Raw genomic sequence first — 1153433 nt, forward strand, 5'->3', positions numbered from 1 at the left:
TCTGAATTACAACAATTGTTTTCTAAATAAATAGTTATCATTCTTTATGAATTCTACAAAGAAAAAATATGATAGACTTGAAAGGTTGAAAATAATTATTACTTGATGTGTTTTGTGTTGAATTAATACATGTATATCTTAGGTTTAAAGTTATTCTGATTTTAGTATTTAATAATTTTCTTCATTTCAATTATTTGTTTTTCTTTTATGTTGTATGAAGATAATTTGATTCATACGTATGTGGTCCATTTGTTTGTTTTCCTGGCTGTCCATGGTGTCCTCAAAAGTCAAACGCATCAATGCTTTTTCTGTCTTGCTTCTTCGAAGTCCAGGTTTCTCATCCATAGCATGTCATGGGAAAAACCACTGTCTGAATGATTCTAATCTTTGTAGGTACAGACACATCACGGCATCTAAATATCCTTTCTAAGGCCTTCCTTGCAACCCTACCAAGTGCTAGTCTGCAACATATTTCTTGACTGCTGGATCCTTTTCTGTTAATGGTCAATCTTAAAAGGCAGAAGCTATCCACCACATCAGTGTCTTCATTATCAATTCTGAGGCTGGTTGCTGTACCCATTGTAATTAGTTTAGTCTTCCTTACATTTAGTCATAGTCCCATTTTTTCACTGTGCTCCTTCACTTTCATTACTAGAACTTGCAGATCATCTGCATTCTCAGCAATCAGAGTGGTGTCATCAGCGTAGCGCAGGCTATTGATGTTTCTTCCTCCAACTTTAAAATCACACTCATCTTCTTCCAATCCAGCTTCTCTCAGTATATGTTCAGCATATAAGTTGAATAAATAAGGAGAAAGTATACAGCCTTGTCTTACTTACTCCTTGCCGATCTGGAAGCAGTCTATTTCACCATGTTCTGTCTGGACTGTGGCTTCCTTCCCTGTGTATAGGTTTCTCATGAGAACAATGAGATGTTCTTGAACACTCATTTTCCTAAGGATATTCTACAACTTGTCATGTCCAACACAAGGCTTTTCTTTCTTTCTTTTTTCTTTTTTTCAGTCCAGTCAATAAAGCACATAGTTACTTCTTTTTGGTATTCTTTGGCTTTCTCAATTATTCAGCATGCATCAGCAATGAGGTCTCTTGTTCCTTGGCCTTTTTAAAAACCAGCTTGAACATCGGGCATTTCCCTTTCCACATAGGGCTCTAATCTGCATTGGATGATCCTGAGCATTGTTTTGTTAGCATGCGAATTTAATCATATTGTGTGATGGTTTGTACAGTCTGTTAAGTCTCCGTTCTTTGGTATGGGTATGTAGACTGACCTCTTCCAATCTCTTGGCCATTGTGTCATTCTCCACATTTGCTGGCATAGTTTGTTTAGAGCCTTGACTGGTTCGTCTTCTGTTGCCTGCCATATTTCTGTAGCTATTCCATCAGTTCCTGTAGCCTTCCGACTTGGTAATGACCGGAGTGCTGATCTAACTCCATCTTCCCGCATTTGAAGTTCTTGCAAGTAGGGAAAATCTACTAGAGTATCTTGGATGTTGACGTCCCTGCTGTACAGATTTTCAGTATACTCCTTCCATCTCTGTTTGATTTTCTCTGAATCAGTTACTATCTGTCCTTTGGCATCCCTTAACATACCAATTTGAGGTTGGGACCTCCTTCTGAGTTCAGAAATCTTTTGGAAAACTTTCCTTGTTTTTCTGTGTCTGTTTCCATCCTCAAGGTCTTTACAGATGTCATTGTAGTACTGCTCCTTGTCTCTTCTAACAAATTTCTGAAATTCCCTATTAAGTTTGTTCATGAGGTCTTTCTCTTTCTTGTCTTCTTGGCAGTTTCCACCGTCTGTTCTGACAGATGATGATGCATTAGGAAGTGTTACATTAGGAAGTTGAATTAGGAAATTGAAAATATGAGTTTCAAATAAGTTTAGGATGTTGTGGACGGCCACTCATGATGAAGTATTGTTTCCTAATTGTTTGGAAACCAGATGTCAGCACTTTTATAGTGAATACTGGATTCCAAAATACTGAAAATTATAGTATGTTATTGTTTCTTTGTTTATCAGATGTATACACTGCCTGATATAGACATCTCATTACAATATAAAATACATATAGTTGCAATATAAAAATAAAAACAAACAAAACACATTCACAGAATAAAACAATTAAAAACAATTTCACAGAATAAAACAGTTAAACAGGGCGCATTATGCTCATACTTTATTTCTTCCTTGTGCTCATTTGGTTGATGTTTTGTACAAGAACTATTGTTTTGAATTGAACTATTTTAAAGTAAATTTTTCTTGTTTTGAAGTTAAATATTTGCAGCTGCTGTCTGTTTCCCCACCCCATGCTTAGAAGCCTTTCCATCCTATGTAACTTTGAGTAAGACAGAGGTTTGGAAGGCTGTTTTAATAGACACAGACACACATACACACACACACACACACACACACACACACTTGGTGGCAGTGGTGAAGCTTAGGATCACAGAGCTGGTTGAGACCAGGCTGTGACGCATGGTAACAGCATGGTGGGCTCCGTGACAGCATGTCACCAATGCTAATGGAAGTGGCTATTCACTATCATACTAAGAACCCCTTACTCACATAATGAAAAACAGGTATGCCCACTTAATTCCATTAAACATTGAAGGGCATTAATTTTCTCCTGCCCCACTTTAGATTCTTTCGGAGGCCAACAACTCCTCAGAAGTGTCTCTTCCCAACCTCTCATGTAAAGTTCAGGGTAAAAGTTATGATAGCACATAGCAGCAGGCCATCATCTCTGGAGAATGGCTTTTCCCTAATAGATTTTCATTCTGCCCTGTCCATCTGTCATCATAAATACTGTGAGAAGTCTGGGCTCGATTTCCAACTCTGCTACGACCCAAGGGAACATCAGTCTCCTGGAAATTTAAGCAAATATTATTGTGGAAGTTGGATGGTACATGGTAGTGATCACCTTGAAAGCTTTCTCTATGCAAAAATATATTAACATTGATGTATTCAGCAATATTTTTTCCTGCTACACTGTAATCCATCTTTTTAAAATTGCCCGTGCAAAAACAAATTCATTTTCGCTCCTCCAAAATGTGCACATATAAAATATATCTTCCTTGGCATCTCGGTTTACTCAGCTGTGAGATAAGAGTCAGGAAATTTGCATTCCTTTATTTAGTGCATCTTATTTGTTCATGAAAGGGCAGCAATGTATATAATGTTTCTCTTTAAAGGCTAGATACTAGTTTAAGCTCGATTCTCCCTCGACATTTCCCGATGGCTCTTGTCTTTCTTCAAACACCATGGCACAAAAGTTATATTCACACAATGATAAATTCACCATGCTGCTTTAACTGAGTATTTTAAAAGATGGATTTTTTCATAGCCACACAAGCACACCATGGAAATGGAGCTATGCTGCAGTGTTCCAGAGAGATGAAAACCCTTTTATATTGTTTTTCCAAACACACACACACAAAACAGTGTGCAATGGGGATTCGGAAGTCCTGTCCCCAGCAAATCTCTAACGGGTTAAATTACCCACCCTCATTCATCATGCTTGAGTATGAACAGTGAGGATGGGAGGGTGACTGATGTGCCGGAGATGTGTCGGGGCAGGACTTCTGAACCACCATTTACTCTTTAAGCATGTACGGGCCGGTTGGAAGACTGCTGGGCCCCGTTGGGATGATCTATTTTCTTATTTCTTTTCTGTGCTCATCTTTGATCGTAATAAACTGAATTGAATTATTTCTTTTGCTGTATGAGAATTTTTTGTTGAAAAGTATTATATATTCTTAATAAATAATTTTTAAAAATCATAATGTGACATAATGTGATTTATAGGCCCACCCTATACATGCATACAGTAATACAAATGAGCTGCAAAATGGAAGTTTTCAGCTGCAGGATCACTCTGGTGTGTTAAATGTGACAACTGCATCCCATGCTTCCTTCCTTCCCTCAGAGCTTAAGGCAGCATATACAGAAGCTGTCCTCATAGAAACATAGGAAGCTGCCACATACTGAGTCAGACCCTCGGTCCATCTAGCTGAGTATTGTCTACACAGACTGGCAGCAGCTTCTCCAAGGTTACAGGCAGGGGAGTCTCCCATTTTATTTATATCTGTGTAAACCACTTTGGGAAGTTTTGTTGAAAAGTGGTATACAAGAGAGCCTTGTTATTCGCAATTCCGCATATCTGCGGGGTGTCTCACTGACACCCTTTTTCAGTATCTGTGGATACGAAGGGGTTAAAACCCACACATCTAGAGGGCAGGAAATGACTGCGGAGGTCACTTCTGGCCAACGTTTTCTTTCACAGGGCCCAGGAGGATCCATTTTGTGGCTTTAAAAAAAAAAAAGACTTTTCCCAGTGGTTTTGGGGAACATTTCACTCTTTGAAGGACATTCCTTGTCATATTGGGGACCCACAGAGCACACCACAGTGGGATTTGGGTCACTTTGGGGCCGTTTTGGGTTGTTTTGCCACTTTTAAAAAAATTCCTTCCATCCTAGAACCTACACCCCCCCCCCTTTAACCATAGCCCTAATCCCCCGTTACTCATGGCAATAGGCGAGGAACATAACCCCTGCAAGTAACAAGGTTCTCTTGTGTAAATATTTGTCACATTCATATTCATACTCTGACTTTCAGTGCCTCTCCAAAGGTTTAGACAGGAGTCCCTGCCAACCCTACCTGGAGATGCCAGGGGTTGAACCGGGTACCTTCTGCATGCCAAGCAGATGCTCTGCCACTGAGCTGCAGCCCTATCTCTTCTATGGCCCTCATAACAGCTCTCTGAGGCAGGATAGGCTGAAAGATCATGACTGACCCACAGTTACTCAGTAAGCTTCGTGAGTGAACAAAGATCTGGTCCCAGATCTCCCTGGTCCAGATCTGATCTTCAATCCACTACATCACACTGTTCTCCATCCAGATTAGTTGATGTGGTTTCAGTGGATTGGTGCAGAGTTATGATGGACCATGTCCTTTTTCTGCTCATATTGCAGCAAGAAAATATATAGCTCTCTCTATCTAGATCCTTGCAACATCTACTTACTGATGAGGAACAAGAAATGTTCCTAACCACTAGCAACCCATGGGATTCGTCTCCATCCAAAAAGCTATTGTGGAAAAGTACCCGAAAATATATCTACCTGCAGAGCGCAGTCTTACAAGAACCGTTTTGTGCAGTTTAGAAGCTCTGAGATTTTGGAACTGGTAGCCAAGAAGTAGCTTTGGCAGGCAGTGCGATTGTTATTACTTTTGCAGGACTGGTGTTAAACAATGCCGGCCTGTGTTTTCCATTTGCATTATCTGTATATCTGTAATTCAACACCTATTGTCTTGGCCACTGTTATCCAGGCTCCAGGCTGTAAAGAAACTTCAGTTAATTCAAAATGCATCCCCTAAGTGTGACTGGGCTTTAATGACTGCAGGGGCTCCTGGTCCATTTCCAGGTGCCATTCAAAGCACTAGGATTTGCACCTTTATACTCTGGGGGCTGGGTATCCAAGAATCGCTTTCTCTATCATGACCCTGATACCTGAGGGAATGTGGGTGGTGATCGAGGCAAAAACATTCTCTGTTTGTACAATTCTCCCCAACCCCCAGAGGCGGCTTACCTAGTGCCTGCCTTGAAGACTTTTTCGCACCACATGAAGACATTTTTCATTTTCTCTCACTTTTCTATTTAATAATGTTGTTGTTGTTGTTGGCTTTATGCTGCTTTATCTGCTTTTGTTATGTGTGCCTTTTATGTTTTTAATGTATAAACCACTCTGGCAGCATTGTTGTTGAAAAATGGTATATACAGTTTCTAACAAACAAATATTTTCAAGTCCTTCAGACCAATTATTCTTCCTCTACCCTAATCCTACTGATGTGTTTTAGTAAACCAAAGCTACTCCATTTTGTTAGTAAACCAAAGAAACTCCCATTCAAAAGGGAGTTAAACATCTCCCCTCAAAAGGAAATGTATCACTTTCCATTTCTTCTTACTTTTCTTGCTCCCTGAGACCGGCTGCTTTTCTCTCTTTTTTTGGGCAGTATTTGCTATGTTTCCTCAAGAAAAATGCAGAAGTGGCCAGGCCTAACATTTATCAACAGTTAGCTTGGAGATACTACTGCAGCAGATATCCACCCTGGATAGGGTTGCCAATGCTCCAGGGCATTGTTGAGGGCATACAGGACATTGAGAAGGGCTTAGAATACTAACCCTGCTTATTTCATATTGGATGAAACATGTTCTACAAACCCTCTAGAAAATTCTCTAATAACCGCAGAGAAGGCAAAAAAGGAAAGGAGAGAGGGAAAGGGCACTATTCTAATTGCCTGTTGTGAAAGTCTCGCATAAGTTTAGTTTCATGTTTAGAAGATGGTCATGCTTTGCTCCTTAATTCTCCCTCCTGGGGAAAACAACCCTGTTAATAATAAAAGACAATGCTCTCCGATGATTTCGCTCCCCCTAACTGAACTCCAACAGGGAGGCATTAACCTTTGCAGAATGAGTCACTGTTTCCCATTTAGCAGAGAGTTTTACGTGCTCTCCAATAGCAACTGCAGGAACCACTGGCGATTTCCACAATGAGCGATTGCACATGCCTCCCATGCGGTCTCCCTCAGTGCTGCTGTGCATGAAATTTTTCACAGAAGACGACAATCATCAAAAAAAGGCTGGGAGCGGCGAGGGGAATATTATTACAAAACTCCAGCAGAAAGTAAGACTTCACCAAGAGGGAAATGCTGCTTTTGTGCTTTGAAAGCGCAAGATTTGTTCAAGACAATGTCAGGAAGGCTGAAATGTAACAGGTTCATCCTGCATATCATGGCAGTATGAGCTCTCAATCTGAATCTTAACACGGCAGTCCAGAGGGCATTCAGAGAGAACAAGTGTCACAGCCCACAAGGTGAGGCAGGGAACATTATGGGAAATGGCAATCCCAATGGGCAAAATGTGCTCAATTACTATTTATTTCTGTTTGTTTTGGTATATGAAGAATCCATTTGTCAGTTCCTGAGACCTTTGTTCCTGAGATGATTGCTGAGAATGCGCAGGGAATATTTCACAAAACAAAAGACACAAAGTCAGGCCCAACAGAAATCAAAGGAACAAAAGACAGAACAGGGAGTTTTGTTTCTATCGTTCGTAAACGATAGAAACAAAAGTTTTGTTTCTATCGTTCGTAAACGATCCGTGTATTGGCTTCTGTGAAAGGAGGTTTTGGAATTATTTTCTTCCTCAATTTTTCAGGAAGTATTTTTCCCCCCCAGTCTGGGTAGCTGGAAGAGGACCAGTGTTCCTCAGGTTTACACACTCTGAGATGGCATATGTGGTATGTTTGGTTAATCCATTCCTTGATCCAGGCCAGTTTTTGAATGGGGCTTTAGTTACTTGTATTCCAGTCCTGGAGTAGAGGCGAGGCTAACAAACAGTCAGCTGCAAGAGCACAGACCAGGAGTCTGCATTTGCCTCTCTGTACATAATATCTATTTCGTTAAACTATTAATATACCTGATTCCATTCCACTGTCTGGTCCTTGCATAACACAACTCTTCCCCTTGGATTCTACAGCGCATACACACACACACACACACACACACCTCTGGGAAAGGAGAGGCCTTAGTCCCCTGCAGAGGCCCATGAACTTTGAAGCCCCTAAAGCAATTACTGCTGGAAAACAAGCAGGGGCTGGGAATTTTATTGGTTTTAATTTAGAAAATCTATACCCCACCTTGTTTTCGTTATAACGAAACAAACACCCTAGGTGGCTAGAGTGTAAAAAACATAATAAAAACCATGGCATTTTTTTTTAATCCCAACAATTCAAAAAGGTTTATTATAGCAATAATAATAATAATAATTTAAATACCCTACTAGGGCGATTAAAAGCCTATCGAAAGAGTCATGTGAAAAGGGAAGGGTCAAAATGATACTCTCTAGAGAGGTAATTTAAAAGTCTGGGTACAATCACAGAAAAGAAAGAAGGATTGCTTGTCCTCAGAGTTGTTCTCCTCTCGCTTCCAAATGAATTTCCCCAAGATAGTGCTGTTGTTGTGGGGAACATGACCGTAGGGTCCATTATACAAGGGGGGACAGTTGCACCTGGGCCCACAGGGTCAGAGGGGCCCCCAAGGCCAGCTCCCCTTGCCCATGAGTTGCCCTGCAAACTTAGCCTTAGCTAGCTGGGAGCTTGGATTCAGCGGCAGTGGTGGCAGCAGCGGCGAAATCGCAAAGGGTTAACACTGGGAGTCCCTCCCCTCTCCTCAGCAGCCTCAGCTACATGCTTCAGCTTCTTCCTGGTCACTGTCTCCAGAGTCGGAGCCACCATTGGGTAAACAGGTTCAAAGAACCCAGGCTGCCACCAATCAGGGGCCACAGGGGCGGCCCCAGACATGCCCCCCATGTCTGATGTCAGATGCAAGGGGCATTATTTCAGTCCCAAATGGGGCCGTGCAGCCCCGTTTAGAGTCGAAATCGGCCTGCACTGCATTGGCAGCGCAGCCAGAGTGACTCTCCCTGCCTTAAAGGCAGGGAGAGCCACTCCTGGTCTCGCTGCCAATGCAGTGGGGCCGATCGATCTCTCCCGCGTGGCCCCATTTAGGCAAGAGATTGGCCCGCGCTGCGGCTCTCCTTGCCTTTTAGGCAGGGAGAGTCGCTCCAGCTCACGCTGCCCAACGCAGCGCAGGCCGATCTCCCTTCCAAACGGGGCCACGCGGTCCCTTTTGGGAGGGAGACCTCGTCCCCCACATCTGATGTCAGACTCGGGGGCGTGGCTAGCCGGGCCGCTGTGTCTGACATCAGACGTGGGGGCGGGGCCAGGGGGCTGCACTGCAGCCGCCCACAGGCCACCGCCAGCCTCCCTACATATTCTGGCTTATCACATATTCCACATATCACAGGAGTCAAGGAGGGAGCCTCAGCCCAGCCAGCTGGGAAGTGGAAGGACTGTGAACTTTGTCTCTCAAGCACAGTAAAACAAAAACAAAAACCCCATTCCCCATCCCATATCTGTTTGTTTTATTGTTCCCTTTGATTAAGCCACTTGTGTGTGCCTGCATTTGAAAAGCCAGTCTGCTTGTGTTTGTTCTCCCACACTTCCTTCCCACTTTTGAAACTCTCTCTGTCTCTCTCTGCATTACAAACTTGTAATAAAAATCCTCCCCACAGCCCAACAATATACCCTCTTGTGAGGAAATTAGTCAGTAAAGGTTTTCAACGTTTAAAAGAATAATTAATGGTTGAAGGGATGATCTAACAATATAGATCCATGTGTTGTTGGTTCTGCCTTGTGGTTTAGCATGTGCTGTTGGGTTTTATATTAAGAATATTTATATTGTGTGCCGCTTTTTTAGCATCAAAGTTCCCATAATGGCTTAAATAGCAACATATATGAGAAAATGGTTATTTCACAATATGTTTCTCCTTATAATAAATATTTTATTTAGCTTTGTGTAACAGTAGTTCATATATTGTCTTTTTAATAAGCGTGTAATGGACTAAAATACCCCAACCTATTGAAAGCATCTTCACAAATTGCTAATACGAGCATTAAGCATTTCCCCATCAAAAGTCTTATTTATATACACTTGCTCCATCACAGAAAACTCAGTTTTAAAAGCCCTTTAAATGCTGATTTGTTTTTAAATGCTAAAAAATGGGGGTAGCTCCATATATTAAATTCTGCTGCCCTGTTTGAAATAAAATTGGTGGCTTTTCCTTCTGTAGTGGATATACATACACTAAATGTAGTTCATAGAAGAGATCTAGAAAAATAAGAGGAAAGAAAGAAAAAGAAAGGAAGGAAGATCCCTGCCCTTTGGGGACAAGGATCCATCTTTCTTTCTTTCTTTCTTTCTTTCTTTCTTTCTTTCTTTCTTTCTTTCTTTCTTTCTTTCTACACGCTTAGGACATAGGGCCAGGAGAAGGAGAGGAAGGCAGTGAGGGGCTCATTTTGAAATCTCGTCCCTGGGCCCACTCCAACCTTGCTACGCCCCTGGTGGGGAAATTGCATGTTTCCTGCAATAAATTACAATATTACAGCCCAGGGCCTGAGCTCCACACCAAGCCTGCTGTAATTCAGCTGGCCGCCTTGTGGGGCACCATCATGAAGGTTCTCAGATTCCTAATCAGGCAGTTCTTGATAATTGGAAAGGCAGGACATGATTTATTTATTTTTAATCAGTCATTCAATCAACAGACAGATCAGCAGGCTCAGGCAACATGGTTTTTTTTCTTCACCTAGCAACAGGCACAGGTTTATAAATAACTAAAATATTGAATTTTTATTTCTGATAGTTATTTTAGGCTATTGTAGTAAAAACAATAAGGAAAACTGTAGCACTCTGTATACTGTCAAGATATCTGCTAACTTGGCAAAGAGGCACCTTTTAACATGGTGATTCTCTTTATTTAGTAGGGGGAGGGTAACTGGCCCTATCCAACCCCAGCACAGTACCTCCAGACTATTGCTGGTGTCTATCTTACGTTTCTTTTTAGATTGTGAGCCCTTTGGGGACAGCGATCCATCTTATTTATTTATTATTTCTCTGTGTAAACCGCCCTGAGCCAATTTTAGAAGGGTGATATAAAAATCGAATGTATGAATGAATGAATGAATATCTTAACAATATATTGGTGCATGAGCTTTTGTAGGCACAGCCCACTTTATCAAATGCAAAGCAGGATCTGGTTGAAGCAAGGCAGAATGCTTGGTTAGAGGCATTCTAAAGTTCTTAAAGAGCAGCAATAATATACGTTAAGTAGAATCTTTACAGTGTTATAGGAAAGTGTAATCCCTGTTAAATCCTTGGTTTAGTGTCAAATATTTTTATGAATTCCTGCTCGGCTATTGCCCATTCCACACATCTACCAGGACAGACGTTTTTAAGAACAGTTACTGTCCTGTGTTGTATCTCTGTAGACTGAAATTATCACTGACCAGCTTCTTCGTATTACTGCTCCTGCGATCAGATCTGTGACAATTTAGTCAACGTGTTTAGGACAGTCCTGCTTCTCCCATGCAAATGGCCAAGGGACATTTGATGTATGGTGGGCCTAAGTCCAAATAACCCCTCTGACTGAACAGTGAAATGTCAGAAGACTTGGTTGCCTTCCCAAAAAATACTCCGCAAAAACTCCTGTGAAGAAAGCTGGATAGATTTTTGAGGTTGGCCAGCTGAACCAGGCAAGGGCCATCTTTTATAGTGTCCAATGTCCTTCCTATACCCATTGTTTGGGACAGCGAGACTGCTTTTCCTCCCATAGGATCTGTGAGTATCAAATTGCTTTATTTTGCTTGATTATCAGATGTGTGGCAAGATTCGATCTATATTCTGTCCTATGGATCTGTATTACCATGCTGAAACCCTCTTTCAGAGGGCTGCATTAAAGAGCTATTGGATTTCATAGCCAGAACTACAGAGCCTAGGGTTAGCTGTGTCCAAACCTTTTAAGTTCCAGAGATATTCACGCCTGCCATGGCAGTATCGTTTTGTTGGGAATGCCCACTGGAAACATCTCGCTTTGTGCAGGATTCCGTAACAGACCTTAGGCAATAGGGCTGTCAGCTCCAGCACCATATCAGGGTTTCTATGCCATTCAGAGTTGCACTGAAGAGCAGTTTATCCTGTCATTGCAGTGCTAAGATGGGAAACTCCATCCCAGGAAAGCCCTCTTGTCTGTGCAACTCATAGATACAGGAACCAATTCAGGATCTAGAAACCCAAGATGTTCACACTGAGAATAGGGCTGCCACTTTCATCACAGAGAATTCCTGGAAACAACCATAAGAACTGCCCAGCTGGATCAGCCCAATGCCTATCTAGTCCAGCATCCTGTTTCACACAGTGGCCCTCCAGCTGCCTGTGAGACCCTCACAGGCAAGAGGTGAGTGCATGCCCTTTCTCCTACTGTTACTCCCCTGCAACTGGTATTTAGAGGCATCTTGCCTCTGAGGCTGGAGGTGGCCTATAGCACTCAGACTAGTAGCCATTGATAGACCTGTCCTCCATGAATTAATCTAAACCCCTGAATTTGACCTGAATTTGAAAGAATGCTCAACAGCGGAGTCTGTTGGGTGTTTTGCACATTTCCCCCTATAGCAAACTTTGCACAGGAGAGAGTTAGGAGCATTTCACCTCAATAAACCCTATAGAGATTATCCAGAAATGAGGGGAAGGGGTTTACTGAGCAATACACAGAGAGACAACCTAGCCAGTCAACAGCACTGGTGCCAGAGAAAGTATAAGAATATGGGGCTTTTAAACATTGATACCATGTAGCTACAGCCTCTGGAGAGAAGCACCAGAAAAATGTTGGAGTTGCAGCTTCTGATGGCATTGCCTCTTTGCACCAGCAACCCTGTTGACCACTAGGGGCATTAGGGGCAGAGACAGCCAGTAAGGACATTCCCTCTCAGACCCTACTTTTTCTACTCTACTCCCCCTTTGTTAGACTTATAGTCTCAGGCTTCAGTCTCTCACCTAAAAGAAAGACCTCCTCTTCTTCCATCCCTTCCTGATGCAAGCAGCAAGGCATGTAGTCCTTTCCTGTCTCTCTGATGTAGTTCCTAAATAAACTACTTTACTTGGAACTTTAACTCCATATCTCCAGGCAATATTAATTAGCAGTGCTCTCCTTCCTTGTGTTCTTCTGCTGAGGGTGGAGAAGCTAAATAATCTCTCCTCCAAATCTCTCTAACAAAAAATGGTTAGAATTCATGAAAACAACCTTCCCACTCAAAAACATTGGACATATTTATAAGCAGGATGACATATCTCCTTATATCCTGGACAGGTCGTCTAATTCGAAGACTGTTCAGGCCAATCATAACATGTGGAAACCCTGAGAACTTACTGTATCACAAGTGAGTTTCTGTTCCTTCAGCTTCCTAATTTGCAGGTTGGCTCTCTTCAGCAACAGGCCAGTGCAGACAAATGAATAAGAAACACAAAATGAGAGTGGCTGACATGTTTAAAACTCTCAGCAGAAAAACTTCATAGAATGAGTCACAGATTGTGAGAAATGCTCATGTTTCTCAGGCATAGCTATATGCACAAGAGGGCAAGGCCCAATCTTCACAAATCCAGAGGGCAAAACCTCATACGTAAATGATTTCACTATAACATTTAAACAGATGGATTAAAATTTCACACTCCAGATGGTTTCAGAAGCAGCCAGTCATTAATAGGGAATAATACTAACAGCTCTGGATAAGGTCGGTTTGGTTTGGTTTTGGAGGGGGGGTGGTTAAGTAGCCTCTGTGTTAGGAAAGATATTTTGCTGTACAGTCTACAAAGTTAATGCCAGCTCTCTGCTCCCTGAAGTAGTCACCCATCAAGCGGCACTTCAGTTTCTTGAAATGATTTATGTTTTGCTGTAATTAGATATTAATACATTCCTTAACAACCACCAAAATAAGTACTAGTTTCAGTTGCCATAATTTCACATGCAAGAAAAAGACATGGGAAGAGCATACATTTTTGTGGTACTTCTTACAAACCAATCCTACGCATCTGAGAGAGGTGAAACAGCAAAGCTCACACTCATTTGACGCCTCCAACAGCCATTCCACCTGATTATATCTGAGGAGGAGGTGAGACAGCAAGGCCCTATCCATCAGCTTGGCTGAGAGACCACCTAGCACTGGGTTCCTCCCCACCAGTAACAACCCTCTTATAAGGAGAGGTGAGGCAGTTGCCTTAGGTGGCAGATTATTGAAGCACCAGCAGGGTGGCAAAATACCTTCCCGCCATTGCCTTCAGAGCAGCTATTTGGGACATATCTGACCACTACAAGCATTGCAAGGAGCACTTCTCCTTCCACTCCTTGCAAAGCTTGCAAGAAGTATGAGGAGAGGAGAGAAAGTTGCTGGAAACCTTCACACCACCACCATCCCATATCACTTTCCAAATTTGCAAGAACTGGTCTTGAAAGGAAACTGGACTCCACCAGGGGTGTGGAGCAAGGCAGCATTTGGCACCTCACCTCAGGTGCTGCAATTCCTTGGTTGGCCCCTGCAGCCCACCCAAACTGCTTTCTAGGTATGCATGTTCTACCTGGCCATTATGTGACATGAACATTTTAGGAGTTGAATTGGCTTGTTTTCCTGCTCCCTTCCTGTTCCTTTTTGTGGTTGAGAAAGACCGCTCCCCGCTGTTGCACTTCATGGTAAAGCAGGGGGCAGAGTTGTGCACCCGGGCCCATCAATTGGCACAGGGGCCACCATTTTGTTCCCCCCAGCACGTGATGGTGGTCGGCCAACGAGAGCAGTGGAGCGGCAGTGGAGCAGTGGAGCGGCTGCATAAATGGCTGGCTCCCTTCGTTCTGGTTCAGTTGCTCTTCGGCAAGGCACCCAGCCGCCCATTCCATTTCAGTGAGGGTTATCTGGTTGTCTTTTGGGGGGCAAATAGGAATTTTGAGTCACACCTGATTGGCTTTGGGTTTTTCGCCTAGTTCTCACTGATGCTCTCAGTAGGGTTTCATTGTTTGGGATGTTCGGCCACTTTGCAAGTGAGTGTGGGTTGGGGTAGGTTTTCTGGTATTGGTGTTTGACTGGAAGACTGATTAAGGCGAGTGGGAAGCCAAGGAACAGCCCTTGCAGGTCTTGCTGCCCTTGGGCTGGGATCTACCGCTACTCGGAGGCTGGCTGGGCCCACCACTCAGTGGGCCCACCACTCACCCCACCTCACTGAGTGGGGTGGGGCTAGCTGGCTTCCTAGCTGGTGGATAAAACCTTGCAGTGGTGAGGATGCCCGGACCTGGAGCCAGACTGAATCAACACCCAATTCTTCACCCTGTGGTGGGCAGTCCTCCTTATGAGACTGTGGTGGTAGTCCCATTCTATTTGGTATGTTCCTCATTGCAGGTTAATTGTAAATGTAATTAATAGAAGTGGCCATAGTTCTTCCAATCGTACGTGTCCTGTCGTTATTGGGGCCTGGGTGTGCAATACATCCTACACTAACATGAACATAGAAGAGTGCTTGAATTAGGGCTCTACTTAGAACCTAACACAATCAGCACCAATCTCCATGTAAACACAACCCTGGAAGTTCTAATAGCTTGAGTTTGAGTAGAAAACTGGGTGAGAAAGATCTCTAGGAGTAGCTTCAGCCAGCACTGGTGAAAAATATTCACATGTTTTGCCTACTTTTGAATCACTCCCAGTAGCTGCCCCTTTAACAGGAGTTTGATCTGTTGCATTTAACAGGTAACTCCATTTACAGGTGAAACTCGGAAAATTAGAATATCATGCAAAAGTCCATTAATTTCAGTAATGCAAATTAAAAGATGAAACTGATATATGAGACAGACACATTACATGCAAAGCGAGATAAGTCAAGCCTTAATTTGTTATAATTGTGATGATCATGGCGTACAGCTCATGAAAACCCCAAATCCACAATCTCAGAAAATTAGAATATTACATGGAACCAAGAAGACAAGGATTGTAGAATAGAACAATATCGGACCTCTGAAAAGTATACAGTGTACTGTGCTTGATTGGCCAGCAAACTCGCCTGACCTGACCCCATAGAGAATCTATGGGGCATTGCCAAGAAAAGGATGAGAAACATGAGACCAAACAATGCAGAATTGCTGAAGGCCGCTAATGAAGCATCCTGGTCTTCCATAATACCTCATCAGTGCCACAGGCTGATAACATCCATGCCACGCCACATTGAGGCAGTAATTGCTGCAAAAGGGGCCCAAACCAAGTACTGAATACATATGCATGCTTATACTTTTCAGAGGTCCGATATTGTTCTATTCTACAATCCTTGTCTTCTTGGTTCCATGTAATATTCTAATTTTCTGAGATTGTGGATTTGGAGTTTTCATGAGCTGTACGCCATGATCATCACAATTATAACAAATTAAGGCTTGACTTATCTCGCTTTGCATGTAATGCATCTGTCTCATATATCAGTTTCACCTTCTAATTTGCATTACTGAAATTAATGGACTTTTGCACGATATTCTAATTTTCCGAGTTTCACCTGTAGATTAAAAGTAAAGTGTGCCTTCGAGTCAGCTTCAACTCCTGGTGACCACCGAGCCCTGTAGTTGTTTTTGGTAGAATACAGGAGGGGTTTACCATTGCCTTCTCCCATGCAATATGAGATTATGCCTTTCAGCATCTTCCTATATCGCTACTGCCCAATATAGGTGTTTCCCATAGTCTGGGAAATATACCAGTGGGGATTCGAACCAACCTCTGGCTTGCTAGTCAAGTCATTTCCGCACTGGGCCATTAGGTGGCTTCCATTTAGATTAGGGATTTCAAACTGCGGCCCTCCGGCAGACCTTGGCCTACAGCTCCCATCATCCCCAATCACAATGGCCAGTAGCTAGGGATGATGGGAGTTGTAGACCAACATCTGCATGAGGGCTACAGTTTGCAACCCCAGGTTTAGCTCCATGCCCTGAAAAGGTTCACCTGCAGATTTCTGCATAGTAGATCTCTGTTAACGGGACAGGAAGAAACCAGGCGGCTGCTGTTTTGGCCAGTGATTAACTCTCTGTCCATACCAATATAAGACAAAAGCATTGGGTAGTATTGTGGGCATTACTCAGAAGCAGGGTTCTCCCCATTTTCCTTCTTCTCTTTTTAAAAACTTGCCCTGCTCCTTTGTTTAAACAGTGTTTTGCTGAGTGTGTAAAGGGGCGATTTATTTATTTATTTGAAATATTTAGGCCCTGCCCCTCCAGTACACTACTGCTTGGGGCTGCTCACAACATTGATAGAATAGATACAGTATAAACACCCCTCACACGTGTTTAAAGGACATGCCAAGAATGCATCAGCATGTCCTTTAATGACCTCAGGGCAGGTGCATTCTCAGTAGGGATGTGCATGGAACTGGCTCCCTTCGAGCCGATGGTGGGACGGGGGTAGCTTGCACTTACCCATCACCACCACCACTGCACTCCCCCCTCTGGCGCTCTGTGTATGAATAGTCCAGTGGGGTGGCAGTGTACCTCCTTGCTGCCCAGTTGTTTCACTGACCAGAAGTGCCTGGAAGTGCTGTGCATGCATTGCGGGTGTGCACATGTGCACGTTGCACTCATGTAGAGTGTGCGCCCGCGCGCACATCACTTCCGGTCACTTCTAGTCAGTGAAACAATGGGGTGGCAAGGTTCATGCGCATCCCTAGTTCTCAGTGCATCCCCACCTTAACCATGTGTTGAGCAGCAGGAGCCATGTTCATCTGAATCAGCCCGGTGGCCTTTCCCAGGAACAAACCATCACATGGGACTATTTGAAATCTTAGTTCATGGAATAAATGATGCATTTGGGACTTCTATGGTTAGTTTTGTCAGAATAGGTTCTGTACATGTAAGAGGTTCTGTTCTCCCATGATAGCCTGTCAATGGAAAAACTCTGACCAAATGTCCCTATGATACCAAGTTGTTTTTTGTTTTAAGTCACAAATGAGAAGCTGTATGTGTAGCTCTGGCCCCAGAAGCTGTATTAATTAGCCATGTGATTTGATTATCTGTGCAATAAAAAGAAATTATTACTTTTGTTAATGAAATAATGCTCCTTATTAATGGAATAATTCCAGATAAGCATATCAGTATGCTCATCAAATTATCACAATGATGAATGACATATCTTTTCCCACAGCATATTAGGAAACATTGTCCAGACCTACAAACAAAGTAATGAGGATCAGAATGAGCAACACGTAGTAAAAAGGAAACCTAACAAGAAACCTGTGTACAAAAAGAGAACAGGAAGGTGATATAATGAAATCTTGGCTTTTTACCCAGGCTTTTATGAGAGTGTTGTTTTTGTTGCTACCGCTCTGTATTTTATGGTCCTGTTGTGTAGGTTTGGTTTTTTTAATAATTAGATTTGTATTTTTATATTCTATTTTAATATTTTCATTATGTAACCATTTTATAGCATTATATTTTTATTTATTATTATTTTTACATTTTATATCCCGCTCTTCCTCCAAGGAGCCCAGAGCGGTATGCTACATACTTAGGTTTCTCCTCACAACAACCCTGTGAAGTAGGTTAGGCTGAGAGAGAAGTGACTGGCCCAGAGTCACCCAGCTAGTATTCACCGATGGCTGAATGGGGACTTGAACTCGGGTCTCCCTGGTCCTAGTCCAGCACTCTAGTCACTACACCACGCTGGCTCCTGCTTTAAATGTTTAAATGGCTTTAAATGTTTTGTAAACCGCCTTGAGATTGTTTTACTGAAAGGCGATATAAAAATTTAATGACAAATAAACAAACGTAACATCTGAAAGATTTAAAGGTGAGGAATACCAGTGCTGAAAGAGAAGCAATTAGTACAGCAGCAAACTAGGGAGAGTTGCTTGCAAGTTCTTTCAGTGCTCGTAAGTACAAAGGTCCCTTATACAGCTGAGAAACACCAAGGTTCAGAGATATAAAACTTGCCCATGGATCAAGCAAGTACGTGTGCTTAGCACTGCAGCCTTTTGGTGGTTGTTACTATGCAGATCTTCTGCAAGTCACCCAGAGACCTACTAGCAAATCCAATCTCCCTTCTGCCTGCCCCTGCCTAAGCCACCATTCAGAGTTTAATTGCTGCCACTAACTACTGGAGCATTTCACTTCTTTCAGGGCTAACATTAACTCCCTGATTTTCAGACCAGCCCTGTTTTCAGAACCAATGCTCAATGCACTCTTGCAGCATCAAGCTAGGACTTCCATATCCATTTGCGACCGTCTGTTTCCAACCCACATAGCAATCTCTTGTTTTGCCCGCTGCCATGCAGAGTGATGGCTGTGCTTCTGCGCTATATTTAATATCTGCTGTGGTCATTTATTTTAATTGCTCCCATCTCAGTTCTCATTCCACTGGGCTGACTCCATTTAATTGGCTACCATTTGTCTCAGCTTCCCACTGTCATGCTCATTTATCTGCCACCATTAAACCCACTGCTGTTGCTGCATTAACCCAGTTCTTGCGCTTGGCGTTTTCTCCCAGCTTCCCAGCTATTCTGCTGGTTAGTGCATTGCCTCATTACACGCAGTTCTCTCTCTCCTTGACCTTCCACAAAGACATCTTCCTAGCACACTTTAGTGCTATTTTCTTAGTTTTTAGCTTTTTGTTTATAACTTTAATTTGAATTTTTTTGCAATTTGTAACTTTAAATGTGGCTGTAGCTTGGTCTTTTTTCTTTTTAAGTTTTGTATTGTACTGTAGTGTATTAAATTTGTATTGTTTTATATTGCATCTATATATTATTAACTAGCTGACTCTGCACAGAGCAACTGTGCGGTCGTGCACTGAGCCTGTGGCATCCCCGTGCGTAACCCCCTTGGGTCGCCCTCGCCCCCTGCAACCCCCTCGGCTCCCCCTCACCCCCGCAACCCCCTTGGTTCGCCCTCCCCCCCACAACTCCCTCTGCTTGCCCTCCCCCTGCCAACCCCCTCAGTTCGCCCTTGCTGCCCCCAGCCTCCGAGCTCCCTGCCGCTTCAGGGCGACCCTGAGCCAACTGTCAGACTGCTTTCCAGCTGCCCCACAAAACTCCCTGCTGCTCAGACTCCCTGCTGCTCCAGAACTCTCCCCCCCTCTGTCAGCCAATTGCTTCCTTTCTGCCACGTTCCCACACATGGCCCATCTTGGAGAATTAATAATATAGATGTTGTAAGCCACCTCGAACAACAGTGTACTGGAGGGATGGGGTATAAATATTTTAAATAAATAAAAAGCACCGGCTTCCATCTTCCCTCCCATCATGATTTTATCCTCTGGCCATATGTGGAGCAGAGTCTTTGCACAATTTTTGCAGTTTGTTCCACCTGCTGGCCAGCTCTTGCTTTCCAAAAGGAACTGATTACTACTTTTCTGACAAATGGGGAAACATCTGGTTTTTCTCAGAAAGCAAGAGCTGGACAGCAGGTGCTGCTGCAAGAACCACTTGAGGACCTTGCTCTGCATGGGGCCAGAGGATAAGATTGCAGCATCACCATCAGCAGGCTATGCAGAAACAAGAGTTCTAGATTCCAAGCCAGAGGACTGTCCCTTTTAAGGTTTCCACTCTCCAGGAATGGAGGCAGAATCCAGGAAGGGTAGTCTAAGTTCAGAGGTACAGTATTTAAGAGCTCAGTCTGCCTCTTACTGCTGTTGGGAGCAACCTGTCCCATGGAGCTGTCTGTGGTGCTCCAACTCATCTTGCCTTGTGGACTCTTGTCTGTAGGACAGGACAGAGGAGACTAGGATCATGTTGACTGACCCCTGACCTGCACATGCTGGGAATATGGGCCCAACATGCATTTAGGAACTACAGTCATGCCAAGATTCTTGAGAATATGTACTGGTATAATGGCCAGTTCTTATGCTCCATTCAATATATGGAGTTTAGGGTGGGGTAGCAACACACTGGTCAGGGGGTAGGGCAGTCTAACTGTGGGGATCCCCCAGGGCCCCAACTGGAATAAGGCTGCACTCAGCCACAGGATGGCAGGGCAAGGAGGCAGGAAGAAGAGAGGGGCAAGGCCACAGCTGTGGCATCTCCAGCCTTCTTAGAACTGCCCAAGATCTGGGAGTGGGAAGAACAGAGAGTGGAGAGCTCTGGTGTGGTTTTGCGAGAACTTGAGATCTTGCGAGATGGGAACTTGGGGCCTCATGAGACTTGCACCAGCTACAAGGGCCTATTTGGTCCCCTGAGCAGTGATGAAAGGGTGCAGGAAGTAGCCATGGGCTCATTGGCTCCTGAGCAAGCCAGAGAGTAGCTGAACAGAGAGGAAAGGAGACAGGGAGGCTGGTGAGAGAAACCACCCCATTCCCTGGACCTCTCTTCAAACCCCAGCTGAGGCTGTACATGGGAGGGCCATGACAAAGGGAAGAGCTCCGAGAGGACCCAGCCCAAGCCCAGGAAGGTCCAAACCAACATAGATAAAAAGGAGGGTAGGAAAGGTGCTCCTGGTTTTCCTCAATCTAAACCTGATGCTTTAATCTACTACACTGCTCTGTTTCATAGTTTGTCCTTTCCTAGGAACATAAGAAGCTGCCTTATATCAAGTCATACCATTGGTCCACCTAGCTCAGTATTGTCTACACTGACTGGCAGTGGCTCTCCAGGGTTTCAGGCAGGAGCCTCTCTGAGCCCTGCCTGGAGATTCCAGAGAGTGGGACTTTCTATATGCAAAGCAGATGCTCTTCTACTGAGCTATGACCCAATCCCCTAAGACAGGGCCAAACCTGGCCCTCCAGCTGTTGCTGAACTACAACTCCCATAATCCCTATTGACCAATGTACCTGGGGATTATGGGAGTTATAGTCCAAAAACAGCTGGTGGGCCTAGTTTGCCCACACCTGCCCTAAGAGGAATAACTCAGTGTTCACACACATGTATTCATCCATCCAAATGCAAACCAAGGCGGACCTTGCTTAGTAAAGGGGACAATTCATGTTCTCTACCACAAGATCAGCTCTCCTCCTAAATATATTAGCCTTCTGAATGAAATATGCATTTTCTGAGATAAGAAAATACCTTGTCAGCTATAGTCAATGTATACTTCCGTTTTGTTCCTGGACCTACACTGATACATAAAATTAGAAGATGCAACGTTGCAACTTGAAAGATTTTTAAACTATGTGGATTGTTTTGATTGCAAATATTGGGATGGTGGTGTATACAGAATTAAGGAATGAAATGAAGGAATGAAAAAGAATCTTGGCCTTGCTGCCAGATATTTTAGAAATATGCCTCCTGCTAGAATTCCTATATTATGTTTTGTTCTTTTTATAATCATCTGCTCATTATACTTGCACATTTTTATCTTTCTCAGAAAACAGAAATAAATTAGTACTGCCGCTAATATCACATTGTATGAATTTCAAATGTAGTCAGTGAGTAACCTCATTAAGGATTTGCCAGCACATCAGTAAAAGCAAGAGAAAAAAGTAAGATTATTTCTTAAAATACATTTTGTATTCCAGCTGTCATGGGTCAGTGCTTGAAGTGTCTGTCTTGGCCCCGTCCTGGGGATACAGTACATAGTTTATGGGTTTTAGGAGACTGCTGTCTTAGAGCCTCAGGTCCCCAGATGTTGGACTAGGACTCCCATAATCTTCAGCCACAATGGCCACTGTGGCTGGGGATGATATGAATTGTAGTCCAACAACATCTGGGGACTCAAGGTTGAGAACCCATCACAGAGGTATCTCCCCCCCACACACACACACCCCGCTCCTAGACTTCTGTGGTTCTTAGTATATTTCTTCCTGCTTCCTCTCTATGGTAGATCTGGTGGTTGAGTAGGCAGCCTTGTATGCATTTATAAAGGCAATAGCCCGATTCAGACATTAAACTGTATGAGTGTACAGACGTGTTTGTGTGAACAGCTGTACCTGTGTTCATTTAAAAAGTGAATATGGATACAAGCCTTTCAAATGTATGATACAGATAGGAAGTATACTTCTGTACTTAGGTTTAGCATAACACATGAATGACTGTACCTGTGTACAGGTGCATACATTCGTTGTATGAATGTTGGACATAACGTGTGAATGGGCTTAATGAGGGGTGGAAGTCCTGCTATTTTATGGAGGTTGAGGGAGATATGGATCTGATCCTGATTATTTATCCAGATTAAATGTGGTTTAACCACAACAGTTTGACTAGGATTGGGCCCCCAAAGGAGGTAGTACTAGTCAGAGTTCGAACTGGAAGAACCAGTTCGCGAACTGGCTCAGGTAGAGCCGGGGGAGGGAGGGAGGGAGGGAGGGAGGGAGAGAGAGAGAGAGAGAGAGAGAGAGAGAGAGAGAGAGAGAGAGAGAGAGAGAGAGAGAGAGAGAGAGAGAAAGAAAGAAAGAAAGAAAGAAAGAAAGAAAGAAAGAAAGAAAGGAGGCTCCGTTAGCATCTGTACCTTTAGGGGAAGGGGCGGAGAAGTGGGCGGGGGGGCGATGGGGCCTCCTCCACGTCAGCCTCCCAAATGACAGCCGGGGCTGGCAAATTGTGTGGTGATGCAAGTTTCCTCTGTGTGTGTGCAGTCACAAAAATGGAGGTCACAAAAATGTGCACAGAGGCCAAAACTGGGCCAGATACATCCTGGGCTGTCATTTGGAAGGCCAACGGGGAGCTTGGAGGAACCCTGGCCACCGCCACCTCAGCCGTTTCTCCAGAGCCTCCTCTAAAGCTACAGAGGCTGAAAGAGACTGCTTTCTTTCACTACCCACCCCCGCTGCCTTTACCATCAGAATTTCACTACCCACCCCTGCTGCCTTTACCATCAGGATTAGGGATGCCCCCTATACTTGTAAAGGAGAATCAAGGATTCCCCTTTACAAATATACCTAGCCGGCCCACGAACCAGCTCAATGGATGAACCGAACCAGGCCTAGTTCGGTTCAGCCTCTGTGCACACCCCTAATTTTCATCAACAGTCCGAAGACCTCAGCGACTCTGGTTAACTCTTCAACCAGAATCACCATGATTGTGTGAGTGCAGTCATTAGTTGGGGGAGGGTAATTGTCCTTAGCACAGCATTTCTCCAGTGGCTGTTCCTGCTGGGTTTAAAAAAATAAATAAATTGCGAGCCATTATGGGACAGGGAACAATTTTGTCCCCATATCTCTTGTTAAGCAAATTGTTTTGGGAACTCTTTGTTGAAAGCAGAATCTATATATATATATATAATTCTCTAAGGTGTACCCATGGCTAATCCCGTGTGTGGCAGCTCTCGTTCAGATATATGAGGCTAAAAACCTATATGCTCAACTACTGCCAATCATGGCCAATTAAAGCAGCCAAAGTATGTCTGGATGAATGGCTGAAAGAGTGGCAAAATGTTTCTTTGAGGAAGATGCCTTGGGTAGCTTGAGTTTTGAATTACAAATATAAGTGTCTCTAATAAGGACTATATTAGCCACCTAATGGCGGAGCGGGAAATGACTTGACTAGCAAGCCAAAGGTTGCTGGTACTGATACCTATATTGGGCAGCAGCGATATAGGGAGATGCTGAAAGGCATCATCTCATACTGCGTGGGAGATGGCAATGGTAAACCCCTCCTGTATTCTATCAATGACAATGACAGGGCTCTGTGGTCGCCAGGAGTCGACACTGACTCAACAGCACACTTTACCTTTAATAAGGACTTGACAAATCAAGCAGAAGTCTTGCATCACAGAGGAATTGTGGTGTTATGGATACCCTGCTAACTTGGCAGAGAGGCACCTATTAATGTGGTGATTCTCTTTATTTAGCAACGAGAGAGTAACTGGCCCTATCCACCCCCAGCACAGTACCTCCCGTGACTGTTGCTGGTGTCTATCTTATGTTTCTTTTAAATTGTGAGCCCTTTGGGGACAAGGATCCATCTTATTTATTTATTATTTCTCTGTGTAAACGGCCCTGAGCCATTTTTGGAAGGGCGGTATAGAAATCGAATAATAATAATAATAATAATAATAATAATAATAATAATAATGCTTCATTGCCATCTTCCTGTGGTACATTATTCTTTATCTAGCCCTTTGTCAAATGGGGGTAATTTAACACAATTATCCTTTGACTTTCTCAGTATATTGAAACTTTTTGTTCACTCCTACAAATCAGGGGTGTAGCCACCATTGTACGAATGGGTTCAAAGAATCCAGGACGTCAATGGTAGGGGCCGCCGAAACCCCGAGGGGGGCATGGCTCAGGCTCCAGAAGAGCCCCGAAAAACACCCCTCCCCCCCGCTCATGATACTAATAGCCCTGAGTGAGCGCTTGCCCATCCTTTTCAGGCAGTGTTTGCTGCCTGAAAGCATCTATTCCCCGTTCTCTCCCTCCAGAGAGGGAGAGAATAGGAGAATAGATGCTTACAGGCAGCAAGCGCTGCCTGAGAAGACAGAGAAGGGCTCATTCCAGCAGGAGCCATGAGTCCAGGATGACCCCCAAATCGCAAGCTTGCTCTTTCAAGGGGAGACGACCCCAACAAGGGAGACACCCGAAACCAGAACCTGGCCAGATAGATCAAGAACTAAATAAGAGCAACTCTGTCTTGGAGGGATTAAGCCTGAGCTTCTTTTGACCCATCCAAACCCTTAAAGCCTCCAGACACTGGGTCAACACATTCACGGCATCCCTGGATCGACCCGGGGTGGCAATGTACAATTGTGTATCATCAGCATACTGATGATGCGTCACCCCAAACCGACAGATGACCTCACCCAGTGGCTTCATATAGATATTAAAAAGCAAGGGAATGAGGACTGAGCCCTGTGGCACTCCACAAGAGAGAGGCCATGGGCTAGAGCACTCACCTCCAATGTAAACTGTCTGAAACCGTCCACTAAGGTAGGAATGGAACCAGCACAAAACTGTGCCCCAATTCCCAACCACAGCAGACAATCCAGAAGGATACCATGGTTGATGGTATCAAAAGCTGCTGAGAGATCTAATAGACCCAAGAGAGGCATGCTCCCCCCATTGAGGCTCTGATAGAGGTCATCCACCAGATGTAATTTGCATTGTATTGTATTTTAACACTGTATATTGTGTCATTCTGGCAGAGCTGTCTCACTGGGTCTTGGAAATGCATTTGTGATAATGAAATCTAATGCAAAGAAAAGTAATAGGTTATTGATTTGTCCTTAGAATTTAACTGAAAGAGTAGGAAATATGCAGTTTGAAAAATCCCCTAACCCCAACCCTAACCCCACCTTGAGGTGGGAGAAAAGAAACGTCCTTTTCTTCTCCTTAACCCTACATAAGTGAGCACTGAGATACAATTTTGGGATTGAGGAACTTCAGCTATCACATAAAACCAAAAAGTGCCTGCCCAGTATTGGGACAGTCACGATCAATTTCTGATGTCTGTATAGTTTTCTCTTACTATCTCCTTCTAATCGCCAAGAAACCTATTCCTTCCACTTTTGAATGTCATTGGATACATTCATACCAACCTTTTCGAACGGTAGCAGTTTATTCCCATGTTAACATTTGCTTCTGCTTGGTCCACTGTGCCAATGAGGATCATGGAGATTGAGGACCCCAGTAACTTTCAGGTGAGCAGTGAAGACCGTGTTATTCAAGTGAGCTTTTAAAGTGAGTAATTCTTATGAGACTGTTTTTTTAAAAAAAAATCTGCTGCTATTCATCTGATGTTTTATAATACGTTGCATGTTGGTTTATTGCAAGCTGGCTTCAATGCAGTATTTACAGAAAGATAGGATATAAGTTACCATAGATAAAACAAGTATAAAATGTTACATGTATTTCAACTGAACCTTATAAATCCACTGAGAAGCCCTGCTGCTGTCAGGGCCTGCTAGTACTTGGACATCTGACCTGAGGAGACCTCCTCTGAAGAGGAGGAACAGCAGGATCCTATGGGGGCCCTGGAGGCTCCTTGGCCCCTGAAGGGCAGACTGAGGTCTCACCTCCAGATGAAACTCTACCCAAGGAGGCTCCAACTGACAGGGGCCCTCACTCCAAGGCCTAGAACATAGGAGTAGCCTTGCTACATCAGGCCCAAGGCCTATCTAGACCAGCACCCAGTTTCCCATAGTGGCCCACCAGATGGGAAGCCACACAACCAGGAGATGAAGGCATGCCCCCTCTCCTGCATTGCTCCCCTGCAACTGCTATTCAGAGGCATCCTGCTTCTAAGCATGTAGGTAGTCAATAGCCATCAGGACCATTCATGGACTTGCCTTCCATGCATTTGGCTAAGCCCTGACAGGTATAGTAGCAATGATGTAAGCTCAGGCTTGGGCAAAGCAGTGCCCATTTGGCCGTCTGAGGCCTCCTATTCATCTGACCAACTTGGGAGGAGGTGAAGGCAAGTCCCACACATGCACCAGATCAGGGTCCGGAGAAGATTCAGGAAGCAGCAGCGTCATCAGATCCACTATCAAACCAGCAGTCCCTAGCGGCTCAGTGCTGGTACAACAGCTCTGTATAAAAGCTCCTCACCCAGCTCTGATTCCTTGGAATTCTTCTTTCCATGTATATTCATGAGCTGTTCCCTATACCACGTTGCTTCACACAAGTGAAATTCCAAATTCTAGTTCCAAGGCAATATTTTGCTGTAGGCTGCCTAGATAAGGTTTAGGCTCATTTCTTCTACCTTCAACATCTGGCCTTGCAGTTGGATATGCTTGTTGACAGAGGTTATAGATTCTGCATTTAGTCACCAGCCCAGCTGTATACTCAGTGCAGCTGCCAGAGCTGCATGTGCTGAGCCTGGTTAGAAAAGCAGCAGCTGCATTGGTTACTTACTTGGTGAGAAGGAGGACCAGGTATAACTAACTATTTTTTCTATGTAAGCCGCTTCGAGAATTTTGTTGAAGAGCGGTATATAAATATCAGTAGTACTAGTAAACCTTTGCTGGGACCTTGAAGGCATGGGATATACATCCAACCTCATTTATTCTCATAAATGTCAAAGCAAGACTAAAAGCAAGAAGCCATTGAAATACCCATTTTAGAAACACCATGGCAAATAAATATTTATGTTGAAAACACTCCTTTATCATTCCAGTTGCCCACAAGATAGTTTTAACGCATTACAGCTTTTCAAGAACCACACACCAGTTTCCTTGATCGTAGTAACTCTTTTGCACTTTGATGCCATCCAAGGCTTTGCAGGCCTGTTCCAGTTCTCCTTCACAGAAGACATGATAATAACGGTGAAAAACGGGACTAAGCGTATGTGAGTCTGCAGGGCTGGCCAGATGTGAGTTGGCGTGCCCTGCTTTCTGCTTTGTGCCATCTTTCAGATGCCAAGGGACCAGCAAGTCTTGGGAGTCAAAGGAAGTTCTATTGGTATGAACAGGCAAATTGGAATGAGCCACTTGCGTTACATTGCAGCATCTGCCCTTATACTGACTGACATCCTCATTTGGGTCCACTGAACCTTGGCAGTCATTGTCATCAGCTGCCTTCATGGCACTGGTGTCGATTTCTTCCACTTTGCCTTTGCAAGCTCTTTTTTCTTTCAGGTACTTAGATTTCTGTTTGTTGTATTCCTGCTCCATAGCCCAGACGTAAACGAGTGCCTTTCCACCTGGCCTCAGCAGCCGAACTAACTCACGAAGACTTGCCAGTCTCCTCTCCTAGGGAAAAGCAGACCAAATCAGTCGGCAGGTAACAAAGTGGCAGCACCGCAAGCAAGACCTTAGTACAGTGAGGAAGAAAAACTGATATGTCCTAGTGATCCACCTTTATTGCTCTTTATTTCTTTACTAACATATCTGTATCTAGTCTTTTGACTCTATAAGACAGTAGCCAACAACTTAAATAAAAATAAAGACAGATAGCACGTAATTGTAAAAAACAACAAACATAAAAAGCAAATAAAAGCATAACAAGGAGTCACAAATGCTTAAAAGCTGTCGTTATAGATATGAGACTGTGAGCAAATTACTGAATGGTGTGTCTGGATAAGAACATTCTAAATTGATCTCTAAAGACATGGGCTATCCAGATCTGTCATAGTTAGGCAAGCCACAATCCTGGGCCTTATCCTTTGTGCCTGCCAAACGCACCGCTGATGGTGGCAGGTCATGCAAGAGCGCCTCCTCCTACTGGAGGAGGAAGACTGAAGTATGTGGATAGGTACTTATGGGAAAAGATAGTCCTTCCAGAATCCAGGTCCTAAAGCTTTTGTATCATTCTTACACACTGAAATGTGTGTTCATTTCTGTAGACTGAAATATGTGTTCATTAATTAATTCTAATTGATGGCTGAAAAGTCCCTGTTCAACCCAGCGCAGCTTCTTCCCAGTGACTGATGCTGCTGTCTTCCTTTTATTTCCTTTTAGAACATGAGGCTTTTGAGGAGCCATTAATTTCCCCCCCATGTAAAGCACTTTGAAAACCTTTTGTTCTAAAAGCAGGATATCAATATTCATAATAATAAAGGAGGAGGAGGAGAAGCAGCAGCAGCAGCAGCAGCATAGAAGTTCTGTAGTCTAATTCCAGATTTATAATTTAATAAATCTGAGTACATTTTAGAACACTTCGTGATGGCTAAATCTTAGCCACTAAAAGCCAAATCAAATAGGGATGTTGGTCTTAAGAACTCAAGAACAGCCCTGCTGGATCAGGCCCAAGGCCCATCTAGTCCAGCATCCTGTTTCACACAGTGGCCCACCAGATGCCGCTGGAAGCCACAGGCAGGAATTGAAGGCGTGCCCGCCCTCCTGTTGTTACTCCCCTGCAACTGGTACTCAGAGGCATCCTGCCTTGGAGGTTAGAGGTAGATAGCCCTCCAACTAGTAGGCGTTGATAGACCTCTCCTCCATCAAGTGATCCAAACTCCTCTTAAAGCCATTCAGGTTGTTGGCTATCACCAAATCTTGTGGCAGAGAATTCCACAAGTTGATTATGCGTTGTGTGAAAAAATACTTCTATTTGCTGGTCCTAAATTTCCTGACAATCAATTTCATGGGATGACCCCTGGTTCTAGTGTTATGGGAGAGGGAGAAGAATTTCTCTCTATCCACTTTCTCCACACCATGCATGATTTTATAGACCTCTATCATGTCTCCCCGCAGTCGTCTTTTTTCTAAACTAAAAAGCCCCAGGTGTTGTAGCCTTGCCTCATAAGAAAGGAGCTCTAGGCCCCTGATCATCTTGGTTGCCCTCTTCTGCACCTTTTCCAGTTCTACAATGTCCTTTTTAAGATGTGGTGACCAGAATTTTATGCAGTACTCCAGGTGTGGCCGCACCATCGTTTTGTATAAGGTCATTATAATATTAGCCGTTTTATTTTCAATCCCCTTCCTAATGATCCCTAGCATGGAACTGGCCTTTTTCACAGCTGCCGCACATTGAGTCGACACTTTCAATGAGCTGTCCACCTCGACCCCAAGATCCCTCTTCTGGTCAGTCACTGACAGCTCAGATCCCATCAACGTATACTTGAAGTTGGGGTTTTTCGTCCCAATGTGCATCACCGTACACTTGCCAATATTGAACTGCATTTGCCATTTTGTCGCCCACTCACCCAGTTTGGAGAGATCCTTTTGGAGCTCCTCACAATCCGTTTTGGATTTCACTACCTGAAAGAATTTGGCATCATCTGCAAATCTGGCCACCTCGCTGCTAACCCCTACTTCTAGAATATTTATGAATAAATTAAAATCTTGCAAAGCTTTTGAAAGCTACTCATGCCACAGTAAAACAGTTTGCTTCTATTATGCCCCAATACTTTCTACCTTTTTGTATTATCTAATACCTCTTCTGTGACATTAGCAAAAGTTATAGAAAAGAGTTCAACTTACTGCTGTTGAAAAATGATGGATCACTGCAATGGAGATGCATGCATCACAGGAACCACTTCGTATAGGCACAGAAAGCACATCACACACGAATGCCTGAAATCCTTTCACTCCACAGATATCCACAAGGTTCTTGCTACGATCACAACCAAACTGCAAGAGAAAGTGGAGTGGATTGCACATGGAAACAGTATGCCCAAATGCAACATATGCACGGATTCTGCAGGAACAATCTCATTTTCTGTTGAAAGATCTTTCTGACAACACCCACAACGTTTTTGAATTCTGACATAACATTTCCTCTGAAGAAGAAAACTGGTCACCTTAACACTAGGCGTCATTATTTCAAATTATTACTGGGTGCTAGTTAAAAGCTGGGAGAAAGGAATAATAAAGCAAGTGGTCAAGATGGTGGCACATTCAAACTGTACCTGTGGATATTCCAGCAGTTGGTGAGTTTTTCAAGCTTTGCATGATATATCGTTAGATATACAGTTTCTTTGCGATGTTCCACTGCCATGGTAGCCTTGTACACCTGAGGCACCCACTTCCCAGGGCCCAAAACACACTTCCTCCCTTCCTCTACTTTATGTTCTCCTGCCACAAGTGCTGCCAATTTACAGCTGGAAAGGAGGAGAGGGGAAGGAGCAAATTGTGGCTGCCTACCCACTTTATTTCTAATCTAATTAGTTGCCTGGACACTTGTCTTGATTGCATGGCAGGTCAGGGCTGTTCAAGCTCCTGGGAACTAGCTTGTCTTGTAAGATTCATGTTTGCTTTGTTTGGAACTCTGGCATTAAGGAATGCAAGGAATTCAAGATGGATGCTTCATGTTCCCCTGGATAGCTCTGCACCAAATCAAACTTCAGAGGAGGGCTGGTCTTGAGAGGAGAGCTAGTCTTGTGGCATGATCTGTCCCCTTAGCTAAGCAGGGTCCACTCTGGTTGCATATGAGTGGGAGACTAGAAGTGTGAACACTGTAAGATATTCCCCTCAGGGGATGGAGCCACTCTGGGAAGAGCAGAAGGTTTCAATCTCCCTCCCTGGCTTCTCCAAGATAGGGCTGAAAGAGATTCCCAATAGTAGATCTGCCCCTGAGCAAAACTCTTGTCCTGTTACTGCAGCTTTACTGCAGCAAATTGCAGGAACAGACCCCCATAGGGTGGACAATGGCTTGGTCATGGACAGTGTCTTCAAGCCAAGCAACATCTACAAACCGCTTCTGCACAGGAGTCATGGAAACAATACACTATCTGTAATCACAGCCCCTTCATAATAGCAGCCTCTCAGGTGCTTTGCCAGTCTGCCACCTGCATCTTAACTTCACTTTTTCTGAAATTATTAAGTTTACTTTCCATTATAATAAACAGCAACCAGCCAGATAACAAGAGCCAAGTTCAGAATTCTGACTGCTTGTTGCTGGCACTGACTGTATTTACTGGAGACAGAAACCACAGTAAACCAGCTTTAATACAGGCAGAAGAGCAAACATCTAATTCTGAATAATCAGTGCTGGTGAGAGACAGACAGAACTAGAAAAAAAATCACTGCACAAATTGCAAATGAGATAACCCCATGTATGCCACTGTGGGTTCCTTGAAAGGAGGATGAGAATTAAGAGGCTGTGGTGACTAATATTTGTAATTGGGGTATTTATGTATCTTCTAAAAGAAATTGAGAGGAAAGAGGCAGCACACACAGTGTTCTGCTGGTTTCTCGTAGGGAATGCAAACCACTTTTGCTGGAATAGCTGCTAAGCCTACTATTTTTGTGCATTTAACTAAAACAAAAATAGTTATTTCAGATGATCCTGTTAGTTAAATCATTTAACCAACATCTCCCAAGCATTCTGCGCCATACAGGCTTTTGCCTTCCATCTATTCCCACCCCAATAGACCGTCTCACGGATAGCCAATAGCCAACTCAGGGACTCTTTCCAGGCAGTGATTTTTTCCAGCATGGACACTGATTCTTAGGGGTAATTTTGCAGATGATGTTCTCCACATACCATAACTTTTTAACTTGATGTGTATGACAACTCAATAAACACTCTTGTCTTTTCATACTACATTTATTCTAAGTTGACTGCACTAAGGGAAAACCTTGTACGAAGAGGAAAGGTATAGGCCAGGGCTGCACAACTTTGGACGTTCAGCTGTTTTTGGACTACAGCTTCTATCTTTCTCAGCCACAGTGGGCAATAGTCAGGGATTATGGGAATTGTAGTCCAACAAATGTGAATTGTAGTCCAACCTCTTCAGGAAGGCCAAAGTTGTGCAGCCCTGGTATAGACAGACTATAGCACAAGCTGAAGAGGAGTGGTTATCTACATACCGTGTTTCCCCGAAAATAAGACAGTGTCTTATATTAATTTTAGCCCCAAAAAATGCACTAGGGCAATTAGCGGTACATCAGAAATTACTGCTAGGTCTTACTTTCGGGGTAGGTCTTTCTTTCAGGGAAACAGGGTAGGTGGTGACATATCAAAGAGCTGGCTTTCAAGGGCGTGTTCCCACACTTCCTCACCTGTGTGCACCTCTGTTCCGCTCCTCACCTCGTATAGTCTTTTTCTTCTTCTTTTTCAACTGAGGTTAGTTTGCTCAAAACATAAAACTACAGCTAGATGTTTTTCCAGAGTCCTATCCCTTCTATTTACCTACCACTGGTTTAATTAACTATTTCAAGCAAATGCAGTGGTAATTCATTTATTAGCAACGTGCTTTCTAGCATATACAGGGTTGATGCACAAGTCTAGTTCAGATAGTATAGCTTCTCAGTACCTCAAGAAAATACCACCACCATAGTGCTACATCATTTAGCCTTAAAATATATCAAACAGCCTGAAACTGCCTCACAAATAGCTATGGGGTTCCTACAGAATTTGAGATGTATCCAAAGTGGCAGGAGCAGCCCGACTGTATTATTTCTGTCAGTTTGGGGAGAGCAGGGAGGCTATTGAAAAAGGAAGCATAGCAAGCAAATAAAGCTATATTTATTCATAAGCATCAGAGGTTCCAGAAACCTATCTAATGTCCTTATATCCAAAACACTGTATAGGTAATCATGAAATAAATTACACACACACACACACACACACACACACACACACACATTGAGAACAATGCAAATTTCTAGCAGCAGTTGCATGCTATGAATACAATATTGCCCCAAAGAACAACAAACTAGTTGATGTATTTGTAGCCAAAAGGCAAGCAACACATGGTGCAAAAACTCTGAACAGAGGTTGATTGCTGCAGATGTGTACATCAAATGAAATGGATGGAATGTTCAGAGATGGGACAGAGTGAGGCCAATAAAAGGCTTCCTAGTATCCTCTAACTGCCCCCGTTTTCTGGCACCTGTCCCTGGTCAATTTCTGCTCCAGTTTTTGCCACTTGGGGACTCCTTGTTAAAATGTTGTTTCCTGCAAGGTGTTAGAATTGGCATTCTTCAGAGTTCAGCTTCCTACTCACAGAGCCCACAGATAATTTCTTTCAGCCCAGTACACATTTGTGAAATGGGCTTTCTCCTCCTCCCCTGCCTCCCTACATACGAGAGCCCTTGTAAACATTTTCTTAAAAAGCAACCATATAGCATATAAAACACAAAAAGCAAACATCTTCTGCACATAGCAGTAACAGAACTTTTTAAAAAGCTACCTCAACAAAACTGGGCGTAAAAACAGAAACAGACAACAACTACTACTACACATATTTATATACTGCTTTTAAACGAAGGTTCTCAAAGAGGTTTACATAGAAAAATAATAAAGAAGATGGTTCCCTGTTCCCAAAGGGCTCATGCAAAAAGAAACATAACAGACACCAGCAACAACCACTGGAGGGATGCTGTGCTGGGGATGATAAGGGAAGAGACTGTAAACACCAATAAACACCAGTATTGCAAAAAGACCAGCAACAGAACCAAGCTAGCCCAAGACCTTTTGAAAGAGACAGGTTTCTGCCTGATGCCTTAAAGAAAATAGTGTTGGGGTCTGACACACCTTGCCGGGAAGGCATTCCATAAGGCTGGTGCCTCTACCAAGAAGATCCTGCCTGGCTGCTGAGCCTCATCTTATGGTCTAGAAACCAGGATATTAAAACAGATCTAATCTAATCCCAGTTTTAGATCCTGGTTTCTAAACATATGGGCTCATGAGCAATCTAATGTTGGCTAAATGAAAACTAGAGAACCTGGCAGCACACAAACTCCCACAGAACATGTTATGAGAACCCGGAAATTCTCCCCCAATCTATGGTTGGCACTGTGCCAACCTGACATTTATCCAAGATCAGTAATCTGAGAGTTGAACTTGGTTTATTGATCTTAGGTAAAGTTTAGCACAGTTCTAATGTGAGATCAGGGAACATTTCTGGGTTCTCACAACACACTCCAAGGGAGCACACAACACAGAGAGCTGTAGTTTAACAAACTAGGATTCCTAGCATGCTAGGACTGATCTCTAGTCTATGGGTTCCATGGACATCCTGGTCGCATTCACAAATAAACAACTATAATGTGTTGAGTTGTCTGAACCAGCCCATTATTGCACAGGGCCACCATGCTTAATGTTTTCTTCTCATCACATTTGGAAATATGGACTGTAAAATAGTTTCTGTTATGATAGAATAATACGACAGCATCAAAATAATTTCAAAAGTAAAGGCATTTCATTGAAAGCAGGAAGGTCACATCAGCATGGGCCCCAATTTCAAACTATCAGCTGAGAGCAGAAAATGGTCTTCACTGAGAGTCTCTGAGGCCCCCTTCTGCAGCTAAAAGGCAATGGCATGATCATGAAGACACTGAGGCAGACTCTCCAGCGCTGTAAACAGACAAAATTCCATTGCCTTCTATCACACTTTCTACCAAGTATATGCAGTATAAATTGACTGGGAAGGAGGAATTCAATCAGAGACAATGCTGAGATGACCTTGAAAGGGACAGCCCTGTACTCTGCCGAAATGTAATGAGCTACAGCTAAGCTAACCAAGAGGAATAAAGCATACGACAGCCAGAATACGAAGTCCTAATTTGCATCTAAATTATATCAAATAATTGTGAAGTCGGGCTTACTTGTACTGTCCTACATATTAAAGTGAACTCGCGGTCCAAAACAAAAAGATTAGATCTTGCAATGAAGATTTGCGGGGGGTGGGGGGTGGAAGCATTGGTCATCTCCACTGAGATGCATAGGAGGAAAAGTTACACCTGCTTCAGATTAGATTTCCTTTCTCTATCAATGTTGTTATGAGCAGTGCATGCATGCACATCATGACCAGACACAGATAATTAGTGCAAACCTGCATCTTATTGTTGCTAAGTGGGTGCAGTGATCTTACTGAGATTGTCAGAGGGTGCTTTAAAAATCATTCAAATCAACTCTCTCTCATATATATATATATATATATATATATATATATATATATATATATAAAATCTCCCCCCCAACCTCAACATGAAATGGGAATAAAGGTTTAATCTTGGGTCTCAACTCAGCAACCTGTTTGGAATGCAAAGGCATGGAGCATATGAAATATAGTCTTAAGAGATGATATTCAGGTAAGGAATAGGTAAGTTAGGATAAGATAGAGTCCTAATCAATATAAGACTTAGAATAAGGTTGAAAGGGAGAGAATATAGGATGACAGAAAGATGCCTGCTTGGCTGCCCTGTACTGCAAGGGTAAGCAAAATCAATAATGCTGATAAGAAGGAAAGAACAGGGGCAGGCCAAGAAATTTTGCTGCTTGAGTTGAACAATATGATACCGCCCCCCACTCCATCTGTGCAAGGGTGTGCCCGTAGTAATAGTGAGTGTGTGCTTGCTGCCCTCTCTGCCCCTCCTCATGCCCACACCTGAGATGATCACCTCTTCCTGCCTCAGGGAAGGACCACTTTGGGAAAGAGACAGAAACAGCTCAGTGACATGAGTCTGGGTTGGTATACAAATATAATAAATAAACAAAAGTAATGGACACGATGGTGTGTGCAAATGGGACAGAAATGGAAGGTGCCATGGGTAAATACCCTCCCGCCACCAAAAAGCAGTCAAGACTAGACATGAGGTAACAAAGATGGCACCAGAAGGTCTGAAGAGTCAGCAAAAATGGCATACAGCAGGGTTTCCCAACCTGTGGTACTCCAGATGATGCTGAACTACAACTCCCATCACCCCCAGCTACAATTCATTGTGGCTGGGGATGATGGAAGTTGTAGTTCAGCAATATCTGGAGTTCCACAGGGTGGGAACCCCTGGCATAAAGCCAACGTTGACAGAATAAAATATATAAAAATCAGCAAATTGGCATAAGGTTGACCAAGGCAAAAATATACCTATTCAGCAAGTTAGGGTATCAATATTTGAGTATAAGGGTAAAAGAATGGAAGATGGCTGAAAACCCATCCCCCAATCCCCTTAACTGAGTGGAACCTGAGATTAGAAAGGCAAGCAAGAGGGTTTTAAGAAGAAAATATTGGTAGAAGAAAAAAGAGCTAGAAGTTGAAAGACTGAACTGGGGAGACAGAGTTGAGTCCTGGTCTTGAACAAAGGAAGAAGTTAGGAGTCATTTAAAAAGGCAGTGACCATTCTTGAGGAAGGTAAGTAAACTACACAAAGATTTAGTTCAGAAAGAGTGATGACATAAGACAAAGCCAGTTTAAGCCCAGTTTTATTTGAACTGATGAAGATTGATTTTGATGTGATTTGAATAACTTCCTTTTGTCAGAGAGATTTCTTGAGGCTGAAATATGATCGGCGTTGATTACAGTATTCTGACACTTGGGTGTTACTAGGACTTGTTCTGAATAAAGCCCAAAATGCTTTCACAATGTGCTTTCTCAATGGTGCAGTCTTCTAGAAATTCAAAAATGCAATCAAGGCCATCATTTTTATCATTCCTTTCCTTCAATACCAGATATGGATACAGGTACTTGAGCATAAGCAGATAGCCTTTCCCTCCCTACTTAGCAAACATGTGGGATGCGCTGCACCTGCCTGAATATTTGTATTTAGCCCCCCTTCTCTGGGGGGATCCAGTCCTCAGCCACAGAGTGCTCAGGAAAAGTAACAGGGAAGGGGCAAAGCAAAGGAATGATGGAGGGTCTGATACTAAGCCAATGCAAGAAAAGGAAGGCAGCAGATAAACCTGGGACTAAGTAATATGTGGGTAGGTAAGACCACTTTAAGTGGTGCAGCGGGGAAATGCTTGACTAACAAGCAGAAGGTTGCCGGTTCGAATCCCAACGATAGAAGAAGATGCTGAAAGTCATCATCTCATACTGAGCGGGAGGAGGCAATGGTAAACCCCTCCTGTATTCTACCAAAAGAAAACCACAGGGCTCTGTGGGCACCAGGAGTCATAAGAACATAAGAACAGCCCTGCTGGATCAGGCCCAAGGCCCATCTAGTCCAGCATCCTGTTTCGCACAGTGGCCCACCAGATGCCGCTGGAAGCCACAAACAGGGTCGAAACTGACTTGACAGCACACTTTATCTTTGAAGCAGCAGCTCCTATAATAATTGCTGCTGACACAGATGTAGAAATGGGCTTGCAAAGTGAATGCATAGGAACATAGGAAACTGCCATATATGGAGTCAGACCATTAGTCTATCTAGCTCAGTACTGTCTTCACAGACTGGCAGTGGCTTCTCCAAGGTTGCAGGCAGGAATCTCTCTCAGCCCTATCCCTTAAACACCCGGACTACTTGAGAGATTTGTTATTCACACTTAAAAAATGGAAGGTTGAACCGGATCTATTTAAAGGATCCTCCTCAGTTAAGCAGCTAAGGAAAACAATTTATGGAGAGATTCTAGAAGTGGGTTTCTTAAAACCTGATTTAGAACGTAAATGCTACAAATACCACACTTCACAGTACTTGTTGCAACCCGATCACCCTATCACTCTCTTTAAAGAGAAAAAAGTCCCCAAAAAGGCAAAACATTCAGGGAAACCCACTCACATTTCTTAAAAGAGTGTGTGGTAGCCAAAGGAGTGTGGCAGGGAGTAAGCAAGCTGTTAGAGTGGCCTGATTTGGAAAAACAGACTTGGGAAGAACTAACCTCGGGTTTGAGCGATAGAACCTCTTTTTGAGGTCCCAGAAAGAAACCTTCAAGGAAACGGGACGGAACGGGTGCCCTCATACTAGGGAATTGGAACGTTCCCCTCCTCGTAATCAGGTTAGTAAAGCTGTATGTCATTTATGCAATGCTCCTGCATAGGAATAGGGAGGGAAGACGCGACCAAGAGGTTCACGCAGATGAGACAGTAAATCTCTTCTGGAAAAGTTTGTATGGTTATGTGCAAAAAGACAAGAGTATCTCTTCTAAACAGCAATGGGACAAATTGTGGAAATGGACATTGGACATAACACCCCACCCCCCGATTACCTGATGTGCCTTGAAATCCCCCACCCCTGAGTTACAGTACTACCTGCATATACTTCATAACTTTGTGGGTTTCCAAATCCTTGTGTGTAAATCTTTGTAGATATATCATGTACAAACAACCACTTTGTATATAATTGTGCTTTGGCAACGTACTGTATGCTTTGGTAGTTTGTTGGTTCAAAAAAAAAATCTTGTCCTATAAAAAAAAAATCTTGTCCTATCTTGGAGAAGCCAGGGAGGGAACTTGAAACCTTCTGCTCTTCCCAGAGTGGCTCCATCCCCTGAGGGGAATATCTTGCAGTGCTCACACATCAAGTCTCCCATTCATATGCAACCAGGGCAGGCCCTGCTTAGCTATGGGGACAAGTCATGCTTGCTACCAGAAGACCAGCTCTCCTCTCCACAGGGTCACACATGAGCCACAGGGTCACACATGAGCCACAGGGTCAAAGCAAGATGGAGGAGCAGCTTCAGGATCTGGTGCTGCAGGAGGGAGGCAGTTCAGAATCTTACCTAGGTCACTAGTGTGTCAAAAGTCTAGTCATGGGGAGAAGTCACGGGGAGGGATAGTTGGCCCCCAAGGATGGCATACAAGGAGTTTATCTGGATTCTAAAGCCAGGCCTTTTCAATCCTTCCTGAGGTGAAAAAGCCAACGTGAGACAAAACTCTTTTCTGAATGCTGCTCCATATGGTGAAATGGGTATTTACCAAGCTGTGGAAAAAGGTTAATCACTTTCCAGCTACTGAACCTCACCAAGCAGGGGTACATTCAAAACACAGCTACACTACATGAATATGACCACCAAAAATCCCAAAGAACCAGTTCAGACAACACTTTCTGACCAGCCTTGCTCCCATGCGATTAAGATGTAAATACACTGTGGACATGCACATCTGCCCCATTATTCCTTAACTGCATGAGGGCATGATTCATCTGAACTGCCGCTCTGCATCCGCTCCAATACAAATACTGAAGTGTGAGTTGGGGGGCAGTTCAACCCGACCACTACCCACAAGGGTAAGGAATGGCACATTATGGTAGGGAAGACTTGTGTGTTTGAGTCTTAATCACATGGGAGCAGCAGATCAGAATGCATCATCCAAATCGGGCCTTCCTTGACTAAAAATATAATCCAGGTGGGCTTAAGAATTGAGCTGAGGGACTTGATACAAGGTGACAGACTGGGATGGGACAGAAAAAAATGTTGGGGGTTTGTGATTATTTAGTAAAATGGGATGGTCCATTCCCAACAGGGAGAAACAGAAAGATGGTTCCTGTTCCTCCTTTTTAAAAATATCTCCAAGGGTCCACATTTTTTTAATATCCTCAAGAGTCCTATGGTTTTACCCCAACATGTGGTCTCATTTCACCAGCAGCCACATTTATTTCTATTATCAAGTTAGCAACAGAGACCGAAAGAAGCAAAAGATAATTATCAGGGAACCCGCAATCCATGATAGTCTAATTATCCCCCCAACCTCAGGGAACAGAAAGGACCAAGAGACAACTGTGGTCATTTAGCTTTGCCTGACAATAACTAACTCCACCTGGTAGAATTAGACTATTTAAGTCCATTGAAGCCTGATTGATGCAACTTATCAGAAAGCTGATGGAGAGAGAACTACATCTAATTTTGAAACCCAGCCACCAAATGAAATTATGTGGCTCCCCAGAGGAACATCTCAGCTATAACTAATAGCATGAGAGTCTCGAGGAAGCAAATTAAATTCTGGCAAATGCATACAAACACAGCAAGAAAGATGACAGCACACAGCCACAGTGAGAGAGAGAGCAAAATTCCCTTGCTTCATTTGTTCTGAGTCAGATCTTTAACATTTCTTTCACGTAGTGTTTTGTTTTCCCTCATAGAAAGTTGCGTCACCTTTTGGAAACAAGGCATTGTGTCTAAATTGAGAAGTCCATCACTCACTGGCAAAAAAAGGAGCATGGTGTCATATTCCCAGTGGACTCCCTATTTTTTGTCTTTTGTCTGCTGTTTTGAGCCCTTCGTCTCCAAGAACTTTTACCTTTTTGGTTGTAATAAAACAATGTCTTGACTGAACGGTATAAGAGGTTCCCGAGAGCAAATGCTGTTTGACTTGTCACCAGCACAAGAAATCCATCACCAGGTTCCATGACTGAGGCTGCCTCAAATGTCCTTTGATAATTTCAGCACTGTTTGGCTATCCCTCATGTACTACTGTTGAGAAATTTAGTTGAAACTTTGGTTGAGATTTGGTTGACCCAGGTTAAAACTGCACTGAATGTGTAAAATGAAGTGTTGCAATGCAAGCTGTTACTCCAAAGAGACTTGAAACCCCAAACACTCACTTCTAATTCGCATACTCACAATGATTCACTTTTTTTTGCTTCCTCAAAAAAATACCAGATAGGAGCATCATCACAAATATATTGGGAATGCCAACATATGGAAGCATAAACATAGGTGTTGTTTTAGGGCCGCCCCCCAAAAGAAGTGTATCACAAACTGCTCACAATTGTGGGAAGACAGTCACCCATGGCACATTTACACGTGTAGCAGAATGAGGTGGTAGAACCCTGGAGTTGTGGAACAAACTGTACCACTTCAAACTGTAGGCGAGGGGTGGTGGTCATGTTTTTGAATATTCCCTATATTTAAAACAAAAACAAAAACACAACGAACACAACCCTGAAGGTATAAACCTACCACAGCAGGGAGTGGGTCTGGCTAGTTTTGGCTTAGCAGGGTTTTGTTTTTGTTTTTAAATATAAGGAAACATTCAAACATACGGTTCCCCGCACCTTGTGGCGCAGCAGGAAAATGCTTGACTAACAAGCAGAAGATTGCCAGTTCGAATCCTCGCTGGTGATATATTGGGCAGCAGTGATATAAGAAGATGCTGAAAGGCATCATCTCATACTGCACAGGAGGAGGCAATAGTAAACCCCTCCTGTTTTCTTTAGTAACTTTTCTTTTACCAGGACTCTGTTTCTTTTACCAGGACTCTGTGCGTGCCAGGAGTCAAAATCAACTTGACGGCACACTTTACCTTTTGCCTGTAGTCTGAAATGGTACCGTTCACTTTATAACCTCGGGGCTCTACCACATCTTTCTGCTGCATATGCAGACCAAATCCTCATAGTGCAGAATGAGGCAGTAAGTTGAATTGTTACAATTCTGGACTATGATACTTTAGACTGCAGGTGGAGACCATCTTTTTTTAATGTAATGTCCCCTCATATTAAAAATAAATCACCCCTCCCTGTATGTAATACCAATTTACATTTTTAAGTGAATAGAAAGAGCAGAGATAAATATGTCTGCAAATCATAGTACTATTAGTAATGAAGATGATGATAATCCTTTCACATTGAAAGACTCCCAAGTTTTTACAGTGTGCAGAAATGTTACTAGTGTTCTGCAGTAGAAATACAGAGCAGTGGTTTGCTAATGGTCTGCACCTAGGATGGCAGCCAGGACAGTTTTTGCTGAGACCAGTTCCTCCCTGTCTAGTTTCCCAGGGTAGAGCTGCTCTACAAGTTATGCAGGATGGGGTGCTAGCATTATGGGGTACACCTCTTCAGACTGCAGGGGCTGTCCCTTTTTAATTCCCCACAGTCAAAAACTCCCTGCATGGGGTGGGGGATAAAACACCTAGTATATCAGGGAGAAGGGTGAGGCACAATCCTCTTTTTGACTAGCGGGGGGGGGGGGCGGCAACCTCCCTGCTGCAAAGTGAAGTGGTACAACCCAGAATTCTGGCACCCCCTCCTGCGTAACTTTTAGAGCAGCTTGAACCGAGAGATCTAAACAGGAAGGGACTGATTTCAGCAACTGTCCTGGCTGCCACCCTTCCAGCCCATTAACAAACTACAGCTCCGTATTTACTGCTGCTGTTCTCCACTGCAAGATACTAATAACATTTCAGCAGTAATTCTTTCCCTCTATCCCTGCACATTGTAAAAACATGGGAGTCTTTCAAAGTGAAAGGTTTATTATTATCATCATCATAATTGGCAGACATGTTTATCTCTGCTCTTTCTATTCACTTATAAAATGTAAGTTGCTATTTAAAAATCCTGTCTGGAATTATAATGCATCTGCTTCCAGCAATTTATTTTAAACCAGAAGGAATCTACTGATTTATAAGCAGGCGTGATTATGCCTGAATGCTGCAGCTTGAAAATAATTATTAGTTTGTTAGGGATGTTAACTACATTGCAGACTCCAGTTCTTGCATGAAAGGAGAGAGAGAAATCTGAACATTTCTCTCTCGCTGGAGAGAGAAATCTGAACATCTGAAAGACAAAGTGTGGCAAGGGGGAAAGGGGAGGAAATTTAAAACAAAACAAAACACTTTCCCTGGTCCCCCCAGAAGTCAGTCAGAGCCTCATGAGTTCAGGGTTGGCTACATCATGACATGTTCTTTTAGATGTTCAATGGATAGTTTCCAGCTGATGTTGCTCCTTACCAGAGGCTTCTCCATGAGATCAGCAATGGGATGGAGGTAAGAGTTTCCCTGAAGGACCACCTTGTCCACAACTGCTGATCTTTCCCTGCAAGTGTGCAGATGGAGGAGAGAGTAGAGTTCTATTCAATTCACACAGGGCAATAGTAAAGCAAACAAGCGGTCTGTGTGAACCGAATGCGTACCACAGAACATGCCAGGATTCCTTGACAAATGCTCTGGGGTTTACTGGCAAACAAGTCAAGATGGAAGGTGGGGGCTCATTTGGCGATCATTTTTAATAACAACAAGCGACCAAGCAAGTGGTCAACTACACATTTGGATTAGTTCCATAATCTGCTTCAGGGGATCCCGGTTTTAGGTCCTCAGATGCTGTTGGACTATAACTCCTATCATCTCCAGCTGTGACTGGAAGGATGGGAGTTGTAGTCCAACAACATGAGGATCAAATGTCAGGAACCCCTGATCTATTTAGTTTACTTAAAATTCAGCACTTGGTAGGGCAGAAATTGCTGTCTGAATCCCCTCGGGGCACTTAAAGAGGGGTAGCCATGTAGGTTTGCAGTTAGTCTTAGCAAAAACAGCAACCTTGTGACTCCCTAAAGACTAACAATTCATTACAGCATACATTTTCATGAACTATAGTCGATGAAACCTTATGCTATAATACATTGTTAGTCTTTAAAGTGCCACAAGATTCTTTTTTATCCTATAGTTACAATTAGACAAACAAGGAATAGGCCTAATACCTGAAGCTATCAGCAATTTTCATTGCTTCATAGCAGGGTCCACCCTGGTTTGCATGTGAATGGGAGACTACATAGGAACATAGGAAGTTGTCATATACTGAGTCAGGCCATTGGTCCATCTAGCTCAGTATTGTCTACACAGACTGGCAGTGGCTTCTCCAAGGTTGCAGGCAGGAATCTCTCCCAGTCTCATCTGGGAGATGCCAGTGAGCATGTGTGAACACTGTAAGATATTCCCCTTAGGGGATGAGGCCGCTCTGGGAAGAACAGCTAGGTTCCAAGTTCCCTCCCTGGCATCTCCAGATAGGACAAGATTTATTTATTTTTTTAATAGGACAAGATTTTTTTTATCGAACCATTGAGGACAGGTGGTTCGGCTATCCCCTCACTCTCCCTCCTCCTCCCTCCCGAGAAGGTCTCGCAGGGCGGAGGGATAGAGACCGAGAGTCCTTGCAGATGGGGTTCTCTCTGAATCCTGATCAGGATAGGATCCAGGGCCAAAACATAAAGTAATGGGCTCAGTGCAATGCAAAATGATTGGGTCGCCCCGCCATCCATTAATCTGTGGTGTCACCTTTGCAGATGGGGTTCTCTCTGAATCCTGATCAGGATCGGATCCAGGGCAAAAACATAAAGTAATGGGCTCAGTGGGCATCCTTGGTGGACACCCGAATGCAAAATGATCGGGTCGCCCCGCCATCCATTAATCTGTGGTGTCACCTTTGCATTCGTATAGAGCAGCTGTATCCAAGTAACGAATAGGGGTGGTATACCTTTAGCTTTCAACCATGTCCACAGATAATTGTGGTTCACTTTGTCAAAGGCCTTAACTTGATCCAATAAGAGGAGGTGACCTTTCCAACTTTCATTCTGTATAGGAGTAAAAAAGTTCTCTCACCAGACACAATGAGTCTGTCATCTTTCTTCCCGAGATAGTGCTTAGGTAGGGCTGGGAGAGACTCCTGCCTGTAAACTTGGAGAAGCTGCTGCCAGTCTGTGTAGACAATACTGAGCTAGATGGACCAATGGTCTGACTCAGTATATGGCAGCTTCCTATGTTCCATATTAAGTTATCTGGGAAAATGTGGCCAAGGAGAGAACAGACCTTTCCTTTTGACATCAAGAAATCCCCTATAAATTACCCACTGCCTGCTCCTGACCCAGTCTAGGTTATTCCTAGAGTTACCTTCCACTTGCAGTGAGAAGAGCAGTCATCTCCTGAATCACTCTATTTCTAGCAAAAACCAGTTTTGCTAAAGCTCAGAGTTCTGTCTTTGATGACTCACATCAGAAATAATTTATGTTATCAAGCCCAGGTCACTTCCATTCAAACAATGGAAACACCATAATAAACACTCTTGAACCCAGGAATTTGATGAATCCCATTTTAAATCCATCAAAACTAGTGGCCATCACCATATCCCGAGGCAGCAAATTCTACACATTAATAACATGCCATATAAAGAAGCACTTCTTTTTGTTTGTCCTAACTTTCCTGCCAATCATCTGCCCGCCCCTGGGCTACTTAGGAGACTGCCAGTGGCTGGGATTGTAGCTGCCTGCTGCCTGTTCCCCGTGCCCAGCAGAGGAGCAAGACCATCCACCAGCAAGAGGCACAGGGTGAGAGCCTGTGCTGGGTGTGGCTGCTCTGCTGTTTGTCATCTGTTTGCCATCTGCTGCTGCTGCCTGCCTGTGGGACTACGGCCGGCCAGCTCTGTTACAGCTGAGTGTTGGCAGGACTGGGGTCCTGGGCTTCCATCTGCCCGCCCCTGGGCTACTTAGGAGACTGCCAGTGGCGGCAGGACCGCCAGTGGCGGAGCCGTCACTGAAGGGGCAGCACCAAAGGGGGTCGCCCCTTTGGGGAGCCACTTCGGGGAGCAATGAGGGTGAGGGCCATCCCCCCTGCTTCAGTATTGTTTGGGTTGGGGGCGGGGGGCGGCTGAGATAAGGCTTGGGTAAGATTTGTTTTGAATGTTTTGGAGCCTGTCTGGAGATGGGGAGATCAGAGAGCGTGTCCATTGGTCTCGATGCAGCAATCCCAGTAATGGTGGGGAATAGAAGAAGTTACGTTGGTAGGTCAGCAGGCCGTTGCAGGGGAAGGGAAATCAGAAACTTAATAGCTGTTTCCCCTCCTGGCTGCCCTGCCAGCTCTTTGACCTTAGGGAGTAGTGCCAACAACCCGCAGAACCTTGCCTTGCTCCTTTGTAACGCCAGGTCAGTACAAAACAAATCTGAAGTAATCCATGACTTGATCAGGGATGAAGGGGCTGGCCTGGTGTGTATCACAGAGACTTGGTTAGGGGAGGCTGGGGGCCCAGTTTGGGCCCAGCTTCTCCCTCCAGGGTACTCTGTAGAGGAGCAGATAAGGGAGTGTGGGCGGGGAGGTGGAGTAGCTGTGGTCTTTAAGGATAATATCTCCCTTACCAGGATCCCGATCAGAGCGTCTGATCATATTGAATGTGTGTACGTACATTTGGGGACCAGGGATAGATTGGGACTTCTGTTGGTGTACCGATCACCCCGCTGCCCAACAGAGTCCCTAACTGAGCTCGCGGACTTGGTCTCAGGTTTGGTGTTGGAGTCCCCCAGGCTTATGGTGCTGGGGGACTTCAATATCCACTTTGGGACTGGGTTGTCTGGTGCAGCTCAGGAGTTCATAGTGGCCATGACAACTATGGGCCTATCCCAAGTGGTCTCTGGACCGACACATGTTGCTGGTCATACTCTTGATTTGATCCTTCATTCTGATCAGGGTTGTATTCCGTGGGTGGGGACTCCTGTGATCTCCCCATTGTCATGGACGGACCACCATCTGGTTAAGGTCGGATTCACAGTTGCGTCCCACCTCTGCAGGGGTGAGGGACCTATTAGAATGGTCCGTCCAAAAAGGTTATTGGATCCAATAAGATTCCAAGAAGCCTTGGAAGGATTTAATGTTGGCCCTGCTGGCGATCAGGTTGATGCCCTGGTGGAGAATTGGAATAATCAGCTCACCAGGGCAGTAGACATGATCGCTCCTAAGCGTCCTCTCCGACCTGCTTCAAAAATGACTCCTTGGTATACGGAAGATCTACGGGAGCTGAAGCAGCAAGGTAGATGCCTGGAGCGCAAGTGGAGGAAGACTCGACTCGAATACGACAGATTACAACATAGAGCACATTTAAAGATCTATGCTCTGGCTATACGTTCAGCAAAGAAGTGTTGCTTTTCTGCCCGTATTGCTTCCACAGGCTCTCGTCCAGCGGAGCTATCCAGGGTTGTGAGGGGGCTAGAAGGGCCCCCTACTCCCCTGAATCCGAATTTGGAACCATCAGTTGCCCGCTGTGATGCTTTTAATGAGTTTTTTGTGGACAAAGTCTCTTGTATTCGGGTTGATCTAGATCTAGATTTAGACTCCACAGTTATCGCAGTGTCAGATGCAGAGGTATCCAGCAACTCCTCTTGTGTGGTTAGACTGGATCAATTTCAGTTTGTGACTCCTGAGGATGTGGACAAGCTGCTCGGAACGGTGTGTCCTACCACCTGTCTGCTTGATCCTTGCCCAACATGGCTTATACTATCTGGCAAGGGGGTTGTTGTGGAGAGCCTGGTGGCAATTATAAATACCTCTCTGAGGGAGGGCAGGATGCCTCCTTGTTTAAAGGAGGCAATTATTAGACCTATTCTTAAGAAGCCTGCCTTGGACCCCTCAGAGTTTAATAGCTACAGGCCTATCTCCAACCTCCCATGGTTGGGCAAGGTGATTGAGAGGGTGGTGGCCTCCCAGCTCCAGGCGGTCTTGGAGGAAACTGATTATCTAGACCCATTTCAAACTGGTTTTCGGGCGGGCTATGGGGTGGAGACTGCCTTGGTCGGCCTGATGGATGATCTCCAATTGGGAATGGACAGTGTGACTCTTTTGGTCCTTTTGGATCTCTCGGCGGCTTTCGATACTATCGACCATAGTATCCTTCTGGAACGTCTGAGAGTGTTGGGGGTGGGAGGCACTGCTTTACAGTGGTTCCGCTCCTACCTTTCTGGCAGATTCCAGATGGTGTCGCTTGGAGATTGCTGCTCTTCAAAATCTGAGCTTTTATATGGGATCCCTCAGGGCTCCATACTGTCTCCAATGCTTTTTAATATCTACATGAAACCGTTGGGAGAGATCATCCGGAGATTTGGTGCTGGGTGTTATCAGTATGCTGATGACACCCAAATCTATTTCTCCATGTCAACATCATCAGGAGAAGGCATAGCCTCCCTGAATGCCTGCTTGGAAGCAGTAATGGGATGGATGAGGGATAACAAACTGAGACTGAATCCAGACAAGACGGAGGTACTTATTGTGCGCAGTCGTCACTCGGGAAGCGATATTGATCTACCTGTTCTAGATGGGGTCACACTTCCTCAGAAGGAACAGGTACGCAGTCTGGGAGTGCTTCTGGATCCACACCTCTCCCTGGTTTCCCAGGTTGAGGCAGTGGCCAGAAGCGCTTTCTATCAGCTTCGGGTGATACGCCAGCTGCGTCCGTTTCTTGAAGTTCATCTCAAAACAGTAGTACACTTGCTGGTAACCTCCAGACTTGATTACTGCAATGCACTCTATATGTGGGGCTGCCTTTGTACGTAGTCTGGAAACTACAATTAGTACAAAATGCGGCAGCCAGATTGGTCTCCAGGTCATCTTGAAGAGACCATATTATTCCTATATTACAGGAGTTGCACTGGCTGCCGATAGGTTTCCGGGCAAAATACAAAGTGCTGGTTATAACCTATAAAGCCCTAAACAGCTTAGGCCCACGGTACTTAAGAGAGCGTCTTCTTCTGCGTGATCCCCATCGTCCACTACGTTCATCAGGGGAGGCTCGTCTGTGACTACCTTCATGTCGTTTGGCAGCCACCCAGAGACGGGCCTTCTCTGTTGTCGCCCCGAGACTTTGGAACGCACTTCCCATGGGAATAAGAGTCTCCCCATCTCTAGTGGCTTTTAAAAGGGGTCTAAAGACTTATCTTTTTACCCAAGCTTTTTAGTTTTTTAACTTTTTAATTTTTTAAACTTTTGATTGTTTATTATTATTTTTAAATTGTTTTTAGTATTTGTTTGTTGTGAACCGCCCTGAGACCTTGTGTTAGGGCGGTATAAAAATGTGCTAGCTAGCTAGCTAAATAAATAAACAAAACAAACAATCAGTTTCACTGGATGACTCTGGATTCGAATGTTCCACTTTCATCTCATTTTATAAACCTCTTTCATCCCCTACCACATTGTTTTCTAAACTAGAGAGCCTCAAATGGAGCATCTACCCTCTGAAGAAAGATTGCAGCAACTCCCTGATATATGCAATGCCATACCCGAGAGCCAAATGGTTTTTGGTCCTAGGTAAGTAAATGGAGGGGGCCTCACTTTTTAAAGTGCTTCCTCTGATACAGCCAGGTGTATAGACCCTATAGCTGTGGAACCCTGACTGCTAAGATGGCACTGACTTTAATATAGCACTTCTCCAGCTCTAAGGGACTTGATCTGTGTGGCAAAACTGTTAGCCTTCATACCACTCTCTGGAGAGCAGAGAGGCCCTTGGGAAGGCAGACGTTTTCCACCCTTGCTCTGGAGATTATTGTACTTTTTTTCAGCCTGGCATTTTAAACAGCAACTGTTAAAAAAAAAAGTAGTTTGAAGCTGAAGCAGCTCTCCTGGTGTTTTAATCTTCAAGCACCACCTGAAAAATGCCACTTTGCTCTCCGTGCTATCGTATTTCCTTGGCTTTTCTGAAGATGATTACATATAGCTTTCTTAAGCCAGGTATCATTATGCGACAATGAAGCTAGCATGATTTCCGGCACAGTCAGCCAAACTGGCAGGGTTTGTAATGGCTGGATTTATTCTGTTAAACTACAGAGAAGAAATTTTTAGGACACGCTCAGAGGAAGAACTTCAAGGCAGAGGAAGTATCCAAGCTAGGACAGGTTAGCACAGGAGACCCCTAAATTGAACCAGGGGTCACACAGTTTGACACAGGGACCTAGCCTAATTGAATAAGATGACATGCTCAGGTCCCAGAGCCCCCTTTAGTTTTAGTAGGGTGTCACAACCCAGTTGTGCTTGCTCCAGATTTCAGGGTACCATATTTGCCCAAATCAAAGATTAGGGTTTTCCCCAGTTCTTTCCTGTTAAATATAGGAGGGTCGTCTTGAATTCAGAGTCCTCTTTCTTTTGGATAAATACATGTATAACCTGGATTTAGAAATATTATTTACTTAGAAATATTAATTTCTAAGCCCAAACTAATTTTTGGCTAACACTGGTTAGTATAGTTCAATTAAAATATTAGACTGTGGCTCTACAAATAGAAACTCACTCCTTCTTACAAACCGAGAGTTGTTTTGAACACAAAGAACTGCTAATTCCAAGCCCTCTGTGGTTGAATCTCCAAGACCCATCACTTTCAAAAGACAGTAGCTTAATCCATTGGTCTTGGGAGCCAAAATTCTTGGTGCAGAACATGTATAACCTTATATACTACCATAAAACTGGGATTCTTAATTCTCCTCCTCCCAGTTATAACAACAATAAACCCTGCACCACAAAACCACAACTGAAACATGACTCACGTGAAAACGACCATCACAACGGCATGCATCACTAGTCTAGCCCCACTGCAAACCCTAAACAATTATGGGATTTAAGCCACAATCACCAATTTCAACTGAATAGCCATTACAAGCTTCAACGTCAACCTTAGCTTTATCATAGACCAATATCCCCCGCACATTTACCCCAATTGCCCTATACATTACCTGATCTATCCTAGAATTGGCTGCTTTGTACATGTATACAGACTCAATCTTTAGCACATTTCTCAAATATCTTCTCTTCCTACTAGCAATACTCACACTAGTAACATCGAACAATGTGTTCCAACTTTTTATCGGATGGGAGGGGGTTGGAATAATATCATTTCCCCTAATCAGGTGATGATTCACCCATGCAGACACAAATTCTTCAGCACTACAAGCAGTTATTTACAACCAAATGGGTTATATGAAACCATATAACCCATAACATGAAACAATTTCATGATTAGCCTTACACACATCCACTTGAGAAATCCATGAACTACTCTCAGAACCAAATAAACTTCCAATACGCCCACTCTTAGGACTACCATGAGCAGCAATAGGAAAATCAGTTCAATTCACCCTCCACCCATGACTTCCTGCCGACACAGAAGGACCAACCCCAGTGTCTGCCCTATTCCATTCAAGTACAATAGTAGTAGCTGGCATTTTCCTACTAATCTGACTACACCTGCTTCTAGAAATGAATACAAAAATCTTATCACTGTGCCTTTCCCTTGGGGCAATCACAACCCTATTCACTGCCATCTGCGCCCTTACTCAAAATGGTATTTAAAAAACCATTGCCTTCTCAACATCAGAAGGCGGGGCTGCAGGGAGAATGGGCTTGACCCACTCTCCCCGTAGACAAGCAGGGAGCCCTCCCTGGGCACTGGATCAGCCGCCCAGACAATTACCAGCTCCATCACAGGGCGGTGGGGTTCAAGTGCGAGTGCGCAGGGCATTCTGGAGAGCCCCCTGATGCCAGAGGGGCTACTCGTGATTCACTGCGGCATGGAGCCGTGCTGCGGCGACACCTGAGCATTTGACCCTGGTTAAGTGGCAGGCTACCCAAGAGGGTTTGCCGCCATGCGGCTCCCAGAGGTTCTCACATGCAGTGGAACCGGGCTGCGCTCCTTTAGCCTGGTTTCTACTGCATGTGAGAATAGCTTCCAAATCAACTAGGGCTAATAATAACGACGATTGGGCTAAACCAACCACAACTAGCTTTTTTCCACATTTCAACTCACGCCTTCTTCAAAGCAATGCTATTTCTCTACTCCAGCTCAATAATTCACGACTTAAGAGATGAACAAGACATCCAAAAAATAGGATCAACAAAAACAACCCTTCCAATCACCACAGCTTGCTTAACCACTGGCAACCTTGTCATAACAGGAACTCCCTTCTTAGCCGGATTTTATTCAGAAGATACAATTGTTGAAACAATAAACAACTCCCATTTAAATGCCTGAGCCCTCTCACTCACACTAGCTACAACTGCCCTAACAACCACCTACACCATATGTATCATTTTCTTCGTTCAAATGGGAGTTGTACGCTACACAACTCTTGCCCCAATAAATGAAAACAGTCTGATCTTAATTAACCCTATCTTTCAACTAGCAACAGGAAGCATTGTAGCAGGCCTTTTAATTACCCTAACAACCCAACCAACTAAAGCTGTAACAATAACCATATTCCCCGTAACAAAATTCTCCACAATAATTGTTACAATCTTAGGCCTAATATTTGCCTTAGAACTAGCAATTAAAACAACAGCCCTACTACTACACAAACATAAACTACATGACTTTTCAAATCAATTTGGATTTTTCAACATGATCATCCATCAAAACCACCAAAAAACAATACTCTTAATTGGACAAAATTGGACAGGATGCTGCACACGAATACAGAATCCTGAGCACCCTGAAGCCCTTCCTCTGCACTGATGCGCTCATAAGCCCCACCCACCCATTGCTCACACTTACAGCATTGGTCTGATCAAACGCTGCAATGGTGGACAGATTCCATCTGTGATCGGAACGCTGGGGCACCCCAGTCTTCCAGTCATGGGAAGAATCTGCACAGTTATAGCATTTCTCTCTGCAAACACTGTAAACAAAGGCAACTGGTGGATGGGGTTTCTGAGGAAGTCACAGTGGGGACAGGGATTGCAGACATCTTCTCAGGTGCCTTGCTATATGCAAGTTGTGTCCCTGCTTATAACATCTGAAGAGGGCTTATGCCATTATGGAATGCAGTGCAAGTGAAGGGAGGAGCAGAGAATGCTGGCGGGGGGGGGGGGCGATGGGAAGAAAAATCAGCTGGACATGGAGGGGTGAGGAAGCTGAATAGAAGGTACTGAGGAGAAGTTGCTGAAGAGAGACCCGAGGGGGAAAGAAAGTGAACAGGAAGAAAAGTGAACCAAGGCAACAGAACTAGCAGACTAAAAGCAGGGAGAAATGCAAACAACATGGTGCCTTACCATATACAAGTTCGGGCTGACTCCTAAATACTTTCCATTGCCACAACCGACGTCAGCCACTATAGCCCCACATGGTAAAGCCCTCAGGAATTCAACTACTCGTGGCCATGGGCTATGTCTGGTGCTGCTGAAATGCCTGGCAATCTCTTCATAAACCTCATGGACAAACTTTTCCTCTAGCATTGAGGCTTCTCTCTCATTGGCAGGGAACATGGGTGCTGTGTCTTTATGCTGACTGTCACATACAGAAGGGTAAGCTAGAAAAAAGGAGAATAATTATTTTTGGTAAGGGAATACAAATGCAGATGCTTAGAACCAGAGTGTTTCTGTTTTGATTGCATTGACTGAACAGAGACAATAATGAAGGCAAGTTTAGTTACTCCAGCAATGAAAATTGCCAGCACCTTCACCTGATCTTCTTCTTGAACCTGAACATTTGACAAGTTCAAATGGTATCCATCAGTTTCAACTGGATTCAGGGTGCTATTGTGGGCAGAGTACCATGACTGGAGCTGGGTTTACATCCCATCCTAGCAGTTACAAACATTATGTTACAAACATTATGACCAGGATCCAAAGCAGTGTTCTCTCTAATTTTTTTCATCTGTGTGAGGAATGAGTTTTGTTCTGGGCAGCAGTATCAAGGCAGTGTATGTGCACATGCATTCAGAGTGGGGCCTTCCTGATTCAACCTGAGTGGGATCTAAAATTAACTGAGTGGATATCCAAAAAACACATGACCGCACATATGCACACGCCTTAGAGCGAACACTGATCCAAAATGCCACAGGTTGTGCCATATGGAAGCTTTTCTGCTCTCCCTTAGATTGCAGTCCATTGCACCCTCCCCAAAACATCTAGGAATCTTCCTGACTGGCACCTCAAAGGAAAATTGGCAGTCGACATTCACCAAGTATGTGCAAAATCAGTTTGCATGTGTGCACAGGCTTTTCTGAATTCTGGTCTAAATGAATAGCAAATATTAATATTTGAAAGAAATAGTCATTATGCTATTGCTACAGTCAAATTATAGCCAGTGTTGCTTTGCTACAAATTTGTCAAATTATCCATGATTAGCAGCAAATTATTATTTCCTGATTTTTGGTAATACCCTGGTCTCACATGCAAGTAGGGGCAGTAGAATTAGGAGATAAGTCACAAAGTGCAAGTTGTGAGTCTTGGACAAATACAACACAGGCTTCCTGCAAACTACAGCCTGGCTTTTAGTAATCTATGAATGTTTTAAATTGCTGTTTTAATGGTTGTTTTATTTTGCTTTATTGTATTTGCTTTTGCCTAGAGACGCTGGAGTCAAGAGGTATATAAAGAAAACAAACAAACAGACAGACAAAATAATAAACTCTGGTTTGCAAACTTGGGGTCATCCTCAGGAATGTGTGCCTGCCCCCTGCAGAAAAAGTCCTCCCTTGCATCCTTTGTCAGTGTTAACTTTAGTTTAGAGTTACATGTGCACCAGTGCTAACCTTGGTTATCCTAACCAGGTTCTCTCATAACCATGGTTGCAGCCCACTACAAGTACTATCCAATTTCTGGTCTATAAGGGTAGGATAGTAAATTGACCATGGTTTATATTAGTGGACATGTGACTCCAAACAATGGTTAATGCCAACAAGGAAAGAGAGGGAAAATTTCACTCTGGAGAGGGAAGCAGGGAAGGAATGCATACCACCCGGGCTGCCTTCCAATTTGCAAACTATGGTTCTCAAGGAACCAGAGTTACACCTGCACCAGTTCAAGACAGTGCAACTGCAGAAGGCAAGTTTAAATCAGTGAAGAGATTCGTAAGGGGCAAGATGGCGAGGGCAAGGGTAACAAAAATAAGCACACTCTTATGCACTGTACAGGACCATTCCTGCATGGGTGTACTATTTGATCACAAAATACAAATCTCAATTTCCGCAGTCTACATCACAGGAAGCAAATCAAAGGTAGGATATCGACTAGTCCTGGTACAACAGGTGCTCTCTAGGGAGTGCATAGCTAGACCTATGCTGCATTCAGAAAACTTACTTTAAGACCCTTATTCTAAGGAATGTGCTTGAGCTATGGGTGTGTCATCTGGAGGCTACAAGATAGGAACCTTTGCTCACAAGATGTACAGTCATCCCTCACCAATGGTGGTTTCCCCAATCGCAGTTTTGAGTATCTGTGCCTGGGAAATTGTGACCAGGCTCGACAACCGTGATCCGAGTATCTGCGGTTTGGCAAGATTTTTCCATGATAGGGGGTGGTTTCCGCAATTTGGCGGGGTTCAGAGGTTTAATCCACTCATTCCTCTTGCTGACCCTGCCAACTCCTCACGATTTAGTGATTATGAGTGGGTTGGGGGGGGTGTTCAAAAGTGCCTTCAAGTGATTTTGAGGGGCTCAAAATTTTCCAGAGGTTCAATTTACTTACTCCTCTAGCTTATTCTTGATTTTAAGGGATTCCGGGTGAATTATTTGGGGGGGGGGATTGCTTTGATTTTTTTGGTCTTTTGGGGATCGCAGTTCCCCTAACCACCTGATTCCCATTGATTTCAATTGCTCGCCAACTGCAAATTTGCCAACAGTGAGGTTTTGCCAGAACAGAACCCTCATGGTTGGTGAGGCGATAACTGCACTGCAGCTGCATCCTCTCTAATAAAACGCTTGGTGTCCGTCCGTGGACGGACACCAAGCGTGCGTTCGTGCCTGGCCTGTTCTGGGCATGCACGAAGCGCATGGCCAGAACAGGGCAAGGGAGGCACGAAAGGCAGGACCCGGCGGCCATCTTGGGCGGCCAGAAGCGGCCGCCCCGAAGAAGCCGGAGAAGCGGCTGCGGGGGAAACTGACCGAGGCGGCGGCAGAGCCGCCCCCTCGGCCGAAAGAGATGGAGGCCGGGGGCGGAGCGGAGGCCATGCAACTTTTAAAAAAATTGCTCCCGTGGCCGACGCCGCTGACCGCCCACCCTCCCTCTCAGCTGCCGAGTCCCCCTTACCCTGGCCGACTGCTGTCGGCCGAAGACAGCCCTTAATTTAAGAGGCAGAGAGGAGCTCGCAAGCAGAGCTCCTCTCTGTGCAAAGCTTCTTGCCGAACTGCCGCTTTGGGCGCTTGCGTCCCTTGCGCCCAAAGCGGCAGTTCGGGAAGAGGCTTTGCACAGAGAGGAGCTCTGCTTGCGAGCTCCTCTCTGCCTCTTAAATTAAGGACTCCCTTCGGCCGACAGCAGCCGGCCAGGGTAAGGGGGACTCGGCAGCTGGGAGGGAGGGTCGGCGGCGTCGGCGGCGGAAGCAATTTTTTAAAAAGTTACATGGCCTCCGCTCCACCCCCGGTCCCGGCCTCCGTCTCCCCGGCCTGGTGGGGGCAAGTCCCTGGGCCGATTTGGCCCTTAAAGGTGGGGGGGGGACACAAAGGAGCTGGGAGGGCGGCCGGACGGCGGAGGGAGGGGGAATGGCGGCGGGGGGCCAGGAGCGCCGTTACTAGCGCCCGTTATTCAACGGGCCAAAATTCACTTGTTTTCAAATAAACTTTCATTAATAAGCTTGAAAGAAAAAAACCACGAAAGACAAAAGGATTCTACCAAATATTCTACATCCAGGTATAATAGATGCAAGGCTATCTGTGGACTCCAGATACAGTAATCAATCCTAAGGGTAAACCTGGCACAACTCCCCTTATGTACAATGGAAATATTCAATGACCTCCCTCATAGGATAAAATGAGATCATTAACGAGAAACCCAATGCCGCTATAAATTATTCCCACTAAAATATACCTAATTTGCACTAAGCATGAGGTTAGTTAAACTTACAGCAATTGCATGGGCTTCTCCTCACTTTCCTGAAAGTAAACGATGTTCTTCTTCCCCTTTTGCTTAAGGTTAAATCTCCAATGTCAGCTGTGACTGTTCCAATGTTTTGTCCTTTGGATGCTTGAACAACATCAAACTTCCTAGGTGTGATGCTTAAAAGTAAAACAGAGGTTAGCTTTTTGCTGCTGCCGCTGATGATACTTAATATAATTCTGGTATGACTAGCATACTTTATGAAATTGTTTTTCAAAAAAACTGTGAAACGCTAGGATGAATGTCTGAATATCCCTAGTAAATAACTCAAGAAACAACAATAACAAAAAGTATGCTTTCCTCTGCACACATTAGTTTTGTGTGCTACATAATATTTGCATAAATAATTACTGATATTGATTTTTGGACCTTCATTCATACCAGCTGGGAAAATGCATGAACCTTCTAATTGACGATGGTTATCCCTGAATCAATGTGGTATAATGGCTAGAATGTTGGACTATACCAGGGAGACCTGGGTTCAAATCCCCACTCAGGAATTTATTTTATTTTCACAATTATACCCCGCTCTTCCTCTGAGAAGCTCAGAGTGGTGTACATGGTTATTTTTATCCTCATAACAACCCTGTGAGGTTGGTTAGGCTGACAGATACATGACTGGCCCAGAGTCACCCAGTGGTTGAATGGGGTTGAGTGGTTCATGGTTGAATGAGGTTTCGAACTCGGGTCTTCTCGGCCTTAGTCCAACACTCTAACCACTATGCTATGCTGGCTCTTGGGACCTTGGGAATGAGCTCCCAAGGTGAATCGTTGTCTGGGACTTCAACCTGGGACCTCTTACATCCTGAGAAAGAATTGGACCCCTAGACCAAGAAGCTAAACAAGTTTAACCTGTAACATTTGGAGTGTGTACACAACCTTTTTCCACCTTGCACATGCAACACGCCAGAAACATGCAGGGGAGGTACTACAGCAGAGCTGGAGAACACAAACATTTAATGTAGATTAGCTGAGTCCAATTCTTGGCATTTGCACTTAAGGTATCATAGGCAGCAGGACTGGGGAAGGTCTTTACTGAAACCCTGGAGAGCTGCTGCCAGTTCACGTAGCTAATAATAGTCAAGAGGGAACAATGGCCAGATCTATTGTACATCAGGTGAAATATGATGTACTACTGTTCTCTGGCCCACTTTTCACTGAGTTTGGCATGCACCAGAGATAGGGGCAATGTCCTGGCTAGTGCTGCACTTGTGTAATGAATGAAGTTGAGCTAGAAGTTGAACAAGAAGATCGCATCACAGCGCTAAACCACAGGGACATTCAGAACTGGTTGTTTGTAGAGGAGAACTGGTCTTGTGGTAGCAAGCATGACTTGTCCCCTTAGCTAAGCAGGGTCCACCCTGGTTGCATAGGAAAGGGAGACTAGAAGTATGAGCACTGCAAGATATTCCCCTCAGGGGATGGAGCCGCCGCTTTGGGAAGAGCAGAAAGTCCCGAGGTCCCTCCCTGGCTTCTCCAAGATAGGGCTGAGAGAGATTCCTGCCTGCAACCTTGGAGAAGCTGCTGCCAGTCTGTGAAGGCAATACTGAGCTAGATAGACCAATGGTCTGACTCAGTATATGGCAGCTTCCTATGTTCCTAACTGCACCATTATGCAAAAGTTCCCTGAAAAACACATGAAGTGTGCCACAAGTCGCAAACCCTTGCCTTGCAAATGCAAACATGTTTGCGTTAGCACAGGGGGTTCCCAGCCTGTGCCTGTGCTCCAGATGTGGCTGAACGACAACTCGCATTAAAAAAATTGTGGCTGGGGATGCTGCGAGTTGTCGTTCAGCAACATCTGGAGGACCACTGGCTGGGAACCCCTTTGCTGGCACAACACAACTTGGGAGTGCAAGCCCCAGATTAGTGCAAGGAGCTATCCAGCACAATACCATTTTGTAAAAGCAGCATTAGTCAGGATGTTGACCAGGGCTGTTACAGCAGCAGATCATGGCTTGCAATTCTTTCCTGAGTGAGGAATGCCAGCTCCCATTTTAGCTATTTATAAACAACTGAAAAATACCTTTGCTCCTTAAAGCTTTTGAATGATTTTATCAGGTCTTAGACAGCTGCTTTTATGTAGATTTTTAGTGGGGAAGGGATCTGTGTTCTTATGTTTTGTTATTATTGTCTCTATTTGTACTTCTAGCTGCCTGTTGTTTATTTTCATAAGGAAAGCAGGATAATAACAGGAACAGCTATTAATAATAATCATCATTAATAATCATCAGTACATAAGACAGTTCTGTGTAACCTATACTCATATGTAGTTGTGCAGTGGCCCTCAGAAAAATACCCTCTGAAATGAGAACTGTGCACAGCTCTACCAAGAACAGATTTGTCAATGAGAATGCCCCAAAAGAAGCACAGTGGTAGGCAGCAGCAGCAAAAAAATATTTTCATAAGACTCCTTTTCCTAATTTGGGGTTTTCTTGAGGGGGTGGGGGTGGGAAGTCCAGACCGGTGATGATCCTTGAGGGAAAACCAGGAAAGCTCCAAAGTTGCCTCATGCCAAGCTTCTTCCTCAATTTGATCAGCAACTGCATTAATGCAGAATTTGCCTCAGGAAAAAGAAATTGCTCTCTGATGATCGAGACTGCATAGAAAGCCCTTCAGAATTGCTGACTTCAAAGTCATCAGCACTTGACTCCCAGCAAGACAAGCATTCAGTGTTATTGACTCCTACACTGGTAAGCTGAAATCAGCTCGCCAGAATAAACGTCAAGGGAAATAATAATACTCCTTTGCAAGTTTGAACAAAGCAAAGCTAAAAAGAAAAGCAAAAACATTTTACATTATTTCCAGTGTCTAATCTGTTTTCCAAAGCCTAAACAGACATAGCAAATCCAAGCAGCTGAACAGAGAGGATCTGGTCTTGTGGTAGCTAGCAGAAATTGTCCCCTTTACTAAGCAGGATCTGTCTTCATTTGTATTTGGATGGGGGTTTGCATGTGAGCACTCTAAGGTATTAGGGGATGGGGCTATCACTTAGTGGAAGAGAATCTGCATGATGGCATGCAGAAGGTCCCAGGTTCACTCCCGAGAATTTCCAGATAGAGCTGGGAGAGAGTGCTGTCTGAAACCTTGGAAAACCACTGCAACGAAGGAGAGATATGACTGAGGTGTATAAAATTATGCATGGAATGGAGAAAGTGGACAGAGAGAATTTTTTCTCACTCTCTCACAACACTAGAACCAGGGGTCATTCCATGAACTGGAAGGCCGGGAAATTTAGAACCAACAAGAGGTTTTTCACGCAACGTATAATTAATGATGGAATTCTTTGCCATGGGATGTGGTGATGGTCACAGCTTGGATGGCCTTTGTTGTTCCTAACAACTCGTTTGTTATAACCTCAAGGGGCTTAGGCAAATTCATGGAGGACAAGTCTATCAATGGCTACTAGTCTGGTGGCTATAGGCCACCTCCAACCTCAGAGACACTATGCCTCTCAATACCAGTTGTAGGGGAGCAACACCAGATGAGAGGGCATGTCCTCACCTCTTGCCTATGGGCTCCCAAAGGCATCTGGTGGGCCACTGTGTGAAACATGATGCTGGACTAGATAGGCCTTGGGCCAGATCCAGCAGGGCTCTTCTTGTGTTCAGTCAATGTAGACCACGTCTGCACAACCTAGGCCTCCCAGCTGTTTTTGGACTACAACTCCCATAAGACCTAGCTAGTGGCCAATAGCCAGGGTTTATGGGAGTTGTAGACCAAAATCTGCAGGAGGGCCAAAGTTGAGCAGCCCTGGTGTAGAAAATACTGAGCTAGATGGACCAAGGGTTTGGTTTTCTACAAGGCAGCTTCTGTTCCTTTGTTGTTCCTAACAACTCATGTGTGTTATAACTTCAAGGAGGAAGAGGCCCTCCTCTCAGCCTAATATACACCCAACTGCGACTTTCATTCCTTTAGCTTCATTTCTCATCCATCTGAAAGTCTCCTGCTCTCTTAAATGTCTCCAGCTCAGAACGTTCTTCCTTGCTGTCCCTTATGCCTGGAACTCCTTCCCAGAACACCCTTCTTCTTCTACCAGGCCCCCTCCTCAGTCACTTTTCTCATGAAGGATCTAGCAAAACCTTTTAGTCTTCACCGATACATAGCCTAGTATGTACAACTGCTACCCTCCTCTCCCTCTGTTGTATCCAGTGTTTCCTCTTAACAGGGATTCCCAGGTGTTGCTGACTACAACTCCCAGAATCCCCAGCTGCAATGGCTTTTGCTTGGGGATTATGGGAGCTGTAGTCAACAACATCTAGGAATCCCTGTTATTTATTTATTTATTATCAAATTTGTACACCACCCCAAACTTTCATCTCTGGGCGATTAACAATAGCATAAAACAAGTTAAAAACAACTTAAAACAATTTAAAAATTTAAAAATAAACCAAAGATTCACACCACATTTTTAAAGCTGAGAAAGCTTGGGTGAAAAGATAGGTTTTCAGGTGTTTTTTAAAAACTGCCAGAGATGAGGAGGATCATATCTCAGCAGGAAGACGCATTCTACAATCTCAGGGCAGCAACTGAGAAGGCCCATCTCTGTGTAGCCACCAAAGGAGTTGGCAGTAACTGGAGACGGACCTCCTCAGATGACCTCAATGGGCAATGGGGCTCGTAGTGAAGAAGATGCTCTCTTAAATACCCAGGGCCTAAGCCGTGGGTTAGAGGGAACACTGGTTGTATCCATCAAAATGTAGACTGTAAGCAGCCCTGTCTTTTATTTATGTTACTCTGTAAAGTGTAATGCACACAGATGATACTCTTTATTATCTAACAAATAACAGGGGAACAGGAAATTGCTAACAAACAACATGGGAACATAGGAAGCTACCCTATATTGAGTCAGGCTACTGGTCCATCTAGCTCAGTATTGTCTACACTAAATAGCAGCCGTTCTCCAGGGTTTCAGACACGGGTCTTTGCCCTGCTTAGAAATGCTGGGGATTGGACCTGGGACCTTCTGCATGCCAAGCAGATGCCCTTCCCTTGAGCTATGGTCCTTTCCCAATGAAGAATGTAACCTCATTAACATAATGTTATTATACATACAATATAATTAACTTGCATATTTCAACACCTACCCATGGGTCCAGAGATATCTGGATTCTCCAGTCATCACTAGCAAACTACGTTGAGGCAACATAATGGCAGCTGCACATCCATCTGGATGCTTAAAATCCATCACAATCTGGAGGGGGGGGAAGGGGGGGGACAAAACATCAATTATTCCTTGCTATGCAAATTAGCTTAGAAAGCTTTAATAGCCCTGGGAAGGATAAACCCACCTAGTTTTGCTAGTCCTGCATCTGCTCCAGAGACAGCCTTTTATCCTCTCTCCAAAATCCTCCTCTATATTCATTCTCTATATAGTATTTTCCTACTTTTAATTCCTTACTGACTCCCTCCCTCCCTCCCTCCCTGATAGAGGCTTCCCTTAGAAGGGCACACGAAGCCTCCTCCTTGGCCAGATGCTCACCTAACACAGCATCCATTACTATTGCTTCACTGCTATCGGTGAATGATTTACTTCAAAATACACCAGAGGAGTCCATACATCTAAAACAAACATTATTAAAGATCTAAAACATGCAGGCCTACACAGCCAACAAAACTATGGACTCCGTCCAGCCAGGTCCACCGCTTCCACTGTGGTGGCTAGATGAACCCTATGGCTGAAACACTGGCAGGTAGGCACCACTTCTCACTCCAATCTGGTATCTGTCCCTTGTGTAGGTTCCAAGCTGTTCGGCAATGCTGTATGAATTAAGCTACTCATCAAAACCAAGGATAAGAGAAAAGCCCTTCCTACAACAAATAGGAATTTCCACAAGCAGAATAGAAGGACCTTTCAATCCTTTCATCCCTTCAGGGGCCCCTTCAGGACAAAGGACAATAGAACCCATAGTGCCTTCTAGAACAGGTTTTAGATCCAACAAGCCAACCAGATAACAACATCAGTTCTTCATGGGACAGACTAAAACAAGTAGACAGCAAATTAGGTCTAATCCTGACTTGTGGCCTCTCCTAGTGGGGGGTCGCCTAACACAAATTATTTCATGCTTGAGAACTCTCCACCAACAGGTGGGTCCTTCAAACTATTCAGCATGGATACAGAATAGAGTACAACACTCTGCCCCCAAACAGATTTTTGCCTACCCCGCATTAGTGCTCACATACCATGCATACATGCCTTCTGCAAGCCATTCACCATCTGGAACATAAAGGGACAACAGAACCTGTTCCTATTCAACAACAGGGAAAGGGGGTTTACTCTATTCTGTTCACCATGCCAAAAAAAAAAAAAAGGACGGCTCTCTCAGAGCAATATTGGATCTCAAGTTTCTCAACAAATTTGTCAAACACAAAAAATTCAAGGTGGAGACTATAAGGGCAATTACGGAATCCCTCCACCACCCAGATCACCTCACCACCTTAGACCTATTTGCACGTCCCAATCCATATAGACAGCGGCCATTCCTGCACTTCAAATATGTGGACAGGCATTCTCAATTCAAGACCCTACCGTTCGGTCTCTCCTCAGTACCATTCATGGCACATCTCAGGCTTCAGGGAGTCAGGAGCTTTACCTATTTCAACGATCTGCTCCCCAGAGTTGTACCAGTTGCAGGGGAGTAATGGCAGGAGAGAGGGCACGCCCTCAACTCCTGTCTGTGGCTTCCAGCGGCATCTGGTGGGCCACTGTGTGAAACAGGATGCTGGACTAGATGGGCCGTGGGCCTGATCCAGCAGGGCTGTTCTTATGTAGAGCAATGAATCTGTCTTCAGCCCAATCAGACCTCAAGCTTTCACTGCCCAATCACAGGTTCCTAATAAATCAGTCAAAGAACCAACTCTCACTCTCTCTCTCTCTCTCTCTCTCTCTCTGAGGTTATATCACCTGGGCATAATAATAGACACCACACTGGACAAGTTAATCCTACCTCCAGAATACATCGAAAAGAATCCGCACAACAATTTCCTCGATTCATCTAGGCAACAGGGTACTGATTCTCACTCTAGCTCACCTATTGGGACTAATGGTGGCAACCTTGGATGCAGTAAACTGGGGCCAGCTTCCACCTACACCCACTCCAGTGATTCTTACTCCCTTACCAGAATGCAATAGCTCAAAAATCCCAAATGAAAATCTTAGTGCCCCTCCATCTCAGTCAGTCTCTAAGCTGGTGGAAATCTCTGAACCGTCTTTCCCAGGGGAATCCATTTATAGACTCATAATCACGAAAGAGGCCAGTCTCCAGGGATGGGGAGCCCATCATCTCAGCATTCGGCTCAGGAGAAGTGGTCCACCCAAGAACAGGACCACAGCATCAGTTGGTTAGAGCTGATGGACATCTGTCTGGCACTGATAGCTTTTCAACAACTGTGGAGAGGCAAACACATCATGGTGCTCACTGACCACATCATGGCGAGAGCCCATGTAAATCACCAGGGAGAACACGCTCCCTGCACTGAGAAGCAACACTTCTACTCCAGTGAGTGGGCACACATCTTGCATCCCTGTGGGCACATCATGTGAGTGGAACCCTCAACACCACAGCATTTGGGAGGCCGGTGGTGGGGCTGGAAGAGTCCCTGATGCCGCCTCCTCCTATGTCTCCATCACCGCCATCCCCGGCACCTGCAGAAGCCTTTCTCCCACCCCCTCACCCCGCATTTACTTGGAATGCCCTTTACTTGTAAAGGGGAATCTTTGCTGGACTCCCCTTTACAAGTATACCCCGCCGAGCCGGCCCGCAAGCCGGTTCTTTGAACTGGGGGTCAGTCTGGTTCGAACTTGGACCGCCCAAATTGGCCTGGCTCGATGCGAGCTGACTCACACATCCCTACTTCCACATTTGCAGAAGGTTTGCTTTATTTTGCCTTCCCCAGATAGTTTGAAGAGTTTTTTTAAGAGCAATTTCTATCCCTCTTTTAATAACAATAAATTAACCCTGCTACAATTTTGACAAATTCTATCTCACTCCCCTATTGAGACCATTGCTGAAGAAAGCAGATAACATTTTCCTGCCTCTTGCTAAGTCTTTATTCCAGCACAGTATTCCAAGTGGCCACTGCTTTGTTTCAGTCTCCGTCACATGCCCACAGACACAAAAGGAAAGAGGCAAATTAAGGTTTCTGGTCCTCTTTTTAATTCACTAAGAACTGGCAATCAATAACGCTACTTTTGCCACTGCTGAATCAATCCACCTCATGACAGCTTTCCTCCGTAGGAGCTATTTCCAATTACTATTTTCATTTCTACCTATTTTCTTTATTCTCAGGGGTGGCAAAGTCAATAAAGATCAAATTTCCAACTTGCCCATAGTACATCACTGGAGATTACAGTCAATCATTCATAGATAGATAGATAGATAGATAGAGATGTTTTGATCTTACTATTTTTTTTATTTTACCATATTTTACTATTTTTCCTTGCAACTATACAAAGTGTGTTTGTATTAGGGTGGGGGTGTCATTGCATGTCTTCACACCTCTCCCCCTCAAAGCACAAGAGATACGTACGAAGCTAATAATACCACTCCTCAGTGTAAACATGACGCTGGAGCAAATGTTCATGACGAGGGAATATGCGAAGCAGCTTTCAAAGATGCCTTGACATCAAAGCAGGCAGCAGATTTCTCAGTGCTGTTCCCATTGCATAAGACACAGACAAAATAATGCAAAGGGTGGGGGTGGGGATTACAAAGAGAACAGGGGCAAGAGAAAAGGGCGTTTCTAAAAGGCATGAAACTGGTGCACGGCTGCTTGCTCCGAGATAAAATTACAATTGGCGGGTCACAAAAGAGACAGCAGGGAAATCACTGTTAAAGAGGCTATATAAAGTGAGTCATTGTTTAACAGCATTAATAGTTGCTATTACATTGGCATGGGGAATAAGAAGTACTACGTCAATTTTTTGCACACAAAAAGAGAGCGATAGAGAGATACAAAAGCCTGTGAAGTGATACCCTGAATTGAATTGAATTATTTCGGTATGGGAACATGTCGCATTCCAGGTTACACACACAGACCCTATCCACACATTATGTTCAATGCATGCCCAATCTAGCTGTATTCTGACATTATGTTGCACCTGAGTTCAGCTGTCCATACACACATACATGTTTTGTATGAATGACTGCACATGTGTTCATTTTAAAAGTGAACATGGGTACAGGCCTCAGAAATCCAGGAATCAGATAAGAAGTGTACTGTACTGCTGAACCTGCTTTCAATATAACATGTGAATAACTGCACCTGTGTACAGATCTGTACCTGGTACACTGTACACAGATTGTACAGTGTTGAACATAATGTGTGAATAGTGCATCTGTGTACAATATATGCCTAGACAGATCAGTAAACACATAGTTATTCACCTTTTTATCCAATGTAAGTATGGTACCACACCTCCTTATGATGATAAGGAAGTTAACTCTGCAAACAATCCCCCAACACACACACACACACACACACACACACACACACACACACACACACTTCTACACTTTAATGATACACCTTGTCCACACCCAAACACATGTGCTCAATGACTAACTTTTTGAGGGGTGCTGACTTTGACCTTTGCAAAGGTTACCCACCATACCTTTACAGAATACACAGAAAGAGGAGACTATGCCTGCTCATCCCACCCCAACACTGGGGCACACTCTAGCCATCTGCCTGATGTCCACACATACAGCTGCATGCATGCATGTGCTCCTCAGACTTTCTGCCCAATGAGCAGAGGTCAGGGACTAGAAAACGCACTGAAATGGAAGTCGGGGCAAGCAGGCACCGCCTCCATTCAATGAAGGGAACTTCCGAAAATGGCTTTTAGAACCTGGCTGTCGATGAGAGGGCCAGGTTACATAGGAACATGGGAAGCTGCCATATACTGAGTCAGACCATTGGTCTATCTAGCTCAGTATTGTCTTCACAGACTGGCAGCAGCTTCTCCAAGGTGGCAGGCAGGAATCTCTCTCAGCCCTGTCTTGGAGATGCCAGGGAGGGAATTTGAAACCTTCTGCTCTTCCCAGAGTGGCTCCATCCCCTGAGGGGAATATCTTCCAGTGCTCACACTTCTAGTCTCCCTTTCATATGCAACCAGGGCAGACCCTGCTTAGCTAAGGGGACAAGTCATGCTTGCTACCATGAGACCAGCGCTCCTCTCAACAATTCCTGACTTCCTTTCTCCTCTATTATGGCCGCTTGCAGTGACCCTCAAGAATACAGACATTAGCCATACCTGGTCTAAATCAGGGGTTCCCAACCTTGAATCCCCAGATATTGTTGGACTACAACCCCCACCATCCCCAACCACACTAGCTATAGGGATTATGGGAGCTGTAGTCCAACAACATCTGGGGACCCGTGGATAGGATCTGATAGTCTAAATGACTGAAGTTTTAAGTGTGTCTAGTTAAAGGTGAATAATTGGATGGGAGCAAAAGTATACTGCCAGCAAAAGGGAGAGAGGTCAGGCATGGGCTAGAAAGAAGTGCTTCTGGAACAGGGCAAGATGAATAAGATGGAACAGGTAATGCCAAACTCCTGACATCATTATTACTGTGCAAGAGCCTTCCCATGGTCTGGACCCAACAACTTATCTCAAATCCTGATATTATTACAATGTGCATTTCATCATCCCAGCCAGCGGTAGCCAATGATGTAAAGCAGGGAAGCATGCATGATTAGGGTAAGCTGAATGAGACACTACGGAAGGTATAACTCAATGTCTAATATGAATTTCCATCTTGCACAGGGTCTCCTATAAGCCCTGGATCTTTCATTCCTGGTCTGTCACTCACAGCCAAGTCCCGCTCAAGACACTTGAGCCAGTAAGAAGTGCTGAATGATTATCTCAAACAAGGATGGTCCAAGGCAGGCCTGCTCAACTTTGGCCCTCCTGCAGATGTTGGCCTATAACTCCCATAATTCCGGCTACTGGACACTGTGGCTGGGGATTATTTATTTATTTATCCTATTTTTATACCGCCTGATATGTACATCTCTAGGCAGTGTACAAAATTTAACATATTTAAAAGTCACAGATTAATACACAATAAAAACAATGTAATAAAATAATTTTAAAAGGTTTTTTAAAATTATTAAAATTAATTCAAATTTAAAGCCTGCAAAAACAGGGGAGTCTTGAAGTTCTTCCTGAAAACAAACAGAGAAGGAGATGCTCTTATTTCATCAGAGAGCATATTCTAAAGCCCTGGGGCAGCCACAGAGAAAACCTGGTCCTGGGTCACCACCAAATGAGCCAGTGGCAACCATAACCAGACCTGTCCAGAAGATCGTAACAAGAGGCAGGAGGTGCTCTCTTAAATAACCTGGATGTAAGCCATTAAGAGCTTTATAAGGTAATAACCAGAACTTTGTATTTCACCCGGAAACATATTGGCAGCCAGTGCAGTTGTTCAGAGACCAATCTGGCTGCCGCATTTTGTACCAATTGTAGTTTCCGGACTATGTACAAAGGCAGCCCCACATAGAGCATATTACAGTAGTCGAGCCTAGAGATTATCAACATATGAGCCACTGTTTTAAGGTCATTCGCCTCTAGAAATGGACGTACCTGACATATCAGCCAAAGCTGATAAAAAGCGCTCCTGGCCACCACCTCAACCTAAGAAACCAGGGAGAGCTTTGGGTCCAAAAGCACTCCCAAGCTACGTACCTGATCTTTCAAGGGGAGTGTAAACCCATCCAGAACAGGCAGATCTAAACCATCTCTCGGGTCCCGAGCCCCCACAGTCAGGACCTCCGTCTTATTTGGATTCAACCTCAGTTTGTTATCCCTCATCCAGCCCATTACTGCCTCCAGGCAGGCATTTAGGGAAGATATGCCATTTCCTGATGAGGTCAGCATGGAAAAGTAGATCTGGGTGTCATCAGCATATTGATAACAGCCAGCACCAAACCTCCTAATGATCTCTCCCAGTGGTTTCATGTGGATGTTAAAGAGCATTGGAGACAGTATGGAGCCTTGTGGGACTCCATTTTTCAGTTCTCGCTTAGCAAAACAACAGTCTCCAAGAAACACCATCTAGAATCTGCCAAAGAGGTAGGAGTGGAACTACTGTAAAACAGTGCCACCCAATCCCACCTCCCTCAGGTGGTCCAGAAGGATACTATGGTCGATGGTATCGAAAGCCACAGAGAGATCCAAAAGGATCAGCAGAGTCACACTCCCTCTGTTGATAACCAGATGGAGATCATCCATCAGGCCAACCAAAGCTGTTTCAAGCCCACAGCCCACCCGAAAGCCAATTTGAAATGGGTCTAGATAATCTGCATCATCCCAAACAGCCTGGAGCTGAGAGGCCACCACCCGCTAAACCACTTTGCCCAACTATGGAAAATTAGAAACAGGTCTGTAATTAGCTAACTCCAAGCAACTTTCTTCAAAAGCGGTCTAATAATAGCCTCTTTAAGACAAGGAGGCATGCTGCCCTCCCTCAGAGAAGCATTTCTAATATTTACCAGACCCTCTCTGATAATATGATTATCAGATGAGATAAAACAAGTTGGGCAAGGGCGCACAGTCCGAAGCAGTTTGTCCACTTCCTCAGGAGTCACAAACTGAAAATGATCCAATCTAATCCCATAAGAGGAGTTACTGGACACCTGCACAGTAGACTCTGCAGTAACTGTGGAATCCAGCTTGGCCTGAATATGAGAAATTTTACCCAAATATGAGAAATTATGGGAGCTGTAGTCCAAAAACAGCTGGGGGGCCCAAAGTTCAGCAGGCCTGGTCCAGGGGCTCAAACTAGAGCTCAGGGTTGGGACATCTTCACCTGCTGAATTCCTGCCTCTTGTAGTTGTTGGTGCCAGAAAAATAATAAGACAACCTTATGTAGGTTTATAGGAGTCATAGCCACATAGTTATCAAAGGGAGTGTCCTATGGAGAGAAAGCATCTGTTCTTCCCCCAAATAATGCTTCTGATTGGATAGTAGACTGCCCAGTCAGGAGTGCAGGCAGCTGCCATCCAATGATGTATATAGATGGTGCCCTCACATATTTTAAATATATGGCTTGCTATTTTATCACTTGTCTGCTGGAAGCTTTCCTTGCTTCTCTTCCCTTCTTATTTGCTTATTTGGAAGTAGAGTCTGCCTTCCATAAGTCACAAAGTATTTGTTATTGCAGGTTTGTTGCCGAGAACCTTTCGCTCCCGAGGCAGAGCATTTTTAACAGTTTTCATTGCCTCTTGATCTCTCCTGTAGCTCGAACTTAATCCCTCCAGGAAAAGTAATGCAGGCTTTGGGCACCTTCTGTGATTACAAAGCTAGGGATTCAGTTAGGCTTCCAGCATTGCCTAGTAAGTTTATTAAATTTCACCAACTGCCCACGCTCAGCTTCTAATAAAAGGCTCCAACAGTTTCTTCAGTCACTTCCTTTTTATGAACAAGAAGTATTTAATGTCATTGAATTTTCATTCTGTTTATGTCTTCCAAGGACTAGCAATTAGACTTGAATTCATCAATCAATCATCTTTATTACGGTCTTAGACCAGCATAAGTAAGCAAGCATAGAAACTTTTGCAGGGTATCTCTAAAGTACACAGGACAAAGTATAAAACTGAAGAATAAAAAAAGAGTATTGTTAAAAGCTATGGAGCTATATGAACAGTAGTACTAAAAGCTCTAAACCTCGAGTTCACTGATGTGGGCAAGTACACTGACATCCATCAAACTGATTTGATCTAACTCTTTGAACACGTGAAAACATAAGAATTTCTTTGCTGGATTAGACCAATGTCTATCTAGACCAGCTTTCTGCTTCCAATGTCAGGCCCTTCCTTCCCTGTGTGTGTTTGCTTCTTTGACTCAGAATGTGGTACTGAGAAGCATATTGCTTTTGTACAGAGAGGTTCCATGTTGCTACCAAAGTGGGGGGAGATTACTGGGAAGTGGGAAACATGATAGAGATTTCTAAAATTAATAACACTGTGGAAAAGTGGATAGGCAGACATTTCGCCCCTCTCGTAATACTAATGCTTTATGACACTCAATACAGAGCAGATAAAATAAAGTTCTTCTTCACACAATGTATTAACTTAGCAAAATCACTACCACAAGAACTGTTGCAGGCCAGTAGTTTAGATGGTTTTCACATGGTTTTTGATCAGGGGTTCTTGACCTTGGCCCCCCAGATGCTGTTGGACTATAACTCTTATCTCCAGCCAGAATAGCTGAAGGGATGGTGTGAGTTGCAGTCCAGCAACATCTGGGGAGCCAAGGTCAAGAACCTCTGATCAAAAACCATATGAAAACCATTTAACTAGTGGCCTGCAACAGTTCTTGTGGTAGTGATTTCACTAAGTTAATAATACATTGTGTGAAGAAGAACTTTATTTTATCTGCTCAGAATCTACTGCCAATTACATGTATTGAGTGACATAAAGCATTAGTATTATGAGAAGGAAAAATGTCTTTTTATCCACTTTTCCACAGTGTTGTTAATTTTAGAAATCTCTATATGTCTCCCACTTCCCTGTAATCTTTTTTCTCTACATTAACCTTTCCACAATGGGAAAGGGTTCTGGCCAATTGATCATTTCAGTAGCCATTTGCTACTGAAAACAGCTTTGTCATTTTCAGCTCTAGAAAAGGAGCACTGAAATGATCTAGGAGTTAGAGCACCGTCCCTATGAGGAAAGACTAACATGCTTTTATTCAGTAAAGGACAGGAGCACATTCTTTTCCCATCCCATCATATTGTATATCTGTGCTGGGGAAGCACACAAATCCTTTACTTATCATGACAGGCCCCTTAGGTACTGTTTTTCAAAGGCTACAAGGGGCTCATAACTGGGTAGAATCAAAGGATGGATCTTGTGGATTTCATTAAAGCCACCCTGGTTTTTTCAATAATTCAAGTACTGTTGTATACTCTTTTTCCTACAATCAGTTATTTTTGGTGGAATACATATTAGATCACCAGACTCTTGAGGCTAACAAAAGCTAATGAACAACCCTCACCCGCACACTGACATATTGAAAACTCTGATTTCACCTCTGCTGAATAACAATGCAAGAAATCCACTGAGGTCAGTGAGGCTTATTCTCACATTAGTGTGCATAGGATGGCAGCCATATTAGTCTAAACTATATAGCTGAAGGACCCCATATGGCCTGCAATTAGATGATTTTATATGTTCTCTTTTTAAAAAGCCTTTTTCTGTAGGAGCAGACAGATTTTTTAAATTTCTTATTGGATTAGTTCCAAAAAGAAATTTCAAGTACCCCATTAATGCAGTTTTACATCTCATCCCAGAGTGGCATTAAGGAGGATTATGCAAGTTCCGGAATTCATTCCTAAATATATAAGAATGTTTAAAGAAAAAACATTATTTAGCAAGAGGACTTTCTACAAGGAAGAATGAAAGCCATCACCTCGGTCAACACTCTTACAGTATATAGAAGAAATATAGGGAATATAATTCAAACTCAGCACGGCTTACTTTTGAAATTGACTGCTTAAGACTCATTTGGGGAAATGGCTCTATTTGTGTACACAACACTCTACTGCAGGCACAATAAATTGTAGCTGAGCGGATGGTAGACCAAAAACAGCTGGAGACCCTTCAGTTGGTTACCCCTGCAGAAGGGCTTCATGTTAAAACACAGCAGCAGAGCTTGCAGGTCAAACCAAGACCCCTTTGCAGGGGAAGTGCCCCCCCCCCAATTGTTGAATATTATTCATATAGAATCAGACGCTCTTTCCTTGCTCAGGCAAATAGAACAAGAGATTAAGCCATATCAAAAGCAAAGCAAGAACAACAAGCATATTAGCTTTGGCTAATCTATTTCTGACACACTGGAACACTAGAATACACAGAGAGATGGTGATGTGCTAATTATACAAATATTAGGCTTAATCTAAAATCTCCCCTCTGAACTCAAAAAGGACATTGTGGCATGTGGATACTTTGTACCAGCATAAAGATAGGGGTATAAGACTCCACTGGCCACAGCTTTTTGTGTTGAGATATTATCAAAGACCATTTTACATCCAGGAAAGGTAACACCGCCAAACTGTAGAGTTGCAATTTAAGCTTGTTTCACCACTTGAAAGACCAATTGTGCCTCCTTCTGGCTTCACTGTATCATCACTTCATCGGCATGCAGAAACTTTTCAATGTCATTTGCCACAGCCTTAAAATAGATTCTTATAACAAAGAGGAATGACGTCACAGGCTAGATTAAATTAGTCGTCTTTATTGAATCCTGAAGCAAAGGTATTACTGAAATGCAACAGCTACAGATAATGACTTTCTAATGCTCTGCAGTTCAGCTTGGTTGCTGTTAATTTCTGGCAAGCATCAGCAGGTTCATTTCATGCTCAGTATACTGATCTTCCAAAAATAGTTCAGAAAAATAAAATAAATAATAATTGCCACTGATAAAGCTCTTCCAGAAATTAAGATTATCCTGCATGTGTATTTTCTTAAAACTCTTACACTAACAGATCACAAAATGTAGGATATATTTCAGGACAAATATTTTGTACTCTAAGCTTTATAGCAAGAAAGAAGAAATCTAAATGTAAACCTAATATAATTAAGTGTATCAGACACAGGAAGTATTTACAATGTGTTTTGGGAATACAGCAAGAGAAGACTAGTAGGAATAAGTAGGATAAGAATGAAACAGGTTTAAAATACAAAATAAAATAGGCAGGCCATAGAGATAGTGCACCCAAAGGCACAACTTGGTCAAGTATAATTCAGAGGCAAGACCACTGCAAAGTAACATGGGAAACAGCCAACCTCCCAGTTCTTAGGGGATAAAATGGAGTCCCAAGATAACCCCCTGTCAAATAAATGACTAGGAGTAAAAGGAGAAGGAAAGCATATGATGGTTCCTAGGCAACTTCAGATACCCTCCTCGGCTCCAGAAATGACAGTGGTTGCCTAGCAACTGACACCTGCATTCTCCTACCTTAACACAGGCTTAAGACAAAAAGACATCTGCAGAAGTAACAGCAACATACAAAGTGGCAAAAAGGAGGTAAGGGGCAAAGAACTGTCTCAAGCTAAGTACCTTTGAGATGGGGAGGGAGCTTCCCATTGCCCTTTTTGCCCCTTGTCATCAACAGTGGCTAGAGTTACTTCCACTTGGTATGAAAATAGGTGAAGAGGTAGACAAGTGTTAGGAAAAGCTTCTATTTATCACAGCAGTTCAACAGTATGACAAGCTCTGCAGTACGATGGATGAGATAAAATGAAAATACACAACAGGAAAGAATCAGGAATTCAAAACACTGAGTTCATTCACACAATCAAAAACTGTGTTCTACCCAGGTTTGGGAGCTGTGTGTGCTCTCAGTTTTTGGCTGTGTGGAAGCAAGGTAAGAGGAAAACCTAGCTAGAAGTGATTGTGTGGAAGCAAAGTAGGAAGAAAAGCTACCCAGGTTTTCCTCCTACTGTACTTCCATACAATCATTTCGACCCAAGTTTTCCTCTTACCTTGTATAAAATTTACAATGTAAAACTCATATTTCAGTGGGGCATGAATGAGAAGCAGCAGCGTTTTGCTGGATTTCACCCAACGCTGGGTGTAACCTGCGCCCAAATAAAATAAGAATTTTTTTAAAAAAAAATTTTTTAAATTTTTACATTTATATTCCGCTCTTCCTCCAAGGAGCCCAGAGTGGTGTACTACATACTTATGTGGTAGGGTAACCCCAAAATCTAAGAAAAGTACAATTTTGCAAACTGTATATAAGATATTTCGTTTGCATGGTTTTTTCTCAGTCTGTATATTCTCTGACCAATGGAAATCTTATGTGGGAATGCCTCTGGTTTCTGAGATTTCACCAAGCACTGACCACACACTTCCCCATCTTTGAAACCACAAGGTCAAGAAAGGTAGTGCTTTATTTATTATTTACTTCATCTTACATACTGCCTTTCTGCCAAGGCCCCCAAGAAAACCCACAGCTTTAAATAATGGCTTACAATTTAATAGGGGGCCAGAGCCACCATGCAGTATCCTCAGGCAGCACCCCAGCAAGGCCCACCACTGATGCCAGGCCTCACTGCCCTCCCGCAGGAGGACTGGGTGCCAGTGGCCTAGAGCTGTTCTTGGACACAATGCTCTCACCCCTACACTGCATCCCAGGTACCATGACCATGAGGCAGAGCGGGCCTTGCTTGCTGTCTCACCTCTCCCCTGATGCAGCCAGGTAGAAATTCAGCAAAGGCTGAAAGGGACTACGTGATGCTAATCACATGTAGCTGCTTTTCTGCATTCCTACGGAATTACAGTCTGAAACAGCCCTATCATATTTTGGAAAGGCAGAGTGTGGAGGAACAGCTATCTATCCCACCGCTTTCACCACGTGTGGAGGAACAGCTACCCCAACATGCTACCATGTGTGGAGGAACAGTCCTCTATTCCTCTTAACCTTTTTACCACTGCCACCAAGTAGACTTTTTTTTTTTTTTTTTTTTTGCATGGCTGAGTCTACTGCAACAGTCCCTCAAAAATTACCAGAACTCCAAAATGCTAGTAGTGTGGAAAGGCTTATAGCATGAGGTGGAGACAGATCAACAAGCTTCTATTTTTTTTTTTTTTAAACAAGAAAGTTTACTTCTAGAAAAAATTACTTTTGCAGCAAAAATTACAATTTCAAAACAGTCATTAACAGAGCAGGTCAGGGAAAAATAAGAATGGAGAAAATGCAATCACTACTTGGCTCTATACTGGTTCCTACTCAAGAGTTCTCGCAGGGGCGTAGCCACCACTGTGCGAACAGGTTCAAAGAACCCAGGCTGCCAATGGTAGGGGCTGCTGAAGCCCCCAGGGGGGCATGGCTCGGGCTCCAGAAGAGCCCCAAACACCCACCCACCCCGCCCACACTACTAAGAGCCCCAAGCGAGCGCTTGCCCATCCTTTTCAGGCAGCGTTTGCTACCTGAAATCATCTATTCCCCTTTCTCTCCCTCCAGAGAGGGAGGGAAAGGGAGAATAGATCCTTTCAGGCAGCAAATACCACCTAAAATGACAGGGAATGGCTCGCTCGGGCTCTTCGGAGCTCAAGGCCACGCCCCCTTTTCACGTGACATTATCCTTTTCAGGTGCTTGCTGCCTGAAAGCATCTATTCTCCCTTTCTCTCCCTCTCTGGAGGAAGAGAAAGGGGAATAGAAGCTTTCCGGCAGCAAACGCTGCCTGAAAAGGATGGGCAAGCGCTCACTTGTGGGTGAGGAGGGAGATTTCTCTCGGGGCTCAGGCACATCCCGTGCATGTGACATCACACGCATGGGACGTCATCAGAGGGGCCACCGGGCGGGCCTAGACTCAGACCACTGCTCAGCTGGGTCTGCACCTGCCTCTTTGCTTTCTTTCTTTTTTCTCAGCTCCTGGATTGCTGGCTGGTCAGACTTTTTGTTCTGATTACAGCACAGATCTGGGGCTCAATCCAGCCTGGCTTTCCTTTTCTTCTAGTGATTTCAGCTAGGCTTTTCTCCTTGCTGGTTGTTCACTCTCTGCTTTCCTGGACTCACTCTAGCAGACTTCCAGACTCTCTTCCTTCTTCTGCAACCTCCAGCTCTGAAGACTCTCTCTCAGGACTCTGTTGACTTCACTGTCCTCCCTCTCAAAACACTCCCAATATAACAGTTTTTTAAGCCATCCAAACAGAACAAACAAAAATTCCCTCCATTTCTTGAAAGTTATTTTCCCTCCAAAAATCAACTGTCAGAATGCTAAACCAAAAATGAAACAAGAATGAACTTTTGACTCTCCCAGCTTTCTCCATGCACAGGGATTTGCAACCACAGAATCCTATTTATAATAATGAGGTTTTGGGAATATAATATAATACAATTCATTTATCAGAGTTTATTTGCAAGAAGAGGTTTGGGGAATATTAATAACAATACAGGGGCTTATTTACAGAAACCCAAGAGGTCTAGGCCTCGTTCCTTCACACAGGGCCTGCATTTCCTCAGCCCCTTTCAGTACAGGACACTGAAACAAACGAAAATGCAACATTCTCTGCATAACCAGAATTACTGAATGTCAAACAAGGGAAATATCAAACAGGTGGAATAAAAGGATATCAGTAATGACAAAACTCCCATAAAAACGTATTTTAGAACTTTTTTAAAAATGAAAAAATCATTTTTATGGCCAGGGCTAAAGCAGTTTGCTTATTTCACTTTCAGAGCGTGTTATAGGCAGGCCACTATCAGAGAAATGATGCGAAGATAATCACTTGTGGAGCAATTTCAATTGAAAAGCTGCATCTGGCGGTCCCAGACTGAGCAGTGAGATCTGGCAGAAGACTGCTGAGTCTGTGCCATCCTTCTCATGAGGTGTTCATAGCTATAACTTTGGCTTAACTGAGAAAGTTGCTTAGAAGCAGTGATTAGCATGAGATAGAGCAAGCTGGTATGTTTTGTGTGAAGAAGATGAGCTGAGAATTTTACAGCAGGGGTTCCCATTTGAACAGTTGGCATGAAAGATGAATCTTGCTTTTCTAGAAGAATGAATGAGTGTGTGTGTTCCCCTGCTGGCTTCGGATGTGCTTTCATTCTATGCAAGACCACATCCACCACTTACTGAGTGAGGCCTTTACATCAGTGAATACTGTCTAAGGTAAACAGTCCCCATTAAACAGTGTGTTGAAAGCCTTGGATGGGTCCCAAGTAACCTGGTTCAGAATTACCAGAGCAGAGAAGTAAAAGTTTACAGGACAAGCACTTTTCTAGAAGACCTTCTATGGAGTGGGGTTGTGATTCAGTGACAGAGCAGGTTCACTCCCTAGCATCTCCAGCCAAAAGGATCTCAGGTAACAAGGTGAGGAAGAAAGAACTCCCTCCTGAGGCCCTGGAGAGCTGCTTCCAGTCAGTACTGATGAAGATAGGCCAGTGGTCTGAGTCAACAGAAAGCAGCATCATATGTTCTTAAGTGAGGGTATCCACGAGGAGGGGAATGCTTGTTCTGGAACAGGAAGCCTCAAGGGTGGGCACTTATGTGCCATTCTATAAAAGAGCGAGAGCCAGATTTTGAGGAATGGAATCTGACATAAGTCAGATTCAGACATATGCTGTAGGAGTGTACAGATACCTGTATACTCATCCCGGAAAGCTCATCTTAGCTTTGTTTCTCACAGTGCCCAACAGACGGCAAATGTGATTAAATCTTTTTACTTCTCGAGAGGTGCACTTTTTGTCCTAGCGGCTGTCAAATTATTGAAGGCTAAAATATATCCTCAAATTCTTTATGGTGCACAAACTGGGCCTTTTGATAATTTTACAATATTAGAAGCAGTTCAAACCAAATTCTTAAGGGCTATCCTTCAAGCCCCCAGAGGCACAGCTAACATGGATCTCTGTAGAGGTTGGGGTCACCACCTTGAAAACGAAAATCTGGTTTTGTATAATCAAATTCTGGCTGCAGTTGATTTTCTTCCCAGTCGGTTTAGCACCTTTAGTATTAATTGACAGTTTTACATCTAAATGGGAAATCACTTTAAAATGTCCCAAGAAAACTTGATAGGGAGGGGTTTAGACCAGGCGATATGTTTTGTTAGGCAAAGACTATTGGACAGAGATCTGCAGGAGGAGTGTGCTCGGCTACCATGGAGAATCTATATAGGCTCTCAAAACTTCAGCCACAAACCGGCTGAATATTTAGATCACATGTTTTTACCTAAGTTTAGGAGAGCATTGACCCTTGCTCATTTGAATGCCCTTCCTTCTGCACTCCTAGACGGGAAATATAAATGAGTTCTGTGTCGTTGCCCTTGTGGCTCAGGGGATATAGAGTCAGTTTCTCATGTTATTCTGTATTGTCAGTTTTATAGGGATGCTAGTATTAAGTTTATTGCTCCTCTCTTCAGGGGCGTAACTACTATTAGGCAAGGGGAGGCGGCTGCCTGGGGGCCCCCACGCCTCGAGGGGCCCCTCAGAGGCAAGTCACATGACTATGTATTGTGAAGTGTGTGTGTGTATCAGCGAGGGGCCCATTTTAAAATTTTGTCTCTGGGCCCACTCCAACCTTGTTATGCCCCTGCCTCTCTTAAAGAACCATCCTGGCCATACAGATCAATTTTACTTGGATTTTTTGCTGTCAAATTTTAAATCTGTTACATCTATAAATGTGGCCAAGTTTTGCTTTGTTGCATCCAAACTTCGTGGAGCTTGTGTTGGAAATTTGAATGTTTTGTAGATTATAATTGTATTATTTTAAATGTTAAGCTGGTCTAAGGACCGTAATAAATTTACTTACTTACTGCCTTCTGTACACTCATACACGTGTTTGTGTGAATGACTGTACCTGTGTTCATGTTAAAAATGAACTTAGGTACAGACCCCTCAAATGCATGGTACAGATAGGAAGTTTACTGTTGTACCTGTATAAAGCGTAACACGTGAATTATGTGTACAGATCTGTACACAAACTTGTGTACAGATCTGTACCTGTGTACACTGTACACCTGTTGTATGAGTGTTCACCATAATTTATTTTATTTATTTATTTATTTTTGCATTTATATACCGCCTTTCATTAAAAAGATAACCCCAAGGCGGTTTACAAAAGTTAAAAACATACAATAAAAAGACAATAAAAACATCATGTTAAAAATATAAAAACATAAAAACAGGCATAAAAACAATACAACAAATACAACAAATAAAAACACAAAGAAGCTGCAGTAGAAAACGATCATGTAAAAGCCTGGGTAAAAAGCCAAGTCTTTAAAAGCTTTCTAAAAGCCGTGATGGAGTCCGAGGAACGAATGGCCACTGGGAGAGCATTCCAGAGTCTGGGGGCAGCAACAGAGAAGGCCCTGTCCCGAGTGCACGACAGCCGGGCCTCCCTCATTGTCGGCACCCGGAGCAGGGCCCCCTCAGATGTCCTTGTCAAGCGGGCAGCAACCCGTGGGAGCAGGCGGTCCCTCAGATACCCCGGGCCCAAACCGTTTAGGGCTTTAAAGGTCAAAACCAGCACCTTGAATTGGACCCGGAAACGAACCGGCAGCCAGTGCAGCTCTTTCAAAATGGGGGTGATATGTTCCCAACGGGCAGCTCCGGATAAAACCCTCGCTGCCGCGTTTTGCACTAGCTGCAGTTTCCGGATATTCTTCAAGGGCAGCCCCACGTAGAGCGCGTTACAGTAATCCAGCCGCGACGTGACTAAGGCGTGGGTAACCGTGGCCAGATCTGCCTTCTCGAGAAAGGGACGCAGCTGGCGCACCAGCCGAAGCCGTGCAAAGGCACCCCTGGCCACCGCCTCCACCTGAGCTTCCAAAAGCAGAGCCGGGTCCAGTAGTACCCCCAAGCTGCGTACTTGCTCCTTCAAGGGGAGTGCAACCCCATCCAGAACCGGTAAAATCTCCTCATCCCGATTGGCTCTCCTACTGACCAACAGTACCTCCGTCTTATCCGGATTCAATTTCAGTTTGTTAGCCCACATCCAACCCATCACGGCCTCCAGCCCCCGATTCAGGACATCCACCGCCTCCCTAGGATCAGATGACAAAGAGAGATATAGCTGAGTGTCATCCGCATATTGCTGACAACTCAGTCCAAATCTCCGGATGACCTCTCCCAGCGGCTTCATGTAGATGTTAAACAGCATGGGGGACAAGACCGATCCCTGCGGGACCCCACAGGCCAACGGCCACGGGGCCGAGCAGTAGTCCCCCAGCACCACCTTCTGAACCCTCCCCTCAAGAAAGGACCGAAACCACTGCAACGCAGTGCCTCCGATTCCCATACTCGAGAGGCGGCCCAGAAGGATACCATGGTCGATGGTATCGAACGCCGCTGAGAGGTCCAGCAGAACCAACAGGGACGCACTCCCCCTGTCTAGTTCCCGGCGTAGGTCATCCACTAGGGCAACCAAGGCAGTCTCAGTCCCATACCCGGGGCGGAAGCCAGATTGAAAAGGGTCCAGATAATCCGTATCATCCAAGACCCTCTGCAGCTGGGACGCCACCACACACTCCATCACCTTGCCCAGAAAGGGGAGGTTAGACACAGGTCTATAGTTGTCCAGGCTGGAGGGATCAAGGGAGGGCTTTTTTAATAGAGGTCTTACCACCGCCTCCTTAAGGCACGATGGCATCCTGCCCTCCCTTAATGAAGCATTAACGATCACCTCCAGCCATCTACCTGTCCCCTCCCTGGCAGCTTTTATTAGCCATGAAGGGCAAGGGTCAAGAGCGCACGAAGTCGCCCGCACACTGCCCAGGATCTTGTCCACATCCTCAGGCCGCAGTAACCGAAAAGAATCCAACACAACGGGACCAGATGGTACCAAAGGCACGTCTGCCGGAACTGCCAAAACTCTGGAGTCCAGGTCAGCACGGATGCAAGCGACTTTATCTGCAAAGCGACAGGCAAACCGATCACAAAGAGCTGTAGATGGCTCCTCCCCCATTGTCTGGGGGGATGTGTGGAGCAAGGTTTTCACCACACGAAACAGCTCTGTTTGTCTGCACTGAGCAGACGCAATGGAGGCGGAGAAAAAGCATTTCTTCGCCGCCCCCACCGCCACGGCATAGTCCCTAAAATGGGCTCTAGCCCGTGTTCGGTCGGATTCGTGACGACTCTTCCTCCAGCGTCGCTCCAGCCGTCGCCCGAGTTGCTTCATCGCCCTAAGCTCCGAGGAAAACCAAGGAGCCGAACGGGCTCCACCAAGCCGGAGAGGGCGTTTGGGGGCAACCGTGTCAACAGCCCGGGCCATCTCTCCATTCCAGAGATCAACCAAGGCCTCGACAGGGTCACCAGCTCTGGACACTGGAAACTCCCCGAGGGCCGTCTGAAATCCAAGCGGATCCATAAGCCTCCGGGGGCGGACCATCTTAATCGGCCCACCACCCCTGCAGAGGGTAGACGGAGCAGTCAAACTAAACCCCACCAGGTGATGATCTGTCCATGACAAGGGAGTGGTCTCAAATTCCCCCACCTCCAGATCATTTATTTCCCGGTCGGCAAAAACCAGATCCAGAGTGTGTCCCGCCACATGGGTAGGGCCCGATACCAGTTGAGACAGGCCCATGGTTGCCATGGAGGCCATGAAATCCTGAGCCGCACCCACTAGGGGGGCCTCAGCGTGGACATTGAAATCCCCCAAAACAATAAGCCTGGGGGAACCCAAAGCCACCTCCGAGACCACCCCCGCCAGCTCAGGTAGGGAGACTGAAGTGCAGCGGGGTGGTCGGTACACCAGCAGAATCCCCAGCCTATCTCGGAGGCCCAGCCTCAAGGACAAACACTCAAAATTCTGAGATTGCCTGACCGGGCACCTGGAAACGGGAAGAGTCTCACGAAAGATGACTGCAACGCCTCCTCCCCGACCCTCGAGGCGGGGCTGCTGCACGATCTGGAAACCTGGAGGACAAAGCTGAGAGAGACCAACCCCGCCCAGCGGATCCAACCAGGTCTCCGTCACGCATACCAGGTCAGCACGCTCATCCACAATCAGATCGTGGATAAGAGATGTTTTAGTGTTAACTGACCTGGCATTCAGCAGCAGCACCCTAATCCTCGAAGGAGTGTTCCCAGAGCTCCCTAGGGTCAGAGGGTTGGGAGAAGGGCCGGAAAAAGGAACAGGCCTCAATTGCCTGGACCGATTTCCCCTGTAACGGCCTGCCGAACTCCCACCGCCATACCTCCCTCTGCCCGCTACCCGTGATATTGCCGCCCCCACTCCAGACCCACTTCACATAATGTGTGAATGGGCCTATAATCACCACTAGGTGCCATGAGGTAATGCAGAATCAGATGTGGCACAGCATTATCTGTCAGACTAAAGCCAATATAAGGAAAAGCTTGGACAAGAAAATCTCACTGGTTCTGCGATTTGGGGTAAAAATTGAAATGACAAGAGCCCTGTTCAGATATTACCCTGTAGGTGCATTCAAGTGTCAGTACACCTGTACATGCTTGTGTGAATGACTGTACATCCATTCATTTTAAAAGTAAACCTGGGTACAGGCATTCTGAAATGCCGGATACAGATAAAAAGCATACTGCTGTACATGGGTTCAACATAATGTGTGAATAACTAGACACATACAAATCTGAATGTGCATTCACTGTACACAGATCATATATGCACTGAACACAACAGGAATAGTGCTAAAGACAACCATGTTTGTTTATTCACGAGTTGAGGTCTAAAGCAGGAGATAGAGGTCTGATTTCTGACAACAGAAAGGTGCACACAGGTGAGGGGGAGTGTAAATCTTCCCCCTCCCCCACTTCACCACTCTTGCACTTCAAGCACTTTCTCCTCAGACTGACTCACTTTCTGTATATGAGCCATGTTGCCGGGGCGGGGCGGGGAGGGCTGCAGGAACAGGGCACAGTTTCCCTCAGCTGCACACCTTTTCTTATCTACACCCCACCTTCTTACCTTATACTTGGATGGGGCCAAATACATTAACAACAACATGGCTGCCCCATCACATCTACTTGGGCCCTTCACTGCCTTCCAAAGGCAACCCTCCCTAGTTCTATTAGGTATGTGCACAAAACCAGTTTGCCCAGTTTGGTGCAAGTCCGAAGGGGGCTGGAACTGGGCATGTTCGGTTTTGGCACCCCAAATGTGGGACCCGGCTTGGCTTCGAGCCAGTTCAGGCCCTATTCAGGGGTGCCATAGATTTTTTTTCAGGGGTGCCATAGATTTTGTTTGTTTGTTTTTGCTTTTTTCTTTTTTAAATGGTGGACTTACAGCTTCTGAGGCCTCTGGGGGTGCTGCTGCGGCTGCCGGGGGAGGGGGGTCTCCGACAGTTCCGCCTCCCCCCACCGTGCCACAGATGGCCCATGTGTACACACTGCACACTGCATGCCTCGGAGAGGACTGGAACAACCTGTGGGAGACCGGGGGGGGAGGCCGGGGGGGGATGGGAACCAACTGAGACACCCCGCAGCAGCACCCCCCTCCAGGCCTTGGAGGCAGTAAGTCCGCCATTTTTAAATTTGCGTGTTTTTTAAAAAAAACAAAAAAACAGACCAGACCAGACCCAGACCAGCCGGCGAGGGGGGTGGGGGTGTCAGCTCAACCTCAAGGTGAACTGAGCCCTGCCCAACTCGAGGATAAGCCCTTGGACCAGGCTGGCTCGATGGTGAACTGGCTCAAGGTCGAGCCGGTTTGCACATCCCTAAGTTCTATAAACTTTAACCACTGACATCGGTTTAGATCTTTATGGAGCTCTGCCTTGAGTTGAAACAATACTTCTGCAGTTTATGCATCTCTAGTGACACCATATGAAGGCAATGAATATAACAACTACACCGAACCAAGCAGTTTAAGAACTTACTGTTTTCCAGATCTGTTTCACAATCCATGATTCTAAGACACAGATTATTAACCCCCTGGAGGGAAAGATGTAAACACCATTGCTAGTGAAATGAGGCACAAGTGTTTGTTTTGTTCTGAGTCCTTGAATCATGGCTGTCACTGTCAGCTTAACCAACAATGTAAGTGTTGTGGCCAAGGACAATCAAATATGTAAGCACAGAAATCCTTTCAGAATTGACCACTGCGAACGTGTCTAAAAACAGACCACAAATTAGCTGTACATAGAAAGAAAAGTTTGATTACAAACTGTTACAATAATTGTTATCTATTGCATGAAGCCAATATAACAAATAAATGTTATTGAAAGAGCTTATAATTCAACTTCTCCTACATTCATCTGTATAGTTTTGAGATAGGTCTAGATTTTGACACCAAAATAATCCTCCATGAAAACCAGTGTGGTGTAGTGTTTAGAGTATCAGACTATGAAGCTATTCTCACAACCAGGAGAAATCGGGCTAAGGGAGCCTAGCCCGATTTCTCCTGGTCATCTGCTGCCACGGGAGATGCGCGGCTCCCGGCAGCAAACCACCAAAATTACCCCTCCCTTTAAACAAGGTTAGCGGAGCAGGCGCTCTGCTAACCCCATTTGGTTGATCATGTGCTGCTGTGGCACGGCTCCACACCGTGGCGACATATGAGGAGACCCCTGCCGGGAGGCTAAAACAAGCCTCCCAGCCCTGGGGATCTCTCCAGAATGCCCCGCGCACTCGCATCGGGCATCCTGGAACTTCCAGGGGCCAACTGGCCCCCTATTACCGCCGCCCCTGCCGGCTCCATGATGGAGCCACCAGTCGTGTGGGCGGCCGATCCGGCCACCCAGGGCACCGTCGCCGATCATCTGCGGGGAGAGCGAGCTAAGCCCGCTCTCTGCGCAGACCTCATTGAGGCACTTCACAGTAATCATGTGGAGCGCCTCTATGAGCAGGAAGACTTAGATGCAAATCCCTACCCAGCCATGAAGCTCTCTGCGTGACCCTTGTCAGACATGATTTCTCAGCTTAACTTACCTCACAGAGATGTTGTGAAAACAAAAGGAGGAGAGAACTTTGTAGGCTGCCCTGAGGTCCTTGGAGGAAGAGCAGGCTAAATACAGAATATTGGAAGCCACAATATTTCAGTCACCGCATCACATCAGCTTTAATACATTTCCAAGCTGCTCTAGGTAAAGACAAGGCTTGCGGTTGTTTAAACTGGTAGTTTTCAAAGTATGTTCCAAGGAATCATGGTATATAAAGGGTTTCTCACTAAGATCAACAATGACAGGCAAACTCCCCTGAATGTCTTACCAACCACTACCAATCTTGACCAAGCAACGTCAAACCTCAGAGAAATCTTTGGTATATTCTTGATGCTGTCTCTAGTGCTGGCTCCAGGAGGCAATGGGGCTGGCCATTTGCTAGGCCCCCTAACCAAACAGTGCTGCCATGGTCACTTTTCAGAGATCCCCCACAAGAAGGTCAGAGAGAGCTTCCTACCTCTTCGGGTAAGCTAAGGGTCCCAAAGATCCTGGCACCAGTACCCATGGGCATGGTCTAAGTTCACAAAGCATGACAGTGACACTTAAAAGGCCAGAACACACCATGTGAACAATTGTGCACCATTAAGAAATGCCCCAAACAGGTTCCATTACGGACACATAGAGATTATTTGACAGACAAACCAATAAGGAAAGGCTTTCTTAAAGGCAGAAGGCTTGAAAACCATAGCTTTAAAGCTAAGATTTTAAAATGCTGCACTATCCCTCAAGCACGGCATTTTCTGATCATACTCTAATCACCACCTACAGAGCCCTGGCTATAATACTCCATCTTCCTATAGACTTTTTGAAAGATGTAGAACTACTCTGGGTTTTCTGTCTGTGACGCTGCAAGAGGATAATAGCGCTTCCCTACCTCACAGTAATGCGATAACTACAATAAACTTCCAAAGTGCTCATTTGCCTTCATGGCTGGAGGCCAGATTTAAAACCTGAACTCCTCACACACAGACCAAGCAGGGCTACTGAAGTAGAATTTTGTACATTAGGAACATGAAATTTATTTATTTATAGCCTTTTGAGGGGAATAAAGGCATGATTAGGTTTCCAGCTCCCTTGAAGTGATTTTCTTAATTATGAGTGCAAATAGAAAGCAAGATTCCATACAATTACAAGAACCCTGAACATTAAATTACATGCAAAATGAAAAAAGTCATTCCCCCACCCAACCCAGAAAAAAGACCCTTTTCAGGTAAAGCAAATGTATTTTAAAGGATGGACTAGAAATATTTCTACAAAAGATTCAGCAGTAGTAACAGCAACTGCTGGTAGTCACATATAAAAACCCGTGCCTCAGATGGTGATGTGTATTCCCCAGCACATCAAGACACATCCAGAATTCAATGGTGATCAGATCAGCATTGCAATATTCACTGGGAATGTGGATGCATGAGCACGTTTGTATCAACTATATATACAGAAGGCTACCTCTGCACATGAACCTCCCTTGTTGAATTGGGGCCAATGAATATAAAGGCATACTATTTTAAAAGTAAGAACGGCCTTGCTGGATTGGGGCCAAGGCCTATCTATCAGCAATCTGTTTCCCACAGTGGTCCACCAGATACCCCTGGGAAGACCACAAGCAGGAGATGCGCTCTCTCCTGCTGTTGCTGCTCTGCAACTGGTATCCAGAGGCATCCTGCCTCTGTACTTGGAGGTAGCCAATAGCCATCAAGACTAGTAGCCATTGATAGACTTAGGATGGAACAGAGGAAGCTGCCTTCTATAGAATCAAACCATTTGTCCCTCTAGCTCAGTACTGTCTATATACTGACTGGGAACGGTTTCAGGCAGGAGTCTTTCACAGCCCTACCTGGAGATGCCAGGGAGTGAACTGGGGACCTGCTGCATGCAAGCAGACGCTCTGCCACTGAGCTACAGCCCCATCTAAGGGGAATATTTTACAGCAGGCAGCACATACATGAAGTCACCCATTCAAACGCAATCTAAGTGAACCCTTTTTAGCAAAGGGGACAATTCATGCTCTGTACCACAAGAACAGCTCTCCATCTCAAATGTGTCTAAGCCCCATATAAGAAGTGTAACTACTATAGTGTTCTACTACAGATGGGTATAATTTTGTGCCAAAAATTCTTGAACAAATATCTAATTGCCTATCATGGAAGAAGAAAGGCATCAAATGGAGATATTAGCATCTAGTAGTCTGATCATAAGACATGCTACACCAGCTCATAATTTAAGTTATACTACCACAGCTAGTGCTGTTAAATGTTTAGGCAGAGTTTTGATCTGTTCTTTACTATCACAGTATGATATGCTAGATGTTTACAGTTAGTGCACCGATGTAGAAAACATATTACAGAATCATTAGGAATAAGAACTATGCCAGAAGAAGAGGCTAGCAGAGCAGTAACTGACTACTGGGAGATTATTTTCCCATAACTAAGCAGTTACAGTTGCTTTCACCAGGGAATTAATATTCCAGTACAAATGGTATCAAATATTTGGACTGAATAGAAGCTTAAGGGCATTTCTGATGAGATTCATATCTCACATGTGCTTTACAAGCACAAGGATATGAATGCCAGTCATATCTTAAGGAGAGATCCATTACTATTTTCTTGCCAGACACATGGCTGAATTTTGATGGAACCTGGAAGCATATCTCAGCAGTGAAACAGGAATACAGCCCACTTTCCTGCAGGTTACACCTGGTATGCATCTTTGCCACTTTCTCCAAGACAAGTCTTGTTTTGTGTGTTGGACAAAGAATTGAGAAAGGTGGACCTCTCAAATACCCAGCCCAAGTTTACAGAAGCCTCCTTCCAACTCTTAGAGCTGCAAGGTTTGATCTCGTTAACTGTAGTAGACAAATCAACTGGAGCTTTTGCGGAAGACCCATATATTAATGGGTGGATGTTGCAAGTTTTGGAGGCTGTTTTAGTTCTGGTGTACTCCTGTACTAAGAAATGAAAAAGAAAATGTAAAAAGTGACTGCTCCTTCTAACAAGGAGGGATAGCTTGGGAAAAGTAGCTTGAGTTTTACTGCAGAGATACTTCCAGGGTCCATCAAAATCCACTGTTAAATTAATCTATAATTCCTCTGATGTGTCAAAAAGGCATCTAACCTATAATAAGGTTTGAGTAAAATGCAACTGTATTTACATTTAATTTATTCAATCAACTACAAGATCTTAAATCAAGTGGCAGACCTACTCCATTTGCAGCAATTTGCTTTAGAGAGTTTGGCTGGGGGTGTATGAACTACCTAATCTTAGACATGCACAGAATTCATGACCCCTCCGCCTTTGCCTTTGTCTTCTGCTCTTAAGGAAAAGCTTCTGTACATCTATGTCAACCTTCATAATTGACAAGAGAAGATAAATATCCAAGGCCTTCTAGCTCAGATGAACAAAGGCAGAAAAGACAAATTTGGGTTTTTTTCCCCTTTTTAAACTTTTTCCAATAAAACTTCTGAATAAAACAACTTCTTATCGACAAAGACTGCTTAGGCACAGCTCCCTGTAGGAATTTCACTGGATGCAGCGTTACTTCTAAGAAATTCTCGTCTTGCATTAAAAAATTCAACAAGTGGGGCCAGGATGGCTCCAGGGCGAAGAGAAGAGAAGTCAAAGCATCCCTTCTTCCTCTAGGCAACTTTTTTTTAAAAAGACCAGCAGCTTTTATGAAATGAACTGTCAGCAAATGTCTGAAATTATGAGCATAAAAAGACACAGTTTTTGTTGTCCTGAAAGCAGCTCCAGGAATGGATATGACACAGGGCCTAATGCAGTGTTCTTTACTATTTTTTAAGCATGGGCCACTTTGGTACTCCCCACCCCCCGCGCACCAAATAAACCCCTTCAATGTGAGAGCCAGTTCCCACTGTGCTGCCTTCTGCACAGTACAGGTAAACCCCGTTATCCACAGGGATTCTGTTCCATGGGGGAACCGGGGATAACTGAACCGCGTTTAGTGGGGCATTGAAGCAAGGGGAAAGCGGGGGGGGGTTAGTTTCCTAGAACTTGGGGATGGGGAAGAGCAAAAAAGGGCAAAAACTGGGGGAGGGCTGTGAAAAAAGTGCCCTACCATGTTCTGTGGGTCTCCATCAGCCTTCCAGGAATGCCTCCCCCCCACCCCCATCAGCCGCCCCATGGAAACTGATGTTTTTGTTTTTTAAATGAGACACAAAGTGCTCCTGCTCCCAAAATGGCAGCCAGAAATGACCTCAGAGGTGATTTCCAGCCACCCCAATACTCCAGATACAAGGAACTTAACCCTTTGTCTTCCATGTATGCAAGGGCCAGATGCCTATTTTGAGACTGTGGATACGCAGAACTTGGGGAGGGGGGGAGGGTGTTCCAAAGCGAGGTCCACCTGTACTGTGTTTTTCTCAATGCTGGGAGGGCACTTTAAAAGAGATGGAGCCCTCTCTTTAGAGATCTAGAAAGCTCTGGGAAGGGTTAAATTTCCCAGCACTCTGTGTATGCCTTCCAAGATGGTAAAGAGGCTCAAGAGGGCTCCGTTTCCCTTCAAACAGTCCTATTAGAGGGTCCAAAAATAGGCCTCTGTGTAGACGTTCTTCCCCCTCCCCCACAGGAAAGTGGGGTTTAGTGGGTTCCACTAATTCTAGGGAATTCATTAACACAGATCCTTTTGTTCCTTCCCTTCTCTGCCATAGGCTCTAGGAATTTCAAATGCCAATCACCCCTCATCCTTAGTTCCAAACAGCCTCCTGACTGTTGCATAGGTTCAGATCCAAGATTCACCTTTCATTGGAGAACTGGCAGCCGCTCCTCCAATCGGGGAAGCCGTTTCTCCTTCCCCTGCCCCAATCAACTTCTTTGTCCTCCCTCCATTCCTCTTTGCCTCGGGTTCTTAGGACCCACTTCTCTCTCTCCCCCTCTACCCAAGACTCCTTTGGGGTGGCTTTCCTCTCCACCTCCAGTTCTTTTTGACTGGTTTCTCCCCCTCCCCCCACAAAGCCTCTCAGGGTCCTCTCTTGTGGGACCTTGGTCCTGCTGCTAGTCCTCTTTACTGGTCTCTCTCCCTTTTTGTCCCCAAGCTTTCTCAGGGTGCCCTCCTCCCTACCCTCGGATTTGTTTGCTGTTTCTTTCAACAGCTTCTCTTTCCTTTCTTCCCCAGGCTTTCTTGGGGTCCTCTCTTCTCTGCCCTCGATTCATCCACTGGAACCTTTACCAGTTTCTCTCTCTTTCCCCACTCTCCAACTGGTTTTCTCCACTAAGCAGACCAACCACCATTGCTTCCCTTCCCCGTCCCTGACTACCACAGCCATAACCATATATTCATAAAGGTAAAGTAAAGTGTGCCGTCAAGTCCATTTCGATTCCTGGTGCCCAGAGACCCCGTGGTTTTCTTTGGTAGAATACAGGAGGGGTTTACCATTGCCTCCCCCTGCGCAGTATGAGATTATGCCTTTCAGCATCTCCCTATATCGCCGCTGCCCGATATAGGTGTTTGCCATAGTCTGGGGAACATACCAGCGGGGATTCGAACTGGCAACTTCTGCTTGTTAGTCAAGCATTTCCCCGCAGAGGTAAAATATTGAGCTTGGACACATTTCCATCAGAGTGTCCAAGTCAAATGGGAACATTAGCATCACAGTCAAGCCTCTTCAGCGTATTCAATAGAATATATTTTGATTTTGATTTAAGCCTGTGGTGGTGATTTCCTTGGGAAACTGCCAGTTTTATAAGTGCATTCAAAAGGTCCCACAGGGGTATCAGCTCCCCCACTTACAGCCCTCTGGTGCTGGGCAAAGTGCAGCACTGTACGGTGGGAACAGCTGCCTCTGCATGCTGCCAGGGGGGCTGTAAAGAGTATTCAGCTTTGACCAAAGCTCCACACAGGCCCAATAAACAATTAGTCAGGGAGCCGCAGTGAAGATTGATGGGGTCCGCCACTTGTTCCAGGGCCTTACAATGAAGCACGCTGGCCTACTGCATCACCCCAAGCAAGTTTTTTTAAATTATTATTATTTCTTGTTTACACAGTCAGACAGGTGTTAGTGACTGGTTTGTTTTATCCAGACATCGAGTCCTTCCCAAGGACCTGGGATGGCTGGATTTTATCATCAATACTGTTGGTTATTATAGATATCGTCGCAAAATATAGGCTGTTCCCAGTAAAGCTGCTTTTTGTAATTGGCTGATGGTGATTTCTGTGACCCCTATGGTGTTGAGGTGCTCTTCAAGGTCTTTTGGGACTGCACCCAGGGCGCCAATTACCACTGGGATTATTTTGGTCTTTTTCTGCCACAGCCTTTCAATTTCAATTTGTAGATCTTTGTATTTGGTGATTTTTTCTATTTCTTTTTCTTCTATTCTGCTATCCCCTGGTATTGCTATGTCGATTATTTTCACTTGTTTTTCTTTCTTCTCGACTACAGTGATATCTGGTGTATTGTGTGGCAGATGTTTGTCTGTTTGTAGTCGGAAGTCCCATAATATTTTTACATCTTCATTTTCTACCACTTTTTCAATTTTATGGTCCCACCAATTTTTGGCTACAGGTAGCTTGTATTTTTTGCAGATGTTCCAGTGTATCATTCCTGCTACCTTGTCATGCCTTTGTTTGTAGTCAGTCTGTGCGATCTTCTTACAACAGCTGATCAGGTGGTCCACTGTTTCATCTGCTTCTTTACAAAGGCGGCACTTGCACACCGGCCACTTCCAGTCTGATGCTGACTGGGGCGGCAAGGAAGTATGCTGCCACCCTGCACCAGCGGTTTTGGAGACAGCGCTGGCAGGGACAATGTGGTGGGGGGAGGGATGAACACCCTCCCTGCTCCTTAAAGGTAACCCCTGCCCTCCACCAAACCGACCAAGCACTGGTTCATGAACATCTCTACTGCTCTCTAAAGGAAATTTCAGTTTAGTCCAGTCCAAATTCGGCCCAACCACAAACTAGTTTATTGGTTCGAGGGCAGTGCCAGGCCGGCGGGGGGGAAGTAGCAAACGGCACCTTTAAAAGCAAGCAGACAGGTCCTTACCTGCATCCCTGCCACTCCAAGCAGCTTCCCGCTGCAGCAGTGCTTCCCCCAGCAGCCTGTGCGTGGCAGTGGTAACAAGCACTTGGCCTCTGTGCATGTACAGAGGCCAGGTGCGTGCCACAACTGCGTGCAGGCTACAGTAGCCTGCAGTACTACAGCTACTACCGCTGCAGTAGGAAGCTGCCTGGAGCAGAGAGCCCACAGGTAAGGACCAGTTTACTCACTTGTAAAGGTGCCCTACCAGTGTCACCCTCAAATCGCTGAACCAGTTCATGGTTGGGCTGAACCAGAATGAACCATTTCGTGGAACCATGAACCGGTCCAAATTTAGACCAGCGCATGAACCTCAGTTCGTCTACATGCCAATTGTCTGCCCAGGGAAAGATCTGGAAGCCCTCAGCTGGGAGGCAGGTCTGCAACAATCCAAACAAAGCAAGGTAGCCTAATCCTATGAGGAAAAAAGTCATAGGAACATAGGAAACTGACATATACTGAGTCAGACCATTGGTCTATCTAGCTCAGTATTGTCTTCACAGACTGGCAGCGGCTTCTCCAAGGTTGCAGGCAGGAATCTCTCTTAGCCCTATCTTGGAGAAGTCAGGGAGGGAACTTGAAACCTTCTGCTCTTCACAGAGCAGCTTCATCCCTTGAGGGCAATATCTTGCAGTGCTCACACATCAAGTCTCCCATTCATATGCAACCAGGGCAGACCCTGCTTAGCTAAGGGGCCAAGTCATGCTTGCTACCACAAGACCAGCTCTCCTCTCCTAAAATCTTGTCCTATCTTGGAGAAGCCAGAGAGGGACTTGAAACCTTCTGCTCTTCACAGAGCAGCTTCATCCCCTGAGGGGAATATCTTGCAGTGCTGCTCACACATCAAGTCTCCCATTCATATGCAACCAAGGCAGACCCTGCTTAGCTAAGGGGACAAGTCATGCTTGCTACCACAAGACCAGCTCGCCTGGCTGAAGGAATCTTAACTACGTGACATCTCAAAAACATCACTGCTATAAATTATAAGTTATGCTTAAATTCTGAAGCCACTACACTTGTAAGAGTTAAGTTATAATACCTGAAACCAGTACACTTTTAACAGCTTGTACAACATCAACTGCCTCTGAGTACCAGTTGCAGGGGAATAACAGCAGGAGGGAGGGCATGCCCTCAACTCCTGCCTGTAGACTTCCAGTGGCATCTGGAGGGCCACTGTGTGAAACAGGATGCTGGACTAGATGGGCCTTGGGCCTGATCCAGCAGGGCTGTTCTTCTTATGTTCTTCATAAGCTTTAGTACAATAAAAGCCACTAGCTGAACCCGCACAGAGCATCACCGCACAGAGCAGTGAGCCTGTGGCATCCCTCCCTCCCCACCACACCTCTCTCGCTCTCCCTCCCCACCACACAACTCACGTTGCTCACTCTCCCCTCCACACACACAACTTGGCCCTCATCCTCGGTCCAGCGGCGGCTGCTTTCCTTCGGCCCGCTGGCAGCCGCTCTCCCCCCACCCCCCGCACAACTCGGCCCTCCACTTTGGCTCGCCGGCAGCCAGTCTCCCTGGGCCCGCTGGTGGCCGTTTTCCTTTGGCCCGCTTCTTCTCAGGCCACCAGCCAGCCTGGCAACAGCCGCCTCCTCCACCTGGGCCCCCCACCGCCGCCTCCTCCCGCCTGAGGCCAGTGGGGCTTCAGCCTCCGGCTGGGCTTCTCCTGAGGCCGGTGGGGCTTCTCCCCGCTCCCCACCAGGCTGCTTCTCATGTGTGTATCATAAGAAGGAGGAAACAACACTACCCTAAAAGACAGGTTTGTATGTGTTTATCTATTTGTTGAAAATACTTATATTTGTGCCACTGAGTCAGTGTCGACTCCTGGCAACCACAGAGCCCTGTGCTTTTCTTTGGTAGAATACAGGAGTGGTTTACCATTGCCTTCTCCCACACAGTATGAGATGATGCCTTTCAGCATCTTCCTATATCGCTGCTGCCCAATTTAGGAGCTTCCCATAGTCTGGAAACACACCAACGGAGATTCAAACCAACAGCCTCCTGCTCTCTAGGCAGGTTGTTTCCCCACTAATGGACAATGTGACCTATAAAGAAATCCTTGGCTACTCTGTATTTTGAACAAAGATTTCCACCCATCTGTGATGTGGGCTTTGTGTGTAACCACTGCAAACAAAAGAAGATCAGATGTACATCTGATGTGCATTCAACCTCCTGGGAGGGAAAAACCCAGCTCAATTAGACTCCAGAGGACCCAAAAGAAATATGTGCATTACCTCAGCTCCTAAACTGAGTGAGATTATTTCATCCTCAAAAGCTGAATGTGTGTCTATATGAGAAGGGATCCCTGTAACAAAACAAAACAATAGTTAAGAAAAGAACAGCGACTGAATCTTCTCTCTCTCTACCATAAGTCCTGCTTTTGTATATCGGTGGACCTAGGAAGTTCCACTATCCTCACTCTTAGCTCAGTGGTAGAGCATCTGCTTAGCATGTAGAAGGCCCCAGATTCAATCCCTGGCATCTCCAGGGAGGGCTGAGAAAAATTTCTGCCTGAAGCCACGAAGAGTCACTGTCAATTGGAGTAGACAATACTGTGCTAGCTGGACCAGTGGTCTGACTCAGTACATAGCAGCCACCTATTGCCTTTTGAATTAATATTGTTATTTTGTGAGTCAGTTTGGTATAGTGGTTAGAGTGTTGGACTAGGACCAGGGAGACCTGACTCAAATCCCAGCTCAACCATGAAACCCACTGAGTGACTGCAGCAGTCACTTATCTCTCAGCCTAACCTACTTCACAGGGTTGTTGTGAGGATAAACATAACTATGTACACTGCTCCGGGCTCCCTGGAGGAAGAGTGGGATATAAATGTAAAAATAAATTTAAAAAATACTGATGGACCAAGGAACATTCACCATCTGTTATCTTGGAAGACCTTAGGACTTCCACAATCCTCACCCTTTTATACTGGTAGATCAAGGAACATTCGTACATGCTGGTAGATCTAGAAATTTCTGCCATCCTCTGTTGCCTTAACAAAACCTCACTCGAGGAATGGAGATGCAAGCAGCTCACAAAAACAAAGTTATGGGTACCAGGATTGGAAGACCTGAAACCATCACCAGACACAGCAGGCTTACCTCTCCTTCTTCTCTCCACTCCCCCATAATACTTAAGGCAAAATATATGATGCAATATTACATTGTGCATTTCCCTACCTCGAGTGGAGGTAGGGGAATGTGCAATGTAATATCACATAATATATTTTACCTTATTAAGTTTTGCCTCTATTATTGGCTAGAGCTGGCAAGGACAGGGAAATTCATAGCTAGATTATGGTGCATCATGCATTTTGTATCACTAGATGTTATATGAGAGAACAAGAATGAGGCTGCTGTTTTCACCAGCAGCCCTGTGTCTGCCATGATGTCTAGTTCCAGGTTGGGAGAGCTCATTATCAGGGGCAGAATCAAAGTTTTATTTCCCATGAGGCAACGCAAGATACCTGTAGCCACATTTAAGAGAAGGGAGGAGGGCACCAGTGTGAAAGAGGAGGCAAGGAAAACCCCAAAAGGTACCCAAGAAATGACTTTTATTATTAACACATTTCAAGTAGTTATCCTTTCCTGATGGTACTGATCAAGCAACTCAGCAAAGTAGTAATTAGTCTGAGATAATACAGAAAGCTGCTTTGGTTTGCCAACACCCCGGAAGAAGACCCACTTGAAAAGTACTGGGTCTAATCATAAAAGACATTTCTAGAGAACCTCTGGGGTTTCCCTGTCCGATTCTTTCTATGTTAGGGAGAGGAGAGCTGGTCTTGTGGTAGCAAGCATGACTTGTCTCCTTAGCTAAGCAGGGTCTGCCCTGTTTGCATATGAATGGGAGACTTGATGTGTGAGCACTGGAAGATATTCCCTTCAGGGGATGAAGCTGCTCTGGGAAGAGCAGAAGGCTTCAAGTTCCCTCCCTGGCTTCTCCAAGACAGGGCTGAGAGATTCCTGCCTGCCACCTTGGAGAAGCCGCTACCAGACTGTGAAGACAATACTGAGCTAGATAGACCAATGGTCTGACTCAGTATATGGCAATTTCCTATGTTCCTAGTTTTCTTTCCCAATAGAGAACACACATGTTTAGATAATAAATAAACCATTATGCCACCTGTGGCTTATGTTATCTTGGTGTTATTCCTTGTGTGCTGCAGGGACAAGTCCTTTTTTTTTTTTTAGTGGAGGGGTGGCTTGTGAAGTATGAAGCTCAGTTACATACAAGCCTCTCATGCTGATGCCTGATTACATGGGGAATTAGGAGAGGAAGCACATTCCCTAAGTAGTTGTGGTGTTCTTCAAGGATCTCACATTGTGTATCCAACAGTTCTCTGCCCTCCTAAACAGAAACACCTTTTTAGACAAGGGATGCTTTCATCTCCTATCCAATGAGACCAGGAGCACGTTCAGAACCCAACTTATTCCGGAGATTTCTCCATCTCATACCTCTCTTCAGCTCTTCCTGTTGCTTCTTGCAGTCCCCTCTCTGCATTCATCTATTGCAGTGGTTCCCAACCAGGGTTCCTCCAGATGTTGCTGAACTACAATTCCCATCATCCCCAGCTACAATTTGTTGTATGCTGGGAATTGTAGTTCAGCAACATCTAGACTACTCTAGAGGAACCCTGGTAGGGAACCACTGATCTAATGCCTGCCCTTCCCGTGCTCCAGGGGCTTCACGCATACCGTTTTCAACACTTCCCCTTAATCATTCCATGCACCAACTGTACAGCATCACACCACAAAACGGTTTGTCACGTAGTGCTGGGGGAATGCTGCTATAATCTTAAAGCCCAGTTATGCAAGCAGTTCTTTCCTGTGTGCTGAGACTGCAGCCATTATAGAGAACATGAGGCAGGAGGAGTTGCTCCAGAATCTGGAAAATGAAATGCCTGAAGTGACCCCTTAGAAGATGGAAAAAAGGGAAGCAGCAAAAGGCGTTTCTTAGCTTTTAAACTTCTGAACTGCCCCCTTGACTTTGCAATTTAAAACTGAGCTCAAAAATGCCATCACTGGGAGACTGGTTTGTTTCAGCAGTCCTTTGATCTGACCTCTGCTTGATTTCCACGGTCTCCCTCTGCATTTTAGTCTGCCTATTATAAACACTCTGGTTGTGTCGTGTCTTGAATTTATTTTGTGCTTTTAGACAGAGAGTGCTTTTACAATGCAAGCCTTTTCCACTTCTCATCAGATCTCTAAATCAACCAAAAAGTACTTCCTTAAGCAAGCGCAACAGGGCTGCAGAGAGAGTCATTCTTGGTGACTGTTTCAGTGTTGCAATTTTTGAATCTGGAAGGTTTGAGTCTAGAATGGGGCTGCAGGCTCTCCTGCAGATGTTGGACTACAACTCCCATCATCCCCAACTATCGGCCACTGTGGCAGGGGACGATGGAAGCTTTAGTTTAATAACAACTGGAGGGCCAAAGTTATGCAGCTCTGGCCTGGAGAGCCAGGATAAGGATGTTAGTGGAATGCATATACATACCTTGACCTGGCTCATATTGGTTTATAGTCAGTTGATCAGGTTTATGTTTAATGTATCCCATCTCCAGGCACTTTGCAAGAAGTGTGTTACAGATATCTGGGAGACCTGGCATTACAAACAAAAGATGTGACGAGAAAGGTTACACTAGGGGAAAGACATGGCACAGTTGCTAAAGAGCTGACCAGCATGCAAAAGGTCTTCAGCTCAATCCCCAGCATCAAGATACAGCTGGGAAAGACCACTGCCCCAAACCCTCGGAAGCAGCTGCCACTGTCCAAAGCATTACACAGGCTTAGGGGAGGAGAGCGAGAGCTCTGCTCTCCAAAGGAGCCACTAAACAAGCTGCACTCATGGCTTGTCTCCCAGCCCACGAGGAGAAGGGCGACGACACGATTTTCACCTCTTCCCTCCCTCCAAAAGCCTTTTCATTGCCAGGAATATGTCCCTAAGGGCTGCATGACCTCATCTCCCTCCCTGCACACTGTGTTGTGAAACAAGTCTTGAGTGCAGCTAGTTTACAGACTCCTTGGGAGGGTAGAGCTCCTGCACCCTCCTCCTAAGCCTCTGTAACATGTCAGCCAGTCAGTGTAGGCAAAAATAGCGTGAACTAATCATCTGTGCTGTATGATCTCTAATTCATCCCGCCCCCCGCCAACCCCTAGAATGTCTCCATAATAAAGAACAAATTTAAAAAGAAAGAAAAGCTACAAAGTATTTCAAAAATCCTTATGCAAAATGCCATGTATCCACTATCAAGATGGAACACCTCTGTTAATCTTATGTACAGTTTGTGAACCTATAGCAAATTAGTCACAGTCTTATTTACTACACACATTTCTGGTACATAGCAGAAAACACTGGCCAACACTCGAACTAAGAGTTGTGCATAAGGAACACTTCCACTTGTACATGGAGGTGAGTACTAGAGATGTGCAAATGGATTCAAGCTCGAATCTATTTGAGTTCAAAACGGGTTGTTTCAAACTCGAAACAAACTTCCCTTAAAATGAAGGGTCTGTTTTGAACTTGAAACAAAACGGGGAGAGCTGGTCTACCAATTGGGGTCAGCAGGCGGACCAGTCCTCCAAGGTGGACCAACATGCTGAGTCCGGAGTGAAGGCCTGGTCTACTCGCTGAACCCAACTGATAGATCATCTCTCCCCTGGAAAAAGCCCCGGTAGACCAATCTTCCGAGGCAGGCCCATGGGTCTACCTGCCACGTGAGGCAGGAAGACCAGGCCTCCACCTCAGATTTAGTGCATCAGACCTCCTCAAAAGAATGGTCTACCCGTCAAGCCCAACTGGTAAACCAGCTCACTCAGAAAAACAGGCCTCAAAATGGCACATAAAATGGTTCAAGTTTTTTGAGGTTAAGTCATCAAAATAGCGGGCTTTGGGTACTGATTTGATGAATCAATTCAAGGATTTTGCAATTCAGTTCTAGCTCGAAACAAATAGCAAGATCTGCTTCATGCACATTCTTAGAGAGTAAAAATTTTCAGTGATCCCACCCTTCTTTCTGCAGTTGTGTCTGCCTCTGGAAAACATGTCCCTGAGGGTCCGGGGAGATATTTTCAGAAGGCACAGGAAGCTACAGAAGAATGGGACAATAGCCACAAATCACCTTGCCCTCTGTGCATGAGCAGAAGTATTTCCCATGCACAACTCTTAGTTTGAATGTCATCATAGAATAGAGCGTACTCTCTTCTCTGCTATGAGATGTGGCAGTTTAGCTGGATTTAAAGGAGGCTTGAACAAATTCATGGAGGACAGGTATATCAAGGGCTCCTAGTCTGGTAGCTATAGGCAACCTCCAGCCTCAGAGGCAAGATGCCTCTAAATACCAGAAGCAAGGGAGCAACAGCAGGAGAGAGGGCATGCCCTCACCTCTTGCCTGTGGGCTTCTCAGAGGCATATGGTGAGCCACCGTGGGAAACAGGTCTAGATAGCCCTGGACCAGATAGCCCTGATCCAGCAGGGCTATTATAATGATTTACAATATAATCTATAATCAGGTCTTTGCATGCTAAACTAACATGAGTTTAGCATACTAGTGTTTAAAATTGCATGTTGGAAAATGATAAAAATAGCCAAAGATGTATACCTTTATTGCAGGGTGAGTCAGATGGGAACATGAGAAGCCTGCCATACAAAAGTTCTAATACCTTCGTCAAAATCAATGTCTTACACTCATGTCACACCTTCCAAACATTAAAAAAAGAAAAGACACTCGCATTCAGGCAGTTTCTGGCCCCTTCCCTACCCCAGGGTTCCAATAACAACCTTGAGTCTTCAGCTATTGTTGAACTTCAACTCCCTTCAGCCATTGTGGCTGAGGATGGTAGGACTTGTAGACCAACAACATTTGAAGACCCAAAGTTGGGAGTCCCTGCCCAGCACAACTTAAATAGGAATTTGTTCAAAGGCATACTTAAGAACCTCTGTGAACAAGGGGTCTTTACTGCAAAATAGGCGAGGGTATTAATCCATGTTGAAGCAACCTGTATCTATGCAGTGTCTACCAGTGTGTTTCCAGGTCCAATTCAAGGTGCTGGTTTTGACCTTTAAGGCCCTTAACGGTTTGGGCCCGGGATACCTGAGGGACTGCCTGCTCCCAAGGGTTGCTGCCCGCTTGATGAGATCATCTGAGGGGACTCTGCTCCGGGTGCTGACAATGAGGGAGGCTCAGTTGTCATGCATGCGGGACAGGGCCTTCTCTGTTGCTGCCCCCAGACTCTGGAATGCTCTCCCGGAGGCTATTCGATCCTTGGTCTCCATCACAGCTTTTAGAAAAGTGAAAAATCTTGGCTTTTTGCCCAGGCTTTTATTTGATTGTCTCTGCTGCTGCTCTTTGTACTCTGTATTGCGTTTATGCTTTTGTTTTAAATTTTTAATCAGATTTGTTTTATATTTTTAGCATAACATTATAATTGTGTCTTTTTCTACAATCTTGTTTTTAAATTTTGCTGTAAACCGCCTTGGGATTGTTCTAATGAAAGGCAGTATATAAATTTAACAATAAAATAAATAAATAAATAAAATCTCATATTCAATGAAACAAAAATAAGGGGCATTCCAGTTAGATGCTCACCTCCAGGCAATGGTCTGTCTCTATCAACGTTGTTATTATCGTACTGAAACTCATATCCAAAATGTTTAACCCTTCTGTGTTTTAAAGACCTCTGAGCTGCAAAGTGAAAAGGAAGGAAAACCATTTTCCCCGCAGAAAATATATATTATATATTAGTCAGCCAAATATATATTAGTCAGCTTTAGCATCTGCACTGAAGTTAGAAGTCTACAGAGTTTTGCAGCGTTGGTACACCATTCTGGGAGCACAATTCCTCCTTCCTTCCTTCCTTCCTTCCAGCAGAGAAGGGTAGCCCTACTTTTCTTCCCCATCCAAAAGGTTTATGGTCTCTGCCACTAGGCTCTGAAGGCACATGGCCTGTAGAAGGCATCCTCGAAGACCAATTTCTCCCAATCCCATGACTGTTTCCATTGCAAAAAGACGGCCTGCCTTCTAAGAGGATCGCTAATCCCTGTGCCAATTTCACAGGATCCCTCTTGATCTTACAATGATGAAATAATACACTTCTCTTCTCTGCCCTAAGGAGGTTGATGGCAAAAACAATAGCCTTAGAAACCATTTGGCAGATGGACGCGGAAATGGCAGATAAAATACTCACTTCTGCTGCCCACAGTCAAAGTAGACTGATAATGGATCTTCTAGTACAGTGTTTCTCAACCGCTGGTCCGCAGACCGGTGCTGGTCCATGAGGCACTGGTACCAGTCTGTGAGGCATCACTAACAAAAATCAACCCCCCTCCCCACCAAAAAAAACCCAATTTTGGGCTAGCGGGGGCCTCTGCCAGGAGCTCTCTGAAGCTTATTTCCAAGTAGCCCTCACAGCTGGGTAATGTTCATTTTGAGGAAGCGAAATGAACATTATCCAGCAGCGAAGGCTGCCTTACCAGAAATGAGCTCTGGAGAGCTCACCAGGGCTCCATGGACCCTGGGCCGTGTTCCCTTTGCAGATGACATCAGTGGCGATAGGGCGAGGGGGGCAACCCCCTTACTAAGTACTGGTCTAGGAAACTGCACATGAAAAATGTACCGGTCCATGACTTCAAAATTGTTGAGGAACACTGATCTAGTACATGGATGAGATCAGTGTGCCAATGAGTTGCTTTAGTAGCAGATGGGACAAGTTAACTTCACATCTGCTCTGGGTTTCAAAAGCGTTATCCTCAAACTCAGCTCCTAGTCACAATGGAGATGATCACCAGGTTACCATGACAAAAATCCCCCAAAGACTCAACTTAGCATGAGAGAGAGAGAGAGAGAGAGAGAGAGAGAGAGAGAGAGAGAGAGAGAGAGAGAAGGGAGGGGAAGAGGTAGCTTTCTTTCAGAAACTGAGTTATATAAACAATAGGTCAAAGGAGTCTTCAGAAAGTTGGGCTAACCTTAAGCATTACTTACCATTTGAGATGACTTCATCTTCTGTCCAATTAATGCTTTCCAAAAGTTCTCTCTCTTCCTCAGGAGAAACCAACTCTTCAATTACCCTCAGGCCTGGAGGCAAGGCTGTAGGTGCCATGTCCTCCCAAGAAACTATGGGAATAAAAAATATGAAGGCTCCTCAGGAAAATGACACAGCTGCATTCCTCCAATGAAGCAGCAAGTTGATGAGATTCATGGTTCTCAAAAAAACAAGTAATGAATTGTGTTAGATTTTTAACTTCCCTGTTCCCAACGATGGCTCTGGGCAAGCAGCACCTCTGACATGATAATGGGATAGACTATATTGTATCAGAAAACATTAAAAAAGGAACTCCCTACTCATCTCTGATCACCACACCCTGACTAGAAAAGTCTCCCTTACTTCTTCTGGGAAAATTCACTAGATAATTAAGTGATCAAGTTGAAAGTGATCTTTGACTGAGACAGTAACGACCCCTAGTCACACATCACAGGATTGGTCCCGCATGCTGTGCTATACAAACCCCCGCTTTCTTTGAGACCAGAATATCTCATTGTTTTTCAGATTCAAACGCCTGACTGCTCTTTCAGAGTAAAAGTCACCATTTTCCCAATTTGCATCAGGTGAGATTCCAGCTGCATACAATTGTCTCTTTCCAGGACCCCTGAGGTTAGTCAGTTATTTGGGGATGACAGGATAGGAATGTAGTGGAGAAATAAAATATGCTGAAATACAATGGCCAGGATCCAATGTGAAACTATTATTATTATTTACCTATGAGCTACCTTTCTATGCCACCCTCCCTCTAAGTAGCTCAGGGCAGTGTTCTTCCTTGCATTTTGTCCTCACAACAACCCTGTGAGGTAGGTTAGGCCACAGTGACTGGACTGTGGAATGCACTCCCAGCAGAAATCCGTAACCCAAGTTCATTACTGGCCTTCAGGAGAGCCCTTAAGACCTATCTGTTTGACCTGGCCTTCCAGGGTTTTTAAAAGGTAAAGGTATGGCCTGGTTTTCCAGGGTTTTAAAAACTGTTTTAATAATGGTTTTATATTGTTTTTACAGTGTTCGATTTTAATAGTCAATTGATTTTAGTTTTGTTTTAATGTAAACCACCCAAGTCATTTTTGGAAGGGCGGTATAGAAATCAAACAAACAAAAACAAACAAACAAAGGCCACCCATTGAGATTCATGGCTGTAGGGGGATTGGACCTGGGTCTCCCCACCAGTTCCATAAACTCAAGGAGGCTTCAGACTTCTTTCATCCAAACAGCAGCCCTTCCCACCAACCTATACCACAGGATGTACTGCCTTTTAGGGATGTGCACAAATCAATTTTTTTAATTCGATTTGTACCCAAAACAAATCACCCCTGATTTGTTTTGTGTCCAAATCTACCCCCCCCCAAATCACCCCAGATTCGATTTGTATTTGCTTTTATTCGATTTGGATTGATTTGGACCACTTAATGTCCCAGGGGCAACAAATTTGGGTGGTAGGTAGGTCCCCATGGGTGCCACCTACCACCCATATTTCAAGGCAGTGGGACACTTGGTTGATTTTTAATGAATTATTTTAGTTTGTACTGATTTTGAACATTTCCGCCACAGGAAATAATGAAGATTCAACGTCGACATATCCTAACCCCAACACAGATCTCCAGCTTTCATTAAAACAAACAAACAAAACAAAACAAAAACCACCAAGCTCTAGCCCTTACAGTTATGGAGCAAAATGTGCGGTCATTATTTTTCAAGTGTTCAGATTCTTTGGTGTATAATAACTTTTCCTCATAATGAATCCCTATGAGGATTCATTATATGCCTTCATTTCTTCTGTTCATTTTGACTATCACTGGACAGTGCCAACTGCAACCAACCAACCAACACACACACACACACACACACACACACACACAGGGGTACTCAATGTATTTTTTAGGTATTTTTGAAGTGTTTAGATTCTTTTGTTTCTTCATTACACACCTTCATTTCTACTGTTCATTTTGACCCCACTGCTTTGCACGTGAGGGTGGGGAATTAGTGGCATCCCATGTTCCAACTACCCCCCAACCAACAAGCAGCTGGTTAGTCAGTTTATATTTTAGGAATTTTTGTGGTGTTTAGACTCTTTGGCGTGTAATGAATCCTGATAGGGATTCATGATGAGGAAAGGTTATTAGACACCAAAGAGCCTAAACACTTTTTTAAAAATCCTAGAACATAAACTGAGTAGTCCCCCACTGCCTTGCAGGTGGGTGTAGCTGGCACTGTCATGGGAGGAGAGCTGGTCTTGTGGTAGCAAGTATGACTTGTCCCCTTAGCTAAGCAGGGTCCACCCTGGTTACAAATAAATGGGAGACTAGAAGTGTGAACACTGGAAGATATTCTCCTCAGGGGATGGAGCCACTCTGGGAAGAGCATCAGGTTTCAAGTTCCCTCCCTGGCTTCTCCAAGATAGGGCTGAGAGAGATTCCTGCCTGCAACCTTGGAGAAGCCGCTGCCAGTCTGTGAAGACAATACTGAGCTAGATAGACTCAGCAACCTCCCCTTCCCCTGGATCCCCTCTGTGTCATGCAAAAATATGTCCCTGAGGGTTGTGTGACCCTTAGGGGTGTATTTTCAGATGGCACAGAGTGCTTCCTGAAGAAGAGAGCACCAAAATTTGCCCCCACTGCCAGTTAATTGAACTTTTCAGAAGCACCAGTGCTTCTCTCATTGCACCAGTGTTTCGTTAGTCAGGATGTCAGCCACTGATTCCAATGGAAGAGATGCAGCTTAATCAGCAGCAAGTTCCACTGAAATTAATGGGACTTTAAAAGTACTTCATTTGGGCGGCATTCTGCCTTCATTCTTTTAAAATCAATGCATAGGTTTTGTGGGAGATTTTCAACACAGTGTGGACTGCATCTCATAAGAGTAGATGGCAGCAGCCAAAGGGAAATGGCCACAGGAGAGCATGAATACAACAAATGTTTACATACCACATTTCAACAGAAGTTCCGAAAGTGGTTTGCATAGATATAAACAAGCAAATAAATAAAATGGCTCCCTGTCCCCAAAGGGCTCACAATCTTGAAAAAGAACATAAGACAGACACCAGCAACAGCCACTGGAGGGATGCTGTGCTGGGGATGGACAGGGCCAGTTGCTCTGCCCCTACTAAATAAAGAGAATCTCCACTTTAAAAAGACACCTCTTTGCTCAGTTCGCAGGGGAACAGCAGGCAAGCTCTGTTTACTTAGCTATTGGGCTGGGGGTGGGGAATAGCTGTATAACAGTGAATACCTTTTCCCACAAAGCTCAAATAGAGAACAACATTTTGGCTGCAGTCCTCCGACAGTATCTCTTTTCCATTGAGGGAGTCGTACGCGCGCTTGGAATCTTCTATGGTTCCATATCTCACAAATGAATAGGGCTTGTTGGGCGGCATTAAGAGAGCTTCCACCGGCCCACATTCCTCCACCACGCAGAGCAGCTGGCGCCTATTGACACCATTACCCAGACCTCCATTGGCAACAACCAGGCTCTAATTATGGAAAGGCAGAGGGAAGGAGGGAAGAGACACAGACAGGAGTAATCAGAACCAATTGGTTCATCTGAAAACAGCATCCCATAAACACAGCAGAACAATAAAGAGAAAATGAGGCGGTTATCCCCGAATAGCTATATGGTCAATTTCTCTGGAACATCTGAATGAAATGTATACATTTCAAATAGCCTGGAGTACTACATTTTTAAGAGAGGGGGGCGGAGTTCATTTTCATCTGCACAGCTCTAACATCGACAGGGAATCAACTCATAACAACCAGAGATGCAGAGCCAGAAGAGCCATTTGTGCCTGCCATTGACAAAGTGGAACTCTGCTGCATGTTATATTGTTGCCAGAAGCTGCCAGGGCTTGAATGTGGAATTCATGGCTTTGTGAATAGCTGCCCTGTGTGGTCAGCCAAATCTGGAGCACCTCCCTTAGCAGCAAAGGGTTCCCAGAGACTGGCCACTGACTCCCCTCAACAGGAAGGTTGCCTACAAAAGCTTCCTGTTGCCTATAAAATCTTCCTGCCAGGCCTCAGCAGGGTCTGTTCTAGGGCTGTGCATCAGACACTTCGATCCTGATGAATTTGCACCATCCCGCTAGCGCACCACAGTTCCCCACCATCTCCGCACAGCTCCCCACCCCACATTTCTGGTGCCGGGAGGTGGGTCATCTTCTACTAGATTCAGAGCCTGCAGGGACATCAGGAAGGCACACAGGGATATCAGGAAGCATACCCACCCCACCCCCCGCAGCACTTTTCCCATGGTGAAGATGCTGAGAACTACATTTCTACCTTCCTGGTGTCCCCACATGCCTTCCCAGCCAGCTTTGCAGGCTCCAGTTGCAGCAGAAGAGACTCCCTGACACCGAAATGTGAGGAACTGCTTGGAAATGGCCACAGTGGGAGAGGACACCTCCCCGCAACATCAGGGCGGGCACAGTGCTGCAAATTCATCAGAACTGGAACATCCAATGCACAGCCCTAGTCTGTTTTGCAGGCAGAAGGTCCCAGGCCCAATCCTTGGCATCTCCAGGTAGGGCTGGGAAAGACTCCTGCCTGAAACCTTGGGGAGCCACTGCCGGTCTGCATAGACAACACTGAGCTAGATGGACCAGTGGACTGATTCAGTATAATCAGCTGTCTATATATACACCCCTGGGCAAAGAGGCACCTTTTAATGTGATTCTCTTTATTTAGCAGGGGGAGAGTCACTGGCCCTATCCACCCCCAGCACAGTACCCCTCCAGTGACTGTTGCTGGTGTCTATCTTGTTTCTTTTTAGATTGTGAGCCCTTTGGGGACAGGGAGCCATTTTATTTATTTATTATTTCTCTATGTAAACCACCATGAGCCATTTCTGGAAGGGCAGTATTGAAATCGAATGAATGAATGAATGAATGGATAGATGATGATGATGATGATGAGGCTCAGCTTTGACAACTGTATAGCAGAACACCTCATACTGAGACACCATGAGAAAACCCAAAATATGACCTGGTCTACACGCTACAGTGCACCCCCCTCCCATGGCAACTTTCCCTTGGTATTATTTAGGGATGTGCACAATGTAGTGGGGCAGGGAGCAGTACCTTTAAGCGGGAGTAAAGCAGATCCTTACTTGCTCCTCCACCACCCTGCTGCTTTTCTAGGCACCGCACCGCTCATAAATCCACACGCAGCCATGGGGCTTCAACCAGCAGTCTGCGTGCAGGGGTGGGACACACATGGCCACCACATGCAGGCTGCTGGGTGGAGCCCCCTGGCCACACGCAGGCTGCTGGATGAAGGCCTGCAGCCATGCATGGACTTCTGAGCGGTGCAGCAAGGCACCTAGAAAAGCAGTGGGGCAGAGGAGGAGCAGGTAAATACTTGCTTTACTCATGCTTCAAGATCCGCTCCCTACTCCAACAAAATGATTCGGCAGGTGGTGCCGAATCGATTCGTGCACAACCTTAGTACTTGTCCGTGTTTAGGGAGGAGGAATTATCTAGATAAACTTTCCACCCTCTCGACCTAAATTATAGGCACGGGCATTTGCCTCAGAGTTGGGGGAGAAGGGACATATATTCACTCCACTCCTTCCTCTATCAGAGGGAGCAAAAAGCCTGAGCGCCTCTCCAGGAGTCCATCAGACCAACAAACCTCATCCCTCCTGCTCCTCTCATCTTCGGCAGCCCCTGCCTTAAATAAAGACCTAGATTTAGGACACTCCTCCCCACTTCCAGCTTGCTCCTCCTTCCCTGGCCAGGCAAGTAGATTGGCCAGCCAATCCCTGGCCTCCAAAGGGGACTTGTTCTCCAACTCCATCCCCTTCATTAGCGTTTCTGCACCTGCTTGCAGCTGTGGAGCTGATATCATTGCTATTCCCTCTCCACCATTTGGCTGCCTCTTGGGCTGCACCTGCCCATCCCCCAGCAGCTGTTGCCCGCCTCTCTGAGCCCCTCCTGACTTCTGAAAGGTAATTACTGGGGTTGTCCTGGCAAATGGAGCCCTCTGCTTCTCTCGGCACACTGCCATTTGACTGGGTAAATAACCCTGTCTCACGGAGGAGGGTAGGAAATCCCGACAGTACTATTTAGACCTCAAGGGAAGACCATGGTAAATTTCCAGGCCACAGGGAGGTGTACAGAGCAGGATATTAAAGATACTAAGGCTGAAACTAGTGATGCTGATAACAAAGTTCCTACCAAAAGTGGCAACCCAAGTAACATTCTCTATAGGGAGAAGACATCTCTTCTCCCTATAGCAGGGGTGCACAACATTGGCCCTCCAGCAGCTGTTGGACTACCATCCCATCATTCCTGACTATTGGCCACTGTGGTTGGAGATGATGGGAGCTGTAGCCCAACCACAGATGGAGGCAGTGTTCTCTCTAAGGTGTGTGCATGTGTGTGCGTTCACATATTTTTAATGTCCATTCAGTTAATTTTAGATCCTGCTCAGGTTGAATCAGGAAGGCCCCACTCTGAATGTATGTGTGCACACACTGCCTTGATACTGCCACCCAGAACAAAATTCATTCCGCACACAGCTGCAAAAAAATTAGAGAAAACATTGGATGGAGGACCACAGTTGTGCACCCCTTCCCCTATAATGTACAGCTAAGGAACCATTTACTATTACACCATCATGTTGGGAAGCCCCTCCCCATCCCCCAGTGGTAGCCAAAAAGTGGAGCAGAAGTAAGGAAAAGCACAGCACGATGATAATGCATCATGTTTTTCCTTAACAATGTGTTATGAGGAAGAGAAGGGAGCAGGCGCTTAATATCACTGCTTGTAGTTGCCTTTTAAAAAAAAGATTGTACTGCACAATCCACATTCAAACAAGCAGTAACAACCACATCTTCCAGTTACCTCAGTAGGGTATGATACACATTCAATACCCTCGTGCTTCAGTAGAGTATGTCGGGCCTTCATCTGCTTCTGCCGCAACTTCTTCTCTGTCTTACTGAGTTTCTGGCTCCGTTGACTATTGCAGTCTATTTCCATGTTGAAAATGACAAGTGAGGAGGTATCACTGGAAGAGAGACAGCATCACACTCAAAAGTCCGTAAACAAAAACCAAACAAAGTGGAGAGTGAGCCGATTAGAGATAAGTTTTTGTACCTCTCCTATAGCACTAGAATTCAGGGTCATCCAATAAAGATGGTTGGCGAGAGAGTCTGAACAGACAAAAGGAAGCACTTCTTCATACAGCACATAATTAATCAAGGGCAGGGATTCCCAACCTGTGGTACTCCAGAAGTTGCTAAACTACAACTCCCACCATCCCCAGCCACAATTGCAGCTGTGGATGGTGGGAGTTGTAGTTCAGCAACTTCTGGAGTACCACAGGTTGAGAACGTCTGATCAAAAGAATTGAAGAGATGGTGATGGCCACTAGCAGTTTTCCCTCTAAGGCGTGCACTCACACATTTTTTGATGCCCACTCAGTTACTTTTAGATCCCGCTCAGGCAGTATCAGGAAGGCCTCACTCTGAATACATGTGCACGCACACTGCCTTGATACTGTAGCCCAGAACAAAACTCATTCTGCACAGAGATGAAAAAAATTAGAGTGCACATTGGCCACTCGTCTGGATGGCTTTAGAAGGGGATTGCACAAATTCATGGGGCCAACTAGGATGGCATGTCCGTCATCCCTCCACATCATGACGGAGAAGAACATGTGCGCGCACACACTGCCTCATCCCCACCTAATTGTGTGGAGGGCAGAATAAGCCTATCAATGGCTATTAGACACAATGGTTGTAAGTTGTCTCCTTATGCCAGTTGCTGGGGAACACTGAAGGGAGACGGCTCTTTTCCTACTTGTCCCGCTTCTGTACCTCCCAGAGGCATCTGGCTGGTCACTGTGGGAAACAGGGTGTTCCACCAGATGGACCTCTAGTCGGATACAATAGGGTTCTTCTTACATTCCTATGTTCTTCACTTCTGAAGGCCATTTTCACTTCAAACCCAGTTAAATATTATCATCCACTTTCAGTGACTGGTCATTGTAAACCCACATTCTTGTTAAACAAGCTGAGCCAGCACAGAGCATCTGTGTGCTAGTACACTTGGCTCCCCCACCCCCTCAGTCAGCCTTCCCCACCCCAAAGACTTAGCGGGGCAAGCAGTTGCTTTCCCTCCTACTTGCCCATGCCTCCCCCCCCCACTCGCCACTCAGCCTTTTGCTCCCCCCTGCTCACCACTCAGACTTTCCCCACACACACTCACCCGTTGCTTCTCCCCCTGTTCAGCCCTCTGCCCCACCTCCCCGCCCGCCTTAAGCCACCCCATGGCGGCAGAGAGGATGGGTAACAACGGGTTGTGGCAGCAGTGGGGGCGAGGCTTTGGCGACAGCCGCAGCAGAGCTTTGACGGCAGCTGCAGCAGGGACGGGACTTGCCACGCATGACCTCTACGAAAACCATCGTGCCACACAAGATACTCTATGAAAACCATTCCACCTCCAAATGAGGGGAGACCGTGTTTATTCAGAAAATGGCACTGTGAGGAAGGTTAACCCCAGAATGTTTTAAGGGTAAAAGTAAAGTGTGCCATCAAGTCGGTGTCAGCTCCTGGAGACCACAGAGAATCTTGGCTCTCCAGGTGTGGTTGGACTACAACTCCCATCAATAAATTGTGGCTGGGGATGACAGAGTTGTAGTTCACAACAGCCAAAGAGCCAAGATGGCCAAACCCCTGTTCTAAGGGTTACTCGTAATGTATGTGAAACACTGTGAAACTTTGAAATGTGCAGAGTGCATTATTATTATTTAGAAGTTTTATGATAACATTACTTGACTTGGCTGCGGCTCAGGATTTAGCCAGAGCTGAGAGTGTTCTGGGATTCTGCAATTATACCATCCAAGAGCAAAACCGGGTATTAGATAGAGATCCCAACACTTGAGAATCTTTCTAGTCCTCAAGGTATTCTATTTATTTATTTTATTGTAGGGCCTTTCAAACTTGGGTTCCCAGACATTGTTCAACTACAACTCCCACCATCCCCAGCCACAATAGCCTTCATCCATTGTGGCTGGGGATTATGGGAGTTGTAGTCCAACAACATCCATGGACCCAGGTTTGAGAGCTTCTGCCTTTAGGCTTTTTAGGTCTTTGTACTGGTTTTAACTTATGTGTTATGGCACTCAAAGAGACCTTCAGCCTGAAGCAGTGGGGTAGTGCTTAGAGTATTGGACTAGGACAGGGGAGACCCATGTTCAAATCCTCATACAGCCATAAGACTCATTGGGTGACTCTGGGCCAGTCACTTTTCTCTCCGCCTAACTTAACTCACAAGGTTGTTGTGAGGATAAACATAACCATGTACACTCATTTTGGGCTCCATTCTGGGCAAAAAAAAGCAAGATAGAAATGAAAAAATTAAAATATATATATAAATAAAAAATAGCATGAATTAAGATTCTAATGGCAGACTTGAACATTTGTGAACAAAGCACATATAAATCTCAGGAGCTAGGATGGCAGCTGAGGAGGATCTCCAGGGCAAGGGGATTCATGACAATGCCTAGTTCTTTGCTTCGCCCCTCTCGACTGGCAGAAGCAGAATTATGCAAAATAAGCAAATACTATTTATTATTTATTATTTAACACATTTCTATACCGCCCAAAACTTACGTCTCTGGGCGGTTTACAACAAGATTAAAAAGTAAAACATTAATTAAAAACAAAAAAATTTAAAAGCAAGAAATTTAAAACACAATTTAAAATTTTAAAACAATATTCTAAAAACAACATTAAAACAATCAAAACATTAAAACAATCAAAACCAATATATTGGTTGCTGTAAAATCCAGCTTTTCTGGGAGCAGGATGTTGGCCCTCTTGGCACAGACTTCTGCTGATGTCATTTTAGAGCAATGTAAAGGCAGCCTTAAATTTAGTATCCATTGCATTTTATCTCTTTTAATGCATTCTTATCCATGCAATCCTTTTAAGGAAAAGAATGGGCTAGTGGTGTGACACAAGGCTAGAATAGCATATATGGTTACTGGTCTCAACACCTGACAAGAACATACACGGTCTTTTAGCTTATTTTCTGAAACAATGCCAGGTCTTCCCTGCCAAAATTATTACACAATCCTATTTACACTGTGATCTCAATAAGAGTTACTTGGGAGTAAGCCCATTGAACACAATGAGGCTTAACCCAAGCAAACATACATAGGTTTGAACTGCACATGACTCAAGTATTTTTAGGAGCTGGTCTCAGCTGTATTGGCAGACCATATACGACTGTGTCCCGTGTAACCAGCAGATGGTGCACTCGGCCCACTTATAATATTGAATACTTTCAGATCCATTTCTGCTCATTCCCAGTGTCCAAGATCATCGATGTAAGGCTTGGATTTGCCAACATCTTCATCCAGGTGAAAAAGTTCATACTTTCTGAAAACACCAGTGTCAGAAAGCTAAAAGACTTACTGGGCCAGTTCAGATGACATATGGAACCGCAGGTCCACTGGACCAGTGGTTCCGTACCTCCTGCTCTCTGATCTGAGTTCAGACCTACTGCAGTCAGCAAGACCGCAGAGAGGTGGGGGATCTGGCTGTCCAGGCTTCCTTCTTTCCTGAAGGATAGCCTGCACAGCCAACAGGAGCTTCCTCTATCAACTTTGGTTTGAGGAAACTGTAACTGCAACCCCTGGATTAGACATACCTCAGTCGCCACCGAAGCACAGTTTACGGCAGCTTAACTTAAAAGAAAACCGAAGGTAACAAATGGAGTTAGGGGAGGGAAACCACAAGTCCATTTTTTTTCTTTTAACTTCAGTTCCCCGGGTTCAGACGTTCAGTTAGCGAAACCAGTGAAGGACCTCTGGTTTCATATTTCATCTGAACCCGACCACTGCCACTTTTTACCTGGATGTAAGAAACTGCCTTCTACTGAGCCTACCACTAGGTCACTGACTAAATACCTGGCAGCAGTGCTCCAGGGTTTCAAACAGAGATATTCCTCAGTCCTTCCTGAAGATAACACAGATTGATCCTGGGACCTTCTGCATGCAAACCATGTCTTCTACCTCTGATGTACATAGGAAGCTGTTTTCTACTGAGTCAGCCCACTGAAGTCACTACTGCCTCCACTGAGTGGCAGGATTTCAGACAGGGGTCTTTCCCACCTGAAATCATCATGGACAGAACTTGGGACCTTCTGAATGTGGTATAGTGGTTAGAGTGCTGGACTAGGACCGGGGAGACCCGAGTTCAAATCCCCATTCAGCCATAATACTAGCTGGGTGACTCTGGGCCAGTCACTTCTCTCTCAGCCTAACCTACCTCACAGGGTTATGAAAGAGAAACTCAAGGATGTAGTACACTGCTCTGGGCTCCTTGGAGGAAGAGCGGGATAGAAATGTAAAAATAATAATTTTTACATCTAACAGCTCCCTATCATCACATGTGGCCAGGCAACCACATGCAAAGAAGTTTAGGATCCCCATAGCAGAGGGACTTCAGGCATATGCTAATTGTCATGGAGAAAAGTCACACCTGCTCTCATTCTCTCTTCTACTTAACCATTAAAAGCACAAGGGCTTTGTTCTCCCTTGCTTAGGGTCATAATCATATGCACACTGCCTTGGGAGCATCCCATTGAATTCAGCAGAGTTTTTATGCAACAACAGAATGAGTTAAGAGTGCCAGCCTGATATAATGGACTGTACTACTTCAGACTGTAGGTGGGAGACTTCATTTTAAAAAAAGTTTCCTAATATCAAAAATTATTTGCAAATAGAAAACCAGCACTGCAGGCAAAGAGCAATTAGAACCTTCCCCCCTGCTATGCTAGTTTCTATTTGCAAGGAGAGGATTTGTTTTGTTTTTTTGTTTAAGAGGGAAAATATTCAACATTGCAACCCACTGCCTTTAGCTTGCATTCCATCTCATTCACCTGCACGTGTAAAAAACTGCACCTACATATGGGCTGCTGAATCAACATATCTGATGACACACAAACTCAAAATTACCCAGACAATCCATAGATGACTGGTAATCTTCAGCAGCCTTTCAGGCCCTTTCCTTCCAAAATCTGCATCAACACCTGATTAGAGGTTGCGCTGCAGGGATACCGACTCCAATATTAACGAGTATGACGGGTTTTCTTCACACGTAATGGTTTGCAAAGCTGTCGGGCAAAATGTGTTCTGCTATGCGGAACTGACTTCCCGCCTCAGAATGCTATGAGGAGCACATTAAAAACAGGCATCTAAATGCTATGAGCACACTGAAAACAACGACTGCAAAACTAAAGTGGGGACGGGAAGCGTCTCAGGCTATAATTCTCAACGCACGAGTTGAGTTTGCAAAAATGAAACTAACAAAACCACCGCGGTCCTGGTGGGCTCAACGACAACGTGGACAGCCTCAAACCTGGTGTAAAGTCAAAGAAACAAATCGCCCCTCATTAGATTAGAATTTGGCTTCCCGGGCTAAACTGTTACTACATCTCAGCTATTTTATTTAGCAAGGCAGCATACAGCAGGGAAAGAACTAGCGTAGCTTACCTTACAGGAGGCAGCCATGCTAGGGGAGGGACCAAAAACCAACTACAACTCCCATCATGCCGCCAAACCTTCCACTATTAACCCTCTAGTGCCAGAAGTACGATCTGACGTCATAGCACGTTTTTAAGCGAGTCAAGTATTGGTGAAGTTATATTGCGCTTCAACGCAACACGTACACATCTTATTTTAGCTCAAAACTATAGTAACGGAAGCTGATTTGTTCTCCAAAGCATTGGGCGTGGTGGAGCGTGTGTGTCTTTTCAAACAGAAAACATGCTGTTATTACCTATTCTTCTTTTAATTTCTAGATTTTGTTTTATTGAAACTGATGCAGTATTTTGGACGTTCAGCCCAAGCCTATGTAGATTTACTCGGAAATTAAACTGTTATTAAAACTGTTTTAATAGTGTTAACATTGTTTTAAAATTTTAAATTGTAATGTTTTAACTTTTTTGTTGCCATTTATTTTAACTAATGTTTTAATTTTTCTTTTGTCCTTTATTTTGTTTTGTTGTAAGTTTGGGCGGTATAAAAATATGTTAAATAAATAAAGTCAACCCCACTGAGTTCAATGCAGTTTTTGATTGATTAAGTGCCATCAAGTTGGTGTCAACTCTTAGTGGCCACATATTTACTCCCAGATAAATCTGTGCGTGGGACTGTAGCTTTAAACTTAAGAGAACTTAGGGGGACAGCATGGTGTAGTGGTTAGAGTGCTGAACTAGGACCGGGGAGACCGGAGTTCAAATCCCCATTCAGCCATGAAACTAGCTGGGTGACTCTGGGCCAGTCACTTCTCTCTCAGCCTAACTTACTTCACAGGGTTGTTGTGAAAGAGAAACTCAAGTATGTAGTACACTGCTCTGGGCTCCTTGGAGGAAGAGTGGGATATAAATGTAAAAATAATAATAATAACAACTTTTCACATAAAATAAGCAAAGAAGGCAAAAGGGGAGGGAAAGTAATGAATTAAACTCCCAATAGCATTTATTTATTTATTTATTTATTTATTTATTTATTTAACATTAAATCCTTGCTAGGCTAGGCCTTGGGCCTAGCTTCACAATTGCTAATTGCAGCACAATTACTGGGCCTGGATACTGGCCCCCTCAAAAGCAAGGTATGGTCAGGGAGTGGACCCAACAGGCAAAAACCAGTGCAAATAAAGCTCTTTTCAGTGCTGTGGATAGAAATAGGAACGTTATCCATGAGTTAGCTCTGGCTCACTGAAATCAATGGGACTTAGTGTTAGATATGTTTGAATTGTGTAGTGAAACACACGATGGTGTGGGGGCAGAGCTATAATTGGGCGAATGGGTTCAAAGAACCCAAGCCACCCAGCTGCTGGGAACTGCCTGGCTTGCCCAGCCAACAACTAAGCTGGCGCCTGGCGGGGCTATGAGCATCAGAGAGTCGTGTGGGCCTTCCTGGTGCGGGCTCTACCCTTTGTATGTGATGTCACACATTGGGGGAGTGGCCAATGCAAGAAGGATAACTGGGGAGAACAGGAGCCTACTCTCCTTTAGCTACACACTGGCTATCTTTACATACTGTTTGTTGCTCAATTACAATGCTTTAAGAGCACTGTGTCTGCCTGGAATTATTATTTCTGTGTGAACACTACACTAGACCTTGCACTTAATAGTCCTTATCTTTGTTGCTGTAGTTACTAGCGTTTTATTTAACATACATTTCCATAATTTTGCATTCAAAATAATACAGTATACTAGAAAACAGCAACGTTACATTGATTTACCCTCACCCTTCCAACACCAATTATGCATCCAATATAACACCAATCATACATTCAGTGTATGCCACAGTTGTACACAAATATATAATCCGTATCAATGCAGCCCCCACAAAAAACACAATAATAAAATAAAACATTGGAAGAGGACAAGAAAATAAAAGAGAGATTTATCTTTGTCAGGAGTGTGCTCTTCAAATTACGATTGTAAGGACAGCTGCAGAATGTTTCATGGGCATCTTGTATGTGTGGCAGGAAAGGAGCTTTGACAAATACACACTGACCTAAATTCAAATTAGGTTTCTGCTTCCAGGCAGGATAGACCAATTCTCTGTAGTAAAACTCCACAGAGCCAGGAGCTCTTTTTCTTCAGGAAAATACACCGAGAAGCCCTCTACTGCATGTCAAATTGATTTTGCATCTGTGTAGTTCACAGATTTCCATATTGTGAGTGTTTCCTCTGAAGCTGTATATATTGCCAAGGGGATTGGGTTTTCTCAGTTAAAATATCCCAAATTTTGCAAGCAGAAATCCCCAACAGATGTGTCAAGAACAAATGGTAGAAATCTGGCATTACCTTGACCTTGTACTAATAACTCATGATGATCAAGTTTGTTCTAGCTAAAAAAATATGTTGCCCCTCCTAGTTTCTCAGGAGTCTTCAGATTTTGCTCCCCAGCATGAGAAACAGAGCCTTGATTACACGTTGAACGTATAAGTGCATTGCACCACGAGTAGGTGGTGACAGTGTGGTGTAGTGGTTAGAGTGCTAGACTAGTATTTGGGAGACAGACTTAGGGATGGGGTCATAGTTAGGGATGGGGCTTGGCTCAGTGGTAGAGCATCTGTTCTGTATGCAAAAGGTCCCAGGTTTAGTGTTCTCTGCAACAAGGATTCTCAAATATTGTCTACTATAGTTCCCATAATCCCCAACCAAAGGCCCATACCAACATGTAGGGATCTGCAAAACCAGTTCACAATCAAACTGGATCGATGCAAACCAGACCACTTCAAGCAGTTTGATCGCGAACCACTCATAACCACTTCGAGCTGGTTTATTGAACTGACCAGCCCAGCCAATCAGTTCAACCAAACCAGTTCACATACTCACAGTTCAGTCCAAATTTGGTTCAAATTAGGACCGAACCACTCCAGCCGGTCCGTGCACACCCCTACCAACATGTCCCTATTTTCCCATTCATCTGAATGGGAAAATAGGGACATGTTGGCAAATATGAAGGTAAATGCAGCTGAGGATGATGAGAGCTGTAGTCAACAACATCTGGGAATCCCTGTTATAGGGTACATGGCCTTATAACAATCCCTGGCATCTCCAGGTAGGACTAGGAAAGACCCTTTCCTGAAACCTTGGAAAACTGCTACCAGTCAGCATAGACTATGGCTGTACAACTTTGGTTCTTCAGATGTTATTGGACTGCAACTCAGACACAGTGACAAATAGCCAGGTTTTGTGGGAACCAGAGGCGTATCTAGGGAAATAGCGCCTAGGGCAAGCACTGAAATTGCGCCCCCTGTCCAAACATCTGATTCCCATCTTTCAGATAACTTTACCATAATATCAGCTCAAAAATACAAGTCAAGCTCGTTACTCTTTTAATATTTCAAAAACTATTTAGCAGTGGACATAGCCAGACCAAAAAATGCTGGAAAACTACAAATTTAAGTATGCTGGGGCTCATGAAATATCCAAAGACTATGTGGAGGTGTACTTGGAAAACTAAACAGAAGTGCCTGTCTAATTCTCTACTAGGCATTATAGCATCACTATTACATAAGTTTTAAAAATAAATGGAGAATTTGACTTTTCCCAGATACTCTGAAAATAATTAAAGGATATGCAGAGTAAACTGTCTCACTGCTTGGAATATATTCTAGTATTTCAGAAAGACAGTTAAAATGAGAGAAAGAGAGCAAGAAACTCCCAGAGGGCCTTAATACTAAGGATTTCACACTGATTCAAAGACAAACTCACCATTAATAGCCATATGATTAAGACATCACATTTAACTCACTTATCACAAGAAGCAAAATAAGAGCAAATGAATACAATCCACCTCATAAGCTTCAGCTCAGTATTCACAAGCCCTGATTCTCTGTACATAGTGCCAAACTGAATATGTGTACAGTGACTTATATTATATTAATTTAAAAAAATATATTATCCTGTAGCCCCTTTGGGGGGCTTCCTAAAGGCTGGGGGGGTCTGCAAAGGTTCCCCCCCACTGGACTCTGGGGCCTCACAGGGACCATTTGAGCATGTGTGGTGGCCATTTTTTTTAAAAAAAAAATTTTTTTAAAGGCTGTTGAAAACAAAATGGCCACCGCGCATGCTCAAATGGTGCCCCCCTTCAAGTGGCGCCCGGGGCAAATGCCCTGCCTGCCCCACCCTAGATACGCCCCTGGTGGGAGCTGTAGTCCAACATCTGCAGGAAGGCCAAGGTTGTGCAGCCCTGGCGTAGCTAGATGGCTCAGCAGTCTGACTCTGTATAAGGCAGTTTCCTATCAATCAATCAATCACCTTTACTATGGTCCAAGGCCAGCATAAGATAGTACAGTAGAGCATGATTAAATGCAATTATGAAACAACTTGGGCATAAGAAAAATTATGAAGTCATGTTACATTAATGTTGTTTTTAGAATATTGTTTTTTAAAAATTTAAATTGTGGTTTTTTAAAATTCTTGTTTTGTTTTTAACTAATGTTTTACCTTTGTTTTTATCTTGTTGTAAACCACCCAGAGACGTAAAATTGGGCAGTATAAAAATATGTTAAAATAAATACATAAATTAATTAATACATTAAAATTACTATTAACTATAATTGCTGCATGATAAGTACTATAGATATTCTATAGAGACTTGTGTTTTGGGCAGTATACAAATATGTTAAATAAATAAATAGAATAAAAAATGAATATTATATAAAATTGCTAGAAAATATTAATATTTAATATAAACCCAAATTACTAAAAAAAAAAGCTAATCTAAAATTGTAAATAAACTTATAAGACTACTACTAAGCTCCGATATAGTATTATAAAATCAGAATAAGACGCTACATATGGAACCATACAACTATATTACTTAAACATTATTACTCTAATATTAAAAGCTATTATATGATATGATACTTTAAAACTGCTACCCTTGCAGGGAGCTATGAGATTATTAAAATTCTAATATATATAATGAAAAAAGCGGTGACTAGAACAGAGTGTATGTGATAGGAGTGCTAGAAAATAATGGCATAGATTGCAGTTAAAAACTATGCAGAGCTGATGTGAGGGAAAGGCTTGGCTGTCATGCTCCGACGGATCTTACACGCTGCCACGCAGAACTTGGCAATATTAAACATGAAGGCCAGGACTATCTGAAAGCAGCAACCAGGTATAGATATGGTTTGGGCAGCCAGGCTACTTGTGAAGCAGTGGAGAAATAAGCTTGGCCCGAGTGTCTCTGTAAAAGGGACAGAGGAGAAGTCCCTCCTCTCCTCCCTGTAACTTCTTGTTTTGGTCTTACTGGCTGGAACAGCTGCTACGCAAGGTGCTCCAGCCAATATGTTTCCTAAGGGGCTCCTCAGGGGCGTATCTATGGTAGGGCAGGCAGGGCACATGCCCTGGGCACCACTTGAAGGGGGCGCCATTTTTTACAATTAACATTTTTTAAATGGCCGCCAAAAACAAAATGGCCACTGCGCATGCTCAAATGGCCTCTGAGAGGCCCTAGGCCATGTCAGGCCTCGCAGAGGCCATTTGAGCATGCACAGTAGACATTTTGTTTTCGGCAGCCACTTTAAAAATATATATTATTTTTAAAAATGGCCACCGCACATGCTCAAATGGTCCCTGTGAGGCCCTAGGCCTTACAAGGCCTCACAGAGGCCATTTGAGCATGCTTGGCAGCCTCCAAAATGGCCACAACACTGATCTTTGTAGGCCCGAACAGGCCCGAAAATCAGCCCGGGACGGGCTGCAGCAGTGAATTAAGAAGCTGGTGGGGGGAGGCGGGATCTTTGCAGACCACCCCCCACAGGCTTTAGGAAGCCCTTGTAGGGGCTACAAGTAAAAAAAAAATTAAAAAAAATTATAGATAGATAGATATAGATATAGATATAGATATAGATATAGATATAGATATAGATATAGATATATGAAATGTAAGTCACTGTACACATATTCAGTTTGGCACTATGTACAGAGAATCAGGGCTTGTAAATACTGAGCTGAAGCTTATGAGCTAGGATTGTATTCATTTGTTCTTACTTTGCTTCTTGTGATTAGTGAGTTAAATGTGATGTCTTAATAATATGGCTATTAATTGTGAGTTTGTTTTTGAATCAGTGTGAAATCCTTAGTATTAAGGCCCTCTGGGAGTTTCTTGCTCTCTTTCTCTCATTTTAACTGTCTTTCTGAAATACTAGAATATATTCCAAGCAGTGACATTGTTTACTCTGCATATCCTTTAATTATTTTCAGAGTATCTGGGAAAAGTCAAATTCTCCATTTATTTTTAAAACTTATGTAATAGTGATGCTACAATGCATAGTAGAGAATTAGACAGGCACTTCTGTTTAGTTTTCCAAGTACACCTCCACATAGTCTTTGGGTATTTCATGAGCCCCAGCATACTGAAATTTGTAGTTTTCCAGCATTTTTTTGGACTGACTACATCCACTGCTAAATAGTTTTTGAAATATTAAAAGAGTAACGAGCTTGACTTGTATTTTTGAGCTGATATTATGGTAAAGTTATCTGAAAGATGGGTGTCAGGTGTTTGGACAGGGGGCGCAATTTCAGTGCTTGCCCTAGGCACTATTTTCCCTAGATACGCCTCCTGGCACCACCCCCAGGAAGAACTTAAAAATGGGTTAAAATACACTTCCTGGTGGCTTTAGGGAGCGTATTTTTCCCCTTCTTCCTGGGGGCAGTGCCAGGAGGAGCCACCTAGGAATCAGATTGGCTGGAGCAGCTTGAGTAGGTGCAGGGAGGGAGAGAGGGGCTTGAGGAATTCCCCTGCCCTCGAGGATTCCCTGGCTGCTGGCAAGTCTGGTATTTCACTATCTTGTTTGTTTAGTGGGTGGGGCCATGTGATCCCTCTTTCTGCCTTTTGCCCTTCCTTTCTGCTTTTTGCCTGCTCTGCTCCCTGCTTTCTGTCCTGGATTTTTTGTTTTGTTTTGTTGAGTTTTTTTCCCTTTCTCTCTTCTTCACCCCTACCCCACAAAGCTTTTCTGTTTTCTACTTTTGCCCGTTTTTCTGCTCCCCCGCCTTTCTGTTTTCCTCAATGCTTGGGTAAATACCCAAGCCTGCTGGCATGGAGGAAGGAGGGGTAGGCTTCTGCCTCTGTGAACAGGTTATCCCCTGCTCCTCCTACTCCAAAGCCCACCAGCCGCTACTGCTCCCCAGTGCCACGGGGCAAAGCCTTTTGCCATTGGGATCTTTCTGTATTTGCCTTCCAGTACAGCAGCGAGGAGGGCATGGCAGCGGCCGATGGTAAAAATCCTTCTGTGGCTTGCGGTTTCTAACTGTGGCAGGTATGTGGCAGGGGAGGCAAAGTATCTGGAGCTTTCCAAGGATAGGAAGGCTGGAACCCTACCTAGGTCAGCTGGGCGCTCAATGTCTATTATCCTCTGTTTGATGGCTGTTTTTGCCTGATCATGGCCCATAGCAAGTAGGAGAGGGTGAGAAAAGCCGAGGAGCGGCAGTTTAGACCACACGGCCCTTTTCCAAGAAGATTTAAAACTGGCCTGTAAGTTCAGAGGGGCCAAACCCCAAGGGTTGAAGGATAGTTTAAGCCAGAAGTTAAAAATGGACAGCCACACTCTGGCCTCAACCTTAATCATGCCCGTTTCCAAATGTAGGGCAGCATTTGAAACACAACAAGGGACTTGAAGGGTTGCTCTTAGGAATTTGGACTGCACCCGCTCCAAAGGGGCAAGATTGGAGGGGGAGGGTGCCCAGAATGGGCCCCATAAAGGAGTTGTGCCAGCATCTTCGCCTCAAATAATTTGAGCGTGGCATGTATGTATTGTCCCCCTCTGGTCTGTAGGTATTTTAGTATGGCAGTGGAAGGCCTCTGTGCAATGAAGGTGACATGGTCACAGTGGCCTTTCGAGCTGGAGGCATGCAGGACCACTCCCAGGTATTTGAAACAGGTGACCTGGGGAACCTAGTTTCAGAACCCCTGATAAACTAGGCTTCCCCAGAACCTCTGCAGTTTCCTATGTTTCTGTGACTTAGGTTCAAATACCCACTTGGGCATGAAGCTCACTACATGACCTTGGACCAGTCAGTTTTTCTCAGCCTTCCCTGCCTCACAGGATTGTTAGGAGGATAAAATAGGTAGAGTAGAACCATGTATACTACCCTGAACTCTAAGAAGAAAGGGCAGAATAACAAAATGCAATAAATACATAGTTCCTGCATTGAATGCTACTATCTGTCTTGTATCACTTCAAACACCTGCAAAACTTGCTTGCCTTGAGGCAATTGTGGGACATGTTCACATTTTATGTGATTTGATGAAGGAAGCTTTTTCCAGATGATTTTTTTAAAAATAGATTTTATTAGTTTTCAAAATACAAAGATATAAAAATAAGAGAAAAGAAAATAATAATAATAATATAAGATAAAAAGAACAGGATGCATCTCCAAACTTACAATATCCATGAATAAAAACAGTTTTACAAACTTATTTTGCAAACTTAATATCCACGAATAAAGTACAATCTTATCATCAGAGTTATCTGATCCGACCAAACATCCTTTAAGTAAAGTCCAGAGGAAAGGGTATGATAACAGAAAAGTGGCTATGTCAATTATGAGCTTCAAATTTAATCTGAATCTCACTGGATTATATATCGTTCGGGTGTACAGCATATTACCCACCAAAAAGTATTGAATGATTGCTTCAGGGCAAACTGAAGAAGAAGAAAAAGATAAAGGAAAGTAGTGGAGTAAAGTAATCTGTAATTAAATACAGTTTTTCTCTGCTTTGAGTTTGTGAGAGAAGCAGCTATAAAACAGGATGCTGATGTGAGGAGCCATTGTGGTGTATGGATGGAGAGAGTAGGGGCAAGAAGAAACTGGGTTTGAATCTCCACTCAGTCATGAAGCCCACTGGATGACCTTGGGCCAGTCACTCAGTGGCAGTTCAAGGCCTTTGAGTACCTGAGGCAGGGTGCCAAAAATCTACCCCCCTGGTGTGCACCCTCCTTGCACCTTCTTCCCCTCTCAGGGGCAGGAGGAACCCTTGCCAACTTGCTGGTGCCCCAATAATTTGCTGCCTTAGGTAACAACCTTACCTTGCCTCATGGAAGGATCGCCCTGTAGGCATCAGTTCTCAGTCTCTCCCCCTAACCTATTTTACAGGACTGTTAAGGGGATAAGATGGAGTGAGGGTGAACCTTGTATGCAGGGAGAGGGCTGTAGCTTAGCAGAAGAGCATCTGCTTCACATTCAGAAGGTCCCAGGTTCAAACCTGAGTGTTTCCAGGTAGGCCTGGAAAATATCCTTTTGATACCCTGGAGGGCTACTACCAGTAAAAGCAGACAATACTGCTGGTCTGAATGGGGATAAGGCAGCTTCCAATGTAACCTATGCTGTCCTGATCTCCTTGGAGGAAGGGCAGTATAAATAAGTAACAGCTTATCCTGTTCACACTGCAGAGGATGGTATTGCACCCTAAAGGGACATAAATGATTAAAAAAAAATATTGCTTGCTGAGTGTACCTAGCATGAGAATCACTGTCTAAGTCTGCATAGCTTTCCAACTGGCCACCAAATCCTAACATTTTCTGACAGAACTGGGTTTTGCCAGGCTGACTGAAGAGCAGAAGAGGATACCATGATATTAATTTAAAATCCAAGAGATTCTATAAAACATTAGTAGCCTCATCTCTCACCGCAGAACAGATCTCAAGAGTGAAAGGAGGGATCTTTGTAGTATCTGTTAAAAGCCTTTAAAAAGTTCTAACCTGTAAAATAATTCTCTTTGAAGAAGTGAAGTGATTGGCAACCTTTCATGTGCCAAAAAAAAGTGTTTCCCAACAGTATATTAAAATTTTTTTGGAAGTACGTATTCTGCATGTGGAATGTACCTCTGGGCAGACATGCATAAGATCAGGTAATATGTTGATTGCAACTAAAGAAAATGCTTATGAGACCAAATTTTAGAGTATTGGACTAATGGAATGAGAACCAGGTTAAGAAATGCAAAGAGAGTTGGAAATACCCATGGACTAAACAAAAATACAATTAAGTGTATTAAATAAAATTAAGTGGATTATAGAAATTATATTAAGATATAATATGCAACTGGATTCGCTGCTATTTCTTCTGATATATGTTAATGATGATACTTTATCTTCTAAATAATTGATGTCCCTCATACAGTCACTGCTGTGAGAATTTTCTGTGCTAAATATTGCAGACAATTTAAAATACTAACTAATTAGGAATGGCTGGATCAGGTGCAGGACTATGCCTCAACAGCAACATTAGCAAACTATATTTATGTAAGAGAACAGAGATGGCAACCAGATACATTATGGATGTGGGACATTTTATTAATTTTTGTAAAGTTAGTCAATTATATACAAACAAGCCAGTGTGCTTCAGATTGACTTGATGCAATATGAGAAATAGATAGTCATGGAAGAAGAAGATTCAAGAGCATTCCTTTTCTATGGCCAAGTTGCACATAAGTTAATGGTATTTTCATCAGTTCTGGTTCATGACCATAGCAAAGTGGTCATCTGGGCTTTCTAGTATGAGTTCACACAGCAGTCTAGCATGCCAGGAGAGACTGGACTGAGTTACAATGCAGTGAATTGTTATTTGCTCCTGTGAGGAAGAACTTAACCACTTCATCAAGGGCACCCCAGAATTTGGATTCAAAAGAATGCAAGCACTTTCTTTCTGGTTTAAATAATCTAATCTCATACTCTTGTCTCCCACAGTAGCTAGCCAGACCAGGGCGCTTTCCAGATTATAGGCTACAACAGGGGTAAAATGCTTCGGCTTGGCAGGATCATACCGAAAATTATCCCCGGAATCTCATACTCCTACAACGGGAGACTACAGCTATTTTTCTGCAACGGACTTCCAACGTTACAGCACTATAACACAAAGATAAAATCCGAAATAAGGCATTGGAAATGTGAACAGCACCTTGCTGTCAGCGCAGGGACTGCGGTGTCACAACACAGGAAGTACAGAAGCACACTTAGCAGATCCGTAGTGACACTGTTGTAGGGTTTAATCTGGAAAGTGGCCAGATGTCCCTGAAAAAGTCACCAAAGGGCATGTGCTGGACCAGGACAGCAAACTTTGACCCTCCAGCTGGTTTTGGACAACTCCTCCCAGCATCCCTAGCCACTGTGGCCAGTCATCAGGGATGATGGGAGTTGTTAGTCCAACATCTGCAGGAGGGCCGCCAAAGCTGTCAGCCCTGTGCTAGAAAGTGACCCTCCAGTTTGTTTCCAACATCTGACAATCAGAGACATGCCACTTGTGAATATCAAGGTTTTATTTTTAATTGCCATGGCCAGTAGCAGTTGACAGATTTTTCTTCCTTGCATCTGTCTAGTCCAGGGATTCCCAAACTTCAGCCTTTGCAACTGAGGATGGAGTTGTAGACCAACAATGTAGGAGTTGTAGACCAACAATGTCGATGAACACAAGACTGGGAAGTTGAGACCCCATGGCCTAGTCTTCTTTTAGAGCCATTTAGGCAAATACTTTTCTGTGTACCACATCTTGGACTGAGCGTGGAAAAACAGGTTCAACAGCTAACCTGGGGTTTTGTGTTTTGAAGAGAGAAGGTACTTGGCCTGATTTGGTTTGAGTTTGAACAGGTGGCCTGGTTTGGTTTGAGTTTGAACAGGACTGGAACTGGACTGGGCCAAATCATTTTGGCACACACACCCCAACCCCCCTCGGTTATGTTCAGTTCAGGGAGGGGGGCTTCGCAATCTTTTTAAAAAATCTATTGTACTTACCCCCTCCAGGGGGCTTCTCCAAGTCCTCAGAGGGGTCTCCGGAGGTTCCCCCTCCCCCTGCCAGCCTCCATTATGTTTCAAATCACCCTGTTCAGGCGGTCTTTGGCCCGTTCCGGGCCTCACCCCCATGGCAGCAGCCATTTTGGAGACTGCCGCACATGCCCAATGGGCCTCTGCATGGCTGGGTCATGACCGATGCCACGCAGAGGCCCATTGGGCATGTGTGGTGGCCTCCAAAATACCTGCCACCATGGGGTGTGAGGCCCAGAATGAGCCAAAGACCACCCTAACAGGGTGATTTAAAACATTATGGAGGCCAGCAGGGTGGGGGAACCTCCTTGGAGAAGCCCCCTGGAGGGGATAAGTACAAAAAAGTTCTTAATTTTTTTGCAATTGCTGGTGGGGCGGCGGGGGGAGGTTCAGTCCAGTACTGAATGGGGGTTTAAGTTCAATACTGGACCCTCAAACCAAACAGGTTTGACATTGAACCTGCTCAACATCGAACCTGTTCGCACATCCCTAAGAGAAGGTGGGGTGACAGTGTCATAACAGCTTTTGGTGTGCATACTAATTTATTTTGCCCACCAATAAGAGCTAAAACTAAATGTCATACAATTTTTTTTGGGGGGGGGCATACTTCCCTTAAAAAAAACAAACCCAAGCCCTATTTGTAGATAACTAGGACATTAAGGGGAAAAGTCAAGCACAACCCTCTCACTCAAGTGGCACATATAACATGCTGAGAGCTTTTTATGTGGATAAGCATTCAAAAACCTGGCCGCCCACCCCTGCAACCTGAAGTGCAAGAACCTGATCTAGCAGGGCTGTTCTTATGTTTTTAAGTGTACAATCAATCAATCAATCAATCAATGCTTTATGTATTGGCTTTCCCATAACAGTTGTTCTCTGGGTGACTTACAAAGTAAAACAATAAAACGTCCACCCATCTCCAAATGGGTGGGTATATGCGCTGTATCTTTAGTGCACCTGCATGTAAATGAGTCCACAGTACTAAGGCACTATGCAGTGTGTGTAGCATGGAACTGGTGAAATCCAGTCTGCAGGAACTTGCAACAGCAGGTGGAGGTTTGGGCAGTAATCCCCAGTGTGAGAATTGGTTGTTACAAGTGTATCCCTATTTTCTTTTGCCAAATGTTGGAGGGTGTGGGCTTGGCTCATCCATTCTGGTAATCTGTGAGGTTAACCTTTTGGGTTAATCCAATCTTTTGGGTTAATCCAGTCCTTGACCCAGGCCAGTTTTTGAACGGGGCTTTAGTTACTTGTATTCCAGTCCTGGAGTAGAGGCGAAGCTAACAAGCAGCCAGCAGCAAGAGCACTGAAAAGCCGTCTGCACTTGCCTCTCTGTACATAATATTATTATTTTATTATTATTATTATTTATTTGATTTGATTTGATTTCTGTATCGCCTTTCCAAAATGGCTCAGGGCGGTTTACATCAAAACAAAACAATTAAAATCAATTAATAGTTAAATATCTGTCTCATTAAACTATTAATATTCCTAATTCCACTCCACGGCCTTGTCCTTGCAAACCACAACTCTTTCCCTTGGATTCTACAATCTGGAGTAATATGTTCTGCACACACTTTATTACCTACTTTTCATTTGTGACCTGCTTGTAGTCAGAACTGTATGCCATACCTCCAAGCTGTTTGGCCACGCTCCCTACACATTCACAGGCATGTCCCTATTTTCATCAGTGAAATGCTGGATGATATAGCATCAGCATTCAATTAATGAGCACTGGCTGCCTGGTAGCAAATGTTGTCCTTGAGCCTACATCTGAAACTCCAGTATTTCTGAGGCGATGACACAACAGACCAACTAACCTCCAGCAGTCAGGCATGGCATGCCACCAGCACGAGGGGCTTAACAAACCTGTGGGGGTTTTGCTTCCTGTAACGGAGTGCACAGTCAAGGCCTTTCAGGGTTGCAGCTCTGACTGAAGCTATTCCTGGAAGTGTTTCCCCAATATTTTTTCACAATAGCAAACCATTAAGATATCCAGGATTGCTTTCAATAGTCCTAAGGTTTGCAGCCCTCCAGGGCTGGCCTAGAATCTCCTAGAATTGTCATCAATCTCCAGGTGACTCTTGAAAGCAACCTGGAGATTTTAATGGCTTGATAAAATGAAAAATTGTTGCAGGGGGCAGGGGATATATCCAGGAATAGCTTCAGCCATGACAACCCCAGTAGTTACCTGGAGAATGATGCCAAGTTCTGGAGACTTATGCCAATCCTAGAGGGTTGGAAACTGTAAGGCTGTAAGGTGTGGTGTTTGGGAATAATCCATTCCTTGATCCAGGCCAGCTTTTGAATGGTGCTTTAGTTACTTTTATTCCAGTCCTGCAGTAGAGGTGGGACTAACAAACAGCCAGGAGCAAGAGCACTGAAAGCAGACTGCACTTGCCTCTCTGTAAATAATTTCGGTCTCATTAAACTGTCAATATTCCTGATTTTATTCCACTGTCTTGTCTTTGCCTACCACAACTCTCTCCTGGATTCTATATAAGGCTCCTGACATGTCACAAGGTACAGTTGGTGGGCTGTGATCGACTTGTGATTCCCAAGTTATGCAGCAGGTCCAGTGGTGCAAATACGGTGCATACACTTTTAAAGCCTAGATCTAAGTTTACAAGATGTCATTGCTGAAACATCCCACTTTAAGGAGACAAGTGTTAGACTTTTTGATGCCGCTGAGGAAGGCCCTTTGGGGTTGAAACATGTTTGGCTTCTTCTTTTGTTCTTCAGGATCTTCCCCTTTTGGAAGTTAATATGTGTTTTGATTGAATTTTCAAGGGCTTTTGCATCATTTTTTGGATTATTATCTTTACTTTTTCCTTTTGGCAGCATTTGTTCCTAGTCACATGGACTTGATCATGATCCCTTAGGTTATTTTCAACAGGGTTTATTTATATTGGTCATAATTGTTGTAGTTAATTTGTTTGTAGTAATTACTGTACTTTTCAAACATTCCTTTTTTTGTATTGCTTTCATTTTTCAATACATTCTATTTTTCTTTTAAAAATTTAGGAACTGTTTGTTTTGGCTTCTTTCATACTATTCTGTTTTGTTTTGGGGGCAGGAATCCATTTCACTTATTTCCTACTCCTCCCCCCCCCCATTTCCCCAGAATAATCAATCAGCTGATTTTAAAAACATAATTATTTTAATACAGGTGCAGTTATAAAAACTGCAAGCACCATCTTAAGAGGTATTTTCTCCTGTGGGGAAGCTAACAGGGAATTCCTCTTCTGAAGAGAATGCCTTCTGCGTCACAAACACACACATCACCTAAAAGAAAAGGCACATTTTTCATTAAACCATTGTATAAATAAATGCAGATATAATCATTATTAATTGGTTAATCAACACATGTATACTCATGGGTCAAATGGGCCATAAGCCAGAATTTGGCTTTTTAAAAGCCAAATCTGGCCACCTAGACACACAGTATAATCCTATACATGCTTACTCAGCAGGAAGTTCCACTATGCTCAGTAGGGCTTACTCCTGGGTAATCATGCATAGGGTTGCAGCCTAAAACTCATATGATTAACTGTACTGCAGTGCACACACTGCTGGGAGAAAGTCCCATTGGACATAGTGGGCTTGATTTATCAGTAAATATGCATAGGATTGGGCTGCAACTTTTTAAATCCAGCAAGAGCCTCACTTTAAACCTGAGGTGGTTCTGGAGAGGAGTTTATATATTTCACAGGAATAATTGTGAGTTCTCCCTTGTCCTTTCAAAAGGACATAAGTGAGTTAAAGACACTTTAACATGCTGAGTATGTTGAAATCCTAATTGCTGTTCATGCCTATGGCATAGCTCCCATTGATTTAAGCAGGGTCAGCATTGTATCTTCTGGCTTCTGTCCAGAAAGGCATTTAAGTCTTTTACTAATCTCTGGTTAACCAGTCCTGTGGATAGCAGGCTTGGGTGCCCTAGTCCTTGAACTGCTTCACTAGTATAAGTCTGACTGAAGCCAGTGTGAGGTCTGCATTGCTGGAGTTCTAAGAGGATTGGACTGTTCCTGGTTAAACGCTGGAGATAAAAGCATCACCATGTTTTGTTGATTCAGAAGACAAACGCTAGCTCTGGAGTTGCCCAATAAAAGGGAGGATGAGACTCAGCTGTGCTTTGAGCAAGTGGAAAATTTGTGGCAGGCCCTCTAGGGTAGGGATGTGCACAAACCAGTTTGGAGGCCTTTTTACAAACCTCCGAACCGGTTTGAAGATCCGGCAATCCAGCCGGTTCAACGGCAAGGGGGTTACCTTTAAGGAGTAGGGAGGGTGCTCTTCCCCCCGCCCCGCCGTCTTTCCCCCACCAGCACGCTGTGCTTAAAAATGGTCCCACCGGGCGGCATTGTACCTCCTTACTGTCCTGATGTGCGTTGGACTGGAAGTGCCCGGTGCACATGTGCACATCGTGCACGCATGCACATACATACACATGCAGCAAAGAGGTACGCTGACGCCCTGTGAGATCATTTTTAAGCACAGCACTAGTGGGGGAAATGCGGTGGGGAGGAGAGCACCCTCCCTGCTTCTTAAAGGTAATCCTCCTCCTGCCTTCAAACTGGTCATCACCGGTTCCATGCACATCCCTACTCTGGGGCCTTATTGGAGCTGGCAAGCTGCTGGTCTAAATAGAACCTCCATGTTCAGAGGCAGTAATACCTCTGGAGACAAATGCCTGGGGAAGTCTAGTGTCTTAATGCACTGCTTGTAAGTAGTGCTGGAAATTCAAAGAGTATTTTAGGGTCCCATGGAAGTTTTACGCACAGCAGTTTTACCGCAAGGTTTTTGCTTTTAGCTCGCATCTCCTCCGGAATGGAGGGTGCAAGAACACATATCGGCCAGATTTCCCCCAAAGTCCCTGCGAGTTATTGGGGAGCAGTCTTCACGTGCATTTGGGTTTTCCACTGCACCCGAGTGTAGTAGCCCAATTTATCTCCGGAGTAAAAAACTCCATTTTCCACATTTTTTTTGAGACAGCTTTAAGTTTGCAGTAAAGCCTCCTGGTAAACCCGTGGTAAAATCTGCTGTGCGTAAAACCTCATGGAGAATTTTCTCTAGCTAATTGCTTTGGAAACAGAATGCTAGATTGCATGGACTGTGGGTCTGATTCAGCTCCTCCCTTCTGATGTTTGTATCTCATAATATCTAGAAAATAAATTAGCAGAACCTGGAGGCCCTGACAAGGCTTTGTTCGTGGGAAATAAGAATAGCCTAGTGTAGGTGTAGCCTAGTTGTTGTGTGTTCCTTTTCCATAACAAGTAGTGCAATGTTAACAATAAACAATTTAGAACAATTTGTAGGAGTTAAGCATATGTGCATGCACAGTAGGAGTTAAACATAGCTTATCAGTGTAGTATAGTGGTTAGAGTGCTGGACTAGGACCAGGGAGACCTGAGTTCAAATCCCCATTCAGCCATGGAACTCACTGGGTGACTCTGGGCCATCGCTTAACTCTCAGCCTAATCTACCTCACAGGGTTGTTGTGAGGATAAACATAAGCATGTACACTGCTCTGGGCTCCTTGAAGGTAGAGCGGGATATACATGTAGAAATCAAATCAAATCAAATCACAGTATTCTTCATTGCAGGGACTAGGAGCCAATGGTGGCTCCCACCAAACCCAACGGTGTGGCTCCCTTGTTAATTATTTATTAGGCCCATGCAAAGCTGCAGCTTAAGTCAAATACTTCACACAACCCGCTGGGCACGATGTGGCGCCAACCATTCCTACCAAGCAGAGCTGTGCTTTACCCAGTGCTGGTGGGATCTTGGAAGGAGTGCATGGAGCACTGGGAAGTGTAGTCCTTCCCAGCACTTTCCCTACAGAGCTGTACAGGGAAAGTGCAGAGGAAGACTACACTCTGAGTCCTCAGCACTCCATGCATGCCTTCTAAATTGGCACTGAGGCTCAATCAGCTGTCTCTTTAAAGGAGCCCCACTAGTCTTGGGGAAAGCACAGCACTCCACAGAGGTCAGCATGGTGGGAAATGTCTCTTGCATGGAAACACACACACACACACACACACACACACACGGGCTCAGTGGCCTCTGTTTGAAAAAGAATGAAGATCACTGTGTTATCAGTTCAGACCTCAGTTTGGTCATGAACTCACCAGCTGGCCTAGGCAAGCCACAATCTCTGAGCCCCAGCCCTTCCACTATGTAAGAACAAGATAACACAACTAGACTACATTACAGGGTTAGGTACTAAGAATGGTTAGGATAACACACATGAACTTGTTTACATCCTCAGGAAAAGTTCTATATACATATAAGGGCCACAATCCTAAGTGTACTTAACTTGGAAAGAAATAGTGGCATTTACTGGCAAGTAAACACTGTTGGATTACGTTGCAATATAATTAGTAATCTTGTTAAGTGGTGATTGGTGAGGGACAAGCACTTTGCACAAGCTTGAATAATTTTTTTTAATAATTTTTTTACTTCTACATGTCCCAAGGGCAATCTTTGCACTGAGAACAGGTTTTGATGCCCGGTGCTGGTGAGCCCCTTTGGCTGAAATGAGGCCCCACTGTTGGAAAAATCTGGGGTTGGCTCACAAATGCATGTTAATCAGTTTTTGATGGCACCATGATGCTTTGTATATGTGAATGAGGCACTACAGATATATACACACAGCACTGAAAGAATGTTCATATATCTCCACTTCACCTTGAACACAAAGGCTTTTCAGTAAGGTTAAGTAAGTCTCCCATTCAGCTGCCACTCATCAACACCTAGTTCTCACTGTGGAAGGGAACCTGTGCCTGGACTGTACCACTGCAGATTGCAGGGGGAGGTACCTATTATTTATATACACAATTCAACAAAACCTGATCAAAGCAGTTTACATGGGGGAAAATAATGATAAGGAGCAGGTGATTTCCTGTCCCCTGAGGACTGACAATCTAAAAAGAAACACAAGGAAGTCACCAGAAATAGCCACTGGAGGACAAGACATCAGAACAGCCCCGCTCAGGCCCACAACCTATCTAGTCCCGCTTCCTGTTCCCCACAATGGCCCACCAGATGCCTCTGAGAAGCCAACAGGCAAGAGGTCATGACATGCCTTCACTTCTGCTGTTGCCCCCCTGCAAACTGGTCTTCAGAGGCTGGAGGTGGCCTTTAGCCCTCAGACTAGTATCCATTGATAGAGACACTCTCCCTCTGCTAAACAGGAGAATCACCACTTCAGAAGGTGCCTCATCGTTGCCCAGTTAGCAGGGGTCATGCGACCAAATATTGTTCCCTACCGAAAAAAGACCTTCTCTGCACATCGAAAACTAAGCTATCTGGGTTCTAACCTAGTCTTTTCCCCAACATGCAACTTCACTATGAGCAGGAGTTTTTGTTTTATTGTATGGCATTGGCAAGCTCATTCTCTGGTCCAGGGTTTCTCAACGTGTGGGTCCCCAGATGTAATTGGACTTCAACTCCCATCATCCCCAGCCCCATTGGCCTGTGGTTGGGAATTATGGGAGTTGAAGTCCAATTACATCTGGGGACCCACACGTTGAGAACCCCTGTCTGAGATGGTACAAGCCAGACAAGTTTGCTAACCCAGTGAGAACTAGACTCAAGTGATGCACACCTTGCACATACGGATGATTGAATGTGTGTGTGAAGAGACAAGTGTCCCCGGGCCCTTGAAGGTACGGGTGTGTGTGTGGGGGGGAATTCCAGCTGGGACTGCTTGTTCTTTGCTCTCCCCCTCATGCCCCCTCTGAAGCAGGGGCCGGCCAGGGGTCCAACGTCACTGCTTGTCCCAAGGCCGATGTCTGCACGTGACATGCTCCTGTTTGCACGTGTGAACAAGGCAGGCTCAAGCAGCAGGGAGGACAGGCCACTCTTCGTCGCCTCGCAGTTCCGCGCCTTCACCAGCAGGTGGCAAAGCGAGCGCAACGTTTCCCATTCAGCCTCCGCCAAGCTGCGCCTCACCTTCTCAGGGCGCAGCGGTGGCGGCCGGCAGCACGTCTTGCGCGCGTCTTAGTACAGCCGCTGCCTTCTCCTTTTCTTCTTTGATCCCTTCATTGACCCAGATTCCGGCAGCGCCGCCGGCCGGTCCCAGGCAGCTGCCGCCCCCGCCGCCACCGCTATTCGAGGAAGGGAGGCTTGGCGTGTGGTCTGAGACTGTGCGGCGCGATGATGGGACTGTGATAGCCAAGAGCAAGGTGAGTAAGAGAGCGGAGGGGCCAGGACTGCTGCCTTTGATAATCTCGCCCGCCGCCGCCTTCTCGTTGCTGTTGGGGGTGTGTTGTGCAAAATCTAAAGGCAGTAAGTAATCCTCCCCCTCCCCATATAATGCATTTTTGCATTCCTCCCCCAGTGCATTTCTTGCTGTACAGAAATGGTGCATACATCGTGACCGGGCGCAAGCGATGCCCTGGCAGCAGCTGCAGGCAGAGGCTCACATATTTTACTTCCAGTTGCCGAGGTGGTTGCGGCGGGTGCTGCTGTTTTGCAAAAGCAGCAACCCCGGCGCGGGTCGCCTAGCGACTGGCGATCAATTAATCATGGAGCGTGGCGCGAGCTCCCAGGGCGCTGCGATTGCCCTGCACCCGGAGCCACCATCTGCACAACCAAGCGAGCAGCTGGGGGCGGAGACAGAGAAGCAAGCACCGGGGAAAGCGGGGGGGGGGGAGCCATTTGCGGCTATTGATTGTGGCTTGTGGCATCCTGATACAATCGGGTCTGTGGGGCTCTTGTTTTCATTCATTGATGATCTCTTGTTGATTTGCTGAATACGGTGGCGGTAGTTGCGGGAAGGATTGCGCGCTGCCAGCGTGCCTGAGAAACCCTCATGGGCTTTTTAGCTGAGGGAGGGGGCAGAGGAACCAAGGAAGGTAGGTATTAAAAGAAAATAGATTATCTCCTTCCTCCCCCCGCCCGCTTGTTAGCACCCCTTGAAAAGGAAAACAGCCCTGTGGCACATTAAACACAAATGCATTTATTGTGGCATAAACCGGCTCTAATTTATAGTCAGCTTTCCCTCTTGACTCTAATGAATCCTCAAAGCGGCTTGTAAAATCTGTAACAACAATTCAGACCCATCACAAAATGTCATTGAAACTTGGCCTGCAATCCCATACCCTCTTTCTCGGGAGTAAGTAAGTGGGGCTTGCTTCTGAATAAGCATGCATGGGCTTGCACAAATTTAATTTGCAATCCTAGCCAAATAAAACCACAGAACGCCACACGAAGCTGCAGGTCAGTTTCAGGTGCCACAGGAGAGCCTTAGTTGTTTCTGCTACCATCCTTACGGGTTATAACATGATGAGCTCTGTAAGTTCATTATTATTATGAGCCTGAGGCTTTTGGAAGGGCGGTATAAAATTTTTAATAATAAATAAATAAATATTATTATTTTATTTTACATATTTTTATACTGCCCAAAACCCACATCTCTGGGCGGTTTACAAGAAGTTCATAGTGGCCTTGTGGGCAAAGATCAGTCCCTGTCTTTATAAGCATAGAGATCTAATCTTGGATTGAAGCAAAAGCTAACTTGAGAAGGGCTGGCTCAGACACACAGGTGTTTGCTGTCTTCATACAATGGCTTTGAAGTGCGCTTGCTTTTTCTTCTGTGCGTGAACAAGATGGTGAATCATTTACAGCTCAGTCTTGGACTCTATGAAGCTGAAATACTCGTGAGTAGGTAGCTGTGCAAACCCAATCCTGTACTTGATGAGTAAGGCTGCACATAGGATTGCAACCTGATCCTAAGTATATTTACCCAGAAACTTCCCACTTTTTCAGTGTGGCTTATTTCCAGATAAGTTTTTGCAGCTTTTATTTACATCAAAATGACTAAAGCTATAATTCTCTGCACACAGACCTGGAAGTAAACCTCATTGAATACAGTGGGGGCTTAAGGTCTCAATTAACATGCATAGGATTGTGGTGCAAGGCTGCAGTCCTATACACACTTACTTGGGAGTAACCATTGAATTCAGTGGGGCTTGCTTCCAAGTAACCATGCGTATGATTGCAGCCTGCACTGTTATAAACCTATGGCTTAAGATGGCTTGGGGATCACTCAGTAATATTTTGGAGTGAATGGTTGTTGGTTATGGATGGTGGCAGTGGAGAAATGTTGCTCCCAACACACTGGCAGAATAATGATGCAAATAAAGCCCAGAGCAGGGCTTTTAGCAGATTCTGGGCTGAGATCCAGGTGTCTTGCTCTGCAGCTCTGCAGTGTGTGCTTGTGTCATGCTGATGGCTTGACAGCTTTAAGCACAAGTGGAGCAGCCAATATGGTGAAAAGCAGGTAAGGAAAGCTAGTATTATACAGAAGCAGCACCTGCTGCTTTAATCTGGGTTACAGCAACCACACAATTTGAGATCATCTTCTAGGAAGAGTTTGGAGCCCTGGGAGGGAAAGGGGGATCTGTAATGAGCAGCATGCAGAAAATATTTCAGTGTTTTGCAGGCACACCTCCAACCTGTTAGGAATAACGTTTGTGGTGGCAGTTGGATGGTTAACCCAGTTGCAGCCCCTGATAATAGAATCTGACTGGTCTATGCTGTTCCCTCTAAAACAGGTTGGAAGATCCTGTAATTAATGTTAGAACAGATGATGAATTATTCTAACACATCTCCAGTTCTGCTAACAAAAGAAGACTTTAAAAAAACAACACCTTATAAATACATACTTAATATACTTACCTGCATATTTGAATAAAGCCCAGTTGTCTATTTGCTCTCTTGCACAATCAGCGTTTACAAGAGTAGAAAATGTGAGGCAAGCCTTGCCAAAGCTGTTGCATTCCTGTTGTCTCCTCACACACACACACCCCCGCCCCCACTCCATATTTGCATTCACAAGACATGGTTCTTGTCTTTTCTTAATCTATGATACAGCTAAATGGAAAATGTTCAGGGTGACTGCTGTATCGCACTATAGGGCCCCATTTAATCAAAGCAAAAATCTGCTAGTTGTAATGAAGAAGTGAACAGCATCTTCTGCATGTTTCTTGTTCTACTACGCAGTGATAAATAACTCATGTGAACAACGATACAGAGAGATGCAGTCTTCTAGACTGACAGCCTTTATACATATGCTTCATTTTCAGAAACTATTATCCACTTAAACTCCAGATCTTCTGATTTAGTTTTTGACAGTTCTATAATATAAAAAATACACTGCACATTTTGAGTCAAAATGATAAAGAAATTACTTTGAGCAGTGGTTTCCCATTTTATTTCATTTGTTTTAAAATAGGAGACTCTAATTTACAGCCAGTTCTTTTCTATATACTATATTCCAGTAAATTCCTATTTGTTGTTCGCTTGCTGCTAACAACTGCAGTCTTATGCATCTGACAAAAAAACCCCAGAACATCCTAAAAGCCGGTTGGGGGGTGCATGAATGGAAGCAAATTACCATCTGCATGCTCATTTTAAAACGTCCAAATATTCATTGAATAGGAAAGTGCTTAATTTTAGCTCAACAGAATGTCACCAGTTCCTCAGCATAAAGGTTGCATCAAGCAACAGTACACACAACTCGGGTATCTTCTCTGAGCTGAAAGGTCTGTTGAATGACAAAATACCTTTTTTCTGTTGCCTTTGCCGGGGGATTCTAAACTATTAGAGCTGACACATCTAACAGAACTAGACAACTAAGCTGCATTCCAGCTGCAAAAAGCCAAGGTGGTAGTATACTGGTGTATTGTTCTTTCCTCCTCTTTCTTTCTTTTTGTTTTTTCCTTTTTCTTTCTTTCTTTGGCCCTCTGAATAGTGATAGGAACAATACTGGGAGTGCTAATGCACAGAGATGGTGGCTGCTATCTTAAACAGGTGTCCTAAGCTCGGCTCCTCAGCAGAATGATGCTTTCTGCAGAAGCTTGGATGTTTGTGGCTGTAGGAAAATTGCTTTGCTAGCTGTGCATGCTGTATGTAGACCCTGCAGCAGGTTTAATTTGTCCAGCATCGGGGTGTAACTGTAAATCTGAGAATGGCACTACATGTTTATTGCCAGACTCAGGAACAGCTGAAGGAGCTGGGCATGATTAGCCTGGAGAAGAAAAGACTAAAGGGAGGCATGATAGCCAAATATCTGAAGGGCTGTCACACAGAAGAAGGAGCAAGCCTGTTATCCATTGCTCTTGAGGGCAGGTCTGGAACTAATGGGGTGAAATGACAAGGAAACGGATTTAGGCTAGGCATTAGGAAGAACTTCTTGACTGTAAAAGTTGTACGACAGTCTGTCTCGTGCAGTGGTAGGTTCCCCATCACTTTGAAGATTTACACCAGAGTCTGGGCAGCCATCTGTCAGGGGTGCTCTAGCACTATTGCACTGTAGCACTTGCTTGCACTGGCTGGACTGGAAGACTTCCAAGGTTCCTTTCAATGCTAAACTCTATTATTCTGAGCATCTTTTTTCAAGTGCAAAGTGAGAAATGGGCTGTGGAGGCACTTGGAAGCAATAAGAAGTCTTGTTGCTTCTGGCTGCTTCCGTGGTCCAGTACATCGTCGGAGACAAGATCGCACCTGCCTCTGAGGCAAGGAAGTGGGCATTGAGGATCACCAATCTTGGCTGATTATCGAGGCCAGCCTAAATGTGTGTTCGCCTGCTTCTGCATTTTCTAAGGCAAAATCCAAAGTAGGGCAACCTCTTTTATTAGGACCAGTTGCAAAATAGCGAGGAAGCTTGTGAGTTCTGCAGAACCTTTCTTCAGGCTGACTGCCCCACCTTGCCTCACGAAAGGGCTTCTCCTATTTTCTACCATGTCCCACTTTGTCTCTTCCCTTGTTTTCCTTAACCTCCTGGCCTGAAGAAGAATTCTCAAGAACTCAAAAGCTTGCTCACTGCTTTGTGATATTTCACATTGTCCTAATAAAGAGGTTACCCTATTTAGGATTGTTTTATCCAATGGAGCAGCACAGCTACCTGTGACCTTTGTGTATTTTGGAGATTCCCTAAGACTGTGGCCCTTGCCTCATATGTCCCCATCTGGACCTTAAGAGCTTCTTCAGAAGCCCTCCTCCAGGCGCCCTTGCCAAATGAGACGAGGTGGGTGGCTACCAGGGAGAGGGCCTTTTCGGTGGTTGCACCCTGCTTATGGAATAGCCTCCCCAGTGAGGTTCGCCTGGCTTCATCACTTTGTTCTTTTAGATGCCCCGTAAAGACCTTTTTGTACACCCAGGCCTGTTAAATTGTGGTTTTCAGATTTGATTTGATTTTTAACTAATTTTAAAAGGAGTTTTTAAACTGCTTTGCATTGTATCTTTCCCCCTCCCTTTTTGTCTGCTATGATTTGATGTATTTGTATGTTTCAATGTATGTTTTAATGCTGTGTTGGGAGCCGCCCAGGGAACAGTTTGTTATGGGGCGGCTAGCAAATAAAGTTTATCATTACTATCATCATCATTATTATTATTAAATAGTAAATATTTTATTATTTTTATTTTACTGTTTTTCCATGTCCCAGTGTGACCTCCTTGTGCCCAGTGCCCACTTGCATTGGTGCAGCAGCCCAGCAGGCTTCTCTGACCGGCTGCCTGAGAGTTGCTCTCCACACAGTCTGCCTTATTTCTCAAACCAGCTGCCATGTCAGAAGAAGCTGTGTAAGTTGTTCCTTTGCTGTCTTTTGGAGACCTAGCAATCTGCAGAGAAACAAGCTGTGCTAAATAATTCGTGCTTTCTGCTGGCAGAGCTCGGTAATTCATGAATGACCTAATCTTTGAGTGCAGTCCTATGCGATACCATCACAGTGGCTCACTTTACTAGTTTGTTGTAGCCCGGGTTTAGCTGTCATGCACAGCGCAGAGTTTTATAAAACATTATAAAGCACTGAGTCAGTTTTCTTGCCTTTTTAAAATTTTCATTTTCATTTATTTATTTATTAACATATTTTTATACTGCCCCAAACTTACGTAAGAGTTTTATAAAACATTAACACAAGCACTGAGTCAGCTTTCTTGCCTTTTTAAAAAATTTTATTTTTATTTATTTATTAACATATTTTTATACTGCCCAAAACTTACGTCTCTGGGCGGTTGACAACAAAATAAAAACAAAGTAAAACATTAGTTAAAACAAAAAGTTTAAAACATTACAACAATTTAATTTTTTTTAAAGAATATTTTTAAAACAGCGTTAAAACAATATTAATTAAAAACCTGGGTGAACAGATGCATCTTTAAAGACTTTATAAAAGCTGTCAGAGATGAGGAGGCTCTTATTTCACTAGGGAGCGTATTCTAAAGCCTCGGCGCAGCAGCGGAGAAGGCCCGTCCCTGAGTGGCACCAGACAAGCCAGTGGCAACTGCAGACGAACCTCTCCAGCTGATCTCAGTGGGCGGTGGGGTTCATGATGAAGAAGACGTTCTCTTAAATACCTAGGGCCCAAGCCATTTAGGGCTTTATAGGTTATAACCAACACCTTGTATTTTGCCCGGAAACATATCGGCAGCCAGTGTAGCTCCTTCAGTACAGGAGTTATATGGTCTCTCCGAGATGACCCAGAGACCAGCCTGGCTGCCGCATTCTGGACCAACTGTAGTTTCTGGACTACATACAAGGGCAGCCCCACATAGAGCGCATTGCAGTAATCCAATCTGGAGGATATCAGCAGATGTACCAGTGTTTTGAGGTCGTTCACCTCAAGAAACGGATGCAGCTGGCGTATCGGCCGAAGCTGATAGAAGGCACTTCTGGCCATCGCCTCAACTTGGGACACCAGGGAGAGGCTTGGATGCAGAAGCACTCCTAGACTGTGTACCTATTCCTTCTGGGGAAGTGTGACCCCATGCAGAACAGGCAGATCAAAATCGTCTCTCGAGTTCCCACCCCGCACAATGAGTACCTCCGTCTTATCTGGATTCAGTCTCAGTTTGTTATTCCTCATCCAGCCCATTACCGCCTCCAGGCAGACATTTAGGGAAGTTATGCCCTCTCCCGATGATGCTGGCATGGAGAAATAGATTTGGGTGTCATCAGCATACTAATAGCACCCTCACCAAATCTCCTGATGATCTCTCCCAGCGGTTTCATGTAGATGTTAAACAACATCAGAGACAATACGGAGCCCTGAGGCACAGCATACAAATGTTCAGAACAGCAGTCTCCAAGGGACACCATCTGGAACCTGCCCAAGAGGTAGGAGTGGAACCACTGCAGAGCAGTGCCTCCAACTCCCAACCCCCTCAGACGCTCCAGAAGGATACTATGGTTGATAGTATTGAACGCTGCTTAGAGGTCCAAAAGGACCAACAGAGTCACACCTCCTCTGTCCGTTCCCAATTGGAGATCATCCATCAGGCCGACCAAGGCAGTCTCCACCCCATAGCCAGCCCGAAAACCAGTTTGAAATGGGTCAAGATAATCACTTTCCTCCAAGACTCTCTGGAGCTGGGAGGCCACCACCCTCTCAGTTACCTTGCCCAGCCACGGAAGGTTGGAGACAGGCCTGTAGTTGCTCAACTCTGAAGGATCCAAGGTAGGCTTCTTCAGAAGCGGTCTAATAATTGTCTCCTTAAGATAAGGTGACATCCTCCCTTCCCTCAGAGACACATTTATAATCTCTTCTAGGCCTTCTACAACAACCTCCCTGCCAGATAATATAAGCCATGTTGGGCAAGGGTCAAGAGAACAGGTGGTAGGCCGCACCGTTCCAGTCAGCTTGTCCATATCCTCAGGAGTCACAAACTGGAACTGACTTGGCAGCAGTGTTCCCTCTAACAGGGATTCCCAGATGTTGTTGACTACAACTCCCACCATCCCCAGCTGCAATAACCTTTGCTTGGGGATTATGGGAGTTGTAGTCAACAACAATTGGGGATCCCTGTTAGAGGGAACCCTGCTTGGGAGCAGGTTTGCGATGCTGATATAACTCTGCATTTCGGAGGCACTCAGAATGCTCTAGAGCAGGGGTTCCCGACCTGTGGTACTCCAGATGTTGCTGAACTACAACTCCCATCATCCCCAGCCACAATTGTGGCTGGGGATGAGGGAAGTTGTAGTTCAGCAAGAGCTGAGCAGTTGGAGAGCCAAGGTTGCCTGTCCCTGCTCTAAAGCATAGTGTGAGGTATTCTCCCAAACCAACAAGATTATGTATCAAGCTTAAAGGAACTGGAAGTGAGGAGAGCTGGTCTTGTGGTAGCAAGCTTTACTTGTGCCCTTAGCTAAGCAGGGTCTGCCCTGGTTGCAAATGAATGGGAGACTACATGTGAGCACTGTAAGACATTCCCCTTGGAATATTCCCTTGGAGCCGCTCTGGGAAGAGCAGAAGGTTCCAAGTTCCCTCCCTGGCAGCATCTCCAAGAGAGGGCTGAGAGAGAGTCCTGTCTGCTACCTTGGAGAAGCCACTGCCAGTCTGAGTAGACAATACTGAGCTAGAGGGACCTGTGGTCTGACTCAGTATGTGGCAGCTTCCTATGTTCCTATGAAGGTCAAATCCCCCCCCCCCGCCCCTGCATTATATATAGGGTTTCCCGACTTTCAGCCATTGTAACTGAGGATAATGGGAGCCATAGTTGGGAGGCTTTGCTTTATTTATCAGAACCTCCAGAACCAGATACAAAATGATGGCTCGGGGCGAGGAGCCAATTGCCCACTGTGCCCTTTGAGCCGCATAGTGGGGTGACCTACATATGCGAGTACACATCTCTGTCTGAGTTACTACAGATCAGAATTCTAAAAGCCCTGCTTGGAAGCTGTTTTCTTCAGAGAAACCCTTGCTGATCTACTTCAAATCCTCAAGTGATCTGCCGGTATATAACAGCCTCTTAGTAGCAATAACACTTATTTGCTTAGTAAGGGAAAGATAACAGCCCTTCTGGGTCAGACCAAAGGTCTGTCTAGTCCAATACTCTTTGTCCAGCAGTGGTAGCTCAGCCAGGTGAAAGATTAGAAGCAGGGTCCAATGCTGATAGCATAATTTTGAGAGGCAAGCTGGATGTGGTTTCCCTAGCATCTGGTATTCAGTGCCATGCTTCTGCAGAAACCCAGAAGTTCTATATAGTTTTCATATCCAATAGCCGTTGATAGCCTTCTCCTCCATGAATGCGTAAATTCTTAAAGTAATTTAAGTTAGCAGCCATCACTACATTTTGTAGCAGTGCATTCCATAAACTAACAAGTTGTTGTGGGTAGAAAATTGATTGATTGGGTCTACCCTGATGAACCTGCTGCCTTCCATTCACTGAATATCCCAAGCAATGTTCTCTCTAATTCTATTTCACCTCTGTGCAAAATGAGTTTTGTTCTGGGCAGCAGTATCAAGGCACTGTGTACGCACATGCATGCAGAGTGGGACCTTCCTCATTACCCCTGCTAACTTGGCAAAGAGGCACCTTTTAACATGGTGATTCTCTTTATTTAGCAGGGGGAGAGTAACTGGCCCTATACACACCCAGCACAGTACCCCTCCAGTGACTGTTGCTGTTGTCTGTCTTATATTTCTTTTTAGATTATGAGTCCTTAGGGGACAGGGATCCATCTTATTTATCTTGTTTATTTATTATTTCTCTGTGTAAACTGCCTTGAGCAATTTTTGAAAGAGCAGTATAGAAATCAAATAAATAAACCTGAGCAGGATCTAAAATTAACTGAGCGGACATAAAAACCCGTGTTAGCGTTAGCGCACGCATATGCACACACCTTAGAGGGAACACTGATTCCAAGTTCTAGTAACCATGGAGAGTCACTGCCAATCAGAATAGACATTACTGAGTTACATAGACATAAGAACAGCCCTGCTGGATCAGGCCCAAGGCCCATCTAGTCCAGCATCCCGTTTCGCACAGTGGCCCACCAGGTGCTGCTGGAAGCCACAGGCAGGAGTTGAGGGCATGCCCTCTCTCCTGCTGTTACTCCCCTAAAACTGTTACTCAGAGGCACCACACCCCCAAGGCTGGAGGTGGCCTACAGGCCTCCGACTAGTAGCCGTCAATAGACCTCCATGAAATTATCCAAACCCCTCTTAAAGCCATCCAGGTTGTTGGCTGTCACCACATCTCATGGCAGAGAATTCCACAAGTTGATTATGCGTTATGTGAAAAAGTACTTCCATTTGCTGGTCCTAGATTTCCCTGCCAATCAGTTTCCTGGGATGACCCCTGTTCTAGTGTTATGGGAGAGGGAGAAGAATTTCTCTCTATCCACTTTCTCCACACCATGCATGATTTTATAGACCTCTATCATGTCTCCCCGCAGTCATCTTTTTCTAAACTAAATTGCCTCAGGTTTTGTAGCCTAGCCTCATAAGAAATGTTCTAGGCCCTTGATGTGACTCCATACAAAACAACTACTTATGTACTTTGAGGAAGGACTGTAGCTCAGTGGAAGAGCATCTGCTTTGCATGCAGAAAGTCCAAAGTTCAATCTGGACAAATACACATGTTGGAAACCCCGGAGGGCCGCTGTCCATCAGTGCAGAATTGGGCTACATTCAGTATAAGGCAACCTTCTGCAAAACCAATTTATTATAAGAGAAGGGGAATCTACTCTCTGCACATCTAAAATGCTGTCATGCAGCCCTGCCACTCAGCAGGTGTTTCCTATGGCAGTCCGGTAACAAAGATGTAGTAGCATCCTAAATGATTTTGCTTTTGCTTAGAAAGCACATTCGTTTCCACCATCCCTGCCTGAGGAATGGTTAAAATGAAATGTGTATAGGTCAATAATGTTTACAGCTTGTTTCAGGAGCTGCTGCTTCTTCTGACACCTCTCTGATCAGGAAATTAGAAGTGAGCTGTCTCTGTCATTGGCCTAGGCTGTTCTCTCCTAGAGCTGTATACAAAGCCAAGGAATTCTGTTCAGTTTAAATGAAACACTTAGCAGCAGTAGCAGCAATTTCCTATTTTACTATTTCTGACACATGTCCTTCAAACTACTACTACTACTACTACACATATACCCCTGCTAACTTGGCAAAGAGGCACCTTTTAACGTGGTGATTCTGTTTATTTAGCAGGGGGAGAGTAACTGGCCCTATCCACCCCTAGCACAGTACCTCCAGTGACTGTTGCTGGTGTCTATCTTATGTTTCTTTTTAGATTGTGAGCCCTTTGGTGACAGAGTTCTTTCTTTCTTTCTTTCTTTCTTTCTTTCTTTCTTTCTTTCTTTCTTTCTTATTCATTCATTCATTCATTCATTCATTCATTCATTCATTCTCTGTGTAAACTGCCCTGAGCCATTTTTGGAAGGGTGGTATAGAAATCGAATAAATAATAATAATAATATTTATATACCACTTTTCCACAAAAGTTTCCAAAGTGGTTTACATAGATAAATAAATAAGTTGGGTCCCTGTCCCCAAATGGCTCACAATCTAAAGAGAAATGCAAGATAGACACTAGCAACATTCACTGGAGGGTGACTCACAGCAGGAAGTATTCATAGGAAGCGGCCATATACTGAGTCAGACCATTGGTCTATCTTGCTCAGTATTGTCTTCACAGACTGGCAGCAGCTTCTCCAAGGTTGCAGGCAGGAGTTCCTCTTAGCCCTATCTTAGAGAAGCCGGGGAAGGAACTTGAAACCTTCTGCTCTTCGTAAAGCGGCTTCATCCCCTGAGGGGATTATCTCACAGTGCTCACACATCAAGTCTCTAATTCACATGCGACCAGGGCAGACCCTGCTTAGCTAAGGGGGCAAGTCATGCTTGCTACCACAAGACCCAGCTCTGTGGCATGACTTTGTAACTTTCAAATGTTGGAAGGGAGGGGCCATGGCTCAGTGGCAGAGCATATGGCTTGCATGCAAGAGGCCCCTGGTTCAGTCCCTGGCTGGCTTCTTCATTCAAAATGCGTCTCAGGTGGCATGATGGGTGGGGGTGGAAGGGTTGAGATCTGCCTGAGACACTGCAGCAGGGGTCTCAAAATGTGGCCCTCCGGCTCTTGTTGGACTAAAACTCCCATAATCCCCAATCACCATGGCCAGTAACCAGTGGTGATAGAAGTTGTAGGCCAACAGCTGTAGGAAAACTACCATTTGAGACCCCTGCACTTGAGTTTTTGCCAGTCACAGTAGACAATACGGTCTGTTATTACCATAATAATTAAATGAGTTTGTTTCAGTATGACAATTGAAGTGTCTTTATTGACTCCCCCCCACCCCCAGCTTCAAATATTTCAGTTCAACTACCTGGCTGCTTAAAAAAATTATAGGTACAATATGGGATATTTATTATTATTATTATTATTATTATTATTATTATTAATTATTATTATTTATTGAATTTATATACTGCTCAATATCAAAATCTCTAGGCGGTGTACAGAATTAAAACATGATATAAAATATAAAATGTTTAAAATTCATAAAAAAATTAAAATCATAATAGATAAAAACACATTAAAAATATTTTTAAAAATATAGTAGAGGTGGGTTTTTTAAATTGATTAAATAGACCAATAACATGGCAAATCATGTTATTTATCATGATGATGATGATAAAATCATGGTTATTTAAATGATAATCTAAATAGATTATTTAAAGCATCAGGAAAACCATGTGTAGTGAAAAGAATTACAAAAAAGTCGTTCAAATTTTATGCAATTGACGGAGAAATTTGCATGAGGAAAGCTTCCGGATTGCCCACCCAGCCAGCATTTTAATTCAAAAATTTCTGGAAAACCCACTTCTCTACACCCACACCATGATGCGCTTGTATTCATTGCCCCAGACTGGTGCTCCATATGTTGCTGGACTATTAAAGTCCAAAGTACTGACATTGCTGCACATGGTAACACAAATCACGATGACAGAGCTTAACATTTGTTTTTCAGCACCAGGGCCAGCTCCAGGTTTCAGGGGGCCTTTTATATACTGCCCTAGAGCTTTTTCACACAGGGCTTTCAGTTCACATCTTCTCTGGAATGGAGGGTGTGTATTCCCGGATCAGCCAGATTCCACCCCCACCCGTGAGCTATCGGGGAGCACTTCACACACGATTCAGGTTTTTCATTGCACATTAGAGTGTAACCCAATTTATATCTGGGGGGGGGCACCACTTTTTGTGTCGGTTGGGGGGGGCAACTTCGATTCACAGTAAAGCCTCATAGTAAACTCAAGTTAAAGCCAGCTGTCTGAAAATGCCCTTGCAGGTGCCTTCTCCTCTGGGTGAACTTCTCCCAAGCTTGCCCTGGCAAACAGGATTGGAGAGAGAAGGCAACAGAGAAGCAGCTTTCCTGACCAAAACGTAAGGGTTCTCAGCCTTTGGTCTCCAGATGGTGTTGGACCACAACTCCCATCATCCCTAGTCACAATAGCCTTTGGCCATTGTGGCTGAGGTTGATGGGAGTTGTAGTCCAAGAACATTCGGGGACCAAAGGTTGTGAACCCTTGGCCCAGTATGTCATTCTGCTAGCACTGCACAAATGCTATGGCATAGACATGATCTTGGGGGTTGTCTGTGGGTCTTTGTGGGCCCCTGGCAGCTGCATAGACATGATCTTGGGGGTTGTCTGTGGGTCTTTGTGGGCCCCTGGCAGCTGCCCAGCAGTACTGGCCTTGTTATACACATTAGACAGGGCTCTCACACAAGCAAAAAGACTTTTCCTTTGAATCTGTCCCAAAGCCAAATGAGGCAAATCTTGTGGTAGTTTCCCTTGGTTTGCATTTGGATAGGTGACTACATGTGAGCACTGTAAAATATTCTTAGGGGATGGGACCATAACTCAGTGGAAGAGCATCTGCTGGCATGCAGAAGATTTCAGGTTCACTCCCTGGCATCTACAGGTAGGGCTGGGCTACTACCTGGAGCTAGGTGGACCGATGGTCCAGCTTAGTATCAGGCAGCTTCCTATGTTCCTGTGAGGATATATAATGTGCAATACTGTATCAAAAAAGGATAGAGCTGGAAAAGGTGAAACCCAAATGATCAGGGGCTGGAGCACCTTTACAAGGAAAGGCTGCAGCATTTAGGGAGTTTTAGTTTAGAACCCTTTTATATAGCACATACTGTATTTACCTGAATCCAAGACTAGTTCTCCCCCGCCCCAAGTTCTTTGATGTTAGAAATCAGGGGGTCATCTTAGATTCAGAGTCCTGTTCCTCTTGGGTAAATATAGATATAACCTGTATTTAATCTCTGTTTTTTAAATTGACTCATCTTAAATTCAGTCATCTTGTATTCGGGTAAATATGGTGTGCGCTGTATTAAGGCAGGCCTTGACATGATTCAACAAAACTGTTTGTTTTTTTAATGTCAAGTTTTTCTGTAGTAGTAATTGTGAGTGTGGAACACTACATGGTAGTTATTCCCGATTACTAATGCAAATCAGTTGTTTCCCACTGTTTTGGATTCCTTAGAGACCACGGAACAAACCAGAATAGAACAGAGGGATGTGGAAATACTGAGCTGTTATAACAAAAATCCCCAGATCTGTAAAACACCATATTAGGACTAACAAGTTTTCAAACTGCAGTATTTTAGTTGCAAAGAACACTTTTATCAGGCGATGGGGCTGTTCATAGAATCTGAAAAGGAGGGAACTGAAGGTTTCTCCAGTTAATATTTAGCATTTGTATAGCATGCTTCAGATACTCAAAGTACTTCATGTTATCTGGCTACTCCTTGTAGATGTTCAGATATGTTGCTTCTTTGTGCCACGGCATTTGAGAGATAGTGTGTGTCTGTGCACATGCCTGTATGTGCCTGGGGAGGGCATCCTCACTCCCTGAGAAATTCTTCCAAAGCAGTGATTCCCAAGCTCCGAGACCAGAGACAATTGCAAGTAGTGATGATAAGAACAGCCCTGCTGGATCAGGCCCAAGGCCCATCTAGTCCAGCATCCTGTTTCACACAGTGGCCCACCAGATGCCACTTGAAGCCATAGGGAGGAGTTGAGGGCATGCCCTCCCTCCTGCCCTGCAACTGATACTCAGAGGCATCCTGCCTTGGAGGCTGGAGGTGGCCTATAGCCCACCAACTAGTAGCCGTTGTTGATAGACCTCTCCTCCATGAAGTTATCCAAACCCCTCTTAAAGCCATCCAGGTTGTTGGCTGTCACCATATCTTGTGGCAGAGAATTCCACAAGTTGATTATGTGTTGTGTGAAAAAATACTTCTGTTTATTGGTCCTAAATTTTCCGGCAATCAATTTCATGGGATGACCCCTGGTTATGGGAGAGGGAGAAGAATTTCTCTCTATCCACTTTCTCCACACCATGCATGATTTTATAGACCTCTATCATGTCTCCCCGCAGTCATCTTTTTTCTAAACTAAAAAGCCCCAGGTGTTGTAGTCTTGCCTCATAAGAAAGGTGCTCTAGGCCCCTGATCATCTTGGTTGCCCTCTTCTGTACCTTCTCCACTTCAACTATGTCCTTTTTAAGATGTGGTGACCAGAATTGTACGCAGTACTCCAAGTGTGGTTGCACCATAGTTTTGTATAAGAGCATTATAATGTTAGCCGTTTTATTTTCAATCCCCTTCCTAATGATCCCTAGCATGGAATTGGCCTTTTTCACAGCTGCCACACTTCAGAAGTGCAGGCGCTATCTTGACAGCCCCAACAGACACGCCCCATAGCCATGCTCACTGCAGTGGCCACACACCCCACGTACATAGATGCAGTGAATTTGAGACTTCGGTTACATGAAGTCAAAGATAGTTTCCTAATCCTACAGAGCTTGAACCTCATGTGATTATTCATCCAGAAGAGCAGTTTGGATTGTCAACCACAAAGGATACTCCTTGTAACAGAAGACAGGAAGACCACTAACATTTGTAGTGGTCATTTGTAGTCCAATATTCAGTTGTGTAACAAACTGTTGGAATAGCAAGAGCAGTATGTTATTTCCATTTACAAAGCAAAGGGCTTTGCATCCCTGCTGAGACCCTGGAGGGAAAAAAGTACCAGGACTACATCCCTGCCAGCCGCACTACACCACTGCCCCCAGCCAAATAAATAAATAAAGTCTTGGGGTGATGATTTCTTATTTTATTTGAGTAAGTTTTGAGCGGTTTTGGTCACCTTTGAGGTGCTGAATTTTATTTTATTTTATTTTATTTTTTTGCTTCAATGTGGAAACATGCCTAATACTACTGCAACAGACTTACCAAAACTTATGGGAGGGATGGCACTGTGTTTGTTGTGTGATCGTACAAGCAACTGATGTTTTACTTCAGCAAATTCAACAGACAAAAGCGTGGTCCGAACAAATAGATGCCTACAAGGAACTGTAAGGTACCCACAGCAAAGCCTCACAGGGGGACACAAGTCACAATTTGGTATTCATTGTTCCAGAGAGTTCTCTAAGCTTCATTCTTGTGTTTTAGTAGAGTCATTCTACTGGCAGCTCAGGATAGCAACTAAAACTCATTGGATACATGGAGGAATTATATGTAAGTGCTCCTTCCTTGCTTGTATTTTCCTTTGAATCTTGGCTGGGAACTGATGCTGCATTGTGATACAGCAAGGCAAGCTCCACCTACTGGAGAAGCATTTTCACTATCTCCCTGTACTGGTGACATTTCCGCATTTTTAGTCTACTTCCCAAAGGCTTATGAGATCACCATATCTGTGTGTATCCGTGTGGCCCCCTCTAATACCTTTTGTTTTTGCACTTTGATACACATCAAACTAACAGCACTTGGGAGTGGGGCCTAGGGGACTCTGGAAGGGATATATATTTGCCAATCCACCATCTTGTTTCAAGATGGCAGCCTCTCATTGTATAGGCAGCACCTCTTGGTAACCCTTGTGCTGACAGTCAGACATTGGAAGGAGTTCTAGGGAAGCATCACCATGTTAGAAGAAGTAGAAAGTAGGCTCCATTAGTTTCACTTAGAACTCTGTTTAAAAAATACAGATAAACTCAAAATCTGCTACCCTTGAATAGCACCAACCACTGAAGGGATGCTGTGCTGATGGATAAGGACAGATGCTTTCTCTCTGCTAAAATTAAGATAGCCATCACTTTAAGTACCTCTTTGTGTAGTTAGCTCAGTGGTGGAGATGTGTTGATTTATTACATTTTACGTTTCTCCAAGGAGCTCAGGGGTCTCCTGAAGAGCTTCATAGTTCCCTTCTCTTATCCTCACAACAGTCCATTGAGGTAGGTTAAGCTCAGAGAAAGTGACTGATCCAAGGTCATGTGCTGAGTTTTATTACTGAGTGGGAAATTAATCCTAAAATCTTCCTGGTCAACATCTAACCATGCAGTGGGCTTTCTCTGCTTTTGTGCTTCCCGGAGCTTTCTGGTAGGCCTCTGTTGAAAAGCAAATGCTAGGCTAGATTAACCTTTGCTCTGTACGATCCAGAAAAACAGTTTTTATTAGTGCTGAGCTGAAACACCTCCTGTTTTCACTGAAAAAAAATAATCTTTAGTGAAAATGGAGGACATTCATCACTTCTTAAAAAACTGAAAAACACCATTGTTCTTGGGCATGGATGACAATGGTGGCAGCTTTTCAAGCACTGCTACCAATGGCTTCCATCCACCATTTTCTTTCCCAGAATGCACCAGGGAGTAATGCTTTCCCAATGTATTTTGAGAAAGAAAATTGCATAGTGATGCCTCCCGGAAAATGAGCACTGCTTGAAGCACTCTTGCCAGAAAACCACTCTCCCAATCCCAAAATTTTGTTGGATACTTCCATAGACTCCCACAAAGGTCCCCAGCATGGCATATGTTACCAAAAGCACTGGGATAAATTTGTACTGCCTGACTTTTTTTTTTTAATCGATGGCCCACCGTCCATTAATTGAATGCAAGTGTCAATTCCATGGGAAGTGAGGTAGAAACCCAAAGGAATGCAGTACTAGATAGCCTTCCATTCAAATACCTCAATCACCTTCGGACTTTGGAAACGTGAGTCTCTCTCTCTCTCTCTCAATAAAATGCAGTGTTGTTACAACTTTGTCCTGAAAAGGAAGAGAGAAAAGAGGTACTTCCCAATGGTTTTATTGTGGATGAGAAACGTTCACTTGTTCCTGCTAACATTTCAAAGGAAAATATTTGAAGAATGGATATGAGTTCCCTGAGCTTTAGGGAGGGCACCATTGTAGTAGCTGAACTGTTTTCCCCCCCTGTGGCTGGGGAAAGTAAATGGAATGTTCAGAGCACAGCATTTATGCTTAGTTGGATGCTATTTGTGGCAACCAGCAGGGAAGCCTGACATGCTCTTTCTTCCTCCTCCGTCTAAAGAGCAAGGATTCCTCCACCCTCTCACTAGGAGTTGAAAAAGGCAGAAACTAAAAAACTTGTGCAGTTTCCATTCATCTCAGTGAGGCTTGTGCAGAACGTCTCTGGTAAATTGTGCTTGTCCTGCATTCCCTGCTTCTCCCAAACAACAGGAAGTCCCTATTTTAAAAGTGCTTTACAGGAACTCTTTCCTTGTGTGGGGAAAGCAGGTCCTTATCTGCTTTCAAACTTGCAGGTTAAACAGGTGGTCTGCAAGTAGGCAAGCAGACATTGCTAGTCTTGTATCGTTGTCAAGGAATGTAAGGGGTTGAATGGGGAGCTTACCAGGAACTGTATGTACTCAGGCCCTAAGGCAGGGATTCCTGTACTAAAACCTTTTGTACCTATGGACCCCTCTAGATCTTCCCATGGACCCTACCCCATTTATTTCTTCAACAAAAACAAAAGAATGTACCATATTTTATTATAAGTGATATTTTGGGGAGCTACCTTTTAATTATATATTTGATTTTCCATGGACCACCTAGACCTACCCTATGGGTCTACAAAGAAATTGAGATGCAATAGATCAGCCCTTCTGATTGGCTTGCAACATGAGGCCTCTGGATTGACCTCCCTTTCGCTGGGCAGAAAGCAGTACTTCCTACCTGCTATGCGCCAGCATCTCACTGTAGGGATGCTGGATTTCAGAACGCCTCGTGTAGATTTGTCCCAAGTATGGCCATCAGTGGTGCTGGCCTAGCCCTAATATGAAGCATCAGTCCCCCAAAACAACAGAAGTTCTGTGCAGCTCCACCGGGCTTTTTCTTGCTATTTAGCGCAGAACTTGAATTGTGTTCATCTCGAGGTAGAGCTGGGAGAGACTCCTGCCTGTCGCCTTGAAGAGCCACTGCCAGTCATTGTAGATAGTACTGAGCTAGATGGACCAGTGGTCTCACTCAGTACAAGGCAGCTTCCTATGGTCCTCTTTCAACTCTTACCCTGGCAGATAGGTCAGCTTCCTATGGTTCTCTTTCAACTCTTACCCTGGCAGATAGGTGTGACTTTAATTCCAGGTATTTATGTAGGTATGTATTTATATTTATTTATATATACATTTATAGCCTGCTCTTCCTCTGAGAAGCCCAGGGTAGGGTGTGTGTGTGAGAGAGAGAGAGAGAGGGAGAAGAAAGAATGATTATCCTGTGAGTTAGGTTAAACTGAGAGATAACTGACTGGCCCAGAGTCACCCAGTGAGTTTCATGGCTGAATGTTGCTCTTGAGTAAATTTAGCAGTTATGGGATAAGGAGACAGATTCTTGTGCGGATTGGTACTTGGTTGAAAGACAGGAACAGAGGGTAGGAATAAATGGACAGTTTTCACAATGGAGGAAAGTTAGAAGTGGGGTCCACTGGGGATCTGTACTGGGACCAGTGCTCTTTAACTTATTCATAAATGATCTAGAAGTTGGAGGTAAGCAGCGAAGTGGACAAATCTGCAGATCACACTAAACAATTTTTGGGTAGTGAAATCCAAAACAGGTTGCGAGGAGCTCCAAAAGGATCTCTCCAGACTGGGTGAGTTGGTGACAAAATGGCAAATGCAGTTCAGTGTAAGCAAGTGTAAAGTGATGCATACTGCAGCAAAAAATTCCAACTTCACATATACATTGATGGGATCTGAGCTGTCTGACCATGTTGGGGTTGTGGTGGACAGCTCGTTGAAAGTGTCATCTCCATGCGCAACACCTGTGAAAAAGACCAATTCCATGCTAGGGATCATTAGGAAGGAGGTTGGAAATAAAAATGCTAATATTATAATGCCCTTATACAAATCTATGGTGAAGCCACGTTTGGAGTATTGCATACAGTTCTGGTCACTGTATCTTAAGAAGGACATGGTAGAACTGGAAAAGGTGCCAGAGAGGGCAACCAAGATGATCAGGGGCCTAGAGCACCTTCCTTATGAGTCAAGGCATCTGGGGCTTTTTAGTTTGGAAAAGAAGCAACCATGGAGAGGTGATAGAGGTGTATAAAATTATGCATGGAGCAGAGAGGGTGGACAGAGAAAAATATTTCTCCCTCTCTCACAACACTAGAACCAGGGGCCCTCCCATGAAACTGATTGCCAGGAAATGTAGGACCAACAAAAGGAAGTACTTTTTCACACAGTGCATATTTACTCTCTGGAATACTCTGCCAAGGGTTTTGCTGATGGCCACTAGCTTGGATGGCTTTAAAAGGGGCTTGGACAAATTCATAGAGGACAGTTATATCAATGGCTACTAGACTGGTGGCTATAGACCAACTTCAACCTCAGAGGCATGATGCATCTGAATACCAGTTGCAAGGGAGCAACAGCAGGAGAGAGGGCATTCCCTCTTGCTTGTGGCATCTTCGCAGAGGCATCTGGTGGGCTACTGTGTGAAGCAGGATGCTGGACTAGATAGGCCTTGGACCTGATTCAGCATGGCTGTTCTTATATTTTGAACTCTGGACTCTCTGATCCTAGTCCAACAATCTTACCCAGGGTTACACAGCTTTGGCCCTCCTGCAGATGTTGGTCTACAGCTTCCATCATCCCTGACTATTGGCCTTGGCAGCTAGGGATAATGGGAGTTGTAGTCCAAAAACAACTAGAGGGAGAAGGTTGTGCAGCCCTGCTCTAGATACTGTACCACACTGGCTCTCATCTATGTGAAGTAGCTGGTGGTTAACTTAATCAGTGGAGTCTTGGAGCCACACCCAGCCTATGAAAAAAAGTAAAACTGAGTGCCACATGTTCCGACATACACTCTTGTTTTCAGCTTAAGGCAGCTGTCAGATTGAAGAAGGCACATTGCGCTCCCTCCAGTTTTCTTTGCTTTTCTCCTCCCTTTCCCCCTGATCTTGCTTTTAGGTAAGGGACATCAAAAGTGTCTTCAGAGAGTGTTAGAAGCGTGCCTGCCAAGTTCATTAATGAATTGGTTCGCTGTTAGCCTTTCTCTCTCCTCTTGGAGCAGGTGTCACTGCAGTCAGTAGTAATTACTGCTGAATTCAGGGGACAGCAGCAGGATTCAGCCAGTCAAAAGCAATCTTAATGAAAGAGGCTTTCAGCAGTGGGGGCTTACATATTTTGCACCGAACGCTTTCATAATATCTGACAAGAAAGTTGCTTTTGAGTGTGTCCTTTTTTCTTTTAGCAGGTGACATTATAGTTCTTTTTTTAAAAAGAAGAAGAAAGCAGGAAAGATCACTAGGTAGGATAAAAGGATTGAATTTTAAGCTAGCTGCCACGTTGGAATTGTGCAAGATATGTTTGGGCTGTATGTTATCCCAGGACCACTCGGCCCTTAAAATGTGGAGAAAGAGACGGGAGTAGGGTGTGTGACTGCCTTCTGCAATCATGTCCAAATGCTAAGTGAGTGCGAGTTTCAGCCCATGAAGTAAGTGGTCATGTAGCAGGTTCAGTGTGTCCAAGTCCTGATTGGGGAGGAGATATGGTCTTGTGATAGTGGGCATGAGTTGTCTCCTTGGCTAAGCAGTGTCTTCTTTGATTTACATTTGGATGGGTGACTACATGTGAGCGCTGTAAGATATTCCCTTAGCGGGGGCTGTTGCTCAAGTGTAGAGCATCTACTTAGATGTAGAATGTCCCAGGTTCAACTCCCTGGCATCTCCAGGAGGTTCTTCACACAGCAGGCTATACCACAAGTTTACTGCAAGGTTTTACAAAAAATTCGAAGTTGTCCCAAAAAACTGACAGAAAAAGTGGATTTTTTTTAACCCCAGATATAAATTGGACTACACTCTAATTCACAGTGAAAAACCTGAATCATATGTGAAGTGCTCCCTGATAACTTGCAGGGACTTTGGGGTAAATCTACTTGATGTGTGAACACACACCTTCCATTCTGGAGGAGATGCGAGCTAAAGGGCTTTAAAAGCCCTGTGTGGAAAACACCCAGGTAGGGCTTGGAGAGACTCCTGCCTGAAACCTTGGAGAGCTATTGCCAGTCTGTGTAGACAATACTGAGCAAGATGGATCTATGGTCTGACATTTGCAGGCAGAAGGACCCAGTCCCAGAAAGCTAGGTAGGAGCAGGGCGCTCCACACAAGTGCCTGACTGCGCTGCAGGCAGAAGGACCCGGTCCCAGTGTAAAAGCTAGGTTGGAGCAAGGCGCTTCACACAAGTGCCTGACCGTGCCACAGGCAGAAGGACCCAGTCCCAAACAGTAAGCTAAGTTGCTTCTTCATATCCTTACTTCTGCACACCCCTTCCCTGCCGAGAACCAGCACTAGGCACGACCATGCCAGAGTCCCGATCCTGCACCTGCTGCCAGTAGCAACTACACAGGTATGGAGCTTGTTGTTATTTTCAGAACATGATTAATGCACGAGGATGGCGTGTGATATGATGTCTCAGGGTGAGGAAGGATCTATACTTCTACTACTAAGACTAAGTATCTTAATAAAAAATTCGGCCCGTGACTTAGCCTGTGTTTTAGATTTTGGCCCCTTATGTGATTGAGTTTGACACCCCTGAGTCTAAACAGACTGGTGGTGGCTTCTCCAAGGTTGCAGGCAGGAATCTCTCTCAGCCTTTTCTTGGAGATGTCAAGGTGGGAACTTGGAACCTTCTGCTCTTCGCAGAGCGGCTCCATCCCCTAAGGGGAATAGCTTACACTGCTCACACTCCCATTCATATGCAACCAGGATGGACCCTGCTTAGCTAAGGGGACAAGTCAAGCTTGTGACCACAAGACCAGCTCTCCTCACCTCGTTTCAGGCAGGAGTCTCTCCCAGCTCTATCTGGAGATGCAAGGGTTGAACTTGAGACCTTCTGCATGCAAAGTAGATGCTCTGCTATTGAGTCCCCATGTTTAATGGCTCTTTATACTGTCTGGCCCCTTTTAGTTGCCTGATCTGTTGTCTTTATCTGGGTTGCTTTGTCTTTTAGCTGCCACCTTATTGTGAGTTTTATATTCTGTTTGGTTCTCTTGCTGTTAAAGCTTTTATGTTTTCTTTTATTCTTGTTTTGTTGTAAGCTACATCAGGGGTTTTGTGAAAGGTGGGGTCAAAATACCTCAATAAAATGCCCATGGACATTATTTTTTTAAAAGAAACCTCTTATCTGTGTTGCAGTGTGCTGGTTTTGAAGCTCTATTCTGATTGCCTTAATTAGATAATTAATTAAGTCTACACAAATAGACTCCAATTTTTGCTAATGGGTCGTTCTTGTAAGATCAAACCAGAAATTCACAACAAATTATATAATCAGAAAATCCCATAGGAGATGCTGCTCCATTAAAAAGAAGGAATGAGAAAAGTGTGAACCAGTTCATGTCATGCTACAGGCCCTGCTCCTAGGAACACCATAATAGGGGCCCAGATATAGAGAGTTCTAGAGGTGTGCACGAGCCAGTTCAGTACCTCTTCTTGGAAGCGCCGAACCGGCTTGGGTCGAGCTGATTTGGCAGGGTGTGGAGCAGTTCCCTTAAAAAGCAGGTAAGGAGCTCCTTACCTGCTTGTCTCCATCCTGTCACTTTTCTGGTAGCGGCGTCTGCTTTCCAAAAGGCCGCTTGCTGCTTCAGCACTGTTCCCTGCAGCCTCCACGTGCTGCGCTGTTCTCTCCAGCTACACACAGCCTTTTGGAGAGCAGACGCCGCCACCAGAAAAGTGACAGGATGGCGGACGAGCAGGTAAGGAGCTCCTTGCCAGCTTTTTAAGGGAACTGCTTCCTGCCCCGCTGGTGGCTGCCCAAGCCATCTGTGCACATCCCTATAGAGTTCCTTTATTTCTGAACAAAGCATAATATTAATTGTGCAGTAATAGTCTTATCTACTATATATTTTGAAGAGTTTGTATGTTTGTGCGAAATAAAGTCATATTTCCTGATGACTGACAGATACTAAATTTGGTATATACAGTTCTGCCGCTGCAATTAGCAGAATGCATTACGTTTTACATCAGAATATGCTCAGGAAAAGATTTAAGAAACTTTTTTGTATTTTGTGTGTGTGAAGAAATTCTCTCACTGCTACTGTTCTCAACAGATTTTTAACACTCGATAGTCAGATCAATAATTCCAAAACGACATCATGCCCAAGAGAAGCAGATCTTTCTCAGATTCAAATTTACTGTGATTGAGTTTACCAATCACATTATTAAATGAAATGAATAATGTTTGAAGTTGGAATCCTACAAATACTGTTCTTTTACTTCCCTTTTGCAAGCAGATTAATCTATACAAATCTATTACATATATTTAATTTCTTGAACTTTCCTACAAGTATAATCTACACAAAATGACCTTGCCAGGTCAATGACGGGCCTCGCCCGCTAGTTCTGTATAATGGCTTCTGTTCAAGTATCTCCAAGTACTTTTAAGAACTTTATGTATTTACACAAATACACACTAAAAAATGAAAACTAGCTATGGAAGGGATTCCCAAACTTGAGTTCCCAGATTGTACTACAGCCCCTAACATATCCTGCCATTGTGGCTGCGGATTATGGGCGTTGTAATCCAGCAATATCTAGGGACCCAAATTTGAGAATCCCTGAGCTATGGGGAGATGAAGAACACAGAGCTTTTGTCCTCTTCCTATTTTAGGAGGGAACGATTTGAAAATGGCATCCTTTTCCCTGTTACTTATATACTTAGATATTTTCAAACAAAACATTGAATTTGCCTGGAAAACATCAGGTTAGGGGAAGAAATGTAACCTCGTAACAATGGCCTCGGTAGGTCCTGTACCCATATTATTAACTCTTTTTTTGCAACTTGCCTTGCATGTACACATACAAGTAAGTTTAACATTGGTTCAGCAGTTAGTTTTGCCCCTCTCATCATGCTTGCAGAGGACTGTCTTTTCATAATGCAGCACATTTGTATGTTCTTCTTTCACTTTAAAAAGAAAAAGAAAACATCTTAAAAATTGATGTGACATCACTTGAGGGATTTCTGTATAGAAGGTGACATCCCAAGCGCTGGCCAGTTGGCACTACCCATAGCCAACTGTTCTCCATTCAAACTGAAGAAACCTTCAGAAAAGCCACAGGTCAGAGTTTTCTTAGAGCTTGCCTCCAAAGAAAAAAGTTGTGTTTGGATTGAATATAATGAGGGGCACTTTCAGGCCATTTCTGCTGCTTTACAAATGTTTTCACTCTGGAGTGCTAAAATGCAATGTGTGTGTGTGCGTGTTTACGTGTGTTTTAATTTAAAGAAACTTTTTTTAAAAGATCACCCAATTAAATTTGGGTAGTGTCTACTTCCCCACCATTAAATGTATTCATCTTGTTTTCACAGGATAAATAACTTTTGGAGAACAATTTGCTTGTGATCAGCTGAGGACAGTTGCTGAAACTGAAGAACACAACCGCCATAATGAAGCATTTTCTGCGGTAACTTTCTTCGATCTTGCTTATTCTGTATCTTGAATCTTATTCTTTTTATAGATAAACAGTAAAATAGATACATAGTTAAAACAAATCAAGGTTGTGTGTGCATACCTTGCGCTTAAAAAAAAAGTGTGCCTCAAGGAAATAAATCTTTCTGAGTAGCTGGAATATGTGATAGTTTACATAATTTCTACCAATGTAACATGTTGGTCTATTTTTGTGTATCTTGTACGTACAGTTCTGCTTCTGTGCAGAATAATGAAGCCCTGGTTTCCTGGTCATTAGAAATCCTGCTTAGCATTTTCTTCCTTCCAAGATTTTAATAAAGGTAAAGTGTGCCATCGAGTCGGTGTCAACTCCTGGAGACCACAGAGCCCTGTGGTTGTCTTTGGTAGAATACAGGAGGGGTTTACCATTGCCTCCTCCCACACAGTATGAGATGATGCCTTTCAGCATCTTCCTATATTGCTGATGCCCAATATAGATGTTGCACATAATCTGGGAAACACACCAGCAGGGATTCGAACCAGCAACCTCTGGCTTGCAAGTCAAGTCATTTCCCTGCTGCGCCATTAATAGGCATTGCCCATTCGGTTTCAAAACGGACAATACAGCATTAAGGACTAGAAACTTGCCTTAATTTGGAAAAAAAGGAAAGAATGTGAAGACTCTCATTGCTGAGTTTCCCATCCTCCTCACTGTTCTGGCAGGACTCGTGCACCAGTCGTGTGGGTATGCAGTGGGGCTGGGGGCGACGAGGATCATCGGGGACATGGGTGCGGGGAGGCAGATAAGCTCCTGCCTTGCCCCCAGCCTGCCCCAGCAGCTAAGGGCATGTTAATGACACTAATAAGTTTCTCAGACAAAGATTCTGACATATTGGAATTGCTTGATTTTTGTTCTGCAACAATTAAAGTTATAGAAAGACTGTTGAAGGACAGAGTTTAAAATAAGAGCAGTGCTTCTTAGGCTGTTCCTGTGGGTTGATTCTAGCCCAACAGGGATTATGTACGGAATGTGATGATGAAATAGCATTTGTTAAAACTGTCAGTAATAGCTTGTTGCTTTCTAAGACTTGCTAATGGATACTCCAAATTAAACATTGTTAAGGAACTGAGATGGACCTTGATGTCAGGAGTGTTTTGGGTGTGTGGGGGTGTTCTTCTAAAATGAGGAGCATGCCAGTTAGGAGATTCAATATATTCATCTTTATTTGAGGGTGAGTCTCACTGAACTTCCTTCAGATTAAATACATAGAGATGAATGCTGCAGTAGTCCTTCTATAACTTTGTGTGCACTTGCAGAACTCTGGTCTTTGACTTAGGATGGAAACTAAAAAACATATTCAAATGTGTATTAGTGGCCTGCAACCAGACTAGGATACTTGTATCATGCTATTATTTATTTATTTAGGAAATTTATTGACTGCCTGACTTCCTTAGACTCCTGGCGGTTGAAGTAGCATAAGAATGTAGTGTAGTGACATCGCCCCAAGAAAGGAAGGTCTTTTCCAGGTCTTTGATGTTGCACAAAGAAAGGAAGGTCTTTGCTCCAGTAGAAGATGTTGATGTGTTGCACAGTTGATTTCACAACCTTGTATGCGTCCCAGATAAGGTCTTCCATTAGCAGTGGCACAACATTGCAGAGCACAACAATTTTGTGCATTCCTGCAAACCTAAGTACACTCAGCTTCCCTCATTACAGTAGAGTAGCATTATACTAGTCTGGGTGTCACCAGTATTTTTAGAAGCTTTTTGAAACAATAAACTGATTAATAAGCATGTAGTGATCAGACTCCCCTCCCCATAAAGAGTTAACCAGAAATGAACCCTGTCTTGACTGACAGCCTAGCGAACTCCAGGGCTCAGCCAAGCAGCACACCAGGTGGGTGGGATCTAGAGAGCTGTTGCTGGGAAGAAGGAAGTTTCTTTGTTTAAAAAGAAGCTAGGCTGAAGGTGCGCAGCAGTAGGGGTGTGCACGGAACCGTCTGGCCCGGTTCGGTTCGAGGCCAGACCAGCCTCGAACGAAACCGTGGCCTCGCAGAGGGCATTTGTGCATGCGTGGCACAAATGTGGCTGCTTGCTTTTATGGAGGCCCGAAAGGGCCAAAAAGGCTACATTTACCTGGCCGCAGCGGTGATGAGGAAGGCCGGCGGGGGGAGAGGGAACCCACACGGGACTCCACCCCCGCGGCTACAGCAAGCCCCCTGAAGGGGCTACAGTAAAAGTACTTCCTTTTACATTAAAAAATTTTTTTTTTTAAGTTCGCGGACCTGCTAGACTGGACCCGGCGGTCCAGTTCCGGTCCGACGGAACTGCGGGGGGGCGGGTTCGGTTCGATCACGAACCTCCGAACCGGACTGGTTCCGCACATCCCTACACAGCAGCACATGCGGCCATGGAGTTTGGCTGGAGGAAAATGACTCTGCAGCTCCTTGAAAGACAGAAGGGCAGGAAGCTTGAATTCTCATCTGGAATTTGGTGAGTTCAAGGAAAAGGAAGCCTGGGCTTTGGTTTTGGGAAGATTAAATTAGGGCAAAGTTTGTTTAGTCAGACTTTGTGTTAGAAACATATTTCTTTGGTGTGCATGTTTTGCATATTCCTGATACTGTTTTGTCATAGTTTACCTGCAACATAATTGAAATAAGAAACACTAGGCTACACCCATCCTACCTAGGGCATTGCAAAAGACTCTATAAACATTTAAACGTGCCCAAAACAACCTATTTTTGTAATCTAAGTATTCTTAACTGTATCTAAGAAAGCCAGAAAGCCTCAGACAGAAGCAGTCTGCAGTAATTGAATAAAACTGGTTTTTAAAGTCTTTTCTTTTTACAAGCCTTTCCGAGTCGGTTTTTAACTCAGGAAATGGGGAGAATGAAGGGAGATTTTCTCTGGTGGCAAACACATCCTCAGACATTCAGCAGCTATCAGTTTTCTCATCCTGTGTAAGCTTACACATCGAAGGGTTTTGTTTTGTTTTTTGCCCAATACCCAGTTACAGAGGGACCTTGGATTACAGCACTCAGTCTACTGGTCTGTTTCTCTGCAAGTTTTAGGGTGCTTGGTGGCAGCATTTTGAACCTACTGATAATATAGAATAGTTTTAGGAGAAGCCTAGCTAGGCAACTCAGCAGGAATGATTCAGCATTTCTTTCCCTCACCTGAGCTTACTCTGAAACAAAGGCTTTAATCTGCTACAAAGCAGTTCTTCTGAATTGTAAAGATGCATCTGTGGAGATCCTAGGCAGAACAGTCAACAAGATAATAATTTGTATATCTTGGAATAGAATATTGATGCTGGCATGAATTCTAGAGGGATAGCTGTTTTAGTCTACTGCAGCAAAGACTTGTATTAAAGACTAACCCATTTATTGTGGCATAGGCTTTCATGGCTTACAGAGCCCACTTCATCAAATACATAAAGGGGTAACCTCAGTGGGTATATACAAGATGCAGCAGAAGTCATAAACCCATTTTATTTATAAATAAATAGCCACTGGTCATTTGACAAATTGGTACATATTTTCTGAATTGCCAACTCAAGGAGATGTTGCTTATAGGTTTTTGAAAAGTAATGTCATTGAAATGTCCACCATCCGCTGCAACTCCTGAATTTTATAATGAAAACAATTCAAATCACATTTCAGAATGCATCTTAAAAATCTTTCAGACAGTTGAAGTTCCAAAGATTGTCATCTTGTTGATATTGGTGAGCTGTTCAGTACACCTTCATGCACATGTTCAATGTTTCTCTCAGTCCTGGCAGAGTACAGAATACCAGTCAGACAACTGAGCATCTGCCACAGTGGCATCTTCATCGAATTTGGGCACGTATGTTCTGATGGCATGTTCTGATGGGGGGTTTTGTGCATCAGTGATGGAGAGTCCATGTTTAAAGTGGAACCCTGCAATAGCAGAGCTCCACTTTTCCATGTCTTGAAACTCAAGCATCTACACCATCATCTGAACCAAAGAAGACAATATCTGTTATGGTTCCAAAGATATGAAAAAAGAAAATGGGCTCATGACTTTTGCTGCACCTTGTACAACTGACAAAGCAGACTCTGACACACAAAAGTTTATGATGCTATCTTCGAATACCACCCTAATAAATTTGCCAGTCTTTGATGCCACAGGTCTATGCTTTTGTAACTAGGGTTTTTCTCCAGTACATAAAATATACTGTTCAGGGCAGAGCATTACTTTCATATTTCAGACAGTTTGAGTATAAATTGTTTTCCATGTTGGCTATCTGTAATATCGCCTCTTGAACTCTGTCCTTGTACTGCACTTTTTCCAGGTGCTCCAGACTGAGAGGTTAAATAATTTTTGTTCTGGAGTGTTTGGAGTGGTCTCATCAGGTCCATAACCTGTGCATAGACTGCAAAATAAATAAATTGCCTACATGTGAGGAAATGTATGCAATATTTAACTATGCTTATCATTGGGGTTGCATGAATGATGTCTTCCCATATTACATTAGCACAGCACTGTTGCTGCTGCTAGCATGAAGTTATGAAAGCATGGCTTTTTATTCTGAATTGTTGGTGAGCTGAGATAAGTGCTAGTGATGTAAATAAATACTAGATTTATTGGAGAGTGGCTGGTGAGTTAAGAGCATTTTCAGTATTATTCATGACAGAAACATGAGTTGCTTCCTTTCCCAAAGCACAGGACCTCTACTTTAATCAATCAAGGCAATGTTTCTTCAGAAGGAAATATTTTCCTCCTTTTCAAGGTATTCAAAGCTCTCTCAGGCTTTCCTCCTGCTGTTGCTTGGGAAACCGACATAATTGATCTCTGTGGACTAGTCTTCCAGGTGCTCTCCAAGGTGCTGAACTGCCTTCGTCCTGAGGCAGAACTGTTTTACCAGTTCTTGATTTTGTTTAGAAGGTGCTTATGATGTGTCAAAGGAAATACAGAAAATAGGGTGCAATCCTGCATATGGTTATGGAAGAGTAAGTCCCACTGTCTTCAAGTGTGTGTGTGTGTGTGTGTGTGTGTGTGTGTGTGTGTGTGTGCGTGTGCGTGTGTGTGTGTAAGTAAAAGTGGGTGGAAGATAGTTGCCTGTATTTGTACCATGGATACAACACTCAATTTGTTGTTGTTGTTCTGGAATCCTCACTAAGGGTAAGTGAGCATGACAAAACTGTTTATTTTATCAGTGGAGCTTTTTTGTAAAAAACCAAAACAGATTGTTCTGCAGCTCTGCTGACTGTATGCATGTTAGAGCAACATGCTTGAGGAGAAATTGTAAAGACTATATTCAGAAACTGCTTCTTTCTTTTAAAAAAAACCTTGTTTTGGTGGAATGGTGTAAAGACTAACATGGCTTACAGAAGCAGACCCAAAATTTCCACAATTACTCTTTGGGGTTTTTAATTCTGTTTTAAAAGGGTTTTTCCCCCCTTCTCCCTGATTTTCCCAGTTTTATGGTTAGTGTGGAGAGAGTTCTCACAACACTAGAACCAGGGGTCATTCCATGAAATTGATTGCCAGGAAATTTAGGACCTACAAAAGGAAGTACTTTTTCACACAGTGCATAATTATTATATGGAATTTGTTGCCCCCAGGTATGGTGATGGCCACCAACTTGGATGGATTTAAAAGGGGTTTAGATAAATTCATAGAGGACAGGTCTATCAGTAGCTACTAGTCTTTAAAAAAAAAAATTTTTTTTTTTGACATTGTGTATTTTACAACACCTTTCCCAGTTCCCCACTCCACCTCTAGCCCAGCCCTCCCTTCCCCGCTCAGTACTGGTTGGGGGGAGAAGAGGAAGAAAAAGAGAGAATGAAAGAGAGAGAGAGAGGAAGAAAGCAGAAGGGGAGGGGGGAAGAGGTGAAGGGCTAGTCACCATTGCTCTAGCTGGTGTGGGTAGATCAGAGGGGTTTCTGTTCTAAGAATAGTTCAAGGAACTACATTTGTCCGATTTATTTACTTTTAAGAGGGCCCATTTTTCATGTGCTGCCAGCTCAAGCAGGTCCTGCACGCAGTCCTCACACCTGGGGAAATGGGAGATTTCCACTGCCTCTTGGTTACCAGCAAACTCCGCCATAGCCACTGTTTAGAACTGGATTTTAGACCCCAGTCAAATAGGATAAACCCCAACACTGCAAGCAGATTATTCAGTGCAAGGGATGAGTCCAACACTAAGTTAATTCGCATAATAACCTCCCTCCAGAAGCCTTGCACTATGGAACAGATGTGTTAAATTGGCATGTGGATTACTGCATCTCCAACAGTTATTGTTTGAGGACATTTTTAATTGCTTAAGATGTAGAGGAGTCCAGTAGGCCCTGAAAATAATCTTCTGTTAGATTAGGCACAATTTAAGATCCATTGAGCTGCATTTAACACTACCTAAGATGTCTTGCCATTGTGCTGGTGATGCTTTATTTGTAAGTTCCAGGTTCCATTTGTCCCTAGGTAGCTCTAATCCCGGGTCCATGTCCCCATGCACACAGGCATTTATTTCGTTTTGGGAAAGAGGACATCTTAATGGCATGCACTAATATAACTGGAGTTGCTGGGGCCACCAAGGCGTCCAGACCAAATTGAGCAGATATGCTATGTTTCAGTTGCATATACTGCCAGGCACTAGCTGGTGATAGATGGAACTCCTCTTGCAAGAGTGCAAAAGGTTTGTAGTTATCATCTTCATTTATCATCTGTGATAAATGGCTGATACCTTTTTCTACCCAATGTTTCCATAAGATTGGCTGTTTGTCTATCAATACATGCAGGTTTCCCCACAGTGTCATATCCGTGTGGGCATAGGGATCAAAGTTTAGTTATCTTGCCAGTTCCTTCCAGGCTTGTCAGGCTGCTAGTATTGTAGGGGATTGGCAATGGGGGTGCTTAAGGTATCTAGAGCCCAGCGCTTCCCAGCCCTCTAAGGGTTTCAGTTCCGCTAGCTCCACCTGAGCCTATCCTGGTCTTTCCCCTTCCGCGCTAGTTCACCAATGTTTAGCTTGTGCAATTAGAAATGTGTTATGGTACAATCTAAGATTCACTAGGGTGAAGCCCCCTTTATCTGCTGCTAGCTTTAATTTATTATAGGCAATCTGAGACTGGTTATTTCCCCAGAGAAACCTCTTCACCGTTCTGTCAATTTCTCTGAAGTATCTTTCAGGGATAACAGTGGAAGCCCTCTTAAAATATAAATTCATCTGGGCATAACATTCATCTTTATAATATTTATCTTGCCCCACAAACTCAGTGGAAGATCAGCCCAGTGGAAGAAATCATTCTTAATCTGTGTAAGTATTTTATCTAAATTAGTCTTGACTACCTGATTAGGTTGTTTAGTAATCAAAATTACTAGGTATTTCAGGGAGTCTGTTTTCCATGTAAAGGGCCAGGGCATTTCCCTATTAGAGAGAGGTAATTTCCCTGTGGACATAGCCTCAGATTTGCACCAGTTAATGTTGTGTCCGGATAGGTTCCCAAATTGGTGTAGTAATTCCATAAGTTTAGGGACAGATTCCTGTGGTTTAGCCAGAAACAGGAGGGTATCATCAGCATTCAGCACAATTTTATGATCTTGTCCATCTACCTCGATCCCCTTAACACCTACGCCCTGCCTCACTGCGCAGGCCAGGGGTTTGAGGGCCAGGTCAAAGAGCAGTGGAGATAAGGGACAGCCCTGTCTAACCTCACACTTTATAGAAATGGGCCCTGTCCGTTGGCCGTTGATATTAATTTTAGCTGTAGGCATTTTATAAATAGTGCATACCCAGTTTAGGAAGTTGGTTGGAAACCGGAATTTCTCAAGGCTTGCCAGGAGGAAATCCCTTTGTACTTTGTCAAAGGCCTTCTCTGCATCAAGGGACAGCAGGAGGGCTTGTTCGTTCCTCCGGGACATGATGAGAATAAGATTGTGCACCAAACTTATGTTGTCTGCCCCTGCCACTTAGGTATAAAGCCAACCTGTCCTAGGTATGTAATAGTGGGTATACAGCTACTGAGATGAGTTGCCAGAATTGTGGCAAAGATTTTGACATCAACATTCAGTGATGATATTGGGCTATAGTTTTCACATTGATGCAAATCCCTTTGTGGTTTTGGTATGAGAGACACATTTGCCTCATACATCGACTTCAGCGGTTCATGTGTATTTGCAGCTTCTGTAGCCACCTCTGCCAACAGTGGGGCTAGGTTATCAGAGAATGTTTTGTACCAATCAGACTGGTACCCATCCTCGCCTGGGGCCCAGGTTTAATTTTTTTAATAGCTTCCTGGATTTCAGCTAAGGATATGGGTGCAGCAAGGAATGCAGATTGCGAATCAGTAAGAGTCAGCATCTAGATTTTGTCCAGGAATTGCTGGACCTCCTCGCTGCCATGAGAGAGGACATAGTTATATAGTGCTGAATAAAAATTTTCAAACGTCCGATTAATCACCTTGTTATCGGGGCGGAGCCACCATTGGGCGAACGGGTTCAAAGAACTCGGGCCGTGCCCAATCAGGGGCCATACCTCACGGCCCCAACACACACACACACACACACCCCGTCTGACGGCAGACGCAGGGGTGCTGGTTTAGCTTCCGAGTGGGGGACCATGCAGCCCCCGTTCGAGAGTTAAATGTCCGCTGCATTCATGGCAGGAGGCAGGGACGCAGCCTTTAAGGCAGCAGCCTTTAAGACAGGGAAGAGCCACTCCTGGCTGCAAACGCAGCGCCAACCCAAATTAACTCCCGAAGGGGCCACACGGCCCCTTCGGGAGTTAAATGGCCGGCCTGACACACACTCCCAAATGGAGCTGCAGGGCTCTGTTCGGGAGCCAGACCACGGCCCCTGCATCTGATGTCAGATGTGGGGGCGTGGCTAGACATTGAGGGGAGCTTCTGACATTGGGGGGTGGGTATTTCAGGAGCCATCACGTCAGCAGGCAGTTTGAAGGGCCAGGCAGGGAACTGCTGCTCTAAGCTTTCTTTTGCAGAGTCTCTGGTTCTTGAGGAGGGGGTTGAGGGGCCGGATTTTGAAGGATGCAAGGCGAGGGTTATGGAGCTCACAGAGAAGCCTCCATGCCAACCGGAAGGGCCCACCAGAAGTCAGTAGTAGCTATTAGGTTCAGAAACAGGATGCCTCTTAATACCAGTTGCAGGGGAGCAATAGCAGGAGAGGGGGCATGCCTTCATATCTTGCCTGTGGGCTTCCAAGAGGCATCAGGTGGGAAACAGGCTGCTGGACCAGATTGACCTTGGGCTTGATCCAGCAAGGCTCTTGTGTTCCCAGATTCCCTTGCTTCCATCACAATCGTCTCTAGCTAGTATTGTGAGCCTGGAAGTGGAATGGATAATCAAGTCCTAGATACTCTGCTGGCTTTGTACAAGTCATCCTATCTCTGGAATAACAGCATCATGTGGGTTGCATTTTGAATCTTGGAATGGTAAAAAGAGACTGACTGATGTGAAACCTCAAATACTGAATAGGTCAGAGTTCCTTCAAACAGAACTAGATCCCAAGACTTGACACTAAACCCATCAAAAGGCAAACTTCGATCTTGTCCACTATGTTTCGATCTTGTCCACAGTCTGTGGAAATAAGCCAACACGGTCATCTTCTTATACCTTTTAATTAGCAGCCACATTTTTATTGCATCCTTTCTGCCAAGGAGCTTAGACTGGCATAAGGCAAGGATAAAAAGTGAGAATGCAACAATCTTGTGTAGTAGGTTAGTCTTAGAGGTCATAGAGTCTGCTTCCCAGGGCTCTTCTGTCCCCTCCTCTTGAGCCCAGGGGTTCTGTTCCCTGTTGAAAGTTGAATGTCTGTTTCTAGTCCTTATTACATTTGATTCCTTGCTTCTTCATGGATTACCAGCCATTCTGCTTGAAACAGAAGGAGAAAGGTACCCTGTTTTGACAAAAATTCATCTTGAATTTCTCCAATTGGTTTTCTTTTTCTTTCTCCCCACCCCCCGCCGCCTTATATATCATGTCTAGATTGTAAGCCTGGGGGCAAAGGCTATGGGGTGCTTAATTTTTGTGCAGCACCTAGCACATTTAGGTGCTATATTCATCATCATTATCGGATTTGTGCATTTTTGTGCTTTCACAAAGACCAGTTATGTTTGCGTGTGTGTGTGTGTGTAAGCGTTTGTGTTCCTTCCTGCCCCCACATAATACATCATCACATGTGAATCTGGAATCCTTATTATGTCCATACAACACAATATGGCTAATTCCTGCAATCCTTCCACCCCATTTTTAAGTGCAGGATTGTGGGAATCAGGGTGGATTTGATTTAAATCACTAGTCAGTTGAATGGTTCCCCCTTAGCTCTGAAGTTTATTATAGTTGGCATTACAGATGGATGATTGCTGGATACCCATGTCATAGCTAACTCCTCTTCTTCAACATTTAAGGTTTGACCCTGGTACTGGATATTGACAATATTTGCGAGAAAATGAGCTGGAGACGGTGCTTGTCTCATTTGTTTTTTTAATGCTTGTAGTTTAATTCTGTCATTGTGCAGTTCTGTTTTTAAGTGCTCACTCAGTTCCTTCCAAATTTCAACAGCATCAGCAATAAAACAGCTATTTTTCTGTATTTTGTTTAAAGTTTCAGAAATAGGTTTCAGGATTCTCAGCAAATCTTCAAAATTTCTCTTAAGCCCAATGTTGAGGATTTTGGCTGTAACAGTGCCATCTATTTTCTCTTGATTTTGCTCACAAACTGTCATCCGAATAGACCAGTTCTTGATATACTGCTCAAAACAATCCACTACAGAGTTCCATCTAACATCTTGTGGGAGTGTTAGCTTTGGTTCCACCTATTCTTTTCAGAGCTGCTGCTGCAAAATGATTGTTACGGAAGTATTTAGCAATGTCAACGACATTAGTCTTTATTTCGGGAACGCTACGCTGAAGTCTTTGGCTAGGAGGTGCAGCAAATGAGCACTGCAACCATATGTTATTAGTTTTTTATTTTCTTCATGCTCTTCTAAATTTCTTCTCATCTTGGATACATTTGCAGCATTGTCTGTGACTAAATTGCGTACGAGACATTTGAATTTTTGTTCACATTTTATTATAGCTTTTGCTGCTATTTCTTGTAAGTATTCTGCTGTGTGTGTATTTCCTGACATATCAATTGTTTCTGCAAGAAAGACATCCCCTTCTTCTGTTGTTATACAAGCACAAACAACAGGATCATTGTGGACATTACTCCACCCATCAAGACGTAGGTTAACAATTTTACCCTCTAGACCTGTTGCAAATTGCTCCATTTCTCCATCATACACTTTATCCAGCAGTTTCCCTGCAACATCTGCTCTGCTGGGTGGACTGTATCCCGATCTCAGTGACTGAACCATATTAATGAAGTATGGGTTTTCAACCAGACGGAAGGAAGAGTTTGTTGCATAAACAAACTCAGCAATTTTTTTCATCAATTACCTCTTTTTCTAGTCTGCTGGTTTTTATCACAAATTTATCTATGCAGGTCCCTGGATGGTCGAATTTTTTCTTTCTTTTAGGTGATATACTGTGGATATGTGATGTACATGATGTGAGTGAAACACTATCCTGGACAGATAACTCTGAAACTGTAGAACAGGAGGATGGTGATCTCGAAGGGGGTGGGTAGTTTCCAGAATCCTTTAGATTGATGATGGATTCCCCTAAACAAAAAAAGCAGTGCTGTTATTTTATTATTTATACCATTTCTGCTTATTTAGTATTACTCATTGTATTCACTGCCACTCACTACTGCCCAAAAAAGGAATATTTGCTTGTTTCAGTTCTTTTTTTTCTTCATAACAACTGTATCAAAATGACGGTAACATGCAGTAATAATAACAAACAAGCCGACCGCGCACAGAGCATCTGTGCGCTCTTTGGGGCAGGCTACCTCCCCGCCCCCCCCCAAGTCTCCAGCAGGGCCGAGTGCCACCGCCAGCGGGCCTGCCGAGAGCCGCCTCCACCGCCAGCGGGCCCGCCAAGAGCCGCTTGCCAGTCTTTGCGGCCGGCCTCTTTGGGGGCCGGCCACCTCTCCTCCACCCCACCCCACCCCAGTATCAGGGCCCGCCATGCTGCCGCCTCCTCGGCCTGTCCTCCTCCTCACCTCGCCGTGCCGCTGGCCAACTGTCCTCTCTCCTGGGTGCGCCAGCCAATCAGGCGCCTCCACAGCCCAGCCAATCAGCTGGGCTGCCGGGATGCATTTTTCCCTGGCACACCCAGGAGAATTATATATATAGATATTTTTTTGCTCAAACATGACAATTCCTCAAGGCAGTCTTTAAGAAATATGATGAAATCAAAACAATTACCAACCTGAAGATCTTGCCTGTTCAAACATGTTCCTTTTGTCATCTTCATTAAAGCACTTCTCATGATGATGTTTCATTTGGGCCACCAGGCCTTGCATTTCTTTGTTGCAGTGTTTGCATTTTGCACGCCTGCCTGTCTTACCCATAGGTAGAGGAACTTCATTAAAATATTCCCAAATTGGGTCTCTCTTATGGCCTGCTGCCATTATAGGTTTTCTCCTCCAAGGAGAGAATAATATGATAAACCTCAGGCTATCCGCATGTAGATCCCAAGACTTTGGGTCTATCCCAAGAGTAGTCTGCTACTCTGCTCAAAAGGTTTCACTTTCATTTTTACTGCTTGCCCCTCCCTCCTCACATTTGGCTCCTTGTACAGATCTATTCCACTCCAAACAATCTTCTGTTCATTGAACTTTTTGAAACTTAGCACTTAAGAGGCAAGGGGTTGATTCTATGTACATAGATTTGCAAAGGAACAATGGGATTAAGAGGTCTTTTTCTCAACTCTGTATGTTTATTTTATAATATTTTTGCTGTGAAGAAGAGGCCTGTTATCTCTGCAGACACAAAATCACAGTTTTGAGAACTGCAAAACCAAGCATCTGTGATGATATCTTCTAGATAGAAAAATTGCCCAAAAACATCTTACAGAAACCTCTGGAAGAGCATGACATTGTGAATGGAATAATGGAATTCATTTACCACAAAATTTAAACATTGCATATATGCAGCCTCATGCTACATAATTAAAAACTAATCCTTATTTCACGATGAATAACCTTTGGACTATAATATATCTTAAATAGAAAACTAGCTTTAGATAGATTTTTTTTCCTGAAAAAGCATTTTATTTAAAAAATCTGATTTAAATTTTAAAAATCCGATTTAAATAAAACAGATTTATTTTATTTTATTAATCATTGATTTTTATCCACCCTGGTGGGAATTAGACTTGTCACACTGCACTCTGAATCAGCCAGTGGCTCTTGTTAAATTGCATTATTTCAGAGTGCCAGAAATTAGTGTCTCTTCTGCTTCAAATCTGCCGCATTAGAACATTCTTTGTTGCTGGTTGCGTTTCTGAAAACCTGTCTTGTGCGTTGCCAACTAGGCTTTGCGTGCCAGCAGATCTCTTGACATGTATAGTAGCTCCTATATAGATTCTGGTCACATCTAGAGAAACAAATCATTGAGGCAACTGAATCATGAAGATGAGCTGCAGAGTATGTAATGTTTTTGAACGACTTTACTCTGATATGAACTCTGGTTGCTATGGTGCTTCTCCTCTCTGTCTAAGCAGATGGATAAACAGAAAAATCAGTCATCTCTGTATCTGAGAATCTGGCTGCTACTTGGTTCAATTTCAAGGAAAACAAGGAGGGCCTCAGGAGGAGTGGATGGGGGCCATTTTTCTTTTGTAATGAGACCCCACACAGATCTTGTCAGGCCTCTTTATTCACAGTTGTGCAAAACCCATTTTAAAAAATCCTAGATCTGGTCAAGTGGGCAGTTTTCTATGAATTTTATAAGAGGTTTTGTCTGTATGCACGAGCCCCTGCTTACTGACTGCAGCATAAATGAAGCTAATTGGAGTGTCTTAATGAGTGCTTGTGGCTCAGCAAATGATATTACACGAATCTTTAGCAGACAAAATGATTACCTTGTCTGTCACTTGCTGCTTATGCCTGAGGTTTTCATCAAGCTGTGTATTCTCTGTGGGTGGGGGTGGGGGAAAGAGTTGTGTATAAGCTCTTTGAATTTTGTGGGCCATTCCCTCAGCTTTATGTTCTGCCGGCTGCCTGTTAAAGTCAAACTACGTTTGCCTGATTGTGTGCTTAAAAGCAGAGGTTGTTCTTTCATTTTAAAAAAAATCTTTGTGTGGGGGGGATCTTGATACAGATTAAGAGGGGAGGTTAACTCTTTCTTCTTTTACTATCTTTCCATTGAAAATTGCCTCCCTCTCCATGAAGCTGCTCTTTACCCCCAAAGTGGCTACTTGAATCCCAGCTGAGTCTGGGAATAGGCTATCTCCCTTCTACCTCCAGCGCAAATCTCCTCCTAGCCTAGCCTAGCCTAGCCTTATTCATAGTTAATGTCCTACTAGGCCTACATGTGGTGGGAGAGAATCTGAAATTTTCCCCCCATGCAACTTTTTTTCATCTTCATAAAATTAATATTTTTCCTCCAAACAAAATCTCTATGAAAATTTTAATCATGCCCTAAATAGCTTGTGATCTGATTTGGCATGTTGTTTGACCTATATATTTAGTGTAAATATATACACTAGAATGTTCCCCCTTCTTTCTTCAAGTTCTGGTTTTTAATATATTTTTAGTTTGATCTTTTAAAGATTGGTTGTTGACCATAATAAAGATATTGATTGATTGAGCATGGAGGGAAAGCAACAATAATAAACCACCATATTACCCTCCTGTTTACAAATCAATAAAACACATACACATTTTCTCCCACACTGCCTCAGTATAATTGCCTGAAAAGCAATCACAACTGTGAAAATGCCAAGCTTTCCTAGTATTATGGTGGCATCCATTCATTGCTAGTAATGTATTTTATTAATAATATTAATAGTATTATTTTTAATAAAGATAGTGATAGTTAACTACAGTTAAAGGCATTTGTGCTGAAGGCAGCTGGGACTGGGTTTATGTATGTATGTATTTATTTATTTAATATCCTGCTCTTCCTCCAAGGAGCCCAGAGCGGTGTACATGGTTATGTTTATCCTCACAACAACCCTGTGAGGTAGGTTAGGCTGAGAGATGCATGACTGGCCCAGAGTCACCCAGTGAGTGGGGATTTGAACTGTCCTAGTGCTACCAGAGCATTAGAGGAAGGAAGACACTGGAGACCTGATATAATTTTGACATTAATGTATATAACTTTTATTAAGGCAATGGTTGCACAAAAGTAAACATACTCACCATTGGCAGTAGTGACATAATAATGGCAAAAATCCTAGTAGCAGCAACAAAGACAAATATCTACATTTCAGTAACAAGGTTTAATGATGTACATCATTCACTCACACATTCACACTTACTCTAACTGGAGTTGGCCATACTACAAGAATTAGTTGGTGCTTGGGCATGGTCAGGACAGAGAAACGTCGCATTTTTATGAGACACCATACAAATGTTATAGGAAAACACACTGCTTATAGTTCAAAAAGGTGTAATAGCAGTGGGAAGTAGAGTGGATCCTCTGTTGGCATACCCAATAGGTATAGCTATTCTGGTTTTACAGAATACATCCCACATGATATACAGTATATTTCCCATGTGTTGTGTTATTCCACCATGAAATCATTCTCTAGTCTGAGTTAACAACTCCATCATCACCCACTAAATTAATGGCATTTTTATTCTAGCTTTTATTCTATAGCTTTATTCTAACTTTGCCCGCATTCTCCACCAAACAATTATACAGGGTTAGATTCCCCCACCCACCCACGCACAACGTGTGGTAAGGGAGGACATGATCACATAGTCTGCTTGAGTGTATTTGTAAGCATGTGTACATTTGAATCTGCCTTATAAAGAGTCAGACCATTAGTCCATCTAGCCCACTGTTGGGCAAACATAACTTGTGGCTGGGGATGATGGGTGTTGTAGTTCAACAACAGCTAGAGGGCCACGTTTGCCTACCCCTGATCTAATCCAATGCTGACTACTAGGACAGTGACTTTCCAAAGTCTCTGCTAAGTGTGATCCTTTTTTTAAGATCACACTTGGGATCCAAAATGTTGGATTGAACCTTGAACCTTCTACATGCAAGGCATGTATCTTGATCATGGTTAAGAAAATGTCCTCATGGCATCTGCACCAGCTATTTGAGTGCCCTCTGTAATGTCTGGCATTATGTCAGAAAATGTGTTGCATAAACATGTTATGCTTAAGAAGGCATTAAGTTGTGGTCTTAGTGAAATTAGGGAAGTCAGTTCATCTTAAAGTTAAAAGCCTAATCCATTTCATAAATAGTGTGTTTTCATTGCAGGATTTCTACAAGCAAGAATTTGTTTTTATAAAAGCAGTCATTGGAAAGGTATTAGAATTAACTCTAATTTTCATTCTTGTTCCTAAAGAAGATCTCCAATGTCATAAGTTTAAGATGGAGGAATAGTGTATCATTTAAAGGTACCCACTAAACACATATAATCTTGCTTTTAGATACCTAGCTGAAATGTAGTGCTTTCATAGTAGTATCAACTTTTAAGTTGTATGTGTGCTGTAAAATTGCTTTCTGATGTTGTGGTTGTGATGTGGTCATTCTTCCTGATTCCACCTGTACTGCTTATCCACACTGATGATGCCTCAGATTCACTGATCCAGTGCACAGGCTGTGTTAGTCAGTTAGTCATGTTGTACTAAGCACAGTGGAATGAAAGGACATAGCAAGTTCCCGAGGTCATTCACGCTACCAAAGTGGGATGGGTTAGGGGGAAAGCAGGAGCCTAACTGACTTCCCCCATATGATCCGAGCCTGAACAGGGCTCGGCTATGTGCACGCTCAGATGAACGACTTGGGAGCAAGCCAGGCAGTAAGGGAGGAAGCCGGGGCACCATTAATCCCATAATGCACCATATGAGCAGTGTGATGCATTGGGAAATCTCCTTGCTGCCAGGCTGCTCCTTCCCCCAGCCTCTATGGTAAATATGGGTGCCAGATGCCTGGGAGCAGCTGCCAGCAGCCCAAGCACCCAGATGACCAGAGTGTGAAGTAAGAGGCGTGTGCTTGTCCTCTTACCTCACTTTCTGCCTGGGTAGAAAAGCACGGCTACCTGGGGAGGAGCAGTAGGATCAAGAGCAATCCCAGCGCTTCTCAAGGCCAGCCTTACTTGGGCAAGCCCTTTCCTACCTGGGAACAACTGGTCGTGAGAATAACCTCCCTGTCTATGACTTACACTCATGGAGCTTTGTACAAGCATCCTTCACCATTGACCTAAGTGGAAGAGGCGGATTTGTCCATCTAAGGGATGTGCAAATGTGGAGATGAAATGAATGAATTGGAGAAAGCTGCTTCTATAGAAACTTCAGGTGTGCTGATCTGGAGGATGGCCTTACAGAGTTGATGGTGTCAGCTGGAATATAGTTCTGTACACACACACACACACACACACACACACACACACATATACATTGTCAGGCTTTATGCTTTCGATCGTCTCTTCCCAGAGGCTCTCTGCCTTGACAACTGGATAATAAACCAGTTCAGTGTCGTATTATTTGTTTGTATGTACATCTGATCAATGATTGCAATAAAGCTATACATTCAGTTCAGCAGGTTTACCTACCTTACAGCTGTTAAAGGCATAGAGCCCCAAGGAAGGGAAGGGGGAAGTGGCAGCTTTACTTCAGGATGGTCTGCAAACACTGGTTCTGGTTGAGGCTCCAAACTGAGGACATTCAACATCAGAGTTGACATCATAGGCCATATTTTGAGTGATGCATGTCAATTTCCATACACCATTATAAAATCAACCAGTATGGCCCTACCACTTAGTGACTTGTTTTTGTTCCAGACACGTAGTCTGTACTCTGCACTCATATTAGCATGTCCAGTGTGTATCTGATCTTCGTGGTCTGCATTACACACATGTTGCATACTCATGCACTGCAAGGACGGTCACCAATATTTTTATTTATCTTCAAAAGATTTATACTCCACCTTTCAATCTAAAATATTTCCATGGTGTCTTGCAACAAATTACAGCAGGGGTTCTTCAGCTTGGGTCCCCAGACACTGTTGGACTACAATTCCCATTGCTTTCAGCCATTGGGGCTGATGGGAGTTGTAGTCCAACAGCATCTGGGGACCCAAGTTGAAGAACCCTTGGATTACAATTCAGTACAAAACTATGGTGGTGGAACATCTAAGAGATGCTTGGGGAACATAATGTTAAAAGCCTTTTCCCAGCTCTCTTGTGCTCCTTCTGCAGTTGTCCTTGGGAGGCCTGTGGCAAAGCTGGGGAAATAGCCCCCCAAATTTCCCAAAGCTGGGGAAATAGCAGGAAAAGTGCTTCTAAGCAGCTCCAGAGGTACCTTTCACTCAGGAATGGGGTTTCTCCTAATGCAGACCAGGTGGAATGCCTCTCCAGTCTCAGCTTTGGTGACAGGGCAGCCCAAATAGCAGGGCTGTCCTTAGAGAGCTCTGGCGGGGTCCAGGGCCCAGGGCAAATCAGCCAGTGCGGGGCCTCTTTCCAGTTAATTCTAATGGGGGCTAAAAGAGCGGGGCCCGGGGCGGTCGCCCTGCTTGCCATGCCCTAAGGACAGCCCTGCCAAATAGATGCTTTTAGCATAGTTGTGTGCAGCCAGCCAGGAGTAGTGTTGCTGTGTGTAAGGATGTGTGCACATACCACAATCTTCTTCCAACATGCTGTCCTTCTTTCTTCAGATAAGCAAGCACCCAAAGGTTGCAATGCAGATAAGTTCCCTCTTTGCTCAGGCACAGAACTTTCCTCTGAGCCAAGAACCCCCATCAAAGGTTCGTCTCAAAGTCTGCTGAATTTAGTCTAGGAATCAACCAAAGCTCTTGATGAGGAGTGCTAAGGAAAGGCATCCGAATGTACTTAGCAAGTGTTCATCTCACACCTTCTGCGCAGGTTTTCTGCAGTCTATCCTTTCTCTCCCCCACACCTTTGAATACCTCTCAAAAACAGAGAGAAGTTAGCATTAGGGCTGCTCAACTTCAGCCTTCTGCAGATGTTCACCTACAACTCCCATCATCCCTGTCTGTTGGCCACTGTGACTGGGGATGCTGGGAGCTGAAGTCCAAAAACAGCTGGAGGGCCAAAGTTGAGCAGCCCTTAGATTAGAGGGACAGATACAATTAGTTTCTGGGCAGACCAAAGCTGTGGGTAATCATATTCCAGTCAAGGCCAGGTGAGTGAATTTAACATGGGGGGCTGGGGGAGAATAGAAAACGGTTCCCTGTCCTCAAAGGCTCACAGTCTAGAAAGAAACTCAAAGAAGATACTAGCAGCAGTCACTGGAGAGTTGCTATGTTGGGCTGAATAGGGACAGTTACTCTCTCCCTCCTAAATACAAGAGAACCAGCACTTTAAAAGCTGCCTCTGTCTTTGCCCAATAAGCAGGGGGCTGCCAGTTGGCTGCCCATTTCAGGGCCTAATGCTGTACCTCCTTGTTTTCTTCTGTGCCTGAAGAGGTCTCTGAGGCCTGAGCACATGCAGTACCATCTCAGGAGGCTCATTTAGCTTTGGTTCTGCCTTCAGGCCATGCAGTTCCTGGTTCGAGCCCAGCGGTGGGACCCTTAGAGAGGTTGGCTCAGGGCATCCTCTCCAGGACTGTCTCTAGCTTTTGCCAGTCTAGTTTGCAGGGGGAGCCATGTGATGAATCAATCTTATTCCAGCCCCACTGGAATCAAAAGAATCTCTGTTGCTGTGCTGCAGCACAGGGTCCTGGACAGTCACCCCTTTTCAGACAGGCCTGGTTCTTTTCTTCCTCTTAAAATGCACCCTTGTTGACTAAACACTGTACCCCTATTAACATGTTATGTTCTACACTTCGTGTATTGTGCATACAGGTACAGATCTGTATGCAGGTACAGTCATTCACATGTTATGTTGAACACGGGTGCAGCAGTACACTTCCAATCTGTACCATGCATCTGAAGAATCTGTACCCAGGATCACTTTTTAAATGAACGCAGGTACAGTCATTGACACAAACACATTGACAAGTGTACAGTTGTGCAATATAATTTGTACAACTGTATAATATATAATTATACTACAATATAAGAGGTTTACATATCAGGCGGTATAAAAATATGATTGATGAATGAATAAATAAATAAATAATGTCTGAATAGGGCATTTACTGTGAATATACCCTTGTTGACTAAACACTGTAGCTCTGTTCACACATTATGTTCCACACTCATACAGTGAGTGTATAGTGTACACAGGTACAGTTCTGGATGCAGGTAATGTTATTCACACATTATGTTCATCACAGGTACAGCAGTGAAGGTGCCTTTCTGTACCATGCATTTGAGTGACCTGTATCTAATGTTCACTTTTAAAATGGACTCTGGTACAGTCATTCATACAAATGCATGTATAGGTGTGCACATGCAATAATGTCTGAAAAGGGTGATTGCTACACAGCATAATGAAGCCATATTCAAACCCCGCCCCCCTTAAGTGGGCAGGATTGACAATTTCACAAGTATATGCACATTAAAGGAGATCTTAGAACAAAAATTCTTTGGGGTGATTCTTTTCTAGGCATGGTTGCCAGAATGATTTTTGTTTACCAAAAGGAATGCTTTCGTTTCAAAGAAGATGAAATCAGATTGAAAAGCCTTTCACCTGTTAACAGGCCCCAGTGGAATGGTGTGTTAGAAGTATTGCTCTTCAAAGACGCTTGAAAAAAACTCATAGCCTTTTTTAGAAACTCTCATTTGGGAATTTGGACTCCACTGAGGACCTTGTCTTGTGTTCTCACTCTAAGATTCTCTTGACAGGATGCTCGTCCAGGTGTGCCTGTACTTCTATTGCAAGTGCTTATGCCGCTGCCTGAAATTTGTGGTGAGGAAACTGACAGGACAGTGTGAGTTGCAAAGGATTTGCTACAACACAAAGCCTGGGGCCAGCAGGACTATGAAAATCGGTAAGCAGTTTCAAAAGCGGCCTTAAAGTTTGTCCTGTGTCCTTGTTACTCTGTTTTTTATAGGGTGCTGGTGGTATTTATACATATGGAACAGTACAGGGGTTCCTAACCTGTGGTACTCCAGTTGTTGCTGAACTACAACTCCCATCATCCCCAGCTACAGGTCATTGTGGTTGGGGATGCTGGGAGTTGTAGTTTATCTGGAGTACCACAGGTTGGGAACAGCTGGTATAATGCAGGGGGCCCTCATTATCCACGGTTTCGGCACTCGTGGTTTCACGTATCCACAGTCAGGAAATATATACCCAACCTTATTATCTGTGGCACGCTGTTTCACATATCCACAGTTTTGGGCAGTGCAGTTCTGCCCTTACATGGTCGTGCTCTTGCTGCACGTGCTCATGGGTTGTAAGAGGAGCTTGGAGGAGGACAGTGGAGTGTTTTGGTCTTCATCTGTAGAGTTTTTTTGCTTCTAAGAGCCATTTTGGGCAGCATTTGGCAGCCTTGGATGGCCTTTGGTATCCTTAGGGAGCCATTGGAAGCTTCAGGAGCCTTTTTTGAGCCATTCCTGGGAAGCTTCTTGGAACCATTTTCTGGAGCCTCTCGCAGCATTGCGCTGCCCTCATAAGATGCTAATTACCACTTTTCTAAATTTAATTTTAATTTTGATAAAATTGTATTTTTTCATTAAAAATTCAAATTAAAAATTAATTTTAATTCTGATTAAATTACAGTACTGTATTTAATTTGCAATTAAAAATTCAATTTAAATTAAAAATTAATTATCCATTGAAAATTGATCCTCCTCTCACGCTTTGATTTTTCTGTGTGTTTACTTGAAATGGATTTAATTTTGTGCTGCCTCTTTGGCAAACCTACCAACCAAACAGGCCATGGGCTTGTGCTGCTAAGTGCTAGACTTCAACTGTGGGGTGAGGAAGTTTCATGATTATGCATTACTGGAGGAGCTAGAAAGTGAGAGAGCGGAAGATCTGAAGTGGCCAAGATACAGTGCTGTGCTCCATCCTTATTTCTGTTTTTACCCTATCTTTCCAGTGATTTTTTAAAGTCATGTTCCTGGGCTCCAGAACCTAAACACACACCCCCCCATTCCCACTGACTTCAGGTTTTATTATTTGTGGTTTCATTATCCCCGGTTGTAGAACAAAACGGAACTCCCATGAATAACGAGGGCCACCTGTATATCAGAGGTTCTCAAAATTGCATCCCCTGATGCTGTTGGACTACAACTCCCATAATCCCCAATCACAATGGCCTTTGTAACTGGGGATGATGGGAGTTGAAGTCCAACAACATCGAGGGTCCCACGTTTGAGAATCCCTGGACTATATTATTTGGCTTTAAAATTAAGTTGTTTGACCAATTCTTGTTTAAGAACATGTTTTAAAACAGAACACTACCCCACCCTATCAGTGTAAAGCTATTTTACTTTATTTATTAGATTCACTCATATCCCATTTTGAAATTAAAAATGTCGAAGCAACTTACAAAAATTAACAAGCATTAATAATAAAAAAGAAAGGAAAGCTACAGTAATAAACATCAATAAAAACTTAAAATAGTCACCCAGTGCAGACGAAAGTCTTCCAGAAAGGAACGTTTTAAACATCTGTTTAAAGACAGAAAGGGGGAGCCAGTCAGATATTCCCAGGAGGGGCGTTCTCTGATTGTGGTGCTACCACAGCAGAAGCCCTGACTCCAGGGGTGGTCTTTTCATGAGGCGAGGTAAGATAGCCACCTCAGGCAGCAAGATGCCTCCTGCCGCTGCCATCAGAGCCCTTTTTTCCAGTCTGATCCTTGCAAGCTTTGCAAGGAGTGCCTTTCACACTAGAAGACAAGATGAGGCTGCTGGCACCTTCACTCCTCCCTCTCTCCCCCCCCCCCACATGCAAGGGTTGGTTTAGAATGGGGACTGGCCCCCAACAACAGCCTAGACCAAGGCAGCATTTGGCACATTGCCTCAAGCACCGCAATACCTTCAGCCCCCCCTGCCTGTCTCTGGTACCCGCCAACCAAATTGGCATTTAATGGCTTGCCAGAGAGCAGGGTCGCTGTGGCCATTCTTAAGGGTCAGGCAGGTTCATAAGGCATGTAGCTTACCTTTTTGACATATTTTCACGCCAGTCTTAAAGGAACTGCACTGGTTGCCAATTTGCCACTGATCCCAATTCAAAGTTTTGACACCGCCTTAAAGCCCTGAACAACCTGGGCCTCAAATACCTGAAGGAACGCCTTCTCCCATATAGACCTCCCCATCAGTTAAGATCTGTAGGAGAGGCCCTCTTGGTGGTGCCACCATTGTCAGCAATTGAAGGGGTAAGGGCACGCGAGCGAGCTTTCTCTGTGGTGGCTGCTAGGTTGTGGAATGCCCTCCCCTCTGAGGTGTGCCAAGCTCTGACATTGTGTACATTCAGGAGACAGCCTTTTTACCCTGGCTTTTGACTAGAGATGTAATGGTTCTTCCCCTCTCAGGCAGTGTATTTTTTTACTGTATTTTTGATTTTATGGTGCTGAATTTTAATCATGTTTTATTTTGTTTTTATTGTAACCTGCTCTGAGACCTTTGGGGATGGGGGTGCTAGAAATGTAAATAAATAAATATTGATAATGAACCTTTTCAGTATTTAAGTGTATATGGCCTCACTTGTTGGTTTATAATTGTCTCCTTACCCTTTTCTGTTTTGCTTTCTTCTTAGTAGTCATATATTTTTGTAAATACAGCTTAGTTTTATGATATGCTCCTACTGTTTGCTGTTAGATGGGAAATGCTACAATCTGATTAAAAATGAAAATGAAACCTTTCAAAAATGTTTTATTGACAGAAATGTCGTTGAGGAGTTCAAAAAATAAGGTAAGTGAAAGTCTGTCGCTTCCCACACTATGTTTTCCCAATTTGCTCTTTTCAGTTACTGTATTAGAAGTTTAAGCAAGCTAGCAAACAAGACCACAAAAGGTTGCCCATTCACAAGGAAATTCACTAGCCAATCCACCAGAGTTCTCTCTAATGTTTTTCATTTGTGCGCGGAATGAGTTTTGTTCTGTGTGGCAGTATCAAGGCAGTGTGTACACACATGCATTCAGAGTGGGACCTTCCTAATTCAGCCTGAGGGAGATCTAAAATGAACTGAGCGGACATCAAAAACGGTATGAGCACACGAGCATGTCTCAGAGGGAACACTGCAACCCACCCACCCACTTGTTAGCCATTTGTAGCATGTTCAGGACCTGAAACGACAACAGGACCTGAGCTTTTCCCAATGTTTACACTTGGTTCCTTTCCTGCAGGCAGTTCTAACTTGCCATGAACTACTAGGCAAGTGGCTATGGAAAAGCTGGAATTTAAAACAATAAAGAGAAATGCATTTGCATGTTGAAACCTGATCTGCAGTTTATCTACTTCAGAACACTGTTGTACATCCTGATGCACATTAGTATAAACAGTGACTTCTGCTACAGAAAATCTGTATGTAAAAAATAACTGGGGTGTGGTATTGGTTTTTTACCCCAAGATAAAATCAAAGTATTTTGTAAACTTGGATGTGGCAGTTACTTTGGTTCCTCTACAGTAATATAAGTAAAGAAAATTTCATTGTTAATGGTTTCTGAATACTTTCAACAGGTGTTTACAACCTTGAGTCCCCACATGTTTTACTACAACTCCCATCACCCCAGCACTAATAGCATTTGGCCGATAGGAACTGTATATCCCAACAATATCTCAGGGTCCAGGTTTGGGAACGCCTGCTTTAAGAGCAAGGACTGTTGAGGATTTGGGGTTGGAATATTCATTCATTCATTCATTCATTCATTCATTGAATTTTTATACCACCCTTCCTAATTTTAATAGAGAAAGATTGCTTCTCTTTATCTTTTCCCTGTTATGGGACAATTTTTGACATCAAGAGTAAAGGAATCACACAGATAATTCATGGCTGCTCTACAATATTGCATTTTTAAAACAAATGAAATGTAGAGGTTTTAATGTGCCAAATATAGCAAAACCAACTTTTTATTCTCAAGTTCAATTATTGCAACCTCTGATCTCCTGAACTCAGTATGTAAATAGCACTTCTGTTTCTTCATATGTGTCTAATATTCAGATGTTTTAGGGCCACTTTATATATTGTCGTGTCCCCCCCCCCACAATTTCAGGTATTTTTTCTTCTTTAAGGTATTTTTGTTACAAATATGTTAAGATGTGACAAACTCGTGTTTACAAACATATATGGAGTAAGGGCACATTCTCCAGAGAACTAAAATTAACTACAGTTGCCTATCAAGTGTGGAGTTGGTGATAAATCTGGATTTTGCACCAATAAATTGTGTGAAATAGCCCAAAGAGTTCACTGACTGAGATGTGCAAGTTCCTGAGCACCACTTGGAATTCTGGGTGCTGTGTCTAGGGACATAGGAAGCACCCTAAACTGAGTCAGACCATTGGTCCATATAGTGCAAAAGTATCTACACCAGTGTTCCCTATAACAGGGATTCCCAGATATTGTTGACTACAACTCCCAGCATCCCCAGCTGTAATGGCCTCTGGCTGGGGTTTATGGGAATTGTAGTTAACATCTGGGAACCCCTGTTACATGAAACATTGGTCTACATGCAGCAGTTCTCCAATGTTTCAGTCAGGACTCTTTCCAGACCTACTTGGAAATGCCAAGGATTGAACCTGGGGTCTTATGCATGCAAAGCAGATGTTCTACCACTGATCTGCAACCCCATCACCATATTATATTCACTTGTATCCATTACATCATATTCTCTAGGGATAACTGATTTTAAAATTCCTTTTCAGCTGCTCCAAAATTCAGTAAGTGTTCATCCAGATGCTATTGAAAAAACCATAGATGCCATCATGGAACTGAAAAAAATCAACCCTGATGTAAACCCACAGTAAGTTTAAGGGTGGCGGGCACTGGTTCAAATGTTGCATGGAATCACAGTTAAAGCTGGTTCCTCATGATATCCCCAAGTCCCATCCCTCCCATATGATCCTCCTAGGGATATTACTTCCTATTCAGGTTAGAAACAAACCTAGATCAGTCGTAACATCTGAACTAACTGATCTTGGTTTATTCTAACTGTCTTGCTTGAACAGAAACCTAGATATGAAACTCACTTCAGAGCTTGGGTACATATCTGGGTTTCTGTTCAAGCAAGTTAATTAGAATCAACCAAGACTGGCTGGTTCAGATGTCATGACTGATCTGTTTCTGAATCAGTTCATCTGAGTTCTGTTTGGGCAGAGGAGAGGGTTGTGCACACAGAAAACTCGGGGATGTTGCATTGAACTGGGTTTCAATCAAGATGCATGGCATCTGAACTGGCTGCCTGGATGTTTGAATTTTTTACTTGCACTCTTTGGAGTATCTCTTCCCGCCTACATTCATAATAGCATCCTGGAAAATGTTTGTGCAGTATGGTGCTTTATTTGTGAAAGTGTGAAATTGCTGTTGTGCTCTCAGACTGAAATTGGGCTGCCTCAAGAAACCAGTTTCTTTTTGGGAGAGGCCATTAGCAGAGATTAGATATCCCTCCTATAAGCTGGTTTTTGGCTTATATCTCACAAACCTAAGGGTCACTTCACACAACATATTTTTAGATGTCTGCTCAGTTTCTAGGTTCACACCTGAAAATGCAGTACATGTGACTGCAACCCATGTATGTGTGCTGTACAGCTACATTGTTCAGGGGGCTGTAATTTGCTGCAGTTCCCTAACAAGTACACATTTGGTGGCAAATCTAGACTTGCTTCTGCGTAATATGTGAAAAAGCCCCAAGGAATATTCTGTCTTCTAGATGTGGAATGATGTCTGAATTGAGCCAATATATAAAATTCAGCGCATACGCACCCCGAGTTCCTTCCCATTTTCTTTGGAGTTTCCTGGTCTTCTGTCTCCAAAATGTCCATTGTATACATATCTAGCTCCATTGGTGTCAAGCCTACATTTGTCCCTAGGTTGGACATGATGTTTTCTATCAACTCACTGGCCAATCATTTATTGCCTACGTCAGGGGTATTCATACCTGGCCATTGGTCCATCTAGCTCAGTATTGTCTACACAGACTGGCAGAGGTTACAGGCAGGAGTCTCTCTCCGTTCTCCAAGGTTACAGCCAAGTGTCTCTCTTAGCCCTTCCTGGCATCTCCAGATAGAGCTGAGAGAGACTCGTGCTTTTAACTTTGGAGAAGCTTCAGCCAGTTGGTGTAGCCAACTGAGCTAAGATGGACTAATGGTCTGATTCAGTAGAAGACAGCTTCCACTGTTCCAATGATCCCCAAATGTCATTGGGCTAAAGCTCCCATCATCTCCTTCCACAATGATAACATTGAGGACCCAAGTCTGAGAACCCCTGACCTATGGCTTTCCTTCAAGCTACATGCCCCCTTAGGTCCCTGTTTCACAGAAAGCAACGGACTCTCGTATAGACATGTTTCTCTTGTGGAAAAGACCAAACCCAAAGCACAGAGAAATGGAACCTCCTTAGAGCTTCATTTGTGCTGGGGTTCATCCAAGGATCAATATTGGTATCTATTTTCAGTGCCAGGGCTGAATCCTGGAAAAAGTTAAAGTGCTTCTGAGCATTTCCTTCACCAGTGAACTACTGCAGCTTATATATCCTCCCTGCATGAAATCCAGGGCTTCAGCCTCCAACATCACTCACTTGAGAATTTAACCTCTTTTAAAAGGTAAAGTTGTGCCGTCAAGTCAGTGTCGACTCTTGGCGACAACAGAACCATGTGGTTTTCTTTGTTAGAATACAGGAAGGGTTTACCATTGCCATCTCCTGTGTAGTATGAGATGATGCCTTTCAGCATCTTCCTATATAGCTGCTGCCCAATATAGGTGTTTCCCATTGTCTGGGAAACATACCAGCGGGGATTTGAACTGGCAACCTCTTGCTCCCTAGGCGTTACTTCCCCGCTGTACCGTTAGGCCTCCTTGCCAAGATAATATTAGAAATTGAATGAATGAATGAATAAATAATATTGAATTGGAGAGCACAGCCCTTGTCCACCAAAGGGTCTCCTCCCAGATTTTTCACCCATGTCCCAAGAGATCAGTGCTTTTTAATCTTTCGAGTGAGGAGGGAAGCTTCTGTACTGAGAGGAAAGGCCTGTGGGAAGCAGCACAGATGGCACCTTTCTCAAAAGAATAATTAAAAATGGGATTGCCTCAGAAATGGTAGCACAAATCTCTCCCTGCCTCATGCATAGTCCATGACTAGTCTTCAGAGCTACTAATGCAATGCAAGATAGATGAAATACAAGTTTTCTTGAGCAAAATCAACATATTATATAATGTTTTGTGTACGTGACCTCCATGAATGTACTTTTTCTTTGTGCAAAAGGTGAAGGTATAGCTCCATGCTGAGTAATACTAATCATGCAAAGCTAAATTGCTGAGTGCAGCACTGAACTCATGGCTGTTTGCTGGTGTTTCACTCTAGGCTAGGAGTATCTCTGCAGGCCTGCCTCCTACAGATTGTAGGGTACAGAAATTTGATTGCAGAGGTTGAGAAACTGCGTCGAGAGCCCTACGATTCTGAGGATCCCCAGCATGAAGAAATGCTTTTGAAGGTAAGCAGTCATCACATATTTATGAGAAGCTTTCTTTCTAGATATGGATGCTGTTAATAAACCAGTTCACTCACTGGCTCAGCAAAAGTCTTGACTACACAGCTCCTTGTACTGGAAAAGGTAAAGTTGTGCCGTCGAGTTGGTGTCGACTCTTGGCAACCACAGTCATGTGGTTGTCTTTGGTAGAATACAGGAGGTGTTTACCATTGCCATCTCCCATGCAGTGTGAGATGATGCCTTTCAGCATCTTCCTGTAGCGCTGCTGCCCAATATAGGTGTTTCCCATAGTCTGAGAAACATACTAGCGGGGATTTGAACTGGCAACCTCTTGCTCCATAGGCAGGTTACTTCCCCACTGCGCCATTAGGTGGCTCTGTACTGGGAAGGCCGCCTCCAGTAACAATTTGTTGGCATGGAATGAACAGGAGTCCCCAACCTCAGGTGCCCACATGCTGTTGGACTACAGTTCCCATTATCCCCAGCCACAATGACCTTCGGCCATTCACGGGACCTATAGACCAAGAACTTTTGGGGATCCAAGGCTGGGAACCCCTGTTTTATGCCAAGTTGAGAAGAGGAGGGTAAAGATTTAGTTGAAAGCACAAGGGAAGTGGGAGCAGTTGAACAAACTGCTTCACACAATTAACTTGCGGAACTCACTATCACAAGACGTGGTGTTGGGCATTACCCTTGGTCAAGGGTAAGCAAACTTGGTCCTCCAGCTGTTATTGAACCCATAAGCCCAAGCCACACTTTATTTGTGGCTGGGGAAGATGGGAGTTGTAGTTCAACAGCAGCTGGAGTGTCCATTTTTCCCACCCCTGCCCTAGGTGTTGTTTGAAAGTAGTTAGACCCGAGCTGCACAACTTGTGGCCCTCCTGCTGTTTTTGGACTGCAGTTCCCATCATTTCCAGCCCTGGCCAGTGGTCACAGGAGTAAAACCCCTCCCACAGTTATGGGAGTTGTAGTCCAACATCTTCAGGAAGACTGAAGGTGTTCAGCCCTGAAATAGAAAGATTTGTGGAGTCTGTAATAACTGCATGGAAGCTGAAAATGGTGCCTAGACATTTGGAATAGCATCCTTTCTTTGCCATCTCTCTCTCTCTTTGGAAGGGTGGCACTGGACTGTTTCAAATGATACTGACCCACATGATGAAAGAAGGGCAGCGCTGAGAGCATGCCCATTGGGACATCCTCCATGGACACTGTGACACCCCACCAGCACATCCCTTAAGCACGTACTGTATGGGGGCTGATCAGCCAAATGGTCCCTAAACCACACACTCCCAATACTTGTTTAAACAGGTGTTGGGAGCACCAGTTTAGGAACCATTTGGATGAACAGCCCCCACACGCTAACAAGGTGTGTGCCAAGAAGGTATCCCAATGGGCACAACTTCCCGCCCCACTTGTCCAGCATATGTGCTTGGAGCTGTATCATTTGAACTGCACCATTATGAAATCTGTATGTCATTTTGTTTTTGTTTTCTTCCTCTACTTGTTGTCTCCTTGTAAAGCCAGCATAAGAAAAGTAAATGCTTTCAAGCCTTGGAGAATCAGGTTAGCTAATCACCTTCTGCCTCAGAACCACACTGTGACAGTGTAGCTAAATAAACTGTGCTTAGGGGGAGGCAATTTTTCTATTCAGAGTTACAGAGTAGACACAATGAGTCTCTGTCAAGATTTTGCACCATTTCTGCAGCAGGTCAAATAGGATTTCCCAGTGGCCATATTTGAAATGTCTTCTGCATCTAAGAAGCATTTCTTGCCAAATCCTTCTTTAGCACATTGCCCCTGGACGACTCTGACTACAGTGTATAGCAGTGCAGTGAGGACTAGCAGATAACTAATTCTAGAAATGTCAGCCCACAAAGATCCTGGATTGTAATGTTACCTGTGATTCCCTCCCCTCTGCCCCCGCTTCCTGTAGCTATGGAAATGCTTGAAACCTGGATCCCCGTTGGAAGCTCGGATTTCCAAGCAGTGGTGTGAAATTGGTTTCCAAGGTGATGATCCTAAGACAGACTTTAGAGGAATGGGCCTTCTTGGGTTATATAACTTGTTGTAAGTATTAATATTTTTCCTCTTTAAAGACTGACTACATAGTTATCAATGATGCTCCTGCTAATAAATGCCAATCCTTATCAAGATAAGTATTGTTTTATACATGCTTGAAGGTTATCACCTTCATTAGTTGTTGTTTTTCTTCTTGATAAATAATGTCTTTTTATTTACAGTGTATTTCAAATCCTTCACAGCAAAATAAAACAGTGTTTTGTATTTGAATGGAGAGTATTCAATAAAAGTATCTAGTTTTTTAAATAAAAGTTTGCAATCACCACCTCCCCCCCATTATTTTATATCAGTTATTAATTTTACCATTGGCACTTAATCCCATACATTTTCAAATCATTCCTTAACCGTTGGAATTTTTCTTTCTTTCACCACTGTTTAAGCTATATTGCTTCTGCAAGTATTACCATATAGGAACCTAGTTAGTGGAGTCAGTCAGTCATAATACCAAGATGTTTTGTTTGTTTTATTGATTGGTATGTTTTATTTTATAATGGTGTTTAGTGAGTCTGATTCTTGTAAGCTGTGTTGGATCTGTTAGGAGAAATCAGGGTAGAAAGAATTATAGATATTTGGGATTATGTAACTAGCCTTGGTCTCATGTACTCCCTCATCCTTTTATGCGCCATTAATAGTAAACTGTTGATCAACAACAAACCATAGTTTGCCATTTTGTGCCAAACTGCACAAAAAACAACAAACCCCCAGCCATACTGGTTTGTGCTTGCCGTGATTGCAGTCCAAGGAGACAGACATGGGACGGTGCAAGCCTGATGCTCCTCAAAGCTAGTTCTTATAATGACAGAACATGCTTTGATGTTGCCGAATCACTCCTCTAGAACACACTCTGTCTTTATTCTATGTTAATTCAATACGATGAAGAATAATTTCTTGGTGGGTGACTTTACATGACTGCTGGCAAATCTGTAAGTGGGGAATGTGTTGATAAAATGTTGCCAACCAAGAGCACATGCTCCTGGCAGGCACGAACCCCCCAACCCCTCAAATTGGTTTCCCAACTCTCTGGCTGGTTTCCCAACTCTCCGCCCAACATTCTCTTAACATTATTTCACCCAACTTCAAATCTGGGTTACAGAAGTTGATGGAGGTTGGGAGAATGTTGGGAATCCAACGGGGCAGGTTGGAACATCATGTCCACCAGGAGTGCACTTCTCAGTTGCCAACACTTTACCGACATATTCCCCACTTACAGACTCACCAGCAGTTGTGCAAAGCCATCCACTGAAACAATGTTTAGATTATTTAGGGCATTATCAAAATATCTATACTATATGAACGTTTGATTTCTGTTGTGTTTGAGCTTTCTGAGAAGCAGGAGTTTAAAGTGGAGAACAAGGAGACATATTCTGTTTTAAGCATAACCTGTTCCTCTTTACAATAGTATTTAATTCTGTGTCATTTAAAAGCTGAAGTGGTGTTGTTTGTTTTTTTCTCTTTCCAGATACTTTGCTGAATGTGATAGTGCTGCAGCTCAGCAGATCCTTTCTGACTCCATTCAACCAAAATACAGGTAATACTTGAAAGCTGGAAATAATGACAGTTTCTAATAAATTAAAACCTTTAAGTAACATTTTTGCAGCCCTTTAACTGTTAATATGCAAGATACCCTTGAACTTTTAACACTTCAGCTAGAAAGAAACAATGGCTTGATTCCTCATATTCTACATATTTATTTACTGCTTAATACATTCACTTCATGTTATATTGTTTTCTTTTAAAAGCTACTTATTTGTTTTTCCTTTCTTTACTTTTTTTCCATCTTTCACAATGAAGGGAAGTCACTAAAGAGGAGCTAAGGTATTCTTTGTTGTGTTTGCATTGTGTGTAAACCTTTAAATAACAAATTTCCAAAGTAAATTTAAGCTATATTTTAAACCAAGTAGCTCAGCCATTTTTCAGTGAATGTGCATTGAATTTGGAGGGGTGATGTTCTTGTCCCCTAGTCAATGTGTACAACATTTCAGGGGAATTGGATGGATATGAAAGATTTTGTGATCAATGGCATGTTTATGGTTTATAATGATGGAGTGCTGTGTTTATTCCTCCATTGTTCTTCATAGTGAATTACAAAGCAGTTTGTTAAATCAATAGGGCCCTACAGAACTGGAAGGACAAATTTTGTATCTTAAACTAAAACTGATTTAAATAAAAAATGAGAGCCAGCGTGGTGTAGTGGCTAGAGCTCTGGACTAGGACCGGGGAGACCCGAGTTCAAACCCCCATTCAGCCATGAGACTTGCTGGGTGACTCTGGGCCAGTCACTTCTCTCTCAGCCTAACCTACTTCACAAGGTTGTTGTGAGGAGAAACTTAAGTATGTAGTACACCGCTCTGGGCTCCTTGGAGGAAGAGCGGGATATAAAATGTAAAATAATAATAATAATGAGGAAAGCACACAAAAGAGCTCCAGAAAAGTAATGTAAACAATTCTGCCACTGTTTCATTTAGATAGTGTCTGAATTCCTTTAAAAGGAATAAGGCACCATAAGGAATTCATTTGGATTTTTGCTCCATTAACCTTATCTGCAGTTCTGCCAAAGTCTCTTGACTGCTGCCTACCATATCTTCAGGCAAAAGAAGTCAATGTCTTCTTTGATTCAAGAATTCAGTTCAAACACCCTGGGTGACATCTTTTTCTCCCCACCCCATATCCAGCTCCAAAGATAGAAAAGTGGCATAGATTCCTTGAATCACAACGTTCTGGAGAAATTTGGAAACAGGAGGCAAGAGGTGGTTCACGATCTACTGGTAGATGTCTGGATGTTTTGTAATAGGTAATAGAGTTTGTAACAGATAAGCAAAAGTTTTTTCCCTTCAAATTGTTTAATAAACAACAAAAAGACTTTCCCCACACCTCATGTTTGGCTGCTGAAACTAAGAGGTGGGGTTGGAATCAGGAGTGGATTTTTGAATGGAAGAACTAAGATTTCAGTTCTGACAAAAATTTGCATTAGGCTGAGCATATGCTCGGAGACACCCTGGCCAACATCCAGACTAACCCTGCACTGACATGCCAGGGCTTTCCATCATGCTGGGGCAGGGAGTGGGCAAGATTCCCACCACCACCGCTTTCCATTGTAGCTCCTGAAATCATATCTATAAGGATTGGGGGACCCTCAGGGACATAGTTTGGGGAGGCAGAGGGAAAGGAGGACATGCTATAGGACTAAAGCCCTCCGCAGATGTTCAACTAATAGCACTGTACACAGTGTCCAAGATGGGGCTGGAAGTCCCGCCTCGGCCCCCGTCACTCACCCCCTTGCAGGCACCGCTCACAGATACACCAGCTTTTGTCTGCAAACTGATGCGCCCAAGCCTCCGGAACATGGAAACACCCTCATTCACAAATATGTCATTTGTCTCTTCAGGCGAATGCCCGTGTACCCATGAGCAGCACCTGCAAGGGAGTGATTGACAGGGCTGGGCTGGGACTTCTAGCCCCATTTTAGACGTCGTACTTGCCTACAGCGCTTTTATTTGAACGTCTGAAGAGGGCTTAAGTGACAACCCAATTGCCCAGGGATAACCCCTGACAAGCACTTATTAAATGATTTGTTCTTAGAGAGGCTTTCTTGCTGCCTCAAGTATTTAGTGGCAGATTTATGCCCCAAAGCACAACTGCTTCCTATAGTTTTGTATAATCCATATAAATATGCAACCCTTTTAGGCCCTATTAAGTATGTGGCAGTGACTTGGAGAGATTCATTGATGCAGTGCCAAGATGTATTTACTCACATTTTTCTTGCTTGCTTGCAAGTTATGACGGGGAGGTCTGTTTTAACTTATCTGTGCCATTTGTGGTAAGCTTCACTTCCCCTTCCCAACAGCTTTGCTAGGCAGAAAGCTCCATGTAGAAATTAGAAGAAGTAACCACAGGAAATCTGGGCCCTTGGTGATTAAGGGTAAGGGCCACAGTCTTACATGGATGATGCCTAAGTTCTGTCCAAGTCTTAAGTCAGAGGGGTTCTCAAACTTGGGTCCCCAGATGTGGTTGGACTGTCTTTAGCCACTGTGCAGAGGATGATCGGAGTTGACATCTGGGCTTTGACTTAAGTGCTTTAGGAGCACCTGATTTCAATGGCAGAAGGTGTGCTGTGTATGCAGAAGGTCCCAGGCAGGGACAGAGCCACCATTGCATGGGGGTGTTTAAAGAACCCGGGCTGCTATGCTCAGGGGCCACATCTGGTGCCCCAGCCACACCCCTGCGTCTGACATCATGGCCACATGTCTGTGTAGAGCTCAAATTCCTCTTTATTTTTTTAGATAATTGAGGTAGGAAATATGGAGAATGAAGATCTCAGGGATGGAGGACAACAGTCTGAGGAAGAGGGGAACGTTCCCTTAGAATGGACCCGTTCCTTGGGTGATGCACCCATATCCTCTCTCACAGAAGATACTCTACTGGGGCGTCCCAGTAGTGGGTGATTTTATCGTTGGGAGCATAGAGCGATGGGTTTGTGACCCATGTATAAACCAAATAGTGACTTGCCTGCCTGGTGCGAAGGTTGTGGACATCATGCAGAAACTAGATGTGTTTTTAGGCAGTGCTGGAGAGGAATCAGCTGTTGTGGTGCATGTTGGCACCAACAATGTTGGGAAATGTAATTAAGAGGTCCTAAAAGTCAAATTTAGGCTGCTAGGTAGTAGGGATGTACATGAATCAATTTTTTTGATTGGATTGGTACCCAAACCGAATCACCCCAATTTGTTTTGGGTTCGAATCTGCCCCACCCCCGAATCATCCCAGATTTGTTTTGTACCCGGATTTTCCAAATCTGAATTGATTTGGGGCAAAAAAGGGGGGTTCAGGGGGGGAAAGAGTGGGGTGGGTGCTATTTCCCAATGGGTGGAAATTACCACCCAAATTTCAAGGAAATTGGGCAAAGGGGTGATTTTTTTTAAAAAAAAATGAAGTTCACACATCTTTAAGTTTTCCCCCTATGTGGAATAATGGGGATTTCCAGCTCCATGTGGAGGGCACAAGGGTGGCCCAGAGCAGGTTGTGGTGGGTGGCAGTGCCCAATGGGTGCACAGAAGCTACCACCCAGATTTCAAAGGAATTGGGCAAAGGGATGATTTTTAACAATTGTTTGAAGTTCACGTGTCTTTAAGCTTTTCTCCGTAGGGAATAATGGGGATTTCAGCAGCCTTAGTTAGAACTCCACATAGGGGGTACCAGGGTGGCCCAGAGTGGGTTGTGGTGGGGGATAGTGCCCAATGGGTAGAAGGACGCTGCCACCCAGATTTCAAAGAAATTGGGCAAAGGGGAGGTTTTTTTGTGTTTTTTTAAAAATTGAAGTTGGTGTGTCTTTAAGCCCCCCCCAATAGGAATTAGGGATTTCAGCAGCCCCTTAACTCCACTTGGGGGCACCAGGGTGGCCCAGAGCAGGTTGTGGTATAGTACATATAGGATGCCAACTACCCCCCAAACCACAGGCCCATGGGGTACTGGATTTCATTGTTTTCAATGTGTGTGGTGTTCTGAGAGTAGATTCTTCGGTGGGAAATGAGAGTGGATTCTTTCTAAGTTATTTCATCATTTTGCACCAAAGATGGTGAATAATGAACTCTGTGCCAGGTAAATTGATGGAAAACCTTCTCAAGGATAAACTTGTTAAGCTATAGAAGAACAGGTCCTGCTGAAGGAGAACTAACATGGCTTCTGCAATGAGAAGTCTTGCCTCTCTTACCTTTTGGAGTTGTTTGAGAGTGTCAACAGGCATGTAAATAAAGGTGATCCAGTTGACACAGTATACTTAGACTTCCAAAAACCTTTTGACAAAGTTCCTCACCAAAAGCTCTTGAGTAAATGTAGCAGCCATGGGGTCATCCCATGAAACTGAAGGTCAGGAAATGAAACTGAAGACCAGGACTCACAAAAGGAAGTACTTTTTCACATTGTGTGTAATTAACCTGTGTAATTCTCTGCAATGGGATGTGGTGATGGCCACTAGCTTGGATGGCTTTAAAAGGGGCTTGGACATATTCATGGAGAACAGATCTATCAAGGGCTACTAGTCTGGCAGCTATAGGCCACCTCCAGGCTTAGAGGCATGCTTCTGAATACCAGTTGCAGGGGAGCAACAGCAGGAGAGAGGGCATGCCCTCACCTCTTGCCTGTGGGCTTCTCAGAGGCACCTGGTGGGCCACTCTGGGAAACAGGTTGCTGGACTAAATAAGGCTTTAGACCTGATCCAGCAGTGCTGTTCTTATGTCTTTATAACATCAACTGCTTAATCTGCCTTTATCTACATTTTTAAAAAAGTATTTAAAGTAAATGTGGAAAAAATTATGTTGCAATTGCCATTCAAAGAGAAAATTTAGGAGCTTGAAATATAAAATGGTTCCTTGGTTCACTGAAGGCTGAAGTTCAATGAAAGTTCACTGGTTCAGTGAAGGTTCACTGAAGTTCATTAACGGTTCACTGAAGTTCGCTGAAGTCTTGGTTCACTGAAAGTGGTGTGGGTGTAATTCAGGATGACGTACTGGTTTAAACTGAGCTACCTAGAGGTGGGTTTAGACGCCTACCCAACATTCGTATCCTATATGCAGTGATGTCTAAGAGGAAGCCTTTGGCTCGTGTCCACTCCCATCCCATGTACGATGTATGAGCAAAGTCAACATACACATGCAGGTCACATTTGTGTAGGTGCAATGCAGTACAGTCTGTCTGCCCCTTTTCTTCTGCACAGATGGGACTTGAACATATTCAAACATACACATGTGAGCTTTAGATCACGTGGGTTCTCTCTACATGTGGTGGGAGGACAAACATGACTCCAAGGTTTATTTTTTGCACTTGGGACAGGGGTTCTCAAACTTGGGTCCTCAAATGTTGTTGGACTATGACTCCCATCATCCCCACTACAGTGGCCAAAGACCATTGTGATGATAATCATGGGAACTGTAGTCCATCTGAGGACCAAGGTTTGAGAACCCTGGACATAGGACTTGGCAAAGAGGCACCTTTGAGCATGGTGATTCTCTTTATTTAGCAGGGGGAGAGTAACTGGCCCCATCCCTCCCCAGCACAGTACCTCCAGTGACTGTTGCTGGTGTCTATCTTGTGTTTCTTTTTAGATTGTGAGCCCTTAGGGGACAGGGATACATCTTAGTTACTTATTATATCTCTGTGTAAACCGCCCTGAGCCATTTTTGGAAGGGCGGTATAGAAATCTAAATAATAATAATAATAATAATAATAATAATAATAATAATAATAATAATAATAATAGGACATCTTTGCCAAGCCTTGTGTGAATTAGCTGTCAAACACCTACAAACTTCCACACAAAAGCAAATTATGCACTTGTTCTTATCTCCTTGCTGCAGAGGGATTGTTTGTTTCTCAGGCTTGTTTCAAGTGATTTATGTCACAGCTGTCTTACAGAATACCAAAGGCTATAGTCAAGCTTTTTCAGAACTGAAAAAAATATGGAGCTTCTCTCTGATTCTCCTCTCCATGGAATAATAGAGATGTGTGAACTGGCTCAAGGTCACAATTGAACTGGTCTGGGCTCAGTTTGGCTCGACCTCAAGCCGAACCCTCCCCGGCCAGCTCGGGGCCAGTTTGTGAATTTTAATTTCTACTCATCGCCGTGGATCTAGTGGTCTGCGTGGGGGGGATTAGTTTCCACTCCCCCCTTTGCTTCCCCCCGGTCCTGCAAGGGCAGGCCGCTGCACATGCTCCCTAGCAATTTGTGTGGCTGAGTCATGACCCAGGCCATGCAAATGGCCAGGGAGCATGCACAGTGACCTCCAAAATGACCACTGCCACCAGGAAAAGGCCTGGATTGGCCCAAAAACAGCCCAAAATTGCCCTTGCAGGAATAGGGGGGAGGCTGGTGGGGGAGAGAGAGACTAAGGAGAGCTCCCCTCCGCGGCCACACCAGCACCCCCTGAGGCTGCCAGACGCACAGTGCTGCAGTGGTGAGTTAGAATTTTTAAAAGAAGTTTAGAAACACACACACACACAAACTGGCTTGAATGCAAGCCACAAAATTGAACATGCCCAGTTCGGTTCAAGTCCAGTTCAGACTTGAACCGGGCAAACCAGTTTTGTGCACACCCCTATGACATAACAGGATTGCCCCCTTCTTTTTATAAATGCATAGAGAACAAATGAACTTAGACAGAAAGAATACCAAAGTCACATTTTAGACCAAATAAGAATACCAAAGTCACATTTTAGAGTTTGGCATAGTGGCTGTGGTATAAAACAAGCTGGTTAAACCGATGTCAAAAGTTTTGTATTTGGGTTGAAAAGGCCATGCAAAAAAACAAAAACAAAACCTCCCATCACCAAAGTTCTATGAAAGCGCTTCCAAGTAGATCAACGTTTTCTCAGTAGTTCTTGATTACAGAGATGGTGGTTTGCATTTGTACAGCAACATCTTGATTTAATTTTTCAGCAAAGTCAGCAAGGCCGAGTGGGAGAAGAAAAAGTTCGATAAAGCAATTGGGTGAGTGTAAGTTTTCAAGCAGAAATCTCATTATAGTGCTGACTCACCTTACAAGTTGATAATTTTACTTGATTGTTTACTTACCATATTTCCCCTGGAGTTCTAAAGGCTTGCTTTTTTATTCTTTGAAATTATTGTCGTGTATATCAAGTTGCTTGATTCTTCTAGCTCTGCTCTCTGTCACTAGAATCAAGCAACAATGGTTTGCAGTGGCAGACAGGCGTCGTTACACCCCCAAAGGATTCGGGCCCAGACCGTTGCGGCACCTGTGGTTGCACGGCATTTTTTTTTTACATTTAAGGTTTCTCCAGGGTGGAGAAGGTTTCTCACAGTGGCAGAGACGCAAGAGGTGAGGTGGGGGAGGTCTGGGGAACACCCCCCCCCAAACACTGGGGACCTGGGTTCCCCCAATGCCATTTGGGATAGATCTGGCAAGGGGTTCAGGGTGCCCACCAAAATTGCCAGATCAGCGTGCCTGCAGTTTTCTAGCTAGCTTGGTGTTGCATGGACTCCATCCATGTGGAAGGGAAGGGATTCCCTTATGTGATTGCTGGGCCAACTCCATAGGATCAACATTGCCTTCTACTGAGTCAGACCTTTGGTCCATCTAGCACAGTATTTTCTCCACTGACCAGCAACAGTTCTCCAGGGTTTGGGGCAGGAATCTTTCCCAGCCGTACCTGTGGGGTGCCAGGGATTGATCCTCGGACCTTCTCACTCAGTATAAGACAGCTTCCTATGTAGCCTGATAAGATTTCTGCTACTTTTTGTAATTCATGCCCTTAGGTGAGCATTTACTGTTAGCTGCAAATCTGTCTCTTCCCCCCTTCCCCTTCCCCTTTGCCACTACCACAACCTTACCGAATAAAAAAAGTAAAAGTGTGTAGAACTCCTGAGTGTAAATAGGAGGGCAGGACACACAGCTGACTTCTTCACCCAACATCGGATTTGTTGGTTGAAAGCTATAAAATCAACTGGCCCTTGAGACATCCTTAATTCTTCCTGCATAATTAGCTACCAGTTACCCCTTTCATGCCTGCACTCTTAGTTACTGCCTATGATAACCTTTTAGAGTCCCAGTAAATTGTTTGCATTAATGCTACTGAAATGGAAGGAGGTAGGAGGCAGGTTTGAACACTCATAAAACTGTGTTCTTTCAAATGAACCAGGAAATAGTTGTCACTTCTTTAAATGATGCATTGGTTCCTTGTTTGGGTCATGTATTTTTCAAGTGAGGTGAGGCTGTAAAAACATTTTAATATTTTATTTTTAATGAAGGAAACAGATTAACAGAGAAGGCTGCCGGTGGTTAGCATTGCTTTTAGGGAGCAAACTACACCACATATTTTCTCAGTGTGTCTTTTTCATTGACTTTACTGTCTTCTACATGGTTTAATCTCCATGTTTCACTTCTTGCAGCTATTCTTTTGCAATCGTTGGCATTAACATAACTGACCTTGCATATAACCTGCTTGTCAGCGGTGCCCTGAAAACACACTTCTACAACGTTGCTCCAGAAGCTCCAACGTTATCCCATTTCCAGCAGACATTCTGTAAGTATGCATGCATGTCTTGATGTTTTTGGTTGTGAGTGTGGATTTCAGTGACACACTCCCCTCACCTTGTAAGTGCTCTGTACCATGAGAAAATATGTCCCCGAGGCTCACAGTCACATGGCCCTCAGGGACATATTTTTGGGTGCAACGGAGAATTTCTGGGGGAAGTGGAGGTTTTCAAAATTCACCCTCCACATCCACCTGCAACTCAGAAGCCGCACTATTGCTTTCCATTAGGACAAAACTCAAGGATTAGCTCCATGTAGGAAACTGACATGTATGAAGTGGCCACAGACCACACAGACAACTTTAAAAGAACAACTTTCAGTGTTCATTAGATATATTTCTATGTAAACCACTTTAAGAATTTTTTGTTGTTGAAAGGTAGGGGTGTGTGTGTGTGTGTGTGTGTGTGTGTGTGTGTGTGTGTGTGTGTAATAATGTAGTTTTTGTCTCTATTGTGTGCTCTATCATATCCTTTGTGAATCTATGATCATTCTAAAAGCATCTGAGAGACCTTGCCCAATTTCTTCTCTTCAGATTTGTTTTCCGGTTTGCCGGTGTCAAACCTCATCCACCAGGTGGCACCATTCTGTTTTGTGCAACTAACAAAAGTGCTACTAGTTCTAGTATTTCCTACTCTTATTTCCCCAGCGTATTCCATTCGCTGTTCTTTCAGTCCTTGTATTATTCTTTTTATGTTGTTTATATCTGCTTCTCTTTTATTTGTATTTTTTTCTGTTGTATTTTATTGTGTTAACCTGTAAGTCATGCTGCACATATTTTTTACTGACAGGCAACATGTAAAAAAATAAAAATCTCAACCTGGCTAGTTCAGAAGGGGTAGGGGGATTAATCAGTTTATTTGCCAAAACAAAAGGAATGTTGGAAACAGGCTGCTAATTATTTGTGAACTGGGACACTGAACAACCTATCTCATGAGGACAGTTTGAGAATGGTTATATCATATACACACACCTTTGTAGCAATGAAACACAATTTGATTTTTTTAATATATAATGTAGAGTCAGAATTAATTCACATTATGTTTCCAAGTCTTAAGAATATGTGCTCCTCCCGCCCTTCATGCATGAGATTTGGAGAATTCTCTCATTGCTGGTTAACTAGGATTGTTCATTATGTCTGACTCAAGTGATCCTGGCTTATTCTAACCAGAGTTCCAGAATAAACTTGGAACTTGATTAGAACAGGCCAGGATCACTTGGTTTCAATAGCTCTCTTTAGGCATTATGTTGTATGCATATACAACACAGATACGTGTTTTTGTGTGAGTGACTATACCTGCGTTCATTTTAAAAGTGAAACTGGGTACAGCTTCCTCAAATACATAGTGCAGATAGGCTGTATACTGCTGCATCTCTATTCAACATAACATGTGAATGATTGTACCTGTATACAGATCTGTTCCTGCATACACACCATCCTTGTACAAATACATAGAACATTTAAGGAAAAACATTGTTGAATGTAATATGTGACTAGGGCGAATGCAGTGAGTGATCCTGACTTGTTCTTAACCAGAATCAGAAGTAGAATTCTTCTGAAAGGTGGGGCACAAGCTCCTGAGGTGTGGATCATTTGTGTGAAGCCAGGATTTAATCCTGACTCCACATTGCCTCTGAATCCACCTTTCCAGCACCACAAGCCAACGCACTGTTTTTTATGCAGCAGACTAACACAGCTACTCCTCTGGATTTAGTTCCAACTCTCCTGGGCAAATTTCACACCAGTTTTAAGCCGCCTTGCCTTTTTTATTTTCGGTAGCATCCCATTCCACAAGTACATCACATGCAATAACTCCCTTGTAGTATTTCCCCCCGCATGGCTGCATAACGTGTTCTTCAGTCACCACTAGCTGAGTGCAGCTGAGGAACAAAATTTTAAAGTCACACATTTTAGATTGTTTAGGAAAAATGCCCCCAGGCGGTGTGTCTGAATTGCAGTGCATAGTGAGCTCTCATTCTAGGGGAAAGAATGAAAGCTGCACTAATTTGGCCTTGCAATTATTAGGTCAAACTCTGCCTGTGTTTTCATCCGTCCATTCCCTTTGGCTTTCATGATGCTTTCCCGTGTGAAACTGAGCCCCTGTTCTCTGCACAGAAGCAGCATTTCTGGTGCTCCAAGCAATGTAGTAAATTGGACTGCTGTTCCCTCGATCTCTAAATCTCTAGTGATGTTTAGGGATGATGTACTATTTCAAAATGGATCACAAAAGCTTTGTAAAAACAGAAAGATATAACTGTTAATAAGGTACCTTCCAGAAACAAAATGTTCCCTTTCCCTATGTATAGCTCGCTGTCACTCTGTCTCTGGCAGTATTGGACATTCTGTTCTGCAGCTACTGGGGAAATTGTTGGAAGAGTAATCATGCATTGTGGAGAGTTAATTTTGTATTTTCATTTCTTCTCTTGGACATGTTATTAATATTGTGGATGGTCTCTGAGATTCCCAAGTATAGCCACTATCCAGAGGCGTGTGTGCATGCAAGCATTCTTTGTAAACATCCCAGTTCGGGAGTTTTAAAAAGAATTCTACTACATCAGAAGCTGCCCCCAGAAAATCTCAAGTTTAGGAAGACAGGAAGCTGCCATATACTGAATCAGACCATTGTTCCATCTCGCTCACTCAGTATTGTCTACACAGACTGGCCACGGCTTCTCCAAAGTTGCAGTCAGGAATCTCTCTCAGCCCTATCTTGGAAATAATAGAGAGGGAACTTGGAACCTAGATGCTCTTCCCAGAGCGTCTCCATCCTCTAAGGGGAATATCTTACAGTGCTCACACATGTAGTCTCCCATTCATATGCAACTAGGGTGGACCCTGCTTAGCTAAGGGGACAAGTCATGCTTGCTACCACAAGACCAGCTCTCTTTAAAGTTTCTTTAAAACTCCCTCGAGTTCAAAAAGTGGTTTGGGGATTTGTACAAAAGCTGTTTAAAGGAATACAGGCGCCAGTGGGCAAACAATTTCTTTCTAGGTCTCCCTCTCAGCTTCTCTTGAGTCGTTTGGTGAATTATTTAGGAAACGCTTCATCTCTCAGCCTATGCATTTGAGGATTGGCTTGCAAAACTGAAGCTGGATGCTGTGACTTTATCACAGCTTTTCCTCCCACACAATTTTTTGTTTTTGTTTTTACAAAGCGGCTTTTGAAGTTGATCCTAATAGTCTGCAATTTCTGGTTTTCCAAGTTTTGTCAGTGAGAATCTCAGCCATGGTGTTTCAAAAAGGACCTGAGAAACTGAGGGAGGTGGGAATCATTTGCTTCTTTCCATTGTGGGCTAGAGGCCTCTGAAGTATAGAGCAATCCCATATGCAAGAACCAGAGGCGTAGCCACCATTGTGCGAATTGGTTCAGACAACCCGGGCCGCCAGTGGTAGGAGCCGCCAAAGTCCGGGGCGCGTGGCTTGGACTCTGGAAGAGCCCCGAACGACACCCACCTACCCTACCTGGGTTACCAGGAGCCCCGAGTGAGTGCTTGCCTATCCTTTTCAGGCAGCAAGCGCTGCCTGAAATGATACAGAAGCGCTCACTAGCTCGAGGCCATGCCCCCTTTGCGCGTGGTAATAAGATAGGGTTGGGGCACTTGTAGCAATTAGGAAAAAACCTTTCACTCCCCTGCCAGAAATTCAAACTTTAGATTTTGTGTAAGGTGCAAACTAAAATATTTGCATGCTGCCTTCTGACCATCTGGTCCCCAACTCATCCTTGAAAACAATATCATTATTGAAAACAGCAAAACATTCAGAACATAGATAAATAACCACCCACCCGCCACAAACACTGCACAGCAGGAAACAGTGTAGAACAGTATGACTCAGTTGATCAATTACTATTAGCAGCCTGAGCAAAAAGAATAGGACACTTCTAACAGGCACCTAAATGCTGGCAAGGTAGGTGCCTAGCAGAAGTAGATGGAGGGTCCTGCAGACAAGGTGCCACTACAGAGGAGATCCTGTTTCCAACAGTGATGGCCTCCATGGATAAATTCATGGAGGACAAGTCTGTCAGTGGCTATTAGTTTTGATGGCTCTAGGCTGCCTCCATGCTCAGGCAGAATGCCTCTGAATACCAGTTGCAGGGAAGCAACAGCTGGAGAGGGGGCATACCTTCATCTCCTAGTTGTGGAGATGAAGGTGGCATCTGGCAGGCCACTGGGGGAAACAGGATGCTGGACTAGATAGGCCTTGGTCCCAATCCAGCAAGGCTGTTCTTATGTTAAGTGGAGGCACCCGTTGCAGATTGCTAGGATCCACTGAAGATCATAGCAAGCAAGCAGTCGGAGACCCAGTTTCCAGACCATTTAAGGCTTTACAGGTCAAAACCAGTCATATTTATTTATATAGGATTTTTAATATATCACTTTTCGACCACACAAAATGCAAACCAGTTTACATACTATGAAAAATAAGAAGATGGTCCCTGATGCCCAGAGAGCTCACAATCTAAAAAGAAACATAAGATGGACCCCAGAAACAGCCGCCTCTAGAAGAATGTTGTGCTAGGACTGAATAGGAGCAGTTGCTTCCCCCCTGCTAGGTATGATGACCCACCACAGGCAGTAGAGAACCATCACATGCAAGGTGCCTCTTAGGAACATAGAAAGCTGCCCTCTACCGAGTCAGACCATTGGTCCATCTAGCTCAGTATTGTCTAACCAGACTGGCTCTGGCTTCTCCAAGGTTGCAGGCAGGAGTCTCTCTCAGCCCTGTCTTGGAGATGCCAGGGAGGGACCTTGGAACCTTCCGCCCTTCCCAGAGCAGCTCCATCCCCCCGAGGGGAATATCTTACAGTGCCTCATGCATGCAGTCTCCCATTCAAATGCAACCAGGGCAGACCCTGCTTAGCAAAGGGGACGAGTCATGCTTACTACCACAAGATCAGTTCTCCAGCCCAAGGGTGACCTGGAGATGCTGCTGTACCATAAAATCTCTCATTCAGCCTGTAAACTGCTGGGAGGAGAACCACCAGACTGTCTTAGTGTATCATCTGAATTGCCTTTTGGTACAGCAACTGTCAGCACATCTGAGCTTTTCTTCTACCTACACCCTTTTGTGTCTTTTTGCTCTGGCTAAGTAGGATCAAAGGGAAGGAATGGCACAGAAGGAAACAGATAAAAAAGGATGAAGGAGGGCAGTTGGGGAGGGATGAAACTTGAAACAGACTGGAGGAGATATGAAGGCGGAGATAAAAAGTTACGGCAGCGCCAGCTGGGAACAGAGAAGGGAAGCGAAGGCTGACATTCAGCCACCTACTTGGCCATAGCGCATCTTGATCGCTGTATTCCCATAGGTATTCCTATGAATTCTAACCCCCTTATTTATTTATCTGTGTAAAATTAATATTGTTTTACTGGTTTAATGCTGTTTTAAAATATTCTTTAAAAAAATTTAAATTGTTGTAATGTGTTAAATTTTTCATTTTTGTCTTAACTAATGTTTTACTTTGTTTTTATTCTGCTGTAAACTGCCCAGAGACGTAAGTTTTGGGCAGTATTACAGCCACACGGGGCTACAGCTCTGCTTCCTGCAGCCCCACAGGGCATCAGCATGCATATGGCCAGGACGCATGCTGGGCCGGCCATTTGCGCCGTCAGCATTGTGTTGACCATTGCTGGCCATGCATATGGCCAATGCACTTGTGCCCCAACCATGTGCATGCCAACGCCATGGGCTGCAGGAAGCAGTGCTGTAGCCCCACATGGCTGTTTCTAAAACGAGCACCAGCAGTGGGCGACGGGGGGGAGCGGCAGGGGCGAGCAGGTAAGGAGCTCCTTACCTGCATGTCAAAGGTACCCCTCCCCACCCATCAAGCCAGCTTGAATGCTGGCGTTAAAAAAAGAAAGCACTCAGCCAGCTCATGCTCATCCCTGTGTAAAACCACTTCGAGAACTTTTGTTGAACAGCAGTATATAAGTAATAGTACTAGTAACTGACATGTTCAAGTTCTTTAATGTTACAGTCACAAGCCAAAACAAAAGAAAAAAGGTTACAATTATACAACAATAAATAGAGTATATATAATCAGAACAGGTTAAAATTAAAATTAATTTTTTAAAAAAATTAACAGGCACTGACATGTGAGTTGCTAGTAACACACACACACACACACACGAGAAAATGTTGTTTAGTAACTTTAATATAAAGTACCATTATATACCGTAGCTTGAGCTTGGGAATATTGTAATATCCGGCATGCCACTTGATCTCTCTAAGAAGCATCTCTAACCGTTTCAGATTTGGAATGTGTAGCAATTGGGCTGGCGTTCTAAAGGTAGCAGAGGGCAAAACTCGCCTTGATTTCATCCTAACTCTTTGACTTTGGCATGCAGGCTATTTGATGCATGAATTCCATAAATTCTGGATTGAAGAGGACCCCTTGGACATCATGGAATTTAACCGTGTGCGAGAGAAATTCCACAAGCGAATCATCAAACAGCTCCAGAATCCAAACATGGCCCTGTGCCCTCACTTCGCTGCCTCAGAAAGCTTAATCAACCTGTAGCCGTTCACTTGGTATGATTTGAAAAACACTGCCTCATTCTTGTGTTAGGCCACCATCCAGACATAAATCGCTAATGTATATTGAATGACCATAGCGATTGTATGCATGCTTCTTGGTGCAGTATTCATCTTTCTCTTTCGCTCTCTGGCATCCTCTCAGACGTGCTGCTTTTGAGGGGTTTTTGTCATGAAAATGGAATCCTCACATTGCAGTATTTTGCAGTGTTAAACATTCTAAATTGATGTTCTATACGGAGAAGTTTTTTCTATTTTTTTAGACTCTTCCCCTCCCACATATTTCCTGTCCCATAATTCAGCATTAATTAAAGAATTGTATTTCTCTAGCTGTGGTTTTTTTGTATATGTGGAATATTTCAGTTGAAAAATTGTATTGTGGAAGCCTTTTAACTTAACTGATTTTGTTTTATGGTAACTAATTATTTTTTTTACAGTGGGCACAAACTAGCTAAAGTTAAGGACATTGGGTCCCATTGATCTGAAACACATGTGTTTCAAACTCAATTCCCAGCTTCAATTAGGTTAAAAGTGCTTGACTTAGGCTGGATTATGCCCTGAGTTTGTACATTATTTAGAAGACCGTGTATGTAACTTGAGCCTACTGCAGGCAGAATATAATAAAAGTGAAGATTGTGTTTTCCCATGCAACCATGCATGCTTCATGAAAAAAATGAGATTTATGATAGAAAAGTGGAAATAACTTTTAACATGCTCAGAATTTATAGCGAGGTTAAGTTGACAATGTGGAAAGCTGACTGCTGAACCTGTTTGAGAGCACTTCTAAGACAGACCTAAAAATATACAGACTGACATCCTGACTCTAAAGATGCAGCAGGACGTTTTTCCACTTCCTCAGCACATGCACACGCAGGGGGAGGGATGATGTTTTCTGCTCTCACTTTCCTCTGGAAGTGCCCTGTGACTTCCAAAAATATGTCCCTGAAGGCTATGTAGCCCTCGGGGATAAATTTTGGAAAGCACTGAGCACTTCCAGAGGCAGGCAAGATCAGCAAAAATCTCTTCCCCTACAGCGGTACATGTGCTGAGGAAATTGGGAAGCTTCTGGCTGCATTAAGAGCAGCCTCTTGTGAGGACACAGCTCTCACTGGTTCCTCATTTCCTTGGTCAGAATGTCAGCCACTGATAAGTAGCCGAGTGTCTAAAGAGTATCTAACTTCTCAATAGAACCACCATATGCATATTGTCAAAGCTAAATTGAACCACAGTGCTTTGAAACTGCAGGAATTAGGTTAATGTTTTGTGTTGCCAGATGTTTGAATGCAACGTGACTTTATCATGGATGTTCTTGATTGCTTTAAGGGAACGCAAAAAAAAAAATTAACCTAAAAAAATATCTTTCTCCCCAGAAGTGAACTAGATCTGGGGCTTTGCACTGTCAGCTCAGTTCACAGCTCTGAAGTGTGAGGAGTATGTCAATGAAAGGGAAGAAGTTAATGTTGATCATGGGCAAAGCAATGTCTTATTTTAAGGAAGTGAATGGGGACAATCCACGTGGAATTTCTTTAGTGTAAACCCTTTTGAGTGGCAATAATTGCCCATGAACCTAACTCTGCTCAGACACACACTTATTTCCCCCCCGTTTTATTTTTAATGAACTTACAAAGGATCAGTTCCCCTTGGATTGCACCCAGCACCTCTGACACCATATGTCGTCGATATCAAATAGTATTTACCATGGCATTTCATACCCATGGTATTTTTTTACCTTCTGAAGTTTAGTATTATAGGTAGTTTGTGAAGCTGCTTGCATAGCAAGATTGAATTTGAAGTATTGCCTAATTATTTGTGGATTATATGAATAAATGACATCACTCGAAACAGAGGAAACTGTGTGTGCATGTGTCATTCTTAAAATACATTAAAATCGTTTATATGACCACTTGGACTGCAGTTAGGGAGGGAAGACAGGGTCCTACCTACCTTCCCCACTAATTATCATTGTGGCTGTGGGTGCCGCCGCTCACACACCTGCATGAGCGAGTGATGCACCGATCCAGAGGCTGGGGGAAGGACACGCAGACTCCAGATATCCCACAATGCACTGTGCAAGCAGCGCAATGCATTATGAAAATTCCTGAGGCCAGGGCGCTCCTTTCCCAGGACTCTATAGTTGTACTGGCTGCCAGCAGCCTGAACAGAGTTGCTGACAGCCTGTGCGCCCACATGATCGGGCAGTAAGGTAAGAGGGCATGTGTTCTCCCTCCTACCTCACTTTTAATCCAGGTATAAAACTTGGGCTGCCTGGTTGAGCACTGGGAGTGGGACTGTTCCGGGCGATTTTCACAACCAGCCTTACCTAGGAAGGACTGGTCTTGTGAATGACCTCATTGGCTGACATATTGTGCAACATTCTGACAGCTTTTTGATGAAACGTGTACGCAGTTGCATGAGAGCCCTCTCGCACTCTTGCCTCTGAGGCTGGCCACCTCCATCCTCAGAGGCAAGATGCCTCTCCATACCAGTTGCAGGGGAGCAGCAGTAGGAGAGAAGGCATGCCATCTGCTCTTGCCTATGGACTTCCCAGAGGCATGTGGTGGGCCACTGTGTGAAGCAGGATGCTGGACTAGATGTGCCTTGGGCCTGATCCCGCAGGGCTATTCTTATGAGCTACAAGAATTGTGCAAACAGAGTTGTGAGGTAGATGCCCATTTTTTCCAATGGACATCCATTGCTCAAGTGCATTTGCACAATTCTTGTGCAGCTGGGCACACATTTAACTACAAAGCATTTCATTGCTGTGCAGTATGTCGGCCACTAGCAGTTTCGTGGTTGCTCAAGGAAGGGATTTGGGGCAGGGGGAAGCAATGGAGTTTAGCACTGCTTCCTTTGAAGAAGCACTATGCACTTTTTCTCATAATGGGGCAGAACATGAGCCAGCATGGTGTCAGACCAGGACTTATGAGAGTCTGGTTCTAATCCCCACTCGGCCATGAAATCTTGGTCCAGTCACTCTCTTAGCCCAACCTACCTTATAGAATTATGATGATAAAAAGGGGGAGGAAACCATGTATACCACCCTGAGTTTCTTGGAAGAAGGCAAGGAGGAATTAAAAGGCACTGAAATAAATGAATTTGGATTAATCTGGATCTGCTCAACAAGTTTGAGGGGAGAACCATTTCAGTGGGCTTCATTTCAACTAAAATGGGGCCAAAACAGACTTCTATCGACATTCCCAGTGAGGATTGGGGCTTTCCCCACTGCTTGCCTCACCCACCCCCTGCCCAATGCTGGGTCTATAGAGAATTTGAACACCACCACGTATGTATGATTCATTCAACGTACTTGGCTCTTATTCCCACAGGGAAGAGGAAGGGCCAGGGGTCTTGCCTCTCCTTTCTTTTGCCATACAGAGAGGAGCTGAGGAGAGTTCTTTAACACTGTTAATGCAACTGCCCCGGGGTGTTTGATCAGCACCCCAATGTTCTAAACTTGTGGGGTTATTAACTCTTAAAGGGGATCAGCTCCACCAATTTTAATTTGTGCAAACGTTTGGACTCAAGTAATGACTGGATTTAGACAAGATTATAGTTTCAAAATTAATAAGAATTTATTGTAGGAAGGGGTAACTCTCTTCACAAAAGAAAGAGAGTTATGGGGTTAAAGCAATATTACTATCAAAAATACATTCAACTATAATGAGGCATTCTAGCTTAAAGTCTAATTGTGTATGTTCCCAGGTGGGCAAGAGAAAGAGGCTTGCGAGAGAGATAGGCGGGGGGTAGCTTAGATTTATGAAAGAGATAGTTTGAGCCTAGTTGCCGGGCAAACGGCCACCTTCACCTGTTCTGGACAATGGGACCTCAGAACTCCGGGGAGGACTGCTGAATCTCATCCTCCGAGACTGTGTGATTGGAAGCAGGAGGGTTGCAGGGATTAGTAGAGGGAGAGGTGCCCACGAGAAGGGTACCTCCTTGGGGCCAACTTCCTGTGGCAGCTAGGCAAGCTGGATGGATCAGTAAAAGGACCGGTCTGGAAAGTGGCACAAAAAACTGGACACCCCCAGTTGCAATGGCAGGAGTACAGCAGATCACCCAAGCTTCTAGTGATTTCAAGCTCTTTGTGGATTGCGAGAGAGCATGAGGAGTGCTCAAAGGAGTCCCAAGTACAGCACATGGAGTATACAAGGAAGCACACTGACAGGTTCATGGAAGTGGGGATACTTACAGGTGAAACTCGGAAAATTAGAATATCGTGCAAAAGTCCATTAATTTCAGTAATGCAAATTAAAAGGTGAAACTGATATATGAGACAGATGCATTACATGCAAAGCGAGATAAGTCAAGCCTTAATTTGTTATAATTGTGATGATCATGGCGTACAGCTCATGAAAACCCCAAATCCACAATCTCAGAAAATTAGAATATTAGATGGAACCAAGAAAACAAGGATTGAAGAATAGAACAATATCGGACCTCTGAAAAGTGTACAGTGTACTGTGCTTGATTGGCCAGCAAACTCACCTGACCTGACCCCATAGAGAATCTATGGGGCATTGCCAAGAGAAGGATGAGAGACATGAGACCAAACAATGCAGAATTGCTGAATGCCGCTAATGAAGCATCCTGGTCTTCCATAATATCTCATCAGTGCCACAGGCTGATAGCATCCATGCCACGCTGCATTGAGGCAGTAATTGCTGCAAAAGGGGCCCAAACCAAGTACTGAATACATATGCATGCTTATACTTTTCAGAGGTCCGATATTGTTCTATTCTTCAATCCTTGTCTTCTTGGTTCCATGTAATATTCTAATTTTCTGAGATTGTGGATTTGGGGTTTTCATGAGCTGTACGCCATGATCATCACAATTATAACAAATTAAGGCTTGACTTATCTCGCTTTGCATGTAATGCGTCTGTCTCATATATCAGTTTCACCTTTTAATTTGCATTACTGAAATTAATGGACTTTTGCACGATATTCTAATTTTCCGAGTTTCACCTGTATATCCTGAAACATGCCTTGGGGGCACATTCCTACTGCCCTACTTGTCTGATTAGAAGTGCCAGGATGGAACTGCATGGAATACATTGTGTCTGGTCGCTCTTTCCAATGTGGGAATGGTCTTCTATGTGCAAGGCTGATTGTGATAAAAATCAGAGTATGCAGGTGTGCAAAAGAGTATCTATGCCTGGACAGGCTCTCCAGTAATCCTATCAAGAATTTAAATAGATATACCTCTAGGTCTACATCACTGACTCATCTTCTTTGTGATGGGGAGACCATTGCTTCACTACCGTGTCTACTTTGCTTCTTGCTTGGCACAATCGGCTCGTTAGTGTGTTGTTATCTCTTGCAAGAGGATGAGGGGAGTTAAGGCAGTTCACTCTTGAGTTTAGAATGGCCTTGGATAACAGTTAACTCTCAAATCTACTTAGCTGGGGTCCCCAGTATCGGGAGGGGGCATGCATCTTGGTCCCCATTCCAATTTGCTGTGTTTGTAGCCAAATCTAGGGGCAACTAGCCCATTGCCAACTATGTGGCCTGTCTCCATGTGTATCATAAACTGTGAAGCTCCTGAGCTTATCCAAAGTACAATCTCCAAGCCTGGAGATGCAACTGCAAACAGGGAGGCTCCTGGAAGCCAGGCAGAATAAACACAGCTCTAGCAACATTGCTGTCAACATTTCAGCAGAGTCTTTCATCACTTTTCTGCCTATGTGTGGGTGGAGGAGGGTTGTGTTGTTGTTGTTTTTTTAGAAGAGACCAAATACATCGTTTTATCAGGTATTTTTTTGCTTCTCTGTCGAAAGGCACAGAAGGGACCCTTCAAAAAAGTATACCCAGTATGGTGGTGATACAGTCTGATGATCACATCTTGGGTTTGGCCTTTTTGAGAGGACATAACATGACCAACTGTCTTATATGTCAGCAGCTACACCAGTGCGCAGGATGGTAGAACTTTGTGCCTGAAAGTGGTGGTGTGGGAGAGAGGCCTGATCAGGAAAGAAAGGATGGAGTTCAGAAGCGGCATGCCCCTGAACACTACATGCTAGGGGCATCTGAACACCAACAAGAGAGGGGTTTTGCCCTCTTCACACACCCCCGCCCCGCCCCACATGTGTTTCCCTAATGTACCTAGTTGGTCACTGCGTGAAACAGGATGTCAGACTAGATGGGCCTTGGGTATTATCCAGGGCTTTTCTTATGAGTGCTCTGAGGGTGGCCTCAGTCTCTCCAAAGGGTTCTTCCATTCTTCCAGAGGGCAACAACAAGATTATTTTCCAGAAGTCCCAAGTGTGAGTTTACTCCACTTCCACACACTCCTTCAGGCTTCTGCCTTCCCTCTCAGCATGAATTCATGCTCTGTTCGAAAGCAGATTTGAGTCTTCATGGTTTTTGCAGCACCACCTGCTGGACAATTCTTGCTTTTGGAGAAGAACGGATTGCTGCTTTTCTGACAAATGGCAGCATGGGCTGGTTCTCAGAAAGGAAGAGACAGCTGGCAGGTGGTCTTGTAAAAACTGCACAGAACCCTGAGCTGCCTCAGAAGAACAGAGGGGTGAATTCGTGCTGGGAACGAAGGCCAAAGCCTGAGCCTGAGGGAGTGTGTAGAGGCTGAGTAAAGTTGCATTTTGAACCTGTGCAAATCTCCTCATATAGAAAGCATGAATGGTCCCCTTTGCTAAGCAGGTTCCACCTTGGTTTGCATTTGAATGGGAGACTACATGTGAACACTGAGATATTCCCCTTAGGGAATAGAATTGTAGGTCAATAGAAGAGCACCTGAATGCTTACATGCAGAAGGTCCCAGGTCCCCTCCCTAGTATCTCCAGATAGGGCTGAGAGAGACACTCCTGCCTGTAACCTTGGAGAAGACACTGCCAGTCAGTGTAGCCAATACTGAGCTAGGTGGTCCAAGGGTCTGACTTGGTATAAGACAGCTCCCTATGTTCCTACCCCCATATAGAAAGTATTTCCATCAAACAGGTGCTAAGTTCTCTGCCAGGTGTCTTCAGATAGGGCTGGGAGAGACTCCTGCCTGTAACCATGGAGAAACTGAAGGTACAAATCGGAGTCTGGGGAGGGAAAATTATGGATAGAGTTTCAGTCCAATCTGTGGCCGCACACATTTGGATGTATTGTGCACACATTTCAACTGGAGGTCCCTTCAACTCCAGTTTTGTGTTGCTTCTGAATGCAGCCAATATGTTCACAGCAAATGCAGGTTTGCAATGTGAAGCGGCAGCAGCAGGCTTGGAAGTGTAGGCAGTGCCCAATTAAACTTCAAACATGAAGGGCTGACAGGATTTCCAGGACATCGAAGTAATAGTGTTCTGCATGGCTCTTTGGCCTCCCTTGTTCACGACCAGAAGCAATGCAGCTGCAAAAATAGCAAAACAGACACACCCATTTATGGCTCACCGCATAGAACTGTCCCAGTTTGTTTGTTAACAAGTTGACTTCTGACTAATTGTCCCAAAAATGTAATTTAAAAGCAGATTTGGGTCATAATGTTCAGTGGGAGTCTGCACTAATGAGAGCTAGAGGCTATGATTTGTTATACTTGTTGAAGTTTTTGCCTATCTCACCGCCACTTACTGCTGATAAAATAGCATGAATTATTAAAAACAGATGTTGTTTTGTAGGAAACCTATGAATTATTCATCCTCTTCCCACCCACCCCCGCCCACCACAACACAAACACCCTTCTCCCAACAGGTATATGACAACTCAGCTGTCCTACAAGTTCTGCAGAACAGAAGAGTGATTCTAACAATAGCCTAGTATTGCATTTCCATTGCTAGAATAATTCATATTCCTCTCCTACAGCTTGCTGTATCAATAAGTGAAAGACTCGGGACTGAGTATACAAACTGCTGCACCAATATAGTCTTTATTTGTTTCATTGGCATTAGTCTCATTCTTCACTACAAGTGCCTAAAAGCAAAGTAATGTACAATGTAAAGCATCTCAGACCATGGCTGAAGCCAGATGTAGCACCTGTAGAGGGACAGGATCCATTTGGTGCACCCTTATCGCTTTGAGTATAAACCTCCTTTCCCCTCTAAAACAAAAATGTGTCTGCACAACAAAAGCAGGCCTATTGTCATTGACTCAATATAGGTCCACCTGAGTTTCTTTCCTGAAATGTTTCTAGCTGGGCCGGGCATAGAGCATCTGTGCCTCTAGTTCTCCCCCCTCCTTCCCCCCTCCCTGTTGGTTTCCCCTCTGTTCTCAGCCACACCACCATTTTCTTTCCCTGCCTGCCCCCCCACCATTTTCTCCCCCCCACCCTCTGCCACTGTTTTCTCCCACCCACCTGCCACCCCTGCCACTTGTCCCCCCCCCCGCTGTCTAATTTGGCCCCTCGTCCTCAAGCCTGTCTGCTTCCGCTGTTTTCCTCTCCCCCTGCCAGCAGCTCACTCTCAGATTCTCACGAGAGCTGCCACACATGGGATTAGCAATGGGTACACCTTAGAGAAATATATATAGAGATAGATGCTGATCAGCATTGTTGCTGAACAGAAATAGTTCTCCAATGCAGCCCTCATTAGCATGAAGATTTAATTTAATTTAATTAGCATGAAGATGTAAACCTCTTAATAGTTCATTTCCCTAGTTGGGTTGTCACCAGCTCAGACTCTTACTCTCATATGTTTTAATTAATTAATACCGCCCTTCCAAAAATGGCTCAGTAGTGATTGGTCAGTCACTGTGTGGGTGGGTACAATTCTTTGTCCCATTCTGGCAGCTTTTCCTGAACAATGAGCAGAAGCCTAGTGCCTGGGAGATTCATATTTTAGGTTCAGACCTTAATTAAATCTTCCCTTTGGATCCTGCTGCAATGGGAGTAAACTTCCTGCTCCTTTCTTCTCTAGCTACATGTGTCTGGACTCATGAAGTTGTCTCATCCTGAGTCAGACCATTGATCTATCTTGCTCAGGACTGTCTACTTTGACTGGCATCATCTCTGCAGGGTTTCAGACAGGAGTCTTTCTCAGCCCTTCTTGGAGATACCAGAGACTGAATTGGGGGCCAGGGCTGGTGTCAGAGATTGGTCAACTGGCTAAGAGCCAGTGGCCAACTCCTGAGGTTCTGATAGCCAAACTGGAGGCCACTGTCTCCCTTTATTTATAACATCAATTTATAATACCCCTGTTGTATCCAGTGATGCAGTGGTAGGGACATAGGGTCATAGGAAGAGGCCTTATACTGAGTCAGGCCATTGGTCCATCTATGGTCTAACCAGACTGGCAGAGGCTTCTCCAAGGTTACAGGTTGGAGCCTCTCCCAGCCCTATCTGGAGATACCAGAAAGGGAACTTGGAACCTTCTGCATGCAAGCATGCAGATGCTCTTCCCAGAGTGGCCCCATCCCCTAAGGGGAATATATTACAGCACTCACATGTAGTCCTCCATTCAAATGCAAACCAGGGTAGACCCTGCATAGCAGAGAGGACAATTCATGCTTGCTACCACCAAATCAGCTCCCCGTGCATTGCATTATAGGTTAAAAAGATGGCTGACATCAGTGCAGCTCCCCTGCCCTTCATTGGGTCTAAGGGACCCTGCAAAGACACTTGGCCAAGGACCTCTAAAAACCTGGAGATGGCATTGCCCAGGATCTTTTGCATGCAAAACCTGTGCTCTGTCATTGAGCTATGGCCCTTTCCCTCCCCTTCTCCTTCTGCTCTCTTGGATAAATATCCCCGTATGAGACCTGAATGTCACATTGGCTCCCAATTCCCATATGAGAAGTAACTCAGCGATTCTAAGTAGCTTTTAGGAACAACTGTGCTGTACGGATGATGAATTCATTTCAAACAGCATAAAGAACCAAGGTGACGGGTAGAACACCCTGCAGTGCAGTGCAGAAACACGAGAGTGCTTGAAAGCAAAGCCTGTGTGCACTGAACTGGAATTGCAAAAGATGCCAACACTCTGGCGAGCCCTTCTGGAGCAATCACATGCATTCTCTAAAAGGTGGAGATACTTTTTTTAAAAAGCGATCAAACCAATTCATTGAGGAAAGGGTTTAGCCACACCTGTTGGTTACGATAGCTAAATGAGAGCTCCATGTACATGGAAGCATTATGCTTTGGAATACCAAATTTTGGAGATGGCCACCAGGGCAAGGGATATTACCCAGTGGTAAAGCACATGCTTAGCATGCGGAAGGTCTGCGGTTCGGTCTACATCATCTCAAGGTGAGGCTGGACAAAATTGCTCTCTGAAGCCCTGGAGAGCTTCATACTGAACTAGGTGGACCAACAGGGCTGATGAGAAGGCAGGGAAGCGGGTGCAAATGACCAGGGCCCAGTGGTCTCGAAGGGGCCCCGGGCCCCAACTATGGTGCATATGTTTTTGTCTTTCCTCCTGCCGCCATGAGGCCGAACTGCTGATCTTTAAGATAATTCTAGCTGCCATGTGCGTGGCCAGGTGGGGTGGGGGGTTGAGCCGAGCACACACCCCCATGGTGGCAGCAGGCAGAGCATGCTCGATTCAAACTGTGCAGATGTGCTGGAGCACCTCACAGTTCTCAAAGGCTGCTGGGCTGGACAGTCAGGCTCAGCGGCTGCTCCTGCTCTGCCTGCCACCACCACTGCCATGGGGGGGGGGTTTGCTTGGCTCACCTCCCACCCCCAGCCGTGCACATGGCAGCTAGAATTATTTTAAAGATCGACAGTTCAGCCTTGCAGGGGCGGCGGCGGCAGCAGCGAGGGAGCCTTGCAATGGCGGGGCCTTTGCAGTGGGGGCCCCCAAAAAAATTTTTCACCGGGGCCCAAACCTGCTCTCAGCAGCCCTGTGGACCAGTGGTCTGGCTCAGTAGAAGGCAGCTTCATATCTCCGTTGCCGCCAACTTGTTTGGTGGCAACTCGAGACTGGGAGTTCTCTGTGGCTGCCCCAGGGCTTTGGAATGCACTCCCTCCTTAAATAAGAGCACCTCCTTCTCTGTTTGTTTTTAGGAGGAACCTGAAGACATACCTGTTTTCCCAGGCTTTTAACTGAAATTTAAATTTTAAATGTTAATGTGTTTTTAGCTATTGTGATTTTTAGCTGTTTTATGAATTTTAAATGTTTTGTATTTTATATTATGTTTTAATTTGTACACCGCCTAGAGATTTCTATATCAGGCAATATAGAAATTCAATAAAATAAATAAAATAAAATAAAAATTTCCAACCGGGAAGTCCCTGTCTCCCCGCTCCCCACATTCAAGGTTGTGCATTGAACATTAGTGTGAAACAGGTCTATGCATATATAACTATCATTTATTTATTAGTTGTTACATTTATGTACTGCCTTTCATTAAAAATAATCCCAAGGCCAGAGGTTCTCAAACTTGGGTCCCCAAACGTTGCTCATGACGCCTGCCACTAATGAAGATCCAGCTGGTGGGGACTAGAGACAGGGCCTTTTCAGTTGTGGCCCCTCAACTTTGGAATGCCTTCCCAGAAGAGCTTCGCCATGCTCCCACCCTCAATGTTTAAAACAACAACAACTGAAGGCACATCTTTTTAGAGAGGCTTTTTAATATCTTATCCTCTGCTTTTATCTGGTAGGTTTCTTAGTGTTTAGCTTCACTTTGTAGCTTTTAATTTCAGTTTTTAGAACTTGTTATTTTAATTGTGGATTTTGCAAGGTCTGAACTTTTTAAAATCTCATTACTTTTTAATTCTATATTGTATATATTTTATTAATGTAGTAAGCTGGCCTGAGCAGTAGTGCACTGAAGGGGTGGGTTATAAATATTTTGAGAATTATAGTCCAACTATTATTATTAATTTAAATTGTTGTTGTTGTTGTTATAAATTAATAATAATAGTTGGACTACAACTCCCATCACCCCCAACCACAATGGCCTGAGGATGATAGGAGTTGTAGTCCAACAACATCAGGGGACCCAAGTTTGAGAACCCCTGCCCAAGGCAGTTCACAACATATAAAAACCAATAAAATGTATGTATTAAAAAACCCAGCCAATAAAACAGTAAAAATGCATGCATACAGAGCTCTTTCACCCTAATATCCAGAGTGTGGACTTCGGTGGGCGGGGGGGGGAGTGTTGTCCAGGACTTGCCCCTTCAACAGAAGCATGTCCAGTACATGCATTCCCTGAATATATGAGGGGGCAGAGTGAATAGCCCGAGTAGTCACCTGTCTTGAGATACTGTAATATTTTAATTTATTTTAAAGCAGGTCCTCTGGCTGAAAGATGCTAAATTATTTGACAGCAGAAATGCGCCCTGCTGTGTTTCCTGTACAGAGAGTTTTTGTGAAAGGACAGGGTGATGTGAAGCAGAATGTACAGATGCCAAAAGACACACTGTGGGAAACACTCAAGGAGCACAGAGCTGAGGGCAATGGCTTGATAGACGAGTAAAAGTCCTTTTAAGGAAGTGCAAAAACCTCCTGGATATTTGGGTCAGTTGTGAGTACTCTGACATGCTTGAACTTCGGGCGGTGTGCTCTTGAGCTTTCCATTTAAGTTCTTTTAAAAATAGGCAAGACTGTTGGTAGTGAGACAATGGAAAATGGGATATATAGATCCTGAGAAATGAATATTATACACAACTTTTGACAGATGGGTGTACTTTCACTCTAAATAGGCATATTTTGAAAGTCCTCAGGGTTTCTCTCCCCCCGCCCCTACGGAAAAAAAGTATGAAGGGGACTTGAGTTGGAGAAGACTGCTGGATTGTAATGCTTGATTGGTGTAGTACTGAATACGGTATTTGATCTGGACCAGGAAGACTGAACGACTACCATTACATGATGGTGATGGTGATGGTGATGATGATGATGATGATGACGACACCTAAAAATGTCTAGGCATTATATGCAGATTTAAAAATGACACTGGCCCTGTCCAGAGGCTTACAATCTATAGCCCTGTTCAGACATTATGTTGTATGAGTGTACATGGATTTTTATACTCATACATGTTTTTGTGTGAATGACTACTTGCATTCATTTTAGAATAAACTTGGGTTCAGGCCCTCTCAAATAACTAGGAAGTGTACTGCTATTTGTGCATTCTTCAACAACAACAACAACAACAAAATATTTGTATACCACTTTTCAACAAGAGTTTCCAAAGTGGTTTACAGAGAAAAATGATAAATAAATAAGATGGCTCACAGTCTAAAAAGAAACATAAGATAGACACCAGAAACTGTCACTGGAGGTACTGTGCTGGGGGTGGATTGGGCCAGTTATTAAACAGGGCCAGGTACTTCCAGTTACTTAGCAGTTACCTTTCACCACTTTTAAAAAGTGCCTCTTTGCCAAGTTAGCAAGGGAAACATTCAACATAATATGTTAATAACTGGATGTGTGTAACAAATCTGTATGTATGTACACTGATTGTACGTTTATTGAACAACACGTGACAAATGCTCATCTTTCCTTCACTCCTACAGTCTTAGGACAACTAACAACTGGAGGAGAAACAAACTGCATCTCATGTTGTGACTGACAGAGGTGCTCTTATCCCTGGACCTTGGGGCCCCAGTCTGTGGCCTCCAAGGTCTGAGGGGGGACTCCAAATGACCAGGGGGGCCTCATGCCACCACCCGGTGCCCCGCCCCACCACTGCCCTGCTGCGCCGAACTGCGGTTTTTCCATGTCCGTGGCTGGGGGTGGGGGGGGTGAGGGGCCTTGTGGCCGCGGGGGCCCTCATGGCGAGGGCAGTCTGGGTGCCAAAATCACCTAGGTGTGCCACTGGTGGCTGATGGCTTGGTTCAAGCTGGCAGCAAACATGAATTGTTCCCTTTGCTAAGCAGGGTCTACCCTGGTTGCATATGAATGGGAGACTACATGTGTGAATACTGTAAAATATTCCCCTGAGGGGAAGGAGTCACTCTGGGAAGGACATCCGCATGCTTGTGTGCAGAAGGTTCCAAGTTCCCTCCCTGGCATCTCCAAGATAGGGCTGAGAGAGAGTCCTGCCTGCAACCTTGGAGAAGCCACTTCCAGTCTGTGTAGACAATACTGAGCTAGATGGGCCTGTTGTCTGACTCAGTAGAAATCAGCTTCCTATGTTCCTCTGTTCCAATTTTCCAGTCACCCTTGTTCCTCAAAGCAGCTTTGTTATACCACTGTCTAGGGCTGTGTAATTGTGTTTGTCTGGCAGTACTGTCAGATCCAAAATTGGCCATACAAGAAAATGTCAGATTAATCCCAACATGACTTCCAGAGGGCCCTATTGTGCCAATTTTTAAAACTTATTTTTAAAATTCATTTAAAAATCAATGTGTGGACCCATTACCTTCAAAGTCCACACACATAATTCTTTCAACACATACTACCATCATGTGAAATTTCAAAGCTTTATGCCCAGCTGTTTGAGTTTTTTAAAAATGTTTTTCATTTATCCCTATGGGAAATCTGACCTAAGTTTGAATATTTCCATCTGAGATCTGACACAAACCAACTATCTGACAATTGTAAATGATCCTGATTCCAATTCAAACTATTTTCATGTCAGATCGGATCATGTCGGATCGGATACAACAATTTTTCAGGAGCATGGGCATGGGTTTACCACTTTCTGTATACACCATTATTAGGAGCATCTCCGTGTGGGTTGGGTTCAGATATGTATGCTCATCACTTGATGAGTGCAGCATCAAGTGCTGACTTGCACAAGTGAGTGAACCATCTCATATCTAGCCCCACAGACAGAACTTTCACATCAGCCATCTGAAATACAGTGCTTTCACTAGAGTCTATTCATCATGTTCAGCTATGAGTCACCAAGTGATGTGTAAGCACGGCCCTTTTCCAAAACAAATGCCTCTCTTTTCAATGGCCATGTGAAAATATGCTAGATTGTTACCACTAAGACAGAGGCTGATTCGTCAAGTGAATGAAAAAAGCATACCTTTCAGGTCACGTGCCACATGTATGCAAAACCTTTGCAGCTTGAAAATACTGGAGATAAACAGTTGTGTCTTTAAGCTGCAGGATAAGAGCTGGCTGACATACATCAGCAGAAAGGCCTTTAGAAAGTGAAGCAATTTCTTTCCCCAGCCAGCAAACCACACTAAAGCAAAGCCCTGGGCATGGAAGATGACCCATCTCAGCTATATAAGTGAGGAGTGATTTAGTGAGGCCTGGAGGAGGACATTCTGGATGTGTCAGCATTGGTCAGACTTTAGCTGCTATTCCATGGTTCATATGAGTAAAGCCAAGCAATGTTTTGCAAAGTTCTCCTGACCTTTCCTTATTCTGTTGCCTTGGGGGCATGACCAAACAACTCTGTATAGACAGATCCCCTTGCAGTGTCGCCTTTGTTGTTGTCCTGAGGAGAGCAGATTGACTTTCCTTTGTGTGTGGCACTTCATACTGGGGCCTGAAAAAGAATAATCCAACTTGCATTCATTATACAGTAGCTAAAGGGCAGCCCATCATGCAAATAGGTGGTGTGTGTGTGTGTGTGTGTGAGTGAGAGAGAGAGAGAGAGAGAGAGTAGTTAATGGAATTGCCCCAGAGTGATTGGTAAACACCCCAAAAATTGCATTAAAGCTTTGTGTGGGGAAATTAGCTCAGAGTGGAGCAGTTCCACATCAGAATAAATTTAGTGCAAAGTGTTGGCTACAGGAAAATGATGGGCTAAGAGAGTGATGTTCAAAAACAGAGAAGGTTTTGTTTGAGGACAAGAGGTACAATGAAATAAGAGAGTTACAAGAAGCAATATTGTTAATGAAAATATGTTACAAGATTAGCCATGCAACTGCTAAGAGGAAATTTAGCTTAATGTCCAAATTAAAGTAGCTTCTGGGTTGGCCAGAGAAAAGAGGCTCAGAGAAACAGGCTCTTGGATTTAAGAGAGAAGAGACAGGGATAGAGGGAGCACAGATTGGGGTGCAGCAGTTGTCAAAAAATCTCTGTTCTTCCTTCAGTAGTGGGTGGACCCTTGTGGCTCGGGAGTGGTCGAAGGACCTCTTTCCTTGGAGATGGACCAGGAAGCAGCAGGGAGCAGCGAAGAATCAAGGGAGTTAGATAGCAGGGATGGATCCAAGGGGCATCTGTTCTCGTGAAGCCAGCTCCAGGTGGTAGCGAGGAGGGCTGTACAGATTGGGTCTGGCAAAGGAACAAATCTAGGACCTGGAAGCAAGGGTGGCCCACATTGCAAAACACAGCTAAGTGGTATAGTGAGTGTCCACTGCAGCATCCAAGTAACGCGTGACTCCACAATGTGGCAACCAAGTGAGTAGCACTGGAGACTAAGGGGGGCACACTGACTCAAGAATCCAGGGTCAGACAAAGCCCAAAAGTTGTCATGAGGGGACATTCCAACTGACCTTCTTTCTTAGCTAGGGTAGTTCTGGCGAATCTCAAAAGATCCCATTGTTGTTATTTTAATTACATTTATAAACCGCCCCATCCGAAAGCTCTGGGTGGTGTTTTTTCTGTTATGCTGCACTACACCACAATGTGTGAATAGGTAAATGCAAAGGGAGTGACTGAACATCCAAACACAGGAACTCCTTTCAGTCGTAAACTCCTAGTAAACTAATCAGCGTTTTAATGGGTATATTTCTGAGTTCCTATAGCCCACTCTACCCTTCTTTTGATAAGGAGGGAATGCGCATTCCTGGAGCCTTATCTGGCTTCCCACTGAGGTAATAGGCTTTTAGGTAGTTTGAGGCATCTGTGGAGGGGAGGTAAACCAAAAGAGGGTCAATCACGCAGAGAGACCTTGAACAGAGAGTTAACTGTTGCGAGTTCGGGAGTCTACTCAGGTATCCTAGCATGGGGAAAGCACAAAGCAAGCTCTCTTTCAGTTTGGCGCTTTTGCAGCTGCTAAATCTAGGGGTAACTGTTCCACTGCCTACTGAGTGACTGTTCTCCAATATGCCAACAAACAGAGCTCACGATGCTGTGAGGCTTCTGAGTACGTCAAAAATGAGATCCATATGCTTGTAGTCTCAAACATAAGCAGAAAGGCTTCTGGGAGCGGGTAGAAAAGCAGTGCTAGCAACAGTGTGTGTGTGTGTGTGGGGAGAAAGAGAGAGAGAGAGAGAGAGAGAGAGAGGAATTGTGGGAATGAAAAGCGTTCAATAACAACAACAACAAATATTTATATACTGCTTTTCAATGAGTTTCCAAAGTGGTTTACACAGAGAAATAATAAATAAATAAGATGGCTGCCTGTCCCCAAAGGGCTCTCAGTCTAAAAAGAAACATAAGATAGACACCAGCAACAGTCACTGGAGGTACTGTGCTGGGTGTGGATAGGGCCAGTTACTCTCCCCCTGCTAAATAAAGAGAATCACCATGGTAAAAGGTGCCTCTTTGCCCAGTTTGCAGGGGGCATTCTCATAGGGAGGAACAGGGGCGTAACAAGGCTGGAGTGGGCCCAGAGACAACATTTTAAAATGGGCCCCTCGCTGATACACACACACACTTTTCACATGTGACTTGCCTCGGGGGGGGCCTCGAGGCGTGGGGGGCCCCAGGCAGCCGCCTCCCCTTGCCTAATAGTAGTTACGCCCCTGGGGAGGAAAGTAAAAAAGGGCAGCCAGGAACACCACTGAAATTAAAATCTAACCTGAAAAATAAGAATCCAACTTGCATTCATTATTTAGTAGTTCAGGGTGGCCAATCATAAGAATAGTGGGGTGGGTGGGTGTAGGAAAGTTAAAAGGGCAGGAAAGGGCAGTAGACCTCCCCCTGCAGTGCAACTAGGAGCATCTATGCAATGGCTGACTGAGTGGACTGTAAGCCATCATGTCTAACCCTCTACATGGGGTTCCTGCCTATGTGACATGCTGGTTACCCAGATAAAAAGGCTCAAAACCAGAAAGAGCACAGGAATAATTCTGGGTTTAAAGGAGAGCCTTTCTCTATCTGACCTACAATTTTTAGATTAGACTACATTAGACTAGAGTCTAGACTAGTTTAATTTAGACTAGACTACGACTCCCATCATCCCTAGTTGCAATATGGGACGCCCGACAGCTGCAGTTCTTCTTTTCCATGCCAGTGGAGGAATCACAGCACGGACTCTTCTTGCATGTTCCCGATATTCTCATGTTACCTCAGCCACATGGAAAGGGGACTCCCAAGATGTTACATTAGCCTGTGCTAAGTGAGAGGGGTCACAACCTTGGCATTATACCCTCCACTCAGGAGAAGCTGCCACCGTTTCACTATTTTATACAGTTCCATTGCATTCCAAGGGCTTTACCTGAATCACTTCACCACCAGAGAAGTGTGAGGCATCTGTTTCCCTAGGTAATGTATGTATCCCTGGCAATTTAAGACGGAAAAGTCACATCTGTCATTCACATTCCATGCCTCTGTTTCTATCCCACTTGAGCAAGGCCTCCTGATCAGATCCCATCAGATCGTCTCACTGGCTTAAAAACATTTTTTCAGAGACAGCCAGGGGTAATAGAGCAACTGTTGTCGAGCCTCCACGGTCGTGTGCCAGACTTTTTGCTCCCTCTCAAGTGATGAAGAAACACTGAATGTTTGTCAGGTATTTCTTTTTGATCCAAAGGCTGCATGTTAATTGTGGACGTGGAAAATGGAGCACAGCTGTCTGGCACATTCCTGTGAGAGCCAAACAACTTGTGATAGGAGGCTGTGTATAATTTTACCCTGGTGATTTTATTCTTAACAGTAACAACAACAAAAACCAGCCATGGGAGGCAGAAGATCACCTGATGAGAAACAGCTGTTTTCTCTGTTCAAAATGGCTGTTTCCAGCTAGTTTTCTCCCCATGGGAGAAATGATATGAGAGCCATTCACGATTACAGTCTCTTGTGGCTGCTTTTCACTCTTAAAAAAAGTTGAGGCAAAATATGCACACACAAAAGGCAAAGTGGGTGGGTGGGAGAAAGTATCCATCAAATGTCAATTGACCTATGCAAGTAGTGCAGGTGCTACTGGTTGGGGGCATAAATTAGTAGTTGCTTACCTCCTCTAGGGTTACCAACATTCAATTGCCTGAATACAGGACACACGTGTGGGGGGGTGTCTTGGGGATGGGGTCATCTGTGGGTGGGGTCCTCCTAGAAGCCTGAGTAGCAATGCATTTGTAAAAACAATAACAAAACAAGCCCCACGATTTCACAAAGCTTCTTGTTCACACAGACCATCCCACGTAGACATAGAGCAAGTGTCAGGCAAAAAATTAAGAGAATCCCCCCGGTTTACACACACACACACTACATCCTCGCATCTTCCCCACTGAAAGCCTCACGGAAAGGCTTTTTTAGCTGCCAGAAGTGGTGAGTCGGTTAGCAGGCTTCAATCTGTAGGTCTACTTACATTTGATAAGTAAACAATGAGCATCTTGCAAAATGTAAATAATAGCAGGCAATTGCTCCGGCAAGTTTGCAGAGCAGCTGGGGCTTGTTTTGTGAACTTTGTTGTTTCTTTTATGTTATAATATGGACTTCATCCAGACTTCAAAGGCTCAATGCAAATGCATTGAGGGATGAGGGCGAGTCCCAGGCTCTGCCAATAATACGGGGAAAACAGCATCCTGTTCGGGACAAGAGATTTTTGACTCCGATACGGGACTTCCGTATCTGAGAGAATGTTGGGAACACTAACCTCCGCCCCGGCTGCACCTGCAAGCTGCTCCAGGCAGCAACATGCCACCCGGCACTCCCTGTGGCAGGGGATCAGCTCTGCCTCTCACTTGGCTTCTGCAGACCCGATCCCCCGATCCCGGCCACATGAGCGGTGCAGCCGATCCCCCATCACAGGGAGTGCTGGGCGGTGCACTGCTGCTTGGAACAGGTTGCAGGTGTGACTGGGGCGGAGGTAAGCACCTACTAATTTATGCTTAAAGGTGCCTCTTATCAACCCCCAGCGGTGCCCGCACTAGCTGCTACTGGACCTATACTAATATAGTTTGGTTAAATATATGTGGATTGCACAGCTCCCAGGAACATATTTTCAGGTGGCAGAGAAGGCTTCCTGGCGAAGGGGAGAGCATCATAAATTGCTGCTGATGCAATTGGTTGGGAGATTGTCTTAGGCTGCTCTCTCACACCACCAGTGCATCCAGTGCTGGATTTAGGCAAGAGATAAGTAAGCTACAGCTTCGGGACTCACATTATATAGGGCCTCTGGGTTTTGTTTTTTTAAAAGACTGAATTCCAAGTTTTACATAATTGGTTGAAAAATAAAGGAGAAAAGGAAAACACCTCTAAAACAAACATCGTTTTGGTGAGACAAAAATATACTTACATGGCTACGCAATTATTTATCATATTGCATTTATAATTCTGTGCAGAAATAACTGTAAGTTACATCAAAATGTCATTAGGTCAGGGCCTGTTCCCCCACCCACCCAGCCCCCAAAGGTCTGATCCTGGATCAGAATTTAATCCAAGATTAGTTTGATTCTGAGATCTTGTGATCCTGATATCAGTTTTGATCTGATCATGGTTTTTTAATGTGCTTTTCTTACAGGATCCTGGAATCAAGAGTAATTTTCAATCTTTAAGGCTAGAAAAACATTGAACTTTGGGCAGGAAACAATTGTTTACCTCCACAAGTATTTGAGTCCCCAGAATGGCCAGGCTTGATGAGAGGAAAGTTTTCATAAATGATAAGTAAGAAATCATAACGTATTTTAATTTAAAGGTATTTCTAATGCAAATAGGCTTATTTCAAGAAAACTGTTTTTGTTAGATTATTAGTTTTTTTGTGATATCGTTGCCAAGTATATATGAAAAAAATAAAGTTCTATTATTTCTATTTTCATTGTCCTTTTTGTTAAGTGCGTGGGTGGGTTTGGGTGTGTAATGCTGTGGGGCTTTTTAAGCTTAATATAGCCTAGGGCCTCAGCATAGCATGATCTGGCCCTCAATACATCCTTGCATTGTATGTCACCTGCTGTTCCCTTGAGCTTACAGTCGCCAAATTCAGATGTACTAGGAAACCAGAAACCCCTTCACCTCTGGTTTCCAAAGCTGCATGTCTGAACTGATGAAACCGGAGTTAAAGGCAAGAAGGGATGCACAATTTCCCTCCCCAAACTCCAATCTGAACTTTACCTCTGGTTCTGCAGTGCCAGCGTTGCATCCGAACACTGGCACCAGTTTTGGCTCCATGGATCCAGAGTTGAGGGAGGAAGCTCCTCCCTCCCTCTGGCTGGATTGGTTGTGTGAGGTGTCTTGTCAGGAAGGAAGCCCGCACAGGCAGCAACCCCAGCTCTCTGCAGTCTCACTGATGGCAGAGAGACAGCTCTTTCTAACATCCAAAAATGGACAGGAGAACGGGGGGAAGGGTCACGGAACTGGGAGTCAATTTTACCTGCAGTTCTGCATTATGTCTGAAGGCGGCCTCTGAGAACATCAAAAAGAAAATTAAGGAGAACAAGAAGTGCATCATATTTCCTTCTTTATTCAAATGACAGCAACAGTGGGTGAAAGAAGAGTCACCAAATTTCTTTCAGCCCAATTGATCTGAGTACACAGAGCTGAAACAATGAAAGCTGTACAACAGTGGTTAGTAAACCGACAGGCCTAGCACAAATGGATCTAGCAACCATGGCTCCAAATCAGGTGTATGCACTGATTCTTAGGGAGGGGGAGCACAAGATTCCATGCTTTTTAGATAAATTATTATAGAATAACGTACATCATCCTAGATCCATCTGAACATTTAGATGAGTATAGGCAGGAGGTATTTTAGAGTAAAAAATATACATTATGGTATTTCCACGCAGAGCCAAAGATGTTGGGCATACAAAGGCACGTTCCTCTACATCCATCTCCAAGCACGCATCCTTCAATGACTCCAGGGAGTTTGCAAGAGTCTTTCAGTCTTGGTAAGACTTCACCAGAAGCCACATGAGTAGCACCGTTATCAGCACAATCATGAAATTGAGGAAGAGCTCTTGTGCGGACCGATCCATGGCCAGGAACAGAGAAGGGCAGGGCAGAGGCCAATGAAGGGAAATGGAGGGAGATGCTCTCAGTTGTCCTTGAGATCAACTTTGTCCTCTCCTAAAGAACAAGAAAAACCCCAACAAAACTAGATGTGTGAAAGATCAGAAGCCTGCTGCAGATCTATTTATATAGCTATAAGTAAATGTTATTTCTATTACTAACCTTTACTGCATGCAGGAGATAAAAAAAGGCAGCGGGCATCTCTAACAGCTTATCACCTTCTTCAATTTCTCCTGTGTGACAGGCTCTGTTCTCAGCATCACCTCCCCCCTCCCCGCTGCCCCCCCAATCTATCCCTCATGGCAAGCAATCTTGGGCATCCCATTTGGATTTGCAATTACTTTGCTAAAACATTGAACACTTTTATTTACGGTTCTTGAGAGGTGAACTCCACCGAAAGCTGCATTTGGGGAAATAATGCATGATTAAAATGGTAACATCCATTTGTATGCTTCTTTGATAAGAAAAGACTTTGTTGCTCCCTTAAATATATTTTCAGGATTATCTGCAATGCAAGTACGAGTCTAGCAGAGCTTGTAATAGCAAAGTGCTCTGGCTGACATATAGCACAATGGTATGTCAACCTAGTAACTTTGCAAGCACGCAAGTCATGCAAGTTGGGCAAATGCAAAATCTGTGGAAGTGATGTTACCTGAAAGTAAGCCCATTATTTCCAATGGGCATACTCGCATGTAACCTCACTCCCACAAATTTTGCATTTGCTCAGTTTGTGTAACTTGTGCAACTTGTGTGTGTGCAAAGTTACTCAGCCGATGTACTATTGCATAATATGTCAGCCACTAACTATATCAACGTACTGCAATTGCAAAGTGCTTTAATCCCACTTCTGTGCCAGTTTGGAGAAGTCCCCTTCTTCTTTGATCCAATTTTTGTGCACAAATGGGGAAAGTCCCATTCTGAAGAAGGGGCCACATGACCTGAGAAAACACCATGCTCACCTTGTTACTTCAGTTGTGAGTGTTGGGCAGTGGCATAGCAAGAATGCCAATGGCCCCTGTCTAGCCTGCCGCCTCCAGCCCCTGCCACCCCAGCCACACCACCTGCATCTGACATCAGATGCCCCAGCGCCTGATGTCAGATGCAGGGGGTGTGGCCACATTAGCAAACAGGGCCACACGCCCTGTTTGGAAGTAAAATTCAGTTGGTACCACATTTGCAGCCTGGCCAGGATGGCTTCTCCCTGCTTGCAAAGGCAGGGAGAGGTGTTCCCGGCCAGGCTGGGAGCCCAGCGCTGACTGAAACTTCTCAAAAACAGAGCCACGCAGGGAGAAGCCATCCTGGCCAGGCTGCAAACACATTGATGGCCAGATTTTCTTCCAAATGGGATGCTTGGCCCCATTTGCTAATGTGGCCACACCCCCGGCACCTGGTGCAGGGGTGTGGCTGGGGCTCCATGTGCAGCCCCTGGGGCATGAAAGCCAGGGTTCGTTGAACCTATTCACTCAATGGAGGCTACCCTGGTGTTGGGATATGCAACACCTGCAGCTTCGCAAGTTTGCATGCAATCTGCTATACAGCCAGAGGGGGCACTATAGCTTCTTCTGTATTGGTTGGGCTAGCTAGGAGTTTCTGTTCTTCTTGTTCCTGTTTCTTTGTGTATGAGTCAACAAGTTCTGCACTGACCTCTTAGTGCCTTTGTCTCCCAAGTAAAGTTCTCTTAAAAACCTTCCTCTGTTATTTGTTTTGTACTCCACACGGACAGAACACACTCTGCAACAGTGAGGAGCATAGTCCATACTATGCGGTCATTGTCTCATTGCACTGAGAACGTTTCTAAGAGGAAACCAGACAGGTGGTGCAATGCTGTCTATGCCAACCCAACATTTCCCTGGGGGCTGCTGCTGCAGTAGGAGCAACCAAGCCATCTGCCCGCCTCATACAGCCTCTCCTTTTCAAATGTTTACAGTGTTGGAGACGGAGTTCCAGTGCATCGACCTTTTGCACCAACTCTAGGAGGGTTTCTTCACCTTGGGCCCTCACATGTTGTTGGACTACAACTCCCATAATCCTCAGCCACAAAGGCCATGTCTGGGGATGATGGGAGTTGTAGTCCAACAACATCTGGGGACCCAAGGTTAAGAAACCCTGAATTATAGTATCCTAACGACCACAACTGGGAGTAGAGATAGTGAGTAAGGGTCTCCCTAGTTGTTCTACCTGTCTCTACTCTATGACCCCTAATTGGACTCCTCAGGTATTTCATGTGAGAGTCAGATCCCCTTCCTTTCCTCTTAGAGAGCAGATGGAAACATATCTCTCTCCCCTTACCTTTTCATTATGTAGTTCTATAGATTTGGATTAGGTCTTTCCTATCCAAAGTGTACGTCACCAATAAATACTTAGTATTTAGTTCTACAGGATGTCTCCATGTGTCTTCTCTAAATTGCTGCAACACCTAACATCTGCATTCTACTCTGAAACTGGAGTGGGTGGCTTCTTTAATGCTCTGCTAATTAACTGGGGGGTAAAAATTACAACCCGCAACATACAGAGCAACATAGGTCGGAGCCACAAAGAGGGATCAAGCACATCACAAAAAGAACAGCCCCAGGAAAGGAACCACCTCATGAAAATGGTTCCACACAGTTCTGGTAGCCATTTAAGAACTGACCACACAGTACGCCAGTCACTTAAAAACTAATCTCATGGTAGCTCCAACTTCTTGGTATATTCCTAAAGTATTGCCTCTGGCCATGCAGTGAGGCAATTATTACCTAAAATGGCTTGAAAATCTAGGGTAGGGATTCTCAGCGTTGGGTCCCCAGATGTTTTTGGACTTCAACTCCCAAAATCCCCAACCAAAGGCCACTGGAGCTGGGAATTATGGGAGTTGAAGTCCAGTAACCTCTGGGGACCTAATGTTGAGAATCCCTGATCTAGGGAAGCAAGGGGAGAGGAGAGCTGGTCTTGTGGTAGCAAGCATGACTTGTCCCCATAGCTAAGCAGGGTCTGCCCTGGTTGCATCTGAATGGGAGACTTGATGTGTGAGCACTGCAAGATATTCCCCTCAGGGGATGAAGCCACTCTGGGAAGAGCAGAAGGCTTCAAGTTCCCTCCCTGACATCTCCAAGATAGGGCTGAGAGAGATTCCTGCCTGCAACCTTGGAGAAGCCGCGGCCAGTCTGTGTAGACAGTACTGAGCTAGACAGACCGATGGTCTGATTCAGTATATGGCAGCTTCCTGTGTTCCTATGTGGTTTCCCTGCACCTGCCTCCCCCATTCTGTTTCAGAAATCTAACATGTGGGAAACAGCTCATCATCCATAAATGCACTTTGCCCCTTCTGTGCCCCCCTCAAGGTTTTTTTTTCTGGGGCTGCCACTGTATAGGTATCATCTGGATGAGTACATGGGAGTAGGAAAACTCATTTCCACCCAACTGTCATTTTTCTTAGCAAATACTGACACAGAGTGGTTATAACTTATGATTGGGTTGATCAGTGGCAGGGGTTCTCAAACCTGGGTCCCCATATGTTGTTGAACTACAACTCCCATCATCCTCAGTCTTTGACCATTGTGGCTGTGTAGGTTTGGGGATCCATGTTCAGGAAAACCCCAACTTTTAGACTTGACCAATGAAATTCCTGAACATGGGGATTGTCATAGGAAAACAGAGGCCGAGAGCTCGGTGGTAGCTCATGCTTTAGATCTGGAAAGTTCCTACATATAGTTCTTGGCACCTCTGGGGGAAAGATCTCGGATATCAGTGCTGGAAAAGATGGACCACAGAGGGTGGTGCCAGGAAGCCCAGCTAGAGGGACCAATGGTTTGCTCTGCATAAGCCAACTCCCTATATACTAAATCCTACCTTCTGTATTACATTCTGGGCTCTTTCCAAGCTCCTTGTGCTTATCATTGCCAAAAGCAAACTAAAGCATCTCGTCCTTGGCTCATTGCTCTACTAGGGGGCAATTCCAAGGGTAAAGGAATCGGGCTTGTTACCATTTTTTAAATTACTGTAGCCATAAGCAAATTTTCAGGTTGATATGTAGACTCACTGGCAAGATAACATCTCCTATAAGGCCATATTTTTACAAAATCTTTACATGTTATAGAGTCTGAAATGTGCAAAATGCATCAGTAATGGAATCAAAAATTATGTCCAAAACTTCTGATTCCGTGATCAGTTTATTCTGAATGTTTCTATAATATTTAAGGCTTTTGTAAAAAGATGGCCTTATAGTAAGAGATGTATTCTTACCAGTAGGTGTATATAATATCAGCTTAAAAATGTGTTTATGGCTACAATCATAGAAGAAGTGGTGACGTGCCTGATCCATTACTCTTGGAATTGTCCTTGGGTAGAAAGGTACACTAACAACAAAGTAAAACCTTGAACTTACACAGATGTGCTTATTGGGAACTGAAGATCCTGGGGACTGCCACAGCACATATCAGATGGTATATCACCTGAATGTGTGTATACACACACACACACGCGTCTTGATACAGTGTTTTGTTAAGGTTCTTCATCCTGTCCATTAGCTTAAGCCCTGGGGCATCCGCTGAAATAGATTGTGGATGAGCCAGTAAACTACCTTTCATTAAGTGTTTGTGTCAATGCTCTAATTAAGGAAATGGTTTTGAGGAAGGATGTGCCCACATATATAACACCAAAATAGCAAACATTTGATAGCTACAAAAGTGTCTGCAGAGGATTTTAATCAAAGCAGACTATTCTCATTGCACTTCGTGCTCTTGTTGATGTCAGTTAAGAAATGCAATGCCAATTATTGCAGTGATTGCATCTCTGTCTTTTAATCCCCTCATAAATTAACACTAAACATCCAGCTTGGAAAGAATCATTGGAACACAGGAAGCTGCCATATACTGAGTCAGACCACTGGTCTATGTAGTTCAGTATTGTCTTCACAGACTGGCAGCAGCTTCTCCAAGGCTGCAGGCAGGAATCTCTCTAAGCCCTATCTTGGAGAAGCCAGAGAGGGAACTTGAAAGAGCAGTTCCATCCCCTGAGAGGGATATCTTCCAGTGCTCAAACTTCTGGTCTCCCATTCAAATGCAATCAGGGCAGACCCTGCTTAGCTACGGGAACAAGTCATGCTTGCTACCACAGGACCAGCTCTCCCATTAAGGAAAGGATCTCTCTCCCATTTAAGGAAAGGAGATCTCTCTCTCTCTCACACACACACACACACTCGCACATAATCTTCAGACGCACATGTGGTTATTCCTCAGGAGCTCACTGGTTATTAAGAAGTATAAGGATAATGTCTATATAATGTTATGAGATGCAAGTACATTATATAATGTTATAATGCACTATATGTTTTTGCGATTGAATCTTGAATATATGCAAGATAATGGCTTCTAATCTTGCTACGGATCTTTTCTCTCCCACCCTTAAAAACTTTAAATACTCACTCCTGGTCATAGGTCTTCTGGATGCTTTTCCAGTCATTGGCATAAACCACAATTTAAGTGATTCCTATTAGACTTTTTCTAAAAGAACACTTATCTAAGGATATTTTAGTCTATACATACTGAAAAGCCATGACAATGTTTTATAGCTATTCTTAGAAGGTAAATTGAAAAGATTATTTGGGCTCTGCAGTTTCAACATACTGCCACCCCCTTACAGATTACACTATCAATTTCCAAAATGCTTTGAGCACTACACAATTTCATTTCGCTGACCACCACCAGTCTGAGTGTTTTTTTCATACCTTTATTTAATATTTCAAACTCGGGTAAGACATAGATAAAGAGATTGGTGCCTTAAATGGGACTTAGTCCCAATGGTGTGTACACAGGAAGATTGCTTGACACTAAAAGTACTATGATAAGATGGTTATAGTAGTCCTGTGAGTATTATGCACTAATCTAATTTAATCAAATAGCGTTGCTAATAATACTATCTGGCCGTTTGCATTTAAATGAAGTGTTTGCACAATCACTCAAGAGCACTCCTGAGCAAACACACAAAATTGCACATTCACAGTTCACATAATGTTATGTTTGCACAAGAGCACTCTTGCACAGTTGCACAGGTGCTTTGCTGAAATGCAAACGGAAGTTTGTGTTACTTTGTCACTTGGACAATAACAAATATTTTAAAAGTGGGTTTTTTTTAAAGCACTCAAAACACTATACAGACATAATTCTTACAAACAACTCTGCAAGATACAGTATGCCAATATATTGCTATCCCTCTTTTGCAGGTGGAAGACCCAAGCTGAGAGATGGTAGCTTGCCAAAAGCTACAGACTGGATTAATAGGTGAGCTTAGATATGACAGAATATATGATTGTAACGGCCTTTGGAGGTCTTCCAGTTTAACACCCTACTCAGTGTAGGATTGATCCTGCTCAGTGCATTTGTTACACAGCCCATCCTTTATCCATCATGCTACACAAGCTCTATGTAATAATGAATCCATATGGTTTCACAAATACTATACTGCCTTTGGTTCTAGGAGTCCTGAGTTCACATCTCCCACAGTCATAGATTAAAGGTGGGCCTGATCAATTTACTTTCTCTCAGCCTCAGTTCCTGATCTGTAAAATGGGGATAATAGGACCTGACAAGTTGACAGCGAGAATTGATAAAACACTGGCTCACATCCAGATTAAATTACTTGATAATCCTATTCCAGAGTTACTCTAAAGGACTACTAAATGTCAGTAGAACTTCCACTAGTATAGTCAGTCAGTATGTCAGCCACTGAAAGTAAAGCACTAGGTACAGTAAAACGGTAGTCCTGCCCAGTTATGGATGGTAAGCCATGCTGAGATCAATATAAGTGAATATGCATGTGCATCTACTGGTGCTCTGAATTACAGTAAATATGTGATATAAATTATTAGTAATATAGTCAAAACTGGGAAAATACACTGCAGCTTGTTAGAACCAGAAGAATCAATCTAGAAGTTTTTCTCATAAGCACATAAAGCCAATATTTCACATCCCTTTTAAATGTTAGGTTACTCCCACTTTCTGAATGCTCATTTATGTTTCCTGTCATCTTCTCTCAAACATTAAACATATATCTTGCTCTACCTGTGATGGAGCCCAGGGCTTCAGCCTGTGGTACCCAATGCCTCCTCCTCAGCTTCTCCTCATCTCCCAGTGCAGTCTGGATCCCCAGTTCCTCTGCTGGGACTAAAGTAGTCAGAGGGAGGAGAGCAATGAGGATATTGGCAACAAAAGTGATGATGTCACCAGCAGCATATTTAAGAGGGGCTAGGCTGATGGGCAGCACTCAGTTCAGGCTATTTATGCTTGGCGGGGGGGCAGATGGCAGGCATGGATATGTATTGATTTACATATTACCTTTGGATTCCTTCCTGCCGTTGGTTGTAAGAATGCCCCAAAATTCTTGACTGGGCAAAAGTCCTTCTAGATTTTTTTTTACAGTTTTTTTTTCTGCAACACAGCAGTGAGTGTATAGGCTTATCCACAAAAGGAAAGTGGTCCGGAATTGTCCGGAATGTCCTTTGGGATCAAGGCGAGATTTTTATCAGCCTTTGGACAACTGAATGGATTCCAGATTCTACGAAGTTTACATGACATGTGCAGCCACCTGTTGCTGTCTTGCATCCTTGTTACAGTCGTCCCTTTCGCTCCTCGTGTTTCTATATGTTTAATCCAAGCTTGAACAGCAGGGACAAGGTAAACTTTGTACTGAAGGATGGAGTAATATAGTATGATTGTAATATGCAAACAAAGGGAATCTGAGATTTACTTTTCCATGTACCAGTTAGGCGGCTCACTGTTTCCCTCATGCTCCGATCCTTAATCGATTTCCTCAGGTGCTTATTCTATTAACATAGTAATTGTAATAAATGGCTATTTTTGTCAAGTGTGGAGAAATATATTTGTAGCAAATATGGATTTGAAAAAATAGAAGCTGTTTCAATGGGGATTCCTCTTATACTCCATCTCTGGTTGACATACAGACTAAATTACTCTTGGATAGAATCTTAGTCTGGATGTCACCCATTAAAACAGAAAGAACAAATAGTTCAGGCTGAACATGTACTCTTGGATCCATCAAGTCATCCACATGTTCACATACAGTTGTAGGGGAATTCTAGAGACCATCCATGAAGTACGTCATACATAAAGAGGAGGGAAGAAGTAGCAAAGATGAGAAACAGGAGAGGTTGGCCATTGGCTAAAATGGGCCATAGTATGAAAAGGAGGAGGCAGCTTAAAAGGTTCTTGACGTACTTTATGGATGATCTCCTAGTTCCTCAATTGCCATTTGTCTGAGGAGCCGTCTTGTCTGAGAAGCTCTCCAACCACTCTTCTTAAGAGATACAAGGGTACTGAGCAGATGTTTTAGCTCCCAATAAAGGACAGAATACGTTTGCATGGTCACTGCACATTCAAACTTGTAACTTTAAACTGAAGGGCTCCCAAACTGCCAAAGATGATTCACTCCTCCCTTTAATTCAATGACTTACGAAGAACCTAGAGAGATGGGGCCTGTGGCTGACCTACCATCTACAGCCTAATTCTGCTCAGCTTGGGAGAGGAAGAGATTTCTGTATGTTCAGGTAAGGAGCTGGGAGCATGGAAAGGAGTTGAGATAGGAGGGAATAACAGAGGCTGGAGGCAGAGGTGCTCTTACCCCTGGACTACCAGGCCAATGTCCAGGGCCTCCACAACCCCTGGAGGGCCCCCCAAGTCCTCTTTAGTCTGTTCCAGGTGGGTGGTTGCTGTGCCGCTAGCCCGTGCTGTGCCATGTGGCCGGGCGTGACTATGACCTGTGCCGGACGGCCAAGTGTGACCTCTGCTTTAGAGGATGGAGGAGAAATATTGGGATGGGAATATGTTACGTTGCATGTTGAAATTTTTCTGCGAATGCATATTTGCATAAATCGGCCTGTTTTACATTCTTACATTCTTGCGAGTTCAGTTGCTGTTTGTGCCCTCAAGAACCCACATGTTAAAAATACTGTGTGTGTCATGGTGTGCATGTGTGTGTAGGGGAGTGATGCTTAACTTGTGGGGGGTGGGGGGCTCCAAAGGTCCAGTCTCCAAAATTAACTAGGTGCACCTCTGGCTGGAGGTATGCATAACTGTTATACAACAAGCTGGTGAGTGGGGAAAACTGAAACCAGAGTTTAGAGAGGCCATGGCACATGAATGAGAAATGTGGAGTAAAATAATTTGGTTGGTAGCAGAGGCGTAACTATAGGGGGGGCAGGGGGGGCACGTGCCCCGGGCGCCATCTTTTCTGGTCACGTGGGGGGCGCCGCCATGACAATTTTTTTTTAATTTTTTAAAAAATTTTTGTTAATACAAATGTTTCCTGCTCAGTGCAGCAGCGCTGCAGCAGTCAAGGGAGTGCATCGGCGCCCCCTTCCCCACGAGCGGTCCCTTCCGCACTGCCCTAGCCCCCCCCCCATTGCTTTGCTGGCACCTGGCGGCCAGTCAGTGGCCTGGCTTGGCGGCGGCGGCGGCGGGCGCTTGTGAGGAAAAACCTAAGTATAATATAGTATGTTGGGAGGGCGGGGGGGGGCGCCATTTCAGTGCTTGCCCCGGGCACCGTTTTCCCTAGTTACGCCTCTGGGGTAGACACGTAAGCAGAGGTTAGAGTTTCATACCCAGGCCATATCTCCAATATAGCATTGTTTACCATTATAGCGCAGTTCAGGCATTATGCTGTATGTGCACACAGGTGTCTGTAGATATATACATCTTTTGTGTGAATGGCTGTATATGTGTTCACTTTTAAAGCGTTCCTGGGTACAGGTCCCTCAAATGCATAGTGCATTGAACATAGCATGTGCACAGCCACATGTGTACAGATCTATTTGAACATGTGTACACGGTGCACATATTGTACATACATTGAACATAAAGTGACTAGGGATTATATTAGCGACTAGGGATTATATTACATACTGAATCAGACCATTGGTCCTTCTAGCTTACTATTGACTACAACACTGACAGACAGCAGCCCTCGTGGTTTTCAGAAGGGTATTTCCCAGCCCTATTAAAAGCCAGCATGGTGTAGTGGTTAGAGTGCTGGACTAGGACTGGGGAGACCCGAGTTCAAATTCCCATTCAGCCATGATACTTGATGGGTGACTCTGGGCCAGTCACTTCTCTCTCAGCCTAACCTACTTCACAGGGTTGTTGTGAGGAGAAACTTAAGCACGTAGTACACTGCTCTGGGCTCCTTGGAGGAAGAGCAGGATATAAAATGTAAAACAAAATAATTTTATATATATATATATATATATATATATATATATATATATATATATATGCCTGGGATTTTCTGAATGCAAAGCAGGAGCCCATCCACTGAGCTTACAGTCCTTTCCCATGTTATTTTAGCAATTAACAAAATGACCCTAAAAGCCTTTCTATGTTCATGAAGTCAAAACATTTTAAAAATAATTTCAGTCTCTGTTTTTATTTTCTCTCTCTCTCTCATTATTTTCTTTTTCATACTGCTTGAGATTTTTTATTATTCCATTTTTGCTGCTGTTTTAAGAAGACAACCTATTTCAGGACTCCAGTTCCACAAAGCAGGCATTATTTGGAGCCCCCACCAAATGCAATGTCTAAAAATGAAACAGAACAATGAAATCCTCTGCATGGATGATGCACACTCAAATTCCTAATTGTGTTCGGGACCTCATCTGTCCTCCATAATTTCAGTGAATAATATCACTTCTAATAGGCTAGATGAATCATTGTATATCTTTCCCCCCAGATGTAGGCATTGCTTCAAATACTGTCTTAGACGTTACTTACTTTTCTTCCTCCATGGAGTGCTGTGACCTGATCCAGCTAGGGTAGGAACATAGGAATATAGAAGCTGCCTTATCCCTACCAAGTCAGACCATCGGTCCATCTAGCTCAGTTCCTGCCTGGCAGTGGCTTCTCCAAGGTTTCAGGCAGGAGTCTCTCCCAGCCTTATCTTGGAAATGTCAGGGAGGAAACTTGGAATTTCCTGCATGCAAGCAGGCAGATGCCTAATGGAGTTGCCCTCCCTCCTGGCCAATATCAGTGGCAGCTCTGTTTGTTGCGTGAGATCCATGTATATCAGTTATTTACATTATCTATTTACATTTATTTGAAACACTTTTATTTTGCTTCTCTCTCCTAGGGTTGCGTCAACCCTCCAGGATCAGCATCCATCTCCAGGTGACCATTGAAAGGAGATCTTAGTGGCTTTCTATTGTGAAAAATGTTGAGAGCACAACCTGCTTCAAAGTCAGGAAGATGATGGGGACATGTCAGTAGAATGTCAGGAACCTGTCAGCAGGCATGTCATCTGAAGCCTCCCAAGTCTGGTTCCCATGTCACACTACCAAGATTCTCCTGACTTCTGTGACCAAGATTTGGGTGATAGAAGCTGAGAGAGAGAATCTTGGTAATGCGATAGGCTAATTCCAGGTTCAGAGCAACAGCAGGAGAAAGGGCGTGCCCTCACCTCTTGCCGGTGGGCTTTCCAGACAGAGTCATCTGGTGGGAAACAGGATGCTGGATGCAACAAGCCTTGGGCCTGATCCTGCAGGGCTGTATTATGTTCTTATGCAGCGTGGCATGGGGACCAGACTTAAGTGGTGTAGGATATATGTTCTGTCTCTTTAAGATTAGGTTGTGTTTGGTTGGGTGTGGCTTAGCTTTCTGTTTTCTAAATGCAAGCTGCCCAGAGTTTGTTGCAGTCTTGTCTGAATAAAGAAGGTTTCTAAACCTACTTTGTCTCCTGCTCCTTCAGGCCCAAGGTTAGGCCAGCAAAGTGACTGGCTGTGTGAGTGTGCTAACAGCCTTACCTAGGGGTAGGGGTGGATTAACACATAGGCAATATAGGCACTTGCCTACGGCGGCAAATTTCGAGAGGCAGCAAATCTTGGGGGTAGTGGGAAGTTAAATTTGTTTTTAATACCTTTTAAAACCACCGCTGCATGGCGGCAGTGCAGCAGAGATGGCGGCAAGAGCTCCTAGTGGGCCCGCCTGCCTCCCAAATTATGACAGGTCAGACCGTCTTCACGCATGGGGTAGAATGGTGGCAGAGATGGCGGCAAGAGCTCCTCATCCCATGGGCCCACCTGCCTCCCAAATGACAGGTTGAGTTGGTTTTAGCCCCTTTTGGGCTTCTGCACACCCCAAATGGGCCAAAAATGGCCTGACCTGTCATGATTTGGGAGGCAGGGGGGCCCACTAGGAGCCCTTGCTGCCATCCCCACTGTGCTACCGCCACACAGCGGCCGTTTAAAAAGGTATTAAAAGGTATTTGCTTATGGGTGGCAAAAAGCTTAATTCGCCCCTGCCTAGGGGAAGATTCTACAGGTAGCTTCAAACAACATATGTGCCAGACAGGAGTGTACACTCTCAGTTCCAGACATTTTACTGGCATGTTTCCATCTTCCTGACTTCTGGTGGGTTGCAGGAATTCACCCTGGAAAAAATATATTGGGGGGGAAATCTCCTGCAATAGTTTCAGTTAGAGTCGACAGCCCTGCTCCCACCCACTGTTCAAGGTGGCACAATGAAATAATAAAATCACAATAAAGCAACAAATAATAACCTTTTTTTTTAAAAGGCAGTAAATCTGGCAGAGAAGATAGCAACAGAAGAAATAGCGGGGCGGAGGTGGGGGAGCAGGGGGAAAGGCAGCATTGTCCACCTTTCCATCTAGCAAAAGTAAAGCAACACAAACTTGTTAACCATAAAATCACAATAAAACAACATATAATGACCATTTTCCTTTTCTTAAAAAAAAAAAAGGAAGGAATCTGGCAGCGAAAATGACAACAGAAATCACTGATTTTTTAAAAGTAGGGAAATAGTCTATCTGATTTTGAAGAAGCAAGATAGAAAAAGTATTGATGCTTTTGAACTTTAGTGCTGAGAAGACTTTTGAGGATACCACGGACAGCCAGGAAAACAAACAAACGGATCATGGAACAAATCATTCTAGAATTTTCACTTGAGGCACAAATGACCAGGCTCAAACCATCATAACTTTGGACACATGATGTGAAGACCCAGCTCCTTTGAGAAGTCCATAATGCTGGGGAAAGTTGAAGGAAAGAGAAGAAGAGGAAAACCCGCAGCAAGGTGGATACTCAATTAGGACAGCAATGAATGCACCACTAAGGCCAGATCATCCTGGAAGACAGATCATCCTGCAGAGAATCTATTTATGTGGTCACTAAGAGTCGACACAGACTTGATGGCACTTAATCAATCAATCAATCAATCAATCAGGGGAACAGTCAGCATCAGAACAAATGTGTTAGCCAAGCAAATTCTTGTAACACAAGCAGCTAGTTATTCAGATACTATACACAGCCGCTTAATTTTATTCCAGTTTGAAGCTTGGTTCATTGAAAGCTTGTCCTGCACGATTGGAATGAAGTAAATTTCCCCAATTCCTAAGCATTCCAGTGAGGCAGAGTGCAAAACTTACCAGTGGGTTGCTTATATGTAGCACATACATCAGAGATGCGACACTGGCATAAACTCAGTTTGTTTTCATATTGCCAGGTGAAACTTTTGAGCTGGACATCTGGAATTCTGTAATCTTAGAATGACTTACGGCTGTATCATTTGAGACTTGTTATGTCAGATGCTGGATGAGATTAAACAGTTAAGGTCATCATTGCTAAACCTTCACAGACTTCTCATGTAGAGGGGAATTAGCTAATACATTTGACAACCAAGATGATCAGGGGCCTGGAGCATCTTGCTTATGAGGCTAGGCTATAGCATCTGGGGCTCTTTAGTTTGGAAAACAGGTGACTAAGGGGAGACACGATCGAGGTAAATAAAATTATGCATGGAATAAAGAAAGTGGAAAGAGAGGAATTTTTCTCTCTCACACACAACACTAGAACCAGTTTCAGTTTCCCATGAAACTGAAGGATGGGAAATTTAGGACCGACAAAAAGAAGTACTTCTTCACACAGCACATAATAAACTTATGGAATTCTCTGCCACAGGATGTGGTGATGGCCACTAGCTTGGATGGCTTTAAAAAGGGCTTAGACAAAGTCATGGAGGACAAGTCTATCAATGGCTACTAGTCTGGGGGCTATAGGCCACCTCCAGCCTCAGAAGCATGATGCCACTTAATACCAGTTGCAGGGGATCAACGGCAGGAGAGGGGGCAAGCCATCACTATCTGCCTGTAGGCTTCTTGGAGGCATCTGGTGGGCCACTGTGTGAAACACGATGCTGGACTAGATGGGCCTCCCTTAAGCCTGATCCAGCAGGGCGGTTCTTATATTCTTATGAAAGAAACAAATCTCAAGGGCCAGCCTGCAGGGTATTACTTCCTGAACAACATTTGTACCTGCTAGCATTCCAACTGATCTTGCAGCTCTGACTGACATTAGCAGTCAGGAGCATAAACATGTCACTCCCTCACTGCAGCTTGTTTACACAGTATCAAATGTACTATAGGAACTATTTAATAATGATTTCTGTCTGTTCAATGTGAAGTAATGTACTGTTCCTTAAGTAAAAGACAGCTTAGGGAGAGAGTGTATCAACATTTGTAAGATGCATAATTCCAGGGTCTTAGCAGCATCTAGATTTTTTTTCCCCCTGGCTGTGGAAACGTACCCATAGTAACTTTAGAGGCAGTAGCCTATCAAATTTAACTCCAGTTTATATGCCACGTACGGACAAACCTTGCAAAAGGGCTGTATACCTAATAAGGGTGCATACTAAATTTGACAGATAGTGGAATGTTGGTAGACATGAGCTATGAAATAAATCAATCTGTCTCTGGTGTGCTTAGAAATATGAACATGCCAGGAAGAGGAATCTCTAAAACCCTTATACCAGGGGTCCTCAAACCTGGATTCCCAGATATTGTTGGACTACAACTCTCATCATCCCCAGCCAGTGGCCATTGTGGCTGGGGATGATAGGGGTTATAGTGCAAGAACACCTGTGGACCCAAGGTTAGGAAACCCTGCATTATAGCAAAGAGTATCCTTGGTCTTGGGAGGCATGTGGACTAAAGAAAGATCCAGCAGGGCTCTTTGTATATTCTTTCTTTCTTTTTATTTTATTTTATGTTTTAAATTTATATACCCCCCTTCCTAAAATGGCTCAGGGTGGTTTACATTAAAATCAAAAACACAGAATAAAACAATTAAAATAAAATAAAAACATTAAAAACCAGATTAAAATTAAAATTAAAACCAGATATCATTAAAAGCCAGGCTAAAAAGACAAGTCTTGAAGGCTCTCCTGGAGCTTTTTCACACAGGGCTTTTAGTTTGCATCCCCTCTGGAATGGAGGGTATGCATTCACATATCAGCCAGATTTACCTCAAAGTCCCTGTGAACTATCAGGGAACACTCCAGACATGATTCAGGTTTTTCATTGCACTTTAGAGTGCAGCACAATTTATGTCCGGGGTTAAAAAATCCACTTTTTGCATCAGTTTTTGGGGGCAACTTCGAATTTGCAGTAAAGCCTCATGGTACACTCATGGTAAAGCCTGCTGTTTGAAAATGCTCCTGAAGGCTTCCAAGGAAAATAATCCTCTTATATCCACAGGGAGTGTGTTCCACAACCCAGGGGTGACAACCAAGAAGGCCCAATCCTAGGTTGCCACCAGATGAACCGGTGGCACCCAAAAACAGAAGCCTCCTGATGATCTTAATGAGTGGTGGAGATCTTGTAGAGAAAGGCGCTCTCTCAGGTAACTCAGACCTAAGCCATTCAGGGTTTTGAAGGTAATAACCACCCCTTTGTACTTTGCCTGTAAACATATTGGCAGCCATTGCAACTGTTTAAGAACAGGGGCATAATGTGGTCTTTCCAGGGTACCCCAGAGACCAATCTGGCTGCTGCACTGTGAACTAACTGAAGTTTCCAAGCTATGTACAAAGGCAGCCCTACATAGAGTGCATCGCAGTAGTCCATCCTGAAAGTTACCATCTGGTACACCACTGTTTTTCAGATCATTCTCCTCAAGGAATGGGCAGAGTTATAAAATCAATAACTCCTGGTAAAAAGTGCTCCTGGCCACAGTCTCAGCCTGAGGCAGTCGGTGAGACCCGGGTCCAAGAGTACTCCCAAGCTATGAACCAGTTCTTTCTGGGGGGAGCGTAACCACATCCAGAACAGGAAATTCTATCCCATCTTGCAGATTACGACTCCCAACGATGAGCACCTCCGTCTTGCTTGGATTCAGTTTCAGTTTATTATCCCTCATCCAGCTATTAGCTCCAGTCATCTGTCTTGCCACTCCAGCTCCCATAGCTCTTCCATATACGATGGAGTTAATTTTGAAATGGGTCTGAGAGGATGCTTATGAGCGATCGTGTCTACTGCCCTGGTAAGTTCCCTGTTCCGGATATCCACCAGAGCATTGACAGAATCACCAGTAGAACCAACTCCAAGACCCTCCAAGTCACTTTGGAATCCTACTGGATCCAACAGCCTTCCCAGGTGGGCCAATAGGTCCACCAACCCTGAAGGTGGGTGTGGTGAGGCGTCCTACAGCACAGATACAATCCTTAGGAGCTACAAAGGCTCTCCATGTTTGCTAGCAGCATCAATGGGCTTTGACTCAAATGGAACCAGCACGCATGCCCCTCTCTTCCATCAGTGGGGAGCTGTAGCTTATGTAAGCCACAATTTAATACAATAAATGTTATTGTTTGATTTTCTGTGGTTCTTTAAAATATATTTGAAATTTCTACTTTTCTAAGCATCATATCTGTTTGTCACGTTTCTTTCTGTGTACTTCTTTCGAAGAAGTTCATATATATAGTTCATAGCGGTTATTCCGTTCTATCACTGATACAACTCTGTAGGGTAGATTGGACTGAGATATGTTGACTTACACAAGGTCATCCAGTGAGCATTATTCCTGAGCAGAGACTGGAACTCAGAGCTTAATGGTATATCTCTAACATAGTATGCACTATACAGCATCAGCTCGATAAACCCCGTTTTTCAGAGTGGAAAATGTTGCAAACCATTTACAGTCCTATATCAATCAAATTCATTTAAGGGACTTTCCAGATTATTAAGTGTTTTGAAAGTACATTTTGTTGGAGTTTGTGATTATTTAGCAAAGTCCAAGGAAAGGAAGAGGACTGACTCACTACAGGAAGTACCTGAGGAGTCAAAGCAGGGGTCATAGAGTAGAGGCAAGCAGAGACAGGTAAGGAGACACTAACTAACTACCTCTACTCCCAATGCCCCTAGTGGCCATTAGGTTAGTTGGTGCTAAAGGTCAATGCACTGGACCAACACATTTTCCCAACTTTCTGAATGCTGTATATGTAGGGTTGCCAGGTCCCCTGGAATTTAGGGTAGCCCCCAGATTTTGGCTCCTCCACCCAGCTGCTAAATTCCTCCTGGATTTACATGGATTTCAAATGTGCTGCCCGTATTGCCCGGATTTTACTCTAGATCCGATCACATGGGAGGGCAGAGAAGGAGGGGAAAGTATACAAATCTGTCAAATAAATAAATAAATGATGCAAATCAGTCCCTGCATAATTTGCATAATATGCAAAACAGGCCACCTGGATTTGGGAAGCTTGAATATGGCAACCCTATGTATATGTGCAGCTAAAAAAGCATTCACAGAGCAAATAGCATTCCTGCTTCTGAAGGGTGCGTGTTTATGTGCAGGGGGCACAATCTTCACCAGTCACCCATTCCCCCAGAGCACTCCGTGTGACCTGGAAGTAGATCCCTGAGGGTCATGCAGCCCTGAGCTTTAACCCTACCACTGCCTTGCTATAGAGACTTTCAGGAGCAACCCTCAGAAGACTATAGGGATACCTTTTGCTTGATCGTATACGTAGAAATGCCCCAAGTGGCTCAATCATCAGCTGGGGCTGGTTGCACATTTGTGGTGATGAATGCTGACTGGCCAATCCTGTGTTAGGTGAAGAGTTCATAAGACCAGTTGGTGCTCCTGTGGGTGAGCTAGTGGCTGGGAGATAGTTCTGGATCATCCTGAATGGAGAGTGGGGGTTAACGGCTCTGAAGTTTTCTGACTGGGAAACCCCAATGACCTTGTAAGGTGACTCCTCCCACACCCACCGCCCTTCCGCAAGCCAGTCTTGTGGTAATGAGCATGAGTTATTCCCTTTGCTAAGCAGGGTGTGCCCTGTTTTTCATTTGGATGGGTGACTACATGTAAGCGCGCTACGATTTTCCCCTTAGGGGCTGGATGTAGCTCAGCGGTAGAGCAACTTCTTTGCATGCAGAAGGTCTCAGGTTCACTCCCTGGCATCCCCAGGTAGGGCTGGGAGAGACTCCTGTCTGAAACACTGGAGAAGCCACAACCAGTCAGTGTAGACAGTACTGAGCTAGATGGACCAATGGTCTGACTCACTACAAGGCAGCTTCCTATGTTCCTATGTACCCCTGTGCAACAAAAGCAGCCTCCTGGGAAAGGAGAAACGGTCCTTCTGGCAGCTTCTGACAGACAGACGATAACTGGAATTAACACTAAGAGAGAAAGCAGATTGCTGACGCCTCTTAAGATGCAAAGCTGCTTCACTGTGGATCTCATGTAACCTGTTGCTGACTGTTAGATATGCACTGCTATTTTAACTCTCTCTAATGTTCAACCTGTATGTATGTAAATAAACTAAATTTTACAAAGACACCACATGGCGCCTGTGATCTCTCCTCCAAGGGAAGGCAGAACCCAAGTAGCACTGCATCCATAACACTTCTCACTGTTGGGGAAAGTTGGCAGTACACATACATACATACAAACAACAAATATTTATATACCGCTTTTCAGTGAAAGTTTCCAAAGCAGTTTACATAGAGAAATAATAAATAAATAAGAAAGATGGCTCCTTGTCCCCAAAGGGCTCACAATCTAAAAAGAAACATAAGATGGACACCAGCAACAGCCAATGGAGGGATGCTGTGCTGGGGATGGATAGGGCCAGTTGCTCCCCCCTGCTAAAATAAAGGGTATCACGATATTTAAAAAGTGCCTCTTTGCCCAGTTAGCAGGGGTAACTGCTAACATAACTGAGTATTAAAAAACTTAAGCCCTTTCAAAGACAGTTATGTTCCTAAATCACTCGGGGAAATGATCTACCTTAAATGTTCCATTGTGGCCTTTGTGGATTTTTGTTTTCCATTTCTCAAGCAAATTTAGGTGCTCTAACCATAAAAAAATGCCCAGTCCAAGATCCCTCTTCATGCCTTACATATGCAAACTTAAGGCACCTATTTAAATTTAACGATGATCTGTTCATGACAAATTCTTCTTCATCCATACACCAAGTACATAGGAACATAGGAAGCTGCCATATACTGAGTCAGACCATTGGTCTATCTAGCTCAGTATTGTCTTCACAGACTGGCAGCGGCTTCTCCAAGGTTGCAGGCAGGAATCTCTCTCAGCCCTATCTTGGAGAAGCCAGGGAGGGAACTTGAAACTTTCTGCTCTTCCCAGAGCGGCTCCACCCCCTGAGGGGAATATCTTACAGCGCTAACACTTTTAGTCTCCCATTCATATGCAACCAGGGTAGACCCTGCTTAGCTAAAGGGACAAGTCATGCTTGCTGCCACAAGACCGGCTCTTCTCTCCCCTAAGTGCTAAGTAGCACATAGTCCTTCCATGTAATCTTACATAACTGGAGAACAATTCGTCTTAATGTTGTTCCATCAAAGAGATTCAGTCAAAGGTCCAAATCACATACTTTTGATGTATACCTTAAACCCACCATAATATAGTGCTGGGCAGCATGGCAATATTTTATCTGATATCCAATTGTCTGAGGGCGCATACAGACATACACACACCATTTCAGTGCCGGGTCTGCTGTGGAAGCACACTAGCTACTTTAATGACACAATTCTTATCTTCTTGCCCAGGTTGGGCTCAGCGGGAACCTCTTCCTCTAGTTTGGAGCAGAAGCTGGATTTGCACAGCACTGATTGTCTGGCCTTTGTGTCAATCATGAAGCAACTCCTCCTCCTCCTCAAAGCACGGCTGTGCACAATGCTCATTGGCTGGTCTTTGTGTCACTCATGAAGCTACCTCTCTTCCGGAGCAGTTTTCAAAGTGTTTAAAAAAAACAGTGGGGGAAAATAAATGATGAACAAATGTTTGAGCAGATGAATATGCAGGACTTTGTGTGGGTGGGTGGATGGGGTGAGAGTCTAAAATACAGAGTCTTCCTAAAACAGAGGTGATAAACAGCTTTTGATCTAGAACCAGGTATGTGTTTTGTACAGCAGCAAAAGCAGGGGGAAGCAGAGTTCACCCACACAGTCATACCTGCTTCTGTTTTCATGCCCTTCCATACACAGCCTAAAGCTGGAGTAAACATGACGACAACAGTTATATTTGCTGAGAAAGGAGAGAACATGTTCATAAGTCCGGGTAGCAACATTAGCCTAGTGTTATATCTGTGAGGTGCAATCTCTATGGTATTTTCTGGCACACATCTCAGCAGGCCATTTCCCATTTCACAGGAATGGGAAAGGCATTCACACTGCTTGAGCCTTGGGTAGAAGTAGCTGACTCAGTTGCCTTGAGGAAAAACAAGCTCATGGCTAGATTTACAAGGTTAAATACTGGAGGAAGCCAAAGCCTATTATTAACAGACATCTTAGTCAGAAAAACACAGACTACATACAACCAAAATATTAGGAGTCACAGAACCTTTTTCCCTCAAGGGGAGAGCCCCACATTCTCCTACCTTACAGGCATATATACTAGCTATTAAAATGCTGCAGTTATCAGTGTTGCCTTTCCCCCATGCTTTGGAGAAGATAATAGTATCCCATATAATGCTGTTACACATTCAGTCACTGCCATCTATTTATTTTTAAGCACTTCAAGTTCTCAAAGTTGCTAAACTGCTCAAGGGCTGGAGGGAGAATTTGGTTTGTGAGATCATAGGCATCGGACAATCAGCACTATGCACTGCAAGCTTCAGCACTGCACAGCATGGAAGAATCCACATAGATGGACAAGGATTTTAAGGTCTCAGTATGAGGTACAAGACCACTTGCCCTCTCCCAGAGTTCATGAAAAAAAATTATCCTCCAGCTTTGTAGGGGAGAGAAAGAGGAAGTAAGGAGCAGTCCACTCCGTTGTGGTAATTTCTGGCCTTCAAGAGACTTCTCATCAGGAGGAACATTCAACAATATATTTCCCCGCCACCTGCGATCTGAAATGGTACGGTCCATTCTACCACCACAAGACAGCCACCTCATTACCATCTCATTCTACTGCAGCTTGTATGCCAAGAGGGTTTAGAGTGCAGTTTGCATGTGTGTAACTGGAGGTGGCAGTTGCTCCCAGGAGCCAGCCAGACACAGCCAGCCCCATACAGAGCAGCTGCTTTTGCTGACTGTTGTGTTCAGTTGCTCAAAGCTTTCCAAGAAAGGTGCAGTTGTCAAGTTGCAGGGGGGGGACCCCCTTCAAATTCTGGTAAATACCCAGACAGATACCAGGGCTGTTCCCCGATGACAATTTTACTTTCCTTCACCACGGGAAGGACGGGTGTGCATTCACATATCGTCCAGATTTAAGTCAAAGTCCCTGCGAGCTATCGGGGAGCACTCCAGACATGATTTGGGTTTTCATGGTGCATTGGAGCTTTGCCCAATTTATGTCTGGGGTAAAACATTCCACTTTTTGCATTGGTTGGGGGGGGGGAGAATTCAAAATATCCGATATGCCCCGTAACTTGCAGTACTTCACCCCTCTTAAATCTGCAGTAAAGCCTGCTGTCTGGGAAAGGCCCAGTTTGTGTTAGGCCAACTCTGATTATAACTATTCCTGGAGACACGTCCCCACCCCATTATTTTTTCAAATATTTTTCTCAATATCAAGCCATTAACATCTCAAGATTTCAAAAGCGAGCTGAAGATTGATGACAATTCATGGAGATAGTCCTAGAGGGTTGTCGATCCTTAGTGTATAGCATGAGTTACCATGGAACCCACAGCACGAAATGTGTCCTGGATACCAGGGTGACTCCACCCACCCAGGGTGACCATTGTTTTCTTCGCCAAGGAAGGATGTAAAAAGCTTCCTGTTGAGGCTGGGACTCTGCTTGGGCAATGATAGTCTAGTACTGCGGTGCCAAACTTTGGTCCTCAGCTGTTGTTGGACTTCAGCTCCCATCATCCTCAACCACAATGGTCAATGGTCAAGGATGATGGGAGTTGTAGTCCAGGTGACCAAGGAACATAGGAAGCTGCCTTCTACCAAGTCAGACCTTTGGTCCATTTAGCTCAGTAGTGTCCACACTGACTGGCAGCAGCTCTCCAAGGTTTCAGGCAGGAGTCTTTTCCAGCCCTACCTGGAGGCGTTGCAGACAGGGCTTCTACTCCAAATCTCCTTCAGAAGAGAGTGTGTGCATTCACACACCAGCCAAACTTACCCAGAGTCCCTTCAAGATGCTTGGACCCACTCCACACACAAATCGGGCTTTGTGATGCGAATGCTAGCATATCTCGAAGTATTTCCAGATGCTGTCTTCAGAAATGCAGATCTATCTCTGCAAGAGCTCTCTCCCGTGCCCCACATTGGCTGGAAGGAAAACACGGAGCATGCCATCTGGACTAGTTTCAAAAGAAAACCGAGAGCAGAGGGGAGGGGCTGCTTCCCTCAATGCTGCGAGTGTGCTTTGACCCTGCAGCATGAAGCCATGTGTGAATGTGTGGTCCATTTCCAGTTGCCACCAGTACGCCTGGTGGTGACTCGGAACCGGGCCTTTTCTGTGGCTGCTCCTGGTCTATGGAATTCACTCCCGGCAGATATCCACAGTTTAGGCTCGCTGTCGGCCTTTAAGAGAGCCCTAAAAACCTATTTGTTCAGCCTGCCCTTCCAAGGTTTGTAAAGTGGTGTTGTTTTTAAAAGTATTTTAATTGGTTTTAAATAATTTTAATCATTTTTGAATTGTTTTTATATTGTTTTTAGCATTGTGTTTGTGTTGTGGGTTTTATGTCTTTTAAAAAGTTGTTGTACACCGCCCAGAGCCTCTGGATGAGGCGGTTTATAAATGTATTTAATAATAATAACAAAAACAACAACAACTCCCTGGAGATGCCAGGGATTGAACCTAGGACCTTCTACATCAAAAGCAGGTGCTCTACTACTTAGCTATGGCCCCATCCCCTAAGGGGAATAGCTTACAGAAGACAGTGCTCACATATAGACACCCATTCAAATATAAACAAGGCAAACCCTGCTTAGCAGGGGGGACAAGACCAGCTCTCCACCAGCCTCAAACTTGACTCTTGCTCAACAGCTCACCTTTTATGGTGAGTCTGGAAGAAAACTACCATGCCCCATGGTTTTCTCTTTGCAGACAGTTATCATATCTCACCCACAACGGGCATCCCCAGGCTAGACAAAAGGGGCTCTGAGAAACCACATCTAGTTGGGTTACACTTGACGCATGTCTCACTATTACTGCTTCTCTTCACCTAAACCAGTAAGTTGGCTTTCACCCACAGTCTCCCCAGGAGGCAGGCAATGTGAGATGGGGAAATAGTTCTCTGAGACCTGATCAAAAGGAAACATAGAAGTGAGGGCCATCAACACACTGATAGTAGCTGGAACTTCTCGCTTGGTATTGCTTAGCATTGTGCCACAGACATGGAAGAAGAGTGGTGAAAGGAATGACGAGAAGACTGCATCAGCAGCAGCCACAGGGCACCCAAGATTCTATTGATATATCTCAAATAGAACTGAGGTATCATTTGGGAAATGAAGCCTCTCTATGCATATTGATTTCTGACAATGCCATGGAAACGTTACTAAACACACGTCTTTTACCTGTTTCCCTAAGTTTGTTTACTATATTTATATACCAATTTTCTGTCAAGTGCACAAGACAATTCAACCTTTAAAGTAATAGTTTACAGTCTAGGAGTGCCTAACTGAAGGTCTCCAGATGTAGCCCAACAGCTCCCATCTTCAGCCACAATAGTCAAAGGGGATGATGGGAGTTGTAGTCCAAAAACATCTGGGGACCCAACATTGGGAACCCCAGATCTAAAATATATGGTATTCTAAATGGGGAAAAAGAATTGGGGAGGGAAGAAGAAAGTAAACATATTCAGGTGCCTTTCATATTGTTACATAACGAAGCTATATAGGGGTCGGTTCAGACGATATGTACTTGGTCCATATTATTAAAAGGGGGACATGCCGAGAATGTATCCATCTTGATGTTTTTCACAGATGTCCTGTTGTCCTCCAGGTGTGTTCCTTTATTGCATGATAAGGAGCAGCTCATCCAAATTTTCACTCTAGATGCAACCCAAATACTAGGGGAAAGTATCGCCTGAACCAGCCCATAATCCTCTTCAGGCATTACGTCCCTTCAGTGTTCCTTGTGTGTAGGAACCTTCCTCACATTGGGTGGTGCTGCCCACTACAGACAAATGCTGGATGCAGAGAGGCCCAGGGAGCATAGCCAGCAACTCTGACAATTTTTTAAAAGTCTTTAAAGATGCATCTGTTCACCCAGGCTTTTAACTAATACTGTTTTGATTGTTTTCAATGTTGTTTTAGAATATTGTTTTTTTTTAAATTGTTGTGTTTTAAATTTCTTGTGTTTGTTTTTAACTAATGTTTTAATGTTGTTTTTATCTTGTTGTGAACCGCCCAGAGACGTAAGTTTTGGGCAGTAGAAAAATATGTTAAATAAGCTAACTAACTAACTAACACAAGGAGAGTGGCTAATAGGCACAATCCTGCTCCTCCTCCACATGTTCACTCCACTGGGGGCTATAACTTCTGAAGAGGGGTATGATCGCCAGTAGAATGATCACTGCAGGAGACAATTTGGGGAAGGAAGGAGCCAAAGCTTAACTGTTTGGGTCCGGGATACCTGAGGGACTGCTTGCTCTCAAGGGTTGCTGCCCTCTTGACGAGGTCATCTGAGGGGCCTCTGCTCCAGGTGCCGACAATAAGGGAGGCTCAGTTGTTGTGCACGTGTGACAGGGCCTTCTCTGTTGCTGCCCCCAGACTCTGGAATGGTCTCCCGGTGGCTATTCGCTCCTCAGTCTCCATCACAGCTCTTAGAAAGCATGTTAAATCATGGCTTTTTACCCAGGCTTTTATTTGATTGTCTCTGCTGCTGCTCTTTGTACTCTGTATTGCTTTTATACTTTTTAAATTTTTAATCAGATTTGTTTTATATTTTTAGCTTAATATTTTAATTGTGTCTTTTTTACAATCTTGTTTTTAAATTTTGCTGTAAACCGCCTTGGGATTGTTTTAATGAAAGGCGGTAAATAAATAAATAAATAAATAAATCAAGCGGCAGTTGGTCCAAGCCAGGCCAACAGAGAGGGTCTTAGCTCTCAGTGAGGTGAGTTGCTGGTGCCAGCAGATAATGGTCACAAATAATTGTTCCAAGCCTGAAGCTACCTTGTATGGCAGAAACGAAACAGGAGAGTTGGTTGAGCATCGTGACAGAGAGTGTGAGTGGTAAGCCAGGGAATCCCTTCACACATACCTCCATTTAGCCCAAGGCAAGTCTCCACCCTCTCTGCTTCAGTCCCACAGTCTGCAAGAGGACTGTAATACTGGCCAGAGTTACTGTAAGAATGGCTGAAATAATGTATGGTCTTGAAAGATCAGCACTAAAGAAATGTGAATAAATTAGGATAGGGTAGTTTTTGGTATCAGCACAATACCTCTTGAAAAGAGTAAGCACTGAAGCCCCTTGAGGAAGACTCTTCTGTCATCATCATCAAGCCTACCGACAAGTGGGGCTGCAGTTGTGATTCGGGACAGAGATGGCTCAGGATCCAACCACACAATGAGACGCTGTGGACCATACTGTACCAGTTAAAAGAGGGACATGCCAAAAGTGCTCCTGTCAAGACTTCTTCCACAGATGTCTCGACACCCTCCCGGCATGTCTCTTTAGTGCATGAGAGTGGGCTGTTCATTCAAATTACTGCAGATTGGGGACGCCTGGGTGGGACCGGTACTCACGGGACTGTAGGGTATTGGGAGGAAATGTCAGGGGGCAATAAAAGGGAGGCCAAGGAGGAAAAAGGCAGACAGTTGGAGGTTATGAGAGGGTGCCTAGATGCCCAGTGAAGACAGGTAGAGAGAGGATGAGGGTGGAGTAAACCCTCTTGCTACCCATACTGAGGCTGAATATGGGGAAGGGCCAGTGGGAAGCACCACAGAATGATTGTTATGGATTCAGGTTCAATTTTCAATCCTCTGTCTAAATATTTATTTTAATTTATTTTGTATTTCTTGTTCTTTTGTTCCCGAAGACTGTCAAATACAAGAACCTTGAAGTATTCAGTGTGTGCTTGTACATGTTGAATAATTTGGCCGCCCTTGTCTTGATTGTGGTACAGCTGTAATCACGATAATAATAAGAAACGGGTATTTTCAGTGCAGGCATGCGGCCACCAGCATGTCTTTCAAGGCCAAGGTTCCAGAGAAGCTGTTGGGCAGAATTTAAATGCGAATGGTTGGTGTTTAGTCTTACAGTGTATACATGCCTTTAATCTATAGTTGATACTTTCCTAATCTTATTCCGTGTTGGGTACAAACAGGGAGATGCCGAGGACACTGTGCCAAATCTCACAGCTGTGTTTCTCACTTCTCCACTCCTGATTGTTATTCGTCAGATCGTGTTGTCAGAGTCAAAATGAGAGCCCTATGAGCAGATGGCATATTTTCTGGTATACATCAGGCATTTCCAAGCATACTGTTGTTGCTAGGTAACTACAGGACACACTTCCTAACCGGCTCTAGTCTAGATACTGGAATAGTGGCAACATCAAGTTACGGGGGAAGAGAGGTCAAAAGAGAGGTTCACTGAACAAAACAAGCAGAAAGGAGTTAAGACATATTTGGAAGAACAGGAGTTGAGGGGAAGGGAAGGAGAAGAGTTTCCATGCAGTCTATTTTCTGGATCATCATATTGCTGTGTTTGGGGTCAAATCCCCATGCATTCGCCAACCCCATGTAGGCTTCAAGCAGGGGCGTAGCTAGGGAAGAGGGGGCCTATGTTCACCCCTCTCTCTGGCAGCCCCTCAGAGTGAGGGGGATAATGAAGAAAATAGGGAGCTGTGGAGCCCTCAGGAACTGGGGCCCCTGTGTTCTTTGGACCCTTTCGCTCAGTTATAGCTACACCCTGGTTAAATCCGCTTTCTCCTTCTCTCTCTTTTACACACATACAGGCACATATATTCATGGGTGCTTTAAGATAATCTTCAAAGGCTCTCTGCTGGGTGCCATGGAGGGCATTCTATGAATAATTTGGATGGATGATGGTATGGTGCTTTCCAACTTGAATTTTGGAATTCAAGCTTTGGGATGCAGACGTGCTAAACTGTGTGTATTTGTGTCTTGGTTTTACATAAAATGTATCTTATTTATTTATTTGAAAGGTTAAGGGGGGCCCCTGCACATGCTGATTTACCCCCAGCCCTGCACCCCCTCAGGACAGCCCTTCCTGGATGGTTTTCTTTCTTGCTTACTCTTCTGTTCTGCTCATGTGCAAGGCAAGGGGGAAAGAAAGCGAGGGAGAGAGAAAAGAAAACCATTCAGGCAGCTAGTTAAACAATAGCAAAAGTACCGCAGCCAGGAGATGGGGTAGGGTAGCACCAGTGAAGGCCGTGGGGTAGCCTTGCCCCTTGACACTGGCATTGGTGTCCGGGGTGTGGCCAGCATCAGGGGGCGTGGCCAGTGGCATCTTGGTGCATGGGCAGTGCCAACACTTAAGTCGGTGCTGCTTCCCAACTACTTTTATCCCATGTTTTGGGGATTAAAACAACCTGTGCTTGAGGTAAAAGCATCTGAGGAAAAGGTTGGGGGAGAAAAACAACTGATAGGGAAAGGGTTAAGCCTCTCCCCGCCCCTCCCTTCTGCTCCTGAGGTTGCTCTGCGGGGGAGAACGGAGCCCTGTGGCTTCCTTCAGTGTGTCCGCAGTATAAGGTGTTCTTTGCACCACCACTGGAATCTGATAGCAGGTCAGAAAATGACAATAAACCATATTTAGGAAGGAAAGAATGACAAGTTATTTCAGCCTTAAGACCAAGCAGAGACAAGTTTGAACAGATTATGTTTACAGGAACGATTGTAACTTGACCTACTTATATTTTCTTGATCTAAGAATAGAGCATTCCAGGCTTCTTGCCACCTCCCAGGACTGCCAAAAATGTAAGAGAGTGAAATCCCAGGCACTTTTGAAGGGCGGGGGTGTTACTTAAACCTGTAAGCTATCTGTCTTTCATCTTCTTTAGGCTTCAGATATTGGTGGGGAAAGAGAATAATCAAAAATAGTATCTCTTATATAAAAAGGATCTTGCCAAATCCCTGTTGCAGAAGCCACTTGCTCGAAGTGTGATTGGGGTTGCCAACCCTCCAGAATTGGACTGGGACCTCCATGAATCTGCATCCGCCTCCAGATGACTACCAAAAGCAATCCTGGAATTTTTAATGTCTCAATATTGTGAACAAATATTGGGGGAAATATCTTCAGAAACTTGCCTCAGTCAGAGTTGGCAGCGCAAGATATAATCCTATGTGACTGTGGGCTACATGTGAATTATGCAATCATAAGGGCTAGTTTGACCCTCTCCCTGGCCAGGGATTGAGTAAAGATCCATCTGGTTGTGTCACTCACATTCAGCCAGCAATTGCATGGAATCACATCAAGCCACAGGAAAGCAGTTTTACTACCGTGACAATGGCACAAGTGACAAAATGCATGAATCACTATGAGTCATAGGAACATAGGAAGCTGCCATATACTGAGTCAGACCATTGGTCTATCTAGCTCAGTATTGTTTTCACAGACTGGCAGCGGCTTCTCCAAGGTTGCAGGCAGGAATCTCTCTCAGCCCTATCTTGGAGAAGCCAGAGAAGTAACTTGAAACCTTCTGCTCTTCCCAGAGCAGCTCCATCCCGAGGGGAATATCTTACAGTGCTCACACTCCTAGTCTCCCTTTCATATGCAACCAGGGAGGACCCTGCTTAGCTAAGGGGACAAGTCATGCTTACTACCACAAGATCAGCTCTCCTCTCCTAGACACGATTCCCTGTTCCTGGAGTTTAATGTCAATTCTTCTATGCACTCATAAGACCATAAGAAGAGCCTTGCTAGATCTGGCCCAAGACCTATCCTATCCAGCATCCTATTTCCTAAAGCCCACAAGCAGGAGATGAAGGCATGCCTCCTCTCCTGCTGTTGCTTCTTTGCATCTGGTATTCAGAAGTGTCCTGCCTCCAAACCTTGAGGCATCCTATAGCCATCAAGACTGGTTGCCATTGATAGACCTGTCCTCCATGAATTTTTCTAAGCCTATTTTAAAGCCATCCAGGTTGGTGGTAATCACCACATCCTATGGCAGAGAATTCAATAAATTAAAGTACTTCTTTTTTGCTTTCCAGTCATAAATTTCCTGTCAGTCACTTTCAGGAGATGATCCCTGGTTCTGGTGTTGGGAGAGAGGGAGTAAAACCCATGCATAATTCTAGAGGCCTCTGGTGACTATAGAGACCAGAGGTCTCACTCATTGGCCTGGTTCATACAGTTGTCTGAATCTGGGTTGAATGTGGGTTACTGACATTAGCATGATTGTGTGAACATTTGCCAAAGGTTATTTATGAACCAAGATGAATCTGAGATTACTACCTTGGCTAATAAACCTACATTCATCTTAGATTCAAATGATTGTGTGTCCCACGGCCTATAAATCCTGTCAGCTGCACTGGCTGCATCCCACTGTCCCTGGGAGCTCAGTTCCTAATTATTTTCAAGCAGGGATGTGCAGAACGTTTCACCAGTGAAAGAGCAAAACGGGTCATTTTGAGTGTTTTGAGCTCTAAGCAGAACACCCTTTTTTAAAAGGGCCTGTTTTGAGCTCGGAGCAGAACAACCCCATTTTCGATAGAAACATTTCGACATTCCAAGTGCCATTTGGGAGATCTGTTTTTCCATTGCTCCTTGGTTTTCTGGCACTGGCTTCCAATTGGCTTCCAACCTGCTTGCTTCCTGGTTGGCTTGTTATCATACAAATCAAGTGTTGTAATGGGCAACTGTGCCCCCATTGGCTGGGGGCGGGGGAGGGAGCAGGGACACAACAGGAGGGGAATTCAAATTCAAAATGTATTCAAAGGGACTGGGAGGTAGAGAGAGCCCTCATATGTGCCTCTCTTGAAGAAGACGATACAGGAGAAAGGAAAATCTTGTGGATTTCTTCTCTCAGCACTGAGTATAATATGCTGTGCTGCTGCTGCTATAACTATCTGGTTTGGTTGGATCCCACAAAAGAAATGGGCAAACGTGCCAAATTTTTAACCTTTTCCCCAAAACCCCACAGGATCCTATTGGGGTTTGGGGGGGGAAGGTTAAAATTTTGTTTAAAATTGCTGCCCACTTGCCCATTTATTTTGTAGATTGGATAGTAGGTAATACCCATCATGCCCTACCACCCGACCCACTTTGGTGTCCCTAAAATCTATCAGTGGACAACAATTGGGTGATTCATGTTTCCTCATTATTTCCTATGGCCAAAACTCTTGAAACATTTCAAGTTTTGTTCCACCGAAACAAATGGCTCAACCACTGTTTCAATGGAACATTTCGGCTGTTTTGCATTTCGTTTCAAGCTCAAAACATAACACAAAATCCATTTTATGCACATCCCTGTTATGAAGCTTGTCCCTCACCACTTCTATCACTTGAATGCCACCATCTATTGGTTCCTCCTGCCTGAGCAAAGGAATCGGAAATGCCAGAAGAAACGAAAGAATTCTGGGGCGTTTCTGTCGGCGATGGAGTTCCGGTGCATCGACCTTTTGCACCGACTATCCTAGTGACCATTAGGGGCATTGGATTCTTTCAACTTCTTTCATCATAGTGATACAGCAATGAATAGAGAGAAACTTGTTGAACTCACCCCACACCCCACCCCGTCAAGAGAGAAAGAGAGAGAGACATGTCAGCCCTCTAGCACCAGAAATCAGCACAAATCTCCAGATGACCGTTGAGAGCAATCCTAGAGATTCTAATGGCTTGTTGTGAAAAATAAACGATAAAATATTAGGCGGGAGGATCTCCAGGGAAAGCTTCAGTCAGAGTTGGCAACCCTACCTCCCTACAATGATGCAAGGAGATGCACTTTTAAGCTGTATCTGATGGCAGCTTTCAATATGCCTGAGGTGGTGCACAGCACAGGAAGTTTTTCACACCCAACTTTTATTTTGCATCTCCTCCGGAATGGAGGTGTGTCAGGGGCATAGCTATAACTGAGCGAAAGGGTTCAAAAAACACGGGCCCCCAGCTCCCGAGGGCCCTCCAGCTCCACCCCTCCCTATTTTCTTCATTATCTCCTTCTGAGGGGCTGCCAGAGAGAGGGGTGAGCACGGGCCCCCTCTCCCCTAGCTACGCCCTGAAGTGTGTGTTTACATATCCGCCAAGTTTGCCCCCAAGTCCCTGCAAGCTATCAGGGAGCACTTCACACATTGGACTGTATGTAATGTAGAAATCCTTTAGAGTTACTCCCAAGTAGTACTATTGAGCAATTGAATCAGGATGTCAGCCACTGTCCCTGTTTTTGCCTCTTGGGAGTGCCTTCTTCAGTTTCCGCCCCATATGAGTTACTAGGATTCATGTGTTTTCAAGTAAGCTGCTAGAATGCGGTCCTTCAGGATCCAGCTCCTTCTCCAAGCGGGTGGGTGCATGCATCACGTCCCTGTTCTTCAGCAACCTGGGGGAGGGAGCATGTGCAGTAATCCTTGATATGAGAACTGGGTGTAACAAGCGTATCCCTTACGAGCATTGAAAGGTATGGTTTGGGCTAATCTGCTTTGGTAATCTGGAATAATGTGTTCTGCATGTACTTTATTACCTGCTTTCTATTTCTGGCCTGCTTGTAATCAGAATTGTATACCAGCCTCCAGATTGCTTGCCAAACCCTCTACACGTTCACTGACATGTCCTCAATTCCATCAGTGAAATATTGGAGGGTAAGGGTAGTGTAGCTCATGCGACCTCTGGGTGTGCAAACAATAACATTTTGAAGGAACTGCTATGCATGATGTCAGTGGAAGATGTTTCCACTTTTTGCATAATTTGATTATTTGCTGATGGGTACTGATAGTTAGCAAGGATTTCTAGAGCTAGCTGAAAATGCCTGGCCAATTGCTTTAATGGTAAGATAATGTCTCTTGAATGGGCCTTGGTGATTGGAGGCTGCTGAGCCAGGACACACCCCACATGCTTGAGTGGGAGCTAGAGAAGCAGCTGGGAATTAGAGGGTAGCCGGCAAAGGAAACAGGTCTGAGTTTTTACAGCTGGCTGGAAGAAGGAGCCTTCAAGGCATTCCGAATGGCTGCTGTTTGCTTTTGGGGAATCGGATGCTGCTTTACAGATTAGCACTGTCTGGGTGCTTGCCTGCTCCACTCAATGCCTACATTGGCAAATAAACAGATTGTGCAGACCTAATGGCGCAGCAGGGAAGTAACTTGCCTAGGGAGCAAGAAGTTGCCAGTTCGAATCCCCGCCGGTATGTTTCCCAGACTTTGGGGAACACCTATATCGGGTAGCAGCGATTTAGGAACATGCTGAAAGGCATCATATCATATTGCATGGGTGATGGCAATGGCAAAGCCCTCCTGTAATCTACCAAAGAAAACCACACGGCTCTGTGGCAGGGGCGTAGCTAGAATTGAGCCAAAGGGTTCAAAGAACACGGGCCCCCAGCTCCTGAGGGCCCTCCAGCTCCACTCCTCCCTATTTTTTTTCATTAGCTCCCTCACTCTGCGGGGCCACCAGAGAGAGGGATGAACACAGGCCCCCTCTCCCCTAGCTACGCCCCTGCTCTGTGGTTTCCAGGAGTTGGCACCAACTTGATGGAACAACACACACACCACAGGGCAACTGAGCCTGCAGAGCAGAGCTGCACAACTTCAGCCCTCCAGCTGTTGTTGGACTACACCTCCCATCTTCCCCAGTCACCATGGCCCATAGTCGGGGAGGATGGGAGGTGTAGTCCAAAAGCAGGTGGAGGGCTGATGTTGTGCAGCCCTGCTGTACAGGCTGTCTTAAAACATTGGGCAACTTGGCGAAGTGGAGAGTCACAGACACAATGCTGTATTTTGTGCTCTTTAATATATTATTACTTGCCCCGAACCTCCAAAATAATCAGAAGTAAAGCATTGCTTGCTACACTAAGCAGGAAAGAAGAACAGTTGAGGGATCTCTTAGGACAGCAAGCGCAGTGGCTGTATCTTCTCCTGGAAATTTTTCAAGCCCTTTAACTCGCATCTCCTCCGTAATGGAGGGGGTGCATTCACATTTTGGCCAGATTTACCTCGAAGCAAGTTATCGGGGAGCAGTTCACACACAATTAGGGTTTTTTGTGCTGTAAAAAACCCAAATTGTGTGCGAACTGCTAAATAAAATAAAGGACAATAAATAAATAAAGGAGTGTAGCCTGATTTAGCCTAAATAAAATAAAGGAGTGTAGTCTGATTTATATCCAGGGTAAAAAAAATCCCACTATTTGTGTAGGGTTTGGGGGCAAGTGAGTTCGCAGTAAAGCCTCCCATATAGGCCTGATGCTTCAGTAGAGTTGTAAATTCTAATTTAAACTATTAAATTACATAATTTTTCACAATAATTAAAATCTCCAATATTGCTCTCAAAAGTCACCTAGAGTTTGATGCTGATTCGTGGAGATTCCAAGCCAGTTCTGAAGGGCTAGCAACCCTACATCTAGGTAGATATCCATCAGGCTTCTGTTAAAAGACTCCGGAACAGGCCCAGAAAAAAGAGTGGCAACCATAAAATACGATTGTTCTAAAGCTTGCATATAAGCTGGGGGGGGCCCACGGGGGGCCATAATTTTCTCCTAGCTGCTTACAAAATTGCTCTCAAAACTGGAAATCGTTAAGCTAAAAGCATGCATTGCAATGAAAGAATTAAAGTCCACCCCTCTGTTTCCCAGCCTGAGTGAGAAAGAGACTATAAATGCTTCTGCTTAGCCTGGAGTCACAGCTCAGGCAAAATATCTAGGTCTTAGCTGGACATTCATGCAGCACCTGCTGAATAAGATTAAAGATGGTCTAGGAGCTTAACTGAGCTGCTTGATCTCAACAGATGCTTCTGTCTGTGTTGATGGTAATAAAGCAATGAACTCAGAACAATAAACCCCAGGCATGTGTAATCAAAATAAGTCTTCTGTCTTTATACACCAGTTACAGCCGCTTTTCTTTGGGACATCAGAAGAGAAGCTGACCTCCTAGCTTCAATCTTTTTCTCTTTTTTTGGCATCTTTTTTTAGGTTTGCAGCTCATTCTAACTTGACCGCCCTATAACTCTAGCTCACTGGAAAATCCACATTTAACTGAAGCAAAAAAAGTGTTGGACCTTAATACTGGAGCCTATCTAGGTCAAATAGGAACATAGGAAGCTGCTATATACTGAGTCAGACCATTGATCCATCTAGCTCATTATTGTCTACCCAGACTGGCAGTGGCTTCTCCAAGGTTGCAAAGGCAGGAATCTCTCTCAGCCCTATCTTGGAGATGCTGCCAGGGAGGGAACTTGGAACCTAGATGTTCTTCCCAGAGCAGCTCCATCCCCTAAGGGGAATATCTTACCGTGCTCACACATCAAGTCTCCCATTCATATGCAACCAGGGCAGACCCTGCTTAGCTAAGGGGACAAGTCATGCTTGCTACCACAAGACTAGCTCTCCTCTCATAGCTCATACTTGGTGAGACTTGAGCTACAATCATGGGCATAACTATAATTTGGCAGACATGTTCTAAGAACACGTGCCTCTCATTCTCACCCCCCAAAAAGGGGGCTGCCAACAGCCCCCACTTGCTTCTCACCTCCTCCCCATCCCCACCACTTGCCCCCTTCCTGTTGCTCCTTGCTGGCTCATGCAGCAGTAAGGAACTCCATGGCTCCCTTCTAGCAAATTAACTTGGTCACCCAGATGAATTCTATGATAGTTATCTTTTATTTGAGAGCAGTCACGAAATTACTTATGCAGTCACTAAGTTTTGTCTTGTTGCCATTAGAATTAAAAGTAAGAAAGTATCTGTATAGATAGATTTCATAAGGTTTATGAATACCTGGATTAGTTTATTGTTACTGTTTGGGCTATATGTATATATTTTTCTGGTCAGTGACCATAAATAAACAGAACTGAACTGATGTCATCTATTCTGATTCAAGATGGCGGACACGTAAATGTCTGAGGTGCAACTGGGAACTGATTTTTGACCAAATTTGGTACAGTTGTAGGGACATCTCAGATGCATAGTTTGTGATGATGCCATACACCCCAGTTCAAGATGGTGGGTACATGAATGTTTGAGGCACAATTGGGCTAACATGTAAACTGCCTAACCTATTTGGACCAAATTTAGTCTAATTGTAGGGCTAGTGAAAGGAAAGTAGGCAGATTAATTCTTACTAGAACAACTTGTATATTTTTGTCAAGACACTTCTCATTTTGTATTGTGATGACTTTGGTTTTAAGCAATAAAGAACATGAATGATTAAAACTTGGGAGACATGAACAAATTTTTACCTATTTCAGGAGCACCCTTGTTGCTGGACTGTTCACTACTACTACTACTATTACTATTACTACTACAAATATTTATATGCTGCTCTTCAACCATGAAAAAGCCACCTAATGGCCCAGAGCAGAAATGACTTGACTAGCAAGCCAGAGGTTGCCGGTTCAAATCCCCGCTGGTATGTTTCCCAGACCATGGGAAACACCTCTGTTGGGAAGCAGTGATATAGGAACATGCTGATAGGCATTATCTCATACTGCGTGGGAGATGGCAATGGTAACCCCCTCCTGTATTCTAGCACAGACAACCACAGGGGCTCTGTGGTCGCCAGGAGTCTACACTGACTTGACAGCACAACAACTTCAACCAAAGTTCTCAAAGCAGTTTACACTGAAAAATAAATAATACATAAATAAGATGGCCCTCTGTCTCAAAGGACTCACAGTCTAAAAAGAAACATAAGGCAGATACCAGCAACAGCCACTGGAGGGATGCTGTGCTGGGGATGGTTAGAGCCAGTTGCTCTCCCCCTGCAAAATATGAGAGAATCACCACTTCAAAAGGTGTCTCTTGGCTCAGTTAGCAGGGGTTCAGTTACACATTTCTCCTAGCAGGCAACTAAATATTGCCCAACTTAGCTGCTGACTGACTGCATTAAAGTCACCAAATGTTCCTCTGCTTTGTGATTAATATTTGCTTAGTGCCTCCTGCTGGCTTCAGGATTGCATGCAGTTGTACTTAGCAATGCTATACTGGACGTTGGTGAGTTAACTTCAAGCAAACATGGCCTGTTATGTAGCCCACAAGATATAAAAAAAGATTCATTGATTCACAGTCACTAGGGGAGTGAAGTGTTGCAGATGATCTTTGATAAGTAAAAGCTCTCTACAGAACCAATCTGTATGGGGGGGGGGAGACATCCTAGAATTGCTCCGTCAGCCTGAAGCTGTACTGAAAAGGATGCCCGAAAGCAGCATCGTAAATAATGCAACACAGCCTAATTAAATATTCATGCAGTTTGTTTTTCGTTTCTGGTTTGTTTACAGTCTTCCAGTGCTGTAGACGGGTGTGCACGGCTCTTGGCTCAGATGTAAGCTACTTTGAAAACAGTACAGTGGGGTTTGCGGGGAGGGAACAGGGCCAACTCCAGGGGATCTTGGGCAAACTGGAACACACCAAGCTGCCTTAGACTGAGTCAGACCCTTGGTCCATCTAGCTCAGTACTGTCTACACTGACTGGCAGCAGCTTTCCAAGGTTTCAGGCAGGAGTCTTTCCCAGCCCTACCTGAAGATACCTGGGAGTGAACCTGGAACCTTCTGCATGCAAAGTAGATGCTCTACCACTGAGTTAGGGCCCTTTCCCCTAAGGGGAATATCTTACCACACTCACATCAAGCGCGGAGCCAGCCAAGCGGCAGCCTGGGTCCAGCCCCGCCCGGCAGCCCCTCTGACAACGTCCCGTGTGCATGATGTCATGCGCATGGGGCATGCCTGAGCCCCGAGAGAAATCTCCTCCCCACCCACGAGCGAGCGCTTGCCCATCCTTTTCAAGCAGTATTTGATGCCTGAAAGCATTTTATTTCCCTTTCTCTTCCTCCAGAGAGGGAGAGAAAGGGAGAACAGATGCTTTCAGGCAGCAAGCGCTGCCTGAAATGAGAGGGAATGGCTCACTTGGGCTCTTCGGAGCTCAAGGCCACACACCCTTTGCGTGTGATGTCACACACAAAGGGGGCGTGGCCTCCAGCTCCAAAGAGCCTGAGCAAGCCCTTCCCTGTCATTAGGGATGGGCAAGCGTTCGTTCGGAGCTCTTAGTAGCCTGGACGTGGGCAAGGAGGTTCATTCAGGGCTCTTCCAGAGCCCGAGCCATGCCCCCCGGGAGCTTCAGCAGTCTCTACCATTGGCGGCCTGGGTTCTTTGAACCCGTTCGCACAATAGTTGCTACGCCCCTGACTCACATGTAGTCTCCCATTCAAATGCAAACCAAGGCAGACCCTGCTTAGCACAGGGGACAATTCATGCCCGCTACCACAAGACCAGCTCTCCTCCCCTCCCCATCTACTGCACATGCCCTCTAGAACCGCATTTCCCAACCAGTGTGCCACAAGACACTAGCTGGTGTACGATGCTGCCTCAGCTCCAAAAGCAGGGAGTTCAAACACCCTGCATTAGAAGCTGACTTGCCCCATAATGCATCTCCCTCTCAGTGCATAAGGGAGCAAGCTGGCTCAAAAGGTGGAGTATTTCGCCCCCAGGCTTTGTAGCCAACGCTTTTAATCATTCTTCCTCTGTCAGAAAATTTTAGTGCACAATACATGCAGCTTGCTCACTTCACATGTACATCAGCACCAACTCTGCATAGAAAGCATTCATTATACACATTCTCTATTCTATACTTATATCCCCTTACTGAAGTAATTACAGTTTTGATGTGTCAGTAAACACAGATGAGCACACAAAGTGGTGCAAACAGAGGTATTATACGAAGCCATTCGCTGTGCAAGCTATATGTATATCAATAGCCAGACCATGCTAAGTCAGTGAAGAAAAACTGCTGGGTTCTAGAATACACCAGGAAGGGCACGTCCCTCCAGGTGTATAAGGTTGCTTGCCAGCTCCTAAAGAAACAAATAACTATCACCCAGTAACTTTGATTGCTGCAAAAAGCAGGGAGGGGCTGGTTGGGGGGCCAGTGTGCCACAATTTTGGGAAGGGGTCATTAAGGGTGTTGCCAGATAAAAACTGTTTATCTTGGAAAACATTTCCCCCAAAGATGTGCCTCATGCAGGAATGTGGATTTGATCATCTGTCTGAATTGCAATGATTGCCTTATCCTGAATGTTTATGGTTTTAGAGGTTGGCTTTTACTGAGTTTCATAATGAATTTTGTTGTAAGCCGCCATGAATTCATTTATGAAGAATGGCAGCATATACATCTTTTAAAGAAAGAAGTAATTTGTGCACAAATTAACATAAAGTTCGAATATGGATAAAATCTCCAAAACTTACCGAATGTGGCACAATCCCCTCCCCCACAACTCACTAACCATTTATGTAATTAGCCCATTCTAATCTTTGCAACTGAAGATTAAAATGTATCATCCCAGCTCACAGACTTTGTTTTCATAATGCACTTCCCTTTTTGAAAGAAAGAAGTCATCCCCTCTTTGCTTTGATAGAACTTAACTCATTACATATTAACTGCACTTTGCACAGTTGTTCATGAATCTTGAAGATCTGCATCCTTCTGCTAGGTCACACCCTGCCCTTGGAAGACAGCATACAGTAGCCCAGCTAACAGACGGAATTTGCAGCCTGAGACCTGGACATTCTCCGTGCTGGAACAGTATCATACTGTACCCTAGATTGCTGTCAACGCTGAAGGCAGCTGTACACTGCCTTGAGAACAGTGTTGACAGTTCTGTCCTTATTGCAATGGCTTGTGTGTGTGTGTGTGTGTAGCTGTACGTTCAGTAGGGTTGCAGCATGTAATAAAGGAATTTGGTTATATTTGCCCAGTACCCTTTTGATTTATTTTAAAAGGTGACCCCCTGTTAATCAGGCTGGACACTGTTTCTGTATAATAAATTAGTTGCTCTGCAGGTCCATGCAGAAAACACAGGTGGCTGACACTGTGGGATATGCAGAATAGCAGCACAGACGTGTTATCAGTTTCTTCTGATAATTCTATGGCATGCAGCTCATGGAGAAAAGCTCAGGGCAAAAAACATACACTGGAGAATAACAAATGCAACTGCTCTTGGTGAATACTCTAGGGCAGGGCTACTCAGCTGCGGCCCTCTTGCAGATGTCACCCTACAACTCCCATAATCCCTGACAATTGGCCGCTGTTGCTGAGGATTATGGGAGCTGTAGTCCAAAAAGAGCTGGAGGGCCAACACTGAGTAGCCCTGTGCTAGGGTAGTTTCATGGCTAGATATTTGGTGGCTCAACTGCTGTAGGGATGTGCACAAAACCAGTTTTGCCAGTTTGGCTTGAATCTGGTTCGGCTCGAATTTTAGTGACCTCTGTGCATGAGCAGAGGCCATTTGTGTGACCAAGCCAGAGGTCATTAAAATGGCTCCCATGCGTGTGCAGAGGCCCAAACTGGGCTGAAGAAGGCCCGAACCAGGCTGCTGATGGCCCTGCCTACTCTGGGGGAGGACGGGGAGAGCTGCTGCCACTACCAGAGCCACTAGCAGTGGCACTTGTAAGTAGTTACTTACTACCCTCCCACCTACTCTACCCTTAGGCAGTGTTCCCTCTAACAGGGATTCCCAGATGTTGTTGACTACAACTTGCATAATCCTCAAGCAAAAGCCATTGCAGCTGGGCATCTGGGGATTCTGGGGGTTGTAGTCAACAACATCAGGGAATCCCTGTTAGAGGGAACACTGCTCTTAGGCAAGCTCCCTTCCGCCTTTAGCTGGTCTTGTGCTAGCAAGCATGACTTGTCCTCTTAGCTAAGCAGGATCTGCCCTGGTTGCAGTTGAATGAGAGACTTGATGTGTGAACACTGTAAGATATACCCCTCAGGGGATGGAACCACTCTGGGAAGAGCATCTAGGTTCCAGGTTCCCTCCCTGGCATCTCCAAGATAGGGCTGAGAGAGATTCCTGCCTGTAACCTTGGAGAAGCCGCTGCCAGTCTGGGTAGACAAAGGACTCCTGGGAGTTTTTCAGAGCGACAATGGGGAAGGGGCGGCAGGGAGGTATCCTGCCGCCCCATTTACTACTGAAATTACAGCGCCAGAGCAGGGGAGCGGCGGGAGGGGTAAGTAAACCCTCCCCCCGCTCTTAAAGTCACCCCCTCCCACCCAAACTGGACCACCCAGGTCCAGACCGGTCCGGACCGGTCTGGAGGCCTTTAGAATGGCCTCCGGACCGGTCCGGGCCCATCCCTAATCATGTCTTCCCGCAGTCGTCTTTTTTCTAAACTAAAAAGCCCCAGGTGTTGTAGCCTTGCCTCATAAGAAAGGTGCTCCAGGCCCCTGATCATCTTTGTTGCCCTCTTGGACTACAATGCCCATCATCCCCAGCTGCAATGGCCTTTGGTTTGGGATAATGGTGGGAATTGTAGATAACATCCAGGATAACACTCTTCAACCCTTGATGCTTGCTCCCAGCACGATGCTCCTGGTCACCTAAAATTGGATTCAAGCCACACTGGGAAGAACTGGACACAAGTCCAATATTTTTCTTGGATCTTCAGTTTTACATAATATATGGAAACAGTACACGTATTTCTGACCAATTGTTCTTGGGTCAGTAGCACAGTGTTGCCATAATAACTTTGTCAAGTGCTCTGAATTGATTATGCCTGCGTATCTGCCAGATGAAAGAGAACACCATGAACTCTGCAATAATATAATATGCGAGCAATTGCTGCTGACAAGGATGGATGTGTTTGTCTTGAACATCACACCACGCAGAACTAACATTATGTGTATTATGAGTAAAGGTCAGAATTCTTAAAATAGCCAATATCTCTTTCCCCTCTTCATATTCCAGAAACATGTATATCACACATTTCGCTACTCAACCGCCCCCTGCTTCCTTTCCACTGCATACAAAATCCAGATTTGGAATGTGCTTGTGTCTATGCAGCTTAAAGCAAGAGAAGATACTGTGCTTAACTCACCAGCCTTTTGCTTTGAAAGCATGCATCAGATTAATGTAAAGGTCTTGCCAAAAAGCTGCCATGAGCTCTGCCCTGCAGGGCCTATAAAATGTACTTTGATAGCCATTTACAGATGATACAAAGCTAAAACAGATTACAAATGCTTTGAAGGAAAAGCATTTGGATTTGAAATGAGATTTTTGCAAGGGGTTGGTGCTATCTGGGCAGCAACAGGAGAGTCATTTGCTGATCCCTGAGCCTACCTCTGCGCCATAGCCTTCATGTGGTGGTAGTGGAGAGACTCTCTTCAGGCCCACCCATAGGAACACAGGAAGCTAACTTGTTATGAGTCGGAAGGAATGAAAAGGACCAACCAAAAGCACAGAACCAACCAAAAGAGCCCACCACTGCCAAACAACCTTAAAACTGCTATTTTAAAAAATGTATATGCATGGAAGATGGCAAAAACTATAAGTGTAGCTAATAATAGAAATGAGATTGATTGTTAGATTGATAGATTGATTGTAAAATTTGTGTCTTTTCATAGATATGTATTTTTATTAGGTGATATGTACTGTTATTATTTATAGGTCATAAGAGTATATTTACTAAGAGTTATCCCCTGCTAACTTGGCAAAGAGGCACCTTTTAATGTGATGATTCTCTTTATTTAGGGGGAGAGTAACTGGCCCTATCCACCCCCAGCACAGTACCTCCAGTGACAGTTGCTGGTGTCTATCTTATGTTTCTTTTTAGATTGTGAGCCCTTTGGGGACAAGGATCCATATTATTTATTTATTACTGCTCTGCGTAAACTGCCCTGAGCCATTTTTGGAAGGGCGGTATAGAAATCAAATAAATAAATAAAATAAATATTTATTAAATATCCAGTTGTTCCATTCCATGTTTTTATGAATACTAGACATTTCTATTCTTTGCTACCCTAATAGTTTTTGCCATCTTCCATGCATATACTTTTTTTAAAAATGCAGTTTTAAGGTTGTTTGACAGTAGTGGGTTCTTTTGGTTGGTTTCATAATGAGTCGTACCATTGGTCTAGCTAGCTCAGTATTGTCTACACTGACTGGCAGCAGCTTCTCCAAGGTTTCAGGCAGGAGTCTTTCCCAGCCATACCTGGAGATGCTAGGGATTGAACCTATGATCTTCTGCATGCAAGCACTTACTGAGATATGGCCTCCATCTCCAGGGAGTTATTTGCACTTGGCTTCAGGCTTCGGGGTAAACATTGAGCAAAGCCACTTCGAAGTACACTCGTGGCATTGAGGAAAGCAGCCCCTCCCCTCTGCTCTCGGTTTTATTTTGAAACAAGTCCACATGGCATGCTCCGTGTTTTCATTCTAGCCAATGGGGCAGGGGAGAGAGAAAGCTCCTGCAAAGATAGATCTGCATTTCCGAAGAGAGCATGCTTCTTATCATGCTAATGATTCTAATAATGATGCTAATAAAATGGCTCCCTGTCCTCAAAGGGCTCACAATCAAAAAAGAAAGATAAGATAGACACCCAGCAACAGCCACTGGAGGGATGCAGTGCTGGGGATGGATAGGGCCAGTTGCTCATCCTCTGCTAAATAAAGAGAATACACACTTTTAAAAGGTGCTGCTTTGCTCAGTTATCAGGCCGGCTCTCCATCCCATAATAATGATGAGGACACACCCATGGAGGGCAGTTTGTCTTTTGCCAAGACTCCCAGAAAACTGGAGTCAGCCATGGACTTCTGGAAGCAGGAGAGAAGGGGAGAAGGAGGAGCTCTTAGTTCCCTGGAAGTTCAGAAAAGAACATTATACAAAAGATGATTATTTTATTGTTATTGTTAGTAATATTATTTATGTATCTATTATTTATTTAACATATTTCTATACTGCCCAAAATTTACGTCTCTAGGGCAGTTTACAACAAAACAAAAAAATGATGACATTAGAGTTAAAACATCAGTTAAAACATATAAATGACAAGAGAAAAAAAATAAAACATTAGTTAAAATAAATGACAGCAAAAAAGTTAAAACATTACAATTTAAAATTTTAAAACAATGTTTTAAAACAATGTTAAAACTATTAAAACAATATTTAATTAATGAACAGATGCATCTTTAAAGAGTTTTTTTTTTAAATGTCAGAGATGGGGAGGCTCTTATTTCAACAAGGAGCGCATTCCCAAGCTTTGGGGCAGCAGCGGAGAAGGGCCGTCCTCGAGTAGCTACCAGACGAACCAGCGGCAACTGCAGATGGACCTCTCCTGATGATCTCAATGGGCGATGGGGTTCATGACGAAGTAGACGTCATAGTAGTAGTTCTAATAGCTGACACGATCTGCAGTCCTCCAACTTCTTGCACAGCAGACCATACACGCAGGGGGAGGGGGAGCAATTTTCACATCTCTCCCTACCCTCCAAAAATCATTTCCACACTTGTATAAATCTGTTTTTGAGGTTTCATGCAGCCCTCAATCCCTGCATGAAGGGAGAAAATAACTGCCCCATCCCCTCTGCACCTGCTCTCAAATAAACCTTCAGTACAGATACACAGAAGAGTTCGTGCAGACTCACAGACCTCTTTCCAACACTGGAGAGCTGCAGATCATGTTGGCCATTATAATTTTCCTATTTGTTCAAATAATTTCGTATTAATTTTCCCAAGGTACTTTCCCAGCTTACTTCTGCGGGTTTCCACATTGATCTATAATATGCAGGAAGGAAACAGCTTCAAAAAACATCAGATATCACAGGTTTCTTTTTCTTTTCTTTTCTTTTCTTTTCTTTTTTTTTGTACTCACATTGCTATCTTCCATCTGCACTAGGGAGTCAAACATTTCTGGTTGGTGGTCTGGGCCTTCCCCACTCTCAGCTCCTAACAATGCTTATCATGGGTTTATGCGGAATGAGCGATGTTGACCCAAGTCTGGCTTTTTATTTTTATTTAAATTCTGTTGTCACACAATTCTGGATTATCAAATTTCCACAGCATTTCCTCTTTTGCCAGGTCTTCTCTGACTCCCATGGAACTTGGAATGGGGCATGCATGTTGTTTAAGCACAACTGCATTAGTTAAAGATGTTTCTGTCTTTAAAAAAGAATTGGCATTGTTGCGGATCCTTAATTAATTGCTTCCTCAAATAGTTTCCTCCCAGTGGAGTCTTCCTCTTTAATGACTTGGTTGCAATCCTATATACACTTTCCTGGAAATAAGCCCCATTGGCTTGCTTCTGTGAAAACATGCATGCATACAGTGTCCTTTTGAGATCACCACTGCCTCTTTTTAAAGGAAAGATCACCATTTCCTTTTTTTTAAAGGAGGAAGAAACACAAAAAAAACCCTGGCTTGCATTCTCTGCAGGGCTAGGAGGATGGAAGTAGCTCTGTAGAAACACAAATCAACTGTATTCTAGTCTTCCTCTGCAGCTCCAGAAGAGGTGGGGAGGATGTGATTTTTCATTGCTCTCTCCTCTCCAGATTGAGTTTTCATGTGCAGGCATCTGTTCCTGAAGGTCATGCACTCCTCGGGGACAAATTCCTGCTCATAAAAACTCAATCTGGAAGGAGGAAGGAGCAGTTAAAATTGCCACTAACGCTCAACATCATGGCCTGCGAATGCTAGCTAAACATTCTCCCTCCCGCAGAAGTGTGTGTATAATATTGTCCTCCATTTCAGGCCCAAAATGTCTTGGGCCACCCCTCACCGTCACCAGGACCACCACTATTCTCAAACTAAGGATCACCCTGAGTGCCGCCTCACCTCCCCACTCTAATGGAGCTTTTTGCCACCTTCTGTATTCATTTACTCTGCAACAGCTTGTCCTACAGTGGCACTTGAAGAAGGCTGGGTTAGTAAAGTCAACATAGCAGCTTCAGGTTTTATTTTTAATTTTAACCTACGAATGTTTAATAGAATGTTCCACCTCCCAAAGGATCTCATTTTTATAACTGGACAGCAGCATAGGAACCTAGGAAGCGGTCATATACCGAGTCACATCCCTTAGTCCATCTTGGCATTGAGACACTGAACTGTTAGAGGTTGTTAATTTTTACCCCAGTAGGTAAAACAGCAGAGCACTAAGGAATGAGCACACACTCCAGTTACAGAGTAGGTAGCAGAGGATGGTTTAGTTATTGCAGTTATTTAGAGAAAACACGTGGAGATCCTTGTAATACTAAATACTAAGTTTGTATGGGTTAAGTACACTTGGATAGGAAAGACCTAAACCTAATCTAAAGGACTACATAATGGATAGGTAAGGAGGGAGAGAGATGTTTCCATCGTTTTTCTAGGAGAAAAGGAAGGATTGTGATTCAGCACGGGAAGTGCAGAAGCGTCAGATCAGGGGTCATAGAGTAGAGACAGGTAGAACAATCAGGGAGACCCTTACTCACTATCTCTACTCCCAAGGCCCCTAGTGGTCATTAGGATAGTTGGTGCAAAAGGTTGATGCACTGGAAGTCCATCTCCAACAAGAACAGGCAGCAGTTCTTGAAGGTTTTAGGCAGGAGCTTTTCCCAGCTCTATTCTGGGATGTCAGGGATTGGACCTGGGACATTCTGCATGCAAAACAGATGCTCTGCCACTGAGCTACAGCCCCATCCCCATCACTAGGGATGTGCATGAACTGGTTCAGCGCCTCCTTAGGGAAGCACTGAACCAGCTCGGGTGACTGCAGCCAAACCAGTTTGGCGGGGCAGAAAGTGGTTCTCGTAAGAAGCAGGTAAGCAGGTTCTTACCTGTCCTGCTGCTGCCCTGCCGCTTTTCCAGGTGTGGCGCTTGGTCTACCAAAGACCACTTGCGGCTGCAGCACTGTTTTCTGCAGTCTGTGCACTGTGTCGGCACATACATGGCCACCGTGTCGGCACATCTGTGTCGGCACAGATGTGGCCACAACATCTAAAAAGGACATTGTAGAACTGGTAAAGGTGCAGAAGAGGGCAACCAAGATGATCAGGGGCCTAGAGCACCTTTCTTACGAGGCAAGACTTCAACACCTGGGGCTTTTTAGTTTAGAAAAAAGACGACTGTGCGGAGACATGATAAAGGTCTATAGAATCATGCATGGGGTGGAGAAAGTGGATAGAGAGAAATTCTTCTCCCTCTCCCATAACACTAGAACCAGGGGTCATCCCATGAAATTGAGTGCCGGGAAATCTAAGACCAACAAATGGAAGTACTTTTTCACACAACGCATAATCCACTTGTGGAATTCTCTGCCACAAGATGTGGTGACAGCCAACAACCTGGATGGCTTTAAGAAGGGTTTGGATAACTTCATGGAGGAGAGGTCTATCAACGGCTACTAGGAGGGCTGTGGGCCACCTCCAGCCTCAAAGGCAGGATTTGAACTCGGGTCTCCCCAGTCCTGTATGCACATAAGAACATAAGAACAGTCTCTGAGTACCAGTTGCAGGGGAGTAACAGCAGGAGGGAGGGCATGCCCTCAACTCCTGCCTGTAGATTTCCAGTGGCATCTGGTGGGCCACTGTGCAAAACAGGATGCTGGACTAGATGGGCCTTGGGCCTGATCCAGCAGGACTGTTCTTATTTGCATGCAGCCGTTACCTACATCTTAAGAGAACCACTCCTCCGCCCCCGCCCATAGCTGCCCAAGCCCGTTCACCTACCACATTAAGAAAGAGTTACTACCATATAGACTGTATAGGCCCACTAGCAGAGCGCTGGCTTGGATAATATGTTCCCCAGCCCTCTGGAATGCTGGCGAGAAAAGCATAATGCACACATCTCTCCACCCCATCGAGCATAGAGTCTGGCTGTCACCTAATCATATGGTGGAGAGACAGCGTGGTATAGTGGTTAGAGTGCTAGACTAGGACTGGGGAGACCCGAGTTCAAATCCCCATTCAGTCATGATACTTGCTGGGTGACTCTGGGCCAGTCACTTCTCAAGAGAGGGGGGTGGGGGGGGGTTGAGACAAACCGCTCTCCTTCATGCAGTTAAGCAACAACAAGATGGTGCATCAGATGCAGGGGATGGAGAGATGTGCTCACACATGTTCCTCCCATACATGTTTGAAAAGCTAACCAGGTTTTCCTCTTACCTTGCTTCCACATAACCAAAACTGGGAGCACACACCACAGCTCCCAAACCTGGGTAGTGCTCATACTAGGTCATACACTTGTGTGAATTACCGCTAAGATTGGGCTTGATATATTAACCAAATAGTCTCTGCAAATTCTACATGCTAAGCAGGGTCCACCCCAGTTTGCATTTGAATGGGAAACTACATGTATGAACACTGTAAGATATTCCCCCTTAGGGGATGGGTCCGCTCTGGGAAGATCCACTGCATGTTTGCATGCAGAAGGTTCCAAGTTCCCTCCTGGCATTTCCAAGATAAGGCTGGGAGAGACTCCTACTTGCAGCCCGGGAGAGGCCGCTGCCAGTCTGCGTAGACAATACAAAATCAAATCAAATCTTTATTGTTACGGTCATTCGACCAGCAAAACACAAAGTACAAAAGCTTTACCGCGTAGACAGTACTGAGCTAGCTGGACCAGTGGTCTGACTCTGCATAAGGCAGAATCCTGTGTTCCTATGTACCTTATTTACAGCATGGAATGGGACATCTATAATAGAGCTTTGAAATGAGGGACAGATGTCCAGTTCTGTGCCACAAGTAGGATAGAATATGCCCAGACTGGTGGGTTTGTACATCACACCCACTCTCAGCATCTCATTCATGAAATCGGAAATAGGGCTCACCTGTGCATCTGGGGCTGTGGTAGCTCACCCAAACCACTGATTCCATGCTATGTGTGAAGCCAGCCACAGTAGACATGGAGGCGGGTCTCACGATCCATGAGACCCGCTTTTGCAAAAACTACAGGGAGAGTGGGCTAAGCCCGCTCTTCCTGCAGATGATCGGGGCAGTAGCCCTTGGCGGCCGAGTCGGCCGCCCACATGATTGCCGGCTCCATGACGGAGCCGGTGGGGGCTGGGGAGCTTGGGGGCCGCGCGTTCCCCGGAAGCCCCAGTATGCCGGAAGCCCCACGTCCCCCAGAAGCCCCGCGTCCCCTGGAAGCCCCGCGCATCCCCCGGAAGCCCCAGTATGCCCTGCGCGAGCACACAGGAAACACTGGGGAGACCCCCGAAGTCGGGAGGCGCCTTTTCGCCGCCCCTCCGGGGATCTACTTGCGAGTAGCAATGGCGCGGAGCTGCACCACGGCTACTCATGATCAGGGAGCCCGGTTTTGCGGAATGCTCACTCCGCAAACCCAAGCTAAAGGCAGGGGCACTTAGGCGGGTTACCCGCGTAGGAATCACCAGGCTAGCAGCCAAACCCGGTGGTTCCCACAATTGGGAAAAATCGGGCTAGGCTTTCCTAGCCTGATTTTTCCTGATTGTGGGAATAGCCCCATGGTTTGCAAACCACAGTTAGTGATTACTCTGGTTATAAGTTATGTTTGAATTCACAAACCACTGATAAACCACAATTAATATTCTGCCTCAAGAGGCTACTGCATCATGGCAACAAGAGTGACCTTATGAAACTCAGTCCTGAGCAGATGGGAAACAAAGGCAGACAAGTAGCTCCAAATTACAGCAGCCCACCTATCTTGTCTGTTGCACATCTGGAAGCTGAAACCATGGTTTGGGTTCTTAACTATGGTTAGCACAACCATGGTTTTGTGTTAGGTCTGAATCCAGCCGCAGTGTTTTACCCGAGAAAGATTCGAGAAAGGAGGGGCAGCTGGAGCATATGAAAAATGTTAGCTGAGATAAATGGTTACAGATCACCCCATGCCCCTGCCCCTGCCCCTGCTTGTAAACTATGTTTAGGCTTCCTTCACATGTGCCCAAGTGATGTGAGAGCCATTTGCCCCTGGTGTCCATGTAGATATGTGGTCTGGGCCAATCACATGGGTCTTTCTCACCCAATGGGCAGCTCACTAAGAGAGAGGGCAATAATCATATGGGAAATTACAATGTAGTGTAATTGACCCTGTGTGTAAGCTCCATCACACAGCTTATTACCAATAGCATGTGATCACGCTATGGAAATGGAATTTAGTTTCTGGGAACCTGGCTTGCAGACACGTACCCTTTTAATTTTTCTCTGTGAATTTGGCTTTGAACAAGTATCACACTTATGCCTGAAGAAGAACGCTGTGTAATCCAAAACTCACTTCAAGCATTTTTAAACATGAGTGAATACAATGAAGATATCACCTTGCTTGTTCCAGTTTTAACATTAAGTGAAGCAGAATTGCCAGCCAGTATGGTCACAGCTCCACAGCTTGTTTATGTTGACGCAATGCATCTGCAGTACTTCTTCCCTGATTTTATCTGAGGAGATGTACTGCCAAGCCTGATTAATTTAAAAACCATTGCAAACGCCATTATTACTTTGGAATTTTAAATGCTTTCGACTAATGTACCCACAGGACAGATGCTTAGTGCCTGATGCTTAGCACCGTCAGACGATCCCCCCTCCCTCACTTTATTTTTATCTAGTCTCTCCATTTAGAATAGACAGTACAGCTCTGTGTTTTTCAGTTCTTTCTTTCTAACCTTTCCCCTGCTTAGGACTGCCAGCTTCCTGACCCCAACTCTGCTTCTGTGCTTTTAACCGTAGCCAGACAACACAATAATTAGGCAGGTGAAGCTTTCCTCATTACATCTTCATGCCAGAAAAAAGCTTCACCTGCAGTGTGGCAGGTCAGCACTGTAAAGGATGGAAGAGCAGGACCAATGATAAAAGGTGGCAAACCTTCACCCTTTGTCACTCCAATCCCATTTCACAAAAGCCAACATAACCTGGATGGCTTTAAGAGGGGTCTGGATAACTTAATGGAGGAGAGGTCTATCAACAGCTTCTAGTCGGTGGGCTATAGGCCACCTCCAGCCTTAGAGGCAGGATGCCTCTGAATACCAGTTGCAGGGGAGTAACAGCAGGAGGGAGGGCATGCCCTCAGCTCCTGCCTGTAGGCTTCCAGTGGCACCTAGTGGGCCACTGTGTGAAACAGGATGCTGGACTAGATGGGCCTTGGGCCTGATCCAGCAGGGCTGTTCTTAGTTTTCATGTTCTTCTTATGTTCACATACCTAACCCCTGCTAACTGGCTGGGCAGACACCTTTTACAGTGGCAACTCCTATATTTAGCATGGATTGTGTGAGAGCTCAGACTGCTTGCAGCCTGTGAGCACAGAGACGGGCGCCTAGAGCACCCAGCTCATGCGAGTATAGCCCAATGCACCACGCTCATGCGGTGTGTTGTAGGATACCCGGAGGCTAGGATACAGTGTTCCTGTCTCTGGAGATCTGCGCTGCTCCAAGCAGTGTAGATTGTGTGGACACGTGTTGGTGTGCTCAAAGAGGGGGCATACCATTGCCTGGGAGCATAGTGAACAGGGATAGCAAACAGGACATAGGAGTTTTGCAGGAGTTTAGCGGGAAGTGTGCGGGGGAGTTTGGATCACAAGGAGCCTGGTGGAGAAGAGAACGTAAGTACATATTCCTCCCTTGTATCCCTCATATTCTTGGGAAAGGTTGTTTGGACAGTTAAATAGCTGACCATTACAGCTGAGACCTGTCCTTCTAATAAACAGATAATAAACTACTTACAACAAACTATCTCTGGATACTGTAAACAGCCAACAAGACAGTATGAAGATAGAAAGTCAGCAGGGGAGGGGGCACTTCCCAGTGTATTGCACAGAGTGCCACATGTATGACTATTTGCCCCATGGGCAGAAGTCATGGGTGTGTGCTCGGTGCAAGGAGCTCCTGGCCCTCAGGGAACAAATCCATTCGCTTGAGACCAAGGTGGCAGATCTGGAGAAGCTCAGAGAGACAGAGAGGCATGTGGACGAGACCTTCAGGGACGTGATAGAGGCATCCCACTCCAGGGCTGGTAGCTCCTCTGCTGTCAGGGAGAATAAAGGTCTTGGGCAAGGAGGACATCAGTCTGAGGAAGAGGGAAATGCTCCTTTAGAAGGGACCCCTTCCATGGATGATGAGCCCATATCCTTTCGCACCGGGGATACTCCTCTGGAGGGTGGGGGCCTCCTTGTAGTGGGTGATTCGATCATTAGATGTATAGAGAGATGGGTTTGTGACCCGCGTGTTGACCGCACGGTGACTTGCCTGCCTGGTGTGAAGGTTGCGGACATCACGCAGCGTCTAGACAGGCTCCTAGGCAGTGCTGGGGAGGAGACAGCTGTCGTGGTGCACGTTGGCACCAATGATGTGGGGAGATGTAGTCGGGAGGTCCTGGAAGCCAAATTTAGGCTGATAGGTAGTGTATTGAAGTCCAGGACCCCCAAGGTAGCATTCTCAGAAATGCTACCTGTTCCAAACACAGGTACAGTGAGACAGGCAGAGCTGAGGGGTTTCAATTCGTGGATGAGACATTGGTGCCGGGAGGAGGGGCTTAGATTTGTTAGGCACTGGGACACATTTTGGGGCAAGGAAGGCCTGTACAAAAGGGACGGGCTGCACTTGAACCAAGATGGAACCAGACTGCTGGCACTTAAAATCAAAAAGGTTGCAGAGCAGCTTTTAAAATGACACCTGGGGAACAGCCGACGGGAGCTGGGCAGTATCCCGTTTGGCAAAAGCCATCCCTTAAAGTGCGAGGGTGCAATGAATTCAGATAAAACAGAAGGGGACAGTGCAGAACCACATAAAGAGCAGACGGGAGCCTGTGCCAGCAGGTCAAAGAGTCAAAAGAATAGCATACATCAGGGGAAAGATTCAGTGTATAGGTGCTTGTATGCCAATGCCAGAAGCCTCCGAGCCAAGATGGGTGAGCTGGAGTGCTTGGTTGCTAATGCAGAAATAGACATAGTGGGCATAACAGAAACATGGTGGAACAGTGAGAACCAGTGGGACACAGTCATCCCTGGGTATAAACTCTACAGAAAGGACAGGGAGGGGCGCATTGGAGGTGGAGTAGCACTGTATGTTAAAGAAGGGATAGAATCTAACAAGCTTGAAAATCTAGGTGGACTGGAGTCCTCCACAGAAACCTGGTGGGTGACTATACAAGGCTGGAAAGGGAACGTGCTACTGGGGACGTGCTATCGCCCTCCGGATCAAAACGCCGACAGTGACTGGGAGTTGCAGGAAGAAATCAGGGAGGCGTCAAGGAGAGGCAGGGCTGTAATAATGGGTGACTTCAATTACCCACACATAGACTGGGTAAATATACAGTCAGGTCAGGACAAAGAGGTCAAATTTCTAGATACGCTAAATGACTGTGCCCTAGAACAGTTGGTCTTGGAACCGACCAGAGAGAAGGCGACCTTGGACCTAATTCTGAGTGACACCCAGGACCTGGTGCGTGATGTCAGTGTCATCTTTTATGCCTCTATTCTTATGACTCTTTGACCTGCTGGCACAGGCTCCTGTCTGCTCTTTATGCGGGTCTGCACTGTCCCCTTCTGTTTTATCTGAATTCATTGCACCCTCGCACTTTAGGGAACAGTGACCACAGTGCCATCACATTCAGCATACATGCAGGGAGAGAATCACCAAGGATGTCTAACACGGACATTTTGAATTTCAGAAGAGGAAACTTCTCCAAAATGAGGTGAAAAGAAAGCTGAAAGGGAAATCCAGGAGAGTCACTTAGCTCCAGAGTGCATGGAGTTTACTCAAAACCACAAATACTAGAAGCCCAGTTAGATTGTATACCCAAAAGGAAGAAAGATACCACTAAGTCCAGGAGGATGCCAGCATGGCTCACGGGTACCGTCAAAGAAGCCATAAAAGGGAAGAAGACTTCCTTCCGAAATCGGAAGGCCTGTCCAAATGAAGAGAACAGAAAGGAACACAAACTCTGGCAAAAGAAATGCAAGGTGACAATAAGGGAGGCAAAAAAGAGAGTTTGAGGAACACTTAGCCAAAAGTATCAAGAGGAATAACAAAAACTTCTTTAAGTACATCAGAAGCAGGAAACCTGCTAGGGAGGCAGTTGGGCCATTAGACAATGAGGGAGTGAAAGGGATTATTAAGGAGGATATGGAGGTTGCAGAGAAGCTAAATAAGTTCTTTGCATCTGTCTTCACGGCAGAGGATACTGAGCATATACCTGTTCCTGAACCAGGCTTTTTAGGGATGGAGGCTAGAGAGCTGAATCAGATAGTAGTGACAAGAGAAGATGTACTGGAAAAACTGAAAGCTAACAAATCACCAGGGCCGGATGGCATCCATCCAAGAATCCTCAAAGAACTCAAACGTGAAATTGCTGACCTCCTTGCTAAAATTTTCAACTTATCCCTGAAATTGGGCTCTGTACCAGAGGACTGGAGAGTAGCAAATGTAACACCAATTTTCAAAAAGGGACCCAGGGGCGATCCAGGAAATTACAGGCCAGTTAGCCTAACGTCCATTCCAGGCAAATTGATGGAAAGCATCCTCGAGGATAAAATTGTACAGCACCTAGAAGAACCGGCCCTGCTGGGAGTGGCTTCCGCAAAGGTAAATCTTGCCTCTAAATCTTGCCTCACCAACCTTTTGGACTTCTTTGAGGGTGTCAACGAGTGTGTGGATCAAGGTGATCCAGTTGACATAGTCTACCTGGACTTCCAAAAAGCTTTTGACAAAGTTCCTCATCAACGACTCCTGAGGAAACTAGGCAGACATGGGATAAGGGGACAGGTACATGTGTGGATTGCTAACTGGTTGAAAGAATAAATGGAGAGTTTTCACAATGGAGGGAAGTAAGAAGTGGGGTCCTCCAGGGATCTGTACTGGGACCGGTGCTTTTAAATTTATTCATAAATGATCTAGAAGCAGGGGTAAGTAGCGAGGTGGCCAAATTCTCAGATGATACCAAACTCTTGCGGGTAGTGAAATCCAAAACAGATTGTGAGCAGCTCCAAAAGGATCTCTCCAAACTGGGTGAGTGGGCAACAAAATGGCAAATGCAATTCAATGTTAGCAAGTGTAAAGTGATGCACATTGGGATGAAAAACCCCAACTTCTACTATATGCTGATGGGATCCGAGCTGTCGGTGACTGACCAGGAGAGGGATCTTGGTGGACACCTCGTTGAAAGTGTCGACTCAATGTGCGGCAGCTGTGAAAAAGGCAAATTCCATGCTAGGGATCATTAGAAAGGGATTGAAAATAAAACGACTAACATTATAATGCCCTTATACAAAACTATGGTGCGACCACACTTGGAGTACTGCGTACAATTCTGGTCACCACATCTTAAAAAGGATATTGTTGAACTGGAAAAGTTGCAGAAGAGGGCAACCAAGATGATCAGGGGCCTAGAGCACCTTTCTTATGAGGCAAGACTACAACACCTGGGGCTTTTTAGCTTAGAAAAAAGACGACTGAGGGGAGACCTGATAGAGGTCTACAAAATCATGCATGGTTTGGAAAATTTGGAGAGAGAGAAATTCTTTTCCCTCTCACATAACACTAGAACCAGGGGTCACTCAATGAAATTGATTGCCAGAAGGTCTAGGACCAACAAACGGAAGTACTTTTTCACACAACGCGTGATCCACTTGTGGAACTCTCTGCCACAGGATGTAGTGACAGCCAACAACTTGGATGGCTTTAAGAGGAGTTTGGATAACTTCATGGAGGAGAGGTCCATCAATGGCTTCTAGTCGGAGGGCTGTGGGCCACCTGCAGTCTCAAAAGGCAGGATGGTTCTGAGAACCAGTTGCAGGGGAGAAATGGCAGGAGACAGGGCACGCCCTCAACTCCTGCTTGTGGCTTCCAGCAGCATCTGGTGGGCCACTGTACGAAACAGGATGCTGGACTAGATGGGCCTTGGGCCTGATCCAGCAGGGCTGTTCTTATGTTCTTATGGGGAGAAGAAGAGTTGGAGACTGCCTTCTCCCCCATACACCTGTGGGTCGTGCGAATACCTTTACCATGTATTATAGCATTCAAAACACTGCATGTTGCTTATGTGGCTGCAAGGCAGGCCAGTATTATTATTATTGTCTACAGCCACCTAATGGTGCAGTGGGGAAGCAACCTGCCTAGAGAGCAGGAGGCTGTCGGTTTGAATCCCCGCTGGTGTGTTTTCCAGAATATGGGGAACTCCTATATTGGGCAGAAGCGATACAGGAAGGTGCTGAAAGGCATCATCTCATACTGCGTGGGATAGGGCAATGGTAAACCACTCCTGTACTCTACCAAGAAGACCACATGGCTCTGTGGTTGCCAGGAGCCAACAGCCACTCAATGGCACAATCTGACAGCCACCTAGTGAATTTCCGGCTAATATGAGACTTGATCCAGTAACATTGTGGATCACAGCTCATTTTCTTCACCTGTTATTTTACACTAGCTGCTCAGAAGGTAGGTTAGGATCTACTGGTAGTGCTCTGGATGATTTGAAGTAAATTTGCAAGGATTTCAATTTGCAGTTGGCTTTCAATTGTTTAACAATGGCAACAACAAAAAGGCTGTTTAAAAAAAAAAACAAAAAACTGCTGAAACAAAGAAAGCTTGCAGGGAAACCAGGAGTGGATTTTGAGACGAAAGGATCTATTGTATTAATTCTCCTCGGTGTGCCTTGGAATGTGAGTCCCAGCACCCAGCTGATATTGGCTGGGCGGCAGAGGTGCCTGATTGGCTGAGGTGCACCCAGGAGAATTGGTCGGCCAGGCAGCGCCGGAGGCGAGGTGGCGACGGGCCAGGCCGTGGCGGCAGTTGTGACGGGTCCGGCTGTGGAGGTGAGGTGAGGCAGTGGGCCCGGCTGCAGAAGCAAGGCAGCAGTGGGTCTGGCCGCAGTGGCGACACTTGGCCCGGCAGCCTGGGCCCGGCCGGAGATTGGCAGAGGTGGATTAACGTAGTAGCAAGTGTAGCATTTGCTATGGGCCCCGCATTTTTAGGGCCCCACATGCCCAGCTTCCAACTGGGAATTAAAGTTAAAACTTTACCTGTTTTATTTGGTCCATGTTAGATAAAATATCCCTTTTCTGCGAAATGTGCCTTGTAAGAGAAGGCCCAGCACAGCATCTGTCCAGTGGCTGTTGCTGGTGCCTACCACATTTTTCTTTTTAGCGTATGAGCCCTTTGGAGACAGAGAATCATCTCTCCACTCTTCATTTTTCTATGTAAACCACTTTGAGAATTTTGATTGGAAAATGGTATATAAATGTTCACTGTTGTAGTAAGTGTGAGTTTGTGGCTTGGTCTCCCATACTCCAAAATATAGCAAATGAAAAAATTAAATCACTTTACTATGCAAGTAAATAGTTTATGTTTCAATATTTATGTGCATTTTTTAAAATGTAGGGCCCCTTTATAACATATGCTACAGGCCCCGCACTAGTTTAAACCGGCCCTGGAGACTGGGGCAGGTGCGGGGGGAAAGGTAGCCGGCCCCAAAGAGCGAACCGATGCTCTGTCGGGTGGAGGGGAGGTCGACTAGTGTGAATTCTATTTTGTGCCTGGCTCCAATTGGCGGTCCTCAGGATTCTAGTAAAAAGCTAAGCAGATTCCACAAACCTCAAGTCTGCCAACTCCTGCTGTATCGTTGTTATCTGAAGAGCTTTATCAAGGCTCCTGTTTAAGAAGAAGAGACGTTCAATTTACTCTAATGCGGCTGTAATTTTTCTTTTACTTAAGACAGCTCTAATCCTAATGGCTTTAAAAGTGTATGGTTCCATATTAACGGAACTGTGGACCCTTGGAAATTACATTGTAAAGTAAGCTTCTTTTTTAAAAATGGATTCATAAATTATTAGGACATGTTTAAAATATGCCATCGATTTCTTGTTACAGTATCCCACAGGGTTGCTATGTGGGCTAGATTCAAAGCTTCAGAACAAGATCATGTCAGGGCCAAAGGAGAGTGGAACTTCTGAGCAACCACAAGAGAGGTCTGTAAAGGTTCTGGTAGCAGCTGAGAATTTATACTGAACATTTATTTTAATTGTTTTCTGCCTCAATCCATGGTTTTGTATTCACATCTCCTGCTAACTGAGCAAAGAGGCACCTTTTAAAAGTGGTGATTATCTTTATTTAGCAGGGGGAGAGCAACTGGCCTTATCCATCCCCAGCACAGCATCCCTCCAGTGGCTGTTGCTGGTGTCTTTCTGATGTTTCCTTTTTAGATTGTGCCCTTTGATGACAGGGAGCCATTTTATTTATTTCTATCTATGCAAGCCACTTTGAGAACTTTTGTTGAAAAGCGGCATATAAGTATCTATCTATCTATCTATCTATCTATCACATTTTTATTCCTCCCAAAACGCAAGTTCTCTGAGCGGTTTACAAGACAATACGACTAATTTGTCGTATTAGTAATAGTCGTATTAGTCTCCCCACGCATATATCCCACTAGGATCGCAATGTGGGCAACAGATCCACGATTTTTGGGGTGGCCTTTGCTCCTGCTGCCACTAGTCTCCCTCTGCCTTTGTTGGTGCTGGAAAAGTCACTGCCTGGGTTAATGGCATCACTGTCCTGTGATTGTTGCCGGTGATGATGTAATTAGAATAGCCTTTTGTTGGTATCCAAGAGGGCAGAGGAAGAGAGGCAGGTGGGTGGCTGTGTGGAGGCAGGCAGGCAAGATGTACCTAGCTCCCCTGGTCCTGGTCCTATGAGGGCCAACTCTTTGCGTGCCAAGGGTGGAGGAAGGCAGACAGGCAGCTGTGGAGGCAGGCAGTGTGTGGCTCCCCCAGCCCTAGAGCACTGATGACCCGTGTTTGTTGCATACGGTCACCAATGATAGCTTCACACCTGTGATATCCTGACTAATGCTGTGCTCACGCAAGGACGTTGCGTTCCAGAGTAGTGTTGGGCTATTGCAAACATATTTGTGCTTGCATACCAAGGTGAGCAACCTGTGGTGGCACACCTTCTATGTTCTGAAGGGAACTTTTGCACAAGAACACAGTTCTGAAAATCCCCATGATTTCAGTGTTATGTGATCGTGCACTGGTGCAACTTTGTTGCACAAGTGCAGCTTGTGAATGTTCACGATTCTGCATTCAGCAGCAGCTGTCACATACTTACTTGCAACAAATCTCTAGGGCATACCGTGAACTTATTTCATCTTGCCTCATGTTCACTATTGCCTTGTTTCTATTATTCTGATTTTCCTGTGAATAGAGGGGGAAACAGGCTTTGCCCTTGTTACATGACAGATGGGCCATATATTTGCCCTTTTAGCTCAAATGTGCCAGTTGTTTTCAAATATCTTATATCCTCTTTTCAGTAAATGTGAGTAATTGGGGGGGGGGTGTACAAAATGCTGCAGCCGCTCCCATTCAGCAGCACAGGAAAGGAGAGGATTTGTTTCTGGACTTCAAGTGCTTTGATAAAAAGATGGCTCTCTGAGTGCCATCCAGTGTCCACAAGATGTTACTACAAGATATTGTCCTGGTTCAATCATTCAAATCTAGGTTTAAAATGTGAATTATCGGCATTAGTGTGATTGCGTGAACAAACACCAAGGTGGGAATCTGAGACTCATCTCAGGCCATAAACCACCTTGGCATGGGTTCACACAATCACACTAATGTCAGTAACTCATGTTAAACCCAGATTTGAAATACTGTGTGAACCAGGCCATTGAGTGTCCACCTAATGTGTAACTTTCATGTGGGCTCTGTGGGCGTCAGGAGTCAGATTCGACTTGATGCTTCACTTTACCTTTAATGTGTAATGCATCACATCTAACTCAGCCACCCAGAGACTTAAGTTTTGGGAGGGATATAAATATGTCAAATAACTTCTTAGTCATACTGTACACAAGGATGCACATCCACATGGATGCACATCCACATGGTTGTTGGTTGGTAAATATGCAGTGCTATGCTCACCTTGGCATGCTTACAAAAAAAATTAACAGCTGAGAATTGGTCTATGAATGTATGAATTCACCCTAAGTGTGGTGCAAGGCAGTGGTTTAGTGGTTTAAGAGGTAATTTCTCTTTTTATTGTTTACACGTCTACCTACCAAAAGTAGAAATATTTTTTGCTGCTGTTTTACTAATTGTCTTATTCTGGCTTTTTATTAGTTAACGCTTTGGAGGAAGGGTAGGCTAAAAATATAGTAAATAAAATATCCACTCAGAGCTTACAGAATATTTATTTTGGGACAGATAATAAAAACTTTATTTTGAGTTGCACTTCAATTTAAATATGCCACAATAGAACTATTTTTTTTAAAAACCCAGCTTCACTATTGTTTTCCAGCATTGTTTTCTGTACAACCAGCATTGTTTTCTGTACAACATATTGCTACTTTAGGCAAACTCTTTCATATTAAGAAGAAAAAAAGCATGGTCTACAAAAACAAACAAGTTTACAAGATGAAAATTCAAGAGTAGCAGAACATCTTTTGCCCTGTGGTCTTAAGCCACTTTATTTGGAAGTTGACCTACTAATTTCAGAAAACACTGAATTCCTAATAGGTCTGCTTAGATGACAGCTCCAAACCCAGGCCAGAACCATGGCACAAGACACTTTGAATTAATGGAGATTGTGGTACAGTCCTGTTTGGCATATATGGTCCCAAGTTCTAGCCAGTAAAATTAGCAGCTCTCCTCTGATTCTAGTCAAACTCTGTAAGTTTCCATTGGTCAAGAATATAGCTTTAAAATAACTCCATTGCTGTGCTACACATGATCTATTCTGAAGAGTGATGAGTTTGAATCACTGTTAAAAACCAATCATCATCATCATCATTGAATAATCGAATAATAATTATCATCATCATCATGGCACAGCTAGAAAACAAAAAGGAGAGTACTAGTGTAGAAACAACAGAAGAGGAAACTTCCAAGGATGTCCTAGAAAAATCCTTCATTATTGAGATAATACAGAATACGGTCACTTACACAAGCAAAAACTGTGTTCTACCCGAGTTTGGCAGTTGTGTGTGCTCCCAATTTTGGTTTTCTGGAAGCAAGGTAGGAGGAAAAGCTACCCAGCTTTTCTTCCTACCTTGCTTCCACACAATCACTTCTACCCAGCTTTTCCTCCTACCTTGCTTCCACACAATCACTTCTACCCAGCTTTTCCTCCTACCTTGCTTCCACATAAACAGGATTTGGGAGCACACATAGTTCCCAAACCCAGGTAGAACATAGTTTTTGATTTGTGTGAATGACCTCAAAGACTGCTTTGCTTGAACACTGCCTAAGAATATCCACTCAAACTGCTTTGGGCCCACTAAGAAAGAAAAAACCTTTCTAGGGCATCTTTGCGGTTTTCTATCAAAGCTAGAGAACAAGCAGTACAGAAAAGCTGAAGTATGATAATTGCTACAGTTGATGCTGTAATGGTGGGAACCATCTTACTAGCAGCTTATGCATGGGAATGCAATGTGAAAAGGAGACAAGGTGGGATTGGGGCAGTCCTAGTTATCTTGAACTAGAATTGCCTGATCCAGCAAGATATCACCTTGCCTCCATTTTTGGGATGCATTTGTGGATCTGTCTTCCAATCCAGGTTTCTGGGTACCAAGTGGAAGTGGTACCAAGTGGAAATGGAACAAAAACACATATCCAACACCAAAGAGTGTGCACAGAGCTTCTACACCATGTGCATGTTACCGAACAAGATTGCTAGCTCTGTGAGCACTGATTCTGTGGATGTGGCAAAACGCAGATCTCCATCACTGAGCATATCTGCCACTGCACCTGAAGTGCTCTGAATGGGCGACATTCAACCCTTTTGCTACTGAATGAATGCAGTCTCTTGCCTATTGTAATGGAAGGGACAGAGCCATCAAGCTGGAGTCTTAAACCCTTTTTCACAATAGGTTACTGGCCCAGACTAGATTCACCTTTAGTCATTCAAGACCAGGCCCATTCAGTAGGAGGGACATTAAGTTTGGAGGCAAAACTTTAAATCCAGATTGGCCTGAAATCAGCATGATGGTGATCAGCACTGTCAGGGCTGATTATCTGATATCAAAGCGGGAAGGATGTCTGAGTGATGGTTGGGGGCACATGACCTTCCGCTGAATATCTCTGCACTAAAGCATCGTTGGAATGTGTAGAAGAACTGCCAATACTGCACTAAATCAAACCTGGGAGCAATCAGCTTGAACGGTAGAAAGATAAAGACAGGAGGAACCTAGCCTCCACTCCACATTCCACAGGGCTGATCAGCAGTATTCAACATATCTAATGCAGAGCTACACAACTTCAGCCCTCCAGCTGTGGTTATACCACTACAGCTCCTATCATTACTGACTATTGGCCACTGTAGCTGGGGATGATGGGAGTTGTAGTCCAACAATAGCCAGAGGGCCAAAGTTGTGCACAGCCCTACTCTAATTAGATTTGCCGCTAGACTGGATTTTGGAATTGTGTACACAGCAACCTTCTGTGCATGCAATTCTCCATCCAGGCAGGAACATCTGCATGAAGATCAGTTCCCATGCATTGTACAGCCCCTAGTTAGATCAGGATACAAATGTTTCTCATGGTTCAGTTATATACTTGCTTACAATAAGGCTTGTAGATCATAGTTAGGTCCTGGAACCATAACATGTAGTCGCAGAGGTACAAGAAGTTCTTCAGGTAATGGATTTAAAGATGCAAACGACGGGGAGCTCAAAAGCTATCTTTGTTTTTTTCGAAGAGCTGATCAACACAGAGGCTTTCTTCCCACAAACATGTTAATATATACAGTTTACCTGCTGACCACCAGAAGGAGCATGGTCCAAGGTATATCCAATATCTTTTTTTAAAAGGATGAGATAATTCAAGGAAGAAAAATGTGCTAGTGTTAGGCAGGTGGAAGGCTCAGAGCATCCTTTAATTCAGCAGTTTATTTATTTATTACATTTATATCCCGCTCTTCCTCCAAGGAGCCCAGAGCAGTTGTCACAAAACAGCTGTCGGGCTGCTTCATTAGCATCACTGCTTTAGCAACTATGTTGCCTGTCATTGTTTGCCTATAACGGAGTGTAATTATACTGGTCTCTGAGTATGCAAATGAAATTACTGCAAAGATGTGCAGGGAGTGTGTAGTCTGCAGGTCAACTATGCAAGAGCAAGATATGGTGGTCCATTTCTTCCCTCCCCCCACAAAAAAAAATTTCTAGTCCTCAAGGGACTGGATGAGGTTATAAAACCAGAAGTAATTGCATAGGGCTTTACAGTGGTCTGAAGGTGGAGATCCAATTTCCTTCACAGCTGTGTCTCCTTGCCAGTTTCAAGCCTCTCTGATCCTACTGGGCTATCACCCCATACTATGTGTTTTCCTTTTGTCAACTAGGTTCTTGTCAAACAGTTGCACAGTCCTCGGAAATATAAAGTTTGGGGCTGAAGAAAATACCTGGATTAAACCATTCATTTTTTCTGAGCACAATTTGGTTATCTTGAGTGTAGATCCTGCTTTCTACAGCGCACACAGCTATGCACATTAGTCACTCCCCGATAGCCTCTATATGTCTATTCTGCTGTCAGAATTAAGGCCAGATCTTCCATGGATGTGACTTAATACGGACGACTCAACTAAAGATCCAGCCCCTCATTATCTTGCAGTGAAATTCCAGACTTTGGCGTGAGCACAGATTCCACCACAGGTATCTCTCCGGTTTATCCACCCCTACACAACATAATGCTCATTATCTCTTGTTTACTGACATTTCCAAAGTAATGTTGGCAGCTGAAAGGCTCAACATTTCATAAGACTTGCACCCGTGTACCCAGTGATGTTTCTCCTGCCTGGCTTTCTTCTTCGTTACACTGTACAGGTGAGATGACAGCTGCATCCAGATGGTTCTCCTCCATTTTTAAGGCAAGGTTGTCAAAGCCATTGCTGGGTGCCAGCGGCAAGCTTGTTGAGACAGCCTCTGCTGTGCGGGTTGGCATGGAGCAATACATGACGAAACCCACCATGATGACCACAAATGACAGGAGATAGAGCACTGAAAACTGGTAGAGACAAAGGAGAGGGGAAAGCAAAACATTAGAGTGGTTTCACCTACAAGATTTATTTGTTTGATTTCTATACCGCCCTTCCAAAATGGCTCAGGGTGGTTTACAACAAGGTAAAAATAATTAAAATAAGTTAACAGTTAAAATAAAACTATAAAAACAGAATAAAACCAATTAAACAATTCAAACAGCTAAAAAACCCTGGAGAACCAGGGCAACAATTTAAAACAGTTTTTCAGTCATTTAAAAACCCTGGAAGGCCAGGCCAAACAGATAGGCTTTAAGGGCTCTCCTGAAGGACAGTAATGATCTCGAATTACGGATTTCTGCTGGGAATGCATTCCACAGTCCAGGAGCAGCTACAGAGAAGGCCCGCCTCTGAGTCGCCACCAGACGAACCAGTGGTAACTGGAGACGGACCTCCTCAGATGACCTTAACATGTGGTGAGGATCACGCAGAAGAAGGCACTCTCTGAGATAACTGGGACCTACGATTACCAACAAATGTCATGTCCACTTTGCACCTTCTGCAATATTCTGCCTAAGCCTGGACATCCTTTTAGCAAATGCCCCATCAATTTGTTTGGGGATGGGTGGTGGTGGTGGTTTGCAGTGTATTGTGGGATATGTGGAGGCCCCAGCTCCTAATTTCAGCAATGGAGAATGCCTCCGTGGCATTTGTGTGGGCATGCGAGCTGCAGAGCCCAAAGGAGGCTCTGATCGTCTTACCTCTTACAAGGTAAGAGCGTGCCTTCCCTCCAGCCCACCTTCATATGGTCGTGAGAACGGGCCTAGTGGCTGTCTTCCTGATTAACAGTGCACTTGCACAATGAGCAAAGTTGCTCTGGTGCAAGAAATCACATGGCTGTGTAAAGACACGGGTGTGTCACAGGTTGAGCAGCAGTTGCACAAGTGCAAACATGCTTGTGCTAGCACAACACTAGCCTGGAACTCGGGCCCCAGACTTGGCACAAGTAGGTAGTGCAGCAGCCTTGGACCAGAGCAATATCCTTGTGCAAGCACACTGTTAGGATGCCGGCAGGGGCGTAACTATAATAGGGCAAGGGGAGACAATTGTCTGGGGGCCCACTGCCTTGGGGGCCCCCCCGAGGCAAGTCACATGACTGACTCCCCCAGCCACGCGCCACCCAGGCTTCCTTCCGTTGTATTCATCCTCCGAAATTGATGTGAGTGTTAAGACCTGGAGCTACCAGAACAGCATGTCTTTCTCTAGTACCATGAAATGACTTGCATCGTCCACAATTTACAAAACCTTAAAAAAAATAATTTAGGATTATGTGTGTGTATATATATATATATATATATATATATATATATATATATACACACACACACACACACACACACACACACACATATATATATACACACACACACACACACACACACACACTCACTCACTCACTCTCTCTCTCTCTCTCTATATATATATATATATGCTTTTTGTTACCATTACTCAGCCTCATTTAAGATTTCTTTACTTCATGAGCTGAGCTTCAGTGAGGGGGTTCATTTTACAATCTTGTCTCTGGGTCCACTCCAACCTTGCTATGCCCCCTGGATGCCTGCCAGTGTCTTGAAAGGGGGGTGGGTGGGAAAACTGGCCAGAACTGCAGCAATGGTGCAACAGTACATGTGCACCCAGGCTACAAAATCCAGATCAAGTCCCCTTTCAAATCGGGAGCCAGATCCAAGTCAAGCTTGTGACTTTCCCCAGCACGGCTGGGGGAAATGACCTTTGAGACTAATAAATCTTAAGCCTCTTAAAAGCAAGAACTCTCTTCACATCTCCTTAAAGCTGTTCAAGCAAGTCAGTTGTCCGAGAGTGGTGTGGGAAACTGGCTTCCCACAAATTGCATTGACTTAGAAATAGACTGCGGTAATATTTCACAGCAAGCTACATGTCTTCCAGAGACCACCCAAGAGGACATTTTAGCTGAAAGGTTGCTGTTAAGAAGATATGGTTAAACACAAGTGGTTTGCTGGAATACATTTGTTTAGTTATTTATCATTAAATTTATATTCTCTCTCTCACTCACTCACTCCAGACAGTTCACTAAATATATATTAAAAAAACACAACATAAAACATGTACAAATTAAAAATACACAACCAATAAACCATTAAATACAGCATACAAGAGCAGCACAAGCAGCCAAAAAAGAAGAAAACAGTAGCCTTTAAAAGACAAAAACCTAACTACACAGCTAGGTCTCTCCTTGCCTCTTAAAGGCAGTGAGGGAAACGTAGGAGCAGATATTCCAGACAGACATTTGTATTCTGAGCAGAACAAAAGAAGTTGCTTGCATAGGCTTCATTTTCCCTCCACGCGAATATCTTGCTGTTTCACTGGAGGAGGCCCCAGGGGTGACTCTTCCATGAGGCACGGTGAGGCAGCCACCTCGAGCACAGGTGCAAGGAAGTGTGCAGCGGACGGCATGTGACAGTCCACTACCACCACCGTCATCACCCCATGGCCTTCCCTGCTGCCTCTGCCTCATTCCAGGCGGGCATGCTGTTCATTTTCCCCTCCTTGGCCTCTGAGGTATGCATCTTCTTCCCCCTTTCCCCCTCCCTGACATGAGCTAGAAGTGCCCCTGCTGCCACTGCCCAGAGAGCTGGTCTCGTGGCAGTAAGCATGAATTGTCCCTTTTGCTAAGCAAAATCCACCCTGGTTTGCATTTGAATGGCAGCTACATGTGAGCACTGTAAGAGATTCCCCTTAGGGGACGGGGCCGCTCTGGGAAGAGCACCTGCCTGCTTGCATTCTTGAGGTTCCAAGTTCCCTCCAAAGATAGGGCTGAGAGAGACTCCTGGCTGCAGCTCTGGAGAAACCATTGCCAGTCTGTGTAGACCAGGGATTCTCAACGGTGGGTCACCAGATGTTATTGGATTTCAACTCCCATAATCGCCAGCCAAAGGCCACTGAGGCTGGGGATCATGGGAGTTGAAGTCCAGTAACATCTGGGGACCCAACTCTGAGAATCCCAGGTGTAGACAATACTGAGCCAGATGGACCAATGATCTGACTCAGCAGAAGGCAGCTTATGTTCCTATGGCTTGGTGGCCGTCAGAACGCTCATGTGCCCTGATTTGGCAGCATGGTCGGAGAATGCTGAGCAGCCACCTGCAGACTGGTGGGGACATCACACTCTCCGCCTCAGGCAGCAAAACGCCTTGGATCATCCCTGCCTGCTGGCCACCATACTTGGCTAGTGGGCTGCATTTGGCTTGGTGGGTTACAAGCTCTGCAGGAGAAACAAATCTCAGCTTTCTGACGTTCTCAGGCCTGCACTAAACACAGCCTACTAGCTATTAAGTATTGCCTGCCAAGGTGCTGTGGCTACTGCCCACCTTGTTTGTACAGTCCCAGCAGCAAGAACAGGATGTTTGTCAAGGGTCCAGAGGACCACAATGCATTGCTGCAGGGGCTACGTTCTGGTTGGTGGCTCAAAAGCTGCACAGGCCTTTTTAGGCAGGATCTCCATGACAGGCAAAATGCAAGCTCTCAGATGGCTGACAGAAATTTTAAACATGTGGGAAATTATGCCCTAATCCTGAAATAATCCCTGTATCTGAATATGGAGATATGATTTCTGCATTGCAAGTCAAGTCTAAATGCTCTCCCAGCAATTAGCTTAACTGCACTCACAGCTTATGTGAAGGTTCTGCAATCCCATCAAACATCTTATTCCATTAAATAGCAGGAGGGGGTGCTTTTTAACCACTCTTTGTGTAAGATGTACGATTAACTACTTAGCCAAAAGACCCAAGTGTAATTAACATTTGCCTGTCAAAGATAATTGGATGATGGACTCTTATCCATAAATTCACATTTGCAACAAAACTGTTAGAGGCAGTTAAAGCCAGGGCTATGTGTATGAAGCAATTTTGTGGGAGTGCAGAAAAAACAAGGCATGTCAACTGGGCACAGGATTCAGTTTCCCATAAATCTTACTCTTCTTTCTTTCCTTTTCCCAAGGGCAATCCAGTCCAGTATCCTGTTTCACACAGTGGCCCACCAGATGCTCCTGGGAAGCCCACAGGCAAGAGCTAAGGCATGCCCTCTCTCCTGCTGTTGTTCCCCTGCAACTGGTATTTAGAGGCATCTTGTCTCTGAGACTGGAAGTGGCTCACAGCCACCAGACTAGTAGCCACTGTTAGACCTGTCCTCCATGAATTTATCTAAATCCCTCTTAAAGCCATCCAGATTGTTGGCTGTCACCACATCTTGTGGCAGAGAATTCCATAGATATTGGAATTCTCTGCCATAGATTAATTTTGTGTTGTGTGGAAAAGTACTTCCTTTTGTCAGTCCTAAATTTCTTGGCAATCAATTTCATGGGATGACCTTTGGATTGCTTAACAATAGAGTGGCAATTGCTTTTATCACAGAGTACATTTTTTAAAAAAAATTATACCGCCCTTCCAAAAGGCTCAGGGCGGTTTACATTAAAACAACACAATTAAAATCAATTAACAATTAAAACAGAAATTATAAAACAGTATAAAACAATAATTAACAATTCAAACATCATAAAATAACAATTAAATAGCCAGAACAATTTAAAAACAAGTTTTAAAAGCTGAGGAAGCTTGGTTGAAGAGATGTGTTTTCAGAAGTTTTTAAAAAATTGCCAGAGATGAAGAGGCTTGTATCTTAGTAGGGAGCGCATTCCACAATCTTGGGGCAGCAACCGAGAAGGCCCATCTCCGTGTAGCCACCAAACGAGTTGGCGGCAACTGGAGACAGACCTCCTCAATGGGCGGTGGGGCTCATAGTGAAGAAGCCGCTCTCTTAAATACCTAGGGCCTACGCCGTTTAGGGCTTTATAAGTTATAACCAGCACTCTGTATTTTGCCCGGAAACCTATTGGCAGCCAGTGTAGCTCCATCAACAGAGGAGTAATGTGGTTTCTCAGAGATGACCCCCAGACCAACCTGGCTGTCGCATTCTGAACCAACTGAAGTTTCTGGACTACGTACAAAGGCAGCCCCACGTAGAGCGCACTAAAGAAGTCAAGTCTGGAGGTTACCAACAAATGTACCACTGTTTTGAGGTCATTGATCTCGAGAAACGGGCACAGCTGGTGTATCAGCTGAAGCTGATAGAAAGCACCCCTGGCCACCGCCTCAACCTGAGAAACCATGGAGGTGTGAATCCAGAAGTACTCCCAGGCTGCGAACCTGTTCCTTTTGGGGAAGTGTGACCACCATCTAGAACAGGTAGATCAAAATTGTCTCTAGAGTTCTGACCCCGCACAATAAGTACCTCTGTCTTATCTGGATTCAGCTTCAGTTTATTCTCCTTCATCCAGCCCATTATTGCTTCCAGGCAGGCATTTAGGGAGGATATGCCAGCTCCTGATGAAGGTGACATGGAGAAGTAGATCTGAGTGTAATCAGCGTACTGGTAACACCCAGCTCCAAATCCCCTGATGATCTCTCCCAGTGGTTTCATGTAGATGTTAAAAAGCATTGGAGAAAGTATGGAGCCTTGAGGGACACCATACTTAAGCTCAGATTTTGAAGAGCAACAGTCTCCAATCGACACCATCTAAAATCTGTCTGAGAGGTAGGAGCGGAACCACTGTAAAACAGTGCCTCCCACCCCCAACACTCTCAGACATTCCAGAAGGATACTATGGTTGATAGTATCGAAAGCTGCCGAGAGATCCAAAAGGATCATTTAACTCTGGTTAAGATGTTTACTCATGATGTTAACTCTTAAATGAAGCTTAGCTGCAAATGGCAGTGACTTGAGTCTGCTTACCTTGTAGCCAAACAGGAAGAGTCCAAAGAAAAGACTGTAGAGGTCTGCTGTCAGAATGCCCAAGTTGACAGACGTTGCACTGGTAACTTTTATCACTATTGGCATGAAGCTGTACAGCCCAAACATACACAAGGCAAAAGCCAGAAACAGCAACGCTGCAAGACAAGGCAACAGCTTAATCTCGAAGCTCCTAGATGCTAACAACAACAACAACAGTAGCAACATAATATGCCTTGATAGTAAAAGCGGAAAGAGAAGAACTTCTCTTCTGCTGAGTCCCCAGCAACATCTAGAGACTCCAGTTTGGGAACTCCTGGCATTATGAATAACCCTGCTGGATGAGACTACCCATTCAGAATTTTGTTTCCCGCACTAGTCAGTCAGATGATTCTGGAAAACCCACAAAGAATGCATGAGGGCAACAGCCCTCTCCCACTGTTGTCACCCTGTAACTGGTATTTCGGGTTATATTGCCTCTGAACCTAGAGGTTCTGTAGAGCCATCAGGGCTAATACCTGCTGATGGACCTGTTCTCCTCCATTAATTTGTCCATCCCCTTTTAAAGAGCCCCTGGTGGCGCAGTGGTAAAACTGCCGCCCTGTAACCAGAAGGTTACAAGTTCGATCCTGACCAGGGGCTCAAGGTTGACTCAGCCTTCCATCCTTCCGAGGTCGGTAAAATGAGTACCCAGAATGTTGGGGGCAATATGCTAAATCATTGTAAACCGCTTAGAGAGCTCTGGCTATAAAGCGGTATATAAATGTAAGTGCTATTGCTATTGCTATTGCTATGTGGCTACCACCACATCTTGTTGGCAATGGGTTCTGTAAACATGTGTTAAGAAGCCCTTTCTTTTGTTTGTCCTGAATCACCTGCCAATCCATTTCATTAGAGTATTCTAGTCTTATTCAGACATTGTGCTGTACATGTGTATAGGTGCCTGAACATATGCACATGGTCTCCTACACTATTCTTAAGTGTGAGAATGAGCCTAATATTTTACATAGCTTTAAAAAATATTTTTGTCATTTAATAAAATCAAGTAATTACACAAACAGGGCGCTATCTAGAGAAAATTAAATGCACTGAAGTCTCAATGATTTAAACCTAATCAGGAAAAATGACAGACAATATTAGATTTGATAGCACTAATCACTTATTTTGGGTGGAGGGAGCAGATGCCTGCATACAGTGGCTGGCAGGCATCCTGACTAATGGTGCTTTGTGCAGTGAGTGCAAAAGAAAATTGCCTAGCTGCGTGAAGGCATGGGATTTTTGAAACTGAGCGCTTGCAACCATGTGCAAAATTCCCTTTAAAAGGTGGGGTGCACACCTTTTAAGGAGAGGAGAGCTGGTCTTGTGGTAGCAAGCATGACTTGTCCCCTTAGCTAAGCAGGGTCTGCCCTGTTTGCATATGAATGGGAGACCACATGTGAGCACTGTAAGATATTCCCCTCAGGGGATGGAGCCACTGTGGGAAGAGCAGAAGGTTTCAAATTCCCTCCCTGGCTTCTCCAAGATAGGGCTGAGAGAGATTCCTGCCTGCAACCTTGGAGAATTCGCTGCCAGTCTGTGAAAACAATACTGAGCTAGATAGACCAATGGTCTGACTCAGTATATGGCAGCTGTCTATGTTCCTATGTTGTACAAGCACAGATATGCTTGTGCTAGCACAACACTACTCTGGAACATAAGCACCAGACACAAGCACCTAAACATAAGCACAAGTGTTAGCTCACTAGCCTTGCACTTGTGCAACATGCTCACAGAAGTGCACCATTAGTCAGTATGTCAGCGAGTGACCTCCTCTCCAAACAAGTGATCATAAACACTCCCCCTAACTCCCCTATTCTTCTTAATAAGACAGAAAACAATAATGCTGAATTTTGTTATTATGCACTAGCTTTATACGATTATATCTTTGTTTTGTTTTAAATGAAAAATAAAGGAGTTTTTTAAAAAATAAGGCAGGCAATACAATTAACCCATAATATGAAAGTAGCAGCCCACAGTTATGTACAAACAATTAGAAGGTTGTTAGCTCTATCATTTCAATGTCCACATACCAATTTTCCAATTCCAGTTAATATTAGCTATGTCTTTATGTTCCACAATAGCTCTAAAAGGGGATGGGAAAAGAGAAAAGAAAAACACTGAAATGAGAAAATTTGCAACGTGGTTTTCATTGTATCGTGCATGATAATATTCAGTGAATTAATACACAAAATGAGTCTTAAAGCCTAACACAGGAGATTCTCAAACTTGGGTCTCCAGATATTGTTGGACTACAATTCGTATAATAGTAAATACAGCCAAATATAAAAACAGCCAAATAGTTGTGGCAGGGAATGACAGAAGTTGTGGTCCAATATCTGGAGACCCAAGTTTGAGAACCTCTGGACTAAGAGATTTCAGGTGGCATAAGCTTATGTAGACAAGAATCCATTTCACCAGATGTATGAAGTGCTATCCTCACTTGATCCTCACTCTTATGGGCTTCTGTGGGATTCTAACACAAACCTCATGGTAGCCTTGAGAGTGAAAGTTCTCCCTGGTTTCTCAGGTTGGCGGTGGCCAGGAGCGCTTTTTATTAGCTTCGGCTGATACGTCAGCTACGTCCATTTCTAGAGGTGAATGTCCTTAAAACAGTGGTACATATGCTGGTAACCTCCAGGCTTGACTACTGTAATGAGCTCTACATGGGGCTGCCTTTGTACGTAGTCTGGAAACGACAATTGGTACAGAATGTGGCAGACAGACTGGTCTCTGGGACAACACGAAGGGACCACATAACACCAGTTTTAAAAGAACTGCACTGGCTGCCGATATGTTTCCGCGTGAAATACAAAGTGCTGGTTATTACCTATAAAGCCCTTAATGGCTTGGGTCCAGGCTATTTAAGAGAGCGCCTCCTTTGTCATAAACCCTGCCGCCTGTTATGATCTTCTGGAGAGGTCCGGTTACTGTTGCCACTGGCTCGTTTGGTGGCGACCCAGGACCGGGCTTTCTCTGTGGCTGCCCAAGGGCTTTTGAAAATTCTCCCTGCTGAAACAAGAGCATCTCCTTCTCTGTTTGTTTTCAGGGAGAACCTCAAGACTCTCCTGTTCTCACAGGCTTTTAATTATAATTTTAATAATTTTAAGTGTTTTAATATCTATTTTATTCTATTGTTTTTATTGTGTCCTGTATTCTAATCTGTGATTTTTAAATATTTTAAATTGTGTACATCGCTTAGAGATGTACATATCAGGCGGTATAAAAATATGATAGATAGATAGATAGATAGATAGATAGATAGATAGATAGATAGATAGATAGATGCAGGTCAGGCCCACTTTGGCCCCGTTTCAATCACCACAGTGTTTGACTCATTAAGAAACAAGTTTACATGTGTCTCCCAAGCTGTTGTTATTGTGTTAATGAAATTAACCTTGGTGTTGGAGAGACAAGAAAATAACTTTAGTAAGTTGTAAAAAATAAAAGTGTGTGGGAACCTAACTGAAACATGCTTGTTTGCGAACCATTAATGACTACCAGTATTTATCTAGCCTAATTTACCTCAGTGGGTTAAAAATGGTAACTCCTTTGGAAGAGTTAATGCTAAAAATATTATTGAGACATTATGTTGTACCGGCATGCAGATGTCCATGCTTTTGTGTGAATGCCTGTACTTGTGTTCATTTGAAAAAGTAAACCTGGGTACAGGCCAGGACACAGGTGGGAAATGTACTGCTGTACCTGCCTTCAACATAACATGTGAACAGCTGTACCTGCATACAAACCTGTATCCATGTACACTGCACACATATTGTACAAGTGCTAAGCATGATGTATGAATAGGGCTACTGTCTCCTCTGAACACATGCTTAACAAATAGGGATGTACACAGAATGAGTTCCGTGCACTCCCGGGAGGGCGCTTCCGTGCCCCGCCGCTTCCCCCCTGCCGACGCTCTTCCAAAAAGTGGGCGTGCACAGGGTTTGCAGACCCGCAGGGCTGTAAACCCTTTGACCTGTTTTGCATCAGCCATGCAAATGGCTGATGCATGTGTGCGTGCGTGCCATGCACACACTCGTTGGGCATTTGCGTGCCCAACACAGAATGGGGTGCAGGGAAGGATGCTGCAGCCCCGTGTGCCCACTTTTTGGAAGAGCACCAGCAGGGGAAAAGTGACGGGGCGGGTGCTGGCAGGTAAGCAGTGCCTTTCCTGCCCCTTAAAGCGACACACACACCCCGGCATTCAAACCGGTTCAAATGCCAGTTGACGGAACCGGTTCAGTGCTCTAGAAAAGAAGCGCTGGACCGGTACCGTGCACATCTCTATTAACAAATATTATTCTTTATTATTACATTTATATTACTCCTTTCTTCCATCATGGAACAAAAGGCAGCATACATGATGTTCTAAGTGGTCACTCATCCAGGTGCTGACCAGACTTTAGACTAGCTTAGCTTCGACTGTATCATTTGCCCTCAGACCTTAGTTGTAAGTAAGACATTGTTGTCAATAAATGCTTCTTGTTCCCCAAAACGTTCACCTAATCTCCAGACGGTTATACTACTTTAAGAAACAGCATTAAAGACACTGCCATAGATTTAAATTTCATTGGAATTTTGTCTTTCAGGAAAAAGTTGCCAACTTTTCTACAGGCAGACACTTGTGCTTTTGTCAGCTATATAGCTGGCAGAATAAACTGTTCCTAGGCTGGAGATGAAGCAGTTGGAAGAGCATCGTCTTCTCTGGGTTCTTGTCTGTAAGAACAAAAGAGGCAAAAGACACAGGACCTCTGTCTGTAAAAAGATGGCAACACCACTCAGAAAACCAAGGTCCAAAGCCACAAATGATTAATCCCATGAAGTCTTTACTCGTGTGCTTAGATCTTTGAAGGTAATTATTTGCATGAGTAACCATTTACAGAAATTGGAATTCCAATGGATAACATAGCATGTAAACTAGAAGTTAATAGAAAAAAGAAAGAAAAATACAGAATACGTATGAGAATAAAAAACTAGACTAGCAACCAAATAAAAGCTCAGATGCCTAGAGTTGCCAGATCACAACACAGGGATCATAAGAAGAGCCCTGCTGGATCAGGCCTCCAGCATGCAGTTCCCACAGTGGCTCAGCAGATCCTTCTGGGAACCCCACAAACAGGAGTTGAAAGCATGCCTCCTCTCCTGCTGCTGCTCCCTGCAACTGCGATTGAGAAGCATCCTGAACCTGAAGATAACCTGCGGCCTTCAAGACTAGTATATTGATAGACTTGTCCTCTGAATAATCTGTAGCTTTATGTCCTGTTTCTTGCAACAGGCAAACGAAAAAGATGGATGAAAAGATCAGTGGGGAAATAGGCATGAAGATTCACAGGTACCTTATCTTATGATTTGGCAATGAATCTATAGGCAAAGATGGAACTGTTGGGTTACAACCTGAGATCCCTAGAGATCCCTATGCTCCCCCGCAACAAGTTAACTGCAAGATTAACAATGGATTAATAACACCACCAATTCATGGAAAGGAAGAAATCAATCTGTGGTGTGGTTGGTTTTCTTAATTAGAGGTAAAGTACATATAATATAGATCCTTACAGCTGCAGAGCGCTGATAATAGTCCCAAACAAGCCCACCATTCCTAGAAACTCCATTCTGCTCAGATTTTTCACAATGTATTCCTCACTCACATTCGTAATAGCATACAACGAAGCACCAAGGAGGACTAAGACGTCTCCGATCACCACGTCACTTCCTGTACAGAAAACATTAATAAACAAGAAAAGGGAACTGCTGTAAGATACAACTTGAGGGTGTTCTTAAAGGTAACATTAGATACACACATGGGGGGGGGGGCGTTCACACATATGACAGCATTTGTGATTCATGCGAGCAATTCTGATATTTTTGAAATAAGTTACAGCTGTCAGGTTCCCTGATGGACGTAGGGCAGGATATGCCGAGATTGGTGGGTTCAGACAACATGGCCAGTCTCTGCATATCAGAACCTGGACAGGCTCATGCAGGGATGGGGAGGAGCATGTGCTTCTGGGACTGAGCAGTGCTCATGAGAACCTCAGGTGCCACGGTACGTGTGAATGTGCCCATATAGGTTATGTTTCTGACTACTTGACATTTTCCATGGGACAGATAGGTGTGTTTAGTACTTACCGGTGAATCCCTTTTCTCCTTTCTCCTCCAGTGGCCACTGTCACTCATGGACTGTATGTTCACACCTAAAGAATGAGGCTGATGAATCAGACTGTCTGACAATCTGATCTGTAGTCCTTTGCTGTGGGAGTGAGACAACTACACCAAACACACCCATGGTTTTCTAAGCTGTGAAAGGAAACAACTCTGTGCTCTGCCAAAACAGAAAGGCCAGTAGGCTAGCCAAATGACTAGGAAAAATTGGTCTGGCCTGCTCGTGTGTTATTCTGAACAGTAGTTTGACGCACAGAAATCAGCAGCTGAGGCCGCTCACCACTGCCCCTTATCTGCTGCACTGCAGCAGCTTTCTAGTCTCCAGGTCCTATGCTAGCCCTGGCTGTGAGGCCCATCACTGGCTTCCCTGGAAGCTATAAGAGGCTTCTTGCCTGATGCAGGGCTTGTGTCAGTTTCAAGGTCTCCTTGCTGCTGGTGTGTTTGTTCTTGTCTGCTTTGTCTGTTCAGTTACTGGTCTGTCCCCTGACTTCCAACTATCTGCTTGGCATGACCTCTGGTGCATTTCTGACCTTCAGCTACCGAGTTTGATCCCTTGGCCTCTCCTGGTTGCCTTGCCTGGCTCTCCTGTTCCTGGCTTCTAGCCTTGTGCCACATAGCGGTCGCTGCCCACAGCTCAGCCCTGACACAGCCATCAGCCTGATTACCAGACAGACTGGAAGGGAGGCAGAGGAGCCAGATGTTCTTGCAAATATTGCAGATAGAGTTCTGATGTTACCATGATTTGGGAACACAGAACCAAGGAAGTCAGGATGGGGAACCAGGCAACAGTCCAAAGCCAGGCCAGATACTGAGGGCCAAGGAGTCAAACCAAATCTAACTCAAACCCCAATGCTGGTTTGGGGAGGGCCTTTTCCGTGAACCACAGAACCTGAATGTAGAATCTTTTTGTTTCCCTGAGCCAGAACCAAATCCCCCCTGCAAAAAAGCGCCAACTGGTGCCAGTTCAAAACACATACTTCAAGAAACAGGCACTCCACTTTCAATAGCAGACTTGATGTTTTATTTTCGTGTGTGTGTGTGTGTGTGAATCCTGTTGTATTTCATTTGTGAAAACCTTTTAATTTTTTTCTCATGTTAAATATTGTACACATATTATAGAATCTTATTCAGAATGTTATTTTATTTTATTTATTTTAGTTAGTTAGTTAATTTGGGACGCATCTAAACTGGTTCAGAGCACCTGAATGAAATCTGAAATTAAGATCTTGACCAGTCATTCCCAAACTGTGTGTCAGGGTACACAAGAATCAATGTATCTAAATCAGTGAAAGCTTTGAATGGGCCCAAAACACCACCTCCAAAAGAGGCTGCCCATTATGCCTCTGAAGGAGTCACTCGTCTGGGCTTGCCTCCTTCTGCTCAGGAGGTAAGCCCAGATCAGTTATTCATTCTGATGCATAGTAGGCTCCTCCCAAGGAGAGTTCATTTTTTACTCTTACAGCCAAGCTAGACCATATGCCCGATGTGTGATTAGGCTCTGACCTGCTTAATTTTTCTAATGTAAACAGCACGCCTATGAGGTCTGATCCAAATTAAGATCACAGTGGGGGCAAAGGGTTAAATCCTCCCTCCACTGTGGTTCTGGTCCAGATTCTTCTCTGCCCCGCCCCCACCCCAAGGCTAGTTATATTAGAAAAATCAAGCAGGCAGGCCCCAATTACACAACAGGTGTATTGTCTAGTTTGTCCTTGTGCACTGTAAAAGCAAACCCTTTCTTCTGCAAGATGTACATGCCTCCAGCTCTAATGAAGAAAAAAGAATGCTAGGTATCAGACATTTGGGAAACGCTGCTTTAAATAGAGCTTTGATAAAATAAGACAAATATTATTTCAAAAAGTGGTTTTGTGGGGAGCCTCTGTACTACCTGTTACTCCTGTTGGACTCAAGAAATCTAGCAAAAATGCACAATTCCAGCTAAATAAGCACATTACCTTGTCAGGCGCTTAGATTTTTTTCTCTTTCCCTCCATTTTGACATTAATGGCCTATTTTAGCTCTCCGTGAGAATCAATAGAATGATCTCAATAATAGCTGGACCAAATTCTGCTTCTCAGAATATTCCTAAATGGATGCTAAGAATCTATTAAAAGGGTTTTTAAAAAAAACTTTTATAAATAAACTAAGGAACTTAGCACTCTTCTGCTAGGACTGGATAAAATGTGAACTGATCCAACTGAGGAATATTGTTCGATATCAATTCAGTACTCATATTCCAGTTCTTATTGCCATCTTTTCTCCTGGCAAGGCTCTTGTGCCTTTAACAAGCATAAACACAGTAAATGAAGCTTTCCCCATCAAGGCATTGGCACTGCTGGGAAAAATGTAATTGCTGAAATTCTGCTCAGCTATTAGAGGCTTTGGAGTTCCGCCAGGGAAAATTAACAAGGCAATCTTGCCCATATTGATCTTTACCTAGAGTATAATCTCCAAGATGAGAAAAACTTGTGAAACTTGAATGGCAGATGGGAGGAAAATTGGCAGGGATTATATGCAAAGAATTTCCAGCACTGTGAGATATCACACACACACACACACACACACACACACACACACACACACACACACACACAGAGTCTCCTGCTGTTCATGATACTTCTAACTAGGAATGGCAGAGACTGAACCAGAGATTGCCTAAATGCAAAGCATTACTATAGGGGTTCCCAAACTTGGATCCCCAGATGTTGGACTACAACTCCCAACATCTCCCGCCACAATGGCCTTTGGCCGTGATGGATACTGTAAGCCAACAACATCTGGGTATTCAAGGTTGGAAACCCCTCAACTTGGGGAGCTAGTGAACTTAAGAGAAAAGTTTATTTCAGAATGTACATTTTGCAAATTTGGAAAATACATTTCTAGATACCATGGCTCTCTATTTTTCCCCCAGCCAGTGGAATCTAGGTCCTTAACACATCCAGACTTTCTAAGCTCAGCAAACAGAAGCTTCATTTCCAAGACAAGAAGACTAGTATTGGCTTGTCCAGAGAGCAACGTCTGGAGGCCATGCTCCAGTATTAGGTACAAATCTGATTTCACACCAAGGACTCGTACACCCAAAGAGAAAGAGGGTATTGCATTTGGGCAATAGAAATCATTTTTGCACCAATGTTTTGCCCAGACCTTACCTTCACCATCTTGCCTCCCAGACAATATATCTGCACCGACCATGGTCCCTACACCCAACAGGCAGACAGCAACAGCAATAAAATGGATCAGTTTGTATCTTGCATGGAGGATGAACCACGATAAAGCCATCAACACAGGAATCCCAAAGCAGTCTAGGAGCTGCCATGTACAGAAAGAAACCAAGTTACAAACAGGAACACAAGAACCAATTTCTCCCAACAGATAGCAACATTCAAGATCAGCTATTTGACCAGTAAACTCAGTTTAGCAGCTCAAGGGTAAAATCAAACAAAAGTTAAGCCCTATTGAGATGTCGTGTTGTACCTGTGTTCAGATGTCTGCACACATGTACATGTTTTTGTGTGGATGACTGCACTGAGTTCATTTTAAAAGTGAACTTGGGTACAGGTCCCTTCAAATGCAGGATGCACATAGGATGCATGCTGCTGTACCTGCATTCAGCATAACTTGTGAATAACTGTACCTGTGTACACAGGTTGTACAAGTGCTGAGTGTAACTTGTGAATAGGGCTCGTTTCAAATCCCAAATCCTGGGGTCATCACTGGAATCATTAATAAGGTTTTTTTAAAAAATGAGTTGTATGAATAAATAGTCAAGGGCATGTCTTCATTAGGATTTCTTTGGAGTTTGGGTGTGTTTGGCACATTTGTCAAGTCTTCAGCCCACGCTGGTCCCATCCAGTAGCAGATGGATACAATAATGGAGTCAGGGTAGACTCAATACAGAAGTGTGGGGTATGTTCACCATGGCATCCTCCCATGCCTCTCCAGCACCATTCAGATGCAGGATCGACATGGGTGGGCCAGTGATGTGATCCCTGCCTCCAAACATTACTGCTGTGGCTGTGGCATGGAAAGAATCCAGAGGAAAGGAGCTTCTACGGTATCACACTGAAAACTGTAGGTAGCCAGGTTGATCTATTAGACAACAAATACACTTGTTTTATGTAATATCTCTACTAAAGCTTTTCTGTGGTTTCTTTCCATGCCACTCCTAATGATTCCTAATCATTGGATGCAGGAATTATATCTCTGGCCTACAGCGTATGGATATTCAAGTCACAATAGATGCATTAGTTTTTAAGGTGGGGGTGTCAAATCCCCAGCCGGTTCAGGCCCATAGAGCAACTCCCTCCAGCCCCTGACTGGGCAAGCCACTCCTTCCTTCCCCCTCCCTCTGTACCACTCTGCTCTTTCCTCTCCCCTTCCTTTCCCAGTGCAATGTTGATGGCATGGGGGGTGGGAGGTGAACAACCTCCCCCCGCTGCAAGCCACTCTTTCCCTCCCTGCCCGCCATGCAGAGCTCCTTCCTCTGGCCCCAAGACCAAGCAAGTCACTCCTCTCCCTGCCACCATTCTGCTCCTTCCTTTCCCGGCGCAGCGCCAATGGCATGGGGGAGGTGAACTGAATCTTGCCCCAGCACAAGCTGCTCCTTCCTTCCCTCCTCCTGCCATATGGCACGCCAATGGCATGCCCGGCAGGGAAGATAGACTGAATCTTCCCCTGACACTGGCAAACCACTACTTTCTCCTCCGCCCTCTTGCATGTGAGGAAGAGACTGAAAGAAAGAGGGAGGCTTTCTCTTTGCAAGGGAGGAAGGAAGAGGAGAGGAAGAATGGAGAGGAGGAAGAAAGGATGGCGGGAGGTGCTTTCCTTGCAGGAATGGATGGAGTGAGCGGAGAGTAAGGGTGGGGGGGGGGGAAGAGAGGTTCTGCTTTTCTTAGCATGCTGCTGTTTTGGAGTTATTGAGATTATTATTTATTATTTATTTGTTTATTTACTTCCTATTTAGTCATTCATTCATTCATTCATTCATTCATTTATTTATTTGCTTCCTATTTATTTATTTATTTGCTTTCTATCGCCCTTCTAAAAATGGCTTAGGGCGGTTTACACAGAAAAAAAATAAATAAATAAGATGGATCCCTGTCCCCAAAGGGCTCACAATCTAAAAAGAAACACAAGATAGACACAAGCAACAGTCACTGGAGGTGAGTGTTAAAGAGGTGAGTGTTATTGAGTGTTAAAGCCTGTTGAGAACAACAGCAGTTAAAATATGATATTCAGCTTTTCCTGAAAAATAGAAAAAAAAATATTTGAACATATTCTGCTGAAAAAAGTAGTGCATTCAGCTCGTTTAAGTGGCAGGACTGTTCCTGCAAAATGTGGTATTTGTAGGTAACAGGGAAGTATGATATTCAGAATTTCTTCAAATTGCTTCCCCCCAAAAAATTTTCACACAAAAGTAGAGTATTCAGCTAATTTAAGCGGCAGGCCAAGGGAGGGAAATAGAAAGGAAGAGAATGAGAGAAAGAGGGGGGAGGAGGAAGGACACAAGTCGGGTACAAGGCAGGTGCGAGGTGACAGAAGCTATATGCAGTCCTCTGAAGGTCCATCAGAATAAAATCCGGCCCACCACCCAATTGAGTTTGACACCCAGTGATCCCTGCATTAAGGAATGCTGTCTCTTTGTTCTTTTTACCTGGACACTTGTTAGGGTGGTATACTGGTAGGCTTTTACAATGGCATAGTTAGCTTCAACATCAGCCAGTCCGAGCAAAATGTACTTCCACCATTTCCTCTTCAGAATCTGCCAGATGCTGTCCCCATCTGAGGAGAAAGAAATACACATGCCAGCCTGTGAAAAACAAAATTCTCTACTTTCATGATGGTGGAAACAAAGCCCAGCTCCAACTACCAAAATCAACATTACACACTTCCTGCTTTCAAGGAGCACTTTCCACCCCAAAATGTTGATCATGGAACTTCAGTCTACTGTGGAGAATGCTGCAGACACACAACTTTCACAAGGCATTAGACAGTTCTGTGCAGGCTCACAGTCACCTCCTACAAAGTAGAAGAGTTCTTAGAACAGGCCCTAGGGCTGAACAATGCAGGAGAAAAACAGCAGTGATGGGTAAGCTGCCATTATTGATCTTCTCAAGCTTGGTCTGATAGGTCTAAATATTTGCTTCAGTATTTCTAACATCAGCCCTCCAGCTGTCGTTGGACTATAATGCTCATCCTCCCCAGCCACAATGACCAATAGTCAGGGATTAAAGGAGTTGTGAGCCCTTCGAAACAGGGACCTGTTTTCTCACTCTGTGTAAATCACCAGACTGCACAACAACATGTACATGGATTGCACAACAACAGCAACAACAACAATGTGCATGCGGCAGAATGAGATGGTAGAGTGGACTGTACTACCAGAAAATGCAGATGAGGGATGCCTCCTCATGTAAAACAAAATCCTGCTAGTAAAAAAACCCATCACATCGGGAAGAAAGGTTCTATCCCAGCCCCAGCCCACTTCTTGATGTGCCGGATTTATTTATTTATGAGGGTGGGGAGTGGGGGAGTCTCCAAAGGTGGTTCACAACCACCACAAAAAAATATTATCAAAATATGAGAACTTATTTCTCAAGTTAAAACAATAAAAACTACAAGACATCTAGTCTTCTACTTGCAGGTATTTATTTATTTTTTATACTGGGGAACATACAAAAACAAATGCAGTTTTCTTCCTGAATTCTGAAATGATATAAAGCCATTCTATCGCCTCAGAAATCTGTCACCTCTTCCCTACTTTATTCTGCTGCATATGTAGACCAAGCCTCACTGAAGATGCTCTCAAAGAACCCCTTGGATTCCTCAGAATACAAATTGAAAACTACTGCCTTAATCTGAAAAGGTCCAAGGAAAACACTAGAGTGCGAGGACGATGATTACTATTATTACAAAAATGATATACTGTTTTTCAACAAAAAACGTTCTCAAAGCACTTTACACAGCAAAAAGGCATGAGGGGAAAAGTTCATTGTCAAAACAAGGGCTCACAGTCTAAATATGAAAAACCACAAAGACGACTGTGGCTGATATACTGTACAAGAGTACATTAGACTATTAACACTGTATTTGCACAAATTGTCTAAGCTGCTAAGTGCAACTTACTCAAATTGGAAATAATGAGCTTACTCTTATGTAACACAATCTGCACTACAGATCTCTAGTATTAACCATGGACCCCCATTGTATTCCTATATTTTCAGTTTCACCCCATGAAACTAAAGGCTGGGAAATTTAGGACCGACGAAAGGAAGAACGTTTTCACATAGCTCATTATCTATGGAATTCTCTGCCATGAGATGTGGTGATGGCCACTATCTTGGATGTCTTTAAAAAGGGGCCTAGACAAACTGACAGAGGACAGGTCTATCAATGGCTACTTAGAGGGTGCAGTGCTCCCTCTAAGGTGTGTGTGCACATGCATGTGCTCACACTTTTTTTTAATGTCCGCTCAGCTAATTTTAGATTCTGCTCAGGGTGAATCAGGAAGGCCCCACTCTGAATGCATGTGTACGCACACTGCCTTGATACTGCCACCCAGAACAAAACTAATTCCACTCAGAATTTTTAAAAAAATTAGAGAGAGCACCTGTCTGGTGGCTATAGGCCACCTCCAGCCTCAGAGGCAAGATGCCTCTAAATACCAGTTGCAGGGGAGTAATAGAAGGAGAGAGGGCATGCCCTCAGCTCTTGCCTGTGGGCTTCCCAGAGGTATCTGGTAGGCCATCCTATGTGTAACAGGATGCTGGGCTAGATAGGCCTTCGGCCTGATCCAGGGCTTTTCTTATGTTCTTATATTTTGTTTGTTGTTTTGTTTGTTTGATTTCTAAACCGCCCTTCCAAAAATGGCTCAGGGTGGTTTACACAGAGAAATAATAAATAAATAAGATGGATCCCTGTCCCCAAAGGGCTCACAATCTAAAAAGAAGCATAAGATAGACACCAGCAACAGTCACTGGAGGTGGATATGGCCAATTACTCTCCCCCTGCTAAATAAAGAGAATCACCATGTTAAAAGGTGCCTCTTTACCAACTTAGCAGGTGTTAGCTGCTAACAAGTTAACATATTAAGCCCTCAGTCAAAATTAAATAAGAAAAAAGTACTCAGGATAGTTATTTTCATTAACTTTATTCTGACTCACCAGGTAGCAAATTAAATTCAGTGCAAAGACTTTCCATGGACCACTTGGGCCCACCCAGAAGTCCATGCACTCCAGGTTAAGAATCCCTGCACTGGCGAGACAGTATGCTGGGCTGAACAACACATATTTTCTCCCACAGTATTCTTCATACCTTTCCTGAAGGCCAGCGTTGTGGTATATGCAAGGAAAAGCAAGCAGTAGTTGATGAAACTCTGTAGCATCGGTGTGTTGACATGGTACTTATCGGCTAAGTACTGGCTGGTAACAGCAGTCCCACATATGAACAAAGAGAGCATCTGACCCAGAGCAAGCGTTTTCACAATGTGCCTGTGAATGCAAAATGAAACGATCTGAGAAGACCATGCTATGAACGGGTAGGGATTATAACCACTCGGATCGTAAAAAGGGCCTCATTTCCAGCAATTCTCCCCTCCCCCTGCTGCCCATCCCATCCCACCCCCTTCCAGAGGGTCCTCTCAACTTCAGGGTATACTTCTTGTAGGGTGTAGGGGGCAACTGTGTTGAGTAGTGGGCAAGGAAATTCCTTCTCCTCACACAACTCTGAATGCAACCTTATATTCTTCCTTGGAAAGAATGTGACACTTGATATGCCACACCCTTAAGGACTGCTGTATCTTCCTTCAGCAGTCTGGAGAACCTATTTAATTTAATTTAATTTAATTATTTATTTAACATACTTCTATACAGCCCAAAACTTGTGTCTCTGGGAGGTTTACAATTAAAATAATTTAAACATTAAAACCAATTAAACAATTAAAATCATTTAAAAGCCAACATTAAAAGTATTTAAACAATCTAATTATCTATCACTCAGATTAAAAGCCTGGGTGAATAAATATGTCTTCAGTGCCTTTTAAAAAGTTGCCAGAGATGGAGAGGCACTTATTTCAACAGGGAGCACATTCCAAAACCCAGGGGCAGCAACAGAAAAGGAGAACCTAAACAGCAAAGTGTTGATATGCCAAGAATTTAAACTTGTCTTGCCAGTTCTGAAAGCCTGTTTTCTCCACCCACATTGTCTGCTTCCTGCCCCATCTTTTAACAGCTTTCTTCTGAATGTAAAGTGAACATAGGAAGCTGTCATACACTGAGTCAGACCATTGGTCCCTCTAGCTCAGTATTGTCTGCACAGACTGGCAGTGGCTTCTCCAAAGTTACAGACAGGAGTCTCTTTCAGCCCTATCCTGGAGTTGCCAGGGAGGGAACTTGGAACCTTTTGTATGCAGATGCTCTTCCCAGAGAAGCCCCACCCACTAAGGGAAATATCGTACAGTGCTCACACATGTGGTCTCTCATCCAAGTGCAAACCAGGGCAGACCCTGCTTAGCAAAGGGGACCATTCATGCTTGCTACCACAAGACCAGCTCTCCTCCCAAGTGCGATTTCTGGAGGCCCAGCACTGCTAGTAACTTTGGAGAACACTTTGCATTTCAGGGGAAGGGTGAAAGACATTACAGGAAAACTAGCAGTAAGTAACAACACCACAGATGTGTATTTGTTTGGGCTTCCTCACTAACTGACCTTCGCCTGAATCTAAACTTGGGAGTGCTGATTATCTTCTCACTAAACTAGTATAAGGGCAAAAGCAGGCACAATATATTTAACAGTATTACAAGAAGTTCTTCTCCGATGGTGTGAACTTGACTTGAGAAAAAAATGCAGATTTGGCCTAGCACCAATAAGCAACAAGAGAAAGAGGGAGAGGAGCCCAAATGGCTATGAAACTGATTATCAGTCTTTATTCAGCCATTAGCAAATCTTGTCTATCTTCATGTCAATAGCACATTTCGAGCACAAAGGTCTTCTCCGAGGGCAGAAATAATCACACATTACTAATGATTGTTATAACAATGTCCTTTCCAAAGAGCAGGTTTCACATCTGAAAAATCTATGTCTCTCCAAAAAGATACCTTCCTTATTAAAGACTTATTTTAAAAGGTTACTATAAATATGCACATAATTCCATTCATATCACCCAAAACTGCAATAGGCAAGGATTAATACACACACACACACACACACACACACACACACACACACACGATTAATATAAACACAAATATGAATTAATAAATATGTAAGTGGAAAGTATGTACGTTTTCAGTTTTTCCACTCTTCTACTTCTGCTGTACTTCAGATTTAACATTTATATCTTGCTCTTCCTCAGAGGAGTTCATGGTTTATGTTATCCTCACAACAACCTTCCATGGAGCCGATGCCCCACCCACAGCCAGGTGAGTGGCGGAGGCGATCCCCCACTGCAGGGGGTTCTGGGAGGCACGCTGCTTCTCCAAGCAGCAGCGTTCAGGTGTGGCCAGAGCAGAGGCAAGCACCAATTCTTTTACTCTTAAAGGTGCCTCTCTCCGTCCCTCCACTGGCGCCCTCACCGGCCTCATCTCCCTAATTCATACCATCCATCTACTGGCCATGTAGAGGAGACCACCAGAACACAAAGAGATACACTAGGCCCCTTTGCAGAGTCTTCCATCTCGGCCTATTCAGTAGAAGTTAACGTCTATGGACTGGGGAGAAGATATAACACACCGTCATTCCCGTAGGGCCTTCATCAACTACCACAGCCACTGGGAAAAGAAGGGAGACATGGGATTGTCCAACTGACTGGTGAAATGCCCCACCCCCAGAGACAAAAGCATGTGAGGTTACCTGGCCCTAGTTGCTAGGTGGCAGAAACTGGAGCAGCAGCATCTAAGGCAGGCTGCACAACCTTAGCCCTCCAGCAGGGATGTGCGAACTGTTCCGGACTGTTCCGGCCAGTCCGGGGTCGAACCGAACCACCCCCCAGGTTCCTTCGGACTGGAACTGGACCGCCAGATCTGGTCCGGCCAGTCCGCAAATTTTTGTTTTTTGTTTTAACATTAAATAAAACAATAGGTACCTTTAGCCCCTTTGGGGGGCTTGCTGAGGCCGTGGGGTGTGTGTGTCCACGTGGGTTCCCTCTCCCCCCCGCCAGCCATCCTGATCACCGCCGCAGCCCGTTGTGGCCGGGTAAATAACCATTTTCAGCCCTCCGTATGAGCGGGGCGGCCGCCATTTTGGCAGCCGCGCATGCGCCAATGCCCTCTATGAGGCCTGGCCTCAGCAAGCCCCCCGAAGGGGCTAAAGGTACCTATTGTTTTATTTAATGTTAAAAAACAAAACAAAAAATTCGCGGACCAGTCCGGGATTGGACGGGGGGGGTTCCGATGGGGGCCAGACCGAACCAGACCAGTTGGTTCCGTGCACACCTCTACCCTCCAGCTGTTGTGGGACTACAACTCCCATCATTCCTGGCTACTGAACGCTGTGGCTCTGGATGATAGGAGCTGTAGACCAACAGCTGGAGGACCAAAGTTCTGCAGTCCTAATCTAAGGACTATGGAGAAGACATTCTACATTAGGAGATTCCAACAAGCGGCACTGATACCTCTGGGGTATTGAAGCCTGAAGGGCTTCGAGGGTGTACACAGAGACCTCCTGCCTCTCCTTGCCGCAGCTGTTCTATTTGTTCCCCAGCTGAGGATCACTAGTATGAAGCCAATGCATCCACCGCAGAAAATCTCTTTCTCCCCTTCTGCAGCTGAAGCTCAGTGAACCCCTCCACGCAGCCTGACTGACAAGCTTCAAAAAAGTAGCGCTGAGTACTCCCAATGAAATTAATAAGACTTGTCCCATTAATTTCAGTGGGAGTAGCCACCTAATGGCACAGCAGGGAAATGACTAGCAAGCCAGAGATACCGGTTTGAATCCCCGCTGGTATGTTTCCCAGACTATGGGAAACATCTATGTCGGGCAGCAGCGATATAGGAAGATGCTGAAAGGCATCATCTCATACTGCGTGGGAGATGGCAATGCTAAACCCCTCCTGTATTCTACTAAAGAAAACCACAGGGCTCTGTGGTCACCAGGAGTCAACACCGACTCAACGGCACACTTTACCTTTACTTATGATTACAATGTGTGTGTGTGTGCGCACACATATACATACGTGCTGCATATCAGAAACAATGTAGAAATTGTTAATAATAATGTGACTACATGTCCTCAAAGATGAGAGTGTGGTGCTAGAGGAGAAGGCCAAAACTGTTAAAGAAAAAAGTGACCTTTCCAGGGATTTTAGAGTAATTTTATAAAATGCTTCTTATATTGACCTAACAGAGTTTGTTTTGCATAAGGAAGGAACAGTCATTGTACCTGCATAACAAGCATCTCCCTCTCCGCAAATTCCCCTAATTGTGCTGTTGGGATGGCTATTGATTACCATTGTTCTTATCAATTATTTATCAGTCCATAAATAAAAGAACAACTACCCTTCCCTTCCAGAGACCAGCACTTGACTTCATCTCTCTGGCCCACTTTGTGGTGGCAGTAAAGATTAATTGCTTTTGCTTCTTGGATGAGGTAATACGAGTGATCTCAGACAGACTTTTAGTTATACAAAGCATTTTTTTGATTAGTTTCAGCCACAATTCTCAGAGCCGGTCATTCCCCATATTGAATTTAACCTATCTGAACTTGGGGCACACTCTGCAGTTGTAATGGGATATTTAACTTCTAGGGATGTGCAAGAATGTAAGGTTGCAGGCCTCTGCCTAGTCTTTTGTAGATCCCAACTTAATAGGTCTTATTTCCAAAATAAACTTGCAAAGAACTGGGTGATTTGTTCTTGTACAGCCTGCCCCTGTGGTATACAATGAAAGGCACAATGTGGACAAGATCGAGGGACAAAGGGTCTTGCATTTGTGCAACATCACATATTGTGGTTTTGCACTGGTGCAGCACCATGCCCAGGATTTTTCACTAGTGCAGCAATTTATGCACAACGTCTTGCCAAGCGGCAAGCGGGTGTGTGCAGGAAGAACAAAAGAGTGGACACACTATGCAAAATCTTATATATGTTAGCAAGAAGAGAGAGACAGAGTGTGTGCATGTGTATGTATCCTGGCTGTGACATTCTCTTCACAACATCTACTGCAAGAACTCAACAGGCAAAGATCAAAGAGACCAAAGTATACCAAGAGAAGGAATAAGATGCTTGCACTGGTCTGTCCATAGGGTGATCCGATGCAAAGCACAGGATACAGTATCTTTCATTGTAGAGTAGCAGAGGGAATTTCCAAAGATGGAGTTTTAATCACTTGGCACGACAAACTGGAATTCTAGCCAAGTACAAAAGATACAAGAACCTCATTCGCCTTTGCATCTGGTCTCCCCAGAAGAGCAGCACTGGGATAGGAACATAGGAAGCTGCCATATACTGAGTTAGACCATAAGTCCATCTGGCTCAGTATTGTCTACACAGACTGGCAGTAGCTTCTCCAAGGTTGCAGGCAGGAGTCTCTCTCAGCCCTATCTTGGAGAAGCCAGGGAGGGAACTTGGAACCTGGATGCTCTTTGCAGAACAGCTTCATCCCCTAAGGGGAATATCTTACAGTGCGCACACTTCTAGTCTCCCTTTCATATGCAACCAGGGCAGACCCTGCTTAGCTAAGGGGACAAGTCATGGTTGGTACCACAAGACCAGCTCTCCTCCTTCAAACTAGGGACTCTGGAAGCAGGGTCCATGTACACGAATTCTTTACCATTCTCAGACAGAAGCCTAGACAATGGCCAGAGGAGGTGCTGCAGAGAGAGCAGGTGATCTAAGCAGTCAATGGAGGTCCGGCTGGCCCATATATCTGTTGCTTCAGGCATGATTCCTCAGGCTGAGCAACTTGCTGCTAGCCACCTCGCCTGGCATGTTGGGACCTGATAGTCTGTCTGACTTTGATGATAACTGCCTATGACCTCTCCAGTCCCTATTCACTCTCTGGATATTGACTGCAGCCTGGCAAACTTGCTTCTGGCCCTTCCAGGTGTGACCTTACAGGGCCCTGACAATGGAGCACCAGTGCAATAGCTAAAGCACTTGCACTTCTGAAAAGTTCAACTCACACAACTCCACTGGTGGCTCAGTGGGGGGGTGGATTTAAACAACCAACCAGGAAGTGCTTTTACACCCTGAGGGTCGCACACAGCTTCCTGTGGAAGGAGAGGTGGCTGTAATTACACACACAGACACACACACGTGCACTGAGGTAATTTTGGAGCCTGGACCTAAAAAGGCCTTTGAAGCCCCACTACCACCACCAATTAAGCATCATCCCCCTACACACACACAATGACACAAGGAATATTTTTAACAGCCCTGCTTTAAACTAGGGATGTACACGAAGATCTTCAGTGCAGACAGGGGGCAGCACTTTAAGGGGGGGGGGAGGGTGTACTCACCCCTCCCGCCGCATTTCCCCGCCAGCGCGCTGTCGTTTTGAAGCCCCTCGGGGCGGCAGTGTTCCTCCCTGCCGCCCCGTTTCCCCCATCGGCCAGAAGTGGCCGGAAGTCACGAGCGCGCGTGCGCCCACACCCTTCTGCCATGTGCGCGCGCATGCACGACGGGCGGACGCGCAACTTCCGTACACTTCCAGCCGACGGGGGAAACGGGGTGGCAGGGAGGAACGCTGCCGCCCTGAGGGGCTTCAAATAGACAGCGCGCCAGTGGGGGAAATGCGGCGGGAGGGGTGAGTACACCCTCCCCCCCCCAAAGTGCTACCCCTGTTGGCGTTTCGGCGCCGAAACTGCCCCCAGCGCCGAAACGTTTCGGAGGCCTTCATAATGGCCTCCAAAACATTTTGGGCACAAGCCTACTTTAAACCCATCTGCAATATCATTATTTATTATTTTATTATTATTAATAATAATTATTATTATTATTATTATTTTACATTTTATATCCTGCTCTTCCTCCAAGGAGCCCAGAGCAGTGTACTACATACTTGAGTTTCTCCTCACAACAACCCTGTGAAGTAAGTTAGGCTGGGAGAGAAGTGACTGGCCCAGAGTCACCCAGGTAGTATCATGGCTGAATGGGGATTTGAACTCGGGTCTCCCCAGTCCTAGTCCAGCACTCTAACCACTACACCATGCTGGCTCATTATGTATGTGTAGAATCCCAAAGGCTAAGCAGCAATGTGTGAGCAGTTCCCTTGAAGACACCAGACAACCTTCACATATACTCAGTTCTGGTGCTTACCAACAGAGGTGCACCAAGGTAATTTGGACATAAAGGCCTTTGGAGCCCCCCGCCTGTAGTGGCACCACGGAAGATATGGCGAGGAGGTTTATTGGTATGGTCCACTTTTCCCCTCTGAATCTATAATTCTCTTAGACGTACCCGTCACTAAACTCATGTGTGGCAGCTCTCGCCAATGGACAGGCCAGCGAACAGGCGAGCGGGGAGAGAAAGTGGGGGGGGGGAGTGAAAGCAGTGGCAGCGGGAGAGAAAGCAGCAGCAGCGGCAGGAGCAGGCAGAAAGTGGCAGCCGGCCAGAAAAAGTGGCTGGCCAGAGAGAAAAAACATTGGAGTGGGGAAGAGGAGGGCTGAGGGGTCAAGAACGAGGGCAAACTATAGGCACAGAGCCCGGGCCAGCTAGTTTTATAGGTTTCTTACACTCATACATATAAAGAGATTCATTTTAAACTTTGGTGACCTTGAGATCTTGTTTTTCACTAAAGACTTGGGAATAGCTTTCATTCCTGTATTCATGTTTTAGAATCTTATATCTTTGTGCCAATTAGTACAGCAAGGCAGAGATAAAGTTTACTTAAAACATACTCCCTAGCTGACCATCTGCAGAGGGGAGGATAGATAAGATATGCACCAAGGATGGTATCTTAATTAGAATATCCTTGGCAGTTGGTCAAGTGTTTGAGTCTCACACATACCACTGATAATGTGTGCCCACCAGACCATCTCCATGTGTCTAGTCTTGTAAAAGTATAAAAAGTATAAGTCTTGTAAAAGTATAAAAAGGTAGCAGGATACCCCAGTATCTTTGAACTTCGGAAAGGACCTAGAAACCCAGGAAGGTGCTATGCAACCAGCCGTCATCTGAGGTTCCTAACGAGCAGAAGGACGTATGGTATATCCTTTTTCCTGTAATCTTCTTTAGGTTATTACTCAACTCTACCTAATAAAAACCTCTTTGGCATTTACCATTGTGTGAGCTCATTGTCTTCAAATCCGAAAACCAGTTGTTCTCTCTCTCTCTCTCTCTCTCTCACTCACACACACACACTCACACAGAGTGACACACGCAGTATTTTTAGCCTACTTTCTGGTAGGCTTATGAGATCACCCGGCACTCCGTGTTTCTCCCACCCACCCCATCAATTCTGCAACATCTGGACCAATATGAACCAAATCAGGTACAGTTGTAGGGACACATAGTGACACTTCAACGGCATAGTTTGTGATGATGTCATCCACCCCGATTCAAGATGGCGGACGTGTACACTTTGAGGCGCAAGTGGGCTAACTTGTGAATCACTTAACCAATTTGAACCAAATTTGCTACAGCTGTAGGGACACATAGGGAAGCCTTGGACTTCGGACGTCCAGGGGTAAGATCACCTCTGCACGTGCACACAAGCACACACACAATTTAATCTGGAATTCTTCAGTGCTACGCCAATATTTCTTCCATTGCATTAACACAGGGCTGCACAACTCTGGCCCTCTTGCAGATGTTGGCCTACAACTCCCATAATCCCTGACTACCAGCCACTGTGACTAGAGATTATGGAAGTTGTAGTCCAAAAACAGCTGGACGGACGAAGTTGCACAGCCCTGCATAGTGCTTCATTAGTCAGGATGTCAGCAGTGTCCCCTGTAACAAGGATTCCCAGATGTTGTTGACAACAACTCCCATAATCCTCAACCAAAGGCCATTACAGCTAGGAATGATGGGAGTTGTAGTCAACAACATCTGGGAATCCCTGTTAAAGGGGACACTTATGTCAGCCACTATTTTTATTTTTGTCTAATATCAGCTGCCTGAGTTGTCCCTAATGTAAGTGTACTGGATTACAGTACACTTACATTAGGGAGTCAAATAGAATAACTAAACACACACTGACTGACAGCTGAGGGAGGACTAGGCCTCAACACCCCCTGAGGTCTGCAAGTTTTATTACCACAGACTATTTATCCTCAGAATCCTTTGCAAATGAGCTGGATTGCTTCTTTGGCTGAGGCTATTCACTGGGACAAGCAGCAATCCTGAATGGGAGGGAGGAGCAGGTTCTAGTGCCTGTAAACTTTCAAAGTCCAATGGGCAGAGCTCTGAGCAGAACCACAGTACCTAGCCATCCTGCACTTCCTCCCAGCCGCCCTGCATCACTCCCCGCCCACCCCTGAGATTCTCTTCAGCTGCCCAGTCACCCCGGCTCCAGTACTAGGTTGGCAATTAAAGAGCCATCCACACCACTACACTATAGGGGCAACTGCCCTACATTCTGCAACCTCCTTGTAGTGGGGGCCGGAATTTCCAACATTCCCTCCTGACTTTGCCGACTGGCACACTCCTACACTTTAGCACATTGCAGGCCATTTCCTGCAGGTGGGCAGGAGTGCTTCCTGACCTTGGCCGAGATTGTTAAGTTGGGACAAGCAGTGTTCCCAGCCCCGGACTGACAGGTAGGATGCAGCCCCAACACATTCCCAGCACTGCAACCTGCAGATTTAACCATTACAGCCTATCCACTCTCTACAGGTGAATTTCTTCAGAGAATACCTAATTACTTCCTGGCCCGGGCACAGAGCATCTGCACCTCTAGTTCTCCCTCGTCCTCAGCCCTCCCCCATCCTCTTCCCTCTTTTCCCCTCCAGTGTTTTTCTCTCTGGTTGGTTGCCTGGCTAGCAGGTTTTTCTGGCTGGCCACCACTCCCCCCCCCGCCACCTTCTCCCCCCCCCCCCCGCCACCTTCTCCTCCCACCCTCCGCCTCCCCTCCCACTAGCTTCTCCCCACTGCCGAACCCGGCTGCTGCTTTCTCTCCCCACCCACCCGTTCACAGGCCTGTCCGTTGGCCTTATGTTCCTCGCCGTCGTCGCTTTCCTCTCCCCCTCCCTCTGCTTGTGAACTCTCAATGGGTACGTCTTAAGAGAATTTGTGTGTGCGCGCGTGTGTGTACACGCATGTGCAAGAATCGTGCACAGAACACACTCCTGCTAACTGGGCAAAGAGGCACCTTTTAAAGTGGTGGCTCTCCTGTTTTTAACATTAGCAGAGGGCCAGCAGCTGTTCATGGTCAACCCAGCATAGCATCCTTCCAGTGGCTAATAGTGTGGGACAAGACACAGATCTACGAGCTCCTTTGGGACAGGGAACCATTTTCTTGTTCCTTTTGCTATATAAACTGCTCTGTGAACTGTCTGTAGGAATTGAAAAGTGGTAGATTAATAATAATGAACTAATTTATGCTACAGGGTTGTTGTAAGAATACAAAGGGGAGAAATGCCATGGCCCTATTTAGATGCTAGAATCTGAATACACAGGGGGATCTCATATAGTGCCAAGAGGTCATGCAACCTTTATCCATGTGTGCTCTTTAATACGTGCAGTCCTTTATAGCAAGTTACACTTAATATTGTTTTAATTCCAGGATCCATTTAATTCAGCATTGAGACTGGGTTGTTGTTTTTTTAAAAGTTCTTCAGGAATGAGTCATTAGTGCAGTACTTCTACATCTGACTATAACTGAAGTATATGCCTGTTTGTGGAAACAATTCTGACTTTTAATTGTTTCATACCTCATGTTCAGACACAGAACAAGTGATTGATCTAGGTGGTATTGCAAAATAATACCAATAAATGTGTTTCATATTGTGTATTCTGTTGGTATCATGTTGTGCATGCATTTGGGTGACTGAATGACTATACATGTGGTCATTCTAAAATTGAACCTGGGTACAGATAGGAAGGGTACTGCTGTACGTGCATTCATAGAATGTGCAAATAACTGCTTGTTTCTTCGGCAAAATACTTCTGCTGTGTATATCTGGTAGTTTCTTTAGTTTTTATATTTCTAAGTTTTTAATTTTTAATTAATAACTTTTAATTTGAATTTTTTTTAAAAAAAATGTAATTTTAATTTTGGTTTTAATCTGATCTTTTAACTTGTTTAACTTTATTAGTATTTTATTTTACATCATATCTAATCTATTAATGTTGTGAGCCGCCCCAAGCAGTAGTATACTGGAGGGGCGGGGTATCTATTTTAAATAAAACAAAAACTGTACATGCGTGCAGCTCTGTACGCAAGTACACTGTGCACAGACTGTACATGCACTGAACGTAACCTGTGAATAGGGCTATAGTTTAATATCAGATGTAAGGCTGGCCCCCGTGGTCTGCGATATATGGGCTCTCTAGGACTTTAGCCTTTAGTCAAAATACCTTTTTTAAAAGTTGTGGCATACCTATAGCAGTGTGGGACTTGCTTCCCTGTGCTGTTATTTCATTCTGCTGCAGTTTGTCCGTAAATATTACAGCTATATAAGGATCTTCTCTCCCTACCCCATTGCTGGCCAGATAATGATCAGGTGGAAAAGATCCATGAAACTGGACCTGCCTCCAATGCTCACATTTTCATATATAGTACATATTATAGCAACACAGGATTGCACCCCTCATGCTACTAAAGGTATGTGTGAATAAAGTCACTGATTACTGCATACTGGTATAGTAAAGGCTGCTAACCACCCCTTATTTCCTACTTTAACATGGTGGCTCTCTTATATTTAGCAGGGGGAGCAAATGTCCCAATCCAGCACAGCACAGCATTCTTTCCAGTGGCTGTTCCTGGTGCCTCTGTTGTGTGTGTTTCTTAGATTATTTTATATTTATCTATCATATTTCTATACTGCCTGATATAGACATCTCTAGGCAGTGTACAAAGTTAAAAACACAGCAAATAGAAAATATGAGCCCTTTTGGGACAGGGAACAATTTGTTCAAACCTTTTGCTATGTAATCTTTGAGCACCTTTTTGTTGAAAAGTGGTATATAAATATGATGATCATCATCATCACATGGGGCAATTATTTAGAGAGCATCCTCAGTCATAAGCAACAGTTCTTTGGAAAACAAGATTTTAGACTGCTCTTTTGTTTAAAGAACTTTGGTAAAGAAAATGTGTGTTTCACTTTTAAGTGAGAATAAGAACTAATGAACAAGCCTCATCATTTCAAACCCATCAAGAAATACAGACAGTTCCCACATGTATCTCCCACAAGTTATCTGAATGTGTTACTTAACTAGCAATGTTGGCCATAGAAGTGTGATTGCAGGTAAATATTTAACAGTTAGGTTACTGGCAATCTTCGAGGTCATTTCCGGCCACCATTTTGTTTAGACCCATTTTGTGGTTCTTCTGTTTTGCGGGGGGAAGTCCCACCATGATTTTTTCATGGAAAATTGGATATATTGACAGGGAGGGGGGATTGCTGGACAGATCGAGACCCACAGAGCACAGCATGGCACTTTCTTTGAATTATTTTTGCCATTTTTCAGACTGTCTCCCCCATGCAGGAACCTAACCCCCCCCCCGATTCCCATTGTCTCAATATCTGTGATTTGATTACCCGTGAAAATCTGCGGGAATGGAACCCCCACAGGTGATGGGGTACACTTGTTTAATTAAGAAGTCAACACAGGGCCCGCACCCCTCAAAAATACTGAGTATAGATCATGTGTTTCACTGTATATGTTCAACATAATGTGAATAAACCATCCCCACATAAGCCTTCTTCTCACAGAACACTCCCCACATTTATACTAATGTACCCACTGGCCATGTCCCCAGAAGGGTTGTAGCCACATACACCATGGGGACAGGAACTCTGGGGTTACTAAAAACAGGGAGGATTTCATGAGAAAGGGGCTATAACATTAATCGCCACTGTTTTTCAAGCAGGGGCCTTTTTGGCAAAAACCCTTCAATGTGAAAGCCATTTCCCATTGTACTGATCTCTGCAGACCATTGCAGTTTTCTCAGTGCCAGGAGGGCTTTTTACAAGAGATGGAGTCCTCTCTTTTTATGGAGAAAGTGCTGGGGAAAGGTACACTTCCCAGCATGGCATACACACCTTGGAAGATGGTGCAAGGACTCAAGAGGCCTTTTATCCCTTAAAGGAGCCCACCTGCACTGGGCAAAGCACAGCACTGCATGGTGACCATGAACATTTCTGTATGGTGCCAGGGGGACTGCGCTGAGCATTCAGCATGGACCCTTCATACAGACCTAGTAAACAATCAGACAGGAAGCAGGATTGATGGGGGCCGCCACTGGCCCCAGGGCCTTACAATGAAGAAGCTTGGGCTATACAGTCCAACAACAGGTACACACTGTACACAGGTTCTAAGTCTGCTAAACGTAATGTGAAAATAGGGCTTCTGCTTCTACAACCTATAAGCTGTTGGAGATGCAGCTCCTGATGGCATCTGACTCTTAGCACCAGCAACCTTAGTGACAACTAGGGGCACTAGGGGCAGAGATAGTGAGCAAGGGAACTCCCTCTCTGACTACACTTTCTCTACCTGACTTCCCCTTTGTTAGACTGATAGTCTGAGGTTTCATTTTCTCACCTGGAGAGAGAGAGACTTCCTTCTTCTAGGGATGTACAGAAACTGGTTCGGTGTCTCCTTAGGGAAGCACCCAACTGGTTCGGCGGGGCATGGAGTAGTTCCCTTAAAAAGCAAGTGAGCAGGTCCTTATCTGCTCCTGCACCGCCCCACTGCTTTTCCGAGCATGGCGCTCGCTCTGCAAAAGGCCACATGCTGTGGCTGCAGCACTGCTTCCTGCATGCCGATGCTGCACACAGGCTGCAGGAAGCAGTGCTGCAGCCATGCACGGCCTTTTGTAGAGTGAGTGCCACACCTGGAAAAGCGGTGGGGTGGAGCAGGAGCCAGGTAGGGACCTGCTTACCTGCTTTTTAAGAGACCCATTCCCCATCCCACCCGCAGTGCCTGAGCCCATTCAGGCTCATCCCTGCCTTCTTCACCTTCCTGTGTGTAACTAGCAGCAAGGCATGTAGGCCTGAATCTATCTCCCTGATGAATTTCCTAAATAAACTTCTTTATTTAGAACTTTAACTCCATGTCCCCAGACAATATTAACTAGCAGTGCTCTGCTTACCTGTGTACTTCCACTGCAGCTGGGGTAGATAAAGAAATCTCCCCTCCAAGCTCTCTAACATAAGCACCACTGGAGACATGTGCACAGGACCCAGCTTTCAAAGCTATGGGCCATCCTCCTCCTCCACAGCAACCACAGCAATGTCATGTTCCACCATGATGGCATTTTGATGCAAGGATTTAACATGATGCCAAAAACACTGTCTGATCTCTGTATCAGGTTGCACAGCAAGTTTCTTCAAGCAGAATAATGCAAGACAGGAATGTGTCTGCCAGTTTGAAGATAGAATCTCCTTCGCAATCAGTTTTGCAACCCAGAACTTAAATTTCACTGAGTAATTACACCACCATTAATGATTTCCAACTCAAGTTCTCAATAAGCAGTTTTGTAAACATCCTCTCATTTGTCTCTGAAAGGGTAAGATGCATGATGATTCCACCACTTTAATTCAGCTGCTTGTTTAATAACTTTGAATTATATATAAAGTATAACCCATGCCTCTCCATTTAAAAGGAGAGAGAATGGGGAGCAGGGCCAAGGATCCAATTCTGTTAGCTCCAGGACAGGAACTCAGCCCACATTCCCTTCATCAAAGAGATGCATAATTTTTTCTATCTGCACTAGCGGGGGGGGCGGGCGGGGAGGAATCTAGCTATGGCCTTGATTATACATAATGAGGGGAACAATATAGTCAAGGTAGGTTACATATTTCATTTGGCCAACTTTTGTTGCTGAAGAGAGTGAACAGGAGTATTAGTAGCAATTTTCACAGTGGATTATTTATGTTTCTGCCCCGGAGAGAATCTGATTTCTACATCAACAGCGGCACACAAAGGAGGGAAACAGAAACCTTTCCTGTCCTACCTCCCCACACTCACAGCCTTATACTGAGTCAGACCATTGGCTCAGTATTGTCTGCTAGCAGCACTTTCCAGGATTTCAGGCAGCGACCCATATTTAATCCATCAGGCGTATTACGCCACCTTTATATCGGCATATGTTTAATGTCATAAACATTCCTATCAGTGTAAGCTATGCAAAATGACTTTGCTCGGACAACAGCAGGTCTCACCTCCTAGTAAGTAGATAAAATAAAAGATCCTCTGAGCACAGACAATAAAGTGTACAGAATGCTTTGAGTATGTGCAGAGTGCACAATTAGTATTTAGGCAACAGGCTATATCAGATCGTCGGAGTGGAGCGGCCTTCCATCGTAACTCATCCGAGTTTAAGCACTCCCAGAGGCACCGAGGTCCAGGGCCTCCACACCCCCTGGGGGCCCCCATATCCTTTTCAGTCTGTCCCAGGGTGTGTGGTTTGTGCCAAGAACCTACATGTTAAAAAATGATGCTTAACTTGCAGGAGGGGAGCCTCCAAAGGCCTTTAGGTCCCGGCTCCGAAATCACTTAGGTGCACCTCTCTGAGCACGCGCCTATCACTGATTTCAGAAAAGCACGTGTCGGCTGGAAGCATGGGCTTCCGCGGGACTTTTTCCGGGCAGGAGCTTGCCATTCAATGGGACTGGCTCACCGAGGGCATGCTCCTCTTGCCCGCCCTCTAAGCTCATGGGGAAAGCCTGTCTGAGGTCTGCCTATGTGCATAGCACAGCCCTAAGAAAAAACGATTTGCCCCAAATCGGATTGATCCGCCGATCGCCGGAAGAGGACTCCTTCGCAGCAGCCGCTTCTTTGAGCCGCATGTAAGGTCCCTCCCGCCGCCGCGTTTAACTCCTGCAAAGAGGCTCCTCGCTCAGGGCAAAGGACGGGGTGGCGATCCCCGTAGCGCCGGCCTCCCTCCCAGCTCCTGCCTGGGTGCCTGCCCTTTGTACTCACCAAGTGAAGAGTTTTTCCTTAAAGCGGTTCAAGAGGCTGGAGTAGCAAGATCGCGGGTCAGCCGCCGCCGTTGTCTGCGTGGCGGGATTGGGGCTCTCCCTAGCCGGGTGGTGTGCTCCTTCCATTGCAGACGGTGAGGTCAGCCCGGATCCGCCTCTCTGAGAGAGACGGGAGGAGGAGGATGGAAGGCAAAGAGCGGCAAGGAAGGCGGAGTCGCTGCCTCCGCTCCTCCAGGCTTGCTCGGCCTCCTCTGGGTGATGCTGCTACTGGCGTTGCCTGCTGAACTTCTGCAGCAAATCATTAACAGTCAGCAGATCACACACCCAAACACAGGCCGCTTGAGGAGCAGCACAGCGCCGGGTCGTGCCTTGTCGGCGGCACCTGCCCTGCAGCGGGAAAAGACAAAGCGAGAGCGCCCTCTCCCCAGCCTCCCGTCCCCTCGCGACTGTTCATCCAGGCTTCTAGCACCTGTGACCTGCTGGTAGGCAGGAAGAGGTGGTGACTCCTCTCGGATCAAAAGCAGAACCACAGCCGGGTTTAGATTTGTTATGTGCTGGGATGCATTTGGGGCGGGCCAGCGAAGCCTGTACAAAAGGGACGGGATCCATTTGAAGCAAGCTGGAATCAGACTGCACTCACTAGAGAGAGTGGATGGAAGAATTTTTTCTCCCTCTCTCACAACACTAGAACCAGGACCAGGAATCGTCCCATGAAACTGAAGGCTGGAATTTAGGCCTGACAAGAGGGAGTCAGTTGCAGGGGAGCGACAGCAGGAGGGAGGGCATGTCCTCAACTCCTGCCTGTGGCTCCCAGTGGCATCTGGTGGGCCACTGTGTGAAACAGGATGCTGGACTAGATGGGCCTTGGGCCTGATCCAGCAGGGCTGTTTTTATGAAGTCCTTTTTCACATGGCGCATAACTAATCTATGGAATTTTCTGCCACGGGATGTGGCTTAGGCAAATTCATGGAGGACAGGTCTATCAATGGCTACTAGTCTGGTGGCTATAGGCCACCTCCAGCCTCAGATGCCTCTAAATACCAGTTGCAGGGGAGCAACAGCAGAAGAGAGGGCGTGCACATACCTCTTGCTTGTGGGCTTCTCAGCAGTGCCAGCAGTGCCTGGTGGGCCACTGTGGGAAATAGGATGCTGGACTATAGGCCTTCAGCCTGATCCAACAGGGCTGTACTTATGTTCTTAGGTAAAGGTGGATGGGGAGGACAGGTGGCATTGCCCTGTGCCCCCAATTCATATGCCCCCCTTTGTGTGAATGGGCCATGCACCTCCCAAGCCTGCTGCATGTTCTCCCTGTGGCGCAACAGCCTTTCTTTGTCCCGGGCCAGGATATGTCTCTTATGTGCTGGCCACATGGACAGGACCAAAAGGGTCCCCTGGTCCCCTCCCCAAGTCTCAGTCCACTGAACAGATGCCTTTAGAGTCAGCAGATCTCTCTGTATTTCAGGGCAGGGGAGCATTTATTTATTTATTTATTTGTGTATTTTGTACACTGCCCCAAACTTTCATCTCTGGGCAGTTAACAATAACATAAAACAAGTTAAAACATACACAAAAATCTTAAAACAATTTAGACAATCTAAAAATCAAACTAAGATTAAAACTTAAAATTTTAAAAAGCTGAAAAAACTTGGGTGAAGAGGTTTATAGCGTTGCTGTGGCTGTATTTATATTGTACCCTTTCGGAGCGGAGGAAGATCACTATTGTGTTCTGTGCAACTTGGCCAGTGCCCTGCTACTTAAATAGTAATGTCATTTAGGTTCCTGAAAACCCTTCCTCCTTTTCTTCCTTAGCCACTGCAGCAAACTGCAAGCAAAAAGATAAGGCTGCGTGGGTCAGGATTCCTAGACTTGATACGTGGTCACAAGCAAGACTGGTACCTCTCTGGCTTGGTACCTGGTCATATTCAAGGATAAGGATACCACCACCAACAAAAATACTAATAATGACAATGAAGATTTGTCTTTAATTACTTATGTGTGACCACCAATGCACATGGTGCTTTACAGACTAGTGGAAAACAGGTCCCTGCCCCAAGGAGCTATCAATCTATCATGTGCTACAGTTAATGAAGAGAGGAGGGTAACAAGCTGCCTGGACAAAATGCATGGGGGTTCAGTTACAGTGCTTACACTTACCATCATTTCTGCAGGGCATGAAGATTAACGCGTTGTGCCAAAAGCTTTAAGACTGTCTCTAAGACTGACTCTTATGGTGAATCACATGCATCATATCTACCACTCAATTTACATGAGTTAGCAAGGAGTGAGCAACAGTAAAGAAATCCCAGGCACACACATATAAGAGGAAATTACCTCCCCAGCATGCAAGGGAGAGGAATATATGGGGAAGTAGCTGAAATTCTCCCACCCAAGTAGTACAAATACAACTTGGCTGGTCTACATGGGAGTATGAGTCATTTCCCCATATTTGAATCCAGATGCCTGCCTTCCTCTTGAATGAATTGCAGGTAGTCTTTTTGTTAGGATAAATATACATATAGTGTGGAGGTGAACAGTCTTTTCCTGAAAGGCATCAATATAATCTTGTTTTCGATCTTTCCCTGGGTAGGCTTTGACAATGCCCCATTTCTGATTGTTACCAAAAAATTACCTTGTTTATCACCTCCTGTGGTTTTGTTTCTCTTAGTCTCTGTAGGCTTCCTCTTTTAATTTTCTTTAAAAAATAAATTAAAAATTATGGTGTGTATCATCCCCCCCTCCACACACATAATGCCAAATAATAATTCTGCCTTGAATGGTGTTATTTGGTGGTGTGAGCACTGATTGGAAAGGACTGGAGCACTGACTGATTTCTGCTCGCTACAGGGAGGCCTTCCTAGATCATCTAATCCTATGCACTTTAGACTAGAAGTGTGCTTCATGTGGCAAAAAGGCAGCTAAAAATTGAGAATTACACCCTCAGTTCATGTGTGGCTGATCTAGCAATGACAGAAATGGACAAGTCCCCCCTCCCCAAAAAAAAAACCTGCAACAAACTGGAAACATACACTGTCACAGTTTAGTAGATCATGGGAATGCCATGGACACAGTGTATCTTGATTTCACCAGAGCATTTGATAAAATCACCCATTACATCTTTGTTGACAAGTTGGTAATATGATCTAGTGAAGTCAGCTCACAGCTAGCTGAACAACTGTATCTAATGGGTGATCAGTCTGGAAAGAGGTAATGCCATGGGGCTCTGTCCTTGACTCCTCAACGTTTTCATAAATGACTTGGAGGAGGAAGTATAGAGGATGCCTATCAAATCTGCAGATGACACAAAACTAAGGGTGAAGACAGAATCAAGTTACACAACTATCAGGACAGGCTAGCTGGCAGGGGAGACACCTTGATGATGAAGGAGGTTTTCCAAGGGTGAGGCTCATCCATTGCACTGCGGGTGTGCTGACCCCTGCGATTTCCCCAAATGCGGGAAACTCATCTGCATAATTTGTGGCTGAAACCAACAAAGTGGGAGTTCAACAGAGATAAATGTAAATTCCTGCATCAAAATCTAGGTGTCTTAATGGACCTTAGGTTGAACAGGGGCCAACAGTGTGATGCAGCTCCTATAAAAGCTAATGCAATCTTAAAGTAAGGTAAAGTGGAGCTGTTGAGTTGGTGTCGACTCCTGGCGACCACAGAGCCCTGTGGTTTTCTTTGGTAGAATACAGGAGGGTTTTGTTGGAAGTTAAAGGACTTTGCGCTGTCTCTTTGCCTCAGACAGTGGAGGACAGACTAGTAAGTCAGAGGGCTAGAGAGTCAAGACATTGGTCATCCCTTCTCCACTGCTCTGATGCTATTCCTTTGAAATGTAGATTGCTACTCTTAGGGATTCAACTTCCTTCCTCTCTCTCTTCCCTACCTGCCCTTCTACCTTGCAACATGGCAAGCCTCTCTCCCTGCACCATGTGTGCAGAGAGGATGCAGAATCCATCTGCATCCAGCTAGATAGATAGATTAGAGATCCTAACTCCTCACTTTCCTATCTAGAATGGAGTTCCTTAATAAATGCCTTTTATATTGATTTGAAACTATGAATTGGCTCCAAGTTACTTTACTCTCAGGATACACGCATGCCTAACTAAACTACCGCTGTGTTGTGCCTCTGTGCACTCTGCTATAATGAGAAAGGGATTCTCTCACCACAGAGAATTTCCAACAGGTTTTACCATTGCCATCTCCCGCACAGTATGAGATGATGCCTTTCAGCATCTTCCTATGTCGCTGCTGCCTGATATAGGTGTTTCCCAGACTATGGGAAACATACCAGTGGGGATTCAAACCAGCACCTCTTTTGTGCTGTTCAGACCTCACTTGGAATACTGTGTCCAGTTCTGGGCACTGCACTTTAGGAAGGACCCTGATGAAATGGGTTCAGAAGAGGGCAACGAAGATGGTGAGAGGTCTGGAAACCAAGTCCTATGAGGAACGGTTGAGGGAGTTGAGTTTGTTTAGCCAAGAGAAGGAAAGACTGAGATATGATAGCCATCTTTAAATGTCTAGTAGGCTGCCACATAGAAGAGCAAATTTGTTCTCTGTTGCTCCAGAGGGAAGGACTAGAACCAATGAGTTGAAATTACAGCAAGGGTTCCGTTCCAAGAAACCCTCATGGCTGGCAAATTCATGGTTGATGAGTCATTGAAATCAATGGCAAACAGAGGGTTAGGGGAATCATGGTTGCAAAAGGACAGTAAAAATACAGTAAAACATAGAAAAAATCCCTCCAAATCACTATGACTCAGTAAGAGAAGTGAAGCCCTTGGAAATCACCCCCTGACCCCCAAAATAACAACTCCCCCCCAAATTGCCAAAAAAAATCTTGTAAAACCGTGGATACCCGGGTCATGGTTGGTGAGACCTGCCAGAATTTCCCAGTCGCAGATACTCAAAACCGTGATTGAGAAACCCGCAGTTGGTGACAGACTACTATACAAGGAAGCAGATTTCTACTAAACCAGGAACAGTCTGCTTCATGCAGTGGTGGCTGGTCTCTCCTTTTCTAGAGGTTTTCAAATAGAGACTGAATGGCCAGGCATACTGTAAAGGTCAGGCATACAAAAGGCATACTGTGGCCATTTCCTGTATGGAATAAGGGTTGGCCTAGAAGACCTCCAAGATGCCTTCAGATGCTAAAATTCTGTGGTTCTCTTTGGTCCCCATTTCCAGATTGTCTTGAGGATTACACAATGTATGGTTTCCTCATCCTACCCACCCCTCCTTTTTAGTTTATATGGGTATGCTTTATTGATTTTCATTTTGTCCCATATATTATTTGGAAAGATATGGAGATAATAGCAACAGGTTGGATCCACAGGTGCCCTTTTCAAATATTCTCATGGAAGCAGACTTCTGATAATGAAAGGGCTGATTTACACCTTGCACTACAGTATTGTGTGAGAAAAGTGAAATTAATCCCAAAGGTGTTTTCTGCTTGTGGAACAGCTTGTGCAAGCTCTTGTGTAAGCAGAAACATGAGAACTGCTACAGAATCTGCCAGCTGAACTACTGCATTTGTAGAACAGAGGTAATGGCTCTTTTCAATTGGCTCATGATTCTTTGAGTCCCACCCAATACATTTATTTTATAAACTGTTTTCCTACCGTAGTGCAAACCTCAGAGATAAGAAGCCATGACCCTAACTGCCCATGGATTTTTTTGTATGGAGCAGTAAAGAAATGTAAGAAGTAAGTAAATAAATAAAGCCTCAAATAAGGAGTTCATAAAATCATAAAACTTTCTTTCTGTTTGCAAAAATGCATAGGAATTGTGAAACTTACTAGGGCTATCATCTGGGATCAGGGTAACAAATGGCAAAGCATGTGTTGGAAGCTATGTTAACTCACTGATGTGCACTGAACTCATTGTGAGCACCTGATTTCTTCTACATATACTCTATAGTATATTGATTATGGCAAATGGAAACGTCTCCAATTAAAACACTAGGAACAGAGTTCTAGGTAGTATCAATAGAACCTACTTTCTGCTTTTAATAATGTGGTGACTCTTATCTAAGACCTGTGAATTCGATTTGCATCCAATTGTCAGTTCATGGGTAACAAAGGGGTATTGTCTATATTTTGAGTGGCTGCCATCTTGCACCAACATGGCAGATAAGCCAAAAAGAAAAGAAAAAAGCCCAAATAACCTCCCTTAGGCTCCCCTCTCTTGTGCTGTGAATTTGGTTTGGTGTTAGGATTTGCCCTGATTCTACTTCTGGCGAATCCTCGGAGAAAGAGGACCCCAACATGGCCCAAGGGAAATCTTTAGCAGAGGACTCTGCAATGGTCCCTGAAGAGCCCCAGACCAGGAAAGACCCCAGTTTGGCCCAGGAAGAACCCCAACTTGAGGAGGACCCAACAGGACCCCAAGGAAGACCCTAGCACAGCTCCCATGGAGACCCAGACTGAGGAGGACTCCAATAGAGCCTCAGTCAAGACCCCCCTGAGGCAAGACAATGATGATCCCCAGTCATCTACCTCCTGGGGGTTCTTAATTAGACTTCCCAGGAGGCCCCTGATGAGTCTGATGGAGAGGAGCTAACCAGCCACCAAGAGCAGCATCGCTGCCAAGCTCGAGCCCACCTGCAGGAGTGGCAGGAAAGCACTTACCTGGCAGCATGACAATGTTTGCTAGGAAATGCCTTGTCCTACTTGGGACAGCAAATACTGAGGAGGATTCGCAGGACCAGCTCCAGCTGTAATGCCTGACCAGCTAAAGACCAGCTATCAGCTGGAACCCTTTAAAAACCTCCTAGTAAGTGGTGCAGGGGGAAATGCTTGACCAACAAGCAGAAGGTTGCCAGTTTGAATCCCCGCTGATATGTTTCCCAACTCCTATATCGGGCAGCAGCGATATAGGAATATTCTGAAAGGCATCCTCTCACACTGAGTGGGAGGTAGCAATGGTAAGTCCCCTCCTGTGTTCTACCAAAGAAAACCACAGGGCTCAGTGGTTTGAAATTGACTTGACGACACACCTTTACCTTTACTAGAGTTTCAAGATGGCTGTTAGTGCAATGACTTTGCTTGCTGTATTCTCCAGCAACCTGAACCCAGTTCCCAGCCCCACGGTGCAGAACTACCCTTTCTCCTTGAACAAGCCTCAGTATTGGACAATCTTGAAATCTAGCCTCAGCATCGCCCTGCCCTCAACCAAGCCTGGCCACCTACCAGCCCAGCAAGCCTGTCTGCGTTTGCTCTAGCTTGGTGAGTGTACACTCACATCTTGCTGACCCTGTGAAGGTAGGACTTTTGTATTGGACTGTAACCACGATGTTACTGGGGGTGAGGGCTACGTCACATACATGAAAACACATGGTGATCTCATAACCCTTCCCTTTGGAAGAACTTAAAACTGAAACTTAAAACTAAAAAAATGTAAGCTTCTTTCCCCGCTCTCCATCTGAGTTAGTGAACTGTGTGTGCCTGCACACCATGGTTCAGGCAACCACCCCAATGGAGGGAGAGGTGTATGTGTGTGCATGTATGTATGGGACCCCAGATGTTGTTGGATATTTATATAGGCCCCCAGATGATGTTGGTCTACCCTTTGAGGCTGGGGATGATGAGAGTTGTAGTTGTAGTCCAACAACATCCTGGGTGACACACGGTTGGGAACGCCTGACAAAGAGCAACTGAATGGTCCCATCCAACAATCTCTTGTTGCCACAAGAGTTAATGCACAACTGGATCTTCATACATGCATGTGCACACATACATGCAAGAACTTTGCCATCCCTTTGTATGAACACAACCACACTTTCCACTGACGTGGACCAAGTACCCTGCATATACAGGAGCTCTGTTTGCACAGTGGTGTGGAGAGAGGATTCTAGGCGTGGGTAGATGGTGGTGGTGGTTCCCAATGAAGTTCCCTTCGCTATAATGATTTACTCTATTCCTCAGCTGACCGGGGCCAGAGTATCTGCATCCCCATCAAGAGAGACTGTATGTATCACAAGGCTGAACTAGAATGAGCAAATTAATTCAAGCAGGCTTGATTTACGAGGATGACTTACATTCTATGGTTATGATGAGACCACAGCATCTCATATTTGCTGCTTTATGATCTCTCCAATGTGTTGGATATAGGCCCCTAGGGAACAAGACCCAAAGCTAGTTATTCCCAAACCACAAGAACTAGTCGTGAACCATGAAAAGCAATTAAATTAAATAACAAGGACCAAAGTTCTTTGCTCAGAGACAGTGGCGCTCTAACCCCCAGACCTTGGGGCCCCAGTCCATGGCCTCCAAGGTCTGGGGGGCCTCCAAATGTCCGGGGGGCTTCCTGCAGACACGGGCTTGCGACAATGTCTCTCAACTGTGCAGGCATGCCTCGTAGTTAGTAAGAGATGTTGGGCTGAACGGACAGGCCCAGCATCACTCTGGCCGCCGCCGGGCGTGGGTGGGGAAGGACTGCTAGGCTCAACTGCTGGCAGCCACCCCTCAGCTGCATGGTGGCTGCAATTAAAAACAACAACATGTAGGCTCACCTACGTAGGCCCCCTCCAGTAGGTTTGGGGGGGCCTTGTAGCAGGGGGGTCTGAGCCCCAAAATTACCTAGGTGCATCCTAGCTCAGAGAGACTCCTACCCCCACTCTGGCTGATATACTGAAGAAAATTACTCAAAGTAATCCCACTGAAACTAAAAACAAGCTAGGAAATTCCTAACTTCCCCTTTTAATTCCAATGGGACTACTCTGAGTAATTTTCCTCAGCATGACAGGCTCTGTCTCTATCATAATTCTCAGATCTGGCCTTGCCACTTAGCCTTCACTGAAGCAACTAATTCTGCCACATTTTTGCATCTGGTGTGATGAGATCTTAGGCAAGAACACTGCAGAATGCTTTTTACAGCCTTTAAAAAGGCTTTTTAATGTTTTATCTCCTGCTTATATCTATATACCTAATGGTGTAGTGGGAGAGTAACCTGTCTAGAGAGCAGGAGTCTGTTGGTTCGAATCCCCGTTGGTGTGTTATGGGGAACTCCTATATCGAGCAGCAGTGATATAGGAAGGTGCTGAAAGGCATCATCGCATACTGAGTGGGAGAAGGCAATGGTAAACCACTCCTCTATCCTACCAAGAAAACCACATGGCTCTATGGTCACCAGGAATCAACACCGACTCAACAGCACAACTTTTCCTTTACCTTTATATCTGGTAGGTTCTTTAGCTTTTATAGGTTAAAAAAAACCTTTTTTTAAAAAGTAATCTTGTCATTTTAACCTGGGCTTTTAAGTTGTTTAATTTAACTTGTTTAATTTTATTAGTCTCATATTTTACTTTGTATCCCCGCCCCGAGCAGTAGTGTACTGGAGGGTTGGGGTATAAATATTTTAAATAAACAAAATTATTTGCCTTCAGAGTGAGGCATACCCAGTTCAGTTACTCACTCAGACACAGGGTGGGTTCCTCCAAGAGCAGGTTCCAAAAACAAACAGAAGAGCCCTGCTGGATTAGTTTGTCTAGTCCAGTGACCTATTTCACACATTAGCCAGCCAGATGCCTCCGAGAAGCCTACAAGCAGGTGATGAAGGCATGTCTCTTCTCCTTCCTTTGCTCTCCTGCAACTGGTTTTTATTTATCGTATTTCTATACCGCCTGATATAGAAATCTCCAGGTGGTGTACAAGTTAAAACATAATATTAAAACAATATAAACCAGTTTAAAAATTTATAAAACAGATAAAAACAGTCTCAGTAAGTAAAAATATTATTTATGCTTTCAGTTCGAAGGCACCATATACCTTCACGAATAATAGTAATTTATAGGCTTGTTCTCTGTGGCAGGGATACCACACCTCGAGTCCCCAGATGTTGCTGACTACAATTCCCAGTCATTGTGGCTGGGGATGATGGGAGTTGTAGTCTTATATCTGGGCAGCCAAGGTGGGGTACCCCTAGTCTATGAAGCTATCCTCGGAGAAGCCGCTGCCAGTCTGTGAAGACAATACTGAGCTAGATAGACCAATGGTCTGACTCAGTATATGGCAGTTTCCTATGTGCTGGACCACCTGTCACCAAGAAAAGTGCTTTGCTTAGACTGTAGAGTGTGTTAGGAGCTAGAAATGACTTTTGTTTTATTTTACTAATGCCTACCTATTCCCCTACCACCTTGGTTCCTGTAATTTAATAAAGTAATGTTTTAGAGAGAACAATCTTGCCTCTTGTGTGTGCATGTTCGGACTCTGGAGTTGCTGCTCCCCATGAGCTGACACTTGATTGAGCTACTTAAAAGGGGAACTTACCTAAAAGGGGGAATCAAGCCCAGCGCCTGCTTTGTGAGGGCAGCCACCAAAGGTTGATTCAGCCCAGACTTGAGTTCTCTGTGGAAGCAGAGAGTGGTGGCAGCAACTAGTAGGACCTCACACTGGAGTAGGGGTTAGGGAGTGAAACTACCTGAACACCAGTGGGGGCTTGCTTCACACTGAAGTACCCTAAAAGTATGTAATGTGTGAAATTGTTCCTCCAATTTTAATTCATAGTAGTAATTCACAATAGTAATAGATTAATTCATCTAGTCATAGTAGTAATTCAGAAGTTTGGGAAACATTGTCCTAAGGGGCGGGGAGAAAAGATTGTACCGTGGAGTCAGTGTCGACTCCTGGCAACCACAGAGCCACGTGGTTTTCTTGGTAGAATACAGGAGTGGTTTACCATTGCCTCCTTCCACCGCAGTATGAGATGATACCTTTCAGCACTTTCCTATATCGTTGCTGCCCAATTTAGGAGTTTCCCATATTTTGGGAAACACACCAGTGGGGATTTGAACCAACAGCCTCCTGCTCTCCAGGAAGGTTGTTTCCCTGCTGTGCCATTAGGTGGCTCTTGCCCTAAGGGAAAGCTCAGTGTTTTTGACAAAAGATAATGTTGCATTCTTGTTTGTCTGTGCAGAGATAACACTATGTGGAATGAATTTCTGAAGGCCTCACCCTCTCCCCCCACCCACTCCACTTCTTTGAACATTAAAATGCAATACACAACATGTACTTCCAAACTTTGTTTTGTCTGACCCCGAATTTTTATCTGGCATAAGGTTGAATTGGTCTAGAAAGTTATTGGAATTTTTCATTAATATTTGTCACTTTGTCTAAATATTGCTGTCAGAAAAGCGGCTTGGCGGAGCTTACATTTAGGCTGGGCATGATGCCAAAATGCACTTCCAAGCTATTACTGGAATTAGCAATAACTCTGAAATTGTGTGTGTGTGTGTGTGTGTGTGTGTGTGTGTGTGTGTGTGTGTGTGCACACTGCAGTGTGTTCAGCAACATCTCAGTGAGTTCTACTGGGCAGTTTATACAACCTTTGCAGGGGCGTAGCAAGGTTGGAGTGGGCCCAGAGACAAATTTTAAAATGCCCCCACCTTCACTGAAGCTCAGCTCATGAAGTAAAGAAATCTTAAATGAGGCTGAATAGTGGTTACAAAAAGCATGCCACAATAGAACATCATCCTAAATTATTTCTACAAAGATTTTGTAAGTTGTGCACAATGCAAGTCATTTAATGGTACTAGAGAAAGACATGCTGTTCTGGTAGCTCCAGGTCTTTCAGAGGATGAATACCACTGAAGAAACCCCGGGCGGGTGCGCGGCTGGAGGAGTAAGTCATGTGACTTGCCTCTGGGGGACCCCCAAGGCAGTGGGCCCCCAGACAACAGTCTCCCCTTGCCCTATTATAGTTACAACCCTGAACCTTTGCAACTGTGTCTTCTCAAAGTAGTGTTACTAGCACAGCTTTTTCTGTTGGCCCCCAGGAGCCCCCTCACTCATGTTCAAATCTCCAGGCTTGGAGATTGCACTCTGTATATGCTCAGGAGCCTCACAGCAACCATGAGCCCTCTGTTTGTATACATGGGGACAGGCCACTTAGTGGCAGTGGGCTAGTCGCCCCTAGATTTGGCTATAACTGAGCGAACTGACATGGGGAGCAGATACACACCTTCCCTATGTGGGAACCCCCCTAAGTAGACCCTAGAAGTAACTCAAAGCGAGTTAACTCTCTGTCAAGGCCATCCTGTACTAAGGAACCGCTTGGCTCTTCCCCGTCTTCCACAAAAAATAGCTGTTAGCCAATGTGTTGGCTCAGCAGGAAGAAATAGATAAGCGTAGGTAAATTTCTCCCCTCTCAAAGAAGGTTGAGCAAGCTTCCAACCCTAAGAGATGCACCCATCAAAAGTACTGATTAGACTGCTGGACCTTTCTGTTCATACAGATCCCCTTCCTTGTGTCTATACACTCTGTTTTCATGACAAAAGCCTTGGGCATCCCTCTGCAATTCTCACATTGTACACTCAGGAAGAAAGAGCAACAACAGTGAGTTCCTTACTGGTCTCTCCCCAACAAAAGTCAGTTGGAATTCACCCTCAGGGCATGTTTTGGGATATAAAGATCCCCAATTACATGATCCAGTGTGCTTCCTTCCTTGTATGCTCCCCTGTGTGTGCTATTGGGAGTACTCCCTGTAGTCTCCAATGATCCGCCTACACCTTGGAACCACCGGCAGTTTCGATGATCTGCTGCCCACCTACGAGTGCAACAGGGGGTGTCCAGCTTTTCATACCTCTCTCTAGATCGGTACTCTGGCCCAGAGATTCTCAATGTTGGGTCTCCAGGTGTTATTGGACTTCAGCTCCCATAATCCCCTGCCCCAGTGGCCTTTGGTTGGGGATTATGGGAGCTGAAGTCCAATAACATCTGGGGACCCAATGTTGAGAATCTCTGCTCTGGCCAATCCATCCAGCCTTCCTTGCAACTATAGGAAGCTGGCCCCATGGAGGAAAAATGTATTTATTAATCATATTTTTATACCGCCTGGTATGCATATCTCTAGGTGGTGTACAAATTTTAAAAACATTTAAAAGTCACAAATTAAAATACATGACAATAAAAAGAATATAATAAAATTATTAAAACAAGTTTTTAAAATTATTAAAATAAATTCAGATTAAATGCCTGAGAGAACAGGAGGGTCTTGAGGTTCTTCCTGAAAACAAACCAAGAAAGAGATAGTCTTGTTTCAGCAGGGAGCATATTCTAAAGCCTCTTGGCAGCCAGAGAGAAAGCCCAGTCCTGGGTCACCACCAAATGAGCCGGTGGCAACCGTAAACGGACCTCTCCAGAAGATCGTAACAGGCAGCAGGGATTATAACAAAGGAGGTGCTCTCTTAAATTGCCTGGACCCAAGCCGTTAAGGGCTTTATAGGTAATAACCAGCACTTTGTATTTCACCTGGAAACATATCGGCAGCCTGTGCAGTTCTTTTAGAACCGGTGTTATGTGGTCCCTTCATATTGTCCCAGAGACCAATCTGGCTGCTGCATTCTGTACCAATTGTAGTTTCCAGACTACGTACAAAGGCAGCCCCATGTAGAGCACATTACAGTAGTTAAGCCTGGAGGTTACCAGCCTATGTACCTCCGTTTAAAGGTCATTCACTTCTAGAAATGGACGTACCTGACATATCAGCCAAAGCTGATAAAAAGCGCTCCTGGCTACCACCTCAACCTGAGAAACAAGGGGGAGCTTTGGGTCCAGCAGCACTCCCAAGCTATGTACCTGATCTTTCAGGGGGAGTGTAACCCCATCCATGACAGGCAGACCTAAACCATCTCTCGGGTCCTGGCCTCGCACAGTCAGTACCTCCGTCTTATTTGGATTCAACTTCAGTTTGTTATCCCTCATCTAGCCCATTACTGCCTCCAGGCAGTCATTTAGGGAAGATATGCCATTTCCTGATGAGGTCAGCATGGAGAAGTAAATCTGGGTGACATCAGCATATTGATAACAGCCAGTACCAAACCTCCTGAAGATTTCTCCCAGCTGTTTCATGTAGATGTTGAAAAGCATTGGAGACAGTATGGAGCCTTGTGGGACTCCACGCTTCAGTTCTCGCTTAGCGGAACAACAGTCTCCAAACGACACCATCTGGAATCTACCAGAGAGGTAGGAGCAGAACCACTGTAAAGCAGTGCCACCCAATCCCACCTCCGTCAGGTGGTTCAGAAGGATACCATGTTTGATGGTATCAAAAGCCACAGAGAGTTCCAAAAGGATCAGCAGAGTCACACTCCCTCTGTCGATAGCCAGCTGGAGATCATCCATCAGGCCAACCAAGGCAGTCTCAACCCCATAGCCCACACGAAAGCCAGTTTTAAATGGGTCTAGCATCATCCAAAACTGCCTGGAGCTGAGAGGCCACCACCGGCTCAACCATCTTGCCCAACCATGGAAGATTAGAAACAGGTCTGTAATTAGCTAACTCAGAAGGATCCAGCATAGCTTTCTTCAAAAGTGGTCTAATAATAGCCTCCTTAAGACAAGGAGGCATCCTGCCCTCCCTCAGAGAAGCATTTGTATTATTAACCAGACCCTCTCTGATAATATGATTATCAGATGTGATAAGCCAAGTTGGGCAAGGGTCAAGAGAACAGGTTGTACGATGCACAGTCTAAAGCAGTTTGTCCACTTCCTCAGGAGTCACAAACTGAAAATGATCCAATCTAATTCCATAAGAGGAGTTGCTGGACACCTCCACAGTAGACTCTGCAGTAACTGTTGAATCCAGCTCGGCCTGAATCTGAGATATTTTATGGGCAAGAAAGTTGTAAAAGACATCACAGCGAGTAATCGATGGTTCCAAGTTTAAATTCAAGGGGGAGGGGGTACATACAAGCCTCCTCACAACCCTAGACAACTCAGCTGGACACAAATTTGCGGAAGCAATGCGGGCAGAAAAGAACTGCTTCTTTTCCGCCAGTACTGCCAGGGCATAGGTCTTCAAATGTGCTCTGTGTTGTGCCTGATCAGACTTGCACCAGGTCTTCCTCCACTTGTGCTCTAATTGTCTACCTCGCTGCTTCAGGTCCCGTAACTCATCCAGATACCATGGGGCTGTCTTTAAAGCAAGTCAGAGAGGACGCTTAGGAACTATTGTGTCTACTGCTCTAGTAAGTTCATTATTCCATCTTTGTACAAGAGCATTGACAGAATTGTTAGTAGAGCCAACCCTAAACCCCTCCAATGTTTCTTGGAATCCTATTGGATCCAACAACCTCCTTGGGCAGACCAGTCTAATAGGTCCTTCACCCCTGCAGAGATGGGTTATGGCTGTAAGTTCTACCTTAACCAGATGGTGATCTGTCCATGACAATGGGGAGATGACAGGAGTTCCCACCCACGGAACACCTCCCTGATCGGAGCAAAAGACCAAATAGATCATGTGACCAGCATCATGTGTCGGACCAGAGACCAATTGGGATAAGCCCACAGTCATCATGGTCGCTATGAACTCCCAACAACCCGGGCCCAAAATGTGAACATTTAAGTCCCCCACCACCAACAACCTGGATGACTCCAATGCCAACTCAGCAACCAGGTCCGTCGGCTCATTTAGAGACTCCACTGGGCTGCAGGGTGATCGCTACACCAACAGAAGTCCCAGTCAAAATAGATTTATTTTGAACTGACCTGGCATTACAGAGTAATAAAGGGAGGTTCTGTGGGTGGGTTGCATTGCTCTCCAGAATCAAAGAGGTGGTAGGCCTACTGGAAGGGGAAACAGCAATTAAATTTCTGAATTCCCTTCCCCTGTAATGGCCTGCTGACCTACCAATGCCATATCTTCATCGATTCCCCACCACCACTAGTATAGCTGCCCCAGGCTCATTCTTCACCTCCCCATCTCTGTTTAGCCCCAAACACACACCTGTACCAGGCCTAACTAAATACTAGGTAACAATGAAGCGAGCAGGAGCCTTCCTTCCATCTGTTCAAATTAAAAAATCAGCCCCAGCCCTCAGTCATGCCACCAAAGGCTGGCCCCCTTTGGTGGCCAACTGCAGGCAGCCTGCGCCAGTGGCTGCGCCTCTGGTTGCCACCCACTCTAATAAAGGCTGACAGATCAAAAGCCCAATGGGTGTGTCTCTCACCCCTCACCAAATGAGCAGTTTGGCCAGGTGTAGATGATAAAACACACAATTAGAGTGAGCTCAAGATGACAAACAGGCTGCAAAGAGGAGGGGGAAAGCACAGAAAAGCCTTGGCTAGACCCTTTTCCCACTCAGAAGAAAGGTGGAGTGAAGCAACCAGATATCTCCTTGAGGGTGCATGAAGGTGGAGTGAAGCAGCCAAATATCTCCTTGTGGATGCAACTCTCCCTACTAATCTCTCCAATCTTCCTGGTTCTAACCACGCTGTCCTGGAGGAGTGAGATTCTGCAGCCATCTCAGGAGCCCTGAGGTCTCGTTGCACAAAACAGGTGATATAGCATGTTTGCCCTGCAACTGGGTCTACTCTATCCCTTTCTTAAATCCAAATTCCACCCCCTTCCCCTTCTCTACAAGCCTCTTTCTCTTGTCCAGCTGGGAACTTACACAATTAGGACTCTAAGCTAAAATGCCTCATTGCAGTTAAATGTATTTTTGATAGTTGTATTGCCTTAACCATATAATTATCCATTCTGTACTCCCTCCTACAATAAAATCCTTCAAATTTTAAAACTTAAATCTTGTCTCGGTCCAGTCATTTATTGAGTCCAAACATTTGTACAAATTCAAACTGATGTGGAGGTGCCCATTTTAAGAGCTAATTCCCCCATAAAGCCCAAACATTGGAGGCAGTTCCATTAACAGTAGCTCTTTATAGAAGAGAACTTCACTCCATGGCACAGCGGGGAAATGACTTGACTAGCAAGCCAGAGGTTGCCTGCTTGACTCCCTGCTGTTAGGTTTCCCACTTATATTGGGCAGCAGAGATATAGGAAGATGCTGAAAGGCATCATTTCATACTGCGTGGGAGATGGCAATGGTAAACCCCACCTGTATTCTACCAAAGACAACCGCAGGGCTCTGTGGTCGCCAGGCGTCAACACCAACTTGATGGCACACTTTATCTTTTACCTTAACTACTTTATGTGAACAAAACCTAGCATCATTAAAGGTTATATTTAAAGCTCCATAAGGGTTATTCAGTTGCATGTGAACAAAAACTAGCATCATTAAACAGCTCCATAAGGGTTATTCAACCAGTCATGCCTTTTAGAGCAATGATGGCCAACCTTTTTGGTAAGTGTGCCACTGGACTTGAAGTCGAATGCACATGACAGTACATGTACAATCTTTGGTGCCTCTGTGTGGTTTTATATCTGTACTGAGCCAGGGAAGAAGCAATGGTACAGCATGGGTGCAGTATTAATAATGGATCCATTATTTGATCTTACCAGGATTTCAGAAAACCCTCAATTGCAGGCTAATCCATTTCAGCCTTTCTATTGGACTAGTTAATTAAAGAGCACTCTCGGAAGACATGAGTAGATTAGCTGTAAGCAGTACTATTTTGAAGGTATACATGTCTACCACTAGAGGCCGCTTGCTAACAGCAATCAGTTCCAAAACATATCAGCTTTTAGTTTTGGGTGTGTGCTTTAATTTTTACAAACGCATACTTTCCCCACCCCTCCAGGGGCTTTATAAACCAGAGAAGATTAGTTTTAGAGTCAGGTGCTAGATCCCTGAGGAGCCAGGAGAGGGTGAAGATCTACTGCCTTACATCTTAAATCTTGCCACAGCACAGGCTAGTTGCTGGTTCAACAGCACTCCAGGCTGTCTTATCTGGCTTGTACAAACCTTGTCCTGAAGCCTCATTTCTTGCAGGCTGGCTTTCCTGCTCTCTAGTTATCCTGCCACAATTATTTGACTTCATGGTCCTTCTACTGCCTGTTCCAGGCTATAGAACAGACTTGACCAGCTGTGTTTCTAGTCCAGCCAGGCTGTTTTACCGCACTGGAAACACCCTTCATATCTGAGAGAGACTCTCTGGTGAGTCCCTGTGATAACCACTGCATGATCCAGAGGGAACAGGACACAATGGAATATGGAGGACAAGGCTATTTTGCTTTCAATCCAATATGCTAAGCCTATGTTTTAATTTCCATTTTCCAGGAATGTTATAGGCTTAGCATATGTATATTTGATATAATATACTAATAGAACTGTGTGTGATTTCACTATCCTGTTTTGTTTTTCAAAGATCCAAGTTGAGTTGCTGCTGCTGCTGCTGCGCTTAGGGCTGCATTCAGCACCGTTCTTCAAAAAGAGTGCTGAACGGACAGCTCCTGTTCTTTCAACTTCTGCCCTAAATAGGCAGGCAGCAATTTCCTTCCCTTCCATATCCAAGTGCACATGATGCCCGATTCAGACACTTTGTTGTATGTATGAATGGCTGCCTGTACCCATGTATGTGTTTTTGTATGAATGACTTTATACGCATTTGTTTTCAGAGTAAAAAGAGTACATGCTCTTTAAAATGCAGGGTACTAATAGAAAGTGTAATAATCTACATGTGTTGAGCATATAGTGTGAATAAGTTATAGGATAATGAATAAAATTGTATGCATGTTGCACATACAATGGGAATAACTTATAGGGTAATGCATTAGATTGTATATGTGTTTAATGTAAGCTGTGAATAGTGCTTTAAGTAACATTCCATGCCAGGAAAAAAGAAACATCAATTTCTTCCTGCCAGCTATCCTTCAATGAGGATAGGGCTGTAGCTCAGTGGTAGACTACCTGCTTTGCATGCAGAAGGTCCCAGGTTCAATTCCTGGAATTTCCAGGTAGGGCTGGGCCTGAAACCTTGGAGAGCTGCTTCCAGTCAGTGTAGTAAACAATGCTGAGCTAGATGGACCAATGGTCTGACTTGGAATAAGGCAGTTTCCTGTATTCCTAGGTTCCTAATGCCAGTTCCAGCTTAAGAAACGCCCCCCCCCCCCCAAACCACCAAACCTTTGTGCCATCATCCAACAAAAAACTGAATAGAGATAATGCCTTGGTCGATGGAAAGATCCTGCCCATAGACGGACCCCAGTTCAAATTGCCAGTTCTAAAATCTGTTGCCACAACTACTCTACTTTTAAGGGGTGGGGGTGCAAACCTTGGAGTGCGCAAGGTGTGTCAGTACCCCACTTAATTCCTCAGGCGGGTAGAGGAACCTGAAATAAGTGCCATGATACAATATGTGAAATAGCCCTAGGCACTTCCTGATGCCATTCTTGGTGAAGGGGGATGAACAGCTTGGGACCCTGGAGACCCACTCCTTCCTACAGAAACCTGTTTGATTTTCGGCACTTCTCTGGCTGCCTTCAGAAGTGTGACGGTGGCAAATCGAGAGCCATCTCAGTAGTGGCATCCCATCTACAGAATGCCACCATTTGCATCTTCTGGGTGCCAAGTCAAACCCTTTCTATTCACCACAGTTTTTAATGGGCAATCTATAATGCTTAATCTTTTTACTGTCCTTGCTTTTATCTGTGCCTTTTCCACTATTGTTATGAGCATGTTGCTGGTTTTATGGTTGTGATTTATTGCTGTGTGACTCTGATTGCCACACCAGCTATTTTACAGACCAAGCAAGCAGGAAAGTGGCATATACAGTACATCATTAAAATAAGTCCTGCCAGCCCCTTCCAACACAAGAGAAATAAAAGCCCACTCTTAAAAAAAAACAACCACAAACGAATTTCCCCCCAAAAGGCAGCGGGAAGTAAAAGTTCGTTTCCGCGGATCCCAGAACCTGCTCCCAACAACAACCCTGCAGCATGTGAATAAGTGACGTGCTTCTGACCCCCTGCAGAGTGCCTTTCTCGGGACCCTGAGTCTCCTCCTCCCCACATCGGAGACGAGGAGGGAAAGGGCTTCCTTGGCTCCTAACGGTTTCAGAACCGAGCGCTGGAGAACGGTCCTGGCAGAGAAGCGGAGAAACCCAGCCAATGCACGCCTACCCATCCGGTGAACAATGCAAGCCGTTTCTGTTCGCCACTTACAGGCGGCAGAAGAACGGCTGTGGGCAGACTCCGCCTTACTCCTCCTCCTCCCCCCCCCCGCACCCTTAGCCCCACCACCACGAGGAGAAAATTGGCAAAACAGCCCGCGCACCTCCCCCGCCGCAGAATCAAACGGAACAAAGACGCGCAGCAGCGACGCAAGCGGAGCCCTCAATCGGATCCCTTCTCCTCTCTCCCCCGTTTCCCGCTTTGGGTATTTTCCTCTCTAGCCAGGGCGTGGGAAGAGTGGGGCAGGAGGAGGCAGCCAAATACAGCCCCGATCCCGCCTCCAGTCTTTTGCTTCCTTTAATAGGGGGGTCCCCTAGTCTCTCACCTCGGGGTCTCCCGCGCTTCTTGCCAGCCCCCCCCCCGCTCAGAGGCCCCTCCTTCTCTCCCTCCAAGTTCGCGCGGTGGTGCATCGCCAATGCCTGGGATAGGGGCCGTGGGAGCTCGGTGCAGGCACCGCCCGAGGAGGCACCCCCACAAGGCCGAGGCGAGCGGCCCCCACGCCGCCTCCAGCTCCGGAGAGGCCGCCATGGACGCGGCCATCTGGATCTACCAGTTCCGCCTGATCGTGCTGGGCGACTCCACGGTGGGCAAATCCTGCCTCGTGCACCGCTTCACCAAGGGCAGCTTCCCAGGACCGATGGACTCGGATCCTACCCTCGGGGTGGATTACTTCTCCCGCCTGGTGGAGATCGAGCCCGGCAAGAGGATCAAGTTGCAGCTCTGGGACACGGCGGGGCAGGAGAGGTTCAGGTACTGCGGACTCCACCCCGCCCTTCTTCTCTCCCCCTCCCCAACTTCCCCCAGTTTTATCTATTTATAATTTATGTGCCAAAGTCCTGTTCCAGAATCTAGTCTTTCTCTTTCCCCAGCCTATTACTAGTGCTGATTAGCCATTTAAGTAGCAATCTAAGACGCCCACCTGAGCATGTGCAGAGTGCCTCTCCTTCGCCGCCGGGCATTCCCAGTCTGTTCCCCACCCACCTTTCCCGCTCAGGGTGTGTGTTTGTTAACCCTTGACTGTCCTCACAGCTAACTCGGCGCAGACTGGCCTCACAGAGGCGCGTTCTGCCGCTCAGAACATGCTGATTCAGAAGTCCCATTCATAGATTGCATTGTTGGTGGCGCAGCGGGGAAATGCTTGACCAACAAGCAGAAATTGCCGGTTTGAATCCCCGCTGGTACTATATCCGGCAGCAGCGATATAGAAAGATGCTGAAAAGCATCATCTCAGACTGTGCAGGAGGAGGCAATGGTAAACCCCTCCTGTATTCTACCAAAGAAAACCACAGGGCTCTGTGGGCACCAGGAGTCGAAATCGACGGTACACTTTACCTTTACATGCATACAGGTATCTGTATATATGTACATGTGTTTGTGAATGACTGTACCTGCCATATTAAAAGTGAACTCGGGTACAGGACCTCTCAAATGCAGAGTACAGATAGGAAATGTACTGCTGGATATGCATTGAACCAACATGTGAATAACTGTGTGTGTGTACAGAGTGTACAACATGCATGCTCTCTACACAAGCTGTGCATGCATTGAACATAATATGTGAATAGGGCTAGAAGATCCTCAACATCATTTATTGTTGTGTTTCCAGAAAAGTGTATTCTGGGTACTTTAAGGGCAATAAACAGATTTATTGTGGAATAAGAAATCATGCTGTAGAGCAGGGGTAGCCTACCTTGGCTCTTCAGTTATTGTTGAACTACAACTCCCATCATCCTCAGCCACAAAATTGTGGTTGGGATGGTAGGAGCTGTAGTTCAACAGCTGGAGAGCCTAGGTTGCCTACTCCTGCCCTAGATCCAACTTCATCACATGCATGAAGTGAAGGCAGGAAGATATGATAAACAGTAGGGCCTCTTGCATGTCATGGATGCATCTGCCGTCAAGTCAGTGTTGACTCCTGGCAACCACAGAGCCCTGTGGTTGTCTTTGGTAGAATACAGGAGGGGTTTACTATTGCCATCTCCTGCACAGTATGATATGATGCCTTTCAGCATCTTCCTATATCACTTCTGCCCGATATACAGGTGAAACTCGGAAAATTAGAATATTGTGCAAAAGTCCATTAATTTCAGTAATACAAATTAAAAGGTGAAACTGATATATGAGACAGACGCATTACATGCAAAGCGAGATAAGTCAAGCCTTAATTTGTTATAATTGTGATGATCATGGCGTACAGCTCATGAAAACCCCAAATCCACAATCTCAGAAAATTAGAATATTACATGGAATCAAGAAGACAAGGATTGAAGAAAAGAACAATATCGGACCTCTGAAAAGTATACAGTGTACTGTGCTTGATTGGCCAGCAAACTCGCCTGACCTGACCCTATAGAGAATCTATGGGGCATTGCCAAGAGAAGGATGAGAGACATGAGACCAAACAATGCAGAAGAGCTGAAGGCCGCTAATGAAGCATCCTGGTCTTCCATAACACCTCATCAGTGCCACAGGCTGATAGCATCCATGCCACGCCGCATTGAGGCAGTAATTGCTGCAAAAGGGGCCCAAACCAAGTACTGAATACATATGCATGCTTATACTTTTCAGAGGTCCGATATTGTTCTATTCTTCAATCCTTGTCTTACTGGTTCCATGTAATATTCTAATTTTCTGAGATTGTGGATTTGGGGTTTTCATGAGCTGTACGCCATGATCATCACAATTATAACAAATTAAGGCTTGACTTATCTCGCTTTGCATGTAATGCGTCTGTCTCATATATCAGTTTCACCTTTTAATTTGCATTACTGAAATTAATGGACTTTTGCACAATATTCTAATTTTCCGAGTTTCACCTGTAGGTGTTTCCCATAGTCTGGGAAGCATACGAATGGGGATTTGAACCAGCAACCTCTGGCTTCCTAGTCAAGTCATTTCCCCGCTGCGCCATTACATGAAAGGTCATTAAATGCAAGAGGTCCCAGCTGCCCCACTGTTCTGCAGTTTGTTTGTACCCTGCCTTGACTGAACTAAAAATAATATTTCACGCAAGTTGTAAACCATGCATGAAAGTCTGTGCCACAATACTTTTGTTTGTCTTTAGGGTACCACAAGACTCTTTTCTGTGTATGCTGTAACAGACTAACATGGTTACCCTACTCAAAATAGCCTTAATTGTGCTATCTGTTTCTTTCTCTGTTTATCAGTGTCTGCGGGACTGTGTCTGTGTCTGTGTCTGTGTCTGTGTGTAAGCCACATATCCGCCCCCCACCCCCAAATTTGCTCAAAATGCTTCATGCACATCCCTATCAGGGAGCAGCTTAGTGTCATGGAGGCTATCAGTGAGGGACAAGGGCAATAGTCTGGGAAATAAGTTGGATTGGAGGCTTCACCAGTCCAGGCAGCTGGGGCCATTAGGAACCCCTGTCTTGGATGAACCAGGAGGCCCTGTCAGCCCGTGAGACCCAGGGGGCAGTACCCTCCCTTGGTGACTTTGCAAAGAGACACCCTTTAAAAGTGGCGATTCTCTTATATTTAGCAGAAGGAGAGCAACTGGCCCTATCCAGCCCCAGCACAGCATTCCACCAGTGGCTGTTGCTGGTACCTGCCTTATGTTTCTTTTTAGATTGTGAGCCCTTTGGGACAGGGGACCATCTTATTTATGTATTATTTATTTTGCTATGTAAACTGCATTGAGAGCTTTGGTGAAAGAGCGGTATATAAATAGTCATCATCGTAGTAGTAGTAGACCTGAGTGTCTCAGCGCTGCTAGTATCCTCTGATTCAGAGGAGTCTTCCAAGGACTTCCTGGCCATGATGGAGGCCCCCACAGCACTGTTGGGGCAGGTGCCTGCAAAACTGGGCAAAGTCCCTTTAAAGAACATCAAAGGTATGCTCCTGGGGCCAAGCAATCTTGCCTGAATAGCAAACGACAAAACCCAGGAATTCACCAAGAGACACTCCAGGAGCAACATCTCCTTTTTGTTGTAATACTAGCTCTGAATATAGTCCTGACCTGTTGCCCTGGGAGCATAGGAACATAGGAACCTGCCATATACCGAGTCAGACCATTGGTCCATCTAGCTCAGTATTGTCTACACAGACTGGCGGCAGCTACTCCAAGGTTGCAGGCAGGAATCTCTCTCAGCCCTATCTTGGAGATGCCGGGGGGAGGGGGAGGACTTGGAATCTTCTGCTCTGCCCAAAGTGGCTCCATCCCCTGAGGGGAATATCTTGCAGTGCTCACACATCATGTCTCCCATTCAGATGCAACCAGGGCAGACCCTGCTTAGCTAGGGGGACAAGTCATGCCTGCTACCACAAGACCAGCTCTCCTCACCTGTCTGGAACTGTCTGGTGCATCTCTGGTCCTTGCCTCAGAGACACTGTGGGATTCGGGATAAGGAATCCAGGTTACAGGATGTGAAATTAAAGTGGAGTGCGTAGCCCCTGCCTTTAAGAAACAAACTGCTGTTTCTAGCTAATTTTCTTTGCAGAATTACTTCTCCCACCAGGGCAGAGACAAGGAAGATGCTAAGGTATTCTCCCTACCTACCATTTATCTTCCACTATTGTTTTGCCCAGTTTGGTCCAAATTCCCCCTTAAAACAGATCATCAGTATGAGCCATCACTTACACACACTTTTTTAAAAAACACATTTTATATCCTGCTCTTCCTCCAAGGAGCCCAGAGTGGTGTACTACATACTTGAGTTTCTCCTCACAACAACCCTGTGAAGTAGGTTAGGCTGAGAGAGAAGTGACTGGCCCAGAGTCACCCAGCTAGTTTCATGGCTGAATGGGGATTTGAACTCGGGTCTCCCTGGTCCTAGTCCAGCACTCTAGCCACTACACCACGCTGGCTCATCACTTAGCAAATGAGTAAACAAGTAATACAAATATGCCTTACTTAATATAATCACACATACTTAACATTACTTAATATTGTATTTTTGATGGATTATTTTAAGTATTAGCTGCTTTTAATGTAATTTATTTTTAAAAAGCAGGATGTAACTATAGTGAAATTGATTGATGGATCATTCTTTAAGACAGATATGGCAAGTTATTTTCATACTCTTGCAGTTCTGTGTGGAGTGAGAATGCGAAAGGCCTAATTGGATGTTTTGGGACTATGACCCATATGTTAGAATGTGAGTCATACTGAACAGCGGTAAAGGGTGGGGGGGGTAAGAGTGCAAAGTGGGTACACAGTTTATATGGGTAAATAAAATATCAATAAATATTCAAAAAGAAGGTCAGGAGTTCTGAACCCTTTCCTGTTCTAGGACAAGCTGGGGCTTCCAATGAGGCAAGGATCCGGAAGGGACACAGACCTCGGACAGTTCCAAGGGGGAAAGGGCCAGGACCTTGGATAGCTCCAAGCAGCAAAGCAAGAGTGCTGGCTGCAACAGCATAAATGGATGTTCCTCCAGCAGATGCTGGAAGCAGACTGCTGGTTTTTATAAGGGCTGGCCAGATAGATTGGCCCCTTCCCTTCCCTTCCCTTCCCTTCCCTTCCCTTCCCTGGGAAAGACTCTGTAGCTTGAAAGGAACTTGCCTGATTTTCTCGGTGTTGGCTTGGGTGATGCTTGGGGACCTCAGTTTGGTACTCAAGGGATGCCTCGGGGTCAGAGGAAGAGTAGGACCATGAGGATGCTGATGGGGATGCTGGCTCTGGTTCTCTCAGTCAGAGGCGTATCTAGGGAAAATAGCACCTAGGGCAAGCACTGAAATTGTGCCCCCTGTCCAAACATCTGACACCCATCTTTCAGATAACTTTACCATAATATCAGCTCAAAAATACAAGTCAATCTCATTAATCTTTTAATATTTCAAAAACTATTTAGCAGTGGCCGTAGCCAGACCAAAAAAATGCTGGAAAATTACAAATTTCAGTATGTTGGGGCTCATGAAATACCCAAAGACTATGTGGAGGTGTACTTGGAAAACAAAACAGAAGTGCCTGTCTAATTCTCTGCTATGCATTGTAGCATCACTATTACATATGTTTTAAAAATAAATGGAGAATGTGACTTTTCCCAGATACTCTGAAAATAATTAAAGGATATGCAGAGTAAGCTGTCTCACTGCTTGGAATATATTCTAGTCTTTCAGAAAGACAGTTAAAATGAAAGAAAGAGAGCAAGAAACTCCCAGTGGCCTTAATAGTAAGGATTTCACACTGATTCAAAGACAAACTCACCATTAATAGCCATATTATTAAGACATCACATTTAACTCACTTATCACAAGAAGCAAAGTAAGAGCAAATGAATACAATCCTATCTCATAAGCTTCAACTCAGTATTCACAAGCCCTGATTCTCTTTACATAGTGCCAAACTGAATATGTGTACAGTGACTTATATTATATTAATTTGTTTAATTTTTAAAAAACCTGTAGTCCCTTGGGGGGGGGCTTCCTAAAGGCCGTGGGGGGGAGGTCTGCAAAGGTTCCCCCTCCCCCCACTGGCCTCTAGGGCCTCGCAGGGACCATGTGCGATGGCCATTTTTAAAAACAGTTTTTAAAAAAAAATGGCCGCTGGAAATAAAATGGCCACTGTGCATGCTCAAATGGCCTCTGCGAGGCATGTCATGGCCTAGGGCCTCACAGAGGCCATTTGGGCATGAGCAGTGGCCATTTTGTTTTTGGCAGCCATTTTTTAATTTTATAAAATGGTGCCCCCTTCAAGTGGCGCCCGGGGCAAGTGCCCTGCCTGCCCTACCTGCCCTACCCTAGATACACCCCTGCTCCCAGTGTGGATGGTTCCAGTAGCACAGGGTCACTCGGAGTGCCTGGGGTCATGACAAACCCTTTCTCTGCCCATACTCTGTCCCCCAAAACCACATGGCACATTTTGGGAAGAGCAAGGAAAGGATTCAGAACTCTCCCCCCTGCTCTTCCTTCTCCACATTCCTGAATCTCTGCTTTATATCTGTTTGGCCATGACATGTCATGAGTCTGACACTGCCATATCTAGTTAAGCTTTCTACTTAATTGTTAATAAGCATGAGAATTGGGTATATTTGAATGTTTTCTGATGTCTTCAAGGGACTGTTCACTCATTGTGGCTTAGACCTTGGGATTCTGCACTTGATATTTCAGATGGGTTTACGGCAGGGCTGTACAACTTCTGCCACCCCAGCTGTTGTTGGACTACAACTCCCATCATCCCCAGCCACAGTGGCCAATAGTGAAGGATGGTGGGAGTTTTAGTCTATCAACAACTGGAAGGCCAAAGTTGTACAGCCCTGCTGTAGGGCTTGCATGTTCCCTCCCTTGCTCTCCTCATGTTGTTAGAAATAACTGATGAATCCAGGTAGATTCTGTATTCAAATAAACAGAGGATGAAGGTTGTCATTCATATATATATGCTAGTTCCTAGGGTTATTCATCAGGTCAAGCTATGCAGATGAAGAAGTGGAGCTATGCAAATAAAGGCTGAATCAGTTCTCAAGGGCTCCTGCTTTTATGGGATAAAATTAAGGAATTGCAGTCAAGGACATAGTTGAAAACAGGCTTTGATCCTCATCCCCAAACCCTGGGGCCACGATGGACAGAGTTAGTCTTACCCCAGCGATATTTCAAAGTGCACCCTTTTAATTTCACCTATATGATAACTGCCATTAACCCCTCCAAAGTCTCTGCAACAGACCCTCCCTGTTCTCCCATCATAATAGGTAGTAATAACAAGTACATTCCATTTTTCAGCCTACTTTCCTTAAGGAAAGTAAGCTTATGGGATCATCCAGTATTCTGTGTGTCCGTGTGTGTGCCCTCCCCCCGCCATCAACTTTGCAATTCCTGGACAAATATGAACCAAATTGAGTACAGTTGTAGGGACACCTCAATGGCATAGTTTGTGATGATGTCCAGATCATCATCCCAGTTCAAGATGGCAGATGCGTAAATGCTTGAGGCTCAGGTGGGCTAACTTGTGAACCACCTAACTGATTTAAACCAAATTTGCTACAGCTTGTAGGGACACATAGGGATGCCTCAATGGTGTAGTTTGTAATGATGTCATCCATCACAATTCAAGATGGCGACATGTGAACATTTGAGGCACAAGAATCAAGTGGGCTAACCTGTGTACTGTCTAACCAATTTGAACCAAATTGGGTACAGTTGTAGTGAGTGACACACAGGGACACCTCAATGATGTAATTTGTGATGATGTCATCCACCCCATTCAAGATGGTGGACGCATGAACGTTTGAGGTGCAAGTGGGAACCAATTTGGACCAAATTTGGTACAGTTGTAGGGACACCTCTAAGGCACAGTTTGTGATGATATCATCCACTCCAAGTCAAGATGGTGGCTGTGTAGTGCAAGTGGGCTAACTGATTTCAACCAAATTGGGAACAGTTGTAGGGACACATAGAGGTGGCTCAGGGGCGTAGTTTGTAATGACGTCATCCATCCTGATTCCAGATGGTGGATGAATGAATGGTTGAGGTGCAAGTGGGAACCAATTTGGACCAAATTTGGTACAGTTGTAGTGAGTGACACACAGGGACACCTCAGTGGTGTAATTTGTGATGATGTCATCCACCCCATTCAAGATGGTGGACGCATGAACGTTTGAGGTGCAAGTGGGAACCAATTTGGACCAAATTTGATACAGTTGTAGGGACACCTCTAAGGCACAGTTTGTGATGATATCATCCACTCCAAGTCAAGATGGTGGATGTGTGGCGCAAGTGGGCTAACTGATTTCAACCAAATTGGGGGCAGTTGTAGGGACACATAGGGATGGCTCAAGGGCGTGGTTGGTAATGATGTCATCCACCCTGATTCAAGATGGTGTATGCATGAATGGATGAGGCGCAAGTGCGCTAACTTGTGGACTGTCTAACTGATTTGAACCAAATTTGGTACAGTTGTAGTGAATGAGACATAGGGATACTTCAATGGCATAATTTGTGATGATGCCATCCACCCCAATTCAAGTTGGTAGGCATGTGAACAGTTAAAACTGAAGATGGCAATTATAATTTAAGATTATAGTGAAAGGAAAGTAGGTAGATTAGTTCTTACCAGAACAACTTGTCATCTTATTAGTTCCAACAATTTACTGCTTAACATCAGATGAAAACTAACTTCCTTTTGAATTTTCTAGCATGAGGCCCGTTTGTCCAGTGACAAGGTATCAAGCTTTGAAAAGGCTGTGAATAGGCTTCAACAGACCAGAATAGATATCTCATTTGAGCTGTGAATCAAATCATTGTAACCATTTATCATGACCATATGCAAGAGTAATATATCATAACTAGCTGGGCCAGGCACAGAGCATCTGCACCTCTAGTTCTCCCCACCTGACTGTTTCATTCCTCCCCCCGCCCATCGCCTTTGCAGCTTTCTCCCACCCACCCCGTCTCCCCCCTCCAGCCTGCCTCCTTCGCCATTTCCTTCCTTTTCCTTGCCCGCCCGCCTGCAACTGCCGCAGTTTCCTCCCAGTCGCCACCCACCTCTGCCACCTCCTCCCCACCCGCCCCTGGCGCAGTTGCCTCCTCGCTCTCCTGCTGCCCGCTGCCACCATCAACTCCCGGCCCACCGGCCGGCTGCCCATCCCTGTCGCTATTGTCCTCATCAGTATCCGGCAGCTCTCTGAACTCTCATGTACGTCTAAGAGAAATCAATACATAGATGAGCCATGTAAATTTATTCATTTAGTTATTTTAGAATAAATGTGCTGATTGTTGACCTCTAGCATATCTGCTACTTAACAGAGAGATACACTAGAAGAAAAATAAATCCACTACAGTTTTGCATTATTAATTAACATTTAACAGTTGGCCTGTGACAAATTAGTCTTATTGAAACAATATTGCATGTAGCATTTTACATATTTTCAAATAATTACATATATGCTTGATCAGATGGAAATTTGCACAGTCTATATTTTAGCTCCTTTCATTTGAAGTACATGGTCTGATAAATCACATGATGCAGAGGTCCTAGCAGTGTACCATTTCAGATGCAACTGGCAGATTGCATGTTCCAAAGCTACCCCTGGGGGAAAACCTTCTGCATGTGAAAAGTTAGCATACCAGGAAGAAGACTAGATTGAAACTCTCAACCATAGACAGGAAGATTTTAATATGGGGGAATATTTAGACGTGTGTCTGCAGTCTCAAATGGTGGATTGATGGCAGATTGCATGCTTCAGTACTTCCCTGCATATGGACAACTAGCATATCAAGAAGCCTAGATTAACATTCTCTATCTGACATGCTAGTTTTCCATGGAGAGGGAGATTTTGATAAGGGGTAACATTCAAACATGCACTCTCCCACCTGAATATTGAAATGGTACAGTCCCAGGAACTCTGTACCATGTGACTTATCTGCATGTGTAGAAGGACCCATAGTGCACAGGCAGTTTTATAACTGGTGCAGAATTCAGCATCCTAAAAAATTTAGGGCTCCTTTTCTAGTTCTTACAGTTGTGGAAATAGGCTGACATCAAGACAACCATTTATTTAATTTATTTATTTATTTATTTATAATATTTCTATACCACCGGATATGTACATCTCTAGGTGGTGGATATCTCATAACCATGCAAGAGAACTAGCCCTGTACACCCAGCATAACGTTGTACTAAAGTAAAGTGTGTTGTCAAGTCGATTTTGACTCCTGGTGCCCATAGGCCCCTGTGGTTTTCTTTGGTAGAAGGGTTTACCACCATTGCCTCCTCCCACACAGTATGAAATGATGCCTTTCAGCATCTTCCTATATCGCTGCTGCCGGATATAGCACCAGTGGGGATTTGAACCGGCAACCTTCTGTTTGTTAGTCAAGAATTTCCCCGCTGCACCGCTTAAGGTGGTAACTTTGTACTAGCTTTTCTCAAACACCAGCATCTCCCTCCTGCATGGGAAATATTTTTGAATTTTGGAGAAGTTTTAGAAACAGCCTGTGTTGCCACATGGGGAATTGACTGTTCCAAGGGAGAGAGAAGACAGAAGTCCAACTGGGTGCCTAAGGTGGCTGTTTGGATTGCAGCCATAAATGTGAAAATCTGTGCCTGTGGAAATTTCAGGAAAAGCCATGGGATCCTAAGCTGGGCTCCCTCTGGTCAGGGGCTGAGGCTTCAGGGGCTGAGTAGCCTTTTGTCCTTCCCACAAGCTAGCGAAATAGATGACGTGAAATAAGCTAAAAGCCTTTGTTTAATTTCTATAAATGCATTAAGGCACAAATTTTGGCTTTGGTAGGTCGGTACATTTTTTGTATAAAGTAGGAACAGTCTGCATGGCTAAGCTCATAATCCGATTTTTGGAAGAGATTCTTCTGGAAGGTCTTTTGTTATACCTAATTTCTTTTTTTGATTAGGAAGGTCCATGCAGTAGTGCGTCCTCGTGCATTTTTTCTTTTCTCATCTTAAACTGATGGTTTAAAGAAACAGAGCATTAGTAGGGTGCACTGATGATCACATCTTTGGACCTAAAGTCAGGAAGTTGGGGCTCACATTTCAGTTTGACAGTAGATATGGGTAGCACAATCTTCCAGGCTGGCAAGATTTCCTATAGCAGCTTTGCACTGGAGGTGTGCAAATGGGAGTTGAAGAAAATATCTGTCTGTTTGTTACATTTAGATCCTGCCTGTTCTTACTGGCAATAGATTCTGGACAAATAAAAGAAAGTACTTCACACAATGCGAAGTTAATATAATTCATTGCCATAGGATGTGATGATGGCTTCTAATTCAGAAAGCTTTAAAAGGGGATTCAACAAATTCATGACGGAGACGTCTTTCAGTGGTAGGGCTGCCATTCTTTCAGGCCAGTGTTCCAGGCCACCCCACCCCACCCCCAATGCAAAGGGTGTGTGTGCTGATGAGGCATTGGGATAAGAACACAAGAACAGCCCTGCTGGATCAGGCCCAAGGCCCATCTAGTCCAGCATCCTGTTTCACACAGTGGCCCACCAGATGCCACTGGAAGCCACAGGCAGGAGTTGAGGGCATGCCCTCTCTCCTGCTGTTAGTCCACTGCAAATGGTATTCAGAGGCATCCAGCCTCTGAGGTTGGAGGTGGCCTATAGCCCTCCTACTAGTAGCCGATGATAGACCTCTCCTCCATGAAGTTATCCAAACCCCTCTTAAAGCCATCCAAACTAGTAGCCAAAAGTGGTGTGCACGGAACCGCACCTCTGTGGTCTAGCACTGGGGAGGGGGCTCTTTAAGGGCGGAGGAGGGTGTACTTACCCCTCCCGCCGCTTTCCCCCCTCCAGCACTCCCGGTTTTGTAAGCATTTGGGGCGGCAGGGTACCTTCCTGCCGCCCCTTCCCCTGTTCCTCGTCAAAAAGCTTCAAAAGCCTCACTGCGTGTGCACATGTTGCACACGTCACGTCCATGCGTCACACATGCCTGACGTGCACATGCATGCGACGCAGGATGTGATGCGCTCACATGACATGCACATGTGCAGTGAGGCTTTTGAAGCCTTTTGATAAGGAACAGGGGAAGGGGCGGCAGGAAGGTACCCTGCCTCCCCAAATGCTTACAAAACCGGGAGCGCTGGAGGGGGGAAAGTGGCAGGAGGGGTAAGTACACCCTCCCCCGCCCTTAAAGGTCCACACACCCCCAGCGCCGACCCAGTCCCAGGTTCGGACCGGTCTGGAGGCCCTTAGAATGGGCTCTGGACCAGTCTGTGCACATCCCTAGTAGCCAACATCACATCTTGTGGCAGAGAATTCCACAAGTTGATTGTGTGTTGTGTGAAAAAGTAGTTCTGTTTGTTGGACCTACATTTCTTGGCAACCAATTTCATGGAATGACCATTGTGTGACTAGTGTTGTGTGTGTGAGAGAGAAACTTCTCTCTATCCACTTTCTCTGCACCATGCATGATTTTATAAACTTCTGTCATGTCTCCCTGCAGTTGTATTTTTTTCTAAACTAAATAGCCCCAAGTGTTGTAGCCTTGCCTCATAAGAAAGGTGCTCTAGCTCCCTGATCATCTTGGCTGCCCCCTTCTGCACCTTTTCCAGTTCTACAATGTCCTTTTTTAGATTGTCAGAGATGACCAGAATTGTACACAGTACTCCAGGTGTGGCCGCACCATCGTTCTGTATAAGGGCATTATAATGTTAGCAGTTTTATTTTCAATCCCCTTCCTAATGACCCCTAGCATGGAATTGGCCTTTTTCACAGCTGCCGCACATTGAGTCGACTCTTTCAATGAGCTGTCCACCACGACCCCAAGATCGCTCTTCTGATCAGTCACTGACAGCTCAGATCCCATCAGTGTATATGTGAAGTTGGGGGGTTTCGTTCCAATGTGCATGCCAGCATTGAACCTCATTTGCCATTTTGTCGCCCTCTCACCCAGTTTGGAGAGATCATTTTGGAGCTCCTCACAATCTGTTTTCAATTTTACTACCCTAAATAGTTTGTATCATCTGCAAATTTGGCCACATCTCTGCTTACCCCAACTTCTAGATCATTTATGAATAAATTAAAAAGCACCGGTCCCAGTACAGATCCCTGGGGGACCCCACTTCTTACTTCCCTCCATTTTGAAAACTCTCCATTTATTTGGATACTCTAGAACATAAGAACAGCCCTGCTGGATCAGGCCCAAGGCCCATCTAGTCCAGCATCCTGTTTCGCACAGTGGCCCACCAGATGCCGCTGGAAGCCACAGGCAGAAGTTGAGGGCATGCCCTCTCTCCTGCCATTACTCCCCTGCAACCGGTAGTCAGAGGCATCTTGCCTTTCAGGCTGGAGGTGGCCCACAGCCCTCCGACTAGTAGCCATTGATAGACCTCTCCTCCATGAAGCCATCCAAACCCCTCTTAAAACCATCCAGGTTGTTGGCTGTCACCACATCCTGTGGCAGAGAGTTCCACAAGTGGATCACACGTTGTGTGAAAAAGTACTTCCGTTTGTTGGTCCTAGACCTCCTGGCAATCAATTTCATGGAGTGACCTCTGGTTCTAGTGTTGTGTGAGAGAGAAAAGAATTTCTCTCCACTTTCTCCACACCTTGCATGATTTTGTAGACCTCTATCAGGTCTCCCCGCAGTCGTCTTTTTTCTAAGCTAAAAAGCCCCAGGTGTTATAGTCTTGCCTCATAAGAAAGGTGCTCTAGGCCCCTGATCATCTTGGTTGCCTTCTTCTGTACCTTCTCCAGTTCAACAATGTCCTTTTTAAGATGTGGTAACCAGAATTGTATGCAGTACTCCAAGTGTGGTCGCACCATAGTTTTGTATAAGGGCATTATAATGTTAGCCGTTTTATTTTCAATCCCCTTCCTAATGATCCCTAGCATGGAATTTGCCTTTTTCACAGCTGCCGCACATTGAGTCGAGACTTTCAACGAGCTGTCCACCAAGATCCCTCTCCTGGTCAGTCACCGACAGCTCGGATCCCATCAGCATATAGTAGAAGTTGGGGTTTTTCATCCCAATGTGCATCACTTTACACTTGCTAACATTGAACCTTATTTGCCATTTTGTCGCCCACTCCCCCAGTTTGGAGAGATCCTTTTGGAGCTGCTCACAATCCGTTTTGGATTTCACTACCCGGAAGAGTTTGGTATCATCTGCAAATTTGGCCATATTTGGCCTACCCCTGCTTCCAGATCATTTATGAATAAATTAAAAAGCACTGGTCCCAGTAGAGATCCCTGGGGGACCCCACTTCTTACTTCCATCCATTGTGAAAACTCTCCATTTATACCTACCCTCAGTTTCCTGTCTTTCAACCAGTTAGCAATCCACACATGTACTTGTCCCCTTATCCCATGACCGCTAAGTTTCCTCAGGAGTCTTTGATGAGGAACTTTGTCAAAAGCTTTTTGGATGCCCAAGGAGAGTATCAGGATGGCACAACACTCTTGATTCATCCCCCTTCTTGGTCACATGGGCCAGTTTTTTGTGGAGGAGAAGTAATCTGAACTGGCCCAATGTTTCTCTAACATCCTTTCTTAGAGGAAACCAGCTGAAATATAGGGCAATTCACATAATTATCCTCAGGGTAGGAAAAGCCTCCTATTCTAATTTGGGAGCTGAGTGTGCTTCCAACTTTTGATTGTGTGTTAGATACAAACAAGATCAGAGGTGGGGAACCTGGTCGTCGGTCAAGCCACAGCCAGGTGGGACAAGCACATCCTACCCAGCTTCTGTCCCCATCTTCTGAATGAATTAGGCAAGAAAATTGCCCTACCCAGCTCGGGCTTGACTGATGATCAAGCTCCCTGCTTCTGTCCTTGTTCTTATTTAACACACAATAAAAAACCATGAGTCTGTCCAGCTCCTGAATTAGTGTGACAGTTGTGTGAACTGCCCATATATAAACTGAGGAAAATAAACAACTGTAGAGTGGTTGCATTCATGAAATGGGTGCTCTCTGCAGCTGTGTCGTTGTGGGGTACTGTTCATGTTTCTGCAGGGCAGGGCGAAGTAGCTCTTGTCCTGTTTGATGTCCTTGAGAGGAGTGCTGCTTCCTTTGCACTCCAGAGGCGCAGGCAGTATTTACAGCCACACCGGTACTGAAATTGCTCATTTAGGTCATTTCTGGATGGCAGTTTATTCTGGCATGAATGTGGATATAACCAAAAACAAAGCATACTGGGATCTGGAATCCAAACCAAACAAAAACCAGAAAAAAGATCCTCCAATTAACTATTATAACATTTGATACCTCTTAAAAACAGGCACAGTATATATAAATAAATACCATATACATAGAACCAAAGCATAACAGAACAAAATTTAACACAAATTAGCTTCACAACCAGATATATAAATATACAACATCTGCATATAAACACAAATAAAATGGAACCATAAAACTCTACAAATCAGAAAGGAAGCCCATAAAAGAATAATTATCCATAAAAACCACAAGTCAGAAAGTGAGTCCAAAAATGAAAGATTATCCATAAAAACTACAAAAGAGACAATTTCAAAACATCTTTCTCTAGTGGATCAGATGCTCATAATGATGTGTCCACTTTCCCAAAGTGATGTATTATTTTTTGGATAATGTCTTGATCTTCTTAATAACAAAACTTTTAGTAAACCATAATTACTATGTTCCTTTATGAAAGATCTCTTAATCTTCTAAAAGGTTTGAATGAACTTCATGCTTCCTTCAAAACATACATTGTGTCAGAATAACCCCACCACAAATATACTGCAACTAATACCAAAAAACAATGAATATAACTTTTTGAACAAAATGTGTAACTAGCAACTCTCCTCAAACAAAGTCCTAGGACCTCACTCATTGAAACCTAAACCAAACTGAGCAGATCACTAAAGAGAACCCAATTTATAACAGAAGTGGGCTGACAACCATTCTAACAATCCAGGAATAAATTTAAGAGACCTCACCCAGTCATTCAGAAGAAACTCTATCTCATCTAAATTGGGGGGTGGGGGGGGACTTTACAGTGTAGTTATTCTGTAAACAGTTTACAGATATGCAGACAGGTCTAGTTATTCATTAAGACCTTTTGGAGACATCGATTTTAATGTAAAAAGCCAAAAAGCTTCACTTTGGGGAAGTTTAAGATAGAGATTCTCACCCTTCTTTGAAGATATGGTAACCTTTTCCACTGCAAAAAATCTCAAATCTTCAGAGGCATCTGGTGGGCCACTGTGTGAAACAGGATTCTGGACTAGATGGGCCTTGGGTCTGATCTAGTAGCCAGGGCTGTTCTTTTGTTCTTATGTTACATTCAGATGTTAACAGAATGTAGATAGATACTTTCAGTATATAAAGGAACATGTCAAAGGTTCATGTTCACAATCATTACAGTTAAGAGAGTTCACAAATCCCATTAATGGTTATACTGTCATGTTAAAAGTTCATGTCCCGGTGGAGTTGTTCAGGATTGTGAGAGGGCTAGTATGTGTCCATCCTCCCTTGAATCAGAATCCGGAACCATCAATTACCCGCTGTGATGTGTTTAATGAATTCTTTGTGGGGGAAATCTCTCATATTCGGGCCAACTTAGACTCTATCTCCACAATTACTTCAGTGTCTGATGTGGAGGTGTCCAGCGACTCCTCTTGTGTGATTAGTTTGGATCAGTTCCAGTTTGTGACTCCTGAGGATGTGGACAAGCTGATTGGAACGGTGCGGCCTACCACCTGTTCTCTTGACCCTTGCCCGCCATGGCTTATATTATCTGGTGGGGGGTTGTTGTAGAAGACCTGGTAGAGATTATAAATGCATCTCTGAGAGAAGGTAGGATGCCTCCTTGTCTTAAGGAGGCAATTATTAGACCTCTTCTGAAGAAGCCTACCTTGGAGTTGAGCAACTACAGGCCTGTCTCCAACCTTCCATGGCTGGGCAGAGTAACTGAGAGGATGGTGGCCTCCCAGCTCCGTACAGTTTTGGAGGAAACTGATTATCTTGACCCATTTCAAACTGGCTTCCAAGCTGGCTATGGGGTGGAGACTGCCTTGGTTGGCCTGTTGGATGATCTCCAACTGGGAATGGATAGAGGAAGTGTGACTCTGGTGGTCCTTTTGGACCTCTCGGTGGCTTTTGATACTATCAACCATAGTATCCTTCTGGAGCATCTGAGGGGGTTGGGAGCTGGAGGAACTGCTTTGCAGTTGCTCCGCTCCTAACTCTCGGGCAGGTTCCAGATGGTATCCTTTGGAGACTACTGTTCTTCAAAATCTGAACTTTTGTATGGTGTGCCTCAGGGCTCCATATTGTCTATCAGTATGCTGATGACACCCAAATATATTTCTCCATGTCAGCATCATCAGGAGAAGGCATAACCTCCCTAAATGCCTGCCTGGAGTCCGTGATGGGCTGGATGAGGAATAACAAACTGAGACTGAATCCAGATAAAACGGATTCACTCGTTGTGCGGGGTCGGAACTCAAGAGACGATTTTGATTTGCCTGTTCTGGATGGGATCGCACTTCCCCAGAAGGAACAGGTATGCAGTCTGGGGGTGCTTCTGGATCCAAGTCTCTCCCTGGTGTCCCAGGTTGAGGCGGTGGCCAGAAGTGCCTTCTATCAGCTTCGGCTGATACACCAGCTGCGTCCATTTCTTGAGATGAATGACCTCAAAACAGTGGTACATCTACTGGTAACCTCCAGACTGGATTACTGCAATGCTCTCTATGTGGGGCTGCCCTTGTATGTAGTCCGGAAACTACAGTTGGTCCAGAATGCGGCAGCCAGGTTGGTCTCTGGGTCATCTCGGAAAGACCATATAACTCCCGTATTGAAGGAGCTACAATGGCTGTCAGTATGTTTCCGGGCAAAATACAAGGTGTTGGTTATAACCTATAAAGCCCTAAACAGCTTGGGCCCTGGGTATTTAGGAGAACTTCTTTTCCTTATGAACTCCACCGCCCACTGAGATCAGCTGGAGAGGTCTGTCTGCATTTGCCACCGGCTTGTCTGGTGGCCACTCAGGGACGGTCCTTCTCCGCTGCTGCCCCGAGGCTTTGGAATGCGCTCCCTAGTGAAATAAGAGCCTCTCCATCTCTGAAAGCTTTTAAAAAGTCTTTAAAGACGCATCTGTTCACCCAGGCATTTGTTTAATATTTTTTAATAGTTTTAGTGCTGTTCTAAAATATTGTTTTAAAACTTTTAAATTGTTGTGATGTTTTAAACTTTTTGTTTTTGTTTTTACTAATGTTTTACTTTCTGTTTATATTATGTTGTAAACCGCCCAGAGATTTGGACAGTATAAAAATATGTTAAATAAATAAATAAATAAATTAAATTAAATTAAATTTACTACTTATCAATCTACAGAAGTTGTTTTATGTTGTTCTGTGGAGGAGAGATGGTCTTGTGGTGTCCCCTTTTCTAAGCAGAGTCTTCCCCAATTTTCATTTGACTGGGAGACTACATGTGAGATATTCCCCATAGGGGATGGGGTCACTCTGGGAAGAGCACCTACATGCTTGCTTGCAGAAGGTTCCAAGTTCCCTCCCTGGCATCTCCAAGATAAGGCTGAGAGAGAATCCTGCCTGTAACCTTGGAGAAGCCATTGCCAGTCTGTGTAGAGTGACAATACTGAGCTAGATGGTCTGACTTAGTAGAAGGCAATTTCCTATGTTCCTATGATTTGTAGTTTCATGGTTCCTTTTTATGTATATATATCAGGACATAAGGTTGTCCTCTAACTATTTGTATTCCCTAACCATGCCCAAATATAGGGAATTTTTTACGGTGGCTCAATTTAATTGTTTACCTACTGCCATCACGGAAGGCCATTTCAAAAAAATCCCCTTTGATCTGAGACTGTGTTCCTGTGGGCAAGGGTATGTCGAAACTGTTGAGCATGTTTTGCTAGAATGTGTGCATTACGATGACATTAGAAGTAAATTTTTGAAACCCCTGTTGACCCCATTTCAGGGGAGTGACAGAGGTTTCTGTGTTGCTTATCTGCTTGCTGGATACGACAAAGCAGTAACAATAAGTATGGTCAAATACCTTGTTGCTGTAATCACTACAAGGCGGCAATTGCTAGAAATGAATAGTATAAATTCCAAGGGTCTGTGGTGAATCACTCATGTCACTAATTGTATTTTGTACTACTTGATTATTGTATTATGGTCTGTTGACTAATAAAGGAATCTGATGATTGTATATATTCAGACTTATCTGAGGTCTGCCCGCCAGGTTTCCCTGTGTTCCATCAGCCCCGGGTCCTTGGCTGGGGAGGCGGAGTGGCAGTGATCAGTGTTCCCTCTAAGGTGTGCACATGTGTGCGCAGTCACACATTTTTTGATGTCCACTCAGTTAATTTTAGAACCCGCTCAGGTTGAATCAGGAAGGCCCCACCCTGAATGCATTGTGCGCACACACTGCCTTGATACTGCCACCCAGAACAAATCTAGTTCTGCACACAGATGAAAAAGATTAGAGAGAACACTGGCAGTGATTTATAGGGGAAACCTCTCATTGAATAGGGGCCCTGCCCTGCAGGCAACAGCTGGTGAGTTCCTTTTCGTGATAAAGGTATGAATACTATATGCTTTTGCACAATAAATCCAACAGCCATATAAAATGGTTTTGATGATCTGAACCTAGATTGTCCGCAGCTAGACCTGCATAGCCTGTTGTCCTTACAGGCTAACAAAATACATGATGCAAAACAATTGTTTTCTCCTTTCTGTCAGCTAAGCAAAACAGATTACACTCTTGCCACTGTTGGCACAAAGACTCCGTATGCTGAGCTGGATCATTGGTTCAGCAATCCAGGACTTTACAAAAAGAAACAAACCTCTGTCTGCTGGCAGCTTTCCAGAGCATCAGGCAGGAGTCTTTCCCTGCTCTAGTACCTAACTTGTCTTTAACTGAAGACAGCAGTGATTGAAACTGTGAGTGGCAAAGGACCAGGCTATGGCTGCTCATCACTCAGCTATGTATGCACTTCTGTAGCGCATAGCCCATTGCACTGCCACAGCCATTCCCAGATGATCAGATTGTGAGCAGTATTCCCTCTAAGGCATGTGCACATATTCACATGTTTTTGGATGTCCACTCAGTTAATTTTCGATCCCACTCAGGTTGAATCAGGAAGGCCCCACCATTGTTCACTCTAACAGGGATTCTCAGATGTTGACTATAACTCCCATAATCCCCAAGCAAAAGCCATTGGAGCTGGGGATTTTGAGAATTGTGTAAACAACATCTGGAAAACCCTTTTAGAAGCAACGCTGGGCTCCACTCTGAATGCATGTGCACACACACTGCCTTGATACTGTTGCCCAGAACAAAACTCATTCCGCACACAGATGAAAAAAATTAGAAAGAACACTGATTCTGAGACCATATTTGACCATTCTTTATTCCTCATCTGTGAAATAGGAGTAATGCCAACCTGAATCACAGGGCTATTGCAAAAATGAATGAAACCCAAAGCATTAAACACTCTGCATGATGTAATTCTAAATCTGTAAGTTTCTGATTCCACAGCACCTTAGATGGCAGGGAGATACATGGCCATACACTGGAACTTTTTCAGATTTACCAGCACAGAAGGAATGGCCTACATCCAGACTAGTGTTATGCTGTTGTGTTAGCACAAGGACAGAACACACTGACATAGTGTAGAAAAGGAGCATCTGCTCCAGATTTGTTTTTGCACAAATTAGTTTTGCATTAGTTTTTGACATATGTTGATGTGTTGTCTGACATGTTGCTACCTTGTATATGTCCCAAATAGGGATGTGCATGGAACCAGTTAGGAGGCCCTTTATGGGCCTCTGAACCGGTTCAATGGACTGGAGGTTCCGCCGGTTCTAAGACAGGGGGCATACCTTTAAGGGCGGGGGGAGGGAGCCCTTACCCCTCCTGCCACGTTTTCCCCGCTGGCACTCCATTAAATAAGTCACCGTCGGGGCGGCAGCATACCCCCTGCTGCCCCAGTGTCCTCCTCGACTGAAAGTTAAAAGAAGTACCTGGCACACATGCGCATGGCAAGCGCATGGATGCACATGTCATGCTTGCTCGTGTTTCTGGTCGACGTGCACATAAGTGAGTGCAGTGTGCACATGCACGCCGGGTACTTCCTTTAACGTCCGGCTGAGGAGGACACCGGGACAGCAGGGCGGTATGCTTCTGCCCTGACAGGGACTTATTCAATGGAGCACCGGTGGGGGAAACACAGCGGGAGGGGTAAGGGCACCCTCCCCCATCCTTAAAGGTATGCCCCCCACCTTTGACCCACTCCTGCCAGTTCCGTGCACATCCCTATCCCATGAAAGGGACTAGTGGTTTTGCAACATTGCACATGAGACCTGTATTGTCAGAAATATTGGCAGCTCCAATAGGTCAGTTTCCTCCCCCCCACCATCATGTGGAGGCAGCCAATTCCAGGGCAATTACTCCAGGTGGTATGGTGGTTGCAGAGTGGTGGTAGGTCCCCCCGCCCACTTTACTTCCCCACTCAGCACTGATGCATGGAAGGCTGGGTGGGTGCAGGGAATGCCAGGAGGGTTCATGGGGAGAGTGGGGAGACAAGCAGGAGAGGTTGAGAAAAAGCATGAGGAGGCTAGGAAAGAGTGTGGGAAAGCCTGGGGACCATGGGGGTCCCAATGTGGGGGGTCCCAATGATAAGGAGTCACCTGAGACTCCTGGCTGGTTCTGGGGGTCCTGGCTGGTTCTCAATCCATCTCATCCTCCAAACTCTCCACCTTGCCCCCCAAATGGGGTGTGTGTGTGTCCCAGATCTGGGGTCATAACAGAATAAGACCAATTCTTCTTTTTACATTTTTATTTATTTAGATTAGAGTTTTGTGTTTTGTTTCAAGAGCATTGCAGGTTTAAAAAGATCCTGCTATTTTTAAATACAAATGTGAACATAGAGTTTGCATTCCTGTTGAGCTTCTCTCACTTTTATCTTTTAATTTTACAGGGCAATTACAAGCTCCTATTACCGGAATTCGGTAGGTGGCCTACTGGTGTTTGACATCACGAATCGGTCTTCTTTTGAACATGTGTGTGATTGGCTGGACGAAGCGAAAATCCACGTGCTGCCCTTCCAGATTGTGTTTATCTTGGTAGGACACAAGTGTGATTTGGAGTCACAGCGCCAGGTGACAAGAGAGGAAGCGGAAGAACTGGCATCTGCCTGTGGGATGAGATACATAGAAACTTCAGCCAAAGAGGCCACCAATGTTGAAGAGTCATTTACCCTCCTCACAAAAGACATATACGCACTTGTGAAGAAAGGAGAGATACAGGAGGGATGGGAAGGGGTGAAAAGCGGCTTTGTACCAAATGTTGTACATTCCTCAGAGGAGGCTTCCTTACTTGGGGGTCAATGCCCTTGTTAATCCACTTGCATGCCAAAGAGCCTTAGTATAACAGGGTGTTTGCAACATAAGGCCAGTGCATATTAAAGGTTATTATAAAATCAAGGGAGTGACATATGACTTTGGGGCTGCATATGGCTCCTAAGATACATGGGTGTGGCCCACAGGATCCTATTAAAATCCTGAGGATCACCAAAAAGCTGTAAATATTGTATGGCATACTAAAGGGCTGAAAAGAGACAGGATGGTTGAGGTGGTGGGGAGGCCTGTTTTTCTGTTTTTGCCATTTTTGGCAGTACATATGCCAAGATTTTGTTACAGGCTGACTCAGGTTTATTCACCCTATGTTACTGATTATTTCAGACTAGAACTATAGATGTCGTTGTGAGAAATGCAGCATGTCCACCTGTAGTTTGCCATCCATGGTGTTCATGAAAGTGGTATGCAAATTACAATAATTATGTGCAGCAAAACAAATATGCAGTTCTGTAGTTATCCCCTGGCTTCTCGTGTATTTTCATCTAGGTCCTCAATGCTGACCATATTTCTTAATGCCTACATGAGATCACCTGCTCTGTTTGTCATAATGGCCTAGCCAAGTCATAGACTGGAAGCTAAGTATTGTCTTGTACCTCCATACGACAGAGAGCTTTATTTTTTACAGCATAGCAATGTGACCGATCTGCAGTATATGGCAGCAAAAGGAATTGCTGCTAGAGAGCAAGATTCCCACCACCACCACCACCACACAAAAAAGCTCTTGTAATCATTTTTATTACTGATATGCTTTATTACTGGTATGCTTTTTAAAAAGACTTTACATTTTGAAAAGAGAAGTTAAAATAAATCTGTGGAGTATGTATTGTATTCTGATGAACTCCCTGCTTTGGCTCGTTTGGCCTTATTTCCAACATCTGAAAAGCAAGAACCTGTTGAAGCGTGTTGCTCGGATGCTTTCGTTTCTTGTGGGACTCCACTGCATGTGCCAAGTTCTCCTGCTCATGAGAGCCTCCCCACACAGTTGTTGGAGGGGCAGCTTCATGCACATACGGGGAAACTTGCACACGCACAGGGGAACTCTGTGTCTCTTGTCGTGAATTTGGGGCTCTGCATCAGTGCCATGTACTTTTCTATTGCAATTTTTTGCTCGTGTTGAAATAAATGTATAGCAAGCAAACAGGAAACAACTGCACCATCCATAAACATTTTTGATCTCTGTAATGAGCTTTACTAATGTTGACTAATATAAGGAACTTTATTTATTAATCTTTAAAAGTGTGCAGAAGAAACACATTTTGAAACAAAGTATTATTTTCTCAATCTTATAACCAGAATTAATACTACTGATGGCCTAGGTGCAAAACAGATTTCCTTTTGTCAGTAGTGTAAATAAAGCAGTTGATTTGCATAGCATAATTCCAAACGTAAGAAGTTGCTTGAAGCCAGCTTTGCAAATAAACACATTACAGTTATTGGGGTGATGGTGGTGGTGAAAACTAGCCCTTTGTGGCATATTGACAGAGTCCACTCCCTTCCAACTGACAAGGATTTCCCAACCTACTCATGTGGCTCACCCCAAGCAACCAGGTGAGTGGTTATTTACAAGTCTGGTTTTTTTAATTCTCAAGTGTTTTTTTATGAGACTCTTAATTTATGCTTCTGTTGGATTATGCCAAAGTAATCAATCGGCTCATCCATGGAAGTTCTAGAGCAGGGTTGCTCAACGCTGGCCCTCCTGCAGATGCTGGCCTACAATTCCCATAATCCATGGCTGTTGGTCAATGTGACTAGGGATTATGGGAGTTCAAAAACAGCTGAGGGGGCCTAGGTTGAGCAGGCTTGTTATAGAGATTAGGCTGTGAGGCTGCATTTACTTGGACTTTTAACCTCATATTACACTGAGTCAGACCATTGATCGATTTAACTCAGTATTGTCTACACTGACTGGCAGCAGCTCTCCAGTTTCAGATGGTGTTTCCCAGCCCTACCTGGAGATGCCAGGGATTGAACCTGGAACCTTCTACATGCAAAACAGGTGCTTTCCCGCTGAGCTGTAGTTCTTCCCCCTCATTTTGTTACTCTTCCCTTTCTCTCTGTACTCAGAGCATTGTCATGACCCTCGGTGGGAGTGGGGCAGGAAGTGTGGAAAAATAGATTGATTGGGAGGCACCACGGATTCAGGGAACTGGTGACCCCATGTCACTGGGAACCCCTGTACTAGATGAACCAGAATAACTCCCAGCTAGGAGCCCCACCAAGGCCTGATAACACAATCTTGCCAATGCCATCCAATTTAGAGGAATCATCTGAGGACCTCCCAGTGACGGTGGAGGCCACCTAGCAACATCCAAGCAAGTGTCTGCAAAATCATACAAGACTTGCTCATGGAGGGGGAAGCTTGCTCATGGAAGAGGCAACGTCACCCCACCTTTCCTGAGCAACAGGCTACAAAATCCAGCCGTTTACTGAAAGGCACTGCTGGAGCAACATTTCCTTCTGTTGCAAGACCTGCTGTTTGTCTTCTCCTGATCAAGTCTGACTATGGTCCTGACACGATTCCCTGGGAACTCTCCAGGGTCTGTGGCATGCACCCCTGGTCCTTGTCCCAGAAGAGACTGTGACATTGCCTGGAGAATAGCTATATTCACCTACTGAAGTTAGTATTTCATGCTGCTTTGCTTGGCAAAGTAGGCTCTGGCCCACAAAAGTTTATGGCACAATAAATGTTAAAGGTGCCATAAGGCTCTTTTATTCATGTGAATGTTTATTGAAGCTGACAGTCTAGTCTTTATTATGCTATACATTTAGTTGGGTACCTATCGATAAAGCCCTGTCAAATTATAACTTTTAAAGGCAAACATTTCACTTTAGGATTTGAGAGTGAGAACATATTTTAAGTTACTTTTTAAGAAAGCCTGCAAGCAGACCTGGTAAATGAGAATACTATATAGCACACAATCTGGTTCCCTAAATAATCTGAGCTTTTGGTGTATGGCCTGATCCTGTGCATGTGTACTTGGCAGTTAGTCCCAGGTTTAAATAGAACTTACTTTAAGAAAAAGCAAGTTTCTGACCTTTGTGCAAGCATGGTAAGTCTGGCCTTGTCAACACTCAAATCCTATCCTCTGAAACAGAAGCAAATATTCCTTTGAGCAGAAGTTTCATCCCAAAGGTCATGAGGGTGCTACATCCTCCTAAGTAATGAAGTAATTTGAGCAATGACTTGCACAAACAATTATATTTTTATTTAATAAATATGATCTATCTATTGTATTTCTATACCACACCAAGCTTGTGACTCTGGGCAGCTTACAATAAATACAACATAATACAGCATAATAAAACAACAATTAACATCGTTTAATTAAGTTCTTACTTCAGCAGAGAGCGTATTCCCAAGCCTTGGGGTGGCAACAGAGAAGGCCTATCCCCAAACAGCCACCAGATGAGCTGGTGGCAACTGCAGGTGGGCCTCCCTTGATGATCTCAATAAGCAATGGGGCTCATATCAAAGGTATTATCTTAAATACCCTTACATATGCACTGATCTCCACATAAACCCATTACTCTTTTAGTAAGTTAGTGGTGGTGGTGATTGGCTTCCAATAAGATGTGGGCACTTATTGGAGGGGCAGGGAAGTGAATAAAAGCAACCCATGTAGTATAAAAGTCAGAAAATGGGTGCGGTGTTTCAAAAGCTCAAGCTGTGCTTGCACTGGATGTATCAATCAATTTTTATTACAGCCATTGGCCAGCCAAGAGATAAAAATCAGAATAGCAAATCTAACTAATATACACAAATAGTAACTGATAATAATCCTCTATAATAAAAGCCTCCAGCGTGATCCCATGTCGCCCGTGTCTTTCTCAGCCATTCTGGGCATGTGCAGAGCGCATGCCCAGAACGGGCAAGAAAGATACGGCCGCCCAGAAACGGGCGGCCATGTTTAGCAACCGCAGGGGGACCGGGAGGACAGAGGCAGCAGTGGGGGAACCGGGAGGGCTGGGTCGGCAGCAGGGGAACCGGGAGGGCTAAGGCGGCAGCGGGGAAACCGGGAGAGCAGAGGCGGCAGCGGGGAACAAAAAAAAAAAAACGGCGGGGGGAAAAGAAAAGAGTAAAAAGACGGGCCGCAGGGGGACCGGGAGAGCAGAGATGGCAATGGCGGGAGTTAAAAACTGAAGCGGCAGGGAGATTAGAGCGGGGAGAAGAGACCGGCCCGACAAGGTGTGCACGGAACCGCAAACTGCGGTCCGGCACTGGGTGGGAGGGTACCTTTAAGAGCGGCGGGAGGGTTTACTTACTCCTCCCACCGCTCTCTCGCTTGCCGCCGTAATTATCTTTTAATTGGGGCGGCAGGACACCAGCCCCCCCCCCCGATTAGGGGCCAAATCGGCCCAAACTACTGCCGCCGCGGCCACCGCCTGCCCGCCCAGCTGCCCGAGTCCTAACCTTCTACGCCGATCAGGGACCCATAATTGGAGACGGAGAGAGGAGCTCGCAAACAGAGCTCCTCTCTCTGCAAAGCCTCGGCCCAAACTGGTGCTTTGGGCGCAAAGGACGCCTGGGATGCCTGCTCCCAGGCGTTCTTTGCACCCAAAGCGCCAGTTTGGGCCGAGGCTTTGCAGAGAGAGGAGCTCTGTTTGCATGCTCCTCTCTCCTTCTCCAATTATGGGTCCCTGATCGGCGTAGAAGGTTAGGACTCAGGCAGCTGGGAGGGCGGGCGGGCCGCGGCCGCGGTAGTTTGGGCCGATTTGGCCCCTAATCAGGTGGGGGGGCGGCGGGGGTGGCTGGTGTCCTGCTGCCCCAATTAATCAGAGAATTACGGCGGCAAGTGAGAGAGCAGTGGGAGGGGTAAGTAAACCCTCCCGCCGCTCTTAAAGGTACTCCCCCACCCAGTGCCACTAGCGCCCGTTATTTTAATGGGCTGGAAAATACTAGTACACAATAAAACAGTATACAAGCATCCAGAATAGATTACTTTAAAAACAGTAAAACAGCTCCTAAAATTGAGACCTTAATCTCATAGCAATACAAAAAAATTTGGCCACCACTTTTGTGATCTCACAGCTAGTATCCACAAAGCAATATTGTGTATAAAAAAGCTCACATACCCCAGAAAATCTAACTAACGAGGGAAATAAGTTCTTCTCTGACACCTCGATACAAAGAACAATATAATAGAACATGGGTAACAGTTTCCAGGAGGCCAGAGCCACGGGGCAGAAAACTGCAGCTGAAGAATCCTTAGCGAACCTCCTTTCCAAAAGAGAGGAAGGCAGCACATTTAAGCGAGCCCGAGTAAACGCAACCCAAAACTTGGAAAAGTGAAGCGTTGTTAGATAATTTGCACCTCTATCTCCCATGGGGGGGAAATCCCAAAATGTAGGGGAGAGCAAGTCCTGTTAGCCGAAGACGTAAGTTCCTGACGTTCGTTCCTGACGTGCAGTGTCATGCAACCATAAAAATAGTATTTCCTTCACCTTATTATTCTCCAGAGTAAGTAGTTTAGAAGGAGAAAGTCTCAATTGCATTATTTTGTTGTTTACATGAGACTAGCTGACCCTGCACGGATCTGTGCGTTCTTTGGGGCCGGTGGTTACATCTCTCCCCCCCACACACACACACCTTCTGCCCCAGTCTCTGCTTCTGGGCCCAGCCGCATCCCCTCCCCCCCACCACTTCTGCCCCCCCACTTTCTTCCCCACCTCCTGGGCCTTGCCTCCACAGCCAGGCAGGCCTGCCACTGCCTCTGTTCTCTGTGGCTGGGCCCGCTGCTGCCTTTGTCCTCTGTGGCTGGCCGGGCCAGGCCCGCTGCTGCCTCTGTCCTCTGTAGCTGGCTGGACCCACCATCACCTCTGGCCTCTGCAGCCGGCCAGGTCAGGCCCGCCACTGCTGGCCTCCGCAGCCAGGCCCGCCGCTGCAGGGCTCCATGTTCACAGCCGGGCCAGGCCCGCTGCCGCCATTGGTCTGCACCTCAGCCAATCAGGTGCGTCCGCCGCCCAGCCAATCAGCTGGGTTGCTGGGACGCATCCCCACAGAGGCTCGTCTACGAGAATTAAATATATAGATAGCCTGGGATACTGGGTGTATTTTCCACAGGTCTGTGTCATCTCCTTAGCTGAGTGGGATCTGGCATTATTCTGTTGGCATTCTACTGGTAATGCCTGCCCTTCCATAGATCTGCCAAATAACACAAATAGGGTTTATTGTGCTATAAAGTCTCTGCAAAAAGGAAAAGAAGCAAAGGTGCATTTAGAAGCTGGTGAGCTCATTTTGGTTGGAACAGAAAATTTTGTGGCAGTAGCTGAGATAACATGAGTGGGGTGACAGTCAAAAGTATGAATACCGTTCAGAAGTTTTGCAGGGGGGGGGGAATAGTGAGGATCAGATCCACCAATCGCATATGATGCATCAGAAATTCTTCTAATAAAACAAAGATGGCCAAATCCTTAAGAAAACTCTGCATTCTTTCCACCCACCCACTAAATTAGATACATTGTATCACTTCCCCTCTGCTTATCCTATCTGGCCAGAACTGATAGCAATCTTGGAGATTTGAATGGCTTGATGTTGTGAAAAATATTGGGAGGAAAATAGTGGAGGGGAGTCCAAGAATACCTTTAGTTAGAGCTGGCCAGTAGTGTAGGAAGCTACCAGCAGCATGGGTGCAATCTGCCAACGTCAGCCCCTATTTGTGTTGATATGGGGTGTGTGTGCGTGCACACTAGCATGCATGTTCTAATCAGATCCCCAGCATCTGACGTCAGACACAGAGTCGTGGCTAGATGTGCAAATGGAGCTGAATGGCCGCATTCACGAGGCGCTTCAGCCAGTGCTGGGTTTCCAACCTGGCTGGGAATTCAGTGTGGGCTGAAGCGCCTCGCGAATGGGGCCATGTGACCAAGTTTCCACATCTGGCCATGCCCCTGTGTCTGATGTCAGATGTGGGAGTGTGGCTATGGGCTGTGAGGTGGCTCCACCAGAATGGCAGCCCGGATTCTGTGAACCCGGGTGCAGAGGTGCATCTAGGTAATTTTGGAGCCTGACCCTAACGGTCTTTGGAGGCCCAGGCCCTCCACCACTGCAAGTTAAGTATCATTTTTTAACATGTAGGTTCTTGAGGACACAAACCACACCAGCCAGGACAGACTAAAGAGGATTTGGAGGTGGCAGGCCAGGGGGTGTGGAGGCCCTGGACATTGGCTCCAAAGTCCAGGGGTAAGAGTGCCTCTGCCCAGGTGTGCAATGGTGGCTCCGCCCCTGGAGCTGCCCATTCTAAGGACAAGTCCCTAGAGGATTCCAAAGGTCAGAGTGCTGGACTAGGATTGGGGAGACCCGAGTTCAAATCCCCATTCAGCCATGAAATTTGCTGGGTGACTCTGGGCCAGTCACTTCTCTCTCAGCCTAACCTACTTCACAGGGTTGTTGTGAGGAGAAACTCAAGTATGTAGTACACCACTCTGGGCTCCTTGGAGGAAGAGTGGGATATAAATGTTAATAATAATAATAATAATAATAATAATAATAATAATAATAATAAAATAAATAATGTACTGCAAGACATTGGCTGTTGGGCCACACTGACTTGTTCTCAGTCATCTCCAAAAGTGAGGGGTTTACACTCGCTGCTTTTGGAGCTGACTTGCCCCATCATGTGCCAGGAAGGCTTCATCCTTCCTGGTGCATAAGGAGGAAGTTCCAGCTCCCCAGTTGTGGTGCTGGCTCGCTCCCTTACCCATGAGAGCGATGCATCCTTCCTGGACATGAAGGATAACTACAGAATAAGAGTAAAAATTATATTTAAGAATAAAGAAGAGGAAGGAAGCAAAATAAAATAAATTTAAAAAATAAATACAAACTAGCTGGGCTGGGCGCAGAGCATCTGTGCCTCGGGTTCTCCCCTGCCCCATCTGCCGCCGCCACTTTCTTTCCCACCCATCTGCCATCGCCATTTTCTCCCCCCGCTGCTGTTTTGTTTCCGCCTCGCCTGCAAGCCTGTCTGCTGGCGCCACCGCTTTCCTCTCCCCCTGCCGGCAGCTCACTTGCGAACTCTTGCGAGAGCTGCCACGCATGGGATTAGCGACAGGTACACCTTAGAGAATATATATATATAGATAAATAAATTCTGCCACCACAAAAAAAGAAAGAGAAAAGAGTTATGTGGTCAGGGAAGGAGGAATGGGCCTCTATACCTATATAAAATGTAAGAGTGCCTTGGGTTGAAAAGAAAGACCTTTTGACCGTCTGGGCAAGACCTGAGACACCAATTAAACTATCATGGCTTCCCCAAAAGGATCCTGGGAATTGTAGTGTATTGGGAGTGCTAAGTATCCACTCAAAGCAAGCTCCTTAGCTCTCCCCACCGAAGTGCAGCTCCCACTGGGTTCCCTGAGAGAAAATCATGGCAGCAGGTGTCTGCAGGGTCGATGCTAGCAATGCCGGTTTGCTCTACGCAGACTGGGGTCCTCCCAGCCACGCCTGACTCTGTGGGCGCACACACGCTGGGCTGGACGGTTGAGGAAAAAGAAGAGTCTCAGAGAAAAGCCGCGGAGGAGGAAGGCGGCCTCCGCCCGGCAGGGGTCACTGTGGTTGGGAAGCCCCGCGCCGCTCTTTCCCTCCGGCGGCGGCGCGTCCGGCTCCTCTGCTTCGCATCATGTGGGCTCGCCCAGCCCCTCGCACGGAGCCGGGCAGCCGCTGCCACCGCCAGTGCCCCGAGCGTTGTCCTGTCTGGGTTGGTTCCGCCATGAGGCGGTGAGAGGAGCCGCCGCCGCCGCGGCGAGCAGCCCGTCGCCCGCCGACCGACCGTCGAGCCGGAGGGCATCGCGTCTTGTCTCGCCTCGCGCTGCCGTCCCGTGCGGGGCGGCCGAGAGCATGTAAAGCCCCAGCGGCTCCAGCCCGAGACCCGCTGCGGAGCGAGCGGGGGAACGGCCGCGGCTTCTGCTGCCGCCGCCGCCGCCACCGGCGGCCTGGCCAGGCCCCGCCGTGAGCGTGAGAGTGTGTGGAACATGGCGACGTCTAATCTGTTAAAGGTGAGAGAGAGAGAGAGAGAGAGAGGCAGGCGAGCCGAGCCCCGGCCGGGCCTGGCAGGCTGGCCGGCCGAGGGGACGGCGAGCCTCTGAGCGGCGGGCCCTCGGGGGTGGGGGCAGAGACCGTGAGGAGGAGCTGCGGAGTTCGCGAGCAGCGGCAGCAGGAGGTGCGAGCAGGAGAGGGCGGGCTGGGGGGCTGAGAGGGGCTGACGAAGTGCTGGGCTCGGGCCGCTGCACGACGAAAGGAGTTGGCTGCCGAGAGTGGGGTGAGAAGCGGGGCGAAGGCGGCTGCCAGCGGAGCAGCAGGCGTATTGTGAAAGGATCTGTCACACGCGCCCTCCTCAGCGGGAAGGGAGGGCTCTGGGTCCCGCTCTCTTCAGGGCTCCCCCGATAATTGCCTCCTCCTGCTCCCGAAGGGAAGGGCAGGAGCTGCCTGCTAAGCTAACTGGGCAAAGAGGTACCTTTTAAACGTGGTGATTCTCTTATAGTGAGCAGGGGGAGCAGAGCAACTGGCCGTATCCAGCCCCAGCACAGTTACTCCTCCAGTGGCAGTTGCTGGTGTTTCTTTTAAGACTGTGAGCCCTTTGGGGACAGGGGGAGCCATCTTATTTATTTATTATTTCTCTGTGTAAGCCTCTTTGGAAACTTTTGTTGAAAGGTGGTATATAAATGTTTGTTATGGTTGTTTACAGGAAAACGTGGAGTTGGGTGCCTGCCCCCTGCCTCTGGGCCCTGGAGTCCCAAATGTGTTTTTCCTCCCTTAGGGTGTTGTTGTTGTTGTTGTTGTTGTTGTTGTTTTTGTTGGTGTGGCTCTTGGGTTCGGGATGGTGCTCTGTGAAAAGCTTTGTAATACCTGTTTGGTTGGGCTAACTAAGCCATGGGGGTGATGAGGAGGAGGGTGTGTTTGGTTAGGTAAGGGGCTAGGGGCTGGAGATGAAATTCTTGGTAGCAGGTCTGGCAACATCAGCAGTAACATCAGCAGCACCAAATTGGCACTATCTGTGTGGAGAATGTTTTTGCAACGGCGAGAAGAGGGGACCAGTTTTTAAAACTTATGTTCACATGCTTGTGAATATGTGGAACTGCCTTATACTGAACCAGTCTTACTTGGTCTTTCTAGGCCGTTATTATTTACTACAGCAAACGCTCCAAAGTGTCAGGCTTTCCCCAGTTCTGCTACTAGAGGTTTGTTAATGAGTGATAACAGGAATTGAACCTAGGAGTTTCTGCATACAAAACAAGCTATAGCACCTCCCCATTGTGGGGCATGAGCTTGCGATCCTATGCACGTATGCTTGGTGTAAATCCCATTGAACTCTGTGGCATTTGCTTCTGAGTAAATATGTACAATTGGGCTGTGAATTGCACTCCTTTAACATTACTTGACATCGGACACAATGATCCATTGTGGAAGTTTACCTGCACACCACTGAAATAAGCTGCCATACACTTGTGCTATTTCTGTTCATTCAGTGGAGCTTTTGCAGGAGATCGTCCCAGTGAATTTTGCTCCCATGTATACAAATACAACAAACATTTATATACCGCTTTTCAAGAAGAGTTCTCAAAGATAGATATAAAGAAACACAGACATAAAAATAAGTAAGTAAGTAAGGCTTCCTGTCCCCAATGGACTCACAATTAAAAAAAACGAATATAAGATAAACACTATCAACAGCCACTGGAGGAATGCTGTGCTGGGGATGGATAGGGCCAGAGTGTACATCTCCCACTCTTGTTTCCCTTAATGGCACCCAGAATTTGCTACTTGAGACAATTGCCTTACCTTGCCATGGTAGGACTGTATTTGCTTGCCAGTTGCCATCCTTATCAAACCATTCCTTTGTGTTCTGTCAGTTATTCTGCAAGAACTGCCATTCTTCTGTTTCAGTACACAAGTAAGAAATGTAGATTAGCCTCCTACTACTTCACCTGTAGGCAGTGTTTGCACCCCTCCCCTTACCTTTTGTGCTCTTCCCTTAGCTACTATTTTTGGAAGGCTATGTGGAGGGGACATGATTTAGCAAAAATTGGGGTGTGTGTACAGCTTGTGGATTTCATTAAGGATCCCCATCACAACAGCTCTAATCATGTGCTGAAGAAAATAATCCACTTCTTAATGTGGATTCGAACTTCATATGTAAGGTATCTTCACATATTGTCTGCATTAATAACCATTGAAGTTCCATTGAAACGTTTGTGTTAAATACTCAATATCTTTTTGCCCCAAACATGTTGCTGTCAGATGAAAGGCTGAGAAATGATTACACACATCATTAGGGGTGTGCATGGTGCCTCTAATTCGAGGTGCCAAAACTCTTCAAGCTGCCCCAGCCGAATTGTTTTGGCTTTAAGAGGAGGAAGGCAAGTCTTACCTGCCCCTCCATCACTTCACCACTGGCCCACCATGCGTGTGCAGACACCATTTATGTGTTGATGCTGCCCATGGGCTGCTGGCTGCAGCGCTGCAGCTGCGTGGCATTTAATACGGACTGTGCAGCAGAGGAATGGTGGGGGGTGGCAAGTAAGACCTGCCTTCCTCCTTTTAAAGCACCCACTCTCCACCCCCACCCCAGATGTGCACGAAACACTTCATGCACATCCCTACACATCATTTTTTCTACCTCCTTGTAATTTGATAAATAGTGGGTTTTTAAAAAAAGCAAAGTTCTTAAATCTGAGACCACAGCATGTTATAAAAGCTGACCTATGGGCTTTTCCTGTACTGCATGGTCAAACTAATTGAGATACTCGTAATAGTTGGTAAATGGATGCTATTTCATGGGAATATGCTGAAAGGCTTGTGGATAATTCAGATCCTTGGGAGCTCATATAACAAGAATAGCCTTCTCTTGTAGCCAAATGTGTTTTTGTTTCAGTTTTCACTTCTTTTTTTCATTGATTAAAATAAGATGAGTTTTAAATTTTGCCCCAGCAGTGTTTGAAATTATAGATATGCACAACAAAGCTCAAGTGGAACTTCATTGTGGTGGTGTTTTTTCCAGTTCCAACTTTAAGAGCACACACCAACTTGAAATTCAGTAGATTGAAATAGACTGGTTTTAAGTTTTTGATGCCTCATAAATGCCTGGAATTATGATGTGAAGTTTGAGATACATTTTTAAAAGGGACATAACTTCAGAACTATGCTGAGAAGTATGCCTGGGTAATTTGGTGATACCAAGCTAAAATGGGGCTAGCACATACAGAGCTTTCTGTGACTGTGGGCAGCTAGTGGTTTATAGGCCTGAACCACCTCTTGAAGTATCTTTATTTGACCTTACCTTAAATTTTAACTGAGATATAATCAATCTTTTTGCTAGTATTTTCACTTGTGAAAAAAGATACTTTGTTTATTATTCACATAGATTCTATTAAACTGCTATCCCATACACATTCCCGTAAGGCAAAGGACTGCTGCTAAATTTGTTCAGCAGTACTCTCGGTGACCATGACATATATCTGAATGTGTGTGCTTGGGTGATGCCAACTTTTAATGCAGCCTGACTATCTGGGATTTTTGGATAGTTTGGAACCTTGTAATGTTTGAAAAACTTAGTGGCCCCTGATAATACAGAAGTTGACCATCGCTGCTCAAGAACATTGCTATTCAGATTAAGTAAATGAACCCCAATCTCTGAACTGTTAGAATAATAGAATCGGAAGGTTGGAGGTGGTCTTGTAGGCTGTATTTAGTCCACTGCAGAAATGGTGTTGGGACAGTGTTAAGAGAGCTAAAGTTCAGAATGAATTGAAGCTGCCACAGGATGCGGAAAAACAACAAAAATGGCTTTTTCAAGTAAGTTGAAAGGAAGAGGAAGAAAATGGTAGGCCTGCTGCTCAGTAAGGATGATGAAATGTTAATGGGTGACAGAGGGAAGGTAGAACTGCTCAACCCCTATTTGCCACAGTCTGCTTCCAAAAGGGAAACCTTGTGCAACAGAAAAGCAGCATGAGTGGTGAAGGATCAGGGGTGCAGTTCAAGACTGATAAGGAGTTGTCCAGGAAATATCTGTCTAATATTCCGAGGTATGAAAAGCACATACTGGTATTACTCTTAGAACTCTTTCCTATATCTTTAAGACATCCTGGAGGAATGGGTGACGTGCCACAAGGCTGGAGGCAGGCCAACGTCCCACACTTTAAAGAGGGGAAAATGGAAGAACTACAGACCAGCCAGTCTGATAAGATACTAGAAAAGATTGTAAAACAGATTTATAATTTATATAAGATTATAAGTATTTTGATAGTAATAGAGTGATTACTAAAAGCCAGCATGGATTTGTCAAGAATAAATCCTGCCGGACTAATAGTATCATCTTCTTTGATCGGGATAGTAGCATAGAGAATTGTGGGAATTATTTAAACATAACTTACCTTGACCTCAACAAAGCATTTGACAAAGTTACTCATGATATTTTGATTACCAAACTAGACAGTTGCAGACTAGATGTTACTGTTTGGGGAATTCACAGCTAGTTAGAAAACTGTGTTTGGAATGCTTATCAATGACTCCTCATCAAACTGGAAGAAGGTTTCAAGTAGGGTGCTGCAGAGTTCTGAGCTGGGCGCTGTGCTCTTCAACATTTTTAACAGTGACTTGAATGAAGGGGTGGAGAGAATCCTCATATTTGCAGATCACAAAACTGGTAGAGATAGCTAATACTTCAGAAGACAGGAATGACATTCAAAATGGCCTTCTTAGAATGGAAAACTGGGCTGAAACATGATATTCGGCAAACTTTTGCATTTAGATTTTTAAAAAATCAAATGCAGGTATAAGATCAAGGATCTTGGGATTGTAGTCTCTCACAAGATGAACACACGTCAGCAGTGTGAGGTAACTGCAAAAATGTCTATTGTGGTTTCAGACTGTATTAACCATTAGGGATGTGCACGATCCGGAAGTACTAGCTGCGCTTGCACACACACATTGCATGCATGCACCTGCTGTACGCAAGCACAGCATGTGCAGGCACAGCTAGTACTTCCAGTCATATCCAGACGACGTTGGGATGGGGTGGCAGGGAGGTATGCCGCCACCCTGATGGGCTTTTAGGGAATCACAGTGTGGGTGTGGTAGGGGAAATTCATCCTCCCCTGCCCTTAAAACCACCCCCCGGTCGTCAAACTGGCCCCTGCGGTTCCGTGCACATCCCTATTAACCATCATTTCCAAGTCCTGAGAAGTAATAGTTCCTTTTTGTTTTGATCCCCCAAGAGGGATCTTGGGGTCGTGGTGGACAGCTCGTTGAAAGTGTCGACTCAGTGTGCGGCAGCTGTGAAAAAGGCCAATTCCATGCTAGGGGTCATTAGGAAGGAGATTGAAAATAAAACGGCTAATATTATAATGCCCTTATACAAAATGATGGTGAGGCCACACCTGGAGTACTGCGTACAATTCTGATCACCACATCTAAAAAAAGACATTGTAGGACTGGAAAAGGTGCAGAAGAGGGCAACCAAGATGATCAGGGGCCTAGAGCACCTTTCTTATGAGGGAAGGCTACAAGACCTGGGGCTTTTTAGTTTAGAAAAAAGATGTCTGCGGGGAGACATGATAGAGGTCTATAAAATCATGCATGGTGTGGAGAAAGTGGAGAGAAATTCTTCTCCCTCTCCCATAACACTAGAACAGGGGTCATCCCATGAATTTGATTGCCTGGAAATTTAGGACCTGCAAACGGAAGTACTTTTTCACACAATGCATAATCCACTTGTGGAATTCTCTGCCACAAGATGTGGTGACAGCCAACAACCTGGATGGCTTTAAGAGGGGTTTCGATAACCTCATGGAGGAGCGATCTATCATCGGCTACTAGTTGGAGGAGTATAGGCCACCTCCAGCCTCAAAGGCAGGATGCCTCTGAATACCAGTTGCAGGGGAGAAACAGCAAGAGAGAGGGCATGCCCTCAACTCCTGCCTGTGGCTTCCAGTGGCATCTGGTGGGCCACTGTGTGAAACAGGATGCTGGACTAGATGGGCCTTGGGCCTGATCCAGCAGGGCTGTTCTTATGTTCTTAACTAGTCAGATTTCAACTGGACTACTATATTCAGTTCTGGGCACCTCCCTTTAGAAAAGATGTCAGCAATTTGGAGCAGGTTTAGAGGGGGGCAGTGAAGATGATGAGAGGCTGGAACAAGCCCTGTGAGGAAAGGTTGAAGGAACTGGCTATGTTTTAGAAGAGGTGACTGAGGGGAACATGATAGCATTCTTGAGATGCCTATAGGGACAGGGCAGGAGCAGAAGAATGAAGAGGCAGAGGCTCTGTGTTTCCATACAATAGATGTAACTCACAGGCTTTCGTTGAAAAACAAGGTTTTCAGTGCACTCCAGAATGTGGGTGGGTGAGTGAGTGAGAGAGATAATTTAATATTGATGGTAGTTTACACCCATATTCAGAATGTTATTTAAAGATGGAGTAAACTTATTGGATTATTTTAGATGGTGTATCTTGCTATATTTTGTTACCTGTACCATGTGACTTTGGAATAGGATGAGCTACAAAGGCAGGTAAGTAAATACTCTGTGCATTCCAGGTCTCGCCAAGATTTTCAAGCCTAAATTGAAGCATTACATTAAACAATGTCTTCATATTACTAAGAGCAATCGGCTGCAGTATTATGGACGCTCTTGTGGGAACCAGTCTCATTTACATCAGTGGGACATACAGTAAAGTTAAAGTGTGCCGTCGAGTCGGTGTCGACTCCTGGCAACCACAGAGCCCTGTGGTTGTCTTTGGTAGAATACAGGAGGGGCTTACTATTGCCTTTTCCCGAACAGTATGTGATGATGCCTTTCAGCATCTTCCAATATCGCTGCTGCCCGATACAGATGTTTGCCATAGTCTGGGAACAATACTTCTCCATAAAGAAGGATAAGATCATGCTGTGCTTTCCCCACTCTTTCCAGAGGCCTTGCTCTACTACTGCTTCTGCTGCAGCAGCCTTCCACACTTTTCACAGTCCCGTATAACCCCTTCTTCACATATCCTCCAGTCGTCAGCTAGGGGATTGTTTCTTTGCTCTTCTTTCCAACCCAATCCGGTCTTGTAGATTTGACTATTGTTGCTTTCCTGACTATCACTATCACCGGCCAAGCTTCCTCCATTCCAACTTTTGACTGGGAGCAGAAAAGGAACAAGAGTAGACTTCTCAACTGACTTGAGAGCTCCATTTGAGCTTAATTTTGCTATTGCTGCTATATTGTTCTTGTCATCCTGGAACTCTAGCTCTTTGCAGCATGCCAGCTATTTTCAAACTATCTCTATGCTTGCTGTGTTTGAATTTTGCTCGTTAAATAGTTTTAAATCTGGACACACCCTATTGTTTCAAAGAAGTCATCCTGAGGTTACCACTAGTAAGTAGTACATAACTGAAGAAAATGTCCTATAGCATAGTTCTTTTTATAGCTATTCTTCCAGCTCCTTTAATTTAAATCAATCTCTCTGGTACTCTTCCAGCAGTTGTGCAACTGTGCTACAGTTGAACAGCTGCTGATGTACTATAGTGATATCAGATTTCATTTCATCCAAAGTGTGTGTTGTAGCTGGATTCCCAACAATCTTTGTTCTTGTGTCTCATGATTTTACACCCTAGAGCAACTCTAGCTTCTAGAGCAGCACACTGGTTAAAAAAGAAAAGCATGTGAAACTGAATGGCGAATGTGGCAAAACCTCCCTCAGTAAATGCTTAGCATCTTGTAGGGAAACAGCATAACACTGCTAAAATCCTCTAAATCATTATTAGAGAGATGGTGCACTCAATATCAGCGCTTCTCTTTTAATTTTTTGTAATTCAGTGGCTGCTATTGGTCATAACTCTTCAAGATGCAGCCCTCTTTTACTGGGGCTCTGGGCTCACATATAGTAGGAAATGGTCCCTGGTTCAAAAGTCTGCAGCTTAAAATGACACTATGAAATGTCAGAGGGTGGCACAGGCCCAATAAGATGATGTGCTCAGTGCCCTGGAGAAAACGAATGCTGTAGCTGAGAATAGAAAATAGGTCTCTGCTTCAGTTCAGTAACACATCCTAGTTGTAATTTATTTACCCATTTTTGCCAAAGAAGTCCTTAAAGAACTTTTAAAACTTCAGTCTGCAAGTACTTGGTAAAAAGAAAGAAAAGAAGATGGGGTTTACAGTTTAAAAAGAAACACAAGGTAGACACCAGAATGGCCACAGGAGTAACACTGTGCTGAAGTTTAATAGGGACAGTTGCTCTCCCTTTGCTAAACACAGGAGAATTAATTGCCCGTTGGAAAGGTGCCTCTTTGCCCAGCTAGTAGGGGAAATAATGTAACATAACAGTTTAAGCAAGACATTATAAGCATACATACTAATAACAAATTAGCAGATTCAAGTGGTTGAGTGCCTGTTAGTTTGGAAGCAAAATGAAGCCATCCCAAAATAAGGACATGGTTTTTGGAACTCCCCAAGACTGCAGAAATAAATGTTTGTACATTTAAAATTTAACAAAACAATGGGAGGGAAATCTGAAAAGCAGCCTGATGAGAACTGGGTGTGCTCAGTGGCCCTGAAGGCCTATGGAATGTTGAAGGCCAAAGTTGGAAATGGAATCGGAGTGGGAGGTGTAAGGAGAGGGAATTGGCCTAATTTAGTCTTTAAGGGCTTACCGTTTCCTGTCATTGGCTGCTATATTGGATTGGAGAGATGCAACATTTTTGTTGCAAGTCCCACTTTTCCCTTCCAACATTGAACTTGGGTGATCTTATAACTATCAGTTTTGAATTGAAATGAAGCCATCCAAATAATGTGGTGGTGGTTTCTGCATACTTGGGGTGAACTTTCCAGGTGCATCAAAGCACACTTCATTTGTAAATTAAAATAAAAAACTTTTGAACTAGAAAAAGACCCAAAAGGAGTCTGTGCTCCGTGACTGCCAGGATTTGTGAAATGCTGAGACAGTTGAACCATGGCACAAGTGTCTGTTAGGGAGATGTGTCATGAGGTTAAACAGTTCTCTTCCCCATTCTGTACAGGATAGTTTCAGGAGGAAGGAAGAGAGAAAAGGACACCTTCCTTTCCTATTCTTCATAACCCCCACCTAGCTATATAGCAATAAAGTGTTTGGGTTCAGTGCTGCCAGTCAGCTACAAACCTGAACCTTTAGTGTTATAGTGCAGCTGGGGGAGGTTTTAGGATTGCAGAAAAGAAAAAGATATCCTCTTTTAATGCTGGTCTATGACCGTAATAAAGATTGATTTGATTTGATATCCTCTTTCCTCCCCTCCCCCATGTGTCCAGATGGTACTGCAAGATTCCTCTTCCAGGCTGTCTGGATCCATGAATGGAAGAACTTCTCTCAGGGGCTGGTGATACAATCCATTGACTCATTTACCAATGAGTCCCCATTGATTAATGTTGCAGTAGTAATATAAAGATGCAAAATTTGAGTTGGGCTTGTGCTTTGAGGTAATTCTCTCTCCACCTCCCCCCACCCCTTTTCTTGATGCATTCCTGCCCCTGCAAGCCAAAGAAGTTCCCTGGCCCTCTCCCCCACGCTACTTCCTGAACTCTTGTCTTGCAGGAAGGAGGGGGAACTCCTAGTAGGGCAGAGTTCCTAGGAATTTCTCATGGCCTCACTTTCTCCTAGATAGCTTCTCAAGAGGCCATGTCTTCATAGCCACATACAGGGAATTGCACAAGGTTGGGCCCAGCTTCCACCTACTCAGTCTTTGCTGGTAAACGTACTCTGCCTTGCTTGCTTCTTGGTGGGGAGAAGACTGGCAACCATTGGGGTGCTACCTGGAGCAGTAAGGATTGTGCTCAACAGCTGAAGGACAGTCAGCCCGGGTGGCTTTTTAAAAAGGGTTGCCCAAAGGGATAGAGCTGTCTGTGGCAGTTGCTTGGTAGAATCTCCATGTTCAGAGACAGTATACCTTGGAATACCAGTTGTTGTGGGTAGTAAACCATGGGATGGGCTCCTGCCTTCTTGTGGCCTGCTTGTGGCCTGCTTGGAAGCATCTTGTCCACTGGGGAGGATTCTGGATTTGACAGATCCAGCAAGCAATTTCCTATGCTTGATCTTTGCATCATTTGCTCAGTTTGTGAAATGAGACTTGCAGCGTCTGTTTCAAGGTAATTGTTTCAAGGTAATTGCATGAGATGTGATAATGCAGGGGGTTCTTGAACTTGGGTCCCCTGATGTTGTTGGACTACAGTTCCCATCATCCTGTTGGCCATCTTGGCAGGGCTGATGGGAGTTGTAACAGCATCTGGGAACCCAAATTTGAGAACCCCTATAGTAAGGGAATGAGAGAGAAAGAATGCAATTACTTACCATGAACTTTGGAGATGATCTGTAATTCTAGGACCAGGACTTCTAGGACCAGGACTTCTAGGACTTAACAATGAAAACCTGACTGAGAAATGGAACAGCCTTCTCAGTTGCCACCCCTAGCTTGTGGAACGTGTGCCTCATGGATATAAAAATCTCTATTATATCCCCATGGATATAAAAATCTCTAGAGATCTCTTCAAATCTCTATTGAAGACTTTTCTTTTTCACCAGGCTTTTGCCCTGTAGTTTATCTATTTGTTCTTGTTAGTAGTTTTAGTTTTTAATTTAGAATGTAATTTTTAATGTTGCCTTGTTTGCATGCTTTTGTGCACTGCCTGGAGTCTTCAGAGTGGGCAGTATATTAAATGTTTCTAATAAAATAAATAAATATGAGGACTGTCTTCCTTGGAGGCCTGCAGGAGAGCCTTAAAGACCTATCTCTTCAGCCTGGCTTTTAATGATATCTAGCTTTAACCTTAATTTTATTGAGATTTAATCTGGTGTAAATGTTCCTTGATTTTTATTGTGGTGTTCTGTGTGTTTTTATTTTAATGTAAACCACCCTGAACTACTTCAGGAAGGGTGGTATACAAATTGAATGCATGAATGAATGAATGGCCAGATTATATGCATAGAGGGTAGGATAGTCATCTTCTTGCTTTGTGGTGCTGTATCTAGAGTGTATCTAGATCATTTCTATATGAAAGCTAGGCACGAAGACTGGACAGTAAACAAAAGTATAGAGCAATATAGATGACAGCGGTGGGTGTGTGGGAACACAGTCATTTGTCTCTGATGTGATTCACGATGATGATTAACTTTATTTGTTAGCTGCCCCATAACAGTTGTTCTCTGGCTGACTCACAAAATAAAACAATAAAATAAAACATCTACCAGTCACTAATGGTAAAAATGAAACTTTGTAAGAGGGTGGAAAGCACCCTCTTTTAAGGTGTGCACATATTTTTTTAATGTCTGCTCAGTTGATTTTAGATCCCACTCAGGTTGAATCAGGAAGGTCCCACTCTGAATGCATGTGTGCACACACTGCCTTGATACTGCCACCCCGAACACAACTCATTCTGCACACAGATTAAAAAAATTAGAGAGAACACTGGTGGAAAGCTCATCTCCTTTACCTTAGTATGTATTTTGCAGTTGTGATTTTCCTTTGAATGTACATGGTCATCTATAGTGTGGCTGACATGGGTGGTGTTTGTGTGCGTGTGTGTGTCTAGGCTTTGGGTCAATAACTCAAGACCTGAGCAGCAGTTCTTCTAATTTCTTTGCCAGTTGATGTAATGATGATGTTCCCTCCAGCAATTTATCTGTATCCAAAACTGTAAACCATATGCTTACATTACTACTGCCCGCTTTCCTAAGTTACAAGTTATCCTGGGGATTTTAGCCAGCTATGAGAGAGGATGTGGGATGAGAAGAAAGATGTGGACGCTTCTGCAAGGATGTATGCGCTAAAGTTCTGAAACATGTCATGCTAGGCTCCTTATGACTAGAGGGTTCCATTTTGAACTGGTTCCAGTCCTGTCTCAAAGGGGAAGGTCCAGAGAGTGTCACTGGCGGACTGTCTGTGTGTCTCTGTGTCTGTGTGTCTGTGTTTCTACTTCAGCTTTCTCTTATTTCTTCAAAGCAGAAGTGTGATAATTTGAGAACTTGTATCAGTGCAGAGATGTCTGAAGTGCCGGTATCTCAGTGTTGCTTTCTCTCCTTCCACCATATCTTTTAGCAACAAAACAGCAATTTTGAGACTGAATGTCCTGTTTCTAGGCCTCCTTTCATCAACCTTTGTTTTGGATAAGTGCAGAGTGCATATGCTTGAGTTTTAGTTCAGTGTTGGACATTCCTGGAGGTTTGTACTTGAGAATTGGGTGCTGAGTACAACATGTGCTAGTAGTGGCTGAGAGTTCTAGTGCTGGAGGTTGCAGTGTTTGGTCATGAAGACTATGGTTTTAACACAGCCCCCACTCCCACCCCAATGATGCAAATAAAGAAAGCAATGAAGCTTAGTTAAGAACTTCATTTATCAGTTTTTCATTGCCTACCTGCTTAGTGTCTTCATAGCTTGTGCCTTGTTTAATCCAAGTTCTGAACCATTGGTCAGGTATACAGATTTCTGTTTGCTAGTGTTTTATGGGCAGCCTACTGTAAAGAATCAAGAACCTAATTATCTGATTGAAACATGTGTAAAGGGCACTGGTTTCTTGTATTTCACATTTGAAGTTTAGTAATCCAGTAGGAAGCAGTTGGGTGCTAAGATCGATATGAAGTGTTTCCCCCTAAGGATTGCAAATAGCACTGTATGATCATGGGACTTCGGAGGGGAACCTGCAGTAAGTTATTTGAAGGCAGCAGCTGTCCAGCTGATCTCTTTGACTAAAGCTGCAGTCTTGTGTGCGCTTATAGGAAGTAGGTCCCATTGAACAAAGTAGGATTTGCTTCTGAATAAACATTCATCCAGTTGGGCTGTAAGACTCACTCTTATTTAACCTATATTTAAACTATGCTCCTCTTTTTCTTGACAGAATAAAGGTTCACTTCAGTTTGAAGACAAATGGGATTTCATGCGCCCCATTGTTTTAAAGCTTTTGCGCCAGGAATCTGTCACAAAGCAGCAGTGGTTTGATCTATTTTCGTAAGTAACCTTTATAACTTGCAATTCTTGGGTATTTAAATGGAAATACAGCTAGGGTTTTTTGTAATATCTTCTCAAAATAATTATTCAAGGAAAGACCCTAGCACAGATATCTCGTGTTTGAATATTTGTTGTCAGATTTGTTAGCAATTGGCCTTGAAAATTAAATTAAAATTAATACTACAGCATCAGTTATTTATGTGGAATTACTGCATACAGTGGTCCCTCGACTTACGAACTACTCGACATAAGTATTTTTCGAGTTACAAACGGCAGTTTTAGATCCGGTTTTAGATGCGGTTTTTTCGACTTACAAATTTTTAGATGGGGTTTCCTCGACTTACGAATTTTACATGCGGTTTCCTTGACTTGCCTGCCTGTTTACTGCCTGTTTATTCTTGAAAAGAAATGTTCCTGTGCAGTTTGCAAGCCTTACTGGGGGCCTGGGTCTTTTTTCTAGGCTCCGGAACGCATTAATCCATTCCCAATGCATTCCTATGGGAAACCGCTTTTCGACTTACGAACTTTTCGACTTACAAATGTGCATTCGGAACGGATTAATTTCGTAAGTAGAGGGACCACTGTACTTGGGGGGAAATGGCCATGCTTTGATATGTAATACTCCTAGTTAGATGGTTAGATAGTAAATATCTTTTTGCTATTCCTGTTTGATAGGAGTCTGAATTCTTATTGGTGATATGCTCAAAACTGAAAATATGCAGAACAGCACATTTAGCAAAGCTATGATGTTATCTTTTTATACCCAGTGCGCATTTGTGCCACCTTCTATTCACACTCACAAAAAATTAATTTCAAAAGATATTCCTTCTTTATTTTTGGTTGTCATTCTCTTTTTGTTAAGAATACCAGTTCCATTTTTGTTGGCTGGTGCTTTGAAGGCAGGGATTTACAGAACATGGCAACAGAGTAATTAAAGGGCGCTCTTTTGCTGGAGACTAGCAGCAAAGCCCCTGGCTGTGGGGCTTCTGGCTTGGTTTTAGTGATGTCTGAGCCATGGAGTTACTGGTTACTACTAGTTACCAGGCAACCACCTAATGGCACAGTGGGGAAATGACTTGACTAGCAAGCCAGAGGTTGCTGGTTCAAATCCCCGCTGGTATGTTTCCCAGACTATGGGAAACACCTATATCAGGCAGCAGATATAGGTATCATCTCATACTGTGTGGGAGATGGCAATGGTAAACCCCTCCTGTATTCTACCAAAGACAACCACAGGGCTCTGTAGTCGCCAGGAGTTGACACTGACTTGAAGGCACACTTCACCTTTACCTTACTAGTTACCAAAGCCCCCCTTAGTAACTTACAAGTCCCCTTCACCCCAAAATGCTTGATCCTAGAAGTTGCTAGAGAGGAGGCTCTTCCTGCCCCCACATGATGCTTTCCATGAGGGAGAGGCTAAGGTGTGATCCAGTGTTCTCTCTGATTTTTTCCATCTGTGTGCGGAATGAGTTTTGTTCTGGGTGGCAGTGTGTGCACACATGCATTCAGAGTGGGACCTTCCTGATTCAACTTGAGCAGAGTCTAAATTTAACTCGGTGGATGTCAAGAATTGTGTGAGCACAAGCACATGCACACACCTTAGAGGGAACACTGGTGTGATCAAGGTGGGGTGGGAGGGGGAAATGCATGCATTGTATGGGTAAGCCTAGGTGAATCTCAAAGAATGCCTATGTCTTCTATGCGAGTATTTGTGAGTGTGTGAAATGTCATATTTGTTGATCAGAATTTCTCGGCTCTTAGTCAAGCTTATGGATTTGCCCCCAGATTATTTTTCTCTTTATTCAGTAGAGTTTGAAGAGTGTGATTAAATTTGGGGGAGTAAGGAGAATACCTGGGGTGATTAGGAATTTTTCATTAGCTCTGGCTTATACAGTTTGTTTCATATTTGCAAATCCTACAATATAGACTGCCATAGAGAGACTCCATAAGGATTCTGAGAGTCACATGGGTGGCAAATTGAAGCTGATGTAGGCATAGGCTCAGAGTTTCTTGTATGTTCTGTTGAAACCATTTCAACTTTTGTCTTCCCATCTCCAGATATTTCTGTATGCCAGACTGGTATTATCCATTCTCATATACCACTCTTGCTATGCCTAGTCATCCATATGCTTACAAATGAGATTATACATTGTGGAGTAATAGTGGATTTGTTTTTCCTACTGCAGATTTGTTTCCTTCCTTCCTTCCTTCCTTCCTTCCTTCCTTCCTTCCTTCCTTCCTTCCTTCCTTCCGATGTTAATATTGTACTTACAGTTTTGTCTATGCTAGTATGTCTATATGAAATTATCTAAAAGAAATATGTGCTCCTCAGCTGCAGGCATTCTGTTTGTTGGCATTTCATTTGATCTATTTGAGGTTTGTAATAGGTGTGTTAAGTGGCCATTTATTGCTGAACTGTACAGGTCAAATTGCTATATTTTGTACTGAATGTACATATTTTCTAGGGATGTGCATGCAGTTTGTTTGTGGGATGATAAAGGCCCAGGAAAAATACACCAGGCTTTGAAAGAAGACATCCTTGATTTTATTAAACAGGCACAAGCAGTAAGTTTTCAACTGTCAGCCCTAAATGCTTTTTTTCCTGATGTCTTAAAGTGTAAATATTTCTTTGGCATGCTGCCTAATCTACTTTGGACTTTTTAGAACTGAGAATTGGAATGTACATGATTGATCATCTCATTCAAACCTTTGCCTTTACAGAAGCTGTCCTATACCCAGGGTTGTGTGTACTGTGCTCTGGTGGGGGTGGGAAGCAGAGGGCAGAATGTGGACCAAGTTAGTCATGACTAAGTCCCAATGAAATTAATGAGACTGGTCAGTCATGACTTTGCTCATTTATTTCATTAGCCCATAGTCATGACTAAGTTAGTCTGGACCCTGTCCAGTCAAAATTCTGTGAACAGTATAACTTATGTAGATAAAATATATTCATATAAATTATGTTTTGCTCTTCTGTATAGTTTATTCTGCATTTGCTGGTCATCAGGAAGGGCAAGCAGAGTTCTGAAGCCATTCTCCCTGATCTCTGGAGAGCTTATTCAGCAGCATCTTTTGCTTCTGACATCTTGCCTTTAACTTTCAAGCATACTTTGAAAGATATTCTGTCTATAGACTTTCAAGCATATCTTCAAAACGTTAGGGGCTAGAAACTTGCTTTGGAAACATGAAAGGCAAGATTGCCAAGAAGCAGCATTCATCCCGTGCTCAGGGTTGCACTTTGTACTGTATGTGTCGAGTATCGCTAACGGGTGCTGTTTGGTCCTTTTTTGAAAACCTTGAAGGAAGCAAATTCCCAGCATTTCTAGGTAGCTCATTCCAGTGCCAATCAGCTCTCATAATTACTAGTATGGTATATCTTGTGCTTAATCATTGAATCTTCCAATAACTACTTAATAATTTTGCCACAAGTGTTAATCTTGGCCTATGAACATTTTTCCTACAGTTCTTCTTGGACCCTTTCCTAATAATAAGGGCAGCAGGGATAAATAATGCTCTCTTTGGCAAGCTTTCAAATCTTTATGCACTTGCCTCTGTATAAGTGAAAGCATAGTGCTTTGAAACATTGACTTCAGGCAAAATTTAGCATCAAAGCAGTCTTTATATACAGTTGCAGAAAAGGATGAGGCAGAACAAAACCCTATCCTCTGTGATGGCTTAAAGCAGCCCAGAAGTTCATTTCTGAGTAGAATGATGGCTTATTTTCAGGAAGTAAATAGATTGTTAGAAATAATGTCACTGTGACATCTTGTTTCAGTTTGTGTTTGGGTAAAAATTTCAAAATCTCATATGTCCATCTAGCTTAATATTTGTGGAAATTGAAATTGATATGCACTTTATGCAAACAAGTTTGCCTGTACCTGAGCCTTTCAAGCAAATAAGTATTTGGTTTCTTTTAGAACATTCTTAAAGTCTTTTAAGGCTACTATCCTAAGCATGCATACTTGGGAGTAAGTCCAAAGAACACAATAGAGCTTACTTCTGAGTAAACAAGATTTGCTTGCAAGTGTGTTCTGCATAGAAATCGGTTTGACTGTGTCGCTAAGTACACCATCTTTTTGCTCAGAATTATTATCATTATTTATTTATTTTACATTTTATATCCCGCTCTTCCTCAAAGGAGCCCAGAGCAGTGTACTACATACTTAGGTTTCTCCTCACAACAACCCTGTGAAGTAGGTTAGGCTGGGAGAGAAGTGACAGGCCCAGAGTCACCCAGCAAGTATTTGGCTGAATAGGGATTTGAACTCAGGTCTCCCCGGTCCTAGTCCAGCACTCTAACCACTACAGTTATGCTTCTTGCTCACTTAAATACTCTTGAAAATTCTGTCCTAAAACAGTCATGTCAAGGAATCTTTTTTTGTTGTCTTCTGTGTTTCATCACTATGCTGATGCTTGTCTTATAAGCTGCATTTTACAGAAAACTGAAATATTCACTGATAAACACATTTTGAAAACTAGACATTTTTCATTTGTCTCTAATAGAAAGCAATGAAAGATGTTTATCTATGTTAAGGTAGCCAGCGTGGTGTAGTGGTTAGAGTGCTGGACTAGGACCGGGGAGACCCGAGTTCAAATCCCCATTCAGCCATGATACTAGCTGGGTGCCTCTGGGCCAGTCACTTCTCTCTCAGCCTAACCTACTTCACAGGGTTGTTGTGAAAGAGAAACTCAAGTATGTAGTACACCGCTCTGGGCTGCTTGGCGGAAGAGCGGGATATAAATGTAATAATAATAATAAGGTGTCTGTTTGAATAGCACACAGCAGTTTTTATCAAGACAACGCTGAAATAAAAAGATTCGCCCCCCGCTTTTAAGTGGAAGTTTGTGAATGGCTAAAGTTGCAGTCTTGTGCACACTTAAACTCACATACATCCCCTTGAACACTGTCTCTGGGTTTAGTGTTTGTGTGGTTCTGTAGTTATATTATGAATGGCATTGTTCATTTGATTTGGTTTTATGTTTATTTGCTCTACTCTAAAGTATTTTGATTAGTTTTTATGCTCCTCTGTGGATGTATTAGTTTTTTTAGTGATGGTCAGGCTTGAGGGAGGACTAGGCCTCAATTGTAACTGCTTGGAGGGTGGGCTTTTCCCTGGAAGGAAGGAAGCCTGGGAAGAAAGCCTGGGATTATCCAGTCCCTTTGGCCCAATCCAGTGAGGGGCAGGGTTTAGTGGACAACAGCCTATAGAGGAGTGTGTGTTAGAGCTGAGTTCTTCCCTGGAGGCCTCTGAGTGAGGTCTCATCAGCATCTACTGTAAGAAAAGGGGAGACTAACAGCCTTGGGCTGGGAATCAACTGGAAGCTTCTTACCTGGAAGTAAGAAGGAAGGATTGGGACCAGTTTAGCTAGACGCATCAGGGAATTGATTTTTGTTTACAGGTTGAGTATCCCTTATCTGGACTACTTGGGACCAGAAGTGTTCCGGATTTTAGATTTTTCTGGATTTTGGAATATTTGCATAATAACTTGGGCATGGGATCCAAGTCTAAACACGAAAGGTTACTGTATTTTATTTTCTCTCTCTAAGTCTCTCTTCTCCACCCTTCTTCCTTGCTCCTACCTGCCTCCATTATAGCCCTCTTATTTGCATGGCAAGACCCCCCAAAGTGCTGAGGGGGTCTCGGTTACCCACCCTGCGGGCCCACTCTGGGCCGCCCGCAACACCACCGCAGAGCCTGTGTTCGCTGGCGCCCTGTCTTCCCTGGCTGGAGGGAGGCCTCCAGAGCACGTGGACACCACCGACCAGCTGTTCGGCAGTGTCCAGGAGCAGCAAAGGCCTCAGGCCTATTGTGGAGAAGGCAGGGAAGCACACCTCTGCTTCCGCTTTCCCCAGCTACCTCTCACCAGCCACCAACAACACCCTGAGTGGGGAAAGGGCTCCTCTGCGTGAGTGGTAGAGGCGGCGGCGGCAGCAGCCACGGGGGGCGGGGCGGCCCTCAGAGTCAGGCCCTCCTCATCCCCCTCCCCTTGGCCCCAGTTGGAATAAAGGCAGAGGGGGAAACAATTCCAGCCAAACAGCTGCCGCATTCACAACTCCCAGCCAGGGTTGGCTGGCAAGGGATGGAGAAAGGGACGGAGGGTGCCCAAATGTGGAGCATGAGGGAGGAAGCGGGGGGAGGGATTGGGGAGGGGAGAGACGGCTGGTCCGCCGACCCCCTCGGGGAAGTTACTTGTGAGTCATCCTGTTGAACAGAATGGGGGCAAGTTAGGCAGACTCCTCCCCCTGAGGGAGCCCCGTTGAACGGAGGGACACGAACGAGGAAAGGCTCTCAACAGAGGACTGTTCTGTGGGAGTTTCGGGGCACTTGTCAGAGTCCGGCAGACTCCCTAGGAGGAGCCCCGTCATGGCAGCATCTTGCAAGGGAGAGAAAACAAAACAACCCCCGCTTGCCTTAGTAAGTTAGACATCCGGCATGGTGTCCGGATTTTGGAGCATTCCAGATTCCGGATTTCCGGATAAAGGATACTCAACCTTTATGTTCTTGGATCTGACGGCATTTTTCTTGTAGTTCCTGGGGAAGGATTTTACTTGAATAGAAGCAACGATTGTTGATGCTTCTATATTTGCTCGGCTAACAGACAAAGAGGCACCTTTTTCAAAGTGGTGATTCTCTTTGTTTAGCAGGGGGGAGAGGAACTGGAACTATCTGTCACCAGCACAGCCTTCCTGTAGTGGCTGTTGCTGGGGTCTATCTTATGTCCTTTTTTTAAAGACTGCGAGCTCTTTGGGGACAGGGAGCCAATTTTATTTATGTCTATGTATAAGATATACATAGATATAAATGTATCTATGGGGAACTTTTGTTGAAAAGCAGTATATAAAATATTCATCATCTTCATCTATAGTTTTCTTTATTATACAATTATTATTAAATCGTGTTATTGTTGAAGAGTGTCACTCCTTATTATGTCCCCCTGCCCTAGTCACATGCTCTTGAAGGCCTAAGACTGCTCAAGCCTTACTGTAGGGAGGGGTTTTTCACTTTACTCTCCCAGAATAATCCCATGGAAGGGTGAATCTGCTCATATTAAAAAGTGGATGGTGGCAGCCTACCTGGGACACTTCTGAGCTAGAGGAGAGATTTTGTATTCCCCGCCCCCTCTTTTGATCATTACAGTTTTATTCTCTTGTATATATTGGCTGAGCCACCTAATGGCACAGCAGGGAAATGACTTGATTATCAAGCCAGAGGTTGCCGGTTCGAATCCCTGCTGATATGTTTCCCAGACTATGGGAAACACCTTTATCAGGCATCAGCGATATAGGAAGATGCTGAAAGGCATCATTTCATACTGTGTGGGAGATGGCAATGGTAAACCCCTCCTGTATTCTACCAAAGACAACCACAGGGCTCTGCGGTCGTCAGGAGTCGAAAATGACTTGATAGCACATTTTACCTTTTATATATTGGCTGACATCCAGTGCAGCATTTGGACAGAAGATTACTGCAAGATCAGCCCTTGCAGTGAGGGTTGCTCTGAGTTCAGCTGATGAACTCAGGATGGTGTGTGTGCAGGGGAAAGGGGGAACAGTTTTTCCTGCTTTCCTCTCCCTTAAAAAGTGCTCTTTGGTTCCAGTAATATGTCCCTGAAGGTTGCATGACCCACAGGGACCTATTCCTGGAAGCCAAAGAGCATTTTTGGAAGGAGATCAGCACAAATCACGCCCTCCACTTGCTATGAGAGTTCAGTACTTGCTCCGCCTTCCTAACTCTGTGCTGGATGTCGGCCATTGTGTTTAACTACTCTGAGTTGCCTTGAGTGCTCTTAAGAATGGAAAGACAAGATATAAATTTACAAGTGTTTCCCAGCAAGCATGCATATGATTGTATCATAAAGCATATGTCCTACTATATTGAATCATTTGTTTCAATAGTTTGCCAACTTTTGGGGATTAGAGGTAATTTCTGTGTGTCTCAATGTTATAGTATGGGTAGCATAATCCTAATAATGTTTCAATGGCAAACATTAGGCAATTGTTGTATTGGAGCTTTCTTAAAAGTGTGTGTTAATAATAGCAGAATTCTTTGCCTATTCTTTGTATATGGCACAGATTTTAAAAAAAAGTTTTCAGAACTAAATTGGTAGAACTTTCCTATGTATATATGAGTTAGAAATACTTTATACATGTATTTACATTTGGCCTATCTTTTCTTCTAGAGAGTGCTCAGCCACCAAGATGATACTGCGTTGCTGAAAGCCTATATTGTAGAGTGGCGTAAATTTTTCACACAGTGTGATATTTTACCTAAGCCATTTTGTCAGTTAGAGATTACTCTCATGGGTAAACAAGGCAGCAATAAGAAATCCAATGTAGAAGACAGTATTGTACGGAAGGTAAGTGCTGTGCTTCATAAAACACCATAACACATACATGGTCTGCTGTAGTACTGATAGAGGCCACAGTACAGGGCTGAAATGGTACTGCACCCTTGGTGATACTGAGACTTCATCTTGAAGTGCAGCTCAGTCTATTATTACCATTGTGCTTCTCTCCTCGCTGCTGTGCTATTCATCCAGTGTAGAGGTAACTCTGGATATTCTCTGCTTTCCTTGTCCTAAATCACATGTACACCCCCAAAATCTAAACTGTTGGGATATATATCCTCCTTCCAGTGGAATGGAAAGAATACTTCAAAGAGGCAGTGGGTTTGTTTTCCTGAGTTAAAGGTAAGCTAGGGTGAGAGTGCATAATAAGCATGAGTTACTAAAATATACAGTATTTTCTAGTTTGTTACCACATCTTGCTATAAAAGTGAGTATGCCCTTCACTGTAGTAGAGCAAATCTTACTTTGTTAATCAATAATAAATATGATGACAAAGTAAGTTGTCACTGTAAAACAGAATATTTGTTGCATAAATAGCCATGTGGGCATTCCATACCACCTAATAAGAAAGTGAAACTTCATTCTAAAACTGAAATTTGCACTGGGAAAAACACACACTCACACCCAAGAACTAGATCTTAATGGCTTGTCTTTTGAAAATCAGTACATAGCTCTTTAATGTGTTCTCTTTTTATTGTATTTGTAGCTCATGTTAGATACTTGGAATGAATCCATATTTTCAAATATAAAGACTCGCCTTCAGGACAGTGCAATGAAACTTGTTCATGCTGAACGTCTAGGAGAAGCATTTGACTCTCAACTTGTCATTGGTGTTAGAGAATCCTATGGTATGTCTTGTTACATGGAATGTAACATGTCTTGTTACATGGAATGTAGAGAATCCTATGGTATGTCTTGTTACATGTTACAGGGGTGTAGCTACAACTGAATGGATGGGCTCAATGAACATGGCCCCACAACTCCTGAGGGCCCCCCAGCTCCACGCCTCCCTATATTAATTACAGTGAGGGAAATAAGTATTTGATCCCCTGCTGATTTTGTCCGTTTGCCCTCTGACACAGAAATGACCAGGCTATAATTGGAATGGTAGGTTTATTGTAGCTGTGAGAGACAGAATAACAACAAACAAACCCTCAAAAGCCCAGTGCCCAAAAGTCTGGATTTGCATTGTAGTGAGGGAAATAAGTATTTGATCCCCTATCAACCAGCAAGATTTCAGGCTCCCAGGTGTCTTTTCACTATATGCAGGTAACGAGCTGAGATGAGGAACACCCTCTGTAAGGGAGTGCTCCTAATCCCAGCTTGTTACAGTACCTGTATAAAAGACACCTGTCCATAGAAGCAAGCAATCACTCAGCTTCCAAACTCACCACCATGCCCAAGACCAAAGAGCTGTCGAAGGATGTCAGGGACAAGGTTGTAGACCTGCACAAGGCTGGTCTGGGCTACAAGACTATTGCCAAGCAGCTTGGTGAGAAGGTGACTACAGTTGGCACGATAGCTCGCAAATGGAAGAAACACAAAATAACTGTCAATCTCCCTCGGTCTGGGGCTCCATGCAAGATCTCACCTCGTGGAGTTGCAATGATCATGAGAACGGTGACAAAGCAGCCCAGAACTACATGGGGGGAACTTGTAAATGATCTCAGGGCAGCTGAAACCATAGTCACCAAGAAAACAATTGGTAACACACTACGCCGTGAAGGACTGAAATCTTGCAGTTCCCGCAAGGTCCCCCTGCTCAAGGCAGCACATGTACAGGCCCGTCTGCAGTTTGCCAGTGCACATCTGAATGATCCAGAGGAGAACTGGGCGAAAGTGTTGTGGTCAGATGAGACCAAAATCGAGCTCTTTGGCATCAGCTCAACTCGCAGTGTGGAGGAGGAGGAATGCTGCCTATGAGCCCAAGAACACCATCCCCACCGTCAAACATGGAGGTGGACACATTATGCTTTGGGGGTGTTTTTCTGATAAGGGGACAGGACACCTTCACCGCATCGAAGGAACAATGGGCGGGACCATGTACCGTCAGATCTTGGGTGAGCACCTCCTTCCCTCAGCCAGGGCATTGAGAATGGGTCGTGGATGGGTATTCCAGCATGACAGTGACCCAAAACACACAGCCAAGGCAACAAAGGAGTGGCTCAAGAAGAAGCACATGAAGGTCCTGGAGTGGCCCAGCCAGTCTCCAGACCTTAATCCCATAGAAAATTTGTGGAGGGAGCTGAAGGTTCGGGTTGCCAATCATCAGCCTCGAAACCTTTCTGATTTGGAGAGGATCTGCAAAGAGGAGTGGGACAACATCCCTCCTGGGTTGTGTGCAAACCTGGTGGCCAACTACAAGAAACGTCTGACCTTTGTGATTGCCAACAAGGGTTTTGCCACCAAGTACTAAGACATCTTTTGTGAAGGGATCGAATACTTATTTCCCTCACTACAATGCAAATCCATCGCTGACTTTTGGGCACTGGGCTTTTGAGGGTTTGTTTGTTGTTGTTCTGTCTCTCACAGCTACAATAAACCTACCATTCCAATTATAGCCTGTTCATTTCTGTGTCAGAGGGCAAACGGACAAAATCAGTAGGGAATCAAATACTTATTTCCCTCACTGTATCTTCCTCACTCTGAGGGGCCACTGGGGAGGGGCAAACACGCCCCCCTCTCCACTAGCTATGCCCATGAGCCGCCTCTTTAATATACAAAGCACCATAATTTGCTTTCAGCTAGAAGTTGCTTTGGAAAAAGAATGGGTGACAAGTATGCAGAAGAAGCCAATAATTTATTTAACTTAGTAGACTGCATACTTTTAAAATGATACATTATAATACATTTCAACAAAATAATAGATTTTAGCTGCTATAGTGACATTCAGTAACTCTTTCTCTTACACTGGCCTGGCAGAACTATCTTCTATCTATCTATATAATTCTCTAAGGTGTACCTGTGGCTAATCCTCTGTGTGGCAGCTCTTATGAGAGTTCAAGAGCAGAAGCACCTGATTGGGCAGTGGGGATTCTATATGCAGATAGCGGGGAGGAGCCTGTGATGGTCAGTTGGAATGTAACTGTTACTGGTCGGAAGATGGTCTTGATTTTAGAGGAGAGATATCTATATATACTAGCTGGGCGCAGAGCATCTGTGCCTTTAGTTTCTCCCACCTGCTGCCGCCAATTTCTTTCCCCGCCCACCCACCCACCACCACCGCTGTTTTCTTTGCCTGTCCGCTGCCACCATTTTTGCTGCTGCCATTTTCACCTCTGCCTGCTACCTACTCGCCCCCCCCCCCGCCCACACACTGCTGTTTTGTTTTCCTGCTGGCGCTTTCCTCTCCCCTGCTGGCAGCTCTCTCACAAGAGCTGTCACACATGGGATTAGCGATGAGTATGCCTTAGAGGGGGGGGGGGAAAGATAGATAGATAGATATAAAAGGATAGTGGGCAGGCGGCTGCTAAGAGAGGGGCTGTGAGGGAGGAAAGAGACCCTTCGGGAGAAGGAGGCTGCCATTGTGTGAATTAGATGAGGAAATAAGGTGAACAATATCTGTTAACTCGGGAAGGGAGGGTGAGAGAAAGAGAGAGAGAAAGAGAGAGAAGGGCGGGAAAGAAAGGCGGGGGAAGAACAAGTCGAGGAGAGAAAGAGAAAGAAGGGCGGGAAAGAAAGGCGGGGGAAGGAGAGAAGGGTGAGGGGCGGGCCCAAGCCTGTGAGCAGCCTGAGGGGAACGAGTGGCCATGGTGGCGCCTGTTGGAAGCAAGGAAGGGCCCAGTCAACCACTGCTGCTGTTTGGGGCTACCGAGGTCATTGGCAGAGGGAGGGAGGCAGACAAGAGATGGGCCTGGGACTGGCCTCGGCCTGAGGGGAACGAGTGGCCATGGCGGTGGTGGCAGCGAGGAAGGACCAAGTCAACCGCTGCTGCTTCTGTGAGGAGGAGCAGGAGTGGGGCTCACATGAGGGTGGGGAGGTTCTGGGGATAGGGAGCTGCAGCTTGGCAAAAGGGAGCTGCAGCTTGGCGCTAGCAATGCTGCAGCCACGACAAAGAGGGGTGAGCCGGGTGGAAACAACGGGATGGAGGAGGAGGAAGAATGAGGCTCTGGTGAGGGTGGAGAGACCTCTGAGGTGAGGGGGAGGGGCTGTGGCAGAGGGTGAGGGGAGCAATGAAGTACTAGTGCACAGCTGCTCTGCGTGTGTTAAGCTAGTAATCTTGAATATGAATTTCTGGTTTGTACTCTTTGCAATTACAAGCTTTTTCTCACTTATCCACATTAATCTTAAAATTCATATCAGTATCGCTTTTGAACAGGCAGATGCCCTGAGATGGATTCAGAGAAAATCTGGAATCTCACGGGCTGGGTATGTGTCCCATGGATGAATCATATGACATGATACATATGCATAAAACCCTTAAAAATATATTTCCCAGGACATTAAACTTTATGTATGCCATGTTTGGGCCTTATGTTGTGTACTCCTGCTTTAAAGAGGGGTCTGAAATGGCTCAAAGTAATACATTTTCATTCCTTCAAAGTTTAATTGTTTGTCTTCAAAAGGGTAATTTATGGTTCAAATAGTAAGAAAGGCTAGAGTGTTTCTCTGCATTATTGTACTGCTGCTGTACTGCTGCCTTGAGTAAGAGAAGTATGATTCTTCATGTAATCCAAGAAAAACGCTAACTAGAAATTTCTCTTTGACAGTTAATCTGTGCTCCAATCCTGAAGATAAACTCCAGATTTATCGGGATAATTTTGAAAAAGCGTACCTTGATTCAACCGAAAGATTTTACAGAACTCAAGCCCCTTCATATTTGCAACAAAATGGTGTACAGAACTATATGAAATATGTAAGTGGAAAGGGTGTTCATATGAAGGCATCTGTTCTATTAATGTGAATACTTTAAGTGATGGTGGTTCTGCTTCTGCACAGGCAGATGCTAAATTAAAAGAAGAAGAAAAAAGAGCACTACGGTATTTAGAAACCAGGCGGGAATGTAACTCTGTAGAAGCGGTAAGTATGCACTGTAGATATTTATGTCATAAAATCATGTACTATCTTAATAGAAGAAAGAATCCCAGTGTTAATAAATTAAGCCACTAGTCCTGCAATTCTGAAAACAGTGGGCAGCATCCAGATTGCTTCAGTCATGACTGTATCATATTGAAATTAATGGGAGTCAGATAAGGCATGCCTGACTTGTCTCACTGATTTCAATGGTAATTAGGCATGCCTGGATGTCATTGAAGCCTGTTTTTTACCTAAATATATTAACTGAATTAAGCTGATTGCACTTAAATAGATCTCAAGTCTGAGCAAATGAAAGCTGTAGTTCCATGAGAAATCAAAGATGGTTCTCTTTCACATGTTTGATATGCAGAATTGTTGCTGTGTTTCCTTGTACATGTCTGTTGCACAAAATAAGACAACAAACCTACATATTGCCTCATGAGGTTCAAGCACAGATTCGGGCACTGCAGTGAGCAGGAGCTTTAAGAAAGAGGAGAGCAGGTCATTACTTGCTCTCTGCTGCCCCATGCAGCCTTCTGCTGGGGTGGCATGCATGCTGCGTATCCATATGCGTGTGGCGCCAGCATGCACATGGCACTTGATCACTAGGCTAAGAAATAGAAACTAGATTAACTAGTTTGACATGTGGCTGTATAGTATTGAGCTCTGCTCCCTTGAATTAGATTTTTTACATTTACTGGAATAACTTCTCGGATGCTCAAAATGCATCCATAATTCTGCCTCCTTTTAAGCAGTAATCTATTATATTAATTCTCATAGACATGCCTCTGTGGGGATGCGTCCCTGCAACCCAGTGGATTGGCTGGGCGGTGGAGGCGCTGGATTGGCTAGGCAGCAGTTGGCTGCGTAGGGAAGTGGCTGCTTGGGGAGGAAAGGAAGAAAAGTGGGCAAGTGGAGAGGATAACTGAATGGACTGGGGCAGAAGGGGTGGGGGGAGCTGCGGGGAGAGAAAGTGGTGGAGCCTGGCTGGGCAGAGACGCTTTGGAAGACGGTCGCTTGAGAGAAGGCTGCTTGAGAGAAGGCTGTGCAGGAAGGAGCCGGCTGAACGCTTGGTCACCCGACACCAGGGACTGGAGGAAGGAGGAGGCAGCAACAGCCACCGGGGAAAACACAAGCAGGCTAAAAAGTGGCAGGGAGCGGAGCACAAATGAGAGAGAGAAAGAGGGGGAAATGGAGGAGGGAGTAAGCTGGGGCAGAAGGCTTGTGGGGAGGGATTGGGGCAGAAGGCTTGGGGGAGGGGAGTAGGGCAGAAGGTGGGGGGAGTGTACTGCCGCACAGATGTTCTGTGCGGGATCAGCTAGTTCATGCTATATTGAGGAGACAATGCAAAGTCTTTGTTGAAGGCATGTAAACAATCACATATATTTAAGTGCGCTTCAAGGATTTTAAAAGTAGTTCTCACTTGAACCAAAAGCTGCAATGTAATACTCCTATAATGAAAGATTTGGTTTTTCAGCCTAGAGATCTGGGTTCTAGACCTTACTGTGTAGTTGTGTAAGTTTCCCCCAGCTCATTAGAGTAGGTAATATTGCCTTGCAGATTTGAGACTAGAACAGATTAGACTGTTTATGCATTGCATACTGTTCCATGCAGTGTATTCATACCTACCATAGAGACATGCTATTAATTGTATTAGCTGTAGATTTCAGACACTAACAGCAATCCATATTTACTTAGAAGAATTTCCCTTTGAAATATGTGAGGCTTACCTTTTGAGTTATACACACACAGGATTGGACATAGCAATTTGTATGATCTTACATTAATCACATAGTAAAAATGTGTAGGCATAATTACATCTGGTATAAAGGGTATGCCCTAAACTGGTTTCATGCTGGAGGTATCTTTCTATCTGGTTAGGAAAGGATGCATTCTTGATGTATTCAGCATTTTGCAGACCCATGTGGAGAAGTTAATTGTATAAACAATGAGTTTGTAAAGCAGAACTGTCCTAATATACTAATACATTCTCTTACTGCTTTCAGCTTATGGAATGCTGTGTGAATGCTCTGGTGACATCTTTTAAAGAGACAATTTTAGCTGAATGCCAAGGCATGATCAAACGAAATGAAACAGAAAGTAAGTGAAGCTAAAAATAATTTTGCCCCATTAGATTGACATGGACACGGTAATAATGCATTTGAGGCATAGTACTGCTTATAAAAGGGGCACATAAAAAACAGAAGTTGATGTATTACCAGTAAAAAGCTGCTTGCTGCCCTACGACAAAATACTTTAATAAGCTTTAAAAATGTATTTATTAAATGTTTCTTTTCCTCCAAGGAATTCAGGGTGCTGTACAGCATTTATTTCTCCCACTTCACATTATCTTCACAAGGCTAGTCCAAGAGAGAGAAAGTGTGACTAGCCATAGGTCAACCAGTGCTCTCCATGGTTGGATGGGGCATTGAATCTTGGTCCAATTCCGTAAATCACTACACCTCACTGGCTCTCAATTTCACTTTTATTATGTTCACTCAGTGTAGCACTTGGACTAGATTGCTTTGATGTTTTTGAATGAGTGTTAATCCAGTTGCTGGAAGTGCTTCTGCCTCCGTACCTTATTATACTGGTGCATGCTTTTCTCTGTGTTTAATCAGCCATAAGAGTCTTTCAGATTTACATAACCCTTGCCATTCTGAAATTTCAGTAAACAATAAAGCATACCTTTCTGCTCGAAGAATGCTGTTTTTAGGCACCTTTTTGGCAAAAGGCTTCTGTTGAAGGCAAGGGATGTCAAGTTTTTAAAAAACAGTTTGACTGTTAACTATGATACACGTATGGCATCTGGAATGAACAAATTGGAGAAAGCAGACAAATGTGTCCTAACATTTTAGTACATGAGAGCATTATATAATGTACATAGAGAAGAAAAGCTACTTATTTTGAAGAGTTTTCTATTAATTCAGGTGAGGATTTCCAGCTTTCAGCATGTAAACTCCTGCTCTAAGGCTTGGGAATTCAAAAGGCATTTGACCTTAAAACTATATCTGGCTGCATGTTCTGACAGTACTTGTTTGGCACTTGTCCAAAGCTGAATATAGCAAGATACCAAACCTTGTACAAGTGTAACTTTCCCCTCTCAAGGGGAATGAGGCTTTATGGGAATTTTCAGCTATAGAGAAATTGATCACTGAACCTTGGATATCACAGTGAATTTCACTGCATAGGATTAGTTCCTAATGTACCACTCTATAAACAGAAGGGGCTTCTATAAGCAGAGCAATATGCTGGGATGCAATTGATAATACGGGGTGCGGTGTGATGGGAGTAAAGATGTGTGCATAAAGCCACTTCTTCTCCATTGTTTTATCTCTCTCCAATACTAAGCTTGTAGAAAAGACATTAAATATTTTATGGCTATTTTAAGCAGTGATGGTCCCTCTGCGTCGTCCCCAGGTGACTCAGTGAATGTCTGCCTTATGTTAGGCCAATGTAGATATAATGCAGGTTCCATGCTGACCAGAGTTTGAAAATAAGGGGCCAGCCTTGAGGATGCATGCCTCTTTCCTTTTCTCTCCAGAGCAATGTTCTCTTTCCCCATTCTGGAGTCATTCATAGCTTCATGTGACATGCGCAGCAACATAAACCATGGCTAATGCTGGAAAATGGTGGGAGGGGGGATTGTTCAAGGGGACCATACATCTGCAAGGCCAGTTCCCAGCTTGTAAAAGGTTAACATTAATGTCTGAACAGGCCTATGGACACATCAAATTAATGTTCGTAGAATTTTAGAGTAATTTGTGGAGTAGAGTATGTTTTGCAGTAGTGAGAGCATTGCCATTAGCTGAATACCTACAGTGTAATATAAAGCTCCCAAATTCATTGCTACCTATGTACTGACCACTTCTTCAATCTTTTGTATCTTCAGAGTTGCATTTAATGTTTTCGTTGATGGATAAAGTTCCTAATGGAATAGAGCCTATGTTAAAAGACTTGGAAGAACATATTGTTAGTGCGGGATTAGCAGATATGGTAGCAGCTGCTGAAACTATTACTACTGTAAGTGGGTATTTCATACCTTTATCTCCTTCTTAAAGAGATCTTTCCAAAAGTATCAAAATTTCAAAACTAAGTCAAAAATACACAAAAACAAATGTTAAAATAAATGTTGTTGTAGGAAAATGTTACCATTAAAATTATTAGGATTATAAAAATGTAATGGAATTAGGCCTTAATTAGTTAACACTTGGTTTAAGAATAATCCATGGGATTGACATGAAGTCAAGTCCTTGAGACTTTGAGAATTTTAAAGGATCCACTACCATGCAAGCTGCATAGACTTCCTGCATCTGAATTGATAAACCTAGTAGTTTTTTCTTCCTGTTTGCATCCAAAGCTAGCATTTAGGGTGCTATTCGGGATGAAATTGGCTTTCCTTGTGGCAGCAAGAACTGCAAGCAACTGAGATAAATTGTTACTTGTAAGAGAGTGGCCTCTGCCTCCTCATGAACTAGAACCTCTGCAGAGGGAGCAGTTTCAGTGGGAGCACCTGGTATAACAATGGATAGATTAAAATGCTGACACAATTAAGCAGCTTTTAACTTTGCTGTCCATTGACGTTAACCCAAGCTTCCCATCTTGAGTATAAAGCCACTTGCAAAGCATGGTTAATGTTAACTGTGGTTAGTGTCAGTGAAGATGTAATACTTAACCATGCTTCACAAAGAAAAGGAGGGAATTTGTGTTGGTGTGCATGCAAACGTGTATTCCTGAGTCTGATTCCTGCAAACAAGTTTGCTGAAAGCCAGTGTTACTTCTCCACCAGGCCACAATGAGTGATTGCAACTCTTCTTGTAACTTAATGGACCATTCCTGTGCCCAAAGCCCTTCTATCAAACTAGAATAAAGATTCTTTAAATGCCTTTTTTGATGAAAGAGGGATATAATTCAAAGTAATAAATGTCTTCCAGTTAAAATTGGTCAATCGGCTTAAAAATATATATAGTGTCTTGACATCTACACTAACGCTGCTGGTGAATCAAGTTTTTTCATCAGGGACATTGTTTTGGGAGATACAGGTGCCTGCAACGGAAAGAGGGGATAATAAAAAAATCACAACCCACTCCCCTCGGCCCACAGAAAACTCTGGTTAATTGGTGCAGGGTAGTCTGGATGTCAACCAGTATCAGTTGTTAGCTTTGTAACCTTCATTGCAGCTGTATGTTATACTTAAAAGCATTAGAATAAGTAATTCATAGAAAATCAACATGGTTCACAAGGGTCCTGGTGAACTATCTGCACAGATTTGGTTTTTAAATTTTTTTATCCACACAGATTTGGCTTTTTATTTTTTTTTTGCTTTGCTTCTTCAATTTTTAGGATTCTGAAAAATATGTAGAACAATTGCTCACACTATTTAATCGATTTAGCAAGCTGGTTAAAGAAGCTTTTCAAGATGATCCCAGATTTCTTACTGCCAGAGATAAGGTATTGATATAAAATTTTGACTTTGCTTTCACTTCCATTCTTGATATAAAGAATTAAGAATACTGCAGCTTGGATTAAAGAACCATGAGTAAAATGTGAAAATATCAGTACTGTTTTGTGAACTGTTGTGCACGTGCTAGCAGAATACTTCAAGTGCAGCACCACAGTATAGTATATTAGGGTTGTGTTACTGTAATCATCCCTCGCCAACTGCGAGGGTTCCGTTCTGGGAAAACTTTGCAGTTGGCATATTCATGATTGACAAGCCATTGAAATCAATGGCAAATGGGCTTAGGTGAATCGTGGTTGCAAAAAGTCTGGAAAATACAGTAAATTTTTTTTGAAAAATACCCCAAATCACCAGGAGTCAGTAAGAGGTGTGAAAGGGACCCCCAGAAATCATAAAAAACAACACCCAAATTGTGGGAAAATCTCGCCAAACCACAGGTACACAGGTTGCGGTTGGCGAGACTTGCTACAATTTCTTGGTCACTGATACTCAAAACTGCGATTGGGAAACCCACACTTGGCGAGGAATGACTGTACAAGAAATGTGGTGAAAAGAAAAATACAGGTTGTATCATACAAATTTTAATGGGCTATTAAAAATTCTTTAAAAGAGCTTGTTTGGAGTCTTGCACAAGAGTTTGCACAAACAAAAGAAGTTCTCTGGATTTGAGGGTCACTTTCATCACATAATACTCTTCCACTAGGTCAGGGCTGCACAGCTTCACAGTTCTAGTCCAGCTGTTGTTGGACTAAAACTCGCATCATCCCTGGCTATTGGCCACCATTGCTGGGGATAATGGGAGTTGTAGTCCAACAACAGCTGGAGGGCCGAAGTTGTGCAGCCCTGCACTGGGTCAATAATAGCCCTTCCATGATCTTTCTTCTAGTAGAAGAGCCCTTTGCATCTAAGCTGATGTTTTTGACTGTTAAAAAAATATTGTCTTTTTGTTAAATTTTAAAACCACCTTTCATTAAGACAATCCCAAGGTGGTTTACAAAACATTTAAAACATATAAAACTGTTACATAATAAAATATTAAATTGGAATCTAAAAATAGAAATCTAAAGTTTTTTAAAAGCCTACACAATGAAACTATAATGCAGAGCAGCAGCATAATACTCTAAACAATATATAGAAAGCCTTCTTCACCATGAGCCCCACCGCCTGTTAAGGTCATCTGGAGAGGTCCGTCTGCGGTTGCCACCAACTCATTTGGTGGCTACTCGGGAATGGGCCTTCTCTATTGTTGCTCCTGGACTTTGGAATGCACTCCCTGTTGAAATAAGAGCCTCCCCATCTCTGGCAACTTTTTAAAAGGAACTGAAGACACACTTATTCACCCAGGCTTTTAATTAGATTTATGATTTTAATTTTTAATGTTGGTTTTAAATGATTTTAATGTTTAAATGATTTGAATTGTTTAATTTATGTTCTAAATGATTGTAATTGTAAACCGCCCAGAGACATAAGTTTTGGGTGGTATGCAAATATGTTATTTAAGTAAATAAATAAAAAGATATTGTTTATATATGGAATTAGCATAATATAAAGAAAAATTATAATGGCTGACACCCTGACTAAATTACTTGATGGAAGTCCCATTGACTAACCTGTCCTATTAATTTCAGTGGGGCTTCCTAATTTTGTTAGGATGTCAGCCATTATACCCAAGATATTTCAGAGTTGTATATAGTGAGGTTAATAGCTAGGCTTTAATCTAATCATAGATTTATAGTTATACTATGTAGTTTGTATAGTGACAGCCACTGCTGTATATGCCTGATTCAACAAGGTATTTCAGCAAGTGCACTGAAAATGAAGAGCCCCATTATCTCAGTTGGCTACTTCTCCAGTAAATGCAGAACATTAGTGAATGAAAGGGCCAGAGATTAGGAGTTCTATAAAAGAATGTAGAATATCAGCAAAAGGTATGAAATTCCTATCATACAGCTTTACTGTTAGGTTTCTAAATTAACAAAAAATTATACTAGCAGTTTGCTGGTTCAGACATCCTATTAGGCCAATAGCCAAACTATGGTTTGGGAGTGTCATGTGGGCTTGCACGCTCCTCCTCCTATATGTGCAAATTCCGCCACTCCTTTCCTGGTTAGTGACAACTGTGATTTACTATGACATCTGAACTGTGATTTGAAAATTGACCCAGCATGATGTCTAAACCATGCCTTTGAAAATAGAGAGTTAGGAATGTTAAATTGTAAGTCTGTGTGCATTGGAAGTATCAGAATTCCATTTTGAATTCCCACCCACCCCAACCATGAGGAGGCAGCCATTTGTGGGGCAGCTGCCCCAGATAGGGGTATGGATGTGGATGAGTGTCGCAGACACAGACACAGGCTGAGTGATTGTGGCAAATCTGAAAGCTGAGTGATTGTGGCAAATCTCAGGAGCATCCTGGGATTGGGTAGGGAGTGACACTGGGGAGGTAAGGCAGACTTGTGGGGCAGCTGAGAAGCGCATGGATCCCTGTGGGATGTAGTTCCTTGCAGAGTTTCTCCTATAGGAGGAGCCTTCCAGGAGGAACTATATCCCCCAGGCATCCATGCACTTCCTAGCTGTCCTGCATGTGTGCCCAGCCTCTCCTGTGTCACTTCCTGCCTGTCCCCGATGCTCCCGAGATTCGCCACATCTGCCGAGCTTTCTCTGCATCAGTGTTGCGATGGCTTTTAAAGGACACCCACCACCACCACCCCAACCTGGGAAAGTTGCCTCGCAAACAGATGCCTCCTGGCAGTGGTGGTGGTGGGTGAAATTCCAAAGTGGAATTCCTATATTTCTGGTGCGCACAGTCCTACTAGATTGTTGTGTAAAATTTCACTTAGTGTTAACATAGTTGAATTAATGGTTTCATTTTTATTTTAGGCATATAAAGCAGTTGTTAATGATGCTACAATATTTAAACTTGAATTACCATTGAAACAAAAAGGGTAAGTAATTTCACTATTAATTGAACCTAGTTGAATTGATTGGGAAAGTTCATTACATTTTTGTTACTATTTTATTTTGTATTACTTATATACTGCTTTTAAACAAAAACAGTTCTTAAAGTAGTTTATATTTTAAATATAAGGTGGTTCCTTGACCAAATGAGTTTAGAGTCTAAAAAAACAATAACCACAGGGTGAACACCAGCAGTACCTGCTGGAGGGATGCTGTACTGGGATTGAATAGGGCCAGTTACTCTCTCCATGCTAAATGTCAGAGCCACCACTTTAAAAGAAGCCTCTTTGCCTAGTTAGCAGGGTTTAATTAATAATTAACTCTTGTAAAGAATTTTTAAAAATTTGCTGTTTAATCTGAGCCACCCCAAAAGCAAAAGGTAGATTTTGCACCAAAACATTCCTGAGAGATTACAGTATATGTGAAGTATATTTAAATCCTCTAAAGCAGGGATTCCCAAGAATGGGTACTAGTTGTAGGGCTCTTCGGAGCCTTCCTGCCTCCCCACACCGCAGCTGCCCTGTTTGTTTCCCATCAAAGGATGCCAGCTGAAAACCATTGTGTTTGCTGCAGGAGAGGAAGAGGAGGTGAAGACACTCCTCCTCTGCCCCCGATTGGCTACGTGCTGGAACTCGGAGTTCAGAAAATTAGCACGGAGTACTCTCATTGAAATTAACTTGTCCCATTAATTTCAGTAATATTGCTTATGAGGAACTTGGTGTGGGTATTAGCCAGTGACTAGAATAGACTATCTCCCTAACTGGAACGCACTTGTGGTGTTGTGTACACTCACATGCTCTTAAATGTTATAGTTATGAGACAGGGTACTCTAGTCACTGGTTCATATCCACCATAAGTTACTCAAACAGCCTTATTGAAATTAATAGGTCAAGCTTATGTGCCCTGTTGATTTCAGTGGGAGGACTCATGAATAACTTTGTTTTGATATAAGCCAGTAGCCTGTCTCATAACTGTAACATTTAAAGTTGTGTGTGTACATATGTGCTAACACTCTTTCTCTTTGGTATCTGAGTTGAAGGTTTGTGACAGAAGGGGTGTACTTGTTACAAAAGGGTTGAGAACTCCTGCCTAAAACATGGTTAAAGTGTAGTGAAAAGCAGCTAAGACAGAACAATATAGAATGCCATTTTGCTTCTGGCTTAACCCAAGCACTCAGAAGCCAGTACCAGTAAAGCCAGTGACAAGGATCCATATTCTAAGGTTGCATGGCCTGGCAGAATCACACACTGAACTCTTGTTGGGATCCCACTTCAGTCAATTACTTTCACAGTCAGATGCCAAGTATGCATCAAATGGCTGGAAAACTAGTTGAAATGCCACATCAGTTTGGAAGAACTGGTTGTCTTGATAATTCTCTTTTGAACTCCCATTCCTTGCACAGGCATTCATCTCTCTTACACACTGCACTGACTTTCTGTTACCTGCCTGGGTATCATTTTTTCTGCTAATGTGTCTTGTGCAAACTACTGTTTGCCATTCAAGTTACATTATGAGAGAACTAGTGGCTCTTTGGGAGAGGAAAAAAGGGCAAATGGAACTCGAAGTGTGAAATGTTTGCTCTTTTATTGAGGGATTTATTAGGGATTCGGGCTATTAATAAAATATTAATAATGCTTTATTAATAGCCTGAGTTGATATACTGGTGTGAAATCTAGCATGAGAGGTTGCTCTGTATAATCTTGTGACTACTATTTCTCATGTTCATTAGGGTTGGATTGAAAACGCAGCCAGAATCCAAGTGCCCGGAGCTACTTGCTAATTATTGTGATATGTTGTTAAGAAAAACACCGCTAAGCAAAAAGCTAACCTCTGAAGAAATTGAAGCAAAGCTTAAAGAAGTAGTATGTTCTCATGCTATATTTGGCTTTTCTTTTGAGAGTAAAACAAAAAAATGGGTGGTTGTGGTTACTTAAATGATTCTCTTCCTCCTTGCTCTCAACACACCACATCAGTACTTTGTTAATGACAACACTACATTAACAGAAAGGTGTGGAGAGCACTTATCATACAGTTTAGTATTAGACTGGGTCAGTTGTTAATCTGGTTACTGACTGGGGGATATTGACACCAGCAGGCAAAACTTGACTGCAGATAGTTTAACTTGCTGTTGTGCAAAATACGGTGTGTCCTCCCCACCCCTTGATTTAAGGGCATTCACCTGTCGGCTAGATTTCAGCTGTTGAGCAGGTAATGGCAGCCAGTGAGTAAGGAAGAGCTGCTGATTCTTCCACCAGGCACATATTCCAACTGCCATTTCCTTGTGTGAACCCAGCAATGTTGAGTGGAGAATGTCAGTGACCTACCTTAGCCCGACATTGTCAAGCCAACTTCAAATGTTGGTTACAGATGTTGATCTGAGTGGTCCACTGACATTCCCCATCTGACATTTCTGACTTTTTATGACAAGAAACCATGGCAGTCCCCAAATGATGCACCGGGTGGGAACTAGTGACTCTTCCTTACTTGCCACCATTACTTGTGAATCCACCAGGGCTGACCAAGGCTCTTCCCATCACTAATGAATAATTCCATGTAGTCCCATGTATTTGGAATTGGGAGAAAGACAGTCATGATTGAGTTAGAAAGTTTAAACGTATATATTGTGCATGAACATCTGTATATTATTGTGATCATTTGCTGTAGCCGATAAAGCTGTGATCAAAATTGGAAGATGCAAAAAATCTTGGAATAAAAGGGAAATGGTGCTTTATTAAAATAGTGTGTTGTTCCTCTGTGATAGCTAGACAAGGGAAATGTTGATATGTGCAGTAGTTTCCGAGAGCTCCCAGCAAAATGCACTTGGGAGCATGAGCTTACCACTTCCTGCCTCTAATCTGCTGTGCAGTTACAGTAGATCGTAGCAGCAAGCTCTGAAACTTGTTCAATGTTTTTTTTTAAAACAGCTATTGGTACTTAAATATGTACAGAACAAAGATGTTTTCATGAGATACCACAAAGCTCATTTAACAAGACGTCTTATATTAGATATATCAGCAGACAGTGAAATAGAAGAGAACATGGTGGAATGGCTGCGAGTAAGTCTATCAAGTCCTCTTGGCTTTTCCTTTTTTCATTTTAAAAAGTGTACTCTTCAATACCAAATACTTAATTTTTAAAAATGATTCATTATCAAGAGCCTATGTCTACAGCAAATATGACACGAATAAGCCATGGGCCTCAGATGTATGCTTCCCATGATAGTATGACACCCATTTTATACCTAACATGACCAACTAGTGCCCCACTGGTTGCATCCAATCCCTGCCACTCTTTCACCCCCTGTCCCAAGAAGTTACTAGGTACCCTTCCCTTCAGGAAATGAGCTCACGCAGGAGGCCTCTGTGCTGATGCAGAAGTCATGGGGACACTCTCCCAGTCTGACCACTCATTTCATGAACAGTGGGATGCTTGCCATTAGTGATGTGCACGGTCCGGAGAAGTCCGGACCGGCACCGAAGGGGGGCCTTGTTTTTAGGGCGGGGAGGGCTTGCTTAGCTCCGGCACAGAGCTCCTCTCGTTCGGAAGGTCTCCTGCAGAATGGCGGCTTGCGCGCGCGCCGCAAAGCACGCCGTTCTCCGGAGGCCCGGTCTACCCGCCGGGAAAGGGCCGGGTAGACCGGGCCTCCGATCGCTGAGTAGACCGGGCCTCCGATCGCCGGAGGCCCGGTCTACCCAGCGATCGGAGGCCCGGTCTACCCGGCCCTTTCCCGGCGGGTAGACCGGGCCTCCGATCGCTGGGTAGACCGGGCCTCCGGCGATCGGAGGCCCGGTCTACTCAGCGATCGGAGGCCCGGTCTACCTGGCCCTTTCCCGGCGGGTAGACCGGGCCTCCGATCGCTGGGTAGACCGGGCCTCCGGCGATCGGAGGCCCGGTCTACTCAGCGATCGGAGGCCCGGTCTACCCGGCCCTTTCCTGGCAGGTAGACCGGGCCTCCGGAGAACGGCGTGCTTTGCGGCGCGCGCATGCCGCCATTCTGCAGGAGGCCTTCCGAACAAGAGGAGCTCTGTGCCGGAGCTCCTCTCGTTTCTTATCCAGTGAGCGGGTGAGCGAGCAGGTGGGTGGGTGTGCGGGCGGGCAGCTAGCTGGGAGGGAGGGAGGGCTGGCTGGCTGGCTTTGGGGGTTATTTCGCCGCGGCGGCGGCAGGGGGGGGGGGGCGGCTGGTTTCCAGCGCCCCTATACTGTTAAATACGGGCGCTGGCGGGGGCAAGGAGGCGGGAGGGCTAAGCAAGCCCTCCCGCCCTTAAAGGCATACCCCCCACCCGGACCCGGACCAGGCAGGGCCGGACCGGTCCGGCAGTTCGGCCATTCTTTGGAATGGCCGCCGGACCGGTTCGGGCACACCGCTACTTGCCATCCTGAATTCCTTGAAATGTAATAAATAAAATATTCTAACCTTGAGGTTGAGGGGCCACATTCTTTCTAGCCAAGCTTCTGAGAGCCAGATGAAGTGACATTATGGGGATGGTGGTAGTGGTGGGGGATCTATCCCAAAGTTTCTTGGTCAGGAAATAATCCAGCTTCCAGCAAAGTTGACTATTACTGATGTATATAGATCTGTGTAGCTCACATAATTGACGTTACCAGACTTAATGCATTAGATTTGCAGTGAGTAATTGAGTGTTGCCAAATATAGAAACTGCTGAGCATATAAATACTAGCTTGATATCCACTGTAGATACGTGCGTTAATTAAGCAGAGTAACAAATGGTTTTTGTCATTCTCTCTCTTGCGTGCACACATGCACGCACAATGCACACGCTATTTTTATCCCCTTGGGATCTTCTGGCTTCCTTTATCTATTAGGCCTATGTAGCTCCTAAAATATACCATTATGGTACTATGGGGTGTGTATGTATAACTATTTATACCTTTTGCGGGGAGGCTACTGTGTAATATAGCTGTTACTTTTAGGTTCATCGAGTGGCTAGGTTTAATTTGCCGTCTCTTTATGTAGGAAGTAGGTATGCCAGCCGACTATGTAAATAAGCTGGCAAGAATGTTTCAGGATATCAAAGTATCAGAAGATTTGAACCAGGCTTTCAAAGAAATGCATAAGAACAATAAACTGGCCTTACCAGGTACTTCCTTATGTTCACTTTCTTATGTTGTATGAAGCGAAGTTGTTTCCACAACTCCAGCATGAAATTAGACTGGAGCCTGTCTTGTTGCTGTCTGGTTGTGACTTACATTTCTAATTCACTGTTTCAATATTGTCTGTTTTCAAACAGCCGATTCTGTGAATATAAAAATTTTAAATGCTGGGGCTTGGTCCAGAAGTTCTGAAAAAGTTTTTGTATCCCTGCCTACGGAATTAGAAGATCTCATCCCTGAGGTAGAAGAGTTCTATAAAAAGAACCATAGTGGCAGGAAGCTTCATTGGCATCACCTTATGTCCAATGGAATTGTATGTATACATGTGGGAGTTGCTTCTGTTTTGTATGTATTTGAACATATATAGTTAGTCTTAGTGAACTGGAAATAAGATTGTATATAAGTACACTTAATGAACCATTATTGGTTTCCTTAACAGATAACTTTTAAGAATGAAGTTGGCCAGTACGACTTGGAGGTAACAACATTTCAGTTGGCTGTGCTTTTTGCATGGAACCAAAGACCCCGAGAGAAGATCAGTTTTGAAAATCTAAAACTGGCAACAGAACTCCCTGATGCCGAGCTTAGGAGAACTTTATGGGTATGTCCACAGCTTTTTAAAAAGCTATGTTTGTTATAGGAACATGGTGGCAACTGTATAAATTTTAATCCTTTTCTGTTTTTAAATTAAAATGAATCATCTTTGAAATGACATGAAGAGTGGAGAGAGGCAGGTGGTCTTGAATTATCTGAACAAGTTCTTGGAGATTGTTGTGCAGTAGCCTTAACTTCACTTAAGTCAAGTGACATTGAGCACATGGTTAATGGGGAGTCAAGAAAAGATCTGAGAAGAATCAGTCATGATTACTAATGTATGTTCAAGAAAATACTAATTCTTGGTATTCGTCCAAGAAAAAGTGAATGACTTTGCAGATACATAGAAGTTGTCTACTTTACTCACTCTGGCTCCAGTTCTAAATCTCTTTTCTGCTCGTCTAATTTCTTCAAGTTCTATATATGGAATTTCTTCAGGTTCCACTTCTGACTACTTATTCTCTGGATGTACTCCTCCATGCAGTGCTTCTTACTTACACTCTGTTCGCTTTAGGTAATCTGATATCACGGATAAGGAATGAAAAAATGTAATGGAGCCTTATTTCATTGAGATTCATCTGTAAAGCTCTTCACATAAAATCTTCTTGAGGCACTCAAGATATTTATTTAAATATCTAATTTCTCATAAACATCTTTCTAAAATACTGTGAATATCTTTGTGTAACCTTCAGTTGGGTCTATGAAATGATAGTAGTTATTGACAAAGTAGTTGTTGACAATGCCACTGTATAGATTGTGAACTGCCCAGGGACTTTCTTTTGTATAGAGTGGTAATACAAATGTACTAAATGAATAAATGAGGTAACTTACCACAATATTGCTATCATGGGTTAAATTTGTTTCACACCTGCATGCCCAGGTAGAAAACAGTGGTGGTGGTTGACACTCAGACTAACAAAGTGTGTATACTGTGCTCTGTGTCCCAGACTAAAGCAACATGGATGCTCATATTGGGGGTGGGGGGGTTATGACTTGTGCTGATCTCTCTTTCTTTCTGAAGCTCTTTGTGCCACCTGAAAATATTTCTCAGAGCATTATGCAGCCTTTGGGGACCTAAGAAGGCATGGGTGAGATAGCTTTGCATCCTGCAAGCTGGTTATTTTACAGAAATTCTGCAGAAGCTGGATTTAGGTGGCCAGTTTGCTTCTGAGCATTTCAGAACTGGTGTGAACAAACTTTGAATGTCCACTGACCACAACAAAATATGATCAAACATGCCCAGACAAAGCAAGTCCTGTAAGCAGAAATTGGATTGAGATAATGGACTTTGGGTAATCAACTCCATATTCATTTCCTGGATACAAACTTACCCCAAGCAGTTTTTCATCCACAAAGCCCAAACCATATATTGTACTTACCTGTTCTGTGCAGGTTTTGTGTGCTGGGATGCCAGTGACAATGTCTTAAAACAGGGCTGCACAACTTCGGCCCTTCCGCGGGTGTTGGCCTACAGCTCCCATCATTCCTGACTATTAGCCACTGTGGCTAGGGATAATGGGAATTATAGTCCCAAGCTGCCAAGGCTGTACAGCCCTGTCCTAAAAAGACAACATTATAGAACCAAAAATGTCCACACCTTGTTGGCATTTTGGGATACAGAATTACCCCAGAAATCAAATTGAGGATTAATCATTGCTTCAAAATAAATTGCTCTGATTACAAAAGGTTGAAATAGTGCTCAATAACCAGATAAATTATTGCAGTGGTTATTGCTGTATTTAAAGGGGTGACATTCAGGAACAGATTCCTGTTAGGAACATAGGGAGCTGCCATATATTGAGTCAGACCATTGGTCTGTCTAGCTCAGTAATACTGTCTTCATAGACTGGCAGCGGCTTCTCCAAGGTTGCAGGCAGGAACCTCTCTCAGCTCTATCTTGGAGAAGCCAGGGAGGGAACTTGGAATCTAGATGTTCTTCCCAGAGCGGCTCCATCCCTGGAGGGGAGTATCTTACAGTCCTCACACATAGTCTTCCATTCATATGCAACCAGGGTGGACCCTGCTTAGCTAAGGGGACAAGTCATGCTTGTTACCACAAGACCAGCTCTCCTCTCTTGAACATATTCCTTCAAACTTGAGGTTGCAAATAATTTCATTTATAATGCTTAACTACCACATCAGGTGAGTATCATTATCCACATATTGGAGAGGGAGTGGCTTGCCTAAGGCTACTTGAGTTCACAGCAGAGGTGAGAATAAAATTGGAGACTTTCATAGCTCAGCCTCTTACCAGCACTTAGGTGTGTACCAGCACTCATATAAGAAATAGGGATGTACACGAACTGGTGCTAGGCCGGTTTGGTGGTGGGGGGTGGGTTACTTTTAAGGAGTAGGGAGGGTGCTGTCACACACATACACACACACACACACACACACACACACACACACACACACACATACGTTTCCCCCGCCAGCGCTGTGTCCCAAATTGCTGCGTGGGGTGGCAGCGTACCCTCTTGCCACCCCGGTCAGCATCGGACCGGAAGTGGCTGGTGTGTTTGTGTGGGTATGCTGCTGCCCTGCACAGCGATTTGGGACACAGCACCGGTGGGGATAACACAGCAGTGTGTGTGTATAAGAGCACCCTCCCTGCTGTTTAAAAGTAATCCCCACAGCAGCCGAACGGGCTCAAATGCTGGACCAGTTCAGAGGTTCAGAAAAAGACCTCCGAACTGCTTAGTGCACATCTCTAATAGGAAACATTCATCACTAACTGCTGATTGAAACAAAGTCCACCCTCTCTGCATTAATAAATAGTACATAGAACAACTTTGTCTTAATCTTGAGTCTGACATTTTATTTTATCTCTTGTTCTTCTCAACAGTCTCTTGTAGCATTTCCAAAGTTGAAACGTCAGGTTTTGTTATACGAACCTCAAGTCAATTCACCCAAAGATTTTACAGAAGGAACACTCTTCTCAGTAAACCAGGAGTTCAGCTTAATGTAAGATGTAGCACTGGCTTATTCCATACATGTATGTTCTATGACAAATGACAAAACTTAATATTTAATGGTCCAGCTATTGTTTCTGAGATGAATCATATTACAGTAAAATTTTAAAATGTAGTTGCTTGGTACATTATATTCAACAGTCATTTTCAACTATGATTGAGAGTAAAATGTTTTAGCACTGGCCTGTCATGTTTTCATATTCTCCTTTTTTATATCCCACCTGTAGTTTCAAAAATATGTCTTTCCATTTTCAACATTTTTCATGATTGCCCTGTGTAGAATTACTTTATGAAATTATTTTTAGAGTTCAGGATTTATCAGTACTCTCAAACTTGAGCTACAACTTTGCTTGAGCTTCTTACAACTGTGTTAATGTATTTTTTTTTTGCTAGTGAGTGGTCCTCACTGATCCAGTGCTTTTGCAATAATGATTACACTCTAGCCTTATTCACATGTTATCTGCAACACTAGTATAATCTGTATACACTGTATACTGGTACAGTTATTCACATGTTCAGTTGAACTGAGATATAGCAGTATACTTCCTGTTTGTTCCATGCATTTGAGGAACCTGTACGGTTCACTTTAAAAACTAATTCAGATACAGCCATTCCCACAAAAACATGTACGTGTTTACAGAGCACAAGTACATCATCATGTCTGAATAGGGCTCTTGCCTAGAGTAGATCTGCACAATATACTAGTCCTATTCAGACATGATGTACATGCATTTAGATGTCTGAACATATAAACTGTATGTGCATAGAACGTAATTTGTGAAAATAGCTACTGCCTGTGTGTGATCTGAGCCACCCTCCCCCACCCCAATCTCAGTATTTGTGTCCTTCAGGTGAATTCAGTAATGCATTATATGGTCTGTGGTTTGCCTTTGCCTGGCTGCTGTGTGTGTTTGTGACAGGTATGCAACCCAGCCTTAATTAACCAAGCCTGTTGCTAGCTAGGACTTTAAGAAGATGCTAAAAGGAGGAGCTGATCTGGTGTTTGAACGGAGAAGCCAGGAGGGAAGAGATGTGCCCTCTGCCTTCACCAGCAATCGCTTCCTCAGACATCCCAGAAGTGTGGGTGTGTTTAGGGATCCCTTTCAGTAGCTAGCATGCACATGCACCAACAGCTTCTTTCAGAGACACAGCTTTGCTTGCTGTAATCTCAGCACTTTTCTTCTTGGAAAGATTCCCTCAAGTCTGCAGATTTGTGCCTGGCTGTATAAAGGAATTGAAAGTAATGAACAGGGATGATCCAACTGATATGAACTGGCTGTGGTAGGAGGAAGATAAGAGGCAGGAAAGTTGCAGGTGCCAATGGTTTTAATTATGAAGGGATGATGACACAGTAGGAGGGAGAAGTGGCAATGGCAGAGTATAAGGAACTTGAATCGGCTGATTTTTGAGGTAGCAAAGATAACAGGCAAGAAGGATAGCAGCAAGGCAGGGCTTGATGTAAGCACACAGTGATGGATAGCTGGTGGAATGGACTTGGGTTGCTCGTTAGCATACTTGCTCATTAGCATTTGCTTTATTACTTCACACATTGCTGGGCTCAGTCACACTTGTAGACAAGTAAGACCCTACTGTCAGTTAGATCTAGATGATATGAGGGTGGTGTGTCTATATCCTGTATCTTTTTATATATTCTGGGTGCGTGGTGTTGTGTGTTCACCATCTCTATAATTGATTCTTTCAGAAAAAATGCTAAAGTTCAAAAGAGAGGTAAGATAAACCTGATTGGTAGACTGCAGCTAACTACAGAGAGAATGCGAGAAGAAGAAAATGAAGGGATAGTCCAGTTAAGAATATTACGAACGCAGGTATGTCAACAACCCAACATTACTTGCTGGCTTCCTCTGATGCTGTCTTTCCAACAGCTGTGTTAGTGTGTGATGCATTAAAAAAAGAAAAAAAGAACTACAGCTTGATAGTCATGTTCTGTCAGTATGCTCTTGGAAAGTTTGGAGTGCCTCAGTGCCCTGATATCTTGATTTCTTTCCCCTTCCTTTACAGTGTATCTAGTTAAGTGAAGAGTAGAACTGACACTGTAGAATATGGAGCTTCACAATTAACTATCTGCTCCACAATTCAGGCAGGTGAACAATCAGTTCTGTGATGGATTTATAATGGTGTAAACTGAAGTGGGTAGAGGTCCAAGCAGATTTCAGTACTAGCAGCATAGCAAGTTGCAAAATGAATCTGAATTTATTGTGATTCAGTTGTGTGCATGATTAGATTCCACGTGTTGGGTGCAGAATTCAGTTTCCTCAGAACCTCTGCTTTCCTTGTAATAAGTAGAGATGTGCACGGACCGTGGAGGCGCAGTCTGATGCCGGGGGTGTGTCGCTTTAAGTGGGGGCGGGGTTGCACGTGTCAGCATGCGCAGGAGTTACTTCCGCTTTGGGCAGTCAACAAGGGGGCAGGAGTGCTAGGGAGGACTGCTACTGCCCCGAAAATTTCACTCAAAAATGGAGCGCCGGAAGGGGAAAAGCAGTGGGAGGGAAGTACAACCCCCCCGCCGCCCTTAAAGCGACACACACACCCCAGCATCGGACCACTGGACTGGGCCACTTGCAAAATGATTCGCAGGCCTCTAACATGGCCTGCGGACTGGTTCGTGCACATCCCTAGTAATAAGCATATCCCTTGCCCTAATGATTGCCAAGATAATGCTTGAAAGTGTATGGTCTATGCTGGCTGAAATTTCAGAATAAATGGCTGGATAATGCTCTTCCATGGCTTGGGGTCTAGGGGTGTAGTATCTCTGCCCCTACCATGACTAGCAGACGTAGAATAAATTAGGCAGAATGACTGTGGAAACTGACCCTAATTCCATAATTAATGCAGGTAGCAGGGTTTGTATTGTTTGGACACAGAATTTGCTTTTAATACTGAGTATACTGATACTTATCATGACTAATTCACAATCTGCAGAATATATATAAGTGGGGGAGGCCCTTAGCTCAGTAATGAGAGTACAGGAGAATCTCTATATACGCGGATCCTATATCTTCGTTTTCATGTATTCATGGGTGTCTAATTGACACCCAATTTTAGTATCTGCAAATACTAAAGGGTTAAAAATCCATGTATCCGTGATTCTTGGAGGGCCGGAGGCAACTTCTGAGGTCAGTTCTGCCCTCCATTTTATCTCTAGGAGCCATTTTATGACTCATTTCTTTGAGAAAAAACACATTTTTTTAATGATTTTTCATGGTTTGGGGGTCATTTGGTGGTCTAAGGGGCATTGCTGGGCATAAGGGCACAAAGAGACCCCATGGAGCAAGGCAGAGTTCTGCTTTTTGTTGGTTTTTCTGCTTTTTGCCTGCCTTCTGAATAAAATAATCATTTCCAAGTGACTTTTTCAGTTTAGGGACACATTTCACAGTCTGGGGGGCATTGCTGGGCACAAGGAGACCTCATGGAGCACTTTACAGTAGTTTCTTTGCTGTTTCTTGGGGATATTTTTACTACTTTTTTGTGCATTCTGGAACCTTAACCCGCTTTCCCCATAGGAATCGTTACTTGCGGTGTAGGTGAGGAACTGAACCCCTGCAAATAATAAGGTTCTCCTGTACATGCTTTGCACGAGACCCTTTGGTTTGATCCTTGGCATTTCAAATTGAAGGTTGCCTGAGGACCTCTGCCTGAGTCCCTGGAGGGCTGCTGCCAAACAGAGCCGACAGTACTGAACTAGATGAACCAATGGTCTGGCTCCATATAAGTCAGCTTCATGCCTGCTTGCTTAAAAATGACTCAAAATTAGCTGTGCATAGCAAAATAATACCACAGCTGCATATTAAAATGGGTGAGATTTTCAGGAAACTACTCATAATCAATTAACTATCCTCCAGTGCCCCCCAAGAGAGGATAGGCTGGCCATATTGCTCACCTTTGGAATTCAATGAAGCCTTCAAACAGCCAGTTTGCCTTTGCTAGTGAGTCTGTGTGCATGTGGGGACATCAATAAATGTGTCACTAATATCATTTAGTTTTGTGCTGCCACACTGACAAAATGGGCTGATTCATATGTTCACCCTAGCAACAATGTGTGTGGTGAGTTGTAGGCTTAGGCCTTGGGAGCCCATGTGCCCACTGGTGTCTGAATGACATATTGGCTTGCTTTGCCTAATTTCTGTAGTCATCCTTTTGGCCATACATTGATACTTCCATACCCATGACACTGGCTGAAATGAGATCACACTGTTCCTCCTAAAAATATGTCCCTGAAGGTTGCGGCACAATTGGAGACACATTTTTGGGAGGCACAATGGGCTTCAAAGTGAAGAGGAGTTTGGTGAATATTGCCCCTTTCATGTTAAACTTTTTTTCCAGTGGACACAATGTTAAACTGGATGTAGACCGCTGATTTCAATAATATGAAGTCAGGACTGTTTTGTGTATTCAGCCGTTTGTCTTTAAATCAAAAGATCTGGATTGAGATCCGTCGATGCCCATAAGAATGGGTTCTGCGCCTGTGCAGGAGCCATGCGGTAGCCATGTCTGAGCTAGTCGAAGTGCCTAGGCCATGCCCCCCACGCAGAGCGTGCTATTTAAGGCGTGCCTGTAGCACAAAGTCCCTCAGTTCTTTTCTGACCACCTTTGCGTTTGGATCTCGGTTTGCCGCCTGGAAAGTCAGAAAGTTCCTCTTTTCTTTCTAAGAAGAGTTCATCTCCTTTTATTCTTCAAATTGACTGACTTATCGGACTTTTGACTCAGACCGATTGATGAACTACATTTGGTTGTGTGACTCGGAACGGATGATGAAAATCCCTTTGTTTTTTTACTCAGTCTGGCTAGCGATGATCCTATGGATTCTGACCCTTGCACGGACTTGACTATTCTACAGAACGTGATAATGGCTGAGGAGAAGAAATCTTTTAAATGGTGTGAAGGCTGTATGGCAAAACGCCCATCAAAGGACCATCATGACTTCTGCTTGTTGTGCCTTGGTGAGGACCATAATGACTCCGCATGCAAGATTTGTCTGTCTTTTTCAAAGCAGACATGAAAAAATCCGCTTTGTCTTCGGGCAGCTATCTATGACGATGTTTTGAGCCCGTTGACTCCTGGGCACTCCTCGCCCATCGGCCACAGCTCAGAAAATGACACCGAGATCATCTTCGGCTCCGCCGCCTTCGATATCGGGCAAACATCACTCAAAATCGTCCTCGACCTCGAGGCATGAATCAACGAGATCATCGAAAGCTGCCTTGTCGACGTCAAAAACAGCGTTGATGTCGAAAACGGCATCGACTTCGAAAATGTCAACCACAAAACAGACAATGTCGACGTCAAGGTTGGCGGAATCCTTGTCTTCAAAGGGATCAGTCTACCTACTGGATTCCAGAGAGGAGCATCGGAAGTCGGCAAAGCATCATGCTGTCGACCTCACTGATTCCTTTCCTGGCAAGCGATTATCGGCCTCAACCGTGGAACAGACTCCGTCTCCGGCTTTAGTACAGGCCCCAGTGTCTTGGCCACCGTCGACGTTGGCCCTGTCGACTTCAGTGCCGAATCAATGTCGAGTGCTGCAAGTCAGGACCCCTCGACGTCGACACCAATCACTATATATGCCACCTCCTTGCCGATGGCAGTGGCCGTTACGATGCCGATAGCACGTTCGTTCTCACCGGCACCAATATCTCTCGCTTCCTCCACTCCATTGACACCAGCGGCTGTCAACCTTGCACACGCCGGTCCTTTCCACGTCAACGCAGGTAACCCCATGGTACCAAGTTCTGCTGTCGACATTCAAGGTCATCAATGTTGACGCGGAAGAGAATCTGCCTTCGGCGACTCAGTCTCTCCTCTCCCTGCTGGACTCCTCGTCCAGCAAGCACTCTACTTCAACATTCAAGGGCTTTTTACCAGCCAATGTTGACCCACCGCAACTGGTGGTGTCTGCTGCCACAACGCATTTGACTTCTACTCCTAACAGTGGCCCGTCTGCGGTCTCCACTTACCTGGCATAGCTGTGGTTTAAGCCACTCCGCTGTGGGTACCGTGTCGCCTGCAGCACCTTATTTATTTATTTAGTCAGTCAGTCAGTAACAGGAGCTGGCAACCTGTGACATCTTCTTCCTCAGAGCCTCCCACAAGGGATTCACACTCGGAACTTCATACTTATAAATCAACAACAAGACAAACTGACACCTTGGCTGTGGTCCAACGTGCATCCCAAACACCTCCAGTGTCTGCTCAAAGTCAACTCAAACAGACCCCCTGCCGATGTCTCCTGTTGCGGCTCCTGAGACTCATACTACCGCTGATACGCGCTGGAACGTGCCTCCCTCAGGCTCTCCATCAGAACCCTATGGCTCGTCTGATTTGGAATCAGACTCTGAAAAAGAGGGCATCATTGTGGAACCACCTGTGGATGTGGCACCTCCAACTTACGTCTCCCCAAACGATGAACTAAAGGCTTATTATAAGCACGTTTGGGTTGTGGCTGATGCCCTAGGTCTGGACATTCTCTCCCAACTTGCTACCATAGATGATCCGGTATACAACTTTATGCTGTGGTCACAATCAATTGCACCTGTGGCCTTGCCAATATTACCCATGATCACAAGAGCAGCGAAATGTGCTTGGGAACTGTTGCACACATCCACTCCCAGGTCTGAGGAATTAGAAAGCCTTTACCGCATTCAAGATAAAGACAATGGATACCTATTGAAACACCCAGTGCCAGGTTCCTTGGTGATTGATTGTGCCTCCTCCTCCAAGAGTGGGAAACATCATACGGTCCCACCTGATAAGGAGGGGAGAAAATTGGACATGCTGGGGAGGAAAGTCCACTTGACCACCTGTCAGTCTATTAAAGTGGCACAGCAAAATACATGCACAGCCTTTGGGAGCTCTTGGAGAAGGATCTGGACACACTCTCACCACAACATTTTAGAACCAAGTTCTGCAAGACATTGGAAGACTCTGAAGTGCTAACGCGCAGACAACTCAGCATTGCCAAACACTTGGCAGAGAGTGAATCACGGGCAATGACAGCAGCAATCACTCTGTGAAGGCATGCCTGGTTAAGGTCAACAGCCCTGCAACAAGATATGAGAGACAAGATCGAAGGACTGCCTTTTGATGGCACAGGACTCTTCAGCAAAACCACGGATGCGATTATGGAGCAGCTGAAAAAATCAAAATTCACTGCCAGAACCTTTACGTCACATCCTTCCACTTCACAAACTACTAAGTACCGACTCAACTACAGGAAGTACCGGCCGCTCCTCCGGGATCAAGACCGTCAAGACTTTAGAATGTATACATCCTATTGTAAATGGGCCTATCAACAAAAGTCTGAGGCTTCCCAGTCTCAGCGTTTAAAAACATAGGAAACCCAGAAGCGACTTCGAAATACAGGACTGCCCACTGACACTTCCCAGCTCCCCTCTCCTGCCAGCAGGGGTGATGCCAACTGCCTTGACGGATCATTCCATCCTTCCGTCCCAGGCTACCATCAAGCTGGCCAGCCATGCCCCCGTGTGACAATGCATAGCATTGGATTGCTGGGTCCTAAAAATCATAACTTCAGGGTACGCAGTCAAGTTCAGATCACTACCCTGGTTCACAAAGGTCAGGGTCACTCCACCTTCATGAACTCTACAAGAAGAGGTGAGGGTGCTGTTAGAAAAGGGGGCAATAGCCCCGGTGTCGTGGGTGAACAGGCATGATGGATTCTACTCCCGTTATTTTCAAATTCCCAAATGGGATGGAGGCATTCAGCCCAACATGGATCTCCGACGCCTGAACAAGTTTGTCACCATCAAAAAATTCCATATGATGGCGTTGCAGCAGAACCTTCCCCTTATCCAAGGGGAAAAGTGGTTTGCAACGCTGGACCTCAAGGACACTTATTTTCACATCAATATTCGACCATGTCATCGGAAGTACCTATGCTTCACTGTCGGCCACCAAATATACCAATACAATGTATTGCCATTCAGATTGTCCACCGCCCCGAGGATTTTTACAAAATGCACGGCGGTGGTGATTGCACATTTGAGAGCCAGAGGAATCTCCATATACCCTCACTTAGATGATTGGCTTATGACAGCAAAAGTCAAAGACTAGTTACTTTTGCACATCCATTACCTTCTGCGAGACCTGGGTATCCAGGTCATTGGAAAAAGTCTCATCTGGAGCCTGTGCCCGTAATCTCTTACATAGGGGCCGTTCTGGATGCCAGAGAGCATACTTGCCAGAGGACAGATACACTTGCATTCTGGACCTTGTATCACTCTTCCAACAACAGCCTCTGCAGCCAGCCCAAAGGATACAGCGCCTGCTAGGACTGATGGCCTCCTGCAACACAGTCATCCATTTCACCAAGCTGAAAATGCAAAAGTTGCAACTTTGGCTCCTGTCAGTTTTCCTCCCTACAAGGGATGGCCAGTGGAAGCGTTTGCAGATACTGCCACAGGTTCTTCGCTCAATATCCTGGTGGACACAGTGCAGAAACCTACTCAGTGGAGTCCCGTTTCAACCTCCTTCTCCATCTGTCTGGCTGACCATGGATGTATCCCTGTAAGGTTGGGATGCACATTGCAACAACCACAAAATCCAGGGGTGATGGTTCCCACTTCAGGCCCTACTGCATATCGATTTCCTGGAGCTCTTTGCAGTCTTCCAGGCACTGCAGGCATTTTTACTGATCCTACAAGGAAGGGTTGTCCAAGTCCAGTTTGACAACACGACTGCGCAGGCCTACATCAATTGGCAGGGCAGGATGGTATCCCGCAGTCTCTGTGCCCTGAGCGTCTAGTTGTGGCACTGGTGCACTTAGCATCAGATTATCCCACTGGCGATACACTTCAAAGGCCTAGAGAACACCTTGGCGGACGACCTCAGTCGAGTCTTCCTTCAGGACTGACAGCACGACTGGGAGCTTCAGACAGATGTCCTGGCCCCTCTTTGACCTTTGGATGTACCCCACTGTAGACCTATTTGCATGCTCCACGAATGCAAAACTGCCCCACTATTGCACCAGAGCGGGCCATGACTCTTAATCTCTGGGGGTTGCTTTCCAACTAGACTGGCCGCAGGAGACGCCATACATGTTTCCTCCACTTCCATTGATACCCAGAGTGATGGCGCGCCTGCTTGTAGAACCAACCAGAGGCATCTTAGTGACACCGTGGTGGCCAAGGCAAACCTGGTTTCCACAGGTATGCAGACTGTCCAGGAATTGCTACCAACACCTGCCTTACCACCTAGATCTCCTCACACAAGACAAAGGTCGCATTCTCCATCCAGACGTTCACACTCTCCGCCCGACCATCTGGCGGATAATCTGCTGAACCACATCCTACTTAACCAGCGGAAAACGTCCACCCGGCCTAATTATTTGAGCAAGTGGCACCGGTTCAAGACCTATGCACACTCCAAAGGTTTTCTACCCAAGAGGGCCTCAGTGCGGGAGGTCCTACGATACCTCACAACTCTAAAGACCAAGGGACTGGCCAATGTTTCATTGAAAGTTCACCTGCCCGCCTTATCCTCGCAACATCCAGGGAGTGAGGGGAGAACTCTCTTCTCATATCCTCTGAGTAAGGCTTTCCTAAAAGGACTTTCGCATGTTTATTCTCCAGTCAAGTCACCGGTAGAACCATGGAGCCTGTCCTTAGTCCTGTATTCACTTACCCACGCTCCTTTTGAGCCCATGACCATGTCCTCCTTGAAGCTAGTATCTTGGAAAACAGCCTTCTTGATTGCTGTCTCTACAGCCAGACGTGTGTGCGAATTAACAGCCCTAAGAGTGAATTCTCCATATACAATCTTCTATCCGGGCAAGGTCCATATGCCTGGATCCCGGGTTTTTTCCAAAGATAGTGTCCAATTTTCATCTAAATCAGGACATCATTCTCCCTACTTTCTCCAGGAACCCCACTGCTATTCTGGAACGATCCTGGAACGATGCATGCCATGGATGTTCGCCAGGCTTTATTGTTCTACATGTCTGTTTATATCTTACAAGGGCCCTACTAAGGGCACCCCCATCTCCTGTCAACGGTTATCGAAATGGCTGGTAGAACTCATCCTGTTCTCTTACAAAATGCAGAACAAAACACCACCAGAAGCAATAAAAGCCCATTCAGTCAGGGGGCACACTTCCTCGGCTGCACGGACGTGACTTTTGAGGACATCTGCAAAGCAGCAACCTGGTCCTCGGAGTCTCCCTTTGTGAAGCACTACGCCATAGATGTATGTTCTGCTGTGGAGGCCAGTTTTGGGAGGAGTGTATTAAAGCAGGTTTTGCAATAGCTACTACCGCTCCCATCCTCCTAATGGAGCTTGCTAAACACCCATTCTTATGGGCATTGACGGATCTCGATCCAGATAAACAGGTTGCTTACTTGTAACTGATGATCTGGTAGAGATCCATCAATATCCATAAGACCCTCCCAACCTCCCTTCTCTAGTAGTGCTACGTCTATGTGTGTACAGGTGTGCACGCCCTTGCCATTGACTTTATCTTTTACCTTTGGATGAACTCACCTGCTTATATGGATGGTCGTCCTCTACAGCGGTCATCCAAGAACTGAGGGACTTCATGCCACGAGCACACCTTAAATAGCACACCCTGTGTGGGGGTGTGGCCTAGGCGCCTCGACTAGCTCAGGCATAGCTACTGCATGGCTCCTGCGCAGGCACAGAACCCATTCTTATGGATACCGACTGATCTCTACCAGATCATCAGTTTCAGGTAAGCAACCTGGTTTTTTTGCGTGGTAACTATGTGGGGTTGTATCTGAGCTGGTAAGTGCACATCTAAAGGGGGTTTATCCTTGGAAGGTATTATTTATACCTTTTTAATTGGTAAAACAAGTGCTCTTAGTTTTCCAGTTTATAATGTGCTGACATAAAATATAAAACAGTGCTTGTGAAACTGGCCATATGCCTTCTCTGCCAACCACTTAGCTGGATTTGCATTTGCTAGTACAATATTTATCTTCAAAATGCATTTTCTTTCCTTTCCCCCCTTACTTAGGAGGCTATCATCCAAATAATGAAAATGAGGAAGAAAATTACTAATGCACAGCTTCAGACTGAACTAGTAGAAATATTAAAAAACATGTTCTTGCCACAGAAGAAAATGATAAAAGAGCAGATTGAATGGCTTATAGAACACAAGTATATCAGAAGAGATGAATCAGATATCAACACTTTTATATACATGGCGTAGCTTGAAGACTTACTGGAAGATGCCAGGAAGATGTGCATTGAAGGTGGTTTGGGCAGACAGTGACAAGAAAAGAGGGCCTGTGATGCAGAAGGACTTGTTTGACTTGTATTACATATTCAAATCCCTGCCTTACCTTACCAGAGGACTTTGTTTTGCCAACCTTTGTTTCAGCTAGCATGATGGCGATTCCTTCATGTTGCACACATTTTTAACAGCATGCTGTTTTTTGTGGGAAAACTTTGCATTCATGGAGAGCCCGTTGTGAGCTTTTTAAAAAAGTAGTTTGATTTACCCACTTGGAAGAGAACAGACTTGGGGCTTTAAAATGAACAGTACTTGCACAAGGAAAAGATCTTCAAATGTTCATGCACTGAGGAACTGTTTTCACATTTTAAAAATTGCAAATAGGACTAGATTTAGCACTTCACACTTTGTGTTTTGAATCAACATAAATATACTGCCCTCCGTTTGCTCCATTTTTATGTATAACATTTGAACAAGACACATACATCACAGCTGAAGAGGAATATTTATCTGTTGGCTCAAGCAGGTGCTTCAGTGTAACAACTGGATTTGGATTTTGAGATGCAGGTGACGTTAACGCAGGATATATCCAATTTAAACTTGGGTACATGTTTGTTTATATGGACAGGTGGCTTGTTTCAACACCCCCCTCTTTTTACTCTTGAAGAGATGTCACTTTCTCTTAAATATTGATTTACCTTTTAAGAACTGTGTTTCATGGATGGGTCTGTTTATAGTGGAATGAAATGAAATATTAAGTGTATTTCTTTGTACATTTAATATTTGTATTCACTGTTTTAGTATGCTTGCCTAAATCTGATTGCATTAAAAGTGGACAATGCACAACTTCCCCAAAATGGAAATTAACATTTTGACAATCCCTATATTTTATCCTATCTATTTGAAAATATCTAATGCTACAATTCTGCGTGTGGGGTGGGAAGATTATGTGGAAGAAGACAACTCCTTGGCCTAGTAGATCAGCTCTGTATGTATGTGCTGAGAGATTTACACACCCTTCTTTAAGGGTTTTAACTATCCTACCAAAAACTTCTGCCACCATTCTATATTTGGTTGAGTGGAATGTGTAGGAGCCCTTACTGGTGGAATGTGCCCATATCTGTCTTTCCCCCCCTTTGATAAGTATCAGTCTCAGATTTAAAGAAGCAAAGCAATGTAAGAACACACATTAAGGCTTAAGAGTAAAATTTGCTTTACTTGAAAGCAAGGAAACTACCACAACACAAATGAATATCTCCTAAGTAATTATTAAGTTACTTTTGTCTCCATCTGTTGTGAAATGTCTGTCCTCTGCTAGATTCCTGTTCCTGATATCAGTACTATCCCAGCAAAGAAGTTAGCTAATGGAGAAAAAGGCAATGCAACTATTATTCTGCCCTCCCCCTACTGCTATGCATTAAAAGGCAACTTGCAGAACTACCATTGAAATTTCAGCAGCTCAGAGCTCCAGACTGGCTGTCTTGCTCTCTGGTGGTTAGTGGTAATGTACAATAACCCTAACTATTGCTTCTTAGTAGGTGAAAAGACCATGCTTTGTGGGCAAAGTGAATTTTGTAAGGGTGGTTGTATTTTACATATAATAAGGTTCCAAAAGTTAATTGTCTGTGCACAAACAAAGGTTAGTACCTCTACCCTGAAGCAAATTTCACATACCAGCTCCAAAGTACAAAGTTTTGAGGGTGAGGACATTGTATGCGCTCCTGATATGCCAGCGAGCAACAAGCCTCCATGGATATGCAAAGGTGGGTGAATGAAAATAGAGCAATGATTTAAAATCTCACTATTTGTATTTATGTGCATTGTCTGTTGCTTGTACAACAGAAGATAATTTGTGTTCCCTTCAAAGTTAATATAATTGATGAATTTGCATCAAAATGTTATGAATAAGAATAAAAAAGTGGTTTTACATACTTATTGGTCAAATGCTCAACATGTTAAAGAAAATTATAATTGGTTCCCCAGAAGGCTCTTGTACATGTTACAAGATTACTAGAACTGTGTTTTATTTGGTCACTTCTTTAGAAATAATTGGGCAGGAAAAGACAAGCAAAGATATTTTTTTTTAAATGTATGTACATATTTCTCAAACATTTTGATAGAGTGCTTTTGAATTGTATGCTTCCCATTAATTCTGCCTTGGATGGAGTAGGCATAGCATATTAAATATAAAACCAGCTACAAACCTAATTTTAATTGCTTGCTACTTTTTTCAGACACTAGTGACCAGCAACTTGACCTTCAGAATCTCCCCTGTTTCAGTTCCTGGCAACACAAATACTTTTGAAGATTTAAACTAGTGGCTGGGATCTAAATAGCAATCTGTAACATTTCAGAGCCACCCTCTTCTCCACACCCCCCCCCACCCTTCTCCCCCTCCTTATGCCTACTGAAACGCTGCTCCTGAAGGTTGCAGGACTCTCTAGAGAGAGATCCTGTGCAGCACAAGGGGCTGTACTTGGAAGAAAATTGCCAAAACCCCAATGCACATACAGAAGCACTTTAGGCACACACCTGGGGCTGTTTGGATCTTGCCAATGAGAATAGTTTTCAAAAGGAATTCTGTCTTGTTCATCTGTGTAGAAGCAAAACATCAAGTGCTTATTGTCTCTACATTTCTCATGTACAAAACGATAAATTACCAACATCTGTTTAGGGCCAGGAAAATTATAATGGGCAATGTGCCTATAACACTGTCCAGTGTGTTTCTCTTTTTTGAGTTGGAAAAGGATGTCATGTAAACACTGAATCTGAAAATCACACCAGCAATTTCCTTACAGTGCAGAATCACATTTAGCATCCTTTGTCAGGATACTTTCACCAAAATGCCCGTAAGGCTATATCAGGAACAGAAAGAAGATTGGTGTTGTTGTTTTTAAGTAAAGATGAAAACATTCACTTGGGGGGTGGGGGAAATCCATCACTGCAATATGGCAACATTGCACTTTTAAAGCTGATTTCTGGCTTTGGATATCTTTCTCCAAAGACCTAGCATAAGAGGTGCTGCTTTTGAAAAAAAAATGTTTGTTGCCACAAGCACTGCCATTGTGGTTGGTATTAAGTAATACTCTAGATGTGAAAAATACTGTAGCTTGTGTTTATTTTAAACATAGATATTAAAAGGTTTTGTCACAAAAAATGAATTTCACACTTAATTTTGAAGTCTTCCATTTTTTCCTTTAGCTTACTGGTGCCCCTTTGTTTTCTATCTATTCATTTGCTTAGGTCTGTTTTTGTTGGAACATAGTATAGTTAAATGACATTTTAGTGGTGACTTTCTCCTTTAATTTTTTTTTTAAAAGATGGCCTGAGCAGTCAAACATCATGGATTTATTTGCATTGCAGTTCTGTTGTAAAAGGTACACATTTCAAAAACGCAACTGAAAGAAATATTTGATAATTTCACAGAAAGACTTGGTATCTTAATTGCAAAACTTTTCTATTTTCATGGAACTGACTGGGATGCTACCTTTGTAAATTCAAGGTCCTATTTGTGAAATAAAACAATATGAGAGCTTTCTTGTTAATAGACTATATGTAGCCTGGAGTGCAGGGCAAACTTGAGTTTCCTAGGTTGTAATATCTATCTACATATGGTTATTTACAGTTTTGAATGTGTGCCACTACATACTGAGATAATGCTGTACAATTTTGACTGGTAGCAGATTTTTCTTGTATGGCAGTCTGGCTGAACTATTTTGATGTACTGCTTAATTTTTGAATTTTATTTTTTAAGTTGTATAATTTATTTTCTTGCAAAATAAAAATGTAATATAAAACATACAAAAATCAACACATTTTGGTGTTCTCTCCAGAGGCTTTCATAAATGGGAACTAAGCACATCTGTGAAACAGTCTATTCAGCTAGGAATCTCAGAGTATAAAGTTTAATATCAAAGATACAATCCCACTCTAGTCTCATTTAATTACTAATTATACTGCATATCCTAATTTGTATTAGCTGCATCCAATCACTTCAACAGGATTTATCATAGCATTGGATTGAGGATGTGCACACACTGTAAATATGCACATCTATCTGTACCGACATGCATACATCTTACTTGCTGGACCAGGGTCCAAAACTATATTGCTTGCATTGGATGGTGTTCGCTTTTCTCGTAAGAAGCCTAAAAGTATTCAGCTAAGGTTGGCTTATTTTGGGACTTCAGCACCCACCTATCAGCTGCTTCTATGGCGCCACTGGGATATTTCTGCAGCCATTTTTTTGTTTAAGCTATGTCTATAATCCTTTCACTTAAAATATGGAAAGCGTAAACTACCAAATAGAGGCTGAAGGCTGCATTTGAAAGGTAGGTTACAATTTATTACAAGATGGGTGTATTTGTTAGTGCCTTTTTTACCTCAGTTTGTCCTTTGGTACAGTTTTTTAAAGTTACTATTGGTCCCATGGTAGCTTTGATCTAGACATGCCAATATGGGGAAATGTTCAGGGTATGCAGTCTGATTAGCTTCTTCTAAATTGAGACAATGTTAGTGAACAGTGAGATCTTGAAGAAGAGACATATTGTAGTTAAAAAGAAAACTTCAGTTAAATACAACACATTCTAGTTCCTTTTACAAGCGATACACTTGGAAGTAGTATCCAATCAGCTGCTGGAGGCCACAGCATGGTTAATAGGGATAAGCAGTTCATTGTCTTTAAAATAAAAGTAATTTCTACCTCTTAAAAATAAAGTGCTCAAGGGAATATAGAAAGTGATCAAGATGTTTTCCTCTGATTGCCACCTTACAATGTGTATGTCTATGTGTAGAGAGTGGGGAAGGTGAGGCAGGGAGAGGAGAGTGGAAATGAACTTAACTCCCCTCCTTCTACCAGTACAGGCTGCTGCTGATTTAAGATGGTCTCATAAGGGTTGTTCTAGCCTAATAATGTTGCTGGTTGAGGATAGTTTTTTCTTTTCCCTCTACAAAGCCTGAAGATTAGAACTCTGGTTCAAGAGAAGCCCATTTTAGCCCAAAGTGGAGATCACAACAGGAGACAGCCCTGCTCCTGACTTACAGCCTGATCCTATGCAGACCGTAATGTCTGGTCATGGTGGTAGACAGCATAGTTTCCACTTGCGACCAGTTGATGTTAATGCATCTGAAGATTTATAAGGGAGAAGGCATTCCCAGGTATGTTACTGATGTGTAGCATTTAGGCAGTAACCAGTACAATTTGACCCAAAAGGAAATGGGCAGCCTCAACTGACAGAACATGACTGTATTAATTTGGGTAATGTAGTGGTGCTAGGGGATTACGGCTCCACTCCTTGGCAGTTATGCTTTGGGGTTCTTCAGGGTTCCATTGTTTCCTCTGTTTAACATCTACATGAAACGGCTGGGAGAGGTCATTCAGAGATTTGGCCTGAGGTGTCATCAGTATGTGGGTGACACTCAGTTGTATCTCTCTTTCATCAAATGCAGGTGAGGCGGTGACTGTCCTGAATCAATGCCTAGATGCAGTAGTGGACTGGATCAGGATGATCAAGCTGAGACTCAATCCAGACAAGACAGAAGTACTGTTAGCCCATGGTTCCTCTGCCCAGGTGAATGATGTTCAGCCTGTTCTAGATGGGGTTGCACTCCCCCAGAAGTACCAGGTCTGCAGGGTTGGGTTTTTTGGGGGGGGGGGTGCTCATTGATCCAGCACTGTCACTAGAGGCTCAAGTGGCCTTTGTGACTTGGAGCTCCTTTTACCAGCTTTGGCCTGATACGCCGACTGCGACCTTGCCTGGACAGAGATAGCTTGACCACACTTAACTCACGCTCTGGTAACCTCTCACTTGGATTACTGCAATGCATTATACCTGGGGCGGCCTTTGAAAACAGGAGAGTGCTGCTGGTACAAAATAGGGCTGCAAGATTAACTCTGACTGGACGTGTTGAGCATATACGCCAATGCTCCCATCAGCTGCAATGGTTCCCAGCCAGTGTCCAGCCCAGTTCAAAGTGCTGGTTTTAACTTTTAAAGCCCTAAACAGCATAGGACCAGGTTACCTGAGAGAGCGCTTTGCCCCGTATGTCCCTACCCAAACCTTAAGATCTTCAAAGGCCCTCCTCTGCGTGCCCCTGCCAAATAAAGTGAGAACTTAAGAACAGCTCTGCTGAATCAGGCCGAAGGCCCATCTAGTCCAGCATCCTGTTTCACACAGTGGCTGCTGGAAGTCTACAGGTAGGAGTTGAGGGCATGCCCTCTCTCCTGCTGTTACTCCCCTGCAACTGGTACTCAGAGGCATCCTGCCTTTGAGGCTTGAGGTGGCCCACAGCCCTTTGACTAGTAGCTGTTGATAGATCTCCATGAAGTTATCCAAACCCTTCTTAAAGCCATCCAGGGATGTTGGCTGTCACCACATCTTGTAGCAGAGAATTCCACAAGTGGATTATGCATTGTGTGAAAAAGTGCTTCCTTTTGTTGGTCCTAGATTTCCCGGCAATCAATTTCATGGGATGACCCCTGGTTCTAATGGTATGGGAGAGGGAGAAGAATTTCTATCCACTTTTCTCCACACCATGCATGATTTTATAGACCTCTATCATGTCTCCCCGCAGTCGTCTTTTTTGTAAACTAAAATGCCAGGTGGTAGCCACCTGGCAGGTGGCTACCAGGGAGAGGGCAGTCGCACCTCGTTTATGGAATAGCCTCCCCAGTGAGGTTCGTCTGATTCATAACTTTGTTCTTTTAGATACCATGTAAAGACCTGTTTGTTAACTCAGGCCTTTTAATTTTTGATGTTTAAATTTGATGTTTAAATTTGATTTAGCTGATCTTTAAAGAGCCTTTAAATTGCTTTGTATTTTATCCTGTATTTTTCCCCTTTTTGGTATGTTATGATTTAATGTTGTGTGTTTTTATTTCATGTTTTAATGTTGTGTTGTGAGCCGCCCAAAGAACAATTTATGGGGCGGCTAACAAAATTGATGATGATGATTCTTTTGATTTGTATTTTGGGAGGTGAGCCCGTGTTCTGCACCAGTTGCCATTTCTGAGTTGTCTTTGAGGGTAGAAGGGAAGTCCATGGAAACAGTTCCGTGCACTTCTGGGAGGGTTGGGGGGGGTATTTTAAGGGACAGGGAGGGTGTCTCTCCCCACCGGCACTCTCCAAAAAAGTGTGGGCGCAGGGCTGCAGCGTTCCTTCTTGCAGCCCCATTCAGCCTTGCTTTGCAGAGAGCTAATCTCCTCTCTGCCACCCCATGCAGCTTCCTGCTTGGGGGAGTGTACTTGACCCAAGTACCCCCATGTGGTGCCAGTGCGCACATGGCATCCGTGCATGCATGGGTGCCATTTGCATGGTCATCATGGTGTTGCTGACCATGCAAATTTATTTATTTTTTAAAAGATGTAATATACCGCTCAATCCACAGACTCAGGGCAGTGTACAAAGCAAGAACAGTATCAGAGAGAAACTTTTTTTTAAAAAAAAATTAAAGGACAAATGCCTGGCAGAAAAGAAATGTCTTCAATAACAATTTAAAGGCTGAAAGAGAGGAGGCAGACCAAATTGGGAGTAGGAGAGTTCCAGAATAGGGGGACCAGCAACTGAGAAAGCCCTTCCACGGGCCCTAGTATTATGGACCTCTCTGAGACCAGGGATCAAAAGAAGGGTAACCTGAGAAGATCTCACAGGAAAGGATGGGACTGGCTGGGAGAGGCGGTCCTGAAGGTAAACAGGTGCTAAGCTCTAAAGGGGTTTAAAGGTAAGAACCAGCACTTTGAATTGGACCTGGAAGCAGATAGGTAACCAGTGTAGTGACCGTGGGAGAGGTGTAACACTATCATTTCTTCTAGCGTCCATAAACAGGCGGGTTGTCGCATTCTGGACCAACTGAAGCTTCAAAGGCAGCCCCAGGTAAAACGCATTACAGTAATCCAAATGACAAATGTTGAGGACATGAGTTACCATTGCCAGGGCCTGCCGGTCGAGATAGGGCTGCAATTGGCAGACAAATGCATGGGCCATGTACATGCTGGTACTTGGGCTGAGTGCCACTCCAGCAGGAAGCTGCATGGGGTGGTGCAGAACAGGTAAGGACCTGATCTCTTCCTTAAAGCTCCTGCTCCCTACTCCCCTCCCCGCCAAACCATGTTTCATGCATACCTAGTTCATAGCTATAGTCAATGTATAGTATAAGAGGCACTATAGTTGGTCAGATAAGAACATTAAAAAAGCCCTGCACGATCAGGCCAAGGCCCATCCAGTCCAACATCTTGCCTCATGCAGTGGCCAACCAGGTGCACAGAAACGTCATCTGAATCTGAAGGAAGGGGACAACCCTTGCACCCCTCTGAATAGTCTTGCTTTTCAGGATTGTTCAAATGTGACAATTTATACACAAAAACATCCAAACAGTAGCCTGAGCAGAGTTTTGAAAGCAGCCTGTGGATAATACATGGTGTGTGGGTGTGTTCTTAAAGGAAAAAAGTAAACACTAAAACGAAGTTTAGCCAAGCCCTTGGGCAGACCTAAAATAGCTCCTTGGATCATGGTCACGTTGTACTTGTGTGGGTCATGCTGTTAACTGCATAGAGTAATTTCCATATAGGAATTCATCATGCTGGAGGCAGTCCACGTTTGGCCATGTTCCCTTCCCTTAGGATTCCTGTGTTCTTGAAAGTTTGCTAAAACAACATTTACTTAACTACAACTCCACTGTAAACTAGTCTTAAACACAGAACTTTGGTTTTACTACCTAATTTTCTTTTACTGCCTGTAGTAAATTCATAGGACTTCACGGCCTTATCTTCTAAGCAATAGAATAGATAGCTGTTCTACAAAAAATGTGGATAAATTACTCAACCGATGCCTTTAAAAACAAAGGCTGAGATCTTCACTAAAGAAGCATCCAAACTCCAAGAAGATGCATTTGCACTGCAGCAGAGAGGAGCAATTTTATCTGATTTCTGAAAATATGTCCCTGAGAGATGCACAGCCCTCAGGAAAATATTTTCAGGTGGCACTGGGCATTCCTAGGGGAAGCAGAGATCAAAGAAAATCACCTCCTCCCACTCTGTGCTCTGGTAACTCTCCACAGCATAGATGCATCTCCCTGCTGTGCAGATACTTTTTTAGTGAGGATGTCAGCCAGTGTATTTAGACTAAGTTCAGCCTGAAGGCTAGTTTTGTTGCTCTGGAACCATCTCTTCTAAAATTCAAAAATTTGACTGTGGCCAAGACATACTGCCTGACATTCTAAGGAGGATTTGTGCAGATGTGAATGGGCTGGCACCTGCAGCTCCCCAGTCCCTCTATGCTCACACTTGTGCAAGTGGGCAAATCTTCCCAGTTATGCCTGCACTCCATAAGCAATCTGTAAGAGAGAAAAGACATTGCTGACTCTGTGACATGTTTCCTCTCTTACAGATCACTGCATCCTCTCAATTCCTCCTTATGTGTGCACTTATGATGTCAGCCACTGAGCTCTCAGAGTTTGATGTAACTGACTGTTGTGTAAGTGATTATAATTGAATTTGTTACACTGCCTCTGGTCACCCAGCTCTCATGAGCAGTGCGAAGTTCCAGGGGTTTGTAACATGCCTTGGATTCTGGTTTCCTTTGGAACAAGAGTAAATGCAAATGAATGGTGTCTTCATAATATTTGTTTTATTTACACAAAGATACAGGTTGAGTATTGGATGAAATTGAGAAAATGACAGATTTTTCTTACAGGTCAGTAGTAGTGTTCCCTGTAACGGATTGCCAGGTGTTGTTGACTACAATTCCCAGAATGCTTGGCCAAAGACGATTGCAGCTGGGATTCTGAGAGTTGTAGTCAACAACATCTGGGAAATCCCTGTTATAGGGAATACTGGTCAGTAGCAGATTTCATCAGAAAGGCCAAATAATTCATCCTGAGGTGTACACACCCACACACCCCATAGTGAAGGTGTGATGGGAACATCTGGGCACTATAGTTCCTCCCAGCACTTTCCCCAGCAGCACTGGGGTGTCATTCCCTTCAGACTCTTCTGGCATCCCTGTGTGACTTCCGGGCTTCCCTGCGCACCTCTGATTCTGCAGAAAAGTCCACCCCCACCGGCACTCAGAATGGCTGGTGCTGTACAGAGCTGGCCACACTGAGAGTGTCCACATGGCACCAGAGAGATGGTGCATTTTTATCAGAAATGAACACTTGTCAGAATTGTCAGAATGTCAGCCACTCACAAGCTGGAACTTCAAATGTTTAGGTTGGGAAGATGACAGATTCACAAGCTTGTTAAGTGGCTCTCACCTTGGCATGTATGTTTGTAGGGTTGGAGGAGATTGTTAAAACAGACAGCTCACATGTACAGATAGTGAGCTTAGGTGGTTGCATCATCCATGACTACCTGTTTGGAAGTGAATTGGAGCCATCAAAAAACAAGGAAATGGATTTACGTACTCCAGGGTACCTTTATGAATTAAAACAATGTTTAGCCTCTCTCCCACCCCCTTTCTAAACAAAAAACAAAAAACAGACAAGCAAACAAATCTAGGCCTGTGAGCTTCCAGAATCTTATGGAATGTTCAAGAGCAGCTGAGACATGGAATACCAGAGTGTCAATAAAAAATAAATACAAAGAGGAAAATGGAATAAGAAGTAAATAGCCTGCTGTGTCCCCCAACAATTCACAGTAAGTATCCTGAAGTATGGGATTAGGGCTGCTAAGGCAGGGAGGACCTTTCAAAAGGCAAGATGAGTCAGAAGTCTCTAGTTTTGGCATTCCAGTGGGGCAGCAAGCTTTCCCCCCCCGCCCCACACACACACCATCTGCAGCGCAGCTCTTTGCTGAGCAGAGGCACAGCCACTGCTCCTCAAAGAGCCGCTTTGGGACAGTTATGTGTTCCACCTCCTCCTAGCCCAGTGTGCATCCTCCTACTTTCCTTTTGCTGCATTATTAGTGAAATGGGGAAGGAAGTGGAAGAGGGGATAATGAAAGGGCATTAGAATATGCATCCCCTGTCCTCTATTGCCATGTCATCATTTGCTCTTCTGCTTCCTTCCCCACTGCATTACTAGCCCACCACAAGGGAGGTAGGAGGGTGTGCACCAGGCCAGGAAGTGAGTGTTAGTGCATGTCTCTGTGCACATATGGCAACAACTCTTACCACCACCAACAAAACAGAAGGTGTACAAGGGTGGAGGTGGCATTTGGTGTTCTGCCTCAGGTGTGCTGTGAGGTTAAAAACTCCTCTCCTCTATAAGGTTGTTTCAGGAAACAAAAACAAGAACGTGACATTCTCTATTTCCAATTCTCTATCACACTCCCTGTTTTACAGCAATGAAATGTTCAGGTGAGCAGCCAGGCCCAAACCTGACTCTAGCACCGTCAGGGAAGGCCTCAAGGGGATGGGAGCGGGGAGAGAACAGCCCCTCCTAACTGACCAAAGGGACACTGACTAAACTGACTGACTAAAGTGGTGATTCTCATATTTATTAGGGGAAGGGAGGAGCAACTGGTCCAATTCACCCCAGCACAGCATCCTACCAGTGGCTGGCTGTTGTTGGTTTCTACCTTGTGTTTCCTTTTGGCACAGGGAACCATCTTGTTTATTTTTTCTGTGTAAACACTTTGAGAATTTTTGTTGATGTGCAGTATATACATAGTAGTAGTAGTAATAGTCCTGAAACTCTACTCCATCCCCACGGGCCTGAACAGTATTAAAAGCCTCACAACAATTCTGTAAAGGTGGTTAGGCTGAGAGAGTGACTGGTCTCAGTTAGTTTCATGGTTTAGTGGGGATTTGAACTTGGATTTCCAAGGTCCTAGTATGACCCTCTACCTAGGCAACCTTTGGCACTGCAGCTGTTATTGAACTACAACTCCCATCATGCTCAGCCACAATACAGTTCAACAGCTGGAGTGCTAAAGCTTGCCTACCCCTGCAAGCACTGCTACACTACACAGGCTTTTAGACTTGTATTACCCCAAGTTTTCTCCCCAACACATTTGCAATAGTTGAGAGTCAGATATAGCTTTGCACAACTGTGGTGGCATAAAGTATTTTTTAAAATTTATATTCCATTCTTCCTTCAGGGAGCCCAGAGTGGTGCACATAGTTATTTCTCCTCACAACAACCCTGTGAGGTAGGTTGTTGTATTATGTGCTCATTAAAAAACCTGGATGCATGTGTGCAGGATATTATTTTATTTTTACGTTTCCTATCCTGCTTTTATCTCCTCCAGAAGGCATCAAAGCAACTAGCATAAAAATAATATAGCATGAAGAACATAGCACACAAAAGGCCCTGTTCCCACGTTCTCACACCACCCATTGTCGACCCTGTTTTCCCCACGGACCTGTGACAAACAGAATCTCACAACACCGACCTCGGCGGGGCCGGCCTCCTCTCGCCATCCTCCTCCTCACCTCTGCCTTCGCCTCGCTCCTGCGGTCCAATAGCTTCGCTCCGTGGCTGCCACGCCCCCTTCTCTCCCCACTAATAAACTGGCTCTCTGAGTGGCCACACCCCCTTTCAGAGTCCTGTGGCGGGGGGCACTGAGTGACAGGCTCCTCCGTCTGAGGCGCCTATTGGCCTATTGGCTGAACGGAGGGGCGGGTGTGTAGCTGGCGTTGTGTGGGGAGTCTTGTCTGTAGGGCTGTTGAGACAGCTGAGGGGATTTCGAAGGTCGGTTGCTGTTGCTGCTGCTGCATCTTAGGCCGACGAGGAGGTGAAGATGTTGGGCGGGCGACAAGTGCCGAAGACGCTTCGGGTGAGGAAAAGGTCGCGAGGGTTCTCCTGGGTCTGGTGATGGCGGCTTCGGAGGGAGCTCCCACCTGGCACTTGACCGCCGCCACCTTCCCTTGTCCTCCCACCCCCCACCCCCGCGGGTGTTTCCAGCTGAAGGGCGGCCGACTGTGACAATTCGTCCTTTCTTGTCGCTTGCCTTAGGCCGGGTCTCCACATGCAACACACTGAGAGGTGGTGGTAGAGCCCGAAGGAGGGGTGTGTGGAATTTTGGACTGTACCACGTCAGGCTCGGGTGGGGGAGCGGCCATGTGTGATTGTTCTCTTGCAGGAGCGCGCACCCCGTTCCCCCTTTTTGACCGCCCCCCCGAAGAAAGGGTCGCAGCGCAATCTTATGCAAGTTTACTCGGGAGTAAGTCCCTCTGTGTTAAATGGGACTTAATTCTCTGAGAAGTGTGTATAGGATTGCAGCCCACGCCGATCGCTTTTGTTGTGCTTATAAAAAAAGAAATGCTTCCAGGGTGGTATGTGTATGTCAGAAAGCGCTTGCTTTATTTCTTTTATTTATCCTGCCTTGGGGAAGACAGCGTAATGTCTTCATAATAATTGTTTATTATTTATTATAAATAAATAAATAAGAATTGTTAAATTCTTTTAAGTTTTTGTATATATTTAAACTTGTTTTATACTACTGTAAATCGCCCAGAGACGAAAGTTTGGGGCGGTGTACAAATGTAATAAATAATAAATAAATAAAAATAATGGGCAGTATCCAGGCTAAGTTAATTATGCTTAAGTCTCTCTGACATTAATGGGTATTAAGTTAGTCATGACTAACGCCTCATGATTTTGTTTGGCACTTAGTCAAGGTTAGCTAGTCTGGGTGCTGCCCTGTATCTCTTACAATCCTGCTCTTCCTTCCTTGGTGTTTTATTTATTTGATTTATATGCTACCCTAAATGGAAAGTTTCAGAATGATTCACAGCACATAACAAAGCAATACTATGATAGTAAAAAACATAAAACAAGCAATCTATGAACACACTTAAAAATAAAACAGCAGAGTAAAAGCAGCAGTAAACTGTTTAAAGAGTTTATGCTCACAAAAATCCTGTGAGATAGGTTAGGTTGAGAGATTGTGACTAGTCCAACTGGGCAGAGATTTGAACCCAGGTCTTTCCAGTTTCAGTCCACTGCCCCAACCATTACATCATACTGGTATTTGATATTTCTCCCCTACAGTTTGAAGTGATACAGTCCAGAACTCTACCCTTCATTTTACTGTATTTAGACTAGCCCTTTGAAGGGATCTGAATGGCATAAGCACTGTCAGTGTCTACCTCGTCATAACTCAGCTGCCTTTTTCAGTTTAGAATCAGGGCAGCTGAAGGATCACCTACTTTCACATTAATCTGCTTGCCCTATAAGAATGGACCGAGAGTACCTCCTGCATATGCCATCTCCAGCTGATGTCTATTTAGTGGCCATGTGGGGTAGGTTGGGCCTTCTCTGTTGTGGCCTCATTCTTCTGTTCTCCCTAAGGAGGATCTCTTCCCACACTTTTAAATATCTGGTGAATACAGTTTTGTTTAGGTAAGATTTTTTTATAAGTGGACTACGCTACTTTGGTTTCCTCTCTCATGCTTTGTAGTTCTTTCCTTTTTATATCATTGATTAGCTTTTTAAGATTTTTAAAATAGGTATGTTGTGATTCATGGAGGAACGGTCTATCAATTACTACTAGTCTGGTGGCTATAGGCCACCTCTAATCCCAGAAGAAAGATGCCTCTAAATACCAGTTGCAGAGAAGCAACAGCAAGAGAGAGGAAGTGCCCTCACTTCTTGTCTATGGACTTCCCAGAGGCATCTTGTGAGCCACTGTGTGAAACAGGATGCTGGATTAGATAGGCCTTGGGCCTGATCCAGCAGGGCTGTTCTTATAATTCCTTGTGTTTGTTTTATTCATGTACTTGATTCTGTGAGTTAAGAGACTTAGCAAAAGTGTGCGATATAAATCATTTAAATAAAAGAGGGCAGAGATTTAAGGAGAGGATGTGCTTTAAGAACAGTCCTATTGGATCAGGCCCAAGAGGGAACAGTGCCCAAGGCCTATCTAGTCCAGCATCCTGTTTCACACAGAGGCCCACCAGATGCCTCTGGGAAGCCCACAGGCAAGAGGTGAGGACATGCCCTCTCTCCTGCTGTTGCTCCCCTGCAACTGGTATTTAGAGGCATCTTGCCTCTGAGGCTGGAGGTGGCCTATAGCCATCAGACTAGTATCCATTAATAGACTTGTCCTCCGTTAATTTATCTAAGCCCCCTTTAAAGCCATCCAAGCTAGTAGCCATCACCACATCCCATGGTGGATAATTCTATAGATTATGCATTGTGTGGAAAAGTACTTCCTTTAGTTGGTCCTAAATTTCCTGACCTTCAATTTCATGGGATGAGCCCTGGCTCTAGTGTTGTGAAACAGGAAAAAATTTCTCTGTTCACTCTCTCTACTCCATGCATAATTTTATACACCTCTATCATGTCTCCCCATAGTCGCCGCTTTTCCAAACTAAAAAGCCCCAGATGCCTTGCCTCATACGGAAGGTGCTCCAGGCCCCTGATCATCTGGATTGCCCTCTTCTGCACCTTTTCCAGTTCTACAATGTCCTCCTTAAGATATGGTGACCAGAACAACACACAGTATTTCAAATGTGGCCGCATCATAGATTTGTATAAGGTCCTAATGATGTCTAGCATGGAATTTGCCTTTTTCACAGCTGCCGCACATTGAGTCAACATTTACAACGAGCTGCCCACCATGACCCCAAGATCTCTTTCCTGGTCAGTCATCGACAGCTTAGTTGCCATCAGTGTATATGTGAAGTTGTGGCTTTTTTTTGCCCCAATATGCATCACTTTACTCTTGCTTACATTGCATTTGCCATTTTGTTGCCCACCCACCCAGTTTGGAGCTATCCTCTTGGAGCTCTTCACGATTTGTTGTGGATTTCACTACCCTAAATAATGTTATATGCAAATCTGCCCACTTCACTGCTTATCCCAACTTCTAGATCATTTATGAACAAGTTAAGAGCACTGGTCCCAGTACAGATCCCTGGGAGACCCCACTTTTTACTTCCCTCCATTGTGAAAACTCTCAATTTATTCCTATCCTCTGTTTCCTATCCTTCAATCAGTTACCACACATGAACCTGCCCCCATATCCCATGACTGCTAAGTTTACTCAAGAGCCTTTGGTTGGCAACTTTGTCAGAAGCTTTTTGGAAATCTAAGTATACTATGTCAACCAGATCACCTTTATCTACATGACTGTTGACACTTAACAAAGAACTACAAAAAGTTAGTGATGCAAGACTTGACCTTGCAGAAGCCATGCTGATTCTCCTTCAGCAGGGCCCATTCTTCTATATGTTTAACAAGTTTCCGTCTGGTCTACTCTTGGTTCTACTCTGTCCCCTTCTGGTTTATCTGAAAAGTTTGCACCCTCACACTTTAGGGGATTTTGCTTGCCGGACCAGATACCATCCAGTTCCTGTCAGCAATTCCCCAGGCATAAACTCTTTAAATTCTTGGCTATTCTTTAAAAGTGTGCAATTCTAAAAATAAATAAATATGTATTTTGTTACATTGTGGTGCTACCATATTCTGCTACATGTGGTGATCACGCCCCTACTTGTTCCCTAGTTCAACTCTAAAAGCTCAAAAAGCCTTCTGGAGCAAGGAGGGACAGTCCAAGATAATTTTGCTGTCAGAAATGGAAAATCCATGTGTGGCACCGCCTTCTACTTTCAAGTAATGAATAGGACTAGGTGTGATCCAGCAGAAAGGTCCCCTGTGCAAGGCTCATTGTTGGTCTGCACAAGAGAACTTCAGTGTGGGTTGTGTGTTTTGAGGTAGTGCTGTCCTAGACAGTGCTCAGAATATACTGCCTGAAGTCACTGCCTCACCTTGCCTTTTGGTGCCTCTGCCTCTCAGGTATCATTCATAAGTTATGTCTTGTATCAAGCAGTAATTTCCTTTTCCTGAATGGTGCCCTATTTGGAATTTAGACAAAGGGGCTGCTAAAAATAAAAACTGACTGAAAAATCTGGAACAAAGGAAGCTGCCATATACTGAGTCAGACCATTGGCCCATCTAGCTCAGTCTTGTCTTCACAGACAGGCAGCGACTTCTCCAAGGTTGCAGGCAGGAATCTCTCTCAGCCCTATCTTGGAGAAGCCAGGGAGGGAACTGGGAATCTTCTTCCCTTCCCAGAGTGGCTCCATCCCCTGAGGGGAATATCTTGCAGTGCTCACACTTCTAGTCTCCCATTCATATGCAACCAGGGCAGACCCTGGTTAGCTAAGGGGACAAGTCATGCTTGCTACCACAAGACCAGCTTTCATCTCCTGCTTTGTTCTTTCATTGCTAAGTGAGCAAAGAGACACCTTTTAAAGTGGTGGTTGTCACCTTAAGTAGTGCAGTAGGGAAATATTTGACTAGCAAGCCAGAGGTGGCCAGTTCGAATCCCCGCTGGTATGTCCCCCAGACGTTGGGAAACACCTATATCACGCAGCAGCGATATAGGGAGATGCTGAAAGGCATCATCTCATACTGCACGGGAGGAGGCAATGGTAAACCCCAGGGCTCTGTGGGTGCCAGGAGTCGAAATCGACTTGACTGCACACTTTCCCTTTACCTTCCCTTATATTTAGCAGCAGGAGAGCAACTGGCTCTATGCAGTCCTAGCACAGCATCCCTCTAGTGGCTGTTGGAGGTATCTACTTTGTGAGCCCTTTTGGGTTTTTAAAAAATGTAAACCACTTTGAGAACTTGCTGAAAAGTGATATATAAATATCCATAATAGTAGGTGCTTTTCTGAACTACCTTCTTCATGTGTCACTGTTGTTCACTGTGGCAGAAGCTATCCAAATAGAGAGACTCTGACAGAGACATTAAACACTGTCTAGCCTGGCAGGGCTAATGTTTGTTAACCGACATTGCTAAAGGGGCCATAAGTCACAGGATCAAAGGGTTAAATAAGCCAACAGTGCAGCTCAGCAGCAGTGACTTGCAAAATGCACAAGAATGCAATATTTATCTGACCAGTATTAAGCTCCAAGGTTTTGTAAAACTCTAGGGAAAATGTTACCCTTTTTTACTGCTTCACCTCTGAATACTTCTAACAGATACAGTGGAAGAAAACTCTCTGCAGTTTCATAGTGCTGCAAAATACATTGTAGTGGCTGACATCCTAACTAAATTAGTTGAGGAAGTCCCATTTGAAATTAAAAGGACAAGTTACGCATGATTAATTTGTGCTTTTAATTTGAGTGGAATTTCCTCAAGTAAACTTAGGATGTCAGCCAGTGTGATTGTAAGAGCATAAGGAGAATCCTTCTGATTGATACTAAAGGTCCCTCGAGACCAGCATCCAGCTTGCCCCATTGACCAGCTAGATGCCTCAGAAGCATACAGACATTGTTTGAAGGCCTTGCCCTGGTGCTGCAGCTGGTATTTGGTGGAATATTGCCTGTAAATCGGTACATCTCAGTTTGGGCTTGAGAAATCCCAGGGAACCATGGCAGCTAGAAATTTAGCTGTTGCGCCTAGACTAGAACACTAATAGGCAGAGGGTTTTAATACCATATTGTTGCCCCAGGCAGCCCTGTTTCTGTTCAAAGTATGTTACTTGTAAAGGGGATAAAGATAAGCCCACATCCTTCTCCTTCACAATGTCCACCATGAAACCTGGTAATTTTGTCAAGTGTTTGTTGTCTGGCTCCTAAATTTTGGAGCTGATTCCCAGATCCAAAGTAAATTTGTCAAGACTTGCTAACCATTATGACTAGCAGTCACTAATGGACCTATCTCCCACGAATTCAAAATAAATAAAACATACAAACTTCACAATCCTCAATATTTCCGGTGTGTGGGGTATTTAGCATAAAGGTGAGGATATCACACCACACTGAAAAACTACTACTGCTACTGCTATTTCTATATCACTTTTCAACAAAAGTTCTCAAACAACTTCTGTTTTCAGGTGTTAAAGTCTGCGAGCCGGGGCTATGCATCACAGCGTGGCTTAAATGTAAGTAAAAGACATAGAGGGAATTGAAGCATTTCTGTTCTTACTTTATCAAGCCATATTGTGTTTACCCAGGAAGTCAAACCAACAGTTGTTGTATTCATTTTATAGAGTTATACTGCAAGCAAGAGAGTTTGGTATTATTCTGCATTGAATGTATCTTCTTCTTTTTAATAGAACTTTAATTTTCAAATTAAAAGTAGATAAAGGAGAGATACAACAAAAGTGTTCGGAGATATCAAGCAATACAAATTATGAAAAGGGAAAAGAAACGGCAACCTCTTCCCACACTTTTCACCACCCATAGTTTGATAACTGAATAAAGAAACAACCCAACATTTCATAATTACAGATAAGAATGATAAAAAACCAATTCTATTGAGTAAAAAAAAAATCATTTCCATAAAAATGCCAGGTTAACAAACAGCATAACACCCTTTCCTGCAATGTTTTATGCCGTGTTTACCTAGTGTACACAAAAGAACATAAAACTGAATAAAGAAGCAACCTAACATTCCATAATTACAGATAAGGATTAAAAAAACCCACCCAATTCTATTGAGTAAAAAAGAGTCATTTCTATAAAAAAAGCCAAGTTAACGAACAGCAAAACACCCCTTTCTGCAATGTTTTATTCCGTGTTTACCTTGTGTACACAAGAGATCATAAATCAAATCCTTACACTGGGAACAAATGGAGACCTTGTTGAATGTTGCAATTTATAAAAGGCTCCCAAACAGACATAAATGACTCAGAAGACAGACCCTTCTTGTAAGCTGAGACTTTCGAAATTGATCTGATGTGGTTATTGACTCACTTTTTAAAAAGTTAGTGTGTGCATTGGAACGGAACCAGAAAGTTCAAAAAACAAGATGAACCTGAATCAGAACTGAATTCAATTTTTGAATGGTTTAGCTCCGTTTATAAGAACAAATTTAGACATATTCAGTTATATGAAGTGGTGTTTGTATATGTACAGATGCATCTCATGCATTGGACTGCTTTTCAGAAAAGTTCATGTTGTAATAGACTTAAGTACTGCAATCTTAGTAAGTCACAGGGCTTTTGCTGTCTTGCTGCTGCAGAGGAACTTACAAATATCTGTAATTTGGCCAAACTTACTTAGATTGCCACAAAATGTATGGTGTAGCTTTTCCTGATTTTTGCAGTATGAATCTCTGCATGTTTACTCAGAAGTAAACTGATTTCAGTGGGACTCATTCCCTAGGAAGTATGCTTAGGAATGCAGATGCAATATTTTAAAGTTACTAGATAAATTGGTGAGTCTTGTTTCTTCCGTTGACAGCAATTGGATACCCATTTTGCTAAGATATAACTGTATATCAGGTCTGAATAAAGACACACTAGTTCTGGGATTAATATATTGCAGTAATAATTGGATATTCCTATAATATATAAAGTATGCAGTGACTTAGCATTCATTGGGTCTTTTCTAAAGATTGTAATTGTTACAATGGTTTTGTTTTAGGAAGTAGTTATTGTAAGTGCTGTCCGAACACCCATTGGATCTTTTCAAGGATCTCTTTACTCACTACCAGCCACTAGACTTGGCTCTATTGCAATTAAAGGAGCAATTGAAAGAGCAGGTAAGTGAAGAGATTAGTTCCTTAGACTCTCTAAGTGTGGGTGCTGTAAGATATTCCTCCCAGGGGATGGGGCTACTCTGGGAAGAGCATCTGCATGCTTAATTTTATTTTTATTTATTTATTAAAACATTTTTATACCGCCCAAAACTTACGTCTCTGAGCGGTTTACAATAGAATAAAAACAAAGTAAAACATTCGTTAAGACAAAAATGCTTTTTTAAAAAAAATGCATTTTGCAAAAATGCATTCGTTAAGACAAAAATGCATTCTGCTTGCATGTAGACTGTTCCAAGTTCCCTCCCTGGCATCTCCAAGATAGGGCTGAGAGAGAATCCTGCCTGTAACCTTGGAGAAGCCGCTGCCATTCAGTGTGTAGACAATACTGAGCTAGATGGACCAGTGGTCTGACTTGGTATAAGGTAGCTTCCTATGTTCCTAAGTGTGGAGCAGGATGGGATGTAGACTGGTTATTGGAAAAGCTCAATCTGCTTAAAAAAAAAATTAAATTAAGTATGAAATGTGATCTACATAGAGAGCCTTTATAGTCCTTTATAGTTTGTTGGTCTTATCAGGACTGCAGAAAGCAACTTTGTAGTTCTGATGGTTGGTCTTAGCAGGACTGCAGAGTGCTATGTTGTGAGCGCTACTGACAATCTTGTTTTAATCTGGGGCAATTTAGCCGGTAAGCTGTTGGCACAATGTCAGCTGAGAGACCATTTGGTGCAACTGAATAGCACTTTAAAAGGGAAATGGATGTGTGTCCAGTGCACATTTGCCTAATGCCCATAGTAGTTGATTTTTTTACCCCCTTCATCACATTGACCCATTTCAGGCAATCCTTATTCCCTCCTCTTTGTTATAACTCTGCTACCTCTTCCCCTTTGCACACTTGATAATGAGTCTGACCTGTAGAGCTGGCCTGTCATGGTGTTGGGCTTGCTGGAGAGACCTGGGTTCAAATCTTCACTCAGGCTACAAAGCTCACCTGCTAACCTTGGTCTAGTCTCTCTCAGTTTAACTTGTCTCACAGGGTGGCTTTGACTTTGACAATAAAGGGGTAGGGTAACACCATTCTTGTGTGGCACCCTGGGCTCCTTGGAGAAAGGGTGGAAAATAAACATGAGAAATAAATGCCTGCAGACTAATTTTTTTTTGGCGGGGTGGTGGTGGAGGGGAACAGTGTTCAAATCCCCATTAGGCCATGAAACCCATTGGGTGACTCGTTAAACTAAACCTCTCTGTTGATCTTTCTTATTCACACTAGAGATGGCAGGGACCAAGCATGATGACTTAGTCTGTTCAACATGAATTGTGTTTGCAAACAAACCCAACTCCCTTCTTCTTTGCTCTACTTCTCATGCTTTGGTTTGGAGGAGAACTAAAAGCAGAAAAAGCTAATGTCTAGAAGAGCTTTTTAAAAACTGCCCTTTTCTTGTCTGTCCTGCCTTGTCCAAAAGTTAAATGGAAGTTCTGGCATCTTACTCCTCCCCACCCCCCATATAAACCGCTTTGAGGCCTTTTTCTTTTCTTTTCTTTTCAAAAAGTGGTATATAAATGTTTTAAAGAACTCATTCCTTTTTGTACCCAGATTCTATCACTCTTCTTGGGATATATTATGACCATTTTATCACTTAGAAATGCCTTCTCTGATTCCCATAGGTATTCCTATGGAAGAAGTAAAGGAAGTATATATGGGAAATGTTATCCAGGCTGGACAAGGACAAGCTCCTGCAAGACAAGCAACTCTCGGAGCAGGTACTGAAACGGCATGTTATTGGTCATGACTGTTTAGGGTACAGGTATGATACACGTATAAGTGGCATGTGCTTTACTGTTGTAAATATGGCCAATTCAGTGAAACTGAAGACACTCTTCAGCATGTGGCTAGTCTCTAACAAGTAAGACTAATTGCTCAATCACAGAATGCAAATGGCATAATCATTTAAAGCTTCTTTATGGATTAAAAACTGAATTCTGTCTAATCTGAACAAACCTTTTGTTCTCTACTAGTACTTGTTCATGAGCCAGCAGAGGTGGTTGGTACCATCTCTGGGGTGGGGGAATGAATGCTCATTGTGATTTCTGACAAGGCCTACACCAGGCCTGCTCAACTTAGGCCCCCCCCCCCGCTATGTTTGAACTACAACTCCCATAATCTCCAGCCACAGTGGCCAATAGCCAGGTATTATGGGAACTGTAGGGTAACATCTGCAGGAGGGCTGAAGTTGAGCAGCCCTGGTCTACACCCTTAAAGGTGAAAAATAGGTGATAGCATTGCAATACTTCTGCTTTCAGAGTGTTTTGTCATGCTTTTGTCCTGACCATCAAGCCTGTAGTGGCCAAATCTGCAATGGTATTTTTAGAATTTTAAAAAACATTTAAAAAAAACAAAACTACTATAAATTGTAATCTATGTTGTCAGAGGAATGGAAATGAGAATTGGCAGAAATGTCCTCCAAAGATTACTCTGTGGGGAGAGTTACAACCATTTGTTCATTGTTACCCCATTCCTGCCCCCAACTCTTACTGTGACTCTTTCCTCTACATAAATGACTGCAATTTTATGCTAATCATTTGGGTGTAGGGATAAAGAAGGGATGATGACACAGAGAAAGCTGTAAGTGTAACAATGCTATCACATATTTTCTATATCTAGTAGGGTAGACACTGCCAAAATCAGTGTGAGCATTTGTCCCCTGAGATGGTACCAATGGCCAAAATTCGTGGGCCATATACATGCTATGTTTATCGTGCATTTTTTGTTTCTAAGGCACGCATATATCCGTATGCATTCACCTGTTGATCGGACTAAAGAACGTATAATTCTATATTGTGCATAACAGTCTTTTCCTCACGAATATCCTTGACCACATATTAGCCTTAATCGTGCATTTATTTATCATGTATTCCTGAAAGACAGGTAATTAATCCCCCCCCCCAATGAGTTATTTATTGATTTGGCATCTCATGAGAAACCAGCAACCTGCCCACCAGTACACCCCATTACCAGCATCAATGCCATTTAAAATATTACTGCGGCTTTCTGACAAGCCTTGTCACTTTTTCTGAGACCTCTGGCTTCTCTCTTTGGTACAATATTGGTTGACCCCCACTTGCTCAGTTTTTCCGAGGCCTCTGGTTAATGGGTTAATTAACGTCGTACCCATGCTCACAGCATAACTGCTTTATCCTGGCTAGATCTTTTAAATTTTGGGAGACCTGGCTTCAGAACCTCATAATCTTGTCGCTTGCAACTCAGTACAGCGGGACCTATGGTGCAGTGGTATTCGTACTAGCCCTAAAGGTGTGGCTATTGAATTAATGCTTGTCGGACATATTAATGCTTAAATTCTATTATGCCTATGCCACTCCTGCTCCTACACACACCCATATAATTATTTCCATGGTTAATTTATGACAAACCTCCTTTACCAATAATTCTCCACTTAATCAAATTGGTCCTTGTCAAACCCGTGTTTAACATGCTCTGGGAATTGTAAACGTAACCATAATTAATTTTTTTTTAAAATATATATAATGTTATTGTAGCTTAATTTTAAAGCACGGCACTGAAGATGCCGATATGGGTTGCTGAAAGTACCCCAAGAACACACTGTTTTGGTCCTAAACCTGCTGTTATTTTTAACCAGTTTTACACATGCAAGTATCCCCGCCCCAGTGAAAATGCCCACCCCATCCCCTAACCAGGTCCATGGAGCTGGTATCAGGCACACCATGTTTAGCCAAAGACGCCCTGTCCCACCATGCCACACCCACACAGCTACACAGCAGTGATTGATTTTAAACATAAGTGAAAACTTGATTTAGTCATAGCTAATTTTCAGGGTCGGTAAATTTTGTGCCAGCCACCATGGTTATAAGAAAGACCCAAAATAACAGCCCCCGGCATAAAGCATGGTTAGAAAACACACCAACACTTTAAGGGGAATTGTTTCCAAGCTGTAAAATGCCACAGAAAACACCTAACCCCTTAACCCCTTTAAGCTCACGAAAGCTAAGATACAAAGTGGGATTAGATACCCCCGTATGCCTAGACTTGAACCTCGATAGCAAAGATACAAGCTATCCACTTGTATCTAGGCAGCTGATGACTTTACCGTTATGGAAACTTGAATGGTTTCTCCATTATTTTCTTCTTCTAGCCTCTGGTCAGCCTGGTAGGGTGTCTGTGACAGATTGTGTGTAGTGGGCATGTGAAATATATGATCAAGAAGTCTTCCTTTCAGCAGAAGCTCTTTCATGCGGTGAAGCAAAAGGGATAAATCAGTAGGAAAAAAGGTTGTCTACCAAAGGGATTGTCTGAGAGTATAGCAAAGTTCTCACGTCCTTGTAGGAGCAGATACAAACTAATGTGAGCAGATACCATTGGCTTGGAAGAGCAGAAAAAAGAAAATAGTTTGTAAAAGGAATTGGAGGGGAACGTGTATATTGAGATTCTGTAGCATGAGTTCATCTCTGCGTAAACTACCCTGAGCCATTTTTGGAAGGGTGGTATAGAAATCGAATAACAAATTAAATTATTACTATTATTTAACAGTCCAGCTCATGCTTACTCAGGTCTAAGTCTCACTAAGTTCTGTGGGGCTTACTCCCTAGTAAGTGCATTTAGAATTGCAGGTTAATGTAGTTCAGGCTGCAGTCCTGTGCATACTCACTAGAGTGTAAATCCTATTGAACTTTGTGAGATTTATTTTTGAATGGTCATACTTAGGATTGTGTTGTCAGTTTGTTGCATATTTTTAGCTGAGTAACAGTTTCTATAATTGTTGCCTTAGAAGTTTGCTTTTATCTTAATTTGATTTAGGTTTGCCAGTGTCTACTGCTTGCACAACCATCAACAAAGTGTGTGCTTCTGGAATGAAATCTGTCATGTTGGCAGCACAGAGCCTGATGTGTGGGAATCAGGTAGGATTTGAATGCCATGTGTATATGATTTTAACATATGTCAGGCTAATGTTAAAAGTTTTTTTCTCTATAGTAAATAAGTGCAGTCACTGGAATGTTTGTGCACATCCTTTTGCACCAATGCTCTTGCACAGCTATTAATTCCAAAGGGACATGTGCAGTAGAAATTTCTGGGGTATTGTACCTGCTGACACTGCTTTGATTTTGGTGCTTGGACTGTGCAACAGTATCTGGGTTGCCTGCATTACTTCTAATAGTTAAGCATAAAGTTATTCTTTTTGGAAAGATGCTGTAAATTGTATGTTAGATCAGTAGAAATTTGTTGTATAGCAAAAGAATACTTAATGTGTGCATTTGCACCAAAATGTGGGGAAATGAACAATTACACATGACTCACTGAAAACTTCTATACATTTTCACACATGCACACTTTTGGTATGTTGCAACTAAAGAGGGAATTGAAGAATTATTAAGATCCAGGTATTGTATTTTTCTATGCTTCTGTTCTTGTGAAAAAGAAAAGTTAACTAAGTAGCACTCCTTGTGATGATGTAAAATCTGTTTGAACAGGAAGTGATGGTGGCTGGTGGGATGGAGAGCATGTCAAATGTGCCTTACACCATGGGTAGAGGAGCAACACCTTATGGAGGAGTAAAGCTGGAGGACTTGATTGTAAAAGATGGTTTGACAGATGTTTATAACAAAATCCACATGGTAAATATTGCTATTAATGTTTGAAGAATAAGTTTCATTTTATTTCACTGTTGTCACTAAATATTTGAACAAAATGTACTATGGACAGGGTGTGTGTATGTATGTATATATATAAAAATAATTCTGCTGAAGTTCAGCATAGTGGCTTGAGTGGAACCATCTCTTACAAAGAACAGGAAGCTGCCACTGAAACAGCTCCTCTCTCCTCTTCTAGTCACTTCTAGATCAGTGCATCCCGTGTCATTATGGTAGGTATTCCCTGCTTCATTCCTGATAGTTGTTATGGAACGTAGGCAGGGAAATACTTATTATAATGTAACTGAGCTCAGGGTACATAATTAGAATGGGAGGGGAAAACTCTACACAGGGCTGCTGTTATGGTGGCAGCCCGTTCTTTGTTACTGGTAGTTTTCTTGGCAAAAAGGCTATTCCGATGATACGTCTCTGATCTCACTCCTGCATATGGTAGGAATGTGCACAGAACTGGTGGCGAGGTGTGGGGGGTTACCTTTAAGGAGCAGGGAGTGTGCTCTTACCTCCTCCACTGCCACGTATCCCCCGCCAGTGCTGTCTTAAAAAATGGTCTTGTGGGGCAGCAGCATACCTACCTCCTTGCTGCCATCAAAGTCACATCCCACAGATGTGAAGAACATCTAGTAGACTTTAACTACTACAGTATTCCATAAAATATTGGCTATCTGCAACTGAGAAGGGAAAGAAACTCTGCACATGATAATGTGTGATCTAGCATACTTATGGCTTTGACCATAACCTTCCTTAGCAGTATCCCCCAACTACCATGTTTGTATGAGCAAGCATATAAGGTTGCTCAACTTCGGCCCTTCTGTAGATGTTGGCCTACAATTCCCATAATCCCTGGCTATTGGCCACTGTGGCTGGGGATTATGGGAATTGTAGTCCAAAAAACAGCTGAGGGGCCTAAATTGAGCAGGCCTGATAAACAAACTGCTCTTGGCTGGCTGGAAGCTGCAGCTGCTGGAAGATACTATGAACAAATCCCTGACTTCACATCAGCATTCTGTGTAGACTGACCTTGAGATTACAGCCAGAGTTTACAACCTTCTAAAGCTCATCTGAAAGGCTGAGGACTTTGAGCCACAGGCTTTCCATCCAAGCCTAATAATGTCTTGCATTGCAACTAGCATTAAGTATTGTAAGTGTTCTGTGTTTGGTGTAGCTTATGCACATGTGAAAGCTTGCTTACTTACTTCAGTTGCTTAAAACTGCCGTGTGGAACAATTGGGTAGTCTCCTGAGCTGTTGGAGAATGGTTTAAACAAACCAAGTAAGTACACAGTTCACCAGGAACAATTCTTGGCTGTACTTCCCTGAAGTGGGAAGCACTTTAAAATCTGTGTTTTTTTACAATGGAGTCTCAAATATTTTTTCCCCACCCCCAGGGTAATTGTGCAGAGAATACTGCTAAGAAGTGTACAATATCTCGGGAAGATCAAGATGCTTATGCCATACAATCTTACACCAAGAGCAAGGAAGCTTGGGACTCTGGAGTTTTTGCAAAGGAAATTGTACCTGTTACTATTGCTCAGAAAGGTAGTACACTTTAAAATACACCTCACCCCACCCCATTGCTTTCTATATTGCCTGAAAAGTTAAAAGTGTGAATTGCTGAAAAGTTAAAACTGGTATAAAACATTTTCTCATAAACATGGCTTGTGTCTATGAATAAAGACTGGTTATACTTGTTTTACTGTAAAAGAAACATATCTCTAATGCTTCAGCAGCATTAGCTACACTGAATCCTCAAGGTCAGGTAGAGGCTTTTGGTGGGAATGTTGGGATCTAATGCTTTTTTTGACCACCCCACAAGCTAAATGGGAGACAACAGCACATAGAACAAAAATTGAAGCTTGGGTTTTAAAATTGTAAAATATTGGCTGATATCAGGAACAATGAACTGCTTGTGGAATGAGCAAATTGCAGCAGTGCAAGAAGGTAGCTGAGTTATTCTAAAACCAAAGTTTTTGTAAGAGTGCTATTGTGCAATTGTTCCCATTGAAATAAATGAGTTGTGCCACAGTTGCACAACTATTGTTAGTACAATAGCTTTGTGCTACCATAAAGTCCTTCCACAAGTGGTCTTTTGCTCTGAATGTTAGCTGCTGTAAGAAGTGTGTGTGTGAGTTTTGACTCACAAGAAATGCAGTCTAGATATGGAAGGACATGGGAGCACAGAATCACCATATTTGCTATGTAAACTGCTTTGAGAACTGTTGTTGAAAAGTGGTATATACACATTCAAAATAAGAATAAATTGAGAGATGGACTTGAAAGAAAATACTGAGCAGGTTCTAAAGGACTGTGAAATAGTCCCATGAGGGTTTTAAACTTTTCTCAATCAGCAGCTTCTCATGTTGCATGGCAAACAGTGTGACAACTAGTATGACTTCCTTGCTTTGTGTTTCCAGTTGTGGATCTAAATGAGAACCAGCATAGTGTAGTGGTTGGACTAGGTCCAAGGAGACCCAAATTCAAATTCCTATTCAGCCATGAAACTCACTTGGTGGCTCTGGGTTAGTCACTTATCTCTCAGCCTAACCTATCTCACAGGGTTCTTATGAGGATAAGCCTAGCCATGTACAAGGCTCTGAGCTCATTGGAGGAAGGGTGGGATTGAAATGTAAAACTAAAGAATAAATAGACTGGTTGTAATCAAGTGCACAGTCAAGCACACCTAACGCCTGAATAATAGCCCTGCTTTATGTCCTGTGGGACCCCATTCCCTACTTTTCTTTTTTGTATTTTAAAATTTTATTGGCTTTTACAATAGCTTTACAATCCAACTACATTCCCCATTCCCTACTTTTTTGTTGAGCTGATGATATGGTATTAAATGGGTAGGGAAATTAATATGACTATAAACTTCAATGCAGATTGTTCTAGGAAAGAGCATGAATGGAGTAATGTGAGCATTATTTTTAGAGGGGAAGATGGGAAGGGAATGGTCTTTCCTTCCCTGTCGATCTTTGTGGCCTGCTGGCAAAACTACCTGCATTTTTTCCTCTTAGAAAAGGTTTAGGGTAGTGGAAGGGTGTATAATGGAGCAGTGGGGCCCAGAGGGTGAAGGGTGAGAACAGTGAGACATGATGCAAAGGATTCTTGGCTGCATCTTTATTGTCCTCGTGCCATTTATGAAGTAGGGTAGTGCCAACTACCAATGAGCCACTAAGAAAGCTGATGATATGTCTCTGGTGAGGCTGGATTCAACCACGAGTTATAAGTTGAAATACTTTTGCTAAATAAAGTCTCATTTCAGGGAAACCAGACACAGAAGTTAAAGAAGATGAGGAGTACAAGCGTGTTGACTTTACCAAAGTTCCAAAACTGAAGGCAGTTTTTCAGAAAGAAAATGGTAAGCTTTGAAAAAGTGATACCTGACTTAATTGCTGGATGAGGACATCTTGTGTGGGCTATCTTTCCCATGTGCTCCAGAGGCAGAGCGGAGAGGAGCGCTGGTCTTGTGGTAGCAAGCATGACTTGTCCCCATAGCTAAGCAGGGTCTGCCCTGGTTGCATATGAATGGGAGACTTGATGTGTGAGCACTGCAAGATATTCCCCTCAGGGGATGAAGCCACTCTGGGAAGAGCAGAAGGTTTCAAGTTCCCTCCTTGGCTTCTCCAAGATAGAGGACTGAGAGAGATTGCTGCCTGCAGACTTGGAGAAGCCGCTGCCAGTCTGTGAAGACAATACTGAGCTAGATAGACCAATGGTCTGACTCAGTATATGGCAGTTTCCTATGTTCCTATGTCCCTCAACAATTGTTCAATCAGTTCACATCACACTTAGGGATGCCCCAGATAGATCTGTTTGCAGCATCAAACACCGTAAAGATGGCAAATTCTTTGCTCGCTTTCCATGTGAAGGCACAGAAGCAGTAGATGCACTGCTCACCCTTGGCCACAGGAGCAATGCACTGCTTACCCCTGGCCACAGGAGCCACCTGTGCCTTTGCTCAGCCAATTTCTTCGCAAAGTGTGTCTTTACAAAGTCATTCTGATAGCTCCCTTCTGGCTGAGCAAGCCCTGGTTTCTCAAAATTCATCATCTCACCATATCAGACTCTTGGTTCCTTCCGATGTATCTGGATCTTCTGCGGTAGGATCCCATATGCCATCATGACCCAGTGTGGTTAAGGTTAGCCACTTGGAGACTGAGAAGAACTTCCTGAAACAATTTGGATATTAATCAAAAGTACTGGACACTGCACTAGCATCAAGGAAAGCAACCGCCAACCACATCTACCAGTTCACCTGGCGGGTCTTTTTATGTTGGTGCAAAAGGAACCAGAGATGCAAGGAAATCTTATGGGGTCAAAGAGCCCCTGGCTTCCTACAGGATGGTTTAGATAAAGGGTTTGAAAGCTAACACCTTGAAGAGGCAAGCAGTTGCCTTAACAGGTGTTCTGTTTCCCAACACTCAACAAGGTCGTCTCCCCAAGTCATATGTGAAACATTTCCTCAGGGGAGCCACCCTACCTTCTCCCCCTACAGTGCACAATTTCCCTACATGGAATCTTTACATAGTTTTCTGGGCTTTACAAGCACCACCTTTTGAACCCATCTGTTCTATCCCTCTTCATCTACCGTCATTCAGACTCACCATTTTAGTAGCAATTACTGCTGCCAGACGGATCTGAGTTATAAACTTTATCTGTCAATAAACATCTCATTCCTAGGGTCTCATCTGTGTTTCATCGTTCACAAGATATTATTCTGCTGTCATTCTATCCAAACCCAGTGCATCCATCAGAACATGCTTGGCACATGTTGGATGTTCGTAGATGCTTAAAGGTTTACTTCAAACGTACAGACTCCTTCCTTTCCTCAGATGCCTTATTTGATTCTTACCTCCCTACTTCCATGGGTCAAAAGGTTTCTGTGTCCACTATAGCCAGGTGGATCAAGGCCTGTTTCTCCTTAGTATACAAAACTCTAAGCCTCCAAATATTTTTCATATTTTGGCTCATTCTACAAGGGCAACAGCTTTCTCCACTAATGCTCCTCTTGCTGAGAGATGTAAAGTGGAATCATGGTCATCTCCACCAACCTTCACAAGGCACTATAAGATGGATGTTCACCATTCAGCAGAGGCTGCCTTTGGCAGAAGAGTGTTACAGGTGCTCCCTTTGCAGTAGATCATAGCACTCCCACCCGGGGTTATAATTTGTGGCATGTCCCACATGAGAGTTCCTCATCTAGCAACAGAGAAAGAAGCATTGTTTACTTACCGTGAAGGCTGCTTCTTGCTGCTGGATTTGAGTTCTCAGTCCACCCATTTGGGCTACCTGGGTCTCTCCTTTAGGTTCACTCTCCTTTGGATTCACCACACTCAAAATATTTTGATTGCTTCTTTTTAGATTGTGTGTTTTATCTGTTGGCTTCTCTGAATTTTGGATTGGGGTTTTCAGAACTGGGTGGGTTCTCCTTCCCAGGCTCTTAAAGCTTTGCTAGCAAATTAGCATAGTCCTGCCTCTGGACTACATGGGAAGGTTAATCCCAGCAAAATGTCCTCAAATCTGGCAGCAAGAAGAAGCCTTCACGGTAAGTAACCAATACTCCTATTTGTACCCCACCCCAAACTCATGTCTCTTGGTGGTTTACAACAAACATAAAACAAATTAAAACAATTTTAAACCACCATTCTAGTTAAAAAGCTTGCGTGAATAAATGCATCTTAAGAGTCTTCTTAAAAGCTGTCAGAGATGGGGAGGCTCTTATTTCAGCAGGGAGAACATTCCAAAGCCTTAGGGTGGCAACAGAGAAAGTCTGTCCCTGTTTAGCCATGGGATGAATTGGTGGCAACTGCAGATGGACCTCTCCGGATGATCTCAATAGGTGGTTGGGCTGATAACAAAGAAGGTATTTTCTTAAATACCCTGGGCCTATGCTGTTTTGGGCTTTATAGGTTACTAGCTGACCCTGCACAGAACATCTGTGCGCTCTTTGGGGCTGGCGGTTACCTCTTCCACACCACCTTCTGCCCTAGTCTCTGCTTCCGGGCCCAGCCGCCTCTCCTCCCCACTGCCACTTCTCCCCGCCTTTCATTCCCCCCTCCTGGGCCCTGCCTCTGCGTTGGGGCCGAGCCCACCGCCATTTCTGGCCTCCGCGGCCAGGCCCACCGCCGGCACGGCAACCATTCCTCCTGGGTGTGCCTCAGCCAATCAGGTGCGTCCGCCGCCCAGCCAATCAGCTGGGTGCTGGGACACACATTCCAAGGCACACCCAGGAGAATTATATATATATAACCAGCACTTTGCATTTTGCTCAGAAATGTATTGGTAGCCAGGGTAGTTTTTTAAATATAGGAGTCATGTGGTCTCTTGCAGATGACTCAGAGACCAACCTGGCTGCCACATTTTGCACCAATTGCAGTTTCTGGACTACATACAAAGGCAGCCCCACATAGAATGCATTGCAGTAAAGTCTGGAGGTAGCCATATGGCAGAACTTCGTCCAGAAGTTAGTTTAGTTCAGTTGCATTGCATTTAATCTAGGTGTACCTGCGTTTCCCACACTGAACTCATAATACCAGCTATGTTGTTGGCTTCTCCTGTATTGTGTAGGTCGTATTTTGAAAAGGGATGGTGACTGGAATTGATGACACTCGAAAAGAATGCATTCCGAGTTTTTTCCTAAAGGATAGTTGTCTCTTTCAGGAACGATAACTGCTGCCAATGCCAGTACCCTGAACGATGGAGCAGCCGCTCTGGTTTTGATGACTTCAGAAGCAGCCAAGAGACTGAACACTAAACCATTGGCTCGAATAGTAGGTAAGAATGTCCTAAACACTTTAGGAGTGTGCACAGTTTGGTCCGGGCACAATGTAAAAGACCGCCGGATCGGTTCAGAGGTCAGGCGGTTCGGGAGGGCGGGGGCATGTAGCTTTAAGGGGGGGTGGTAGTACTTACCCCCCTGCCGCTCTTCCCCCTCTGGCGCTGGTGCGTTTTAAAATCTTCCTGGGGCGGCAGAGTTCCTCTCTGCCGCCCCTGCCCCTGTCGTTGTCATCCAAAGCCCTCAAAGGAGTACAGCTAGCGGCGCGCATGCGCCCTGCGCGGTGTGCGCGCTTGTCTCCGCGTCGGAGACAAGCGCGCACACCGCGCAGGGTGCATGCGCGCCGCTAGCTGTACTCCTTTGAAGGCTTTGGATGACAACGACAGGGGCAGGGGCGGCAGGGAGGAACTCTGCCGCCCCAGGAAGATTTTAAAACGCACCAGCGCCAGAGGGGGAAGAGCGGCGGGGGGGGGGGAAGTACTACCCCCCCCTTAAAGCTACATGCCCCCCAGTGCCGGACCACGCCTCCGTGGTTCCGTGCACATCCCTAAAACACTTCGCGAGCAGCGTTCTATTTTTTTTCATCTGTGTGCAGAATGAGTTTTGTTCTGGGCGGCACTATCAAGGCCTTGTGTGCGCACATGCATTCAGAGTGGGACCTTTCTAATCCAGCCTGAGGGGAATCTAAAATTAACTGAGTGGACATCGGAAAATGTGTAAGCATGTGCACATCTTAGAGGGAACAGTGTTTTCTAGGGAAATTCTGGGAAGTGCTTCTGTGACCCTTGTTAGTCTGTCATTCACCACCTGGCTTCATCTTGCTTTTAATCTGTGGGTAAGCTGAAGAGGATTTGAGATTTAAAAAAAAAAATAAGCTGTTGTATATTTGGAAATTTGCTAAAATAAATTCTGGGAGCTATTGGTCCTCTAGCCATTTTGCTGACAATGGGTCTCTTTTGAAGAAATGACTATCCAGTGGGTGAGCTGTAAACACATCTGGTTCCAGAATCATTGGAGAAATTAAACTCAAGCCTCTTAAATAAGGAGACCATGGACAGCCCAAACAGCCAAATGCTTGATTTTGATTTGAAGAGGCTGGTCTTTAGGGGTGTGCACAGAACCGGTTCCATACACACCCGGGAGGCTGGGAGGGTGCTCTTACCTCCCCTGCCGCATTTCCCCCTCCAGCGCCGCTTTAAAAAATGCTGGTGTGGGGCAGCTGTATATAGCCTCTTGCCATCCTGGTTAGTGTAAAACTGGGAGTGGCAGGTACGTGCCAGCCACTTCCGGTTTTACACTGACCGGGGCAGCAAGAGGGTATCCAGCCTCCCTGGGCCAGCATTGTTTTAAAGTGGTGTCGGGGGGGGGGGGGGATGTGGCAGGGGAGGTAAGAGCACCCTTCCCACGCCTTAGTCACCCCACCCCCCACCCCCTTTTGAACTGGTTCAATTGCAGGGGTTCCAAACCTGTTCGGCATTCCTGGAATGGATTGCCAAACAGGTTTGTGCACATCCCTTCTGGTCTTGTGGTAGCAAGCATGAATGGTCCCCTTTGCTAAGCAGGGTCTGCTAGTTTGCATTTGAATGGGAGACTACATGTATGAGCACTGCAAGATATTCCCCTTAGGGGATGGGGCTGCTTTGGGAAGAGCATCTGCCTGCTTGCATGCAGAAGGCTCCAAGTTCCCTCCCTGGCATCTCCAAAAGAGGGCTGAGAGAGACTCCTGCCTGACCCCTTGGAGAAGCCACAGCCAGTCTGGGTAGACAATACTGAGCTAGATGGATGAATGGTCTGACTCCGTATAAAGCAGCTTTGTATGTTGCTATTTGTTTCTGATTAGCATTTATGTTCATGCAGCTTTTGCAGATGCGGCTGTTGACCCCATTGACTTCCCCATTGCGCCAGCACATGCTGTTCCTAAGGTAGGAATAAAAATGATGACTGCTAGCCTTACCGTTTCAAAGAAGAGTCTATCTTAAAGCAAGCTCAGCAGTCTTTGACTTTTACCATTCATGGCAGCCATTCAAATAGTAGTTCTTAGATTTCAGAGTACTCTTAAACGGAATAAAAAGTGTTGTCCTACAAAATGACTCTGTTTATCTTTTTTCTCCATAAGAGTTGATTTTAATGCAAGTCACATACACTCACAATCTTTTTAGTGAGCTTCTAACAGTTTCAACTAGACTAGACCAGGGAGGAAAAATATTTAAAATGCAACTTTTCTGAATTTTTCTACTAAATTTTAGTTTAGTGTGTATTGGTTTTGTGCTTTTGTTTTTTCATTTTGCATCTGAACAGCTTAGAAAATAAAATGGCTTAAACCCTGTGTGTTAATGTCGAAAGCAATTGAATGAACTAAAATAGTTTTTTAAAAAAATGATGCTTTATTTCAGTGAAGCTGAAATGGTAGGTGATGTATTCTTAGGCAGAATTGATGAGTTTATACTTAATAATGTTACTTTTAAAAGTAATTATAATGACTTTTAATTATAATTAATACCAAATGGTGTTAAAGTGAAACTTGTGAGACTTTGTTGATAGTTGCTGCTGCAGTTCCTTAACAGTTTGAAATATGCATTAAGTTATCTCAACCTAATTCTGGTGTTTAGCACAGGAGAAATCTCAACTAATGCCAGTTGGTTAATATTTAATTATGCTAAATCTTTTAAAGCATAGGCTTTATAAGTGCATTTTAACTGGAGTGTGTATGTGGGGAAACATAAATGTGGTGGCGCTGGGGTAATTCATGTCTAGGGAAAGTATTTACTTGTCCTTTGAGCTGATTTATGATTTTGGGTGGTTGAAACATTTTATGTTCATAAGTTTGGATGTCTCTTACCCTCCAAACTTTTGCTGGTGACAAATGCTGATTTGATTGGAAAAGGCACTATATGTTTAAAGTTTTGTGTGTGTGTGTGTGATTTTACCTGAAACAAAACCTAATAAATCCCTCTCTGTAATGCCTTAAGTGTCTACCATATAGAAGTTCTCAAACAGCAGTGTTTCATTTTTCAGATACTTAGTCAGGCAGGACTCAAAAAGGAAGATATTGCCATGTGGGAAATCAACGAAGCATTCAGTGTGGTTGTCCTGGCCAACATTAAAATGCTAGGCATCGATCCACAGAAAGTGAACATCCATGGAGGAGCAGTCTCTTTAGGACATCCAATTGGGTAACAGTACATTTCTTCAATTAATCTACACAGCAAGGGGAAAATCTATTCCAAGGGCAGCATTTGGAGCCGATATAGTTTTCACAAGCAAACAAATGCATTTGAAATGATAGCAAACTGCTCTGGATTTACTCATGTCCTATTTTCTTCTCAGGTGTCCCACAAGACTTATTGCATTAAGTCTTCAAAACCTGATAGTAGTCTGATGCTCATTTTTAAAGTGACAGGTCCTTTTAAAAATGCCATTTAAAGGTCGACCTATTCAGCATGCTGGGCCCACCTTTACACAGATTTGCTTCTGCTCTAACAACTTAAACAAAACCTCTTAAACCACAGTTCTTCACTGTGTGGCCTGCGAGCCACTTGCATCCCAGCCAGACCCCAGTGGCGGCCCCCGGCTTGCCTTCTCCTGCCTCTAGTCCCTTTGGCCAGTGCACTCAACACTCTTGTTGTGAGCTCCCTTGCCAAACTTTCACTCCCCTGCTGCTGCTGTGTGCTTGCTTGCTTTCCCTCTCTCTCATGGCCACTGAACCTGTTCCCTTCCTCCTTCTCCTGCAGTGCATGCTGTCTCTTCTCTTTTCTACCACCGGTGCTGCTGTGCTCACCACACTGATGCATGCTCTTTCTTGCTTCTCTTGTTGCTGCAGGTGACCACCAAGGACACCAAACTCATGCACACTCACATTCTCTCCTTTTCCTGATGTCATGCATTCGCCCTTTCTCTTCCTCCTGCCACTGTCCCCACCTCCCTCTCCCCTGCAGAATGAGTCCTTTTGGCAGCTGCACCCCCATTTTAAAAATAGTGAAGATCACTGTCCTAAACAAAACAAAAAAATGTTCTTGGCTGTCAACGGAGAATTATGACTGTAATATTCCAAAATTGGAAGGATGATACACTGTATTGCAAGTTGTAGCCAAAAGTTGTTAGAATTTTGATCACTAAAAACTAAGAACCACCCTGCTGGATCAGAGAAAAGGTGCAGCATCCAGCTTCCTGGAGTGGCCAACCAGATACTTCTGGGAAGCCCACAAGCAGAACATGAAAGCAATAGTCTGCTCTCACCATTGCTCCACAGTAGTTGGCATGCAGTGGGAAAGGGCTCTCTTCACCCCTTGCATGATTTTATAATCTTCTGTCCCCCCTCTCCTACTGTAGTTGTCTGCTCCAACCTCCTGATCAGGTTGACAATATATATTTATAGTAGTAGCCCTCTTCAGCACCTTTTCTAGTTTCCTTCTTTCTATAGCTTATTGATGGAACATAGATAGGTATGCAAGGCCTAAGATATGGGATTCGGTCCTTAGTGCATCTGGATACAGAGAATGGATAGATCTCTTTGAGGCATGGGAGAGTTCTGGTATTTTGGTTCTGCCTCTAATACCCACTTCAGCTTGACTTCCTAGTCTCTCTCTCTCTTTCCCCACCCTGCCTCCCAAGGTGCTCAGGGAGGGTTTTGTTGTCATGGCTCCCTGAGTGCTAGACAGCTAAGATATCATGCGGATGATACTGCATGCTCCTCAAAGTCTAGGCATAAGAGCTGAATGAGTTTAAGCAAAAGGTAACCTCTTGTCTGAACTTATGTTACTTTTCTATTTGAATTGAACTCAACACTGAATTGGTATCATTCTTCTATTTTAGAATGTCTGGAGCAAGAATTGTGGTTCACATGGCTCACACACTGAAGCAAGGAGAATATGGCCTTGCTGGAATTTGTAATGGAGGCGGTGGAGCATCTTCAGTACTAATCCAAAAATTGTAGGCTCTCTGACTTCATGCCTTTAAAAAAAAAGTATGACAAATCAAATGGCTGTTACAATTATTTATGGAATTGAAGTGTAGACCCCTAAAAACTCAATTTATCATTGTTTTAAAAATGTTTTTACTGTAACATCCCTTCAGTGCAGAAGTAGTTTTTATATCATAGACTCTAAATGCCAAACTTCAATCAAAGACAATAAAGATTGTATACATTATGACTGACTACTGTGAGCAAATCTTATCAAATGCTGATAAAATTCAAAGTTGCAGGGCTGTTGCACATCCCCTTCTCTCTCCACAGCATATTCTCCTTCCGCCTGTCCAGCTGATGTCACAATCTAGTAATACCTTAAGGCTAAAGTGATAGAATCTGAGCAGCTAGCTTCTGAGTTCTTTAGTATTCTTCATCAGGCTGGGTGGTAAGGTGGAGAAACTGGACCTTATGAAGTGGCCCCAGAAGATCTGCATTTTATTCAGTAGGAATGAGGAACAATTTTGTAGACTCAGGCTGAATAGCCTGTCTAGGTCAGCAGTTTTCAAAATGCAGGTTGTGGCCCAGTGCTTGGTTACCAAATGAATTGCCAATTAAAATAATCTCTTAAAATGTCCATCAGTCATCCAACCTTAAGGTGAATAGCTTGTTTTGGGTAAGACACTTAAATTTAAGCTATGCTCAAATAACAAACATGTGATTTCTTTCTCACTGCCTTGGAGATGTGAGCTGTGAAATACTGTTGAAAAGCCCAGAGGAAAAAGTTGCTGGGAAATGCCCAGGATTTTAGTTAAAACCACATGAGAATAAGTTCTTCTGAGTTGTGGGGGTAAGTGATTGCCTTCAGCTGGATCATTAAAGGCTGAAAACTGCTATAAGTGCAGTTAACACATGGCACACCAACTAGGGATTTTAGGCATAGGGGGAGACAGCATAGAAAATAGTTTTAAAAGTGGAGAAGAAAAATCTTCACACCTTAAGTTGGGAGTTCTACTTTTTTACTAAGATAATGCTACCATTTTGCTTCTACTGCCTTTCTTCCTAGGGAAGCACCTAAACCAATCTTCATTTTGGTAACAAAGATTACTGTTTCTTTTATTTCTGCTCTCTGCCTTACAAGGGGGCTGTGCACTTCAATTAGCACTGGAGAGTTAGAGCAAATAGCCTTTCTCCTGCTCATGACAATGCATCTTCCTAGGCCTTGCTCATTGAGCAACACTGCTGTTTCTTTCAGTCCACTTTCTCAAAAGCAGCAGAGTATTGATTATAGAATTCAAGCAGCCTAATCTAATGGAGTTCTTTTGTAAAAACTAAAAACCCCTACCTCAGAAGACTGGATTCAGTGTTCCAGGTAGCATCTGTTCTGGAAGATGAATCACTGCTGGTTGGGTTGAGTACAACTGGAGCAGGAGAGGTCTTCAGAGTGAATGGCAAAACTTCTACCAACACAGTTTTAAGATTAAGTATATATACTTAAGATGTTCCCTAACAGGCTAAAGTAGTTTCAAGAACTGAACAGATCATACCATCTATTTACTTAAACACTATACAAGTACGCTTTAAACAGAACAAAAGTAGTCAAGATTCTTAGGGGTAACTAGAAGATGAAAATCCTTTATTTTAACAGAATTAGAACTTGTATGCCACAATGGCTCTTCCACTTCTTCCAGGGTGCTCTAGCCTTGATCTAGTACAGAATCTGTTCTTGCAGAACATGCTAAGAGTTTAGAAAGGCAGCAAAAAGCCCCCTTGGTCCCCTCCTTATAGTAGTTCACACTATTCTGATGACTTATAGCAGGAGTATATGACTTTGGCCCTCCAGCTGTTGGATTACAACTCCCATCATCCCTATTGGTCATTGTGGCTGGGAGTTGTACACCCCACTTTAGTCATCAAAGTGTGAGAGCCAGAACTAGTTTAAGGGGGAAACTGCAGCTACAGCATGCTACCTTCCCAAACTCTCAATCTAAGCTGTAAAACAGGCTGCAAGGCTTAAGATAAAAGTACATCAGTCTTCAGAGCAAACACTGATGTTTAATCTAATCAACTTATCATGGGGCTATAAATGTGAGAGAGATCTAGGAATAGAAATCCCTTCACTGAAAGGACTACAGTGTAGGAGGAAAGCCATGTAACTCTACGATGCACAAGATTACTCCGTCTGTATGATGCCAAGCTGTACTAAACTGGCAGTACTATTAACTTAAGACTGTGTGGAAAAGCTCTACCACCTGTAGTGAGACTGTAACAAGCTTAAGGGTTTCTGCAGAGATACTGAGAAAATCTAAAATCACAGTATAAAAACTACAGACTCAGCTCCTGAGTTACCTTAAGGAGCTACTGCATAAATATTTAATTTAGTAGTGGTACTGGTTGATGCACACTGAGATACTGCAAAGCAATGGAGAAACTCAAACCAACAAATGCCAAAATCATGGTATGCAAGGGTACAATACATCATCCTCTTGGAGAAACAGATCTAAGTGCTTTGACAAGCAAAAGGACAAATGGATCCACACACATCTTATTGTGCTTGATATAACTTTATTACATCTGCCAACAACTCTGGTTCATCTCTGCATCCATCAACTGCAGTTATCCTTTTGAAAGACTCCTATGGTGAACACAAAGAAGACACTGCATAGCTGTGATCTTGGATTCTATTCCAAAGTTGTATCTCAGTTTTTGTACAGCCTCTCATTTCAACTGTAATGTTTCTCAAAATAAATAAAGCTGCTTATAAAAAAGTATTTTTACAACTTTAATATCTACAATATTTACAGCAGCCTAAGCATAACTGTGCAAACGTAATGTACAGCCAATTCACTTTAAGTGCTTTCTCAACAGATCCACCAACTTTTATTTATAAACTAGCAACATTTTTCCAGAACCAGTATGACTTGCTTGCATAAAGTGGAACTTTTGAGTGTGCATCCTAGCCCTCAGAAGACAACTGGCTCTCTTTTCCTTCCAAACTCACCAGGCAGCACCTGATCTCAAGTTAACTTATTCATCATAATGCAAAGACAGTAAGAACTTATCCACATCCATTCCTGCTGGAAAGGAAACTGGTAGCTTCTTTTGCTGAAAGAAAGAAAAAGTGCTTATTAAAACGAACAATAAAAGTGCTTAACAGTCCTTGAGCTATGCTACATGCTAGTCACAAAAACACTGAGAATTCTGTTTGAAAAGCAATCCTGTAACCATGGCTGGGATTTGAAAGGTTACTATAAGTGCGTCCAGAAGGCTGGTGTGGTGTAATGGCTAAGGGACTGACATGCTAAATCAGAAACTCCTCCGTTTAAATCTCACCTCTGCCATAAACTCATTAGGTGGCCTTAGGTAAGCCATTCCCTCTCAGTCTGAGCCGTGATCCCTCGTGCAATATGGCGATAATCATCTATCTATCTATCTATCTATCTTAGACCTACCCATTGCTAATCCCATGTGTGGCAGCTTTTGCGAGAGTTCGCAAGCAGCTGCCGATTGTACATAGATGCCCTGCGCCAGATCAGCTAGTACTATTTATTTATAAATTTGTATACCGCCCACTACCAAAGTCTCTAGGTTGTTTTATAGCATAAAGCAAATCAAGAATTTAACAGTTAAAATGTTAAATACTACTCATTTACCTTACAGAGTTGTTATGACGACAACAAAACAGTACATATGAAGCAGTCTGTACACAATAGCACTATATAAATGCTAAATATTACTGGATATGTCTAGCAGGATTTTTAAACTCCTTTGAACATCAAAATAATTCTTATCTAAAGAACTGCATTTCTCCTCATAGCTACAACATATCCTGTGAAATTCTGTATCAGATTCAGTGTTCTCTCTAATTTTTTTCATCTGTCCATGCAATGAGTTTTGTTCTGAGTGGCAGTATCAAGGACATGTGTGTGCCACTGTTTCCTCTAAGGCGGGCGCTTGTGTGCACGCTCGCACATTTTTTTTATGTCTGCTCAGTTAGTTTTAGATCCCACTCAGGTTTAATTGGGAAGGTCCCACTCTGAATGCATGTGTGCACACACTGCCTTGATACTGGAACAAAACTAATTCCGCACACAGATGAAAAAGAGAGAACACTGGTGTGCGCATGTGCATTCAGTGAGGCCTTCCTGATTCAACCTGAGCGGGATCTAAAATTAACTGAGCGGACATCAGCAAATGTGTGTGTGCGCACATGCGCATGCCTTAGAGGGAACAGTGATCAGATTGCAACACTTACATTATTCACTGTACAGGCAAGCCTCGTTAATTGCAGAGCCGACATTCACAGTTCCGTGTATCTGTGGTCAGGTAATTGCCACCCGACTCCGGTATACATGCGAAAAATTGGCAACCAAAGGGTTAAGACTCATGTATTTGCAGGTTGGTGGTGAGTGGAAGTGACTCCTGAGGTCATTTCCACCTACCATTTTAAGTAATGGAGCCATTTTCTGGCTCATTTTTGTAAAAACACCCACACACACCCCTCCAAAAAAACCAAACAAACCCCAACCAAAAACCCTGCAATTTTTCATGAAAGAAAACTGAAAATTTCTGCACTTTGGGGGCATTGCTGGACAGCTGGGGACACAGAGCACAGTAGAGCACTTTCCCATCAATTTCTGCCCTGTTTTTTTGCTAATTTTTTGCTGGCTAGGAATCTAAACCCCCAATTCTCATTGCCCTAATACTCTATTATCTGTGGTTTCCCTCACCCTGCCGCAGAAGAGAAACACCACCACCCTCCCCCCGGATAAGGGGGTTCTCCTGTATCAACAGCTATTAACTCAATATGATTCAATACCGGACACAATATATTGAGTTTGAATGATGCCACACTTTCATAGATACAAAATACTAAATCATACAGGTCCAGGAACTTAAAAAGCACTCATACTAATTATAGACCAGCATAAAAACACTGATAGGTTGTTGAGGCAAATTCTATGCCTCAATTCATATACTCATAATAGCTGTCGATAAGTAAAAAGGATCGCTTCCCCATTTAGGACTGTTTAGTGAGGTCTATTCTATTAAAATATGCAGTCTGATTACCTTTACTTTCTTCTTTTTTATCGGCACTGTAAAGTTCTGAAGATCTTTTTTACTGGCAGTCCGGGAATTTTTCTCACATTCAATCAAGTCTTCCTGCTTCCTTTTTTTGGCCACGCTTCTTAAAGATCGAAACTGTTGAGTATTGTCTTTTAGAGGAGTAGTTGTACTAGTCCTTGCAATAGCTGCTCGCGAAAGTATCATCAATGTGTGAGCCGCCATGCTAACACTGTTTTCACTACTGGTCTCACTTGCTGGGCTACACGCTGGCAAGTCAGGAGTAGCTGGAGGAACCATGATCCTTGGTGTCGTACTATCTTCACCGTACCGTCTACACGTCGGTGTCCTTATTATATCAAAAGTATCGTCAGAGAGTCTATCTCCAGTTCCCGAAGGTGTGCGTGGCACTGGCAAGTCCCCGGTTTCAGGTAGTTTACCAGCAGGGCTGTGCCTCTGAATGTCTTGTAACATTTCCACAGCTTGCTTAGTTAATGGGCTGGTCAAGCAGTGGGCTTGAATGGGAGATTTCGTCGGGTCCTTCTTTGGTTCCTTTGAAGGCAAAACTCCTGAATTCTTGCTATTTGCATTTGATTGGAGCCCCTGTTTTTTAGTCAGTTCTTGTGCTGAGGAGCTGGTCTTCTCATTAAGAAGACTAATATTTTGTTGGACATTTGTTAGGCTTGCCGTCTCCTGATTTTTGGGGTTTTTGTCAACATTCCTTTCTAATTCATTCTCTTTATTTGCTGTCTGCTTTCTCAGCACATCTGATGCCAGTCCTGGACCCGAATTCTTCCTCTCAGGTTGGATTTCCTTCATAGAGTTTCTACTACTAATATCAGGCTTGCATAAAATTCTAGGCAAAGTTCTCTCCCGCTCTCTCTTGGTGGACTGAATTTTAGCTGATGAAGGCACTGCATAAGGAGAGCTAAGTAAAGGGTTTTCATTCCTTTCTTTCTGCGATGCTTGAGTGCTTCCTGATGGAGTAGGCAGAGTGCTATCAAAGCAAAGCACTCTTCTGTGGCTTTCACCTTGTTTGGAGTTGGAATCTGCAATCTCAACAGCAACACTCTCCTCCTTTTTCAAATCTACACAAGCATTTCTGTCTGGGTTTCTAATTCTGAAAGAAAAACAATACGGAATATTTGGCAGTCAGGAACTATCACTTCTATAGCACCACCCACTTCCATTAATTTTTTGACAGCTTTTTAAATGTTATTGCTCAATGTTGTAAGCTCGTTGCACAAGTTAATAATCTACAATACCAAACATGTTGATTTAAGAGGTCATCCTCTCTTATTCAAGATTTATAATCAAACAACTCAACATCTGCTTTACTGAAGTGACAGGAGAACAAACAGAGAAATGGGACAAATTTAATATATGTAATTTTGGTTTATATACAAAATAGTACAGACCTGAAGTTCTCCTTCTATGGCTTTTTGTTTTATTTTACTTTACTTTTACACCACCTTCCTTCCAAGGAGCTCAAGGTGATGTGTTAAGATCCCCCCCCTGCCTTGCCCCCACTTATCTCTATCCTCACAACAGCCCTGTGAGGTTAGACTGAAAGGTAAGGACTAGTCCAGGTTCAGGCAATGAGCTTCATGGTTGGCTGGGGATTGGAACTTGTGCTTCCCTGGTCTGACACTTTAAATATTATGCCATACTGACTTTATTTCACAAACCAGCATATAATATTTGTTGTATGCATAAAAAGATTTTCTTCTAGCCATCAATATTTCTAGACTGTCATTAAAATTCCAGTCAGAAGCAGTTTGCTCTTATTTTTAACACCTAAAGAGGTTAACAGCAGATAGAAGGCAACAGATGCAGGAAATTTTCCATTCACTACATTGCTGTAAGCCAAGGTTTCAAAGAAACTAGGAAGAAAACAATTGTGGTGTGAAAAGAAGAAAGCATTATGGTATATACTCCTCCTCCATACACACAGTCCAAACACACATGGAAAGAAGTATTGTGTCAACTTAGTGATCGTACATTTGTCAACACTCCCACAACCGCAATGGCTAAAAAGCATTACTGCTGGCCATATCTGTGATCATCCAGTTCAATCCTTTCCCCATGTGACTGCCCGCTTGGAGATCTTGGGAGCAGAAAATATACATATTTAATAAAACGTATCTTGGCTGACCTTTGCACTTGAGAACCAGGACGATTGACAGGCTCTGATCCACTAGGCAGCAGCTTTCCTAAAATTTCAGTATGAAAGAAACTGTTAAAAGCTGTTTATATTCAGTGACAACACTCAAAGAAGGTGGGGGCACCACATGGAAGAAAAAGTGTACCAGGCTGTTGGGCAACCAGGCTGTTTGTTGGGCAACCAGGCGCTATACTGTCAGGACTGTCTGTGAACTAACATAACAGCCCCAGCCATTGACAGAGGGCTACGCATCATGTAGCCCAATAGTTTTAATTTGCAGAAATAAGGAGTATCCGGGAGTGGGGAGGAAATCCGATTGATACCAGCACTCCATGAATGCTTTCCAAGTAGAAATACCTCTGGGCTTGATTTAATATCTCACCACCTTACCTGCATTTGACTTATTTCTTGGGATCCTCTGAGATTTGGGAGGGAGAGGTAGCTTTGGGACACCTCCACTGCCCAAAGAAGTCTGTACAGGCATGTGCAGGACCTTGGAAAAGTGAAAAAACGCCACCACATATTAAAGACTGCCTGTAAGACTTTCGAGCCCAAGAATGACACTATGGAGATCAAATAGTAGGCACTTTACCTGCCGGGAAGGATCTGAGAATGTATTTCCACTTTGTCCCATTATAGATATAGGAATCATTCCCACCATTCCTTGCAAGACAGGCTGGACTGGAGATGCAATTATAATGGCAGAACCTAAAAAATTAATGGACTCACATGTGAGCAACAGTTTTTAGTACTTCTTCAGAGAGCTCTCACAGATAGTCTCTCTCCATATTAAGATCAGAGAATGGACTGAAGGCACCAACACAGTTCTGTTGCTAAAGCTAACCAGGTCTGGCTCAGCAAGCTGCCCAGATAAGAGAATACTTGGGAACCAAATATAAGCTGCCCTAAGCTCTTTAGAGGAAGAGCAGATCATGTGTAGTAAATACATACAGCACTAACCACAATACTGTGAGATCTAGCCGTGAAGAGCAGCACTGTATATAAATAGCAAGTTACCGACAGTGTGTTCTCTAGGGTTCTCATATATTCTTCTAATATATGAGAACTTACTCATATCCAGGAGAGCCTCGTTAATCGCGGACTCACTATCTGTGGTTTCACGTATCCGTGGTAGGGTAATAGACACCTGATCTCGGTATACGAGAGCGAGAGAGAGAGGAGAGGGAAAGCTTAAAAGGGGGTTAAATCCATGTATCTGCGGGTCTGGGATGGCCAGAAATTACCTCAGAGGTAATTTCTGGCCTCCATTTTGACATCGGGAGCCATTTTATGGCTCGTATTTGACAAAAAACAAAGAACAGACAAAGGTTGGCCAATTTTCTACTCTTGTGGGCACTGCTTGACTGCTGGGGACCCATGGAGGATGGTAGGCCACTCCCCCCCCCTACATTTCTAGAGCCTTTAACCACATTTTAATCAAAAAAGAGGCCAAAAAACATTTGGCAATTTTTGGCCAATTTTACTCTCCGGGAACCTAACCATGCAATCCCACTGCCCCAATAACCAGTATCTGTGGTTTCCGTATCTGTGGTAGTAGTAGAACGGAACCCCCGCAAATATTGTATTAGTAAATTCTCCCACACGAAGTGCTCTGGCCTCTCCTAGGTATATGTGGAGGAAGTAATGTGTCCCAAGACACGGTCACTGCTTTGTGTGGCAGCAGAAAAATACTGAGGGAAGCTCTGCACATGTAACAGAGATGCTCCTAGAAACGCCTCTGACAGGAACAAATGAAGATGCCCTGGTTTTTGTGGGAACCCCACACGGGCACCACTATTCCTCGGCAAGCAGGCCTCCTCATTTATTTCAGTTCCAGGAGGGGCTCCTTTGCTTACCTTGCCAGGCAACAAACTATTGGTTAGGTACTGCAGTCTAGTAAAAGATCTTTTAAGATCTGCCAGAAAAAGGCAGACTGCAAGAAATTGGGAGATATACTATGTGGGGAGAGGGGTTGTCAGGTAACCATCTGATACTCTGTTATGTTCAGATAATCCAGAAACAGTAAATATGCTGCTTCCCTTGTTGGGGGAAGGCATCGGGAGTGTGGGGGTGGGGAGAGCGAGTGATCAAGTAATTGTTTGGGGTGGGGTGACTACTGGAACTAGCAAAGAGGTGGCTAGTTCCAGACTCCAGTAGTCCACCCTGACAATAGCTTTCTCTCTCCCCTGCCCCTCAAACAACAAACTTGTGTGCTTTGTCCGCTCCATTCTGGGAATAAGGAGCAGAACACAAGCCTGCTGGAAGAAGGTGTGGTGGGGAGAAGAGGGGGAAAGCAAGACTGTCAGGGCAATGGTGGCAACAAGAGCTGACTCGCTATGCAGGATGCTCCTTCTTGCCTTCCTCAGTTTAAAATCCCTGTCTTACCTTCTGGGAAGTGGGGGCATAGAAATAGGAAGTATGGGCAGGGAAGAGGAGCTGGCCCCATCTGCTGGTGGTCAGGAGGGCAGGGCCAGGCCACAAGATTGGGGGCGGGGGAAAGAAGAGGGCAGTGAGGATCTAGGGAGCAGTAACAGGTCTGGCATGGTGTCACCTACAGGAGGATGCAGGATACCTGCATTCGCTACCCCAGAACACAGTTGCTGTCTGAGGCAGTCACCACACCTTGCTTCATGGACAAGCCATCCTTGAATAGCAAATATTTTATCATGTTATTTTTAAGTGTAAGAGCATATTGACATCTAAGTGCTAGTGTACTTTCAAATTAAAGCAACCAACTATTGACTCAGACCCACAAAAGTTTGTATTAGAGTTGCTGTCCACTAGTTACCCTGTGAAAAGTTTGGAGACATTGGTGGGTTCATAGCAAACAAGTTGTTTGTTCTAGGAGGAGTCCGTAACTGCTGTGGTGCAGGAATCTGTGATGTAAGAGATGTGGAATTGCCAGGCAACATGACTAAATTTGATGAAGAAGCATTTGTACTCAAAGCTGTTGGTTCAGTCACACATGTGGCAATATAAACACTGTTGGTGTTACCAAAGGTGGTGCTTGTGGCTGGCATCAGTTGTATAAATCCCCCATCCTTGGCAACATTTGAGGCTCCAGCAATGGAAAGAACGGCACACTCTTCATTTGGTACGCTGAGTGTATTCACAACAGAATCTTGAGGTCTAAGAACAAGCACATTCTGTTCTATTAAAGTGGAATCCTCAGTTCGTTCAACATCTTCTGAAATTAAGCACCTGGATGCTCCTGTCAGTTTGGCTGGCGATTTAGCTGGAGAAGACAATATTATCGTTGGCAAATTTTCTCCAGTGATGCTGGAAACTGCATTGTTTAGCTCAGTATCTGATGAAATATATGGATCGTCACTGATAATGATTTTTAGGGAAACTACACTGGAGGGATCTATATCTGTAGCTTGACTGCTAGATGACACATTACCAGTAACTTTGTTCCTTGAATTTGATTCTGCCACTGGCTCTGGAGGAGATTGGCAAACAATGGATGTGGTGGGGTTGTTTTCAGAAGGTGGTTCTGTATGTCCCTCATTGTCAGGAGACAGAAATAAGCTATCAGCATCGGCTTTTGTAGAAGATGATGGCTCCTGCATTTCTGTCTGTGTCATCTCAGAATCCTCCGGTTTCTGGTTTGGATGTTTTGAATTAGGCTCTTCCAGCACAGATGGATCATCTGAAAGAGGACTGTTGGAAGTATCCACAACTTCAAGCTGGAGCTCTACAGCATTTGTATCTGATGCATCAACAACAGTTGCTGTAGCAGAATCTGAATCCAATTTATTCTGGTCTTGACAATCAGAGTGAGCATGACAGTTAGGGTTTTGCTGAACAGATACAGGAAACACAGGTGATGCTTCTGTTATCTGCTCTAGATTTTTATTTGAATCTACTGAATGGCTAGAAATGGCTACATTCATTCCTTTCAGCATATCTCTGGGATCGGATGCTAGAGAGAGCATTTTTTCGTTTGCCTTTTCAGACAGTAAATTATCTGGCAATGAGCCACACTCCACTCCACCAGACAGGGACTTCTGTGGAGTATCCAAGTTATCATATAACAAGCCAGGTAAGCTTTGAACATCTTGACATAATAGGTCCTTATCAGTTTCCATATCTGTTCCACAGTCTCTTGCTGTAGTCTCTTGTTTGTTGCAAGTCCCTACACGGTGTCCGGTGAACTCTTGGCCAGAGATATGGTTTTGCTCAGATTCAAAGCTAGTTCTGTGTTTGCTTCTCTGGTCATCTGCTCCTGTCACAACCAAATCCATTTCGCTCCCCACTGCAGAGTCTCCTGTGAACTCTCTAGCTACTACGTTTTGCATCTTCAGATGTTCTTCCAAGATTACATCGCCACTACTGTAATCAGCTTTCAGGACACATGCTGTCTCTTTCGAATGATCAGCCGTGTATGACAGAGTCTCTTGGGAATTATCACCTGCAACATAACAGTTTCTTGGTGAAAATTTATACATCTAAAATTAGTCCAGGCCCCCTAGTCTTAAGTCAAAATCTGCTTCCTGTGGGATCCTGAGACTTCCTATGCCAACACCACAAGGGCTCAGGATGGAGGGACCCACAGCTGTGCCAAAACAAGGTTACAAAGTATGTTACACCGTTGCAAGCAGAAAGCAAACACCTGCAGTAACCTATCAAGGTCCGATGGGCAGTTCACGTGATCGTGAGTAGTCTGGGAGCTGTGCGTGCTCCCAATTTTCGATAGTCTGTCAGTTAAAAATAAGGTCGGAGGCACCATCAGTGACCGTGTGCTAAGCAGTAGCTGGGCTGGAGGGCGCCCTCCTATCCAGCAGTAATGCCTAAGTCTTTAATGAAGTAGGAGGATAAGCCCTCTGACCCAGCTGTTGCTTAGCACACAATCATATGGATGCCTTCAGCCTTGGTTTTAACTGACAATCAAAACCTAGGAGTGTGCACAGCTTCCAAACTAGGGGAGGGGGCATCTCCAACACTAATTATAATTATGTGAACTGTCTTGCTCTGCGCACACACCCAACCTTGCTCCAGCATCACTCAGCATCTGAAATACTCTGCTTTTCATATGAAAATGACAATCTGCCCTCCCCCAAGGAAAAAAGAACAGGATTTCTCTATTGATAAGACATTGTTGTCTTCTGTCCAGGCAGGTTTGCCTTTTATCCTGTGGCAGAGAAATGGACTTGGGCAAGAGGGTCAGGCTCCTTGCCCTGGGCACAGAGATTCCCAGCAGATTTTATCTAACCTATCCCATGGAAAGAAATATAGGCTGCCCAATGAACAGGAGGGAGAGCAATTACTCTCGTGATTTAGTACTTTGCCTGAAGACAAGAGATCTTTTGGCTGGCAAATTTAAGAGAATCATCATCATGATTTTATTTTGCTATTTGACCAGCATAAAATTTAAGAGATTAATTATGGGGCAAAGAATGATTCTTCTTGCCATTATTCATATGTTCACTAACAAATGGATTTTTAAAAAAGCAAATATTTTGAATCGATTGCAAAGACAAACTTTATAAACCAGTCATCATATTAGTCACCTGAAAATAGTAAATATAAGGCGTCACAGAAACATCTGGCTGTTTTCCCCTTCTAAAGAGCTCTATGGGGAAAGTGCAGAAAGCACACCACTTGCCAGTGCTCCCTGTGCACCTTCCCAGAGGTTGCTGGGGCTGGCAGGACAGTTTGCCTTTAAAAGGCTCCACCAGCATTGGGAGAACCACAGTAGTGCACTGAGGGAAGCAGTGGGTCACTGAACTTTACTGACTTGACCAAGATTCATGGGGCTGCACCACTGTATGGGGCCTGCAACTTATTTTATTGCTGTTAACATTTATAACCCACTGTATGGTCCAAAAAATGTAGTCTCAAGACTTGCAAATAGTTCAAAACAAAACAAATACAAGAATAAAACCACAGTAAAATAAACACAACTGTATTAAAAAAAAATTAATTTAGGCCAGTGTTCTGCTCCAAAACAGTTCAGTTCAGAAACAGAAGTACAATGATATCTTTCCACCTCTAGTCACTTCCATCTCCAGTGACTTGTAATCAGCGTGGCATTTAAACTTCAAAGCCAACAGCTGGCAGTGGCAATCACATTAAGCTGTTATATTATGCAAAGGAGAACATTACTTTGGCTTAATGCCAAGCAGCTATCTTTTTTTGTACACCACCTAGATATGTACATATCAGGCGGTATAAAAATATGATAAATAAATAATACATAAGGCTATATAAAGAATAGCAATGCTTCTGTTCTGAATGAAATGCTCAAATTTTGTAGAAACACAAATCTCATTTAACCAACTTGTAACGCATGTTTACTGAGAAGTTCCACAGATTTCAGTGGGATTCACTTCCTATTAGCTGTACATAGGATTCCAGCCATGACCATTTTAACATGTACCCTGGTTCCAGCAGGTATCACAATCACATCATGTGTTATGAACTGCACAATAAGTGTGTAAACAGTCAGCCTACTAAGCCCTTGAAACCATGAGAGAGCATTCTGCAAGTATCAAAGAAAGCAAAATGTTTCAGAAGCACTTACTGATTTCTTTTGTTGAAATATAGCTTTCAAGGGCATCTAAGTTTTCTTCATCCACCAGGATTACATTTTCTGCTCCTCCATTCTGCATGGGAATGCCATGAGAAACATTTCTACTACCCTTGGTTTTACCTGTTTTGAAATGAAACAAGCAAATATAACTTGTAGGGATGCTTCAATTTGATTCAAGGAGTATTAACAACCACCACCACCACCCAGTTTCTATACCACACTTTCAAAAATGGCTCAGGGTGGTTTACATTAAAACAAAAATACAGGTTGCTTACCTGTAACTTAAGATCTGGAAGTGATCCATTGTAGTCATAAGAAATGGGTTCTGCGCCTGCGCAGTGACCTCATGGGCTGATTGATTAGCTCCTCGTGACGCCCCCTCCCACCTGCACGTGCTGTACTGAGCTGTTAAAAGAGGCGGTTGGGGTGTCCATTTTCCAGTTTCTCGTAGGTGACGATCCCAAGGTGACGATCCACAAGATGAACTGTAATTTACTCTCCACCGCTTTCTTTAGTTTGTACTGCAGTGGGGACGGCCGAGAGGGGCTTATGACTACAACGGATCACTTGCAGATCTTAAGTTACAGGTAAGCAACCTGTATATCTGGATCGTGATTCATTGTGGTCATAAGGAATGGGTGATTAGCTAGCTTTTCCTCTAGGAGATGGGTGCAGTAACCCATGCTCATGCTAACACCCTTTTAAGGACATTCCTCCCAAAATCTGCCTCTCTAGCCATTTGCAAATCTAATGCATAATGCCTGATGAACCATGTGGCCGCCATGCAGATATCGGATATACTGATGCCAGACAAGTGGGCTGCGGAGATCGCATATGCCCTAGTTGAGTAAGCACATACAGTCTTTGGTGGGGCAACACACTGACACTTATATGCGAGTCAAATAGTTTCCACCAACCAATGAGCTAGGCGCTGGCGTGAAATTGGGCAACCTTTACTTTTTCCTTTGAATCCAATAAAGAGTCTCTTAGTCTTTCTGTAACTCTGTGTCCTTTGCAAATAAAACAAGAGGGCTCTTCGCACGTACAAGGAATGAAGTACCAACTCTAAGGGCGTCTCAGCATTTTGAAAGAAGGTAGGCAATACGACTTCTTGGTTAATATGGAAGTCTGACACAATCTTCGTGCGGAAGCATGGGCCCAGTCTCATGACCACTTTATGAGGATAGAATTGAGTATAGTTTATCTACCCGGAGGGCCGTCAGCTCACTCACCCGCATCACGGACGTGATTGCTACCAAAAAGGCAGTCTTTAATGTAAGTAGCCTGAGGGGTGTAGTTGCCAAAGGCTCGAACGGCCCTTCCGTTAATGCAGACAGTACTAAAGATAAACTCCACTGTTCCATTGGCTGCCGAATAGGTGGATATAAATTATTCAATCCTTTCATGAAGCGTTTGCATTCTGGGTGAGAGAACACAGTCGTCCCATCCCAACCTTTGTGTTTAGCTGAAATGGCGGCCAAATGTATCTTGATGGACACATTAGCTAAGCCTCTAAGCTTCAAGGAAGTCAGATAACGCAATACGTCTCAAAGAGTGGCATGTAAGAGCTTCACCCCCCTATCCTTCATATTAGTTTTGAAACGTTTCCACTTGCTAGCATAATTCTTTCGCGTGGACTGTCTCCTACTGTTAAGTAGGATGTCCCTCATAGACCGATCCTCCAGGCTGTCAACTTTAAGGTGTGAACCTCGGGGTGCCAGACCTTTCCGTGCTCTCTTTGCAGCAGATCTGGAACTTAAGGGAATCTGTGATAGGTCCCTTGAGATAACTGCAGAAGTGGCGCAAACCATGGCCAGCACGGCCACCACGGTGTTAGCAGAATGCAGTTCGCCCTATCCCGAATAATCTGCGCTAACACCCATCCTATTACCAGCAGTGGTGGGAATAGATGAAGTCCCACACTCCATGTGTGTTGGAACGTATCCCCCAGGGATCCCTCTCCAATGCCTGCACGTGAGCAATAGCTTGCACACTTCTTGTTGGCATGTGTTGCAAATAAGTCCATTATGGGGACTCCCCAAGTTTCAAAAATCCTTTGTAGGTACGATGTCTTTATCTCCCACTCGTGCCTCTGGTTGTAATCCACAACTCTGCTGAGACTGTCGGCCAAGTGGTTGTCTACACCTCTTATGTGGAGTGCAGTCAGGTAGATGTCCTGACGAACATACCAATTCCATATTCCCTGAGCAAGGAGGCATAATGATATGGAGACCGTCCCTCCTTGTTGATTGATATAGTCAATTACCGTCGTGTTGTTCAACGCTATTTGGACCACCGGCCCTTGCAACTGAGGTTGAAACGTCCTCAATGCCAGGAACACCGCTATCAGTTCTAGGCAGCTGATATGTTGCCGGAGTTGGGGTTATGTCCACGTTCCTTGGACGCAATGTCTGCTGCAATGTGCACCCCAACCTGTTAACGACGCATCCGTCGTTATCCAGCGATTCCGGGTCAACAGTTCGAACGGCACCCCCTATGTCAGATTGTCGGGCTCCATTCACCAACTCGAATTCCCCAAGACCACTTGTGGGATTTTTAAACGCTTGCTTTGGCTGTCCACATTGGGATGGAAATTGCGCCGATACCAGTGTTGTAATGTGCGCATGTGTAACCGAGTGTACAGAACCGTGGTGGCACAGGAAGCCATCAGGCCCAACAGTTTCTGAATCTGTACCGCTGGTTGTCCTGGGTGTTTCACAAATCTTTGAATAAGCGAATGTATCTGCTGAATGCAGTCTTGTGGCAAATATGCCCTTCTGTTCCCGAAGTCCAACACTGCACCTATGAAATTCACCCGCTTCTCGGGGATGAGGTTTGATTTTTCCCAATTGACATTGATCCCCAGATCCCCAAACAGGTGGACATTGTCTTGTATCTGTCTGACCAGCAGATCCCTGCTGTGGCTTCCCAGGAGCCAATCGTCCAAGTATGGATAGAGCAACATCCCTTGCGTCCTCAGGTAGGCCATCACCACTGCCATCAATTTGATGAATACCCTTGGTGCTGTTGAGAGTCCAAAGGGTAGAACTTGAAACTGATACATCCGATCCCCCACCGTGAACCGGAGATACTTGCGGTGGTTCTCTTGGATGCCTACATGAAAATATGAGTCCAGATCTAAGGTAGCTGCCCATGCACCCTGGGCAAAAAATGGAAGAATACCCTGTAGCGTCGTCATTCTGAATTTCCTGGTTCGTATATGATCATTGAAAACCCGTAGGTCCATTATCGCCCTGATTCCGCTATCCCTTTTCGTAATCTGGAAGTAGCGGGAATAGTAGCCTGATAGCCTGTCCGGCCACTGCACGTGAACAATCGCCTCCTTCTCCAACAGCACCTTCACCTCTCTCTCTGTAGTATTTCTGTGGCTGCGGTATATGTCAACCCGGAGAACGGCAGTTTGGTCCTGAACTCCAGCGCTTAGACTGTTTGAATGATCCTCAGTACCCACTGATCAGATGTTATGTTGTGCCATGCTTGGGCATGGCTTGCCAGTTTGATGGAGTTCCTGGCAACTACAGAACTGATGGTATGGGTCCTGGTATGACCGGCTTCTGTGGGTGTTAAGGAGCCCATGCTGTGTCTGAAGGACTGGTGGTGCAGTGGACAGACAGTCCCGTCAAAAGTTCTGTTTTGGTTTGTCCTTATTTGGACGTGTAGAATTGCTTTTTGTCTTTTGGTTAAAGCCTTTAGACCGCTGGTATGGTCTATATTGCCTTTTAAAGTCTCTCCTATCTTGGTACTTGAAGGGTCTTTGGCGAGTGAAGGAGAGGCCCTTTGATGAATTTCCCGCCTGGCCCAAAGATGCCATAAAAGTTCGTGCCCTGAATTTGGATTTTTTCAACGATTCCATAGTAGAATCTGTATCATTGTGAAAAAGGCCTTTCCCATCAAATGCCAAACTCTCAACTCTCTCCTGCATGTCTTATTGCAGTGATGTGGAACGAAGCCCGGCATGGCGGCGCATGCTCACTGTTGTCACCATCGTGCGCGACTCCGTTTCCACGAGATGCTTAAAGGTGCTCAACTGCTGTCTAGTTACGGCCATGGTTCTTTCATAGATCTCATTAAACTTCCATTAGGTTACTGTAACGTGCCATGCAGGAAGCATAGCTGGCTATCCGAATCACCAGGCTAGCTGTGGAATAGATTTTCCTTCCCATCACATCAATTTTACGTCCCTCCTTATCTCCCGGAGTTGTATGGTGGCGTCCTCCTAGGGACGTTGAAACACAATCCACAACCATGGAATTGGGAGCTGGATAATGCAACAGGTACATATTCTCTTCTTCACATATCCTGTATAAATTCTCTAGACGTTTTGGTGTCGGTACTGTTGTGTGCAATGATTCCCATGATGTTTTGGCTGCTTTAGTAATTGCTGGAATCATGGTGAGGGCCACTGGGTGGGATGACCTTGACTTGCCCATCATGTTGTATACTGGGTCTACAACTTCATTGTCAGGGGATTTCAATTCCATCCCCAAGGCCTCTGCAATGTCTCATATAAGAGTATGATACGCCTTCAACTCCCCTGTAGGAGAAGTAGAAAGCCTAGGTGGCACATCTGATGGTGGATAAGACCTCCTGCTGAGGTCGTCAGAGTCTGACTCCTCAGAAGATATCCCCTCCATGTTGCAGTCTCCTGGAGAAGACGGTGGTTCCGAGGGTGGAGGGATCGATTTCCTCTTTCTCTTGCCCCCTGATTTCCCTGGAGGCTGTGCATGCGGTGGTGCCACCAAAGGTTGGGGTGGTACTGCCAGTTGGGATGGTGCAGCTTGGGGTGGTGCTGCTAGTAGGGGTGGTGCTGCCAGTGGCTGACTAGCAGGCTGTTCCAATATCTCAATTGGCTCCAAGACCTGTACTGGTTGTGGAGGATAACTGTCCTGTCACTGTGTCTGATCAGGTATCTACACAGCTTTCCATCACAAGTATTCTGCATAATCGTCAGGTAGTGTGTGGCGAAAACCACAGGTATGCTCTGGTTGCCTCTGTGGCAAGTATAATTCTTGAGTTGGATTCAACACTGATGGATATGCCGATGTTGATGTTGAGAGATGTGTCGATGCCGAGGGCATTCCCGATGCTGAAGGATGTGATGCGTGCTGCATCGATGTTGAAGCAGATGGCGTGGGTAGCGGTGTCGATGGCGTGGGTAGCGGCGTTGATGTCACCGTCATTGTTGAAGGATGCAGGAATACATGCAGCAGAGAGCAAGAAGGTGTTTTTGGTGGAAGCTGCAGCTCATTCTCATCCTTGTCAAAATCCAGTACGGAACTTAAGAAACCATGGAAGGTTGATCCCGATGGTGTACTTGACGCTGAGCCCATCAGGTCTCTAAGGTCAGTATACTGATCTCTGTCCTCTGCCAGTAGCCCCGGCGTTCTCAGTGTTGAAGGAGACTGGTTTGGGGTCCATGCTGGAGGCAGCAAGCGAATTAGCCTTTCCGATGCAGATGGTGCGACATGTTTCACTTCCAATGTCGACATCGATGCTGAGGTTTGTTTCAACGTTGAGGTCTGTATCGCATGTACAGAAGCGGACTCATCCGAGTCGCCCTCAAATGTCTGCGCTGCCGTCAGGGAAGGGGTGTGATGTTTCTTCGCCTCAGAATCCCTGGATGTCATTTTTTTCGGTGCCCACATTCTTTAAGCTTGTGATGTTTCTTGGAAACATCCTTAGGCTTTTTAAAATCGCCATCTCCCGGCTTCACCATGTCCATCAACGTGGTTTTAGACTACTGATGGGCAGTTCCGCGGATCACCAACTGTGCCTCTTTGGAAACCTTTGACGTCGAAGGGCTCAATGTTGACTTCGCTGTCGACAATGACGTTGAGGTATCAGGGCGCGGCGTTGGAGGGCGTAGCACTTCATCATACAGTGCCGCCCGAAGCCGAAGAACCCTGTTTTGTCTTGTTTGTTTGGAGAAAGAGCAACAAACTTTACATGTTGCAGTGTTGTGCTCTTCTCCCAGGCACATTAGACAAGCTTCGTGATAGTCTGTTGAGGGAAGTTTTGCACAGCATTTTACACACCGCTTAAATGTCTTTTTAACTTCCATAGTCTGAAACACAATGATCTCTCGTCAATATGAGTCCGTTATTCAAAACCAGTCCGTTAGCCTTTGCGAGGGTCAGTTGCCAGATAAACAAACTATCTTTCGTCAGAATGTGCCCGTTAATAAAAAAACTGTCCGCTTGCCGATCCGAGTCAAGTCCGTAAAATATCCGTCAATACAAAGCCAAGTCCGTAAGCCAAATATGAGTCAGAAATCAGTTTTATCAAATTCCGAGGAGCTTCAGCAACGAGGTTTGACCACTGAGGCGGTCAAAGAGAAACTGGAAACTGGATGCCCCAACCGCCTCTTTCAACAGCTCAGCACAGCACGTGCAGGTGGAAGGGGGCATCACGAGAAGCTAATCAATCGGCCCGCGAGGTCACTGCGCAGACGCAGAACCCATTCCTTATGACCACAACGGATCACGATCCAATCTTTTAAAATCAATTAACAGTTTAAAACAGAGACTATAAAACACCATAAAACAATTAACAGTTAGAAAAATTCAACACAGTTTTCAAATCCAGGAAAACCAGGTTACAGCAGATTAAAAACAATTACAACAGTTTAAATATATAAGTTAAAGAAGGATACAAAGGAAACTCATTAAATCTTTCTCAAGATTTGTTCTTTAATCCAGAACAATTTTTTTGTTTATACTTAAGATAATCCCTGAAACCATTTTGGCCAATCATCACAGGGCAAAAATAATTCATATCCCTCCCACCAGCAAATAAATAATTCTTTCTATCGGGTATCCTGATGAATTGTGGTCCCCACTTTCATTACCTTGTGGGGGCTAAAGGCTCCTATTGTGCTTCAGTCACAAATAATGGAAAGATGTTTCCAAGTGCTGCATCCATAGAGCCATAAACTGCTTACTACAGTATAGTGAGAAGCCCAACATGCAAACTTCCTACAAAATGTTCACTGATAAATTAGAAGAAAACGTAATTTCCCTATCTTGTCCCCTAATAGATAAGTTAGCAAGAACATTATTATTGAAACAGCTGTTTTTTGACAAGTAATTTTGGGCACAATCCAAACCATTAGTAAACATTTTAAGTTCCACTGATTTAAACTGGAGAAAATAAGACAGACTTTAAAATGCTTAACTTTGGGTAGATTGTTCTTTAGTCTTTTAAGTTCATGGTTTCCATTACTCTAGTATTCAAAACGGGAAAGGGAGGGAAATCATACCAAAATCAAACATATCAAAGAGTCCTTGAAATGCTGGATCTGACTCTGTTTGCTCCAGAATCTCCTGGATGGCTTCTTCAGTCATGTGAATTTCACCCTGCTAGGTAGATGTGTAAAAATAATCGATTAAAACATATAATCAGGTTTCTCAACACTTACTCCTGGAAATGCATTTTGAAAGCTAATATTAAGAAATGGCTTCTCACAAATATCAGAAGCAGCTATGAAAACAAACCTCACCTCCATGGTAGAAGTGAAAGGATACTAATCAGATTCACACTAATTATAATACTATCAAACAGTTCTTAATATGTAACAGCTTCAATTCTATAGAATGTAAAGAAACCACCATAAAAAAGGGCCTTCAACACAATCCAATGAGGATATCCTGAGAGTAAGTCCTACTGCGTTGAATGAAAGTTACACAGAACGGTAACTGTGTTTTTGTGCAGTTTCCAGTTCATATCAATGAAAAAAACAGGTCGCTCACCTGTAACTATTGATCTGGTAGAGATCCGTCGATATCTATAAGAATGGGTAATGCGCCTGCGCAGGACCCACCTGGTAACATGCCACAGCCTGTCGAGGCGACCAAGCCCTGCCTACACACCTTCAGCGTGCTTATTTAAAGGCGGGCTGGGTGCCATGTTCTTGGACGGCCACTGTGGAGGACGATCATCCAGAATCAGGTGAGTTTATCATCAAAGGAGAATAGCACGCACACTCAAAAAAAACCCACATAGCACAGCACTACTACAGAGGGGTGGTGTGGGAGGGTCTTATGGATATTGATGGATCTCTAACAGATCCATCTTACAGGTTACAGGTGAGCAACCTGTTTATCTGGATCAAGATCCATAAGAATGGGTGTTTAGCTAGCTCCCCAAAGGAGGAGGATGCAGTAGTAGCTATTTTAACACCTGTTTTAAGATGTTTCTTCCGAAGCTTGCCTCCTCAGCAGAGTGCACATCTATGGCGTAATGCTTGACAAAGGGTAACTCAGTGGACCAAGTTGCTGCTTTGCAGATGTCCATGAAGGTTACCCTCAATAGGTGTGCAGCTGAAGAAGCATAGTGGGCCTTGATTGCTTCTGGCGGCTGAACTTTTTGTTGCTTGTCTGTCAGTAGGATGAGTTCCACCAGCCAACTGGACATCCTCTGTCTAGAGATACAGGAGCTCCTTGAAGAGCCTTCGAATGCAACCAACAGGCGTTTTGTGGACTTGAAGTCCTTAGGCCAATGTAGGTAGTACAACAGTGCTCTCCGTACATCTAAGGAGTGCACTGCACGTTCTAAAGGAGTTGTAGGATCTCTGAAGAACGTTGGTAGGACAATATCCTGGTTGAGGTGGAAGGTGGACACTATTTTTGGTAGAAAATCCGGGTCCATATGCATCAAGACTTTGTCTCGATAGATTCTAGTGTATAAATTCTCAGGGCCATTGAATCACTTACTCGTTTGGCTGTAGTGATGGCTGACAGGAAGGCCATTTTCAGAGTCACCAGTTTGATGGAGTCTGAGCTCACAGGTTCGAAAGAGGCCTTGGTCAAAGATGAAAGGACCAGAGATATACTCCAGGGTTCAATAGGTGTGTGAACCAGTGGGTACAGGTTCAAAATGCCCTTCAGGAAAGCCTTACTTTTTGGATGGGAAAAAAGTTTTCCCCTCATAATGCACTTTGAGAGACACATTGGCCAAACTCTTGAGACTTCAGACCTGTAAGATAAAGAAGCATGTCTCTGATAGTGACGTGGTCAGTCTGAAAACCCTGTTTCCTTGCATAAAGTTTAAAACGAAGCCACTTGCTCCTGTAGTTGCACCTGGTGGAAGATTTCCTCTGGTTAAGAAGAATCATGTTCAGGATTCGATCCGTCATGCTGTTAGGTGGAGTGTCAGAACATCTGGATGCAGTATCTTGCCTCTGTCCAGAGTACCTGTGGAAACCATGGTTGCCTTGGCCACCATGGAGTCACCAGGATACAGAATGTAGGAGCTGTCAGAAGACATGAGACCACTCGGCTGATCAGTGGTCAAGGTGGGAGCATATAAGGGACTTCCTGCTTCCAGTCCTGCTGGAAGGCATCCCCCAGAGACAGCGGGTCATGTCCCGCTCTTGAGCAGAAAAGGTCACACTTCCTGTTCTCTGAAGTGGCAAACAGATCTATGGTAGGCAGCATCCACTTTGAAAAGAGTGGTATGGTGTACTCCATTTTGATCTCCCACTTGTGTTGCTGCTGTTGAGGGAAAATCCAACTCAAATCTTCTGCCAGGATGTTGTCTAGGCCTTTTATGTGAATGGCTGATGGATGCACTTGATGCCGGATAAACCAATGCCATAACTGAAGGCTGAGAGCACATAGACTGTGAGATACAGTGCTGCCCTGGCGGTTGATGTAGGCCAGGGCTGTAGTATTTGTCCAACTGTATCTACACCACTTTTCCCTGTAGAAGTGGAAGAAAGGCCTTCATTGCCTGGAAGACAGCTAGAAGTTCCAGGAAGTTGATGTAGAGTTGCCTTTGTTGAAAAGTCCACTTGCCCTGAATTTGATGGGTCCCACAGTGGGCCCCCCAGCCTAGGAGGGAAGCGTCTGTTGTAAGCCAGATAGAGGGAGGTGTCCTCAGAAAAGGAACCCCTTCCAGTAGATTCCTTCCCAGCGACCAACAGGTAAGTGAGCGCAAAATTTGAACTGGGATTATCAGATGTAGGAACTGTGGGTCCACATTCAAGTGGAAGACTGATAGAAACCACAGTTGCAGTTTTCGCATTTTTAACCGGGCATATCTCACTACTGTGTTGCAGGATGTCATCAGACCCAACAGTCTCTGAATGAATCAAGCACGCTGGGATGAATGCTGTTGGACATGGAGCACCAAGTCCTTGATGCAAAGGAAACGTTCTTGAGGTAAGTATGCCTTCTTGGACCTTGTATCCAGAATCACCCCAATGTAACTGACTGTTGGGACTGGTTCCAGTTTGGATTTTTCCCAACTGACTTGGATCCCCAAGTCCTGAAGAAGGGACAGTACATATTGTGTCTGCGAAAGTAACTCTTCTTTGACCTCGGAGGTCAGAAGCCAGTCTTCCAGGTAGGGATAGACCAATATGCCCTGAGTCTGAAGGTACGCCACTACTGCAGCCATGCATTTTGTAAATACTCCGGGGGCGGTGGCAAGTCCGAAGGGTAAGACTGTCTGCTGGTACACTTGACTTCCCACAGCAAATCTGAGATATTTCCTGTGTCGTTCCCTGATGCCAATATGGAAATACACATCCTTGAGATCTAGCATCACAAGCCAGTTTTCCCGGTATAGAAAAGGTAGAATTTCTTGTAACACTATCATGCGGAACTTCTGTACATGGTCGAACTTATTCAGGAGGCGCAGATCCATTATTGGCCGAATGCCGCCATCCCTTTTCGGGATCAAGAAGTAACAGGAGTAGAAGACCTCCCTTCGTTACATCCATTGCATAGGAGCGATTGCCCCATTGGCTAAGACCTCCTTCACTTCTTCCAACAATGCCCGGGAAGGTTGAGTAAACCTCATCCCTGTAAACTTCGGGGTCATTCTGAACTCTATATTGTAACCCAAGGATACGATCTTGAGGACCTAGCAGTCCGATGTTATGTGGTGCCATGCAAGGACATGGCATGCCTGCCTGATGTTAGAAGCTGGCAGAGGAACATGGTGTATGAGAGATGGTGTCCCTTACTTGCCAAGGTGTTATGGTCCCTGATGGCGGAAGAGAAGGACGAGCCGAGTGAATCAATGGTGGTCTTGCACCTCAAAAGGTGCTTCTGAGGCTCCAGTTGTTTTGTACGCTGGCTTTGAGTCTGTTTCCTTTTTCCCTGCAAAGGGCGCTTGTAGGGCTGATATTGCCTCCAAAAATCACGTTGATCCTGATGTTTGTACATGGTTCTCTGTCTGGAATACTGACAGTACTTAGAGCTATAGGAAGAGGCAGGTGCAGTGGTAAGTCTTGGCTGTAAATCTAGACTTTTTCATCTGCTCCATAGTAGAGTCCGTGGGCTCACTGAATAAGCCTTTTCTGTCGAAAAGTAAGCCTTCTATTTTCTCCTTCATGTCCCAATGCAGATTTGTGGAGTGGAGCCATGTATGTTGATGTAAGGATATTGCTGCTGTCAATGAACAGGACTGATTCAGCCAAATGCTTGGCCACACTAAACTGTTGTCTGGTAAGCAACGCTGACTTATCCAAAGTTTCTTGAAATTTTTTCTTGAATTTCTCAGAGGAGAAGATTTATATGGAATTATGTAAGCCCTCCCACAGTCCATGTGTATATTTTGCAGTATAGGCTGAATAATTTGCGATCTTGACTGACAAACAAGAGGTGGAATAAATTTTCCTTCCTAGGATGTCCAATTTTCTCCCTTCTTTATCGGCCAGGGTCATGTGTCTGTATCCAGATTTTGAAACAGAAGACATGGCACAGTTGATTACCAACAAGTTGGGTGCTAGAAGTTTCAGGAGATATTTGTTGTGATTAGTCTGTACCCTGTACAGGCTTTCTGTACTGGAAGTGGGGGTGGAAGTGCGGATCACCTCCCACGCACATTTAGTTGCTCTTGTGATGACCAGTAGCACAGAAAGGGCTACAGGTTGAGTAGCCTCCGACCATAAAATTGTACACAAGGTCATAATGGTAGGCACCTGACTTAAGGTCAAGACCCAGTGCCTTTGCCATATCACAAAATGTAAATAAAAATAAATCACACACGTGCTGATGGTATGCTTTCATCTCCTCATTAGGGGAGACGTGCGTGGAGGGGGCCACATCAACAGGAGGGTCCACCCTGGCATCCGGGTCATCCAGGTCGGATTCAAAATCCGAAGCTCCATGATGATCCAATGTAGATTGAGATGGGGAAACTGGTGTGAGAGTCTGTGTCTCAATAGTCTGTGGAATTGGTGTCTGAGTTCCAATGTGCACACGGTTACATATGGTTTGTGTGGCTGAATCCTGGAAGAATGCATCAGGGGACATCTGTGTAGCCTTTGAAGAAGTTAAAAATGTCAGTTTTGGTGGTACTGTCTGAATGGAAGCCTGAGACTGGGCCCAAGACTGACTTTCCTGAAAATTATAAGGCAAACCGGGGATACCGTGCCTAGAGGTGCCAAAGTCAGGGCATCCCATGCTGCAGATGGGTGAGCAAAGTCACAGGTATGCCATGGTGAAGTCACCAGGTGAGCAGCTGTAAGTGTGTCCGAATGTTGAGCTACTTGTTCCTCTGGTGTCCCTGACGTTGACATCTGCGGGAAGCCCCTGAAAGTCGATGCCTAGGGGGTGCTCGAAGTACAATCTAAGATAGATAGCAAAGAACGAGCCGTAGTTGTATCTAGGGCTACCTCCCTATCTTCCTCTTAAATGTTGAAGGTTGATATGTTGGCAGGACACCGAGGGGTCACCAGTCTCAACGCCGACAATATGGCATATTCAAGGTCAAAGGGAGGTCGAGCCGATGGTGTCAAAGGATCACAAGTTGACACTGATGATACTTCTCAATGTCGATCCATAGTTTCCGTCAGTAAGGAAGGTAGTTCTCGATGTCGAGCTTCTGGCGTCAATGCCGGTGGAGAATCAATTGGTGTTGGTGCTAGCGATAGAGATCAAGTCCTCAATGCTGTGAGCCTAGGCATCGACACATGTTTGTTCTCGACAGACTCAATAGGCACTGAACGTGATGAATTCAATGTTGAATCTTTTGACATTGAAGGTTGACGGAAGGCATCGAGCAACTGTAGATTCAAAGGAGACTTTCTTTTGTAAGGTCCACTGTCTTGGGCTTCTTCAATCTAAGGGAGGAGCGAGGGTCCTTCGAGTCCAAATGCTTCCTTTTAGTTTTTGATCCCTCAGATGCCGAATGTGTAGACTTTGATGAAAGTTTAGGGATGCGGCACGATGCTAACACACTCAAAGTCAAGGGTTGCTTCCTGGAAGGAGTTTTCTGAGTCGATGCCTTTGTAGTTGATGTTGAAGCAGAAGGGCGGGGTTCTCCCAACGTCGAGGGACTTAGCACCTCATCATAAATGGTGGCACGAAGCTGCAAAGCAGTTTTTTCTCGTTTGTTTCGAGAAGGACAGGCAAATCTTGCAGGAGGATACCTTGTGGCTTTCCCCCAAGCAAATTAAACACAAGTCGTGTAGGTCCTTCGAGGGGAGCTTGGCACTGCAACCAGTGCATCTTTTGAAGGTCTGTTTCTCCTCAGTCATCTAGCATGATCCAAATCGTCTTCAAAGTCCGTTCCAAATAATCCAATGCACGTCAGCAATTCCAGAAGCCGTTCCAATACAAATGACACCAGAGTAGTCATAAAAATCCCGTTCCAAGTCAAAGCCATAATCAGTTCAATTTGTTTGTTATTTTTAGATAAACTCATAAGAAGAACTAGTCTGATGAGAAGCGACAGCCCGAAGACTGCATGTAATGGCGGTCAGAAAAGAACTAAAGAACATGGCACCCAATCCGCCTTTAAATAAACACGCTGATGGCATGTAGGCGGGGCTTGGTCACCTCGACAAGCTGCAGCATGTTACCAAGTGGGTCTTGCGCAGGCGCATTACCCATTCTTATGGATTTCAACAGATCTCAACCCAGATTTCCTTGTTAACTGTGCCCTACTGTGAGTTGAAAGCACCTCTGCACAACTTATGATCCATCAAGTTGAATGCAATCCACCAGCTTGCCTGTGCCTTCCAAAAAAACCCTGGTTTTTGCTGTCCCAGAGAGCAAAATCAGAATCTTTACTGAGCTCCTGGTAGATCATTATAAATGGCTGGTGAACAATACTTGCCTGAGGAAAGGGGTATCCAACTGTGACGCTCCAGCTGTTTTTGGCCCACAACTCTCACCATCCCCAGTCACAGTAGCCAGCAGCCAGGGACAATGGGAGTTGTAGGCCAAAAACAGCTGGAGGGCTGCAATAGGACACCGCTGCCTGGGCGGGGTGGGGTCACAAGTTGTGCAGGTCTGCATAGACATAGATGCCAATTCCTTGTAACTGTTAGTCGTACCTGTTTTCTTACATGTGCATGGGAAGCATCCTACATTCATTTTATTAGACTTTGGAATCGTACCTGAAGACCAAGGAATTCATCAATTGTAGACTCTTGTATTGTAGGGCCACTGTCTGCTTGCTTTGCAGTCTGAGAAATATTGCCATCACTGGAAAACAATGTTATGAATATTTAGTATAGATTTCAAAAATAATCTAGGAGATTTGGAACAGAAAGTTTCAAGTGAGATCTGTTACCTGCCCAAGAATTTGTTAATATTTTCAGCTAGCTTCTCCTGAAGACATTTGTTGCTCAGAATTTTCTCTCTGGCATTTTCAATAATCATTTGCTGGAAAACAAATTTATAGTAGTCCAAGTTATATTTTTTATTATTGCTATAAAGGAAGCATTAATTATCTCACCATGAATTCAGGGGCATAGCTAGGGGAGGGGGGGGCCCTGTGTTCAACCCTCTCTCTGGCCACCCCTCAGAGTGAGGGAGATAATTAAGAAGATAGGGAGAGGTGGAACTGAGGACCCCTCATGAGCTGGGGGCCCAGGTTATTTGAATCCTTTCGCTCAATTATAGCTACACCCCTGCACGAATTGATGTGCTTCCCTAATATCCTAGGTGTATTTTTCTATAGCAATTCATAACTGGGATTGCAAGAAACTGGATCTGTATATTAGGCAACCATATAATAAGTATTGCCCAACTGCTCAGAATCTACCAAAAACCAAAAAAGGAGCAGGTTTAGGGCCACATTCAATACTATGTATATCTAATAACAATGCAGCAATATGGTAATAAGATGGGATAGCTAGTTGTGCAAAATTCCAAAGTGAACCATCCAGTCATGTTATTGCCATATACTTGATGAATGTTTATGCTTGGATACACACAGCTTATTAACAATATTGACAATAGTCCTGTATATAAACTCATATGGATTGAATTTGATCAGCTGCTTCAAATCTCACTAGAAATACCCAAAATTCTGTTTTTGAAGGCTCTGTTTCAGAAATTTCATTTCATAGTAATATTAAAAAACTGGATAAAGCAATACCAAAAACATAACCAAAGTTACATGAAAAAAGAGGATAGTGTAGAAAAGAGAAAATAAACATTGCTGTGCAGCTTGTTTGTTTTTCTGAACAGCTGCTTTTTAAAATGCTTACAGGAAGACTGCCGTCTATAAGTTCATTTTCTCCTTCCATTGCTAAACTTCCTTCTTCCACTGTAGGAGAATCCTGTAAACCAGTATTTGATACTTGTGGTCCACATGAAACAATGCTTTTTTTCTTCTGGGAGTCACTGAAATATTTGGGAAGTTTAAAAGTGGATGACAAAAGTGATGCAAACAACATTCTTAGGAAAATAAATGTGTGGTTAATGCCATAGGTCACTCCGTCTTTACTCAACCTCCTCCAATCAAAACTAATGTGTTTTAGTATAAATCATTGGCTGACATTCTAACAAAAGCCTTGCAGAAGGATGTCGTCTCAGCACAAAGCTGTTGTGCCAGCCACTTGTACTACATCTGGAGCTTATGTTCCAGACTACCGTTGCGCTACACAAGAAAGCTTGTGCAACTGCAGCATGTCTCCTGTATTTTAAAAGGAACTTCTGTGAAATTGCACAAATCCCTGTTTTTAGAGATTTATGCTAAAGAAACAAATAATTTTAGTGCAACAACAAAATCACATGGACCTCCATATACATCCGTTTGTTTATTCCAGTACAGGTGATGTGGTACAAGAGATGTTGAACAGTGAATATGCAAGTAGTACATAAGGCATAGAACAATCCTAGCTGAGAATCGACATTTACCTTTTTCGTTTTCCAGGAGACATCACACTTGAGTGAAGTTTCCGTTCTTGGAGTGCAGAAACCATGCTGAGAGAATCTTCTGCTTTAAAAAAAAGAGCTGGGTTATACCAATTTTGTTTCTGGTTAAGTCTTTTTAGGACATGTATAATGGTTTTCTGGTGTCAATAGTAAGGACAACAGTGCCTTCATCTGGGGGGGGGGGAGGAAATCCAACATTGTCTTAAAAAAACAACAACTAGCCGGGCTGGGCGCAGAGCATCTGTGCCTCTGGCCGGCCCACCCACAGCTGCTGCCTGTTTCTCCCCCCGACTTTCTGGCCATCGGCCCTGCTTCTTCTCCCCCCTTTGCCCCCACCGGTGCTTTCTGGCTGGCGGGCCAGCTGGCTGGAAAGCTGGCCCGCCACCTCCTCCCACCTGCTCCAGGCAGCGGCCGCCTCCTCCTGGTGGCCAGCCTGGCCCACCGCTGCCTCCTCCTCCCAGTGGCCAGGCAGACCCAGTGCCGCCTTCTCCTCCTGGAAGCTGGGCAGGCCCACCACCACCTCCTCCTCCTCCCAGAAGCTGGGCTGGGTCGGGCCACCGCTTCCTCCTCCTCCCGGAGGCCGGGCCGGGCCACCGTCACCTGCTCCTCTTCTTCCTGGAGGCCAGCCCGGCCCGCCACCGCCTCCTGCTATTTTCTCCCCTATTCCCATCACTATCCAGGCAGCTGCTTGCAAACGCTCATGAGAGCTGCCATGCATGGGATTAGTGAAAGGTACATTTAAGAGAATTAAATATATAGAAGATATGTCTGTAAGCGCCTTTTCACAATTATGAGGGTTCAACATATTTTCTAGTGAAAGCTGGCTTCAAAGCAGCCCCCAAATTCAGTGACAAAAAGTCAATTCAATTGCCCACAGTTCAACTGTATATGGTTTTCTAAGTACTCATTCTATCCACCCATATACATAAAATGAAAAGGAAAGGACTAGTTTGACTTACTATTAATATGGTTTTCCTGCACTTGGGACTGATGTGCAAATGAAGAATTTGATCTTGCCTGAGAGAGACTTGGCGTTATAATTGGTTTAAGAATAACCTGGGTGGCTGTGACTGGGGTAGAATTCAATTGTCCTGGCTGATGGGTTACAGATGACAACCCTAAAGTTGAAGTGACTGACTGCTGAAGACACTTCTGCTTTTTCATATCTGCAATTGCACTTCTTGTGCGACCTAAAAGATTTAAAATGAAATTAGCTAAGACAAGAATCCTTCTCAAGACGAAGCTACATTTCTTAACCTGCATCTTTACTACTCTGAGAGCTAACTGTGGGAAAATCAACAGCTCTTTCACCCTTGAAGTAAATTTTCATCCAGATCAAGAATACAGTTACAGTTTTGCTGCTAACTAGACTAGGTGGCAACCTGAAGAGGCAAGCTGGTGCATATGCTGAACTGATACCATTGTGGAATCACACACAAGCTTCAATGATGTTGACATGCTATGAAAGATGAAAACTTGTCCACATTCCAGGACTGTGGAACCTAAGAGCCCATTTAAACATGCAGAAATAACACATGGTACCATTTTCATGGGATAATTTTCAGATCAGGACAAGTATTGCATCCCCAATTTCCACACTTTCTGAACTGGTACTGTGATAAGGTTAACTTGCCAGTCTGCTTAATGAAAGGATGCTACGTACAAAGCAATGGACTGATGGGGAGGCCAGCTGAGTCTCCACCCACAAATACTTTTAACAGTTGGGGGAACTGCATATCATATTAAGGTTGAAATCTTACTTTATTTGAAAATAACCCTTTTTGAAATAAATGGCTGACATCCAGACAAATGCAGAGCTGATGCACCAGGAGGGATGTGAGGAGGACAGGGGGCGTGATTTTTGACAGTCTTCCCTTCCCAGCTACCTGTGCCTCCTGGAACTATCTCCTTGAGGGTTTGGAAACCCTCTGGGACATAATTTCAAGAGGCATAGGCAACTGCTGAGGGGAGGGAATATAGTCAAAAATCACCCCTCCCCCTTGCACAAAGCAAGATGCTGGTGTGTTGGATCAGCATTATTCTTGTGGTCAACCAGCAGTCTTACTTTCAAGTAAACATGGTGCAGAAAAAACTGCAATGCTTTCTAGGGGATAAACTCAGAACACATAAAATCAATTTATCACATGTTCTCATACATACTCCTTTGATGAGCAGAAAATCCGCTTGAACTTTGCATGCTCCTGCAAAAATGAAGTTGTAATCTAAGTTAGAACACAGCACACCACAAGTGTAGAGTAATTAGCACTAGTCATTACAAGTGTAGTAGTAATTATGCACTAGTCAGGTGACAGCCACATATGTATGTGTTCAGCTTGGAGCTTACAGCTTTTCTAGAGAAGTGGGGTGGGGAGGAATCAAAATAAAAGATAAAAAGCAATGTAAAATGTTGTCATGAATTTCAGGTCCTGTAGGTAAGAAAATTAGTATCAATATACCGTAATATGTCACCAAGATGAGAGTTTTGCAAAATTTGTAGTCATTGTTAATGTTATCTTGATGCATTACAAACATACAGTTAAAGGGAATTACAGAACAACTACAGTTAACACTTTACCAACTGGGACCATTCAGGAAACGTGGTATTTTTATGGCATGATCAGCTATCAACATTCTAGGAACATAGGAACCTGCCATATACTGAGTCAGACCATTGGTCTATCTAGCTCAGTATTGTCTTCACAGACTGGCAGTGGCTTCTCCAAGGCTGCAGGCAGGAATCTCTCTCAGCCCTATCTTGGAGAAGCCAGGGAGGGAACTTGAAACCTTCTGCTCTTCCCAGAGCAGCTTCATCCCCTGAGGGGAATATCTTCCAGTACTAACACATCAAGTCTCCCATTCATATGCAACCAGGGCAGACCCTGCTTAGCTATGGGGACAAGTCATGCTTGCTACCACAAGACCAGCTCTCCTCTCCTAGGGGAGATGTTTCTGTGGATCAGAAACATCTGATCCACAGGAAAGCCAGGACATCCCTCTAGCCCAGGCTTGCTCAACTTTGGCCCCTCAGCTGTGTTTTTTTTTACTACAACTCCCATAATCCCCAGCCACAGTGGACAATAACCAGGGATTATGGGAATTGTCGGCCAAATTCTGCAGGAGGGCCAAAGTTGAACAGGCCTGCTCTAGCCCTTCTATTGGCTATGGTCCCAATTTGACAAATCCTCAAAAGCTTTAGGAACAGATTTTCGAAAACTAGTAACTTAGGGACATCAATGGAAAAAGATCAGTAATTAATAGGTCAATGAAATAATGCTGCTAATGCAGAGGATGAACTTAACTCTTAATATGAATGCAGTGGGCAACAGCCAGGCCTTTGGTACAGTTATGCACTGTTAACAGAAGCTGCTTCTGTGAATGGAAGGAGACTTGTGCTCATAGAAAAAGTCCTTGCATGAGCAGAAATCTTCTCCATGGAAAGAGCTTCTGCTGACAGTGCATTGCTGTACCAAAGTTCTGGATGCCTTTCAGTACAGACAGAATTCCTTATAAATACTGGCTAGTATTTGCTTTCAAAACAAGTTACCTGATCTGAGAAAGTGTGTAGTCTAACTTCTTCCACAATGACGACATCATTGCTGGAACATCATTTGTTGCTTCTTTAAAACAAAAACAAAACAAAACAAAAACAAAAAAACCCGGGGGGGGGGGAACACAGAAGAGAATTTGACTGGAAGGTTTGCAAAAGAACTGGAAACATTATACAGTAAAGATATTACAAATTCTATGCTTGGTATATAAATCACTGTTCATACGGTGTGTGTTTTCAATGGATACACCAAAAAGAATGCAACATATCCCACTGATTTAAATGATGCTGACTTCTTAGAATGTTTAATTAGTTGAGAAGGATATATTATTAGTGCACATACTGAACTCATTTTTAGACTTCTCTCTTTGGATGCTAGATGTATGTATGTATGTAAAATATTTATATCCCACCCCTACAGTACACTACTGCTCAGGGTGGCTCACAATGTACACAGTCCTGTATTTTGTTAATTTTAAAAATGCATTAAGGAAAGAGACAAACCACCTGAGGCAACTGATACCACTAATTTAAGCTCAAGCAAAAGCACATTACTAATCCACATTATTGTAGCCAGAAACTGACATACAACATAGTGAGCAATAGTGTTTCATTAAATCAATTAAACTCCCTTGACATCAACTGTACTAAAGTCAGTTAGCTCTAAATATTCTATTTACTTGACTGTGATTTAGGTGGATAGCACTGCACCTCAATATTTGAACAAAAACTGTATGAAATATAGAGGTTCTCACACGCAGCCTAGCCTATGACATCCAGCCTGGGTTCAGCTGCAAATTAGAACTGCTGGGATCGGGCCGAATCCTGGTGGGCCAGCATCACCTAGCCTGGCTGCTAGCCAAGGTTAAGGGAGCGAGTGCTCCCTTAACCCATGCATGCTGCTTGTGTGCGAGCTGGGCTGCTTCCAACCTGGCCGCACACAGAGTTGGGCACCTAGAGTGCCCTTCTCTTGGAGGAATCCCCCAATGTATCACACATGTCACGTGGTGCACTGTGGGATCTCCAGAGGCCAGGATGCATCATGCCCAGCTTCTGGAGCTGTGTGCTACTCGTCTGGGAGCATGGCCCACACTCCCAGCAACAATTGTCTGGGCGGGAGGGAAGTACAAACAGCCTTCCCTGCCACCCACTCGGTCATGTGAATGACCTCATAATTGTACAAGGTATGTCCTCAATAATAACCGAACCCTAGGAATTAAACCAACGGCTTGCATTTCCCAGTCCCATCACCCACTTACCTTTTGATTTCATTGCCATGTATTCATTCAGTATGGTGATTAGGTTCTTTCCAAAGAAAGACTGAAGAAAAGAGAATAGTATTAAATCACACAATTTTCAGCAACATCATATTGCAAAGGTTTGTTTACACTAAAAGCAGAGTGGCTACAGAGTCCATTGTGCACCTGAATCCACTGAATAGACCATTTTCTTGGGGACTCCAATAGTCACCATGCAGTGTGGGGGAAAATATTGGCTCTGATCTTGTTTAAGGACTCACAGAAGACTTCTCATAGTGCAGAATGACATTGTAATAGGGGTCGCATTAAAAATGTAAAACATACTGAACAAATAGATAAGGAAGAGAAAGATTGTAGCTTATAACCTCCTCAAGGGTGGGGAATGATTAAGATCTGCCCTAGTAAGCTAATAGATCCTAATGGATTCCTGATGTGTTCGGGAGATTTCCTACTTCTATGGTTGGCAGGTTTACCAAGGCCCTAGTCAACTTCTGGAATGTCATGGAATGAAGTGTCCCAAGCCATTGATAGAATTACCCCTTAGCATCGTCTCCCTGCTACAGAGCCAAGTTAGTTTGCTACAGTGCTACTGTCAATGAAACAGTGATGAGACAACTGGAACAACTGTGGAAGAAAACTCAAGCCAAATCTGACTAACCACGGGTGAGAGTTCAGTATCAGGCCTACTCTGTGGCAATGATGGCATCAAAGAAAGCATACTTCTCTGTCACCATTGCACCTGTGGAGCCCATCCAGTGAAGCTATTTTGGATAGTTCATAGCCTATTCCATCCTAGGCGGCAAAAATCAGGTCAAGGATCCATCTTTAACCTGCTTAGACCAACATGCTGGGCCTTTTGCAGATAAAATTGTTTGCATCCAGTGTGATTTGGGCTCAACATTAGCAGTAGTAAATGAGGTGCCATCAGCATCTGCTTCTCTTAGTGTGAAGAATTATTTTCAACCAGCTAGAAGATGGAGTCAGGATTAGGAATATGCATGGAACCGGTTCGAATGGCCAGCAGTTAATATTAATTATGATGATGATGATGATTTCTATACCGCCCTTCCAAAAATGGCTCAGGGCAGTTCTGCTGGTTCAAAGGTGGTGTGTGTGTGTGTTTGACTTTAAGGGCTGGGGAGGGTGCACTTACCCCTCCCTCCACTGGCACTCTGTTTGCAGAGTCCATCAGGGTGGCAGCGTGCCTCCCTGCCGCCCCACTGCGTCATCGGACCCTACATCAGCGCAAATACCTGACACGCCTACACACACTGGGTACTTCCACTGACGTAGGGTCTGATGAGGCAACGGGGCGGCAGGGAGGTATGCTGCTGCCCCGACGGACCCTTTGCCAATGGAGCACCGGCAGGGGAAAAGCAAAGGGAGGGGTAAGTGCACCCCCTCACCCTTAAAGTCAACCTCCCCCCACCTTTGAACTTCCCCTGCCTGGTTCTGCGCACATCCCTAGTCAGGATAATGGAATTCATCCACCTGCATGCTTGACTGTTGCTGGTTTTGGTTAATCTGCCATCTTATCTGTTTGTTATATCTCTTTGTAAACCGCCCTGAGCCATTTTTGGAAGGGCGGTATATAAATCGAATTAATAATAATAATAATAATAATAATAATAATAATAATAATAATAGCAGCTGCTGGGAAGGACTGGTTGTGTGGGTATGGAGGTTAGTTAACAGTAGACTTTGTGGTGCTTAGTTTATGATGTCTTTCAGGGTTCTATTCTTGATCTCCAGGCCTTTTAACTTCTACATGAACTCACTGGCAGAGGCTGTCCAGGGGGGATTGGGGTGGGATATCATTAGTATGTTGATGATACCCAACTTTACATCTCACTACCATCCTCAGCTGGAGAGACTGTGACAGCTCTAAATTATTGTCTAGAAGCAGTTTTGGATGGTAGTTAACAAGTTGAAATTAATCCAGAAGGTTCTCCTGGTTAGGAGATCTGCTGACGTAGGAAATGGACCATCAGCCTGTTCTAGATGGGGTTGCACCTCTGAAAAAGCAGGCTTGCAGCTTGGGAATGCTCCAGCTTTCCTTCTGAATGCCCAGGTAGCAGCCATGGCAAGGGGTGCTTTACCCAGCTTCAGCTGGCACACCAGCTGTGTCCACTCCTGGGTCAGGCGGTCTCTGCCACAGTGATCCACACTCTTGTCACCTTGTTGATAGGCTACTGCCATGCTCACTATGTGGGGATGCCCTTGAAGGCTTTTTGGAAATTACAGCAGGTGCAGAGCAGAACACAGAGGCAAAGATGCTGGCCAGACGTTCAGCCTGTTATCACTCTGCTTGTGCCAGCAATACTGGTTGCCAGTGTTTTTCTGGGAGTGATTCAGGGTGCTGGCTTTAACCTTTAAAGCCCTTAACCATTAGGGCCATGTTACCTAATAGATCGCCTACTCCCCTATAGTTCTGTTCAGACTGTGAGACTTTCCTGCCTGTTCTGCTGCGGCTTGAAGCACAGTTGTCACAGTGAAGTGTGAGAGTCTTCCCAGACTTTCTGGAACTTCCTGACCCCGATCTTAGGTTTCCTCTCTCTCCGGTCAACTTCCATTTAGAATTCAAGACCATTTTATTTCAGCATGCCCTCCCCCAGCTATATTTTTAATGACCTGTGTCCTGCTGTAATGATTACCTTTATCCTTGTGTTTTTACCATTTTATACGCTGCTGCATTTATTTGCTACACTGTGTTTTAAACTCTAGTGGGTCCTTAAACGTTTTTGAAAAGAGTTTGTGCAGAACCTTATGGAGAGGAGAGCTGGTCTTGTGGAAGAAAGTATGACTTGTCCCCTTAGCTAAGCAGGGTCCACCCTGGTTGCATATGAAAGGGAGACTTGATGTGTGAGCACTGCAGGGGATGGAGCTGCTCTGGGAAGAGCAGAAGGTTTCAAGTTCCCTCCCTGGCTTCTCCAAGATAGGGCTGAGAGAGATTCCTGCCTGCAACCTTGGGGAAGTCGCTGCCAGTCTGTGAAGACGATACTGAGCTAGATAGACCAATGGTCTGACTCAGTATATGGCAGCTTCCTATGTTCCTATGTAACAACTTGCACAAATGGAGATACCCCTCTGGATTTGGGGTCACACTTCTCCTGCATCAATCTTCCACTAAGTTGGAAACTGTCCTTTTGTGAGATGAAGGGTTTTTGAATATATCCAAGGTTCAAATACAAATACTGGACTTATTTGTGAAATATAGTAGCTTGTAGGGGGTTATAAAAATGAGATACTTTTAACTAAGCACTCACCAACAAACAAGCTGGAAGAAAGCCTTCGTCTGTACAGTGCTCAGCATATTCTTTTAAATCTGAACTTTCCAATATAAATGCTCGGCATGTGGCTAAAAGCTTCTCTTGTTGTAAATATCCTGCAATAGACACAAAACGTTTTGCTGGTTTGTGTCTCAATATGACCGAGGGAAAAGGTTAAGCAGTAGTGAAATGATACAGCAGTCTTATAGAAAACAAAGCATTCGTGATAGATATTCAGAGCTGCCATCTCTTAAAATGTTACAATCAATTTTAATAAAATGTGTTACATTGTTTAAGAGAACATGATTAAAAATGGATCATAGTACTGTGAAAAGGAACTATGAAGTAGCATGGCTTCAAAGGAATCTTTTCTTAGAGGCTATTGAAAGAACAATAATGAAGGCTGGATACACTGGATAAACTGGAGGATTTAAATCAACAAATCACAGGACAGCAAGAACACCACCAATGCTATTTTAAACTACAGATTTCATTATAAGCATGGCCCTCTGAGTGTAAGGGCAGAAGAACTACAGCTTCTAGTTATAAATTAAAACAAATGGTGATTTATTATCACATTCAAACCCAGCATATCTTGTTTTGTTCCAATCAGAGTTAGTGAACAAGCCAGAATGTCAAACTAATTCTGGTTTGGTATTCTGGCTTGCTCAGATACTGTGTTTAGAACAAACTAGGATTTGCTGGGATTAGGTGCAATGACAAATTGCAGGATTTTTCAAACAACAAATGAAAGCTGCAAACTTCCTTTGCTTGCATGTGAAGGGGAAGGAGAGAATAAAAACTGGAGGTATGTGCTAGTAATACTATAGTTTAATAATAGTTTAGCATTACATCTACAACTGGCCTATCTTTGCCTCAGTTTCCCTTTTGTAAAATAGATAATGAGCTTCCTCAAAAGGGACACAAAAAATTAAAAGCACTTTGCACATTAAAAATGTTATACAACTTCCAACTTTCAAAGTTGGAATACAAATTCCAAATGATTTTTATCCCACTTTTTAGAGAACGAATCAAAGCAACTAACAAAATACAACCAACACATTTCAACTGAAAAGAATTATAAACTTCACACACAAAAATTAACACACCAGCAAACCAAATTTAAAGCAGATAGCAGCATCATATGCTGCTGTTAAAATCCAGCACCCAAAAAGGCCTGCTGAAAGAGATGCATTTTAACCATCTGCTGGAAACTGAGCAGAGATGGAACGAGAATGATCACACTGGGAAAGCTATTCAACAACCTTGGCACCAGTGTTCCCTCTAACAGGGATTCCCTGATGTTGTCGACTACAACTCCCATAATCCCCAAGCAAAAGGCATTGGAGCTGGGGATTCTGAGAGTTGTAGTCAACATCTGGGAATCCTTGTTAGAGGGAATACTGCTTGGCACTACCACAGAGAAGGTCCTGTGTTTTTCTGTTACCCAAAAAGGTCTTATGGATCCTTAAGGAACAAATTTTCAATGGCATATTGCTGCTAACCTGAAAGTCACCATTCTTCAAAATAACTTCAAAGGGTGACTTGCATAAACAGCTATGAAGAATTTATCAGAAAGGTTGATTGTTTCTCCAGTAAGACTAGGGATTTCTCTCTCATTGCTTGCATTTAATTAACACAAATAGGAAAACTTATTACTGTTGTGAATTATTGCTCGGTAGTATCTAGACTTTTAGCGGATTGGTGCTCCATCAGCAGAAGCTCCTCTTGTATGTAAGGACCCCTTGTGTGAACACAACTCTGTTCACAAAAAAAGCTTCAACCATTGGCATCTCACTTTACAAAAAGTCTGAACATCGGCCATTGGCCATCTTTCGTATTTGAATGTTGCATAGAAATTTCACAGCAATGTCATAGGAATGTAAATTTTTACACTTCCTGGCTTTTAGGCCTGTCTGTTTAAAGTTTTCTTCTGCACCTATGTGTATATAATCTGCCAGTCATGGATCACATTTGATGCATCTGACCAAGTAGGCTATAGTCTATGAAACCTTATGTAAGAAAAATATCTGATCGTCTTCAAAAGTGCCAAGACTCTTTTTTGTATTTGCTAATAAGATCATTGAATAATAGGGAAGCCCCAAAGAGAAAATGCTTTTCATGAGCCATTGTAACAGTAATAGTACACTATTGGATATCAATAAGTATTTTTTAGTGCTAGATAGATGGTGTGATACGAGAGTATGCATATTTTGAGTCAGTTTCATTTTCATTTTTCTGAAGATTTTTGTCCAACCCAACAATCTTGATCTTCAGTATCATATGCATGGTCAAATATACTGCTCAACTCAGAAGCCCATTTATTGCTATTGGATGTTACATTGTTACATTGGTTATTCTTTGGAACCAATTACCCCCTAGGTCAATGGAGTAGCAGGGGTGATGTAACGGACAGAATCCAGAAGTTGTAAGCACCCAATTCTGAGGAGAAAATAATCACTCCCTACTCCCTTCCCCTCAAGTATAAGAGGGAAACTGTAATTGACTCTGGCAACCCCAAATAATTCTCTGTGCATCCCTCTTACACAGTCCACAGAGGCTCCTTTTTAAAAAAAAAAATGAAGGACAGTCCCTTTTACTTATTACCTTCCCTGGTAAATCACTGTCCCTATTTTGAACTTTTGGAGATGGCTTGTCAAAATTGTGTCAGTGTGAATTGCTAGCTTAGTCATTCTTCAGGGGTCAGCTCCCACCCCAGATTTGGATGCCTCAGAACAGGAGTCAGCTCTCATCTGGATGAATTTTGACTCTGTAATACATGCACATGAACTCCAAATGCAGCATAAAGGGCAACATTTTCCATAAGTATAACCAAAGTATAAACTGTGAGGAAATGTCGGACGGTTTTCTTTTTCTAATGTACTTTTAGCCAACAGAACAAAACACCACCACGATTTAAGTGAGTGGACAACCCGAATCGGTTACGGCCAAGTAAACTACAACATAAAGCAGACAGGAGCACAGCCTTTGGCAAAGCGCAATAGGGTGGAGGATCTTTGGCATCATAGGGGTACTACAGATGTGTCCCCATTTTCTTCTATAAGATAATGGAGAACAGGGGTCTCCCACTAACGTGTCCTTCCTGGAAGTCCCGAGAAAAACACCCCACGGGGCAGACAGGAAAGAAAGAAAAGGGGGCCATTTTCCCAGCAGCCTTCCTCATGAAGGAAGCGAGGGTTCCTCTTCACCCTTACCTAGCACCAGGCGGGCCACGTCGGACGGCAGTAGCATGGCGGGAGAAGGGGGACCAGGGGAAATGATGGCGGCGGCAGCTCGAGCCTCCCGCCCCCTCCTCAACCCTACAGGCTCCAAAAAGGCGCCTAAACCTCTCCACAGTGGCGGCGGCAGCACCACCACCGATAACCCACCCTTCTCCCCGCCCAGCAACTTCCGGCATCAGGACCCAGCCGAGCGACAACAAACTCTCTTCCGCTTCCGGTCTGGGCGAAAGTGGCGGGGGAACAGGAGGAGGTGGAGGGAAAAGGAGGAGCTTGTGATGATCCCTCCTCCTCCTTCTCCCCGTCGGCCTCCAAGTCCACGTGGATGGTGCTTGGGGGATGTGGTGCGCGCGTTCGTTCGCTCTCGGGATGGCGTGAATTTGGTTGGCGCGAGCAGGTGAAGCGGGAGCCTTTCGGCGGTCCTTCAGGTCCGATTAGTGCCTTCACGGCGCGCATGCTCCCTCCTCGCTCCTCGGCTTTAGCTAACGGTCTCTCCCCCCCCCTTCCCTTCACCACCCCCGCTTTGATCCCTCCGCGCTGCCTCCTTCGCTTCTCGCGCTCTCCTCTCTGCTCCCAAAGCAACTCGCCAGGAATGCCTGTCTGAAGAAGCTGGTGCCTGAGGGAGGCAGCTGCTAGGTCCCCGGGCAGGACTGCGCTTTGTACGGCCCGCTGAAGTGTATCAGTAGCCATGTTCGGTGCTGAAGAAGGGGGGCGGGACTCATCCATTCCCCCCCCCCCCACACACACACAAGGGCGCGAGTCTGGGGGGGGGGGGCGCGCAATGGCTATACGCGTGGGATGCCGCAGCACCTTTGCGATCACGGGAGAAATGGGGAGCTCTTTGGAAACTGCTTGAATGTCGAACGGCCTGATTCTAAGCCAGCCTCATTCAGGCTCATGGGATGCGCACTGCCGAGTAAGAGAGTGGTCAGTAATGTTTACATTACTGTGTACTAAAGGCTAGTTCGCACTCCTATATGTACGCAGTTTGATTAGGAAAAGGGCAGCAGCCAAGAATAAAATCTCAAAATGCTACCCAAAGTAGAAAATTGATCTTATGGCGTGGTTGCCAGTGAATTACAGCATGCCATTTTCTTTAATTATTATTATTATTATTATTATTAATAATAATTTTTTTACATTTTATATCCTGCTCTTTCTCCAAGGAGCCCAGAGCGGTGCACTACATGCTTAAGTTTCTCCTCACAACAACCTTGTGAATTAGGTTAGGCTGAGAGAGAAGTGACTGGCCCAGAGTCACCCAGCTAGTATCATGGCTGAATGAGGATTTGAACTCTGGTCTCCCCAGTCCTAGTCCAGCACTCTAACCACTACACCAGCTGGCTCTCTTTAGGTGGCTTAGTGGTCTATTTTGTTGAAGTAGTTAATGTGCAGTGTATTTCAAAAATACATTGGGCAAACTGCATCCTTGAAGGTCGTTCTGAGGCTTTACTGACCCTTTTTGGGACATCCCCTTGGACATTACCCACACCTCTCCCATTTTCCTTTTCTTTCTCCCTTCCCTTTCTCTATATCCTCTCCTTGTTCTAAAAAATTAGATTATAAGCTTGTTGGGGCAGGGGCCCAACTGACTGATCTTACTTTGAATGCTGAATACACTAATGACAATATAAAGAAATAGTGGTTATCACTCAGTGTCTTATTGTTAAAACGGTTCACAGCTAGTTGTTCAAGAGGTAGAACAGCCTCTATTGCAGTTGGGATGATAGTAGGCTTTCTCTGAAGTCTGTTTCACACATTCAGTTAAATATCATTTGATGATCCAGCAATTGTTAATGAAACATGGTTATCTGGACACATCTTAACTGTAGTTTTGTAGTATTGGTCTCTGGTATAACATGAGCAAAAGTTAAGCTGTTAGCACAGGCTTTCACAAATTTTCTTTGGATCCAGGAGCCAATCCAAAAAATTAGAATCCAGACAATGGGCGCTTAACAAAATAACAACTTGGCGACATGTTGTGGAAGGGAAAGGTAAATGGGCTTCTCTTTACCTCTTTACAGGAAACTTATTTGGCAGAGAAACAGGCTGTCTGGATCAAATAAATATATTATTAAATAACTCTGTCTCTGAATATCCTAGTCTAAATTTCTAGGTCCCACGGATGCCTGGCACCTGGGATTTATTGAGCCCTGTGCTAACATAAGTACTATCACATGTATTGTTTCTAGTCCTGAAGTCAATGCTAGAACTCAGCCATGGGATAGTTTAAGGTGAAACATGACATTTTAGGTGCTTATAAATAATAAAGTGATATAAATAATAAAGTGAAGAGTGTATTTTTCTCCCACTAATCAGCACACACACCTATCTTAATGGCAGAACGTCCCCAACACAGGAAGCAAGCAAGCTTTAGCTCAGTAACATATTGTCTTTGGCACATCTGTTGCCGTAGCCACTAATGTTTACAATAAAAACTGCAAGTCTGATTCCATGCTGTTGTTTTCTACATAAAAAAGTTTCTGCATATTTATGTCCATATGTGTTACCGTATTTTACGGACTATAAGACGCTACGGACTATAAGACGCACCTTAATTTTAATCCAGTTTTCCAGAGTTTTAACATATTAAACTGTTAAAACATATAAGACGCTCCTGAATTTTGGCGGATATTTTTCGAGGAAAAAAGTGAGTCTTATAGTCCATAAAATACGGTAACTTTTTTTGGAGTTCTAAATGTTTTAGTGTTTGACCTTGTGTACACTGTAGGGAAAACCTACCAGGGCAAAAGTACATGTACCTTGGAGACATGCATGTGTAATCTACCTATGTAATGTGTAACCTACCTCAGTGTAATCTACCTATGCCTTATTGTACCTTGTGTTGTATATATATTTTAAATCTCTGTAATTACAGAAAGAAACCATCAGAAAGTGAAGCTTACATTGTACCCTTCAGTAAGTTTTTGTCTTTCTTTTATTTCTGAGTGTTTGTGGACTAAAGTTGAGAGCTGATTAGCCATTGTGAAATAGCTAAACAAAAACAAAACCGCTGCTTGTAGTAGTATGATCACAACTGAAGCTGAAAATGGCAAAGAAACTCTTCATTGTAGTCAAACATTTTGATTGTATTTAGGATTGCATTTCCTTTTAAGGTTTTGGGACCATGACTGTGCCCAGTGACTATTGGCATGCATCCTAGATTGAAGACAGATGCAATACTTTTACAGCAGTGGGAACAATATGGAAGCACCCTCACTGTTCTTAATGCAGACATACTTTTCCTCTCCAGAACGGAACTCTGAAGGGGAGGTGGGGATTCTGCAATTTGTAGTGGAACATGGCTGTGCATGATGCCAATTGGTGTGAGGCTGTGGTGGAAACTAATAAGACAAATGAACTGATAAATTATTATTTATTAATTTTTTACATTTTATATCCCGCTCTTCCTCCAAGGAGCCCAGAACGGTGTACTACATACTTAAGTTTCTCCTCACAACAACCCTGTGAAGTAGGTTGGGCTGGGAGAGAAGTGACTGGCCCAGAGTCACCCAGCAAGTATGATGGCTGAATGGGGATTTGAACTCTGGTCTCCCCGGTCCTTAGTCTAGCACTCTAACCACTACACCACGCTGGCTCTCCCAGCGTTTGATTGATATATCAGGCAAGTTTTTAAAAAATAAAAAATAAATGGGACCACTATCCTAAAGCAAGGGGGAAGTAGCAGGGCTGAAGCCTGAGACGGTATTTGATTTTCTGGTATGCACATTTCACATATTAGAAATTTGGGTTCTTACTGTAACTGAGGGACTTGCTGTGAGCTCTCTTTGGGTCTTCCACTCTAGTCTTGCTCAAATGTATGCTGTTGTGTGAGCATTATGATGTATCACAGAGTTGTGCAAAGAAAGTAATCTTTGTTCAGACTAGTTTTTGTGCTAGTGGCAACACAATGTGGTGTACTAGCTTACGGTTGCACCACACATTGCACTGCCTCTTGCAAGAGCTCATATATGTCCCTAAGCAGATTTCTTTTCTCACCATAGTGCAACATTGTAGACTACCACAATCTCAAACAGTCCTTCTGCAAGAGTCACTAAAGTTTTACCCATTGTATTTATCTGCAACCTCTTCTTTGGGATTCAGGCCCTTTACTCATGTGACAAAACACAGATCTCCATTTTAGCTCATGAGTGTCTGACAGTTCCACTCCACCCTGAGTGTTCTGAATGGGGGACATTCCTCCCCTTTGTTATTGAAAGAGTGCAATCTTTGCCTCTTATACTCAACCATCAAGGTACTGTCATAATCCCTCTTTCACAATAGTAATCAGTTCAAACCAGACCCAACTTTAGATCTGTAAATTAAGATCCATTAAGGAGAAGGAACCTCCAGTTTGGAGGGAAAGCCTCAAACTCAGATTGGCCTGAGCCAGGTGTTACATCAGAGATATGGCGGCTCTTTTCATTGGATCCAAGAGCTGTCTGTCTTTGGAAGAATGGGAAAGCCTTCTCCCTCTTTAATTAGGAGCCAAGAGCCTAGCTGTTTTAGGTAGCAACTTTTCAGCTGATGTACAAAAGATTCACAGTTTTCCATCAGCTAACTGGTGTGCCAGTGGAGAGATGCTGTAGAGATTAATGCTCGCAGCCAGAGACCCACTTAACTGCTGTACTAAGGTAAAATGTGGTATTACAAACCTGTGTGTGTTTTCTCTTAATTCCTGTGTATATTTCTTTATTCCCATTTCCCCCTAATTTCCCCAATTCCTTATTCCATGTGCAAGTCTTCTTTTCTTAATAAATTTCATATAATTAGATGTGGCTTCAATCCGGATTTTAAAAAGTTCTGGAGGGTTAATTACAAAGTTTTTCAGCACATGCCTTGCAAGGCTCTAGCATAGGACTGCTCAACTTTGGCCCCCCAGCTGTTTTTTTGGACTACAGTTCCCATAATCCCCAGGCACAGTGGTCAGTAGCCAGGGATTATGGGAATTGTAGGCCAACATCTGCCAGAAGTTGAGCCAAAGTTGAGCAGCCCTGCTCTAGCCCTACTGAATGCTTTTAGAATTATAAACTATTTTGTCTAGTTCTGGGTTCCACAGTTCTAGGAGTTGTTCAAGCTGTGTCTGAGTCTGCTTAGTGACTTATTTATTTATTTATTTATTTATTTATTTATTTATTTATTTAATTAACATATTTTTATACCGCCCATAATGTACGTCTCTGGGCGGTTTACAACAAGAAACAGAAAAGTTAAAACATTAATTAAAACAGATAAATGACAACAGAGAAATTAAAACACTGATTAAAATAAATGACAACAAAGCGCTAAAATATTACAACAATTTTAAAACCTTAAAACAATGTTAAAACTATTAAAATGGTATTTAATTAAAAGCTTGGGTGAACAAATGTGTCTTTTAAAGATTTTTTTAAAATTGTCAGAGATGGGGAGGCTCTTATTTCAGCAGGGAGCATGTTCCAAAGCGTCCGGGCAACAACTGAGAAAACTCTAGATCAGGGGTAGGCAGGCTTGGCTCTCCAGCTGTTGGGTGAACTACAGATTGTGGCTGGGGATGATGGGAATTGTATTTCAGCAAAAGCTAGAGAGCCAGGGTTGCCTGCCTCTGCTCTAGATAACTTTTCAACTAGTGGCAGCCTGCCTTGAAGGAGTAGAATGCTCCTAAATTAAGATCAGAGAAATCTCTACAGAGGGTAGATCCTAGGACATTAATCCCCCACAGTCCATCACAATTGGCTTCCTGAATAAACCTGTTTACTGCTTTTGTTAGCTGAGACAGTTAAATGTGCATCTTGATGTACAAAGGCAGTATGTTTCTAAATGCCAGGTACCGGGGACAAACGACAACAGCTTTCATGCCTCTGCTTTCATGTCCTGATTGTGGAAACCACAAGGCTGGCTGTGGTTGGAGACAGAATGCTGGACCAAATTGATCTTGTCTGATCCAGCAAGGCAATACTGTATTTATGTTCTAATGTGAAACTTGCCTGTATTTTCATTGCCAGGTCTAAGCTGCGTGTGCATCCACAACTTAGTTGAACCATGAGCCTTGCACTCCATGACCTGTTGGCTTGCTGCCGTCAACTTGATAGTGACAAGGCCACAGAACGGAAGGTAATAGTAACCACCACCACTGCTTTAGCGTACAGCCGTACAATAATGGAATATATATAATAATTATTTTCCACATTGCATTTTTAGAAAGAAATTGAAAAGTTCAGACGTCTCATCCGTGATTCTGATACAGTCCAGCAGCTGGATCGGAATTCTGATTCCAAACATGGAAAACAGATGAACTGGGATACCATATTCAGGTAGAATATTAAGATTCGGGCAGCCAAGGCAAGCTGTCATTTCCAAAGTACCATTCTATCCTAGGTGGTTGAGAAAAGTTTGAAAGTGTAATTTTATAGCAACAGGGGCATTCCAGACTTAAATAATTTCAGATCTCACTTGAACAATAACTCTGTTGCATACATTATTACAAAAACTCAGTTGAGGGCTAAGGCCACCTAGTGAGCTCTTGAGAGAGAAGAGATTTGAAGCTGGGATGTTTAGGTTCAGTGTCTTAGATATTATGATACACTCATTTTTGGGGTTTGAATGCCAAAAATTGAATACGAAGTCTCATTATTTCAGCCTTGCACACAGATATTCAAAGTGTATTTGCTGCCTGTTGATATTTGCACCCAGCTATTAGTAATGTGCTCTACAACCCAGCCTCTAATAAGCCGCTGCTGCAGCATTTTCCTTTGAATTTCAACCATCCCCAGGACCCCTGGGTAGTCAACCTTGGCTCTCCAATGGTTATTGAACTACAAATTGTGGCTGGGGGTGATGGGAGTTGTATTTCAGCAACCAACCGAGGGCCAAGGTTGCCTACCTCTGCTCTAGATAACTTTTCAACTGGTGGTAGTCTACCTTGAAGGAGTGGCATGCTCCTAAATTGGGATCAGAGCAATCTCTACTGAGGGTAGATCCTAGGAAAATATACATTAACCCCCTGCACTCCATCACAGTTGGCTTCCTGAATAAACCTGTTTACTGCTTTTGTTGGCTGAGACAGTTAAATGTGCACATTGATGTTCAAATGTAGTATGTTTCTAAATGCCAGGTACCGGGGACAAACGACAACAGCTTTCATGCCTCTGCTTTCATGTCCTGATTGTGGAAACCACAAGGCTGGCTGTGGTTGGAGACAGAATGCTGGACCAAATTGATCTTGTCTGATCCAGCAAGGCAATACTGTATTTATATTCTAATGTGAAACTTGCCTGTATTTTCATTGCCAGGTCTAAGCTACGTGTGCATCCACAACTTAGTTGAACCATGAGCCTTGCACTCCATGACCTGTTGGCTTGCCTGAGAGTGACAAGGCCAGTCGTTCTTGAAAATCTGACCATAGCTATTACCAACCCATTTGACTTGGAGCTCACTGCACAGGGCAGCGATGACCCTGACGCTTTGCTATATTTAGAGGTGCTCCTCCATCTGGACTTCCAGGCAGAAGTCCAGGGCCTCTACACCCCCTGGGGCCCCCCAAGTCTGTCCCAAGTGGTGTGATTGCCATGATGCCAGCCCGCACTTTGCCGAGTAGCCAAGCGTGATCTATGCTTTATAGACAGAGGAGTGAGTGGGGAAAGAAATATGTGGGATGGGAATATGTTGTTTCTGCTAATGCATATTTGCATAAATATACCTGCACAGCGGGAAATGACTTGCCTAGCAAGCATGAGGTTGTCGGTTCGAATCCTCGCTGGTATGTTTCCAGACTATGGGAAACACCTATATTGGTCAGCAGCAATATAGGAATGTCCTGAAAGGCATTATCTCGTACTGCACGGGAGGAGGCAATGGTAAACCCCTCCTGTATTCTACCAAATTAAAACCACAGGGCTCTGTTGTCACCAGGAGTCGACACCGACTCGACGGCCCATTTTTATATTCTTACACTCTGGTCAATTCAGTTGCTTTCTCTGCTGTTGCAATCCAAGGGTGTCTCTTGAGTGGGTTAGGCTCGCCCATGTGGCTCACTAAAGACAGGGTTATGTAAATGAGTTATAGTGTCCAATAGCCAGATGAGCATAGCCCCACCCAGTTCTTTCAGTCCTGTATGGCTCCAAGGCAGTTCTTTTTTCAGCTCTTCCCCGGGCTGAGTGCCCTTACAAAAGAAAGTGTCACTGCTCTCGCCTGCTCACTGAAGCCTCGTGGAGCATGCGGCTGCTAGACCTGACCTCCCACCAGCTCCAATGGTCTCCACAAGCAGCCAGCAGAGCGTGCCAATGGAAAAACGCTGCACCACTTCCAGCGCAAGACAACAACCAGGAGAATGGGCCATGGAGCAGCAAAGGCCTCCATCACTACCCGAACAGTGGTCACCAGGAGCACTTCTGGGGAAATATTTTGGGGGATACAGCCTTAAAGGATCTCCTTGTTGAATCAAGGAGACAGACAGGGGTTTGGGAACAGGGCAGCCTTCGCAGCCCAGAATAAGCAAGTCAGACGACAATCCTGACTTGGCCAGGGTGCCCCTGGGTAGTCAGTTCTCCTCTCATTTTCATGTCTGGGAGGACACCACATCAGACCATTGAGTGCACAACGTCATCAAGAGGGGCTACTACATAGAACTAACCAAAAATAATCCTCTCTGCTTCCTTCCCACACCAACCTCCTGGGGCTCCCACCTCCCCTCCAAACACAAGGGTGTCAAGGAGGCAATCCAACATGTCCTATCGATCGGGGCAATAGAACTAGTGCCAATGGAACAACAGGGAGGGGGAATAGATTCCATTTTCTTCACAGTGCCCTGGTGGTGGTGGCAGTGGTGGGGAGGATGGCTCCCTGTGGACCTAAAATACCTCAACTGACTCGTGAAAAAGAGAAAGATCTGGTTCGTGATCCATTGAAACCATTAGAGTGGGTTCTGCGCCTGCATGGAAGCCTTTTGGTATCGAGTTCTACAGCTCCTCTTCAGCGCCTGCTGGATTGGACCACGTGGCTATTTAAGGCGGGAGGAAGCGCAGGCACCTCAGTTCCTTTTCGACCGCCGTAGGGATCACTCGTGATTTCTGCGGCTCCTTAGTATTGGTTGCTTGCTATTGCTAATAGTTCTACTGATTTTGACCTCAGACCGTTTCTGACTCCTCTATTTGACTTCGGATTTGGAATTGTTTGAATTGTTGGATTGGCCTCGGACTGTTTTCTGGACCTGCTGTTGCATGCTGTTTTCAAAATGTCGAAGGAGGGGACGGATTTTAGGCTATTTGACATGGACTGGTTAAAGGAGTGAGTACAATGGACACCCCTAAGGGAAAAAAGACATTTAAGCGCTGCACTAAGTGTAATGCGAAATTGCCCTCTCAGGATGGCCACAGTCTGTGCCTGATATGTTTGGGGGAGGCCCATCTAACCTCGACCTGCAAGATCTGCCTATCTTTCTCTAAGCAGACCCGGAGAAATGGAGAGCTTTGTTTGAGAGCGGCTCTATACGACGACCCGTTATCCACCCCCTCTACATCAGCTAAATCTCCGCAAGGCTTGAGGGCTCTGGGTTTGGCCCAGTCTAAAACCTCTACGCCCACCAGTAAAACCCCTAAGTCCTTGAAAAGGCCGGGTGACAAAATGGCATCCGCCGAAAAATGCGCCCAGAAATTGTTGACCTCCACCTCGACGCCGTCACCGAGCTCGGCTCAGGAGCTAGATGCTCTTTCGACAATAACATCAAAGAAATAGGCTCCGATGCGACCCTCGACACCGCAAGCATCGACTTCTATGTCGATATTGAAAGATACCGCTCCGTCGACGTCGATACCAAGACCAGACGGAGCGTCAACACTGAGAACACTGGGCCCATCGGCGTCGGTGCCGAGGGAGACTTCGCCTTCGATGCCGAGAGCGCCATCAGTATCGATGGAGTCAGCAGAAAAGACCCCGTCGACATCGGTACCTAAAATCCCGTCAGCTCGAGATCTAGGACCTGCAATGACTCCGATCCGCTCTCCATCGACGTCCAGAGACGGTGATTGTCCATCGACGTTGAACACACCTGCTATTATGACCACAGTGACTCCTCGGTTCCTTGTCCTGATGATCTTCTCTCTGGAAGATGATGATCTCTCAGAAGGGGAACCTGCTCCACTGGATCCCCTTCTGAAAATGCTTGATTCCACAACAGCTACCCCCTCGACTTTCCATGGGTTTCCGCACTCGGATGATAGCGGGGCACCCCCTTCAGCCCCAGTTCCTGGGCTTCTAACGTCTACGCAGCTCACCAATTCTACTCCGTGGCACACGTGTGGATTTAGCCACGCCGTGTCTCCATCGACAGAAACAGCTTTACCAGGTGCGGCTTCGCCGGGATTCGCGTATGACTACCAGGATGATAGGGTGTGGAGATCCATAAATACAACAACTGGCCATTTTGGTGACCGGGCACTGCAATGGCCTGAGCCAGAAGCTACTCCGCTTCAAATATGCCCACTGGCAACAGGAGAAACCCCGACCTTACCCATTAAAGTATTTAAAACAGTTTCTACTCAGATGCCTCACCCGATTGTTATTAATAGAGGCTCTCAAACCAGACTGCAGCCGTCTACCAACTCGGCAGTACAAACGGAATCTTTGGCAATACCACCTTCTCCTCGCCCGACTTCTCCAGGGGTCCCACCTTCTAGTCCGATTCCTTCCGACGGCGACTCACGTGGTAGTCACCATGGCTCCTCCGATTTCGAGTCAGATACTGAAACGGTAGAGGCTGATCCTTCTCCGGATGTGGCTACTCCAGCCCATGTATCACCAACAGAAGAACTTAAAGCATATCACTCGCATGTGAAGCAGATGGCATCAGCATTGGGTCTGGATCTCTCTTCACAACTGAAAACCATAGATGATCCAGTCTATAATTTCATGCGGCGATCTCAGTCTTCCCAGCCTGTCGCTTTGCCGCTACTACCCATAATATCTAACGCGGCACAGTGTGCTACTCCGACATCAAAGCGCTTAGAGGGACTCTACCACGTACAGGAGCAAGATAATATGTATCTATTCAAACATCCTATTCCCAACTTGTTAGTAATTGACTGTGCAACCACTTCCAGGTCAGGGAGAAGACATACTACCCCAGGCGATAAAGAAGGGAGAAAACTGGATGTCATGGGCAGAAAGCTATATTCTACATCCTGTCTTTCTGTAAAAGTGGCGAATTATTCGGCCTGCATGGCAAAATACGGATATTGCATTTGGGAAGACTTAGAAAAAAATTGGGATGCCTTAACCCTGGAAGAACTGAAACAAAAATTCCGCAAGATGTTACAAAAGGCAGCAGACCTCACCTGCCAACAACTGAGTACAGCTAAACATCTGGCTGAATCAGAGTCCAGGTCAATTACCACAGCAATAGTAACCACCACCACTGCTTTAGGGTACAGCCATACAATAATGGAATATATATAATAATTATTTTCCACATTGCATTTTTAGAAAGAAATTGAAAAGTTCAGACGTCTCATCCGTGATTCTGATACAGTCCAGCAGCTGGATCGGAATTCTGATTCCAAACATGGAAAACAGATGAACTGGGATACTGTGATTTCTGCTTCCCTATCACCTGGAAATTGCTATGAAATCCAACAGACTGGTGACTCCTCCATCCCCTATACTGCACTCTCTGAGATGGTGGACTACACCTCCACACCTCTCTGTGAGAAAGGAGTTCCTGAACCTTCCTTGAGTCATTGTCGCTACGGACGCAAGCAAGCATGGGTGGGGCACCCACTGCCTACACTAATCAGTTTAAGGGAAGTGGTCAGCCACCGAAAAACAAGACCGCATGAACTGGCTGGAACTCGGGGAACTCAGGGCGATACGGATGGCACTTTTCGCATTCCAACACATAGTCTACAATCAATATGTGCTGATCCATATGGACAACACCACCGTGAAAGAGCATGTAAATTGCCAGGGGGGAACCAAGCCAAAGTCTCTTCAGGCAGAAGCAGCTCTGCTGTTCCTCTGGGCCGAACAACAGCTGGCATCCATAACTTCCCACTACATACAAGGTCATCTGAACACATTGGCGGACTGGCTCAGCAGGAAGGAAATTCTCCCAAGAGAATGGAGACTGGAGACCTTCCAGTTGATATCGAACCACTTCAGAAAGCTAACTGTGGACCTGTTCACGACTCAGGCCAACGCCCAGGTACAACATTTCTTCACCAGGTTGTCCTGCCCTCAAGTGGAAGCAGTGGATGCTCTGTCAACACTATGGCTGGCGGATCTTCTATACATATTCCCACCAACACCACTCCTCGCCAGGTTTCTGTGATGGGTGAGGCTTCTCAGGGCACAGGTCATCCTGGTGGCTCTGTTCTGGCCATCCTGGTTCTTAGAGATCCAAAACTTGACAGGAGCAGAACACATATTACCGGTCATGGCAGATCTTCTTCAGCAGGGCCCAGTGCATCACCCAGATTCCAGCTGGTTATAGCTAGCCACCTGGAGACTGAACGGCGTCTCCTGAAACAACATGACTACTCATCCAAAGTGCTTGACATGATGCTGGCCTCCAGATGCCCCTCCATGAACAGGATCTATCAATACACTTGGAGGGCATTGCTCAGATGGTTTATGAAGCACGGGGTTCCTAAGGGGGTGGCTACCATGAAACATCTTCTACAGTTCCTTCAGGAGGGTCTGGACGTTGACCAGGGCTGCCGCCCTTCAGCTCCATTCTCCACGAATGCTCCAGTCTGGGACATCTGCAGGGCGGCTACCTGGAGTTCTCCTTTTACCAGGCACAATAAATTGGATTCCTTCGCCTCTGCTCAAGCAGCATTTGGGAGGCGGGTACTTCAGCAGATCCTTCCTTCGGAGTAGGCGGGGGTGCTTCCCCTCCCCCCCAGTTGGGCTGAGGGCTGTGGTATGTCCCCAGTCAAGAGACACCCTTGGATTGCAGCAGCAGAGAATGGAGCATTGGTTCACTTACCATGAAGGCTTCTTGCTGCTGCATCCAAGGGCGTCTCAACCCACCCTTCAGCACCTGTACCTACCCTGCAGGGACCTTAGAGGAGTATTGCTAAATTAGCTGGCAGCAGTACAAGAAACATACTGGATCTGGATCATGATCCATTGCATTCATAACAAATGGGTTCTGTACCTGTGTAGGGACCTCGCAGATAGACTAGCTAGCTCCTTGAGACGCCCACTCTGCCCTGCACGTGCTTCCGCTGAAATCGGCAGTTGGGTGGGGCTATGCTCATCCTGCTATTAAGTTTTTAAAATAATAATAATAATAATAATAATAATAATAATAATAATAATAATAAACAACGCTCTAACTCATTGAAATACTCCTGCCTTTTGTTGAGCCACATGGACGAGCATAACCACGTGGATGAGCATAACAGGCTCCACAATTACCTAGGAGCACTTCTGGCTATATTCAAGTGACTATGGAGAGTGTTTGTTTTTGTCTTTGAAGGTTTTTGCAGAAATACATTCAGAAAGAAACTGAAAGTGCCAGGTTAGCAAAACCAAAAGTGTCTTCCTCAACCCAAGCATCATCAAGACAAAAAAAGATGCAGGAGATCAGCAGTTTGGTGAAATATTTCATCAGATGTGCCAATAAAAGTGAGTGGCATTTGTATTTGTATAATTAGGAATATTTTAAAGAATTGTTGAGATTCATAAGCTCTATCTTTATTTTCTAGTAAGTGTTATATTGCATTGTATGCTTGCAGACTTGTGACTTTTATGCAGAGTGTCTATTTGTTGTGGGTGCTTTAGAAATGTAATGAAATTATGTTGAAATTAATGTTGCTTAATGTTAGTTAGTTAGTTAGTTAGTTAATTAATTAATGTCTTGTCTTGGCTTACTTGTCTCATTGTTAGCCTGGATGCTACCCATAGTTTATTTTATAGAATTTTAAATGAAAAAAAATATACTGTTCTTCATGGCAATAGATTAATTAGGGTCAGATAGTCTTAACGTTAGTTCTTTATAGAAGAGTATTCATGAAAGAATGCTTATGAAGAATGTTACACCTAGAATGCAAAATCCATGTGACTTTGCAGGAAGATCATTGAACAGGCTTGGGTAGGAATGTAGTTTGGTTCTGATTTTTCTGCAAATCCACATAGAGTTTTGTAGTCGACTCCAACCTTTTGCTACCCAGTGCAGCAGGGAAAGCAGCATGTGAATTGCTCCTTATTAGTAACAGAATGTCACTGAAGTAATGGGGAAACATCAGATCTAGTAAAGGAGGTACTTGTAGGCGCTGAAGCACTCAGCATAGTTCCAGCAGCTTGGGAAGTTTGTTGATGGAGGTGATTATGGGGGAAATGACTAGACTCTCCAGGCAGTGATATGACAGAACACAAATTAAAACCCAAGAGTAACTACAGCCAAGACAGGAGGGCAGCACTTGAAGAAGTGTTTGCTACTTAGCAAAGACCAATGTTTGTGGTCAGTTGCATTTTTAAAGAAACTAAAATTCAACTAAAATATTAAACATCATAAGAAAACAACTGAGTCATGATTGGAAGCAAAAAGACTTTGGAAGTGATTTCAAATTTCCCTTTGAAATAATGTGCTCATGCACAAATAATGTGATTCTTCTGAGACTGAGTTATGAATGTTTTGATACTTGTTGAATGTGTAAATTATAAATGTATTTTCATCCTACAATGTTAGACAGTTTAAAATGAATGTTTTTATTTTCCTGCTTTTGTACAGGAGCACCCAGATTAAAATGTCAAGAGCTTCTGGTCTATGTCATGGAAACAGTGAATGATCCATCAAGTTACAATATTTATGGAGCTGATTGTAGTAGTATATTGCTGAAGGATATTCTTGCAGTTAGGAAATATTGGTGTGAGATACCTTCACAACTGTGGCCAGGTTAGTGGATATCACTCCTGTCTTGTTAAAACAGCCATCCTATGAACATTGTTGTGGTAGTAATCCTATTGAACTCTGTAGACTTCTGAGGCTTTGAATGCATGGGACAGGCAAATGCTTCAGCTCCATGCAGGAAGCTATCACACATTGGTGTGATAGGCCAAGAGAAGCCATAGTGGAAGGCATTTCTTGGTTGCTGGGGTCAAGGCCATCTCTACGGGTTATCCTCATCACGTGCTCCAGGGGCAGGACTTAAGTTAATTAGTTGAAGAAAGACCCGGGCTGAGGAGGATGACCCCGCCCAGTTCTTTCAGTCCTGCGTAGCTCCAGGCAGGCTTTTCTCTCTCTCCGCGTTTTATAGCCTTTTTCCTTCCACAACTTTCTTCCTTGCTAATTTCCTGTGCCCACTATTGCTTGTTTTTTCCTTCTGCTTACCTCTCCTGCTAAAAAAAGAAAGAAAGAAAGATCGTTCTTCCTTGGTTTGTCTCCCCGCTTTCCCCTCCTCTCCCTCCCCCACTGTATGGAGCTATCAGGAACCTCTTTGCATATTTGCGTTCCTGCTGGAAAGCCGGACTTTCCAAAGGGCACTAAAGCGCCCAGTTCGTCCCTTCCACTGCCGCCCCCACCGGCTGCCGGAGTGCCGTCCAAAGGGGAGCCGGCCGCAGCCGCAGCATGTCTCCCGCCCTCGGGTGCTGGAACGCGCCCCTCAGTGGCTCAGCAGACCTTCTCCAGCCTGGGCGAGACGGCGGAGCCCTTTCCTTCCTGGGTTCTGCGGAGCAACGCAGCAGCAGGGAGCCTGATAATCTACCTGCTACCGCTGCAGAGGGAGAGGAGAGCGCCGGCAGAGGCCAGCATGGAAGCAGCGCCTTCCCCAGCGCTCCAAGAGGGCGCCCACCCCGAAAAGCCCACCAAGAATGCGGCTGCTCCAATCGTGCCTACTCTTCAGAATGTGGTGAGCTCTGCCCAAAGGGGGAGTACCTCTACCGCGGGGTCTCCATTTGCTGCCTCCCCTGCCTCTATGCCCCCAGAATGGCAGGCATGGCTAAAAAACGCTATGGTGGATACCTTTTTGCAATTACACCCCCAAAAGCGTAAAAAACGATCCGGAAAGAGGAAAAGGGACTCTTCCTCTGAGGAGTCCTCTGAGTCCAGCCCCCCCTCTCCCTCCCCCCAAAAAGCCAAAAAGAAAAGGAAGCACACTAAGGCTTCATCAAAACAGTCTAAGGCCTCCTCCCCCCAGGCCACCAGGGCTCACTCATCTGAACTTTCAGATCCGGATTCTGGGGATCCAGACCCCTTAAAGCATAAGCCCACATTTCCATTGCAGTATGCCAGACCTATGGCCTCTGGTGGGGACTGTGATGTGGAGGAGGTTCAGATGGACTCAGGAGAAGAGGCGCAGATGCCAACTACCCCTTTGGACAAGGAGGAGGGCGAATGGTCGGGGGGGGGGCGAGGGGCCTGAACCCTCTCATGTCTCTCAACGCCTGTTTGGCCCAGAGGACTTTAACCCTTTAATGACTAAAATCCTTACAACTATAGGCTTACAATCCAAGATCCAACCTCACTCTACTCCTGTTTCTAAGGGTGACAGTGTTTCCCAAGGCAAAACCTAAGGACTTGCTTCTCCCTTTGCCTGACTGTTTCATTGAAAGCATTAGGGAGGAATGGCTCTTACCCGCCTTGGTGCGCAAGCCCGCAGCGGCGGTGCGTTTTTACTTACTTCAACAGGAACCAGCGTCTCTCCTGAAAACGCCAAATACAGATGCACCAGTGGCCCAGCTGATCTCAGATTCGCTGCTGCCGTGAGATGGAGAAGTCTCCCTCAAAGATCCATCTGAAAAGAAAGCAGAAATGGCCCTGAAGCGGGTACATGACAGCTCTTCTTATGCTACCAGGGCGTCAGCTGCGGCATCCATGGCTGCCAGGGCCAGCCTCCTCTGGATCGATGACCTCCTTGCTGACTCCCAGACGGTCTCTCCCCGCCTTAGACAGCAGCTGGATAAGCTACAGAAGGCCCAAGCCTTTGTGGCTGATGCCAGTCTCGACACCATCAGATTCTCTTCTAGGGCTTCTGCCGCATCAGTTGTGGGAAGGAGGCATTTGTGGCTTAAAAACTGGTAAGTGGATGCTACCTCTAAGGCTAACCTGTCAGTGGTACCTTACGACGCCAAAAAACTCTTCAGGGAGGCTGCCCTTCAAGAAGTCCTTGTAGAATCTGCTGACAAGCGGAAGACCATGTCTTCCGCACCCCGCAAACAGGACAAGCCAGCATTCAGACAATCCTTCCAGTCCTGGAGGCCCTGGGATCGGGACCTCAAGCAGCAGCGAGGAACCTGGAACCAGCAGCGTTTCCCCACCAGAACCCAGGGAAATAGACAGCCTTCCTCTCAGGTGAAACAGTCCAAGCAACAGCTATGACTTGGGCCAGGCGCTCCTGGGAGGTCGCCTTTCTGCCTTCCTGCACACCTGGGAGCAGACCACGACAGACAAATGGGTGCTCAATGTGATCGAGCGAGGCTACAGAATAGAGTTAGATGCCCCCCCCCCAGATTCCTACCTACCCCATGCTCAAACTCTACCAAACACTCAAACCTGACCCGCGCAATTCGACACCTCGTGGAGATCGGAGCCATGGAGCGGGTTCCTCAGACATGAGAAGGGGCGTTTACTCTATTCTCTTCACAGTGCCAAAAAGGGACGGCTCATTCTGAGGAGTGCTGGACCTAAAATTTGTAAACAAGTGGGTGCGGTACAACAGGTTTTGGATGAAGATGCTCAGAGCCATCACGGAATCCCTACATCATGGGGATCTTCTCTCATCAATGGACTTGAAGGAGGCTTACCTCCATATCCCGATCCACCAAGACAGCAGATCCCTCCTGAGATTCAAGTATGTGGGCATCAATTATCAATACACCGCCCTTCCCTTTGGGCTGTCCTCAGCCCCCAGGGTATTCACAAAGGTCCTGGCCCCTCTCCTGGCGAACCTTCGCCTGTGGGGGATCAGGGCCTTTGTGTACTTAGACGACCTTCTCCTGCAATCGCGCTCCAAGACACTGGCCTCCGTCTATCTGCAGACTACCCTACTCACTCTACAGCGCCACGGCTTTATTATCAATGTTCAAAAAAGCCAACTGGTCCCCACACATCGCCTTCGCCATCTCGGATTTATAATCGACACTCACCAGGATCATTTATTCCTCCCACACGACAGATTTCTACTCCTGACTTCAGAAATCTGACAGGCACTGGACTCCCATGCACTACCCTTGATGTCTCTCACAAGAATCTTGGGCCTCATGGTCACCACTCACGTGTCGGTTCCCTGGGCCAGGTTCCATCTTCGGACCCTCCAGTGGTTTCTCCTGCCTCACCAGACAGCCATATCTCTAAAGAGGCCAGTTCTGCTGACCCTTCCTTCACCGGTATGTCACTCTCTCCTCTGGTGGCTGGCACCCCAGAACATCCTGCAGGGCAAACGATACATGGACTATCCACGTCTGATAGTAACCACAGATGCCATCACCAGGGGATGGGGAGCCCACTGTCTCCAACACTCTGCTCAGGGCCGATGGTCTCTGTCAGAGCAGAAGCGTTCCATCAACTGGATGGAGCTCAGGGCCATCCGCTTGGCGCTCTCCAGCTTCCAGGACATAGTCCAGGGAAAGGATTTCCTCGTGAAGACAGACAATACGACGGCAAAGGCCCACGTGAACAGACAGGGGGGCACCCGGTCTAGATCATGACATCAAGAGGTGACCCTCTTACTCTCGTGGGCAGAGGAACACCTCCTCTCCATCACAGCACATCATGTCAAAGGCGACCTCTGGCGAACTGGCTCAGCCGAGAGGACCTACTTCCAGGCGAGTGGTCACTTCACCCCCACGTTTTCGATCAATTGTCACGCAGGTGGGAGACCCCGGAGGTTGACCTCTTCGCAACTCCTATCAACGCAAAACTCCCGAGGTTCATCTCGAGGTTTTCATGCCCGACCGTGGAGGACACAGATGCCCTGTCCACAGCCTGGCCTCCGGGAGTCCTTTACGCCTTTCCACCTATCCCTCTCCTAGTGCGCTTACTCAGACGCATTAGGACCTCGAAGGCAGAAGTGATACTGGTGGCACCCCACTGGCCCCGTCGCCATTGGTTTGCCGAGCTCCTCCATCTCAGTATCGCGGAACCTTGGCACCTCCCAGTCTCCCCCGATCTCCTATCTCAGGGACCAGTACACCACCCAGATCCAAGTTGGTTTCGGCTAGCCGCATGGAGACTGAGCGGAGGATCCTAGCGGAGGAGGGGCTCCTCCAGAATGTCACCACTATTATCCTGGCCTCATGCAGAGACTCCACTAACAGAATATACCAATGCACCTGGAGAGCTTTCCTACGCTGGTCCTCCCGCCATCATATCAAGAAGGGCACGGCCTCTATGACTCACCTTTTACAATTCCTCCAGGAGGGCCTGGATAAGGGGCTCAAGCCCAACACCTTGAAGAGACAAGTGGCATCACTGATCGGCTTGATTGCCGGCACCTCTCGCAGGTCTATGCTTGTCCATCCCCTCCTCAAGCATTTCCTCTGTGGAGCGATGCTGCTATCACCTCCAACATCTCACCGTTTTCCCTCTTGGGATTTACACACCGTTCTCAGGGCTCTGCACCGTTCAAACCTATCAAATCAATCTCTCTCCAAATGCTCTCCTTCAAGCAAGCCTTCCTGGTGGCTGTTACTACCACCAGACGTGTGTCAGAGCTACGGGCCTTGTCGATTCATAAATTTTTCCGTGTGTTTGCAGAGGACTCCGTCCGCCTCATCCCGGACCCCTTTTTCAGACCTAAAGTCCTGTCACAATTCCATCTCTCTCAGGACATATTCCTACCTACCTTCTGTCCACGACCTCTGCATGCCCAAGAAAAACTGTGGCATAAGCTGGACGTCCGGAAAAGAGGACTGCTTCCTTCAGGAAATCCGAGACTATGTTCGTTTCATACCTACCAGTCTCCATGGGTGAGGCGGTCTCCTCAGCTACCATCGCCAGATGGATTCGAGCCTGCATCGTCTCGGCATATGAATCCCAATGACTGCGACCCCCAGCTAGGATCACAGCTCATTCCACTCGAGCGGCAGCTGCGTCCGCTGCGTTCTCTACAAATGCTCCTCTACATGAGATATGCAAGGCTGCGACTTGGAAGAATCCATCGACCTTCACACGGCACTACAAGCTGGATACCTTTGCCTCTGTCCAGGCAGTGTTTGGCTGACATGTCCTTCAGAGCATTCTCCCCCAGGATTGGTCTAGTACAGTCCATCCCGCGAGACATACAGCTTTGGTATGTCCCGTAGAGATGGCCTTGACCCCAGCAACCGAGAACGGAGCATTGGTTACTCACTGTGAAGGCTTCTTCTGGTTGCTGAGGTCAAGGCCATCTCGACCCACCCTTTCTGTTCTGGACTGCGTTTGTGGGAGACGTTCCTGATCTCGGCATAGCATGGAGCCGCCACCTGCAGATGCTGGGGGTCTCCCTTTTCACTGCCCCTTTTCTCTACCTGTAGTACCTTCTCTACTGCAGGCTACTGGGCTTGTAAGAACTGGGCGGGGTCATCCTCCTCAGCCCGGGTCTTTCTTCAACTAATTAACTTGAGTCTTGCTCCAGAGCACGTGATGAGGATAACCCGTAGAGATGGCCTTGACCTCAGCAACCAGAAGAAGCCTTCACGGTGAGTAACCAATGCTCCGTTCTGTTTGGGTGCAGAAGGAATAGAGGGCCAGGAGATGTGGTCTGGGATGGGCTGGGCTCTGGTACCAGATCAAGTAGAAGAGGAGTAGGCGAGAAGTATGACCAAGCATGTGCCGTGGTAGAGTACCAAATTAAGCAGGCAATCTGGGCTGGTGGTAAGGTAGAGGGTAGGGCAGATATGTGGAGCTACTGATGCGCTATGTTGCTCAGTCTGAAGAACTAGCTTGTACACAGGGGTTTTATAGGAGTAAATGTGCCCTCATTGGTTTGTGGGTCAGCTGACTATATTCTGGCTAGGGATCAGCTGGTAGTTGTCAGCTCAGGATTGCAGCATAGAGGGTGCCTTTGCCCCAGAGTCAGTCAATCAATCAGCTTTATTATAGTCAGAGACCAGCATAGGTAAATATATATTTATATATATTTATATTCACTATAAATATAAATATATTTATATCACTATAAATATATATTTATATTCACTATCAGTGAATATAAAATATGTCTAAGAAGTATAAAGTATTTAAAATAAGTTATAAGATATACTAAAGGGTAAAAGTAGGATAGCTAAAAATAAGGGAAGTCAGCTGATAAGACTAATAAAACAACTAACTGATATAAGCAATTTAATGCAGTCTTTATATAAAATTGTTCTATAGGGAGATACCACTCTAACGGGATGACTAGTAAAAAGGAGGTAAAACAGTTAAATATATAAGATCATATATAACTATAAGTTAAAAGCAACTAATATAGTAAAAGTATTTTTTTTAAATGTTAGAATAAATTGGTCAGTAGTTAAAGCCATGGGTTATGGGTTGGCAGTCAGGGTCTGATGGATCCTGCATGTCGCCACACAGAACCTAGCAACATTGTATGTGAAGGTTCGCTTTTCATCTGAGAGCAGCATCTTACTGTAGACTTGACTGGAACGGCTAGGGTAGTTACGAAGTAGAGGAAGTATGAGCTTCTCCCAGCTGTCTTTATAAAATGGGCAATACAAGAGTATGATCTGGATCGTGATTCATTGCATTCATAATATTGGGTTCTGCTCCTGCACAGGAACCTCGTGGGCAGACTAACTAGCTCCTCGAGACACCAACTCCGCCCAGCACATGCTCCGTGCATTCATAGAAAACGGCAGTTGGGGGGCATCACTTCTTCAGTTTCTGTTTGATTGCCTGAGCATTTATACCTCGGTGGTAGCTCCTCAGTTCAACTAGAAAGAAAAACAAAGAAAATTGGATTTATCGGACTTTGACCTACTGGAATTGTTTGACTATTATTTGCTATACAATTATATTACCTAGAATACAAACAGACTTTAAAGACCATTTGTGAGTTTTGCCGGCTGCAGAGGCACTTTTCCCTGTCCGGACTTGACATAGAGAAGACTATTTTTAAGCACTGTGTAGAGTGCTGTGCTAAATTGCCCTCTACTGACCATCATGAGTCGTGCTTGCTGTGTCTTTAGAACAGCACAACACTGCATTTTGTAAAATTTGTTGCTCTTTTTCCAAGCAAACTTTGAAAAATAGAGCTCTGCGTCTACAGGCAGGACTCTATGACGAGGTTCTTCGACCGCCGATTCTGAGACTGAGTCACTCTTTGGCATCGACGTCTATCTCGGTACCTACCTCAGTGTTGAGTACACACGGAGCTGCCAAGGAGAAGTCTAAAACCGTGGTATCAGAGACTGTTTTCAAAAAACTAAAAGAGGTGTTGACCAAATCCCATAGGAAGGGGTTTAGTCACAAGGGAAAGAAATGGAGATGAGAGTCGGAGCCAGATGGTGCTTTGTTGCCTACAAAGAAGCACCGTAGTACTGCACTTAGTGGGACACTGTCGCCTATGTTGATGCAGGAATTCAGCTTGGCTTGAGAGTCGGACATCTCCATGTTGACTTCAAGTCCAATTCAGATGGCCTCGGAACTGTTGGCGTTGGTATCTGTACCGATGATGTTGACATCAGTGGGTTTGATGTCGATGGGCCCTGCATCGATGGCTTCGCCTAGGGGTTCAACGTTGAGAGCGTCGACAACACTCGACACGGCTCTGAGAATGTCAGCGGTGAGCCCACCCTTGACATCGAGAAGACAGCTGCTTTCGTGTGTCACCGGCTCGAACTCCGGTGCAATCTCCTTCGACCCCGCAAAGGAGCACAGCAATGACAGGGTTGGTCGTACTGGACATTTGTCAGCTGAGTTTGACCAAGAGGATGTTTTCTCTTAGGACAAGGATAAGGCAACTTCTCTACTGGAACTGTTGGACTAGACGTCGAGCATGCCGTCGGGCTTGACATTCCAGGGTTTCCTCAGCACAGGCCTGGATATAGAGCAGGATGTGGACCCTAACCCAGTCCCATCTCCGAAGACACCCTCATTATCACCTCTGCACGTTCCCAACCTCCAGGGAGCTGAACAGCCTGCACAGGAGGTGTCTGGATTGTTAAGACCTAGATCGACGCTGGGTTTACCCTCAACTTCTAGCACATCTGCTACATTTGTGCCTAGCACGTCAGCAACACTTGTACCTCTGACTTGGAAATCCCCTAGCCAGTATACTTTCTTGCAGGGGCTTCATTTGCCAACGACTCAACCTATACACAGGGAGATCACGCACTCATGTGGTTTTAGGCATGTGTTGCCTGATGACTACGCTGATTATCTCTGCTGGAAGGCCCAGCTGGTGCCAATACACCAGCAACCAATTCACCATTCGGGGCCTGTTCTTGTGGCTGCGGCCACACAAGCTGCTGAAAGTTTCCCTGTACTTGTTAATACTGCTACTCAAGCAGTTGAGGTTGTTCCTACACCAGTGGTTTCTGTGGCTTGCCAGACTCAGACACTAGAACCTCCTCAGCCATGTGCACCTTCACTCGAGTCTTTTCAAGCTCCAATGGTGCCAGAGAAAATGTCAGGAAAGCGTAAGAGGAAGACAACCCCTCCACCGACTCCTCGTTCACCTTCATCCCTGGAGCCTGAGGGATATTTTTGTGACTCTGCATTGGACTCTGATAAAGCTAGCCGCTGCTCGGATCTACCCTCAGATGTACCTCCTAAACTATCAACATTTCCCACCAAAGAGCTTAAGGCTTATCATGCTCTTATTAGAGAGATTGCTGAGGGCTTAGATATGCACTTAAAACTGCCAGAAACGGAACTAAAAGATCTGGTTTACAACATGATGGCAAGGGTTAAGTCGTATCAGCCCTGCTCATGATACCGGTTATCACTAAAGCGGCCAAGACGGCATGGGAGGTCCTCATTACATCTACACCTACTTCAAAATGACTTGAAAATTTATATAGGTTGCAGGAGGAGGATAATACTTATTACGACATCCAGTACGAAACTCCATGGTTATCGACTGTATGTCATCTTCAAGGGGAGGTCGTCACCATACAACACCTGCCTACAAGGAGGGAAGAAAGATAGACTTGTTGGACAGGAAGATATATGTCACGTCCAGCTTGGCAATTCGTATTGCAAATTATGCAGCCTGTATGGCTCACTATAACCACTTTTTGTAAGATACTCTACTACAGGATTCTACGTCAACGACTGTAGAGGAGTTTCAAGATAGATTTACAGAGCTGTATGAAAAGACAACTGTGGTTACAAAGCAGCAGCTCAGTGCCTTCAAACATCTCGCTGAGACTGAGTCTAGGGCTATGGTTACAGCAGTAACAATGTGCCTTTTTGCTTGGCTCAGGGCCACGACTCTACAGCAGGACATGAGGGAACGTGTAGAGAATCTAGCGTTCAACAGCAAGGGCCTCTTCAACAATAGCACAGATTCCACATTGGAGTCTCTTAAAAAATCAAAATATACAGCCAAGACATTCATGGCCTCTTCATCGGTTTCGGCATCAGGTTCATGAAACTGCACATATGTTCACCAGAGTCCTTTTAAATACTAAGAAGAAGATTGAAGAGAGTATAAGAGGCAGGATAAGCCTTCCAAAGATCTAAGGGATTTGGAAAAAGAAACAAAAACCAAAATGCCCGTTCTGATAAGAACAATGCAAAGCAGAGTCTTTGATTTAACGGTCAGTCCACTGCACAATCAATATCTACCAATTACCAAAGCACTCAACATCTGCTTTGTAATTGCCAGCAGCACCATCTGGTTGGCAAGCCATGCCCACGCATGACAAAACATAACATCAGATCAATGGGTACTCAGAATAATACAGACTGGGTATGCGATAGAGTTCAAGACTCTGCCACCGTTCTCATGCCTGAAGTACACCAAGGCCCCACAAGTACTTCTACAGGAAGTACAGGATCTTCTCGAGAAGCAGGCAATTGTGCCAGTGCAGTGGACGGACAGATTGTCAGGGCTCTACTCCCACTGCTTTCAAATTCCAAAGCAGGACGGAGGAATTAGGGCAATCATAGATGTTTGGGGGCTCAATTGATTTGTTTGGGCCCAGAAGTTCAGAATGATGACGTTGCAGGCAATTCTACCCTTCTCAAGCAGGGAGAAGTGGGCAGCAATGTTAGATTTAAAGGACGTTTGTTTGTTTGTTTTGTTTAGAAGCATTTGATATACCGTCCACTCCAAAGACTCCGGGAGGTGTACAAAAACATTAAAATTACATTCTAAATAAAACTAAAGTAAGTAACAAAAAAGAAAAAGGGGGGGGAGCAAATAGGTAAAATCAACAAGGAAGGAGCTAAACGAATCTGCAGGAGAAGGGAATTCCAGAAAAGTGGGGCAGCAACCGAGAAGGCTCTTTCACAGGTCCTAGCACCCTGAACCTCTCGGAAATCGGGGACTGACAAAAGGGCCATCTGAGCAGATCTGACCGTACAGGATGTAACTGGATGGGAGAGGTGGGTCTGTAGGTAGACAGGTGCCAAACCCCGCAAGGCTTTGAAGGTCAAAACCAGGACCTTAAATTGAACTCAGTAGCAAATAGGCAACCAGTGCAATGACTGCAGGAGAGGTGTTACCCTGTCATATTTTCTGGCACCCATAAGTAAATGAGCCGCTGCATTCTGGACCCATTGTAGCTTTCCGATCGTCCTCAAAGGTAACCTTAGATAGAGGGCGTTACAATAATCTAGGCGGAAGATAACAAGGGCATGGGTCACTGTCAAAGGCATGGGTCACTTGCCGATCAAGGTAAGGGCATAATTGGTGGATCAGATGGAGCTGGGCAAAGGCACTTCTGGCTGCAGCCTCCACCTGCTGTTCAAGCAGGAGGTGAGAATCCAAAAGGACCCCCAAATCGCGTACAAGCTCCTTCAGGGGCAGCGCCACCCCATCTAAAACAAGGTTCACATCCAGCTGTTGGCCGGTACGAGGGCTGAGTAAAAGTAGTTCAGTCTTGGTGGGATTCAGTCTGAGCTTATTTTGATTAATCCAGACCTTAACAGCTTCCAGGCATCGAGTAAGCACAAAAACAGCATCTCCAGAATGGTCTGGGATGGCAATATACAGCTGAGTATCATCAGCATATTGATGAAATCTCACCCCAAACTGGGAAATTACCTGACCCAGAGGCTCCATATAGCTGTTAAAGAGGACAGGGGCAAGAACTGAACCCTGGGGAACTCCATAAAGGAGTGGCCATGGGTCAGAGCATCTGTCCTCAATGCAGACCCACTGGACACGCCCACTAAAGTAAGAATGGAAACACTGTAAGACAGTGCCCCCGATACCTAACCCATGCAGGCGGTCAAGGAGGATAGCATGATCGATCGTGTCAAAAGTCACTGAGAGATCTAAAAAGACCAAGAGAGGGACACTACCCTCATCAAGGTCCTGAAGAAGGTCATCTACCAGAGCGAGCAATGCTGTCTCTGTGCTATGCCGAGGCCTGAAACCAGACTGATAAGAATTAAGATAACCAGTTTCCTCCAAGACCCTCTCAAGCTGGGCACATACAACCCTCTGTAACACCTTCGCTACAAAAGGGAGGTTGGAGATTGGCCTATAGTTGTCAAGGACCTCAGGATCCAAGGAGGGTTTCTTCAAGGGAGGGCGAACTTTCTCCTCTTTAAGGGCTGCTGGTACGAAGCCCTCATGTAGCGAAGAGTTAACCAACTCCCGTAGCCAAGAATTTACATTTCCACCAGCTATTCTAACCAGCCAGGAGGGACAAGGGTCCAAGCAACATGTTGACACACCCATACCCGAGAGAATCGTGTCCATATGCTTGACCAACTCAAAGGTGTCCCATATAACATCACAGGGCGGAATCTCCTCTATCTGATCAGTGGGGATACTTTCATGTGGGGATTCAGGAGAGTCACCGCAAATACCTCAGATTTATGGTGGGAAATGCGGTATACCAATATGCTGTCTTGCCCTTCGGACTGTCGATGGCCCCGTGCATTTTTACAAGGGTCATAGCTGTAGTGGTAGCCTATTTATGTACGCAGGGGCTTGTGGTCTACCCTAATCTCGACAATTGGCTTCTGGTCAGCAGCAGCAAAGAAGAGTTAGTTTCGCAGATTCAGTCCATGATTCCGCTGCTGCAGAATTTAGAAATCAATATCAATTTTAAAAAGTTGAGACTGGAGCCACAAAGACAACTGAGCTTTATAGGGGCAATTCTGGACATGGACACAAAAAGAGCGTACTTTCCTGTAGAGCGCTGTCAGCAGATCAAGAGCCTTGCTCAGCAGTTCATACACAATCCAAGACAGCCTGCAGAGAACATACAGAGATTAATGGGCCTTATGGCATCTTGCAACTCGACTGTGCTATACACACGCCTATGCATGAGGCCTCTACAAAGGTGGTTTCTAAGGAATTTCTGTCCAAATGTGGACAGTCAGAAGATGCATCTGACAATTCAACGCTCATTGTTGGACTCCCTTCATTGGTGGATGAAAGAGGAGAATCTTTTGGGGGGAGTTCCGTTTCAACCCTTACCACCAACTCAGTGCATGACATCAGATGCCTCCCTAGTGGGTTGGGGAGTGCATTGTGGAGATCATTGTGTTCAGGGCAGGTGGTCCAAGCCACAAGCACTGCAACATATAAACTACTTAGAGCTACAAGCACTGTTTCTGGCTCTGAAGACATTCAAACCCATGCCGAGGAACACAGTTATGCAGGTGCAAGTGGACAATACGACAGCCGTTGCCTGCCTCAACAAGCAGGGAGGCACGGTGTCTGCGTTGCTGTGCGCCCTAAGCATGCAAATTTGGGAATGGTGCATTGCTCATGTGATATATCCAGTGGCCATACACATAAGGGCCTGACAACCTCAGTCGGACAGGGCAGTACGACCAACATCACGAGTGGGAGATCAAGAGCTCCTATCTCCAGAAAGTTTTCAACATGTGGGGTCATCCAGTGGTGGACTTATTTGCAACTGCTGCCAACAGAGTGTGCAAATTTCTGCTCATGTGCAGGAATAGGAAAAGGATTGCTAGGCGATGCGTTCCAGCACAGGTGGAACAAGAACCTCCTATATCTTCACCCACCACAGCTGATAATCAGCCATGTCCTGGCACAGATTCTAAGGGACAACACAACATGCATACTGGTGACACCATGGTGGCCGAGGCAACCGTGGCTTGTTCCACTGTTTCGGCTGGCGCGGGGAAGCTATTACAGATTTCCTCTTATCCCGAATCTGCTGGTTCGGGAGGGAGGAAAGGTGCTGCATCCAGATGTAAGAACTCTATGGATGACTGCTTGGAAGGTCGGCTTTTGAAGTACATTCTATTGAACAATAGGCGTCTATTTACACGTTGCAATTATGGCAGCAAGTAGAGATGTTTTGCTAACCATGCAAGGAAGAACAATTTCCAGCCATTAAGGGCCACAGTGAAACAGGTACTCCTGTACATGACCTCCTTGAAGATGAAGGGCCTGGCGAACGTATCGCTAAAGGTCCATCTGGCAGCCATTTTTTCAAAGCACAAGGGCTGGGATGGAACTGTGTTCTCTCATCCCGAGTGTAAACATTTCATGAAAGGACATAACAATCTATATCCCTCTGTTAAATGACCAATAGAGCCTTGGAGTTTATCATTGGTGCTGTCGGCACTAATGGAATCTGCATTTGAGCTGCTGGAGCATGCAACCTTGAAGCTGCTCACTCTTAATGTTGCATTCTTGATAGCAATCACTACAGCCAAGTGTGTGAGTGAGTTGACAGCTTTGAGGATGGATGTGCCTTATACTCAGTTCTACCCTCACAAGGTTGTCATGCACTTAAACCCTAACTTGTGTCCAAAAATTATTTCGGACTTTCATTTAAACCAAGAGATTATATTACCAACCTTCTTCAAGAAACCAGAGACAGCTTTAGAGAGGGCGTTGCATTCCCTAGATATCCGCCATGCTCTTCTCTACTATCTGAAAAAGACAAAGACAATAAGGAGAACGAAGAGGCTATTTGTGGCCTATAAAGGAAGGAGTAAGGGCCTCCCTATATTGCATCAAAGGTTGGCGGAACAGATTGTATCTGCCTACAAGCAGCAAGGAATCAATCCTCCATTCACCATTAGGGCACATTCGACAAGGGTGTATGCTGCATTTGCAGCACATCTGTCAGGGATACAGATGGCTGATATCTGCACAGCAGCAACATGGTCATCTCAGCAGCCATTCATCAAACATTATGCCATTGACTTGAGGATGACAAGCAAGCTGAGTTTGGGAGAAACGTATTGAAAATGGTGTTGCCATAGTTAAAGGCTTCACTGGACCCACCACCAGAGGCTAAAGTTGGCTAATCACCCAATATTATGAATGTAACTATTGATCTGGAGGTGATCCCTTGTATTCATAAGACCCTCCCAAGCCATCCCCATGGCAGTAGAGCCTTGAAGAACTAAAAGTGGGGTAACTTACCAGAAATGCATCAGATCGTCTGTACTTGGCGGTCTGCAAGGAACTGAAGAAGTGACACCCCCGACCGCCATTTTTAAATGAATGCACGGAGCATGTCCTGGGCGGAGTGGGCATCTCGAGGAGCTAGTTAGTCTGCCCACGAGGTTCCTGCGCAGGTGCAGAACCTTCAACGGAATACAACGGATCACCTCCAGATCAATAGTTACAGGTGAGCAACCTGTTTTGTTCAGTGGTTTCCACCTCCCCAGAGGCACAGGGGCAAAGCCTTTTAGTAAATGGGATCTTCCTGTATTTACCTTCCAAAACAGCGGATGAAAGGGCATGACAGCAGGCGAGGGTGACGGCCCTTCTGTGACTTGGTATTTCCAGCTGGGTCAAATATGTAGGGGGGGATACCGTGAACCTAGAGCTGTCTGAGGCCTGATATCTAGGAACCATACTTAGATCCACCTGGCGTTCTGTATCCAGGATCCTCTGTTTGATGGCCCGTTTTCGCCTTGTCACTGCCAATTGCAAGGAAGTGAGACAGAAAGAAGCCCAATAATGCCACCTTATTATCGACTGCCTGCTTCCATGAGGATTGGAAATTTTCCTGCAGTATTAATGGGGCCAGGAGCACCTCTGTTCGCATATACTCAAAACCGCAGTTGGTAAAACCACGGTTGGCAAGGGATGACTGTACACATACTTTTCTGTCATATCTTCAAGTAATTTTAGTTTGGTTTCCTCCTCTAGATCTCCAAAGTCTGTACTTCAGATTGTTCCTTGAACCTTCCAGAAATATCAACAAAGTTTTGGTGGCCAGAATAATTTATACACTGACCAGAGGACTGTGCTTCCAAACAGACGTGTTGAATTCTAATCTTTTCAGCTTCTTTTCAGAAGCAGTGCAGTGTGCAAGGTAAGCATCATCCTTCCTTGTGCCTCAGATTTGAATTTAAGGAAGTAATTTGTGCATGGCCTGTCTTCTGTACTCAAACCTCTATTAATAGAATATATTTTAATTTTATCTTATTTGTGTTTATTCAGCCTCGCTGAAATAATTTACACAATTTCTATCGCTCATTATGTATTGATTCTTATTATTTGAAAGTATTTTTGAAGCAATTTAGAATTAAAAAAATAAGTTTCAGAATAAATTATCTAGATTCTATTTTTACTTGATTAAAAATCTGTGGCTGGCTTGCTTATTTGTTCATTAATACCATCTGAATCTCATGTTATACCACTAAAATCCCTTCCTCTGTATAGTATAAATTCTATACTATTCCTCTACCAAATAGGTCATATCACCTTTTACCTCTGAAAATCCTGCACAGTAGGGATGTGCATGAACCTGTTCGGAGGCTCTTTTGTGGGTCTCTGAACAGGTTCAAACACTGGGCAGTTCAGAGAGTTCGAAGGCGGAGGGGGGATAAGTTTAAGGGCGGGAGAGGGTGCATTCCCCTTCCCCCGCCACATTTTCCCTGCTGGTGCTTGCTGGAAAACCAGTTCGGTGGGGCAGCAGCACACCTGCCTGCCCCCCGTCCACTCTTTGGACTAGAAGTGACTGGAAGTAGCATGTTCAGCGGATGGGGCGGCAGGGAGGTTTCCCCCGGCAGGGAAAATGTGGGGTGGGGGAGTGCATCCTCCCTCGCTCTTAAAGTTAAACCCTCCCACCTTCAAACCAACCCCCGCCAGTTCTGTGCACATCCCAACTGCACAGACTGAATTGCTGAATAGTTTTCAGTATCCTTGCTATGTAAGCATTTGCCAAGCTTCTGAAAAAACACGAATTGTAATATTGTGTCTGCTGCACTAAAATATATATCTGTATTATCCACATAGTCTTGAGGCCTCTGTTGTATAATAGAAAAAGCTTACAAAAAGCTTCTTCTTAAGCCAGCCTTAACCAAATAGATATTATTCCTTAAACCTTTCTGCAAGGAAGTATAGCAGAATTTATTTCATTATGTCTTTAATCAGGTCCATAATCTCAACCTACTGATTTCTTTCTCCTGCATGGCCATAAAAGTTACCTTTATTCTTACTGTGTAGTTTCCTAAATCTTTTCATTCTTTAGTGACTGTGTCCCATGACAGTTTACTCTTCCAAAGTTTTATAGGACAGCTTTCTACCTTCTGCCAAAGATAGGGCCCTTTCTGCCATAAAGCATGACAGGCAGAACTGAACTGTGATATGTAGCTTTGCCTTATTCTGATGATAATGTCCAGTCCTGGTTAATGACAGAGTTTTAATTTGCCTAGTTAAATATCCAATAAAATATGCCTTATTTATATTGCAGGCGAGAAAGAAACCCTGCAGGCCTTGATTATATTTTTGCAGCAATAAACATATTTTTTAGTGTCTGTGCGATGAACTACCGTATGCGGGTTTGTAAGCTGGGAGAGGAAATTCTTCCAATTATTGTTTATATATGGGCTCAGCATAATCCAAAAGATTCCTTGAAGGAGCAGATCATTCAACTAGTTCAGCTGCAGGTTCGTGTACATCATCCAAATGGAGCGAAAACCCAAGAAAAAGGTATGCATTATGTCTTTCATGCCCATATGTGAAGAGCAGTTCTGAGGGATATTTTGGTTCCCCTAGGTGATGTGCCATGTGTATGCCTTTTCTGGAAGTGTTGAGGGGTTCCTTGATCTTTTTTTCATTAGGCCAGTGGCACCACCATTTTTCATATTGTGTCTTCCTCTTTGAATAGTCGTATCTATGTTACCTGCTTTTAAAAATTATTATATTAGACATAAACATATCGCTAAATTTTCAGTAGCTGTGCAGACCTTTTTTTGTTTAGATATAGATGGCGTGAAACAAGTTACACAAAAACTGAAATGTTTTATTTTTGTGTGTACAGGAGCATTTGACTCGGCAAAATGGAAAAACGTTTTGTACAGCCTCTATGATCTGTTGGCTAATGAGATAAATCTCATAGGCAGCAGAGGAAAGTATTCTTCAGGCTCACGCAATATTGCTCTAAAGGAAAACCTGGTTGAGTTAATGGCTGATATTTGTCATCAGGTAAACAGTTATATGTTCATACACAATTTGTGTGAATCTAAACAAATTTGGCAACATTCTTCCGCATGTGGGCACAGTGCCTAAACATGGCACTGTCCAGGGAATTCGAGATTTGTTTGCATTCCCCATGTCCTCCTACAGTCTGTTCTCTCCACTTGATCCAGGAGTTGGGAGTTCAGAGTTTGTGCTCTTTTAGCAGAGGAGAGAGAGGCACATAGCAGCCTCCCATTCTGTTTAATGGCCTGCACACCGACTGGATGTTCTATGGGTTCAGGGCCCTATATTCTTTGGGGATTCCTCCCGATGGCTTTGTACCCATTTAATCTTTTTCTGTGCATGATTAGCAAAATGTTGGTTTACTTGCATTTTGAAGAAGATTAACATTTCAGTGACATTCAGTTTGCTTTGATGTCAACAGCTGAGATGATGATTACATCGCAATACACTGATTTGGCCTTAATGCATTTTCACTTTTTAACTTAGTGTTTAGTGTGTGTGTGTGTGTGTGTGTGTGTATAAATAATGTTACAAGGAGTATCTTTAGTACAATTTTTTTTCTTTTGTTTAAGATCTTCACTGAAGACACCAAAGTTCTGGATATAAGTCAGGCATATGCTGATGCACAGAGAGACTGTGGTGATGCAGGAGGACAATCCAAACGTAGGAGAATTGAATTGGGTTGGGAAGTGATTCAGGACAACCTGCAGAGATCACAGAATGACTTCGATGTCATACCCTGGTAAAACAAATTCTTTCATTTTTCTTTCCCACTAGAAAGTGCCAGCCAGTATTTCACAGACTTCTGATTTTTTCCCCATTGTTTTTTTTTTAAGGTTGCAGATTACAGCCAGATTAGTAGCAAAGTACCCTATGAGTCTTCCTCATCAAGAGCTGCCTCACTTACTTGGTATACTTTACCAGCTACTGTCTCAGCAGCGTCGAGGGGATCGGCTGCCTTATTTGTTAAGGTGCCTCAAAGAGGTTGCATTGTGTCAAAGCCAAAAAGTAGATCTAAAAACCACACAGAAATTAGAGATGCAACGAACATGGTCAAAAATTTGGTCTTTTGTTGTTCGTAGTATAAGTCTTCAGCAAACTGAAATGGAAAGTTTTGGATTACTTGGAATCATAATTCAAAGAAACTTAATAACAATAGACAGAGAAATTTGGAAGATATTCTCAGGATCTGCGTGCAAGCCTTCAAGGTACCTTTTTAAAACTACCAGCTGTTTCTGTCCCATAAAAAGAAATATTTTATACAACATAATGGCAACTGAAACTTATCCAATACTGAAACAATACTTATCCAAGTATTACTCTATTACTGCTACTTTTTGTAACTGGTATAAGCATGTCATTTTAGTTAAGGCTGTAAATGGTTTCAGCAGAAACTGCTTTTTTGTGCATTTGTGACTCATCTGCAAGGCCTTTATCTAAAGCTGAGTTAGATTAAAAACAAGGCATCTACACTGTTGCATTATCTAAATGCAATTTTAATTTATAGCATGATGATAAAATTTCTTAAGTGACCACCCTTTTTCTAAATTTAAAATGCTGTATAAAAATATTATTTGTGATATGTTACACATAAGAATGCCCAATGTCAGAAAACTGCTGCTACAGTGCAAACTTATGGTAATACTCCTGATATCTTAACCATTATTAAGAGATTGGGAAAAGGATATAGGATTGCTTACTTCCTTTCCCAACTCCTCTTTTTTCATATGTAAATTCTCCCTGACAGTTCCTCATCAGTTTTAGTCATGATTCAGGATTATGTTTGCACTCATTGTAACTAGGGTTAATGGTAACCAGATTCTCCTTAATGTCCAGGTTCAGATGTAGCACAAAACTGGAGGTTGGTGAACCTGTGGTTTCAATTTCAACCTGAATCACATCGCAGCCGTTAAACCGCGGCCTGCAAACCTCCAGTTCAAGGAGAGGGGAGCCCCTCCCGGCTGCTGAGTCCGATCCCAGCAAGCTCCATGGCCAGATGGTGGGCAAAGTGTCAGCAGAGCAGCTGCGATTGGCCACAATCTCGAAGGGTGCATGCCGAGCGCGATTATGCATTTTCTGAGTGCTCCGCCTGTCCTTTGTATGGAAAAGACATTTAAATCCCTTACATGCCATGCCAAGAGTTCTTCAGACAGCAATGGCACCGCCACCCCCCAAAGAGCCCTGCACTCTGATAGTCCAGCACAAGCATGATTTGGGCGGTGGGGCCATTATTTCCAGGAAAGCGGGGGAACATGGAGTCATCTTAGGAAGGAATATGTAGATGAGAGAGAGCAAAATGGGGAGCTTGTACCGCCGTATCCTAGGATGATGTTGAGAGGGATTACCCTGTCAAAGCAGTCTGTGCAGACCCAACCAAAATTAAGCTTCACAGCAGCTGGCTGCCAGTGGGCTTGCCCTCTCATGAGAGGGCCAGTCTACTGGGGAGGACCATGTGGCTCATCAAAGGGGTAAAGATAATTTGTTTGGTGACGCTGGATGGCACTGCAAGGCTGAATGTTGCAGCCCTGTGCCCTCGCTTTTTGGAAGAGCACTGGCGGAGGGAAAGTGGCGGGGCAGGGATGGGCAGGCAGGAGGTACCCTCCCTGTCCCTTAAAGCAACTCCCTGTCCTCCAAACCGGTTTGAACGCCGGTCGACGGAACTAGTTTGGCGTTCCAGAAAAGGAGCGCCTAATTGGTTCCATGCACATCTCTAATCTTCAGAGCCCTTCCACCCTGCCCTACATCTGTGCCCAATATCAGAGCCCTATAACAAGCCATAAATATACGGGGTGGGGGTGGATAATGAAAAAAAGGAAATCTCGTACCTTCCATTGCTGGCTCAGAGAAAAAAGGCACAGGCTCTCAGCACAACCCAGGGCTGCAGGGCAGAGAGGGTGTGCACAGCGCTCTGGTGGGAAGCCAGTGCTGACCACTCTGCTTCCAGACTGGAAAGCTTCAAGCAGGGTCAGGGACTGAGGAGACCCTCAGGGAACTGAGGATTGATTCAGGAAAGTTGGTGCTGGCTGAGAGGCAATAGCCCTGGTCACCCAATCCTAAGGATGGCCCTGCATGTGCCATAGTCTGGCTGCATGCGCGGAGGGGGAACACCGGGTTCTGGGACAGACCTTTAAACCCATTCAAAATTCCCAGGTCCAGTTTGACATAGTGCCATATGCTGATCTGCTGGCATGGGGATTCGCAGGAGAGGAGAACCCTGATTTCCAGTGTCCCTAGGAGGGCAGGGTCGCCATTTCTGGGCACAAGCAACAGTGCACATGTCCACATGTGTGGATGGGCTGTCAGGGAACACACTCTGACAGCATCTTGGTGGCAGTCGCCAGGATAGGGGGAGCAATCGCTGCGGCACCCCTCTCTGAAGTTTTCTTCCATAGAGCATCCTGGCTCTATATGGAGCCCCAATGTCCTGGCATTCTTGTGAGAGAGCAGTCCGTGGGAGAAGGGGTTAATTTTGCAGCATGCGCCACTGAGCAACCCCTGCCTATTTCTCACTGACAGTTTTTCTTTGAGTACCACTTGCTATCTGTTCAGGACCCCGGCAGTGGTGACCACTGTTGCTGCACACCTGTGCAGCACGTAACACCTTTCCTATGCCAGATCGCCCTTATTGGATGTGGGTGGGAAAATGCCTTGGGCTGTTCTGCGAGGGACATTGCTGTGTTAGACACAAAAGCACAAGGCAGCTTTTGTGGAGTGCTGCTGTCAATTTGAGGGAGCCCTGCTGGGATTTGCAGCTACAGTGTGTCACAGTGGGGTACACACCCAGTTATTTCCATGGACAGCCACCTGCTTGGCTCGAACGGTGAGACATGTGCAGGGTGGGACTGCCTCATCACTGTTCAGGTTGGGACTGCCTCTTCCCCATCTTTCTCTTCTCCAAATCCGTGGTCAGGGTCCGGTCCACCTTCACAGCGGCAAGAAGCTGGGAGTAGCCGAGAGGGCTGTGTCTCTTTAAAATTTCTGCATGCATCACTGTTGCCAGAAGAGAGGGGAGAATGGCAGGGGTGTGGCACTGTGGCCAAGAGGCAACCAGTGAGAGCTGCAGCGTGCATAGAGTAGCTGAGTCCCTGGGCTGTGCCACTGCTTCTGTGATTGCAGTGTCAAAATCTGCATGAAACTGCGGATATGGTGACGTCCAGGTTCAAATGCAACCCTTCAATAGCAAAACCAGAGGTCTTTGTGCAAACTGAAGGTTCAAATTGGAGTTTGGTGAGGCAAACCGCAGGTTGCTTTCTGCCCAAAACTGCAGTTTCACGAATTCGGACATACTGGAGTTCCAACCTCTGCCTCGTTTACCTCCAGTTTCATGCTATGTCTGAACTTGGCCTTTTCAAACTCATTTCAAATCCTAGTTAAGGTGGCTGTTCCATTATAGTTGTGATTAAGCTTCGTCCAGATGTAACCCTTAATCATGGTTGGGCCCATTGGGTGAAGGGTCATAGCAGAGATGAGGGTTTTCCAGGAAATTTTGAATTGAATAATTTTCTGGCAACTTGCCCCATGCATTTTTTTCCTTACAATTTGCACATTTTCTTGATAGCCTAAATAGATTGTGGTCTGATTTGGCATATTGTTTGACCTATGTATTTAGTAAAAACAAAAATCCTACCAAATTTCAGACACTATATCAGTGTTTCAAGTAGCTATGTAGCTGAACCAAAATATTTGATTAGTGGTGGTGGTGGGGAATTCTTAAAAAGTCACTTAATATGTATTAAATGTTATACTGAAACAAATGCAAAGCTTTATATGGAAATACATCATTTTTATTGGAATGCTCAATAAATTAATAGAATTTATATGTAAGCTCTCAGGCATTTTCTAGGGATAATCACCTAAAATTGATTACAACTTTGAAATTGTCAGGCTTGCCTAATATTGCATTAAAATCATCCGTTCATTGTTAATGAATTTTACGAAACAATGAGCTTTTTAAAATCATGGTTGGGAAAATTTTCCACACACAAAATAAGTATTGGAAGTTTTTCCCGTTTTGGAAAATTTTCAACCCCGTATCTCTGAGTTGGGGGAAATTAGCACTGAAGAGGGGAGTGAGTGCCTGGATGCCTTGGCTGCTTCTTGATCTTTTAACCATGGTTAATAGATTGGGGAAATTAAGTCTGCACAGAACCTGTGCTTTCAATGGTGAATTGTTGGGAATTCTCTTTTGTAGTTCTGCAGTACAGTGCTTGGCAATAGCAATGACAACTTTGACAGTGCCGGAAACATTGAACATTCAGCCAGTACAGAATAATTGGGAAGGAAACACAGTTTACACATTAAAAGAAACAATAGTGAAGTGGCTTTTGTTCTGTCATTTGGAGAAAGATATGGAAGACAGTTTGGAGCTGCCTCCTGTTCTGTGCAGGTAACAATTTGAGGAATATAACATCTTTTACAGAATTTCCCCCCTCAAAGGAAAGTAAAACTGGTCTAATATTGTAAGGTTTAATCTGACCAGCTTGATTATACATAGATAACATTGTTTTCTTTAAACCAGTGATTCTCAAAGTTGGGTCCCCAGATGTTATTGGACTTCAACTCCCATAATCCCAACCAAAGGCCACTGAGGCTGGGGATTATGGGAGTTGAAGTCCAATAACACCTGAGGACCCAAGTTTGAGAATCCCTGCTTTAAACCTTCAGGGTTGGTTGAAGGGACTTAAATAAACTTTCCATAAAATGTATATATGTTCCTAGAATTCAAAAATGTCTAAACTTGTGGTATTAATATTAAGATTTTTGTGGTGATCCATGTTCCCTCACAAAATGGGATATGCACCTGTGCAGTATTCCCTGTGGAAGAATTCTTAATTTCCTCGAGGTGCTCTTTGACTCAGCCCACTGCATGTGAGGCTCATCCATTGTTTTCAGCGGTTAGAACTCCTGTTGCTCAGTTCCTCCTTGACTGCCGTTGCATTCACCTCATGAAGGATTCACTCCTTGGTTGGGCTCGGTTCCTGTGTGAGGAAGAAATTGTTAGTTTATTCAGGTTTTTTGACTCTTGACAGTTTAACATTTATTCTTCAGATTGCAATAAAGATTTGTACTAATGGACAGTAAAAAAAACAACAACCTTGTAAAAGTGTTCTTGTGTTGGGACACTCTCTTCCTCAGATAGGCTTGATCAGTGCCTGATTTTGGGGGTGAAGACCACAATGTTCAGGCTTGCAAGATTTATTTTTTAAATTTATATTTACATTTATATCCCACTCTTCCTCCATAGAGTCCAGAGTGATGTACATCGTTATGTTTCTCCTCACCATAACCGTTTGAGGTAGCTTAGGCTGAGAGAGAAGCAACTGGCCCAGAGTCACCCAGTGAACTTCATGACTGAATGGGGATTTGCTGAGGTCTCCCTGGTCAGTCCAACACTCTAACAATGAAAAGCAGGGAACTCCAACTCAGAGTATCTGGTGTTTTTTTTTTAAAGGGCATTGAGACCACCAGCCTTGATGCCATGGTTGCCACTTCCTTTGATGTTGACATCTTTGATGTCAGCCGATCATCAACACTTGGGATCAGGGCTGACATCAGAGTCTTCACTAAGGAGAGAATCTCAGACCCACCACTTGGAGAATGAGTTCTCTGAGCTGGTCTTTAAGAAGCCCGAAGATGTCAGCAAGGAAGGACAGCACCGACTGCATTAAAAAGGGAAACAGAGGGCTTACTCTCCTGAGTGCTTGGGATCGAAACACAGTCTGGGAAACATAACAGCAGGGATTCAAACCAGCAACCTTCTGCTTGTTAGTCAAGCATTTCCCCGCTGTGCCATGGATTTCTCACCTAAGAATTCCCCAATCAATTCTGACCAGGAAAGAGACTCTAATTTGAGTCAGAAAGTGCAACCTTCAAGGGAAACCTACCTGGCCATGCCTGTGTCAGACAAGCCTGCCTCAAAAAATCTGTACTCCTTTTTGAGTTCTACACAATCCACGCCATCAGGATCCACCTTTAGAGGCTTTTCAATGCACAGTTTGGGTAAGCCCAGTGCACTCTTACAGTATACTGTACTTCCCTTTGGCCTATCTACAGCACCATGAATATTTACAGAATTCATGAATGTGATAATAGCACATCTAAGGACTCAGGGTGTATCCATCTTTCTGTACCTGAATGACTGGGTGGTGACCAACCTACAAGGCAATCCTAAGCTCCAAAATTCAATACATCTTAGATTTTCCAAAGGAACTAGGAATCCAGGTAAACTGGGAAAAGGCAAATCTAGAGCCTTAAAAGAAAATACAGTATGTAGACTCACAAACAAAAAAGGCCTGTCTCACAGAAGACAGAAGGCTCTTGATCATACACTTGATGTTCACATTCAAAGCCAGTCCAAAACAAAGGGCAAGAACCATTCAGAGACTCTTAGGTTTATGGCATCTTGTACAGCCATAGTAAACCATGCAAAGTTAAGGACGAGGCGAATCCAAATTTGGATTCTGTCGGTGTTCAAACTTATTGTGGGCAGCCAGAACATGTGGCTGACCATCCCACTCCCAGTACTTCAGTCTCTCCAATGCTGGACCAAAATGGAGTCTCAGTCCAAAGGTTTCCCTTTCCAACTCCTTCAGTAATGGTAATGGCAGACGCCTCATTAAAAGGCTGGGAAGCCCATTGTGCAGGATACCGTGCTCAAGGGAAATGGACTGCTCAGCAAAGCTAGAGTTCTAGAGTTCCTAGTGGTGCTACATGCACTGAAATCCTTTCTTCCACTAAAAAACTGTGTAGTGCAGATCCTTCTAGACAATGCAACAGCAATTGTGTGTTTCATTCAACAAGGGGGTATGGTCTCCTGATCCTTATCCAATCTAGCGATTCAACTAAGGGATTGGATCCTACACCATGGGGTACTCCTAATGGCCCTTCACATTAAGGGCATGGACAACACCCCGGCAGATACTCTCAGCAGGGAGTTGAACTTCTCCCAGCAACACGAATAGGAGATCAACCAAGAGATTCTGCACAGTCTCTTCAAAAAATGGGCTCTGGGCTTTTATAGGAACACTGCTTGTCTCTCAGTCCCCTAGTAGCCCAGCAGAGGAGAGAGGAAGAGCCCATCTGCTTCCCCTTCAGTGTTACTCGGGGTGGGAGACCAAGTGTGTGCTGTTGGCTCCTTCTGCTACTACCTGCCTGCTTCTACTTCCTCTATGAGACTGCTGCCTCTGGGTAACATCTGGGGAGTGTGTGCAGGGCTGAGGGTGGATGACTCAGCAGTTCCTAGGGTCAGCTGCCCAGCTCTGGGCCTTTAAAGGAACACTGCATGTGGTTGCGGGCCCACCACCAAAGGGGTGACACCAGAGGAGCTCACCCCTTTGGGGGAGCCACTTCAGGGGGATAATGAGGGCAAGGGCTAGGCTGTTTGGCTCAGGATCCCTTGTGGTGTGTGAAGGTGGGTGGGTATTTTAATTCGGCTTCTGTCTGAAATTCTGGGTGAGTTGAGTTTTAGTGTGTCTGGATCTGTCTGGAGATGGGTTGATGGGGGAGTATCCACTGATTATGAGGCAGCTATTCCAGTAGTGGTGGGGAAAAGAAGAAGTAATGTTGACAGGTCAGCAGGCTATTGCAGGGGAAGGAAAGTCAGAAACTTAATTACTCTTCCCCCTTCTGGCTGTCCTGCCAGCTCATTGACCTTGGAAAGCAATGCCAACCATCCACAGAGCCTCGTCTTGCTCCTTTGTAATGCCAAGTCGGCCCAGAATAAACCTGAAATCATCCATGATCTGATTCTGGATGAAGGGGCCGATCTGGTATGCGTTACAAAGACTTGGTTGGGGGAGGCTGGTGGCCCAGTCTGGTCCCGGCTTCTCCCTGCAGGGTACTCTGTTCAGGAGCAGGGGAGGGGACGTGGGCAGGGAGGTGGAGTGTCTGTGATCTGTAAGAACAATAGCTCCCTTGCCAAGATCCCTGTTGAAGTGTCTGACCATACTGAATGTGTGTACCTAAGTTTGGTCCAGTCTGTGCTGGGTGACCCAACACAATGAAAAAATGGGCTTACAATTAAATGTAAAGAAGACTAAAATAATGACAATGGGTACAGCAACTAGCTTGATAATTGACACTGAAGACACTGAAGTGGTGGATAGCTTCTGCCTTTTAGGATCGACCATCAACAGTGAAGGATCCAGCAGTCAAGAAATACGCCGCAGACTAGCATTTGGTAGGGTTGCAATGAAGGCCTTGGAAAGGATATTTAGATGCTGTGACGTGTCTATACCCACAAAGATTAGAATAGTCCGGGCAGTGGTTTTCCCCATGACACTCTATGGATGCAAAAGCTAGACTTTGAAGAAGCAAAATAGAAAAAGTGTTGATGTTTTTGAACTTTGGTGCTGGAGAAGACTTTTGAGGATCCCATGGACAGACAGGAAAATAAACAAATGGATCATAGAACAAATCAATCCAGAATTTCCACTCACACAAATGACCAGGCTCAAACTATCATACTTTGTACACATTATGCAAAAACCCAGCTCTCTTGAGAAGTCTATAATGTTGGGGAAAGTTGAGGGAAAGAGAAGAAGATGACGACCAGCAGCAAGGCAGATGGATTCAATTATGACAGCAATGAATGCACCACTGAGAGACCTTAAAGGGCAAGTTGAAGACAGATGATCCTGGAGAGAATCTATCTATGTGGTCACTAAGAGTCGACACCAACTAGATGGCACTTAATCATTCAATCAGTCACCTAAGTTGGGGGATCAGGGATAGATTGGGACTTCGGTTGGTATACTGATCGCCCTGCTGCTCAACGGAGTCCCTAACTGAGCTGATGAACTTTGTCTTAGGCTCAGCTTTGGAGTCTCCCAGGCTTGTGGTACTTGGGGACTTCAATGTTCACTTTGGAACCAATCTGTCTGGGGTGGCTCAGGAGTTCATAGCAGCCATGACAACTATGGGCTTGTCCCAAGTGGTCTCGGGGCCGACACATATTGCTGGTCACACACTTGATCTGGTCTTTCACTCTGAACAGGGTGGTGTTCCGTGAGTGGGGACTCCTGTGATTTCCCCATTGTCATGGACAGACCACCATCTGGTTAAGGTTGGACTCACGACCACATCCCAACTCCGCAGGGGCGGAGGGCCCATTAGGATGGTCCGCCCAAGAAGTTTATTAGATCCAATAGGATTCCAAGAAGCCTTGGAGGGATTTAGTGTTGGCTCTGCTGGTAACCCTGTTGACACTCTGGTGGAGAATTGGAATAATCAGCTCACCAGGGCGGTGGACATGATCACTTCTCTCCGACCCACTTCAAAACTGGCCCCTTGGTATACGGAAGAACTGTGGGGGCTGAAGCGGTGAAGTAGACAACTAGAGCACAAGTAAAGAAAGACTCGACTCGAGTCTGACAGCTTATCACATAGAGCATTTGAAGATCTATGCTCAGGCGATATGTGCGGCAAAGAAGCGATTCTTTTCCTCCCGTATTGCGCCCGCAAGTTCATGTCCGGTGGAGCTGTTCAGGCTTGTGAAGGGGCTAATGTGTGCCCCTTCCCCACTTCATCAGTATTTGGAACCAACAGTTATTCACTGTGACCTTTTTAATGAGTTTGGACAAAATCTCTCAGGCCAACTTGGATTCAAACTCCACAATTGTTACAGAGTCTGATGCTGAGGTGTCCAGCAGCTTCTCTTATGTGATGACCTGGATCAGTTTAAGTTTATGAACTCTGAGGATATGTACAAGTTGCTTGGAATGGCTCAGCCTACCACCTGCCCTCTTAATCCTTGCCCATCATGGCTTATAATATCTGGCAGGCAGGCTGCTGTAGAGGGCCTGGTAGAGATAATAAATCTTCTCTGAGGGAGGGCAGGATGCCTCCTTGTCTTCTGGAGGTAAACATTAAACCGCTTCTGAAGAAGCCTGCCTTGGATCTCTCAGAGTTAAATAATTACAAGCCTGTCTCCAGCCTTCCATGGCTGGGCAAGGTGATTGAGAAGGTAGTGGTCTCCCAGCTCCTCGTGGTCTTGGAGGAAACTGATAATCTAGACCCATTTCAAACCGGCTTATGGGCAGGCTGTAGGGTGGAGACTGCCTTGGTCGGCCTGATGGATGATCTTCAATTGGGAATTGACAGAGAGCGTGTGACTCTGTTGGCCCTTTTTGATCTCTTGGTGGCTTTCAATACTATTGACCATAGTATCCTTCTGGAACGTCTGTGGGGACTGGGGGTGGGAGGCACTTCTTTGCAGTGGTTCCACTCCTACCTCACGGGCAGATTCCAGTTGATGTCTCTTGGAGACGGTTCTTCCAAATCTGAACTTTTGTATGTTGTCCCTTAGGGCTCCATATTGTCTCCAGTTCTGTTTCATCTACATGAAGCTGCTGGGAGAGATCATCAGGAAATTTGGTGCAGGGTGTTATCAGTATGCTGATGACACCCAAATCTGTTTCTCCATGTCAGCATCATCGGGAGAAGGCATAATCTCCCTAAATGCCTGCCTGGAGGCAATGATGGGCTAGATGAGGGATAACAAACTGAGGGTGAATCCAGATAAGACACAAGTACTTATTATGCAGGGTCAGAACTCAGGAGACAATTTTTATCTGCCAGTTCTGGATGGAGTCACACTCCCCCGGATCCAAACCTCTCCCTGGTGTCCCAGGTTGAGGTGGTGGCCAGAGGTGCTTTTTATCGGCTTCAGCTGATATGCCAGCTGCGTCCGTTTCTTAACCTCAAAACGGTGGTATATATGCTGGTAACCTCTAGGCTAGATTATTGCAATGTGCTCTATGTGGGGCTGCCTTCGTACATAGTCCGCAACCTGCAGTTGGTCCAGAATGCAGTAGCCAGGTTGGTCTCTGGGTCATCTAGGAGAGACCATATTACTCCTGTGTTGAAAGAACTACACTGGCTGCCGATATGTTTCCGGGCAAAATACAAGGTGCTGGTGATTACCTATAAAGCCCTAAACAGCTTAGGTCCTGGATATTTAAGAGAACGTCTTTTTCACCATGAGCCCCACCCCCTGTTAAGATCATCTGGAGAGGTTCATCTGCGGTTGCCACCAACTTGGAAACGGGCCTTCTCTTGCTGCCCCTGGACTTTGGGATGCACTACCAGTTGAAATAAGAGCCTCCCCCATCTCTGACAACTTTTAAAAAGGCACTGAAGACACATTTATTCACCCAGGCTTTTAATTAGATTTATAGTGTTAAAATTTTAATACTGGGTTTTAAATGTTTTTAATGTTTTAAATGATTTTATTTGCTAATTGATTTGATGTTTTAAATGGTTTTAATTGTAAACCGCCCAGAGATGCAAGTTTTGGGTGGTATAGAAATATTGTAAATTAAATTAAATTAATAAATGGGGAACCCCCCTGATAGACCTATTTACAACACAAAACAACAAGAAATAATAACTCTATTGCTCCAGAGCAGGTCGGGGGGAAACTTACTGGGGGATGCCTTCCGAATGCCGTCGAGGATAGACATCTATTTTCTCTACCCCTGGTTTCTTCTGTTATCCAAAATACTGAGCAAAATCCTTCAGGAGGACACACCAAGCATTCTACTCACCCCATGGTGGCCCAGACAACTGTGGCTTCCTATCCTGCTCTGCTTATCATAGGGATACCACTACGGTCTACCTTCCCGTCAGAATCTGTTGTCCTAGGGAGCAAGTCATGTTTTCTACCACAACCTCAAAGTGCTGAACCTGACAGCATGGAAGCTCAAATTCTAGATGACATCCTCTTAAACAAAAAGAAAGAACCAACAAGACATAATTATAGATGCAAATGGCAGAGATTAACATTGTGGCAACTAAGGGACTTGATCCCTACAAAGCCTCTATTCGACAAATACTCATCCTGATTCCAAATAGTTCTTGAAAAGGATCAATAACTTATTTTCCCCAGTTAGTGCACCTATCAATTCCTGGAGCTTTTAGTTAGTCCTTTCCACATTCATGGAACTCCCTTTAAACGTCTGGCCTCTACTTCATTTAAGTTACTCTCCCTAAAGACTGTTTTCTTAGTGGCTATAACCTCAGCAAGGAGGGTTAGCGAGCTAATAGCTCTTAGGATCGACTCTCCTTACACAAAGTTCTTTCTAGACAAAGTTGTGATGCAAATAGATCCAACTTTTAAACCTAAGGTAGTCTCAGAGTTCATATAAACCAAGACATAGTTTTACCTTCTTTATGATCCCACCTATTCCCCTGGAGAAATCACTGCACTCCATAGATGTTGGAATATCTATTCTGTACTATATGGAAAGGACAAAATATTTCAGGAAATTCCATGGACTATTTGTCTATGGAAGTGAAGAAAAAAGGGACAACCCATCTACAGACAAAGACTTTAACACTGGCTAGCTGAACTAATTTTCATGTGCTACAACATACAAAACGTTAAGCCACCGTCTAGAATCAAGGCATACTCTACTAGAGCAATGTCAACTTCAGTGGCTCATATGTTCGGAATCAGTATAATGGACATTTTGTAAAGCAGCAACTTGGTCTTCTACCTACCCTTCATAAGCATTATGCTGTGGGTAGTGGCAAAAGCCAATTTCAGTCAGGCAGTTCTAAAGAAGGTGCTCTGATTACATCCTAGCACACACCACCATCTCGATGAACTTTCCAATCACATATTTTATGAGGGAGCATGGGTCACCATAAAAATAAACAGGTTGCTCACCTGTAACAAGTGACTGGTGATCCATGTTCACTCACAAGATCTGCCTGGCCTCCCTGCTGCTAGGATGTCTCCACAGTAATAATCATGTACCTGTCCTTATCCATCCATGATTCATTGGTCCTCACAACAGTCATTCAGGAACTGAGCAATGGGCACTTTAACTGCCAAAAATAACGGATGTGCTTCATGGGTGATGGGCAGAGTCAACGAGCAGAAGAATTCTTCCACGGGAGTTATTAAGCAACAGCAGAATCCATTTTGTGAGTGAACATGGATTACTAAAGGATCATTTGTATCGGTAAGCAAACTGTTTTTATTTATTCAAGTATATAAAATATGGTTGAATTAAACTCTTAAATCAACTTTTCCATATTAAATCAGTTTGGTTAATGCTTCAAGTCTACATTTTAGCAAGGCGTTTAATCTGACCAATTTGGTAGTATGTTCTCTCATGTCACTTGAGCATTAGACCCTTGCCCTTCATGGTGATTAAGGGTGGCCAGGGATGGACTAGGGTCCTGGGTTGCAGAGCACCCCTTCCCTCTGCTGAAGGAGGCAGTTGTCAGGCATCTCCTACCAATATCTGTAATGGTGTTCTAGGGTCAGCTGCCTTGCCAGCGCACGGGCCACTTCCAGTCTGACGCTGACCGGAGCGGCAAGAAGGGTACCTTGCTGCTCTGCACCAGTGATTTTTGGCGCAGTGCCAGCAGGGGAAACGAGGCAGGGGTGGGGAGAACACCCTCCCCCGCTGCCGGACCACTTCAGAGGTCCAGAAAAGGACCTCCAAACCGGTTCATGCATAGCCCTGCAGGGGACTATAGAAAACAGGAAAGGATTCAGCAAAAATCTTCCCTCTTCTGTTGTTCATGTGGAACGTTCTCTCTGCATCTGCACTGTTTGTTTGGATACCAGCTATTTGCTTTAACTTCCTGTTTTTCCTCTGATTCTTTACAGTGCCTTTCCTAATCTAGTATTGCAGAAAGTTCTTGTAAGTCTGACTATGAAGAACTGTAGAGCTGCAATGGCATTTTTCCACAATATTTCAGAATGGTATGTTTTGAAAATCAACCTAAGTATTTCAGTAATTCAGAGATAATACTGTTAGAACTTTTTGCATTTGTTCAATTCACAAATATGCATACCATTCCACTTTGGGAATCAACTGTTGCTTATAGGCCAGGATCTAAAGACATTCAATTAAGAGCAAATTATATTTAGAACTGAAGGAACTTTCTGAAGTAGCTTTCTTTTTGGCACAAAGGTCTACTGTTCAAAGAAACAAGTCAAAAATCTCAGTAGGCATGCCCAAACCTGAGATTAGCTTTTTGGATAAGACCTTATGCAAGAATTGCTTTTTAAAATTATACTTTTGTAGAAACAAACGTTTTAGAAGTTTTATTTCTGAGTTGCATTTATAATATATATATGTGCATGGAGTATTTAAAATAGCTATTCTTGGAAATTTATTTATTGGCATTAAAATCCATTAGTATTTTGATTAGCAAAACTTTGATTAAAGTGCAATACTTCTTAAAAGTCTGGATGCATTTAAACATTGCAGGAGGCAGGCCTCATCTTAGCAGAGGCATTCCCTCCTGTGTGTGAGATTGAAGGGGGAATGCTTCTTTTAAGATGGTATCCGCTACAGCATATACATTCACCATTTGAAAACAAAGTATGTTAAGCAAATTTCTGTAGGTTTAATTAAAATTCATTTGATTAATTGACTTAAATTTATTTAAAACAGCTGGCAGCTTTAATTTTATTCATTAGCTTTTGGGTGGACAGGCCACTGAAGTCACTGGCTTACATCCAAATTTAGTTACTCATGAGTAAAGTGTGCCGTTGAGTCGGTGTCTACTCCTGGTGACCACAGAGCCCTGTGGATGTTGACTCCTGGAGACCACAGAGCCCTGTGTTTGGTAGAATACATGAGGGGTTTACCATCCTCCCGCACAGTATGAGATGATGCCTTTCAGCATCTTCCTATATCACTGCTGCCTGATGTAGGTACCAGTGGAGAGTCGAACCAGCAACCTCATGCTTGCTAGGCAAGTCATTTTGCACTGTGCCATTACTCCTACTCAAATTAATAGGTCAAGCAACCATGACCTGGATAGTGATCCCACGACATTCATAAACAATGGATTCTGCACCTGCGCAGACCTACTTCGGGTAAAATTCGTTAGCTCCCCGAGACACCCTCAACCGCCTCCTGCAGTACCTTATATCGGCAGTCAGGCGTCCCTTTTTCAGTTTCTTTTTGACTGCTTTAGTGATTACTTCTTCGGATTTCTAAAGCTCCTCAGAAAAAAGCATTTATATAAAAAATCAATTTCAATGGCTTGAAAATGGAATGGAACGACTGCTCTAAGGATTACCCCATGGATTTTGTAAAGTATTTGAGAATTACACAGTGCATTGACTACGGAATGCTAAACAGTATACAAGAACATTTGACGATTTTAACTTGGTCTACGGTGGGATTTATCGGCTTGACCCGGGACTGGAATTGATTACTGTATTGGATGAAGTCCTTATTGTGCCTCTCATGAATATGAAAGCTCCTAGGGAGAAAACCACCTTTAAAAGGTGCGAAAGCTGCAAGGGCAAACTCCTCTCAATGGACGGCCACCACCTCTGTTTGCTGAGCTTGCGGGAGGGCCATAGTGCCGCAAGCTGCTTAGTTTGCACTTCATTTTCGAAGCAGACTTAAAGAACCGGGCAGCCCGACTTAAAGTGCCGTTGATGGAGAACGTGCTTTGCCCCGAAAAAACTATGCCCCAATCACCTGTGGCTTCAAGCTCGACCTCGAAATCGGCACCGAGGACTGCAACACATACGCAGTCTAAATCCTTGGTTTCCGGGGTGGCCGCCTCAATCTCGAGGGATGAAACACCCTTCAAGAGACCAGCTACCTTACAAGCTAGTCCAGAAAGAAAGGGCAAGACACTAGCGGTGCACTACCACCGAAGAAACACAGAGACAAGATGCACAAGAAGCACCATAGCAAAATATCAGAGACAACCCCCTCTCCGACAGGGTTGCAGAAGATAAGCACACACCCTGAACCTAGCCAGAATGTATCGACAACTCCATCTGTGTCACCAACAGAGGAGATGAAAACCTATCACCAGCAGATAGCAGAGATGACTGAGGTACTTGGCTTGGACCTAAGGCAGAAAACTACGGATCTGGATGAGCCGATGTACAAGTTCATGAAAAGGACTACAGTACTACAGCCTGTATACTTACCAATGCTACCTGTCATTACTAAGGCTGTGAAGTCAGCTTGGGAGGTTGTCCAGACGTCCACGCCCATGTCAAAGCAACTGGAAACACTGTATAGGATACAGGAGAAGGACAATGAGTATCTTATGAAACATCCTGTACCTAACTCACTGGTAATAGATTGTGCATCATCTTCCAAAGGAGGAAGGCGCCACACAACTGCAGACAAGGAGGGGCAGAAGCTAGATGTTCTTGGCAGGAGGACTTGCTCAACAGCATGCCTTTCTATTAAGATCACCAACTGCATCGCTTGTTTATCAAAATATACATACTCCTTGTGGGAAACTGTGTTTGAAGAGCATGCCAATCTGACTCCAGATGAGTTTCAGAAAAGATTTGAAAGTACCTTTGTCAAAACAACAACAGCAACACACCAACAATTGAGTACTACAAAGCACCTAGCAGAGTCGGAATCCCGCACCCTAACATCTGCAGTAATGCTGAGGAGGCACGCTTGGTTGCATGCAACCACTCTACAACAGGACATGCGGGATCGCATAGAGGCACTCCACTTCGATGGCACAGGGTTGTTTTGTGATGAAACAGACACCACAATGGAACAATGGAAAAAGTCAAAGAACACTGCAAAGTCATTCACAACCCAAAAATGTACTAATTCGAGATATCAGCCTTACCAAAGGAGGCAGAACACGTATGGGCAAAGTGAGCGAAAGGACTATAGAAAGCCATACCAAAGATACAGTCAAAAACCATATGCTGCTAGAAATAGGACGAACCAGCAGAACCATAACAAGGCCGTACAGCAGGCCAAACAACACCTTTGATTGCTTTCAGAGCACATCTGCACTTCCAAAAACCAACAAGATGATGATACCAACCATCTGAGCAAGGAACTGCATCACCTTGACGCTTGCCGGAGTCAACATCAAACTGGCAAGTCATGCTCAAGCATGGCACCGCATAACATCAGACTAGTGGGTCTTGCAGATAATCACAACAGGGTATGCAATAGAGTCTGTGACTTTGCCAGAGTTTTCGGGGATAAGATATACTCCTGAGACAACAACCCTGAAAGAAGAGGTCAAAGAATTGTTGGAGAAACAGGCGATTGCACCAGTGCAATGGGCTCACAGTCAAGCGGGTTTTTACTCCCGCTACTTTCAGATCCCGAAGCAAGATGGGGACATATGCCAGATAATGGACTTACGCTGGTTGAACCTGTATGTCGAGGTACAGAAATTTCGCATGATAACTCTGCAAGCAATCCTTCCACTTCTGCATGAGGAAGGGTGGATCGCAGTATTTGATTTGAAGGATGCATACTTCCACATCAGCATACAGGAGAACCACAGGAAGTATCTACGCTTCACGGTGGGCACAGAAATTTACCAGTACAATGTGCTACCCTTCGGCATAGTGACAGTGCCAAGGGTGTTAATGAAATGTATGGCAGCAATCATAGCCTACCTTAGGATGCAGGGCCTCTCCATCTTTCCATATCTAGATGACTGGCTCTTCACTGCAAAAACAAGGGTACAATTAATCTCCCAAGTAAAGGTTGTGACATCACTATTACATGACTTGGGGGTGCAGGTCAATTGGAAGAAGTCACATCTACAACCTGCCAGTACATTAGTGCAGTGCTAGACATGGAAGAACAGAGGGCATATTTACCAGAGGACAGGTATGAACTCATACGTCAAATGGTGAAAGCATTCCAAACAGCACCACAACAGAAAGCAAGATCAATCCAGGTGCTTATGGGCCTAATGGCTTCATGCACGTCTACAGTTAGATATGCAAAACTAAGACTGAGGAAGCTGCAAACATGGTACTTGTCAGAGTTTCGTTCCAATGTCGATCCACAGAGCAAGCTCCTGCTCATACCAAAGAAGGTGTTGGCATCTCTACAATGGTGGACCAACAGTGCAAATCTCCTGCGGGGGATAGCATTCAAAACCCTAGTTCCCACACTGACGGTAATGACAGATGCCTCCATTCTGGGCTGAGGGGTTCATCTGACAGAGCTAAGGGTGCAGGGCCTTTGGTCTGCACAAGAGAGGCAGTTGCATATAAACTTCCTGGAGCTTCTGGCTGCCTTCAAGGCACAAGACTCTTTTCAAAACACAATTGAGGACCACGTGATTCAGATACAAATAGATAACACCACTACGATTGCTTACATGAACAACCAAGGGGGCACCGTATCAAAGCCTCTGTGTCAGCTCAGTCTGCGGACTGGAATTGGTGCATTGCCCGAAAGATTCATATGATTGCCATCCACATAAAGGGGGAGGACAACACATTAGTGGATGCGTTGAGCAGGACTCATGTGCTGCAGCAACATGAATGGGAGATGAATCCAATACTCCTGGAAGAGCTGTTTGCATGTTGGGGAACACCATCGGTGGACCTATTTGCAACCGACCAGAACAAGAAATGCAAGCAGTACGGCTCCAGAATGGGACTAGGAAGCCGCTCCAAGGGTGATGCATTCCAGTTCCAATGGTCTCAGAGTACATTTTATTTGTATCCACTATATCCCCTGTTGAACAGGGTGGTAGCCAAGGGTGCTGCGGGACAAAACCAGAGGAATTCTAATAACCCCTTGGTGGCCAAGGCACCCATGGTTCCTGTAACTACTCAGACTGGCCAGAGCCACAGGTGACTACCGCAGCAGCCAGACCAGATAAGTCAAGAGAAGGGTCAACTGTTACACCCAAACCTGACCACATTAAATCTTACAGCATGGGGGATAGGTTATTGAGGAAAATCTTGCTTAATAACAGAAAGACTTCCACAAGGAGAAATTATTGGGCCAAGTGAAAGAGCTTTTGCAACTATGCAGGGACAAAGATTTTACACCCTAAGACGCAACACTGAGGGAGGTGTTGTTATTTCTCACATCCTTGAAAACACAGGGGCTTGTGAATGTCTTGATTAAGGTGCATTTGGCAGCTATTTCGGCATGCCACAGTAGATGGGATGGGGATACAGTGTTCTCCCACACAAAGAGCAAAGAATTCATGAAAGGCATAAATAATATGTACCCACCAATGTGACAGCACATGGACAAATTGAGTCTGTCACTTGGGCTTTCCACATTAATGGAAAAGCCTTTTGAGCCAATGGCAACTGCTGCTATGAAATTGGTGGCATTGAAGACAGTATTCCTGGTGGCGATAACGAGTGCAAAACACATAAGTGAACTCCCAGTGCTTCGTATAGACGAACCGTATACCAAATTTTATTAGATAAGGTAGTGATGGGCTTGGATCTGGATTTCAGACCAAAAATAATCTTGGACTTCCATTTGAACCAAGATGTAATCCTGCCAACCTTTTTCAGGAACCCATCCTCGCCTTTGTAGTACTCAATGCATTCTCTGGATGTGCAAATGGCAGTGCTGTTTTATTTAAAGAGAACACAGAGGATTAGGAAAACAAAACAATTGTTTGTCTGCATAAGAGGCCAACGAAAAGGCCAATTGCCATCACGCCAACCAGTGTCATCTTGGCTAGTGGAGGTGTTAATGATGGCTTAAGAATTGCAAACAGTGACTCCTCCAAAATCAGTGAAGGCCCACTCAACAAGGGTGTATGCAACAACAGCAGCACATTTGTCTGGCATGAGATTCAAGGACATCTGCATGGCTGCATCCTGGGCATCAGACCAAACATTGGTCAAGCATTATGCTTTGGACCTTTGCAGTGGCGGCTGAGTTGGAAGGGCAGTACTGAAAAGGGTGTTGCAATAGCTTGCAGCTCCCACCTCCTCTAGGGAGACTCGTAATTCACCCATTGTTTATAACTGTTGTGGGATCACTATCTAGATAAACAGGTTGCTTACCTGTAACAGATGATCTGGTAGTGATCCCACAACATTAATAAAACCCGCCCGACCATCCCCACTGCAGAGCGCAAGCAATACGAACTGTGGATGCAGATATGCCTACAGGAAAATAACATCAGTCGGCCAACAAGAAACTGAAAGGGGGATGCATAACCACCGATATAAGATACTGCAGGGCATGCGCAGGAGGCGGTTGAGTGTGTCTTGAGGAGCTAATGAAGTTTACCTGAAGTACGTTTGCGCAGGCGCAGAACCCATTATTTATTAATGTGGGCTCATTACCAGATCCTCTATTACAGGTAAGCAACCTGTTTTCTTGTTAATTTCAACAAGACTGGTTATGAGTAACTTAATCTGGATGTAAGCTAGTGGCTGGAGTAGTTTGTTTCATGTCTGTAACATTTAAGTGTGTGTGTGTGTACGTTGTAGTTGTTCATCTCAGTTCTAGTCTTGCTACAAAAGATATGGTATTACTCAATTAATACCATATTAGTATAGTTTAAAGGCAACTTGTGCATGAATGCGGGCAACTTGTGCATCTATCTGCACATAGATTATCCTCACCACATATGATTATCCTCCCCACCACATCCTCACTTGTGCACGTGAATGTATTGCTTGCCCTGTTCATCTGCAAGAGTTGCAGACTGTGCAGCACTTGTGCTCATGGAGCATTTTTCTGCCCTTCATCACATGAACAGAAGATCATCTTATCAGCTGGTCATATGGGTGTTTCTTCTCTGTTTGGTATTAAAGGCTACAAGAACTGCTGTGAAATACAAGTTTGTAATCTCTCTCTCTCTCTCTCTCTCTCTCTCTCTCTCTCTCTCTCTCTCTCTCTCTCTATTTAGTTTGCAACATGTACAAGACAAAGAAGCAGTCAGTCTTTCAGAAATTGAAACCTTCTATGTGCAAACAACTTTTGAGGAAATTGATATTTTTATAAATACGGCGGTTAATATATCTGAAGACAAACTGTCTGGTTCCAGACTAGCTGTCAATCAGAAATTTAAAGAAGCCCTAGAGCATGATCTCTTAACAATGTCTGAGCAGCTTAGTAGCTTTTCTCAAGAAGTAAGTTAAAAATAAAAATTATTGTTGTTCACTTGTGATAGATTCTCTCTAGTGCATCCTTCCTAATGAGTGTTGGTCAGAGTTCTTTGAAATTTGTCACAATTAATAAGATAAATACATTATTGCTTACATTCAGTTCCTGTGTAATTGCCCATTTATGGAGCAGGTTTTAAAAAGTGGCCCTAGTTCATACACAGCTGGGTCTGGGGAAGTGGGCAATCCTGCAATGATATTGCAAACAAGTGATATTCATCTTTCTCTTTCACCATACAGTCTGCAGTGTGAACTAGGCCCTCAGTTGCACAGAGGCCTGGTTCATGTGGTCTTTCCCTAGGGGTGTAGATCCCCCCCACCCCTTCAAAGCATTTGAGGAGTTCCACCTCTCATTTTACTGAACCGCTCCCTCCCCAACCCTAGCAACTCATATCTTCAATTCCCAAAACATGTTCCATACCCTGCCCGCCAAATTAAGTAAGGAGTTGCTCCTCAGGCTTTCCCTCTGACTGCACTCTGTCTTCCCCTACCTTTGAAGGGAAGAAGGACCATGCAAGCTAAACCTCTGTGTGATTGGGGAAGGCTTGATTCACACTACAGGCTACCTGCATGGTTGAGGGGAAGAGACTTGCGCTGCTCACTTATTTAAATGGAGTGACAAAAATGCAATTTATTTCTGTACTTAGTTTCATTTAGTCCTTTCACAGGTGCAGGTATCCTAGGGAAAATACCTTTTCCCTGGAGTGCTGGTATCTCACTAATACCATGGCAAATTATTTCGGGAATGTGCCTCTTGTTTGCTTGTCCAGCCCTCACTGTTCCTCTCAGTCAAGGTACACAGGCTCCAAGATCTTGTTCCTTGACCAAGTGGACTGAATGAGGATAAGGGAGGAGCTTACAGGCATTCCATTTCCTGCAGTTACTTGGCAAGGTAATTTTGTAGCTGTATTGCAGATGTGATGGCTGGGGGAAGGTGCAAACTCTAAGACAGAATGATTTGCATGAAATTTGAATCAAGAACTTCCCAATTCCTAGCTCAGTTTTGTGGTCCCTAACCTACTCTGTCCATCCCCAGCACAGAATCCCTCCAGTGGCTGTTGCTGGTGTCTATCTTACGTTTCTTTTTTAGATTGTGAGCCCTTTGCGGACAGGGAGCCATTTTATTTATTTACTTTATTTATTTCTATTTCTGTGTAAACCACTTTGGGAAACTTTTGTTGAAAAGCAGTATATAAATATTTGTCATACTTATATTTGTATTCCTGCTTTCTTAATAAGTGCTGGAGTTCTTATTGGAGACACATTCTTGGTGATATACAGGGTTGTAGGCCCTGTAGTGTTTTAATGTCAATTTAGAGGAGTTTTCTGTGTTTTTAGAGGGCTAGAATGCTTTTACTATAGACCACTTGAACATTTTTAATAGAAACAATATAGAGAAAGAGAGTATTTCAGTTTCAATATAAATTATAGCTCTTAGTTTGTGGAGATAAATGTAAACTTTCACGATAAGAATGCAACAGACACCAACTTTCAATGTTTGGTAAAGATTTTGTTACATTGTATCATTTCAGTAAATGAATGTTTAAAATTGCATGATTTCTAATCTCATCAAAAGTTGAGGAGCTGCCAAGTTTTTTACATTTGGAGTAAGTCAAAAGTAGCGCACTGCAGAATAAATGTACCATGTCTATTTCTGTAGTAGTGTAGCCATGGGATTTTTTTATTAAGTTATGTAAATAAAAAGCTTCTGCTCTTAAAGCCTGTTATAAAGTTTTGATGTAAACTTCTAAACAAGTTTTCCATACTTCCTCTAATCTAGCTGACAAGCAAATTGTGATCATTTTGTGTTAATCGTAAACAACTGATGAAGTATAATTTAATGCAAAGCTTAAGATATATTTGTGTATTTGATATCTTCTAAGACAATGCCTATAGAAGTTCTTCTGCGTTGTGCCAGTCTCTTGAGTGGAGTTCTTGGCTGCTATTGTTATGCTGGCATACTAACAGAAGAGGAAGCATGTACATCGAAGCTTTTTCATAAAGCCAAGGTAGGGCATTTGTTTACTTGCTTTTAAAAATACACTGAATTTGTGAGTCCCAAACACAGGTATCACTAGCCTCGTGCTGGAGGAGGGAGCTGGTCTCAAGCTCTTATCATGGGATATGTGAGAGAAACCTTTAAGGATGTATTCATAGACAACCCCAGGACATAGATCTTCTTGCCCAAAGGATTTGCAGGGCAGACTCTTTTCCAGCTATGCAACGGAGAATGACAGGGAAGGAGGAGTGAGTGGAGCTGTAGGTCATAAACCTGAGTTCTGATTGCATCTGTCAGGATGTTGTACATAAGAATGATGTACGTTATGTCCTTTACAGGTAAGGAATGTGCAGCAGATATTTTGCAAAGGCTGTATAATTTTGAAAACAATATTATAAAGGGAGGGATTTGCAAACAAGCGAGGAAAGTTCTTGGGCTTTCCCCTGAGATGGAGGGTTAAGTGCTAATTTTCAGTTAAGTTCTTGCAATAGACAAATAGCGCATTGATCACTAACTTTGATAAGGGCCTCTTGTCGCTTTCACCTCATGGTGAAAAGCCTCTATCTGCTCTTCCATAGGGAAATCTGCTTCATGCTTGTGGAACTGTATTGTCAAGTAACATTTCCAATAAGAGGAGCAGGGGGAATTGCTTTAATGAATCACAACATCAGATAGTTTTGAACATTTCTGTTTGTTATTATGGTACCAAGTGACCAAAGAAAGATTGAACTTGGACAATTTCAGTATTCGATCCGCTATGTCTTTGTGTTTTTTGTCAATGTTAAACAAAAGAAAATTGTCTAGACATGCTTAAGTTATAACTTGCACTAGGCATCACTACAAAGGGAGGAGAGCTGGTCTTTTGCCAGCTAGCATGAATTGTCCCCTTTGCTAAAAGAGTCTATCCTGGTTTGCATATGAATAGGAAACTACATGTGTGAGCATTGTAAAATATTACCCATAGGTGATGGGACCGCTCTGGGAAGAGCATCTGCATGCATGCATGCAAAAGGTTCCAAATTCCCTGCCTGGCATCTCCAAGATAGGGCTGAGAGAGCCTGCAACCTTCAGGAAGCCGCTGCCAGTCTGTGTAGACTATACTGAGCTAGATGGATCAGTGGTCTCACTTGGTAGAAGGCAGCTTCCTATGTTCCAATAAACCATGTATTTTGCAGTTATGTAAGGCAGCTCATACTAGATTCTAATTGCACTTGCTCATTTGGTGCGCCTTTTCCACTCTTGGGCCCTGCTGATCATGTGTTGGATATAATGTTAGGATAGGGCCAGCATGAATAGAACCTGATATGTATAAGCCCAGTCTATGCGATCTTGAACCCCTCATTTTGAGGGAGGATAATTGGACAGATTAGTTATATAAGAGAACCTTGTTATCCTCAGATTCATCATCCGCAGTCGGTTAAATGACACCCAACCTCGGCATACATGGGGGGAAAGGGAAAAAAATACATCCACTTCATGTGTCTGCGGGTCGGGGGTGGCCGGAAATGACCGTGGAGGTCATTTCTGGCCACCATTTTGTTTCTTGGAGCCACAAAATGGCTTGATTAAAGAAAAAAATGGGGGGGCCTGAAATCAGCTGATTTCAGGCCGATTGGGGGCATTCTGGGGCACAGCACAACTTGGGGGGAGCAGCAAAGCATTATAAAGAGCTCCCCCTGAAATTTGGCTGATTTTCAGCCATTTTTAGCAAATTTAGAGCTGACCTGGAACCTAGCCCCTGCGATGCCATTGCCCTAATGCCTCAATATTCGCAGTTTCAGTATTTGCGGCTGCAGCCAGGAACGGAACCCCCGTGAATATTGAGGTCCTCCTGTATACATATTGTACTCTGTGCAAGAGCCCTGTGCCAGCATTAATGGGTAAATGTACATTTGTAGCACATTCATACACCTATTAGGTGGTTGTCTTCTAGTTGCAGTAAGTGTATCATAAAGGCAATGAGTTTCCTTCCATTTAGGGTAGTTTTTCTGTAATTGACCTTGAAGTGTACAATTCATAGTCAATTACAGAGCAGTAGGAAATATCGTTAAATAGTGGAAATGAGTCTTACTCCATCTTGATATGATTGATTGCCTTTGCTAAAACTCAAAAATGGTTTTAACATGCTTAAAAGGCTGAATACAAATTGAATGTGTGTAATATTTTTCCTTTCCTTTTTCTTTGTACAGTCTCTTATGCATGATGTAGAAGAAAGCATTTCTCATTCTAAAAGCAAGCTAAATGAAAATTCTAGGATCGTTTCATTGAGGGCTTTAATACTACAATGTACTAGTTGCTTGTGTAACTGTACGCAGGTAAGACATTTGTTAGCTTTTTAGTCCAGTCCACAGTTGAGTGAAATTGAAATGTTTGTAGTTAAACCAACTAGGTCCCATTTGAAGATAATATTAATAGTTTGATATTGAATCCAGTTGCACTTCTAAGGTAGCAATTAATTATGAGACCATTCCAAATTATTGTACTTTTGGTGAAATTTGAAAAATATTTTCTTTTCCATGTTTGCAGTCTTTATTCTTTTCTATTTTTACTTGGTATTTGTGCTTTTTACTGATTAAAAAATGCTCTCCTCTTATTTATATATTAAAAAAACCTCTAACAGCTTAGGGGAGAGCAAACTGTTGACAAACTATAAAATGAAATAGAATTGCTTTCTATGGCTATAAGCATAGTCAGTCTGGTAGTATCATTTTAGACAAAGATGCTGCTTCCTTGCTGATCTAATAGTTCTTTGATGTAGTCTCTGAATTTTATACAAGCGGGCTTTGCACATGAGCAGAGACCATGCCGGGAACTTTCTAAGCTCCTTGACTCATGTTTTAGTGGGAACCCCACCCCCAACTGCTATATGTGACTGCACCTCTCCTCATCCCCTCAGTCTTTCATTGTCCGCACATTAGTCGACTTTGTTAGGCACTTCTGAGTTTCTTCTGCAAGTTAAAAAAGAAATAAAGCCTTATTTTATCAACCTTTGTTTTCTCCTGTTTTTCTTTCTTTTGAGTTCTTTCAGGTAGTCACCGCTTTATACCTTCCCGCATTGTAATTTCTCCCCACAACCACCCAACTGGCCTCCTGTTCCCAGCTGGGAATGGAGAGTATAGGACCCTGTTCTTGTTGTATGGCAAGCAAGATTGTCTTCAGTAAGTGTGTGCGCTGTGGGGCCAAATTACCATCTTCAGACACCTACAGCAAGTGTGTGTTCTGCCTCTGTGAATTGCATGTGATAGAGACTTGCACACACTGCCAAAAATTAATGAAGCAGGCCAGGAAGAACATAGCTTCCTGCCTTCATTCAGCATTTTGAGAACAGGGTTTATGTTCCTCACAGGACTTGGTGGCCACTGGCTATTTAAAACATGTCTGTTGAGACCCCTTTGGGAGCCCTGTCCTCAGGCATCGCTAAGGCGACACCTCTCTCGCCTACTTTGTCTTCAGTACCAACTGCACTGGTACCAAGAGAGGTCCCAGACCCTGTTCTGGGTACATCCTCAGCAACCCTGCCCTCAATGCCAAGAACATCAGAACCGATGAGCCTCCCAGAAAATGCACCGGTATGCCCTGGCAGTGGGGCAGGGTTACAGCAGCAGCCATCCTTGCCAGAAGGCCAACATCTACTGTGCATTCCTAAGAGGAAACAGGTGTCACACTCAGATGCTTTTCTGAAAAATAAGATCCAGTCAGGGCCCATAATTGTCCACTCCAGTTTGCCTCATGCAGCTCCATCTGTGACTCAGATCTGAGTGTACCATATTCGTTCAGAGCCCATCCTGAAGGATAGCTCACCCCCAGCATCGGCAAATAACACGCTGGAGCCGGGGAATTCACCTGATTACGACCTACGTGGCCCCATTCCCCAGACCAGGAGGAACCAAAAGACCCATTCTCAGACACAAGTGAACATTACATTCCCAGGGAACGGGAACATAGGTCAGCCCCACCTATAATATCAAAGCCAACACCGAGGGAACATCTAGCTCATTGGGACCATTATAAATCTCCTGACAGAGATAAGGCTTGAGACTCAGATTGATATGCCTACGTTTATGTTAGCCAGTACCGCACAAGTGAGTGCAGAAGGGAAAATTCACTAATAGAGGCTCTCTATTCTGAGGATTGGAAAGATGAACAAAATTGCAGATGGGAGCAGGATCTGCTACAGGAGCAATTGCAGACACAGAGGAGAGGGACCAAAGAGGCATACATAAGGAACCCAATAGTTTATGCTCAGAGGGTTACTGCATGGCACGGCACCAAGGGGAGTCATGGTCCCGAGTGGACTCTTACTAAGATTTAGAGTACAATTCCTACAAACAAAAACAGATGAATACTTATGACCGACAGCAACAGCCTTTTTCATGATCCCAATCATGTTCTTTGGAAAGGAGAGCCAGCCCGCATCACAGCAGATGTTGAGACTCTCTGCCTTCTTGTGAGGAGGTACCTTCGAAACCATCACAGATCACTCAAAGGACTGCTCCCTCACAATCTAAAAGTGCAGAGACACCAAAATATCTACCGGACTAGGCTTCACATATCCCCTTGGTACCGACTGAACCTCCCGCCAAACCACTAACTCTCGAGGCTGAAGCCAAGGAACCTGAATGCCCGAATCTGAGCAAGAAGAGGAGGAGTCAGATGAGGAGGAGGGTCACTCCTCACACTCCTCACACTCAGAATTAGCCTCTACAGGGTCATCACCACTGGACCACCTGAGAGCCCCAAAGCATAGTTCCCCTTCTGAGGACCTGAAGTTATATTCTGATTATAATTCTAGGATGGCTTCTGCACTGGGTGTAAGTTTGGACCAACTGCAAAAAGTGACCTAGACCCTTTGTTTGGCCTCTTTGATATGGATGCACGCATTCTGGCTTCCTTGCTCATAAATTCTGCCTTATTGGATATAGTGAAAGTCTACTGGAAGAAATCATCATTGCCCCAACCCACTAAGCGCCTGGAGAGCTTATATTGGGTACAACTAGAGGAAGAATCCTATGCTTTTTTACAGAAGGACCCTACCTCAAACTGGATGATAGTGGAAGCGGCATTAACAAAATATAGAGGAAAATCCACCTCAAATCTAGGAGACAGAGAGGGCAAGAAATTGGACACCTCCAGCAGGCATCTATATTCAGCAGCAGCTTTGCACCTTAAAATTGCTAATTACCAAGCATACAATGTGAGGTGCAACCATTTCTTATGGGAGAAGGTGTCACCTTTCATTGACCAGTTGCCTCAAGACAAGAGAGATCCAGCCAAGATGTTTTTAAAGGAATCTGCTCAGTTGGCCATCTCTACCAAGATACTCTGTCGAACATGCAGCCAAGGTGATGGCAACCTCTACTGCAATTTGCAGACATGCTTGGCTGAGGTTCAGGACTCATATATAAGGCGTGTTCAAGAATTGAGGACCTCTTCTTTGAGGGACAAGCCCTCTTTGGTGACAAGACTGATGAGACCCTTCAAAAGGTGCAAAATTTGGAAAGAACGGCACGTTCTATGACCTACCAATCTACTACATCTTGACCAACAAAGCAGAGTAAATGGCCACACTATCAATCTTCCTGGCTGTCCTCCCAACAAACTACCTCAAATAACTCCTTTCACTTTCAGTGATACCTCCCAAGAAGGAAGCAATCATTCACCTCAAACAAGATGGCCTCACAAAAAAAGATAAACTCCACATTCCCTAAGAAACAATGACACACTCATTTGGACAATGGGCACATGCCTCACCCCATATTTACCTGCTTGGGATCTCATTTCTTCAGACCAGTGGGTCTTAACTATAATCCACCTTGGCTATGCCTTGAATTCACACAAATCCCAACTTTTTTCCACTTGGTTACCATATATCACACCAAAATACTCAGGAATGAAGAAGCCAAAGCCCTTCTGCTTAAGGATATGATAGAAAAAGTTCCAGCAAGTGCAGGATTGGGATTTTATTCCCAATACTTTGCCATACCAAAGCACGACAGAAGCCTATGTCCAATCCTAGACCTGCGAGAGCTAAACAAATACGTTGTTACAAGCGCTTCTGCATGATTGGGATTCAAACCATTCTATCCTTACTCGAGCGAAGAATGTGGCTGACTTCCCTCAACCTGAAGGACACATAATATCACATTTCCATAAGACCACAACATTGGAAGTCTTTGCACTTGAAGGTAGGCAACGACGTTTACCAATTCAAGGCTTTTGCATTTGGCTTAGTGTATGCCCCCAGAGTTTTCACAAAATGCATGGACCCAGTTGTGGCTTATCTCCAGTAAAAGGGTATCCAGATATTTCCATATCTAGACGATTGGCTCACAGCTGCAGATTCACCAGAAGACTTACTGCAGCTGTCAGGAGGACCATTACTCTTTTGGAAACTTTGGGACTCCAGATAAATTACAAGAAATCTCAACTGATTCCCACAAGATGCATTCTATTCATCAGCCTCATCTTTGATACATGGAAGGCCAGGTCTTCCTCTCAGAATCCTGGATCCAGACCCTGGCAAGATGTAATGCAGGGGGTAGAACCCAGAGAACAAGAGAGATTCAATGCCTCCTAGGCTACATAGCTTCCAGCACATACGTCTTGCCCCATGTCCGTCTCAGGATGTGTCTGCTTCAGATATGGTTTCTCAACAACCTTGCTCTCACAGAGACTCACAGAATACCTGCCTTAATCCTCCAAGGACAATATGTCCTTCATTCTGTTGATGGACTCATACTCACCACTTGTCCTATGGGAATCAGTTTCATCCTCCCATTCTCTGCCTGGTAGTTACCACAGATGCATCAAAATAAGCCTGCGGTGCTCATATGTGTGTGCTACATCTAAAAAGGCTTTGGAGTGTTCCAGAGAAGACCAGACATATAGCTTATTTGTTTCTATTTGCAGTGTTCAGTGCCCTGAAAGGCTTCCTCCCTCTCATCCAGAACTCATCAGTTACCATCCAGATGGACAACATGATGGCCAAGACGTACATAAACAGGTAAGTCAGGACTCCATCCAGATCACTTGGCCATAGACCTTTGGCAGTGGCGTATCAGACACAGAGTTACACCGCAGGTTGTCTACATACAAGGTTCCACAAATCTTCGATCAGATGCACTCAGCAGGTCTTTGACCCTGCCGTGACTGGGAATTGGATGGAAGGGCATGCAAAAAAACTTGGTGGACCCTAGACTTCTCACTTGGAAGGTTTCTTTCTTGGTTGGTATAACTTCTGCTTGCAGAATTATTGAACTTTGCGGCTTGTGAGTTGACTCGCCCTACCTGACCTTTCACAACAACAAGGTGGTGCTAATACCAGATAATACAGTGCCTATTAAAGGTAGTGTTCTCTTTTCATCTCTCGTAGCCCATCACCCTGCCAGCATTGTTTCAGAACCTGACTTCTAAAGCAGAATACTGCCTTCATCTGTTGGACATTAGAAGGTTCTTGACCTTTTATCTCCAACGTTCAGAGGCATGGAGACAGTCGAAATTCCTGTTCATCTCCTATGAAGCTAAAAGAAAAGGCTGTTGTGTCTCCTCACAAACTCTCTCCAGGTGGATAGTCTCCACAATTGAACTCTGCTATAAACTTGCAGATAGTTCAAGGCACATTATATCGGCACAATGGCTGCCTCGGTTGCCTTTGATAGAGCACTGTCACTAGAAACCATCTGACAGGCAGCCACTTGGGCATTGCCACACTCCTTTATCCAGCACTATGCCATCAATGTCTGGGCACAGAGAGACACTGCATTTGGCAGAGCTGTTTTTCAGTCCATTTTCGAGTACCTCCAGGTAAGACAGCTTGCTATCTATTTGTGTAAAATGCAGGGACCACATTGAAGAACAGGCTGCTTATCTGTACCTTTGGTTCTTCTAGTGATGATCAGTTATTTTACACTCTCTCCTATCCTTCTCTTATGGGTCTCCTGAAGGGCGGACTCCGAGATCTAGGGGATGAGGAGAGGCGCAGTAGGAATGTGCACGGACCGCTTCGGAGGCCATTCTAAAGGCCTCCAGACCGGTCCGGACACGGAGTGGTTTTGGTTCGGAAGGGTAGGGGGGGTTCCATTAAGGGGGGGGGGCTTTACTTACCCCTCCCGCGCTTTCCACACTCTGCCGCCGTAATTACTGTAAAAATCGCTCCTCCGATGGCTCCTCCTCCGATGGCTGCTCCGCTAAAAAAATGGCCGCCCCCTTGAAGCCCCGGCCCCCTGCTGCTGCCGCCCCCTCCTTGAAGCCCCCTCCCGCCCCCTTAAATCTCGCCCCTTCAGAAGCGGGCGGGCGGCGGGGAGATGTCCTCCCGCCCCCTTCCCTGCCGGGCTGCAAAAGACTTTAGGAAGGCTTCTGCACGCGCAGAAGCCTTCCTAAAGACTTTTGCAGCCCGGCAGGGAAGGGGGCGGGAGGACATCCCCCCACCGCCCGTTTCCCTGCTGGTCTGCAAAAGTAAAAGTACTTTTGCAAAAGTACTTTTACTTTTGCAAAAGTACTTTTACTTTTGCAGACCAGCAGGGAAACGGGTGGCGGGGGGATGTCCTCCCTCCCCCTTCCCTGCCGGGCTGCAAAAGTCTTTAGGAAGGCTTCTGCGCGCGCGCGCGCAGAAGCCTTCCTAAAGTCTTTTGCAGACCGGCGGGGAAGGGGGCAGGAGGACATCTCCCCGCTGCCCGCCTGCTTCTGAGGAGTTATCGATCGGGGCCCAGGGCGAGATCTAAGGGGGCGGGAGGGGGCTTCAAGGAGGGGGCGGCAGCAGCAGGGGGCCGGGGCTTCAAGGGGGCAACCATTTTTTTGACCGGAGGAGCCATCGGAGGAGCTATTTTTACAGTAATTACGGCAGCAGAGTGTGGAAAGCCTGGGAGGGGTAAGTAAAGCCCCCCCGCCCTTAATGGAACCCCCCACCCCAGTGCTGGACCGCAGCTCCATGGTTACGTGTACACCCCTAAGGCGCAGCCACATATAGCAGTTGTGGGCGGGGTTCCCACCAAAACAGGAGTCAAGAAGCTTGGAAAGTTCCTGTGTGTCTCCATACATGCATGAAGTCCATTTGTATAAAAAGACAGATGACTACTAGAAAAATGAAAGTTACAGGTAAGTAACCTGTTGATCTGGAAGTGATCCGTTGTCCATAATGATATCTGGGTGCCTGCGCAGGGACCTCATGGATGGATTAACTAGCTCTTCTTTGCACCCCTCCCTGCCGTGCACATGCTCAGAGCCTCTCACATCACTGGCAGTTGGGCGCCATTTTGTTATTTCTTTTCGGCCACGGATGCATTGAGACCTCAGAGTTGTTGCTCCTCAGAAATCTAAAGGAAAGAAATTTGGAGTGAAATTAACAGTATTTTGAAAAATGGACTGTGAGTAAGAATGATCCAATTTATGCCCGTGGCTTCCATCATTCTACGTCTCCTGCAACTCAATCGGATTTTGCAAAGTTCCAACTGTGGAGGGTACAGCACTTCTTACATGGTCATGTGTATGCATCAGCAATGCAAAATGTGCAACAAAGTGCTGTGGCACAACCAGGTCAATGTAATTTACACTGGCCACTGTCTCTGGGGCCTACGTTATCTACTGCATGTCAGGATGTACAAACCACCCCTTGGAGTAGTGTGTCTTCTGTGCCTTTGCTATTTGCGCATCCACAACAACCAGTGCCAGATACCCTCACAGTTACTGTATCTCAGGGAAGTGACAGACAACCGCAAAAGCCTACACAGCTAGTGGATATTACTGTCCCAACTCCAGCAGAGGATCACGGAGCAGTTCTAACAGATGATTCCTATTACTCTTCTGATCCTTCAGAAATAGATTCAGATGAGAATGAGATGAGCTCCAAGAAATCCATCAGATCCTCCGTCTGATGTACCACCCAAATGATTGACTTCATCGAATGAGGAGTTGAAGTTTTACACAAAAATATTGCAGTAAATGGCTGAAGTTTTGGGCTTGGAGATTAAGCAGCCCACACCTATTCTGGAAGATCTGGTATATAACCTGATGGCAGCAGCACAGTCAACACAACCAATAGTGCTGTTTACGTTGCCAGTAATTTCTAAAGTGGTTAAAATGGCATGATATGTTCTGCAAACCTCCACGCTGATGTCTAATAGGTGGGAAGGGCTATATAAAATACAGAAGGAAGAAAATTCCTACCTACTAAATATCCCATTCTGAACTCTTTAGTTATAGACTGCGCTGCCTCATTGAGGTCGGGGCACAGACATACGCCTTCTGATAAGGAGGGATGAAAGCTAGATGTGTTTGGGCGCTGAGTTTATTCCATGGCTAGCTTATCCATATTTATAGCGAATTTTCATGCATGGCCTGCTATAATTATTGTTTATGGGATGCCTTGCAGAAGTAAGTGTTATCTTTGACATCTGAGGAATTTACCAAAAAAGTATAATGAAGTGCTGCAAAAATCAGTGGAACTGATCAGACAGCAGTTGAGCACTTTTAAGTACCTGGTAGGGACAGAGTCCCAGGCATGACTCAGTGTCTCTTCGATGGCATGTGTGGCTTTATTCAACAGCTCTGCAAATGGATATGAGAGAAAGGGCTGAAAATGTACTGTTTGACAGGAAAGGGTTATTAAGTGACAATTCAGATACTACAATGGAATCCCTAAATAAATCTAAGTATACGGCTAAGAGCTTCTCATCAAATGCACCAACATCTCAGGCCGCTTCCCGGTACCGGCTGCTCAACTGTCGGTGTTCAAACTTCAAATATCAGGAGTGCAAGGATTATAGGAAGCAATACAAACCATATCAAAAGAAAGTCTATGGGGCCAACAATATAAAACCAAGGCCCCCGTTCAGGAAAGGACTCTGCAAAGCAGTCTCTTTGATTTACAAGTAAGTCCACCGCACACATCTCCAACGACTGCCGAAGCAAATTCTATTAGCTTTATGATGGCCAAGGGCAAAGATATACCAACAACTGTTTCAATAGCCAATACCATCAGACTGGCCAGTCATGCTTCGATGCGGCGCCACATAACATCAGACCAGTGGGTTTTGTGAATTATCAACACTGGTTATGTGATAGAATTCAAAGCTTTGCCAGAGTTTATGGGAATGAGATTTACTCCAGCGGCTCCTACATTGCAGGAGGAAGTGAAGACTCTGTTGGAGAAGGAGGCAATTGTCCCAGTGTGGTGGGCAGACAGGCTGAGGGGGTTCTATTCTTGCTATTTCCTGATACCAAAACATGATGGAGGAATACAGGCGATAATCTATCTCCGAGACCTGAACCAGAAATACGCAGGTTCAGGATGATAACTTTGCAGGGCGTTCTTCCACTCATCGCCAAGGAGGAGTGGCTTGCAATGTTAGATTTGAAGGACGCATACTTCCATATAGAGATACAACAGGACCATTGGAGATACTTGAGATTTACTATGGGAGAGTCAGTATTCCAATACAGAGTGTTGCCCTTTGGTTTGTCCACTGCACCGAGGATATTTACAAAATGTATAGCGGTGATAGTATATCAACGCACTCAACAGATAGTTTTTCCTTCTGGACGACTGGCTCCTGTACATCGAGGGAAAGAAGAGTTACTTTCGCAAATCTGATTTGTACTGGACCTTCTGGGAAGATTGGAGGTGCAGGTCACTTGGAAAAGGTCAAACCTGCAACCAAGCAAGATAATCGCATATATATAAAAAACAGTGTTAGATGCTCAGACTAAGAAAGCTTACTTACAAAGGGACAGGTACAAGCAGATATTACAGTTAATAACATTCAAGGCAGTACCAAAACAGGCCAAACAGGTTCAAAGATTACTGGGTTTAATGGCCTCATGCAAGTCTGTAGTTCTCCATGTGTGGCTGAGGATGCGACAGCTGCAACTATGGTTCCTCAGTGCATTCCGTCCAAATGTGGACAGCCAAATGATGCTCCTGGAACTGCCTGCCCCTGTTCTGAAATCCTTGAGATGGTGGAGGATGGAGAGCAACCAATTAGAAGGAATCTGTTTCCAATCTCCAGTCCCAATGCAGTGGCTGACAACAGATGCCACTCTGACAGGTTGGGGTGCACCTTGTGGAAACCACCAAACACATGGAATTTGAAATGCGCAACAACAGCAAATGCACATCAGTTTCTTGGAGCTCATGGCAGTCTGTCTAGCGCTCAGATTGTTTCCCCCAATATTGATGGATTCTGTAGTGCAAGTACAAATGGACAACACCACAGCAATTGCCTATATCAGTCGACAGCGGGGCATGGTTTCTCAGTCGTTATGTGCATTCAGCACTCAATTATGGAATTAGTGCATAGCTTGCAACATTAATCTAATAGCGCTCCACATCATGGGGATAGACAACATTTTGGTGAACAACTTGAGTGTTCGTGAACCACCAACATCACGAATGGGAACTGAAAAGTGCATGCTTACACCACTTGACCGAACAGTGGGGTCTGCCACAGATAAAAATGTTTGCAACGGCAAAGAACAAAATTTTTCTGTGATTCTGTTCGAGATTGGGCATTGGGCCAGCGTCCCTGGGGGATGCTTTTCAGCACTATTGGGGACAGGGACTCCTGTATATGTTCCTACCACCCTCCCTGCCCAGTAGGGTGGGTGGGTAAGTTGATTCAAGACAATGAAAGGGAATACTGATAGCTCCGTGGTGGCCACCCCAGCCGTGGTTTGCGTCGCTACTCAGACTGTCAAAAAGGAACTATCAACAGCTGCCCAGATCTTTTGATAAAAGACGAAGGGAAAATATTACATGTAGCACTGCAGACTTTACATTTAACAGCATAGAGAGTAGGTTACTAAGGAAAATCCTGCTGAATAGTTGGAAGCCTTTGACCAGGAGGAGTTTTGCATTACAGCAGTTATAGGAAAACTCAGAGTTCATTTCATACAAGGTTATGGTAGAGCAGGTGCTGCTATATTTAACAAGCCTGAAAGAGAAAGGGTTAGAAAAAGTTTCTTTAAAAGTGCGTCTTGCAGCTATTTCAGCAAGACACAAAGGGTGGAGTTGAAAGACTGTTTTCCCATCCAAAATGCAAGAGATTTTTAAGAGGGCTAAGTAATCTATACTCTCCAGTACAGCAACCTATGTAGTAGGTAGGTATACTCTACAGTACAGCAACCTATGAAGTCTAAATTTGGTATTGTTGTCTTTGATGCAGCTTCCATTTGAACCACTCCATGAAGCTAGCATAAGACTTTTCTTTAAATACAGGGTTCTTGATAGCAATTATTATTTTATTATTTATTTGATTTATATACCACTCTTCCAAAAATTGCTCAATTACTACTGTCCACCATGTGAGTGAGATTGTTGCATTGCGGGCAGATAAACCTTATATTCAGTGTTACCCTAGTAAGGTTGTCATGCGTACTGACCCTGATTTACGGCCCAAAATCGTGTCAGATTTCCACTTGAATCAGAATATAGTGTTGCCTTCTTTTTTTCAGAATCCAGTGACCAATTTAGAAAGGGCATTGCATTCTCTGGATGTATGAAGATGTCTTCTGTATTACCTTAAAAATACAAAATATTTGTGGAGAACAAAGACCCTACTTGTGGTGTTTAAGAGCAAAAACAAAGGCAAGAGAGTTTCTAGGCAAAGAATATCACACTGGCTAGTGGAGGCGATACTTGTCGCCTACAAGCTACAGAAACTACCACCACCTAGGGTGGCAAGACCCCGTTCTACAAGAGCGTACACCACATCAGCTGCGCATTTATCTGGTATACAATTTAAGGTGGTGTGCGCAGCTGTGACTTGGTCTTCACATTTGCCATTTGTGAAGCACTATGCAATTGACTTACGCATGGCTGCAGTGGCAAACTTTGAGAGAAGAGTTCTTAAAAGGGTACTAGAATGATAGATGAGATACTGCACCTGCCGCCAAAGGTGATAGCTAGCTAAACACCTACATATCATGACAGACAACGGATCACTTCCAGATAAACAGGTTGTTCACCTGTAACTGATTATCTGGAGGTGATCCGTTGTCAGTGATGAGATCCTCCCAGATCTCCCTGCTGCAGCTATGATTAGTTAATTGGAAAAAAAAGGGGTAGAAAACAGGTTACCAGAAGATCATCTAGGATGGCCGTCTGCAAAAAACTGAACAGAATGGTGCCCAATTGCCAGTGATGAGAGAGGCACTGAGCATGTGCACGTCAGGGAGAGGCGCAAAGAGGAGCTAGTTAATCCATCCATGAGGTCCCTGCGCAGGCGCAGTAACCTACATATCATGACTGACAACGGATCATCTCCAGATCATCAGTTACAGGTAAGCAACCTGTTGTTACTTTTCAAGATGAAATTACGTAAGATAAAAGAGTCTGTGGGGATGTGCTTTGATAATTAGTCTCTCTGTGTGTTTGCTTTCCTGTGCTTTGACAGAATAGTCCAAGAAAGATCCTGTCTGGCATTTTCTTGCATTTGTTAACATCAAAGCTGATGAATGATCTTACAGATATTTGCAAACATTTGGTGAGTAGTCATAATGTGAAGTGTTTTTCTTTCTCCCTGAGTGAGCGAGTGAGTGAGTGTGTGTGTGTGTGTGTGTGTGTGAGAGAGAGAGAGAGAGAGAGAGAGAGAGAGAGAGAGAGAGAGAGAGATTACTTGAAAGACATAAATGGAAAACGAAGGATTTGTCTTTTCCTATATCTACTGAAGGGCCACCTAATGGCACAGCGGGGAACTTGCCTAGGGAGCAAGAGTTGCTGGTTTGAATCCCTGCTGGTATGTTTCCCAGACTATGGGAAACACCTATATTGGGCAGCAGAGATATAGGAAAATGCTGAAAGACATCGTCTCATACTGCATGGGAGATGGTGATGGTAAATCCCTCCTGTATTCTACCAATGAAAACCACATGGCCTTATGGTCACCAGGAGTCGACACCAACTCGACAGCACAACTTTATATCTATTGAAAGTAAAGAATACAGCAAACTGATTTGCTGCATACGTACTGCAGTCTCTTTTTCCTTTTTAAGAACAGTTCTGCATATCCTTCTTCACTCATCTTCCTTCCTCTTCTAGTCCGCAGTGCCTACCTAGTTTTGCATTTTCTTCCTCCACTGTTGCCACCACTGTGAGGAACCAGGTTACTGCTAAAACTGCAGTGCTAGCCTTCATCTGATTAGGTTTCTCTGGCTGGTTCTCTGGATACCTTGTAGTCCAAAAAGACAGTAGCGCTTACAGAAAGATGAACGATGTGTGCATTTTGGGATGACAGCACCAGTCCCCAAGTCTCTGTAGAGCTTTATATGCAACATCTGCAGCTACATGTAAGGCTAGTAAAGTTTGCTGCTTTGCTGTTTCCCTGGGACCTCTTTGGTGTTTCTTTGGGACTCTGTGACAACAAAGGCCGAGCCTAATTTCAGCTCTGAGTATGAAATGTTCTCAATGTATTATAACACTATATATTATAGGCACTGTTACAAAACTGATATGTTGCTAAATACACATTATAGGATTTATTTTGGTGGGGCTTAATAATTTAAACAATCATAGACAGCTTATGCCAACCTTGCTTGTCCTTGTCCATTTTTATGTTTGCTCGTTCTTTAAAGATTGTAGTATGAAAATATACTTGCCACTGATTTATACGATTAGCAATATGCAGTACAGTTATATCGGTTTTGAATTGGCTTGTGGTGCTGATATAAACCTTTAAGCCTCTGATTGGCTTGGAGTTTCCGTCACTGAGAAAGAGTTTCTGCCTCTGTGTATCTCCCTGCCAGTTGAAGTAAGCCAGGAAGGCTTAAAGAGGAAGATATTTGTCATGAACCATAGTTCATTCACAATACTGGGTTCTGTGCCTGTGCTGTAGCCTTGCAGTGGAATACACATTGGAGCAATTTATGCTCTGTTCCTTTCCAACCGCCCATGCCGAGATCTCAGGTACCATCCTCCTCTAGCCCTGTCCTAGCATCAGTATTGAAGTGGTGCAGCAGGGAAATGCTTGACTAACAAGCAAGAAGGTTGCTGGTTCGAATCCCCGCTGGTACTATATAGGAAGATGCTGAAAGGCATCATCTCATACTGCGCGGGAGGAGGCAATGGTAAACTCCTCCTGTATTCTACCAAAGAAAACCACAGGGCTCTGTGGGCGCTAGGAGTCAAAATCGATTTGATGGCACACTTTACCTTTACCACCCCCAAAAAGATGTCAAGGCACACTTCTCAAAAAACCCCAAAGTCCAACAGGGGAGAGGTTTTCAAGCACCCTAGAGATGTCAGCAGAGAGGATGCTTCATTCATCAAGTCATAAAAAGCATAACAAGAAAAAAAAGACATTCAGGATCGGACTCTTCATCACCAACTATGAAGTCAAGATCAAAGGACCAGTCAACATTGACCCAGTCTCCTTCGAGGTTGACTATGGGGAGACATGACAGAGGTGTATAAAATTATGCTTGGAGTAGAGAGTGGACAGAGAGAAATATTTCTTGCTCTCTTACAACACTAGAACCAGGAGTTATACCATTTATTTTATTTTATTTATTTATTTTTGAATTTTATATACCGCCTTTCATTAAAAGACAACCCCAAGGCGGTTTACAAAAGTTAAAACATACAATAAAAAGGCAATAAAAACATCAAGCTAAAAAAATATAAAAACATATAAAAACAGGCATAAGAACAATACAACAGGTAAAAACACACAGAAGCAGCAGTAAAAACGATTATGTAAAAGCCTGGGTAAAAAGCCAAGTCTTTACAAGCTTTCTAAAAGCCGTGATGGAGTCCAAGGAACGAATGGCCACTGGGAGAGCATTCCAGAGTCTAGGAGCAGCAACAGAGAAGGCCCTGTCCCGAGTGCACGACAGCCAGGCCTCTTTCATTGTCGGGCACCCGGAACAGGGCCCCTTCAGATGTCCTCATCAAGCGGGCAGCAACCCTTGGGAGCAGGCGGTCCCTCATATACCCCGGGCCCAAACCGTTAAGGGCTTTAAAGGTCAAAACCAGCACCTTGAATTGGACCCGGAAACGAACCGGGAGCCAGTGCAACTCTTTCAAAATGGGGGTGATGTGTTCCCAACGGGCAGCTCCGGATAAAACCCTCGCTGCCGCGTTCTGCACTAGCTGCAGTTTCCGGATATTCTTCAAGGGCAGCCCCACGTAGAGCACGTTACAGTAATCCAGCCATGAAACTGAAGGCCAAGAAATTTAGGAGCAACAAAAGGGTGTATTTTTTCACACAGTGCATAATCATTCTATAGAATTCTCTGTCACAGGATGTGGTGATGGCCAATAGCTTGGATAGCTTTTAAAGGGGTTTCGACAAATTCATAGAGGACGGGTCTGTCAACGGCTACTAGTCTGGTGGCTATAGGGCACCTCCAGCCTCAGAGGTGATGCCTCTAAATACTAATTGCAGGGGAGCAACAGCAAGAGAGAGGGCGTGCCCTCAGTTCTTGTGTGTGGGCTTCCCATAGGCATCTGGTGAGCCACTGTGTGAAACAGGATGCTGGCCTAGATAGGCCTTGGGCCTGTCCAGCAGGGTTGGGAGGGGAGCATCAAACTCCATGCTCATTGACCATGCAAGTGCACTGCTTGGCATCAAAACTGACACCATTAATGTGTCCCTGTGTGTCACTCACTACAACTGCACCAAATTTGGTTCAAAGCAGTTAGATGGTCCACAAATTAGCCTACTTGCACCTCAAAGTTTACACATCTGTCATCTTGAATCGGGATGGATGACATCATCCTAAACTACAGGGACACACACACACACACACACACACACACAGAGCCGAGTGATCTCCTTAAGGAAAGTAAGCCTAAAATGCCCCCTTGTGCCAAACGTTATGATTTTCCATAAGCAAATGAAGACATATTTACTCATTTGTGCTATTTATTTGGTTTGTTCATAGATTGGTGCTGCTCTTATGAACTTAAATTGGGAATGTGAATTTTGAGGATTTTATTTTATTATAAAATAATTTTATTGTAAGAAAGGCAGGAAGAAAGAATTCTGAATAAATATATCATTTCTATTAGATGTTTTTTACTGGAAAGCCAAGTGAAGCTGGAGAAGTAGATTTAATGGAAGACGATTGTGAAGAGACTAGTATTGAAGGAGAAAACCGGACTGTCTTGGACCCATTGGAAGATCACTCTGCAGAATCTGGTGATGTAACTGAGGCTGGAGAGCTGCAAACGTTGACAGGTATTTTTAACTTGCTCTATGCATGTGGCAATGGCATGCTTTTTGAAATGGGTTTGAGTTTTTAAAAATACCATTCAATTCCTTGAGCTTCCTTTAGATTAGATCTGCACAACTTCGATCTTCCAACTGTTTCTGAACTACAGCTCTCATCATCCTCAGCCACAGTGAGGGATGATGGGAGTTATAGCCCAACATCGGCAGGAGGGCCAAAGCTGTGCAGCCCTGCTCTAGAAATATATTATACTAGCTGACCCCGCACAGAGCATCTATGCAGTTGTGCACTGAGCCTGTGGTATCCCCCCCGCGGCGCGCGCTCTCGCTCTCCCCCCCCCCCGCGGCGCGCGCTCTCGCTCTCCCCCCCCCCCGCGGCGCGCGCTCTCGCTCTCCCCCCCCCCGCGGCGCGCGCTCTCGCTCTCCCCCCCCCGCGGCGCGCGCTCTCGCTCTCCCCCCCCGCGGCGCGCGCTCTCGCTCTCCCCCCCCCCGCGGCGCGCGCTCTCGCTCTCCCCCCCCCGCGGCGCGCGCTCTCGCTCTCCCCCCCCCCTGCGGCGCGCGCTCTCGCTCTCCCCCCCCCCTGCGGCGCGCGCTCTCGCTCTCCCCCCCCTGCGGCGCGCGCTCTCGCTCTCCCCCCCCCCTGCGGCGCGCGCTCTCGCTCTCCCCCCCCCCTGCGGCGCGCGCTCTCGCTCTCCCCCCCCCCTGCGGCGCGCGCTCTCGCTCTCCCCCCCCCCCCGCGGCGCGCGCTCTCGCTCTCCCCCCCCCCCCGCGGCGCGCGCTCTCGCTCTCCCCCCCCCCCCCCGCGGCGCGCGCTCTCGCTCTCCCCCCCCCCGCGGCGCGCGCTCTCGCTCTCCGCCCCCGCCGGCCGGCCCCCTCCCCGCGGCCCCGCAGCCCCCGCCTGCCCCCCCGCATTGGAGCAGTTGTGTGTGTTTCTCAAAGGTGTGTTAAATACAAGGTTTTCAAGCCCTTCCAGACTTTTGCTGACCTCTGTATTGATCACAAGTGCCTTGTTCCATGCCAGTATTGTATCACCCCTTGTATAATAGTAGCTCTCTCAACTCTTCTTACAGTTGCTTTACTCCTTATTTAGCAAGCTAAGTCCACTAAGTCTGAAGGGGACACACAACTCCAAACACTCAAGGAAGCATGCCAGGGAGCTGCAGCTGAATGAGGCATCTTGACACATGTCCACTATGCTTTTAGAGGTTTTTTAATCTTATCTTTAAGAAGATAAAACTTTATTTACAGGTGCCACAAGCCCATTAGCAGAAGAACATCTGACTAAGCAGGACTTGCTCCTCCTTGATATTTTAAAGTTCTTGTGCATAGCTGTAACAGCAGCCCCAGTCCAAACAGTTTGCTTTAGAGCAGCTGATGTTCGGAGGAAACTCTTAATGCTAATTGATGGAAATGCATTTGATTACATTAAACCACTGCATCTGCATATGGTGAGTATGATTATGAAAAATCATTCTGTTTAGCTACCTGTACCTAATTGTTAGTACAGTACAAATTGAGTGTTTTCTGTCTTGGGCAGATGCTCTAACAAGAGATGCCTCTTTCTCGATATTGAAAACTTAAAATCATGTTGGTACTTTGTAAAGTGAGTATTGTAAATGATACTTCAGTTTTTTGTTTTTGGTCACTAAAAGACCATTCTTCTTGGTACACCAAGAACAATTCCCTAGCTCCTGCTATATAATAAGCCTTAATATTCTGTGATGACGTATATATGTTAACTGCAAGGTCTGGATAGTGAGTCATAAAAATGGGCTGTTCTATGAGGAAACTGACTCCACTATGGAGAAGTGGAAGAAATCGAAATACACTGCCAAAATGTTCACTACTGCAACTCCCAGGTATGGAAAAACAAGAATACCAACCATACAATCTCACAGAATTCTTACTGTCAGAATGACCGAAAAGAGTATAGACTACCTTTCCAGAGATATACCAGAAAGCCTTATAATGGAAAGAACAAAGGAAATGGGGGGAGGGGAACAAGGCCACACAACCAGCCAAGCAACATCTTTGATCATCCAGAGATCCCAGTTGTACCACCAACAGCATACAACATCATGCAGACAACATAATCCATCACTGCTGGAAACACCATCAAACTGCATAACATCAGATCAATGGATCTTGAGAGTTGTCCAGACCAGCTATGCTATAGAATTCATTACTCTGCCAGTTTATACGGGGGTAAAATACACTCTGGCAACAATGGCCCTGATGGAGGAGATCCAGACGCTATTGGAAAAGGAGGCAATTTCTCTGGCACAATGGGCATGCAGCCAAGCAGGATTTTATTCCTGCTATTTCCAGATCCCGAAGCAGAACAGGGGGATCAGCCCGATAATGGATCTTCACTGGTTAAACCTCTATGTCAATGTAAGGAAGATTTGTATGATAACACTGGAAGCTATCCTTCAGCTTCTGTACAGGGAGGAATGGATTGCAACAGTGGACTTAAAGAACACTTAATTCTACATTGGCATACAGGGCAATCTCAGGAAGTACCTGTGGTATATGGTTGGCAACAAAATATATCAATACAATGTTCTGCTCTTGGGACTAACGAAAGCTTCAAGGGTATTTACAAAATGTATGGTGGTGATAGTGGCATACCTTCAGACCCAGGGTCTGACCATATTCCCATTTCAAGACAACCGGCTGATGTCTGCAAAAAGAAGATAATAGTTACTTTCTCAAATAACATGTGTAACAAACCTGCTAGATGAACTAGGGATTTGAATCAACTAGAAAAAATCTCCCCTGGAACCAGTCAAAAGGGGTGGAATTGGACATGGACCAACCAACAAAGGGTATTCTTGCCAGAAGACTATTACAACCGAATTGTGCAGATAATAAAGACAATACCAGCGAAACGGAGCCAGAAAGTGCATACCATACAAGTGCTGTTAGGCCTGATGGCTTCCTGCACAAGAACAGTACAGTGTGCGAAGCTGTGTATGAGAAAGATGCAGCTGTGGTACCTGTCAGCATTCTGCCCCAGTGTGGACAGCCAGAACTTAATGCTATGTGTACCACAGCAAATTCAGAACTCGTTGCTTTTGTGGACATGCAGGGAAAATCTCCTACAGGGTATGTCCTTCAGGACACTAGTACTAATGGTGTCAGTAACAACGAATGCATCCACGATGGGATGGGGGGGCGCATCGGTTCGAACTCCGAGTGCAGGGCCTGTGGATTGCACAACATAAGGTATTACATATACATTTTCTGCAACTCTTTTCTCTTTTGATTAATTGATTAAGTGCCGTCAAGTTGGTGTTGACTCTTAGCAACCACATAGATAGATTCTCTCCAGGATGATCTGTCTTCAACTTGGCCTTTAAGGTCTCTCGGTGGTGCATTCATTGTTGTCATAATTGAGTCCATCTACCTTACTGCTGGTCGTCCTTCATTCCTTCCACTTTCCCCAGCATTATGGACTTCTCAAGGGAGCATAATGTGTACAAAGTATGTTAGTTTGAGCCTGGTCATTTGTGCCTCAAGTGAAAATTTTGGATTGATTTGCTCTATGATCCATTTGTTTGTTTTCCTGGCTGTCCATGTTATCCTCAAAAGTCTTCTCCAACACCAAAGTTCAAAAGCATCAATACTTTTTCTATCTTGCTTCTTCAAAGTTCAGCTTTTGCATCCATAGAGTGTCACAGGAAAAACCATTGTCCGAACGATTCTAATCTTTGTAGGTGTAGACAAACCATGGCATCTAAATATCCTTTCCAAGGCCTTCATTGCAACCCTACCAAGTGCTAGTCTGTGGCGTATTTCTTGACTGCTGGATCCTTCACTGTTGATGGTCGATCCTAAAAGGCAAAAGCTATCCACCACTTCATTGTCTTCATTACCAATTCTGAGGCTGGTTGCTGTACCCGTTGTCATTAGTTTAGGTTTTTTTACATTTAGTCGTAGTCCCATTTTTTCACTCTGCTCCTTGACTCTCACTACTAGAGCTTGCAGATCATCCACACTCTCAGTGTCATCAGCGTAGTGCAGGTTATTGATGTTTTTTCCTCCAACTTTAAAACCACACTCATCTTCTTCCAGTCCAGCTTCCCTCAGTATATGTTCGTCATATAAGTTGAATAAATAAGGAGCAAGCCTTGTCTTATTCCTTTGCCAATCTGGAACCAGTCTGTTTCACCATGTTCCGTCTGGACTGTGGCTTCCTGCCCTGTGTATAGGTTTCTCATGAGAACAATGAGATGTTCTGGGACGCCCATTTTCCTTAGGATATTCCACAACTTGACATGGTTGACGCAGTTGAAGGCTTTTCTGAAGTACATATTGAATTCTTTTTGGTATTCTCTGGCTTTCTCAATTATCTAGCATGCATCAGCAATAATGTCTCTTGTTATTCGGCCTTTTCTGGAACCAGCTTGAACATCTGGCATTTCCCTTTCTATGTAGGCCTCTAATCTGTGTTGGATGATCCTGAGCATTATTTTGTTAGCATGAGAAATTAAAGTTACTAGCTTAATATGTGCGCTAGTACTTGATTGCTCCCCTCACCCCCTACCACAGCCCCACTCACCTCAGAGATCTCTCTACCCTCACCTGAGCTGCACTCCTGCTTCTCCTCCTCCATCCGGTTGCTTCCACCCCCCTCACCCCTCTTGGTCATGTCTGCAGCATTGCTGGCGCATGGTGGCCAAGCTTCAGACCCCTATTCCCTGAGACCACCTCACCCAAGCCCTGCTCCTGCTCCTCCCTTCCTTGCTGCCACCACTGCCATGTCCGCTCGTTCTCCTCAGGCCTCTGAGAGGCCCAGGCCCGTCCTTTGCCTGCCTGCTTGCCTGCCTCTGCCAATGGCCTCGATAGCCCCAAACAGCAGCAGTGGTTGACTGGGCCCTTCCTTGCTGCCAGTAGGCGCTGCCATGTCTGCTCGTTCCCCTCAGGCTAGTGTCAGGCTCAGGCCCATCCCTCACTCTTCCTTCTTTCTCTCTTTCCCTCCCTTCTTTATCTCTCTCTCTCCTCCACTCGCTCTTCCCCTCTGCCTTTTGTTCCCTCCTCCCCGCCCCCCCCCCCGAGTTAACAGATATTGTTCATCTTGTTTCCTTCTTCCCTCACGACACCTTTCTTCACAGACCCTTGCCCACTATCCTTTATATATAGATATTTCTCTCCTCTACGATCAAGAACATCTTCTGACCAGTAACAGTTGCATTCCAACTGACCTTAACCATCACAGGCTCCTTCCTATCTGCATAGGGAATCCCCACTGCCCAATCACCATGGTGCTTGTGGCTCCTTCTCCCTATCTGCATATGGAATTTCCACTGCCTGATCACCACGGTGCTTCTGCTTGTGAACTCTTGTGAGAGCTGCCATGTATGGGATTATCCATGGGTACGCCTTAGAGAATTGTATATATCGATTGTGTGATGGTTTGCACAATCTGTTAAGTCTCCTTTCTTTGGTATTGGTATGACCTCTATGGTAATGTTACTGAACCAGTCTGTTGGCCACTGTGTCGTTCTCCAAATTTGCTGGCATAGTTTAGTAAGAGCCTTGTCTGATTGATCTTCTGTTGCCTGCCATATTTCTATAGCTATTCTATCCATTCCTGTAGCCTCCTGACTTGGTAATGACCGGAGTGCTGATCTAACTTCATCTTCCCATACTAGAGGTTCTTGCAAGTAGGGGATATCTTCTAGAGTATCTTGGATGTTGACGTCCCTGCTGTACAGATTTTCAGTATACTCCTTCCATCTCTGTTTGATCTTCTCTGAATCAGTTACTATCTGTCCTTTGGCATCCTTTAATATACCAATTCAAGGTTGGAACCTCTTTCTGAGTTCAGAGATCTTTTTGAAAACTTGCCTTGTTTTTCCGTGTCTATTTCCATTCTCAAGGTCTTTGCAGATGTCATTGTAGTACTGTTCCTTGTCTCTTCTAACAGCTTTCTGAAATTCCCTATTAAATTCCTTCCAGAGGTCTTTATCTTCCTTGACTTTGGCTTATCTCCTTTTCTGGGCAATTTCCACCATCTGACATCCATTTTGCTTTCTTCTGTTTCTTGGTCTTTGGCAGTTTCTTTTCACATTCATCCTTAACAACTTCTTTGATTTCGTTCCACAGTTCCTCTGGTTCCCTATCAATGAGGTTCAGAATTCCAAATCGGTTCTTGATGTTCTTCTTGAAAATGGTAGGTATGTTCTCAAGATCATATAGTGGATCTTTGTTTTTCTGCTTTAGCTTAACTTGGAGCTTGCACATGAGCAGTTTGTGATCTGTTCCACAATCGGCCCCTGGACATGTCTTTGCAGTTATAACTGAGCTCTTCCACCTCCTTGCCCCAATGATGTAATCAATTTGATTTCTATGTATTCCATCTGGTGATATCCATGTGTATAGGTGCCGCTTTGGTTGTTTGAAGAATGTGTTAGAAATGAAGAGATCATTGGATTGGCAGAAACCAATAAGTCGTTCTCCTGCTTATTTTCTGTTTCCTAGGCCATATAGTCTGGCTGTGATTTCCTCCTTATCATTTTCAACTTTGGCATTCCATTCTCCAGCCACCAGCATCACATCTTGCTTGCATGTTCTGTCAATTTCAGACTGAACTTGAGCATAGAACTCATCAACTTCCTGGTCTTCTGCATCAGTCATTGGGGCATAGACTTGAAAAACTGTCGTTAAATGGTTTTCCACGAAATCTAATTGATATTATTCGGTCACTGACCGTATTATACCCAAGTACTGTCATTGCTATATCCTTCCTGACTATGAAATCAACACTGTTCCTTCTTTGTTTTTCATGTCCTGAATAGTAAAAGGTATGATTTTCTGACCGAAAGTGTCCCATTCCAGTCCATTTTAATTTGCTGATGCCCAAGATGTCAATCTGTAGTCGATTCATTTCATCTTTCACTATGTTGAGCTTTCCCATATTCATGCTGCTTATGTTCCTACTGTAATTCTGTCTTTGCAGCTGCGGATTTCCTTTTCCCGCATGGCAACATCAGTAGCTAGACATCCAAAAGATCTTAACCTAACTGCGTCATAAATATCATCAGTATTCTGAGAGATCGTCAGCTCTTCCTCAGTAGCATGTTGAGTACCATCCGACCTGAGAAGCCCATCATCCAGCACTACATCAACAATAATTCTATCCTGTCTATCCATGTGGTTTTTCTGGTAAAATACAGGAGTGGTTTACCATTGCCTTCTCTCTCGCAGTATGAAATGATGCTTTTGTCATTGTCACTGAAGTGATCGCCCGCCTCCAGCACCTTCCTGTATCACTTCTGCCCAATATAGGTGCCTGCTTGCTTTAGCTGAGCAGCTGGGATGACCTTCACATCTTGGGTGACCCTACTTGGAGTATAGCTCCTGGCGTACTTCACTCATTCTTTTTTGGAACACCAGTGGACTCAAAGTTTATTTTATTTGTTCCCTCAGTATCCGCTGCTGAACAGAGTTGTTGCAAAGATATTGCAGGACAAGTCAAGGTGCATTCTCATAATGCTGTGGTGGCCAAGATAGCCATGGTTTCCTCAGCTACTCAGACTATCTGGAAGAAACCACAGGCGTCTGACATTATGACCCAACCTTCTCACTTAGGAATGGGGGCAGCTTCTACATCCAAATCTAAGAACTCTGAATCTCACAGCATGGCGGATAGATTATTAAAAAACATAATGCTGAATCATCGGAAAGCATCCACTCGGAGAATGTACTCGGCCAAGTGGAAGAGGTTTTGTGTTTATGCGAAGTCCAGACATTTTAAGGCTAGAAAGGCAACTCTAAAAGAAGCGTTATTCTATCTCATAACATTACAGGCCAGAGGGTTAGTAAATGTGTCCATAAGGGTACATTTGGCTTCAATTTCATCTTACCACAAGGGCTGGGATGGGAAAACGGTGTCTTCCCCCCCAGATTGCAAAAGGTTTCTGAGGGGAATAAATAATATGTATCCTCCTATTCACAGACCAATTGATAAGTGGAGTTTGTCTTTAGTGCATTCAGCACTGACTGAGAAACCATTTGAACAAATGGCAACAACATCGCTTAAGCTAGTGACTCTTAAGACTGCATTCCTGGTAGCTATCACAAGCGCAAAACGATTGAGTAAGCTTGCGGCTCTTCATCATCATCATCATCATCATCATCATCGTTGTTGTTGTTGTTGTTGTTACATTTATATCCCGCTCTTCCTCCAAGGAGCCCAGAGCGGTGTACTACTTAATTGAGTTTCTCTTTCACAACAACCCTGTGAAGTAGGTCTTGACGAGATTTATACAAAATTCCATCCTTACAAGGTGGTAATGTGTTTAGAACTGGATTTCAGAACAAAAATAGTATCAGAGTTTCACTGGAACCAGAACATAGTGCTCTCACCTTTTATTTTTAAGGAGCAGTCCATACCTTTAGAAAAGGCAATGCACTGCCTGGATGTGTGCCATGCCATTTTGTTCTACTTTAAAAGGACTAGTGATTTCAGAAAGACAAAAAGATGGTGTGTTACAAGAGCAAGCAAAGATGACATACTCCATCTAGACAGCGACTCACTCATTCACAAGTTAAGATGATTTACATGGCTTACAAGATACAAAAGGTGGATCCACCAAAGTCGGTTAAGGCCCAGTCCACAAGAGCATATGCTATGTCAGCCCACCAATAATTCCCTAGCTCCTGTTATATAATAAGCCTTAATATTCTGTGATCATGTGTATGTTAACGGTAAGTTGAGCATGTATATCCTACTATGCAGCTGAAGATAAAAGGAAATGAAAATGCTTATTCTTATATGTGCAAATGAATAATGACATTAAATGTTTGTTCATTTAATGTAATTCAGCTTTAAAGCATTAAAGTATTTTATGGAGTTTTTGCATTGTGCTTTGTCCTAGTATTTAACCTTGTTGAAGGAGCTTCCCAGTGAAGAAAATCTGTTGCCAGAAGATGACGTTGTGTTACTTCTCAAACCACTTCCGTAAGAAAACAATCACATTTAATTCAATAAAATAATTATTTTATTAATATGATTTTCCAGAAATGTTTCCTCAAGCTTTCTATTCTCTCTTACAGGGCTGTATGTTCTTTTTATCGTCGAGATCAAGAAGTTTGCTCAGCAATTTTAAGTAATCTCCTTCCTATGGTGACTGCTTTGGGCATTGCTGAAACAAATAATGAAGATCTAAGTGAAGCTCGAGGACAATTTTTAACTGTCGTTGGAGCATTTTGGTATGTTAGGTCCATTTTCAGCTGTAATCTATTTCACGACAATAGATTTGTCAATTATGGTCATTACTTACTAACATAAAGGGCTGGATCACATAAAGTAGACTTTGCCAGTGTTTTTCTGTATGTGAACATTCCTTAGATACATGATTGTTTAGTGGAAGTATCCTTCATAAGCAACTCTATGTGTGTCTCCCCCCACCCCAAGTAAGATTGTTGTTGCTGTTTTGACATTACTAAAATTGGTAAAAATATGTAATTGTAACAAATTCACCTTTGTGGCCTCTATGCCATTGCACATTGGGAACTGTGCATACGCAGGGCAGGCATCAAAACTTCTAGAGCTCTCTGATTAGTATTAGGTGCTCTCTTCCTCCCTTTGGTTAACAATTTTACCCACCACATACCAAAGGGTGCCTCCCTCCTCAGTTCTGCCTTTGTTTTGCTGCCATGAAGATGGGTGCTTTTAGGCGAAATCTCTGTCTTCAAGATCATGTTTTGAAGCAAAAAAAAACACAACCCTCTCAGTTCTATCTTATTTTCAAAGAAGGGAACAAATTTATTTCTTCTTATGGATGATTTTCAATAGGGTGTTTTTTCATTTTTATTGATTCAGGATGGCTAAAAAATTCTTACTTGAAAACTGTGTTGGGCAGGGGGCTTGCTTGCTATAATGTTGTTGCAAACCACCCTGAGATGCAAGGTATACAAACAACATAAATACATACATACATACATAATATATATTTATTATTTTTTAAAATGTATATATACCGCCTGACTCCAAAGGCTCTTGGTGGTTCACAAAAATAAACACAATAAAGACAAAATAAAGCAAACCGATAAAACAGCAATTTAAAACAATTCAAAACATTATTGATTGGTTGGTTGGTTGGTTGGTTGATTTTATTTAGTATAATAGTTATGCACAAATGAAACATATCTAGTTGGATATAAATCCTATTGATTTTAATCATACTGTCAGATATGCTTAAGGTCATGACCCTGGTTTGATCCTAAGCATATTTACTCAAATGTAAGTTGCACTGAATTCAGTAGCATTTAATCCCAAGTATGCATGTTTAGGATTGCAATATAAATCTGGTTGAAACCAACAAAATGTGTTAGACATGATCAACTTGTAGCACAGTCCTGAACATATTTCACTCAGTTTATCCTGCTGTGTTCCAACTTTACTCTGTGTTAAGTGTGATGAGGATTGTAGCCTTAGTGGGACTTGGGTTACAATATTGTCAGTGCTTATTTGGAATAAGGCTAAATGAACAAAGGGCAGGACCAAGGCTAAATTAATCATGACTAAATCCCATTGACATTAATAGGTCCTAAGTTAGTCATATCTCATTTATTTCAGTGATACTTAGGCATGACTAACTTAGTTTTTATTTTCATTGTGCAGGATCCATACTATCATTTGCCTTCCTTAATTATTGTGTTTGAATCTCTGCATAAATAAAGCTTTTCAGAAGCATGAAGACATATCCACGTAGTATATTTTTAAAAAAACACCTGAGTGTGAACTACAAAAAATAATCTATTTTATTTGCCAAAATTCTGTTTCTTTCAGGCACTTAGCAAATGAAGGGAAATGCACAGCTCCAGTAAGAATAGCATTAGTGAACTGTATGAAAGCTTTACTTCAGGTAAGTCAAGAGCCAGTATTTATCAAATATCTTTCTGGAGTTTACCCAAGCTTCGCAAATAGTTAACACAGATCATTTCTCTCCCCCACCCCCCAAACCAGGCTGATCCTTGTTCAGAATGGGCCATGCTTAATGTGAAAAATGAAGATCTGCCTGTGAGCGATGCTTTCCCTCACTTCCTTGCAGATAGCAACTTTCAAGTTTGCATGGTTGCAGCCAAGTCAATAAAAAGGTACATCTTGTAGGCTTTAATGAACTGAATGTTTTCTAAAGATAACAAAATGAGAGTAAGCCATTCAAAATTGCCAGGCTCTCTTTACTGCATTATAGAAGAATACACAGGTAGAAGAAACAACCTGGGCATACAATCCATGATTGCTTCTCATACTTTACTTAGAGAGGTCCTATAAGAATTAGAGTTGGATGTATAGCACTTTATGCTAACATCTGTTCTTTTTATAGCTAAACAAGCAAATAGGTACTGCTAGTCAAATATCAAGTTCAGAAATTTTAAAAGGATGTGAAGAACAGGCAGAAGGGAGATGAATCTTGAAACAACTAGAGTATCTTGCAAGAGCCCATGAGATGTGTGTGTTTTTAGGGGACAAAGCTAATCCTTGTTTTATCTCTTGATCTCCAAGTTGCTCCTTCTGTAAAGAACTTTAGTATGATATATTTTTCATCTGGTTAGATGTTCATAATGGTACCTGTTTCTTCTTGGAAATAGGCAAGTGTTGCTCAATCGCAAAAATATCAAGGAGATAAATGAGAAAAGTCATCAGAAAAAAAACACAAAATTTGTTTTATTAAGCAGATAACCTGTAAAGCATTCTAAATTTATTTTCTCCCTGTTTGACCATAAGTTTATTTCAAGAAGTGAAGCTGAGAGAGTCTTCTCCTGAATTACTGAAAGCTCTTCCTTTGAAGCTCCAGCAAAGGGCTTTTGACAATCTGTACTTGAAGGTTCAAGAAGGAACAAAGAAATTGGTAATACAATTTGTCATTTAACATGTATATTCTACATCTTGGGCTTGTTTGTCAACCCCCACATGGATTTTACTTTCCTGTGTTAATCTTTCTTTTTTTGCAATGAGTTTTGGTAGCAGGAATTGGCTTCTAAGGCTCTAGTTATAATGCAGAAACTATTGTGCCTTCAGGAGGCAGCTGACATTCCATGGTCAGTCAAGTAAAGAAATACATATTCCTCAAAATAGGTCACAACAATTTCATCATGCTGAAGTTGCAGTCTGTTTTTCTGCTCACAAAATCACTTTCTATATTTTTTTCTCCTTCCTTTTGCACACAGTGTGACAGAGAGGTAGACATTATTTTATTTTTATTTTTAAACCATTATTAAATTGCTATTAGTGATTGTTTAGCAAATTTGGTTTTCATACAGGAGGTTATAGAAGACAATCCTTAAGATTCTTTTCAGTTCTATGATTATTTGGAAATAGCCTTGGAGCATAAACTGCTGATAAGAGTAAACTTCCAATAGGAAAGTTTTTTAATGATTCTGGCAAGCTAATGCTCTTTGCTGACTCCCTTCATCTGTGACAGAACTCTTTTTTAAAAGAATGTAATAAACCTAACCTGTATATAGTTAAAAGGAATTACTTTCATTCTGTATCCTTTGTCAATAAAGGCACATGGTTCTGGGGACCAAGAGAATCTTCCTGATGAAGAGCATAATAGAAAATCAGTTCTCCTCATGTTAATAACAATGGTTTTATGCTGCAGTCCTGTGTGTGAAAAGCAGGCATTGTTTGCAGTTTTCCAGTGTATAAAAGAAAATGGATTAGATTCTCAGCTAGTAAGAAAGGTATGTACATTGAGAAACTTTAATTGAGGAATATAAATGAAACTAGCTTAACTCATGCAGAGCATCTGTGTGCTAGTACTTGATTGCTCCCCTCACCCCCCCCCTCCTCAGCCCCCTCACCTCAGAGATCTCTCCACCTTCACATGAGCTGTGCTCCTCCTCCTCCTCAATTCCATTGCTTCCATCCCCCTCACCCCTCTTGGTTGTGGCTGTAGCGATGCTGGTGCCAGTTGGCCAAGCCGCAGCCCCCTAACCCCAGAGACCTTCCCACCCTCACCCTGCTCCTGCTCCTGCCTGCAGGAGCAGCGGCGGCGGCAGACTGGGCCCTTGCTCACTGCCGCTGCCATGGCCGCTCATTCTTCTCAGGCAACTGACAGGCCCGGGTCCATCTCTCACCCTTCCTTCTTTCTCTCTTCCTCTCTATTCTTTTTCTCTCTTTCTCTCTCTTCCACTTGTCCTTCCTTCCTTCCTTCCTTCCTTCCTTTCTCTCTCTCTCTCCGCTCCCCTCCTGACTTAACAGGTCTTGTTCATCTTGTTTCCTCATCTAGTTTACACATTGGCAGCCTCCTTCTCCTGTAGGGGCTCTTTCCTCCGTCACAACCCTTCTCTTTGCAGACCCCTGCCCACTAACAGTTGCATTCCAACTGACCTTCACCATCACAGGCTCCTCCTCCCTATCTGCATATGGAGTCCCCACTGCTCAATCACCATGGTGCTTCTGCTCTCACAGGCTCCTCCTCCCTATCTGCATATAGAATCCTCACTGCCCAATCAGGTGCTTCTGCTCATAAACTCTCATGAGAGCTGCCACACACAGGATTAGCCACGGGTATGCCTTAGTGAAATATAAATAAAGAAGATGGGTAAAAAATGTAGTTTTCAAAGGATTTGGCAATAAGTAAAAATTATACCAAGGTATTTAACTCATTAAAATCCCCTTGATTTTGTGATGTATGTATGTATTAGAATAAATATATTTGAAGGCAATAACTAAGTACTTTTATCAAGATAGAACTCTTTATCCTGTGAAGTGAGTAGAAGGAGCTTGCACATACAGGACCTCCAGGAATACTTGTATGGCTTAGAGCCTTAGTTTATAGATGTTTGTAGTTTTGTAGATACTAGAATACCACGAAGTGTTTGTAAAGAAACAGGTAGCACTCAGAGTTTAATATATTGTATAAGCTTTTGTGTGTGACAACCCATTTTGTCAGATGCTGGGTTCATACTGAATACTATGGTTTTGCTACTGGTGATCATTTGCTGGTGCTTTTTTTCTTTCAAATGCAGGTATTAGGAAAGGTTTCTGGCACTTTTGGTTATAAAAGTGTAGAAGACTTCATGAATACCCACTTAGATTATCTTGTCCTAGAATGGCTGAACTGTGGATATAGCCTTTCTGTTTTCCCATATGTTTTATTGAATTACTCTAGTCTGGAGGAGTTCTACAGGTATGCATGGATTTTTGTGATTTTTAAAACATTTTAGTTGAAAATGTAGGGAGCCTCTGCTGTACTGACATACTGGGTAGCTAATTACATGTTTTATTGTTTGATGCATTGCATCTTAATGGACCTAAACATTGGATTACAGGTGAAACTCGGAAAATTAGACTATCATGCAAAAGTCCATTAATTTCAGTAATGCAAATTAAAAGGTGAAACTGATATATGAGACAGACGCATTACATGCAAAGCGAGATAAGTCAAGCCTTAATTTGTTATAATTGTGATGATCATGGCGTACAGCTCATGAAAACCCCAAATCCACAATCCCAGAAAATTAGAATATTACATGGAACCAAGAAGACAAGGATTGTAGAATAGAACAATATTGGACCTCTGAAAAGTATACAGTGTACTGTGCTTGATTGGCCAGCAAACTCGCCTGACCTGACCCCATAGAGAATCTATGGGGCATTGCCAAGAGAAGGATGAGAGACATGAGACCAAACAATGCAGAATTGCTGAAGGCCGCTAATGAAGCATCCTGGTCTTCCATAACACCTCATCAGTGCCACAGGCTGATAGCATCCATGCCACGCCGCATTGAGGCAGTAATTGCTGCAAAAGGGGCCCAAACCAAGTACTGAATACATATGCATGCTTATACTTTTCAGAGGTCCTTATTTACTTTGAAGAATAATCTGCAAGCACCCCCACCAGTGGGGTCAACACCGAAGGGGGTCACCTCTTTGGGGTCGCCACTTCAGGGGACGGTGAGGACCAGGCTTCCTGGCCAAGTATTCGCATGTGGGTGGGCTTTTAACAGTTTGTTTTGTTTTTAATTAAGTCCTGGGTGAGATTGTTTTACGATGTGTCTGGGTTTGTCTGGAGATGGGGAAACGGGGGTGTATTCTCGGATATGGGGTGGCTATTCCGGTTGGTGGGGAATAGAAGAAGCAATGTTGTCAAGTCAGCAAGCCATTACAAGGGAAGGGAAATCAGAAATCTAATAGCTGTTTCCCCTTCTGGCTGTCCTGCCAACTATTTGACCTTGGGGAGCAGTGCCAACTACCCACAGGGCCTCTCACCTTGCTTATTTGTATGGTCAATGCAGAACAAGTCAGAAAATCATCCACGATTTGATTCTGGATGAAGGAGCCAACCTGGTTGGGGGAGGCTGGTGGCCCAGTCCGGGGTACTCGGTTGAGGAGCAGGTGAGGGCATGTGGGCAAGGAGGTGGAGTGGCTGTGGTCTATAATATCTCCCTTACCAGGATCCCTGTCAAAGTGTCAGACCATATTGTATGTGTGTTCTTAGGTTTGGGGACCAGGGATAGGCTGGGACTTCTGTTGGTATACTGTTCACCTTGCTGCCCAACAGAATCTCTAACTGAGCTCACGGACTTGGTCTTGGATTTGGAATTGGAGTCCCCCAGGCTTGTATTTGTGGGGGCCTTCGATGTTCACTTTGGGACCAATTTGTCTGGGGCAGCTTGTGTGTTCATAGTGGCCATGACAACTATGGACCTATTCCAAGTGGTCTCAGGACCAACACATATTGCTGGTCACATGCTTGATCTGATCTTTCACTCTGATCAGAGTGGTGTTCTGTGGGTGAGGACCCCTGTGATTTCTCCATTGTCATGGACGGACCACCATCTGGTAAAGGTTGGACTCACAATCACGTCCCACCTTCGTACGGGTGAGGGGCCTATTAGAATCATCTGCCCGAGTTGGTTATTGGATCCAATAGGATTCCAAGAAGCCTTGTAGAGATTTAGTGTTGGCTCTATGGTGCAGCGGGGAAATTACTTGAATCTGGTTAGTAGTTCCAACATTCATAAGTAGTGGGTTCTGCGCCTGCGCAGATCAGCTTCGGGAAGAATTTGTTAGCTCCTCGCGACACCAACTTCCCACTGCACGTGACTGCAGTACCCTCTAGTGGCCGTTAGGCATCTCCATATTCAGTTTCTTTCTGGCTGCCATAGCGATCTGTATTCGGAGACTGTTTGCTCCTTGTGGAAAGTTTATTATTTGTTTAAAGGCTTTTTGGACTTTTGGATATGGACTTTGACCCCTCTTACGGATTTCCCTTGGCTTTGACATTAAATTGATACGGTTTTGAACTTCTGGAACAGACTTGACTATGCGTTTTCTTTATCCGACTGATTCGACCGTGATCTCGGACCTCCCTCTGTGACCTTGGAATGGAACGCTACCAGTTTCTAAGATGAGCAGCATGAGTAAGGCAAGTAAATCCGGCAAAACAACTTTTAAACGTTGTAGTGATTGCCATGGGAAGTTCCCCTCAACAAACGGCCATACCCTCTGTTTGTTTTGCCTAGAGGAAGCGCATGATACGGCATCTTGCTTGATCTGTGTTACATTCAACAAACAGACTCTTAAAAATCGGGCAGCGAGACTTAAGGTCTATTTGATGGAGGATGCATTGTTGCCTAAGGCTGCTCAGAAGACTATGACGCCGGGGCCTGCGCCAGTAGCGCAGTCTAAAGATCTGGGGAAGTCGAAGAAAATCTTGGCGGTGTCTGCCGCTTCGGCGTCGAGTGCCTCGGCATCGGAACCCTCTTCAACGTTTAAATGACCAGAGGATCGTCGGTCTGGCTTAAAGAGGAAACACAAGGGTGATGCTTCTGGGCACGGTTCTACCCATAAGAAGCATAGACATCATGACCAGGTTGTGGAGCATACCCCTTCGCCTTCGGGGCTGCAGGATTATGTAATCCCTCGACGTCAAGCGGCGTCTTTGTCTCCAGCTCCGACACCCTATCAATCGCCACTGACTCCTGGGCTTCGATCACAAGGCATTCGACATTGTGCTCAGTCGACATCGAAAGAGTCCACGTTAGAGTCTGAAAGACAGACTTCGAATCCAGAGACACGACGTCGAGACAAGACTGTACCCGTGGCTCACCCATCGACATCGAAGGCTGCATCAGAATTGACAGTCGCGGTGATTGTGGACACGGAACTCGACGCCGACCCCAACATTGAACTTGAGCTCGATATCGAGGAGGAGCCTGCATCGGTGGACCAGGTTATGCCAGTGCCATCCCCAGCAACACCAGGTACAAGCGAGCAGGAGGCTAACCGCCTAACCCACATGCTGAACTCTGAAGAAAGTACACCCTCAACTGGGACCTTTGCAGGTTTTCACGTGGGTGACTACCTCCCTGGACAAAGACACCTTCTCTATCGGCTAAAGGGACACCGGTCTTAGGACTCTCACCCAGTGGTGGTTGGGGTGAAACGATGAGGATACCTGGCGGAGACTACGCATTATTTAGGGAATGGCTACGTGAACAAGAACAGACCCCCAGGGTTAGTAAGGAGATGGCCGTGCAAACAGCTTTAACATCAGTCGAGCGCATGGAGATGGCCATTCAAGCATCAGTGCCTTTACCGAGTCAGCGTTCTGTTTCCCTACAAGCTAATGTGCCACAGGTTCCACCGCTTCCCACATCCACTCTGCACCAGGTAGCAACTCAGACAACACATACTCATGTGCCAGTGCATGTGACCTCGACTGCTGTTAGAAACTCACCTGTTTCATCTGATGATGGTGGTGATGATGATTACACCTCTGATTCAACTCCAGATCCAAACAACCCGGAGGCACCTGCTCTCCCAGATCCAGATTCGAATGTTGCAACAGTTCCTTCGACATCACCCAATGAAGAGATGAAGGGCTATCATCAGCAGGTAGCTGAGATGACTCAGGTCTTAGGCCTGTCCCTGAAAGAGAAAACCAGTGACTTAGAAGACCCTGTCTACAACATGATGAGGACGGCTTCTGGATTGAAGCTAGTGTACTTTGCTAAGAAAGCATTCTCTACTAAAGTCCTCTGCTGCTTCATATCACCAGAGCAGCAAAATCGGCTTGAGAGGTGCTCCAGACTTCGGCACACACCTCGAAACGTTTGGAGGCGCTCTGTCACGTCCAGGAGGAAGAGAATGCGTATTTGGTGCATCACCCTGCTCCAAATTCCTTAGTAGTTGATTGTGCAACAACATCTAAGGGCGGCAAACGTCACACCACACCGGCGGGTAATGAGAGCCGTAAATTGGATGTCCTAGGAAGATGCACGTATTCGACAGCGTGCTTGTCTATCAAAATTGCCAACTACGTGGCTTGTCAAGCAAGATATACGCATTCCCTATGGGAGGTGTTGTTCGATCAGCGTGCTAAACTGGAGCCAGGAGAGTTTATGAAAAGATTTGAGGCTGTGTTCGCAAAGTCTCCTGCAGCTACCCGTCAGCAGTTGGCTAATGCAAAGCACTTAGCTGAGTCAGAGTCCCGGACATTGACATCGTCCATTATTCTAAGGAGACATGCTTGGCTGCGAGCAACAGGTTTACAGAAGGATATGAGAGATTGAATTGAGATGCTTCCATTTGATGGTGCAGGCTTGTTTTCAGACAAGACCGATGAAAATATGGAGCAATGGAAGAAGTTGCAGAAGTTGCGCAGTCATTTACCAACCCGCGATATACTAACTGATACCGCTCTTATAATCAGTACAATCAATACCAGAGGCGGCAGGGCAATTACTGGCAGTCCGATAAGCGTGACTTCAGGCGACCTTACCAGCGTTTTGGAAACAACAACAAACGCCCTTATTATCCCAAGAACAGGGCCACTCAATCTGGCCAAACAAAGAGGACACCGCAATCCAAGCAGCAGCTTTGATCCAAAGGCGAGCCCACGACCAGCATACAACTCGCCTCCCCAGAACAACCTGAACAACATCACAGAAAGGAACATCACAGCAAGGAACACCAACTCCTTGAACTATGCCAGAGTGACCATCAAACTGGCAAGCCATGCCCAAGCATGGCACCATATAACATCAGACCGTTAGGTCTTGCGCATAGTAACGACAGGCTATGCTCTAGAGTTCGAGGAGTAGCCTCCATTTCTGGGCGTGAAGTACACTCCGGAATCCCCTCTCTTGAAGGAGGAGGTGGAAAAGCTCTTGATGAAGGGGGCGATATCGCCGGTCCAGTGGGCTCTCAGCCAGTCAGGATTTTATTCCCGTTACTTCCAAATCCCCAGACGCGATGGGGGCATAAGACCAATTATGGATCTCTGGGGCCTAAATCAATACATCGAATACAGAAGTCAAAAGGCCATCCTTCCTTTCCTCCACGGGGAAAATTGGATTGCAACGCTCAACTTAAAGGATGCTTACTTTCATATAGGCATTCAGGAGAACCATCGCAAATGTCTCCGCTTCACCGTGGGGGACGAAATTTATCAATACAAGGTGCTACCCTTTGGCTTGGTCACCGCCCCACGGGTGTTCACAAAGTGTGTTGCGGTGATAATAGCCTATCTCAGAACAAAGGGACTGTCCATTTATCTGTATTTGGACGACTGGCTGTTGACGACCAGTACGCGAGAACAGCTACTGGAGCATGTGCACATGGTAACGACCCTGTTGGACGATCTGAGCGTGAACATCAATTGGGAGAAATCCGCTTTACAGCCAGCAAAACACCTTCAATATATTGGTGCGCTGTTGGACATGGCGGCCCAAAGGGCTTTTCTACCGAGAGAACGGTTTTCATGCCTGCAGGCACTCGTCCTCTTGTGTCAGAGGGATCCGGTGCAGAAGGCGAGGACTATACAGGTGATTCTCGACCTGATGGCATCCTGCACCACCATGGTTTTGTATGCGAGACTGCGCATGCGCAAGCTGCGGCTCTAGTTTCTGAGAGCTTACAGGCCAAGGCTAGAGCCACAGGCCAAGCAGCTGACACTTCCAGGCAAGGTACTAGAATCACTGACGTGGTGGACAAAGGAATCAAACATGCTCAACGGCATACAGTTCCAGTCACTGAGGCCATCCGCCATGGTGACATCAGATGCATTGCTGCAAGGCTGGGGTGCACATCTGCTACACCACAAGGTTCAAGGTCGATGGACGCCACAGGAGAGACTTCTGCATATCAACTTTCTGGAACTACTGGCTGCATACAAGGCCTTGGTTGCCTTCCAAGAGAAGCTCGTGGGGCAAACCGTCCAGCTGCAGATGGCAACAGCCATTGTGTATGTCAGCAAGCAGGGCGGCACGGTGTCCAGGTCATTGTGCAGACTCAGTTTACAGTTATGGAGTTGGTGCATTCCACGCGGAATTTATCCCATTGCCATTCATATCAAGGGCACCATGAACGTTTTGGCGGACTCTTTGAGCAGGGAACTTGTGCTGGACCAGCATGAGTGGGAATTGAATCCGGTGATACTGGAACAGTTATTCCAGGCTTGGGGCAGACCAAAGGTGGATCTATTCGCAACGTTTAGGAACAGCAAATGCGACCACTATTGCTCCAGGATGGGTGTCGGCCTAGATACAAAAGGGGATGCGTTTTAGTATCAATGGAGCCAACAACTGTTTTATGCCTATCCTCCAACCCCATTGCTGCCCAGGGTGGTAGCCAAACTTCTACAAGACAAGACTCGGGTGATAGTGATTGCCCCATGGTGGCCAAGGCAGCCATGGTACACGCAGCTACTCAGACTGCCCCAGGGCAGGTACAGGAGGCTGCCACAGTGGACAGAACTGATAACTCAAGACCAAGGAGAAGTGGTGCACCCCAACTTGTCTGTGCTGAGTCTCACAGCGTGGAGGATTGGCTACTAAGGAGGATTCTCCTGAACACCTGTAAGCTATTGACAAGGCGCAGCTACCGAGTGAAGTGGCACAGATTTGCGGCGCGTGCTGCCTCTAGGGGCTATGACCCCAAAGAAGCAAGCCTGAAGGCCGTTCTTCTATACCTAACAACTCTGAAGCAGAGCGGCTTGGCGAATATCTCAATTAAAGTACATATGGCAGCTATGTCAGCACACCATGATGGGTGGGATGGAAGGACGGTCTTCACCCATCCGAGGTGTAAGGATTTCTTGAGAGGCATCAATAATTTGTACCTGCTGGTTCGCCCGCCGGCTGAAAAGGAGTCTCTCCTTGGTGCTCTCGTCACTGACGGAACCACCATTTGAATCTTTGGCAACTGCATTGATGAAGCTTTTAATCCTAAAAACACTCTTCTTGGTGGCCATCTCCATGGCCAGGCGATTAAGTGAGCTGCGTGCACTCCTTGTAGATGAGCCTTATACTAGGATTTATCCGGAGCGGGTCATCATGCGCTTGGATCCTGAATTCCGTCCAAAAATTGTTACGGAGTTTCACCTTAATACTGAAATTGTGTTGCCTACCTTTTTCAGAGACCCTTCGTCCGCACTTGAGCGGGTGATGCATTCATTGGATGTTCATCGAGCCCTTCTCTTCTATTTGAGGGCCACAAAGGACATTCATAGGACACCTCAGTTATTTGTTGGCCTGCAGGGCAAGTGTAAAGGATATTCACCCACTCAACCGAAATTGTCTTTCTGGCTGGTGGAATTGATCAAATTGGCGTATGACCAACAGGGTGTCAGCCCACCAACTTCAATCCGGGCACACTCCACTAGGGCTTACACCGCATCTGTGGTACATCTGTCAGGCATTCGTTTCACGGATATCTGCACAGCAGCGACTTGGTCGTCTCACCAGACGTTTGTTAAGCACTACGCCATAGATCTACGCACTGCTAAGGCTGCTGAATTCGGACTGGTGGTCCTCAAAAGGGTGTTACAGTGACTTGCAATGCTTACCCGCCTCCATCTGGGTAACTCATAATTCACCCACAACTTATGAATGTTGGAACCACTAACCAGATAAACAGGTTGCTTACCTGTAACAGATGATCTGGTAGTGGTTCCATACATTCATAAAACCTGCCCGTCCATCCCCGCTGCAAGAGTAACAAGCCACTGAACACAGTGCACATACCACTATGCCGTCAAGACCATGCTGCTATGTCGGCCATCAAGAAACTGAATATGGAGATGCCTAACCGCCACTAGTGGGTACTGCAGTCACGTGCAGTGGACGGTTGGTGTCGTGAGAAGCTAACAAATTCTTCCCGAAGCTGATCTGCGCAGGCGCAGAACCCACTACTTATGAATGCATGGAATAACTACCAGATCATCTGTTACAGGTAAGCAACCTGTTTTTATCAGGCCAGAGGTTGCTGGTTCAAATCCCTGCTGGTATGTTTCCTGGACTATGGGAAACACCTACATTGGGCAGCAGTGGTATAGGAAGATGCTGAAAGGCATCATCTCATACTGCACGGGAGATGGCAATGGTAAACCCCTCCTGTAGTCTACCAAAGACAACCACAGGGCTCTTTGGTCTCCAGGAGTTGAAACCGACTCGACGGTACACTTTACTTTATTGCTAGTGATCATGTTGATGCCCGGGTGGATAATTGGAACAGCAAGCTCACCAGGGCAGTAGACATGATCACTCTTAAGTGTCCTCTCCGACTTGCTTCAAAATTGGCCCCTTGGTATACGGAAGAACTATGGGGGCTGAAGCAACAAGGTAGATGACTGGAGCGCAAGTGGAGAAAGATTCGGCTTGAACCTGACAGATTCTGTGTTGTAGAGTGCATTTGAAGTCCTGTTCTCAGGCAGTACATGTGGCAAAGAAGCGATTCTTTGCCACATGTATTGCATCTGCAAGCTCACGACCAGCGGAGTTGTCCAGGGTTGTGAGAAGGTTATTATGTGCTTCTCCGGACCAGGGGTTCTCAATGTTGGGTCCCCAGATGTTATTTGGCTTCAACTTCCATAATCCCCAACCAAAGACCACTGGGGCTGGGGATTATGGGAATTTAAGTCCAGTAACATCTGGGGATCCAATGTTGAAAATCCCTGCTCTAGACTATGGGGAACACCTATATTGGGTGGCAGCGATATAGAAAGATGCTGAAAGGCATTATCTCATACTGTGCTGGGAGGAGGCAGTGGTAACCCCCTCCTGTATTCTACCAAAGAAAAGCACAGGGCTCTGTAGGCTCCAGGAATCGAAATCGACTTGATGGCACACTTTACCTTTACCTCCCCTGAATCAGTATTTGATCCATCAGTTACCCGCTGTGACATTTTCAGTGAGTTTTTATGGACAAAATCTCTTGTATTCAGGTCGACCTAGACTTAGACTTCTCAATTATTGCAGTGTCTGATGTGGAAGTGTCCAGTGACTCCTCTTGTGTGGTTAGGCTGGGTCAGTTCCAGTTTGTGACTCCTGAGGATGTGGACAAGCTGCTTGGAATGGTGCGGCCTACCACCTGTCCCCTTGATCCTTGCCCAATATGGTTTATACTGTCTGGCAGGGGGGTTGTTGTAGAGGGCCTGTTAGAGATTATAAATGCTTCTCTGAGGGAGGGCAGGATGCCTCCTTGCCTTAAGATTATTTGCCTCCTTGTGCCTTGCAATTATTAGACCTCTTTTGAAGAAGACTGTGTCGGAACCCTCAGAGTTAGGCAACTATAGGTCTGTCTCCAACCTTTCATGGTTGGGTAAGGTGATTGAGAGGGTGGTGGCATCCCAGCTCCAGGCAGTCCTGGAGAAAACTGATTATCTAGACCCATTTCAGACTGGCTTTTGGGTGGGCTATGGGGTGGAGACTTCCTCGGCCAGCCTGATGGATGATCTCCAATTGGGAATTGACAGAGGGAGTGTGAGTCTGTTGGTCCTTTTGGACCTCTTGGTGGCTTTCGATACTATCGACCATAGTATCCTTCTGGAGCGTCTGAGGGGTTTGGGGGTGGGAGGCAGTGTTTTGCGGTGGTTCCGCTCCTACCTCTCAGGCAGGTTCCAGATGGTGTCTCTTGGAAACTGTTCTTCACAATCTGAACTTTTGTATGGTGTCTCACAGAGCTCCATATTGTCTCCAATGTTGTTTAACATCTGTATGAAACACTGGGAGAGATCATGAGGAGATTTGGAGCTGGGTGTTATCAGTATGCTGATGACACCCAAATCTATTTCTCCATGTCAACATCATTTAGAGGAGGCATAACCACCCTGAATACCTGCCTGGAGATAGTAATGGACTGGATGAGCTGGATGTAGGATATGCAAACTGAAGCTTGATCCAGATAAGACTTATTGTACTTATTGTGAGAGATCAGAACTCGGGAGATGAGTTTGATCTGCCAGTTCTGGATGGGGTCACACTTCCTCAGAAGGAATAGGTACACAGTCTGGGGGTGCTTCTGGATCCCAACCTCTCTCTGTTTCCCCAGCTTTGGCTGATACGCCAGCTGCGTCTATTTCTTGAGATAAATGACCTCAAAACAGAGGTACATATGCTGGTAACCTCCAGACTTGATTACTGCAGTGCGCTCTATGTGGGGCTGCCTTTGTACGTAGTCCGGAAACTGCAGTTGGTACAGAATACGGAAGCCAGGCTGGTCTCTGGGTCATCTCAGAGAGACCATATTACCCCTATATTGAAAGAGCTACACTGGCTGCTGATAAGTTTCCAGGCAGAATACAAGGTGTTGGTATAACCTGTGAAGCCCTAAACAGCTTAGGCTCTGGGTATTTAAGAGAACGTCTTGTTCGCTATGATTCCCACTGCCCATTAAGATCATCTGGAGAGAGGTTCGTCTGCAGTTGCCACTGGCTTGTCAGGTGGTTACTCGGGGCTGGGTCTCCTTTGTTGCTGCCCCAAAGGCTTTGGAATGCACTTCCTGTTGAGATAAGAGCTTCCCCATCTCTGACAACTTTTAAAAAGTCAATTAAGACACATTTGTTCACCCAGGTTTTTAATTAGATTCGCAGTTTTAATATTTTTAACTTGTTTTAAGTTTTAAATTGTTTTAATGTCTAAATTGTGTTTTGATTGTGTTTTTATTGTAAACCGCTCAGAGACACAAGTTTTGGGTGGTGTAGAAATTTGATTGATAGATAGATTAGCAGTGCTATCTACTGTATTTGAAGTGTAATATTTTTCTTACCATTTTGTCATAATCCATGTAGGTCATGTTACAAAGTATTGATTCCACAGCTGGTGATTAGAGAGCAGTTTGAAGAGGTGAAATCCATTTCTAGCAAGATTGAAAAAGAACAGCAGCAGCTTCTGGCACATTGCTTTCCCAAAATCCTTGTCAATATTCTCCCTTATTTTGCCTGCCAAACCCATGAAGATGATGACATTGCACAGAAAAGCGAGACAGCTTGTAAAGTATTTGACATGCTGAAAGAGGAACGCTTTTTAGGAAAACAGGTATCTTATAAAATATCTGATGTGTTTCTGTTCATATAACTTGCACTGCTGTATTAGAGAAAAGCTCAAATGCTACCATTTTGACATTACTTTGCAAATCATTTTGGTGGTGTCAACCAATTTCTTCACATACATTGATTCAAGACAGAAATGCTGTTAACAATGGCTCTGGGCAAATTCTTCATGTCCATAGATGTCATGGATGTCTACATCCATGTCCAATCAGACTGGTTCATCACAGATATCTACCTATACCCCTATACCTTGCTTACAAGGGAGAGCAGTGATAATACTGTGATCTGCTTTTTGGGCTAGCTACCTCACTGAGGATCTTCCCCAATGCCCTGGTAACTTAATTGCAGATCTCAGGCTCCAAGAGATCCATGTGCTCATTCATACCTGAAGGTCTGAAGGAGGCAATGGTTAGACCACTCTTAAAGAAGCCTTCCCTGGACCCCTTAGCGATGGACAGTTACAGGCCAGTCTCCAATCTCCCTTGGTTGGGCAAGGTGATTGAGAGGGTGGTGGCCGACCAGCTTCAGGCAGTCTTGGAGGAAACTGATTATCTAGACTCATTTCAAACTGGCTTTAGAACGGGCTATGGGGTTGAGACAGCCTTGGTCGGCCTGATGGATGACCTTTACAGGGGAATCGACAGAGGCAGTGTGACTCTGCTGGTTCTTCTGGATCTCTCGGCGGCGTTTGATACCATCGACCATGGTATCCTTCTGGATCGCCTGGGGGAGTTGGGGATAGGGGCACTGCTTTGCAGTGGTTCCGTTCCTATCTCTCAGGTAGATTCCAGATGGTAGAGCTTGGTGACAGTTGCTCCTCAAAACGGGAGCTGTTATATGGAGTCCCTCAGGGCTCCATTCTGTCACCAATGCTTTTTAATACATGAAACTGCTGGGTGAGGTCATCAGGAGATTTGGTGCTGGGTGTTATCAGTATGCTGATGACACCCAAATCTGCTTCTCCTTTTCATCCCCAGGACATGGCACTCATTGTCTAAATGCCTGCCTACAGGAAGTAATGGGCTGGATGAGGGATAACAAATTGAAGCTGAATCCAAGCAAGACGGAAGTGCTCATTGTGGGGTCTCAGAATCTGAGGGGTGAGTTAGATCTTCCTGTGCTGGATGGGGTTACACTCCCCCAGAAGGAGCAGGTGCGCAGCTTGGGAGTACTCCTGGACCCAGGCCTCACCCTGGTATCTCAGGTGGAGGCCATGGCCAGGAGTGCTTTCTATCAGCTTCGGCTGATTCGACAGCTGTGCCCATTCCTTGAAGAGGATGACCTCAAAACAGTGGTGCATCAGCTGGTAACCTCCCGGCTTTATTGCAATGCACTCTACGTGGGGCTGCCTTTGTACGTAGTCTGGAAACATCAGTTAGTTCAGAATGCGGCAGCCAGATTGGTCTCTGGGGCAACCCGGAGAGACCATATGATGCCTGTTTTGAAACAGTTATGCTGGCTGCCTTGATGTTTCCAGGCAAAATACAAAGTGCTGGTTATTACCTTTAAAGTCCTGAACAGCTTGGGTCCGAGATATCTTACAGAGCGCCTTCTTTTACATGATCCCCACCGCACGTTAAGGTCATTTGAGGAGGTCCGTCTCCAGTTACCACCGGTTCGTTTGGTGGCGACTCAGAGGCGGGCCTTCTCTGTAGCTGCTCCTGGGATGTGGAATGCACTTCCAGCAGAAATTTGCAATCTTAATTCCTTACTGACCTTCAAGAGAGCCCTTTAAACCCATCTGTTTGGTCTGGCTTTTCAGGGTTTTAAATTATTGTATTTTGTATTTGTATTTATTCAATTTCTATACTGCCCTTCCAAAAATGGCACAGAGAAATAACAAACAAACAAACAAACAAATAAATAAATAAGATGGATCCCTGTGCCTAAAGGGCTCACAATCTAAAAAGAAACATAAGATAGACACCAGCAACAGTCACTGGAAGTACTGTGCTGGGGGTGGATAAGGCCAGTTACTCTCCCCCTGCTAAATAGAAGAGAATCACCACATAAAAAAGTTCCTCTTTGCCAAGCAGGGGTTAGTTTTAATTATTTTTAATCCTAACCTGGTTTTCAGGGTTTTAATTGTTCTGATAGTTTAATTGTTTTTTTAAGATGTGTTTTAATTGATGTTCATATTTATATTTCTGTTTTAATTATTATTGGTTTTAATGTTTTCTGTTTTTAATTGTAAACCGCCCTGAGCCATTTTGGAAGGGTGGTATGAAAATCAAGTAAACAAACAAACAAACAAATACCTTCATTCAGAGCCAGCGTGGTGTAGTGGTTAGAGTGCTGGACTAGGACTGGGGAGAACCGAGTTCAAATCCCCATTCAGCCATAATACTTGCTGGGTGACTGTGGGCCAGTCACTTCTCTCTCAGCCTAACCTACTTCACAGGGTTGTGAGGAGAAACTTAAGTATGTAGTACACTGCTCTGGGCTCCTTGGAGGAAGAGCGGGATATAAAAAAATGTAAATGTTAATAATAATACCGTAACAATCCTCATCAGGGCTTGGACTTAGGCAGAGAGATGTGGAGGTAATAGCAGTCCTGCTCCAGGACTATGAGTCTGGGTAAACTAGTTCCCACAGAGTGGATGCAGCATCTTGAAGTAGTCTTTGACAGTGTGCATGTCATAATCTTTGTGCCTGAGAAGAGGACACACAAACCAAGGGATCTCATTTGCCAGAACAAAATAATAATGATAACTTACTCTGCTTTTTTTGCTTCTTGGAAATGCTGTTGCACTTTGGCAGGTGGCACTTCCAACCATACCAGTGGCTAATTACAGCTGCAGAGGCCTCTTGTCTCCAACCAGATGGAACATAGGAAGCCGCCTTATATTGAGTCAGACCATTGGTCCATCTAGCTCAGTACTGACTGGCAGCAACTTTCCAAAGTTTCCAGCAGAGTCTTTCTCAGCTCTGCCTGTAAATGCCAGGGATTGAAGCTAGGACCTTCTGCATGCAAAGCAGATGCTCTGTCACTGAGCTATGGCCCCATCCCTTAGGTCATGGGTTTCAAACTGCAGCCCTCCATCCTACAACTCCCATCTTCAGTCACAGTGGCCAGTTGCAAGGGATGATGGGAGTTGTAGGTCAAGAATAGCTGGAGGGCCACAGTTTTACACCTCTGCCTTAGCTGCTCCCTGACCCAATGGTTAGAGAACAATAAATTTGATCTGGGAGTATCTTTATACTTCACTGCATGGATAGTAATTATCACAGTTGTGAACCTCAATGACTGGGACACCTGATGGTAAGATGAAATGACTCAGGGTGTGTAGACTTTTCAGGATTCAAGCTTCAATATCAATTACTTGGTGAGGTCCTTGCCATAATCTATGAGATGATGTCATTGATATTACCCTGAAGTGACTGATAGTGACAGCCTCCAGGTTTCCAGACATAGGTTTCAGGTTCATAGGCTGAGACTCCTCACTTGTCACTGACTATATGGTGGAAGTGGAGGTGCCTCCTACTACAACCCCAGGCCACGTCTGCCTTCAAAGAAGTTGCAGTTTAGTGGATGGCAAAGAGATAACCCAGCTTCTGAGCTACAAGTAGAAGAAAAACCCACAGTAAAGCAAATTCTCCTATTTCTGAGCAGAGTGCCTTTTAAAGTGATGTCAGTATAGAGATTGACATATTTTTGACTAAAGTTTTGTCAACTTTTGTATTTGTCTTTACAGTTGATAGACAACTTGTTTCATAGTAATTTACCAGAAATTGTAGTGGAAGTGTTGATGACCTTGCATGAGCCAGTCCATCTCAAGGCAGGAGAAGATGCTGACCTAACTAGATTTGCAGGGTAAAGGTTTCATTTTTTCTGTTAATGCACTACATATCATTTGTTTTTATGTGCTGACCATGGTGTTTACTTAAAATTTTAAATGGACACTTAAGGAATTGTATTGCCATGAAAACTGAAGAAATGTTTTAATTTTCTAAACCGGCCCATAACCTATATAATGTTAGTATCTGGATAGTGATCCAATGATAGTCATAGATAAAGGGTTCTGTGCCTGCACACAGAAGGTAGGAACCTCCTTCGAGAAGCCAGCAGCTCCAGAAACATGTCCCAGTTGGGACAAAGCAAAAAGGAGGGGCGAGACTGATGCTAGTGCTCCACCGCCAAAAAAACCATCGAGATAAATTGCAAAAGACTTCAAAGCACCGTAGAAAGACAGCTGAGGCAACTCCCTCTCCAACGGGGTTATAAGATGTGAGGGAGTCCACGGCAACTACTGAAACCTCCTCGGCATTGAGATCATTGCCACACTAGAGATGTGTCGGCATTGAAGCCACGACATTGTGCGGTCTCACTGTCTCCGGCACCGACCCCACAACAGTCTCCATCGACACTGAGACTACTGCTATCAGTGGCAGCATCTACGGCGTCGAAGCCAAGTGGTCGTACGCCTATAACCTTTGACATTGACCACAACGCCGATACTGAGGCTTTAGATCCATCCACGGCGAGAGACATCATGACATTTTTGGAGTCTAGTGAAAGCACACCATCGACAGCTACATTCAGGGGTTTCCTGAGCCAGGGGCTGGATATCAAGGAAGGGGAGGAGTATGTACGGATACCTCCTATACCAAGAACACCGCCATTATAGATAAGAAACCTGTATGAAACCACCCCTTTACATTAGGTGAGAGGAGAGCTGGTCTTGTGCTAGCAAGCATGACTTGTCCCCTTAGCTAAGCAGAGTCCACCCTGCTTGCATATGAGTGGGATACTTGATGTGTGAGCACTGTAAGATATTCCCCATGGTGGATGGAGCGGCTCTGGGAAGAGCATCTAGGTTCCAAGTTCCCTCATTGCCAGTCTGTGTAAACAATACTGAGCTATAGATAGACCTATGGTCTGACTCAGTATATGGCAGCTTCCTTTGTTCCTATGTTCCATGGGCTGCTCCCAGACAGAGGATGGGGAGACGCTTCCATTACCTTATCACCAGAGGAGTACTTACAATTTAAACAATGGAAAACCCAAAGAATAGCCCCACAGTTGATGCAGATGGCAACACAAGACGCGCCTGCTAGAAATGAAATTCTGGATGCATCAGTGCAGATTAGTGCATTACTAGAACCGTGGGCAGAAAACCAGGATGTTGTGATACAAAGAATAATTATGGCTGGGGATGATGGGAGTTGTAGTTCAAAAGCCGTTGAAATGTCAAAGGTTGCCTACCTTGCTATAGAATATTTCCAAAATAGTCCCTCCTTGAGGCTTATTCACACCATTCGAGGCCTGTTCACACCATTGACAAATCAGTGTGTACTAAATGCATAATGGGATCACATTATAGTTTGTGATCTTCCCACATAAAATGTAAGTGCTTGTTAGAGGTTTCAAGCAGAGGCTGGATATCCATTTGTTGGGGATGCTTTAGTTCTAGATTTTTTGCATTGATCAGAGGGCTGGGCTAGATGGCCTACAACGCCCCCTCTAATTCTATGATTCTAAGACTGCAGTAGCTCAGTACCTTTTGACTCAAACATAGGGAATCCTCTAAGCCATCTACTGTGCTGTGTCTTCACCTCCATCTTGCCGAGATCTGTTTCCTGTTAAGAGGAAATCACCCTAACTGTTCAGATCTGGATCATGATCCATTGCTTTTTATAAACCTGGTTCTGCAGCTGTACAGTACCTCGCAGGTGGATTCTGCAATCTCTCTGTGACACCCATGTTCACCTCTCATGCTCAGTACAGTCATTTATTTTGGTGGTTTGGGCGCCATTCCCTCTGTTCCTTTCTGACCGCCTTAGCATTAACGTCACTTGATTTCTGCTCCTTGGTTTTTCGGTTAGTTTCTGTGAGTACAGAGAGATTGGACTGTTGTTTTTTGGCTTTATGACTTCAGACTGTTTTTATCATTACTTTTTTGCTTGTTGGACGTCAGCTTTTATCAGTGTTTCTGATTGTTTTGTGAACTTGGCTTTCCAAATGGGACAGTTAGAAAACTTTCAAGAAACGTGTTGATTGTGGCAGCAAGTTACCATCCACTGACCGCCATGACAGTTGTCTTTTATATTGGGTCAAGAAGCATGATACCCCAATGTGCAAAATCTGCACTTCATTCTTTCGCCAAACTTTGAAGAATCAAGCTCTGTGCCTTCGAGCATCATTGTATGAAGAAGCGCTTCAATTGCTGATGCAGATGCCATGATCCCCATCTCGTTCAACATTGAGGTTAATGTCGGTGACTGTAGTGGCTGCACAGTAAACCCTCAGCATCAGGTGCAGCCTCCACAGACAGTATTTAAATGCCCAATTTACATACGAAAGAGCTCTTCTTCTACTCATCATCACAGGAAACACAAGAGGAAACATAAGGCATCGGACGAAGATCGACCTTCATCTCATTTGCCGAAGAAGCACAAAGGGAAGAGCACCACTTCAAGACTGACAGTCAGTACGCCATCTCCAACTGCTCGAGAGCAATGTCGACGCAAGGAGGGTCGACTGCCCCGGCGTTGGCTACTGTACTGTCTTCAGTATCGAGATCTGCTGTCAGCACTCCATCTCCGATTGCTGTACAACTTTCGACATTGAGGTAGACAGTGACACCAGGAAGGTCTTCTACCAGCCATCAACACCGTGTAAAGATTTCAGGTTGGTATCGACAGACAATTGACATTGATGCTCGACTTCGATTCAAGTGCCTTGTCAGTCTCCATCAATGTCTATGGGTGGGATGCCTTGACAATGGCATCAAGGGATACCATTGATCTGTCATCGATGCTGAAACCATCGACCTCAAGATTGATGAGCAACATCACAGTGAAAAGGAGGTGTTGGACCGTGCCCATCAAAATGCTGTTTTCTCTCTTGGACTCAACAGAGAGTATCCTTTTGGCTTCAGTATTTAAGGGGATCCTGAGTCAAGACTTGGATGTTCACCCTTGATTTGGATGAGGGGAACACGCCCATGGAATAAACACTGTCCATGTCTCCAGCATGTTTTATGCCTTCTAGTCCTGTCACTCATCCTGCAGCTGTCCTCCAGAGTGGTGATGCTGGCTAGTCCTTTTTTCAGCCCAAACCTCAATGTAAATGCACCCACCAATAGGGTTCCTCATTGGGTCATGACTACTCGGCTGCACCACAGCTTCATAGCTGCTGAGGAGACTGCAGGGAAATGTATAACACTACTACCCTAGGACATCCTTATAATTATGAGGAGTATCATTTGTGAAAGGCACCACAGATTTCTACAATGGAAATTTTTTGCCATGTGCAATTTCATTCTAGGGATCCAGGAGCCTGTGTTGTTCAGCCGAGTTCCTTTCTGTTTAGGGCCCTGGCTCCATTGACTGGCCATGCTTCTAGTTTGCCTCAGACTCAAACTTCTCTCCCTCCAGTTTCAACTTCCACTGTTTCAAGACATGTGCCTCAGTTTACACCTCATGACCTTGCTGCTCCTGCTTCACTTGTCACTACCCCTGATTTGCAAGTGGAGGGCAGGCCTTTGTCTGAAGCTGACTATGACTCTTTCTCCAACTCCAAAGTAGAGTCAGCAGGCATGGAACATCCATCTGATCCTTCACCTGAGAAAAATATTCAGCCTATGCCTTTGATTTCCCCAAATGAGGAATTGAAGGTATATCACCTGCAAATTTCTGAGATGGCTGAGGTCTTGGGCCTTGAAATCAAGAAACAGACAACTAAAGTGAAGGATCCTGTATATGACTTTATGGCTTCCTCTCATTCTGCTCAACCAGTGGCACTCCCAGTGTTGCCTGTTATATCGAAGGTGGCACAGTCTGCTTGGAAGGTGCTCCAAATGCCTACACCCATTTCTAAGCACCTAGAAGGGCTGTATTGTGTACAGGAGGAAGATTTCTTGTTTCTAATGAAGCATCCAACTCCAAATTCTTTAGTGATTGGTTGTGCTACCTATTCTAAAACTGGTCGTTGTCCTACTAGGGCTGATAAAGAGGGCTGTAAAATCCATGTTATGGGCTGCAAGGTTTATTCTATCACTTGCCTTTCCATACACATAGCTAACTATATTGCCTGCATGACCAAATATCACCACTCCTAATGGGAGCGATTGTACCAAGATGAAAAGAATTTGAAGCATGAAAATTTAAAAAAAATGTTTTGCAGAGATCTTTATTAAATCTACCAGCATTACATGTCAATAGCTGAGCACTGCCAAACATTTGGCAGAAACTGAGTCCAGAGCTATGTCAACTGCTGTCTCTTTCTGGTGCCATACTTGGCTTTGCTCAGCGAACCTGCAGCATGACATGAAGGATTGCCTTTTGATGGCAAAGGTCTTTTTAGCAAAAAGACTCATAACAGCATGGGAAAGTTAAAGAAATATAAATACACAGTGAAATCCTTCACGTCCTCTACTACTCAACCTTACTTGTCTTCAGCCTTACGGCCATCAAAGGCAAACCTACAAGCCAAATGAAAGAAGAGAATTCTGGAAGCCCTCACATTCTTACCAACGTAGGCCTCATGGTCAGGAGGTGAAACAATCACAGGGGTCCCCAGTAAACCACAAGATCCCTCTAAGCTGTGTCTTAGACTCTTGGTTCCAACTTTCCCTGCCACTTCCATCAGACTGGCAAGCTATGCACCTGCATGGCACCACATAACATCAGACAAATGGGTTTTACACATTGTCCATACAGGTTATGCAATAGAGTTCAAGTCCTTGCCAGTTTATACGGTATGATACATGCCTGCAACAACTACCTTGATGGAGGAAGTGTTGTTAGAAAAGGGTGCAATTGCCCATGAATAGTTGGCATGTCAGTGAGAGGGTTTCTACTCTTGCTGTTTCCAGATTCCAAAACGGGATGGTCCATCCCATTATGGACTTGAGATGGCTCTACAAATATATCCATGCTAGGAAGTTCTGTATAACAACATTGCAAGAGATTCTACTGCTCCTTTTCAAGGAGGAGCGCTTGCAACTTTGTATCTAAAAGCTGCATACGTCCATATTTATTTATTTATATTGGCATTCAAGAGGACCACAGAAAGTACCTCAGATTCACCATGGGAAATGCAGCGTTCCAATAGAAGGTGCTTCCCTTTGGATTGTCAACCACTCCAAGAGTGTTTATGAAAAGCATGTGTGCCATCATTGCTCATCTAAGAGTGAGGGGCACAGCAATTTTTCCGTCCCTTGATGATTGGCTCATTGCAGATTGAGACAAAGACAAGTTACTTTATCAGACTTTGTGTGTACTGCATCTCCTAGAGACCTTGGGGGGTCAGGTGAACTGGGAAAAATCCCATTTGGGTCCTGTATAGAGGATAAATTGCATTGGCACCATTCAAGACACACAAAAAAGGCATACTTAACAGAAGAACATTGCTGTCTTATAAGGGACTTAGTTCACAGTTTCTGGACAAAGTCAACCCAGAGAGTGCATCTCATCCAAAGGATGCTAGGACTGATGGCCTTTTGCAATTCCATGGTTCACCATGCCTGTTTGCAGATGCGCTCCCTCCAGATGTAGTTCCTTTCAGCATTTAAGCCAAACATAGACCGACAGGTCAAGAATCTTCAGATTCCAGACTCAATCTTGAGATCCCTAACTTGGTGGACACTGGACAGGAATCTATGGAAGGATGTGCCAATCCAGCCTCTGTCTTCAACAGTGTGGGTCACCCCAAATGCTTCCCTCTCTGGTTGGGGGCAAAACTGCCGCCCTGTAACCAGAAGGTTACAAGTTCGATCCTGACCAGGGGCTCAAGGTTGACTCAGCCTTCCATCCTTCCGAGGTCGGTAAAATGAGTACCCAGAATGTTGGGGGGCAATATGCTAAATCATTGTAAACCGCTTAGAGAGCTTCCAGCTATAGAGTGGTATATAAATGTAAGTGCTATTGCTACTATTGAGAATACCCTAATGGAGTATTTAAGCTGGTCAATGCTGAGTTCTCTGCAACACAGGTGAGAGGTCAATCCAAAATATTTGACCAAGATCTTCTATTCATGGGGGACTCCTTCAATCGACATGTTTACAACATCTCACAGCAAGAAGTGTCTCCAGAATTGCTCCAGAACAGGGCTGGAAGCTCTTTCCAGGGGAAATGCTTTTCAGCTCAGTTGGGCGAAGAGTCTTCTGTATATGTTTCCACCATACCCAATACTGAGCAAGATGATAGCCAAAATTCAAAGGGAGAGCTCTACATGCATCTGCTCACCCCCTGGTGTCCCTGCCAGTCATGGTTTCTGCTGCTACTCAGAATATTGAACCATGTGCTCTGGGGTCTACCACGTTGTCCAGATCTAGAACACAGGATGACGAGAGTGTTCTGCATCCAAACTTAGAGGCTCTGAAACTGACTGCTTGGAGAGTAGGCTTCTAGACAACATACTTTTAAATGAATGCAAGTCCTCTACGAGATGTAATTACTCTTATAAGTGAAAGCATTTCAAATCATATACTAGGCTTCAGGCCTAATGGGGCTACAGTAAGACAGGTGTTACTGTACCCGACTAGTTTAAAGAACGCAAGTTTAGCTAATGTTTCAGTGATGGTGAAAGCTTGTTAAATCTTGGCTTTTTTACATGATTGTTTTATTGCTGCTTCTGTGCGTTATATTTATGTATAGTTTTTATGTTTGTATTTTATAGATTTTAAATTAGATTTGTTTTATATTTTTAGCTTAATATTTTTATTGTCATTTTTATTGTATGTTTTTTTTAACTTTTGTAAACTGCCTTGGGATTGTTTTTAATGAAAGGCGGTATATAAATTTAACAATACATAAAATAAATAAATAAAGGTTCATTTTACTTCTATTTACTCAAAACACTCTGGCTGGGATGGTAGAACTGTCTCCTCCCATGCTGATTGCAAAAGGTTTCTCAGAGGATTGAATAATCTTTATTCTCCTGCCAGGTAACTCTTGAAGCAATGGAGTTTAGCTGTGGTGTTATCCACTCTGAGAAGCTGTTTGAACCTATGGCAACTGCCTCCTTGGAACTAGCCACTTTGAAAACATTTTTTCAAACCCTACAGCCAAAAGGGTTAGTGAATTAACTGCAATGAGAATGGATAAACCTTATACTAGGTTTTTTACTGACAAGGTGCTAATGAGAATGGATTTCGCCTCTCCCCAACATCCTTCATTCCATCCAAAAGTGGCTTCTGACTTTCACCTGAATCAGGTTCTACCAACTTTCTTTAGAAACCCAACTAAACTTATTGAAAGATCACTACATGCTGTGGATGTACACAGGACTAAGCACCTTCTTAAGTGGAAGTTGCTCTTTGTGGCCTATAAAGGCAGAGCAAAAATCCAATCTGCCTTGAGACAGTGTTTATTTGACTGGCTAGTGAAGTCAATCCCTTTAGCTTATAAAATACAGAAAGTAGACCCTCCTAGGACTATACCAGCCCATTCGACTAGGGCATATCCCGCTTCCGCAGCTTGTATTTCGGGCATACAGATGGAGGACATTTTTAAAGCAGCCACCTGGTTATTTGAACAGCCGCTTGTGAAGGTGTGGAGTCGGATTGGGGGAGGAGCATCCTAAAGAGGGTATTACAATAATTTCTTTCTCCCTCCACCTGCGAAAGCTCACTAAACACCCAGGTTTATGAATGGCAACGGATCACGATCCAGATAAACAGGTTACTCACCTGTAACTGATTATCTGGCAGTGGTCCATGGACATTCATAAGAACCTCCCCTCCTCCCCACAACAGTCAGCGAACGATGCTAAGTAAACACATGCGTGCGCAAGCACACACACAAATTCACCACAAGACTGTACTTACCTTTGACAAGAACTTTTGACATGATCATTTCTTACAGCGGTCATCCAGGAACCAAAGGAATGGCACCCAAACTGCCAAAATAAATGGCTGCACTGAGCGTGAGAGGCAGAGCATGGGCACCATGAGGAGCTCGTAGATTCTCGAGCAGAGGATAAGGAATGCATCCAACAGTGGGTAGCCAACCCCTTTGCGATTGGGAGGAGCCTCCCCTGAGAGCCCAATTCTGCCCTGTCTTGCTGCAAGAAGGCAGGTTGCCCTCAGTGCTCTTTACTTCTATTTTTTGACCTTTTGTTCAACTAAAAAACTAATAGATAGAGGGATTTGATAGCCACTAGTGCTATTCAAGCTGCGTTAACTGGCAAAAAAGGCAAGAAAAGTGCTGGCAGGAGCATGTTGACCAGGGAATCTGGTCCTGAAGCAGACTGCTCTGATGCGGATGCCATCCCACCTGTGCCCCTTCGTGAGCCTCGCAGTACGGGCTCCAGGGCTGAACCGCCTCCCCCCAGAGAGGCCTGCGGAAGGATCATGCGCTTTGTGCGCCTCCTCTACCTCAGGTGCAAGAACTTGCTCGATTGTATCAGGCAAAGGTAGCTTGTGTGGGTCCGGTTCTACTCCCATTTTTCTTGCCACCACAGGTTGGGGGACTTCGAAGAGGTAGGCAGCTCATCCCACATTGCTACCCCATTGGGGAGGATCAGGAGGAGGATCTTGGGCAGTCCTCGGCCAAAGGGATTAGAACAGGGGCATCTTACAGGGCACATGCCCAGGAAGTGTAGTGCTTGTTTTACCCAACTTTACCCATAGGGAACCTCTGCTGAACTGCCCCACCTCTCTCCCCCCCCTCCCCCAATTTGGGCAGGCCAGTCAGACATGACTCCTCTGAGTCAGAGGATCCCATTTTGGATGGGTATCGCTACTATTTGCTGCAAGAGCCCTTGCAGCAGATGTCTTTTAGGCTCCACTTCTGGTTAAAGAACTGGAAGGTGGATCATAAATCTAAATCTAACCTGGCATCATCGCCCTTCTCCCGGCGGCGGGGGGGGGGGAGCTTTTTGGGGAAGCATTGGATCCAGTTGAAACAAAGTAAAAGAAGAAAGCTATGCCATCTTCTACTGTAAAATAAGAAAGGAAGTTTTTTTTCCAACCAAATAATTCCTTTCAGGCCTCCCTATCATTCAAAACAATCTAGGCAAGACCATTTCATCGGTAAGGGTAGGGGCCCAGCAAAGGATAACAACCAGTTCAGGAGACAGCAACACCCTGAAGGATTTAAACATCTTCTGCAGTCAAAATGACTCGATTTCTCCCCAGTTGGGGGCCATCTGCAAAAATTTGCTGGAGTTTGGGAGCAGACAACTTTGGACTGGTGGGTCCTAGAGGCTATCTGAGATGGCATCTAGAACTCATTCTCCAGCCCTTCAACAAATATATTCCATCCCCAAGGTCCCACAAAGTGACCAAACACAACCTGGTTCTGGAGGCCATTCAGCACCTCTTGGATATTCAGGCCATAGAGGAGGTACCTCAGATTCAGAAATGTACTGGTATCTATTCAATTTTCTTTTTAGTGCCCAAGAAAAATGGCAGCTGGAGGGACAATTTTAGATCTGAAACACCTAAACGACACCATACAGAAACACAAGTTCCACATGGAGACCCTGTTTTCCATTCTGGAAGCCCTTCAGGAAGGGGACCACTTATCAGTGAACCTTACAGAGGCCTACCTCCATGCCTTTATCCACCCAGATTCAAGAAAGTATCTGAGGTTCTCTTATGGTGGCTGCCATTTTCAGTACAGGGCTCTGCCCTTTGGTCTATCATCCGTGCCATGGTTGTTTACCAAAATAATGGTGGCACTGGTGGTGCATTTGAGGACCAAAAGCATCCGTGTGTGTCCTTACTTAGATCTCTCATAAGATCATGTTCTCCTTCTCGGGAGGGAGCAGATGTGGAGACTTCTTTGAGGTCATTACAGGCACATGGTTTTGTGGTGAACTTCAGCAAGAGTTCCCTAACCCTTTCTTGCCAAATCACCCATTTAGGAGCCTCCATCATTACTGCTAGAGATTTGTGTGTGTTCCTCCATCCAAGCGACAGCCCATGGTTCGGGTCTGTCTAAAAGGGTGGAGCCAGTCCAATCCAGAACTAGCTTTTCTGGTGCACTTGCTGGGGGGCATGGTCGCATGCTACAACCTAGTACCTTGGGCAAAGTTCAGTTCTCGGCCTCTTCAATGGGCTCTTCTTCCGCATCAAGACAAAATAGCAGCCATGGCACGGGGACCAGTATCTCTCCCAGAGTCTGTCAGGAGGTCCCTTTTGTGGTGAAACCATCATTCTCTAGGCCATGGGATTCATTTCTTCCCAACAGACAAGTTCCAGGTGACCATGGACTCAAGTCTGTTTGGGTGGGATGGTCACTACGGTTCTAACCTAGCTCAGAGACAATGGTCCCCAGATGAGCAGGTTCACTCCATCAATTGGCTGGAACTCCAGGCAATTCGCTTATCCCTTCTGGTGTTCTAGTCCTCCATTATTCAGAGGCACGTACTTGTCCAGATGGACAACGCAACAGCCAAAGCCAACGTCAACAGACATGGAGGCACTTAGTCCAAATCTCTCATGGCAGAGGCCAACCTACTGTTGGAGCGGGTGGAGGGACATCTTCTGTCTCTCTCAGTGGAGCATGTCAGAGGGGTAGAAAACGTGCAAACAGACTGGCTGAGTCACCAGAATGTAGACCAAGGGGAATGGGCCCTAAGCGAAGCTGCGTTCGCAAGGATCTGCCAAAGGTTTGAGGTGTTGACATTAGACTTATTCGCCTTCCCCTACGCACAATAAGCTCCTGATATTTTTCTATTACCAAGCCACCGTTCGAGCCTTTGAAGTCAGTAGAATTCAAGTTTTTGACATGGAAATTGCTGTTTTTAGTAACAATCACTTGGGCTCAGTGTTATCTCTAATTTTTTTCATCTGTATGCAGAATTAGATTTGTTCTGGGTGGCAGTATCAAGACAGTGTGCACACACATGCGTTCAGGGTGGAGTCTTCCTGATTCAAATTGAGCGGGGTCTAAAATTAACTGAGTGGACATCAAAAAATGTGTGAGTGCACTCACATGTGCACGCCTTAGAGGGAACACTGCTTGGGCTCGTAGGCTTTCTGAGCTGGGTGCCTTATCGATCAGGAAAGAGCTTTGCCAAATTTCCCCTGATTATGTTTTACTCTGCACAGACCCTTCATTTGTTCCAAAGATAATTTTGGTTTTCCATAGATTACAAGACATTTTCCTTCCATCTTTTTGCCCTAATCCATCCAATGCCAAAGAAAAGTCGTGGCATACATTGGACCTTAGAAGAGGCGATTAGAATTTATATCAAGCAAACTAAGAGTTTCTGCCAATCGGAGACCCTCTTCATCTCCTTCAGTAATTACTCATTGGGTAAGGAGTTGTCATCCTCCTCCTTGTCTAGATGGATCAGGGCCTGTATTTCCCAGGACTATACCTCTTCAGGAGTTTTCCCTCCTTCTGGAATTGCAGCACATTCTACATGCAGTGTGGCCACTTTTGCCACGTTTCCCACTCAAGCTCCATTGTTTGACATATGTCGGCCAGCGATGTGGTTGTGCTCGTCAACCTTTGTGAGACATTACAAACTGAAAACACTGGCCTCTGCTGAAGACTCTTTTGGCAGGAGGGTTCTTCAGAAGGTGGTAAAGATGTAGTTAGAGAGGAGCCCTCCCAGTGGGACTGAAACTCATGTAGGTCCCACTGTTGGATGCACTCCTTATCCTCTGCTGGAGAATGGAACACTGTACTTACCTGAAGAGTCCATTTTCAGCAGGGATACAGAGCGCATCCACCCCACCCTTATCTCTGGTAGTGTCTTCTAAGGTTAAATTAGGTTTCTATTCAGTTTACATCACCTTCTGCAGTTTATCAGATGTTTCTTTCAGGCTCTGTGTTTGCCTGTTTTTCATTTCCCCCCCATACTGTTTAATATATTATTTTCTTGTTTCTGTTACACTATGCACTGTTGGCTAAGTTTGTGAGACCTGGGCTCTCAGGGGAGGCTCCTCCCACTCGCTAGGCGGGGGAGGGGGGCAACCTGGGGCTCTTTTTGTTTGATTGACCCTATATAGGAGCAAGTGATAAGGAGTAGCCCACTGTCGGATGCACTCCGTATCCCTGCTGAGAATGGACTCCTCAGGTAAGTACAATGTTCTAATCTATGCGCAGGTGCAGAACCCAGATTTTTTAATGTCAACGGATCACTACCAGATCATCAGTTACAGGTGAGCACCCTGTTTATATTCAGTCACCACCCATTCTAATAATACTTAGCTGCATTTAGACAATTTGTGCACATAACATGTTTGTGGATTCATCAAGGTTTTGAAGAATTTGCCATTGTTTCCAATTATTTCAGTGATCTGGATCCTACTCCTAATCCCCCTCATTTCCCATCATATGTCATCAAAGCAACACTGGATTACATTAGCAGTTGCCACAAAACCAAGTCGAAAAGTCTTGTAGCAATTCTTTCCAAGAACCCTGTAAGTAGCCAATCTTCAGTTTTGTGATTGAGACATTGCCACAGTCTTCCCCTATAGATGCTGGTGCATTTATTCTGTTAGAATTGTATATTTCTTTGAGCTTACTAAATGAAAAATGATTAACCCATGTATTTCCATGCATTTTATAAATCAACATGAAAAACCTCATCTTCTAATGTCAGAAATATTTCATGATCTTTATGAAGATATTAAAGAGGTATTTGATATGTATGTAAGAGTTAATAAACTCACTTCTAGAAAATTAGAAGAATTTCCTATGAAACAATTTTTGTTGACCAAAAAAAGTTAGAACCATCACTTAGCTTTCAGAAGCTGCTGCACCCAGAGTGAGTTTATCTAATCTAAATGCTGAGCAGATGAAAAACAAAAGCAGGCAAGCAACTCTAAACCACGGTTTGTCTTTTGCATGTTAGGAAGCTCAAACTATGGTTTGGGGTTTAAAATGTGGTTGCTGTAAACCATAATTTGTGTGCAGTTGAACTGAAACATGTAGATATCTTTAGCTAGTAATATAAATATTGAGTGGCTTCCAGACTTTTAGTGAAGCAGAACTCAGCAGAAGCTCCTGTCATGAACAGGAGGAGAATTGCACTTGTGCAGGGGCTGGCTGCGCAAACAGAAGGGATTCTTGCATGAGCAGAACTCTCCTCCCATTCATAGAAGTAGTTTGCAGCAATGGAGTGCTGCTTCACAAAAGGTCTTGATGCTACCTACATTGTCAAAGATAGTGGCCAATATCCAGACTAATGAAATGTTGGTGCTGTGACGGAGAGGACATTTTCAGCAATCTCTCCTCCCCTCTGAAGCCCACTGTGCCTGCCACAATCTTTCCCCTATTATACTGGTCTATGACTGTAATAAAAATGGATTGATTGAAATATTTTCCTGAATACTGTGCGATCCTCAGGGACATATGCTCAGTAGTCATAGTTGGCTTCAGAGGGTAGGGGGAGACGCATGAAAATCACTCCACCCCTCTACCATCAGTGCACCGGCACTTTGTTTTTATTGTTAAATTTATATACCACTTTTCATTAAAACAATACCAAGGTGGTTTACACAAAAATTAAAACAAGACTATAAAAATACATAATTAAAATAAGCTAAAATACAAAAACATAGATCTGACTAAAAAGATTTAAAATACAAGCATAAAATAACCATACAAAATACAAAGAAGCAGCAGTAGAGACAGTCATATAAAAGCCTGGATAAAAAGCCAAGTTCTCGGTTGCTGCAATCAAGGCCATCTCAATGGGTTATCCCCTGCCCGTGCTCCAAGGCAGGACTATGCTAATTAGCTGAAAGATAGAAGTCTCTAGAGCCTGAGGGGGATGACCCCACCCAGTTCTTACAGTCCTGTGTTGCTCCAGGCAGACTTTCTCTTCTCTCCGATCTTCCCTTGCTGAATCTGTTTTATCTTTTACTCTGCTTTGCAACTTTAATCCTCTTTCCTCTTCCCCTCTCCTCCTACTTCTCTAACTGTATGGAGCGCGCAGGAAGGCCTCTAATGTGTCTGTTCCTGCGAGGAGAGTGAGGAGCGTGTTCCCCAGGGACACGAGAAGGCCCGGAGCTCTACCACCAGTTGCGTCCTTGCCGGCTTCCACAGAGCTGCCCGGCAGGACACAGGATGAGGTCGCAGCCAGTCTCCTGCCCTCGGCCCAAGACTCGGCATAAGTCAACATGCAGGCCGCAGAAGGAGGTCGCAGCCAGTCTCCCACACTCGGGCTGTGAGTCTGCGAGTTTGCGCGTGAGGCGACATCCAGGGGGGGAAAGGCAGGCAGAGGCTGGAGAGCTCTTCTTCCTTCCTGCTGGAGAGCCAAATCAACCCCCCTGGCTAATCCACCCCCAAAGTCAGGTGGAGTCCTGAGGGAAGTGGGTGTGAAGGAGGCGGCAAGAGGCCTTGCAGCATTGGGAACCACAAAAACAGTGAGCTCTTTCCGTGGGGCGGGCAGCTCAAAGGTGGGTCCCCCCAGCTAGCCTACCAGCTTGCCTAATGCAGCCGGTTCAAACAAAAGAAACAAACAGAAGCCCTGGATTCTCCCTTCCTCTGAATCCCCCCTTCTCTCCCCCCTCCCTCCCTCCCTCCCGGCTCTTCAGGCTTATCTTCAAGATATCAGCCAAAGCAGCAGGGAGCCTCCCAGGAGGAACAAAAGGGGCAGGAATGCTTCAGGAGCTTCCTGCAAAAGGCGGCCCAGAGAGTCTCTCCCTGCTCTCAGAGAGATTGGTGATTCTTCCTCCACAAACTTTGCGGGGCAGCAACTCCAAAGGAGGCTTCTTCTCCAGGTTTTAGGCCCGTTCATCGCCTGCCCAGTCACCTCCACAGCCCTGGCACAAGCAATCACCCCTTCGGGTGCCTGATCCTTGTCTCCATGAGGCGGGCAGCAAACAAACTGCTGGAGGCCCAGCGGGAAGAAGTACAGCCTCCAGCAGCTCAAGTAATTGGCGGGAACAGCGGCAACTCCTAACTCCAAAAGGAGCTCTGTTCCTAGCAGCTAGCCAAAATGCCTGGGTCTAGCCCAGGACTGCTGCAACCAACCATTCGGGGAGCTGTTCCAGACACTGCAGCCTCAGCTTGGAGAGCCCACCAAAACTGGTGAGCATGTGGTGTAGTGGTTAGAGTGCTGGACTCGGACCGGGTAGACCAGAGTACGAATCCCCATTCAGACATGAGACTAGCTGGGTGACTCTGGGCCAGTCTCTTCTCTCAGCTTGGCCTGCCTCACAGGGTTGTTGTGAGGAGAAACTCAAGTATTTAGTACACCGCTCTGGGCTCCTTGGAGGAAGAGTGGGATATAAAATATAAATAAAATAAATAAATAAGACCAGCAAGCATCTCCCTATGACCACAGACCTGCCTAGGCGGTGGCCCCCTCTCTCCTCCCTAGGCCTAACTCCCTTTTGGAGTTTTTAACCCTTGCCACAAGAGCTCTTTGCACTAAGCTTGGTTGGCTGGCTTATAGGCAGCTCGTCCTAGCACACTTGGGAGGGCCCTTCCTGTGCCTTCGCCAAAGAGCCCATTTTGTGAGGGTGCAATAATGCATGGCCCTCTAGGGGTCATCTTGACAAATACCCTTCCCTTCCTTGGAACCTCCAGGGTGTAAAGGGCAAATGGAGGGAGGAAAAATGCTCCTCTGGTCCAGTGTTTCTCAAACTTTTTGGAGTCAAGGACCGCGAAATTCTTCGTGCAGAGTTTCAAGGACCGCTACATTCTTCATGCGCAGTTTCCCGGACCAGCAGTTAGTAAAGGGGTTTCAAGTCTATCTATCTATCTATCTATCTATCTATCTATCTATCTATCTATCTATCTATCTATCTATCTATCAGACTTCTATACTGCCCAAAACTTGCATCTCTGGGCAGTTTAGAATGAAAATAATATAAGCATTAAAATAATTAAATTTGGAATCTTTTGCAAACATGGAATATTAGGGGTTCTTAACCTTGGGTCCCTCAGTTAAACTCCCATAACCCCCAACAACAATGGCATTTGGCCATTATGGCTGGGGATTATGGAAGTAGAAGTCCACCAACGTCTGGGTACCCAAGGTTGAGAACCCCTGAATCTAAAAGCCTGGGTGAACAAATTTGTCTCCAGTATGTCTGGAGTGGAGGTGCTTGTGATTACTCAATGGAGAGGGGATGTTGGGCCATTAGAAAAATTCAAAAGCTACATGGGGTCAATGAAAACAACATACAAGCAAGCCCCACTGATGCAAGAGGGAAACTGCGTTCCCTCTCAAGGCGCCTCGACCACAACAGGCAGCTGGGTTTCAATCAACCAGCCTTTGGCTGCAAACAATGAGCATGCAAGAACCAGCAGCCCTTCAAGTGGTGCCCACTGCCATACTTTTTCCTCCATGCCCCCGCATCGCATACAGTTTGAAGCTGTAAAGATAGGGAATAAGATAGCTGTAGGAAGATCTCAGCAGCACGTGGAGGCAAGGCACAAGAAGGGTCCCACGCCTCCGTGATACTCTTCCTCTTCCGTGCCATGTGCAAAATTGAGGAAGTGAGTGCCTTGATTTCAGTTGGGGCGGGGTTGACTCCCAGTCAGGGACCGGCACTCAACCCTTCGGGGACCGGCAGCGGTCCAGGGACCGGTGGTTGAGAAACACTGCTCTGGTCAGCTATATGGCCCCCCTCGTTTTCTGCAGAAGTTTCCTCCCTTAGAGGCAGAGTCACAGCCTTATAACCATGTCCATAACACTGCTGCTCCCATGATATGTGTTTACGCCACACTTGTATGGGACACTAAGAAATTTATTACATTGCAGGCCTCTATGACCAGAAAATCTGGTTACATTGGGGCGAGCGAGGTGCTTTCATCTGCGGAGCAGGATCAACCCTGCATGCATTTGAATGGGAGACCACAGTATTATTGATTGTTTTATTATCTATTTGTTGCATTTCCATACCACCCCTTCCAGGGCTCTGGGCGGTGCACAACAAGCTCTGTGACTGGAGCTTCTGTAACAGCACAGGAACAGCCATGTTAGATCAGTCCCATGGGCAATCTAGTCCTAAAGGACATAATTAATTTTATTTCAAATGAACTTCCAGGGAAACTAATATTTTCCCTCACAAGAGGGTTCTCTCAACAAAGGATGCAACCCGTACTTCCGAGGAGAATGACCTTCCAGGTCAGTGCCAATGATTCATTCTATGTCTCCAGTCCAGTAGAACATAAAATTAAGTTTCCAGGAGATCCCCAGCCTCAAACAGCCCAGCTGGATCAGGCCCAAGGCCCAGCTAGTCCAGCATCCTATTTTCACACAGTGGCCCACCAGATGCCACTGGAAGCCACAGGCAGGAGTTGAGGGCATGCCATCTCTCCTGCTGTTACTCCCCTGCAACTGGTACTCAGAGGTCTCAATGTCCTTTTCATTACACTTCTGGGGTGATTCTCTTATCACTAGGTACGCCCTCTTCTGGTGAGATAACTTACCTCAGCGAGGTGCTTATTTACATATCTTACTAAAGACAGGCGTCTAGTCGGAGGTCTCATGCCCTCCCATGAGACATAGGATCCTCTGCTGTATTTCTACTCTCTGTTTAACATACCATTATTGGGGAACATGTTCATACTATCTTTGCTGCTCTCCTGCACCTAATTTGAACCTTAATAAGGCCTCTGACCACAGGCACTGATAGCCTTGCCTCTTCCAATTCTCCCCTTCCAAGGCCTCACCCTAGCCTCATAGGGTGGCTGCATGAAGCCTAGAGTCACACCCCCTTAGGAGGCTGATTCCTTAACCCTCCTGGTTCTGGATCTGTGGAGTAGTATTGAGGCAGTTCAGAGAGACCACCTGGATAAATGCCACCTATGAACGTAGTCCCTAAGGATAGCCCTCATCTACCTCCGGTTAGCTGGCGAGGAAGTTCACATCGACAGTCCTTCCAGCCCTGTTCACCCTTCTGGATGTCCCACAATTAATATACAATGTGAACACTGCCAAATTAACGACACAGCAGTGGACAGCCTCCTCCAATCATGGTAGGACTACAGGTCCACAGTCCCACCCAGCCTTCCCACCTGGGTCAAGCACTGGCATGCAAGTGTAGCTGCCACTTCCAACAAAGAAAGGCCTCAGTTATGTCAACATTTCCGGTCACAAGTATGAGGGCACACCCCTGAGAGTAGTATATCTCATTTCCAAACACAAATTGGTGAAAGGGGAGGTACATTGTATTACCCCTAAGACAAATATACTTTGCCTCAGATCTCCACTCCCTGACTCAACAGCCAAGATGGCAGAACTAGGCTTTAGTGACATACCTCCTACCCAGTACAGCATAGCCCACATGGGCTCTCGTAAATGAGCCATTGTCCAGCCACTCGGCAACACGAGTCCTAGACCTTTGAGGTCTGCCTCCTCTGTAGAACGGGACGAGCAGCAAGGTCCGGTGCATGGCCTAGTAGTAACCAGGGCCACATCGACCCATTCCTATCTTAGATACCCTCTCTAGGGTCATGTAACAGCCATGGTTCCTAGGGGAGCTCATCTCCAGCACCCAATAGGACATATCAAGACACCCTCCGGGCAGTAAGGATATGACTCACTGTTTTAATCTCCACTGGGTCCCCCGTTGCAGGTAGTGACATGGCAAGCACCAACTGTACTGTTAACTCATTCCGTCTCAATCTAGCCTATTGACAGTCTCTCTCCCTACAAACCATCTTAGCCACAAGATGATGGCACGGGGCAATGCCTCGATCAATATCACTGTTTTTGTGACTACCGCTATTCCCATCGTGGGATATATTACCACAGGCTCATAACCTCTCACAGGCTTATAATCTCTGGACTCTCTCCAGCTATCTTGACATTCTTGCCTAACTGTTCTTCCAGGGTGGAACTCTCCTCCCACCACCACCAGCTAGGATAGAAGGTCCATGGCCATATAGTTGGATGACCGCACCCAACTAATCCTAGAGAGTTGTTGTACTGCTTGCAGCCTAGCCTAAGGCAGGCAGTGTCATCGTTCATGAGGGGTGCTACCTGCCAACCTCTCCCTCAGTACGTCAGCTGGGCACCTGTCCAGTTCCCTTCCTAGACATAAGATTTACCGGGCAGATGACCAGAGGTTAGCAGGCTCCCTAACACAGTGGAACCCTCACCGTTGGCCTTACAGAGGAACCTAGGATATTTGTCCGACTTTGACTTTCTCCTGACATCCTAAGGACCAAAGTCCATCCACAACCAAAACACTCAGGTGTAACTGGCACAACTTGGATCTATATCAGCAGCTCAGTCTCATTCCATAAAACTGACTGTCTCCGTTTCCTTCTACCAGGATCTATAGGCGAGGCAGTGACTTCTCCAACTATTGCCAGATGGATTACCACGTGTATTGTTCTGGCGCACAAAACACAAAACATTCGGCCTCCCTTATATATCACGGCCCACTCAATGAGGGCGGCGGCAACCTCAGCCGCCTTTTTTCACCCAATGCACCAGTCCAGGAAACCTGTAGGGCTGCAACCTGGAATAATCCGTCTATGTTCACGCAGCATTTTAAAGTGGACATTATGCCTCCACCTAGGTGGCTTTTGGTAGATGAGTTCTGCAAGGGTGCTTCTACAGGAGCTGCCAAGAGCGCATTGCTCCCTGGTGATGTACAGGCTTTGGTATGTCCCATTGAGATGGCCTTGATTGCAGCAACCGAGAACGGAGCATTGGTTCACTTACCGTGAAGGCTTCTTCTGGTTGCTGCAGTCAAGGCCATCTCGGCCCTCCTGGCTAGCCGCTCTTGGGTTGCTCCTGATGGTGGGGTGTTGCTGTTTTTGTTTTACTCATTTAGTATGAGTGCTGGAATTAGATCACTCTTCTAGCTGGCAAGTGCTCTTCAGTATCGTATGTCCATCCAACTCACCTGTCTGTTCTAGCTTATTATGATTTACCCCATGTAGCTTAATCTGTGGTTGGAAATATAGGTCAGTCTTTATTTGCAAACTTGGCCTGTAAGAACTGGGCGGGGTCATCCCCTTCAAGCTCTAGAGACTTCTATCTTTCAGCTAATTAGCATAGTCCTGCCTTGGAGCACGGGTGGGGGATAACCCATTGAGATGGCCTTGACTGCAGCAACCAGAAGAAGCCTTCATGGTAAGGGAACCAATGCTCCGATTTCAAATGCTTTCTAAAAAGTGTGATTGTTAGCCTGGATTTCAGCCACGAGACTTCTTGTTTCTGCTTAAAGAACTTTTTGAAGAGCACGTGGTTTCCATTGGTGGGGGGGCAAATATCATCTTGTCTAATTTGAGGCTAAGGTAAACGGGACTTTAAAAAAAAATCAATTGCATCTCAGCTCTGATTATGTCTTTTCTTCTTCTTTTTAAGGAGTCATTCCAGAAAATCTTACTTGCCATCTGTAAGCAAGCATCTGGAACAAGTAATAGTTACAAAAAACATAGAATTCTTATGATATATCATTTTTTTGTTAATTTATTGCTGAAAGAAATAAAGGATGGTTTAGGAGGAGCATGGGCTTTTGTGCTTCGGGATGTCATTTATACTATGATTCACCACATTAGCAACAAGTAAGTATGAATATTGTATGCTATTAGTGGGGGGGGGGCAGTTTAATACTAATTCACTTGATTATAACTATCTATCTATCTATCTATTTATTTTAAAGCCCCCGTCCTTGGCTGTATTCTGGTGACTTGCTCTTTAGACACACTTTCATGGCTAATTGGCTCGTATTAGGGATGTGCACAAATCAATTTTTTAAATTCTACTTGTGCCCGAATCAAATCACCCCTGATTTGTTTTGTGTTTGAATCTGCCCCACTCCCCGCCAAATCACCCCAGATTTGATTTGGATTTGATTTGATTCGCATCTGTTCAGACCACTTATAAAGGTCCTAGGGGCATCAAATTTGGGTGGTGGGTAGGTTCCCATGGGTGTCACCTACCACCCAAATTTCAAGGCAGTGGGGCACTTGCTTGATTTTTTTCAGGTTTTTACTCTTTTTGTATATTTCTACCATAGGAAATAATGGGGATTCGAAGTCACCCTATCCTAACCCTAACATGGATCCCCAGCTTTAATTAAAATTAAAAAAAACCTTAGCTCTAGCCCTTGTAGAAGTGGAGTTATGGAGCAAAATTGGCAGTCACTATTTTTTAAGTGTTGGGATTCTTTGGTGTATAATAACTTTTCCTCATAATGAATCCCTTGGAGGATTCATTGCACACTTTCATTTATTCTGTTCATTTTGACAGTCACTGGACATTGCCAACTGCACCCCACCCCCCACACACTGGGGTACTCAGTTTATTTTTTAGGAATATTGAAGTGTTTAGATTCTTCAGTGTCCTCATTACACACCATCATTTCTTCTGTTCGTTTTGACCCCACTGCTTTGCAGGTTGGGGTGGGGAATTAATGGCATCCCATGTGCCAACTACTCCCCAACCTGCAAGCTGCTGGATACTCAGTTTATATTTTAGGAATTTTTGAGGTGTTTATCCTCATAGGGATTCACTATGAGGAAAAGTTATTAGACACCAAAGAGTCTGAACACTTGAAAAAAAATTCCTACAACATAAACTGAGTAGTACCCCACTGCCTTGCGAGTGGGAGGGGGTTGTAGTTGGCACATGGCAGTTGACAGTTGGCACTGTCCAAAGATAGTCAAAATGAACAGAAGAAATGAAGGTATGTAATGAATCCTCATAGGGATTAATTGAGGAAAAGTTATTATACACCAAAGAATCCAAACACTTGAAAAATAGTGACCACATATTATACACTCTAACTCCACTTCTGCAAGGGCTAGAGCTTAGTTCTTTTTTTTAAAAAAAAGAAAGCTGAGAAATCTGGGGAAATATATTGGAGGAATCTGAATCATGAATCGATTCAAGTCGAATCTGGCATGATTCGATTTGGATGAATTAAAAAGGGGAGCACCAAATACAGTTGCAATAGCAGCAAATGTGCTCCATCACCTTTGATAGTCCAAGATATTGTTTCCTTTTTCTGAAGAAAGGTGTTTTTTTTAACAGGAATACATCGGATAAGATTTTGCCCCTGAAGAAGGCTTCAGCCAAAACACATTGGGCTCAGATAAATAAGCTTACAGTACCGTGGAACTTTTGTCTCTTCATTTGCAAACGTGATTTGATTTGGACCCAAATCTAGCTAATGGACAACAGGGATGATTTGTTCTGTCTCCAAATCGCCCAAATCAGCTAGATTTGGGTACAAATCTATTTGTACCCAAATTGATTCACACATCCCTAGCCTTATTGAGTGGTGGTGTGTTTCTAGCTGTGCCTAACTTATTCAGTGGTATTTTGTGTTGTTTAAATTGATCTATTCATTGCATTTTATCATTGTCATATAGACTCTGACTTTGTTCACTGCTTTGAGCACAGTCTTTGCGGAAAAGCAATTTAGAAATGTTACAATAATAGGAGGCTTTCTTTTTCCTCCTGCTATAAGATTATTTAAATATTGCATGTTCTGTCATTCACTTATATCAGGAGTAGGCACCCTCCAGCTGCTGTTACTGTATCTACAACTTCCATAATCCTCAGCCAAAATAAATTATGAATGGGGATGATGGGAGCTGTAGGCAATAACAGCTGGAGTGCCAAAGGTTGCCTACCCCTGACTTAAATTATGATTTATTGTTTGACATTATCCTTATAGGATAAAGTGTCTCTTTGCTTGCAGTACTGTTTGATTGCTTTTGAGATTGATTCCTTTCCTTCTTGCCCTGATATATTGTGCAATTATGCTTGAGCATGCCAGAATGTACGGTAAACTGTAGGGCTCCCTTTTACATCTATTTTTCCATGTGTTTGTTTTAGGCCTCCTGTTCTCAAAGGGGTATCATTCCGGAGTTTCTTGCTGTGTTGTGACCTTCTCAGTCATGTTTGCCACACAGCAGTCCAATACTGTAGAGATGCCCTAGGGAGTCATCTCCACGTTATTGTGGGCACGCTAACACCTATAGTAGGAGAACAGCCTGAAAACCAAGAAGAGGTAAATCCATCAAATGCTTTTGAAAGTCCTCCTCTGTTTCAAAAGGGTTTGCTGAGTAGCATAAGCCCTATTCAGGCATTATGTTGTGCCTGCATTCAGACATCTTTACATCTATATTATTAATTCTCCTGGGTGTGCCTTAGAATGTGCGTCTCAGCACGCAGCTGATTGGCTGGGTGGCGGATGCGTCGGATTGGCTGAGGTGTACCGTGGAGGCAAGCAGTGGCAGGCCTGGCCCGGCCGCGGAGAAAAGCGGCGGCGGCGGCAGGCCCAGCCACGGAGTTGAGTGGGGGGGGGGGAGGGAGGGCAAGAGAGTGGGGTGCGAGGGAGGGGAGAACAGCTGGCCCCAAAGAATGCACAGATGCTCTGTGCGGGTTGGCTAGTATGTACATGTTTTTGTATGTATGACTGTACCTGCATTCATTTTAAAAGTGAACCTTTCTGGTGCACAAATCGGGTAGGAAGCCTACCTCTGTTCAACACGTAACATGTGAGCAGATCTGTACCTGTGTACACTGTACACTCTTTCCCTGTGTCACATAGGACTTTTTATTCACTATTTTTCCTGTGCAATTATCTGTGCTAAATATTTTAATTGTCTCCCTTATTTAGCGGAAAGTTAAACAACTTAGCACAAATCTTTATTCTGAAAGCTTTCTTTTAGACTCTCGGAATACATGCCTGTGAATAAGAAAACTAGGTAATTGGAGCTCTGTGATTGTTCGCCTTAGTAATGACTGTTATACTCTGTGTTGGTGTCATTAAATCTGAGGGCAGCTGGAGCTAGTAACTGTATATGGATTAATTTGAAGACAAGAAACTCATAAAAGCTAGCGTGGTGTAGTGGTTAGAGTGCTGGACTATGACCGGGGAGACCCGAGTTCAAATCCCCATTCAGCCATGATACTAGCTGGGTGACTCTGGGCCAGTCACTTCTCTCTCAGCCTAACCTACTTCACAGGGTTGTTGTGAGGAGAAACTCAAGTATGTAGTATACTGCTCTGGGCTCCTTGGAGGAAGTGGTCTCGGGACCGATGCACATTGCAGGTCACACGCTTGATTTGGTCTTTCACTTTGATCAGGGTAGTGTTCTGTGGGTGGGGACTCCTGTGATTTCCCCATTGTCATGGACGGACCACCATCTGATTAAGGTTGGACTCACAGTCACACCCCACCTTCACAGGGGTGAGGGACCTATTAGGATGGTGGGCTCGAGAAGGTTATTGGATCCCATAGGATTTCAAGAAGCCTTGGGGGGATTTAGTGTTGGCTCTATCAGCGATCCTGTTGATGCCCTGGTGGCGAATTGGAACAGCAAACTCACTGGGGCACTAGACATGATCGTTCCTAAGCGTTCTCTCCAACCCGCTTCAAAATTGGCCCCTTGGTATACAGAAGAACTAAGGGGGCTGAAGCAGCAAGGTAGACGACTGGAGCGCAGGTGGAGAAAGACTTGGCTTGAATCCAACAGATTGCAACATGGAGCTCATTTGAAGATCTATGCTCAGGCAATACATGCAGCAAAGAAGCAATTCTTTTCTGCCCGTATTGCATCCGCAAGTTCATGTCTGGCAGAGTTGTTCAGGGTTGTGAGAGGGCTAGTGTGTGCCCCTCCTCCCTTGAATCAGAATCTCAATTACCCGCTGTGAAGTGTTTAATGAATTCTTTGTGGAAAAAATATCTCGTATTTGGGCTGACTTAGATTCTTTCTCCACAATTACTTCAGTGTCTGATGTGGAGGTGTCCTGCGACTCCTCTTGTGTGGTTAAGTTGGATCGGTTCCAGTTTGTGACTCCTGGGGATGTGGACAAGCTGATTGGAACAGTGCGGCCTACCACTTGTCCTCTTGACCCTTGCCCAACATGGTTTATAATACCTGGCAGGGTGGTTTTTGTAGAAGTTGAGATTATAAATGCATCTTTGAAGGAAGGTAGGATGTCTCCTAGTCTTAAGAAAGCAATAATTAGACCGTTTCTGAAGAAGCCTACCCTGGATCCCTCAGAGCTGAGTAACTACAGGCCTGTCTCCAACCTTCTGTGGCTGGGCAAGGTAATTGAGAGGGTGGTGGCCTCCCAACTCCAGACAGTCTTGGAAGAAACTGATTGTCTAGACCCATTTCAAACTGGCTTCCGGGCTAGCTATGGGGTGGAGACTGCCTAGGTCAGCATGATGGATGATCTCCAATTGGGAATTGCCAGAGGAAGTGTGACTCTGTTGGTCCTTTTGGACCTCTCGGTGGGTTTTGATACTATTGACCATAGTATCCTTCTGGAGTGTCTGAGGGGGTTGGTAGTTGGAGGCACTGCTCTGCAGTGGTTCTGCTCCTACCTCTCGGGCAGGTTCCAGATGGTGTTCCTTGGAGACTGTTGTTCTTCAAAATCTGAACTTTTGTATGGTGTCCCTCAGGGCTCCTTATTGTCTCCTGTGTTTAACATCTACATGAAACCACTGGGAGAGATCATCAGGAGATTTGGTACAGGGTGTTATCAGTATGCTGATGACACGCTAATCTATTTCTCCATGTCAGCATCTTTAAAGACACAGGCTTTTAATTGATACTGTTTTGGTTGTTTTTCATGTTCTTTTCGAATATTGTTTTAAAAATTTTAGATTGTTGTGTTTTAAATTTCTTGTTTTTGTTTTTAGCTAATGTTTTACTATTGTTTTTATCTTCTTGTAAACCACCCAGAGACGTATGTTTTGGGCGGTATAAAAATATGTCAAATAAATAAATAAATAAATAAATAAATGACTGACCGTGAATGTCAAGATTATATTTCTGGAAATGAATCTTTATGATAAACAAATATAACATGGTTTTGAATTTTTCTATACAGGAGAACCTCGATATTCGTGGGGGTTCCATTCCATGCTACAGTTGTGGATATGGAAACCACAAATATAGAGTAATTGGACCTATGAGATTGCGGGGGTTAGGTTCCCGGTCGACAGGAAATGACAGGAAATTGGCCGAATTTTGCGTGGGGGGGGAGCTTCTTACCATGCTCTGCTGCTCCCTCTGAGTTGTGCTGTGCCCCCAAATCAGCTGAAAATCAGCTGGCTTTTTAATTCTTATTTTTATTTTACAAAGATGGGAGCCATTTTGATGCTCTGTCGAAGAAAATGGCGGCCAGAAATTACCTCCACGGTAATTTCCGGCCACCTCCAACCCATGGATATATAAGGTCGGCACCCACCCACCCCCGCCCCGTGTATGCCGAGGTTGGGTATCTTTTTCCAGCCACAGATATGCAGATCCACAGATGTGGAATCCTAAACATTGAATCAAATTGCCCTCGTTGCAAATAGAAGGCATTTTAATCTTTTTTCCCTGTTCTTTGCTTTGTGCGATTTTATAATTCAAGTTAGTAGTACTGTGGGTGTTTGGATATTGTTTCCTCCCCCCACCTAACTTCCACATGGTGAATTCAAGAGCAGACCATCCTTATTTCCTCCTCCATTTCCTTCACTGCACATGGAAATGTATAAAACGATCCTCAATTCTAAATATTGAGCATGCTAACAGGGTCAATATCTAAGGTCAAGGGAGATTGTATGTTCAGATAAATGCAGGATCTCCTGGTTTAGGTGCTGATAGTTGTGCATTGCAAAGTGAGAATAAGTTTCCACTGTTCCTCCTTTGTCTTTATTTCTGTAGGTATTGAGCTTGTTGAGGTACCTAGTGATAGAAAACAAGGACAATGAAAACCTCTATGACGCAATCAAACATTTAGATCCTTTCCCTGATCATCCTGCTTTTAAAGAACTGCGTACTGCTCAGCAAAATATAAAATACAGTAAAGGGAATTTTTCTCTTCTAGAGGTAATGTAACTAGATAATTTGTGAAATCATAGCATATTGGATTAAAGAACTTTGATGACAATAAAAAGTGCAATGGTACACTGCACTGGGAATCTTTTCACTCTGCTCTGATGACAGAAAGACTTTCCTTGCTGTTCATTGTTTATCTATTCCAGGCCTGCTCAACTTAGGCCCCCCCCCAGCTTTTTTTTTTTTTTTTTGTATTTCAACTCCCATAATCCCCAGCCACAGTGGCCAGTAGCCAGGGATTATGGGAGTTGTAGGCCAACATCTGCAGGAGGGCTGAAGTTGAGCAGCCCTGACTATTCTTTCAAGCCTGTTAGGCTATGACAATAAAATGATTATAATTACACTATATCTACTATAGGTAGATATTACTACTAATCTACTATAGGTAGATGGCAAAAGATTTTAAATCTTTTTATTTTTGCCAGGAAAAGATCTAGATTTTGTAACAATGCTTTATATAGGAAAGTATAACAGGGTGGTATCGGAGTTTCAAATTTAATGGCTTACTATGAAGCATTGCATCTTAGGGATATTCTCTGGTTAATAGTAGACCCGGAAGCTAAATACTGGGTGAAGATGGAGGTTCCTGAAGAACATCTCGGTAATATTAACAACTTAGAATTGATATTTGAATTTATTAAGAGTTCTAAATCTGTTATAAATCGGTTTTTAAGAACCACTTTTAAGATCTGGGGGAAATGACATAAAATTTTTTCCCCCCCCTTCCCCCTTGTTATCCATTTGTAGTCATCCTAAATTTCCAGCTTTAGACTCACCCTCTCGATTACTTGGTGTCTTTGGAGGTGTTGCAAATAGATTAAAGGATTTTTGTTATTTGGATAAGCCAATTGATTTCGAACCAATTCGGGAGAAGTTTATGAATAAGCATTACTCTTGGTTACATTTTCTTCAGTTTCAATCCTTTATTTTACATCCTGATATAGCTAAGCAGGTTAATAGGAATTTGACTATGTTTGAGGAATTAATATTAAAGGCTTCAGAAGTTTCTAAGGGATTTATTTCTAGATTGTACGATATTCTAATAACGCAAACATCTGATCCATTAATTGGCCTTAAGCTGGCCTGGGAAAATGACCTACAACAAATTATTAGTGACTCACAATGGAATGGAATATCGAAATGGAAGCTGGTGTTTTCTACCTTTTCCCGAATTAGAGAGAATTTTGTTAAGCTCTTTCGCAGGTGGTATTTGATGCCTTCTAGATTATCCCACATTAATAAGAGTTTGTCCCCGCTATAATGGAATGGCTGTGGAAATAGGGGAACATACTTCCATTTATGGTGGTCCTGTCCCAGGATTTTCTGCTTTTGGACAGAGGTATTTTTAGAAATGGGTAAAATTACACAACAGAGGTTAGATATGAGACCAGAGTTGGCTCTGTTAAATGTATTTTTGGGAGCTAATTTGGCCTTATTGTCTAAGGATCTTATAGTTTTTATGTTAACTGCGGCTAGATTATCCATTGCACAATACTGGAAGCATAAAACCATGTCTCTGACATCTTGGTATCAGTCTATGTGGCATATTGCCATATCTGAAAAATTGACCCATTTTATTCATCTTCCAGCGGGTCAAGCTAATTCTAATGATTTTTTCATGATATGGTCAGATTTTATTCTGTTCACAAATCAAAATAATTTTAGTCATTCTCCTCTATCTAATTATTTACATATCTGGAAGGATAGTTAATGGATGTCATTATGTATCAGTTTTACTATTCATGTTTATGTATTGTCTTATTAAAATAAAAAATAATTATTATTACACTGTAGTTAAGATATGTGCTAGCTTTGTCTGTATCTCTCTCAGCCTTTCAAATTCTACATTTTTCTGTGTAACAAATATGCATATCTTTTTGTAAAACAGTTTTGTAATACAAGACTTTAGGTCGGTGCCTTGTATCCTTATTGTAAAATTAATGTTTGCAGGAAATTAACCATTTCCTATCAATAAATATCTCTGACTCGCTGACTCTAACAAGACTTGAAGGCTTAAATGATTTGCGCAAACAACTTGAACACCATAAAGATGAGATGAAGGACCTTATGAAAGAATTTCAGGGTATGGATTGGAGACCACTTGTTCTTTATTCCTGAGCATGCTGTATTGTGTTCTTAGTATCAAGAGTACCATTAGTAAGCATTTTAGAAAAAGTTGAAGAGGGGAAAGATGGCTGTATAGGAGGAGGGACCTAACTAATGTTGATATTTAATTTTGAAAATGCAGCTAAGCATGTCTTAATGAATTTTAGAAAACATAACTGTGAGCATTTGCTAAAAACATGCATAACATCAAGGTATTACGGTGTTTAAAATTTGATATTTAACAGTTTCATTGTTTAAAAATGCCTACAATTTCTGTAAAAAGTCAAAATAGGTAGTGTTTTACAGCCCACTTCAGAATTCCTATATTAAAAGTGTTATAGAATCATTAGTAGTAGTATTAACAATTCTTACATATTCACTTATTGTTTTTAATACATTTTCTTTCAAATTCTAGAAAATCCAAAGGACTGTATAATATTGAAGCTGATGGCATGTTTATTACAGCTCCACAAAACAGCTGTAAATGATGTTGACACAGTCTTGGGTATGTAGCCATCTGCGTGCAAATAACTCAAGAGCAATTGTGAAAACAAATTTCCGTTATAAAAATGCAGTTTATACCATTTGACAATCTGAACTAGTTATTGTATTGTATTTTATGAATTGCTATTGGGTATACATTTGACAGTTTCTTATACCATCAAATAACTTCCATAAATGTAACTCAAAGATGTAAATTGCAGGAAGACTTTTCTGTCATTTAAAAAATTGAAACTGTTCTATTACTTTCTTAGTAAATAATGTTTAAAATCTTCATATTACTTTCACTGTCTCCCCAAAAGCTTGCTGTTTATTGAGATACTAGCATAACCCTTGGAAGTTGAGTATTCCTAAAAAATGGGATATTTGGTTTTTCCAACATGTTTTCAGAAATGTTTTATTGAACCTGTGGCTGAACCCACCCAATCTGGTAATAGCAAAAAGATCATGTAATAAATTATTCATAATAACCCAAACCTGCAAAAATACCTTTCAATAAATGTTTACAACTTAAAAAAAAATTTGAACTTTAAAAAAAAGGGTATCATCTGACCTAGTAGAAATCTGATCTCAAGTTGCTGTCATCATCTATAATGTGATCGTGGGTCAGGGTCAGCTCCTGTCTCCTCATGGCCAGGCACCTGACCACTTTGGATGAGGCAGGAAGGCAAATGTAAAAGTCACCAGACTGTTATCTTCAATTTGATGAGTATTTTTGTTTGTGCTATAACAGAACACCCAGTGAGTCACAGGGATTTTTAAAGAATTATGCAATTCTTGGGCCCCTGTTAGTGGTGGCCTGCCTTGTTTATGCTTAGCTTTGACATGCACGTTTATCCCTTAAGATACAGGGATTTATTCTCACTCAGGTTATTCCAACAATGAAAATAATTTCTGGTATCTCAAGTCAGTGTGTATCAATGGTGTTGTGTAAGTGAAGCACCTGTAAAAATGGACCGTATCTGTGTTAAAATAACCTGAAGCCGTTGAGCATGATCGTTCATATCCTGTAAATTGTTATAAGTATGCTGTGCCAGTTTGCTGACATCAGAATGAATGTTTCTGTTATCAAAATGGCATAGAAAGTGCAACATATTAAAACAGTGGAAGAGGCCCACATATTGTGCAGTGATACAACGGTGGGACTCCGCCATCGCAGAGAGGATGGGTAGTAGGCTTATTCCATAGCTCAGAATGGGAGGGGCAAGCAATTTCCTGATCCTCCAAAAGCCCATTTCTCCAGACACTCCCAGAGGGCATTCCAAAAAATGGGTTAGGCCCCTCCCTCGGAATTACAGGCAAGGTCAACTTGAATAGACATCTCCAGGGGGAGGGGCCCTGCCTTCCCCAGTCCAGTCCTGCCTAGCAAGCAGGTCAGTAGGGTTTTTGCGGAGCTCGCCCGCATTTCTTTTTTGGCTTCTCCTCTATTCCCTGCCCTCCCAATTATTCTACAGTTAGGGCTGGGGCCCTACAGGGTAGTGTTTTGGCTGGCACCAGCCTACCACAATTTCCTGCTGAGGCTGCCCCACCAACAGGCCTTGCGATGCGGATCAGCCAGACATGGCCTGCCCCATCACAGCGCACATTTTTTTCTTCCTGAGACCGTGTCCTGGCGCTGCCTTTAAGCCCAATTGGGGCTTTGGCTCCACTTCTGCAGGCCTGTTCTCCGCCCTCCTTGTGCAACCTTGCCAGGATGACTGTGGCAGCGTGTTCTCCCCAGAGGGAGCGCAAACCTTCTGCTGCTGCAGTTCCCCTAGGCTGATGATGACATATTCTCTGCTCCTTCCGGGGCTGGGGTGCTACACTGGGCTCCTGAGGACCATTGGGCTCTAGCCCCAGCCACACTATCCAACTCCCTCCCCTTCTGCAGGGCAGGTTGAGACTAGCTACAGGAGAGTCCTCTGATGGCAGCGCCTCCCATGCCTCCTCTGCCTCATTGGTGCCAAACCTACCGCTTACTACAGATGGGGTGAGTGAGTCACCAATTACCCCTCCCACCTTCCTTTTCCCGCTCTTAGCAGGTCAGATGCCTACCCACAGTTTACCAAATGGGCTAAGGAGCCAGTGGTTAGGGAATCCAGGGGTGCCAATTCACATGGAAACTCTGGATCCCTCTTGGTCTCCTGCAAAAAAAGCATAAGGAGAAAGCAAGAGGAAGCATGGCCACAGGGGACAGGACAAGCACAGGTCTAAGAGGCTCGGATCTAGCAGTTCTTCCCCATCTTTTTGTGCCTCTTCCTCCCTCCAATCACCATAAGCGTAAGAGCAAGGACGAGTGAAAGGAGAGTCCCCATATCCCCCACTGGTTTCATGGCAAATCGGACAGCTCTGAGGCATCTGTTTCCAGTTGGCAGAGAAGAGGGTGAATTGTCAGATGAAGAGGAGACCTTTTCTTCTGAATACACACAGGGCAGGCCTTCTTGGCTAAAGCTTCTTGGGTTTTGAAGTTGATATGATTCAGCTGCAAGGTCTGCTGACTATACTACATAAGATTCATAAGATCCCTAACAGCTTAGGTCCTGGGTATTTAGAGAACGTCTTCTTCACCATGAGCCCAATCATCTGGAGAGGTTGTCTGCAGTTGCTGCCAACTCATTTGGCGGCTACTCAGGAATGGACCTTCTCCATTACTGTCCTTGGACTTTGGGATGTGCTCCCTGTTAAAATAAGAGCCTCCTCATCTCTAGCAACTTTTTAAAAGGCACTGTGATGACACCTTTGTTCGTGCTTTTAATTAGATTTATGGTTTTAAAATTTCAATGTTGGTTTTAAATGATTTTAACTGTTTAATTGATTTAGTTTTGATTTTAATTGTTTTTATTTTGATATAAACCTACCTGAGCCATTTTTGGAAGGGTGGTATATAAATCAAATAAATAAATAATAAACAAAACAAACTGTATACTCTGCCAGATACAGTGTTGTACTCCCTAAAGATCCCCACTGTGGATACCCCTGTTGCTGCCATCATCTTCTGTGCTTCTCCCTTCCTAAGGGGAAGGTGGCCCTAAAGACCCATGCGACTGGCAAGTTTAGCTGCCTTGCACAAGTCTTTTGAGGCATCAGTATCGCCTTTAGAGCATCAGTTACCAATTCCATTTTTTCCAGATCAATTTAACTGTGGGCGGAGGACTTGGCCTCCTCAGATTCGATCCCGAAGCCTGTTAAAGATGGTCTGAAGAAGATAGCCTTGTCAGCCATGCTATTTGCAGACTATTTGTTGGACGCTATTCAGTTTTGTTCCAGGGCTATGGCTGCTAATATTGTGGCCAGGCAGAATGTTTGGCTACTCAGTTGGGATGTGGACATGGGGTCCCAGGCACATTTGGCTGGTTTATCATATTTTTGTACTGCCTGATATGTGCATCTCTAGGCGGTGTACAAAATTTAAAACTCAATATAAAACAGAGTCAGAACAGTTAAAATTTCACCAAAAAAAGGAAATACAATCTTATAAGATAAAAACAGATTAAACAGTTAAAAATCAATTTCAGTTAAAACCCTGAGAAAACAGGTGCATCTTGAGGGTCTTCCTAAAAGCAAACAGAGAAGGAGATGCTCTTATTTCAACAGGGGGCATATTCCAAAGCCCCAGGGCAACCAAAGAGAAGGCCCAGTCCCGAGTCGCCACAAAACAAGTCGACAGCAACTGTAACCAGACCTCTCCAGAAGATCTTAATAAGCAAAAGGGTTCATGACAAAAAAGACACTCTCTTAAATACCCTGGACCCAAGCCGTTGAGGGCTTTATAGCACTTTGTATTTTGCTTCATGTCTTCCTGAACAGATGTATCGTCCAACCGAGTGCCCGTTGATGGGTCATATCCACGTCTGATCATTGGGTTTTGGAGACTGTAACACAGGCCTATTCTCTAGAATTTTCCAGGCTTCCACTGCGAAGTTCATTCCTTCTCAGCAGTCATGGAACCCAGAGAAACACTTGGCTTTTCTGTCAGTGATCCAACAAAATCAATGCCATAGAACTGGTTTCGAATCGTCACATCTATTCCAGGGTCTATTCCACCTTTTTCTTAGTACCAAAGAAAAATGGGGACACGGGGATATTGCATCTGAAGTATCTGAACCAAGGTCCTCAAGAAGAGATGCTTCAGGATGGAGACACTCAAGTCCATCCTGAAGTGCATTTGTCAGGGGGACTTCTTATCGTCGATTGACCTATCTGAGGCCTATCTTCATATCCTGATCAGAAAACATCATTGGAAATTCCTTCAGTTCAACGGGAAGGTCTATGTGTGATGGGCTATCCAGACGCTGTCCTCTACACCCTATTGTCATCCAGGAAGGTGTCTACCAACAGAGCCTATGGGGGTACCTGATGTGCTTTTTAGGCTTGGTGTGCCACCCACTGTAGGTCAGTCCACACTATCCTTGGGTTCCTGCAGGCTGGTCTTGAGAAAGGTTTGAAACCAATACCCTCAAGTGTCAGTTTGCAAAGCACAGTAGCATTTTGGATGCTAGTGGGCTGTGTGAGGCTTCTGCCCATCCTCATGTTTGGCATTTCCTTATAGTGGTTCACTGGTCCCCTCCCTGAAATTTGAATTGGGTTCTCTTGGCTCTTATGTTTGCCCCGTTTGAGACCATGGCCATGTGTGATCTTCATGTGTTGAGCTTTAAGCCTGTTTTTCTGGTTGGTGTTATGTCAGTGTGTAGGGTGTGCAAGCTTAGCACTTCGTCAGCTGGCCCGGAGTTGTGTAGTTTCCATAGGTTGTTTTGTGCCATGATTCTTCTTTTGTTCCGACAGTTAATTCTCTCTTCTATCGGTCTCTGGAATTGTCCTTACCTACCTTCTGTCCGAATTCCATTCATCCTCAGGAATGCAGGTGCCAATCCTTAGATGTTCAGAGAGCGCTTAGGTTCTGTCTGGATTGTGCAACCGCATTCTGGAAAAGGGAGCCTCTTTTTGTCTCCTTTCAGGATAGTTCTTTGGGGAAGACAGTGTCTTACGTGACCATTTCTAGATGGATCTGGGAATGTATCTCGCTAGCCACAAGAACTTAGGGAAAGTCCCTCTGGGTGTCATGGCCCATTCCTTGTGGGGGATAACCACTTCTGCTGTGGTGAAGGGCAGTTTTCTCATGGCCAAGATCTGCTGGGTAAACACTTGGGTCTCTATTCATTCTTTCTTTAAACATTACAAAATTGATGTTTTTCCGTTCTCCAATACTGCCTTGGTCAGACAGGTTTTGCAGATGGTGCTGTCACGATGACATGTGGTACCTTTCCCACCATTGGATGTCACTGCTCTTCTACATCCCATTTGTTGGTATGCCCTCCGGGAGCCTCTGGAGGGAAATTCTTACCATGAATTCTGGTTCTCTGAGACTCCTGGAGGGTATTCGGCCCAACCTGTGGAAGGTGCCTTGGTGTGGTGGTGGTTTCTCTCTCTCGGGGCTTATGCATTCACCGCACATGTTGGGGAGGTAGTTAGTGTCTCCTGGAGCTATTCCCTCTGTCGCCTCTTCTCTTCACCCCCTTTTCTCTCTCTTGTGTTTTTTTCTCGAATGAGTTCTCAGATTTATCCCATGTCCTAAGTTCTTGGCTTAGTTCTTTTTCTACAGTGGATGGTGAGGGGTGTGTCTGCTTTTCCATTTCCAGTCTGGGGAAGGCAGGAAGTTCCCTCCCTTGAGAAGTCTATTCAAGTCGACCCTGCCTCTCACCCCGAGGGAGGGGCCTAAATCATTTTTTGCAATGCCCTCTGGGAGTCTTGGAGAACGGGAATTCATAGTAAGAATTACCCTTTCACTTCCTGAAAAGCTTCGCCATGCTCCTTCTCTCAGTGTTTTTAAGAAGCGGAAGACACTTTTTTAAGAGAGGCTTTTAGATATCTTATCCTCTGCTTATATCAGTGTTTTAGCTTTTTATTGAGAACTTTTAAATTCAATTTTTAAAATTTGTCATTTTAATTGTGGTTGTAGCCTGTCCCGGAGTTGTGTTTTTTCCATAGGTATAAGGTTGTTTTGTGCCATGATCCTTCCTTTGTTCTGAAAGTTAATTCTCTCTTCTATCGGTCTCTGGAATTGTCCTTACCTACCTTCTGTCCAAATTCCATTCATCCTCAGAATGCAGGTGGCAATCCTTAGATGTTCAGAGAGCGCTTAGGTTCTGTCTGGATTGTGCAACCGCATTCTGGAAAAGGGAGCCTCTTTTTGTCTCCTTTCAGGATAGTTCTTTGGGGAAGAACTATTTATTTGGTCTTTTAACTTTATTAATGTTTTAGTCTATATTGTATCTATTTTGTTAATATTGTACGCTGCCCTGAGCCAGTAGTGCATTGAAGGGGAGGGGTAGAAATATTTTTAATAATAATTTCAGAAATGTGCCGGAGGATTGCATTCTGCAAGGGTAGAGCCCTACTTCCATCCTTGTATCACTGCATAAAATGTGGACCACTGTTCCTCCACCCCCAACCTCCGTTGTGCTACTGAAAGTGCAGCTACCTTGTATTTGCACATACATTTGGAAAGCATCTTGTGAGTTTATAATATTAATGTTTGCATTTGCAGAGGCAGTTGGAAGGTGTTTGGGAGAAATTGGTCCTATCAATTTTTCTACCACAGCTTTACAGCACCATAAAAGTGCATCCTACATGAGTGCAGTCGATCTTTTTGAAGATAGAGAACTTCAGTGGGTCTTCATTATATTAACTATCATAAATAATATTTTAACAGATCAATGGTAAGTACATAGGTGAATATTGTATACAGAAAGTATGCATTGCTTTTTAAAAAATATGTACAATGAATGTTTTATTAATTCTAAAAATGGTTTTTCTTTTTTCAGCATTGAAGTCCGATCAGCTGCAGCTGCTTGTTTGAAAAACATTTTAGCCACCAAAACTGGTCATCAATTTTGGGAGATTAACAAAAGCACAGCAGATACCATGCTGATATATCTGCATCCTTTCAGGGCATCTAAGAAAAAGGTATTACATTTTCCAGCAGATGCAGAAGCCTTCCCTCTCTTCTTTCAATGAAGGAGAACATCCTAGAGCAGGTAGCTAAGCCCAGCTACTTCCGGAAGCCAGTCCAAAAACTTTTAGCTGAAAATCTTCTGGTAGGAGGAGTGCTCCCCAGTTCTGAACTTGCCTTCACCAAAGTTGTTGTTGAAGTGGTTTATGTAATAGAAGGAATGAAAATAAGAAAAATAGTTCCCTGTCCCAAAGGGGCTTCGAGTCTAAAAAGAAATTTAGGGTAGACACCACCAACAGCTGCTAGAGGGACAGTGTTAACTACTGAGATTAATTTCAAAGTCCCATAATTTCAGTGTGTGGGGAAAAGGAATTGTGAGCATGACAAGGAAAGGTTGATGCTGTTAATGATTCAGGAGGGATATATTGCTGATCAAGAAAGTTTACTGATTACTTAATTTCTCCTTTTATAAAAAGGTCCTAGAGGTTCCTGACATTGCAAGGAAGACTCTTTCTGATCTGGATAATACAAATCTGTGGATTCCTCAGAATGGAAGCCATGATATTTGGATTAAGACCTTGACTTGTGCATTATTGGAAAGTGAAGGAGTAAAAAGTGAGATCCTTCAGTTACTGAAGCCCTTGTGTGAGGTAAAATAATCTTGTTGATCTCTTGAATGACAACTGTAGTCCAAACTTGTATGTACATATTTTTGTTTCATATTTATTTTGGCTCTTTGAGGTGACACGTGTTCCTTCACAAAATGGGTTCTGCACCTTCACAGTAGCCCCCACAGAAGTATTTAATCGCTCCTCAGGGAGCCCCGTAGCCCCGCCCACTGTGTGCAAGGTATGACAATGACTTTCATTGGTTAGAGCGCCTATTGCTCAGTTCCTTCTCAACCAACATTATGTTTACCTCATGAGGGATTCACTCCTCAATCAGGCTTGGTTCCCAAGAGAGAAAAGTTTGTTTAAATTTACGGTTTTCAACTGCAGACAGCCTAAGGTTTACTTGTTGCATTGCATTTTGGACTTGCTGCTTTTGATTGAAATTGCTCTTATATTCATTAAGAAAACCTTTAAGAAGTGCTCCTGTGGCAGGGTACTTCCATCCTCAGATAAACATGAGCAGTGTTTACTTTGATAAGGGAAGACCATCATATGAAGTCTTGTAAGATTTGTTTGTCTTTTCAACACAAGAAAAAGCAGAGAATTATGCCTTCAGGCTGCCTTATACAAAAAAAGCCCTGTGTCCCCCAACACTGATGCTGAGGTCACCTCTATCCTTGACATTGTCGATTCTTACTACTTCCAATTATCGACACTCGAAGTTGAAGTCAAGGCATTTGCCTCAGGAAGACACCCATATATTGTGCTCTGAAAATGAATACTTGAGGGAAATTTTCAAGAGGCCAGAGGATGTCACCAGAGAGGGGCATCATAAGTGACACAAGAAAGCGCCAGGATGACAGTTGGATAAGCCACTCAGACTGTAAACATCAAAAGATCTCCTCTTTAACACAGACACCGTCTCTCTCAACATAGACAGAGGAGCATTGTCTAACTTCAGTTACTGCACAATTGTCAGATGTGGCAATTGTTCTTGTAGAATGAGCTCTGACTGTAGATGGAGGTTTAAGTACTTCCATTCATTGCTATAGATTTTAAAGAAAGTGACATCTTAATAAGTGTGTGTGTAGATAGATAGATATCAATATAAAAATAACATCCTCTCAACAATGCAATGATCATTGTTCAGTGACTGATCATGAACTGAGCAACAGGTGCTCCGACCACGGAAGATAATCATTGTGCCTTGCACACAGTGGGTGGAGCTATAGAGTGCCTCGAGGAGCTATGAAATCCTTCCGTAGAGGCTACTGCACAGGCACAGAACCCGTTTTGTGAATGAACATGGATCGCCTGTTAACAGGTAAGCAACCTTTTCCCCCTGTTAGTAAATGGAGATATGTGGATTTTTTGAGTAATCCATTTATGGAACACTTTTATACGATTTTCAACAACTTAATTTGTCTGTATTCTAGGTTCAAACAGATTTTTGTCAGACAATCCTTCCATACTTGGTTCATGATATTCTGCTTCAGGATTCAGATGAGGCTGGGCAAAATCTTTTGTCCACACATGTCCAAGTGTTTTTTGCCAACTGTTGCAAATATTCTTTGCCTTCTAGCAGGTCATCTACACCTGCAAATTCAGATCCAGGTAACACCTTAAAAGTTGTTTATTGCTAAAATCTCAAATGAGTTGTAAAATATTTGGAGACGAGGAGAAGGGATGAATGTCCAAGTGCAATTAGATATATTTAAGCTTTGATTTGACTGGGGATGGAGGACTAAGGAGTTAAACCAGAGGCTCCATGGAAAAGGTGGGTTTTGAGGATGATTTTGAAGAAAGAACATAGTTCTTTCACCACATAGTTCTTTGTAGTCTAATAGTATATTTTAATAGATAGCATATCTTTGTAGTCTAATAATATATTTACTTGGTTTCAAGTTTCTGCTATGCTATTTATTTACTACTTCATCACTATGGCGAAGCACAACATAGTTCTTCGAGGAGTTCCAGGCATGTATGATGTCATTTTGCATTTTTCTTCCAGAGAACAATTTTCATTGAAAATTTCTATTAAAATAATCTTGATTAATCACATCACCAGCTTTTTTGACTTTATCAAAAGATGAAGTTTTAAATGAAGTCAGATCTACGTATCTGTATATATATAATTAATTCTCCAAGACGGGTCGCTTGTGAATGCATGGCAACCTCCTGCAAGAGTCCTTGCCAGCGCCAGCCTGAGGAGGCGGTGGCGGACCCAGCCCAGCTGCCGGGGTGAGGAAGCGGCTGGGCTGCCAGGAAGAGGTGGCGACAGGAGGGGATGGGCTGGGTTGAAAGCTGGCCAGAGACCGGGGGGGTGGGGAGGGGGGGGAGAAGCGGGCCGGGCGTGAGTCAGAGACTCCCAGGGAAAGAGTCAGGGAGAAGGGGCTGACGGGGGGAGAGTCAGGGACAACTAGGGGCGCAGATGCTCTACACTCGGTCAGCTCGTTCCTTTTTATTTCTCTTTGTTGAATAATGGAGACACAGTGGACTACTTCAGATGTCATGCAAAACCAAGATTAAACCTTAGCTTTGCATGCCATCTCTTTGCCTCAGGAGTACATGTTCCCTCTCCCCTTCCCACATGAAAGTTGGAAGAATGTTTGTGTTTAGAAACCAACTCGGATGGCCTTGATATCCAGACCAACCAATGCTTACTGACTGTAACCAAAGTGCTTGAAACGAACAGTGATCTGAACCCAAGATTTGAAGTTGCATTTAAATGGGAGGAGAGCTGGTCTTGTGGTAGCAAGCATGACTTGTCCCCTTAGCTAAGCAGGGTCCACCCTGGTTGCATATGAATGGGAGACTACATGTGAGCACTGTAAGATATTCCCCTCAGGGGATGCAGCCGCTCTGGGAATAGCATCTAGGTTCCAAGTTCCCGCCCTGGCATCTCGAAGATAGGGCTGAGAGAGATTCTTGCCTGCAACACTGGAGAAGCTGCTGGCAGTTTGTGTAGACAAAACTGAGCTAGATGGACCAATGGTCTGACTCCCTATGTTCCTATGATGATGTCTCACAAGGCTAAGAGGTTTAGCATGAAGCTAAGGTTTCATTGTGACTTGGCATGATGTCAGAACCGGCTCGACATAGTCTAATAGATAATTTATTTACCCCCTTCTGCCCCACACTCCTCTCCCCCGCCCCTTTCTGCCCCACACTCCTCTCCCCCCGCCCCTTTCTGCCCCACACTCCTCTCCCCCCGCCCCTTTCTGCCCCACACTCCTCTCCCCCCGCCCCTTTCTGCCCCACACTCCTCTCCCCCCGCCCCTTTCTGCCCCACACTCCTCTCCCCCCGCCCCTTTCTGCCCCACACTCCTCTCCCCCCGCCCCTTTCTGCCCCACACTCCTCTCCCCCTGCCCCTTTCTGCCCCACACTCCTCTCCCCCTGCCCCTTTCTGCCCCACACTCCTCTCCCCCTGCCCCTTTCTGCCCCACACTCCTCTCCCCCTGCCCCTTTCTGCCCCAGTCTCCTCTCCCCGCCCCTTTCTGCCCCAGTCTCCTCTCCCCCCGCCCCCTTCTGCCCCAGTCTCCTCTCCCCCCGCCCCCTTCTGCCCCAGTCTCCTCTCCCCCCGCCCCCTTCTGCCCCAGTCTCCTCTCCCCCCGCCCCCTTCTGCCCCAGTCTCCTCTCCCCCCGCCCCCTTCTGCCCCAGTCTCCTCTCCCCCCGCCCCCTTCTGCCCCAGTCTCCTCTCCCCCCGCCCCCTTCTGCCCCAGTCTCCTCTCCCCCCGCCCCTTCCTGCCCCAGTCTCCTCTCCCCCCGCCCCTTCCTGCCCCAGTCTCCTCTCCCCCGCCCCTTCCTGCCCCAGTCTCCTCTCCCCCGCCCCTTCCTGCCCCAGTCTCCTCTCCCCCGCCCCTTCCTGCCCCAGTCTCCTCTCCCCCGCCCCTTCCTGCCCCACCTTCCTCTCCCCCGCCCCTTCCTGCCCCACTCTCCTCTCCCCCCGCCCCCTTCTGCCCCACACTCCTCTCCCCCCGCCCCTTTCTGCCCCACACTCCTCTCCCCCCGCCCCTTTCTGCCCCACACTCCTCTCCCCCCGCCCCCTTCTGCCCCACACTCCTCTCCCCCCCGCCCCTGCCCCCTTCTGCCCCACACTCCTCTCCCCCCCGCCACTGCCACCACCATTATTTATCTCCCACCCGCACCGCTCCCAAAGTGGCCATACTTCCCGTTGGGTGGCTTGAGGGCGGCTGCCTTGTGTCTCAATGCCTTTGTGGTGCCTCTGATCCGGCATTTTTAAAACCCCAACCACTCTCCCTGGCTGCTTCCTCCCTCTCAGCCTCTCTCATAGATTTTCTCCTGCCCGGTGGTTGGAACTCTTGCACAACCTTTCGAGAGTTCATCCACACATCCCATCGCATCCCCATGGTCGGCTAAGAGAATTAATTATATAGATAAACATAAATACATTTTCAGAGTGCTTTTGAATGTTAAATGTAATTAACATTATTAATGTATTCCATTTAATGTGAAACTTATTTTTCTTAAATTGATATAGTAAGAATTCCTATTGCATATTAGCAATTAAATTACCCTAACATTTCAAATTTTTCTGTAGATTTAGAAACCCCTGTTTGTGGAAGATTGGATAAAATATCTCGACAGACAATGCTTGCTGTGGTTGATTACTTACGGCGGCAAAAGAGGTGGGTTTAATTTTTGTGTTACCTTTTTATCTTGTAAGAATGTTCAATAGATGCAAAATCAGTGTCCATTTATATCAGGGTTTTGTTTCAATTGTTTAAAAAAAGTGGTGAGGTGAGTACTTAGTAACTATTCAGAGTATACCTTGGAAGTGGTTTGTATTTAGCACTGTAGATTAAAGTAACTATTAAAAGCTTTCTAAAGTGAACTATTCCAAATTACTGTAAAATGTATGTTCAGCTTGTGTGTTTTTTCTTAAGATATGTTCTCTTGTTCTGTCAGTAAGTTGTTTCTTACTTACTTACTTGCTTTCTTACTGAAAGCAATGATTGTTAGAAAAGTGACAAATGTGGGAAGGGAGGGGAAATTCTTCAAGTATGAAATGTGCCTCCTTCAGTTTTAACTTAGTTTTTAAGTGAGATTGAATATATATCTGTGTTTAATATTTTATGTATCCAGGAATCCTTCTAGTACAGTTTTTGATGACAGTTTCTGGCTGGAGCTCAATTACCTTCAGGTTGCCATGGCAGCCCAGTCTTGTGCTGCTCATTTCACAGCTTTGCTCTATGTAGAAATCTACGCAGACAAGAGAAACCTAAGCAAAGAGCAAAGGTACTAGTGTTAAACATAGCCTATTCACATATAAATGTAAATTGTGATGTATGTGTGGAATAACTGTAACTCAAAGGAGTGCTTTGGAAAACACAGGTACTGGACCAGGTACTGGTTCACCAATGTGCTTTTTAAAAAAAATACTAAAAATAAACTTTCTGATAAAAGCAACTAGCTTTTCACTGCAGCAACAATGGTTTTGTCCTGAGCACACTACTGAATTAATCTGAAACTATTCCAGTGAAAGTAGCAATTTATTATTGTTTTACTTGTTAAACTCCTATGGGTGATATCCTTTAAATTTAAAATAAATGTGACAACAGTTCATTAAGGACAAATTTTTACTACCTCTGAAACATATACTTGTCAAACACAATGCTATATTCCTGTTCAGTTTTAAATGAAAGTGGGACTTGCTTATTTTAGCAGGGCTTCCCCTAACTATGTATTCTTCAGTGACTGCCCTGTTTTAATTATTGTCTGTTATCTTTGCATTTTTATGGTTTTAGAGGCAATTGTGTGTTTGGGTGTGTATGTGTGTTTAATTGTTGCATGCTGCCATAAATTCATATGTGAAGAATGGTGACATATAAATCTTTTAAAATAAAATAATTAATATTTAAGGTGAAAGATAGCTTTTTTGAAATCACAAAAATAATGCACATTTGATACAATGTTCCTACAGGTCTACATCCAAAGCAGCTAAATGTCTAATGTTTGAAGGGGAAAGTCAGAGTTTAAAACTTGCTGCTATGAGTGGAAAGAGCAAAGAAGAAACTGGAATAAGTTTGCAGGTATAGTTAAAGTATTTGGTGTACTGTTCCTGAGAGTAATTTGACGAGTTCACTAGTAGATTTCTTTCTAAGACTGTTAACAGGTAAGTCATAATTACCAGATTACTTAGCCATTTGTGTCACCCCATTGAATTCCATAAATTGCATCAGTAACTTTAAATATTCTGTCAGATTTCAAAGTATTGGTGATTCTGAGTCCAGCAAAGATTATGCTTTTGCATGTGTGTGCGCACACACGCACACTAGGGATGTGAGAATCGATTCAGATACAAAATGATTTGTACACGAATCTAGCTGATTCGGGTGATTTGTAGAAAGAACAAATCACCCCTGTGCTAAATTGTCCAGATTCAGGTGCAAAACAAATCACCCCAGATTCGGACCCGGAAAATTCGGAGATTCGGACTTTCATTTTGTGGCCAAAGTGGGTTGAGTGGTAGTGCCCAATGGGTGGAAGCTACCACCCAAATTTCAAAGAAATTGGACAAAGGAGTGATTTTAAACCATTTTTTGAAGTTCACACGTCTTTAAGCTTTTCCCCATAGGGAAAAAATGGGGAATTTCAGCAGCCTTAGTTATAACTCCACAAGAGGGGCACCAGAGTGTCCCAGAGCGGGTTGTGGTGGGTGGTAGTGGATTCTCTTATTTGCTACCAGAGAAGCTACTCTCAGAACTTCTCAGAAACAACAAAACCCAGTGCCCCATGGGCTTGTGGGTGTTTGGCACCCTATGTACACTACATCACAACCTGCTCTGGACCACCCTGGTGATCCCCCAATTGGAATTATGGGGCTGCTGAAATCCCCATTATTCCCTATAGGGGGAAAGCTTAAAGATGTGCAAACTTCAGGAAAAAAATTAAAAATCACCCCTTTCACCGATTTATTTGAAATCTGGATGGTAGCAGGCACCCATTGAGGCACTACCACCTGACCCACTCTTCTACCCCCGAAACACCTTTTCTGCCCCGAATCTGCCACAAAGACATGCCAACTTTAAAAAATTGTTAAAAATCACCCCTTACTCCAATTTCTTTGAAATCTGGGTGGTAGCTTCCTTCCACCCATTGGGCACTACCACCCACCACAACCCGCTCTGGGCCACCATGGTACCCCTCATGTGGAGCTATAAGGCTGCTGAAATCCCCAATACTCCCTATTGGGGAAAGCTTAAAGACATGCAAAATTGAGGGGAGGGAATCAGCCCATTGCTCAATTTCTTTGAAATTTGGGTGTTAGCTACCATCCGTTGGGCACTACCACCCACCCTACTCTTTTGCCCCTGGAACCCCTTTTTTTGCCCCAAATTGCTTCGTATTCAGAAAATTTGAGTACAAATCGAATCTGAGGTGATTCAGGGAGAGCAGATTCGGATCCAAAACAAATTGGGGGTGATTCAATTTGGGTACAAATTGAATTGAAAAATTGATTCATACACATACCGAACATGCGCGCGTGCGCACACACACACACACACACACACTTAGTAGAATATGGCCAGGATCCAAAGAAGGATTTAAGCACACTAAGTAGAATTTTTAGACTTTTATTTCTTTCAACTGCACAATATCAGAAGCCTTTTTTGAAATTATTTGGGTTTTTAAAGTTGCTTACCATAAGTAAAACCATAAAGTTGCTTACCATAACTTTTGTAAACCGCCTTGGGGCTATCTTTTTAATGAAAGGCGGTATAAAAATGCAAAAATAAATAAATGAATAAAATAAGGCATGGCTGGTTGCTGTTCAAGAAAGACAAATCCAGTTAGTTGTATAGTTTGGATCCTGGTCTGTAGGAGATCATTACATAATTGCTCCAAGCATAGCTTGCCTGCTTGGAGTTTGTGTGTATCTTTATACTAAAAATAGATACAATAGCCAAGGAAAGTATTGATTACATAGTACATATTTCATAGCATATTACAATGTATTTACATATTTGTGGTGTACAAGAACTGAAGATTGACAAAATTAACTGTGTTGTTTTCTACTTAGGACCTTCTCATGGATATATACAGAAGCATTGGAGAACCAGATAGTCTCTATGGCTGTGGTGGGGGGAGAATGTTGCAGCCATTAGCTAGGTATTAATTTTATTAGAAAATACATAATTTATCCTGTAGATAAAATATTCTATAAATCTTAATATTGTTCTCATTGTACGTATAACAGGATAAGAACATATGAGCACGAGGCAGTGTGGGGGAAAGCCCTGGTAACATATGATCTTGAAACAAGTCTTCCACCTTCAACTCGGCAGGCAGGAATAATAGAGGTACGTCTTAGAACTCAAGTTCAGCACAGCTATTAAGTGCTTGCTGTAGTGTTCAAATGCAACTGTAATGTTATTGGTAAACCAGCAGCTTAATTATTTCTGTGTGTTTGTTATCTTGATGATTAAATAAGCTTCTGTAAGTTTCATCACTACTGACCTTTACCCATGGCCCCTGAATTGGAGGAAGGAGCTTTTGAACCTCCTGAGATCTGGTCTGGAGCCCCAATTACAGTTGCTACCAGCATCAAAGGAAGGACTGTCATCCATAAAAAATAGTGCCTCTTTGGTGGTGGCCCTCATCTTGTGAAACTCGCTCCTGAATCTCTCCCCCTTTTTAGAGTGTCAGTTATAACTGTTTGATCTTTGAGGTGATCCATGTTCCCTCACAAAGTGTGTTCTGCCCCCGTGCAGTAACCCCCATGGAAGAATTCCAAAGCTCCATGAGGCGCTCTTCAGCTATGCTAAATCTCACATGTGGCGCGACTGTTATTTATGGCAGAAGAGCACCTTCTCCTCAGTTCCTTCTCAACCACCATGTTACTCACTTCATGAAGGATTCGCTCCACTTATTTGCCATTTCCTGTGAGAAGAAATTTTTATCTGATTATTCTGGCTTTGTCGTATGGACTGTTTCATGGCTTCTTCTTTCGATCATGTCTTAACATTGTTCATTTAACACTGAAATTTATGGCTTTTCTACAACGGTCTCTTTCTGGTTTCTCTTTCATATTACACTTTGGCTATTGGTCTGATGTACTCTAGAAAATCTTTTTTTTAAAAGTGTGTGCCTTGTAGAGGAATACTTCCCTCCTCTGACAAGCAGGACGAGTGTTTACGTTGCCTGGGTGAAAATCACAACATGATCCTGCAAAATCAGTTTGGCTTTCTCAAAGCAAACATGGATAAGCAGAGAACTCTATCTCTGGGCAACGTTGTACAAAACCACGATTTGACCCCCAGATCCAGTTGCTGAAGTCTCCACTTCCATTGATCTCGACTGCATCAATGTCAACTGACCACCAATCCTTGGTGTCGAGGTCAGCATCGGGGGATTTCCCTACAGCCATAACTCAAGCTCCTCCTCCTGATAGAGAACAAGGAGACTCAGTGTTTTAAAAACCTGTGATTGTGAACAGGCTGGCCAACGTTGACACCACAAAACATGCAAGCATCATATAGGAGACTTGCTGGGCTTGTCGAGCTCTGAGCATTGCCGACTATCAACGTCGACAGCACAATCATCAATGTTGACTGTGTCGGTGAAAACCTGGACATTGACATCAAAGACGTTCCCACATACTCTTTCTCCATCAACTGTGCAGGGAGAACTTCAAAACTTGCAAGGCACTCCGCAAACCATGAACCCTTCGACATCCGGGGCTTTACCAATGTCAACTCTGACATCAAAGATGGACAACAGGTCTGCCATAATTCTTCTAACATTTACATTTTTATTGACTCAGTGATCGACACTGATGTTGATACTCATCGTGCTGTCAACAATTGCTGTATCAACATCGACAGTCTTTGCACCAATACTGCTTACATGGACAGTATTGACAACATCCAAGGCCAAGACACAAGAAACACCCAGCAAAAGCGGGATACCCAGTATATTGCCAGTTTTGATAGACTTCTTGCCCGATGCATCTCCAGCTCAATCTATCCATGCTGACAGCTCTGACTCCAGTAGGCGAAGACAGCTATTTACTAGAGACATCCCCAAGTGTATGTTAGAAGACCACCTCAAGGAATCTGGAGTCTTTGATGAACCGTTACTTCATCGGCCTCCACATTTAGGGGTTTTTCTTTGCTTGGACTAGATGGTGACAAAGATTCTAAAACTGTTACAGTTCCAAAAACTCCTGCAGCATCCCCTGGAGATACCATCATTCTGTTCCACACTATGCACCCATGACAAGAGGTTATACATAAGAGGGCTCAGACGTTACAGAGACCCTTATGATTTCAGTGATGACAGGTTACGGAAATTGATGAAACTGAGAGGAGATCAGGACAGAATCCCTGCTAAACAACGGGGTCTCACTCCCAGACCCACTACTGACTCTCCATTCAAAAGGCCTGTTCCTGCTACACCCCCTGAAAAGGAGAAGCAAAAGACCTCACCCATACTCACCAAACTGATCCTGATTTGCAGATCATCCACCATTCTCCAGCACCAGAAAAGTCACCTGAAAAACAGAAAAAACAATCTGATAGTGAATATGATTTTACCTCTTCTTCCAAGGAAGATTCAGTCCAAATGGAGAACCCCTTCAACCCTTCCCTGGATGAAACTGTTGCAAACCCACCATTCAATTCACCGACAGAGGAGGACAAGTCATATAGAATACAAGTGGTAGATAGGGCCAAAGCATTGGGTTTGAAGTTGAAAGCACTGTCACAGGAAGTCAGAGATCCTGTGTATGATTTCATTGCCAGTTCTTCATCATCTCAACTGGTATCTCTTCCAATGCTACCAATCTTAGCTAATTCAGCAAAGATATCTTCGGACACGCCATCAGCTTCTGCATCTATGTCTGAGGCTAGAGAGCCTCTATAAAACTTATTTATTTTTACATATTTATTTAACATAATATGTTAAATATGTTAACATTGTATACTGCTCACTACCGAAGTCTCTAGGCGGTTTACAGCAATAAAACAAACCAAGAAGTTTTAAAACAAACGTATAAAAAGTTCAAATTAAAATAATACCCATAAAACTACCAAATAGTTAAAAGCTTGGCTGAAGATATGTGCCTTTGTTTCCTAAAAAAAATCATAAGAATTCCTGCCTCTTCCTCTTTAAGCATCCTTGGACAAATTTGCTGCTGATTGATCGTGCTGTTAGCAGCCAATCGAGTAGGCAGCACTCATCCCCGGTGGATAAGGAATGGAGGATATTATATGTGATGGGGTGAAAGTTTTACTCCATATCATGTTTAGCCATAAAGATATACATGGCCTTTATGGCTAAAAATACTGTATGGCTAAATGACTACTCTGTCGGGGACAAACTAAAAGTAGATCTGGAAAATGTCCCAGAGGAGTTTTGTGAGAAATTCAAAATAGCCCTGAACAAATTTGCAGACAACACCAGGTACCACATAAGTACTGCAAAGCATCTGACAGCATCTCATAAACTAGCAGGTGCTTGTGCCTCTTAGGAGACACACATGGCTCCAGTTGATAGCCCTTCAAAATGACATGAAGGATAAAATTGAAAATCTACCATTTGAAGAGGAAGGTCTGTTCAGCACACAAACTGATGAAACAATGGAAAAAATGAAGAAGTCCTGATACATGGCGAGGACCTTCACTTCCAACCCTCAGCAGCAAACATACACACAGAAATACAAATCTTATGGCAGACAAAGATACCAATTCAAACAACCAGACAGAAGAGATTACAAAAAATATTTCAAGGACAATCAGAAAAAACCATACAACCAGAGACCAAGACAACATCAAAGAGTGAAATCAAAAGACCAATCAAAGCAGACTCAACACTAACTCTGGAAATATCTCAAGTACTCTCACCATCTCCCACCCTACTTGCACCTTTTTCCCACACTTGGCATCTCTTAACATGGGATGCTTGGGTGTTGGGCATTAAAACCTCTGGATCTGGATCATGATCCGTTATAATAATACAGAATGGGTTCTGCACCTGCGCAGGGACCTCGCAGGCTGATTGATTAGTTCCTCATGATGCCCCACCCCGCCTGCACATGCTGTGCTGAGTTCGTTAGGAGTGGCGGTTGGGGTGTCTCTCCTTCAGTTTCTCTTTGACCACCTAAGTGTCAAACCTCGTAGTAGTCGCTCCTCAGATTTTGGTTATTTGACTGTTTTGACCTGGACTGGAAAATTGACTTCTTTGCTTAACGAATTTATTACTGGTGTTAGTTGTGCTAGACCTTGGAACAAAAGATGGACTTTCTTTGTGAAACAGACTCAAACTTGATGAACGGAAGCTTGTTTACTTTGGACTTGACTTAGGAACGGACATCGAAATTGCTTTGTGATACGATTACGGCATAGGAATAGAAGCTATCCCTCAATGGAGGTGAAGAAGACCGTCAAACGCTGCGTGAAATGCCGGACTAAGCTACTGTCGACTGACCACTACGACACATGCTTGATGTGCCTAGGGGGGAGCACAATATGGCAGCATGTAAAGTTTGTTGCTCCTTCTCCAAGCAAACCAGACAGAATCAGGCTCTTCGATTCCGGGCAGCGCTATACAAAGAAGCGCTCTGCCCGCCAACTCTGCGTCTGACACGCCTGGACTCCCCATCGATGTTGACATCGGGATCTCGCTCGGCGTCAACGGCTGAACCGAATGACCGCGGACCTGCACTTCAGCAGTCTAAAACCATGCAGTCTAGCTCTAAGTCTGGGGATGGTGTTTTTAAAAAGCCGAAAGATGTCTCCAAAAAGGAGCATAGGCACAAGGGACGAAAGCACCAGCATGCGCCTGAGAGTGACTCAGACGATGCTGCTGGGCCACCGGTCAAAAAACACCGTACACCCTCTCCAGTGTTGGTACAAGCATATGGTGGTAGTTTCGATGACTCGCTCCCGATCCCAGCTGCTCAGAGCCCGAGTGCTTCGGCCTTGATATCGACGCTGAGGATTCATACTTCGGCGACTGCCTTCCCATCAGCTTTTGAATCGACAGCACCGGCCCCTTCAACATCATCAACAATGTGTTAAACTTTCGGAGTGCTGTCGATGTCAACAATGTGTTTGACATCCGGTATGCTGTCAACGTCAACTGCGAGAGTGGTGTGTTTGTTATCGCCAGCGCGCACCCCTGTTCAATCTCCCTCGACACCGAGAACCCCAAGGCTGCAAGCGCATGAGGAACTGCGCACAGATGAATACGGTCAACACCGCGATGCTTCGGCAACTCTGGAAATATCTCAAGTACTCTCACCATTTCCCACCCAACTTGCACCCTTTCCCCACACTTGGTATCTCTTAACATGGGATGCTTGGGTGTTGAGCATTAAAACTTCTGGTTACACTATAGAATTTACTAACCTCCCTGTTTTCTCAGGGATAAAATACAACCACTCAATTCCTACCTTAGAAGAGGAGGTACGTTCTCGACTTGATGTGTGAGCACTGGAAAATCTTCCCCTCAGGGGATGGAGCCGCTCTGGGAAGAGCAGAAGGTTCCAAGTTCCCTTCCTGGTTTCTCCAAGATAGGGCTGAGAGAGATTCCTGCCTGCAACCTTGGAGGAGCCACTGCCAGTCTGTGAAGACAATACTGAGCTAGATAGACCAGTGGTCTGACTCAGTATATGGCAGCTTCCTATGTTCCTATGTACTGGGAAAGGGAGCAATAGAAGGACCGGGAGAGGGCCTTCTACTTGAGAGATTTCCATGTCCTCAAACAGGATGGGGGCCTCTGTCCCATTATAGACTTATGGCAAGCAAATAAATACATGAGATTGAGAAAATTCAGGATGATATCCGTACAAGGCATCTTTCCCCTAACAACAAGAAAAGAATGGCTTGTGACACTAGACCTAAAAGATGCCTACTTCCACGTGGGAATAACTCCGAGAAAGTACAGAAAGTACCTGAGATTCACTCTGGGTCCCATATTCTTAAGAACAGCCCTGCTGGATCAGGCCTAAGCCTATCTAGTCCAGCATCCTGTTTAAGACAAAGGCCCACCAGATGCCTCTGGGGAGCCCACAGGCAAGAGATATGTGCATACTCTCTCTCCTGCTGTTGCTGCCCTGCAACTGGTACTGAGAGGCATCCTGCCTCTGAGGCTGGAGGTTGACCACAGCCACCAGACTAGTAGCCATTGATAGACCTGTCCTCCATGAATTTGTCTAAGCCCGTTTTAAAGCCAGCCAAGCTGGTGGCTACCACCACATCCCATGGCAAAGAATTCCGTAGGTTAATTATGCACTGTGTGAAAAAGTACTTCCTCTTATCTGTCCTAAAGTTCCCAATGTGAGTTTCATGGGGTGACCCCTGGTTCTACTGTTGTGAGAGAGGGAGAAGAATTTCTCTCTGTCCACCCTCTCCACTCCATGCATAATTTTATATATTTCGATCATGTCTTCCCTTAGTCGCCTCTTTCCCAAGGTAAAGAGCCCCAGATGCTGTAGCCTAGCCTCATAAGGAAGTTGCTCCAGGCCACTGATCATCTTGGTTGCCCTCTTCTGCACCTTTTCCAATTCTACAATATCCTTCTTAAGATACAGTGACTAAAGCTGTACACAGTACTCCAGATGTGGCCACATCATAGATTTATATAAGGGCATTATAATAATTAGCAGTTTTATTTTCAGTCCCTTTCCTAATGATTTCTAGCATGGAATTAGCATGGAATTAGTCTTTTTCACAGCTGCTACGCACTGAGCCAACACTTTCAGTGAGCTGTCCACCACGACCCCAAGATCTCTCTTCTGGTCAGTCACCAGCAGCTCAGATCCCATCAGTATATATTTGAAGTTGGGATTTTTTGCCCCAATATGTATCACTTTACACTTGCTTACAATGAACCGCATTTGCCATTTTGTCACTCACTCACCCAGTTTGGAGAGATCTTTTTGCACTTCCTCACAATCTGTTGTGTATTTGACTACCCTAAATAGTTTAGTGTCATCTGAAAATTTGGCCACCTGGCTGTTTACCTCAACTTCTAGATCATTTATGAACAAGTTAAAGAGCACTGGTCCCAGTACCGGTCCCTGGGGGACCCCACTTCCTACCTACCTCCATTGTGAAAACTGTCAATTTATTCCTACTCTCTGTTTCCTGTCGCTTCAGCCAGTTAGCAATCCACACATGAACCTGTTCCCTTATCCCATGACTCCTAAGTTTACTCAAGAGCCTTTGGTGGGGAACTTTGTCAAAAGCTTTTTAGAAGTCCAAGTATACTATGTCAACCAATATGTCTTCCAATACACAGTTCTACCATTTGGACTTTCAATGGCACCTTGTGTCTTTACAAAGTGTGTAAGTGCAGTTATAGTGCATCTGAGGGCACAGGTCATATCAGTGTTTCCTTAACTGGACAACTGGTTAGTAATATCAGATTGCCAGGCGGACCTGATCTCTCAAGTTGAGTACATCCTGGACCTTCTAGTAAAGCTAGGAATCAAAGTAAACCAGAAGAAATCAACCCTAGAATCACAAAAGCAAATTCAATTCATAGGGGCAGTTTTGGACTCTGAGACAAAAAGGGCCTACCTGCCAGGGGTTATAGGAAGGGGGAGGGAGTTGATCATACAGCTGATCTCCACCGTTTCACTCTGTCCAAGACAAAGAACTCATGCCTTTCAAAAGCTATTAGGTCTGATGGCATTTATTTTTATTTATTTTTATTTTTTTAATTTTATTTATTTTTGCATTTATATACCGCCTTTCGTTAAAAAGATAACCCCAAGGCGATAACCCCAAGATAACCCCATCTTGCATAGCCACCGTAACTCACATAAGTTTCAAGATGTGCCAATCCAAAGTTGGTTTCTATCTATATTCAGACCAAATGTAGACAACCAGAACATGTGGCTGACAGAACATGTGACCTCCTGTGATATGGTCCCTACAGTGGCGCACCAGAATGGGCTATCTGTGGGTGTGCCCTTTGAACTGCCAACCTCATCAATCGCAGTGATAACAGATGCCTCTCTAAAGGGTTGAGGATCACACTATGCAGGATTTCATGCCCAAAGAAAATGGACCCTGCAACAGCAGTCCCTACACATAAACTTTCTGGAATTGCTGGAAGTATTATAGCAATTATTACAGTATTATTGCTCTAAAATCCTTTCTAACCATATTGAAAAATTGAGTAGTAAAAGTTCTGCTAGACAGCAAAATGTCAATTGTATACATTGTATGTCAAGGTCTTTCTGCAGTCTAGCCATTTCTGCAGTCTAGCCATGGCCATTTTGTGGCCATGTTATGGGCATAGAACATAAACCATCATGTGTACTCAATTGCCCTGCACATCAAGGGTATATACAACACCTTAGCAGATAACCTGTACAGAAAGTGCTTTTTACTATGGATAACACTGTAAGCTATTTCATGGTCTAAAAGAGGGGTGGGCAAACTTGAACTACAATAAATTGTGGCTGGGGATGATGGGAGTTGTAGTTCGGCAATAGCTAGAGGGCCAAGTTTGCCCACTCTTGGTCCAAAATTATCCTGAACAAGTTGACCTGAAAATTAATGTCATTTGGAATCATTTAGTTTTTGATGCTGGGAAGTATCCTTAACAATCAAACTAGATATTCAGATATTAATTTTGTATCTCATTGATTGTAGGCTTTGCAGAATTTTGGCCTGTGTGACACACTGTCCATCTACTTAAAAGGACTCGAACAGGAGAACACAGAATGTTCTGTGGAATTACAAGAGATACGTTATCAGGCAGCTTGGAGAAACATGCAATGGGACCAGATATCTTCAGTCAGGTAGTATAAGTTACCCTATCATTTTTCATATGTGACATTTTAAAATCTTTTTGATTATGTTTGTATATTTGTACAATTACAATTTTGTTGGTTTTCTTTCAAGAGATGAGCTGGGAGGACAAGGCTACCATGAATCATTGTTTGAAGCTCTGCAGTGTTTAAAGGACAAAGAGTTTTCTACTTTTTATGAAAGACTGAAGTGTGCTAGGTAAATAGCAAGTTTTGAAAGTATCTCTTTTAAACAATTGGCTGCATACGTTCTCTTCAAGATAAAATGCCAATAAGCAATAGACTTCCAGATATATTGAAATTTGTGTTAACGGCACATGCATAACCAGCAATTGCATCTTGAAAATCCACAGGTAAGGCATAAGCCTTAATGGACGAAAGAAGAAGCATGTTACGCAAAGTTGTTAAGGTATCAGCAAGTAGGATGGTTCAGCAGGGGCAAATAAAACTTAATTATTTTGGAGGATTAACTTGTACTAGCTGGGCCGGGTGCAGAGCATCTACGCCTCTGGCCGGCGCACCCATCCTCTGCTGGCCCGCCTGCCGCCTTTGTCTTTCTCCCCGCTTTCTGTCCGGCCAGACACCAGCTTCTTCTCCCACCCACCCACCCCCTTTCTGGAAGGCGGGTGGGCTTCTTCTCTCCCCTGCCACCGCTTTCTGGCCAGCCACGCGCTGGCTTCTTCTCCCATCCACCACCTCCTTTCTGGCAGGTGTGCGGACAGGCTTCTTCTCCCGCCCCCATCAGTTTCAGGCCAGCCGGCCGGCTAGCTAGCTGCTTACTTGCCAGCTTTTTCTCCGTCCCGCTCCCCGCTGCTGCTGCTTTCTGGCTGGCCGACCGGCTTCTCGCCCGCCCACCCACCCCCCTTTCTGGCTGGCTGGCTGGGTGCCAGCCCCTCCTTTCTCCTGCCAACTTCTCCTGCCCGCTGCTGCTTTCTGGCCGGGCGACTACCGCCACCACTGCCATTTTCTTTCCCCCACCCATCCTGTGGCTATCCAGCAGCTCTCTGAACTCTTGCAAGAGCTGTCACGCATGGGATTAGCCATGGGTTCGTCTTAGAGAATTATATATAAAGAAGATTTTCACATATAGCATGATATATAGCTCTCTTCAGTAGCCCAGAAGGCGCTTATTCTCTTAAATAAAGTTGTTTAAAATGGAGGCACGTGTTTCAGTCTGACTATATTATTAGATGAGAAGTCCTAATGTTGGGTTTTTACAAAATATCTGTGTCTATTTAAGCGTGTTTGTCACAATATCCTTTAACTTCTGCTGCTGTTTGATATTTGAAATTGTTTGTCAGTAAATAGGGCTTATAATACTATTTCTTATATTCATAGAGTCAAGGAAGTAGAAGAGCTATCTAAAGGTAGCTTTGAGTCAGTATATTCATTGCTGCCTACACTCTGCAGACTGCAAACTATTGGAGAGCTGGAATACGTAGGACGGCATTTCTCTGGGTATAGTTTCTTCTAGTACTTCATTATCATAACCTGTTATAACTCTGAATCTATTTACACATGTCATAAATGCAAATAAAGTTACTTGATCTCTCCACTAGTCAGATTTAGCATTCCTTCATCAGAAACGTAAGTAAAATTACATTTTTTTTAAACCTTACAATTTTTTGTGTAAACATTTGTGTTGGCCTATTTACCTGATACATCACTTTGATTCTGCTGCAGCATCGGCATAACACCATGTTTTATGAACCTATTCTGGCATGATAGTTGATGTCCCTCTCTCTGGGCTCTGGAGGCAAACTCTCAGTGCCTGGTTAAGTCATGGGGAAGCAGCTGAGACAGCTGGCAAATGACAGTGAGGGAGCGGCCATTGCCTTGGCAGTGTGCTGCGAACTGGAGTGAAGCAGTCATGAAGAAAATTAGAAGCACTGGGCTGCTCTCTTGCCAAAGTGATGGAAATATGCTGCTTGGGGTAGGCAGCCCATGGATTTCTCATGGCTGGAGCTGCAGAGCTTGCTGGCACCTATTTCAGCCTGGCTGTGACTGGAGCCAAGGACTTTATTGCCATATTGGAGGTAAAGCTTGAAGAATGGGCAAGAATTCTTAATTCCCCAAACCATAATCCTGTAGACAGACTCCTGTGTGATGTTCTGTACATTATTGGGTCTATTTTCTTTTTAAATTGGGATCACACAAGGTGGACCCCAAACTGAATGAACACTCCATCTTAAAGACATAACTGCTCATTTCCCCATTGTCTGAGGGTCATTGCATTTTTTCCTCATGTGACAAGTAAAGGTTTCATAAATAGATTTTTATTCCTGAACTATCATTTGAGAATGTAGGCTTGAAATAGTTTCAGCATCCCATTTCTCATAATCATTCTTGTGCCTGATGAATAGCTTATTAATATTTAGTCAAAGCTTCTTACTTTCTTTCATGTTGTCTGTGCTTTCAGATCTTTTACCAAAAGTGAACTGAATTATATGTACCTGAAGTGGCAGAAACAGTCCCAGCTTCTCCAGGACAGTGACTTTGGATTCCAGGAACCAATCATGGCTCTCCGGACAGTAATTCTGAATATCTTGCTGGAGAAGGAAAATGAGAATGCCAAAAGGGAATGCATTAAAGACATGCTTACCAAACATCTTGTGGAACTGTCCAGATTGGCTCGAGTGGCAAAAAACACTCAGGTAATACATTCTAAATATCTCATACAGACTTGCTGCCTTACAATACCCCCTCACAAATATATTTTGATTAACTAACATATATTAGGTATTGATACATAATTTTATTTTGTTATCTGGTTCTCTACTTCTGTTAATGAGGCTGTTCTCCTGAGCAGCCTGAGTTAGGGTAGCCTATTAAGAAGAAGAAGAAGAAGAAGAAGAAGAAAGCCTTCGATTCATTGCCTCACACATGGATACTAAAATGTTTAGAAACAACTGATGTCAGCAAAAACATTCAGATATTTATTTAAAAAGCAATGAGCATGTGGAGTACACAGTTAACAATCAATGGCGAGGCACTTGGACAGGTTAGCATTAGAAGAGGCATTTTCCAAGGGGACTCACTATCCCCTCTATTGTTTGTAATCGCCATGACCCCACTTTCACAAATACTAAACAAAACAGGACTCGGATACCAAACATCTAAAACATCAAGTAAAATCAACCATCTGCTGTACGTGGACGATCTGAAGTTGTATGGAAAGTCCCAGTCAGAAATCGAATCACTGCTAAACACTGTCCGTATATTCAGTAGCGATATAGCAATGGAGTTCGGACTAGACAAGTGTGCTGCATTAATAATGAACAGAGGAAAAATAAGAAAAACAGAAGGAATAGAACTGCCCAATGGAAGCAAGATCAAGAACCTGGAAGAGAAAGAACGTTACAAATACTTGGGCATTCTCCAGGCTGATAACATCGCACACACTGAAGTTAAAAGAAAAATGGGAAGTGAATACATCAGGAGAGTTAGAAAAATCCTCAAGTCCAAACTCAATGGCGGGAACACCATACAAGCCATAAACACCTGGGCTATACCTGTTATCAGATACACTGCAGGAATAATAGAGTGGACCCAGGCAGAGCTAAAGACGCTAGATCGTAAGACCAGGAAGATCATGACCATCAATCATGCTCTGCACCCCCGCAGTGATGTAGATAGGCTCTACCTCCCTCGCAGCTCAGGTGGAAGAGGAATGCTGCAAGTCCATCAAACAGTAGAGGAGGAGAAAAGAGGCCTTGAAGAATATATCAAGGACAGTGAAGAAGATGCACTTCAAATGGTCAAGAACAAGAAACTATTCAACACCAATGAAACAAAGCAGGCCTACAAGAAAGAACAAGTCAAGAACCGAGCAGAAAAATTGAGAAATAAGCCCCTGCATGGTCAATATTTGCACAATATAAGTCGAAAATCAGACATCACCAAGACCTGGCAATGGCTTAAGAATGGCAACTTGAAGAAAGAAACAGAGGGTTTAATACTGGCTGCACAAGAACAGGCACTAAGAACAAATGCAATAAAAGCAAAAGTCAAAAAATCCACAACAAACAGCAAGTGCCGCCTTTGTAAAGAAGCAGATGAAACAGTGGACCACCTAATCAGCTGTTGTAAAAAGATCGCACAGACTGACTACAAACAAAGGCATGACAAAGTAGCAGGGATGATACACTGGAACATCTGCAAAAAATACGAGCTACCTGTAGCCAAACATTGGTGGGACCATAAAATTGAAAAAGTTGAAGAAAATGAAGATGTAAACATATTATGGGACTTCCGACTACAAACAGACAAACATCTGCCACACAATACACCAGATATAACTGTAGTCAAGAAGAAAGAAAAACAAGTCAAAATAATCAACATAGCAATACCAGGGGATAGCAGAATAGAAGAAAAAGAAATAGAAAAAATCACAAAATACAAAGATCTACAAATTGAGATTGAAAGGCTGTGGCAGAAAAAGACCAAAATAATTCCAGTGGTGATTGGCGCCCTGGGTGCAGTCCCAAAAGACCTTGAAGAGCACCTCAACACCATAGGGGCCACGGAAATCACCATCAGGCAATTACAAAAAGCAGCTTTACTGGGAACAGCCTATATTTTGCGATGATATCTATAATAACCAACAGTATTGATGATAAAATCCATCCATCCCAGGTCCTTGGGAAGGACTCGATGTCTGGATAAAACAAACCAGTCAATAACACCTGTCTGACTGTGTAAACAAGAAATAATAATAATAATTCGATTTCTATACCACCCTTCCAAAAATGGCTCAAGGCGGTTTACACAGAGAAATAACAAACAAATAAGATGGCTCCCTGTCCCCAAAGGGCTCACAATCTAAAAAGAAACATAAGATAGGCACCAACAACAGTCACTGGAGGTACTGTGCTGGGGGTGGATATGGCCAGTTACTCTCCCCCTGCTAAATAAAGAGAATCACCACATTAAAAGGTGCCTCTTTGCCAAGTTAGCAGGGGTCAGCCTGGGCTAGGCTGCTTGTGTGGAGCACCAAGATCCTCATGGATCCCTGCACTCCTGTCCAGCAACCCCACTCCTAAGCCCGGCTCTTAGCCAAGGTTAAGGGAGCAAGTGCTCCCTTAACCTGGCAGCTGAGGTCATGTGTCTCCTCAGACTCCATCAGCCCGAGGAGACACAGAGACGGGAGCCTAGAGTGCCCATCTGATGGGGGAATCCCCCAAGGCACCACACTCATCACACGGTGATCTGTGCTACTCCCAGCAGCGTGGGTTGTGTGGATGTGTGGCTTGTGTGCCAAAGAAACACAGACCGATCATCTGGGAGAAGGTATGTTGAACCCTGCCTTCCCGCCCATCCACAAGGTCATGTGAATAGCCCCACTATCTTACTTGCATGTTTATAGTCCCGTCTGCTATAAGTGGCCCAGGAAAATCAAGATGTGGAAGAAAAGCCACTGCGTTTTGGGCAAGTTTATTTGCAGCGGAGTGTCTGGTCAGTAGTTAGAAGAATCTAACAGCACTAAGAATTATGGAGCATCAGTGTGCTTGTGGGTATCTTTTCAATTTTCCCCCAAAGAAGTGCATGCAATCGTGTCTTTTGTGTAAAATGAGACTTAGTATTTGCAAGATCTGGATCGTGATCCGTTGCACTCATAAGAGTGGGTTCTGCACCTGTACAGGACTCTTTGGGCAGGACTAGCTCTTTGATTCACTTAGCCCTGCCCCCTGAACATGGGTCAGGTCACTCCTTCCAGTTGGGACCCCCCGGCAGCACCTCCCAACACAGTCTTCCTCACCTGTATGTCTACGCAAGTGGAAACCCCTAAGGCTCCTCCACCGAAGAGTCAGTCTACTCAGACAGTGACCTTGCTCTTCTATGACACAGACTGCCCCAAAGAAGAAGGGACCTACCCCTTCGGCTCCCTAGACAGTCATACTCATGGCTGACTACGACTATGATTCTTCCATGTCTGGCTCCTCCGATTCCTGTGAGCACCCGGATGATCCTCATATCAAAGTGATTCCCAGGAAGGATGTCTCCCCGAATGAGGTGTGCTCCTATCACCGCCAGATTAGTGACATGGCTGCGGCATTGGGTCTAGAGCTAAAGAAGCAAACGCAGGACATAGACAATCCAGTATACAAGTTTTTCAATTCCATGGCTACCACACAACCTGTGAACCTTCCTGTGATCCTGGTGATCACCAAAGCTGCTAAATCAGCATGGGAGGTTTTCCAGATTTCTTCCCCCACTTCCAAACACCTATAAAACCTATACAGGATCCAGGAGGAAGAGAACGATTTTCTGCTAAAACATCCATCTCCCAACTCTATAGTTGTGGACTGTGTTTCTTCTTCCAAGACTGGGAAGAGACACACCACCCTGGGGAACAAGGAGGGTCATAAATTAGATGTAATGAGTCTCAAGATCTACTCAACCTCTTGTCTTGCAGTCAAAATTGCTAACTATGCTGTGTGTTTTGCCAAGTACTCCTACTCTCTCTGGGATTTTCTCTTTAATGAGCAAGCTGATTTGTCGCCAGAGGAATTCTTGGCTAAGTTCAATGAAATTCATGCCACGGTTATCCTCCATACTATGCAACAGTTGAGCAATGCCAAGCATCTGGCAGAAACCGAATTGCACTTTGGTGACTGCAATCTCCCTGAGGAGTCATGCATGGCTGCGGTCCACTGCTCTTCAACCAGACATGAAGGACAAAGTAGAGAACTTGCCATTTGATGGGAAGGATTTTTTCTGTGAATCCATAGACTTTACCCTGGAGTCTATCAAAAAATCCAATTTCATGGTGAAAATGTTCACCGTGCCTTCCCAGACTTACTCTTCCAAATACCGTTCCTTCGGCAGAAGACAATGCTCTTAAAAGCACTCAGAGAAGAAAAAGTATCGTAAGCCTTATCAATGCTTCAACAGAAAACCGTTCAATCAGAAAGCAAGGAATTCTCAAGGCCCATGCCCGAGAACCACTGACTCAGAGAAACAGCATATTTGACAAGGACGTGGCCTGTCCTCTGGAACAACCTTTCTAAGAATTCCCAATACCGACTTTCAGCATCCAATCCATCTTAGCCACCCCCAACATCAGGCTGGCAAGTCATGTCTTGGCATGGTGCAACATAAAATTGAAACATTGGGTTCTTCATATAGTCCAGACAGACTATGCGATAGAATTCACAACTCTGCCATTGTTAATGGGGTCAAGTAGGGGTCAGAATCCCTGCTGTTGATGGAGGAAGTTCAGGCTCTCTGAGGCGAACGCTGGTTCGATGGACAGACCAGTGGTGAGGGTTTTATTCCCACTACTTCCAGTTCCTCAAGTGGGATAGAGGCCTATGGCCAATCATGGACTTATGGTGGCTGAACCATCATGTGGACATGCGCAAGTTTCATATGGCGTCATTGCAGAGCATCCTTCCTCTCCTTCATGGGGAGGAATGGTTCACAGCGTTGGATCTCTAAGATGTGTACTTCCACGTCGGGATCCAGTGCGACCACATGCAGTACCTCAGGTTCACAGTGGGGCACCATATCTATCCGCACAATATACTACCATTTGGTTTGGCAACAGCGCCCCATGTAATTATAATATGCATGGCCGTGATCATAGTGCACCTCCGGTTGCAGGGGTTTACAATTCTTTCATTCATCGATGACTGGCTTTTGATAGGACAGTGGGAAGATGAATTAGCTTCTCAGGTCTTGACAGTCCTGAACCTGCTCAAGGATCTTTGCATCCAGGTCAGTTGGATGAAGTCTAGGCTACAGCCAGTAAAGAATATAGACTACATTGGGGCCGTCCTTGATGCAGAGTTGCAACAGGCTTTTCTGCTCAAGGAGCGCTTCTTGTGCATCAAGACTCAGATAGCTGCCTTTGTGGCACAACTCACTCAGAGGGTGCACGAAGTGCAGAAAATGCTGGGGCTAATGGCGTCATGCACCCCCACTGCACAGTATGCCAAACTACAACTCAGACATCTTCAAATCTGGTTTCTCTCAGTTTTCCAGCCAAACGTGGACAGTGCTCACAAGGTGACAGTTTCTTATCCAGTCTTGCTTTCCCTCCAGTGGTGGATGAAGGAAATCAACCTGCTTTCAAGAGTCCCCGTCCAGGTACCTCAACAGACTGCCTAGGTCACAATGGATGCTTCCCTGTAGGGCTGGGGAGCCCACTGTGGGGATCTCCGAACCAGCACCAGCTGCATATAAACCTTTTAGAACTTCTCGCAGTCTTTCAGGTGCTGAAGTCCTTCCAGCCCTCTCTGAAGGGCAAGGTAATGCAAATCAGCCTGGACAATACCATGGTGATCGTGTACCTAAACCGCCTGGGATGGAAAGTGTCCCTCTCCCTTTGCATGCTAAACCTGCAAATTTGGCATTGGGCAATAGCGCAACAAATTATTTTGACCGCGATTCACATCGAAGGTGTGGAGAATACTCTAGCAGACCACCTCAACAGATTGCAAATCTACCTGCAGCAGTACAAATGGGAAGCCAGTCTGATGTACCTGATGTTCAAAGCCTGGGGGACCCCAGATATTGCCCTGTTCACAATATTGGAGAACAAAAAGTGCCCCCAGTATTGCTCAAAGGCTGAAATCATTCACAACTCCAGAGGGAATGCCTTCCAATTCAACTGGGGTCGAAAATTTCTATACATTTTCCCCACTTATCCTCTGCTCAACAGAGTTCTAGCAAAAATCCTGCAGGAGTCTGCAAACTGCATATTGATGACTCCATGGTGACCTCGACAGCCATGGTTTCAGGAAGCACTCAGACTGTCAAAGGGTCACCACAGACGTCTGCCTCAGTGAGAGGATCTTCTGGTACGAGGGAGCGGCAGGCTCCGCCATCCCGACCTGAAGACTCTGAACTTGAACTTGGAGAATAGGCTATTGAATGACATCCTATTCAACAGCAGGAAAAAAATCTACTCGCATCAACTACACACGTGGATAAATGTGTTGGTACCCCTCCACGAAAAAAGAACCCACAATTCTCTCTGAAATAACTTGAAACTGACAAAAGTAATTGGCACCCATTATTGTTTATTCTGCATTTAACAAAAATCAGACTTTGCTTTAGAGTTTTTATGCAACAGACTATTTCAAATCATAACACAAATGAAAATGGCATGAACAAAAATGATGGGACCCTTAACCTAATATTTTCTTACACAACCTTTAGAGGCAGTCACTCCAAACAAGCAATTCCTGTAGCTCTCAATGAGACTTCTGCCCCTCTCAACAAGTAGTTTGGCCCACTCTTCTTGAGCAAACTGCTCCAGCTGTGTCAGGTTTGAAGAGTGCCTTCTCCAGACTGCATGTTTCGGTTCTTTCCATAGATGTTCGATAGGATTCAAATCCGGGCTCATAGAAGGACACTTCAGAATAGTCCAATGTTTTGTTCTTAGCCATTCTTGGGTGCTTTTAGCTGTGTGTTTTGGGTCATTATCCTGTTGGAGGATCCATGACCTAAGACTGAGAGAGAGCTTTCTGACACTGGGCAGTACGTTTCGCTCCAGAATGTCTTGATAAGTCTTGAGATTTCATTGTTCCTTGCACAGACTCAAGGCACCCCATGACAGATGCAGCAAAGCAGCCCCAAAACATAACTGAGCCTCGTCCATGTTTCACAGTAAGTATGGTGTTCTTTTCTTTGAAAGCTTCATTTTTTCGTCTGTGGACATAGAGCTGGTGTGACTTGCCAAAAAGCTCCAGTTTTGTATCATCTGTCCAAAGGACATTCTCCCAGAAGCATTGTGGCTTGTCAATATGCATTTTAGCCAATTGAAGTCTGGCTTTTTAATGTTTTTCTTTCAACAGTGGAGTCCGCCTGGGTCTTCTTCCATTGAGCCCACTGTTGCTCAAAAAGCGACAGATGGTGCAATCAGACACTGATGGACCTTGACCTTGGAGTACAGCTTGTATCTCTTTGGAAGTTGTCCTTGGCTTTTTGTCTATCATTCTCACTATTCTTCTGCTCATTCTGCTCTCATCGATTTTCCTCTTGAGGACGCGTCCAGGAAGGCTAGCTACAGTCCCATGGACCTTGAACTTCATAATATTTGCAACTGTTGTCACAGGAGATGGTCTTATAGCCTTTGCCTTTAACATGCTTGTCTATAATTTTCTTTCTTATCTCCTCAGACAACTCTCTCCTTTGCTTTCTCTGGTCCATGTTCATTGTGGGACACACGATGATACCAAACAGCAGATTGACTACTTTTCTCCATTTCAATAGGCTGAATGACTGATTGCACGTTTGGAGACATGTCTGATACTAATTAAAGAAAACAGCTAATTTGAAAAATCACTCTTATCCAGTTATTTATGATCTTTTCTAGGGGTACTAACAAATGTGTCCAGGCCACTTTAGAATATATTTGTAGAATAAGCAATACTTTATCTCTTTTCATACTTGCCTTGCTTTACTTGATGACATATCAAAGGCATGCAGGAATACATGGGACAATTGCTTTTCATTTAATCGCTTTTCAGGAGGCATAAAACACTTTTTCAACGAGCTGTTAAGGGTACCAACAAATCTGTCCACATGTGTACAACAGCAAATGGAAATGATTTAGGATGTACACAGAAGCACGACTTCCTGCCGCAAACTGCTACTTCTCGCAAGGTGTTGTTATACCTCACAAACGTGAAGCAGCAGAAGCTGGCCATTATTTCTGTCAGAGTCCACTTGGCTACCATTTCTGCTCACCGTCCTGGATGAGACAGAAAGATAGTTTTCTCACATCCGGAATCGAAGAGGTTCTTAAAAGGTCTAAACAACCTCTGCCCACCTATCAGTTGGCCTACCGAACAGTGGAGCCTATCCCTGGTTCTATCAGCTTTGACAGAGTCTCCATTTGAGCCCATTGTGATGGTCCTTCCAAAACTTGTGATTCTGAAGATGGCTTTTCTGCTAGCCATAATGTCGGCCCAGTGGGTGAAGGAATTAAATGCCCTTCACATTGATGTCCTCTATGGTAAATTTCATGAAGACGTGCTTCACTTGGACCCTGAATTTAGGCCTAAAGTGGTTATGGACTTCCACATCAACAGCAACATTGTCTTGCCTACCTTCTTCTGAAATCTCGCGGCTGCTCTGGAACTGTCACTGCATTCCTTGGATGTACGGAATGTACTCCTATTCTACTTGAATCTGACCAAGCCCTATAGGAAGATGAAACACCTTTTTTGGGTTACAAGGGCAAAGTGAAAGGTTGCCAAATTTCCAGGCAGAGATTATCCACTGGATTGTGGAACTGATTTTCCTGGCATATAAGCACCAAAAGGTGGAACCCCCAAAGGCCATATGGGCTCATGCTACCAGGGCTTATGCTACCTCTGCCACCCATATGGCTGGCATTAAGCTCAAGGACATCTGTACAGCAGCAACTTGGTCCTCTGATCATACCTTTGTTAAGCACTACGCCTTGGACCTTGTCTCTGCAGCTCAGGCCAATTTTGGGAGGGGTGTGCTGAAGAGGGTCTTACCTTAGCATACTACACCTGTCTCCAGACTGACAGCTCATTAGTCACCCACTCTTATGAGTGCAACGGATCACGATTCAGATAAACAGATTGCTAACCTGTAACTTTTGATCTGGAAGTGATCTGCTGCATTCATAAGACCCTCCTGCCAGCCCTGCTGCAATATGTGAAGTGACAAAACGTATGTTTATAGAACATGAAGTGCTACATAGCTTGTTGAACTGTGGACTGGTTCCATACAATGGTTGAATCCAAATGTTGGTCCTTCCAAAACTGAGGAGAAAACACTAGCCCGCCCAAACTAAGGAAAGTGCACAACGTGCAGGGGACAGGGCTAAGCACCTCAAGGAGCTAGTCAATTCTGCCCAAATGGTCCCACACAGGTGCAGAACCCACTCTTATGAATGTAACGAATCACTTCCAGATCAAGCATTACAGTTGAGCAACTTTTGCATTTTTCATGGTTATTACTAAGTAATACCCACTAAGTAGCTTAAGAGCCTTCTTCCATCAGTTATGTTTTTGCGGGTGGGTTTGCATATTCATTCTGTGTGGAGTGTGTTTTATATTGTTTGTTGGCAACTTAAAATCTTCAAGTGGGTCAGTTGTTTGCTTTTGTTTGTTTTTGGCTTGTAAATACCGATTCTCAGAGGACTCTCCCAAAGCAGTTTATAAAAGCTTCTATAAGAACCATACATCAAGCAACATGTTTAGATCTTTACATGCCGAGAAGTTTAGGCTTGTGAAACTTCTTTCTTCTCTCTTCCTTTCAAAGCAAGATCATTGCTCTTTGATGGCAGCTGGGGAGGGAGGGACCACCTCAGCTGGAACATAGGAACTGGATGGTGTTAGCTCCTCAGCCTGTGTCTGCCTTTCCTCTCCTCCCTAGTTATCCTTTCTGTATGCTAATCTCTCTCTAGGCACTGAAACTCTGACACAACATATACAAGCCAATAGCTTTTTATTCTGAATTAATTCACCCGAAAGGGCTACCAATCCCAGGTTTCATATCTGTGAGTGCATGCTAGAAACCCTGTTCCTGCCATAAGTTCATATTAAAGGTGTGGGTGAGTTGAAGTCATTCCATTTACCACTTTTTAGCCCCTCGAATGAGGTATCAAAGGATTATTCAAATGTGTTTCAGGGTTTACTAATCTGTGATAAGTGATGTAGAGTATGTGTCCACTTTCTGGTGTCATGTAGTATAAGAGTGTGAGCTAACCACAAACTCACTTGGCAGCCTTAGGCAAACTACAAGTCTTTTGACCTCAGCCCTCCATCACCACTCAGTCCTTCATCTACCATTTGGGGATAACAACACTGGCCTACCTTGCAGAGTTGTTGTGTGCAATAAACTTTCTAGAGCAGGGTTTCTTAATCTTGGGCCCCCAGATGTTGTTGGACTACAACTCCCATCATCCCCAGACATGGGCTTTGTGGCTGAGGATGATGGGAGTTGTAGTCCAACAACATCTGGGGGCCCAAGGTTAAGAAACCCTGTTTAGAGCATTTTGAACCCTTTAAATGCATTATAATAATCCAAGATATCATCATCATCATCATCCATGTTCTTCATTGGTTCCTTGAAGTTTCTGTTGACAATATAATCTGCAGCTAAAAATTGCAACCGCGAAGTGGTTACATGCATTGGTGGTACTGTCCTCTGCCTTATAACTGGTACTTAGGGCCTTAAGTCAGATCTGGACAGTAAGTATAAGGATCTGTTTTCATTCATGCCAGAAATAGGATTCACATAATTTTCTGTTGAAAAATGTGAGCAGTTGTTTGTTGCTTTTTCAGCTTCCAGAAAGAGCAATGTTTCAAATAAAACAGTACCATGCAACTGAACATGAGGTATCTGAATGGCAACTGGAGGAAGCTCAGGTGTTCTGGGATAAAAAAGAAGAAAGCTTGGCACTGAGTATTCTTAAGGAGATGATCAAAAAGCTGGATGAAGATTGGTCCAAGGTTGTATAGTATCTTTAGTACTGTTGACAGGGGCGTAGCAAGGTTGGAGTGGGCCCAGAGACGAGATTTTAAAATGCGCCCCCCCCGCCTCAAAGTCCAAGGCCTCCACACACCCCAGGCCCCCAAGGATTTAAGTCTGATATTTCAGAATAAGTATGCTGCCTAGAAATACATTTCAGTGAATACATACATGGACACTTCACAATATATAGTGATATACATTGAGTACTATATATTTGTGCTACTTTTAATGCCTAGAACACACTAGAAACACTAATTATTAAAATGGGACCCTTGCTGCAGATTAGCAAAGGAGACTTTCAACCATGCAGTGTGAGCCTATGTATGTTTTCTCAGAATTTTGAACAAATTCAGTAAAGTTTGATTGCAGGAGGTTTTTTGCAGGAGGCTTTTAAAGCCCTTTAACACACATCTCCTCTGGAATGGAGGTGCTGCATTCACATGTTGGCCAGATTTACCCTGAAGTCCCTGCAAGTTATTGGGGAGCACTTCACACACAAGAAAAATAAAATAAAATAAAAGCACCACACATGCTTCACAGTTCTCACTCAGACCTTCTGGGTTGCAAAACAACTTGAGCATAAGTGCATTTATAAATGAATGAATGAATAAATAAATATAATATTGTTTGTTCCAGAAGTTTTTATAATTTTCTGCCATGAAACAAGCCACTAATAGGATTTTTAGATAGGTTTTTTTTTTAAGCCAGCAAATTTTCCAAGCTGTTTTAAATTAAATATTCAAAGACTTCTCAGTCTCTTCCCCCCTTCCATATCAAAGCCCTATGGCAAGCAGATCTCTATATATGGGCGGGGGGGGGGTTGACCACAAAAAGGAGTGCACATTCTACCTGGCAAAATGCTGGGCTGGGCAGAGGGTCTGCTGCAGAGAGCTGTGGGGGCCACTCTGCCTGCCTGCCTGCCTCCTTCCTTCCTTGGGGCCTCCCTGCAAGCCTACTCCAGTTCAGGCTTCACTGAGGCCTACACGGAGGCCTCCCTGGAAGCCCCGCCCACCCGCCGATCAGCTGAGAGGCGGGGAGAAAAGGAGCTCTTTGCAGGCAGCTTGTATGCTGCTTAGATTTCCGGCCAGGAGTACAAGCAGGAGAGAGGCCGAAGAGGGCAAGCGGCTGAGGGGACTTGGGGCTGGGCAGGGGGCAATGGGGAGTCATGTGAGGTGTCTCTGGGGGTCTCTACATTAGTTGCTTAAATTTCTACTTTTGTGTTGAAGAAATACAAGTGTAGCATATTGTGCTGTGACATTCCTGTATTTAAAAAGACCAAGAATATGCAGAAAACCTTAATCAAAAGCAAGATTATAAATGAAAAGTGAATCATTACTTGTCAAGGTGGGAGGGATTTATCTATCTTACCTGCATTTGTTAGTTAATATGTCTGACCTGTGTGAATATATTGTTGTTCTAAGGCTGAGAAAGACCCACGCCTGAGGTTAACTTACACAGAATGCCTGAGGTTATGTGGCAACTGGTTAGCAGAGACTTGCTTGGAAAATCCTACAATCATTATGCAGAATTACTTGGAAAAGGTAAAGTCCTTTGGCTGAACCCCTGTGATAGAGGATTTGTGATAACATTTTGATTGTGTTGTTTTATTATTTTATTTGCACTGATATTTTTATTTAATCATTAAGCAGTTATTGTTTAATGACCAAACTGATTGCTTATCATTTTTATAACATTGGTTTTAGGCAGTAAAAGTTGCTGGGAGCCAAAATGGTGCTGGTAATGATGAGCTGAAAAGTGGAAAGATGAAGGCTTTTCTGTCTCTAGCTCGTTTTTCTGATACTCAGTATCAAAGGATTGAGAACTATATGAAATCAGCCGAATTTGAAAACAAGCAAGCTTTGTTGAAGAAGGCCAAGGAGGAAGTTGGCCTCCTACGGGAACATAAGGTTCAGACAAACAGGTATGCTTAGGGATGTGCGCAAAATACTTCAGAGACATCCCAGGGAAGGATTCCCGTAAGAGGAAGCAGGAAAGTCCTACTTGCCCCTCCTTCGAGCCTCCACCACCCTGCATCATGGTACTGTTCTAAAAAACATATCCCCATGAAAGTGGCAACCTGTGCCACAGTCTCTTTTAAAATGCCCTGCCCTGGCAACAGGATGCTTCCCCCAGCATCCCTTGTGCGTTGTCGGTGTTGACATCATTTACGTGCTGATGCCTCGCGAGGGATGCTGGGGGAAGCATCCCGTCGCTGTGGTGGAGCGTTTTAAAGGAGACTGCGGCACGGGCTGCCACTTTCATGGGGATGTGTTTCTTAGAACAGCACCACGCTGGGGCAGTGCAGAGCAATGGAGGCTTGTAGGGTGGGGCCCGCACCAAAATGTTTCAGCTGCAGGGAGCTGAATCATTTTGGTGCCTCTTCAGAGAGGCACTGAAATTATTCAGACACATCCTTGCAGTTCAGTGGTCTGCTGTGTCTTTTGTTAGAGAAAAGCATACATCAGCTCTAAGTTTTACAAGCTCCCAGTCCTCCGTAGAGGGAACTTAATCAAGAACTTTCACTTTCCCCCAGTTCTTGCTATTTGGATTTGATTCCTTTTATTGTATTGTCTAAGTAGTTGGAGGCACATGCATTAGGGAAGAATTGGAAACCAAGAATCTTTGAAGTGATCCATGTTCCCTCACAAAATGGGTTCTGTACCTGCACTGCAACCCCTGCGGAAGAATTTGGTAGCTCCATGAGGTGGTCTTTGGCTCTGCCGAATTGTGCTCATGGTGTGATTGTTATTTTTGTCAGGAGAGCGCCTTCTCAATTCCTTCTTGACTGCTGCACCGCTCACATAATGAAGGATTTGCTCTGTTTGTTACTAGTTTCCTGTGAGAAAAAAATTATTTGTTTATTTTGGCTTGGACCTGCAGACTACTTCTCGGTTTAACCTTCGGATCTCTCTTTAAAATTGTTCTTCTATCAGTGAAATTACTGGCTTTTGGACAATGGACTGTTTTAAGGTTTCTCTTTCGTGTTACATTTTAACTACTGTTCTAATGGTCTCTTTAAAAAACTTTCAAGAAGTAGACCACATGTAGAATAATGATACCTTCCTTTGACAGGCATGACAAGTGTTTGATTTGCCTAGGTGAACCACAACGTGAGATCCTGCAAAATCTGCTTGTATTTTTTAAAGCAAACATGAAAAATCAGTGAGCTCTGTCTTAAGGGCAGCACTATATGAAATGGTGTTCATACCCCTGACTCCAGTGCCAAGATCGCCACTTCCATCCACATCAGTGAGATCTATTTTGGACGATCGATGACCCTCGAGATCAATGTTGGAGCACTCCACGAGCTCAGGGGCTTGGCCGACTCTGTCTTTTCAGGATCAGAGGGATTAGGCATTTAAGAAACCTGAGGCATCAAAATTGATGGTCGGAAGCTGCACCAAAGAAGAGAAAGCATCAAAAGTGGACTTGCTGAGCCCTTCGAGCAAAAAGCACTGCCATGTATCAATGCTGCTCAACCGACCATCTACACTGGCTTTGTTGGAGAAGCCTATCATTGACTTTGTCAGTGTCCAAAACGTTCCTCCACACACTGTCCCCATCCACAGTGCAAGGCTGGCATCAACACTTTCAAGACACTCTAGATGCTACAAGACCCTCGATGTTGGACACTCCAAGGCCCTCAACATCAGGATCAACACTGGTGTTGACTTCAGTGTATCTTCTGAGTCTACACCTCTGTCGTCATGGACTCCACAGTCAACGTTGACTATAGCTGCATCAATATCAATGAAATAGATAACCAAGACTCTCCACCAAAACTAGGATCTTCACTGAGTCACCCATCAGGATAGATTTCTAACCAGACATCTCTCCAGCTTGCTCAAACCATGGTGATGATGACAGGTTATGGAAATCAATGAAACTGAGACAGAATCCCTGCTAAAGAACAGGGTCTCACAACCAGCCCCACTACTGACTCTCCATTCAAAGGTCCTGAGGTTCCTGCTGCACCGCCTGAAAAGGAGAAGCAAAGGACCTCATTGATACTCACCAAACTGATCTTTATTTGCAGATTATCCACCATTCTCCAGCGCCAAAAAAGTCACCTGAAATACAGAAAGAACAATCTGATGGGGAATATTATTGTACATCTTCTTCTGAGGAAGATTCAGTTCAAACAGAGAATCCCTCAGACTCTTGCCTGAGTGAAATTGTCACTAACCCCCACCCTCCAGCTCACCTACAGAGGAGAACAAAATAATACAGAATTCAAGTAGCGGACATAGAAAAAGCACTAGGGTTGGAGGTCAAAGCACCAACACAGGAAGTCAAAGATCCTGTTTATAATTTTGTAGCCAGCTCTTCTTAATCTCAACTGGCATCTCTGCCTATGCTGCCAGTGTTAGCAAACACAGAAAAAATCACCATCAGCCTCTACTTCCACATCAGAGAGACTAGAGAGCCTGTACAGGATTCAGGAAGAGTTGTTCCCCTTCCTCTTGAAACATCCTCCACCTAACTCACTGGTTGTAGATTGTGCTATTAGTAGCAAGTTGGGCAAGAAACACTCAGCCCCAGTAGATAAAGGGAGAATGTTAGATGCCATAGAGTTTAGTTTTTATTCAACATAGTGTTTATCCATAAAAATAAAAATAACCAACTACATGGCTTGCATGGCTAAAAACCTCTACTCTGTCTGGGATAATCTGAAGGAAGACCTGAAACATGTGCCAGAGGAGTTTCATGAGAAATTTTAAGATGGCCCTGAACAAATCTGCTGACATCACCAGCAAGCAACTGAGTGTAGCAAAGCACCTGACAGAAACAGAGTCTTGTGCCATCTCAGGTGTTGTGTCCCTTAGGAGGCATGCTTGGCTTAGGCTAATATCTCTTCAACCTGACATGAAGGACAAGATAGAAAATCTGCCTTTTGAGGGAGAAGGTATCTTCAGCACACAAACCGATGATGAGACTGTGGAAAAGATGAAAAGATCATATTACAGGTTGAGTATCCCTTATCTGGACTGCTTGGGACCAGAAGTGTTCTGGATTTTGGATTTTTCCGGATTTTGGAATATTTGCATAATGAGATATCGTGGGCATGAGATCCAGAGCGCCAAAACAGACGCCAACAGAGCAGGCGCCAAAGAGAGCAGGGAGTGGAGGAAGGGGGTTTCCCTTTTCCCTCTAGCACCAAAGCAAAAACATAAAAAACATTAAAAAGCTTCACAGTAAAAACAGAGCTGCAACTAGAGAGAATTACAGACAAAATCCCTGTCACTAATCACCTTCTGAAATAAGTAAGTTTTGACTGCATGTTTAAAAGCAGCAAAATTGGGAATCTGTGAGCGAGTGAGCTGAGGCGTTTTGTTTTTGATATGGCATGGTGTGTACAGTGTGGCATTCTGGATTTCAGATGTCTGGATAAGGGATACTCAACCTGTACAAGTATAGCATGATCAAAAGCCATACAACCACAGGCAATGGCAGCAAAAAAGGATGAAATCAAGATCAATCAAAGCAGACTCTTTGATGCTTACGGGGATGGTGAGCACACTGTGCGGGATTTCATGCTCAAGGGAAGTAGACACTGCAACAGCAATCACTGCACATAAACATTCTGGAATTGCTAGCAGTATTACTTGACCTAAAATCATTTCTACCCCTGCTAAAAAATTTAGTACAGGTTCTGCTGGACAACACAACAGTGATCTCCTACTTCAGTTGCCAAGGAGGGATGGTCTCTCTGCAGTCTAGCACTATAGTTGTGCGAGTGGAGCATATGCCATAGTGTACATCCAATAGCCCTACAGATCAAGGGAGTGAATAACACCTTGGTGAATACCCTGAGCAGAGACTTGAATTTCTCCCAGCAACACGAGTGGGACATGAATCAGGAGATTCACAACAACAAGTTTCAGAACTGAGGGACCCCACTAATAGACCTGTTTGCGACACGACACAAGAAAAAGTGCAAACTCTACTGCTCCAGGGAGGCATAAGGAGGGACTCAATGGGAGATGCCTGTTTTTTCCCTTTCCCCTGCTCTCCAAAATTGTGAGCAAAATCTTACAAGTAGGGACTTGTTACTCACCCCATGGTGGCCTCGACAGCTGTGCTTTCCCATATTGCTGCGTCTGTTATGAGGTCAACACAATGCCAAAATCTGTCACAGGACTCAGGCCTCATCTTCCATCACAACCTCCAGGTCCTGAACCTAACTGCCTGGAAGCTCGACTACTAGGCAACAGCTTTCTGAATGAATGGAAAGAGTCAACAGGAGTAACTATAACTGCAAATGGAAGAGGTTCACGCACTACGCTGCTACCAAAGGCTTTGATCCTTACAATGCTTCCATAACCCGCTGCTAGGATACTTCTGCAGTAATAATGGTTTATCTGACTTCATCCATCGACATTTTTTGCTCATCACAACAGCCGATCAGGAGCTGAGGAGAAGGTACTCTCCCACTGAAAATAAGTAGTATCTCATGGAGCTATTGAATTCTTACACTGGGATTACTGTGCAGGAGCAAAACCCATTTTGTGAGTGAACATGGATCACCAAAAAGACCACCTGTTACAGGTAAGCAGCCTGGTATTTATTTTAAAAAATGCGTCTATTGGCATTTAAGCAGATGGAATTGTAGGTTGATTATTTTATTCTTTAATTCTTGTTGTTAAGATACACAGTCAAAGTTCAACGGGAGCTTGAACTCGATGAACGTGCAATTCGTGCATTGGGAGAAGATCGCAAACGTTTCCTGTGCAAAGCAGTTGAGAACTACATCCGTTGTTTACTGAGTGGAGAAGAACATGACATGTGGATCTTCCGGCTTTGTTCCCTCTGGCTTGAAAACTCTGGGGTTTCTGAAGTCAATGCTATGATTCAGGTTAGTCTTCCTTTGAAGCTTTCCTCCTGCATGAAATCAGGTTCTGCTGTGTAGTAAAAGAGATCTCAGAGCCAGTTCTCTGCAGATAGATAGATACAGGAAGTTGGGAAGCGAGTTTGCACCAATCCTGCTGCCAGACTCACTGTGGATGTCCACACTTAAGTGTAAAATTTGTATAGGGCTTACATTTGTAAAGTCCAATGTGTGTCATTCCAGATCATGCAAGTAACTCTCAGATTGTATGTAGGGTATGAACTGCATGACTCAGATCTAACACATTGGATTTTTGCATGTGTAGGCCATCCCAAGTGGGACCAAAGGCAGGACAAATATGCTTTGATAGGTGGGCAGAAAGGTTCAGTCTTGTTCCTTCACATTACATAGTCTCTGCTCATGAGAAATTTATCTGAACCAGGGCTTGCTCTTTCTACTGCCCACAAAAATATCTGCTGTACTTTTTCTGCTGCTAATGATTGCAGGAGTGTACAGCATGATCCAATAAATTGACCAACCACCTGTAGTATCTTCTCTGATGCTTTCTGTTAATTTTTTCCATTTGCTCTTCTCTTTCCATTTTAAATTGTTCATTTAGCAAGATGTCATATTAAAAACATTGCCTGATTGTTTTATATTATTATTATTATGCTGTTTACACACAGTCTACCAGATCTTACTGACTGTATTTGATACATTAATTATCAGGCCCTTTCCAAGGGTCTAGGATAACTAAAAAAAAAATTAAAGATATCTTCGTAGTATTCGTGCTGTACCGAGTAGTGTGGCCTTCTGTAGTTGATGTGTTGTAATTTTATTGATGCCCAAGGTGTCAATATGGTGTTCAAGTTCTTTTGGTACTGCACCAAGGGCACACACAACTATTGACACCACTATTGTTTTCTTTTTCTAGAGCCACTCAATTTTAATCTGAAGGTCCTTGTATTTAGTTAATCTGGATCGTGATCCATTGTAATAAGCAATGGATTCTGCGCCTGTGCGCAGAACCTTGTGGGCTGACTAAGTAGCTCCTCATGATGCCCTTCCCTGCCTGCATGTGCTGTGCAAAGTTCGTTAAGATTGGTGGTTGGGGGTTCCTCCTTTCAGTTTCCCTTTGACCGCCTTAGCGTTCAAGCCTCGTAGTGATAGCTCCTCGGTAAAACAACTATTTCTTTAAACTGACCTGGATAACAGACTTTCTTTGGATAACAATTTGGCTTGTTTTCTATTACGGACTAATTGGTATTCAACCTTGGAACAGGGGGGAAAAGAACTATTTGTCTTATGATTCAGCATCAGAATACAAACAGACCTTTACCTCAGTAATGGAGGTGAAGAAAACTTTCAAGCGATGTGCAAAATGCCAGGCTAAACTCCCGTCGACTGATCTTCATGACCCTAGTTTGATGTGCCTTGGGGAGGAGCACAATACGACTGCATGCAAGATTTGCTGCTCTTTTTCCAAGCAAACCAGGCAAAATAGAGCACTGTGTCTTAGAGCAGCATTATACAATGAGGCGCTCCATCCACCAACGCCACGACCAGACTCCCCTTCGCTATCAAGTGGCCGATTGACATTGATTGCCCAGTCAGTGTATGAGTACTAAGTCGACGTCGAGTACTTAGTCGACCGCTCGTGGAACTGCACAACAGCAGTCTAAAACCACAAGCACCGACTGTTCAAAATCTGGAGATGGACTCTTTAAAAAGGCAAAGGAGGTGTCAACCAGAACTGATTCTGATGAGAATGTTGTGCCTCCGAGAAAGAAGCACCACACCCCTTCTCCTTCAACAGCACAGTTCATTTGAGGGTGAATCGGAGAGTCAACCACAGTGCTGATATCTTTTTCGGCATCTACCGCAGTGGCTTCGACATTGGCCGGGGCCATGTCAGCGTCGAATGCAGCTTCGACATCAATGTCGACAGCAGCTGATGCACCGACATCGACAGCTGCATGTACTACGGCTGGTCTAACATTGAACCAACAATTGCAAATGTCAGTGTCCTTGAAAACTTACCATCTGCTATCCTCAGCTCAGACCCCAGTGCAAGCTCCCTCAACCCTAAGAACCCTAAAATTACAGACACAGCTCAGGGGACAAACAGATGATTACTGCCAATGTCAGGGAGCCACACCTACTTTACAGGATCTACTGGATTCAGCCTCCAGTACACCATCAGGATCTACATTTCATGGGTTCTTGAGTATGGGACTCGACATCAAACAGAATGGAGAACCCATACGTCCACCAAAAACACCATCCATGTCTCCGCTTAGGGTGCAACAGACATTAACTCTTCAGCACAAAACCTCATTACGATTGCTGCTTCCTCATCTCAATGTTTTGAGCTTCAGCCCACACAACTTACTCCAGTTCATTCCTGTGGTTTCCGCCACTCACTTCCTAATGACTATGCAGATTACCTGCATTGGAAGGTGCGGCAAGCACCTTCTGCCCCACGAGAGAATTTGGCACAATCAAAGGTCCAGCACCAAACTCTGCAATTTCAAATGCCACAACCGGTACAACAGCAGGCGATGATGCTGCAGCTGGTGCAAAAAAAAACACATACTGCCACGGGAACCAAATCCTCAGCTGGGGTCATTAACCATTGGAGCCATCTATCCAAACTTCTTGCTTGCAAGCCTTACCTACCATCTCGCTGCCACCTGAAAAAGCAGCGGGATGGAGACAAAGGAAATCTAGACCTCCTCCTCCAGAGGAGCCTTCCTCCCCAGATGCCTACTCTACAGAAGATGAGGCACCTGAAATGATTCTGATGTGGGTAGTTGTAGGTCTGATCCGCCTTCGGACGTGCCTCCTTGACTCTAGATCACCGAACGGAGAGTTAAAGGCATATCATCCCCTTATCGGGGAAATTGCAGAGGCTCTAGGGATGGATCTCAGTTCACTTGATACTGAGGACGCAGACCCGGTGTACAATATGATGGCGAAATCCAAAGCAGCAAACCTGTGGCTTTGCCTATGATACCAGCTATTAGCAAGGCAGCCAAGACAGCTTGGGAGGCCCTGCAGGTCTCAGCCCCCACTCCTAAGAGGTTGGAGAGCTTATATTGTGAAGAAGAGAATACTTACCTGTTACTCCATCCAGTGCCCAACTCGCTGGTCATTGACTGTGCTTCGATGTCTCGTGGAGGCCGCCAGCACACAACACCTGACGAGAAAGAAGGTAGAAAGCTGGATGTGATGGGACAAAAAATCTATTCCATGTCCAGCTTAGCAATTAGAATTACAAACGATGCAGCCTGCATGGCCCGCTATAATAACGTCCTGTATACCCTCTTATAAGACTCCACATCCATGTCACCAGAGGAATTTCAATGGAAGTTCAGTGAAATTTATGAGAGGAAAACAGCCATAACAAGGCAACAATTAAGCGCCTTTAAACATCTGGCTGAGACAGAGTCCTGGATGATGGTCACAGCAGTGAGCATGCATCGCCACGCTTGGTTACGCTCTATATTCCTTCCTCAGGATATGAGAGACCGGACTGAAAGCCTTGCGTTCAATGGGAAAGGTCTGTTCCATGATGATACTGATTCTACGATGGAAACCTTTAAAAAGTCCAAATTAACAACACATACCTTTATGACAACAACATCCACACCTGGGAGAGCATTGAAGGGCCGTTCTTATTCTTGCCAAAAGCCCTACTGCTACCAAGAGAAAATATAATTTAGAAAGCTATTCAGACCATATCAACGGTCTAAGGGATTCAGCCAAAAGTCTAAGGGAAATAACACCCGCCAAAACAAAGACAATTCCAAGCAGTCTTTTTGACTGGATTGTTCACCCAATGCACAAACCAGCATTAGCCAAGACCCACAACATCGGATTGGAAACACACGAAATTGCTATTATTGCCAGGACCCGAAACATCGGTTCTGTAGTTGCCAGAAACACCATCAGACTGGCAAGCCATGCACAAGCATGGCACATCAGATCAATGGATCTTACAGATTATACAGACGGTTATGCGATAGAGTTCAAAGCTCGACCACCATTTTCGGGCATGAAGTTCACCAGAGCCACGTCAGTTCTCCCAGAGGAGGTGCAAGTATTACTGGAGAAACAAGCAATTGTACCGGTACAGTGGGCAAACAGGCTTTCAGGGTTTTATTCCCGCTACTTCCCAATCCCGAAAAGGGATGGTGGAATCAGGACAATTATGGACTTAATTACTATATTTAATTATATTATTTAATATACTTAATTACTTAATTACTAGCTCGATTACTATATCTCTGACAGAAATTCAGAATGACAACTTTGCAGGCAATTCTGCCCTTCCTGGCCCAGATGACATGGGGGGCGACATTAGATCTGAAGGATACCTATTTTCATGTAGGCATCCAGGAAAATAATTGCAGGTATCTCAGGTTTATGGTAAGACAACTGATATACCAGTATACAGTGCTGCCTTTCAGCCTCTCGACAGCACCGAAGGTGTTCACCAAAGTGATGGCTGTCGTGATAGGCTATCTGAGGATGCAGGGGATAATAGTTTGTTCCTATGTAGACGATTGGCTCCTGGTCAGCGACAACAAACAACGTCTAGTCGAGCAGATACAAACAATGGTTCAATTGCTCCAGGACCTTGGAATCAATATCAATTGGAAGAAATCGGATCTCACCCCGACGAGGTGTTTGAGCTTCATTGGTACAGTCCTAGACCTGGAAGAGAAGAGGGCTGTCAAGGTCTGGCCCAAGGCCAGCGAAGTACACGGCTCGGCTGCTTGCTGTGGGTGAATGACAATTGTTGAAACTCAGCAATGAGTGGGAGTCAGAGGCTCCAATTTATGGAGCCAGTCGAAAGCTCCCAGGTGTCAGGATTAACGGCTTGTCAGCCTTCGATAACAGGCGCTTGCTCCTCCGCACCGCCTCCAGTTGTGACCTGCGTTTGAAACACCTGCGTTGCTGTGGCGTCGGTGGAGCTTCAATGCCTAAATCATCCCCCGATTGGTCGCTGACATTTTCTGCTGGTTCAGGCTGTTGAGTCTGTTCTGAACCGTCAGCTAATTCCACTGCAGTCGGGCTCTGCCCTTCAGACATTCCAGACTCGGCTGAAATGCCAACAGCTTCCCTTTCTTCCTCGCTGTCAGAGCTAGGGGACATGACAAGGGCATACTTACCTCAAGAACGCATCCATCAGATGCACCTTCTTATTCGGGATTTATATGCAATCCAATACAGCCTGCGGTACATATACAACTTCTGCTGGGGCTAATGGCCTCCTGTACCACAACAGTCCTATACAACGACTGCATATGCGAACCTTGCAATGTTGGTACCCTCACAACTTCCAGCCCAATGTGGACAGCCAGAGGTTACATATGAGAATTCCACCAAGTGTAATAAAAAGCTTCCATTGGTGGTTGACAGAATGCAATCTGACCCAAGGGGTCACGTTTGCACCATTGACCCCGATGCAATGGGTGACGACAGATGCATCTCTAATGGGTTGGGGAGCCCATTGAAGGAAACATTGCATACAGGGCATTTGGAAGGAGGTACAGGCACAAAAACATATAAATTACTTAGAACTGCTGGCAGTATTCCTGGCACTAAGAGCCTTCAACCCATGCCTAAGGGGATGGTGGTGCAAGTCAAGCTGGACAATACGTCAGCAATGGCCTACCTCAACAAACAAGGGGGCACTGTCTCTATGTCTTTGCGTTCTCTGTTCCTGAAAATTCAGACATGGTGTGTGGCATATGCCGTCTATCCAGTGGCGATACACATAAGAGGTGAGGACAATCAACTAGCAGACAACCTCAGTCGAGTCTCCTATCACAACCAAAGACACGAATGGGAGATAAGACACTGCTATCTAAGGAAGGTCTTCGACATCTGCAGTGTCCCATCGGTAGATTTGTTTGCAACAAATGTCAACAAAATGTGTGTCAACTACTGCTCTCGTGCAGGCATAGGGCACGGATCTCTGGGGGATGCATTCCAGCATACTTGGAGTGCAGGTCTCCTATATCTCTTCCCTCAATTACCAATAATAGGCCGAGTGCTAGCACAAATTTTGAGGGACAAAGCATCCTGCGTTCTTCTGACACTGTGGTGGCCATGCCAACCGTGGTTTGCCCCACTCCTGCAACTGTCCAGAGGTCGCTGCCACAGATTCCTGCTTGCTCCGGGTCTGCTTCAAAGATATCAGGGAGAAGTTCTGCATCCCAATATCCAGACACTCCAGATGACAGCATTGAGGATTGGGTTTTGAAGGACATTCTATTAAACAACAGACGTTCTTCAAGGCAAAATTTCTCCAGAAAGTGGAAGCGTTTCACAACCTATATGCGTGCCAAGGGGAATCGGCCTTTCCGTGCTGCAGTACAGCAAGTGCTGCTGTACCTGACTGTGCTGAAGTTAAGGGGCCTAGCTAATGTTTCAATCAAAGTACTTTTAGCAGCCATTTCCTCAAAGCACAAGGGTTGGGATGGTACTACAGTTTTCTCCCATCCTGAATGCAAGCGCTTTATGAAGGGCCTCAGTAATCTGTATCCACCTATTAGGAAGCCGATTGAACAGTTGAGTCTGTCTTTGGTACTGGCAGCTTTAACAGAGCATCCTTTTGAGCTGTTGACGACAGTCCCAATCCGTCTGCTCACCCTGAAGGCTGCTTTTCTGGTGGCAATCACATCAGCAAGACATGTAAGTGAATTGACGACTCTCCGCATGGATAAACTTTATACTCATTTCTATCCACATAAAGTGGTCATGAGACTTGACCCTCCATTTTGCCCAAAAATTATATCAGAATTTCATTTAAACCAAGAAATAATCTTACATACCTTTTTCCAGGACCCCCAGACGCCCTTGGAAGTGTTGCTTCAATCTTTGGACGTACGTGGGGTCCTTTATTACCTGCAGCGGACTCAGGGATTCAGAGGAACAAAAAAACTGCTTGTGGGTTACAAGGGTAGATGCAAGGGCCTCCCTATCTCCCGCCAATGTCTAGCACATTGGCTAGTGGAGTTGATTTTCTTGGCATATCAACGGCAGGGGGTGTCACCACTGAAAACGATGCATGCACATTCAACCAGAGCATATGCAGTTTCAGCAGCCCATCTCTCGGGCATCAAGATGGCAGATATCTGCATGGTGGCCACGTGATCTTCTCAGCAGCCATTCATTAAACATTATGCGTTAGACTTGCGAATGATTCTAGAAGCAAACTTTGGAAGAAATGTTCTAAAGAGGGTGTTGCCATGAGCTTTGGGTCTACTGCACCCACCTCCGGGAGGAAAGCTGGCTAATCACCCATTGCTTATGATTACAACAGATCACGATCCAGATAAACAGGTTGCTTACCTGTAACTCTTGATCTGGAAGTGATCCGTTGTAGTCATAAGACCCACCCATGCTGTCCCCACTGCAGTAGGAATAACTTGGTAAAATGGCATGGTGAACGTCACAGATTGTCAGAACTGGCGGTCTACAAGAAACTGAAAGGTGGACACCCCAACTGCCAATCTTAACGAACTTTGCACAGCACGTGCAGGCGGAGAGGGGCGTCATGAGGAGCTACTCAGTCAGCCCATGAGGTCCTTGCGCAGGGGCAGAACCCATTGCTTATTACTACAATGAATCACTTCCAGATCAAGAGTTACAGGTAAGCAACCTGTTTTCCCCCCTCTCCAAGTGTTTTTCGTTGACTCGTCTATCCCCTGGGATTGCAATATCAATTCTCAGAACCTGATTCTTCTCGATGACTGTCAGATCAGGTGTATTGTGCAATAAATGCTTATCAGTTTGTATTCAAAAATCCCAAAGGATTTCTGCCTCTTCATTTTATGTGATCTCCTCAGTTGGATGATTCCACTAATTCTTGCTTGCTGGCAATTTGTAATTCTTGCAAAGGTTCCAGTGGATCATTGCAGCAACTTTGTTGTGTCTTTCCTGATGATGATGATGATGATGATATAAATATTTATATATTAAATTAGTGTTCAATTATTTATTTATATAATGCATTTATGCACCACTTTTAAAAATACGTTTTCCCAAAGCAGTTAACAGTGAAAATAATAGAAACCTTGAAAACAAGAACTTCAAGTTAAAAGAAGGAGCATACAAATCAAGGCAACAAATAAAACAAGCATTCAGTAGGATCAGCAGTCATTTAAAAGCTCAGATCTATTAAATGCAGCACAACCTATCAAAGGCTAAAATCAGTTGAAGGCTCCAAGTTGCATCCCAGCAAAGTGATCCAGAAGGATGCCATGGTTGATAGTATCAAATGCCACTTAGATGTACAAGAGAACCAGGAGAGTCGCACTGGCCCAGTCTATCTTTTTGTACAGGCCGTCCCCCAAGGTGACCAAAGTGGTTTCTGTGCTATAGCGAGGTCTGAAATCAGACTAAAATGGATCTGTAACCATTCTCATCTAGGACTATCTGCAGTTGAGAGGCCACCACTTACTTTGTAAACTTATCCAGGATAAGGTAAATTTGATACTGGCTGATATTTATTTAAGATGGCTGGATCCACTTTTAGTTTTATCAGGAGTGGCCAAACCACTGCTTCCTTTTAAGGGAGTGGGAAGTGCTTCCTGACTAACACCCTGAGGCCTGAATTCCTTCTGACTGCTTTCATTAACCAGGAAGTATCACATGGGTGGCAACACTCTAGCTAAAATACAGAGCCTGAGGAGCCTGTGGGCTGCCCAGTTGTCCTAAATGTTCATCCATCTGACTGTGATAGGGAACCTAAACTGCCTTTTCCATCAGAAGACCTTAGACCCTTTTCAGACCAAGTATCTAGCATGGTGCTCTCTTTAGGTCTTCAAACTAAATAACATACAAAAACATTGACTAACCCCATCTTTGACCTGATACATGTGAATGCCCAGCACATTGTGGCTTTGCCAATAAAACTAGCACTGCTGGAGATTACATGCAGTTGTTGGGGGAAATCATCTTCTGTCACTGCAGCATCCAAGAGAGATGAAAACTTTTATAAGGTGCAATTAAAGAACTGCCCCTTTCTTCAGAAACATTCTGGTCCTAATTTGATTGTTGTGGAAGCAGCCCAGAATTGGTCTCAAAATAGGGCTATGTCTGCCCTGATTGACAGAGAAGAAGAGAAGCTAGACTCCTTTGGCAGACATTTGTATTCCACGTCATTGCTTCAATTAAAGATGCAAACTATCAATTGTGATAAAACTATCAATTGTGATAAAAACTATCTAGATACAATCAGTGTTCCCTCTAAGGCATGCGCATGTGCATGCACTAATATGGTTTTTAATGTCCACTCAGTTAATTTTAGATCCCGCTCACATTTAATCAAGAAGGTCCCTCTCTGAATACACATGTGCACATGCTTCCTTGATACTGCTGCCCAGAACAAAACTCATTCCACAGAGAGATGAAAAAAATTAGAGAGAGCACTGGATACAGTTGCTTGTTATGGGAGAAGTAGTTGCCATATTTGGATTCCTTAGCTTCAGACAAAAGTGACTCAGCCATCAGGTTACAGAAGAAAGTTTCAAGTTAACAACTTCTTCATACTGCAAGACATGCCACCACTTATTCAGCAAGAACCATGGCTTACCTCTATAGCTTTGAGACGCCATGTGTAGCTTCAGACATCAGGTTTGGCACCTGAGGCCAAAACCAGGATTGAAGATCTCCCATTCAGTGGGCAATTTTTATTTGGAACCAAGACAGATGAGACGATGGAACAGGAAAAGCTGTTGGAAAAGCTTCATAACACAGCCAAGTCCAGTAGTCTAAGTTCTTCTTTTTCTTCAAGGTTTTACGAGCTCTTCAGAGCTCAACATATACTGTCACCCATATCTTCTATTTTTTCTCAATCCGATAATTCCTTTTGACAGCATGGGCACTCTCAGTACAAGAAAAAGCTTTTTCCTGTCAGTGTTCTCCCAGAGTAAGACCAAATCCACCTTCTACCACAGATCGGCATGACTATCTGGGTGTCAGGATGAGACTGAGACCCTATCTGTATGCTTGGGAAGCAATAACAATGGATACACACTAGAGATGTGCAGTTCGATTCGTGCATGAATGGATTTGTGCCAAATTGGCAATTCATGTATTTGATCTCCAATCAAATTGCCCTTAAATGAAGGAGCTGATTTGAGGTCTAATAGAATTAGTCCCTATTTGAGTGATTTGTGTTGCGGGTGCTATCTTGTCTCCGTGTTTTCCCCTTGCTGGTTGATTTTCTGGCACTGGCTTTTGATTGGCTTGAGATCTCCTAGCTTCTTTGTTGGCTTGTTGTCATTCAAATCGTGTTGGCATGGGCAGCTGTGTCCTCATTGGCTGGGGGGAGGATATGTTTGGAGGTAATTTCAAACTGTATTCAAAGGGATTGGGAGGCAGAGAGAGAGCCTTTATGCCTCTCTTCAAGAAGAGCACACATCAGGACTGGAAGGTTTGATTTTGTGGTTTTCTTTTCTTGGCATTGAGTGTAATAAGCTCTGCTGTTTCTGCTATAACTATCTGGTTTTGCTGGATCTCAGATTGACAAAGGCAGAACCTGGGCGCCTGCCTGCCTTCCTTGAGTTGTGGTTTGGTTTGTTTGTGAGATAGTGTTGTGGAGAGAAATGGACAATGTGTGTATGTAATATTTATTGGTGATTACTGTGATGAACTTCATGTCTGGCCTTGAGACTAACTTGGGCTTCACTCTAGTCTTTTCTGAAATCTGCATTCTGCATAGAAAGGTATATTCACTCAGTCAGAATATGGCTATAGATGTTGCTGTAGTTGAGATTACAGCTATGCTTACTGTAAGGGTGCTGCTATGGCAGCTGTTGCAAGTAAGGGGATAGTTATAATTGTGTGTAAGATCACAGCTTGTGCCAGTGATATTACTGCAGGGCAGGCACTGAAGCTGGCAGTGGATTCTGGGTCAGTGATTATTTTTTGGCCAACTTTGGACTGTGTGTTTGGCAAATTTTTCTGTTCTGTGTTGGGAAGGACAGTATATGCTATTCTGCAGTGTTTTTTTTTTAAGGCAGGGTTGCAAAATGTGTGCAATCTGCTTGTTTTGCCCATAGGGAACAATGGGGAACTTGAATCACCCCATTGTTAACCATGGGTAGGTCCTATGGATACCAAAGTGGGTTGAGTGGTAGGGTATGATGGGTATGTTACCTACCACCCAACTCATAAAAGAAATGAGCATGTGGGTGATTTTTATTTTAACCTAAACCCCATAGGATGCTATGGGAGTTTGCGGAGGGAAGTTAAAAAAAACAAAAAACATTGCCCACTTGCCCATTTTTGTTGTGTGTTGAAGTCCTCGGAAGGAAACCATATGCCATTTGTTAGTGATTGAGACACTTGCTGCTTAAGCAGCTAGACATCTGGGGAGAGATGATTTTCCTGGGGCTCAAAGTAGGAATGTGCACGGACCGATTCGGAGGCCATTCTACTGGCCTCCGAACTGGTCCGGACATGGGTTGGTTTTGGTTCGGCACTGGGGTGAGGGGGTTCCATTAAGGGCGGCGGCGGGGGGGGGCTTTACTTACTCCTCCCGCGCTTTCCACCTTTTGAACCGTAAATATTGAAGAAATCCGGGCGGCAGGATCTCTCGCCGCCCGCTTCAATTCAAGACGATGGCGCCTCCCTGTTAAAGAAATTGGGCGGCAGGATACTTCCCTGCCGCCCCCTTGAAGCCCCCTGCTGCTACCGCCCCCTTTCGCCCCCTTAAATCTCGCCCGGACCCAACCGCGCTCTCTACGAACGGGCGGGCGGCAGCGGGATGTACTCCCGCTTGCCCGCCCCCTTCTCCTTGTCTGGCGTCCGTCCTGCAAGTCTTCGGGAAGCCTTCTGCGCGTGCGCGCGCAGAAGGCTTCCTAAACACTTCTGCAGATGGCAGGGAAGGGGGCGGGCGAGCGGGAGTACATCCCGCTGCTGCCCGCCCGTTTGTAGAGAGCGCGGTCGGGTCCGGGCGAGATTTAAGGGGGCGAAAGGGGGCGGCAGCAGCAGGGGGCTTCAAGGGGGTGGCAGGGAAGTATCCTGCTGCCCGATTTCTTTAACAGGGAGGCGCTATCGTCTTGAATTGAAGCGGGTGGTGAGGGATCCTGCCGCCCGGATTTCTTCAATATTTACAGTTCAAAAGGTGGAAAGCACGGGAGGGGTAAGTAAAGCCCCCCCCACCCCGCCGCCCTTAATGGAACCCCCTCACCCCAGTGCCGAACCGCAGCTCCCGGATCCATGCACACTCCTAGCTCAAAGCAGACAGCCCTGTAAAGGGTAACACCCAAGGGAATTGTCTAGGGGTGTATGCGGACCATTTTTCGCAATTCGGTCTGAATTTGGACTGAACTATTTGTCAGCGAACTGGTTCAGTTGAACAGGTTTGGTGGCAAGAGGGGTGAGTGCGGTGCCTGGGCGGGCTGTGAGAGGCATCTTCCAAAGTAAATGAGAAGGTTCTTACGAGGTACTGAAGCTGCCTGGAAAAGCTGTGCCATGCCGCTGCTCTAGGCAGCTTTGGTACCCGTTAAGGACTACTTTAAAAGCTGACTCTTACCATCCCCCTGGCACTGCCCTACCCCTCTTGCTGCCGAACCAGTTCAGTCGAACCTATTCGCAGATCCGCAGTTTTGTATGGATTCGATCTGAATTCAGACCGAACTGTGAGAAATAGTCCACACACCAGTGGTCCCTCTAATTTTTCTCATCTGTGCGTGCAATGAATCTTGTTCTGGGCAGCAGTATCAAGACAGTGGGTGCACACGTATATTCAGAGTGGGACTTTCCTGATTCAACATGAGTAGGATCTAAAATAAACTGAGCGGACATCAAAAAACTTTTGAGCGCATGCACATGCACACACCTTAGAGGGAACACACTCCTAGACAGTTCTCTTGAGTGTTACACTTTACAGGGATGTCTTCTTCAAGCCCCAGGAAAATACTCTCTCCCCAGACATCTAGCTGCTTTTAAGCAGCAGGGTGTCTCAGTCGCTTAACATATGGCTTCCTTCCTAGGACTTCAGTCTAGCTGCTACACCAACTCTCCCCCATCCCATCTTCTGATGTTCTTGGTGGAAGGAAAGCACAGGGGAATAATCTTACTCAGAAGCTCTCTGCCTGGTCTTCTCACTGTACTGTCAGCCACTGTAGGCCCTGTGCTACTGCTGTTGAGTTCACAAAGCACAGACCTCTTGGACCTCATAACTGCTTTGCTGCTTATATAAGGATTTTAATATATATTTTGTACCTTTGTAAGAAATAAATAAGCAGGCATTTTGATCCATTATAAAAATAGATGCTGGTTTCTTTTTCTTTCTTTCTTCTGTCATAAAGCTACAAAATGCTGCCAGGCTGTCAGAAATCAAAGCTTGCATCCTGAAATGTTGGAGGCCACTTTCCTCCTTGTCTGAACTCTTTTGAAATATGATTCAGTCAGAACAAGAAGAAATTATTCTTAATAAGCTTCGCATACTCAAGTAATCATCACCTGATTGTTACGTGAGACATGTTTTGTTATAATAACATTGTACCATACAATAGGCATATGTGTCTGTGGTATTCATATTACTTGGGAAAAAATCTTGCAATGCAATACATACATGCTATTGTTTTTAACTACTAAATTCTCTCTTGCTGTTTTGTCTTTATTGCATGTTCTGCTGTGCAACAGAGGGAGGCGGATAAAATACCATCCTACAAGTTTTTACCTCTGATGTACCAACTGGCTGCTCGAATGGGAACCAAGATAATAAGATTTCATCAGATTTTGAATAATGTAATCTTCTACCATGAAGTCTCTTCTTCATTTAACCTGTTATTATATTTTATATTTATATTTTTTTAAATATAAATTTTATTTGCATATACATGTCTAGAATGAATTATTGATTATTTGCAGATAGTTTTGAAGTGATTTAGTGTCTTCTCAGAAACTGGGCCACAACAAATACAAATTAGATAAAGTTGTTACAAAATAGAGAATTCTAGCTGCTACAACCCTTTTGGTTTAATTCTATGCATATTTACTCAAAAGTAAGCCACTAGGTTCAACTGAACTATCCCTAGGTTGTGTGATAGGATTGCAGCTTCGGGCTATAACCCCATGCACACTTCTGAAAAAGTCCCATAGAGATAGGAATGTACTTCTTAATAAATATGCATAATATCACACTCTTAGGGCCTTTTTATAAAGGACTGCTGGAGCTAGCCTTTTTCGGTTCCATGTTTGTTTATGATGTGAAACAGCTTTACAATATTTTAGTCACATATCAGTGATAAAGTACATAAATGTGACATATAATAATAATTTACTACTAATAATAATGATGATGATGATGATGATTAATAGAGCACTTTTCAACAAGTTTCCAATGCAGTTTACATGGAAAAACAAATAAATAAAAAATAAGACAACATCCAGTAAACAAATCATGTTGAACATTAGTATTATGAACCTTTGATGTTTAATCTTCATATCACAGTAAGAATTCTATAACTTTTTTTAAAAGAACTTTTTCTTTCCTAACAGCTTATAGCTAGAATTTCTCTAGACCATCCACATCATACTCTGTTTATAATCCTGGCCTTGGCAAATGCTAATAAGGATGAACTTTTGACAACACCAGAAACAGCAAGAAGCAGGCTAACTAAAAATGCACCAAAAGAAACATCTCTGCTTGACATGGTACTTTAATTCAGCTGTATTTGGGGTGTTTTAGGCTATGAAAAATATTTCATATTTGCATAGTCAATGGTAGAGTTGGGGACTCTGGGCAGCAGATGGATACAACTTATGATGGTCCCATTGAAATTAATGAGTGAAATTAATAACTAGCTTAAGTTAGTGGCTTAGTTGTCTCATTGATTATGACTGAGTCTGGATGCTGCCCCGTTTTCCATATTATCAGTATTGCAATGAATTTGCCCAACAGCAATTTGTCCATTTTTCCACCACGTTTGTTTTCTGAAATGTGTTAAAATTCCAATTTGCATTTTAAGAAATATTTTTCTTTCTTTTTTAATTCTGTAGGATCGAATGGAGGCTGCTAGCAATATAATTAACATTATAAAACACAAAAGAGCTGATATGGTGACGAGTGTTGAAGCCCTTTGCGATGCTTATATAATCTTAGCAAACATGGATGCCACTCCCTGGAAAACACACAGAAGTAAGAGTTTGGGGAATGAGGATTGTTGGAGTGGAAGCTTGAAATCTGGGGGTGGGGGGAACATATATCTAGTCCAAGTTCTGTCATTAACGTTGTGGGAGCTGGTATTTTCCATCTTCATATTACAGGCAGTGGTGTTTAGAGAATATATTTCCTGCAAGGGGTATAAACTCCAAAGGTGTGTGTTATCCTGTGAATGATGACCCAATTGTCTAGATATAATTTCTAGTATGTTGGAACACCACACAAATATAGGATCATTAAAATAGGTTGTTAAATGGCTGTTGAGACCTCTGGAACAACTTCAGTAATATTGGGAATGATATAAATGCTTCTCCATGGGCATTCCATTTATGTGTTAGGCCCCTCCCTCAGAGCGGTTAGGGTTATACTGGTGCTGCCTAGTGGGCAGGTCGGTAGGGTTTTTGCAGCGCTCTCAAGCTCCATGTTTTTTTCTTTGGCTTCTCCTCTTCCCTGCCCACCCCCCGATCAGTCTAAGTTATGGCTGTAGCCCTACACAGGTACAGGGAGTGTTTTTAAGGCTGGGACCACCCACCAATGGGCCTTGCTGCACACTTCTGGACAGGCTTGGGCCATCTTACCGGGGAGACTGTGGGTGCATTTTTCCTGCTTACAGAGGGAGCGCAGCATCTTTGCTGCAGCTCCCTTTCAGCTGGAAGCGACATATTCCACACCCTTTCTCGGGCCAGCATGCCCCAACATCCCTCCCTCCACTTTTGCAGGGCAGGTTTTGTACCAGCAGTGGGACGGGATTCCTCGGATGGTGGCGTCTCCCATGCTTCCTTTGCTTACTGCCACCAAATGTACCACTTATTATGGATGGGGTGAGTGAGTCTCCAATTGTTCCTCCATCCATCCCCTTTCCTGATCTCAATGTGGCATACATCATCTCCCAGTTTACCAACTGGGTCAAGGAACTGGTGGCTAGGGGCTCCTGGGGTGCCAAGGATCATGGGAACGCCAACTCCAAGAGTCCCGCTTGCTCACAGTCTCCTGCTAAAAAACATAAGGAGAAGAATTGCAAGAGGAAGCATGGCCACAGGGGACAGGACAAGCACAAGTCTAAGAGGTGCAGATCCAGCAGTTCCTCCCTATCTTTCTGGGCCTCTTCCTCCTCTCCACCCACCCCGCTCCAAGCAGCGCAAGCATAAACACAAGCACAAGGTATTGCCTGAGAGGAGAGTCCCCACCCCCATTGCAGGGCTGATCACTCCAGGCACTGAAGCAGGCAGGAAAGCTCGCCTGGAATCACACAGCTCTGAGGTGTCTGTCTCACCAGCAGGAAGAGTAGAGGGCAAATTGTCAGAAGAAAGCTTTCCCTCGGATTACACTCAGACAGGCTTTTCTAGTCAGAGTTGTATCCTACCCTCCTGGCTAAGGCTTCTCAGGTTTGGAAACTATCAGGCTTAGCCATGGGGTCCTCTGACCCTGGGGCCTGCCACGGTCCGCCCCCCCACCCGGGCCCTCCCAAACTTCTAGTAGTTCTTTCCCCAGATTCCTTTGAAAGGGTCAGGAAGTCTGAACGGGATCCACTGGCTAGGGCACAGCAGGTGCACAAGGTTCCTCATCAGACTTTAGTTACTGGATTGCCTGATGATCACCACAGATGCCATTCTGACCAGGTGAGGAGCACACATGGGAGACAGGACTGTGCAGAGAGTCTGGTCTGCAGAGGATTTCAAGAGTAGCACCAGTTGGCTGGAATTGCGGGCTATGCAGCTGGTATTGCTAGCATTCAAGATGGTGCTTTGGGGGCGTCATGTTCTCATCAGAACCAGCAACATGTCCGCAAATGTGGACAAGTTGCTTGGAATGGTGCTGTCTACCACCTGCCCTCTTGTCTTTCCAATCAATAATAAGTTGTTTGTATTGAAAGGTATAGAATACGTTGATGCAGCAACAAATGTTTAGTATTTGTATTTAAGGTAATGCATTTTTTATTTATGCAGGAGCCATAACTATCCCCTCTGATCAGCCTATTACTAAGCTAAAGGATCTAGAAAATGTTGTTGTACCTACCATGGAAATTAAGGTAAATAAAACTGTCTTGTTATCTGATTCAGTTGCATTAGTGGCATTAATGTATCTGGAACAGAATATCAGAGAACCTGTAAGAGTTACTGCTTTACAGCTGTACATGTTTCATGCTTGCGTAGAGAGAAATGACTCTTACTTTGGCAATGACTGTGATAGACAGCATCTACATATATTTATTATTTTAGGTGGATCCGAGTGCAAAGTATGAAAAATTAGTTACAATAAGATCATTCAAGCAAGAATTTCGCTTAGCAGGAGGTGTCAATCTACCAAAAATAATAGATTGTGTTGGATCAGATGGGAGAGAGAGGAGGCAACTGGTCAAGGTAAGTTCTGTATGCTGCAAGTTCTCAAACTGTCCCCTTTTCGTTTCAGAGACTGAGAAAATGTCATCAGTTGAATGTAGAATACTGAGCGATTAAGTCCTGTGCAGTTTATTAAGCCCAATTCAGACATCGCTCCGCCCATTTGCCAAACCCTAGTTTGGCAATCAGCCAGCATGATGGCTGAAGAAGACTTTTAGAAAGAAGCTTTTCTACAGGCACTCATGGAGTACAGTCCTTTCATACGATTATACCATATCAGAATAGGCATGCTTTAGGGATAGCTTGTTTGAACACACATACAAGCAGACTAGATGCATTCTTCCCACTGTATAAGCTTCCTCCACATGGAGGAAGATTGTCATGTGGGGGGATTCTCCCACCCCCCAGCCACATTCTGAAATAGTACAGTTGTGTAAGGACTGTATTGCATGAGTGCCAGCACATTTGATCGACATATTTTTTGCCATCTTATGGTTCACGATATTTCAGTGTTGAGAGGTAAAATAATGGCAGATTGGTTGATTTAGTGGTGGATGAAAGAATAATCTTAAGCATTATAATGTTAGGAAGCATATGTTCATGTACAAAACTGGGGGGAAATTCATCTAGCACTTAACAACTGGAAGGAGAAATAAAACAGAAAATATTTCTGAGTTCCAGAAAACAAAACATGAAGTCACAATAGCATCGTGTTTAGAATATTGCACCGGGAAGACCTGAGTTCAAATCCCCATTCTATCATGAAACTCACTGGGTGACTCTGGGCCAGTCATGTATCTCTCAGCCTAACCTACCTCACAGAGTTGTGAGGATAAAAATAACCATGTACATCACTCTGAGCACCTTGGAGGAAGAGTGGGATATACATGTTTTTAAAAATTGCTAGTCACATTGTGCATAATGTTACTGCTTTGGCTGCAGAGTTGCGTGGAAATTCCTCCTGCTGCACTTAAGGCCTCACCTGTAGGCATACTTACTTGGGAGTAAGTTCAGTTTGCTTCTGAGTGAATGTGCATAGGATCAGGCTGCATTAGTTAGCTTTGTATTAGTGTTCACTTGGTATGCCAGGAAAATTGCTATGCTATTGTGTTTCTTGTGTTGCTTAAAGGGACGTGATGACCTGAGACAGGACGCTGTCATGCAGCAGGTTTTCCAGATGTGTAACACTCTGCTCCAGCAAAATACTGAAACCAGAAAAAGAAAATTGACTATCCGTAGATATAAGGTAAGCTCTGCTGTTGCATCAGAATAGCCTGGTGCAGACCTAATGCAGGATTTTTTGAACATAGCAAAGTACCCTATATACAGGTGAAACTCGGAAAATTAGAATATCGTGCAAAAGTCCATTAATTTCAGTAATGCAAATTAAAAGGTGAAACTGATATATGAGACAGACGCATTACATGCAAAGCGAGATAAGTCAAGCCTTAATTTGTTATAATTGTGATGATCATGGCGTACAGCTCATGAAAACCCCAAATCCACAATCCCAGAAAATTAGAATATTACATGGAACCAAGAAGACAAGGATTGTAGAATAGAACAATATCGGACCTCTGAAAAGTATACAGTGTACTGTGCTTGATTGGCCAGCAAACTCGCCTGACCTGACCCCATAGAGAATCTATGGGGCATTGCCAAGAGAAGGATGAGAGACATGAGACCAAACAATGCAGAAGAGCTGAAGGCCGCTAATGAAGCATCCTGGTCTTCCATAACACCTCATCAGTGCCAAAGGCTGATAGCATCCATGCCACGCTGCATTGAGGCAGTAATTGCTGCAAAAGGGGCCCAAACCAAGTACTGAATACATATGCATGCTTATACTTTTCAGAGGTCCGATTTTGAACATGTGCCATTATTCTCCCTTCCCTTTATGATGATAACCTTCGTTCTGGCACAAACCACAATTCCCTCATAAACTACAGATTGGCCAAGTTCAGACATACAGGACAACCGCAATTAATCGTGGCTGGGGTTACAGTTCCTAACTCCAATTTGTGCCACAGATGTTTAACAAACCGTGGCCAGCAAAACTGCTGTCGAAGGAGAAGGGAGCCCCTCCCTGCCGCTCGGCCTCCCAGCCAATCCCAGCCAGCTCCACAGGCAGACTGTGGACAAAGCGTCACTGCATCACCGGAGCAGCCACAATTGGCTACAATCTTGAATGGGTGTGCCAAGTGTGATCATGCATTTTTGGAGTGCTACGCCCGCCTTTGGCAAGGAAAGGACATCGAAAGCCCTTTAAATGCCCTGAAATGCCAGTGCTGTTTCTGCTAGGTACAGCAATGACACCACCACCACCCCAAGTAGACACCGACACCAAAAACTCAAATTCCTGGGTGAGGGGGTTGGGGGCCCAGGGGGGTGGAATCCTGCTTTTAGTGCAGGAGGGGAAACACATAACCCGGGAAGATGTCATGAGGGGTGACCCTGACAAAGCAGCCCATTGAGACCCAAGCAGATTTCTTCTGTCTGGCAGCTTGCTGCCGGGTGGGCTAGCAGTCTACTGGGGACGTAGACTGGGCAGTCTATTGGGCTGTTTGCTAGGATATACCTGCTTGCATGGACAGTGTGGGAACGGGTTGGGCAGGGACCTGTAAACCCATTCAAAGCTCCTGGGCTGGATCTGACATGGCACTGTATGCAGATTTCCCAGTACATGGATTCCCAGGATAGGAAAGGCCTGTTTTCCAGCTGCCTTAGAACAGTCGGCTCGTGCTTCTTGGCTGTGGGCAGTGCCGCACACACACACACACACGGGCATGCAGGGCTCAGGGCTCAGAGTTTGACAGCAGCTTGGCAGCAGCTGCTGAGACCAGGACAGCACTCACCCACGTCCTCTTCCATGTAGCTTTCCTGCATAGAGCATCCTCCCTCCCTCTCTTTAGTCTGCCACTCTTGTGAGAGAGCGGTCCATGGAACGATGAGCTACTTTCAGTGTACAGCTCGAGTACCACCTCACACAACTAAATTTTGCCATTAGAGCCCACAGACAGTTCTTCTCATGAGCAAGACTTAGGGAATCTTGTCCCTACCCGGCGAAGGGGCTGGGACCCTTTCCGTACCCTTTCTGTGTAAAAAATAGGACTTGGCTGCTCCCGCTTCCGTTCTTGGGTCTGCCTTTTGTACTCCACCACCACCACCCCCGGCGCTATGATGGGGTGCCCTACTTGGAGTGTTTGTGCTTGTGAACATACATGACTATTGCTCCCTTCTTGGGGAGCAAGCACTGAGTGCTTATCCTATCGTCCCCTGCCCTCACCCTACCACTTGCCAGGTGGAGGGAGCAAGGGACAAAGTGGGAATCGAGGGTGCAGCTGTGCGGCTTGACAGGCTAGCCAGTCCAGGATGAGGCGTGGTTGGTTTCCTGAGAAGTTGCCAGTGAGAAGTGCCAAAAGCATGGAGTAGTCACACCCTTGGGCGGGTCTGTGCTGCCACCTCTATGATTGGGGCTTGGAAATGGGTGTGAAACCACGGTTATAGCTGAGTCAGCAGTTGGGCATAACACTTTGGTGGCAAAACCACAGTTGTCAGTGAAACTTAGAGAAAACGGAAGGTTCCAACTGCAGTTCGGTGAGGCAAAACTGAGTTAGCTTTTAGCCTGTAACTGTGGTTTTGCGCATTCAGGTGTACTGCACTTACACCCTCAGTCAGCTATAACTGCGGTTATCCTGTACATCTAAACCTGGCTGTTGTAACCATGTTTTGAAGCTGGTATCCAAACCATGATTGCTAAGGAACCTGGTTTGAATTAACCTTCGTTAGTTTTGCTATTTACTGGGTGTCTGGTTATTTCCTAGGTGGTTCCCCTTTCTCAAAGAAGTGGTGTCCTAGAGTGGTGTACAGGAACTATTCCTCTGGGAGATTTCCTCATCAATACTGACAGCAGTGCTCACAAAAGATATAGGCCGAAGGACTATAGCAACTTACATTGCCAAAGGACAATGATGGTGAGTAAGCACAAAATTAATAATTCATTTCATTTAGTATGAGAGAGAACTGTTGATTGTTCCAGGTGTATCCCAGCAACCAGGGTTAAATACTGATGTTGTGGAGAGTTGTACTGTGCCTTCCAGTCAAATCAAGGCATGAGTAGTTTGTGGGGGGGGGGGAAATGTGAGAAAAAGGAGCATTGCTTCTTAACTGTGAACTTAACTTCTTCTTGTTGGTGGAGTGCATGGCCTCCACTGTGAGTTATCTCCACCCATTCACTCTAGAGGCAGGACTGTGTAAATAAGCAAGGCTTTAAGAGCCGTGACAGGGAGTTTCCTCCCATTTCTGGATGTACTGGATAGAGAGTAATACTGCTAAAGAGAAAAAAGAGGAGAGAGGCACCTTTTAAAAGTGGTGATTCTCTTTATTTAGCAGCGGGGGAGAGCAACTGGCCCTATTCAGCCCCAGCACGGCACTCCTCCAGTGGTTGCTGCTGGTGTCTATCTTTTTTAGATTGTGAGCCCTTTGGAGGACAGGGAGCCATTTTATTTATTAATGTATATCTATGTAAACCGCTTTGAAGCCTTTGGTTGAAAAGAGGTATATACAATATTTGTCGTATTGTCGTACTGTGAAGAACAGTAAGAACTAGCAATAAAAATGAACAAATTTGTAAGGATAAACTCAGCGGAGATATATTAAGACAGTGGAATCTCAGACAAAGGGGAAACTCTAGAATAGCTTTTGAAATCCCACCTCTCAGGAAAGGCACCATATCCTGGATTTCAGGGAACTGGATGCTCTCTGTTTCAAGAAAAACCCTGCATGCTTAAATACCAGTGGTGTTTTCCTTGTGAAACAGGGCATCCACCATGACATATGTTATAGCAGTCTAGTGAAAAGTGAGATACGGAGCTGCACTTACTGAGGTAGGAGGACATGCTGGAGAATCCTATGTTCATAGGGGGCCTCTGCGGAAGCGATTGTGTTGCGTTTGTAATAGCAGAAGAACTTGGAGGTTCTTCTAGGGAACATGGGGCAGCCCATGTTGCTGCCCTGCATATCTCTTCCAGTGGAGCACGGGAAACAAATTCAGCAAAAACGGCAGCCACTCTAATGAAATGAGTCATGATGCTGACAGGTATGGGTAAGCATTGAGCCTTGTAGGCTAGATGTACCTGCCTACTTGGCCTTGGAAATTCTGTTCCCCATTGAGGAAGGAACATAGGAGACAAAAAGTCTGTTGGTGTTCTTGAAGGAAGATGTGAGTTCAATGTAGATGCAGAAAGCATAGTGGACATCCAGTTTTGATCTGCCTGTCCTGGACGGTGTTTCACTCCCCCAGAAGGAACAGGAACTCAGTCTGGGAGTGTTTCTGGATCCAAATCTCTCTGATGCCTCAGATTGATGCATTGGCCTGAAGTGCTTCTCTGCTGCTGGATGAGGACATCCCATGTGGATTATTCTTCCCACGTGCTCCAGAAGGCAGGACTATGTAAATTATATGATGACTTAAAAGCCTGAGAAGGAGAAACACCACTCAGTTCTTCTAGTCCTGCTCCTGCTCCAGAGATGGCCTTTTCTCTATTAGCCCAAGCATTCTCTCTCTTACTGCATATTCCATCTTTATCTCCTTTTATCATACTACCTTCCTTTTCTACTTCAAATTAAAAAATAATCTTAATCTCCCTGTTCCTGTCCTTCTGCCTCGATGGCTCAAATGCCACACAGAATAAGGAACATCCTGCTTCCTAAGGGAATGAAGATCTCAATCTTTCCCCCAGCCAGGAGACCTCACCCCCAAATGGTACCAACCCATTCCAATGCAGTATGCCTGCTAACAGCCAACAGGTCCTTTCCAGTGCCTTCTGATGGAGGGGGTGGTCCCGATCCTCACAAAGGGCCATCGGCTCCAATCAATCCCGGGATCAGACCTAGCACCAACCACCACCAAACATTAGTACCAGGCAGTTCCAAACCGGCACCAGACCTCTTTCTTGCACCTCTGAGACTGCCCAGCGATCCAGAGACTTGCCAAGGCCTCACCCCTTCCTCCACACAGCCTTCAAAATGGCCACGCCGCAAAGCCTCGCCTCCTACTGCAGAGCCTTCTGTGCCTGATGGCACCCCTTTCAGAGCCTCTGCAGGAAGTCCCCAGTTCTAGCCTGAACCACCAGAAGAGGCCCCCCAGTAGGAGTGCTTCTCTTCGGCTGATTTCAACCCCAAGCAGCACGCCCCACACACAGGCCGAAAAAACACACATTTTTAATATTTTTGATACTTATTTTGATGAAGTAAATACTGTCTGGAAGGAGCACCACCTGTCATACAAATGGAATAATGCTGTAAAGTTGTGTGTCTCACTGAATAAGCTCCAAATAGGAATCGAACCCTTTCCACAAAGAAATCATTCTTTTTTTGGAACAATGCTTATCAAAAATAAAATATTATCCAGACAAGAAAAGAATGTCTGTGTAATTTTATATCTTTGAGAATATTATCAATGTCCTCCTAAAATTATTTAGTGTATTTGTCTTGTATATAAACAATCACCTTTCTTTCCATAATTTTATCTATGAGGACTTTCTGTATTTTAAATGGTTTATCTTCACCAAAAGCACTGATAACTACACCATTAGACAATTCAATGGATCTAACAATAAATTGAATGCAATAATACGCCAAATATCCAAGAATTCACACTACACATTTCTTGTTAGGTTCTCAAAGCATTTCATTTACTCAATGATCCAACTGGGAAGAAGGCAACATTTTCTTTCATTTTACAAGCAACAGAACCTCACAGTATTCCAAAGGCAAGAAGCAAGCATCTGTAGCAAGGTGTTACAGCCCAGTTTTCTCTAAAAGCATCATCTTCCCATGTGGGGTTCATCTCATTATCCTCATGTTATGACATGTGGGCAAAGAGGGGTTTTGCACCTAATGACATAGTGGGGGAGTAACCTGCCTAGAGAGCAAGTAGGCTGTTGGTTCGAATCCCCGCTGGTGTGTTTCCCAGAATATGGGGAACTCCTATATCGGGCAGCAGCGATATAGGAAGGTGCTGAAAGGCATCATCTCATACTCTGTGGGAGATGGCAGTGGTAAATCCCTCCTGTAGTCTACCATGAAAACTACATGGTTCTGTGGTTGCCAGGAGTCGACACTGACTTGAAAGCACAACCTAGAATGCTAGGAAAGAGAAAAATAGTGAGGACAATGGGTGGGGGGGGGAATAGGAATTCAGTTTGACGGGGGGGGGGAGAAAAGCAGACAAGAGAAGGCAAGAAGTACAGAAAAGACAGCAAAGAAGGTAGAAAGGGTGGGTGGGAAGAAGGATCAAAAAGAGATCCAAATTAGGAAGGAAAGACATAATGATGAGAGAATGGAGGAAGAGAGAGGGGGAGGGGAATCTAAAGAGGAGATCACTGTGAAGGGCAAGGAGAGGTTAGGAGTGTGCACAGTTTTGGTCCGGCACAATAGAAAAGACCACCAGTCCGGCAGTCCGGCACGGGCGGGGGGGACTGTTTCTTTAAGTGGGGTGGTGGTGGTAGTACTTCCCCCCCCCGCCACTCTTCCCCCTCCGGTGCTCGTCCTTTGTAAAATCCTATTGGGGCGGCAGAGTTCTTCCCTGCCACCCCTGCCCCCGTCGTTGTTTGTAAAGGCTTTAACGAGATGAGCGCTAGCGGCGCGCATGCGCCCTCCTCGGCGCGCGCTCGTCTCTGACGCTGCCACGCGCATGCCGCATATGTCACGGCATGTGCGCGGCAGCGTCAGAGACGAGTGCGCGTGCCGAGGAGGGCGCATGCATGCCGCTAGCGCTCGTCTCGTTAAAGCCTTTACAAACACGACGGGGGCAGGGGCGGCAGGGAGGAACTCTGCCGCCCCAAGAAGATTTTACAAAGGACGAGCGCCGGAGGGGAAAGAGTGGCAGCGGGGGGGGTAAGTACTACCACACCCCCCCCCGCTTAAAGAAACAGTCCCCCCCGTGCCGGACTGGGGGCCCACCGGACCATGCACACCCCTAGGAGAGGTTAGGATCCAGAGAGTCAAAACAGCAGCCAAAAAGTGTGCCCCAAATTCTGACTCCAGAGGAGTCCCATAAAGGACAATTAAGGAATACTCAGGACAAATGTGGGACTGCTACAGCAGCTCTCAGTAAAGCTAAACCAGTGATTGCATCCCAGACTGCAGTGATTGCATCCCAGACTCTGACTTCAGGGGAGTACCATAAGAGCCAATGGCTAATAATAAAACAAAGCACAAGAACAAACAAAGCCAAGTAAAAAGAGAGACAGGCAGGGAGATGAGGACGAGGAGGAGGAAAAGGACAAGGAGAAAGAGAAAGCTTTGCAAAGGAGGCTGAGCACAAAGGAGATCTGAGGGTGGCTCCTTGGCTCCAGTCGACTGCAGCTCTTGCCTTTTGGTTGCTGCCGCCTTGTGCTCATCCTACCTCACCTGAGACTTGCCCAGGCACAGCCTGAATGGTGGGCGGAAGTGGCTGTCCACTTGGCAGCCTTCTCGTCCGCTCGGCAGCAGCACTGCTGCCCACGCTGAGCCTGGCTGGATTGGGCTGCAGGCGGGCAGGCTAACTGACAGCAGCACAGCCAGCCCTCACTGCCCCGCTTAGCTTGAACTTGGGAGTGGCAGTTGAAGCAGCCATCTGAGTGCAGGGGAAGACAGCGCGGCAGCTGGGATCGGCTGAGCGGGGAGCTAAAATCTTGTGGATGCGCACTTAGCCGTGCAGCTTAGAGGGAATAGTGCTTAGGAAGACATCTTGCCCTAAGGGAAGGAGAGAAAAGAAATTAAAGAATCGCTTAAAAAAAAAAAGACAGAGAAACAGAAGTTGAATCCAGAGAAAAAAGAAGATAGAATACAGTGAGCGCATAAGGAAAAGCTTTGAAGGCTAGTCTAGTCTTGAAGGCTAGCATCTAGATCTGGAGCAGGCTGGACAGAAGACTTGGGAGGAATCCCCCACACTCCATGAGGCTCTTAAAGCTTTTGCTTATTTACCTAGTCCTGCCTCTAGAATTCGTGAGTGAAGTTAACCCTCCCCTACCAACAAAAAAAGTATTTCTGTAATTTTCTGTATTGTGCTGCCATCCATACCACTATCCATAACCAAAACCGGAAGCATTTTTCACACCACCTCCATTGTCTGTGTTCCTTCAACACACAAAGCGAACTTCACACACAAGCAGCTAAGGGAAACAAATATTGTGTCTAAATTATTTGTGGTTAACTTCAAAGGAGGCACAAAAGAAAGACTTTGAAGAGAAATATACCATCTTCATGGACATATGCCAGAATTTTCAGCCTGTATTTCGCTATTTCTGCATTGAAAAATTTCTTGATCCAGCGGTGTGGTTTGAGAAACGCTTGGCATATACCCGCAGTGTTGCTACTTCATCAATAGGTACTGTAAAAATCAAGCCTTTGTAAAGCCCTTAAATCTTTAAATGTTTCCACCTAATGCTATTTTATTGTCCTCCTAATGTTGAAATTTCACTACTGAATGAAATCTGGGATGCATCTCAGAGTCTGGGATGCACCGAGCCAGCGTGGTGTAGTGGTTAGAGTGCTGTACTAGGACTGGGGAGACTTGAGTTCAAATCCCCATTCAGCAATGCTACTTGCTGGGTGACTCTGGGCCAGTCACTTCTCTCTCAGCCTAACCTACTTCACAGGGTTGTTGTGAAAGAGAAACTCAAGTATGTAGTACACCGCTCTGGGCTCCTTGGAGGAAGAGCAGGATATAAATGTAATAATAATTATTATTATAAGGACTGCCATTGCTTCTTTTTTAGTTGATCCATCATTTTATCTTCTAATGAGTATAATGACAAGTGCCAGACTGTGATACTATTATATCGCACCTGGGCTGGGAATGCTTTGTAAATCAGGCCTGCACACAATTAATTTGGACTTCATGTTACAGCTGTGGAGGCAGCAGTTTATCTGTGAGGAGTGGGGAGGCAGGTGAGAGGGTGACAGGTGAGTAGTGGGGCTGCTGCTGTGGTGATGGTGACGCAGCAAAAAATTGAACATGGGCTGCTGCCAACATAATTATGCCCCTCATAGTTTTGTGTTATGTCTGAACCTGAGGTTGCTGCCAAACCATAGCTTACTTGAGAAAAACAGGTTGCTCACCTGTAACTGATGATCTGGTAGTGATCCGTTGATATCCATTAGAATGGGTTCTGCTCCTGCGCGGAAATCTCTTGGTGTTGAGTTCCACAGCTCTTTTTCGGCGCCTGTGCACTGCCCCACATGACCGCATGGCTATTTCAGGCGGGAGGAAGGGCAGGCACCTCCGTTCCTTGGAGACCGTCAAAGCAGGTAAGTTCTCGGCTGGTGTAGGAGGTCACCCAACATGGGATTACATCCCTCCACGTGCTCCAGAAGGCAGGAAGTAGTCATACTTAGAAGATCCTTAAACCCTCTGCATGTGGGTGGATCCTCTCAGTTCTACTTCCTGCCTTCGCTCCAGAGGTAGCACTCGCTCTCAGCTCGCTTCTCCTTGATATAGCTTCCTTCTTATTCCTACCGTCAACCTTGTTCCCTCGGCTCTTTCTTGTCCTTCTAGTTTTCTTCCTCCTCTCGCCTTTAAAAAAAAAAAAAAAAAGCTTTCAATCTTTTTCTCCCTGCCTCTCCCTCCCTTCCTCTCCCCTCCCTGCTTCTTGGGCGAGCGCCTCTATCGAATGGCTTCCAGAAAGGGAGTAGGTCTCCTAGCGAGGAGGGAATCCGCAGCACGCCAGCGTTCTTTCCCGCCCAAACGGGGCGTTGTAGCAGAGGAGGATGGCGTGTTGACCACCAGGGGGAGCCGCTCCGCAATATCTGAACCGCAGCGTTCCCCTCACCTTCAGGGCAGCCGGGATCTGGATGCTCGCGCTCAGGCCGGGCACGACGATCCCCGCACCCCGCTCTCGGCCAGAAAGAAGAAGAAGAGGCAGCGATCCCACAGGGAGCGTTCCCCATCCTCCGTTGGGCGCCAGCGGGCTTCACAGCCTCCCACGGCCGCGAGACCTGTTCCGGAGGCGGCTGCTACTCCTCCGCCCCACCTCTCGCCGGCGGCCGCCCGTTCAGCTCAGCAAGTCGAGGGCGAGCCCAGTTTTGAGCGCCTTGGATCCCCTCCTCCACTCGGGGACGATAGCAGCGCTGAAACGCAGGCTGCACGAGCGGCAGCAGGGGCGACTCTCGGACCAACATCCGGCAGCCAGGAGCAACTGCAGTCCGGACTGGAGGTGGTGAGAGCGGGACCTTCGAGGGGGAGCGGGGGAGAGCTTAGTCCCCCCCCTCCCCGGGATCGGCAGGGCTCCCCCCGGCTGGGCGAGCAGCTGACTGGGGCCAATGTTGAACTTAGCTCTGCAGCTTTGAAGGGCCTTATTGAGGAGGCAGTGTTAAAGACAGTTACTGCTGCTCTTCAGAAGCGCCCCCCTTCAAAGTCCTCTAGGAGACGGAGGGCTAGGTCCCCCTCCTCCTCCTCCTCTTCCTCCTCCTCTTCGGGTGATGGGTCCCCCACCCGTAAGCGCCTTCGGCGCGCCTTGAGAACCAAGCCCTATTCTGGCCCTTGGGACCGCCATTCCTCCGCTGTTTCGGGGGAGGAATCCCCTGATGTGTACCGGCCCGACCCTCCTCCAGTCTCTGGCCTTGAGGGCGAGGAAGTCTCTCTCTCGTCCTCATGCGAGGAGGGGGAGCTCCCCCAGGGAAGGGAGCAAGGATCCAACTATCAGAGGCTGTCCCTATTGGAAGAGGCACAACCCGTCATCAACCAGTCCCTTTTGGCCCTGGGCCTTAAGCCTGTATCTCCCCAGGAGCCGGACACCTTTTCTAAGGGTTCGCTTGTGCTTCCTCAGTCAAAAGTTCCCCAACACAGGGCTATTATGCCTGAGGGTTTTACTGCCTCCATCAAGGAGGAATGGGAGGCCCTGTCATCCGCCAAGCGTGCCACAGCCTCGGCTGCTAGGCTCTATAATTTTGAGGATGACACCATTCAGCTCTTAAAGTCCCCCCTCACTGACGCTCCCTTTGGGGCTCTTCTTAGTGGGGTGGTGGTCCCTAAGGATGGGGATTCTACATTTAAGGACCCTGCCGATAAAAAGGCGGAGGCTGCCCTTCGTAGGGCGCACGAATCTGCAGCCATGGCCATTCGGGCCGACACTACGGCATCCCTCGTGTCTAGGGCTTCGGTCCTGTGGCTGGATGAACTCCTTAATGACCCCCCGGCGGATCAGGCTAAGATGCGCAAGAAGCTGCTACGCCTTCAGAAGGCCGCCGCCTTAGCCGCTGATGCCACGTTTGACAGCGTGCGTTTTTCCGCTAGAGCCATAGGTGCCGGTATTTCAGCCAGGCGTAATATATGGCTGAAGTATTGGAAGGTGGACAATACTTCCAAGTCCAACCTCGCAGCAGTCCCTTATACAGGAGGCAAGCTCTTTGGCGATGAAGCCCTAAAGGAGGTATTAGTTGAAACCAAAGACAAAAAGAAGGTGCTCCCCGCGGCGCCCCGTAAGGAGGATAAGGGCTCCTCTCGTAGGTCTCCCCAGGCGAATAGGGGTTTCAGACCTCAGTTCAGACAAAGGGACTCCTTTCGCCCCTTTAGGTCCCAGTGGGGTAGGACCCGGGCCCAGGGTAGACAGGGTTCCTCCTACCAGGGCCGCCAGCCCTTCCCTCCCCAGGGTAGGGGTGCCAAGCAGCACTCCTGACAATCAGGGCATCAGGGTGGGGGCTCGCCTCTTGGAATTCTTGCCCGCCTGGAAAGACTCCATCTCAGATCGGTGGGTCCTCTCCATCATCGCCCAGGGCTACGAAATAGAACTCACAAGGACTCCAAGAGACAGGTTCCTGATCACTCCTATGTCAAAGAACCCCGTCAAGCACAAGGGCCTATTGCAGGCCATTCAACACCTCCTGGACTTAGGGGCGGTGGAACTGGTGCCCCGGTCCCAGAGGGGAGCGGGGATTTACTCTATCATTTTCACCGTTCCAAAAAAGGACGGCTCGGCCAGGGCGGTTCTAAACCTTCGCCCAGTCAACAAGTACGTGGTAAAAAAGCGCTTCCGGATGGAGACCCTAACCACCATTGCAGAAGCCCTTCAAGCCGGGGACTTCTTAGCGTCCATAGATCTCCAGGACGCATATCTGCATGTCCCTATCCACCCCCGCAGCCGTCCACTTCTGAGATTCTGTTACAAGGGGCATCATTACCAGTATCGGGCCTTACCCTTCGGCCTGTCCTCGGCGCCTCGCGTTTTTACCAAGGTACTGAGCCCCCTGGTGGCCACCCTACGTATGGAAGGAGTCCACCTTTATTGCTATTTGGACGATCTGATGATCAGGGCAAGATCAGCGGAGGAGGTGGAGTTAGCTCTAACCAGGACAGTGTCTCTTCTGCAGGCCCACGGTTTTCTGATCAACAAGGGCAAGAGCCACCTCGTTCCGGCCACGTGTCTCCGTCACCTGGGAGTGGTCATAGACACTTCCGCCTGCAGGCTTTTCCTTCCCCAGGACAGGAGGGAGGTCCTCATCTCTCTGGTGCGGGAGGTCCTTCGTCGTCCTTCCTCCAGCATCCTGAAACTGGCGCGTCTCCTGGGCCTCATGGTGGCGGCAATGGACTCAGTCCCCTGGGCGAGGTTCCACCTACGCCAACTCCAATGGGTGTTGCTCCCCTTTCAACACAGGATTGCTGCCAAGCGGGACAAGTGGATTCAGCCGGAGGTCCGTCTGCGGCAGTCTTTAGTTTGGTGGACCCAGAAGGAGAACCTTCTGCGAGGGAAACCTTTCCTAGAGCCAGCCCGGGTACTGGTGACAACGGACGCCAGCCTCTCTGGCTGGGGGGCTCACTGCCTCAACAAAACAGCGCAAGGTCTCTGGTCCAGAGAGGAGGCTCGCCACAGCATAAACTGGCTCGAGCTGCGGGCGGTCTTCCTAGCCCTACAGGCTTTTCTCCCAATGGTGGTGGGCCAGCATGTGTTGATCCGCACGGACAACGTGTCTACAAAGGCACACATCAACAGGCAAGGGGGGACGAGGTCGAGGTCCCTTCACCTTCAGGCGGTGGAACTCCTCTCTTGGGCGGAGACGCATCTCCTTTCCATTCTGGCTCATCATGTCAGCGGAAAGTCCAACGTTCAAGCCGACTGGCTGAGCAGGCAGCAGATACACCCGGCCGAGTGGAGTCTTCATCCGTCAGTCTTTCACTGGGTGACCCAGATCCTGGGCTCCCCGCTAGTAGACCTGTTTGCCACCCCTCAGAATTCCAAGCTGCCCAGATTCTTCTCTCGTTTTCCGACTCGGGGAGCGGAGGCGTCGGACGCACTTTCGGTGCAGTGGCCACGGTCTCTACTGTACGCTTTCCCCCCGTTTCCCCTTCTCTCCCGTTGCCTGAGGAAGCTGCGAACGTCGGGGGCCACACTCATCCTTATAGCGCCGTACTGGCCCAGAAGACCATGGTTCTCCGAGATAGTAGACCTAGCGGTAGAAGGGCCCTTCAGGCTACCGTCGCGCTCAGATCTGTTGCAGCAGGGTCCAGTGTTCCACCCAGACCCGGATTGGTTACAACTGACCGCTTGGAAGTTGAAAGGTCGTTGTTAAGGAAGGAACGTCTGTCAGACAGTGTCATCCAGACTATCCTAGCCTCTCGTAAGCCTTCAACCAATAAGATCTATCAATCCACCTGGCGGTCCTTCCTGCGCTGGGCTGCCAGGCGCTCCTTGCAGATCAGGGAATGCAAGCTTCGAGATCTTCTGGATTTCCTTCAGGATGGCCTGACGTTGGGTCTAAAGCCTAACACTTTGAAGAGACAGGCGGCTTGTCTGGTGCAGATGCTATTTCCCCAACGCAACTCCTTCCAAGCCAGGCACCCCCTACTGCGAAAGTTTCTGAGGGGTGCAACCCACCTGTTCCCTCCAGTGTGTCATCGTTTTCCATCTTGGGATCTCCACATAGTTCTGAGGGGTATGCAGTTCCCACCTTTTGAGCCTCTCCGTTTGGTGTCCTTACAATTGCTCTCCTGGAAGGTGGCCTTCCTTATCGCCATTACTTCAGCTAGGAGGGTGTCGGAACTTCAAGCTCTATCGGTCAAGAGCAACCTCTGCATTTTCTCCAAGGACTCTGTGAGATTGATCCCGGACCCGTCATTCATTCCTAAGGTGAACTCTTCATTTCACAGGTCCGCCGACATTTATCTTCCATCTTTTTGCCCGGACCCAAAGCATCGGGCGGAGAAGGAGTGGCACCGCCTGGATGTCCGCCGGGCGTTACGGATTTACCTAGACAGGACGGAGGCCTTCCGAAAGTCTGATGCACTATTCGTGGCGTTTAAGGAGGCGAAACGTGGGTCCAAGGTGTCTTCCTCCATCATTGCTAGATGGGTGCGGTCATGTATCCTGGAGTCATACAAGGCTCAGAATCTACCGCCGCCAGGCCATGTCACGGCGCACTCTACCAGATCGGCGGCTACATCGGCCGCACTGTCGTCTCCAGCCTCCTTGGATGAGATTTGCAAGGCGGCAACGTGGTCTTCACCATTCACGTTTTCAAGGCATTATAAGCTGGATGACCATGAGGCTTCCAGGGCTGCTTTTGGGCGGAGGGTTCTCCAGAGGGTCCTTCCTTCCCAGTGATTTTCTTCTGCCTTTTTTCTGTCCCGCCCGTGGTGGGTGCTTTGGCATCTCCCATGTTGGGTGACCTCCTACACCAGCCGAGAAAGGTACATTGGTACTCACCGTGAAGGTGTCTTCTGGCTGGTGTAGAAGAGGTCACCCAAGGCCCACCCGGGTAGTTCTTCTGAGTCTGAGTTCTTTGTTGGGTCCTTTGCGGCCTCATAGTTCTGTTGTGTGTGTTGTTGCTCTTGGTGTTTTTTCTGTATGGGTGTCTCTGAAGCTTGAGCTGTTCTAGGTACTGAGAGGATCCACCCACATGCAGAGGGTTTAAGGATCTTCTAAGTATGACTACTTCCTGCCTTCTGGAGCACGTGGAGGGATGTAATCCCATGTTGGGTGACCTCTTCTACACCAGCCAGAAGACACCTTCACGGTGAGTACCAATGTACCTTTCTACTGTACAGAGGTAAGTTCTACTGCGGAGGGGAGGTTTGGGAGGGTCTAATGGATGTCAACAGATCACTACCAGATCATCTGTTACAGGTAAGCAACCTGTTTATCTGGTTCGTGATCCATTGAATTCATTAGAATGGGTGTTTAGTTCGCTCCAAAAGGAGGAGGGAGCAGTAGGCCTATTGCAACACCCTTTTAAGCACCGCTCTCCCAAAGTTTGCCTCTGTGGCAGCACGTAAGTCAATTGCATAATGTTTTATAAAAAGTATTTCAGAAGTCCAAGTGGCCGCTTTACAAATGTCCTGGAAAGATATACTGGACAAGAAGGCTGCAGAAGCACCTTAAGCCCTAGTGGAGTGTGCTTTTATGGACCATAGTGCCTGAACCTTCTGAAAAGTGTAGGCCTGGTGAATGGCTGTCACCAACCAGTCTGAAAGACACTGTCTGGACAGGGCACAACCCATAATGGTGCCTTTGTAGGATACAAATAGCTTCTTTGACTTTCTGAATGATCTAGTCCTTGAGATATAATAAAGCAGCTAAGGAATGAAGCGCCTTCTCTAAGGATGTGGAGGGTGATCTAAAAAAATTTAGGCAGTACAATGTCTTGATTGACATAGAAGGTAGTCACAATTTTTGGTAAAAAAGGTAATGTTCGGCCATAGGAGAACTTTATCCGGGTAGAACCGGGTATAAGGCACATCCATCCTAAGTGCAGTCAGTTCACTCACCCTGTGGGCAGTGGTGATTGCCACCAAGTAGGCAGTCTTTAAGGACACATGTTCAGTCAGAGCAGAGAGGACCAGAGAGATGCTCCATTGCTCTAAAGGTCGACGTACAGGTGGATAGAGGTTAGTGGGGCCTTTCAAAAAACTCTTGCATAACGGATGGGAAAACAGCATTTTGCCTCTGAGCCCAGATGTCTGGAAGACAGGGCATTGAGATTAACTCTTATTGATCCACTGGAGAGTCCCGACCCCTTCAGGGTTGTCAGATAAAGCAAGACATCCCAGATGGTAGTTTTTTTGGGATGCAACCCACATTCTTTAGTGTAGGCCATAAACCTTTTCCACTTACTTGTGTAGTTCTTCTGGGTAGGCAGCTTATGTTTATTCAGCAGGATCATCCTTAACAGTCCATATTTCATGCTGTCAGCTGGAGAGTGAGAACTTCCAGGTGAAGAACCCGTCTGTCCTCTTGAATTAGTAGGTCCAGTTGGTTTGAAAGCCTCTGGAAGGTATGAGACATTAGTCTGAGTAAATGAGGAAACCACACTTGGTATGGCCACCAAGGTATGATCAAAATGCACCTCACATTGCCGCTCAGGAGCCGAACCACTACCGTGCTCACAAGTGGCATGGGGGTGGGGGGACATGTAAGTCTGATGTAGTGATCAGTCCAATTGGAAAGCATCCCCCAATTTGGAAAGCATCCCCCAATGATTGTGGATTGTGTCCCGCTCTGGAGCAGAACAGCTTGCATTTTGTGTTCTGCTCTGTAGCAAACCAGTCCAGGTGACCCCATAGATCGAAGATTCCATGAAGGTACTTGCTGTTCAGCTCCCACTCGTGTCTGGTCTCCATCGAAAAGGATCGGCTGAGTCCATCCGCTAGAACAGGGTTTCTCAATGTGTGGGTCCCCAGATGTTATTGGACTTCAACTCCCATAATCCCCAGCCCCAGTGGCCTTTGGTTGGGAATTATGGGAGTTGAAGTCCAATTACATCTGGGAACCCACACGTTGAGAAACCCTGCGCTAGAACATTGTACCCTTGATGTGGATTGCCACTGGCGTAATGCTGTTTCTCATGCACCAATGCCAAATCTGAAGGCTCAGTGTACACAGGGACCTGGAGACTGTTCCCCCCTGCCTGTTTAGGTAGGCTGTGGCAGTAGTGTTGTCCAGTTGTAGTTGCACAACTTGGCCCTGCAGCATTGGAAGGAAGGCCTTCATTGACTGAAAAACTGCCAACAGTTCTAGAAAATTTATATGCAGTTGGCGCTGATTGTGCATCCAGAGACCTTGAGTTGTGGTGGCATTGCAATGTCCGTCCCATCCTTGAAGGGAGGCATCCGTCATGACCCAAACTGGCGGGGGCTATGCTTGAAATGGCACCCCTCTGAGTAGGTTGGTCTTCTGCATCCACCAGGACAGCGCACAAAGGATTGGCATAGGAACAAGCAGCTGCTTCACTGGGCTGTCCCGGAGCAGATTGAAGGATGATAGGAACCACATCTGCAGTTTCCTCATCTTCAGATGGGTATATCAAACAGTAGACTTGGAAGAGGCCATCAGGCCCAACAGGTGCTGTATTTGATGAGCTGGTTGTGAAGGGTTGGCTTGAAAGTGTTGAACCAGCAACATGATGGTCTGGTAACATTCCTCCGGCAGAAACACTCTTCCCATTGTAGCATTTAGTACAGCCCAAATGTACGAGATGGTGGGCACTGGTGTAAGGTTGAATTTTTTCCAGTTGACCTGTATTCCAAGGTCTTGGAGAAGCTGCAACATGTATTGTATCTGCGAAAGTAAGACTTTTTTGTCTTTTGATGACAGGAGCCAATCGTCTCGATAGGGGTACAGTTTCAGCCCCTTTGCTCTTGTTGGAAATGAAGGACTCTGCGCTGCCTCAGTGACAGAGGGGGACACACTATTGAGTCAGAGGGCTAGAGGGGGTCAAGACATTGGTCATTCCTCCTCTCTACTGCTCTGACACTATCCCTTTGATATGTAGATTGCTACTGTCAGGGGCTTCCTGCCTGCCTCCTTTCCTTCCTTCCTTCCTTCTTCTCCCTATCATACACGCTCGCCTCTCTCTCTGCACCATGTGTGCAGAGATGCAGACAGCATCTCTCTGCATCCAGCTAACTAGATAGATTAGAGATTCTGTCTCTCCACTTTCCTATCTAGAATAGATTTCTCCAATAAAGACTCCTGATATTGATTTGAAACTTTGAACTGGCTCCTAGTTTCTTTTACTCTAAGGAAACACGCATGCCTGGTCAGACCCCGCTGTATTTTGACTCTGTGCACTCTGCTGTAATAGAAGGGTATCTCTTACCAGAGAGAATTCCCAACAGTTCTTAAGTAGGCCACCATCACCACCATGCATTTGGTAAAGACACTCGGGGCAGTGCAAAATCCGAATGGGAGAACTTGATACTGGTAAATCGCATTTCCTACAGTGAACCTCAGATACTTTTGGAAGGATGGACGGATCCCTATGTGAAAGTAGGCATCCTTTAGGTCTAACGTCACCAGCCACCATTCCTGATGTAGAAGCGGTAGGATATCCTGTAACATTGTCATGCGATACAGCTTCACATGGACGTATTTGTTCAGATGTCTTAAGTCCATAATTGGTCAAATACCTCCATCCTTCTTCAGGATTTGGAAATAACGGGAGTAAAACCCCTCCTGTCTCTGTGCCCATCGCACCGGCACTATTGCTTTCTTGCGTAGGAGTTCTTGTACCTCTTGACATAAGGCCGGTGTTGCCTTTGTGAAGCGCGCACCCTGAAATTGCGGGTGAAACTTGAACCCTATCATGTAACCGGATGTGATAATTTTTAGTACGCAGTGATCCGATGTTATGTGGCACCATGACTAGCTAACCTGATGGAGTTCGTGGCTAGTGGGGTCGGCTGGGTGTTGATGTTGTTGGCCGGTTGCATGTGCCCCTTGATGTTCTGGGGAGCAAAGGTGCGTTCCTAGGTGATGCGATGGGCTGTCCTGGATCTCAAAGCTGCTGCTTGTTTCCCTCCGCCTGCTTTCGGTTTGTGTGAAATTTGCCCTTTTGTTAAGTATTGCGTTTATTGTAGGGCTGGTATGACTTGCAGTAGTCCCAACGGTCCTGTTGTCTATATGTTGGATGAGGACTGTAAAATGATCTTTGTTTTCCCGCATAGGAGGTTGAGGCCAGTGTAGAAGATGTAAAAGTTTTGGCCGTAAATTTTGATTCCCCCCCCCATCTTTTCCATTGTCACATCTGTCTCCTCTGAGAAAAGTCCTTTCCCACAAAAGGTAAACCCTCTATCTTGTCCTTCATGTCCTGTTGTAGGACAGCAGACCTTAGCCACGCATGCTGTCTCAGAGTTATTGTCGTAGTGATGGATCGGGACTCAGATACCGCCAGATGCTTAGCCGTGCTCAGTTGTTGGCAGGTGAGGTCAGCTGCTTTTTGCAAAGCATTGCGGAATCTGCTCTTCAAGCTCCTCTGGAGACAGTGCATCCAAATCCTTTCCCAAATTTTCCCAGATGCAATAGCTGTATTTAGCCATGCATGCAGAGTAATTTGCCACTTTAACAGAGAGACATGAGGTAGAGTATAACTTTCTCCCCATGACGTTCAGTTTCCTCCCCTCCTTATCTGCCGGGGTGGTGTGCCTTCTTCCTGATCTTGGTCGCACAATCAATGAGCAGTGAGTTCGGGACTGGATGTTTGAATAGATACATATTATCTTGTTCTTGCACACAGTATAGGCCTTCCAAATATTTCGGCATAGGCGTAGACATGTGGGGAAATTGCCTAGGACATTTCACTTCATTAGAGATTATTGGAAGCAGAGGTAAAGCAACCGGTTGGGCAGATTGGGATTGCTGCATAAAATTGCAGACCGAATCATCTATGGTTTTTAGCTGAGAAGACAGATCCAGACGCAGTGCGGATGCCATATGCTTTACATGAGAGTGGTATGCCTTCAGTTCTTCTGATGGTGAAACGTGGGCTGGAGTAGCCACATCTGGGAATGGATCTGCCTCCACGATCTCCGTATCCGATTCAAAATCTGAGGAGCCATGGTGACTGTCTCCAGAGCCATCATCAGACAGGGAGCAGTGTGGTGGCATAGTGCCCGGCGATGCAGGGGGCGGAGGAACAATTGTTGGCAGTGGCTCCGTTTACGCCACTGACATGGCAAAAAGTCTTACTGTTGTTTGGGAATATTTGGTGGCAGTAAGACACAGAGGGATTTGTGTGGAATCTGTTTTCTGTTCTTTTACAGGTATTGACAGAGCATCACCTACTGATAGAGGGTGTATGTGAAGCGGAGATGTATTGATTTCAGGCTCTTGGACCACAGAGACCACTGGTCTCCATGCACGGTCTTCCTCAAAGTCGTAATCCATACCCATTGAGGTGGTACCTGGCAGAACCATCTCTTTTCACAGCATGGCTAAAACCACAAGTGAGCCATGGTGCAGCAGTGGCGAGTTGGGTGGCCGTCAGCAACCCTGGAGCCGAGGGTCATCATCAGAGAAAACCATGAAAAGTAGAAGGGGTGGTTGCTGCCGAATCAAGCATCTTCAGAAGAGGGTCCAAAGGAGGCACCTCAGTGTCCAAGAGATCAGCCTCTTCCAAAGAGAATGTCATGGGAGCCCGGAATCGAGGCCTTACAGTGGTAATATTGGCTGGTGTGTTCAAGACTGATGGCTGTTCCTCATCCCTCGATGTCAAAGGGGATCTGATAGTTGTTGGTGTAGGCACTAGCTCACGAGCGGTTGGTATTGAGCGCGTCAGTGCTGGTGTGGTCAGCATGTTGGACGCCTCTGCCGTTCTGGGTGCATCAGTTGTTTCTGCCTCCTCCCTCAGTGTTGAGGCCGATGCCGATGCTGATATCACGGGGTGTCTCGACGTCGATGGTTTTAGTTGCTGACTCGATGGCAAAGTCTCTCGGTATCGACGCCGATGCCGAGCGGATCGGTGTTTTTGGTCTCAACGGTGCTGGAGCTGAACTCCCCGATGTTGATGGCGCTGTCGATGCCGAAATGAAGACCACATCTTGTGCAGACTTAAGCGACGGCATCGAACTTGAAGAATAAAATTTTCGCACCTGTTTTGCGGGTTTCTCGACTGTCGCCATTTTGTCACTCGGCCTTTTCAAGGACTTAGGGATTTTCTCAGAGGGCATAGAGGTTTTAGAATGGGCCGAACCCAGGGCCCTCAAGCCTTGTGTCCACGGTGATTTAGACAAGGACGCAGCTAAAGCATCATCATAAAGCGCTGCCCCTAAGCAAACTTCCCAATTCCTCCTTGTCTGTTTTGAAAAGGACTGACAAACCTTGCAGGCCGAAGTTACATGGGCCTCCACCAAACACAACAGGCACAAGCTATGGCCATCTTGTGAGGGCAATTTTGCTTTACACTTAGTGCAGCGTTTGAAGTTTTTCTTCCCTTTAGGGGTATCCATAGTACTCACTCCATAAATAGTCCATGGTCAAATAGCCAGAAATCCATCCAATCTTTCGATGATCAAAATCGGCAAGCAAAGGCAGAAACAGAAACGGTCAAAGTTCAAATTTTCAAATCAGTCAGTCCAAGTCGCAAATCCAAAGTGTGGCCAAATAATAGTCCGAGTCAAAACCATTTTATGTCATCAGTAGAACTTTAGAATAGCTAACAAGGATCCAAAACAAAGGAGCTGCAGAAATCTTGAGCAATCTCCATGGCGGTCGTAAAGGAAATGAGGTGCCTGCGCTTCCTCTCACCTTAAATAGCCACCTGAGGCGGGCCGCAGGTGCCAAAAAGGAGCTGTGGAACCCGACAGAGAGAAGCTTCCACGCAGGCGCAGAACCCATTCTAATGGATTCAACGGATCACGAACCAGATCAACATGGTTTGAAGTTGATTTACAAACCATAGTAGAAAAGAATGTGAATTTATGAAGCTGAGTTCTGAGGAGATGGAAAAGTAAAGGATCTCCAAACCATGGTTTGCCTGTTTTTATATCTCGAAGCTCAAACCATGGTGTGGATTCTTAACTACTAGCTGACCTGGTGCAGAGCATCTGTGCCCCTAGTCCTCCCTGTCTCTCCTCCCTCCCTTCAGCCCCAGGCTGTTCTCCCCCTCCCAATCTGCTTTCCCTTCCCTCCCCGCCCGCAGGCTTGGCTGGCGCCCAGAGCTTTTCTTCCCCACCCGCAGGCCTGGGTTTCCGACCCTGGCTGGCCCAGCAGGCGCTTTCCATCGCCGCCCGCTAGCAGCATACCCATGGCTATCTGGCAACTGCTCGCGAACTCTTGCAAGAGCTGCCACACATGAGATTAGCCATGGGTATGCCTTAGAGAATTAAATATATAGATTGTTAGCACAAGCCATTTTTGTTACATCCGAACCCAGTCAATGAAAAAGAAAATATTTAAAGGTAACTTTTGCTTTGTTGAGTAAATTGTAAGGCACCCACTTCCACTATTTCATAAAGGGCATCCATATTGAGCTCTTAGTAATGTGCAAATTTACTTAAATTTAATCAACATTGATTAGAAGGTAAATGATTGATCAGCTAGAAAGGCATTTGTGTACAGTCCTTGTTTTGATGTTTGGTTACAAAACGAATATTTTCTCACGTTTAACCAATTTAATTCAAATATAACTCCACCTGACCACCCCTACCCCTGTACTCTCTCTCAGTGGTATTTATGTAACATATGTACCTGGGTTACCTCATCAAAAAACCCTGCACTTATTGGAAGTACAAAAACACTTTTTGATGAGCCTAGTAACATTGGATTTTTATTTTTTAAATTGGATTAACACTGGATTCAAAATCATTCTCAAAAGCACTTAATAGCAGCCTGTGCAAGGCTTATAGTGACAAAATTAGGCAAAAGGTACCCTCTTTAAATTTGAGATGAGAATGGCATGTACATTACTAGTATGACCTAGTGCCCTGTTGGATTCAGTATGGAAGAGAGCTGCTCATGACTGTGTATTTTTATAGTTACTCAGGATGAGGTCCAAAGGTTTGAACATGTCTCAGAGCTTTCAGTCCCCCTCTTTCCATCTTGCCCATTGAGAAAATTTTGTTGAAAGCCAGGGACCCTCTAGAGTGGTATTTGATGGAGCAAAGTGGACTTTGGTGTGAAGGAAAAGAAGACGCACCATGTGTACTGTTTTTGCTTGTCTTTGATAAGCTACTTTGGATGTGCTCTATATAAGATTTTAAATAATTTTATAAAGAGGCATATTGCTTTAATATTGAGCAAATTATAGGCTATGGTGAATGTATTTGTGGTTTCATTATGAAAACTTCTCTTTTCAGTTGGCTATATACTTGGCCTTGGAGACAGACATGTTCAGAATATTCTGTTAGATGAGCAAACTGCAGAACTGGTGCACATAGATCTAGGTATGTATAAAAACATTAGAGCACATTTTCAGATTCAACTTGTTTTATGTATATTGATGCCTTGCTTAAATCTCCCCCTCTCCCTCTTCCCCTCCCCCTCTACCTCTTCAGGTGTTGCTTTTGAGCAGGGCAAAATCCTCCCTACCCCAGAGACTGTACCTTTTAGGCTAACAAGAGATATAGTGGATGGGATGGGCATCACTGGTGTAGAAGGAGTCTTCAGGAGGTAAAGTATAGTTCTGCAAGTGCTGATTTTTCCCTTAGAAATGTATTAGATGTTAAGTCGATTATTTAAGATATTAAATTGTCAACAGAATTTCAGTTCATTTTTTTGAAAATGTGGGTAGTGATTATATTTGACACATGTTCATTACAATATAACGTGAGCCAATTACAAAGTCTGCTGTTACCCATAATATTATATATAATCTTACTTTGCTATCATAGATAGATAGATAGATAACTATTGCTATCATTACACGTATTTGCTGTTTGTTTGAAAATATCTTCTAGATGCTGTGAAAAAACTATGGTAGTTATGAGAAATTCCCAAGAAGCTTTGTTGACTATTGTAGAGGTAAGCATTTCTTCATGTTTTCAAATAAAAAACTGAAAGGAATGCTTTAATTCCTTTTATTGGTGCAAAAATGTTGTTTCTTCTGCTGGAATCACCAGTGATGCTTTTGTGTATGTTGCACACTTCACATTACATTTATCAGCATCTTAGAATTATTCCTCCATAGGTTTTTTTTAAAAGGATATTAACTCTAATGTTCTTTGACATTAAATGGTATATCTCCCATTTCAGAACCTTGCATCAAAAAGGGCATTGTTTTTAACCTGGCAGACGCCCTAGCCATTTCCAGATCTTTTATGTAGAACCTAGTGGAGAGAAACATGTTCTAACAGGAGCTCTACTGAGATAGTTTCATATACTTCTGAACCTTTTCTGTTTTAAGAGAGTTGGGGTATTTTAATTGAGAAAATAGCATTAGACTGACATCATGAAGCCACATAAATATATGGTAAAACATGGAAATTTATTAAAATTTGGGGACTCATTCCTACTGTTTCCTAGAACATTGAAATGCACATAAATGGGCTTGGGCTGGTTTGTTTTGCCTTTGGTTTGTTTAACAATGTCATATACTGCCTTTCAACAAAAAAGTTCTCAGACCAGTTTGCAGAGCAAAAGAAAAGAGAGGATTCCTTCCCTGTCCAAAAGGTATCAGTCTAAAAAACAAAGCACAAAGAAGTCACCAGCAAAAGTCACTGGATTGGGGAATTCATTGCATTGTGTCTGTTTGCATTTCTATGTAAAACCCAGTGTTTATTTACAGAATTTGAACAACTTCTAGGTTTGTTCCAATCCAGATTGCTACTTTTGAAAATGACCCTGCACCTCTGGATCTTACAGTTACCTGCTATTAGGACACTGAGCACACTTTATTTAGAAACATATTTTAGGGATGTGCAAGAATTGTTTTGGTGCCTCTGTTTCGAGGCGCTGAAACGCTTCGAGCTGCCCCAGCCAAATTGTTCTGGCAGGGGCAAGCGGTTGCTTTAACAGGAGGTAGGTAGGTAGGTCTTACTTGCCTCTCCATTGCTCCGCCACTGCCTCCCACTGCCCCAGAGTGGCACTGTCCGTATTAAGCAGCCTGTGGTCTATTCTTAAAAGCCACACCAGGGCTGCTTCTTGCTTGGGAACAGGAAGTTCCCTGTTTCCAGCAGCCTGTGGCAGCATTGGCCTGGGAATGGCATCTGAGCATTTGCGGACACAATCTTGAATGGTCAGCATCTACCCCTCCGGATATGCATGAAATGTTTTGTGCACATCCCTAATATATTTGTCTTTTATGTCTAGGTGCTTCTGTATGACCCTCTTTTTGACTGGACCATGAACCCTTTAAAAGCTTTGTATCTACAGCAAAGGCCAGAGGATGAGGTTGATGTCAGCTCTAGTCTAAATGCTGCTGATCAGGAATGTAATAAAAAGGCAAAGTAAGGAGTCTAGAGTTTACCTTACATTATTCTTTTTGTTTGTAATTAATATGATTTCCTGCAGGCCTCCTGTAATGTGTATTTTCCTATTCCCAGTGGTGATAATCAGACTTTTAATAAAGTGGCAGAACGTGTCCTGATGCGACTTCAAGAGAAACTTAAAGGAGTGGAAGAGGGAACAGTGCTCAGCGTGGGAGGTCAAGTGAACCTTCTCATACAGCAAGCTATGGACCCAAAAAATCTCAGCCGCCTCTTTCCAGGGTGGAAAGCGTGGGTATGAACATATATGGCTGGTTTTCAGGAATAAGAAGCAAATAGGCTTTATTTTGGAAGGAAAGTGGTCAGCATTTCATCTTTTAACTGTTCATGGAGAAAATAATAATTTGAAAGCTGTTGAACCAGGGACTGTGTGTTTATAAATACTCAAACATGTTGTAATTTTGTCCTCCTTGCTCATAAGAAGTCAAAATCTGGGCATCTTGGATTGGCATGCAAGCACATTGTTTGTCCCTGATCCCAAGAAACAAGGAAAACTATTTATGTACAGAAAGTAAATACTACTATAATAGGTTTAAACAAAATGACATGATGATGCTTTTTCATAAAAATTTACTTCGTAACATAGGAATGCTGCTGCAATAATAGCACTGCTCTTTGTGGGTGGTGTATTTAAAATGATCAATATCTGACGTGTTGGATTTTGCACAGTGGTCCCTTGTCAACTAAGAAGCCATTGCCAGATTTTTAAGAATGTACCCAGGCTACAGATGTGCAGCACTGTTTTTGAGAAGTGCACCATCCATGTAGAGCAGTGATTCTCAAACTTGGGTCCTCAGGTGTTATTGGACTTCAACTCCCATAATCCCCAGCCTCAGTGGCCTTTGGTTGCGGATTATGGGAGTTGAAGTCCAATAACACCTGAGGACCCAAGTTTGAGAATCACTGATGTAGAGTAACATTACCATGCACACTACTTGTGGAAATAGCTGGGAGCCCCTGATTAATGGTGTTTAGAATATAGAAGTGAAGTTGCTCCTTGCTTTTAAGGCTGGGGACAAAGACTGACAATTCTCCCCCTTCATAGATCAGACTTAAAACTGACATGTATAGTACATGAGCAGACTTTAAACTGACATACAAAATACATGACCAAAAAGAAGGCTCAATTTCAATACTGGGAGAGAAATAAACATAAACTATGTTCAGTTATATGTACAATGTAAACCTTTACTGTTGAAGATACAGTGTTTTACTTCAGCCATTTTATAGCTGCAATTACTTGGCTTCAGAAGGGTGAACAGGTATAACGAATGTATCAATATACACCCCTGAACTGTGGGTGCCCTTCTGCTTTTTATAAGTGCTGCTGGAAATACCTTTTCTTACAAACTGAAAATCTCAAATGGAAGTTTTAGTAGAAGCTAACAAAATCTTACCATGTGCAAAATGTATTTTTATGCCTGTTCTATATCATGGAAATAGTGGCCTTATCCTACATTTCACTTTTTTAAAAAGAAAATTCAGTTCAGTGATTGCATTACTGTTTCAAAGATGCAAGTTAGTCTCAGTGGACAGCATCCAGACTAGTACTTGAATGAACTGCAGACAGACCCGCTCACGTGGGCGCTCGGAGGAATATTTGCTCAGCCCTTTTCCCTCTGTGCCTCCCTGAAAATATATCCTTGACGGCTGGGGGACCCTCAAGCAAGTTTTCGAGGGCTATGGGGGCAACAGAAGAAAAGGGGAATGTGGGGCGGGGTGGGGGGGGATGCACCTCACATGGAATGTTTTCCTTTTCCAGGCTACTAGTATGGATGTTGCCCTCTGTTTTTAAAATGGGTCCTGTTGATTATGTGCATTGGATTCAGCAAGGGCATTATAATTTATATGAACCGACTATGTTAGTAAGCTAAAGTATGTGAACCATAGATTTGCTTCTTTATATTATACTATCTGGAACATGTATGTTTGTATTGTTCACATGGAAAGAATAAATTTGAACTTAGAAGAAAGTGACAGAATTTCTTGCATATGTGCAATAAAGTTAAGCTATTTTGGACAAGCATTTGCCTCAAAAACATCTGTTCCAGTTTCGCTTGCAATATAGCAGTAGAAAGAATAGAACTAAGCTTTATTATGAGTTGCAAGAATTTCACCTGTTCGCTTTTTATTTTGGTATTAGGACAGGGAATATCTCAACCTTGCAAAGGCACTTTTAGATTTCTCTATAGCTTCCAAATCTGTGTGGCACACCTGATCCCAACAATTCTTTATTCTTGCCAAGTATCAGTCACTGTTTTCAGTCTTTCACTAAATTCTTGGGTCGAGACATTAGGGATTCTTTACAACATTGGCCACACATGCCATTTTCCAGAGAATAACAAGGGGCAATGTCATATTTCTGAGCCTTATCTTGTCACTTTAAAAGACTGTTCACAATCTCATCTATAAATGATTTCTCTCCTTTGGCATTCCCTCTGCAAAGAGGAAGACTCAGAAAAAGTGTAGCTAGTATGAGGAGCTCTATCCCCAACAGAGTTGTAGAATATTAGAAAAGCTAAGAAAATGCATACCCTCACACTTAGCAAAAAAAAGCATTCTACAGAAGAAGAAGAAGAAACCCTCAGCACAATTTTGGGCCCTGGTGGTATTCCCCCTCATCCAGTCTGGTACAGTTTAAAACAGAACCCAGATTCCAGTTTCTTTCCCCACAACCAGAGGCTGCTGGTGGAGAAAGTGTGGCTGTACAGTAATGTGGGTTATATTTGAGAAAAGTACAATTGTGGAATGCTGTTTTTATTATAATGTATAAATTGCCATTCTAAATATAAATATATATCATTTACCCAAGGTAGCTTAACATTATACCACTGTAAAACTAGATTTGATTTCAAATGCATTTGGATTGTATGTTAATGTGCCTGAATAAACCAGGCTTGCACAATCAGATACTAACATTATCTTTCTAAATTCATCTTGTTTAGTTTGGTCTCCTGAAGCTTTATACTGTAGTTGTACTGTAGCTGATGCTTGTAAAGTTGTCAGGTTGTTTTTTTCCTCACTGAAACCTCCTTTCAGTTAAATGGGGTGTTCGTTGGTACTGGCTGTTTTGGGATGAGATTCATTCTCCTACCTTGAGAAAGTGCTATTTTTTTAATAGTCTGTGGTAGGTGAGCTAATTCAGGACTGTCGTAAAGTCGTTCAGTAAACTGGAAACCTAAAGAACAGAGACGGAAGTTAGTCTGTAGAATAAAACTTTTAAATATTTAAAAGAATTCAGATGGACAGCTGCACACAAAAGAAGCCTATATCAATAGTGGAAGTCTAGTATATTTTATTACTAGTTCATTTTATTGTTTGTGCTTTTTTCAAAGTACATGGGGCGAACAGGAGCTAAGAAGCAGGGCATAACCCGTTCAAATTTCAGCCCCACAATGAGCTCACTGGGTGACCCTGGAGTAGGTCACTATCGGAGCTCTATGCTTTTTAAAAAATGAACTCCTTTGCCAACATAGTATGAATCCTCCAGCCTGCATATATTATGCCCCTCCAGATGTTGTCAAAATACAAATCCCATCATTCCCAGCCACAAATTGTTGTTTAGAACCCTGCCCCACCTACTGCAAAGCTTATTCATTCTGCCTTTGTCTCTGGAGCAGGGATCCTCAAACTTGAGCCACCAGATTTTGTTTGACTACAGCTCCCATCATCCCTCTGCCACAGTGGCCAAATGCCATTGTGACAGATGATGGGAGCTGTAACCCAGTAAAATCTGGGGACCCAGGTTTGATAACCTTCGCTTTATTTTTGAATATTTATTGTTCATTGCCTAAACATTTGCAAGCCTGTCATCACAGCCACAAAGAACTTGCTTTTATTTTTATATCTTAAGTGCAAGAAATCAGGTTCTGAAGACTCTGAACTCCATGCCCAGGACCAAGTTGTGAGAGGAGAGCTGGTCTTGTAGTAGCAAGCATGACCCGCCCCCTTAGCTAAGCAGGGTCTACCCTGGTTGCATATGAATGGGAGACTAGAAGTGTGAGCACTGCAAGATATTCCCCTTAGGGGATGGAACCACTCTGGGAAGAGCAGAAGGTTCCCAGTTCCCTCCCTAGCTTCTCCAAGATAGGGCTGAGAGAGACTCCTGCCTGCAACCTTGGAGAAGCTGCTGCCAGTCTGTGTAGCCAATACTGAGCTAGATGGACCAATGGTATGTGGCAGCTTCCTATGTAAGTTCTAGGCTTTTTCTGCACCTGCACAGAATTGCAGCATGCTTGCAATTGTGAACCTTTAAACTCCCCCCCTACCCTCGTGTGTGTGTGTGTATACACACACACACACACACACACATGTATGGATAAGACATGTTATAAAAACAGGTTGCTCACCTGTAACCAATGATCTGGTAGTGATCTGTTGCAGTCATAAGAATGAGTTCTGCACCTGCGCTGGACTCTTAGCTCCTCAAAGCGCTTAGCCCTGCCCCTTGCATGTGGTGCATTTCCCAGTTTGGGCGGGCTACCGTTTTCTCCTCAGTTCCTGGAGGGACCGACATTGAGAATCGTCGTATGGCAGCAGTGTACATTTCCACAAGGTAAGTAGTGCCTTCTTTGCTCTGCAAACATGCATGTTGTCATTTTGCATACTGCAGCAGGGCTGGTGAGAGGGTCTTATGACTGCAACGGATCAGTACCAGATCATTGGTTACAGGTGAGCAACCTGTTTATCTGGATCGGGATCCATTGCAGCCATAAGAATGAGTGACTAACGAGCTGTCCGTCTGGAGGCGGGAGTAGTATGCCAAGGTAAGACCCTTTTTTAGAACCTTAAGGTAAGACACCCCTCTCGAAGTTGGCATGAGCTGCAGAGCAAAGGTCCAATGCATAATGCTTGACAAAGGTATGCTCAGAGGACCAGTTGCTGCAGTGCAAATGTCTCTGAGCTTGATTCCTGCCATATGGGCAGCAGAAGTAGCATCAGCCCTAGTAGAATGGGGCCATATGGTTTTGGGCTTGGTCAGTTTCAAGTAGAGAAGGAGAGCACATGTCACATCCAGGAAATGCAACGAGCGCTCAAGAAGTGTTGTGGGATTTCGGAAGAAGGTAGGTAAAACAATGTCACTATTAATATGGAAGTCAGTGACTATTTATTATTATTATTTAATTGATTTATATATTGCCCTTCCAAAAATAGCTCAGGGTGGTTTACACAGAGAAATAATAAATAAACAAGATAATATTTTAGGCCTGAATTCAAGATCCATGTGAAGCACTGCTTTGTCTGCATAGAATTTGGTATAGGGAAGATCTATACAAAGCGCATTTAGCTCGCTGACATGGCGTGCCAACGTTATGGCCAATAAAAAAGCCGTTTTCAGTGTTACCAACTTAGAAGGTGCCACAGCCATGGGCTCAAATGGAGGCTCCATCAGGGCTAAGAGAACAAGGGAGAGGCTCCACTGATCTGTGGGCCACTGTAAAGTCGGGTAAAGGTTGTTTAACCCCTTAAGGAATGTTTTAATCCGGATGTGAGACGTTTCCTGTCCCATCCAGGATGGAGAGCAGAAATAGTGGCCAGGTGAACCTTGATGGAGACATTGGTCTGGTTACTGTGCTTCAGAGATTTGAGGTAGAGCAAGACCTCCCGGGAAGTAGCCTTATAAGGCAGGAAGCCATGTTCCTGAGCATAAAGTCTGAACTGTTTCCACTTGCTGTTGTAACTGACATGAGTAGACTTTTTTCTGTTATTGAGGAGGATGTCCTTCAGGAGCCTATCCACATGGTTAGGTTCAAAATCCTTAGGTCGGGATTGTGGAGCCTTCCGTTGTGGTTGGGATTGTGGAGCCTTACTCTTTGTGTGGGTTGGCCCATGAACAAAATTACTACCGCCTTGATACAGAGGAAGCGTTCCTCAGGCAGAAATGCACGTTGCAACCATGCATTGAAGACATCCCTATGTAGTCCATGCACTTGGCTGGCTCCAGGCTGGACTTTGACCAGTTGACCTGAATGCTCAGTTCTTCACGTAAACTCAGGACTGCCGGGACCTGCAAAGCTAACTTGCTTTTTTGTCTCCCTGTCAAAAGCCAGTCGATGGATCCATCGACATCGAAACAGTCAGCAGACCGCACTTCGACATTGATACCAACCTTGGCACCAGGTCAACAGCCTTCAACGTTGACATCGCCTTCGGCTTTGGAGCAACAGCCTTCGACGTCATTACTGCCGACTGCATCGATATTGATGCAAGCGATACTGACAGCGCATGTTCTGATGCCTGCACTGACTCTGATAAAATCACCGCTGACATCAAGAGATGAAGAATTGGCTTCTACTTTAAACACACCAGCTAATATTACAACAGTGACCCCCTGTTTTTGAGCACCAATGACTCTTGCACTCAAAGAGGGTGACCTTTTTGATACCGAGGGAGCACCTTTGGATATTGGCACGGCCCAATCTATCCTTACTATGCTGGACTCCAACACGACCACTCTGTCTACTTTTAAGGGTTTTCCTCATTTGGAGGATGATGGTTCTGCAGCACCTGTGAACCCTGTGCCTCAACTGCTAACGGCAACTCAACTTACTACAATGACACCATGGCATACTCGTGGTTTTAGCCATAATGCTTCCCTGTCAGCGCAAATGGCCTTGCTGGGAGCAATCTCACCAGGGCTTGCTTATGATTATGAGGAGAGGCCGAGTGTGTTGGGTTCTTCGAAGCCACAGGTTGGCACCTGCAGCCTGCCAATTCGTACATTGTCTGCAGGGGATGCCCCTCCTGCTCCACCGGTCCGGAAGGTGCAGTCCTTGACAATTTCCACACAAACTTTACAGCTGATGTCTACCAAGCAGACGCATACCATTATGAAGAAGGTGTCTCCTACAGCTGTTCAAACAGATGAACTGTCTCCACCTATACACTCATGTTTGCCGTCACCAGGCAGGGGTCCTTCTCTGCGCTCTCCTTCTGCTGCTGCATCCAATGATAGTCATCATGGTTCGTCAGATTTTGAATCTGATACCAAAGTTGTTGAACCGGATCCTTCTCCGGATGTAGCGACACCCTCTCACGTCTTGCCAACCGAGGAATTGAAAGCTTACCATTCCCATGTGAAACAAATGGCAGCTGCCTTGGGTCTTGATCTGATGTCCCAAATAAAAACGATAGATGGCCCTGTCTACAATTTCATGGCTCAGTCCCAGATGGCCCAACGGTGGCTTTGCCTCTTCTTCCGATTATCTCCAACGCTGCACAATGTGCGTGTCAGGTGCCTCACACTTCTACTCAGACTACAAAGTGGTTGGAAGGCCTCTACCAGGTATGGGAACAGGACAACACCTACCTGTTTAAACATCCCGTACCTAACTCTCTGGTCATTGACTGTGCCACCACATCAAGGTCAGGAAAGCGACATACTACTCCTGCTGACAAAAAAGACAGAAAGTTGGACGTCTTGGGCAGGAAGCTGTATTCCACTTCTTGTCTTTCGGTCAAGATTGCCAATTATTCCGCCTGTATGGAAAAATATAGTTATTGTCTCTGGGAAAACTTGGAAAAAGATCTTGACACACTTTCGCCAGAGGAATTTAAAGCACGATTCTAAAAGAATCTACAGAAAGCTGGTGACCTCACCTGTCAGCAGCTTAGCACCACTAAGCACTTAGTGGAATCGGAATCTAGGTCTATCACTGCGGCCATAAAATTGCGACGCCACGCCTGGCTATGGTCCTCTTCCCTTCAACATGATATGAAGGACAAGATCGAAGGCCTTCCGTTTGATGGCAATGGCCTCTTCTTGGAAAAAACGGATGCAACAATGGAAACAAAGAAGAAGTAGAAGTTTACAGCAAAGACCTTCACTACTTCTTCTACCTCAGCACTTTCCACTTACAAACAACAGTCATGTTACCGTCCACAGTCGTCCTTCAGGCCTCAGGAACAGAGGGACTACCAGAAGACATACCAACCCTTTGCAAAACGAACCACTCAACAAAAAGGGAAATATACCCAACGTAATAAGCAGACGGAGGCCAACAAGCAATGTCTTTGAAATTCAGAAGCACCCATCGCAACAATGGCCATTGCTGGACCTTCTGTCTTATTCCCCCTCTCACAACATCGGAGAGGGTCAGGTAGCGGCTTGCACCATCTCTTAGCTGACCCCATTAGCCATCAACACCATCAGATTGGCGAGTCATGCTCACGCATGGCGCACCATAACATCAGACTGGTGGGTCTTGAAAACTGTTACATCAGGCTACATGATAAAGACTTGCCCTCATTTCAGGGGCCTACAATTCACAAGTGCAATGCCTGCCCTATATTATGATTTAGACTGCGCTGCGGCAATCCTTGGCACCAGCTTTGCCACCATGCTCGACACCAACTTAGACATCATACCTCATGTTTGTTATCGGGTTGCCAGGATGAAGCTCTTCATAATAAAGAACTGCCCTCAGTTGTAACACTCTGTTCTTTCTCGTTTGGTGAAAGAAAGTTAAACAAATCTTACAGGTGGAGGTGTTGTGCTCTCCCCCCAAACAAAGTAAACACAAGTCATGATCATCCGTTGATAGAAGTTTAGCATTGCAGCAAATGTAACATTTAAAAGTTTTTTTCTTATCCATTATGGGAATGGGAAATAAAGGATTTAAATATACTCAAGCATAAGTGCAAGTCTGAGTCCAGTCCAAAGTCATAACCAAATAAGTGTTTTATCATACTGTCAAGTTAACAGATTTAGAATAAGAATTGTCTGGTCCAGTCCAAGGTCATAACACGTTGTAAACTAATCTTTTTTTTTTTTTTACTTTTTCTAACAGAAAAACTGCTCTATTCCGAGGAGCTCACTGTCTGAGGTGCCGACACAATTGCGGTCAGAAAGGAATTGAGGAGAAAATGCTAGCCCGCCCAAACTGAGGAAACTCACCATGTGCTAAGCACTTCAAGGAGCTAGTCAATTCTGCCCAAATGGTCCTGCGCAGGCACAGAACCCATTCTTATGACTGCAACAGATCATGATCCAGATCAATAAAATTACCAAGTAAGGCATAATTGTAAATATATACCATTTAAGCACTTTGGGAAGTGCTATATAAATAGTAAGCAGGCTTATAACAGGAAAAGACACTTGTTATTTTAAAATAAAAACTCCATGAAACAAGCACAAATAGACTTACTTACCAAAAAGTTTGTGAATGAACAAAATTGTTTTCCTAACCAAAAAACTAGTCAAAGTAACCTGGGGGCATTGGTTAAAATAGTATCATTAAATTAAATACATATTATGTGAGGAAAAAGTCATTTTATATTTATATTCTTCACAAATACATATAATTGATCAGTTTCTGCTCACAACTGTCTATATCTGAAAGCACTGCTCAAAGCAGTCACGTTTTAGGGAAGTTCCGTGCTAGTTTGTACAACCATTTCTTGAGTTTAGTTTGTCTTTGATTTTTTTGGGTCAACTAAACTGAGGGACTATTCAAAAATTATCTCCACCCCACAACGTGGCCTGTAGTGCTTTGTCTTCTCCTTTAACTTGTGTCAAAGTGAATCTCTCACAAAATCTGGAAAAAGACAACAAGCTAAGAGTTGAAAATTGAGAGGCATCATTGCTCATATTTCTTTTGTCCCTCCACCACCACTTCTAGCAAAATTGATTTTGCAGGGGTTTGCAACTACTACTAATACTATGCATATTTATATAACGCTTTTCAAAAAAGGTTCTCAAAGCCATTTACACACACAAACAGCTACTAAAGATGGCTCCCTGTCTCCACAGGGCTCACAATCTAAAAAAACAACATAGGCAGACACCAGCAATGACCACAGAGGGATGCTGTGCTGGGGCTGGATAGGAACAGTTGCTCTCGCCGTGCTAAATATAAGAGAATCACCACTTTAAAAGGTGCCTCTTTGCTCAGTTAGCAGAGATCTTTATACAGGTTTCTGAAACTGTAAAAAACCTTCCAAAAGCAGTTTACTACAGGCAGTTGCGTGACAGAGGGCCATTGGAAATAATGACTCTCTGTCATGAAGCTGCACATACGCAATTGTTTCATCTTGCACAACTACACAAATGCTCTGTTCCTAGACTGATGGATATATCAGTTGATGTACTTTTCTGTATATGTATTCAAAGATTTATATTCTGCCTCTCCCAGCAGCCCACTCCAAGGCAACTATTCTCGGGTACTATTGGAGCCAACTAAGAAAAGGTCTAGGACTCACAGTAACACAAGTTAATTTTTTTGCTAAAAAAAGAGTGACCAAAGTCAAACCATTATAAGGAAAGTGAAAGCAAGCAAAAAGAAGGGAGGAGAGAGATGGAGAGCAAGAGCGGTTCATACCTCTCCTGGTGGGCAGAGAGATGAAAGGGGGAAGTGGATCTCAAGCTGGCAAGCCAACTTCCCCACCACAGTAAGGCCCTCACTGCAGAAGAAGGTATCTAAGGCTGCCATCTTAACCTCAAGGGGCCAAAAGCATCTGGGTAGCAGCATCAGGTTCCAAGCAGGATTTGTGCACAGCATGTGCTGGGTTCAGGGAGCAGGGAAGTGCAAAGGCAGACCATCAACTGCAATTAGGGATGTGTACAAACTAAGGTTTGTGCACTGGTTTGGTGCTGCGGGGAAGATAACAGGATCTTTAAGAAAAAAGAGAGCAAGTCCTTACCTGCTCTCCGCCGCAGCATGAAGCTTCCAGTGATGGAGGCACTTGTCCCAAGTACCACCGAATGGCATCAGCATACGCATAGCGTCTGCGCATGCACAGGCACCATTTACGTGGCTAGCATGGTGTTGCTGACTACACAAATGGTGCCCACACATGTGCAGATGCCATGTGTTTGCTGGTGCTGTGTGGGGGTACTTGGGACAAGCACTGCTGCATGCAGTGGAGGAGTCCTTTTTCTTAAAGATCCCACTCACCCTGGCGCCGAAACAGACTAGTGCACAAACCTCAGTTTGCGCACATCCCTAACTGCAATCTTCTAGGGCATGGCAGGGTGGAGAATATCTTCCAACAATTCCACTTCCAGATGCACCCAAGTTCTGAGAGAAAGGGGGAGTGCAGACACAGGTGTTCAGCTGGAAGTGCCAGGAAAGACTTTAGGAAGGGCATCTATCACTAAGCTCAATCTTGAAAGCACATGGAACTCTGGGGAATTTGATCAATTATAGGAGTCGAGACAAAAGGAAAAGGGCTGATGGGGAACTCCCAAGATCACAAAAGGCAGCGATAATGTGTGTTAATATTTGGTACTGGAGGTCATGGGTGAGTTAGAACTATCTGGGATAATATAAAAAAGGCAGGGCTCAGTGTGTGCTCCGATCACATTTCAATGAGATCGGGTTGGCCCTTTGAGAGTTTTCCACAACAGTGAAACCAACTGGCCATGAAAAGTCACAGCCTTTTTGGACATTATTATCCCCTCATTTACCATGTCGGCACATATACTGCATCCCTGCAGTATGGGTTCATGGCAAGAGCCATGCTGACAACATTGTGTGCCAGTTGGGCCTACATAGAGAACACCTTTCAAAACTGCCTTTTCCTGTGTCAGTCAGTGGAGCCCTTTATCCCACTTTCACATTGGCCGACATACTGCACAGACTTCCACTTGCCTTGTAACTAAGTGTGTGCAAAATTGTGCTAGAGCGCTCTTGGACGAATGTGTGAAATTGCGCAAACACAATTGTGCAGTAGATGACCATTATTTCCAATGGACAATCCATTGTGCAATTTTGCACATTTAAACAAAGAACACTCTTGTGACTTTGCACACGTTTCATTACAAGGCAAATGAAAGCTTGCACAATATGTCAGTCCCGTTTTTAAGAGGAAAAAGTACATCGCGGTTTGCAAGCAAAAGGCAGCATCCTTTACCTTGGTAGCCTTCTGAAACACTGCTTGTTCCAATTTCTTTCCATTGCTGAATGTATCTAGAGAACAACATGCAAGCATATTCAATAACACAGAACAGTGATAAGCAAAAACAGATGTGTTTATAGAATGCCTTGTCAAACAGATATAACCCAATGCAGTGTCCCTGCACTGCCGTTAACATAGTATAAGGAGGCTTAAAAATTGGGAAAACCATTAAGTAAAAATTAATGTAGAAAAGGAATAAAAGTTAGCTTAAAAACAATTTACTCTTCATAGTTAAGTGCAGTTGTCCATTTTAACACTTCATCCACTTCCCATTCCATGACATTATCTATTCCTTCATCTCCCAAAGTGTTGAAAAGCCCTTGTGTAACTCTTTGAATTAAGACTGTTGCAGATGGGTCCAGAGTTTTTGCTTGCAGGCTTTCTCCAAAGTACCTAGGAAATAGGGAAACCTGTTACTGTGCACTGTAGGTGGCAGCATAACCTTACTTTTATTTCAGTTAAGTTTAAAAACAAAATATTCAATTGACCAGGCTGCTGCAATTCAGAGTACAGAAATGTGATATGTGGAAGTACCTAGATGCAATACCAAGGCTGGCTATAATTTTTCCGTTTAAGCTTCAACTAATCTGCTTCTCCCTTTTTGCACTAAAATGAATATGGCTGGCTGCCTATGTCTACCAGTTAAGTAGACCATCCTACACACGTGGACAAATGTGTTGGTACCCCTCCATGAAAAAATAAGAACCCACAATTGTCTCTGAAATAACTTGAAACTGACAAAAGTAACTGGCACCCATCATTGTTTATTCTGCATTTAACAAAAATCAGACTTTGCTTTATAGTTTTGATGCAACAGAATATTTCAAATAATAACACAAATGAAAATTGCATGGACAAAAATGATGGGACCCCTAACCTAATATATTGTTGCACAAACTTTAGAGGCAATCACTGCAAACAAGCGATTCCTGTAGCTCTCAATGAGACTTCTGCCCCTGTCAACAGGTAGTTTGGCCCACTCTTCCTGAGCAAACTGCTCCAGCTGTGTCAGGTTTGAAGGGTGCCTTCTCCAGACTGCATATTTCAGTTCTTTCCATAGATGTTTGATAGGATTCAAAACAGGGCTCATAGAAGGCCACTTCAGAATAGTCCAACGACTGAGACAGAGCTTTCTGACACTGGGCAGTACGTTTCGCTCCAGAATGTCTTGATAGTCTTGAGATTTCATTGTTCCCTGCATAGACTCAAGGAATCCTGTGCCAGATGCTACAAAGCAGCCCCAAAACATAACCAAGCCTCCTCCATGTTTCACAGTAGGTATGGTGTTCTTTTCTTTGAAAGCTTCATTTTTCTGTCTGTGGACATAGAGCTGATGTGACTTGCCAAAAAGCTCCAGTTTTATCTCATCTGTCCAAAGGACATTCTCTCAGAAGCATTGTGGCTTGTCAATATGCAAATTAGCAAATTCCAGTCTGGCTTTTTAAATGTTTTTCTTTCAACAGTGGAGTCCTCCTGAGTCTCTTCCATTGAGCCCACTGTCGCTCAAAAAGCAACAGATGGTGTGATCAGACACTGATGGACCTTGACCTTGGAGTTTAGCTTGTATCTCTTTGGAAGTTGTCCTTGGCTTTTTGTCTATCATTCTCACTATCCTTCTGCCCATTTTGGGGTCGATTTTCCTTTTGCAGCCACGTCCAGGGAGGTTGGCTACAGTCTCATGGACCTTGAACTTCTTAATCATATTTGCAGCTGTTGTTGTCACAGGAACATCAAACTGCTTGGAGATGGTCTTACAGCCTTTGCCTTTAACATGCTTGTCTATCATTTTCTTTCTGATCTCCTCAGACAACTCTCTCCTTTGCTTTCTCTGGTCCATGTTCACTGTGGGACACACGATGATACCAAAAAGCAGAGTGGCTACTTTTCTCCATTTCAATAGGCTGAATGACTGATTGCACGATTGGAGACGTGTGATACTAATTAAAGAAAACAGCTAATTTGAAAAATCACTCTAATCCAGTTATTTATGATCTTTTCTAGGGGTACCAAAAAATGTGTCCAGGCCACTTTAGAATATCTTTGTAGAATAAACAATACTTTATCTCTTTTCACACTTGCCTTGCTTTACTTGATGACATATCAAAGGCATGCAGGAATACATGGGACAATTGCTTTTCATTTAATCACTTTTCAGGAGGCATAAAACAATTTTTCAATGAGCTGTAAGGGTACCAAGAAATTTGTCCACGTGTATATGTTGACTTAATGGTAATCAACTAATCTAACCTTCAAAACACAAAATTTTATACTGTGCAATGGAAGTCACTAGTCTATAAGAAGTTACTGGAATATCAGCTTGCTGGAAAAACCTTGTATTAAAAACAGAGACTCAAATTCTCCACAGAGCCATGAAAACAGATGTCGTCCTGTGGAAATGCAAAAAGACTTAAGCCTAACTACTGCTACGAATATTTATATACTGTTTTCCAACAAAAGTTCTCAAAGTGCTTTACATAGAAAAATAATAAAATGGTTCCCTGTTCCCAGAGGGCTCACAATCTAAAACTGCTCTATAGTTTCTTTCCTTTAAGCTCCAGTGGACAAGGAGGGTGTGGGGGAGGACACAATTTTCGCTGCTCTCTCCTCCCTGCAAAGGAGCTTTTAATTCCAGGAATCTGTCCCTGAGGGTTGTGCAGCCCTCAAGGACATATTCCTGGAGTTTAAAACTCCATCTGCAGGGAGGGGAGAGCAGAAAAAATCACACCCCATCCCTACTGGGGCTGCAGGGAAAACCTATTAGCTTGAGTGATTTTGCTTCTCTGCAAGATTACTTCCATTTTCATAATCCTGCAGAGAATTTCAACCAATTACTTCCCTTAACTTTTCCAACTAAAAAAAGACCCAGTTTAGAGCCATAATTACCTTTAAGCAGAAGAGAAGGGTTCCATCCTGGACCTCAGTCTTTCTGTACACAAGCAAGTTACTGTTCCCTGCATGTAACAATCTGTTTTTATAATCCCTGCAGCCAGTGCCAAAATAATGTATTGGTCAGGCCTGCTTAACTAGTGACCCACCAAGCCAAATACAGCTTAGCAAGAACAGGAGTTTATTGAGCATCTGGTGGGCCACCACACTTGGCTGCCTGAGGCTTACAGACTTGATGTACATGAACACTCGGCCTATAAAACTGCCAGTGCTGTTTAGACTTGATTCACAGCAGGCTATGCCTAGATTGGCCAGATGCATATAGCTTCCAAGGAATGTTTAGCAGACCTTGATAATGATGATAACCACTATTACTTCAGGACTAATTGAATGGCCATTAAAAAACATTAAGGTGCAAACAAAATAGTCCATTGATACATTTGGAATTCCAAACAGTGTAACTCACATTTTTTTCAACCATTCTATTTTTCTCCTTTTCCTTTTTCTTTCCATGTCTTGCTTTTTCTGTAACCTGCAGTGTTGGATTTCCTTTACTCTTACATTGTCCACTGTAGTCAAAGGGTCGGCAAACTTCCAAATCTGAAATATATAGTACAACCAGCTCATGAACAGTATCAGATTCATTAGAACTTTTTGTCCCTTGCCAATCACAAGTGCAGGATGGGTAAGACCTGCCTTGGCAGCTATACACGTGAAAAGGATCTAGGCGTCATAATGGGTCATAAGTGGAACAAAAGCCAGCAGCGTGATGCAGCATCTATAAAAGCGAATGCAGTCTTAGGCTGCATTAAAAGAGACATAGTGTCCAGATCACAAGTAGTAATAGTTCCATTCTATTCTGCAGTGGTTGTCCTCACTTGGAGTACTTTTTTCAGTTCTGGGCACCACATTTTAAGGAGGACATTGATAAATTGGAACAAGATCAAGGGAGGACTGTCCTGGGAGGAACTGTTGAAGGAGCTGTGTTTAGCCTGAGAAGACTAAGGGGTTGGGGAGACAAAATACCTATCTTCAAATAGCAGAAGGGCTGTCACACAGAGGAAGGAGCAAGCGTGTTATCCATGGTCCCTGAGGGCAGGACTAGAACCAATGGGTTGAAATTCCAAGGAAGCAGGTTTGAGCTAGCCATTAGCAATAGCACTTACATTTATATACCGCTCTATAGCCGGAGCTCTCTAAGCGGTTTACAATGATTTAGCATATTGCCCCCAACATTCTGGGTACTCATTTTACCGACCTCGGAAGGATGGAAGGCTGAGTCAACCTTGAGCCCCTGGTCAGGATTGAACTTGTAACCTTCTGGTTACAGGGCGGCAGTTTTACCACTGCGCCACCATTAGGAGGCGTTTCGTGACCATAAGAACTGTTTGACAGTAGAACAAACTGCCTTGTGCCCTGGTGGGCTCTCCATCACTAGAGGCTGGATGGCCATCCGTCAGGGATGCTGTAGCAGTTTCCTGCACTGAGCAGGGGCTGGACTAGAAAACCTCCAAAGCCTTTCCAGCACCAAAATTCTATTATTCTAATGCTCACCAGTTTCCTTCCTTCATCTGTGTCACTTGACCCTCTATGTGTTTGCTGGCCAAACTTTGCTCTCTGGAGCAGGGGTTCCCAACCTGGGGGCCTCCAGATGTTGCTGAACTACAACTCCCATCAGCCCCAGCTACAATTTATGTAGGCCCCCAGGTTGGGAACCACTGCTTTAGAGGACTAATAGTTTAAAGCTGGAACCAGAGATTACTGAAACACATGACCACCAGGTCCCACTTAATTGGCTGCCACTTGCAAGCAAAGAGGAAACACTGAGCACAACAACTGATGTCACAGGGTTCGTTTTATTTCACATTACCTGGAGAGAGGAGGGCAACCAGTAATGCATGCTCCTCGCCTCAATGTGTGTGTGGAGAACTGTCTCAGTCGTATATATGGAAATAATTCTTGCACAATGGTAATGGTTATCAATGTCTTTTAATAAAGACAAGGAAAAACCAGGGTCCACAGAATGGAGAAAGAAAGAAAAAAGTGCAAAACCCATGGACAAAAAATAATAAATAATGAAAGATAAATGATGAATATCCAAGCTTATTAGAAGACTCGGGGTTCCCTTTACTAATGAAAAGCTCAGCACAGGTCATGAACAAAAGCAATAATTAATCCAAAAAGTTTTTCAGCTGTGCCCAGAACCGCAAACTTCACTAAGAGGTATAGCGTGTCATAGATGCAAACCTAAAACAATATCATATCATATAGGACATAAAACTTAAAAGGTAGGTACTACCTATAAATCGTCCCAGCAATAATTACAATTAGAACAAGCTGAAATAGTAATATGAAAAACATAAAACCAGTATATATAACACACCTATATCACCTGTACTGCATGTACTCATCATTTTCTCATTCTGAAGACATCTCGGACTCTGTCTGGATACCTGGATACATTGTTTTCTTATTTTTCCATTGTATGTTGTATTTTCATTTGGTATTATGTCATTGTATTGTTACATGTGTTATACAGATGAGTTTGATTATTCTCATGTGTGCTGAGAGCTGGTTATTCATTATTTATCATTCATCATTTATCTTTCATTATTTATTATTTTTTGTCCATGGGTTTTGCACATTTCCCCCCTTTTAATAAAGACAGCAAGAGTCCTCATCATGAATACACTGAAAGAGCATGGAATCAGCCACATTTGCTTACAAGGACAACTGAGGTGGAAATTATAGGACGTGACAAGAACCTTGTAAATGTTTCAGATGGAAACTGAAGTGCATCATGTCACCTGACCCAAACAAACTTGGATGACATTTTGTGCAGATAATGACAAGAAACAAATGCTTTTATTTTCCTACCCGAGTGGAAAGAAGTCTCCAGCCATTGTTCTCTATGCGTTTGTACCACCCACTGCAGTCCTCTTTCTGGGGTTGCCCTTTTTTGGCTGCAAGCTTTGCATAGTCTTTAGGGCTGCTAGCACATAGATCCACAATCGGTCTGTGGGTAAATATTTTGTAATATATGCTTGGAGGGAACTTTAGCTGCAGGAAAATATTCAGTTTTAAAATGAGAAGCTAATTAAAATTTTATTTTTAAAAAGTATGTTGGCGAGTTTTCAAAATGCTGTCTATAGCTCTATTCATTGTGCTAAACAATCAGTAGCTGACACACTGCTTAAGGATACATCAGCCTAGTACACCGCATGTATGCACATTGCATAAATGCAAAAATTGTGCAAATGTAAAAAAAAAAAACAGGCTTGCTCTTGAGTAACATCATCTGCACAATTTTTGCATTTGCACAACTTGCCCACACACAACGTTACTGGCCTGGCATACTCTTGTGTGGTATCTCAGCCACTACATTTAATTCCAAGTAGAGCCATTTCTTCTAGTACTGACTTAACACATAATAGATTGCATTTTGCTCAACATTTACATTTATGTCACCACTGAAAGAAGTTGTCATTATTATTCCTGTTTATTATTCACGGACTGGTGAACTGAGACTAACAGAAAGGCTTATAGGTAGCCGATTCAAATGTGCAGAAATAAAACATGGTACAGTTTTTCCTGGGCTACACCATTTCAGACTGCAGGGTGGATTGCTAGGCTGAAATTGTTCTTGCCATACCAGCCTTCCATGTAGAAGTTAGCTTGTTTTTTTTAGCCCACTTCCCCATTGGCTTATGAGATCACCTGGCAGAAAGTGTGTCTGTGTCCCTATCCACTTCTCAATGCCTGGACCAATATGAACCAAACTGAGTACAGTTATAGGGACACTTCAACGGGGTAGTTTGTAATGATGCCATCCACCCCAATTCAAGATGGCAGATGTGTAAATATTTGAGGCACAAGTGGGCTAACTTGTGGACCATCTAACTGTCTTGAAACAAATTTGCTACAGTTGTAGTGAGTATCACACACAGGGACACCTCAATGGTATAGTTATGTCATCCACCCCAATTCAAGACATGTGAACATTTGAGGTGAAGGGGGGTAACTTGTGAACCGCCTAACCGACTTGAACTAAATTTGCTACAGGTATAGGGACACATAGGGACGGCACAAAATACAAATGTGTACTTGTCATAGGTGAAGCAATCCTGCATCATATACAGTACATGGGGGGGGGCGTGTTTGCCTGAATTCAGGATGAGACACAACTACTCCTAAACCAGCCTATCTAGCCTGTGAAAACATTCAGTACTTGGTGACATTATCCTATTGCAGGCAAGCAGCATATTGGTTGCTTGCTCCATTTGTGGGGAGAGCTGGTTTAACACAAGTGACTAAAGGCAACAGTTGAGAGATCTCTGTTTTCACATCTGACTTCAGTCATGAACTTACTAGATTAGCTCCCCTTTTGACATTTTCTCTTCTACTCTTCAGCTTTTCATAACCAGCCTAGTGGTGCACAAAGGAGGCAGGGAAGGGTGCAGGCTGTGTGGCATGGCTCAGCATGCATGCCTTTCTCCATCTTCCTTGCACACCGCTGGGCTTCTTATGAAGAGGGGCAGAGCAGAAGAAGAAACACTGAAAGGGACGCTAAATCCTAGAGACATTCACTGACACATTGCACAGCCGAACGCAAGTGGTTGAGGCACCGCCCATGCTTCTGCGTGTATATAACCACTGTTAGGACCGTTGCGAAGCAGAGCACTCTGACTTCAAGTTGCATGAACATAGTGGCACAATAGGATGCCAATTATTTCCAGTTGATGTCACAACTTGGAGTGAAACTGCTGTTCCACAACAGCCCCAATGATGCGGGGTGTGTGTGTGTATGTGTGTGTGTGTGTGTGTGTATACACACACACACATATACGTGTGTGTGTATGTATGTGTGTATACACACACACACCCCAGAACCAGCGGTGCTCCATCTGCCTATGTTTCACTGTGTAGTATGTTAGCCACTCTCTAAAGACGTTCTCTTCCCCTCCCCCTGCACCTCCCTCCACTTCCTTCCCCTCTTCATAACAACTGCAGCAGCAAGCAAAGGCAGACACAAACATTGTGTCAAAGGGTAGCAGTGGGTGCTGCCATGAAGGAAGAGAAGTGGAGGTCTGTGTGCCCACCCTTTCGCAGAGTCAAGCAGCTGAGGTGTTTGTCACCATCACAAAGAAAGATAAAATGGAGAAGCCTGCGGTGTGAGAGGGAAGCAGCATTTGGCATCCTGTCTCAAGCACACAGAGATCTTGAGCTGCCAGGGTTAGGTGTCAAATTGAAGTAACCAAGTCTGAACACCATGGATTTATTTACACTATAGCCAACTGTATATTTACAGACTTCAAAATATGCAAGATAAAATGTATGATGATGTTTGCACTTTTGATATTTATTCAAATTCTACTTACTCCACCTAGTCTGAATTTGATATGAATCCCAGCTGCACCATCTAAGTATTCTGCCTGCAACCAAGGGAAAACAAATTATAATGCTTTTTATTTACTGGGTCTTTAGAGAACAGACCTGCCAACTCTTTCTTTGGGTTGCAGACTATTGCTTACATACATATCACTTTTAAAAACCTATTGTTGCTTTGCCATGAATTAGTGTCCTACTTAATTAATCTAAAGTGGCACAATGTGATTTCTTCACTGAGGTCTTAAAACAACCGCCAGCAAGAGAAAGAAGAAAAAATTAGTACAAGTATATGATCAGGCAGGTTTTTGAAATTTATTTGCAAAGCTTGCTTATAGCACATTAAAGTATCCTAAATGATCTGCTGATGTTGAAGCTGGAAGTTTCATGTAATATAGGTTAGTTTACTGGTATTATTTTTGAACGATGGTGAAACAAGCTCATCCACTGAAATTAAAACTGGAAGGTGACTGAAAGAGACACTGGGGTAGAAGTTTATTTCATCTGGCTTCCCCCAACCCCCTTGTGGATTGGGAGAGGGACTCTGGCTGTGGCTTCTTCTCCCTTTGGCTGCTATCTATAGTTTTGCTCACTTAATTGCTGTAAAATCTCGCATCTGGGCTGGGTTTGCCTGATAGAAATGGCGAGAGTCATGCCTGTGAGGCTTTTAAACTTTTGTCCATTATAAAAGGGGACAATATTGGGGGCAGCTCAGAAGGTGACTGGATGAGAGCCACAGCTGTTGGGCTTATAAATTTTGGCCCTTATAAAGGGGAGCAATACTATGCCAGGGGCATGGTAGTTGGTGTGGCAGGCCACCAAAGAGAGCTGGCCTTCGGTGGTGGCCTTCGGGGGTGGGACTGAGGGCTGGGACCAAACATAATAGTTTTGGACTCCTAAAAGGAAGTATCCTGCTGACGACAGTATTTTTGCTGCCTTGTAATTGGTTGGGCCTGCTACAGGTTGGGCCTGCTACAGGTCCAGAGATGGGGAGGTGGGGGATGACTCTGGAGCAGCTATTTCAGTGGTGGTGGAGAATCACTGGTAGGTCAGTGGGCCATTACAGGGGAAGGGAACTCAGCAATTTAATTGCTGCCTCCCCTTCCAGCAGACCTACAACCTCTTTGACCTTGTAGAGCAGTGCCAATTACCCACGGAACCTCACATTATTCTGTAATGCTAGGTTGGTCCAAAACAAATCTGAGATAATCCATGACTAGATTATAGACAAAGGAGCCAACCTGGTATGCATTACAGAAAACAGGTCAGGAGAAGATAGTGGTCCAGTTTGGTCTCAGCTTCTCCCAATGAGATATTCCATGGAGCAACAGGTGAGAGGATGTGGATGGAGAGGTGGGGTGGCTGTGGTCTACCATCTCCCTTACCAGGAATTGGCCTATATTGAATGTGTGTACCCAAACCTAGGGACCAAGGATATACTGGGATTTATGTTGGTGTCACTGCCCAGCAGAGTCCCTAAGTGACACCTGGTTGCGGAGCTGGCATTGGAGAGTTGCCTAGGTTGTTGTTGGTGGAGAACTTCAATGTTCATTTCAGGACCAGGTGGTCAGGAGTGGGTCAGGAGTTCATAGTGGCCATGACGACTACAGGCCTATCCCAAGAGGTCTCTGGACAGACACATGATGCCGGTCACACGCTTGATTTGGTCTTTTGCTCTGATCAGGGTGGTCCATGGTGGGGACTCCTGTCATCTCTCCTTTGTCATGGACGGACAACCATCTGGTTAGTCTACCCGAGAAGGTTGTTGGATCCAATAGGATTCCAAGAAGACTTGGAAGGGTTCAGAGTTGGCTCTGCTAGTAATTCTGATGCTCTGGTGTAAACATGGAATAATGAACTCACTAGAGCAGTAGACACAATCGTTCCTAAGAGTCCTCTCTGACCTGCTTCAAAATTAGCCCCATGGTATTCAGAATAACTATGGGAGCTGAAATAGCAACATAAACGCCTAGAGCACAAGTGGAAGGAGACTTGATGCAAGTCCGACAGATCACAACACAGAGCACATTTGAAGATCTATTCTCCAACAATATGGGCAGCAGAGTAGCAATTCTTTTTTGCCCACATTACTTCTGCAAATTCACATCCAGCAGAGTTGTCTGGGGTTGTGAGGAGGCTAATATGTGTACCCACCACCTTGAATTTGTACTTGGAACCATCAGTCACACACTGATGTTTTCAATGACTTTTTTGCAAATGAAATCTCTGAAGGAGCGCATGATGCCTCCTGAGGCTGCTATTAGACCGTATTTGAAGAAAGCTGCATTGGATCCCTCAGAATTAGTTAATTATTGATAGTCATGTGCACGGACCGGTTCGGAGGCCATTCTAAAGGCCTCCAGACCGGTCCGGACACGGGGTGATTTTGGTTCGGGTGGGGGGTTCCACAGGAGTACGGGGGGGGCTTTACTCACCCTCCCAAGAACGACGCCGTATTTATGTGAGTAAGCGGGCGGCATGCCTCCCTGCCGCCCGCTTCATTCCCCCTCTCGGCGTTCCCTCCGTTCAAATTCTGAATCGGGCGGCAGGGTATCTCCCAGTCCCTGCCGCCCTCTTTAATGCCCCCGCTCGGCTGGCGGCCGCCCCATTCAAGCCTTCAAGACCCCTGCCAGGCCGGCCTTCTTAGAAGCCATTTGCAGCGCAGCCGGCAAGGGGGAAGGCAGGGAGTTCTGCCGCTCGTCCCCCTTGCGAAGGGAAGGGAAGGGAAGGGAAGGGCCGGGCCGGGCAGCCTGGCCTGGCAGGGGTCTTGAAGGCTTGAATGGGGCGGCCGCCAGCCGAGCGGGGGCATTAAAGAGGGTGGCAGGGACTGGGAGATACCCTGCCGCCCGATTCAGAATTTGAACGGAGGGAACGCCGAGAGGAGGAATGAAGCGGGCGGCAGGGAGGCATGCCGCCCGCTTACTCACATAAATACGGCGCCGTTCTTGGGAGGGTGAGTAAAGCCCCCCCCCGCCGTTATTTGGAACCCCCCACCCCAGTGCCGGACCGCAGCTCCGCGGTTCCGTGCACATCCCTAATTATTGACCCGTTCCAATCTTCCATGGTTGTACAAGGTGATTGAGTTGGTGGTGGCCTCTTAGCTCCAGGCAGTTTTGGATGATTATTTATACCCGTTTCACGCAGGCTATGGGGCTGAGACTGTTGGAAGTGAAGAACTTTGTGCTGTCTCGTGCCTCAATGACAGAGGCGGGGCAGACTAGTGAGTCAGAGGGCTAGAGGAGTCAAGACATTGGTCATTCCTCCTCTCTACTGCTCTGACACTATCCCTTTGATATATAGATTGCTACTCTCAGGGACTTCCTTTCTGCCTCCCTCCCTTCCTTCCTCTCTTCTCCCTAACACACACGCGTATCTCTCTCTGCACCATGTGTGCACAGAGATGCAGACAGCATCTGTCTGCATCCAGCTAGCTAAATAGATTAGAGATACTATCTCTCCACTTTCCTATCTAGAATGGAGTTCTCCAATAAAGACTCCTTATATTGATTTGAAACTATGAACTGGCTCCAAGTTTCTTTTGGCTCTTAGCATACATGCATGCCTGGGCAGACTCTGCTGTGTTTTGCCTCTGTGCACTCTGCTGTAATGGAAGGGTATCTCTTACCATAGAGAATTCCCAACAGAGACAGCCTTGGTCGGCCTGATGGATGATCTCCAATTGGCTAATATCAGAGGGAGTGTGACTGCTGATCCTTTTGGATCTCTCAGCAGCTCTCAATACCATCAACCATGTAATCCTTCTGGGTCACCTGAAGGAGATCGGATTCAGTGGCAAGTTTTAAGGTGGTTCAGTTCATGCCTCTCTGGTAGATTCCAGATGGTGTCATTTGAAGACTGCTGCTCTTCAAAGTGATAACTGAATTATGGAGTTCCACAAGGCTCCATACTGTCCCCAATGCTCTTTAACATCTACATGAAACCAGCGGGTGAGATCATCAGGATGTTTGGTGCAGGCTGTTATCAATATGCTGATGACACCCAAATCCACTTCTCCATATCAACCTCATATGCCAGAAATGGCATATCTTCCTTAAATACCTGCCTGGAGGTGGTAATGGGCTGATGAGGGATAACAAACTGAAGTTGAATCCAAATAAGATGAAGGTACTGACTGTGGGGGGTCAGGACCCAAGAGACAGTTTAGATCTGCCTGTTCTGGAGGGGGTTACACTGCTCCTGAAAGATCAGGTAGGTAGCTTGGTTGTGCTCCTGGCAGGCATGGAGGGCTGTCCCCAGGCCCCACCCCCAAGTCTGATGTCAGGAACAGGAGCATGGTCTCCCTCCCAAACAGGGCCGCACAGCCCCATTTGGGAGGGAGATCAGCCCTGCTGTGTTGGCAGCGAGGCCAGAAGTGGCTCTTCCTGGCTTTAAAAGGCAGGGAGAGTCACTCCAGTTGCGCTGTCAATGCAGCGCGGACCGATCTCGGCCCCAAACAGGGCCGCGCAGCCCCATTTGGGAATGAAATAACGCCCCCTCCCCCGCGTCTGACGTCAGACTCGTGGGGCATGTCTGGTGCTGTGAGGTTCTTTGAACCCGTTCACCCAATGGTGGCTCTGCCCCTGGCTCCTGGATCCAAAAATCGCTCTGGTTTCTTAGGTTGTGTGTGGTTTATCAATTTACCAGTTGTTGCTGGTTCAAATCCCCATTGGTATGTTTCCCAGACTATGGGAAACAACTATGTCGGGCAACAGCAATATAGGAAGATGCTGAAAGGCATCAGCTCATACTGCGTGGGAGATGGCAATGGTAAATCTCTCCCGTATTCTACCAAGGAAAAACAGATGGCTCTGTGGTCTCCAGGAGTCAATACCAACTCGACAGCACAACTCTACTTAACTTTAGTTTCTCAGGAGCACTTTTTATCAGCTTTGACTGGGCCTTCTCTGTGGCTGCCCTGGGGCTTTGGAATATTCTCCCTGTCAAAATAATAGCATCTCCATATCCGACTGCTTTTTGGAAGACCCACTTGTTTTCTCAGGCTTTTGACTGAAATGAATTTTAAACTGTTTATTTTTATCATGTGAAATTGTTTTAACTTTTTTATTCTGTGAAATTGTTTTGTTTTTACTTTGTTTTATAGGTGTTGTTTTAAATTGTCTACACCACCTAGAGATACACACATCAGAAAGTATACAAATATGATAAATAAATAAATAGGTACATTGGCACACCGTGAAGGTGTCTTCTGGCTGGTGTAGAAGAGGTCACCCAACATGGGATTACATCCCTCCACATGCTCCAGAAGGCAGGAAGTAGAAATACTTGAAGATCCTTAACCCCATGCATGTGGGCGGAAATCTTCAGTACCTAAAACAGCTCAAGCTTCAGAAACCACATCAATAACATGAAACTATAACAACCAGAAAAAACCAACTGGCACAAAAACAAGACAGCAAAAAACAGCAGAAGGGAGGAGGACCAAGACAAAGTCCCCGCCGCTTCTTGAAACAGAGATCCAGCAAAAAAACAAGAACAGAAACCCAGGTGGGCCTTGGGTGACCTCTTCTACACCAGCCAGACGACACCTTCACGGTGAGTACCAATGTACCTTTCTCGGCTGGTGTAGGAGGTCACCCAACGTGGGAGATACCACAGCACCAACCATGGGCAGGAAGACAGAATACAGCCTGGATCTAACGACCCAGAAGGACCCTCTGGAGGACCCTCCGCCCAAACGCCGCTCTAGCAGCGTTGTGCTCATCCAATTTGTAATGTCTGGAGAAAGTAAACGGAGAAGACCACGTCGCCGCCTTACAAATCTCTTCAAGCGACACTGCTGAAGATAATGCAGCCGAAGTAGCCGCCGACCTAGTCGAATGAGCCGTGACCTGGCCCGGAGATGGAAGTTTCTGGGCCCTGTAGGATTCCATTATGCAAGACTTGACCCATCTAGCAATGATTGCCGCCGAAACCTTGGAACCTCGCTTGGACTCCTTAAAGGCCACGAACAAAGCATCAGACTTACGATAAGTCTAAGTTCTTTTTAAACAGATCTTTAGTGCCCGACGCACTTCCCAACGATGCCATTCCTTTTCAGAAGGATGTCGAGCATCAGGACAAAAAGAAGGTAGGTAGATATCCGCAGCCCTATGAAAATAGGAATTCACTTTAGGTGAGAAAGATGGGTCCAGAATAAGCCTTACTGAGTCCTTGGAGAAGATAAGAACATAAGAACAGCCCTGCTGGATCAGGCCCAAGGCCCATCTAGTCCAGCATCCTGTTTCGCACAGTGGCCCACCAGATGCTGCTGGAAGCCACAGACAGGAGTTGAGGGCGTGCCCTCTCTCCTGCCATTACTCCCCTGCAACTGGTACTCAGAGGCACCCTGCCCTTGATGCTGGAGGTGGCCCACAGCCCTCCAACTAGTAGCCATTGATAGACCTCTCCTCCATGAAGTCATCCAAACCCCTCTTAAAGCCATCCAGGTTGTTGGCTGTCACCACATCCTGTGGCAGAGAGTTCCACAAGTGGATCACGCATTGTGTGAAAAAGTACTTCCGTTGGTTGGTCTAGACCTCCTGGCAATCAATTTCATGGAGTGACCCCTGGTTCTAGTGTTGTGTGAGAGGGAAAAGAATATCTCTCTCTCTCTCTCTCTCTACTTTCTCCACACCATGCATGATTTTATAGACCTCTATCATGTCTCCCCGCAGTCATCTTTTTTCTAAACTAAAAAGCCCCAGGTGTTGTAGTCTTGCCTCATAAGAAAGGTGCTCTAGGCCCCTGATCATCTTGGTTGCCCTCTTCTGTACCTTCTCCAGTTCAACAATGTCCTTTTTAAGATGTGGTGACCAGAATTGTACGCAGTACTCCAAGTGTGGTCGCACCATAGTTTTGTATAATGGCATTATAATGTTAGCCGTTTTATTTTCAATCCCCTTTCTAATGATCGCTAGCATGGAATTTGCTTTTTTCACAGCTGCCGCACATTGAGTCAACACTTTCAACGAGCTGTCCACGACAACCCCAAGATCCCTCTCCTGGTCCGTCACCGACAGCTCGGATCCCATCAGCATATACTTGAAGTTGGGGTTTTTCATCCCAGATACACAAATTACTCTTCACCGACAAGGCCTGCAACTCTGAAACCCTCCTGACCGACATAATGGCGACCAGGAACGCGACCTTCCAAGACAACATCTGAAGCAAAATGAACTTGAGGTTCGAAAGGAGGAAACTGGAGGCCCCTAAGGACCACGTGCAAGTCCCATGAAGGAAAACGGTGGCAGACAGGAGGGGACAGGTGATCCGCTCCTCTAAGAAACTTTCTCAGCAGGGGATGCTTCGCCTGGAACGAACGCTGTTGCGGAAATAGCATCTGAACTAGACAGGCCGCTTGCCTCCTTAAAGTATTTGGCTTCAGGCCTAGGGAAAGACCATCCTGAAGGAAGTCCAGCAACTCCCGCAATTTGCAATTCCCTGGCTGTAAGGACCGTCCAGACACCCAATGCAGAAAACTTCGCCATGTAGACTGGTATATTTTATTGGTAGAAGCCTTCCGGGAGGCGAGAATGGTCTTGATAACCCCCTCCGACAGATTCTCCTTCTTCAAGATAGCCCTTTCAGCTTCCAAGCGGTCAACTGCAACCACTCCGGGTCCGGATGACAAATTGGCCCTTGCTGCAATAGATCCTGACAAGCCGGAAGTCTGAGCAGTTTTTCCACCGCGAGATCGATGATCTCAGAGAACCAAGGCCTCCTTGGCCAGAATGGCATGATTAGAATTAGAGAGGCCTTTGATTTCCTCAGCTTCCGCAGGCAACGCGAGAGTAATGGAACTGGAGAAAAAGCATAGAGAAGATACGGAGGCCACTGCACCGATAGGGCATCCACCGCCTCCGCCCCCATTGTCGGGAAGCGAGAATAAAACTTGTGCAGCTTGGTGTTCAGCCGTGAGGCAAATAGGTCTATCCGAGGCCTTCCCAGCCTTTCCGTCACCCATTGGAACACTGAGGGATGAAGGCCCCACTCTGCCGGCTGGATCTCCTGACGGCTTAGCCAGTCTGCCTGAACGTTGGACGCACCGCTCACATGATGGGCAAGGATGGAGAGAAAATTCTGCTCCGCCCAACCAGAAGTTCCACCGCCTGAAAATGAAGGGACTTGGACCTCGTCCCCCCCTTGTCTGTTTATGTGCGCCTTTGTTGAGATGTTGTCCGTGCACACTAACACGTTCTTCCCCTTGACCGCTGGTAGGAACTCCTGCAGAGCCAAGAAGACCGCCCGCAGCTCCAGCCAATTGATGCTGTGGCGAGACTCCTCCGCCGACCACAGCCCCTGGGCTGACCTGCTCAGGCAATGTGCCCCCCAGCCTGATAGGCTGGCGTCCGTAGTCACCAGGATCCTCTCTGGTTCCACAAATAGTTTCCCCTTGCTGAGGTTCCCACGCACTATCCACCAAGCAATAGATTCTCGCAGGTGCTTTGGAGGAACAATCTGCTTGTCGCATTTGAGGGCGATCCTGTGTTGAAATGGCAGAAGTGCCCACTGTAACTGACGCAGATGAAATCTTGCCCAAGGCACGGAGTCCATGGCTGCCACCATGAGACCCAAAAGGCGCGCAAGCTTCAGTATGCCGACCACTGACCGATTTAAGACCTTGTACGCCAGAGACACAAGAACCTCCATCCTGTCTTGAGGAAGGAACAGTCTGCACATCTTCGTATCCGTGATCACACCCAGGTGGCGAATGCGCACCGACGGGGTCAGGTGGCTCTTGCCCACGTTTACCAGAAAACCGTGCACCCGTAGCAGGGACATTGTTCCAGCCAGAGCTGCCTCCACAGCCGCTGCTGAACTTGCTCGAATCAAAAGATCGTCCAAGTAACAATAAAGATGGACGTCCTCCATTCGAAGGATGGCCACAAGAGGGCTCAACATTTTCGTAAAAACCCTGAGGGCTGAAGACAGGCCGAATGGCAGGGCTCGATATTGGAAGTGCTTTCCCCTGTAGCAGAACCGGAATAGCGGCCAACTGAGCGGGTGAATCGAGACATGCAGATATGTGTCCTGAAGGTCTATGGACGCCATGAAGTCCCCAGCATGCAACGCCTCAGAGATGGTGCGCAGGGTTTCCATCCGGAGTTTCTTTCTTATCACGAACCTGTTGACAGGCCGCAGGTTCAACACCACTCTTGTGGAGCCGTCCTTCTTTGGCACTGTGAAGATCACGGAGTAAACGCCCAGTCCCCTCTGGTTCAGAGGCACCTCCTCTATGGCTCCAATATCCATCAGATACTGAATAGCCGCTAGGAGACTCTGGTGCTTTGCCACATTTCTTGACATGGGAGTGAGGAGGAACCTGTTCCTGGGAGGACTGGAGAGCTCCACTCTGTAACCCAGCCTTACTATGGAGAGAACCCACCGATCTGTGATAGATTCTTTCCAGACGGGCCAAAAGTTCAATAGGCGAGCTCCCACTTTGGCGGCCTGGTTGTCAGGACTGCTGCTTGGAGCCCTGCGACTGAGGGGTAAAGGACTGACGAGTCTGAGATGAAAAGTACTGCCTGCCCTGGCCTCTAGACCTATTCCACTGTGGCCTAGACGAACGGAACGAGTCCCTCTGTCTATACTGCGGGCGAAAAGCTCTAAGGGCCTGAGAAGATCTGCGGGAGAAGACCTTATCCTCTTTACGTGGTGCTGAGGGCAGTGTCTTCTTCCTAGCCTTAGTCTCAATCAAGACCTCCTTGAAAGCGTCGTCTCCAAAAAGCTTCCCACCCATATAGGGTACAGCTGCCAGGTTAGCCTTGGAAGTGTTGTCGACCTTCCAGTATTTTAACCAGATATTGCGTCTGGCCAATACACCTGCGCTCAATGCGCGAGCTGAGAAACAAACGCTATCGAAAGTAGCATCAGCAGCAATGGCAGCAGCCTTTTGTAAACGTAGAAGCTTACGACGCATACAAGCCTGGTCAGTAGGAGGCTCATTGAGCAATTTGTCGATCCAGAGAACTGACGCCCTCGATACTAAAGATGCCGTGGTGTCAGCCCTTATGGCCAGGGCTGCAGATTTGTGTGCCCTACGCAAGGCAGTTTCTGTTTTTCTATCCGCCGGGTCCTTGAAAGTGGAGTCCCCATCCTTGGGAATCACCACGCCACTGAGGAGGGCACCAAAGGGTGCATCTGTAAGCGGTACCTTCAACAAGTTGAGGGTATCTTCCTCAAAATTATAAAGCTTAGCGGCAGAAGCCAGTGCCCGTTTAGGTGTAGAAATAGCAGCCCATTCTTCTTTAATTGACGCAGTAAAGCCCTCAGGCATGACTGCCCTGTAATGAACAGACTTAGACTGAGGCAGAACCAGGGAACCCTTAGAGACTGGTGCATCCACCTCAGGAGTAACAGGCTTGAGGCCCAAGGCCAAAAGAGATTGATTGATCACAGGCTGAGCGTCTTCCATTAGTGACAGCCTCTAAGTGCTCCAGTGCCCTGATCCTCAGGGAGTTCACCCTCTTCGCACGAAGACGACCCTACGTCCTGGTCCCCGTGTGCTGATTCAGCCATAGATCCCCTATGCAGGAAAACATCAGGGGACTCCCCTCCTGACTCATCAGATGAGTGAGGGCCCCTAGGCCCCAAATAGGGGGTTACTCTCATAGCGCGCTTAAGCCTCTTACGCCAAGGTGCCTTGTCACTGGACTCCGAAGATGAAGGTGCAACCCCTGGCCTCTTGTGCGCCCTGCCTCTAGAGTGACCTTTGAGAGCCGCATCAAGGGACTTCTGAACAGCCTCTTCTATCCAGCCCTTCATTAGCGCTGGATTAAACGCACCTCCTGACCCGCCCATAGAAGCCACCCCGACAGGGCTAGGGCTGGTGGGGGATCTCCATTAGGAGGCTGAGGCTCCTCTTCCCCGCTCCCCCATGAAGGCCCAGGACTCACCGGCATGCTCTCAATCAGGCTGCCGCCCCGTCTTGGATCCTCCGAAATGTGCTCCCGATCCTCCCCGGCCACTCCCGCTGCCTCCGTGCCCCTGGAGTTCGGGGACTGCTGACTTTTGCGTCATGGCCTGCCCATGGCTTCCGGCGACAGGAGGGGCGGGGTTAAGGACACCGCCTCCTCCGCAGCAACTTCGGGTGTGCGCGCCAGAGTGGCTGCGCGGCGCCTTGGGGCATTGGGCGATTGTTCCCTCTCCAAGTGCCGCTTCTTCTTCTACTTCTTCCATCGCGGGAGGGAGGGCTGCAGAGGAAACTCGTGCATGGGCACTGCCACAGCATCCCGTTCCTGGCCATCGGAGTGGGTGGATAGCCGCTGTGGCTGAATGGTGCCAGCGAGGCTCCCCCTATCGGCTGCCATTTTGTCCAGGCTCTTTGCGCCCTCACGCCGCTTTGGTGGGAAAAGTCTCTGCCGGGCCGAGTGCTCTCTGAGTGCGAGCAGGCCCACACCCTTCTCTCGGGCCATCGATTGGAGGGCCTCTCCAGAGGGGGAGAGGCGGGGAGGGAGAAAGACAGAAAGGCCGGAGCGGGGGGGGGGAGGGCGATAAGTAAAAAGAGTGAAGTAAAAAATAAATTCCTTTAAAAAAAAATGTATACAGAACTGATCAAGATTGAAGATAGGAAAAGAAAATATGAATGAAGGCCAGAACAATGACCAGACTCACAAACAAATATAAAGCATAGGCCAAAGAACAAGCTAGCAATTGTGTCCTCTGGAGCAAAGGCAGGAAGTAGAACTGAAGGGATCCGCCCACATGCAAGGAGTTAAGGATCTTCAAGTATTTCTACTTCCTGCCTTCTGGAGCATGTGGAGGGATGTAATCCCACGTTGGGTGACCTCCTACACCAGCCGAGAAAAATAAAATTAAACCTCATTGAATTTAGGTTTAGCATCAAATAGCTTCATCAATTTAAACCTTACCTCTATAGGTTCAATGTATCTCATCAGAAGACAAGGTTCCCCACATCGTTTAAAGCCTATTAGTTCTTTATAGTAGCTATAGACACCAATATCCTGGCAAAAAGACCATTTAGATGTCATAGTTAGGTTGTCTGCCACATTTGAGGCATATTAAAATACATAATGTCCAAGTCCCTACACAAACACCAATAGAAATTGAGGGAGGTTGTGTCACATTGGCTTGATGGACTGCATTCATTCAAAGTAACATGAAATTATGAGGAATATTCTCTAATGTGCTCTCTTAGATTATAAAAGGAGAGGGGGGAAATTAATGGGCTTTGAGGTGTAAAATTATAAAGTAAACCCAGCGTATGCAGCAAAGCTTTTGAACAATTATTTTTTATTAAAATGCACTGGCTTGTATTCTATGCAGCATCCTGCCAGTCCAAGAGCAGGGCACTCTCATAGGTTCTGTGTTACTTCAAAGCCCATCCTACTACAACAACTACAATAAATATTAATACAACGCTTTTCAACAAAAGTCCCCAAAGCAGTTAGTGAGCGTGGAGAGGCTCCATGCTGTTAGTGAGCGTGGAGAGGCTCCATGGCTACTAAGAATTGCAGCCTCACTGTAGGGACACACTTCTCCCATTGGGAATGATGAGGAAATCATTGCTATAGCAATTACGCAGTTCTTGGAACACACTGAGCCAGTGTGTGTGTCTGCTCTTGAATCAGCAGGGTGCTGCGCATAATGTAAGCCACTCAGAGTAAGGGATTACTCACATGATCAAGACATTAGACTTCTTTTTCCCAGTCTGCACTGATATTTTCCATCTACCCAGATTGAATATTGGCATGCATTATGAACATGTTGTCTAAGCAGTTCCCCACAAGCCTATTCCATCTGAGCAAACAGAAAATAGTTACACGTGAATTCAGCTTTTGAGGGGGAGGGGGAGCTCAATCTCCCTGCCAAGCCCAAATTTGATTATTTTACCCTTTAAAAAAGTATCTTCTGTCTGTGTAGTATACCTGAACTTCACCAACAGTGTGATTTTACTAAATGAGGTCATACAAATCTATTTCTATATCTAAACTACAAACATATTAGTTTTATACCAGTTTATTTGTCAATTTTTGGAACTAGATTTCAATATGAGTTCTGAGAATCCTATGTTGGAGATCCTTAATGTCCCTCACAGAACTACAGGGTTCTCCGTCAAGAAGGAATGCTTGTTAAGGCAGTTGGCCAACCCCATATTATGGTCTTGCTATACCAGATGCCACTATATCAGGGCTTACAGTGCAATAATTTAGCAGAGATCCTTTGCTCTTCCAGCAGGGAATCAAAAGCACAAGAGAATTGTAGAAACAATGTCAGCTGCTCCCAGACTGTCCCTGGCAACTCGCTACTCAGCACAGCACTGAGTACCAATGTCCTCAGATTAGCTATGCAAAAAAGGAATCCATCATTATCCGTCAAAATATGTTAAATAAATAATAAATAAATATACATCACACAACCTCAACCCACAATTTTTGCAGTCCCAGTTGCACGAGTGGACTTGAGGTTCCTGGCAAGTGTTTTTGGAGCCTTGAAGCACAGTACTTGTAAGAGTCCTTAGAAGGCAAATATTATCCAGTTGCTGATGGCCCTGGCTGTTTTGTTCAAAATGCTTCCCATCACCAAAGTTGAGATTTGTGCATTTGTACATTGTGTTGCAAAATGGGAAGAGAGAAGTGTGGCTTTGTGCCACACACATCCCATGATTTTCTTTTACTGGAACTTCTGTGCTTCTGGTAATTGTGCCCTGACTGGCTTCTAACTTGGTGAGACTCTTCCCTTTCATTGTGGCTGGGGGTGGAGGTGGGCGAGGCAAGGAGTTTCCTGAGGCTCTCTGTTGACTCCAATGGGGAATTTTTTTCAGTTACACCACCTCTTTTGCAGGCATCGTGTTATTCATAATGTCAAAAAGACGGTAGGACCTTGAGAGCAGACATTTTGAGCAATGCTTTTTACAGGTAGCATACATTTGGTCGTTGAGTTCACTGTGTTATTCTATATATAAGTTTGAAAACTCAGGCATTTAGAGAATGGGACTTCTGACTCACCAGCCAACTTCTCCAAGCTCTCTGAATGATAGTTGCGGCTCTGTCTTGTCTATCATACTCAAAACGATGATGTTCTATTAGAGCCTCCACTTTTCTGATACGTTGTGAAAGTCTGTGGAACAATACATTTGTGGGATATCATTCACAGGTATTGCCAAGTAATTATTTTCATCATCTTTGGGATTTCCCCCCCTCATTTTAAAATTAGGCTCTCATTTTAATATTAAATCAACATGACAAACCATATTTATCTATTAACAAAATTATGACTGAGGAGGGGGAAATGCTATTGATAATTGGACTATTAGTTTACCATTTCATAACTTAGGTGAAGTATGAATAACACATTCATAATGGCTGGCCTTTACATAGTTTTCTGCCAAAAACCAAGGCAAAGAAATTGAAGCAAATTAAAAATGCTCCTCATAATGAAAGACAAAAAGAAAGCTCAGCTACTTCTAATGATCACAAATCATTACCTTTATTCAGTTTCAGCTACTAATAAGCATTTTAAGCTGCTTTGTTGGCCAAAATAATCTTTTAGAAAATTTTCACAAGTGAAGTCATGAGTGGTATTCAAGCTCCTTGCGTTTGTAAACTGAATAAGACTCACATTGATCAGAACGTACACTTAATTTAAGAAGTCTATCTTCTACATCTGTATCATATCAATGTATTCGTAAGTGATGGACTAGAATCGAGAAGTGATGCACTGGAAGTAAAAGGCTTAAAGTTTAAAGCAACCCAATCCTATGCATGTTTTAAAAGTCCTGGGAACATAGGAAGCTGCCTTATTCTGAGCCAGACCATCAAGTTCAGTACTGTCTACACTGAATGGCAGCAGCTGTTCAAGGTTTCTTGCAGGAATCTTTCCCAGCCTTACCTCGAGATGCCAATAGTTGAACTTAGTGCCTTCTGCATGCAAAGCAGATGCTCTACCTCTGTGCTACAGCCCTGGCCCCAAGGGACTTAATCCCAAGGAAATGTGCTTGGAACTATAGTAAATGTTAAGCACATTTTGTTGGAAGTTAGCTCCACTGATTACAACAGGGCCAGCAGTTATGCACAACTGGGAGTAAGCCCTATTAAACACAGTGCTGCAGTGTACCTATGAGTAAATAGGCATAGGATCAGGCTGTTTATCTGTTATCTATTAGGCATTGGCAAATCTTTCAGTTGTAGCTCTATTCTCTTCTGTTTTATTGCTTACTGTTTAGTCTGATGAAGAGTCCTGTAGAACTCAAAAGCTGCTGTTTAATGTTTTGGGACTCTTTAGTTGGTCCTAATAAAAGTAGTTGATTGATTGATTAAGTGCTGTCAAGTCGGTGCTGACTCTTAGTGACCACATAGATTCTCTCCATGATGATCTGTCTTCAATTTGGCCTTTAAGGTCTCTCAGTGGTGCATTTATTGCTGTCGTAATCAAGTCCATCCACCTTGCTGCTGGTCATCCACTTCTTCTCTTTCCTTCAACTTTTCCCAGCATTATGGAAAAAGTAGTGTCCCACTTTAAATTGTTGATTTCCTCCTCCCCTCCGATAGACCAACAGAGCTATATCTACAATGTTGAAACCTACCCAATTTTATCCATGTCTTTGTTACTTCTATCTTTGATTGCTGGAATACTCTTGACAATGGATTATCCTATAAAATAAACCAACAGCATGGATTATAGTTGCTGTTCAAGAATTTGTTGTTCATTCCCCTGCTTTCGCAATGTTATTAACAAAAATTACATATTCTGAATGAAGAGAAAAGGTAGCAAAGACTGGGGATAAAGTGCTTGCTTTCTACAAAGTATTGGTTTGTATTCCTACAACTATATGTACACTGCTGAACATCAACATAACACAACAAAAAGACGTTTGAAAAAATGAGCATAACTTGTCATGAACAAACCACTCTGCAGGATCCCTGGAATTGTTCACATATTTCATTGACGCTTCAGTGAGATTTCTTCAGATTATGCAGATTACAGATTGCAGCACTAAATTACAAACACAGCATAAATTGATTTAAAATATGCAGATTAAAAAGAACAAGTCCACAGTAATTTGTCTACATGCAGGTAACTGGTTGAAGAGACATACCTGCAATGACTAGTGTTTACTATAACTGCTTAAAATACAATCCAGAAAAAGGATGCTTAATCCCCACTTAAAGCAATAGCAGATAAACTACTGCCAACCCTAAAGTAACACACCACCTCTGAATTCCCCCTGCAGTTGCCCCTTTGCGTTGGTTTTGGGGTTGCCATTCCAGGAGGAAAGGAATCTCTCTGGACTGGAGAACGGTATATATCTTTCTGTGTCTCCTCTCCCAAGCCTGCCTGAATAGCGGGAGGAGGCAAGGGATACCTCAAAGTCCCTTTACAGCAAGTGAGAGATATGGTGTTTAGAGAGTTGTTGGACTAGGAGTGCGGGGCATAATAACCTCTGCTAACTTGGCAAAGAGGCATCTTTTAATGTGGTGATTCTCTTTATTTAGCAGGGGGAGAGTAACTGGCCCTATCCACCCCCAGCACAGTACCGCTGCTGTCTATCTGATGTTTCTTTTTGGATTGTGATTTTAATTTTCCTTCTTTTTCTTTCTTTTCTCCCCCCCTCCCTTTTTAGAATGTACTAATTAAAGAAAAGCTGCAATGAAGCAATTATTTAATGTCTGTTGGTTGAAAACCGGTTTGATATTTGAAAGAATACATAAACCAGTCCTAAATCTGCTTGCTATTACATGATAAATTCTTATGGTATAGACAGTAAATCTGTATGTTATCAACTGTACTTTACCACAGTATATAGAGGTTTAGAGATGCCTTTTATCTTTTTGATTCATTTTTAAAATATATTTTTCTTGCATTTTGTATTCTTTGTATTATTATTTATTTATTTGATTTTTATACCGCCCTTCCAAAATGGCTCAGGGCAGTTAGAAATTAATAAAATCTTAATTTTTTTAAAAAAGATTGTGAGCCCTTTGGGGACAGGGATCCATTTTATTTATCTTATTTATTTATTTATTTGTTTGTTGTGTAAACTACCCTGAGACATTTTTGGAAGGACGGAATAGAAATCGAATAATGAATGAATGAATGAATGAAATAATGTGTTCAGATCCCCCCTCAGACATCAGGCTTACTGCCTGACCCTAGTCGCTCTCAGCCTGGCCTACACCACAGGATTGGTTGAAGCATAAAGTGCTACTCCTCGGGTCCTTGGAAGAGAGACGGGATGGAAACACAACTAACAACAATAACAGTAACCAACAATGTTAGGAAGAGCCACCACACATACACCGAACTTGGGTGAAATACACAAGGAATGGGTGTTACGCGCGTGGGAGGGGGGCTTCCACTCCAAAGATGACTGCCTGCGTGGGTGATCACGCGCGCCCCGCAACCCGTATAAGCGTCTCACTCGCTCTCCCCAGTCCTCGGAGCCTGCTTCTGTCCCGCGCCAGCAGCGTCCAGAGTGTGCAGTGGTGGGCACAGCGGGCGCTTTCTCCCTGCCCTCCAGCCCGCCCGCTCCCTTGTACCGGCAGCTCCCGCAGCTGGGCGAGTGTCCTGCCTACAGAAGCGTGCGCTTCGGTTGCCATAGTAACCGCGAAGGCCGCGGCCTAAGTTCTGCCGGGCTACTACGAGTCCGACTACCGCTGCCCTAGTAGCAGGGAATGCAGGAAGGACATCGAAGGTGGCAGGAGAAGCCGGAAGGTCCCCGTGGGCCGTTAAAGGTATGTGTGTGTGTTTGGGGGGCAGGGGTGGAATCTGGGGGCGGGGGGGGGCGCTGCTCAACGGTGGCAGGCACCTATAATCCCCTACGGATGATGAGTTCAGAATAATTTCTAGGCAGCCTTCAAGTCCGACCCTATGCATTGTTTAAAGGTAAAGCGTGCCGTTGAGTCGGTGTCGACTCCTGGTGACCACAGAGCCCTGTGGTTTTTCTATGGTGGCAGAATACAGGAGCGGTTTGCCATTGCCATCTCCCACGCAGTATGAGGAGGGACATCATTGAGGTGAAAGGGATTACAGGTTGACTATCCCTTATCAGAACTGCTTGTGACCAGAAGTGTTCTAGATTTCGGACTGTTCTGGATTTTTGAATATTTTCATACTGGGTATGGGATCCAAGTCTAAACACGAAAGGTTACTATACACTGTATTTTAATTTTTCAGGTTTTATTTAAAGTATTAAAACAAATAAGCATTGAATTTACGATAACTACAGGTAGCTGTAAATGTAATGAAAACTAATTGCGAGGAAAATTTCAATGCATTAATGTTGCTGAGCATGTTAGACTCAAACATGGCATTTTAGGTGCAGATGAAATTCAGTTTTCATGTGAAAATAATGTTTTGTACTTACTAAAAAAAAGTCAGCTCTGCTTACAAAAGAAGATAAATGCAACCTCAAATACCAGAACTACATATGGCCTGAGAAACCTGAGGGAGAGGGTACATGATTGTTGACATCATCGTGAGAAGCAACATCCGTAGCAGTTGAGGGACCAGGAAGTGGGTCCTCTAAGGATGAGGGGGCATGCTGCTGGATGGCTTCTTTAAATGTTTCCTCCAGAGTCATCTGCCTCATTAACAACGGTTTTTGTCTTAGAAGTCTCTCTTTGATTGTATAAACTGACATGATTTCTTGTTCAATAAGCCTTCAATAAGCCCATCACACATTTTCACCATGTCAACTATAGGCACTTTTTCTGCAGTGTCATCTTCTTTGTCACTATTATCATGATCACCTTGATTCAGAACAATTTCGGCTATTTCACCATCAGTCAATGAATAAACTGGAGCAGGGAGTGGATGAGGGGGGCTTTCCCCTAGCATCCCACCCTTCCTCATCTCCCTCCGCTCCTTTCCCTTCCCGTCCTCGATTTACGATGATACTAAACTAGTTAGGATAGTCAAATCCAAAACAGATTGTCAGGAGCTCCAAAAGGATCTCTTCAAATTCGTTGAAAGTGCCGATTCAGTGCGTGTCAGCTGTGAAAAGGCAAATTCCATGCTTGGGATAAGTAGGAAAGGGATTTAAAATAAACATGCTATTATGATGCCCTTTTTCAAATATATGTTGTGGCCACATTTGGAGTACTGCGTACAGTTCTGATCACTGTATTTTAAGAAGGACATTGTAGAACTGGAAAAGGTGCAGAAGAGGGCAACTGAGATGATCAGGGGCCTGGAGCACCTTCCTTATGAGGCAAGCATCTGGGGCGTTTTAGTCTGGAAAAGAGGTGACATGATTGAGGTGTATAAAATTATGCAAATAGGAGAGAGAGTGAACAGAGAGTAATTTTTCTCCTTCTCTCACAACACTAGAACAAGGGGTCACCCCATGAAACTCATGTCGGGAACTTTAAGAAAAGTAGCTGTTCACACAGCGCATAATTAATCTATGGAATTCTCTGGCATGGGGTGTGGTGATGGCTGCTAGCTTGGATGGCTTTAAAAAGGGCTTAGACAAATTCATGGAGGACAGGTCTATCAATGGCTACTAGTCTGGTGACTATAGGCCACCTCCAACCTCAGAGGCAAAATGCCTCTAAATACCAGTTTCAAGAGAGTAACAATAAGAGAGAAAGAATGCCCTCACCTTTTGCCTGTGTGCTTCTCAGAGGAATCTGGTGGGCCACTATCTGAAACAGGATGTTGGACTAGATAGGCCTTGGGCCTGATCCAGTACAGCTGTTCTTATGGAAAGGACTGGAACTGGCATGTCTTGGATGCAGTGGGTGCGAGGATACAGAGTGGGTGACTACCACAAGACTCTTCTTTGGTTTTGATGTATCTTGCACATTGTTGCCTGGTTCTAGGGATGTGCACGAAGTTTCTTCGGCACTGGCGGGAGTTGTCCTTTAAGGGCGGGGGAGGGTGCACTCACCCCTCCCGCCGCATATCCCCTGCCGGTGCTCCATCACTTTCAAGCCCCTCGGGGCAGCACCATTCCTCCCTGCCGCCCCGTTTTCATCATCGGCTGGAAGTGGCCAGAAGAAGTAAACGCGTGTGCGCCCGTCGTGCGCGTGCACCCGCCTGGCAGACGGGCGCGTGCACGCCCGCAACGGGCACACACGCGGTTACTTCTTCCGGCCACTTCCGGCTGATGATGAAAACGGGGCGGCAGGGAGGAACGCTGCTGCCCCGAGGGGCTTGAAAGTGATGGAGCACTGGCAGGGGCTATGCGGCGGGAGGGGTGAGTGCACCCTCCCCCACCCTTAAAGGACTACCCCCGCTGGTGCCGAAGCACCGAAATGGCCCCCGGAGCCTAAACGTTTCGGAGGCCTCCATAATGGCCTCCGAAATGTTTCGGGCACAAGCCTACCTGGTTCTAATGCTGTGCAGAAGCACAGCACGTGCTGATTCACTTTTTAAATGAACTCATGTACAATCATTCACACAAAAACATGTACATGCATACAGACTCCTGAACGCATGTAAGACGTAAAGTCTGTATAAACGTAGCATCTTAAGCACATGGTATACATCTTTCCTTCTTACTTCGTTGATGGCGTTGGCTGTTTTTGCAAACAGCTCCCCATCACCAAAATTACAAAATGGTAAGAGTTATGGCCCCATTCCACACATCTCAATTATTTTCCCTCGCTGGGGCTTCTGTACTTCCAGTGATGGTGCTCTGATTGGCTTCTAGGTTAGTCAGGATCGTATTCTCCATTGTGGCTAGGGACAAAGATTCAGGAGGGCCTCAGTTGACTGGGAAAACTCCAGTGCGAGGACACCCCCCCCACACACCAATTATGCTGCTTGTTTTTCAGTTATCACAGTTATGCCTAAAGTCAAAAGGGCTCAGGCACCAAGCATTCTGAACAATGCCTTTTGCAGGAAGCAAACATAAGCAAGCATCCATACCAATGTCAGTGGATAAGGTGGTAGATAGGTGATTGCCATTAACACTAGCCAGATTCTCATACAGGAGGTTTCTCCAGCAGCACAGTGGCCTGCTAGGTTGCCAACTGATGGGGGGGGCGGGGAGCTGCTGGTTAGAGGGTTGGACTAGAACTGGGAAGACCCGGGTTTGAATCTCCATTCAACCATGAAACTCACTGGGTGACTCTGGGCCAGTCATGTATCTCTCAGCCTAACCTACCTCACAGGGTTGTTGTGAGGATAAACATAAGCATGTACTCTGAGCTCCTCAAAGGAAAAGCAGGATATAAATGTAAAAATAATTAAATAAATAACTGGGGCTTGATACACAGTAATAAGCAGATTTTGATTTTTAAAAAAGTATTTTCCTGCATGCCCCCATCTTCCTTACACTCACTTCTCTTTTCCTGAGTCCATTTATGTGATCTTTTTTATTTTGTGAATCCTTCAAGGAATGTGGGCCCATAAATACAGCTACAAGTAGTATCATCCACCTAGAGCCCTCTGGATTGGGCAGAATATAAATCAATCAATGAACAACAACATAACTGCTTCCCATGAGATGGGCCAGCATTCCCCATTCCCTACCCCAGCCCAGTCACTTTAGCTAATGCCTTCATAGGAAAGTTGAGTAACATTTAAATGCTCTAATTAAAGAGATGCTTCTTGTTATTGGGTATGACCAGATCTGCATTCAATCTCAATGAAGAGAACAAGAATAAAATGCCCATTGCAGACTGAATACATCAGGCAACTGTTGCAGTGTTGTAATCTGTTTCTGCTTATCATGGGGAGTGGGGTGGAACTTACTACTAAGTGGAATGGAACTTACTACTGAAAAAAACATATTGAGAATCAGACATCCTAAAAAATTATACAAAAAATGAAGATAACTGTATTTGCTATGCAACCCGATTGTGTACATATTTGCTTAGAAATAAGTTCCATTGAGCCCAGCAGGGCTTACATCCAAGGAAGTGGGTACCTAAGTTCAACCTAAGGCTGCAATGCGACACACACTTGCTTGGGAATCCGTCCCACTGAATTCAGTGGGTTTTGCACCTGCATACATATGGTTAAAATTACATTGAATATCCATTGGCAAGCACGTTTTTATATCCAATATAACAGTATAGACAAAGGAGGAATGGCAGGAAAGTGTCCTAGGCAGCTGGATTTGCAGTGGAGGTATGGTTCAAACTAGTGCATGAATGTAATCCATTGTAGAAGAAAGCAGCTTTCTCTAGTTGAGGCTAAATCACAGCAGCAGAAGCTACAGGTAGACCCTTCTCTTGGATATGTAGCTACTGAGTTGTGAGCCAGGCTGCTTCCACAGCTTCATTTTGATCTTCAGTGTAGCCACTGGCAATGAACGGTCCCTGTATCCTGCCAGTGTCATCAGGGGCAGAGGTTGCATGTTCCCAGAATAAAATAAAGGCAGTCAAACTGTTCCTAGATATCAAAAATAATATGAAATGAAATAAATCAGCACCGAAGACCAGAACTCAGGTATTGATCTGAGTCTCTTGCTCATGAGAGCTTAAGCATACCAAATAGGTAAAAGGTTTGTGTTCAGAGTTGGCACTATAACATTCAAGCAGAGGTTGATTATAACCCAACAGTGCGAGTCTAGGATATGTTCTTACTTGGCCAGACCAAATCATTCCAGGTAATCTAGGTGTGTTGTTGTTATTGAGTCACTAGGAAACCTGCATCCATGAGAATGAGTGGCAGAAGTAATGTTTATTTTAATTTCAATGTATTTCACAAGAATAAAACCAACAATAATTATATACACAAGCTAGTAAATAATGATAAATACGTGACTCTTCCTCCATTGTCTTGCCTTGCTCTTCCTTTCTGTATCTGTTTGTTTAAATTATGCCTGCACAATTTGTGGCACACCAAGTGGATTGAACCATGTTTTTCCTGTATGACAAGAGTGAAGGTGACCACACAACTGACCACCCATTCAAACAACTGACCACCCATTCCACCATACATAGCCAGTGGGCTGTGTTTGGCTTGGTAGGCCTCGAGCTGGGCAGTTCTACTCCAGGCAGGGCCCTGTTCTGTCTTTTTCTGTGCAGCATAGGTACTGCACAGTAGTACCTTTTAAAACAGACTTAGGAAATAATAAATACAAATATGGTCCCGCAACAATATGTTGCAGCATATATATCCCTAGTGTGCACGTTACCTGAGCCTATGCTTTTTTCCGGCACTTTCTCCCCTCAGATGTGGAAGGGGCGGTGACTGTCTTGGATACCAGAGTATGGTGTAAGGACACACAATACAGCCACTTTGCTGAAGCTAAGCAGGTCTTAGTGTGGCCAGTGCCTGGATGGGAGACCCTTTGGAGGTGAGGCCACAGTTCAGTAGTAGAGCATCCACTTTGTATGCAGAAGGTCCCAGGTTTAATCCTGGCATTTCCAGGTAGGGCTAGGAATGACTCCTCCCTGAAACCTTGGGGAAGCTGCTGCCAGTCAGAGTAGACAATACTGAGCTAGATGGGCCAATGGTCTGGCTATGTAGAAGGCAGCTTCCTATGAGCATTACTCATGAGGAGAAGTTTCCCGTTTTTTGTTCAAGCCCCCTTTCCCCTCCTCCTTGCCACTGAGTTCCATTAGCTCTGTTCACCTGATTGCTTGTAAACTGCTCTCTGGGTCTGGAAATATTCCACTCTATTGAGTTACAGTGGGGCAGATTTGGGTGGTTAGTTTTTTGCCCCCTTAGTTTCTTTCTTCAGATCTTTGTGAAACCAACATATCCACAGGTTACCCTGAGTCTGCCAGTACCTCCCTCTCACCCACAGGTGCTTTGGTTATATGTCCATAAGGATAATTTCTAGCTCTTTTTAAAATAGATGGAAATATAAAGAAATTGCTGAGCAGGTTGAAAAATATTGTTCTAAATTTATTTCAGACAGTACAAAACTTTGAAGTAGGAAAAGAAGAAGCCATAAAAAATAAGGCCATAAAAAGGGCCAGATTTGCAGGCGAAATTCTTGTTTTGCTACAAAGACCTAAGGACCTTTGAGTCAGTCATAAATAGAGAGGACACTAGAAATATTTAAAGAATGGGTGTCAAGAATTCTGTTGGATTACAGGCCAAAGAAACTAAAAACAAACAAAGATGTTCAAAATTAGCTGAAATTGCTTTTAAGAACCTCTCTTATTGAAGCTGGTTATCTGTGGCTGATGCTGTATAGTCGGCTGATGCTGTATAGTCGGCTAATACTGTATTATATCATATCATCATCAATGAGGGCCATGTTACAGTAGCCTAAATTGGCACTTTGTGCAGCATAACCATCCTATACATGTTTACCCAGAAATAAGATCCACTGTGCTTACTACTTACTAGGTAAAATACATAGGACTGCAGCTTAAGTCCTATTTATTTTCATTAGGGGAAGTTAAAAAAACATGCTTACATTTTCTCTCTGCCATCAGTGAGCCATGCAGTTTAATTCTTTGCAAGGCAATCAGTGGGGCTTTTCACCATGATGTTTGCATAAGATGACAATCTAAGACATGTTTAAATGTTTCTGTATTGTGGTCATGGTTCATTTAAATCCTCTGCAAAGTTTTTGCTATCAAACATATCAGTACCTTTTAAATAAGGAGTTGAGCATCCCAAAGTATAAATTACCCAAATGCTTCTGTGTGTGTCATCAATCTAGCACTGTATCAGTGTCACCCTATGTAATTTTTGAAAAGACTTATAGCTTATAAGTGTGGGTTTGATGTACAAGCAAGCAAAATTGTCCTAGAATAGGCAATACCATCCTGAACCAGGCTTGGTTGAATTTCAGGCCGTACTCTCCCCCATCTCCCCCCCCCCACCCTTTTAGTTCAGCAAATGAGCAATAGCGGAGTTTGTTCCACCAAGTGGCTTTGATGAATGGAAATCCTTGGCTCCTGTGAACAAACAGTTAACTCTGTTGGTGTTGTGGTTCAGTTTCATGACTGATTTCTATTAAAGTTTTGGCAGGTTAATCTGAGCCTTTATTTCCTGTTCATAGGGGGAAAGGGAGTCTAGTTACACAGAACTTCAAAAGATATTTTGGTGCTTTGCATAGTGACCTAATTTAAAGATCCTGTTAGGCAACTCTTTATCCAGAGGTAGGTGTGTGTTTTGAAATCAAGATGCAACTTGTATTTGTGCTAATAACACTGAAGCCATAGACAGATTTCAACACGTATAATAGTTACTCAGTAAGGCTATGATTTCATCTGTCTACCAGACCATTTATGGAGAATAATGTTAAAACAGAGTGCAGTCTCATTGGTCTGCATGGTCTGGAAAACATGCCAAATATTTAGATAATCAAAAGTTCAGAAAAGTATTTATATTATACAAATATATTGGCCCTCCTGTTGAGCAGCCATTCACTGCTGTAAGGCTGCTGCATCTCTGTGCAGCATGGCTGCGCCAAGCTTGACCGACATTTTGTAAAGCAGCAGTGTGCATGAGGCGAGGGATTTTTGCAGCACACACACACACCCCACCTCTGGTGCTCTTTGCCATCCAGAAATATGTCCCTGAAGGCTGCACTCAGGGACATATTTCTGGGCACTAACTGAGACAGGGGAAGCAGCACAAACTGCTCTGCCCTCACCCTGTGTGTGTTCTACTACTCCACAAGATGTCAGCTGAGCTTGGAGAAGCTATGCTGTGCAGAGATACAGCTCCTTTATAGCAGCAGTTGACTGGTCAACATGTAGGCCATTATCTATATAAGGAGCTAGCTGCCTTAAATTATCAAATACCAGACCAAAAGCCCATGTACTGTAGCCCAGTTCTGTCATTAGGATAGTAATTAGAAACCAGACTCTTTCTTGGATCAAGGTCTTCCTCAAGCCCAATTATGGAGATAGAACCTGGGTTCATCTAAATGCAACAGCCTTGAGATTTTCTTAATGAAAGGCGGGGTATAAATTTAACAATCAATCAATCAATCAATCAATCAAATGTTGCATTGTATCACTGACCTGTGGGTGCTCCCCCAGAACATCTGATTGATATCAACAACCCTTTCATGCTGGTATAAGCCTATGACAAAGCAGGTGCCAGTCACTTGGAGTCAAACTACTTGAGCAGCAGACATGCAGTACATGACATAATCTGGTGATGAAATTTACCACTCCAGCATGCTGGCGATGGACAGAAGTCTGTATCCCCCCTTCTTCCCACAATACAAAATTTATATTCAAAATGAAGGGGTGACGGTTTAATCCTAGCTTTCCCTCAGATGTGTTAGTTTGAAATCTGAAATATTTTTATACACAAGGGCTTTTATATCGATCCATGTGCTTACTTAGCATTTTTATAATGTTCTTTGGGTACTTGAAACACTTCACATATTATCTGTTATCCTTACAACAACCCTGAAGAGCAGTGGTTTTCAAAGTACAGCATGTGGGATATTAGTCACTGGATCCCTTGTTGATTAAATTTTTATCATCTCTTGAGATATTGCCCTCAACACTCTTAACAGTCATTCAGGTATCGGATTAATAGCTAGTTTCTGGTCAATTGCTCAGTTTAAGTTTATGCACTGTGTGCACCATGTAGCGGTTTTGAATGTAGCCAATCTGAATGTTTTCTCGCTCACTGCTATGGAGACAGAACCTGCAAGATGCAATCAATATGTCCTAGCATGTATTGCCTACTGTGATTTTATGAACACTCTTATGTGAATAAATTATTGTCTGGGGTCATGCAGATAAATGTCTACCTTCAACTGGGTTGCATGGAAAGAAGTAGTTTGAAAATCAGTGCTGTAGAGTAGGTTGGTAGTATTATCCCATATTGCAAAGGGGGGAATGAAGGCTACCTGCCGAGTTGGTAGCTGAAGCAATACTTGTAGGGAAGCTGTTTTCTTTTGCACAGGAAAGCATAAAAAAAATTAACCCCACCTTATGCACTTGCATTCTGCAGTCCAGAATGTGACTACTTCATTGTGTGTGATGTGCAGAGCACCTTTTAGGATTCCAACCTACGAAACACCATAATCAGAGATCTAGATGTTAGCCCTATTCATGTGTTATGTTCAACACTTTTACAATCTGTGTAGAGATCTGTACATATGTACAGGAGGGAGGAAAGCTGGTCTTGTGGTAGCAAGCATGAATTGTCACACCCTTTGCTAAGCAGGGCTCACCCTGCTTTGCATTTGAATGGGTGACTACATGTGGGCACTGTTAACATATTCCCCTTAGGGATGGGGCTGCTCTGAGAAGAGCATTTGCATACTTTCATGCATAAGGTTCAAAGTTTCCTCCCAGGCATCTCCAAGAAAGGGCTGCAACCTTGGAGAAGTGACTGCCAGTCAGTGTAGACAATACTGAGCTAGATGGAACAATGGTCTGACTCCGTATAAGGCAGCTTCCTATGTTTTTATGTATGCTGTTATGTTGAATGCAGGTACAGCAGTACACTTCCTATCTGTATCCTGCACTTGAAGGGGCCTGTACCCATGAATGCAGGTATAGTCATTCACACATACTTGGTGTATGTGTGTGCAGATATCTAAATGCAGGTACAACAAAATGTCTGAGGAGGGATCATGAATATGGAGAATCTGTTCCATTTCTGTCCGCAGCTAGAAGGAAATTAGCATATACAAGGATGAGGTTGGTAAATGGCTAAGGGAGTTTGCTGAGCAGTCTTCAATTCAAAGCTGATCCCAGCCATGAATTGGTGATCTAGACAAGCCACTGTCCTCTCCACCTTAGCCCCCATCTGTAGTATGTAGATTATAACACTGACCTCCTTTAGAGAGCTGTTGTAAGGATAATTGAGACAAACTCTGGGACTCTCAACACTCAAAAGTGCTTTAGAGAACTGTCTGCTATTATTATAACCTTCTGTGGCCATTAAGATGCAAATAAGTGAAGTGCAAAAGCCTTCACAATGGTTTGTCTGAGGACTTCTTAGTGTGCCATAAATTCCCAGTTCATGTGTTTAAAAAAAACACACACTGCAACTTGTGGGGGAAACCAAAGTGAGGAAAAGCTGTCTAAATACTCCTCTGCTCCAGATTTCACAGCTTGAATGCCATTGCATCACTCTTGCAACAGGCTCGGCTTGATCCTCTTTTGGCACAGTTCCTTATAGCTCTTCCCTTGAAGGCTTTTTCTTGTGACAGTCACAGACCGAAGCCCTGTCATCAGGCTGAGGTACAAATTCCATTCCATCTCGTATTTCAGGTTTACTGGCTTGGCGTTCGGCATATTTCTGAAATATGTAAATCGTTAAAAGAACACACACAACAGCAGGATAGTCAAAACAGCAATATTTTCCCTTCCTTCATTCTCAGCCTTCACTTCAGCTACACAATCCTTGCAAGAACTACTTACTGGGCTCTCTTTGGATGTCTGGGTGGGTGGCTTGCATGTTTGAATATTCTTCTATGAAGAAAAAAAACCTTCCTGCACAAGGGACAAAAGGCCAGATCTTGGACAACTTCCATCATCCCCAGCCACAATGGATTTTGGCCAGTGTGGCTAAGGATGATGGGAGTTGTAGTCCAACATCATCTGGGGACCCCAGTTTGAGAACTCCTGGCTTACACACTGTGTAATGAGCTCCTCTTGCCACCACAGAAAAGCCCTGAGTGACCCCACCATAACCAGAGATCACTGGAAGATTCCTTATTGTTATTTGGGCCCACCTGCCCCTATGAACTCTCAAATTCGGGGGGGGGGGTTGAATGACTGCTGGTAAGTCAGTTTGTCATTCTCCTATAGAGGACCAAGATTTTCCAGACTTCAACCTTAGTTGAGAGTCAAAAGACCATGGAGGGAAGAGGTGGAAAGCAAAATGCTTAGTAAGAAATTGCAAGAACTAGACTGAAGTCTGGACTAACCTGGAACACTTTGAAATAGTAGCAATAAAACCGGTGCGGCTGCAGGACTTCTCTTGCAGCCATCTGCCCTTCCTTAGCAATTTTTCTGGCTTCTTCGTCATTTTCCTGAGAATCAGAAAAGGCACAAACAATCAGTGTATAATAGAATAATCAAGGAGTCACTTAGTTCTTTTGATACACTTGTGATCACTGAAAGGCGGTAATCAGAATTTCAGCCAGTGCAGGGATGATCTGCTATGCACAGCAGTGCAGCTACTGCACGTTGCAACTGTACTATATAACTCTGCTGCAAGATCCTGCAATGCTAATTCCAGTCTTTTCATACTTATCACAAACCGCCAGAGCTTCAATGACATAAGCAGAGGCACAGTGAGATGTAGCCATCTGGCTCAGTTAAGGAGGAGAATAATTTCTACTGTACAAATCACAGATAACTGCACAGACAGGTCTGATCTCTCTCACACAGATTTGGTTTCTTGGAACACAAAACTACAATTGTCTTCTTTGACCCATATAATCATTACCTATTTATTTGCCCAAGATTGCACTTTGGGACACTTGTGAACAATTCCATCCTTGATAATACAAGGAAATAGGATTTAGAATGAATAGAAAACAGCAACGTTACTGATGTATTTCTACAACATTTCAAAGTCCATAGAATCCTATTTTTTAAAAACCGCATTTTTTGTTCTATTACACTCAGTCCCTAACACTGACATCACAATAATACTGTTGGTGGCTCAGACATTTTAAGCCTTTGTTCTAAATGGGATCATAATTTATTTTATGTAACCACATCATGTGTCATTTGTTTTTTTTAAAAAGCTCTGGAGCATCTCAAATCACAGAGGCAGAATAAATTACATAAAACTAGACGTTTATATACACGTTTATGTCACAGTTTTCTCCCATTGTGTACGTTTGTTTCTTTAAAGTCAATGAGACTTAACACATAACTATGTGCTAGATTAATTAATTAAATTCATAGAACTTGCTCTGGGCATAGAAATTGAGTCAGGGTTTCTTAGGGTGGAATCCCCAGATTTGTTTTTAAAAATGTCTTTCCCAATGGGGGACATCTTGCTGAATCAATATTTCATTTAAAAATACTAGCTGTAATCAAGTTGTGTGATCATAAGTCTTACAGATGTGCTCTAGTATAACCCACCATGGACTTCTCCTGCACAGCGTTCTATTATGCATTATTTATGTAGTGCCATTATGTATATAGTGCTGTACAAAGAATGTGAGGATAGGTACTTGTGCCGAGGGATTTATAATTTAGATACGGACAATGAGAAAACAACAGAGAAAAGGGAGAGAAATTGAGGCAGGGTAAGCTGGGGAAGAATACATTAATGTTTCAGTTACACATAGCTGAGCTTAGTTACAGTAGGAAATAAGGACCAGAGGTTGTGCTAAAGGCTTCACAGAAAAGGTGAGATTTTAAAAGGGATTTGATGCCCCAGTGGGGCATGCCTAGCACCATTGATTGATGGTTGCCTACAAACTGAGTAGTCAGATAAATGACCTTTTGTGTGCTGTATTCACTCACTATGGCTAAGAGTAATGCTTTAAATTAATGGACTATGAAGAATCATTCTTCAACCAGTCAGGTTGCATCTTTGGGGAAGAAAAATCTGGGCAAACGTATGCACTGGTATTCAGATGAAGGACATGGAAACTGGGAAATATTGAGAGGTATGAGAACAGAGGAAAGAGTGGGCAGTTGGCAAAACGACTACGGGGAGAATTTTTACAATTACTAAAATTTGGGGGTGAAATTATGAAAGTTCTGTTTAAAGAGGATATACAAATGCTGTAAAATATAATTAGCAGCTTTCAGCCTTGCTGCATTTGCAATGAGGGAATTTCATTGCATTCTGTATTTCAGGTGTGTCTATTGATATTTGGACATAGATTAATTTGCACGCAAGAAAGGAAGGACTAATATACAAGTTCTCAGCTTTGGGCCCACAGATGTTGTTGGAGTATAACTCCCATCATCCCCAGCCACAATGGCTGAAGGCTATTGTGTTTGAGGATTATGGAAGTTGTAGTCCAACATCTGGGGATTCAAAGATGGGATCTCCTGGAGTAGGAAATGATCACCATCTGGGAATGCTGCTGCAGACCACTCCAATATCCACAATACAAGTGACGATGACAACTACTATTATTATTTATCGGTTTTCAACAAAGAGGTTCTTAAACAAAAACAGAATAATAAAACAATGGTCTCCTGTCTCCAAAGGGCTCACAGTCTAAAAAGAAACGTGGCAGACCCCAGCCAGTCACCAGAAGGATGCTGTGCTGGGGCTGAATAGGGCCAGTTGTTGTGTCCCTGAGTAATACAAAGAGAATCGTCATTTCTCCTGTGACGTTTTATGCTACAAAAAGGAGAATAAGCAGCAGAGCATTCCCTGTTACTAAAATGTAAAGCCAGTTAGTGGGAAGTAGAGCTGGTCTGCACCATCCTTCACTGTGGTTGATGAGTTGGTCACGGGGAACCTGCATTCAGATTCTCATTCAGCCAATAAGTTCTTTGTCCTTGCAACAATTCTGTGATATCCTGCCAAGAAGCTGCCTAGGTGGTGTTGATCCAGCCATTATCTCCCAGTACTTCACAGAATTGTTGTAAGGACAAAAGAGTTGTACAGCACTTTGCAAAATGAAAGATAAAATTATTAAATCAAATGTGTATGCCTCAGACATGCCTTTCTGCAATACAAAGAAGGGGATGCACAAGGAGCATGAGCAAACTCCACCATGGCTTCCAGTTGCAGCTTTCCAGATGTTGTTTGCTCCAAGCTCCACCCATAACACATGGACAGGTTTTCAAGCCAATGAGAGCCTAAGCAAGGGAGAAAGGAAGTGGAGCACTGAACTCTGACCCTAATAGCAATCCGATATTCTCCTCTCCAGTGCTTGTCTTTTCCTGCAAGGTGAATGGAAGCTCAGCTCTGATCCTGCTTGTGAGCTGACAGGGCTCTTCATTCTCCAGTTCCTGTCCTCCCACGATGGGGGCGGGTGAGACAAGTGGTGGCGGCAGGGAAAGGGATGAGCTATTTGTGCAACAGTTTGCTTCAAACTTTATTATATCTAGTAATAAGCCCTAGTAACTGGGCCAAGAAGCACCTTTTAAAGTGGCTCTCTTCTATGTAGTAGAGGGGAGAGCAACTCTCCCTATCCAACCCAGCATAATGTCCTTCCCAGGGGCTGTTGGATGATGTCTCCTCCCTTGTATCTCTGTTTAAACAGTGTGTCCCTTTGGGACACAGAACCACCTTTTCATTTCTTGTGCTCTGTAAGCCACTTTGAGAACTTCTTGTTGCTAAGAAATGATCAATAAATAATAATAATAATAATAAAATGGAGGAGATGGGAAATAGTCCTGTGTTTATATTTCAGCTTTTCATCTGTGGCAGTGATCACTACCTTAGCCCATTTTATTTTTTCTATCAAGTCTTCTAAGTTTCTTTTCACTGGAACATAATGGCGCCATGCTTCCAGGTCCACGTAGAAGTGCTCATAGTATCGTGAAGCCTGCTTCATCACAAGACTGTTACCCAGTAAGAGGTATGGGAACCTGTAGGCTGCAACCGTGCCATCTATGCTCACTTGATATTTGTACTGTGGAAAGAGAAGAAGGAGAGCAGCATGAAAGTGTGTGGCTCAAAACTGCATGCTGGCTAAAAGACGGTTTCATGGTTGTAACACTGGAGTTATTACACAAGCGTGCTTGTGTTCTGGTCACCTCTGGTTGGAATCTAAAGTATTACATGGGGAATTTCTGTATGGATCGTGGGGCTTTGCAAGCACCACTCCGGGCCACAGTGTGCAGTTTCAACCAACAAGCTGTACCTGAAATTCTGAGGACCTTTGGGAGTGGCTGGTGATGCAACAAATAGGATCTGATCAAGGAAGCTGCAGTGACTGCAGGAAAGTGCTTGGGTGTGTGGGCTTGACTGTTTGGATCTCTGCCTGCACTGAAACAGAGGCCACTTCAAAGGTTACAAAATCCCTATTAAGAAAGCAGTTCTGAGAAGGAATTAGAACCCAACCCATGTGCACAGTCTCACACATGCAATGATCACACATGCATGTGTTTTGATGCTTGTAGATGGGGAAAAATGAATAGCCATGAATCCCCACTGATTGTGTCTTGAACAGAACAAACAATTGTGTGATATACAATAGCTGCCTATTAAGTCATAAATTAAAGTGTTTTCCATACAAGAATTGTGCAGTGTTAGAAGTTTCCAGCAACCAGAACTTAAAGGAAACAAAACACTGAATGTGGTCCATTTGCTTCTGGTGTTAACATGCCCTATGAAGAGTGGTGTACCTTAAAGAAGTCAAAGAACCCCATCAGTGGAGCCTTTCCCAGCTCCTTCTCTTTCTCTCTGAAGAAGAAGTAACCTGTTATTCCAGCATCGAGCAATTCTGGGTTTTCCTTGGAGAGCTGCACCAGCAGAAGCCGTTCTTCCCGGCTATCCCGACCTCTGAAAAACCCTTGTTCAGTTTTGTTGTCCCAGACCGGTCCTAGAATTAACATATGATAGAATAGAGGAAACTCAGAATTACTGGTGTCTTTCAGAGGCGCAGTTATCCCTGGGCTTCCGGGCCAAAGTCCAGGGCCTCCACACCCCCTGGGAGCCCTCAAATCCTCTTCAGTCTGTCCCAGGTGGTATGGCCGCCATGCTGTGCCACTGGCCCGCACTGTACCGAGCAGCCAAGCGTGATCTCTGCTGTAGAGACAGGGGAGTGGGGAAAGAAAGATGTGGGATGGGAATGTGTTGTGCAGTAAAATGTTTATGTGAATGCACATTTGCATAAATCTACCTGTTTTATATTCTTACATTCTTCTGAGTTCAGTTGCTGTTTGTGCCCTCAAGAACCCTTGTTTAAATATACTGCATGTGTCATGGTGTGTGCGCGCAGAGGATGATGCTTGGAGGGTGGGGGTGGGGGAGGCTCCAAAACCCTTTCGGTCCAGGCTCCAAAATTACCTAGGTGCACCTCTGGTGTCTTTCTGCTTCAGCTTAAAAACTGACAGATTTGTTAGGAACCAAAGCTGTTTTTTCCCCCCGCAAGTAAAACTGACATTAGAAAAAGCCTTGACAAATTTTCTTTGGATTTAGGAGCCAGCCCAAAGATTCATGACTCAGACAATGAACACTCGAGAAAATTACCAGACTCTGTTATGGACACTGAAAAGGGGAAGGGTAAATGGGCTTCTCGCTGTTAAAATGATCTCTTTCATGAGTAACAGAACAGAAACTGGGCTGCCTGGGACAAATAAAGATGGTATTAAATAACTTGATCTCTGAGCATCCTAATCTAGGAGCCACAGTTAAATTTATAGGCAGCACGGCTGAGATGAACTGCAGCCCTCTGGTGAGGGAAGGAGGGCAGCAGGTCTGCAAGAAGCCTTCGGTGTTCCTGCACTGAAGGCTCTTTTCCGCAGCAGGCCAGGCGCACTAGGCGGAAGGGGGGCAGTGGAGAGTTACCTTCACATCTCTCCCCTCCCTCCAAAAGTCCTTTGCAATTGTGTGAATCTATTCCTTAGGGCTACACAATCCTCAGGAACAGATTTATACAGTTGTAAAGGGCTTTTGGAGGGAGGGGAAAGACACAAAAATCGCTCCCCTTCCCCTGCTATGTTTGTCCGCTGCGGAAAGGAGCCCAGCCTTCAGTGCATGGACATTGGAGGTTTCTTGTGGACCTGCAGTCCTCCTCCTGTTGCCGGAGGGCTGTGGATCATGTCAGTCAACACTCTATCTTAGACCGAATAATTTGTTAAAGCCAGGCTTCCAAGAGCAATTCTCTCTCCATTTAATAAGTAATAATAAACATTCCTTGTTAGCTGCCCCATAACAAATTCTTCTCTTCATCTCTTTTACAGGTAGCATACTTTAAAAAAACAGGGCAAGAAACTTTTGGAGAAACACATCAATCTCCCCTTTACCTGTGTTTCCTTGAATCGACAGAAGATCATTTGTGACACCGCGTAGGGTTTCCAGGGTCGAGTGGGTTACATCATACGTTGGAAGTACTACGTCAGCTGAATCCTCAGAGCCACACCATGAAATGATAGGTAAGGGGCTGGGAGTGTCATTTGCTCTCCGATGTTCAACTGGCCAATCGCCAACATTAAGATAAAATTCCACATCCGGTAGACGGACCTAAGCAGACAGTTATAGGCCTGTTATTCAAAACCTCCCTTTAACTTTGCCTTGCCTACCAACACTGAGTGGCAATCAGCTATCAAGCTACTCCATGAGCAAAAAGGCCAGCTAGGAATGACCATTTATGAAACACTTAAAATCTTGTGTGTGTGTGTGTGTGTGTGTGTGTGTGTGTGTGTGTGTATTTATTTAGGATAGTATTTTTAATATTTTGTTTTTTACCATGTTTTTGCTATTTGTTGCAATCCATCTGTAATTACAGAAGAGGTGTGCTACAAATACCGTATTTTACAGACTATAAGACGCGACGGACTATAAGACGCACCTTAATTTTAATCCAGTTTTTCAGAGTTTTAACATATTAAACTGTTAAAACATATAAGACGCTCCTGAATTTTGGAGGATATTTTTCAAGGAAAAAAGTGAGTCTTATAGTCCATAAAATACGGTAGATGAAATAAATAAATTATTACTGATGGCTGATATCCAGACTAATGACGTGCTTGCACAATGAGTAACACTGTGCTAGTGCAAGGAGATGGTACTGCTCTGAAAATTCAAGGAGCTACCTGAAACTGTGCTCTTGTTACAAAAATCCCCTGCAAAACAGATGAGGCATACCACAGCTTACACACCATGTTTGCAATAGTACAACTCTAGTCTGGAACAGAAGCTCCACAAGCAGCACAACTAGCTAGCACAACATCCTTGCACTAGCGCAACATGTTTACACAAGTGTTTTGTTAGTCTGGATGTCAGCCGTTATTACTATTTTTACAAACGTAGAGCATTTTAAATAAAGAGAGAGAGAGAGAGAATATATGTATACCCCCCCCCACCCCCGCGCTTCTTTTGGTTACTACCCCCACTCTCAAAGAAGTGAGTCAGGACAAAAAAAGATCCTCCCTCTCCAACCTCCATCCATGCTTCTCACCCATTTCTAAAGATCACCACTTAATGGATATGGAACCATGTCTCTTCGGATCATCTGCTCAGGCCCTGCTTTGGATTCCATGATCATGCATAGTGAGAACAGTCATGGCTAGAAGGCAGGCATTAACATGTGTTGCTCCAGAACTATAGAATGATCTTGCCTGCAGGGTTCACAAAGCTGCCTCTTGAGGGCTTTTCAAAGGAGGTGTAAAACGTATCTCTTTTGACTACGGTTTGGTACAGCTGGTTAGTCTTGTAAACTTTCTTTTGCTCAGTTGTTTCTGTTTTGTGATTTATGGATTTTGTTTTGTTTGTATATATGCTGCCTTAATCATGGGAAAGGCAGTTAATAAGTGATTTTACTAAATAAAGGAACTTGGATTGGATGAACATTCTCCAAGCCCAATTCTTCAACCCTGGTAGGAGCCTTTAAACTGATGTGAAGAAATGTACCCTTGCAATTTAAAGGACCATGGATTGCAATTTAAAGCATCCATGCGCATCCATGTATGGATATGGTCCACCTACACCCTGTTATTTCCTTACATGAACATCCATGTATGGATGTGTGGGATGGGCTGTAGCTCAGTGGTGGGGCATCTGCTTAGCATACAGAAGGTCCCAGATTCAATCTCAGGTAGGGCTGAGAAAGACTGAAACCCTGGAGCCTGCCAGTCAGAGCAGACAATACTGAGCTAGATGGACTAAGGCCTGACTCAGCAGACAGCAGCTTCCTACATGGTCCATCTACATTCTATTATTTACTTCTGCTCAGGGAAGTGAGAAAAGCAAAACAATACATATACAAGAGGAAAACTACACAAAATGTCAGAGCCTTGACCTACTTAGTAAAGTGTGCCGTCAAGTCTATTTTGACTCCTGGTGCCCACAGAGCCCTGTGGTTTTCTTTGGTAGAATATGGGAGGGGTTTACCATTGCCTCCTCCTGCGCAGTTTGAGATGATGCCTTTCAGCATCTTCCTGTATCGCTGCTGCCCGATATAGTACCAGTGGGGATTCGAACTGGCAACCTTCTGCTTGTTAGTAAAGCATTTCCCCGCTGCGCCACTTCAGGTGACTGACCTACTTCGTACTTTACTTTTAAAATATTCACCTTACCAAAAATCTGGAACAACATACTGAGACAAAACAAACAACAATGAAAGAGTGGAATACAAAACAACCCAGACGACAGGTGATGTACTAATCACTTGGAATATCAGAAGCCATTAAAAATTGAATTCTTGCATAGAGCTACACATAGTTGTGAATCTCTTTAGAAGTATACCTTCCTCGTCAAAGACAGCAACATTTCATCTGAGAACATTTTGAAGTCTGTGTACTTCCCCAAGGAACGACGATAGATGCGATTACCAAGGACAGTGTAATGAACAATGGCTCCCATTCTTTGGCCAAACCTTAGTGGAACTTCATTCAACATCCGCTGAAGATCAATGCTAGGAAATCCACTGAAGTCCTTCGTAATCTGAGGTTCCTCTGATGGACACGAATGACTTTCCCCCCAAGTCTGAGCATTTTCTTCTGGACATTCACAATATTCATGATAAACTGGACCTGAGAAGGATAAGGCATTACATCTTCTAGGATAGTAGCCCAGCCTTATGAACCAAGTTTGGTTTTTTTACATATGCTAGTGTCGCCTTTGATTTCCAGTACATAATTAACCAGGTGCGACATGAAAAGCAGCTTTTTATTTCCAAGAAATAATTAACCAGGTGAGACAAATGTCCAAGCTCTGCTGATTCTAGTTATTCAAAATTATTAGTACATCCCTTTTAATCATGAGATGGGTTGAATAGGCCCATTGACCGGTCAAATGTGGTCAGTCAACCCTACTATTTGATAGAGTCAAGTCTAGAAGGACTTTAAGTAAGATATCCTAGTACATCCACAATTATTTTAAAAAACACATTCCTTATATAGATGACTTCATCCTTCTCAGATGAATCTTGCTTATTTACATCTGCATAATTGTAAGCCTAGTTTTTAAAAAATCTACTTTTAAAAATAAAATTAGCAAGTTTAATAAAATTAGAAAGTCCATTAAATTTTATTTTAATTATCAAATCTTTTATTTGGAGACCTGAGCTGTCCTCATAAGATCTGCTATTTTTTGCATTATACAATATCCTAATATTTACATTCCCATTATGTGTGACCAGTTTACAGGGAAGTTTGTATCAGCACAGCAGGTCCCCCTGAAAAATAGGGGAAAAACCTCAACCTATCTTACCCTTCAGAATATATGGAGATTGAGCAACATGTACATCACCATAAAGTATCTCAATTTTTAACCCTTCCGTGACACTTCCATACATCCGATATCGCATAAGAAAGGATCCATCATTCCTATCCAGAAGCTCTGGGACATGCATCTGGATGACTTCTTTTGGGGAGATTGGTTTGATTATCACTCTAAACTGTGTTCTCCCTAAAAAAAAAGAAGAAAACAGATGTATCCTTAGACATTAAGCATTATTTGACTATCCAAATTGGTAATTTTTAAAAATTGGAGCAAATTCTCAAGGTCATTGGAACACTCTTTAGTTCCCTGTTGGTTAATGCATTGTACAGTACAGAAATGTTTAAAGCAGAGCAAAGCCAAAATTCTTCTTGCCATTTATTTCAAATGGGTGTTGTTCTTCTAAACAGCTTGTAAATAATTCTATCAAAGTTCTTCCAAAAATGCAGTGGCTGCTGGCATCATGACTAACAAAGCACCAGTGTTTCTGAAAAGTTGAACTCACTCAATTCTCAGCAGTGTGGGCAAATTCTGATGACCTCGCCTTCTCCAGGAAGAACTTTGTGCCACCCAAAACTATGTCCCTGAAGGTTATATAGCCCTCAGGGACATATTTTCAAGTAACACAGAGGGCTTCTGGGGGAAGGGGAGGTTGTTGAAACAGCATTTGTTTATATGCAGAAGGCCCCAGGTTGAATCCCTTGTATCTGCAGTTAAGGCTGGGAAAGTCTCTTGCCTGAAACCCTGGAGAGCCACAGCCAGTCAGTGCAGACAATACTGAGCTAGATGGACCAATGATCTGACTTGGTATGCAGCAGCTTCCTATGATCTTATGTTGTTAGCCATTGCCTATTTAGCCATGTGCACGTCTTACATTTACACCCATACCATCAGTCACATACAGAAAAAGTGTGTGCGTGTGTTAGGGTCTCTGCAGAAGTCTTGCACATGGACAAGACTTTAAAACGGTAAGACTTAAAATAATAAAAATACTTCAAATAACAATAAAAGCAACTCTGCTTTATGCATGGCTGGCAGGGTTGGGAGTGTTAGGAATAGGGCTCTCTACAGGATTTATGGGGCCTGGGCAGGTGTGATGTTGGCCTCTGCCTCAAATGCTACTTTCAAGACAATCTTATTTTGTGCCTCTGAATATTAGCTGCCTTTCCACTGTGGGGGCTATGTGCATTCTTATGTCCTGTAAGAGCAGAAACACCGGTATTGGTTGCAAGATACAACAACCTGGACCCATATCTCACGTCAATAGGTCTAAGGCAGAAGAGCAAACAAAGAGATGAAGATAAAATACACCACCTTAGGCTACGCTATCATCTTGACATAAACAAAGCAGCAAACACAAGCAGAACTTCTGAAGAGGAAATATTAATACTTGTAGGTTGCTGGATGAACACACAGAACACACACAGCCAGCTCTGCCTACTGCTGAAGGTTGTAGATTCTGCTTCAAGCCAAGTGTTGCATTATCAAAGAGATAAGGATCAGGAAGCTAGTTAGAATGAATAGGGTGACCTTATGGACTGAAGTAATAAAAGTGAGGTGAGTTTTAACAGCATAAATCTTGAAGCTAAACCATTATCAAGCACCTACAAAGACATACATAGAAGAATTGTATATCACACAATTGTTTGTTCTGTTCAAGACACATAGAAATGACATAGAAGTGACTCACATAACTACAGATCTATTGGTTAAACTTCAGTTATACTGTAAAGCCCAAACAAATATTAAACAAACAAAAGCTTAAATATAGGAAAGAAAATGTAAAATTTTGGGATGGAATGCAGCATTACCAAAGCTAGGTCTCTACAAACTAAATCAATAACCTTTTTCAAGAACAACTACTCCTTACAAGAGTTGCAAGAAGTAAGAACTAGTTTTAAATCAGCTTGATAAATGTATTAACACTATCTGACTATTGTTCTGTCTAAACCAGGGCTGTACAACTTTGGCCCTCTTGCAGATTTGGACTACACTCCCTTGGCCAGTGTGGTTGGGGATGATGGGTGTTGTAGTCCAAAAACAACTGGGGGGCTGAAGTTGTGCAGCCCTGATCTAAACAAAATTTCTTCTTAACTGTGTCTGTGAAAGCAATGGTTATGGTGGTGCAGCTGTGCAAGGGTCTGTCCTTCAAGCAATGCAAAGACGCCTGTAGGTACAAGCAGGAGGACTTGAACTAAATTATCTTAAGGACACCTACACCCATATGAGCCTGTCCAAACCCTGAGATCATCATTGCAGTCCCTGCTCTATGGCCCACCACTAACTCAAATGCAAATGACAGTGACCAAGGACAGGACCTTTTCTGTGGTGGCACCGTGCCTATGTAACTCCTTGTCCAAGGGTAGTCAACAGGGGCATACTTGCTGGTTTGAAGCAGGCCCTTGAGACCATTTTGTCTGCCTTTTCATTCTTGATGAACACTAGTTTTAGCTTGCTGAACATGACCATATATGGTTTTGGTGTTTTTATGTTCTAACTTTTGTAAACCACATCAGGTAAAATTGTATTTTTTAGAAAAGTGATATATAGAAATATCCTGCTAAAAAACATTATAAATCGATAAATACAAGCCTATCCTTCACTCTGTGTATTAGCTCCTCAAACTGATGCAAGACTTGGGGCTGCCCTGTGTCCTCGGTTGACTTCCTAGTGGTGCTTGTATCCTGATGCCATCTCTGGCATTTGTGAGTCAGTTCTCTTGGCAGCAGGGAGGGGTATGTGTGTATTGGTACTTGTGTGGTCTGTTTGGGCCTCTGCATTTACTGTAGCAGGGGTGTTGCCCAGATAGCCTGTTTGGGGACTCCCAGGAGCACTCCTACACCTGATTTGGAACTATAGGCTTGTAGTTTCCATTTTTGTCTCTCTGAACCCATGGGATCTTGCGTTCACCATTTGGTTCACATGAGCTAACTCATGCATGGGGTATGTCATTTGGCATGTAGCTTGGGAAAGGTGGCTCTAGGTCAAGTTTAACCCACAACTGCAGGAGGACTAGCCCTCTGCTTGCCTCCCTGATTCCAATCCAGGTGAGGAAGCCAGAGTAGACATGAGTTAATTAAGCACTATTCTTCTAAAGAACTAGCCAGATGTTCTCCCCCTGTGTTGCCACATCTGATCAGTTCAAGCTGGTCACCTTCACAGGAAGGAATAAGATAAGAGGTAATAGGCACAGCTCCTTCTCTAACACAGGTGTTAACAGCTGCCTCCAGAAGCAAGCTTGTCAAAACATTCCTAGACACTCCCAAGGTCCTTCCTGACCGAGAGATAAGCTCTGATGCACCCATTTCATTCCACCCTACACAGGTTTCTTAACCTGTTCACCTCATTGTGCTGGTAGAAGCACACCTTGCAAAGTTTGAACCAGACACAATGTACTCCTTTGTTACTCACCACTGTCACCCTTTCCAACAGAAAGATGTGATCAGCATTCCGCCTCAGGGCAAGATGCTACCTATTTCAGCCCTGGAGACCACCAAACAGAGTGTCTCTTCCTTGGATTCACCCTTTGGGTGTTCCTGCGTTTGGGCATTAGCTACACCATCTTGCTTTGCCTGGACTCTCGTTCCCATCCTGCTTGTCTCCTCCAGATCAGCCCTGCTTCCAGCTTCCAAGCCCAATCTGTGCAGCATGCCTGGCTGCACCGATACTGGCCTCCTGAGACCAGACCCTCTTTGGATTTTGCCTGGTTCTTGGACCTCATGTGGCACTCGGGTTCCTGCTCCTGCCTGTCCCAGAGGAAAGAGGTCCCTTGACATCAGTTGAGCTACGAGGGCCCACACACCCCACCAGGCGGACTTAGGTATAACTAATGTCTGCTCTAAAGCTGCTGGCTCCCCTCTTCTTCTGCTCTCTTTAAATCTAAAGCTGTTCTCTAAGACCATTTCTCTGGTCAGCCTTAATTCAGATCTCAAGCCAAAACTCCTCTTTATGAGACTCAATTTAGTCCTATTGATTTGTTACTTTTGTTAGTATTGTGTTGCTTGCTAATCAAGATTTCTTTCCTGTACCCCAAACCCCTAAATAAACATGATTCTATTTTGGAACTTCAAACTCTGTCAGTCATTTCTGCAACTGAAGCTTTGCACAAATTTATTCTGAAAATGAGCTGCTCCCTCTAAACTCGCTAGTTTCCCACACAAGCCCAAAAGTAGTCATGGGGTATTTGCCAATTCCCCCAGGAGCAGGATCATTAACAGGGGTTCCCAACCTTAGGTCCCCAAATGCTATTGTACTACAACTTCCATCATCCCCATCCACTATGACTGGGGTTGATAGGAGTTGTAGTACAACATTTGTGATGACCCAACCCCTGGACGGTAGCACTGTGCTTTAAATAGTCACTCATTTTTTCTGTGCACAGCACTGCACACTAACACAGGAAGAGAACTTGACCTTTGTACTATAGGGAGGAAAGAGACTATTTTTAATTTATTCATAAATGTTCTAGAAGCAGGGGTAAGCAGCAAGGTGGCCAAATTTGCAGATGATACCAAACTCTTTTGGGTAGTGAAATCCAAAATGGATTGTGAGGAGATTTATTTATTTATTTGTTGTTAAATGTATACCCCGTCTTTCATTAAGAGAATCCCAAGGCGGCTCACAATAAAATCTAAAAATAAGATTATTAAAAAGACACATTAAAATATTGAACTAAAAAAATTCTATTAAAACACAAGCATAAAAACAATACAAAATACAAGCAGCAGCAGTGGAGACAATCATATAAAAGCCTGGGTAAAAAGCCAAGATTTAACATGCTTCCTAAAAACTGTGATGGAGACTGAGGAGCGGATACCCACCGGGAGAGCATTCCAGAGTCTGGGGACAGCAACAAAGAAGGCCCTGTCCCTAGTGCACAACAACCGAGTCTCCTTCATTGTCGGCACCCGGAGCAGAGCCCCCTCAGATGACCTCGTCAAGCAGGCAGCAACCCTTGGGAGCAGGTGGTCCCTCAAGTATCCCGGGCCCAAACCGTTAAGGGCTTTAAAGGTCAAAACCAGCACCTTGAATTGGACCCAGAAATGAACTTGCAGCCAGTGCAACTCTTTCAAAATGGGTGTGCTGTGCTCCCACCAGGCAGCTCCAGATAAAACCCTAACTGCTGCGTTTTGCACTAGCTGTAGTTTCCGGATATTCTTCAAGGGCAGCCCCACGTTGAGCGCATTACAGTAATCCAGCCATGACGTGACTAAGGCATGGGTAACTGTGGCCAGATCTGGCTTCCTGAGAAAGGGACACGGCTAGCGCACTAGCCGAAGCCGTGCAAAGGCACCCCTGGCCACCGCCTCCACCTGAGCTTCCAAAAGCAGAGTAGAACTACTGTAGTAGTAGTACAGGGGTCCAGTAGTACCCGAAGCTGCATTCCAAAAGGATCTCTCCAAACTGGGTGAGTAGGCGACAAAATGGCAAATGCGGTTCAGTGTTGGCAAGTGTGAAGTGATGCACATTGGGGCAAAGAACCCCAACTTCAAGTATACGCTGATGGGATTTGAGCTGTCAGTGACTGACCAGGAGAGGGATCTTGGGGTCAAGGTGGACAGCTCGTTGAAAGTGTTGACCCAATGTGCGGCAGCTGTGAAAAAGGCCAATTCCATGCTATGGATCATTAGGAAGGGGACTGAAAATAAAACGGCTAAAATTATAATGCCCTTATACAAACTATGGTGTGGCCACACCTCGAGTACTGTGTACAATTCTGGTCACCACATCTAAGACACTGTAGAACTGGAAAAGGTGCAGAAGAGGGCAACCAAGATGATCAGGGGCCTAGAGCATCTTTCTTATGAGGTAAGGCTACAAGACCTGGGGTTATTTAGTTTAGAAAAAAAGACTACTGCGAGGAGACATGATCGAGGTCTATAAAATCATGCATGGTGTAGAGAAAGTGGATAGAGAAATTCTTCTCCCTCTCACATAACACGAGAACCAGGGGTCATCCCATGAAATTGATTGCTGGGAAATCTAGGACCAACAAAGAGAAGTACTTTTTCACACAATGCATAATCAACTTGTGGAATTCTCTGCCACAAGATGTGGTGACAGCCAACAACCTGGATGGATTAAAGAGGGGCTTGGATAACTTCATGGAAGAGAGGTCTATCAAGGGCTACTAGTTGGAGGGCTATAGCCACCTCCAGCCTCAAAGGCAGGATGACTCTGAGTACAGGTTGAGGCAGGAGGGACAGACGGCATGCCCTCAACTCCTGCCTGAAGGCCTCCAACAGCATCTGGTGAGCCACTATGTTTAACAGGATGCCGGACCAGATGGGCCTTGGGCCTGATCCAGCAGGGCTGTTCTTATGTTCTTATCACCCTGATGTCTAGACTAAGTTAATCATGACTAACCTAAGTCCCATTAATTTCAATGGGATTTAGTCATGACTAACTTGTCTTTTATTTAAACAGTGCTTAGTCATGACTAACTAGTTTGGACATCACCCATTGCTTCTGCATCCCTTCCATGCCTGTGCAAAACTTGGGCACATGTGCAGAGACCCATTCATAAACATTGCACGGATGCATGCGCACACAGGAGCAATCCTGTCCCATTCACACCCATGGTTTCTTGGTTAAGGACAGGCTGCTCACTTGACATCTAACAGGATACAACCTTCTGCTGCTGTTGCAGCTTCCTTCTTGGGTGGCCTGGCTGAAGCCGTTGCATGAAATCAGGCCGGCTTTGCTTCCCTCCCCTTTGATAATGCATCACACTGTCACTCCCTCAGGATGTGGCAGGCTATTAGCTTGCTTGACATTTTACATTTTCAGCTTGAACTCCAAATTGAAAGGCTATGAGAATATTACTTTTATTTTTTGCTCTTGGCCAAATAGTCTCTCCCCTCACACTTCTGCTGTTGCAACTGCATGTATACCAGCCTCCACTTCTCAAGACTGCCCTGCAAACCTTGATGGTGACTGGCTCAAAGAAGCAATGTAGTGTAGTGGTTAAAGTGTTGCACTAGGAGGATCAGGGCGCCCCGGTCAAAAGCTCCACTTGGCCAGGTGAGCCTGAGCCACCCTTACTTTGAGCCTAAACTACCTTGCCGGGTTGTTGTGAGGCTCAAGTAGCGAGAGTGAGGGGGCAGGATGGGAAGGAGAACCATGTAGGCTGCCCTGAGCTCTTTGGCGGCTGGGCGTGATAAGGATAAGCACAGAGGAGCTGGAGCTGCGGGTGTAGCAGTAGCTCAACCACGTGCGCGCAGTACCTGGCGGGGAGCGCGTAAAGTTGCCTCCGTCGCTGCCGACCGCCTGGATGAAGAAATACCGGACGGGCAGGGCGAGTTCAGCTCGCAGGCCCGGCCCCCAAACCAGGCTCCTTTCCGCACTGACCGCCGGGGGAGGCTCCGCTGCAGTTGCCCAGAGAGACCGAGAGGCCAGAAAAGCAGCTCCCAGCAGCAGCCGCAGCCACAGCACCGTTAAACTTGTGGCCATTCTCTGTCGGAGGCGCAAGAAGCCGCTTCCCGTCCTCTTGGCGGGATGGAGTTACGCAACATTACGCGAGGCGGGCTGGGGCGGGCTCCAAGTCTCTCTCTGAGAAGGCTGCAAACTTCACTAGCCCTCCCGCCCGGCGGTGGGGGGTGGGAGAGAACGAGAAGGCCGAGTGGTTGCATTTGATTGGAAGATGCGATGGCCAATCCTGAGGGGGTCGACATCCTTTTCTTTCTCTAAGGGCAGCCCAGGCTATATAGACACTAGAATCAATCTGTTTCTTAAGTGGGTGTTGCAGACATTGCGTCAAGAATAGCCACAGACAAGAAGCAATGCCCCGCCCCACCCCACGGCCTAGGAATGGGAAAGGGATGCGCCCGTTTTCTCCCTGTAATTGCAGAAAGCATCACGAATAGCAGGTCGCTCCACCCAGAGACCCCCCCCCCCACAGATTGTTATTCTTGCTTTGACCACGCATCACCAAGATAAGACACAATCGCCCTAAGGGGAAATACTATTACAACAGAGATGAAGTTCGTAGTGTACTTCGTATACTATAAAGTCCAGAAGTGTCTTAGTGATGGTGTCAAAGTTCACACGGCGGGTCAAGTTTGAGTGAGGCAGGAATGCATACTCGCATATTAAAAGTCTGATTGAGGGGTCTGGATCGTTAGCTACGATCCTGCTACCAGATTGTCAGCAACAGGGATCCGAGAACATTCGCTCTGCTAGGCAATGCTACTGATCTACAAAATTCTGCCTCGTTTGTCCTTTCATCCTCCAGATTTCAGTCCGGTCCTACTCCCAAACTCTTCAGCTGACACACACACCCGCCCCAAATTCCACCAGAGTCTACTGTGGCCTGTCTGTCCCCTACTGGGGCCCCCAAAAGGCCAGTATTTCTGAGTCAACAGCCCTGTCATATTAAACTAGGCTCTGAATCTAATCTGTGTTTGCTATTTTTCCTTAGCCAGCAGGATCTGCAAGAAAACATTGCAGTGTATCAGTAATCCTTCAGAGTCAGCTAGGAGGAGGTGCAGAAGAGGAGGGAGTTTCAAGAAGTTGGGGAGGGGAGAGAGAGAGAATAGTAGACCTAGAGAATAGGAAATGGACAAATATGCAGTTTCCCCTCCATTCCTTCCTGAAGCATCCCTATATAGTCCAGGAGGGGAGTGTTTTAACTTCCTGACACATTTTCCATGTCCTTCCCAGAATTACATGAAAAATCATGCTATGATAATTAGAAAATCACTGACATATGAACTTTTCCATTTATCAACACCATATTGAGTATAGCATTGGTGTGTGTCCAGCCTTTAAATCAACATTAGCAGGGCACTCACAAGCAGGTAAGTGCAAAAATAATGTCACAAATATGTTCTATTTATTTCAAATTAATATCAAATATCACAGTGATATTCAAAGTTAATAGTTTATTTTAAGCAACAGCTTATTTTAAATAAAAGCCTTTTTTCATAGAACATGGGTACCTAATGTGCAGCATGCATTCCACCTGGTAGGACTGGGGCTCTTCTGGAAAAGAGCAGAAGAGCCAGGCCTACTTTCAGCTTAAGGATCAGGCTTAAGCTCACCACACACATGCCTGCTCACCAGTTCAGTAGGCTAGAGGCAAGACCCACACCAAGAGAGCCATAAATGTACTGTACACATCAAAGCAACACTCATATACTTTGGACTTAATTGTTTTGGCTCTTTTGTCAGTAATATTGGCCACCACTAGCACAGAAAAATAATATAGTCAAGTAGCAGATCTGCTGTTCTGAAATACTTCTCTGAAGTAGCCCCATTGTACATTATGCATGAACCAGGTTTGGGAACTCTAGTCCATCACACCACTCTAATATTGCATGTGCATTCCAAAGCACACATGAAGTACAATGGGTTGCCCCACCTATTTCACTGAAGCCATGCAGTCAAAGGAAATTAGCATAATTTGTGGCTTCTGTTAAGTTATCATGGTAAGCCACATGTGCAAGCAAATGCTATTTTGTGCTTCTTCAGAGCTTCATCCAGAAGTAGAATACTAGATTAAGGCACAGGGCTCAGATTTACTACTAAGTGTGCAAAATGCATATTAGTTGCTGTATAATTTGCATAATATGCAAATTAGGCCACTCAGATTTGGGAAGCTTGAATATGGCAACCCTACTGCAGCCCCATCACAGCCAATGCCTCACTTCCTGTGAGACCTCTATCTCCATCCTTGCTGACACCTTTCCCTCCTGCTCCCCTTGTCTTACCAGATGGTGACAGTAACAGCAGCTCTTCTTTCTCATCCTGCCTTGCCTTTTGAAAAATCAGAGACCAGGAAATGGAGCAACAGGAAGTGATTTAAAGGCACTTCCTGCCACTCCTTTCCCTTGCCCTCCATCTTTAAAAAAGACAGGGCCAGGCAGAATGAGTGGAGGTGGCCATGCAACAAGTAAGTGGATCTGCCACCAGAGGCAACCATTCTTATTTTCTATGTAAACCACTTTGAGAACTTTTGTTGAAAAGTGGTATATATGTAGTAGTAGCCTCACCTGGCTTCATCAGCAGACTAACCCTGTAAGCATGCAAGAGAGCCAATGAAATTAAAATTTATTTAAATTTAAATTTATCCTTTATTTTCTAAAGGATTTTCAAGAAAATGTGGAACTCATCTTCATTTTTCTGATTTTTCTTTAAATATAGCAGCCACAGAATCCCTGCAACATGAAGCAGGACTGTAGAGTGTATGTGAGTGGGTGTTTAACTTTTTACCTCTACATAATTTTGCTGGCAAAAATAATACACATCCATAATTTGTCATTTGCCCTGGGGCAACAAACAGTTGGGATGGAATAGTTTCTTTAGAAAACCAGCACAGCAGAGGAAGGTTAAGAACATAGGAAGCTGCCATATACCAAGTCAGACCATTGGTCCATCTAGCTCAATATTGTCTACATGGACTGGCAGTGGCTTCTCCAAGGTCACAGGTAGGAGTCTCACTCAGCCCTATCTTGGAGATGCTAGGGAGGGAACTTCTGATGTCCTTCCCAGAGTGGCTCCATCACCTGAGGGGAATAACTTACAGTGCTTACACATGTAGCCTCCCATTCATATGCAGCCAGGGTGGACCCTGCCCAGCAAAGGGGACGTTATGCTTGCTGCCACAAGACCAGCAGGTTATAAACCAGGGGTTCTCAAATGTGAGTCCTCAGATGCAGTTGGGCTACAACTCCTATCATCTACAGCCACAATGTACATGGCTACAACTCCCATCTACAGCCACATTTGAGAACCCCGGGTTAACCCCACACACCATAGTCTTGATCAGGACTGGAAGGCCCAGTATTTTTTTTAAAATAAATAAATAAATTTATTTCTAAATAAATAAATAAATAAATAAATAAATGCAAAGATGCATTTAAACACCTCATCAAAGTTTACTCTCAACAAAGCTATGGAGACCAGTCCTGACCTGTTTCAAAGTGAGAATAACCTCTTCCTTGAGGGAAAATAGACATGAATCAAAATGCAAGACTTCTCTCCAACAAATGATGTTGTTTTAACTTGCTGTATGACTCAAACGGTATACTGTCTAACTTGTCTGATTCTTCTAAACACACACACACACACACACACACACACGCTTAATTCTTAAAAATAAACCATAAAGTAAATTATATCTAATGTGTCTGGGATGACCACTGTCAAATCTAAGAAAAGTACTGCAATCTTTAGCTTTTTAATTTAAGAAAGTATGTATCTGTGATGCTGAATGTTTGACCAGCACATCCAAAAAATGAACCTGAGAGAAACTGGCCTGAAGATCAAACGGAATATTAGTATTCCTGGAATGGATCCATTATGGAATTCATTAAGTTCCTCCAAATTGCCTTTCCAAATGAAAAAATGATGAGGTTGTACACACAACCAAAATAATGGCAGGGAAGGCAGGGATGGACCTACCCCCCACCCCAGATGATTGGTAAAGTTCTCTTGGGTACACCATTACATGCCCACATGATCTGCACTGCTCCATGCAGCGAGGATCTCTGGAGGCTGGGACCCGTTTTTCCCAGCCTCCAGGAATTGCACAATGCACCACACAATGAGTGTGGTGCATTAGGGGATTCCCCTGGGAATTGGGCACTCTAGGAACCCGACTCTGTGGGCTGCCCTAGCCTGGGTTGGGCTGCTCATGCAAACAGCCTTGTTGTATATGCAGCGATACCAAAATAAAATGGAGATACGAAAAGGGTTAGTAGTTACACCAGCCTTTATGTGCCATTAAATACCGAAGTAAAGAATGGCATTTTGCTCTTGAATTACAGTTCCCATTTTCTTTGTACATCTAGCATTCTGCAAAAAAAGTTGGTGATACTATCTTCTATGTTCCCAGCAGCAGAATTTGCTTCAAAATTACTCAAAAGGAAGTCAATATTCACAACATACAAAAGAAGAAGAAGAAGAAGCTACCAAATACAAAGCACAGGAGACCACAATTATATAATCATTTTACTGTATGTCCATGTAAACATTTATTTCATGCACTTGCTATGCATGCTGAATTCCTTCTGATGTGGAATGTTTAGCTTTTTGCAGTACAACCTCATAAAACATTTCAGCTTTAATTCAAAGACTTGTGTTATGATACAAAAGGCTATTTATATTTATTAGGCCCATGGGCCTAATATACATAGAATATTTGTCAAAATAATTTATATTTATCTATTTTTTACAATAATGCATATCACCTTGCACTTTCAAATCCCATCAGAATAGTTACAGTTGTATAAACCACTTTGAGCATAAATAAGTAGTTTATTAGTCATTTCATGTACAATAAACAGCAATACCAAAACAATATAGTATTTAAAGAACACACACAACTCACACATACACTTCTTTAACGAAGTATTTTTAAAGTACTAGTTTTTAGTACCACTTTTAAAATGTTGGTACTAGTTAATTTAAACCAACAAGGGCACATACAGTCAAAGTGATGCACTTTCAAGTCCTGCTGGTTTCAGTGAAAGTGTGTACTGATATGTGAGAGACTTAAAATTGTTTGACTGTCCATGCTCTTAGGAAGCAGGCTACCAAACGTTTCTTCATTGCCACCCCACTCATTTTAATGGGATTCATGCTTTCCCAATTACAAGAAAACATGTTAATGATCTATTTAGCTTACTTACTTCCCCAATAAATTGCTAAAAAAAAAAAAACATAAAAAGGGTGCAGAAGGAAGGTAAGGATTGATGGAATTAGAAAGCGGGACAATAATACAAGCCATGCTTGTACTTTTGAAGACTGCACATTGTAGAACAAATTGGCCTGGTTTGCACAATAGTTTGAATCTAGGTTTAATGTAGATTACTGACATTAGTGTGATTGTGTCAACCCTTGCCAAGGTGGTTTATGGCTCAAGAGTAATCCAAGATTCCCGCCCTGGTGTGGGTTCACACAATCACAATAATTCTGACAATTTATATTAAACCTAGATTCAAATGATTGTGTGAACCAGACCATTATGTCATTTGTAGGGTGATCATAACAATGTGTGTATTTAAGATTGCCGGTCAAATCAGCACAGTTACATGTGTCTGTTCAGGCTCTCAATTCCAAATACTTTATACACTCCCAAAGAACTGACAAGGCAACTTTTAGATAAAGTTTTTTCTTCATCTTATAGCCTCTCAAAGTTCTGATTCTTTATCACCATCATCTAGATAATATTCATCATCCGTAGTGGTGTCGGAGTCTGAATCTGAATAATCCACAGGGCCTTTCCCATGGACATCAGTTGGCTCACTTAGAGACGAGCCTTCTGCTGATGCATTTCTCTCAGCAAAACTTGAGGTTAACTGCTCAGACATATTTAAAGAACCACTCTCTTCTTTTCTCAGACAACCAGGGTTCTTTAAAAGACATGGCCTCCACAACCGTCCTTCAGTAAGCGATCTCTTTATATTGTCCAAGAAAGCCTGTTGCTGTTCTTTCCCAAAAATGCCAAATTCAATTGATGGGTACATCACACGTCTAGAACCAAAGGTCCTGTTACTGTCATTATATGGCTCCCAGTTCTCATTCTCATCACAAGACAGCAGTTCAGAATAGGATTTAAACTTACGACCGTACCTACTATTGTGACGTATGAAGTTGCTCCCTGAGGCCTGGTGATCAAGGGGTTCTCGTGCATAAGATGTTTCAGAAAAGTGGCGTTCACGTTGCATTTTGCCAAGATTCACAACTGGCTCAACACAGGGTAGGTTTCGATTTAGCCTGTTTGACTGCTTGATGTTTTGATCATGGTTGTATCCTGTTGGTGAAACCACCTTTTGTGGTTGGTAAATATTTGACTTTGAGTCATTTTTCATAAGAAGGTTTGAGATTTTGTCCGGTGAATGTTGGGAAAATGAGGACTCACTAACATTACTAATGTCTTTTTTCTTTTGACCAAGATCTGCAGCTGTAATTCTGGAGAAGACAGAGCGATTGTTGTTTTCTAAAGCCTTGATGCGCGCTTGGGAAATATTAAGTGTAGACACTATTTCTTCTGGAAACAATGCTGTGAGATTTTGTGGGCTGTTTATCGTTTTTTTATCACTTTGTCTAACACTGCCAGTCTCCCTTTTCTGGTTACACAGGTTTGCAAAAGGCCTTCTACTTTCATTGGTAACCAAGAGAGGGCCTTCATTAATTTGTGATTTCTTATTCTCTAATTGGTCAAGCACAATGTTATCAAGTTCATCAGGCAAAGGGTTCAGATTCTGGTTCTCATTACCTGTTTGCAGAAGTGACTGGGGAACATCAGGTGAAATCAACATGCCGTGAGATTCACTGATCTCCAAAGAAGGGGCGCCATTCTGTGAAAATATACTGTTTATATGTGGCTTGGGACTTAAGCTTTTCTTGCTAGAAAACTTCCGGCTTGTTTTGTACATAGCTGCCAGTTTGTTTTTAATTGAGGGCCTATTTTTCCTTTTTTCTATGTCGCTAGCTTTATCTTTCATGCAATCCAATATAAGCTTATTTTCAGTTGCTGAACGGTTAAGCAAATCCTGTGTGGTACTTGAGAACTGATCTTTAGAGTTAACGTTCTGGTTATCTACAGAGTTTTTCTCAAAGCTCTGTAAGTGTGTGCAGTCTTCATATGTCAGAGAATTCTGAGGCGTCTCCTCTTGTTCAGTTTTTGAATGCTTCAAAGCAATCCTCTCTGGGATATTTGTCTGAAGAGCTAGATTAACTTTGGAAGCTGCATCCAACTGAAATGTTTGTTTCTGGAAATCTGAGCACACCTTGGTCTCTGAAATAACTGCTTCATCTAGGCCACTTCTAATACTTTTATTTCTTGGCTGCAATCCATTCCCCTTCTTTGATATAATATGACATATATAACGTGCTCTTTCTTTGACCTCTGCATTTTGTCTAGTTTTCTCTCCAGCAGAGTTTTCCAGGATGTCTGTTGCTGGGTTTGCAGCATATTTCCCTTCCTGGTTGCTACCGATTGAACGGGAAGGTAGAATATGTAACTTGTTGCTCTTTGTTGCTTTAGCAGATGGCTGACAGCACAGGAGGCTCTCCTTTTGAGCATCCATTGCAAAAGAAGCTGCAGCAACATTCTCTAAAGGGATTTTTGTGTCTGTAGGGTTTGATGAGCTGAAGCTTAATGTGTTGTCACGTTCAGAGCTCTCTTTCAATGGCGAAGGACATGTGCCAATATGTAGTTTGCCCAGTGCATTGGTAATGATATTAACTGATTCATTCACTGTAACCCTGGGTTTCAGTTCACTTAGAGGGTCATTTAAAGCTATCCTGTTGGAACGTACCAGTACTGGGGCTTCTGTCTGAACTCCTAGTCCTCCTCTGTGGTACATGGTGCTTTGTGCCTGAGATGCACTTGCTCTCTCCGTGGTAGGACTTATGACATCAGGACCTCCTTTATCAGGATCATCTGGAATTTCTGAGTTCTGTGGCATACCATGAGTGACCGGCATTTTGCCAGGAGAACCTGCTTTTTCTTCTCTCTCTAAGCTGGAAGGAAAAGCAACACTTGCTAAACCAATGCGAACTTCATATTTCTTTTGAGGAGCTCGATAATTTTCTAAGGGTAGGGAAGAATCTGTGTTCTTGGTATCATCTAGAAAGAGACTCCACAATGTTCTAGATTGTTTCCGTGGTAAGGTATAATAAACGGAAATCAGCTCATGGTATTGGACATTATCTTCCTCAATGCTAACTGTAAGCTTACTAGTAGTTTTGTACTGCTGTAAAGGATTTCCCTCATCGGTTTCCTCACAATCAGAAAATACAGGAGCTTCAGATTTCTCTGGAGAACCTATCATTGTCCCTTTTCCTGATTTACTGGAAATTACATCAGTAGTACTTCTGTGCCTAGGATCTTGGGTTGACAGCAAATGGCAGTCTCTAATTTGTGGAGTGTTTTCTTTTGGTGATGGATTTAAGGAAGAACTGGCTGGACTTACACAGGATAATTTATCTCGATTTGAATAAAGGTTTTCAAGTCTATTTGATATATGCCTGTCAAAATTATTCCCCATAGCAATTAGGTTTTTAATGGGTCTTTTAGCGGAAGACATAGGTTTTTCCAATAAAACACTACCATCAATACTGGCTGATTTTCTAGGTAAGTTGTAATATATCATAGGGGATTTGGGAGGGCTGTTACTTGGAGAGCCAGTGATTTTGGTGGTGGTGGCATGTCTAACAAAGCTGTTCCGTCTGCTGAACTTTTCAGTGCAAGGTTCTGGTAACTGCTCATCTGTAAATATTTCAGGGCCTCTGCTGGAATCAGGAGCAGAAATATTCTTGCACTTCTTATTGTGCCCCAATGCTCTCAAGCTTTCTGACTGATGCTCTTCTTGCTGCAGACTTTGAGGAATTGGCGCCCTTGTGCAGTTACCAGTAACAGAAGGTGGGAGAGACATTTGATCACAGTAGTTTGTGGCACAATCACCTTCATTTTGTTGCCCATTTCTGTTGCGAATGCTTGATGAATGCATTTTTTCAATTTCTCTTTTAGAAGTTGATTTGGCTTGCCTTTCTGAGCCCGATGGGAGTGGTGGTTTAAGAAGCACGTTATTCTGTGGGACAGTTACAGAAGAGTTCTTAGAAGGAGCTATCGAAGGTTCTGTTGGACTATTTGAATCTATTTGCTGAGAAACTGGTTCAAATGTCCCTTCTTTTGCATCTCCACTGCCCACGCTACCTGACTGGTCAGTACCCTTAATATCATCTGAGGCAAATGTTTTAAAGTTCTGCTTAGTCTGAGTGTGCATAACCAAAGGCTTCGAGGAGATTTGTCCAGCCCCAACTAATAGATTTTGTTTCTGAACTGCATATTCTGTCCTGTCCTTTGAAACTGATAAACCAGGCTCATTGGAAACACTTGCTTTGACAAATGGCAAAGCAGCCGTTGAATTATACATTGGACAGTTATGCATGCCTTTTGCATGCCTTGAAAATAATCTGGCTGTTGCATCTTCTGAACGATTCATGCTCCTTGTGTATCCCAAGACATGGTTCTGTGCATCACTCTCACGTTGCCATAAACTAATGTTTTTTGCATAGGGACTTTGGTAGTCATTTAGATTAGCTGGGTTACTTTCAAAATTGGCATCTGAGGCAAAAAAGACTTCATCATTGTAATACTGGTGGCCATCAGGCCTAAAAAGCGGCTGCCCTAATCTTTCACAAGGAAAACTCTTGCGGGACAGATTCATCCTACCATGCAGTGGTGGATATCTGTAGTGGGGTCTGGGAATATTCCTTTCCCATTGATGCAATGCATAATTATCCTGATTATCAAAACGCAGAGGATCTGGACGTTTGTCAGCGAAACTGACCCCACTAGAATAATTGGTATTTGATAATGTTCTTCTGTAATTGACTTTTGAGCGGTAAAATTCATATCTTGTATTCTCCTGCAGAGCACAAGGATATGTATCTTCAACAGCTGGGCCAAATTCCATTAACGACCGTGTCCTAAGAAGGCTCTCTGGATATTGTGGATGTTCAGAAGACTGTGGTGCATTCCATACGACAGAAGACAGGGGAGTCCGCCTTGGATAGAGGCGACAGTTCCTTTGTGTGAATCTTCCGTTGCCTTCCATTGCTGAAGGATGTTGTAGGCCAACTATGGAAAGCTGGTCAGCAGATCCCAACGACTGGCGCCTTGCAAGACAAGACAAAGAATAACTCCTGCTAACGTTATCTGTATACATGAAGTCCTTGTGCCCAAATCCATTGCTGGGTGTTGCTGAGGAATATCCAAGGGAACCTTCTGAGCATTGTCCAAGAGAACGTGTGGAGTGCCCTCTCTTCAAGGTAGTAGACCCAGACCCAACATCCCAGTAAGCATAGTCTTCTGCATGGTGCCTTTTAAAATATGTATCATAAAACATCCTTGGTCTGACAGGAGTTTTGTGTTCTTCTCTGGCTCTCAGTGTCCTTGTTCCATCTGACAAAAACATGCTCCGGTCATTTCTCTGTACTCTTCCAAGAAATGTTGGTCTAGTAATAGTGGAGTGTTGATTGGTGTCTGGTGCTCTAGAGCCATAGTCAGTGGGAGTCTTCCTGTTCACAGAATCTTGAGCTTGTTCCCGTGCCAGTTGGTCATCCAGATTGCCCAGAACTAGGGGGGGGGGGGGGAGAAGACAAAAATAAATATATTTATATTTTCTGATATTTGGCAGGAACAACCAACTTTTCATTTATCCCACAAAATCTTTGTGGGGACTATCCTCAAATTTTTGTGAGGTCTACCCCACATCATAGCAGATTGACCATTCAAAATGCTTGAAGTTGCAGACAAACTTATTCATACTGAACAATTGTCTCTGTGGCCAAATATTTATAATGTTCAAATCCAGCAAACATCTATATCACCCCTTTCCATAACAGAATGTGCAAGGTGGCTTCTGGATCTCTTCCCAAAACACACTGGCTGACATCCTGACTAATGAAGCACTGGTGCAACGGAAGAAGGACTGCTACTTCTGAAAAGTCCAAACCATTCAACTCCACTGCTGGCTTAGTAGCAGGGGCAAACTTCAATGACTTCCCCTTCCCCTGGAAGCACTGTGTAGTACCCAAAAATATGTCCCGGAGGGTTGTGCAGGCCTTGAGAACATATTTTTGGGTAACACAGAAGGCTTCTGGAGGGAGGGGAGGTTGCTGAAATTCGCATGCACACACAAGCACCGTTGCAGCATTAATCTGGAACTCTTCAGAAGCACTAGCACTTGAATAGTCAGGATTTTAGTCACTTCTATAAATTGCAGTCCTCCCCAAGTCCTGCTATGCTGCCCCATCATGGTGGTGGTGGAGTGTTCCTGGGAAGGATGAGCGAAGTACGCTGGGAGGTATACTCCCAGTAGCTGGAAGTGGATGATCACTTCAGTGACAATGACAAAGACATCATTTCATACTGTGCGGAGAAGGCAATGGTAAACCACTCCTATATTTTGCCAAGAATACTACATGGATAGACAAAATGGAATGACTGTCGATGTAGTGCTGGATGATGGGCCCCTCGGGTCGGATGGTACTCAACATGCTACTGAGGAAGAGCTGAGGATCTCTCAGAGTACTGATGGTGTTGAGGCGGTTAGACTAAAGCCTTTTGGACGTCTAGCAGCTGATGTTGCCGTGTGGGAAAAGAAAATCTGAAGCTGCAAAGACAGAATTACAATGGGAACGTGGGACGTAAGAAGCATGAATATGGGAAAGCTTGACACCTGAAAGATGAAATGAATCGACTACAGATTGACATCTTGGGCATCAGTGAATTATACTTTCAGTCAGAAAATCATACTGTTTACTACTCAGGACACAAAAAACAAAGAATGAATGGTGTTGCTTTCATAATCAGGAAGGATATACCGTGTTTCCCCGAAAATAAGACAGTGTCTTATATTAATTTTAGCCCCCCAAAATGCACTAGGGCAATTAGCGGTACATCAGAAATTACTGCTAGGTCTTACTTTCGGGGTAGGTCTTACTTTCGGGGAAACAGGGTAGCAATGACAGCACTTGGGTAAAATGCGATCAGTGACCGACTAATATCAATTAGATTTCTTGGACAACCTAACATGACAGTTCTTCAAGTCTATGCCTCAACAACTGACGCAGAAGAGGAGGAAGTTGATGAGTTTTATGCTCAAGTTCAGTCTGAAATTTAGAGAACATGCAAGCAAGATGTGATGCTGGTGATTGGAGAATGGAATGCCAAAGTTGGAAAAGGTAAGGAGGAAAACACAGTCGGCCTATATGGCCGAGGAAACAGAAATGAAGCAGAACGACTTATTAGTTTCTGCCAAGCCAGTGATCTCTTCATTGCTAACACATTCTTCAAACAACCAAAGCGGCACCTATACACATGGACATCACCAGATGGAGTACTCAGAAATCAAACTGATTACATGATAGGTGCAAGGAGGTGGAAGAGTTCAGTTATAACAGCAAAACATGGGGGGCGGGGGGAATTGTGGAATCGATCATGAACTGCTCATGTGCAAGTTCCAAGTCAAGCTAAAGTGGAAAAACAAAGCTATCCAGCTGCCACGATATGATCTTGAGAATGTAACCACCACTTTCAAGGAGAACATCAGGAACTGCTTTGATGTTTTGAACCTCATTGATAGGGAACCAGAGGAATTGTGGGATGAAATCAAAGAAGTTGTTAAGGATGAATATGAAAAGAAACTGCCAAAGACCAAGAAACAGAAGGAAGGAAAATGGATGTCAGAACAGACATTGGCAATTGCCAAGAAGAGGAGAGAAGCCAAAGTCAAGAAAGATAAAGACCTCAGGAAAGAATTTAATAGGGAATTTCAGAAAGCTGTTAGAAGAGACAAGGAGCAGTACTACAATGACAGCTGTAAAGACTTTGAGGATGGAAACAGACACAGGAAAAACTAGGCAGGTTTTCCAAAAAATCTCTGAACTCAGAGGGAGGTTCCAACCTCAAATTGGTATGTTAAGGGATGCCAAAGGACAGATAGTAACTGATTCACAGAAGATCAAACAGAGATGGAAGGAGTATACTGAAAATCTGTACAGCAGGGACATCAACATCCAAGATACTCTAGAAGATATCCCCTACTTGCAAGAACCTCTAGTACGGGAAGATGAAGTTATATCAGCACTCCAGTCATTACCAAGTTGGAAGGCTACAGGAATTGATGGAATAGCTACAGAAATATGGCAAGCAACAGAAGAAGAATCAGTCAAGGCTCTAACCAAACTGCCAGCAAATTTGGAGAATTACACAGTGGCCAACAGATTGGAAGACATCAGTCTACATACCCATGCCAAAGAAAGGAGACTTAACAGATTGCTCATACTATTGCAGAATATCCTTTATTTCCCATGCTAGCAAAATAATGCTCAGGATCATTAGATTAGAGCCCTACGTGGAAAGGGAAATGCTGGATGTTCAAGCTGGTTTCAGAAAAGGCCGAGGAACAGGAACCTTCAATTGTGGCAACCATGTGAACTTGTGGAGTATCTTTAGGAAAATGGTTCCAGAACATGTCATTTCTCATGAGAAACCTATACACAGGACAAGAAGCCACAGTCCAGACGGAACATGGTGAAACAGACTGGTTCCAGATCGGCAAAGGAATAAGACAAGGCTGTATACTTTCTCCTTCTTTATTGAGGTTATATGCTGAACATATACTGAGAGAAGCTGGATTGGAAGAAGATGAGTGTGGCTTTAAAGTTGGAGGAAGAAACATGAATAACCTGCGCTACGCTGATGACACCACTCTGATAGCTGAGAATGCGGATGATCTGCAAGCTCTAGTAATGGAAGTCAAGGAGCACAGTGAAAAAATGGGACTACGACTAAATGTAAAGAAGACTAATGACAACGGGTACAGCAACTAGCCTCAGAATTGATAATGAAGACACTGAAGAGGTGGATATTTCTGCCTTTTAGGATCGAGCGTCAACAGTAAAGGATCAAGCAGTCAAGAAATACACCACAGACTAGCACTTGGTAGGGTTGCAATGAAGGCCTTGGGAAGGATATTTAGATTACATGACATGTCTACATCTACAAAGATTAGAATCGTTCGGACAGTGGTTTTTCCAGTGACACTCTATGGATGCAAAACTGGACTTTAAAGAGGCAAGATAGAAAAAGCATTGGTACTTTTGAACTTTGGTGCGGGAGAAGACTTTTGAGAATACCATGGACAACCAGGAAAACAAACAAATGGATCATAGAGCAAATCAATCCAGAATTTTCACTTGAGGCACAAATGACCAGGCTCAAATTATCATACTTCGGACACATTATGTGAAGATCCAGCTCCCTTGAGAAGTTCATAATGCTGGGAAACGTTGAAAGAAAGAGAAGAAGAGGATGACCAGCAGCAAGGTGGATGGAATCGATTGCGACAGCAATGAATGCACCACTACCTTAAAGGCCAAGTTGAAGACAGATCATCCTGGAGAGAATCTATCTATGTGGTTGCTAAGAGTCAACACCGACTTGATGGCACTTTATCAATCAATCAACCAATCATAAATTGCAATGGTAATAACAGTTTGCTATCATTCAGTAAACTTCCTCTTTACCTAGTTGGTGTTTGGAGTAAAATGAACTCTCATTAAATCTATTCTCCCAGTAAAAAATGGGCAGGAATGGGTGACATTTGGGGGAGGGTGGGAGGGGCCACTTCAGCTGCGACATGGTAGCAGCTCCCCAAACTGTTTTTCTATCCTCCTCTCAGAGCAAGAATGTGTAGCTTGTCCTCATCTTTTGGAACAGAACAGGCTTATAATTTAACTGCCCAGTCCTATACATAAAATTAAGTTCCACTGAGCTTAATCCTGCATGTGAGCCCTGTAAGATATTCCCTTAGGGGATGGGGCTGCTTTGGGAAGAGCATCTAGGTTCCAAGTTCCCTCCCTGGCATCTCCAAGACAGGGCTGAGAGAGACTTGGAGAAGCCACTGCCAGTCTGGGTAGACAATACTAAGCTGGATCGACCAATGGTCCAACTTGGTATACAGCAGCTTCCCATGTTCCTAGCTGATTAAATAAATAGCTGTTCTGGCCTCAGACAGTGCTGGGTAAATTGTGCTGTCTACAGATCAGAGGGAAGTAAGGTAGGCCCCCAACACATGCTAAAGACACAAAAAATAAATCTCAGCATGAGAAAAATATCAGAAGCCAAACGTTACTCAAGTCTCTTATGGTGGTGGAGAGAACAAAAATAGACATACAATCTGTTCCCCCTCCTGCCTAAAAATACTTCTAGGTCCCCATTCAAGGTCCACATAAAACACTAAAGAAAGCCTTTATCTGCTAGAAATGCAGTTGCAATTGGCCCTGTTCACTTAAATATCAGCTAGAAAGCAGGACATTTTAATTTTTTGTTTGCTTGAAGACCCAAGATTGGTGAATCACTTCTCTGAAGAAAGTGCCTCTAAGGATCATGGCAAACGTCACGGACACCTATAGGGCAGATTCATACGTACAGTGGCACCTGAGGCTCATGTGAGGACCTGTAACCCCAGGAGCACATGCCTGAGCAAGCCTCTACTTCCAGAGTAGGTACTGACATGATGAGACTGGTGGAAGTCAATGTCACGGCCAGCCTTGGCATATTCTGCCCATCTTCCATAAGGGAACCCGACATCTATAACTTACTTCAGTTCTCAGTTACAAATATTGGGTTCCCTGATGGAAGTAGGGCAGGATACTTCAAGGCTGATGGATTTGGACACCATGACCAATCTTGGCATATCGGAATCTATACAGGAAATAGAGGCTCAAGCAAGGATGGGAAGGGAGCATGCGCTCCCAGGACTTCGGTTCCTCGTGCAAATCTCAGATGCCGCCATACATGTCACCCACCCACAGAGTTAATGTAATATAGGAGCAAAGAGCTTAAGTATGAACAAGGAGACCCCAGTTCAGATCTCACCACTACCATGGATTCATAGGATGCCTAATCCACTCTCCCATCTGCAATATGGGGATAATAATCCTGAGCTGCCTGAGTTAATATATGTGAAGCTCATGAACTAAGGCACTTTATAAACACTCATTATTGCTATTGGATTTTGTTTGTAATGCTATTAGTCACAAGAGACACAGCCTTCTTCCCTGCCACGCCTGGATCATTTTATGAACTTTTTGTTGGAGGATATTTTTTGCTTTTGTAGGTGGCAGCTGTGCACTCCCTTGCTGAAAAGCACCCGTGCAGGAATGCACAACTAGTCTGTATTTTTTTTAAAAAGGTGAACAGAAACAGCTATTTCCCTGTAATAATGCCTGTACCATTTTGATAACCCTTGATATTAGTATTTTTCTTTTAGTACTGAGACAGTTTTCTGGGTATTGTAACATTCAGACAAGGACACTAGGTAGTTTATACTGTTTTCAGTTTTTCCATTTAGAATAATTTGGGGAAGAGGCCGTAGCATCTGCTTTGCATGCAGAAGGTGCTGGACTAGATAGGCCTTGGACCTGATCCAGTAGGGATGTTCTTAAGAGGTAGATCATCTACGTTGCATGTAGAAGTTTCCAGGTTCAATCCCTGGCATCTCCAGGTGGGGCTAGGAAAGTGTCTGCTTGTTCTGTTCAGTAGGTTTGTTCACATGGCCCCTGGCAGGGTAGGAGAGCCAGGCACATTCCCAATTTCCATTTATGTAATTGGAAACATTAAGGTAGGAGTCAGGGAGAATGATTGTGTGTGATCAGCTAGGTAGGATGGCTTTTAGGGACAAAGGAAGTTAACATATATAGAACCAGACCATTGGTCCATCTAGCTCAGAATTGTCTACACAGGCTGGCAGTGGATTCTCCAAGATTGCAGGCAGGAGTCTCTCTCAGCCCGATCTTGGAGATGCCATGGAGGGGAACTTGGAACCTTCTGCATGCAAGCATGCAGATGTTCTTCCCAGAGAGGCCCCATCCCCTAAGGGGAATATCTTATGGTGCCCATGCACAGAGTATCCCATTCAAATGCAAACTAGGGTGGGCCCTTCTTAGCAACAGGAGCAATTCATGCTTGCTACCAGTAGACCATCCCTCCTCCCATCGGCCAGCTCTCCTCTCCTCCTCCCCACTCCTCCTACCATGGTAAAAAAAACCGCACACACAATTGGGGACAGAATCTGGGTAGGACCCTCGTCCTACTCGTCCCAGGTGCCTTTTACATGATCCTTCTCCCCGCCTCTTCCCTTAATGTTTGCAAGAACATTACCCAAACTGGGAGCATGCCTGGCTTTCCTACACAGGCTAGATGCTTCTCCTACCCTGCTGGTGGCCATGCAAACACGCCTAGTATACGCCAGGGCTGTACAACTTCAGCCCTCGAGATGCTTTTGGACTGCAACTCCCATTATTCCCAGTCACAGTGGGGGAGTTGTAGTCTCACATCTTCGGGCCAAAGTTGTGCAGCCTTGGTTTGGACAATAATGAGCTAGATGGACCCAATTGCAAGACTTGACAGTTGAAAACATATCTCAGTACTACTGAGCTGGGGAGGTTATACAATGCAGATTATTGAATCGAATGGTAAGGGGGGAAATGGTTTTATTTGGCCCTGAGAAATAATAGATGGGTTAATGAGTTATAGCAATGGCCAATGCACATTTCCCAAAAGCTTGGAATATATAGGGCAATGTTCATTTCCCAAGAACTTGGAATCTCCAAGCCTGTAAACAAGTTGTATATTAGGTTAAACATTAAATATGAGCCCAGTGCACTGAGGCATTCAAACTATCTAGTATGCAGTGAAAGCAACTTATAAAGAGTTCCTTCACACTTGGGGATACTAAATGACGGTTTATTGAATATTTGCATGCACCTGCATGACTCTAGAAAGTTTCATAAACCCCAAATTTGGCATTTAAATTTTTTTAAAGCATGTTGTAATATTCTCCCACCTTATCCCCTTTTTAAAAATGAAGCGCTGTTTTACATATTCATGTCCATCACTTGATGACTACAGCTAGTAGAGGGTTGGAGGGTCCAGAGTGGACTACATAGAGCTTTCAAAGTTTCCAAGACGATGGAGCTTTCCAAACATGGGAAAGTCACTGGCAACACTTCTGTACATATGTCTGCTGTCCAAACTTTGATGGCGTTATTAATAGGATTATCTTAATACTAGTGGGCTATGGAGGCAGCGGCAGCAAGTATGCTGTTGAGCCAATGCTGTTAATTTCTTGGGCATGTGAAATCAGCCTCTATGCATTGCTGATTCTATAGCAGCATTAGTATATTCACATAGACATCCCAGTCCGGGAGCAGAATCTCATTTTACACTGGGCATACTGATCTAGCCCCCAGGCCTCCCTTGCACTGGGTGCAAAGCTAAGCCCTTTTCTGGTGTTCATGTACGTACAGTGAGCATATGCTGGAGGCAGGTGCAGGCTGCACCTCCCCACACAAGAGCATTCATTAGAACATTTGTAGCCTACAGGGAGCACCCCCCACCCCCGACACAGCTACATATACAGTTGTTCCTCACCAACTGCAAGGCTCCCATTCCTGGAAAACCTCGCGGTTGGCGAATTCATGGTTGACAAGGCATGAAAACCAATGGGAAATGGGGTTAGGGGAATCACAGTCGCAAAAAGACCAAAAACCAGATAAGAACAGAAAAAACTGTCCCCTGGCCCCCGGAAATCACCCGACCCCCAGAAATGACCCCCAAAACCTCCATATTTCCAAAGAATACCCTCACCAAACCACGGATGCTCAGGTTGCGGTTGGCAAGACCTGCCACAGTTTTCCATTCGCAGATACTCAAATATGCAATTGGGAAACCCACGGTTGGCAAGGGAAGACTGTACATAGAAACTATCGCTGATGCACACGGGCCCAAGGTGGGTGGATAGTCATCCTCACCCTGGCTCGACTCCACACATGAGGAGTTCATGGCACATACAGTGAGGTCATTCACACAATCAAACACTGTGTTCTACCCGGGTTTGGGAGCTGTGTGTGCACCCAACTTTCAGTTGTGTGGAAGCAAGGTAAGAGGAAAACCTGGGTAGAAATGATTGTGTGGAAGCAAGGTGGGAGGAAAAGCTACCAAGGTTTACCTCCTAACTTGCTTCCACACAACCAAGAATTAGGATTACACACAGCTCCTGTCCCAAACCTGGGTAGAACACAATTTTTGATTGTGTGAATCCTCTCAGTATATGCTCTCTGTGAGCATTTGTTTCTCCGTTGTTCCTTGTGAACTCTTATTTTCAGGCTGGCAACAGGAGGATTTTAATTTGAATCCTGTGATGTACCTCTGAGGCAAGAGGTGTGGAGTTTCTCTGTAACAACAGGTTGCTTACCTGTAACTTTGGTTCTTCTAGTGGTCATCTGTACTTTTACACCATTGGGCTTTGCGCCTGCGCAGAGACCTCGTCAGCACCTAACAAGCTCAGTTCTCTTGCCTTGGGCGGGAACCCCGCCCCCAGCCACTATATGTGGCTGCGCCACTCCTTGTCCCCCTCAGTCATGGAGTCTGCCTTCAGGAGACCCCGCGGGGAGGACAGATGACCACTAGAAGAACCAAAGTTATACGTAAGCAACCTGTTGTTCTTCGACATGGTCTCTGTCTTTTACACCAATGGGTGCATGTTAGCTAGCACCCAAGGAGGAGGGAAGAAACAAAATGATATGTAATCTGCCAGAGTTATTTATTTCAGAAACAAGTACATCAACTGAAAATGGACTGCAGGGCACTCCTGCCAAATACAGCAACATTCCGTGCCCTCAAAGGCATATCTAGGGTAGGGCAGGCAGGGCACGTGCCCCGGGCGCCATTTGAAGGGGGGCGCCATTTTTAAAAATTAAAAAAATTGCCACCAAGAACAAAATGGCCACCGTGCATGCTCAAATGGCCTCTGTGAGGCCCTAGGCCAGGACAGGCCTCGCAGAGGCCATTTGAGCATGTGCAGTAGCCATTTTGTTTTTAGCAGCCATTTTAAAAAATATATTTTAAAAAATGGCCGCTGCACATGCTCAAATATTCCCTGTGAGGCCCTAGAGGCCAGTGGGGGGAGGGAAAACCTTTGAAGACCCCCTCATGGCCTTTAGGATGCCCCCCCAAAAGGGGCTACAGGTTAAAAAAAATTAATATAATATAAGTCACTGTACACATATTCAATTTGGCACTATGTACAGAGAATCAGGGCTTATGAATACTGAGCTGAAGCTTATGAACTAGGATTGTATTCATTTGCTCTTACTTTGCTTCTTGTGATAAGTGAGTTAAATGTGATGTCTTAATAATATGGCTATTAATGGTGAGTTTGAATCAGTGTGAAATCCTTAGTATTTAGCCCCACTGGGAGTTTCTTGCTCTCTTTCTCTCATTTTAACTGTCTTTCTGAAATACTAGAATATATTCCAAGCAGTGACACAGTTTACTCTGCATATCCTTTAATTCTTTTCAGAGTATCTGGGAAAAGTCAAATTCTCCATTTATTTTTAAAACTTATGTAATAGTGATGCTACAATGCATAGTAGAGAATTAGGCAGGAACTTCTGTTTAGTTTTCCAAGTACACCTCCACATAGTATTTGGGTATTTCATGAGCCCCAGCATACTGAAATTTGTAGTTTTCCAGCCTTTTTTGGTCTGGCTACATCCACTGCTAAATGGTTTTTGAAATATTAAAAGATTAAGGACTTGTATTTTTGAGCTGATATGATGGTAAAGTTATCTGAAAGATGGGTGTCAGATGTTTGGACAGGGGGCGCAATTTCAGTGCTTGCCCTAGGCGCTATTTTCCCTCGATACGCCTCTGCGTGCCCTGGCATCAATAGCATAATGGTGGATAAACGAATGGGGTGAAGCCCAAGTAGCCACCTGACAGAGAGTGTCCAAGGGGTCTGCGTGGTCAAAGGCAACAGAGGCCACCACAGACCTGATGAGTGGGCCTTAACAGGAGCAGGCAACTGCTTATGAGCCAATTTATAACAAAGCTCAATTGTCGAAACTATCCACCTGGACATAGATTGAGCAGAAACTTGGAGGCCTTTACGAGGCCCATCACAGAGAACAAACAGAGAAGGAGTTTTCCTCCATTCAGCAGACCTCTGGAGAAAGAAGGATAAGGCCCTTCTAACGTCCACGCGATGTAAACTACGCTCTGCATCAGAGGAAGGTTCTGAAATAATACGGGCAGAGTGAGTGGCAGAAAACGATGGAACATAGAGACCACCTTAGGAAAGAATTGGACATCTGGCCTAAGCACCACCTTGTCTTTGTGAAACTGCAGGTAAGGTGGATCAACCCTTAGGGCCCGTAATTCACTCACCCTCCTGGCGGAGGTGATGGCCACCAGAAAGGCCACCTTCCAGGTAAGGAAACGAGGGTTGATCAAGGCCAAAGGCTCAAAGGGAGGCCGTAGCAAGCCGGCCAAAACTACAGACCTGTCCCAGGTTGGTGACATAACAGGATCGTCAGGAAAAACATGTGACAGACCCTTCAGGAAACAGAGAAAGAAAGCAGGAAAAAACAACAAGGGGATAGAAATAATCCTACTCGTTGCCAAGCTGCAGATTCCATGATGTTGACTGAAGTACGGACGACGAAAGACTGAGAGGATGAGGAATGGCAGCTGGGGGCATAGCCCAGTGGTGCAAAAGACAGAGACCACGTCGAAGAAATGTAGGTACATAGCCCACTACAATTTAGACTACATGTTATCAAAGGCAACATGTCATGTAAAGACAACTGCAAGCACTAAATAATGCTACTCTTTGAGTTTGGGGTGGCACAAATAATTATTCTGTAATTAGAGGCAGTAAGGGACCCTTAATTACATAACAACTAAGTGTCAGACTAAGGTACACAAGCAAAATTTGGGGGTACTGTATGTTTAAATACTGCTGAACATACCTGCGTATTTTGGAAGAAGTTCTAAAATCAACTCAAACCTTAACAATGAGATTTCCTAAAATGGGAAATTCCTGGTTTATTAATTTAGAGGCTATATGTAAAATCCTAGGATGCTTGGAAATTCATTAATCATAAATTCAGCTCCGTCCCCACTGCAGCATAACCATGAAACACAGACATAGCAGGGCACAAAGCAACAATTCAAAAACATCAAAATGCCACTTTATCAGGTACCATTGCTATAAAGCTGCCCAGGGTAGGTGTTCAAAATGCAACATATTGGTTTAGCAAACTGTTTCTCACCTGAGTTGTTCCTCTATCCCAGTTCACACTCTGGGCAAACTGATCACACACAGATCTAACCTACCCCAGTGTGAAATGGACTGAAGCCTAAATGGGCTGATGCAGCCACATCATGAAAACCATGGTTTGGTGTTACAGCTAAACCAACCCAATGCCAAGAATGCACTCGATAATACATCCTATCCTATAGTGGTTTCTGTAATACCTTCAATTCTCTTGCTATAAGGTCAATGTAGACTGTTCTTGTCTAGGTAGATTGTGCCAATGTCTGAAGGACAAAAACGGCAACCCTTCAGTTGCTAGCTCTGTTTATCTAGATAAAGGAAGACACTGAACTCCTAACAACAACATCATTCAATTACTAGAGAGGAGAGCTGGTCTTGTGGTAGCAAGCATGACTTGTCCCCATAGCTAAGCAGGGTCTGCCCTGGTTGCATATGAATGGGAGACTTGATGTGTGAGCACTGCAAGATATTCCCCTCAGGGGATGAAGCCGCTCTGGGCAGAGCAGAAGGTTTCAAGTTCCCTCTCTGGCTTCTCCAAGATAGGGCGGAGAGAGATTCCTGCCTGCAACCTTGGAGAAGCCGCTGCCAGTCTGTGAAGACAATACTGAGCTAGATAGACCAATGGTCTGACTCAGTATATGGCAGTTTTCTATGTTCCTATGTACTATTAAACTGGTGTGCAAAGGTGGGGTGATAGTGGTACTAGATACCAGGATGCTGTGGGAACCATCGGTCATATTCTGCTCTCAGGGATTGACCTCAAGGCTACAAAAGGAGGAAGGCCATGCACTTACCTCGCAAGAGCTCATTTTCTAGCTGCTCATTCCATGTAGACATGTTTTCCTCCACTTCAACTTTGGTTGAATCGCAACCCTTATTTGTTGGTTCAAAAGGCGACGGGGAGTCACCTGTTTCAGTCTATGGAAAAAACAAGATCAAGAGAGTGTACAGGTTTTATTTTCTCTATAAAGCATAACCATCTCATTCATAACCATGTTTAAAAAGAAAAACAAACATGCCTGTATATGTACATGCATGAATTTTCGTCTATCCTGTTGTGCTGATGATAACCTCCAGGGTTGACTACCGCTATGCACTCTACTTAGGGCAATCTCTGTATCTCATCTGGAAACTGCAGCTAGTGCAAAATTCAGCAGCCAGGTTGGTCTCCCAGAAAACTCAAGGACTCAACTTCAGTTTTTAAAACATTACAGTGGCTATCGACATGTTTCTAGCAAAATACAAATTGCTGGTAATTACATATAAAGCCCCAGACAGTTTAGAACCAGGACATCTAAGAGAGTGCTCCTTCTGTATAATCCCCACCATTCATTAAGATCATCAAAAGAGGTCTGCCTACAGCTGTTGCTCGGTTGGTTGGCAGCCACTCAGAGCTAGGCCTTCTTGATAGCTGCTCCTAAGTTCTGGAACAGACTTCCTGCTGAGATACTAGGTTGGCCTCTTTGATAGCCTTTAAGAGGGTCTTAAAAATGTTACTCTTTAATCAGGCATTTGATTGTTGCATTTAATTGCATTACTGTTTTAATTTGTCACTATTGTTAATTTTATTGTTTTTTGACCATTTGACAACCACCCAGAGACTGAAGTTTGGGATGGTATAGAAATGTAATAAAAACAAACAGCAGCCTAACAGAAGTGACATAACTGTGCATATCCCTAGTTCCTTTATACCCTGTTTGTTTTTTTCCATTTCCTCCACATAAGTGGCATTAGTATAATATAATTATAATTTAGATCTAGTTCTAAACTCTGGGCACTTTAGAACCATTGCAAAGTTTCATCTTGAGGTTTATCCACATTATAGAGCAAAAATTAATAGCCACTTTGAGCTCTTCTGTTCTTAAAAAAATGAAAGCTCATTAGCATTAGAAACCCATAGTATTATCAAAGGATCTGTGGCAAAGCTGAAAAGCAATTGTCGAAACAGCTGAATGGATACGTGTATTGTCTGAATGGGAATACATGATACTCCTTCATTTGCTGCATGTTTTTTCATATACTTCCCAAATTAAAAAATTCAGAAATCCCTGAGCTATTTCTGCAGGATTGCCTCCCTGATCAGACACTTAATTTTTAACAGGGGCTAACAAAGTTGTGTTGTATTGAAGGAAAAGCTATTAGGATGTTGGAATTGAAAACCAATAACATTTGGTTAGTAGACTGCATCATCATACAGTGCTTTTCAAGTTCTGTGAAATACCACCAGTTAAAAAGCACTGGATTACAAACCAGCCAAAAGTGGGTTTTGATGCCAGGGGGACAGTATTTCTCTGGATTAAAATTGGGAGGCTTCAATCTTGCATACACAAAAAAAATACTCATATTTTCTTGAACAATAGACTTCCAGCACAATTGACAGGTATCTTCCTGTTAGTATTGTCTCCCAGTATCCTCCTTCTCTCTACCTAAAGAGTCAAGGCTCAAGAATGGTGTTGCCCTGTCTGGGCAATGGTCATGCACCTGGGATTCCCCCATGCCTCTCAACCATATTGTGGCCTACATTAGGAAACCCAAGTGTGTCCTTAAGGATGATGTCACTACCCCCATGTTGGCAGAGAAAGGAGGGGAAACATTATACCGGACCTCCTTGCTCCAATGGGCACAGATTAGTGGATATATCCAATATGGTGGCTTAATTTTTCCAGGCCTTGGCACACGACGTTAAGTTATTAGTAAAATACTGAACTAACTTTATTGATTATTTTCAAGGACTGTCTTACAGTTTTTCTAAGAATGAAGGGCATCTTAGAGAAGGGATGTGTTCTGCTGCTTTCTGAACAGCAGAAAGCAGAATGAGTAGTTTTCTTTCTCAGTCCATAAACTCAAAAAATTAAATCCATGGCCACTGGGTTTGCCAGTCTTCCATTTGTGACACAGTCACCAAAATCACTAACATGGCCAGTAACTGTGAACAATGCTCAACAAAGGCAACAGCTGTAACATGATGGAAATGATAACAGTCACTGGCATAGTAACAATTATGACATCATCACTGAAGACTTACACACACAGCCAAGTATAGGGAGATGGGCAAGCCAGCTTCCGAGTGGCATAGTCTACAAACCTTGGATCTAGATCAGGGGGAAGCAACCTTGACTCTCCAGCTGTTGTGAAATACAACTCCCATCATCCTCAGACACAATAAACTGTGGCTGGGAATGATGGGAGCTGTGATTCAACAATGTCTGGAGAGTCAGGGTTGCCTACCCCTGAGCTAGATGAACAACTAGCTCCGGGTTTCCCCACTTCTCACTCAGCACGATCAGTAGGGGCAGGGGAACTTTGAGCTCCAGGCTCCTTCTCTCTTGGACTGGTCAAACAGTAAGGTGTCCTCCATAACAGTCCCATTCATCACCCAGAAACCTTTCAGCCAGTCTGGTGCCAGGTTTGTCCTGTGCCCCGACGTACAACAGAAGGTGCCCAGGAGACTGCAGTGCTTTTTTGTTGTTGAATTAAATAGCATTTTGGACACAACAGAAGATTCCTCTAGGCAAGAGAACAAGCATTACCGGTACTGTATTTCAAATGCCCCTTGGTCTTAGCATTTATGGGGTAGTAAAATTGTTCAAGTGACTCACCTTTGCCATTTCCTCCACTTTGGAAGATGGATGAGCAGCCAGAGCAAAATGGTCATATCTGTAAAAATAATTTAAATGGTTGCTTTGAAGATGGACATAGCAACATTTCGCAAGGAATTAGTATCTGGCTACTTCACCAGATACTCAGCAAGAAGTTTCCTACTGAATGACTGATGAAGTGAGGATCAGGTTGCAATTCTATGCGCACTTAAGAGTCAGCCCCACTATATACCATGGGAGGTAACGCAGAGTAAACATGCATAGGATTTGGCTGCATGTCTTTCCAGGGACTCTCCCCCACAACCAGAGGCACTCTTACCCCTGGACCTTGGGATCAAAGTTCAGGGCCTCTAAAGCCCCTGCCCCCCCCATCCTCTTTAGTCTGGCCTGGATGGTTTGGTCACCCGGCGGAGCATGTTGATGCTTAGTTTGCGGGGGGGGGGGGGGTCGGGTCCAAATGCCTTTAGGTCCAGGCTCCAAAATTACCTAGGAGCACCTCTGCCTCTAACCTCTCTGACTAATAAGGCTATGATCCTGTCCCATCCCATCATCTGCTCAAATTTCCATACTTCTGCAAGTATGCAAAATGCAATACTGTTACAAAATGCTTAGAACTCCATTTGCTGTGCTCAGCTCTACTCAAACCCTGTTCCATTTTCTGGATATTCTTCTGCAGGCCTAATTCTGCAACTGTGAAAAACCACAGCATCTTTTGTGCAGCTAGCTGCAATGCCATGCAGAACAATGATTACATCTTGGCCCTGTGCGATGTCCTCAGAAACTTACCCATCGAGACCTCCAAAAAGATTCTACTTCCAACACAAACCAAGAGTGAGGCAACATCTGAACTCAGCTTGTCTAACCCACTTACTTGAAATAAATTGAAATCTGAATTCAAGATTTAAAGTGGATTTCCTATCTTGGCTTATTTCAAGCAAATTTGTTAGAATAAGCCAAAGATTGGTTGGTTCTTACATTTACATGTAAAAATATGGTTCAGGTATCATGACCAATCCTGGATTATTTTTAACCACAATTAGTAGTAGAACTCTGCTGAGGCTTGCACAGCAGAGGTGTGGAGCATATGTGCTCCCCTAAGGCTCAGGGAGGTTGCACAGATCCACGATTTAACCACTTAACATCTGAACCAGCCCACCAATTCTGTTGGATATGAATTTTCAGTTTCTCCATATTTTTATTTTGTGTGTGCATGCATGCTCTAAAATTGCCTTTCTGTACTACGGTTTATTCTGGAACGTTCCCAGAAAGCAAGTTTTACCACAGGTTTACTGCGAGTTCAAATTTGCCCAAAAACACCGACGCAAAAAGTGGATTTTTTTTTTACCCTGAACATAAACGGGGCTACATTCTAATGCGTAAAACCACAAATGGTGTGTGAAGTGATCCCCAATAGCTCACAGGGATTTCACCATTAAAATCTAGATGATATATGGACGCATGCCTAACCTTCCATGGTAAAATTGCCATCTGGGAATGCTTCTACTGAATCCTTGACAGTGCTGGAATATCGGTAAAAATGTATACAATATAAGCTACAGTTCAATCTAAACGAAGTTTCAGTTCTTAGTTTATAACACAGTATTCATTGGGCTATTAACCACAATTGAGATTTAAAGTAGGATCCACAAGTTTAAAATATGCATATTTAATCATTCACCAAAAATGTCTCCTATGGAAAGGCTGTATTGTTAATATATTTATAGACCATTTCCCCCACTTATCAAGGTCTGCAAAGGAGCTTACAATTAAAAATAAAGCTCAAACCAAAGTAACTAGACCGTAGTTCTAGTTACTAGACCATAGTTCTAGCAGGAATAACAGCCATAGGATAATGGCATACCACCAGCCAAATAAATAATTCAATCCTGACCGAATGCTTGCCAGAATAAAGTTTTAACAATCCACCAGAAAATTAACAGCATGGGGGACAAAGCAGACCTCCAGTGGGAAGGAGTTCCACAAGCTCAGCACTGCTACTGCCACAACAATGATGGGACATGGAGCAAGGCCCTGCTAGTAATTGTATGTGCAGGCAGACACATATGGGAAGAGATGGTCTGTACAAGACCCTAGGTGCAACAATATCATTATTGCAATCTATCCATGTATGTCTCTAGTCAAGATGTCATCCCATCCATATGGAGTGCTGATGTGCACACGGAACTCTGTGCAACCAGATGCACCACTTACTTCAACCCTGGGAGCAGACCATTATATAAAGACTTGCATATACGGGCGAACCTTTCATGAATATAAGGAATGGGGTCTCTTTGTCTTAATCCGGGGGGTGGGGGGGGGAACTGTATGTGAAAACAGACATATGGCTTTGTTGTACTAGGTGAGGAAGAGCTCACCGGGGCAGGGAGCTGTATTGAGCAGCTCCATAAGTTACCTCACAGGGATCCACACATGGCATAGATTCTCCACAAATGCTGCAGTATGTGCGTAGCCTTCTTTTACACCCATTTGCCAGCACAGTATAGAGGCTAGAATGTCAGGTGAGGATGTGGGAAACTCAGGCTCAAATTCCCCCTTCAGTCATGAAATCCTTATTTGTTATTTCTCCATGTAAACTGCTTTGGAAACTCTTTTTGGAAGGTGGTATATAAATAGTCGTTGTTTCCTTCACCCGACCCCGGGATCTTCTGGGCAAGGTGCGGGCAGCCCCAGGAGAGCCGCTGCTTGTCTGGGTGGGCAATCCGCCCGCCTACAAACTTCCTCCCGGCACTTCACACTGCTCTTGTGAAGCGCCTCCGTATTTGATTGTGTGAATGACGTCTGTATGTATACACGCAACATTTAACAAATGAAGGAACTCTTATAAATATAATAAATATAAAGCAACACTTAGGTGTCTGTATGTCAGCTAACTCCCCTCAAATCCTCTTAATTTTTTCTCCTGGAAGAAATTACTTTTTTTTTTTCCAAATTCAATTTTTATTAATTTTAACAGTAGTAATATTATCATTCATTGCAAATACACACAAAAAGGTGGACTTCCCGCACACATCTCTTCGTGAATCATCAACTATAAAATTTACCCTTGCTATAATAATAATTCAAAACATAAATTCAAACCCTTACAAACATAGCTAATCTACCCAACCTGCAGTTTTTTACTAAATTTCAAACCCTGCTGTAAAGTCCATAGTAGGAAAGTAATTCTTTAGATACAACAAGAATGGTTTCCAATCTTCTTTAAAACATTCGGAAGAAATTACTATTAAGAAATATTTATGGTATCGTGAGTGCTGTGACAACTTCAGAGGGCTGTACTGAATATTATTTTTCTATGTCTATTGTTTCTTTACATTATGCGATTTACATTATGTTTCTTTACATTATGCGATTTACATTATGTTTCTTTACATTATGCGAACATACATTATTTAAAGACCCAGTTCCCTTGAGAAGTCCATAATGCTGGGGAAAGTTGAAGGAAAGAGAAGAAGAGGATGACCAGCACCAAGGCAGATGGACTCGATTATGACAGCAATGAATGCAGCACTGAGAGACCTTAAAGGCCAAGTTGAAGACAGATCATCCTGGAGAGAATCTACCTATGTGGTCGCTAAGAGTCAACACCGACTTGACGGCACTTAATCAATCAATCGTTTCTTACTCTGTAGACCCATTACAAGATTTAAATTAGTTTCGATATTTATTTTATTGCTCATTTTCCAATGTGAAACATAGGTTTTATTGTAGTTCTAACCGTAAGTGGCGCAGTGGGGAAATGCTTGACTAACAAGCAGAAGGTTGCCGGTTTGAATCCCCACTGGTATTATATTGGGCAGCAGTGATATAGGAAGATGCTGAAAGGCATCATCTCATACTGCGCAGGAGGCGGCAATGGCAAACCCCTCCTGTATTCTTCCAAAGAAAACCACAGGGCTCTGTGGGCACGAGGAGTCGAAATTGACTTGATGGCACACTTTACCTTTAACATATAGCACATCTTGCGTTTTGCAAAGCTAGATGGTGTGTTTAAAAGTTGGTTATAGATTCCCTTCATTGTGCCACCTGCAGCTCAACACATTTGTTGACGAGCCTGGTTTTAAACTTTGGATAAATCCTCTCCTGCACAGATTGTTCTCACGCTGAGGTCGTAATACAGGGACTGCATTCAGCTCAGGCCACAAGCTGTGGAGTCCTGAACTTAGCTGATAGGTCTAGTTATTATGAAATACGGCAACAGAATTCCAAATGCTAAAAATTAAGGAGCTCATAGGGTCTCTTGTGCTTTTAACAGCTGTAGGATAGAAATGCCACAGAAACAGCTTTCCCCTCTCAGCATGAATATAAACAGAGCCAGGCTGGATTAGACAAATGCAACTCCCTGCTTCCCACAGCAGCCAATCAGATGCCTGTGGGAAGTCTGCAAGGGGGGAGTGAAGGCAATGTCCCTCTCCTACCGTAGCTGCCCAGATGAAATTGCAATGATGGAGAAAGCTTCAACCGCTAAAGTCTGCCCCCACTGCAGCTGTTAAAGGTACAGGATATGCTACTAGCTCCTTAATTTTCAAATATAAAAATTATCACAGATCTAATAAGTACAAACTACTTATTAAATACTGGTTTTACTTGAAAGAGTGCATGGATTTAAGACATTTTCATCCCAAATGGGATGAAGGCTACAATCCTAAATGTAAGCATTCCACTGAACAGGACTTACCTCTGAGTAAACATGCTTAGGAAGGTGCTGCCAATCAGTTTGAATCCAAGTATTTCATATCATTCACTAGTTTGATGGTGAGGGTAATGGAGTCAGAATATTGCTTTGCATCTGTCTTAAATATTGCTCCAAAACTGAGAATGACTAATCCACAGAGAGAAAGTAAACGAAAAGGCAACTCAGTAACCGGATTGGTAAGTTTCTCTGAACTTTAAGCTTCTCTCCTTACTAACCATAAGAGTTGTCATTTATCACTCGCATCAAAACACAACAATGTTTTCCTAGGTCAGGAGAAACTGAACAAGAAAATTTCTTCACAGAAATGGTTGGTCTGGACTTGCTAAATTAACCAATGTGCATCAACCTCAGTCCAAAATGACATTGCTGGGGTAATCTGTTTTCCCCACAACTATTTTTTAAAATTCATCAACAAGCATACCAGGTGTTGCCACCATTTCTCTCCTCTTCACAAGGCACTTGTGCTTTATAACCTTCCCAAAATGCAGAAGATTCAACATATCCAGTTTCCCCCTGGTGTGAAGTTGCAGCCATGGGAGAGAGAAAAATGTCCCTTGTTCAATTCCTGCCTGTCAAACAAAAGTTCTGACGGAAGGAGAAAAAATGCAGCCACGCTAAGCAGATCAGAGCGAAAAGTAGGTGCTCTCTTTCCACCGAATGACTCAATGATTAATCTAAGCGCAAACAAAGTGAAATGAGAAGTGTTGCGGCTGGTCTTGCTTGCAAACAGGTAAGTAGTAGGGCTCTAGGCGACTGCAAAGACCCCAGACGTGTCACAGATGCAGCTCTCTCTGGTCGACAGTCTTCTGTGTTGCTTTCTTCAGAAGATCTTTTACCAAACTCCCCCTTCCTCTCAAAGTTTAAAGGGGCTTGGCTTACCATACTGTCACTCCTCGCTGGCACCAGTTTAGCCTGCTACACAAAGTTTTGTATTCCTTTAAGCTTGTTGTCCTCCGTTGGTGACACCCATTGGTGGATTTTCCTCTCCCTTCCTTTCTGTCCTTTGGTCCTCGGGACCTGCTTGTGCATTCAAGCAAGCTCACTTTATTACGCTCCAGCAGCAAGTATAAACTGGCTCGCTGGCATGCTTTGGGTGCCTGAATGAGCCTTCCCTCCCCAAACGCTTTGTCATTTATTTGTAGTGTGCTCCCAGGCAGGGAAGAACAAGTTGAAAAGGTACAAGTGCCTGTGCTTCTTTTCTTTTTTGGCAGCTGACAGAGGGCTGGAGAAATCAGCACAGGATCCCCCCCCCCCCCCCGTTCTGCCACTTCATCTGGGCAAAAGCTCCTATTGCATTTAAAAGTTATTCTTGGCGGGGTCCCTGGACTTTTAAGGACTGTGGGAAGGGGTAGCAAGACAATGAGAAAATATCTATCTATTTCTCAGGAAAGGATAAACAGGCTGACTTTCTGCCTGTTATACAGCAATTAAAGGCACAGGAGTCCTGCCAAAAAGAGTGGAATACACATAGCTGCCTTTTTCATTTGTAAATCTAGTCCAGTATTGTCTCATCCAAGGGTGGCCAACCTGAGCCTTTCCAGCTGTTTATGGGCTACAATTCCCATCACCCCCAGCTGCAATTGCATACAGTTGTGGCTGGGGATGATGGGAGTTGTAGTTCAACAACAACTGGAGAGCTAAGGTTGCCTGCCTTACAGAAGTAAGCAAGGCGCACCATGATGGCCGAGGTGGCTGCAGTGCAGTTAAGCTCAAACACAAGAACTGCAGTCTGCCCTGAACACATTAAAAAAAAAACACCTTCCCTGCAGAATTCCAGCCTCATGCAGCTGTTAAAGTCAGATGACTAACAACCAATCCTCTCTCTACTGACTCAGAAATCCTACAAGTTCAATAGGTTTACTCACAATTGAGCATACATGCATAGGATTGCAAAAAAAGTAACCAAAACTAGCCTCAAAACATTTTTGTTTATTTGGAAAGAAGGAGGTCTCAACTTTGGGTCCCCAGATGTTGAACTACAACTCCCATCATCCCCCTTCAGCCATTGTGACATCTGGGACCCAAGACTGGGAACACAGGAAGTTGCCATATACTGAGTCAGACCATTGGTCCATCTTGCTCAGAGTGGCAGCAGCTTCTCCAAGGTTGCAGGCAGGAATCTCTCCCAGCCCTGTCTTGGAGATGCCAGGGAGGGAACTTGGAACCTTCTGATGCTCTTCCCAGAGCGGCTCCATCCCCTGAGGGGAATATCTTACAGTGCTCACACTTCTAGTCTCCCATTCCTATGCAACCAGGGCAGACCCTGCTTAGCTAGGGGGACAAGTCATGCTTGCTATCACAAGACCAGCTCTTGTGTTTAAGTAAGAGAAAAGTGATTACGGAAATGGAGGGAGTGAATGAAGCTGAGTTCTAAAGATGTGTGTGATGATTCTGTCAAGTTTGAAATTCCTGTTGCATTTATCTCCAGTGCTTTATATGCACATTGTAATAGTAGATGGTCCCCAAGCCATCTTGGGGACCATCCTGGGTTAGAGAATGTGACTTTCAGGCAGGCAAATTAAGCACTTTACAGAATATTTTTAAACCTGCACACAACTTTGTTTTTCAAGTCCTTATTCTTCATTGTGAAAGGGTTTGTTTTCTACTAGTTTCCGGATTTTCATAAGTATATCTTTTGAACCACCTTCATAATTCCCTACCTCCTTATTGTTAAGAAGCTTTAGATAATAGACCCACCTGAGCTGTCTTGGCCAAATTAAAGCCGGAAGAACAAAATGAACTTAGAGATGTCAGTTGTTCCACCCAGCCAACCCAATTATACTATACCACCCCCTTCTGAACTCCATCTAATTTGTTGGCATTTTGAAATTAAACTCCTCTTTACCAGTGAGCAAATGTTTAATTACCATGGAATCTAGGAATATCCTAGCTGCCGTTCTACTTCAGGGCATCAGATGCTGTTACAATGAGTTTATCTTGCTATGCTTCATGACGTTTGGTAACTGGGTGCAGACTAGAGTTACCAACACACACAAACACACCAGCCTGGCTTTCTCCTGTCCCTTTGACAGAGGCATGATATGCAGACAGGGGTGCACCTAGATGATTTTGGCGCCCGGATCAGCCTTTCCACAAGCCCCCTGGCCCACCACAAGGCCTCCCTAACAGGCAGCCCCCCCTGCCACAAGGCCCCCCAAAACCTACTTTGGGGGGGCCTCTTGCTGTGGCTAACCTACGTCCCATTTTTAAAATTGTTGTAGTTGATCGCCGCAAGCCTGTGACGTCACAGGCCTGAGATGATCTTTTTCTGAACTGCGCAGGTGCACCTTGCAGTTCACAGCAGCCACTGGGCAGAGAGGACGCGCCCTGCAGTCGCTACCCCCATCACCACTGCTGCTGGGGGGGGGAGGAGGTCAACTACTCGTCAACCCCCCCGTTACCCCTCAGCAGCTTTATTTTTTTAAAAAACCATGACACATAGGTTAGCCACAGTGTGGCAGGCAGGTGTGGGGTGCTGGTAGGAGGGCCCCCCCCCGGACCTTGGAGGCCACAGACCGGGGCCCCAAGGTCCGGGGGTTAGAGCGCCTCTGTATGCAGACATCAGCAGATGAAACATTTCATGGAACGAAGTTAAACACGAGCAGCTGCTGCTAATTGTAGCAAGCCACACAGCTATTAAAAGGGACAGTTACAAGTGCCAATTCCACACGGACTCACATTTTGCAGATGCAAGTAGGGAGACAATTGTATCACCTAATTCTCCTACCAAGGATCCCTGCCCAGGCCTCCCAGGCCCACTATTACATATTGCTAGAGACATGATTCCACCCACTTTATCAGTGATCTTCACTATCTTTCCAAGCAGGGGCCACTGTGTCAAAAAGCCTCCAATGCGAGAGCCGTTTCCCATAGCACTGTCCTCTTTATAGCACTACACTTTCCTCAGTGCTGGGAGGGCCCTTTAAGAGCGACTAGGCTGTAGGAGGAAAGCACTGAGAAGGGCTACCTTTCATGCACTCTGTGCATAATTTCCAAGATGGCGCAGCGGTTCAAAAGGGCTCAATTTCCTATAAAGGAGCCCCCTGCTGGACAGAGGGCAGCACTGCAAGGTAAGAATGGTTGTCTTGGAATAGTGCCAGGGGTGGGGAGGTGGGACGGTGCAGAGTATTGGCCAAAGCTTCACACAGGCCCAACAAACAAAAAGTCAGGGAGCTGAACTTGGGGTTGATGGAGGCTGCCACTAGCCCCTGGGCCTTATAACAGAGAACACTGTGCTATATGCTGTGCAATGTATAGTGTTGTGCACCTATTTGGATACAGATGCACTAAAGACACAATGCATTCACCACACCCACTGGCAGATTTAATTTCTAGGGGCTCTGAGAAGAATGACAACACACTGGCTCTTCTGAAGAATGACAACACACCTTAGAAACACACATGAAAAAAAAGGGGGGGGGAAACAAGAGGCAAAAATAGGAGCAGTAATTTACCAGGGAAAGATTCCAGCAAACGGGGGCGGAATCCTTGTAGAACAGCCAGAACATAAAAACAGGAAGCGGTCTAACCTGTTGAGAAGTTCGTTACTCGAGATAGTAACAGAGTAAAGCTAAACTTTAAACAATTAACGTAACACTCTACTTTAAACAGAGCCAGAACATTGGGCCTCCTCACTCAATACTGTCGATACTGGCTGAAAGCAAGTCTCCAGGGTTTCAGACATATTACTGCAAGCATTTATATACTGCTTTTCAACCAAATTCCTCAAAACAGTTTACACTGAAAAATGAAAAATAAGATGGTTCCCAGTCCCCAAATTGGCATCCACTTGGAAATGCCCAGGATTGAACCCAGGACCTTTTGCATGCCAAGCAGATGCTCCGACACTGAGCTATGGCCCCTCCCCAAATATCTTTCCAAGGAGCTAGGCCTTCTATGACTATGGCCCTAGATGCAGGCCTACACAACCTAAGGCCCGGGGTCCAGATTCAGCCCACAGTGAGTATTTTATTGTCCCTCAGGTATCCTGCAGCAAGACAGGAGCTGGAAACTGCCTTATTGTGCCATCGTGTGCATGCCTTCTGAGAAATATGCTCCACAGTGTGCCCAGTGAGGCTTACTCCTAGGATTAATGCATGCCTAGGATTGCAGCCTGAAAGCAATGGCAATTTAGGAAGAGGAGAGGACTTGGCATTTGTTTGGGGCTGGCATGCACTCCAGGGGCCCCACTGATTGAGCAGGGACAGGACTTATTCTCTGGCCACTATCCTTGGTTGAAACCATGGGTCCATTGACAGGGGAAATAGATCCACATGTAACTAATAATATATTCAATTTTAATGTCATAAGGTGCAAAAAATTGACCTGCACACCAAGTTGTGGATGGTTCCGGCCCACCAGGGCACTTGAGTTGTGTAGCCCAACCCTAGCTTCAGGTAAGCATTGACAGTGGAAAAGTTGCCAGCTCTAGATGAAAGAAGAGGCCATAGGGGATGATGGGGCCATAGCTCAGCGGAAGAGCATCTACTTTGCATGCAGAAGGTCCCAACTTCAATCCCTCGCATCTACAGGTAGGGCTGGGAGAGACTCCCGCCAGATGGACCAATGGTCTGACTCAGCATAAGCGGCTTCCTATGAGGCCTGTTCAGAGGCCAGAATGCCAGCAGGGTAAGGGACAGGCACCACTTCCCAGCAAATCTTTTCTTTCAGTGAAACCGCACAGCGGATGAGACAGTTTTCCTGCCTAAATACAAATCCATTTGCAAATAGATTTTCAACCCTGGGTTGCCAATTTTTTTCCTGGAAGGCTTCCAGTGTACGCCTTAATAGTTAACACGGCAAGCAGAAATCCAGCAGCTAAAGCTTTTCTGGGTAACCAGAGGCACTGAAGGAGAAGGCTTCACCTACAGAATTTCTCCATTTGCCTGGCGTACAGCTGTTAAAGAGAGAGGAGCTTTATCAGGAAATGAAAAAAGTGGAGAAACCTGTACCTAGCCATGCCTACATTACCGACTCTGGTGCCAATTACAGAAATCCGCCTGCTTCCTGAATAGCTTCTGCCTGCTAGCTGGCAAAAAAACCTTTTAAAACCTTACGTTTCATGTAAAACTCCCTCCATGGCAAAGTGACCTTTTATGGAAGGCGGAGACACTTCAGCTGGGAGACATAAATACAGTGTTTAGCAATCAGTTTGGTGACAGCATTGTTTGTTCCATACAAGACTTTGTACACCTCTGTGGGATTTGTTCCAAACCGCCCTCCTGTACAGGCAAGTATTCAGTTGGATGAGGCCCTACAAAAGGTGACATGCAAGCAAACCCAGCCTGCTTAGCCTACAGCAGGGCTGCTCAGCTTTGGCCCTCCTGCAGATGTTGGCCTACAATTCCTATAATCCCTAGCTACTGACCACTGTGGCTGGGGATTATGGGAGTTGTAGTCCAAAAACAGCTGGGGGACCAAAGTTGAGCAAGCTTGGCCTACGGGAAACCCATTTGCTCTAGCATAGGAATGGGCAAACCTGGCTCTCCAGCTGCTGTTGAACTACAACTCCCATAAACCCTAGCCACAAAGAGGTTAGGGATGATGGGAGTTGTCGTTCAAAAACAGCTGGAGGGCCAGGTTTGCTTACCCATGTAGCATAACCCCTTGAGAATGAGAGTGTGCATTAGATATGGGGGTGGACACAGGGAGCAAGGCAAATGCACCATGAGCAAACAGAAGCAAAAAACTATCTATCTATCTAACTGAGTGTTTTAAAAAAACACCACCACATTTTGAATAAGATCCCTGCTGAATCGGATCAAAGGCACATCCAGTCCTGCTAACTGGGTAAAAGTGGCATCTTTAAAAGTGGTGGTTTGGGACAGATATAACTATCTTGTTTGTTTATTATTTTTCTATTTAAACCGCTTTGAGCACTTTTGTTGAAAAGCGGTAAATACATACCCATAGTAGGGGAATGCTTGACTAACAAGCAGATGGTTGCCAGTTCGAATCCCTGCTGGTACTATATTGGGCAGCAGCAATATAGGAAGATGCTGAAAGGCATCCTCTCATACTGCACAGGAGATGGCAATGGTAAACCCCTCCTGTGTTCTACCAAAGACAACCACAGGGCTCTGTGGGCACCAGAAGTCAAAATCGACTTGATGACACACTTTACCTTTAGTGGTAGTGCAGCATTCTGTTTACCACAATGGCCAATCAGATGCCTCCGGGAAGCCCATCAGCAGAGCGTGAAGACAACAGCCCTTCCCTACGGTAGCTCACCCCAGCAACTGGTATTCAGAGGTACACTGCCTTTGAACACGCAGATTTCATGCAGCCTACCTACATGACTAATAGCTAGTGGTAAACTGAAATACCAAAAATTGGTCTAATACCCTTTTAATACTCAACCAGTGGAAATCACCACATTGTGTGGCAGCAAATTCCAGAAGTTAAATACATACTGAATGAAGCAATACTTTTATTTAGTCCATCTTAAGTTTACCCTATTCCTACATTATGTTCATGTACCATCTAGCCCTATTCCAATATTATTTTCAACACTCATACAACAAGCGTTTCTCTTACATTTAGCAGGCAGCAAGCAACTGGCCCTATCCAACCCCAGCACAGCATCCCTCCAGTGGTTGTTGCTTGTGTCTCCCTCATGTTTTCTTTTTTAGATTGCGAGCCCTTTGGGGACAGCGACCATCTTATTTATGTTTATTTATTTTTCTTTGTAAACCGCTTTGAGAACTTTAGTAGAAGAGCAGTATGTAAATATTCATAGTAGTACTGCCACTTGTTCACAAAAGTACTTTACACAGAAAAACAAACGATGGTTTCCTGTCACAAAAGGGCTCACAATCTAAAAAGAAAACACAAGGTATTGCAGATACCGGCAACCACCACGGGAGAAATGCTGTTCTAGGGATGGATAGGGACAGTTGCTCTGCTAAATATAAGAGAACCATCACTTTACAAAGGTGCCATTTTGCTGTTAGCAGCGTACACAAGTACAGCTATTCACATGGTATGTTTAACACAGGTACAGCAACACACTTACTATCTGTACCATGCATTTGATGGGCCTGAACCCAGATTCACTTTTTAAATGAATGCAGGTATAGTCAACACACAAACACACATACAGTGTACAGACATCTCTATGCACATACAACATAATGTCTGAATAAGGCAAGGTCAATAGGTAACCCTCGAGTTATAGTATTTGGGGGGAGTGGGTTTCTCTCAGCAATCTGCTCATTGCTATGGGGAATGATCCAGTGGCTCCAGCACATGCATTGAATACTGTGGAGGGACATCCCCATTCAGTCCTAGAAGCAAGGAAATGTTCAAACATGTCCACTGTAAAAATGCATGGGTGAGGATTTAACAGGAGAAGCATGAATACCCATGTACACATTAAGGCTAATTGTTTCTCATAGATGATGTCTGAACTTAATGTTAATATTAACAATAATAGAAGGATCCGAAGCCTAGCTTCCCCCACACCCTGCAATTAGCAAGAAGTAACATGTTCTACATTTATAACACAGGAACATAGGAAGCTGCCATATACTGAGTCAGACCACAGGTCTATCTAGCTCAGTATTGTCTTCACAGACTGACAGCAGCTTCGCCAAGGTTGCAGGCAGAAATCTCTCTCAGCCCTATCTTGGCGAAACCAGAGAAGGAACTTGGATCTTTCTGCTCTTCCCAGAGCGGATCCATCCCCTAAAGGGAAGATCTTACAGTGCTAACACATCAAGTCTCCCATTCATATGCAACCAGGGCGGACCCTGCTTAGCTAAGGGGACAAGTCATGCTTGCTACCACAAGACCAGCTCTCCTCTCCTAAGATTGTGTTTGGTCCACCAAGTCCTCATATACAAGCCAATTTTGACAGGACTGAATAGCTAGGTCAGGGATATTTCACTGTTTAAATAACCTATGCCTATATTTCTGCTTCTAGCAAAACAGCTCAGGAGTGGGTGGGTGGGGAGAACCACACACGTAGGAAACATGTATGTATGAACTTCAGCCAGATAAGGCTCCTGGGTATTGTTTACTATGGGCGGGATCACACAACTTGCCCAAAGTCACTAAGAAGTCTGGGGCAGGGTACTGGAGGCTACCGTAGAAAGTGCTTCCATGCAGTATGCCAGCAAGACTCGCCCAAGTCTGGCTGGTACCTGGTCAACCTGACCCGTGACCGACTCCAACCCAAGGTTTTTTAACCAAGTTGGCTTGACAAGATTGGTGACTAGTCAGTTTGGCCAGCTGCCAGTCGGAGTTTGGCAGGTTTGGACAGGACACCACGTGGGAGTGCCTGCACCATGGGAGCCTACAGTTCCCTCTCTTGGACTTCTTGTAGGGGAGAATTTGAATCAAACCCCTTATTTAGCAGAGAAACCCAGTTTGATGAGAACAGAGCTCACAGTAGAGATCTGAGAACAATTTCTTAAGGTCTAAAACAAGTAAAGGTTTATCTGAGGAAGTTACAAACTTGATAGAAAAGCCCATACCCTGTACTAGCTAGCTCATGGTGGAAGGAAGAAGAAGGGTGTGTCCTAGTATCAGTCTACCAATCACAGAAGAGTTAGAGCAGAGAAGAGAACAAGAGGGCAGTCCTATACTCTCTGTCTCCACTCCTAATTTATTTATTTATTTGTTTTTATTTAGTTAGATTTATGTCGCCCTACTCCCCCTAGGACTCAGGGCGGCTTACAAGCAATAACATACAAAGCAACACAGTTCTCTAAAATACAACATACGTAACATCATAACCACAACCCCATACAGGACTCATTACAAGACATAATAACCATTGATTACCAGATCACTCTATGACTAGCTATCTCAGCGACCAAACACCCGACGGAACATTTCCATCTTGCATGCCTTACGGAAAGCCAACAAATCATGGAGAGCTCTGATATTATCCGGGAGACCATTCCATAGAGCCGGGGCCACCACAGAGAAGGCCCTGGCTCTTATTGATTGCAGTTTAACATCCCTAGGGCCCGGGATCACCAAGGTATTACTTGTGGCTGATCTCAGGACCTGGCAAGGGACATATCAAACAAGGTGGTCCTGGAGGTATGGAGGGTCCATATCGTGTAGGGCTTTACATGTCAAAGTTAATATCTTAAACCTAACCCGGGACTCAACTGGCAACCAGTGCAGTTGAACGAGCAAAGGTGTCACATGTGCTCGCCAAGGCGCCTTAGTAATGTCCCTAGTGGTCAATATTGGTGTTGAGAGTCAATGCCTATGGCAGTGATTCCCAACCAGGGTTCCGCCAGATGTTGATGAACTTCAACTCCCAGCATCTCTAGCTACAATTTATTATGGCTGGGGAGGCTGGGAGTTGTAGTTCAACAACATCTGGAGGAACCCTGGTTGGGAACCACTGGCCTATGGAATCATATCTCCAACACTCCTTACTGACTTTCAGCAGGCCATGTGAACCCAACCTATGTATTATTACTTCTTATTCATTACATTGATAGTCCAACTTTCTTCCATAATGGAAGTCAGAGCAGTGCTCATGGGGTTCCAAGGCAGTCTCCCATCCAGGCACTGGCCAGAGCCGGACCTGCTTAGCTTCAGCAAGGTGGCTGCATCACATGCCTTCAGACTAAATCCTAGGAGTGTGTTCTCATATCTATGAATGCACCCCTTCAAACATTACCAGAAAGATGCACTCAACCAGCTATGAAAACACTGTCAACGCGAATGCAGATCAGTGCATTATCATCTTTGGTCCAGGCTATTTAAGATAGCCTGCACCTCCTTTGTCATAAACCCTGCCGCCTGTTGCGATCTTCTGGAGAGGTCTGGTTACAGTTGCCACCAGCTCGTTTAGTGGAAACCCAGGACCGGGCTTTCTTTGTGGCTGCCCCAGGGCTTTGGAATACACTCCCTGCTGAAATAAAAGCATCTCCTTCTCTGTTTGTTTGTTTTCAGGAAGACCCTCAAGACCCTCTTGCTTCCGCAGGCTTTTAATTAGAATTTTAATAATTTTAAAAACTTGTTTTAATAACTAAACTTGTTTTAATAACTATTTTATTCTATTGTTTTTATTGTGTCATGTATTTTAATCTGTGACTTTTAAATATTTTAAAACTCGCACACTGCCTAGAGACATACATATCAGGCGGTATAAAATATGATCAATCAATCAATCTGACGCAGATAAAGAAAACGGAGACACCTCTTTCAGGGCCGCTTGTGACAGCGGCTGGAGCAACTGGACACACAGAGACGGTGCACTGCTTGCTCACCTTGTAGGGCATTGCTGCTCCTGAGGCGGAGGCTTTGGAGGCTGCCTTTTGGGTTTTCTGAAGGAGGAGAAGAGAGAAGCAAAAGGCGTACGCAGCCCTCCCAGGAGGGAAGGTGATGCATTCTTCTGGGCTTGTGGGACCTGCAGGGGAGCGGGCTTTGCACTTGTAGAATCTGAAAAGGAAAAAGAAAAGGAAAACCACTGGAAGACTCGTTTTCAGGGGCGTTGCTATAACTGAACAGAAGGGGACAAGATGTCCCTGGGCCTATGAAGGAGGAGCTCCGCTGGCTGAGAAATTGCCCTCTCTTCACTCTCCCTTCTTGCTGCCGTAACTCATTAGCAAGCTGCTGGTTCCTGATCAGAGTGTGTGAGATTATTTGCCTAGGAGTGAGGGAAAGGGCATGCTGAGAATGTTTTATTTTTCTCCATGTCTATCTAGCTGGTCTTGTGGTAAAGGTAACATGTGCCGTCAAGTCGATTTTGACTCCTGGCAACCACAGAGCCTTGTGGTTCTCTTTGGTAGAATTCAGGAGGGTTTTACCGTTGCCATCTTCCGCACAGTATGAGATAATGCCTTTCAGCACCTTCTTATATCACTGCTGCCCAATATAGGTGTATAGGTGCCTGATATAGTCTGGGAAACATACCAGCAGGGATTTGAACCAGCAACCTTCTGCTTGTTAGTCCAGCATTTCCATGCTATGCCACTTAGGGTAGCAAGCATGACTTGTCCCCTTAGCTAAGTAGGGTCCACCCTTGTTTGCATTTGAATGGGAGACTACATGTGTGAGCACTGGAAGATATTCCCCTTAGGGGATGGGGCCTCTCTAAAGAGTATCTGCATAATTGCATGCAGAAGGTTCCAAGTTTCCTCCCTGGCAACTCCAAGATAGGGATGAGAGAGACTCCTGCCCGGACCTTGGAGAAGCCACTGCCAGTCAGTGTGTAGACAATACTGAGCTAGATGTACCAATGGTCTGACTTGGTATAAAACAGCTTCCTCTGTTCCTTGTTCTTCTGCAGCAAAGACACCAGGACAGGGACAGGGAAGAAGGCAGGGACCTATCTTCACTTCTCGTCCAAGGGCCCACCTCAACCATGCTCCGCCCCACCTGCTTTCAAGTTTTCTTTAAATGCCTTGCACTTATACAGAAATGTCCCCATACATTCTCTAGATCAGGGCCTGTGTCTGCAAACAATAGGTGAAACACTCCCCATTCAGCCTCGGCCTGCACAGCTGTCTGTGCTAGATTAGGCCCTTGCACGTGTTGCTAACCAGATAGCTGGTGTGGTTCACTGACAGCACCGGTCACCTGTTTGGTTAGGTGGGTGGACCTACTCAGATCTGCCCTTCCCCGGCCCCCTCATTACATTGTGCACCCATGAAACTCCTCTGTTCCAAAGGGTTTCCCTGGTCATTTCAATGGAAGGAGGCCATCCACATCTGCATTCAGCTTCATCCACAGAATGGCTGAAGGCCATTGTGGCTGAGGATGATGGACACTGTAGTCCAACATCATCTGGGGGCCCAAGGTTGAGAACACCTGCAGAACTGGGATGTATTTCAACTGATCACTAGAGTCCTATTCACACTCGTACAAATGTTAGTTCAGTGCTTGTACACTGAAGCCCTCTTCAGACATTAAATAAAAGATGCTGTATGCACACACAACATGTAAAAGAGAGCCGTAAGTCCTGCCCTGGCCCTGTCACTCACCCCTTCACAGGCACTACTCGCAGATATGCTATATGACAAATGCCATATCCGTGAAAATGGGCATTTCCTTGATCGGGAGACTGGATCATGCTAGATTCCTGATCACAGAAATGCCTGCATTCATGAATACTTCTGGCCCCATTTTAGATGCTGTACTCAGGTACAACATCTTTTATTTAACATCTGAAAAGGGCTCAAGTGTACACAGATACAGATCTGTACACAGGTACAATTATTCACACATTATGCTGGACACAGGCACTAGAGATGTGCACGGAACCACAGAAGCGTGGTCCGGCACTGAGGGGACTGTCACCTTAAGCGGGGGGGTGGTAGTACTTACCCCCCCCAACTCTTCCCCCTCCGGCGCTGGTGATTTTAAAAATCTTCTTGGGGCGGCAGAGTTCCTCCCTGCCGCCCCTGCCCTCGTCGTTGTCCTGCTAAGCTTGGAACGAAGAAGAGGTATCAGTGCACATGTGCCCTTCGCGGCACGCGCGCTCGTCTCTGCCGCTGGCGCGCGCGCACCATGTGATGTATGCCGCGCGCGCCAGAGACAAGCGCGCGCGCCACGAAGGGCACATGTGCACCAATACCTCTTCTTCGTTCCAAGCTTAGCAGGACAACAACGGGGGCAGGGGCGGCAGGGAGGAACTCTGCCGCCCCAAGAAGATTTTTTAAATCACCAGCGCTGGAGGGGGAAGAGCGGCGGGGGGGAGGGGTAAGTATTACCACCCTCCCGCTTAAAGTGACAGTCCCCCGCCCATCCGAACCGCCGGAATTCCGGACCGGTCCGGAGGACTTTTCCATTGTGCCAAACCAAAACCATGCACACTACTAACAGGCACAGCAGTGCACTCTTATCTGCACCATGCATTTGAGGGACCTGTACTCAGGTTCAAAATGAACACAAATATAGTCATTCACACAAAAATGTGTATAAATGTACAGGCATGTGTAAATTCATACAGTATAACCTTTGTAGGGCTTAGAAGTGTTCTTTTATTATTTTAAAGAGGGAACTAGGTATCCGAATTCTGTCCCAGATATCAGACTGGATGGAACTGAAGAAGATTAGCAATCCCAATTACAAGGATAACCACCAAAGAATTGTATAGAGCATCATTATTAATTATTATTATTAATTCGATTTCTATACCGTCCTTCCAAAAATGGCTCAGGGTGGTTTACACAGAGAAATAATAAATAAATAAGATGGATCCCTGTCCCCAAAGGGCTCACATTCTAAAAAGAAACACACGATAGACACCAGCAACAGTCACTGGAGGTACTGTGCTGGGGGTGGATAGGGCCAGTTACTCTCCCCCTGCTAAATAAAGAAAACCACCATGGTAAAAGCTGCCTCTTTGCCAAGTTAGCAGGGGTTAGAACCTGTGGAGACATTGGCTCTGATCTAATTAAAGTTAGCAATGACTAAGCCCCCATGAAAGCAATTAGACTTAAGTTAGTCACAACTCACTTATTTTATTGGTTTCAATGGAATTTGGGCTGCAATCCTGTGCATGCTTCCTTGGGAGTAACCATTGAAATTCACTGTTTCTTACTTCTAAGTAATCATGCACGGGATAAGGGGCCATTGTCACTATCTATGTTTTTTTTTCCCCCACTAGAAAGAAAGTGGGAGGGATGGACTCTTAAGTCCATTAAATCCAGTGGAAGTTTTGCCACAGATTTAAATTGTATGCAACTGTATGGCTATTATAAACCACATATTCCTTGAATGGGAGAATCTCTTTAGGGCAGAGAAAGTATGTTAGGAAATTGATCAAAGCAGTAGCCTGTTGAGAGAGATTCCTCCTACATCTATGTCAGTGTCAAACAAGACAAAAGACAGGTTCCATCTTCCTGTCCTGATATTCTGATTACATCCTCACTTGCACACTTTTTGAGCCCATCTCATCTGTCAAGGCTCCATTCATCCATTTCGTTTATCTAAATTGAGTTCCTGTCCCTTGACAAACAGATTGATAAGTGCACTGTTTTATCTGCAACCTGATTTATCTGAAGTGCTTTTGTGTCTCATCTCCTGCAGAAAGACTGTGGAACTTGAGTGTGATGAGTTAATCATTACATTACATTTTCTCTGCTATACATATTTCCCTCTGAAACTCTTAAATGGTCTTGATATCATAAAGCCAACACTACAGCAATATCTACAGATAACACCTTGCAACAGTTCTAATACCAAAGCATAAAGAAAACCTAAAACTGAGACACAAAGTTGGGCAAAGTTGTCCTTCTGGACACTTACTTTCCTGGGACATTGCAATTAAGAAAACTGATGGCCATTGCAGAACTGGAAAAGGTGCCAAAGAGGGCAACCAAGATGAGCAGGGGCCTACAGCACCTTTCCTATGAGGCAAGGCTACATTAGTTTAGAAAAAAGACGACAGCGGGGAGACATGATAGAGGTCTATAAAATCATGCATGGAGTGAAGAAAGTGGATAGAGAAATTCTTCTCCCTCTCACATAACACTAGAACCAGGAGTTATCCCATTAAATTGATTGCCAGGAAATCTAGGACCAGCAAACGGAGGTTCTTTTTCACACAACGCATAATCAACTTGTGGAATTCTCTGCCACAAGATGTGGTGACAGACAACGACCTGGATGGCTTTAAGAAGGGTCTGGATAACTTCATGGAGGAGAGGCCTATCAAGGGCTACTAGTCGGAAGGCTGTGGGCCACCTCCAGCCTCAAAGGCAGGATGCCTCTGAGTACCAGTTGTGGGGTAGTAACAGTAGGAAAGAGGGCATGCCCTCAACTCCTGCCTGTGGTTTCCAGCAGCATCTGGTGGGCCATCCTGTGTGAAACAGGATGCTGGACTAGCTGGGCCTTGGGCCCTATCCAGCAGGGCTGTTCTTATGTTCTTTTCTCCCCTTTAAAACTCTGAACATTAAAAAAAAAGTTTGTTGCTTCACTGCTTACCGTTATTCTAAATTTCCTAGGCTTTCTGTTCCCCTTGGCAGTGGAAAGGATGAGTGAGAATATGGGGAGGGAAGGAGAACAGAAAGGAAAGTGTTTGGGTGAGGCTGTGGGTGAAGGGGGGCATTTTGGTTATTACAACTCATTTTGCCACTTTGGGGTTGGTTTTTATTTTGCTATATATAAAATACAGCGTGAATTAGGAACATAGGAAGCTGCCTTATACCAAGTCAGACCGCTGGTCCATCTAGCTCAGCACTGGCGACACTAACTGGCAGTGGCTCTCCAAGGCTTCAAGGAGTCTTTCCCAGCCCTATTTGGAGATGCCAGGGAGTGAACCTGGGACCTTCTGTATGCCCGATGGATGCTCTACAACTAGGCTATGGCCCCACTACCTAAGGGGGCTCTTTTACAGCAGACAGTGCTCGCATGGAGTCACCCGACCAAATACAAACCAAGGCAGACCCTGCTTGGTAATGGAGACCATTCATGCTCACTAGTGCAAGACTGTGTCCACCTAATGGCGCAGCAGGGAAATGACTTGACTAGCAAGCCAGAGGTTGCCGGTTTGAATCCCCACGGGTATGTTTCCCAGACTATGGAAAACACCTATATTGGGCAGCAGCAATATAGGAAGATGCTGAAAGGCATCTCATACTGCGCAGGAGATGGCAATGGTAAACCCTTCCTGTATTCTACCAAAGACAACCACAGGGCTCTGTGGTCGCCAGGAATCAATACCAACTCAACAGCACACCTTACCTTTACTGCAAGACTGGCTCTCTACCTCTTACAGATGGAACAAAACAGAAGTGTGTGTGTGTGTGTGTTTTAGAGACTTTGGAAATTGGCATTATTCTGACGACTACGGAAAATGCTAGTTGCGACTCACCATTTCGGAGGGCCTTTCGCAGCCTGTGAGCTAGTGGTTGTTTTAGCATTCTGCCAGCGTTTGCGTCAGTCTGGAATTTTCGCCTCTGCATTTCTTCAAACCATTCTCCAGTCACTCCTGGATGCTCGGTCGCATCTTTCTTTATTTTGTGAAGTTTGCTAAAGAACAACAAGCAAATAGTTTCAATTTTTTTCCTTCAAAATTTTCACTGATGTCCCCAGAGGAGTTGGTCTTCCTCAGAAAAAGGAATACAATCAATTTCTCCAACCCAAACAAGTCTAGACCAAAAAGAAAAGAAAAAGAAAAAAGATTCTAGTGCATAGTACATAACATTATTAGCACAAGTATATATAATAGGTATTGGGAGAGAGGGCTATGGGAGAAAAGTGGCAGGCAGGGAAAGGAATCAGTAGTTCCCTCCTACCTACCCACCCATTCTCCATTTAAAATTGCCCAAATAATCAGTCCACTTTGTGTGAATCTGTCAATCAATGTTCCAAACACATGGATTTGTAACCATCAAGTACAGTTAGCCCTTTGCTGGGACAGAGGACAACAGACAACAACAAGGGGCCATTAAACCCGAAATAGCCATTTGAATTGCGCAGGGGTGGGTGGGGGGGCGGACCTGCTATTATAGAACAAAACAAGCCAGGGAGTTTTAAACTAACACTGGAATCTTAAAAGTAAAAACCTATTCAGAAAAGACTGTGTACACGAACGTACGATCAGGAACCTTGCAAAAAGCAGGGCTCCTGATTATGTGTGTTGCTCCCCCTGTGGCAGGTTCTTAAGCTCTTCTGTCAGGACTGCGCAACTTCGGCCCTCCAGCCATCGCTGGACTATAACTCCCAACACTCCTATTAGCCACTGCTGCTGGGGATGATGGGAATCGTATTCCAACAATAGCTGGAGGGCCGAAGTTGTGCAGCCCTGCCCTAGGCTCTGGGAAAGCCCCGTCCAATGAGATCAACCACTGGCTCCCTCTGCAGCCCGAGTCTGTTTAAGACTCTGAGAGGCTCAGGGGACAGAATGTTCATATGAGTGCCCCCTGCACCATTCTTTTTCTCTGGCTGACATACTGAGCAACGTCACGCATGCGAAGAAATGTAACCTTTGAGCAGTTGCACAAGGGAACTGCTGAACAAGTGCAGAAGTTGCACAGAATTTACTGTAGTGCAATTGCATTTGTGCCATTTTTGCACTTGCACAACAGTATCCTTGTGCAACTGCTCCAACGTTACATTCCACTGCATGTTTTGGGCAATGTGTCAGCCATTACATCCTGCGTCGAAAATAACCAAAAATATTGAAATAACTCTTGATCCTGGCATTATATTTTAAATGATTCATTTGCCTTGACTGAAAAGGATCGATCTGATAATTTCTTTGGAAGGAGGCCCTCCCTCCGTGTGTGGGGCCTAGGACAATTGCACACACACCCTGCCCACTATAAAAAAGGCCTTGCCTACAGCAGGAAGAGTATAATAGACTTTGAATTAGACTTATGGAATTTACCACTGTTTTAATGTTTTAACTTTGTTTTTTATTTTTGTAGTTTTATTGTAAACTGTCTAGAGGTGTGAGTTTGGGGCAGTATACAAATATGCTAGCTAGATAAATAAATAGGCTTCCTGCCTGAGACAGGACTTGCCTCACTTTTAAGGTTTCCTTGTTCCTGGAGTGGTTACTTGCTAAGCTATCCACTTGATTTCTTTGACCACTGGTGTGTTCTTAGCTTACTCCCAAATCCCAATTCCCAATGGCTTGACCTCTGGCATGTTCCCGATTTCTAGACACTGGCTTCCTTCCTTATCCCTGACTAGGGGACGAGAGCTGGTCTAGGGAGCATGAGTTGCCACCTTTGATAAACAAATCTGCATTGGTTTGTATCTGGATGGGTAACTACTAGGGATGTGCAGAATCGGTTCACTTGCAAAACGGAACCCCGTGAAATGGGCCAGTTCAAGAGGTTTGATCATGAACTGCTTTGAGCCGGTTCATCTAACTGACTGGCCCAGCTGATCAGTTCAACCGAACCAGTTTGCTTTGGCACAGTTCGATCCAAATATGAAGCAAATTCGGGCCAAACCTAGCCAAATGGTCCATGCACACTCCTAGTGACTACATGCGAGCCCTGTCTGCTGTAAGATATTCCCCTTAAGGGATGGGGCCATAGTTCAGTGGTAGAGCACCTGCTTTTTATGCAGGAGGCCCCAGGTTCAATCCCTGGCATCTCCAGGTAGGGCTGGGAGAGACTCCTGCCTGAAACCTTAGAGAGCTGCTACTAGTCAGTGCAGACAGTTCTAATAGACCAAAGGTCTGACTCCATATGCTTTGCTAACTTGGCAAAGAGGCACCTTTTAAATGTGGTGATTCTCTTTATTTAGCAGGGGGAGATTAACTGGCCCTATCCACCCCCAGCACAGTACCTCCAGTGACTGTTGCTGGTGTCTATCTTATGTTTCTTTTTAGATTGTGAGCCTTTTGGGGACAGGGATCCATCTTATTTATATATTATTTCTCTGTGTAAACCGCCCTGAGCCATTTTCGGAAGGGCGGTATAGAAATCGAATGAATGAATGAATAAATAAATAAATAAATAATATAAGGCAGCTTCCTATGTTCCTAGTTGCCTCTTGCCTGCCTTCCCAGTCCTGGCTTTGAGCTGTGTGCCACCTAGTGACTGCTGCCCACAGCTCAACCCTGACCGTGCAGCTAAGCCATAATTCATAGATGTGTAGGGTTGGTTCCTATAATCTACCAACCACATGTAAATGGGTGGTGGGTGAGGCCTGCTTCTGCGATCCCACTCCCCCCCCCCACTCTGCTTGTTCAGTAAGCACACATTGGGTGCATGAAGAGGGCTTCCGAGACCATGAAGAGGGCTTCCGAGATGACCATTTTACCACACATTGGGAATCGATATAGTAAAACCCTCTTTATCCTTGACAGGACATGCTGGGGGAGTTTGGTTTTCCTGAATAGATCATGCTGGGATAGCTTGGTTTTCCTGTTTGGAAGAAGCACAGAAAGGCTGGAGGATGCTGGGACAAATAGTGAAGGTGGGCCCCTGCCTGCCTCCCCACTTTCTTATTTGGAGAGGCAGGAAGGGGAGAGCAAAGAGCAAGCTGTTGCTCAGCTGGTAGGCTCCCTCCCCTTCAGGGGCTCAGGAACATTCCCAGTCCCTGTTCCATTGCTAAAATGGGCAAGAGGCACCTTTTACCGTGGTGATTCTCTTTATTTAGCAGGGGGAGAGTAATTGGCCCTATCCACCCCCAGCACAGTACTTCCAGTGACTGTTGCTGGTGTGTGTCTTATGTTTCTTTTTAGAATGTGAGCCCTTTGGGGACAGGGAGCCATCTTATTTGTTTGTTATTTCTTTTTGTAAACCGCCCTGAGCCATTTTTGGAAGGGCGGCATAGAAATCGAATTAATAATAATAATAAATATTATTATTATAGCTACACCCCTGCTGTGTGGGCTCACTCTAATCTTCCAGTACAGTTTGATCCGTTTACTAATTCCATCTGCATACAGCAGAAAGACAATCCTTTGCTAAATGCTCCTTTAGGTAAAGGTAAAGTGTGCCATCAAGTCGATTTCGACTCCTGGCGCCCACTGAGCCCTGTGGTTTTCTTTGGTAGAATACAGGAGGGGTTTACCATTGCCTCTTCCCGCGCAGTTTGAGATTATGCCTTTCAGCATCTTCCTATATCACTGCTGTCCGGATTCGAACTGGCAACCTTCTGCTTGTTAGTCAGGCATTTCCCTGCTGCACCACTTAAGGTGTAAATGCTCCTTTAGTCAACGATTAATTGTCAGATTCTCTGCACCAACCGGAGTGTATTTTTGAGAAGACATGTAAATATAGTCAATGATTTGCTCGCCCTCTAGAGGTAAAAAAGGGACAGTATTTCAGATAGCTTCGGCTGATACACCAACTGTGGTATTTCCTGGATAGAGATAGCTTGGGCGTAGTTACTCACACTCTGGTAGCCTCTCACTTAGATTACTGCAATGCGTTGTATGTGGGTCTGCCTTGGGACAGGGTTACCTGAGAGAATACCTTGCCCCATATGTCCCGACTCGGACCTTAAGATCTTCTTCAGAGACCCTGCCCCGAGTGACCCTGCAAACGAGGTGAGGCAAGTGGCTAAAAGGGAGAAGGCCTTTTTGGTGGTTGCGCTGCATTTACGGAATAGCCTCCCCAGTGAGGTTCTCCTGGCTTCATCACTTTGTTCTTTTAGATGCCCGGTAAAGACCTTTTTGTTCACTCTGGCCTTTTAAATTTGATTTTTAAACCTGACTTTAAAAACATTTAAAAATTATTGTGTACTGTAGTTTGTAAAGTGTGTGTGTGTGTGTGTGTGTGTGTGTGTGTGTGTGTGTGTGAGAGAGATATGTGTTTTTACTTTATGTTTAAATGCTGTGTTGCGAGCCGGAGAACAATTTGTTATGGAATGGCTAACAAATAAAGTTTATTTTTATCTTTTTCATCAAGAAGGGCCCTGTCAGTTCAGACCAGAAGACTGATCTAGTCCAGCATCCTTTTTCACTCAATAGGCAACGAGATGCCTCTGGGAAGCCCATCAGCAGGGCATGAGGACAAATCTTCCTCCCCTGCAATTTAAATTACACAAGTTCTCATCTTCTTCATTCCTAACATCATATGATTCTTAACCACAATAATCCACCCAACAGATCGCTCCCTGTAAGGTCCAAATGCCTCAAACATCAGAACTGAACATAGGAAGCTGCCTTATACCAAGTCAGACCATTGGTCCATCTAGCTCAGTATTGTCTACACAGATTGGCCACGGCTTCTCCAAGGTCGCAGGCAGGAATCGCTCCCAGCCCTATCTGAAGACGCCAGGAAGGGAACTTGGAATGTTCTGCATGCAAGCATGCAGGTGCTCTTCCCAGAGCAGCACCATCCTTTGGTCCTCCTGCAGATGTTGGCCTACAACTCCCATAATCCTTGGCTATTGGCCACTGTTGCTGGGGATTATGGGAGTTGTAGTCCAAAAACAGCTGGGCTGCCCTAAGGGGAATATTTTAAAGTGCTCACATGTCATCTCCCATTCAAATGCAAACCAGGGCAGACTTTGCTTAGCAAAGGGGACAATTAATACTTGCTACCACAAGACCAGCTCTCCTCACACCAGACTTCCCTCTGCCCCGTATGTGTGTGTGTTTGTGTGTGTAGCAGACTCACCCTCAACAATGTCCTCTGTTCCATGGTGTGGAGCAGACCTACAATGCTCGATCATTTTTCCTCCTGGTCACGTCTGCCTGGCTCAGGCAAGTGACGGATGAACGCAACCAGGAGAAGTGACCAAGCTTGGTGGGGCAGGTTCATCCTCCTCTCCTCGTTGCATTATGGACCAGTTCGGCCAAGAGGTGGAGGGAGCAACCCACCCCAGCCTTGCTTGCTCAACCTCCTGCTGGTCATGTCCATCGCCCCAGCACCACATGGTGAGATGGGGCCTGGGAAAGGTCAAGTCCTGGCTTGGAGCTTCTTTTCAGGGGGCCCCTTTGAAGGACACCGGAATTCTGCCTTTGCAGTGCTGCAGGGGATGTTGGTCCACAACTTTCAGGGGCTCTGCAGCACTGAAAAGGGATCCTGAGGCTTCTCTGATCGTGCTGAGAAAGAGAGAGAAATGCAAGGGGCCAGCCCTGCTTGAAACACCTTGAACTCACTTTACGCTGCTGCCACGTGACCTTTACCTTACCCTGCTTGCTCTCACTACTTGCTGCCAATACACAACATCCAAGAAGAGGTTATCAACCTTAAGTTCACAGCTGTTGCTGGGCTACAACAGGAGGAGAACTGGTCTTGTAGTAGCAAGCATGAAGTGCCCCTTCTGATAAGCAGGGTCCCGCTTGGCTTGCAGTTAGGTGGGAGACGACATCTGAGCACCATAAACTATTCTCCTTAGAGCCATAATCTAGGGGAAGAGCATCTGCATGCAGAAGGTCCCAGGTTAAGTCCCTGGCAGCGTCTCCAGTTAGGGCTGGGAGAGACTACTGCTTGAAACTTCTGAAAGCCGCAGCCAATCAGTGTGAAGACAATACTGAAGTAGACAAAGGGTTTGACTCAGTATAAGGCAGCTTCCTGTGTTTCTACAACTCCCATTATCCCCAGTCAGAAGAGGAACTTGAGATATGGGGGGCATATGCCCCTTTCCCAAACATCAGAGTGGCTGACATGATGCACAGCTTATCTTCTCCATAATGGTCCACCCTGGGGCTACTGCAGACTTCAAAGGCAGCCCCCAATGCGGTTTTGAAACAGCAACTGCAGAAGCTGAATTACTAGAGATGGCAATGGGGAAACCAGCAGAAATACCAGTTCCACAATAGCTGCTTCAAAACACCGTCCAGTCTGCCTTAGAAATATGCAGCAGCCCCAGGGTGGACCATTAGAAGGGTGGCAGGGTGTGCATCATGTCTGCCACTATTATTATTCTAATCTGCCTGTCTTCCATAATGGAGTTTCCCAGGTTGCTGCATCAGGTGCCTGAAGAACAGAAGTTAAAGCACAGGAGGAATTTTACTAAAGTCATCAAATATGGCTTAAAAGTACACCATAGGAAGAATGAGAAAAGAAATAGCAAGTCACAGATGCTCCAGGAGGAACCCTAGAGTGCCACAGAACACAGAGAATCAGAAGCGGGAAGACATGAAATGCCAGCAGTGTCAGCATTCACACAATTTGCCAATGAATATATTTCGGATAGCACCAGAAGGCCATCCTCATCTTAGGGAATGGTTTCTAATCTTATCAATGAAAGCTGTCCATTTAAATTGGGGGGCTGACGCTGTGCCTATGCCAATATGGCTACTGCTGATAGCATAAAGAGAAGAGAGGAGAGACACCTGCTTGCAAATAGTATCCCAGGATTTAAGACTGTGCCGTTGAGTCAGTGTTGACTCCTGGCAATCACAGAGCCATGTGGGTTTTCTTGGTAGGATACAGGAGTGGTTTACCATTGCCTTCTCCCACACAGTATGAGATTATGCCTTTCAGCATATTCCTATATTGCTGCTGCCCGATATAGTTTTCCATATTCTGGGAAATACACCAGCGGGGATTCAAACCAACAACCTCCTGCTCTCTAGGCAGGTTGCTTCCTCACTGTGCCATTAGGTGGCTTTCCCAGGATTTTGGCACCTTTTATTTTATTTTATTTTATTTTATTTATTTATTTAGTACATGTATATATCGCTCCATCCAAACGGCTCTGGGCAGTGCTGTTTCACTCAATGAAAAGGCTTTGACTCTGCTGAATTAAGACCAGACACTCAATTTGTTCTGACAGTGCATTAAATATTTATATTCAGTCATGCAAAAAAAAAAAAAAATCAACATGAAAACCCCTTGAAAATGCAAATATCATTGCTTGGGGGAAACCCACTTATCATTGTGACTAGGGCAATCAATTGAATAATTAATGTTTAGTTGATTAAAGGGCAGATTATCAATCAATTAAGTTTATCTGCATGCGCCACAACTAAAATAGCCTAAAAACAAACAAATGTGCCCATAACCCACAATGCCAGTGATTAAAATTGGCCGTTGCTAAAATTAGCCTTTGCTAGTTGATTAAGACACCAATTTATCTGATTAATCCTTGCAGTCTTATTTGTAAGTCACACAAGCCTTGTGCAAAAAAATCCTCAAAATGTTGAAGTCCATAGCCTCTACAAATATGTACAATACTTACAAATCCTACACTAAGAAATTAAGGAGAACTTTGCTGGATCAAGCCCAAGGCTTATTTCAAGCCCACTTCCCACAGTAGCTCACCAGATGCCTCTTGGAAGCCCATAACGAGGAGACAAAGGCATTCCTCTTCTCCAGCCATTGCTCCCCTGCACTGGTATTAGGAGGCATCCTGCCTCTGAACCTGGAGGTTCAGAGCCATCAAGACTAGTAGCCACTGATAGACCAGCCCTCCATGAATGTGCCTAAGCCCTGCTTACAGCCATCCAAACTGGTGGCCATCACCACAGCCTGTGGCAGAGAATTCCATAAAATAATTACACATTGCATGGAAAGGTAATTCCTGTCAGTCCTAAATTTTCTGACCATCTCATGCGGGAGTGCTGAAGGCACCATTTGCGCAAGGTGCTATTTAATTGTTCTGAATTTTTGATTTTAATGTAAACTGCCTTGAGCCACCTTTGGAAGGGCGGTAAATAAATCAAATAAGTAAATAAATAAAATTTATCCCAGGGCTGGCCCTGCTTGCACAAGGGGGCAGGTGGGATTATTGCGGACATCCCTCCATTGGCAGCACCCACACTGTACCCCAAACCTCCTGGGGGCCCTCTGACTAGGGGGCACTGAAGTGCTCCAGAACTGAGGAGGGGAAGGAAAGCTCCATTCAACAAATAAATAATAAATAATAATAAGTGGCCTGCCACTCGAGGTTCTCTGGATCCAAGCCAATATAAACACAGAAAATGAAATAGTATTGTCTTAGTAGTATTTAAATTTGTTTCATTTACTTAACTCATTGGTTTATTATTTTATTACATTTTAAAGATGATTTCACACTTTCGATAGTTTCACCATTACATTTCAGCAGTTTTGTTTACTTTTAATTCAAGTGAACTGCCTAGAGCCATTTGGAGTAGACGGTATAAAAATTTAATAAACCAATAAATAAATAAAAATAAAAGCTTAACCTGCCAGTATTCTAGATTCCTAATTGTGTTGTGCAAATCATTTTAGTGTGTATTTTGAACAACAAATACTGCACACCTAGCATTTTTTCACCATCTGACTGGGAACTTAGCATAATTGCAGGTTAGATTTGCATTTCAAATAGCTGAAATGTAAGGAAGCTGACATTTCAATCAGCTTGGCCAATGCACCATTGGCAAAGTCTTGAAAATTATTGTGTTTGTCTACCAATAACCTACACTTTCTCCTCTCGATGTAAAGCATAGTTTGCTGCTAGTCTTAACTCTGGCTTGATTATTTCAGTCCCTCATCTACTAGAATGCATATACAAAAAGTTCAGTTAACTTTCCTCAAACTTTATTTACATGATATTTTGAGATAGTTAAAAGATAACTCTTCACAGGGCAGACTTTGACCGCTCAAAGTCCGGTTTTATAGTCTAAAACCTAAGAGCAAGTCTGACCTGGAGGTTTCAAAAAGCCTCCTGACCTTGTTAGATAAACTATTCTAGTCTACTGTGTTCAAGAGATCTCCAACAGGAACACTAACAAAATATCAAATTATCTCCTTTAGTCAGGACTCAGTGGTGGATGGTCACACCAGATCTCTGTCTGAAGTTTCAACAATATAGCAAATAGTGTACTAATGAAAACTGGAGAAATGCTTTAATGTAATGTATTAAGCATGTAAAAATACCAATTTGGTGTGAAAGATACAGGATGGAGAAACTCTAGAAGGAGAAACTCTAATTTCATTAGGAAGCATGTTCTAGGGTCCCAGGGCAACTCCAGAAAAGTCCCATTTTCAAGTAGCCACCAACCAAGTTTTGAAGCACAGCAGTCTCCAGGTGACACCATTTGATGTCCTTCTAGGAAGTTTCCTCCTATCATTTCCTATTCCTTTCCTAGGAAATTCAGGCATGTAATAAATAATGTGACTGGCTTATGTTTAGCCCATCTGGTCTATGTGCTGGACCTGTTTATCTTGAATGGCACAGTACCAGATGATTATCCAGGCTAGTTTACGTTCTCGTCCAGGGATTCTCAATGTTGGGTCTCTAGACGTTATTGGACTTCAACTCCCATAATCCCCAGCCCCAGTGGTCTTTGGTTGGGGATTATAGGAGTTGAAGTCTAAAAACATCTGGAGACCCAACGTTGAGAATCTCTGTTCCAGTCAAGTCATAAATTGTCTACTATTGACTATCCGCTGATTTCCCGTAATTTGATCCACTTCCTTACACACTTCAAAGTGACGGTCAGACTGTAAAGTGACCACGCACCATTGATTTTCATCGGTAAGCCCCTGGCAAGAAATGTCAAGGCCACTTACAATTGATAATTTGATTCTTTTAGAGGAAGCTGGACCACTTCACCACTGTGAACAAATTAGTGAACTGGTGAGCAGTTGGTTCAACTCGGAGGAGGGTTGCTCACTGCATTTAGCAATGGAGAATGCTGAAGCAGACCCTCCTTTGGGTTCTATATTAGATTTCTATGAAATCCTTATTGAAAAGTTGCAGGCATTTGTTATGAGAAATACATCTAAGTCACTTCAGAATAGATTCAGATCCAAAGGATGGTTTGACTATGAATGTTGTGCTGCAAATAGGGAGTCAATTGACATTTTTATTCAACATAGGAGGGAGAGATCCCTCATCTGAGTCTAACCAGATTATAAAGGATGCAAAAAGACAGTATAAATCACTGCCGGGCAAGAAAAAAAAAAAAAGACTAGCTTTGGAGCAATCTTGGCAACAGCTGATAGAAGCAGCCAGACATAAAAACTCTTCTTATTCTGGCGAATTATTGTGGGTTGTTCCATTTGGGACTCGATGTCCCTGACTTGCTGCATTCTAGCTACGGTATGGGAGGTATATTTTAATGCACATTTTGGTGGTGCCAATCATCCCGCTCCTGAGTCAGAGTTTTCACTTGAAAGTACTCAGAATTGGCCCCCAGTATCGACTGCAGAAGGCAAACAACTTAGTGATCAGCTTAAGAATGGCAAAGTCCCTGGAAATGATTTTATCCCAGCTGAGATTATCAAGGCAAATCCCGAGTAGTGGGCACAAGTGTTGGCAGCCTTATTTACCCATATAAACAACTTGGCCTACATACCAGAAGACTGGAGTCTGGCAGTTGTGGTACCTATCTTCAATAAGAGTAACAGAAATGTTCCATCTAATTACAGACCCATAAGCCTAATTAATATTATTAGTGACATGTATGCTAGGCTATTAAAACAAACTCATGGACTGTTTGGAGCAACAGAAATTCCTGGAAGATGAGCAGGCAGGTTTTAGACCAGGTCATTCTGTCATACAACATTTAGTTGAGAAATATACAAGATCCCCCAAATCTACCTCATTTGCTGCATTCATAGACTTTAAAGCTGCATTCGGTTCAATTTCTAGAGTACACCTACGATCCAGTCTCCGTAGCACCTCAATTGATAAGAGGCTCTTGCTGCTGCTGATCAAACTGTATGACAACACGAGTCTTTGAGTGAGATGCAACCAGCAGGGCCAGTTATTTAGACCTATTAGGTTATCTGGGGGGGGGGTTAAGCAGGGGTGCATTCAGGCCCCTATGTTGTTCAAAATCTATGTAAACTCTTTAATCAAGTGCCTGCAGAGCTTAGATATACATGCCCCAAAGTTGGCACAGACGGCTTCCTGTATTTTTCTATACAGATGACGCGGTTATTTTAGGGTGGACCATCCTAATAGGTTCTTCACCCCTGTGGAGGAGGGTTGAGGCTGTGGGTCCATACAAGAAAAATATAACCTTTTTTCTGGAATCTGGAATACTAATATAGAAATTTTTTCATGTATTTGGTTGTTTCAACATTTGTGTCTTTTTATTCATTTTTTATTTAACATATTACTATACTGCCCAAAACTTGTGTCTCTGGGTGGTTTACAATTAAAATAATTTAAAACATTAAATCAACTAACAATTAAAATCATTTGAAATATTAAAAACATTTAAAACCCAATATTAAAATTATTTAAAAATATAAATCTAATTAAAAGCAAATTTAATTAGCAAATTAGCCAATTTAAATTAAAAGCCTGGGTGAATAAATGTGTCTTCAGTGCCTTTTTAAAAGTTGCCAGAGATGGGGAGGCTCTTATTTCAACAGGGAGTGCATTCCAAAGTCCAGGGGCTGCAACAGAGAAGGCCCGTTCCTGAGTACTTGCCAGACAAGTTGGCAGTTGCTGCAGGCGAACCTGATCTTAGCGAGCGGTGGGGCTCATGGTGAAGAAGACGTTCTCTTAAATACCCAGGGTCTAAGCTGTTTAGGGCTTTATAGGTAATGACCAGCACCTTATATTTTGCCCGGAAACTTATCTTTCATACCAACTAGGTATTTTAGACGCTTATTATATTGTATTAAAGCATTTCCCAGTTTTAAATAGTACTCACTATTTTCTGCTATTTCTAGACTTCTCTTGAGTACAACTCCATTTTGTTCTGACATTTCACTGGGGCAGGGCCCACTGTGAAGTTTCAAGACATGGGCTTCCAAATACAAATATTTGATCCAAACATCAAATTCTTACCTTGTGGAATCGGGCTAGACAATGACAATTTCCCACTATCACAGCCCCCACTCACAGTAGTGATTAGGAGCCAGATACTAAAGCCAACTCTAGCCCTGGATAAGAACAGCCTGGTTGGATGAGGCCTAAGGCCTATCTAGTCCAGCATCCTGTTTCACATAGTGGCCCACCAGATGCCTCTGAAAAGACCACAGGCAAGAACTGAGGGCATGCCCTCTCTCTTGCTCTTGCTCCCCTGCAACTGGTATTCAGAGCTATCGCCTCTGAGACTGGAGGTGGCCTAAAGCCACCAAACTTGTAGCCATTGATGGACCTGTCCTCCATGAATCTGTCCAAGCCCCTTTTAAAGCTAGTGGCCAGTTTTAGAGAAACAGAAAGAATCAGAGAGCTCTTGAGTAAACTTAGCAGTCATGGGATAAGGGGATAGGTTCAATTGTGGATTGGTAACTGGTTGAAGGACAGGAAACAGAAGGTAGGAATAAATGCACAGTTTTCACAATGGAGGGAAGAAAAAAGTGGGGTCTTTCAGGGCTCTTTACTGGGACCGGTGCTCTTTAACTTGTTCATAGATTATCTAGAAGTTGGGATAACCAGCCAAGTGGCCAAATTTGCAGATAACACTAAACTATTTAAGATAGTGCAATCCAAAATAGATTATGAGGAGCTCCATAGGGATCTCTCCAAACTGGGTGAGTGGGTGACAAAATAGCAAATGCAGTTCAATGTAAGCAATATGATGCATATTGGGGCAAACAACCCCAACTTCACATATACAATGATGGGTCTGAGCTGTTGTGGACTGACCAGGAGAGAAATCTTGGGGTCGTGGTGGACAGCTCATTGAAAGTCTGCGGTACTCAGTGTGCGGCAGCTGTGAAAAAGGCAAATCCCATGCTAGGGATCATTAGGAAGGGAATTTAAAATAAAAATGCTAATATTATAAAGCCTTTATACAAATATATGGCGCAGTGACATTTGGAGTACTATGTATAGTTCTGGTCACCTTATCTTAAGAAGGACATTGAAGAACTGGAAAAGGAGGTCAGGTCTAACAAGGGCTACTAGTCTGGTGACTACAGGCCACCTCCAGCCTTAGAGTAGAGTTGCCATGCCCCCCAAAATTCAAGATTTCACCCAGATTTTAAGCATCTCACCCAGATTCGCCTGGATTTCAGCGTTCATTTTGTTAAAAAAGCTAAGCTCCAGTCCTTGTAGAAGCGGAGTTATGGAGCAAAATGTGCAGTCACTATTCTGCTCAAAAATTATTTTTAAGCCAATTTCCATAATATGCAAATTAGGTACCCAGATTTGGAAGGCCAGAATTTGGCAACCCTACCTCAGACGCAAGATGCCTCTAAATAGCAGTTTCAGGGGAGCAACAGCAAGAGAGAGGGAGTGCCCTTATCTCTTGCCTGTGGGCTTTTCGGAAGCATCTGCTGGGTCACTGTGTGAAACAGGATGCTGGACTAGATAGGTCTTGGTCCTGATTCAGCAGGGCTATTCTTATGGCATTCTTGAAGCCACTGCAAGCTGTTCTCCAGAATTCTGGAATATAATGCAATGCTGCTAATGCAGCCTCATCCCTGCCCCCTGGTCTGCATATATTATTGGTGCAGCTTTCAATTTACATAACTCTCTTACAGGAATGAATGGTTTAAAACAGGGATTCTCAAACTTTTTGTGTGTGGACCACCTGATAATTGCTTGGTGTTTCTGTGGACCACATAAGATACGTTTTCAAACAGAAAACTCATAATTATTTTTTTGTAATTTAAGTGCTGTTAATTACAGGTATTCTCAACTGTTCTGCAACCTTTATGTGGACCACCTTTATGGTGGTCATGGACCACAGTTTGAGAACCCCCAGTTTAAAGAACCATAAAAGCAAGTCTGCTAAAGTAAAATACGAACAATTAAAACAATTAAAATATGAGCGTGCCAGGAAAGAAAGAGCAGTCATGTAGGTACCAAGGAGGGACAGTGAGATGGGGAGTCTATCCAGCCCATGTTTCCTACCATATTTAATTATTGCTCATAAGGTTCCGGTTCTTGTTTAGACTTTTTCTAATGGACCAACATAACTGCCTGCATCAATAGCTTTTATTGTGTTGGTACTGACCCTAACACAGGACAAGACGACTATGAAATTTCATAAAGCTAAAAACAGAAAGGCGTCTGGGAAAACTTCCAGTTTGTGCATCTGATTTTCAGATCTCTCATTTTTGCACTCCTCTGCCCAGCTGCATTCCTTCTTAAGCAGCTGTGCCAACATGGGTCAATGCCTAATTCTGTATAAAGTTACCTAATCCACACCCCAAGGGTGGATAGATGCAGAAGCACAACTAAAGGTATTTTAAACAGCTAGCTGTTAGGTGTGGTTGTTTGCCTGGAGAACAGGGAAGGCCCTTCCGACACCGAAAATACCATGCATTTAAACACACACACACACACACACACACACACACACACACACACACACACACACCCATACATTAGAGTCCTCCCCAGCCCGCAAGCGTGAAGCAGAAGACAGTGGTCTCAATCCAGAAATGACAACAGTAACCATATGCATATGAGCTGGTGGCCCCAATGGGGATGCATAGTCTCCTTGACATCAAAAGATATACTCAGACACTTTAGTGAAGCCCAGCTGAGCATCAAACTGGAAATGTAAAACACACTGAACTAAAAAAAACAGTTTTCTTGAACTCAAACAGCAGGATTGCCACAACTGCAGCCCACTTATCAGCTTATCCCTGGTTCCCCATAGCCATGAAGAAGTCTTTCACTGCAGCTAAAATAGATGTACGTTTCTGCAAATATGTCAGGGTGGTGGTGAGAAAGCCCTGTAACTAGGAGACTGTGAATGTCCCTCTAAAAAGGGGGCTTTCGACTTTCCCCCCCACTAAGGCACACTTAGAGTAAGGGAAAGGAGAAAAGGGTTGGCATACTGACCCTCTTGAGAGAGCTTTTTGTGTGTACAATAGGGATGTGCACAGAACTGGCGGGGGTCGGTTCAACAGCGGGGGGAATAACTTTAAGGGCAGGGGAAGGATGCACTTACCCCCTGCCCCGCCACTGCATTTCCCTCGCTGGTACTTGCTGAAAAACCAGTCCAGTGGGGCGGCAGCATACCTCCCTGCCGCCCCGTCCACTGGATCGGAAGTGACAAGAAGTAGCATGCACATATACACCAACATGTGCACACACGCACGCACACTACTTCCTGTCACTTCCAGTCCGAGAAGTAGATGGGGCAGCAGGGATGTACACTGCTGCCCCACCAGACCAGTTTTTTAGCAAGCGCGGGCGGGAAAAATGCTGTGTGTGTGTGTGTGTGTGTGTGTGTGTGTGTGTGTGTGTGTGTGTAAGTGTACCCTCCCCTGCCCTTAAAGTTATCCCCCCCATCATCGAACCTCCCAGTGTTCGAACTTGTTTGGAGGCCCGTAAAAGGGCCTCCAAACAGGTTCGTGCACATCCCGAGTATGTGATGGCAAAGCCACTGCACAATTTGTTGGTTTGTTTATTCACCCTCCAGGTGCATTATAGGGCAAGTCAGCTGAAAAAACCTGGAGATTAAATTCCCCTGAATTTGGAGCCAAGTCGCCCATAATGCACAGGGAATGAGACACCCCCTTCCCAGCCATAAAAGAGCAGGTCAGCTGCAAAGCTGACAGTTTAAACTCTCGACATTTGCCACTGTTGTGCTCCTTAATGCATTATGAAGGGGGGCACCTCCTTCCTGGTGCATTATGGTGAGAGTCAGCTCCAAAGGTTGAGAATGAAAGGCAGTATGGAAATTTAACAATAAATGTAACAAAGTTTTTCAAAGTGGCGAGTTTCAATTCCCCAATTTGGGGGCTGAGAGTGAGTCAGCATGGCACACTGGCCACTGGTTGAGGAAAACTGCTCTAAAGGGTTTGGCTTGTTTGGCCCCAGGGATGACATCACTAAGAAAGCACTCTCTATCAGTCTCAGAAGATATAAGGATACAGACACTGTCTCTAAGGCACATTACCCATTTCCCCATTAAGAGATTGTTCTCTGTTCTGCAGGTAGGATGGATAGAAGCTTACCAGAAAATACTAATCCTCCCTTGCAGGGAATCCAACGCTCTTGCTCACAGAGTGGTCTACACCAGGGATTCTCAACGTTGGGCCCTCAGATGTTCTTGGACTTCAACTCCCATGAACCCCAAACAAAGGCCACTGGGGCTGGGGATTATGGGAGTTGAAGTAAAAAAACATCTGGGGACCCAACGTTGAGAATCCCTGGTCTACACGAATGGCCAGCCTAAGGCTCTGCCTTAGAGCGTCTGTTGTTGGACGACAAACTCCCATAATTAGGGGTGTGCACTAAATTCACACTAATCAATTTGAATTCAAATTTGATTCGATTTGGAAACACTGAACAGAGTGGAGATTCATTCGAATTCGCCCAAATCTGAATCTAATTCAAATTGATGCGAACAAATCAGTTGGCACACAGCTTGAGAATTAATACCAGTACGCAGAGCTCTTTGGTATGGCACATCATTTTTAAAAATAAATTTCCCATGTCAGACTAAACAAAACATTAAACAAAAAGACAATCCTCCTCCCCCCACCACCACCTTTCTATAAACAGAAACAAGGGGAAGAGGGGAACAGCAACATCCAGAGTTTCCCATTTAGGGGGAAAATTTTTGTGTAGGTTCTGAAGTGACAGTCTTCTGTGGCTCAAGTGTAAATATCCATATAAGCTGGTGGTGGCCAACCTAAGGCTCCCCATCTGTTGTTGAACTACAACTCCGATAATCCCCAGCTGCAATTTATCAGCCACCCCAATATAAGCCATCTAGGGGTGGGGGAACCTGCTAAACTACCCTTTTTGTTTTCTGCAGCTGCAGAACAAAAATATTTAAATACTTGAACATGCCTATTTGGTGCACAAAACAGAGAGATGAGGGACATGGAATGCTGGAAGGGTAGCAACCAAGAGTGATTACAGAATTAGTTAGTAAATTTCTTGCATTTTATTTGTTAACTGAGTACCGGGTCCTAGGGTCATATGTCCTGAAAGAAAACCATTTACTCTGTTAAAACATTATGTGTTCTCACCTGGGTGAATCTGGAGTATAAGGAATCCCATCCCATGACCTTGCCTTGCCAATACTCAGGCTGAGATCTTACATGTGTTTCCTACTGGTGGTGGCGGTGGCAGCTATTCATTTGACATCTTCGTTGACCCCTGGGCTTTGTGTGGGACTTCAGGTACAGCACAGGGCAATACACATATGCATACAAACATATAGAAAAATAGAGCAGGTTTACATGTGGTGCTAAACTTAAAGTTTGGCGGAGTTGCCGGAGCCCTGGGAAACTACACGCACCCTACTTCGGATCTCAGGAAGGATAATATTTTAATTAAGACTCATAGAATTTACACTGTTTTACATTTTAAATTGTTTTAATGTCTTAATTTTAAGTTGTGCTGTTTTATTGTAAACTGCCCAGAGACATGAGTTTTGGGTGGTATATATATTCGTTAAATAAATAAATGCCAAGATTGGTTGTGTTGATGTTTACTTCCGTAACAAAAATAGGGCAGAATATGCCAAGATTAGTGGGTTTCTACAACATGCCCAATCTCGGCATATCCTTCCCAAGATTGGAAGTAGGGTGCATGCGTGTTCCTTCCTGGAGATCTGGCGACTCAGCCAAATTCAAGGTTCAGCACTATGTATGAACCACCGCCACCGGATGTCCACTAGCTTGGATGGCTTTAAAAGGGGCTTGGACAAATTCATGGAGGACAGGTCTATCAATGGCTACTAAATGGTTGGTATAGGCCACCTCCAGCATCAGAGGCAAGATGCCTCTAAATACCAGTTGCAGTGGAGCAACAGTGTAGCAGATTAAAGCCTTTGACTCAGAGCAAGTTCACATGAGGGAAAGAAATGATGAATCATCTCTGCTGAGCTGTCTGGCTAGGCTTCTCCTAAAACTATTCTGTATTATCGGTAGGTTCAAAATGCTGCCACCATCACCACCCCTTTTGTCTACAGAAACTCTCTGGGTTTGGGCTGGGATAACGCAGGACAAACCCTCTTAATTTGGCTCTTGGACAAGTACAAAAATCTTCCACGTGGAAGCCTACACGTGGTGAGAAAACTGATAGCTTCTGACTGTTTGAACCAGAGGGGAACCCCCCCCCCACTTTTCTGAGTTAAAAACCAACTCAGAGAGACATAAAAATAAAAGGACTAACCCCCCCCCAGTTTTATTCATTTACTACAGACTGCATCCGTCTAAAGCTTTCTCAGCTTTAAATACACTCAAAAATACTTAGTAGGTTACAAAATAGGTTGTCTTAGGCACGCTTAAATGTTTATAGAGTCTTTTGCAACGCCATAGGTAGGGTGGGTGTAGGCTAGTGTTTTTTATTTTAATTACGTTAGAGGTAAACAATAATAGAACAGTATCAGGAATATGCAAAAGCACACACACCAAAGAAATATAACTTTCTAACATAAAGTCTGACTAAAACTTGCCTAAATTAATCTTACTGAAGCCAAAGCCCTGGCTCCTTAACTGGTGGGCCACTGTGTGAAACAGGATGCTGGACTAGATAGGCCTTGGGTCCGTTCCAGCAGGGCTGTTCTTGTGTTCTTAGCCAGCCCATTTAATTCCAGTACCCCAATCCAACTGTTTCTGCCGAGTACAGGCATGCGAGGAACACCCCACCTGAAAAGTGGACGGGGCAGCACTCCATATTTAAAGGAACATGCATGTGAACTTCCCCCCTATTATTTATGCATTATTGCTATTTAGATTTTTAACCAGTTTCCAACGGAGGGTCTCAAAGTGGCTGTTGATAAATATTAATACAATTACATAGAAAAAACACCCTTGACCACAGAAAAGAGTAGTCCATAAAACCAACAAGAAATCCAAGGCAAGAAATAGTACCAGCCCTATTGACATTGCGAGCCCTTTCTCATGAGCAGAGAAAGGGCTCCGATGGGGCGAGGGGAGAGAGCCTTGAAAAGCTTACCTCCCCTGCAGATGGGCAGATCCTTGCCTCTGGGTGGGCAGATCGCCCGCCCAGATGATCACCAGCTGCTGCCAGTTGCTCTGAGAATCGGGGGGCATCGCCCTACCCCCCGGAGCTCCAATAATTATGGGGATCCCCCTCCCCTCTCCAAGTCTGCTAGCCATGGGTGAAAGCAGCCGGGGCTGACAGACGATTGGTAAAACTAGATTAAGGAAGCACTCACTCCCTTAACCTCATTTTAAAGGGAGGCTTCTTTGGCGGGTTTGCCGTGGGTTTGCATGGTGCCGTTGAGATCGGCCCGATCCTGGTGGTTCACACGTGTGTGCAAAGCCAGGCTCGGCTCCCTTAGCCCAGTTTTGCACGCCTGTGTAAACAGCCTCCTAGTTTCATATAATCTAGTTTTAACTCAGGACTGGCCTATGCATGCAGCAGAAGATGGTAGAGTCCAGAAGTAGAATGGACTGTACCACTTCAGATTCCGGGGGCGATGCCATTTTTGAATGCTTCCCTGTGTACCAAACTCCCTGTATGCAGAAAATGAGCACAGAAGGCTGCACTAGAACATTTTTCTCCACCGCTGTACTAGCTGGGTGGATGGGTGTGTTTGTTTTAATTTCCAGGGAGCTTTTATGTAGGTGTCCAAAAGCGACAGCACCACCTGCAGTCTGAAATGGTAGAGGCCAAAGTATTCCAGAAGAGGAAATATGCCAACATTCTAAAAAGGTAAATAAGGCATTCCCCTTCACCAAAACAAATGACAACACCCCTGAATGCTCATCACACTACACACAGCAGTTCTGTATAAAGACAAGAACTCCATACTGCTTCCACAGCTGAACCTTGAACCAGAGTGGTGTAGTGGTTAGAACAGCCCTATTCACACCAACCCCCGTACAATAAGTGCACAGCAAACACAGATACAGCTCTATATACAGATATAGTTATTCACACATTATATCGAACACAGGTACAACAGTACACTTTCTATCCATACCATGCATTTGAGAGGCCTATGCCCTGGGTGACTTTTAAAATAAATGCAGGTGCTGTCATTCACAGGGACAGATACTGGTACACTTGTACAACATAATGTCTGAATAGGGCTAATGTACTTAGACCAAAGAAGCTCAGGTCCCTGCTTGGCCATGCAGCTTACTGGATGACTTGACCCAGTCACTCTTTCCCAATCTACCATACCCTAGCAGGCCTGCTCAACTTAGGCCCCACAGCTGTTTTTGGACTACAACTCCCATAGTCCCCAGCCACAGTAGCCAAAAGCCAGGGATTATGGGAATTGTAGGTCAACATCTGCCGGAGGGTTGACGTTGAGCAGCCATTCCCTACAGGGTTGTTGGGGGATAAACGTATGGGGATAGGGTGACCTTAGACACTGCCCTAGTTTCTTTGGAGGAAGGGTATAATTTTAAAAATGTAATTAATAAAAGCTCTTGGTTAATTGTGAACCATTAATGACATACTTTAAGATTTCAAACTTCTAATCTTAAAGCCAAACTACATGTTAACGTGAATCATGTTCATCATGGCCATCACATGTTTATTTCTTCTGTACGTAACAGCAGCCATAGGTCCCTGGTCCAGATTAGGACAGGAACAGGGACAAAGGGTTAAAGTTCCTCATGCCCCCCCACCCTCTGATACAAACTGGGGACCCCCATAGCTCCTACTGAGTACAGAAAAGCGAAGTACAACAGGGCCCAACACAGGATTAATGTGGCATATACTTTGGCCCCAACAGTAGACACTGTATGCAAATCAGAGAGAATCATGATATGTCTACCAGTTATGACACACAGTCTGCTGTGTTAATGCAAAACTTATACCAGTCACTTTCATTATTCATGAGTATAAAAGTCTGCCTACAAATTTGCTCACTACAAATTTGCTTTCAATCATAATTTGCCTTCCATCATGGCCTTCTGTGCTGAATGACAGCCAGCAACTCTGCTGGATAGATAGAATGGTTTGCAGTCAGCAATTATCCAAAGTAAATCTCTCTACAAAAGGATGCACATTTCCATTTTTGTCTCCTTGTAAGTGATTCTGTCCTGGCCCCATCTCTGCCCCTCAAAATGCAAGGAAAACCATCACCTGCTGAATTTCTTCTGTTAAAGTAGGCCTGCTCAACATAGGCCGTCCCCCTAGCTGTTTCTGGACTATAGCTCCCATAATCCCCAGACACAGTGGCCAGGGATTATGGGAGTTGTAGGCCACCATCTGCAGGAGGGCCGAAGCTGAGCAGCCCTTAAAGACACAGAAATAACATAATAATGACACAGCAAGCTCAACTACTTCTGACACTCAGACACACAGACTTTAGAGCAAAGAAATACCACTTTTTATAGGAACATAGGAAGTTGCCATCTACTGCGTAAGACTACTGGTTAATCTAACTCAGTATTGTCTACTCTGAGTGGCAGTGGCTCTCCAGGATTTCAGACAGGAATTTCCCCCAGTCCTACTGCCACCTAATGGTGCAATAGAGAAATAACTTGACTAGCAAGCTAGAGGTTGCCAATTCAAATCTCCATGGGTATGTTTCCCAGACTATATCGGGCAGCAGTGAGATAGGAAGATGCTGAAAGGCATCATCTTATACTGCGTGGGAGATGGCAATGGTAAACCCTTCCTGTATTCTACCAAAGACAACCACATCGCTCTGTGGTCGCCAGGAGTTGACACTGACTCAACAGCACAACTTTACCTAGCAATACTAGGGACTGATCCTAGCACCTCTGCATGCTAAGCAGTTACGCTACCACTGACCTATGGTTGCATATAAGTAAAGAAACCTTGGGTCTGCTGAGTTAATATTAGATTTTACAGAGGATGTGGGAGGAGACTGGGAGCGAGCCCAAGTAAATCTAGGAAGCAGACTTTAATTTTCAGACAGGCATTGGATTTTTCTGGATCAGTCATTCACTTCTTCCTTTCAGGAAAGGGGGTGGGGAGGAAGGGAATACATGGGTTAGAGGTCTACTCTTAATCTCCCCCCGGTTTGTATCACATGAGTGAAGCATCTGAACTGACCACTTAAATGTAAAGCATTGCCAAGCATGCAACTTCTAATTAGGACATTATATATAGCATGGTTAAAGGAAATAGGAACACTGACATGACCTTGCCACAGTTATCCATGCACTAGTTAAGTCAGAGTTGGAGCCCTCTGTAATGCGTTGGACAGGCGGCTGTCTTCGAAGACTGTCCATAAACTTCAGCTGGTTCAAAATGCTATGGCAAGTTTGCTGTGGCACTCCCCTCTTAAAACAAACTTATTGAGTCTAGTTTACAAGATCTATAAGCACACACAAATAGCTTTAGTCAAATGTGCCCTTCCAAAAAGACTTAAGTGCTCAGGGAAGCTAAGGAAGCAACAGGCCATGAGTAATATATGCTATAAAGGGATACCAAATAGAACAGAAGCCAACACGTTTGGCTAAGCCTCGGGATAACCAAATCTGATGGGTCAGCATCTCTAGGAAAGCTAGTTTGCAATCGTAGCAGTTTTGTAGCCGATGTGGTTCAGGTACGTTATGATGCTCTGCAATCTCCATATTTATTTATTCTTACATTTATATCCTGCTCCTCCTCTGAAGAGCCAAGAAAAGTGTACATGGTCATGCTTATCCTCACAACAACCCTGTGAGGTAGGCTAGGCTGAGAGATAAGTGACTGGCTCAGAATCACCCAGTGAGTTTCATGGCTGAACGGAGAGTTGAACTTTGCTCTCCTTGGTCCTAGTGCAACACTCTAATCGGTACACCATGCTGGCTCTCATATGTGCAACAGCCAAGGGAGATGGATAATTGATTTTTTATGGAGAACTCCTTTAGGAGCTTCCCAAAACTAATAGGAGTTCAAGCTTAAGCTTCAAATGAAGGGTTTGGTGCATAACTCATTTTTTTACTATTGCTGTTCTGGCACACCACTTTGATTTTAAACTAACAACTAAATGTCCTGTTGACCCTATTCTAAATGGGCAACACCAGAAGAATGTCTATGTTAATAGCATGTCAACCAGACCCACCTTTGGGGCCCTGTGCTATTCAAAGCTTCAACAGCCTGCACAGCTGCCTCTCAGCAGAGAGGCACTGGCCAGGCTAATTACATTCCAAATGGCCTGCATGGATGCTTCTCAGCTGAGCAATGCCTGTGCAGGCCATTTCAATGTTAAGAAGGCTAGCCCTGCACGGATTGGTCATAAGAACATAAGAACAGCCCTGCTGGATCAGGCCCAAGGCCCATCTAGTCCAGCATCCTGTTTCACACAGTGTCCCACCAGATGCCTCTGAGGAGCTCACAGGCAAGAGGTGAGGGCACGCCCTCTCTCCTGCTGTTACTCCCCTGCAACTGATATTCAGAGGAATCTTGCCTCTGAGACTGGAGGTGACCTAAAGCCCTCAGACTAGTAGCCACGGATTGACCTGTCCACCATGATCCTTTAAGTTCCACATGTCCTGTGCAGGCACCTCTCAGCCAAGGAGCCTGTGAGGGCCTTTTGGAACTTAAAGGCCCGTCTCATGCACGCCTCTCTGTTAAGAGTCCCCGCACACTCTGATTTGCCCCACCCCCAGGGACAGCCCTGATGTCAACCAATTAAGAAAACCTACCCCAGAACCCATAAATAGACCAGTAACCCCAGTACCCCTGCTAACTTGGCAAAGAGGCACCTTTTAACGTGGTGATTCTCTTTATTTAGCAGGGGGAAAGTAACTAGCCCTCTCCACCCCCAGCACAGAACTTCCAGTGACTGTTGCTGGTGTCTATCTTGTGTTTCTTTTCAGATTGGGAGCCCTTTGGGGACAGGGAGCCATCTTATTAATTGTTATTTCTCTGTATAAACCTCCCTGAGCCATTTTAATTTATTTTATTATTTATTTATTTATTTAGCACATTTTTATACCACCCTAACCCAAGGTCTTTTGGAAGGGCAGGATAGAAATCAAATCAAATCAATAAATAATAATAATAATGGAACTTATCTTACATACAAGCACCTTACTTCCCAGCTCCCACTCCTGAGAGTCAATCCGGATCATTTCCCTACCTATCGCTCTGTCTTTGGTGCTGCCTGCCGTCTTGAGCTGTGTCTCTTGGGGTTTATTTAGTGGCTTCTTACCGTGTTTATTTACCCTAAAGCTGTGACTCAGAACATTGTTAGATCCCCTAAGCTGCCATTTTGTCTGCATTAAAACTTTAATATTTCATCTTCCCTGTTAATGTTTGTGTATCCACCTCCAGGCAGGAGCATCGGCTAAGATTTCTTTGCAAGCAGAACCCTATGAAACTTTATAACAAGTTGCCAGAGGGCATCTGTCATATCTGAGAAAGAAGAATTCTTCCCTCGGTGTGCACGCAAATTGCCCCTGATGTAGCTGCCTGGAGATCAAAGGTTCGCCAACAAAAGAGGGCAAGAATTCCTAGCTTGGCATCTTGTCAAACCTTTAATTGATCTACAAAACATGAGAAACCAAAGCCGTTAGAAAAGTGTTCATCCTCCATCTCAAACTGAAGTGTTGCTGACATCAAAGCATCTCACATCAGAAGAGAAGGAACAATCCGTCTGTCATAGGACTTACAATTCATCATGGTGATAACTGTGAGTTGAGCCTTAAAGCCAGCAATCAGGAGTCTGCAATAGCTTTCCCTGTTTATTGCCAGTAGTAGGAGGTGAAGCCCAAGGCCATGCTGCTGTTCACCAGAGCAAAGGGGTTCCCGACAGGGGGTACTAATACCCCTAGAGATACCTGAGGGGCTTCCAGTGGGTACGCAGAGCCCTCCTGCGCCCCCCCAATGCAGACATGCTATATGTTCCCCATATGAACATCTCCAGCTTGAAGCCAATGTCTCCTCAGTGATGAGTCTGCTGCAGAGGGGGAGGGAGGAAGGTGATGACTCCCAATTGGCTGGCTGAAGCTTCCAAATGGCTTGCTACATGATGAAGCTCAGCAACCCCTGCTAACTGAGCAAAGAGACACCTTTTATAGTGGTGATTCTCTTATATTTAGCAGGAGGGAGAGTAACTGGCCCTGTCCAACCCCAGCACAGCACCCCTCCAACGGCTGTTGCTGGAATCTGCCTTGTTTCTTTTTAGACCTTTGGGGCCATCTTATTTGTATATTAATTAATTTTCTATGTAAACCTCTTTGAGAACTTTGGTTGAAGAGCGCTATATAAATATTTGTAGTAGTAGTAGTAGCAGCAGCAGTAGTAGTAGCAGCATACCCCTCTCCTCAGTCTGACTGATAGGCTTCAGAAAATCAACACTAAGTAAACAGTGTTAAAGTAATAGTAATTTTGTCTTTCTAATTCCAGTGGGAGTACTCATCAGTAATTTATTCTGGATACAAACCAGAAACTGAAGTACCCTGTCTCACAACTAACACTTAAGCATGTGTGTGTGTTTACATGCATGTACACACACACACACACACACACACACACAATCTTTATGGGGTACTCGAGCTGAAGGTTTGCAAAAAGACACATGGCATATCTTCCAACATGTCACAGATGAAAACAGGGACATACTTAAAAATACCCCTATTGTCATAGCAAGCATGATACTTGCTTTCTATGGAGTCAGACCATTGGTCCATCTTGCTCAATATTGCCTGCATTGGCTGCTAGCTGATTGAAGTTATGCCTGGAGACTTTTTCTCAATGTTTTGACAATATCAAGCTTTCAAAAGCTCCAAAGTTGCTTTCAGTTGTTAGCAGGAGACTAATGCAGTTTCTCGGAGACTCCAGACCATCCCCGGAGGGTTGGTAACTCTATACCAGAGCTGCATAGCTTCGATCCTGCAGCTACAGCTCCCATAATCCTCAGCAACAGTGGCCAATAGTCAGGACTGATCAGAGTTGTAGTCCAATATCTGCAGGAGGGGGCAAATTTGTGCAGCTCTGTTCTAGACATAAGTCTTCCTCAGCCCCACTTGGAGACGCCATGGGGCTGAATCTGGGGCCTTTTGACACAAAGCAAGTGCTCTACCACAGAGCTATGTTGCTTCCCAAAAAGACTGTGAACTCCATGTCCTCCACTATTACACACTGTTGAAGGCTCTTCACCTTCTAGCTGTTCATTTCCTCAGCAAAAAAGCCTATCCCCTGCAAATATTTAACTGTTCAAAATACATCCTAGGAGCTAAATTGCATGTTTATGCATGCACATTTACACAGATGTGCACTTGCTAAGAGGCAACCACCCACCCATTCAGATTTAACTTCTAGAGATTCCGGGCAGGGAGCTGAATCTTAAACACCAGCAGCAGCCAAATTTTAAGAAGGCTTCCACAAAAGGAAGAGATAGAGCAGTGATCAAAGTTATCAAAACCAAGGGATTATCCCTGGTAAAGAAGACATTTGCAAAACACACTGTAGACGTGCTAACAGTGTATCTGCAAAACAGTGTCTTTGCAAAACAACATTGGGATGGGCCTGTAGCTCAGTGGCACAACCTCTACTTTGCATGCAGAAGATAAAATAATCAGTTCCACATCTCCAGTAGGACTGGGCAAAGTCCCCAAGTTTGGAATCTTGGAGAGGCAGTGTAGCTGAGATGGCTAGAGAGATGAATTGTCTGCCTCAGTATAAGACAGCTTCCTATGCTAGCAAATAAACAACATATTAAGCTGGCTTATACTGGGTCAACCGAGCCAGTAGCTCTCCAAGGATGCTCCCAGCCCTACTATTAGAGAGCAATGATATAGTCCTAGTATTTCCCCCACTCCGGGGTCTCAGCAGGGATGCAAAGCCCCTTGCTTTCTAAATGGAAATAATATGCTGCTCCTGCTATTCCAACAGCTTGTTACATCATTGCATATCGGACTATAATTGATTTTATTACCATTCTTCCTGTCTTCTGTTGCAGAACCACCCTTTGTGGTTGACAATCCATACTGCTCTTCGGGGTGAATAACCACATGAAGTTCAAGATCCCTGACCTCTTGTAAAAGAACCCCCCAAATTATTGCATCTGTCTAAGTGGGGTGTGTGGATACTGCATCGCTATGGGGCATGGCTATTGGGCTACAATGGAGAGTGACTGCACTTCTGAATTTGTGACTACACCACTGCTAGAGAGCCTTTAACTGGATATACAGGGATTGAACCCGAGCAATTCTGCATGCCAAAAAAAAGAGGGGGGGGGGAGATCTCTACTACAGAGCTATGGAAACTTAAACTGTTGGGCTTCTGCCTGCTATCCTGCTGTTCAAGGCACAGAACACTGCCAGAAGGAAAGGTGGCAACCCTATCATTTGTGCTGGTCTGCTTCTACTGGACAGGAGTGATTCTGAAGAGTGAAACAGCTGGTTCCACAGGTAAGAACCAAAGATGTGCTTTGGGTTGTCAAGGAGCAGTACCAATTAAATTCAGCACAGCTTCTTTCAACTCGAAGCTGTAAGCTTGCTTTAACTGCTGTGGTTTGTGCCATGAAGTTTCTCACACTCAGCTTTTAGCTCGCACCTCCTCCGGAATGGAGGGTGTACGTTCACACAGCCAAATCTACCCTGAAGTCTGTGCGAGCTATTGAGAAGCACTTCACACACAATTCAGGTTTTTCACTGCACAGAGTATAGCCCGATTTATATCCATGGTAAAAGAAATCCACTTTTTGGTCATTTATATTTTTTTGGTGGGTGGGGGGAACTTTGAACTTGTAGTAAAGCCATGGTAAATCTGGGGTAAAGCCTGCTGTCTAGGAAAGTTGCTGGAGGCTTTACAGACAGGGCTTCTACCTCGAATCTCCATCAGAAGAGTGTGTGTGCATTCACACACCAACCAAACTTACCCTGAAGTCCCTTTGAGATCCTTGGACTCACTCCATATACAAATCAGGCTTTGTCTTGCGAATTCCAGCTTATCTCGAGTTATTTCCGGGTTTTTAAAATGCTGGTTTAAAGCTACTTTTTCTGAAAATGTCGGAGCAAATAGGGAGAGGCATTGACTTAGAATCATTAGCATTATAAGAGGGATACTGTCTTTGAAATGCAGATATTGCGCTTTAATAATCTCTCTCTTTCTCTCTCTCTCTCTCCTTCCCCTCCATTGGCTAGAAGGAAAACATGGAAGTATGCCATGTGAACTTATTTATTTATTTATTTATTTATTTATCAAATTTGTACACACACCCCAAACTTTCATCTCTGGGCAGTTAACAATAGCATAAAACAAGTTAAAAACATATAAAACAAACCAGAGATTAAAACCTAAAAAGATTTAGGAAGCTGAGAAAGCTTGGACAAAAAGATGGGTTTTCAGGTGTTTTTTGAAAATTGCCAGAGATGGGGAGGATTGTATCTCAGCAGGGAGCGCATTCCACAGTCTCGGGGCAGCGACCGAAAAGGCCCATCTCTATGTAGCCACCAAATGAGTTGGCGGTAACTGGAGACGGACCTCCTCAAGTGACCTCAATGGGCAGTGGGCTCATAGTGAAGAAGACACTCTCTTAGATACCCGGGACCTAAGCTGTTTAGGGCTTTATAAGTTACTAGTATTTTTAAGCCCGTTATAATAACGGGCGCTAGGTTTTTTTCTTCCCCTTTTTTCCTTCTTCCTTTCTCTTGCCCCCCCCCTTTTTGTTTCTGTTTTCTTTCTGTTTCTGTTCCTTTCTTTTCTTTCCTTCCTTTTCTCGCTCTCCTCCCCCCCCCCTTTTTTAATTCTTCTCTATGTCTTTTCCTCTTTTCTTTCTATAATGGGCTTGGCTGGTTGTTGTTTTTTAATTCCTTCTTCCTCTCTCTTGTCCTCACCCTGAAATAATATCAATGCTTAGAGGAAGAAAATCCTGCCTAATTTGAAGGTGAAGTTGAGGTTTAGAGTATGCATCAGTATTGCAGGGGTGAGAGTCCTTGGCAAGAGTATTTTGATTAGCAAATAAGTAAATACAATTCAAACAGCTCAAAAATCAGAACCAAGGTTAAACTTAAGACTTTCAAACTTTACATAGAGTGGAACTTTATAGGTGAAACACATATCCTTAACTCTTCCCCAAGGACCCCGTTTCCCCTTCTTTATTGCATTTATAATTGCACAGCTTTGTAAAATATGTGATTTCTGGATGAAGGATTTTCTCCCAGGATGCTTTAAACACTTAATGATTTACATTTTCTGCATCAACTGTGCTTGTATTGCTTTCATGTAAAGCATCATAAATGTGCTATGGCTCTATTCCAGAAAGGGATGCTCATGACTGAGAGGGCAAGCAGCGGGAATTGCAGGGATAGACCTACCTTACCCCCAGACAATCATCGCTGTTCCTGTTGGTGTGCCACCATGCGCCCACGATTCCTCCTCTCCCGCCCCCCCCCCATGATTAAGGGCCAATTCGGCCCATGTAAATGCCGCCACGGCCGCCGCCCGCCCTCCCAGCTGCCCGAGTCCCCCTCACCCGGTTAGGAAGTCCACATTTTGAGAAGCAGAGAGGAGCTCGCAAGCAGAGCTCCTCTCTCTGCAAAGCCTCTTCCCGAACTGGCGCTTTGGGTGCAAAGGACGCCTATTGCGTCCTTTGCGTCCATAGCGCCAGTTCGGGCAGAGCCTTTGCACAGAGAGGAGCTCTGCTTGCAAGCTCCTCTCTTTCTCAAAATATGGACTTCCTAACCGGGTGAGGGGGACTCGGGCAGCTGGGAGGGCGGGCGGCAGCAATTGTTTGGGCTCGCCATCGCCGCTTCTGGACTCTGGCCTCCTGGGCGGGTGGAGAGTGCCGCCCCCGCCGCCCAGAGTGCCACCCGCCCCTGTTGTCTTTCCCTTCCTGCGGCATGGCCAGTCCTCTTGCCGCCGCCTCTACCCTCCTCCCGGCTTTCCTGTTCGCGTTGCGGCTGGGCTGGTCCCGCTGCCGCCTCCCAGAGTGCTGGCCGTCGATCCCGCCTCTACCCTCCCCGCGGCATGGCCGGTCCTCTTGCCGCTGCCTCTACCCTCCCCCCCACTTTCCCGTTCGCGTTGCGGCTGGGCTGGTGCCGCCGCCGCCCAGAGTGCTGGCCGCCAATCCGCCTCTACCCTCCCCGCGGCATGGCCGGTCCTCTTGCCGCCGCCTCTACCCTCCCCCTGGCTTTCCCGTTCGCGTTGCGGCCGCCAACATGGCTGCCTGGTGTCGGCGGTCCTATCTCCCTTGGGCTGTTCTGCGCCTGCGCTTCGCGCAGGCCCAGAACAGCCCAGGGAGGCAGGGACGCAGATCCCCAACGTTCCAAGGCCACGGCCACTCACTTAGCCTTTTATTATATAGGATAACTAGCACTTTGTATTTTGTCCGGAAACCTATTGGCAGCCTGTGTAGCTCCATCAGTAAAGGAGTAACGTGGTCTCTCCGAGATTACCCAAAGACCAACCTGGCTGCTGCATTCTGAACCAGCTGAAGTTTCCAGACTATGTACAAAGGCAGCCCCACGTAGAGTGCATTACAGAAGTCAAGTCTGGAGGTTACCACAGATGTACCACAGTTTTAAGATCACTGATCTCGAGAAACGGGTGCAGCTGGCATATTAGCCGGAACTAATAGAAAGCACCCCTGGCCACCGCCTCAGCCTGAGAAACCAGGGAGAGGTGTGAATCCAGAAGTACTCCCAGACTGTGAACCTGTTCCTTTTGGGGAAGTGTGACCTCATCTAGAACAGGTAGATCAAAATTGACTCTAGAGTTCTGACCCCGCACAGTAAGTACCTCAGTCTTATCTGGATTCAGCTTCAGTTTATTCTCCCTCGTCCAGGATCCATATAGAATCCTTGCAAAAACAAAACCCAAGAGCAGAGGGGAGGGGCTGCTTCCCTCAAAGCCGCGAGTGTAATTCAAAGTGGCTTCGCTCAACATTTACCCCGCAGCATGAAGCCATGTGCAAATAACTCCCATGGGAGTTAAAGTGGCATCCTGTGTTCACCAAGCAACTAACATCTCTTCACACAGGAGGAGATACAGTTGGAGGACGCAGAGCTGCAACAAGGGTGTTCTGTTTTAGCAGCTCTTAGGATGCGATATTAGCACTTCTGGTGACCTGGGTCCCTTTCTGCTCCCCTTCTCAGCAAAGCGGCAAGTACCAGCAGATCATCACTAAAAGCTGCTGATGTGCTGCAAAAGGGCTCAGTCTCACCACCAGAATGTGAATATACGTTTGTCCCTCACTTCAAAGCTGATTCTGTAAAAATACTGTTACAGTTGCTTATAGGATCGGGCTTCTTAGTCCAATAAGCCACAACACTAAATATGCATACCACTATTTTTAAATTGCCCAGCTGAGTGTAAATGCATTGTTGATCTTATTGAATTATCTTTGCTGTTCCTTTACTTTTGTGTGCTGGTTCTTATAGCGCTTAACTCTGTGGTACAGTTGTTACTTCCTATCAGTAGTACTCATGTTTTGGGGAAGGGAAGGGATGGGGAACGCTTAACAAATCCTCTCCCCCCGCCCCCAATTCCCACTACTTTTAACCATATCCTTCTAAGACCAGGGGCTGCGGAGGCACATTATTAGGGGACTGAGATAGCCAATAATTCAGGGGTTCCCAATCTGTGGTACTCCAGATGTTGCTAAACTACAACACCCATCATCCCCAGCAATGCTTCCAACATGAAGACGGAGGGAACAGACCAGGTTCACAATCTGAGGTCCAAGGAGTGGTCAATGGAAAACTAACTCCAAAATTAAAAAGGTAGTTCCCCCAAAATCATACAATCAAATATGATACATGCTTTTTCTTGCATTTTAATTATACCTTCACTGGTGACAGCACTGACAAAAGACACCAGGTTGAAGTAGGCTCAGCTGTTCCCAGCAGCACACGTGAAAATGCACCAACTGCTGCCGCCCCCCAGCTTTTCTATGCAAATTCACTGCTGCACTCAAATTAAATCTGCTTCCTGGTGAGTCAGAATAAAGTTCTGGAAAACAGCTATCCTGAGTACTCCCCCCGCGACCGAATGGAGCCTTATGAAAAATATATAAATGGAGTGGGGGTACGTGAATAATACTTTAGAGATTATGACAGAAAGTCGGGAAATTTAGGACTGACAAAATTATGCACTATGTAAAAAAGTACTTTCTTTTCTTGGTCCTAATTTCCCTGACCTTCAGTCATAATCACAAACTTGAATAGGCAATGGCTTGTGTCTTATGGTGCCAAGTCAAGTGGAAGGGCTCTACGGCTAATGCAAGAGCCCCATCCCCCAATTTTAATCAAGTCCCTCTTTCTAGGGTTGTCAAATTCTGTCTTAAGCTATCCTGAGGATTTCCCCCCAACATTTCCCCCCTTTTCAGCCTACTTCCCCCATGGAAAGTACCCTTATGAGGTTGCCTTGCTATCCTTATGTCTGTCCATGTGTCCTAAACACCCCCACTACCAACTTCTCAATGTCTGCACTGATTTGTTCCAGATTTGATACAGATCCTGTGCCACATAAGAACACCTGAAGGGTGTGGTTTGTGATGGTGTGATCCAAGACAGTAGCCGCATGGAAAGTAGGTTCATGAGTTCATACCTGAACTGCATGTGTGTGGTTTGGTTTGGTTTTATGGTGGGGTTTTTTGCACAATATCAAGCCATTAAAATTTCCAGGATTCTTTTTAATAGTCACCTGGAGATTGATGCCAATTCCTGGAAACTGTAGTCCAATTCCAGAGGATTAGCATCCCACACCTGTGGATGGGTGCTGTGTCACTTGAGGTATCTTACTGATCCCACTTGTTTAGCAAGTGTTTGCCAAACCTATTTCATTAAATGACATCCCTTTCATTCATCTCTTTTCACCATAATATCTAATTTGGCAAGTAAGCTTCCCCAAGGCAAGGGCAGACCTTTTTAAACCAATGACTCAAATACTATTTTTACTATAATTAAGATGTAACAGGTCTAGTAAGCCACAACATATTCCCAGGCAGTACTTTAATTGACTTTCCTTAGGTGTGTTTTTTTTAATAAAGGGAGAAAAACAAGTATAATTACAAGTCATACCAGTGTCTTGTGCCTCTACTGTACAATAACTCATTCATGTATTTTAGAAGAGAGAGGTATTTTTAAGACAAGTAGCATTGGCTAGATACTTCCTCTCTCTCCTGATTCCTACCAAAAAAAAAAAAAAAAAAACCCTAACAAAACACCTCAGTTATGCAGACACTGCTCCCTCGAAAAGGAGCACATAAGTAGTAAGATTTCAGAATCACTTGCAACTTCTTATTCAGGGTGCACAGTGTACCAACATTCACCACTTTGCAAAAGGTAAAAAGAAAAGGAACATCATGTGTATGTGTTACCCGAATAGATAATTTGATTTTGCATCACTGTGAATGTTCAGGGCAATTCCTCAAAAATATATTATTTGAGGCTCTGAGCTGGTGAAGGTGTGAAGAAAGTACCAGGTTCAATCTCTAAGTAGGGGTGTGAAAGATCCCTGTCGTAAACTAGAGTTCTAGACCCTCTCTCACTACCACCAAGACCTCAGGAGTGGGAGACCTGCACTGAAGCCCAAATTTGGTGACACAGTGTTCATTCGACAACCCAAAGCCTTCACTCCAGCTGGCCTTCTCAGAAGGATGAGAAACACACTGGGGTGTGTTTTGGATCAAGGCCCAGGCAAGATCCAGAAAGAGGTGAAGCCACCAGATCCAATGTCAATGACTACCTACTCAGTGATTATTATTATTATTATTTTTACATTCATATCCTGCTCTTCCTCCAAGGAGCCCAGAGCGGTGTACTACATTCTTGAGTTTCTCTTTCACAACAGCCCTGTGAAGTAGGTTAGGCTAAGAGAGAAGTGACTGGCCCAGAGTCACCCAGCTAGTTTCATGGCTGAATGGGGATTTGAACTCAGGTCTCCCCAGTCCTAGTCCAGCACTCTAACCACTACACCACGCTGGTGCAGCAGCGCTGTGGGGAAGCTACTCACCTGACATATGAGTCAGGGCACTAGCACATCACCTCATCATCAGCCAAAGCTGCTCACCTATCTCTGCAGATAGAGCTCTGACGGCTTCAATTCTGCTGCACAACCCCCAGAAAGGGTGACTCCAGAAGTGGGGCCAAGCAGCCCTTCTGACAAGTAGTTCCCCACCGCCTCCGCTACCCATTTCTGTTTCAGAAATCCAATATGTGGGACACAGCTCATCCACCCATGAATGCTCTTTGACCCTTCTGTGCCCCCTTCACTCCCCCCCGCCGGTGTTGCCACTGGCCTACAGGCTGGGCCAGGCCTCCTGCCCTGTACTATCCTCCTACTGCTCATATCCACCTGCACCACTTGGGAGGGGGCCAGAAACAGGCAGGTATTCCACACACATAGTACAGCTGTGCAGGATGGTAGTGTAGGAAGAGGACCGCGGGCGCAAGACAGGCCACAGAGATTTTTGTGGGGTTGTTTTTTTAAAACGTGAATTTAGAATTACAGAGCCAGAAGACAGCTGAATCAAAGACAGGATTAGGGACGGCGCCGTAGTTCAGCAGTAGAGCATTTGGTTTGTATTCAGAAGGTTGCAGGTTCAATCCCTGGCATCTTCAGGAAAGCCGGGAGAGACTCCTGCCTAAAACATTGGAGAGCTTCTGCCAGTTAATACTGAGCTAAATGGACCAACAATTTGACTCAGTAGAAGGCAGCTTTCCTGTGTAAAAGTAAAGTGTGCCGTCGAGTTGGTGTCGACTCCTGGAGACCACAGAACCATGTGGTTGTCTTTGGTAGAAAACAGGAGGGGTTTACCATTGCCATCTCCCACGCAGTATGAGATGATGCCTTTCAGCATCTTCCTATATTGCTGCTGCCCAATATAGGTGTTTCCCATAGTCTGGGAAACACACCAGCGGTAATATCCTTCAAAAATCAGCATCCTTCAGATTAACTCACAATGGCTGTCCACTCAACCATTAATGGGCTTAGACCAGCATCCTACTCAGCTTCAGAAGCTGTGTGTGCTCCCAGTTTTCAATCATGTGTGAGCAAAAAGCTAGGTAGGAGAAGTGGGGAGTGACCATGTTTGAGAGAGGAACTGAGTAGGACAGCTTTTCCTTTTCCTTTGTTGAAAGGTAGGAGAAAAGGTAGAGCCAGTGTGATGTAGTGGTTAGAGTGTTGGACTAAGACCGGGGAGACCTGAATTCAAATCCCCATTCAGCCATGAAACTCACTGGGTGACTCTGGGCCAGTCATGTATCATGCTGGCTCCTCTCTCACACACAGAATAACTCTCCCCTCCTCCTATCCAGGCTTTTGTTAACAGAAAACCAAAAATCAGGAGCTTGCAGAGCTCCCAAAGCTAAGCAGGACACTTGTCCTACCCCATTAACAATGAGGTTGCAAACATTATTTAAAGAAACAAACTAAGAAAATGTACAGTCTGGGGCTATAACATATGAGTCTTTCTTTCTCTTCCTTTCTGTAGTTTTTGCCAAATCTTATCTTGAACTATTGCAAAGTTTTGTGATAAAAGTATCCTTATTAGAGAACTTGCTTGCTTATAACTGTGCAAAACCAGTGACATTGGGAAAACAGTGAACTAGTCAAAGCACAAAAGGATCATTCTGAAACACCTTCTCATCTCCAGAAATGCCCTCTCTGTTTACAAAACCAGGAAAACAAGTCTTTATCCAGCCTCTCCAACAAAAGCTCTTGGGAACAAATACCTGCTAGGAGGCCACTGATAAACAGCGAAACCAGTCGCACTAATTGAGGGATTCAGCCGATGCCCTAGAAACCCTGCTAGGAATGAACACTCCTGTATTCCTTGGACAAGTAATTGCTCCCTGGTGTTTGCTTACAGACTGTATATTTTAAAAAGTGCTGTTATGGGAATACATCTTTTATCCCCCCCCCCCATTCACCACAACCTTTCTTTATTCTTAATACAAGGCAAATTGTACCAGAGAGAGGCAACTAACATGGCCGGAAAGTTGTTTATATTGCCTCAGCCACAGTAAAAATGAACTCTTCCTATGCACACCAGCTGCCTTTAGTGTGGCCTCATCTGATTTCTGCTCATACCGACATCAAATCAGCTGATGATTTTTAACACAACATACATGAGGAACCAGGAGAAGGAAACAACTGCATTCCAAAACCTTCTTTTGCTCCTTAAAGCCCCTTCCCTGGCATTCCTTGTTTATTCACTTTTATCCCACTTTCCCCACAGTTAATGCTTTCAAAGTTGTGAACAAAACCTTAAAATAAATATTTAAAAATCACTATAACACTACAAATGTTCAAGTAGAAATAAAATAGCATAGATACAGCCAAAACTGCAGAGAAAAATTGTACCTCAAATACCTTTCTGAATACAAAAGGTGTCACTGCCTGTCGAAAGGCGGGAAAAGAGGGAGCCTCTCAGGGTGGGAATTCAATACCTGTGAAGCTGGAACCAAGGACCATCTGTCCTTGGTACTAGCCAACCATATTTCTAATGGAGACGGACCCAAGAGCAGGGTCAGTGCTTAGGGTTGCCAACTCTAAGCTATCCTTGGAGTTCCCCCCTCATCCCCCCCCATATTAAGCCATTAAAGGTCCAGGACTGCTTTCAGTAGTCACCTGGACACTGAACCTGTTTCTTGGATATTCCAAGCCAATCTTAAGAGGATTGGCAACTCTACCAGTGCTTGAAACCACTGGCTCTAGGGTTGTCAGTGAAACATACCTACAGTCATGTGCAGTCATTTCTGGTTCCCAAGTGAAAACAAGAGAACGCATAAATTACTACCATTGCCTCTCAGCTCTAGAAAACAGACCTCTCTTCCTCCCCCCCTCAATTTACAAAGGCCAAGGGCACAGGCATAATGGAACAAGGGGTGGGGGTGGGGGTGTTCATGTTCCTAGGCCCCTCAGAAAGCAGGGCCCTATGGAGTGGGCAACAGCTCTCTTAACAGTTCTTCTGAAGCAAAGATATGGAGGGGAGGGGAAGAAGGTGGGGGGACCCATCTTCACTTTTTGTCCCATGGCCCACTTCAACCTTGCTATGCTGCTGCTGAAGGAGATCCCTTGATTAATGAAACCTTGGCCACTAATAATAGGTCCTATGCACTTTAGTTAATTAATCGACTAAATCATACCTGCCTCTATGTCCCTGTTTTCCTATTCACCTGAAAATATTGCCAACATGTCCTTGAATGGGGAAATAGGGACATGCCAGCAGGTATGCTAATTCATATATTACACTTGCATGAGTTTATTTATTTATTTATTTATTTGACATAGATGCATGTAAAGCATGTAGAGCTGACATAGATGCATGTAAAAATAATAAAAAATAATAGCTCTGAATATGCAAGAAGCATAGTTTGTTTTTAGCAGATGTGCTCATATGTCATAGCAGACAATTACATCATCAGGAACAGGGATTCTCAGCATTGGGTCCCCAGATATTATTGGACTTCAGGTCCTGTAATCCCCAGCCCCAGTGGCCTTTGGTTGGGGATTATGAGAGGTGAAGCCCAATAACAACTGGGGACCAAATACTGAGAATCCCTGATCTAGAAGAAACATTCTCTTCCATGTGGAAAAAAAAAATGAGGCATACCTCTTTTACAATAGTACTTGCCACCTGCAGTTTTCACTGAGTTCCTTGGAGAGTTCAGGATAAAAAATGGAAATAAAAATCATCATGATAAAAAGCATGGCTTTTTAAAAATCTGCTGCCCCAGTAATCATGACACCTATTTTAAATCAATTAATGAAATTACAATTAATATAATCAAATGTGGAAGCCTTGCAATCTATACAGCTTTAATGAGAGCACTGAAACTGCCCCCATCCAATCTCTGGATTTGTTTTTAAAGAGCCTAGATTCAAAGCCAAGTTATATGATCAACAGCCGCACGTGATGCATGAGTTGCTGGGTTCTACCACTACAGATTTTGGGTGAAGGACTGAATGTCTGAATAATCCCCCACATAAAAACTCTAAACATGCAAACAATTAACATGTCATGGGGAAGATTCTAGCCTATAACTTTTTCGTGTGTGGGGGCAGTCAAACATATGATCCCCCACCTGCAGTCTGAAGTGGTACAGTCCCACCAATATTGTACGGGTTTGCCAGTCATATGTTACAGTGCTTTTTTTAAATCTTTCCCTCAACACCTAAGCATGAGTGAGTATACGTAGTCTGCAAACATCCTGATAATTCTAGTTGGTCCAAAATAAGGAATGGCATCACCTGTCAAAATGCACATTATAACTGTATCATTGCAGTAAGTTCAATGAGTCACCAAATCAGCACCTTGGCATCACTGCTCCAACTTCTTTAGAAAGGTGGCACAGTCTGAATATTTACATTCCTATGGTTACATATAAACACCAGTGCTCCTCACATGATGTGCTGGCACGCAAAAGGACATTGTTCTATTTCTGTCACACACACAATCGAGTAGGACCATGCTAACTGAACAAAGATATCTTTTAAAGTGGCGATTCACTTATATTTAGCAGCAGGAGAGCAACTGGCCTTATGCAACCCCAGCCCTCCAGTAGCAATCGCTGGTATCTGTCTTATGTTTCTTTTTCGATTGTGAGCCCTTTGGCGACAGGGGATCATCTTATTTATGTATTGTTTATTTTTCTATATAAACCACTTTGGGAACTTTTGTTGAAAAGCAGCATATAAATATTTTTCAGCAGCGGTAGTCTACCCAATGAGATATATAGGTGGTGGCTAGGAGGGACAAATCCTTCCCTGCCCAGTTTTTGTGTGCGGAACCTAAGAGAAGAGCAAGAACTCCTTTCCCAATCGGTGCAACTCACCAGCTCAGTTCTAAACACACTTAACAAGCAAGTCTCACTGTGCTCAGTGGGGATGAGTCCCAGATAAGTGTGCCTAGGACTGGAGCCTTGGAGCTGCTTCTCTTTATTTATATATTTAGAAACGTGCCTATCCTGCCTTTCCTGCCAAAACGCAGCTCAAGGTGGCATACAACAAAAATTAAAACATGAACAATAAAAACAGTTACAGGGGGAAAGCAGAATAAAAAGATGGCACTATGGCATAAGAACACAGCCCTGGTGGATTAAGCCCAAGGCCTATCTAGTCCAGCATCCTGTTTCTCACAGTGCCCTCCAGATGCCTTTGGGAAGCCTGCAGGCAAGAGATGAAGACATACCCCATCTCCCGCTGCTGCTCCCCTACAGCTGGTCTTCACAGGCATTCCATCTCTGAGCCTGGCAGTAGCCTATAGCCATCATGATTAGTAGCTATCGATAGACCTGTCCGCCATGGCAAATAGCAGACAAATCAGAAATCCCAGCACAAGCCCCCCCCCCACCCTTGAATATCAGCCTCCAAACAAAATCACCCACCAACAGCACACCAAAATTTCCTGCCTGTGTGCCCACTTATTATTCTTGCCAAGATCTTACTTCGGAATAGTAGAGAAGAAAATGTGTGTATTCGATGGTAATGTTGTGGTCATAGATTCCCCACCGCCACCCTACCCCCTGACATAGATTAACAATAACCTCAGACTGCTTCTGCAATGCCCTAACCAGGTGAGATACCTGAATTCTCAGGGTCAGGTCCTACAAACAAGTGCCCAGGAATCTTTTGCTGAATTCCACAGATACTTGCCAGAGATGTTGCAAGTACTGAGATACTAAAGATAGATATTATTCACATTTAGTCACCTGGCCACAGCAAAACATAATAATAGTGAACAATATAATAAAAGCCAACAAAAACAAGTTGCAACACACAACATATGGGTAGAGTAATATCATGGAGGCCTTCATACAAATTAGGAAACATTTACAGCTTAAAATTTCAGAATGCCCCTAGCAAGCCACATTTCCCTTCAGGAAAGTTCCTCCGACATCAGTCACTGCAGTAAGAAAACATGATGTATTTGCAATTACATATCTATCTTGTCCACACAGCAAATATATTATCATATATTTCCTCAAAACATGCCCCAAAGGTCATTCCCTCCCTCTGTTATTACAGTTGACACTGCATAATAATAGGTACTAGATCTCCCACAGAGTTTAAACTACAAGGACAGGTACGCTCAAGATCTAGCTTGAGATACTACTGAGATAGTAAAACAGGAACAGACAATGCCTGTAGAGCTGGTAAGTATCTGAAGTTCGGCAAGAATCTTCTCAGTGGTAGCACCCCAGTTATGGAATGCAAGAGGGCCTTTAATGTTATTTTGGCACTGGGCAAAGACCACTTTACTTCCCCAGGCTTTTAAATGTATATCATCTGATATATTGTGTTCATGCTGCTGTTTTAACAGCAGGAGCTTCACAAGACAGCAGGCTTTACAGTGGGTTTACTGCGAGTTTGAAGTTGCACCAAAAAACCAACGCAAAAAGTAGATTTTTTAAAATCCCTATATAAATCACGCAATGGAAAACCTGAATTGTGTGTGAAGTGCTCCACGATAGCTCACAGAGACTTCGGGATAAATCTGGCCGATATATGAACGCACATCTCCATTCCAGAGGAGATGCAACATGCAAATTAAAAGCCGGGTGTGAAAAACTTCCAGGGTTTGACATATTTTATGATTTTGATTATATTGTTATTGTTTTTAACATTCTGTAAGCTGGCCTGGTTTGTTTTTTTTAAGTCTTTTTTGTAAAGGGCAGGATATACATCTGTAACATAAATAAGTAATAAGTTTACGAATGGGTGGGCTCAGTGAATGGTTTGGGAATATCCATGTTGTTCAAGTTAAGCAGGAGACAATTGGGAGCCCATGTGCATCTAATAAATAAATATATTTTCAAAAGATCTCTGGTGGGCCCTGTAAGTTAAAGTCTGGAGAACTGCTAAGCTGAACTGCTAATCTACACACCATCTAGAACAGCCCATATTTCAGCCACTAATGGTCCCACTGCACACCCTCTGTGTCACCGAAGCTACAGGGCAAAGTCCTCCAAAGAGAAAGGAAGACACACAGCCTGGAAGCAGTCAACACAGAAACCAAATCATGGGCATGGTTAGCCTCTTAGTTCCACCCCTCCTTGCTGAGTGCCAGAACTAACCTAACATTGCAAACAAATTCCACTTACCAAGATGAAGGAAAGGTAGAGGCAGAGGGGAGGAGTCTTAAAATACACCTTGCAGGAAAATTAGGCTCAGATCTCCAACACTATCTAGAATTTATATTTGATTTGTCCTCACAAATGTCATTTTTGGCAAAGAGTTTTGCAATACATAAAAGACATAACTAGAATTGTTGTGCCATATAAACTGTAGTTTTACTTAACAGTAAGAGAAATTAAAACGTCAGATTTGCAGAAGTAATTACGTGTGTCGTTAATTTCAGCAAAATTTAAAATTGTCACTAATTGGTGAAAAAAGACCAATATGTATAAACAAATGGTTTTAAAAGGGTGGGGGAGAGATCTTAATACAAGGCAAATTATTATCAGAAATTAAAGACTCACTGAATGCGAGTTCTAAAAATTATTATTTTTTAGTAAGGTGGATTCTTTTTCTTACTTGTATTGACAAGTCTAAATCTACTTATACCAGGCCAGAGCAGTTAAAGATATTTATTATGTGAAATATTTAAGTTTAAAATGAAATGGATATTTTATTTACCCCTTTTGATATTAATAATGCTGGATTTTGTTTGTGAATTCTTGTTTTATATTACTGTTTTGTCTGCTTCAAATGAAATAAGAATAAACTAGCTGGGCTGGGTGCAGAGCATCTGCACCTCCGCCGGCCACTTCTCCCCCACCCCCACCCGCTTCTTCTCCCCGCACACCTGCCCGGTGCTTTCTGGCTGGCAGGCTGGCCTCTCGCTCCCACCCACCAATTCCCTGCAGCCCACTTCTTCTCCCCGCCCCCCGTCTGGTGTTTTCTGGATGGCAGGCCAGCGGAAAAGCCAACCCACCACCTCTTCCCACCTGCCTGCCAATTCCCGGTGGCTGGACTGGCCCGCCACCTCCTCCTGCTCCCGGAGGCCGGGCCGGCCCACCGCCGTCGCTTCCTCCCGGCAGCCAGGCCTGCAGCCACCAGGCCTGCTGCCGCCACTGCCTCCTCCCGGCAGCCGGCCCGCCACTGCCTCCTGTTCCTGGCGGCCGCCCCAGCCTGGCCCGCCGCCGCCATTGTCTCCCCATCCCCATCGCTATCCCCAGGCAGCTGTTCTCGTGAGAGCTGCCACACATGGGATTAGCGACACGTTCGCCTAGGATAAATAAATATACAGATAGATAGAAGGGTTGGTTGTGTTTTTTAAAAAAAAATCATATTTGATTTCTTTTCTATTACTTGTTAACAGCGTTCCCATGTGGCAAAAGATATTCAGAAGACTTTTCAAATCCCCATCTTAGAATCTCATGAGTAAATGGTCTCACAATCTGATCCTATGCATGTTCACTGAAATAAGGTACAATGGGGCAAGGAAGTGTGCATAGCAGAAGGGAGTTGCAGGAAGAGCCTTGCCCTTGCTGACTTCCACCTGTCCCAGCCTGTGCTCAGGTAAGTTCTATACACTCAGCTGCATGTGCAGAATTTGGTTTCTGACACTGACATTTAGGCTAATTTGTGGTAGCGTGCCAACACCAAATCTAGTACATGCCAGCAAATGCATACAGCAGCTGGCTCATTATGGGCTGAAATTTCTGGGAGTCAGGACAGCTTAAGATCTCTCCTGTGAACTGAGCATGAGAACCATTCTGAGCTTAGAAACCTCCTTGCTCAGAGACTGCAATTATAGTTAGCAGCCCAAACCATTTTGTTTGTGGATGGTGCTCATGTAGTAGGGCCAATATACATTCCAGTCAAGGCAGCTTTTTCATAAGTAGGAGAAGCAAAGAGGAGAAAACAGAAGTTGTTATTTTTCAGAAGTAACAAGATTTCCTGTGGTCCAGGTTCCAGGGCCCTGGAACTTCTTTTTGCATTCCAAAGCTCAGCCCTGCAACTTGTAAAGTAATGTTTATATATAAAATCAATGTTGTGCCTCTAAGCATGTACACAGGCTGTTGACCAGGGCACTCATCAGCAACGCCTACCAGGGCTTCAAGGTCAAAGGGTTTGGCTTTCTAGCTTGGCAAACTTGCGTTTGAGCACCTCTCTTTTGCAAGAAACGAAGCCCAGCTTGGAAGTTATTTGCATTTCTATCCCAAGTGCATTAGGTATTTAGGGTCAGTGCAAAGAGCAGCAGAGAGAAAAAAGAAGCACCTTAGCCCCAGGCGCAAGAATCAAAGTTAGATAACTCTGCTGCTTGGGATCAAGGCAAGATTAACATGGCTTTATTGCCCATATTACAAATGCCTATAGATCTCGATTTTTATCTCGTCTCCACCACGTGTCTACCTAAAGGGCATCCGTTTTCCACAGCGTTTGCCTGTCGGGCTGGCCTGGCGGGCTAGACGCAAGAACGACAGGAAGAGAAAGCCCAGTGCCCCGGTGGCGAGAGCTCAGCTGCTACATTAAAGGTTTAAGGCGAGCCGTTTGTACCTGATCCTTTCTTTCTCTGCCCTTTTGAGCTGAGTGTCCCGCTCCAGCACTTGGAAGATCTGCTTGGCTTCCTCCTCGTTTAAGAAACTCAGATCTACCCCGGGAGGGGCTCGATTCATTTTGGAGCTGCTGCTGCTGCTGCTTCGATGGTCAACAGGGGCTGCTATTGACCCTTTGACTCCTGGGTCGCGTCAGCAGCTGCAGCATCGCCCAAAGCAGCTTGCCCAGAAGGAAATCCCTCGCCAGCGCCTGCCAGGACCCCAAGGAGCCAATCGGAAGTCGGCGCAGCTTCACTGCTTTGGAAAGTATGAACACATCCCAGCAGGAGCGCGACTCCAACCCCAACCAGAGCCCACACCTGCAGAAAAGGCGAGCTGCACCTGAATGACTGACGGCCCGCTTGGCTAATCGAGGCAAGGGCGCCCCTGAGGCTGAAAGGAAAGGCGAGCCAATCCTTTGTTTGCGAGGGGCGGGGCCTCCCTTGGTGGAATAGCTTGTTGCATGGTGTGCTCGCGCTTCTGTGACCACGATGCCTGGCTGCAGTCTCCTCAAATATTTGCTCTCCGGTCTTTAGGGGTGGACATGTTTGCCTTGGCCATTGCAGCCCGAAGTTATAGAGCTGCGGGATCGGATCTAGATAAGGAGTTCCAGAGGGAGTGTGTGTAACACTAGAGGCAGCAGCGGGAATCTTACAATGCCGCCTGGCTGGCACTGACTTGGGCGCATAAACGCTTCAGTGCAGACTCTAGTCACGATTAAGTCCCACTGAAATCAGCTTCGTCGTCATGATTGCCGTGTCTCCTTTATTTCAGTGGGGCTGCATCATGACTTCCTGGGGAACACTGACCACTATTTATCCTTTAATAAACAAACACGCTGTCGCCATGTATATATTACATGATGTCTTACGGAGTGACACAGGCAAAATTGACAGGTGTCTGTCCTCAAGGGAGGTTACATTCCAAATTAGAGAATGGAAACAACAGCGAGGGAGGGAAGGAAGAAGTGGGCAAGTGCAGTGACATGGATGTAAGTTTTGGTTGCAGTTGAGAATGAGGATTCAGGATGCGATGCGATGCACACTTCTTTGAAAACATTTCTATTTAGCTTTCTCATTGAATATAAATATCGAAAGCAGTGCACACACGTGTGTGCACACACACACACACCTAATGAAAAATATAAAATGCCCATAAAAACAGCAAAGTGGGGGGGACGGGGACGACGTAGTAGATAAATTTAGGGTTGCATTCCTGAACATACTGGTGAGAGGTTAGGGGTTTCCAGTCAGAAGATGTTGGACTACAGCTTCCACCATAGAGCTAACCCCTGCTAACTTGGCAAAGAGACACCATTTAACGGGGCGATTCTCTTTATTTAGCAGGGGGAGAGTAACTGGCCCTATCCACCCCCAGCACAGTACCTCCAGTGACTGTTGCTGGTGTCTGTCTTATGTTTCTTTTTAAACTGTGAGTCCTTTGGGGACAGGGTTCCATCTTATTTGTTTGTTATTTCTCTGTGTAAACCACCCTGAGCCATTTTTGGAAGGGCGGTATAGAAATCGAATGAATGAATGAATGAATGAATGATGCCCAGCCACCACAACTTTCGGCCATGCAATGATCAACAACTTCTCCACAAAGTGGAGAACCCAATTCAAAGAAAATAGTTTTGAAGTTTTGGGTTTTAGAGTTTTTATCTGTATTTTAAAATTGTTTTAATTGTGTCTATATTTTAAGGGGTTTTAGATTGTGATCGTCCCAGGGACTTTTTTGTATGGAGTAAGACATAAAATAAATAAATAATGAGAGGATAATCCCCATAGAGTGGGTTTTACTTCAGAGTAATCATGCATAGGATTGCATTATTGCTCAGGATGCATAGGATTGCACAACAGAAATACATCATTATAATAAAACAGCAGAACAACCAGAAGCATAGCACACTTAAACGGAAGTAAATCCTATTCAACACAAAAGGATTTCTTTTTGAGTAAATACACATAGGGTTATGCTGCATGGCAATTAAAAACAAACAAACCATGAGATGGTAGTTAATGTGAATTCAGGTAGCATTGAACTAAACATATTTACTGGAAGGAATCAAACCACCCTTCATCTAAAGCACTTCCAGATGTGCAATTCTGCTTGTAGCTGCATAGCACCACCCAGATGTTGCTTTTCCGCTTTAAGTTGCATGCAGAATTGCATCATGTTACTATGTGCACAGCACTATGTCCCCTGCTAACTGAGCAAAAAGGCACCTTTTTAAAGTGGCGGTTCTCTTTCTTTCGCAGGGGGAGAACAACTGGCCCTAACCATCCCCAGCACAGCATCCCCCCAGTGGCTTTTGCTGGTGTCTTATCTTATGTTTCTGTTTTAGATTGTGAGCCCTTTGGGGACAGGGGGCCGTGTGTGTGTATACTGCTTTGGAAACTTTTGCTGAAAAGTGGTATATAATATTAGTCATATTTGTATACCAATGGGTGGCCCAACCCACCCTCTTGTCCCCCTCCTGTTTATGTTGTATCTGGGCATGTGCAGAATATGTCAGGTGCAACTGTAGGCTCCTCTGTACATTTTCTTTTTAGATTATGTCAGCATTTTGACATCATGTTAATACAGGCACAAATACTATATAAGCAGCATTAATACAGTATTGGTGCTCAGCTAATATAAGCACTAATATAGTACTGGTGCTGCTAAGGCTTGTTCTCATGACCATCAAGTGGGTAGAACTAGAATCTTATCAACCTTTGGGATTTGTGCACACTCCCAGTGTTTGGTTGTGTGTGAGTTAAAATCTAGTTTGGAGGAGGGGGAAGTGATCATGATCATGTGGGAGGTGGGCACAGGCTCTCGGGGTATCATTCTAGCCAGCACATGGCGGCGGGCGGAACACAGGCTGCTGCTGGCCTCCCTCTGCACCTGTCGGGTTTCAGTCGTCAGTCACCTCAGGCAATAAAATGTCTTCAAATGCCCCTGTTTGCAACTATCACCGCATACGAATATGACAAATATTTATACACTGCTTTTCAACAGAAGTTTCTAAAGCAGTTTAGATAGATAGATAGATAGATAGATAGATAGATAGATATGAAATGGCTCCCTGTCCCCAAAGGGCTCACACTCTAAAAAAGAAGCATAAGAAAACACAAGCAACAGCAACTTGAGGGATGCTGTGCCAGGGATGGATAGGGCCCGTTGCTCTCCCCCTGCTAAGTAGAGAGAATTACCACTTTTAAAAGGTGCCTCTTTGCTCAGTTAGCAGCGGAAAACACTGCACAAGATGAAATAATAGTTGTAGTTCAATAGTGCAAAGTAGTGGGGACTCTGCTCATTCACAGAGTTGCTCTTGTTACTACTTTGCTTTTCCAAGTGACACCTTGGTACTTTTTGTGGTTATTCCTCCCCCCCTTGTATATTTAGGGATTGCTAACCATAGAGCTTTTATATAAGGTGGGGGGGATGTAGGGCAGATTTAAATGACTCTGAATATTTAACTCAGAGATTGAGGAATTTGTTGGTTTAATTAAATTAATTAATTTAAAAAACCTATTTTAAAAAAAGTAGTTCCACCCCTATATGGAAGAATTTGCCCTTTGCTGTCATTAAAAAAACAACCTCATTTCAGCCCCAGCCTTTAGATCATCTGGAATGACTGGGCATATGGTTTTGAGCAGAGAGATGTATATGTAAATAGGAATATGTATATGTAAACTGAAGTGGATTGGGCAAATTGTTGGTTTTTAATATTTTTTAAAATTAAAAACCCATCAAAAAAGTCGTATAAGTGGCTTGTTTTGTGACAAAAAATTACAAAGTCCTTTAGGTTTCAGTGAAATGTACTTCCAGCTAAATGTGGTTAGATTTGCTTTGCTGCCTGAGGCTGCAATTCTCTACACACTTACCTGGAAGCAAACTGTACTGAATTTGTTAGGATTTATGAGAAAACATACATAGGAAAGTATTACATGGTTGAAAGTCTCCTTTGTTAATCAGCAGTGAGGGGCCCATTTTAAAATCTTGTCTCCCAGGCCACTCCAACCTTGCTACGCCCCTGCAGGTGATATGAACATTTGCCACTCGTTGGGTCCATTTCTATCCCTGCTCCTTTTTCTTAAATCCAGCCACCTCTTTCTCTAAGCCTCTTTCTCTAGCCCGCCTAGGACTACATATAATTAGGACATTAAGCTAAAACACCTCTTTGTAGTCAAATGTACCATTAATAGGATTGCTTTAACTACACATTTCTTTCCGCTGTACCCCTCCCTTCAATAAACTTTTCTTTTGATCTTTGAAACTTCAATCTTGCCTCAGTCCAGTTATTTCCTGGGTCCACAACTTTGTGTAAATTTAATCTGACATGGAACTGTCCTACCCAGAGCTAATTTCCCCACACAGCCCTAACGCAATTTTTGGGGTGTTCACCAATCACCCCAGGGCAGTTCCGTTAACACAGCTGATCACTGATTTAGCAATTTGACTCCCATCTGGGTAAGCATGATTCTGATCAAAAGAAAATATCTCTCCAGCAGGGTTTAAATGAGTAATTGGATAATGCATTTTTTTTAAAAGTATGACCATCTTTATCTGACTCCAATATTTGTTTTTCCCCAAGTTTGCTGTTAGAAGTTGGGATGGGGGTGCAGTGCAGTGGGGATTGTAATCTTAAATTCAGAGTCTTCATCCTTTCAGAAAAATACAGATACTACGGCTACTACTACAACTACTACTGATAGTGTTTAACCTGTATTTTAAGAGAGTAATCTTAAATTCAGAGTTGTCTTCTATTCAAATAAACATGACATTTATTTCTAATAGAAGTGCTTATGAAAACTGCAGAAGTTGGCATGGACGCATCATCCTAAAAGAGGCATTCTCCCTTCATTCTCACATAGGAGGGGATGCCTCTTCTAAGATAGCACCAATCACATCATATACTGTACATGCACCATAGAAAAACTAATAAAATCTGTATTCTCCTTCAAAACTATTGTTTTAGTCATAGGCAAATTTACGCAAATTTAATCTACGATTTCTATAACTGGGTGACTGCTCTAATCTCCAGGGCCCTGCTATTGCAAAGAATGGGGCCATAGCTTAGTGGCAAAGCATCTGCTTTGCATGCAGAAGGTTCCAGGTTCACTCCATGGCATCTCCAAGACAGGGCTGAGGGAGACTCCTGCCTGCAACTTTGGAGAAGGCGCTGCCAGTCAGTGTAGACAATACTGAGCTAGCTGGACCAATGGTCTGACTCAGCATAAGGCAGCTTCCTATGTTCCTCTCTGGAGAGTCATACCTAGCTAAGGCATGAGCATAGCAAACTGCAGAATGTGCATTATCAAAATGCCACCTCCTGCTATGCCCCACAATTAAATTAATACATGTACAAACAATATTCTGCAATGGCCTTGTCTTTTAAAACTTCCTGGTATGTTTCTCACACTGGTTAGATGATTAAAAGCCTGTATAGCCATTTCGATGTAGCTTGTGTTCTGTCAGAAAACAGGGATCCTTTCTTGTGACACAGAAATGGTCTTTGCACCTCAAGGAAAAGATGGTTAATGCTAGACAATTTAATATTGCTGGCGGCTAGAGCTGACACACATTGCTTTAATGAATGGGCAAGTGTGAGAAGTTTGTCAGCTCCATTGTTACATTGTCTGGAGATTATTTAGCTTGCACCTTTACACAGAGTGCTCCAGAGTGGGAGAATTAAAACCCCCTCGTTCTCAAAGGACCCCCCCCCTCAAAGCGGCAAGGTTGCGAAAAAGCTGGAAGGTGTGCTAAACAAAGGAAAATGGAGTGCAGGAAAATATTCTGGAGAACTGGCAGAATCTCACAGCTATTAGCCCAGAGGTGCTGAAGAACAGTAGGATCAAGTCTGCTCCTGTTTGAATTAATTGCTATATGAGATAACCGCAAAGATTAGAAGGTAGCGTGCCAGGCAGGCCTAATTAAACCCATGCATTAAATTACAGAGGCAGGGGAAAGTCAGATGGTGTAAATGTAAATAAGAAGTGCTGCTTCCTCTCCCAGACGTGTAGACTGTGTTTTCAGGGTGCATTTTTATATCAGCATTGGAAAATAAACTTTTTCTACTGCTCAGTTATGCCCATTAAAATATGTAGCCGTATCTCAACGGAGGGTGTTAATCCAGCGTTTAGATTATGGCAGGAATGGTTGGGAGGCACTTCATGAAAATCCAAAGTCAAACTCCTGACTCGGACTCCCCCAACCTTTCAGCCAAATAATGCCCCAGAAGCTAAAGGGGCCATCACAGAAGGCAAGGGAGCTGAGGGGCTTTTGACTGGCCTATAACTCAAGTATATGTTAGGCTCTTTAGGGCCACCTAATGGCGCAGTGGGGAAACAACCTACCTAGAGAGCAGGAGGCTGTTGGTTCAAATCCCTGCTGGTGTGTTTCCCAGATTATGGGAAACTCCTTTATCGGGCAGCAGCAATATAGGAAGGTGCTGAAAGGCATCATCTCATAGTGTGTGGGAGAAGACAATGGTAAACCACTCCTGTATTCTACCAAGAAAACCACATGGCTCACCAAGAGTCGACACCGACTCGACGGCACAATCTTTCCTCTCCTTGCTTGAACAAATCACCAGTGGCAGCTCACTAAATCATAGCGTCTCCTTTATAGAACTCCATATCCAGCTTGTTCCCTACACATGTGAGCTCCGTCAGCAAGAGCCCCCCCCGCATGTCTGTAAAAGTTCCACAACTGCACAGGAAGCGTTTGTTTTCACTGAAGAAAACAGGGCAGCCTAGGTGCATGCAGTGTTCTGTGAGTGCACAGGAGCCTGATTAACACTTGTGAGGGATCTGCTTTTTTCTCCCAAATGATCCCACCCTTTTATGGAACTCACAGGGAGGAAAATCTGGTCTCCTTACACAGCCCGCTGCAATAAGCAGGCATTACTGTAATGGCAGCAGATGGCATGTGTTTGCTGAACCCAGAGTAGCTAGAGGGGACACTGGTGGCAAACTGAATCCGGGCTGCTGCTGGCCTCCCTATGCCACCGGGAGTAAGCCCCTGAAATCTGGAACCAACCCTGAAGAGTTAGTAGGCTTATATACAGGTCTCTATCAGAGATCTTATGCAGACCTGCGCAGAGGCATATCTAGGGAAAATAGCGCCTAGGGCAAGCACTGAAATTGTGCCCCTGTCCAAACATCTGGCACCCATCTTTCAGATAACTTTACCATAATATCAGCTGAAAAATACAAGTCAAGCTCCTTAATCTTTTAATATTTCAAAAACTATTTAGCAGTGGATGTAGCCAGACCAAAAAAGGCTGGAAAACTACAAATTTCAGTATGCTGCGGCTCATGAAATACCCAAATACTATGTGGAGGTGTACTTAGAAAACTAAACAGAAGTGCCTGTCTAATTCTCTACTATGCATTGTAGCATCACTAAAACATAAGTTTTAAAAATAAATGGAGAATTTGACTTTTCCCAGATACTCTGAAAATAATTAAAGGATATGCAGAGTGAACTGTGTCACTGCTTGGAATATATTCTAGTATTTCAGAAAGACAGTTAAAATGAGAGAAAGAGAGCAAGAAAGTCCCAGTGGCCTTAATACTAAGGATTTCACACTGATTCAAAGAGAAACTCACCATTAATAGTCATATTATTAAGACATCACATTTAACTCACTTATCACAAGAAGCAAAGTAAGAGCAAATGAATACAATCCTAGCTCATAAGCTTTAGCTCAGTATTCACAAGCCCTGATTCTCTGTACATAGTGCCAAACTAAATATGTGTACAGTGACACACACACACACACACACACACACACACACACACACACACATATATATATATAAACTTGAATCTGTAGCCCCTTCGGGAGGCTTCCTAAAGGCCATGTGTGGGGGGTCTGCAAGGGTTCCCCCTCCCCCTGCTGGCCTCTAGGGCCTCGCAGGGACCATTTGAGCATTTGTAGTGGCCATTAAAAAAAAATTTAAATGGCCGCTGAAAATAAAATGGTGGCCATTTTGTTTTCGGTGGCCATTTTTTAAATTTTTAAATTTAAAAAATTGGTGCCCCCCCTTCAAGTGGCGCCTGGGGCATGTTCCCTGTCTGCCCTACCCTAGATACACCCCTGGACCTGCAGTAGTGTTTCTCTTAGGCCAGTGGAAGAGAGGAAGTGGGGAGTTGGGAGATTAGGTTGTACTTTAGGGGACATCGCACAGTTAATTCCCTGTGCCTGAATACAACACTGGGTGGGGGGAAAATGCAAGCAAAATTAGAGGAACTAGTGTCTGATAGCATGGCTGCATGTTTGAAAAAGCTAAGTCAGGTCCCCTAGATAACTGCATGACCTAGGAAATATATATACGACTCAGGAAATCTCCAGACACAGTGTGTGGAGGAAATTTTTGTTGTATACCAAGCTGTACTGAGTTTTCAGTTATGGTCTTATAGGAAAATCCTATAGGAAAATATATGGCCTTATAGGGAAATCCTGCTCCAGTTTCCTTAAAGATCAATGGCTGTTTCAAGTTATGTTCAGAGATTACATGGTATGTATGTACAGGTGTCTGTACACATGTACATATGTTTATGTGAATGACTGTACATGCACATTTAAAAATTAACCCAGGTACATGTCTCTCAAATGCATGGCGCTGGTAGGAAGTGTATGACTGCACGTACATTGAACATAACGTGCGAATACCTCTATATACGTACAGATCTGTACATGCTTATGCTGTACACAAATTGTACATGCATTGAACACAATGTGTGAATAGGGCTTTCGTATCCTTTTCTGTTGTACTGTTTATTTTAATAGTTTCATTGTACATTGTTTTGCATATGTTTAAATAAACAGGAGGCCTACTTCCCCCACTAAATGAATAAAACACTAAATGAAAACCTCCCCAATGCTCACCTGAGCAAGGGAGAGAAAAGAGCACCAAGCAGTGAAGAAAGTGCTCGCCTCACCGGCTGGGAGACACCAACCAGTGGCACTTCTCAGCCCAGCGCTGGCCCTGCCCCCTGAGCTGATGTGCTTCTGATATCAATGTGGCGACATGGACAGCATTGGGCCTGGAAGCGCTGCCCATCTCCCTCTCACAGCTGGCCAGCATTGTGTTCTTCAGCTGGGTGTGGGGGTGCCCTGGGGAAGAGGGGAACCCTGGTGGCCCCTGGATCCCCCAGGAAAATTTGTCCCTCCCTTGAGGGGAGAGCTGGTCTTGTAGTAGCAAGCATGACTTGACCCCTTAGCTAAGCAGGGTCCACCCTGATTGCATATGAATGGGAGACTAGAAGTGTGAGCACTGTAAGATCTTCCCCTTAGGGGATGGAACCGCTCTGGGAAAAGCAGAAGGTCCCAAGTTCCCTCCCTGGCATCTCCAAGATAGGGCTGAGAGAGATTCCTGCCTGCAACCTCGGAGAAGCCGCTGCCAGTCTGGGTAGACAATACTGAGCTAGATAGAACTATGTTCTGACTCAGCATATGGCAGCTTCCTATGTTCCTAATCACTGCAGAGGTTTGTTCCATAGCGGCTAGACAACTGCTGAGGGCTCAGAGAAGCACACTATGAATAAAGGGCAATCCACAAATTAGAGGTTACCAAATTAATGGTAACCAAATTTCACATGATGACCAAGATTTCACATGAACTCTTATTCTTCAAACGTAGGTTGGCTATTACAGGTCTCAGTCACACAGTGCTGTGATCTTGTGGTAGTTAGGACAACAGAGAACCCTGTTATTAGCCCATCATTAGGAGTGCCCACAGTGCTCAAGCATCACAGCAATGAATAATGGTAATAACTGATGTGGATGTAATGTTTTGGAGAAGGGGCGTAGCAAGGTTGGAGTGGGCCCAGAGACAAGATTTTTAACCCCCCCCCCCCACTGAAGCTCAGCTTATGAAGTAAAGACATCTTAAATGAGGCTGAATAGTGGTAACAAAAAGCATAATAAAAATTTTATAGGTTCTATCTATCTATCTATCTATCTATCTATCTATCTATCTATCTAATGTGCCACAATAATCCTAAATTATTTTTGAAAAGGTTTTGTAAATCGTGGACAATGCAAGTCATTTAATTATACTAGAGAAAGATATGCTGTTCTGGTAGCTCCAGGTCTTAACACTCACATCAATTTCGGAGGATGAATACAACTGAAGGAAGCCCGGGTGGGTGTGCAGCTGGGGGAGTCAGTCATGTCACTTGCCTCTTGGGGGGCCACCCAAGGCAGTGGGCCCCCAGACAACTGTCTCCCCTTGCCCTGTTATAGTTACGCCCCTGTTTTGGAGAGCGTTTCCTAAAAAAGGCCATACCTAAAATCATATTCCAGCAATGGTAAGACAAATTCCCCACTAGAAAGTTGACCTTTAAACAAGAAGCCTTACAGGTTAGAAATTTAGGACTGACAAAAGGAAGTACTTTTTCACACAGCGCCAGCGCCTAATTAATCTATGGAATTCTAGGTTGTGGTGATGGCTACTAGCTTGGATGGCTTTAAAAGGGGCTTAGATAAATTCATGGAGGACAGGTCTATCAATGGCTACTAGTCTGGTGGCAACAGGCCATCTCCATCCTCAGAGACAAGATGCCTCTAAATACCAGTTGCAGCGGAGCAACAGCCAGAGAAAGGGCATGCCCTCAGCTCTTGCCTGTGGGCTTCTCAGAGGCATCTGGTGGGCCACTGTGTGAAACTAGATGCTGGACTAGATAGGCCTTGGGTGTGATCCAGCAATGCTGTTCTTATGTTCTAACCTAGCTAGTCTTAATATTTAGGATGGCTCTACTTTTGTGTTTTGAACCCTTTTTGTTTGTTTCTGTAAGTGTTCCTCATCAAGGAGGAAAGCAGATATGCAAAGAGATGACCTCATCAACCTGTGGAAACATGCCTCTGTTTACAATGACAGCAGAAGGCAGCTATGGAGTTGCTTTCTGCTGGCATTTCTGCAGAGGCTGGTTTTCCTACAGATAAAGGTGAAAATGCCCCCATTGTTCATCCCTGAGCCTTCCATACTAACAGGGGTGCCTCTGGAACAACTGGTTTGGGGGAGCAAAAGGGTGGCAAAGAACATTCTTAGAGGAGCAAGGATTCTGCTATATATTAAATACTTATAAAGGTGAGGTAATTAATGTTGCTAGTTTATTCCCATATTAATTAATTTTAACTAATTAATAAGCCTTTAATTAATAAGCCTTTTAAATCTTGGTTTTAAATTATTTTAATGTTTAAATGTTTTTAATTGTTTAATTGACTTAGTTTGGATTTTAATTGTTAATTGATTTTAATTGTTTTTATTTTGTTGTAAACCACCATGAGCCCTTTTTGGAAGGGTGGTATATAAATTTAATTAATTAATTAATTAATTAATTAATTAAGCAAGAGAGCTTGGCATTTTCAAATTTATTCAGAAAACGGACCAGATTTCTTTCCAAAAGTACAGTCTTTTTGGCAGGCATGTAGTTAGGGGAGGGGGGCTTTTGTTCGCCTCTCTCCTCCATGGCCCCTCGTGTGTGCCAGACACCCCAGCATATGATGTCACATGCAGGGGGCATGGCCAGCACCCGGACGGGCCTGCACGCCCCTCCTGAGTGCACTTCCCAGCCATCTTCATTGCTGGCTGCAGGGGCGTAACTATTAGGCAAGGGGAGGTGGCAGCCTGGGGGCCCCCACGCCCCGAGGGGCCCCCCAGAGGCAAGTCACATGACTATATATTGTCAAGTGTGTGTGTTTGTTTCATTTTAAAATTTTGTCTCTGGGCCCACTCCAGCCTTGTTACGCCCCTGGCTGGCTGGGTGTTTTCTTCATTCTCTCATAATCCAAGAACATAGGGAGGGGTGAGCCAGGCGTCTCTTAGGAGCTGGGCAGTTCTGGTTCTTTGAACAACACCCCCCCACCCCCAATTATAGCACTGTCCCTAAATTTTGGATTAGGTCAGACCTTCCAGTCTGTTCTCTAGGCTAGTTTTTTCTTCCTTTCTAAGACCAGGAAAGACTGGGGTGGGGAGAAAGGTCAGAACCAGAGCAGCTGAAATCTGCAGGGGAGATGACCTTGTACCCACTCACCCCACCCACCCGCCGCACACATGGTCTCACACTCAGTACAGTTCTTGGCTAGCAAGGAAGCGAAGTGGTTGGCCTGGCTCCTGGGAAGCTGAAGGACTCTCCTACCTACCTGGTTGCTCTGGATTTGCTTCTTCTGGGCTACAGGAGTGAGTGAATGAGGCATCTTAAAACAATGGAGGCCCTTAAAAAGAATTCATTCAAGCTATAGAACCATAATATATTATGACTGTATTATCTGATCCTTTGCTGTAAAGTTCCAGTCTGGTGGATGAAGGAGTGGAAACTTTTGGGGGGGGGAGCATCCGCAGCCCCTTACAATCCCTTGCAGTCATCCCTGCTAGTTTTCTCCCGTTTCTTCTCCCTCGCTTTCTTTCTGCAGCAGATCTGTCATATCAGCCTCTTAATTGCTACTGGCCTCTTTTAGGAACATAGGAAGCTGCCATATACGGAGTCAGACCACTGGTCCATCTAGCTCAGTATTGTCTACACCGACTGGCAGCTGCTTCTCCAAGCTTGCAGGCAGGAATCTTTCTCAGCCCTATCTTGGAGATCTCAGGGAAGGAACTTGGAAGCTTCTGCATGCATGGAAGCGTCTCCCCAGAGCAGCCCCATCCCCTAAGGGGAATATCTTCCAGTGCTCACAAAGGTAGTGCCCCATTCAAATGCAGCCAGGGTGGATCCTGTTTAGCAAAGGGGAAAATTCATGCTTGCTACCACAAGACCAGCTCTCCTCCCATAGACCAGCTCTCCTTGTCCTGCAATTACTTTTGCCTCTTTGCCGCAGTGATTGCGTTTGAGAAACCATGTCCTATATAGCCTCTGAGGGCCATCATCACTTCCTAGTGCACGCACATACTTCTTTCTGTGGCAGATGGCGCCAGACATAATTGGGAATCCCTGGCGGTGCCCTGTATTCTCCTTATTCTGAAGAGCTAACACTGAAAGTCCCAGGCTTTCTGTTGATTCCAAATCATGCCAAGCAAAGTTTAAATTCAGGTCATGAAAAAAGATGCCCTGCTAAGACTGATTTGGTGTATAATGAATGAGATAAAAATAGCATTGTGGAAAAATACATTTGTGGAGTCTGTGACTAAACTGATTGTATGAAATGCATCATCTTTGTATACAGCCTGGGGCTGTATACATTAGGCCACCAAGAAAAATTCCATTGGCTTGTATAGACTCATGCATGGTAGATTTCAAAGGTTACAAAGGAACTTGCTGAAATAACTGCCTTTAATCACAAATTAGCTAGAATTGTTTCTAATGCTGCAGGAATTAAAATGCACACAATAAGATAAAGCAGTTTTGCTTCCAGGTGATAGTGACAAAGATTATGGCAATGTTTCTTCATTGTAAACCAGTGGTAGCTTCCATTGACCCTAATTAAGTTCCGTGACTTATAAGATCTGTGCAAAGTTTAGGCTGAAGCCAAATACTCCACACAGTTCCTTGACACTGCGTGGAGGTGACCATTCCCATTGCTGAACACTGCTGTGCTTAGCCCAGTGCTGGTGGGGCTCCTTTAAGGGAAATGGGGCCCATTGGAGCTTCAGCACCATCTTGGAAGGCTCACATAGGACACTGGGAAATGTAGTCCTTCCCAGCATTTCCCCAAAAGAGCTCTGTGGAGAAAACACTGGGAAGGACTACACTTCCCAGTAGTCTGTGCTTATCTTGCAAGAAGGTACTGGGGTTTGACATGGCTTTGTTTCTCTTAAAGCCCATGTCCCATCCTGTCACACACACACACCCCGCCCATGTTAGGAAAGGTCTGGCACTGTGCAGAGGTCAGCACAGTGGCAAATGGAACTCACATTGAAAGTGTTGTGTTGCTGTTTGGCCAAAGAGGCCCCCACTTGAAAAACAGTGATGATCACTGGATTAGAGATAAATTCTTCAGCACTGAAGTCCTTTCTCTTTCAGTGGTTAGAGAGCTGGACTTGGATCTAAAGAGGTTGCTCATGTTTGTATTTTCATGGTAGAATGATGTGCAATGAAACAAACAAAAGTTTCAGTTAGAAATTGGTAAAATATTAGAAAGCCTAGTGAAATTCAATATCAAGTTTCTAGCTCTCTCTTTTGTTTGTTTGTTTGTTTGTTTGTTCAGACTGTAGTTTAATCATGTTTGGTACCACAGGTGTAACTAGATAGGTGCACCTGCTCAATGGAGATAATAAATAATTGAGTAATAGTCTCGAAAGGAGCATATTGAAGAAACAGGAAGTCCAGTATATTTCAAACTAGAACAAGTTCTTTGGGCATTTCATCATCCCTTGTGAAAAGTACCTTTTGCAGGAGTGACAGAGCTACAGTTCTGAAAAGGTAATTCCTCTGAACTAAATTTCCCAAACGAAGAGCTGAATTGTTGGAAGTGTTTAGTGGTTTATTTTCTGCTTCCCCTCCCCTTAAATTACACTTCAAACATAGATCACCATACAAAGCTGTCTTAAGACCAAACTTACACATTAAGCCTATTAACACGTCCATTCCCAGGACAGAGGGAAGGGAGGGATGAACCTATCTTACCCCTGCTAACTTGGCAAAGAAGCACTTTTGAACGTGGTGATTCTCTTTATTTAGCAGATCACTAACTAAAATTATGAAAGTTTCCTGGGAATTACTATTAAACCAGTTTGTAGCATAGAACAGACCTCCAGAAACCATAATAGGCAGCCTAAAAATATTGATATTTCACATTATTATAAAGCAAAAACAGGGCAGGAAAGGACTAGGAGAGATAATGCGTTTTAATGACGTAGGCCCTTTTCAGAGAATGCCATGCTTCTGGCTACTGATTGAATTTAAAGACTTCAAATTCCCATTAAGGTGCATAGCATTAAGAACAATTTCTAAATTAGCCTCACTGGACAGCATTGTAGGTTAGCCACAATATCTTGATCTCCATCTGAAAGCCAACCTAAGCAGGCTGTTGGTCAAGAACTGATTATATGATGTAGACTGTAGATATTGATATAATTGTTTGTTCTAGCCACATTATGAGGAGAGATTGCAACTCAGTGGTAGAATGTACGCTTTGCGTCTAGATGCTTCTAGGCTCAACCTTTTGCATCTCTGCTTAATGAATTTCAGGCAACAGGACCAAGAAAAACCCCTGCTGGAAACCCTGGAGAGTTGTTGCGAGCCAGAGTTAGACATATTGGGCTAGATGGATGGAAGTCCAGCCTAGGATAATATAGTCTCTTACTAGCTGAAACTTCTAAAATATATTTAAACGTGAAAGAGTAGATTTCAATCTGGTGGTTACAAAAAAAGGAATGACTGTGGCCGTGGTGATCATCACCTCTGATACCTCCCATTGATGTAATTTAGGGTCTCATCTTATTTCCCATATCAGTCTAATTAAGTGGTGCTTCCTCAGCTTATGAAGCAAGCATAATTTTGTTCCAGCCCTTATCAAGTCTAACCCCAATTTCTTCAGTTCTGATCAATATGTCCAGCAACAGCTCAAGATTTCTGTGCTCCTGAGGCAAGGTGTCAAATGTCGCCGATCCCTGCATACACCCTCCACTCCTCCCATTCCCCCTTTTGAAAGTGCGAGCAGGAGGGCATCTTGCCATCATACTGGTGCCCCAATAACCTGCTGCCTGAGGCAACCACCTCACCTTGCCCCATGAAAGGACCGCCCCTGCATGTGTCAGTAAAAGGGGCTGTAACAAACCGTTTTCAATACCTTTTTGTATGCTCTCAGGACAAGTCTTGAATCCAGGTATTAGTCTGTAAAACGTAAGCTGGCTTTTCTCTGTATTATTTTCCCAACGGGTAGATTTCCTTCCATCTGTGCAATATGTCCCTTGTCAATTGACTGCAGAACTGCCTTGTCGGTTCAGCCCTTCTTGAGCTGATTTTAGGAGCTGCAACATTTGGATCAAACAAATTAACAAACAGGAAGTTTGTCTTAATTATGCTTCAAAGAGACAAGAGACACACACACACACACACACACACACACACACACACAGGGGGTGGAGCAACACCCAGTATCAACAGCAAAATAGGTCATCCCAGCAATGGCAATTAGGCAAGTGGATGAATCAATGGGTTTGGCTTCTGTTATTTTCAAAGAGATTATGAAAACTGGTTTGTACTTTGAGAGGTGGCACCTTTGATAGGTTGCTGTAGTCCCTTAAGATAACAGATTTAAGGAGTGGGCATTTGTTGGGCTTTCCAGTTAGTCTGCCTTCTTCAATGTGTATGCTGTCTTCTCCTCTCATCCCAGTTCTGAGTAATTAATGTCCTGCTACTCTTTAATTTTTTTTGCTGAGAGCTTTAGTGAGTTTTTGGACATAGAAGGGATAACCTCTGGATGAGATTAATTTAATGTATGTATAGTCTGTCCTCTCTTGCAGACTTAAGCTGGTTTAGAGCAATTTCACTAGGAACAATAGATGAAACACTGTCTCACAGACAGGTTCTGGGGAAACTTAGCCTTATTTTAGATATTAACCTAGTCTTTGTACAGTGGTGATCAGTCATGAAGGCTCTGTAAAACCTCCATGTCCACCTGAATTCAGGTTGCTGAGAAGCAAAGGCAGGAGAGGATATTGCCTTCAACCCTTCCTTCTGGGCTTCCTTGAGGTCTCTGGCTGGCCACTGTTGGAAACAGGATGATGGTCTGAATGACTTTTGATTTGATACAGAAGAACTTTTTTTTAAATGTGCTTATGGAATAGTAGTATTTATTGCCATGCTTGCTTGCACCCATGTGTCCTACAAACATGTGCACCTATGCTTTGAAACCTAAATAGATAGATTACTCAGAACATATTTACAAGGATGAATAACAAACTGATCACAGTCCAGACAGTGGCAAGATACCCAGAGGAGGCAAGAAATTCAAAAGCAAGACTTTTTTTGCAGAAGTGGGGGTGGGTTATTTAATTTTTTACAAATCAGAGGTTCAGTGCGAAAATGTGGCAACTTTGGTAATACCAGGAGTTAAGGCTGCTCCCAAGGAGAGAGAGGGAGCAGAAAAGGGTGGAGGTTACGCCTGCTAAATGAGCAAAGAGGCACTTTTTAAAAAGTGGCGATTCTCTTTATTTAGCAGGGGGAGAGCAACTGGCCCTATCCAAACCCAGCTCAGCATTCCTCCAGTGGCTGCTGCTGGTGTCTACCTTTATGTTTCTTTTTAGATTATGAGCCCTGTGGGGACAAGGTGCCATCTTATTTATTTATTTATATCTATGCAAACCGCTTTCAGACTTTTGGTTGAACAGCATTATTATTCATTCATTCATTTATCCATTCATTCATTCATTCATTCATTCAATTTCTATACCGCCCTTCCAAAAATGGCTCAGGGTGGTTTACACAGAGAAATAATAAATAAATAAGATGGATCCCTGTCCCCAAAGGGCTCACAATCTAAAAAGAAACATAAGATAGACACCAGTAACAGTCACTGGAGGTACTGTGCTGGGGGTGGATAGGGCCAGTTACTCTCCCCCTGCTAAATAAAGAGAATCACCACATCAATCAATCAATCAATTTATTACAGCCATAGGCCACACAGAGAACATACAAAGATAAAAACAGGATTTAAAACACAATATGCGAACAATAGAATCACCACATTAAAAGGTGCCTCTTAGCCAAGTTAGCAGGGGTTTGTAGTAATAGTAGGTTTGGAGAGCCAAACAATTGGTGAGCATTGGCGTGTGGATAGAAAAGGGTGGGAGGGAGAGAGTAAACTACAGTGCCTAGAGAAAGTCTACACCCCATTGAACATTTGTCACATTTTGTTGTGTCAGTGCATCAGATGTGCATGCATTTAAATGAGGTGTTATTCCACTCAGCAACGCACCATACTCCATACTTTTTCAGAGGAAACAAAATATGTTTATTGTGGGGAAAAGCATACACCCCATACAGAACTGAAATGTAACAATTGGATAAGTCTCCACCCTGCTTCTAAGGCTGTAAGCTCTGGTGTAACCTATCACTTTTAAAAGCACACACCAAGGGATTTGGCCCCACCTCTGTTAAATTATAGTGAGTTACATGACGACAAGATAAATCTAGCATTTCCTGTTGATTCCCTCTGCTGGGTAGTTAATTTCAAAGCAAAGACCCAGCCATGAGCACCAAGGAGCTGTCAAATGGACTCCGGGACAAAGTTGTGGAAAGGCACAGATCAAAGGATGGATATAAAAGAATAGCAAAGTCCTTGAATACAGTCAAGATTATTATTAAGAATGTCACTCCGAGGTGCACCTAGGTAATCTTGGAGCCTGGATCTAAAGGCCTTTGGAGCCCCCCCACTCCCGCTGCAAGTTAGGCATCATCCCCCTACACACTCATGCACGCCAGTTAAGCATCATCTACACACACAGAGCATAACACACACACAGTATTTTTAATGCATGGGTTCTTGAGGGCACAAACAGCAGCTGAACTCACAAGAATGTCAGAATATAAAACAGGTATATTTATGCAAATATGCATTAGCAGAAACATTTCAACACACAACTTAACATGTTCTCATCCCACATATTTCTTTCCCCACTCCCTGCTCTGTCTCTAAAGCAGGTCATGCCCAGAGCAGCGCAGGCAACCACATCATCCAGGACAGAATAAAGGAGATTTGGGGGGCCCCAGGGGGTGTAAAGGTCCTGAACTTAGGCCCAGAAATCCAGTGGAGAGAGATCCTCTGAAGCATCACAAAGACCCTGCCTAGACCAAGACGTCCCTCCAAATTGGATGGCCAAGCAAGAAGGAGACTGATCAGGGAAGCAACCAAGAGGCCAATGGCAACTTTGAAAGAACTTAAGTAATTGTGGTGACATCTGAACTGCGTGACATCTGAACTGGCCCATTACATCACCTGTGTGACTGAAGGGGTCCATTGCTTACAATAGTGCATGCAACCTGGGTAAATATCTGAACCTGGGCAAAGGTAAACGGATATGTCTATAGACTCATTCAGACGTTAATAAAAAGAAAGCTGCACTTGAGCACAACCTCCAAAAGCTTACTGGCAGTCCCACCCAACGCGCCAATCATAAATAAATACAGTTGTCCCTCGCCAATCACAGTTTTCCCAATCGCAGATTTGAGTGTCTGCAACTGGGAAATTGTGACTGACCTTGCCAACTGCGACCTGAATATTCGCAGGTTGGTGAGGTTTTCTTTTCCAAAAATTGGGGTTTTGGGGGGTCAGGGGGTCATTTCCGGGGGACAGAGTTGATTTTCGGGGGGCAGGGATATTTTCCCCTGTTTTAAACTGTATTTTGCAGCTGCAAAAATGACTGCGATTCCCCATACCCCCTGTTTTCCATTGATTTCAATGGCTCTCCAACTGCGAATTCGCCAACCGTGAGGGTTTCCTGGAGCAGAAACCTTGCAGTTGGCAAGGGATGACTGTATATGCAGGACTTCCAGTAAGCTTTTGGAGGCTGTAAGTGGGTATAACCACCTTTTAAAATAACATCTGAAGGAGATTTATATGAAACTGGTTCCCAGCCTCCCATCTCAGTCTAGTGTGACCAAGAAAAAGGACCCAGGTCTATGAAGATAGAGGCTGGGTTGGTTTTCAAAGGTTCCCCCTGACTTCTGTGTAACAATATGCACACACACACAAACCCCCACACCCACCCACACCAGCCTACTGCCGGTTGTTAGACTACAGCCATAATCTCTGGCTACGGGCCATTGTGGCTGGGGATGCTACAAGTTTTAGTTACAGAGCCTCAACTGGCTATCCTGGATGCACACAGGACATGTTAACACATTTTTGTGTTAAATACGGTTAACATAAAAAGCAGTTTTAACTCCAAATCGTTTAACTTTTAATTGCCTAGCCTTTGGCATGGTGGTATATACATCAAATAAATAAACAAACTAACAATAAAATAAAATGAAAAATAACTAGAGATGCCAGGAACTGAACCTGAGGCCTTTTACATGCAGCTATGGGTCTTCCCATATACCACCTTAAGTGGTGCAGTGAGGAAATGCTTGACTAACAAGCAGAAGGTTGCCGGTTTGAATCCCCGCTGGTACTGTATTGGGCAGCAACGATACAGGAAGATGCTGAAAGGCATCATCTCGTGCACAGGAGGAGACAATGGTAAACGCCTACTGTATTCTACCAAAGAAAGCCTCAGGGCTCTGTGGGCGCTAGGAGTTGAAACTGACTTGATGGCACACTTTACTTTATGAACCTTCCCATACAGGAAAGACTGTGAAATCTGTTTGTAGTGAGCACTGATACTGTAGTCTGTAAGTGATGATCTACTTACAATAGGGTGCACAGTAATTCCGATGTGGAAGGGGTCAAGTGTGAAGCAACCCTTCATCCCAGTTTCGGAAACCAAACCTGGCCACTCCTATCAGCAATTATCCTATTTCACTAAAGAGCATTCTATAAATTCATGCAAGAACTAATGAGCCTTCTATACATATACAATTACGACCCCTAGTGGTCTGGTGTGCTAAAATCTCATTTCACTCATAGGTAAATCAATTTGAGTGGCAATATGATTGTCGATACAATCTAGTGGGACAGCTGGAACAGTGTGAAAAAGCCTGGAATGGCCCCCTAACAGTCAAACTGCATCCCCAAAAAGGTGGTATGTGCTTCAGACACTGAAGAACAATAATGTAGCAATGAAATACTTCCAATGTTACACTTTTATTAATCCCTATGAGGGGTGTAGCAAGGTTGGAGTGGGCCCAGAGACAAGATTTTAAAATGCCCACCCCACCTCACTGAAGCTCAGCTCATGAAGTAAAGAAATCTTAAATGAAGCTGAATAGTGGTAACGAAAAGCATAGTAAAATTTTTATATATATATATATATATATATATATAGTGGACGATACAAGTCATTTAATTGTACTAGAGAAAGACATGCTGTTCTGGTAGCTGCAGGTCTTAACACTCACATCAATTTCGGAGGATGAATACAACTGAAGGAAGCCCGGGTGAGTGCGCGGCTGGGGGAGTCAGTCATGTGACTTCCCTCTGGGGGACCCCCCAAGGCAGTGGGCCCCCAGACAACTGTCTCCCCTTGCCCTATTATAGTTACGCTCCTGATCCCTACCATGCCAAAAACAGGACTGGACTGGAATAATGGCCTGAAATAGCCCAGAACAGTCTCCAAACGACAGAATTCCATGCCCAAAACAGTCCCCTGGAACAGAAAATTGTAGCACTGAAATATTTCCAACATTACACTTTTTTTGAACCCCTTCTGTGCAAAATATGGACTAGAATGGTGCAACCGCCTGAAACAGCCCAGAACAGCCCCCAAACTGTCAAGCTGCATCCCAAAACCAGTGGAATGGGTTCCGGGCTATTTCAGGCCATTGCTCCATTCCAGTCCATTTCTGGTACTGAAGGGATTAATAAAGATGTGATATGGGGAATATTTGAGTACTACAATATTCTTCTCCAGTGTCTGCAGCCTATTCCACTAGTTTGGGATTGCAGCTGGACTGTCAGGGGGCCTTTCTGGGCTGTTTCAAGCTGTTCCACCATTCAGACTCTGAAGAGGTTAATAAATGTCCAATAGCCCAGGCTTTTGTAAGCTGTTCTGGGCCATTCCGGTCCATTTTTGGCTGTGAAAGGGTTAATGAAAGGGTAATCTTGGAAATATTTCAGTGCTAGAATATTGTTCTCCAGTGTCTCTAACACATCCCTCTGGTTTTGGGACCGAGTTTATTTTTTAAAGCCACCTAATGGCACAGCGGGGAAGTAACTTGCCTAGGGAGCAAGAGGTTGCTGGTCCGAATGTCTCCCTATATCAGGCAACAGTGATATAGGAAGATGCTGAAAGGCATCATGTCATGGGAGATGGCAATGATGAAGCCCTCCTGTATTCTACCAAAGAAAACCACAGGGCTCTGTGGTCGCCAGGAGTCGACACTCACTCAATGGCACAACTTTACTTTTTATTTTTTAAGGGTCGTTTGGCTTTCATCCAGACTGAATGAAAGTTCCAGTTTCAAAAGTTTCAGTTTTTTATTGTTGGATATCAGAACTTTGGACCTGGTGTCAAATGCACTCTCTTCTTTATTCATATGTCTCCAGGGAATATCATATGTCTCCAGGGGAGAGTTCAAACAGATTCGGTGACACAATCTAATTACACAGCTACAGAAGTCAGTCCTGCCCCTTTCAAATTAAGTTTAAGCTCCAGCCCCACACTGCACTGTGTGACCCCCACAATACATTTATATTGTTATTCTCCAGACATGACTGTAGTTTCAGCAAGCTACGTAAAAAGACAACCAGCTTAAAAACAACAGATCAATACAAAATATAAAACTCTACCCTAAAACAATAGCCACGTAATGGCATAGCAGGCGATCGACTTGATTAACAAGTCAGAGGTTGCCGGTTCAAATCCCCGCTGCTATGTTTCCTAGACTATGGGAAACACCTATATCAGGCAGCAGCGATATAGGAAGATGCCGAGAGGCATCATCTCGTACTGATGATGAGATGGAAATGGTAAACTCCTCCTGCAGTCTACCCAAAAACCCACACGGCTCTGTGGGTGCCAGGAGTCGACACTGACTCAATGGCACACTTTACATTATCCTAAAACAATAATAATTGTAATTGGAAAAGAAACGTCCTCTAGTCCATAAGTATTATTTTTATTTTTAAATTATATAATAATATATAGAGAGACAGATAGATATGTTCGTGTAAGTGTGTGTATAATATTATATCTAATAATATAATGATAATAATTATGGATCAAAAGTCGGTAGAATGCAGATCAAGTAGCCGAAGATCTCACAGCAGAAGACGCAGCAGCAACACACCCCGAAAAGGCTCTCTCTCGCGTTCCCCGATCTCTTCCAAGAAGGAGGGAGGGGCTTGTGGGTGGGCGGGGCTTCTGAGCCCGCCGAAAGAGAAAATTGTGCGGCTGGGTTGTGCTGTGACGCGCTCTCCGTGCGCCCGGCTCCTCCTCCGGCGTCGCGTTTGCACCGGAGGAAGCGTGCTTGTGCCAGCCCGGACCATGCCAGCAGGACCGAAGGGGAAAGAAAGCGGGATGGAGAAAGCCGGAGGGGTCTTCGGGGGGCCGATCCTTGATCCAGTGCGTAGCTTCGAGCGCTGGAAAAAGAAACACGTCAAGCGCAAGCAGAAGCTTCAGCGCAAGCAGAAAAAGCGGCCCGAATGGGAGCTGGAGAGGGAGCGGATCGCCGGGTTGGAGCAGCGCTACTCGGAGGTAAGACGCGTGGGGCGAGGCTGTGCTGCCCTGAGACCTGTTTGGCGCTGCCGGGTACCGTTGAGCATGTGCAGAGTGCCTTACCTCACCGCCAGGGAGCTGCATATCCGGGGCTCCTGAAAGTCTGATTCGTTTTCAGCACAACCGTGTGGGTGTTTTCTTCGACATGAGCTCGGCTGCCTTCAGTGCAGATTAGTTGGCGTAGTTCCGTGGTAGAGCAGCAGATGCTTTGCCTGCAGAAAGTTTCAGGTTTGGTGCTTAGTGTCTGGAACAGGCTCTGCCTGAAACCCTGGAGAGCAGAGCTGCTGCTAGTCAGTGTAGTAGACGCATGTCTCCCAATCTTGTTGACCAGGAGCTGGCTGGATGGCTGCCTAAACTAGTGTAGATCCTCTGGCTGGATGAGAAACGCTGGTGTAGGCGCCGTGGCACAAGCCTCAATGAAACAATGGTCAGATCCACGGTAAGGCAGCTTCATATGTTCACAACTGTGTATAAGGATTATAATAGGGGTAATCTCTTCCCCAAATCTTGGGTCCTCAGATGTTGTTGGATAACAGTTCCCGTTAATTGTAAACTGCCCAAAGAAGCATGTTTTGGGTGGTATAAAAATATGTTTAATCATCATCATCATCATCATCATCATCATCATCATCAACTCCACTCATAATGTCCTTTGAGCATTGTGACTGGGGATGATGGGAACTGTAGTGCAACATCTGGGGGCCCAAGGTTGGAAATACCCGGATCATGGTCTTATATTGGTATAATGTTTCCGAATGCTGGAGCCCACCTCAGGGGTGTACCAAGCTTGGAGTGGGCCTGGAGACAAGATTTTAAAATGCTCTCCCCCCCCCCCCAATGCAGCTCATGAAGTAAAGAAATCTTAAATGATGTTGAATAGTGGTAACAAAAAGCTTAGTACAGATGATGCAGGTCATTTAATGGTACGAGAGAAAGACATGCTGTTCTGGTAGCTCCAGATCTTAACACTCACATCAATTTCAGAGGATGAATACAATTGAAGGAAGCCCGGGCGGGTGTGCAGCTGGGGGAGTCAGTCATGTGACTTCCCTTGGGGGGGGGCAAGGCATTGGGCCCCCAGACAACTGTCTCCCCTTGCCCTATTATAGTTACATTCCTGGTCCACCTTTAAGAACATAAGAATGGCCCTGCTGGATCAGGCCCAAGGCCCATCTAGTCCAGCATCCTGTTTCACACACTGGCCCACCAGATGCCTCTGAGGAGCTCACAGACAAGAGGTGAGGGCATGCCCTCTCTCCTGCTGTTACTCCCCTTCAACTGGTACTCAGAGGCATCCTGCCTTTGAGGCTGGAGGTGGCCCACAGCCCTCCGACAAGTAGCTGTTGATAGACCTCTCCTCCATGAAGTTATCCAAACCCCTCTTAAAGCCATCCAGGTTCTTGGCTGTCACCACATCTTGTGGCAGAGAATTCCACAAATGGATTATGTGTTGTGTGAAAAAGTACCTCCGTTTGCAGGTCCTAAATTTCCTGGCAATCAAATTCATGGGATAACCCCTGGTTGTAGTGTTATGTGAGAGGGAGAAGAATTTCTCTCTATCCCCTTTCCACACACCATGCATGATTTTATAGACCTCTGTCATGCCCAAAACTTATGTCTCTGAGTGGTTTACAATAAAAAATACAAACAAAACAAAATTTTAGAAGGTTAAAAAACATTATAAAATGTTTTTATAACCTGGTGGCGCAGTGGTAAAACTGCCGCCCTGTAACCAGAAGGTTACAAGTTCGATCCTGACCAGGGGCTCAAGGTTGACTCAGCCTTCCATCCTTCCGAGGTCGGTAAAATGAGTACCCAGAATGTTGGGGGCAATATGCTAAATCATTGTAAACCGCTTAGAGAGCTCCGGCTATAGAGCGGTATATAAATGTAAGTGCTATTGCTATTGCTATTATAATTTAAAATTTAAAACAATGTTAAAAACTATTCATACAGTATCAAATCAAAAGCCTGGGTGAACAGATGTGTCTTAACTGCCTTTTAAAAAGTTGTCAGAGATGGGGAGGCTCTTATTTCAATATAAGAGAATCACTAAAGTGAGTTGCTGCCCAAGTATTGAGAGAAGAATAAACAAAGCCTATGCAGGCATTCTTATAACTATGTACATGGTTATGTCACAACCTTGTAAGCCAGAGGTGGCCAAACCAGTCACTGGAGATGATGGGAGTTGTAGTTCAGCAACAGCTGGAGGACTAGGTTTGCCCACCCCTGTTGTAAGCCCTACCCTCTGCATTGACACACTATGTAAACCTGCCCCCTGCTGACCACAAAAATAGCTATCTGAAGCTCTGATGCCAGCGTTCCTAATAATTGGGAGAATCTTGTCAGTAGGATATGGGATTACGTAGCACGGACACAGGCCTTACCAGGCAGTGTTATAACCATCTGCACCAGGGGGTTCCCAGTGTTGGGGATTCAACATCCACCATCCCCAGCCGCAGTGTCTGAAGGCCTCAAAGTTGGGGACCTCTGATGTTTCTCAACCTTGTAAGTAGCAAGTGTTCCCTTTCTGAAAAAATTAAGAAGTACTTCAGTTTTCCAATATATTTTATATTTACAGTAATGTATGCCATATGGTGGAGAAGGGCTGTGTATATAGGACAACATACCTGCCAAAATGTTCACCTGAATGGGAAAATAGGGGCATGTTGGCAGGTATGGGACCATGATGTGACAGATGTCTGATCTAGTCTGAATAGGGTTGCCACTGTTTACACCTGAGGTGCACAACTCAAGTACAGGTTGAGTATCCTTTATCCGGACATCCGAAATGTGGAATGCTCCAAAATCCAGACACCATGCCATAACAAAAACAAAAAATAAAACGCCTCTGCTCACTCGCTCACAGATTCCCAATTTTGCTGCTTGTAAACATGCAGTCAAAACTTACTTATTTCAGAAGGCTGTTTTTATTTCAGGGGTTTTGTCTGTAATTCTCTCTAGTTGTGGCTCTGTTTTTATTGTGAATCTTTTAAATGTTTTTGATGTTTTCGCTCTGGTGCTAGAGGGAAAAGGAAACCCCCTCCTCCACTCCCTGTTCAGTTTGGCACATCTTTTGGCGCTCTGGATCCCCAAGATATCTCATTATGCAAATATTCCAAAATCCAGAAAAGTCTGGATAAGGGATACTCAACCTGTATATACCTGGGCTGGAAGGTGATGTTGGCCAAGGCTAAGAAGACTGAACCCAGTGTGGTACAAAGTTTTCATCAATTTTTTGCCACCATTTTGAGAAGAGGAAGGGGATGGGGGAGAGACAGACAGGAAAAGAGAGAGATGGTACTAATTCTAGGTGATAAACCACAGTGCAGGAAGGCAGACAGACACGCTTTTCTGTGTCCTCCTGCTCTCCCTCTTGTCTTTGTGTGTCTTGTGTATACCCATGGTTACAAGTATTACAATAGCAATAGCACTTACATCTATATACCGCTTTATAGCCGAAGCTCTCTAAGCGGTTTACAATGATTTAGCATATTGCCCCCAACATTCTGGGTACTCATTTTACCGACCTCGGAAGGATGGAAGGCTGAGTCAACCTTGAGCCCCTGGTCAGGATCGAACTTGTAACCTTCTGGTTACAGGGCAGCAGTTTTACCACTGCGCCACCAGGGGCTCAACATTGAATATGGTGTAGATCAGGGATTCTCAATGTTGGGTCCCCAGATGTTATTGGACTTCAACTCCCATAATCTCCAGCCCTAGTTGCTTTTGGTTGGGAATTATGGGAGTTGAAGTCCAATAACATCTGGGAACCCAGCATTGAGAATCCCTGGTGTAGATGGTACATGGTTACAATGACACCCAAATACAGGTAAAATACTCAGCAATTATAGTTACCCAGTTAGGTGACCACCAGTGTTCCCTGTAACAGGGATTCCTGCTTAGTTATATGCTGTTTTGAGTTTGTGCAGGAAAATGGGATAGAAATGAGTTAAACAATGAGATTAAAATGGGATAAATACTCTAGTAGGGTTGCAAGCTCTGATCAATAGTAAATTAATCACAACTAAAACTTTAATTGATCAGTGGGAGCACGTTTAATTGAAGGCAAGTTTTGGTTGGGTTGCGGCACAATTCATTTTTTAAAGGGTATTTGGTTCTGGTATGTTGTAATAGGAAAAAAAGAGAGGACTTTCCTTTCAAACAATAGCCCAGTTCCGTGAAGAACTGCATGCATGGGATACACGGGAGGAGAATAGGATCACTCTCTCTTCGTATTCCTTCCTCTCCTGACCTCCATAGCCCCATTCAGACATTATGCTGTACAAATGTACAGATATCTGTACACTTGTATATGGGTTTGTGTGAATGACTGTACCTATGTTCATTTAAAAAGTGTGATCCCATGTGATTGGTAATTGTCCTGCTTTAGCCCCACCTCCAGGCACATGGGAGAAGGGATTAGAGGATATATAAAAAGATCCTGCCTAAGCTTTAAAATGTATCCTGTTGTCTGGAGGATACACAAGGCAGTTTATAGCTTCTATTTGGGGGATGGGGCTGTTGCTCAGTGGTAGAGCATCTCCTTTGCATGCAGAAGGTCCCAGGTTCAATCCCAGCATATCCAGGTAGGCCTTGGAAAGACTCCTGCCTGAAAACTTGGAGAGCCTATGCTTGTTAGTATAGAGTCAGACAATACTGAGCTAGATGGACCAGTGGTCTGACTTGGTATAAGGCAGCTCCCTAAAGGCTCTTTGGGGAAGAGAGTTAGTCTTATGGTAGCAAGCATGGATTGTCCCCTTTACTAAGCAGGGTCCAGTCTGGTTTGCATTTGAATGGGAGACCACAGGTGAGCACTGTAAGATACTCCCTTTAGGGGATGGGGGCTCCTCTGGGAAGAGCACCTGCATGCTTGCATGCAGAAGGTTCCAAGTTCCCTCCCTGGCATCCCCATGGTGGGCTGGGAGAGACTCCTGCCTGCAACCTTGGAGAAGCCGTTGCCTGTGTGTGTAGACAATACTGAGCTAGACAGTCTGACTCGGTATAAGGCAGCTCCCTATATTCCTAAATCAAGCAATAGATTGTGCTGTTGAGTCAGTGTTGACTCCTGGTGACCACAGAGCCATGTGGTTTTCTTGGTGGGGTGCAGGAGTAGTTTACCATTGCCTTCTCTGGTGCAGTATGAGAGGATGCCTTTCAGCACCTTCCTCTATCGCTGCTGCCCGCTATAGGAGTTTCCCCTGTTCTGGGAAACACACTAGTGGGGATTTGAACCAACAGCCTCCTGCTCTCTACAGAATAATAAATAGTATTTGCATTCTAGCAGAAATAATCAATTAACAAATGAAAGGAAACTGAAAACAAGCTTTAAAAAAGGCAGCAATGGCTCAGGTTCATATTACAAGTGGTTTCCTCAAAATCCCTGTTGAAATTATAGTGTCTTTGCTGCTCAACTAAAAGTAGTCAGTGATGGGGCCAGTTGGCCCTCTCTTAGAAAACTCTTCTAAATTTTCAGCTCTATGGCAGAAACAGCCCACCTCAGGTATTTGACTAGCATACATCTGATGTTGTGGAGACCTGAAGCAGTGCCTTCAAGGAAGAGCAGAGTGTTTAGGCAGGCTCATGTGGGGAAGTGATTCTTGAGATAGGCAAGGCTCCAAAGATAGGCTTGCTGATTCCTTGAGATAAGCACCACAGTTAATTCCTGAGACAGCACCCAAAGTGAAATGTACTCAAGTCTTTAGAGAATATCTACAGTGCGCCGGTTCAGGTGTCACACAGAACCATGGTTATTTTATCTCGGTTTATTTCAGTGAAGTTGATTAGAATTAATCTATATTTATGGATTATGCTCAGGCTTCAGAACCAATCTTGGTTTGTTACTAACCTAATCAGAAGTAGAATTATTCCAAGGCTCGTGCAGGCAAGGGAGTGCATTTCCTGAGGTTAAAGATATTTGGAACCCAGCTTTAACCGTGATTCTGTGCAACGTCTACACTGGCCTACATATAGAAGCACAGTTATTCTCTCTTTCCAGGGAAGCCTAGGGCTAGGCAGGATGGAATAGGGGTCTCTGACAGACACTTAGCAACATCTCATCAAACTGAAATTCCTACAGTTCTTTTGGGGAAATAGTTAAAAACCAATACAGGTTTGTAGAGTAGAGAGATCCCTCGTGTTTCAGGGTTATCATTGTAGCTTTCTTTGTCGCTTGTTGTTGTTTCCCCCAATTTCCCAGGCCCATTTTCAGGCTTCAAGATAGCAGGCATGTAACATAGAAAGTTACCTTATACTGAGTCAGACCCTTGGTCCATCTAGCTCAGTACTGGTCTTGTGGTAGCAAGCATGACTTGTCCCCTTAGCTAAGCAGTGTCCACCCTGGTTGCATATGAAAGGGAGACTAGAGGTGTGAGCACTGTAAGATATTCCCCTTAGGGGATGGAGCCGCTCTGGGAAGAGCAGAAGCGTCCTATGTTCTTATGTACTGTCCACTAGGGATGTGCACGAATAACGATTTGAAGGGTGATTTGTAACACATTCCCTGCACCTTTAAAATGGAGGAGAGCGAGTGCATACCTGCTCCCCCTCCGCTTGCCGCCACTTCCTGGATTGGCGGCGCTCCTCCCAGCTATCTTGGCGTGCCAGCATTGTGCTGCCCCTGTGTGATGCCGGCATGCATGTAGCCTCAGTGCACCCACGGCAGCCGTTTGTGTGGTCAGCATGCGAATGGCTGCCATGCATGCACTGAGGCCATGTGCGAGCTGGTGTTGCACGGGGGCAGCTGCGGGAGAGCACTGCCAGGGCACCAAGATAGCAGGGAGAGCTGCTGCCCATTCAGGAAGTGGCACTGAGTGGTGGGGAAGCAGGTATGCGCCTGCTCTCCTCTGTTTTAGAAGCTCAGGGGATGTGCTACAAATCACCCTTTGAATTGTGATTCACGTACTCGTATTGGACAGAACACTTTGTAGAAGCCTTGGCTGGTTAAATGCACTTTTCAGCTTCAATCTGCATATCTGTTAACGTACTCAAAGCATACTATATTGTTTAGAATTACCTAATACTGCTGTTTTCCAGAAGCGACTGCATGTCTTCTAGGAAGTAATTTCCACCTGTCCATGCATTTGAAGACATTGATTGATTAAGTGCTGTCAAGTCGGTGTCGACTCTTAGCGACTACATAGATAGATTCTGTCCGGGATGATCTGTCTTCAACTTGGCCTTTAAGGTCTCTCAGTGGTACATTCATTGCTGTCGTGATCGATTCCCTCCACCTTGCTGCTGATTGTCCTCTTCTTCTCTTTCCTTCAACTTTCCCCAGCATTATGGACTTCTCAAGGGAACTGGGTTTTCACATTATGTGTCCAGAGTATGATAGTTTGTGCCTGGTCATTTGTGCCTCGAATGAAAATTCTGGATTGATTTGTTCTATGACCCATTTGTTTGCTTTCCTGGCTGCCCATGGTATCCTCTAAAGTCTTCTACAGCACCAATGTTCAAAAGCGTCAATACTTTTTCTATTGTGTTTCTTCAGAGTCCAGCTTTTGCATCCATAGAGTGTCATGGGAAAAACCATTGTCTGAACGATTCTAATCTTTGTAGGTATAGACATGTCATGGCATCTAAATATCTTTTCCAAGGCCTTCATTGCAACCCTATCAAGTGCTAGTCTGCAGAAAGTAATGGAGACATTATTTTCATTTTTATTTAATATTTGTAAAATGGCTTTCTCCTACTCTGAAGCTTATTTCCTAAGAAGGGCAGTGGTTTTTTTTTTTTTTAGCTTACCCTGAAATTAAATTAAAACCGTGCATAGAATTGGTATTGTGATGATTACTCTACATGCCAATAATGGGATTTCGAATCAGAGGCATATGCCACTATGAGAAACTCGCTGAGTACAAAAACAGCAACTGCTTTTAATTTATATGTATATCTTTATCCCAAGAGTGGATATGATTAGTCAAATTTACTATGAGGACATATCTGAGAGCTTTAAGAATTCTAAGTGTGGTAGATCTGTCATCAGTTTTTATCTCTGCAGTTAGACAGCCTCCTAATGAAAATTAGATGTCTGATTTGGGGGAAAGATAGCAGGTTGGAATATGCTGAGATAGCTTTTATCATTGACAAATGCGTGCTCACTCTTGCATCTCATGACTGTCTGGGGAGCTGCGATTATTTGTTGGATGCAGTTACTGTGTGTATATTTAGATGTACTGCAGATAATTCACCTTTGATGGCGTTGACTGACTGAAGTGAGATGTTTGTAGGATATATAGAAAATGTGAACAGATGGGCTGCAGGAACTGGGAGGGAAGAGATAAAGGGCCTGCTGAATTTCTTCAGATGTTGGCCTTACTTTCTTAAGCCTTTTGACTGTACATTTTATATGTTTTCATAAAACATTAAAATGCAACACAAACATCATAAAACAGAGGCAGAGAGCGACCAGTTAAAACAGCTTAAAACTGGCTGACATCCAGAATAGTGTTGTGCACGCTGAATAATTGTTCTCTGAGGAGGAGGGGTGAGTATCCCCCAGTCCTTCCTTTGCTCTGCAGCTACCTATGCTGCCTGAAAATATGTATTTGAGGGTCTCGCCGCTCTTGGGGACATATTTTTGGAAGGCACAGGAGCAGTGGTCCCTCTAATTTTTTTTTCCATCTCTGTGCGGAATGAGTTTTGTTCTGGGTGGCAGTATCAAGGCAGTGTGTGCACACGTGCATTCACAATGGGGCTTTCCTGATTCAACCTGAGCAGGGTCGAAAAAGAACTGAGTGGATATCCAAAAACTTGTGAGCACGGGCATGTGCGCATGCCTTAGAGGGAACAGTGCACAGGAGGCTGCAGAGGCGAGAGAGAGGTTTGACAGTAATTGGCCAGTTGATGAGGAGAGCTAGTCTTGTGGTAGTGAGCATGAATTGTCCCCTTTGCTAAGCAGGGTACAGCCTGGTTTGCATTTGAATGGGAGACTAGATGTGAGAACTGTAATATATTCCCCTTAGGGGATGGGGACGCTCTGGGAAGAGCATCTGCATGTTTGCATGTAGAAGGTTCCAAGGTCCCTTCTTGGCATCTCCAAGATAGGGCTGGGAGAGACTCCCATCTGCAACCGTCTGTGTAGACAACACTGAGATGGACCAATGGTCTGACTCGGTATAAGGCAGCTTCCTGTGTTCTTATGTTGGTCCTTCCCCCCATTGCTGTCTGAACCTGGGGCTGGCAAGGCAGCTAGAAGTACAAGCTCCCAAGGGAACCTTTGAACCAGCCCTACTCCTTCCTGGCCTCCCCCTCCTACTGAGTTTCCACTGTTGGGTGGGAAACTCTGAGGAGCCAGACGAGGACTCTGCCACCCTCCCACCTCTTGCCTCCATTCCTGAGGACAGGAGCAATAGATGGGGTTCTGTGGATGGGGCAGGAGCTTCAGTGCCCCAGGACTCCTCCGGGGCAGCTGTCTTTGGTTGCTCTGGATCTGAGGGATCAGGGAGCTTTCTTTGGAATTGGAGATCCATGCTGGAGTAGCTGCCGCCGCCTCCTCCTCCTCCTGCAGTGGAGTCTCCTCCTCCAGGTTGTGGTCAGGGTGAACCCTGACAGCTGCATGTGGAAAACGTTGCTTGGTGTATGCCATGTTAATCCGGACATTGGCCACTGTTTCTTTCATATTTCACTTGCTGTTTTAATAAGCTCTCTTCTTTGCTTGTTTTCAGATCAGTGCAAATGAAATTGTACGATTTTCAGATTTCCCTTTATCCAAAAAAACACTAACAGGTAAATATGATGCTTTCTCAAAGGTCATTACAACAGTCTTGGCAATGAGTTACTAGGCCACCCTAATCTCTGTTCCTGCTAAACAAACTTGTTATAAAGAGTCCCTGCCTTTTGGCCTAGAAGTGATTTATTTATTTTTACATGTATATCCTGCTCTTTCTCCAAGGAGCCCAGATCTGTGTACATTATCCTCAAAACAACCTTGTGAGGTAGGTTGGACTGAGAGAGAAATGACTGGCCCAGGGTCACCCAGTGAGTTTCATGGCTGAATAGGGATTTGAACTCTGGTCTCCCTGGTCCTAGTCCAACACTCTAACCCCTACACCAAACTGGCTCAGGCCAGTGATTGTTACTTAACTGCAGTTACCTGCACTGTTATTTACAAGCCTGCTTGATTAGCAGGTTAAGTGTTGTTTGTAAATGCCAAAGTAATAAGGGCTGCTTTAGTCCAAACTGAGATTTCCTATATGGAAGTCATGTCCACATAGGGTCTTGCATGAATCTCAATGTCGTTTCTCATGCTAGACAAATGTACATGTTTTTGCACTGCATATATATGTGGTGATATAGATATAGATATATATGTGGTGCATTTATTACAGCAGGACTTATCTCAGGTGCCAGGGAACCGTGGTGCCTCAAATTTAACTGTGGTGCTTATACTAGGATATTCAGAGATAAAGTGTGCCATCGGGTCGGTGTCCACTCCTAGCGACCACAGAGCCCTGTGGTTGTCTTTGGTAGAATACAGGAGGGGTTTACCATGCCTCCTCCCTCACAGTATGAGGTGATGCCTTTCAACATCTTCCTATATCGCTGCTGCCCAATATAGGTAAAGTGTGCTGTCAAGTCGATTTCAACTTTTGGCGCCCACAGAGCCCTGTGGTTTTCTTTGGTAGAATACAGGAGGGCTTTACCATTGCCTCCTCCCACGCAGTATGAAATGATGCCTTTCAGCATCTTCCTATATGGCTGCTGCCCGATATAGTACCAGTGGGGATTTGAACCGGCAACCTTCTGCTTGTTAGTCAAGCATTTACCCACTGCGCTACAGTGGGGATTCGAAACAGTAACCTCATGCTTGCTAGGCAAGTCATTTCCCGCTGCACCATTAGGTGGCATTCAGAAGTAGAGTTAAGAGTTATTTAATAAAATCTTTGTGTTCTAAATGTAAAGGAAAAGCCAAATTACCTCCCTCCTTCACAGTAGCCTTCACCAAGTCCTATAATTTTGTCCAGTCTCTTTTGTCTGGTTCCTAAGTTGGGTCCTAAAACCAAAGACAACTTTTCAAGGCCTGTGTTATTCCTGACAAACTACACACAAGATTCAGTAAGCATTTATTGTCTTTAACTTTGTTTTTAGTGACACTTTCTCTATTTTACATATAAAAACACAGTCCTGCAAAGAATTCATTTGTAACGCACTGGAACCAAAATAAAAATTCCTCTCTTTTTGTTTGAAAAATTGTCTTTGTCTGATTGCCAATCAGTGATTCTTGACTTCACGCAGGTGATGAAGTGAATGGCTCTTTACAAGCATGTAGAAATGGAGGATTTCTCTTGCTTTTTTTGGTCTTCCATATACTAGGTTTGCAGGAAGGTCAGTATCGGATGGTGACTGAAATCCAGAGGCAGACTATAGGCTTGGCGTTACAAGGTAAAGATGTGCTGGGAGCTGCAAAGACAGGATCAGGAAAAACGCTGGCTTTCATTGTACCTGTAAGTAATGAATCTCCTCACTGGGTATCATGTTGCAAACTATTATGTGTTGTGTTTTTGTTAATCAGCAGCCAAGTCAGATTCAGAGCATGCTTGCAAAATGATTTCCAGCTAGGGCCTCACATAGTACTGATCATTTACAGGTGTGTATAAGTGTGGCAGGATAAAGTGGTTTTGTGTGGCTGACGTTGGTGTTGACCTAAGAGAGTTCTTATTCTGCCCTTTTTGGCCTAATTCTAATTAGAGTTTTGTGACTGTTCAGGCTCTGGAAGCATTATACCGCCAGCAGTGGACTCCTATGGATGGGCTTGGAGTTCTGATCATCTCACCCACTAGAGAACTGGCATATCAGACTTTTGAGGTTCTGCGTAAGGTGGGGAAGAACCACGATTTTTCAGCAGGTCTTATCATCGGTGGAAAGGTTTGCTCCTGTTTTGTTCTCATTGTTTAACGTGTGTGTGTGTGTGTATTCTAGTGAGATAATCTTTCTTAAAATTCCTGCATTTGTTGATTTTGGTGCATTTCTCCCTTGTTTCCTGTCCTTACAGTGAGGGAAATAAGTATTTGATCCCCTGCTGATTTTGTCCATTTGCCCTCTGACACAGAAATGACCAGGCTATAATTGGAATGGTAGGTTTATTGTAGCTGTGAGAGACAGAACAACAACAAACAAACCCTCAAAAGCCCAGTGCCCAAAAGTCAGTGATGGATTTGCTTTGTAGTGAGGGAAATAAGTATTCGATCCCTTCACAAAAGATGTCTTAGTACTTGGTGGCAAAACCCTTGTTGGCAATCACAGAGGTCAGACGTTTCTTGTAGTTGGCCACCAGGTTTGCACACAACCCAGGAGGGATGTTGTCCCACTCCTCTTTGCAGATCCTCTCCAAGTCAGAAAGGTTTCGAGGCTGATGTTTGGCAACCCGAACCTTCAGCTCCCTCCACAGATTTTCTATGGGATTAAGGTCTGGAGACTGGCTGGGCCACTCCAGGACCTTCATGTGCTTCTTCTTGAGCCACTCCTTTGTTGCCTTGGCTGTGTGTTTTGGGTCATTGTCATGCTGGAATACCCATCCACGACCCATTCTCAATGCCCTGGCTGAGGGAAGGAGGTGCTCACCCAAGATCTGACGGTACATGGTCCCGTCCATCGTCCCTTCGATGCGGTGAAGGTGTCCTGACCCCTTAGCAGAAAAACACCCCCAAAGCATAATGTGTCCACCTCCATGTTTGACGGTGGGGATGGTGTTCTTGGGCTCATAGGCAGCATTCCTCCTCCTCCACACACGGTGAGTTGAGTTGATGCCAAAGAGCTCGATTTTGGTCTCATCTGACCACAACACTTTCGCCCATTTCTCCTCTGGATCATTCAGATGTGCATTGGCAAACTGCAGACGGGCCTGTACATGTGCTGCCTTGAGCAGGGGGACCTTGCGGGCACTGCAAGATTTCAGTCCTTCACGGCGTAGTGTGTTACCAATTGTTTTCTTGGTGACTATGGTTCCAGCTGCCCTGAGATCATTGACAAGTTCCCCCCGTGTAGTTCTGGGCTGCTTTGTCACCGTTCTCATGATCATTGCAACTCCACGAGGTGAGATCTTGCATGGAGCCCCAGACCGAGGGAGATTAACAGTTATTTTGTGTTTCTTCCATTTGCGAGTTATCGTGCCAACTGTAGTCACCTTCTCACCAAGCTGCTTGGCGATAGTCTTGTAGCCCAGTCCAGCCTTGTGCAGGTCTACAACCTTGTCCCTGACATCCTTCGACAGCTCTTTGGTCTTGGGCATGGTGTTGAGTTTGGAAGCTGAGTGATTGCTTGCTTCTATGGACAGGTGTCTTTTATACAGGTACTGTAACAAGCTGGGATTAGGAGCACTCCCTTACAGAGGGTGTTCCTCATCTCAGCTCGTTACCTGCATATAGTGAAAAGACACCTGGGAGCCTGAAATCTTGCTGGTTGATAGGGGATCGAATACTTATTTCCCTCACTACAATGCAAATCCATCGCTGACTTTTGGGCACTGGGCTTTTGAGGGTTTGTTTGTTGTTATTCTGTCTCTCACAGCTACAATAAACCTACCATTCCAATTATAGCCTGGTCATTTCTGTGTCAGAGGGCAAACAGACAAAATCAGCAGGGGATCAAATACTTATTTCCCTCACTGTACTTTATGCTTTCCTGCCCTGCCATCTTTAAGAGGCTTTGATGGAAGGTTCTCTCTGCCCAGCTCCATCTTGGTTTGGAAGAGGACACTTAGGCTAAGCCTAACATAAGGATTGTCACCTTGTTTGAAAAGTATATTGAGATGTTCTGTTAAAGGATGTGTTATGGACATGGATTTATTTGAAAAACCCCTTCTGTAAGCACAACCTGTCTTATCAATGAATGGAGTTTGTGTAAGAACATTTTAATGGGGCTTGGACTAGTGAAATTCTGGGTATATTACTCATAAACAACCCACACTAGAACTTGTATACCTAGAGCATCTTTGAGGCAAGGACTAAGTTCTATAATGGCCTACATCCAGTTAGGTGTTGCATGAGTGCAATACTGTTGTGCTAGGATCTTGCACAAAGAAAGAATGTCTGTACCAGACCAGTTCTTGTGCAACATGTCAACCTCTTCCACAAGCACAACATCTTGCACAACAGGTTGCATAATGCCTTACACAGTGCATTCTGCAGCTTGGTGTGTCCTGTGATTGTGCAGCATTGTGGGGCACCACAACTTTGTGCAGCTCTGCAGATTTTTTAAGTCCATTTTCTTCTCTTGTTGTGTTAATGCAACACTAGTCTGGAAGTTAGCCAGTAAGGATAGCAAATCCAAATTTAAATAGCCTGAAAAATAAACAGTGCCCATTACTGGCTGCCCCATTGATTTTAAAATTTGCTCTCATTATTTAATCAACTACAGCTTTAATTGATTAATCATTCAGTTAAAGATGTACTTGAATGCACACTTATTTGTATGCATCTGATGAAGTGGGCTCTGCTCTGCAAAAGCTTATGCTGCAATATAGTTGTTGATCTGAAAGGTGTCGCAGACCATTTTGTTTGTGTTGACTTGGGAGTAGGTCCCATTGACCCAGTGGGGTACTTCCAATGAAACATGCATAGGTTTGGACTGCATGTTGATTGAAAGATGTAGCCTTAAAACACACACACAAACCCACACCCACACACCCCTATATCCAGTTAAAAATTGTCCCATATCTATGTACCCTGGCCGTTCAAAGTCATCCAGAACAAAAAAGAGTTAGTTATTAAAAACATGATACTTCATACTGGTAATAAGTGATAATTCAGTCATACAGCAAAAGGGCCCCATCTCTGCAACAGTTAATTACAGTTTCTATATCTAAAATGCTGGTTCTGACATTGGCGGGCATGAAAACAAGCTGCAATGTGTCTGTTGGAAATACCTTGATTAGGAACTGCTGTAATCTAATCTGGAAAGTTTTCTGCATGTAGTTGCACCTTCTATAGACCTAGTGATTTTCTCCATGCCATCATGAGAGATGTATATTCATGCAAAAGGTGTGTAATCACACGGGCATGATTCCAAGACCTGTGCTGTGAGCAGCTGCAGCTCAATTGGTTTGTTTGTTTACAGCAGAGCTCCCTGTGTGTGAGGTGTATAATCCAAAATGATGCATCTTAATCCCCAAATCTGTTTCATATTTCAGGATCTGAAACAAGAATCAAACAGAATCCACAATATAAATATACTCATATGTACTCCTGGTCGGCTTTTACAGCACATGGATGAAACATCATATTTCCATGCCTCTGATCTACAAATGCTAAGTAAGTAACATGTTGGATGGAACGTTTTTCTGTATGGGTTTAATGTGAATTCTGTTCTGTTCAGATATGGGGTTCTCTACAGTGAAAGCCTTTGCTGTTGCCTGAAATACCACAAAAACTCTGATGCATATATGAATCTGTCGCTTCTTGGAAAAAATTACATATATCTATCTTCAGAGCATGCATGGACCTTTATCTGAAATGGAAGTCAAGGTTAGTGGTGTGCCCGGACCGGTCCGGCGGCCATTCCAAAGAATGGCCGAACTGCCGGACCGGTCCGGCCCTGCCTGGTTCAGGTCCGGGTGGGGGGTATGCCCTTAAGGGCGGGAGGGCTTGCTTAGCCCTCCTGCCTCCTTGCCCCCGCCAGCGCCCGTATTTTCTAGTATAGGGGCGCTGGAAACCAGCCGCCCCCCCCGCGGCAGCGGCGAAAGAACTCCCCATGCCAGCCCTCCCTCCCTCCCAGCTAGCTGCCCGCCCGCCCTTCCGCCCTCCCGCCCGCTGCTCACCCGCTCACCGGATAGTAAACGAGAGGAGCTCCGGCACAGAGCTCCTCTCGTTTGGAAGGCCTCCGGCAGAATGGTGTTTTGCGCGCGCTGGGTAGACCGGGCCTACGATCGCCGGAGGCCCGGTCTACCCAGCGATCGGAGGCCCGGTCTACCCGGCCCTTTCCCAGCAGGTAGACCGGGCCTCCGGCGAACGGCGTGCTTTGTGGCGCGTGCAAAACACCATTCTGCCGGAGGCCTTCCAAACGAGAGGAGCTCTGTGCCGGAGCTCCTCTAGTTTACTATCCGGTGAGCAGCGGGCGGGAGGGCGGGAGGGCGGGCGGGCAGCTAGCTGGGAGGGAGGGAGGGCTGGCATGGGGAGTTCTTTCGCCGCCGCGGCAGCGGCGGTGGGGGGGGGGGCGGCTGGTTTCCAGCACCCCTATACTAGAAAATACGGGCGCTGGCGGGGGCAAGGAGGCGGGAGGGCTAAGCAAGCCCTCCCCGCCCTAAAAACAAGGCCCCCCTTCGGTGCCGGTCCGGACTTCTCCGGACCGTGCACATCACTAGTCAAGGTGGACACACCTGTTCATGTGGCTTAGTTCTTATAGTCCCATTCCAGCAGCTCAATCCTGTCCTGTGGCATGGAGCCCCCGAGGTTTGCTGGCTAATGAGGCAAGGCAGGGTTGGTTAGGCTAGCATCATGGGACTCATTGATCCAACAACAGCCACAGATAGACTGAGTTCTTACGTCCTTCTGAGCTTAGTCTGCCCCAGTTGGGCTCCACCTCCCTGCCTGGAGAGCAGCAACCTTAAAAGAGGCAGTCCTCTCCCTGAAGTCTGGTACTCCACTGCAACTGATCGTGCCTAGTCTGTCACTGACATTGATACACGGATATCAGGAAGGATGGTGGCATAGAATGAGTTGGGTCCCCCAGGAGCTCATATTCCAAGAGTGTCACTTTTGGGGGGCGGGGTGGTTTTCAGCTCTGCAGGTACTGTCTTGAGAGGCTCCATCCCTGGAGCTCTCTCAGGCTCTAGCCTAGTGTCGAGGTCTGGGGCTGACTCTAGTGCTGGCCAGTGGCCCCTGTAATTTTTTTCATCTCTGTGCAGAATGAGTCTTGTTCTGGGTGGCTGTATCAAGGCAGTGTGTGTGCATGTGCATTCAGAGTGAGGCCTTCCTGATTCGACCTGAGTGGGATCTAAAATTAACTGAGCAGATATCAAAAACCTTGTGAGTGCATGCATGTGCACATGCCTTAGAGTAGGGATGGGCCCGGACCGGTCCGGAGGCCATTGAAAAGGCCTCCGGACCGGTCCGGACCTGGGCGGTTCGATTCTGGTGGGGGGGTACCTTTAAGAGCGGCGGGAGGGTTTACTTACCCCTCCTGCCGCTTTCCCACTGTGGCACCGTAATCCTATGAGTAATTGGGGCGGCAGGACACCTCCCTGCCGCCCCTTCCCTGATGTTGCTTGACAAAAATCCCAGTGCTGGCGGGAAACCAGCCCGCTGCTCTTAAAGGTACCCCCCACCCCAGTGCCGGACCGCAGTTGGCGGGTCCGTGCACACCCCTACCTTAGAGTGGTGCTGGCCCTGCCTCTTCAGGACTTGGGAGTCTCTAGTCGGGACTGATCTCATGACACTAACCAGGCAGAAGAGTCAAATTCTACCCCCACGCCCCATTTCTCCAGGCTAATTGTTTGGTCATTGGTGGGAAGATGCTATTGGAGCTTGTTGAAAGAAGAGTGCAAGATGAAACTGTATTGAGTATGCAGATCTGGTGTGACTTGCTTGGGGATCATAGATATGCTTATGATTCTATTTCTTTACCTCATAGTTAGAGGGGGCCCCCCATGCATGTTTGTTTATAATTTTAAACTATTAAAACAAAAGTCAAAAGAATAAAACATCTGAATTCTCTCAGGCTATATGAGATCTCTCCAGGAGGTCCCTGGCCTAAGTGTCTCTGGATAAGTTGGCGATGCTATGCACATATTGGCTCTAAGCAATTCTTCCACTCAGACCTCTTTATTACGCAAAAATAAAATTCCAGATGTCACAAGTTAAAACAAAAACGGTTTCAATGTAGAAACACCATCATCATTTGCTTATCAAATCAAGTATCACAGCAGTGCTTAAATACTTTTCTCTCAAGATAAGCAGTAGGCAGGAAGAAAGGAAGCAATATACCTGCTGCAACAAATTAGCAATTGCCAATTAATGCAGGGAAGGTAAGAGGGAGAGTCTCTTCTTCTGTCTTTTTTGGGGTGCTGGGGAGGGGGGCCTTCTTTCAGGCCAATGGTGGTCTCTTCAGGAGCAGATAGTGTGAGCTGCCTGGCCTTGACTGCCACACACTTATGCTCGTTCTATTTTGTTTGTCACAGATTAGGGGAACATATGATATGAATTCAGTGATCTGGAAGTGGGTTTGCTGGGAGGAATGTTTAAGGCAAAAGCTGAAGAGGTCAGGTGAAAACATGCTTGTGATTCTTGCAGGACTTGTTGCCGTAAAGCAGCCTGATATATTTAATTTTTGTTGTTCTCCTCTTTTCATCCAAAGAGTTGGCTGCTAAAGCAGCTTATCACAATTTGAACACCATTGCAAAAAGGCCTGAGGAGAGTACAGTAAAATAATGATTAAGAAGATCTGAATGCTTGAGGGCATCTTAAGAACTGCCCACTCCTGCCCATATTTTGAAGTCATCTTCCGAGGTCCTTCTATAGGAGCCCCAGCCATCGGAGGTGTGGCAGCTGGGGAAAGTGCCCTTGTAGTGATGAGGTCCTACTTGTAGAAATCTCTTCCCAGATAGATATACTTAGTGCTGAGTATTTTAATCATATTCAAGGTAGGCAGGCTTAAAACAAAAATTATCTAGATCTTTTACTACGTTTAGTGATAAATTGCTGCTGACTTCTCCATTTTTTAAAATTCTTGCTGGTTTTGGTGTTTTGCTATAATTTGATGCGTCTGTGGCTGCTTTATCATGAGCTGCTCAGTTAGAGCGGAAGGTGGAATATCAGATCTTACAAATGAAATCTCAAAGCAGCCATGGAAGCCAACCCAAATGGATGAAGAGACCTAGCCATCCCAATAAAAGCAATGTCAGTCTGGATTACAACAGGCTTTGTAAAAAGGTCTAAAAGAGTGTCTTAAAAAACCACACTTCAGAGTGTTGGGAAGTGTGAAGCCTCCTGGCTCCTTGCCTCTCTTTAGCATCTGCTTAGGCCTCGGTGTAGGTATCTGAGCAAGGGGAGGGAGACAACACCTTACTCCCCTTCTCCCTGCCAGTATTTGCTGCCAGATTCCCAGGAGAGCTTCCCAGCTCTGCTGCTGGCCTTAATCATCAGCCGAACAGCCTTTAAATGGCTGAAGGCACATTGGGCACATTTCCTGTGGGGCAGGGCCTCTGGCGGGAGCACTCTTGATTTCTGTGGGGTTACACCTGGTGTTGCCCTCCATTCAGTCTCTTGCCTCTTTCCCTTGGGTGTGGCCGCCTGCCGAGTCTGGTGCATGCCCCGCAATGGCATCCCCCCCAGGACACCAGAAGATGCGCTTGGTGCATCTTGAACGGGCATGTCCGACTCATATGTGAGTCCGATAGCCGTTCCCTGCAGCTCCCGACAAGAAGCAGCTTTTAAAAAAGAGTGTCTTGGCCTCTTTCCTTCCTTTTTTTAGAAGCTTGAAGCAAGCAGACTGGACACACCCCTCTCAGAGGGTGTTTCCGCAGTGAAGGTGCCAAGATGTAGAACGCTTTGACCTTTTAAAGCACCGACCAGATTCCAGCAGGGCTGCCTGTAACAAGGCCTTTTTGAGTGATCTCAGGTCCTCAGAGTGTGGTTGAGAACACATGGGCTAACACCAACAAATTTCTCCTTGTGTGGATTTGGGAGAATGTATGTTTGTATTTATTTATTTATTTATTTGGTAACTGGGCAAAGAGTCATCTTTTTAACATGGTGATTGGTGATTCTGTTTATTTAGCAGGGGGAGAGCAACTGGCCCTATCTACCCCCAGCACAGTACCTCCAGTGACTGTGGCTGGTGTCTATCTTATGTTTCTTTTAGATTGTGAGCCCTTTGGGTACAGGGATCCATCTTATTTATATATTATTTCTCTATGTAAACCGCTTTGGAAACATTTGTTGAAAAGCAGTATATAAATAATTGCTGTTGTTGTTATTATATACTGCCATTCCTAAAGTGGCTCAGGGCAGTTTACATTAAATTAAAAAACACGTAATAAAACAATATCAGAAAGTATTTAAAGCAGATTAAAACTCATTAAAATTAAAATTCAAACTAGGGATGATTAAAAGCCAGCCTAAAAAGATAGGTCTTTAAGGCTCTCCTGAAGGCCTCCAAGGAAGATAATCCTCTGATATCCATGGGGAGTGCGTTCCACAACAGAGGAGTGACAACTGAGAAGGCCCAATTCCAGGTTACACCTGAAGACAGATCCCTCCTGATGATTTTAATGAGTGGAGAGGATCTTGTAGAGAAAAGTGCTCTCTTGGGTAACCTGGACCCTAAGCCATTCAGGGCTTTAAAGGTAATAACTAGCACTTTGTACTTTGCCCAGAAACATATCAGCAGGATATGTGGAAATTAGTCTTACCGAAGATTAGGAGCTTTAAAAGAAAAAGAAAAATCCAATTCCCCTCCAGCCAGCCTTTCTCATTCCAGTACTTGATGAAGCCGACAGAATTTTGGACATGGGCTTTGCTGATACGATGAATGCAATCATAGAAAACCTTCCCAAGAAACGACAGACTCTGCTGTTCTCAGCAACGCAAACCAAATCTGTGAAGGACCTGGCGCGGTTGAGCTTGAAAGATCCGGAATACGTCTGGGTGCATGAAAAAGCAAAGTTCAGGTAGGCATAACTCTTCCTACTTAGACTTCAAAGGAATAAGAGTGTTGCACTATTTCTCTACATTCTGTATCTGTTTGTGGAATGAGGGGAAAAGTCTTGTTATCCACCCTGAGGCCTTGTGATAAAGCAGGCCAGAAAATTGAAGTAAGCAAACATAAAGAAAACCAATCTGGTCAGTAGAAGTGGAGTCATGGAGTTCTTTGCTTCAGCTCCTGCTCTGTCATTTTAAATACTGTGCGTGTTACAAATCACTTTGATATATAAGTTTTTGGCCTCCAGGCTGGGACGTGTAAGCTTAAGTAAGTATATAAAACAGCTGATTTAAAACAGATGAAACCTGTCTAACTATGACTGTCAGAAGCCAGGCCAAGTAGTTTTGATTTGTTCCAGCCCACCCTCATCCCAAAGGCTTGGCATGTGACAAAATTTAAAGAGCAAATGTGTCACCCCTGCTAACAGGACAAGAAGCATCTTTTTAAAGCGGTGGCTCCCTTAAATTTATCAGGGGTACAGCAACCATCTCTGTTCCTCCCAGCATAGCATCCCTTGTGGTGATGGTTGGTTTGGTGTTTCCTTTGCATCTCTTTTATATTAGGATTCTGGGAGCTTTTTTGAGACAGAGAACATCCCCCCACCCCCTTTTTAATTTTTTTTGGAGGTGGTTGGTTGGTTGTTATCAATTATATACTGTTTTTCAACCAAAAAACCAAAACTGAAAGTGGTGTGCATAGCAAACGAAACATAGGAACATAAGAAGCTGCCATATACTGAGTCAGATCATTGGTCTGTCTAGCTCAGTATTGTCTTCACAGACTGGCAGCGGCTTCTCCAAGGTTGCAGGCAGGAATCTCTCTCAGCCCTATCTTGGAGAAGCCAGGGAGGGAACTTGGAGCCTAGCTGCTGGGAACTAGGGGTGTGTCCGAACCGGTCTGGAGGCCATTCTAAAGGCCTCTGAACTTCCAGACTGGTTCGGACTTGGCCGGTCTGGGTCCGGGTGGGGGGCCTTCCTTTTAGGGCGGGGAGGGCTTGCTTACCCCTCCCGCCTCTTTGCCCCCTCCAGCGCCCGTATTCTATTGTATAATTGGGGCGCTGGAAACCAGCCGCCCCAGCCGCCTCCGCCGCCCCTCCCGCGAGCGGATTAGGGGCAAAGGAAAGCTACTCCCGCCCTCCCCCCGAGTGCTCACCACGTTTGCCAAAAAAAGAGAGGAGCTCGCGAACAGAGCTCCTCTCTTGCCAAAGTCTCCGGCCCAACTGGGGCCTTGGGCGCGTGCGCACGCGCGATAGGACTCCTCAGCTAATGGAACTTTCTCCGGAGGCCCAGTCTACCCGGCTTCTTCCCGGCGGGTAGACCGGGCCTCTGGAGAAAGTTCCATTAGCTGAGGAGTCCTATCGCGCGCGCGCGCGCCCAAGGCCCCAGTTGGGCCGGAGACTTTGGCAAGAGAGGAGCTCTGTTCGCGAGCTCCTCTCTTTTTTTGGCAAACGTGGTGAGCACTCGGGGGGAGGGCGGGAGTAGCTTTCCTTTGCCCCTAATCCGCTCGCGGGAGGGGCGGCTGGGGCGGCTGGTTTCCAGCGCCCCAATTATACAATAGAATACGGGCGCTGGAGGGGGCTAAGAGGCGGGAGGGGTAAGCAAGCCCTCCCTGCCCTAAAAGGAAGGCCCCCCTTCGGTGCCGGTCCGGACTGCTCCAGACCATGCGCATCCCTACTGGGAACTAGCAGCTCCATCCCCTAAGGGGAATATCATATAGTGCTCACACTTCTAGTCTCCCATTCATATGCAACCAGGGTGGACCCTGCTTAGCTAAGGGGACAAGTCATGCTTGCTACCACAAGACCAGCTTTCATCTCAAAATAATATTTCCAAAATAATAGTTCCCTGTTCCATCTTTAGGGACAGTGAACCTTTGTATACCAGTTGCTGGGCCGGTGGAAAGGAAAAGCTGTTGCCTAGATCAGGGGTTCCCAACCTGTGGTACTCCAGATGTTGCTTTAACTACATCTCTCTTCATCCCCAGCCATAATAAATTGTAGCTGGGGATGATGGGAACTGTAGTTCAGCAACATCTGGAGTACCACAGGTTGGGAACCCCTGGCCTAGAAGTTCCATTCCTAAGATTGCTAGAGACATCTGATTGGAACTTATAGAAAACATGATGCTAGCTTAGATGGACGTTTTGGTTCTGATCCAGTAGGGCTGCTTTTTATATTCTTACATATTGAGAGCACATTGACCGCAATGGTGAATAGACTGAGTTGTGAACCAGGAGGATCCTGGTTCAGATTCTGCCACAGGCTTAAGCAATGGTCTTGGGCAAACCTCTCCTCCTCAACCCCCATCTACAGTAATACTGATGTACCACACAGTGCTGTTGTAAGAGTTGCTGAGTTGTTTGTGAAACAAACTGCGCATTCAGATGCTGCTTAATAATACTTTGTTATGTACACATTCAGAAAGAGCAAGCTAATGTTAAAGTGTGAAATAGTTCTTCTTACAACAAACTTTTTTCTTCTCTGTTTGTTGTTCATTGTATGGTAGATCAGTGTTTTTCATTGTATGGCCTGGGAGCCATGTCAGTGGCACCCTCCATCAATCCTAAGTGCGGTCATAGGAACATAGGAAGCTGCCATATACTGAGTCAGACCCTTGGTCTATCTAGCTCAGTATTGTCTTCACAGACTGGCAGCAGCTTCTCCAAGGTTGCAGGCAGGAGTCTTTCTCAGCCCTATCTTGGAGAAGCCAGGGAGGGAACTGGGAACCTAGATGCTCTTACCAGAGTGGTTCCATCCCCTAAGGGGAATATCTTACAGTGCTCACACTTCTAGTCTCCCTTTCATATGCAACCAGGGCAGACTCTGCTTAGCTAAGGGGACAAGTCATGCTTACTTCCACAAGACCAGCTCTCCTCTCTTAAAGGAGAGGAGGTCCTTAAAGGTCCCAAAGCTGAATACTCTGTACAGTTGCCCCAGCACCATGCAGAGGTGACGGTTCCCACTGGTCAGTGGGAACTGCACTTTGCTCACTGCTGGCGGGGATCATTTAAGAGAAACAGAGCCCTCTTGAGCCCCAGCACCACTTTGGAAGGCATGCACAGAGGCTCTTCCCATGACCGCAGGAAAGTGGGCTAAGGGAGCCCAGCCTGCTTTCCTGCAGTTGTAGGAACCGACTGGAGTCATACGGCTCCTGGTGGTTAGTCCGCTTATATCCCCCCCTTAAATGGATTGTGTGCCGCTGCACGAGTAGACCCCTGACTGGGAGGCTACAAGCAGCCTCCTGGCCTCTTGTGTGGGGTATCCTTGGACTTCCGGGGGCCAGGTGTCCCCTGATCCCCGCTGCCTCTACTGGTTCCCTGTTTGTCTGCGGGGAGAGCGGGTTAAGTTCGCTCTCCCTGCAGAGCCTGGTAAGGCTCTCCACACTGCTTGTGTGGAGAGCCTCGCAGAGTGCTAGGAAGTGTAGCCGCTTTCCCCATAGAGCTCTTAAGACTGGGCTCCATCTCTCTTAAAGGGCCTGCCCAGCTCTGAGAAAACTGCAGTGCTGGGCAGAGGTCAGCGCCGTGGGAAATGACTCTCCCATTGAAGGTTTTTGCCCAAGTGGCCCCTGTTTGAAAAACAGTGAAGATCACGAGTGTAGATGAACCTTTAGCTTAATTCGGGATTCTCAAATTTGGGTCCCCCACTGTTGGTGTGCTGCCTGTGCTGGGGATTTGACTGGGGATGATGGGAGTTGTAGTTTGTCATCATCTGGGAATTCAGGTGTGAGAACTCCTGCCTTGGCAAAGTTGCCTACCTGCCAAAGGAAATTGCTTGGGTATTTATTTGAACCTCCTCCCCCCTCCCCCCTCCATTTGGCTACCCAACTGTTGATCTAAATTTAGCACAGGCAAACCTCCCTTCAAGGATTTTATTTCTGATTTTGTGTACATGCTTGTAGGTCCCCCCTACCCAATGGGGGAAAAAGATTAATGTATTTGTGAGAACCTTTCTCCTCCTCTTGAAATATTTTAGGAGCTTAAATTAGACAATAAAATGAAGCACAAATAAATTCAGTTTTATTTTTCCACAGGAATTAACTGTCTTGAGAAAACAGTATTTCACAGCTTAGCAGAACAGGGGAAAGTTCAAGCAAGATTATTACAAGGCAGCAGCAAGAGTTGCATAATTTACAGAGCAGTGGCTTGAATCAGATAATTACAGAGCACTGTAATTTCAGCAAAAAAAGGTCGCATCTTCAGTAAAGCAATGGAGAGATTTTTAATAGTTCCATGCTTAGTGGGAGAAGATAATGAAATATCTTAAGTGGGTTTTTTTAGAGGGGAATCTTTGTATCCTCTATCTCTCTTGTTTTAACTGAGCAGTAAGTTAAGGGAGATGTTAATCATACTATGTTGTGTGCTGGTGTGCAGTCTGATTAGAATGCACCCCTGCTTTGTTGCAGCTGATAACCTGCAGGTTGTGATATTTCTTTTTGCAGTAGCTCACTGAAGGAGCGCATGTTTTGCATGCAGAAGACCTCAGTTTCAACCCCATGTATCCCGGGTTAAAATACTTTCTCGAAAAGACTTTCTCCTGAGACCCTGAAGAGCCACAGCCAGTCAGAGTTGACAGTCCTGGGTTAGATGGGCTAAAGATCTGACTCTGTATAAGGCCACTTCATATGTTCATATGCATAAATACCTGTTTAATGTTGTAAGGAAAATACTTTTTTAAAAGACAGCTTGGATGCCTCTGCTCTAGACAGCATAATTTGGCAAAATATATATTTACACATTTCTAGCCTGCCTCATGACCAGTGTTAGGGGCAGGTTACAACTTCCTTATGTATAATTATTTCCCCCCTGCCATTACATAGGGACTAGGAAGCTGCCTTATACTGAGTCAGACCATTGTTCCATCTAGCTCGGTATTGTCTTCACAGACTGGCAGCAGCTTCTCCAGGGTTGCAGGCAGGAGTCCCTCTCAGCCCTATCTTGGAGGTGCCGGAGAGGGAACTTGGAACCTTTTGCATGCAGATGCTCTTTCCAGAGTGGCCCTGTCCCTTGGGGGGAATATCCTACAGTGCTCACACATGTAGTCTCCCATTCAAATGCAAACCAGGGTGGATCCTGCTTAGCAAAGTGGACAATCCATGCTTTCTACCAGCTCTCCTCCCATAGACCAGCTTTGTTTTGTTCTACAATGCCAATCAAACCTAATAGGGGTGTAAGCAGGAGGATGGAGAAGGGAAGAGGTGAGGGAGACTCAGTAGAACAAGGCACAATAGTGGTTAACTTAAAAGAATTGGACCTAGAGTACAATCTGCATCTCGTATAGACATTAATCTAGGCTGTCCATATAGCTGAGTGAGCATCTGTGAGGGGTTGATTTGCTGCCAGTTCAGAGACTGATAGTGTAATCAAGTCTGTTGGTTGATGTATGAAGGAGGAAACCTACCCTTTCCTTTGCTGTAGGACTGATCATTTTGGCCAGTAGGATGGCAGGCAATAGCCATCTCTGGAGGCCTCTGAGAGTCCCCACTCCTATGGTGTGCAATCCAGGAGGACCAAGAGCCCTGTACAAGAGCAGATGCTGGACTACAACTCCCGTAATCCCTGCCTTTTGGCCACTGCAGCTAAGGATGATGGGAGTTGTAGTCCAAGAAGAGCTGTAAAGTTGTGTCGTCGAGTTGGTGTCGACTCCTGGCGACCACAGAGCCCTGTGGTTGTCTTTGGTAGAATACAGGAGAGGTTTACCATTGCCATCTCCCATGCAGAATGAGATGATGCCTTTCAGCATCTTCCTATATCGCTGCTGCCCGATATAGGTGTTTCCCATAGTCTGGGAAACATAGTCCCACAACTTTACAACTTATTGTTGACTTAGGGACATTGGGAGCTGCCTTATACTGAGTCAGACCATTGTTCCATCTACCTTAGTATTGTCTACACAGACTGGCAGTGGCTTCATCTCATACTGCATGGGAGATGGCAATGGTAAACCCTTCCTGTATTCTACCGAAGAAAGCCACATGGCTCTGTAGTCGCCAGGAGTCGACACTGACTTGATGGTACAACTTTACTTTATTATCATTAAGTAAGGATAATGGCAGGACCCAGAGTCCTGCTATGCTGCCTCATCATGGTGAGGGGGTGTTCCTGGGAGGATGAGCGAAGTACGCCGGGAAGTATACTCCCAGTATGGTCACCCAAGGCATGAAGGTCATAGTCCTATAGCCTGGGAAACATATCAGTGGGGATTCGAACCAGCAATCTCTTGGTCCCTAGGCAAGTTACTTCCCCGCTGCGCCATTAGGAGAATACCTCATGTTTATCATTTAATTTTTTAAATTTTTTTTTTTAGTACCCCAGCAACTTTGGAACAGAACTACGTTGTGTGTGAGCTGCATAAAAAAATCACCATGTTGTATTCCTTTCTGAGAAGTCACCTGAATAAGAAGAGTATTGTATTTTTTGCAAGCTGTAAAGAGGTATTTCATATATCGATATAATAAAATGCAACAAGATATATATACTTTCCTAGCTCCTATAACTTGTCAAGAAATCTTCAAAATAAACAAGTAATTAAACAGATAACTATTGTTCATGTTAGATGTTCAGATAAGGGATCTTGTGTTATGAATTAAACTAGCTGCCAAAATTATTTTCTGTGTCAAAAGAGAAGGCATATGTTAAAACACTTTAAAACAAGGCTGCACAACTTCAGCCCTCCAGCTGTTTTTGGACTACAGTTCCCATCATCCCCAGCCACAGTAGATGGTATTCGGGGATTGTGGAAACTGTAGCGTAACATCAGCAGGAGGGCTGAAGTTGTGCAGCCCTGCTTTAAAACAAGAGAGCCCATAGTTTGTTGTTATGAGAAAAATCTCACACACAAGGTTGGTGATGGATGTGTCTTATTGTTGGAGAGAACCCTGAGGTGTGAAATAATATGTTAGTCACTTCATTTGCAGAACAGTTTGAGTTGACATGCTTTAAGGGTGCCCAGGATTAGGGATGTGCATGGAACTGGTTTGAACGAGGGGACATCCCCCAAGGGGACGGGGCAGCAGGGAGGTGCGCTGCTGCCCTGATGGACCCTTTGTTAACGGAGCACCAGAAAAGCGGAGGGGGTGGGGGATAAGTGTACTCTTCCATGCCCTTAAAGTCCACCCCCCCATTCGAACTTCCCCTACCCGGTTCCGTGCACATCCCTACCCAGGATTAAGCTTGAAATTGGATTTCTTATGTTAACTTTGTATAAATTTGATTTAGGCCTAGTTCTTGCAGACTAAAGAAGAGATGGTAAACCCATATCTCAACTATATTGCTTCAGAGAACTCTCATGAAGAAATGCTTCACACAAAGAAACATTACTACACATGCTCCCCTCTCCCTTTTACCCATGAGGAGAAGAGATTGAAAGCTTCCATTCACAGTTTCCCATTTCATTTGAAAGTGGGGAACCTTTGTGTGTTAGTTATGTGTTAATGAACTGTGGATTGAACAAATCCATGTTTTTGGGGTTCATATAAAACAGGAGGGGAAAGTTCATTTCAAACCATGAAAGGAAGCTTGCATCTCCTCCTCTGAGCTTGAAGTTTGGCCTTATAACAAGAAGCCATGGTTTGTAGCCCTAGTTTCCTGTGTTCAGGAATTTCCCCCAAGAGCCCTATCTTGTAGTACTTCATACCACAATCTAGGCATATGTTTATCACTGCATTTTCTTTTTTGAAGAGATTATCATTCTGTTGATTGAAGAGATTTAGAGAGGCTTAGGTGCATTCCTCCCATGAGGTGAATTCATGGGGATTGCCTCAAGCAGCCAGTTTTTTGGGGTGACACGGGAGTGTCAAGATACCCCCTGCCTCCCTCTGCTTCCTGCCACCATCAAAGTGGCTCTTTGCAGAGTGGTGGCACAGCCCGTGCTCCCCAAAGAGCTTCTTTGAGATGGTCCTCTGTTGCTACCTCCTCTTCCCAGCCCAGGGTGCACCTTTCCTACTTCCCTTGCCAGGCTGGTAATGGCAAAAAAGGAAGTGGAAGAATAAATGATGAAAGGCCAGTAAAGTACAGTGGACACTCTCTATACTCTACTGCCAGTATATCAATTCTCTTCCTGGTTTTCATACTCTTTTGTCAGTGACATGTGATAGAGATAGGAGGGTTGGCACTGAGGCAGATGGTGGTGTTAAATGTTGCTGCTGTAGAGGAAGAGGGAGTGGAGGAGATGGGTGTGGGTGTTACATTTGTGCACACATGTAGGGGGGCAGCAGCAGCAGCTGTTGCATCCACTGCAAACGCAAAGGAGACATGCAAAGGCACACTGAGGTTTTGGCTGCTACTGGATTGACTGGGCAAAAGTGGGAGTCACTCCTGTGCCTGTATGCGCAGGAATTACACAGTGTGTGAAGCTGTTGCAAATTCTGAATTTGATTGGAGCAGGGCACTGGTGGAAAGTGGGTGTGAATGGCATTACAGGATTAGCTCCCCCGCAATAGCTTTTAATTCATTTGTATATTTAATACGTTTATATACAGGAGACCTGCAGATACTGTGGGTTTAGCTTCTGCGGTTTTGACTTTTTGTGGTCAACTTCCTGGTACACAAATTTAGTTGGGGCAAGTTTTGGTCTTTTGCGGCGGTTTCTGGTTGGAATTTAAATTTTAAATACCTAATCCCACAAATGTCTAAAACTATTTCCATAACTAAACCTATGTATTGTGAAAGAGCAGCCTGCGCTGCTTCTCAGCTGAGAATGGGCTGGGGATTTAAGCCCCCAAGCCCGCAGCTGTGGGATGCTTATATGTGGGTTTGGGGATTTAAAAGTTAAAGTGAACAAGCAGCCCATGCTGCTTATCAGGTACTCCCAGGAACTGAACCTCATTTTTCAGATTAGGTTTAAGGTCTAAAGTCTATCAAGATATTCAAGATTTTTTGACTATCACGGTTTTAACTTTTGTGGTATTTCCATGGAACATTACCCTTGTGATAGTCAAGGCTCTTATAGGTATTACGCTTCAATAAGTATTTCCAAGGTAGTTCGCATGAAAGAAGATATATGAGCCACCTAATAGCACAGCAAGGAAGTAACCTGCCTACAGAGCAGGAGGCTGTTGGTTTGAATCTCTGCAGGTGTGTTTCCTAGAATATGGGAAACTCCTATATTGGGCAGCAGCGATATGGGAAGGTGCTGAAAGGCATCATCTCACACTGTGCTGGAGGTGGCAATGGCAAACCCCTCCTGTATTCTACCAAGAAAACCACATGGCTCTGTGGTCGCCAGGAGTTGACACCGACTCAGCGGCATGACCTTTCCTTTTTTCCTTTGCATAATAAAACAATAGCAAACAATACCATCATCAAAGCAGCGGAATAAAAGGAGTCAAATAAAAAGTCTTTCGTTAGAAGGCCTGGCACCAAGAAGCTATTCGTTTGAGTGCCAGGCAGGCATCTGTAGATCTGTTTGCTAGGGACAACTGCTCCCAGCCTTCTGGTGAGTAGGACCTCCAGCACCAACCAGATGTTGTCCTCAGAGGTCTCAGTTCCATGGCCCTTTTTGAGTAGGTAGGAAACAGGTAGGAAACAGCAGGAGTCCTTTCTGAGCTGTAGGAGAGGGCTCCCACTGTTGCTTACTGTCTTCATATCCCAGCTGATATGACAGAAGCCCCTTTCTCTTCTGAGCCTGCTGCTTGTGTGCCAGAAAACCATCTGAGGGATTTGGTGAGTCACCCTGGAAGAATGTTCCCTAGGTGGGGGCTCTACAGCAGAGAAGGCTCGCTCTGCCATCTTCCCTCTCAGGCATTGGAGACACCCAGAGGAGGGCCTCCAAAGATTTTCTCTGTTGCAGCAGTGCAAGCAGACTGGAGTGCTCTCCATGACTCATTTAAAGTAAATATAAAATACACTGGAAGATTCATTAGCAGACCTTCCACATCACGTGCTGTTTTGGTGTTATTAGCTATGTACCCTGTGCTTTACAGTGAGACATAATTCACAGGCAGCTCCCTGTATGAAAGAGCTTACAATCAAAACAATTATTGGTTTCTAGGTTCAGTATCTCTTTAGAATGTTCTGCCGCCTTCGACCTGGCCTACCCATACTGGCCCTTCATGGAAAACAACAGCAGATGAAAAGAATGGAGGTCTATCAAGATTTTGTGCGCAAGAAATCGGCTGTTCTCTTTGCTACAGATCTTGCAGCTCGGGGGCTAGGTAAGTTGTCTCAAATCTTCATTTTTCTTTCTGATCCTTGTCGCTGTGAGCACTCCAGTGTGTGTGCACCTCAGTACAGCTCAGGCATTATGACTTATGCAGATAGCAAAGTGAGTGGAGGTGGTGGGGGGAGCTGGATAAAATGGTACTAGCACTATTACAACCATAGGAACATAGGAAGCTGCCATATACTGAGTAAGACCATTGGTCTATCTAGCCCAGTATTGTCTTCACAGACTGGCAGTTGCTTCTCCAAGGTTGCAGGCAGGAATCTCTCTGAGCCCTATCTTGGAGATGCCAGAGAGGGAACTTGGAACCCTCTGCTCTTCCCAGAGCGGCTCCATCCCCTGAGGGGAATATCTTACAGTGCTCACGCTTCTAGTCTCCCTTTCATATGCAACCAGGGCAGACCCTGCTTAGCTATGGGGACAAGTCATGCTTGCTACCACAAGACCAGCTCTCCTCCACAACCATCTTTTGGAGAGAGAGGAGGGAGATAAAGGGAGGGAGGGGAATTGTCAGAAAGGAGGAAATAGAAAAAGAAAGAGAAACAGAGAAAGATCAAGGAGAATAAAACTAATATATAAACCAAATGAATTAAAACAGGGATTCTCAAACTTGGAGCCCCCTAATGGTGCAGTAGGGTAGTCATTTGCTCCAAGGGAGCAAGAGGTTGCCGGTTCGAATCCCCACTGGTATGTTTCCTAGACTATAGGAAACTCCTTTATGGGGTAGCAGTGATATAGGGAGGTGCTGAAAGGCATCATCTCATACTGTGTGGTAGATGGCAATGGTAAACACCTCCTGTATTCTACCAGAGTAAACCACAGGGCTCTGTAGTCTCCAGGAGTCAACACCGACTCGACGGCACAACTTTACTTTACTCTCAAACTTGGGTCCCTAGACATTGTTGGACTACAACATTCACTGTGGCTGGGGATGATGGGAGTTGTTTTCTAACAACATTGTGGGTTCGAAGTTTGAATACCCCTAAATGAAAACATAGTCCAAAGTTGCATATCTGGACTTGGAGTGGCTCCTTGGCTCTGGAAAGGTTGAAGATCACTGGTTTAAATAATTAAAGGCTAGTATTACTTTAGAATTTGTCAAACACAAATGATCTGTCTATCCCGCCAAGTGCAAAATTATGCTCCATTTTACTGTCATTACTTGGAAAATGAAGATTCCATTAGTTTTAGTTCCATCTGACAAAAAATGAAGCTGATATCTGTGATTAATTTCACTTTGTGAACAGTCTTCTTGAGTACAGTGTCTATAAAATAGATCTGAAGCGTAGCATTTGTCTCGAATGATATGGCCAAATAAGAAACTGTTTTCTGCACGGCAGGATTTTAAATGCTTTCTGAATTCAAGGCTCGTCTCCTCCCACCTCTTTGCAGATTTCCCTGCAGTGAACTGGGTCATTCAGTTTGACTGTCCAGAGGACGCAAATACTTACATTCACAGAGTCGGGAGAACAGCCAGGTATATGCTTAAATTACTTTTGATTCATTGTTAAAGCAAAATTGTTCAGAGGTTGTAGAAAGGTCATCAGATCTGTATCAGATTAGATTAAAAGCCATTGCCATGTGACAGGTTAGGCTTCCACTCAAATATGAGTTGATTGATCAAATGAGTTTCCATCAATTGATAACCCCATTAAATCTAGACATGCCAAACAATAATTCTGAAAGAAAAAACCATACTTTTTTTTAGCCTACCTTTTGAAGGGAAGAAGGTTTTTGATATCACCTGTGTCCATGTGTTCTCCGCTAATAACATCTGCATTTATAGTCTGATGGAAACCAAATTCACAGCATATTGGAGGAGGTACTATAGCAGGAGTGGAGGAGACTTAAGGCTTCTGGGAGCTACCTCCCCGCCCCGCCAAGAGTCTTTGTTGCCTCCAGCATAAAATAGTAGCTTGGAGAAGTGCAGCCAGTCACAGAATGGCAGCTTGTAAAAACGTTAGATGAACAAGAGATGTTATCATCAACAGCCCTGAATTCCTGGATAATTTTCCTGCAGGATCGGGCAGTGGGCAGGAGCAAGCAAGCTCGCTTTGTAGGGGAAGAAACTTGCGAGAAAGTAAAAGCAACCCTGATCAGAGAGATTAAAAATGGCCGGGGGGGGGGGTCATCATGCCCCATGCTAGTCAGATCTGTAATATTGAAACCTGAAAGCTGCCCGTAGCTCCAGAACTAATGATGTCTGCCTGTCTCTTAGGGGACCCCAACGAAGGCCTTCCATCTGCACTGGCAAAAGTCTTACAATAAAATTAGTCTGACTAATACAGTAAAGGTTGTAGCCCTACTAAAGAGCCATGTATCTCTGGTTCTGTTTTTTCAGACCTGTCTTGATAGGCACCCAAGATAACACATGCTAATAGGGGAATTAAAGTACCACAGTCCCTGGGGCAGAGTTATGGTGCTGTCTTGTAGCTGCTCTCCATCTCAAAAGTGCTGTATCTCCCCTCCTCTAAGTTTGGCTGGAAATCTTGGCACGTCTAGCACGTTGTTTGCCTTACATTGTGCATTAGTAGCAGATTCAAGTATATTTTATCTGGGTTTTAAAATATTTATGATATGTATATCCTATTCCGAAATGGGTCTCCCAGTGCTCTCCCATCCAGATTACTGATCAGGTCTGTACCTGCTTAGCTTCAGTAATGCTGCAGTATCTGTTCCCAGGCCGTTCACTGTGCCTGTTCTTAATACCTGCTTTGCATATAAATACTCTGTTTATCATTAAGTATTTGCTCTCGCAAATCTTGTTAAAAATTCAGTTAATTCAGTCAGGCTCTTGTTTCAGTTGGCCTTACTCCTGAGATGGCAAGGAGGATATACAAGAGCACATCGTTTCTGAAACGCTCTGTGGTTGCTTGTCAGGCTATTGAGATTCTCGTATTTAATTTATTAAGCTTCTAGCACTTATGACAGCAGCACAGAGTGACAGCAGGGAGTCTCTATAGAGTTGGAAAACTGGGATAGAAATGTGAACTTCCTTGAATTTTTAAAGGCCTGTTTAAAATGTGCTCTAGTTTGTCGAGGCTTTTTTGGGTTAAGAAAAATGGAAATTCAATAAAAACGCAAATATTTGCAGTATTCACTTATATATCCATATCAAATATGTGTGTTTCCCCCTTTGGGGCTCTAAAAACTAAACATAAAACAGACCTACCCGTATGTTGTACGTTTCCAAAATAAGCTCATGTTCGTAGAGAATTGGTTGGGAAATTTATTGATGCATCTTGATTGATTGATTAAATGCTGTCAAGTCGGTGTCGACTCTTCGCGACCACATAGATAGATTCTCTCCAGGATGATCTGTCTTCAACTTGGCCTTTAAGGTCTCTCAGTGGTGAGTCCATTGCTGTTGTAATCGAGTCCATCCACCTTGCTGCGTGTCGCCCTCTTCTTCTCTTTCCTTCAAATTTCCCCAGCATTATGGACTTCTCTAGGGAGCTGGGTTTTTGCATAATGTGTCCGAAGTATGATAGTTTGAGACTGGTCATTTGTGCCTCGAGTGAAAATTCGGGATTGATATGTTCTATGATCCATTTGTTAGTCTTCCTGGCTGTCCATGGTATCCTCAAAAGACTTCCTCGAGCACCAAAGTTCAAAAGCATCAGTACTTTTTTTATCTTGCTTCATCAAAGTCCAGCTTTCACATCCATAGAGCGTCACGGCAAAAACCATTGTCTGAACTATTCTAATCTTTGTAGGTATAGACACGTCAATGGCATCTAAATATCCTTTCCAAGGCCTTCATTGCAACCCTACCAAGTGCTAGTCAGCGGCATCTTTCTTGACTTCTGGATCCTTTACTGTTGATGGTCGATCCTAAAAAGCAGAAGCTATCCACCTCTTCAATGTCTTCGTTATCAATTCTGAGGCTGGTTGCTGTTCCTGTTGTCATTAGTTTAGCTCACTCTCCCTGCACATAAGCAGTTGCTTGTTGCTGGGCGGCCGAATTGGCTGCCCAGACAAGTGGATGCTCTGGTTATGCGCTCCCGCACCCAGCTGCGGCTCCGCCAAAGAGCTCGGGCGACTGGGGGATGGGAAGCACCGCCACTTGACGCCCTGGCCCCCTGAACCCCTGGAAGGCACAATGTGAGGGTGTGGTGCCTTTCTTGGGTCCCCGGCCCCCCGTGTGTCAGTCATGGCTGCAGGCAGCCGCAGCTGACACACGATAAAAAGGATGAGGTTGCTCTGTTAACCGGTTCCATTAACTTCATTTAGGGTTAGGGGTTTTTAGGTGGGCTAGCCGCTGTGGAATCACTGGGCTCATCTGCCCGGTTTTCAGTGATTGTCAGAATAGCTTGGGAACATAGGAAGCTGCCATATACCGAGTCAGACCATTGGTCTATCTAGCTCAGTATTGTTTTCACAGACTGGCAGCGGCTTCTCCAAGGTTGCAGGCAACCTCTCAGCCCTGTCTTGGAGAAGCCAGGCAGGGAACTTGAAACCTTCTGCTCTTCCTAGAGCTACTCCATCCCCTGAGGGGAATATCTTCCAGTGTTCACGCTTCTAGTCTCCCATTCATATGCAACCAGGGAGGACTCTGCTTAGCTAAGGAGACAAGTCATGCTTGCTACCACAAGACCAGCTTTCCTCTAAATACAGCTTCTATGTACATAAGGCAGCCTCCATAAAAATACTGGTTAAATACAGGTTATATTTACTTGAAAGGAAGAGGAGACTGAATTTAAGACAAGCTCCCTGATTTCTAACATCAAAGAACTTGGAAAAAGTCTAGTCCTGGATAGAGATGTGAAGGCTTGGGGGGAGGAGCCCACAATTTTTTTCTGGGTGTGGGGGGAAACGAAAGAGGAAAAACAAACAAAACCCACTCCGTCCCCCCCGTCCCCCCCCCCGAGCTTCGCATCTCTAGTCTTGGTAAATACAGTAACTTACAATATTGTTACCTGACAAAATCACATGAAGAGAATATGTGAGAAACATTTTGCACACTCAAGAAGAACTATACAGTTGTTATAGCCCCTCCCATTCTGAATGTGGGCTTTAAGGTGTGGGGGGAAGGTGAGGAATACTACTTTCACTCTCAACCAGGAGCTGTGTCCTTTCCTCTCTGGTCTTGAGTCCGAGTAATGGTGGCAGCTCATGAACAAATTGATGATGGGTGTTATAGCCCAACAACCACTGGGAACCCAAGGTTGGGACCGCCTATCAACCTAAGCATCCTGTTTCACACAGTGGCCCACCAGATGCCTCTGGGGAGCCCATGTGCAAGAGATATGTGCATGCCTTCTCGCCTGCTGTTGCTCGTCTGCAACTGGAATTGAGAGGCACTGTCCCTTTGAGGCTGGAGGTGGCCTGCAGCCACCAGACTACATAAGAATATAAACAATTGTCTTAGATTGTGAACTGATACAAGCAGAGAGTGGGACGACAGGCTAGCAAATTGGTCTACTAATGGCTGATATGCCAGTTACGGCCTTTTCTGGAGACAAATGACCTTTAAAAGGTGGTACATATGCTGGTAACCTCTAGGCTTGACTACTGTAATGCACTCTACGTGGGGCTGCCTTTGTTTGTAGTTCGGAAACTACAATTGGTACAGAATGCGGCAGCTAGGTTGGTCTCTGGGTTTACCCAAAGGGACCATATAATGCTTATTCTAAAAGAACTGCACTGGCTGTCGATATGTTTCCAAACAAAATACAAAGTACAGTTATTGCCTATAAAGCCCTCAACGGCTTAGGTCCAGGGTGCTTAAGAGAACGCCTTCTCTGTTGTGAACCCTGTCACCTATTAAGATCATCTGGAGAGGTCCAGTTATGGTTACCGCCAACTTGTTTGGTGGCAACTCAGGACTGGGCCTTCTCTGTGGCTGCCCCAGGGTTTTGGAATGCACTCCCTGCTGAAATAAGAGCATCTCCTTCTCTGTTTGTTTTTAGGAGGACCTTGAAGATGTACCTATTTTCCCAGGCTTTTAACTGAAACCAAATTTTAAATTTTATTGTGTTTTTATTTATTATGATTTTTATCTTTTTATCAATTTTAAATGTTTTACATTTTATATTGTGTTAATTCTATATACCACCTAGAGATTTCTATATTAGGCGGTATATAAATTCAATAAATAAATAAATGGGGAGAGAAGCAGATCCAAGGAGGTGTGAATTTGGTTTATGGGAAGGAATGCCAGGTGCAACTCCTATAATTCTGGATTCTTAAATATCTCCTTCCCTCCGAATTTTCTGCAGTAGGTATTTTTCAGTAGAATGAAGTCTCAGAAATATATTTCACACATTTTTAACTTAGGTTAAAGAAACTGTTTTTTATTTTCTTCTGCTCAAGTGTTTCTGACTTTTGAATTGCATATGAAAGTAAATACTGAGAAATCTATACTGACAGTACTACTATGTTGTTTGCTGGTGCTCTTTAATCCTAGATTTTCTGTTTAAACTGGTTGACAGGAGGATCAAGTAAACGTTATAAAAGTGTCATTCTAGATGGGGAGGAACTCTACTGATTATTAGAGCTGCTGAAGATAGTGGGGCATGCAGTGGCTCAAGGTCCACAACCATGTGGAGGAAGCAGCATCTGATTTTGTGCATCCACAAAAGACCAGGAGAGCTCGTCTTGGGTTCACCTTGGTTTGCATTTGAATGGGAGACTACATGTGTGAGCACTTTAAGATGTTCCCCTTAGGAGTTGGGGCTGCTCTGGGAAGAGCATCTGCATGCTTGCATGCATAAGGTTACAAGTTCCATCCCTGGCATCTCCAAGACCGGGTGAGAGAGACTCGTGCCTGCAATCTTGGAGAAGCTGCTGCCGGACTGTGTAAATAATACTGAGCTAGATGGACTAATGGTCTGACCCAGCACAAGGCAGCTTCCTTTGTTCTACACAGATGGTCACTGTTCTACATGTAATGATTTTAATAAGTTGAGATCAAGATGGGAGGAGAGGAGGAGGCAGCATGTCAGCATGTGCCTTTCAGGGGTTTGTTCACCTAGCAGGAAAGCATAGGGTTTTTTTGTTTGTTGTTTTGTTATGTCAGAATCTGCTTAGAGTCTAAAGATGGAATGTGGGAGGTGTTATAAAGTCTTCATTGGGTTAGGCCTTACTTAGTGTGAAAGAGATCTTGAATTGTACCGGAGGCTACAGATACAAAGAAATGTGGTTGCTCACTGTTGAGGTTTGCAGCCCTGTTGGAAGAGAAGTGGCTCTCGTGATAGCATGACTGGTTCAGCCTTACCTGTTAGTCGCGGGAGCCAATGAGAGCTTGGAGAGCAAGGTCTATCAAGTAGGGCGGGTGCTGGCATTTGGGGAGTTGCCATTGGAGCGCCACTGGTTTGTGGGAGGGGTGGAGACCCAAAGAAATCTTGCCAATGACACCTGGTCTTTCGTGAGGCCATGGGTAGTTTTTTTGTTAGCCTGCCATCGTTATGTAGAGCTCTGTAATTCAGATCGGGACACTGTCGAGGAGGAGAGTTCTGTGAGTACAAGTTGGCACCCAGTCACTGACAAGGCAGAAAGAGGAGGGTGTGGGTGTCTGTAAACTCCCTTCCCTCCATAACTGAAGCACTTGGGCCGAGGAGGTGGAGAGCTCAGGCTTAATCTGGCAGGTGGAGCCTGAGTAGTCTGACTCTCTCTTTTGAAAATATAAATGCCACAACATATTTGGTTCCATTTAGTGACCATAGTTGCATGAGTAGGTGACCTAGGTGCAGTTTAGTGACCATCATTTGTCTCTCTTCACTTAATGTCTTGTTGCATTTCATGTTATCTGTTTCCATGGTGGGCAGTTAGTTGTTGTGCTAGGTGAGTTTGAGAAAGCCATGGAGGGTGGGAACTGAGGGAGAGAGAAAAGAGGGCATTTTGCTGTAGAAACTCTAGATAAACTCTGACACTCTGGAAGGCTGGGATTCTTTCCAGATAAAATTGAGACAAGATAAATGCTAACATAACTTTATTTATTTATTATTTATTACATCTGTATACCACCCCATCCAAAAGGCTCTGAGCAGTGCACAACAACAAAACCCACTAACCAATCATTAAAACACAATACAAGAACAAATTTAAAAACTGTTTAAAACTACTAAACAATTACAAACATTTAAAAACACTTTAAAAACTCTGGAAGGCCAGACCAAACAAATAGGTTTTAAGGGCTCTCTTGAAGACCCACAATGAACCCAAGCAATGGATTTCTACTTGGAGTGCATTCCGCAGCCCAGAGCAGCTACAGAGAAGACCTTGTTCTGAGTTGCTGACAGATGTACCGATGGTAACTGGAGATGGACCTCCTGTAGCAACTCCTGTTTTGAGGAGCAACTGTCTCCAAGCTCCACGACCTCTTCTAACTTGGCAAAGAGGCACCTTTTTAATGTGGTGATTCACTTTATTTAGCAGGGGGAGAGTTAACTGGCCCTATTCACCCCCAGCACAGTACCTCCAGTGACTGTTGCTGGTGTCTATCTTATGTTTCTTTTAGATTATGAGCCCTTTGGGGACAGGGATCCATCTTATTTATTTGTTATTTGTCTGTGTAAACTGCCCTGAGCCATTTTTGGAAGGGCGGTATAGAAATCGAATAAATAATAATCATCATCTGGAATCTACCTGAGAGATAGGAGTGAAACCACTGCAAAGCAGTGCCTCCTATCCCCAACTCCCCCAGTTGATCCCAGAAGGATATCATGGTCAATGGTATAGAACGCTGTCGAGAGATCCAAAAGAACCAACAGAGTCACACTCCCTCTGGTGATTCTCCAGTAAAGGTCATCCATCAGGCCGACCAGGCTGTCTCAACCCCATAGCCAGCTCTAAAGCCAGTTTGAAATGGGACTAGATTATCAGTTTCCTCCAAAACTGCCTGGAGCTGGCCACCACTCTCTCAATCACCTTGCCCAACCATGGGATATTGGTGACTGGCCTGTAACTATCCATCGCTAAGGGATCCAGGGAAGGCTTCTTAAGAAGTGGTCTAACCATTGCCTCCTTTAAGGAGGCACCCTACCCTCCTTCAGCGATGCGTTAATGATATTAACTAGGCCACCTCCAACAATCTCCTTGCTAGACAGAAGCAGCCCGGTCGGGCAAGGATCCGGAGAACAAGTGGTAAGCCACACTGCCCCAAACAGCTTGTCCACATCCTCAGGAATCGCAGATTGAAATTGATCCAATCTAATACTGCAAGAGGGATTGCTGGACACCCCTTCATAGACTTCACAGAAATAGTGGAGTCCACGTCGGCCCAAATACAGGAATTTTTATCTGCAAAGAACCCATTAAAAGTGTTACATCAGAACAAAGTCTTTGGGGACTGATTCAAAACAGAAGGAACTGAAACCAATCTCCTCACAACCCAGGATAGCTCTGCTGAACACGAACCTGCAGACACAATGTTTGCAGACCAAACTTTTTGTTGTTGCATGCATTGCCACTGCACAAACATTCAAATGGGTCCTATGCTGTATCCTGTCAAATTCAAGTTGAGTTCTCTTCCACTTGCGTTCCAGTTGCTTACCTTGCTGCTTCAGTAATCTTAATCCCCCTTCCATTTTCCATGCATATCAAGTTTCCAATTAAAACATTATGTCAAAGAGGTTAATTGCTGAGCTCTCTTGACATAATCAAAATAATACTAAACATACTTAAGTGTCATTGAAATCTAGAGTAGTATGTGTTGCACTTCTTGTTTGTTTTTGTTCCTTTCTCCATCCAGCTCTAAATCCTCCCAATATGTAGGATGGCTCTTGAATGCAGCAGAAATTAGAAAGTGGAGTAGCGATGTACACTTCATAAAAATAAATTGACAATTTAGTAATCATTAATGAGGTTAGAGGTAATTGGAAAGTTTCATGGGCCATGAGAGTGCATAACTGCATAGAATGAAAGCTAAATTAAGCACCTTACCTAATTGGGATTCTGTGTGCTAGATGTAATTAAAATTAGGTGGACAGGTACTATTTAAATTTGAAATAAAATTATTATATCTTTGTGAAAATTTGACTAAATTAGAAACATTCTGTATGATTTCAAATTGAGGTGTTTTGGTATGTTAATTTTTTTTGTATTCTGCTCTTTTCCCAGGGAACACAGAGAAATATATATGGGGTTATCTCATGTTATGCTTAGAGTGCACCCACAAAGTAGTTCAGGTTGACAATTTCTCAGTTCAGACTAAATTGTGGTGCATACTGAACAACAGAATGGGGCTGTTCACATGACCGCACCTGCAGGCAGGAGGAAGGCAGGGTTCAAACTACCTTCCCCCAGATGACTGCTGGCAGCATGGTCATCGTGCAAGCTGTGTGCTCACACAACCAGCACTGCAAAGAGCAGTGTGGCTGAATTTCTACCCTCCTCCCAGCAGGGCTGGTAAACAGAGTCTGGGACTCATTCTTCCGGCCTCCGTGAATCCCACAATGCACCATGTGAAATGCACGATGGATTGGGGGATTCCCCCAAGAGACGGGCACTCTAGGTGTGAGCAGCCCAGCTCACACACGAGCATGTAGCCTGGATTAATGAAGCACTTGTTCCCTAAACCTTGGCTAGTAACCGGGCTACAAACCTGGGCTAGGTGGTGCTGCCCTGCCAGGATCGGGCCCAATCTCTGCGATTCTCATGCACAGTCTAACCCAGGCTAGGCATCCCTATCCCAGGTTAGGCTGTACTTGAGAACAGCCTCAATGTTAAGTGAGGGCTGCCCATTGTTTTGCCTTGGGCTCCACACTCTCTTTGGGAGAGTCCAGCTTATGGACCATACCTTACACTCTCTTCTGTAGCCATCGGGGCTTTCTCACATCTGAAGTCCTCTAGCTAAATTCTCCAAAGCTAGACAAAAATTATTACTGGTTGGGACTGATTAAAAAAAAGGTAGAAAAATATGTCTTGTTTTTCTTTAGTATGTTTTAGCCCTTCTGATGCTTTTTAAACCAGTTTGAAAGATTGTTTTCAATGACTATGGAATACAGTAATTGTTTTTTGCCAAATGGTAACACAAATTTGCCAGCAAATCTGGAGAATGATACAGTGGCCAACAGATTGGAAGAGGTCAGTCTACATACCTATACCAAAGAAAGGAGACTCAACAGATTGCACAAACCATCACACAATATCCTTAATTTCAAATGCTAGCAAAATAATGCTCAGGAACATCCAACGCAGATTAGAGCCCTACTTGGAAAGGGAAATGCTGGTTGTTCAAGTAAGTTTCAGAAAAGGCCGAGGAACAAGAGACAACATTGCTGATGCATACTGGATAATTGAGAAAGCCAAAGAATACCAGAAAGAAGTCAATATGTGCTTCATTGACTATGGAATAGTCTTCGATTGCATCAATCATGTCAAATTGTGAAATATCCTTAGGAAAATGGGTGTCTCAGAACATCTCAGTGTTCTCATGAGAAACCAGTACACAGGACAGAAAGCCACAGTCCAGACAGAACATGGTGAAACAGACTGGTTCCAGATCGGCAAAGGAGTAAGACAAGGCTGTAGACTTTCTCCTTCTTTATTCAATTTATATGCTGAACATATACTGAGAGAAGCTGGATTGCAAGAAGATGAGCGTGGTTTTAAAATTGGAGGAAGAAACATCCTACTGCACTACACTGGTGACACCACTCTGATAGCTGAGAATGGGGATGATCTGCAAGCTCTAGTAATGAAAGTCAAGGAGCACAGTGAAAAAATGGGACTTTGGTTAAATGTAAAGAAGATTAAACTAATGACTATGGGTACAGCAACCAGCCTCAGAATTGAGAATGAAGATATTGATGTGGTGGATAGCTTCTGCCTTTTAGGATCAACCATCAACAGTAACGGATCCAGCAGTCAATAAAGACGCCACAGACTAGCACTTGGTAGGGTTGCAATGAAGTCCTTGGAAAGGATATTTAGATGCCGTGACGTGACTATGCCTACAAAGATTAGAATCGTTCAGACAATGGTTTTTCCCTTGTCACTCTATGGATGTGAAAGCTGGAACTTGAAGAAGCAAGATAGAAAAATTATTGACGCTTTTGAACTTTGGTACTGGAGAAGACTTGCGGATACCATGGACAACCAGGAAAACAAACAAATGGGTTATAGAACAAATCAATCCAGAATTTTCACTCGAGGCACAAATGACCAGGCTCAAACTATCGTACTTTGGACACATTATGCAAAAACCCAACTCCCTAGAGAAGTCCATAATGCTGGGAAAGTTGAAGGAAAGAGAAGAAGAGGACGACCCACAGCAAGGTGGATATACTCAATTACGACAGCAATGAATGCACCACTGAGAGACCTTAAAGGCCAAGTTGAGGACAGATCCTCTTGGAGACAATCTATCTATATGGTTGCGAAGAGTCGACACCGACTTGATGGCACTCATTCACTCAAACACAAGACTTTGTAGCCGTATGGCATTTGAATAAGGAGAGAATATCAGGATTTTTAAAAGTAAAAACCTTCAAAAAGGTTTCCACTGGGTTCTTAGAAATAGTCATGAGACCCTTTTTCCTGTAGATTTCAGCATGTGAATTTCCATTACAGTTCTATTGAACGCTCCCCCCCCCCCCCCCGGATAAGAAATCTTTTTAAAAGCTGTATGAAATCTGATGTTCCATTTGCTCTTGTTTTCTACAGTAAGCAGTGCATGGACCTTACTTTGATCAAGTTTTATGTAATTTAATGGAAATATAATACCACTAGAGGACAGCAGTTGTTAGCTTTCATTTTTGGAAGGCCATGTTAATGCATTTTCCCTCCAGCTGTTCTATGGCCTTTTCACACATTCAGCTTTTTGGATGTGCATAAAAAGTAATGTGTGAATGCAACAAACGGGTTGAAAACTCAGGTATCATAGATGTGGTGTTGTATGGTAGTAGAGTTTATTAATACAGTTTAATTGTAAGTTTTTATTATTGTTTTATATAATGATAGGTGACCAAAGGGCTTGGAGTCATGTTTGGTGAGGTACAATTTCCTAAAAACACAAACCTCAGATTGGCTGTCTTCTCCTGTTAGGTGTACCCTCAATGGTAAACCTGGATCTGTTGCTATGTAATGTCTGAAATATTACTTACTTGCTCTGCTATATATAGGCATACCTACTTATTCATGGCGTTTCCATTCCTTGCCTACAACCGCAAGGAATGAAACCGCAAATAACAAGTCACTGCGGCCAGTGTTCCCTTTAAGGCGTGCATGTGGCCGCACATTCACATGTTTTTTTATGTCCGCTCAGTTAATTTTAGATCACGCTCAGGTTTAATCAAGAAGGTCCCACTCTGAATGCACGTGTGTGCACACTGCCTTGATACTGCTGCCCAGAACAAAACTCATTCTGCACACAGATGAAATTTTTTTAGAGAGAACATTGATTGCACCTATGCAAATTGGGGGGTTAGGTTTTCAGGGGCTTGAAAATCTCAGGGAATCATAAGTTTGGGGCGGTTCACAAATTTGAAAAACAAATAAATGGCCCAAACAAACAGGATGAAATAAAGGGGCCTCCAGCTATGAAACAATGCCTCCCCAGAAGTCCATCCCCCTCGTGATTTTTTGTGGTGGTGGTGGGTGCAGGGAGTGCTTGGCTCCTGGGCATCTGAGTCTAGCCCACTGTTCTGCCTCCTTACTCCCTCTTTGGCCTCCCTACAACTGCCCTGAAATATATCCAGCATTGCAGGCATCCTTGTGCTTGCATGTTGTGGCCTTTGGACAAGAGCTTGGGCTTTCTCAATATCTCATCCTCTGAGCAGTGATCTCTTTCTTACTTGTTGGCTGCTGATGCAACACCTCCACACCGGCTCCTATATTCATTCCTTCATTCTATTTCTATACCGCTCTTCCAGAAATGGTTCAGGGCGGTTCACATTAAAAAACAAAACAATTAAAATCAATTCACAGTTAAAAACAGACTATAAAACACCATAAAACAATCAACAGTTAAAAATTCAAAACAGTTTTAAACCCCGGAAACCCAGTTTACAAGTTAAAAATAATTACAACAGTTTAAAAACCCTGGAAGGCCAGGCCAAACAGATAGGTCTTGAGGGCTCAAGACCTGTAGTGAATTGTTTCAGTTCACTTCGTTATGTACCGTCACATTCACTTGGGTATAGATGTCCTTGGCTGCTGAAATCTCGCCCTTTAGTCCACAGGGCGACAAAGTCATCCCCCGACCAGCAGTTCCAGAATGATCAGCTTCAGGATCAGACTGACGTAGTTTCTTGCCCTCCTCTCTGCCTGCTAATTGCTCTCTGCCCCACTGCCTCTGGAGAGTCGGGCAAGCCGCCCCCCTCCCCAACCCAGTTGCCACATGTCCAGAATTGGCTTGGACAGGCCAGGAATCAAACGTCTTGTCCTTGATGTAGGAAAACTGTTGTCCTGGCTTCGAAATGTCCTGGAATTTTAGTGGGGAAATGACTTTAATGAATCTCCCCCCATTTCTCTGGTGCAACTTTCCATGCATCGTAGCTACATGGTGTCAATGTTTAAAATTCCCATATTCTTCCCCTTTCTCCAACACCAGTGTTGCCAGCTGACAAGTTTGGCTCTCTGTATGTGGCTCAGTAAACCCTTTCCCCTCATTTCTGGATTCTCTCTAGCCTTAGCGAGGGTAGTAGTGTGCCTCTGGGGTTTAGCTCCTAACCCTCTTCTGGGCAAAGGATGCCCAATGGAGAAGTGCACAAAATAGCTACTGAGGACCACTGTCAAGCACTCTTTCCAAACCCCAGTCAAGAAAGTAGGGTTTTAAAATTTGTGCCCCTGCCGGACAGTTGTGTCTGGGAATTCTTTCCGAATGCAACAACTCTACCCCACTTCCTGACAGACTTCTCCATCATGAATTTTTTCTTTTACCTTCTCCATGTGCTGGTGTCTGCTTAAAGCTCCTAATGTTTTCAGCTGCATTTGTCTTTAAGCTTTAAGCACAAATTCAGGGTGCATAATGCACCTTAGAACTGTGATGTATGAATTTGGACATTGGTCCACTGTTTGGTTTTAGGTACTCAAAGAACCCATTGTGTGAGTCTGACCTAGTACTTTAACACTTTAATAGGCTATTCTTGGTAATAAACACAGCTATAGCCTCAGTCCATTCCTACTTAGCAAATGCTTTATTTCTTGAAGTACTGCAACAGCTTGAGTTTTTTAAAATGGGGTTTTGCGTATGTGCTTAACCACTTCTGGTTAATTGAGGCAGTCTGATAAGAGCAAGGCAGTCTGGTCTCCCATTTTATGTATAATGTATGCTCAACTTTGCAATTGGTGTAGGTTAACCGCCTGCCATGTAACAGATAGAATAATTACCCAGGTGCAGATACATATATTTTGCATAATTCAAAACTTAAACAACAGCAGTCTTTGGTGGTTTTTGAATGAGGATGGTCTGAAGTAGAGGATCTTAAATTCTGAGGTGAAGAACTGCCATTCTTTGTGCAGAGAATGGAAAGCTGTTATTCTCATCAACTTTATATAGCAACTAGTCCCCCGGCCTTCTTTTGTGAGCTTTGCTGTAGGGTTTCAGAGATGACTATTGATTTATTTATTTTTACATTTATATCCCGCTCTTCCTCCAAGGAGCCCAGAGCAGTGTACTACATATTTGAGTTTCTCCTCACAACAACCCTGTAAAGTAGGTTAGGCTGAGAGAGAAGTGACTGGCCCAGAGTCACCCAGCAAGTACCATGACTGAATGGGGATTTGAACTCTGGTCTCCCTGGTCCTGGTCCAGCACTCTAACCACTATACCACACTGGCTCTGGTGCTATAGTTCTGTTTTTTCAATCAGTGGATATTCTTCAGGGATGATGTGTGGATTCAGTTGTGAATCCACAAATGCATTCCCTAGCTTTCCACTGGTGAGCACATTTTTAGCCTACTTTCCAAAAGGAAGAAGGTTTATGAGACCATGACTGTGTGTGTCTGTGTGTCCCTCTCTAATAAACTTTGTGTTTACATTCAGATACAAACTAAATTAACTAAGAGACCCCAGTGGAGGTATTTGTTTGGTGATCCATCATGTTGGTTCAAGATAATGACCACTCAGAATATAGACAACACCCCTTTGTAATTCACGAGCTGAGTCGTACACAAACCAAATTCACAGCACATGGGAAGGGGTCCTAGAGTACCCTGATTTCTCTTTTTTTTTGGCCATTCCGCTATTTTCAAAATGGCAGCCACTCAAGTATAGGCAGCATCACTTTGTAATTCATGTGCTGACAGTTGGATACAAACCAAATTCACGGCACATAGGAGAGAGTCATGAAGGACCCTGGTTTATTTTTGTTTTTTTGCTAATCTGCCATGTTGTTTGAAGATGGCAGCTACTTAAGAATGGCAATGACGCTTTTTACTCATATGTTGACCGTCAGGTACAAACAAAATTCAGAGTACATGGGAGGGTGTCCTAGTTAAGAGTCAGTTAAATGGAACAGAAAGTGCGCTTTAGTTATGCATAGAACTATTTGTTGTTTTGGCAAGAGACCTTTCTGTTCTCCAGAATGTGAAGGGTGAGCACTGTCCATGACATAATGCTGAGCTTCGGAGAGAGTTGTACAACAGTGAGATGTCTTGCTAGTTTGAAGTGTCTCTGAGACTCTGTGTGAAAGGAACTCTGTACTGTGAACTTAAGTTGGACCTGACCCTTCTAGATGTGCTGAGTCTTCAAGGTGCTTAATCATTTCCAAAGCTTATTGTGATGTCACAGATGACCCTGCTGATGGCTCTTAGGCAAGCAGGGTGATTGGTGGTAACTAGCACAAATTTTGGCTGGCTACCAAACCCAGAGAAATGTGTGGCCCTCTGGCCTTTATAACAGATGTGATTGTAGGGTATATTTTAATCAAAATTTAATTGTGATTTAAATCTCAAGGAAAAAAAGTCAAAATTAAATTTAAAAATCCATTTATTATTTAAATACTTCCTAGATAAAAGTGCTTTTAAATCAATACGTTTTTATGTTCTTCATTCTGACAACTAGAATGTTGTCTGTTTTGCTTTTTTTAAAAAATTAACTGTCTTTTAAAAAGCATTTAAAAAACAAACAAACTATTCTTAATTAAGGAATTAACTCATTTTGAAGAAACTCAGTATAGAAATTTCTTCAAAATATGATACTGTATGCAATCTGTCATTACCTATAGCCATGGCAGGCAGGTTTTTGAGGCTCTTTTGGAATGAATACTAGAAGGTACTTTTTTCCCCTTTGTGGTGATCTTGGACCAGAAGTGATGAGAGAAGTTGGGGTAAGCAGCAAAGTGTCCAGATTTGCAAACAACACTAAAATATTTAGGGTAGTGAAATCCAAAACAGATTGTGAGGTGCTCCAAAAGAATCTCTCCAAACTGGGTGAGTGGGCGACAAATTGGTGAATGTGGGTCACTGTAAGCAAGTATAAAGTGATGCATATTGGGGCAACCCCCCTCCCCAACTTCACATATACAGCGATTTTTTAAATTATTATTAATTTTATTTTAAGTTCATATATACATTACACTTACAATGCAAATAATTCCAAAAACTCAGACCAAATCCCCTTATACTTCGCAAAACAAGATCTAGTATTGAAAAAAGAATTATCATGGGCTGATAGAGTAAGTAAATCCAAGAGCCATTTTTCAATATCTGGAGGGTATTTACATTTCCAATTTTGTAAAATAATGTGTTTAGCTACCAGAAAGGTCCCAGTAAGCCTTTTTCATTGATTAAGGGATACTCCTTCTACATTAGAAGGCAATCCCAACAAAACTGAAATTGGATCTAGAAAATATTCCCTTGCTATAACTTAGTCACATATCTTTTTCCAGAAGGGAGATATTACCTTACAATTAAGGAACAGATGTAAGAATCCCTCCTCTCTTTCCCCACATCTCCAACTTTTGTCAGATTTGCCCAACCTACATTCATAGAGTCTAATCGAAGTCCAATAGGAGCAAAAAACTATTTTTTGTTGGACTAACAAGCCTCAGATCATAAGACACTTTAGCAGTTTCAGCTAAAATCACATCCCATTGATGTTGTGAGATCGATACATTCAGTTATAAGCTCCATTTAATTCTTTCAGAATCAAGTGGAGTTGCTACATGGGCTTGAATAAAGTTGTAAAGTATATTATGAGCTTGATTAGATTCATCAATATGATGGTAAAATTTGATAATAACTGGAGCCTCTGAAGCACTAATAGCATCTGGACCAAACCATTTGGATTGTGTTAGTTGAATGTATTGTGTTTTAGTTGAATATATAACCAGCATGTTCTTAGATAATATTCGTGTTTTAGAAGATAAAATGGTTTGACAACAGAATTAACTCATTTTGAAAAAAACCCAGTAAAGGAATTTCTTCAAAATAGTCTGAGATATGATTCCTTATGCAATCTGTAGTTACCTGTAGCCATGGAAGGCAGGTTTTTGAGGCTTTTTGGAATGAAGTACTAGAAGGTACTTTTTTCTTTCTGGTGACTTTGGATTAGAGGTTATGGGAGAAGTTGGGGTAAGCAGCCAAGTGGCTAGATTTGCGAACAACACTAAACTGTTTAGGGTAGTGAAATCCAAAACAGATTGTGAAGTGCTCCAAAAGGATCTCCCCAAACTGGGTGAGTGGGTGACAAAATGGTGAATGTAGTTCAGTGTGAGCAAGTGTAAAGTGATGCATATTGGGGCAACCTCGCTCCCCCAACTTTACATATACAGTGATGGGATTTGAGCTGTCAGTGACTGACCAGGAGAGAAATCTTGGATTGTGGTGGACCAGCTCATTGAAAGTGTCAACTCAGTGTGTGACCGCTGTGAAAAAGTCCAATTCCATGCACAGGCACGAACACACACAATGACTAAAATCTAAACTAATGTTGCACATCTTAAAAATATTTTGCATGCACAGTGGGAGAGGGGTGATGTTTGCTAATCCTGCCTTCCCTCTGCATCCCTATGTGTTTTCTGAGAAAATGTCCTGAAGGCTGTGGGACTGTTAGTTTGCGTATGCAGTGCTAGTCTGCAATTGTCAGCCACTGTGTGCATGTACCTTTGTATGCATATACAGGAGACCCTCATTATTTGCAGGTTCTTAATCTGCGGTTTCTCTTATCCATGGCCAGGTGATAGGGACTCAGTTTATCTGTAAGGCAAAAATAGGGCTATTTTTGCCTATCCACGATTTCTGAGTAGCCGGAAATAACTTCTGACATTATTTCTAGCCGCCATTTTGTAGCTCCCGCTGCCACCCCCCAAACAAAACAACAACAAAAAAGGATGTAACTCGGCCTTTCTTGTGACATGCAGCTGAAATAGGCAGGATCTAACCCCCCGCAAATAAAAAGGGCCTCCTGTATAGAGCTGCAAGCTGTTACGTTACTGATTTTTTTTTAGCCTACTTTCCTTAAGGAATGTGAACACCTGGCTTTCTGTCCATGTATTTGTCCCTGCCCCCCCGCCCCATCAACTTTGCAATGCTTGGACCAATATGAACCAAATTGGGTACAGCTGTAGGGACATATCAGTAGTGTAGTTTGTGATGATGTCATCCACCCCAATTCAGGATGGCAGATGCATAAACACTTGAGGTGAAAGTGGGTTAACTTGTGAACTGCCTAACTGATTTGAACCAAATTTGCTACAGCTGTGGGGACACATAGGGACATCTCAGTGGCATAGTTTGTAATGATGTCATCCACCCTAATTCAAAATGGCAGATGCGTGAACGTTTGAGGTGCAAGTGGAACTTGTGAACTGCCTAACTGGTTTTAACCAAATTTGCTATTGGAGTAGGGACACATAGGGATGCCTCAATGGTGTGGTTTGTGATTATGTAATCCACCCCAATTCAAGATGGCAGATGTGTGAAAGTTTAAGGCTGAAGCGGGTTAACTTGTGAGGATGGTAATTATCAATTAAGATTATAGTGAAAGGAAAGTAGACAGATTAGTTCTTACCAGAACAACTTGTTTATAAGTGTCAAAATGCCACCAGTCTGCTGGCCTTTTAAAAGAAATTTTAATTGCTTTTTCCTAGCATGGGAATGATTTGCTTGGGATTTAGGATAACTTTTTGCTTCTTTTTGTAATTCTTTACAGTTAAAGCAGTGTTTGATTGTATGCTTCATTTTTCAAGTTATTTTCACTGAAGCAGAGGTTACAGTAACTTTTACCAGTATGGGTTTCAGAAATGTCTTCATCTTTTTCTGTTTATTAACAGATTGTAGACATACCTATGACATCGCCCTGCTGTGCTACAGTCTCGTTAACTTGCAGTGTGTTTCTGTTGGTTTGACACAATGAATATATTGATGTGTTCACAGATTAAAGAACGGATAGGCAACTGGAGGTCCAGGCACTCAATCCAGCCCCCAGGGCTTCCCATCTGTCCCCTGACATAGCCCAGACGCTGTTCTAATTATGATTTTCAGCTGCTTTTCTTGGTGTGAGCTGAGACAAGCAAAGACTCTTTAGTATATTCTCCATAGCAACAGAGACTTTTGCAAAGCACTTTCTTATTTATGCACCTCAGCTACTTCACTGTTGGGTCTGATCAGCTAATTGTGCAGAATATTATTACAAATATTTAATAACAACAACAACAACCACCAGTCAATAACACCTGTCTGACTGTGTAAATAAATAAATAAATAAATAAATAAATAATAATAATAATAATAATAATTCAATTTCTATACCGCCCTTCCAAAAATGGCTCAGGGTGGTTTATACAGAGAAATAACAAATAATTAAGATGGATCCCTGTCCCCAAAGAGCTCACAATCTAAAAAGAAACACAAGGAACAGTCACTGGAGGTACTGTGCTGCGGGTGGATAGGGCCAGCAATTTTATATACTGCTTTTAAAAAAATGTTCTCCAAATGGTTTACCTAGAAAAATAAAGAGGATGGTTCCCTCTCCCCAAAGGGTTCACAGTCTAAAAGGAAACATAAGGTAGATACTAGCAACAACCACTGGAGAGATGCTGTGCTGGGACTGGATACGGGCAATTGCTCTGCAAAACAGAAGAGAATCACCACTTGAAAAGCTGCCTGTTTGCTTCGTTAGCAGGGGCCGTGAGATAGTGAAGTCTTGACATGGGGGAGTGGGCAGTACCACTTCAGACTGCAGGTGTGGGATCACATGTTTTAATTCTTCCCATGTCAAAAAAATAAAGGGGGTGGGTGGCTGGGACCTACCCACAAAACTCCAGCCCATTGCCTTTTTCCTTGATGTGCTAGGTTTGCTGATGTTATTATTTGCAGGGAGTATTTACATGGGGGGAGCATTCAAAAATGGCTCAGCTCACCTGGAGCCTGAAATGGTACAATCATTCTACCACCTCAGGACTTTAACCTGTCACTCTACAGGTATCTGACAGACAAAGGGATTTTTCTCCCCTAAAAAGTGTCCACTGTCAGAGTCGTGCACCTCAGTCGTTTAGTACTGTCTGCAAACTAAGACATGTAAGCGTATAGATGGAGGACTGAGAAAAGCTGTTAATATTTATTATTACATTTTATTATATTATTTTATTATTATTTACATTTTATATCCCGCTCTTCCTCCAAGGAGCCCAGAGTACTACATACTTAAGTTTCTCCTCACAACAGATCTGTGAAGTAGGTTAGGCTGAGAGACAAGTGACTGGCCCAGAGTCACCCAGCAAGTACCATGACTGAATGGGGATTTGAACTCTGGTCTCCCCAGTCCTAGTCGAGCACTCTAACCACTACACCACGCTGGCTCCTTATTTACTTTATTTACTTATTTACAATTTACTTATGTAGAGATCTGATCATTATTTTTTAAAAACTCTTTGATTAGGTACAAGGAAGGTGGAGAGGCCCTGCTCATTCTGCTTCCTTCAGAAGAACCCGACATGGTTCAGCAGTTATCACAGAAGAAAGTTCCAGTCAACCACATCAAGTAAAGTATTTTGCTTTTTCATAATGACGTGGTCAGTTTCTCCCCTCTCTCTGCAGGCCGCCCTGTCTCTGAAGAGACAATGATAAAATAATTCCTTGTTTTTGTGTTGCAAGAGAACTGCTAGAGGCTATGATTAATTAATTAATGAGTAAATGTAAAGGCTTTTGTGAGCCCAACGTACCTACACATGGAAGAAGTTGCATGTTGTGTGTCTGCATGGTTTATTGTGCTGAACTTGCCTCTTTTCCTTCAGCCTCCTTTGTGAGTAGGTAATTGCTTACCCTGTCTCTGCATCAGGTGCCACTAGAGCAGAATTACCTGGCCACTGAGGAGACTTCCTGATGTGTCTCTGTCTGAGAGATACTCTGAACTCACCTCCATCCCGTCAGCACCAAGTCCAGTACAGTGACTCAGGCAGAAACATTGAGAGAGGGTTTCTCTGAGGGAATACTCATGCTCTAAAAAGAAATCTTGTTAGGGGTGAGAATAAAGTCTGCTTCTGGTTTAATTTGGTGGGTGCGGTGAATTGCCTCGCAGCTTTCAGAACTTTGGGAAACACGACTACAATACATAGTTTTTGTGCTGTTGTATTAAATTGTTAATCTGCATTATGGCAGTTTGTAGTATTGTTACTGTTTTAGTTCTTTTCCTTTGAGAAAAGTTCTGTTGAGTGCACCAATAGTCTCCTTTCTTTACCCGTAATGACATCTGTTTTAAACCTTCATGCATGCAAACCTAATTACCATTTGGTGCCTAATATCTCAGTCACTCAATATGCACTGAAATTGGTTCACATGCTCCACTGAAGTAGCTGTTGGCTCTACTAATGCTGTTTACAATATGGTTTTATTTCCTAGATGATAAAATGGGGACGCACTTAAGCTTGCAATCCCTTGTAAATGGTCTTTCCTTTCTTCTTAAAGGGATATAATGACTTGCAAAGGTCGTTTAAATAGCAGAGCCGTAGTTTATTGTAGAAAGATGCTCGTTTTGCAGTGGCGCTGATGAGCCGTGGTAAAGGGCTTTCATACCTTCAAGCGTGGCGTCCAGATTCCAGCTAGAGCCATCTCATTGTACTTGTCCTACTCCATTTACCTTTCCAGTTTACAAGAGTAAAAAAGACTATGGGGTGGCTCATCCCTCCAGTGTGTTCTGAGCACACCAGTGTGTTCTGAGCACACATATCTGCAGGAAATGCCCCCCGCCCCCCTGCAGAATTAAGTTACAAGATTCACCGTCTTGAGAATCTCTGTTAACTTAACATTTTTTGACTAGCCCCATGGCTGTGAACATGGGTTTGAAAATATGCAGGTAAAGCTCAGAAGCCATCTGCAGCTCAGTAGGATTTCCAGTGGTCTGGGCTTCAGACCCCTACATAAATGCTTATTCCTCCCCATGGTTAGCAGAAGCAGAATAAATTATTCAAACAAGTGCAAATAGACTGAATTTGCATAATTTATGCGAGTTGCAGAACTCAGCTTCTCTGGGTACAAAACTTTAATTTTTTTGCTTAACCAGAGCAGGGATTCTCAACCTTGGGTCCCCAGATGTTATTGGACTTCAACTCCCATAATCCCCAGCCCCAATGGTCTTTGGTTGGGGATTATGGGAGTTGAAGTCCAGTAACATCTGGGGACCCAAGGTTGAGAATCCCTGACATAGAATATAACTGTTAGGGTTGAGTTTTCAAGTGGTAGCCGGGAATTGGGAACTGAGGGACTCAAGTCAGGAGTCAGAGCTGGGAAGCTAAGACTTGGAATGAACCAGGAAATACTGTTGTTGACTAGGCTATCAAGTCCCAGCCTGAAGAGGAAGCCTTTATGGCTCTTCCTGTTGAGAAGAGCCAATGGCCAGATGGGTTGGATGGAATAACTCAAGTTCCTGGGTGGGCTGAGTCACTTTACCCTTTAGTGTCTGGGAAGATGCTCCGACTTGTAGCCCTGGTGAGTCACTGCACAGGAAAGCTCTGTGCAGAACCACTGGTTCCCAATTATAACCCAGGTATCTCCTGACAAAAAGCCCTGCAAAAGATATGGTAGGCTGCTAAGCAAGATGAAAGTTCCTATTCCCTGCCTCGTCCTATTGTGCTTGGAGCACCTTCCTTATGAAGCAAGGCTACAGTATCTGGGGCTCTTTAGTTTGGAAAAGAGGCATGGGGAGACATGATCGAGGCATATAAAATTACGCATGGAATAGAGAGAGTGGACAGAGAAATTTTTTTTGCCCTCTCTCACACAACCAGGGGCCATACCAGGAAACTGAAGGTTTGGAGATTTAGGACCGACAAAAGGAAGTACTTTTTCATTCGGCACATAATTAATCTATGGAATTTTTTGCCATGGGATGTGGTGATGGCCACTAGCTTGGATAGCTTTAAAAGGGGCTTGGACAAATTCATGGAAGACAGGTCTGTCAATGACTACTATTCTGGTGGCTATAGGCCACTTCTAGCCTCAGAAGCAAGATGCCTCTGAATATCTGCTGCAGGGGAACAACAGCAGGAGAGAGGGCATACCCTCACCTCTTGCTTGTGGGCTTCCCAGAGGCATCTGCTGGGCCACTGTGTGATACAGGATGCTGGATTAGATAGGCCTTGGGCCTGATCTAGCAGGACTGTTCCTATGTTCGTATGTGTCTTGCACCAGGAGTTAGACTGCAATAGTCAGCCCCTCTTTTCAGTTTATATAATGGAGGCTGTATAATATGAGGCCAGCACCTTCATAGTCAACTGGTTCTGAGATGCTCTAAGAAAATGTTCTTCCTAATACTTAACTTAAACCTTTAATCTTTTGTGTAATTTTAAACCATGACTACTCATTCTACCCTCAGCATGTAGAACAGTTTCCTCCTCCCTACTTTTCTTTGATTTCCCCCCCCCCCCAAATATTACAAAGGTTATTGGCATCTTCCCTTCTGTGCTCAGCACAGATCAACCTTGTTTTGCCTCTCTAGGCTAAACTTGTGTAGTTATTTTATCCTCCTAGGACTTGTTTAGCAGTCCCTTTTATTGTTTTCATAGGTCTCCTCTGAATCTGTTCCAGCCTGTAAGTATCTTTTGAGATGTGTCAAGGCCAGAACTCATATAAGCATTCTAAGCAGGACACACTAGTGCTGAATAAAACAGTATTACTATTTCCCGGTTCTTGCCAACCATTATCTAGCTGATGAAACTTAGCAAAAATTGGCTCTGCCTTTTTAAGCTACAAAATCGCATCGTTGAGTAATGTTCAGGGTTTTTTTGGTGACCTTTTTTGTGCCCTTCAGAATCTTTGGTCTGTTTAGCCAGTTCTTTCTCATCTTATGAGTGGTTTTTCCCCTGCCTTCCTATATTCTTTACATCTAACCCTGTGGCATTTCATGGTGGTGGTGTTGCCTCTTTAGTTTTATTAAGAGAGTACACTTGAGAATAGAGGTTGCCAAATATTTATTTCTTTTGAGTGACTGTGAATTTGTGCAGTCATGTATTTGTCCATTGATATATGAAGAGGGAAACCTGCCCTTACAATGGGAAGGTTTACATATAGGCTAAACAGAGAGCACAAGTGGGGAGAGCAAAACTTGATCCTTTCCCCCACCTTATCTTGCTGTGTCGTACTTCTTTTAAGCATGTTTTCCCCTGACCGACTCCAGTACTGGGAGAAAACAGGGAAAGGAGAGCTGCTCTTGTGGTAGCAAGCATGAATTGTTTTCTTTGCTAAGCAGGGTCTGCCCTGCTTTGCATTTGAATGGGAAACTACATGCATGAGCATAGTAAGATTTACTCCTTAGGGGATGGGGCCACTCTGGGAAGAGCATCTGCATGCTTGCATGCAGAAGGTCCCATGTTGCTTCCCTGGGATCTCCAGATAGGGCTGAGAGAGACTCCTGCCTGCAAACACGAAGAAGCGGCTGCCAGTCTGTGTAGACAATACTGCGCTAGATGGACCAAGGGTCTGACTTGGTATAGAGCAGCTTCCTATTTTCCTATGTACTCAAAGCAGCAGATTGTGACAGGGTAAGATGGGGAAGGGTTTTACTCTCCCCTCTGCTGTACTCCTTTTGGTCTATACAATAGAGTCTCCATCTAAGAGGGAATTCCCGATGTTGACGACGAGAACAACTTATATACCGCTTTTCAACAAAAAGTTTCCAAAGCGGTTTACACAGAGAAATAATAAATAAAATGGCTGCCTGTCCCCAAAGAGCTCACACTCTAAAAAGAAACATAAGATAGACGCCAGCAACAGTCACTGGAGGTACTATGCTGGGGGTAGATAGGGCTAGTTACTCTCCCCCTGCTAAATAGAGAGAATCACCACATTAAAAGTTGCCTCTTTTGCCAAGTTCAGGGAACTACAGCTCCCAGAATCCTTAGCTGCAGTGGGCTTTGGCTGAGGATGCTGGGAGTTGTAGTCAAAAACATTGGGGATTTTCTGTTAGAGGGAACACTGTCCCCATCCCTGCTTTATAGGCAAAATGGGCAGGCAATTACTTAAGAAATGCAGAGTTGCCTCAAATATCTAGTTTGCCCCTCTGTGTTCTCTCTATCTTCAGTTCTGCAGAAATGCCTCAGAGTCAGGAACTTCCCAGAGAGTCTTATTTAAGTGCTAACCCCCACCCCCCGCCCCGTACGGTTTTCTCATGAGAGATACTGTGTCAGTGTGAAGTATTATTGCCGTGTATTTTATTCTTCTCTTTAGTATGAGCTCAATTTTCCACCTTTTTATAAGCTCAAGAACCAATTTAATGTTAATTGTGTGGCTTTACCTTGAAAAATTGTTGTCTCTTCCAGTTTAAAATGTTCGCTGGATAAAAGGCCTGAGCTTCTGTTTGCTTTCCTTGCATTATTCATTTGAGGAGAATGGTCTTCACGCCTGACATGATTCCAGCTGATTCTTGTTCAGAGGAGCAGTAGACTTTATTCATTTTAAAATAATACAGAGAAATGAAAAAGCGCCCTGTGAACTCGATACAGCGCTTTGTAATTCTTTAGGAGAATATTAAAAATGTGTGTGTGATTTGGTCTCTCTCCCGCCCCCACCCTCCTCAGAATCAACCCTGAGAAACTTGTGGACATCCAGAAAAAGATGCAGTCCTTCTTAGCTCAAGATCAAGAGCTGAAAGAGAGAGCACAAAGGGTAAGTTGCTTTCTTAATCAATTATGGCGCTATTAGTATAGTATTATGGCAGAAGTTCACAACTCTGGGTCCCCAAATGTTGTTGGATTACAATTCCCATTATTCTCAGCTGCAGTGTTTGAAGGGGATAGGAGCAGTAGTTCAACAACATCTAAGGACCCAAGGTTTGGAGCCCTTGTACTATGGCCCATATTTTTAGGTAAGTGTACTGACATTTCTAGTTATATCACATGTTCTATTAAACACGATCTTCAGATTGCACCTGCCAGAGGAGCAGAGCAGGACTGCACCCATTAGCCACAGCACCAACCTCTGAGCATTCAGCAGGAGGTGTGAATGCAGCTCTGCACATGTACAGCTGAGTGCATAAGAGGCTCGGGAGATTGTGCAGGGTTCCTGATTATGTCAAAGAGCACTTGTACGCTTGTAAGCTCTTCTGTACGATCAAGGTTTCCCACTCATTGAACTCTGTGTGGGTGCAGCTTCATTCACATCTTCTGGTGAATGCGTAGAGGTCAGAGGTGGAGCCTGTGCATGCAACCTTGTTCCCTTCCTTCCTATGTTCAGTGGTTTGGAGGAGAGCTGGTCTTGTAGTAGCAAACATGGACCCTCTGCTACGTGGAGTCCATCCTGGTTTGCATTTGAATGGGAGACTACATGTGAGCCTTGTAAGCTGTTCCCCTTAGGGGACAGGGCTGCTCTGGGAAGAGTACCTACATCTTTGCATACAAAAGGTTGCAGATTCCCTCCCTGGCATCTCCAAGATAGGGCTGAGAGAGACTCCTGGCCACAACCTTGGAGGAGCCGCTGCTAGTCTGTGTCCATACTGAGCTAGATGGACCAGTGGTATGACTCAGTAGAAGGCAGCTTCCTATGTACCCTAAGGTGTGAATAGAGCTGTAGTCATCAACTTCAGAATCTGAACCGGAAACTTCTTGATGGTTAAGACCAACTTAGAACTTCTAAAATACACTTGGATTCTCACATTAATTAAGTTGCACAGCTTTAAGGTGAATACCAGTGGGAAATAGCTTTCACCTTTAGGGAGCCCTGGCAAATAACTTAATCTGCTCTGTGTTATCATTTTCTGCAGGATAAAATGGGATTACTTTCTGTTTTTTTCATTAAACCAAGTTCATCAAGGCTCATACATAGGTCTCTGCACAAGATTCCTTACCTCTACACAAAGCTGCTTACCAATATGTAACTTTTAACCAGTACAGTTCCATGCAGAGTGTATCAGTCAAATCTGCATTGATTCTCTCTCCTAAGGCATTGTTCATACAAACAGCAGATGAGGAGGTAAAACTGTTCCTGGACTGTTACACTCAGATTGAAGTGGGGTGGGGGTGGGGGATCACATGCTTTCCCATATAGAAATTTCATATCCATATGTAAGATTATTCATTCATGTCATTCCTCCCCTGCAGTCTGAAGAGATACAGTATTTCAAGGCTGGCCAACTGGAGGCGCTCCACCTGTTGTCAGCACATTTGCTCACATGTATGGTTTTTGCCATGTCCAGTGACTCTGCTTTTGGCTGATGTGGGGGAATTAACTCGAATTAAGTGCAAAAGTACATATAGCAATTATGTAGGAGAGAAGGTCACAGAGAAGAGCTGGTCTTGTGGTAGTCTGCATGATTTCTCCCCTTTTCTAAGCAGGGTCCACCCTGGTTTGCATTTGAATGGGAGACTATATGTGTGAGCACTGCAAGATATTCCCCTTAGGAGATGGAACCGCTCTGGGAAGAGCAGAAGGTTCCAAGTTCCCTCCCTGGCATGTCCAAGATAGGGCTGAGAGATACTCCTGACTGCAACCTTGGAGAAGCCACTGCCTGCCTGTGTAGACAATACTGAGCTAGATGGACCAATGGTCTGACTTGGTATAAGGCAGCTTCCTGTGTTCTTATGTTTTAGAGGGTAGCCAGAAAGCTAGCTGTGGGGTAAGGCAACCACAGATTTAGAGCACCCAAAAGGGAACAACAGAGTCCAGACAAATCTCGTTGAAAAGCAAAGGTTAAGTTTATTAAACACAGAAGCACACAAGATTAAAGTGGTAGTTGGCAATCTCATGGTGAGCCAGGCAGAAGTGGCTGACTACAAGATGCTTTTATTTTTACATTTATATCCCACTCTTCCTCCAAGGAGCCCAGAGTGGTGTACTACATACTTGAGTTTCTGCTCACAACAACCCTGTGAAGTTGGTTAGGTTGAGAGAGAAGTGACTGGCCCAGAATCAACCAGCAAGTATCATGGCTTAATGGGGATTTGAACTCGGGTCCCTCCGGTCCTAGTCCAGCACTCTAACCACTACACCACGCTGGCTCTTAAGATGCCGGATCTTGAGCAAAACACCTAGGTTTTTTTTAAACTAATGCAATCTTGAGAGAATCCTAGCACAGAGGGAAGGAAAAGAGAGGTGAGGGTGACAGATAGAGAATACAAGAGAAAGAGAGACACACACATAGTCAAATGACTATCCAAAGTTGTCTGAAAAACTGGAGCATGTCACTGGCACGGTTGTATTCGTCCTCCTCTTGGTAGAAGAAGGTTAATAGGCTGTTTCTTCAGGTGTCTGAGGGGGCTGAGCAGTCCAGAGACACGATGTAAAACCCACACTGACCCACTTCATATGGACCTCAGCAATGAAAGTTGCAGAGATGGGGGCCAAGTTAGCGAGACTTCTGGAGCAGTGAAAAGACAGGTTGGACTTAGGCTTCCTGCCCTGAACATTAAGCCAGAGCCTGCTAGAACTTGGAGTGAAACAGGGAGTCCAAGCAGATTGAGCTGTTGCATGTGAACGCACACAGACCACACACCCAAGTGCAGAGGAGTCTAGCATGGATGAGTAGCCGGGGCACCGACAGGCAGGTAGGGATATGTTAGACTCGAAAGGCGCCCTTCTTAAAGCATTTTCCTGCCTCTAGAACTGAGTCAGGTCCAGATTGATGCTGGAATTGACCCTGAATTTTGCTCCAAATGGAAGGTTTGATTAGCTTGAGACTTGCAAGGCTCTCGCTCCTATTCAGACGGCCCAATGGACAAAAGATGGGTACATTGCTCCTTACTCTGGAGTGCTTTTCTCATAATTGGACAGTGCTTCTCTTGCATGACTCATTGAGAGTTGCTTTTGGCTGCTACGAAGAAAAGTTCAAGACTACCTTTACAGTTCCCACCTGCTCTCTCAGTGCTAGTTTCCCTAGAAACTCCTTCAGGCTGGGAAGCGGAGCCTCTGCTGATATGCATATGCAGCTGGCGAGTCCAGTATGTCACTTTGCAACCCATTATGCCAAGTCAAAAATGTCGAATCAGAAAGGCTGATTGCATTTCCATGTCTGGGAGTCAGATCCTACACACTATGAAGGGTGTTGTGGGGAGAGAAATGCAGGGGTGCAGGCAGTTGTTCAGGGCTGGATTAAAGCCTTTTTAGGCCCCAGGGCTGACTTTGGGGCATGGCAAGCGGGCCCCTGCTCGTTTAACCGCATTCATTCATTCATTCATTCATTCATTTAACACACTTCTATATCACCCAAAACTCACGTCTCTGGGTGGTTTACAACAAACAAACAAAAAGCTAAAACATTAGTTATAATAAATGACAACAAAAAAAACTTAGAACAGTAGTTAAAACAAAATAAATGACATAGTAAAAGTTAAAACATTACAACAATTTAAAATTTTAACACAACATTTTAAAACGATGCTAAAACTGTTAAAACAATATTTAATTAAAAGCCTGGGTGAATAGGTGCATCTTTAAAGGCTTTTTAAAAGTTGTCAGAGATGGGGAGGCTCTTATTTCATCAGGGAGCACGTTCCAAAGCTCTGGGCCAGCAGCGGAAAAGGCCTGTCCCTGAGTAGCCACCAAATATGCTGGTGGCAACTGCAGACGGACCTCTCCTGATGATCTCAGTGGGTGGTGGGGTTCATAACGAATAAGAAGTTCTCCTAAATACCCAGGGCCCAAGCCATTTAGGGCTTTATAGGTTATAAACAACACCTTCTATTTTGCCTGGAACTTATTGGCAGCTAGTGTAGATCTTTCAATACTGGAGTAATAGGGTCTCTTTGAGATGACCCAGAGACCAACCTGGCTGCCGCATTCTGAACCAGCTGTAGTTTCTGGACTACACACAAGGGCAGCCCCACATAGAGCACATTACAGTAACACAGTCTGAAGGTTACCAGCATGTGTACCACTATTCTGAGGTCATTTATCTTAAGAAGCGGACGCAGCTGGTGTATAAGCCAAAGCTGATAGAAGGCACTTCTGGCCACCACCTCAACCTAGGAGACCAGGAAGAGGCTCTGATCCAGAAGCATCCCCAGACTGCGTACCTGTTCCTTCCAGAGAAGTGTGACCCCATTCAGAACAGGCAGATGAATCTCATCTCCTGAGTTTTGACCCCACACAATGAGTACCTCCGTCTTACCTGGATTCAGACTCAGTTTGTTATTCCTCATCCTCCCATTACCTCCTCCAGTCAGGCATTTAGGGAGGTTATGCCCCCTCCCAAGGATACTGACGTGGAAAAGTAGATTTTGGTGTCATCGGTTTCATGTAGATGTTAAACAACATCGGAGACAATATGGAGCCCTGAGGGACACCATACAAAAGTTCAGATTTTGAAGAAGAGCAGTCTCCAAGGGACACCATCTGGAACCTGCCCGAGAGGTAGGAGTGAAACTACCGCAAAGCAATGACTCCAACCCCCTCAGACGCTCCAGAAGGATACTATGGTCGATAGTGTCAAAACCCGCCGAGAGGTCCAAGACGACCAACAGAGTCACACTTCCTCTGTCAATTCCCAGTTGGAGATCATCCACCAGGCTGACCAAGGCAGTCTCCACCCCATAGCCCGCCTGAAAGCTGGTTTTGAAATGGGTCTAGATAATCGGTTTCCTCCAAGACTGTCTGGAGCTGGGAGGCCACCACCCTGTCAATTACCTTGCCCAGCCATGGAAGGTTGAAAACAGACCTGTAGTTGCTCAACTCTGAGGGATCCAAGGTAGGCTTCTTCAGAAGTGGTCTAATAATTGCCTCCTTGAGACAAGGAGGCATCCTACCTTCCCTCAGAGATGCATTTATAATCTCTACTAGGCCTTCTACAACAACCCCTCAGCCAGATAGTATAGGCCTCCGCACTGGCTGATTTGCCCCGGGCCCCGCACCCCACTAGGGCTCTCTAAGGACAGCCCTGGTAGGCCCTACGCTGTCTCATAAGCATAGGCCCCCAAGATAGCTCTAATGTGTCAGAATGGTCATCTGCAGGGCTGGATTATCAATTAGGATAATTTCCTTACAGGAAGGTGTATTGTACTATTTTGTTATGCTGTTCAAGTAATTCAATTAGATCAAATTATTAAGTTTGATTTAGCAGTTTTCTTTTCTCATATTTTGAACCATCTGAGATTTGGGCGGGGAGCGGGGGGCTGAGACTTATTCGTAGGCCCCAGGGAGCTTTGTAGGCCCTAGGCACTGTGCCTCTGGTGCCCAGTGGATAATCCAGCCCTGAATATAGGAACCTCAGCTACTGCTTTGTGTAGCACTATTGTGCCTCAGTTTACGGAGAGACTTGAATTCTTGCAAGAACCAGGGTCCCAGTGGGTTGCATAGTGATGCTGCGTGTGCTAGTAGCAGCTCTTGGTTTTACTGCTTGACGAGCTGATCGAATTCTCGTGTTCATTTTGATGTGGTAAAGCCAGAGCCAAGCAACTTTTTTTGCTTGTCACTAGTTCTTCATGAACATTTTCCTTCCAAATCTACACCTCTCCTGATGGTGAGATCCTGTACCTTTTTGAAGAGTGCTTAGGATATGATAAACCTCATTTCTTTACATATGAAGGTACAGTTGGAAGAAAAGGTACAGTTGGAAGAGCTAGTGTGGTGTAGCAGACGGAATGTCAAACTTGGACCTTCACGCAGCCATGAAGCTCATTGGATGACTTTGGGCCATAATTCAGGCCTGCTCAATTTAGGGCCCACAGCTGTTTATTTAGGGCCCACAGCTGTTTTTGGACTACAGCTTCCATAATCCCTAGCTCCAGTGGCTAATAGCCAAGGATTATGGGAGTTGTAGGCCAACATCTTCAGGAGGGCCAAAGTTGAGCAGCCCTGCTATAATTTAACCCGAATAAAGGGCTGTTGTGAGGAGACATCACAGCATTTAAGGGATGAGGACCCCAGTTAGGCTGCCCTGAATTCTTTGGCCAAAGAGTACGATGGAAATGTGATAGGTCATCACACAGAAGTGGCCAGTAAAAAACAAAAAACAAAAACCAAACAAAAATAGGGGGTAAGCACCAAACCAAGTCAAAAACCAAGAGAGAAAAACAGTTCCTCAAAGTGTCTAGAGTAAGAGCCTTTTTAGTAGTTTATTCTTGTAAAGCTGCCCATCATATTTCGGGGTGGGGGGGTGGGGATTCCTTTGTCAGTGGCTCAAAGTTCATTGCAGTATAGGTGCTCTGCTGCACAGAAAATAGAAACTTTATTATTGGGCAGCTTCATTTTCTGTGTGGTGGAGTACCTATTGTAATTAACTTTGAGCCCCTTACAAAGGATCCCCCCCCCGCCTGAAACATGTTGGGCAACCTTGCAAGAATAAAATAATGAAATTCTTACTCCTGGCGTTTTGGGGAAGTGTTTTCCTCTCTTGCTTTTTGTTTCAGTAAAACAAAAAAGAAAAGAAAAAAAGATGACTTTCTTACTAAAGAAACTTGAAAAGCCTATCTATGTGATTACTTGGCACAGTTCTGTTAGATTCCCTATAATTTTAGACAATTGTCTGTCCCTTTTGTTGTTGTTGCAAGGACTATTACATTCTATAATTTTCAAAGCTGCAAAAGTATGATATATTTTACCTTATTATGTTACATTCTTATTGCATCCTTCTTCCGGTGAGTTCAGGGTGGTTCCCTCTCCCTGTTTTATCAACAACCCTGTGAAATAGGTTAGACTAAGAGATGGTGACTGGCCAAAATTACTTGGGAAGCTTCATGGCTGACTGGGGATTTGAACCTGGATCTCCCCGGTTCTAATCCAACACTCTGTAGCGGCCAGTGAGCGCTGCCTAGTGGGGGGCAGTGAGGGTGGGGAAAATCACTTTAGTTGGTGGCAGACTTGCCTGTTGCTGGTACCTGGAATGCGCTGTGGTGTGGCAGTGCCACCCATAGGGAGGCTGGCCCTGCCCCTGCTGCTCATTTGGCCTTCACACATGCACGGAGGCCATCTGAGGGGTTAGCATGGCACGGGCCTCAACAGAGCAGCGGTGCGGGAAGGTGGGTTGGGTGCTGCCACCCTGTTCCGCATTCTGTGCCTGATAGTGATATTTTCCCACGCTCACTGCCCCCTGGAGCGGCGCTCGCTGACCACTACTGCCAACACTCTAACCACTACACCACACTTCCCTGAAAAAGATGGCATAACTTGCTTTGAGTCATAGTGACAGGACAACGCAGAAGTTCAAAGGAATAAACTTGTCTGCTTCTGCTCCCCAACTTTGAAAATTTGGATAATAAAGATGCTGTTATGGCTGAGATTCAGAAACATTAGCTAAGGTCAGGACAGCTTACACATGTAAAATAATAATACCGCTGGAGATAATTCTGCTTTTGTGACAAGTGCCAGATTGCTCACTGGATTGAAAGCCCTGTATTTATGTCCTTATTATAATTTAATATGGATAACAGGTGCTTCCATCACATTGCAGCCTTTCCAAGTTTCCCTTTCAGTCAGGAGTACCTTGCTGCATTTTGTAAGAGCCTGCAGTTGTATTTTGTCAAATTTGCCAGCTATATTAATAGAACTAAGTAGCTACAACAGGAAGGGGGTGAAGGAAGGGACAGGCTCATGAACACTTTGGTCTAGACTGAAAAAAGCAATAAACTTTTCCCCATTCTTAACAGCTTTTTAAAAATTTATTTTTTTACAATGGCTTTTTAAGACACCCTCTAAAAAGAAAGATAAAATTAAATTGAGTGGAGTGAAATAATCTTGGAGGTTCAGGATAGGGATGGAATGAGTTCAAACAAAGGCTTTTGTCACAGCTGACAGATCTTGTGATGAACCTGCCCTGTAAATCCCATCTTTATTGCTATATTTAAAAGCATTTATTATTGCTGTATGAGACCAATGTAAAAATTATATATTATGCTTCCTTTCTGTTGAATAAGGCTTGTGGTCAGTTTCAGAACATTTAAACGAACAAAGAAAGGGTTGTCAGTAGCAGCTAGGTGATGTCCTGGCCGCATAGAACATTTGCTTGGGCATTTATTACCCAAACACTGATGGCTGTTCTGTTTTCTCAGTGTCAAGAAGGCCTTGTCTGCTTATTTCAAATCTTTGGCTGCAGTCCTGTGAGTTCCTAAAAGTATGCTGAAAGCTGGCATATGGAATGGATTTTATTTTTGGTTTTGGTTTGCTCCGGCTGTCCATTCCCACTCTTTGTATGGACAGTTTGGGAGGAGCTTGAAAACAGTTGTAAGAGGTGGAAGAGACTGCTGAAGTGAAACTGGAAGTAAGGACCTTACAGAGGGGGGAGTTGTGTTAGAGTCTAAAGCTAAGGTCACATGTGCAATGAAGTCGATTTTGACTTCTGGTGCCCACAGAGCCCTGTGGTTTAAAATACAGGAGGGGTTTACCATTGCCTCCTCCCGCGCAGTGTGAGATGATGCCTTTCAGCATCTTCCTCTATCGCTGCTGCCCGATATAGTACCAGCGGGGATTCGAACTGGCAACCATCTGCTTGCTAGTCAAGCATTTCCCTGCTGCGCCATTAGGTGGCTCTAATTGTATTAGTCTACTGAAGCAAAAATAACAGCATCTTCCAGTGCCAGGCACCAGAGAGCCGTGGTGCCTAGACTAGGATATTCAAAGGCGGAGTTGTTTAACAAAGACATTATTTGTCCCAGGCAGCCCTGTTTCTGTTTTAAGTGTAACTTGTAAAAGGGAAGAAGAGGAGCCCGTTTACCTCCCCCCTCCACAATGTCCATCACCACGTCTGGTAATTTTGTCAAGTGTCCATTATCTGGCTCCTAAATTCTTGTGCTGGCTTGTAGATCCAAAGGAAATTTGTCAAGGCTTGGAGTCTTTCCTGGACCAGGGCCCTCTTATCAGATTCATAAAGTTATTCTTAGTTGGCAGGGTTATATACATACTCACAACCCTGCCAACTAAGGATAACACTTTATGAATCTGATGAGGATGAATCTGATAATCTATAGGTTTAGATACACACACACACACACACACACACACACACACACACACACACACTCACAAACAAGTTATTCTAGGTAGAACTATTGGAGCCTACTTTCTGCTTCTTTTAACACAGTGAGCCGGGTCTCACGATCAGTGACCAGTTTGGGAGGGTGCGTGGGAAGAGCGGGCTAAGCCCGCTCTCCCCGCACACGAGCAGGGAGGGAGTCCTGGGCGGCCGGATCGGCCGTCCACTCCGTGATGGAGCCGGCAGGGACTCGGGAGCTCAGAGGCTGCGTGGCCCCCGGAAGCTCCAGTGTGCCCTGTGCGAGTGCGCAGGGCATACTGGGGAGACCCCCGGACGGCTTTTCGCCTCCCCTCTGGGGGTCTACTCATGAGTAACTGGGTAACAGAACCGCAGCGTGGCTACTCACGATCTGTAAAACCAGGTTTGCGGAGTGCTCGCGCTTCCATTGCAGTTTCTTTTGATGTTTCTGAAGTGATGTGTAGTTTTTTGTGTGGTTTTGTTGTATTGAGAGGCCGTTGGCTGTAATAATAATAAACCACAGGCTTAAAAATAAAAGAAATGGCTTTATAAAGTAAGAGGCTTGACTTTAATATTAACAAGATAATTCCCAGGTGGTTTGGACACAGAGGTGAACATGTGTTCAGGCGCAATATTTCACTCCTGCTTGGAATACTGGTTATGTGATTGTTGCTGACTGACATAGGGAAGGGAAGCAGTGGTGGGTGGTCTGTTTTGTGAAAAGAACCGGTGAGAGAAGCAGCTGAAGAGTGAGGAAACATCCAGTGAAGAAAGGGGGAAGGAACCGTGTGTATGTGTGTGTGGAGAAAGAGAGGAGAGACTGACAGACACAGAGAGACTAAGGGCAGAGCCCTCACTCTGCTTCCTGGTCTAGGGAGTAGGGAGTGTAGGGCGACTCTGGCCAGTCTTGGAAGGTGAAAGGTGGAGTAGAGGGACAAAGAAATAACTTCCTTCACTTCCTGAGAAAGTGGCTGCTAGTTTCCTGATGGAAGGAGGAATGCAGGGGCTGAACCCCATCCCCACACCCCATTCTCCAGAGGGGTGGTAAGGCAGTGGGGCCGGCCTCTATGAATCATGTTTGTGGAGAGGTGAAGACAATCTCCTGTACTGTTGGGGAACACATGCACGCACATAGACGCTCCAGAAAGGGAGAATCGGGGGAGAGAAGGGAAGGTCCCTGAGAGTGGAGGGGAAGCCACCTGTAGTACCTGTCTCAACATGAAGGAAGGGGATCCAAAGCATGAAGCCAGGATCCATAGCAACAAGGGTGAAGAGATGATGTGGAAGTAGAGGGTCATAGCTCTAATATGAATCCCAGGGGCTCTGCAAACTGGTAGGATTTCTGTTGGCTATTCTATATGATAAAGATGCTTTGTGAACTAAGGGCTACATGCTAAATTAGTGCTTCTCTGGATTAATGGTTACTGAGGATGAGGGACAATAGGTTTTGGGGTAGTTAGACTTTACGTGTGGGTCTGGTTGAGGGGATGGGTGAAGGATGTTGACTTTGGGGATTTGAGATTATCTGACAGATGTGACCAAATTGATGTCAGTGCAGAGGTCAGGAGTGTAGCAATTTGCGTGAGTGAAGGGGAAGTCCTGGCTGCCTTGCTCTGGGGCCTCAGGAGTGCTAGAGTCTCTGTGTTTAGGGGCTCTTTCTGGGGTGTTAGAGTGCCCGGTTCAGGCTCCAATAAGGTGGGGAGCTGTGGCTGTGCTTTTTCCTTGACAAGCCTTTTATGCTGCTCTCAGCTAAGTGGTGAACACTGTACTATCATTCCTCGACTCTCCTGAGAGCAGGCAGGTCCAGACTGTGCACCTCTTGGTGAGGGGAGTTCTGGGGAGCCCATTTTTGGACCTCCCAACAGTAACAAACATTGGTTTGTTTTTTCTAAATTTATCCTTAGTCTCATGGTGTAGTGACTAGCCTCTCCTCCCTCTAAAGAGTTAACTGGAAGTGAACCCTGTCTTTACTGAGAGGCTGGTGAACTCCAGGGCTCAGCCTATCAGCACACCAGGTGTGTGGGAGCTAGAGAGCTGTTGCCAGGAAGAAGGGAGTTCTTTGTTAAGGAGAAGCGAGGCTGGAGGTGCAGAGGAGGACATGTGGCCATGGCGGTTGGCTGCAGGAGAATAACTGCAGAACCTTGAAAGACAGGAGGACAGGAAGCTTGAATTCTCATCAGAAGTTTGGTGAGTTCAAGGCAAGGAGCCAGGGCTTATGGCTTCGTGAAGTTTAGCATAGGGAACAGTTTGCTTAGTCAGACTGGACGCTGGAGATGTTATATTGCTTTTTGTGTGTGTGCTCTGCATATTCTGGATACTGTTCTATTAGAGTTTACCTGCAACGTAATTGAAATAAGAAACAATATCCTACGCTCAATAAATCTAGGGCATTGTAAATCTCTGTAAACATTAAGACATTAAGTGCATTAAGACAACCTATTTTTGTAATTCTACTAAATATTCTTAACAGTATCTAAAAGCTGAAAAAGCATCAGACAGAAGCAGTCTGTAGCAATTGAATCAAACTATTGTTTAAAGTTCTTTTATTTTCACAAGCCTCTTCAAGTTGGGGTATAACTCAGGAAAAGTGGGGGCGAGGCGGGTGAAGGGGGATTCCTTTGGTGCAAACACATCTTCAAACATTCAGCAGCTATCAGTTTTCTCACCACGTGTAGGCTTGCATGTGAAAGATTTTTGTTTTTGTCCAAGAGCCAAATTAAGAGCCCCCCCCCCCGGGTTATCTCACCCCAAGCCCAGAGAGTTTCTGTAGACAAAAGGGATGGCAGCAGCAGCATTTTGAACCTACTGATAATACAGAATAGTTTTAGGAGCAGCCTAGCCAGGCAGCTCAGCGGGGATGATCCAGCATTTCTTTCCCTCACGTGAGCTTGCTCTGAGACAAAGGCTTTAATTCGCTACACATGGATACTTCAATTCAGTTCAAGGATGCATGCCTATAGAAAAACTGAAGAAGTTTTAGTAAGAACGGCTAAGATCCAAAGGTGGCTGTGTGGATGCAGCTCTACCCCTAGAACGTAAGAACAGCCCTACTGGATCAGGCCCAAGGCCTATCTAGTCCAGCATCCTGTTTCACACAGTAGCCCACCAGATGCCTCTAGGAAGCCCACAGGTAAGAGCTGAGGGCATGCCCTCTCTCCTGCTGTTGCTCCCCTGCTACTGGTGTAAGAGTTCAGGATTGGCTAATTCAATCCGTTTGCATATAAATAATATTTCAAAAGATTTGGCCTTGTTAATTCAAAATATGCTCTTCAAAAGATTGGGTCTGTTTTTAGTACTCTTCTCCTGATTGACCTCAGGTAGTGAATAAGATCTTGGCAAGCTGTTCCTAGAACCCTTCCCCAAGTTGGAAAAAACTTAGATAAAAGTTCTGCAAGACTTTATTTAATTCTACTACCATCTAAGCAAATAGAAGCAAGGCAGCTCAACTAGCCAGTTGGGGCTGATCTAGTCAGACCCAGAACAAATGTAATACAATCCGCTTTATACCTTCCACAATTTGCTGACAACAGTTATATGCCATTGGATTGAATTAGCCAATCCTGAACTCTTAGGAACATAGGAAACTGCCATGTACTGAGTCAGACAATTGGTCTATCTAGCTCAGTATTGTCTTCACAGATTGGCAGCGGCTTCTCCAAGGTTGCAGGCAGGAATCTCTCTCAGCCCTATCTTGGAGAAGCCAGGGAGGGAACTTGAAACCACCTGCTCTTCCCTGAGCGGCTTCATCCCCTGAGGGGAATAACTTGCAGTGCTCACACATCAAGTCTCCCATTCATATGCAACCAGGGCAGACCCTGCTTAGCTATGGGGACAAGTCATGCTTGCTACCACAAAACCAGCTCTCCTCTTACCAACTCTTAACGCTGGTATCTAGAGGCATCTTGCCTCTTAGGCTGGAGTTGGTCTATAGTCCTCAGACTAGTAGCCATTGATAGAATTGTCCTCCATGAATTTATCTAAGCTCTTCTTAAAGCCATCCAGGCTCGTGGCTGTCATCACATCTTGTGGTAGAGAATTTCATAGGTTAATTATGTGTTGTGTGAAAAAGTACTTCCTTTTGTCAGTCCTAAATTTCTTGGGAATCATTTTCATGAGATGACCCCTGGTTCTAGTGTTATGTAAGGGGGAGAAAAAATTATCTATCTCCACACCATGCATGATTTTATAGCTCTCTATTAGGTCTCCCCTCAGTCATCTTTTTTCTAAACGAAAAAGCCCCAGGTGTTGTAGCCTTGCTTTGTAAGGAAGGTGCTCTAGGCCCCTGATCACTTGGTTGCCCTCTTCTGCACCTATGTGTATAATGTTCTTTTTGACATTATTATAATGTCCTTTTTGAAGTATGGTGACCCTCTGCTCTTCGGTCACTTGCTCCCAAATCTGTGTGGGAGATTGCAGAGTGAATTCTGGTGCAGCAGTGCAGAGGAAAGAAGCCAAAATTGAATCTCAGTTCCTAACGGATGTATGTAATGGAGTTGTTATAGATGTAACATGAGCTCTTTTACTTGGGAGCGGGTTGTGGAATCATATGCTCACTTCACAAGCCTTCCACTCCTCAGTGCAAATTTCACCCATCTGCCTTGATGGTGGTTATGAGATAGGTCCACATTGACAGCAGTAGAGAGCTGTATTCACACATTGGCCGAAGTCAGATGCAACACAGAACTGGAGTTAAATGGGGCAGGGGTTGGAACTCCATTACATCCAAATTCATGCAACTGTTGTTTGGCGGTGAAAGCAACCTGCGGGTTGCCTCTCTATACCAATTTGAACCTTCGGTTTGCAGTCAGGTTCGCTGCCAAGGCCTGAGGTTTGGCCCCCAAAGGGTTATAGGGATGTGCCCGAACCAGTTCAGAGGATGGTTCAGCAGTGGGGTGGTTACCTTTTTAAGGAGCAGGGAGGGTGCCCGTCCCCACACTGTACTGGAAGTGGCCGGTGCATGTCACGCATGTGCACCAGCCACTTCTGGTATGATGCTGACCAGGGCTGCAAGGAGGTACGAAGAAGCCTCGTGCCAGTGTTTTTGGCGATATTGCCAGCAGGAGAAAGGTGGGGGTGGGGATGGGCATCCTCCCTGCTCCTTAAAGGTAACCCTCCTGCCGCTGAACCATCAGAATGCCGGTTCATGCACATCCCTAAAGCATTATGACCTAATGCGGACGGTGCCATAACTGCAGTTCCAAGAGGTTTTTGAAACCACAGTCCTAGAGATGATGCCACAGACCCACCCAGAATCACATCCACTCCATCCCTGCAGCGCTTCTTGCTGGCTGCCTCTCCAAGCACCAGCCCCGCCCCTCCTGCCTCCAATGCAGTCGCCCAGCAACAGGGCAACCACATTCACCACATGCCATCCCAAACTTGTCAGCCTGTCAAGCAGCAAGGTAACACAGGGACATGCCCTCTCCCCACTCAATCCCTTGCTTCCTCCTCCTGGCAAGCAGGGGGGAAAGGGGACGGGATGACAAGACGGACACAAAGTGCTTCGCTCCCAAGAATAAAGCGACAATAATGTATGTTCACAAGCATAAACACTCCAGGTGGCAACATAAGCAGGGCACCCCAATTTCAGCGTTGGGATGGGAACATTTGGCCATGTGGCGGGGGGGGCAGGGTCGGGTTTAAAAGGCAGCCCCAACCAGGTTTTCTTGAACAGCCAATTTCTATTTGTTGCATTAAAAGGTTGGAGTGGGGGGGGGGTCAGCCCCTTCTTCTTGGGGGAACTTTGCGCTCCCTAGGTTTACTCATGAGACGGGCCAGCCAACAGGAACAGCATTGCCAGCACTGACAAGGGAGACCCTACTCTGTGATAATGATGGATGCGGATCCTGAGCAGACCACTCACTCATGAGAGTGTAAGGCCATTAGGGACACCCTCTCACAACCCATGAGAAGAACCAGCATGTCGAGCAGAACCACTAATACTGCACGATGACAAAACAACTTCTCCTTCCACCGACCGCGCTCTCACGAGAATGTCAGGCCATGTGTGTTCTATATCGAGCCAGGTTGCTCTATGTAGGAAAGCCATGGGCAAGGTTACCTCAGCAGCTGCTGTCCTTGTCTTGGCGACTGCCAGCAGGCAGCTGTCAAAGCGTGCTCCTTACCAGCCTGTCCACCCATGTAGACATGTGCACCCTTGCTTGTGTCCCCAAATGGTGACCCCACTTTCCTGGGGTTGCTGGAAATTGGGGTTCCCCTCTCCTGAGATTCCTCGCGGTGGCAGATCTGCATACAGTGCAATGCTGATTCACACCCGGGAATTTTGAAAGAATAGCTGTAACATGTACAGTTATTCACACACTGTGCAGTGTATGTACAGAGGTATATTTCCTATCTGTACTTTGCATTTGAAGAGGGGTTGTAGTCAGGGTCACATTTAGAATGAATGTATGAGCAGTTATCCACACATAAATATGTGCATGTTGGCAGAGACCTGCACAATGTGGTATCTGAATAGGACTAAGGTTAACCAAGATTCCTTCTTAAGCATGACATGGCTACAGGATCCTGGTTAAGTGGAGAACCAGTTTAGCCTCAATCTTAGTTAATGTTAATTTGAAGGTGTCCCATAACTGTGGTTAAGGTAGGGGGTACGGATTGCTGGGATGGAATCAACCGTTCTGCCGTTCTGCTCCCACTTCTTTAACTGGTTAAGAGAGGTCTGAGATTACATCTGCAATGGCCCACAGAGCAGTTAGACTATATTATCCTTATCTGAAATGTTTCTCTGGCACCCTAGTAGCTTGGCAGGAAAGGGTATGTTTACTGCTTCTTCCAAGTTGGCTCTGTCTATGGGAGCCTTAGATATTAAAGAAGCATGTATCCATCACTTTGTCATCAAGCCCTGCGGCACTGTTGGAGATATTGCAACAGAATAGCCAAACTGAATGTTGAATTCAATCAAGCTTTATTGCTTCAACTTTGGTTATAGCAGGAGCAGCACTTTTTTTTAAGGGAGGAAAGCACGTTGTTGTGTATGTGCATTTAAAAACATACCATGCTGAATTCAGCATGCCATTAAAATTTAAATGGTTGCTTGTTTATTTTTAATTTAGTTTACAATTCCAATAAGCTGCATTTAGTTTACAATTCCAATAAGCTGAATAGGATTCATGCTCAATCCCAACGTTTTCAAGAATAGTAATGGATTTTTTAAAGTCAGTCTAGAGCAGTTTTGAAACTGCTGCTTCATCAACATTCAAATACAACCCAGGTTTGTGTTTAAATCAAGCTACCTTATGCAGAGCCAAACTCTTGGTCACAGGAATATAGCAAGCTGCCAAGTCAGGTATAAGGTCGGTCTAGCTCAGTATTGTCCATACTGAGTTGCAGTGGCTTCTGCAAGGTTTCAGGCAGGAATCTTTCCCAGCCCTACCTGGAGATGTCAGGGGCTGAACCTGAGACCTGCATGCAAAGCAGATGCCCTACCACTGAGTTATGGCCCCATCCCCAAAGATGGCTTACATGGGTCTCCTATCCAGGCACTGACCACATCAAAACCTTCTTAGCTGTGCCGCACTGCTTAAGGTAGAGATTCATTCCAGCTGTTCTAACCAAATCCTTTAACTGAGATTGTACTAGGGATCTTATGCACAGCCATGTACTTTTACTGTTGACGTGAAGACCCCCTTGTAAAATTTCCAAGGCTGCAGGGACATTTGATTGCCTCTATGGGGAAGCTCTATGAACTGGAAGAGATCGTGCTGTTTGACTTAATCTCGGACACATGATTTTTAGAAGAGGTGATGCTACTGAAACACTTGCTTTTGATTAAATGCCAGTCTTTTAGTGCTGGCTTAAATTTTGGCCTCCCACATATGGCTATTGTGCTATTGGCACTCGTGCACAAGGAAAAGTTGGGAAATGCCAGTCCACTGTGTCCTGTTTTCATGTTAATACAATACATGAACCATCTGTGGACAGTGTGCACAGCGACAGAGTTGCACATTGACACTGTTATTCGTGTTATATTGAACACAGGTACAGCAGCATACTTCCTATCTATATCTTGCATTTGAAGGTCCCTGAACCCATGAATGCAGGTATAGCCATTCACACAAAAAGCATGTACAAGTGCACAGACATCTGAACACAAGTACATGTCTGAATGGAATACCGTGGTGGTATTGTTTACATTTTATATCCCGCTCTTCCTCCAAGGAGCCCAGAGTGGTCTACTACATACTTGAGTTTCTCCTTACAACAACCCTGTGAAGCAGGTTAGGCTGAGAGAGAAGTGACTGGCCCAGAGTCACCCAGCAGGTATCATGGCTGAATGGGCATTTGAACTCGGGTCTCCCTGGTCCTAGTCCAGCACTCTGACCACTACACCACGCTGGCCCTGTGTTGTAATATGCATTATTGGAATATGTAGCTAGAAACACATGACATTGATATAGTGTTTTCTGAGTGTGCGAAATGCTTCATCTGTGTTATCTAGATGTAAGCCTTACAGCTACTCTGTAAGGTAAATGAGTATTATTATCCCCATATTGCAGCTATGAAGCTGATCATAGAAAGCTATCTTATACTGAGTCAGACTGTTGGTCCATCTACCTCAATATTGTCTACACTGACCAGCAGTGGCCCTCCAGGATTTCAGGTGGGGATCTTTCCCAGCCCTACCTGGAGAAGCAAGGGATTGAACCAGAGACCTTCTGCATGCAAAGCAGATGCTCTACCACTGAGGTATGACCCCCCCGTTCCATCCGGAGAGGGAGTGGCTTGCCTAAAGCTACTTAATGAGTTCATGGCAGTGGTGAGATTCAAGCTGGGAGAGTCCTGAGATGTTCCGTCACTTAGCCACTATACTACACCTGCTTTCTGTATGTGTCTTCTGCTACTGCTTGGATTACCTACCATGCTGGTTTGTCCTAGCACTGTGATCATAGCTGAGTACCCTTCTTGTGACTTGCACTTGCTATAAAACAGTCTGTAATGGCAGCAGAAAACAATGATTATGTAAAAGCAAAACTGCAGGATTTAATTGGACTGCAATGCAAAATGTGAGCAGAATGACCATTTTGCTGCAGTATTTTTGCACAGCTTAAATTAAACTGTGTGTGTGCATGTGTGAAAGAATGCAGAAGCAGTAATGAGTTAATGTAAATAATTCAAAGACTAAATAAATCTTTTGAATGTTTTAAGATTGAAAAACTTAATGAATGTTAATAGGTTTCTGTATGGCTTCCAGGTAGAAAAGCAAATGAGAATTCCATAAATGAATCAGTAACTATATCGGTACATATATATGCAAAGCTATTTTCCCCTCTCCTTCCTAAACAAAAATTACAGAACAGTGCTGTGGATGAATGATACACTTGAGTTCCCAGCCAAACGAAAGGGCATGCTGGTAGCAGCAGGTTATTCAGTTTTATAGAAGCGATTTTCCAGTGTTTTATTGCAGTCTGGATAACATGAAACTACAAGCAAGATCTGTTACTACAATTGTTGTTGTTTCAAAGGATGGGTTTTAAGGGCAAAAGTATCCCACATTACAAGTTCTATTAGTTGTTTAAAAATGGTTTTCAAGGATGGAGGAAATAGCCTCAATCTTAAGAAATATAGAAGAGGAAGAAGGTTATTTTGAAAGGCAAGGGAACAGATACACTATAAGACCAGTGGGTGTAAGTGGAAGGTAGAAGGCAATATGAAATAACCAGAAGTACTGAAGAAATTCTGCAATGTCAAAAATCTGTCCCAGGTTGCAACCCTTTGCATGGGGAAAATCTCCATTTATTTAAAGTATGCATGAGATTGTAGCCATAGTTAATCTACTAGAATGGGTAGTGATCTTAATTGAATTTGAAGAATCTCATTGATGTAGTGACTCTGAGTTTGTGTTGTAAAATTGGAGCATTCCATATTTTATTTTTCCCTTCTCAGTGGGTGTAGTGGATTTAAGCCTTTGTCTCAGAGCAAGCTCATGTGAGGGGAAGGAAAAATGCTGAATCATCCCTGGTGAGCTTTCTAGCAAAGGCTACTCCTAAAACTTTCCTGTATTTCTGGTAGGTTCAAAAATGGCTGCCACCACCACCCCTCTCTATTACAGAGCTTGAACCTCCCTGGGCTTGGGTTGGAATTCCCAGGGAAAACACTCTTTCTTTTGCTATTGGAAAAGTACACAGAAATCCTCCCTGTGCAAGCCTACACATGGTGAGAAAACTGGTAGTTGCTGAACATTTGAAGATGTGCCTTCACCAGAGCAAGACCCCTTCCAGCTCCTCCTTCCTCAGAGTTAAAAACCCCAGTCAGAGAGGCTTGTAAAAGAAAAGAACAAAAAGAAAAACAGTTTTATTCAAATACTACAGACTGCTTCTACCTTAGGCTCTGTCAGCTTTTAGTTACAGGTAAAAATACTCAGTAGGTTACAAGAGTACTTCAAAACGTACCCCGAATGATGTTGGGGAGGCATGCTTTAAAAATCATGGTTACCCAGTTGCAAGGAACAGGTATGTAGGAAAATACGAAAGCACCTTTAAAAGCTTACAGAGTATTTTGCAATGCCCTGGCTGGATGGGCAAAGGCTAGTGGTGATTGCCACTGCATAGCCATAGTAAAACTGGACATGGGGGGTATGTGTTCAACTCAGGGTCTTGGACATCAGTGACTTGACCTGGAGAAACTGGAGCATGAAGGGCAGTAAGCAGAAGTACTGTTCTGTTAACCAGGCAAAGACAGATGGCCAGGTTCCTAGTATTTGTACTAGTCCTGACCATTATGTTGGCTTCATACTGCCTATCAATCACAGGACCTGATGCTGCATACCCCTATTCCCTTCTGCACCTGGAGGGGGCTCTAATGGCTAGGCACACAGAAGGCTGGTTCTGACAATCCTAATTAGGGTAGGAGAAGCATCCTACCCAAGATCGTCCAAAGTGGATTACACAATTACTTCAGTCTTCTGTGGAGGTGTCCAGAAACTCCTCTTATAGGATTAGATTGGATCACTTTCAGTTTGTGACTTCTGAGGACTCACCATTTAGTGTTACAAACACTTCCGAAACTGAAGACCCTCCTTGAACCATCATTCCACCAGCTTGTGGAGGAATCTTCCCTTTGCCTTCATGAAAAGGGGTAAAAGCATTCCCCCCTTTTATCTTTCTGGAATAGATGGGCATGCAATTATGAAATCTGGCACCCATGAAGTCCACATTGGCAGGACTCTTTTTTTTTTTTTTTAAAGCGATGGGTCACTCCTTTGAGTTTTGGTCAATTAAATTTTTTTTAAATGGCTAAAATGGTGAAATCTATCTTGTTTCAAGATGAAATTTTATAAAATGTTTTGGATCTGAAGCCCCTCCTTGGCCCATCATTCCATCCCCATGTGGAAGAAAACAGACATTCCTTTCATTATATTTATATTCATATTTATTTTCCCCATTGCAGGAACATGCAGACCGTTTAAAAGGGATTAAAAGGATTTCACGCCTTTTAATCCCTTAATGGCTAGAAGGGAAAGTGAGGAATTCTTTCTAACCACAAAAACAGAAAAATTCAAAGTACTTACACTTTTACTGATTGTGTGCTTCTGTAATGGGGAGGACAAAAATCAATATAAAATCAAAGGAGTGTCCTTGTTCCTCCATGGGGGTGGAATGATGGTCCTAGAGAAGACTTCAGATCCAGAACTTTTTGTAAAGCTCTGGCAGGAAAGAAGCCAGATTTCACAATTTTTAGTCATTTTTAACTACCACCACTTCCCCCAAATCCCCCCAAAATCAGAGGAGTTATCCATAGCCTTGAAAATAGATAAGAGTCCTGCCAATGTGGACTTCATGTGTGACAGATTTCATAACTGTATCCCTATTCATTCAGGAGATATAAAGGGAGAAGCAAAAAGGGCCATACTGTTACCCCTTTTCATGAAGGCAAATGGCAGATTCCCCCACATGGGGGTAGAATAATGATTCAAGGAGAGGCTTCAGATTGTGAACTTTTTGTAAGGTTCTGGCTTGAAACAAGCCAGATTTCACCATTTTCCGTCATTTTTAACCCCCCCTTTCCCCCCAAATCAGAGGAGTTATGCATATCCGTAAAAAAACCCAATACATAGTCCTGACAATGTGGACTTCATATGTGTCAGATTTCATAACTGTATCCCTATCTATTCCAGAAATATAAAAGGTAGGGGCAAAGGAGGCATGCTGTTGCCAGATTCCTCTGTAAAAGACAGATTCCTCCATTGCAGGGGGGCCCTGACCTCTTTCCCCACATGTGTGGAAAGGTTCAAGGCTCTAGGATCAACTAGTGATTTTCAGTGATTTCTTAAAAATTTCCTCGTTCACCTCTATGGGGAAAAATGGCACCATTTTGTGAATTCTGAAGTATTTCTGAAATTATTTTTGATATTTCAGAATTAATTCCTACTTTACTGAACTGACTTTGGGGGTGGGGTGGGGAATTGAATTTTACCGATTTTTATGATTTTGAGCAATTTTGGGGGGGGGGGAATCCTATTTTTTGAACCCAAATTTGCACAAGCCTTCTAGTTTAGTTTCTCAAGCCCTCAGATTCTTGGTTCAAGTCCAGGAGCTCCTCATATGTGATTCATAATATAACAAGGCACCTCTGCTATCTAGGCAAGCAGAACCATTTTAAAGTGGTGATTCTCTTATATTTTGCAGGGGGAGAGCAGTTGTTCTAGTTTAGCCCAGCATCACTTCTCTTCAGTGGCGGTTGCTGGTGTGTTTTGGACTGTGCACCCTAGTGGGGCAGGAAACAATTTTTTCATACCTTTTGCTTTGAGAACTTTTAAAATTGAAAATTGTTTATACATATTTTTAATAATAGTAGTAGTAATATTAATAGTCATAGCTTCATCCAGATGCTCATATTTTATAGTTATGTGTAAAAAAACCTCCTCAAGACACATAAAAGATATAATGGGAGAAATTACTCTCTTGACTTTGAGATTTGTAACAGCAAGAAAGAGTTTTGAGTTCTCTGTTTGTAACAATGTGTAGTTTTCAGTTCTTTTTAAACATTTCTGATCACTTTGCCTTTTCTTAGATGTAGAGTGTGCCTCTTTTTTCAGTTCAAACGAATTTCTCTTCTCCTTTTCTCCCCTAGTGTTTTGTTTCCTATCTGCGATCCGTCTACCTAATGAAGAACAAAGAAGTATTTGATGTATTCAAGTTACCCATCACTGAATATGCCTTGTAAGTGCTATTATCTCTAATAATTACAGCAGCTAAATATGCCAAGTAAAAATCTGCATTTTTTGCTGATTTCTTTTGAACTGCACCAACCAGTGTTCATTCTTTGATTTCAATCAATTAGAATTGAAAGCATTCTTTTTTAGATGTGAGGGTGTGTATGTATGTGAGAGAGACCCACATACACATTTAATTAATATATAATAGTCATAATTAGCATTTGTCTAACATTTTTTCCTATGTAAAACTCATTGTGAATTTTGTTGAAAAGTGGTATATAAATATTCATGATCATGAGAATAATTTTGAGTGTTCAAAGTGCTTCCCATGAATTATATTGAGGTAATTCTATAAGTTAAGTAAGTATTGTTATCCTCATATTGAAATTGGGGAGCTGAGGCTGAGAGGAGTGGCTTACCTAAAGCTGCTTGAGGAGTTCATGGCAAAGATGAGATTTGAACCAGGAAAGTCCTGAATCCTTGCTCAGTCTCTTAGCTACTGCATGACCACAGCTCTTTCTCTATGTGTAGTGGCATAGAGCAGGGTTGTCCAGCTACAGCCCTCCAACTGGTTTTGGCCTATAGCCCCCATCATCCCCAGTCACAATGGCCAGTAGCCAGTGATGGTGGGAGTTGTGGGCCAAAAACAACTGGAGGGTCATAGTTGGACACTCTTGGTATAGAGGCACTTCCTGAATTACAAATATCCCACTTACAGATACCAACCCACACATACAAAACAAGTCGTCACTTGGGAATATTGTTCTGAGTTATGGACATCCAACTTTCAAACAAATTTTGAACACAAACTGTTTGTAAGTTGGGGATTTCCTGTACATTTGACTCTGTCTCTGCCTACGTGTGCATGCCTATGTGTGCACATGTGCATGCACACACAAACACTTGCACAACAGTTTTGTATTATGCTTATTTAACCTACAAATCTATCATTTTAAAGCGACTCCCCATTTATTCCATATTAGAGATGCACAATCCGCCCCCACCCCTCTGCCACAGGATTTCCATATGGTTCCCGGCATAGCTCATGATCTTGAGGAAGATCTCCATACACAAGAGTTATGCACCACCTCCACAGGCAAATGGCTCTTCAGCCTTTGCCTCTCTTCTGCAGTGTAAACAGTAGGAGAAGCTTTGGAAGAGCCCTCCCACTAGTCTGCACCTCGGCTGCTCAGTTGTGTGCACGAACCATGACAAAAGGAAATGGAAGTGAACTCCTAAAGGAAGAGCTTTGCCAAAGCCTCTCTTGCTATTCATACAGGTGGAGATGGGAATAAATGTATATACTGTTTTTAAAATACGGTTTCACAAAGCCCTGAACATAATACAATAAAATTAATAAACATTTAAATCAAGAACTAGATTTTTTTTTTCAATTAAAAGGAAGGCACAAGAAAATATTTCAACAGCAGGGTAAAATCCATTGAAACCTGCAATCAGTCAGGTATAAATAAGGCAAAATAGAAATGTCTTCAGAGCTCATTTTAATAGCAATAGCAATAGCAATAGCACTTACATTTATATACCGCTCTATAGCCAGAGCTCTCTAAGCGGTTTACAATGATTTAGCATATTGCCCCCAACATTCTGGGTACTCATTTTACCGACCTCGGAAGGATGGAAGGCTGAGTCAACCCTGAGCCCCTGGTCAGGATCGAACTTGTAACCTTCTGGTTACAGGGCGGCAGTTTTACCACTGCGCCACCAGGGGCTCATAATAGTAGCCAGTGCCTATCATATATCCCCAGGGAAGAAATTCCACAGTCATGGTGCCCCTACGGAAAAGACCCTGCCCCTTGTTCCTGCCAGGTGAATCTTAAGGAGCCTTTTGCCCATGTTTTAGCTCATGTCGAGGTCAATCGGTGAAGCCAATATTGCTGCCCTTCAGTCCTTGCTCAGTTGAAAAGATGGCCCCTGTTAAGTATTAGTCATTGATCAGAGTTCTGTTCTAATTTAATGTTCCAACATATGATAAGTTGTGCCCATTACTCATGAAAAGTATTCTGTTTTACCTTCCAACTAGTTATTTGACACAATTTCTGAATCCCACAGTATTACTAGTAACAGTTTTATTAAATATGTAGTTTATTTGATTGGCACTGTTGTATTAAATAAGCTATTTTTCACCCTTTTGAAAATGGATCTAAACAGCATGCTTTGCAATGCCGGAAGGGAGGGGAGCCTCGGTAGAAATCAATGACACCCCCACCCTGACACAAAAAGAAGTGCCTTGTGCTCATGCAAGGGGCACTTTAGATCCAAGCAGGTGGCTCACATCCAGACTAAATTATGTCTTCTCAGGAGTTATTCTAAAGGACTACTTAATTTCAATAGGACTAATAGTCTGGATATCAGCCAGTTTCTTTTGTGTATGCCCATCGGTTTGGATTCCAGTGCCAGCAAAATCTCCTTAATGGACTTAAAACTCTTTACTCCAATATCTTAATACTTTGTGGCTTGTACATTAAAATGTAGGAAGCCACCTTTTGCCTCTGCACATTCAAGGGTGCCATTTAGTGAAGTCCTACTGGGCAATAAGAGCTTTGCCAGCAGTGACTGTATTTTAATTCATGTGCCCCCCCATGTACATTGCTCCCCACATACAGGAAGGTATTACCTCAAAATGTACAAATGGCAGCTCTTGGCACATGCATTAGGGAACCTATACCCACAATAGCTTTCAGCTAAGTACAGAGCTGACCCTAACGTTAGGCAGGATGAAGTGGCCAGCTTCAGATAGCCTTGAGTAGCTTACTGTCTGGAGATGACGGAAAGGGGAGGCGATTAGAGCAATGGAGCCTAAATTAGCAACGGGTTGGACATGCCCACAGGTTAGGGCTCCATTTCTGTTACCTCTGATGGTTGATGTAGGTGCACCTGCGCCGACGGTGAGGAGGGCCAAAGAGGCAAGCTGACCTTGGTTAGGAGGGGCAAGGGAGGAGGCAGGTCCACAGGCCTCACAGTGCTTCTGGGGACAGGATGGTCTGTCCGGACATGGCCCCATTCCCCTGGAACAATTGTGGCACTTGCCAAGGGTTATTTGAAGGTAAGCTGCTTGAGTTTGGAAGCAGCTCTTGAGAAGACAAGGCTCAGACTAGGGGAGGCAGCAAACATTTGTTTTCTTCGTTAAAAAAGCAAGCAAGCAAATATATCAACAAGAAAACAAGGGGGAAAGGGCAAGGTAAGTTTGTTTAGGGCTAGTCTTTTCTAGGGTTTGATTTCTGGCTGGCTAGGAGTTTGTTTTTGACAGGGCAGTTTAAGTTTCAGTTGTGCTTAGAGAGGCAGTCAGTGGGGTTCAGCTGCAGGTGAGTCACACAGCTTGTGGGAGGGTCCACATTCCTGCAGTGGCTCAGTTTGGAAGCAGCTCTTGAGAAGACAAGGCTCAGACCAGGGATGCTTTGCCACCCGGAACGTTGACAGGAATTTGCCAACAGATATGAAAGGAGTTTTATTAGGAGTTTAGTGGGAAGTGTGTGGGGAATAACCCAAGTGGTCCCCCTTTATCACAAAGGAGACACCCACCACGAGGAGAAGATGAGTACTACCCCACTTTGTAATTTGCTTGGAAGACAGAGCTTAACCCCTGCTAACTTGGCGAAGAGGCACCTTTTAACGTTTATTTAGCAGGGGGAGAGTAACTGGCCCTATCCACCCCCAGCACAGTACCTCCAGTGACTGTTGCTGGTGTCTATCTTATGTTTCTTTTTAGATTGTGAGTCCTTTGGGGACAGGGATCGATCTTATTTATTTGTTGTTTCTCCGTGTAAACCGCCCTGAGCCATTTTTGGAAGGGCGGTATAGAAATTGAATTGATGATGATGATAATAATAATAATAAATAATAAAAGCAGATGAAGTGATGCAACACTTATTAACTAACAAAAAGCTTCCAGTTGAATAGAAAAGAAATTGCCTGAACACCAGAGGCACAAAAGACCAGCTGCTGATTGACAAAATGATTTTAGAAAACTGCAAGAGAAGAAAAACAAATCTAAGTGCTGCATGGATTGACTACAAGAAAGCCTTCAATTCATTGCATCACACATGGATACTAAAATGTTTAGAAACAACTGGTGTCAGCAAAAACATTCAGATATTTATTTAAAAAGCAATGAGCATGTGGAGTACACAGTTAACAATCAATGGCGAGACACTTGGACAGGTTAGCATTAGAAGAGGCATTTTCCAAGGGGACTCACTATCCCCTCTGTTTGTAACCGCCATGACCCCACTTTCACAAATACTAAACAAAACAGGCCTCGTATACCAAACATCTAAAACATCAAGTCAAATAAACCATCTACTGTACATGGACAATCTGAAGTTGTATGGAAAGTCCCAGTCAGAAATCGAATCACTGCTAAACACTGTCCGTATATTCAGTAGCGATATAGCAATGGAGTTTGGACTAGACAAGTGTGCTGCATTAATAATGAACAGAGGAAAATTAAGAAAAACAGAAGGAATAGAACTGCCCAATGGAAGCAAGATCAAGAACCTGGAAGCGAAAGAACATTACAAATACTTGGGCATTCTCCAGGCTGATAACATCGCACACACTGAAGTTAAAAGAAAAATTGGAAGTGAATACATCAGGAGAGTTTAGAAAAACCCTCAAATCCAAACTTAATGGCAGTAACACCATACAAGCCATAAACACCTGGGCTATACCTGTTATCAGATACACTGCAGGAATAATAGACTGGACCCAGGCAGAGCTAGAGACGCTGGATCGCAAGACCAGGAAAATCATGACCATCAATCATGCTCTGCACCCCCGCAGTGATGTAGATAGGCTCTACCTCCCTCACAGCTCAGGTGGAAGAGGAATGCTGCAGGTCCATCAAACAGTAGAGGAGGAGAAAAGAGGCCTTGAAGAATATATCAAGGACAGTGACGATGCACTTCAAATGGTCAATAACGTGAAACTATTCAACACCAATGAAACAAAGCAGGCCTACAAGAAAGAACAAGTCAAGAACCGAGCAGAAAAATGGAAAAATAAGCCCCTGCATGGTCAATATTTGCACAATATAAGTGGAAAATCAGACATCACCAAGACCTGGCAATGGCTTAAGAATGGCAACTTGAAGAAAGAAACAGAGGGTTTAATACTGGCTGCACAAGAACAGGCACTAAGAACAAATGCAATAAGAGCAAAAGTGGATCACCTAATCAGCTGTTGTAAAAAGATCGCACAGACTGACTACAAACAAAGGCATGACAAAGTAGCAGGGGTGATACACTGGAACATCTGCAAAAAATACAAGCTACCTGTAGCCAAAAATTGGTGGGACCATAAAATTGAAAAAGTTGAAGAAAATGAAGATGTAAAAATATTATGGGACTTCCGACTACGAACAGACAAACATCTGCCACACAATATACCAGATATAACTGTAGTCGAGAAGAAAGAAAAACAAGTTAAAATAATCGACATAGCAATACCAGCGGATAGAAGACAATGAAACAGAAAAAATCACCAAATACAAAGATCTACAAATTGAAATTGAAAGGCTGTGGCAGAAGAAGACCAAAATAATCCCAGTTGTCATTGGCGCCCTGGGTGCAGTTCCAAAAGACCTTGAAGAGCACCTCAACACCATTGGAGTCACAGAAATCACCATCAGCCAATTACAAAAAGCAGCTTTACTGGGAACAGCCTATATTCTGCGACGATATCTATAACAATTGACAATAAAATTCAGCCATCCCAGGTCCTTGGGAAGGACTCGATGTCTGGATAAAACAAACCAGTTAATAACGCCTGTCTGACTGTCTAAACAAGAAATAATAAATACAACCCTTAATTAGCTGACAACTGTAGCTAAGACCTAATTTTCAATAAACAATCACTATATATTCTAAATAACTAATAAAAGCAGTTATGAAGGTAGAATGCCTGCAGGGGAGGGGGTGCTTCCCAGTGTATTGCACGGAGTATTGTATGTATGACTACCTTCTTGAGGGGCAGAAGTTGTGGGTGTGTGCTCAGTGCAAAGAGGTCCTGGCTCTCAGGGAACAAGTTCATTTCCTAGTGGGTGATTCCATTACTAGGGACATAGAGAGATGGGTTTGTGACCTGCTTATAGAACACTTGGTGACTTGACTGCCTGGTGTGAAGGCTGTGGACATCACACAACATCTAGATAGGCTGTTAGGCAGTGCTGGGGAGGAGTCAGCTGTCGTGGTGCATGTCAGCACCAACGATGTTGGGGAATGCAGTTGGGAGGTTCTGGAAGCCAAATTTAGGCTGCTAGGTAGCATATTGGAGTCCAGGACCTCCAGGGGAACATTCTCTGAAGTGCTACCTGTTCCACATGCAGGGCCAGTGAGATAGGTGGAGAAGAGGAGTCTCAATGTATGGATGAGATGGTGGTGCTGGGAGGAGGGGTTTAGATTTGTTAGGCACTGGGATACATTTTGGGAAAGCGAAGCCTGTACAAAAGGGACAGGCTCCATTTGAACCAAGATGGAACCAGAGTGCTGGTGCTTAAAATAAAAAAGGTCACAGAGCAACTTTTAAATTACGCCTGGGGGATCGCTGACAGGAACTGGGTGGTATCTTACTGGCAAGCCAAATCCCCTAAGGTGTGAGGGTACAAACCTTGCAGATAAACCAGAAGGGGACAGAGTAGAACCAGGAGAAGAGCTGGTCAAAAAGGACGAATGGCAGTAAGGGAGATAGCACATGCCAACACTTGGCGTATAGGTGTTTACATAACAAAGCCAGAAGCCTCATAGCCAAGATGGGTGAACTGGAGTGCTTGGTTGCTAATGAAAACATAGCTATAGTGGGCATAATGGAAACTGGGTGGAATGGTGAGAACCAGTGGGACATTGTTATTTCTGGATACAAACTACAGAATGGACAGGGGGAGGAGGATTGGGGGTGGAGTAGCACTGGTCCCAGTACTGATCCCTGGGGGACCCCACTTCTCAATTCCTTTAAAGAAAGGATAGACTCTAACAAGCTAGAAAAACTACAAGGACCAAAGTCCTTCACAGAATCATTATGGGTGACAATAAGAACAGTGAATGGAAATGTATAACTAGGGATGTGCCTATCGTCCTCTGGATCAAAATGCTGAGTGACCTGGAGCTGGAAAAGCAAATTGGAGAGGTGTCAGAGAGACAGAGCTATAATAACAGGTGATTTCAACTACCTTCATATAGACTGGGCAAATTCACATTCAGGTAATAAAAGAGAGGCCAAATTTCTAGACATGCTAAATGAATGTGCCTTAGAACAATTGATTGCGGAACCAACCAGAGAGAATGTGACCTTGGACTTAATCCTGAGTGGTGCCCAGGACTTGGTGTGAGATGCCAGAGTTGTAGAACCATTGGGGAAGAGTGATGAGGGTGTGATGATGAGGGTGTGAAAGGGATTGTTAAGGAGGATAAAGAGATTGCAGAGAAACTGAATGAGTTCATTGCATTTGTCTTCACAGCTCAGGAAACTGACTATATACCCACACCAGAACTGAGCTTCTCAGGCTTGGAGGCTGCAGAACTGGGCCAATTTGAGGTGATGAGAGGGGATGTTCTAAACTGTCTTGAAAAACTAAAAATTAATAAATGGCCAGGGCCAGATGGCATCCACCCAAGAGTTCTGAAGGAACTCAATGTGAAATTGCTCATCTCCTAGTAAAATATGTAACTTGTCCCTACAATCAGTCTCTGTACCAGAGGACTGAAAAGTAGCTAATGTAACTCCAGTTTTCAAAAAGGGATCCAGAGGGGATCTGGGAAACTACAGGCCAGTTAGCTTAACTTATGTGCCTGGTAAATTGATGGAAAGCATAAGGCCAAAATTGTTAAACATATAGAAGAACAGGCCTTTCTGAAGGAGAACCAGCATGGCTTCTGCAAGGGCAAGTCTTGCCTCACTAACGTTTTGGAGTTCTTTGAGAGTGTCAACAGGCATGTGGATAAAGGTGATCTGGTTGACGTAGAATACAGTAGAAACCCCTTATCCATGGAGATTCCGTTCCGTGTTTTTATGGGGGGGAGATATCGAAACCGTGGAATAAGGGGCATTAAGGCAATGGGAGTTGGGTCATTGCTCCAGTTAGGTTCCTGAGGCAGCGAAAAATGGGATAAAAAGGATGATAACAGGACAAAAAATGCAAGTAAATAAATGAAAGTGGAGGAAATGGTGGTGGTGGGAAATACTGTGCACTGTCCAGCAATGCCCCCTCGTGTTTTTTCTTTTTTTCACAAAAAAGAGACACAGAATGGTTCCTGTCGTCAAAATGGCAGGTAGAAATTACCTTGGAGGTAATTTCCTCCCATCTTTGACCTGCAGATACTTGAGTCTTAACCCTTTAAATGCCTCATTTTGTTCACCCAGGCTTTTAATTAGATATTATTTTAATTGTGTTTTTAATAGTTTCAACATTTTAAATGTTAATTGTTGTAATAATCTTTTTATTTGTTTTTATTATTTTGTTGTAAACTGCCCAGAGACTTGTGTTTTGGGTAGTATATAAATGTTTTAAATAATAAAATAAATAAAATAATTTTATCGCCTATACCGAAGTCGGGTGGCAATTACCCGACTGTGGATACACGAAACCATGGATACCCGGTTTCTAATTAACGAGGTTCTCCTGTACTTGGGCTTACAAAAAGCTTTTGGCAAAGTTCCCCACCAAGGGCTCTTGAGTAAACTTAGCAGTCATGGGATAAGGGGTCATGTTCATGTCTGGATGGTAATTGGACGAAGGACAGGAAACAGAAGGTAGGAAAAAATGGACAGTTTTCACAATGGAGGGAATTGAGAAATGGGGTCCCCCAGGGATTGGTACTGGGACCAGTGCTCTTTAACTTGTTCATAAATTATCTAGAAGTTGGGGTAAAGCAGTGAAGTGGCCATATTTGCAGATGACACTAAACTTTTTAAGGTAGTGAAATCCACAACAGATTGTTAGGAGCTCCAAAAGAATCTCTCCAAACTGGGTGAGTGGGTCATAGAATGGCAAATGCAGTTCAATGTTGGCAAAGTGATGCATATTGGGGCAAAAAAACCCAACTTCACATATACATTGATGGGGTCTGAGCTGTCAGTGACTGACCAGAAGAGAGATCTTGGGGTCCTGGTGAACAGCTTGTTGAAAGTGTAAACTCAGTGCCGGCAGCTGTGAAAATGGTAAATCCTATGCCAGGGATCATTAGGAAGGGGATTGACAATAAAACTGCTAATATTATAATACCCTTATACAAATCTATGGTGAGGCCACATTTGGAGTTCTGCATGCAGTTCTGGTCACCATATCTTGAGGACATTGTAGAACTGGAAAAGGTGCAGAAGAGGCCAACCAGGGACCTGCAAGAGCATCTGGGGACCCAAGTTTGAGAACCCCTTCTATAAGCACTTCCAAGTTCAAGCTGTGGAGGAAGAATGGAGAGCCTCTCCCATCTAGGCCCATTTCCAGTCCCCTGTCATCGTGTTCATAGGAAAGGGACATCACAGCAAGAACCATCAGCTTGAACAGGATAAAAATGATTCTGAAGCTAAGCCAAAAATGGGGCTGCTTTCAGTATAACTGCACACAGCCCACAGTCTTCATAACAGAGCAAATCCAAATTGCCTGGTGAGCTCAGAAATCTAGGTCTGAAGTTGCCTGGCTGTCCTTTTCTACAAGACTTTTATCAGAACTGCTTACTCGTCGGATTCTCGGCATATAGTGGTATTAAAGCAAAGCCTGCATCCAACTTTAAGCCCTACGGTTCTGTTCCTGAATACTAATAAGAATCTCTACTGTCATGCTGCCATTAATAAGTTTGCAACCTGGCCTTGAACAAAATTTCAAAGGATCAAAATTATTTTAGCCTACTCCTTTCATTCACGAACACGTGCTAGCCATTTTTAAGTCAGAATGGTTGTGGGGCTGCGTCTACAAACTGCCACGAAGAAATCTGTGCAACCACATCAGACGGCATTTCACAGATGCAATATCCAAGAAGCAGTTTCTTCCTAGGGACTGGATTAAAAAAATTTCTTTCAAAAAAGTTATCCGTTTTCCTGACGTTGAGATGCTAGATAAGCACAGCTTGGTAGTTGACAGTCTGATAACATAGCTGCTCAAGGGCCTTGATTCGGATGCATCTATGACTGTACGGAATGTTATGCTTACAGAAATCCTTGTGGTGCAACTGGAAGCCTACAGGCAGGAGTTGAGGGCATGCCCTCTCTCCTGCTGTTACTCCCCTGCAACTGGTACTCAGAGGCCTACCCCCATGTAGGCAGTGTGTGTGTGTGTGTGTGTGTGTGTGTGTGCGTGCAGGGGGATGGCTACCATTATGGGGATCCTCTCTCAGCACTGTGTAGACAGGGAGATGGATGCCAAGAGGAGCTGGATTGGCGCCTTAATAAACCTTTTCTGGCCGCTCATTCTTATTGGCCATGAAAGAATTGAACTCTTTCTTTTTCTCTCTCTCTCTTTCTCTCTCTCTTTTCTCTCTTTCTCTCACTCTCTTTCTTTTCTCTCTTTTTCTCTCTCTCTTTTTCTCTCTCTTTCTCTCTTTTCTTCCTTTTTCTCTTTTTTTCTTTCTCTTTTTCAAAAAAAATTGTTTCCAAGTGTAAAAGAATTAAAGGGGGAGGAGGACATACATAATATTTACCTAAAACAGTGATTGACATCCTGACTAATGAAGGACATCACACTTGTGCAACATGCTGGCGCAAGCTCCATTTACTAAGTCTACAGCTTGTGTTCCAGACTAAGGTTGTGTTATTTCAGGTGTGCTTGCACCTGTTGCCTAACCTGTAACACTAATCTGTTTTAAAAAGGGAATGTGTGCAAGAGCGCTATAAAGGGAAGGGAATCTGTGTATAGTGCAAGAGCATGATAAAGGGAACTTGTGTGTAAGAGTTCTGTAGCGCAAGGGTTATTGGTCTTCCTGGCAGAAGGCAGGCTCCATTGCCACAGAATTCACCTTCCCTCCTTGAAACTTCATACACCATCCCTGGAGGGAAATCTGTGTGTGTGTGCGCGCGCATGTCCACCACACAGTTTTGATAACCTGGGATATAAAATATTACTGACAGGAATAAGATATTTGACTCAAAGAAAAATGCTATTTAAATCTCTCATATGTATGCATCTGTTCCAAGGTTAATAAACTTGATCATTGTATTTGCATTGACCGTTGTGTATATGCTAGACCAGATGTCCCTTTGCCTTCCGTTGGCCACAATATGTCAACTTTTATCATTTCTATATTACCCTGTTTACCCTGTACACTGTTTTAACCAGGGTTAAAACAACTTCCAATTAAAAAAACTTCTGATAAAGAAGAAATAATCTAAATTAATTGTTTTGCCTCACTTTACTAAAAACTGCATGGCTTTGTTACCTGCATGTTCTCTGTGCTCTTTTCAAGGATATGCTGGGGCACAGATGTATCAAATTGTGCAGGGACCGTATGCTGCTCAGCAGCAATTAATTTGAGAATGTAAACTAAGAAAAAAGAAAAAAAGAGCTCAATAGTTCTGTGTCACATAAGTGCCCAGCGAAATGTTGCAGGAGTCTTCTCCTTGAAACCTAATTTTAAATGGCTTTCCTTTTTTCCTTTGACTTGAAAGCTTCTTCCTGTTTTCCATCTCATCTTACAAATTGAAATACTTCATTTGCCTAGTAGCGCTTGAAAAGATTGTGTGCCGAGCAAGCAAACAATTTTAGAAAGCCAGTAGCATTCGTGACAATTTTGATGGCTCTGCTACTGGAAGAAAATGGGAAGCTATGCTTCATAGCTTTTAGAAGGACCCTCAAGACACACCTGTTTTCTCAGGCTTTTAACTGAAATTAATTTTAAACTGTTTTTATCGTATGGAATTATTTTAATAATTTTTATTCTGTTTTATATTTGTTGTGTTAAATTGCATACACCTTCTAGAGAGACACACATCAGGTGGTATATAAATATGATAAAATAAATAACTATGGAATTAAATGGGGTTCAGAATGTATAGAAAGCTTGGGAGAAGATTGGTATGGCTGCTTTTTTTTTTAAAAAAGGTTGAAATATAGGTGTGGTTTCTGAAGCTTTCAGTTTGAGAGATCTTTCTGCAGTTTTCCAGCTGTTAGTCCACCTGTGGATGATTGTGAGCCCTCATGGTGATGGTTGCACTTGTCTGATGTCAGCTTCTAGGGTGAAATTGTTACTATGGCTGTCAACATAAACTAGCTTGATTATCATGGGAGAGAGTATTTTAACAGGAAAGATAGGAACTGAGGCCAGGAGGAGAAAAACAAGAACTCACCTAGTCCAGCCCTTGACACATTTTCTTTGGCTCTAGAAGCCAGACTGCCCTCTGCTCCATGGGAGGTGGGTTGGCAGACTTGATGCTCATCCGTAGCAACGCCCTTCACTCCATTGCGGGAAGTGGACTCTCCATCTGGTTTGTCCCTATCATGCTTGCTTGCTCACTCCTTCTGGCCATGCCTGTCTGACTCAGGCAACTGATGGACTGGCGCAACCAGGAGGAGGAGGAGGCGGCAACCCGCCTCTGCCTTGCTTGCTCATTTCTCTTCCTGGTTGTGTCCATCTGTCAGCAATCTGGCCACCCAGAAGGGAAGTCCAGGAAGATAGTCCACAATACAAACTGGGCTGCAGAAACGAAACATGGCTATAGTTCTTTATATCAGGCTCGGGCTGAAAGCTGTCACCACGAGGGTTGACAAATGTTGTCTTCCAGCAGCTAACCAAAAGCTGCTGACGTGCTTTATAGTCCAAGCTGTTAACTCTCAGCTGGCAGGGATTCAAGGCTTATCAGCCCTCTGCAAGAGGCTTTTACTCCTCCTGATAGTTTCTAGCTGTGCTCTCCGCCTTGTGACACGCCGTTGCTGTGGAGTCAGTGGGGGTTGCCTGCACAGATCATCTTCTAGTCTGTCCGTCGCTGTCTCTGCTGCCTCAGACTGCTGTGCCTGCTCTGAAACATCAGCTGGACCTTCCTCAGCCATCTCTTGGGAACTGACAGCTGGGCTCTGCCCCTCAGGCACCCCTGCATCGGCTGAAAGGCTGTCAGCTTCCCCTTCCTCCTCGCTATCTGAGATCGAGGTCATGACACCATCTATCACCTGGCTCAATTGCCACGCTTAAATTTCCGGACATCATGGCAAGCTGGCTCCTGGGAATAGTAAAGTCCTGACCCAGCCAGAGTTGAGATCAAATTAGACATGATTCTAAACATGTGATTTGCCCCATCTTGTTGTAACTTTATTAAAAATAGCAGCTGGGAGTCTCAATCCAGATTGGGACTAAAACATGGAGGGAAAGGGTAACCCTTTTTCCTGTGGTTTGGTCCTGGGGGTGTGGGACAGAAACCCCACTACCATAGCTAATGTTTATCCCAGGAAGGAGGTTGTTGGTTCCTGTAACAGCTTCTTCCCAGGTCAAATAGCACCTGTAGAGCTGGGGATCCATATCCTGGTTAAAACACTCTTCTCCCAACCAAGGGGCAACAAGAGGATCAGGGACCTAGAGCACCTTTCCTGTGAGGCAAGGCTACAACACCTTGGGCGGTTTAGTTTAGAAAAAAATATGACTGCAGGGAGACATGATAGAGGTCTATAAAATCATGCATGGTGTGGAGAAAGTGGATGGAGAGACATTCTTCTCCCTCTCACATAATACTAGAACCAGGGGTCATCCCATGAAACTGATTGCCAGGAAGTCTAGGACCAACAGATGGAAGTAGTTTTTCACACAATGCATAATCAACTTGTGGAATTCTCTGCCCCAAGATGTGGTGACAGCCAACAACCTGGATGGCTTTAAGAAGGGTTTGGATAACTTCATGGAGGAGAGGTCTATCAATGGCTACTAGTCAGAGGGCTATAGGCCACCTTCAGCCTCAAAGGCAGGATGTCTCTGAGTACCAGTTGCAGGGGAGTAACAGCAGGAGAGAGGGCATGCCCTCAACACCTGCCTGTAAGCTTCCAGTGGCATCTGGTGGGCCACTGTGTGAAACAGGATGCTGGACTGGATGGGCCTTGGGCCTGATCCAGCAGGGCTGTTCTTATATTCTTATGTTCCTATATTTTTAAGTTCTCCCATTGTTGTCCCAGTCCTGATCAGGTGCCATGCACTGCTACTATTTACATTAAAAAAAAAAAAAAAGCACATGCAGGCCCCAGTAGCATGTTGACCAAAGAATGGGAAATCTTTGGATACCTGCTGGGCCCTTTTAAAGGCAGGGCAGAGAGCGCATTCTTATGTGTTACGCTTTCCCCTTTTGTAGCTCCCTTGGACTTGCAGTGGCTCCTCGCGTGAGATTTCTCCAGAAAGCCCAAAAGAAAATGCTTGAGAGTGAGCCTGAAAGAGAAAGCCTTTCTCAGGAGACAGAGCAGTCTGAAGATGCATGTCTTCCTTTCAGCAATGAAGAAGTAGAGCAATGCAGAGCACACTTCAGTGAAACAGTAACGTTGAAAGGAGAGGAGAACAAAGAGCACTCCAGCAACAACAGCGAAGCCGAGGACGACACTTCGCAGGGGCCATCTGAGGCAGAAGAGGAGCCTGTGACAGGCAAGGGTTCAAAAGCTGAATGCATGCAGTTTTTTGAAGAGAGTGACAGCGATGATGACAATCTGAAGAACCTCGCTGTTTTGACTGTGAAACGGCGGAATGTCTTCGGCTTGGAATCGGGAGACAGTGTAGCTGTGGTAAGTTGTATTTTGTTGTTGCTGAAGCGGCGAGCATGATGCGCAAGGTAGCAGCACTGTTCTCAGTCGGCCAGCACTGCTGCACACAGTGCACCCTCACTTGTGCAACCTGACTTACATTGGAAATGGTGTACGTTCCACTGCTGAATTGTGAGCATGCCTAGAGCCAGTCTTGGAGGAGAGCTGGTCTTGTGGTAGCAAGCATGAATTGTCCCATTTGCTAAGCAGGGTCTGCCCTAGTTTGCCTTTGAATGGGAGATAGCATGTGTGAGCACTGTAAGATATTTCCCTTAGGAGATGGGGCCACTCTGGGAAGAGCACGTCCATGCTCGCATGCAGAAGGTTCCAAGTTCCTTCCCTGGCATCTCCAGATAGGGCTGAGAGAGACTCCTGCCTGCAGCCTTGGAGAAACTACTGCCAGTCTATGTAAATGGTAATGAGCTAGATGGACCAGTGGTCTGACTCAGTATAAGACAGCTTCCTGTGTTCCATTTTATGTAGTTGTGAAACTGCGTTCTTAAACAATGTTGCTGGGGCTGACTTCTACATGCACAGCAGCATCGACTGGTTGGGAATGGGGCTTTGCCTTGTAAATCATGTGGGCCAATAATAACAATAATAAAATGAAACCTTGTTCTTTAACTGCTGTAACATATATAGCAGAACTGAGTAAGGAACAAATCTTGCCTGCATTGCTGGGTGGATTCTACAGAAGCTCCTGAGTGTTCCATTAATTTCAGACCCATTGGCCTCTTTTCTTTTTCACTCGGAGAATTGTGGAATGCACCTATCTGTGGTGGAAGCCCCTGGGGAAATGTCTATTAAATAAACAGTGGTATGGATGGAGCCAACTGTGTGAGCCTTTCCCTTCCACCATGTGTCCTCCTTTTGGTTGGGTGAGTGGGACGGACTCCTGAACATAGCCATGACTTTGCTGTTGTGGTTGCCTAATTCATGAACAGTGGCCTATGGTTTTGGACTGCATATGGGGTCTTGACTTTCATGCTGCTGAAGGAGAACATGACTATAATTGAATATAAGAACAGGCCTACTGGATCAGGCCCAAGGCCCATCGTCCAGCATCCTGTTTCACACAGTGGCCCACCAGAAGCTGCAGGAAGCCTACAGGCAGAAGTTGAGGGCATGCCCTCTCTCCTGCTGATACTCCCCTGCTACTGGTACTCAGAGGCATCCTGCCTTTGAGGCTGAAGGTAGCCTATAGCCCTCTGAATAGTAGCCATTGATAGACCTCTCCTCCATGAAGTTATCCAAACCTTTCTTAAAACCTTCCTGGTTGTTGGCTGTCACCACATCTTGTAGCAGAGAATTCCACAAGCTTTAATTGGGAGCACCATTCCACAAGCTACAGGTTGAGAAGGACATTTCTCCTCCCAATACTTTCCCCCACATTTCTTGTGCTAGTTGTGAAAAATATTTTTATTTCATTCAAAGGCTGTGCTGTATGCACTCTGTGTGTTTGAAAACAATAACAACCACCAAAACAGAACCCAGACTAAACTTGAAGCTGAATTTGGCATCCCATCTGTATTATGTAAATTGCTACTGTTTGTGTACAGGCAGACCTCATTATCAGCGGGGGTTAGGTTCACGGCCCACCACCACAGATAATGAAACTGTGGATGTTGGGGCATTAATTCATTGCAAATCTGGGGGTTAGGTTCCACCAGTGTAGCAAGAAACGAAAAGGAGCATTGGCTTCCCCCACCCCACCCCCGTGAAGGTGACAGCCAGCTCCGGCCTCTCCCTGCAGTGAGGGTTTCTCCTAAGCATCGGCCATTTCCCCTACCAGGTTGCGCTAATGCAACATGCCCTCTAGAGTGGGGGCTGCCGGAAGGCTGGTCGCCGGCCACCATCACTGCCCCACACATTCCTTGTGTGCTGGCCTCTCTCCCTACACCACTTCCTGCCCGCCTGCCTGCCCGCCCATGCTCCTCGAGCACTGCCGTCTTTCCTTACACTGGGGGTAAAATGCAACTTCCCCACAGACCAGGAGACCGCCGGAGGCAGGTCAGGGCCGGCATAAGTTCTTCCTCAGAGAACTGGCCCTCAAGACTGATGGGCCAGGGGCTTCCTTATTTCTCATTCTTCCCAGGCCTCACAAGTCTCGTGAGACCCCGCAACCTCCTCGAGAAAGGTGGGTGGGTGGTGGCACAGGGAGAGAGGGCAGCACTTGAGGAGCGTGTGTGGGTGGGCAGCGGTGGCATGGAGAGAGAGGCCAGCACTCGAGGAGAGCGTGCACGGGGGGTCATTGGTGGCCCACAATCAGCCCTCCAGCGGCCCCCACTCTACCCGATCAGCCCTCATGGGGTGTTGCATTAGCATGCCCTGGCAGAGAGAAAGGCCAGTGCTTAGGAGAAACCCCTGCTGCAGGGAGAGGCCAGCGCTGGATGTTGCCTTCGCAGGGGGAAAAGGCCAGCACTCCTTTTATTCTTTCTTCTTTCTCACTCCCCACCAAAAACCGTGGATACACGAACCCTTTATGTGTGGTTAGCAAGGCTTGTCCTCTATTTTTAAACTGCAGATATGCGAAACCGCAAGTAAAGAAACTGCAAGTAATGTATATTTCTCCTGTATATTTGTTTATTTTGCTTAATTGATTATGCTTGTACTGGAAATGGAGAGGGGGAAAGGGCTATGAGATTGCCTACATACTTTCAAACACATCTTCTCTGCCTTAGGGGCTAGAAACCTGATTCCCTCCAGATGTTGTTGGATTGCTCCTTTCATAATCCTCACCCACAATGGCTAAAAGATTTGTGGGAACTGTAGTCCAACAATATCTGGGGACTGAAGTCTGAGAATCTCTGCCTTGTGGCTTTGGAATTCAAGCACTAGGTATAAGCATATATCCCCCAGGTTCCTAAACATCCCTGGCTGCATGGGATATAACCAATATAACAGGAGGGAGAGTTCCTCCAGCCTCAAATACGGCATTAGTTTGCCCTGGAACATAAGCAAAACCCCTTTGTTGAGCCCTCCCAGGGAATAAGGAAATTTAGTTTGCATGTAGCCTGCACTACTCTGCATACTGTCTTTGACTATGGCAGTTTCCAATGCCAAAGAGGGCAGGAAGCGGAGAATGGAAAGTCTTAGTGGTGCGGAACTCTTCTTGATCCCACAGGACCACAGCTGGGCATATGAATGGATGAGGAAGTCTTCATCTGATGTTTTGTAGATGTGTGACTGATGTACTCCTGATTTGTGGTTGTCTGAGGTCTGGATTTCACAGGTTGATATATTGAATGCTCCTATTTTGTGGTAGAGATTTAAATGACCTTTTGGTTCTTTCCAGCAATTTGATTCTGTGACATCATTAAAAATGTTCTTTGTACTAATGTAACTCTTAAATTGTACATTTCCTTTTTTCTAAGGCTTTCACTTTGGGGAAGCTAGCCAATAACTGAAGTGAATATTACATGTTAAAGCACAGTGTTAAAAGTTTACATTCTTATATTTCAGTGTTCTAATAGACATTTGAACCTTGGTATCTCTTTGTATTATTTGAAACAGAGGATTTAGCTTTTATTTCATTAGATAGTAACAGTCAGTGTCGATTTGATGTATGAGAGGCATAAGTTATACTTTATGTATTTTCGACCAGTGGTTCATTAGTTCCGTTCCTTTGGAAAGTTAAGTAGCAATACGTCTTGGTGAGAACATTGACCTTTTTATGTTTTTGGCATAGTTGTGTGAATAGCATAATCTTTGGTTGAAGCAAAGAACTGTCTCAAGCTAAATGTAAAGAAATGTTGATGTTATGGAATACATTTAGATCCCTATATGTAGAGCAAAGATGAGAGACTGCTTTTGGTCCATGCACTTGCAGCAAAGAATTGAGGAGAGAGGAAGCAAAGCATATTTGTGCGACCCCGAGCTGTGTTTTTAATAGTTTTAACGTTTTAAATTTGAATTGTTGTAATGTTTTAATCTTTTTATCTGTTGGTTTTTATTGCTTTGTTGGAAACTGCCCAGAGACTTTTGTTTTGGGCGGTATACAAATGTGTTAAATAAATATTGTTGAGGGCTTTCCTTTGGGAAGCTTTTCCTTTGTTCTTAGGATAGGTTTTTCAGTGTAAATGAAACGATCACCTGAATGCAGATCCAGAGTTGATAGTAAGTAATACGAATACTGAGATATATCTATTCATCTTGCTGAATTTAGAACTTTAAAATAGAACTTTAAAATAGAGAGGGGCAACATAAGGCCTGTAGGTTATGTCTTCCTCAAGGATCAAGTGATGTCCAGCTTGTAGTAGGGCTGTGGTTTGGAACATTTGACCCAGTGAATCAGTAGCACTTCCTCAATGCTGCACAGAAGCAGCTACACCGTTCCAGTGCCGAAAATGTGAGGAACTGTACAGAGGTGGTCACAGTACAAATGGCTGCTTCCTCGCAGCCAAAGATAATGCGTACTGGGATCTCTTGTTTCAATCAAATAAGAAACAAACAGATCCCCAACATGTTATGTACAAGTCATATAATGATGGAGAAATAGTGAAGTCTGTTATATGGAAAGTATTATAGTCTATTTCAGGCAAGTCCACAAATCCACAATGGCGACCCGGTGACCTCTGTTTTGATCTTGGTCTTTGTCAAGTGGAGATTAATCTTAGAAAAGTTCTATAAACTTGACAGCAGTGGTTCAAATTCTCCATCACAATTTACTTAACTTTGTCAATGTGATTTCCAATTGTCATCTTTGGTTGAACTGTTGTTCTATCTCAGGTTGAGAGTATTTTTGATGATTAAACTATACTAATTTGTTATATATTCTTCATTACATGGCTTGTACATAACATGCTGGGAATCTTATTGTTTCTTATTTGCTTCCCTGCAGCACCAGGGGTGTGCTGCAGATTCCCTGGCGTTGCATGCTTCAATATACAGGCCTAGTGCATGGATACATGAAAGAGTAAGACCATACAGATCAGGGCAAAAGCTATGACATAGGCCAAATTTTGGTTTTGGAGCCTTGCATTTCACTGCTGTGAACCCCCACCCCCTTTAGAAGTATGCTACTTGCATTGTATGTCAACACTAGCACAATTTAACAACTTTTATTTTTAGCTTTAAAACATTTCAGTTTATTGGCGTATACTTCTCTTACCCTGACAACTTGTTTAATACATTGTCATGGAGGCAACAAATTGCTTAATTAATTTTGTGGGTTTGGGAAGTTGTGATTACAGTATTAAAAAAAAAAATCTGTGAGAGTTAGCTTTGAAATTGATGTGACTGTGGGCAGCCAGTGTCTTAACTGTTTGCCAAAAAAGAATGTTCTCAGGATTTTCTGCCTCCATGTGGTCCTGGAAGACACTTCTTTGTTGAAATTCATGGGACAGACCTTTTGTGTGTTCAATGGTGCAACTGCTTAAAAAACTGGTATTCTTAGGCTGCATAAAGATGCATAATGCCCAGATCATGAGAAGTAATAGTTATTATGCCCTGACAGATCTCACTTAGAGTGCTGTATCCATTTCTGGGCTCTGCATTTTAAGAAGGATGTTGAGAAACTGGAATGGGTTAAGAGAAGGGCAACAAAGATGGTGAGGAGTCTGGAAACCAAATCTTATGAGGAATGGTTGAAGTAGCTGGGCATGTTTGGCCTGAAGAAGAGAAGAATAAGGGGAGAATTGATAGTCAAACATCTGAAGGGCTGTAACACAGAAAAAAGGAGCAGACATGTTCTCTGTTGCTTCTGTGGACAAACTGAAACTAATGTGTTGCACTTGCAAGGAAGCAGATTTGGGTTAGACCAGTGTTCCCTCTAATTTTTTCATCTGTGTGCAGAATGAGTTGTGTTCTGGGCGGGAGTATCAAGGCAGTGTGCACACACATGCATTCAGAATGAGACCTTCCTGATTCAGCCTGAGTGGGATCTAAAATTAACTGAGCGGACGTCCAAAAACTTGTGAGCGCAGACATGTGCACACACCTTAGAGGGAACACAGGGTTAGACCTTAGGAGGAATTTCCTAATTAGGGGTGAGCACAAATGGCTTGAAGTGAACCGGTCTGGTTCATTCACGAACTGGACTGGCCTCCAGGAAAGGGAGCACATCCAAGACCGAACTGAGCCCAGTTTGAACCGAACAGGTTCAAAGGTTCATGTGGCTATGTAAAAGAGAATAAATCCTTTGAAGGGTTTGACAAGCTGGCCTTGTGAGCGTAGCACTTGGCGGGGGGACCTGTAAAAAGCTAATAAGGTGCTCGCTGTCCAGTGATGCTCCCCTGAGCAGCCCATATGGTGGCGGCGTGGCTCTGACTGGCACTCACCTGGCCTCCACGCATGTGCATGCATGGAGGCTAGGTGGAGGGATGTATGAATTCCTGCATGCATGTGCAGAGGCCAGGTGAGTGCCAGTTGGTTTGGGTCCCACGGCACTACCATATGGGCTTCTGCGGAGAGCTCCGCTACCCAGTAAGCATTTTATCCTTTACTTTTACAGATGCCTCTCGCTGCCCTCACAAGGCCGGCTTGTCAAGCCCTTTAAAGGATTGATTCCCCTTTACAAGCAGAGGGGAATCAGCACTGGTCCCCTTTATATAGCCACACGAATTATAGAACCAGTTTGTGGACCTGCAGTTTGGTCTGAATTCGGTCCGAATTCAGACCTAACAGCGGAAAACGGTCTGCGCACACCCCTGCTCCTAACCTATGAGCTGTTTGACAGTGGGATACAATCTACCTTGTTTGAAAACCTCTAAAGTTTTCATTAGAGCCTGCATGGCCATCTGTCCTCAGTTTCCTACACTGAGCAGGGGTTGGACTAGAAGACCACCAAGGTCCCTATCTAACTTTAAAATGTTGTGATTCAATACTGTGATTACATGTGTAAAGAAGTCTAAAGTGGTTGATTAGGTTACAAAGAAGCCTCAGGGTGACTTGTAATAGAATAGTTATACAATCATAAATGCTTAAAATCTGGTAATACCTCTAGGTTTTAAGCGTTTATGATCATATAACAGTTAAAGCCATTACACAATATTAAAAGCATAGTCCACAACTTCCAGCAAAAATATTTTTTTCTCACAGACTTCCTAAATGTTGCAGACATTTTCATATGGACAGGGGCATTGAGTGAGAACAACCAAAGGTACAATTGCTGCTTGCTGAATGTCTGTCAAATAGCAATATGTACTCATTACATTAATATCCCACCTTTCTTCCATAATGGAGCAAGCTCAGGGAGGTAGCATTCATAGGGGTGCCAGGCAGTTGCCCTGATCAGACCACTACCACTGATCAGACCAGCTCTTAGGTTTTTGAGCTATCTCCTAGATTAAATTAAAAAAAATGCTGGGCTACAGTAATAATCCTCTAACAGGGATTCCCAGATGTTGCTCACTATAACTCCCAGCATCCCTAGCTACAGTGGCCTTTGGCTGGGCATTATGGGAGTTGTAGTCAACAACATTTCGGAATTCCTGTTAGAGGGAACACTGGACTACAGGAAACAGTTCAGTTTAGAAATGTAAGTAAATAATAACCCTAGGTTTTGTTTATATCAGCATCACTCCCAGTCCCATAGCTGGAAGGGTCCACTTGTTTCTATCGTGGATTTGTCTCATATCTCAGTGCTGACTGACTTCATTTCCCAACAATAAGGGAAATGTGATTACTTAAATGGTACTGTCCAAGTCTATCACAAATTGGAGTTTATAGAAGGCAAGCGACTTTTTTAGGACTACTTGTCTGTGTTATTGAACGTCTGTTTTATGTAAGCTGACAGCTAAGTTTAAAACGCATATGGAGAGAGACAGTTCAAATAAAATGAACTATTCTATTAGCAGCACACCCTTGGCTAGTCTTTTACATTTTTCTGAAGTACCTGTGTGTCCTTTTCCCTTTTTCTTGTATACTTTACATCCCTATTTTTGAAGCAAGAAATACCAAGTAGGAATGTGGCGCTAAGCTTGGTGTGCAGAAATTGAGAACTCTGAATGATGAGGGTATAACTGCAGGCTCAAATTTCCCAACAAGGTGTTCAGAAAGTAGTGTTTCGGCTACTTCTGTCTTAAATTGCCTTACTGTGTAGTGCTTGTGCACAGTCGTTCGTAAATTGTCACTCAAGCCTAGTTCATACATTCTTGGGCATTGCTTAAATTCTTTACTCTCAATGACTGTACTTGGTAGTTGAATCTATGAGCCGATTCCAATGAGAAACATTGTGTCTGAGATGGTGTGAACTGATGTTACACCTGAGATTGTCCATTGACACATGCAAGTTACCACTTGAAGGGATTGCTGATCACATGTTGAAAATGTGGTTGTTAACCTTTTGGGTGGAAACGTCGTTTTCTTATAGCTTCCTGTAAATAAAATTTAAGGATTCCAAGTGGATTTTAAAAACGTGTTTCCTCTGGTTAAAATAAGAGCACACAATGCATAAGTCTCAGCACAATGGCAACATATTACCTGGCTTTATAGCAGGGGAGCTTATTCTTTTGCAAAGGTGATGCTATGGGTCTGCTGTTTTATTCTGAATGACCTTCATAATTCTGAACAGCTTCACCTGGAAGTTAACTTGTTTTTTATGCTCTCTGGAAATTAAGTCAGCAGGAATACCTGTAATTCATTTTCCTGAAAAATACAAATTATATGGTCAGCAGAATGCTATAAAATACTGGTTTATATGGCCAAATGTTTATGTAGTTAGATCGCAGAGATGGTTCAGTCTGGCTTGTATTGAATCCTGATGGCCAGCTGCTGCGCCTCCCTATTGGGGACTGGATATCTCTAGCCTACCTGTTAATCCTGAAGCCAGCTCCTTGAGCCAATTAGACTTTTGATCTTATTGGCTGAACATCGAGTTGGGGCCAGGGTTCCAAGCAAATATCCCCTGCTCTCCACCATGAGGCCTTGATAGTGGTGGAAGGGTGTGTGGGGTCCTCTAAAGATGATTTGGTCGTAGCAGCCATGAATATGCATCTGAAAACGGGATAAGTCACATGTGTGACTTAATGAAGGGAGTGTCTTAGTTCCCCTGCATGCACTTTAACTGTCCTTAGGGAGATGGGGGGGGGGGAAGGGTAATTGCTGTGGGAGCCGGGAGTGAATCTGAGCTTGCAGAATGTACGCTGGGTATGCTGCCTACATAGGACATACTCTAGTTTACACTCAAATGAGCTATGTTCTGAAAGTAATGCTCTGAAGATTCACTCCTCTGAGAAAGACGTGAGGAATGGCTTATTTTCCCTGTGAGTGCGGTTGTTTGGAAGCAAAGCATTGTCTGGGGCATTATCTTGGTATTGTACTGCAACAGATGGGGGTTGCTCATCTGAGTTGCTGCCATGCTGATTTAGTAGGGGATTGCAGGAATCGTGCACAAGCCGCTTTGCGGAGAATGGAGGATGCCCAGCAGCCGTGCTTTATAGTCTGTACTTCAAGTCAGGAAGAGTCACTCTGGCTGTGCTATTGGTTCTTGAAAATCTCAGCATTTTTCAGAAGACTGGATTTGTCAGACTTTAAAACAGCTTATAAGAATTTTCTTTGAGTAGTCTTTTGGACGTGATTGGAAAGTGTTCAAAAATTACTAGTAATAAACCACATGTGAGGCACTTTAAAAAACATGTGAACTCTGCATCAGGATGAGAATATGGTTTGTCTTGCTGCTTTTTTATGCACCATGGAAGGGACAGACATCCCCTTGGGAGGTTTGTTGCTCTCATGGTATGTAGATGCTGTCGAACTGTACCCTCCCTGATCAGTGTGGGGTGGATGCAGTAGTGGAGAGGAGAGCTGGTCTTATGGTACCAAGCATGACTTGTCCCTTTAGCTAAGCAGGGTCCACCCTGGTTGCATACAAAAGGGAGACTAGATGTATGAGCACTGTAAGATATTCCCCTCAGGGGATGGAGCTGCTCTGGGAAGAGCAGAAGGTTCCAAGTTCCCTCCCTGGCTTCTCCAAGATAGGGCTGAGAGAGATTCCTACCTGCAACCTTGGAGAAGCTGCTGCCAGTCTGTGAAGACAATACTGAGCTAGATAGACCAATGGTCTGACTCAGTATATGGCAGCTTCCTATGTTCCTATGTTCCACCTGTACAGTTAAAGGTAATTATGAAAAAATTAAAATATGGGGTGAAAAATCCCTATCTCTGGATTAATGGTAAATCTAAGGTTAATACTCACTTTTGAAGATCTTAATGTTGTTCTTTTTACATGCTGCAGGTAAAACTATAACAATGGAGGTGTTTTTAAAAAGGCAAGAGAAATTACTGGGGGGGGGAATAATAAGAATAGAAAGACTTGTGGCCTTTTAAATGGTTGGGGGGCGGCAGGAGGATGCAGCAACAGCATGTAGGAGGAATACATAGGAACTGAGGAAGAGAAAAAACTAATTGAAATGTTGAGTGGAAAAAACGCTGTGAAGGCAGCCCTACCAATTAAGTAAAACTTAAAATCTGATGGCGTATTTCTTTGACAGACTTTTTAATAACTGTTAAATATGGGAAGGAGAGAGTAGGAGGGCATGATGTATTTTGATGGACGAATGAAAGGAATGAAACTGTTGGCTTGAATGTTGAGCACACAATCTAACAAAGATAACATTATCCCCCACCCCCTTTTAAAAAACAAAACAAACCGCTGCCTGCTGCACCCAGTGGGTGACTTCTAAACTTCAGGATGCACATAGGAATGGTTCAAGAGAAATAAATCCTTTTTAGAATGCATGCCCAACACGCAAACCAGCCATTCAGCTCTTTCATTTTCCCATCAAATATCCCAAACACTCCTGTTGTAGCTTTCTTCAGAAAGAGAGATTGCTAAGAACTCAGTTTTGATGCATGTCACTTGCAACATGTGGTGGCGGATTTTAGAAGCTTTGTTTGTTTGTTCTCCATGCTGGTAAAATGCTTAGATGATCGTCAAAGCTATTTGTAATCAGCCTGGCATTTCTTGCCTCTTGTGCAAAAAATGAGGTTGATATTTTAGTTTTACGTTTGTTAATACAAAAGTAAACAATACAAAATACAATACAAATTTTGTATTTTGTTAATACAGAAGTAAAAGTCAATAATAAAAGTGTTTTTCAAGGTCTGTAGTCCTTCCCCGCCTTTTATAGGGACATTCTGTTTCTACAGTGGAGCAGCTGTTAGCTGCTGGAAGAATGAAAGCTTTGTTAGGAATATGGGAAGCTGCCTTATACTGAGTCAGACCATTGGTCCATCTGGCTTAGTATTGTCTTCACTGACTGGCAGTGGCTCTCCAGGGTTTCAGGCAGGAGTCTCTTCCAGCCCTTCCTGGCAGTGCCAGAAATTGAATCTGGGAACTTTTGCATGCAGAGCAGATGCTCTAGCACTGAGTTATGGTGGTTATTTGGAGATTGATTGGAGAAGATACAGGTTGAGTATCTCTTATCCGAACTTCTTAGGACGAGAAGTGTTCCAGATTCCGGATATTTCCAGATTTTGGGATATTTGCATACTGTAATGAGATATCTTGGGCATGGGATCCAAGTTTAAACACGAAAGGTTGTTGTACATTGTATTTTTTTAAGGTTTTATTTAAAGTATAAAAACAAATAAGCATTGAATTTACGATAACTAGAGGTAGCTGTAAATGTAATGAAAACTAATTGCGAGAAAATTTTCAACGCAGTAATGTTGCTGGTCATGCTAGACTCAAACATGGCATCCCACCCTCCCTCATCCCCCTCTGCTCCTTTCCCTTCCCGTCCTCAATTTATACTTCAGCAGTGGCTGCTGCTCCAGCTGCCAAGCTTGTTCTCTCCCGCTCGCCTTCGTCTCTAGCGCCAAAGCGAGTGAGTGAACTGAGGCGTTTTGTTTTTTATTTTGTTACGAGGTGCTCAGCTGCAACGAGTCGGTGCTGTGGGCACACGCCGTGGTGGTTTCTGGATTTTGGAGCATTCTGGATTTCGGATGTCTGGATTAGGGATACTCAACCTGTAATTTCAAGCAATATTGAAGGTAACAGGGGGAGCAGGGCCATTCTCTCTGCCTTGCTGGGACTTACCATCTAGCCCCTCTGCCTCCTGTGGACATTCCAGCACAGACGGAGTGCAGCCTGCTTGTCGACTGCCAAGTTCCAGCTGGCTGGTTGCCAGCCTCCCAGATTACTGAGTTCTACCACCTGCTGCCTGTCCTGGGAACTGCTTGTGAGGAGAGTGGCTTTCGGGGCTTGCAGGCTTAAAAGCAAGGAAGCTCGCCAAAGGCGTAGCCGTTGGCATGTCTGTCAGGCCGCCTGTAGGTAGCTGCCGAAGCCAGCCACCAAAGGGGGCTGGCCTTTGGGGCTGGGCCTTCGAGGGTAGGACTGAGGGCTGGGGGGTTGGGTTGGGCCAGGCAGATATGTGTTTGGGCTCTCTTGAGTGGGATGGTGCTGGGGGTGTGCCTGGCAGTTCGGGGTAGCTATTACTGTAGTGTTGGGGAATAGAAGAATTGGCGCTGGCAGAGCAGCTGGTCATTACAGGGGAAGGGAAATCAGTAATTTAGTAACTGTTTCCACTTCCAACTGCTTTATCAACTCTCAGGCCTTGGGGAGCAGCTCCAATATCCCACAGTGTCTGGCCTTGCTCCTCTACAATGCCAGGTCAGTTCAGAATAAGACCGAAATTGTCCACGATTTAATCGTGGATGAGGGAGCTGACCTGCTTTGTATAACTGAGACCTGGTTGGGGGAGGCGAGTGGTCCAGTGTGGGCTCAGCTTCTCCCACCAGGTTACTCTGTCGTGGAACAGGCCAGGGGAAGTGGGTGGCGGGGTGGAGTGGCTGTGGTCCATAAGAATACTATTTCCCTTACCAGGGCCCCAGTGAGACAGTTGACTTATATTGAGTGCATATTTTTATGGTTGGGAACTAGGGATAGATTGGGGATTCTGTTCGTGTACCGTCTATCCCGCTGCTCAACTGACTCCCTGACGGAGCTGTTTGCGGAGTTGGTGTTGGAGTTTGGTGCTGGGGGACTTCAATATCCACTTTGGGGCTGGCTTGTCTCGTGCGGCTCAGGAGTTCATAGAGGCCATGACAACTATGGGCCTATCCCAATTAGTTTCTGAACCAACTCAAGTTGCCGGCCATGCTCTCGATTTGTTCTTTTGTTCAGATCAGGGGGTTGTTCTGTGGGTGCCGGATTTGGTGGTTTCCCCATTGTCATGGACGGACCACTACCTGGTTAAGGTTGGTCTCACAGCCGCGATCCACCCCTGCAGGGGTGGTGGACCTATTAGGATGGTCGGTCCAAAAAGGCTGCTGGACCCAGTTGAATTTCAAAAGGCCTTGGAGGATTTTGACATTGGTGCAGCTGGTGATTCTGTCGATGCCTTGGTGGGAACCTGGAACAGGGAACTCAACAGGGCAGTAGACATGATTGCTCCTAAGCGTCCCTTCCGACCTGCTGCAAAAATGGCTCCTTGGTATACTGAGGAGTTGCGGGGGCTGAAGCGGTTGGGTAGGTGACTAAAGCGCAAGTGGAGGAGAACTCGGTTTGAATCAGACAGGATTCAGCATGTGACCCATTTGAGGACTTATGCGGTGACAGTGCGTGCAGCGAAAAAGAGATTCTGGTCTGTGCGCATTGAAGCTGCAGGTTCACGCTTAGCGGAGCTATCCCGGGTTGTGAGGAGTTTAGTTTTTGCTCCTTCTACTTCCAATCAGTCCCCAGAGTTGCTCTGCTGTGATGCCTTTAATGGATTCTTTGCAAATAAGATCTCCTGTATTCGGGCCGACTTGGACTCCACTATTACTGCAAGGTCTATGGAGGAGGTATCCACCGATCCCTCTTGCAGTATTAGTTGGATCAGTTTCAATCTGTGACTTCTGAGGATGTGGACAAGCTGCTTGGGGCGGTGAGGCCTACCACCTGTTCTCTGGATCCTTGCCCGACTTGGCTGCTTCTATCTAGCAGGGAGATTGTTGGAGGTGGCCTAGTTAATATCATTAACTCATCGCTGAGGGAGGGGAGGGTGCCTCCTTGTCTGAAGGAGGCAATGGTTAGACCACTCTTAAAGAAGCCTTCCCTGGACCCCTTAGCGATGGATAGTTACAGGTCAATCTCTCCTGATTGGGCAAGGTGATTGAGAGGGTGGTGGCCGACCAGCTGCAGGCAATCTTGGAGGAAACTGATTATCTAGACCCATTTCAAACTGGCTTTAGAGCTGGCTATGGGGTTGACACACCCTTGGTCGTCCTGATGGATGACCTTTACCGGGGAATCGACAGAGGGCGTGTGATTCTACTGGTTCTTCTGGATCTCTTGGCTGCGTCTGATACCATCGACCATGGTATCCTTCTGGATCACCTGAGGGAGTTGGAGATAGGAGGCACTGCCTTGCAGTGGTTCCGCTCCTATCTCTCAGGTAGATTCCAAATGGTGGAGCTTGGTGACAGTTGCTCCTCAAAACGGGAGCTGTTATATGGAGTCCCTCAGGGCTCCATTCTGTCACCAATGCTTTTTAATATCTACATGAAACCACTGGTGAGGTCATCAGGAGGTTTGGTGCTGGGTGTTATCAGTATGCTGATGACACCCAAATCTACTTCTCCTTTTCATCCTCAGGAAATGGCACTCATTCTCTAAATGCCTGCCTATAGGCAGTAATGGGCTGGATGAGAGAGAACAAATTGAAGCTGAATCCAAGCAAGATGGAGGTGTTCATTGTGGGGGCTCAGAATCTGAGGGGTGTGTTAGATCTTCCTGTGCTGGATGGAGTTACACTCCCCCAGAGAGGAGCAGGTGTGCAGCTTGGGAGTACTCCTGGACTCAGGCCTCACCCTGGTATCTCAGGTGGAGGCCATGTCCAGGAGTGCTTTCCATCAGCTTCGGCTGATTCGACAGCTGTGCCCATTCCTTGAAGAGGATGACTTCAAAACAGTGGTGTATCAGCTGGTAACCTCCCGGCTTGACTATTGCAATGCGCTCTACGTGGGGCTGCCTTTGTATGTAGTCCGGAAACTTCAGTTAGTTCAGATTGCTGCAGCCAAATTGGTCTCTGGGGCAACCCGTTGATACCATATTTTGCCTGTTTTGAAACAGTTACACTGGCTGCTGATATGTTTCCGGGCCAAATACAAAGTGCTGGTTGTTACCTTTAAAGCCCTGAATGGCTTAGGCCCGAGTTATCTTAGAGAGCGCCGCCTTCTGCATGATCCCCACCACATGTTAAGGTCAGCTGAGGAGGTCCGTCTCCAGTTACCACCAGTTTGTTTGGTGGTGAAACAGACGTGGGCCTTCTCTGTAGCTGCTCCTGGGCTGTGGAATGCACTCCCAGCAGAAATCCGCAATCTGAATCTTTATTGACATTCAGGAGAGCCCTTAAGACCTATCTGTTTGACCTGGCCTTCCAGGGTTTTTAATTAGTTTTAATTGTTTTAATGCTGTAACCTGGTTTTCAGGGTTTTAATTGTTCTGGTTGTTTAATTGTTTTTTATGATGTTTTAATTGTTAATTGATGTTTTACATTGTTTATATTTCTGTTTTAACTGTTATTGGCTTTGATGGTTTTGTTTTAATTGTAAACTGCCCTGAGCCATTTTGGAAGGGTGGTATAAAAATCAAATAAATAAATAAATATTCATCATAGCATACATATCAGAGAGATCAACAGAGATGGAGAGAAGATATGAGAGACGATACATGTGAAACACTAAAAAGCAGTTCAGGAATAAATCTAATTAGAAGAGTGGGCTTTTTTAAACAAGTGAGAGTTTAGAGAAATGGTATTAAATTAAAATTGGAGTAATTTGGATGGGAACAACCTATTTAAGTGTTGATAGATATGAGTTAAAGGATAAGAACATAGGTTTTGCCTTGCCGAAGCAGACTGAGACGCACCTTAGTCTAGCATTCATTTTCCAGTGCTGACCTGTAGGCTGCCTTTGGAAGTTCAGATCAGGGCATGATGAAGATCACCACCCCTAGTATCTCATTATTTATTGATTTTTGTAAACGTATTCCCCACCTTTCTGTTCATATGAATGCTCGAGGTGACTTGCAAGGATTAAAAACATATATTAAAATTTTTCAGATAAAAATGGCCATAGGGCAGTACAAATAAAACCAATTTCTGAAACTAAGAGAGAATGCCGAACAAAATCCAGCCAAGAGAGTAAAATAATGTATTGCCTCCGAACATTCTTCTTTCTATGTGAACTGCTTTGAGAACTCTTTTTGTTGTTGTTGAGAAACAATATATAAATATTCTTAATATTTATAAGAAGAACATGGATGTTTTCTCTCATCTCACATGATTGTTGACAGACCTCTCCTATCACATGGTTGTTGCCCCTATTCTTCAATTATTTATCTAATGATATAACGACCTGCCCTGTACTGGGCCAGAGCACTGATGCAGTCTAGCATAGTCTTGTCTGTCCTGGGTCATAATTAGTGATATGTGAGCTGCCTCCAGCTTGTCCCCCTGAACCAGTTGGTTGCTTCCCTGGGTTTTCCCAAGTGTTTAGTAGGGTTGTGCACGAAGCATTTTGTGAACATCTTGTGGGGTGGAGAGTGAGTACTTTTGAGAGGAGGAAAGCAGGACTTACCTGCTCCCCCATGGCCTCTCCATTGCCCCCACCACAGGGCTGTTAGGATTAAATGCCCTGCTGCACGGCTGCTCCCAGCAGCCCGCGGGCGGGGTCAGCATGGAAATGGTGTGAAAGTTGCTGATCTCTCAAGATGGCATTCGTGCATGCGCAGATGCTATTTTCATGCCGACCCCAGCTGTGGCTGCTGGGACAGCCCTGCAGCCATGTGGCAGGGCATTTAATCCCAGCAGCACTGCACTGGGGCAGTGGAGGGGCCATGGAGGAGCAGGTAAGACCTGCTTTCCTCCTCTTAAAGTGCTCGCTCATCCCCGCCGAAATGATTCAGTGGGGGAAGTTCGAAGCATTTCAGCGCCTTGAAACAGAGGTACCCAAACACTTCATGCACAATCCCTAGTGTTCAGTACATAGGAACAAAGGAAGCTGCCATGTATTGAGTCGGTTGAATATTGTTTTCACAGACTGGCAGCGGCTTCTACAGGGTTGCAGGCAGGCATCTCAGCCCTGTCTTGGAGATGCCAGGGAGGGAACTTGAAACCTTCTGCTCTTCCCAGAGTGGCTCCATCCCCTGAGGGGAATATTACAAAGCTCACAGTTCTAGTCTCCCATTCATATACAACCAGGGCAGACCCTGCTTTGCTAAGGGGACAAGTCATGCTTGTTACCACAAGACCATCTCTCCTCAGTAGGAACATGAGAAAATCCGATTTGGCTGATGCTCAGAGCTCCATGCCCTGCTGAAGATCATGGGGATTGTAGTTTCCTAATGCCAAACACCATGACTCCCAGCAGGCAAATATGGTTTTTGCATTGAGTGATACTGTGTTTCTGGCGGGATCCTTGGCTGAGGGGTTCAGTTGAGACAGGGGTCTGAGTGGAGGAAAGAGTCCAGGGTGTGTGTGTTTCAGACCTTGGACAGTTTCAAGAAAGAGCAAGAGTCTGATAGAGAGTGAAGTCAGGACCTTAGACAGCGCCAAGATTGAGAGTAACACCAGAGCAGGTAAGATGTGGTTGAATCTAGAACAGGGTTGCTCAACTTTGGCCCTCCTGCAGATGTTGGCCTACAACTCCCATAATCCTTGGTTATTGGCTACTGGGGCTGGGGATTAAGGGAGTTGTAGTCCAAAAACAGCTGGGGGACGGCCTAAGTTGAGCAGGCCTGAGCTAGAACAACCCTGTTGGCTGCTGTAGGCATATATACATTATTGGCTAGTTGGGGTGGTTGCCTTGGGAGAAGCTTCTGTGGCTTAAAGAGGCCTAGCATGATTTTGCAGATGTGGACTCCTCTGTTTGAGAATGGGCTATGAACTTGGTTTCAAGTTGGATCCAGTTTTTGAGGTTGGACCAGATTCGAAATAGGACAGTTTTCATTTTGAGCTCTCTCCCCACCCCCACCTCACCACCAGAATGCTTCAAAGCTTCACATCATTCTTAGTGATTTTTTAAATTAGCATTTTTAGCGCCGCCCTTCCTCCAAGGAGCTCAGGATGCTGTCTATAGTTATTCTCCACATTTTATCCTCATAATTGTGCTGTGAGGTAATTTAGGCTGAGAGAAAGTGACTGTCCCAGAATTGCCCAGTGAGCTTCATGCCTGACTAGAATTTAAACCTGGGTTTCCCCAGTATTCATCCGACACTCTAACCACAACACCTGTCTTGGACTGCAGTCAGAGCATAATATGCTGAGGATTTAAACTGAGATCTTCTGCCTGCAAACACGTGTGCTGTCACTGAACTGAAGAGATTGCCTACTGAATAAAATACTGTTCTAAGATAAGGGTAAATAAGAGGCAGAAAGTTTATCGATGGCTGTATAAGGGCCGCTTCCTGGAAAGTAATGGAAAAGATTTCAACAATTCTTCCACAGAAGCAGCAATTTGTCTTAACTTTCCCACATACACCTTTGTAGATACGGGGTGGCCCTCATTATTCACAGGGATTCCATTTTGGCCTACCACTGCTGATAACAAAATCTTAAGTCAATGGGAATTGAGGGGTTAGGTTCCAGAGCCCAAGAAAATGGCCAAAAAAATCACCAAAAGGTGAGGGTAAAAGCAGAATTAAGGAAAGAGCACAGCACTGTACGTTGGCTACCTCAGGTTTCCCACTCTAGTTTCTCCAGTGGTGCCCCCCAGCTCTACCAGTAATGCATAAACATGAAGATTCTTCACCCTGAAGTTTTGCACTTAGCAGCAGAAGCACCTTGGCCCAATTAGATGGAAGGTTGGCTAGAGGGAGCACAAAATTAAATTAAATTAAAGCAAACACACAGAGAAGAGTTTCTTCACCCCTCTGTTGAAGGCCTGGTTGATTGGCTAAATGGGCAGAACAAAATCTTTATAATTAATTCTCTTAGCCAGCCAGAGAGAAAGGCGGCAGCGGGCGGGGGGGGAGAGGCGGCGGCAGGCAGTGGGCGGGGGGAGAGAGAGGCGGCAGCGGGCAGCGGGTGGGGGGAGAGAGAGGCGGTGGGGGGCAGCGGGCGGGTGGGAGAGAGGTGGCAGCGGGCGGGGGAGAGAAAGGCAGCAGCGGGTAAGGGAAAGAAAGGGGGTGGCGGGCGGATGAGAGGGAGTAAAAACCGCGGCGGTGCAGCCCTTCTTGGCCACCCGCCGCCGGCTCTGTGTGTGGGGAGGATTGGGAGGGGAGGAGGGCTGGAGAGCATGGGCCGGAGGGAAGGGGAAGAGAGGAGAGACCGGGGCAGGAAGAAGAGGGAGGGGGAAACAGCTTGCCCCAAAGCGCCACACAGATGCTCTGTGCGGGGTTGGCTAGTTAAATTTAAATTAAACAAAAGCAGGAGTCCCATCACTCCACTTTTGGAATTTGCAGCATTCTAGTTCTCTCCAGTCTCTGGTCTGCAGCAGCAAAAATCAAAAGTCAAATGCAGATGAGTTAACTCACTCAACTGCGGTGGTGCTAGAGTTCACAGCACTCCAGCTTCAGTCTTCTGCTTGACGCACAGATCAGGTAGCAGAATCAGGCCCTGGAGAGGCAGACCTGCTGCCAGCATTGTCATTGTCACCCTCCTCCTTGAAGCTGTAGAAAGTGAGGGTGTCACATTTCAATGATGAGACCTCAGCTTGGTGGTGCGTGTGGCTACCTTTTCGAAGTAGCTGGTGATGATGCTTTGCTTGGTTTTGCCTTGCACAGCCCAGTAGGTCTCCTTATAGGGTTGCAAAGCAGCCTCCAGCTGCCTTTTGAACTTGATACTGCGCTCCATCAGGGCATCAAGTTGGAAGACCTTGTCAGCTAAGGCAGTCCCGAGCTGCAGAACCTCAGACAACCCCTTTGTAGTGAAGGACTTGGGAAGCATCTCCTCTTTTGCCTTTTCTTCCTCGCCCTCAGGAGCTGCCTGGATGATGTCTTCCAATTCCTCCTCTGTCAGTTCCTCCTGATGGGTTTGGAGGAGTCCCTCCACCTCCAAGAAGCTCCACTGGAATGCCTTTAAAAAGGCTCCTCAGAAATGGCTTCAAAAAGCCTCCAAGTTCCAGAGCAATGACTCCCTATGGATACCAAAGGCTACCCAAGGCTGCCAAATGCTACCCCAAATGGCATTTAGAAGTACAAAAAAATATAAAAAAATTAACACCAAAGCACTCTACTGTCCACTTCCAAACTCCTCTCACAACCTACAAGCATGTGCAGCAAGAGCACAAGGGTAGTACTGCATGCACTGAAAACCACAGATATGTGAAACTGCTTACTGTTGATAAAGGCATTGGGTATATATTGTCCGGCCACAGATAGGCAAAACCTCGAGTGCTGGAACCACAGATAATGAGGGCCACCTGTAATGAAAATGACCTAGGAATATTCCAACATTGAACATATGCTATGTTTTAAGTAGCTTCTGTGTATTGCCGTTGGCCTAAAATACAAGATGGTCAGGTAATGCACAAGAGAAAAACATTGCAATGTATTCTGAGGATTTTTGCTCTTTTAATGTGTCCTTGTTCTTGCTTTCAAAATGGCATGCCAGCCAGCCAGCCAGCCTGTCCTAAGGTTTTGGTAATTTTTGTAGTGAGCACCATACTGTAGTATGAGAGGAGATTCAATATGTTACTTTTTAATGTCTTAGTGCTGATTAATGGGGAACAATGTATTGTGCTTGATGTTTCACAGTTGTGCAACTGACACAACTCATTTTTTCAGATTCCAAATATTCACTGGTTCATACAATCACACTTAGAATCGCCCAGCAGGCTAAACATCCTCAGCTGTTTTAAGTCTTTCTTCACTAGGCAGATGGTCCATCCTCCAGATCAAAGGGTGCCCCAGGGATTATGAAACTGGGTTATTTCACTAAGGATGGACCTACATGGTGCATCAGCTGTGGGGTTGCCTCTGAAAACTGCATCCTTGTATTGTTGCATTCTCCCCTTCATGTCATGTGTAATTTCACTTCCCTTTTGATGTGACTTAATGGTATCCTATATTTCCCCACTCCACATCACAGGTGAATGCTGCTGGTGGGGTGGAGAGGTGGGAAGAAGTATACAACATTAAGTCAAGCTATGCATTATGGGGGGAGAGGGGAATGTTAACATCGAGATGTAATTTCATTGTAATTTTTGCGGGCAGCCCTATGTCTGCCATAGCGTATAACAGTGATTCTCAAACTTGGGTCCTCAGGTGTTATTGGACTTCAACTCCCATAATCCCTAACCAAAGGCCACTGAGGCTGGGGATTATGGGAGTTGAAGTCCAATAACACCTGAGGCCCCAAGTTTGAGAATCCCTGGCGTATAACATCATCCTCAATGAGATTTAACCAGATAATGGGGATTCTGCTATAACTGAAATTGACAGAACCATTAAAATACATCAGGAATTGTGTATATATTTTAAAGAATTTCTAGTAGAGTGCCTCCAGCTTGATTTCTGTACTCCTGTTCTAACCTTTTTTTTTTTAGTGGGCTTTTCAACTCTGACTTTGACCTGTGACAGATTGAGACTGCCCTTCCTCCCTAATGTTCTGCTTATAATCTGCTGTCATGGTCCAGTTCTGACCTTGAGCAACAATGAGTACTCCTGACAGCCAGACATAAAAAGGACTCCATTGGAGCTGGGACCCTGTTGGAGGAACTCATTTTCTTGGCATTCTGCAAGATCTTGCAAACTCATCTTGTCTCATGGGCCCCCACGGGAAACCAGGACATGACAGTCCTTTTGTAGAATGTCCCCTAGCATTCCATTCCAACTCTGGCCCCAGTGCTGCTGGGGATGCTACTTTCAGCACTCCATATGCTCGGCTGGCCCACAATATGTCCTTTTGCAGGAAACTGCTTCTGAATTAGGATTCAGCCCAGATCTGATACAGGTTCTTGAAAAAGTGGGGATCATCTTCCACTATTGATGAAACAGGTGAAACATTATTTGATTCAGTCATACCAAACAGAATAGTTATTTCCTTTGCAGCGTTTTGTTCTTTCCTAGTGCCTTGAAGAACGTCCCTGCTTCCATCTGCCCTTGCAAACACTGGCTTGTTTATTAAATTGATTTAAAAATAGACCTAGTTTAACCTTGGAAAGAAGAAGAGACTTCTGAAATGCCCTTAACTCTTGGTTATGTTCATTTTAATAGCTTTTCCACAACAGCAAGGAGTAAATTGGTATGGCAGAAATAAGCTGTCTCTCTCTATAGACCGTTCTTTGACATTTTCCTTGCTCACATTCAATGAAATTTCTTGCTTTGCCTTCCACTATTTAAAGTATGTGACAGAAAACTGTGAATCTCTTCTGTTGCATTTCCCCCTACTGATAAGATAGTTTGCTACTTGCTGTAAAATATTCATGTATTCATTATTGGTGAAAAAATGTTTGCTATTAGCTTTTGTAAAACTTTTATATATGCTAGATAGATACACTTATCTTCCCATTGTTAATCTCATCTTTATTGATATAATACACAATATTCTAAATCTTTGCATCAGTAGGGTTTTTGATTTTTCTGCGCCTGCTGACTTTATTTTTAGCTCAGCTTTGAGCTCGTCCTTTAAAGTGCCTGTACCGTTTGGTAAGTTAGTGCACAAGTTGCATGTTGTTTAGGTAATTTGGCTTGTGGGAAAACAGAGTGCTCAGCCTTTGGTGGTCAGACAGGAGGGAAGCGCCCAAGGTAAGCATCTAGCAAAAGCAGTCCTCAAAGGAATGCAAAGGAAAGCTTATTAATCACGCATCAAGCATTGTTAATCAGGCTCTGCAGATGATCAGCCCTATTCAGTCATCATAGAAAGTACCAATATAGTACCTATGTATAGTGTCCACAAGACCATGCCTACAAGCCTCACCCCCATGTCAAAGTGGGCAAGTTCACAGCCTCACCCCCATGTCAAAGTGCTTTGTAGTTCAACCCCCATGCTGTCTCCAAGTACAGTGTTCAACTGCTATATCATGGACAGCGCAGAGGTGGGGCTACGGGGCTTGTTGGTGTGTGGGGTGGGGCTTACTGGTGTGTTCTCATGGATGCAGTACCTATGTACAGCATCCACATTTTCTAGAACAACTGAATAGGGCTGTTTTCTTAAATGCTTACCACTTCTAAGCTGTTTGTGTGCAAGACAGCTTAGCTTATGTCCTCCCTCATTGTTTTGGACTGGCTAAAGGATATTTTGAGCCAGATATAAGAATGTAAGAACAGCCCGGCTGGATCAGTCCCAAGCCCTATCTAGTCCAGCATCCTTTTTCACACAGTGGCCCACCGGAGGCCTCTGAGAAGCCCGCAGGCAAGAGTTGAGGGCATCTATTTCTGTTGCTCCCCTGCAAGTGGTATTTAGAGGCATCTCGCCTCTGAGGCTGGAGGTGGCCTATAGCCACCAGACGAATAGCCATTGATAGACCTGCCCTCCATGAATTTGTCTATGCCCCTTTTAAAGCCAGTCCAAGCTAGTGGCCATCACCACATCCTGCGACAGAGAATTCCATAGATTAATTATGCGCCGTGTGAAAAAGTACTTCTTCTTGCTTGTCCTAATTTTCCTCGTCTTCAGTTTCATGTGATGACCCCTGGTTCTAGTGTTGTGAGAGAAGGAGAAATATTTCTTTCTGTCCACTCTCTCTACTCCATGCATAATTTTATACACCTCTGTCGTGTTTCCCTGTAGTTGCCTCTTTTCCAAACAAAAAAGCCCCAGATGCTGTAGCCTTTCTTCGTAAGGAAGGTGCTCCCGGCCCATGGTCATCTTGGTTGCCCTATTCTGTACCTTTCTACAATGTCTTACTTAAGATATGGTGACCAGAACTGTAAGCAGTACTCCAAATAGGCCGCACCATAGATTACTGTAAGGGCATTATAATATTAGCATTTTTATTTTCAACCCCCTTCCTAATGATCCCTAGCATGGAACTGGCCATTTTCACAGCTGCCATGCATCAAGTCAACACTTGCAATGAGTTGTATAACCATGACCCAAGTTCTTTCTCCTGGTCAGCCAATGACAGCTCAGACCCCATCAGTGGTTATGTGAAGTTGGGTGTGTGTGTGGAGGTTGGCCCCAATATGCTTTACTTTACACTTGCCAACACTGAACTGCATTTGCCATTCACCTGCATTTGCCATCACCCACTCACCCAGTTTAGAAAGATCTTTTTGGAGTTCCACACAATCTGCTCCGGATTTCACTACCCTAAATAGTTTAGTGTCATCTTCAAGTTGGACCACTTCACTGCTTACCCCAATTTTTAGATCATTTATGAACAAGTTAAAGAGCACTGGTCCCAGTACCCTGGGGGACCCCACTTCTTACTTCCCTCCATTTTGAAAACTGTCAATTTATTCCTACCCTCTGTTTCCTGTCTTTCAGCAAGTTACCAATCCATAATTGAACCTGTCCCCTTATCCCATGACTGACTGCTAAGTTTACTCAGGAGCCTTTATGGGGAACTTTGTCAAAAGCTTTTTGGAAATCCAAAAATACTATGTCAACCAGATTACCCTTATCCACATATCTGTTTGCACTCTCAAAGAACTCCAAAGGGTTAGTGAGGCAATACATGCCCTTGCAGAAGCTGTGCTGGTTCTCCTTCAGCAAGGCCTGTTCTTCTATATGTTTAACAATTTTGTCCTTAAGTATGCATTCCATCAAAGTACCAGGCACAGAAGTTAAGCTAATTGGCCTGTGATTAACCAGACACCCCCCTCCCCGCCCCCATCCCTTTTTGAAAATCAGTGTTACATTAGCTACTTTCCAGTCCTCTGATACAGAGCCCAATTGTAGGGATAAGTTACATATTAGTTGCTAGGAGATCAGCAATTCCACATTGGATTTCCTTCAGAACTCTTGGGTGGACGCCATCTGACCCTGGATATTTAATATCTAGGTTTTTTAAGACAGTGTAGAACATCGCCTCAAATTGGCCCAGTTCTTCAGCCTCCAAACCGGAGAAGCTCAATTCTAGAGCAGGTATATGGTCAGTATCCTCCTCCGTGAAGACCGGTACAAAGAATTCATCCAGCCTTTCTGCAATCTCCTTATTTTACTTAATAATCCCTTTCATGCCCTCATCATCTAAGGGTCCAAGGACCTCCCTGGCAGGTTATCTGCTTCTGATATATTTAAAGAATTTTTTGTTATTGCCCTTGACACTTCTAGCTATATGCTCCTCAAACACTCTTTATGCATCCCTTATTGTCTCCCTGCATTTCTTTTGCCAGAGTGTATGTTCCTTTCTCTTCATTTGGGCAAGATTTCCATTTTCTGAAGGAAGTCTTCTTCCCTTTTTATAGATGGACAGTGTATGGCCTGCATAGGACTGTGTGCCCTGCAACTTCTAGAAAGAAAGAAAGAAAGAAACCAACCAACCAACCAACCAACCAACCAACCAACCCGCTCTTGGCTGGGTGTGGGTGGAAATTTATTTATTTATTTATTTAGTGCATTTTTATACTGCCCTAACCCAAGGTCTCAGGGCGGTTCACAACAAATCTCCACATCTGTATTGGATGAAGGGGTGTGCCTGGATTGGCTGCAAACATGGAGCCTGGGAAGCTCTGATCCCGCCTTTTGGTCAGAAGCCCCAATCCTTGATGCACATTAAGTCATTAATTGTTGTTTAATTGTTTTTCTGTTCTTCAAGTTTAAACTCTTGTAAAAGGACTTGATATGGGATTAGCATTGGTAGGAATCAGTTGCACTATGGAATCCCCACCTATGACAGGCAACTATTTATATACCGTTTTTCAACAAAAGTTCCCAAAGCGGTTTACAGAGAGAGAGAGAGAGAGAGAGAGAGAGAGAGATGGAACCCTGTCCCCAAAGGGCTCACAAACTAAGGAGACACAAGATAGATACTAGCAACAGACACTGGAGGGATTCTGTGCTGGGGCTGGATAGGGCTGGGGCTCTCCCTCTTCTCAATAAAGAGAGTCACCACTTTTAAAGGTGCTTTGGGCAGCAGTGATATAGGAAGATGTTGAAAGGCATCATCTCATACTGCACGGGAAATGGCAATGGTAAATCCCTCCTATATTCTACCAAAGAAAACCACATGGCTATGTAGTCACCACGAGTCGACACTGGCTCGATGACACAACTTTACCTTCTTTGCTCAGCTAGCAGTTACATTTAAGCAAAGGTTTAGAAGTATGGTTTATTTATTTATTTGTTTAACACATTTTAATACTGACCCATATGCAGGTCCCTGGGAGTTTCACAATAAAAAACACAATTAAAATATTAACACAATTAAAATGATTTCAAATAGAGATAAAATCTCCAAAAATGTAAAACTTTAGAACTATAAACTATTTGATTTATTGGTTGGTTATTGAATTTGCAATTCCAGTAGTCATTATAATGTCTGTGATCAAAAGCGTGTTAAGTGTTTCTTTTGCTGAACCAACTTTATAAAAATGACAAATGAGGCACTTGGTATTTGCATCAAGAATCAATGCAGAAACAAACCCAGACATATATGGGTAAAAAGTGCAAAGTCCTCACCACAACTGTATTAAACTGTAGCAAACCTAACATTAAAAGGCTTGCTTTCTGTAATCCCACCCCATGAAGAATAATCTAGAAGCATTATGCTGAAAAATGTTCCTCATGTTCTCTAGCCTCAGATTTAGGCTACAGGACCCCATTCTGAGAAAACCGCAGTGTGATGTCCCAGCCACGCAAATGCAGTTTGTCCTCACCAAAAAGGTGCCCTGCTTGAGGTCATCCCAAACTTGAAACAAGCACCATAGTTTCCAAGCCCTGCCCTGCAGCCAACTAACTTTCCTTGTTAGTTGACATCCAGATATCCTGTCACATTGTGACAATAAATTAACAAATAAAAGCTCAACCTTGATGAGTGCAAACCCATCTCCCACCTGCTATTAAATGGCTCATCAGAGTAGGGAGCAAAATTCCCTCATGGCCAGTGTTCCCGCTAATTTTTTCCATCTATGTGCAGATTGAGTTTTGTTCTGGGTGGCAGTATGAAGGCAATATGTGCGCATGTGCAATCAGAATGGGGCTTTCCTCAGCAGGATCTAAAATTAACTGAGCAGACATTAAAAACACTTGTGAGCATGTGTACATGCACACACCTTAGAGCGAACACTGCTCATGGCCTCTGGAAAAGGGCAACCAGCAAAGTATCGGGGGAGGAATAAACTTTAAACATAAGAGTGGGCACAGAAGGTTACAAGTTCGATCCTGACCAGGGGCTCAAGCTTGACTCAGCCTTCCATCCTTCAGAGGTCGATAAAATGAGTACCCAGAATGTTGGGGGCAATATGCTAAATCATTGTAAACCGCTTAGAGAGCTCCGGCTATAGAGCGGTATATAAATGTAAGTGCTATTGCTATTGCTATTGCTATTTGACTTGCCCTAAGAAACTCATTTGAGACCTTAGCTTATCCTACTGTGGAAACACAAGATGTCTACCTGTATACATGCCCCAAATCCCCACATCTCTAATGAGATAACTCTATAAATAGGCAGAACAACCTTTGTTCCACCCAACCTCAAGACTCCTATTGCCCATTATCCCCTCCCAGTAACTGATGAGGAAAGGGAAAGGAAAGGAAAATTTCTTTCCCAAAATGCTAACTATATTGTCTGATTGTCAACTCCTCTGATTTTTCTGCCTTGGCAGCCAAACTGCCCATGTCACATTCTGATACCCTCATTGCCCTCCATGATACCTCTGCATAAAGCAGATACACTATTGGATTCCAGTGAGTCTTGAAATGCACATGATTTTGTGGATTAACCTGGTGTGTGTGTGTGTGTGTGTGTGTGTGTGTGTGTGTGTGTGTGTGTGTGTGTTGAGAGAGAGGACGAGAGCACCTATCCATTCTTTTGGGGTAATGTTTGTTTGTACTATAAAATAATTAAAACTTAAAAACTTTAGAGATTTTTGATAGTTTTGCTACATAAGAACATAGGAAGCTGCCATATACTGAGTTAGACTATTGATCTATCTAGCTCAGTATTGTTTTCACAGACTGGCAGCGGCTTCTCCAGGGTTGCAGGCAGGAGTCCCTCTCAGCCCTATCTTGGAGGTGCCGGAGAGGGAACTTGGAACCTTCTGCATGCAAACATGCAGGTGCCCTTCCCAGAGCGGCTCCATCCCTTGAGGAGAATATCTTACAGGTGAAACTCAGAAAATTAGAATATCGTGCAAAAGTCCATTAATTTCAGTAATGCAAATTAAAAGGTGAAACTGATATATGAGACAGATGCATTACATGCAAAGCGAGATAAGTCAAGCCTTAATTTGTTATAATTGTGATGATCATGGCGTACAGCTCATGAAAACCCCAAATCCACAATCCCAGAAAATTAGAATATTACATGGAACCAAGAAGACAAGGATTGTAGAACAGAACAATATCGGACCTCTGAAAAGTATACAGTGTACTGTGCTTGATTGGCCAGCAAACTCGCCTGACCTGACCCCATAGAGAATCTATGGGGCATTGCCAAGAGAAGGATGAGAGACATGAGACCAAACAATGCAGAAGAGCTGAAGGCCGCTAATGAAGCATCCTGGTCTTCCATAACACCTCATCAGTGCCAAAGGCTGATAGCATCCATGCCACGCTGCATTGAGGCAGTAATTGCTGCAAAAGGGGCCCAAACCAAGTACTGAATACATATGCATGCTTATACTTTTCAGAGGTCTGATATTGTTCTATTCTACAATCCTTGTCTTCTTGGTTCCATGTAATATTCTAATTTTCTGGGATTGTGGATTTGGGGTTTTCATGAGCTGTACACCATGATCATCACAATTATAACAAATTAAGGCTTGACTTATCTTGCTTTGCATGTAATGCGTCTGTCTCATATATCAGTTTCACCTTTTAATTTGCATTACTGAAATTAATGGACTTTTGCACGATATTCTAATTTTCCGAGTTTCACCTGTACACTGCTCACACTTCCAGTCTCCCATTCATATGCAACCAGGGTGGACCCTGCTTAGCTAAGGGGACAAGTCATGCTTGCTACCACAAGACCAGCTCTCTTCTCAAGATACATGGAGTATCTTAATTTAAAATCTATATACCTGGCTTAAGCTTCTCCCACTGGGCCCTTAAAGCAGCTTATAACAAAAAGCTTTTGCTTTGGGTGTAGCAAACATACACCTCTCTAACCCCTAGACCATGGACTCCCAACCTTGGGTCCCCAGATTTGTTGGCCTACAACTCCCAAAGAGCATTGTGACTGGGGATGATTAAGATGGAAGTTGTAGTCCAACACCATCTGGGGTCCCAAGAATGGGAACCCTTGTGCTAAACCAGGGGCTCCCTACCTGTGGTACTCTGTCTGGATGTTGCTGGAGTTGTTGCACAATTTATTGCGGCTGAGGATGATGGTAGTTTAGCAACATCTGGAGTACCACAGGTTGGGAATCCCTGTGCTAGACAATTTCTGTGTAGGAAAAATGTGTACACCATCACTTCTGAAGTTCGCCATGAGTGTTTTATTTTTCTGCAGATACCTCAGTTGAGATGTCCATGAGCCCAGGAAAACAGAAACTTGTTTCATGTGTCTGTAGGCCATAGGGCCTCCCCAGCTGCAAATGGAAACAACTTACATGCACTGGGATGCAGTTAATATGGATTGCTCAGTATCATTTTTTACAAAGTTCTTTTTTTAAGTCCTGCAGTTTCATATCTGTAATTCCCCTAGACTCTTGTCTTTCATTCTTATGCTTCATTTTCCCCCTAAAACATGAGCCATAAATGCCAGTGACATTTATGATTTCACACATCACATCACCAAGAACGTTGTGAAAATGGGCATGTCCTCATCAAAAGACCTAGCTATTTAAAACTGAAAGGTAGAAAGAGTGTTTATTGCTTTACATTTTTAACCCACTCCCTCACTAGCTCTTGGAGGTAAAACCAGCATGCATTGAGAGAAAATAATGGGCCACATAATGGGTTGTATCAAAACTAATGAGAGTGGAAAGAAACTCACAGAAGGGGACTCTCTTTCCCCCTCCTCTGCTCTGCACCTCCCTGAACAACCTGAAAAGCTGTTCCTGGGATTTGGGGGAACCCTGGGAATAGGATGGCATGTGGGCTGTAAGGGAAAGGGGAAAATCTGCTGAAACAGAATGGAGCCACCTTGCGTGAGCAGAACTTTGTAAAGCATCTCGCTGTGAAATCATACCTGAAGGCTAAATCTCTCTCAATACTTTGAGCAGAACTTGACAAGGCATTTTGTAGGAATTTAAAGACATTGTGTATTCTTTGCAGAGTGATTGTAGCTGAACCAACATTGTGTTAAATGCACATTTTTTTAAAAAAATGGTAAAGTGTTAGGTGCCCTGTTACAGTTAAGCTTTTCATTTGTCTGCTGACAATTTCTGACTGCTGTGCAGCGCTATTCTTGACTTGCAGTGAGAGCTTGGATGGAGTAACTTAAAGGGTCAAAAATCTAATGCAGCCAAAGTTGTGGTTGTGTTATTAGGCAGCCTCGGGTAAATTCTGTCACTTTGAGCTTTGTAGAGCAGTGATTTAAATTTTACAGAACATTGCCGCTTTGACACTGGGCCATGAAGAAAATCTAAATTGAGCTGCACTTTGCCAAAGGTTATATTTCTTCTTGGAATGGATAATTCTATTCACCTTTCAAAAAATCTCACCCTACTATTCCAACTATCTTTCCTTACTGTGAATATGCTTTCCAAAGCTTTATTTCTTTCTGTAAAATTGAAATGGTGTTTTTCATCATAACTATCTATAAGTGGTGGCACTGCAGTATGATTTATTAAGAAAATGCCTACTAAAATGGGGAGGATGTATACAGAGTAGCTATTTCATTGTTGCCCACATTCATTCTGTATGTCCAATTCTTTCTTGACTCGTTACTTCCAGGTGTCTTAACCTTGACAGTCTTTTGCCCTTTACTTAATATATGTTGATTGTGACATATGCACTAGGGGTGTGCACAGAACCGCCAACTGTGGTCCGGCACTGGGGTGGGGGGGTCCCTTTAAGAGCGGCGGGAGGGTTTACTTATCCCTCCCGCCACTTTCCCAATGTTGCACCGTAAAGTTTAGAGTAATTGGGGCGGCAGGACACCTCCCTGCCACCCCTTCCCCGACGTTGCTTCAAAAGACTCCCAGGAGTCCTTTGCGCACGCGCGCACATCACAGAGACGTGCGCGCGTGCGCGCAAAGGACTCCTGGGAGTCTTTTGAAGCAGCGGCAGGGAGGTGTCCTGCCGCCCCAATTACTCTAAACTTTACGGCGCAACATCGGGAAAGCGGCGGGAGGGGTAAGTAAATCCTCCCGCCGCTCTCAAGGGGACCCCCCAACCCGAACCGGACCGCCCAGGTCCAGACCGGTCCGGAGGCTATTTTAATGGCCTCCGGACCGGTCCGGGCCCATCCCTAATATGCACATTGGTCTGAGATTAGGGTGGGGATTGCTACAGTGGCTGTTGATATCATAAAGGCACTGATGGCTACCTAAAGATAAGAAAAAGCCATCCCTAGAGGGTAGAGGCATTTGAGGTTCTCTTTCCGATGAAAGATTTCAGGTTCAGTCTTATATCTTCCTCCCCCCAGCCCCAATTTTCAAATATCTCTCCCATTCATGCCAGAAACACAGTTTAAGAGGAGAAGGCAAATAGACAGATGTAGCGGTCTTAGATTTATAAAGCACTTAATATTGTCCTTTAAAAGAGTAGAGGTAAAATGGTCACCTGCCTTGTGGTCATTCAGAGTAGAAGAGACCGCCATGTTTAAATAAAACTGTCAGAGATTCTTTAAGAGAAACATTTTGGAGTGCCTTGAAGCAATTGTTGCTCAGTGTATGTATTAACTTCACAACTAGTAGCTGGTCACTGTGCTTTAGAAAGGTTTTTTTGACAAAGGGCCATAGGAAGGAGCAGAGAGAATTTCCCTCTTACTCTGTGGGGCTATTCACACGATTGTCCTGGGAGGGTGTGAGGCAGTGTTCTCTCTCATTTTTTTCATGGGTGTGCGGAATGAACTTTGTTCTGGGCAGCAGTATCAAGGGAGGGTGTGCACACATGCATTCAGAGTGGGGCCTTCCTGATTCAGCCTAAGTTGGATCTAAATTTAACTGAGCGGGCATCAAAAAATGTGTGAGCACACATGCACGCCTTAGAGGGAACACCGATAGCCGGTGTGAGAGCATCCTTAACCTTGGCTAAAACCCAGGTTTGTTAAGCAGGTTAGGCGGGCAGGTAGCAGAGGCAGCCGAGGCATGGTTAGGCTGGTCGTGAGAACAGCCTCTCTGTATTCTGATTCCTCGCGTAGATAGGAAAAGACAATCTTATAGCAAATAAGGAAGTTCTAAATGATGAATCCCATTGTAACAGAACCAAGGGACAGAACGATGCTGGCTTGATCTTCTAAGTGGCTGTCATTTTGTTTTATACAGCCCATTTCCTTTATCCCAGCTTGGGATGCAGTTGAGAGGTGACTCAGATACTGGGCTCACCAGGGATTTGAATCTCCACCCCAGCGGTGTCCCTGAATGCATGTCTTTACTTTATCCTATGAAGATGAATGATTGCTATTCAGTTCTGTGGGGGAAAGTGGAACGGTACCGCATTGCTTTCAACCCAAGACACTGGTGGGCTGCAGTGTTCCCTCTAACAGGGATTCCCAGATGTTGTTGACTACAACTCCCAGAATCTCCAGGCTTTTGCTTTGGGATTATGGGAGTTGTAGTCCACAACATCTGGGAATCCCTGTTAGAGGGAACATTGGTAGGCTGCCACAGCCATAGAAGAATGGGGGGAGGGGCTCATATGGGGAGAGTTGTGCTCTAAGATATCCTGCAGCTAGGCCATTAAAGGTCTTTATGGGCATCAGTGAGGACTGAGTTGGACCCTGAAGCTTCCAAATAAAATGGTCGTTCTTTTAAAATCCACAGTATATGCTTTTGTCTCCCAGTGTCTTTTAAACGGTGGTTTTGCTACGTTTCGTACCAGCTACATCCTTTCTGAACCTGTCGCGTGTGTGGAATATATTACAGTTGTCTATAGTAGCAGTACCAAAACATAGACCAGCATGACTTGGTCTAAGATCAAACTCCCACTCAGTCACAACTCCTTCTTAGTGATTTTGGGCCAGTCACTGTCTCCTCAGCCTAATCTCCCTCACAGGGTTGTTGTGTGGACTTGGAAACTGCACATGGAACACTGGGAAATGTAGGACTTCCCTTCACTTTCCACATAGAGCTCCATGGGGAAAGTGCTTGGAAGGACTATATTTCCCAGTCTTACTTATGCCTTCCAAGACATCACTGGAGCTTCCTGTGGCTCCAGATCCCTTTAATGGCCCTCTCCAGAGCTGTGCATGGACTAATCTGTGCAGAGATAAGTGCCAGGAATGACTGCCTCCGTGCTTCAGAGCCAAATCTTTGCACAGGCTTAAAAAACATGTCTTGGTCTTAAGCTCTGGCTCAGATTTAATTCTGAGCTATACACTGACAGCCACAGAGGGTATATCTATTTTATTTATTTATGGTTCAATTTTTATACCAGCTTCCATAAAACATTCCAAGGGGGCTTATAAAAGTTAAACTACAATAAATTTAAATCCTTAAAAAAAATTAAAACCTTAAAACAGTAAAAACCACAAAACACCAAAACAACAACAACAAAGACAACAGAAGCAGGAGAGCTGAGAGGCCAGGCAACCCCTAAGCGGTAAAAGCCTGAACAAATAAAAAGGTCTTTAGTTGTTTCTTTAGAAGCAGCCACAGGTGTCGAAGAGTAGACATTCACTGGGAGAGCATTCCAGTGCCTGGGGGCAACAACAGAGAAGGTCCTGTCCCACGACAATTTATCCTCTCTCAACATTGGCACACGAAGCAAAGGCCCCCCTGACGACCTTGTTAGGTGGGCAGAAGCCCTAGGGAGCAGGCAGTCCTTTGGTATCAAGGGCCCAAACTGTTAAGTGTTTTAAAGGTAATAACCAGTATCTTGAATTGGATCTGGAAACAAATTGGCAGCCAGTGCAGCTCTTTCAAAATAAATGTAATATGCTCTGAGCGAGCAGTTCCAGAGAGAACCTTGGTAATCCAGTACAATACAATATACAATAGCCTGAGGTATTTTCATTCATGAGTACCACTAGTGATAATTCTTCCCCCATCAACAAATGGTCCAGTTTGAAAACTATTATGCAAAATTAGATGTTATGCTAATTTGAGCTTCACAAGTGATTGTTGTTGGAGCAAAAAGATGTAAAGCAAGAAAAGACATTCAAGTTCTTTGGGTCTGAATTATATACTTGCAAGCTATATTCCATGGTTTCCCATCCATCTTATGTTGCCCTCCCCCTTCCCCCTCAACAGTCTCATGAAATTCCATTGAAATATATCACCACTGCACTTTGCCTGCTTGAAGCTTAAAATGGCTCCAGCGTGAAATCGAAATTCTGTGCTTGTTCTGTGAGACTTGAGGTATCTGAATGTCACACTGCATGGGAGGAAATTGCGTTCTTCCCCTTTAATAGGATTGTGGGGATAATAAAGATCCAATTTATAGTTGTCGTGAGGAGAAGGCCAGCAGGTTGATCAGAGATGAATTGAAATTGACCCTGTTGCCTTGTCTGTTTGAGTTAATTTGCTGACTTGCTGGACTGCTTGCCCTTTTCAAGTAGCTATGTTCGCTTATAGATTTAGAACTTTTAAAACTCCTGTCAGCCGCATTTTTGCAAAGCAAGACTGACCCACGTAAGTTGGTCTTGCAGAGTAAGTAAGAATTCCTCATCAGGTCTGTTTCTGCATGAAAATTAATGATCGAGGCAGACATTTTTGAAGGCAATGAGATAATCAAAAGTTCAATCACTGTACCTATCTAGCCTATTTTGTATAGTTTTGTTGTCATTTGATTGTTGTCTTGGATTTATTGTGTTTAACTGGTAAGCTGACCAGGAAATATTTATACTGAGGGGTGGCCTAATAGATTTTAAAAACATAATAATTCTTTTAAAAACATAATAAAATTTAAAAACATAATAATTCAGCTGGAGTGAGCAATGGCTGCCCACAGCAGAACTGGAGGTTACTCTCTCTCCTGCAATGTGCATTTTTGGGAGAACAGGTCACTGAGGGGAGAATGCCATGTCTTGTTGGCTCGCAGCATGCTGTGAGCTTGGCTCCCTTCTATCTTTACCAGTAGAAGTTTTCATTCTGTTTCTTGTCTCTCTGTTCATGGGTGAGGCTTAGAATACATAGACTCCAGCAGGAAAAACGTTTGACCAGCAGCTATGATAAAATGGAGGGTGTGCTCTTTGCACATGCTGGCCAACATTCTCTGCAGCCCTCCAGCAATTTTGTGCAGTGGCCTGGGCACGGCAGGGGGAAAGATTTTTGTGGTTCTTCTGCCCCTCCAAAAGTCTTTGTTACTGGTAGAAATATATTTGACCTTCAGAAACATATTTATACAAGTACAAAGGGATTAGAAGTACAAACACAAAAAGTGCTTCCTCTCCCCCTCATGCCAAATCCACAACGATCAAACACTGAAGGCTTTCCCCACCTTTGTAAGTCAGCAAACATTATACTCCCAGCTTTTTTATTCTCTGAACTGGGGGTAAAGAACGTTCTAACTGTCATTAAAAAGCTTTTTGAATTCTCCTCAAATATCCTATAGGAAATAGCTGGGCAGAAACAGCAAAAGTGCTTTTCAGGTCAGTTAACTTTCAGAATGCTGTGGTCCTGGGCTGATGATCAAAAGCTGCAAATATTATCTCTGAGTTAAGGAGGCAATATTTAATTCATTTTTAGAAAACCCCTCTTCTTTTTTTGGACAAAAGATCAAAGCAAGGGTTCACATTTTGCGCTTGTGATTGAAAAATGCTAGAAGGCCCAGCTGTGTATTAAAGTGTAGCATTAACAGCTGTCTTAAAATTGAGTTTGACAGCTGATTTGCTGCAGGCTTGTTGAAGGCAGCAGGGTAAGCAAGCAGACAAGAAATAGCTTTCTATACTGGCTGTGTGTAGACCCAATATGTACCTTCGCCCCTGAGGTCACATTCAGAACAGAATGGTAAAGAAGAGTCAAGGCAAGGATAGTATCTCTCATCAGTGATGCATATGATCACCTGGAAGGTACATTGAAATAATGATAAAACATTTCAAGTGATTATTTGTATGATGCTTTATACATACAGTGTTTGATGCATGATACAACAGCACAGTCCTATCCATGTTTTCTCAGTAGCAAGTCCTATTGTGTTCAGCAGGTCTTAGTCCTAGCAGCGGTTTCTGCGCACTCCTGTTACTGAGACTTCCTGGAAACGACGGGGGCAGGGGCGGCAGGGAGGAACGCTGCCGCCCCAAAAACTTCGATTTAAACTGCAGCGCTGGAGGGGGAAGAGCGGCGGGAGGGGTAAGTTCTACCCCCTGCCCTTAAAGGTAGACCCCCCTCAGTGCCAGACCGCCGGACCGGTCCAGTTCTGAACCGGTTCGGAGGCCTTCAACATGGCCTCCGAACCGGTTCGTGCACATCCCTACCTCCCATCTGCAATCAAGAACATCTTGGACCAGTAACAGTTGCATTCCAACTGACCTTATCCATCACAGGCTCCTCCTCTCTATCTCCTTATGGAATCTCCACTGCCCAATCATCATGGTGCTTCTACTCTCACAGGTGCCTCTTCCCTATCTGCGGATGGAATCCCCACTGCCCAATCACTGTGGTGCTTCTGCTTGCAAACTCTCATGAGAGCTGCTGCACATGAGTAGCCACAGGTGCACCTTAAGAGAAATATATAGAGACTAGTCATTAGGCCCGTTCCATTAATGGGCGCTAGAAGAGGCTCCGGTCGGGCCCACCACCCACCGCCGCCCGCGGCTCCGGCCGGGCCCACCATGCCCGCGGCTCTGGCCGGGCACGCCGCCGCCCGCAGCTCTGGACAGGCCCACCACCCACCGCGGCTTGGGCCGGGCCCGCCACCCGTGGCTCCGCGGCTCCGTCCGGGCTGGGCCTGCCGCCGCCGCCCGCAGCTCCGGCCGGGCCCACCGCCGCCTCGCCCGGCTTCCCCTGCTGCCTCCTCGCCTTGGCTGGCCATGGCCGCCCACAGCCTGGCCCGCTGGTTCTCCTCGTGCACCACGCATGTGCAGAACACCCGCCAGAGACACGGACGCAGGTACCTTAGGGACATGGACGCAGGTACCCCAGCCTTTTATTATATAGGAGGATGTCAAGGAAGCATTAGCCTACTAATAGAAAGCTTTATGGTGCAAGTCTTACAGCTGGAAAACCCAAAGGTGCTTCTGCATATTGTATTGTAGGGAAGTTCAAAACATTTCAGCGTTTCAACTCGAAACGGGCCTTTTTGAGTGTCTTGTGCTCGAAACAAAATGCCCTTTAAATAAAGGGCCTATTTTGAGCTCAGAACAAAACAACCTCATTTCGATTTGAAATGTTTTGACATTGCAAGCGCCATTTTGGAAGCCTGTTGTTCCCTTGATGATTGGTTTTCTGGCACCAGCTTCTGATTGGCTTGCAATCCTATCGGGCTTTTGGGGAAAGTTTTAAAATTTCTTTAAAATCGCCTGCTAGACTATTTCTTTTGTGGTTTGGATGGTAGGTAGCATCCATTATGCCCTACCACCCAACCCACTTTGGTGTCCGTAGGAGGTACCCATGAGGAGCAATGGGGTGTTTCTTGCTTCTCCATTGTTCCCTATGGCCAAAAAAAGTTTTGAAATTTGTTCCATTGAAACTGCTTCGACGGAATGTTTCAGCTGTCTGTTTTCTTTTGACCTTGAAAGAAAACACAAAATCCGTTTTGTTCACATCCCTAATGTGTTGCATTGGCCAGGGGTGTCCAAGTGAAAAATTCCTTACACCACTGCATGAAGGTTATGCTTATAAATGAAGAGAGTACTGGAGGCCTGGGAAACAAAGTATGTCAAAATGATGGTCTTCTCTGCTGCTGCTGTTTAGTAAATTTGTTGCTGAACCCTCTATGCTCCTTTGTGATTGATGTAATTGCGTCTTTCAGGTTACTGTATATTTATTGCTGCATTTTCTTGTTTTTTATTTGGAGAATTTTTTAAAAAATTACAAGTTAGCATACTTGATCATCTGATGCATTCATCTTACTTGCTTGTTGGTGATGTATCCTGAAGGGGAAAAAGTAGATTCTGAAGAGTAGGTCATTCTTGGAAAGTAACACCATAAAGGAGTTCAAACTTTGCTTGTTCTCATACTTTTCTATAGGATCGTAGAAAGCTGCCTTATACTGAGTCAAACCACTGGTCCATCTAGCTCAGTATTGCCTATGCTAGTTGGCAGCGCCTCGCCTGGCTTTTAGTCAAGGGTCTTTCCTAGCCCTACCTGGAAACAGCAGGGATTGAATTTGAGGCTTTCTGGATGCAAAGCAAGTAATCTGACAACATAACTGTGCTGAAAGCATGTGTTTCATTGAGTTTCAGTTTGTTCTGTATTTAGTGAATGCCTGAAGTCTAAATTTTCCCAACAGTTAGGACCTAGAATTCTGTTCATTGATTTCTAAGATCTTATGCATGAATTACCAGATTGTACTGGACTTCAAAATGCCAGATCCTGTATGTTGCAAATATTCTAAAGTGACGCATTGGATACCTAAAGGATAATTAACTGAATGCATACTGCAGATTTCTTTCTTTCTTTTTCACCCTGAAGATCAGGGCTGCACACCTTTGGTCCTCTACTTGTTGTTGGACTACAGCTCCCATCATCCCTGACTGTTGGCCAGTGTGGCTGGGGATGATGGGAGTTGTAGCCTAACAGCAGCTGGAGGGCTGGAGTTGCACAGCCCTGCTGTAGATGAAAGCTGTTCTACATATTAAACATAGAATTCTCATTGTTAAACAAGAGATCTCATCTATCTACACAACTGTGGAATTTAAAAATCAGGATGCTTAAAACCCAAGCAAGATCATGAAGAGATCTCTTCAAAATGAATGGGTAACAAAATGGCAAGTGTAGTTTAGTGTCAGTATGGTGATGTACATTGGGATGTTAAAAAATAAATAAATCCTTACAACACATTCATTGATGAGTTTTGGACTGGTGTGACTCTCCAGGAAAAATCTGGAGGTTGTGGTGGATGCGCAGTGAAAAGGTTAATGATGTAGAGCAGCTGTGAAAAAAGTAAAGGTCATATTAGGGATGGAATTGAAAATAAAATGGCTGGTATCATCATGCCCTGCTACAAATCTATAGTGAAACTACATTTGGGATACTGTGTACAACTCTGGTTACTTCTTAATTTTTTTAAAAAAGAATATGAGTGCTGGACAAAATGCAGATGATCAGTGGGCAGACACACTTTCCCTATGAGAGAGGCTAAAGGGTTTGAGGTGATTTTAAACTTTTATTCTTTATTTTTTAAGATTTAGCTCAGGGATTCTCAATGTTGGGTCCCCAGATGTTATTGGACTTTGGTTGGGGCTTATGGGAGTTGAAGTCCTTTGGTTGGGGCTTATGGGAGTTGAAGTCCAATAATATCTGGGGACACAATGTTGAGAATCCCTGACCAGAATTTTATCCAATTGATGGGATTTGGAATTCATGGATGTACTGTATGTATAAGTGACCTTGTGCATGGTGCACACAATGTCATGTACACTGTGCTTTACAAATACTCTCTTAACTGTGAATTTATACTCTCAGCTCTGCCTCTGATCTTTGCAAAGAAGGTAGCAAAGCCTAGTTCCTGTGTAGCCTGTGGGGTGGGGAGATAAAATTGTTTTATCATAATAGAAGCATTCAAATTCATTTCAACATTTGAGCATATTATAGATGCCTATTCAAACTAATTAAAAACATGCAAAGCAACTTTTCTGCATCTGGTTATGATATAAATTGACAGATTGCTACCATAAGAAGCCTCAGGAAGTAAAAATTGAGAATATACTGTATTCTTTTTTTCTTTTGCAAAATTAAATGTTTTCTTCTATAACTAAGAGAATGAATGCAACTTAGACTCTTCCATCTTCCATCAGACTCTGAAGACTTTTTAAGCTTAATGTGAAATTACCCAGGATATCTTTTTTGATTAAAAAAAAAGCTGCTTAGAAAATCTACAGTATAACTGTTCAAAGCATGGATAGCTTTTGAGATCAGCCTTTCAGTAAAGTAATTTAAAACAATATTTTCAAGTGCACTTTTTAATTTAAAAATCCAAGCCATGCCGTTTGAGAAAGAGATGCTATTTAAAATGAAATTCATTTAATTCAGTAACTTATGAAGCAAAGCTTTGCCTTTATTAGAGTTAAAAGCGTGGAATGTGAAAGAATTCATTAATTTTGCTCCAGATATCCTAGAAATATTGGTGAAACTTGAAACAGCCAAGGGGGGGGGACCTAGTGTGCCTAATAATAAAATAAATATACTGGAGGTGACAAGGAAATAGAAAGGTAATAGGTTTTATTTGCTTTTATTTTTCACAAATGTGTAGATTTGGGAGCTAGAGAGAACTGGACAGCTCAGTTGGCCTTCAGTGGGACTCACGGAAGATGATGGGTTTCAGTTGAAAATACGGACACTTGTTCTCATATGAACAGGAACTGTCACAGGGCCTTTACCTTCAATTAAGTATTACTGAAAGTTTTTTCCGCTTGCTATATGTCCTGATGTGTATGCTTCAAACAATAGGGGGCATGCAATGCTAGCCGTCATGCTTCCAAAAGTGTAGTCTCTGCAAGCTATTTTGGAGCTCTCTTGCGCCCCCAAAGCACTCTGTTAGAGAGGAAATATGTCCCTGATCCTCAGGGGCATGTTTCCACTCTAACCAAGAACTTCTTTTGGGAGAGCTTGGAAATAACAGCGCTCTTGTACAAGTGCACCCATGCTTCAGAAGCATGGGGACTAGCGCTGACTGTGCACTGTTGTATGAAGCACAAATGCAGTGTTAGGATGTCAGCTGCAATTTATTTATTCTGCAATTGCCTGACCTCCACTGACTTAAAAGTGAAGTGGGTTTTGTTCTTTTAGTTAGGAAAAAAGCATCTAATTTATCTTATATGTTTCCCGGATGAGCCTTGTCAGTTACAGCATGTGAAATGAAGGCTTTGAATGATGTGGTTCGTGTTCAAGAAATGGTTATCAGGCCCATGCAACTTGTGAGCCCCTAAGCTAAATGCAGACTACCAGCTGCCAAACTCAAGCTGGGCTCCTTGGTTTTGCAGTTCCAGATAGTGATGTGCATGGTCCGGAGCAGTCCGGACCAGCACCAAAGGGGAGCCTATCTTTTAGGGCGGGGAGGGCTTGTTTACCCCTCCCGCGCCTCTTTGCCCCCGCCAGTGGCCGTAATCTACTGTAAAATTGGGGCGCTGGAAACCAGCCGCCCCAGCCGCCGCCGCTTCCGCCGCGCCCCCCCCCCCCCCCGCGAGCAAATTAGAGATAAAAAAGGCTACTGCCTACAAGGAAAGGCTACTGCCGCCCGGTCGGAGGCCCGGTCTACCCGGCTTCTTCCCGGCGGGTAGACCGGGCCTCCGGCAAAAGCTCTATAGGATAAAGAGCTCTAGTGCGCGTGCGCACGCACCCAAGGCCCCAGTTGGGCCGGAGGCTTCGATAAGAGAGGAGCTCTGTTCGCGAGCTCCTCTCTAAGTTCTTCTAACTTGGTGAGCACTCGTGGGGGGGTGGCGGGTGGCGGGTGGGGGGGCGGCAGGGCGGCAGTAGCCTTTCCTTGTAGGCAGTAGCCTTTTTTATCTCTAATTTGCTCGCGGGGGGGCGCGGCGGAAGCGGCGGCGGTGGCTGGGGCGGCTGGTTTCCAGCGCCCCAATTTTACAGTAGATTACGGCCACTGGCGGGGGCAAAGAGGCGCGGGAGGGGTAAACAAGCCCTCCCGCCCTTAAAGCAATACCCCCCCACCCGGACCCGGACCAACCAGGGCAGAACCGGTCCGGCAGTTCGGCCATTCTATAGAATGGCCGCCGGACCGGTTCGGACACACGCCTAGTTCCAGACAGGCTGCAGAATCACGATGTTTCTAGAGCCCCAGTAGGCTTGCATATGTAGTTGTGTGGCTCACAAATGTATAGGCCAGGGCTGCTCAACTTCAGCCTTACTGCAGATGGTGGCCTACAATTCCCACAATTCCTGGCTGTTGGCCACTCTGGCTAGGAATTATGGTAGTTGTAGTCCAAAAACAGCTGGGGGGCGGGGAATTTGGGCAGGCCTGGCATAGCCCGTTAATTGGCTGCTGATTGCACTGTAATGATACACTTCACAAAGCTAATGTGATTTCATAAGAGGGGAAAAAGTGCATCAGCAGACTGAAATAAGGGACTTCAAAACATGTCTACAGGACTGTATTCCTGATGTGTTTTTTATTTATTTAAAAAACGATGCTCGGCTCAGAAAGGAACCAGAGAGGTTTACAAATAAAAATGCAGCCTGTAAATAATGAAACAACAAATGAACATTATAATAAACTAAAAGCCAGCTAAACCGTAGAAAAAGCAAACAGATCAAAAGTGGGAAAACAAAACCTCACACAGCAGCAAAGGAAAAAGAAATTCACCCACTCCATGCCAAAACCCATTCCGAAGAGCCACTTTTTTATTTGGCATGAGGATCTTGTGGGCCTCCCTTCCTAGGGAGAACTTTCCACAGAAACCAAAAAGGTCCTGCTTCTTCTGGAGACCTGCTGTACTACAGCTGAGGGGGACTACAGGACAGAGCCTCTTAAGATAGAACAAAGCACTTGAAGAGGAATATATTTTATATTTTCTACTTGCTGATAGGGGGAAAAAAGTTTTGCTTAATGGGTCACAAGTTGCATAGGCTTAATAAATATGAGTGTTGCATGGTGCTCATAAGCAAAACATAAGGATGGATAAAATCCGCTCTGTAAAATAACTCTGACAAGTAATACAGCTTTGAATTTGCACAAATCCCCTCCATATTTTCTTCTTCCAAAAGTGTTACAGCATTATTTGTTTCAGGAACACCTTTCAGTTTTCAGAGAGAAAAGGCTGTCCGTTTTGGCAGCTGTGGAAAGTTGAAAAACTCGTGCGTACCCAAAACAAGCCATCAGCTCTGCCACCTCCTCTTGGTATTCTAATTTGTAAATGGATCTAATCTGTCAAAGCACTGCAAACAGTGTTTTGAAATTATTAATGCTTCCTCCTCCTGAGAATACCATTTAATAGGCTTATGTAAATTAAGCACCTTTTATTTACAGCCCAAATCAAAGTAAAAGAGAACAAGTTGTCAATAAGGGCAGCATTTTTGAAATGCTCTACTTTGCCCTCTTCATTGGCACGTGGCTATGGAAAGCAGAGATATTTATATGTTGTCAGTACATAACTGAAGTGTCTCTTGAGGCATGCAGATGAAATAATGATGCACGTGGACGACTTAGTAAACGGACAGAATTACAAATCCAATTATTTGATAAAGACTTGTCTATGCAAAGCTTCTTCAAATGGGTGTGTGGGTGTGTTGCAAAATGCTCAGAATGCCGAAACTGAAGATGTCACCAGCAAACTCAACTGATACAAGTGTGGACAGTTTGCAACTGTGTGTCTTAAGCCTTTAAATCTTCCTGGTAGCCTTGAAGATGCAAGAAGGATAGTATTCTAAAACAATCCACAAATATATCAAATCATAGAAATATACAATGGGCAACATTCAACCAAAGAACTGCGTGCAGGGAATGTTTTCCTGCATGCACAGAAACTCAGGGACATATTTTCAGGTGGAACAAGTGATTGCAGAGGGAAAGGAAGGGTTGCCAGAAATTGCCCCTCCCCTCCATGCACACAGGAAAGCATTTCCTGGGTGTAACTCTTAGTTTGGATGCAGTTCAAGATTATTAAACCACAACAATAACCACAACAATATTATGTACTCACATCATTAAAATAATCTCCTGCATTTCCAATATTATGCCTCAGATTTTAACATATATATATATAAAATTAAAAGTTTGCTCAAGCAGGGGCTGTGTACTACATGCAAGCAGTACAATTAACTTGGGTTGTGTACAAAATGGATTTTGCATTTCATTTCAAGATCCAAACAAAACACAAAATCCTCAAAACGTTTCATTGAAACACTTGATATGTTTCAAGTCTGTTTCATGTGTTTTAGCCATAGGGGACAATGGGGAACTCGAAACACTCCATTGTTCCGCATGGGTACCTCCTAGGGGCACCAAAGTGGGTTGGGTGGTAGGGCATAATGGGTGATACCTATTTATTTATTTATTTATTTGACACATTGATGAGGGGGGGACTGGGTGGCCTATTCTCACAGTGACGGGCCTTGGGAGGTATGGCAGGAGGAGTGGGGCTTGTCATCAGAGGGGAAGGAGTCCCTGCCATTTTAGGCAGGTCCTCTCTTCTGTCCCTGATCCCTCTTTCCTGGATCCAGATGTTCAGATTGCTGGTGATCATGGCCTTAGGATGCTGATGTTTAATGCCAGGTTGGTCTGCAATAAGATCTCCTCCACCTTCGATCTTCTGTTGGAGGAACAGGCCGACCTGGCTTGCACTATTGAGACCTGGTTGGGCCCAGGTAGGGATGTTGCCCTATCTGAGATGTGCCCACTAGGTTTCCGTGTACTTCATCAGCCCCGAGGCCATGGCCGGGGTTGTGGTGATTTTCAAAGAAGGTCTTTCATTAGTCAGGGGCCCTGCCCTGCAGATGACTGATTGTGAATGCCTTCTCATTATGTTGGGCCTATGCAACAAGATTGGACTTCTGCTGATGTACCAGCCACCCCGCTGCTCATCCTCTGCCCTCTCCGAGCTCTTTAACCTCATGGTGGGCTGGTGCTTGAGACCCCTAGACTTATGGTCTTGGGGGACTTCAACCTTCCGGCCCTTAGCGGGGCATGGGTGTGTGCTCAGGAGTTCATAGCAACCATGGGCTTGTCGCGGGTAGTCTCAGGCCCAACTCATGTGGGTGGACACACTTTAGACCTGGTCTTTGTCTTGGAGCAGTGGTGATGTGATTTGAATATGGGCATATAGACATCTCTCCCTTGCCACGGTCTGATCATTCCTTGATCTGTATGCAGATTACCACTGCTGCTTGACTTCGCAGGGATAGTGGACCCACTTTGATGGTCTGCCCCATGCGCCTTATGGATCCTGATAGTTTTCAGAGGGCTCTTGGGGATGTTCCCAGCAATCTGGCAGGCACCTCTCCAGCGCATCTTGTTGAGGCCTGGAACATCAAGGCCATGTGGGCTCTGGATGAGATTGCCCCTAAATGGCTTCTCAAGATTCGTGGATCCCGGCTTCCTTGGTTTACTCAGGTGCTTAGGGAGTTGAAGCACCTTAAGAGACGCCTGGAGCGCCTCTGGAGGAAAACTAATGCTGAAGCCAACCGAGCATGGCTACTCTCTTATCTTTGGAAGTATTCCGTGGTGATAAGGGCGGCGAAAACTCTTGTCCAACAGCCTTATTCTGGATCACCCGAATCCCTGCTTGGGGATGCGGATCCAATGGAGGTTCCATCTGGCTGCTGTGACATGTTTGCTAGATTCTTCACTGATAAAGTTGCTCACCTTCGGCGGGAGTTGGACTCCAATTGCACAGGATCCAATGAGATGATAGAGACGTCATCTTGTGATGTCATCTGGGATACTTTTGAGCCGGCTGAGGACATGGACAGGATTCTTTCTGGTATGGGTGCTGCGACCTGTAGCCTGGACCCTTGCCCCTCCTGGTTTATTAGATTAGTTGGCGGGAATGTAAGACCCTGGCTTCAGGAGTTGGTGAATTCTTCTCTTTGTGTGGGGTATGTGCCAGCAGCAAGGCTGTGGTGCACCCTCTTTTTGAAGAAGACTTCTCTCAATCCTGAGGTCCTTGATAATTATAGACCAATCTCCAATCTTCCTTTCCTTGCAAAGGTTTTGGAGAATGTTGTATGTGCCCAGCTTAAGAGAGCTCTGGATGAAGCTGATTTTCTAGATCCTTGTCAGTCGGGTTTCAGGCCATGGCATGGCACAGAAACAGCATTGGTCGCTCTGGCTGATGACTTGTATCGTGACCTTGATGAGGGTAGTTCCCCTTTCTTCATCCTTTTAGAACTCTCAGCGGCTTTTGATACCATCAACCATGGTATCCTTCTGGAGCGCCTGTGCAGGTTGGGTATTGGAGGCACTGTTTTGCAGCGGTTCTGTTCCTTCAGTGATGTCAGTCAGAGTGATGTCAGTCAGTGTGTGTTGGTGGCGAGTGCTCTGCCCTGTGGCCATTCCTTTGTAGGGTGCCTCAGGGCTTGGTTCTCGCACCCATTCTTTTTAACATCTACATGAAACTGTTGGGGCACGTCATCCGTTGATTTGGGGTGAGATTCCATCAATATGCCAATGATACTCAGTTGTATATTGCCACCCCAGGCCACTCCAGAGATGCCATTTCTGTACTTGTCCAGTGTCTGGAAGCTGTCAGGTTCTGGATGGGCCAAAACAGGCTCAGACTTAATTCCTCCAAGACTGAGTTGCTCTTGCTTAGTCCTCGATCTGGCCAATTGCCGAGTCTAAGTCTCTCCCTGGACTGGGTTGCGCTGCACCTGAAGGAGGTGGTCCGCGACTTGGGGTTCTCTTGGACTTCTGACTCCTGCTCGAGCAGCAGGTGGAGGCCGTGACCAGAGGTGCCTTCGCCCAGCTTTGGCAGGTCCGCCGTTTGCGGCCCTATCTTGACCAGCAGTCCCTGGCAACAGTAACTCATGCCCTCGCCATCTCTCATCTGGATTACTATAATGTGCTATACCTGGGGTTGCCTTTGAAGATGACCCGGAAGCTTCAGTTGGCCCAGAATGAGGTGGTCGCTGCACTGGTTACCTATTTGCTTCCAGGTCCAATTCAAAGTGCTGGTTCTCACCTTTAAAACCCTTGAGGGCTTAGCACCTGCTTACCTGCAGGACCGCCTCTCCTGGCCAGTCCTGTCCCATACTGTGAGATCTTCTCAGGTTGCCCTTCTTTTGGTCCCTGGTCTCAGAGATGTCCGTAGTACAAGGGCCTGTGGAAGGGCTTTCTCTGTTGCTGCCCCTTCACTTTGAAATTCTCCCCCCACCCCCCGATTTGGTCTGCCTCCTCTCTTTCAGCCTTCAAAACCTTGTTTAAGACATTTCTTTTCCACCAGGCATTTGCTCTTTAATTGATTATTTATTTATTTAGGTTTATTTATCTCCACCCCCCAAATCTTGAACGCTGCTCTTGTTTGTACACCACCCTGAGTCTGTGTATTGGGCAGCATATTAAATAAATAAATAAATCCCACCAAAAACCTTTGTCTCTGGGCGGCTCACAATAAAATACAAATTACAGTGAAATAAAAAGGTGAAAATTGCAGTTTGAAATTTAAAACCATGTTAAAAACTATTTAAACAGTATCTAATTAAAAGCCTGTGTGAACAAATGTGTCTTGACAGACTTCTTAAAAGTTGTCAGAGATGAGGAAACTCTTACTTTGAGAGGGAGCACATTCCAGAGCCTACCTACTACCCAACCAACAAAAGAAATGGGTTAGTGGATGACTGTGTTTTTTAAAAGAATCTTTCCCCCACCCCTGGATCCAATGGGGAAAGGTTAAACATTGTTTAAAATTGCCCACTTGCCCATTTTTTTTGGTGGGTTGGGTGGTAGGTAGCACCCATCATGCCGTACCACACAACCCACTTTGGTGTCCCTAGGAGCTAACCATGGGTAAAAATTGGGTGTTTCGAGTTCCCCATTGTTCCTTATGGCTGTGCATATATTTTGCAACCCTGTCTTGAAAAACACTGCAGAACCACACAGTAAAAGGGAATTTGTCCCTCACGACACAGATTCTGGTTTCTAGTACCCTCAAATTTTTTAAATTCTAAAAAAGAGCACATACCTAATTGCTACTGTAAGGTAAAAGTGTACGGTCAAGTCGATTTCGACTCCTGGTACCCTCAGAGCCCTGTGGTTTTCTTTGGTAGCATACAGGAGGGGTTTACCATTGCCTCCTCCTGTGCAGTATGAGATGATGCCTTTCAGCATCTTCCTATATCGCTGCTGCCCGATATAGTACCAGCGGGGATTCAAACTGGCAACCTTCTGCTTGTTAGTCAAGCATTTCAGCTAAATATTCATTTGAAAAAGTTGTTTGAAATGTGATAGTAACATCAGTTCAAATGACACACCAGTCCTCAGCTGCTGTTCCCTCTCCCTCTCTCCCCCCCTCTCCTGGTAGCAACTGGGAAGAGGGAGAGAGGGCCCCTTCTCTCTGGCCATGGTTGAGCCCCTGCCCCCACTTGACAGGACTCACTGTTGTGCCAGCACAGTGTTAATGTGGATGTTGCCTACTCTTTGTAGAATCTGAGGAGGGATAAGGAGTCTAATAGCAGTGTTTGAACAGACCCTCACACAGGCCATTTATTTTCTTAGGATGTTGTATATTTTTTGGGGGGGGAAATGTTATGGTTAAAATATTAGTAAGTTAAGTAACTTTCATGCCTGAGTGTGTGTCAGAATCAAACATATATGCAATATGTCATGCTTCAGGTGTAAACTAATTTAACTGTAAGCATGAATGTTTGCATTTCAGGCATTGTAAAATAAAAAAAACTGAGAAAAACCGAAAGCCAAGAAGGAACAAGACAGATTAGAATATTTCATTCATTCATTCATTCATTCATTCATTCATTCATATACAGATAGATAGATAGATATGTGTGTGTGTGTATACACACACACACACACACACACACACACACACACTCATTCATTCATATGGGCTATGAAAATTTTATTAGATGTTTAAAAATATTGAACTACCTTTGCAACCTGGGTAATTTTTGTTTTTGTTGGTCTGAGAAGCTTGCTGGGCTGTGCAGTGTGATGAATTCAAATGATTGCATAACTCTAAAATATTGTTTGAAAGGTGAGAATTGCAATTGAAAATAAGAGCCGAGATGAGGGAATAATTCTGGAGGAAGAGTTATTTCATATTGCGTGAATAAATGGGTGAATGAACAATCTCTATATATATTTCTCCTGGGTGTGCCCAGGAAAAATGTGTCCCGGCAGCCCAGCTGATTGGCTGGGCTGCGGGGGCGCCTGATTGGTCCTGGTGCACCCAGGAGAATTGCCTGGCTGGGTGGCTGCGGAGGCAAGGCGGCGGGCTGGGCGGCGGCGGCGGGCCCGGCCGTGGAGGCAAGGCGGCGGGCCCGGCCACGACAGCGGGCCAGCTAGAGGCACAGATGCTCTGTGCCCGGGCCCACTAGTTCTTTAAAAATTCTTGTTGGGGGTGGGAAACCAACTGTGTATACTTAAAGTTATACGTAGAGAGTATGTGTGTGTTTGTGTATGTGTGTATAAAACTAAATAAAGGCTGTAGAGGGGGCTGTGTATGCCCTGAAGTAATTAACAGTTACATTAAGGGAATGCAAATTTTATGATCTTTTGAAGCTGTCTTATGCTGAGTCAGATCATTGGTCCCTCTAGCTCAATATTCTTTACATCAACTGTCCTAGTTTTCCCCTGAAGAAGGCTTCGGCTGACACGCGTTGGGCTCAAATAAACCTGTTTACAGCAGTGTGGGACTTTTGTCTCTTCATATTCATCTTAAAACTAAGTTTGGCAATCTTTGGTATAAATAAGGGCAACTTGTGTGATTCCTCTGATTTTTGCATAGTTTATTCTGAAATGGCTGTTATTTTGCATAATTGGTGCAGTCATGGGGAGGAGCACAGAGCTATGCGGGACACTGAAGCTCAGTCTCCGATTACTGAAAACCATGCTCTTGTTTCTGAGATTTCACAAAGCATCGCCTGCAGAGTTTATTGTCAGAAGGGGGTGGGGAGAGCCGGGGTTCCCAGAAAGCTGAGCTTGTGGCCCCAGCTATATTTTCCGTGAAATCACTACACTTCTGTGAAATCATGGCACAACCTGTGTTCTCGATAATGCAGTATTTATAATCAGATCCTCCCATACTATATTTTTTCATTGCCCATGCTTTGCGCATTGTTTTAATAGCTCTTGTAGTTGGTCAGTTACAATACCCAGTTGCCATGGCTTGAGACTTTGATATGTTTGTGTGTGTAATGGGGCGGGGGACTCCTTGCTACAACTGTCGTAGCCATTTGCAACTTATCACATAGGAAATTTCTGCACCAGTATCAAATGTTCCTGTAGATGGTTAGAAATTTTTCATAGAAGCTTGGGAGGGGGTCTAATATCAGCAAATGGTGCTAATTGTTACACCATAACTGAAGATAGAACTAGAGAGAGCCCCTTGGTACAGGAAGTAAGGTGGACTGGGTCTCATGTTGCTGCAGCTAGGTTTTAATGGCACAAGTGACTGAGAACTTATCATGGGATTTACATGAATGGGATTCCATAGATGAGCTATTGTGGAGGCACCATTCATTTCAGTGGGGCTTTTGAAAAAGAAATTCTCAGTGGATTACACCTCAAAGCACTGTCTGCATGTGTAGATTTCTGCTGATATGATATACATGGGACCTGTGTACTGAGGTGGTATATGTGCAATTTGGACAATGTCTTCCAGCAACTAGCCTCCTGCACATACACCCGCCCCAGCACACTGGCCCCTCAGCAAGCAAGGTGGATTAAATTATGAATCAAGAGTGCCCTCTAGTTTGCAATACCAAACTGAACAATGTCCGCTGACCCCACAAGCCAATGAAAATGCACCAGCCACATGAAATCTCTGCTTCCAAACCCAATCTCCTGTCTCAGAAGTCTGTCCCATTGAGAAGGACCACAGAGTCCAATCACTGCGCCTCACTTGCCCAATTCAGTACCTGAACTCCAGCTGGTCCTCAATCACATTGGCTGATGGATTCAAGTTTGGAAGGAAGTTAGATAAATTCATGGAGGAGGATTGGTTCATTCATGGCCGTTAACTGTAATGAGTGTATGGAGCCTCCATGTTCAGAGGCAGTACAGCGCTGAATACTGGTTGCTGGGGGACAAGGGAAAGAGCAGTTTGCCTTCATGCCCTACTTGTGGGCTTTCCAGAGACATCTGGATGGGTTACTGTAGGAAACAGGATGCTGGATTAGACATGCATCTGGTCTGATCCAAAGGTGGTTCTTTTTAAAGCCTTGATCATTTGAGTTAGAGCCCTGTTTTCCACAAATTACTCAAATGTTTGCCTCACCAAGCTGGTATTGCATATACTGCTACAATCTCCTACTCCTGTTTATCACTGCTTTACCCATTGGGGAAAGTGAAAAATTGTCTTTTTAAAAAACGTTAGTGTAAATTTTTACTTTAGTGTATTATGAAAATTCTCATTCTGGTTCCCACTGGCACAATTTTAATATCTTTGCTTAATTGTTTAGAAGATGGATTATTTTATCTAGCATTTAAATCTGCAGCACACAACCAATCCCTTCTGAAGCATTTTCTGATGTAGCTGAGCTGACACTTAAAGATGTCTTAAAATTATCATAATTGTTTAACATTGTGTTGAACCAGCAAGAATCTGTTAAAAATGCATTACTCTGTTTCCTTTGGCAGGTTTAGTATGCAAGGTTTAATTGGTTCGAAATGCGATAAAATTAGTGTGTTAATTTTCTCATGAATTTGAAACTTGCTACCTATACATCTATTTTAATAAAACTGATGTGTGAGGAATGGCATTATTTTTCTTGATATTTTCTACTAAAGCAAATGATGGACTTGATGGGAAAATGTTAGGAAGATGAAAGAAGTCTTCAATAAATTGTATACACGAGTCTGTTGATTGATCATATTGGCATATGAGTTTAAAAAACAAGCAAAACCCACTGCAGTGCTGAAACAAAAAGGAAATTTTCTTGTTCAAAGAGGCATTCCTCCTTCAAGGAGTCATCCACACTATGTGTGAGAAGTACACCTCTTTTAAGATGGGGCCTGCAGATCTTTTTATAAGTATCTGCATTAAAATTAATAGATATTTAAGAAATCTGCTGCCTTATTATTATGGACACCTTTTTAATTGATGAAGTTTTAATCTGAATGAATAGTTCTAAATTGCAGCTGAAAATGATTGTGTGTTTGTATTAATTTTATCAATAGGATTGGAGGTTTTCAGTCAAGACCTGCCTGGCTAAATTCCACATACCATTGTAAACAAGCCTTCTTCCTCCATCTCCTTGTCTGCCTGCTTCTGTTCTCAGCAGCAGAGAGCTCCTTCTCTTCCTAGGCCTTGTGTGCAGATTCTGTCCAGTCCCTCTTCCCTGAACTCCCTGCCTTCTCTGGTCCCTTTTCAGATTTCTGCCTTTGGCCATCAGGTCTTTGCTTCTCAGTCTGCTGCCTAGTGAGCTGCACTTTCTTCCATCACCTTACATAGCGACATAGGAAGCTGCGATATACTGAGTCAGACCATTGGTTTATCTAGCTCAGTATAGTCTTCACAGACTGGCAGTGGCTTCTCCAAGGTTGCAGGTAGGAATCTCTCCCAGCCCTATCTTGGAGATGCCAGAGAGGGAACTTGGAACCTAGATGTTCTTCCCAGAGTGGCTCCGTCCCCTGAGGGGAATATCTTACAGTGCTCATACTTCTAGTCTCCCTTTCATATGCAGTCAGGGCAGACCCTGCTTAGCAAAGGAGACAAGTCATGCTTGCTACCACAAGACCAGCTTTCTTCTCCAAGGAAAGATCACCTTCCTTGTGAATGTTCTTCCATCATGTTCTTTCCTCTGCCCTTTAGCTCATCTTTCTCTCATCTGGACTCCTTTCCACTCAGTTTCCCAGCTCTTAGTTTTCCATGTCTCTGCAGCATCCATGCCTCTCCTTCTCTTCCTTGCAATTGTTGGGCAGCCTTTCCTGTCCATAGGGTTTTCCCATCACACTGACTTTGATTTTGCTCTCGGAGGCTTTGCATTGTCAACATTTTCTTGCTGAGCATTATGTCAGCACTTGGAACGTTCTTGAACCTTTTGACAAGTGATAGCTATTGTTAAGTATATATAAAAATAACTATCCAGCTTCACTTTCAGCAGAAGTTTTGCTTGACTTTAGAAAATTGTATCTTTTTAACATTGCAATACAATGAGCAAAACTGCATGCCTTGTGATTTTACTCAACAAAGTAAAAACGTTTTGAACCTTCATTGTAGTTGTGTTGGTCAGACTCAAGCCTTACTGTATTCATGCTACAAACATGTGAGTCTTCAGCCTTTTCCCTATGACTTCTCTGCTTGCATGTGCTTTAAAGAAGCATATGGGGAAAATAATATATTCATAAGACTTACAATAAATGTGAGATCTGACAGCAGTGTAGCTAAAGACTGAATAGCAAGCATATAGAATAAGTGTGTGTTCACCCAAAGATACATATGCAAAAGCATGTGATACTTTGATGTGGATATGGATTCACTTCTGAGGTCTTGGAGGACCAACTTTTCACACTGTATCACAATTATGTCTGTTTTTCTATGTATAACATCTTCTACGTGTAGACATGGGCCACAAAATCTGCAGTGCAAATTTGCATGGGATTCCTTTGTTACCTGTGCATAAAAGGACTTTTTATTTTTTGTTTTATTTATGACACTTCTATACTTTTGCTCTAAACATTACGGCGCCAAGCAGGAAAGTGGCGGGAGGGGTAAGTAAATCCTCCCGCCGCTCTTAAAGGTACCACCCCCCCACCCCAGTGCCAGACCGCATTTGGCAGTTCCGTGCACACCCCTACTCCCAGGCTGTTCCCCCATTTCTTCTGGGGAAGTGTGACCCTATCCAGAACTGTCAGATTAAAATAGTCTTCTGAGTTCCAGCCCTACACAATAATTATCTCCATCTTATTTGGATTCAATCTCAGTTTGTTATCCCTCATCCAGCCCATCCCAGCCTCCAGGTAGGCATTTAGGGAGGTTATGCCTTCTCCTGATGATATATACATGGAGAAATAGATTGGGGAATCATCTGCATACTGATAACACTATGCACCAAATCTCCTGATGATCTCTCCCAGTTATTTCATGTAGACATTAAAAAACATTGGAGACAGTATGGAGCCCTGAGAGGCGACGTATAAAAGTTCACATTTTGAAGAACAGTCTCCAAGGGACATCATCTGGAATCTGCCCAACGTAGGAGCAGAACCTCTGCAAAGCAATGTCTCCCATCGCCAACCCTGTCAGACGCTCCAGAAGGATACCATGTTCGATAGTATTGAAAGCTGCCGAGAGATCCAAAAGGACCAACAGAGTCACATTCCGTCTGTCAGTTCCTAACAGGAGATCATCCATCAGGCCGACCAAGGCAGTCTCCACTCTATAGCCCACCTGAAAGCCAGTTTGAAATGGGTCTAAATAATCAGTTTCCTCCAAGAAAATGTGGAGTTAAAACTAAGAACTAGTAAAACTTTAAAATACCGATTAAATATCTCCAAATGACTGGATGAAGTTTTTTGAAGGCACTATTAAAGGTCAATAAGAAGTCAGACCCGCCCCCGATCTCATCTCAGCAGCTGCTATTGAGAAAGCCCAATTCTGAGTAGCTGCTAGTCGAATTGCTGGCAGCTATTAAGTAGACCTCTCCAATTGATCTTAATCAGCAGTTTGGGTCTATACCAGGGCTGCTCAACTTCGACCCTCCTGCAGATGTTGGCCTACAATTCCCATAGTCCCTAGCTATTTGCCTCTGTGGCTGGGGATTATGGGGGTTGTAGTCCAAAAATAGCTGGGGGTGGGGGGTATGTATGTATACATAAACCCCCACCCCCCCATGGTGGTGGGTATGTATTCAAGGTGATTTACAAAAATATAGAAAAGGATTTTGAAGGTTCAGATTCATAACTGGATAGAACAAGTCAGAATGGGTCAGTTCTGTTATGGGTTGTGTTAGATAACGTAAACAATTCTGATTTCTATCTAAAGCTTCCTGGAAATAGATTTCTTCCAGTGCTATCATGGGTAGGAGAGTGGGGAATGTTTACTTCCAAGGTTTGGGGATTGTTGCATGAAGCTAAGGTTTAGTCTTGGGTCTGCATAACATCTGAACTGGCCCAATAAAAACAGCAAAATCAAGGCAGGGTTGAAAAGATTACAAGCAAAATGTGAGTTATGAACATTATGATGTCATGTCCATAAAAGAGGATTGCTGGATTGAGGTTGCTGTATTTCAGGGCTGCTCAGTTTAAGCCCTCCTGCAAATGTTGGCCTACAACTCCCATAATCTCTGACTATTGGCCACTGTGGCTGGGGATTATAGGAGTTGTAGTCCAAAAACAGCTGGGGGGCCTAAGTTGAGCAGGCCTGCTGTATTTCCGAGTATAGTTTTGTGATCCTAGGCTCTTGCTTATGTTATGAATATCTTTTTCATATGCTTCAAGTTTGCTCATAGATATGCAGTTTCTCTCATCTGTCAACAGGGTGACAGAAGGTCAGTTATAAATCTGAGCCATTCTAAACATTTTTTTCACGGTTGCCTTCTTTGGATTCCCCCGTTTTTTTTCCAAAAACTATTGCCCTTCCTCTTTTATGAATGAGACTATTGCTCCAATTTTAGTTTAAACAGAATTTAAAGTAAATGATGACATAGATGTGGACAGTAGTCTCTGTTGATGTTGAAAATCTGTGCTGGCATATCAAATAGGCCTTTAATAATGATTGTTGCAAACCATTTAAAAACTGCTTCTCAGAATTTTGCCAGCTCCCGAATTGAGCTCTTCAGTGATACTAGCTGGGCCAGGCGCAGAGCATCTGGGCCAGGCGCAGAGCATCTGCCTGCGCCTCCGGCTGGCCCACCCACGAACCCACCGCCTCCTTTTTCTTCTCCCCCTCCCCGCATTTTGGCTGGCCGGCTCACTTCTTCTCCTCCCACCCTCACCCAGCCACTGCTTTTAGGCTGGTGGGCGGGCTGGCTCCCCCTTCGCCTGCTTCTTTGCCCTGCCCCACTGCTTTTTGGCCGGCTGGCCGGCCCACTTCTACTCCGCTCCTGCCGCCGCTTTTAGGCTGGCGGGCCGGCCTGCTTGCTTCTTCACACACACCTGCCGCTTTTGGGCTGGCCCGCTTCTTCTCCCCCCCACCTGCTTCTCCGCCTCTTCCCCCCGCCGCCGCTGCTTTTAGGCTGGCGGGCCGGCCAGTCCTCTTCTTTCCTCCTCCCCCCACTCGCTGCTTTTAGGCTGTCGGGCTGGCCAGTCTGCTTCTCCCCTCCTACGCCTGCTTCTATGCCCCCCACTGCTTTTTGGCCTGCCGGCCCACCTGCCCACTTTTCCACCACTGCCACCGTTGCTGCTTTTAGGCGGGCAGGCTGGTCGGCCTGCTTCTTCGGCCACCGCCTGCTTCTTTGCGCCCCCCCCCCCCGTGCTGCATTCTGGCTGACAGCCAGCTGCCGTCTTTTTCATATATATATATATATATATATATATATATATATATATATATATATATATATAATGTTTAAGGAATCTTCATTTGAGAACTGGTGTTGTGACGTGGCTAAGAGACTGATCTGCAAATCAAGACTTCCCTGGTCTGAATCTTGCGTCTGTTCTGAACTTACTAGATGATCTTAGACAAGCCACTTCCTCCCAGCCTGAGCTCCCAAACTGCAATAATCCTCCATTATCTTACAACAGGTGTTCTTAAATTTGGGTCCCCAGATTATATTGGGACTACAGTTCCCATCATCCCCAGCCCATCATTGTGGATGGGGAAGATGGGATTTTGTCGTCCAGCAATATCTGGGGACCCAGGTTGAGAACCCCTGCTTTACAGGTTTGCTATAAGGACTATATCAAGATAAAGCATATGAAATGCTTTTGCATATTGTACTTAAAAAGTGCTGTAGAATATTTGTTTTTGTTGCTTTCTTCAGGATTCACTTATTTTGGGACACCAGTTGTTGGCAACTCTTTACCCACAATTGGTAATTGTGACTCACTTCCACCGGTAACTTGACATTTTTCTGTGATGTGCTAGTTTTCTCTATTCAGGTTTTTGTTTTTTCTTTACATGTGTGATCCAGCACCTGCATTCTGAACTGATACGGTCCCAGCAAGTCTGATACTACTCCCTCTCCACTGAGAGATCAGTTCTAACTGAATTTAGGAAAAATGGGAATAACAGGTCTGAAGCTAGTAATAACTGCGGGACTTCTAAGCAGTTCATATTTTTATAAAGCCAGTTAAGAACATAAGAACAGCCCTGCTGGATCAGGCCCAAGGCCCATCTAGTCCAGCATCCTGTTTCGTACAGTGGCCCACCAGATGCCGCTGGAAGTCACAGACAGGAGTTGGGGGCGTGCCCTCTCTCCTGCCATTACTCCCCTGCAACTGGTACTCAGAGGCACCCTGCCCTTGAGGCTGGAGGTGGCCCACAGCCCTCCGACTAGTAGCCATTGATAGACCTCTCCTCCATGAAGTCATCCAAACCCCTCTTAAAGCCATCCAGGTTGTTGGCTGTCACCACATCCTGTGGCAGAGAGTTCCACAAGTGGATCACACATTGTGTGAAAAAGTACTTCCGTTGGTTGGTCCTAGACCTTCTGGCAATCAATTCCATGGAGTAACCCCTAGTTCTAGTGTTGTGTGAGAGGGAAAAGAATCTCTCTTTCTCCACTTTCTCCACACCATGCATGATTTTGTAGATCTCTATCATGTCTCCCCGCAGTCGTCTTTTTTCTAAACTAAAAAGCCCCAGGTGTTGTAGTCTTGCCTCATAAGAAAGGTGCTCTAGGCCCCTGATCATCTTGGTTGCCCTCTTCTGTACCTTCTCCAGTTCAACAATGTCCTTTTTAAGATGTGGTGACCAGAATTGTACGCAGTACTCCAGGTGTGGTCGCACCATAGTTTTGTATAAGGGCATTATAATGTTAGCCATTTTATTTTCAGTCCCCTTTCTAATGATCCTTAGCATGGAATTAGCCTTTTTCACAGCTGCCGCACATTGAGTCGACACTTTCAAGGAGCTGTCCACCACAACCCCAAAATCCCTCTCCTGGTCCATCACCGACAGCTCGGATCCCATCAGCATATACTTGAAGCTGGGGTTTTTCGTCCCAATGTGCATCACTTTACACTTGCTAACTTGCTAACGTTGAACCGCATTTGCCATTTTGTCGCCCACTCCCCCAATTTGGAGAGATCCTTTTGGAGCTGCTCACAATCCATTTCGGATTTCACTACCCGGAAGAGTTTGGTATCATCTGCAAATTTGGCCACATCCCTGCTTACCCCTGCTTCTAGATCATTTATGAATAAATTAAAAAGCACCAGTCCCAGTACAGATCCCTGGGGGACCCCACTTCTTACTTCCCTCCATTGTGAAAACTCTCCATTTATACCTACCCCCTGTTTCCTGTCTTTCAACCAGTTAGCAATCCACACATGTACTTGTCCCTTTATCCCATGACAGCTACGTTTCCTCAGGAGTCTTTGATGAGGAACTTTGTCAAAAGCTTTTTGGAAGTCCAGGTAGACTATGTCAACTGGATCACCTTGATCCACACACTCGTTGACACTCTCAAAGAAGTCCAAAAGGTTGGTGAGGCAAGATTTACCTTTGCGGAAGCCATGCTAGCTCACTCCCAGCAGGACCTGTTCTTCTAGGTGCTTTACAATTTTATCCTTGAGGATGCTTTCCATCAATTTGCCTGGAACAGACGTTAGGCTGACTGGCCTGTAATTTCCCGGATCGCCCCTGGATCCCTTTTTGAAAATTGGTTGAGAGAACATTGTGAAGAAACTTCTAGAAATGTTTCTATAACCCCTTTGTCTATGAAGTTCTTGGCTCTTTAGGTATTTGAGCAACACATTTAGTTTTTGTTCTATGTACCTTTCATTTAATTTGTATATATCTGGAGTTTCAGTTCTGTATATATTTGGAGCTGCAATTCTGAAGGCACAAGTTAACTGTAGGGTGGTTGTTGGTTTTTTTTAAACCACTTTTGGTTCTGGGAGAAAACTTATATTTAAATTTTGTTTTGGGAAGACATTCTGAGATGAAACAAAATACATGAAATGGCTTTTGAGTTCTTGTTTTGAACTATTTCTTCTTAGAACCTGACTTTGCATGTGAAAGTAACATGCATTGAGATCTCAAATCTACAGCAGTAGGAAATCTATTCTGTTGTGCATACATAGCTAGCAAGAAATCAAAATATTAACTTTCCCATCATTGTGTTCACTGAATAATGCTCAGGTAAGGCAAATTGATTAAAACCTGATTTAGATATGGGTCAGCAGTTTGTTTGCCTTAAAGCTTAATAAATGTTGAAACTCGTTTTATTAAAGCTGCATATTAAAGCAGCAGAGCTAATATTGCCATATTAATTTTTGTCACTCATTTTCTTATTTGAGTAGCTAAGCATTTCAGCTGTGAGTGCAGTTTAGAAAAAGGTAGTGTAATACCTGAGGTTAGAAGATTCTGCAGCTGGTTTCCACTTTTCCAAGTTGACTTTGATCATCAGCCCCTTGAACCACACTCCCCACCTGCCATAACTATGGGTATTTTTCTAGTAAATTATAGGTTTTGGGTGATACCTTAGGAGCAATCCCAGGCATGGCTCTCATTGACTTAAAACAACAACACCCCTTTTATTTGATGTATTTTTTCGCTATTTTCTCCCATCTTAAATTCACAGCAGCTTCTAAAACTAACACAACTTGAATTGATCCTAGAGCAGCAGCATCTCTCATTAGTCTCTGCATCGGTGGAATTTGCTCCGTGTGTTTTCCTTCTCTTCACTTCTTGGAAATGTTCAGTGTTCCCTCCTTATCTTCCTTAAAGTATTTTCTTCTTCTTCTTCAGTTGTTCTGACATGCTCACCTTGTCAGCTTTAACTAGCTTTCGCCCTCCTGTGAGTGGTAGATGTTCTTTGTATAGTTATCCCTGAATGTAAGTCATTGTTAAATGCATCATAGAATTACTTGCATTGAGAACAGGAAATGGGGGAATCATTTCGATAACTTTTCTTTTTCTCATGGTACACAACTTTCTGGAAGGCAAAAAATTTGCTAGCATTGCTTTCGCTCTTGTGATGAATTTTAGCTAAAGCTATTCTCTTAATCTTTACATTGGAAGTGACTAAAAGGTCATCTAGTGAGAAAACTACTGGAAAGGTGGGCAATCTAATACATCCATCAACACAGCCGGGGTGGATCCAGCAAGAAATTACAAGGGGTGCCACAGGAATTTTCCAGACAGCTCACCCACTAGACCAGGTGGCCATTGAGGTGTGTGTGCTGTTTTGGCCACAAAGTACTCTCCGCTACACTCCTCGTTGCCTCTGCCATGCTTCCTGTTGCCCTTGCCAGTTGCAGCTCCCTGCTGCAGTGGTGAACACAGGCGCTAGGATGGTGGGGTGGAGAGTATGGGGATGAGGCGGTGGGAGTGACACCTGACTGCTGTTGCCTCCTCCTCCTCTTCTCCTCCGGATGCCCACCCACTTTTCCTGCTCCCAGCTGGAAGTAGGAAGAGTGAGCGGGCCAGAGGAGAAAAGGAGGTACAGCAGCCAATGCAAGATGGGTCGCCAGCCGGTTCACCAGCTTCTCTGGCCGTGTGGGCAGCCAGAGAAGCCAGTAAAGTGGCTCAGGCAGGAACAGGCTGGATCCCATCACATTCCTCCTGTCCCTCAAAGGATGCTCCCTACCTTTTGCTAACCCTAATCCCATCCAAATCCCACCTTCTTAATAATGATGACAAATAGTTCTACAAGCATTAAAGTCACTGCTCTAATGAGACAGCAGATGAGGACCTACTGACACACTGAGACTTCACATGTTCTCCACATTTAAGTGGTACTGGGGTGATAGTGGTAATAGGGGAAAATATTCATGTTTAAAACCAATCTAGTCAACAGATTGGCAATGAGCGGTCTCCTTCTGTTTAGGCAAAAAACTCTTCATCTTCCTAGAACATCTCATTACGAAGAACTCCAAAGCACCCACATTGTCCCTTAGGCGCCTGAATAGAGTGATATGTGTCTTCCTTAACTAACACCATGTTCTTTTATACAGGAATGCCCAAAGCCCTTTCTGTTAGAGAGACGTCATAATTTCCTTATCCTCAACACAATGCCATAAGTTGGTTTTGTTTCAAAATATTGCAGTTCCTTAGTAGTACCCCACAAACCACATGAGGCTGAAGTTGGCTGAAGTCGCACAGTTTTTCAGATGTCCTCCTCTTTTAATTGCCATTTTCACTTGGGAAACCAGTCTCTTTTACATCACTAATGGCAATGAAAACTGCAAGCAACCCTTTTACAAAGCCACCAAAGCCAGTAAAGCAACAGTCTGCAACTGAACAGAATAATGTTCTGTGTGTGGGTGCTCCTCTCTCTCTTTCTCAGTGTATGCAAGGAAACCTTGAATTCCAAAGTACAGACACCACAGGCTAACCCTCATGAAAACACTGCTCCATTTTAAAATTGGATTTAGGATTATTTGAACCCAATGACCCATCGCCATAAAGGTCAGCTGTAATCACACAGTCCAGTAAGTTGTAGATGCTCAAGTGTTGACATTCAAAAATCAGAAAAGGTATTCTATTCTCACATACTTCATATATATGCTACTTTATATTTTCATGATCTACATTTACTATGACGATGACGAATATTTATATCCTGAACTTGAAAGCAAGTTCTGGTGTTGAGCCCAGTTAAGATTATGCTCTGGGTGGGTGTATTACCAAGGTGTGGATCTTCTTTCTCTTCTCTTCTTTCCCATTTTCATCACTACCTCTATTCCCACCCAACTCTCTGTAGAAGGCACTCAAATTCCTCCTACTTGGAGTTGGGTGAGACACAAGAGACACATGGGCACCCCATACCCATCCCTAGGCACTCATTTTCTCCAACAGCTAGGTAGGATCGCTGCTGTTGTACTAGATGAGCTGCACTTTACCTGCCACTTGTGGTGTAGTGGTTAGAGTGCTGGACTAGGACCAGGGAGACCTGAGTTCAAATCCCCATTCAGCCATTATACTAGCTGGGTGACTCTGGGCCAGTCACTTCTCTCTCAGCCTACCCTACTCCACAGGGTTGTTGTGAGGAGAAACTCAAGTATGTAGTACACCGCTCTGGGCTCCTTGGAGGAAGAGTGGGAGATAAATGTAATAATAATAATAATAATAATACCTACTTTGCTTGCTCAAAATTGCCCCTCTGACTTGGTTTTCATAACTTTGCCAGTGTGTGGTTAGAAATGTTATTCTGAACATCCTGAGAACTGAGGAATAAACAAGTCTGTTGACACGACAGCTGCATCCGTTCCTTGAGGATCCCAAAACTGTGGTACACTCTGGTAACCTCAAGGCTTGACTACTGCAATGCGCTCTACGCGGGGCTGCCTTTGTATGTAGTTCGGAAACTTCAGTTGGTTCAAAATGCAACAGCTAAATTGGTCTCTGGAGTGTCTCGGAGAGAACCTGTTATGCCTGTTTTAAAGCAATTGTATTGGCTACCAATAGGTTTCTGGGTGAAATACAAAGTGCTGGTGATTACTTTTCAAACCCTAAACAGCTTAGGACCGGGTTACCTAGGAGAGCACCTTCTTATGCATGATCCCCACCACACATTGAGGTAATTGTGAGAGGTCTATCTCCATATGCCTCCTGCTCATCTGATCATGACTCAGAAGCAGGCCTTCTCTGTAGTCGCTCCTAGGCTGCGGAATGCGCTCTCTATAGACATTTGTGGTCTAACATCTTTGCCAGCCTTCAAAAGAGCACTTAAGACATATTTTCCCAGCCAGGCTTTTAGTACTCTTTGAATGTTTTAAATTTGTTAATTGGTGTTTTTAACAGTTTGTTTTATTTTGTTTTTTCTTGTGTTTATTTTTATGAACCACCTAGAGCCTTTAGTCAGGCAGCATATAAATTAATTAAATAAATAAAATAATGTACAAAACTGTGATATTTTGATGTGAAAATGTGCTTTTGAGGAATGAAGAGAATCACAAGTTGGTGGGTTTTTTGTTTTTAAAGAACAATCTTTGTGGAGTCCCTATAAGAACTGGTTCGCTTAAAATAAAGTGGGTCCACTTTTCCTCTACCCAGTATTGGACTGTTTGGCTTTGGTGATCTTATTGTCAGGTGACAGCCACGTAGCTTACAGGACTAATAATGCCCTCTTTGGTTTAGGGAGCCACAGCTCAGAAAGGCAAAACCAGCCCTGATGTCTCTTTAATCCTTAGTGGGATGAGGAGAGCACAAACCCTTTAACAATTCCAGAACAACTAGCACTATCTGTTTCCTCATTCGTGAGCAATGTAAATAGTTACTCTGCACTTACCTACTAGTCAGCTTCGTTACTGTTTACAGAACACACTTTAATCTCCCAATTTTGCTCACAATCAGTGTGTGTGTATGTATGTATGTATTTATTTATTTATTTATTAAACTGTGCAATTATGGGTGACTTGTGGGTTCCAATCCATGCTCATCTGTGAAACTAAGGACTGCTCATCATCTTGGAATAGGGCATTATCTGCCTTCCGAAAAGGTGTGTACCATGAGAACAAGAAAAGGTATTAAAATGATTCACCAGCTTCCTGTTCTCAATGTAAGCAATTCTACGATGCATTTAAATGAATTAATGTAAGTGTAGCCTTGTACATGGGGCCTAATGGTGAGGTAAAGCCACATCGAGGGGTCAAAGAAATACTGGTGAAAGGGTCTTAATGTGGTGGTGACAAATCCACGGCGAGTAATCAAGGCCAGAAAAGCATCACCTCGCCTTAGGCTCTGGAACCAATGGAAAGGCAATCAGCCCACAACAATGCAGATTTTGTCTGGTTGTGGCTCCCATGATGCAAAGAGCACCACTGCAGAGGATATGTCTCTGTGTCTTCCTCCCATCATTCTCTGATTCTCTGTGGGGATGAGGGAGCAAGAGTCAAATTATTTCTTTCCTCTTCCGGAGACAGGATGACTCACCCTGACTGCAGTGTGGTAAATAAAGGTAAAGTGTGCCATCAAGTTGATTTCGACTCCTGGTGCCCACAGAGCCCTGTGGTTTTCTTTGGTAGAATACAGGAGGGGTTTACTATTGCCTCCTCCCACACAATGTGAGATGATGCCTTTCAGCATCTTCCTATATCGCTGCTGCCCGATATAGTACCAGCGGGGATTTGAACTGGCAACCTTCTGCTTGTTAGTCAAGCATTTCCCTGCTGCACCACGTAATGTGACAGTCATGGTAAATAGAGAGCAATATATTTCTGTCCTGCCTGTGGGGTGAATATTGCACACTATGTTTGGTGGCCACCGCAAAGCCTTCCACTCTGGACTTCTCAAAAAGGCTTCTTGTTACTGCTGTGAGCTGCTTGGCTCCTACAGATGGGGAAGAAGGAGAGCTCTTCCCCCCCCCCCCCGCCCCTGCTCTTAAGCAGTTGTCTAGCTGCTGGCCAGCTGGGAACCTGAGTTGAAAATTAATACATCTGACCACAAATAGTTTATGAATCAGATGGTCTGGGCGATATATGTGCAGAAATGCTAGCCCTACTGCCTTCAGCATCAGTAAAGTTGGGATTGCACCCTACAAAGGATAGCCAAGCTGCAATTCTGAACGTGTTCTCTAGCAGGATGTTGTACTGGCATTAGAGGGCTTTACTCTCATGTACACATGGATATCATTGAGCTGCAAGGCTATTTGCAGCATCAGAGGAACTGGCTTGTTAGTCAAATCTCCGCTTCTAAACAGATAGAAATCTGACTTTAAAAACAAAATTAAGCTGGACTAGTTGAGTTTAAGAGGTTTGTGGATTACAGCCTTCCTGGCATTAAAACACTAACCCCCTCACTTAGAGAGACGGGCTTGCCTGGAGCCCTCCATTCTTTAGAGCAGATGAGCTCATTGTTCCTTGGATTTCAATGCTGGCACAGCGTGCATGCGCGCGCGCATACACACACACACACACACACACACACACACACACACACACACACACAGGTCTTCTCTTCTGGCCACTGCCTGCTCTCCCTGCTTCCAGTTCCTGTTCCATGGACAGAGAAGCCCCATCCTGCACCCACTGCCATGCCTCCTCTTCTTCTCTGACCTACCCGCTGACTGTCTGCTCTGGCAGTGGCGGTGGGAGGGGCAGTGGGCTGGCTTTGCCTGGGACACTAAAAAGGCTGATCCTGTTCACAGGGGGTGCCAGAGCACCCTTGTAATGCCTAATGGGTCCAGCCCTGGACACAGCACCAGAAACCGGATACAGAGGGCAGATGTATTGCAAATATATGCTTGCAGAGCAGATAATTCTAGGTGGTGCAAGCCCATCTACAGCCTATAATGTGGGCAAGGGATTTACAGCCTGCAGCTCTTTGAGTACATGTACGTGGCTCCTCAATAATATGCTTCATAATAAATAAAGTCCTCTTGACTTATCCATAATAACATCAAGCATTAGCACTTTATTTACTTCCATATACTTTTAAATGCATTATTTTATATGTACAGCATGACAAAGTTAGATTACAGCATGTGCGCTAAAATTTTCGACATTTGCTGGAATTGATCGAACACAGTTTGGACTTGAATTAGCAGAATTGCAGGACCAGGAATTATGGAATCGAGATATCCCTGAACTTGAGAATTTGGAAAGGCAGAAATCTGACCTGGTGCTACATCATAAATGATCTCAAGAAACAAGGCCAAATTATATTGGTGTCTGGAGTTTTCACCTGTGCACATACAGGCAACTGAAGGAATAGATATTGGGGTTTCTCTCAATAGTCAGTTGGACATAATTTTGTGAGCAAGTGTTTTTTGACTCAAATGTCATGAATACTTAAGGAAGCAACTGAAAGATGTGAATCTTTCCTGAACTGAGTCCTGCCTGAAAATGAAAATGAATGCCGAATGTTGAGAAACCCCCTAAAGAAGACCAAGAGCAGAAGTTGTGTCTTGCAAGGGGCTGAAATGCAAACATAACATGTATATCATTAAAACTGTTTTGGTAATGAGTAACAGACAGAAAAGGAGGAGCTTATTATGAGCTGTGTTTGATCCCTCTTCCTATCGTCTCTCTTTCGGCATAATTAATATTGATTTGATGTCTTTGTGTATGTGTACATTATATGTATGTGTGTATGTAATGCAGCTCTCAAAATATTTTGGTAAAGCAGAAACATACACAAAAAATGTTTGCTTTTGTTTGAAAAAAAAATTGCAGACCTGGTGTAGGCAAATAACTATGTAACAAATATTTATTTCTAAGATATTGCTTCAGTAGATCTGGGTTCTTTTTTCTGTGCAACTCTGATAAATATTTTGCAGAGCTTGTCTTTTTTTAATATCAGCTATCCTTCTAACATAATTGTAATTCTGAAATCATGTCGGTTCTTAAAGTGACATGGGTCACGTTCTTGAATTGTGTTTATGGCTGGTGGTAGACTATTGCATTTCAAACTTCCTTTCCAAAAGAAATGTTCACCTAACTTTTTGAATGCTTCTTTCCCAGTTAGTGTCATATCCGAGCTGAGAGACTTGACAATGATTAATACTATTTTTAAGGTCAAATTATCAAATTAGAATTTGCTGCCTTTGGTAAAAAGGCTACTTAAAATCTCCTTTAGCGGTAGACAGTGGTGGTGGTAGGCAGTTAATTAACTGCAGTGGCTTACTAAATTCAAGAGAAATGACTTTCTGCATTTGACAGGAAAGTTTTTTTCTTCTAAAAACGTATTTGCATCACACTGGGATATTTCAAGATGCTATTTTTAGGGTAAGAAAGCTGGGAAGTTACCTCATAAGTCCAATGCTTTTGTTTACACAAAAGCAAGGCCCACTGAGTTCAGTGGGACTTACCCATCAGTAAGAATGCATAGGCTTGTATCCTCAGTCACTTGAGGAAAGACTGAAATAATTTGCTAGCTAGATCAGAAACATCAATAAAAATAAATCAATATTACAATGCAATCTGTAAATGTTTGCTTTTAGGTTTAGTCAAGATAGCAAGCCGTTTGTCTTAGAGCAGAGGTCCTCCAGTTGTTTTTGGACTACAACTTGTATCATCCCAGCCACAATGGTTGGTAGCTAGGGATGATGGGAGTGTTAAATCAGGGATGATGGGAGTGTTAAGCCTTCTGCAGGAGGGTCGCAGTTCAAGACCCTGCCTTAGAGTATGTTTTGGCGTGCCTATCTGTTAAGAACAGTTTGAGAAAGAGTTGGGTTGTGAACTCTTTGGTATGGAATCTGTTCAAGACATTTTTCCCTTGGGACAAAGAAAACCTTGCCTAGCTATGAGCCAATGATCTAGTCATGAGCAAAATCTTTATTTTCAGTGTTGTTAAAAATGTCCTAGTGCAGAACTGGTAAACTTCCTTAAGTATTCTTGAAATTGTGAGTATGTTTCCCAGCCCCCCCCCGCAAAAATCCCCAAAATCTTTTGTTATGTGAAATTTGCTGGGAAATCTGATGAAGAACTAAAATGTGAAAACATTTTGTGTTCTTGCTTGTGTGGAAGACAGCTACAGTTGATGCATCGTATACAGTCAAGGAGCAGTTGTTTGTGTTGAATCCGTCACAACTGTCTTACAATAGCTGTGACTGTGGGCAATGGCCTCTGTGAATTGGGTGGTGGCCTTTATGAAAAAACAGGTTTTCTAGATTTGTAGGCATTTGGGTCTGTGCAACCACAGTGTAATTTTGCCGCTTCAGTTGTGCTTGCCTGTGTAAACATGTTGCACCCATAGGTATAAAATGCAGAACATTTGGGCATTCTTATCAGCAAGAATATAGAGAGAATCATGATTGTGGTAGCTGGTCCCTGCCCTCTTGGTGTACCTGATGCATGTATATTGTGTGTCACATCTGCATGGGGTTCTACATGCAGAGGCTCATATTGTCTCTTTGCTTGCCAATTTTGTGGTGTAAATGCCCCTACACAAATGTGATGTCCAGCACATGGATGGAGGCGGGCATAGGCATGCCAAGGAAACAGCACTAGTTGACTAATCATGCCTGCTTAGATAAGGCATGTATAGGCTGGGTGTTGCTTGAGTCTTCCCTTTTCCCATTGAGCTTACCATAGAAATCACACAATTCTGATACTGTTCAGTTTTGTGAGTGGGGTGTTGGGGAGGAATCAGTACAACTTACAGGTGAAACTCGGAAAATTAGAATATAGTGCAAAAGTCCATTAATTTCAGTAATGCAAATTAAAAGGTGAAACTGATATATGAGACAGACGCATTACATGCAAAGCGAGATAAGTCAAGCCTTAATTTGTTATAATTGTGATGATCATGGCGTACAGCTCATGAAAACCCCAAATCCACAATCCCAGAAAATTAGAATATTACATGGAACCAAGAAGACAAGGATTGTAGAACAGAACAATATCGGACCTCTGAAAAGTATACAGTGTACTGTGCTTGATTGGCCAGCAAACTCGCCTGACCTGACCCCATAGAGAATCTATGGGGCATTGCCAAGAGAAGGATGAGAGACATGAGACCAAACAATGCAGAAGAGCTGAAGGCCGCTAATGAAGCATCCTGGTCTTCCATAACACCTCATCAGTGCCACAGGCTGATAGCATCCATGCCATGCCGCATTGAGGCAGTAATTGCTGCAAAAGGGGCCCAAACCAAGTACTGAATACATATGCATGCTTATACTTTTCAGAGGTCTGATATTGTTCTATTCTACAATCCTTGTCTTCTTGGTTCCATGTAATATTCTAATTTTCTGGGATTGTGGATTTGGGGTTTTCATGAGCTGTACGCCATGATCATCACAATTATAACAAATTAAGGCTTGACTTATCTCGCTTTGCATGTAATGCGTCTGTCTCATATATCAGTTTCACCTTTTAATTTGCATTACTGAAATTAATGGACTTTTGCACGATATTCTAATTTTCCGAGTTTCACCTGTAGTCCACAGGTAGGTAACCTTGACTCGCCAGCTGTTGTTGAACTATAACTTCCATCATCCCCAGCGATCATTAGCCTACTCTGAACTTTTGAAAAATCATGCATTCAGAAAAACATTATTTTTAGAGGTACCCAATACTTCGTAGAAGAATTTCTAAATGAGGGAAGGCGATAGCATTGCTGTTTAGGAGAAGAGAGCTGGTCTTGTGGTAGCAAGCATGACTTGTCCCCAAAGCTAAGCAGGGTCTGCCCTGGTTGCATCTGAACGGGAGACTTGATGTGTGAGCACTGCAAGATACTCCCCTCAGGGGATGGAGCCGCTCTGGGAAGAGCAGAAGGTTTCAAGTTCCCTCCCTGGCTTCTCCAAGATAGGGCGGAGAGAAATTCCTGCCTGCAACCTTGGAGAAGCCGCTGCCAGTCTGTGAAGACAATACTGAGCTAGATGGACCAATGGTCTGACGCAGTATATGGCAGTTTCCTATGTTCCTATGTTTGAACCTTGGTGCCAACAGAGTATCTCAGTGAAAGAGGAGATTATTTTTTTACCATAAATATGCGACACATGTATATGCTAGCCCAAGCAAACATGACTTAAAGATCTTCTATAAAACTCTGCAGAATTCCCAAGGCAAGCAAATTGAGGGCATTTCTGCATTAAAAAAACTTCCTACGGAAGATTTAGACTGCTTACAAAGCAATTTAGTGTCAATTATTTTACCGAATCAACTAATATGCTGATATATTCTTTGCTTAAGGAGTCCATTAAATGCCACAGTGACAAAGTTAATTGCTTGCTTACATGCTATGAAATCTCACAATAAAAGCCCTCGACTAAAAGACCTTTTATTGCTAGCTATACCCAAGGCTGTGTGTACTTGTGCCAAGGAAACTCAAATTGTGCCATCATAAATTATGCACATTTGCATCTCGTTATTTCATCTCTTTACTTGGTAGAATTTATTTTTCTTCCAAGGTTTAGCTTTTGAAAGAACTTGGTGTTTGTGGTAATGGCTGGTTTGGCAAAGTAGGCAATAGGAAAAGCATATTAATTGAGGGCATGAGATGGGGGGATAGGAGGCCCTCATTCTAATCACAAAAACTCCCTAGTTTATTACACTATATATTTGTCACATTTTATATCACATTTCTTCTGTGATAGTTAAGGGTTCCCAGGAGGTTTTCCATCAGGCATTGACCAGACCCAGACCTCCTTAGCTTCTGCAAGGTTGTTGCATTATGTGCTTTCAGATCATGCCCTGAGACCTCCATGCACTCCAGTTTCTGAGCCTTGAACTCATACTGCACAAAGCTGGCCAAGTGACACTGCAACTACGAAGGCTAGAAGTTTGCTTTTAACACTTCAGATGTCTTATCTTTAAATAATGAAAACTGAATCTCAGAAGGCGAATACTTTTGTTTCATGTCAGACCGCAGAGAGAAGCTTTAGGTGGTGGCTGTATCATGGATCACTTTAATTCTTTTGCATGCCATCTTGAAGTCAATGCAATGCACTTCTATTCTGAATTACTGCAGTCAAAATGTTGGTGGTGGTTGTTGTCATCATTGTCATCATCATCGTCATCATCATCATTCTGAGCTCTAAAGGGTCAGAAAAGAACGATGCTGTAAAAACAGTTTTAGTTGGCAGGCGTGGACATTTTTTTTATTTGCCCACATACTGTAAAGTAGGAATTTCCAACGTTCAGTCCCCAGATGTTGTTGTTCTATAGCTCTCATCTTCCCCAGCCATAATGGCTACGTGAACAGTGTATGACATGAGTTAACCAAACCAAGAAGTCCTTGGGAGGCTGATTTGATATGATCTGGTCTAGAACCATAGAGTTCTAGTGTTGGAAAAAGCCTTGGAGATTATCAGCTCCCTGCTCAGAGCAAGGATATGGAAATTAGAGGAGTTGGCTATGGGAAGTTTTTGTGGCACGGTTGTGCCTTTCACCATGCAGCTGATGGCCAGATTTGGTGGTTTTATTCTATTTATTTTCATTTCTATACCACCCATCCAAAAATGGCATTAAAAAAACCCTTTAGAAATAATAACATAAAACTAATTAAAAACTACTGAAACCACTTAAATTTAATTGTAATGGTTAATGCTTGCAATATGCTTTCTTTCAAAAGCACTGGGTTGAATTTTTGGGTCAGATTGACCCATCTAGTCCAATCCTGTTTACTCTAATTGGCATCTGCCCTCCAAGGTATTGGAAAGATTGAAAATATGGAAAACATCCTTATTTAACCGAGATGGTTCAACAAAGATTGGACCTGGGGATCTTCTGTAGGAAAGGCACGTGTTCCACCATTGAATCGGGGTGTGTGTGTGTGTGTGCTGCCCAGCCCCCCCACCTCCCCGTCCTGTGTCTTAGGCAGCAGAGTACCACCCCCACTCACATTGTGCCTTGTTAAGAGAGCCCCTGAAAGCACCTTGTTGGAGGGCTCTGAAAATCTAGTAGATTGAGCTTTTAAGAAGGTAAACTTGTTCAGTTTAAGTAATATTTACTTTAAAGTTTTTATTCTGTGCATACAGTTTGTACAAAAATCATGGCAGATATGGGGGCTCAGTTCTGATATCACCGCAAACCAAGGTTTGCAGTAACCATGATTGAGGACCCAAACCATGTTTGCGCTTGCAAACCATGGTGTAGAGCTGTTAATCTATTTTGCTTTTGCATCTGCTCAGTACTCAGCTGTGTAGGTTTGGTATGTATGAACAAAGTCAGTAGGACCTTGTGGTAGATACTGGTTGAATCCGAGCAATTTTAGTCACTGGCTGATACATGCCAATAGTTCCTTATTGGTGAGATATTGATCACTTTCTTTAGTGGACCGTAGCCATAGTTTACGCTGACAGGCTATACTAAATACCAAAAGTCATTGATTTCCTAAAGAGCAGAGTAAATAGATAAAGCAATCAGTTATCCCCGTTAGCTTTTGTACTGCAGATATTTAGACAATGAATTGAGAACCTGATCTTGAAAGGATTTCCCTTTAACACAGATACGAAACATTTCTATTTGACCTTATGAGGAATATGGATGAAATATATTTTGCTCTGCTTTGCAAACATAAAGACTGATCTGTAAAATGTATTTTGAGAGCAATCCACAGTTCACTGAAATACTTGTACCTAGGGTGTCATGACCCTGCTCTGAGTCTGACCCCGAAGAAGCACAACCACCACTGGACTTAGTATCAGGCCAGAGCCTGAAAGGAACTCAGCATTGAAGTCCCTTAAGCAGCAGCTTCAGAGCTGAAATGGCATCCCTGGAACCTGAGGCCCCCAAACTGCTGACCGCTCCCATACCATTATGCTCCCTGAGATTTTTGCACTCGCTGCAGGCTAGTTAAGATCAGATAGGAGGAGGAGGATTAGCAGGCTATGGGGCTTTTAAGCCCCCCCCCCACTTTTAAGGGAGGCAGAGTCCAGGATGAGTAGCTTGAGCTCAGAGGTATTTAAGAGATCAATCCATCTCTGACTGTTGTTGGAACAACCTGTCTCATGGACCTGACCTGTGAGCTGGTCTATGGGAGGAGTGCTGATCTTGTGATAGTAAGCATGAATTGTCCACTTTGCTAAGCAGGTTTTCATTAGGGGTGTGCATGGAACCGGCTGGCCCGGTTTGGTTCAAGTCTGGACTGGACTTGAACCTGACTGGCCAAGTTCGGTCTGACCCCCATTGAACCCCTCCCCCATCCAGTCGGGGGGGGGAGTTCGCAAATTTACTTTTTTTAAAAAAATTAATAAATAAATTTAAAATACCTCTGACCCCTTTGTGGGGCTTCCTGTAGGCCACCGGGGGGTCCACTAAGGTTTCCCTCCCCCTGCCGGTCTCTTAAATCACCGCTGCGGCCTGGGAAAATGCTTGTTTTGGGCCCATTCGGGCCTCTGTAAGTGTGCGGGGGCCATTTTGGCCACCGCTGTGCATGCGTAAATGGCCTCTGCGAGGCCTGGCATGATTTAAGAGACCAGTGGGGGAAGGGGAAACCTTCGCGGACACCCCCACCCCGCGGTTTACAGGAAGCCCCCCGAAAGGGCTAGAGATATTTTAATTTTAATTTTTAAAATTTAAAAAACAATTCGCTGACTTGTCCGGACGTTCGGGTCGGTTCAATCGGGTTCGGGTCGGTTCGATCCCAAAGCAGTTCTCACATCTCTAGTTTTCATTGAATGGGTGATTACATGTGAGCACTGTAAGATATTCCCCTCAGGGCATGGGGCCGCTCTGGGAAGAGCATCTGCATGCAGAAGGTTCCAAGCTTCTCCCTGACACCTCCAAGATAGGGCTGGGGAAAACTTCTGCCTGCAGCCTTGGAGAAGCCACTGCCAATCTGTGTAGACAGTACTGAGCTAGACGGACCAATGGTCTGCTGACGTGGTAGAAGGCAGCTTCCTGTGTTACTATGTTGCAATTTTCCTTGCTGCTTCACCTTCCAGATCTCACTGGCTTTTGACCTCAGAACGAAGCAGGGTATAAGTCTTTAAGTAGCAGCACATTATGATTTACCACGGTTCCCCCAGCCTGCCAGGGACTTGACAATCTCTCTGTTTTTGCAATCCAAGTTAGGCAGCAAAAACAAGAGGTTTATTGGACTGAAGATGGCTGGTAGGCTGCATTAGATTTGTAGATAACAATTTATACTTGCCTCCTTCAAGCAGTTGTGGATTGCACTGTAATAAACTGCTGAATTAATATCCAATTTAGAAAATAAGTGAATCAGCAGGCTGAAATAATGATATTGAAGAATGTCTGGGTAGAACTGTGATGCTGATATATTTTGTGTTTTCCAGTTGCTGAAAAAATAGTTACTTAGTTTTATGGACATTTTGTCATAACAACTGGATAAAGATGTATTAAATATATGGTAGATAATGGCAACAGGTTTTTAGAAATTCGGATTTTTAGAAATTGCTCAAACATAAATATGCCATTAACAGGCATTTCACAACTTGTTCTTTTATTCAGAATAGGCAAACAGACTGAAGTATCTATAATCCCTAGACTTTTATAAAACATGGTATGTAGATAAGTGAATGGTTTTGTTGTTTCACATTTATCTTTTCTTCTTATGTGTGGTAAATTTATGAAATATTCTAAGCATTGCCTCCAAGGTGATATTTCTGATTTAAAATTCAGGACTTTGCAAATAAGGAATAACATGTGCTGCTCTTGCAAACAATTCATTTTCTTATTACCTTGTTCTTGGGGAACATTATCACAAATAATAATATGTGTTAACTTCTTGCTCTGTCAAATTGGTGATTTTCAAATTCTTCTTCAGTCTCAAGAGAATTCTTCCTTCTTATTATTGAGTTGGCTGACATAGTGTTCTGTTAAATCACAGACCGAAAACAAGTTAAAAGAAAAACTAACAACCTTGTTTTAACCCTGTTTCCCTTTGAAAAGCAAAACCATGATTCTGTGATTAAGAAACCCACTCTAGGTTTGTGACAATAGTGATGGGTAAGCTGGGAGCTAACATGGGTCAGGTTGGTCTCATATGGTCCCTGTTAACTCCATTGTTGATTTGTCTCCTCATAGTTTTGAACTACACCTGTTTCATTTTATCAAGCTTAGGGTGAGATTTCTAGTGAACAAGACAAGGCCTGCTTCAAAAGTGCTTTCTAGAAAGGCTGTTATATGGTGCCGCTGCACATACAGAGTTGACCTTATTGGTAACCTTACCTGTTCAGACCACTTGCTATGTAGTATTAATCACAGACAGAGCAGTATATCCTGATTTTGATGGGCGCATCCCTGGATTGGAAGTTCCTACATAAACATATTTTGCCTTGTCCTTTGACAATTCACCACCCACCATCCAATTCACCATTTGCCTTGTCCATTGACAATTCACCATCCACAGGCCCAAAGCCTTGGCTTGATGTTGGACGCCTCTTTATTCCCCATAGTCATTCTGCCACCAAATCATGTGCCTTTTCAATATTTCAAGCGTACTGACCTTCCTCTTTGCTTCCTTGGCAAACCTCTAGTTCACACCCTGGCAATCGTGTGCCTTGATTACTGCAGCCTTCTGTTCTCTGCTCTTCCATTGACCCATCTTGATCCTCTCATCTCAGTCTAGCACTCTGTTGCCAATAACATTCACCTCTCTCCTCACACCAGCCAAGTTATCCCCCTCCTTAAATCCCAGATCCAGCACAAGCTCTAGTTCTCTTCCCAAACAGGAAGTGTATAAGAACTTACTGGGGCTATTCAGTCGATCGGCAAAAATCGGGCTAGGAGAGCCAAGCCCGATTTTTGCCGATCGTAAGAACCACCGGGCTCGCAGCCGAGCCTGGTGGTTCTAGAGCGGGTAACCCGCTCAAGAACCCCTGCCTTAAAACCAGGTTTGCGGAGCGAGTGCTCCGCAAACCTGGTTTTAATTACCATGAGTAGCCGCGGTGCGCCTTCGCGCTGTACCTACTCATGAGTAGACCCCCAGAGGGGAGGTGAAAAGCCACCTCCCAGTATGCCCTGCCTCACGCAGGGCATACTGGGGCTTCCGGGGGCTGTGCTGCCCCCGAGCTCCCCAGCCCCCGCCGGCTCCGGCTCAGAGCTGGCTATCTCATGAGCGGGGAGAGCGGGCTTAGCCCGCTCTTCCCACTCACCGCCCCAAACTGGGTCTCATGGATCGTGTGACCCAGTCCATTATCTGAAACCAGCTTTGCTTCAGTATCAAGGCCTCCTTGCTTCTGGTATGTTGGTTCTCAAAATGCTTGCTCATCTGCTTCTTAACTGTCTGCTCTGCTTGAGCTCTGGTGTGTTCCTGACCTTTCGCTATAGGAAACCTTTCAGGTTTGACTTCAGGTTTCTCCACCGACTGACTCCCTGACTTGACCGTCAGTTCATCTCTCTTGGTCTCCTGGTCTTGGCCCAGTCCTGCATCTTCCAGTCCCTTATCTTCCTAGCTTGCTAACTAGCTGACTTCAACCCAAGTGTGACAAATAGTTAACTCCTTTTGCCTCCTTAAGAAGTTTCCAGAAGTATCTGGCTGCCCTGTGTTGGGATTGGAGTTCAAGAGTGCATGGACTTTAGTTTTGTCCAAGGAGAACATTTCTATGTTCTCCAGGCACAGGTATGAACTTCAGCTCTTGGGTTTTATTTTCTGTATTATGCAGTGTGTTGGAGTTGTACATAGATAACTGCGGTGAGATGAATCTCATTATTTTTGTAAGCATCTATAGAAATTTCTGCTGATGAGCTCTACTCATAAACTAGCATGACACTGCACAGTGTTGTTGAACCTCACCAGCATAAGTGAGTGTATCTTTCAGGATATTTTGATGTGTACTTTGATGCAGGAGCAGGTGTAAAAGAACCAGAGAGAAATCAGTGCACCATACATATGTCATAGGCTGTCTGCTCCTTTTAAAAAATAAGCTCATAAAAGTTACTAGTCCACAAGGATGTACAGTGGGTATTGAAAAGAATCACCCCCTTTGATAGACCTTAAATTCTGGTTCCCTTACATCCTGAAATGAAAACACAAAGAAAATTCCCTTCACCAGCTGTACTTATCCAATGCAACCTATAACATCCAACTGAAAAACATCACAATTACAGTCCAGAAAAAGTGTCAGAAACAAAAAACAAGAATTACTGAGATTGAAAAAGGATCAACCCCCCCCCCCCAATGTCAATATTTTGTTGAACCACCTTTTGCTTTAATAACAGCCTTGAGTCTGTTGGGATACTTCTCTATCAACCTTGCACATCTAGACGGAGCAATATTTGCCCACTCCTCCATACAGAACTGTTCAAGTTCGGTCACATTGGATGGTAGGTGTTGGTGGACTGCTATCTTCAACTCTCCCCACAGATTTTCCATGGGATTTAGGTCTGGGCTCTGACTGGGCCACATGAGGACGTTCACTTTTTTCTCCTTCAGCCACTGTGTGGTCAATTTTGCTGTGTGCTTCGGATCGTTGTCATGTTGAAAGGGGAATCTTCTGCCCATCCTCAACTGTCTGGCAGAGGGTAGCAGGTTTTCTTCCAGAATCTGACAGTATTTTGCCCCATCCATTTTTCCTTCTACCCTAATGAGAGCCCCAGTCCCTGAGGCAGAGAAACACCCCCACAACAGGATGCTGCCACCTCCATGCTTCACTGTAGGTATGGTGTGTTGTGGATGGTGAGCTGTGTTGGATTTATGCCAGGTGTACTGTTTGGTGTTGAGGCCAAATAGTTCAATCTTGGTCTCATCTGACCATAAGACCTTTTTCCATTTGGCAGCAGAATCTTCAAGGTGCCTTCTGGCAAAGCTCAAACGAACTTTAATGTGGCCTTTCTTGAGAAGTGGCTTTCTCCTTGTGACCCTCCCGAACAAGCCACATTTTTTCCACAACACACCATACCTACAGTGAAGCATGGAGGTGGCAGCATCCTGTTGTGGGGGTGTTTCTCTGCCTCAGGGACTGGGGCTCTCGTTAGGGTAGAAGGAAAAATGGATGGGGCAAAATACCGTCAGATTCTGGAAGAAAACCTGCTACCCTCTGCCAGACAGTTGAGGATGGGCAGAAGATTCCCCTTTCAACATGACAACGATCCGAAGCACACAGCAAAATTGACCACACAGTGGCTGAAGGAGAAAAAAGTGAACGTCCTCATGTGGCCCAGTCAGAGCCCAGACCTAAATCCCATAGAAAATCTGTGGGGAGAGTTGAAGATAGCAGTCCACCAACACCTACCATCCAATGTGACCGAACTTGAACAGTTCTGTATGGAGGAGTGGGCAAATATTGCTCCGTCTAGATGTGCAAGGTTGATAGAGAAGTATCCCAACAGACTCAAGGCTGTTATTAAAGCAAAAGGTGGTTCAACAAAATATTGACATTGGGGGGGTGATCCTTTTTCAATCTCAGTAATTCTTGTTTTTTATTTCTGACACTTTTTCTGGACTGTAATTGTGATGTTTTTCAGTTGGATGTTATAGGTTGCATTGGATAAGTACAGCTGGTGAAGGGAATTTTCTTTGTGTTTTCATTTCAGGATGTAAGGGAACCAGAATTTAAGGTCTATCAAAGGGGGTGATTCTTTTCAATACCCACTGTATGTTGTACCTGCCTATAAACACTTCCAGGATACCTGAAGGGAATTCTTGTTCAGTTCAGATGAGTGGGCCAGTATCTAGTTACAAGTCTGAACTAATTACTTAAAGCACCTTAAGTCGATAGCTGGCTGACTACATTTTCTGAATCTTTGAATTCCAGTGCATACCTTACTTTATCCCACCTCCAGGTTTATGAGGTGATTCTTCTTCAGCCTTTTGTTTCAGTGAAAGAAGTGGCAGAATACTTCTATTTTTAAAAACCAGGCCATATACAGTGGAGAAGCTTGCTCATTATATCAGTCTGAACATTATATCTGTAATTAAAATGAAAGGGCTTCTGTGGTACTTGTTCTTAAGACTGGCCCAGATCATTTTCTAGGACTAGGTGCAATAGTCACAGTACCAAAACCGATCAAAGTGAACTTTTCAGTTCATCTGGATCTGGTATAGCCTGGTAGCTAAGCTGCTAACTGTGAACCAGGACAGGCCCCTGTATGTATGTATGTATGGTTAAATTTATACCCTGCCTTTCATTAAGAAAATCCCAAGGTGGCTCACAATAAAATTTAAAAACAAGATTATAAAAAGACACATTAAAATATTGAGCTAAATATATATATATATATAAACAAATTTGATTTTAAAAAATTAAATTAAAACACTAGCATAAAAACAGTACTGTCTCCCTGTTAAACTGTCTCTTTCACCGTGAATTCTCTAGGTAGCCTTAGGCAAGTCTCTTTCAGCCTTACCCTCATTCTACACATGGGAATAATAACAGTGTCCTGTCTTATACTGGTGGTTTACAAATAACTGAAATAAAGGATATGGTGCTCTTGGAGTATATTACTCTAAATAACTATTTCAATCCTTGGTTATTGTTTTTGGGAAAGGCGTTGGAACAGCTTTGGGTCAACAAATTGCTATGATGGTTGTCAACGTAGAAGTAGCAGACTACTACTTGGCTGTTGCTTGTAATAATTTCTCTAGAGATTTATTGGCATTCAGAGTGCATTATAATTCTTAGCTGTCATCAAAAGGTATACAAGGCTGAGAAGTGACCAGGTTCACTCAGTTCATGTTGGGGTACCACCTCTGAGCATGCTGTCCTCTTTAAGGAGGTTAAAGTTAGCAGCTTCTTGTTGGATGAGGTCAAAGAAGTCTTGTCTCTTGCAGGGATGGCATTGCCCCCGTTTTGCTATTGTCTTACAGTGTTTGAGAAATGAATTTTTCTCAATCTCTTTCCAGGTATGCCACTATGTGGCATTTGAAAAAAGAAACTGAGCAAGTGTAAAGTAGCATTACTTCTCTGAATTAATGATGTAGCACCATTTGAGGAGTGATATAACACAAGTCTCATACATATGCAGTTCAGGGAAATGATCACTTCTGCTTATTCCGTGTAACTTAAATCGGAAGCGACTTAGTAGCATTTTGGACTCTATATATAATTAACATTTTTCTATCTATTGTTTTTCACATTTCACAATTCTAATTTGTCAGATACACAAATTAGTAAACTGTAAAAACACAACAGGCTGCTTTGACAAAAACATCCTAACATGATAATTATGTAGTATTTCAAATAATAGCTTAAATAATAACTTAATGCCTTCTCTGTTGGCCATTTTCTACACCCACTTGTTCTCACTCCTACCTTATTTTGGCATCTACACTAGTTTTCCTCTGTTTGCTCTGGTTATATTACTGCCTTTTTAAAGCTGTCACCTAATCTCTGGGGGCATTTGCCCAGCCCTGCCATTCAGTTTCCTCATCATCTGAGGCATATCCCCCCTGCCACACACACACACACACACACACACACACACACACACACACACACTCAATTTTTTAGTTCAGATGGAATGCCAAATCATGGTTTCTACTAACCATAGAGGTGGTTCACATGACCAGGTGGGGGAGGCTGGTTGAACTCACCTTCCCCCCAGATGGGCGCTTGACTGCTTCTGGGAGCGCAGACCACGCTCCCGAATGAATAGCGCTACATGGTGTAACATGGAGCTCCGGAGGCTAGGAAAATGCGTCCTGGTCTCTGGATATCTCTCAGTGCATTGGGGGATTCCCTCAGGAGGCGGGCACTCCAGTTGCTAAAAAGCTGGTCTAGGTGGTGCTGCCCCACCTTGATTGGACCCAATCCTGGCAGTTCTCACACACAGCCTAACCCAGGCTTGGCTTCCCTAGCCTGGGTTAGGCTGTGCATGAGAACAGCTTCATAGACTGCAACGTGATTTTGTCTTGTGGATGGTTTGTGCTGTACCTCTCTTGCCAGGAGAAATCATGGATGGAATCATCCCATGGATTAGATAAGACCATGTTTGTGCTGTATTTCTCTTGCCAGAGAAATTAAGGATGCTATTCCAAACAACATCATCTAAGATGAAGCAACATTCCAAACCATGTTTTGGATAAAATGCCAAAACACAGTTTGCCCAAACCATATTTTTAGAGCTTGGTTTGACAGACACTTGCCAACCAGAGTAGTCAGGTGATGTTGGTTCTGACATCATAGCAAATCATAATTTTGTTCTTCAGACAAAGCTAAACAGAGTTCTGTATCTTCATTGACTTTCATTTCTCCTCCCACCTCTGCCTTTTATTTATTTATTTTATTTATTTAATACATTTCTATACCGCCCCAAATGCAAGTTCTCTGGGCGGTTTACAAATAATAAAAACAACCAATAAAAGATTAAATTTTCAAAAAATAAAATTAAAAAGTTAAAACTATTAAAACACAATTAAAACAGTATCTAATTAAAGCCTGGGTGAACAAATGCGTCTTATTTATTTATTTTATTGTTTATTTAACATATTTTTATACCGCCTAAAACTTATGTCTCTGATCTTGACTGCCCTTTTAAAAGTTGTAAGAGATGGAGAGGCTCTTATTTCAGCAGGAAGTGTGTTCTAAAGCCTTGGGGCAGCAATGGAGAAGGCCCATCCCTGAGTAGCCATCAGACGAGCCGGTGGCAACTGCAGACGAACCTCTCCAGATGATCTCAATGGGCAGTGTGGTTCATAGCAAATAAGACATTCTCTTAAATTCCCAGGGCCCAAGCTGTTTAGGGCTTTATAGGTTACTAGTATTTTTAAGCCCGTTAAAATAACGGGCGCTAGTACCTTTTTGTTGTTGTTGTTTCCTTTATTCCTTCTCCCTCTCTCTTTCGCCCTCCGTTCCATTTTTCTTTCTCTCTCTCTCTCTCACTCCTTCCTTTTCTCTTCCTCTTTCTCTGTTTCCTTTCCTTTCTTTCTTCTCTCTCCCGCTCCGTCTTTTTCCTTTATTCCACCTCTTCTCACTCCCATCTTTCTCTTTCTTTCTTTTTTTCCTTTAATGGGCTTGCTCTTTGGGGCTGGGTGCTCCTCCCTCCCCCCATTTTTGTCCCTCTCCCTCATTCCTTTCTCCTTTTTCTTTCTTCTTCCTTCCTTCCTCACTTCTCTCTTTCCCACTTTCTTCCCCCAGTCCCTCCTGCCCTCCCCACTCCCTCTTGCCCTTCCCTTCCCCCTCCCCCACTCCCTCTTCCCCTCCCCTCCCCTCCCCCTCTTGCCCTTTCCCTTCCTCCCCCCCTCTTTCCCCTCCTCCTGCCCCACTGCCTCTTGCCCTTCCCCCTCCCCCTGCCCCACTGCCTCTTGCCCTTTCTCCTCCCCCTGCCCCACTGCCTCTTGCTCTCCCCCTCCTCCTCTTGCCTTGCCCCACTCCCTCTTGCCCCACTCCCTCTTGCCCTCCCCCTCCCCCACTCCTTCTTGCCCCACTCCCTCTTGCCCTCCCCCCTGCCCAGAAGTCTCTTGCGCTCCACCCACCACCCACCCACCCAGCAACTTCACTCACTTGACGAAAGTGGGCCCGGACCCAGTCTTCCCCTCGCCACCGCCTCCATGGCCACACTGCCGGTCCGGTTCAGGCCGCCCCCGCCTCACATTCCCGACTGGTCTCCCCGGCCGGGCAAGGGCCCTAAGGTCTCTCAGCCGCCCGGCTTCGGCGGCGGCGCCAGGCCTTGGCATGGCGCCAGGCCTCCTCCCCCCGTCCGGCTTCGGAGGCGTGGCCAGGCCTCGGCCATGGCTCCGCCGCCGCCTCAGCCGCGCCTCGGCCAGTGTCCCCCGCCACCACTTACCCGGCTTCTTTGGGGCGGCCGCTTCTGGCCTCCCAAGATGGCCGCCGGGTGCTGGCAGTCGTGTCTCCCTGGCTCTGTTCTGGGCATGCGCTTCGCGCATGCCCAGAACAGGCCAGGGAGGCACGAACGCACACTTGTTGTCCGTCCACGGACGGACACCAAGCGTTTTATTAGAGAGGATAACCAAAACCTTGTACTCTGCCTGGAAACTTACCAGCAGCCAGTTATAGATGTTTTAAGATAGGAGTGATATGGTCTCTCCGAGATGACCCAGAGACCAATCTAGCCACCACATTTTGGACTAACTGCAGTTTCCGGACTACGTACAAAGGCAGCCCCACATAGAGCGCATTGCATTAGTCAAGTCTGGAGGTGACCAGCAGATGTACTACTGTTCTGAGGTAATTTATCTCAAAAAATGGATGCAGCTGGCGTATCTGCCAAAGCTGATAAAAGGCACCTCTGGCCACTGCCTCAACCTTGGAACACCAGAGAAAGTTTTGTGTCCAAAAGCACCCCCAGACTGCATACCTGTTCCTTCTGGGGAAGAGTGACCCCATCCAGAACAGGCAGATCAAAATAATCTCCCGAGTTCCGACCCCGCACAATAAGTACCACAATAAGACACAATAAGTCTTATTTCAGTCTCAGCTTGTTACCTCTCATCCAGGCCATCACTGCCTCCAGGCAGGCATTTAGGGAGGTTATGCCTTCTCCTGATGATGTTGACATGGAGAAATAGATTTGTGTGCCATCAGCATACTGATAGGACCCTGCACCAAATCTCCTGATGATTTCTCCAACTGGTTTCATGTAGATGTTAAAGCTCCTCATTGACTTACGCTTTCCAGCCTGGTGTTATCATAATCTGTCTTAATCCACTCATTATTTTCCAACCTCTAGGAGCTTTTGCGATGACAGGGGCTGACATCCTGACTGTGGGGATGTGATTGGGGTTGCACACAACTCCCCTAGTCCCTCTACATATACACTGTTGTGCAAGCAGGTGAAACATCCCATACTCTGGAAGTGATCTCAGCATCTCACAGAAGCATATCACTTCTAGAACTCAGGCAAAGCAGGGACATTTTGCCTTGTTGTGATGGTGTCCAGAGCTGTTGTCATTGATTAATAGGAAGCACCAAGGCATCCTTTTCAGGAGCTAGGAGCTAGACATTTTAGCTGGGGAAATAAATATATGTGATTCTGGTTTTCCAGATAATTTACTGAGGATGTTCTATATCCTGCAAACTTGCTTCAAACTGACTTTTTGGGGAGCTGAAAATAATTGCTGCAGTTAGGATTTATACAAGGTGTTTTACATTTTGATTGTGTTCTGTGTGCTTTGGTAATTTACAGTGCCAGAAGAGAAGGTCCTTGATCGTAGTTTGGAGGATTTGTGTTCTGAAAGCAACTTGATGGGTATCGGCATTAATGCATGCATTATCTCTGCAGTGGAGCAGTGGCAAGCAAGATTACCCTCCTATCTATGTTTTTGCCCATAATATTTCCCTGAGAATATTGGATTTTTCTAGGCATTCTGCCTCACAGGTTTGATGGAACACTGATTCTCTGCAAATCATAGTTCACAAATCGAGAACCAGCTTCAGTGATGTGTGTTTTCTTCCTTCCACTTCTTCGTCATTGTTAACCATGGTTTAGTGCAAGGCTGCACCACTTCGGCCTTACATCTGTTTGGGACTACAACTCCCATCATTCTCAGAAACAGTGGCCAATAATAAGATATTCTGGGAGTTGTAGACCAACATTTGCAGGAGGGCCATAGTTGTGCAGCCTAGGTTTAGTGTTACGTATGCACTGATACTAACCATGTTTAATGTCACCAAAAGTAATTTCTTACCTAGAATTTGAAACTAGGATTTGAAGTAAGTTTTGAAACCCTGGTTAAGAGGAATATGGTCTAGTGCTAACCATGGTTAGCATCTTTAAACATGTACCTCTGCCGGTGAGAGAAAGAAGGGGGGGGGATTTGCTGCATTGAGGGGAGTAGAGAGAAGGCCCAATTCCCATTTTCAGGTGATGGTCTGCAGAGAGCCAGCATTGTGTCGTCACAAGGACTGGCAAATAGAGATGTGTAGAACGTTCTGCCGGCACAACATTTTGACTCAAAATGGACTGTTTCGAGTGTTTCATGTCTGAAACAGAACACCCTTTAAATAAAGGGCCTGTTTTGAGCTCGGAGTAGAACAACCCCTTTTTTGATAGAAATATTTCATGTCCCAAGTGCCATTTTGGAGGTCTGTTTTTCCCTTGCTGATTAGTTTTCTGGCACTGGCTTCTGATTGGCTTATGATCTCCGTGCTTTTTGGTTGGCTTGTTAGCATACATATCAAGTGTTGTCATGGGCAACTGTGTCTCCATTGGCTGGGGGGATGGATGAGGAAACACAAATTTAGGGAATTTCAAATTCAAGATGTATTCAAAGGGACTGGGAGGCAGAGAAAGAGCTCTTATACTGTGTCTCTCTTGAAGAAGAGGATACTTCACGACAGGGGGAAGGAAGGTTTGATTTTGTGTTTTTCTTTTCTCAGCACCGAGTATAATATGCTCGCTTGCCAATTTCTTTGGTGGGTTGGGTGGTAAGTAGCATCCATCACACCCTACCACCCAGCTCACTTTGGTGTCCCTAGTAGCTACCCATGGGGAATGATGAGGTGTTTCGAATTCCCCATTGTTCCATATGCCTGAAACACTCGAAACATTTCAAGTTTGTTCTGTTGAAACTGCCAGCTCAACTGCTGTTCGATTTTGGCCATTTTGTATTTCATTTTGAGCTCGAAACAGAACACAAAATCATTTTTGTGCACATCCCTACTGGCAAAATCCCAGGTGCTCGGTTGCCTGGATTCCCAGAAATTTGGTGCTGCAGCTTAGGAATGTGAATTATTAATTCATTGTTCATCTCTGGTACCTTAAAAATTCCCAGCCCAGCATCATAGTATGTTTGCAATTCGTGATGGCAACAATCTCCTTGAAAATAGGATGGGCTATGTCATTGGTACTAGGGATGTACACTGAACTGGCGGGGGGGGCGCTGAAGGCAGGGAAGCATACTTTTAAGGGCGGGGGAGGTTGCCTTTACGCCTCCCACCGCATTTCCCCCACCGGTGCTCCATTTAAAAAAGTCTCCATTGGGGCAGCAGCAAATCTCCCTGCCGCACCGGTGTCCTCCTTGGCCGGAAGTAAAAGGAAGTACTCGGTATGTGTGCGTACAATGGGCGTGCAAGTGAGTGAGTGCAACATGCATGTGCATGCGCCTGGCGTGCGCATGAGCGCCAGATACTTCCTTTTACTTCCGGCTGAGGAGGACACTGGGGTGGCAGGGAGGTATGCTGCTGCCCCAACAGAGACATTTTAAATGGAGCACCAGTGGGAGAAATGTGGCGGGAGGGGTAAGGGCACCCTCCGTGCCCTTAATGGTATGCCCCCCCCTTCAAACCAGTGGAATTGCTGGTCATTCAAACTGTTCTGTGCACATCCCTAGTTGGTACTGATCACAGAGGCACCTGAATCAGGATCAAGTTGTAGAATGGAGATAGCAGTGTGAATGGGAATCATGATCCCAATCAGAAGTCTGCCTGTGTCTTGTGCAGCATCCCTCTCCATGTGTGGAGGGGTTACGATGGTAAAATCTGCGACAATAATCATGCTGCTTATAAGTGGGGAAGCAACCTACCTGGAGAGCAGGAGGCTGTTGGTTTCAATCTCTGCTGGTGTGTTTCCCAGAATATGTGAAACTCCTATATTGGGCAGCAGCGATATAGGAAGATGCTGGAAGGCATCATCTCATACTGCGTGGGAGAAGGCAATGGTAAACCACTTCTGTATTCTACCAAGAAAACCTCATGGCTCTGTGGTCGCCAGGGGTCGACACTGACTCGATGGCACAACCTTTCCTTTCCTTGTAGGGGTTCAGGGAGTAATAATGTTCCGCATAGGTGAGTTGTAAGTATTAGTCACGTTCACCATGATCTATCTGTGTGATGCACAGAGACCATGAAGAAGATTTCTGAGTGTTGTAGAGCAGGAAAAATTTTTTTGTTAATGTCAGCAAAAGACTGTTCTTCATTAGGCATCAAATCATACACATGCCCATGTTAACACACACTTCCTATTTTAACTAGAGGGACCTTTTTTTTTTCCTTCTTTTTTTTAAGGTAACTAACCAACAAAGCAGTTCAGGGTCTGTTTCCGTTTTTTCTTCCTTCTTTCCTTTCTCCTAGCCTCTTTCATGCTGCACATACTGCAAACTGAGATCCTAAAACTGAAACTATTCTCTGTAGTCACTGAGGCTACTCTACTGTAGTAGAGCCAGCGTGGTGTAGTGGTTAGAGTGCTGGACTAGGACCGGGGAGACCTGAGTTCAAATCCCCATTCAGCCATGAAACTAGCTGGGTGACTCTGGGCCAGTCACTTCTCTTTCAGCCTAACCTACTTCACAGGGTTGTTGTGAAAGAGAAACTCAAGTATGTAGTTTCCCTGGGCTCCTTGGAGGAAGAGCGGGATATAAATGTAATAATAATAATAATAATACTGTGTAGGCATGGAACAGAGGAGGGAGCATGAGAATTCAGCATCTTATCTATGTTCTTTTGAAACACATTTTCCTCCTGAGGATTATAATTCATTGATAGCCCTTGTTTAGCTAAATGGAACAAATGCTGAATTAAGTCTCAGAAGCTTTATTAAAATAAATATTTTTTGTAGATCCAGGGCATGAAACCAGAAACCAGAAAAATTCAATTGACATGTTTTGGAACTTAGATGCAACATCAAAAATAGGAGGAAAATGTAAAAAATCACGTAAGAATACTGAGGGGGAGGGACTATAGTTCATTGATGGAGCATCTGCTTTGCATTCAAGAGGTTCCAGATTCAATTCATGACATCTCCAGGAAGGACTGGGAAGGACCACCATCTGAAACCCAGGAGAACTTTGTTGTTCAGGAATACTGAACAATGTGGACTAATGGTCCATCTTAGTAAACAGTAGCTTCATGTGTACATACGAATGGGACTTTTCATGTTCATTGGAAATGATTGATTACATTAATATTTTGGATATTTTATTTATTTATTGTTAAATTTTTATACTGCCTTTCATTAAAATAATCTCAGGGAGATTTACAAAACATTTAAAAATAATATAAATCATTAAAAACTACACAATGAGAATTAAAATGGACTATAAAAATACAAATCTAATTAAAAGTTTTTTTTAAAAAACAACCATGTACAATATTGCCATTAGATACAAAGCAGCAGCAAACAAAACACTCATTAATAGCCTGGGTAAAAAGCCAAAATTTTACTTGCTTTCTAAAAACTGTGATGGAGACTGGGGAGTGGAGGCCCACCAAGAGAGCATTCCAAAGTCTGTAGGCAATGACTGAGAAGGCCCTGTCCCGTGTACACAACAGGCGAGCCTCCCTCTTTGTTGGCACATGGAGCAGGGCCCCCTCTGGTGACCTCACCGAGCGGGCAGAAACCCTTGGGAGCAGGTGGTTCTTCAGATATCTAGGGCCCAGCCCATTTAGGGCTTTAAAGGTCAAAACCAGCACCTTGAATTGGACCTGAATACAGATTAGCAACCAACGTAGTTCTTTCAAAATGGGGGTAATATGGTCCCAGTGGGCAGCTCCAGATATTATCCTAGCCGCCTCATTTTGCACTAGCTGCAGTTTCTGAATATTCTTCAAGGACAGCCCCATGTAGAGCATGTTACAACAATCCAACCATGACATGACTAAGGCATGAATAACAGTGGCCAGATCTGCCTTTTCGAGAAGATCTGCCTTCTCTCCTCAGTATCAAGCCCAAAGCCTCTGGGAAGCTGATGTGAATAGCACAATAGCTTTCCAGTTGTTTGTTCCCTCACATCTGGTGCTCAGGTATTTACTGAACACAGAGGTCCCATGTAGCTCTTGTAGTTACTAGCCATTTATAGATTTGTCCTCAGTTCATTTTCATTCTGTGTATAAGGAGAAAGATGAATAAGTTCTATAAATATCTAGCCATAAGAAACAAAACATAACCAATGAGAAGAACCTCTTTATATAGGTTAAAATGCATCAGATGCCCGACAAAAATGTCAGAGAATTGTTACAGGTGGGAGGATAGTTGCAGCAGATGAGGTCAGCTCCCTAAATCAAGGTTTATTTGAGACCTTTATGTGTGCAGGACTCAAAGGGAGATTAAGCCCAATATTGTAGCACAAGTACAGCAACTCCTCTTTGTTCAAATGGATGCTTGAGCCACTAGAAATGTATGTATTGCCAAGTCCTTTTTCTCTGTTATTTTCATTGTAGGGGAGAATGTTCAAAGTGACTTTCAAATATAAATAAAATAATTAAAGAACCCTCCACAGCTCTATATAAAACATAAGCAACAATATAAACAAAATTTACTATGATATATAAACCAATTTACTGCAATAAATAGCATTCAGCATTTATTTCACTTGATTTGTGACCAAACAACACAGCAGGATATCAGTTTATTTTTTAAAGTCGTAGACTATTCTAGGATATGCTAGAACTGATGGATGTTAAGAATATCTCTCCTAAAGAATTCCACCTTCTTACAGATTGTGGAGTGCAAGGTTCTTTTTATTCAAATGAAACTGAGATATCAAATTGAAAACTCTGTGCACATTCAGGACATAATACCAGGTTTCAAGATGGAAAACAAATCTAGCCTATCGAATTGTTTTTAAGGGGCAGAGGAGGGAAAATATAACACATATTGTGCATTCAGTTAGAAAAAATGTCTAGAATTCAGAGGTAATAAGATTCAGCTATATTATTTTGTGGAACCCCTTTGAAGACTATAACACTTTCATGTGCAAAGCATGATATAGACTGTTGTCCTCTAAATAACCTTGCAAAAGTCAGTCATAGTTTTTGCTGCATTTGGCATTGGGGTTTGGTGTAGACATAATGTTACCTAGTCTCCTAGGGTCCTGTACACTCATAATTTAGAAACAGACAAAGTGAGATGATGGAAGAAGGGCACAGGTAGAGTAAGGGTGGACAGCGGAAGAATATGTGACTATGTGTTAAATGTACTTAAGCTTAGTTACAGTTGGAAACGGGGACTAGGGAGTTATGCCAAAGATGATGGGAAAGATAGGTTTTGATTCAAAAGATGTACGATAAGTGGCATCACATATGCGATCTATAGCAATATGGGACAGCAAGGAGAAAAGGGCAGAGTTATATGAGGACGTAGGAGATGGCTGAGGGTGATGGAGTGGAAGACCTGGGCAGGAGTTTAATGAGACTTGACAATAGAAGGATAATAAGGGCTAAGACTATGCAAGGCTTCAGAGGTTAGGAAATAAAAAGGTGCCTCCATGGTTCTTCCTCTGTCTTTCTTCACCTCTGTGCATGGTTTCCCCTCTCTCTAGACTAGGGTTGCTCAACTTCGGCCCTCCTGCAGATGTTGGCCTACAACTCCCATAATCCCTGGCTATTGGCCACTGTGGCTGGGGATCATGGGAGTTCTAGTCCAATTACAACTGGGGGGCCTAGGTTGAGCAGGCCTGCTCTAGACCCATCTACATAAGCTTTTCGTTTGTTTTAAAACCAACCATGGAATATGCAACCCAGAGGGGAAAGGGGGCACACAGATGTCTTTGAGGCACTCCCAGTCTTGTAACCATGGTTAGAAGATAAGGCACATCTGAAGTGTTCCATGGAGCACAGTTCCACAATAGATAGTGAAATGGACTTGGAACAGTTTGGATGCAAGTCTTGCTTAACCTATTATGTTTTTCAGTCATTTGCTGTATCTGGGTGGGGGAGGGGGCCCAAGAGTGATCTGTGCAAAAGGATTTTTATGACAATAAATAAGGTTTGTAGAATACTGTACAGTTTTCAAGATGTATCAGTTATTTGAAGCAATGAAATTGTCATCTACTCAGGTTTTTTTAGCGTTACATGGATTGCATTATTTTTAATTAACACATTTCCCTCACGATGATGATTATTATTTACACTATAATCTTGAAGACATGCTTCTTCCCCACCTTTTTGACTCTGTAAAATTTAAATTTCTGCACATTAAAAAGTTAAATTTCAAAAAGATAAATATCTAATTTACCTTTTCATTTTTATGTCTGATTTTAAGAGGCTTTTTTTTAAAGGAAGGAAACATAGTCCAGGATGTACAAAATTGGATCAATATTGCCATTGTTGAGACTATGACACATTACTGAATGAAAATGTGAATCAAGTTCAAGTTTTTTTTTCCCTGAATTGCCTCTAGCTGCCTGTTTTCCTAATGTTAGAGGTAGTTATTGAAAGTGGCAGGTTAAAAATTGGATTCCAGAAGGCAGGATATTATTGACTATGCAATTTTCATGAAAGCCCACAAGGAAATGTATATTCATACCTTCATTTCTCTTTTTCCTTATTTTTGGATGGAGATCATAGTGGATAGCACACTAATGATATTCATTTTCTGCTTAATGTGAAATAGGAAATAAAAAATCTTTTGTTCTTTAATTGAATTGCATTTGGCCTTGGGCGCTATACAGCTGTTTTTAAATAATTTTCAGTAGGAGGACTTTGTAGGTAAGATACCTAAGCTATGTTTCTTTGATCTCTTCCAGTGTAAAATTTGCTTCATCATTTGGGTTTTTCCTCCCTTGTAAGCTATGACTGTATTCTTCTTCTAGTGCTTTGTCCTAAAACTTTCCATGTGATGCAGCTGCCATGTGGTGAAGATAAGAACAGTCTTGCTGGATAAGGTCCAAGCCTATCTAGTCCAGCATTTTGTTTCACACACAGGCCCACCAGATGCCACCAAGAAATCCACAACCAGGAGATGAAAGCATGCCCACTCTCCTGTTATTGCTCCCCTGCAACTGGTATTTAGAGGCATCTTGCTTCCAAGTCTGGATGCAGCCTATAGCCATTAAGACTAGGAGCCACTGATAGTCACCAATGTGGAAGCACTTTTAAGTGACCTCTGGCAACCTCCATGTATGGAGTGGTGCTTAGAAATCGGGGGGGGGGGTTGGTTGGTGCTTCTTCTGAAAACTGCTTCACATGTTATGAAATTCTTACTCTGAAGGCTCTTCTCTGTAGGAATTAATGTACATTTTGATGTGTGGATTATCATATCTACCATTCTTAGCAGATTTTTCCACTGCCTGTACTGATGGGGAAACTGTGTCAAATTATAGAAAAATCCACATATACAGTATTGGATTTTACCGTTTGGGTTTCCCACTTATTTCCCCTCTTGAAGTTCATGAGAACATAAGAACAGCCCTGCTGGATCAGGCCGAAGGCCCATCTAGTCCAGCATCCTGTTTGCTACAGTGGCCCACCAGATGCCTCTGACAGGTCCATAGGCAAGACGTGAGGATGCATCCTCTCTCTTGCTGTTGTTCCCCTGCAACTGGTATTCAGAAGCATTTTGCCTCTGAGGCTGGAGGTAGTCTATAGCCACCAGTAGTAGCCATTGATAGATCTGTCCTCCATGAATTTGTATATCCCCTTTTAAAGCCATCTAAGCTAGTGGTCATCACCACATTTTGTGGCAGAGAATTCCATAATTACGTTTGTGATGTATGAAAAAGTACTTCCTCTTGGTCGTAAATTTCCTGGCTATCAATTTCATGGGATGATCCCTGATTCTAGTGTTGTGAGAGGGAGAAAATGTTTGCTCTGCCCACTCTCCACTCCATGCATAATTTTATACACCTCTATCATGTCTCCCCGTAGTTGCCTCTATTCCAAACTAAAAAGCCCCAGATGTTGTAGCCTTGCCTCATAAGGAAGGTGCTCCAGGCCCCTGATCGTCTTGGTTGCCCTCTTCTGCACTTTTCCCAGTTCTACAATGTCATCCTTAAGATATGGTGATCAGAACTGCACTCAGTACTCCAAGTGTGGCCACACCATAGATTTTTATAAGGGCATTATAGTATTAGCATTTTTATTTTCAGTCTGCTTCCTAATGATCCCTAACATGGAATTGGCCTTTTTCACAGTGTACTGAGTTGACACTTGCAAAGAGCTGTCCACCATGTCCCCAAGATCTTTTTCCTGGTCAGTCACTGACAGCTCAGACCCCATCAGTGTATATGAGGCGGTTGTTTTTTTGCCCAATATGCATCACTTTACACTTACATTGAACCACATTTGCCATTTTGTTCTCCACTCAGTTTGGAGAGATCCTTTTGGAGCTCCTCACAATCTGTTGTGGATTTCACTACCCTAAATAGTTTGGTGTCATCTGCAAATTTGGCCACTTTGCAGCTTACCCCAAATTCTAGATTATTTATGGAGAAGTTAAAGAGCACTGGTTCCAGTACAGATCCTTGCAGGACCCCACTTGTTACTTCCCTCCATTGTGAAAACTGTCCATTTATTCCGAGTCTCTGTTTCCTGTCCTTCAATCAATTACCGATCTACACATGAACCTGTCCCTTTATTCCATGAATGCTAAGTTTACTCAAGAGCCTTTGGTGAGTAAGTACCTAACTTTGTCAAAAGCTTTTTGGAATTCCAGGTACACTGTGTCAACCTGATCACCTTTATCCACATATCTGTTGATATGTGGACTCTCAAAGAACTCTAAAAGGTTAGTGAAGCAAGACTTGCCCTTGAATAAGCCATGCTGGTTCTCCTTCAACAAGGCCTGTTTAACAAGTTTGTCCTTAAGTATGCTTTCCATCAATTTACCTGGCACAGAAGTTAAGCTAACTGGCCTGTAGTCTCCCTGATCCCCCCTGGATCCCTTTTTGAAAACCAGTTACATTAGCTACTTTCCAGTCCTCTGGTATAGAGCTTGGCTGTAGGTTACATATTTTTACTAGGAGAGCAGCAATTTCACATTTGAGTTCCTTCAGAACTCTTGGGTGGATGCCATCTGGCCCTGGAGATTTATTAATTTTAGTTTTTCAAGACCGTTTAGAACATCCTCTCTCGTCACCTCAAATTGGCCCACTTCTTCAGCCTCCAAGCCTGCGAAGCTCAGTTCCGGAGTGGGTATATGGTCAGTATCCTCCACTGTGAAGACAGATGCAAAGAACACATTCAGCTTCTCTGGAATCTCCTTATCCTCCTTAATAATCCCTTTCACATCCTCATCATCTATGGGTCCAACCTCCTCCCTTGCAGGTTTTCTGCCTCTGATATATTTAAAGAGTTTTTTGTGATTCCCCCTGACATTCCTAGCTATATGCTCCTCATAGTCTCTTTTTGCATCTCTTCTTGTCTTCTTTTATTTCTTTTGCCAGAGTTCATGTTCCTTTCGGCTCTCTTCATTTGGGCAAGGCTTCCATTTTCTGAAAGAAGTCTTCTTCCCTTCTATCACTTCCCGAACTCTGCTTGTTAGCCACGCTGGTGTCCTCCTGAACTTGGGGATACCTTTCTTTCTTTCTTTCCTTCCTTCCTTCTTTCTTTCTTTCTTTCTTAACCACTTTGGAAAATTTTTTTGAAAACTGGTATATAAATATTTTTAGTAGTTTTCTCTTAAGTTCTCCAAATCTGGGTCTGGATCTGGATCTCCAAAGCATCTTCTGAGAGCACTGCAGATTTAAGAGGGGGGGAAATGGTAGGCATCAGTTGGTGAGATTAAATATGGGATTGTCTGGTTTTTGCGACACACTTTACTATTAATACTTTTTTTTATTCATAGTAAATTCATTTACACTCAGTTCATTTAGTAAGGGGTGTAGAACCTGTCTGTGGCGGACTCCAAATGTCCAAGGGGGCCTCCTACTGCCACCCCGTGCCTGCCATGCCGCACCGAATTGCTGATTTTTCCCATAATTTCTAGCCACTATTTAGCCTATGATGTCACAGGCTTGCAATGATCTATTCCAACTGCACAGGTGCGCTGGAGCAGTTCTCAAGGGTCGCTGGGCCAGACAGACAGGTTCAGTGGCTGCTCCACCTACCGTCACCGAGGGGGAAGGCCTGCTTGGCTCACCCCCCTGTCACGCACATGGCGGCTAAAATTATGGAAAAAATCGGCACAGCAGCCGGGCAGGTGCGGGTTGGTGGCAGGAGGCCCTTCAAAAAGGATTTTTTTTTCCCCTGAGGGAAGGCTTCACAGTGGGTGCAACCTCATGGCAGGAGCAGTCTGGATGTCAAACCTACCTATATGCACCACTGATTACATCCTCTCAATGTTGTCCTGCGGGGCTTTTCTCGATGGTGTGGGGTCTCTTGAAATCTGGCCTTGGGCAAGATGTGTTAGGCACAGCCTCCCTAATGAGATTTGCCTGGCACCATCATTTTGTTCTTTTAGATTCTGGGTAAAGATCTTTTTTGTTCACCCAGGCCTTTTAAATTTGATTTTTAAAACTGTATTTTTTAAAAAACCACTAGTTTAAAAAATTGTTTTGTATTGTATTTTGTATTTTTTTGATGCTCTGTGTTTTTATTGGATGTTTTAATGGTGTGTAGTGAGCTGCCCAGAGAACAATTTGTTACAGGGCAGATAACAACGTTGGATGATGATGATGATGATGATGATGATGATGATGATGATGAATGTCAATGCTTGCAGTTTTTTTTTTAAAAAGATGTCCTTTGATGCATTTATCAGTTCTTAGCCTGGGCTGGTTATACATTTAAAACCTAAATTAATAAACTGTATTACAGCCTTGAAGGCATCAGTGTGGCTAATAAAGACATGTATTACCATTTATTATTAATTTAGACATTTATTACATTGCTCCAAGATGTATTTCTTCTGTATTTCAGAATTTATACTTAGAAGTAATCTGTTTTAATTGCTACAGTTTGAATGGTATTAATGATGTCTGGGACTAGGTAGTTCTTTATAAACAGCTGTTGGGGAATGCAGTTGGAAACTGTAGAAAACATATTTGAGATAATAAATTAGAAATGAGAAAGCATAGTTTAATACCAGTAATGAAGGCAATGACTATATAATGATGGCCTTTAAGCCAATTGGCTACTTTTCCTACTTATCCTAGAGATCTTTGAGCATCACAATTTAAAGCATATTTCATTGAGAGCTAGAAACATTTGTTTTTCAGTGCTGTGTTTCTGCAGAGTTTTAGCATGTGCAGTACATGCTAAAACACAAGCGGTACAGATGTGCCTCAGGGCAAGGAGGAGCATATGTAGTTCATCTTTGTTCTAGAATCATCTGTACAAAAGCTTAACTGTGTTGCCTTCTGTCTGTTCTCCTTCTATAGGCTGCATCAAATTCAAAGTTGAAGAAGAAAATAACTAAAACAAAAGAAGCAAAAAAAGTCTTGAAGAGAAAATTTAAAGTAAACACGAAAATCGTATTTACTGAAGATGGGGAGGTAAGATCAAATCAAATTGTTGTGGTTTTTTAACTGATGGTTGCATAAACTTATATCGTTTGTTTTTGGCCTAGACAGAAGTTTGCTAACTTTCTACCTTAAAGGAAGCTTTTCCATGTTGACTGTCTTACAAAATGCCAGGGAACCCCCAGCAGCTTGGGATTCAGGGGCATACACCTCAAATGCTGCCCAGACTCACGGCCTGTTTGGCCTTACTCAACACACCCTTTAACTACACATTTCAGGGAAGGTGGATAATTGTGGCTGGCTGTATTTCAGGAATGATTACCATGGCTGATCTTCTCATTGAGGAGCTCCTGATAAGTTTCCAAGAAATACTGCCCAAGCAGAAGTATCCATAGTTCTACGGAAGAACATGCTACACCAAAAGTTAAATTTCTTTCTTTATCTTCATTATCAAGCCCTTACATTTGTGTTCTGTGAACACTAACAGTGCACAGTGTGGCTACAAGTGGCCTGCAAAGTCACAGTAAGCTAATAGAAGAAAATATCTGGTGCCTACACAGGGACGGGCCTTCTCCATTGCCACCCCAAGACTCTGGAATGCGCTCCCTGTTGAAATAAGATCCTCCCCAGTTTTAAAAATTCTCTAAAGACTTTCCCCCTGCACCTAAGCTTTTTAACTAGACTGTGGTTTTAAACTTTGTTGAGGTTTTAGTTTTTAATCTGTTTTATGTAGTTTGGGGTGGTTCACAAATCTGAAGAATAAATACATAAATATTGGTGGCTTTTCCCATAGCAATTGGTAACAGGTGCTCATTTGAAACCCAGCTCCTCTTCCATTCTGATGCAATTGCACTAGATGCGTTGAATGAAGGAAAAACAGAAGTAGGGGCAGGAGTTGCTAGGTTTGTACATACTCATTATTAGTCAGAAATGTGTCAATCCCTGCACTGCTTTAAAGTGTGAAGCCTACATCTTCCTTCACAACACTGTTATGGCCCATTTCAGTGCACTCAAGAACCTCATGGGCCAAATGCAGGCCTGATATGTCACTGATCAAACGAACAGAATTGTAGCTATGTTCACACTACTGAATCTCCTTGGGAATATGTCCTAACAAATTATAATTGCCCACGATTTACTGGAAATGAAACATTTAGTTTGGCTGCACAGAAGGAGAAGACAAATGCTTTGCTGCTTAAAATAATTTCGTGTGTTTGAATTTCAAAGGATAATGTGAACCTCAAAAAGTTGAATAATGAGTATAATAGCAGATAGAAAGCTGATCAGTTTTTTTCTTTCTAGGAAATGCTGTAATGTATGTTTGTGGTAGTCATGGATGCTGAACAGTCGTGTCTATAATTAGGTCAATGTATTAAGGCTTGTTTTATGAAATTGTGTGAGGAATAATGTTGAACTCAATGCTGCGTTCAGAATGTGAAATAGCAATATTGGCTCTAGTGATATTCTGAGCTAATCTCATAGGGAGAGAAAAATGAAACATTTTGAAGACGGTGGTGGGGGGTGCTTTTCTGACATTTGTGTATGTGGTATTGTCAGTTTGAATATGCTTATGCTTAAAATATACTATATACAGCACCAAGTGATTTTGGTGCTTAATAAATGCTATATTGGTGGTATTATATCCATCTCATGGGTATTTCTATATATCATTATTTTTCTATGCCTGAGTTGGACATTCGCTGCAACTCCTCTTTCTCCCCATCTGTGTAGCAGCCCTTGATGTTTTTGCTTCTTCCATATGATAACCCCCTTGTGCTTCATATCAGTACCAAATGCATCTTCCTGCCCTGCTAAATAAGCATATTTTCCCCTCCTTCCATGCTGCAAAATCTCCTATTTCAGTTCCTGATTGTGCTGCTGCTACCTCCACCTTTCTCCTAATTTCCACAATATTCCTATTAGTCTGGGCCAATATCTTATATTGAATGAGCTCCTGTTAATTATACATGTCTTCAGGGGAAATAGAGTAGAATCTTGATTTTCACCTGTATAATTCAGGTAGTATATGGCATTAGGGGGTTTCAAATTGGGGACCCTGTCAGTTGGTATTTTGCTAGAGGATGGAATTACTGTCTTGTTCTCTGTTGCACTTCAGCACCACCTCTGCATATGACCAGAGGGTGGTAATGCAACTTTTAGTTCAGGGTGACACAAGAGGCCATTAGGATTTTACATGGCCCTGTAAAGCTTGTGACCTGCTTTCTTGGTCTGAGCAACTCATTGCTCTGGCACAGACCAATCTACTGTCTAACTGCCTGTCCTCATTTTGTCTGTTGGCTGATCTTGCTGGCTTCTGTTGCTTCCTGCCTACTGGCCTACCTGCTTCGCAGCTCAATTGCCAGCTTGCCTCCAGCTGAATCAGATAGTGGTCCAATTAAACACTGTATGTGCTGAAGTTCTGAGTGTATGTGACTGGGTCAATCTCAACTTGAAAGGAGTAAAAATATTCAAACTAAAGCTCTATAAAGATACCTCCTACCTTCCAGAAGCTGGTTAAAAATAGCATTTCATTTTACATCTCTTATTCTTCTGATCCAGAGTAGCAATAATCTTTAGCAAAAGATTTCTTTCTCACGCATCCCTAACAAACTTCTAAAAATATCTCTGCATATGTGATTCCATAAACACAAGAGTGACTCTCGGGAGTCATTCCATTGCCATTAAAATGTAACATGAAAAGCAGCCACTCTGGTTTTAGTAATAAAAAATATACTATAATATTTTCATTGTTCTCTTGTGATTCAGTTAATTCAGCAGTGGCCACCAGCACAGAAATCTGTTCAAGACACAGAAGAAAAAGATGACAATTCTGGTGGAATTGATCTAGACAAAGCAAAAGAGAGACTACAGGAAGAGGACAAATTTGACAAAGAGGATTACAGGAAGAAAATTAAAGAAAAACACCGGGTAAGTCCAGTTGTTTCCTTTTGTGTGAATGTTTAGTGATAATAAATGTAATGAAACATTGACATGTGTATTAGGGAATGAAAGTTTTTGCATAATAATCTATATATTGAAACATTTCCACTATAGATTAGAACTTTGTTTCCTGTGCTGCTCTAGTGGGTTGTTTGCTTGTTTCTTTATAGATGAAGAGGGGCAGACAACATGATTTATTTATAGCCATCTTTATGTAATTCTTATTTTTCTAAGTAAATTGCTTTGAGAACTTTTTTTTTGAAAAGCAGTATATAAATATCCATAGTGGTAGTTACTTCTCAGAGCAATATTGCTCTTAATAAAGTGTAATATTTGAAGGACAGAGATGGCAGAGGACATGAGATTTATATGCTATCAAGAAGGATGAAGAGTAGAGAGACCTATATAAATGAAGCCTTCAGTAAACGGCATTTGATTTAAATGCCTACATTTTGCATAGGTATGATTGAGAACGATTAGAAATGCTAATGAATTATACAAAAATGTCTTCGCTATTATGTGATTGATTTCAGCTATAATGTAAAGCTTTAATGCTGGTACTTTAAACTCCCCTTTTGGCATTTAAGAAAATTTAAATTGTAGGCTATAAAAATGCAAAAGATTGTTTCTGGATCATTTATTTGTCATAAACCAGAGCTTAAAGTTTGAGAACTTGACAGCAGAGAGTACTCAATCTCTTCAATATCCACGGATCATTCTTCTCTTTCTTATTAGTGTTAGTAGGTATCTACTGTTGCCACACTTAGAGGTTTTTAACAGAATTGAGCCCTGTTATAGAGCCCTGAGTCTCTGTAGATACAAAAACAAATAGAACACATTTCAGAGAAGATAAAGGATAAGTACTAAAAGTTTGCTGAAGTTGACAGCAAGATTATGGGAAAGAGAGGGGAAGGTTTGGTGGGTGGGTGGGGGGAATAGTATGTATACCTGCTTCAGTGTTAGCATCTTACGTAATAAGCCTGCATACATGATCTACTGAGTTTCTAAATTTTGTGGTAGAAGTTGTCCACATGGGCCTGGGACATGGTTCTTCATTTTTGGTCTTGCTAGTCCTCTACACTTGAACTGGAAACTTGTAATGTTCTACTCTCTACCCTTTTTGGTTTCCATTTCCTTTTTGTGGTCTCTTTGCAGTCCCACCTATAGGTGGGAGATTCTAGAAATCCTAGAACATTCTAGTGATTTAGCCCAGGAGCTGTCACTTTTTCTTGATAGGTCAGACGTTTGTGTAAATGTGCATGTCCTAAAAGGCAGAATGAGTGCCTTCCTGCTCCATCTTCTCTTCTAACAGTCATGTTAGCTACAGCTGGTTGAATGCTCTCTGTCCTGGAATTGCCCTTCCGTTGTATCTCTCCTTGTGAGCCCCACACTTCATTTTTATTATTTCCTTCATTTTGGAATCGCATTCCTTTCTTTCCCTTGGGCCAATATTACTTCTAATCATAATGTGTCTACTTCCGATAGGTATGAATGGCTGCAGATGCAATGCTGGGTACCCTGTTAAGTGTAGTTAGCAAATCAGCACTCTCTCCACACAACAAATTTGCCACTCCTTTCCCCACAATGGCAATCCTTTGTGGAGTCTGCCTCTCTCAGCTTATACAGATACACGTTCAGAAATGCCATGCATTCTTCTCTTCCTCTCCCTTGCAGTGCAGACAATAATGTAATGATATGGTGTGGAACCACACTATTTGATATTATCACGTGACTTGTCCCCATAAGTACATGTTAGAAGAGGGAAACTCCACATAAAATTGCCATTTTGGGCAGCAACCCTCAAGGCCCTATTTGCATATTGCACAGAGCACTTCTAGGGCAAGGGGAGATTAGCAAAATTCACCCTCTCCTTGGGCATGAGTACCCTCACTTCAGAAGCAGGGTTGCTTCTGCTGCACATGTGCATCTTTTGATTGCACATGTGTAGCCTTGGTCAGTGTGTCAGCTACTATATAGCAATAGCAATAGCACTTACATTTATATACCGCTCTATAGCCGAAGCTCTCTAAGCGGTTTACAATGATTTTTAGCATATTGCCCCCAACATTCTGGGTACTCATTTTACCGACCTCGGAAGGATGGAAGGCCGAGTCAACCTTGAGCCCCTGGTCAGGATTGAACTTGTAACCTTCTGGTTACAGGGCGGCAGTTTTTTTACCACTGCGCCACCAGGGGCTCATATATGGAAGTAAGTTCTAGGGGTGTTCCCACACCTATTTTAGCATTTTGGTTCAAATTTGAACCAAACAGCTAGTCTGCCAACCAGTTCGGTCGAACCGACCAGCCAGTCCATTCCATTCGATTGAACTGGTTCGGTGGATCGAGGGACTATCCTTGTAAAGGAAAATCCAGTGAGGATTCCCCTTTACAAGCAAAGGGGAATCCTGGCTTTAATAAGACTTCTAAAGGGTGGTGGCGGCAGCGGCCATGGCGAGAAGGTACCTTTAAAAGTAGATGGAAGTTGCTTACTGGTCTGGCATTCCCCCTGCAGCCAGCCCATGTGGTGCAGTTCTGAAACTGACCTGGCCTTCGCAAATGCATGGATGGATGGGCTGCTGGGGGGCGTGCTACTAAAGGTGCCCCCTCGCCACCCTTTAGAGGCCTTATTAAAGCAAGGGTTTGCAAGCATAACCTGTTCTAACTGATCCGCCACAGACTGGGCTTGGTTCGGTTCAATTGCAGACCAGCCGCCTCTCTTGGAAGTCATTCTGGTTTGCTATTGAACTGTCGAACTGGCCCAGTTCATGGCTGATCAGTTCGTGATCAAATGGTTTGTGCACACCTCTAGTAAGTTCCTTTGACTTCAAAGAAACCTGTTCTTTGAACCTTCTTTGAAACTCTCTATTCTTTGAAACTCTATTCTTTTGAAACCTATTCTTTAAACCTATATGTGTAAGAGTTCTAAATAATCCATAGGGATGCTCAGCAGAATCTTTACATTTAAATGTGAAAATACAGCCAGTTTCTTCAAAGAAAACACTTGCCTGTAAAATAAAACTAAATTGTCTGCTCTGTGGGGAAGGAATCACAAAATTATTCAGGAGTCCTCAAATGCTATACCATAGTCTCTAATATATTAAAAGTAATTTCGATACTTTTGTCAATATTATTTTATTACCATTTCCAGTTACCTTCATTTCATGAAAAATCACCAAATCTGTTATACCAAATAAATACTCCTTGAATGCAATGATGAAGGTTCGAATAAAGCTAACACTTCTTTAAATGTGTTTGCTTCTACTTCCAAATTCTGTATTTTAAAACTGCTCTTTTAACATAACTCTTATGAAACAATTTTTAAAACTACAAATAAATGTCAAATTAATGCTAGTTGTTCACTTATGCAGGAGTCTGAAGGATTGACTGATAAAGTATTTAATAACTGTGTTCTTGCTACAGAAGTACCAAAACTTAATTTTCAGAGTTCATGAATTTGTCAGCGAATTGGCTCATTGATTTATAATATTCCAATCAGTCACCTCACACTTCTTCATTACTCCTTGCCCTTGAAATATAATTGTTTTGCTTCCAATTTCAGGGTTCTTTTTGTGGTGGTGGTGGTGGGGATACATTTATGCCTGCTACTTGAACAAGAAAATAAAATTAATTATTTCATTACTTAATCTCAAATTCCTCATAGGGATGGGCCCGGACCAGTCCGGAGGCCATTGAAATAGCCTCCGGACCCGTCCGGACCGGTCTGGACCTGGGCGGTCTGGTTCGGGTGGGGGGGGGGTACCTTTAAGGGCGGTGGGAGGGTTTACTTACCCCTCCCACCGCTTTTCCGCTCTCCGCCGTAATCCTAAATGTAATTGGGGCGGCAGGATACCTCCCTGCCGCCCCTTCCTCGATGTTGCTGGGAAAACTCCCAGCAGTCCTTTGCGCGCGTGCAAAGACCTGCGCGCGCAAAGGACTGCTGGGAGTTTTCCCAGCAACATCGAGGAAGGGGCAGCAGGGAGGTATCCTGCCACCCCAATTACACTTAGGATTACGGCGGCAAGCGGAAAAGCGGCGGGAGGGGTAAGTAAACCCTCCCGCCGCCCTTAAAGGTACCCCTCCACCCCAGTGCCGGACCGCAGTAGGCGGTTCCGTGCACACCCCTAATTCCTCACTCTTGGAAAATCTGTCAGTTGGCTCTTAATATATACCTCAGTGACAAATATATGAGTGAACAAATAGTTGATATATCTAAGTGTTAGGTATTAAGTGCAGAAGTTGCACCTCATGGACCGTGGAAGTCTGTGTACTAGAAACCAAGCAAGTTGTCTAAAACCCATAGATCTTGCTTTATCTGTAGATAATCAAATACCACTTCTACAATTAGATGCTGTTCAATATAAACCCAAGTATAAATGTTTACCCCTGCTAGCAAGTTTTTAAATGCAGCTTTCTTATCTTTAGTGGGCGTGTGTGTAACTGTCCCTATTCAGCCCTGTATAGTGTCTCTCCAGTGTTACTAGTGTCTTTGGGTGTTTTTTGTTCTGTTGTGAGCCCTTTTGGGACAGGGAACCATTTGGCAGAAGGTTAGGAATGGCACAAAAGCAGACTAAGGGGCCAGAATCTCAGCAGGTTTATGGAATTTTCATTGCTCAAGAGGCAATGGTTAAATGAGGTTGTTTTTGTTTGTTTTACAATAGAACATCTATGGGAATTTAGGGAAACGGACCTCTCACTTGGCAGAATCATTGGGCTGTCTGCCTGTTCCTAGTGAGTGGGAAAACATCCCCTTTGTTTAATTATTGAATCAGTTTTGTTGTGCCTATCTAAAATATACTGTAAAGCAGTAATAGTGTGGGTTAATATGACGGAGGGAAAAGGCTATAGAGTTGGGTTTTGATTGCAGTAATATGGTTAGCAGTTTGGTTACCTTGTGGATGGAAAAAAACATTTCTGTGGATTAAGAGAAAGTGATAATGTATTCAAATTTATTGCAGATTTGAAATTATTGTGCGAATACTGTGAAAAGGATATCTTCCCTTGCCACCATGGTTTTTTGACTTAAAAAAACCCGACAACTTTATTTTGGACTGAGAGTAGGAATGTGCAGAACCGGCTCGATAGTGAACCGGACCACTGCCAACCGGGCTAGTTTGAGTGGTTTGATCATGAACTGGTTCAAGCTGGTTCACTGTGCTGACTGGCCTAGCTGATTGGTTTGAATGAACCGGTTCAAATACCTGTGGTTTGTTCCAAATTTGGACTGAACTACGCCAACCAATCCATGCACACCCCTAACAGTGAGGTATTACAGAGGAGTCTGAAGAATTAGAGACTTAAGGGCAATGGTGACCATTCTAGTTTTGCTTAAAAATACAGAAAATTGATTTTTTCTTGTGCGTATCAAGCTCATCTTAAAAGCCTGGTTGCCATTTGATGGTGGAGATGGTTGTGACAGGTCCCAACACCATTCCTTCATGTTTTAGATCACATGTGATTATTCCTCCAGATCATCTATATTTCTGGCCAACTGACTGCGGAGGTTCAAACAATGATTTCTATTTCTCATAAACGAGCCCAAAGCAATCAGTTTTATATACTTCATCTCCCCCTCTTTATATGTTTCAAGTATTTATATCCTGTCCTTCAGGGCAAATTCACCCAGAGCGGCTCAAAAACAATCGGCATATAAAAAATTAGAAATCGAAAAGCAGCAGTCAGATAAAACATCGGCTAGAGCAGCATTCTTCATGGTAAGGCCCGGGGGCCAGCGGCACCCTCCATCCACTTGAGTGCTGCTCCCTGACTAATTGTTTATTGGGCTTGTGCTAAAACTGAACACTCTCCACAGTCATCCTGGCACCATATGAAGGTGACCATTCTCACCATGGAGTGTTGTACTTTGCCCAGTGCCAGGAGCTCCTTTCAGGAAAATGGAGCCCTCTTGAGCCCCTGCACTATGCAATCTTGGAAGGTGTGCACAGAGTGCTGGGAAGTGTAGCCCTTCACAGCATATTCCTCTTAGGGTTCTTAGGAGAGGGCTCTGTCTGCCTTAAAGGGAGAAAAATGCAGTACTGTGCTAAGGGACAGTGGGATATAGCTCTCCCAATGAAGGGGTGTTTTTTTTTTGGCCAAAATGGCCCCACTTTGAAAATAAGGAAGATCACTGAACTATAATCACCTATTAAAAGCCTTTCAAAGGAGGAGAGTTTTCACTGCCCACTTAAAAACACAGGGAGAAGGGGCTTGACGGATATCTCCAGGGCTGGAATTTCAAAGATGAAGCATCACCGCCAAGATATCTTAGAGAGCGCCTTCTTCTGCATGATCCCTACCCCACGTTAAAGTCATCTGAGGAGGTCCGTCTCCAGTTACCACCAGTTCGTTTGGTGGTGACTCAGAGGCGGGCCTTCTCTGTAGCTGCTCCTGGGCTGTGGAATGCACTCCCAGCAGAAATTCGTAATCTTAATTCTTTACTGACCTTCAAGAGAGCCCTTAAAACCCATCTGTTTGGCCTGGCCTTTCAAGGTTTTTAATTAGTTTTAATTCTTTTAATGTTAACCTGGTTTTCAGGGTTTTAATTGTTTTGATAGTTTAATTGTTTTTTAAGATGTTTTAAAATTGGTATTTATATTTGTATTTCTGTTTTAATTGTTTTTAATTATTTCTGTTTTTTAACTGTAAATCACCATGAGCCAGCTCGGAAGGGCGGTATAAAAATCGAATAAATAAAACAATAAAACAATAAATAAATAAGAAGGCCCTATACTATGCTTGGAGCCTGATTCAGACATTCTATTCTACGTGGTGCAGGAATCTTTTATGTGTGTATATACTTTTGCATTAATGACTGTACGTGTGTTCATTTTATAAGTGAACTTGGGAACAGGCCCCCTCAAATGCAGGGTACACATAGAAACTGTATGTGTGGTGAGTAGAATGGGTGAATAACTGTGCATGTGTACAGATCTGTAAGCATACACTGTACATGGAAAGTACATGCATGAAACCTAAAATGTGAATAGGGCTTGTGATATTGCCAGGCCATACTTTTAAAAATCTCAGATTTTTGGAAGCAAAAAATGCAGGTTGCAAGCTTGGTGGTACTCAAAATATAATGGAATAGTACGGTCTGAGTGATTATTGTTACAAACTGTTAAATAGGCCCAGATCCTCTTGTGTTTTTAAAAATGAAAATGTGACTGTTTCTCCTGTTCTGATGCTGACATTACTACTATATTTTCAGTATAAAGCCTTCCATGACAGTTAACTATTTATTATTATTATTTTTTACATTTTTATATCCCGCTCTTCCTCCAAGGAGCCCAGAGCAGTGTACTACATACTTAGTTTTCTCCTCACAACAACCCTGTGAAGTAGGTTAGGCTGAGAGAGAAGTGACTGGCCCAGAGTCATCCAGCAAGTATTATGGCTGAATGGGGATTTGAACTCAGGTCTCCCCGGTCCTAGTCCAGCATTCTAGCCACTATACCACTCTGGCTACAGTTGAGATTTAAAAACATTATATCACATGAGCTTTACGAAAAGTAAAGTAGTATAACAGATATTCTTAAAACTGGGGGGCGGGGTGGTGGTTTTTATTTCTGGCAATCTTATCTCAAAATTCTTCAAGAAGCAGTTCTTTGTACCTTGCTGTAATCTTCCTATCTACCAAATCTGAACTGGTGCCCTTCCTAAAAATTGTTTATATCCTATGAAGTGTTGCAAAAACTTAGTTTTCTAAGGGAAGATTCAGACCACCAGGAGATAGCCACATAAAAGCTTGCCATGTGCCACCAATAACTGTGTTGGCAGCCTCTGATTACATGACAGAAAAAGGAAATAAAATCAGTGGTCGACAGTCATGTGTTCACTTGCAGTTGTGGGCCATATCATACATAACAGTGTTGACAGACTGCAGTTTTTCAGAGCAATTCAAGATTGTGATAATTGGATTTTAAATTTCAGGAGGAGGCTGGGGGTTAAACAAATGGGCACCGATAGAAACAATCTTCTGCTCAACAGCTGAGGTTTTGAAGGACAGGCAGGAAGCTTGAGGGCAAAGGAAGATTCATTAGAGGGAGGGGAAGCCTAGGGCATTCCACATAACATATGACAAGCTGTTTGAGATGCTTTATTTTGAATATATAAACAAATGAGGCTGCCTTATACTGAATAAGGTCACTGGTCCATCTGCCATAATGCTGTCAACTCTAATTGGTAGTAGCAGTCAAGGTCCACAGTCGGAACCTTTCCCGCAGCCTTTACTATAACCAGGTTCAAACACAACACTGAACCTTTAGGTTCCCCCCAGCCCAAGATATGGAAGGAACCTGAAATTGGTGTTGCAAACAATTGCATATCGTAGTTTGATGGAAGTAGCTGAGTTGAGCCAGAGGTACAGCCCTAGCCAGACCTCCCAGCGAGGCCCTGGATACTAGGCCCTACCTTGCGACGCCTCACAGCCGTTGGTCTGTATGACAAAGGGAGTGGGCCTATCTGGAACAAACCAGAGGTTCATGAAGAGTATGGGTTCATAATGAGCACCTCAGGGCGAGCAGCACTTGGTTTGGCAAACCAACTTCAAATCTTGGTTATATATCTTGGTTTGAGGCTCCAAGAGAACCTCAGGTTCCTGTCTTAGCATGGGTTTAGACAGCCACGGTCAAGTCTGTTACCAACTTTGTAAGTAAGTTGTGTCTTAAATATGAACCTGCCATGTCTGATCTTTTCAACTGCTGATACTGGGGATTGAACCTGGGGCCTTTGGCATGCAAAGCATGTGCTCATTCACTGAGCCCTGATTTCTCCTCAAAGGTAAAGCCTTCCTCACCTTCCCAGGCAATATTGCCCAGGATGAGAAGTGCACACACCCCTTTGGCGGCCTTATTTTATTGCAGCTATGTGGGAAACAGAATTGGGGAAAGTGCAATGCAAAGATAGGAGAGAGAGAGAAAATGGAACTTGCATGTAAATCTGAAGTCTTGAATTACTTAACCTTGAAGAGTTAATAAACTTGACTGAGGTACTTAAAATTATGAAGAGCATAATAAAACACAGATCGATCTTGCTTTCTGTACTTTGGTTGCATTTGAACAAGAGCTTGCTGAAAGTTAATGGCAAGTGCCCTGTCTCAAAGGAAGGACACAACTATTTTATCCAGCAAGATGCAGTGTAGCTTTTCTATTATACTATTGGGACTTCATAAAATATTCTGAATATGCTTGCCAGGAATGATTTAAATTATGACAATGACACTTAACATTTATGCGACACTTTTTGAGAGTTCAAAGCACTTCACATCTGTTTTCATTAATCCAAACAACAACCATGCAAGATTGTTCAGTATTATTTTCCCCAACATTGTTAATGAAGAAGTAGGAACTGAAGCTGAGAAGCTGTGACATGCCTAAAGCCACTATGATGACAGTGAACAATTTGAATTGAAGACTTGGTTTTTGTTTTTGTTTTACTCAGACTTTTAGCTACATGAAGTGCTCTGATCATACAATCAGGAAACTCTTCTCGTGCAAAACATTAATGCAAAATATAGTTGGATTCAGTTTTTATAATCAGTGAGAGGAAAGTGTTTTGTACTGGGCGGCCGCATTACATAGCAGCACACATAACACACATTCTCTCTCTCTCTCTCTCTCTCTCTCTCTCTCTCTCTCTCTCTCTCTCTCTCACACACACACACACACACACACACACACACACTCACACTCACACTCACACCATTTAATAAATATTGCGCCATGCAAAGCGTGGTGCACAAAATATTTTCACCTCTTTTCCCTGCCGGGGGGAGCCACAAAAGTGGGGGGGGAGCCACCAGCACCTCTCATCCTCCGCCCCCAGCTCCAGTCTCTCTTCTCTCCCCCCACCATATAAAACTATTTATTCATAAATATTTTCCGAAATGAAAATAGGCTTACAAAAAATATCTTAAACAGCGGCATGGGCAGGGTGCTCGTTTTCCTTTCTGGACAAGAAAAGAGAGAGATGGGAGGGATGCAGCTGTCTTCCCACCCAGATCTTAATCCTCTCATCAGGAATAAATTGCAAGTCATCAAAGTGGGATGGGCACCTCTGTGGGAGGAGCAGCGGGTCAGATGCGAGTTCAGATACCAAAAATAGGGTGGCAACCAAGTTTTGGAAGTGGGGCTGGGAGGGAAGGAGAGAAGCCGCAAAGGGAAGCTCCCTAAGACAACATTCCAGTTGTGGGGGGAGGGTTGGGGGAGAGAAAGAAAGAAATAGAATTGATGGCATTTTTCCAAGCTAAGGTTGGAGGAGGGCAAATGGGACATGGCACACCATCTCCAGAACATCGCTTGCAGAAGCAAGTGTGAGTTATGGAAACCGTCAATAAGTAGTCCATAGAAGGTGCCAACCTACCAAAATGTTTACTGGGGTCTTTTGCAGCCACAGGGTGGCTTCCTCAATTTGTACTATTTTATTGTTCACATCTTTGCAATTGCCAGCGAAGCAGGCAAGAGGGAGAGGGAGGTCACCATGAGCAGTTCCCAACACTTGACCATAAGGTCTCTCTGGGCTGCTGGGGAGTGGGGAGCCACCGTCACCTCCTGTCCTCTGGCTGCTCCATCTGTAGCTGGCAGGGGGTGAGTGGATCCGCTGCCTCCTGTCCTCCCTCCCACTCTCCTCTTGCTGCTCCGTCTGCAGCAAGAGGAGAGGAGCCACCGCCCTCTCTGCAGGGAGGAGCCACCGTCTGCAGGGAGGAACCACTGCCCGTCTTCCTCCCTTCATCGTCCTCTGGCTGCTCGCGAGATCTGCAGCCAGAACTGGAGGAGGTGGGGGCGTGGTTGCAACGACCCAGCCGGGGAGAGGGGAAAGTGCGGCAGTGCTTACCAGCCAGGGAGAGGGGGAAATGGGGTGCCGGGCATTTGGGCGGCAGTGGCAAACTCAGCAGAGACTGCGCACCCGCCAGAAACTGCTGCGTGGGGACCTGGAAGTTGGTGTGCATGCATGCACACACCTTAAAGGGAAGGCTGGTTGGATTGTAGGATGTGGTATATCCTACGCAAACAATGCTTTCTGAAACATTTGATGCTTTCTGTTTGTTATAAATTTCGGGTTGGATCCTGTCCTTGTGCCCCATCTATGCAAGCTCCTTCTGTTCATAGAGTTCGAGTTTAGGATCCAACCTGTAATCATCTGCATTAGTTCATCAAGCACTAGCTGCCAAAATACTTCCTCATAGCATTGACATTAGTAGTTATTTGAGAGATTTGCCCTTTATCCTCCATAAGCATTTGACTGCTTCAGATATACAATCAAATTGAGATTATTCTAAAAATGAAAACCTTTTGAATTTTTACCAAGACCTTAGAAAACGAATTATCCCACATTCTTATGGATCTGACAAACATGCTTGTAGTATATAGTGATGTATGCAGATTTGTGGTGCATGGGAGATTGAAGTGTACCAGATAAAATCAAGCCACCGATTTAGAAGTATCCAGTATTATTTGGTTCTTAGAGTGTTACCATTTATCCCCCTTTCTCTCTGCCCATATATTGGCAGTGACATCATCCCAAAGAAGGGAGTAAAGGATGCCCTGGCACAGCCTGTGCTATTAGTGGAATTCCAGGATGGACACAGTTCTAACTGGCCAGCTGCAAAGAGGATGCTTGCCTATTATTCTGGAAGTTTATCTAGAAAAGCAATATATATCTTTTTGAGTGGTGTGTGAAGTGTGTCTCCAGTTTTGATACCTGTGGCACAGTTTTCTCCTGGATCAAAATTAATGAGGCTGTAAAGGTGTTTCCATGTTGAGCCACCCAAGCCTGCAAAAATTCAGTGAAATGAAAAGTAAGCGAAAAAGTAAGCAGAATAACACAAAATCAGCTGAAGATGCAACTTTTGCATGTGAACAGATCTTCCTTTCCTTTTATGTACAGAATTATTAGAGCACAGTTTTCAGTATGTTGTTGAATATTACAGTAAATATTCTAGCCTCCCACAAAATTGTCAAGATGTCCTCTTTCTGAACAACGCAGAGGCAGATGCAATTTCCATCTCCTCATGCATGTATTTGTAATCTTGTCTGTAATACTCTTACCCACTTACTTTGGGTATTTTCTTCTCTTGTTTAAAATTTTTCTGACAGTGTCCCAGATGTGACATGTTGGCAGGCATATTAAAATACTTAGGAAGTACAGTATTTCCTCAAAGTATTGACTGTCAAGAGTCTGGAGGAATGTCAAGACTCTGTCAAGCGTCTGGAAGCCCACTTGCCTGTAGAGTTTTGACATAATGATAAATGTCCAAACCTCCTGCAGTCCTCCTGAGAGGAAATCTAACATTTTTTGTTTAGAAGGAGACTTTGGCCATTTCTTTGACCACCCCCTACATTCCCCGCCTTTATGACAAGAAAATTAAACACACATTTCCTCTCCTTCCATTATTTCAAGTAGACCTTTGTAGGGTTTTTCCCTCCCCTTCTCTCTTTCTTTTGAATGGCAAACTATAGTTGACAAATTTCTCAGCTGCCTAATTTGCAGGTATGGTCTGACAAATACCTTCAGGCAAATAGTAAGGTCATGTATTAATTATGATTAGAAAATTGCATTTTCCAACTCTTCAAACAGTGAAAATTTACTGTGTGCATATAAAAGAACACTTATTTAATAAAATGCAGTGGATGGGTGATTAATTTTGAGGAGTGAGCATCCACCATCATATTGCTAGTTTGTCCTTAGGCTACAATTTTTATGTGTAATGGGATAGGTTTTGCCAGTCAGTCCCTATGCGACCAGTAATGCCCTGTGTGAAAGTTGCTCTAGAATGCTGCCGTGTTCAACCAGTTTGAAGTATTCATCCAAAGCAATGCAGAACATTATACAAAATGAAGAATGGGCATGGATACAGTAGTTTACAGTTCTGTTCCCCTTTGTCATGTTACCCAACTCTTCTTAAACATTGCTGTAATATTAATCCCTTGCTTTTGCTGTTGCCACCAGGTTACACAGGTAGTGCATTGGAGCATGAAGGATCTAGCCAAATTATGTTTCCATGGTTACGATTTTGTAGTCCAGTACAATGTTTCAGGCTGAACATCTGATCTCGTGCTCTCACAATGTGAACATCATGGACCATTGAATTAAGCTCTGTTGGAGCTGTCACTGATATCTATCTGTGTAAACCAAAGGGGGTTTTTTTAAGAGGAGAGCTGGTTTGTGGGAGGAGAGTTGGTCTTGTGGTAGCAAGCATGAATTGTTCTCTTTGCTAAGTAGTGTTCACCCTGGTTTGCATTTGAATGGGAGACTGCAGGTGAGCAATGTCAGATATTCCACTTACGGGATGGGACCGCTCTGGGAAGAACATCTGCATGCTTGAAGGTTCCGAGTTTCCCCCCCTGGCATCTCCAGATAGGACAAGATTTATTTATTTTAATAGGACAAGATTTTTTTTATTGAACCAGCAAACTACCAAAGCATACAGTACGTTGCCAAAGCACAATTATATACAAAGTGGTTGTTTGTACATGATATATCTACAAAGATTTACACACAATGATTTGGAAACCCACAAGGTTATGAAGTATATGCAGGTAGTACTGTAACTCGGGGGTGGGGGATTTCAAGGCACATCAGGTAATCAGGGAGGGGGGGGAGGTTTACGTCCGACGTCCATTTCCACAATTTGTCCCATTGCTGTTTAGAAGAGATACACTTTTCTCTTTGGACATAACTATACAAACTTTTCCAGAAGAGATTTACTGTCTCATCTGCGTGAACCTCTTGGTCGTGTCTTCCCTCCCTATTCCTGTGCAGGAGCATTGCATAAATGACATACAGGTTTACTAAACTGATTACGAGAAGGGGAACATTCCAGTTCCCTAGTATGAGGGCACCCGTTCCGTCCCGTTTCCTTGAAGGTTTCTTTCTGGGACCTTGAAAGGAGGTTCTATCGCTCAAACCCGAGGTTAGTTCTTCCCAAGTCTGTTTTTCCAAATCAGGCCACTCTAACAGCTTGCTTACTCCCTGCCACAGTCTTTTGGCTACCACACACTCTTTTAAGAAATGTGAGTGGGTTTCCCTGAATGTTTTACCTAGCTCACTAGCTTTCCGTTTGCAGGTGATTTTAGGGCACTCTTGCTGGTCCTCTGGGAGCCATGGCTTAGCCGCATTAAGTGGTAGTACTTGATGGTATAAGCGCCACCTTGTTTCCCATAAATGGAAAGGGACTTTTTTCTCCTTAAAGAGAGCGATAGGGTGATCGGGTTGCAACAAGTACTGTGAAGTGCAGTGTTTGTAGCATTTATGTTCTAAATCAGGTTTTAAGAAACCCACTTCTAGAATCTCTCCATAAATTGTTTTCCTTAGCTGCTTAACTGAGGAGGATCCTTTAAATAGATCCGGTTCAACCTTCCATTTTTAAAGTGTGAATAACAAATCTCTCAAGTAGTCCGAGTGTTCTCTTTTTAATACTTGTGTGATATTACCATTGAAAGATCCTTTCCCCCACCATGCTATGCCCCATGCTGACTTGCGCCAACGCAGAGCGAAAAGCGAGACCCAGGTTTTTTGCAGGAGGTTGGACATATTATGGACATCCACGAAAATCCAGTTTCCAAAATTGTAGGACATGAATTCAGTTACAAAATAGGGTTGCAGGGCAGGTAGGGCTAGGCCTCCCCGCTCAACCTCCTTAAATGCTACTGCATGGGCCAAAGGGAAGGACACTGTGTGCCATACTAGACGGAAGATCTGGCTTTCAACTCTCCGAAGGAGATCGAGCGGGGGAGGATAGACTACTGCCAGGTTATGCACCGGGGGTATCAGGTAAGTCCGGATGTAAACCGCTTTCTGGTACATGGCGAGGCTCCATTTTTTCCACATGGTGATTTTAAGCATTACTTTTTCTTCCCAATCTGTCCAATTCCCCCCCCCCCGACTTTTTCCTTAATCCCATATTCAATCCCAAAAATGTTTACTGTATCTACCCACTTCAGTTTGGACTCTGGGGCCCCTTCGCTTTTACATTCAGAGATGGGTAGGCACGAGAGTTGCTGGTGACCGGGGTCCATTTTAACAAATACACTTTTGTCAGCATTTAATTCTGAGCCCGAGATCTTGCCATATTCCCAGAAGAGGTCTAGTATTACAGAGATTTCATTTTCATTCGATAACAGTAATGTAACATCATCGGCATGAGCTACAAATTTTACCCTAAACTCAGCAGAGTGCGGTTCTGAGTGGACAGGTGGTTCGGCTATCCCCTCACTCTCCCTCCTCCTCCCTCCCAGGAAGATCTCGCAGGGCGGAGGGATAGAGACCGAGAGTCCTTGCAGATGGGGTTCTCTCTGAATCCTGATCAGGACCGGATCCAGGGCCAAAACATAAAGTAATGGGCTCAGTGGGCATCCTTGGCGGACACCCTAATGCAAAGTGATCGGGTCGCCCCACCATCCATTAATCTGTGGTGTCACCTTTGCATTCGTATAGAGCAGCTGTATCCAAGTAACGAATAGGGGTGATATACCTTTAGCTTTCAACAATGTCCACAGATAATTGTGGTTCACTTTGTCAAACACTGCACTGTGTTTTGGGTGGGTATGTTTAGACTGGGAGCAGAGGTGCGGGGAGGGAGAGAAATAAGAAAAGGGATGTGTATGGGGAGGAAAGGTAAGTTGTGGGTGGAGTTTCTGTGATGAGGTCTGGATAGAACCCTTTACAGTGAAGTTGCAGAGGTAGCCTATCAAATCTTGCCTGCCATATTGATGGGGTACTTCATTAGTTAGAGATGATAGTGGAAGGCTAGATATGCAGAAGGATAAAACAATTAAGCAACTGGCAAAAAGGGGGGTTATAATATTTATTGTTTGCATGGTAACATTCATTTTCTGTTACAAAAAATGAACTCTTACAGGAATTATTTCCTCCCCTTTTCTATTAGAAATCTGCAGTACAAAGTAAAAGTAAAAATGCAGGAGAGGTGAAGTTATGCTGCTGCTGCTGCTCCTGCTCCTACTCCTACTCTAATACTGCTTTTTAACTTAAGTTCTCAAAACAGTTTACATAGAAAAATAAATAAGATGGTTCCCTGTCCCAAAAGGGCTCACACTCTGAAAAGGGCTCACACCGGCTCACACCCTAACCGGCTCTGAAAATAAACTTAAGGTAGACACCAGCAACATCCACTGGAAGGATGCTGCGCTGGAGTTGAACAGGAACCGTTACTCTTCCCTTGCTTAATATAAGAGATTCTGCACTTGCCTCTTTGCTCTGTTAGCAGGGGTAAGCTTGCTTAGTAGGGTCATAGAATTAAAACTGAGCTGAATCCAGCTAAGACAGAGGTCCTCATTGTGCAGGGTCGGAACTCGAGAGATGATTTTGATCTGCCTGTTCTGGATGGGATCACATTTCCCCAGAGGGAACAGGTACGCAGTCTAGGGGTGCTTCTGGATCTGAGCCTCTCCCTGGTCGCCCAGGTTGAGGCGGTGGCCAGAAGTGCCTTCTATCAGCTTCGGCTGATACGCCAGCTGCATCCGTTTCTTGAGGTGAATGACCTCAAAACAGTGGTACGTCTGCTGGTAACCTCCAGTCTGGATTACTGCAATGCGCTCTATGTGGGGCTGCCCTTGTATGTAGTCCGGAAACTACAGCTAGTCCAGAATGCGGCAGCCAGGCTGGTCTCTGGGTCATCTTGGAGAGACCATATAACTCTTGTATTGAAGGAGTTACACTGGCTCCTGAAATGTTTCCGGGCAAAATACAAGGTGCTGGTTATAACCTATAAAGCCCTAAACAGTTTGGGCCCTGGGTATTTAAGGGAACGCCTTCTTCGTTCCCTCAAACCCCATCGCCCATTGAGATCTGCTGGAGAGGTCTGTCTGTAGCTGCCACTGGCTCATCTGGTGGCCACTCAGAGATGGGCCTTCTCCGCTGCTGCCCTGAGGCTTTGGAATGCGCTCCCTAGTGAAATAAGAGCCTCCCCATCTCTGACAGCTTTTAAAAAGTATTTAAAAACACATCTCTTCACCCAGACTTTTAATTAATGTTGTTTTAATGGTTTTAATGCTGTTTTAAAATATTATTTTAAAAATTTTAAATTGTTGTAATGTGTGTGTCTCCCCCCGCCCCCCCCATTTTTGTCGTAACGAATGTTTTTACTTTTTAAAAATTCTGTTGTAAACCGCCCTGAGACGTAAGTTTTGGGCGGTATAAAAATGTTTTAATAAATAATAATAATAATAATAAATGGTGCTTCCTTTAAAACTTAAAAGTTGCATTTTCCAAATAGGTAACTTTTGTTTTTTTAATCTCCAGATTCTTTTCATGCAAATGGTTTACCATAAAGCAAAAACAAAATTTCTGATTCTTACTGTGAAATGTGGGCATGCAATTTCCAAGCAAGGCACTACCTCTTGAATAACATATATAGTGGTTCTGCAAAATCTGAAGATCTGAGCAGTATCAAGCCTTGTGAAAGTCTGTTAAAAGCCTGGTTGTAAAACAGAGGAGGAGAGCTGTCTTGTGATAGTGAGCATGAATTGTCTCCTTTGGTAAGCTCGGTTTGCCTTGGTTAGCATTTGGATGAGTGACTACATGCAAGCACTGGAAGATTCTCCCCTTAGGAGATGGGGCTGTAGCTCAGTGGAAGAACATCTGCTTTGCTTGCAAAAGGTTCACTCTCGGCAGCATCTCCAGGTAGGACTGGAAAAGACTCCTGCCTGAAACCTTGGAGAGCTGCTGCCAGGGCTGCTCAACTATGGCCCTCCTGCAGATGTTGGCCTACAATTCCCATAATCCCTGGCTATTGGCCACTGTGGCTGGGGATTATGGGAGTTGTAGTTCAAAAACAGCTGCGGGGCCTAAATTGAGCAGGCCTGGTTAGATCATACTGAGCTATATTCATTCATTCATTCATTCATTCGATTTTTATACCGCCCTTCCAAGCTGGCTCAGGGCGGTTGAGCCCGGTTGTGCCCTATATGGACCAATGGTCTGATTTGGTATAAGACAGCTTCCTATGTTTCTAAGATAAGAGCTATGCATTGAAGCAGAAATGATGTGATTATAATTAACACATCCCTGCTTTGTCTCTCCTCCCCATTTCTGACACTGTGCAGCTCTAACTTCCACTAAGAGCTTCTGTGTGTTTCACTCCCTTAAAGCCAGATCTTGTTGAGGTGCATTTCACGGATTCATTTCCAAATCAGAAATCTAAATAAAATAGTCATGTTGTTTCCTGTTCTGAAGCGTTACTCATTTCTTCTCTTTGTTTCCACAATGTAGGATTACAGTACATCTCTCTTATACTGGCAGAGATTTTGTCTTTGCACAAACCTTCCTTTAAAATCTCACTTGCTGCTGATTTCTCCAAAAAGCCTTCTGCTCCCTTATAATAGATATATAAAGCAGTTTCTATTAAGCCTGCATCATCCTTTTGTATTCGCAGCCTTTTTTCTTAGGTTATTCCAGGTGTTATGTTGCTACATGTCCTTCTTTCAAGGGCGTTTCCCTGCTTCTGCATATGTTGTATTGCCATCAATGCACAAAATGAGATTCCACCGTCACCTCCCCCAACCCTTCCTTTTCTCATCAAGCATCTTCTCTAGCTTGTATTAAATCTCCATGGGTAAAATTAACCAGGCACTGCTTTCTAACTTCTGCTCAGTTCAGTGGGGCTTGCCTCCAATTCCCATGCAAGCCCCATTAAAATGAATGGAGGTTAGACAGCAGTGACGTCAGGCGGATTGTACCCTGTCTTTTCCATTTGATTCAATTATATTTGATTGACGTGCCGCGGGAGACAAAACGAGTGTCGCCAACATAGCATAGGGTAACCAAATAACCCTGTGCTTGGAGGAATCTTTCCTCTGTTGAATTTTTCATGTGGTCCTCTCTCTCAAATCTGTTTTCATCTTGTTCTGGTTTGTCAGCTGTCTGGGTTCTTTCCCTCCCGCTCCCTTACTTCCAGGTCCCTGTTCATATTGCTTTGCTCCCACCCACCCCCCTCTCATTGTTCAAAAGTAGCACTTGAAAGGGAACAGGTAGTTTCTCAGAGAAATGGGCAAGTGGTACAGGTTGACAGGCTACAGCAAAGCAGGTCACAACAGAGTAGTTTGGAAATTGGATTGGAGGAGGTAGAAATTTGAGTACAGGCTTAGAGGGCCAAGGCACTTAGGTGAAATGTGCAGTAATTGAACAAGTCACAGATGGGTTGCTAGGGTAGTAAAAATGCCCTATATTGTTCAGTATGTTAGAGAAGGGAGGAAGAGGGGTGGGTTTGCCATATCATTTCTGTTTTGTCTGGAATAATTTGTTGTTCATTTAGTTTTTTATTTTCTCTTCCTCCTTTGTCACTGAACGCAGTGGACTCTCCATATAAAAGAATCTGTGGATTCAGTTGTCCATTTTGCATGTGTGTGTCTTTGTTCATCCTTGTCCATATAAACGTTGGGTAGCAAGCACAGGTTGGAGAATCCAGGCTTTTGCTTCTCCTCCATAAAGCAGCCCAGAGGGGAAGATTTACAGGGAGGAAATCAGAAGAGAGCTTTGCTCTTCCCCTTCAGCATCCCCACCCCCAGCTACTTTTCCTTACTTGATGATGTAGAAAATGTATCTTGGATCAAACTGGCGGAAAGAGGGGGGAGGTAGCTGGGGAATAGTGGAGGGCAGGGGAAGGGTTAAGCACCCACCTGCTGCTTCTTCCCTGCAAATTAAACCACACCTCCATCACTTTGCAGTGGAGAAGCAGCCGCCTTTGTACTTAGGGCTACCAAAACCTTAGTCCTGTGGCAGGAGGACATTCAAGATCCCTCAGTAAGGGGATGAGAAAGATGGCCTGTTGAATTTCTGTCATGCAACCATTAAAAGTAGAGATGACCTGCTGGAAAAAAGGTGGCAACCCTAAAGATAATCAGAATTAGAATCAAGCTACACATTTACCTTGTAAGAGATTCATCTTACTTCCCCTAAAGAAGTGAAAACCTACTATATGCAGCTCTGTGGCTAAGAGAGGTTTGAACTGAAAAATCCTTAATTTTATTCTTGGCTTGCTAGTGTAGGTAAAGGTAAAGTGTGCTGTTGAGTCGGTGTTGACTCCTGGCGACCACAGAGCCCTATGGTTGTCTTTGGTAGAATACAGGAGGAGTTTACCATTGCCATCTCCCATGCAGTATGAGATGATGCCTTTCAGCATCTTCCTATATCACTGCTGCCTGATATAGGTGTTTCCCATAGTCTATGTTTCCCATAGTCTGGGAAACATACCATCGGGGATTCATACTGGCAGTCTCAGGCTTATTAGTCAAGTCATTTCCCCACTGCGCCATTAGGTGGCTCTTGCTAGTGTAGGCAACACTGAAAATGTTGCCCCTCTGGTGGTTTATAATGTGTTTTTATAATACTGAAAATGTTGCCTTCTAGTAGTTTAGAATGTGTTTTTATAACACGATTGATGCTGTAATTTCCAGTTGTAATACATTCCCCCGTGTAATAACAGCCTCAGTCTATGATGCATATAATACACTGAGATATATATTTTAGGAATTTTTACAAGTCATACCTGCTTCACAAAGCCCTTCTTTCTTTTCCCTTCAGCCATGTGATATTTTGCTTCTCATTGGATTTCCCCTCACCCCTTCCTGCAGAGCTGCCAGCATCTTCTTCCACTCTGGCTCCTGCCCTTTCCTATTCTCAAATCAGTGGCATTAGATCAGGCTCTGAATGATTGGGCAATCATTCTGGTCAGTGAAAACTGCCCACTAGGGGTGTGCATGGACTGGTTTGCGGCTGAACCTGTCCGGCACGAACAGAGCGGTTTGAGCAGTTCGAATGCAAACCACTCTGAACCAGCGGTTCATCAGTTTAACCAGCCAATCGGTCCGATGAACTGATTCGTGGAGCGGCAGTTCAGTCCAAATTCAGACCGAACCACTGCATGCTTTCCGTGCACACCCCTACTTTCCACCTCCCCATCTCTTCTTACTGCTTCTGCAATAACTGTAGAATGTGCCATATACTGTTGAATCAAAGAGTAAGCAGTTGCAAACCAAATGGCAAGAAAACTGTTTTCAGCAAGAAAAAACAAGTTAAAGAATTAGAACAAATTCAATAACTTGCCTTGGCAGGAAGCGGGAAACAATTTTGTTGCTAGAAGGGTTTGGAACTGCTTGCTCTTATATTCTGTTCTACTACATAACTAGCGGTAGTTATGTAACTAAAGTTAGCACTGCATACAGTGCATGGGCACATATTATAATTGGAAAATTTTGGGTATGTGATAGGAACCATTTGAGACTTTGATGCGTGGTTAACCTAATCCATTGTCAGCTTCTGGGCAATATTGGAGGACTTTGCACATGCCTGTTCACCACTTTGACCACTTGAAAGTGTTAAATAGTAGGGATGTGCACAAACCTCTTCAGCATTCTATTCTTAGAACACCAAACAGGTTCAGAACCCCTGCATTTGAACCAGTTCGAACGTGGGGGCGGGGGGTCTCTTTAAGGCTCAGGGAGGGTGCTCTTATGTCTCCTGCCGCACTTCGCCCTCCGGTGCGGCATTAAAAATCACTGGCGTGGGTCAGCTGTATTCCCTCTTGCCACACCAGTCAGCGTCATACCAGAAGTAGTGTGCACACACATGCCATGCAAGTTGGGGCTGAGTCAAGGAAGTGTATAAAGTTTATTTTTAGTTTGTTTTCTACTTTAGATGTTAATTTGGCTTGTATAAGTGTACTTACATTTCCGCTGCTACCAATTATATGATGAAGCCTCTGTAACTCTGTTGGTTTCTTTACCATTAGGCATAGCTAGAGAAAATAGTGCCTAGGGCAAGCACTGAAATTGCGCCCCCTGTCCAAACATCTGACACCCATCTTTCAGATAACATTACCATAATATCAGCTGAAAAATACAAGTCAAGCTCGTTAATCTTTTAATATTTCAAAAACCAATTAGCAGTGGACGTAGCCAGACCAAAAAATGCTAGAAAACTACAAATTTCAGTATGCTGGGGCTCATGAAATACCCAAATACTATGTGGAGTTGTACTTGGAAAACTAAACAGAAGTGACTGTCTAATTCTCTACTATGTACTGTAGCATCACTATTACATAAGTTTTAAAAATAAATGGAGAATTTGACTTTTCCCAGATACTCTGAAAATAATTAAAGGATATGCAGAATAAACTGTGTCACCGCTTGGAATATATTCTAGTATTTCGGAAAGACAGTTAAAATGAGAGAAAGAGAACAAGGAACTCCCAGTGGCCTTAATAGTAAGGATTTCACACTGATTCAAAGACAAACTCACCATTAATAGCCATATTATTAAGACATCACATTTAACTCACTTATCACAAGAAGCAAAGTAAGAGCAAATGAATACAATCCTAGCTCATAAGCTTTAGCTCAGTATTCACAAGCCCTGATTCTCTGTACATAGTGCCAAACTGATGTGTACAGTGATATATATATATATATATATATATATATATATATATATATATATATATATATAAATTATCTGTAGCCCCTTCGGGGAGGCTTCTTAAGGACCATGTGTGGGGGTCTGCAAAGGTTTCCCCTCCCCCGCTGGCCTCTAGGGCATCTCAGGGACCATATGAGCATGTGCGATGGCCATTTTGTTTTCAGTGGCCATTTTAAAAATTTTTAAATTTTTAAAAATGGCGCCCCCCTTTAAGTGGCACCCAGGGCACGTGCCCTGCCTGCCGCATGCTAGATACGCCCCTAACATTGGTGTGCAGATGTGAGGAGAGTTTATTATAGAACTGACTCAGTCAAATGTTCTTTAAAACAAAACAAGAAGAATATTTATTTAAAGATGTTTTCTGAGGTTTGTTTGTTTCACTACTGATTAGCAGGGCTGAAATCTTGCTTGGCTACAGTGTTGATGACTTGAACTTCTTTTTACATAAGCCTTCTTATGTAAGGCTTTTCACCTTTGAACCCAGTTCCTTCCCAGAACTGTACTTCACAACCCAATCCAAACAACCCAGTCATTTATTTTTTTAGACTGTCTCATAGAGATGTGCACGGATAAATTTTTTAAATTTGATTTGTGCACAAATCGAATCACCCCTGATCTGTTTTGTGTCTGAATCTGTCCCCCCGAATCACCCCAGATTCTATTTGGATTCAATTTGATTCAGATTTGGATCGATCTGGACCACTTATAAAGGTCCTAGGTGTACCAAATATGGGTGGTGAGTAGGTCCCCATAGGTGCCATCTCCCACCCAAATTTCAAGGCAGTGAGGCACTTGGTTGATTTTTAATGGTTTTTTAAAAAGTTCTTACTGATATTGTATATTTCCTCCATAGAAATAATGCGGATTCGAATTCTCTCTATCATAACCCTAACATGGATCCTCTGCTTGCTTGCTTGCTTGCTTCCTTTCTTTTTCTTTCTTTCTTTTAAAGCTAAGCTCTAGCCCTTGTAGAACTGGAGTTATGGAGCAAAATGTGTGGTCATTATTTTTCAAGTGTTTGGATTATTTGGTGTATAATTTCCTCATAATGAATCCCTACGAGGATTCATTGCACATCTTCATTTCTTCTGTTCATTTTGACTGTCATTGGACAGTGTCAACTGCTGTGTGCCAACTATACACATGCCCACCTGCAAGGCAGTGGGGTATTCAGTTTATTTTTTAGGAATATTGAAGTGTTTAGATTCCTTGGTGTCTTCATTACACACCATCATTTCTTCTGTTCATTTTGACTCCACTGCTTTGCAGGTGGGGGTGGAGAATTAGTGGCATCCCATGTGCCAACTACCCTACAACCCACAAGCCAGTGGGTACTTAGTTTATATTTTAGGAATTTTTGAGGTGTTTAGACTCTTTGGTGTGTAATGAATCCTCATAGGGATTCACTATGAGGAAAGGTTATTAGACACCAAAGAGTGTAATGTAAGCACTTGAAAAAATTCCTAGAACATAAACTAAGTAGTACCCCACTGCCATGCGGGTGGGAGGGAAGTGTAGTTGGCACATGGCAGTTGACAGTTGGCACTGTCAAAGACTTTCAAAATGAACAGAAGAAATGAAAGTGTGTAATGAATCCTCATAGGGATTAATTGAGGAAAAGTTATTATACATCAAAGAATCCAAACACTTGAAAAATAATGACCACTCATTTTGCTCCATAACTCCACCTCTACAAGGGCTAGAGCTTAGCTTTATTAAAGAAGAAGAAGAAGAAAGAAAGCTGGGAATCTGGGGGAATTAATAGGAGAAATCTGAATCTCGATTTGATTTGAATAGAATCAGGCTTGTTTTGATTTAGACCCAAATCTAGCCAATGAACCACAGGGGCAATTTGTTCTGTTGCCAAATCACATGAATCAGCTAGATTCAGGTTGATTTGTACCCGAATCGATTTGTACCCAAATCAGTTTGCACATCCCTATTGTCTTATCCTTTAAGTTTCAACAGCTTCTCTTTCAGATTGTTCCTAGTCAGACCCAAATCCCCACCCTAACTGAACTTCACTTCCAACTTCTGTCACCCTTAACTGCCTCTTATGATTGACAGCTCCAACAGTTCTAAGCCAATTTGCATTGAAAGTGATCCTGTGCCATTTTGTCACATGCACAAACAGTAGGACTGGGATTTTGTTTTTGTTGATTTCCCTTCTTCCTGCTACAGCCCTCTGTGGTTCCTGAAAACAATGTCCCTGGTGATTGCAGGACTCCCAAGGACAAATTTTTGGGAGCCACAGAAGGCTGCTCTTCCCATTATGTGTGTAAAACATTATTTCACACAAGTGATGTTAGTGTGGATGTCAGTTTATATCTTCAGAAGGTAAGAGAAGTGAGCAATTTAAAAGAATATTAGGTTGGTCAACTTTCAGATAGCCACTGAAAGATTTTTACCTAAATATGGCTGTTTCATCAATTGTAAATATCAAACAAAACTTTTACAAGTTACTTAAGCACTGGTACTTAACTCCAGCTAGACTTCACAAGATATCTAGAGGCTGTTCTGTGAGCGGTCGAGACCGGGCTAGGGCAGCTGTGCCCAGGCTTGGCTGCCTGTGGGAACTGCTGGGAGCCAAGGAGCTCTGATAGAGCCTCGGCGGCAAACCCAGCTAAGAAGCCAGGCTCTTCAACGAGGTCATGGGAGTGAGTGCTCACTTAACTCTATTGAATTGATCGTCTGTCAGCGCTGGCTGCTTTCAGCCAGTGCTGAAACACTAACGGGTGCTCGCCCATTGTTGGGGTGATCCCCACAATGCACCACACACTTGTGCGGTACATTGTGGGATTTCTAGGGGCTGGGACAACGCGTCCCACCCTCCGCACTTCCGTGCTGCCTCTGGCAGCCTCAGACCATCTAGGTGCACAATTTGCACGCCCCGCAACTCCACGTTGCTTGTCTGTGGGGAAGATGAGCTTCTCCTCCCTTTCCCACCACCCACCCTGAAGCCCTCTCACTCAGTCGTGACAATGGCCTCCTTATAAGGAGGCACCTAGATGGTTTGAGGCTGCCAGAGGCAGCACGGAAGTGCGGAGGGTTCAATAGAGTTAAGTGAGCGCTCACTCCTCAGTGATGGTAGGGAGATGATGGAGCCAATTTGGAATGCATCTATTATATTAATTCTCCTGGGTGTGCCTTGGAATGTGCATCCCTGCGCCCAGCTGATTGGCTGGGCTGCGGACGCACCTGATTGGCTGAGGCACACCCAGGAGGATTGGTGGCGGGCCCGGCTGTGGAGGCAAGGCCCAGGAGGGGGGGAAGAAAGGGGGGCAGAAAGGGTGGTGGGGAGGAGAGGTGGCCGGGCCCAGAAGCAGAGACTGGGGCAGAAGGGTGGGAGGAGGTAACCACCAGCCCCAAAGAGTGCACAGATGCTCCGTGTGGGGTCGGCTAGTTTGGTAGAATTTCATGAGTATATTTGTATTTTGGAATTTAATAATGTATGTAAAGAAAAATACAGAACAGTGAATTTAGACCCAATAACTTTTTATTAAATGATTTAACAGATACAGTACTCATGATGATCCTTGTAAATTGTTTAATAACTAATAATTTTATTGACAGCTAGGATATTGATTGCATCTAGATGGAAATCTTCTAAATTACCTGCAACAACAGAATAGTTGATAAGATTGGGGTATTATGAAATAATGAAAATTATCAACATACACCAAGTTAAAAGAAAATAGACTGAAGAAAGATTACTTTTATTTGATCTGGGATCCTTTTGTTAGATACCGGAAGCTAACCTAAGTAATCTTCAAACATATTTACTGTGAAAGGATTTGCATTTGTGTGTCTAGAATATTTCTCTGTTGTTTAAGTAGAAGGTTTTTTGTTATCTTTACAATTCATATATCTTTCATTTTGTCTTTCATGACATTTTATCTCTTATTTCATATAAGTTAATATGTTGGCAATGTCGTAGTTTGTATTGTAGTTACAATTTTTCTTTTTTAAAATAACTTGAAGTTATTGTGTTAAATGTACTTGTATGTATGCTGTATAGATTTGTAATACTTTTTAAATGGCTTAGGATATGGGACTTGAGTTAAAAATTTTGTTGTGAACCATATGTAAGTTCTGGGAAGGATCTTCCCTTGAGAAGCTCACAGATATACCAGATTGCTCTGGGTTGTGGATGACGGTGGATGGCTACCTGGCTGATGATGCAAAACAGCTATAGTATTAGGGGGAAATGAAGCATTGATTAGGTGAAAACCTAATGGAGCATCAACTTGACTAAAGTAATCAAAACAGTAACTTACATATAAAAGACAAGAAATGTGGAAGTTCCACAGTGACTATGTTTTCCTAAAAGATAGCATTTTAAAAGGTGATACTGCGCGGGAGGAGGCAATGGTAGACCCCTCTTGTATTCTACCAAAGACAACCACAGGGCTCTGTGGTTGCCAAGAGTTGACATTGACCCGACGGCACACTTTACATTTTAGTGTTATGAACTTTCCATGATACACATATTGATGCAGAAGCCACTTAAAGCAACTCTGTATTACAGCCTGACCTGGAAGAGAGAGCCAGAGTTGGGGGGAAATCAAACAAAGGAATAAAAATTGCTATCCAGCTCTACGTTTGTTGGCCTTTCGGAGCCATGGAACAAAACCCAATATTGTGCTGGCCTCTGAAAAAAGCAACAGGCTAGAAAGAGGGTTCTTTTGCAGGCCAGATTCAGGTTGTTGCACACTTCCTTATTAGTAAGCTCTGTTAAAATTTGGGACTTGTTTCCGTCACGTTCATTTTAATTATATTAATATTCATTGTTTTAATTCATTATTGAAAGCTAATGGTATGGCAAGCAGATTCTGAGGAAAGCTTTTTGTAGAATGATCAGGTTTGTGTCTTGTAATATATCCCTTTATTTTGTAGAATTTAGTTTCATGTATTTAATTTGTTACTTGCAGGAGAAGAGATTAAAAGAAAAGGCAGCAAGAAGGGAAGCCAGAAAGAGAAATGCAAAGGTAAGACTTTTCATTCTTTCACTGAAACACTGTTGGTGCCTTTGAAAATGCAACTTTCACAACCCATTTTTGATGGCATTTTCTTTCTTAATATATCCTTATATTACCAGATAGCCTCCAACACTTTGCTTTTCATTTTCATTGTTTAAAAAAATCTCTAAATGTAGGAGGAAACCTGTCTATTTTAGGAAACTTCATAGGCAGTATCTCTCCTGGAATAGAGATTGAGATCAAGTAGGCTGCTCACTGAAAACATCAGCTTCATGTTTTGCGGCAGTGAAAAGAGGCAATTCTGTATTTGGCATTGCTAGGAATGGGACTGAAAGTAAGAGAGCACATATCATGATAACCAGTATATAAATTTACAATGGGCCAGTATAGATGTTAATGCTTCCAATCTCTTAGAGTGGGCCATGGGATCAAATGTTCCCTCTCCTCTTCATTCTGCATGAATTCCTCTTCCCATTCCCCTCTCAGTCTTAACCTACGTTTAGTCTTACATTGTCATCTGTATTACTGCAGTTAACACTTACCCAGGGTTCCCTATAGCCATGATTTCAAACCTAGGTTTGAAGCTGGATAGCATACCGTGGTTACCTAGCATACCAGGTTACTGTTAACCATGGTTAATATCAGTGTAATTCATAGCCACAGATAACCAGAGGGGGTATTGGCAATGCTGATTGGGAACAGATGGCTCAACCCAAGGACCTGATTAAACATAGTTAAGAGATTGGATGATTGCATTTGCAATGGCCCACTGTGCTGATCTTTATGATGATTAGTTTTATTTACCCTATCTCAAAAAGGATGCGGAGTTGGAGAAGTTGACAAAAAACAAAACCCAACCCAGCTAAAATGCTCAGTAGGATGGCATACTTGCCTTGTTTAGAAAGGCATGAGAAGTTGGGGACTTCTTAGGTTGTTGAAAGCTGAATAATAGGAATGTGATGATGACATACAAATTGTGAACTCATTAAGAACATAAGAACTGCCCTGCTGGATCAGGCTCAAGGCTCATCTAGTCCAGCATTCTGTTTCACATAGTGGCCCACCAGATGCCTCTGAGGAGCCCACAGGCAGGGGGTGATGGCTCGTTCTCCTGCAGTTGCTCCCTTGCAACTGATATTTAGCGGCATGATGCCTTTGAGGTTGGAGGTAGCCTATAGCCACCAGACTAGTAGCCATTGATAGACCTGTCCTCCATGGCTTTGTCTAAACCCCTTTTAAAGCCATCCAAGCTAGTGCCCATCACCACATCCTGTGGCAGAGAATTCCATAAGTTAATTATGCACTGTGTGAAGAAGTTCTTCCTTTTGTCGGTCCTAAAGGGTACCTTTAAGAGCGGCGGGAGGATTTACTTACCCCTCCCGCCGCTTTCCCGCTTGGCACCGTAATCCTCTGTGTAATTGGGGCGGCAGGACACCTCCCTACCGCCCCTTCCCCGACATTACTTGCAAAAAACCTCAGCAGTCCTTTGCGCGCGCGCACACGTCACAGAGTGATGTGACTCTTAAAGGTACCCCCCACCTCCGGACCGGTCTGGAGGCTTTTTTAATGGCCTCCGGACTGGTCCGGGCCCATCCCTATCCACTTTCTCTACTCCATACATAATTTTATTGAGAGAGTGCATAATTTTATTGAGCGATTGAGTAGTGAAACTATTCTCTCAAAACTCTGGATGATTCAGTTTAATTGTTAATAGGTTCTAGACAGGCAAAAAGGAGTACTTCACACAACTCATAACATGGAATTTGTTGCTATGGAAGTTACATGACCACTAACCTACATGGCTTTTCAAAAGGAATACACATGATTGTGAATGGCAGGTCTACTGGTAGTTTTAAGTTATAGTATCTACAAATGGAATCTATGTTTGGAGGCTGTGCACCTTTTGATTTTGAGATGATGGCGATAAGTAACAAGGGTGATCTGTTATGTTACATTAAAGATGTACATAAGTACGTACACACACACACACAAGCCCAGTGTAATGACAGCTGAGGATGGGTCATAGCTCAGCGGTAGAGCATCTGCTTTACATGCAGCAGAAAGTCCCAGGTTCAATCCCTGGCGTCTGCAGGTAGGGTTGGAAAAGACTCCTGCCTGTAACCTTGGAGAGCTGCTGCCAGCCAATGTAGACAATACTGAGCTAGATGGACCTATGGTCCAATCACTGTTGGTGATGGAATGGAAGGGTTTGGAGTGTAATACATTAGGGCAATTTGCATATTATTTGGCCCATTCGTATAGTTTCATTATTTTCATCTCTCCTTTGTAGTTGTAGTCCTTACACAATATAGTCTTTCTCTCCCCCTCAGGAGTGAACTGCATTTCCCTTTTGGCTTCTCTGTGTGCGTGTGCACATTTGAATTTAATGTAGCAGTAAAGGAATTGCAATGAAATTTAACTGATACAGAATTCAGGGAGAATGTTCTCCTTAAGTTTGAAATGCTTATGCCATGATAATTCCCACAAGCAAGCCTTCCATTGAAGATGTGAATGCAAATTGCATGTTGAGCTATAATTTTGCACTGGCATATTTATTGCAGCACGAAGTTCGGCCTGTTCAGGGAATATTGACTGGAATGATTTTCCAAGATGGAGATCCAACCGTGTCCGTCATTTCCCTTCCATATCTTATTGTGTTGATTCTAAATAACCATGATTCATGTTTGGCACCTAGCAGAGATTGGATTCCTTTGAGTAAACTTGTGATGTTCTTTTACTAGGTCTTTTTCTGTATTCTCTTTGTGCTGTCAGTGGAACTTGGAGAACTGGACTGGGAAATAACTCACATTGTAGTTTGAAAGTAGAGACACAAATGCTCTTAGTGCAGAAAGAAAAGACTGAGTGTGCCAGGTAGTAACTATTACTCTGCATTAAAAATGACTTTCAGGAGGAACATTTTACAGCATAGTATTCAATCAAATCTTTTCTGTCTGGGCCGGGGCTGCAGGAAGTGGTGTTGTGAACCAGACTTAGAGTTAATGTTATCCAGCTCCATGGTCCTTGCAGTCAGGAGTTATTGTTTTCCATGTGATGCTAGAATTTGGGGGCTCAAACAGGAGCCAGACTTTAGGGCTGAAGCTAGAACCTATATGTAGACAACAGACAGTTCTGTTCTGCTTGCCAGGAAAACATAGAAGACCAAGCTTTTAGTCTTTCTACCCAGCCAGTCCAGTCTAGAAGCTTCAGCTAGCGCAGAAGTGTATTAACCACAGGTCAGCCACAAGGAGCATATCAAAACTGATAGCTCAGCTGCATTGGCAGCATATCTGCGGGAACGTCTCCCTTATGAACCTCTCTGCTCTTGAGGTCAACTGGAGGAGACTAATTCTGGGTTCTTAGAAATAATTAAGCCAAAATGAAGTTTGCAAGACCTTGACATAAGGAGAAATCTTTACTACATGAAAACCTGCAGTCAGTCTGATACTCTTTCCCAAAAGGCTAGAATATTCCAGCTTCATAGCATTTGGGAACCGATCTTTTCTGATTATTTATTTATTTAAAATACTTATACCCCACCCCTCCAGTGCTGCTTGGGGTGGCTTACAACAATAAAATAGATACAAAACACAATAAAAGTAATAAAATTAACAAAATTGAACAAACAAGTTAACTATCAGGTTAAAAACCACAATCATTACTACGTTCAAATTAACAGTTATATTAAAAGCTAAAAACTAAAAATTATAAAAAGCTAAAGAACCTACCAGAAATAACAAAAAATGGAGCATTAAAAAGCCTCCTTTAAAAGGTGTGTTTTAAGTTCTTTAAAAACACTGAGAGAGGGAACATGGCGAAGCTCTGTCAGTGCATTTTCTTATTGGTAAGCTTCCTGCTATGATCTTGGTTTTTGTTGTGGGGGGTGGGGGCAAGTGGGATGGATAGGTACAAGAAATGCCTCAGAAGCTGAGCAGCAACAAGAGAAGATGGCTTTCATGCTCCTGCTTGTGGGCTTCCGAGAGGCATTTGGTTGGTCATTGTGAGAAATAGGATGATGATGGACTAGATGGATTGATCCAGGAGGGGTCTTCTTACATTGAGGTCCTCTAGTCTAAATTAGATGAGCTTATGGTAACCTCCTTTTGCTTTATAAAGACTGTTCTGTTGATTCATGATGTGGTGAAGTGCATGCTAGTTTAGAGATCTCCCACTCCCCACAAAGCTCTAAACAGTTCGGTGTGTGGTCAGCGGGGAAGAGATTATGTGAGAACGGGCTGCGAATGGCAGAATTGGAGACTTTGAAATCAGGAACTCAAATTATTCTGAGAAGCTAAAGATGATGTATAAGCAAGGCAGTTGCAAACTGACAGGAGCCTGAGGACATAATTTAGAACTCCTCCTTGCTCCAGAAGTCTCTTAGTTGTGATAACAATGCTGGAAGACTTTGACAGTTCACCCAGGGTCAGGATCAAGGAGTCTAATGCAGGCTTTCAGATTTAATACACCAGGAAGAAGCTGTAAAACCAGCACTGGCTCTTACAGAAAAAACTATTACTGCTGAATCAAAAATATTGGCTTGTTTTTGCATGTCAGAATCCAAAACCCACAGCGAGGGACATTGGGTTTTGCAAGTTCAGTTTGAGTGGAACAGATCAGATACTTGTACCATTTGAACTAATCAATCATGGGTGTGATTTTGCCCAGTTCTCTGCTAACTGGGCAAAGAGGAACCTTTCCAAGTGGTGATTCTTTTTATATTAAAAAGGGGAAGAGCAACCGATCCTATTCAGCACTAGTGAAGGACCCCTCCACTGGCTGTTGCTGGTGTCTACCGCATATTTCATTTTAGATTCTGAGCACTTTGGACAAAGAACAATTTCCTTCCTTCCTTCCTTCATATGCCACCTGACTCCAAAGTCTCTGGGTGATTCACAAAAATAAGTACAATAAAGACAAAATGAAACAAACTGTTAAAAAACAATTTAAAACATTCAAAGATTACTAAAAGCCAGGCTAAAAAATGCATTTTGAGGCTCTTTTAAAAGCTGGTAAAGATGTTAGGCAGGAATGTCTATAGGGAGCATATTCTGCAGCCCAGGAGCAACTACAGAGAAGGCCCACTCCCGTGTCACCACTACATGAGCTGGTGGCATCCAGAGATAGACTTCTCTCTATGACCTTAATGTGCAGTGGGGATCATGCAGAAGAAAGCGTTCTCCCAGGTAACTCGGTTGTAAGCCATTTAGGGCTTTAAAGGTAATTACCAGCACTTTGTATTTTGCCCGGAAACCTATTGGCAACCAATGCAGTTGTTTTAAAACAGCCATAATATGGTCTCTTTGAGAAACCCTGAAGACCAATTTAGCTGCTGCATTTTGGGCCAACTGAAGTTTATGAACTACATACAAAAGCAGCCCCACATAAAGAGCATTGCAGTAGTCAACCCTAGAGGTTACCAGAGAGTGCACCACAGTTTTGAGTTCATTATCTTCAAGGAACGGACGCAGCTGTCATATCAACTGAAGTTGATAGAAAGAGCAGTAGTGTACTGGAGAGAAGGGGTATGTATGTATGTATAAATAAATAAATAAATATGACAATAATAATAATTAATAATAAAGCACTCCTGGCCACAGCCTCAGTCTGAGAAACCAGTGTGAGGTTTTAACAAACCTAACTCGTTCCTTCAGAGGGGAGTGCATTTAGCAGCTACATAACACCAGCTCTCCTGGAAAAGACAAATCTACTACTTATATACTGCTTTTCAACAAAAGTTCTCGAAGTGTTTCACATAGGAAGATACATAAATAAGGTTCCCTGTCCACAAAGAGCTCACAATAAAAAAAAGGAAACATAAGGTAGACACTAGCATCAGCCACTGCAAGGATGAAGTGCTGGGATTGCATAGGGACAGTTGCTCTTCCCTTACGACCATGACAAACAATAAGCACTTATTGTGTGTACAGAGAACCCTAGTATCTGTGGGGATTCTATTCTCCACTATCACAGTGGATACTGAGGCATTGAGTCAATGAGACTCCGGGTTAGGTTCCTGGAGTGAGTGGGTGGATGGATGGATGGAGTGGGGCGGGGCGGGAAGGTCAAAATCATGCCCCCCACAAAGTAACACAAAGTGTTGTACTGTGCTCTGCAGGTCCCCAGATGTACAGTGATGCCCGCCCCCAAGGCCCAATTCTGCCATTTTTGGGTGAAAAAATTTTTAAGAAATTTTTATTTTAAAATAAGTCACAAAATGGCTCCTGTGCTCAAAATGGTGGCCGGAAATAACCTCTGAGGTCTTTTCTGACCAACCTGAACTTGTGGATATGCAGAATTAACCCCCTTTCCTCTTTCCCCCCTCCGCATATGCTGAGGTCGGTTGTCAGTTACCCAGCCATGGATATGCGAAACCATGAATGCTGGATCTGTGAATAGTAAGGTTCTCCTGTATGTATACAAACAGTGTACGTATAGTCCAGCAAGTCTGGGTGAGCATGTATCAAGACCTGTGGTGAGTGTGTTGGGTTTTACTTTGTATCCCAAAGGAGCAAGCCTTTACATACATTTTTAAATTTGAGAAGTAGGAGGCTTTGCTAGATGTCATCAGTACTGCCACAATAATAGCAAGTGGTGTGTCTGGCTGGCCGCTCTTGGAGACAGTGCTAGACAAGACTGAATGAGTCTTTGGTTTGATTCAGCAAAGTAGCTCTTGCTATTGAATGGCTGAAAATATTTATTTTCTGTTATATTTTCACAAAACCCATGTTAGCCATTGGTTTTAATTGGTTTTACTGCATTTCCAATCTCATAGTGATCAGGGAGTCAAGCCTATTAAAATATTCATCAGTGACCGTTTCCTTTCTTCGCAGTTCTAGGGAATGGCAGAGTGCCTTTAAGAATTCTTATCTGGATGGAAACATATTTGGATGTAAAGACGATGCAATTATAAGATGTTCTGAATAGCAACTCTGAATAAATAGCTGACACTGTAGTGCTGCTTTTCACCATATCGTAGCTTGCAGGAGCATCTTTGGTTAGAACCAGGATCTATGCCCTTCTCTTGAATTTCTTTCAAAAGCTTTGCATATCACAAAAGATAACTTTGCACACAGGAGACAAATCTTAACAGTTCTCTAAAATGGGTAGGATAATAAAATGGAAAAAGATTATCCCAGCTTGGTGCAAAATCTGGAGCTGAAAAGTTATATTATGTTCAAACCAACAAAGAGAAATAATAGAAATCTTAAGAGTCTATTTTTATGCTACTGTATATAAAAAATGGTGCTTAATCTGCATTGACTTCATAATCTCTCACAGCTTCACTAATTGTGCTATCCAGAACAAAACCTTCAAGTGCAGCCTTCATGTTTTCTTTGCAGTGTCGTAATTCTGAAAAAAATCATAGATGCTCAGAGTTGCCGTGTGTGTGTGTGTGTGTGTGTGTGTGTGAGAGAGAGAGAGAGAGAGAGAGAGAGAGAGAGAGAGAGAGAAATAACTCAAGGTCAAAAATCAAAACACTATTGAAAAATGAGATTAGTCTTGGGCTTCTTTAACATCTTAAAGGAAAAGGGGTTGGTGGAAAATACATCAAAGATGGATAGAACTGACATGGGGATGGCAGTGGAAGACACACAGAGGTGTAGCTACAGGATACGGGTCCTGGGTTCACCCCTCTCCCTTGCGGTCCCTTGGAGTGAGGGATATAATGAAGAAAATAGGGAGGGGTGGACCTGGGGGGCCTGGATTCTTTGAACCCATGCATTCAATTATAACTACACCCCTATACACACACACACACCATGAAAGGACCAATATTTTTATTTATTTTTTACAAAATATGTTCAGTCTGAAAGGGATCTCCAGGGCAGCTTACAAATATTAAAATAATTTAAAAACTAACAAAAAATTTTAAAGCAACATATCCTAACCTACAAAATTCAGCAGCATCAGACTTTGTAATAAAATACAACATCAAGCTAAAAAGTAGACCATCACCAGATACACACAGTAACCCTTCCCAAGAGCCTTTAGGAAAAAAACAGACTTCCACTCTTCTTCAAAAGGTGAGCAATAATTGGGCCAGGTGGCTCTCTCTTTGGAGAATGAATCACAGTCACAGTGCCACATGTGTAGAAATTGTGATTTTCCCTTTCAAAATACTCCTGAGCAGAAGCCCCATTCTTTCCCGTTCATCACTTTTTGTATTTTGAAGGGGAAAGTCATGATTGTTACACAAGTATGCCTTTGCAAAAAGAATGCTGTATACATGTATTTTATACTCATATGTTGGAGTCCAAATCAGGGGCGTAGCTATAATTGAGCGAAAGGGTTCAAAGAACACGGGCCCCCAGCTCCTGAGGGCCCTCTAGCTCAACTCCTCCCTATTTTCTCTGTTATCTCCCTCACTCGAGGGGGGGGCCGCCAGAGAGAGGGATGAACATGGGCCCCCTCTCCCCTAGCTACGCCCCTGGTCCAAATTAAAAACATTGAAGAGCAGCCCTAACCCTCAGCATGAGGATGGAGAAGGGTGGTGTTATCGACTTGCTGATGGGATTTGATTTCTCATCCAGATGTATAGTTGATATCAAGGGTGTAGCTAGGGGAGAGGGGGCCTGTGTTCACCCTTCTTCTCGGCAGCCCCTCGGAGTGAGGGAGATAACTAAGGAAATAGAGAGGGGTGGAGCTTGGGGGGCCCTCAGGAGCTGGGGGGGCCTGGGTTCTTTGAATCCATCCACTCAATTATAGCCACACCCCTGGTTGATATGGGAAAACTGAACTTATACACAGGAATTTGCAAGAGACAATTGTGTCAAGCAACTGAGTCACAGGTTAAAGTTTATAAATAAAGTTAAGCTTGTGCAACAGTTGCAGCATAGCTCTGCGACTCTGTGTCTGGGCAGTTCTCCTTCTTTCCCACTTTCTGCTTTCAAACTACATTTCCTATCAAGCCCTCCTACCTCAGTTGATAGACAATGAAGTTTATATCCTTAGGTCAATTTATATATCAGTCATCTGCTACTCAAAATCTCTGTATTAAGCATTTATATAGTGATTTCATATGGTCGTATGGTGAAGATACAAGCAGTATCTTCATGTAATGCCTGCAACAACCCTGTGAAGCTGGTCAGTATTACTATCCCCTTATTACGGATGGAGCGGGCTGGGAGGGAGCAGCTTGCTTAAGGCCATTTAGTGAGTTCATGGCAGAGGTGAGATCTGAACCAGCAATGTTCACATTTGCAGCTGAATCTCTTAGCTCATGCTCTATATCAGCTCTCACCAATGACTTGGCCTCCCTTTGTGCCCCTATTGCCAAAAGGTGAACGCAGAAGCCTAATTTTATATTATAGCCTTTCAGATATAACCCTGTCCTTTATAATCAAGTTATTACTGTTTTTGCCAGTGTTCTTTGTTACACTGCCAGTTTCAAAATTATCTCTTAATTTATTACCTGCCACTTAGCATTCACAGTTCATCCATGCAAATCAATATTCCTGGTCCTTGCTCCATTATGAAAAATGGTCCGTATCTCATTAATTTAAAAGGGCATAGCTGTATCAAGTGACTTTGTGTTTAATTTTTCGATATTTGTTGGCACAAGAAAGAACTTGATCAGCTTCTTTCAAAAAGCCAGTTCATGTCACAGTGTACCCAATGCTGGTAACCTGTTTAGAGCTATGATTGTTTCCATGCTAGCAGTTTAGTCTGAAATTGTCATAGGCTGCTCTGTGTCATTTTGAAGCCAATCATGAGTGAAGGCAGTGCTTCCTGCCCTCACTCTGGCTGCTGGAAAGTGGGAGGGGAGGAGGTGGCCACTGAAACACCAAGAAGTGTCAAAGCTCTTGGTGGTAAGTTCACTGCCGGCATTTGCCCCCCTGACAAACATCACTGAAATGATCCCACAACTTGCCTTTCTTGGGGGTGGGGGCATTTCATGTCACCTCCAAACTGCTTCCCTATTGGCTTAATCTGTTTTGATGATAAATTCCATCGAGTGGAGATCTCAAAATCCACAATTCTAAAGTGTCAAGAGACGAGTCCCTAAGGAAATATAGAATGTTGCTATGGAGGTACAAGAGCTTATTTTCTTATTCCAGCCAGCTCAGACAGTGCATGCTTCTTTGATATCTCATGCCCACCGTCTGCCCTTTGCTCCATTCTGGTCCAAGCCTGAAGGAAATCAATAGGAAGAAAGCATTATTCAATCATAGATGGTGTTAGCAAGAATTATGGTAGAGAAGTAGCCCTAAAGACAAATAGCTTACTGCCTTCTCCGGTTGCTGGACCCTATGGTTACTTAAAGGAAATTCACTTTTATTTTTTATCATCATCATCATCATCATCATCATCATCATCCAATCAGTATATACAGAGTTGTGGAATAGATTTTCCATTTTGGAATTTTCCATTTAATTCCTATCTTTTATTTTTCCATGGAAAAATTTCCATTTCTAAAATTTCCACTTGGCTCCTTGAAAAAAGTTTGAGATACAGCAAGGGAAAATTAATATGGTGGTAAAAACCATTACTATGGTTTTTAAACACTATAAATAAGTTAAATAATATGCCAAATCAGGTCATAATGTATTTAGGGCATCAGAAAATGTGTATAGTATTTTAAAGAAGAAAATTAATGCAATTTTTATGCAACCAAGAGGAAATTTGCATGGGATATTTTTCAGGAAATAATTAAATTTTCTAATTCAAGATTTTCCAGAAAACCCACACGTCTGAATATATGCAGCGAGCAATTTCCATGTCCTCAGTTTCATCTGTTGGTGAAATGCAAGCCTTTCTCCACTGAGGTGGAGAGCCAGTGCCCTCTAAAGTAATGAGAATGACTAAGGAAAATACCTTTGGGATTTGGAAATGTTAATGTCAATTATACTGCTATTTCTTTCTCTCCAAAACTTAACATAAAGCTTGCACCTTGATTGGACTTTGCTGTCTCTTTGATCCCTCCCCAATATTTATTTTCTGGTGCTGCCATGACACTCAGTTCAGTCTTCTTGCCTCCAGGAAGCAGAACCTTATTGCTGTTGATGTAGTAGACACTTTTCTTCTTAGGCCTCATTGTGATTGCAAAGCTGCACTTGGATAAATTTTCATTCAGAACTTTTAAATCCTCCAGTACATTCCAAAGAGAGAGTTTAAAAACAAACTTGTTTTCTATATTTATTTACTTATCTTATTATTTTCAGTGACCATGTTCAGCAGTTTTGTCTATCAAAGAACCTCTCCTCCATGTCCACCACTCTGCTTGCAACTCCTCTTCTTCCACCCGCCCCTTGTTTGCAAAGGCTTGCATTTCTATGTGACCAGCCACGTTCCTTATGCCATCCTTGGTGGCTCTGAAAAATAATCACCACAATCAGCAATCAGAAAAACATTCTCTCTGTGCTGGTTAATTATTTTAGGAACAATTATTCAAATTAGTCTGAGGCTTCTAGGATCATTACGATCCCAGCTGCTGGAAGGGCTTGTGAGCATGTATGCTGAACCTTTGAGCTTCTCCTTTTGAAAGCTGTTGGGATAGTTGCAAAGATTTTGATAACACATCATGTTCCCTTCTTCACTATTATGCTGCATGTAAGCAGAATTGATAATAATAATAATAATAATTATTATTTATTATTTATTCAATTTCTATACCCCTTTCGCACTTCCAAAAATGGCTCAGGACGGTTTACACAGAGAAATAATACATAAAATAAAATAAAATATAAAATAATGAACAGCTTGGTGGTTTTCATCATAGTGATATTTAAAAATATGTCTTATAACAAGAGAATTAACTTAGAAAGTTCCCCAAAATAATGTATTAAAGATTTAATTACTTGATACTCACTACACCTGAATTCAAAAAGTTCAACCTTTTTAGCTATTGACTTTCCTGTGTAACTTCGGCCAAATCATTGTTGCTTTTCAGTTCTCTGTCCTACCCTTGAGCACACACCTTCCCTGAAACACACTGTTACTTTAAGACATATTAGAGTTGAGGTACACGGTCGTCAGAATGATGTTGTGCAGCTCTTGCTGGATTTATTTGTTTATGTATCATATTTATATACTGCCTGATATGTGTATCTCTAGGTGGTGACAATTTAAAACACAACAAATTATAAAACAAAGTAAAAACAATTAAAACAATTTCTCAGAATAAAAGAAGTTACAATTTCACAGGATTAAAAACAGTTTAAAATTAATTTCATTTAAAAGCCTGAGAAAACAGGTGTGTCTTGAGGGACTTCCTAAAAGCAAACAGAGATAGAGATGCTCTTATTTTGACAGGGAGCATATTCCAAAGCCCTGGGGCAGCCACAAAAAAGGTCTGATCCTGGGTTGCCACCAAACAAGCCAGTGGCAACCATGACCAGACCTCCCCAGATTATCTTAATAGGTGGGAAGGTTCATGACAAAGAAGGCGCTCTTTTAAGTACTCTGGACCCAAGGCATTAAGGGCTTTATAGGTAATAACCAACACTTTGTATTTCACCTTGAAACATAGCAGCAGCCAGTACCGTTCTTTTAATGTTATATAGTCCCTTCGGTTGTCCCAGAGAGCAGTCTGGTTGCTGCATTCTGTACCAGTTGTAGTTTCCGGACTACATACAAAGGCAACCCCACATACAGTGCATTACAGTAGTCGAGCCTGGAGGTTATCAGCATACGTACCACTGTTTTAAGGTCATTTGTCTCTAGAAATGGGCGTAGCTGACGTATCAGCCGAAGCTGATAAAAAGTGCTCCTGGCCACTGCCTCAGCCTGAAAAACCAGAGAGATTTTTAGATCTCAGGTCCTGAAGCCCCCCCGCCCCAGTCAATACTTGTGTTTTGGGCAGTATATAAATATGTCATTCATACATACATACCTCTGTCTTATTTGGATTCAACTTCAGTTTGTTATCCTTAATCAAGATTCTACTCCTTAGACTTCAGGAGGGAAAAACCCATACTTTACCCCCTCTTTCCTCCTAAAACACATAGAGTGCTGACTCCTTAAGAAATTGTAAATTGTGATAAAATCAGGGCGAATCATGTGCTTAAAGTAGTGTTGGCTTATTTTTTAAAATATCTGTTACATTTCTAGCCCACCTTTCATCCATCATGGAATTCATAGAGTGCATGGGGTTTCCAGACCAGACCTAGACCCCCTTAGGTTCAGTATTTATAATGAAAAACAAGGTGTTTCCATTTGCAATTAAACCCAAGGAAGTCTAGCAAAACCAGCTTATCAAGTTTGCTAATTTGATAGTTAACTTCTTGCATCTCCTATGTAGTCCATTAGTTGTTATGCTTCAGAAATAATAGAATTTTCAGAACCATATCACATTCTGCCTCATCTTGAATATTCAACATCTATAGCTTCTGAATAATTTCTGATATGTTCTTCTAAGGCCATGGATTTCAAATTTTGGTGTAGGCTTCCCTAAAGAGTTAAGGCAGTCCTGGAGCAGGCACAAGCTCTTCCTTGATCACTCACGGAAATAGGAACATATTAGGATGGAAATACAGTTGTCTGGAGACAGAACTTCTTGGTTTCTTTTGATGCATTTCCGCCCTCCCCTCTTCGTTCTACCCCAACCCACGTGGGATAAGTGATTTCTCAAAGATCAGTTGTATGCAGTAAACTTGTGCTGCTTTGATTTGCATGTAGATACACGACCCTTTTAAACTTTTAAAAACATTTTACATTTACCTGTTTATAAAACAAAATAAAACCTGAATTAGAGTATGAACTTTTTTCTTTCCTTCTACCTCTTGTTTTGAGGTAGAAGGGAACACATTGGATGGCATCAAGACTAATGCGATAAACAAAGATGCTGCGTGCATGCAAACCAGATCACATACTTAAGCAGCAGGGCTGGCCTATCCCAATGGCAGACCTAGGCAGTTGCCTAGGGCACCAATTCTTAAACAATGCCAAAATATAACTCTGCCCATTATTCTTCCTCCCCCTTTTGAATTGCACTCCTAAAGTACTGCACAGCAGTGTAAGAATGTAATAGGTAATACTGCACCATCCTCCCCTAAAGGTCTGCACATTCTGTACCCCAAAATAGTTATCTTTGCACATTGCACCCGAGCCCCCAATAAACAGCTAGTCTCATAAGCTTCACACTCTCTTGAATATGAATTGACTGTCTCCAAAAGAAATGTTCTCAGACTGGATTTCAAAATTAACAGCGGCATCTTTTCATCTCTGAAGTATCAGAGTTTTGCCCTCATAATAGACTGAGACACCAAAATCAAACTTCACCTAGGACACACAAAAACCCCTGCTGAACGGATGCTCAAAATTGCTCTTGCTTATGCTCTTGGTCTCCTTGCCCAGGCTTTGCAATTGTGCAGCAAGGATGGCAGATAGCTTTGCAACATTCCGTGCAGCGTATATGGACTAAGGAAGAAGTTTCACAAGTGCACCCTATTACAGTGGTGCAACTCTAGTCTGGAACAAAAGCTCCCAACTTAGTGGAAATAGATAGCACAACATCCTGGCACTTCGGCCCTCCTGCAGATGTTGGCCTACAACTCCCATAATCGCTGGCTATTGGCCCCTGTGACTGGGAATTATGGGAGCTGTAGTTCAAACACAGCTGGAGAGTCAAAATTGAGCAGGCCTGCACTAGTGCAACATGTTTGCACTGTGTCAACTATTGTTCCCAGTCATAGTTGTACTAAAACCCTCAGTTCAGCCATTGTTTTCAATTGACACTTGTCACTTCTGCTCTGAGGACCAAAAAATAACATCCAAGCTTAACCCAGAAACTAAGCACTGTTTGAGAGTCTAGTTGCCAAAGTCTATGTGATTGCCCTAGCCCACTGTTTCTAGCTGTTTGGGTGCTACATTTGATCATGCTGAGAGGACTCTCTATTTTAATTGACTTCCTGCTTTTGTCCCTTCCTTGTAGACAGCAAAGGAGTTTGCATAAGTTTTAATCTTGGAATGCTCAATCGTCTTGACTTTGTCAGCTTATCTGAAACAAATGACTATGGTTATTTGTCCAAAATTGTTTAAAGTTGTCTCAGCAAGACAAATCACATAGAGACAAGAAAGAATGGCCACTAATTACAGCCTATATCAACTTGCACTTATACAATTGATATAGCATTTAGCATTCATTTGAGATGAAAATCCATAAAGAACATTTAGATTTCCTTTGAAAAGCTCTCACACAATATCATTATTTCAATAATAGATGTTGATTGTAAGAGATGGGGGCGGGGGGAGGGGAGGAAACCTCTACAGTTGTTAGACTTAAAATTTCACCATCTCCTTTGCTATTCTAGTAGAATCACGATTGTCAGAAAGCGGAGAAAACTCAACAAGTTTTGAGGGACATATCAGCTGGCTGCAATGTTGGTGTCACACCTCAGAAGGGGCTAAACCTGTCTCTTAAACCCAGCAGTAGGCAGGTTTAAGCCCTTCAGTGGTGTCTTGAACATGTTCATTTTATTTAGTACCATAGATGTGCTTGTTTGTTATTGGAATTGATATGGAATTGAAGGATGCTGCTTTATACCAAATCAGACCACTGGCCCATCTAGCTCAGTATTGCCTGTACTGACTGACAGCAGCTTTCAAAGGTTTCAGAGAGCCATTTTTCAGATCCTAGGGATTGAACCTGGACCTTCTGCATCCAAAGCAGATCCTCTTCTACTGATCTATGGTCCTCCCCTTCTCACATTCCTTCCTGTGGGGAAAATTAAAGCACTTTATTTGGTTAGCCTTTTTTGTGAGGGCAAGATCAGCACATTATCCTTGACACTGGATGCCCTGCCACTCATTGGCACAAATTGTCAAGGAGGATTGCAACATAAAGACAACATATCTTCCTCCCACCCCTGGACTAGAACCAGGGGTTGCCCCATGAAACTAAAGGTTGAAAAATTTAGGACCGACAAGAGGAAGTACTTTTTCACACAGCACATAATTAATATATGAAATTCTTTGCCATGGCATGTGGCGATGGCCACCAGCTTGGATGGCTTTAAAAGAGGCTTAGACAGATTCATAGTGGACAGGTCTATCAATGGCTACTAGTCTGGTGGCTGTGGGCTATCTCCAGCCTCAGAGGCAGGATGCCTCTCAATACCAGTTGTAGGGGAGCAACAACAGGAGAGAGGGCATGCACATACCTCTTGCCTGTGGGCTCCCCAGAGGCTTCTGGTGGGTCACTGTATGAAACAGGATGCTGGACTAGATGAGCCTTGTGCCTGATCCAGCAGGGCTGTTCTTATGTTCCTATGACTTCTTGTGCTATAGAGACATTCCCTCTGTACACCCATTATATTCATTAATTTATTATATTTATATTGCACTATTCCACCAAGATTGGCTCCTGAATCAGCTTACAATTAAAATCAATCAATGAAACTTATAAGGTCTTATATCCTAAGATGGCATTCTACAAAAACATCTGTGTAAGGGGGCATATTTTGCTGGACCTCTTTTACTGTTTCAACTTGTGCCACATTCCTTTTGCTCCGCCTCAATTCTGAGGAGTTGGTTCTCGGGTAGCACAGGGGTTACATGGGGGAGGTGGGGGGATAGGTGAAAATCATCATCCTCTACTTGTGCTAACAGAAGTTCTTCCATTTGTAGAGAGAGAGACCTTAGGTGACAACCAATATCATTATACTTAATTCTCTTAGCCAGCCTCCAGCCATGCGTGGAGATGTGGCAAGGTTATGCGTGCCGGCCAGGGAGGCACCTGATTGGCTGGGTGCTGGTTGGCTGATTATTGCCAGACTGAAAACTAGTGGCAGCGAAGAGAGGCAGGAGAGGCGGCCGGCAGTGACTGCTGTGAGGAGGAGGCGCGGAGGCAGCGGTGGCGGGCCTAGGCGAGGCGGTGGCTGGCAGCCGCAGTGAGGAGGCAGGCATCAGGAGACGGCGGCAGAAACCATGGGCGGGGAGTAAGGGGAAAAGCAGCCTGGGGGAGTGGGGGGGGAGAAACTGGCAGGTGTCGGGACCAGAGACTGGGGCAGAAGCTGGGGGGGAGGGCTTGGGGGGAGGGGAGTGGGGCTGAATGTGGTGGGGAGGGAACAGAAGCGGGGGAGGGCAAGAGAGACCAGGGCAGGAGGGAGGGTCAGGGGGAAACAGCCGGCCCCAAATAGCGCACAGATGCTCTGTGCAGGGTTGGCTAGTAAGTATTATATAAGCTTTATTATAAGATATGTGTACTACCCCTCATAATGATGGATATATTGCGAGTAATAATTTTGCCCAAATGAAAAATAAATCAGCACGTGGCAGCTTACAGCCAAAACTGATGAGCTGTAACCTAATTTTTCCATTTCTCCCCATGTTTTCCATTTTGAAGAAAGTGTGCATTAGTTAATATACTGTCTTTGTGGGGGAAATCACCTCATTTCCCTGTTTCTCAGTGTGAGAATACGTGACAAGAGTCTCACTTTCTCCACTTGTGGGCTTCCCAGCTGCATTGGCTACTGCATGAAGCAGGTGCTGAACTAGATGAGCTTTGATCTTATCTAGCAGGGCTTTTCTCATGTACTTATGTCAGAGTTCATTGCCATATTGTCTGTTTTCTGATGAAAATATGACAACTGCTACTATATGGAGGCACAATACCACTGGCTGTCTGGTTTTCCTTCAGATATATTTCCAAGCAGCTAAACTGCTTTGAGTCACAACTTTTTTTGTTTTTGATTAAACAGCCATATGCTTTAGAATTAAACAGTCTCAGTTGTTATATTAAATTTGTAGATGACTCGATACCTTACAAAACTCAATTACCTCGCATCCCCTATCAGCCCTTTTAGGATGGAACAGATGGAATAGTTCTGCTGTGCCGTCATGTTTTCTTGACTTATGATTAGAATTTCTAAAGATAATGTGTCACTTGCATGTTTTCTGTTTCTCCTCTCTGAAGAGCTGCTTTGATTGCTCTCTTCCTTAGCCTGCAGACTTTAACGCAGCTGGGAACCCTTCTGGCTTATGATATGTAACGGAAACCCACAGCAGTTCAAGATAGAGAAAATAGCCTTTATTTTTCTTCTTTTTGAGACCAGTCGTCCACAGGACAATTTAATTCATTCATATTCATATTCATTCTCATTCTCTCTCTCTCTCTCTCTCTCTCTCTCTGTGCCAGGATCATTCAGACTGAAAGAAAATATATTGCCCAGGTTTATATTTTATGTAGATCTACCCACAAGTGAAACACATTGAGTCTTCAGCTTGCTCACTCCTCTTGCCTTCTGCAGACATGAGGGGAGGAGTTTACTGGCTTCTATTTCAGTTTTGTGAATAAACTGTGGATGTCTCCCATTAACATCCACTCTGGAAACTGTGGTTTGTTCTAACTGTGGTTAGTTCACAAACCAGAATCTGGAAATATAGTTCGTTTGAAGCAACAGAAGTTATGAGCAAGCCCAGTTTCCAAAGTTTATACATAACAGGAAATTCAGTTTATTCAAGCCAAACGTGGACGCTGTCAG

General features: G+C 44.3%; 13 protein-coding genes, 6 long non-coding RNA genes and 2 other non-coding genes across 62 annotated transcripts in view; 12 read left to right on the forward strand and 9 right to left on the reverse strand.

Annotated features, from left to right (window-relative positions):
* Positions 1-26064: 26064 nt before the first annotated feature.
* On the reverse strand, positions 26065-114735 carry ALKBH8 (alkB homolog 8, tRNA methyltransferase). 4 transcript variants are annotated; one of them, XM_053311495.1, is made up of 12 exons: positions 114627-114735; positions 108968-109130; positions 105361-105601; positions 102072-102203; positions 100680-100775; positions 97589-97693; positions 94330-94400; positions 61777-61883; positions 56657-56808; positions 52868-53124; positions 30195-30344; positions 26065-28022 (listed from the first exon to the last, which is right to left on the reverse strand). In XM_053311495.1, the coding sequence occupies exons 2-12, from the start codon at positions 109100-109102 to the stop codon at positions 27474-27476; spliced, it is 1995 nt and encodes a 664-aa protein (XP_053167470.1). In that variant the 5' UTR covers positions 109103-109130; positions 114627-114735; the 3' UTR covers positions 26065-27473. The 4 variants fall into 4 exon arrangements, with proteins under 4 accessions (XP_053167470.1, XP_053167469.1, XP_053167471.1 ...); XM_053311494.1 differs by lacking the exon at positions 114627-114735 and adding an exon at positions 114090-114319; XM_053311496.1 differs by lacking the exons at positions 100680-100775; positions 114627-114735 and adding an exon at positions 114090-114320.
* Positions 76388-103746, forward strand: LOC128351728 (uncharacterized). The gene is made up of 3 exons (XR_008320009.1): positions 76388-77321; positions 102637-102695; positions 103684-103746. It is a non-coding gene; the product is annotated as an uncharacterized LOC128351728 (long non-coding RNA).
* Positions 114736-134368: 19633 nt separating the features above from the next.
* On the forward strand, positions 134369-208940 carry ELMOD1 (ELMO domain containing 1). 7 transcript variants are annotated; one of them, XM_053308666.1, is made up of 14 exons: positions 134369-134609; positions 159815-159909; positions 176197-176244; positions 178594-178683; positions 180688-180833; positions 183677-183705; positions 185656-185753; positions 188312-188441; positions 190372-190505; positions 191977-192045; positions 192309-192332; positions 198946-198996; positions 200416-200549; positions 206903-208940. In XM_053308666.1, the coding sequence occupies exons 5-14, from the start codon at positions 180689-180691 to the stop codon at positions 207073-207075; spliced, it is 987 nt and encodes a 328-aa protein (XP_053164641.1). In that variant the 5' UTR covers positions 134369-134609; positions 159815-159909; positions 176197-176244; positions 178594-178683; position 180688; the 3' UTR covers positions 207076-208940. The 7 variants fall into 7 exon arrangements, with proteins under 7 accessions (XP_053164641.1, XP_053164640.1, XP_053164638.1 ...); XM_053308665.1 differs by lacking the exons at positions 176197-176244; positions 178594-178683 and adding an exon at positions 159423-159566; XM_053308667.1 differs by lacking the exons at positions 134369-134609; positions 176197-176244 and adding an exon at positions 176285-176336.
* Positions 208941-228414: 19474 nt separating this feature from the next.
* Positions 228415-236175, reverse strand: SLN (sarcolipin). Its single transcript, XM_053304248.1, has 2 exons — positions 236020-236175; positions 228415-229039 (listed from the first exon to the last, which is right to left on the reverse strand). The coding sequence occupies exon 2, from the start codon at positions 228946-228948 to the stop codon at positions 228853-228855; it is 96 nt and encodes a 31-aa protein (XP_053160223.1). The 5' UTR covers positions 228949-229039; positions 236020-236175; the 3' UTR covers positions 228415-228852.
* Positions 236176-237255: 1080 nt separating this feature from the next.
* On the forward strand, positions 237256-242500 carry LOC128351273 (uncharacterized). Its single transcript, XR_008319681.1, has 3 exons — positions 237256-237521; positions 240095-240132; positions 241720-242500. It is a non-coding gene; the product is annotated as an uncharacterized LOC128351273 (long non-coding RNA).
* A 45641-nt stretch (positions 242501-288141) lies between these two features.
* SLC35F2 (solute carrier family 35 member F2) lies at positions 288142-348796 on the reverse strand. 6 transcript variants are annotated; one of them, XM_053310981.1, is made up of 9 exons: positions 330606-330623; positions 327978-328264; positions 312267-312442; positions 309607-309734; positions 307103-307262; positions 303352-303508; positions 299829-299881; positions 297763-297917; positions 288142-291965 (listed from the first exon to the last, which is right to left on the reverse strand). In XM_053310981.1, the coding sequence occupies exons 2-9, from the start codon at positions 328100-328102 to the stop codon at positions 291714-291716; spliced, it is 1206 nt and encodes a 401-aa protein (XP_053166956.1). In that variant the 5' UTR covers positions 328103-328264; positions 330606-330623; the 3' UTR covers positions 288142-291713. The 6 variants fall into 6 exon arrangements, with proteins under 6 accessions (XP_053166956.1, XP_053166957.1, XP_053166960.1 ...); XM_053310982.1 differs by lacking the exons at positions 327978-328264; positions 330606-330623 and adding an exon at positions 348747-348796; XM_053310985.1 differs by lacking the exons at positions 327978-328264; positions 330606-330623 and adding an exon at positions 327010-327028.
* Positions 331323-331478, forward strand: LOC128352624 (U1 spliceosomal RNA). The gene has a single exon (XR_008320543.1). It is a non-coding gene; the product is annotated as a U1 spliceosomal RNA (small nuclear RNA).
* RAB39A (RAB39A, member RAS oncogene family) lies at positions 347859-371428 on the forward strand. The gene is made up of 2 exons (XM_053310996.1): positions 347859-348577; positions 370147-371428. Exons 1-2 carry the CDS (start codon positions 348243-348245, stop codon positions 370565-370567), a joined length of 756 nt encoding a protein of 251 aa, XP_053166971.1. The 5' UTR covers positions 347859-348242; the 3' UTR covers positions 370568-371428.
* Positions 371429-379091: 7663 nt separating this feature from the next.
* On the forward strand, positions 379092-438025 carry CUL5 (cullin 5). 3 transcript variants are annotated; one of them, XR_008319772.1, is made up of 20 exons: positions 379092-379576; positions 392415-392524; positions 394990-395089; positions 400706-400882; positions 401580-401721; positions 405583-405728; positions 405812-405892; positions 407896-407989; positions 409782-409912; positions 411233-411340; positions 414231-414295; positions 416038-416170; positions 417233-417364; positions 419284-419407; positions 419558-419733; positions 419860-420021; positions 422860-422978; positions 424689-424812; positions 425006-425084; positions 433992-434059. XR_008319772.1 is itself a non-coding variant. In XM_053310975.1 (19 exons), exons 1-19 carry the CDS (start codon positions 379553-379555, stop codon positions 434184-434186), a joined length of 2343 nt encoding a protein of 780 aa, XP_053166950.1. In that variant the 5' UTR covers positions 379095-379552; the 3' UTR covers positions 434187-438025. The 3 variants fall into 3 exon arrangements, 2 of the variants coding, with proteins under 2 accessions (XP_053166950.1, XP_053166951.1); XM_053310975.1 differs by lacking the exon at positions 425006-425084 and having other exon boundaries at positions 379095-379576; positions 433992-438025; XM_053310976.1 differs by lacking the exons at positions 379092-379576; positions 425006-425084 and adding an exon at positions 379759-379839 and having other exon boundaries at positions 433992-438025.
* Positions 410518-446699, reverse strand: LOC128351442 (uncharacterized). Its single transcript, XR_008319776.1, has 6 exons — positions 446512-446699; positions 436743-436803; positions 422909-423016; positions 420382-420533; positions 419405-419563; positions 410518-410935 (listed from the first exon to the last, which is right to left on the reverse strand). It is a non-coding gene; the product is annotated as an uncharacterized LOC128351442 (long non-coding RNA).
* Positions 446700-446782: 83 nt separating this feature from the next.
* ACAT1 (acetyl-CoA acetyltransferase 1) lies at positions 446783-472186 on the forward strand. Its single transcript, XM_053310980.1, has 12 exons — positions 446783-446925; positions 452941-452988; positions 454475-454592; positions 456252-456347; positions 459418-459518; positions 460089-460232; positions 461653-461803; positions 463527-463622; positions 466925-467038; positions 468897-468961; positions 470055-470212; positions 471852-472186. The coding sequence occupies exons 1-12, from the start codon at positions 446890-446892 to the stop codon at positions 471970-471972; spliced, it is 1248 nt and encodes a 415-aa protein (XP_053166955.1). The 5' UTR covers positions 446783-446889; the 3' UTR covers positions 471973-472186.
* Positions 472187-474487: 2301 nt separating this feature from the next.
* Positions 474488-513639, reverse strand: LOC128351432 (protein NPAT). 5 transcript variants are annotated; one of them, XM_053310973.1, is made up of 18 exons: positions 513312-513639; positions 509920-510038; positions 506654-506714; positions 505392-505464; positions 504008-504048; positions 502807-503037; positions 501830-501911; positions 501178-501313; positions 500256-500347; positions 500080-500167; positions 492985-493084; positions 485697-485825; positions 481959-483584; positions 479763-479878; positions 479561-479663; positions 479162-479219; positions 477013-478126; positions 474488-475047 (listed from the first exon to the last, which is right to left on the reverse strand). In XM_053310973.1, exons 3-18 carry the CDS (start codon positions 506670-506672, stop codon positions 474970-474972), a joined length of 4086 nt encoding a protein of 1361 aa, XP_053166948.1. In that variant the 5' UTR covers positions 506673-506714; positions 509920-510038; positions 513312-513639; the 3' UTR covers positions 474488-474969. The 5 variants fall into 5 exon arrangements, with proteins under 5 accessions (XP_053166948.1, XP_053166946.1, XP_053166947.1 ...); XM_053310971.1 differs by lacking the exon at positions 513312-513639 and adding an exon at positions 513138-513305 and having other exon boundaries at positions 501830-501908; XM_053310972.1 differs by lacking the exon at positions 513312-513639 and adding an exon at positions 513138-513305 and having other exon boundaries at positions 492985-493081.
* Positions 494830-500344, forward strand: LOC128351443 (uncharacterized). The gene is made up of 4 exons (XR_008319777.1): positions 494830-495648; positions 495784-495886; positions 497079-497179; positions 499373-500344. It is a non-coding gene; the product is annotated as an uncharacterized LOC128351443 (long non-coding RNA).
* On the forward strand, positions 513393-736597 carry ATM (ATM serine/threonine kinase). 4 transcript variants are annotated; one of them, XM_053310959.1, is made up of 64 exons: positions 513393-513589; positions 516040-516080; positions 519146-519254; positions 519342-519454; positions 526618-526766; positions 527872-528036; positions 543335-543500; positions 544884-545122; positions 545454-545617; positions 546187-546356; positions 546451-546822; positions 550806-551000; positions 560238-560333; positions 567239-567461; positions 569378-569503; positions 571683-571808; positions 583881-583970; positions 587495-587663; positions 588903-589102; positions 596540-596622; positions 596718-596873; positions 598456-598531; positions 598633-598763; positions 599395-599518; positions 600177-600353; positions 601644-601804; positions 612692-612938; positions 616648-616766; positions 629154-629280; positions 637143-637342; positions 639624-639798; positions 643457-643621; positions 645581-645713; positions 646152-646241; positions 652761-652932; positions 653038-653179; positions 653642-653815; positions 655213-655390; positions 658340-658427; positions 658885-659037; positions 659723-659831; positions 661823-661911; positions 662000-662102; positions 670410-670558; positions 670662-670766; positions 671906-672025; positions 672987-673221; positions 683842-684009; positions 685453-685572; positions 685735-685952; positions 690680-690887; positions 704535-704639; positions 705393-705548; positions 705894-706032; positions 708003-708085; positions 708276-708416; positions 709525-709641; positions 712220-712369; positions 717603-717768; positions 732445-732531; positions 732643-732757; positions 733045-733108; positions 734396-734532; positions 734629-736597. In XM_053310959.1, exons 3-64 carry the CDS (start codon positions 519183-519185, stop codon positions 734810-734812), a joined length of 9174 nt encoding a protein of 3057 aa, XP_053166934.1. In that variant the 5' UTR covers positions 513393-513589; positions 516040-516080; positions 519146-519182; the 3' UTR covers positions 734813-736597. The 4 variants fall into 4 exon arrangements, with proteins under 4 accessions (XP_053166934.1, XP_053166935.1, XP_053166937.1 ...); XM_053310960.1 differs by having other exon boundaries at positions 513393-513558; XM_053310962.1 differs by lacking the exon at positions 513393-513589 and adding an exon at positions 513678-514088.
* LOC128351444 (uncharacterized) lies at positions 642588-685016 on the reverse strand. Of its 2 annotated transcripts, XR_008319779.1 has the most exons (5): positions 684881-685016; positions 681628-681720; positions 664240-664294; positions 658937-659020; positions 642588-643477 (listed from the first exon to the last, which is right to left on the reverse strand). It is a non-coding gene; the product is annotated as an uncharacterized LOC128351444 (long non-coding RNA). The 2 variants fall into 2 exon arrangements; XR_008319778.1 differs by lacking the exon at positions 681628-681720.
* A 715-nt stretch (positions 736598-737312) lies between the features above and the next one.
* Positions 737313-772529, reverse strand: C3H11orf65 (chromosome 3 C11orf65 homolog). Of its 8 annotated transcripts, none has more exons than XM_053310991.1 (11): positions 772511-772529; positions 770595-770697; positions 770288-770354; positions 768711-768822; positions 766614-766706; positions 754734-754787; positions 752233-752415; positions 749822-749955; positions 746692-746862; positions 746425-746480; positions 737313-737749 (listed from the first exon to the last, which is right to left on the reverse strand). In XM_053310991.1, exons 3-11 carry the CDS (start codon positions 770299-770301, stop codon positions 737607-737609), a joined length of 960 nt encoding a protein of 319 aa, XP_053166966.1. In that variant the 5' UTR covers positions 770302-770354; positions 770595-770697; positions 772511-772529; the 3' UTR covers positions 737313-737606. The 8 variants fall into 8 exon arrangements, with proteins under 8 accessions (XP_053166966.1, XP_053166969.1, XP_053166965.1 ...); XM_053310994.1 differs by lacking the exon at positions 772511-772529 and adding an exon at positions 772242-772363 and having other exon boundaries at positions 770610-770697; XM_053310990.1 differs by lacking the exon at positions 772511-772529 and adding an exon at positions 772242-772363.
* On the forward strand, positions 772303-827003 carry LOC128351441 (uncharacterized). 3 transcript variants are annotated; one of them, XR_008319774.1, is made up of 5 exons: positions 772303-772436; positions 789384-789575; positions 809342-809534; positions 810249-810645; positions 826782-827003. It is a non-coding gene; the product is annotated as an uncharacterized LOC128351441 (long non-coding RNA). The 3 variants fall into 3 exon arrangements; XR_008319775.1 differs by lacking the exon at positions 826782-827003 and adding an exon at positions 809096-809233 and having other exon boundaries at positions 810249-810733; XR_008319773.1 differs by lacking the exon at positions 826782-827003 and having other exon boundaries at positions 810249-810733.
* POGLUT3 (protein O-glucosyltransferase 3) lies at positions 777311-802612 on the reverse strand. 3 transcript variants are annotated; one of them, XM_053310979.1, is made up of 8 exons: positions 802572-802612; positions 792853-793050; positions 791887-792173; positions 789447-789663; positions 787824-788020; positions 786914-787108; positions 783473-783577; positions 777311-782841 (listed from the first exon to the last, which is right to left on the reverse strand). In XM_053310979.1, the coding sequence occupies exons 2-8, from the start codon at positions 792992-792994 to the stop codon at positions 782716-782718; spliced, it is 1269 nt and encodes a 422-aa protein (XP_053166954.1). In that variant the 5' UTR covers positions 792995-793050; positions 802572-802612; the 3' UTR covers positions 777311-782715. The 3 variants fall into 3 exon arrangements, with proteins under 3 accessions (XP_053166954.1, XP_053166953.1, XP_053166952.1); XM_053310978.1 differs by lacking the exon at positions 802572-802612 and adding an exon at positions 800088-800444 and having other exon boundaries at positions 792892-793050; XM_053310977.1 differs by lacking the exon at positions 802572-802612 and adding an exon at positions 800088-800444.
* Positions 804801-891708, reverse strand: EXPH5 (exophilin 5). Of its 6 annotated transcripts, none has more exons than XM_053310963.1 (6): positions 891288-891708; positions 847609-847766; positions 842057-842228; positions 826106-826163; positions 823301-823424; positions 804801-810952 (listed from the first exon to the last, which is right to left on the reverse strand). In XM_053310963.1, exons 1-6 carry the CDS (start codon positions 891404-891406, stop codon positions 805995-805997), a joined length of 5589 nt encoding a protein of 1862 aa, XP_053166938.1. In that variant the 5' UTR covers positions 891407-891708; the 3' UTR covers positions 804801-805994. The 6 variants fall into 6 exon arrangements, with proteins under 6 accessions (XP_053166938.1, XP_053166939.1, XP_053166940.1 ...); XM_053310964.1 differs by lacking the exon at positions 891288-891708 and adding an exon at positions 869016-869091; XM_053310965.1 differs by lacking the exon at positions 891288-891708 and adding an exon at positions 848335-848354.
* Positions 849778-849849, forward strand: TRNAK-UUU (transfer RNA lysine (anticodon UUU)). The gene has a single exon. It is a non-coding gene; the product is annotated as a tRNA-Lys (tRNA).
* Positions 891709-914256: 22548 nt separating the features above from the next.
* Positions 914257-1153433, forward strand: part of DDX10 (DEAD-box helicase 10) — a 300200-nt gene continuing 61023 nt past the window's right edge. Inside the window, exons 1-16 of one of the 2 annotated variants that reach the window (XR_008320238.1) lie at positions 914257-914562; positions 924252-924312; positions 925900-926030; positions 926293-926451; positions 929714-929834; positions 934999-935188; positions 941522-941648; positions 945206-945368; positions 946769-946853; positions 967146-967247; positions 972277-972364; positions 994704-994792; positions 1009057-1009477; positions 1104590-1104703; positions 1107437-1107598; positions 1134967-1135023. Coding sequence is in view for 1 of the 2 variants with exons in the window: in XM_053312440.1 (XP_053168415.1) it covers positions 914353-914562; positions 924252-924312; positions 925900-926030; positions 926293-926451; positions 929714-929834; positions 934999-935188; positions 941522-941648; positions 945206-945368; positions 946769-946853; positions 967146-967247; positions 972277-972364; positions 994704-994792; positions 1009057-1009477; positions 1104590-1104703; positions 1107437-1107598; positions 1134967-1135023 (2280 nt within the window). In the remaining variant the exon portion in view is untranslated. The remainder of the gene's footprint in view (positions 914563-924251; positions 924313-925899; positions 926031-926292; positions 926452-929713; positions 929835-934998; positions 935189-941521; positions 941649-945205; positions 945369-946768; positions 946854-967145; positions 967248-972276; positions 972365-994703; positions 994793-1009056; positions 1009478-1104589; positions 1104704-1107436; positions 1107599-1134966; positions 1135024-1153433) is intronic. The other variant, XM_053312440.1, reaches the window with a different exon arrangement.

The sequence above is a fragment of the Hemicordylus capensis genome, chromosome 3 (genome assembly GCF_027244095.1).
Source record: "Hemicordylus capensis ecotype Gifberg chromosome 3, rHemCap1.1.pri, whole genome shotgun sequence".
Lineage (NCBI taxonomy): Eukaryota > Metazoa > Chordata > Lepidosauria > Squamata > Cordylidae > Hemicordylus > Hemicordylus capensis.

Bases quoted from the DNA above. Each gene is read 5' to 3' on its own strand.
- ALKBH8 (XM_053311495.1), bottom strand. From the start codon at position 109,102: ATGGAAATAGACTGCAATAGTCAACGGAGCCAGAAACTCAGTAAGACA. The intron at 102,204-105,360 runs GTATTCACTGTT...TTATTCCCATAG, and splicing joins TTTGAGCTTTGTGGGAAAAG to TTTCTTGGGAGGACATGGCA. The intron at 30,345-52,867 runs GTAAGGCACCAT...TTTCTCTTGCAG, and splicing joins TCAGCCCGAACTTGTATATG to TTTGGTTGTGATCGTAGCAA.
- ELMOD1 (XM_053308665.1), top strand. The intron at 185,754-188,311 runs GTAAGTTTAAGG...GTTTCACTCTAG, and splicing joins AACCCTGATGTAAACCCACA to GCTAGGAGTATCTCTGCAGG. The intron at 192,046-192,308 runs GTAATACTTGAA...TTCACAATGAAG, and splicing joins TCCATTCAACCAAAATACAG to GGAAGTCACTAAAGAGGAGC.
- SLN (XM_053304248.1), bottom strand. From the start codon at position 228,948: ATGGATCGGTCCGCACAAGAGCTCTTCCTCAATTTCATGATTGTGCTG.
- SLC35F2 (XM_053310981.1), bottom strand. From the start codon at position 328,102: ATGGAAGGAGCACACCACCCGGCTAGGGAGAGCCCCAATCCCGCCACG. The intron at 312,443-327,977 runs GTGAGTACAAAG...TTGCATTCACAG, and splicing joins AAGGAAAAACTCTTCACTTG to GCACATTGTGAAAACGCTTG. The intron at 299,882-303,351 runs GTAAGGATCTAT...ATCCCCTTTTAG, and splicing joins ATTATCAGCGCTCTGCAGCT to AGCTATTGTGGAACATAAAG.
- RAB39A (XM_053310996.1), top strand. From the start codon at position 348,243: ATGCCTGGGATAGGGGCCGTGGGAGCTCGGTGCAGGCACCGCCCGAGG. The intron at 348,578-370,146 runs GTACTGCGGACT...TTAATTTTACAG, and splicing joins GCGGGGCAGGAGAGGTTCAG to GGCAATTACAAGCTCCTATT.
- CUL5 (XM_053310975.1), top strand. From the start codon at position 379,553: ATGGCGACGTCTAATCTGTTAAAG. The intron at 409,913-411,232 runs GTAAGTGGGTAT...TTCAATTTTTAG, and splicing joins CTGCTGAAACTATTACTACT to GATTCTGAAAAATATGTAGA. The intron at 424,813-433,991 runs GTATGTCAACAA...CCCCTTACTTAG, and splicing joins TAAGAATATTACGAACGCAG to GAGGCTATCATCCAAATAAT.
- ACAT1 (XM_053310980.1), top strand. From the start codon at position 446,890: ATGTTGGGCGGGCGACAAGTGCCGAAGACGCTTCGG. The intron at 460,233-461,652 runs GTAAATATTGCT...CCCCACCCCCAG, and splicing joins TTTATAACAAAATCCACATG to GGTAATTGTGCAGAGAATAC. The intron at 470,213-471,851 runs GTAACAGTACAT...CTTCTATTTTAG, and splicing joins TCTTTAGGACATCCAATTGG to AATGTCTGGAGCAAGAATTG.
- LOC128351432 (XM_053310969.1), bottom strand. From the start codon at position 513,174: ATGCTACTGCCGTCCGACGTGGCCCGCCTGGTGCTAG. The intron at 493,085-500,079 runs GTACGATTCCAA...ACATCTACCTAG, and splicing joins ATGAATTCCTTGGTCTTCAG to CAGGGTGAAATTCACATGAC. The intron at 479,879-481,958 runs GTAACTAGTGGA...TTAATTTTTTAG, and splicing joins GTCTCCAAACTTTTCACAGG to GTTCTGCCATTATAATTGCA.
- ATM (XM_053310959.1), top strand. From the start codon at position 519,183: ATGAGCCTTGCACTCCATGACCTGTTGGCTTGCTGCCGTCAACTTGAT. The intron at 551,001-560,237 runs GTAACAATTTGA...GATTCTTTACAG, and splicing joins CTGCCTCCTGTTCTGTGCAG to TGCCTTTCCTAATCTAGTAT. The intron at 589,103-596,539 runs GTGAGTATGATT...GCTTTGTCCTAG, and splicing joins AACCACTGCATCTGCATATG to TATTTAACCTTGTTGAAGGA.
- C3H11orf65 (XM_053310991.1), bottom strand. The intron at 752,416-754,733 runs GTAAGTAGAATT...ATTTTCCTGCAG, and splicing joins TCAAATTCAGACTAGGTGGA to CTAAAGTTCCCTCCAAGCAT. The intron at 749,956-752,232 runs GTAGGAAAATAA...TATATATTTCAG, and splicing joins GGAGACTTCTTTCCACTCGG to ATTTGGAAGTTTGCCGACCC.
- POGLUT3 (XM_053310977.1), bottom strand. From the start codon at position 800,313: ATGGCCACAAGTTTAACGGTGCTGTGGCTGCGGCTGCTGCTGGGAGCT. The intron at 793,051-800,087 runs GTACTGCGCGCA...CTTTTTTTTTAG, and splicing joins CTTTACGCGCTCCCCGCCAG to GGAGAACACAGTTTAGAGTG. The intron at 787,109-787,823 runs GTACACCACTCT...CTCTTTCCACAG, and splicing joins GGTTCTTTGACTTCTTTAAG to TACAAATATCAAGTGAGCAT.
- EXPH5 (XM_053310963.1), bottom strand. From the start codon at position 891,406: ATGAATCGAGCCCCTCCCGGGGTAGATCTGAGTTTCTTAAACGAGGAG. The intron at 842,229-847,608 runs GTGAGTCGCAAC...TTTCCTTTTCAG, and splicing joins GCGAAAGGCCCTCCGAAATG to ATTCTACAAGTGCAAAGCCC. The intron at 826,164-842,056 runs GTGAGCAAGCAG...TTATTTTTACAG, and splicing joins GAGCAGCAATGCCCTACAAG to ATATGACCATTTTGCTCTGG.